The sequence below is a fragment of the Stegodyphus dumicola genome, chromosome X1 (assembly GCF_044657685.1).
Source record: "Stegodyphus dumicola isolate Sdum_Otavi_A_Nest chromosome X1, ASM4465768v1".
NCBI classification, from domain to species: domain Eukaryota; kingdom Metazoa; phylum Arthropoda; class Arachnida; order Araneae; family Eresidae; genus Stegodyphus; species Stegodyphus dumicola.
Window position 1 is genome coordinate 203,338,472 of NC_140780.1, and position 1,147,923 is coordinate 204,486,394.

General features: G+C 32.9%; 1 protein-coding gene, 2 long non-coding RNA genes and 4 other non-coding genes across 9 annotated transcripts; 1 reads left to right on the plus strand and 6 right to left on the minus strand.

Moving 5' to 3' along the window:
- Window positions 1–32,042: 32,042 nt before the first annotated feature.
- Window positions 32,043–759,713, minus strand: LOC118200328 (uncharacterized). Of its 2 annotated transcripts, none has more exons than XM_085808107.1 (8): window positions 759,556–759,713; window positions 194,128–194,336; window positions 170,495–170,630; window positions 119,275–119,408; window positions 117,344–117,557; window positions 90,573–90,718; window positions 74,229–74,410; window positions 32,043–44,164 (listed from the first exon to the last, which is right to left on the minus strand). In XM_085808107.1, the coding sequence occupies exons 1-8, from the start codon at window positions 759,659–759,661 to the stop codon at window positions 44,026–44,028; spliced, it is 1,266 nt and encodes a 421-aa protein (XP_085664233.1). In that variant the 5' UTR covers window positions 759,662–759,713; the 3' UTR covers window positions 32,043–44,025. The 2 variants fall into 2 exon arrangements, with proteins under 2 accessions (XP_085664233.1, XP_085664232.1); XM_085808106.1 differs by having other exon boundaries at window positions 74,179–74,410.
- TRNAI-GAU (transfer RNA isoleucine (anticodon GAU)) lies at window positions 312,801–312,874 on the minus strand. The gene has a single exon. It is a non-coding gene; the product is annotated as a tRNA-Ile (tRNA).
- Window positions 390,549–390,622, minus strand: TRNAN-GUU (transfer RNA asparagine (anticodon GUU)). The gene has a single exon. It is a non-coding gene; the product is annotated as a tRNA-Asn (tRNA).
- Window positions 542,334–542,406, minus strand: TRNAT-CGU (transfer RNA threonine (anticodon CGU)). Its single transcript has one exon. It is a non-coding gene; the product is annotated as a tRNA-Thr (tRNA).
- A 30,553-nt stretch (window positions 759,714–790,266) lies between the features above and the next one.
- Window positions 790,267–790,339, minus strand: TRNAA-CGC (transfer RNA alanine (anticodon CGC)). Its single transcript has one exon. It is a non-coding gene; the product is annotated as a tRNA-Ala (tRNA).
- A 265,516-nt stretch (window positions 790,340–1,055,855) lies between these two features.
- LOC146993403 (uncharacterized) lies at window positions 1,055,856–1,063,519 on the plus strand. Of its 2 annotated transcripts, XR_015038705.1 has the most exons (3): window positions 1,055,856–1,056,228; window positions 1,058,437–1,058,543; window positions 1,062,108–1,063,519. It is a non-coding gene; the product is annotated as an uncharacterized LOC146993403 (long non-coding RNA). The 2 variants fall into 2 exon arrangements; XR_015038704.1 differs by lacking the exon at window positions 1,055,856–1,056,228 and having other exon boundaries at window positions 1,056,235–1,058,543.
- Window positions 1,063,520–1,073,758: 10,239 nt separating this feature from the next.
- Window positions 1,073,759–1,075,147, minus strand: LOC146993404 (uncharacterized). The gene is made up of 2 exons (XR_015038711.1): window positions 1,075,018–1,075,147; window positions 1,073,759–1,074,681 (listed from the first exon to the last, which is right to left on the minus strand). It is a non-coding gene; the product is annotated as an uncharacterized LOC146993404 (long non-coding RNA).
- Between the last annotated feature and the right edge of the window lie 72,776 nt (window positions 1,075,148–1,147,923).

The window sequence follows — 1,147,923 nt, forward strand, 5'->3', positions numbered from 1 at the left end:
TAAGTGAAACAAATCTGTATGATAAAAAGCATAAAATCATTTTGCAGCAATCTACTAATTAAAATTGAAATTAAAAGGAACAAAGGAATTGAAATATGGTTAGGAGTATATCTGAGGGCCTATTTTACAGAACAAAGTGAAAGCAATTAATGAAACCTTTTGTTCAAACCGAGCTGACCCTAGGCAGCAAGTTCTCAAAACTCTAACATAAAGTTTAAAAGGCTCTAATCGCTAAATGCAAGTTAAAATGTTTTCTCTTGAAAACATATATAAATGTAAATGGTTTAGAGCGAAAATAACTTAGAAATATTTATGGAGATTAATAATATGTATATCAAAAAATTTGAAATGATATTTCTCCAATAAAAGTGTCTTTCGTTTTAATTAATGAATGACAATTAATAAATCCTTGGATTAGTTTCTAGCGCGATGGAAGAATTCTTTTTTTATTTTCTGGCCGCTCTGTGAACAATGCATTAAGGCGGTTAAGTCATATTCACGAATGAACTTGTATCAGATACTGAAGTTAACGCTCAAAATACTTTTAGTTTCTCAGTTTTAATTTTTCAGCATTTTTAAAAATGGTATTACGAGATTATATGTTAGAACACCAGATTGATCCGGAATCTATATCTCTTAAATTTCTGAATATGGCTCTACTGTAATCGAACTCCTCAAATACGATCTTCAAGGAACCAAAATTTTGGTTCGGTATATCCGATTCAATAAGAATAATATATTATCGCACAAAATATCGTGTAAACATTTAATCAATAATCTGTTTAGCATTGTCTCCTCTATCGAAAGGAGTGAATGATAAATTTAAGAAAAAATTATATTACGTTTTAATTAAAATTATTACGTTTATAATTTTACGCTATAAATTACTTATTATGAAAAACCATTATTCCTCGAATTAATCTTCAGTTACACATTTATAACTATGAATAATTAAATAATCCACTAAAATATAAAACATTTGTATGAAAACAAAAAATAATGATGAATTTGCTTTTAATTTTACCTTGAGATATGTATGGTTGGTAAGCAAGGATTCAGTAACTTTTGTAAGGAGGCTCCCATGCCTTGCTGAGGAACTAAAAAATGGATAAACTCTGTTCGGAGGATAGAACTTGGACAGCATTTATACTCAAGAAAAACACACATATTAAGTTTTTTTTTAATTTTAGAGAATGAATCCATTCATTAAAAGACGAATCTACTATATAGTCCAAACGTATAAGATTCACGACTGCGTTTTTCTCTGAATAGAGAAAATTAAAAAAATTACATGATATCTGTCTGTCATTACTGTATGAAAACTCGAAGGATTTGAATGGAATCAAAGTATTTATTCCCATAATTGTTTTGCTCATTGATAACCTATATCGTATGCGAAGAACGCTTTATTGTGTCTTAAGATATGCTTATTATTTCTTCGTTCTAGATTAGATGTCGCACCTGTTTCGCATATCAGTTATTGAGAGTACAGAGAAAAGGAGGGATAAACATAAAAAAAAAAATGTTAATGTGTTTTCCTTTGCAGATGAAATCTGGCATCCTACTAGTGGACGATTAACTGGATGGAGTGGGTGATGTTTTGGTATTAGCTACTTCCTTAAATTTAGCTACTTCCTTAAATTTGAAATATACTAAAGGTTTCAATTGAAAGTGTCCATGAAGTTTATTATATCCGATTTTCATACTTTGGAGGTGGGCTATAGCTGTATAAAATAATATTAGTGTATAGGAAATTGGACCGTAATCAAAAGTTTCGTTCGTTATATCCGTGATCTTTTTTTCAGGGCTTTACTGTATTTACACTCTTAGAAGTTTTACCTTTGTGTTTTGTTTTAAGATATTTTGATGAAAGCTTTGAAGAAAGTCTATAAAACGTAGAATTAAATTTGAAATCGTCATTTTTAAAATCTTTACACTTATCTTCTTTATAAGTCTTCATCTTCTTTTCTTTAAGAGGTGAATAAAATGAAGTTTCGCAATAAAAGAAGGGTATTTTTGTTCTGAAATATCACTGACAATCATTCGCTCTTCAGCGTCATTGGCAAATGCAATAATGTTATGCAATGACATGGCAATAACGTTATCCATAAATATGATAAATTCAGTATGTAACTTTGAATTAACCCATTTCGAATTCTATGAAATAGTATAAAAATTCCATGAATTGTATTAGGTTTGCGAAAGTAGTTGTTTCTTATCGTTCCACTTCCTATGAGTCCATCTCAGCAAAAGCCGATCCTAAGAGTGGTATTTATTAGAGCGAAACCGAATTATTTGCTGTTGGTGGTTAAATGGTTTGTAGAGTTGAAATTAGAAGATGTGATTTCGTTTAACATCAGTGACATTAATAAAGCATAATTATTAATGTTAAAACTCTTGTTAGATCATCTGTATTATTACCGATGTTACTCTCATTATTTGAGTCTGCGCGGGAAATTGGGGCGATATGGAATGTGTTCCCTTTGAAAGTCATGAAAGGAGGTAGTGTAGATACTTTTGGGAAAATATTGCTTTTTTTGAGAATGCAATGGAAATATCTTTTATTGTATGGCGAATCCTTTAGACCTGTTAATAACTGCAACTTTTTACCTTATTATATTTATACTCCAATTTCATGCATGTTTTTGACATGAAATTATAGAGTCATAATTCTGGATCAAATAAGTGTGATTAAACAGAAATATTTCTTTATCATCACGAATTAGGCTATCAATTGTTTCTTTACCAAATGAAAAAAAAATCGTTTAACCATAATTCATAACATTAAAGGCAATGTAGGCCTTTGTAAAGATTTTTTCCATTGAAAACAGTAACTATTACTTTATCAGCAATGGTAGGAAAATCCTTTTGTTGGATTACAGTACTGATAGAAGAAACAACACTGACAGTAGAGCGTACAATATATTATATTAACAATGAAGAAAACAATGGACGTTTTAAAATAAAAGCTATATTACTTTTGCTTTATATCCAAAATGATTATTGAATTTTCAACCTTAAGATTTTGAATAATTAATTTGTCCTTTCATTGATACAGGCATAACTGATGTTCATTTGAAGAAATGCATGTTTTGTGATAAAGAGAATTTTTTATTTTGCTTATCTATTTTTGAAGACGAGCTAAAGATATCTCTAATTTTAAATACCAAGTTTAGAGACCTATAATATTTTAATTGCAATAATCGTTAAGATATACAAGCTTCATTTTGCGTACCTACAAATTTGTCAATTTATTATTTCTTATTTTATAGTAATAAGAACGTATTAATTTCCTAACAGTCGTGCAAAACCGTAACACCAAAAGGACTTTTCAAATTAGGTGCTAGACTTCAATATTTGAGTTATGGATTTAAGCAGTTTCTTCGGAGATGAATTCCTGACCTTAATGTTTCACATATAAGAGGCCGTAAATTAGATATGAGCTACAAGAGGAGAAGTAATTTAAACCAAGAAATTTACGGAAAGTTTTTTTTTTCCATGCTTAGTGAAAAAGTTTATGCGTCTTTAAATATTAACTTTGAAGTTGCCTCTGGAAAGCTTACTTTTGATTTTGTGACTAAGTTAAATAAAGATCAGGTCCAGCGCTAAGAAACCAATTTATTTCCAGTTTTTATAAGACTTTCAATGTTTAATTTCTAGCAAAATTTTTAAGACCGTTTCATAGGGTTTTTACCGTTTTTTTCGCAATCCTTTTTCTACAAAAGTACGAAATGTTAATGTGAGATCTCAGTAATCATTCTGACTGAAAAATCATTTAAAAATTATTTCATACAGTAACACCGATACAGTTTACTAGAATATGCATTTAGTGAACATTATTATGTACATGTCGTAAGTAATGGAAAATGTGTTCTAACTCGATAGAAGAACTGAAATAAACAGTCATTTGGAAACAATAGTATGTTTATTACGGAGATTTTACGCGGTGTTTATTACGGAGATTTCATTTAAGGATAACTGAACAACACAATCTAACACATTTTTTGATGCCATTTTCATATTCTGAACGTTATAGCGTGTTTTCTCTTGATTAAAAGCAAGGAGAAAAATGTTCCAAATAGGCATTTTTTCGAACATTCATCTTCTTATCTTTTAACAAATACAATTATTTTGAATGTCCAAGTAGTATTTAAAACTAACGGCAATTACTTTTTCTCTGTTATTTTATTACTGATTTGTCTTTTCTAGAGTCTAGCAGCAGTAAATGAGACTTTTGAGGTTTCATTTTCGTTTGTAACGCATTTTCATTGTGCAAGTATAGCGTGAGAAGGTTTTCCAAGCTATTAACATTTTTCATCTGAGATTTCTAGAAAACTGACTTTTCTAACCACATCTATGACCTGCTTGTGGCCACACAACTTTGAAGTGGCAGAAAAGTCTCTAGCAAATATTATTGCAAAATCAATTTCCTTCATCCTCAGTTTGATAAAATCAATTTCAGTAACATCTTCAAGAACTGTCAATACGCTTCCCTGCAGTTAACAACGGAACTCTACTTTCATTTATGTATCCAAAAACATTTAGCAATTAATTAATGTAAAAACAAAGCCAAACAAATATTAATTTAGAAGTCAAACAACAAAAATCAGCGTTATATTTGCAAATTTTAGGACTAGTTTCGATGGTTTCAACGAACCAGCTTCCTCAGCTGTCAACCTGCAAATAAACGAAATAAACTATAGTGATAAGATAAAATAAGAGTATCTGGACAGGATCTAAGATACTGGAGCCATTTTACTGATGAAACGAAAACTAAAACAGAATTTCCTTAAACGCTGAAGGTAAAGATACATTGGAATTAGGATCGTTAACAAGAACAGAAAGATTTTTTTTGAATGTGAAACCCCTATAGAAAATTTAATTCACCAATGGACGATGTTTTTTGAATAATTTTGGCTGAAGAAAAATGGAAAGTGCGATTTTCGGACCAACAAACAATGCCGGGCAACAGGGGACTTCTGTGTTTCCTTTTCCTAATATATGCATCATGTTCCTTAACTCGAAATTTTAAGGCTCTCTTAGTTTGACCAATGTAAATTAAACCGCACTGGCATCCTGTAAATACCCCAGGAATTCATATCCGGAATGGGGCCCTTAAGTATAGAACGCGGAATTTTATTGATAGGAGAATAAACGAAAGTTAAATTTCTGTAAAATATGTGCAATTTTATAGCTAATTGATAATATATACCCCACTAAGTCCGATATTATATCGGCGACTTCATTTTATCATATCCGACTTCATTTAAGTTAGCTTCCTTTTATTCACTTGTTTTCCGTGCACTTCGTTTGCTCCTCCAAATTGGCTGTTGATCAAGAACTAAATTATTTAAAAGCAGTAGATATTGCCAGGGGCTTTTCACCCATCATTATTAACCACCAGTTTAAAAATTCTCATCTCAACACACCAAAAGGCACACTTTTGTTTTAGAAGATTATAAGACGTCTGTTGTCATTCCTTTCTTTTCATCAATTAGCTATAAAATTGCGCGTATTTTACAGAAATTTAACTTTCGGGTCGTTTATTCTTCTATCAATAAAATTCCAAGGTCCACACTTAAGGACCCTCTTCCGGATATGAATTCCTGGGAGAATTACAGAATCCTTAATACTATTACAGAAATAATTACAGAAATAAATGCATAGACTTAAATTTTCGAGTTGCGGAACATGAGGTACATGTTAGGAAAAGGAAAACACAGAAGTCCTCTGTTGCCCAGTATTGTTGGTCTGAAAATCCCACTTTCCATTTTTCTGCAGCCGAAATTATTCAAAAAAAAATCTTCCATTTTTGAAATACATTTCCTAGAGGGGTTTCGCATTCAAAAATATCTTTCTGGTTAACGACCCTAATTCCAATCCACCTTTACCTTCAGCCTTTAAGGAAATTATGTTTTAATTTTTTTGCATCAATATATGGCGCCAGTGGCTTAACTCATTGCCAGGCATTCTTATCTTACCACTATATCTTATCTCGCTCATTTGCATTTTGACAGCTGAGGATGATGGTTCGTCAAAACCATCGAAAATAGTCCTGTGAAAATTTGCAAATATAACGCTGATTTTTGATTTTGACTTCTAAATTTAGTAATTAGCTCACCAACGTCTATGACTTAGATATTATAGAAATTTGTTACTGCAAAAAACCCGAATTTTTATATTTATCAATTATCACAATCACGATATAGTCTCAAGAAATTTCGACATTGTCCATGAATTACAATTAAAAATACTAATGAAAATTGGAACTAAGTTCAGTCCAATCATTGGAATTAGCAAAACATTCTGCCTCAACAGCATTGAAAAAGTATTATTATGGCAGGATATAAACCCAGTCCTCCTAACCACAGTAGAATTAAAAGAACACGTTTTTAACAAAATTTAAGCATAGATTTACAAAGTTGAAATTTACATGCAATTTAATTGCAATGCTATTAAGAATAAAATGGAGGAATTTAAACAGAAATTCGCTATCACCAAAATAGATGAAGCAAGTAATAACTTCAGTGTTATATGAAAGATATTTTACAGCTATTTAATTGATCAGAACTTAATTAGCCAATTACTTGGGAAAAAACAACTGAAAAAGTGATCTTTACAATGGATTGCCAAGGTATCTGTCTGAGTAACCTTGCACTATTTGCTGAAGCTAAAGCTTGCACTTTTAATGCAATTTGCGATTTTTTAGTTTTTATAGAAGATTTAGGTAATGGATTTAAATAAGTTATTTTTTATATTAAACCTATGTACCTAAATATATTATTAAAATATAGTAGAAGAACTTTAATTTTATCTGAGATATTTTCCATAAAAATTTGGACGCAGATTCTTTTTAATGGAAATATTGAATTAGAAGTAGCATTATAAACCAACATCTGCAATGTAAAAGTTATTTGTTGTGAATAAAAAGAAGTAATAATCACAATAAATAGTTTAAATTTGTCGGAAAAAATATTAAAGTAACTTACGTATTGTTAGATAACAATAAAATGAAAGGCTAAATTCACACGCTCTTGAATTCTATTGTCCTTATAAAAATAATAATGAATATAAAATGTAAGAAAGGAAATTCAACTCTGAAATGCATCATATTTAACGACATTAGGATTTTTTGAACTAAATTTAAACATGATATTAAATCTAAAATTTTACTTAAAGTATGAGTTAGATGAGCTCAAACTAAACATATGTGCTTATATAAAAACATAAGCAAATATTAATTAATGTATTCGAATGAAACACGAATCGGTGACAACATAAAAAGAAATTCCCTGTCTTCTACAGAGAGGTCTCTGTCTTCTACAGAAAAGTCATTCTTCTCACTTTTCGAACCTTTTATTTTATGTTTATTCTACTAAAATAACGATTTTCTTTCCCTGTTACTCCTTTTCATTCACTAAAGGATTCACACACTAAAATTTGATTTAAAGTTAGCAATTATTTTAAATAATTTATTAGCAATTATTTAATTATTTTAAAAACAGTTTCAGTGTGTACGCTTTTAGCATTTATATCATTGCTTCAAAGAAGTTATTACCTTTAAAATGCCTTTAAAATACACTTTATATATAAAATTTTAATGTGCTTATCGGTTAAGAATTTCATAACAAGTTTTATGTATTTTAAAAATTTTTAATTGTAAAATTACGGTTAAAAATTAATGAAATATAAATTAATTCCCAAAGAGCATGTATGTTTTTCCCTTTACGACAGATTTCAAAAATGCAAGCTATTTAAAAATTGAATAACTTGCTGTTAGTAATAGAAAGTGAGAAAATATTTGAATTCAGAAGTAAATCTGCTGAGAAAGTATTTCCTATTTATTGCAAAAATATTGCTATTTTGTGATGTTCGTTGCAGATTTTGGCCACTAACATTCTCAATAAATGAGAAGATGTCTACATCAATGAAAAAAAGGTGAAGTCGAATAGGCCACACTGACAAAAACAAGTGTTTTTATACTTTCATCGAATAGAGCGGCCTAAAATCGATATAGCAGAATCCTCAGGCAGTAAAAGCGAAAGCATGTTACTATAACGGCAGTGTTTAACGGTCTACTCTTGAGGGAAGACTCTAAGTGTTAGTTTACCTTTTCCAACACCCTTAGCACTTGTGAAAGGGAAGGAACTATACGTCTTTGTTTGCCTGAGTGTTCTCCGTTTTTTCCTTCTCTGCTCGCTTCACTAGCAATGGAGAAGAAGAAGAGATCTTTTCATTTTTACAGTTGAGCAAATTTTTATGTATGGAGAGCGTTGTAGTTGCAAGCAGTGGAGCATGGAATAGATGTAAACCTAGAATATCGTCCGTTCTGTCTAAATATCATCCCTCAAGGCGTCGTGTTAAAATAGGTTTCCTTGGTAACCGTGTGATGATTGCTCAAACTTATAGGCTAGTTTAAGTTCTCTACTTCATAAACTTTCTTTGGAAAAGGCTCAGAGGTTATGATATATCAATGAAAAAATATTTCAAGATATGACTCCTCAGAGGTAACTTGTTTTTTAATACAAAGAGAACAGACACGTAATTTGTTCACTTATGCAACTGTCCTTTCATTTAAGCATTATGTAGCAGTGTCCTTCAAAAGAGATTTGAAACTTATTACTATGTTTCGCGTTTTCATTCCGAATTTCGTTTATTGCGATATTTAGAATGACAAATTTTTCTTTATTTGTTGAAAACGAAATAAGAAAATGAATAAATTACTGGTAAATAAGGAAATGAATGTTAACAACGCCTAAAAATTGTGAAAGGAGTTAACTTTCGTGAGGGAGTTTCTAACGAAAATTGGCTTTTACCAATATTACACCAAAGTAGTAATATGGATGATCTACATAGTGAAAACTCGTTTTTGTACCTAAATAATTAATATTAGCAAATTTTATCCTTATCGCTACTGCAATGAATACGCTTCTATATTCTGTGTATGTAAACAGCATGGACTTTTGATTTAATTTTGACTTTAATTTGTGGAAAAACTCATTTTTGCTCGTATAGACTTCATCTAAAATAATATTAATTTATATTTTTCTTTATTGTTTAAAATTTATGTAAATTTTATGAATCACTGATTGCAAAAATGATTAACAAACGCAAAATTGTTTAAAATTTATTAATTGATTATAATATACTGGTCATTTTTTCGTTAGCCATTCTTTAATCTATTTGCTTTGATTATGGGTCAAACTTCTGAGGCACCCTTTCGTTTTTCAGGATTTTGGACTGTCCTGTGTGTTCATTATGCAGAGATACCTCAAGTGTTGAAAATTTGCTATCCAACAACAACAACTTCAGCTTATTTCATTTGATAGTATTTCTAACGTAAATAGAGGAAATGGCTGCAGAACCTCAGTTTGTAGAGCAGTACTACGTATTTCATAAGATTTTTAGAGAAGTGAAAAATTTGCTCGTGGTTTTATTAAAGTATCAGATAATACTGCAGTGAAAGATACGAAATTTCTGGTATACAAAACAAATTCCTTATGTAGTGTAACTATAGTATTATTTTAACACACATATACAATCTAATCTAAATCCATTGCACAAATAATGTATGCACCTCAGAAAAAGAAAAAAAAAATGACCGTGACAAAAGTTTCGTTATTATACTCCAGATATCTTGTTTTGATTAGTTGTATATTTAAATCAACAATTTTCCATCCTCAGTTTATAGGAAAAAAATGTATGCGATTGTGTTGATAACAGATTTAGCACCCTTTTTGTGCTGTTGGTAATAGACTGTTGAAAAGTGTGTATGAAATGAGAATATATATATATATATATATATATATATAATAATTTATTTCCTAAACAGTATTGATTAATTGATTATATTATCTCCTAAGTTTAATTAAAGTAGAATTATTTTAAAAGTGTGCATCTTACTGGTAAGTTATATTTTGAAAGATGTTTTGAAGTAATTTGAAAGCAAAATGTTAATAATGTTTTAACGGGGACTGGAGTTAAATCATCACGAAGAATAATATTACAATTGTAAAAGTAAAAATTAAAACATGTAATTATTGTCATTGATCGGAAATTAGTTGACTTTTCAAGGGGAACAAACCAACTCCCGTTCAATAGTCAATAATTGATAAAAATACGTAAATATGAAAGTGTTTCGTCTTTACTCGAGTTATAAGTTAAAGCCAAACCGGCAAATCTAGTCAGGCCAAATATTTCCGCGAATAGTTGCTACTCAAAGAACTTATTCTCATGAAGCATTTTAGTCAATTCAATTTGGAGTAAAAATCAATTACTGTAGAGAAATCCTATAAAACTCGAGTAACCGTCCCCGACACTATCATCTTTATGTATTTGAGTACTATATTATTTGTAGAAATTAAACATTGGAAATTGTCATTATGAAATCGAAATCAAAGTAAAGTTGAAATAAACATAGAAGATTATAAAAAAGATAAATAATGCAAACTTTGTAAAAACAAATCAAAGAGAACATAAAAATAATATAAAAATAATATAGAAAATAATATAAATAAGATCAATGAATGTACATGAAGATATAAAGGCCAGAAAGGTATTAAGTAACTTACATTCTTTCTAGTGAGGGAGTTGGCAATGTGTTCTCTTCGTGTCTGACTCAGAAGTGTAGGGTGTCCGAAAATTCTTAGCGGCAGTAGGGGCTTTGAATAATATCAGTCGGTAGGACTTGGGTGAAGTAATTTATGGTAGTGGGTGGGACTTGGAATTCTTGAGGGATGTATTTTGTGGAGTTCTTATCTGAGAGAGACCGTCTGTTAAGATTTTTTTTAAATACTAGTGAATGGAAATTAATTTAAGAAAGGAAAAAGCTTAGCTTTTTACAATATATACAATTGAGTAATTACACTATATAGTAACAGTATATGTCTGAAGACAATTAGCTTTTTACAATATATACAATTGAGTAATTACACTATAGTAACAGTATATGTCTGAAGACAATTAGCTTTTTACAATATATACAATTGAGTAATTACACTATATAATTGTCTTCAGACATATACTGTTACTATACTGTTACTAAAAAAATGGGCCTATTTCCTGCCTTTAGACTGTCTACTAGCTCTTGGACAGCGAAAATGCCTTTTTTCTTTCTTAAATTCTTAATCATTGCGACACGACAATTAGCCAGAAATTAATTAATTTCCATTCACTAGTATTTTAAAAAAATCTTAACAGACGGTCTCTCTCAGATAAGAACTCCACAAAATACATCCCTCAAGAATTCCAAGTCCCACCCACTACCATAAATTACTTCACCCAAGTCTTACCGACTGATATTATTCAAAGCCCCTACTGCCGCTAAGAATTTTCGGACACCCTACACTTCTGAGTCAGACACGAAGAGAACACATTGCCAACTCCCCCACTAGAAAGAATGTAAGTTCCTTAATACCTTTCTGGCCTTTATATCTTCATGTACATTCATTGATCTTATTTATATTATTTTCTATATTATTTTTATATTATTTTTATGTTCTCTTTGATTTGTTTTTACAAAGTTTGCATTATTTATCTTTTTTATAATCTTCTATGTTTATTTCAACTTTACTTTGATTTCGATTTCATAATGACAATTTCCAATGTTTAATTTCTACAAATAATATAGTACTCAAATACATAAAGATGATAGTGTCGGGGACGGTTACTCGAGTTTTACAGGATTTCTCTACAGTAATTGATTTTTACTCCAAATTGAATTGACTAAAATGCTTTATGAGAATAAGTTCTTTGAGTAGCAACTATTCGCGGAAATATTTGGCCTGACTAGAATTGCCGGTTTGGCTTTAACTTATAACTCGAGTAAAGACGAAACACTTTCATATTTACGTATTTTTATCAATTATTGATCATTGAACGGGAGTTGGTTTGTTCCCCTTGAAAAGTCAACTAATTTCCGATCAATGACAATAATTACATGTTTTAATTTTTACTTTTACAATTGTAATATTATTCTTCGTGATGATTTAACTCCAGTCCCCGTTAAAACATTATTAACATTTTGCTTTCAAATTACTTCAAAACATCTTTCAAAATATAACTTACCAGTATGGATGCACACTTTTAAGATAATTCTACTTTAATTAAACTTAGGAGATAATATAATCAATTAATCAATACTGTTTAGGAAATAAATTATTATTAACTAACTTTGCAGCAATTGCGCAAGTAATAATAACTTGTATTCGCACTAAATGGATTAATGGATTTAAGTTCATACAACATATATATATATATATATATATATATAATTAATTTTAAATTCCTAAACTTTCGTTTATATCTATGCAATAATATATATAATTTAATATTAGTTCACAGAATAAAATATTGTACAATTTAATTTAACTTTTTGTGCAAAAATTTTGGATAGCGATATTAATTTTTAACTTTTTACTTTCAGTTTGCGAGAAAAGAAAGTTAAATTTCCAACTGCATGCGATCACTTTCCGGAATTTCATTCCAAAAATGTTCATTTAATTTCATAATTATATCACTTCTGTATTTTCACGAGGGGCTTCCTATCGCTTTAGACTGGGTATAATTTATTTTTTTTTCATCGCGATAGTTCTTATAGAACAAACTATTCGCTTAATTTTACATGGGAAATGTTGTCGATGAAGAAACGATTAAATAAATGATGAGTTTGGTTATTCTCTACGAATACTTAACGATCAAAGGGTTTGGCATTTGATTTCATTTTAAGAATAATTTTCTTTATTCTTTGATCCTAAAAGGTCCAAATAATTTTGCTAAAATTAATAAATTAATTAAAGCATGTCATATTAAATATTTAGTTTTTCTTTTCTGCAACATATTCACATCAGTTCATCAGAAAGGGTAAAAAATAGTAAAAGGGAAATGAGAGTAAAAACAAAAACATTTTTACAGTCCAAGAAAGCAAAGAAATTTATTACCTAAGAAGTAAGTTAAAACAATAAGAAATTTAAAAACAGTAGATGTAAATAATAAAAATGTTTATTTGCAATCATCTAACACAAGTGATGAAAGAGTCACTATTGGATTGATACAAGTATCCAAATAAGTCTGACTACGTGAGTCTGTAACATATAGATATATATCAGAAAATTACAAAGTACTTCCTTAGGGATTCATATCCGGAACCTCTCAACTGCCTGTTGCTGTAACTTGACAACTTAAGATCGATACAGAATAGCACGCATTTAGAACTGTAATTTCGAAACAAATTGGCAGACAGAGAAATATTGTGAAATTGTTTCGATCAGAAGAATATATTTCCTCGGAGTAATCAAAACCTGTCACAGCAAGACGACGAACTGGATCGGACCAACGAAAGATGTCGTAGCAATTCATGCTACGAAAAGCCACGAGATACTGAAATTTATGACCATTGTTGCGACGTCCTTGTTTTGATGTACTAAATCGAAACAGCGAAAGAAATACAACTGAGAAAATCTACGATAAAGAAAAATTATTGCTTGATAACGCGAAATTTATTTTAAAAAAAATGAGTGATAAACAGTCTATCGTAAAAGTTTCAAAAAATGATACACGCGTTTGCACTTTGACTTTTGCTCATTTAAAATTAATTGTTATATGCTATATTTTAAATGATGATCCACTGCAAGAAGCAATCTAATTAGAGTATTCTTTATTGTATGTATAAGAAATGGCACATACTCAGAAATTTCTCTCTACTTAGCTATAAAGAGTGCAGACTAATTTTTGTCCAAAGTGTTTTGGTGAATCAATAAGAAAAACATTTTGTGTTTTTTGGAAGATTAGAAGTTAATAAATGTAAACTAAAACCACAGATAAGTTTAAACATCAGCTTAAATTTTATAACCAATATTTATACTATGTATTTAATGTAGTCTAAATTTCTGAATGATAGAAGCAAAACAAAATTCTGATAGTACGGATAGCTAGTATTTCAAAATCTTAAAATGCACAGAAATATTAGTACTCTTAGTTTTGAAAGTAAGCAAACTTTTGCGTAAAATGAATTCATATAACTGAATATGTAAGTTTCCTTTTGTCAATAATTTCATGATAAAAATAAGTTGAATTACATTTCCACGAGATTGAGAATTGTCCAATGATCCATTACTAGTCATCTGTCGGATCACACTCACAAAGAGTGATATCGCGCGTATTGCAAAATAAAATGCCTCCGAAAGTAGGCCCTTGTCAAAATTTCTCATCTTTACTACAGTTGTCAGAGAACGTGCTTATGAACTGCTTTAGCTACCCCCTTTTATATTTAAAAAAAAAAATCCACTTACAGAAGAGGACAGAGCGAGAGAGAAAGAAGAGAAAAAATCATTTTGCTTTATTATTAATGTGGCAGAAAAGGGTTTTTTATTGTACTTTTTCTTTCATCCCTCTATCTGCTGGATCACCAGATGGTTGGACATAGCCATTTTTTTATCCTTCGTAAGTTCTTTTTCATGCGTTGGTATTGAAAAGGGGGCATTGACATATTTTCTGCTAAAGTAGGAAATTTCAAGAGGCTTTTTACGGCCTTCTAGAAGCGATTTGTGAAGAATTGTTCATCACGTGCGTATGGGATATTGCGTTTTAAATTATAAATTGTCAAGTACAGGAACCACGTTGAGCATCTAAATTGAAACTAATATTTATGCTAATGCTATTGACTTGAAGTGCAGCGCCTATTCGTTTATAATTATTCGTTTATATTATTCGTTTATAATATGTTAATTTTAATTATAGGGTTGGATTTGGAAGGATCATCCGACACTTTATGAATATTCAGTTGATTTTTGAAAACTAATATCTGTCCCATAATATAGGAGATGTTGACGTATGACATGGTGTGATATCAGTTTTATCTTTAGTCGCAGCTTTATACTTTTACTTGAGAAACTTTATTGTGGTATGATAAATTTAATCAACTTGAGAGCGTCGACCTCTCACATTTCACCACCATTTTCTAGTTAAAATGTTATAAGGTATTTCTCCCGCTTACCTAGCGTGCCTGCGTGGTGTAGTCGTTCTGCGCGTTGGCCCTGTATTCCAGAGGTACGTGGTTCGATTCCCGGTGAAGGCGTTTGTTAATTTTTCAATTCTCTTGCTTCCAAAAAATACCTAATATCTGTACAATATTATGTGTAAACTTAGCTATATTTCGATTTCCTCTAAACGCATTTCCCCCAGATAATAAAACCATAGGGAAGTTAGACAGGTGAAGTGAATTAGTTATTTGTGTAATCGTTAAAGATATGATTTTTAATATTAGAGAAATAAACTCTAAAATCAAACAAGTTTTACATTTAATTTATAGCAGCAGATGAATGAATTGAATTGTTGAATGCTATGAAATGCGTTCTCGAATGATATTCATGAATAGATAGGCATGCCTGTGCAAATGCTTTTGTGATTTTCCTCCGCGAACGCACCATTCCCTTAGAGTTGTCATGGGGTTTGGTACAGTAAGTTGCCTATCGTATTAATAATTATATTAATTATCTAAAAGTATTGGGGGTCACGGGATAAATCACTAATATTGTTTGCTACTGCAGTGCAATTACAACTCCCATACAAGAAGTGAAATATGTCTACTTATTATAATTGTCAAAATTGCGTTACTTGAGATTATGCAAAGGAAAATAATTTTATGCTGAAACAAAGCTTTTAAGTAAGAAACGCGAATATATTTATAGATAGACTACCTTGGCACAGATTCAAGTACGACATTCCCTTAAAATACTTACCTCTGGTAAGAACAATCAATCGACTGTCTTTCATGGTAATATTTCATCCAAAGGAATGTTGGCTTCTGTGATCGAAAACCGGGGTTAGGTAAAATGTGAGTAAATCGCTGGATGAGTAGTTAAAGCTGACTGACTTTTCCAAAGTATCTACATTTTTTTTTTAAATGGCGGACACAAACCTATTTATGCTTTGTTTACTGCTAAGGCCTGAAGAAGGGGGGGTCATTTTATCATGAAGGTACCTATTAGGCGTCCACCATTACCTTCTGTGAAGAGAAGATAATTTCCATCCTCAACTTCTCCGGGATTCGAACCCGGTTCCTTCGGTACGGCAGTCAGAGTCACTAACCACTTTCCTATTTGGGCAGCAGGTACCTGCTTTTAAAAAGAGTTTTCCATAGTATGAATTTTCCAAAGTATGAAACACTAATCTGTTTTAAAATTTAAGTTTGAAGTAATTGTATTAAATTCAAAGATTTTTTAAGACGTAATCAAATCATTAATTTGTGCTTACGATTTGAAGATCTCTTGATTATGTATAAATTTTCAAGCATCATAACTGTTAAAAATATGAGAAAGTCTATAACTAAAAGAAACAGTGTGAAAGTATATTTTTGGCTTTAGATATTTGTGAGCTACATTATGAAATCTTAGTTTAATGTTACTGGTCCAGCGTATGCTATATTAACTGGCAGAGCCATCTGCTATGCTAAAATCTCAGACAGAGCAACTAAAATTTGTTTTATCATGTTCCTAAGATTGTAGAGCGATCACGTATTTATGGCAGCAGAAAACATGAAAAATAAGCAATGCTCTCGCAGGGATTCGAACTCCAGACGTCCTGACTATTAGCCGAACGGGCTTCTAGTTATACTAAGAAAGCAGATGATAAGGAAGGAGAAAAATACCTTGCAATGTAAAGTATACGTTGTTTATCTACTATATTACATTTAAAAACTTTCAGGGATAAAGAAAATGAAAAGTTTAAAAATCTCTTAAAGTTTTTCTGTGAACAGTAATGCAGTTATTAACTCTAGAGCCGCGGTGCGGGTCAGTTTGACCCTAGACGGAGAACACCTAAAAATATACACAAATGATTACTTTAGGTAACTAAAACATTTTAGTTTTATGTAATAATCAATATTTCTCAGAATTTACGTTACTTATTTTATATAAATCAACGGAAATTACCTAAATTTTTAGAAAATCATATTATTTAAAATTTTATTAAGTATAATAACATGTCTTTTAAACACATTAAAAAATTATTTTTCTAATTTTATTGGAAAAACAGAGTATATAATTTAAATAAGTTTTAGACATAAATTTAGAGAAAAAATAAAAATTTTACCAGTTACTTATTAGTTTTACAAATTTTTAAAAATCCAATTTATTGTACGCCTTCTGCGCAAAATTTTGTAATAAGTTTTGTACATTTATCATGAATGGGTGCTTTTCCTTTTGAACAAATATCTTGTGTTTTATTTTCTCATTTTGAACTGTGACATCGGACTGGTTTACGCCTAACTTGAGGTTTTCCGTCGTTTTTAGTCGTTTGCTATACACTCGTATGCCACCTTTTCTTGTCGGGAGAGAACAAACTTTCCTCTCAGTTCTTCAACTAAATCTTGAATGAATTGCCGTCTACTAATAGATTTTCCATATACGACTTAGTATAAATTCCAGGCATTGATAGCAACAAGATCCAAAATATTATAAAAAACCTGCACCGGCCACCTACGGGAAGCAGACTTGACAATATACTTCATTGCGTAAACACCGAATTTAGTTGCGTTGCAGTAAGCAGTTGTATCAGGTAATTTTTTGAGACTATCTATAATTTCTACAGTTGGATAAATACTACTTAGAAACAAAACGTTATCATTTTCCCCTTGATAAACAGTTAGACTGATGTCTTTATGTGTTAGTGCCGTAGTCGCATGCAATGCGGATTTTGACATTTTTACAGAGACTGGTATTTCTATTCATCAGCGATTTGCAGTTCCTACAAAGCTGGTGTTTTTGAATTTCAATGCCTCTGCGAGCTTCAGTGTTTTGAAAAAGTTATCTGCAGTGACATTTCTACCTTTGTTTTCATATGGACTTAATAGTCGCAAAGAGAAACGTTGGATAGACTTTGGTTATCTTTTCCAAGATACGGGAATTCATTTATTATATATTTTGAGTCAACATCTGTAGCTAAGCAGAACTTGATTCCAAATTTATTCAAATCCCAATTCAAGTCCTTTTGCACAATATATAACACGTGTATATAAAATTGCTATAAAAGCATCCATTTCTTCTACTGTTATATTCTACCATTTTCATGAATCTGTCGTTGAGCTTCATCTTCAGTGCATTTCTTTATATGCTTCAATATCCCTTCATCTATGAAAAGTCTCCAGGCACTTGACGGACTTTCGTCTATAATACTGCGTTTACCATGTGGTGCTGGACCTCGAACTACCTTCAAAATATTTTACTTTTCTTCTTTAATCTTTTGTTCCTAATTGTACGACATACGAAACTGTCTCATCTTTGCCAACTTCATTATTTCAAACTTTCAATGTTACTGATTTCTTTTCGGATTTCTTTGAGTGTATGCATCTTTTTTTAATTTTTTTCTTTTCTTTATCTGATAAATTATCATCATTATTGCGATGAGAAGGTCCAGGGATTGTTAGGGCATTTCCAGAGTCATCATCACTTTCATTTTCTTCATCTGAATTTGAATTGTCTTCATTAGCCGGCATGTATTCACCCTGGCTGCTCAAATCGAAATACTGTCATCATTATCATCTTCTGAATCATTGATAATCATCTTCTGATAATTGTTGTAAATATTCCAAAGCTTCCTAAAGAGCGTTGAACAATTCTAAAGGACGTAGTGACATCTTATCTATCCTTATACTAAATATACAGGGTGTTTCATAGATCATGGGACAAACTTGGAGGGGTGGAGGAGCGTACTAAAACATGCATTTTTTGTATAGGAATGTAGGGTCTAAAGTGACGGGTTAAGGCAGGAACGCAAAAAAACGACACGAGAGGAAAATGTGTTTATGTACAAAATCAGCACAAAGTGCTTCTTTGTAGCAATACAGTATTCACAATAAATGTTTAAAATTTTGCCCACCAGCAGTAATACATGCTTGGTAACGTTCGCAGAAAGGAATGGCGAACATTTTGGAAAACGACAGGCATTTCGCGCACGCTTGCAGCCGCAATGGATAGTCGTGCAATGAGGTCCTCCAGTAAGTCAACGGGAGTCTCGTAAATGATGCTCTTCAGATGGCCCCATAAAAAAATCCAAGCTGGATAAATTTGACGTATGGGGGGTTTGACGTATGACGTTCGATTTGACATCGAACGGGTCTACCACGGCCAATCCATCGGGCCGATGGATTCCGGGCCGGAAATGTCTCATCCAAGTAATTGCGGACCCGCACGTAGTTATGACCTGGTGCACCATCATGCTGGAACCATATGCAATCACGAACGACAGCCGGAACATCCTGCAGCAATTCCGGTAGCACCTCTTGCAGAAAAATATGATAACATAAGCCGTTTGTACGTGCAGGTAAGAGGTATGGGCCTATGAGGTAGTCGTTAACAATACTCGCCCACACATTCACGGAGATGCCGTGTGGATTATGAGTTGCCCACGCGCGCATGTTGTGGCTATTGAAGATGCCGTCCTGTGAGAAATTTGCCTCGTCTGTGAATAGGACATCCGATGGGAAATCAGCCTGCATCACACACTGCTGCAAGAACCAATGACAGAAATGAACTCGAAGAGAGTAATCTGTCTCTTGCAAGGCTTGGACTCTCTGCAAATGGTATGAGTGCAAACCATTTTCATTCACTACTCTCCAAACGGTGGAATGACTCAGCTGCAGACGACGTGCACAATGTTTAAGATAGATTCTTCAGTGCGAGGTTGTCGTGCACTTCGTCTTTCACTTCTAGTGTCAGAGGTGGCTTCAAATGACTCATTTTCACACAGAGACCGATGCAACATCTCGAACATTGTGTGCTTTGGCATACGCCTGTTCGAAAACCATTCCTGGTGCAACAGCAGCGCTACTCTGCCGTTCCTATTAGCAGCACCATACATGTCATCTTTTTCGCTGCGCGTAAACTCACCCATCACGCTCGACGCCAGAGTTGCGATTGATCCTCTGATGCATCGGATCGTGGTTTGTCCGGCTCACTACTGCCCTCTACCGCTGCATTGCCAGCCCAATCGCAGCTGTAGTTCCTATTACTGTTAGTGTTCCCTTTTTTGAACATTTATTGTACGGTATTGCTGCAAAGAAGCACTTTGCGTTAAATTTTGTACATAAACACATTTTTCTCTTGTGTCGTTTTTTTGGGTCCCTGCCTTAACCCGTCACTTTAGATCCTACATTCCTATACAAAAAATTCATGTTTTAGTATGCTCCATCACACCTCTAAGTCTGTCCCATGATCTATGAAACACCCTGTAGAAAAAAAGCAACTTCAAAAAGGTCTTTCTAAATATTCGTTGTAATTTTCCACTGCATTCGAACGTAGCTCGCGTTTCGAACCCTGACTGAAAACCATACTATTCCTTTCCTGGTGCTGTCCATTTTAGGAATTAGAAGGTGAGGCAGATATACTTTACATTTACGTTCGAGAAAATGTATCTGTTTTTTTGTCATTTAGGCATAAACATTTCTTATCTATCCTTATACTAAGGTTCTAGGTGCAAGTGTTAATAATCCGAAATTTATTTATGTTACGCCGTTTCAAATTCAGTAAGTTACTGTTTACGTTAAATTATTATTATAAGTCATGAAAGGAAATTTGATTTTCAATCAATACGTTTCCTGTGGTGACAAATTAAACATCGGTTTAGGTCAAACTGACCCGCTTCGCGGTTCTAGTGTTAAAGCTCGTTCAAAAACGTGTAATGATTCAATGGATGTTATTTTCGTAATAGTGTGGTAATTAGTGTGACCTGAAGAACTAAAGAACAGCTACAAATTCACCAGTGTCTCAAATTTACTAAAAGAGACTTCTCTAAATCTCATGAAAAAAACCAAACTATAAGTGCAAACACTTGAGTTTAACCAGATACATTAGTTAGGCGTTTTTATGATGTAATATTCCTACATGATAACGTTTCCTCTCATTAGTTACTGCTGGAAATATACAGGGAGGCCATAATTAAAGTGACACTACTCAGACCTATGTAGGGCTCCTTCTTCTTTACGCATTTCATCGAAACATTGTATATGCGTTATATGAACCTCGGGGAAAAGAAAACGGAAGAAAAAAAATAATAAAAGTTTAATTTTTAACCACTAGATGGTGCTTTTCATTTAATGTAGAAAAACGTTCTTAATGTTAGGAACGTTTTTAAATGAAAAACTTCAGCTCGGTAAATAATTCTTCACCATGCCTTTAGAGAAGAAAGATCGTGTTTTACTGTCCAAGTTGTTTTATCATATCTGCAGTTATAGTTTAGTGGCATTACGAGAATACCGACTTTTGAAAGGCTTGTTCGATGAAAAATTTGAAACATATTACAACTAAATTTGAAGGAACTAAGTAGCTGGGTATGCTGTCACTGAAAAGAAGCCGCTGTTGCTTACAGAGCATCATGTTCCCCATTCTCTTCAACAAGTGGAGTGAAAGGGAAAGCTTAACCACTTAACCTAGTATCACGTGATTTGTCTATCCCTTGGTGTACTGTACGAAGAATTTGTGATCCATTTTAAAACATTATCCGTACAAGATCCACGTGGTACAAAAGCTACGTCCTCTAGTCCCGCATCAGTTTAGCGAGAATAGGATTGAAACATTTTGCGACTCACATGTGACGCATTTTGCTCTAGATGGGGCAATGAATACTCACAATTATCTCATATTGGGTACTGGAAGTCCTAGTATTGTGCATAAACAGCCTCTACATTCTGATTACATGATTACATTCTGATTTCAATCTTGGCCTCTTTCATTTATTGTGCAGTGAACTAAAAGATGTATCCATTTAATTCCCCAAAAGTAATGCCCATTTATGAACGTCTGCAGCCCCAAGTCATTCTTACTTTACAAGAATGAAAATGTTTAAAGGTTACTCGTCTTTATGTAAGATGATGCCACACCCCATAATGAAGTGAAGAAATTCTGCGCTCACTTTGGATGCTTTAGGGTAGTTTCAGAACGTTTTGCGAATGCCTGGCCTCATTGTCATCCGAAATATAATCCCTATAACCGCTGGTAGTGGGAATTCCTGAAAGATTGTATCTGTGGAGGAAGAATAAGGGTTACCTGGACTGAAAGCAAGCTAACGCGAATTCCTGAACGCTGAAATTCCTCAAGAAACTGTTCATGCTGCTGTTTACCATACCATAATGCAATTCGAACATGTGATTGACGCAGATGCAATGCGTATCAAAGAAATGTTATGATTAAAACAATTGTTAAGTTTTCTAATTTAGAGACTTGTTCTTTAAGGCTTACCATTTCGTCTGGTGATCGAAATTTTAATTATACTTTTTTACTGCAGTTTTCTTTTCCATGTTTCATGTAATGTATCTAGCGTTTCCATAGTTCATATAACGCATATACTGAGTTTTGACTAAAAATGTCAACTAGGATGGGGTCTGTATATGTTTGAATATTGGTACTTTAATTAAAGCTATTCTATATTAGTCGAAGGGAATAGTAAATTCTCTAGACCAAAAATTCTTAAATTGCGGGTCAGAAAACCATATGGGATACCATAACTAAATTTAGGTACCTCAGAAATTTCCGTTTACGCAACAATCAAAAATTAGTTTAAAATTAGTTCAGCAACATGACAGGTATTGCAAGTCTGTGAGTTTATAATGGTGAAATAGTGCCTGAACCAACTCTGCAACTGCGACTAGTCACCGCACCCCCTCCTGATTTGCATCAACACAGGAATGGTTGTAACTGGCTCTTTATAAGTACAATTTTTTGAATGAACTGCACATGCTCTGTTTGCTTTTTTTCGCCAACAAGTATGGTAAATCTCTTATACTTTATCGCCAGCGTTTAATTTGAATTTGCATATATTATCCGTGTGTTCTATACATAGGAAAGAGGGGAGTTCTTTTCAGAACAACTCTTCAGTTTTTTTAATAGTTATGTCTGCACTATCCTATCTCTTTCCTTTATGAAAAAAATCCTTTTAGAACTATTAGCGTATTTGTTGTCTCTCTGCTTTATATAAGGAGGGATATTTTAGTTTCCTGTTGTTTTATTCAAATTATTTGTTACTAAAATTGTCCTCATTTTGCAACGAAATTCTTAATCTACTTTTTGTTCAAAGAAGCGTTAAATCTCACTAGTTTATAGTCCTATAAATTTTATTTCTATTCGGATAATTTTTAGAAAAGTAGTTAATTTTTCTACAATATTTTTAAATAGACTGTGGCTTTGAAACCAAATAAAACTCTATCAATGCCCTGCTCTGCAAACTATGAATGCAGAGCAAGGCAAAATCATAACATCTCAAAACTGGCTTTTATATATAAAATATTACCTAGTGAGAAAAACATGATCCTAGTCGGCGATGAAAAGATTTTTGATCTCAACGTTAAATAAGACTAAGTTTCTAAGATGCCAAAAGTAATTAGATAACTTTCTGAAAACTTTGAGCAGAGAATTTACAGAAAAATTCTAGAAAAACAAACAGAAAAAAGGTCTGAAATAGATATCAATCAGATTTTAACAATTTTTAATTAAATAATAAATTGAAAAGCAGTAAAAATTATCTGTAAGTTCTGTTTTCAACCCAAAGAAAGTTAGGATTCAATATCCGAGGCAAGTCGCATTTATTTTCATTCCTGTTTAAACGTTTCTTGAATACTTGAGAGTTATTTTTGATGAATAAAGGGAAAAATTCAATCAATGTATTCCTTATATGGAAAGGATTTATATTATGAACAAATGGGACCCGAACATGATATCTAATTATGATATGATTCTTACTCGAGAAAAATTGTTGCTGCATACAAAACAGAAAACATTGAACGACGGGCATTATTTTATAGTACCTTTTGCGTAAATATATGATCTACGAAATTTTAGTATTTTGAATGCTTTTTGCTATCAAAAAGTGAATAAAGCTAATTTTTTACGAAATATTTAAATTTCCTTTTATTTATCTATTTATTTTTTGGCGACTGTGGTGATAGTGAAAAGTAAAAAAAAGTAAAAAAGTAAAATTCGGTATTTAAATCCAACAGTATAAGTCTCTAAGACATACAAAAATGTTACGAAGAGAAAAAGAAATATTTATAAATGCAAAATCTTCTAATATATAACTACACTCATTTTTATTTTGGTAATATATAAAGCCAACAGTTTTTTCCCTGTCTTTTTAACACAGAATAATTTAATAGATATTTCAGTATAGTTAATTATGAATTGCTTTGGGTTTGAAGCCTTTTTAATTACCCACAATAAAAGTATTTCACATTCTAGTGGAACACAACACACAGATAAAGGTATTTATAACAGGTTATATGTATCTTCCAGTGACGGTATTCTATTTTCTGTCAGAGAAAAGATAATAAAACCTGCCTTATACTCGATCCCTTAGCTATCAGCGAGTTTTCATAAGATGCGAACGGACTTTTTTCATCCATTATTCTTCTATTTTTTTCATTCTCTTGCTGATTTTTTGCTTTAAGCTGAAGCTTTGTGCTGAGAATCGTGACAAGAAGCTGCAGCATACCACTGATTCTGGGACGAAGTTAAAGGGAGTACAGCTTCATAAAACGGCGCCGATAAATCTTGACGCAACATCACGTTTTTCCGAATGAAATACGTGATCGCGTTTAAACTTCAAAAAGCTGCTTCCTTTCTTTCGTTCTTGGTAGACGTCTGACAGGAGAAGATGATGTTTTAAGCTAAGACAAAAGATTCAAGTTCCCTCTTTTCCCGCCTGATGCTTACTGAAACGAGTTCCGCTATCGTGTTAACAGTGACGTGTTACTTATGAATCGAGTAAAGGTAATTCACAGGCTTTGTGCAGTAAGTAAAAGTAAGCAAAGGGAATTTATTTACTGAGCCTAGGTATAAAAATCTCTACACTCCTTCTTCTCACACCGTCTACGAACTGCGGTTAACGAAAATACATTTATTTCAAAAAGTTGAAAGGCGGGAAGCAAATTAAGTTTACTTTCCGGATCCTGATTAAGTTTGTTTACTTACGATGCAGCTAATTTAAATTCCTTTTGAAACTGTTTAAATATTGCGGATCACATGTGTATCTTTATAAGAAACTTTCTCCTTCCTCACCTTGTAGAGATAATAGGTATTTTTTGGAAGCAGGAAAGAGGAAAAATATGCAACGCGTTCGCCGGGAATCGAACCGTAGACCTCTGGAATGAAGACGCGGTAGGAAGGCGAGAGAAATACCTTATAACCTTGTGCTTTCTTGCAAGCATGCCCGACTAGCATTCGGAAAGTCCGAAGATCGAATCACAGGCAGCTGATTTTTTTTCACGTTTCCTCTTTCAAACTCTGTGTACAGTGGCATCCGACTGAATTGTGTTATATTACTCTGAGTATTTAGTGCCTTCTTGATGTAGTTGGAAGCCCATTCGTTAAAGGCATCTCTGAATTTTCGTGTTTTCTTCCTTATTTTATTATTGAGATTCAAAGGATTGATGTATTTTACAATGACGATTAGTAAATATTGCTATTTAAATTACGTTTACGAACTGAACAAGTAATTTGCGTTTCGTTCACAAGGTAAAAAAATTGCTAGGAATGCAAAAAAAGCTTTGTACTTATCACGAGAAAAAAAAAAAGAGGTTATTTTTTAAATGTACTATAAAGTTCCAAACTGAATCTTGTTAAGAGAGAAAATAAATTAATTATCATTTTAAATAGGGAAAAATAAATTTGTAAGGTATTTCTCCCACCTTCCTAGCGTGCCTTCGTGGTGTAGTGGTTCTGCACCCTAAGCTGGTATTCCAGATGTCCGGGGTTCGATTCCTGGCTAAGGCGTTGCTCATTTTTCATCTCTATGGCTTTTCCAATTAACATAATGTCTCTACTGTGGCGCCCGAACTAAAAGGGTGTTGGATAAAGATTCTCCACATCCAGGAGTTGACGATTGGTTCCCCTAAAAACTCCAGTCGCCCTTTAAAAGGGGGAGTATATAAGGTATTGGTGTGGTCAGCACACTGAGCCGGTATTTCAGAGGCTCGTAGTTCGATTCCCGGCGAAGGCGTTGCTAATTTTTCGTCTCTCTTGTTTCCAAAAATTCCTAGTGTCTCTACAGTGGCGCCCGAACTAAAAGGGTTGTGGATGATGACTCTCCACGCCCAGGATTTGGCGATTGGATCCCCTAAAAACCCTTTAGAAGGGAGAGTATGTAAGGTATTTCTCCCAGCTTCCTAGCATGCCTTCGTGGTGTAGTGGTTCTGCACATGGAGACCGGTATTCCAGAGGTCCGCGGTTCGATTCCCGGCGAAGGCGTTGCTCATTTTTCATCTCTTTGGCTTTTCCGATTAAACTAATGTCTGTACAAATTGATGCATTTACATTTATTCGACGATAGCAAAGCATACAAGGTTATCCGCTTATGTCTTTGTGTAGGACTTTCTAAGGGAAACTGGCTCGTATTCGCTTTACATATGGGAAAAATGAAACATGCAGCCAGCGCGTTCACCTAGGTTCAGCGAACTTAACCGCTTGACCACTACTTAGAAAAAATGAAATAAAATGTCTGGGGAAATATATATTTTGACGAAACTGATAAATTCGTTATACCTTTTAGAAACTTGACATGTTAACATGCTAACATTTAATCTTGCAGTGCAGAAAAGATTACAGATGAAGCGAATAGTGATTAGTTTCTTTAATGGTATGTTGAACTAATGATGTTCAAATGATTTTTTATTAAATAAAATATTCGCATTTATTTAATAAAGGGAAGTGCCCGGGGGAGGAAAATGTATGTTGTATTTCTCCCTCTTCCTCGGGGGGGGGTAATAGCGATCGCTCAGTGTTGTATACACACTCAGGGAAAAAATGATTAAACTTCCAGTAGGCCTGGCTATGCTCTCTGAGCCTGCTTACCCAGGAAGTATCCAGCCATCAGAAATAAAAAGGGAATTTTCGATAACCGACACAGTATCATCCAACAGTAAGTAGGGAATCTAGAAACTATTAGAGGTAACAGTGCTAACACATTGTCTCCCATAGAAAAATTTGCATAGGTATTTTTGCATGTGGAAATTTATAACAATTTTCTAAAACACTTCATTAAGAAATGTAAAATTATGCCAAGAGTCAAATAAACGTAACCTTTATTCTTAGACCAAAATTATACATTTAATTAGCCTTTCCTTTCCTTTTATAAAATAAATCTGGCTTAATTTTTCTCAAATTCCTAAATCAGCTACTAAATTGAGGTTTTAAGGCAATATGTTAAAACTTCAGCCTAATTATTTCGAAAACTATCTTGTCTACAGCTAGTCTGCAATAGACGGATATTATTGCATTTTTATTTTTATTTGGGGAAGGAATTATTTCAGAAATATAAACAATATTTAGATGAAATTTATTTTAGAAGTAAAACAAATACTTAAGTAATTAATTTGGATAAGGAAATGAAAAAGTACATACGTATGAAACCTGGAAATGAATTCAGCGGAATTTAAATTGCACTTTGAGTTTACTCGTCAATAGCTAAAACTCTCGCATACTCGTCAACGCATACTCGTCAATAGATAAAACTCTCGAATATCCTGTTGTTCAAGCTTCTCAAGAAATATGCCCACGCAATAGTGACTGACTTACTATCAGATTTTTGACAAGAAATGACGTCAAAGAGTATACTGACAAATAGGTGTCGACAAAAGCGAAGTTTTTCAACATTTTGAAATATTCAGAAGAAGCGTAGAAAGTAACCCAAATGTATCAAAAGAAGTTCCGCAAAATTCAAAATTGCTTTATGTTCCAATACTATATGTAAGGATAAAGACAACTTCACTGATAATATGAGATGCTCTGAATCATACTCTTTTTATTTTTAATCTTTCATGCATAATGTAAACGTCTGAAACAGCATTTAAATATCTACGTTCTCTGCAATTTAGTATTTAGGAATCTGCAATTATAAGCAATCTTAGACATACATTTTGTGAATAATGCCAATATCTTCGGCATTATTCACAAAATGTATGTCTTGTTTCCTCTCTTTCGGATAAAGGTTATTTACGAAAAATGTTCGAACGGGTTCCTGTCCACTGAAAGGTTCAAACGTAATCAATAAAATATTTCATCTACTCGTATTATGAACTGTGAGATGAATGAATTCAAACGTTTGCTTTTCCCAAAACCAGTCTTTCATTTGAAATACATAAATATGGGGTAATCTGTTCTTTGTTTTACAAATATTTTAGCTTGTTTGGAAGTGAGGAAGATCGATTCGAGATGGCGAGGACATAGTATTGCCAATGAAATTTATGTTGAGTTTCTGAGTAAAACAATCAAGTACTTAATTACGTATCTTACTTTGTACCACACTGTTCCATTCTTATGCCTTACATGGAACTTGCGGAAAACAAATTTTGTTCCTATATATGACTTACATAAACTGTACAGCATCCACGATATACTCGGACAAGTAACTGTCTAATTTTTCATAGACAACAGCAGAATTTTCTAGTAATCGTTTAATGTACTGGCTTGGGTCTGTACTGGTCGTCTCGGCACCAGGGAGTAAAAATAATGAGCTTGCTGGTTCCAGAACCCAAGGGAAGTGCGTTTCATAAGGTTGGAACAAGGGGGATTGGCGAAGACTCAGGACCTGTGCGAGAAATAGGTAATAACTCTGTACTCCGCCTGGCGGTTGGTCCACAAAAGACGGGTCCTAACCCGCTTAGTACTGGTAGGTGGCATTTTTGACGACCAGTCAGACTTCCAGATTTACATAGTTATGGATAACGGGAGAGGTAATCCCAATTGCTTGCTCAGTTCAGCTGTGGACTAAGATTGTTTAAAGTTCGCCGTCTGGGTTGGGGCCCACGGGCGGTGGCATGATGGGCATATGCCTTACCTCTAATGAGGTAAAGTGAGAGACTGAGTTACTGACACTGCTGTCAGTTATATAGCCAAGCATTTGCATTTTAAAGGCTTTACTTTTGTTTCATGCAAATTTTCAGTTGCGTAGACTAGAAAGTGCCATATTTTCCCTTATCATTAACTTTCTGAACTATTTTTTTTTCCACGAATCATTTTCCTCATGTCTTTGTCAGTCCTCTTACGACATTTTATGGCATTCCAGCTGATAGATCAAGCTACAAATGGCTCTGAATAGTGTCAGTAAATAAACACATTACATAATGTTAATACGTATACCAGTTTCTTACAAAGTTACATTCAAACAATTTACAAATTCCACTTTCGTAAATTCTGAGCTACGAAGAGGCTTATGAAAAACAGTACTTAGTTACTCGGGGAGGTTGCACTGTACTTTAAAATAACAAACTACAAGAACTGTACAGTTCATCAAGCCACTTTTTATTCATATTACGGAATTTCATTTATGCTATTTTTCAATTCTTTCAATACTTTTGAACGTTAGACATACAATTTTTTTCGTTCCTCGACATCTTGGTCACATGCAACATTTCCAACTTCAGTAGTACATTTTTCACGTAAACATTCATCTTTTTGTTTTCCACCACTCTTCAAATTATGATGTTCGGCTAAAGAGAAGTTAGCTTCATTTTACTCCGTTTTCCGAGAGCTTCAAAATTTCTTCTCCAAATCGGTTCTTGATCAAGAACTCAACTGCTGTTGAAAACAGTTGTTATTGACAGAAGCTTTTTTTCTTAACATTATTGACCAAGCGGTAAAAAAAAATTCTCATCTCAACACATCAAAAAGCATTCTCTTGGTTAAGGCGAATATAAAAAATTTATTGTCATTCTTTTCTTTCCATAGAATAACTATAACACTGCATGTGTTTTACAGAAATTCTTTGGGTTGCTTTCTCTTCTGTCAATAAAATTCGCAGTTCCATACTTAAAGACCCCATTCCGGATATAAACTGGTGGAGTATATATAGGATTCTTGCCAGTGAGGTTTAATTTTTATTGGCCAAACTAAAGAAGACCTTAAAACTTCGAGTTAAAGAACATGAAGCGTATGTTAGGAAAACAGGAACTCACAAATGCTCTGTTGCTGAGTACTGTTGGTCAGAAAATTATATGTTATATTTTTCTGCAGCCAACATTATTCAAAGAAATCTTTCGTTGACGAATTAAAATTTTCTAGAGGCGTTTAGCCTTTCAAAGCAATATCTTTCATTAACGATCCCAATTCCAATCCGTCTTTACCCTCAGCCTTAAAAAAATCCTTCCTGCGATTATTATCACCTGAGCATAGGCTTCTCTTTCGTGATTTGCACTTATGCAGCTGAAGAAGGAGATTCTATATTTAAATCTTTGAAACTAACCCTGCATATTTTTTAATATTCCTCTGATTCTTACCATCTCCTATGATCATTATTCGGTGTATTAGTTTAACTCTCTTTTACTAAAGACTCTTAAGTCTTTTTCTTTTATTAACCGTTGCCAAATAATGGTCCTGAGAGGTTGTTGTTCCAGAAATATGTCCTACTCCCATTTTTAAGCTTCTCAGCTCTCACAGGCAGGAGATACCTTCTCTACTCCGCCTTCCACAAACAAAATTTTTATTCAGCTAACTCGTGTAGTCCTTGAAATTAGATTTTGAAGCATTTCATTGCACTTTGTCCCTCAATCACCGAAAGAACGGACGCAAAAATTTACATATTTCTGTTAAGCGAAGGTGAATTCTATTAGACTAGGTAATAATGTTGACCTTGAGTTACCAACAAATTATTGTTCACTGACTTCAGTTAAATGAATTAATATAAAGCACACTGCTATATCTGTTCCACTGATTGTTTCCGTTAGTGTACGTTATCTAGTTAACATTCTAGTGGCAGCTGGCTGTAGTAGAAGTTACGCCAAAATTATGAGATTTAATTAAATAACGTAAATTAACTGTGTTAAATAACGAAAAACCTTATATAATTACTTAATGCCATAATTTGTTTATGTTAATTACGAATGCGATAGAACACATTTCACGGTTATTATTCATACCAATTCATAAAAGCGCAAGTTATTCATGCGTATAGGCCCACCAGCGGCCGAGCGGTCAAGTCGCTGAACACTGGTAGTTCGGTCCGAGGTTCGAATCCTGCGAACGGGCTGGCTGCATGGGCGTTTTCGTGGTTTTCCCCATGTGTAACGTGTATACGAGCCAGTTTTCCTTAGAAAGTCCTCCACGAAGGCATCCCTCCCTTTAGGCAGATAGCCCTCGTGTGCTTTGCCATAATTAAATACACCACACCACACCACATTCATGCGTATATGTAGATTATTGTGTGAAGAGGTTTTTAGTTATGTAGTTGTTTTACTGAGTATGGCAAAAGACCAGGTCGGTTTTCCGTAAAAGCGATATATTAGTGAAGGACATTCTGAGAGCATGTGGTTCATTTTCAAATTACTCGAAAAGAAAAGCATGAAAACGTAACTCAGGCAATAATTTTTTTTTTTTTTTTGGTAACCGAGTCTGAAACGAATTGTAAGTGGTCAGTAGTCATTCATTTGATGATAGCCGGGTCTTCTTTATTTATGAAGGACATTAACTTTTATTTTTCTTGTAACAGTAGGGAAAATGTCAGCAAAGCACTAGGTAATACGATTTTTTATATAGCGCAACATGCAATAAGCAGGCTCAGAATGTTTCAAGCAAAGAATATGGACTATTTTGTTTAATTAAATTTCTAGGTGACTACAAATAAATCTTCTTTTACTTAAATTATGAAAGGAATTTTATAATGCTGTATTTGAAACGAAGCAGGGCTATTTATCGTAAAATTGTTTTCTAGTCCTATTACTAAAAACCTACTTGTATAATTCAGAAGTCAAACAACAAAAATCAGCGTTATACCTACAAATGACCGCATTTGCGGTTTTGCAGCTGAAGATGATGGTTCGGTAAAACCATCGAAACTAGTCCTGTGAAAATTTTGTAGGTATAACGCTGATTTTTGTTGTTTGACTTCTGAATTAGTATTTATTCGGCGTGTTATTGTGTCTTAATTACTTGTATAAGTTATTCAATTTAATGATACATATAGTAGTGTAATATAAGTTCCAACAATGTTATAAAACAAAGATGATTTCGAAGTATTATGCGATCATGAGTTTATTTGCTTATCTGTTTCAAGTCAAAGGAACAGAAATATTGAAAAGAAAAAAAAATCAGTTTATTGCACAATTATTTTCACAATACATTATTAAATTGCATTTATTTACAGGGTGTTTCAAAAGTAACACTTGTTTTTATAATCTACTATGTGAAGAACATAAGGCATTCGTAAAGGCAAAATTCCAAATACTACTCCAAATACATAATTTTTTCCACAAAACAAAGAAATATAAACTCTTTATTAAAATGTAGCTTTCACTGAATTTTATGTCAGAAATAAAAAGTAGAATTCGGAAGTTTGCAATACGTGTTATGGAATAAAAAATGACATTTGCAGTTTTTATAGATAACAAAGCTGACGCTAGATAAAATGAATTACATTATTCTTGTTTATGTGAAAAAGCTTACCCTCAACTGCGTAATTTTAAGCATATAATTCATGAAACTTTCCACAAAATATTGAAACCAGGTTTCAGAAAATTGTGCTAGCCTATATACATTCCAGTGATAACGATATTTATTGAACACTGCATGAACATCTTCATACTTTTAACTTATGTATTCAGCATTTTTAACTTGTGTATCAGGAGCAAATATTCAGTTGCAATCTAGGGTAACATCCAGTTTATTTTCCACGAACAAAATGCTGAATCTTAACACTGCAGTTGTATCTGATTCTGTTTATTCATTCTGTTATCTTATATTCGATATTCGTTCAAAATTCTTTACTTTCTGTATCATTGTTTCTGAGCATTTCTGCATTACTTAAAACTAAGGAAAACAGCAATCTTATTTTGACTTAGATTTTAAATAAAACTTTATCGATTTGAAGGGGCGACCATATATAAGTCTCTTTTCTTCAGGAGCAAACATGTTGCAGAATTTGTTTGCTACATCTCAAATTCTAAAGCAAAATTGAATTTGTTTACTACACCTTAATTCTCCCTCCAAAAAAATGTTTTCCGCTGGCGTGTTTCTCTTCCTATTCGCTTCCTTTAAAATATAATAACTTTGGTAAACGATTATGAAATTTCAATAAAGTATTCATAAGTGAGAATAATTTTGTTGCATTTAGTTGATTTAACATCATGGTATTAAAAATGGGGGTCTTTTAATTTCATTCGTATGTTTCATAAATGTTATCTATTTAACTTGCTCAAAAGTTAAAATTTAAAAATATTTACAGGACTAATAATCTATAAAAAACCTTACTTAACATATGGAAAACCAGTTCCGCCTAAATTTCGTTCGATAGGTAGCACGATAAAAATAAAATTTATCAATATTATCTTAGCACTCAATAATTACATTTATAATAAATATTAATACAAACATCTTTTTCATTTTAAGTAAGTCAATCTTACTTTTTGCTCAAAAATCTATTATGTCACAGTTTTCCGTTATGAAAGAAAATAAAAAAATAGTTCCGTCTTTGTATAGCAAAAAGTAAGTGCTTCAAGTTTCCAACGTACTGAAGTACCTTTAGATGGTTCTTTAAAAGTCTCATAAATTATTTAAAATAATGCTTATCACATGAACGCTACAAAAATGCACTTTTGATGCATTTCACAAGTAGTTTTGTATTTGAGTTATTTATTAGTATCTGGTGCATCTAACTATTAATTACATTTTATCCTCGTCAAGCTTTGCAAATGTTTTACTTCTGTATAAACAAAACTGCAATTGAACCAAGAACTGCCAGATACAGCTAGAGACAGAGGAAGTGTTTATGGCCAATAATTATAAGAAAGTGATTTATAAAACACACATTTTTACGTCATTTGAAATATTTCTAGCACACTATTAAAGCTTTCACTTAGCTTTATCAGTAAATGTATTTTAAATCACAGTTATGTTGTAATTTTAAAAAAGGGGAATAAATTTGAGATTCAAGGTTTATTTCGAGAAATTATCATCGAGTTTTTTAAATGTTATTAAAAAGTACTTCAAAAACACTCTGTAGAATAAAACAAATTATGGATAAGGGAATGCATTTTATGGTATAAAAATATAGTCCATTTGTCCTTCTGAAATGAATATAAACAAAAACGCAACTAAAATCTTCCACAACGAAAAATGAGATCACGCTTCTAAATACTGAGTTCCATTGATACCGTATGGTTAGCGGCTGTTTATAAAACAGAATGTAGTTTTGTGTATGCGCTTAATAAGATACTAGTTCCTCCTGGAAGAGTAAAAATGTTAAATAATACTTTATATCTTTTATTAATACTAATATAACATTTTTTGTTATCACAATTGTTAATTTTCTTAAAGATGCATATTGAATACTTAGCTTTCTTCTTTAAGAAACATATATCTGTAAACTTTCTTTTGAAAATTTTCGAAGGTAGCTTTTGAGATGAAAATTAGGTAATGGAAAATAATATTTAAGAACTAAGAAAGTTTTATTTTAAATATTTCGTAAAAATTGCTGTGTAATGCAATTTTTACAAAGAGGTAATGTAAGCATAAAATTAAACATGTTCTTCGAAATCAAACTTGTATTTATTTAACAACATATTATCTATCTTTATTTAGACTCAGATTTAGATGGATATTAAAGTGTTCGATTTGGAGAATTGAATTCAGTTTATACGTTTAAATGGCTAAGCCAAATATATCACAAAATTACTGGATGTACTGTAATTGCTCACGACATTACACTTATGAAGCTGTCATGAGATATTTTAGAACAACTTATACCATTTTATTCAAAAGAATGTTTTGCTGAATTGATCTGCTTGCTAATTGCCTTCAAAATGAAGATACTAATATTAAAAATTAGAATACGAGACCAGTTGAATAGATTAAACTTTTGTTTGCTTTTTATTCGTTTCAGCTCTCTTGGAAAACATATCTAAAAAGGGTTTGCTTAGAAGTAAATGCATATGAAGTCTGTTTAGCATTGTATCATTTGAAAAATTTGGATTATGCTGCTACTATAAATGTAAGAAATCAGTGAAAACCAAACAATAAAAATGGAAGAGAAGAATACACATAAGTTTTCCAGTGACAATGTAAACACTGATAAGATAAATATATAACATAAGGTTACATATAAGTGGTTCATACAGTTTGAAATACATTCTTTTAGGTCAGTGGTATGTTTGTTTATAAATGTCATAATGATAAATTTAGATAATGTAACCTATCAGTTATAATTCCGGAGCAAATAATTTCAGTAACAAAATGATATTTGTTTTAGATTATGGAACATAATGCAATTTCAATTGTAAGAATAAATTCCTTTAAAATCAGAAAAATACATTAATTTTATATTGATTAGGAAACAAAAATTACCTAATTTAATAATAAGAATGAAATTTCATTTGATACTATATCAAAAAGGAAAAAAAAATGATGGTTCCACTTCGTGTAAACTTCAGTTACGTTGCTGTAAAATAACAAATATATTTGACAGTCAACAACAGTGGCTGATCTAAACATATTGAAAAAATTTAAATTTCTAAATCTATATTAATAGTAATAATAATCTCTAATAAAAATTCTATGCATTTAAATGTTAAAAAAGAAATAATTCGTGCAAATATGCAAAAGCTCCTGTCAAAGAATTGAGTTCAAAGGCTTTTCCATAACGTTTATAATCCATAAAAATATTAAAGTTTTGCAGAGTAATTTTAAAAACTTTTAAGTGTATATTACAGTGCATAATCATATAAACACTCATCTATTCTATAATTTTCCCTTTTTTATATAAAAAGCATGTTGACCATGTTTAAAACAACATAGTTCACAATTTCGTACATATCATTGCCTTCTACCTGTGCAATAATTATATACATTTTCCGCAAAGTAGTCCAGCACGGCTCCTGAAAGTGGCTAGCAACGAACAATTATAACTTACATATTAAATCTGACTGTAGTAGGTTATGATGACATATTCTGGCACTGGTCATTTCTAAACATAATAAAACTATCTCCATTTGCTTTCAAGCTGTGTATTTAGAGGAAGTAATTACGAACAATTTCATCAGGTTTTAAACATATTACAGTTTTCTGTTTCCTATAATCCTATTCGTCTTATGTGCAGCATAAATTGTGATTTTTCTATCAAAAGAGTTTTCAGACGTTTGCTCTCTACAGAAAAGTAAAAGTTAATTAAGTGTGCATAAAACCTCTTTTAGTTTTATACGAATTTTTACACTAAACTGATATATTTACTAGTTTTATACGAATATTTATACTGAACTGACATATTTACTTCATTCAGCCATTCCAGTTGTACTATTATTTAAAAAGTAAAAAGATTGAAAATAGAGAAAACAGTTTTGGGTTCTGCATATGAAGACAGTTCCATTGTCTTACTACTTAAAAAAAAGGAAAAAAAAAAAGCGTATTTCATTTTTATACTAATCAACTGTAAATTTAGTTTCTTGCCGATTAAACGGTTTAAATGGCCATTCACTGCAAACTTTCTTATAGTCACAGCATATGCTATAAATTTCAAACTTTTTGTAATGCCCTAATTAAACAACATATACGTTTATGAGAAATATGATTTATTTAGGCAAGTATTGTATCTCAGTTTGTGTGTCTCAATTTATTTGTCTGTCTATTTGCCCCGTCTTTATTCCATTCAATTCATTTTAGGCTGTCATTTATTGAATAAATGTTTTGTAATGAAGATTCGTAATAATGGTTAGGCTAGAGTTTTAGATTAAAAAACATTTTTTACATTGGAAAAATCGATATATTTTAAACAAGAAGCAATAAATTGGATTAAATAATTTGCATTTGAATTCTGTACATTTTATATCATTCTTGAAACAAGCATTAGTTTGGGTGAAGAAATAGGTATTTGTTCTTTGAGATGCTTAAATGATACTGCATTAGATTTAATGTAAATTTTTAATTGGAAGGTGATTACTTTAAACTTATATTTTACTTAAAAAGTTCCTTCAATAAAAAGCAAGACAAAATAAGGTTTTGCTGTTTTGATTGGTAAAATAATCACTATTCCTTGATTCTCATCGGAAAAGATGCGAGCTTTAATTTAAGGTTTTCAGTTTTATATAGGGTCTTTTCCGGATGATATTAAACCTTATATTATAATAGTCTTCAGTAACAATAAATATGTACACAAAATTTAAATATTTTACATTATAGTGGTTTTAAGCGTATTATTTAAAAATTATCATCACTTTTACGCCCAGTCATTGAAAAAGTAATAAACGTAATCAATTTTCTTTCAAGGTATGTAAAATATGTCGTAACAGCTACGCAACAATATAAAATATATCATACAGCATTTTCATCATTACGAAGCTAGGATTAATACGGGCTTTTGATAGATGACCTTAAAAATCCTCAGTAATTTTGGGGGAAGAAGAGAGAGAAGGGAACAACAGATTTTTTTTTCCTAAAAATCAACTCACGGCAATTTTTGTAGTTTATAACATACTAACATAGAGTTTGTATCCATTACTGAACACATTAAATTTTACTTTATGCAATTTTAAGCGTTATTGGTGAAAAGAAAAATTATAAGACGTATGCCGTTAAAATTACAGGAAAAAACTTACGTGAGACGGAAAACCCTGAAAAATATAAATAATATGCCTATTATCTTAATTTAAAATGCATTCCAAATTTGAACTAGAAGTTTTATTATCATATTACAGTAAATGAATCATTTATTATCAGATTATTTCGCTGCAATAAACAATATACTAGACGAAATGTAATATCCTTAAAAAATATACGATTATGAATATTTAAATTCCCAAATTTCATTATATTTAGTGGCTAATAATTGCAATAATTATAATGTTTGTCATTTTTCATTAATGTTGAAAATTTATAGTAATTAATTTTAACACAGACACTTATGCAGGTAAATTATGTTTTAATACTACCACTAACTGAGACACAGATATGTATATAAAAGGTTTATTACTTGACCTTAAACAGTTTTGCAGTGCGTTATTTATCATATTGTCTTGACGCGGAGAACTTGAAAAAAAGTTTCTATTTTACTATTTTTATAAACTTTTATTGGAAGCTACTTTTCAAACTTCGTGAAACAGTGAGAGACACTTTAGAGTTTAATAAAGTTCCATGATTAATGACATCTCAAAATAACTTACCGCTTCGTTCTCCCATTTTCTATTGTAACGTGGAAGAATCACTAACGGGACGACCAGCAATAATGAAAAACTTCCTGCAGTAAATAAAGCTTAATAATCTTACTGTATATATATATATATATATGTGTGTGTGTGTATGAAAAAAAGGTTTAGCAAAAAATAAAATATTTTTCTGTTTTTGTACTCAAGAAAGAAGGGTAAAAATATGTAGGGTATTTCTTTAAATATTTAACTATATACTTCATTTACGCTATTTCTAAGATTATTAATCTTTAAATTTTGTCTCGAGCTGTACATTTACGCGTACGAAACTTTATACGTACATAATTTTAGACGTATTTATATAATGTCACACAATGTCATTCTACACGGATGATGAACTAAGTTAGATTCTTTTGTTTGCAGTTTTTTTGTTTGTTGCACGGAAACGCATTCTACATTAAATCACCTTTAAAAAATAATATGAAATTCTGATAATCAATAATTTCTAATTTTGAAAAAGAAATTGAAATCTTGTTTTCTCTTCACTGCTAAACGTTTTAAAGTTAAGCACACATTTAATGTCATAATAAGCTGCTTGCATATTTAATTTTGCAGGATGGTTTTAAATACCGAACTTTAGTCAGACGTGTATGTTTATCTCTTAACATGTCGATAAATTAACATTTTAAAAGTTATTGTGATTAAATTTTAAAATCATTCCTACTTTAAGTTGTGAAAGTGCTGTTCCTTCCGAGCACTTAATAAGGAGTATTGAAAGTAATGTTCGGGGATAAAACTTTTAACATCTTAGGTGTAACACTTTGGTAGAGTTTTCTTGTATTGTTGAATGCTATCTTCAGGTCATTCAACTGCAGTTTTTAAAGACCTCATTGGCATTACTAAGTGTCTTAGTAATGCCAATGAGTGTCTTATACACTTTAAGCGCATACCGTAAGAAGTATAACACTTTAGCGGATATAGTACGTATTTAGTACAATAGAACTTAAAATGCTCGAGTTAAAAAAAGTATTTTTCGATACTTAGAATTAAATATTTTCCAGTTGGAGGGATTCATTAGTTAGAAACTTATTTAAAAGCTTCCGAAGGAGACTGCAGAACCAATTAACCCCCTAGATGTCTCTTCGCCGAAATTTTACGTAGGGCACACTGCAGGAAGTGGACCAATATTACCCGCAAAGAGATGTTAAAAGCATACGCATAAAGTCAGGCTTTATGTGGGATCAGTTTTGGACTATCAGTTGGCCTTCGATAATGGCTGTACCGTCCACTGCAGCTGAAGTTAGAAATGAAGAATTCAAAATCAATGTTAACTTCTCGAGGTAATTCAGTTTTCTTTAACTCAAAGTTTTCTACTGCACACTTCAGCTTTTCTGAAACGAAGTTCGATTGCAAACACTAGTTCAGAGGCTTCGAATATGGAGATTTACAGCTAATGAATTAATTATTTTATTAAGGATAATTAACTCAGGAATTAGGAGATGAAATTTTAAAAATACTCTTTCCTCTGAATCAAAATGTTTTATTTAAGAGTTTCTCTTAAAGTGTTCGTATAACTTCAGCATTCCTGGCTTAGTTACGTTTCTTCTAGCTTGTTACTTTTTTGTTAACTTTAAGTACCATAAATTGATACCTTAATTTAATTGGCTGCTAATTTATCACCCTGTTTATTTTTAAGATGTTACTAGGTAAAAAATTTCTTAGGATAAGAAATGTTTCTCTCTCTTCATGAAGCTGCTAACGAGCAATGTATATTAGTACGAACTATTGAGATTTCATGTACAACTTCTCCTTTTTGAAACTAACTGTATTAAAAGTTACTGGGACCTGCTGTTCGAATTGCATTTAAATTTATTTTACGCGAGAGATAGAACAATTTATGAACTAAGAAAACGCTGTTGGACTTCTCTTTTAATTCTGCGATTCATTTTATTCAGAGAAAATTTTGTAGAAGAGGATTTGAAATGCAGCAGTTAAACTGAAAGTCGCCTCGGTGATTAGACATTCTTATTTCAGTAACACCAGAGAACTTCTTTGAAGTAATTAAGCATCTTAAATAGACAGATACATTTTTCTTGAAACTATAGAAAACTATAGTAATTTTTAAATATAAAGATTTAAGAAAATAACAATGAAAGCTCAGAATAGACTATTTACAGGAAAGCGATTTCGAAAATCATTGATTATACACAACATCTTCTTACTACTTAAGATTAAAAAGTCATTTCTGAGTATTCTAACTTTTGGGATCAGAAATTCGCAAACATAGTAAGCTATCTAATTACATTCTTTCTTTGAAATAATATTTTACAGCTGCTAGTACACTGAATGCATTCAACTGAAAAGCCACGCTGCACGATTTCAGAACAGTTATAAAACTTACGGAAAGTTTAAAAGTATGTATACGCTTGTGTAATAGTACATAATACTAAATTTTGCAATGATTACACCATTTACCTTACATAAATCTATTATACAGGTCGCAAAAAATATAGAATTCAATATACAAATGAAAGATGCTTTTATGGACTACAGACTTAAATGGCAAAAGACGAAAGAAACTGTTGGAAAATACGCAAGAAACAGATACGATTGTTTTGCCTCAGAGAGTAGCGTCTCGAACCGTGTTATTGACCAAAATCGTAGAATTTAATAAGTTAAAATTATGAAAAAATCAGAAGAATATTAGTTGCAGAAATCACGAAACCTTCAGAATTTAAAACATAAAGAAAATGCATTGGCGTTAATAATAATGTGGAAGACAGTTTCAGAATTAGTGTTTTCTCAATCTATTGAAATAAACCAGATTGAATGGGTCTCGAAGGTAATCCTATGTTTCCTATATGTATCCTATATGTATGTAAATAGGTAGTTCATCGAAGAAGTTTTTTTTATGTGGGGCTACTGAATTATTTACGTAGCATACTCATTGCATAGTGTAAAGTGCGCAATGAATATATATAGAGATTGATTAGACAAAGATTAAGACAGATTATTTAAATTACGTTTTTAATTCTGATTGAACTGTGATCATTTACATAATATTACAGATATTTTAGATGTTGTGATTATTACGAAAATAAAACTGCAGAAGCCATCGTAGCTGAGTGTTAATAAACGAGTGTGCTTGATATTATGACTGCAATTTATGCAGAAACTTGCATTAAAATTTATATTTTCAAGATTTTGAAAGTGTAGTATGTAGGATGGGTTATTATTATGATTTATTTGAGAAGTTTTCATAGCAAATTCTACTTATAATATTTAGACAGGATTGAACTTTTAGTCACAAAATTTTACATGCGTATTTTGCCTGTCCATTTGGTTCACCATTCCAGATGCTACTAATATGTTATTCCCCAAAATTATTAATTTACTTCTATTTTAATATTCAAAATTAAGTTTCGCTTTCACTGCTATATTGATCACTTTATTTTGTTAAGAAACTTACCTTAAATCCATTAATTTGCACTATAAATGGAAAAGAACTGAATTTTCAAAAATTATGAAAGCATCATATTTAGATGATGTCCATTAAAATCGTTTTGATAATTAGAATTTTTATTAAATTTAACCATATGTACAGCCAAGCATAGACTAAATGGGATGTAAAATCGCAAATAAACTTCTGTCTATTAAATAATCGTAAATGACGATCAGGGTACTGGAGAAAAATTTAGAATGTTAGGTGGTTGAGCATAACTATATGATTTTGCTTTTAAATTTATTGCTGAAATACCTCCAGCTGAAATTTAATCTACAGGGTGTGCCAGAGTTATTGGGAAAAATTTTAAGAGGAAGTAGGGGACATCACAAGGATTTAGATTTGAATAGTAACCCATGGTCGGAAACGTCTTCGTTCGGTACTAGGTGGCGTTGTACAAGAGCGTTAGAGAAAATAGACCTCATTGCCCCAGTCATTTAATTTGTCATCTCCAGCCGAGTAGTATGGAACAGACGTTCCAACACAACGAGCTGGCAATTAAAAGCCTGATTTACGGATTGGCAGAAGGATGCATGAGCAGCAGAAAGATTTTATCGCGAAAGGTACCCACAGAGAGATGCATTGGAGGCTTACTAATTTACATCGCAATTTGTGGGAATATGGATCATTACGAGGTTTTAGGCATAGTGAAGGTGGGCCACGAGAGACTCGAACTCCCAGCGTGGAACAAAATGTGTTGGATAACGTTGGAAAGAATCCGAGTACCAGCGTACGAGCCATCGCTGCTGCCGTTGGAGGATCTCCTAATAGTTTACATCGTGTTTTGCAACGTAAAGTCTAATACTATCTTCAAAGAGTACCGTCACTGCTACTCACTGATTATCCTGAGCGTGTGCGTTTTTCACGGTGGTATCTCAACCATTGTCGCCAAGAAGCGCATTTCCCATCCTACGCTTTATTTACGGATGAGGCGCATTTCACGCGAGATGTGTGCTCAACGACCACATTGCGCATTTATGAGATAACGATCATCGCTTTTCAGTGCATGTTTTTGCTGGTGTGATCGATGACCTCTTAGTCGGGCCTTACTTGTTGCCAGCACCTCAAACATCTGCGGATTATCTCATCTTTCTGCAAAAGTTGCTAATAAGCTTACATGACCCTGTGCCACAACATTTCAGACGCTATATGTGGTTTCAACATGATGGGGAACCTTTCAATTTTGGCAGATGTGTTCGTGATCATTTGAATCAGGCGTTTGGTCCCCGATGGATTGGGCGTGGTGAATCTCTCTTGATTTAAGCAGCATAGAATTCTGTCGATGGGGTACACTGGAAAGTGCTGTGTACGCAACACTTGTGGATTCCAAAATGGATCTGGTTGTCAGAATCGCCTCTGCTACTGAGGTTGTCTAACAAAATCTACGTGTATTTGAGCGAGTCCACCAAATCATGGTTCGACGGTGTAACGCATGCATAGTTAGCAATGGTGGAAACTTTGAACAGCTTTTGTGACATTTCACATATCATCTATCACAACACATGTAATATATCTTTGACCAATAAATATTTCAGGTGATCTCAGTCTTGTATCTCTTCGTTTCTTGTAATTATCATACTACTTTCCCATGACGTTTCCGACTATGGGTTGCTATGCAGATCTTCCTTGTGATGTCCCCTACCTCCCCTTAAAAGTTCGTCCCAATAACCCTGGTCTCTGTTTATTAACTTGCTGCTGTCAGAAAGTTGTACAATATTTTATAAAATAATTCAACTCAGCTGGCCATTTTCGAGTTTTAGGTTTAATATTAAACGATTTCATAACTTTTTACTGTTACAAAGCATTTAATATCATAAATGGTGGAATTAAGGTAAGTATTGATTTAAAAATTATGCTTATGTAGGTGCATAATTACTTTAAATGGGAAACATCACATAGCTGCTAAATTTATTTCTTCTTGAGAGAAACTGGAATGTTTAATTGTGATGATTATATAAAAAATGTTGACTAGGCAACATATTTATATCATATCGTTTCATTCTCGCGCATGATAAATTTCTATAATTATATTTCTTTTGAATAAATTTACAGGAAGAGTTATCTCTTACATATGAAAAATATTTTAAAAAACATGCATTATAAAGTTGAACATTTATCATGCCACTCCATTCGTGATATACATAATAACAACACAATTTTCTGTTCTAAACTATTGCTATGAATTTCAGACTTTAAATTTGCTTCCTTAGATATTTTAAATTTTAATCAAAGCCGATATTCATATTATTCTTGAATTCAATTTTTGTGAGAGTTATTTCTGCGAGATCTCTGAAGAGACCTTTTTTGCAACTGCTGCATTAATAACTATTCAGAATCTGTTGCGCGTCTTTCCTTCCAATATCTTCTCAAGTCCGCCACTGTCTTCAATAATCTTGCACATGATTCGTTTATCAAAATTGTGCCATTACTTTAATGCTATCATCATCCAAATAAGTTCTTTGGCTAGCAAGACAAACAATAGGGCAACAGTCTTGTGGAATACAGGGTAGTTAAAGCCGAAGTCCATAGCAAAATCGTTGAAAAAATGCTGCTTCTGAGCACAACTGAAAAACAAAATATAATATTATGCTTAATACAATGGAAACAATCATTTTTAGGTTATAAAGTTTAACAAGCAACATGTTTTACATTCACCGAGCAAAAAATTGGAATTTAATTTCAAATCAATAAAAAGGTTTTTTCACAATGGAAGCTGGATTAATTGCTTTTAGACACAAAATTCAGCATCTAGTAATATTTTATAAATCTAGTCTTTGCTCAATAATTAACGAGACGTGTGATGAAAAGTATCTGTATACAAAATTACTTTTCTCATTTGTAATTCTCTGTGAAAGCAGACGTCTTTCATTTTTGTACTATTAATTCTGTGAGCTTAAATTCTGTTTCTAAAGAACAAAGGAGCAAATGAGCGCAAGTTCAAGCAAATTTATGAAATATTGTTTACGATATTAAATAAAAATACCCTTGTTAGCATTATCAAATTTTTAAAGACATAGGCGCTGACTGTTACACAGAACTCAGGAATAACTGCAATATACTGAATTCAGCAATGTAAAAATTATATTGAAACGATCAAATTGTAAATTGTTTTTAGAATGCATTTATTAGCTACCAAGCTATGTGTTTCTTTTTAAAGTTGCTGTAGTAAATTGGGGCAAATTTACCGCTTTAGTAATAATATCAATACTTCGAAATTTTATGGCTAGGTAAATGAGGAGCATAGAAACATGCTTTAATATATACATTACGTTAACAGTTTGCTCTGTTCAGTTTTTATTTGAACAGGAACTAATGAGCCGGAATAAAGAGAGAGTGATAAGAGGGGTGCGAAAGAATGTTACCTTTTGAATATTCAAAAGATCAAAAATTCTCACTTTACACTCAACGCTACTTGAAGATTTCACCTTTCCGCAGCGTCAGCTGTATTTTTTGAAGCGTTAACAAAGAATGTCAAAGTCCTGACACTTAGTTTCTTTCAAAAGTATTTAACCTTAGACTTCTGCACTTAAAAAAGAAATTTCCAACTAAATTTGACTTTTACGAAAGATCTTTTTATTTTTTACTTAGTTTCGTTGTTTCTCAAAGTTCTTCTCAACCATTACACTGACAAGAGTCTGACATATTAAGATTTCTACAAAGGCTTATCAAAGCCAATTTTCTGTTTATGATTTCTTTAAGATTTAATCTCTTGCAGGATCAGTTGACTACTTTTTCATTCGGAGTTACATTAGCTGTTAAAAACATATGGATAAAATGCTAAATCTGATTGTTTTTAAAAGTCCTTTTTTAAGATAAATATGTTTAAAATTATTAAGTTCTGACTAGTGCATTTAGTATAGATTTAAATTAGAATCGAACTGATTTGGATAATTATCAAAAACGGTTGTGAAACTTCTTTGTCTAATTTTTTCTCATGTTAAATAACATTCATAAATGTAATAAAGGAAATGAATAAAAGGAAAGTAAACATTTTTATTTAAATAATAGTAAATATTTCTGATATTGTTTGGCAACACTTGTGAATTAAAAGTATATATGTTAATCGAAAATTTCAAGGAAAGTCAGTTGAGAAATTTATAATTTCAGTTTAAATTTAAATTTTATGCGCCTGTTCATTTTTAAATAGGAAAATCAAAGTAATTTTTTAGTCAGATGTTACCTAAATGATATGACATATTTATTTGGATTTATTTAAAATAAAGAGTAGCACATGACTATTATTGCGGATTTCCAGTATTATAACGAACATCAGAAACTCATTCTATTCTAATCTTCCATGTGATTGATCTCTAGATTGCCACCGTTCAGGTATAATACATAAATCATTCAACGCTCTAGTCTGAATTTATCGGCTAATAATTTACAGTAATGTAACTAATTCATTTGATGTACAGTTAAGTAATCCTCTGAAGAGACAAATTATAGCATATAGACATAGTGCACAGTTAGACTAACCTCTTACTTCGTGAGTTGGAAACTGATCCTTTTGCAACTTATATGCATACTCTACGTAGGAAGAATAGACGTCGTATATAATGTCCTCTTGATTACAGTTTGAAAACATTTCTGTTTCAATTTTTTATTACTAATAATGGCACAGATAATTTAGCAATAATTTAGCTTTTCAGACAATTTAACAAAAAAACTTTAAAAAGAGAGAGTTGAACTGTATTGGCTTCGAATATTTTGTTCTCAAAGAAATAGTTTCAAGATGGAAACGAGGAGAAAGAATTATTTTCAAGTTCATGAAACAGTGCACTAATCGTTCTTTTTATTCACGGAACGAATATTTCACGAATATTTACGAAACCTTTGAATTTCTGTTTCAGTTAATACGCTTAATTTCTTAAAACATTCCTTTTATAAACAAACCCAGCTTCAATAATGATCATTTCTTTGATCATCTAAACTATAAAAATCAAAATGTTGAAAAGCTTATAAAAACTTAAAAGAAAAATAAATTATTTTTGGTAGCTACTTAAAGAAAAGTCTTTTTCCAGTTATTCTTTCCTAAGGTGAGAACTTAGAGCAAACTTTATTTCAGAGTATAACTTCTTAGTAACTTCAGGTAAATAAATGTATGTTTAGCATTCCGAAAATGATGGCATGTCGAAATAGTTCTTAAACCATTATAGCAAATTTAATACCTTACACCTCAGAAATTTAAAAAAATAAGTCAAAATTTAGTCTTTAGTGTCCTGATAGAAAAGTTAACTGCTATCATTCAATACATGATAGACCGTATTAAAACGAGAAAAAAATAGTTTTTTGAGATTCTATACTACAAATTTTATGTCAAGAATAAGTATCATGCAATGAGAATAAAGTTGTACTTTATAATAAATAGTTCACTAAATAATTAAAAGATATATTTATATTTCCTTGACCTAAAATCTTATGCAGGTTTTCTCAGATGCATCTTATATAGATGTCATTAACAAAGTCATAAATATGTCATATAATTCCTTATTCTGTAATCGCAAAAAATATTTTTTGCCAGGTACTGAATAGTTTACTAAAGCGAGAGAATCCCCCCCCTTTTCCGAAGTCCATTTACTTCTGAATATATCAAACAAAATACCAAAATAAGTACTGTAAATGTAAAATCTAAACTTAAATGGAAACAAAGTTTCCAATTTCGTTTCTATTCCATTTTGAAACCGATTTACCCAAAGACAATTTTCAATGTCATTAAAGCATACCCTCTCAAATCGCTGTTTTAAACATGAAGACATATAGCTTCTTCTTCTCCTTCTTTTTTTAAAATTTATTTTCTTTTTTTTAAAGCAGCTCTTTGGCAAACTCTTTGAGTCTTCGTTAGCGCTAAACGATATTAAGGAAGTATTAGCAACACAGTGTCTGTTCTCTAACACCACACAATCTCCTTTCCACAATCGTAATGACAAGTTAATGAAGAAGCCCGCTTCAAAATGCGATTATTGTCCTTAGGCACTGGAAATTAGAACACATCAAAGATTCTGTTGCACAGTGTAAATGGAGCTTTTAGGAAGGTGATGGACTTAAAGGAGGGCATCTTTTATCGGCTTTGCGATGAGACAGAAGAATATAGCATTGGGCACGCTAGCTATAGGATTTAAAATCTCTGGAAAGGAAAAGAACAGTTGAATGCTTTTCGCTCGTGAATAAGAATTATTGATAAGATTAGCCGTTCGGAAATTGATACATAAATAAATGCTGCCATTTCGGAATGTCATTTATTCCAAACATTCCGCAGAAATTCATTTATGGCTGTTTTATATTTATTGTTGCAAGCTATATATTAAGAACGAAAGAAAGTAATCAAATTACCCTCAATACGAATAAATCAATACTAAGTGTTCATATGCATTTGTTTTACAATATTGCTTAAGGTATTTATTTAAAATTAGAATGACTCGTTTTTCCCTCATTATATTTTACATAAAGTAAAAGAATAATAAATCCGTAATATGTAATATAATGTTAAAAAAGTCTCACGTCTTCTATTTATGTCAACAGCTTAATGATATGTTTTGTTAAATGTTTTCGTTAGTGTTTGGGATTTTAATATTTACTTTGCTTTTATATTCTGAATTTAAATACCGATATAGTAAATTGATGGGTCTAATACAAAACAAACTATAATACGCGATTGTTAATTTCAGTTTCTGCAAGCATTTGCCAATGAGTCATTTTTCATATCAATATAGCACAAACAATATAAATTATTAAATATACGAAGATTTAAGTTGAAAAATACGTATATTTATATCGTAGTGAAAAGCGTAATCACCTTTGAAGTTACAAATATGATGCGAAAAGCAGTGTAGAGGAAGTTATGAAAATAATATAGAATATTTAATTAAAAATGTGTTTATAGAATTTCCGTAAAAATGCCGTTTTATATCATTTCGAATTTCCATTTTACGAATTTAAAAGTGTGTGTATTTAATTATGGGAAAGCACACTAGGGCTATCTGCCTAAGGAGAGGGATGCCTTCGTGGAGGACTTTCTAAGGGAAACTGGCTCGTATACACGTTACACATGGGGAAAACCACGAAAACACCCATGCAGCCAGCCCGTTCGCGGGATTCGAACCTCGGACCGAACTACCAGTGTTCAGCGACTTTACCGCTCGGCCGCTGGTGGGCCCGAATTTGAAAGGGTAATTTCTGAGATATCGTTTGTACTACATTTTTCTGTGACTAACAAATAAATTTATACAATTTTTGATATTTTTCTAACTTCTATTATAGTAATTCCTGCATTTAATTGCATTTTAGTAAATTTATTTTTTATAATTATTTATTTAGCGTATAATATAAAATATTTTAAATGCACTGTAAATTATGTCTCCTCCAAGATACAGACTAGAGCTTTGATCCTTGAATCACAAAGCTTGAACTGTTAAACAAGCTTTGTCTTCCTTGTGGGAGAAGAGGAACCACCGCCCTATTATTTGAAAATTTAATTTTCTGCTATTGTCAGACAGCCGCAAAATTCTTCAAAGCATGCAGTATGTATAGTCTTACTTGTTTACTTTTAGCCGCATTTGTATGCTCGAAGAGGGGGGGGGAATGAAAACAAGTACGTGAACTCGTTTCATTTATATTATGTCAGTGGTGGAAACAAGTTATGACTAAGAAAACGCTGCAGATAATTCAAGTCAGATTTTACTGTATGATAGAATTTAAGTGTTTATATTTCGCCTTTGTTTTGGGATATGAAAGCGGCAATGTAATTTAAATAAATTATTAGAGACGCTGGAATGCAAAGTATGTAAAATAACATCTAAGGAAAAATAAGAATTAAAAAAGCTATATTGAAGTATCGCAAGTTTGATACACTACAAAAAGCAAAACACTTAATGGATACCTGCGTAAAAGAGTACAGATTCATGGAAGTCTTAGTTAAGGAGTTTGGCCTGTATTTGTATAGTTCATTAAGATAACCACCAAAGTCTTGTGTAATAGCTTGTTGAAATGCCGTAATCGAACACAGGACGCATTAATAAAATATTGGGGATTTAGCTAGTCAGCTAGTTTACGTTTATATTTAGTCGCTTATTGCAATGCAGGCGAGGGCTGTCTGCCTATGGTTCGGTTTGTTTCGTGGAGATCATTTTAAGGGAACCTGGCTTGTATTCATGTTACACATAGGGAAAATAACGAACACGCAGATAGAGACATTCCGTTCGCTGAGATTCGACCCCGGACCGAAATACCAGTTATCTGCAACTTTATTTCTCTGCCACTGCTGATCTCTGTCTCTCAGGGAAGGGAAGCTTACGCGGAGGATTTTACAAGAAAAGCGCGCTCGTATTTGCGTTATATATGCTTGAAATTTGAATGATACAGTCAGGTAACAGAAAATGTATTTATACATTTAAGAAATGTATTAAAGGACAGCATGTAAAGGCTCAGCAGAAAAAGAATAGTTCAGGTGTTAAAACGTTAGATATACAGAGGCGGATAATTTCGTAATTCAATCTGTCCTCATTTGCATCCAACTAAATACAAGCATTCGACTCTAAAGCTAATTATTAGAATAAATAAAGGGAAAATAGTCCAATTCAGTCTAAAAAGTATGTTTAGCGATTTTCTTGAATTAAACATTTAACAAGTCTTTATTGCTAATAAAGCAACAAAGGCGATTTTATACTCCAATTTTATGAAAATTCAAATCTTGCCCCTGATTCAAAACCGTTTTTGAACTGTTTTATGGGAGAATAAAGTTTCAAATATCTCTGATGATGCAAAATATTTATCTTTTTGTACTCCTGGTTTATGAGTGCAGTTGTAATTCTTTTATATTGACTTACTTGATGTTAATGTTGTATTTATATTGCAACAGACTGCCATTTTTATAAATCGTTAATAATTATGTACTATATTCGGTTGTATTTATATTCCGCTCTCGTAGAAAATTTAGCATTAATAAACTTACATTTTTGTCATCTCTTCATAGTTTTAATTATATTTGAATTCCAGCTTATTCTTATAAATGATATGATTGAACGAAGAAAAAACTAGAAAAATCAGAGAAGTAAGAAAATCCCTTATTTTTGCGTAACAATTTAAGGTGAATATACATATTCAAAATTTAATTTAGTTAAGACACAATAACACGCCGAATAAATACTAATTCAGAAATCAAACAACAAAAATCAGCGTTAATTTACAAAATTTTTCACAGGACTAGTTTCGATGGTTTTACCGAACCATCATCTTCAGCTGCAAAACCGCAAATGACCACATTTGCGGTTTTGCAGCTGAAGATGATGGTTCGGTAAAACCATCGAAACTAGTCCTGTGAAAAATTTTGTAAATTAACGCTGATTTTTGTTGTTTGACTTCTGAATTAGTATTTAATTTAGTTACTAGGACGAGAAAAAGCGGAAAATTATGCAAATCATTTCGAAACACTCTGTTGGATCGCAAATCTGTTTGATGGCTAAAAGTAAGAATTTTTATGATTAAAAAATTTCCTAATGTTCATGAGTACTTTAAATTATCAGAAAAGGAGGCTCAATATATGTAACTTCACTGAATGCCTGAACAGGTTCGATAATTCAATCATGAATATAAAAACCTTTTTACAGTGCAGCAGCTTTCGTATTTATGAGCCAAAAGATTATTCAATTTAAAATTATCATTTGACTCTCACTGAAGAAATTGATAAACTATTGGAAATTTTTATGCTACATTGCAGTACTCAGCGTATTATTACTCATAAAATGGAAATTAAATAACTTTCAATGATTTATTTGAGTTACCATTAGTGTGAATCTGGTATATTCAAAGAGACACAGAAGTGTAGCATAAAATATGATTTTATTTAATGTATTATGATCTGAATTAAATCGCAATTTCCATCTATAAATAAATGCATTTCTTTAAGATCTTAGGAAATGGAAGTTAATCTAAATATTTCTCTCTAATTTGTACGAAACGTTGCACTGGTTTGATTGAGTTAGAGATCATTTAGCGGATGAAGCATAGAAAAATTTTCATTTTGTTTTCTTATTAATTACTAAATGTGCATAGGTTCAAGATGAAAAATACTATTAAGACTAAATGTAATATGAATCACATTAATAGCAAAACCATCAGACAAAAATATAAGTATACGACGAAAATTCGTAATGAAAACCCCCTAAATATATTTCAGGATTCTGTGTAGAATAATATTAAAAAAGACGAATCTTCGGTCGCTGGCCGAGTGGTTAAATCAACAAAATTGTCGTCTTTCTTTATGTGTAAATGTAATACGGTTTTCACTCATTGTGACGTGCATTGCTATGCGAAAGTTTTCCGAGAAGGGCGTTTCTTCCATCATTAGTTTTCAACGGGAGGATTTTAGTCGAAACAGATTCGCTCAGCAAACTGTTGCGAGCACGGATCCAGACATTTTGCGACGTTTGAAGCAAATGTTTCTCCCTCAGCTCTGTCTCGCACAGGAGAGGAAGGAGAGAATATGCTTCGGGGGGATTTCCATGTTGGACAAACAATCATACTTCCTGCTAGAAAAGATCCCGGAAACGTTTCTTTAAACTTGCAATTAAGAGTAGTCTGACAGCGGTTTAAATAGGGATAAATTTCCCTGTAAGCACAGTCTGTTCAGCCGTTGTGAAATCAACCTCAGAAAGAACTCAGAATACAAACTCGAGAAGTATAACTGACAACATTGTTCATTTTTAAATGGCATAAAATGCCTTCACATTACGCAAATTCAAATTCCCCCCCCCCAAAGAAAGAATCAGCTGAAATTTTGAGGAAGGTGCTCAATGAATGTATTTGTTATGATAATATGCTGAATTTGTTTATGTTTGAATAAGTATCAAGCAATACGTAACAAGTGCAGGTGATGCATTTCACGGAAACTAGCATCTTACAATTTTTGTATGATTAACAGTACTAGATGTTCATAAATTCTATAGCTCCGAAAAATATTTCATGGGAATTTAAAAAGAACAAAACATAACAACTTATAAAACGGTAAAAATACTAGTAAATCGAATCAGAAAAGTGTGCTATATTGGAAACTAGCCATGCGAACAAAATCTCACGGAAACATATTATAAAACGATAAAAAATATTGCCAAATATGCTATTCCTTTCAAGAAACTTTAAATGGAGAGTTATGTATGCATAGATAAGATTTGCATATTTGTTAGTTTATTTTAACTTTATGAAAAATGAGACTTGGTGAATGTAAAAAACCATGCATTCTCTTTGAATAAAAATTAAACGCAGAAAAAATTTAAATCCTTGTTTAATACAGCGATGGAGTCTATACTTGCCAAAGCTACACTTTCGAGAAAGGTGATACAATAACTTCTCGCAAAAGAAACTTCTTAAGTGTTATAAAGAAATTGTAAAAATAATTATAATTTATTAGACTCTACTTTCATACAGTCAGATAAGAAAGTTTAAAAAAAAACAGAATTTGATTGTATTTACATGTTGAAGTTTTCCTTGATGAAAATCTTGAATTCTCTTTTAAATTTCTTCATACTTTTGAAAAAAAACCTAATTTACATTTTTCATCGCATTCGTCATAAATTAATTTATTGTAATAAAATAGCTAATTTTGAATGCTTATGTGCTTATGAACATCAGGTATTTTGAAATATTTTGTTCAGTTCAATTTCCACAAAATATTTGTTCTTGTATCTTGTATTTCTACTCTTACTTTTACCTTGCTTCCTCAGTTTATCTTCTTCTATTCTACTTACAATTTTCTGCTTCGAACTATTTTCTTAGCAAATCTTTCTCTCTTTTGGTAAAACGTTCTCAGTTAGAATGTTTAAAATGTCTTTGGAACAAAGCAAAAGAATTCATCTAAAATAAAATCAGTTTATTTTCATATTTTTGAATATATTTTGAATGTTATTCACAGCTTTTATTCATTTTGAGATCCTTAGAAAATGCCATAGGAAATATACATATAAACAAACAAAATAAACAGTCATATCAGCACCATTAAAAGCATTTTAGCTGGCATAAATTATATTATGCAAGTTAATTGTCCCATTCACTCTATGTATATAACGTTCTTATTAAACTTTCAATATAATCTACAGTTATTTCTTATTAAAATTACATGAATTAAATTTTCTTTCTTAATCTTTTCTAAAATATTTAGGAACCTAAATTTTTTACAATTTAGATATCAAGCAATGAAGCAAAAATTCTCAAGAAACTGTGATCTTAAGTTCTTAATGAGGTAAAAATTTCCCTTAACAACTGTTAGATAATGCATAAACATTGTATGAATATCAAACATAAAAATTTTGAAAGGGAATTATTAAAGTTGCTTGCATATTGCTTGATTTACTTTCAAAAGCTTATTGCTCAATTTACTTTTAGGAGTATATTGTTTGATTAATATTTAGAATAATTTCGTAATTTCAGTTTCTAGGCAAAATTAAAGAAATGGAGTAAATAATGCCCTGTCACAGCTTATTCTGTTCAGTTTTAACTCAGGCAAACTTGTTGTAAATCTAAACAAAGACTACGTCACTAATTATTTTTGATGAAGAAAATCATTTACCGAATGTTGTTGTCATTCATGTTCAAAGCTAGCATTTGAAATGGGAATTTCTGGGATGATTTTTAGTGTTCTTTACTTTGACTGCTTACTGCTATTTTGATTAACATCAACGCACATCATCATTAGGGCAATTTTTGATAATGAACAGGTAGTAAAGTATTTATTTCGTTTCATGAGATGATAAGTTTAGTGCTATATATTGCGCAACATACTACTGTAGTTTCTGTGTTGCTTTTGCATTATTAAATGCAACTGCATAGCCAAATTTTTCTGCATGTTTCAGAAACTCTGGAATTCAGTGCCCTAAAATTCCTTTTATATTTCTGCCTCAAATACTTCTTTCACAGAACTAATGAAGGAATGAAAAATGATGAAGACTCAAATATGCATTTTGATTTCAAAATTAATTAGAGGTCTAATATATTATTTTTATTCTCATATTAATATAATCAAGCTCTAAAGCTAAAAGTGTTATAACTGGTTTTCTACACATTACCAAAAAATTATAAACGTACATGCACTACTTTTCTGATTACATATAAAGGGTATTTCTGAAACTAACAAGGTTTAATAAAATATGTTTTACTTATTTGCTGAAATAAACTATTTAAATGCTTAGTAAATTTTGTGCTTACTTAAGAAAAATCCTTCACTAGCACATTCGATTGTAAATAAAGTATAAATTTTTCAGAAAAATAATTTATGCAAAAGCAATACGTGTATAAAGCTTTCTGTATAAATAATTTTCAAGAAAACACAATAAGTGCATGTGTATAATTTGCTAAAGTAGATATAATTAATAATAATCGGCAGTACTATTATTTGATTTCATTAAAGAATAATTTTCATTTGGCACTTCGTTGATCAACATTTCTAACGAACAATTTCTTTACAAACGAGTAGCGATTTTGATTTTGATTTTATTTACTGAGGAATAACGGTCATTTTAATTTCATATGCAGTGCTTAAATTTATTACTAAAATTAAAAATATTCATATGAAATCATAAAATGTGTAATATCTGTTAAATTACTATTACTTATTTTCTTTGAGGGAAAGTCTACGTAAAATTAATTTGCAGTGATTTTGCTTTAGTAATATCGTTTAAAAATCAAGGTATTTTCCGATTAAGCCAACGAGACAGCGATTGGATAAAGCATTTTAACACTAGTATGTCAATCCGTCATATCTCATGTTATCTGCATCGGGAGTTTTGTGATCATGTTTTGGTGTGATGTTAATGCGGGCCAGTTTCCCTTAGAAAATCCACTACAAAAGCATCTTTTTCCTTAGGGAAACAGCTCTAAGGGTTTTTGCTATCATGGAATAACTAAAATTCAGTCCAGGTACAAGGCACTTTATGTCAATTAACCCATTTTCATAATTTGGATTTATACTACAACTTCTCTTTTTGTTAGCTCTCAGCAGGATGCAACTGATTTACGTCTGTTTGAGGCGAGGGTTTTGAATATTTCAGATATAAGGCTTTCGGCAGTAGCTCTCGCAGCTTTATTTTGTGTCGCCCGGCTCTACCATGAAGTTAAATCGTGTTGTTTTCAGTTGTGAGTTAATACTTCTTTAGGGCACTTTGTGCAGTTCTGGACTACTCCATTTTAGATTGTATTTTCAATTTTCTGTTTAATATTGTTAAGTATCGGAATCTGACTGTACGCTTTTTCCGCCTAGCTAGCATAGTGGCAAAGGACGTAAATTCCACCAGTAACTACTGACCTTACCTTTTTCAAGGAAAGTGTAACAATGCAATGTCACCCTAACAGATGCTACCCACTATAACAGCGAAGCCTTGCTTCGCGAAGGACCAGCGTTCTAGACGGCATTCATTGAAATTCAGAGTTACAAAATAAATAAATATATATATTACATTAACAAACAAGTCCCTTTTAAAACACATAGTGAATTGGACCGTTAAGCTATCCTCCCTAAGGGCCGACGCAGAAAAACTTGTGAAGCTACTGTTTAGGATCTGTACCTAGGCAGTCTCGGCTACGGAGATATAAAAAAACGGACCCAGTTCCTAATGAAAAACAGTCAATACTGTCCCGGAAAGTAAATAGCTTCGACCCTCTGAGCAGGTTGGCGTAGGGTCCTTCGACTCTACGTATGTGCGTGGTGCATTGAGCCTTGGGAGTCCAACAACCCCTGCCTGAAATGGGGAGTAACTAATGGGAGAGTCTTGTGCGTCCTTGAATGGATGCGGTGCAAGTAACCTCGAAATAGGTTAACTCAGTAGCCGTTAAGCTACATTGGCAGCTGAGTCACAAAGTTCTCAGTCGCATAGTGACACACAGTTATTGATCTTATGTTGCCAATGTAAATAATGTTACTAATTTTCAGAGGCAGTATCAAGAATGTTTCAAGATATGCGCATGCGCCTACGCTTCTTATACATTTAATAATTAAAACGGAATTGTACTAACATAATCTTTTCAATATGACTGCCGTAGCGATGGGCGCTGTTTCGGATCCTGGAGAAGACATATATATTTGTAAGGGTATAATATAGTATGTGCGCCAAGTAGGCACTCAAAATACATGGCTAACTGAAAGTCCTTTCGAGAAGTTGGTGGTAGGAAACTCTCGAGCCGTTCCCTGGGATGTTCTCCCTCAAAACTGGGGCAGAAGATTTCAGTTAACGAGACTCGAAGATACCTGATGTATACTTTTGGGAATGCGCAGGTGCTGGCTTTCCTTCAACCTGTAGCTGTACCCACAGATGGTGTCTTCTGTTAAATTCAAGTTTAATCAAAAGGTTTATTTAAAATTTCACAGGACCTTTGTCGTATTTACAAAGACAGAACGATAACTCGCTTGGCTGTCTAATAGGGTTCGAAGGTCATTTTAGTTGATACACAGTTTTCATATTGAGCCTCAGTTATTTTGCATACAAAATGTTTTCACGTTTTTTGGCTTCTTTTATTCAGAGCTATTTGTTTCACAGCATTGAAACAAAGTGAATAAAAAAATACGGCATTGGGAAAAAATTGAGTTCCAACATCAATATATATCAAAATTTATAAACTTGATATTTGAAATTCATGCATGAAACAAAAATCTGATAATTCATTCAAAAATTGTAAAAATCTTGGCATTTAAAAAGTTAATAATTATTAACAGTAAAAACTATTTTACAGAAACGAATTGAGAGAATCAGGCATTTAAAACGAAATATTTGAAAATCCGGTAACACTAAACACATAGCTAATTTCACTTTTCAAAGTGTAATTTTGCATTTATATTTTAGATGTTAGGAGGGATGTGACAAAATTTGACTTCCTCTACTTTCACAGACAAGGCTTTAAATATTTGCTTGAATAAAAAGTGCGCAATATCCAAATGTTTCAGTTGAATGCCGCATATTTTGCATTTACTCCAATATTATTCTTAAATACCAGGAAGTATTTTTAAATACTTCTACGCATTTTAGGCTCGTAAGGGCATTCATTAAATGTAGCCTGATTAGAAACCTATTTAAATTTCTAAAACCGTTTACATACGCGCAAGCGCCTTTTTTTTTCATATTCCATTACCTTCAAATGATGATAATGATGAAAGATAATGAAGTTCAAATTTTCCATCAGAAGGTGTCATAAAAGCAAAAAGATGACAAATGAGTCAGCGGTTAAAATATTTCAGGGAACAAAAGTCAGCGCCGTTATCTCCCTTAAATCAGTTGTTTCTCATATCGCAGCACTGTTTAAACCTAAATTTCAGTAAAGCCATCTGAACCGTCAAAACAATGGCGAGGGAAAACTAGGAAAGTTAATTAGTTTAGAAGCTTGTAATTTTTCGTGGATGTGAAATACGCCCGTTTTTTTAAATCAGTCCTTGGGGAATATTATACCACAAAACAATGATATTTTAAGGTTTATAATAAATGAAGCGAAATATACAATACATAATTATTATTTCGCAAATTTTCTTTCCCATTAGTAGACCAAAAAATTATTTAAAATTTCAAGAAAATTAAAATACGAAGTGCAAATTTTTAAAGTTGCAGATTTTTCAAGGAGATGGTCCTATTAATAGCTTTGTCGTAAGACTTTAAATTAATTTTTGTAAATAAAGAACATTACGAGAAATGCTTTTCTGGTTAATGTTCTTGTTTTTTTTATTTCTGGCTAATTTCTGGAGATTTAATGTACATACTAATTACTAACACAAAATAGGAAAATTAAGCATTTATTTTATTATTAATTTCTTTTATGATAATCCCCAGAGACTCTCTGTCAGACCTGGGATGAAGCCTGGATAAATAGCTCTTCTACGTTTTGCCTAAAGTAAATAATCCATCGCAATCATTTTATATAAAAGAAAAATTAAAACAGCGGAAAATGTGAATACCTTTAAATCAAAAGCGATGTTTGCAGGAAACAAAATATTGTTCATAATTACTACTGCTTTCGCTGTTTACGTGAAATGTTTATAATCAGCTTGTTATCATTACCACATTTATTTTATTACTGAAAGTTCTAATCTCGATTATATAAAATCTTAAACCATATTAACATGATCTACAAATCGTGATTGAAGACTAGCAAATTTATATCATAATTTACAGAATCTGAAAATTTACACCACGGCGTAAATTTTCAGAACTGTGAGGTAATATTGTAGGGTTTAAATATAAACGACACGTTAAGAGAATCAAAATTTTATTGGAAAATATAAAATTCAGCTGATGTATGAGCTCCTTGTGAATATTGATTTATAGGACAGCTGAAACCCGTCAAAAGTTTAAATGTGTTAATCATACAACCATATTTAATGAGGTTTTCTGATTCAGGCGTAATATTTTATTTGTCCTATATTCAAAATTACGTGCCCGTCAGTGCTAAATCCCTAAGCATTATTTATCAATTTTCCTATTTTACTGTACAGATCAAATTATTTAAAATACTCTAACAACAATCCCTTTTAAACTAAACATGGTAATTTTAGAAATTTGAGATAATAAGTTTCCAGTAATTGAAAACAGTTACAGAGCTTATGAAAAATAATAATTTAAAGGTTCTGTGAAAGAGATAAATGCATAGAAAATTTTGGATAAAGCAAATAATAGTGTTTTTCTTAATTTTGGTATATAAGAAGTAAAGAGCTTGTTTGAGAGATATTTATCAACTCAAGTGGAAAGTTAGGAAATTTTAGTTATTGTGAAGCTATACATATATGTGTGTGTATTTATGTGCACATATATGTATGTATACATATATTAAAAATGATACACTGTGGCATTTAAATTCTTTTACAGGAATTGAAAGCTTAGGAAATAAACCGATAAACGCGTTTAATAGGATATATTTTAGTTGTGAGCTTATTTTTGCAGATTAGTCACTGGAAATGGAGTTGATAAATTCCATATTAGTATTACAGATCTAAATTTCTACATTTGGATTGTTTATTTTCAAATGAAATGTATTGCTTCTAGTAATCATAAAATAAAAATGTATTTTGCCTTATAGTAGTATGAAAGCTGTTTAGTAATCGCTATCTTTTTTTGCTTACAGGAAATGCATAACACTTAGCGTTCTACTTTTACTATCTAGAGATATTTACAATGTCATTGAAGTTTCTGGAAGACGTTGCGTACAGCTTTTAGCAATACGTAAAATTTCATTTGAGTTATAATGAACATTTGTGGAGGCAACGGGAGAATCATAAACATTACATTTCGTACAGATGGTCAGTTCTAAAATATAGTTTATATTTTAGAGTGAAAAAATAGTGTAAGAATGGAAAAAAAATAGAGGAAGGTGTATTAAAATTAGAGGACGGTATCTTATTATTATGAAATCAATATTTGGGAAGAAAAGCAGTGCAGTTTATTAATTCATAATTTTATTTTTTCATGAAACGTAATGCAAAAATTAGAACCTCTATATCGAAGAATTTCACAACTTGTAGCCTATAGCAAGCAGTTTCCCTAGTTTCGAAATATACAAATTTGCTTAACTTTCCTGTTGTCATTCCTGGAATGTTTCTGTTGTTTGGATGTCATCATACAATGTAAACTCACATCTGTTTTCGTAACGTCATATTTTGAGAAGCACCTAATCATAGTTTCAAAGAACACGTCTTAATACAAAATACAAGTATGTACTACATAATAGTAATTCTTATACAAATATGCGAAATTTTCTCCTTATTTACCTAGTGTTTTTGCGGTGTAATTGGAATCATATCTAGCTGGAAAAAATATAAGTAAATTCCTTCTTCCTTACGGCTTATCTTCATGCTACAACTAGAAAGCACATTCAGCTAACAGTCGGAAGGTCGAAGTCCGGGGTAGAGTTTTACTCGTTTTTCGCATTTTTCCGTTTCAGAATCCTAATAGACTTTACAAGAGGCGCCTGAACAAGGGCTTGACCTCTGACCCCCCGAAGGCCCGCGGTAAGAAAGGCAAAAATTCCTTACAGCCTGACTGTTAACAAATTGCTGTTGTCCGAATGATTATTATTCGGTTTAGTTAATAAAGGTCCATAATTCACACACACACACACATACATATATATATATTTAGTTTCTCGAAAATTCCTTAAATATTAAATTTCTCATTTTAACATAGCACTACTTTTGGTTTTGTGTATTTCTTTACCTATTGTTTACTTCCACGCCTATCGAATTAATTTCCACCTTTTCGTTGCCCTGCGTTGGCAACACGATTTTGAGATTTGTCGTTCGTAGAATTCGGTCGCTGAAAGCGTAGCTGACCTGTAACGGTTGTAATCCTTATTTTAATGCTTATCTGTATTGCTGAATTATTACTAAATGTTTACGCATTATGTTTTATTATTAAATGTATTCAGTTTTGGTTTAAATAGACCGAGAGTGACTGAATTTATTAAGTATATTTAAAATCGAAACTACGTCATCCATTTCTGCATTATTCTAACACAGGAGCGTAAACACCCATACCTGCATAGATGACGAAACACGAATTGGATACTTGAAAATTTAGGTTTGGAGGCAACTTTCCCTTGAAAAGATCTGTCTCCTGCCTGCTCAACAATTATTCATTTTATGCAAATTAAAATTTATTTAAAAATTTTTAAAAGTTTTTTAAGATAATTGTTTTTTGAATTACTATGTTTTCCTAGTATTTACAAGCTCTCACTTTATTTACTTATTTTTTACTTAAGTTTTCTGAATTTAATGATACTGCAAATTAGTTTGCAGCAATAATTAATAAATTTATTTTGTTTCTAATTGAATTTGCATAATTTAAAATTTTAATTTGCTTTATGTGAATAAGATTATAATAGCGTATTTATATATGTGATAAAAACAAACTCAAAAGCAATGATCGTGGATAAGGAATGAATTTCTTGAATTTTCTTCATATTTTTTATGAGATTTCATATTTTCATGGGATTCTTATTTTTTTAAAGAAAATTTTATATGATGATATGGTATACTGTTTACATTGTTTTTTCCCTTTTTTGACTTTTTTCCTGTACAAGTATGAGTCTAGAACCACATTGTTACGTTAAGTATTTTGTGCTATTTTGTTCAAACATATATAATCAAACATTTTTATGCATATTTTAATTTTCATTATTATTATTTATTTCCATGACAATACTCGCGGACATATTGAAAGACCAGTCAGGAAACATTAGGAAATCTTCTTTCGGATAGGTTGCCCCATTCGCGACATTCAACAAATATTGCTTTTTCACTGTCATTTACTTCTATCCATGCACAGCGGTCTTCCTGGAACGCCATTCAGTTTTTAGCTTTTCTTCTGTTATGGAACCTGTTTCTTGTCTAACCAAATGGGCGAATGATGCACCTTTTGTTTGAAAATATTTTTGTTTCAAAATATTTTTTTAATAAAATTTTCTTTTATTTTGAAATAAACAAATGTGTTTAATTTACTCGAAAAAGAATGGAGTCATATTCTTTTTATCTCAGTATTAAAAATACTGAGTTAGTATTCAGTATTTTTAAACTAGCATTTTTTCCCTGCTAACAAAAAATGTCATATAAATCAGTAAAACTTTTTGTGGATACCCATAGAGTTCTACGGATTTCTACTGACTTTTACTGGTTTTTATTGGTCTTCATTGGTTTTTCTTACTGGTATCAAAATACCCCATAAAAACCAGCAAAATTTTCTACTGGTATCTATAGCATTCTGTTGGTTTCTACTGACTTTTACTGGTTTCCTTTGATCTCTGTTTTTTTTTTTTTTTTTCCTGATTGGTATCTACTGACACCCATACAATTAACATCTAGATTTTTACCCATATCTTTTTACTCACTTTTAACATTTGGATGAATAATTAACTCATAAAATTTACATTTATTAATTATGAGGAGCCTTCAGCCCAAATTTACGTAAATTAAAAAAGATATGGGTATGTATGACCTAGCAGCAGCTAGATGTTGTAGCGGACGAACATCGTCTTTTCTCGGGTGGATTTCATGCGAGTTCGGGATTTCTTTTGCGACTACGTCGAGACAAGACTTGCTTAAATTCCTCGATGGACTTCGATGAGAAAGCTGGCACGTGCTATGTAATTTAAGCCTAGCCATGAGTCAAGGTAGCTGGCGCCTTGGAATAAACGGCCCTTTTCCTCTTCCAGTTTTGCTGATACAGTTTCAACAGATAAGTGCCTTTTCTTTTTGTTTATTTGAGTTTATTTGATATTTATTCTCAGATGGAATTTTTAGAGTACAAAAGTTAACAATTAAACTTTTTTACACCGAGAACTACATATTGTATAAATAGGTATTATGTTATAGATTTTAAAGTCTGTGGAAAATTATATAGCACTGAAAGTGCTATATAATTATCTATAGTCTGTATATAATTATCTATAGAATTTTAAAATTATAATTTTAAAATTTAATAAAATAAAATAAAATTTTAAAATTAATTATATAGCACTGAAAGTGCTATATAATTATATATTAATAAGATAATATCTGTTACACGCTATGAGATATTTTCTTAATTCCCAAGCTGTAAGCTGAGAATCGGCATTTGTTGAGTCATGTAAATGTTTGAAAGTTTGTGCCGTTACAATATAATTTATTATACTTTGTGTGTTATTAGGTTTATTATAATTTATACTGATGTTTCGTTTATATACTCAGAAATACAGGTAACATTCAAAGGAGCATTAATAATAACTTAACAATTATTTCTACTATTAAAAACTAGAATCTAAACAAATATACCGTTATGACTTTGAAAAATTTGTATACTACACTATCCTTACAAGAACTTTACAACTGCAACTTCCCAACCTGTTTACAAAAATGCTTTCTATAATTAAATTCATAAATGGAATATTTACCTCAAATGTGCATGGTTTGATAACTATGTTAAATTAAATAACACCATTTTTAAACAAATAAATGCATACCCATGGGGCATGAACTGCTCGACACAACTTTCTGACCTATACTTGCTTACTAAAGAATTTAGGTTTCAACAGTCCCTTGACCAAACAAGTTTAAAACCTTTCGCAAATATATACAGGTATTCAATAGGTAGAAAAATTAGCGGTACAGATACAAAAGTCTACTGGTACAAACGGGTAGGTTTCTACAGGTAAAAAACATTCCAAATCTATCTTTCTTACTTAAAAATGAATAAAAATAAACAAAAAATAGAATATATTGATCTCCATGTCATTAATTATAAAACAAATTTTTTGACAAAAGAATAATCTTTAGTTTTTCTACAATTAAACTTATTAACTGGAAATCCAATATCTCTCGGTAAGTAATCAGCAACACAGTACTCAACCAAACTAATAGATTTAAAAAAATTGTGTACAGAATGTCGATGACAAAAGATTGTTTTACTCACACAAGTACTTAAAGAAAATAGCATACCTAAAAATTTTATTAATATCTTAAGAAAGCTGGCCTTAAAATATCAGATTTAATCTTTAAACTAACAGGTAAGGATAAGCTTATCCTTAACCTCAGAGAGGGTAAGAGAGGATGCCGTGAAAGCTTTGAAGTTTTGTATATTTTTTAATTAAACTGTATAAAATATTTTCTGTAAATATTCTGGTGATTATCCTTTTTAGATGCAAACAAAGATTCTTTTGTATTAAGTCAGAATTAATTTTGAAAAAAAATTTCTCTGCAATTGTTAATTATGAAGTTCATGCCATACGGTTTTTAATTACAAGATTTAAAATTTTTCTCTGCATTTTTTTATTTTTGCAGTTATTACTAAATAGTCTTTACTGTTATTTTCTGTCCTTTTTGCTAAATTGCTATACTGGAAGAAAACTTCGTGCGAATGGCAAGCCCTTCCATTCTCAATTTCTAGCTAAATGAAGCAGTTTTAAAACAACAGGAAAATGGACTCTCCCATACTTTAAAAAGGGCAACCCTTAGAGTCTCATGCTTTTTGCTGTGATAGCCCCATTTTGAAATTTCTTTGGTTTGGTAAAATGTAAGTAAAGTTAAAAATTAATTTTGGCCTATTAATATAAAATATTTAAATGTTTAAATGTTTAAATGTTTAAATGACTTTTATTGGTTTCTTTCTCTCTTTTCATTTGCATCTTGTTTTTATTTAAATTTCTCAATTTTTTCTTATTGCTTCCTTACTTTTAAGAATTTTAAGAATAAAAAATAACGAATTGTAAAAATTAACGAATCATAAAATTAAAGAATTGAAAAGTAACGAATTGTAGAATAAATGAATTCCGTCTAAACTTGAAACTGTGAGTAGAGTTGAGAGCGTTGTTATTTTAACCTCCGAATATCTCGAGATGCAATGATTAATGGATTTCTTTTCTTTATATATTTTTTGTTCGCCTATCAAGGTGTTATGCGATGTAAAGCATGATTTTGGCAGTCTGCCAATGTAAACTCTGAAAGCAGTCGAAATGTTGATCGCTGTCGTGTGAACGCTTACTTTTCAATTTTCTTAATAAAAGCTCATTTACTAAAATCTTCATTGGGCATGATGTTAATTATAGCAGGTAATGAGCCCGATGTTAATGAGAAGTCTTTCATAAAAGTATACGGTAGTTTATAAACTCTGGTTTAGACTAAGGTGACCAGACGACCCGATTTAGGCGGGACAGTCTGGATTTCAGACTTCATGTCCCGAGGTTCCTCGCTTGTCCCGGCGGGACGCCTGTTTGTCCCGCTTTTCTGCAAAAGATGAAGTCTATGAAAGACTTCTACAAGAGCCAGCCCACCAGCGGCCGAGCGGTAAAGTCGCTGAACACTGGTAGTTCGGTCCGAGGTTCAAATCTCGCGAACGGGCTGGCTGCATGCGTGTTTTCGTGGTTTTCCCCATTTGTAACGTGTATAACAGCCAGTTTCCCTTAGAAAGTCCTCCACGAAGGCATCCCTCACTTTAGGCAGATAGCCCTCGTGTGCTTTGCCATAATTGAATAATCCAATCCAAATCTACAAGAGCCAAAACTTCTTAGAAGCATTCATTCGTCAATGAGATACGTGTATGAAGCATCTACACAAGATGATCTTTCTAGTTCAGCGGCTGATCGGGAAGGCCCATCGTCAGCGTCGAATTAATACATTTGCGACGTCATGTGCTGGATAGACACATTCAAGCAGTAAGGTAGGTAGGAAGTTGCAAACTTTTATTTTCCGACTGCTTTTTTTTAATTCTTTGTTCGCTTTTATTGAAAGCGCTTCTATCTCAATCCAGATCCCAAAGTCCGTGATTGTTTATTTAATAATGAATTCAGTCTGAGATATGGGTAAATTCTAATTTTTCTTTCAATAATAGAGTCTGTTTAACACACACGCTAATTCACAAATGATGGGTAATTTTTTACAGGACAATGTGACTTCACTAAAAATTTTGCACTCCGTATTTTCACATTCAGAGGGGCTTCTGCCCTCTCTCCCTCTCCCCACCACGACCCAAATTTGGATCCCTGCGTCCCGCTTTGTCCTCCGAAAAATCTGGTCACCTTAGCTTACAGTAAAGTTGAGGAATAAAAAAGTGCAAAAAAGATGTCACTGTACCTGGCAGTCAATACCATACCAGACGCAGCAGCTACGTTTTCCATTGTATGTGTCAAAATCTGCGGATGCCATCTGGTCCGAAGGCAAAATCATCTTCATATATTTAAAATTAATTAAGGACATCAAATTGCGTCTAAGAAATATAAACGAGAAGGAAAATAACTCTTTATTACGCTACGTGGATGCAGATTGGAGCAACGATCCTACCGATAGGAAATCTGACTCCGGATATTTCTTTGCACATAAAGGCAGTGCCTTTGTGTGGAACTGCAAAAAACAAGCTTGTGTGACTAAAGCGGAATTAATAAATCTTTCCGATGAAGTAAAGAAGGCAGTTTGGCCTTCGGTCCATTCTTTTGCTTGACTTTCACGAAAACGAAACTGTTTGCATTTTCTATGAGGATAATCAAAGTTGCATCAAAATATTAAATAGGGACAAAGGCATTTGGAAGAATAAACACACAGACACTATACATCATTTTGTGATAGATCTTGTTAAAGATAAAAATTATGAACTCCGGTATCTGCCCACTCACGAAATGACTAGTGTCATTATAACAAACACATTAGGGACAAACAAAGTAAAAGCTTTGGATTGTGTTAAAGGGCTAATTTTATATTATGTATTAATTCATGGCATGTATGTTTCTCAAAGTGATTTTCTCCCTCCTTCCAGAATGCCTTCGTGGTGTAACGGTAGCACACTCAGCGCGTATTCGGGAGGTACAGGTTCGAGTCCCAGCGAAGGCGTTGCACGTTTTTTACATCTCCTGCATAACAATTAACTTATTGACTCTCAGGTATTAGGGTAAGATTGCTTAAGTGTTATTAACGCCTAAGATTGGTTTGGTTTATCTAATTATAGCAAAGCACTCGAGTACTACTTGCGTAAGGAGTGAGATGCCTTCGTGGAGGACTTTATAAGGGAACTGACTTGTATACACTTTACACATGGGGAAATCCACGGAAACGCCACGCAGCCAGTCCACTCGCCGGCATTCAAACCCCGACTCAACTCCTAGTGTTCAACAACTATACCGCTCGTCCGCTGGTCGACTCCGTTCCTACTACAAAAAATAGGTACACTAGGATATATGAAAAAAATAAAACTTCTGTGTATTAATAATATCTTATGTTGCTGATATTTATTACAATGAAATCCCGTACAGTCTACGTTCTTGAGTAAATGTTGTAGAGTCATTAGTTTCTTTCTTAAAAAAAAAAAAAAAAAAAAAAAACAGAAAAAGCGCAAAAGACGTGAAAAATTTGTAATGCTCTAGCCGGGAATCGAACCTGGATTTCTCGCGCCGAGTGTACTACCGCTACAGCACGAAGGCATGCGGAAAGGAGGGAGAAAATACCTCATAAAGTAATAAAATTTATGACCGCAAACTTAACACGGCTTAGCCAACAAGCATTTTAAGCTGTACCAGCTATACTTTAAGTCGTACAATATTTAAAATTGGAGAATTATAATGAAACTTTATTTTTCTCAATTAATTTATTTATACAATTAATTACAGAAAAGATAACAAAGATTTTTTTTTTTTTTCATTTTCTTGTCAACTCGAGCACATAGGTCGTGTACTCATGCTCTGCATTTTAGGCACTAAATTGTACTTCGCGGTCTTCCTCACAAATGTTACAGGGAGACGAACACGATGTGAAATAATATGATTGACTATGGGATAACTCGTTTTGCGAAAGAGGAACAATTGGTGTGATATTACGCATTCTATTTAAAAGACACGATTTAAACAGTGGTACCACTTCCGTAACATTTACTTTAATCATTGAGGAGGGATGTTGCTATTTTATACCTCCTAATATCCCGAGATGGAATGATTAATGTGAAGTCATTTTTTATTAGTTTTCTGTCCTAGAAATTTTTAGGGGTATATATGAGGAACTGGTATACAATTAAACATCGTCAACGGAAAATTCTGAAGTAATAAAGATGGAAGTTTATGGAGAAATTATGGCTGCAGAATAAAAAAAACACTGAATATTTAAAGATATATGAATATATATCTTTAAAAATATGGCCTTATATATATATATATAACGCCGCAAATTTGCTGGTTAGGTATTTCTCGAGAATTATAGTTGAATCAATCGGTTATTTAGCCGCCTTAATTACTTTAGAATCTTGCTTGGGGTTAACTATAGAGAGCGACCGATATTACATCCGCCGCAATGGAGAGAAGACAACGTACATATAGTCATGCTTTGCACGGAAGTTGAATACAAATCCTTCGTTTAGAGTGTCAGTCACCCTTCACTTACCACCATACTGTTCGGTGGGTTTCAGTATCGTAAACTGTAGAAACATGGAAATCCATCTCGTGACTAAACGATTGTCGAAAAATGTATTCAAAGTTTCGAAATAAGAAACTGATAGCTACATAATTAAGCTGCTTCGCAGTAAATAGAAATCAAAATTTTGAAGTTTTCATTATTCTAAAACATATTGAGTTAGTAACCACACTCGGTCTTTCTTTATAAATTTTAATTATGAATTAAACCTTGAATCTGTTTCTCTTCGTTCTAAAATTTCTCACTCCCTTACAATTGAAGAAATAAAGATTTTGAACGTAGGTAACTACTGGTTTGCTCCAAAACTCTTACATAATATTCGTAATTCGAATGCAATACTGAAAGAAATGAAATGTCAGAAACTTAAGGCTAGTAACTGTAAGGCGAATTCCATCACCGATGTATATGAATGCCATAATGGATGAGGAGATGATAATGTAAAAACTATCACAAGATAATTTATTGAATGATTAGGAAAATCACCTGTCATCTTTAGTATATTATAACTTTTTTACATTTCTTTTCATTTAGTTACATTTTTTCTTTCTCATTATCATTTCCCAGAATATTAATTTGGTGTTCTACGTGGATTTACAAAGTACAGTTTGAATCCTTTTCATTGTTAATTAAATTAATTAAACGTACTATGGAAGAAAATAATTTGGTTCTATATAATGTCTGTTAGTTGTCTCAGTATTTCTTTAAGACCATTTGATATAACTAAAGCTTTAAAAATAAGTTGAATTACTTTAATGATCACTCAAAAGAGAAGTATATATTATTTCATACTCAATGTCTCTTCTTATTTGAATGGATAAAAATCAGTCATTTAAACACATGAATAACTAAAATTAGTATTTTGCTAGAGAAATATTCCATTTCTCCGCAGAATGCTGTTAACACACGCGAATGCAATAATGAATAACTGGTAGAAATCAAAAATTGCGAAATGTTTCATGAGTGAAATTGTTTAAATTAATCCAATAAAATGCATGTTTCCAATTTAAAGCTAACTTCATTCGATAAAAAAATTAATATAGTGTGTCTATATAAATATTTTATTAAAAAAGTTATCGAAGCAAGAAAATTACACTGCCTTTCAATTTCTCTACTTGAATAAATTTTCAACTTCATTTCTAAGATATTCACTTACACTATTATAAATGTGTTAAATATAATATTATTGAAACTGAAAAGATTGCTTTTCAGTGTAAATTTACTGTTTAAATTTGTTTTTATAATTCCTAGTAAAATATATCAGGACATAAGGTTCTCTTCCCACACTTTTCAGCTTATCTTCTATGATAAATATACATACTTTCTTGAAAAGGTAAATTACATCAACGGATAATGCGAGACTCCCAATGATTATTAAAACAAAAGTAGGTAATAAGGAAACTCAAATATTGATATTAATAATTACCCAACATTTTCTCCCTAAATCTAGTAACTTCACTGTATTTACATTTGTTCTTCATAATTTTCTAAAGAGTAAGAACAAATAATTTGCATATGATTATGTATGTTATTCGAAGAATTTTGAAAGCAGGGTGACAGGATGCAAGAACTGCATGATTACCTTCTTAGTAAGTTCCTAGTGTTAAATATTTAAATGCGTAAGAGTTAATTATTTTTTAAAGATAAAGGACTTTTTAATAAGTCATCTTATCTTTGGAGAGGCAAGTTCTTTGAATCCTTATTTTAAATCCTTTGTCGTATTTACTTAGGTTCCATTACAAATAACGTGGAAAATCAATTATCTTAATCTAACTTTACCCTCGAATGCTTATTATTTATTTAGTAAGGATTAGAATACTATATTCAGTTTACCATCTGAATGTGATATTCTGGATTCTAGGAATGTAAACTTCAGTTTACCTATATGTTGTTGCTTTACAGAAAATAACATCTTATTTTGTTATGCTTTTCTTTCTAAAATTTAGTATGGTAAAGCGGGTATTCTGGTAAATGAAATAACATTGGGACAGGAAAGAGACTTATTGTCGTACTATGTAGGATAAGTACACTATTTAAATACTAACTAGACTAGATCGGTAATTATCATATACATAAACTGCATGTCTATCACTAATTATAACAGCCACATCTAACTGAGCATTTTATTGTAAGCCTGCATCCACTATACCACTGATATCTCTGAAAACAGATATTTATCAGTATGGCCACAGCTATCGTTTTATTCTTATTTAAAGGCAGTTTTGGATAAATGGGAAGATACTAATATTCTCTTTTTCAGAAAACTGAAGATAAAGTACTCACCTATAATTTTATTTCTTAAACGTTATATTAACATATAAGGAGAGTCTTATTTTATCGAAAATGATTGTGATTCCATTTACTTGAACTATTATAGGATTTTAAGTATATTAACCACTTGCCATTTTACTTTTGCTGTCATTTCTAATTTCGTCAGCTCCCACTAGGAATCAAACTATCGTAAACCAAGCATCATATTATTGTAACAAATAGGTGGACTTTGCCTTATAAACAGCCTATTTTAATTACATTTTACTCTTTGTTCTATTAATCTGCATCAGAAGAGTCGTTTGTTATTATACGAACTGGTTAGATTGTTAGGCTGAACATGTAATAAAAAGGTTAAATTTAAACATTCTTCTGTGTCCGGGATTATTTCACTGTAAAATTAAGATGGGACGAAACGTCGCCTGACTGTATACACGGAGCCGGAGGTAACGTACTGGAACTAACGTGAATAATTATGTTTACTTAAGATAATGTAACCTTTAGGTTAGCGTCTGCAAGGTTGCAAGATGAAGAAATGCCAGCAATACAGATGGGAGATTTCGGGTACATCATAGATGCGATGCGAGCTTCAATGAACCAAGCGTCATTTCTGACAATAGCAGTTTTATGAGAAGTTTATGGACAAGTTAGAAAACCACTAATCTAATTAGTGAGACAGAAGGTTACCATAAAAAATTCCATTTCGAAAGCTAAGGCCTTGAAATAGTTCCAGGCAATAGGGGAAAGGTTTTAGACTAAAAGGACAGCGAGACGTTTTATATTCTTAAGATTACGTTATTTACGGCATTTACTGAAGTAAAGGATACGGTTGGTCGGAATTGGGATTGTTCGGAAAATAGCAGGTGATTGTGGAAAAACTAACGGGATTTTTGTAGCGGAATGTTGAAACTGTCGAATTATTTGTACGAAGGAAATATTGAAGTCAAACAGATGATAGTGCCGAGGTTGCTACTCCATGTAGTATGATTTCTTCTAAGTGAGGAATCTCAGTATCTGGGAAGATTGCTTGATTTAGCTGTGACATATAAAAGCCGTAAAACGGTCGAAAATACTTCTACATGGCAACATGGTGATAGGTTCTTCGGTAGCTACAGTAATAAATTTGGTGTAAGAAATGACTGTAGGTTTTTAGGCAGAACTAGATATGTATACCAGGAAAATAACTGGTTTAGAAAGAAAAGCAGACAGAAAGTGGGCGTAAGAAAGTGCTTTGACAGAAAGGTTTAGTTTAGTTTATTTGATCATGGCAAAACACACAATAGCCTAAAGAGATAGATAGCTTCATGGAGGGCTTTCTAACTCGGGGCAGGTGGACTCAAACGCAAAGGGCAAAACAGGTACTGAAAATAGTAAAGCTAGTCATTTGAACTATGAAGCCATGCTGAGGCTCAAAGAGACCAGCCACCTCAAAATATGCAATACTTTACAATTCAGAGTAATCTAATTGTATCTAAAACATTCAAGATCCTCAGCTTATATACTCTACTCTCTAATTTGAATCCTGTTGAGGACTATATTTTTTATATGTTGTCCAGGTACCTATACTTATAATTAGAAAAATGTTACACACTTATAAAACATAAAATTCAAAAGGTTCTGTATGTTTTTATTTCCATACTCCAAAATTTGGCCAAGCTACTTTATTTTAAAATTTGCGACTTTTAAGGATTTTACAGCGCCGGAAAATCAAATATATTGCTCTGCTTGAGGTGTCAGTTAAAAAATAAACCAGGTAGTTGTTTCAGCTTCCATTTAAAGTCATTCATTGATATTACTTTGTGATTTACTAATGTGTAACGTTCTTTCATTTGTAATTTTTATATTAATAAATGTTTGGTGTGGGTTATGGAATGAATCGCTAATTAGTCCATACGGTTTATGGAACTTTAACTGGAAATAAGTACTCATAAATTCAATTAAAAATATTAAATGGGCACTGTCTGTCTTCTTAGAAGAAAATGTCTCTATGGAAAGATTTGCCAGCTGCGTGGCTTCACTCTAAATGGGGCTCCAGGCACATAAATCCACAAGGCCTGGCAATTATTTTAGAAATATATTTCGAACAAATATTATGGGATACACAGGCCCCGTGGTATGGCTACCACGATCATCTGACTGAAACTTTAGACTTTTTGCCTTTTGTGATACAAAGTTTATGAAAATGAATCAACAACAAAAAAAAAGTCGTGTAGACCTGCTTAGTCTTACACTAGCTGCGAATGCATATATAATACCAGTTATATGAAAGGAGTTCGACAACACGTATTTTATGGACATAATTGTATATTGGAACTGATAACAGACATTTTGAAAAAATATACGCAAAAATAATTTAGTGAAACCTGTTCTTCGTCTTAGAATTTCTCGTTTCATAATTTGCTTTTGAATTATAAGGATATTTGATTTTCTTAATATTGGCATGAACTTTACTTTTCATTTTCACGAATTATTTATTTGTTTTCTGGTTTTGTTATTGCATAGTATGAGCCGTCTTGCATATTGCAATTTTTTTGTTTCACTTTTGTTGTTATCGCTAAGGTTATAAGATGGTAGTTGTGTAGAAATTACTTTAAAGTTCTTCCGAAATCATTAGATTGGCAAGTCTCAGTCTAAAGCAATATGAAAAACTCTTAATCTTTTCACAGAGGAGTCGGCCCTATCGTCCGTTTATTTAGACATCATCTGGTAGCCCGAACGCTTGCATACGATTTCATAGATATAAGCATAGAGATGATGGAACGTATAAAATGTTAGATATCGTAATATTCATAAAATGTCTTTTTTAATTTAAAAATTTTAAAACATGAGTATTTTGATTCATTTAAAACATTTCTTTTTATTGAAAATATGTGTCTATGACCAGCCATTTAGAAAATAAAGGCCTGGTAAGGTCTTTTGTGGGCACGGTGTATATACGTATATATTTAGAGCATAAGTATGAATCTTTGCCTTGCAAGAAATTAATATTTTCCTTAAATATTTCAGAATACAATTGTTAAATACTACCTTTTCGTTAGTCCTTTAGAGAGTATATTTCTCGTGTATTAATTAAGAACGTTCAAATGTTTTAAACGTACTTTATATGCAGTAAGTCGTCTCTTATCGTTTTAAGTAACACTCAGTTTATATAAATAGCTTTTAAGCAGTAAAACTAACATTACAGTATTGCACAAGTCAGTAAAACAAATTTCCGTTTTTCTAAATGGCATTCGAGCACTAAATGTCGTGTTATTTTGTATAGTATTTCTATGAGTGTTTTTGCCCATGAATAAAAAGATACATTATTTTAAAATATAAATTTTTCTCAATGTATTATTATATTGTATAAACAACCCCCCCCCAGAAAATCAGAATTTGATGCATCTAAAATAGAAAAAAATGGCTAGCGATCGAAAGATGGACAATCAATGTTTTTACTCGTACCTGCGCACCTATTTTCTGCTGTATGAAAACCAGAATTTTGCTGGTTATACCTAAACAGAGTTTTTTCAGCTCTCATTGTAAGCATTCTGTACAGTGTTGTTGTGCACTTGATGCGTAGCTCGTCGCTTTTGAAGTGGTGATGTTCAACCCGCATTCGTAATCCTAAACTAGATACTTCTGTGCCGTCTGAATAACGTATTGTTGGATACTTTATCAAATGCTCCCTTTTTGCCTGAAAGTAAAGAAAAGTTCTTAAATATTCAAAGAATTAAATGTAAAACATTTCTATTTACAATATACATTCATGTCAAATAACTGTTCATTTTTATCTTTTGAGTATACAGGAAATTAGTAATGATATTGTAACAATATTCATGGAATGTTAGAGAAACAGTGCAACAGCACGAACATTCTATCACACTACTACTATGGAAATTCCTGGTATGCATATGAATTTTATTAGCTAATGATTTTGCTTAAATATAAAACTTTTGTTCGCGTATAAATTACTGTTCTCATCTTTCTTCTATTCAATGAATATTTCAAGTACGTTTAACATACTTCATCCAAAGCCGCCTAGATAGTATGGTAGTTAAGGGAGCTTACTGAGATACTGAAGGGCCTGGGCTCGAATCCCGGAGAAGGCATGCCTGTAATTGTCGGTCCTTTTATAGGCGGTAACATTGGTCCACATACCAGGTGCTTCCACAATGAAGCGAGCACTACTTCCAACCTTAGTAGCGGCCAAGCTTAAGTCGGCTAAGTGCCCACTAATGGAGAAAAGAGCCCTTCATCCTCCCTCAGAATAATCGTTTAATAATACTTGATGCAGAAAATGAAACTCATTTAAAATTTAAAATTAGTCACAGCGTTGAGAGTGACGCTGAGCAAGTTTCAGAGTGTAAATTTTATTCTAAGAATTTATGCAAATTGTTGCAGTTTCCAATAAACTACATAACCAGAGAGCATGATAAAGGGAGAGATTTCTCTATTAAGCTAACGAATTCTCATGAAAAGGATAAGTGTGTTGCAACCATTTTCTGTGCCACTATAAATATCACGATGAAACCTCCATTAGCATAAATATAAAGGATTAGTTCGAAATATAAATTTTAAGAAGATGTAAATTTCAAGGAATGGCACACAGAATGTTTTCAGTAAATATATGTAATTGCTAGTTTAATCATAATCATAGGTACATCAAGTTGGTCTCTGAGTCGTATTTCAGCTTAAACTTAAGAAGATGGAAAAGGGAATAAATCTAAAGACAGTGGTTAGAAATAGAAATGGAGTTTATCATAGCGGAACTGTAATGTCAAGACAAATACATCAACTTTTCTGATATCAGGCAACCACTGTTCACAGCAGGAAATGTTTCGCAGGTTACCTGAAAGCATATAAATTTTACAATATCAAAGCACAAAACTTCTAGTGGGTTATCTGAGGAACATTTTGCAGTCAAGCTGTTCTTTGTGTAAACTGCTACTAATATCTAACAGTGTTCATAAATTTGCAGTGGTGTCGCGTCAGAGCTATCTGAAGTGATGAATGAGACTAAGGATACTGAGACTAAGGCTTCTTTTGATTGTAAAATAATCACCGGCTGAAAAGTTTACAGAAAGCAAGTCTGTAATTATAATAAGTAATGCTTCTGGAATTGTCGAAAGTCATGCAAGTAGTCATCTTTGAGTTAGATTTGGGGTACCATTAGAATAACCAATCTCTCACCTTCAGCTGTTATGTAAGTAAATGTTTCATTTGTTTTACTAATCAGATCAGCAACATAAATGAATTCAAAACTTTACTACCTAGGTAGCAAGCTCACGAAGATTGCATTTTACTAGTTAGAAACTGATCTCCGTAAGGGTAAGAAAAACTTATGCAAATTTCTGTTTTTTTCTTCTAAAATAGCGGCGAGAGATTGTGCGGAAAATATTTTGGGGCACGCTATTAATTATTTTCGTGTATAATATAACTGGTAAAATTAAATAGAGATGAATACTTCTAAAATGTAATGAGGTGGGATGTTTCATTTCATTACTTGACCTGATAGTAGAAGTAAGCTTTTTGTTAAGTAATTGTTCACATTGTCATGAGAAAGAATAAATTATACCACAGTCAAAATCGTAAAAACAGCCTTGTATTTAGCGTAGGTATAATGAAACACTCAATCGATTTCGAGGGCAGCTAAAGGTCCCTCCTCATCAGGAGAAAGAAATACTTAGAAAGAAGAAAATAAAGGAGTCACAGAAACACGTGGTCCTTATCAGCACTGCACGTGGTTATAACTAACTGTAAACGTTAACCCTATCGTTAATATCTCCAATAGGAATCTTTCGGAGGATCAGTTAAAAGTATTAAAATATAATTTCAACTTTTCAAAGACATCAAAACCTTCAATTTCTCAAATCATCGCCCCTATAGAGAAAGCCTTTAAATTCTCCAAAATTTCGGAAACGCAGAAGGATACAATCCGTCACCTAATTACTCATAACGTTAATTTTAACAACAAATCTATGGGTTCGAATCTTAGCAAAAAGGAAAATGAGATCTTACGTGAAATTCATTCTGATACTAATATCATTATCTCTAAAGCTGATAAGGGCGGACAGATCGTCGTTATGGACAAACACACATATATTACTGGAGTCTCTAAACTGATAAATGAAGGCCCATACTGCTCGATTCCTAAAGATACTTCAACTTCGGACCTCACGAAAGTAAAAAGTGCTATTAAATCTTCCCACATTCTGCCAACTCAGTTGAAGAAATCACTTATTCCACCTATTACTAATTGCGCTAGACTTTATGCTCTTCCAAAAGTCCACAAAACTGGTATTCCTTTTCGACCAATTGTTTCCAACATAGGTACTGCTTCATATCCTTTGGCCAAATGTTTCCAGATTTTCTCCTCTACTTCCTAACAATATTCACACTGTAAAAAATTCTGTTGAAGTCATTGATAAACTTAAAAATATTTCTCCACTTCGTTTCATTATGGTTTCATTTGATGTCAAATCTCTGTTTACTAATGTTCCGGTCGAAGGAGCACTAAAAGGTCTTGAAACTAGGCTTCGGGAATTTCACTTCACACATACTGAAAATAATGAGTTGGTTTCGCTTACTAAAGTTTCTCTAAGTCAAACCCACTTTGTTTTCCAAAATGCATATTGTTTCGGCCACCAGAGCTCTCTGCCTGTCTGTGAGATATTATTTCGCAATGCGCAGATTGTATGCGTAGCTCGCATTTTGTTCTCGCATTCTTAAAACCGCTCATTGTAACTCTGTCGTTTTACTTTGTGCTGTGTGGTGTGTTCGAAAGTTCAAACCGCCGAATAAAGGTTAATTTTACAGTCCACTCGCAGTGATGTATTCTTAGGTTTATTAAATTAAAGTTAAGATACCGCTTCGCTACATTATTTGGTCGTCCTACGCCGGAGCTTAGAGAAAAACCCGCGCTTGTGAATAAGAATTCTACCGTAATGGTGGTGATAATGCAATTTCGGTTTAGAATTCTCAAGAGTTACGCAATGGATACAGTGTACGAGGTGAGTGAAATAGTTAACACATTTTAATTGCATTTGACATTTCGTTATTGCTACTATTTTTGTGATTAAAGTATTAGTAAAATCGAGAATTTAGAACATTTTCAAAATGTCAGATATAGAAAAAAAGCGAAAGAAAATTTTGAAAACACAGTTAACGAAATTCATTGAAAGAATAAATTATGATAACTTAGATAATGCTGAAGCTGAATTAATCTTAGAAAAATGTAAAATCTTTAAGGAAGATTTTAAATCTCTATTTAGAGAAATGATGAAAAAATAGACACTTTCGTTGAGGAAGAACAGTCGATTTTAGAGAAAATTGAGGAGGTTCACTTAAAAATTATTCGTAAGTTAAAGATTTACAAGGTCGTAAATGCAAATGGCGACAAACCTGTCGTACCTGAATCAATCTCTGAAAGTTTAAAGTTACCGAAATTATCTTTACCCACATTTAGCGGAAATTTAACTGAATGGATAACATTTAAAGATTTATTTAACGCTAGTGTTCGCAACAATCCAATTTAACGCGAGTGTTCGCAACAAAATCTTTCTGGAGCTCAAAAATTACAATATTTAAAGAGTTCTTTGAAAAATGATGCTTATCGCATTATTCAGTCAATTCCCATAGCTGATCAAAATTTCAGTATTGCTTGGAATTTACTAGAAGAGAGATTTTCTAATAAGATAGAACAGATATTTGCTTTTATTAAAAGAATTCTTAACGTTTCACAAATACAAATGGAATCTGCATCATCGATATTAAGTTTAGTAGATAACGTAAACGAAATAACTCGCTCATTGGAAATATTAGATCAAAGGATAGATAATTTTAGTGATACTTTGTTGTTGTATATTATTTTGCAAAAACTTGACGTTTCGACAAAGTTGTGGTGGGAGCGTCAATTAAAAAAGGACGAAATACCAAAGTTGAATGACTTGATAGAATTTTTGAAGAATTACGCTAGAACATTACAGAACAGTAAACCTTTAATTAGTAAAAGGCATAAATCAGATAAACCAGTGTATAATAGGGTTACATCTCTGATTACTAATTCTACCTGCTTATTTTTTAAAGAAGATCATTTTTTATACAGGTGTTCTAATTTTTTAAATTTACCAATGCAAAACGAATAGAGTTTGTTAAGACTAATAAACTTTGTTTTAATTGCTTGTCTAATGTCCCTAAAGTTAAAATGTGTAAGAGTGCAAACACCTGCAAGCATTGTTTTAAGCATCATCATAGCATTTTGCATTTAGAAAATAATTTCAAACCAAAAAATGCATCTAGATTCCCTTCACCGGAAGCACAAGTGTTTGTTCCGAAATCGCAAATTAAACCAGAAAACACTTTGAGTGAGGTTTCTCCAACTGTTTGTGCAAACAACTATGAAAATAAACTTTTTGGTGCTCATGCTAATGGTAAAAGTAGTCATGTACTTTTGTGTACTGCTTTAATTAAGGTTCAAAACTCAAAAAATGAATTCATAAATTGTAGATGTTTACTAGATTCAGGTAGTGAAAAATCATTCATTCGTCGGAAAACAGCTATCAGTTTAGGATTGAGCATAAAGGATTCGAAGATATTAGTGTCATGCTTAGGTACTTTCAATACAACTACTACTGGAGAAGTTGAGTTGTTGTTTACACCTCATTTTAATACTAATTACAGAATTTCAACGTCCGCTTACATAATAGACAAAATTACAGGAAACATTCCAAGTGTAACATTACTTTTGAATTTATACGAAAGTTTCGAAGATTTAACTTTAGCAGATCCTACATTTCATGAATCGGGAGAAATTGATATTTTACTTGGAGTTAATGTATTCCTTACTTTAATCAATGGCGAGGTAATTAAAAGGGGCAAAAATCTTCCATTTGCATGTTATTCTAAGTTAGGATGGGTAATTGCTGGAACTACACATTTTGAATTCCCAAACTGTAAGCAGGTTTCAGTCAGTACGCTAAACGTAAACACGGAGGAATTAGTTAAATCATTTTGAGATTTGGAACAAATTCCCACATCGAAACCTTTAACTAAAGAGGAAAGATTGTGTGAAAATCATTTCGTGGAAAATCACGTGCGTAGTGAAAATGGTCGTTACTCAGTAAAACTGCCATTCAAGCCTAAAAGAAATGAGTTGGGTAATTCCAGACCATCAGCCTTTCACAACTTTCTTAGTCTAGAACAAAAACTAATAAAAACTCCTGAAGTATATCAACAGTATAAAGACTTCATGTCCGAATATTTATCACTTGGACACATGGAAGAATTATCCGATGATAATCCACATAAAGTAAATTTTCATTTTTATATAACTCATCATCACGTGCTAAAAGAATCCAGTCTTACCACAAAACTACGCGTCGTTTTCAATGCTAGTGCCAAAACTACATCAGGGATATCGCTTAATGACACGCTAATGAATGGTCCCAAGGTGCAAGACGACTTATTTACTATTCTTTTGAGGTTTAGATGATATCCCATAGCCATTACTAGCGACTTATTGAAAATGTATCGACAAGTTCAAATTCATGATGAAGATCGCGATTTCCAAAAAATATTTTGGAGAGATGATCCATCGAAGCCGATCAAAACTTACAGGTTGTGCACAGTTACGTACGGCACTATTTCCGCTTCATACCTGGCTACTCGCGTACTCAAACAACTAACAATTGACGAAGGAGCTAAATTCCCAAAGGCAGCTGAAATAATATTACACAATTGCTATATTGATGATGTCCTAGTTGGTTCAGACACAGTAGAAGACGCAGTAGAGTTAATTTCAGAACTGAGTGAACTTTTACAAAAAGGTGGCTTTCAATTTCATAAATGGTGTACAAATGATCGCTCGATTTTTGAAACTGCTTTGAGTGCTCGGAACTCAAATTCTTCATGTACAGTAGTTGATACTAAATCAATAAAATTATTGGGTTTGGAGTGGTATCCAACGCAAGACGAGTTTACTTGTCACTTTGGAAATCTCGAAAACAGAGAGTGTTTTACTAAAAGAATAATATCTTCTATTTCGAAAATCTTTGATCCACTTGTTTGGTTAGCACCTTTTGTAGTTGCAGCAAAAATCTTGCTTCAAGATATATGGAAATTACAAATCTCGTGGGATGATCCCTTGCCAGATGAAATAAATCAAAGATGGAAAATCTATTGTGAAGATATCGCAAATCTTGAATGCATTCATATTCCTAGGAGAGTATTATTGCCCAAATCTACAAATGTAGAACTTCATTGTTTCTGTGACGCATCAGAGAAAGCGCTTACGCCGCAGTGATTTATTTAAAGTCTTCAAATAATTCTTCAATTTCGGTGCAGCTACTAACATCAAAAACTCGCGTAGCTCCCCTGAAAGCAATCTCTATTCCTCGTTTAGAAATCTGCTCTGCAGTTCTATTAGTGCATTTAGTTCAAGCTGTGCAGAATTCATTACAAATTCATTACAAATTCATGTTGACAGTATTTACGCATGGAATGATTCAATGATAGTTTTGTCCTGGATACAATCAGAACTAACACGCTGGCAAACCTTCGTAGCCAACCGCGTTTCAGAAATTCAATCAGTCTTACCTTCATCGCATTGGAATCACATGAAAGGAAAGGAAAATCCAGCTGATTGCGCATCAAGAGGTCTTTTGCCTTCAGAGCTTTCTACTCATGACTTGTGGTGGACAGGTCCTCAGTGGACAGGTCCTCAGTTACATCTCAAGCGAACCATAGGTGAACAACTTCTAACGCAAGAAGAATTTAATTCAAATAACATTCCGTTCTCTATCAACTTACCATTTTCAGAAGAGTCTTTAAGGGAACAACGAAAAAATATTTCTTGTTCAATTGGAACAGTCGCTTCGCAAATTCCATTCCTTAATGAAGTTTCATCATTCTTGAAACTTAAAAGAATCATCGCATGGTGTTTTCGGTTTGCGAATAATTCAGCTAAATCTACCGGAACAAGGATTAAGGGTTACCTTAAAACCAAAGAATTGCAATACGCTAGAAATGCAATTGTTAGAGTAGTTCAAATGGATGTGTTTTTTAATGAATATAATCTTCTGAAAAAGAATCAACCGTTAAACTCAAATAGTAAGATCCTTTCTTTGAACCCGTTTATCGATAAGAATGGACTTATACGCGTTGGAGGAAGATTAAGACAATCCAACATCGCGCAGAACAGAAAATAGCCTATTTTGTTGCCCAAGAAACATCACATAACAAAGATTATAGTGAATCATTTTCATATATCCCATCTTCATGCTGGCCCACTGCTATTGCTATCAGTAATTAGAAGAGAATATTGGATAATCCACGCTAGGTCAGTTGTAAGACAACAGATTTGGAAATGTGTGAAATGTCATCGTGTACGAGCTAAAACATCTACCCAGATAATGTGTGATTTACCATCGTCTAGAGTCGTTCCGTCAAAGGTTTTCTCCAAAGTTGGAATTGACTACGCCGGGCCATTTCAAGTGAAGCCCAGGCAAGGTCGAGAAGTAAAACCAATGAAATGCTACATTTGTGTATTCGTGTGCTTTACTAGAAGAGCTATACATATTGAATTAGTAGGTAATCTTACATCAGAATCATTTATTGCCGCTTTGAAGCGCTTTGTATCTCGAAGAGGAAAACCAATAGAAGTGCATAGCGATTGTGGCACAAATTTTATTGCTGCAGATAAGGAATTGAAAAGAGTAATAAACTCCTTGAATGAAAATGAATTGGTTAATAAATATTGCTCTACTGAAGGTATTAAGTGGATATTTAATCCTCCTGCAGCGCCACATTTTGGAGGATTATGGAAAGCTGCAGTCAAATCTACAAAGTTACATCTCAAGCGAACCATAGGTGAACAACTTCTAACGCAAGAAGAATTTATGACATTGCTAGCTCAAATTGAAGCTTGTTTAAATTCGCGACCTTTGTGTCCACTGTCTGAAGATCCATCAGAATTTTCTGCACTTACGCCAGGCCATTTTTTAATTGGTACCCCGCTAACTGCCTTACCAGAAGAAAGTTTACACGATCAAAAAATTCCTATATTGCAACGTTGGAAGCTTGTTGAGAAAATGTTTCAAAGCTTTTGGAAAAGGTGGTCCAATGAATACATTTCTAATTTGCAACGACGTTCAAAATGGTTGAAAGTGCAACCTAATTTAAAGGTTAATGATTCAGTTATCATAAAGGAAGACAATTTACCCCCGCTACGATGGAAATTAGGAAGAGTGCTGGAAGTTTTTCCTAGCTCAGATAATATTGTGCGTATCGTGAAGATCAAAACTGCTACCGGAGTTTTCAGAAGGCCAATTCACAAACTTAGTGTTTTGCCTATCAATGGTTAAGTGTTTTTTCCTAAAGCATTATAACTTTGTACTTTGCTTTAGCTATAATTAAGTTCCTGAATTGTATCAAGGCTTCTGTGCATCTGTTTTGAGAACAATTTAGTTTCATTGCATAATTACATAGTATTTTTTCTTGTGAATATTTTAATGATACATTTTTGCATAATTTAATATTGTTATGATAATTTCATTTTGTAAAAGCTATTTAGTTTGAAACGATGTTTCAACGCCGGGCGGAATGTTTCGGCCACCAGAGCTCTCTGCCTGTCTGTGAGATATTATTTCGCAATGCGCAGATTGTATGCGTAGCTCGCATTTTGTTCTCGCATTCTTAAAACCGCTCATTGTAACTCTGTCGTTTTACTTTGTGCTGTGTGGTGTGTTCGAAAGTTCAAACCGCCGAATAAAGGTTAATTTTACAGTCCACTCGCAGTGATGTATTCTTAGGTTTATTAATTTAAAGTTAAGATACCCCTTCGCTACACATATTTTCGTCAAGTTGAAGGATTGGCTATGGGTAATCCTCTCAGTCCAGTACTTGCTGACATTTATATGCACTATTTTGAGATGAAATTATTTGATAAACTATCTTTTCGTCTTTGGATTCGGTATGTTGACGACACTTTCGTACTTTTTGACGGTTATAAAGAGGATTTATCCGAGATTCTATCTATTATGCATTCAATTGATCCAGCCATCCAATTCACTCTTGAAATTGAATCCAACAATTCCCTCCCCTTCCTCGACATTCTTATAATCCGCAATGAAACTGATTTTAGTACCACTGTGTACCGTAAAGCCTTTGCAGTTTGTTTACCACCCCATGCCAAGTCATGCCACCCTGTTAAGCAAAAAATGGCTTCTTTTTACTATTATGTATTCCGCGCGGTTAAAGTTTGTTCCTCTGAATCTTTGCTTACCAGTGAACTTAATTATTTGAGAGCAGTTGCTATTGACCGTGGATTTTCTCCCGTGATTATTGATAAAGCCGTTAAAAAATTTTCAGATTCCCATCAAAGAAGACATTCCACTGTTAGATATAATATTAATGACCTTGTCGTACTTCCATTTTATCCTTCTGTTAGCTATAAAATTGCATGGATTCTTCAGAAATTCAATTTTCAAGTCGGTTTCTCACCTATTAATAAAATTCACCCTTCGATTCTAAAAGATTGCGTTTCTGTCTTGAATTCTTGGGGAATTTATAGTATATCGTGTCAGTGTGGTTTAAGATATATTGGCCAAACAAAAAGAGCGTTGAAGTTTCGTATCAAGGAACATGAATCTTATGTCAGAAAAGGCGAAATTAACAAGCTTCAATAGCGTATCATAGTTGGACTTTTAACCATAATTTTGATTTTGGGTCTGCAAAAATTATCCAAAAGGCTTCTTCCATAGGTGAGTTGGATTTTCTTGAGGCTTTTCACATTCACAAAGATTTAGCATGTTTAGTTAATGATTTGAAGTCCAATCCAGTCCTTCCTAATGCCTTTAAAATTCTATCTTAATTCAGTTATTTTTGCCGAATGATGGCGTTACCTCCTCGCGTTTGGTACTACCAGAGGGTATAAAAATCAGTTCAGTGGTTGCTTTCCATTATTTGAAGTTCAGATTTTGAGCGTAAGGTGGATTTCACCTCGCTCCCTATTTTAACTTCGCTAATTTTTTCTTGTCCTTTATGCTTGATCAGATAGCCTGGCTCAGTAAAAGTAGGCGGCCAGTGCAACTCTGATTAAAAACCTAGTTATAACCACGTGCAGTGCTGATAAGGACCACGTGTTTCTGTGACTCCTTTATTTTCTTCTTTCTAAGTATTTCTTTCTCCTAAAGAGGAGGGACCTTTAGCTGCCCTCGAAATCGATTGAGTGTTTCATTATACCTACGCTAAATACAAGGTTGTTTTTGCGATTTTGATTGTCACATTAGCGTGTTTCTCTTCTAGTCTAGTTTGTGCTATACCACAGTATTATTTATTACACATATAGCATACATATTGAAAGATTAAATTCATTTCCTACATAAGTATTTACTGCTGCTATATAACTTGATTTTATAATTTAAATATTGTATCTTTAACGCTTAATTAACACTTAAAATAACTATATCTTTAACACTTAATTTTATATTACTGAATTTTATATTACTGAAATATTGAAATTTTATAGTATTTTTCAAATCATATTCATATTTTGAAACTCTTTATTTTACTAACTGTCTTCATTTTTATTTCAGAAGATGGATTGGGGTAAATGAATAGGGGTATTCAGTTTTCTGTTCTGTGCATATTTGGAAATACTTATAAAATTCTGAAATTTAATGTAAAATTAGATTATGGCTTCATCATCATATTGATTTTAGCAGGAATTTTTTAACGTGAAAAAGATACAGTACAGATAAAAATATAAATATTTTATTTTTATATTATAAGAATTGAAGAAAAACTACTGACTTAAAGAGATATATGAATAATCAATCAATTAAAATTCGTATTTGATGAGGTTTAAAAGTGATACACATCCCACAAATTATTTTTACTACGTAGTATTCTGTTTCATTAAAATTGATTTTTATTCATTTAAAGATATACTTCACATGTGAAATGCTGATTTATAAAGAATAATGAACATAAAATCACTGCTGATAAATGTCTCTCAAGTTTTACCATTTGCATTTATTTTTATTTATTCAAACTTTCAAAACCTAACCTATCCATGCATTAGATACCAGAATGTTTGTTTATAATGATATTTTACGTTAAGTTACCCCAAATGAAAAAAATTTAGCTGAACAGAAATGTAAATGGAATCGTAAATACACAGTAAAATTTAGGCTTAAAGTTCTTTTTTCTTAACTATTGCTAATGAGCTGAAAAGGGAATTCCTTTTCTTTTCCAAATTAGGAATGATAAAGTACCATGTCTAGGATTAATTTTAGTTTCTGTTGAACGGTATTTAAACTGCACTGGCTTACATGTGAAAAATAAATTAAAAGGTTTTTCTCACAGTCGCTAGTTCTAATTTATGTATGCTTTGATATTATTGATTTTAATTTTCCCTTCAAATTACATGAGACGCATCATAAAAAATATTACAACCTGTTAGATATACTTTATCAATTAGGCTAGATTATTTTTCCAATTGGCAAAATATTTATCATATAAAAGCATTAGCTCAACAAATGCACTTTTAAAATGAGTGGGAGAAAACAGAATTTCTTTTGTATGTTTCTAGTAGGTTTTATTGTATCTGAAAAATATCATTAGTTGTGAAACATCAATTAACCAAACAGTAAATTTATGGAAATGAAATGGCCATTAATTAGAAAAGAATTTCATATATGAGATAAATACGTAGATATATTATCTATGAAGAAAACTGTACGTGTATATTTATGTGCATTAAATAGAAGTCGTATTAAAAAACTTTAGGTGTATTTTATGGCTTTTGTTTTCCTTAAAAGTTACTTAAAATTTTTTAACAGTATCTCTATTCCTGAAATTTGCTTAATTATTTAATCATTCAGCATATTATATTAAATATTTCGAATATTTTAGAGAAAAATTATATTTGTATGACTTGATTCAAATGATAACTAATTTATATTTTTACTACTTAAAATAAAATTTCTTTCTATTTTTCATCACAGTCATTGATTTAACATAAAATTATCTAATATTAAGTTCCTGCAACACATATGTTTAGAACATTTATATACTTAATGAACAAACTTTAGTTTCTTATTTTAGCTTATCACATGTACTAAAGTGTAAGTACATGCATGGACAAAATTTGTAGATTTTATGAAGTATGAGCGAATAAACGGAGTGGTAGATTTAGTAAAAACGTCGTTATTTTACACAGTTTTTTTGTCAAAAATGCAAGCTAATATACAGTTAAAGGTACGAGAAATTCACCTGAAGTTTTACCAAAACTATACGCAAAATAAAAGAAATGGGGAAAATTAGCGTAAATTTCTGCGAAAAGTAAACGTTTATATTAAGTAAAAAACTACTCTAATTTACGTAAATTTTTACTAAAATTTACTAAATAAAAATAACTGGGAAGATTTACGGATATACAATAAATATACATAAATACGTAAAATATTGACATTTACGTGTATTATACGTAAAAGCTACGAATAAAGCAGTATCTTTCGCATGAGTATTTATAGATGTTATGTATAACTTACGTGTATTGTAATGTAAAAATATGTGCAAAATCTATTATTTTTTCCCGGAAAAATTTCATGATATTTTTACCTTCAAGTTTTATGTTTTTTATACGAAAGGCCATTCTAAAATTTCACGAATTTTTAGCATGCAGTTGATGAATGCATGCCGCTTGGATTCCTTTTCTAATATACAATAGCGACAAAAATAAACGAATGAAATATGACGAAAATAATATTTTCAATTCTTCATTCTTAGCAATGAAATGATACAAAATTTATCTCACAAAATATGTTAGATTTACGTGAGCAAAAAAGACTGTAGTTAAACATCCGTTTGGATAAAGGTCATCCTCCTTTAGAAGTAGCAAAATAATTAGAAGGAAACACGCTTCGATTTGAAAAATCGCAGAGCCTTTCGGATGGCACTATTAACCCTTCGGCGATTGCGAGATTAAGCAATTTTTTCTTCCCAAATAGGCGCTATGTCTGTCAGCCGTATATTTGTAATGCGCGCTGTGTTCGTTTAGGCGGCACACTACGGCGCGTAACTGGAATGCAAGCAGAGCTCGTTGACGACCATCAAAATATTAACAGGTAGTTTAATGCATATGCTTAAACAGCACTAACATATGTTTAAACAACCTTTGTACCGCTATATGTAGGTAATTTCTGTTAACTCTGGTAAATGTACACAAATAAGTATAGTGTTACATGTTAGCTACTCGGTTACCGGTAGTGGCCTAGTATATGCTAATGACAGTAATACCGTATTTACGGGCTTATGTTTCTCGCTTTTTACTAATTGTATCTTATGAAAATCGATAGGAAAAAGTTATGTAAATAATTTAATATTCGAAGGACGTAGAGTAAGAGCATAAGAAATGGAAAGTACTTATGGATAAAATACCAGTAACTATCATAATATTATTTATTTAAAAGAAACCTGGATTCCAATAGGAATGCACAGTAATAATTAACATTACCAACATCTAATAAGATATATTTATGTCTACTTCCTGTTTCTTGAATCTATCCCGTTCTTTTGTATCTTTCACTGTTATACTTTCTAGGTCTCACATCATTTGATGCTGCTGAAACTGCCGTCTGTGTGGTCTGCTACCGCTTGAAAGTCGTTGCTATCGTCATCATTGTCATTGCTTTTCTTCACCATTCAGTCTGTCTTTTCACGTGCAATGATCTTCAATACCATCATGAGCATTAGACACATCGTCTTCTTGAAGCTTTTCACTATTATTATTTCATTAGTCACAGCCCATGCACCAAAAACCCAAAAGCAAATCAATTACTAAAGCGAAAAAAATTACTCCGCGTACTAATCCCTTTTTAAATTTAGGAAAGACCATTTTCTGAGCGCTTTGAAGAAGTAAAAAAATTCGTGGATACTTAAAAAAATTTCAGAACATTGTTCTAAAACCCTAAGAAGAAAATTTCTATAAAAAAGGTTCTTGCACTGTTTAGTATATATATAAGCACTACTATTTGATAAATAAAGACCATATATTGTATAGCTAAGAAAGTGTAAGTTTCTTTAGTGGATTGTTAATTAAAGAATGAGTCACTTTGTAATTAAAGAATGTGTAATGATCACACTGTTCAGGATTATTTAAACGTAAACACCGATTTATAATAGTAACCAGATTATAGTACAATAGTATTGTCATTAGTTTTCCTTAATATGCTGTAAGTTAATCCTCATATTGCCACTCTTGTTAATGTATTTCTTAATATTATATGGGTAAGTATTTCTTTCTTTTGCTACTGAAAGGATAAGCAACTTGACAGCTCATCTAGCATTAGCAAAAGCATCAGCCTAATTATTTTTCCCTTCTTCGATGCTACGTAGCTAAATCTTTGCATGAGTGGTGTACTTACAACATAGTGTCATGTATAAGAATAGCTTTAGTGATATTTTCAAAGAAACGCATTTTTAATATATCACGATGTAGAGACATTAGGCTATTTCGAGGCCGGAGAGATGAAAAATGAGCAAACGCCTTCGCCGGGAATCGAACCACGGACCTCTGGAATACCGGCCTAGCGTGCAGAACCACTACACCACGAAGGCTCGCTAGGAAAGTGGGAGAAATACCTTATAACGATACCGAATAATGCATGATGAAGTTCTTTAACTGTTGATGTATACTATATTTATATACTACAGTAATTGCGAAAGCACCGCCTTCGAATTGTCAGCATATTATGTATCACAATTGCGTAACTGTTTGTTCTCTGTTCAGATGGCAATTTAATTCGGCACAACTCTAGAAGCCCTTTGGATTGCGCCATGTCTAGTTTTACTGTAAGATAGTCTTTGTTATCTAAAAAGGTAATGAGTTTTTCCTTCGTTACTTTTATTTTTGTGCCTTTACGATACAATAAGTAGTACTAAATAAATCATTATATGTTGATCAGTGTGCCTCCGTTATTGTAGATAAACTTCTCAATACACTTAATGTCAATTCAGTCGTGCACTCTTGCGGACGCAGACTACAGAATTAGTCGAATTCTAATACTTATGTCACACAAAGTGCATTAAATACACCTCAAACTGCTTTAGTATAACTACTAATGCACGTTTGCATCCTTCGTCAATATGGAGGTTGTTGGGGTCTGGGGATTAGGAGAACGGACTTGGGTTCCAATTCCGGTTAATACACAAGTATTTGGTATTCTCTTCCTCTTTTGCTGATACAATCTTAAGTCTCTCTTTCTTGGTAAAGAGACGAAGTGAATAACACCCTTGAAAAACCTTCAACCGTTGAATAGAAAGAAATGCAATTTATAATACATCATGCAATGTGTATAACAAAGCAGATAGACATATATCATGTACATACGGCTGTGAAAAAAATTTTACCTGAGCGAACTCATTTAGAGTTTTTTCTTACTTACTAATTTTAGATGCTGTAAACATCGAAATATAAACAATTCAGGGCAAACTTTTGATTTTTTGTTAGAATAAGCATATCAGAAAACAAAGTATGCTTAGATCAAGGAAGTGGGTAATTAAATACTAAGTTGAATAAACTAGTTCAAATCTACGCTTGAATGAGGAATAAATAGCCTGTTAATTTAATAATAGATGTAAATACTAGCTAAAATAGCAACTTGACTTTTTTTTGGATTAGAATAATGCGAGATGTATTTTCTAAGAATGATTTGTATTAAAGCTTTTCTAATATTAACTCATATTAATGTTATGCTCCATAAGGTCAGCTGGTTTCACTTAATGATCCACAATCATTTGATTTGGCTAATAATAATAGTATATTATAATAACATGATTTCCAATTAAATACTCACTTCCATGTCGTTGACGAACCATCGAATATGCACAGGTATAGGTGATCTAGCTGATGAGCAATTTATGTTCACTAAGTCCCCAACATAGTAAAATTGAAGGTTCCCTTCTATAACAGGGCCTTTTTGCCCTGGAGCAGAATGAGATACTGAAAGAGAGGAACACTAAGGTAAAATATTTATTTATACAAAGTAAAGATGTTCAGTGATAATATTCAGATTTTCTTCCTTAAATACTATTTATTAAAAGCCGTTTTATTTAAATATTTGAAGATATTAAGAATTAGAGATAAAGAAAACAACAAGAGTATTTTATGTTTCACTGAAGTGTGCTGAATTTCAGAAAAACTAAAGAATGTGAATCAATTTCATTATTTGTGTTGAAAATTTTTGTGTCCATTGAAATTTGGACATTTGAATCATAATTAAATTAGAAACCAAACAAGCATTTAATGGCAGTCTATATACTAACTTACGTGCAATTCTAAAGTTACTAAAATTTGCATTCTTTAAAGTGAAAGCAAATTCTGGCTAGATAAGGACAGTATATTAGCGAATTTTTAACACCTTTGTAAAATTAAATCATTGAACGGTCAACATTATTTTCCAAATGCGCAATCCTTTTAATTTTAAACTGCTCTAATAGTCTTCCCAGTCTTTATTTTATATAAGCAAATCAAAAGTATTTTCATGACTGTTACTTGCACCCTTATCTTTTAAGGTAAGTTTCAATAATTAAAAGCTCATCTTGCATTTTCGAATATAGGACTTTAAATTACAGCATATATATTATATGTAAGCCAAGAGTTCAATTAGAATGCAATGAAATATATGTGTAAATTAGAAATAGCATTTTTAACTTTTAATTTATGTTTCCAGCGTTAGGTTTTTATTTCATGAAATTAAATTACTACTTTACATATTACTTCTTATTTTGAAAATCTCAAAAACTATTTTGTTTGATTTTCTATTGTATGAACGTTTTATACCATATAAATAGTGATTTACAGCCTATTATAAAAGTACAAGGGAATTAAATTTTTATGGATTTGTTATAACTGCAAAGTATAATTTAAAAATATCGCATTGTATAAAAGTCAGGAGTTACTCAATTTTAGTTTTCCAGTCTTAAATACTAAAAGGTTATATGCATTTCTTAGTCACATTGTCACGAAGAAATTTATGCAGCGTTTTCTTTAAACCCCTGCTAATTTAGATATGAATTTTACTTAAGTTTCTACGAGAGTACAGAAGATCTCGTAGCATTCACTATTTGAAATCATATTATCGCAACACTGCAATAATTTAAGATATTAATACGCTTATATGTTGCAGAGTACCTATTCGGATAAAAAAAACGACGCCTGTAATGAATTTAAAATTTTCAAATCGAAAAGGTTATAAAATACTTTTTGATAAATTGCAAATGACTGTGCGATAATATAAATAGTAATATAATTAATACAGAAACTGCTATCTTAACAACTACAAGCAATTTTTATAATTTAGTTTTTCTTGATTATAATGCAGCAAAATCCTCAGCGATATTTGTAAAATCTATTTGATCACTTAATTCATATCCTTCAGAACAAAGTTTTAAGTTTGAAAGCTTTACTTGACTAAGTGAAGACATAATTTTTGACTGCTATCTGGAAGCTAATCTTGGGGCAAGCAGCAAGAGCTGGAAACTTTAAAAATATTCTTATTGCAACTTCCGAATTCAAATACGATTGAATTAAACGGTATTTGTGAATTAACATTCCAGATATATGAACAGCGTAGATTTTAAAAAGATATATTTATAATAAATTTTGTATCATTAACATCATTCGGATATTTAAGTTAAAAGTTTGATTTAAGTTTTGAAATTAAAGAGTCTATTCATTTCTTTCAGTTCTACAACGGAAAGTAAATGTTCTTCTAAAACACTAGACATTTTATCAAATAATTCTTCACGCATTATAATAAAACTTCCTTTTTTTGTCAATTCAATTGCTATATTCACCTTTAACGCTAAATTTTCATGCTTCTCAAAAGTATTTTTGCTCAACTGATGTAAAAAAGAGATAAGTACTCTATTATGTTTTTTATCTGCTTAGCTCAGTATGATAAAATAACTGAAGAGCTATCCACTCAAGGGAAAGCATGCCTTTATGGAAGACTTTCTAAGGCAGCTTAGCTCATATTCACATTATACATGAGAAACATCAGGTAAACCTAAGCCGCCAGCCTGCTCTCTGAGATTTGAACATGCGTTAATTCATCTATTAAGCATACAGCTTTATGTACAATTACAAATTTCGATTTTAATTATTTATTTATTTGTTCTGTTTCTTGCAACATTAAATTCCGTTTAGATAATGGACATAAATTTTTTAAGCTGATTTGCTTCAAGATCCTATTATTTTCAACGCTTTCTCATTTAATGTCTCATAGAAATTTGATATATTTATACAAAACTTAGGCAATAATAGCCTGTTGATATTTTTATAAAAATGTAGTACTGATTTTTCTATTACACTTTAAATAGTAAATCGTTTTAAACTGTGAACAATTAAATAAGTGTTTGAAGTGAAGCAGTCGATGATTACCTCTCTGAGGGAGTGATGACTTCATGAAGAACTTTCTAAAGGAGCTAAAGAAAACTAGAAATACGTTCACGCAAATCAGCCTGAAGTTGAACCTGGATCGCTCAACTTGTATACAGAATTCTTGTCTATTTATGAGCAAGTAAGCCTTTGATTACAACTATTCCCTAAGAACCTTAAATAATTACCGAATATTACGGACTTTTCTGGTCACTTTGATTTTGTTTTAATTATTAATTTAAGTATTGGCAACGTCAATAACTCTGAAATAATTTTATTACCACAAGTACAAATCCTTACAGTCCCTCAATATAATTGCTTACCATGTCTATCACCTTCTTCCAAATTACTGACAAATTCAAGCTCCTAAAATTGAATATTTTATTTTTAGGAAGATTCGTGAATAAATTTCTGCTGATACAATGATTCCTATCAGCTGATTTTCGGCTTTACATTTTGAAAATAAACATCTATACTTCTAATTTAAGTTGCTTTGCAAATGAATCATAAAATATAAAAATATTCTTAATAAAATTTCAAATCCGTATGAGATTTATATGTTATGTAAAAAAAAAAAAAAAAAAAAAAGAAAAATGCATACTACAGTTTCATTTAAGCTATGCATATGCCTTGAATTTTAAACTACCTTTACATGGACACTCAGTTTTCTTAAAAATAATATATTGTAGTTGTAGCTTGCTGTTTGAATAATATAAGTTCATTATTTTATGTATATGTAAATATTACCAAATATTTTTCGACGAAAGGAAAAGTAGAACTTCTTCCTCTAATAAAGATTACATACTTTATTCTTTTAAAGAAAGAGCAATAAAAGCGCATAGAAAATTTTGAGGAGTGTTTTTACTAATAATTCAGACATTTTCTTTCATAACCACATATATCTCTCCTAATTTCTACGAAGAAGTGACATGTTTATTCGAAGATTAAGTAGGAATTTTAGGGTGCTGGAAGTACTTTTTACTTAATATTATAAAGAAAACTGCTTATAAACTTTAAAGTTAAACCCATTTCAACAATATAGAATTGATATTTCCGCCCCCCCCCACGCAGACTGCAGCTATATTTTGAGACAGCTAACACATCCATTTCAGCTATTAACTGTTTTTATGCGCTTAAGTTATATTTCCACTAAATATTAAAAACTGCTAACAATCAATGAACGTAATGAGAATAAGCTATAATCCCTTAAGAGCTTGTTTGATTTAAAGACCCTAAAAGTATGCAAATAAAATGCTTTTAAAATATATTATATGTCAAGAGCTATAAAATATTCTAAAATCCCACATATATACTTTATTGCTAAATGTTTATTATTAGCAATACGTTGCGTTTTAATGCAAAATATTTATGGTATTTTGGTATGACATTTCTAGCTATTAAATATGGTAGTTTAAGCAGAATAACTTATTGACTTTCTAATTTTAATGTTTTCTAAGTTCAGAGTTTTGAAGGGAACATCCTGAAGTGATTTCCATCAACAGATCCCTCGCGTGATTAACTTACATTGCTTTATGATGTGTGTATAAATTTTAATAGCTGATGAAAGGAAAATAAAGTATACACAGCCCGTTGTTGTTGTTTGCTTTCGAACTTAACTACAACTCATAAATTTACAGGAAAGACTTAAAACATCATTAGGACCTATAATTAATATTTTCTTTATACCTTCAGTTATTCAATTCACCGTTGAATATAGCACTCACACATTTCAAATGTGTGACTTCCATTAAACGCAAATTCTCCCAATAAACGAATTAAAAAATATTTATAAATGTTTGTTAGGTTGAAAAGTTCCCAACGATTTTTTTCTCTTTCGTAAAACTGGGTATGCTAGAAATATCAAAAATGAAAGTTTTTGTAGTTAGTTATGAATGCTTTGATTTTACGTTGATTCTAGTTTATTTTATCTTTTATTATAATGAAATGGACATAAATGTATTACAAAAATTTCTATGTTAGATAACCAGTGTAACCTCAGAAACTTGTTTTCAAGAATTTGAAATTTATTCGGGTTATTTTTCATCCCACTGGCCTCCTTGTAGCCTTGAGGTACTAGAAAGGAATGGAAAATCTTCTGAATAATTCCATAGGCTTTACCTTTGACATTATTAACATGCGTTGATCATGTCAGGAATCGATTTAATGTTACTCCTAAATACTTGGCTGAGTTAATGACAGAAACCTGCTTTCCAAAAAGAATTAATTTGAAATTTAAGGGTTCTTTGATATTGCATCCGCTTGTTATTAGGATCTGTTAATTTTTCGGGTAATTTCTTCTTTTCCATTTCTTACATTACAGCCAGGTCGAGAGCGAAGCAGGCTACCATGGTGTTATGATCGTCAAAGAATTTTGGAACATCATTTGAGTAGATCAGGTACAGGAACGGCCTGAGGATAGACCCTAGCCGAAAACTGGCGTAGAATAGATGATGATTTGAGGTGACGTCTTACCGACGAAGCCCTATTCTCAAGGAATGATTCTATGATGATTGCTTTTTTCGAGGGATATTCATCAAACAGAAGAGAAGAAAGGTGTACTTAAATAAGAAATGTACTCGAAAAACTTTAAAAAAACTGACTGACACTTCATTCGAGAACTAAAAAATAACACCTGTGCTAACGTATTGTGAAGGGAAGCAGTAAAGACAAGGGTCTAGCTGTTGTACGTGTAAACAAGTTCTTTACTCTGTGCTTGAATCAATCTCGCTATCTTATTCGGCACTGCGAAAGGTTTTCGAAAAAACTTATGTTTCTGCTAGCAGATCACACCAAAAATGACCTTTGCTAATGCCAGCAAGATGTAAAAGAAGGGTTAGAACATGCCAGAGGCAAAAATGCTGCCTCACAATTAAATTACAACAATGAAAGGCAGATAAGATGCATTAGTAGGTGACCACCATTTGGTAGATGACCTTGAAAGGTACACTGGTAAGTAATGGCATTGGATAATGTATTTGTTACATTGTTCTTCACAGGAAACATGCGTAATTTAAAATAGCTATTAAAAGGGAAGAGCAGCTGTTTCCATCGATTGCCTGCTTTCATTCTAAGTACTAGGCAGATGAGTAGAAAAAAACCTAAGATAAATCTAAAAGCCCCAAATTATGAACAACATGTGTCGGTCGCAAAGTCAGCTTTCCCCAGGGAATTTCGTGTGCTGCAACATCAAAGGCTGCTACTGAAGCAACTGGCTCGTTCTAAATTAATTGAAAGAACTGCGGAAAATAATCTTTTACTGCGAACGAAAGTCTCATCTCTCGCGATCGAGAGCAAAATTTGAAATCGTGACAAATAACTTATATTCTTTGAACAATTACAGTTTTTATGTGAGAAATGACACTTATGTTTGCTTAATTAAATAATTCATAATTTAGCCATACAAAGTATTTTATCCAGAATTATTCAACGATATATTTATTCACAGAGCAATGAACCATTGAAATTATTACCTCATACCGAAAAATGGGTTCTTTTAAATTTCGTACCGTTTATAAATTATATTTTTCATTTTCTCGAAGTTATCCACTAAAGCTTCTGAGGAATGTGGTTACGCAGTATACCCACATGACAGCCAAATGATATATTAGCGTTAAGTTTTTAATCTAATATAAAATGTGAAATTTTTGTTTAGAATCGAATGGGAAACTTATAACAATGATAAATTTCTTCTTATGACGTAAAATATGTGTTTTTATGCAATTAATTTTAGTTCCAGCAATTACATAATTACCGTATTACAATATAACAAATTAACATCTTGTAATAAAAATAATTCTCGAATAAAACTTTGGAGTAGTAGAGCAAAGACTCTCAATATCAGTTTCATAGCTATTATATAATAATGGTATTTTTTATACAAATGAAATGTTATTCACTTATTTATGCACTTTAATTTCGCACGCTTAATACCACTGCGAGTTTTATTTTGCGGTTTTCACTAATCAATATATAATACCTATTACAAATGCATATTAATTGAAATGCATTACCTTTTACTCAAGTTCATCAACGATGCAAAACATTAGGAATTATTTTTACTTTTATATACCATCTAATTCAAAACGAAAAGATATTTTAATTATTAAATTCCTCCAATTAAGTGAAAAGTTACCCAAAGTTTTCTCCACTTGTAACAAGACATTCAAAGTATTCACTTTCATTCAACAATTTCTATCAAGGATAATAAAAAAATTAAACTTAAAGCACAATGCTGAGAGAAGCCGCATTAGCTCTAAAGGAAAGAACCTCTACCTACTTGTCTGAACTGCTTTCGATAAATTATTCATGTGAATTAAAGTCAAAGAAAGTGATTTTGTTGTGAATCAGCCTTTATCACCGTAGATTCAAAGTATCACAAAAACCCAAAATTACATTTAAATTCAAAAAGTTAAAAAGAAGCAAATAAAAACTCTGAGGTTAATCAAAAATGGAAACTTTGTTTCACTTTATGCACCGGTTTAAGGTATAATGCATTTTTTTTCTCAATATCTTCTCTTTTTCTCGCAATCTTTAATCAGGTTAGTTACATCTTGTTCGTCGAATACTTGAATGTAGCGTTTGCATTTGTAAAAATCACTTTAAAAAATATTTCTTTCTTGTGAACAATAGTAGATGCGAGTTCCGTGTACTTTAATAATTCCGCCGGATTTAAAAGCGAAGAGTGAAACGCAGGGTTAAAAAACAACATAATAATATTCAGCGTCGTCTGAAAACTTGAAATTAATGGAAAAATTTCCCCGCCGTAGCATGTGATTAAAATACACTGAATATTTTTCTTAGCCATTAGAAAGAAAATCTCCGCATAAAAATAGTCTTATTCCATCGCGTTCAAAAATGGAAATGCAATGCAGCGGAAAAATGAATTTTTTCGCGTAATGTTTCAATTTTATTTTCTCTTTCACATTTTGTTTCTTTTGGAAAAAAAGAAAGAAAGAAAATAGCTGTCATGGTTTAATTCATGAGCAGCTGTGTTTTGAGAGATATCTATCGAGGATTTTAGCAAAAAGGTAATATATGTAATAAAACGAATTAGGAATGCTGCAAACGAAATTCATATGAGTGTAAATGTATCGAGCTTGTTTTTATTTTATAAATTTATTTTTCTTTTATTAGCTGATCATAGAGTTTTCAAATCGAGATGGTGTCAAATTCAACAAATGAGGATTTTCATACGAGGATAATGATATATTGACTGTCAAGATGGAATGCTCGGGAATGTATCTTAGACATAAATTAATTCAAGCATTCTGAAATTTCTGTTAAGTATAATGCTTGTTTACAGAGCACCCTATTTACTGGATCTCAACTGCATAAACAATTACCGAGCATACTTCAGTTCTTTTATTTAACCAAGCTCATCTGAGCGTTTTTACTTAACATGATCATCTGAACACGGAATAATTCTTCCTTTGGCTTATCTTCCAAGGAAAATTTAATAGTTTCATTGAGGATTAGTATTTAACGCTTAAGTAAAGAAAATACGAGAAAGGCTTCCTTAGAGGATCGCCTCGGCAGAGAATCTCCTCAAGGCATCTCTCGCTTGCTTTGCCATAATTAAAATAACTGATTACTGATTGCTATCTAGAAGAACCTACTATTAATTTACGTTACACCTCGTCACAAAAGAAAGTCTACTTTCCCATGAAAGTCTAATGATGCTTCCTTTCAATTCATACTATTTTGTCAAAATATAAAATTAACATGTTTTTCTCTTTCATGAATGGCATCACAATCGTAGTAAAAAAATACGAGAAAGGTTGAAAAAATACTAGAAAGGTAGAAAATATTGTTGCAAAATATAAGTTAAATAACTATGAATTTCTCGATGAATTGAATTTTATATGGTTGGTAATAATGGAAATACGCTGACGGTATCGATTGATGTAGCCGACAGATTCGACCGATTCATTGTAAGATGCACAAAATGGATAAATCTCGTCACAGCGAGATTTTTAAGTGGTCAGAGTATTTAATTCTTCGCGGGAAACGTATATCTCTGGGTTGCTAGTACGTTTTCTTGCATCAAAACAATAAAACTTCTAAAAAATAAAATGTAAAAACTGTTCAAGTAACGCTTTCTTTACAAACGTATGTTTAACATATTTACAAATTTAACTATATAATCGTATATACAAACGTGATTAAAAAAACAAATAAAAAATAAAATATAATTTTTCATATTCAAAATCATAATTTATGGTGAAAAATTAATTTCAGATTTATAATAACATTTAAGTTCAGAATAAAAGTAGGTAGTATGCTAAAATAAATAACAAGTGAAAGGTATAGTACATTTCTTTATTTCTTGGCTTCAATGCACTATAACTTCAAATGGAAAGTTTGTGGAGATATTAGGTATTTTTTTGGAAGCAGGAATCATGAAAAATGAATCGAACCATGGACCTCTGTAATACGCACCCAGCGTGCTGACCGCTACACTATGAAGGCGGGAGAAATACCTTATAAGTTAAATAAAAGTGAAGCAAGTTTAATCTTTGAAAAATTGAATCGGAATACAAAAATTTCTGGAAATAATTTTATTGTGGAAACATGTTTCAGATTGTAATTATTTTAGAGTGATAAAGCACATACTTTACGTACTAATAAATACACTGAAAGAATATATAATACACATGAGGAGAAGTAAAATTGATAAAAGCAGTAGTCTATTTTACACCAGTTGCAATTAGTGAAATAGATCAAATGACAAGTTTAAGGTTTGCAAGACTACTGAATGCTGGGGTCTAAAATCTCTCTTGGGATCTGGGTGTAAGAGAAATTTCGGGGGTTTTTCCATGGTTAGCGTGAATAAGAACGATCCACTTTAAAAACTCTTCAGTTTCTTTTTAATTTTTCCCCCCAGACGTTTGGAGCTCTTTCTCTTAATAATAAAAATGCTGCATATTTTTCACGTGCCTAAATTTTGAACACATTGCAAGATACATTTTTTCCCGTCTTCTACTGAGGCAGAATTTTAGCTTTTTGCTTATAATCCTGTGATTTTTAACAGAATCCTTGTTTTATTAATTTATTTATGTTTTCAGATTCGTTATTTTATGAAATACCTATCCCTAGTAGCACGGCAACGTCATAACGACTTTGCAAACTGGTCGCGAGTCGTGTTGCAAAAACGTTGCAATATGTCGTCTTTAAGACGCCCAGATGTCCGCGAAACTCCACTGTTTGCTACCGTTGCAAAGACGTCTTTATTACATCTTTGCAGATGAGAGTTTTGTCTCTTCGTTGTAAAAAATCTCCAAGTTTTAGTAAATTCAGGGATAAATATATTTAAAATAGGCGAATGCAAAAATAAATTTTCAGGAGGCCACGCTGCAGGTGGAGTAAGAAGAAATACAGCCCCTAGAGATTGGAACTAAGCACCTGTCTGCAGATGAAAAACGAAAGTTAGAAACCTTCATGAGTCAGTTTTCTAAGTTATTTGAAGACGAGCCAGGCCATACTCACATAGTGAGCCCCAGTGTTGACACCGGAAGCACATAGAAGCTCATATACAAGAGATATTAGAAATTAAATTACAAGTATAATTCCAATAAATAGGCCTTAAGCTAGGCTGAAAGTTCTATGCCGGAAAAAATAATTTCCCACCTACCTTTCAAAAAGTATGGAGATTCGCAGCTGATTATAGAAAGCTCAATAGTCTTATTAAATGTCTTGTCTATCCACTTTTTGCAACATGACAGGAGCAATTACAGGGGGCACCACGCCATTGCCATTGACAAAAATGGTATAGCCCCCATGCACTACCTCTCTAGGGTACCGTCCCTTCCACAGGGGAACTTCCCAGGAAAAAAATCATCCTCATAATTAAATCTACGAATTACATGACAATGTTAGATCTTACTTCAGGATAATTTCAAATTTTCGTAAAGCCAGAAGATGTGCCGAAAACTACATTTATCACAAAGTTAGGCGTGTATGCCTTTTAAAGAATGCCATTTTGATTATGTAGAACTCCCGAAATTGTTCAGAGGAGCATGGACATAATTTTAGTAGATAATATAATAATTACTAGTAAGATGATTGACGAACATATGAGGGATTTATACGAAGTGTTTTCGCTTCTAAACGAAGTAGGACTAAACATAAGTACCTCCAAGTGTAAATTCGCTGCCTAGGAACTTCGTTGTTCAGACTATAGAACGATCGCATCAGTTACAGAAAAGGGAATTAAAATAGAAAATTAAAAAATAGTAGTCATAAGAAATTATCCTCCACCGAACACTGCAATGACGTTGTGCTCATTTTTAGGCATGTGCTGGTATTATAGAACTATATTAAATCCCTCTAAGGATTATGGACTTAAAATTCCGTATCGAAGGATGGCTTTCTCATTTGGTACACATTAAAATTTTTGCCAGATTTTGAAAAATAAGATTTTGTGTTGAATCCCAAGTAGCACGGCAACGTCGTAACGACGTTGCAAACTCGTCGCGAATATCGTTGCAAAAACTTTGCAATATGTCGTCTTTAAGACGCCTCGAAACTCCACTTTTCTGCAACCGTTGCAAAGACGTCTTTATTACGTCTTTGCAGGTGAGGTTTCTGCCGCATAGATGTCGTTATTACGTCTTTCGCAGGTGATATTTTGGTTGTGAAACATCGTATTACGACGTCTTAACGACGCCTAAATGTTCGCAAAATTCCACCTTTTTGCAAGAGTTGTGAAAATGTCGTTATTACGTCCTTGTGTTACATATTGATTTATGTAGAGAAAAAAGCTTAATAATTAATATATTTTTCTTGATTTTTAAAATTTTGTATTCCTTCTATTTTTCTAAAGTTTAAATATATCATTTCCTGAAAACCAGAAGATAATACAATTTTTTCTCTTTACACTAAATATGCATAGTTAATAATAGCATTGATTATTTTCAGTAATTTAAACTATAGTTTTTAAATTTCTCTTTAGACTAAATATGCATAATCTATAATAGCCTTTTTTATTTTCAGTATTTTAAACTATATTTTTTACATAACTTAAATTCTAAGTTACGATTATTTAAAATTTCATAATTTTTTTCCTTTAAGTGAGAGAAATTATGAAAGTGGTTATTATAAATATATAACATTAATAGTAGGTTTAAGTAAATAAAACTCAATTAGACATAAATAAAAGTAAAGATATATATGTGGGTAAAAAAAGAGTGTCTCTGATAACAGCATTATCATATTTATTTCTGTTAAATCTCAGAGACATTGAAAATTGCCCCTGTCATGATAAATTAGGAAGCGGTTCGTAAGGTAACATAACCGGTAAAAGTTTACCTCAACTCAAGTATAAGTTTATTCGCGTTTCACAGTAAAAAATATAACCATTAACTTCTATATCTACAAGATATGCAAATGAAAGACTATATAAAGTAGTTAATAAATGTGATGAAAAATATTTCATACAAAAATATACCTAAATCTAATAACTTCGCGTATTCATATTTAAATGAAATAATAACCTAACAAACAACATACATAACAGCACTATTTAAGAAAAAACACGAACTAGTAGTTTTTGAATGTATAAATAGCAGGAGGAAGGTAACAGAACTAAAATTTCCAGTTAAAAAATTATTTGTGTTTTTTAAATAGTAAGAAATTAAAAGTGCAATAATTACGAATTGCAGTATTTACTAGTAATGTTGATGTTTTTTAACACCATTTCTTTCGAACATATGTTAATGTATTTACTTATTTTTAGTTTCTACATTTTGGAATAGTGGTAGGTTATAATGATTATTTCATGCACTTTTTATAGTCAATAACGTTTTGTTACTGTACAGAAATAATTTAAATAATATAGAATAAAATCCCTGCTAAAAATGCCCTGTAGAAACCCATAAATTTTTTTTACGGGGAATTGGCCTACGGGTACCCGTAGGCCAAATCCCCGTAAAAACCCACAGACAGAAACCCGTACAACTGTATGAGTACCCGTAGGCCAAATCACCGTAAAAACCTATAGAAAGAAACCCGTACGGTTGTACGGGTACCCGTAGGCCAAATACCCGTAAAAACCCATAAAAAGAAACCCGTACATTTGTATGGGTACCTGTAGGCCAAATACCCGTAAAAAGAAACCCGTACGTTATCAGGGTCAATGTTCCTTCTTACCTTCTTCGGGAACATACAAGGACCTGACTCGGAACAAAGAGCTTACTAAAGCTTTGTTCACTAATTGTGGTAAGTAGACAGGATACAGACGAAGGGTATACAAAACCCTTTATTTTTCTCTATATACAATAACTTCCGTACTTCGGAATACACTGACCCGCTACTCGGGGTCTAACGTAAAAGTATAAAAATAAAACTAAACTCTAATTTAACTTAATATATAAATTAATAAACGTGGAAGATTGGCCTTATATTAACAGGAAGGCGTATGTAGTACAGAGACTATGAACACTACAATACGTTTAAATTTATCAAGAGGATTAAAACCTCTGGCCTGGAAGGCAAACAGCAACTAAGTAACTTCTAAGGTAAGCGGCCTGCTTTGACTCACTGCTTCCTCTCTCCCGCTTGGCAAAAAGCCACAACTTAAATACTTGGCGTTCGCCAGACAAACTATGCATAAAAACCTTAACGCTTATAATTCTGGCCGGAAGTAGAAAATAAGAAGTGATAGTAAAGATTTAAAATAAAATAAACGTTAGTAAAACTTAAGATCCCGCCAGAGTTAATTAGTTTGAAACTGAGGTCTAAATCGACCTTGTTGAAAACTTTTAGCTCTAGAATCTAACGCGAGGCCAATCTTTTACAAATATACTTCGCTAGAAACTAGAAATTTAAAAGAAAGAAATTTGTTTTTACACAAGCAGCTCCCAGGATATACAACAATTTTTTTTTTCATCTGTACTGCATCTAAACAGGAGCTTTTATTCAATTCTGGTTCCTTCCAGAGATCTGGAAGGAAAACTAGTTTAATGAAATGTTACACAATGAAATGGCAAGTAACATGCATATTTATATTTCTCTTAACATTCTTATTTCATTCATGACTATTTTAATTATCTCTCCCCGTGCTCTCTGACATGTGTTGTAAAAGAACACCAAACACGAATGTGTTTGTGTCTACGTGTTCCACACTTCCTCCTACAATCAAAACACTAACGTGTTAAAATTCAACATAACAAGACCTCTTAACACACCCTAATTTCAACTCTAAACCCTGAGGTACTATTCTGAAAGTGTCTAACTCTGAAGTGTAGCGTCAGAGAGCCTAACTACATCATTCAAACTTTAACACATATTCATCATGATTTAATCTGTTTACAGTCACACGAATAAAAAAAAATTTTAACATTACTTTCACTTTTACCATATCACGGTATTTCTTAACATTTAAAATAACAGTTCACATTGTATATAAGAACATATTAACATGCCGTTAATTTTTCACATTTGAAAACATACATTAGTAGTACATTGTTAACTTCTATTCTTTTCAAAGCAAGTGCCAATTCTTTCTACATTGAAATAATACACTTCAAAAAGTCTTTCAGACTAAAACTTCTTTCTTGCTAGAATGTTTTAAATAAAATTTATACAATAACTTTTTACAATATTTAAGTCTTTACACAACGCTATTATACATCAACTTTTAATTTTACGCGCGAGTAATGGAAAAACATAATACCAAAATCGGTAAGAACTCATTTCTCGCCCTTTTGGCGATAAAGGTAGACCTCGCATGAGGTAAAACTTCTTGAAATCTGCCACTTGCAGTAAGAATGAAAGATTAACTTAATGTTTGCAAAGTAACATAAAATTTTACTTATCTTTGTGATATTCTGACATCCTTTTCTGGGCCCAGTCTTTAAAGGTACTGCAGATAGTAGTTTGATTTATCCTCCTTCTTGTACGGGCTCGCCCTTCAGTGCCTTCCTCTGGAAGCTTCCTTTTTTCACCAGTTCGGTCACCCTTGAATACCTTCTTTTTCTCCTCTGCTTGTGGTCTTGGCCGTCTGATGGCAGCTGGTCTTGGCGGAACCGAGAAACTTCTTTCGTGTGCCTGCTTGGACCTCGTTGTTGGCCGTTCAAATTTTCCTTGTAACTTTTCCTCCGCCGCTGATGGCCCTTCCGCAGTTCGGCTACATTTACTGCGGAGAGTCCTGCCGGATGAGTCGATCTTCCGTTTTAGAGCCGGGTTATAGTTGCCGTCATTTCTCCTGGTTCTCTTCACATACGTCGTCCTTCTCCCTTCTTCATTCTGGGGGTGTTCGTGAACTCTCTTTTCTGGACGGTGGAACGGCTTCTTTTTCTTGCTACCTTCAATTTTTCCGCGGGGCAATTTTCTTTTCACTTGCTCCTGCCTCTTATTGGCTTGCCCTTGTACTTGTCGTTTTTCCACCTCTGGAGCTTGTGCCTGCGGTGTCTGCCGTGCCGGATCCTGCAAACGATCTGAAATTATTTGCATTTTATTACGATCGAAGTAGGGCTTGATTTGATCAATGTTTGCGGAACAGGTTTCACCATTTCTGGCTTTTAACACTACTACAGCGTGAGTTATTTTTTCTATAACATATGGTCCTTCAAATCGTGGAAAACATTTGGCAGTTTTATCTTCTGGTGCTGAAGAAAGTGAATGCTTAATTTTTAAAACTTCATCCCCTACTTTATAAGTTACTCCCCGTCGTTTCAAATCATAATAGAGCTTCTGTTTTCTTTGTGCTACTTCCGTATTCTTCTTTGCTTCCTTAATTAGTTTTTCTATATCACTCATTTTAAATTCTGGGGCGCTTTGTTGCACATAAAATAATTTATCTAACGGCGTTATAATCTTTCTGCCTAAAAATAACTCACCAGGAGTTTTGCCCGTTGTATCATGTTTAGCGGTCCTAAGGGCGAAAGCAAATTCATTGACATAGTTATCCCAGCTTTTATGAAAATTTTTAACATAAGTACGGATAATTTTCACTATATTTCTGTTGACCCGTTCCGCTATATTTGATTGCGGCCGATACGGGACCATTTTTAAATGACGTATGCCCAGTTTTTGGACATGCCTTCAAATATATTACTTACAAATTGAGGACCATTATCCGATATAACTTTTAGGGGCGCCCCGTATTTTAAAATATATTTATTTAAAATAGAATCAGTAACTAATTTCGCGGAGGCTCGTTTTAAGGGAACAATTTCGGTCCATTTACTAAAATGATCAACCATAACAAGGAGATAGCGACTTTTATTTAACTGACTTTTTGGGAAAGGGCCCAATAAATAGATGCCAATTATTTCATTTGGAAATTCGGATTTAATACTATTTAGAAACCCGGCCGGGCGGAAATTAATATAATTAACTGCTTGACATGTTGGGCAGGACTGGACATACGCCCTTGTTAACTTTTGCACTTCAGGAAAGTAGACTGCCTCGCGTACGCGTTGGATAGTTTTTCGAATACCAGCATGAGGAGCTAAAGGACTGTCATGGAGCTCCTGCAGGATATTTAATCTAAGACTAGCTGGGATAACAGGTCGAAATTCGTTGTTGAAATTCGTAGTTTTTGTATAAAATAATAGACCATCTATTAGTTCGTAATGGGCCGCCCTCTTTCTTATCGCCACAATATCTTGGTGGCTAAAATTTTCAGGATCCTTCAAATACTCATAAATGCTTCCAAACTCAGGATCCTTACCCAGTTCAGTTATTACAGTTTCTCGGGAATTTATTGTACATGCTGTGAGCATTGTCACCTTTACGGTATTCCCTTGTTCATCTATTTTAATTCTTGATAGGGCATCTGCTACGATATTTTCCTTTCCGGGGGTATGCTTGATTACAGATTATATTCTTGCAGCTTGAGTGCCCATCTTATTAACATAGGGGATAAATTTTTCCCTGAGTACAATCTAGTTACCGCCGCATGATCAGAGTACACTGTTATCGGCGCCTTTCCAAAATAGACTCGGAACTTCTGCACTGCTAACAGAACTGCAAGTGCCTCTCTCTCGGTCGCGGAATAGTTTCTTTGTGTTTGATTTAAAGTTCGGCTAAAAAATGCCACGGGCTGCTGATTTTGCGAAAGTACCGCTCCTACCGCATAATCCGAAGCATCCGCTGAAATTTCTAAATTCTCATCCTTTTCAGGAAATTTCAACACAGGGGCTTGCGTTAATGCTTGTTTTAATTTTTCGAAAGCACTATTGGCTTCGGCCGTCCACGAGAATCTTGCCTTTTTCCTTTTTAATTTTAACAATGGTTCAGCAATAGCTGCAAATTTTTTTATAAAGGACCTATAATATGAACAAAGTCCTAGAAAAGAAGAGAGCTTCTTTGCCGTGTTTGGAGTCGGATACTTTTGTACAGCGATTATTTTTGATTCGTCTGTTTCTATTCCTTTCTGAGATATCTTGTAACCTAAATATTTTAATTCAGGGGCTGCAAATTTGCACTTTTCAACATTAACTTTTAGACCGGCCTCATTTAATAAAGAAAACACCTGTCTTAAATCCTGTACATGTTGGTCGAGATTATCACTAGTAATAATGATATCGTCTAAATAGATAAATGTGGACTTTCCAAGAACAGGTCTTAACACAATGTCCATGCATCGCTGAAATGTTGCCGGGGCCCCTGAAAGGCCAAACGGCATACGCAAAAATGCATAAGTGCCAGACGTGGTTATAAAAGCAGTCTTAGGCACGTCCTCAGGCCTCACCCCTATTTGAAAATAACCAGTCGTTAAGTCTAAAGTCGTCATAAATTTGGTTGATTTTATGTTCCTTAGAATTTCTTCTATAATCGGTAACGGATATACCGGATATTTAGTTATGGAGTTTAATTTACGGTAATCAATAGCGAATCTCCATCTTTTTGGATGCGTCAAAGGATAGTCATTATTTTTCTTACATAAAACCACCGGGCTAGCATAACTACTTGAGATGGGCGTTATGATCTTTTTACGTAGCATATCGGTAATATGCCATTCTATAATTTTTTCCTTATTCTTTTCATACCGGTATGGTTTTTGACGAACTGGCATTGCATCTCCGGTGTCAATACTATGGTTAGTAACCTGAGTAAATCCTGGAATGTCACTAAATAACGAAGCAAATTCACTTACCACTTGTTGGATTCTTCCTTGCTCGTCATTAGGGGGGTGGTCAAGTTTTAACATCGGCGGTTCAGCGTTTTCCGTTCGAACTGGTTTCATTGTCAGCTTAAGAGACGCTTCATTAAAATCCAGCGTAGCTTGTGCTTCTGAAAGAAAATCTATTTATAAAATTAAATGTGCTTGCAGATTCTTTACTATAAAAAACATCACCTTTAATTGTTCGTCCTTGATACGGATATACAAAGGTACTTTACCTACGCACTTACATTTTTCTCCTTGCGCCGCTAACACTGTCGTATTATCCGCATTATATATGCGGTATTTGCGAAAATACTTCCTAAAAATTCTTCTGCCACACAGGAACACTGCGCGCCGGTATCCAGGAGTGCGGTGGCTGGGATATTATTCACCAAGACTTCAATCTTCGGAAGAGTCAAATTTTTCACCATTACTGTATTTAACTTGTAGGAAGAGGGTTTTCGTGGCCTTCGGATTTCCGCACCCTCTCGTCAGCAGAAATCCGTTTTAGTTTAAATTATTTTTCCTTTCCGTGCTTTCCTTCTTTTTCCACTGGCCTTGAGACTTTTTTCCTGGGTTGCTATTGAACTGTCGACGTTCGCCGGCTGTTTTTGAATGCTCGGGTTTCCTTGCCCACTGATTCGCTTTTTCTCCGTAGCCATGTGCTTGAGTTTGCTGTAGTCTTGGCGTACCAAATTGGTTTCGCTCTTGATACTGGCGTCTTCTTTCGACGTCCGCCGTTCTTCTACTTTCAAACTGGATTGCTAGCTCAAATAACTTTTCCAGTGTAGTCGGATTTCTTAATTCAATAAAGTCTTGCACTTGGGGCAGTAACCTCGGCAAAATCACTTGAATTATTTCAGGATCCGGACGGTTTCCATACAAGAGCTAGAAAACGTGAATTTTTCTTAAAATAAACCTCGAGAGGTTTTCGATTCTTTGTTGATATATACTGAAAAGTTCCGTTTCTAATTTCGCACGATCCCTTACAACAGGGAAGGCTTTTAGTAGGGCAGTCTTGAAATTTTCGTAAGTATAGGTGGGACTTCCTGCTTGACCCAAGAGACTTCTGCCTATACATTTGAACCAGTTAAGCGCTTGGCCCCTCAAAGCGCTGGTAGCTAAGGTAACTTTTTGAAACTCGTGCACGGGGTAGAGCATGAAGTGGTCATCCAATTTTTCCAAAAAACTGGTTACCGGTGAGTTTCCATTAAATGATGCTTCTGGTTTCATCGAAGCGCGCATGGTCCGGATGATGTAACCAAATCCTTCCAGGGCGGCAGCTGGCATTTCTGGATTCTGAGCCGTTTCTGCAGGCAGCACAGGTTCTTCTTGAAACTTGGCCATGGTTATTCTTCTTCGTTGGGCGCCACTATCAGGGTCAATGTTCCTTCTTACCTACTTCGGGAACATACAAGGACAGAGAGCTTACTAAAGCTATGTTCACTAATTGTGGTAAGTAGACAGGATACAGACGAAGGGTATACAAAACCCTTTATTTTTCTCTATATACAATAATTTCCGTACTTCGGAATACACTGACCCGCTACTCGGGGTCTAAGGTAAAGGTATAAAAATAAAACTAAACTCTAATTTAACTTTAGCTAAACGTGGAAGATTGGCCTTATATTAACAGGAAGGCGTATGTAGTACAGAGACTGTGAACACTACAATACGTTTAAATTTATCAAGAGGATTAAAACCTCTGGCCTGGAAGGCAAACAGCAACTAAGTAACTTCTAAGGTAAGCGGCCTGCTTTGACTCACTGCTTCCTCTCTCCCGCTTGGCAAAAAGCCACAACTTAAATACTTGGCGTTCGCCAGACAAACTTTGCATAAAAACCTTAACGCTTATAATTCTGGCCGGAAGTAGAAAATAAGAAGTGATAGTAAAGATTTAAAAATAAAATAAACGTTAGTAAAACTTAAGATCCTTACAACGTATAGACCAAATACCCGTAAAAACCCATAGAAAGAAACCTGCACGGCTGTATGGGTACCTGTAGGCCAAATACTCATAAAAAAACCTGTAAACAGAAACCCGTATGAATGTACGGATACGAGTAAGCCAAATCTCTGTAGAAACCTGTACAACTGTAGGCACTATAAACAAAATCCCAGTAAAAACCCATAGCCAAAAATCAGAACTTTATATGCATATTTATTGGCCAAATTTCCATTAAAAAATGGATATTCCGTTACTCTATGCCTTGTAAAAACCAGTAAACAAAAGCATGTACACCTATACAGGCACCCATATGCCAAATCCTGTAAAAACCACTACATAAATTCCACAGACCAATAAAGGTACCTTTTGGAAAAATCGCTGCACAAAACAGTAAACAAAAACCCATAAACAGAACCAATAGCATTATACCATAGTGGAGTATCCATAGATAGAACGGGTATCCTAATACAGAATCCCTATAAAAAACAATACACAAAAATAGAACTGTAAATCAAATTTCCATAAAACATAAACCAGCAGAAGTACATAATTAGCACTGATGAAATGTACAGAACTAAATGGCGGAGAAAGCATGTAAAGTAATTTTAAATAAAACTCAATGCGAATAAATAAAAATTTTAAAATATCCAAAAGCCTACGAGCCTGTCCTTCTTAATGCACGTCAATATTTATAAACATATTACGAAATATTTGTATAAATTCTCTTTACAAAATTTTAAACTACTATTATAATTCTGAAAATAAAATGAATAGAAAGATAATAACCAAAGTCATGATTCACAACCATTGAATGATATATGTACATATATATATGTAAGAAAAATAAGGAATATGCAAAAGATTAAATTAGCAAAGTAAAATTAATTTTCCTTCTCTAATCTAAAAACAGTAATCTTTCTGCACTGCATCATTTCGAGATTAATTCCTGTCATATGACTCTTACATAATTTGATGTTGTGAAAGAAACTAAAACTCAAACAGCCAATAGTAATTTTACAGCAGTATTAACTATCAAATACGAGCATCAAGAACCAAAAAATGCATCAAGAACCAAAATTAACTCGGTCTGAATTAAGATTTCACCCTTAACATAACGCATTTGCTTTTTACGCTTTGGCCTAGCTGGATTGCAGTCTGTCTGCTCCTTGTTTCTTACTACACATTTATCAAAAATGTTAATTTTTGGAATAGGCATAAATAATGTGCCAACTTGTTTGTGGCTGCAACATATTTGCTGAAAGAAAAGTTGAATTAAATCTACCTCGACTGCCAAATTTCTTATTCATTGTGGATTGGAGTTTCAGCATCTCTAAGCCATCAAAATTCTTGCTGTTCATTACGGCTTCATCTGCTTGTATTTGACTACAGAATCTATTACATATATATATAATATCATTTCATTTGATGGTTGCGAATCATTACTTTGACTGTATATATATTATTGATTTCATTATAAATATATACATATAGTACTGTACCTCACTGCATATATTTGTATTTCAGTTCTTTAATTGGGAAATTAAACAATTGTATTTAATCACATCAGCTTGTTTAACAATTTGATACCTAATGAGAAATGTATTGCCAAAGGATGGTACTTTCTAGCATCTGCTTAAATTTTAAGTTACCTACAATGCACTAAACCAAATTAAAAAACAAAACTAGAAGAAACCCAAATTTTCAGGAAGAGAAACATTATTAACAAGCAAGCAAAAAGAATACAGGACTTGCAAATTAGAAACTTAACATAGAGTTCAAATTTAGCATACTTGCTATCCCCTTAAAGCTCGCTTACCAATGATAGTAACACCCTGCAGCTTATCATGACACGCATACACATAGATGTTTTGCGTGGAAGAAAGGATGAATCCTAGAATATAATGTAGTGAAGAAATAATAATATACAAACACTGTGTCGACCTCTTATTACAATACTTTGAATATTACCTGTATCTCTCAAAAGATAAATGAAACATGAAGATAACATATAATAAACTTAATAATACCCAAAATAGAATAAATTATATTATAACAAAACAAATTTTAAAAAAATTACAAGTTTCAACAAATACCAATTCTCAACGCACAGTTCAGGAATTAAGGAAATATCTCATAGCGTATAATGTTTTATTCCGTATCTCACTTTTAGTGCTATATAATCTTCCACAGATTTTATATAAATAAAATCTATAACATAATGGGTATTGATACTATATGTAGTTCTTGGTGATCAATTTTCGTACTGTAAAAAAGTCAACTCAAAAGATCAACTTTCGTACTGTAAAAATTCCATCTATGTGAATAAGTATGAATATACTCATATACACATAATTATAGTAAATAACTAATTTAATGAAACTAAATTCCTATAGAAAAATGGGGAAAGTGTAGAATCGCCCACTGCTTGACGCGTTTTTAAGAATTGCACATACTCAGTATCCATGTACACATCGACCTATTTTCACTTAAAAAAACATACCAGAATTGCAAAAAAATGCCATTGTGCACTCCTTTGACTTTATTCATGTACACATCGATCTATTTTCACTTAAAAAGTCAAAAGAAAATTGACAAAAATCCAATTTCTTTTACTTTTGTAAAAAGTGCCAAATAAATAAGTGGGCGATTCTTCACTTTACCCGAAAAAATATATAAAAATACCATTTACCTATATATATTAATAATTTATTATTACACAAGGTTTTTCATATATCATCTCAAAGAAACATAAATTTAATTAAAGGGGATGCATTATTTGAATAAATTTGAGTCAGTGTTTTAGGTGTAAGTTATTTAGATTTCTATTGTAGAAAGAATACTTCAGAAAATGTATAGAAATATTATTTTGAACCATAAAAATTCTAAATAGTAAAATTTAAAGTACTGAAAAGGTAGCTATTGTTTTTGACAGTAGATTATAAAAATACCTCATGCTGAGCATTTTCTGAAATTACAATGGCAAATGAAATTTATAAAGTGCAGTATTTAGCAATAATAACCTTTTGTAAACAAATGTAGCTATATTCGCTTAATTGTAATGACAGTAATTTTAACTGCATTTGTATAAGACTGTACAGAAGATTTATTTATATGGGTTTTCATCCGCAGAGAACAACCAGATTCTCTGTGGAAGTGCTTCCGAAAATAATGTTTAAATATTACTCTAACTATATCTGAAAGCAATGCTATAACAGTGCCCTTATAAGACTCATGAACCGAAAAGCTTTGGTTTTAATTGTCTCGTAAAACTTTCAATTACTTCTGCAAAATTCATACCCACGTAAAAATTACTACACCGAAGTCATTTGATTATACAGCAAAACGTTCCTAAAACAATCAACTCCATAATTCGAGAAAATGCCAGTTTCCTGTAGCCTGACAAAACTATGAATGATTTTTTAAGTCCTGTTATTTAATTATTGTCTTGACAAATGTGCCATTATCAGAGGTGATCATTTAAGAAAATAACCACTATATGAGGTTTCAACTTAATGTAATTTTTTTCAAATAAATAATTCACTTTTTATACTCCCAAGACTAGTACATTTAATATTACATAAATCTTATTCACAAATCTATTTCAAAAGCAATTTATGAAAAACACATTTGAAATTTTCTTCATCAAACTAATAATAATGAAAATTAAAAGTATGCATAAAAATGATTATATGTGTTTTAACAAAATAGCACAAAATATTTAATGTAAAAATGTGGTTCTAGTCTCATACTTGTAAAGAAAAATAGACCAAAAAGAAAAAAAACAATGTAAGCTACTATGATCATCTAAATTTTCACATAATTTTAGTAGTGGAAAAAAAGATTCCTTAAGCTTGTATGTCTTGTCTACCCCATTCAACAAGTAATAAACACATTAAATATTTCAATGTTTATTTCATTAATAAAACTTACCTTTTTTGCTCGCGAAATATAATTAGTACATTTTTTAAATCATATAAAAACATTCTTTTTGCTCGGCCACATCACATTAGTCGAAAAATTGAATCATGCAAGATCATTTTTAAGTAAGGTATGCTCAAATTTATTAGTACATAATATTCAAATGATAAAGCATCTACATGAACAAGCTTTAAAAAAGTATTTCTAAACTGTAATCAAAAAAATAAATTTTCCAATATACAGTTTCAGTAGAATGCAAAAACTATTTTTCTGCATCTGCACACTGAACCAAATTATCAAGTCTGAAATTATCACTTTTCAGTCTTTACGCACATTGTTTTTCAGGTTAAAAGTAAAGATGGAACATAAATTCCACGCACAAAAACTCCATTTCAAAACTAGTCAGTTATCAGCAACATTCTCTCAAACATTAGACACGATTACACGTGCATGGCTTTAGTTGTATATTCATAGTCAGTGCTGGTATTTTATTATATTAAGTCTGAAATTATCACTTTTCAGTCTTTACGCACATTGTTTTTCAGGTTAAAAGTAAAGATGGAACATAAATTCCACGCACAAAAACTCCATTTCAAAACTAGTCAGTTATCAGCAACGTTCTCTCAAACATTAGACACGATTACACGTGCATGGCTTTAGTTGTATATTCATAGTCAGTGCTGGTATTTTATTATTTATTACTAATTTCTAAACAGTAAAACATAGTAAAATTTGTAATACAGTAAATCCTAGTAAATAATATATTGCATTACTACAACCACGAAGAAAATAACACCACCATCGCACAACAATAACTACAGCGGCGCCATATCAAAGAATCTGGCCATATTGCTTGTTTGGGAAACTTCTGAGAGTGGGGGAGGGAGGGGAATTTTTTTCTTCTCGTCAGCGTTAACAGGGAGAAAAGTTTTGCGATTGTGAATGAACTTGTTCGCGTTAAAGAGATGTTGGTTGATACCGGTGTTTATTTGTAATTCAGAAATGTAAGTGCTTATGTGTGTGTATTCAGAGAACCAAGTCGTAGCAAAAACCACCTCCCTAAGACGACCGCCTCTGAAAGAAACCAGTATTTCTGAAAACATAAGTATACTTTGGTATTGAATATTCTCTCTGTAAGGCGACCATTCACAAAGAAAATTCTGCAAGTGTGTCTGGTCGCCTTAGAGAGATTCATTCCGTAGATGCAATCTCCCTAAGACGACCACCTCTAAAAGATAAACGTATCTCTGAGAACGTGAGTATATATTGGTATTGAGCATCACCTCTCTAACGCGACCACTTGCAAATATGAATTTTTATTTGCGGCTGGTCGCCTTAGAGAGACCTCGTTGTGTTTGGTGTATATGATTACTGTTATTGTTTCCGAAAAAAAAATTTAAATCAAACAAATAAGCATATTTAGTAAAAACCCTCTCTAAAACGACCACCTGCGTTTCCAGGTTACTCTGATGGTAAAGAAATCATATTTTCATTCTGTTAATTTTATTGTTTACAAGAAGTCTATTAACGTCAGATAAAAAAATAGCATAAACCCATATACACCAACAGAAGATTTATTATTATATTGATACCAGTAAGAAAACCAGTAAAAGTCAATATAAACCTATACAAACCAGTACAAAGTTCTGCCATTGAAATGTTGGTTGTATGGGTGTCAATTGATACCAGTAAGAAAAACCCACGGAGATCAATAGAAACCAGTAAAAGTCAGTAGAGACCATCAAAATTTCTATAGGTACCAGTAGAAAGTTTTACTGGTTTCTATGGGTCATTTTGAAACCAGTTAAAAAAACCCACAGAGACCAACAGAAACCCGTAAAAGTCAGTAAAAACCCATAAAATCTTATGGGTACCCATAAAAAGTTTTACTGGTTTCTATGGGGCATTTTTAGTAGGGATAGTAAGCTATGTACGTTAAAGTAAGCTCTTCGTTAAACAGCATACGATGACATTGTTTCTTTTTATTATGAATTTATTTGTTATCACAAGCACATAAAATATAAGCGAAGAAAATAGAATATACTTAAATTTAATAAAAAAAATAAAACCTAATTTCCAACATTCATTTATTGAGATAGTCTAATAAACATACATAACGGCAATAGAATATACTTAAATTTAAAAAAAAAATAAAACCTAATTTCCAACATTCATTTCTTGAGATAATCTAATAAATCATATAGATTGGACAGCCGTTAAATATGCATCGTCTTTTAACATTGGGCGTTTTCTCGGAATTCTTAAAATCGCCACATTTTTATCTGCGAATACAGCTTCACCAAAATCCTATCTTCGCGAAAATTGTACTTTTTGCACTGTATGCGGTAAAATGTTTCACATAATGTCAGCCTATTAATTCAAATAAATTCGTCCTTACTTCAAAAATAATAAATAAAGTCATATTTCAGTAGTGAAATAATTGCTAACATGTGATTTGCATTGATTTCGGAAACAGGATTTTTTAAAGTATATAAAGCGCATAGCTTAATAACTTTAGTTTCATTTTTAAATATTTTGCTATAATATTTATAAAAATATTTTAAGTATTTATTATTTTAACAAAAATTTAGCACGTATTGTGAGTACTAATTAAATTTAATAAATGAAAAGTATTTAATATTAAATTTATATTTTATTAGATGAATCTACCTTAGATTAATATATTTAGATAAAATAAAGTAATGAAACATTGCAAAGCAAATCTTATGCGGCTACTTGGGATATATGTCTGATGCGTTATCTAATTCATTTTTCGAATTGAAGATGTGTGTATTTTTTAACTTACTTTGTCACCGTACATTTTCTTGGACTTTATGTTCTTTTAAATGACGAAAATGAGATTCTTACAATTAAATATATTATTGCCAAAGATCTCAATTTCAAATATCCCGCCGTGTAATCTTGAAATAACAGTCAGACCACATAGCATGTATTTAAGCTTCCTAAGGAAGATATAGTTTAGAATTAAAAGTCTAATTCAACTTCGATTAGTTTCAGTATTTTGTGTTGCAAGAAAGGAATTTAAAAGATGAATCCTTTTTCTATAACATACTGAACATGAAAAATCGTGGAGTTATTTTTATCGTAGCTTTTGCCTTTTTAGCATGCAAATTGACTCTTGAAGTAGCCGATACATTTATTTCAATTTCTGATGGAGTTCCCTGAAAGGAAAAAACGTCTATTCACTCACCATGATAAGGATTAATGGATGATCCACGATCCCCAATCACCAGTTCTTCGCTAGTGCTCGAGTACACCTGCGGTATGGAACTCACGCATACGATCTTGATTTCTCCTTTGTAAAAATAGCTGCGGTCAATTTTAAATTCCAAACCTATCCTGGTTGTTTGCAATCCATTGGGATGACGCATTGGTGGATATCTACTCTCAGATGTTGGTGGATACTAAAATAAAGAAATCGCATAGTATTTAGACTTTCAGGGTAAAAGTTAGTCTCACGAAAAATCGCGATGTCTTACAATTCAAAATACAAGAACATTTTAAGATTTAGAAATAGAAAGTCAGTATTCTTTCATTATATTTACAAGGTAATGAATTGTTTACTGGTCGATAAAAATTAATATTATCGTTCGACTGCAAGTTTTACGAAACGTCACTGTAATAAATAAATAGTATAAGCTCATCTTATTTATCGTTGTTAGCATTCAAATGGGCTGTTTTAAGCATTTAAAGAGACTATTTTAATTAACGTGGAAAACAAAAATCTTTCCAAATTATTGCTTTATTTAGTTATGTATTTATTTGGTTTTTAAAATGAACCCGATACATAAAATTGATACTTTAGAATAAATTTACTAATATAAAATTGAAGAAAAAATTCAGTGGTTTTTATAAATTATATTAGCTTTAATGTTTGAATACGTAATGGGAAGCTATTACTCATTATTTACAAATTTGTGCAAGTATCTCGTTTTACATGCTAAATCTAGAAAACGCAAGAAAGAGCTTTGATGAGAAAAATGTCAAAATTCTAGATTTGAGGATTATATATTTTTTGTTAAAAAAGTGAAATAAAAGGGAAATAGACAAATCAAATTATAAAAATTAACTCATAAAATATTTTAGACTTTATGCTTATACATTTTTATTAAAATAGTAAAATAAAATAGAAATAAACAAATACAATTAAAAACAGGAACTTCTAAACATATTTTAATTTAATAATAAAAGGTAAAAATAGAACAGAAAATTTATTTAAAACATATAAATACGTACATTGTTAATTCTATAGGAATAATGTCTTCCTATCCAGATCTTTGCGTGATACGTAAGGAATAAAGTTAAAGATTAGTTGATTAATGAACTATAGGAATTTGTGGATAAAAAAAATATGTTTTCCTTTTCATAATGAGCACATACTTTTAGCTCTATAACTAACAGATTTTATAAATCTCGATTTTGCTTGAATAATGGCTTTAGTCAGAATATTTTTTTAAAGGATGCATACATTTTTGTTCCAAAATGATACGAAAATAAAGTGATAGAGTCAGTATCACAGTAGGCCTTTTGGGTTGTTAAATAATTTGTTGAGCTATCACTCACATATTTCCTATTTCCTTACAGTATTCATCTCGAATCTTGCCCATATGTATAAAAATCCTCTACCAGACCAAACGTGAACCTGAATTAACTCAAAACCGATATCATTTAAGAATTAAATTGATAAATCAGACGCATCTGTGTCTAGAGAATCAACCTTTTTTCTATATATATTTAACGTTACATCAATCTAGGTTTTAAAAACGTTGTACCTAATAGAACATTAATATTTTTAAGATTCGTTTTGACATGATAATTTTTTTCGGTGTTGTTATCAGACCTGTCTGTTCTAAATATAGCCACTGCAAGAAAAGTGCACTGAATGACACTTTATACTGAATTGTATTAAACTTTATACTGAATGTTGAGAAAGCTGATTATACATTTTGAATACTAATGTGTGAAAAAAATTAAAAATTGTCTACGCATAATCTACATAAATTATACAAAATTAGTTATAATATGTAGGATATTAACATTCGTATCCATGCAGTATAAACTAAATATACGTATAAGATAAAAGGATTAAACATTTTTAGGAATTCACATGGGAGAACTTACCTCCCTGTCGTTAATATACCATTTCATATGAGCTGTTGGTTTTGATGGCCCCGATGTGCATGAGATATTGACTATATCATCAATTTGGTAAGGTGGATCTATACCTTCTATAACTGGCCCATTTGTTGGCAACACTGAAAAGAAACCTTTAATATCAAATTTTGAAAAAAGATAATAGTATATAGATTTTTATTTATTTCACATTCCTTTATCAGAATTATAACATTTTGTAAATTAGGATTTACTCTAGACAAGATAGAAAATGATTTATTAATGCCACTTGTTAGTTTCTGACTATTAGATTTTTTTGTATTGAGTTTGTTGTCTATCGATTCCTACAGAAGAATGCAATTTGTAATAATTAGCATAAATATCATTTCCGCAAAGAAACAGTTTTTATAATAATAATTTCAAACTTCCCTTACTTAATAGTTAACCTGTGCATCAAACTAAGAATTTGGACAACTGTTATTCAATTCGAGGCCTTCCATTTTACGCTAATACATAGTGACACGAAGTAAAACATATTGCACTTGACAATTACATTAACGCAATTCACCTTAATACCTTCTAAGCACCATTATCACTTTTCAGTATTTAATAACTCAGAAAAAGCATATTTACACTTTGAAGTGAGGCTGTCTATTAGCAGCTGTATAATTTATTTTTCTAATAAAGGAATTGCTAGTTTTCCCTTTCTAAACAATGAAACACAATTTTTTGAAACATTTTCACAGATGTGTTGGATTTTTGCAGGCAATATGGACCAATTTAAAACACGTAAAGAAAGTAACGGCTGCCAAAGTCTAGAAAGAAAACCAGGGGCAATAAGCATAGTTTATTATATATTAGTAGTTACATATACTCCAAATTATTCGCTTAAGTATTTCTGAAAATAGAACCAACACCAAAAGTAAAATTCCACATAAAAACTCAGACTTCATTTGAATATGTTTCTCAGTCTTAAGCCATTTAAAACGTAATGAATGTTAATAAAAGTAATAGCATTCACACGCAGCCAACAAGTTAACATGATCCATAGGAGAATAGCACTAACACTATGGTGTAAATACGAAGTAAAAATGTAACGAAACTTTTCCAGATTGAATTATTTCCAAGAAAGGTACTATTTCAAATTTAAGTTCTCTCTGACATCTCGTAACAACGAAGGAGAGGTCTTCTGGATAAAATTATGTGTTCCCCCTTTTATTGTGAAAATCTATTCCAGATATTTAATAAGGTATTTTATTGGTTACACGGAATATATCCAACTGAGAGTAAAATTCCAGACTAAATTTTTAAAAGCATTTTAGCCTATTTCTTAAGCTAATAATATCGAGTGTCCTAAAAATAGACTGATGGCAATTTATAACATTATTATTAAGTTTATAAAATTAAATTTATTTAAAAGGTTAAAAAACGATTCTTGCAGCAGACTCATGAGACATGGTATAAATGTTTCCTCCAAGGGTTCCTGGCTTTCATTAAAAACATTTCCAACAGATGGTGCTGCCAGTTCTTTCTACCGTTCTTTCGAGGTATGATGTACACAAGTCATCAAAATACGCATCTATAAAAGGGGGTGATATTTTGACTTAAAAAACGCTCTATCCCTGACCGGACGAGCGGTAGAAAGCTGAACAGCAGATTCTGTAGGAAAGTGTTGAAAATGATGTATTCGTTGGAGGAAAGGAATTTCTTTTGCTTTCGAATTCCATCGACTGGAGGAGAGTATTAAGAGTATTATAGCAACAAGAAGATGCTTTTAGTTCAAATTCCAAATCGTTAATGGTCCGCAGCTGAATACATTAAAATTATTGTACAAGAAATTCAAACGAACAGCTAGTGTTGGGGATGAGAAAGTTGGAACTACTGGACGATACCTGCCGGCTATTACAGAAACAAATGTACAGGTCATTGAGGAAACAATGGAAAATCAGTCCGAAAAACTGCAGCCGCATGTCAGTTGAGCGAAATGGCGGCGCATAAGATAATGCTCAAGTGACTGGCCTTGTTTCCGTACAAAATTCAAACACAGAAAACGCTTCAGACCGTATCAGTAAATAAAAGGATCATGTTTGTGAATTAAATGATCGATGGTGGCAGTACTGATGGGAAATTTATATTGTTTTCAGGTGACGCCCATTTCCAAACCGATGAATACGTTGTAGAAACATTAGTATTTTTTGAAAGCAGGAGAGATGAAAAATGAGCAATGCCTTCGCCGGAACTCGAATCACGGGCCTCTTGAATACACGGAGAGCGTGCTGAACACTACACAACGAAAGCATACTAAGAAGGCCGGAGAAATACCTTGTAACGTCAATGAGAAAAATTGGCGAATTTGAAGAACTGAGAAAACTCTCATGTGTGTATTCCACAAACACTCTATACTTACTCAAAAAGTGATTGCATGTTCAGCTGTTTTCAGAAGAAGTACAATTGGACCCTTTTCTGTATGTGATACAGTGACTTCAGAACCGAACTGCTGCAGTTTTCAGTTTCTTAGAGGAATATATTTTAATAATCGTGTTAATTGCTTTAAATTACCCATGCTTCATAAGAAATGGTATAGAGTGCCCACCTTATTCACCAGACTTGAATTCATGAGATTTCTTCCTTTCGAGGTTGCTTGAAAGATGCAATTTACCTAAAAAATCCTCGAATACTTGAGAAACTTGAAGAAATAATGAGTGACGAATGTGCATCCATTCCATCGACCACTTTAAAGAAAATATCTGCTAATTTCGTCCTCCGATTACGACTGATGGTTGGAATTTCGAAAATATTGTAATATAATTTCCATTAATTAAAACAAAATTCTAAAAATTGCAATTTGACTTTTAGTTAATTTTCTTTGATTTACATGTTTATTATATGCTGCACCATCTTTTGGAAATTTTTTAACAAAAACCAAATGCCTTGTCACATGAATTTTCTGCAAGAACTTGCCTTAACCCTTTCCCTCTTATAATTTTTTGAAAACTGTCAGTCTATTTTAGGACATCCGGTAGTTTGCAATATTTTGGATATGTTAACTCCCTTACAATAGAATGTATGCAAATACATCGAAAAGATAGTATAAAGAGTAAGCTTAAATCCTCACCTAAACCTTTCGATCAAAATTTTATTAAAATCCTGTTGCTTTAAAATCCAGATTAGTAGCTCTAAGTTAAAAGACTAGCTGAAATTTCAGTGTAAACTTAAACAATCTGTTAACAGGAGGCTTAATTCTGCAATAGTAATTTTCTAGTCTACTAGACCATTGTTAAATATCCTGAGTAATCTGCTTATTTTGCAGCTTCTGCATTCACGCATTTCATAAGTAACTGCATCTGTAATTGGAAAATGGAAATTGGCAAGAGACAAAAATTTATTTGTACAAGTTGGCATGCTAAATATTCCAGGATTTTAAAATCAATATTCAATCAATGTGTATGAATAAGTTATTCATACACATACCAAAACCTAGCCATCAGGACTGCTTGATAGTTGTAACGGAATTTTTAGCCCCCGTATGTTGGCATAAAATAGCAGCACAACTTACATATTTTGATGGCTATGACAATTGTTTTACATTCAAAACTCCATTTATCATTTTGGAGCATACGATGTTTTGCTGCTGAAACTGTATTGAATAAAAATATTCAGCATGATCTCATGGATTTCTTCATGACCACGAAAGCTTTTATGCTGATTTGCATTTGAATACAGTTCACGAAAATGAACAATGTAAGTATTAGCAAATGAAGCTATAACAATTTACTTATTTTACTTTATTCAGACTGCATTAAAATACTTTTAAAAATATAACAAACACTATTTATTAAATAATATATATATATATATATATATATATATACAGATGGAGGTCAAAATTAATGCAAACAACTGTGAAAAGTATGACGTATTTCACACCTGCAGTACAGCCGCGCCACCTTGCAACAGAAGTCTGCCACCTAGTGAGCGTGAGGAAGATGGTATCAGTCTCACAACAGCAGTCACCTGCGTTGCATGCTTCGATCGAACTGTCTGTGAAAAGTTGAAATGTCAGACCTGTCAGAGTTTCTAAGAGGAATGATAGTTGGAGCGTGTTTAAGTGGAGCATCGGTTACGGAAATAGCAAATCTTGTGGGGTGTGCAAGGAGTATGGTATCAGGTGTTATGACAGCGTATACGAAAGAGGGTAAGACGACGTCTTCAAAGCACAACAGTGGCCGAAAGTAAGAGCTGGCTGATAGGGATAGACGGGTCTTGAAGCGCATAGTATCCCTAAAGCAGAAGCAATCGTTATCCGAGATAACATCCGAAATGAACAGTCATCTCCAGAACCCCGTTTCAATAAAAACTGTCGAAAGGGAACTTCATGCTGCGAACATTTATGGTAGAGTAGCAATTTGTAAACCTTTGGTGACAGCAACTAATGCTTTCAAGCGACGCCAATGGTATAGAGATCATAAAGGCTGACCCCTACAGCAGTGGCAACAGATAATATGGTCAGATGAATCGTCATTCACGCTATTTTAGACGACCGGACGCGTTTATGTCTGGAGAACGCCCGAAGAGGCGTTTCAGCCTGACTGCCTCTTGCCGACTGTGAACCATTGGGCTGGCGCCATTATGGTATGGGATGCGATATCTTGGCGCGGGCTTGGGCCACTTATTATTCTGCATAGGAGGATCACATCCAATCACTATCTAAGCATTCTAGGGGATCATGTTCAAACTGTGTTCCCTGGAGAACGACCGCTTTTTCAAGACGACAATGCTCTTTCTTATCCACACTGCTAGGTGCATTCAAGAATGATTCGAAGAGATGACGATGCAATTGAACATCTCTCTTGGCCCACTCGGTCTTCGGACTTGAATATTATTAAACATTTATAGGCATATTTGGAATCCAAACTTCGTTCCCGATTTCCACCTCCATCCGGACTTTCGAAATTAGAGACCGCTCTGCAGGAGGACTGGCTTAATATTCCTTTAAATATTGTGAATGACATTTATGCATCTATTCCACATCGCATTCAATCTGTACTTCAGTCAAAGGGTAGTCTAACACCCTATTAATAAAGATTTCCCATTATTTCACAGATGTTCGTATTATTTTGTCCTCCGTCTGTATATATATGTAATAATAAAATTTTATAGTCAAAATTACACTTAAATTTCTAACTGTATGTTCTTTTCATTTTTAATGGCGACGTTCTCTTATTTGAAAGTACGTGGAATTAAATCCCCAGCCCCGTAGTCAAGTTGTTTTTCCCGCCTTTTCTACACGTACAGTTATAGAATGTTCTGGAAATACTTAAAGCGAACTGGATTGGCTGACGTCATTTATTGGAAGCTCCGCCTTTCCAGAGGCTATAAAAGGACTCGCAAAAGAATATCGGGGCTTTCTCTAAAATGTCATGATGCAGGAAACTTCATACAAAAAGTTATTAGTAATTCTTTTTAGTTACTTCGGATATCTGATTTTGTAACTGCTATTTCTCCTGAATAATAATAAATGGATCCTGTTTTTTTAAACTTATCGTCTGATAATTTAAGCTACGACTAAATCTGGTACATCACATATATATATATACATATATATATATATATATTTCATTATATCTGTACATATATATATGTACAGATATATATCATATTTAATTAATGTACTTTCTAGAATTTGACTATGTTGTTATTATGACCAATTAACACGTTTTAATTTCCGAAATTTTCTTCTTCAAACGACAGACAAATAGATGTTCTTTTTCAGGATAAATATATGTTATTTTTGTATTGCAAATTTTGAAATAAGGCGATTAAAGCCTATGCATTAAGGCCATGCTGACCTTAGTGTAAATTTATATTTAAAAAAATTTTTGATAAAAATAAAAGCGTTCTAAAAAGAGCGCACGTTTCTGATCTGCAGCTCCAGCTCACATAAAGTTTAAATTTTAAAATAACTTTTTTTTTCTTTAAGTTGTTCTTAGAAGCTATTAGAGTAAATTTCGGACTAAAATAAATAACGGAAGCAAATCACATGGTTACTAATTTATCCAAATTACTTGTTTTGTTCAATTATTTTAAAACATCAGACAAGATTTCATATTTACTTCATGAACTATGAGAGAACTCAAAATAATATTAGAAAAAATAATGGAATTTTAAATGGATAAGTACTCTTTGGGTACATCAGTGAAGCAAGTGGTTTACATGTTTGTTTTCAATTGCAGTAGTGAACAGATGAGTGCAGTGGATAAATCTAAGAGTTCTGTATAGTTTCTATGTATGCTTAATGAATGTGTTGATAGAACGATAAATTCTACAATTACCAGTTCCTGTTGGTTAGCAGCTTCAGTGATTCTCATACATTTTTTTGTATGATTTTCTTCTAATTATAATTTATTTTGGTGGAGCTTCAAAAAAGTCTAAAGTAAAAATAAACGCTCTTTACTCTTGAGCATTTTTTTTACCTACACAGGAAAATCAAAAACTTGCGCTTTCTTTTAGAAATATGGACATTTAAATGAAAAAAAAAATCTTTTTTCAACAAATGAAATTTTTTGAAAAATTAATTTACACCATTAAGCTATATAAAGCCAGCTGGACATGTTACCATTGCGTACTTTTCATAAAAGTTAAAATGCATTTTTTACTGTTGATTTATTTAATGGTATTCTTGTGGTTGTTGCTGTTTCATGATTTTGAATATTCTCTATTTGGCAGAGAAAATGCGACACCGTGAAGATTTGGTTGTGTAATAGTGTAAACTACAAAGAATACGAGGCTGAATGATTTAGGTAAATAATTTTGTAGAGTCATAAGGCTATTTTTTAAGGCAGAAGTGATGAAAAATAAGCAACGTCCTCGTCGGGAATCGAAACACGGACCTCTGGAATACGCGCCCAGTGTAATGACCACTACACAACGAAAGCAGGAGAAATACCTTATATACTCCCCCTTTTAAAGGGCAACTGGGGTTTTTAGGGGACCCAATCGCCAAATTCTGGGTGTGGAGAACCACCATCCACCACCCTTTCACTTCGGGCGCCACTGTAGCGTCATAGGTTATTTTTTTAAAAAGCAGGCGTGATGAAAAATGAGCAACGCCCTCTCCGGGAATCTAACCACGGACATCTGGAATACTCGCCCAGCGTGCTGACCACTACACTACGAAGGCATGCTAAAAAGGGGGAGAAATACCTTATAATTTAAAATGAAAATTGGTCATGCAATAAGTTAGTTAGATAAAAGGGAAAGAAACGTCAGAGGAGTCAATAGTTGGTACTTTATGTCACGGTACAAAAGCCCTTTTTCATTTTAGAACAGACCTGTAGTTGAAAAGTTGTCTGGAAGATCTCACCCAAGGCAGTTTCACGAGAGGTTTTGTTTCAGAACTATGTATGGTTGTTTCCTTCTTCGTATTGCAGTTGAAATACACATACAAGCTTCTGTGAAAGGATTTGCGGAAGGTGCATTGAAAAATTGAATGTTAATCGTGCCTGAAGTATCGGTGTACCTATAAGAATGTTAGCACGCTTGAATCAACGTCCCCAAAGGCATGCATTGGAGACCGCATAAAATACGACTGTCGAAATTTTGCAAATTGTGTAGGGAACATTAGATGTTCCATTAACAACAAGAATAATTTCTATACTATTGGTCAAAAGCGCCCTTTACGAAGACTGCTATTCATGCAAACCATTGACGCTAGCGAATACGGTGGTGTAGCGACAGAGCATCTCCGACTACTGGATTGCACAGGGTAGGGCACACCGACGAGTATATTCACGAGCCTCGTTTCCATTTCATAAGTGCTACTCACCACTCGCTGAGTAAGAGTCTGTAGGTTATGCGAATTAGTCCAGTTCTACAGCAACTGTTGAACGCCATACTGCTCGACGACACAGAATATCATGGCTTGGTGCCTCATGGCTCTGGGGGGCATGTTGTAAGATCTCACTCTCTTTTGCTTTCATAAATAGCACTGGATCTTACTATGGAACCTGACGACTTCTCGAAAAAGCGTAAAAGAAACCAGCACAGCAGAAAGGTAAAATATCCCTTTAATATTCGTCAAACTATTAACAAAAATGCACGCACTTTGTGCTTACATAAACACCGACGACTTGCTGCGGAACTTAAGAATAGTTCACAATAAATTCAAAGATAAAGTCCTAAACTAACAATTTAATTTAAGGCTAAGGAGGTTGACTCAACAACCTGCTCGGCGATGTACTTATTAAATGCCAAAAAGGCTTATTAAGGACTTCATGTAAAAGCAAGGATAAATTAGTAACTTTCGCTGGCTAGCGAAATCACGCTCTAAATAAACTACAAGATTCACCCGTTTAAATACCCACTTAACTTTAAATTTACATCATGGCGAGGAAATGCTAGGGGAAAATGAGAGGTTTAGGAAAGATACCAAACTTAAAATAATTTGTTATGCAAAGTAATACCACTCGTTCGTTTCAGAAACAGAAGGAAGGCCCGGCGAAACTTGAATGAAGACATTTGCACTTCCCTACCTTTTAATGGTTTCCAGAAAGACAACACCTGGGCGCATATATAAGATATTTAGGCACACGCCTTTATATTTCATTTCCTTCTTAAACCAATATAAACGTTTTAACTGCTCAAAAGTTAGAAACATAGCTACGCTTCCTATGGTGTACACATTTCGATTTTAATGTAATGTAGTTTACTGATATTTTCTACATCTTTTGGAAGATAACCTCTTAAAGGGGAATGTTTTTAATTAAAGAAGAAACAAGTAGATTAAGGTTTTTGTGTTTTTAATAGTAACTGGAGTATATGTGGGAATCAGAAATCTCTATTTTAGTTATCTGTATACTCTTTCGCAGTTCTTAGTCCGAAAGAAAGAAAATACAGGATCGTGGTATAACCATTCATATTACATAATAAATATCAGGTAAAAAGCCCCCCAGTCGGTATAGTGGTCAGGGAAGCTGACTGCGATGTTGAAGGGCCTGCGTTCGAATCCCGGAGAAGGCATGGCTGTAACTGTCAGTACCCTTCATAGGAAAGGCGATGATGGTCCACCTATTAGGTGCCTCCATAATAAAGAGACCACCACATCCGGGCTTGTATAGATTAATGGACTGGGTTACATTTGTAATTGTTCATAAGCTGCCATTGGAGGGAATATCAGGTAAAAATTCTAAGTAAAGTATTGTTGCGTGCTTACGGAACTGAATGCACAAGTCCGATAAAATAACAACAAAATTTATCCTTATCAAAACAAATATAATAAACAGAACGCTGGATTTTTCCTCAGAGATATTCGTACAGTATCACAATACCAGGCAATATAATCATTAGCTATACTTTAAATTACTAAAACGCTAAATAGAACACAATCCACAGTGCAGAGAAAGCTAATACGATCAACAATAATAACAGCAGCTAACTAAACAACTGAGCTGAGGTAATCTTTGTCTGGCTTCTTATAGCTTTAAATCGGTCGCGAGAAATTTCTAGTAAATTTCTGCTTCTCGAGATTTCTGGAAAGCAAAAAAGTGGAATTAAGGTTATAGCTAACATAGCAGTTAATTGCATTTATTCAAATAAAATATAAATTACGAGATATTCATTTATTAAATTTTAAATGCACGTGCCCCTGTATTTTTACTTTTCCGGCGTAGCTTGCTCTTAAAATATGTTTTTACTCTAAAAATACGTTTCGTGCTGCAATTGCACGAGGAAATAAAACAATTTTAATTATAATTCTACTAAAAAAATCTAACTAAATACAAAATTCGTAACAATATTTTCATTTCTAAACTTTTGATAATATTCATAAAGGGACTATTGCGTTATTACCAACATGGCTGGATCTGCCAAATCATTAAATTTCAATTCATTCATTCTTATTAGTCATTGCTAGCCACTTTTTGCTTAACTTTAAGAGCTATTTTAGAAACCACTGAAAGCTGTAATAACTGATTAAAAGTAAAAATGCGTTTCTTATACTATTTCAGACAATATGAGATTTTCGAGTCAAATGCTCAATTACTGAAAAACGAAAAATGTAACAATTCTGAACTACTAAACCGTAAGACATATTGCTTTCTCACTTTATCTGAATTTGGAGACAGGCAATTATGCTCAGAATATAGAAGAAAAAATCACATCTTGAATAATTTAATGACGTGAAATCCAATTTAAATAAAACATCTGATTACACAAGAAGCAGATTAAAAACACAAAAAACTGTGTTTAGGGACCTTAATAACCTGTTATATGCATACCTTAAATTAACTGTCCCTGCACGGTGCGTTTGGTTTTCACTCCAATTGGTCCTGTTTGCCTCAAAAATTTTGACGCGTGAAATTTAAACTAAAGAGGAAACATTAAATTTTAATCGCTATCGCTGAATATAATCTGATTGTAATTGAGTCTTAGTTTGCAGAAGGGAACCGACTAATTTGAAGATTTAAGAGAAATCCCACTTAGATCATTATTTGAGAAGCAAAGGGAGTGAATTTTTCGTTAGTACATTAATAAAGAATAAACGCCATGGGAATAAAAGTTTAAGAGTTATGAAGTCATGTTTTAGTTGTTAAGTGATATAGATGGAAAATGATTTTCTCCAGAGATTTCTCCTTTTGTGTATAAATCTGAGCAATAACTTCAAGAAATTTCTTTCCTTAATTAACGTTTTGCTTACATGGAAAAGAGGAAAGAATTTGTTCATGAGAATATTTCCTTGTATTTATCAATTTTACTTCACAGAACAGAATCCATTTTCAGATTATATGAATCCTATCGCATTGTATATGTAACATAGCAGAATTGTTCATGGAAATTAATATGTTAGCAAATAAATAACGTACATGAGATTTTACGTCTTTACGTCTGCGAAAATTTAGAATCAAATGAAATACTAAGTTTAAAGGTTTTAAGGAATAATAATAAGACATAATGGTAAAAATACACAAATTGAGGTTTGAGACTTTTATTTTACGATAAATTACAATTGAATTCGGATCTAAAGAATCAGAACAAACGATATATAGTTCGGAAAGATCTTACATATTTAGATCCTTCCGTGAACTCTACCGATGAAGTATCTTCGTAGATTCCATATTAAAAAGATCTAAACTGCTTATCAGAAGTGATGTGAAATCAGTTAATAACGGTGAGGAAATAACACCATAATTTGTAAGCGTGTCAGTTTCTGGCTAGCTTTGTTTCAAGTTGTTTCTGTCCAGTCATCTTTATTGCGTCACCTCATCTCGTTCAATTACTTATTTAAACAACAATTAGGAAGGGAAGAGAATTTTCCTCAGGGCTGTTTCGTCATATTTGCGACCAGACTGTTTGCATGACTCTGAAGGTTCTGACCTCTACATGGTAGTAAGTTGACAGATTAGTTGCAGGTTTCGGTTAGGATGATGCTTGAGTTTTTGACTAAATTCAGCTGCTTTGTGTGTAAACGATTAATTTTAATTTTCTTTTAAGTTTGTGTTCGCAAAAGGTCCACACCGGCCGATAGGTATGATCGCTGAAATTTGATAGTCCAACCTGAGCTCTCCAGCAAACGGGATGGATACATGGGATATTTTGTAGTTTTACTCTTGTGCAATTAGAATCCCAGCCAGTATTCATAAACATTCCTCTACGAAATTATTCCTACCTCTAGGAAGATAAATCGCGAGTCTTACCATAATCTAAATAATCAAAATCTAAACTTTCTCGCAAGCAGTGGTGGATAAGTTGTAATTTTAAATTAGCGTAACCTACAAGAATACAGCATTGAATAAATATTTATTATGTCGGAAAACTATGAATGCTTGTTTAGTTATTTTCAAAAACACTACAGACGATAGCTAAAGCGAAGTCACACCTAGAACCATTGTTTCTAGCTTTGAGTTGTATAGCTAGCTAAATCCTACAGAAAATGAACAAAAAGAAAATAATAAAATATTGCTTTAAAAATATAGTATTAGAAATTACAGATGCGTGCTCTTGACGCTCACAAACTACGCCGACCCGACGGTAAAATAAAAATAAGAAACTAAAAATGAATAATAACAAGTGACTACGTACGAGGCTCTCTAAACGTAACTAACCTAACGGCATTCTAAGATACCGCTGATAATTCAGCAAACTTCTGAATATTACGTTGAAAGAGTTAACTGTATGCCGAGGCAAGCACACAGGCCGAAATGCGTGGTTCTTCAATTTCTAACTAGCCACCTCCACGCTCGTGAAGCAAGAAAGCACACTTTCGAACTCGTTTCCCTTCTATTTAACTCAGAATAATTCCGCTGACTATTTTGAATACTTTGCGCGTTCTACTAAAATTTACATACTCTGGCATTGGCAATTCCAGGGAAAAGTAAGGCTTGACAGGAAAGATAGTTTAAACTTAAAATAAATGTTAGTTAAAATAAATATAAACCCTACATTTGCCGCTGCCAGAATTTGGTAAACTTGGAAGCAGGTCCTAGAAACGACCTGTTGAAAAGTTTCCACAATTATGAACTAAAGTTTAAGAGCCTCGTTTACATAAAAAACTGTTTTCTCACAAAAGTTAGAATAAATTTCTGTAGATACTTATTTAACCCTCTCTTCCTACAGCCACCTTTCCTGGACTTCAGCAATCAATCTGTTCTCTTCCTTCCAGCATCTGGAAGGAATAAGTATCAGTATCTTTCTAAATACATTATAATTCACACTTTTTGACAATGAATAAAGTTTGTTTTTCATTGATTTATTTTCCTTAGTTACTGCTTAATTCACATTCATTCAAGTATTCAAACATGAATTTAACTTTACCCTGGATCTCCACCATGTGTGGTGTCAAACGGGAATATTCGTGTTTTAGTATTGCAACACTTCCCCTAACCACAATGATTTGTTAGAATTCAACGACCAAATAGACACACCTTACTCGACATTCTAAAACTCGATGAGCTATTTTAACATTCTTAAAATTCAAGTGTAGCTGGAGAACCCTACAAAACACATTCATTCTAAATTCCCCCTCATTCATCTTTAGACATGCAGGCTTTCGCTCTAAAGCATGAGTTTATCTACAGTTTAATACTTAAATTTGAATTCATTTCTTTTGAGCATTTACTTTTAGCATCTAAAATTTTATGCTTCTAGACTAAATTCTACTTTTACATAACTTTCAAGTATTTACGTATATTTACAAAATTCTAATCCATATGATTTTTAAAATTTACCATAAAATGAATAAGAGAAAATTAAATTTTTACTTTACGCATTCTTCGCCAAGCTGGCGGCACTGAAACTAAATTTCTTATTAATACAAGAATACGAAGTTATTTTTATCTTCAGCCAAATTTTGGCTTTAACATAACAGAATTAGTCTTGCGACCAACAGAAACTGCTTGTTCTTAGATTTTATACTTAAAGAAAATAATACTTTTGCCTTAGCTAAATAAAGTAGAACAAAACTAAGTCTCAACCGAGACACATTGACTTCCGTCAAAACACAGAACTTCGTATTTACACATAACATTTCGGAACAAAATAAAAAATTTTCATAGAAGATTTTAACTTATCTTTGAGTTTTCGATGATTGGAACTCCGGGTTGTAGAAGGGCTAGGTCTCTCTTCAGTTCTCTGCTTCTTGGGTGGTGGAACAGTTGTTGTTATTTCTGGACCTTCTACTTCGTTTAGACTTGAGTCCTGCAAGAAACTTTTAAGGATTTCAAAATAATTTGGATTATAGTATTTTTTCACCTGGTCGGGACTTGCTTTACAGATTTCCCCTCTCTCGTTCTTAAGGTACAATACGACTCCCTTGATTTCTTGAATTACATAGGGGCCTTCAAATTTTGGAGCTAACTTTGCAGTAAAATTGTCTGGGGAACTTGATAAAGAAAATTTCCGCTTCAACACTTTATCCCCAACTTTAAAATCTGCTTCACGGCGTTTTCTATCATAGTATAATTTTTGTCTATTTCTTGCCGTATCCGAGCTTTTAACCGCCTGGTCAATGAGTTTTTGCACATCTTTTTGTTTAAATTCTTGCTCTCTTTGTTGCACAAAGAATAATTTATCTAATGGCGTAATTAACTTCCGTCCTAAAAATAATTCTGCTGGAGTTTTCCCCGTAGTATCGTGATTTGCCGTTCTTAAAGCATAAGCTAACTCATTTATGTAGCCATCCCAGCGCTTGTGATGTGTGCTAACATAACTTCGAATTATTTTTACAATATTTTTATTAACTCTTTCTGCTGTGTTTGCCTGTGGTCTATACGGAACCATTTTGATATGGCGTATACCAAGTCCAATGCAAAAGTTTTCAAATATTTGGCTAACGAATTGTTTACCGTTATCGCTAATAACTTTTATCGGTGCACAGTATTTTAAAATGTATCTGTGTAAGAATGCATCTGCGACTGTTTTGGCTGACGCGCGTTTAAGTGGAACAATTTCTGTCCATTTTGAAAAATGATCTACAATTACTACAATTACTAAAAGAAGACGATTTTTATTTAACTCACTCTGGGGGAAAGGACCAAGAAGATCTATGCCTAAAATTTCATTCGGAAATGTAGCGCGAATGCTATTTAAGTACCCGGCCGGGCTGTAATTAATATCATTTATTAACTGATATTGATTGCAGGACCTGACATACGCAGTTACTATTTTGTATAATTGCGGGAAATATACCGCCTCGCGTACCCTTTTTAAAGTCTTTCTGACTCCTAAATGACCCGCTGTTTTCGCGTCGTGTAATTCCTTCAAAATGCTTAATCGAAGCGAGGCTGGGATGACTGGTTTGTACTCGAGATTTTCGTTTGTTGTTTTCGTATAAAATAATAAATTATCTATTATTTCATAGTTTTCTGCTCTATTTCTTATCGCATCGATATCTGTGTGCTCAAAGCTTTCGGGGTCTTTCAAATATGCATAGATACTTCCAAATTCAGGATCAGCTTTCAATTCAGCAATAACTGTTTCTCTAGAATCTAAAATTTTTGAAGTCAACACAGCGCATTTGAGTTCATTGTCTTCATCGTCCAGTTTTATACGAGAAAGTGCGTCAGCTACATTGTTTTCCTTACCCGGTTTATATTTAATTATGAGATTATATTCTTGAAGTTTTAAAGCCCATCTTATTAACCTGGGCGTTAGGTTTTTCCCCGAGTAAAATCTACCAACAGCCGCATGATCCGAAAAGACTGTTACTGGCGCTTTGCTGAAATAAACTCGAAATTTGTGTACAGCCATTAATACGGCTAATGTTTCTCTCTCTTTAGCTGTATAATTCCTTTGTGTAGGGTTCAACGTTTTACTAAAAATGCCAAAGGATGGCCATTTTGCATGAGAACAGCACCTACAGCATAGTCCGACGCATCTACTGCAATTTCCATGTTTTCGTCCCCCTCCGGGAATTTCAAAACAGGGGCATTGATGAGCGCTCCTTTTAGCCTTTCAAATGCGGTATTTGCTTCTGCTGTCCACGTGAATTTACTTTTCTTTCTTTTAATTACTAACAAGGGTTCAACAATATTAGCAAAATCTTCTATGAATGACCGATAATAAGAACATAACCCAAGGAAAGAAGAAAGTTTCTTGGCGGTGTTGGGAGGTGGGAAATTCTTGATGGCTTTTATTTTTGAATCTTGAGTTTCTATACCATTTTGCGAAATTTTATAACCCAGATATTTAAGTTCTTTAGTTGCGAACTTGCATTTTGAGGCATTAATTGTAAGACCGGCCTCTTTTAATAATTTAAAAACTTCTTCTAGGTCTTTAATATGTTGTTCCAACGTACTACTCATTATAATTATATCATCTAGATATATTAAAGTCGATTTTCCTAGGACAGGCTTTAGAACAATTTCCATAGCTCTTTGGAATGTTGACGGGGCCCCACACAACCCAAAGGGCATGCGTAAAAAGGCATAAGTGCCCGATTTTGTTATAAACGCGGTTTTATGTATGTCTTCGGGTCTCATAGCTATTTGATAGTAGCCTGACGTTAAGTCCACCGTAGTCATGTATCTTGTAGATTTAATCTTTCTAATAATTTCCTCTATAACCGGCAAAGGGTAAACTGGGAATTTAGTAACACTATTAAGTTTTCTGTAATCGATAGCAAACCTCCAAGCCCTTTTATCCGAAGGAGGAAACTCGTTCTTTTTCCTACATAGTACGACTGGAACTCGCGTACTCACTATTTATGGGCGTTATTATTTGGTTCTTTAACATTTCTTGAATGTGTTCTTCTATGATATGCTCTTTCTGTTTATCATTGCGGTAAGGTTTAGTCATACAGAGTTTGTCGGCAGTTAACTGTATCTCATTCGTAACTATTTGACAACTACCGGGCCGTTCTGAAAACAAGTTTGAAAAAGTACTCACCACTTGCTGGATGGCTTGGCTTTCATGGTCATTCAAATGGCTAATGTCGACTTGCGGTTGTTCCACTGGTTCCACCACCCTCCGATCCATCTCCAGCACAATAGAACTTTCCTGAAAATTCAGTTTGGCCTTCGCGGCTTTTAAAAACTCCATACGTAAAATAAGTGGACTTAGCAAGTTTTTTACTACAAAAATTAATACTTTAAGGCTTTCGTTTTGAACCTGTATTTTTAAAGATAATTTTCCTATACATTGACAAGTTTGTCCTTGCGCTGCTATGATTTCTGTGTTTTTATTTTTAAATAATCGTAACCTATTGAAATTCTTCTTTAAAAAAACTATCACTAATAAAATTACCTTCTGCTCCTGTATCGATGAGGGCTTCTACTGGTACATCGCCAACCAGGACTTGTATAATCGGTAATTGTGAGTTTTTTACGATGACCGTATTTAAGTATCTTCTTGAGGGTTTTTTCAAAACTTCCGGGGTCTGGACCCTCGCTTTTACAGGCCCCTCTACTCGTTTAAAGCTTTTCTTTCATTTTCTGCCTTCTGGGTACGCGGACGGTTGTTTTCAAATTTCCTTTTTGGGCCTTGACCTTCGAGCTTCGATGAGTTAGCTTGATAGCTCTTTCCTCCATAAGAGCGGTTTGCATTTCTGGTCTGCTCATTTGAAGATTGCCTTCGGATACTTTGAGAATACGATGCCCCTCTAGCTTTTTCAGCTATTCTGCGATTTTGGAACTTGACCGCCAATTCGAAGAGCTCCTGCAATGTGCTTGGGTTTCTAATTTCGAAGTAATCTTGAACAGCAGGTAGCAATCTTGGTAAGATTATTTCAATAATCTCCGCGTCGGGTTTCTTCCAATATCCGTCTGCTTAATTTTTCGCAGAATAAAGTCCGTCAACTCTTCTATATTCCGTTGATAAAAACTATACAGTTCGGCTTCTAGCTTTGCTCGATCTTTCACTATGGGGAAAGCCTTTAATAACGATTTTTTGAAATTTTCAAATGTATATGTCTGGCCTCCGAATTCCCCTAATAAAAATTTGCCTATATTCTTCCACCTTAGCGAGGCCTGTCCTCTTAGTGCAGATGTGGCGATGGCAACGTTTTGTCTTTCAGGCACAGGGTAGAGCTGGAAGTGATTTTCGAGGCCTTCTAGAAATATCGCCACCGAATTTTTTCCGTCGAAATTGACGTTTGGCTTGATTGACGCTCTCATCGTCTGGACCAGGTATCCAAATCTTTCCAATTGGCTTGCCATCTCTTGTTGTCCAGCAGCTTCCATCCAATTTTTGGCCATTTCAGTTCGACAAGTGTTCGGGCGCCAATGTAATGTTGCGCGCTCCCAAACTGCACGCAACAATAGTGGTGACTGTTATGAACTGGAAAGTACACAAAGTCTTGAGAAGGGTTTAAATCCCTTTTTATTCAACTTTAGAAATTACAGATGCGTGCTCTTGATGCTCACAAACTACGCCGACCCGACGGTAAAATAAAAATAAGAAACTAAAAATGAATAATAACAAGTGACTACGTACGAGGCTCTCTAAACGTAACTAACCTAACGGCATTCTAAGATACCGCTGATAATTCAGCAAACTTCTGAATATTACGTTGAAAGAGTTAACTGTATGCCGAGGCAAGCACACAGGCCGAAATGCGTGGTTCTTCAATTTCTAACTAGCCACCTCCACGCTCGTGAAGCAAGAAAGCACACTTTCGAACTCGTTTCGCTTCTATTTAACTCAGAATACTTCCGCTGACTATTTTGAATACTTTGCGCGTTCTACTAAAATTTACATACTCTGGCATTGGCAATTCCAGGGGAAAGTAAGGCTTAACAGGAAAGATAGTTTAAACTTAAAATAAATGTTAGTTAAAATAAATATAAACCCTACAAGCTTTTTATCTCAAAACGGAGAGTAGCGGAAGATAAGTAAGATTAAGGTAAGATAAGTTAGATAAGTTAAGATAAGTTAAGAGATAGTAAACAGATTTTTCTAATAAAATCTTTGGTCAGCCAATCCTCTTTCATCAACCTATTCATCTACAGTGTCTTTGATAACGAGCAATAATGATACTGAATAATCATGGAATGAAATTGAAAGATGACACTGATGGGCAACCTTTTAGTTGACTAATTCTATATCCAACACCCAAAAAACTATAAACTTAGTATTGTTTTTGACAATCTTTGTTTAAATTTACATTTGCCATATCCTAGTCTTTTAAACATTAAACTAGATGGGCCTCCTCGTCAACCTAATTCAAAATAATGTAAGCGTAATAACGTAAATTCAAATAATGTACATTATAGTTAAAAAACGTACATTCAAAATGATGTCAATTATTCCTTTCTGAAAAATATGAAATTTTATTGTATAACCAAACTCATTTCATTGATTCAGAAGTCACATTTGTTTTAAATCAATTAAATAAAAAAGAAAACTGCTCGTCTACAGATAACAAAAAGTATTTTTTCTTTTTTAAACTTTTATAAATTTTTAGGCAATACCAGTTTCTTATAATTACCAGCACCAGCTGTGGAGACATTAGAAGTTTAAGAGCAATAAAGTGTATATTTTATTAAAGCGTGATATAATATACCATCACTGGCGGCCGAAACAATTTTCAGTACCCAGATAGATAGACTACGTATATTATAAAAACGCACATCAGAAATTATAAGGTATTTCTCCCGCCTTCTTGGCATGCCTTCGTGGGTTGGTGGTCAGCACGCTGGACGCGTGTTCCAGAGGTCCGCGGTTCGATTCCCGGCGAAGGCGTTGCTCATTTTTCATCTCACCTGCTTCCAAAAAATTTTTGTCTCTAAAAAATGTCTTTGAAATTTGAAACAAGTTTGTTCGGCAATATAATGTCTGTGAAATTTTGTCTTGAGACACAGGTGTTTAAGGAAATTATTTTTCTCATTTAATTGGCATGGGGATATTGAACCTAAAGGAAATTTGAGCTTGGATGCATTGAAAAGCGGACATTTTGCCTTCTCTAAATAGATACTGTCAAACTCTAAAAAGTTTTTCTTTCATAAATCTGAGTTGCTAATTACCTAATTAAACAGCGACGTCAAACATTAAATATTCTAGAAAAAATCTGTTAAACAATTTTGGAAGATATGATTTCGTGTATCTATATTCTATAGTCATATTGGTTTTAAATTTTGAAATAGAAAGAAATTTGCTGAAAAGGAAATTTTTATACGTTTTGAATTCTGGTTATTTTAGCTAGGTGCTGTTATTATACTATTACGAAATAAGACATTGCTTTGTGAATAATTTTTTTAAAACCTATTGACGTAAATTCATACGTAATTTGGGGGCATTACATAAGGGAGAACTAATGTATCGCATTATATATATATGTACAGAGAGAAAGATACACATACAGACAAAGTAATATTTTATAAGCTTAAATATGCTTTCTAAGGAGTAAATGCGATACTAATTTTCTAAAATGGCATATGTGTTTGACAGAACTTATTACTGGAAACGTGGGAAAAGTATTATTCTAGAAAATAATAATAAAAAAGGTACACAAAAATCTTCAAAAGGAAACATTTGAAATAACTCCTTATTCTGCAATAAAATATATTCTCAAATCTGATCTGAAGAAAAGGGAATCCGGGTGGAATTCTTTAGAAGTATTATATTATAGGATTAACGTTGCCCAATCCCTTTATCTGAGTCATCCTTATAACATGCGAATAAGGATATGTATAAAATTAAGTATAAATGCTTTATTTTTTGTCATACACATAAACAACTCAGTAAATAATGTTAAAATTTAGATTACTTGTCTCGTTATTTGTAACTTAAAGCGGATAAAGAATAAGCTGCGCTGTTTAAATTTAAAGAAGCGAAATGGTTTCACTTTGGAGAAATAAATTCTTTGGAAGTCTTTATACAATAATAAAAGTAAAGAAATGATCCTTCTTAAAATTCAATGCTACGTAAAAGTATGGAACTGAAATCAATGCGATTAATTCTCAAAATAGCAAGTTGGTTGAGTATTGCAAGCTCCACAAACACATTTTGAAAGTTGTTAGCTGTTAACAACGAAGCTTCATCTGATAGAATCAAAAGACTAAGCCATTAAAAGAAAAATTACGGAATTTATCGGTTACGGTGGCAATTATTGGTATTAATTTTATGTTAAATTCTTATAAATTCTCATTTAATGTTAATCTAAAGGTAATTCCATGTTATATAGAGACATTTTTGAATTTTTATTGTAATTTTAGTATAAAACTGCATATCTGCTGCAACTATTAATGTTTTTACAAAGAAAGAACGATTTCGGACTTCGTAGATCGCCACCCTCTACTTAATCTCCAGGATTTCCAGTTCTAGATCCTCATTTTCAACTTTAAACTACTGCATATAACACTTAAGTTTAGGCTGGCACAGACAGATGTTTGTTGATGTGTTTGTGCTTAAGGATGGGAATTTAAATTTTAATATCGCCCCTGAAGAAGAAAATGTTTTAAACTTAACAAGTAGTAACTTGTATAAATGTAACTTGTAAGAAATATACAATTACGAATTTGTATCTATGAAAACAATGATGTAGTGACGGAAATAATTTCTTCTTTTAGCATTGTTCACCTTCCTGAACAAGAGAAATTTCCGACGAGTTCGGGGGCTAGATACAAATTTTACCATTTCAAACTGTTCCTCATTATGTAATTAATTCATCGAGGATATGCCATGCTTGTCTGGTTTAACTATCGAAAACTTGAATGTTGTGTTTTAAAGTTGCCTCATGAATATTCCACAGGTGAAATTTTGTATAAAATTTTACATGAGCCACAAAATTTTCACTGAATATTTTCGAAACACAAATTTTAGTGCCGTTTGTCTTAGGCATCTCTATCATTTCAAAACTAAGACCTCTGTGATCATCGTAAGTCTGCGGCCCTTAGGTTTGTGAAAAAAAGTTAATTTTTGGAATTTTAATTTTAGTTTTTCCATAGTTTCAAAGAGATAAGAATTCTTCAATGCTTTTCATTTGGAAGTGTCCAGTTAATACATTTCTTAACATGAAATTGTAGTCATTATTTTTGGAAGGTTCTACATATAAGGTCTCCCCTAAATTTGAATGCATTAAGAAACAATTGCATAAAGTCAGATAATTATTTCATCAGAAGCAGTTGGCGCGTAAAGCCACATTAAAGACGTAGAAAAGATGACTTTTTCTTGTATAATACTCACTTTGAGGTAAGATTTTCACTAAAAGGTTGCATTATTCCCTCAATATCGCGAAAAATTTGACTTCTTTGAAAGGAGGCTTGAAGTATTAGAGCACATGAAAAAAGCCATTAAGGTCATCTGTGTTTTGCCCATGTTTGGTTATCATGTATTCTAACACTTACAATCATGCTTACTGCATTTGTATCGAATATATATTACTATTGCATAGTTCCCTCCTTCTGATTGATATAATATTACTGTTTCCCAAGTCCACGTTTTGTGGTAGATTAAAGATCTTTTATTCACTGACGAGACAAAGGAATTTGACAATCCCCCCATTTTTTAATAAACTTGTCTGGATGACGTGGAAGGCATGTGATTAAGTTGGAATGGTGTTGAAAAATTATAACTAAATTTTTCATTTCAAAAGTTCGAAAATTTATACAATTTAAAATTCAAAACTTAGAAAAAAGGTGTCTTTTACCTTTTTGCTTTCCAAAGGATCGAAATTCCGGGAGGAGCTTAATAGGTATAAAATCATCAAACAGTACTTGAAGACTAATTTTTGTAAAAAATACTTTTATTTCCTCAATTCTTGCAATGAACACGAAAACAAACGTAGCTACAAAAAACGCAGCATATCTAGGCCAAATCACAGACGATGCTAAAAGAATTGCAGCCGATGTCATTTTTTTTAAAATTGCAGTACTGTTGCCAGTGTTAAAAACAAAATGTCTATTTTATTGTTTGTATTGAGGCCATTTTCAACAAATGACATTTAACTGCGTCTGGAGAAGGTATGGAATCCTTTTTGCACTTACTTATACGAGTGATGGGAAAGGCTGCTGATCTAAGCAAATTTGATAGAGAACAGTCTGATGAACTGTGGCAAATGGTTGAAAAAGAATGGAGAGCCATCCATCAGGACACCATCTGCACTCTTATTGACTCTATGCCTAGAACTGCTTCTACGTGCATCGATGTCCGCGGTGATCAGAACGAGAAGGGCGTCGGCTCAGTAGGATACCCACATGGCCCAAAGATTCGGAACGAGTGTCTTCGAAACTGCGCAGTTAGTAGATAGTTCACGATTTGCCGTTGTTAGTACACTGCTCGACATTGAAAATGAACACCAAGAAGGAGTGTTCAGAAATTTATGCAAATTTTAGAGTAGACGCACGTCATTGAGTTATGCGAATGATGGGAAATGCGCAGCTCTCCGACGCACGTGAGGTAAGATATAAGGGAAGGAACGTGCAAAATGGGCAATATTCGTGTCGTTATTTCTGCCAGACGAATTATCGAAGAACGTTGGTTTTGTCCCGGAGGATACATGTAATAGAAGAGAATGCCGGGCCGGAGTCAATGAAGGCACTTCCAGCATAAAGACGATTTTACGAGGGGTATGGTGATCGGACTGAGAAGCGGGTTGGTCCTTACGTCAAATCGTAGCTGATACCCACATGGATGCTAGCACGGTGCATCGGCTATGGCGAACATGGTTGGAACAAGGAAATGTGGGAAGAAGGAGGGGTGCAGGGGCTGCTAGAGTGACTTCAGAACGCGTGGGTCGACGCATCAGCGGACATGTTGTGGCGGACCCGCAAGTCACTTGTACCGCGAGCATGTGCAGCATGTGCGAAATACCCTGGATGTTCCCGTGTCGACCAGAACCATTTCCCGTCTATTGGTTGAACGTGGCCTGTACTCACGGCATCCGTTAAGAAGACTGCCTTGATCGAAAAGCATAGACGCCAACGTTTGGAATGGTGCCGAACTGGAGCGATGTGGATGACACAATGGCGAAACGTCGTGTTCTCAGATGATACAGGCGTCTGGTTATCCAGTGACAGTCGCCGCATACGTGTGTGGCGTCGACGTGGAGACAGATCTAATCCGGCAGTAACTGTGGAACGCCTCACGGCGCGACAACGTGGCATAATGGTTTGGGGCGCTATTGCCTACGATTCCAGGTCACCTCTAGTTCGTATTCAGGGCACTATGACGGCACAACGATACGTGGATAATGTACTGCGGCCGGTGGCAATATCCTACCTTCAGGGGCTTCCTAATGCAATTTTTTAGCAGGATAACGCCCGACCACACAGTGCTCGCATCTGCTGACATGCTCTGCAAGGTATACAGATGCTTCCCTGGCCACCGCCCTCTCCTGACCTGTCACCAATCAAACATGTGTGGGATGTGATTGGACGCCGTTTGCAGACTCTTTCCCTGCCTCGTTCAGAAGATGAACTGTGGCAAATGGTTGAAAAAGAATGGAGAGCCATCCATCAGGACACCATCTGCACTCTTATTAACTCTATGCCTAGACCTGTTTCTACGTGCATCGATGTCCGCGGTGATCAGAACGAGAAGGGCGTCGGCTCAGCAGGATGCGACAAGTCGCATCCTACTGAGCCGACGCCGTTCTCGCTCTGTATTCTGACTATCATTTTGAAATAAAGATCACTTATTGCTGCTGTAACAGCTTTAAATAATATTAAAATCTTGTAGTTTAAATAATTTAAATAGATGAACATTAAGGTATTTGTGAATGGCAATATTTGAAACCAGACTCGAGTGCCTCGTGCGACTCTCGCACGAAGAATGTAATTTATTTTTTAAATGTTAGAATATGTTTTCTCTTCTTGTTTGTATGTCGCCAATTTTTTTGAGTGTTAAATAAAAGTTATTGCTGTGTTCCATCATTGGAGGTGCTTCATATCGACAAACAAGTATTACACTGCTTGCTGTACCTGTCTTTTTTCCAAATTTCATCACTTTCTGAGCACTCCTTCTTGGTATTGCATTTTCAATGTCGAGCAGTGTATTTATGCAAAGTGGATCAATGAAGTGATACAGAAACTAAACCACTAGTATACGCGAAGTCCACGCGTCTTCGAAAAAAAAGGACGTCGGAGACTGTTGCACTTGGTAGAGCAAAATTCACGCCAGATAGTGGCTGAGCCAATAGCCCAATGCGGTGCAATACAAACTGCAAGTGTTTCAGAAAACACAGTTCAGCGAGCACTGCTGTATATTGGAAGCGCAGCAGACGTACCGCTGATGTGCTTCTGTTGACGAAACATCGTGGGAGAAAAGAAAGCAGAGAGAAAATATCGCAGTTCTAAAACATCGTGGTACAAAATACCTTCATCGAAAATAAAGAAATTCAATAGCTTCGCAATTTAAAAACATTGTCGTCAAAAATACAGTGGTAAAAAATAAAGCACCTACAAATCATTGCATTACGATAACATCGCAGACATACGTTTTCAGGCTTTACAAGTTGCAAATGCATATTCGCATAATGATTTGTGAGCGCAGGAAGGAAAATGAAAAATGTTTATTTTTATATTTCATAATTTTGAATTAAACTAAGAAATATTTTCTGAAAAAGTACTTGAGCATTTAAAAACTGAAAATGAATAGAAAATTAATGCAGCTTCTAAAACTTAATGGAATTTTAAACATACGTAGTTTACTCATAAAGGATATAAATAAATTAATCTTTTTTATAAAGTTTTATTAATAATTTTTCATGAAAAATTACGTTCTGAAAAAGTTTACAAAAAGGATGATAAGTAACTGCATGAGATTATATCCATAGGAATTGTTTAAATAACTATAAAATTATTTTCTTTCACGTTTGTTAATTTATCACTAAAACTTTGTAAAGAAAGATTAATTTACTTTACTTCTGACTTTATTAGTTAATTATGTAAGTTTAAAATTCTATGAACAGCTATAAGTTGCATTCAATTTCTATTCATTTTCAGTTTTTAAAAGTTTAGGTTTCTTTCTTCCTTTTTCAGAAAAAAATTATTAGTTAATTCAAAATTAAGAAAGATAAAAATGGGAATGTTACTCATTTCTTCTTGCGCTCAGAAATCATCATGCGAATGTGCAATTTTACAGCTTGTAAAGCCTGAAAAACGCATGTCTGCGCTTTTATCGTCATGCGATGATTTGTAGGAGCTTTAATTTTTACCATGATATTTTCGACGACGATTTTTTTGAACTGCGAAGTTATTGAACCATTTTATTTTCAACGACAGTATTTTATACCATGATGTTTTAGAATTGCAATGTTTTCTCTTGGCTTTCTTTTATCCCGCGATGTTTTGTATTACGACGTTTTCTCCGCGATGTCTTCGGCCGACACCGCCAGCAGTGATGGCGTATATCAGAAGCAAAGTCCTCAACGTATCTAACCTATCATCACCACCAGGATTTGACGACTGGTTTCCTAAATCCCCAATCGCCCAATCCTTTAAAAAAGGGGGGTTATGTAAGGTATTTTCTCCTTCCTTTCCACATAACTTGGTGTAACTTGAAGCATGCTGTACGCGTGATCGGGAAGACCGAAATTCGAATCCCGGGGACTGCGTTGCAGATTTCTTCAGTTTCCTAGTTTAGGAAAATTCTAAAATATCTCGGAAAGAGAGATTTTTTTATTAAATTATTTCGCTATTAAATTTTCATCTTTTTTATAAAATAAAATTTTAAAAAAGTAATGTAAGCAGTAATAATTCCTCTGATTAATACCTGTATCATATAATATTGCTACTTAGTAGCGGAGCTTCTAAAATAATAGCTTTCTTGAAGTACATCTAAACATCTTCCTAAAAATTAAACGGATTTGTGTTAAAAGTATTTTGAATCAATGAAGTACTAATGAATTCAGTTCGAAGCCAGACAATACGAGTATAGCGCTAATAAACAGTTTCTTAGATTAGTTTCACGTGGAATATGTTTGCTACAGAAAACCGTGGTTAACTAAGTTATTAGACAGGACGTAAGTTACCTTCATGTAGATGGAAGGTTTCCTAATATGGATTTGAATTAATTATGCCCTAGTAAACAGCTACATTCTTACGACAAAAGTGATAAACCAAATTATCTCTCATTAGCATTATTTTGCGCTGCTAATTTCATTCATCAAAGCATTTACATTTTTTTTTAGCATTTTTCTCGAGAATTTAATTTTATGGTGGAAGATTCTGATTATTTTGTTTTCAAGGCTAAAAATGATTTCCAGAGGGAAAAATTGAGTGCCACATCAGTCGCTCGTAAACTATTTTTCTGGAATTATTTCGGGGAGGTTTATTTTATATGACAAAGCACATGTTTCTGACAGTTTCCACTTCGTTTTCATATTTGAACACCTTGATTCTCTGCCTAGTTTTTTTAGAGCTTGAGGCAACGCTTCTTTTTTAAACGATTTTGATAAAGAGGACACTTTCATAATGTAGCGGAAAATCGAACTACACTTCATTTTTCTAGATTCTAAGCAACATAGTTTTAAAGAACTTTAGAATCCATAGCCAAAGAGAATATATTTCTTTTACAGACACCTGGACTTCTATTTTTTGTCCTTAAACGTAATAAAAATGCTATAAACAATGTTTTATTTAAAAGTTTTATTTAAAATGTAGTACCAATTTAAATTAATTCTAACAGAGTGTGCTGTATACATTAATGTTTACTTAGTTTCTTATATGTACAACGCAATTAGCCGATTTCCTTTTCAAAATTCTCTCCGAAAGACTTTTTTCTGGTGCTAATATGCTAAGATGTTATAAAGTATTTATCCCGCTTTCTTAGCGTGCCTTATGGTGTAGTGGTCAGCACGCTCGAGAGGTCCGCGGTTCGAGTCCCGGCGAGGGCATTGCTTATTTTTCTCTTCTCCTGCTTCGAAATAGCCTAATGTCTCTACAGTGGCGCCCGAGAAGGTAGTGAATGACCATTCTTCACCGCCAGGATTTGGCGATTGGGTACCCTAAAATCCCCTAAAAACCCTTTTAAATGGAAAAGTATATAAGGTATTTCTCCCACTTTCTTAGCATGTCTTCTTGGTCAGCACGCTCAACGGGAATTCGAGAGGTCCGTGGTTCAAGCCCCGATGAGGGCATTGCTCTTTTTTCTCTTTTCCTGCTTCTAAATAACATAATGCCTCTACGAAGTAATTAATAAAGTCCTCAACAAGCACTTCTTATTTCTTATTAATAATTTTATTTTACCTCTTTTTTATTTTAAAATAGATTTTATCTTGTTCTATATTTTGTTTGTTTTATTGCACAATAACTTTAAATTATGCTCGTGCAGCTATTGTGAATTTCTCGTAAGCTGTCGAAAATTTAATTATCTCTTACTTTTTTGCCTAGCTAATTCCAACCAAGTAAGTAATAACATCTGTTAGTGTACTATTTCTTCTTCTCTAGTATAGGTGTGTATGTATAAGTAAAATATGCTTTCTTTGGGCGTTCAGAGGTACGTAATATAATTTAAGAAACATGATCTGCTTTATTTAGCCTTCCTGGTAATATATGATTTAAACAAACCTGAAAAGAAATCAAAGCAACATAGTTTTAAATTTCTCTCCAAAGCACTCCTTATGTACACAGCAGTGTGGTTTCATTAAAAAAATCCCTGAATTTCACAAATTCGGCATCATGTACAACTTTGGTATTGCGAGCATTAAACATTTTCCAGCAGGTATTGAAGATATATAACCAATTTCCCAAATTTGGTGACTGCTCGGCTGGGCGACTGACTGTTAACAGAAACATATCGACATTTGGAATCTGATCGTTAACAAGGAAGTATCGAAAATACTAATGATGTTTTAAAAGAATGGAAAGAAGTCCATATACAAAGATAGTTAAAGAAAATTAGCATTATTTAAGGTGAAAGTTTTTAAATATTTAGATAATTGTCTTCTTAATTTTATTCTTACGTTTTAAAACGAAAGTCTGAAGATTAAATTACATTGAGTTTCCAGTTATTTTATGCTACATGTTTCTTGATTATGGTAAAGAACATGGCAGCTATCCGCTTAAGAACACGGATGCCTACGGGGTGAATTATCTTAATGGAAATTGGGTCGTATTCACGTTAGATACGAAAACAAACCATGTAATCAGCTCATTTGTATGGGTTCGAACTCAGATCTAATTATCTATATTTAGCTGTCCTACCCACCCGGTTATTTGTGGAGCTATTTTATTTAAAAACATTCTTTATTAAGGGTAAAGAAACTCTTGCTGTTCTGTGAAGAAAAATATAACAATGGGAAAACAGGTGACATAAAATAAGCTTTTATTTGAAACTCATAAAATTATTAATGAATGAACAAAAGCGGGAAAAATTTTCATTATAAAGCTTCGTTTTCTTTGAGCACATACAATGTATGAAACGTTTCAAAGACTGAAAAGGGATTTATCACTATGTCTTATATCTTTTTGTAAGTATCACAGACACATGGAAAAGGGTGTAAAGGACCCTTCATTTGATAAAATATGTTAAAAATTAACAAAAAGCACCCTTCGGGCTTACAAATATAGCCAAAAAATCAAAGATAATGAATTGATTTAACTAAGTAAAACTAAGCTAGCTATTTAGAATAAACCGCAAGTTGGCTCTGACCTAAAAGTCGGCCTGACAAGCCAAATGCCAAGAATAACGCAACGCCGCAGAATACTACCCAGGACTACCAAAATTAGCACTGTGGTCTTCAGCAGGCATAACACGCTTCTAACCTCTAAAAACCTGCCTTTTAATACTCTCTTCTTTCTGCTTTATTTGAATATCGCGTGAGCCAGAAATTTGCATTCTGGCAAAAAATATAGAAATGAGGAGAGTATGAAAATTCATTAACATAAAATAACTGGTTAAAATATAAACGAGATCTTACACATTTTAATGGGAACAAGAGACAAAATAATTCTCAATATAAAGTTCATCTGCAATTTTATATAATAGCATTATATGAAATTAATTATAAAAGCATAGGGTCTCCTTAATAAATTTATCGACATAATAACTTATACTTTTGACAATGGAATTCTGTTATTCAGATTCGTTATTTAGGAGCACACTCTTTTAGAAATCGCGATATAAAATAGTAGATATATTTTGTAGCGATAATTATTTAATCTCTTTTTCCCATTAAACTATATATTTATTTTTATCCTTTTACTTCATTCATTAATACATTTATGAGTTTTAAGTAAAAGCTTATTTTATAAAAGCTTTTCTATTTCTTTATTTTCATCTTATTGTTCTCAACGATATGTTATCAATCAATAAATTGAAAATCATATGAATCATATAATTTGAAAATCATTTGAAAAATTATTTTTCAACGATGAATATATTTCCAATGGACATAATCTTACACTCCTAATAATTCTGTTATGGCAAATGGTCTAAAACAGCCAGCGATTTTGCCAAAACATCGGAACCTGGGTTAAAATCTCAAATACACTAAAATCAAAGGAGCTGTCTGCATGATTTGAGTTTATGTCTAACGTAAATATGAGCCAATTTCAACTAAGATAATCCTCCACGCAGGCATTCTTTATCTTAGGCAGATAGCTTTCATGGGTTTGCCATAAAGTTCATTTTAAAGATTTTTCTCAGATCTGTTCGATGTTCAGAACAGCAATATTCTGCGAGTTTGTTCATTAAACGAAGATATTTTCGAAAATTTATTTCAACATAAAATTAAAAAAAAATATAAGTCAAGCTTTGAAATCTTCGTTCTATCACATTATATTGTCATACACAAAAAGAATGTGTGCAAGATTTGAGCTGGATAGTTTATCAAAGAATAGTTTAAAAATAGATGGGAAAGTTTTGTCCACAGCGACAAACACCGAGACGAATAAAACAGTTTTGAGATATTCTAGAAAGTCAGCTTATTAATCTTTCTAATCATTAGTGTTTTAAAAGAGACTGATGACTTTGTTTTATAACCTTTGAAAATTTCAAATCTTTATAATAGATACATTTTTGAATGTTAGTATTTTAAAGTTTCATAAAAGAATATATTACTACTTACTACAGTAAAATTAAGAAAATCAACTTTTAAAGTGAACTACTAAGAAAGATTTACATACACTTATGAGATGAAAAACAGTAAAATGGCGTGGTATATTTCATTGCGGATATTTTAAAACTTTTATTAATTAATCAAGTTTAATTATTTATTTAAACATTTATTATTATTTTTATTAGTTTATTAAACTTTTATTAATTAATAGATTCGTAAGCAAAAAAAGTAATGAAGTCTTGATATCATAACCTTGAAACTGCCTAACGAATAAATCCTCTTCTATTTCATATTTCAGCATATATTCAAAAAATGTACAACGTAGTCTAGTTAATACTTTTTTATCATTTTTATTTTAAACGACGCTGACATGTTTTTTTTTTTTAACGTGGAAATATACATAATGTTGAAAAAACGGAGCTATTTTCGGAATTTACCAAAAAATCAGAATTATTTAGAGAAATTCATAAAACTTTCATTTTAAGAATTTTTTCCCGCACTATCCGATGGTGTAAAGAATAGATTTCTGCCAGTTTTCGTTTGTTAGTTAAAGAAACTAAGTATAAAAATTCCATTCAACATTTACTTTAAAAAAATCTAAATTGAATTTTCAGAAAAAATAGCTTCATCTTATTATATTATAAGGTATTTCTCTCCGCCCTCTCAGTATGCCTTCGTGGTGTGGTGGTCTGCACGCTGGGCGTGTATTCCAGAGGTCCGCGATTCGATTTCCAACGAAGGAGGCTGCTCATTTTTCTTCTTCCCTGCTTCTAAAAATACTTAATGCCTCTACAGTGGCGCCCGAACTAAAAGGATGGTGGATGATTATTCTCCATACCTGGACGCCTATTCTATGATCACTGGATCTGTCTACAACTTGAGCGAACAATATTGACTCAAAAAAACAGCCATCACAACTCATCGGAGAAAGCCATTCTGTGGTCCTCAGTTGGTGGGCGAGTGGGTCTATATGACTTTACTGAAAGGGGACAAGGCTTCAAGAAGCTTTAGACCAATCGCAGTACAGACGAGTGACGAAATTTATAGCGCGCGCTGCCTGAAGTTCTAGGAATATTCTCCCATTATTTCACTAACTCACACGCTGCATTTGTAGTTCGAAAAAAAATTGCACAAAACAGTATTATGACCAACACGCAGCAGAATATGCTGCTGAGTTATGTGAAGGAAAACGCAGGAATTTAGAGCTAAGAAATAAAGAGTCATATGGGATACCACGAAAGCAATGGTAAATAGATAAGAGTAAATGAATTAAGCTTACTTCAGATCCTTTTAGAAAAAACAGTTTTAATCATTTAAATTTATAATCTGATTAATTTCATTACACTCTAATAGGAAACTAAGGGTTTTTTTTTCATGCTTACATTAAAACTGTTTTCACGCAATTTATTTTACAGTTAATATTGGAAAAATATTTCTTTAAGTAAGAAATTAGAAAGAAAATATTTCTTTCTTAATATTTCTTCCCTTTTCCCTTTTTTTATTTTCTTTTTCTATGAAAATTATTTCTTTCAGGAAAAGAAATGAAATTCATTCGCTATTACAGTATGGCCGATTGCTGCTGCATTCAACTATCACACACGCATCAAAATGCTTTATTTTAAATACTTTATTCTATAATTAACATGAAAGAAAATATTTTTTCAATATAAAATATATAACCAAAATTAAACTTATCTATCCTGTACGTGCGATTAATTCGTTTTGCACTTTTTGTCACACAATCACTAATACCTTTTTTTAAAATATTACATTGCTGTCATTTTAATTTTTTATTTATATAAGAACCGCTTAGTTTAAATATTCTTTCTTCTCAAAAGATTTTATTCTGTGAAAATAATTAAAATATAGTAATATTTTCACAATGCAAGTAGTAAAGTAAAAATCAGTGTTGGTCTCCCGCAGTTGAAGTCCTTGTCAAACCAGCGTTTCGACACATTTTAAATAGAAAACTAATAATAATCAATATTTATTTTGCAATATAAAATGCTATGAACAGTATTTTTGTTTTAAGTTTGCAAAGAAACAATGATTTTTTAATACTATAATAGGTTACAAAAGTACTATTCCATGAACAAACCCTCAGTCTTACAGCATTGTTACTTTATAGCATAATACAATAATAACGCAGTATAATTCTACTAGCAAGCACAAGCCCACCAGCCACCGAGCGGTAGAGTTGCTGAACGCAGGTAGTTTGGTCCGAGATTCGAATCCCGCGAACGAGCTGGCCGGCGTTTTCGTGGCTTTCCCCATGTGTAATATGTATACGAACCAGTTTTCCTTAGAAAGTCCTCCTTAGAAACCAGTTTTAAAACGTAATAAAATCACACACAAACACGCTTTAAAAAAAAAAAAAAAAGAAAAAAAAAAATTGATTTTATATTGCTTTGAAAGGGCCATTTTTTTAACGTTTTGCGTGTTACCTTTATTTATTAAATATCATGTTTTTTTCCCTTAAACCATAAAATTCAATTCAACAGCAATATAATATAATTTTAAAAAAAGCATATCTTTAGAATTTCCGATACATAGTCTAGCGCGCTTGAAATTAAAATGTTTTTTTTTTCCTCTTTTTTTTTTTTTTTTTTTTTTTTTTTTTCGTACAATGTTGCCGTTGCTCGCTTTGAAATCGTTGGGTTTCTTAATCAAAAACTCATAAATGCTTTACAAAATATGAAATAGATAATAAAACAAATTCCCAGTTCCAAATTTAGGCCTCCAGATGCCTATATATTAGGATGGAGGATTACGTTATTCAGAATTTCATGGCTCTAGGTAACGTTGTGTTATCACAGTGCGAGAAACATTGATACATTCTTCAGATTCCTCATTATTTAATTTCTTTATATATAATAGAGTGCGATAATACTTGGTGGTAACGATTTGAAAAGTCAAACGCCATTTATCGTGAAACATCACAAAATGGCAAAACGAAATTAATAGCCCTCTGGGCTAAAACTTATTTTTAAAAGTATCACAGTAGTAGTAGTACAGCTACTGAAGAAAATATTATAAAGCTATTTTATAGTTTTATATATATATATGTATATATATTTAATTTTTATTTTACAGTAGTGTGAATTTCGCGTAATAATGAACGACATTCCTTTTTGTGTTCACAGTATTATTCCTAAAGGTATTCAACATTTAGATTTTAAAGTAAACGTAATTCTTGCTATACATAAATCGAGTAGATGCTTATCGGATGTCTATATTTGTATTAGATGAAGAAGGTTTATGTGCTTGATAACCTTATTATCTTCTATATTTTTAAAGCACACAATTACAATTTATATCTATAATTTCAGGAATAGTATAAATAACCTTTCTTTCAGTAGAAATTGCGTTCTTGTTTTCTGAATGTGGCTCCAAATACTCTCTCAGTTTATCGCAAATTAAAATAACTATAAATTTTGGCAATCTGAAATACGCAATGAAAACATCTTTTGGCAGAGCAAAAGAATCAACATATTTTCTATAAATTCGCCATCGATTCAGAGATCTACGACCGTATTCTTCGTTTAAATATGAAAAAATCAGCATGCGAAAACACATACAAAGCCATTGTCTACTTAGTACGTCAACTGCACAACCCTGATTGGCTACGCGGCAACACTTTTTCACGTGCTTTCGACAACTTCCGTACTCAGAGAATATAGGATGTCGGGCAGACCTGTTTTTTACTAGCAGCGACATCTGGCGGCCCACAACTTGCTGTCGACTCTCGTAGCGTAGAATAACCGTCCTGGTATTTGGCGATAGGGTGCTCTAAAAACCCTAATTGCCCTTTAAAATGGGAGTATATAAGGTATTTCTCCCGCCTTCTTAGCATGCCTTCGTGGTGTGGTGGTCTGCAGGCTGGGCGCGTATTCCAGAGGTCCGCGGTTCGGTTTCCGGCGAAGGCGTTGCTCATTTTTCATGATTCCTGCTTCCAAAAAAATACCTAATGTATTTACAATATTGTCATCCGCATATATTGGGTACAAAATTGAAACTTGAAAAGGATTAGAAAGTAGTTAAAAAAATTGATAACAATCTTGTAATCATAGTGACAAGCACCACGAGTGAACTAAATAAAGATTTATAAATATCAGTATAAAGCTTGGTACATGGATTGATTTATTACTTTCAGAGTTTTCCTTATTTTTTGTTCCAAAAATATAATAAATGGATTGTATTTCATAAAGAACGAATTTTTAATGGTAGTTAATTTATTTGCTTAATATTTTCAATGCGTTCTTTCCATTAAGGCTTTATTTCTTATAAAACATATTCACAGATACAAGATAGCAGGCATGCAATTATGAAAACGGTAATATTGTATACTCAGGTTTGAAATATACTTCCTCATAACTCATTGACGCATACAGCTCACATTTAGAGTGTTGGCTAGAAAGAATACTTGCGCAATTTGGAAGGTTTGGTTTGGTTTATTGAGATTAGGGCAAATCACACTAGGTCTATCTGTTTAAGAGAAGGGATGCTTTCGTGGAGGACTTTCTAAGGGAAACTGGCTATACGTTACACATGGGGAAAACCACGAAAATGCCCATGCAGCCAGCCCGTTCGCGGGATTCGAACCTCGCAATTTGGAAGGATTACTGCAACTGATTTTAGTCTGCAGAAATGCTGCTGCTAGCATATCTGAGACCAAAATCTGACAATGCATCTATGTGATTTAGAATATGCCCTTCGAGCCTACGTTTCGAAAGAATTATTATGAAAAGTACCGGCAAAGTAAATTTACATATTTAGGCGACATTATTGATAGCTATTTCATTTAAGGGAGGAAGATGAAAGACCTTAATTTAGAAACATTGATAAATTATAATATTTCTTTCTCGTTGAAGCTGCATTGTTCAAATTCAAAATAATCTTCTTTAAAAATGTAGTTATTAGGAGTTTTATAAAAGATTTTATATTTGTTATATGGTCCCTGAAGTTCTTTCGAAAATGTTTTCAGATGCGCATTCTGTTACTCTGGTATGCAACTTAATTTTGTAATAAAAAGTGTTTCGCGCATCTCTAACAGAAACTAAGAATTTTCCTTCCTTTTTTCGGGAACTAACTTTATAGAGGGCTCAATACTATGACACAACGTATCGAAATTCAGTTAAAACACGTTGTCCTGAAATTTATATTTGTGAAGCAACCCAACGAAATGATATCAGATTACAAATATAATTTTTCTTCTAATCCATGTTAAGTATAATACATACTATTTTATAAATACGTTCTTCAAAGTTTAATTTATATGATTTCAGCAAGGATGTCAGGACTATTTCCCTAAGAGGAGGGATAACTTTCTAGCAGAATTTCTGGCAAAGGAAAATAACTCGTTATCATGTTATTCATGGGCAAAACCATAAAAATGCCCATGCAGCAAGCCTACTGGCAAGGATACGAATTCAGGTTTAATTACCAGTGTTTAGGTACTTTAATTTTAAGATTTAAATTTCTATTAACACACCACAAAAGAAAGGTGATAATTAATGATCTTGCACGAAACGATCGGTATATTATTTTCGTACGTTGTAAAATGTTTCTTGCAATTTATTGAGGTGTTATGCTTCAGTACCCATTTTGGAAAATAGTGCAGTATCTACGTATTTTAACCATAGTTATCCGTGTTGAGAAAGTACTAAATAAAGCAGTAAATTAAATAGTTAAAAATATAAAGCAACAAATAAAATTACCTTCTTAAATAGGTAGTTCGATTGTCCCGTTTACGACATCATATAGTTCTAGTAAACTGCATAGCTATTAAGTTCTACTTTACAACTGGGCATACATCTAAAAGCTTAAACTGTAAATGTATTAAGTTATGAGTTACTGCCAAAACTCATGAAAAAGGAAAAAATTAAACATAACCAAATTAATTTAACTAAAAGGAATTATGGTATTCCTGTTGTCCAAGCTGTTATTGTGCAGTGGAGATAATATTGAGCTAGCCAAAACAGACGATCCATGGTTCAACTCCAGGCGAAGATGCAGTTGACTTTACATATTCCCCTCTCCAAAATCCTAATAATTTCTGCAATGATATTTTGAACTACTGTTTTTAGATCAACGTAAAGTAATATATTTAAAATTACGTGTAAAAATTTTTGAAGTTTGATAACTTGCACATAAATATCCAACCATTGAGCCTAAAGCCAAAGCCACAGTTTGCAATTCTGGCTAAATCAAGTAGACACCTTGAATTTTTCGTTTACCCTTCTGATTTAAATCTTTTCTTATTCAATAATAGCTCTCAACCTCAGATTAACTATTAAAGCCGGAGTAGCCTCAGAAAAGCGATAAGCGTTTCTATAGCAAGAACTAATCAGATTATTATTCAGCATAAGGTGAAGTTAAGAAAATCTCGATATTTATACTTACTCTAGAGAAAATGAAATTAACATCAAGTTTCTGAAATGAAGACGTGTTGAGATAGAACATAAGAAGAAATATAACAGTTTAAAAACTTAACTGGTAGAAAATCTTTTGGTATAACTGTTAAAAATAATTCTGTTAAATATATATTCAATATTGTACAACTCACTTTATATCAGAAGTAAAAAGCTGACATGTTTTGTATGCTGAAAATTAATATTTTACAATTTTAAACAATATGAATAGTAAATAAAAATTCTCTTTGTCAAAAACCGCGCACTTTATTTTAAAGATTAAAAAAAGGGATTTTTTCCCTCCTTTTACAAAACAAAGTGGCGTTTTTTAATGTTATCCCAGAAAGTAAATTTTGCTTCATACACCGTAAAAACCTCCACTAAATCGCAATTCAAATTTTTTAGCAAAGGTTTTCAAGTAAGAATAATTACGTAAAAAATGCCTAAGCCCTCAAATGGCCCCGGTTCTACTGAGATAAGCGTTAAAGAGAATTAGAAAAATTCACTAGAACATAAGAATTAACGCTCCCCTCTAAAACTGTTATGCCTCCTAATAATAGCTGCATGGAGTTTAAGCGTTGGAATTGTCTTAAAAAGCCTAACAAACGAAAAGCTAAAACAAAGAATTTAATTCAAAAGGACTAGGTGAAAATAAAGCATGATGAAAGCAATTTAAGCTAGGTTAATTCTTTTTTTTCTTTTGTTAGTCAAATAAGTAATTTTAAACTGTTTGCTTTCATCTTGAAACATTTTTTATCTTTCATGGAGTTTACTGAGCTGTTAAAAGGAAGTAATTCGTTTACATATAAAGTAACAAAACCAACCGCAAAATGTTGTTGAAGAAGCATATTCGTGATTTGAAGTCTCAGATTTTGCTGCATCTACAATAATCTTATTTAGATCCTCTTCCCTTATCAAGCAAAATCCACTTTAATTTCCCAGTTTTTATTTTATAAAACAGCATAATATTGATCACACTATAGTTTACACCATTTACGCCTACCTGTTAAGCAAACATTTGATTAGGAAAGCGTTCAAACAATGATTTCAACACATCTGAATCATGTGAAAGACCGTAGGTATAGTATAGAAACGTGAAGAGATAAGAGAATTCCGTTGTATTCCTACTTTGACTAAGAAGATATTTCTGATTAAATGCACATCACATATAAGAGTATAATATAAGCAATGTGAGCATTGGATTGCAGTAAATAGACATTTTGATATAAACATTAAGTTGTCTTTAATCTTCTCCTCTCTCACAATCAGAATACTTTTATAATAAATTACAATATAAATTATGATTTAATGATTTTGAAAATAATTAATTACTAAATAATTGGATTGTTTATTTAATGTAGTCTAGTAACAATAATGCCAACCGGATAATTCTAGTGTACTTAAAGATCGAGCATCAATACCTGTTGATATATTTATGTCACTAAATATTGATCCAAGACCTGGAAATTTATTTCGAAGTACAAGCTGTGTGGTATTTCTATGATTGCAATTAATTATACATCGAAATAGGCTACGCTAGGTTTTAGCTTTCTTGTCTACTTTATTCTGTCACTTTATTGAAATAGGTTACAAATAATCCGCATTATTTTTTATCGCCTAGGAATAAACACGTAGCATGAGATTTTTTAATTTTAGATCGATTTAGTTATGTGGCTTGTTTTCAGAAAGCTTCTTTGCATGAATTTTTTATGTATGCATAGTGAAATTTTAAAATTATGTGTAATGTTTTACGTATTTTATGTTCTGCATTCTATTATCCCAAACCTTGATAACGAATAAGACACAGAATTCATACATAGTTACATACAATCCGAATAAGTGAATATTTGTTTTATTGATGAAATGGAAAGTTCTTCCGTCGCGTTATATAACGACGAAATGAACTCGAAGAATGTCTATCAAAAGTTAAACACAAGCTGCATGTTAACTACGATTCTTTTGCAAAGACTAGTTTCACAGAGGAAACAGCAGTTTGTCCCTAATCCAAACTTCCAGAACCTTCAATGCTGTTTCCTTTTCTAACCTACAAACCTATTGATTATACCCAACAAAGCCAACGATAGCTGTGGCTAAATGTGAAAGCTAGAACCATTTAGGTTGTACGTAAGTTACTTAAGGGCAAGATGCTAGGCGCCTCACGTATAGCATAGCAATTACTGTGGCGTTTATACGGGGGATAGTTGAGCTTCATTGCTTTTGGTTTTGTTTTTAAGTGATTAGTGTGTTAGGTAAGTTTGTCAGTCGTCTTGTAATGGGGCTCAGCAGAGAAGAAGCAATTTATAAAGTAATCAATGAAATGTTTCTTCTTGTTTATTAGGGTTTTGGGATTCTTTTTGTGGCTGCAGTGTTTACAACAGCTGGTCTGGTTTTCAATTCAGTTTCTGGGAATAAATAGATACTCATAATAACTTTTCCTTTCCTAACTTAATGCAGGACTTGAAGTTAATATCAGATTCTTTTTCTTTTGTATCTTATTCAGAAGAATGTTATTATTATAACTGTTAGCAATAAGATTTAGGAATATGAGATCACGTAGCACACGATAATCATTTATCTAAGCCAGTGATTCATAGCTATTTTTAAGAACATCTTCGTACATTACTAAATAACAACTGCGAATTTCTGACCTTGTCATAAGGTGAGGAGATCATGCAATCCTCATTATGATATTTGAAATCAGCTTCAACATTATTTAACTAAATGTGAAATGTACAGTGCAAGTGAAATTTCTTACTGAACTAATTAAACTATTTTTCTATAAAATTGATTTTACTGATTTGCATTAGGTAACAATGTCCGTTTAATATCATGAGGAATGTTTGGAATATAAATTCAAATTCTATTTCTATAATTATAATCCTTCTGCTGATCGCAAAGGTATTGTAAGGTTTATCCTAAGTTTTTAACAGTTATCTTTAGTTAAAGCTATTTTCTATTCTTCTAATTTCAGCTTACAATTTCCTACCAGAATGTGGTTTTAGAATCGCAGTTAATGCAAATGCGAAATAGCGGTATTTAAGTTGAAATTCCACTGATTTCGTTAGAGAGCCAGAGATTCTGACTAGCGCGCGCTTGCGCTTTGGGCTACACTCTCTCTAAGCTATTATTACGCTCGGCAGTATCTCAGGCCCTTTATAGCTTCGACAGCTTAATAGCTATTTAGGGGCCAACTACTTCTTGAAATCTTGATAGCTTCGGCTATATCTTTTAGTTAAGCTTTAATTAAGTTTCATTTCTTATTAATTTGAGTTCAAGCCCAAGTGGAGGCTTTGCTGTACGTTCTGAGAAAGGGACCGTCTGTGAAATTCTTATTTTGAGAAATAAAGGGTAATTAACCCTTCTTATGTTTTGCGCATCTGTTTCTGAACTAAAGCGAATATTCTGTTACCTGTTTACGAGGTTCCTACACACTTAACTGTTAGATAAAAAGATGAAACCCCACAGTGTGATTGAAAACACATTGCAAATAGGATAACAAATTAAATTAATGCAGCTTATTGCAATTTATTACCTGTGCATGCCCTGAAAACGTCGTTAACGATATAAACTAAATTTTGTAGTCTGCCCCAGAATTAAGAAAAATAATTTTTACAAGAAAAACAGAGAACGAAATATAAAGATTAGATAAATGAAAGGATTAAGAATTTATAGTTCAGTATCCAGAGGCCTATATGAATCAGAAGATGTTACCATTTCCTGCACTTGAAGAGGATGAACTCACTTCCTGATTGAAACTAGATGTGTATCAAAATTTATGGAAAACTCATACACTTCATTGTATTAATATTTAATTATACTGAGCAACATTTACGTTAATTTCTTTTTGTAACGTAAACGATTGATTTTATCTTAGTATTTATTCCTTCAAGCAGCCTAGTAGTCCTTTTACAAACCTTTTTCTTCAATATGGGCATGTAGTACACGACGCTGATTAATAAATTCATCCGCTTATTACTTTCAAATTTCCAGGAATGAAAATAAATATATAGTTATCAATAAAATATGAAACTCATGTCAGCCACTTACAAAACTCAAATTGGCAAAACAGTAATGCTTCAAATACAGAACAAACTGATTGTGGCTGATAAAAGCTGATTGTAGATCATTCATTTATCTTTCAGTAATGCAGTCAATAAAACAGGTTTAGCAGAAATTTTGCCTAGTTCAGGGGTTAGAACAAAGACACTTTGGAAGTGTTCTTTACCCTACTCTAGTCAGGCGCTGTTTGTAAATCTGTTTGTCCGGACTAGAGCTGAGAGCAGCAGAGCACCCTTTTCTTATGATTAACAAGAGCAATCTTCTAGAGGAACTGCAAACACGTTTTTTGGGTGTAAATGCGTGAGCGTTTTCCAGAGTTAAATAAAAAGGTGGTGTTTAAGTGGGCACTGGCTACCTTTCTCGAACATCAGATGACAGGAGATGGAAGTGCATACACACATTAAGTTTGCAGCATTATCTCAGAAAACATCATGAAATGCTTTCTTGCAGCATTGTATTACATTATCAATCTTTGATTCAAAAGGGAAGCGAGTGCTGTAGGCTGAAGAAAAAAGAAATGAAAGCATTTATTAAGTATATAATAAGCAGGAAATGACAGATCGATTTGACAGAACAATGTTCAATTTTCCTGCTATCTAGAAACAATAAATTTGAAACAGTACACTAAAGAAACATTTTTATTTGCTGTGTGCCTGACGTGTTACATATAGAACATGTCTAAACGAAATGATTTAAGCCTGAAAGAAAAGGATTAATTGCTAAAAGATTGCGATACTTTTGGTAAATGCAGCCGAAGAAAAGCAGCAGTTAAAATGGAACTTTCTAAACAGCATTGTGTAAAGAAAAAAAAATATAAAGAACTGGTAAAAAATGAAAACGTCTCAAGGAAGCGCAAAAAGGATAGAAAATCGAGAGACGTTGAAACCGCACTTTTAGAATGTTTTCAAGCCATGAGACTAAACCATGTACCAATATCAAGAACTCTACTGACCATAAAAGCTTCGGAATTAGCTAAAATGTTAGGAGAAGGTTTTGTGCCAACTGATGGATGGCTCACAAAATGGAAGGAGAGAAATAACATTATTTGTCGGAAACTACATAGTGAGAAGCAAAGGGCAGATCATCATTTCTCTGATATGTGGAAAAAAAGGCATTTAATCTGGAATTCTTAAAGAATACAAGCCTCACGAAATTTGCAGCACAGATGAAAGTAAAAGAACGTGTTGCTATGTTCTTAATGTGCAGTATGAATGCAACTATTAAGAAGACGCCATTGGTTACTGAAAAAAAGTAAAAACCTCAATGTTTAAAAGGAGTGAAACATTTATCTCTAACTTATTATAATTACAAGAACTCATGGACAATAACCGGTATTTGTATTGCTTTCCATGCTTTCCATTTGAATTGGGACAGAAACTGAAAAATGAAAAATATTGCTTTACTGTTAGATACCTTTGTTGCACATACCTCTGATGTCGTTCTGAAAAACATTAAATTAGTGTTTCTTCCTGAAAACAGCATTTAGGTCAAGGTTTATAATTCATCATTAATCTATCATTCAGCATTTAAACTAAGGTTTATAAAACCTTTCAAATGTTATTCCAGCGAAGGTGTTCTTCAAAAAAGGTAAGCAAAGTTAAATCTTATGAAAACGATAGAAGGAGATAACAATGTCGAGATGCTTCGAACTATATAAATAAGTTGATATCTTTACTATGCATATTACAGTCAATTTATGCTTATATTTAGAAACCACGGATGAATTGAAGCTGTTTCTAACATTACAAATATCAGTGAGGAAAATAATGAAGATTCATTTTTAGAATGCGTGTGTGTGTGTGATTATGGCAAAGCCTCGAGGGCTATCTGCCTGAAGGGAGGGATGCCTTTCGTGGAGGACTTTCTAAGGGAAACTGGCTCGTATACCCGTTACACATCGGGAAAACCACGAAAACGCCCATGCAGCCAGCCCGTTCGCGGAATTCGAACCTCGGACCGAACTACCAGTGTTCAGCGACTTTACCGCTCGGCTGCTGGTGAGCCCATTTTTAGAATGCATTGCAATTCTTGTTAATATTGAGACAGCATGTGAATATTCTCACGATAATATAGAAAATGTTAAGAGAGATCCAGAAACGTAAATTGACAGTGAAAGTCACCGCATACCAACAGCAGGTGAATTAAGAAAACCATTGCAAATTCTGAGAAGATCTCATGAATTGAAATTTGGAGTTCAGAAAAGTTACCAACAGGTTTCCAACTTAAACGCACAATTAAAACACTGTCCAAAGACAATACGAAACAAATACGGACAGAGTAGTTCTTTGTTTAAGTTTAAACTTTCATCAAATATGTAATTAGAAAATGTTTTATGAAAAAAATTCCAAATAGTTTTATTTTAAAATTAATTTTTAATTACTAATTTAGGTATTAATTATTAGATTACTGATCAATTACTCTTTTAGTAAATATTTTTAAAGTTGATACTGAAATCGCAATTTATTAATATTAATAAACTCAAATATATATGGAACTTAAGCAATTTTATCAACCGGCGGGTACTCTACCCCCTTCTTCATAGATTAATGAAGTAAGCTTCTCTGACAATCTCTTGAAATCTGAATTTTTTACAGTTTAAATCAGTTAGATAGATTAAGTACGAAAGAAAGAAATGCGATAATTTTTAATTTTCTAAATAAACTTTCTTTTCAAATTATACTTCAGTTAAAAATGAAAAGTGTTTAAAAATTAAAATGAACTAAAAAATTTAAAGAGACTTCTAATAAATTCTAAATTTCAAAGAAAATAAGCTTTATAAGAATTCAAAAGTCATTTGCATTTTCAGATGACCTAAAAAGAATTTATAAAAATATACTGGTGCTATGTCGGTGTTTGAAGCGACACGTATCGTGTAACTTTCATTAGAAAATACTAAGTTTCATATTTTCTCATGAAAAAGTTTTCAGATAGCTTTGCATTTTTTTTATGATATGGATCACCTGATATGGAAATATCAACGTTTTTGATATTTCCATATCAGGGTATGCTTAACATTGCGCCTCTGAAAGGTTTAATATTTATTAAAAATTCCTTAGCTGCTTTATTTTTAATGTTGCCCTATTTAGCTTTATTCAGACTTTTCTTATAATCCCTTCACTTGGCAAACGGAAATTATCTAATTCATAATAATCATATTAAAGCTTATTTAAGCTACTTTCAGAATTAACAGCAACTTTTTAAAGGAAAATTTCATAGAACATGCCACGTAAACAAATTATACAGATATAATTCCTTCTGTTAGCTTTTGAAAAAAGATATCTTGGATTATCTTCGACGTAGGCCTGTGTGTTGCCTTTGGAAATTTTATTTGCATGGAATTATTTATAGTGCCAGGGATAAATGATAGCGGTTATTAAAGTATACGTATTGAAGCTGTCCAAAAGTTAGAATTTATGATTTTAAAATTTATGTTGGTGCTAATATTTTCAGTTTCGCGTATTGTAATTTTCAACTGAATTTGAATATTTTTAATCAACTAAATGGTATTCAGAACTTTAATATTTAAATTACTACCTTGTTGAGTCATTAAGTTTTTAGAAACAGGAAACACGAGAAACGAGCTATGCTCTCGCCGGGATACGAATTCCGGACATTCCAGTTACACTACGAAAGCCCGTGATGAGAAAGGAGAAAGTAACTTACAACCTAATTTACTTATTACGGTTTATTTTTTTATAAGAGATGTAAAGTGAGGACAAATACTTCACTTGCCTGCTTACTGTGTATTTCATTATATAATGCTTATTTGTTTCTCTAATTTAAGCATTCTATTCAAATACAATCAGTGATTGCTCCTAACACTGCTGAAATTGAGGAAAAATTTCAAAACAGCATTGAACTATTTAAATACTATGCTTACTGTCAAACTACATGTCTGTATGTTTATATAATCTCACTTTTCTGACTCGGTGCTAAAATGACAGAGGGATTCTTAATATTTAAAAAGATAATAAAACCAACAACGTTTTATTTAACTTTGTTTTAATGTTAAATGTACGCTCTGAATTTAGGTAGTGCGTGACGCTTGAATGAAGATATCTTTATATGTTTCTTATAGAAAATTATTAAGCACATTTCTAAATTTTCTAAATTTAAATACCCTGGTAGAGTCATTAGGTTAATTGGAAGCAGAAAAGATGAAAAATATGCAACCGCCTTCGCCGAGAATCGAACCACGGACCTCTGGAATACCGGCCCAGCTTGCTACCGTTACACCACGAAGGCACGGTAGGGAAGTGGGAGAAATACCTTATATACTCCCTTTTTTAAAGGGCGACTAGGGTTTTAGGAGACCTAGTCGCTAAATCCTGGGTGCGGAGAATCATCATCCACAACCCTTTTAGTTCGGGCGCCACTTGTAGAGTCATTAGGCTAATTGGAAGCAGAAAAGATGAAAAATATGCAACCGCCTTCGCCGGGAATCGAACCACGGACCTCTGGAATACCGGCCCAGCGTGCTACCGTTACACCACGAAGGCACGCTAGGGAAGTGGGAGAAATACCTTATACCCTAACCTAATACGCTGAACACCTGTAAATCTGGCTTCTAACTCATATATTATTTACGCTAGTTAGATTTACGGCTTTTATCTTATTAAAAATTAGAAATCCTAAGTATGTATGTATATGGTCTTTTATTTGCGAATTATACACATGAATAAAACTTGAAGACTAGAGTTTATTATTAAAATCACTGGTGAAAAATGAATTTGGGGACTTCCATTGATCTTAGTTAGCTTGTATATTTAAGTGCGTCGATCAATATTACTTAAATTATTTTTCAGTTATTAAATTATTTATGCTTAAAAGATTCTAATTTCGGACAGAAATTTGATTCATTGCATAATGATCCAAATTTCAAATTTATGTCTCCTCAGAGACTAAGCATTTAAGTTTCCCCTGACTTTTGCAATTTTCTGACAAAAAGGCCAAGTTGTTTTTAATATGACAGGTATACAGCTTAGTGCTTTTAATTTTTACTTCATATTTCTATATTACATTTCATATATTCATCCATATCTATATTTCTTTTGTTTTCTGCGAAAGTGAAAATTGCACTGAATTGTTCCTAATTCCGTTCGCTTCCAAACTAAATAACATTTGTAGATTTATCCTTTTTTAGTTTTTGCAAACTTTAAACTTTTTTCTGGGTAAACAATATATTGTTTTTATTAATTTTAGTCGCATTTCAGAGATCTTAAGGCGCCAGGTGCTTACAAAATAAAAAAGTACCTTTTACAACATCAACGGGAGACTTTAGAAACTATAAAAAGTCGAAAATTACAGCACCAAAATGCATTCGAAAATCGAAGTGAATTAATGTCGGATTCTCATGAAGTACTAATTACATACTCTAAATTATCTTTAAGGATACATATTACTATTTTATCTAGCTTTTCACTTGGATATAAAAATTCGAATTAACAACTGACCAGTTGGATTTTAGAACATCATAAAAAATATGTGTTAGCACACAAAGCGAAGTTCAAATACATAATTCGGAAAAAGGAGTTCAGTCTTAATGATTGACCTGAGCATGAAATATCTATATAATTCGTTTGAATATTAATAATTAAAAAAAGCAGGATATATATGCTTCTCTTTTTCTAAGTCTGGACAGCTTAATTTAATTACCCAGTTTAGTTCATATAGTGCCTAGCATTCTTAAAATATGTTAAAAATACATTTCTTTTAAACATTAAGCGGCTTGATAATACATTTTTGAAAGCAATTATTTCTAGACAGACAGCAGTTTTTAATTTTCAATGAACACATCCAGTCAAATCACAGTTATGCATTATATCTCTAGAAGTAAAAGTTATCCACAGCTAAAAGCTGGCTGATTTAAGTCCTAACCATAACAAAGGCTGTTGTCGTGGCACAGTTATAGTGGAAATTACAAATGATTAAGAGATTACCTCTACCATACTCATAACAGGCCGAGGAGCAGCACGGCTAAAGGAAGGTTGATCATGATAAAGGACATATTTAGTCGGAGGATGAAAAGATCAAAGTTACAAAGAAAGATTAGTCTCTTCGTTAGGTTTCCTTCTCTGGATAACCAAAAGAACAAGAGCTCTTGAGATGATGTGGCGTGGTGTGGTGGTGTATTTAATTATGGCAAAGCACACTAGGGCTATCTGCCTAAAGGGAGGGATGCCTTCGTGGAGGACTTTCTAAGGGAAACTGGCTCGTATACACGTTACACATGGGGAAAACCACGAAAACGCCCATGCAGTCATCCCGTTCGAGGGATTCGAACCTCGGACCGAACTACCAGTGTTCAGCGACTTTACCACTCGGCCGCTGGTGGGCCTCCTTGAGATGATGACAAGGAAAATCTTGTGTTTAAGGCCAACCTTTAAGCAAACGTAATTGTTATAATCTGGAGTTAAACAGGTATACTTGCATATAACAAAAACATAATTCATCGGCATATGGTTTTCAAGTATTTTCTTTCTTTAAATTACTTTAAATTTTAACAAACATCCTTTCACATTCCTTTTTGACAAGTATTTTCATTTCTCAAAATTTAATTTTCATTTAGTTAAGATAAACTATGAGATAATACTCCGATGAATATTATAACATTTTTTAAATTTATTTCTGTAATGAATCTCAAAATAGCAGTTTAAAAAGTAAAATATCACACCTAGAACTAGAAAAGTGATTATTATATGCATTTGAGTTTCGCATGCAAAAGTTAACGAAAAGTATTTTTGTGTATGGTTTTAAACAACCTTTTAATGCGTGTGCCTATTTGGTGCTAGTTTATACTAAGCATTTGCGTGTTAAAGAAGTTTGAAAAATATTCAATCTAATTTCGATTATGCAGTTCTAAGACTTTTAGAATTGCGTTTCATGTACGTTATTTTTTAAAGGTTTCCAAGCTTTGAAAAATTATGTATCACAATATCGGAAAACATTGATGAAAACGCTTCAAAATTATAAGAGAAAACAAAACACAGTTTTGTTCAATATTAACCAAGCAAAAGCAGTCTTTTTTTAAATGTTACTTGTTTTCTCATATTATTTCAGCAACCGTGATATTAAAACTGATTTGTATGGCCAAAATCTCTGTTTACAAGGAATCACAGAGTCACAGTTCTAAAGAGGATTAAATTCAAAGCAATAAAATTAAAAACAGGGTAGAATTATCTTCAAGTTACTGTTATCTTGTGAAAAGGGAAGGTCTGAAAGGTAATTAACTAATGCTTAAGACACAATAACACGCCGAATAAATACTAATTCAGAAGTCAAACAACAAAAATCAGCGTTATACCTACAAAATTTTCACAGGACTAGTTTCGATGGTTTTACCGAACCATCATCTTCAGCTGCAAAACCGCAAAAAACCATCATCTTCAGCTGCAAAACCGCAAAAAAATTTTTTTGCGGTTTTGCAGCTGAAGATGATGGTTCGGTAAAACCATCGAAACTAGTCCTGTGAAAATTTTGTAGGTATAACGCTGATTTTTGTTGTTTGACTTCTGAATTAGTAACTAATGCTTGTAAGGTATGTAGTTGCAACATCGTTTTGCATATTGCTTGAATATACAAGCACGGATGTTGTTTGTCTAAGAATATTTTTTAATCATCAGCATTAAAGTTCTGTTAAACTGAGAACATGAAAATAAATATTTTTCTGTTGCACAATTTCCCTATGCAAACTTAAGAAAAGTTATATTATATGAGCGTTCTTCCAAAGGACGGTTACTTGCTGAGAAAAGACACCAGAATACGAAACGTACACAAAGAAATATGAAATAATCAGCCAAAAATTACGAAATGTATTATATAAAATAGAAACTACGAATACGATTTTAACTATTCAAAACAATTGACAATCTTAAAATGATTTTTGTTGCATTTTATTTACTTATTGAAATTATTTCTTGACACTAGGATGATAATTAAATAGAAAATGAAATAGCTTTTACTGGAAATAAAAAAAAACTTAGATTAAAAATTTATAGTCACATTAAAATAAAAATTTATAGTCACATTAAAATAAAAATTTATGTTCAAATATACATTTAATATAGCTATACATATTTATGTAGCTAATGCGATATATTTTCTATTTTTAATTTTTTATACTTTAAAGGACAGGATAAAAGTACAAAATACAAAGGTACGTTTGAGAGGTTGTTACAATTACCCCAATCTTAAATTCGAAAGCTCTTTCTGTCGAAAGAGGGCCCACCAGCGGCCGAGCGGTAAAGTCGCTGAACACTGGTAGTTCGGTCCGAGGTTCGAATCCCGCGAACGGGCTGGCTGCATGGGCGTTTTCGTGGTTTTCCCCATGTGTAACGTGTATACGAGTCAGTTTCCCTTAGAAAGTCCTCCACGAAGGCATCCCTCCTCTTAGGCAGATAGCCCTCGAGGCTTTGCCATAATCACACACACACACACACATTCTATCGAAAGAGGATAGGATACACTTTGAATCCATTCCCTGGGATAATTTCACTCATATTTTGAAGGGAAATTGGGCAGGAGTTATCATGTGCTTTGCATTAAATAAATTTAAAAAAAAATAAGCTATGAATTTTAGATTACAATCTATTATCTCGAAGACAACTTGAAGAAAACTGACCGAAGAGTGGAGTGCCATGAAAATAACCATTAAAATCTAATTGAAAGAGAAATATGACAATATAGAATTTAAATATAAGGAAAAACACATCCTTAGATGTTTTAAATCGAAGACAGTTTAATATTGCGTCTTTATCCAGTTTTAAAGCCGTTAAAACACCAAGAAATTACAAAAGCATGTTTGCATGTAAATGCAAATGCAGCCTTTTCCGAAAGGCTAGTATCCTTGCTCGGTAAGTAGAAATACAGGTAGACGTCACACCTTAGGTAACTGAGGTTCAACATAACGCAACTCCATTCAGCCAGGCGTAGCAACCTAATGCGCGTGTTGCAAGCTTGGCGCATGGAACGATATTCACAGGCTTGCAGAGTTAATGCAAATATGAACTCATAAAAACCTTAATTTTGTTTAATTACATGCATGCAAATCGTTTAGAAGCATTTCTGTTAAAACGGAATTTGTTAGGAACTGCAGGAGATGTGAGAACTGGAATCAGTAAAATTTGAAGATTATTTTAAGTAGCATATATTCAGATCTCAACAAGCAATCGAATTTACTGTCTCAAGGGAGCTGCACTTGTTCTGTTTTCAGCTATTAGACCAACTTAGAGGTATGAATACATTTTCTCTCACATAAAAACTACTTTTCCATCTACAGGGAAGTTACCTAACCCTTGTGCCTTCAGAAGTCTGTGTAATGCTGAAAGAAACTAGATATACACCTGATATTGAACACTGAATTGAAGAAAGGCAGTTTCATAAATTTACTAAGAACATAGATCCTTAACCATTGAGTCCTTATTAATAAAATCATATTAAAATATCAATAATATTTTTAGGTTTGATTTATTTAATTTTGCCGTTCTGACTATTGGACTTCTCATAACAAAATTCAAAACAGCAAGTTCACAATATAAATTTTGCAAAACATTATATTTTCATTAGTTTTTATTTACATTAAAATACAGAATAATCACCAAAAAATAAAATAATTGTTTCATTTATTGAAATCCTATAACTATAAAATCAAGATAATATGGTAGTTATGGTTATGGCTATAAAATAATAGTGGACACTACTGATACTCTGGAGTAACATTTATTTAATTATTATTGAAATTTTTATTTACACCTAACACTACTATCAATTTACCGATAGCTAGCTTAGGGCTACCGAAAGTTACATGAAAAGAATCAAGTTAAAGAGTATACAATTAAAAGTGTTATAAAATTTTCAAAAATTTAATTGTCGGTATGCGCTTTGGAAAACTCATTCATTAGATATATATCATAGTATTACTCAGTGTAAATGCTCCATTTATATTACGAAGGGTGAAAGAATTAAACACTGTGATGAATTAAATAGCCATTTTTCAAATGAACCAAAATGGAAAATGACAAGTTAAATTAAATTAGAAGGGGTGCACATGGAGGTAGCTAAATCGGCTTCTAGAAAAACGTAAGAGAGATTGGTTCAAGCAGAGGAGGAGTTACTATTATTTGAATTCTAAGAACTTTATTTTGGTAGAATAAGATTTTCTATTTTAAGTAAAAGAGAAAAGGATATCTCTAGGTGCTCAAATAAAAAATCTTTTCCATGAAATAAAAGCAATCCTTTTGCTTAAAATATCATTTTGGTGTGGAGATCATCTTGCCAGTTCAGCTCAAAAAGTGAATAATTATGAACGATAATTTCAATAAAAATTAAATCTTACCGTAGATTCTTAATTCTTTGTCAGCTTTCACGGTGCGAAATGACGGTGCTTCCGTAGAAACTTCACAACCATACGTTCCTTCCGTATTCAGATCCGTTTTGTACAGATAAACGTGTGTAGCATTTGACCTAGGGAGCTGTAATAGAAAAATAAAATATGCATATCATAGGATTTTACACGATTTCAGAAAAAAGATTTAAATGAAATTTCATATTGACAAATAATTTATATAAAAGTACATTAGCAATATTCGAAGTTATAGTATTACAAATTTTACTTAAGTACGCCATATCTTTTTCCTATTTTTTGCCTTCCAGATTTTCATAGAACATGACATTAGTAGAGCACGATTAGTTATTTGGAATCAATCATTGCTTTAAAGTAATAAACGAAAAACAGTAAAACTGAAGCGCAATCCGAAACTGTTCATTCCTTAACTGAAACCGAATTGTATTATACATTCTTCTTAAGAAATAAACACATTTATTAATATTACATAAGAGTACATTAAGAGAAAACAGAATTTTGTTCCCAGAAATATACCAACCTGAAATAAGAATAAAATATAAACTGATATCGATAAAGCAAACATGCATATCTATGTAATTAGAAAAATCCCAATAAAGATTAAAAAATAAGAAATATACGTTATTATCATCAGTTTTATGAGCGCGTTAGTGATCCGCTGTGGTCAGGGAGACCAAAAGATTTTGTCATACCACACCTTTAGGAGCGAAAAGCTCCTAAAGGTGGTGCTTTTATACCATTTTGTAACCCCCGCTGAAAATTTCTTCTTCATAGCTTGTGCCTCGTCATTTTTCTCCACTGACACTTGTACGGCCTATTTAGAAAGCATATTAAAGGAGTTTGCCTCTTTGAAAATTAATTTGTGTCTAGCGAAGAAAGTTTGATGAAAAATTTTAAAACATAAACAAATGTATGTAAACTAGAACATTAAACATAATCCTATTGACATTACAAGCGTTATACGGAACGAAATTCATTATGCCACAAATCTTCATTATTGCCTTAAAATTCTGGAAAATAAATCGTGACTCTCCTTAAAGTTAGAAGCGCTGTATTTTAAATCGCTTTTACATCGGGATCACATTTCATACAAAGTTTGTTTGCATATTTGAATTCAGATATGAAAACTCTATCAAATAAATAAATGTTAGATTTAAATACCAAAAATAGATCGGATGTAAACAATTTTCTTAGCTGTAGTTCATTTGTCTGCAATTCACTTCTTACTGGCGCTCGTTAGGCATAAATGAGTAATGTCAGAAATAAAATTAGCTTGTTTTCTCGTTACAAATCTGATTTCCTTTAAAGCAAATATTACAAGGTATGCATTCGTAACTAATTAAATCGTGATTTCAAGAATTCTTAACTACTGAATTCCGCATTTGTGAAAGGAAATTGTTCCGTACATTAATGTCATATATTCTAGATTTGATGAATTATGTTGAATAACAACCAAAATCATAAACCCGTGTTTCGACTGAACAGAAATCATTAGTTTCTTATCTGTCACTAACGTCTTATTTATAAATTGTTATCTCTTCTTCATGCACAGTATTTGTGAACATCGTTTAACAGGTAGTGTTGCAAACAAGAATATTTGAAATAAATATATTTTACTCAGAAATTCTAAGAAGTTTCCGGAAAATTATTTCTTTGACTTTGGGATTAAAATGTGAGGACATGTAGGATATAAATGTTTCAATATATAATAATTTGCATTAAAAATAAAAGTTTAAAATATGATTATTTTGAAATGGTATAGCTAGATATTATACTGCATATTGATTTATCGGCGGTAATGGGAAGTTGTCTTCCATTTGCATGCATTAAACTTAATGAAGGAATCTAACAATTTTATGATAATATATGCGTTATTACAATACCATAATTCTGACACAAAGTAGGAATATCTATGCCGTATACGCATTTTTATAATCGACGTTTATTCAAAATCTTAGTTTAGTTGCAAGTTCCCAAATGCATCTTCAACCAAATCTGGGAATTTATTAGCAAGTTAAACCTTAAGAAATGTTGAACTAAAGATTTAAGCGAAAGCTCCCAGTAGAAAACTTTAATACATTTTGAGATATAGATAGCCTGAGTATAATTTATTGTTTCCTTTGACTAAAAGTTTCATATAAAAATAAAATAGGAAGATTACAGCAAGGAATAAATTAGCTAATATAAATTCAGATAGAAATATTGGTTATAACATTAAATGTACGCTATTCCTTGCAGCAGAAGTTAAATTACTTGTAATAAAATGTTTCTGAGATTTTTTTATAATCCTTCCTCTCAAAAATAATAAAACTAGTTAACAAGAGTTTCCGTCACATGAGTGAGACCACCAGCGGCCGGCAATGAAACAGCTAAACGTCTTTAGTTCGACCTGGGTTCGATTCCAGCCAAACAGACTGCTTACATGGCGTTTTCCTGGTTTTTCCCCTGTTCACGTACATACGAGCCATTTTTCCCTTAAAAAATCGCTACTCGAAAGCAACTCTTTCCTTAGGCAGATAGCTCTTGCTTGCTTCCCATAATCAAAATAAACCAAACCAAGCTACATGAGTGAGAAGGAGCATCTTAAATCAATTTTATCTTTAATAAAAAATATGGATATGCAGCTTTTTCTCTCCAGCTATTTTATAGTAAATCATTAAAAACTTATCTCTCACCTACTAAGGAAAATTAGATATGTTTATATGACTGTCTGCATCTTCACTAAGAACCATTGCATAACAACGAAATGAACCTTATTTTATAAGGTATTTTTCCGCCTTCTTAGCATATCTTCGTGGTGTAGGGGTCAGATCACTCGGCGCGTATTCGAGAGGTCCGAGTTTCGAGTCCCGGAGAGGGCATTGGTCATTCTTCATGTCTCTTGCTTCGAAATGACCTAAAGCCTCTACAGTGGCGCCCGAACTAAAAACGATGATGGATGATGATTCTCCACCACCAGGATCTGGCCACTGGGTTCCTTAATCCTCGTTCGCCCTTTAAAAGGGGGAGTATATAAAGTATTTATCTCGCCTTCTTAGCATGCCTTGGTAGTGTAGTGGTCAGCACACTCGAGGCGTATTCGACAGGTCCGAGGTTCGAGTTCCGACGAGGGCACTGCTGATTTTCCATGTCTCCTACTTCGAAATGACCTAATATCTCTACAATTTGTACCTATTGTTTCATTCGTACTTTCACGTAATATTTAAATTACTCGACGATGAGATATAAAGTAGTCCGAAAAAATGAGACATTACCCTTAAAAACTGCTCTTTTGAGATGTTTGGCCGAGGCTCTGTGGGAGCGATGTATCCACAGAATTTGAATTGCCTTATAAATCCTACTCCATGCTGTCACTGATAAATACGGAAATTTTCATACTGATCAAGAAATGTGCAGATCAAAGCGAAAAAAACAACTTTTTTTTATTCAACTACTCTTTGTTTGTAAACAATTCTGCAAACAAATTTGTTTGTTCTGTTCCTAGACAGAAACACTAGTCTTTGTTTTGTAAACAATTTAACATAATAATGTAAATTATTAATAACACAATAATTTAATTTAACATGTAGTAATCACTACATTCTTCAAGGGAAGAAAACAATTTTTAAACACAGATATACTAGAAAACAATGTACCGAAAACGTACATGTTCTTCTACCTCTTTAGCCGTTTTATTCCATCTTGTATGGTTTTATAAATAAAGTCCAGCGTTTCCCTGTGCCAACCGGATATAGTAAATAACATGTTCATATTACTTATCATATCCAGTTGAGGAAGTAGACAATATCTTTACATTGCTTATTATATCCAGATTAATGTATGTTACTATTAAAACTGCCATGTATTATAAAGTATTTCTCCCGCCTTCTTAGCGAGCCTTCGTGGTGTAGTGGTCTGCACGCTCAGCGCGTAATTGAGAGGTCCGCGGTTCGATTCCTGGCGAAGGCGTTGCTCATTTTTCAATCTCTTTTGCTTCCAAAATACCTATTGTCTCTACAGTGGCGCTCGAACTAAGAGGGTGTTGAATGATGAATCTCTTTATCCAGCATTGTGCTATTGGGTCCCCTAGAAACCTCAGTCGCCCTTTAAAAGGGGGAGTATATAAGGTATTTCTCCCGTTTTCCTAGCGAACCTTCGTGATGTAGTGGTCTACCCGCTGATCTCGTAATCGAGAGTTCCGCGGTTCGATTCCCAGAGTAGGAGTTGCTAGTTTCTCAATCTCTTATGCTTCCAAATTACCTAATGTCTCTGCAATATGAATAATTATTAAATTTCAGCAAAATATTAATATGTAATAAATAAATGAACCCGAAAAGGAGTTTTTACATCTATTCGAACCTAGAAGCATGATAAATATTTAACTGAATGTTGTGCGTTATGGAACATAATTTTTGCTTCCCTTTTTTTAATACGAAGTTCAGGATATATCCAGTACCTGATAAATAGCAAGGGTACGAAAGTTCTTCATTACAGCTTTCAGAAGTTTATTTCATCAATGCGTATTTGCTATATAGTGAAGAGATGATAATTTCGTATTTTTTAGCCAAAGGCTCATGTATTTTGCTGTGCTCTTCAGTTATCATATCGTTTCTCGAAAGTGACTATATTTTCTCAAAAAATTAACTTTCAGTCCCAAAGATATTAGAAAACTTCCGTATTATGTTTAGCCGCTTTTCTGACTACGAGTTTCTTCCGAAATCCCTCATACTTGATACTTCATTTCTTTCGTGATTAAATTAAGTGATTCGTACTCTTATTTAAAACCCGAAGAATGCTCGACTGAAATCAAAGTCAATATATTACTGTTATAAGGTATTTCTCCCGCCTTCTTAGCATGCCTTCGTGGTGTAGTGGTCAGCACGCTTGACTAGGATTTAAACTTTTTACACTTATGGAAAGATGTCATTCGGTTTGAAAGTATTCTGGTAAAATCATACTTATCAGAAGATGACCTGCATAATTGCGCACTACTATATTTCTTTCCTTAGAAGAGATGTGAAGAATATCCTTACCTTTCGTGCCATAAAATAGTATTTCCTTGCCAAAATGAAGTATTGTCATTCATTCTAGCACCAGGTTATACAGAATACTCTTCTCAGAGATTCATGTGTTTGAAAGCTCCTTATTCCATGTCGGTTAAAATATTGAGCACTTGATGTAGTTTATGCAGCACTTCTATTATCTCCACTTCTGTTATCTTGTGTTTCATCAGCCATGCATTTTTCAAAACAATGGTATTTCGAATTTCAAATATTTTCTGTTTCTGCAGGGTGTCACGTAAATGTTGCGACAAACTTCTGGGGAAGATAGTGCACATCATAAGGATTAAGAATTGCATAACAACCATTCCCAGAAACGTCAATGTATGCCGCCAAGGGGTGCTGTTTAGGAGAATGCTAGTGGAAAGTGTGGATTGTCTCATTCGAGCGTTAAGTACCATACGAAGAGCATGGAACGCTATACGAACCGGGAGCTTGCAGATATGCACTTAGTGTATAGAATAGCTGAGGGTAATGGACGAACCGCTGCACGCTTTTATAGAGAAAGCTTCTCCGACAGACATCAACCATAGCACAGTTTGTTTGTCACCGGATTTATCGAGCCTTGATTTCTTTTTTTGGGGAATGTATCAAAAGTGTCGTGTATGGCGATCCTGTTGTGTCTGAAATGGATCTCATGGCAAGACTCGCCTGCGCAGCTGCTACAATCAAAACAATTCCTGGTGTGTTTGAACATGTCCGACAATAAATGGTCCGTCGGGTATCACGCATGTTTGGCGTCTGATGGTGCAAAATTCGATCATCTGTTGTAATATTTCAGCTGTCGTACACCAGTTGTATTCATGTCCAATAAATGATTCAAATTAATCACTCTTGTTTCTTTTCTTATCGTCTACCTCTGCTACCACTCACCCCTGACATTTCCGGGCATGGGTTCCTATGTCATTCTCAACCCTTATGGCGTGCCCTACCTCCCCCAGAAGTTTATGGCAACATTTACAGCACATCTTGTATATGTCTACTACCACAAATATTCTGCAAATGTTTTGGGAACAGATTTATCTGGGGGTTTTGGGCACAGATGTCTAAAAATGGACTTTAAAATAATGTGCTCTTCTCATAAATTAACAAATAACGTCTTAACTTTTCTACGATTACGTCGTACAAAATATAACAAAAAGAAGGAAAAAAACTCATATGTACAGTTTAAGCATTTTTTTTTTGTGAGAATGTCATGGAGTTTATTGAAGGCAAAATGGTTTCAAATCGAAATCAATTTTATTCGAATTATGTAATAAATATATCATACACTTTCCTATATTTATCAGTTCGTTAATTCAATACGTATAGTAACGTTTAATAAGAAATGCTGAAATTAATTAGAGATGAGTGTGTTAGGCTGTGTTTACAATGATATTATTGTAAAACACAAAATAAAATATTAAATATTATTAACGCAAAATAAAGAGATTGTATCTTATTGCTGCCGGATTGTGGCATTGGGTGTACCTTTGGTTTCAGACAGTACTCAGACTATAGTAGGAGTGCAAATAAGCTGTTGACCTGTAACATCTAGGCCTTTTTGAAGCAGGAAACATGAAAAATGAGCTATGCCCTCGCCGGGATTCGAATTCCGAACCTTTCCATTGGTAGTTGAACGTGCTTTCCAATTACCCCTCGAAGACACGTAGTGACGATGAAGAAAATCCTTACAAACCATAGTCTAAGTGTTTTACTTTTCATCATGTAAAATTTCTAATAAGCGTTGCTGGTAGTTATTATATCAATTTAATTCTTTTGTTCTTTTATCTCTGTTCTTATAAGTACTAGCTGATGCTAATTTGAAATCATGTTTCCAAATATATGCCCAAAAATCTTAATAGTTATAATCATAAGGAAAAACTTTTCCTCGGCCTTAGCGAAAAAATATGTAAATGTAGAAAGTGGAAACAGCACGATCATGACTGAGTTTGTTAGCCTCCTAAGCAACGCAAAAATGTAAATATATATCGATTGGTTATTTAGATAGCTAAGTATATGAAGAGCTATTAGTACGTTAATTCTCTGTATATCCTGTATGTATCGTAATATAAATTTCATCCGAATTAAAAAGTACTTGCTCTCCTAATAGAGCTTTATTAACATCTGGAATATGAAAATTACACTGGTGTGCAAAAATTAAGGACGAGACGGTTTTTTCAATATAACTTTGTACAAAAGCTTTCCAAATCAACACATTTAATACCGTAAGATCCTTAATACGTAAGGACATGAGTAATGTAAGCAACACTTACTAAAAGAGAAATCAGAGGGATAAAAAGAAGCTTTATTGAAAAGTAGCATGGAGCGCAATGCCACTGAAGGCCGAAACATCCCTGTGATGGGTGTCCAGCAAGAAACATCCGGTCTTTGATAGCCCATGCTGAGAATGAGGGTGTCAATGAGTTGTTGAGGCATTGCTGCCCATTCGTCTTGCAGCGCCAATCGAAGCTCCGGAATCGTTACTGGTGGTAAGGTACAAGCTGCCAAGCGTCTGCCTAGAAAATCCCATACATGCTCGATCTGATTGAGATCCGGAGATCGTTCCGGCCAATCCATACGTTCAATATCCTCACTCTCTAAGAGCTGTTCGGCAGCTACTGTGTGATGACATGGTGCATTGTCGTCCATGAAAAGGAACTGAGGACCCATAGCGCCTCTAAAAAGACGCACATATGGAAGAAGAATCTCGTTACAATAACGGGTCCCGTTGACTGAACCTGCGTCGAAGATGTGAAGGTCTGTACGACTACCAAGTATGATGCCTCCCCAAACGAGAACACCGCCACCTTCATACCTGTCCCTTTCAATGATGTTCGAGGGATGATTGCGGCTTCCCCGCTCTCTCCAGATGAGTATGCAATGAGAATCGCTATTCAGACTGAATCTGCTCTCATCTGTAAAGAGTACTCGTCCCCATTCATTGTCTCTCCAATTCCGGTGTTCCCGGCACCACAGAGAACGCCTTCTCCGATGGGCAGGCGTTAGAGGTACACACCGTACAGGGCGTCGTGCAAACAGACCACCACCGTGCAGTCTTCTGGCACGGTAAAACGCGATATCGGTCGTCCAGTCGCCTGTGTCGTGTATTTAGCGATTTCTCCCGCTGTCTGCTGCCTGTTTCTTCTGGCCTGTAAGGCAATATACCTGTCATCTGCGGGTGTGGTTCCTCGTGGACGACCACTACTAAAGCCCCGGATAGCTGTTCCTGTAGTTTGAAATTGTCTCCAAAGTCGTGAAACGATGCTGTGAGCAATTCCGAACTCTGCAGCCACACTTGTCACACTGCGGCCTTCCTTCAACTTCCCAATGATTCGACCTCGGGTAAAAGCATCCAGATGTCATCTAACAGATTGATTATTCGCCATTTCTCGCTGAGGCAGCAACTCGGTGTGATTTTAACTGCTATACGGCGTGCAATCTCTTTGCCAGAAATACTGATCTTACACCGACAACATGCTTTATACTACTCAGACACTCCACCATTACGTCTACCTGCATATCTGCGCATGTGCTACCGTACATCACCTTACTTAATCTCCTGATTGGTCTTTCTGTCCGCTCTGCCTCTTCGTTCAGCTGATATGCTAATTTTTCGACTTCGTCCTTAATTTTTGCACATCAGTGTATAGGGGCATAGGCTCGATTACCTGGATTAAGCTTCGAGAGAAATTCTGAAGACGAGATTAAACTGTAAATTGAAATAAAACACCGTTGTAAAGATTTAAGCGAAACGCAACCTTCATCTCTACTGAATAACACAGGCATTGATCGATGAATTCATTTCTGAGTTTCAGCAAGAAATCTGCTGAAATCAAAGTATTAGAAGATCCATTTAAAGCTGCAAAAACTTCCTACATACGGTGTTTACATAAACGTCTTCTCGGTCGGTTTCATAAACGGTCTTGTCAAAATCTAGACGTATTCCGCGATTTCTCTGAATTTGTTTTTGAACCCAAAGATGTTTATTATGAGAATAAAATCTAGTTTACTCAGGAAAGCATTTCATTAAACGAAAACAGTAACTATTGGTAATATGGTAGCATTTCTAATAAATGTTCAAAACCAGAAATGGCCAAATATTTTTACATGCTTATGTGAAATAAATACTTTATAGGAGAACATCGTTAGCAGTAATGATTCAGATAATGACATTTATAGAGTTATTAGGTTTTTCCGATATCGGGAAACTGGAAGAAATGATATTAGGGAAAAAATGCCCTCATTGGGATTTGAACACCGGACCTCTCGATTGCTAGTCGGCATACTATCCAGTTAGATCACGAAGACACGTGGAAAGGAGTGATAAAATATATTATTTACTCTCCTTTTTAAAGGGAGGCTGGGGATGAGGGCGACGCGGTCGCCAAAACCTGGTGGTGATGAATTTTCGTCTACCACCTTTAGTTCTGGCGCCATTTGTACAGTCATTGGGTTATATCGATGCAGAAACAAGAAAAATGGGCAATGCCTTTCCGATTTGAACATCGGTTCTCCCGATTGCTGGCCGGACATGCTATTTAGTTTCACCCTGAAGGCACGCAGAAAGGCGGAAGGTAAAACTTTATAAATTTCTCACGTAAATAGGTGAGATACTAGTAGATGATAATTCAAATAATTTAATTCCAAACGATAAAAAGTGCCAAGTTCAGTTGTCCCTATTCCAGATATTTCTAAATTATCAACCACGTTCGGTTAATAAGTGTAATGATCCCATCTTACAATTGTGAGAATAGATGGTTTCGGTATTTTGAAGATATTTCTAAAACACTAAAATTAAATAATTTACTGAAATAATTATTTGCTAAAAGGTGTGTAATAGGTAGAATTAAACTCTCTATCCAGAGAGAATCAAATGTAAATTCATGGAATAATTTAAAAGATTTAATTGAACGAATTTGAGTTTGAATATAATTCAGTTTAAATGCATGGTTTATTAACCAAACGTAAAGTGAAAGCAAATTAAATTATATTTGAATATTGTTAGATAATAAGAGGACTACATGTAATAGGATTTATATTCATTACGTAATTAATGGAATAAATGATATAGCATTGCAATAAAGCTATTTTATATGGATGTAAAATTTTAAAGGAACTCAAAGACAAGCACAAGATCTACAAATTAATTAAGTACGAGAAGGAGAAGCAAAGAATTCTAAAGCCAGGAATTAATTGCAACCCCATTAAAAAGAATTTTTAAAAATCTACTCTTCAACGATGTTTCCATTTGGAAAGTCTGAGTGACTTTGTAGTAACATGTAAAAAGAGAAAGAAGTGTTATGACTTTAATTCATATTAACATATAGCTTCTAACTTTCATTAAAATAAGCAAAATAAGTGAATGAAACCAGCGAAAATAATTATTATACTGCATAATCCAAAGTAAGATATCATTAAAACGGTAAATATTTCAAGTGTCTACGATTACTCAAAAAGCATATAAGAGAATAAGAAGCCCGACTTTAAACTAATACGATGTTGACTGAGATCCTATTAAAATCAGATCAAATGGGTCTTTTAAGAGAGATTGTGCTTTTATTTATATTTATGTAAGTGAAAATAATATGATATCGCAAGAATTGATATTGATGTAGTAGAACAAGGTGAAACGAAAATTAATTAATGAGACATTGAAATTCGTTTCCGTTAGTAGATAATTATCTAGTTCATTTGAGAGGCTAAACACATATTCTTGATGCAAAATAAGACGATGAAGCTTAGATCTACAGGGCAATTATAAACCAATTTTACACAAAAGTACAAAATTACAGGTAAGTATAGGTGATATATTTGTGTATCAAAGTCCGCGCAGAATTTATGGTATAGAAAAGGAAGAAATTTATAAGCAAATGGAAGAATGTTTGCTTATAAATCCCTGTTTTAATAATGATTAAATCAGATAGGGAAAGGTTATTTAGGTTATGTGTCAGCAATAGTTCTAGCTAAAAACGAAAATGGTTCATACAAACTGCGTGTTGATGATCATAAGTGCAGAACTACAAAGATGTATTGAAATGTCCTATTTTAACTATAAAAGATGCTGCCATCTGTAAGTAATTGTGCTGCTATAATCATGAATTAATAAAAGAAGATTAGTGTATTTAATAATTTTAATTGATCTGAGAATTCGTTGTCCTCGTTAATCGATTATAGTATTAGTTTAACCATCCTCAGTTCTACTCAACCTCTATACGATTTTTTAAGGTTATTCCCTAAAATAATCTTTCGTTATGATTTTTGAGAGCATAATGGCTTACATCTGAGTTAAAAATTTAGTGGAAACCGCATAAAAAGAATTAGTTGTTTTGAGAATACGTTAATAGTTAATGATTCATTCGATCAGCTTGGATGAATGAACGCAATTTTGTTTTATGAATTTTTTTTTTAAATTTAAGCATTCACCACAGCAATAATATTTCATGCACAATACATACTATACTGGAACTTAATTTATTGAAAATTTGGAATATTTAATTACTCAAACTCTTTCTACTCCCTTCAGTTTCGGTTTATTGAAGTTAAACTATATATTTTACTCGAATTAATAACTGTGTTTACATATCTTAGCATACGTCATTTACATGAAATATGAAGTTGCATTAAACTTAAGGGTTTTTCTGTATTTCAGACGATTAAAACTTTAAATTTGCTTAAGTAAGTTTCTTATCTCGAACGTTACTTCACTTTAACCGTTTTCAATAGAAATTTAATTATTTTACTTCTTTTCTACTAATAACTAAATTTCATTAGTTGAAATTTCAGTTATCTGTATAATTCAGAATAGAAAAATTTCATTTGAAACGTTAAATGCGCATTTGAAAAGAAGAATAGGAATTAAATAACTAACTAAATGTATATACAGGGTGATTCCAAATTGTTTTTACAAATTAAGAGGGGTGATAGTACTCATCCAGATGAGCAATAATTACCATAGAACATAGGGTCGCATTCCAAAGAGGCAGAAAAGAAGGGCTATCTAAATTATTAGGAGCAAATTATCTATTAGAGGGGAAAATTACCTTACTATACAGTATCAAGGTAGCAGCCATCTTCTAGCCTGTCTTCCTGGAATTACTCTGCTGCGCTCATTCTACTTGAAGCGCCCTTCTATGGGACACGAAGTTCTGACAGCCGGAACGCAGCATGAGCTTTTCATGCTAATCTCTGCATGTAGCGGACGTTGGAGTTAGTTGATAATATTCAGCCCTTGATTACATAATTAACTTGTTGCAATCGTTTGTGAGGTTGAGACCTTGCCAACCAAAGATGTGCATTTGAGTGTTAGCCATCAAAGTCTCAGCTCTAATTAACACTCGAACGCTAAATTTTCGATTTTATCCGTTTTGTGCACTTTCTGTGAGTTTGTCACTAAACTGAATGTGCAACATTTGGTCTCGTTCATTCACTCTCCCAACACTTGTAAGTTTAGATTGGAATTCTAATATTCTTCTTTTCTGCCTCTCATAGTGGCATGTGACCCTATTTTCTATGGTAATTATTGCTCATCTGGATGAGTACTATTACTTCTCTTAATTTGTAAAAGTAATTTAGAATCACCATGTATATATATATATATATGTGTGTGTGTGTGTACCATTCTTTTTATTTTGTTCTTATAAACGTTATTCTGAATGTATGAAATATACGTTACATATAATACTTTATATATAGTGGAAGTGCTTTCAATTTTTTAAGCTTTTAAAATCCCCTTGTACGAAAAGGAAGTATTGCAATTGAGAAAATTCAGAGTATAATATTTCAATGAAAATCATTTTGACAGGTCTCGAATCCATTTCAACGATGCTTTTCAGTAACACTTGCATGTAAGGACAGAATAAAGGACTCTTTATCCCAAAACAGATTTAAAAGTGCATTTAAAATGTATTTAGAAGAGATATGTTTCGTGACATCCGTACTTACGTATGTAAGTATCTCCCAGAGCTCAAAAAACGAGTAGTTTCAGAACGTTGAAATTTTGCATATGGAACTGTTACAACATGTAGTTGTGCACCTTCCTTTTTGGTTGCAATCGGCCGCACCAAAAACATATAAATTTACATCTGTATACAACCACTCTGTTATCCGGCTCGGTGAGCTCAGTTTTTTATTCTTATATGTTGGTAAATTTTGCATTTTTTACTTTAAAAGTGATTAATTATGTTGTATTTAGGTTCCGGTTAAGGTTTTTGTGCCTTTAGTTAGTCTGCATGCAGTACCTGTAGAATTATCAATAATTTAAAAGTTGTTTAAATACTACTAAGCCTAACGAAGTCATTTGTTTACTTTTGAAATTCTTAATAGAAAAGTAAATTAACGCAGTTTCTGCATTTTCAGCGTCTTTTTGCCGAGTAAGACTAAAGTAAACTTTCCGTTTTATGCAACGAAAACTTTGCCTTCTTGCATGCTGGCCAACTTGCTTGTTTTGGCTTAGAAACTCTAATTTAAACTGTAAACATTTAAACAAAATTTTTTAACTGAATTTGATGTTTCATGTTTTTCTGTGTTTTACAATTTTTAGTGAAGATATTTTGAGTTTTTATGTATTTTTGCCTTGCCGCGAAGTGAGAACCGAATTAATTGAATGAGAAATGCATCTCTAATTAAGTTGGAGGAAACAAGTTTAAATAAAATGCAACAAAAATGTATATAATTTAATAGGCCGTACAAGGAAGTCAAATGGCGTCCACATCAAATTTTTTCAAATAAATTTAGATAAATCACAATAAAGAAACCTTTTTTTTTATAGCATACTAAACAAACTTCAGTACGCAATGAATTAAATATACCTTGTTTATACAAAAATGAAAATTGCTTTGAGAGCTTTTCTTAAGACCATCGGTTTCGAGAAAACAATTCTTTATTTAATTTTCTATTTAAATAAAAGTTTGAAAATTACAAGTGCCTCTAGATTCACAATTTAAACGTTCCATTTAATAAGCTTTCGTACACTGAATTGCTGATAAGTGATAAATAACTGAACTGATTTGACGCAATTCTGAAACAAGTTCTTATTTTTAAACCTCAAAATATAATGAAAGCTCTTCGAAAATGTTCTGGAAATCTTCATCTTCCTTTTATTACTGAGATTTTATCTCCATTCAAAATCGTCTGGCAAAGCAGAATGATCTGAAAAGCCTTGAGAACAAAGAAAGAACAGATTAGTTTCAACAACGATTCAACAAACTGGCTTTTAAGAAAAGCGAGAGTGGAGTTGACAAGCGCGACACCGCCTACTTCTACTGAGTTAATATTTTATTTAAGAAATTATCACGTTGTTCAGATAAGAGGTGACACACCGCTTCCAAGATTAGGTTCGAAAAGATGGAGCAATAAAGTAACTTTTTGTAAAAGCAATAGAAATAATTCACATGAAACTCGATAAAAACTGATTCTTGTCCTCTTAAGGAGCGAAAAATAATTAGCAAGAGTATACGTTACTGATAAACACCAAGTGTTCAACACCATAAAGAAATATACCCATCGTAATTTAATTTAATCAAAGTAAAATCATCCGAAAACACTAGATTATTATTATAACATACTAATTATTCTAAGTATCTTCGTTTAGTCCATTTGTACAATCATATTTCTTTGCCATATATGGCTAGAAGAAATTTAGATTTATATATAACATTTAAGTTCGTTTTTAGGTAAAAGCATATATTTTATTCATACTTAAAGAAGCACAGACGTCTTAAGTTGCGATTTCTCTAAAAGTAAATATCTGAGTAACAATATTTTAAAAAATTTCGAAAATTACTTATCCGAAAATTTCAAAACATGTCTAAAAGTATGTTGGGTATACTTGTATAGTTTCTTTGTTACGTTTCATATTATCTGAATATTACTTTAAATTTATGTTTCTTAATTAAGAAGTATTTTCTAAGAAAGAATTTAAGTTTTTATAACACTTTAAATATTAATACTTAATTAATTATTGTTTTTTGATTATCAATGATTGATTGCTTCTTAATCAAATAAACCGCTAGATGATGTTTGAGTGCTTTAAGTTTCTCTTTAACTTCTAGGGTATTATTCCTTTTTTATAATTACTTATTTTTGGGTCTTTTTTGCTGAAACTTAAATCTTGTTTTTGTTCAGTTTAAAGAGATTCGCTCTAACAATTTATCACGTGGTGTCACTGACCTGGTCTCAACCACCTTTTCAAATTTCTGTCTAGAAAAGAAGAATTGAAAATGCTGTTTCTAACAGACATTCCTCAAGCAGATCCTAGTTACATCAAAACATGAAAATGGTATTTCTTCCTGGAAAATGTACAAACGAACTGCCAATGACCAGCAAGCTTTCAGATCTTGTCACACTTGTTACTGAAAACTTCCAAGGCAGAAATTTTTGTTAACTTTGGCATTTTGTGGATATGATATATAGCAAGGTAAAAATTTATATTTTAGAAACTGTGGAGCTTTCTTATAGAGCTGAGACCTAGACAATTAGATATTGCTTTAGCAAAATGGAATTTGTTATTAAATTCTAGTGCAAGAAAATGCACAAGGAAAAAAAGCTGATGATTTTAAAGCTATCGAGATAGCCGGATAGAACAATATTTCCTCAAAGACACATTATTAAAATGACAAACTGAAATTTTTTAGCCTTAACCTGAAGTAGAAGCTTATGATTACCTGAGAGCAGATACAAATGATGCGGTACTTAAAGAGATTAAGTTATTTTCGACTTCACAACTTGTGAAAAAGTATTTGATATGTGAAAAGACGTTACTGTTGAAAATTGCATTTTCTGTTGTTGATAAGGCGCTGCAAGTACTGCATTAAAAATCAAAAGAATCAGGAAAATACTAAAGATTTTTTCTCAATTATACATGTGAGTCTGTATTTAGAATTAAACGTGTCAAGCCACTGGGAAGTACAAACATACACTGTGGAATTTAATAAAGTATACTGTACTTAATAATGATTATTTAACACTATTTTAACAGTCACTATACATACTTAATAAGTCCTCTATATGATAATACTACTTATTTATATATTAATCATTAAATCGACTTTTGGTGATGTATTTTTCCACATTTTAAGATGAGTACTATTTGTGACAGAATGGACAGGTCAATGAAGTAATACTTTTTACCATAATCTTTCTAGAAGGGATGCTAAGCTTTATACTATGGTTGGATTTCTTAGATTAAAAAGCAGTAGGATTGCACAAAATTTGGAAATAGCAATTATTCTCCAGTTATTTGAAATGCTTTTATCAAACATCATTAAATTAAATTTAATCCAAGATATATTCGGAAAGCATGCATATATTGCAAGATATTTAATCTTAAAAATATTGATCACAGAATTATCACATAAATATACCATTAAACATTTATTTTAATATCAGTCCGTATCAGTAAAAATGCTCTCGTAGTAAATAAAAATATTTGTTTCATTTCGGTAAATTTACATCGCCCGTGATAACATTAGCTTATACGAGTAGTTCGGACATGTCGTTCTCTCCCTTAGTTTGTGCTATTAAACGCGATAATGAGATAAAGCAGCTTCTGAAACGAACGAAGCTTTAAAGCTGTAATTTTTATTTGAGCAAAATTTATATATAACTTGGGTTATAACAAATATTCCAACTAGTTGAAAATCTATTAAAACTCACTAGACAGAGGCTTATGCGATGCTTTTTGCAAAATTAAATCATTTTTATTTTTGAGTGCAAAGAATGTGGAAAAAAAGTGATTGTCAACAAGTAGTTAAACAGTTTGATGATTTTCTTACCTTTTATGTCTTGAGCGTGCTGATGAAAAAAACATTTCTTTTACTAAAATCTTTTGCATTTTACTCTCATCTGTAAGCAACAGTTATTTTTAATTAGCATATATTGAACAAAAATATGAGATGAAATATGTTTTGACATATAAGATTTTTGGGTTGAACGTTCGGACTGCACTTGCAGAGTCTGGAGTGAAAACCGAGAGAAAATCAGCAGCGCTTTCGCTGGGATTCGAACTCCAGGCTTTCCTATTTCTAGCCGGATGTGCTTCCATGTATTGTAACACCATGTATTGTGACTGCCGAGTTGACCATTAGGCAGGCTGAAGTGAATACTTGATTTTCCGATTATGAACTCTCGTTTTGAGAGTAATTTAAAACAGCTAATTTTGTAAATAAATGTTGTATATAGTTTTAGTTTGTGTGTTGATTTATTCCCATATGGAAGTGTCTTTATTGAACCGATTTTGCGGGCTAAGAATCACCAGACTAATCTGCTTGGAAGTACCAAATGGTGCTTCACTATGAAGGCACGCTTAAGGGAGGGGGAGAAAATATCTTGCATCATTGTTTTTGAAACTACACAGGCTCCTTTTATTCAAGGAAACCTGAAAATTTGACGAAAAAGACCTTAGTCAAGTGCTCTGATGGCTCTTTCACAAATGCTTTCAATTCCAGTAGTAAATGAAAAAGCAAATTTAAGAAAACCTTTGATTAAACACAATTTCAATATTCATGATTTTCTAGAAAATTAAACAATTCTTCACGAAATAACGCAAAATATATTTTAAAACACCGCAATTATATTTAATTAATGATTTTTTAAAGTATTATTTGTCTTCAAACTTTTTTGTATTTTTATTCATGATATCATGGTTAGAGAAAAAGGTTAAATATTAGTTGAGATCGATTTTAAATTCGTTGCCAATTTTTGCACAACCAGACAATTTCGAACCACTATTTATACGTAAGTTTTAATCGAGTTTCGGATACTGAGTTTGTACTCTGAAAAGTTTTCATTCTTTGCTCTATTAGGTTCATAGTATTTTTGAAAATTAAACTGCGTGCAGCTTCTGTTGACAAAACGTCAAAGGCAGTTTATTAGTAGGAAAACAAAAAATGGTTATCAAGGATAAAGAAATTTATTTACTGTATGGGGCATCTGTAGAAAATGGAAAAGGAACAGAAAATGGTTAAAATATACTATAAGGCTTTGAATAACCTTGCTAAAGGAAAGCTTTATACTTATTGTTATTAAACTGCACATTCTGTAGACTACTCAGTGGCATAATGGGAAATATGTAGCTTTTCAGCAATGTATATTGTTCTTCCTCAAAAAGAGAAAAATGACCAAGTTTTAAAATCTATATCTTTGAAAACCATTAACGCTTTATATTCTGAAAATGAACGGCTACATGTGTTTACGGGTGGCTTTGAGTTGGCTGACATATTAATACAGGCACTGGCATATTTTGCAAGTTTTTCTAATTTTATAATCCTGTTGGAAGGAATAGGACTGCTTTTGATGCTGAGATTACGGCCATACGCATAGCCTTATCCCATCTCGAGTGTCAACTTGAACATTTTTCATACTCTGAGACTAAAGCTGCCCTTCTGCCATTTCTTCTTTTCAGTCACCAATGTCTTTTAAAATGCCACCTGTTTCTAAACAGCTTAGGTGGGCAAATAAGTTGCCATACAGTGCGGCCTTCATGGATACCATCACACTGCGGCCTTCATGGAAGTGATAAAGCATATTTATTGGCAAAGGAAGGAGGTCAGTATTTTCCAAATAACTGGCAACCATATTCCTTTTTACGCTCCTAAAAGAGTAATAAAAAATTTCTACAGAGAAGCTTTTTAGAAAGACATTACCGAAAGGAGCAGTCATAAAGTATGGATTAACAGAATTTTGACACTCCTTTTATGGCCCAAAAAGAAATCTGTTGCTATTTTTCGTCTTATTACTGGCCATGATTGTCTTTTAAAACATCTACATCGAATGAGCATTATCCCGCCCCCAGTTGGTAAATTGTGCAACCTTCATGATGAAATGGGTGTCTGAAATCTGAGTGGTTGCCTTGTACTTAATGTTGGATCACTTTGGGAGAGATATTGGGAGTCCGGACACAAAAAAATTGATAGATAATACTGTGGACTCTCATCTTTGCTTGTTCTGTCTACAGTTGTCCTTGTAATTTGCCATTAGAAATAAAAAAATATTGTTCTAATACATGTTATACATGTTGTTGAATTTGTTATTATGTTTCTAATCTGAGCAATAATAGGTGTTAAGTTCTCAAATTTTAGAAACTAATTAGAGAGTATTTATCATAAGTCTGCTCAGTGTAAAAAATTAAAATAGCAGGTTAAATAAAAACATTAAAAGTAATTTATAAATAAGTCCTTTGCATGGTTTGGCATACTGATTGACTAAAAGGATTAACTAGGAAACGCTTTTTAATTGTACCTCAATTAACAATTTTTATAAAATTTTTAATCCTAGATAATGTACATAATTGATCTTTTATCCGAGGAATACAGTTAAAGTTAAAATTTTACTTGATTTTTTGTTTAAAGAAAAACATAAGTATTATAACGGATTTTTTTAAACCTATTATTAACCTGTTCCCATTTGGGAACGCTGTCATTATGCTTTCGCTTAATCTTGCTTTGATGAATTCATATTTACTATATATGTATAATTTTAATATCTAAAATGACGCTAAGTAATTACCAAGAAATTATTTTAAATGTATTTTAATTATGTTTAATTTCTTAATTTCATCGTTAAGAAATTTTAAAGTCACTATTTCCTCTAATGTTTTTTTCACAATATATTAATGAATTATAGTACATTATTCTGTCCCTTAAACAAATTATTTCAAAAATAGTTTCGATGCAGGTAGTAATTGAAATAAATTAGTTTTTACATCAAACCTCGAAAATTTGTATTTTTTCCATTAAATATATCCAATGGAGAACATTGAATGGTAAATTTTAAATATTACTTCATAAACAGGCTTCAAATTATTTAAACAAAATCTCAGTTCAAAAATCTGATAATTTCTTTTTTGTAACAATCTTAATTTAAAAGATCAGATTTACTTCAAAAGTATAGGATTATGCGTAGTGTGATAGGTATAAAATCGTAGAAATAATGCATAAAATAACATATTCTGGACGTGCCGAATGTCTACTAGTCTCTAAATTACAAAAACTGGATTTCTTATTTAATTTCAAAATTCTTTCACAGCAGGCCTTTTTGAAGTCAAATGAAGTCAAAGGTAAGATAAAAAAAAGGATTTACTAAAATCGTGCTCACTCTGTCGACAAGCTATTAAAACGAATAATAAAACAAGATTTTTGCATTTTTGCTTTATTACAGTACATCACTTAAAAATCAATACTATTAATTGTATAAGGTATTTATTCGTCCATTTCAACATTTTCTTCTGCGACTATCATTATTAGATGAAAAGTTATATAATAAATAATTTCCCCATCTTATGTATTAACAATTAGATAAAGAAAACTCGAATAAAATTCAATGTATTCTGACATTAATCTGAAGGAGCTGTCATATTGGTCAACTTTAATTAGCCTAATTTATTTTTTTATTCGAAATTGGCATAGTAATAAATATCATTAGCTGTAATTACTTAAAATCTGACAGTCGTAGGTTTGTAATTGTTCAAAAAAAAAAAAAAAACTACTGACGTATCTAAGCGATTTAATACATGGTTGATTACAAGTAAATGGAGCCCGAAAATGAGAAAGGAAAGCTATATCATTATTTCCTGTTTGCAATACGTTAAAGGAAACACACTTTGACATTCAGAGCATTAAAGAAACCACAAAACACAGATAAGTCACTTTAGATCCATCGTCAACAATAAATATCTCCCCAGCGTAGACTCCAAGTCAGCAGATAATGGCGTTTTTCTTTCTTCAGCGAAACCACAAGAACATCAACTCACCCTAGAGCTAGAACTCTATTGGCCCCGTGCGGAAAGCCTAATTAAATAACACCGGTTAAGGCAGGTTACGGAAAGCCAATTAATTTCCGCAGAGGCAACAGACAAAGAATTTAACTGCACTTCTTACGATAAAATAAGGCTTTCATATCGAAGAGGTTGCAGCATTAGTGATAAATATTGAACGGAAGCCTATAATAAACTAACACATTTCGGAGTGTACAAAACTGTAAACTCACATATATTTATGTTTCAAAAGCTTCTCAATTTCACTCGACAACTTAGATACCGTGACGAAGGAGAAAAAAATTCTCCATTCGTATTAATTCCCTAATGAATTTCGTTAACAATTGCAAAAATTTCCTGAATGCTTAAACCTATATATTTCACGCTTACTATTTAGTCTATGGCTTAAAGTGCGAAATGTTCCATTCACGAGGAAATGCCGTTAAGTAAATCCTCGTAGATATTCCAGAATATGAAATTAGGGAATGTATTTATTTTCGAGCAAACTAAACAGACGAATGCAGAAGTAATAAATAGTATACATTAGTATTTCGCAATGGTGTAAAAAACTTCTAAATATTAGGTTTAAGTTTCTTTGTCTAACTATGTCACAGTATTACAGTTATTTTAAACTGATACTGAGAAGATTTACTTCAATTAACTCCAAGTTAAAATTAATGGCTGCAATACATTGTTGTGGAGGTGATTAATTTCCTTTGTGAATTTACATTTTGAGTAAATGCTATATTCAAAATGCTAAATAAAAAGCATCAATTTTAAATGAAGTATTTTGCTTTAAATTTAAAAGATAAAGATGTTTCTTTTCTTTTGCAACGCTCCACTACTTGTAATTATTTTGTGATTATTTTACTATCAGCCAGTACGAAAACTGGCGTAAATAAGATGCAAATACATAATATAGTTAAAAGATTTTCAACAAATTTTATGTGAAACTTCATTCCAGCAAATACTTCACACATATTCATCACCTTTATTAGAAGTTTTAAAATAATCACCTCATTTCGTTCAAAGATATTTCCATTTTCTAATTATATATAAATTGAAGATAATACTAGATAGATAAATTAAAGCATTTTAATGAGACTTTTAAAGAAACCATACCTTAATGATGCTCAGAATCGTTAGAAACATCGATTGCATTAAGCGCGTAAAAATTAACCTAATTTATCTACCATATTAATGATTGCACTTTACACCAAACCTTTGAAATATGCTTTAAAACATTAAAATATGTTAATATTATATTTAGAGTCATTTAAAAGCACTAAAATTAGAATTAAGCATTCAGAAAGTTTCATAATGGATGTTTAAGAATTTAGCAAACTAAATGTTGCATTAAATTTAAAACGTGAAATTAGAATCAAACAAATCTTCTGTTACGATAAATATTAATTAATAGTACACAGACGACAGAAAATAATGGAAACTAGTATATGAACAAAAATATTTATCCTCAATTAAGTAAATGAAAAGTTTCTCTCGCCATTTTGGAAAAAAAAGAGGATACTTGCTATGTCTGATAACTAATGTGGCAAAAACTCTGGTACACTTCTCAACTATAAATTCTCGAAGTAAAGCTAATGCTCTTTCAGTAAATATATGTATATACAGTAAGAAATAGACATACGAGGTTCTACATTTAGTAATGATTGAGCTTTCAGATTCAGTAAAACAAAATATTTTGTCCACTTTATCAAAAAAAAAATACAGTTTCTACTTTGAAAATGAATTGACTTTAATGTATAACACATCACAGAAGTTTGAATGGTAATGTGCTATACTCTTACGAGTAAAAATACAGTTCTAACCATAAAAACGAATTCAGTTTAATGTTAAACACATTGTTGAGTTTATGTACACATTTTATTTCGCTATCAACGTACAGTGATTCAAATCGTAAACAAATCGTTCTTATACAAATATTCTGTTGCCAGATTCCAAAGCTCAATGAAACTCCGGCGCGTAGGAAAATCGTGACTGACTTCACGAGCAGCACTGTCTACTGAGAGGCCGGGACACACATTATAGAAGTTTTAACGGTGACGTGCTCTTATAGCGAGAGGTGAAAATGTAAACTAGTAAACCTACAGAACGTCTGCGTACCCGTGAAAGAATTTGTAAAACGTCACTTAATGTATCTTCCCTAGGGCTATTTAGTCAGATTCAGCGACTACCATTCTACTGAAATACTGTTCCACCACGTAAGTTACTATTTTGAAATAGTTCTACATGAAATAAGAAAACTACTTGTTAAACATTTTTTATATTCAATTGTTGAATAAATACAGTTGTGAAAATCGTAAACTTTAGTTTTTTCTGACGATTCGATTTAAAATTTTTAAATGCATATTGTGTACTTTGAAAGCACGAAGACAGAAATTTATAGCTGAAGAACATTAATTATACATATTTAATCTTTAACATTTTTTAAGCAGAAACATATACTTCCTAACTGAAAATTCGCTTGATGGACTCTAAGCTTAAGTATCGTAATCACAAGGCAGTGAAATACCCGTTAGCAATAATATTACAGTAAATATCCATATTAAACAACTCTAACAGTCTCTCTAACTTCTTTAAAATAGATTTTCACCGTCTGGGGCAAATAGCTGTGTCTCAGAAAATACTGATTCAATAGAACTATTTTAATTAGAACTTTAAATATCATACAATATTAAAATAGAAACTTAATATAGAGGATCATCTTTTGAAACGATATTAGCAATTCTCACTACATCTCATTGCATTAAATGGATAAATATACTGTGCAAATTATAACAGAACCAGAAATATCAAAAACGCCTTACGTGACTTACGTCAACATAGACGCCTAAGAGCTCATAATTTTGTCCAGCTGGCACATCACTTGGCAAATATCGGAAGAACTCAACGTTGTTCTTGTACCATTTGACAGAATATAGCTCATCGTCTCCAAGTTCATACTGACATTTTAACCATGTGGATTCACCACTGTGGAGTGCTCCTGGTACATCCAGTTGTACAAATTTCAATCCCATTGCTGAACCTAAGATTAAAAGAAACCATGATATTTAATACAGTTTAACAGAAATGAAAGTAAAATACTGAAGAACGGCATAAAAGTACTCAGACCGCTATACATAATACATTGTTATAAAAAGCAGTATTTTTATATTCGATGATTAAACATTAAGTATTGTAAAATATTTCTTTCAGTAATGTATCTTATTATTATTCTTTGCATATAGGATAATTATCATTGGATAGATTTTTAAAAATAGTTTTAAATATTTCATGCTTTTCAAATTCAGATGATAATTGATTCCATTTGATGAGTCCAGTGATATGTTTTATTGTACTATTTACGAATATAAAAACCATATATGCATGCATACATCCATACATACATATATAACTATAAATTAAACAAAATACTTATACAGACTAAAGACGTTTCATTGGAATTACTCTCTCAGGCCCAGTTCGTCTAATTTTAACGGCGCTCTACCAGCGGCCTAGAACTGAATTCTAGTATTTTGGCACGAATTCAGTTTCTGGAGAACAGGCTGGCGGCATGGAAATTTTCGTCGCTTTCCTTCATGTGAAACATAGATACGACACAATGTTTCTTAAACATTCCTCCACGAAGGCAAAATCTTCGTGCGCTTCACAGTAACTGTTAATCCGCAGTTTTAATTGCATGTCCAATGTACTAAATACTACAGACTCTCACTAGATAACTTTAGTTTCCTTTTAAGGTAATTTTAACTGATAGTTGGATACTTGAAGAAGTGAAATTCATATTCAATACGTGATATGGCTTTTACTCACATTCTAAATGTGATATGGAATATGACGAACATAATATGTAATATCGTTCATAGGTTTGTTTATTCTGCATATAAAATGTGATGCTGTGCACAGAGAATGTCCTTTAGTGTTTAAATGCTAGTCGAGATTTCTAAAATACAAATTTTCAACTCAGTCTGCTGTTTTACAATAAGAATGCAGCATTTTTAAAATGCATGAGATTATTCTCAAGTAAATATATTGTCGATTCTTCTGTTTACTTCTTCTCAGATTTTTTGAAAATTTAATGAAAGATTGACAAAAAATGCATTATTTTGACTGCAGGTAAACTGTAGACGGTTTATTTGTTAGTTAAAGATAAACTCGTACAATCATTGCTACAAGTAACATGGAAAATGAAAATTCTTTAAAATACCTGTTCATAGCTGAATGAACTGCTGAAATCAGAATTTGGTCTATGATTCGGAACTTAACTGCAAGAAATATCTAGCCAGCAAGTCTTTTTAAAAACCTGAAAATGTGATAATTTTATTCTTGTTTTAGTAAATGAAACCACAGTGCCTGAAAGTGTCAAAGCAGATAATCCCTCGGATATCGATTTTCTTATTCCCTCAACGTCCGTCGTTTTTATTGCATCATTTCTTTTGGCGCTACAATCTCTTTTGAAAGTACTTTTAAAATTATTTTTGAACGAAAATTTTGCTTTATCCTATAATACGAATATTCTGCAGGTTATTTACATAGGATAGTATTGAATAATCTCGAAAGAATAGCTGAGCTATAAAACACAGCTGTGCTGTCTGATGATGCATAAACTTCATGAATGCCCATCAGCAGGTGTTGAATGATCTCATAAAATGGATCATAGAATTATTAATTAATTGTATGTAATTATTTTATTTTTCAATGCTTTATTATTATTTGCAATATTTATTGAGGTTTGTGTGAAGTAAAAATTTGATCAAAAGAGTAATAATCTGAGCAGTGATTTTCCAACATCTTTAAAGAATCTATATGTAGGCTTTCTTTCACTTTAATCCTTGCCGGGCATTCTGCATTATCATACATTTTACATTGCTTAAGAATACACAGTTCACTAAAATGCGAAAGGTAACATAATTAAATCATTTACTATTTACCTTTTGACTGTATTTATAAGAGTTTAAAAATGACTTTTTAGATTAAAAAGTATTTATTATTTTCCAACATTAAAAATTAAACATCAGTTTTCTCGTTAAAAATATAAATGTTTTGTCTTAAATTCCATGTAACAGCAAATGAAGAACTTTAAACTAGTGTTAAAAATTAAGAGTATCTGCAGATTGTGTCTGTTTTTCCTAAAAGGATTAAACCAAATGAACCCCCATAGTTCCGACCTGACTCCGATTCCATATAAACGGGCTGGCTGCATGGGCAATTTCGTAGATTTTCCCATGCGTGACGAGCTATATTCCCTCAGAAAGTCCTAAACGAAGGCATCTCTTGCCTTAGACTGATAACCCTGGTGTGCTTAGCCATAATCAACTAAATGAAATTGAGCCAAAGAATATGTAATCATAGAAAATATACATGTGCGTGTCTGAAAAACTCTGATTGTGAAGAGGACATCCTAAAGGAGTCGCACGAGGGTTTTTCTGCCATTTGTGTGCTTGCACTGTTTCAAGACATTCGCAGTGTCTTTTGTTAAGAGTTTGAAAACTTTTATAAAGTATAAGGTAAAATGAATCGCTCCAAACGTATTGATGACCGAATGAAATGGAAAATTATTGGTAGATTTGACAAAGGCCTGTCCCAAGCGCAAATGGTACAGAGTTTCAATGTGACGCCCAGTGTCGTCTACAATTTATTGAAACGGTTTTAGGACACTGGACGCATATGGTACATATTTACACCTCTCAGCTATATGCTGCCACTGGAAACCTAGTTTCACGTTCTGCAGTTTCCCGAAGACTTCATGCCAGAAGACCCGCGTTTTGTGTCCCGCATAGTGCAGCCCACAAGGAATAGCATGGAGCTGACAATATGCTCTTACAGCTTCAGTAGAGCATCGAGCTTTTTAGAAACAAGTCGAAATTCATCCTGCACACTGATTCTCCGCGTACCTGTATTTGAAAAGCGTCTAGAACACAATACGTTTCTGCATCGGTGAAAAAGATGACTACGTTGGTAGACGTATAATATTTTAGGCAGGAATTACGCACACTTGCATGTATTTGATAAAAGCTCCCTGACTATTATAAGGTATAGATAGGAGATCTTAAAGTCCTATGTTCGACGTTTCAGGGGCGCAGTTAGTCCTGAGTTATTGTTAATGGACGACAACGCTCGTGCATATAGGGCTCAGGAAGTCGACGATTATATGGAAAATGAGGATATTCTCTGCATGGACTGGTCAGTCAGATCTCATAGAGCACATCTGGGCCGCTCTTTAATAGCAGTTTCATTTCACCATCTCCCTTCGAGAACCATTCTGGTTATGAAAACTGCCTTGCTGCATTGAATGATCGACTGCCACAGCGACTCTTCACCTGCTTCCTGTCCAGTATGCTGTCATGCTGCGCGACCTTTCTGGATGTGAGTGGGAACTATACCCCACAATATACCATTTTCAGCTTGATATCACAACGGGGATTTAGGACATCCCTGTACTATGAGGTTTAGTGATAATCATGCGTACATAAAATGAGTTCTTAATGGTACCTCTCTTTCTCCATTATAAATGTATACTCATACAAAATTTCATTAAAATCTGCCCATTAATGTTTAATCAATGCGGCATAGTGTGAAAAGTCTCTTAATTTTGTGCATGAGTTAATTAATAAAAGAAATACGAAATTTCAGTTACGTTTAATACAGCAAACTTTTATTATATGTTATTTCATATTGTTTTCGTGAATCTGTACATACATAATTTAGCTGCGTATGGAATTCGAACTTTTTTATCTGATACACAGTTTAATATGTCTTACAGTTTCTTTTAGAAAATATTTAAAAAATACTTATAATATATCCTAGAATTTATTACGCTAATAAATCTTCATTACATAGCTACATTTACATTTTAGTTTTAATCGCGCTTTATGTATTTCCTTTCTCAATCAAAAATTAGCTTTTACTAAGCAAAAAATAACGTCTGTGTATTAACAATAAAACGTTAACTTTTAAAAATAGTTAACGATTAAAAATTAACATTTTTTAAAATTAAGTTAAGATGCATTATAATTCTTGAACAGCCGCCCAGACGGTATGGTTAGGAGAACTTGACTGCGATAAGGAAGGGCCCGGTTTCGAATCCCGGAGAAGGCATGGGTATAAAATTGTCTCTCCCTTCAAATAAGAATTAAAGATGGCCACTTATTAGGTGACTCCACAATAAAATGGCCACCACTTGTGTCCTTAGCTTGGCCAATGCCGTTATAGGCAAGTGCCCGCCATAGGTAGAAAATAATAATAATTCTTGAACACCATGAGATATTGGAAAGCCTTTAAAGGAGTTTCAAGGAATATTAATCTTTTAAAGTTGTTAAATATAGTTTATTAGTGATATTCGTACATTTAAGCACGCTAATAAGGCGTTGAGTATCATAACCTCTAGCTCAGGAAAAAAAAGAATAACACAAGTTGTAAGAACCATTATTTCTTAATTAGACATTAGAAGATGTGTTTCAGCTCAGCCTGAACACGAAAAAAAAATGCAATTTCGGAAACGGTAAGATTAATCAGTAAGCTAAATGGTCAAAGCTCTTACCGTAACGACATAGTGCAGTCCTGTTGAACAAGATATTAGTTCAAAAATTTAGAGCCTCTGAATGCTGCAGGGGAAATCCGTCTAAACTAGCCAGATTTATAGTCCTTTAATAAATAATGCTGTGACTTTCATTAAACAAATATACTGAATGCTATTAACAATTAGTTTAAGCATAAAAAACATAATGGCCTTCTTGACAGATCCTGACTTTGAAAACTAACTTGTCTAAACCTCTCAGTGTTGATTAAATATCAGTCAGTTAAAATCATCGACCAGATGCAGAACGAATACAAAATGAAAACAAAAATCATAAAAGCTTTAGCATGGATAATTTCAATGCAATTAAGCAAAATAAAGTATGGCAGATATTTCGCGAAGTCTATTTGCAGGCTATCTAGCTTATTTGATGCCCATATAGAGCCCGAAGCTAAGGACCCGATAGTTTTAACTATACCGACCAAAGTTTTACAGGGGTTTTATTTACTTATCAGAGACGAATCGATTAACTGTTACATGCAACTGTGACCTATCAAAGAAGAACTGATTAAAAGCCTAAAGCAATTAGAAAGGAGTGGGTCATTCTGTTATCCCGGTTCATGCATGTTATTTGCTAATATAAAAGTTTGCCAACTTAAAGTTCCCATTTGAGGTTAATTTTAAAAAAGTAAAGAACACCGCAGATCTGCGCAATATTCAAATAGCTTAACTCAAGATAATGATACAGAAAACTAAAAATTTAGTTTATCGTTTGATGTAAAACGTTCTAGATTGTCTCTTCCATACACCATTTTCTGCAGAAGAAACGAAAATCGAATTCATCTCTGATTTAGAAAGTTCGCGAAGTCGAAATAAACTCTCTCATTGTAATTTAGGGAAGTTCGTTTGGAAAAGAGCTTTTTTTCCCTCTTTACCCTAAATAGCTGCTACACAATATGAGCAAAAGTTAGTATCCCTTCGGCATTCAGTGTGACGTCATTTATAACCTCGAACTCCATAGCACAGTGAATCGAGGGATTTTATTGTTACGTTCGCGGTTATTAAACTAGGGATTTTGTGCCAACTCAGTTTCTGCTGGCCCGATTTACATCACGTTGAAATTCTAATTACTTTCTTAATTATTTGAAACGCTGCTTAGCATATCGCATGACACACTGCTTGAGAGCTATAGGCAACAATTGATTTCGGCAAGGGACTATCAACAAACTGCAATTTATTTTCACTTTTTAAGGCATAATGTTAAAGTGGGAAAACTCAGGTACAAGTATCAAATATGATGAAGTATGCATGATCTAAATATATGTATGTTGAGTGCAGCAAGAAAAAATACTTATATATATATATGCAGGTATGGCTTTTCTTCACATTATATTATAGGCTTAGTGTAAATTATTCTGAAATGTTTCTCCTTTTCTTCAAAAATTTCTTTGGACCCTATTCCAAAGTAAGCCACCCTGTATCTTAAAAAACCCTAGCATTTAAGTGAGAAATTACAAATTTTTGCTTGCGCAATAGTGATAAATGAGTTAATCATATATCAAATAGGGATAATCATTTTGCAAGTTTTCTGTAGAGGTTCTTCGAGATACGAGTAGGATTCAGCGATGTTAAAAAACTAAGAAATACTGCCTAAGTAGCGTTCCAGCATAATTATGTTTTCTGCATATGGCTAAATTAAAATTTGTTTTAAATCAGTGTTTTTCTAAGTTTCATTTGTCTGATGTAGATTGCCAGTTTTGAGATTAATGTACTCATATGGCTGTTTACTGAATCTCCTTGTCTAGCTTTCAAGTAGGCTTTTCATCAGACATAAATTAAGGTTATTTGTTATATCCTCTTATTTGTCCTTCAAATAGCTGTTGCATATTGAACAGCAAATATTTTGCAATATTTTACGGCCGCGCTGTAGATATATCAGAGTACATGCGCTAATTACACTTACAGTACATAGGTATAGACTCCTGAGAAAATATTTCCATTGCGCTAAAGGATAAATTTCTGACTATTTTAAGCAAACAAATATTTAATTGTTTAAATTTTTTGTAAGTGTATAGTGTCTGTACTACGCAAATGCGCTTAAAATACATGCGAGCCGAAATTCTTTTCTTGTTATTTGGTGATAAGAAAATAGGGATGGGAGACCCTTGGACCCGTCCTCCTGGAAAATTTCCTTCAAAATTGGGACAGATCTAGACAAAGTCGTACAGTCACCTATAAGGTGTTCACGGCCCATACCAACGATAGATGCAATCCTGCGCTCTGTGCAACGATGTAATTCGTGATTTGTTCTGCTGTTACTATCAGGGGAATGAGACAAGTCACAACAACAGCAATACTTCAAGTGCAAAATCAATTAAATATCCTGATTTATGAAACATGCATCTTAAAATAACTTTGCTAATAATAGTAAAAATCAATTAAATGAACTTAAAAAGTTCGATCACGCAAAGAGCAAAGATACTTGCTTCAATCGTTTCTCGAGCTAAATAAAAATTCATACTAAGGAACGATTTTATTAACGAATTCATTGGAATTCTGGTTCACATTCATATTTACTTATGATGAAAAACATAAAAACGCAGTGCATCTAGAAAATTCATTCGCAGGAGATCGAACCCGGAATAAGCTACTACTGTTAAATAACCGCTGGTGGAGCACAAAAAGAGCCACATTTTGATGTGAAATAGGTTAAGTTCTGTGGGAAAATTTTACTTTACTTTATGTGCTTTCTTTATTACCAAAGATAAGCGAAGAGTTCTGTGGAATATAAATTTTAGCATACCTAATTGTTCTCTTGGAATCTGTATTTTGCATTTTTGTATTTGAACCTAATTCGCTTTTAAAACTGTAACTTCTCGTTTCTTTTCCTCATAATGAAACTAATCGATCTTTTGTCTGAGCCAAAGCTTGGTACTACATTAGGGGATATGTCGTAACATCTGGGTCATGTGACGCGAAATAATTTTCCAATGAGGCATAACAAGAATTTTCAAAATTGTGCCGGATTGCGTTAAAGTAACACTAATGATATCTGGTTTTGTGTAAAGAATTGGTGTTTTTCTTTCAACTAAAAGAAAGGCTTTTATTTCTAAATTGTGTCTTAATGATGTTTGTAGAGACGTATTTTATTTTTAAATGTTTATTACCAGGGAATTCAGCTGAAGTGGCGCATATTTAACTACTTGTTATACAGTACTTATACAGTTTACTGAAGTTGATAATTATGAATTGAGCTATTACATTTAGCTTAAGAATTTATAGCTATTAAAATAAGAAGTGAAAATGCACGAGGAATATATCACTTTTCAGGAACTGATAATTTTCTTTACAAAACAATGGGAATTAGAAGATTAATTACTACTAAAGTAATTTCAGTAAAACTAGAAATAATAATAATAAAGCATTAGTAGAGCGTTTTGTTAGGTAATAAATGTGAAATTCTTGCTCAAAAGATAGCAATTCCTAATAGAAATTGATAAATAAATGTTCTTTAAATTATATCATTTTATTTGTAAGAGGATATATTATTGCTGATTTAATAAGAGTTTGTGCGGTCTAGTGCTGATTTTATTAAATAAATACAATTCTTAGATTCCAGAAATTTATGTATTAATAATACTGGTAACTACCGCATAATTAGCGTAATCCTTCTGACTTAAACCCCTCTCTCTCTTATTCTCAGATACATTACGATTAAAATATTGTGTCTTATTACTCCTGTTAACGGCGGTTTTCCCGCTTTGTTTGCAGACTAGACCTATATTCACAAAAACATTCATCATGCACAAACGCACTTTGTACATTCATAGTCATATTTAATTTTTCAGTCTGTAGTTACAATAATTATTTCACTTAGCTTTTGTGAAAAAGTTCATTATTTATAACATAACCTTTTTTTCTATTCTACGTGAAATAATATTTCAGTTTTCTTGCCTATTATAAGTTCTTCTAAATTCTGCTATCTAATAATTAATTTACTTTATTCAGTTTCTAATACATGGGCTTGTAAACTATAGGTTACAACATCGCTGTGTCCTTGTTCTGGTATGCAGTTGTACAATAGAACATTTTAAAGGAATTGAAAAGTACTACTACAATTCTTCAAACTTAGCTTTATTAATAACTGTGTGTATATACTTAAAAAACAGCCCCATGTTTTTCAGATTTCTTATTGTAATCAAAATGTTTAATATACTTTATTTATACTCTTTACTTATTTCTGCACGTGTTATTCTAAACGGAGTAAAAGGTTAAGTTACTTTTATCAACCTTCTTAAACAATAATTACCTACAACCTACGGCAGACTTATTTAAAAATACTCAGATTAAATAGCTCTAAAAGTATTTCCGTTATGCTTTATCACATTACATATGAATATGGAAATACTCCTTTCGTGCTCAAACGTTGTACTTTTAGTACATAAAGAAACATAAAGAAAGGAATACATAATTTGAATATTTTAAATCATCGAAATTTATATGATAGTAATAGCAATTTAGAGCATATATTCAAAAAATAATTTCAATCAAGAAATCGTTGTCTAAATAATTGTTATTACATATATATGCAGATGTAAACATGTATTCTGTCGCTTGTCATTGGTTTTAATTCCTTTTGCAATAAATGATATATTTTCACTGCTAAACATTAGGTCATAGGTTCTGCGTTCTTTAAAACTAATTTCAATTTATTATATGTATATGACGTTAGAAAGGTACATAGCTTAATTTTCGGTGTATTTATCACCTTTACGTACCATTACACTACCAAGGCAATTAATTACCTTCAGCAGAGCTTGGGAAGCTGCTATCTGACATTTCCATAACAACTTTAATTTATATCTCAAGTTAAAACAGCATACTGATTTGCTGGTTGTTTTGAAAGCAATGTTCGCAACTCATAATAACTTATAGCTATATTATGATTTTGAATAATATCCTTATTATATTGTATTTATATATTATTAATATCCCTATGTAATTTATAATATACATCAAATTTGTGCGATTGAAATATAGTAATGATAAGTTTATAAGACATTTGGATTATTTTTCTGGTAAGTAAAACAATTTTTTAACCTCGTGTGTTATACACGTAGGTATGCACTGATGCTTGGAGCGACCTAACACTTACTGCTTGGATAAAAATGCATGCAACATTCATAGTTATCGGAGATTTTACATTCTGTACATGAACTGTTACGATGCATATTTGGAGAGAACTTCCGGCTGCCTAGTAAGTGAAGCACTATAATATTTTCATGAAGCCAGATGAATAAAGATATGTACCCAATTCTCGGGATGTGTATAGATTGTATAGCTAAGAACTATTTTTTGATCAATTCTAACTGCAGCTTGAACAAGTTGCAAACCCTTTCAGATACTAAAGGCAACATTTGAAAACAAGAATGAAAAATTACTGAAAATTCTTAACTAGTAATTTAATAAAATCATTAGAACGCGTCTAGAAATTAATCTCTTTCTTCGGAAATGCAATTAAATACAAAACATGGCCTAAAAAGTAGAGAATTTGGGTATTAAGCAAGAGAATAGATTTCAAAACTGTTTTTCAGCATTATACAAAATGTAGCTAAACCACTGTAAGCTGTACAGAATAACATTTTATACATATAACACTGAAACTCAAGTTATGTATAATTATTTAACATTTAGGAATTATACAGTAGGAAATCGAAAAATTATAAGATACTAAAGTAAGATAGAAATGATTCTTCAATCATTTCTATCTTACGAAGGAAATGGGATTAAATATATGTGAGCTAACACATAGAGCATGGAGGTTAGCCGATTTTCATTCCTAGTTGATTTTATTTTGAATACAGAAGTTTAGTTCTTTGGTTTGTACACTGCTACATTTAGTTCGAACTTCGTTTTCAAATTTACTGTAACTGGATGCTGGAGATCATTGCATACTTTACCTAAAAAATAAAAGAATACCTTTTCAATATTGGGTGACGAGAATAAAGAGTCTAAAGATGTAACTGACAGTTGCGTTTTTATTATAATCGTAGTAGCTTCCATTTTCTTTCGAAAATGAGGTAAGTCTTTTAACCTTCATTCTCCAGTACTCAAACAGAAGTTCGAAAAATGAACTAGAAGTTGATGATTCTTGTGTTGCGAATTTGAAAACTCCTAATATTTCTTTCCCCAAATTCCCTTATTGGGATTCTCTGGTTTATACGAGGAGCGGAGTAATTTTAAACTGCATCTATGAATTAATATCTAAACATATTCATTAAACAAATTCTCAAAAGTGTTTCTATTTACACACTGCGATCTGAGGCCAATTCAAACCTCGGACGACATGTATGAGTCCCTATTAAAACTATTAGATGTCTTTATATAAACAAAATAATAATCTCGTTGATATACATGTTTAGAACAATATAAGCGATCCAAAACTCCTCTAAAGAACTTCAAGAAATGCTAGATCGTGTAAAAAAGAATGATACATACGTATTTTTCCGTCGACCGCGAAACAGCTGCTAAGAAAGGCGATTTACTGCAAATTATGGATAAGAGTTAAATAACAACGCACGCATAATATCTGCGCTTTGGTTTGATATAATCCCAACTGATTCTCGATTAGCTACGCTTCGTTTATAATATGAACAAGGGTATAAATTAACTGTTATTGTTACAAATGATTACAGTTTATCACCTGCCTTCTACAGATCAATAATCAGCGAAATATATTTCAAAGTTACGCAATCCTACCATAACAAAGTGTGTATTAATAGACACGATATGATCAGCTGAATAGAGCCACAAAACAGTAACAGTCTGAAACAATGATTTGAAGTTTCTACTCATAACATTTTTTAAACAGAGCTTTCGGTTAAATCGAAGGAATTAACAAAACATTAGAAATAGAAGAAAGCCTTTTAACAAATGTCAAAAATGAAGCTGAAGGATAGTGATTGTTTGTTAAATAAAAACATGTCAATTTCTTCAGAATTTTGAAGTGACAACTGGAGCATATTTGGAGGCATCTATACTATCTTTCATGGTTGGATGATGGCCAACTTTCACTGTGGACGAGATAATGTGTAAGCACCAAAAGAAAATACGAGCACTGAAATTTATAGATTCTTGATAAACTTTCGGAATTTCAGGAACTTGATCGCATGTTTAGAAAACAATTTAAAGTGACTTTTATGTAAAATAACTTTCCAGAATTTGATGCATTTCTGCAATTTTTTGAAAAATGAAGTCAGATGTTAGTAAGATTATCGCGTAATTCCCATTTAAGAGTGTAAACAAATTCGCAACCTTGGAAAATTCATCTCATTGGTTATAAAGTCTCGTACTTAGTTCGAATAAGCTATCAAACTCATCGTGTGTTGTGTTCAAAAACGCGCCCTCCAGATACAAATGATCGACATTTAAGGACGTGGATCTCATTCAAAGACTTGACGTCGTCAAAAAGCATAGACTCTGCTTAAATTGCTTAGTATCAGCTCAGAAATTATCTGATTGTATGTTAAAGATAGTTTGTTCGGTTTGCAAACTGAAACATCATAACTTATTTCATAGAGAATTGAGCAAAAATTCCACATCCGCTTTGACTGAATCGAAAGCTGTTGACAGATACCAAGGTATGACTCCCTCTCAATCGTTAGTAACGGAAGTTAAAAAGGCAACAATGTTATTGTGTATTGCTATCATTCATATTCCAGATTTATATCTACGTAAACCTATCACTGGAATCCTTGATACAGCCTTTCGCTGTAACTTTATAAATGCTGAATGTGTTAATTTATTTGTATTAAAAAAGCAATCGATGTTTGCTCTTATTTCAGGAATTAATGGTTAAGTTCTAAATATTGAAACAAAACTAAAATGCTAATTATCAGATTTAAAGCAAAATTTTAAATGGAAATTAAAATTTTTGGTCATACCAAAAATAACTGATCTAGTTCATCTAATTTGATTAACATTTCGAGAATAAAAATTCATTATATTATATTAATAGACCCTGCATTTCACGAACCCAAGAAAACTGATTAATTTCTTTAGCCCGAGATGATTTTTGAGTTTATTAAGAGTGAAAGGGTTCGCATGGAAAACAACAAACTGTTGTTTCAATAAACTGTATTCAGTTATGTGGCATTGGGCTCAATTGAAACTTTTAGTTCATTAGAAAATAATTCATTTATTTGCCATTGTTACCTATCTGCGAATGTGTACATGTTAAACCAAACACGTAAGGCCTTTTTAGAGACAGAAAATGTAAAGTTAACAGTCCACCAAGTGAAGATTCGGGATATTGTTAGGAGTACTTTGCTCGGACTCACTGTAGAAAACCCGATATTCGCGTTGCCGTGCAAATCTCAATTAAACATTGTAGGGTTTATATTTATTTTAACTAACATTTATTTTAAGCTTAAGCTATCTTTCCTGTCAAGCCTTACTTTCCCCTGGAATTGCCAATGCCAGAGTATGTAAATTTTAGTAGAACGCGCAAAGTATTCAAATTTTCAGCGGAAGTATTTTTGAGTTAAATAGGAGGAAAACGAATTTGTAGGTGTGCTTTCTTGATTCACGAGTGTGAAGGTTGCTAGGTAGAAATTTAAGAACCGCGCGTTTCGGCCTGTGAGCCTACTTCGGCAGTTAGTTGAATCTTTCAACTTCTTATTAAGAAAGTTTGCTGAAATCTCAGCTGTATCTTAGAATGCGGTTAAGTTAGTCACGTTTAGAGAGCCTCGTAGGTAGTGACTTGTTATTATTCATTTTTAGTTGTACTTTCTTATTTTTATTTAACTGCCGGGTCGGCGTAGTTTGTGAGCGTCAAGTGCACGCATCTGTAACTTCTAAAGTGGAATAAAAAGGGAGTTAAACCCTTCTTAAGTGTTTCTGTACTTTCCAGTTCATAGCAGTCACTACTATTGTTGCGGGCAAGTTGGGGCCACGCAACACCACAACATCATAAATTTAATAAATGCAAAAATTAGCAAAAAATAAATTTGGGCAGTTCCGAAGAGCTTGCGTAAAAAGTTTAAATCAGCTTTGAAAACAATCCAACGATGAAAGCATTATATACTGTGTTCATGCAAGAATATGAAAGCTGGAATCATATAGTTGAGATTGAATGAAAAGCTAGTTCGCTATCTATCTCATCACATGGTCTATAGACCTGAGAAGAATACTTACAAGGACTGAATGCTAGAGACATAACATTGAATTGGGTTGGGTGGTGTGCTTCAGAGTTTTTCAACAAGCGGCAAATGAAGTCAAGTTAGACAAGACAAGTTCTATAGACGATCATTATCTAAAGACAGGGTAACCTCCTGTGGAAATTGTATTTATTTTGACATAGCCAACTAATTCATGAACTTCACTAATAATTATTTGAAATTAATAAGAGTTTTAAGCTTTGCTTTCAGGCTGATATATAATATAAGCAACCTAGCTAGCAGCACAGAGGACCACTAACGTCAGAAGAACTAAATCACGTTCCAGATCTCTAATTATCAGAGCTCAGGCAAATGTTTTCTCTTTGGAAATTGTATCCCTTGAAGCAAGAACAAGTACTGAAAAAGTAAGTTAAGGTTTCTTAATCCCTTTTTAGATAAAAATGGTGCTATCTGTGTTGGGGGACGTTTGAGTCGGTCAGATTCGGTTTAGAATACTAAATATACTATAGTTTTGCCCGTTGACCTTAAACTAACAAAACTTATCATGGAATATTATCATAGGAAGTCCTTACATGTAGGATCTCAAACTCTGAGCAGTGTATATCAAAATGTTTGGCCTATGGGTGGCAGTAGTTTAGCAAGGCATATTTTTCACGAATGTATACAGTGCTACTGACAAAAGCCCACCCTTGCCCCGAAACTAATGGGTGATCATAATCTAAAAAGAAGTCAATTTTTCCTTAAAAGTATTTTACAAAGCCTTTAATCTGTCAGACATATAGTTCCCTTACGCTTGCCTAAGTTAAAATATTCGGTAACATAAAAAATTTATTTTAAATACATGTCATAAATTTATGTTTGATTACATTAATTTTATTATTACTAACGTACAGCTCAGATTTTCCCTTTCATCGATAACAGAGTTGAATTTTGTGAGACCTTTTATGTTAATTATAGAGCGCAAAGAAAGGATGTCTTACAAAAAACGTATATTGCAAATTTCATTTCTGTGTCTAGGAAAGCCAAACATTTTGAGGTAACAGCAACTGAAACTTTAATTGTAATTGATCTAACAACGGAAGCTTTAATTATCGCTTTGAAAAGTTTTTTTGCGCGATGACGCAAAACGTTGCAAACGTTTCCAAGATTTTCACAGAAAACTCATCCAACATCCGTAATATTCACAGATAATGCAGCCAGCTGCAAAGGTGCTTACGTGGAATTGAAAAGTTCATAAAATCTTTTAACCTCCTCGGTTCCCTTGTATCACATGTGATACAAAAGTTGCTGCAAAAACAAATTTGGGACCGGTTGTATCACATAAGATACAAAGTGAAATACCTCATATATTTTCCTCGTTTAGTCAACAGATGGCAGTACTTGTCCATGATAGCGATTTCTAGTAGCATCTCTGAATCAAAACAAAATGTCTGCACGTCGTCGAAGTAAGTATTTTTTTCTTATTTATATACAAATATTAAACTATTTTTAAAATATGCTTTCTCTTTGTATATGTACGTTTTACTAGTTAACAGCAAAAAAAGAAATTTTTACTGATATATTAAAGCATAATGACTTGTGAAATTTGTTTGTATCACTTGTGATAAAATGGGACCCAATCACTTATGAACACACCTTTTAAGTCAATTTTGTTTTAATTTTTAGTTATATTTTGGGGGGATTTGAAGATTGATAGAAGTATTTCTTGAATTCAAATCTTTAGTTGAGGTGATTGCATTCCATTTTACCCATTTTTTCCTGATAATATTTTATTTAATAAGTATTTTTTTTCAGTGAAATATTTGACACCAAATGAAATTTTAGAGCTGATGAATCGCGATGATTCTGATTTGAGTTCACTGCCAGATGAAGATGATTATCAAAGCGATAATGGATGTGAGGTGAATGATGTTGATGAAGATCAGGATGTAACTTTTGATTTTTCTGCTCCAAATCAATGGGGAACACATACAGATAAGTTCAATCCAGTTTCATTTGATTTTCAGGAGAAATACTATGACAGAATTAGAGGAACCGAAGAAGAACATTCTGGACTATTTTGCGTTTAGACTCAGTATTGCAAATACACTCATCCACGGCTTACTGAAGAAGCCATCTCCCACTCCTTCGCTAGCCGAAGATGAAAATGATGAACCTCCTCCAAAACGCAGAGTTACAACTTGCATTCCACATCAAGCAGCTCGTAACAATGAAGCTAGGCACATGCCTGAAATGGCTGGGGATAGAACTCATCGAAGTAGGTGCAGGAATGAGAACTGCTCGGCCTTAACAAATGTACAATGTACAGACTGCAAGGTTTTTCTATGCTTTACAACTAGTAGAAATTGTTTCAAGGCATTTCACGAATATAAATAATAATAATATGTACCTACAACTCCAATAAAACTTAATTTTCGTGTTGAATTTATGAATTGTATGTATTGTGTGATTAAAGACTAAGATTAAATTAATTACTTCAATCTTGCTGAATACTTAAGAAAATTCTGATTGTAGTGCCTTGTTCCTGATGTATCACATGTGATACATCCCCCCCTAGCTTTCATTAACTAAAAAAAATTTTTTTATTGCACTTTTCTACATCAAAGTGATCGAAACAACTATTTAAATACCTCTTACAAAATATCAAGCTTTTATTTTTGTCTCAGGTCTGAGGAGGTTAAGAACTCCCAATGACAATTTATCAAGTTTTAGTGTCTTCGAAAATACTTCCTTCGGCTTACTAAAAAATACTTCTAAAAAAGTTCTAAAATACTTCCTTCGGCTGTAAGAAGCTGGAATTAAGTCTCTCAAAAAATGCTTAAAAAGAATAATTGGAAACCACGCTAACATTAAAAGAACAGCTAATTATTTCTATTAAAATTGAATGTATTCTCAATTCAAGCCTTATACCCTTGTCCCTCCAGACCGCCAATAATGTTGGGTCCAGAGGTCATTTTGAGCCTGGTCATTTGTAGATAGGACTTCATAAAAGATTCCAGAACCAGAACTCTTAAACAAACCAGATAATAAATTAACACGATGGCAGAGAACAAAAACTGTCCAGCAAGAGTGGAAAAGTTGACACCAAGACTATATTAACCACCTGCAACTAAGAGCTAAATGACAATTTTAATAAAGATAACGTTTTCCCTGGCTCTCTTGCATGTCTGGTGGAATGTTGAAGTTCGTTACACTCTTTACTTTTAAAAAAAATTAAGACAATGCCTTCTCAAAATTAGCAGCAAAAATGAAAATTGCCAAAGGTCTAATGATCAACTATTTTTATTATTATCAGTTTATCTTTCAACTATCGGTTGTTTTGTAGCTTGACTTTTTATCAAATAAATTAGTTAGTTCGGTATTAGTAGTACTGTGTTCCTCTTGATTTACAACTCATACAATTACCATTCTCGTATTTTGATATTTTCAGTATCATTTCATTAAGGAAAAGCTGAAGCATCTGTAAAATTAGCTTTAAACAATGACAAAAAATCTGAAATTACCATTAGCTACCAGGAATTAAAAAAACGGGAAGTTTCTCTTACATTTTCACCTCACACAAATTTTATTCTATTCCTTGTAAATATGATTACAGAAATAGTAAAATTTCTAGAGGAATTGTTTTTAAGTGATATCTATAAACTTAAAAATAAATTTATTGGATGTGTGCAAATATTCTACCTTTTAACAGATGCAAAATATAATCGGATGGCTTTTACAGATGAGACTGAATGACTGAAATCTTTTACCAGCAAAGTGTTGGAAAACAATACATGTAAAGGCGGCACGTCAGAGGTTGTTTTCTGTAAGAATTTGATAAAAGTTATACTGAAGCCTGCGTTTTTCGTGCCATTTGTCAAGTGCCTAAAGAGTATGTATGCTATTGATGATTGCACATGAAACGACTGGTTTCGGAAATTCCAGAACAGAGGCAAATAATGTATGGGAGGTTCTCAGGCCTTTTTTGACCCATGTACGCCTTTACCCATTGCTAAGCCATCATCCGCCTTCTCCTTTCCAAAATTCAAAAATACGTACACATATATTTAAATTTAGATTATCTTTTAATGTGTTTTTAAATTGACATGAAAAAGTCCTGAACACGTTGATAAATACCTAAAGTTGAATAAAATATTTTTTTAGATTCATAAAATAAAACTAAATCCTAGCATGTAAATAAAAGGTTGCACCCCTCCCGGATACTATGAAATTCTCTTGTTTGAGAAGCCCTGTAGTATACAAATGAGTAATGTTGTTAACTCATCAGTGGTTTTTGATGAATGTTAGGGCAAATTCATAAAACTGAACTGCATTCATCCATGTTCAAACAAATTGAAATGTTTTTAGTGCACAAAATAATAGTCAAATAGAGGCAGCTAGGCGCATTACAGATTTCTAATAGTGGTTTCCATACCAGCTTTCTGAGAAACAGCAAGAGAAGAGATTCAGTCAGTGAAGTGAAGAATTTTTAGAGCGCACTGTAATGGAAGATCAGGAATAGATACCGTAATGAAATGTCAAGTACTTAAGGCTGTTAGCGTGAGTTGCAGAATCGTACTATCAACCTCAAAAGTAGGAGTGCATCCCAATAAGTTTTTGTTTGCACAGTAGAATGCCAATAGAAAAATCTATTGAAATGTAACGAAATAATTAAAGCAGATTTCTACTTTCTACAGTCGGACGAGAGAAACTGATCTGTGAGAGACCAGAATTTACAAATCGCTAAATTAGTATCTTTCATCTTGATAATACCCAAGTTGCTTTAAGCGATTGACAAAAAAGTATATAATTTTAGTTCGAAAGTATTACTTCACTCAAGGTAATTTCCGGACCTGGCGCCTACAAATTAGTATTTCCGTTCGCTCATTACAGAACCTTTCGTTTTTCAAAACTTCGATGTGAAAACAACATTACAACACTTTTCTTGCTCTAAGCAGAAAAATTTTATTAGTGTAGGATAACATACTATTATCAATAATATAAATGGCAGAAGATCATACATAATGCAGGGAATTATATGAAATCATAGCTATTTTAATCATATTCTCTGCTTTTCTCTTTCTACTGAAAGCAAGCAACACTTTAGCACCCACATAATACAAGTGTTATGGATCTTACACTTAAATGAACCTGCACCGTGTTTTAAATGCTACTATCTTCTAAGTAAATATACATATGATAAGAACAGTTATATTAGCAAGTACTAACATCAATATACAACAACTAGTATTATAACTGCATTTCTAATTTTTGTACATAAATGTGTAGCGGAATAAAAAGTTATGTTTCTGAGAACGATAAAGCATATTTATGCAAATCTTACAAATAGTTTTTAGAAAGTTTAAGAAATTAAATGAAAAAATCATTAAATAACTAAAAGTTAATTAAAGGTGATTTGTTTGCATAACTAAGAATTAAAAAATCTGTATTTGATAAACATAATGATCATACAATTGAATTCAAATTTCAGTGTTTCTGCTCACTTTCTGTTAAATTAATTCTTTCTGCTGATGACGTCTAGTGATGTGAAATTAGATGGCTCAGAAAGAAAACAGTTAATAAATTTCTGTAGTCGAAAACTTAAATTGTCGTTACTGACGATTTCTGAAAACTAATTGAAAAGTTACTTTTGAAAAAATTAAATTCATGATAAATTATAATTTAAGTACATTCAGACTGAACACCGAATAATAATTATTAAATCTTCTAAGTGCGTAAAATTTAATGGAATCACGCACCTTTGAAATTCTCAATGTAACATTTCTATCCTAATGAAAGACGATTTTAATAAGTAAATACTACCGTGCATTTTTAAACATCTTTTTTTAATTTAAGAAAATCAAATGTCAGTTTAAGTGCGAGAATATATTGGAGAATAAGCAATATTTATGGAGAAATCAGATTTTAGAAAATCTTAAATTCTTCACATGAGATTAATTGAAATTTGTGAATATTATTTGATCTTACATATGAGTATACATAACGGAATATAACAATTTTCAACATGTTAAAAGTAATTCCTGTATAACATGTAGAAAATCTCATTAATGCAGTTTACTTGGGGCTTATGGAAAACAATTTAATATATTCTATTGAGGAAAGTAAAATAATTTTCATTTTCTAAAACTTGCTGATATAACTTGGACATTCCCTATCGAAAATCTCTTTATACATGATAGTTGAAAAGAATTTTTTTCCGCAAGGAGAAATGTATAATCGATTTTTACTTGAAGAATTATGAATGCAAATGTACTGTCAATTCTTTGTATTATAAGGGAAATATATCTTATAAAATAGCCTTGGTATAATATTAAGAAGTCTAATAAAGAGAAGATTTATTAAGCAAATAAATAATGATTTTTAAGAAATATTACTGAGAACGTATGGCAGAATTTTCGTAGCCTTCTGAAAATTTTATTAATCAAAGATCAAAATAACTAAAACATTTCGTGCTTATAAATTTTAGCATTTATAGCAAGAGACATAAATTAGGTATCGGACTCAAAGAAATTAGTGAAATGGTTTTAAAAATAAAGTTAGTTACATTGAAGTTCAAGTACTTAATAAGATTTTATGTCACCGAGTTTCTAATTATGAGTATTTGTAGTTAACTTTCTCGAGATAATTGTTTTACAGTAAATCGATGATTGAAAAGCAAACATGAACTTACGTATAATTTGGGCATGGTGTAAATGTTGTTAATTGTTAAGGAAACTCAAAATGAAATTATAAATATTATAAAAGTATACAACAAGAATCACACTTTTAGATGTATGAAATAGATTTTGATTAAATTGGTAAATACAGTTTTCTTAAAAAAAAAACAGAATCGGCTATGTAAAATGGTAAAGATGATAATGAAATTTTCAGTACTGAAAAGATCTAACCGCAAGGAGATGTATTTAAAAGGAAAGAAAACGAAAATTTATCTTTTACTGAAGTAAAATATTTCTTAAACATTTTAAAGCGCTTAGTGATTTACACTTTCAATAAAAAACGAATCCTTAAACGCAGCGCATTCTAGAAAGATTCTGCGAAAAGTAATAAATTCCTTAATGACATTTTCAATTACTTTTGCATATTTTATTAAAATATGGGCATGAGTATGTTTCTCTGCACGTGCTTGACTTTATTTCTTAGCTTTTTTTCTTTAACTGTGAGTAATGTAAAATTTTTTTGCGTCATTAAATGCAGTCTAACAATGATTTCTTTTTTATTTCTTTTTATTTTCAGAAAAAGTTAAAAAAATCAGTAAGAAATTCTGTGATGAGACTTATCACAGACGTTTAATATAAGAAAATAAACGTTTTTAGCATGAATGACTCCTTTCTGCCTTCTTTCTCTGACGTTATCTGAGCACATATTCAAATATATCGTACCTCCTGATACCCACTATAAACCAAAAATGGCATCATGCTGCACTAAAATGTGTATTTTAGATAAATTCTGATCTTAAATTCCTATAAGCTTTTCATTCCATTCATTTAATAATAGTGAAATGACATTTTTAGAGTAATGCTACAATTCCTACAATTTGTTAGAAGCTTGTCCATTATTATTTATAAAATAAACTGAAATGCATGTGCAACTTATTATCACAGTGTTTTACCATATGCTTTGAGAATAATGGAAGTTAAAGGTTTTCTGCTGAATTTTTTCTACTGATTTCAAATGTAAAACACGTAATACTTGCTGGAATATCGGGATTTTATACGTTTAGAAAAACGTTTTTCAAGCATAGTGTAGCAATGTGTATTTACAAACTATAACACCGTTAGCATGAAATATTTTTTCTAATATCTGAAACTATATTTCCAGGAAGTTAAAGAACCATACTGAAAATTCAGCTGAGTATTAGAACAATTTCTTTCTGTGTATGTTTAGCGAGTTGAGTTGCCATTGGTTTCTTTCTCTGTTGCGAGAAGGAGCTCGTTCCAGATAAAAAGAAATGTTGTTGGATGTACTTCGTTAAGATTTTCCTTTATGCGTTTCTTTTCCAGATTATGTTGAAGATTCCTGAACAACTTAATTATTATGCTATAGCTTAAGCATAACTCCTCAACTTAAGTTACTTGATTATTTGATTCACCAACTACATATGAGTAATATTACAAATTTATACGCTGCTCAATAAAAACAAATAAGCTCTTATTATATAAAATAGGTCATAAAGCACAATAAGGCCAACCGAACTGTGAAAATTTACATGAATGAAATCTGGTTTGTAACCTCTCCAAAGAAATGCAGCAATGCTATTTCTGTTTATATGAATGTTGCTCAGTTGTTGTAGAATTATTAGCATGTTATCTGGAAGTCTTAATTGAAGTCGGTCTAGACCTCTATGCTATGCAACCTAAATTTCACTTAGGATGACCAGAAGGGACAAGAATTTGTTTCATAACGTAATACAGTCAATACAACTACTAGTTGAGGACTTTAAAGACGAGTAATAAGAGGGAGGAATGCGAATATACCCTTTTCGTGTTTCTTTCGATATGAAGAAGATGCCTCAGCAATACAAGCAGCGCGAATTCATTGTTTCGGATCAAGAAATCAATGGACATTTCATTATGTTGTTTTCGGATGTTTAGAGAAACTTCTTTTCGTAAATTACCTCAGCAGTAGCGAAAAGAGAATTGGTTTGCTTACCACGACAAAGCACCAGTTTTGCAGTGCTATGGAGACACAAAGATGTTTAAAGTATATGAAACTCACGGTGGTGCATCATCTCAGTTACTTTGTCTTATTTGAAAGTCTATGAGTTTTTTAAAAAATTAGATTGACATCCAAATAAAAGGATGGCAATCTCGAGGCCGTAAATGATAAAGTCGAATCAGTATAAGAGTGAAAGGACAGATGTAAAAAATATTAAACATCTGTGTCTTGATAGAAATCGGCCAATGTCCGTTTCTCAACTTTAGAGAAAAATGGGTTTCACTTTCGGGAGATTGTTTAATCATATCTTTGGAATTCAAAAGATTAATTCTCCGATCACCCCTTCTTTTCTTGTATGTGAAAGTCATTTGATTATTCCTTATTTTAATGAGCGCACCACTAAAATATTGATGCCAAATCTCTTTTACAATGGATACTTTTTATCACAAAATTCATGATTTTCATATGAATAATTCAAAAATCTCTAAATTGAATACTTTGATCATTGTCCTTTTTTCTTCAGGTATAATTGAAGCGAATGTATCTTCAAAAATTGTTTGGCCTTGTTCGAATATTTTTCTATCCATTGTGTTATAATCTGGGTAAGCTTCTGAACTTATAATGCGACTACAGTAATAATTATTTAATAAGCACTAAATGTTTCTATTCTGAAAGGAATTACTGGGTCCCTTGCCTCCTAAATGCAAATAACCTTACATATATTTTGATTTACTGAATAATATGACCGATCACGCTATTAAAGCTATAGAAAATAGGCAAAAGTATAATGAGCAATTTATTACAGACAGAAGGGCGAGGACTCTGGCAGATAAATATTCAAATAAATAAGAGAAAGCGATCTTTGGGTCAGTGGTGAAATACTATCCACAACTGCCGCATCTCCTGTTTCAACCTGGAGATCTCTGGGCTTCAGTTTTATAAATTGAATCTTCGGGTCGAAAAACATTATCTGTACATTAATTATGTAGTGATTTGATAACTACCCTTTACCTTTTATGATGACAAAAGTGAATGTTCCGTAATATTGTTTACTCAGCTTGAATCAAAACTATTCAGAATTTAGTTCTTTCTTTCGTTTATCCCCTGTGACATTGGTAGTTGGATTGATACTCCGCAAATGCTACTATTAATGTGAGTGCTTTAAGGGCCAGAATAGAATGCTACAAACGACAGCTTTAACTGCAAAAGTTAACTATGTTATCTATTTTTAAAAAAATTTATATTATCTTTGTGTCAGATGAGATATTTTCAGATGTGCGCAATTAAAGTTAGGTAGTTGTTTTTCATATATAAATATGATTATGCATATAAAATATCATAATATTATTGTTTCATTATTATACAATATTTACATAAACTAATAGCATGATATATTTAATACAAATATAAATTATGAAGTACAGATTATAAGTGAACATAACAAGTGCCCATTGGTACTTCATAATATCATTTCAGATGCTGACTGATATGACAATGAAGAAGCAGGGTTTCATCTTTCTTCTCTAGGCTTCCGAATATTACGATGTTGTGCATGGAAAAATTCGACGTCGTGACAACAATGCGACCGCATGCATCGTTAAATGAACTGTTGTAGACCCTGTTTCTTGCTCTGAAACGCCAAGGAAAATAGCCAATTTCCAGATCAAGGGTACGCAATGTACGATTCCTAACAGCGATGCAAAAAAGATATCTACTGTCTCGGGCTTTGACGAGTAGAGGACTTTGAGTACTTTGAGACTGCTCGTCGTTCTCTGTGAACTGTGTCCTCTGCTTGTTTAAGGCCATCCACTGCAAATTCTCATTTTAATCGTAGAATCTCAATCAACGTGAGCTGTAGTTATGCAGTACGCAGTATTATATTTGCGCAGTTTAAATAGGTTGCAAAGTTACGATTTTCTTAATTTAGAGATGTTCTAGTATGAAATGTTGTTCCTAAATTAGTATCATAATATAATCTGCAACACACGCGCACACAAAAGTAGTAAACACGATTTCGGAAGGAAAAATGTTCATTTTCTTCTGCCATTTTATATTCATTCGAGGTATTATTATTCTTCAATCTAATATGCACATGTCGTGAAATGTTAGTCATTTGTGTATCCCAGTTGTTCTACTTTCCATGCAAGTTTCTGGTTTGTTGCAACCTTCTGTTATGATGCAGCAATTTTAATGGACAGTAGAGGATTTTTTGTACTTTGCAATGAGCGTAACTGAATGTTTTATGATCGCATCATTAACATAATTCATAAATGGTATTTCTAACGACATATATTACGTACTCGATTATGTAGTAGCACGTTTTATAAATCTAAACTTTGTTAAAAATGTAGTGCTGTGCATAAAATTAAATTTTCGGGTTAAAGGTAAATAGATCGTGCAAAATAAATGTTAAAATATAGATGCAAATAAGTTAAAAAAAAGTGTGCATAGAATGAACGACGTAAATATAATATTTGATAATTTGAGTAAAGCATGTGAAATATCTGCGTTTTCACACCAATGGATCAATATTTCATACCTTCTTGATGTGCTAGACGAATATACCATTTTCTATCGACAATTCGTAATCCCCTTATGTGTTAGACCGCTGTATGATTTACGAAGATATTCAAGCTTGTTTTATTTGCGATCATTAAAAAAAACCCCATTTCTTTTAAACTTTCGTTCTATTTATATGGTTTCGAATTGTAAGTTTGCTCACAAGTGCGCAGCATAGATGTGGTATTAGGGCTTAGATATTTTAAAAGCCTCCATGAACTACGATAAATCATCAGCAAATGGAACTTTGGAATGTTGTAATTGATGAGTGTTCTAACCATTCAGCTATTTACGATTTTCTTCTTTTTTATATTTTCGTTTGTAACTGATCCAGCAGAAACTAAGAAAAATTCCACCTTTAAAACTCTGTTATTACAGCACATTCTTCTGCAGTAATATATAAAAACGCAGTTTTGGCAAGATAGACAATTAATCTTTAAAAATTGTTTCAGTGATTCTTTGCTTGAGCGCAGTGATTCATTTCCCACTATAAAAAGCTGGTATCTATAGAATATTCAAATTTTTATATCAGATGGCTGAGATGCTACCAAGTACAATAAAGTATCAGATGCTATCAAGTAGAATAAAGTGTGAGACTTATGAATGCAAAAGTGATCTTGTAGGAAAATAAATGCATAATAATGATGATTTTTTTCACTGATGATATCAAAAGGGATTAATTATTTCAGTTTTACTAATAATTAATAATAATTAATCATTAGCATCGAGGACAAAAGCTTGAAAAGGAATTCTAGTCGTAGAAGCAAGAAATGAAGTTGCATTTTTAAAATAATTTCCTATTTTGTCTATATTTCTAAAAAATTTGAACAAGAAACACGATCAACTGAAAATCTCATATTATTACACAAGAATCTGCTAAACACGAGCAACTGAAAGTTTCACAGTATCGCATTTTAACGGTGATCAGAGGTAAAAATATTTTGTTAGTTCTCTAACAAAGTAAAATAAGATGTTTATTACTTGCACTTTACCTATTTCAGGATTTCTTATCAAAAGCATGTCAGACAGAATTTATATAAAGATAATCTAGGCTACATACATAATTTTATCTATATACTATACAGAAAGTATTTTATTGAGCTTAATTAATTATTTTTACTATGAATCGGAATTGAAAAGATGTACTTTTTTCAAATACACATTGCCCTCATAATCTCTAAAATGCTGCGCAGAAGTAGATACTTATATTTGCTAAAAGAGTTTCGCCCCATTTACTCAAAGGCTTTGAAAGCTTACTGTAAATATTTCAATAACTAGTTCTGTTTAAATGGTTTGATTATGTAACCAACTTTTCCTTGCCCCGTATAAACCAAAAAGTATTTTATATGATATATATAGCATATATTTTCGATATGTATGTATTAAAAATTCAAATAAGTAAATTTGTTTAACTAAATTTCTTACATAACTATGTTTCCCATTGTTTCACTCAAAAAGATTTTAACATGTTTTGTTTTCCGTCAAAACATTTAAGTTGAATGAATATTTAAATTCTTTACCTACATTAACTACCGCTTTATAAATGCGTACATTGCATTTCATCACATTATTGCGATTTCACTAAGAGCATCAATTATTCAACTTTCAGTATTTATATTTATCGCCCAAATCTGGGTACTGGCTGAAGTAGGCTGAAAAGTAGGCTAAAGCAGGTCCAAAACCGAAAGTTCGGATTCAACTTCCTTGTTAGTGTATTGCCATTCCTGTCCCTCATTGGAGGAAATATAGATTGTACTCACTAGTGGCTTTCTAAGCAATATTGCTTGTCACGCGATGTAATAAAAATAATCAAACGCGAAATATAAAATAATAAATTGAACCTTATAGCACATCAAAAATTATTTTAACTGAGTTAGCACGAAGCACTTTCAATCATTTTATAACAGAGACAGAAAATCTAATAAAATGAAGATTACATTTGCAAGAGTAATCGTTAACTTCACTATCAGGATTCTTTATTATTCTGAAACTTGTGCAGCACAAACTTCTGTGACAATTTCATTTCCTTCTAGAGAAAAAGTACTTTTCAAGTGAGAAAGGAGGGGGAAAAAAGTTGAATGAGTCAAGATTCTTCACCTGAAGACTTAAGGTTTTTATCGCTAAGAGGGTTTTCGGTCGCCTTAAAAATCAACGTCCTCGACATCTTGATAAATGGGCAGATTAATGTGTTTAAAGAAGGGCTTTACGGGGACATTATAAACGGAAAATAATCTGAAGGAAGACCGATTGCCTATCTTTTTAGCCTGAGATCTTTATTGAGTAGTATTAAACTGCTATCTTCTCCAAAATGAGAACAGTTTTTATTCGACGTTGTCCCTGTTGTTGTTCGACTGGACTTATTTTTAAGGGTGTTAAAGTCTTAGTCTTGCTTGTGGGGTATTTTTTCTTTCTTGGTCATATGTAAGGTGATTGTGAAAGGAGATAGAATTTTGGATGGTATGATGATGACATTCGTTGATGGATTTCGAGACTTTAGGTGACTGTAATTTTAATTTAAAGCACTGAAAATTAAATATCGGGTAGATTAATATATGGGTGCTTGAGCCTGTTTCAGATTTTATGATAGAATTTCCTATAGTTAGTTAAAGAAGAATTTTTAGCAGGTGCGCATTTTACAAGTAATATAGTATATAACTCAAAACAGTATGCAGTGATAAATATATACAAATATGAATATATACAAAATGAATACATACATAATGAATATATAAAAATATGTATTAATTTTCAAGTGTTAAATAGACTGATATACAGAGAGACAGTTAAGTAGATTTGTCGAAAATTGCCTGTAACCTTATGTAAAACGTGTTTAAAAAATATGGCACGATTACATACTATCTCCTTAGCGGTTGATTGTAGGCCAGTGGTTTCAATTTTTTACGAAAAGAGACAAATAAGGTAAACTTTTCGGCTTCGATGACTATGATCATCTGGTATCTTTAAATAAAATGTACGGAGTATAAAGATTTATATGTTCTTAGTTGGAAACATGTGAGTACGAAAGTTGCATTCCGTAGACTAAATAGAAGAAAAAAATGTCCTCTTCATAGGCTGAAAGTATCCGAGATAATATTAAAATCTGTAAAGACCGTATACAAGTATTGATACAGATAAATAAGAGTTTTATGTTTCGAATTCGAAATTCTAAAAGATACTTTAAATTAAAGATGATTTGACTTTTACTAAACTATAGATTTAAATCGCTTATTTGTAGAATTGAAAAATTCGAAAATTATATTTTACGACATAAATTTCTTAAAATTACTGTTTTCGTTTTTGCATGAAGAAAGCGATTTAAGTCATATAAATTTGTAGTCATATAATTTAATCTTTTTTTTTTCAGTGTAAATATTGTGCATTAACGAATAATTGTTTACTGAAAGGTTTTTAGTATAATGAAAACCAGTTTGCCAAGTGGAACTATATCAGTAAAAAGTATGTGTAAAAAATTTAAATTTTATGTATATTTACTAAACATCATCTAATGAGATCCTGATTATGATAATCTAAAGGCCTATTTTATTTCATTTATTTCTTAGATTGAAATTATGGGTTTAAAACAAAGCACTTATGCAGAATAACTAGGATAGTTTCATGAAAAACCGAAAAGAAGTGTTACTTAATGACAAATTTGAAATCTTAAACCTTAGAAACTAAAGGCTAGTGATTTTGGAACGAGAAGACCACTTTGTTTGCCATAAGTAAATAATAATAATTTGCAAAATATTTCCTACTGAATTTCTCATATATTAAAGAAAACCTATCTCGCAAGTTCCTGTGGTTTTTATGTTACGTTGCAATCTGTAGGAAAAAAATTCTTTATAAAGAAAATTTTATTTCTTAAGCCAAGAAGAAAACCCCAAGTAATGAAAATCAGAAAATGTTTAATGATTTCGGAATCAAAGACGTTACCAATGTATGAATTACCAAAAATACCTGCAAATTTATTCGATGAAACGTATTTAACAATATCATACTGAAACCCAATATAGCTCGCAAGAAAATAAAATAGAAATGATGACAAAATTTATACTCTGTCTAATTTCATCCATTAAGAAATCACACATAGCATAACATTCCAGACATTTATGAAACGTTGGAATGCATTCTCAATTACGGTTCAATATGTATGTAATGATACAAACACCGTATTTGGTCATGCACTTAAATAATTTTACAGTATCCAACCTAAGGAATGTGTTCACTCTTTAATACTGATATATAAATCTTACATAAATGCCTGCTTTTATTAGAACTTTCTCAGAAATATTGTACCAATGATGTGCGAGCTATGAATTCAATTAATTTATGCAAAAATATCTGAAACCACGCATATGTGGTTTTCGTAAATCTTTCCAGAAGTATAGATTCAATAGCTGACACCTAATCTATCTAACGTTCCTCAGATTGGCGATTATGCGTCAGGCAGCTGATTAATATGGCAACCACTGTGTTTTGGCAGGTCTGCAAGAAAAGAAAAAGAAAATGGTCGTCACTTTCTCGCCTGTGAGGATTGTCTTTGAGCAATTGCTGGGTAAATCACCAAGGACAGCATTTAGTTTCCTGACTCGTTTTAAGGTATTCGATTTAACCTTGATTATTGTAAAAATTATTTAATGAAAATTTACCACATTCTTTCTTACATTGTCTTAGTTTATGAGCAAAGTAGGAAATTATAGATAAATGACAATAGAAGCAGGAAAAATAGCAAAGCAGAAAATGACAATAGATATGCAACTCAAAGTAGGAGAAATACAAAACTTTGCAATCACAGAATAATGTTCGACTTATTAAAAAGTTATCTCAAAATGCTTTAGAAACACTGTTATGCGTAGTAATCACTCGCATGAAATATCTCCTTCGAAAATCATTCTTTCTAAATAACACAGATTTACTATTTCTTGAAATATAATTCTAAAATTAGTGATCATGAATCGTTTATTTCAAGAAATAACTCTAAAGAGTAAATATCTGAATGTGTAAACAATTTATCATGCTATCAAAGAATATGGAAATTCAAAATCATTATTTTTGAGTATTATCAGAATAATTCGCAATCAAATCTGGAAATGAAAATCTTACAAGTTCTAAAGACAATGGTCTAAGGACAATAATCTAATCTCTAAGGACAATGATTGTCTTCTATGTAAATTCAGTGTAGTGTTCTATACCTCTGTAATTTTTAAGTTAGAGTTTTATATTATGATCATGAAATCATTGTTTTGAATAAGGTCACTGAAACATTTTCGTTTTTCTAATATTTATAATTTTTTAACTTTGCAACTCTGATATTAGCCGCAAATTTTTATGCCATTCTAAACAAATAAGGGTTAATATTCGGATTATGGTAACTTGGCGATTTTTTGGCGAAATTTATGAATTATGTTAATGATCGCATCATTAACATAATTCATAAATGGTATTTCTAACGACATATATTACGTACTCGATTATGTAGTAGCACGTTTTATAAATCTAAACTTTGTTAAAAATGTAGTGCTGTGCATAAAATTAAATTTTCGGGTTAAAGGTAAATAGATCGTGCAAAATAAATGTTAAAATATAGATGCAAATAAGTTAAAAAAAAGTGTGCATAGAATGAACGACGTAAATATAATATTTGATAATTTGAGTAAAGCATGTGAAATATCTGCGTTTTCACACCAATGGATCAATATTTCATACCTTCTTGATGTGCTAGACGAATATACCATTTTCTATCGACAATTCGTAATCCCCTTATGTGTTAGACCGCTGTATGATTTACGAAGATATTCAAGCTTGTTTTATTTGCGATCATTAAAAAAAACCCCATTTCTTTTAAACTTTCGTTCTATTTATATGGTTTCGAATTGTAAGTTTGCTCACAAGTGCGCAGCATAGATGTGGTATTAGGGCTTAGATATTTTAAAAGCCTCCATGAACTACGATAAATCATCAGCAAATGGAACTTTGGAATGTTGTAATTGATGAGTGTTCTAACCATTCAGCTATTTACGATTTTCTTCTTTTTTATATTTTCGTTTGTAACTGATCCAGCAGAAACTAAGAAAAATTCCACCTTTAAAACTCTGTTATTACAGCACATTCTTCTGCAGTAATATATAAAAACGCAGTTTTGGCAAGATAGACAATTAATCTTTAAAAATTGTTTCAGTGATTCTTTGCTTGAGCGCAGTGATTCATTTCCCACTATAAAAAGCTGGTATCTATAGAATATTCAAATTTTTATATCAGATGGCTGAGATGCTACCAAGTACAATAAAGTATCAGATGCTATCAAGTAGAATAAAGTGTGAGACTTATGAATGCAAAAGTGATCTTGTAGGAAAATAAATGCATAATAATGATGATTTTTTTCACTGATGATATCAAAAGGGATTAATTATTTCAGTTTTACTAATAATTAATAATAATTAATCATTAGCATCGAGGACAAAAGCTTGAAAAGGAATTCTAGTCGTAGAAGCAAGAAATGAAGTTGCATTTTTAAAATAATTTCCTATTTTGTCTATATTTCTAAAAAATTTGAACAAGAAACACGATCAACTGAAAATCTCATATTATTACACAAGAATCTGCTAAACACGAGCAACTGAAAGTTTCACAGTATCGCATTTTAACGGTGATCAGAGGTAAAAATATTTTGTTAGTTCTCTAACAAAGTAAAATAAGATGTTTATTACTTGCACTTTACCTATTTCAGGATTTCTTATCAAAAGCATGTCAGACAGAATTTATATAAAGATAATCTAGGCTACATACATAATTTTATCTATATACTATACAGAAAGTATTTTATTGAGCTTAATTAATTATTTTTACTATGAATCGGAATTGAAAAGATGTACTTTTTTCAAATACACATTGCCCTCATAATCTCTAAAATGCTGCGCAGAAGTAGATACTTATATTTGCTAAAAGAGTTTCGCCCCATTTACTCAAAGGCTTTGAAAGCTTACTGTAAATATTTCAATAACTAGTTCTGTTTAAATGGTTTGATTATGTAACCAACTTTTCCTTGCCCCGTATAAACCAAAAAGTATTTTATATGATATATATAGCATATATTTTCGATATGTATGTATTAAAAATTCAAATAAGTAAATTTGTTTAACTAAATTTCTTACATAACTATGTTTCCCATTGTTTCACTCAAAAAGATTTTAACATGTTTTGTTTTCCGTCAAAACATTTAAGTTGAATGAATATTTAAATTCTTTACCTACATTAACTACCGCTTTATAAATGCGTACATTGCATTTCATCACATTATTGCGATTTCACTAAGAGCATCAATTATTCAACTTTCAGTATTTATATTTATCGCCCAAATCTGGGTACTGGCTGAAGTAGGCTGAAAAGTAGGCTAAAGCAGGTCCAAAACCGAAAGTTCGGATTCAACTTCCTTGTTAGTGTATTGCCATTCCTGTCCCTCATTGGAGGAAATATAGATTGTACTCACTAGTGGCTTTCTAAGCAATATTGCTTGTCACGCGATGTAATAAAAATAATCAAACGCGAAATATAAAATAATAAATTGAACCTTATAGCACATCAAAAATTATTTTAACTGAGTTAGCACGAAGCACTTTCAATCATTTTATAACAGAGACAGAAAATCTAATAAAATGAAGATTACATTTGCAAGAGTAATCGTTAACTTCACTATCAGGATTCTTTATTATTCTGAAACTTGTGCAGCACAAACTTCTGTGACAATTTCATTTCCTTCTAGAGAAAAAGTACTTTTCAAGTGAGAAAGGAGGGGGAAAAAAGTTGAATGAGTCAAGATTCTTCACCTGAAGACTTAAGGTTTTTATCGCTAAGAGGGTTTTCGGTCGCCTTAAAAATCAACGTCCTCGACATCTTGATAAATGGGCAGATTAATGTGTTTAAAGAAGGGCTTTACGGGGACATTATAAACGGAAAATAATCTGAAGGAAGACCGATTGCCTATCTTTTTAGCCTGAGATCTTTATTGAGTAGTATTAAACTGCTATCTTCTCCAAAATGAGAACAGTTTTTATTCGACGTTGTCCCTGTTGTTGTTCGACTGGACTTATTTTTAAGGGTGTTAAAGTCTTAGTCTTGCTTGTGGGGTATTTTTTCTTTCTTGGTCATATGTAAGGTGATTGTGAAAGGAGATAGAATTTTGGATGGTATGATGATGACATTCGTTGATGGATTTCGAGACTTTAGGTGACTGTAATTTTAATTTAAAGCACTGAAAATTAAATATCGGGTAGATTAATATATGGGTGCTTGAGCCTGTTTCAGATTTTATGATAGAATTTCCTATAGTTAGTTAAAGAAGAATTTTTAGCAGGTGCGCATTTTACAAGTAATATAGTATATAACTCAAAACAGTATGCAGTGATAAATATATACAAATATGAATATATACAAAATGAATACATACATAATGAATATATAAAAATATGTATTAATTTTCAAGTGTTAAATAGACTGATATACAGAGAGACAGTTAAGTAGATTTGTCGAAAATTGCCTGTAACCTTATGTAAAACGTGTTTAAAAAATATGGCACGATTACATACTATCTCCTTAGCGGTTGATTGTAGGCCAGTGGTTTCAATTTTTTACGAAAAGAGACAAATAAGGTAAACTTTTCGGCTTCGATGACTATGATCATCTGGTATCTTTAAATAAAATGTACGGAGTATAAAGATTTATATGTTCTTAGTTGGAAACATGTGAGTACGAAAGTTGCATTCCGTAGACTAAATAGAAGAAAAAAATGTCCTCTTCATAGGCTGAAAGTATCCGAGATAATATTAAAATCTGTAAAGACCGTATACAAGTATTGATACAGATAAATAAGAGTTTTATGTTTCGAATTCGAAATTCTAAAAGATACTTTAAATTAAAGATGATTTGACTTTTACTAAACTATAGATTTAAATCGCTTATTTGTAGAATTGAAAAATTCGAAAATTATATTTTACGACATAAATTTCTTAAAATTACTGTTTTCGTTTTTGCATGAAGAAAGCGATTTAAGTCATATAAATTTGTAGTCATATAATTTAATCTTTTTTTTTTCAGTGTAAATATTGTGCATTAACGAATAATTGTTTACTGAAAGGTTTTTAGTATAATGAAAACCAGTTTGCCAAGTGGAACTATATCAGTAAAAAGTATGTGTAAAAAATTTAAATTTTATGTATATTTACTAAACATCATCTAATGAGATCCTGATTATGATAATCTAAAGGCCTATTTTATTTCATTTATTTCTTAGATTGAAATTATGGGTTTAAAACAAAGCACTTATGCAGAATAACTAGGATAGTTTCATGAAAAACCGAAAAGAAGTGTTACTTAATGACAAATTTGAAATCTTAAACCTTAGAAACTAAAGGCTAGTGATTTTGGAACGAGAAGACCACTTTGTTTGCCATAAGTAAATAATAATAATTTGCAAAATATTTCCTACTGAATTTCTCATATATTAAAGAAAACCTATCTCGCAAGTTCCTGTGGTTTTTATGTTACGTTGCAATCTGTAGGAAAAAAATTCTTTATAAAGAAAATTTTATTTCTTAAGCCAAGAAGAAAACCCCAAGTAATGAAAATCAGAAAATGTTTAATGATTTCGGAATCAAAGACGTTACCAATGTATGAATTACCAAAAATACCTGCAAATTTATTCGATGAAACGTATTTAACAATATCATACTGAAACCCAATATAGCTCGCAAGAAAATAAAATAGAAATGATGACAAAATTTATACTCTGTCTAATTTCATCCATTAAGAAATCACACATAGCATAACATTCCAGACATTTATGAAACGTTGGAATGCATTCTCAATTACGGTTCAATATGTATGTAATGATACAAACACCGTATTTGGTCATGCACTTAAATAATTTTACAGTATCCAACCTAAGGAATGTGTTCACTCTTTAATACTGATATATAAATCTTACATAAATGCCTGCTTTTATTAGAACTTTCTCAGAAATATTGTACCAATGATGTGCGAGCTATGAATTCAATTAATTTATGCAAAAATATCTGAAACCACGCATATGTGGTTTTCGTAAATCTTTCCAGAAGTATAGATTCAATAGCTGACACCTAATCTATCTAACGTTCCTCAGATTGGCGATTATGCGTCAGGCAGCTGATTAATATGGCAACCACTGTGTTTTGGCAGGTCTGCAAGAAAAGAAAAAGAAAATGGTCGTCACTTTCTCGCCTGTGAGGATTGTCTTTGAGCAATTGCTGGGTAAATCACCAAGGACAGCATTTAGTTTCCTGACTCGTTTTAAGGTATTCGATTTAACCTTGATTATTGTAAAAATTATTTAATGAAAATTTACCACATTCTTTCTTACATTGTCTTAGTTTATGAGCAAAGTAGGAAATTATAGATAAATGACAATAGAAGCAGGAAAAATAGCAAAGCAGAAAATGACAATAGATATGCAACTCAAAGTAGGAGAAATACAAAACTTTGCAATCACAGAATAATGTTCGACTTATTAAAAAGTTATCTCAAAATGCTTTAGAAACACTGTTATGCGTAGTAATCACTCGCATGAAATATCTCCTTCGAAAATCATTCTTTCTAAATAACACAGATTTACTATTTCTTGAAATATAATTCTAAAATTAGTGATCATGAATCGTTTATTTCAAGAAATAACTCTAAAGAGTAAATATCTGAATGTGTAAACAATTTATCATGCTATCAAAGAATATGGAAATTCAAAATCATTATTTTTGAGTATTATCAGAATAATTCGCAATCAAATCTGGAAATGAAAATCTTACAAGTTCTAAAGACAATGGTCTAAGGACAATAATCTAATCTCTAAGGACAATGATTGTCTTCTATGTAAATTCAGTGTAGTGTTCTATACCTCTGTAATTTTTAAGTTAGAGTTTTATATTATGATCATGAAATCATTGTTTTGAATAAGGTCACTGAAACATTTTCGTTTTTCTAATATTTATAATTTTTTAACTTTGCAACTCTGATATTAGCCGCAAATTTTTATGCCATTCTAAACAAATAAGGGTTAATATTCGGATTATGGTAACTTGGCGATTTTTTGGCGAAATTTATGAATTATGTTAATGATCGCATCATTAACATAATTCATAAATGGTATTTCTAACGACATATATTACGTACTCGATTATGTAGTAGCACGTTTTATAAATCTAAACTTTGTTAAAAATGTAGTGCTGTGCATAAAATTAAATTTTCGGGTTAAAGGTAAATAGATCGTGCAAAATAAATGTTAAAATATAGATGCAAATAAGTTAAAAAAAAGTGTGCATAGAATGAACGACGTAAATATAATATTTGATAATTTGAGTAAAGCATGTGAAATATCTGCGTTTTCACACCAATGGATCAATATTTCATACCTTCTTGATGTGCTAGACGAATATACCATTTTCTATCGACAATTCGTAATCCCCTTATGTGTTAGACCGCTGTATGATTTACGAAGATATTCAAGCTTGTTTTATTTGCGATCATTAAAAAAAACCCCATTTCTTTTAAACTTTCGTTCTATTTATATGGTTTCGAATTGTAAGTTTGCTCACAAGTGCGCAGCATAGATGTGGTATTAGGGCTTAGATATTTTAAAAGCCTCCATGAACTACGATAAATCATCAGCAAATGGAACTTTGGAATGTTGTAATTGATGAGTGTTCTAACCATTCAGCTATTTACGATTTTCTTCTTTTTTATATTTTCGTTTGTAACTGATCCAGCAGAAACTAAGAAAAATTCCACCTTTAAAACTCTGTTATTACAGCACATTCTTCTGCAGTAATATATAAAAACGCAGTTTTGGCAAGATAGACAATTAATCTTTAAAAATTGTTTCAGTGATTCTTTGCTTGAGCGCAGTGATTCATTTCCCACTATAAAAAGCTGGTATCTATAGAATATTCAAATTTTTATATCAGATGGCTGAGATGCTACCAAGTACAATAAAGTATCAGATGCTATCAAGTAGAATAAAGTGTGAGACTTATGAATGCAAAAGTGATCTTGTAGGAAAATAAATGCATAATAATGATGATTTTTTTCACTGATGATATCAAAAGGGATTAATTATTTCAGTTTTACTAATAATTAATAATAATTAATCATTAGCATCGAGGACAAAAGCTTGAAAAGGAATTCTAGTCGTAGAAGCAAGAAATGAAGTTGCATTTTTAAAATAATTTCCTATTTTGTCTATATTTCTAAAAAATTTGAACAAGAAACACGATCAACTGAAAATCTCATATTATTACACAAGAATCTGCTAAACACGAGCAACTGAAAGTTTCACAGTATCGCATTTTAACGGTGATCAGAGGTAAAAATATTTTGTTAGTTCTCTAACAAAGTAAAATAAGATGTTTATTACTTGCACTTTACCTATTTCAGGATTTCTTATCAAAAGCATGTCAGACAGAATTTATATAAAGATAATCTAGGCTACATACATAATTTTATCTATATACTATACAGAAAGTATTTTATTGAGCTTAATTAATTATTTTTACTATGAATCGGAATTGAAAAGATGTACTTTTTTCAAATACACATTGCCCTCATAATCTCTAAAATGCTGCGCAGAAGTAGATACTTATATTTGCTAAAAGAGTTTCGCCCCATTTACTCAAAGGCTTTGAAAGCTTACTGTAAATATTTCAATAACTAGTTCTGTTTAAATGGTTTGATTATGTAACCAACTTTTCCTTGCCCCGTATAAACCAAAAAGTATTTTATATGATATATATAGCATATATTTTCGATATGTATGTATTAAAAATTCAAATAAGTAAATTTGTTTAACTAAATTTCTTACATAACTATGTTTCCCATTGTTTCACTCAAAAAGATTTTAACATGTTTTGTTTTCCGTCAAAACATTTAAGTTGAATGAATATTTAAATTCTTTACCTACATTAACTACCGCTTTATAAATGCGTACATTGCATTTCATCACATTATTGCGATTTCACTAAGAGCATCAATTATTCAACTTTCAGTATTTATATTTATCGCCCAAATCTGGGTACTGGCTGAAGTAGGCTGAAAAGTAGGCTAAAGCAGGTCCAAAACCGAAAGTTCGGATTCAACTTCCTTGTTAGTGTATTGCCATTCCTGTCCCTCATTGGAGGAAATATAGATTGTACTCACTAGTGGCTTTCTAAGCAATATTGCTTGTCACGCGATGTAATAAAAATAATCAAACGCGAAATATAAAATAATAAATTGAACCTTATAGCACATCAAAAATTATTTTAACTGAGTTAGCACGAAGCACTTTCAATCATTTTATAACAGAGACAGAAAATCTAATAAAATGAAGATTACATTTGCAAGAGTAATCGTTAACTTCACTATCAGGATTCTTTATTATTCTGAAACTTGTGCAGCACAAACTTCTGTGACAATTTCATTTCCTTCTAGAGAAAAAGTACTTTTCAAGTGAGAAAGGAGGGGGAAAAAAGTTGAATGAGTCAAGATTCTTCACCTGAAGACTTAAGGTTTTTATCGCTAAGAGGGTTTTCGGTCGCCTTAAAAATCAACGTCCTCGACATCTTGATAAATGGGCAGATTAATGTGTTTAAAGAAGGGCTTTACGGGGACATTATAAACGGAAAATAATCTGAAGGAAGACCGATTGCCTATCTTTTTAGCCTGAGATCTTTATTGAGTAGTATTAAACTGCTATCTTCTCCAAAATGAGAACAGTTTTTATTCGACGTTGTCCCTGTTGTTGTTCGACTGGACTTATTTTTAAGGGTGTTAAAGTCTTAGTCTTGCTTGTGGGGTATTTTTTCTTTCTTGGTCATATGTAAGGTGATTGTGAAAGGAGATAGAATTTTGGATGGTATGATGATGACATTCGTTGATGGATTTCGAGACTTTAGGTGACTGTAATTTTAATTTAAAGCACTGAAAATTAAATATCGGGTAGATTAATATATGGGTGCTTGAGCCTGTTTCAGATTTTATGATAGAATTTCCTATAGTTAGTTAAAGAAGAATTTTTAGCAGGTGCGCATTTTACAAGTAATATAGTATATAACTCAAAACAGTATGCAGTGATAAATATATACAAATATGAATATATACAAAATGAATACATACATAATGAATATATAAAAATATGTATTAATTTTCAAGTGTTAAATAGACTGATATACAGAGAGACAGTTAAGTAGATTTGTCGAAAATTGCCTGTAACCTTATGTAAAACGTGTTTAAAAAATATGGCACGATTACATACTATCTCCTTAGCGGTTGATTGTAGGCCAGTGGTTTCAATTTTTTACGAAAAGAGACAAATAAGGTAAACTTTTCGGCTTCGATGACTATGATCATCTGGTATCTTTAAATAAAATGTACGGAGTATAAAGATTTATATGTTCTTAGTTGGAAACATGTGAGTACGAAAGTTGCATTCCGTAGACTAAATAGAAGAAAAAAATGTCCTCTTCATAGGCTGAAAGTATCCGAGATAATATTAAAATCTGTAAAGACCGTATACAAGTATTGATACAGATAAATAAGAGTTTTATGTTTCGAATTCGAAATTCTAAAAGATACTTTAAATTAAAGATGATTTGACTTTTACTAAACTATAGATTTAAATCGCTTATTTGTAGAATTGAAAAATTCGAAAATTATATTTTACGACATAAATTTCTTAAAATTACTGTTTTCGTTTTTGCATGAAGAAAGCGATTTAAGTCATATAAATTTGTAGTCATATAATTTAATCTTTTTTTTTTCAGTGTAAATATTGTGCATTAACGAATAATTGTTTACTGAAAGGTTTTTAGTATAATGAAAACCAGTTTGCCAAGTGGAACTATATCAGTAAAAAGTATGTGTAAAAAATTTAAATTTTATGTATATTTACTAAACATCATCTAATGAGATCCTGATTATGATAATCTAAAGGCCTATTTTATTTCATTTATTTCTTAGATTGAAATTATGGGTTTAAAACAAAGCACTTATGCAGAATAACTAGGATAGTTTCATGAAAAACCGAAAAGAAGTGTTACTTAATGACAAATTTGAAATCTTAAACCTTAGAAACTAAAGGCTAGTGATTTTGGAACGAGAAGACCACTTTGTTTGCCATAAGTAAATAATAATAATTTGCAAAATATTTCCTACTGAATTTCTCATATATTAAAGAAAACCTATCTCGCAAGTTCCTGTGGTTTTTATGTTACGTTGCAATCTGTAGGAAAAAAATTCTTTATAAAGAAAATTTTATTTCTTAAGCCAAGAAGAAAACCCCAAGTAATGAAAATCAGAAAATGTTTAATGATTTCGGAATCAAAGACGTTACCAATGTATGAATTACCAAAAATACCTGCAAATTTATTCGATGAAACGTATTTAACAATATCATACTGAAACCCAATATAGCTCGCAAGAAAATAAAATAGAAATGATGACAAAATTTATACTCTGTCTAATTTCATCCATTAAGAAATCACACATAGCATAACATTCCAGACATTTATGAAACGTTGGAATGCATTCTCAATTACGGTTCAATATGTATGTAATGATACAAACACCGTATTTGGTCATGCACTTAAATAATTTTACAGTATCCAACCTAAGGAATGTGTTCACTCTTTAATACTGATATATAAATCTTACATAAATGCCTGCTTTTATTAGAACTTTCTCAGAAATATTGTACCAATGATGTGCGAGCTATGAATTCAATTAATTTATGCAAAAATATCTGAAACCACGCATATGTGGTTTTCGTAAATCTTTCCAGAAGTATAGATTCAATAGCTGACACCTAATCTATCTAACGTTCCTCAGATTGGCGATTATGCGTCAGGCAGCTGATTAATATGGCAACCACTGTGTTTTGGCAGGTCTGCAAGAAAAGAAAAAGAAAATGGTCGTCACTTTCTCGCCTGTGAGGATTGTCTTTGAGCAATTGCTGGGTAAATCACCAAGGACAGCATTTAGTTTCCTGACTCGTTTTAAGGTATTCGATTTAACCTTGATTATTGTAAAAATTATTTAATGAAAATTTACCACATTCTTTCTTACATTGTCTTAGTTTATGAGCAAAGTAGGAAATTATAGATAAATGACAATAGAAGCAGGAAAAATAGCAAAGCAGAAAATGACAATAGATATGCAACTCAAAGTAGGAGAAATACAAAACTTTGCAATCACAGAATAATGTTCGACTTATTAAAAAGTTATCTCAAAATGCTTTAGAAACACTGTTATGCGTAGTAATCACTCGCATGAAATATCTCCTTCGAAAATCATTCTTTCTAAATAACACAGATTTACTATTTCTTGAAATATAATTCTAAAATTAGTGATCATGAATCGTTTATTTCAAGAAATAACTCTAAAGAGTAAATATCTGAATGTGTAAACAATTTATCATGCTATCAAAGAATATGGAAATTCAAAATCATTATTTTTGAGTATTATCAGAATAATTCGCAATCAAATCTGGAAATGAAAATCTTACAAGTTCTAAAGACAATGGTCTAAGGACAATAATCTAATCTCTAAGGACAATGATTGTCTTCTATGTAAATTCAGTGTAGTGTTCTATACCTCTGTAATTTTTAAGTTAGAGTTTCATATTATGATCATGAAATCATTGTTTTGAATAAGGTCACTGAAACATTTTCGTTTTTCTAATATTTATAATTTTTTAACTTTGCAACTCTGATATTAGCCGCAAATTTTTATGCCATTCTAAACAAATAAGGGTTAATATTCGGATTATGGTAACTTGGCGATTTTTTGGCGAAACTTTGGCGACCAACCCTGCTACAGCAACCTGCTAGATTTTTTTTGAGGCCATTTTGTTTTCACGAAGTAAAGGCATTTTTTTTTTTTTTTTACTCAACATTTTTTTCCAGCATTCTGCTAGCCGAATTACACTTATACTAGAACTTTTATGGAACAAAAGTGCTTAATCATGACGAAGATTAGGTGCAAAATTGGGAGAAAGTGCAGACTCGCCCACTGCTTGCCGCGTTTTTAAGAATTGCACATACACGGTATCCATGTACACGTCGACCTATTTTCACTTAAAAAAAAAACACCACAGAATTGCACAAAAATGGCATTGCGCACACTCTTGACTTTATCCATGTGCACTGCTAAAGTCTTGCTAAAGTCCTTTATCGCCTTACCTAAATGTCGCCAAACTACCTGTTACCATATTCCAAAGATTAGCCCAAATAAGTAATATGAACGACTGATACTGAAAGTGCATCAAAAGAATTAAATGTAAGAATTTCAAAACGTTACTTAATTATTTATAATAGAAATCTAGTTATACTTGTATAACTAGATTTCTATACCTGTTTCCGGGCTTAAAGCATATACTAAATAGATGCATAAGAATTAATGAAATTTCGTTAATATTTTAGTGTTTAAATGTAATAAATTGTTACATATGTATTTAAAATGAAACCTTAATTTTATAAGGTATTTCTCCTCCCTTCGTAGCATGCCTTCGTGGTGCAGTGGTCAGCACACTCGGCTCATATTCGGGAGGTTCGAGTCCCGAAGTGCATTGCTCATTTTTCATCTCTCCTGCTTGGAAATAACCTAATGTCTCTGCAACTTTATAAAAACATTCGAGGTGACTTAAATTTATCAAACTAAGCGCCAGAATAATTTAATTCACAGTGGTAGCAAATTATGTAGAAATTAAAATAATGATTTATATTCCATTTCTTTGCAAATCGTTTTTAATTAAATAATGCTATTATAAATCGTGTTACGAAAATTTAAAAAAGGACTTCAAATTGTATTTCTTTGCACTAAATTAGAATTTTAAAACTTGAAGTGCAAAATACTTATTGCTATGTAGCGACTCGACTAATGATCTGTAAATAAATAAAAAAATCTGAATAAGAACGTATTGCTAAAATGTAATAATTTCTGTAGTATATTGGAAGAGAAAACGCATGTCATATTCATTTATTTGGATTTAAAAGAGTGTAAAATCATTCTTTAGTAAACTTAAGTTGTAAATATCTTAAGCGTTAAGAAACAGTTTAGTTTGTCAGTTTGGTTAGTTATGTTTTCAAATTTGTAGACGTTTTACGTTTTTTTTTTTTTTTTCAGCTTTATATTGCTACCTTACAGATCATCACCAAGCAATGAAGACAAGCTCCCTGAAAACACGCTGTGAACTCTAGCATTCAAGTTTTCAGCCGTCTCTTTTTTAAAGGACTAAATGGGTAATTGTTCTCCAGTCACTGAAAATAAAAATGCAGTAACATAATAATGGATTTCATGCATAACGGCAGTGTGGAAAAGATAAAAAGAGAAAAGTTAGGCTGAACTATCAATATAAATAAAAGTCGAAGTAAAGTGATACCAGTTTGATAATATTTTAAATTAATGGGTATAATGGATGTTGAACGTAAATATTAATGAGCGCGATATTTTACTGTTATTAATGCACACTACATAAGGTTGCTAATAAAATATGAGGAACTGAAATGCTTCTTGGTACTTATTTCTACATATCAAAGTGAAAATGTTAGCATTTCTGAATTAAATATTTCTTCATGATATATAAGCATTAAATTCCATATTGCATTCAGTTAAATATTTATTAAAGGTACGTTCATTTTATACACAAAATGGGCTGTGTAGCTTTAGAAAATTTAAGAAGGAGAATGACGATTACAACTTCATAAATTTTTTTTCTAATTTAAGTATTTAATAAAAAGTTACAAATCAGTTATGACACACATATGCGTGAAATACACATTTTAGATGAAATTACAAATGTTTAGGTAATAAGCCAGTTATGATTATTTCTCTTCCGTACAAAATTCAGAGCATTACATTTGGAAAGAGTTTAGTTTTAGTTAATATTTGACGCTGCTAATGTAAAGCCGAATCAAACATGAAAGTGCACTCCCTCCTACAGTGGCTAGAAGCAGTTGGTCCAATACTGGAAGAACACAGTGTCGATAAGTCTGATATCAGTTTAGGCAAAACCGTCCAAATTAGAAGCAGATATTAATATTTTGTTTTCCTAAATCAAGGAGCAATTCAATAGAAATATATTTTTGCTTACTTGGCAGAAATAAAATATAGAAGTACAGAAATCGATGACGTATTTTCAGGTTTCAGATGGCAGGAGCTTACTTAAGGATTTTCCCTTCTTCACTTAACGTCAGTATGGATCAAACTTGTGAGGCAGTGCCATAGTTAATTTCTTTTCGCAACATTAGCGTATTAAGGGCTAGAATGGAACTTTTCTCATTACTGGAGAATTTAAAAAGCACTGGGAATTTTTTTCTTGGAATTTGAATTCTAAAGAAATGTTCTTTCTCAAAAGCAAGCTGCTTCTCAAAATGCAACTATTTCTAAACGAAAGTTCCTATTATCTAAAATTGTCAGAATAGTGTAGGAGAAAATGTTTAGAATTCAAAATTATAAGAAATTATTTGAAACAGATTGATTTTTTAATGTATTTTGACAATACAATGCCAGTCATCTAACATAAATCTCAATACCAGCATTAATTCGAATTAAGACAAACCTTTTACAATGGCATTATGTCGTTGCATTAAAAGTAAAATTTCTCAACTTATCTATATTAGGAGTGTGTTTTCCTACATTCTTTGATGTGTGAATAATTATAGGTTAAGTTATTTTATTTTCCTTTGAAGCTGTTGAAAGTTTTAAACTTAACAACGCCGCCTTTACAGCATTTTTTAAAGATACATAAAATATTTTTTAATTTGTATTAAAAACCTTAATTATTTAACTAATTATGAAAATTTAACAACAAATTTTAGGAAATTTTCTCATTCAGTTTTTCATGAATTTGGGATTGACTAATAAAGAGTGAAAATTAGAAATGCACCGTCTGCTAGACTAAAGTGAAAATTTTCAGCGGTAGAAACTAAATGTTTTTCAGTTCCAAGATAAATAAAAGACTCCGAGATCAAGAGTTCAGATTCCAAGATAAATAAAAGCAATTAATGTAAATATAAGCCGCCGTTGCTACTTCGATGCCTGTCAAATAGAAGTACTTTATAACAACACAAAAATAAATTCTAGAAAATATTAGAAAGTTTTATGAGCAGGTTATAAAAATTAGTTTTAATATAATACAACCAGTGCTTAATTAATAAAAATACAAGTAAGTCTAAAATTTAACTATTATATTAAGACTGCAAATTTTATTGAATATTATTGAATATTACTGAAAGTAATATATTTCAGTAATACTGAATTTTATTGAATATTACTGAAAGTAATATACTATTATGAAACTAGATTAATATATTCTGGACACTTAAGTTTCATTTTTAGCTCCTTCTGCTACCATACTGGCAAATACTCGTATTTTTTCCCTAAGTTTATTTATAAATGCAAGTTGTTACATTACCAATATGCGAAAGCAAATTTTGGTATTCATAATGTTTAAAGTTAACCTATTATTTAATACAATTGTCTTCCATGCCATAACATACGTATTCGCAAAAAGTAACCTAATCATTTGTTTTCCTTTTGGTAGCAGACAGAACCACTATTGTTCCTATATTCATGATTTGAATTAAATTAATATTCGCCTGCCCGCTTCAAAAATTATAATTTTTCATTAGTACCATTTACGAAATTATTCCTTAAATAGTAAAATATGTAATGTTTGAGAGAACAATAATAGCAAATGCAGATTTTTTTTAATCCAAAATGAAGTTTACATGGACAAATATATTTATTCGTCAACACTTTATGAGATTCTAAACGAAATATTCAAAAGAGTTAGTTATCAGCATTAATACATCTGTTTCAAAATAAAACCTTTAAGTAAACTAAAAAAGTAGTTTTACTCTTTGAAGCACAGTTAATATGAAATAAATAGCCTATGATCACCAGCCTATATTTTACGAAAGTTATGCGCCTTTATCAGAAACAATTTCAGTGGGTTTTAATTTTATTTTCATTTTATTTTCTGTATGACCCATGACGTGTATTTTAAGATTCCTCGCCCAGCCGGTGTAGTGGTTAGTAACGCTGACTGCCATACCGACGGGCATGGGTTCGAATCCAGGAGAAGGAATGGATGTTTGTAAGGTTTATAGTGTTTATGTGGCATGCATAGTTTCTATGCTCAAAATGCACGCAGAGCCGAAAGTTTTCTCGTGCACGTGGATTAGGGAAAGAAAGGTGAAAAACCCTCTGACCAATCTTTTTTTTTTTTTTCTCGCAATGTCTTCCTCAAAACTGGGGCGGAAGCTTAATTGTTAGTTAAGTTCAGCAATACCTCAATCACCTGTGGTATTATATAAGTTTTGGTGCCTGTGCCTATTCCTTCATAAAATATGTGTAGATATGAAAACGATAGCAGGTAATATGTACATTATTTAATTTATATAGTTTAATGAATTTTTAATGTATTCAAAAGTAAACTGAAATTGTCCTATGCATATAAAAATAAACTATAATCAGGTTTTGCATCTGTTACTATACGCTTGAATATTACAAAATATATAAAAAGATCTTGCAGCTCATGTTTACAAACAAATAATCGCTAGTTGCAGAACTAAACCAAATGCAAATTCAATCAAGTTGAACTCTGCGCTCATCTTCATTGAATTTGCGCTATCGATAACTAGTCAGCTGTTGGAGAGCTGACCAGATATTCGTTATCGGAAAAACAAATGGAAAACTTGTTATTCTGATTGGCTGTGATCGATGACGAAAGTGAGATTGTGGATGTGTAGTGAAAATACATTTAAAAACACTGTAGAAAAAGAAAAAAATACATTGAGCTTCATTCACAGAATTTTCTAATTCGAAGTTAATAACGGTATTATAAGAGAAAAGTTATTTTATGATTAATTTTCTTTCTAATACATTATTTTTAAGTTAAGAATTATATATTTACAGTTAGAATAGTTTAAATGAGTTGTTTACAGTCTTTATGAGACCTCTTTACCCCATTTTTTTCAATGAAACAAGAGCTAGATTTAGACCAAATTTTCCAGCAAACAACTTTCTATTATTTTTAAATTCAAACAGTAAACTGATACAAATATGCTAATGTAGGTAATATGGTGCAGCGACAATTATTTGAATGAGTTATCAATCTTTAGGAAAAAAATGTATTTGCAGCAAACTGCATTTTAGTCTATTTATCCTTAAAGTAACATTATTATCGTTTCATCAGATCAAGATCGTAAGTATAATATATGCTGATGTTGATTATTAAGTACTATTCCCATGAAAGACAATTTATGAATTTCTGTATTAATAAATGGATTCTGACTGTGGTGTTCATTAAACAAAATAGGGCAATAAGGAAAAAAATGTTTTTACATTTTCGTATTCTGTCAAAGTTAGCCGAATATAAGCTTGTTAGGACTAATTTGACATTATTAGAGTATACGCGACAACGGTAAAGTTTGTAATATAGGGTGTCCCAAAATTAACGCAAGATTTGAATTTGGCTCCATTTTTGCATTAAGTTGTTGGCAACCCTGAAAAAAGAACAGTTTAAAAGCCAAGAGTTTAGGGTTAGTGAAAAGAGAGCGTTATACGATACAACAACGTGTCTTCATTATTGAACAATATTTTTAAAATGATGAAAGTTTGGCGGCCGCAGTTCGAAAATTTTATACAAAATATGGTACAAATAGTGTTTTAACCTAGTGAACTGTGAAAAGATTAATTGAAAAATTCGTGGAGACTGGATCAGTTAGAGACTCTAAACACACCGGTCGTTCGAAAACAAGCCGTTCAAATGTCAATATCGAAGCAGTGCGTGAGAGTGTTGGTGAAAACCCAAGAACATCAATTCGGCGTCGTGAACAAGAATTGCAAATTTCAAGAAGCTCTCTACAGCGTATACTCACAAAAGATCTGTGTCTTCATGCTTACAAAATTCAATTAACACAACAACTGAAGCCTAATGACTATGAACAGCGAAGAGAGTTCGTGGAATGGATTATTAATCATCAAAGAGTGGATGCTGGTTTTTCGAGCAAAATAATCCTAAGCGATGAAGCACATTTTCACCTCGATGGCTTTGTTGATCGCCAAAATTGCTGTCTTTGGGGTTCGGAGAACCCACGTGTGATTAGCGAAAAACAAATGCACCCACAACGTGTCACTGTTTGGTGCGGGTTTTGGGCAGAGTGCATCATCGGGCCATACGTTTTTGAGAATGAGGCTTGTCAAGCAGCAACTGTTAATGGTGCTCGATAGCGCGACATGATAACACAGTTCCTTCTGCCGAAATTGGATAATATTGATGTGGCTAATATGTGGTTTCAACAAGACGGTGCCACATGCCATACATCCAATGAAACAATTAAATTGCTATATGAGACATTGCCTGATCGTGTAATCTCTCGTTTCTGTGATCAGAATTGGCCCCCTAGATCATGTGATTTAACTCCATTAGATTTCTTCTTATGGGATAATTTGAAGTCAAAGGTCTATGTCAACGATCTCACAACCACACGTGCATTACAAGAGAAAATTAAACGCTGCATCAACAAAATTTAGCCACAATTACGCAGAAAGGTCATGAAAAATTCGACGAAAGGGTGCGTATGTGCCAGCAAAGCTGTGGAGGCCATTTGCCCGATGTGGTGTTCCATAAAGAACCCTATTCTATGCATTTTATGATTCACTTAAAAAATAAATATCTAAAGACTAAAAACTCTCTTTTATATTGAATTAAAATCTTGCGTTAATTTTGGGACGCCCTTTATAACAAATCAAAATATCGTACAATCTCTAAGACTCAAAGATTATGAACTTGCATGATGGGGTTATCCTGTTCAAGGCTCTTGGAAATTTTTAAATCAAAATACGGAAGCAGAAATATTACCGTTATATAAACAAAATGGCTGACTATGTACAAAGATAAATAGCGAATAATTTTATGTTCTCCCCCCCCCCAACCTAAAAACTTTAGGAACATTTCCTTATACTTACTTTTTCAAACTACAGTAAGTGAATATTTTAAAATATGCAAAACAACCTTAACGAGTAAAGTTTAAGAAAAAATTACGGATGTCTAAAACATTTTGTTTAAGAATTCCAAATACGCTCATTAGTAATTAAAATATTCGTCTTGCGAAGTCTGTATTTAATCTTTTCCTTCTCTAAGCAATTTTAAGCTTCACAGATTAAAACTTCCTGAGGCACTTTAATACTCCCAATCGCCTATCGTGCTTTTCTGCAAGTTTCTTTGTGACAGGCCATCAGCATCATCTTCAGTAACTTTCTATCGTGTCTAAATTTAATTTTACATTTTGGTTTGAAGCGAATTGAATAAATGGTATTGAAATCTATTGATCAAACATTAATCACTTAAGATTTACGAAACTGAAAATAAAAAACACTAATTTGCCATCTTCGAAATAAACACGATTGGCTCGAAACATCTTAGACAAAAAAAAAAAAAAAATGATTTCGGTGCCACTTATACATTTATTTCTTCTATGTTTCCAGGTGCACATATATGTAATAAAATAATTTTTATAAGCAGCTTAGGAATGCAATAAAATTACTTTACCGTATCTGCTGAATCACGACTAGAAAAATTAATCATACGAAGGTAGAAATCGACAAAATTAACGATTCTTCAGAAATTTTTAACCAGTGCGTTCTCATAAAATTAATTTTGTTGTTATCTTAGAAACTCAAAGTGTAACTCCTTGATTTGTTTTTTAGTAAAAAACAGCTTTTAATTTGATATTGAAGTTACACATTTTGCTGGTCGCCTTAGTAAAAATATGATGGATAATAGTATTTAGTTAGTAGTCTTCCTATAGAATAATGTTATAGCTATTGATACCAATGCTTATTTATAATCTCAAAAATGTTGAGATACTTTCAGCGGCGGTCATCTCCAAAAGTTGTCCAGAACTCACTATTTATAGAAATTTTAAGTCTAAACCCGATTCAAATTAGTGATTCTATATTTATTCATAAACGTTGTTAACTAAGCCCGTTTATAGAATCTAAAGAAGTACTTTGTTAGATTAATAATTGATTTCTTTAAAACTTCGTTAAAGCAGAGGTGCAGTATAATATATATATATAAGATAAAAATTACGTAAATCAGCTTTATAATTCAATTTAACAATAGGCTTCTTAATTTCTCATTTTAAATTTGGGTATTTCGCCTCTCTGTTCTAAAAAATGATATTTTTGGACTGCGTCATTTCTAGATTAATCTATGCCACAGATCTCGCGTAACGCTGATGACGTATTTAATTCGTGACATAAAATCTGAAACTTTTCTAACCTAAATCAAACCTTTTTTCTTAATAGGCTGCCATATTGCATGATTGCGCACTTCGCTTGTATCTGTGTTGCTGCTTGGAAGCAACTTTGCTGTGATCTCTTTCTATCACAATAGTTTGTAAATGTTCTGGAAATAGGCATGATTAAAAAGCCAAGTGAATTGTGACCCCAAATGTCAATTTAAATAAAAATTGAATTTAATCCGCCTCGACTGCCAAGTTTTCTAATCGTTAAGGATTTAACATTCGACGTAATCAGAATTCTTCTTCTCCAATATGCCATCTACGTGCTTTGCTATCAGTATTTTGTGCGTTTCTACGTCTCAGTGTTCCTACATCAGTACTTCTAAATTTGTTTTCATTACTTATATATAGATATTAAGTGTATAAATATTTTGTAGATATAAAAATTACGATTACCAGAAAATAAATTACGTATGAAAAAGAAAAAAATATCAAATTTTCTTTCTTTCTTATTTAAAAAAATGAAGAAAACTAATAAGTTGCATTGGCCAGTATGAAAAAGCAGCGCTTTGTTCCTGTGTTAAAAATAATTGTTTTATTATTAAACTGCAGATTTTGCATTTTGTGAAGATTGTCAAAATTAACAAATAGTGGAAATCTGTGCTTCGAAGGCCTTAAGTTCCTCGTCCTTAATTCCTCGTCCTGATGTTCCAAAAGATTTCAGTTTCCCTATCTATACTTTACAGCAACATAAATGCATGTTAGTAATTGCTTACTGTATTAAGTAAAATACTTTGTAGCTTTTGACCACATTTCAATGTCTCCGATAGAAGATTTTTAATGAAAGTTAGTTTCCATGGTGAGAACTATCAGTAAACCAAAGCATGGTTTAAGAGGTATCCCTCCAGGTGTGAGCTCTTTTACATAGATTTGGTTAATTGATTAATTTAATATTCCTTTCCTTTAAGAGGTAAAATTGATATGAATTAAATTTTATAAGAGATGACGTGAGAATTAATGAATCGGTCATTATAGACTGATTCATTATGGCATTAAGATAACTAACCTTCAAAAGAATTTTTTTTACGTTTACTTCTTGAAGCTCTATTATTAGATTGTTTTCGTTTATCTAAGTTCTCTTATGATTTACTTACATCGTTCCAAGCCCTAGCATAAATGGGATTTCTTCTTTCAAGAGCAAAATTGAATCTGACATGTCTAATAAGAAAATACAAAAGAAATTTCTTATTCTCTTAATATTTTGTTAATACATTCCTAATTTAGAATTCTTCATTTTAAATATAAGCTGCAGCCTTATAAAGACTAAATAGCTTTTCGCTTAGTTAGCAATTGGATATTAGTAAAATAATGATACTACTTGAGAGTCATTTACTGAAAACGAGAGTTATTTAGTGGTATCCTTTTATTTATAATTTTACTCCGTATTTACACATACCTATAATGGATGTAAGGGTCCTTTTTCGTCATCACGTGATCAGTTGATAATGCATCAACGATTCAAGTGAGGATCCTCCTAACGAAATACACAAGGGGAAGATATAAGAATAACAGGCAGATAGAAAGGCAAATTAGTGAAAATTTACTAATGGAATACTTATCTAGGCTTTAGCGAAACCCTGCCCCGAGTGGCTCAAGATGTCTTAAATTGTGAGAGTAATTGTAGAGAGTACTTACTTGATGTTCAGAAGATTCTCATCATTTAGAGATTAAAAGGCGTTTCCTGTATTCAAAGATAAGTTCTTTAAAACAAGCATTTTAAAGTGTCCTGGTAAAAGAAAAGAGCTATGAATTAAGGAGGACGTTTCGAAGCAATTATTTAACAAGTGAAACTTGATACAGTGATTCACATACTTTAATTATCAAAAAATATTCCTTCCTCATAAAAAGGTGAGTATAAGTTAAATTGATAGCTCTTGCAGCAAAAGACGTGGATAGAAATATTATGATTATTCAAATGTAGATTCGGCCATTTAAATTATAATCGATGATTTGTATATTTGATTACCGCCCTTACCTTTGTATTGTTTTAAGAAGGAGGGAAACAAATTAAGCGAAAGATAGCGCAATCACTGCGCTAATTCATGGGTCATAGCAGTAATCGCAAGGTTGAGAGGATCTTGATTGATTGGGCGAAGAAATAAAACCACAGTATTTTTCCTTTGTTAATAACTTAATAATTATTTTTCCTTTGTTAATAACTTAATAATTATTTTTCCTTTGTTAATAACTTAATAATTATTTTTCCTTTGTTAATAACTTAATAATTATTTTTCTTTTGTTAATAACTATCTCGTATGCACCACGAAGCGCATTCCAATGAAAACACTGTAGTTGCTATCGTGCTTGCCTGATCGAGAGGTTGACTGCATATTCGACAAGATATATGCAATCAATTTCTCTCGCTGTCTTTTGTAGATTACGATAGCATACAAATTATACTTCATGTTCTTTTGAACGATCGAGTACCAAGGTTCACATAGCATGTGTGTGCTGCCTGTCTTAGATGCAGAAGACTTTTAAATAGTCTCACTAACGTTACAAGTGAAGATGGATTTAGAAAACTAAAAGCAGCCTTACTTTGTCACATAAACAATGTGAAGTTTAGGCTTCGTTTACCGAAATGTGTACTTGAAATAGAAATTTAAATCTAAATGAATTCTATCTTGATTTTAAGTTTGACTATAATCTGCGCAAACTCACCCTGTACTCTTCCCTCTTCTGTTTGTTTTAGTAAATGTCATGGCAAAGAAACATTGGTGGAAAACCCGCCTATCAACGGCTCTCTTTTATAAAGCTCTCAATGAATAATCCAGTTTTACATTTGAAATCAAATCAATAATGTTCCTTGCTTTAATTCGTGCCTATCTTCCACAAAAGAGCATTCTTTAAGTGATGATGTATAAGCAAATGTGATTCGGGAAAGATGACCGTAATAATTTTCTTCCCTTGGGTAGACGCGTTAACTGCTTTCTAGTAGTTTCAGGTTCAGATCGATAAATGTACTTGATTCTTCTCTTGTAAATTATGCTTAATTCCATTTATTGCAGTTTTCGGGGGGGGGGCAGAGCTAAACAATTTCTGTCTTCTAACTGATATTTCTAAAATTCTGTAGATCTGAAAATATACCTTGAAAATTTTTAGTAAAGTGTACATTTCGACAACTAACTTAAATATATATTTATTTAATAATGTGTCATAAATACAGATTGCATTTCAAGATATCTTATTATGAAGGAGAATGCTCCATTTCTGAAGTATTGAATAGGCAATAGGTAGCGATTAGATCGGTTCATTTTTATTTCAAGGTTATTTTATTAATAATCCTTTTGGAGGAAATGCTACAGATTCAAAATTTCGTATCTGTCCCATTCCCTCTCATATAGTTTAATGATGGTTAATGATTAAATAATAATAAAACTATTGGCATAAAATGCAATAACTTTACGAAAAACTAATTCTTTTTATGTATTAAATACTTTTTATTTCATTATATAGTTTTTATGTAACTATTCATATTACAATACAGGTGCATAAAATTAAAAAAGGTGGTTTTTGACGTTTTACAGGATAAGTAATTAGCGAAGGCTAACTTCTAGTAGGAAATCAATGGTTGTGTGTTCGACTACTGCCCTTAGGGATGGCTGCAGTTGTTACGTTCCTTTCTTCTCATCGCGAGTGCATGCTCAGTGATCTTCTGATGTACCACAGACAACGTTATTGGCGATGATACAGCTAAACGATCGTTGGCACAAACTAAAGATTAAGGAGCAAGGCGTCTGGCAACTGGATAAATTAAGAAGGAATTTTGCAAATAAATACATTAATAAAATTTTCATGGTTTTTCCAAATTTAAGAGCATAAAATTTTCATAGCTTTTAACGAGATCGCGAACTTGCAGTTTTCAAGCGTTAACAGTTAAAAATTAATTAAATTTTATTTTACGATATGGTTTATTTGATTATGGAAAAGCACTCAAAGCTATCTGCCTAAATGGAGGGATGCCTTCGAGGAGGGCATTCTAAAGGAAAATGGCTCATATATACGTTATACATTGAGGAAAATCGTGAAAACGCCCATGCAGGCCCGCTCCGCCGGGATTCAAACCTCGAAGCGAGCAACTACAACTTTAGCGCTCGACCGCTGGAAGGCCTATTTCATTACGTGAGCTACTGCTTAATAGAAATCAAATATTTCCCCTCAAAATTTACTAGCGTTTAAGTCCTATAACGTGTCCTTTTGTATCAAATCTCATCAATTTTTACGAAGTTTCAAGACTTAGGTTTGTTAATTAGTAGGATTAATTGAGGGCAGCAATTACTACTGTAGATATGATATGCTCATTCTAAATTTAAATGTGTGTAGGTAAATATGTGTAAGTTTTATTACATTGTCTCTATGCAAGTGAGAAAAACTCGTAATTTTTTGTCTAATAATATAATATTCTTACATAAAACAGTTCTCTCAAAAAAATCACTGCATTAAAATTAAAGATATTTGGAACCATTAAGATTTCTTTACTCTGTTTAACGGTTATTATATACTTTAATGGTTTAGCATATTTGTCATTTTCTCTCGGATAGAAATTCCAAACTGTTATTTTTTCTGAAAAAAATTACCTTCGTTCTCATTTACTAGCGCTACTGCCGAAACAATTTGGCTCGAAATGCTACTTAATTAGAAGAGTGTGAACAGTTTGAAAGCAATAAACGGCAGCTTATATGTGTGAATGTTTTCATATTAACTACTCTGAGTTTGTTTGTTTTATTTTGTTATGTGTGAATGATGTTTTTATATTAACTACTCTCAGTTTGTTTGTTTTATTTTGTTATATTTAGAAGAAACTATAATTACATTTTGGGGAATATAGTACGATGTGACTTAGTAATAAATGACCAAGCATGAGAACAAGTAGATTCGCACAAAATTTTGCACAGCTGGCATTATTTTTAATGGTGAATTAGATTTAATTTTTAATATTTATCATTGCATTTTACTGCGATAAGCATTAATTAAGAAAATTTAAAATGAAGGCTTTGGTAAGCTTTATTTAGTGAAAAATTAATAGCCATCAAGGGTGTTAAAACACTGAAGGAAGATAAATAAGACATTAAGAGCAATAGTATTCAATCCGCGAACAACATTGCGTAACGTAAGAATGAGAGAAAACGGGAGGATGAGAGGCACTGAATTTGAAAATGAGAGTTAGTTATATGAATTTTAGTGGATCCTTATTGCAGAAAAAGGTACTTCTTTGGTATAGCGCTCGCCCCCGAGAATGAAGTGCATATCAATCAAGATCACTCTCCAAAATTGTGATACCTCTCCACGTGAGAGCACCGTGTTGCATTTTTATTGTCACCGCGTGTTCTTAAATCATTCATTTTTGATGAGTTTTCCAAATTCACATGGTTTATGTAAAAATATATTCACTGCTTGTCTTGTGAATATGACGTTAATAATCTTTAATTTACCAAATAATGAAGTGGATGCCATATCATTTTTACAGATAGAGATCTTTTACCTGACAAACGAATATGCGAAAATGGCCCTAACATGAAAGATTACATTTAGCGGTGCAATGTTAAAAATTTCAAAACTAGGAAGGACATCCGTGTTGGAAATTGGTTCAGCGGTTCCAGAATATCGTCTCTGAGTTGACGTCCAGAGGAGGTGACGTCCGTGAAATGGTGTAACCAACAGCTTAATATGTGTGAAAGTGCTGCAGATGACTGAAACAGCTATTTGCGATAAAATAATAATAATAAGGATTCTTAAAAATATTCTTAGGAAACGACATGTGAGTATTATTGTTATTACTATATACTGTGTTGTTTATTTTTACGAGGTTCACGAGTTTGGCGAAATTATGACTGAGATCTTGGCGCAAATCTAAAATCACCAAATATGGTTGAGGAGCTCTATAACAATAACTAATGAATGAATTTTCAAAGAATGAGTGCACTCGAAGTTCAAATGAAATGACGGCAATACCACATTAGAAGTAACAGCTTAATTGACAGTGCCTGAATTCTTTCTAGACAAACGCATAAAAAGATTTTAAAAAAGTGGCATCGACTTCCTTTTCATCAAATATTTTGAGAATAGCTTTCATGATTTCAGAAAAAGCTAAATGAATTTCAGAGCATTTGTTTCTACATTCTTAGGTCACATAAACCTGCTTGCGAACCTGAAAATGGAATGCATAAAATTGCAACCAGCTACTCAGTGTGTAGAACCATTAATTAAGTAGAATTGTGTAAGTTAGACCCATCTGAAGAAAAAACGTACTTCTTTTTCATGCCGCCTCCTTTTGAAAACAATGTTTGGGAAACAAAACATTTCTTGTGTGAAGCGCATAAAAGTAAAATATGGAATCGTATTTCCAAACGAATATATTGAATAAATTTTACGAAGTTACTAACACGCCTATCAAACTAGATTTAGATATACTGGTATTCAAAAGAAAGTTTAATATTCGTATTAAAAATATTGTGTTCGTATGGCTTTATATTGTCATTCCAAAGACGATTTAATTGCTTGAGCCGAAGTCATTAGCCAATATGGTGGTGTTTGCACAGCAGATTTTACAACTGCAGCGCGGATTGTAGCCTTATAGAAAGTGTGGTTTGGTGTATTTTAATTATGGCAAAGCACACTAGGGCTATCTGCCTAAGGGGAGGGATGCCTTCGTGGAGGATTTTCTAAGGGAAACTGGCTCGTATACACCTTAAACATGGGGAAAACCACGAAAACACCCATGCAGCCAGCCCGTTCGCGTTATTCGAACCTCGGACCGAACTACCAGTGTTCAGCGACTTTACTGCTCGGCCGCTGGTGGGCCCCTCATAGAAAGATAACTGGAACTGGTGAGATGTGATTTTAAGATAACATTTTTGACGCCTATTGTGGAAAATTAACCCTTACCCGGCCAAGTGTTTCGTTCCAAAACAATAAAACTGCCGCAAAACAGAGGTGCGTTCTTGATTATAACGCCAAAACGGCGCTACAATTATATACCTACATTTATTTGCTTTTAATATATTGGCTTAATTTCTTAAACATATTTCAAGATGTACATTCTTACATACTATTTTCTTAAAAATCATTATAGAAGATATTCCAGGATGTATAATATGGCCTGATGGCGTAGAGAATTTTAAAGAAAAATGATTGCTTAAAAAGAGAAACATCCGGAAAAGTAAAGCTCTTGAAAGGAAAAGCAGTGATAACCGATGTAGAAATGACTGAGAAAACGTTTGTTAATAACCCTGAGAAAAATGCAATAAAGGGAGTCTGAATGGCCCTGTTCTTTAGTATGAAAAAGTTATTTTCCATTGACTAAGTCTCACTTCCCGTAACCACAATTCTCTCAAGACACAATTAAGTAAACCCGTGGCCATTTTTGGCTCAAAGTGTATTTAATGTTAAGTGTCATTAATACACATTAAATTCTATATGCAGCCTTTGAAGTACTACTATGCTGTAAAGTCCTTGGATAAACGTTGCTGAGTCATGTCTCCGGAAATCTCTGAAAGTTTAGAAACCTATGATTTAGAGAATAATTCTGCTTTAACCCTTAATCACAGTAGTTTCATCTCACAAGCCACAACGATTCATTATTTCCTAAAACTTCATATCAGAACAAGATATATATTATCCTCTTTTGCTTCGATACATAATCCAGTTTTTCATATTACAACATATTACATCATGGTAAGTGACAAATAAATTACTAGAATAATTACGAATAAAAAAACCCAGTTTGCGTATAATTTATACGAGCGGCACTGAGACCACACTACATTGGAAATGTGAGAGTCTACACTGGAATGTGAGAGTGATAAGGTCTATTTAAACTTGTAATAACTGAGGTGAGGTAAGTCTGCTGCAACTAATTTGCGTTAAACTTTAAACTAGAATAATACTTCAAACTGTGCACGATTATTACATGCTTGCAAATTAAATCAATATTAATGATTTTAATTTCATAAATACATAAATTCATATACACTTGCTAAGCGAAACTAAAAGCAGAAATTAAATAATTTTTATCGGAACGCGCAAAACTAATATAAATAACTTAGTACTATTTTAAGAATTGATGTAATTAAAACCTAATTTCAAATTCTCATTACTAGCCATTAGGCGGACTTTCGCTTATCAACTCAGCAATTAAAAATAATTCTGCTTAATAACATACTTCTATATTAATTTTATCATTTCAAAAACCATTTAGTCTACTTAAGTCATTAAAAGCAATTACATTTAAATGCTTTAATGCGTATGTAAAAATTAAACACAGAATAGAAGTCGGCAGTTAGAAAGATAGAATGTGAAACCATAAAATAATAGCTACTTTAGCAACAATTTTCACGATGTTATGAATTTCCGACTTTTTTTTTATGAGATTTGTTCTCTGGCATCATTTATGAATTAAAATATATGGAAATGTTGAATTAACTGAACTAAATATAGTCATGTTTTGAAAGTCTGTTCATGTTATGTAATTTGTTCTGATGTTAATTATACCTAATAATTAATGAAGTGAAAGCTTTGAGGAAATACTTAAATTTTTTTTTTAGATCATCAATTGAATTTGCTTAAAGTAACATTTTTAATTATTAAAATAAAGAAATTAAGGATGAGGAGTTGTCAGAGATATTCATTTAAATTCCATATTTTATAGATGAATATTAATGAAATATTGATTGCTTAATATTAAAAAATTACTTTTTCGTATCTGTGATATTTGTACAGTTTCCTAGTACAGTTTTCCATAAATTAAGAATCATAGAAACCTTCTGTCTAGCGAAAATATTATTCAATGAGAAAAAAAAGTATTTGTTATTTTTTTTAAACATTTCTCTCTGTCCTTAAATATCGATTCTATTCCTTTTTATTAGTTGGGCATGTTTTTCTACCCGTGTTTTTGATATGCATTTTAATACATTTAGTGTAAGAATGTAAAATAAAGGGTTATGCAAATATTAAGATATTGTACCTTGAACTTCCGAAATCAAAAACATTTTGATACGTTAGATTTACAGCTTAAGTATGTTTCTTGCGCATGGTCTAAAATTATCACTGAAGATAGGAATTCAGCTGATTAAGGAAAATGAACATTATTGAGTAGTCGGAGGGCGAGAATTTTCAAATTTTTGGCCTTTTCATTATGTTGTTTGGCCCACCAGCGGCTGAGCGGTAAAGTCGCTGAACACTGGTAGTTCGGTCCGAGGTTCGAATCCCACGAATGGGCTGGCTGCATGGGCGTTTTTGTGGTTTTCCCCATGTGTAAAGTGTATACGATCCAGTTTCCCTTAGAAAGTCCTCCACGAAGGCATCCCTCCCTTAGGCAGATAGCCCTCGTGTGCTTTGCCGTAATTAAATACACCGACTAAACCAAACCATTATGTTGTTTGTTAAAAGTGAGAATGACAGTCATCCAATTTCTACCAAGGATAAGAGAGAAAAATCACCCGAAGATACGAAAAATTTGCAGCGACTCGCATGGATTCTAACCATCGATTTTCCGAGTGCTAGCGGACGTAATACAAATTACACCACGAAAACACCCATGGAGAAGACGATAATTCTTTACTTTTTTTTTTTCTTTTTAAATGACTACTTTGGAGGGAAAAACCAAATCCAGTCTGCAGCCGAATATTTCATCTGCCATAGCTAGACTAAGGACAAAACCCTTAAAAAGAAATGAAACAATCCCCTGATTGTCAACGAAGTTATAATTGTTGCCTTCGTTGTCCTGGTGCAAACTTTGTTCAGTACACAACTTGTCCTGCCATGCTGGCCATGCTTTTCAGATTTCATTCTGTCGCCGAGAGGGCCAGCTCTTATATTCTTCGAAGATCGGCTACCTGGCTAGGGCTGTTTTAGATACTTTGGGCCCTGTTTGACCCTTCTGCTTTAACTTCTGGACAAGACAGCAGCAACAAGTCCAGATGCTTACGTTAAGTCCTGATCCATTAGAATTAAATCAGGCTTCATTAGAGATACATTAGGTTTTAGGATACGTGAGTAGGATGCATTAAAAATGCATTCGTTGGATTCGAGCCGATTTAAAGTTGGACGTGCTACAAGTTACACCACGATAGCACGGACGAGTGATAACGGTAATTCCTTATAAAGTGATAGCCTATTTTCAAACTCAGCCTTAAAATTTTAATTTCCAACATAGCTACAAACAAAAATATCGCTTAACTGTTATTCCTAAACGATTTTTCGTTTCACCTTCTCTAGTATAAAAGCAATACGGAGAACTTATGACTTTTGCCACTTAGTTCTTCTTTCTAAATGCGTTGAGTCACCATGTAATAGTTCCATTCAAACTGTCCTACCAGTGAAATTTTAACAGTAGTTTTCTGTGGCATATTACACCTTGTTGCTCTGTAATGGACTATTAGATACAATAAGATTTACATTTTACTACATTTCATTAAAAAAATTGGGAATACTCAGAAAAACATAAAGGATCAAAAGACATTCATCAACAAACCTTTCAGATTCAAACATTCTTATAAAAATGAAAGCAAGCAGTGGGTCTGCCGAAACAGGAACTATAACGGAGGTATTTCTATAAGTTCAAGCTAAAACGTTAGTCATAAAGGGGATGTCATAAAGTGTGATAAAATCATAAATTATACTGGATGATGCAAAAGTTGAATAAAAAAGCACAAAATTAATTTTTATTAAGGAAGCCGATAAGAAATAACTGCCATTCCAAAGAATATTAAAATAAACTTCTGATCATGATTTGGATGAAACTTTAGATTCTTTTTGCCATATGTACCTAACTTGCAGTTCACGAAATCATCAGTGTATACATATATTTAATTCATTGCAAGAAAGCATGAATAAAATGCATTACCTCTTAAAACAAATAACTTAGACCTCTTAGAATAACACAATTAAAACTATATCAGTTCCAAGACAAAATATTAAACTGGTATATTTTTTAGTCCCATACTACCGAAGATACCACTGAGGTCACTCACACTTCTAAATAAAACAGTGCACTTGATTTAATTAAATCAATTAACATGCTTCAGTTTTCATCAGGTCTGGTTACCATTTGGCAATTACTATGTGCACGTTAGGTACTTACGTGCAAATGGCGTCTTAGAGAATAATAGCCAACCATGTTGACCTCAACTTGATAACCATTATAGCAGTGCTCCGCAACCCGTGTGCCGCGGCACACTGGTGTGCCATGAGTAGGATATAGGTGTGCCACAATCAAATACATGTATTTGACATATTGCAGTTTTTTATCATGGATTTAATACACAATGACAATTTCTTTCCTTAATAATGTCTATTTTAAATGTTTTTATATATTTCACTGTTGTGTGGTTGTGCGTGTGATTGTAAGTGTGTCAGCATTTGAATTTTTTCGGCACTTCCCTAATAACTCGGAACTCTTTGGTGTGCCACGAAATTCCAGAAAGATTTTTTGTGCGTCGCAGGTGAGAAAAGGTTGCGGAGCACTGCATTATAGCAACATGTTACGATAAGGAAACAATTCTGTAAAGTCGAGAAACGGTGACGGGTTACTTGATCTTAATTTTATTGCGGCAAAACATTGCATCTATGTTGGTTTTTGGTGATTTTTCTCAACGCGTAATGCAAATATGGGATATTTTTCTTAAAATATCCTTCAAAGAGGCTTTCCTTTAGGGAGATATTTTTTAAGTGATTTACTGGCCAACTTTAGAAGAGTAGATGAAATTATGTACTCATTATAATTCAAATACAGCCAATATTTGTGAAGACAATTGAGTAAGAATTCGGCATTTCTCATGTATACATGTTCATACATGTTCACTTTCTAGTAGCCGAGTGGGTGAATATCGGTCGCTGATATTTCCTCTTCGGTTAGATTACTGCTAGATGCTGTATAATATTTTTGTTGTTTGCTTCATACGCGAGATTAATATCAAGCAGTTTTCTTCATAATGTACTTCACGAAGTCACCTCTCTTGAAACAGAGAACCAATACTGCATTTATTATTTAACTACTCATTTTCTGTCATATTGATACATAACAGACAATGCTGACTGGTGACTGTGAGACACAGACTACTCATGTGGAAATTTCGAATATACTTCAAGATTATTGTCTAAAGGTACCGCTGCAACAATTAAAAGAAAATAGTCTTGCAAAATATTTACCAATACACGAATTATAAAAAAACACAGACTTTTCAATTCATTCTTTAATACAAACAAATATTTAAATGCTTCATACTGTTCAACATTCTTTCGTAAGCAGACGTCTTTAAGCTTTACATAATTTGATAAATGCAATTTTTAAACTTTATTTGCTGTTCTATTCAGCCTAGCAACTCAAAGGTTAAAATATTATTCCCTTTTTCACACGAAAATATTAATATCATATTTTCATGAATTAAATTTGTAAGTGTATTTGGGAAACTTCTTTTATAAAAGACGTGCTGCATGTCCACGTGTACGTCACTCCAAGCACAATATCCGAAGCCTCATGTAACCAGCATTCATCAGCTCACGCGAACTCGTGAATTCAAATAAACAAACTGAATAGCCAGATGGATGTAATTAATTAAAAGGTGCCACTGCATCACTAGCTGGGGACGAAAATCGAATCTATTCCCTAGAGATCTGAGCTTTCCGCTCAGTAGGAAATACGTTTAACAAATTGCGCCACTAGGTAACAGGCGTTCTTTACCAAAACCTATGACGGATTCACTCTCGCACTCTGATTCACGTACGTACACAGTGCTTAAATTTGACTGCACTTTTAGATCCGAAGCATGGTTTAGAACACAGACAATACATTTCAACGTGGCAGCTGAGCGTTGCATTAGAACTGGTGTAATGATCCAATAGGGACTATTCTGGAAGTAAAATAATTCAGCATCTAATACTTTTGTCACCCTGCATTGAATTTAAAACTATTTGAAGAGTAAACAAGGAGCTGTAATTTAATAAACCTTTCCCTACTGATGAATTATTCTGATATAAGCAGGAAACCTCCTAAATTTAATTTCGAAGATCTACCTTGTACACAGTGATATATTAAAACTCTCTCTCTCTCTCTCAATTACATGCCAAATCGTTTCTTTACATGACAACTTTATAATTCAATTTGATCATAATGGTATTTTGCGTGTTTTTTCCCGGTAATTCGTCACCAGCTGTTATATCTCGAGATTTATATTAAAGCCAGCAGATAATCATCTTTCAAAATGTGAAAACTTGGTTTAGGTGCTTAAGGCTCCTCAGATATTGCCTTTTTATCAATTATTTACCGTAATTATACATTCAGAAGATATCTTAAGAAGAACTTCGATGACAAACTAATTTTGATGCTTTAAAAGCCTCCGATCAGTGGTTTTCTAATGGTGCATCCATTTATTTTTCTAAAAAGTGCGGAGGTTTTACGATGTTATTCTTTGTAATATTAGGATTATTATTTATGCTATGAATGTTTCGGTTTGTTCTATTATGCTTTGTTAACTATACTATTCTAATGTATTGTTGTTGCATTATTTGCTCGGCATGCGTATTTATGTAAATTGCAAAATAATATTATAAAACCGAACTTAATAGCATGTGTAAATTTTTCTATGCTGAAAATGTTGATTAGGACATTGCAGAATATTTTCTACGATATAATTTAGACGCATAGACAAAAGGTTTGAAATCCATTGTAAATATACCAGAAAATATTAAAAATGTATAAAGCTTTAAATTAAGCCCTTATAAAGCCAAGAAAAATAAACAATCTTACATGATCTAAAGTACTTTCATTATTCATCTACTACTGGTAGCTCTACTGATTTACCTAAAACTCGTGCTCAGTGTTCCGCCAACTATATTAAGTTGCATGTTTTCATATTAGTTACTTATATGCTGTATACATAAATACAAAGTATTGTCACAGTTGAATGCATGTTTTATTCCAATTTTTTTGCTGCCACGAGTTCTGCTGCAAGGGAGTTGCTCCTTTTTCAAGTCTCCTGCTTGCAAAAAAATCTTAATGACTCTACACAGTAACCTAGTGTAAAGTAGTACTTTACTGTTTTGATTGCATCTATTACCTCACTTCTTTTGAGCATGAAGTCAAGCTGTCCTTTACTACTAAGTGAAATACGTTGTAGAGTTTAAACATGATAGCTGCAAAAGGCACTTAGTTTTCTTAAATAAGATGATTTTCTGAATTATCTGCATTCTTTGAATAATGCAGAGATTCTTTGAAGAATTCTTCTTGCAGCCTTCAAGTATGTTGTCTTTGGTGTCACCTGTTACGTTAGTACACATTTATAACAAGACTAAGTACCTTTTTGACATTTCTTTAAATGTGAATAAACGGTCATTGGAATTATTCACGTTATTAATATTAAATGCAATAAATGGAAGCTTTAAACGAATAGATACATGCAAGCTAAGATTCGCCCCGCATTTACTTATTTATTATTTTAAATTTATGTTCCAAGCCATTTAGAATTTAACATACAGCACTGAAACTCTTGATAGCCAGAAAACAGATCTGCAACGTCCACTATTGTTAATTTTACATTTTTAGCTGCCTATATACATCATTTTAGTAACAAGTTTTTTCATCGTTATTCATTTTTAAATAATGGGAATTATTTGAATTTTTTTCAACTTTCGAGATTTAAAAAACTTGTCAGCGTGTCTGAAGTAGGATTTAAACGATGCGTGCTACCAGAGAGTTTGATCAATAATTTACGTCTTTATATTGCATTCGTGTAACCTAAAGAAGTGATAGAAAGTCCACTTATTCTCCGGATCACTGTCACCTAGATTTCCTTCTATTTTTCGTGTCTCAGGTTTCTAGTTTACTTTTTCTTGAAAAAAAGCATTTGAATCAAAATTCCTCGGTACAGTTAGAAGAATACCCCAGATTTTATAGAGTGCACTGGTCAATCTGTCGATCTATAACCCCTCATATATTTTCTGGAAGAAAATGGTATTTCCATAATGTATTTAACAAGACTTCGCGTTGGGGGATAGGAAAAATCTACTTCGGGTAGCATTTGCACAACTAAAAATCTCTCTTTTTATCTGCATTATAAACACCTTATTTCCTAACCTTATTGTATTTTCTTCTGTCTAGAAAAAAATAGGAAATAAAAAAGTAATATACATCAATCTTTAAAAACAGTCGTGCAGTTCATATGCTAATGATAGCCTTCATTATATTTCTGGCTGTGTCGACTTGTGTCAAATGGTAAAGTCATGAAACACTGCTATTTCCAGTTAAGTTTGAACCTAAGCTTGAACAGACTAGGTGCGAGGAAGATTTCGTAGTTTTCTCCAAAACACAGTGTAATATAGATACGAGACAGTTTTCGTTAATATGTCTTCCATGAAACCACCACTTTCCTTAATGGATTTCCTTGATTGCCCCTAACGCATTCTGCATGTCCATAATCCTCTCCGCCCCAAATTTCCTAGCTAAAATCTCTGATGAGCTAAGAAATTGAAACGTATGCTTACAAATTAACTTTAATAGTTTTGCAATTATGCATAATTTTTCTTTGCCTTTGTTTCCCTATGGTCCTAACAAATGTGTCAAGCTTCAAACTTAATTTTGTTTCCTTTCCAGCACAAATTTGTACTTAATGAAGCGACGGATTGAGTAGACATGCCTTCTCATGGATAGGTTGCTGTTTATTTTAAATCTCAAAATATTTTTGTTTCAGGCTTAAATTTTGTCTTACGTAAACATACTAGCAGTTTCTGATGTCCCAGTCTGATTGTAAGATCAGGTGTTTAATATTTTATAATGATAATCAGTAGGGAGCATAAACATGATTTGATTATGATAATTGTGAATACTACTAAATCTCATGTGGTTTTAATATGCAGATAAATAATAAAGACGTAGGACTCCTCACTTTCTGAAACTGCTCGAAGTATAAAACGTGATGAAACTGAGAGAAAATGATAAATAAATAGTCATCCTTACATTAAAAAATTCGAAATAAATAAATCTTCATAGCTATTCATTATTGTTCCTGAACATAGTTTTAGTTTTAACTTCGCTAAAATTACTCTTTTTTCCGGTTTGTAAATTAAGTTTGTTTGAAGCCTTCATATTTACAAATCTCGCCTAATCTCTTAGTTTTAGGTTTTTATTTTTTCGATAAAACAATTATTAAATTAATGTCGATTTTTGATTTGGCTTTTGAATCTTTCCCCACCGCATAATTTTTCTCCTTAAAGAAGAGGGGCATCGTTGCTTGGCACCTTCGAAATCGATAAAGCGTTATATACACCAAGGGAAAGCTGATAATGATTTTTGCCTAGTTTTCATATTTGACACTGGCAAATGCCTCTTACCTTCGATCTATCGTATAATCTATTTATTATTAATCTGAAAGATTATAAATGCCTATAATTTTGAGATTTAGCAAAGCAAAATCACTATGGTTGTCGTTTAAAATAAATTCGAAATAAATTCGAGCAACGAAATGAGCATAGAAAACTTTTATGCGAAGTATCATTTGAAAAGCACTTTTACTTATGGTAATATGAATTAGTTCCTCTCTGAAAACCCAAAGTCAAGATAGTATCTCTGCTACTGAAAGTCTGTTAATCACTTTGTAATTAATTAATAACTCTCCATTCTCTCTATTAATATAAAGAGTAGTAATTCATGACCTATATAAAATTATTTATATTTACTATTATTCAATTCGATTTGAAAATTTTTATTAACTCATATGTCAAATAAGCGTATGACTCATTTTATAGAATTGAGCACCTACACTCATACACAGTAAGTCAAAAATTCAAAATCCGAAAATACTTAAAAATATTTCTGCTTTAACTTAGGTAAAGGTAACATTTTAATCCAGATCGTGAACAAAGTAATATAACGTAGAGAAAGAACGCTTTCTCAGCGTTCTGAATGCAGTTTTATTTCACCATGTATTTATTTAAAATTCATTCCACAATAAAAGATTGTTCCCATAAAACATGTTTACAGTTTTCATTAAAAAACGTTTCTTACATCATGTTCCCAAGATTCGGTTTCTAACTGACCTTTGCTCCCCAACAATTAAATTCAAAAGAGCTAATAGCGAAAAGTACATGTCGCCATTCGCAGTTACAAAAAACCGGCTTGCCATCCTAACGTGGTTGTTTGGGCGTGGTTAACAGGCGAGATGGGAGATTATAGGGTGTCTCTTTGTTGCTATGGTAACTAGATATCGTCACCGATAAGTAAGGGATAGTGATCACTTAGCTTAATTTAAAAAGAAATGTACATAAACTGATATGGAAATATGCTCCCTTTTTATATAGCAAATAATAGGAAATTTAATTAAAATTAATACATCTCAACTGAAATCGTATAACTTACTTTAAACTTTGACAAAAACTTTTAATTATAATGAATTAAAGTTTATTAATACCTAGAATGAACGACTTCCTTTTAAATATTTTGGAATTCAAAGGACTTTGACACATTCTTGCGCCTAAAAAATGGAAAAGCTGTCATTACAGAGTGCTGTCTCAGTTTCGCATGAAGAAATAAAAAAGAAATATGCTTTGATTCTTTGAATTAAAAGAAATTACCAGTTACTTCGAATAATTCTTCAAACATCATATATCAAATATAATTTATTAGAATAGGTACTGTTAACTTTTTCTTCTGATTTTTTTTTTCATCTAAACAAATTCAAATATGTTTTAGTTAGAAAAGATCATAATAAATTAAGTGTACAATAGACGTTCCAGAAAAGGAATTACTGTCTTATAAGAACAGTAAACTGTTCTTTTAAAGACGCATTTATCATTCAGAATGGATCCTAGAAAAAAATTTGCTCATTAAATTCTTAAACATAAAATATTGGTTGTCAACGAAAATCTTGAGTAGGGGATATATCTCGATATGTATTAGGACTAGCTTCCATTTTGCGAAAGTATGTAGGAATGACATACTTTTTACCCAGTGATACATCTTTAGGAAAGCTGTGAGCTGCTTTATAAAGCTGTGTGGTTTATCTCGGTTAGGCTATTAAGAGGTCATGAAATGGTGGGTTTTTAAGTATGTATATGATAAAAAAATGACCTTCATGAAGTGGTACAGTGTGTAAGAATTAATAATAAACACTCTGTCACAAAGAAACATGTAAAATAAGAATATAGCATCTAAATATCTTCAGAAAAGGACATGTTATTAAAGACAGTATGACAAAATAAAATTTACGCTAACTAGAAAACAATTTTAATTCAGCAACGACGAGTGCATTTAGTAGGTGCATCCACATATATTGAAATGCATCGAGTTTGGAAAATACATTACGTTTTATACTGAGTGTAAGATCTAGAGCTTTCTATAGTGGTGCTTTTCAAATTTCTGTCTTCATGTGGCCTCTCATAGAAGAAGCTTGTAAAATGACGTATGGAGAGAGAATAGGTTCCAAACCTTTACTCGCTGGCATGTTGTCTGTCAGGCAAAACTTTTTTTATTTATTTATTTTTACTCTAAACTGAACGCATGAAACATCCCTATGCATCACAAACGGCACTAACGAAAATAAGTAAATTCAACATTGGATGCATGAATTAAACAAAAACGAAAGCAAGGAACAGTTGTCTATAGGTTTTACTAAATCAAATAATTTCACTGGTCAAGCCATCAGAAGAAGGTCAGGAGAAAATTGAAAGCTCCATATATTAAGGTACGTTTTTCGAGTAATCATACAAATTACTTGATATCAGACTGAAATTTGCAAATTTATTGAGACCATATAAAAGATGAGATACTTTAAAGAAGAAAGACTGAGAACGAAATGCTTGAAATTAAAATTTAAGCTTGTTCAGTCATCTCCTGTAATTTTATTGGCATCACGGGAACAATTAAAACTTCTTAATGGGTTCGTCTACATCTTAAATCGTTATTAAGAGAGTTGTTTTACAGTTTTTGATGTGAAACAAAAGTTCTTAGTATTAATTTTGAAAACTTGTCTTATTTGTAAAGATATTTGCTCCCATTTTGGCGGAACTGAGATAATTTTTCTAAATTTAAAAACAGCGCCCAAACAGTTCCATATGCACGTGTACAAAAGTAAGCCATTACCCTAATTAATTTTTAGGTCTAGGATCATTGGCTTTCCTTGGCATATTTTATATGAATGGTATGAAACAGAATACACAGATCATTAAAGCAAATAAATTCCTTTGGTAAAACATTTTGATTTAAAGAGCCAATGTAAAACTGTACAGTATTAATACATCAATATAAAGTGAAACAAAAATATGCACCTAAGTATTTTTTTAAAAAAGGAAAATACAGACATTTTTAAATGATTCGTATGAAAACAAAAAATATTTTAGCACGTACGTAAATGCAACATTGCTAGACACTTTTGTGTCTTAAGAATTCCATCAGAGTAATACTATTGAACTACATTCTCATTTATTACATATAAAAATGTATCCTTTGTCCAAGAAAGATAATTCAAGTCTCTGAAAATCAACTACCAATAAAATTAAATTGAAGAGAATGGTAGGAAAACCGATATAAATACGCTTTATTGACAGTAAATGACAACACTCTGGGATATGGAACAGCAAAATAATACCAGACAGAATATAAGCGCAAGAGGGGTTTTCGGCGATTTGTGTGCTCGTACTCTTTCAAGACATTCACTGTGTTTCTCGCAAGAGCTGGATAAATTTTAGAATGTATTAGTTAAAATTAGTAGACAGGAACGTGTGGATGATGGAATGAAATGGAAAAATCTCAGTAGACTGGAGACAAGCCAATCATAAACGCACGTGGCTACAGAGTTTAATGCAACGCGCGGTGTCGTCTGCAATTTGTGGAAACAATTTCAGGACACTGCTTCCATATCGAGAAGACCGGGACAAGGTCGACCAAAATCCCCAAAATATCGTAATTTGGAACGTTCAGCTGTTTGAAGAAAATCTGTTCTCGATCACTTCAGCACACAAGAAAGCGTACTTAGCACGGCGCAGACAACATGCATTTTCGGCCAGTGGAGCACTGTGATATTAACAGATGAGTAAAGATTCAGCCTGGACACTACTTCTCGGCGTATCTGTTCCTGGAGAAAGCCTGCTGGTCGAGATATAATGGTTTGGGCAAGCAATTATGTTGGATGGCCGTTTCACCTTGCCATTCCTCTCCGTAAACCATCCTGGTGTTGAAATCTGCCTTGTTGCAAGAGTGGGGTCGACTGCTACGGTGACCTGGCAGTCTTGAAGTATAAATATGCGCTGCGTAGTTTAGCCCTTGAATCAGTTAGTAGATCATAATTTATGCTAGAATCTGTTAATGCTCCCGGCGCTTAATTAACGAAAATGAAATGGGATCCTAGTGCAAAAGTGTAAATTCCAAAGTGTCCTGAAGTTTCCTTTTCCCCCTTTTTTTGTGCATGTAATACACTAATATAATTTTACCCTTTAGTTTCATATCATATACAAAACTGCCATTTTTACTAGCTCTAAATGGTTTATTTCTTGAATTAGCTGTAGATATTTGTAATGCAAGAAGCAGATGTCTCAGAGCTTAGTGAAAGCTTAGTGAAATCATGGTATGCAAACAAATGCTGAATAAAAATAATTTTATCACTTGAACTTTTGTATTATTTTTCAAAAGAAAAGATTTCACGAAGAAACCAAACTGTGGTAGTGCATAGTATTAAAAAGGTAATTTTTAATGCAAAAATATGACATTATATGCATCTGTTTGGCCGCTTGTTGCAAATACATAATTTTTGGAGGACTTGCATACAGGGAGAAATTGTTTGCAGTTAAGTATATGAATTATATACAGCATTAAGAAATTTACATTTTTTGCATTTATTTCAATATTAAATATAGCAATATTGAAAACTTTTATAAAGGGATAGTAAATGTATTAAGTCAAAATGCTATTCAAAAAATTACTTTATTCGCAATACTAAACTGCAAATTCTTATATCATTTTATTGAACATGTGCTGTCGAAAGAATGCATTTATGTTAAAGAAAATTTTAAATTCTTTTGTCTATAAAAATTTTAATAGTCAGATGAAATAACAGTTTAACACTTAAAATTCCTTACACTTAAGATTCATATCACCTACAGGAGTGTTACTTAATAAACCTGAGATATATATTCAGTATTACAAAAAAATAATAACATTATTTGCAACAAGCATGTTCTATGACAGCATTTTGAATTAAAGCCACATGTCACCACACATTTTAAATTACACCTACATAAACAGTTAGAATTTTCTGAAATTTACCTATTTTTATCACTAGCAATTGTGTCAGTATAATCATTCAATAAACTCATATTTTGCAGAACAATAGGTTTCTGAGCAAAGATACTTTGAAACTTAATTTCGAAGTTCCTAATTTTAATACATTTTGTCAGTATGTTTAGATATTTTTTCTTAATTCATACTTTTATTGCCCACCAGCGGCCGAGCGGTAAAGTCGCTGAAGACTGGTAGTTCGGTCCGAGGTTCGAATCCCGCGAACAGGGTGGCTGCATGGGCGTTTTCGTGGTTTTTCCCATGTGTAACGTGTATACGAGCCAGTTTCCCTTAGAAAGTCCTCCACGAAGGCATTCCTCCCCTTAGGCAGATAGCCCTCGAGGCTTTGCCATAATTACACACACACACACACACACACACACACATACTTTTATTAGTTCACTCAACTATGTTGACCAATAATAAGATTCTGCTGTGTGCATTATTCTCGCCAGCATTAGCTGTTTTATCCTACAGCATTGTATGACAAAGGAAGACTCTAACTTAAGCTATGGTATGCACCTTTTCGAACACTGTCAATTTTTATCAGGTCACTATCATTGAGTAAACGTCCAACTTTATTCAATCCTGATATACTAAACAACCTAAAAAGGCAATACTACAGTGTTACATCAACCTGTTAGTAACACTTGAAAAACTAAGAAAAACGCAGAAAAGCTAAGCGTGACCACTAACGCCATTAAAGATATAACATAAGTTTTTAACGCATATCACCCACATTCTGCATAATCTACTTCAGTAATTACATTCTAATATATCTTGGGGATAAATGAAAATAACTTGTCGAAGACAATGCTTATTGATTATTCAGACGAATAAAGACCTATATCAATTTCTAAATAAGACTTACTCTGTTGGACTCAAAATTCATTCAATTCGTTGCTATACAAGATTGGATTAAATAAATCCTCCACTAAGGAATATTTTGAATAAAATTATTTTAACTGAACCATAATCTTTAACGCAATGCAATAATTCTGTCCAACAAAGTTGCGCACAGCTGAATAAGAGAAGCGGCAAGGAGTTGAAATTTAATATCTCTCATGATTAAAATCCGGGAATACATACTCTGGATGTTACATATTCATTTATATTCCCTCGAAATCAATTGCAGCTATGCAAATCGACGTCGCTCGTGATTCGGGATGGCCAATTTGGCAAAGCGGAGTTTCTGTTGTGTAAATATATGCACATAGACGCTCGGAGAATACGGTACACGTGTATATATATAAGGTTTAATATTCTGGAGATAGATGAATAGCTCATAATAATCTGTTGAAGCTTGGCAAACGAACTGAAGCATAAAAATGTTACATTTAATTCCAATAAGTGAATAAACGATTAAATTCGGACATCCAGTTGCAGTCCATATTACTATCTTCATTTCGAATCTAATTCATTTCATAGGTGTAGAGTAGAAAAGCCTATTCCAAAAGTAACTAAGGTCAATTCAACGTGACCGTGACGTTGTCGTTCATAAAAGGGAAGAGAGTGTTCTCATATTGAAAATATCCTAATAATTTCCTAGTCTCATCACTCGAAATGCGGAATGCTTCAGTCGAAATGACATCGAATGACATGTTGGAGGGATAAAGGCAAACCACAAAATGTATGATGTATTGCGAAGTTCACAGAAGTTGGTCAACTGTCTTGTAAAATAATGAAAATCTGAAATATGGTCAAAGCGTCCTTACTTTCCTCGTTTTTTTATTTATAAACTTCATGAAAGCGTCTTCATATGGTTTACGAATGAAATCTTACTATTTTACTTGTGTTGTCAAATCACATTTCTAACCAATATGCTTGGTTCAGATTCAAATAGTTAGCTTATTTTCAGCAATATAAAACATTCACCTTTAATTTTTACAAGCATCATTGTAAATAAAAATAGAATCACAATATGAAAAGTGAAAGAACACAACTTTCATTTTAATAAACTTATAAAAGCCTACAGCGCAACAATCTTTCTAGCCATGAATTTCATTCCTGTATATGACAAATATATATCCTTTTGTTGGATTAAATGTTCCCAATGTAAATAATATACATCTAAGTAGTCTAGCGTATTGTCTGTTTAATAATCATCATAATAAAATTCATTACGTATGTGTTAATTGGATGCAAGCTGATTACATGAAACAAAGGAAGGGTGAAAAAGAATAATATAAAATCACTAGATACTTTTCTTTCCACTTTCCACCAGAGAGGATTCATGTCAGAACCCCATTTTCATGCAAACAATTTATACTTCCTTCCTGAAGAAGAAATTAATTCACTACTTTTCTTGTCCAAAAATTAAAATTAACAAAAGATTTATATGACGCATGTTTCTTCACAACTTTTAATGAAAGCATCTAAAGAAGTTTGCCTCTGTTTCGACATAGCTATTAAACTCGCAGCATTTGATTTGCTGTTATTAAACGTTTCTGCGAGCTAACAAGTATTATTTAGACACAGCTGTTTAAAACTGTACATCAACAAGAAATGTTTTATTACAAGAATATTTAACATTGGTAAGAACATGAGAACTGTAGGCATTCGTTTTTCGTGCTAAAATCTTGTTCAAGTTAATGTAACATTTTTATTTATTTGCGTTTAATTTTCCTTCTCAAGAAAATTAAATTCAAAATTAAATATGCCAGATTTGTGAACTACCACCATTTTGTTAATCAGCTCTCAAACGTGCGTTATAAAAATATTGTGCTTACTTCCTTTTGGCTAAATGGGAAATAAGAAAAGTGCCAACATGAATTATCTTGAATGAATGCACGCGTTCAGCCTGTAAAAAAGTTTTCTTATCTTCTGGCTTAGTTATTCTGTTTTCCATTCAACACCCCCAATTCAGTTAAAACCTCATTTTACCGAAAACAAACTACTTAAGCTTTATAGTGAGTTGATTAAAATTCTCTTAATAAGATTTGAGATAATTATTACTTTTTGCTTATGACCCTCCAGCTTAAATTAATTTACTTCTAGGACAATTTTTCTTCTAAAACATTGCTTCAACACGCTAAAAATAAATAATCAGGAGGAAAGTTCGTAATTATACTCAAAGATTATCTTTTCAGCGTGTTATTACGAGGTGCTTTGCTAGATAATGTCTGCATTGCGTGTAAGACTTTACTTTCAACGTTAGAAGGTGCGTTGAGTGGCTCACAGTTGTTAAAATGTTAAAAGAAGCAGGGAGGATTAACACATGGGGGTCAATTACTTTGTCACTATTTCAGCCGGGAAATGAAAGGCGAACATCTTTATTAGCTAAATGTTTTATAAAGTTAAGCGGCTCTGAAAGTTTTTGATATGTGGGAAGGAAAAGCCTAAGTAGGCGGTACATACATTTGTCGTGCACTTCAAAAAGCATAATGAGACAGTTTCAGTTTATGGTACGAATTATACATTGATTAAATTTTATCAATTTGCATTTATTCAGAAGTAATTCTTCCCTAAATACGAATTTTGATATCTATCAGGTAAGTTTATTCACTTTCAAAAAGATTTTAATTCGACTAAAGAAAATTTTATTATCTCTATCTCCGAGAATGTATTTTTTATCTTCTATGCCTAATATATTTTTTATCTTCTACATGAGATACTCTTTATCGATAAAAATTAAACATTGCGTGAATATGCGTTAATCATTCGACTGCTTACGGAATGCATTGAAGAGACACAGTGGTTTTCATGTTTCTTAATAATAAAAAATTTAATAAATTTAATAATAAAATCCCACTTTTAACTACAGGGTTACAGCAAAACAAATGTTTATGAGGTATAGTTAGAATCTGTTAGGGGATTTGACGTGAAAAAATCCTTTAGGAACTTAAGTAATGAATATCGGTATGGCAACTCCTAGAGCTAACATTTCACACTGGTGTTAAGTCCTATCAGGTTTTGTTGCTAGCAAGTTTAGCTGCATATGAATGAAGAAATATTAATCTTAATAATGAAGATATAGGGGATTGATTTCCCATATTTAGTAATTTTGAAAACATCTCTGAACATTATTAACATTTTTAAAGACTTTAATATAACCAAAATGCACATATGAATGATACATATTAATTCCCTCTTCGTTTTAAATTCGCACTAGCATTAAGGATTGTAATCAAAATGGCCCCAATATCAATCTCTAGAACTTTCGAAAGGAAGAAAAGAAGATCTTTATATTTTACTAATATGAAATTTTTGTCAAAAATATGAAGATTCGAATTTCTTATCTCATGCACAAAACGCTCAGAATTTGGTGTAACTATCCCCTTGGATGTTTTGGTTTATCCATGAATCTAGTATTTAGTATTTTTTAGAAACCATGTAAGATCTGGCCTTCTTAGGTGGCATACAATTATACGAGCTCTAAATCTGGTGAATATTCACTGTGTACACAGAGTACCACAGAGGCACTGAAAGAGTGAGAGAGACCCTTTTTTAATAAAATTAAAATTTAACAGACGGCACCAGCTCGTGCTTACAAAAGCCAACATTTCTGACTTTAAATCAAAGATAATGGATAAACTAAAAATAACAAAATTTAAGTCTAGCCTAGCGGCTTCACAGTTTGAAACATCTGTGAAGCGCGCAAGTTGGCTCTGACCGAAGTCGGCGTAAACAAGAGTAATGGTGGGAATAACTCAACGCCGCGGATTACTGATCGCTAGGCAATAAAAGTTAGCAAAGTGACCTACACACAGGTGGAACCTGCTCTCATTTCATCCTTCAAACCTTCCTTTAAATAAGTCCTTCTCTCTGCATAATTTGAATAGCGCGCGCGCTGGAAATATTACATTCTCTCAGGGAAGGGACGGCTTATAGGAAGGGAAATTAACATAAAATAACTGGTTAGAAACTTAAATGATACTTTATAACCAGTTAAAATATATCTGAATTTCTCAGAACATTTTCAGGTAAATTTTTAGCTTTTATTCTAGATAGTTTCTGCTTCTTGGCAGCAATAATGCATTTTAAAGATATTGTGTTTTACATTAGCTAAGCTTTCCTACTTAGATTATGTTACGCAGATGAGGAGTCTCTGCCTAACAGAAGTATGCTTTCGCAGAAGATTTTCTAAAAAACTTGCCTCATATTTACATTACATAGAGGAAAAATACGAAAACGCCCATGTATCTCTATCTGACAGATTCACAGTATTTTTGGATTCATTTTTGCTACTGCTGGGATTTTAAATGCGTCAATTTTAATGACTCTTCGGGATGAATTAACTTCCATTATGAGAAATGATCTATTTTAGCTGCATCTTGAAAACTGTAAAGAATTTTCTTCTTACTAATTCAGAAGTCAAACAACAAAAATCAGCGTTATATTTTCAAAATTTTCACAGTGAAATTTTGAAAATATAACGCTGATTTTTGTTGTTTGACTTCTGAATTAGTATTTATTCGGTGTGTTATTGTGTCTTAATTTTCCTCCTACTTCGTAACTTCGTGGTTTAACTGGAGGTACATCTGGCTAACATATCGGCGAGAGCATCGCAGATTTATTATGTTTGCTGTTTCAGAAAAGCTAACGGACTTTACCAGGGGTATCCGAAATAAAAATGTGGTGAATAACGATTTTGGCAAATGGATCTCCTCCTAACCAGTCGCCATTTAAGTGGGGGGGAGGGTGTAAAGAATTTCCCCCTTCCTTTCCGCGTGCCTTCGTTGTTGAATTGGAAACATGTCGGAAGGTCCGGATTTCGTTTCCCGGCAAGGACATAGAAAATTTATTATGATTCCAGCTTCGAAAAGCCTAATAGAATCTACAAAACTATTTACTTCGGATTAGTAAAAGACTGGAAGGTTTGTTTTCTGCTGATCTCTCGTCTGTCTGAGTATCTGCGAATGGACTGGTGACAAAGGGTTTTCGTAGCTTTCCCCTTCCGAATGTAAATATGATCTTCTTCGCGACAATTATCTACAATGCCCTCTCTTCCCTTAGATAAATAGCCTTGCGTACTTTGCTTTAATTAAATATACAACAAACTAATCGATTCTCTGACATCCTATTTTGTATTGTTAAGCCGGTGTTATGAAATTCCTTAACTAATTATTACTGGTTATCGAACAGCATGAAGAAATTAAATTTGTGCGTTAATCTTTAGCTACTTTATTGAAGTAACATATGTTTCAAAGTAATCTATAATTGAGGTTCCTGTATTATGTTACCAGAAGGAAATCGCTTGATAAAAATTTTGCATTAAATAAAATCCTTTACTAAATTAACCACATTTAGATGTATAATAATTAAATAAACTGATCCCTGCGTAATATTTAGTTAACAAAGTTTATGTACTAATCTAATCATTTTGAGTAAATCAGTCGCTTCCGCTAAAATAATTGCATTGAGAAAAAATTTATCAACATTTTACTCACATTTATCATAAACCCAATAAAAAATGTATTTGCCTCCCCACCGATAAGTCATGTCATCCAGCTGAATAGAAAAATTAAAAAAGGAAGGAAAAAAAAAAAGAAAAAAACTTTCTTTTTTTACTATTACGTACTTTGCGTTCTCAGAGCTTATTCCTAAGGATCTTTGCTTGCTAATGGACTCAATTATTTGAAATCAGTTGCCACTGAGGAGGATTTTCTCCCATGGGCATTCATAAAACTTTTTAAAAAATTTCATCTTGCCATCAAAGAAGATATTCCGCTGCTAGAAATAACATTAATAATCTTGTACTTCCATTTCATCCTTCTGTCAATTATAAAATTACACGGATTCTCCAGAAGTTCGGTTTTCAAGTCGTTTGTTCACCTATCTATAAAAGCCCTGGTTTGATTCTTAAAGATTCCACTTTTGACTTTATTTCTTGGAGAATTTATATCACATTTTGTTGGGTTTGAGGTATATGGGCAACTAAAAGAAAGTTAAAATTTTGTATCAAAGAGCACAAATTTTATAACCGAAAAGGCGAAATTAACAAGTCTTTGATAGCCAATCTTAGTCGAAAATTTATATACAGTAATGACATCATTAGGTTTGCAAAATTTATCTAGGAAGCTTCTTCTATTGATGAATTGTATTTTTTTTTTTTGAAGATTTCCACAAAAGATTATCTTGTCTTTAATTCCAATCCAGTCCTTCCAAGATTTTTTTCTACTAATTTAGTTTTTCACATGCCTGTAGCCGTTTGCCCTCATCTTCGACAGAGTCTTGACTAAAATCTACGCAAAATATAACGTTGTTGCTATGCCTAAATTTGAATAAATGTTACATTACAAATGCGAAGTCAATAAAGGTCACGAAATAAAAGCCTATGCTTTAAAAATTGGCAAAAATTAAAAACTTAAATATACTGAAAACAATAAAATAGAACTAAATATATTACATTTCTAGTTTTAAAAAAAACCCACGTCATAGAAATCAGAATTAAAAATGGATCTATTTATAAAATCTATTATTTATTGTTTACTTGTTTTACTTTTCAAAATTCGTGTTTTGGTGCAAGACACTTCCTGCAGCTTCTAATAGCTGTTAGACCCAGTTCACCGGACCAGACAGTGTTTTAAGAAAGAATTTAAATCATTTTAAATGTAACATACTGCTTTCGTAGTAAGAGTTTGATTTAGTCCCAGGTGCTTTTCGATTATACATAAGTATCCTGGTATTTTGATTATAGATAAGTATCCAGGTAATTTGATTATATGTAAGATCTTAGTTGGAATATTGCAGAAACTGATTCCAGGAAGCTTCTTCTATTGATGAATTGTATTTTCTTGAAGATTTTCACAAAAGATTATCTTGTCTTTAATTCCAATCCAGTCCTTCCAAGATTTTTTCTACTAATTTAGTTTTTCACATGTCTGTAGCCTTTTGCCCTCATCTTCGGCAGAGCCTTGACTAAACTCTACGCGAAATATAAGGTTATTGCTATGCCTAAATTTGAATAAATATTACATTACAAATGCGAAGTCAATAAAGGTCACGAAATAAAAGCCTATGCTTTATAAATTGGCAAAATTAAAAACATAAATATACTGAAAACAATAAAGTGGAACTAAATATATTACATTTCTAGTTTTAAAAAACCCGCGTCATAGAAATCAGAATTAAAAATGGAAATAAATAAAATAGCATAATACAGGCAAAACCTAACTACGTACCACTTTTTTTTTCTTCCAAAAGAAGGTTTCGACACAGGTTTATCAAGTGGTTGGAAAAATTGACGAGAAAACTATTGGCAATAAAATGTTCCTCAGTATATTATTAATTTTTGCAAATGGGTAAACTTAAAAAATGACAATAAGTAAGTTTTAGAAAACAAAAGTAAAGGTAATACAACAGCAGAAATTCTTCACAGTGTGCTCGGCTTCCGCAGTATCTAACAAAAAATGAAATGGGTCTGGTTAGTCAAAGCTGAGATACTAGAGCATTCCATAAAGTTACACATCCGCCTCTGCTCTCCTCTCAGTTTCGAAATAGGGCTTCATTTGATAACTTCAGATTTATAGTGGGTAGTTAATGCCGTTTTTTCTGAGATAGAAATTTGTTAAATCTTTAGGTCAATTATTAAGGAATGTTTATTATTAGGTATTAGAAAAATAATTTCTGCTTGGAGGCGAGAAAAGTTTGTACAAATATTTTTAATTCTGATTAACTGATTAAAATATTATTAACTATTACTTTTATAGAAATGGTAGATAGTCAGTTGATTAATTTGTGTCAAAATGAAAAAGGTCTTCTTTTATCAAAAAGTTTAATTTGCTTATACTAATTAGCTCTATTGAAATCTAGATATTCAATGAATACTTGATTGGAATATGGTTTACTGAGTATTAAACAGTATCTCTAAGAGCGAGATCGATACAGATAGACAGAGAAAGAGAAAATTAAATAGATATGTACTATTTAATACTTGAAGTCTTTGATAAAATATTAGCTGTCTCATAATGTTATTCCTAACAAGATCTTTTCTAAATAAATTCTTTGGATAAACTGTCTGAATTTTCATGCTTGTAAAATTTAAGTTTTTAATTTTATGATTGAAATATGACGCAAAGTACCAGGAACTAAGAATAACTTTTACATAATTACTATATAATGTTTTATGGTATTTTTGCTCAGTGCTTTACTCTTTGGTCGTTTAAAGCGAAGAAGAAAATATGAATTTCCAAGCTTTATTATAAACATCGCTAAGGATAAATACCATTATAACTTAGATTTTATATTGTACCAATATTTCGCAAAACTGCTTAGATTGTTCTTCTTTATGACTCTTAAATTTTGGTCATATTGTGATTTTTTTCTATTAAGTTGAATCTTTAAAATGGTACAATGGTTGCGAAGAAAGTATAATTTGTCTTTAAGGGTTTGACGCTCTGATAGTTTCTAAAATTTCTGAAAGCAGAAAAGGTTTTCTGATAGTCTCTTAAATTCTGTAAAATTTACATGAAGGGAATAACTCTGCCTTAAATTTGCTTTTATATTTGTAAACCATTTAAATCTATTATTTTCACAGCGCAGCTACTGCCGAACTTTCAAAGTAGTTCTAATATATCAAATATTTACATTGATCGACATAATTTTTTGTCATACAAACACGTTAAATGTAGTAAAATAAAAAGCGGTTTTTGCACTTGAGAGTTTATAATGAATGAGATCCCTTCCAGCTGCAATTTATAAAGTTTATAATAACAATTTTTGTTGTACTAATTAGTAAAACATAAAGTTAGGTATTTATATCTTTTCTTGGCTTCAGACACGACAATTGTTTCAAGTCAGAATTCTATGCAAATATCTGTTACACATATTGCAGTTTTCAGCTGTAACACATGGCAGGTGTTAAATAACAATGGACTACTAATTCTTAGATGAAGAGCTCATGTTTGAAGCTTTTATTGATTGTAAGTTTGAGTTTCCTGTAGGCGTAAGTAAAATTAGAAATTTAATTTGATATTGTAAAATTACAGGCGTTTACTTCTGACAAACAGTCAGGAAATTTCGTAAAATTTAGAAGCAATCAGATGCTTGTGTATTTGTATCATGAGCTTTGGACATTTGTTCTGTAAGCTAATATGTAAATGGAATCTCAAATTCTGGCATTAATAAAATTTTTAATTATCTATTATTTATTGTTTACTTGTTTTACTTTGCAAAATTCGTGTTTTGATGCAAGACACTTCATGCAGCTTCTAATAGCTGTTAGACCCAGTTCACCTGACCAGACAGTGTTTTAAAAAAGAATTTAAATCATTTTAAATGTAACCTACTGCTTTCGTAGTAAGAGTTTGATTTAGTCCCAGGTGCGTTTTGATTATATATAAGTATCCTGGTATTTTGATTATAGATAAGTATCCAGGTATTTTGATTATAGATAAGATCTTAGTTGGAATATTGCAGAAACTGATTATTATGTTCAGCACTAGATGTCACATAGATGGATATTTTACAATCTTAACATGTTTTAAACTGGTATAGAGCTAAAAATCTTTCTCTAGTGAGCTTTTCAATGTAACTATCAGTAGATACGCATACAGATGCAAAATACGAATACTTCTCAGTTCGACTACAATCAAGATTAGGAAAGCTTTGCTACGATAACCGGCTCCATATCTGAACTTCGTGTTACGAAGTCTTATTAAAATGAAGGATTACAATATATCATCATATTTGAATAGGTACCCTGAGGATCACAGTCATTCACTGAGTTTCCATGAGAAAGAAATGTAAATCTGTTGTCAGCTCTTATCTTTCAACTGTTAGTGCATCAGTCCGATAATTGAAGGCTGTAGTCCGATTCCTAGGAAAAGGGTAATCATTTGTTTTAAGATACTTTGCTCCAAAACTCACCTTCAGTTTCACAGCTTTAGAGATTGTAAAGGAAACATTAACAGTAAAATCAAATATACTATTACATAAGGAAAAATCATATTATACATTCTTTTATAGCAAACACGCAGCCTTGTAAGTCCCAATCCAGAGACATGCATTTTGTCTCCAGAAATTCTTCACATCGAGGCAACCAGGAGCACACTAAAGCTATCTGTTCGTGTCAATAACGAAGACAAATATATTTATATTAATATGTAAGTAAATAAACGTATGACTTCGTCACATAAAATTAATGAGAAATAGATTGCAAGAAAATTGTAATTAAAATGATAAAAATGTTCAAACGCTCTGAATATTAGATATTCATTTGTGTCTTACGTAAGTCTAACATTCAATATAATATCCTGGCATAAATATAATTTTACATATTTTAGATGTGTTCCATTCGATACTGATTTGAACATATCCATCTATAATAAAGCATATTATATGGGCTAAACAATGGTAACTATCATCACGATGTAGTATAACATTTCTGAGGCATTCCCCTCCTGCAACAAATCCTAAAAGCATATTAATGTTTTACACGCGTAAGCTCTACAATCTAATTCACTAATACCCTGCAAGGTTAACACATTTACATTGAATGATGTAGTGTAATGATAATGAAAATACACTAGAATTTCTTTGTGATTTAATTACCATATTATGGGATTTATTCCTTTTATTTAAGGTAATCAAAGAGGATGTTTTAAATTCTAAACCACCTGACATCTTACTCTCTAAATATTGCACGACATACGTTCATCAACATAATTCAAGGAAAATATAAACTTTGGTTTTCTATAAAAAGTGCATAAAATAACTTTTTCTCTGTTTTATATAACTTACAGGATAGTTTAAAAGTTTTGAATCTGAACTCCATTAAACTGCTTCGGTGAAATATATATATAAAAGAAATAAAAGAATTTTTACTAATGTGTAAATGCTCGCCAACATATTTGAAACCTTAATGTCGTCTTGAAAAAAAAAAAAAAAAACAGTGCATATTCTTTGCTTCCAGACCTGTTCTTCGAAATTCATATCTAAGAAGAAATAAAAGTATTTTTGAAATTATCATTAAAACTAATTAAGTTATTTCTCCCACTTTCCTAGCGTGCCTTCGTGGTGTAGTGGCTCTGCACGCTGGGCCGATATTCCAGACGTCCGTGGTTCGATTCCCGGCGAAGGCGATTACTAATGTTTCATCTTGCTTGTTTCCAAAAATACCTAATGTCTCTACAACTTAATATAATCATCTAAATATTTCAAAATATTCATTTATTCGCCCTGATTCTTTAAACAGCAGAGAACAACCAAATGTCTAAATAACATTGAATGCATTTATGACGTAGAATCAGTTAACCAAAAATACATTGCCATGTTTTTAGATGAAATTTCAAAGAACAAGAGATGGACTGAAAAATTGTCTTTATTCATCAGAACCTTAGCCATTGCATTAAATAAGATTTTCGCAACGTTAGACAGGCTCATGTGCTGTCTCTGTAAAATGTCCTACCTTTACAGGAGAAACATCCGGCTGCTTCCTATTTTATCTATATGCAGGGGTTTTTCAGAATAATGTAAACACCTAAAATATGAAGAAATGTGTGTTTAATGTAATTCAAGCAAATTTGAAGCACCTTTTCATCTAACACTGCTTAAAACATTTTTGAATGGAAACACACAAGTTCTAAATGATGGCAATAGCTATCAATTCCATGACAGATGCTGGGAAGAAAAACGGAATTTTAGCGATTTTCTAGCAAAGATCCATTCACTTCTAAGTCTGGTGTTATGCAGACCAGGGAAAGTGTGTAACTTCATCTTCACGTTCTTTAGGTAGGACAGAACAAACTGACTTAAGTGTCATTGTCGTCTTAAAGGAAGCGGTTATCCACAGGAAACAATAGCTGCACTATTGAATGAGAATGGTTACTTAATATACATAGTTATATGGTCAATGATATTCATTCTTTCGTATAAGGAGATAACTGGATCTGCTGTAAACCATGATATAACTATGGAAGGCGTTACTGAAACAACACCATGAATTACCCCAGGAAGTAAATAGTCTGAATTTTACGTTTTTGCCTCTGTTCTCTACATAAAAACTCGTCCTAATAAGTAACCTGGGTCAATGGACCTTTAAAAGTACGTACCAGAGATGTATTCTTCGATCATTTCCGCTCAAAGTTTTCTTCTCCCATCCCATCCCATCCATTACCCCATCCCACCCCATCCTAACGACTTGGTGGTTCCTAAGCAAACCGTTCACGAAAAGTATCCGTCATTTATGTCATATGCTGTGCTTTCGTTCATGAACCCCCATACTTGTCAGTAAGCACTCCTGCAAAGTGAAGTCGCTGGTATCTGTCATTGCTCTTTACCAAGAAAGAAAAGCGAGACAATGAACTGCTATAGACTTTATTCTCCTCCTCGGGCAGTCACGGGGCAGTCCAGGGGCATTCACGTTGAAATTCAAGTGAGGGACATTGTTGCCTTATCAATGATCAAGATGGAAGATTCAAATCTTAAATATCTTACCTTCTTATACTATTACACACATTTAGTTCAGTTGTAAGGGGACTTTTTGGCCACATTATACTGGTAGTTTTTTTTTTTTTTTTTTTTTTTAAATGGAAGGAGAGCTGTGCTGTAGGAATCTCATCCTTATCAGTAAGGTCTTCTGAAAAGAATTCATTCCTACCGATACCAGTTGTTATCTACAAAATAAATTTCTTGTGATGGACTGTATGTTTTTCTGTGTGAATAAGAGGATTCGGCAGCAACAGTTAATGGTGTGATAGGTTTTGATAGTAGATTGGACCTATTTTCACAACATTTCAGTACGAAACCCAGAAACGGCTTCTTTTTTTTCTTCGATTGGAGATGAGTGATGGGTAGATGGAGAAGTTTGAAACTTCTTGCAATGTGTTAATTCGTACAGTGCCACATGCCTCAGTTCTGCGTCACCTGTCACCTGGTTAACTTACCAAACTTCCCGAGTTAGGACGCAAACAAACACAAGTTGCAAAGTATGCGAGGGTTTTCTGTGTAATAGAAGAGATGGCTTCACGAACTTCCTAAATGAAAATACTGCGCATTCACTTGACGCCTGGAGAGAATCACAGAGCCTCCTGTTTGCCATGAGAAAAACATACAGGATTGTAGCGTGGTCTAAGGAAGAAGTGAGATTGGATGAAAAAACATGGCAATGTAAAATTTAAAATTAAAAAAAATGCAAACTTAGATTAGCATAGGTTTTGAATAAAACTCTATTGAGATTGAAATCTATTGAAAAATAAAAATTTGAATAAAACACTGTTGAGAAATAAAACTCTATTGAGACTCTTTATTGTTCCCTCCACTTCAGGATCAAAATTAATTTTGCTTCTGAACTGAACAAAGAGAAACATATGTAAAATATTTCTTCCACCTTCTTAGCATGCCTTCGTAGTGTAGAGGTCAGCACGTTCGGCGCGTATTCGAAAAGCCCATGGTTCGAGTCCCGGCGAAAACGTTGCTCATTTTTCATCTATGCTGCTTTGAAATAACCTAATGTCTATACGGTGGCGCACGAACTAAAAAAGAGTGGTGGATGATAATTCTCCACCACCAGGATTTGGCTACTGGGTCCTCTAATCTCCAGTCGCTCTTTAAAAGGGGGAGTATATAATGTACTTTTCCAGCCTTCTTAGCATGCCTTCATAGTGTAGTGGTCAGCACGCTCGGCGCGTATTCGAGAGGCCCGTGGTTCGAGTCTTGGAGTTGGTCATTTTTCAGCTCTCCTGTTTACTTAAGGTCTCGAACCTTAACACGTATATCTTAATATAAGTGTGGAAATAAGTATCTTATCTAAATAAATATCTTAATATAAGTGTGGAAATAAGTATCTTATCTAAATAAATATCTTATAATAAGTATGGAAGATATGAGACTTTGCAAAATACACTTATTATATTACCTTATTTTCCAAAGTAAACATTAATCATACAAAACTTTTCAAATATTTTAAATACGCCCAAAATTTGTTATTAACATTCTCGCATTTTATAATTAACTTAATCCTAATATGCTCTATTAATGAATTCTGTACCCGAAAGGGGAAAAATACGTAAAATGGCTCGTGTAAAGTGCGTTTAAGACACAGTAAAAGTCTTTGAATAACCTCATAATTCTATCTGAAATTCTGTGATAAATTGCTTAATTTTAATTATGTAAAACACTGCTCTAACAAAGCTGCTTCTGTGCATTTTCGTCCAACGGATAGAACATCTTTTGGGTGAGCTAAAGGACAAAACTAAATTAGCAGCTAAGTTATAATAATCAAGCATGTAATAAATAATGAAAATATCTGAATAGTTAATGAAAAAAGCTTTGCAAATGCATATTATGTCTCACAGGACTCTCTTGCAACTCATTTTATGTCAAATAAATTAAGAGAAATGACACTTGTATCAATTTCTCTTTTACCTCTAATCCCATTAGCCTAAAAATTTTGAACACCTTCGCTCTTTTATGTGGTATCGTAGACGTAATCTTCCATTCAGCCAATAGAAAAATATTCAAGAACACTAAACTTGATACGAAAAGCTTCGCACAGTATTTTTTTAAAGTTCTTATCAACATTTTATAAATTTGGAAAAGTGCATCTCTTGTGAAAGAAGAACCATTTGCGGAAGAGAAGCAGATCTTCTGAATGAGTATTCTCAGTGCATTTGCCTAAATTTTAAAGATGATTGCACTGAGAAGAAACATCGAGAAGGCTGGTGGTTTAAAATTCATTCAAATCATTCTTACTTCCGTCAATACTTTTTATTTGTATTCTTACTACATGTTCTTGCGAATTAAGTTTTATTTTATATGACAGTTCTTGAATACACAGTTCTCGGAGTTTATAAATATAGACGCATTGCATTGTGGTTTACAAAAAAATAATTTCGATATATGTGATCCACGAATTAAATAAAAGTACTGACGATTTAGATTTGAAGGCAACGTTATTTACTCGGGCTGTAAAAACGTAGATTCATCATCAAAGTTTGTACATCTGTGTGTGTTTATGTTCCAAAATCCACATTATTTGCTTGTCAAATGTATTTATAGAGCCTAACTCTTGTACAAATCTACTGAGTTTAAATAATTCATAAGCAGTATTTATATATACAAGCTTTCGATATAGCAGATACAGGTTTTTGCTTCCTCATCATTTGTAGAGGATATTATGATGAAATTAGTTGCGGAACTGAAGACAAGGAGACGTTTGTAAATAGAAAATTTAACTTAGCCCTATTCGCTCCCAAATATCGAATTAGTGTTAAATGTTCATTGCAGTTTTAATAAAATTAATATAAAGCGCTCAGTGCTTTTAGTTCCAAAGTTCATTTGTATACTTGAGAAGAAATTTACGGACTTAAAGAGTTTTCTTTGCATCTTACAGTGCGAGTTTTACCAGATTTTAACCAGATCTTTGAAGAAATTAAAAAATTAAAATTTCATAGTTTGGACTATAACTGTTCTTAGCCCATGAATATGTACCCGGCTTAAAAAAATTAACATCAACTTAACGTGAAACAGGTTGAGATTAGTTATTAATATTTCTAATTAGTACTATTAACTTATAAATTAATTCCTAATTATTGATTTATAAATATATGCAAGGGAAGTGTCATATATATCTTTAGTTTAAATATGAATGGTCTATATCGCCTTTCTCTAAAAAATTAAGTGATCTTATTATACTTGAAACAACGTCTGCAGCAAAATGAAATGTCAATGTAGAAATAAAGCTAATTATAAATGCGTTAAAATTCATCAAACAAGTGCTGCATATATTGTGAAATATAAAGGCATTTCTAGAAGAGAAAAAAAAAACATATTGTATAAGTTGTAGCAGCTACTTAACGGTGCTTTTGCATCACCATATTTGCATTCTGGAATGCAGAGAAAGGTAGATGGAAATTTAGAGTTCATACTAGGCTTTCCATTTTATTTATTTCATTCAAGTTATCGCTTTCCACAAATCGACGACATGTTTAATGTTGGCTTTCTAATGTTGAAGTTGACCTTTGTTGAGATTTGTTGTCAGTTTATTGCTCCTATTTTTATTTTCCAGTTCAAGTTCATGGAAAAACCCTGAACTTCTCCTAACATTTCTTCTTGAGAAAAGAATCAGTATGAACCCTCGGTTATGCAAAATTATCGTTTTGTTATTTGCGGAAGATAATATTTTTTCTGGAATCTATTTTTCAATAACAGGCTTGTTACTTCGTAGATTACTGCAGGATTCTAATGCAACAAATCTTGGTTTCAAATACCAATTAAAGAAACAAAATTCATAGACTTGCAATCACACATTCTGATTCTGATCTGTATGTGCAAAAAAAAAAGTCAGCTTCTAGCCGCAAAATTTAGAACAAGAACGCTGCATTTTATGTAATACATATTATAACAATTTTAATTATTTGTGAAGAACATAACTAAATTAATGTACTACTAAATAGTTTTAACGTCCCATACATATATCAAAATTACTGAGCGCTTTTTCTGTGTGTTATCATGTACTTTCATTTTCTTTTCAGTCTTTAATGGTCGAAGTTTGGCTGAAACTATAATTTACCAAAATTACATTAATTAATTAAAGTTCATAGAGATCTCAGTATTTCTAATAAATAATTATAACTACACTTTTGTCATTAGAGTAATCGGCATATATTTTAAGATGCGAATAGTACACAAACCTGAAAATAATGCGTTGGTCTAAATAGCATTGAGCATATAAATTAACTTTTATGTTTAAAGTGTACCTTATATCTGCACTAAGTAACTACATATAAATGTGTGGGGAAAACTGTTTCAGCGATATAAGTAAAGAGATATTAAGATATTTAAAGTTACAAAGAAAATATAATTGCGTCGAAAATGAATTATGTCTTCCTGGCTATTTCTATTCCTAAAGCAAAATATCCCACTTTGCTAAATTACATTTACACGCTAGCTCACATATCAGAAAGGCTTAACAATATAAGTCTTCCGTCAATTGCAAAATTCCTCGAAGACCTGCCAAAAATAAAGAAAAAGTGAGCTGCGCATCCAAACCCAGAAATTAATTTTTAAAAGCCCTTCATTAATAAGGAGCATTAATTTCGAATCAATTAGTCACAAAAATTCGATTTTCCGTACGCCATCAAGATTAATCATCTCATTAAAATTTTGTAGTTGAGGCTTTTACCTCCTTTCAGTTAATTGATGGGGGTCTGTGAGCTACGCAGTTGATTAACTCAGAGAAAGGTTAGATTCTCCGAAAGAAAAGAAAAAAATAATAGTAATTAAAAGTTGGGAAGTGAAGGCTTTGAATCAAAAAAGGGACTGCGAGTATTAGAAGAAAAGATAGCCGAATTCTTACCTTTGATTTATATCCGAAATTTGCTATTTCGATTTGGGCATCGTAGGTACAGATGTCGTTTTTTCGTCTTTTTTAACCTCCTTGCGTTACCATATTGATGTGCTCGTGCAAGTTAGTTTCAGTAATATTTAATTAAATGGGATCTTTCTTTCCACAGGTGAAGCGAGAATCATAAAATAAAAATTCTATCCAAAGAACAAAATTATACTTAACTTCTGACAATAAAATAAATGAGTATATGTATGCATATATTCTAAAAACCCTTTGAAGTGAAACTAATTGATCGAACTAAAATCTTCATTTAAGAATGAAATCTCACTGCTGGCGAAAAATTTACTTTCAATCTTGACGTACGGTATCTTTTGAAAACGCTTTCAGAGGAATTTAAATAATTTAAATTTATTTTTGTAAAATACATTGCAGACTAAAAATATAAATTAAATTCTCACACATACACCTGTTCCCTCTATCTAATACAAGCATATATATATTTACATACCACCATTAGGTTTATAATACTTTCATATAAAATCACTTAGTAATAACCTAACATGCTGTCTACTTGCCGTTGATTATGTCACAAAACGTATGGTGCAGACTATCAGTTCTTACTACTTACGTAAAGAATGGCTTAATGGTTCGTACAATATGTTTTCATCTTATTGAAACGGATTCAAGAAACTGAATATATGAAAAACTAGAATAAACCAGCTAAAACCATGAGTTGAAAGGGAACCTTAATCTGAATAAACATGGACTGTCTAATTTACATTCAAGCATGGAAAGCGTGGGTGAAAAGGGAAGTGAAAGGAAAGCGGCTTTAACTAAACTATTATTCAAAATAAATAACTAAATCCTCACAACCTCCTTTTCTTTCTCATTTGTTGTCCGAAATTGGTATTTGGGGGGGGGCAAAATAATCGTTTTGATTTATTTGAAGTGACAAAAGCTGCTTTTCAATACTCTTTCTTGCCTTCTTACTAGCAGTGAGAAGTTTGATTTGCACGTTTGAAGGATGAATAGCAATACTAATAGATAATAGATCTTTGTAAAGGTTGTAGAGTCATTAGGTAATTTTGAAGCAGGGGATATGTAAAATGTGCTGTGCCCTAGCGGGAAACGAGGTGACCGGAAAATTGCCGACAGGAAAAAGGCCCACAGAAAAAATGCTCACAGAATAATGCTCACACGTAGAATAGCTCACACAGATATATCCTCACATGGAAGTAAGCCCACTGATAAATAAAATACGTATAAATATCCTTAGAGTAATCAATCAATAATAAATCGATTTGAATATCGATTGAATGTTGAATGTTCCAAGAAAAATTATTTAAATTATATGATATATATATATCATATAATTTATCATATATTATATGATATATATATCATATAATTTATCATATATTATAAGATATATATATATATATATATCATATACTTTATCATATATTATATGATATATATATCATATAATTTATCATATATTATAAGATATATATATATCATATACTTTATCATATATTATATGATATATATATCATATAATTTATCATATATTATAAGATATATATATATCATATACTTTATCATATATTATATGATATATATAGATATATAATATAATTTAAATACATTTTCATATATATATCAATCATTATATTATATATATACACCAAAACATCTATGGTATATATATATATATATATATATATATATATATATATATATATATCAAAAACTGTATAACTGTGTAGATCCAGTTGCTATATAAGATTAATAATGAATTAGGAAAAGGAGAGAAAGAAGGAAGAAAAAATTAAATAGAATTATACTGTGAGAAATTATTAAACTTTTAATTGTTAAAAAAATAATAGTAAATATAAATTATACATTTTATAATATAAACATTTCAAAAAATAAGCTAGCATAAATAATTATTTTATTTAAATTATGTAAAATACCTTATTATATATAAATCATAAATATATATTTCAAAAGGTTATAAATACATAAACGTGCTGAATATTAACTAATATATGTAAATATGTAATTTTATCATCGATTTCACCATAGTTTCTTACATGATTCGCGATTACCAAAGGTACGTTTTCATATTTTCTTTCTTTTTTTTTTTACTTCAATACGCCATGTATTTACAATAGCTAATAATAAACGTTGATAGGCTAAATATTTTTTTCAGCCCGTCAAATTCTGGAATACCCACATACTGGGATGGCTACAATTAAATAATGAATTTAGTACCTTATGAAAGCTTTCGTATTTTTCGAAAGCTTTTTCATAATCATTTCAAACTTCGATTGGAAACTGCGGTCTTCTAGAATGTTTTCGGATCCAAACTTAAGTTACTACACTCAAAGATCAATTTCTATAGATACGCATCAAAAGTATGCAAAAATAGAGTAAAAAACAAAAATTAACTATTGGCCGTTACAGGAATAAAAATGTCCTACAGGGGCAGCGATATAAAATATACATGCAAAATTTTACTATAATTTTCATTCTGTTAATACCGCCCCTGAAATCGTTCATGTGAGCATTTGTCCAATAATTTTTAAATAGTCAAATAATTTTTCTTTTAAACATTAAGTATGTGTGAGATGTTCAAAATCGATTAGTTATTGATTGATTAATATAAGGATATCTATACGTATTTTATTTATCAGTGGTCTTATTTCCATGTGAGCATATATCCATGTGAACGTTTTTCTGTGTGAGCATATTTCTAAGAGTGCATTTTTCCGTGTGAGCTGTTTTCCAAGTGGGCATATTTCTGTGTGGGCTTTTTTCCTGTGAGCATTTTTCTGTGATCATTTTTTCTGTGGGCGTTTTTCCTGTGGGCGTTTTTCCTGTGGTTTTTTTTTCCTAGAATCGGGACTCGAACCGTAGACCTCTTGAATACACGTCGAGTGTGATACCGTTACAACACGAAGGCATGCTCGAACGAGGGAGGAAGTACCTTATATACTATCCCTTTTAAAGGGCGACTTTAAAAGGTTTTCCTCGGTGTGCTTTAAATTATTAAACACAGCATCTACATATCTTTTAATTTCGCAGTTTTATGTCTCTAAAAAGTTGACAAATCTAAAAAACTGCTATATACCTATGAAATTACTCCATACATAAATGCTGCGTGCATATGAGACCTCAAGGCATTTGAAGTAAGTCTGGTAATTTGGTTTAGCTGATTATGGGAAAACACACTAGGGAAAGAGAAGCAATAGGCCATCGTGGAGGACTTTCTAAGGAAACCCGGCTCGCATACACAAGGGGAAACGTATAGTTAAAAGAAATAAGAAAACTTTATATCCTGGATAATTAAAACATGGACTGTAGAGTCAGTAGGTTATTTTGAAGCAGAACACATGAAAAATGAGCAATGCCCTCACCGGGACTCCAACCTAGACCTCTCGAACACGCGCCGAACTTTGCTAAGAGTTACACCACGAAGACATACTGGAAGGAGGGAGAAAATGACCTGCTATGACCATAAGACCAACTTGTTTGGTTAGGTGGGTCGGGCTGCGCCCACTTCTAGTTCCTTATATACTTCACTTTTAAAGGGCGACTGGGGATTAGAGGGCCCAATCGCCAAATCATGGCGGTGACGAATTATCGTGGACAACCTTTTAGTTCAGGCGCCACTGCAGAGTCATTAGGTTATTTTGAAGCAGAAGATGTGAAAAATGTGCAGTGCCTTTACCGGGACTCGATCATGGACCTCTCGAATACGCGTCGAGTGTGCTACCGTTATACCACGAAGGGCATGCTGGAGGGGGAAGAAAATACCTTATAAGGTCTTTGATAATATTTATTGGATTAATAAGGCCATTTCGGATGAATCTATTAGATTTTAAAGTTGTTTTCCCTTTCCCTTCCACATTTGGCTTTCCTTTCTGAACGAAAACAAATTCAGTTTCATTGCATCTCCTCAGAATTCAAGAAAAACCTCAATTTTTCAACCCAACCACTGGAATAATATTTATTATAATCATAGATGTGTGATTGTTAAGTGCTATAAACTTTGCTCTCTTTCTAGGTGATATATCCATTTTAGTACGTTTAAATGAACGAATGTAAAACGTACTTAAATATTATGCAAAAGTACCTTGCTCTTCTCATAGAAACAAACTTAAAAGGTAAAATAATCCTACTTTTTTATCTAAACCAGTTCTAAATAGTCAACAGTAGACATCCAGATGACGTTAAGGCAGACATAACTGATTTGAGGGAATTGTTGGAGCCAGCTGCAAACCAACTTAAAATTTTGTGAAAAAAATCGCTTTGCCCTAATTAATTTGCACGCTATAGTATGTGTTGAAAAACTCTGGCAAGTTTAGAAGTCGTTAAAAATTTGTAAACCACCGACTGGAGAGGGTTTGTTTTGATAATTTAAGCTAAATTTAAATATAAAGCGATCAACAATGAATGGAAATAGAAGATGTTTTAGATTCTCCTTTCTGATACAAGAAAAAAGTTTTTATGCTGAAATTTTAATTCCATCTTGATTTATTCGGTGACTGTTCGTACTGACACCGATAAGAAATGACCTGAATTCTCCAAGATTGAAATTCGGTAGGTAATCTGTAAAAACTGAAGAACGCTTTTTATTAACAGCAGAGAAAATAACTTGGAAGTGGAATTTAGAAGGGATAAGGAATCAGAGAGGAGGTACATGATATGACAACACGATTATTTTCGCTTTTTTTTTTTTTTTTTTTTTTTTTTTTTAAGAAACTAAACTCAATCATCAAACAAATCGAACTGCAAATGAAGCATGGATTTAAAAGAAAATTATAAAAAATAAATTACTCAACCGATATAAATTTTTATTGTACTGAACAGTAGACACACTCAAAGCCCGCATGTATATATATATATATTTCGAAAATGCTCAGCGTGCACATCTTTGAAGATACACAAACACCTTTGCGTCCATTTCATTTACGGCTAGTATACCATGGTCGACTACAGTCATAGTATTGGTGATACGTTTGCGAAGATCATGGAAATTAGTGAAGAAAGCAGGCACAAGATAGAATATCTTAATAAATCTTCGTCTACAAGAAAACGTCACGTGAGATTAAATCAGGAGACAGAAGTGGCCACTAGACTGATGCATCATCTCACCTTGCTATGTGTTAAATCCACCGCAAATTTTCTTTGAGATAATCTCCCAAATGATCTCCGTCTTCATGGGAACTTTTGTTCGAGGTACTGCCTCAAATGGTCTCGATAATGGTCTTCATGACAGTAAGCCAAACAACTCTTTTGATGAAAGAAAACTCCTTTCTTCCTGGTGGTTGAAGCTTTTTTCATAAAATTCTTTCTTTTAATTTGAAACTTGTAATCGGAAGTACCCTTCTACAAATAATAGTTAATGGAATAATTAGCTGTATCTACTTTTTTTCTAACATTCTGCGTGAAATAGTTCAGCGAAAAGTGATCTTTCCGAAGAAAGATGATTCGAGACAGGAATTAATATTCTAGCAATTATATTAATTACCTGTTATGGCAAAAAACAAAATAAAATATTTATTCAATAGGGCAGGAGGGAATGAGCATATTTATTAGTAATTTTGGAAGAAATCGACGTTTTTGGAAAATCGCATAGTTCCTAGAAAGTTATTTATGTGATGAAAAACGGAAAGGTAAAAAGTAGCTTTTAAACGAAGAAATAAGACTATTGAAAGTAGTAGAACAAATTGCACGAACTTTTCACCTTATTTAAAATTATAACTAGCAAATAAATCAGAAAGGCTCTCATTTTACTGCAAGTCCAGATAAAATTTCCTTTAAATGCGCTTTTCTTCTTTGAAACATCATTATTCGCTAATCTTCAATAAGCTAAATTTATACTTCAAATTTAATAACCTTAAATTGTAAAATAAAAACTGCTAAAATATTTAATATTGAAGCTTAAAAACCTTATAATAAAAAGACGTCCATTTATTTTATTTCTCTTTTTCGGTAACCTTTTTTTCTTCATTTCCAAATAATATTGGAAATTAATTAATTGCTTTTTGTGAGAAAAAAATCATATGAATTTCTTTTCGTCGAATTCCGTTGAAATATGTTAATCAGTTTTATTAGATTTAATTGAAATAAATTCAAAACTCCTGCCTAAATCCGAGCCACTGCAGAGTCTGGTTGATAGCACTAAATTTATGCCTTCCAGTTTGACAGATACCGGTGATTAATTAATGAGCGATGGTTTCTGCATGCCTCTGGTGAATGTTTGAAATGGTTTCATATACTAATTAAAATCACGACTTAATATATCAATGCTAAATAAACTTCTACAATTATTAGGTAATTTTTTTTGAGGTATGTTAGTTTAAAAATACCACGCAAAGGAATTTCAAAACATATTGCATATGCCAGTTCAATTGAAGCTCAAGTATACTTTACCTCTTTACTGTATAAAAGTTTTTCAGCAAATATTTTCGTCATTTATAATTTAAAATTAAAGAATATAGTTTTTCTATTATGAAAATAAAATCTGCGTTTGAAAACAGAACGATACGCTTCATCATGAGTTGAGACAGTTAATATGAGCATAATACAGTACACCAAATTCACGCTGTAATTTCGAGACTCAACAGAGACCGTATAATCAATTCATATTCATATTCAAGTCTAAATTTCTTTAAATTGAAAGATTGCGCGAAAAGAACTTTTACGGATAAAAATTAGTATGCTTTGCATTCAAACATTTGAATTCAACTGACAATACATAAATCTCACGCGCAAAAACTGTTATCAGAAACAATTTGCATATGTTTGCGGTTTTTTCCTAACAAGAGCTTATACGAGTCCCCTTCCTTTTCCTCCGTTTTTTTTTTCGGGGGGGGGAGTCTACGATCTGATATTTTCATTTATTATTTGTGTAAACTGCAAAGGGATCTACGCACATTAGGCTTCAAAAGTTAAAATAAAGAATACGTGCCTATCGTTGCTTTTACATTTCTCATAGTTTTTATTTTTTTATATATGAGGCAGTTTGGTTGATTTTGCAGAGACATTCCAGGTAATGCTGCAAAGCACATATGCTTATTGTACAACACAGAAATAATATCAAAGAGAACAGTTTATGCTTCCTAATGCATGGTTTATTTCTGTATCATTTCAAATTAAATTTATTTTCGTGTTCACATAACGCCCGAATTTTATGTCTCACATTTTGTCAAATATTCTCTAAGAGTACAAATTCGGGTAGTGAGACGGTATTTTTGTAATTTTAAGGCATGTAAACAGCAGCTAGCGTCGCACATTTGTTGCAGTATGCTCACGGTTATTCTTGGAGAATTTGGAACTAAACTGCATTTGCTTTGATGATTTCAGATTTAATTTTAAAATACGATCACGTTTCCATTGATCTACTATTTTTTTATCCAATGACGGGCAATTGCATATTAAGCATTGTCCATTCCTAAGGTCAGAAGTGCTGACCATTTTATGGTGAAGACACCTAATTGGCGGTCGCCTTTACCTCCTATGAAGCGACGGACAGTTACAACCACGCCTTGTCTGGGATTCGAGCCCTGGCCCTTCGGTACTGCAGAAGACTTCCCTAACCACTATACCGCCTGGGCGGCTTTGATATACTATTATTTTTCTTGTAAATTTACTCCACGAAGTCTCGCGAACGTCATACTCAAAGCCAAGTTCATTGATATTTGTCTCACATTCTTACCTTTGGAGACAGATGAATCCTTTTGTAGCTTAATTCAGGAGTACATTCTTTGAAGGGATAAACTGCTGTAATTAACAGGAGGTACGCTTTTTAGTTATTCCATGCGAATTATAGGATATCCACGTAGCATCTTGCATTACTCAACGTTGTGTTCCTTCTTCTAATACCAATACAAAGAGACAAAAAAGCATTTGTACTGGTTAAGTCCAGTATTTATATGCAAAAAATGGAAATTTATTATGCGTATTTCATTTTATTTAACGCATTTAATGGAACAGTTACATAATTCAGAACTAGTCTTGACAGCGGATGATTTTTAAGAATGCAAACTATCTCAAGAAATCATATATATGAACATTACAACGATCGGGACATTTCGGAAGAATATTGTAAAGGTTTTAAAGTTATTTCTTTACTCCGAATTTTCCTTACCAAAGAAGACAAAAATTTCATTTTTTTGGAAATTTTTTTAAATGGGAGAAATGTTTCTTTTTTAATATTAAAGCAATTCTCATTGCTACGCAAGTAAATAAAAATCCAATGTATAAAAATAGAATAAAATGTAAGAGTAGAGTTTCGAGGTTGAGAATAAACTGAATCATTTCACTATTCACTTGACGAAAAGAGGCACAGAACACGTCAGCTGCAACAAGCAACCTGACAACAATCTTAATTACTTTCCTGTGTTAAATGCTGCTCGAATTAATGCAAGTATAATTTTACTGTTCACAGAACACGTACTCGTTCGATTTCGAAACCGACATTTTTCTAAAACCGTTAAGTCGTCGTATGAAAGCGGACACAGATCAAACATGAGTATACGATTCGTTAGAATAATAGACAGACCTATGTTTGCCAGCTTTAATTAACTGCTGAAAAAATAAACTCATTTATAGAAACTGTTTTAAGATGAGCAGTAACAAGAACATAAACACCCATTTAGGCTACAAGTGAAAACTAAGTGAAATACGGTACATAATTTATTAAAATAGTTTTAAATTATTTGTTGCTGTATTTTTCCAGTTAAATAATATAGGAACTAATATATGTATATTAAATGTATATGAAGTGAGATAAATAGTTTCAAGTATGAGGTACCCATTAGCATTTCTGTTCTTTATTTTAGCGCCTTTATTCCCAGATTATGATTATGGAATTTCCCTGGAAATACACACTTCCTTACTACAGCTTTTTCTTTACATACTGCTGTGTTATGGCCATAGAATATGGCACAGGAGAAAACTCCTCCGTCGTACTTTACAATTGGAATTAATTTCAGCTTTTGAAATTCGTTTTTGTAGATCTCCCCTATAAAAGAAACTGACCACTTTAAGCAAAGATTTTAAACTACTTTCAAGTAATAAATAATGCCTTATCCTAAAAATTTTCTCTCTTGCAGATTTTGTGAAAGAAGGTTCTCTGTTATTGAACTGACGCGGAATGTTTTTCCTTGTTTTCGGCAGAGCAGATAAAATTGCTATTCTGATAGCACTTGAATGAAATGTACTCTACATGATGAATAAAAGTCTGCTGTAACTTATGGAGTAGCAAGATTTCAATTATTTCAATAATAGTAACAATATTGCGTTGTATTCCACAGGATAGCTTTTGCTACCGTGAAGGACCGGAAATAGACAATGTCAGTGATTTCCGGTGAATGTTGACACATACCAGATATGTCGGCGGAAGATCGAATATTTGGTAGTATTTCTTATACATTCGAACCATCGGCGATATATACCGATAAGCATAGTTAATCTCTGGTGGGAGTCGAGACGACAAGCCGAGGGAGAAGCGACTGAACAAAATCTTTTGTTCTGCCACTATTGAGGTAACGTGCCGAGATGACTCTTATATAACTTTAATCACATAATTTAATATGTGTAAGTTTATCATTGGTGTATTATTTCCTTTTCTGATTTATAATGTACTATTCATTCTAGGTTCAATAGTTTATTTACATCTGCTGTTACATAAGATTTCTCCCATTTTGTCATATATCATAATATGTTTTAATAATAAAATATAATTTAAAATGTTACATTAATGTCTTAACTAAAATATTTTTATTCAATATTCACCCTAAATGCATGTTGAATGTTAACATTTGCCTGTGTAAATGAGAAATAACAGTAATTAACAAATAGTTCCGACTTTCACCAAGTGACTGTGGGAATGCTGGCGTTCATCGGAGAATATCAGCATTTGCCAGATATCGGTCTTTCACTGGAACAGCTTTGATAGGCTTTCAAATATTCTTCCATTTAGAATTTTAGAATATTGTCACATTTTATTCAATGTTTTAGTCCTTAAAGATCTATAGTAAAATGCTCAATATTTTAGAGAATTTTCTAAATCTAATCTTTCGTATTTTAGAGAATATTTCCCTTTTTACATTTGCAAACAAAGATGATTTACGGATTTCTAATCGCATATGCTTTCTTAAAGCTGTCAGCACGTTCAAGCATAGTTAGGGAAATTTGAAATAATAAAAATTCAACACTAGCGTTTCTATAGATATCAAGAAGATAAAATTTTAGATGTCCAGTGCTGCACTGATGCAAAATAATGTCATAATTCTACATATTGTATTAATTGCAGATTATCTTTTGCAGCGCCAGAAATGGTCAAAACTTTTACGATATGATTTGTTAGTTTTAAACAACATACATTTTTTATTTATATTTGAAAAAATATATAGTCTAATTTTACATATAGAGTAAGAAGGATACGTAAACGCATACTTCTAAGAAAACATTGTTTTATAATTTTCAGTTTCATGCATTTAAAATCTTTGACAGTATTTTTGGATAACGAAAAATTATCAAATAATTTCATGAGACATCTTATTTTTTGTATTATCATATTTTAACATTTTGCTGGCTTTATAGCTCTGTATGAAATTAAAATTTAAACAAATAAAATAAAATCTGAAAGCTTTGAGATTTTACATTACGCCCAAAGGGGCATTTTTCTAACGTTTTGTGCGCTACTTTTTTTATTAAATATCATGTTCTTCGCACTTAAACCGTAAAACTCAATTCAGCAACAATATCACAAAATAATTTTAAAAATGAGCATATCTTTAGAATTTCACACAGTCTCGCGTGCTTGAGATATTTTTTCCCTTTACAGTATTTCCATTGCTCGCTTTGAAATCGTTGAGTTTGTTAATCAAAAATTTGTTAAAGTGTTACAAAATATGAAATCGTTAATAAAACAAATTTTAAATTCCAAATATGGGCTTCCAGACGCTCATATTCAGTGGAAGATTACGCTATTCGAAATTTGATGGCTCTAGGTACGTTGTTTTATCACAATACGAGAAACATATGTACATTTATGCAGATTCTTCATTATTTAATTTCTTTAAAGATAACACAGGGCTGTAATATTTGGTGGCAACAATTTGAAAAGTTAACCGACATTGATAGTGAACCGACGCAAAATGCCAAAACGAAATTAATAGCCCTTCTGGGCTAACGCCCTTTCGGGTAATAAAAGTGTTTGTTGTAAAACATAGAAAGTTATAGTGAATTTTTTGTATTATCGTTTAATTCTGCATGCCGCTAGACTGCGCACGCCATTTCGATTGTAACCTTTGAAATTTTTCTTTTAAGTTTAGCTATATATATCTTTATATAGTGTTTGAATTCGTTTATAGAGATATCTTTGAATTTATAACAGCAGCTGTATAAAACAAATAAACAAATCCACTTCTCTTATCAAACACACAAAGTTTAAAAGAAAGTAACTCGGGTTGTGTGCGTATTCTCGTCTCCAGTTGTCAGCTAAAATGCTAGCTGCGTTTGTGTGTGAAAAATGTGAGGCGCAAATTTTGTGCATCTGTATTAAAATAAATTCAAAATCTTAAATAGCTTTACATAGTTGTTATCTCTCTACCGCTTGAGTTATCGCGTTTTCCTCGTTCCTTGTATAAATAAAAGTTTATAAATAAAAGTTATATGTTACAATTTGCTCTGTGGTATTAGCAAAGAACAAATAAAGAATTTTGTCTTAGTTTGACAGTTTGAACAAGTCACTCTGTTCAGCTATTGCAAATTATTTTTTTCCGTTTTATTGCTTAATTAATATATTGTTAACGAGTCAGCTTTTATTTTTAAATATGTGTAAATGGTAAATTGCTATATAGAAAAAAGAATAAGAATTCTATTCTTTTACATTGAAATTTCAGAAAATACAATTCAGTAATTCAATAAAATAAAAATATGAAATGAAGGAATGTAATGATTGTCATAGATCGTAAATATTCATAAAATTTTCCCATTCTTAGAACTGTCGTACTATTATTATTATAATTTGTTTTGTTATACAAATACTAAGACGGAGCTCGTTTCCTTATTTAGTACTACTAGTAGTAGCATTAGTCTAATTTAGTAAATTTTGCAGAATAACCTCTTGCCTTCAGTTACATACGGAAAATTTCTGAGTTTCCGTGTACGGAAATATTTTTGCTTACCTAATGTTGCATAAATTTGAAGAATAGTAAACGTCATTGAGCATCACGAAACAATTATCTCTCGGATAGTTTGCATATGCATTTAATAATGAGATTAAAAATGCTATGGTGCTGAGTTATTTAAATGAATTAGAAAATGATTTTAATAAGATTCTGAAGCTCAATAAGAAGCTCTGAATTTAGCAATTTACGAGCTTAAAAAGATTTCCCACGTCTTTAATTTTCTGGAAATCAAATATTAACTTATAATATTCAGAAATAATATCTATTCATTTTCAAATAAAATAAATTAGAGACTTTAAAGAATTTATTTTTGATTCTCAGAATATATCACATAATATTTAAACATTAGCAGTGCTTTGCAGAATGATTTTAAAAATTTGAGAAATATTTTAAGAAAAACGACTGCTACTTTTCAAAGGGAATTCAATTTCCATTAACATTTATTGCAATATACACTTTTTTATTTTGTCAGTTATTAAAAAGAATTATTAAACATATTTATGAATGTTATATGGAGGTTTGGTATACTATTTGTTTATTTATTTTTTAAAAAACGGTAATAACCGAAAAATATTTAATGAAAAATGCATACAAAGTTTCGTTATCAATTGAAATACGCGATCTAGTGATTTATGCGTATATACATACACACAGATATATATATATATTATTTTTCCTGAATTTCCATAAAGCAAAAATTGTTCACTGAAAATGTCAATGATTTGTTATTCAGGTCTCGTGTTTTAAATCAGATCCCTCATCTTTCGTAACTTCACTCCTAAGAGCACAGAGAAAAATATGCCTTGACGTACATCCAAATATTCAGCTTTTATGACGTTCGAAAATCTTGGCCGTAAAAGGGATAAGGGAAAAATTTTCCATTCTCAAACTAAACAAGAAAAGTCAACAGATCCTAAAATAAAACGTAAAATGACAAACTTACCAGAAAATTTTAGAAATGGGAAAAGCAATGAAGGGAACAAATAAGAGGATGCAAAAAGGTAAAAAAAAAACGAGAATCTATACCAAGATGTTATTTCTCTTGCTTTATGATGTGGCAATTTACTTCCAAATTTTTGTACCAGCTTGGTTAAAAAGGCGTAGAAATGAATGACTAGAAAAATTCACTGACCGTTTTTTCAATGAGCTATGTATAATGATGTTTTGTATTCAGTCGAATGTGGTGTGCTTTAAAAAGCACAATTTGGATGAAAACTAAATAAATATTCATGTCGAAAGTTTAAGTATGAATGCCTGATACATTACGAGACTTAACTGTAGAATATTCAGAAGACAATGCTATCAGCGTTATTGTACAGTAAAACCCGTTCAATCAAAATTCGCATAGTAACATAAACTAAGACTGAATTTGAAAGCCTGAAAACTAGACCCTTTCGTTTTTTTAAGGAACTATTTTACCATTTTCTCATTTCTCAGAAATAAATTTATACTTTATAATTCAAATAGGTTATCGCATCATATTTGTATTAAAATTTGTGGGATATGAAATCTCTGTCCTGGATACGATTATTAAGGATTTTAACGTTTATTAGTAAATTACGTCAATTAAAATTTGCGTCACACTGAAATATTTAGCAAAAAAAATGAATAAGTTAATAATAACGATGCAGAGGACAATCCTGTTTTAGGAGCGAGAACTGTGAAACATCCTCTGTGCTCTTACCGGGATTTGAATCACGTATCTTCCAAGTACTTCCTAGAAATGCTAATCACTTACACTATACAACCTCGCACAGGGTCAATAAAATAATTCCTCATAGTGGCAGCCTCAAAGATTTAAATAAAATTTTGCTGCAGGACATCTCAAGTAATTCTATGAGGAATGAGCCTTTTAGCCATTCAAACTTGTGATGGAAAAGTCACTACGTTCTTGTCTGAGACCTATCATAAACATTTTCAAACTTACTTATTTAATTAGGGATGCAAATTATTTCTTTTTATTATTATTTATTCTTAAAATTTAAACGCAAGCTTAAAATGGGAATTTGGGTGTTATTTACATTCTAAATGTATTAAAATATACCATTATTTTTGCAAACGCTGTGTGCAGTAATAAGTCTTTTCTGCTTTTTGTACTATTATATATAATCCCAAACTGTTTTTGGTCCACCTATGTTAATTTTAAGAATTTCTTAAAACAGGTTTAGGAGATATTTTTTTAAATTCAAAAGTGTACGTGTGCCAAAATATAAGATACGTTTATTTCGTAGATTAAAACTTTTTCTACTTTAACAAATTTGTTAGAAACTGCATAGATCATTAACTGATGTAAGTAGTAGAATAATACTCTGAAAATGTTTGAAGAGTAGAAAATGCGCCATGCGGAACAGACTTACAATGAAGAAAATTTCCGAAAATTTGGAAACTTCATGGGCGCTGGAATCACTATTTATCAATAAATATTATGATCAAGAGAGAAGAAAAACTCTCATAGTTTTTATTAAAGATGACGCCAAGCACAAGGTTGCCGTTTTGCCTAATTTTAAATATTATGATATTCTTAAAAGATTGTTTCCGTGTTTGACTGGCAAGGAGAAAGCGTCGTACTAGGTATTTCGGCTTGCTATGCAGAGTATGATATGGACTATTACGATGAAAGGCATTCTGAGATTTATGTGTTCAAAGCTAACAACATCCGGCACTTTGAAAAGTAGCTCAAACATCAGACTCATGATATTGGTCAACAGACATCTACTGACGTTATAATACGTCAAAATTTGCTGGAAAAACAAGTCATAAAACACCTGCAAATTGTTATTTTCTGAAACATTGGTTTCAGCTAGAAAAAGTGGGAGCTGTTCTTTGCAACTTCTAATTTTCTTGAACTGAATTCGACTGCGGTGTATTAAGCAAGAGCAAAGAAGCATTTCCTGTGAAATATTCGTAGATTTTGCTGAAATGAAACCTAATCGCATTATTTTGATTGAACTAAATCGATCTGACGTTTCGTCTCTTACTTTTTAGGGTTTACATATAAAATTACAATAATGTACTTGATAATCTATGAAAACTAAAACTTTTATAATATTACTGCGCTTCTTTATTTACTCTTTTTATCCTTTGTTTACACTCTCTTATATTATTCTTTCTAAGTTTTGAAGTTTCTTATATTTTCGTCTTTTACTGTGTTACATTATACTGGTTTTCTTGCTGTGTTAAAACATATATAATTATTGACAACCTTGTAATATGCAGGCTATTAAAATTTTATTGCTTTTTCATATTTCAAAATAATCTGTATTACACGTCCCAAGCTGGCAGTATAGTTCTTTTAAATTTTAGGTATACCCTAGCCTTAGTCATAGAATTAGAATCTCATAGACTAAAGTGTCATGTTCTGCTTGATAATTATTTTAATCTGGAAGATATCATGGTACTTTCAGTTTAGTAATCATTTACCTCTGAAAATGTATATATAAATCTCTTTTATTAAACGGTTACGTAATTGAACTTGTTTCCATAAAATAAATTTTATTTATGTGTCTGGAGGATACAATCATAACGCTTAAACAGCATTTTTCAACACTTCAGTTTAAGAAATAGTTACTTTAATATTCCCTAAAGTCCATTAATTAAAGAACAAATATTTCCATTATCTAATTTTTTTTTGTATAATAATGTTGTAAAATGCTGTATATACTTATTCATGTTTATTACTCTATCTTTTCACTACCAAGGAGAGGGAATATTATATAATATATATTTTTTATCAGTTATCTTCTGTTAAGTAAAAGACATAATTTTACAAAAAATGTCATGTATATTTTAATGAATCACTCATAATAGACTGCATTGTGACTGAATTTGTTGAGTTATCTAAATGTAAATTTTCTCCCGATTATTCATAAGGGTGCATACGCCAACAATTTTTTTACCTTTATGTATGTCTGAATGTAATTTTAAAGAACTCTCTTTTCCTTTTATCTAAGAACAGAAGAAAGAATAAATTCCCTTGAGAATCTATATTTGAAGGTAACAGAATACAAATAAAAAAACATAATGGAGGTAAAGAAAAAGTACGAAATTCATAAATTTTCAAGCTAATACACATTCCACGAGTCACACTATAAGCTTATTTGAACAAGTAACTAATGCTGTCTTTCCTGCTCCCCCAGGTCAACAGAAACTTTATCAAAGCTTTGATTTACACCCTTTTGTATGTTTGTTCTTTAGCTTCTGCTTAAAAAGAAGTACTGTTTTTCCAAAATTTCCCAAAAGGCCAGAAGTTCACTTGGAAGTTAATAGATTCAGCTGCATTTAAGTATGAATGTTTCAACAAAATGTTTCGGATTTTATCTCGACATTAAATGACATCGCAGCTGTGGTTTCAGGGTGAATGCAGAGTTAAGTTTTTCTCTATCTAAATAACTCTTACACATATTTCTTCAATTTACTTAAATTTGTTGAAATTCCTAGTCCAGAAAAAATATTAGCAGATTTAAGAAATAAAAACGATGCTTAAATAAAGTTAGTTATATATAACACATGCTTTACTTTATCTTTTAAAAGGGTTAATAATCTGTATATCGAGTGGCAGAAGATTTCTAAACTTCAAACTAAAAATTATATAATTTTTCTTTAATTTTATGAATTTTAAATGCATATTTGCTTCTCACTCAGTTATAAAAGTGTGTGTTCTGATATGTTGGGTTACCCCCAAAATAATACGGTTTTCTTCAAATGCATGAGCTAAATCTCAGAGAGGAATGGAATAAACCACCTGCATCAACTTGCTGTAAAAGCAGGTTGTAACTTTATTTTATTAATTCAGAAAATTATCGCGTAAGTTAAGTTGCAAGCTTATACCACTGACATTAAAATTTTCATGTTTGTTTATAGAGAAGAACAAAGAGAAGTAGCCTCGCTTAGTTTAGAGCTATAATTTTTCCTCTTCTGATATCCATTGTTTCGTAGCTAAATTCTGCAGCTACAAGATCGAGTAATCAATCACTCTCAAAGAAAAGAAGAGCTTAAATTCTTAACTTTGGCAAAAATGGAAAGGAAACAGCGGCTTACCGAGAAATTAAAAAAAACGGTAATTTGAAACACTAAAACGTAACATTTACTAGAACAGCAAAACTTCCAAGGATAAAATGTTTTTTTAACAAAAGGAAAGATTTTTATTATCGGTAATAATAGAATAGCTTCCTGTCAAGTGGGCATTATTCCAGACAAGCAATTATACGAAAATGAACTCATGACAGTGCATCTTTTCTGTTATTGATAAAATATGAAAATGCAATTTTTGTGCGGCAGAGGGGGAAAAAACGCTTAATTAATAATGGGGATTCGTTACCATATTATGTGGTGCTTTGAATGCAGCAAATATTTAGAAACATTAATATATTTAATGCATCTGAAAAGAAATAAAATGGGGTATTTATCCTATAACTATATCTTCAGTTATTCAGTTCTTTCATGCGAAGTAAATTAAGAGGGAACTTAAGTAAGAATCGGGCGTTGCTACTTACACAGATGGGAAAACAATGATGAGAATTTATTCATAGTTGTTTTTGCGATATTTTAACTATTGTTTTACAATTCAAAGGATATAAGAGTACTATCATCATATGAAAAGAAATTTTCAAGTTATATAGCATAGGGCTACAATAAATGCTTCAGCAGATTTCCAAACACTGTATTTTTATAAATTTTACAGATAAAATAATAACTGATATGTAAGGAGTGCAGAATCAGAAATCCTTTTTCAAAATTAATACTGTCATAAACATAATTAAAATACCAATTTTTTCAGATCTTTTTCGTTAGCTGCTAATATTTCAATATGAAGATATCCCAACCACATCACATCAGTATATGACAAAGTATTAAAAGTTAATCCATAGAAAGCGCACATTTTGAGCTTAAATACCTGCACATTCATAGCTTTGGAGTACATTCGGAAAAAAAAAACCCTTGAAAGGTACTTTTGACGAAAACATCTGACGTTTTGTTTAGAAAGCATTGTAAAGAGAATAATGAAATCATTATTATGGTAGCTATAGTTTATAAAAGGAATACTATAGTGTATGCCACCTATGTTGTAATTAATTTGTGCATCTAAAATATACTATTATTAGGAATCGGAATTTTTCACAATTTATTCTCATTCTTTATCTACTTAGCATCGTTACTCCAGTTAATTGCGTCCATCACTTTCTAATGTATTCCTTAGTCTCCAACTCTTACCCAAAAGCGTGCTAAAAATACGTTAAGTTTCAGGTTTTTTTCACTTGCAGATTAAGAAATCTTCCAGCAGATTTCTACGTATTTACTTTTGCAGTATTTGATTATGAAATTATTATTAGTTTGAATTTAGGTTATTGATACTAAGGTAATTGCCAGAAGTATGTAATAACAGAAGAAAACTTCATCGAATGTACTGAATTTCACAGATCAGAAAACTGCATACTGACAAATCATTTAACGTAAAAGTATTACAAAAAATAATGGTTAAATGCATATCAGTTGAGCACGCCAGCCTCACATACAACAAGCCCACCAAAATTCCTTACCCGGTCTTTATTTTCTCAACCATTAATCCTAGACATACACTGGTGTGCAAAAATTAAGGACGAGACGGTTTTTTTCAATATAACTTTGTACAAAAGCTTTCCAAATCAACACATTTAATACCGTAAGATCCCCAATACGTAAGGACATGTAATGTAAGCAACACTTACTAAAAGAGAAATCAGAGGGATAAAAAGAAGCTTTATTGAAAAGGTAGCATGGAGCGCAATGCGACTGAAGGCCGAAACATCCCTGTGATGGGTGTCCAGCAAGAAACATCCGGTCTTTAATAGGGGATATGATCTCCCCTGACTGCTAGGCAGGTTTCACAGCGTCTGCCCATGCTGAGAATGAGGGTGTCAATGAGTTGTTGAGGCACTGCTGCCCATTCGTCTTGCAGCGCCAATCGAAGCTCCGGAATCGTTACTGGTGGTAAGGTACGAGCTGCCAAGCGTCTGCCTAGAAAATACGATACATGCTCGATGGGATTGAGATCCGGAGATCGTGCCGGCCAATCCATACGTTCAATATCCTCACTCTCTAAGAGCTGTTCGGCATCTACTGTGCGATGACATGGTGCATTGTCGTCCATGAAAAGGAACTGCGACCCATAGCGCATCTAAAAGGGCGCACATATGGAAGAAGAATCTCGTTACAATAACGGGTCCCGTTGACTGAACCTGCGTCGAAGATGTGAAGGTCTGTACAACTACCAAGCATGATGCCTCCCCAAACGAGAACACCGCCACCTTCATACCTGTCCCTTTCAATGATGTTCGAGGGATGATTGCAGCTTCCCCGCTCTCTCCAGATGAGTATGCGATGAGAATCGCTACTCAGACTGAATCTGCTCTCATCTGTAAAGAGTACTCGTTCCCATTCATTGTCTCTCCAATTCCGGTGTTCCCGGCACCACAGAGAACGCCTTCTCCGATGGGCAGGCGTTAGAGGTACACACCGTACAGGGCGTCGTGCAAACAGACCACCACCGTGCATTCTTCTGGCCACGGTAAAACGCGATATCGGTCGTCCAGTAGCCTGTGTCATGTGTCTAGCGATTTCTCCCGCTGTCTGCCGCCTGTTTCTTCTGGCCTGTAAGGCAATATACCGGACATCTGCGGGTGTGGTTCCTTGTGGACGACCACTACTAAACCCCCGGATAGCTGTTTCTGTAGTTTGAAATTGTCTCCAAAGTCGTGAAACGGTGCTGTGAGCAATTCCGAACTCTGCAGCCACACTTGTCACACTGCGGCCTTCCTCCAACTTCTCTATGATTCGACCTCGGGTAAAAGCATCCAGATGTCGTCTAACAGATTGATTATTCGTCATTTCTCGCTGAGGCAGCAACTCGGTGTGATTTTAACTGCTATACGGCGTGCAATCTCTTTGCCAGAAATACTGATCTTACACCGACAACATGCTTTATACTACTCAGACACTCACCTATTACGTCTACCTGCATATCTGCGCATGTGCTACCGTACGTCACCTTAATCTCCTTATTGGTCTTTCTGTCCGCTCTGCCTCTTCGTTCAGCTGATATACTAATTTTTCGACTTCGTCCTTAATTTTTGCACACCAGTGTATATTTCCGCATGAAAAATGTCTTACATGACGCAAAGATTACATTAATTTTTAAGTGTTACAAAATATAATATTACACGTGTTCCTTTGACTTTTTGTAAGAAAATATTCTACTCTACTCTTTATTTATACATGCAGAAAGAAAAACAAACTAAAGTACCAAAAACAATTTTAGCCTGTCTTGTGCTAAAGCTACAAGACTGAAGTAAATTAAACATAAAATGTCCAAAATTAAAATTAAATTGGTTAAGCTGGAATCAAAACAAGGCAATCCCTCAATAATATTAATAACTGTAACCTTGGATAAAAGGTACACATAATTAGCTAAACATAACCAAAATTAATATAAGAATTTATTATTAGAAGAAAAACTCGAAAAATAAAAATGGAAATTATAAAGAAATAAAAACTGAAAATTAATCTCCTTTGTCTGAAAGCCTAATTCAGAACTTAATCAGAGGAAAATGAATTAAAGTTTCATAAAAGTTGATTAATGTGTATCGAATACGTGTTTCGTTCTTCTGAATCATTTGAGATTAAAAACCGATAAAAGATTCTGTCTATAATTTACTTTTCAATTCTACGTACAAAAAACTATGTACAATTTAGAATTTTATGTGCAATTTATTTTTGGAAATTTCTTTAGGAAAACATTTCAGTTTCTTAGTATTATAAGTTTAAGGTTCACTTAATCGGGAATCAGACATTCTTTGAGTTTTGTTTAAATGAAATTTTAAGTGAATTCCTTTAATTATTAATTTTTAATTTCTTTTGAAAGTCGGATTTGCATTTTAATGTATCTTTGCCAAAATTTGTTTTTTAGAGTAGTCATTTTTGCATAATGTAGTATTTTACTTATTTTCTCTACTTCCAAGTGATCGAATACGGGTAGAGAAAATTCTGAAATCATTTGATATTTGGTCTTTCGGTTTTAATTGAATTTTAATGTTTTTATTGAAAATTTAATTGAATCTTTTATCGAGTTTTAATCTCAAATGATTCAGAAGAACGAAACATATATTTGAGATACATTAATCGACTTAAAATTTCTTTTCTCCTGATGAGTCCTGAATTAGCGTTTTAGACAAAAGAGACTAATTTTCAGTTTTTATTTCTTTAGCAATTTGCATTTTTATTTTTCGAGTTTTTTCTAATAATGAATTCTTATATTAATTTTTATTATGTTTACCTGCAATGGTTTACCTTTTATTCAAGGTGGAAATTATTAATATTATTGGGGGAATTGCCTTGTTTTGATTCCAATTTCCTTTTAATTTTGGATGCTTTATGTTTAATGTATATATATATAGATAGAGAGATTAGAAAAAAAGAGGAAGAAGAAGACAAAATGCAAAAGGTTTGACTCCGTAAGACAAAAAATGACCGAAATATTTATTTTCCAAATCTGCAATTTTTGACGTCATATTCAGTTTGCATTGAGGGGTCGGTTAGAAAATAAATTAAAATTAATATAAGCTGATTTCTTTCTTTTTAAATGACATTAAATAATACTGTCTTATGATTTGCGAGTGTTTTTGATTAGTAATTTTATTTCATTTCGTATGAGTAAAGAGGTTTCGTAGAAAACAACTTGTAAGTTTTCTTAGTTAAGGTGTCTAATATCTTTATTTAGGGAAAAAATTGTACAATCAATATTTTTCATAATTATCTGCATATAGTTGCTTCACATAATCTCTTAATGTCAGAAATATTTTCCTAAAGGACATTTTATTTTTAATTACGTACAAATGCAAAGAGTATGCTCTTCAATTTGTGCACTACCACTGAATATCGCTCTTGATTTTATCATCAAATATCTCAGTCAGTTGTATGGGAGATATACATATTTTGTGTGCTATATAACGAGTGCTATAAGATCAGATTTCTTAATTTTAACAAAATGATTTTTCTGAAGTTTAAAATACTCAATATTTATTTCATCTGAAACACTTTTGTGAGCGCAAGTACTTTTGTAACTGCTATGATAAACACTTGTGAAAGCAAAGCATGAATATGGAACAGAAAATATTGGGTCTTGAATTAAAACACATTATTCAATCCAATAGAACAAACTCAACAGAGGACAAAATCTAGTAATGCTATCTTTAAGAATAGAAAGATAGCATGGATGGATGGAATTCGTGTATTCATCGGAAGTTTTCAGCCAGTAAGTCCATACATACAGGAACAGCTTTGTTTGAGAAAATATGATTAATTTTGCAATGAGTTTAATTCCTTTAAGTAATGGTGTTGCATTACTTTAAATGCAACGTGATTAATATGGAAAGCATAACAGCGATTCCTGTTTTGAGAACAATACTAATTCTTTAGCATGGACTTAGTACCTTTGATATAGCCGATACCTGTGCTAAACATATTATTCTCTAGTTCATGATTAGGTTTTTCTATTGAATTTTCCTTTAAAGCTAATCCATAATGCATCAGAGAGTTAGATGCTTAAGTAAATATTTGAAATGTAACTAGTTGCTTTTAGACTTCAAAATATTGTTTACAAAATAACATCATTCAATTCCCAAAGGAGCTCTTTCAGTTGAAATTAAGGGATTACCACTCAGCATTTCAATTCATTTTATTTCTTAAAAGGTTTTCCGACAACAAATTAATCCCACCCATATAATTTATTTTTAAGTACTTATAATACTTTAAGCTTTTCGTTTCAAAGCGTCGCCTTGGGAACTTCGCTTTCCACTATCGCATATCTGAAAGGAAATTTCAGAAAGAAAAGAATGCATAGTTAAGTTATGAGAATAATCCATCGGTTTTGATAAGCTAAGTAAGACGATGAAATTTACAGAAAAGCTTTTTACCTCCATATTTGTAATGAGATTGAAATGTTATTAAATAGTACGTCAGCGTTCAGAATCTTTCAATAAAGCACTTCCTGATTTCAAATATTACTCCCCAACCGCATTTTTGTCGCAGTGGTACAAAATAGGTTTCTCTAATCGAAATCTCCTATCGTACTCTGATTAAAAGCATAAAATAATTTACTTAAATAATAGAATATTAATGCAAAGAATTTTTTTTTTTGTTTTCAATAGAAAATATGCTAGAAGGGTGAAACGAAGACGTCTTAAGTTTAAACAGCAACTCATATCATTAAATAATATAAATAATTCTTATTTCAAACTGTGCTTTAAAGAGGGACAGAATTAATAAAAGTGAAGCAGTCTCATAAAACTCATAATTATCAAAATTTCTGGGATTTGGATTTACGTTTGTGCGAATTTATTATTTCTCCATGAAGGTGGCTTAGTATGGAGATAGTTTTTCATTTAACGTAGCTCTAGTATGAGCCCGCAGAAGGCATCGTATAGTTTCTAATATATGTTGTTTTACGTGAAATTACCTATTCCCTTTGACGTGGTGCGAAACATCTTGTGTATTTAAAATATTGGGATTAGGCTCTTTCCAAATTTTCGGTAAACTTCTACTAAGCGAAAATTTTGCTGCGTACTAAATCATTACAAAAAATTCTTCTTCTCTTAAAAAAGTCCTTGTTATGTGTAGAATACAGAACTTTTATGATTTATTTGATGGTTAGGGATATTAGACTGGTTGCATCATTTCACGTAGAGCGTAATAACTCCTGGATGTCATTTCTTGTATTCACGAAGCGAAAATATGTTTATCTCAAATCTTGGTAAATTATTATTTGAAATTATTATTATTGAAATCTTATTATTATTTGAAATCTTGGTAAACTACTAATAAAGAGGCTATGATGAGATCTAACTCAATGGCCGTTATAACCAGGAAAAAGATCAGACGCTTGAAACACTTGTATCAGGTGTACAATTATAAAGGGCGTCAAATCAGTTAAAAAAATTAAATTCATTTGAAAAGCTATGGCTTAGCTTTCAATTTTGAAACATACCAAGAATGATCTTTCAAAACACCAGATTTAAGTGAAAGCCTTTTGTTAACGCTATGCTAATTTAAAATTCTTTATATTTTGTTCATTCTGTGCTATACGGCCGCCTGTCTGATTTCCATTGATCATTTTGTAGCAATTTTCTTACTCAGAATAGCGAATCTCAGTTTACGTTTCACGCAGAATAGTTTCAACGTAATAAGGAGCTAAATTATTTCAATATGTATTAATTGATTCATTTCATAACCTTACCGCAATGAGGATTCTTTAATATATATCTTTTATTGCATGTTTTACATTACTTCCAAGAAAAAGTTAAGATCAATTTTTATAATAAATAATTGAGATAAATTAAGATGCAAATAAGAGATATTAAGAGTTTCTTAAATGGGATACGGTTTTAAAGTTTTTGTGCGCCTTGTTTCTTAATTCTAAAATTATTGTTAGAACTAAGTCCTTACTCTCTTATATAGAAATAAGTATCACAGTATAAGAATTGAAAGTAGAAACATTTATTTGTTAGACATAATCCCTCAAAATTCAGTCGAAGTGGAACTAGAAGATTAAATTAAAATTGTGTAAAGATTTTTAACGTTAAGTTTGTCTTGCATCATTTTTCGTCATTAAGCCCTCCATTGAACAAAATGTATAGCTTTTGTTCTGTCGTACTCACACTTAAATTTCTCTGAGAATTTCACGATTTTGATTTCATTGATATTCCCAGAAAAGCTGCAGTTGTTGCTAGACCCATGCAACAAAACAACACCTTAGTTTCATTTCTATTAAGAACTACAGTGTAAGGTTACAAATGTCTTCTTTTCTGAAGTGATCCACAATTAAGAATGAAACAATAAAATGAATTGATTAATTTTAAAGAAATAAAAAAAATAAGATTTAGAGGATTTCAACTATTCCGGCTAGGTCTAGAGAATTGGTACTAAAGTTGTAGATTCATTAGGTATTTTGAAGCAGGAATCGTGAAAAATGAGCAATGCCTTCGCCGGGAATAGAACCACGGACCTCTGGAATACGCTCCCAGTGTGCAGACCACTACACCACGAAGGCACGCTAAGAAAATGAGAGAAATACCTTATATACTCCCCCTTTTAAAGGGCAACTGGTGGTTTTTAGAGGACCCAAACGTCAAATCTTGGTGGGAAGAATCATCATCCACCATTCTTTTAGTTAGGGCGCCACTGTAGAGTCATTAGGTATTTTGAAGCAGGAATCTTGAAAAATAAGCAAAGCCTTCGCCAGGAATCGAAACATGGAACTCTGGAATACGCGCCCAACGTGCAGACCACTACACCACAAATGCACGCTAAGAAGGCGGGAGAAATACCTTATAATGGTATTGGTCACCATTCACCAATACCGGAAGTGCCGAAATAATATTCCAAATACCGGAAATAATAGTACTAAATAAATAATATTTTATTTTATTAAAATTGCTGTAATAAAATACTGCTTTATTAACTTGTTTAAATAGATATTAAATGACAAAAACAATCAGTTATTTTCGATAATGATTAAGGTTTTCAGCAATATATTGCGATTAGATTCTTATTTGCCCATCAGTGATGGAGTGGATAAGCTCACTGAACATGTTTGACTCAGGCCAAAATTTTAGTGAACGAGAGAGTTGTGTGAGTATTGTTCTCTTTTCCCTGTGTAATGAGAATTCGAAATTCGAGACAAGACTTATTCATACCCTTAAGCGTATAACCCTAGCTTACTTTTTCTGAACAATCTGACCAAACTACTAAAACGAAAAGCATTCATTGGTAATGATTTAAAACTGTTTAAAATTAGATAGAAAACTCAGTCCGTCGTACTTCATATAATTTTTAACTCGTTATTACGTATTAAATTGTATCGTCATGCATAAATCTGATAGAATGAATCAAATGATAAATCATTACCTAGAAGCTGAAAATAATAGCATTTTGAAGCAAATTAATTAAAATCTTGTCCACGCAATAAATTTAATATTGTTAGAAACGGAAAAGGTGAGTAAAACTTGCAACTAGGAATTATAACTGTATAAGTGCATTCTTGCAGACGGATTATACTGATTTCTAATCCCGATGAAAGAGTTGGCTGCTTGGTTGCGTTTCGAGGTTTTACCACACATGTAACTCAAATACGTTCAGTTTCCTTAGAGAATTCTGTACAAAGGCACCTCCATTTTCAGTTTCTTAGAAAACTCTGTACAAAAGCATCTCCATTTCCTTAGGCAGTATTGAATTTATATGCTTTGCCATAATGAATTAATCCGGCAAAGAAATATAGCAGAGGAATAATAATTTCTTTACTATTATGTGAAAAGAGACAATTTAGCTTCAAAAATGAATATATCAACAGACATTGAAAATAAACAAAGAAAAAGTTAATATATCGCACTGCCAAAAATCAATTAGTTAGAGAATTAATTTTCATAAAAATACTTTTTCGCTATCGAAATGGAAAAAAAAAATATAGATGTTTTAATCTCATAAACAAACTTGGGATTTGAAGATTAAAGGGGGCACCTTTCGATTTCCATTTTATTTCTGGAAAAAATTAATGTTATTATATTCAAGCTATTTAGGGCCCACCAGCGGCCGAGCGGTAACGTCGCTGAACACTGGTAGTTCGGTCCGAGGTTCGAATCCCGCGAACGGGCTGGTTGCATGGGTGTTTTCGTGGTTTTCCCCGTGTGTAACGTGTATACGAGCCAGTTTCCCTTAAAAAGTCCTCCACGAAGGCATCCCTCCCTTAAGGCAGATAGCCCTCGAGTGCTTTGCCGTAATCTAATAAACCAAACCAAACCAGGCTATTTAGAAAAAGCATCTTATAAATTGGCATAATTTAAACAAACAAATTATAGTTTAGCAACACTCAAATATCCAAACAATATAAATGCTGCTAAAATTTTTATCAGAAATATAAAGTTAAAAACTCAATCCTTTCGGGATGTTAAAGCTGCTTCAAGTTTGAATCTTTCAAAGATTGCACGGATAGCTAAAGCATATTTTAGGTATTATATATAAGAATATTTTAATGCTCTCAGCTACTGTTTCCAACTGGTACAGAAGTTTGAACAAACGCATGGTTATTAAAAGAAGTTCTATAACATCTTCACTTGATCAAGAAAACCTTTCAGACGCGGCTTTCCTCTGTATCACATGAATGAAGGGAGCAAACAGATTTTAAAAAATGTATTAATGATTTTGTTTCATTAAATAAAAAAATTAATTCTAAAATAAAAGGTTTCAAAATTGGTACAGTAAATTTTATGTTAATTACATTTTAACTTATACAATTTCAGTAGTATTTGCTTTTTATAAAAAGGTTTCTTTTAGTTTGTTTTCCTTTAAAATTCATAAATCATCATTTTTATCATTTTTCTTAATACATAAAGAATAAAATATAGATTATTAAAAAGCAAAAGTCAAAGAGTGAATACATAAAGATTAAACTATTATACAAATTAGAGTATTATGGTTGAAAAGGAATTAGATTATGATGAATATAATAATTATGATGAATTTTACTGCATACAGGACTTCATATGCTTGTCTGCAGGTGAAAATAATCTGACTTTTTCTGCTGACAGTGCAAAGTTCAACAGCGTCATTCAGAAAAATTAGCATATTATCAAATCTAATAACTTTATTTGTTGATCTTGGAAAAAATAGCTTGCTTGTATTCTTAACACAAATTAATTAAAAACCTTGTTTAAATGAATTGAAATTTCGCATTATAATATAACATTTATAATGTTCTAGCTGAAAAATATATAGAAAATTTTAGTGAGTTTTGATTTATCTTTAAATTCTAAAGTATTAAGAGACCTAGAGTCAAAATATAAAATTCAGTTTTATAAAATTAATACTGAAAAACATAGCAATGTTCAAACACATACAGAACCATCATTATCTACATCTCCTAACGTCTGATGAGTGGGCGCATGATTCCATATTTATAATAGAAATTTAGGATTTCAGATTGTCAGAAACCATTTTATGAAGTAGTCTCCATCTAAGTAATTATGGAATCACTTCTTCTACATTCCACCTTATTTGTGAAAACCTGTGAGTACAAAACGGTCTCTACTAAGCGTTTTCTTATACATCGGTTTGACACAATTCTCATTATTAAAATAGGTAGAATTTTAGGAAAATTAATTCTGTTTTAATGCGGTATATTTATAGAAAAGAGTGTTGAAACCATATCTCTACACATATAAGTTATACACTTAATTTTGTTTAAAAAATTCGTTTATAAGTTTGTAGAGACTTTAGGTATTTTTTGGAAACAGGCAAGATGAAAAATGAGGGAATCGATAGGAAGGCGGGAGTAATACCTTATGTATTCTCCTTTTAAAGGGCGACTGGGGTTTTTAGGGAACAAAATCGCCAAATCCTGGGTGAGGAGAATCATAATCCAAACACCCTTTTAGTTCGGGCGCCACTGTAGAGTCATTAGGTTAATTGGAAGCAGGAAAAATGAAAAATATGCAACCGCCTTCGCCGGGAATCGAACCACGGATCTCTGGAATATCGGCCCAGTGTGCAAAACCACTACACCACGAAGGCACGCTAGGAAGGTGGAAGAAATTCCTTATAAGTTGTGTATATTTATAAGCTTTTGAGGTCATTTCATAAGTAGCCTGATCAATATTTTTGTGTTTTAGCTACATAAAAACAAAACAAAAAATATGGAAACAAAATTCGTGTGCATTTTCAACTAAAGACCTAATTTTCATACTTGAATAGAACCTGCGTAGGTGGTGTTGACAGGAAATTGGACTTTAATTTTGCATTGACATCAACAAACGCTTCCGTAATATGTAGATTCTAAGTATTATCAATGGTTAATTCTATAGTTTTAAAGCTAAAATTTTCAGCATTTTATTTTCCCTGGAGTTGTTGTACATGTATTTATATCTTTTATGTGTACAGGCCGCAATACTACTTTTTATTTTAAGTTTGGTTAAAAGTGGGCTGTATATACAAGTGAAATTGCTATACTCTGATGCGATTATATTTAATGCTTGCTCTTTCAGTATCAAATATCTATGCAATCTTTCATAAACCGAAATCTTTGAGTGGGGGTGTATATCTGTTCCGCTGAGCTTTGAACTTTGCAACACTCTTCATGTATACATAGGCCTTAATAAAAGTCTGAAATTTTTGACTTGCTCATAATTATTACATAGGTAATATTACTCATGATAACTAAGCATACCAAATAATTAAAAATTCCAAATGCAAAGTAAAGTAATAAAGTACTCTAATTTAGAAAATACTTAGAAATTGCACTTTTTTAAAGTTGCCATTCATCCAGTACGATATTAGCATATTAATATGTCCATAAATCATTTACATATTTATGTGAGCGTAACATATATATTCGCTCAGGTTATTGTTCCAAGTACTGTGCTGAGCTTTAGGTGTGTAATTAGAAATAAAGTAATTAATAGCTTAATCTATATAAAAATATATTTTTCTTAGTATGTATCAAAATTAGCTTTAAACATTCTGTGAGTTTTATTTTCCTACACTTTACGTATTACAGTTAAAATTAAAAACTTCCCTACATTACTTTCAGTTATCATTTCTTTAATAACTTATATCTTGTTTCTGCAATGAGTTCAGTGAAACGTTAAATTTAAGGAAACTTAAATGAAGTAGGCTTTAACTAGTGACGAAAAGCTGAGAAAGTTAAGTGCTCTTCAGCTATATATATTAATTGTTGTGTGAAAGTATTTAACACAAAACCAACACAAGCAGACACTTTTGGGAGCTAATTGACAAAACTAGGAAGGAAAAAAAACATGGCGATCAATAAAATATCTTTATCATCGTTTCGTGAAAATAAGATTGTCCTGTTCTAGAAGGATGAGGAGACAACAGCTTTCTCGTTAAAGCGTTTAGTTACTCCGAAAAGAGAAATTTATGACTTTCTGCTCTATTTCCTCCATCATTGTTTCCTAATGACCATCATCTCGAGTTATGACGGTTATAGATATCGTCTAGAGATGTAATTGCGTTTATTCGAGCGCCTCTTTCAAAAATCCACTTGGTAAGTCGGAGAAGATCACGTACCGAGAAAAGAAACATCCTGCTTCAAGACGAGGCTATCCGAGATCTTATCGATTTGCAATCGTCCATAAATACCTGGTCTGCAGAGCAGATAAGCCTCGTATGCTGACTCCGTACAAATAGCAAGTTTTTTTCCGATTACTAACAGACTAAAGCTAGGAATTTCACATTTGTAAGTCTTGATGCATTTTACTTGTTCAAGCAATAAGAGGCTAATTTTTCCTAAAAATCCCTACATTCCACATTTCTACCTAAAACGTACAATAAAATGTAGAGTGTAATAGCAACTTTAAAGGAACTGAATTACCAGAACTAAAAATACATCAAACGTCTAACTTGCATTTATATCCAACGCAATGATGTGAAATGTATATTCAGAACTTCAGTTCTTTTCCCTATGAAAGATGCACAGAAAAATAAGACTTTTGAATAATAAACACGGTAAATACTTTAGTGAGGATACATAGTATTATCGAATATTTAAAGTTTTGAATTTTAATTTAACATTAAACATTTTAAATCCATTTGACATATAGAATTACAGAATCTTCTTTTAATGCCAAATATACTTTTCGCAAAATAAGGTATGCAAATACTCAAAATAAAACATGAATCAATACTTTGAAATTTAATACGGTCCCTTCTAAGCAAGAACAAAATATTACAAAAGCCTTCGCTCATTACGAAGATTGAAAATAAAATATCCTGTCTTAAGTACTGTGTATACGTTTATAATATTATTTTGAACCGGAATGCTAGACAACATTAAAAAAACTTCCTCTAATTCTTCATTAAAGGTTTCCTGTAATTCGCATTAATTCAACGTTTTATTACCAAGAAAGAATATACGATTAGAAATTAATTGGCTCCTAATTTACGACTACAAAAAATAGAAATATATGACAGTATTTCCTAAAATGGCTAGTTTTAAACATTAAAAGGTTTTGATACCAAGAATTGCTATTTAATTTATCACAGAACTCAGCGAAAAAGAAAGAAATGATAAAGGCATTTCTTTGAGGATACGTTATGAAACTATTTATATTAGTAAATAATAAAATATTTTAAAAATTAATTTTTCAGTCTCCAAAGCTTGTAACATTAATTTATGAATTATGTAGATTACCTGATATTCCACACACGGTTAGCATAGTTATCTGCTCTACTGAGATGTCATTGGGAAACTGCACTGAAAGAACTGATTCAATAGTGAAAATAATATAAAGCTTTGAATTTTCTCTAACATCTATGCGAAATAAAAGTTCTGAATGCTGATACTAGACGAGAAAAGATAATTTAATGTCTGTGGTTAGAGTAATCAGTTTATAATATGGAGACTATTACGGAGAAAGAACTGATCTCTTGACAGTAGCAAAACATAGTAAATAAGGAACATAATCTGCGGCTCTATATCACTCGTGCAAACTATAACCATAATTTTATAATGTATATTTCATCATTAAATATAGAGTCATATTTCGAAATGAAATTTGAACTAATCAGCACAAAACGAAACCTAAAAAATAATTTCAAATTCTGTCAGCACAGTGCTCCTAAGCACATTGTTATGTGCGACACAAGCTTCCGTTTAATTTTTCTGAAATAATCAAAATCATTCCTCAGTGTCTAGATTTGTTTGTTTGTTTATTGTCGAGTCCATATTTCATAGAAGAATGGTTACCAAAATCTCAAGAATGTTGGAGTTATACGTCCACCCCAATATTGAGGGTGATCACCGCGGGGGCAGGGGGTCAAAAGATCTCCCATTCATCTCCCCTACCACACACAAGAAATCACACAAGAAGACTTTCGGCTCACCATATATTTAAAATGCCCCCATGTCATAAAGACAATATACATTTAAAAACATCCATGTCTTCTCTATCATTGGAACCCGGGCTTTTCGGTACGGCAGTCAGAGTCACTATCCCCTATCCATCTGGACAACATAAAATTCATAATATTTAATCACAATAATTTACAAATTTAGTTGAATTAATTTTAGTTGCTGTATGTAAAGATGCAAATTCAAGGCTTAACGCAAATGGTTCAGCAAGCTTTGATATGTCTTCTTTGAAAATTAAACGATTTTCATTTGGTTGTCGGAAATTTTAATTTAATGCATCAAATTAAAAATTTGTTCATATTACAGCCAGTACATTTTGTTGAAAAAAAAGCATACTACACGCCATAGAAATGTCTATTTGGTATAAATAAGATCTGAAAGCAGTTTTCAGTTAATTGTGTTACTAACTGGACTAACTGTTATAGACTACTACTTTAAGCGAAGAAATTCCTTTCGAGCTGTTGTTGATTATTCCAGTTACAGAAGTGTATAGTTTTAGGTCGATCATTACTTTTGCAATTAGCGAATTTATTTATTGTTTCTTCGAAACAAACAAAATCTTTCTCATCCGTTAATAAAGCTAATAAAATTTGTCTCAAAATGAATTAGGTAAACTAGAGAAACACATTTACAAGTAAATCTTAAGAAAAATTTCTTTCGGATATCCTGACAAACGAGTTTGATAAACAGAACCAGTTGTAATTAATGCTTAGAATTATTATTCAAAATTTTAGCTATGCTTAGTTAATTGATACTTTGTTAATTCAGCAATTTTCACTTGAAGCTGAAAACTGTTTTTTAATTTTATTGTCTTTTATTTTTCAAATATTCTGATCCTTTTTTAGAAATTTATTGAAAATTTTCTGAATGCTTTCGAATAATTTTTAGTTCTAGACTAAACATCATATGTGATTTTACCTAATCGTTTACTCCCACGAGTTAAAATTAACCTACTCCTCTCTGCATATTAACTTTATAAATTATACATTAATCGAATATTATTTATCGCCTAACATTAATCTTTAGGTGCCATTTTAAAATAATTTATGGGTAATTTTACAAAATACTAACAGAACTCTTCAAAATAAAAGTCATGTTTAGGTGCACTACTTGTATGCACTTCAACAACACCACAAAAATGACAATGTGTAGCTTTTTTTTTAATTATGGAAATGATTTATGCAGCTACCTAAGCGTATTTAAAGCATTCATAAAAAATTCGCAGTGAAGTAGTATTTACCGTTACTAATTTTTTACTTATGTGTTTGAGATGAAAATAATATTTTACCTTGAAATAAGATTATTTAATTGTATATAATTTAAAATGATGCATACATTCATCACCGCTCTGTCCGGGGTGTTAACCAACTTGTGGAAAGACACTAGAGCTATGACATTAATATTGAGTTCTCTTGAACTGACGCATGTAGCTTGGAATGTACATAATGATGACAGGACATTTTAATTTACAGAAAACTTCAGCACACGCATTACTTTGTGCAACCAGTAAAATACAAAATTGTAATAGCGCTGTATAAACTTGCAATTAGTTCGTGGGCTTATGTGGAAGGACAAATCATTGAAAAATATGGACAGTTGATAAACAAATAATAAAACTGAAAATATACATATCAATACAGAATATTTAAATTTGGTAGCTCGCGTGAAGGAATGTAGATTCTACCTTGAAGAAAGACTTTAAAAACCGAGGTTCAGTTGGAAAGAGGACTATTGTCGTCACCTCTGCTGCTTAAGCGTCTGCTCTCCAGAGTTATTGCTGGTTCGCGTGGCTTAATTGCATTTACTTGCTGCAACTAGTTTTTGACGGGGGTTTAAGAAACGGAATTAGTCTGAGCCTCTGTGGTTAAGTTCAGTGACCTTGTACATATCTTCAAATCTTTGATTAGCTCTTTTGATTTGAGTTACCGCCCAAGCAGAGGCGTAGTTTGTTAGCGTCGTGTTGACGCATTGTAAATTTTAGAAAGTTAATAAAGGGTACTTTTAACTCCTCTTACAGTTTTCATACAGGAGTTACTCTAGTGGACTCTACAACAATACTGGTTAAGATAACGCCATGATATATTATAAATTATTGTACTTGTAAGTAAATTACAAAAATTATACATTAAAATTTATATTACTGGTTAATGTATTTTGATTATATTTTTACCAAAAATTGTTTTTTATATGCAATATTTTCAAATTTCTGATGCGCGCAGCATTCGATGATTTTTATTATATGTTTCTTATGTACATTTTTAATCTTTAATTTATTAATTATTTATGTACTTACAACAAAAAAAACCATACTATTTTATCTGTATGATATGAATTTTAGTGTTTGGAATTCACTCATTTTTGAGATCAATTCGGTAAGATCTAAGGTTGTGCGTCTCCTTAAATAGGCTGAATATTAAGTTTAAAGGTCTGATTTACTTAATATTATACTTAAAACTTTGCTAATTTAAGTTAGCTGAATATTAATCATATTACGAGTCTTCAATATAATACTTTTACACTTTAGAAACCTATTCATTCTCAGATTATTTGTTGCACAACTGGTTTTTGTCTTAAAGAAGTCTTAAAATGAAGAGTAGTACTATATTTCAAATAGAGTAGGAATGAAAGTCCTTTGCTGCTTAATGGGAGAGGCAATAAATTCATCCATCGAAGCCAGAGGCAGTCAAATGGAAAATTAAACCTATTTATCACCTTGAGTCTCAATAGAAACTTCATTCTGGATTCTCAACAGCATTCGATAGGGTCATGTTTTCTGTTGCTATTTCTTTTGTCTTGAGAAGTATATACGTCGACCTAAAGTAAAATTTAAACAACCCGCGAAGTAATCAATCCGAAATATTCTGAGAAACCTAAGCGTAATGCATCCACCTAGTTAGCATGAATCTAAATTTAGAAACATAGTTTTCCCATTTACGAAACTTCCATTTTGAGTAATGATCTTCGCATTGAGTTAAAGTAATGGTCATTTATTTCGTACTCGAAGGCTGCCAGGCTGTGGAAATTAAGAGAAATACATGTTCGTTTCACTTTTGGACTTATTCCCTAAAACACAAATTCCACTGCTTCCATTAGTAAAAGGCGACTGATATTGATACATTCCGGTTGATTACTTCAAAATGCACGTTATATTTTTTACTTATACTTTTTTCATATGTAACTTCGCAGTAATTTTTCTTTGCCTTTGTGAAACTGTATAATTTTTTACAATAATTGCTGACAGCATATTCATCTTTACCATTCACAAATGTTTTTGTAAATACTCTCAGAATGCTCCCCATAATATACAGAGTTGCCTAGATTTTCGTTGTCGCGTCTCATTGCTGGTGGCTTTATTTTCTTTAATTTTCCCTAGTATTTTTCTACAAAGGATTGTATGAGTAGATAATGGTGTATTTCATAGTGCGTTTTTTTAAAATTAAGTTTATAAAAATGGGTACTGAAAATATTTTGATCATTGCTGAAATCTTAATATTGTTCTTGATACAGATGCTGGAGAAGTTTGAGAGTGAAAGACTTGGAAAACTCAGTGAGATCTCGCTCGTAATCATATATGGTATATTAAAAACCATTGCAGTACATGAGAAGACGGCTTTTCGTCCCTGCAACCTCCCACCTAATGTATGACACAGACGTAGTACGGCCATCAGTTCAACACTCCAAGTTGGTGGGGAGTTATCATTCATCATTTTTAGTTTGACGTGATGAGTTTGGAAGCAGGAATTCTCGGAAAGTTCAGTGAATTCTCCCAAATAATGAAATAAGAGATGCTGGATAAACTATTACACCAAAATATCACATAAAATAAATGCCTTTAATTCCTTGCCTCTTTCCACCTTAAAAATGACCAAAGAAGAGAACGTTCCCCATTTCAACAATCAAAGTTGGGGACTACTTGTTGCCCCTTATTTATTGCTCGGATTTCAGATGAGAGCAGATATACAAATCAACATAAGAATTTTTTAGATAAAATGATTCTGTAAACTAATGGGATTTGTTTTAAATTTAATTCATTCTTAGATTCATTACTGCCTTTTTCCCATATTACTGAGCTGGGGGCTTTTTGTTATGGCGTTATGTTGAAGGCTTACGACTTTAAATGACACAGGCAATGTATTTTCATTAAATCGAGATTATGTTCTAGAGAAATAATTTCTTACAATCAAAATAGATCAGCCACCCAAAAGGGATAGTAGTTAGTGACGCTGACTGCAGTGCCAAAGGGCATGGGTTCGAATCCCGCAGACGTCATGAATGTTTGTAAATGTATAGTATCTTTGAGGTATGGGGACGCACTAAATATATGGCGAGCCAAAAGTCTTTTCTAGAGGTTGGTGGTAAGGGTGGGAGATCCTTGGACACGTCCTCCTGCGGAACTCCCCATCAAAATTGGGTGCGAACCGAGGAAAGACGTACTGTCACATGTATGATGGTAAAGGCTCTTGCCAACGACATGCGCAATCTTGAACTGCTTGCCATGATGAGGGATAAATTTCGTGGCTTGTTCTGATGTTACAGTTAGACAAGTGAGATTAGTTACAACAACAACAAAATAGATCAACAAATATATGTTGTTTGTCATAATTTTTGTAAATACTGCTTAATCTGTCAGCAAAAATAAAGTTTTTTATTCTTGTACTTATATTAACTCGCTTATATAATATTTACCTTATTTATTCAAAAATAAAATCTTCTTAAATATAATTCCCCCCATTACGTTTTAGAATAAATGTTAAGAAATAAAAATATCTTTGAATATTTGATTACAGCATGGTTCAGGTTAGTATTCATTTGCTTCTGGTTAGAATGAAAGATAAGCTGCCTAATTAAGAAAGAAAAGTTGGGAAAAATTTACGATGCATTGACACTAATTTACTATCGGGCATAGCAGTAACTAATATAGTGGATGTAGCCTTAAACTGAAGTCCCTCAGATAGACGTGTAGTGGTAATTATACAATTTTTATATGTAGTAATTTATTACATGTATTTAATTTATTTATATGTGATTTATTTAGTATTTAAAAGGTATAATTAGTGGATGCTGTACAATAATTAATCTCTTTCCTTTTAGACTGTAATTTCATGTATTAAAATACCCAATTATAAGATCCTACGGTATTTTAGAACAAGATTATAGCAAAAATGAAGGCCTTGTTTACCAGTAAATATTGTGTATAAAATGTTAAAATTAAATTTGATAGTATATTCATTTTTAATCTCAACAGCATAGTATTTGAGGTTAGAATTTTGTTGTAGAGTGTATTCACAATGACTGATTAAAATTCATTTTATTCAGTCAAATCGTAGCGATTCATTATTAAATTTTGTTTTCTTTACAATCTTAGCGGTCCTACGTTGGTTCAATGTACATTCAGTTGAACTATTAGCTTTCAGTATAAATTTACATTTTTATTTTACAAGCATTTCAGAATAGCCAAACGATACACGGTTTCTAATATAGTTAAAATTCCAATAACCAGAAATGTGGAATTTATGTGCAGTAGGAGACATTAGAAGAAGTAAGTGAAGATTAAATTGAAAGTTTGAATGCTTTCTAATATTTTTAGGTGAGAAGGTTATTGAAGAATAATCATTCATATAGGAGGAGAAAAGTTGTGACAATATTTCTAACACTTATATAGATTTATTAGATGTTTCATTAGACAGCACTGCCCCATCTAAAGAAAGATGTAGCCAGATATACGATACTTAGCTTGCAACGTACTGGAGTACTCATTTGGCTCCATTTAAAATGAGTGTAAGCAATGTTTCCCACGACAGCAGGGAACAAGTAAGCGCCACGGTCCTGTTATTAAATTCTCTGCATACGATGTTACTTGATAAAATATGTATATTGCAGAACACGTTAAAATATATGAAATAATTGTCTTTAAATTATGACAATCCATTTAAAGTTTCAGTATCAAAACTAAATTTGATTAAGGAAATTAAATTAAGGAAAATTTTAAATTAAGGAAGAAATGGAACTATTATGGGCAATTAAAATTGATTTCATTGAAATTAGTTTAGAAGCAAGTTAAAAAATATTTATTTAAAATTAAATTCATTTTATCAGTATTATAGCCCTATTTCATATTTACTATATACGAACAGATGTTGAAGAAGAAAATTTAGATTAACTGCTATCAAAATTTCTGTGGTGAAGCTTATCACTTTGGCAAAATTGTTAAGCAGCACATTTTATGGAAAAGCCATTTACTAAGCGTTCTAAAATTTTAGGAACCAGAATAACTCATAAAGATGCTACTCATATTCTGCATTTCACTAGTTGGTGTCTCATGGGATCTCGTTTGGATAAAAATTACGCCACGCATTGTCCGTTTTTCTCTTGTTTTTAATTTCGTTCAAGTGTTTTTCGATCAATAAATGCTAAATATTCAGTACTCTGGCCACAGTAGGTTTTGCAATTTCGAGGCCGTCGATTCCACCCCTTCTGTGGACGGTAAAAACAGGTTAGAATATTAAGATAATGAGTTAATTTATATAGGATACGCTCATAAAACAAAAGCTCATTCCTTTTCTACTAAATTCTGCATATAAATAACGATAATTTTTAAAAGTCATAATGGCAGGTGTAATCCCCTTTATTGGTAACACATTATTAGTTACTTCTAAAACATTTTCAAAGTTCTAATAAATTCAATTTTTCTATTTTCACTTACATAAGAATTTATATATAGTGTGCAGATGTTATTGAAATGAAAACGTTTTTCATTGATAAATGTAAACGAAATGTCGCGTAAGTTTATCAAGAAAGAGAAATTTTTATATTTTTGGATTAATGTTTGTAAATTTATTGTACATTTATTCTGCAAATAAATTATCGCCTCATTTGAGAAAGCATGATATGATATATCAATAAAAAATGTCAAATGAAGTTAGAATAAAAATTTGCTTTTGGAAAATGAAAACGAAATCCATAACTGAATCTGCTGTGTTCTTCTGTTTTTAATGCTATATAGGGGTTTTAAAGAAAAAAAAACGAAATTTTAAACAAGGAAAGAAACAATCTGCTTTGGAAATTTATCTTGCGAGAGCGATGCTTTACACTTGACGAATTCCAAGAAATCCACGACGACGAATTTCAAGAAATCCAGGATTAAGGCTACAAAATATTCTTCAAAACTTAAAAAAAAAGTTTTGCAACATCCGTTTCTTCTGAAATTGTGGAAAATAGTAATTAATTCTTCTGGATACTATGATCTTTCGCAGGAGGAAGATTTGTGGTAGTTAAAAAATTCTCATTCTTATTCACAAACTCAATAATAAATATACCTTCATCATAATGGGATAAAGTTGGCTTTGCGTATGACAGCAAATTTAATAGTTTGGTACTCACAGCAAAGCATGGTAGTGGAGGTATAATTGTATGGTGATGGTAAACTAATTTATATTGAAAATATTTATTTGTGAATTATTTAAAGTATTTCAACATGTCAAAAGAAAACTTGAAAATAATGTTGAAAGTATCCCAAATATCTGAAAAATTTCAAATTTGATTATCACTTTTGTGCTAGAATTGCCCCAAAGTAATCAAAATGTCTCCTAGTCTTCCCACTTTGAATCTAATGGAATATATTTAGCCAGAGTTTCAAATATAGTTAAGGATACAGAGCATTTCATCAAAAGCCGAGACTAAAACAAGCGCTGGAACAAGCATGCAAATCGATTAGTGTACAGATAACAAAACAAAATTAAATCATTCAGTACAAAAACAATTGAAATATATAATAAAAGAAAGGGAATTTGCCTCTATCTACTAAATGCTTTAGAAGTTAATCAATGCCTTTGATTTTATTTTTTAGTATCCCACGAATTTTGTGGATTTCCTTTTCGAATTACTGGTTTATTTTTATTTTTCAAGGTGCTGCCTATTATTTTCCTAGCAGAAGTTATGCATAATGTTGTTAAGAACAGAATAAAGCTATTATATAACAAATATATTAAACACTGTTTTTATCAAAATCTCCAAAATATAATTTTTACATTTGTATATATGGTAGTCCAATAGCTATTTTATGCATCAAAATAACCAGAACCGATGCTAAAGACACAATGGCGCTGTTATATAGGTTAATTCCAAAAGCCTGAAAGAATAATAGTTAACTCGCTGCTCTACCGAAATCCAGGCTTCTCAATACTTTGCAGAATGACAGTAAAGACCGCATTAGCTTTCTCTTTCTCTCCAGCACTACAGACACATCAATAAAATCACTAAACGTGCACTGTAATATGTCTTAATGATATTATTATATCATTTAGTTTGAACATTATTGTCTCACGAGAGGAAATGTACCCCATTGTTCAATTAAGTAGGTTTAGTACATAGGAATATAGAACTTCATCTAAATAGCCTTCATCCTTTCATGCTGACTCTAAAAAACTTTCAAGTATGTTTGCCCAAATAATGAAGTTCTTCCACAAGATGCCATATATTGTTTTACGTAATTATATCTTTTACAAGTACTAGAATAATATTAGCGTGTGTGGTTAACGATTACCAAGTATCGCGTTTTGAAATAGAAAGACTTGTCTACAAAATATGTTTGTCTTGGAAAAACTTGATGCAAAACTTGCTTACTCCAAATGCTCTCCCTTACACGTGGAAATACGGATTTCTGTTTTTAAATTTAATTATGAATTAATTTAATTACGAATTTAATTATTAATTTAATTTATGAAGAAATCTTCATGTAATGGGACGGACTTAAATACTTCACAAATGGAATGAGTAAGATTATTGTTCGGTTAAGATATCGATCATGTAATAAAGTAAACATTCCCTTTTTATGCCAATGACTTCTTTTTTCTTAAGAAACTCCTAATTTTTTTTGCGTTTATGAGATGACGATTAAGAAAGCAGAAATTATTCTTACTGCATTTCCGTCTTTATATTCAGTTAGCGGATTTTCTGGCGCATAGCCTTAAAGTACATAAGATTAAATCATTCCATTTTGTTCAACATAAGAGTAAGTTCTTAAAAAAAGTTAAATTATACTGATGATAGTAATTAATCTTATGATAAAAAGCTAACTAGAATAAAACTCTAAAATCAACAAAGCTCAGACTGATTCGTAATGATGTAATAAATAGATGCATGAAATTCACATGGTGAATTAAAATATGAAACCAGGTAAATTGCATTTATACATATCATAAGAACACGCAATAAACCATTTTGTGACTTTCATTGACTATCAATCTAATCTCATCCGTTGAACCATAGTTTGAATGTGTTTATTTCCTGAATTTTCTACCTTAACAGACTACATGAAGTAAGGACTATTCTGAAATTGCTGCCCAAAAGATGCAAATAATTTGCATGAGCAAGCGATAGCTCCAATTTCTTCAGTAGTTCCAAAGATATTGCGTATTCATTAGAAATATGTACACATTTTACGCACTTAAATTGAAAATATGGCGAAAAACAAGCATTACGTCGGAAGCACTCAAAATTTCTCAATGAATATCAGAAGACATAAGATACAGAATTTAGTCACTGCTGAAGATTCACCTAAAGCTCAATAAAATTTCAACTGAAGCCTCAATTAAGCCTAGGCAAATCCTGAACTTTATGTTGAGATTGTCATACAGCGCTTAGATTTTTGGAAAATTGAAAAAGAGATCTCCAATTTTCTCAATAAAGTCAAGGTATTGTAAACTGCAATACCTTAAATCCTGACAAGACTATTTATATGCCGTAGTTTCTAATAATCGGGAAATTATTTATTAAAGAATGCGATAAAATAATAATTGAAATACACGCAAGAAATTTTAAAAAGTTTAAAAAAATTCTTGGTAGTGAACCGAGTATTGCAACCACCTTGGTAGAAGTAGCTAAACTAGTATGACAACTATGCACGTAATAATTCTTCAGTTAACCATACCGACGACTGTAAGTTTGAATAAACAACCGAGCCGTTTTCGTATACGCTGTTTTGGTTGCATTAGGAATTCTAAAGACGAATTGCGATATTTTTGGTCTTCAACTGAATTTTGAAACATACACTTTGTGGGACTTACCTGTAGACCAAGAAAGTTATGTGAAATTTTTGGTGAAATGCAATATTTTTCTACAAAAGCGGGAATGTTCAGATTCACATTTGATGATCTTGTATTTTGGAAAAAACCTTTTTGAAGAGGCAATGTGAAAACGTGTAACGAACAGGTTGGCATTTGAAGCTGTAATTGGTTCGAGAATAATTGCCTGCAATCTACTTAAGTCGGTTCGAGAGTAGCCGTCTACTATTTACAGATTTTTGTGCTGCTGGAGTAAAAGAACAAACGAGCGTTAAATTTTTAGAAGAGTTAGAAATGGCTGTTAAGACTGAAACAATGACATGTAGGAAAGACATGTAGAGTAAAGAACAAAGTAGGAACAAAATCTATTCGTAAGTAGTTTTATAAATTGTTTTCCGAGATAAATATCGATTTAATATTCAGATATGTATCTAATAACAAGTATGATATGAAATTAATAAATTCTCAGATCTGAAATGGCCATTCGTTTTCTTCCTCAAAACTCGTCAAATTGCGCCAAGGTGCTTACGGTAATACCAAAGTACCAAAATTACTTTGTTCATTTAACAGCGAGCCAAATCTAGCGTACGCGCTGATTTCAAATTGCGCAAGTTGCTATATCTCTTAAGACGCCATTGAAATACTAGTTTAATTATTAAATCCTTTTTTGATATCCTACCGATTTAACAATTTGGTAATTGCCCATGACGAAAAGTCTGCAATAGAATTTTTTCAAAGAAAAGGCAACATTCATTATAGAAAATTATGTTTGAACAACCAACGAGATGAAATTATGCTTTAGCGATAACTCGGTAGCGAAATAGCGGAGCAGGAATCCATTCAGTTATGTTTGGCCTTCTAAATATAAATTATAATAATGATTCGAAATAGTTATTTACTCTTATGCTTCCTAATTCAGAAGTCAAACAACAAAAATCATCGTTATATTTACAAAATTTCCACAGGACTAGTTTCGATGGTTTTACCGAACCACCATCCTCAGCTGCAAAACCGCAAATGAACAAGATAGGAAAAAATGATTAGATAAGATAAGAAAGACTGGAGAAGAATAAGCAAGTGGTGCCAACTGTTGGTGAAACCAGAACTAAAACATAATTTCTTTAAAGGCCGAAGGCAAATTTGGATTGGAATTAGGATCGTTAACTAGAACAGAAAGATTTTTATGAATGTGAAATGCCTCTAGAAAATCCAGTTCTCCGATGGAAGATGTTTTTTGAATAATTTTGGCAGCAGAAAAATTGAAAGTGTGATTTTCGGACCAACAATGTTGAGCAACAGAAGACTTCTGTGTTTCCTTTTTTCTAACATATGCCTCATGTTCTTTGACGCGAAATTTTAAGGCTCTCTTAGTTTGGCCAATGTAAATTAAACCACACTGGCAAGGAATCCTATAAATACCCCAGGAATTCATATCCGGAATGGGGTCCTTGAGTATAGAAGTTGGAATTTTATTGATGGGAGAATAAACAACCCGAAAGTTAAATTTCTGCAAAATATGTGCAACTTTATAGCTAATTGATGGAAAGAAGGGAATGACAACAGAATTTTTATAATCTCCTAAAATAAGAGTGTGGCTTTTAGTGTGTTCAGATGAGAATTTTTTAACTGCTTGATTAATAATGTTTTGTGAAAAGCCCCTGTCAATAGCTATTGCTTTTAAATAATTTAGTTCTTCATCAAGGGCTAATTTGGAGGAGCAAACTTGAAGAGCACGGAAAACATAGGAATAAAATGAAGCTAACTTTTGTTTAGTCGGATGACATGATTTAAAGTGTGGTGGAAGGCAAACCGATGAAGGTTTACGGTAAACTGTAGTACTGAAGTTGGATGTGTTACGTGTGACCAGAATGTCGAGAAACGGAAGAGAATTGCAAGTCTCAAGTTCAAAAGTGAACTGAATAGCAGGATCAATAGAATTCATTGTTGAAAGAACTTTATTTAAATCATCTTTATTACCTTCAAACAGGGTAAAAGTATCGTCTACGTAGCGGAACCATGCCGGGAAGTTTAAAGTTTCAAACAATTTTGATTCATAATAATGCATGTAGATATCAGCCAGGATGGGACTGAGGGGGCTTCCCATGGCTAATCCCTCAGTTTGTTTGTAATATTTATTTTGGAAAACAAAATGTGTTTGTTTCAAACAGAGTTGAGTGAGAGAAATTAGCTCCTCAATTTCGATGCAAGAGAAATGAAATTCGCGAAGTCTGGTTTCTAGACATCTTAATGCACCCTCCACTGGGACATTGGTGAATAATGATTTTACATCAAAAGAAACCATGAGTAAATTACTAGGAGAAATGTTTTTAACCTTTTTTACAAACTCTATTGAATTTTTTATGGTGTAAATGTTATTGTCTAATAGAGTGGAAAATCTAGAAACCAAATATTTAGCTAAAGGATACGAGGCAGTACCTAAATTTGATACAATAGGGCGGAAAGGAATACCACTTTTATGAATTTTGGGAAGAGCATATAATCTGGCACAATTCGCAACAGATGGGATAAGCGAATGTTTTATATCCTGGCTGATATCTACATGCATCAAATCATCCTGGCTGATATCTACATGCATCAATTTCAAACAATTTTGATTCATAATAATGCATGTAGATATCAGAATCCTGGCTGATATCTACATGCATTATTATGAATCAAAATTGTTTGAAACTTTAAACTTCCCGGCATGGTTCCGCTACGTAGACGATACTTTTACCCTGTTTGAAGGTAATAAAGATGATTTAAATAAAGTTCTTTCAACAATGAATTCTATTGATCCTGCTATTCAGTTCACTTTTGAACTTGAGACTTGCAATTCTCTTCCGTTTCTCGACATTCTGGTCACACGTAACACATCCAACTTCAGTACTACAGTTTACCGTAAACCTTCATCGGTTTGCCTTCCACCACACTTTAAATCATGTCATCCGACTAAACAAAAGTTAGCTTCATTTTATTCCTATGTTTTCCGTGCTCTTCAAGTTTGCTCCTCCAAATTAGCCCTTGATGAAGAACTAAATTATTTAAAAGCAATAGCTATTGACAGGGGCTTTTCACCCAACATTATTAATCAAGCAGTTAAAAAATTCTCATCTGAACACACTAAAAGCCACACTCTTATTTTAGGAGATTATAAAAATTCTGTTGTCATTCCCTTCTTTCCATCAATTAGCTATAAAGTTGCACATATTTTGCAGAAATTTAACTTTCGGGTTGTTTATTCTCCCATCAATAAAATTCCAACTTCTATACTCAAGGACCCCATTCCGGATATGAATTCCTGGGGTATTTATAGGATTCCTTGCCAGTGTGGTTTAATTTACATTGGCCAAACTAAGAGAGCCTTAAAATTTCGCGTCAAAGAACATGAGGCATATGTTAGAAAAAAGGAAACACAGAAGTCTTCTGTTGCTCAACATTGTTGGTCCGAAAATCACACTTTCAATTTTTCTGCTGCCAAAATTATTCAAAAAACATCTTCCATCGGAGAACTGGATTTTCTAGAGGCATTTCACATTCATAAAAATCTTTCTGTTCTAGTTAACGATCCTAATTCCAATCCAAATTTGCCTTCGGCTTTTAGAGAAATTATGTTTTAGTTCTGGTTTCGCCAATAGATGGCGCCACTTGCTTATTCTTGTCCAGGCTTTCTTATCTTATCTAATCATTATTTCCTATCTTGTTCATTTGCGGTTTTGCAGCTGAAGATGATGGTTCGGTAAAACCATCGAAACTAGTCCTGTGAAAATTTTGTAGGTATAACGCTGATTTTTGTTGTTTGACTTCTGAATTAGTATTTATTCGGCGTGTTATTGTGTCTTATGCTTCCATTCAGTTATGTTTAGCCTTTTTTGTCTAAATTATAATAATAAAAAGTATTATATGGAATTATCCTTTCATCTAAATTAAAACAATAATCTTAAATAGTTATTTACTATTATACTTTCTTTCTTGCGTTAGGGTACCGCAATTATTTTTGGCAGCACTGGCATCAACAACAGTTTGGCGATTTTTTAAGGTCCTCAAAACGGAATAGTACTATATTTTATTTATTTTGTTATTACATGTTTTTGAACACGCATAGAGTAGACTTTAAGGTACCTCTTGTATTATGGCGAAGTTGTTGTTTGATTTATCGCCAAGTTGTTGTTTCATTTATGGTAGCCTGAGTAGTTCAATGTTACGGAAACCCTATTGTGACGTAATCGGGTGCATGATTCTGGGAAATTTTGAATCATGGGATGTGTTATAAGCGTTTTTGTGGTGTGTGTTGGTTTGATTCTTTAGACGGTAGAATGGCCGAGTGTAGTAAGATTAATTTGAAGTTTCTGTACAATTTGGAGCGAAAGGTGAAAAGAGCTTTAATTGACTGGTGTGTAAATGAAGGTTTACTTAGTAGTCATTATAAGTGTTCTGTATATGTAGGAAGAATATGCATCTAGTCGAACGTAAAATCTGTTTAGATGGATTTGAATGGGTTTGTAGGAAGAAAGGCTCAGATGGTCACTATGTGAAGCGTTCGATCAGAAAGATTACCTGGTTTGAAAAAAGTCATTTGAGTATGATTGATATTTTGATTTTTACGTGGCTCTGGGTGTACGAAACGAACTCGAAAATCATGGTAAGTGAATATTTGATTTTTGTAGTGCTTAAATGTACTACATGTTTTCCCTTTTTTACGTTATTTTATTGTTTGGTTTAAAATGTATTTTATTGAGATTATGTATTTTTTGTTTGCCTATATTGTAGAATCTGGTGCTCCTTTGACTTTGTAAGTGAAAATATATCGATGTGTACATGGACAAAGTAAAGGGAGTGCGCAATGCAAGTTTGTGCAATTCTGGGATTTTTTTAAGTGAAAATAGGTCGACGTGTACATGGATAAAGTTAAAAGAGTGCGCAATGCCATTTTTGTGCAATTCGGGGATTTATTTTAAGTGAAAATAAGTCGATGTGTACATGGATACCGAGTTTGTGCAATTCTTTGTCTTGTTATTTTGGCTTTGTGTAGCGGCGATTTTTGGCGCAAAAATCGTCGCTTCGCAAGCCAAAATAACGAGTAAAAAATTGCACAAAATTGGCATTCATGTACCGCCAAAAATCGCCAAGTTTTGCCAAGGGGTAAACTATACTTTTACCGTGAACACTTCATTTCCATAATTTCGTTTGTTTAATTAATTCAGGTCTGATTTTCATCTTAAAACGTACTGTAATATATAAAGGGATATGTGTATGATGTTATTACCTCTTTTAAGGCTAAAATATATGTATGTACACACTTGTACAAATATGTACGGTATATTTGGATAGGAACAAATGTCACTCCTTGTGAAAAATAAGAAAATAAGTATTGTAATCCGAATTGGAATTACTTTATCTGGAGTTAACGGGATTAATCAAATCCTATTTATTGCAAGTAAATGAAAGCTAAGCTTAAACTTTCTTTGTCTTTCAATCTGATTGTTAGAGTAACATAAAATTGTATTGAGAAAAATCATAGATGGTATTCATAAAATTCAATTACAAATGGGTAATAGTGGATTTAAACAAAAATGAAATGTTTTCTTATGTTCTGAAAGATTCGATAAAATGTCTAAGGGAAACTGCAGTGGTATCACTGAGAATATGTCCTCCGCGCTGAAATATGAATTACTTTATGATTGCATATTTGCTCGATTATGCCACAGTAATGAAGGATTATCTGCTTAAGAGGAGGGATGTTTTGAGAAGGACTTTCTAAGAGAAACTGGTTTGTGTTTTACACAACAGAAAAACTATAAAAAGTGCCGTGCACTCAGTCCATCTGCCAGGATTCAAATGTAAACTGCTTTTACTCTTTGAAAGGGAGTGGTTACCTACAGTAACCGCATTTTCTATTGAACGTCTTACTCACTCGTGTGAGTGGTTTTCAAGGCTGACCATTTCTGAAGCTCCCTTGTAGCTCACTAGATGGCAATCAAGAAACATAAGCCAATAAAGAAACACAAGTCAAGAGTTGACGCTGCAATTCATCTTCATGAAAATAAGCATCAGCGATCGAAGACAACATCACAACGATGTGCAGTCTGCCCCAAGAAAAAGCCTGTAAAAATAGTGTGGAAATGCAGCGCATGCAAAGCTGCACTCTGCATGAAAAAATGAAAAACTGTTTCCATGAGTACCATAGAGACTGATTTGTAGGAATGTGTTCTGTGGGCGGTGGTCGCTGATACTAACCACCGGAAGTGGTCATTTTTTCCTCGCGTCTAGGACAAAATATGTGTAATTGTCGCAAATACTTTCATTGTAACAAATGATATAGTAAATAAAACAAGAGTTTTATTGAAAAAGTTAATTATTTTTTCCTGCCCTTCAAAAAGTTAAAACATGTGTCTTGCTTAAGGTATAGAAATTAAAAATTTGTTGCTTGTAATGTGCACTATAATTTCACTGAGTGTAGCATGTCAAAGTAAAGCAATAGATCATAATCACTAGAGATCGTTTTCTTAATCACTACAGCAAAATTATTGAATTATTATCAATGCAATCAAATTGAGTAATAGCCCAGCTAAACAGTATACTGCGATCTAAATTTTCTACAGTATCGTTTTTAAGTGGCTAAAAATAAGCGAAGGTCGAAAAACAAGTTTGCAATACTGAATTGCAGTTTTCGTTTCTGTTAGTTTTATAAATTCAGTTTAGGAGGATTAATTCATAAAAACTTATAAATATTTCAGCTTTTAAAATAAATTATATAAAAAACGAAATTTCATGAGTGTCTAACTTTATAAATAATTTATGTCCAGAATGTTAAATTAAGTTCCCCAATAAACTGAAAACAATAAGCAAAGAAGGATTTCTGTGAACGATGCTCAACATTATATTACAGGGGTTGGACAAAAATATGGAAACACCTTTAAAAAAACATGTTTATTTGCTTAATATGGTGTAGGAAACCCGTTGGCATCCAAAACAGCTTGCAGTCTTCTCGGAATGGATAAATACAGTTCCTGTATGTTTGCCAAGGGAATATTATACCATTCTTCCTGCAAAACGGTGGCAAGTTCAGATAACGATGTTGGCGGTGGATAACGAGAACGTACTTTCCGTTCCAATGTAGACCACAAAGGTTCGATAATATTCAGGTCTGGTGACTTTGGTGGCCAGGGGAGATGGGACAACTCATCCCCGTGCTCAGAAAACCAGTCCTGGACAATGTGAGCTGTGTGAAAAGGGGCTTTGTCGTCTTGGAAGACACCATCAAGTTTGTACCATGGGATGAACTTGATCGGCCAAAATGTTCACATAAGTCTTGGCAGTCATGTGCTCTGACACAGTTATCATGGGGCTAGCAGAGAACCACGATATGGCTGCCCAAACCATAACAGAACCCCCGCCATGTTTCACTCTTGGCAACAAGCAGTCTGTATTATAGGCTTGAGATGGCGTTCTTCAGACGTAAACTCGGCCAGAATTGGGAAACAATGTGAAAGAAGACTGGTCAGACCATATTACTCGCTTCCACTGCTCTATAGTCCAGGCCTTTATGACTTAAACACCACCTTTTCCTGTTGCGGGCATTAGCATCACTGATGAGTGATTGCAGCACAACAAAACTTCTCAATTGCAGCACGGCCAGCAATTCCCTGTTTATGAAGCTCCCTTCTAATTGTTTTGGTACTCACAGGGTTCGGTAATACAACATTCATTTCAGCAGTAACTTTTGCAGCTGTGGTCTTCTTATTTTTCGTCACAATTGCCCTTAATGATCGTCTGTCACGATCACTCAGGACACACTTTCGTCCGCGCTGTGATTTAGCAGATGATGTTTTTCCGCTTTTCAAATATGCGGAATAAATCTTCGATACAGTACCTCTTGAAACACTAAACACCTCGGCTACCTTGCTTACGGAATCACCTACCATACGTGCTCCAACAATTTACCCACGTTCGAAGTCTGTTAACTCTGACATAATGCAATGACAATCTCACATAACAGTACTCCGACAACAACTGAACTGTTTAGCACATTTACGAAGTTGTATAGGGGGCGTCAGTAGTCAAAAACGCCAGCGCCACCTACATATTTCATTAAAATCAATCTTTCTTTTCAAACATGCATTTCACAAGGTGTTTCCATATTTTTGTCCATCCACTGTATATAGTAATAATCTAACTGTAAAACGACTTCAAAAATATTTATGTTATTAGCATTCTGTGTTAGTTGAAGAGCAACTTCACAAGCATAACAGAAATAGATATAAATGAAATGAAGTGGCTTAAAAGTTAAATGCAAGTAAAATGTTTAGAAAATGGCTGAGATAAATTCTGAAATCATGAGGCCATTTCTTCATTAATAATAAAATATAGATTATTCAATGCGATCTATGTTTGAAAATTGTTTTCATTTCGTTCTGAACATATTTTAATGCAAACAGTACAAACCTTTGATTAAAATAACAGGCTTAAATAAACCAAGGAATATTTTAACCATGCTGAAGACCTACCACTTTACTCTGTCGTAGGTAATTTTCGCTGTCTCATCAAATTGCGGATATTTTCCTGCTGAAGGCGAATTACTACAATTTAACTGTAATTCTAATACAGTAAATTAAACCTCAGAAACTGCTAGCGCATGGCTCTATCCGGATGCCTAATTACTCCAACAATTTGGAATTCCTCAACAGTTTTGTTGCATTGCATTATTGTAGTACTTTAATGAGTATCATTCCTGTGACATGAATTAGAATTACCTTCTTATACTTTTCGGTGACCGTATTATTAAGTATTAGCTTGAGAAAAGAATTGCAAAATAAGAAAATATACCATCTTGAAGGAATACTGGGTTTCGTCGTTTGTAACAATGGCGAAAGAAATTAAGAGTTTATTTTCATACTATTTTTAGGCGATTGGATAGCCTTAGGAGTTTTATTATTGTGCATAAAAAGTGGAATAATACAATGCAGGTGCTATGGCATCAAGAACGTTCTTTTTAATCTGAGCAACGTGGACTCTAATTAATATTAGAAACATTTTTAATAGTTAAGCAACTAGTGTCAAATATAATCAGTAAAAAAATGTTACTTCAGCGTAGCATGAATCAAAATACGTTTTCCAGTGTAAAAGTTCAATATATTTTACCATTTTGGTATGCAGATCGTGGAGAGTATTGTTTTCAAAACATATTTTATAAATACTTTCTTTTAAAGGATTTATTTACTTTTTACTAAATTTTAATGTATGCAAATGATTATTTTAAAATAATTTCCCAATTTTAATCTTACATGAGAGCAATAGCTCAGTTTTTTAATGAATTATAAGTTTTTTCATGTTATGTTTCATATGTTAGATAATTCGAAGTGTGTACCAAAATCACCTAATTACACAAAACATGAGTTAGAGCAAAGTAAATATTTAACCTTCTTCCCGGGGAAAAAAAAAACGAATATTGTATCGTGACTGCTAAATTTCATCGAATGAAAGCCTTGATATCAGATATCTATTCTGAGATTGCGAAAAGAATTTCTCTACGCGGCTAGCTGGATTTAGTGCTCACTACAGTCATTCTAAATCTTTCTACTATCATAAAAATTAAAAATAGTGTTTTTAGAAAAACAAGATTTTCTTAAGATTTGAAAGACTTCATAATAAACAGCGTTGTTTAAGGAAATCAAATAAAAGCTCTAATCCTGGATCTTAGCTTAAAATTATACAAATAACGGAATAGTTATTTTTCAAAAATCCCATTACATTTTCAATGTATATACTGGGAATTGCAATTAAATTGCTTTTTCATCTCAGGATTAAAATATGAGGCTTTCGAAAATTTCATTTATTGGGCGGAGACCAGGTAAACTAAACAAGCCAAGAGATAGCAAATTAATTAAAGGATTAAAAGATACTTTTATCCAAGGTTACATTTCAAACAGTAGCTTAGATTTGTATATTTATTTCAACATCTTCAGACAGTGCGGTCCTTATCATGTTGTTTCAAACATTCACTATTCTAACGGAATTCGTAAGGGAAAAAAATAGAGATTTAGAATCTTTCTCACGCAGTACAAAATGTAAGCTGGATGGATTAACGGGAATGATGGGATGTTTCCTTTGATAAGTGAAAATTCTTTAATACTGTTAGCAAATACATCCGGTTGAAGTTGATAAAGAACTTCCAAGTGAATTAATTAGAAATTAACAGTCAGAGACCTAGCAAACTCAGAAATGGTATTTTTGACGTCCTCTGCTGCAGCGAGGAAAGAGTTCGAGAAAATTATTTTTAGCATGGTAGAGATAAAACTACCTTGCTCAGTTTTTACGAAACTAATTGGGCCATGGAAGACCTTTTAGATTCGGATTAAGTTCATAAAACATAAATGCTGCTTGAGAGGAATGGATGTGAACAAATTGGGAGGGAATTTATTACGACTTGTGTTTTAGCTGCAGTAAATCGCTATGCAGCAAAAATCAGGAACAAAAATCAGCTCATTAAATAAAACTTTCTCTCAAAGCCAGAAATAAACCGACACTTTTTTTTGTCTGTACTAGAAAATGTTGTTCTTCGAATAGCATAAATATTGTAGTTTGATTGGAATAGAAACGATATACCCTGAATTATTTTATTGGAATGGAATGAACTGGGATTATTTGTGCGACATTCCTTGAAACATGTAACGCATTAAGAATCACGCAACCTGGGGAAGAAGTATCATATTGTTCAGAGCGTATTCCATATAAACGATTCGCCTGCGGTGCATAAGCATGATATTCAACTTAATAGTACGGTGTGACAGTTATTAAAATATTCTTGATTTTTCGGTTTACCTATTTTATCGTAAACCCATTAAAATTTACGCTTCTGAAGTAATAACGGTGTATCTTATGATTTAAAATCACTTAGTATACATCTCACACTGCTCTAAACTTTTAGCATTAATGCCAGCAGTGGCAAATAGCGAAGGTCGCAATCTATACCTATTTTCAATAATGTAAACTTTTTAACAACATGGGAATTTTATAAATAAAGACAAAAAGATTTTCAAGTAACTATATACATACAAAATAAGGGATAATCAATCAATTTAGTTTTTACCATGTATTAAATATGCCCATACGCATTTTACTGAAAACTTATGCTTGCTATTTCAAAAATCAAATTTTCAGATCATTACTTATTTTCATGTATGAAGACTACAGTTTGACTTGTTCACGAAATACGTTTACGCTTTGGTTGCTTATTCTGGTGTATAGCAGGGAATTACCCTGCTGTGTTAGCAGATCAATCAATGAATCCCACTCGGGGCCTCACTCCTAAAGGTTCTTCACAGCTGTATCACCATTAAAGAGCAAATGCGTTGGTACGGGAGGAACTTTGCCTCTGATGCAAAAAATACACACAATTTCGCTGATATTTATTTCAAATTCAAACTCCAGCGTGTTCAAGATACTGTAAAAGAAATCCAAATGACCTATCAGTTTTATAAGGAAATTAAATCTAGTTTAAAATTACTGAAAACAGTTTTCCTTGAGATATAATAAGGGCTTCAGCTAGTACACCTGATGAAATATGGAATAGACTTGAAGCTGCATGGAATGAGTTGCCCGTTTCTGCCATCCAAGCCCAGTTAGACTCCATGCCTAAGCGGGTAAGCGCCATTTTAGCTGCCAGGGGGTAGCAGCTGTTTCTACTAATTTCGCACCCCTGTAACCCCCACAATTGCTTACAAATGCAATCCTTTCATCAAAGCAGAATTCGAAATTTGACCACTGAGTATGAAATGCAGTCTGGTGATTGGCTCTCGGTTAAAAGGACATCTTACAACTGTGAGTTTGCTTTTCTTTAAAACACATTTTTAAACCATATGGTACCTGATGTATTCTAACGCAGCTGCCATTAATAAGTAACAAACAATTTCGAAATCTTAATAAAGAGCAGGACTTCCATTGCACAAATGGATATCTACAGTCATTTTTTAACCATTTAGTTAAAACAGGTATTGTACTCGTTGTATATATAGCTTCTTACATATACACTCGAGTGAAAAATTAAGAGAATTTGCACATTATTTCCATCTTTACGAAATGCATTGCACTACTCTGCTGGACATTAAAATTGAAGCACCAGGAAGGAATGATCTGACGAACGTCAAAATCACATGAAAGGAAGAAGAGACTATGCAAATGATTAGTATTTCAGCGTATTTAGACGACTCAGGAGGGATAAGTGACATCTGAAACACTGCATAAAAGCAAAGTCTTGTAGTGGATTTCTCATTCGGAAAACACTTTGTAAGGTCAGAGTTTACACAGAATATCGTATTGTGCCTCGAATTAGAGTTACAAATGCTTACCAGCAAGTCTCGAAATTCGATAGATGCAGGATCGTTGCCTATCGAGAATGTGGATTATCGTTCCTTGATATCTTCCGACGCACTGGTCGACATCTAACACTGTCACGATAATATGGTATTAATGGGTTGCTGAGAGCCATACTGAAAGACATGCAGGATCTCAACGCCCTTCCATGACTAATGCCCTAGAGGACAGACATATTGTGAGGTTAGCCCTGCAAATCAGTACAGCCCCATAACGGACCATTAGTGAGAAAACGGGTATGTTTGCAGCACGCCCAGTATCCGCTCGTACGGTGCGTCGACGTTTGCAGCAGAGTGGACTATCAGCATGGCGACCACTACTTCGGCTTACCTTGACAAATGCAGCATATAAATATGCAGCAACTCTGGTGCGCCGTAAGGCAAAGCTGGATACAGGAGTTGCACAATGTCTTCTTTTCAAAAGAGTCCCGGCTCTGCATGCAGTATTCTGATGGCCGTCTACGTGTCTGGAGGCTGCGGGGAGACCACACGTCGTCTGCTTGTATTCAGTATCGCATAAAAGGCCGTGCACCTGGTGTAATGGTTTGGGAAGCCATTGGATACACGACATGCACATCTCTAGTTGGTATCGAACGTAATTCGAACCCAGATCAGTACATTTCTGACATCTTACGTCCAGTGGCTGTGCCCTAACTTTGAGCCCTGTCAAACACCATTTTCCAGCAAGATAATGCAAGACCACATGTTGCGCGTCGTGTTCTGACCTTTTTCGAACCTGGCCTGCACTGTCTCCAGACCTGTAACCCATTGAAAACATCTGGTCATGGGTTGCTGAGGGCCTAACTAGCCACCCCTCTTCAGCGAGTACACCTGATGAAATATGGAATAGACTTGAAGCTGCATGGAATGAGTTGCCCGTTTCTGCCATCCAAGCCCAGTTAGACTCCATGCCTAAGCGGGTAAGCGCCATTTTAGCTGCCAGGGGGTAGCAGCTGTTTCTACTAATTTCGCACCCCTGTAACCCCCACAATTGCTTACAAATGCAATCCTTTTGTCTTCATGCCATACTGCTTAAGTATAATAAATGCCTTTTTTATATTTTTTCTTTCCTTCGTGATGTTGCAATTTTAATGCCCAGCAACGTAAAAGCACCAATTATGCCGCCGAAGAATTATCCAAATATTCAGAGTTGAATACATAAGCGCACACGTGCGAGTAAGGAGCTGTGATTGTGAATGGGATTTACGCGCACGAAGTTTTTCTGCGATTTGTATGCTTGTATTCCTTCACGGCATTCTCCGTGTTTTTCGCCAGTTGGGTAAATTTTAAAAGGTATCAGGTGAAAGGAGTAGGCCCGAAATTATGAATCAGAGAATGAGATGGAGAATTGTTGGTAGATTTGATGCAAGCCAATGACAAGCGTAGTTGACTACAGAGCTCAGTATAATGCACATTGTTTTCCGAAATTTTTCGGAAGTGTTTCAGGACACTTGATGCATATCGAGAAGGCTTGAACAAGGTTGACAAAGTTCCAGTACACCGTATGAGGATCGTTATTTGGCACTTTCAGAAAAGTCACTGGAGGAATCTTTATCGACGTTTCGATCGCGCATAGTTGGATGCACTCATCTACAAGTTACACTGTCTGGGTTTCGCAGACTGCATCGCAAACATTATGAAATCCTACCTAACAGGTAGGCACTTTGTCGTTCCCATATCTGGCACATATTCCACATGTACGACACAACACTCGCAATGTACGCTGATGGTACGTCGATACTGGCAGAATGTGCATTTCTAAGTCCAGTTCATCCAACTGTTACAACACGTAACAAGCATTAGAGATTTGGCTTGCCAAGTGGAAAAATCTTGTTAACGTTGACAAAACTCAAGCCATCTTATTCACGAGGGAAAATAATGTTAAGAAAAACCTCAAGTTTTATGGAGCTACCCTACTCTTGGCCAAGTAAGTCCTTTATGTTGCGGTGATCCTCAATAAATCTCTTACATAGATTCCCCACACAACATCTATTATAAAGAAGTTTCAAGTGCGTAAAGCTAAACTCTTTCCCTTAATTGCTTAATTGCTCGTTTTATCCTTAAATAGCAAGTCACTCATTTATAAGTCCGTTCTGTGTCCACTACTATGTTATGTGTGCCCAGTCTGGGCGTTTGCCTGTAAATCAAACAGAAAAGGTTGCAAATTGCACAGAACTGTGATCTCCGCCGATTACAAATTCTCCGTGGTACTTACGAATTAACCGCATCCACATATGAGCTTTATATTGCTCTGCTGAGGACACATTATCATAATATCACCAAGAGATTCCATGAAAGTCAGGCTGCTAACAATAACACAGCTATTAAATTCTGTGACTACGACTATAAAAACTTGAACAATTTTAAAAAGACCACTGGTCATCTTAAACATTTATAACATGTAATCTGTATTTTGAACTACATTTCTGTATTGAATCTGTATGTATTATTAATTGTAATTGCATGTAAATGTCATACTCTGTGAATTTCTCCATGTGTCATGCTTATGTTACCATACTTCTAATTTCTTTATAACAGCATTAGAGTTTTTCATACTTGCTATGTGTTAACCCCCTTTTATTTCAGGTTCTTTGCACCAGCTCGAACGGTACAACCTAACATTTTAAAGATATCAAAAAAAAAAAAAAAAAAAAAAAAAAAAAAAACTCCTTAAGTATCTAAAATCGTATTTCCATCTTTACTATATTCTAAAACTTTTTCTAAATTCATGCCTAGTTAATTCAAGTATGATTAGGTAAATTTTACTATTTGATTAAGGGGTATGGCTTTGTAGCCCAGGTACCCGAGTGATACACAGTTCTACAGAGGATGGAGCTTTCAGCGAGGCGACACTGGACTACTACAGCTTCACAGCTCTCATGTATGCTGTATGCTGCCACTGAAACTCGAGTTACACGGTCTAACAGTTGCACAAGTCTTTATTAGATAGGTTGTATGCCAGAAGATCCGGTTTTGGCGTTCTGTTCACAGAAGCACAAAAGAGAGCGCGTTTAGCATGGCGTTGACAACATACGCTTTTGACCAAATTTCAGTGGAGCACCATGCCATTTACAGATGAGGCGAGAGTCAGCCTGAACACTGGTTCTCGGCGTATCTGTATCTAGAGAGAGCCTGAAACACGATACTATTCTTCCCTCATCAGGGGAAAAGATCATTAAGTTGGATCTTTATCGTACTGTTTAATGCAGCCATTTAAGTTTGTTTACTGCATATAGCAGCCACAGACAAATATACAGTTCAAAGAACTGCGTGCAGTCTTCTGAAATAGCCCAGTTCGAAATTATTTGCTATGACATCAAAGAGGTAAGAACACAGTCATCTATTACATCAAACTGGAAGCACTTGCCAATAATTTTCATCACCTACTAGTATCTGCGTATTATAACTAAGTCATCTATACCTAAAGTATAAAGACCACAATTGATGAAAAGTATGGCCAATTATCCATCTTCATCTGTAAGCATCCACTAGCTATCCATCTTTGGGGTTCATTCAAATGGTATAGGTTATTCAGGAACAATAGTAACAAAGCATTCGAAGTGTTTATAGGAAAAGAGATGTTTAAAAGAAAATGCGATTGTTTTGCGCTATCCTAAAAAGGTATAGTTTCAAAATTCGCAAACGTACGTGGAATTATTCATAATTTTCGAATTTTTATTATAAATTATATATATAAAAGATACAAATAATAGTGACTTCTCTCAGCGCACTGTAATGCATTTTATAGTGACATGGTGTAAATAAAAACAGTTATTTTATTCTAAAAGTTTCCAAATCTTCAAGTAGGTAAATAGCTGTAATAATAAAAGAGGTTATAGTGACGATACTTTAATCTTCAACCCTTTCTGTGGTTTCAAAGCTTTTAAAGGTTTTCTGAATTTTACAAATTTAGAAGAAATTCTTTGAGGTAATAAAATGCTTTGAGGTAATAAAATTCATTGTAATTAAATGCTCGTCAGTATAATTTTTCAACAGTTATTTAGTTAAGTTAAATTACCAAATTATCAATTAATCATCATCACAGTAAAAAATGGAAGCAAGGTATCTCACATTATCTAAAACTTAACGTAAGTATAGGTTGTTTTAGACTGTAAGTCAGGGGTCCCCAACATTTTTGTCCCTAAGAGCACATTCTAGAATATCTGTTGGACGGCGGGCACCATTTACTTTTCCAATGTGAATTTATAGTTGGATAGTGCACATATGCACATAAAACTACATGCACATAGAAAACAGATCGGCCACATTTCGCTTTGTGCTGGAATCTGCGTTAGACGCAATTTCGATTTCATTAAAATGAGAAAATATTTACATAGAATTTTATTGCAAACTAAAATGTTTTTATTGTGATCGCACAGCGGCGGGCACACTTTAAACGATTGACGGGCGCGATGGTGGCATAGAATTGGGAACCCCTGTTGTAAGTGTTACGTCATGCCTCCATATTTCAGAACCGTGAGAAAGGATTCTAAAACCGCGACATTATACTTTAGTTAGGATACTTCGCTTGAAATTAGACAGATGACAAGCAGTTATCTCGAGAAAAACTGAACTCATCGCACTTATTATAGCATTAAAAGTAATGTTTTTACCTTTGTTCTATACCGTACTGTGATTCATATACGTTATACAATCATATACGTTTACAAGGTCAGTAAACAAACAAAGCTAGGCTCTTAACAACGCTGAAGTCACTTTTGGAAGTGAGAGAAAGAAGCCACAAAGGCAAGGCAGTAGTTAATTTTCAGCTGACTATGAGTCATTGACGTCGTACTAGAACAAACCTTGCAGTACAATAACTTTGCGTTGTGTTACAATGAATAAAATTAAATTAGAGACAATTTAGTTTTAACTTATTAATCACAATTTATGAAGTATATATTAAATCATAAGTAATAATTTTAAAATGAGGATTAATTCTTAGGGAAAAAATGTGTTCCGATATTGATATCTTACATTGCTTTTGGTTAGTGTCTTTTTTCTTCCCTTTTAAATCTAACAAGTACGCGCTATTGCCTTTTGTAAAACAAAAGTGTGCAATATTTAAACAAATGAAATCTACTGAAACTTTTATTATGAAATGCTAAAAATGCTCATGCAACATTTTACACAATTCGCTTTCTAATGCAATGTTTTATAACAACGAATTTTTAATTTAGTTTGATTATTTAAATTCTCGAAAGTTATCTCGCAACATTTAATTAACTAATGAGCAAATGGAATGTAGCTCATTTTTAACATGAACACTGTAGTGTAGCCTTTGCTGAACACGAAGATATGAAGCCGTAGTTTAGATATTTAATTAAGGATGCGCTAACGAAGAAACTAAGTTGCTTGTAAATAGCTTGCTGTTTTGCTCTCAGTACTGCGTATTTCCATAGCACTAAGAGTTTCATATTTTGAAATAACATGTGTACTTTATTTCAGCTGATTCATTTTTGAAACAGCTTGATTCCGTTTTTGAAACCGGTTTTTCGGTTGATTAATTTTTTTCCTACCCTAAAAGTAACTTTCACTTTGTAAATAACTAATGTTATCCACTATCCACTAATAAAAAAATAAAAAAAGAAGTTCATATAAAAAGTACATTCACTCTGCGACTGATCTTACAACGAAATAACGTTTTCCTTAAAGAGAATTCTATTACAGGAAATGCATTGCTTGCATTAAATAAAGTCACCAATATCTCTTAACCCCGCAAATCTAAACCCAGATGAGCAAAATGTACCACGATTCCAGATGTATGCTCGAATGGGAAAACCACGCACAAAATATTACTGATAGTTTCATTTATTTTATGCTCCTTTTCCATTGCTTTTAACTTCTTTTGAATGCCTGGCAAAGAAATTACGTTCAGTCCTTCGAAACGGATTGCCAGATCGTGGGACATTAGAGTAAATTTGTTTATAACTTTATATTTGTTTTTTGCGTAATGCAGCTTAGTTTTTTGTTGTTTGCTTTAATTTTTTGTGAGCTGCCGCTCTTTCAGAACTTTTTCCTCTGTAACGAGACTCCTTGCATAATTTGTTTTACGATATTTATAAATGGGATAGGGTTACACTTGACATCACTTACGAACCGTCGAGATGGTCAGTGTAACATCAGACCCTTTTTTCATCACATTTGCCTTATTGAAATTCTTTTTCAAATAACTGTATTTTTATTTTCAAAACTGCATAAATCCTAAGCAACTACCGAAATAAATATAGCATTTCTTTTCCAGATCTTAAATGTGTCAAGAGAGCATTTTATCTGCTGTTCGTGCATAAAAATTGTAATCTTATTTATCTATGTTTTAAAAGAACAGTTACTGAATTTTTAATAGCGATTTTAAATATGAGAAAAATTATCCTTTAATTTGATATTTGTAACACCAATATCTTTATATGTGTTCATTCATATGTATTTAAATACATGGTAATAATTATGTGGTAATTTACTTTTCTTCAATTGTATATATATATACATAAGGTAAAAAAAAATTCTTCATGCTATTGCTTAAAAGCAAATGTGATACTGCGGTCCTCGTGTAAAATTTTTTAACATTATATAAAAATACTTTCATTTTTGGAAAGGTGGGATACTTTTAATTGAAAGGTATTTACGGTTACCTTTTCACGAAGTTTTAATATACTGGAGCCCATCCACCGCCAAGCGATAACACTGAACTGGTAATTTTAACCGGATTCAAATGCCGAGGAATGGAATGAGTACGTGAAAAGCTCATAATTTCCTGATATGTAAACATAAATGCAAACAAATTTACCTTAAAAAGTCCTCCATGAAGGCACTTCTTCTCTCAGGCAGATCGCCCTCGTCAGCTTTTCCATTATCCAAATAATAATAATAATTTTTAAATACAAGCTTCCCGGACGATATATTGGTTAGGTGAGCCTACTGTGATACCGAAGGGCCCGGGTTCGAATCCCGTTGAAGGCATGGCTGCAGTTGTCCGTCTTTTCATAGGAGGTAATGATGGCTCATCTATTAGATGCTTCCAAAATAAAGTGGCCACCACTTACGGCCTTAGTAGTGGCCAAGCCTAAGTCGACTATGTGCCCGCCAACGGAGGAAAAAATTAAATACAATAAGCACTCCCTTATTAGACATATATTTAAGACTGAAAATTTTCTATATATTTAATCGTAGTTTCAAAGTAACTAAACAATAACAAATTACAACTATATATTAATTTCCATAATAAATACTTAGTTAAAAATATGATAATGTCAATTTTAAATGCAACTGTGTTTTTTTTTATATATCGCCTTAATGAAGTTGGTTTTTGGTAAGAGAAAAATTATCTCAATATGACAATCATTTGAACCCTTCAATGGTTTTTGTACTGTGAAATATCCAACATTGAGTAAATTTTAAAATATAGATTTTGCTGCTATAATTTTTTTAAACATTTACCGCAAAATAGATTAGAAACCATTTATTTAAGCAAAACAGTAATCATTCAACTTTATACAAGTATTTGCATTCCAGTGAAATACACAGGTAAAGCGCATTTCAGTGTAATATACGGTAATATGTATTTGGATTTTAGTGCAAGTTATACATGTTATTTATATTTTTATAGCACTACGTGAGAGACGTGGTAATCGTGTACATCGTGGATCTTAGCACACAATCATTCCAAATTTTACTAAATATTAAATACATTACATGATATTTTTAAACAAGCTTATCTTTTTTAGTTCTCCCCCTTTTTAAGTAATTTAGCTCATTCTTAACCATTTTTAAGGACATCATTATTTAAGTTTACCAGTTTTTACTACAACTTCTCGTTTCTGAATTTGTCACCAGAATGTAAATGAGACAGCTCGTATTTAAATATGAGTTTTTTTTTTGAATTTTTTAAGATACAGCGTGATTCTGGCTTCGCGTATACGCTAAGTCGTAGTTCTCTGTCTGCTCTAATAGTGGTAATTATACGCCTTTACGTTCTGTGGCGGCCAACGTTTTGATTTTTACTTTCCGGTTGATATACTGAGCCAGCATATAGTGAACTGTAGTCTTTGGCTACTGTTCTACGTTTGATTTAAATTTGTTTAATCTATTAAGTTGGATCCCCACGAGCTGTGGCTGATGTTGCCCAAGACAGTGCGTTTATACTCTAAATTCTGTTTAAATGAAATATTATTTGAAACCTTTCACAACTTTTAAGTTACTTCAGACAGATCGAAAACTCGCTTCATACCTGTTAGAGGTTTAGTACTAACTGACATTAACAGATCAATTAAAAACCTACAACAGAAAATTGGCTACAGGCATACCACGCTGTGAATCGCTTCTCCATGTCTAACATGTTAGAAAGAAACTATAGTACCGAAATGTCATGTATATTTATAAGCTGTTTGTATACGCTTCGCTCATGGTAACGATATCTACTCTGTTACAGAACATTCCTATTTATTCAATTTTTAAGGGAATGGAAACATTTTTTGGAGATGATTTCCCTAACCCTGATATAATCTTGACAAATCTTACAACAGAGGGAGTTTAGCAAAAATCCTAGGGCAGCATACCCTGCATGAAAAAAGTGGCTTAATCAAACAATTACTAGCATTTTATAGAAGTGATGAAATAAATTTGTCTACGACACCAAGAACTCGCTAACCCGGCATTTCCCAGACTCTATAAAGAGCGCTTAATTTAGGACAATTTCATTGTAAGGCATTTATAATGAAACTCTCTCCCCACCCACCCTCAAAGTACTAAATTTAAGGTGATTTAGTATTGCAGATGTTATCACAGGTTATTTAACTGTGAATTTTATTGCTCTAAATAACAGAATTACTTTGCTCGATTGAACAAATTAAGGCATATTCGTACTATCAAACTGAATGATAGTGTTCATTCGGTAATTCATATCACATTGCTTTGACTATTATTAACTTGAATATTAAGAGAACTATTGAGAATACTAAGTATAAATAGTTTCCAAAACCTTATTTGGCTGAGAACATGGAGTGTTTTTCACTATTCTCAAGTAAAAATGCTTTTGTTTGATAACAAAACCACAGTTATGTACGTTTTAAGTCCTTTACGTCAGTTTCTATTGCTAATTTTTCGTTTCTTTAGCCTTATATTAATTTCCTTGATCTTTTTGTAAGAAACGTTTTGGGAACGAAAGAATTGTGTAAATATAAAATCTAGTAGTTAATGTTCATTATATTTTCAAAACGTGTGTTCAAAATGTTCCGCACCGAGTACAAGAAATTCACTGATATATTCCAGAGCGAATTTACTGTCTTTTGAAAGTCGTTAGTTTGGCACCATGAAATTATTAATTATCAGTATGTTTGTAAATTGTACACTTAAAGGTAGTGAATTTTTTGCTTTTCATTTATTAAAGTATAAAGAATATTTTATTTATTGTAATTTTTCTCTGCAGAGAATGTATAAAAATTTACATTTTATGTTAATAAAACTTTCCTACTATAACCGCTCCAACTGTTCTCACAAGTGATGATGTAATAAACAATTTAAATAAATTCATGTTCTATGTGAAACAGGGCTGTTTTGAGAACAGTGAGAGTTACACACCTGCTCCAGGTATAAAATCAGATAAAACACAAAACTGAAATATTTTAAATCGGATTAATGTGAAGGTGGAAATTATAATATTTAGGGAGAGCACTTTTTAGATATGCTTCAACTGTTTCATTTCAATAGAACGACTCTAATATGACATATAAAGGACTCATTACATCTCTAGAAAGACTATATATTCAATATGTAAACCTATCCTCTTAAAACATTTTTAGATAGGACAGTATTTCTGAAACTGACATAAGACAAGAACGGTAATAATTTAGAAGCAAGTATTGCCACCAAGGTTTCTATAGTGCGGAGGTTTGCTAAAGTGTGATGTCAATAACTATCAAAAGCAGTTGCTAAAATAAGTGACTGTTTCCTTTATGGACCCTTTCTCTCTCTTCTATGAGTAAGCGATGTGAGCGTTGGGAAGAGCGCAACCTTGTTAGTCTACTGTCCTTGTTTACTACTGGGTGAAACATCAGACTTTTAATATATCATTCATGTGCCCTAATTTTTCAGACAGTTGTAATTTGGCAAAGAAAAAATCTTGAATTAATTCCTGAAATTTAATTTAAAAGCAATCAATTAATTTCTTAATGGAGGTTAACGCTTCATTTTACTTCCTTTATTAACGTATCTAACTGATACATGCTAAAATACATTTAAATGACAAATTATGCAGATGAAGATTTTGCAGTTTTTTTGTAATTAATAAAACATTGTTTCTACTCTAATAAGGTATTTCATACCGCGTACTTTACTTTCGTGGTATGTTTGAAAGTACGCCCAGCTAGCAACTGGCTGGAATCCCGGGAAAGACACTGCACGTTTTCATGTCTCCTGCTTCAAAATAAAATACCTAATGATACTTACACACAATACGCTACATAACCGGTACAAAATATTTTTAAAAAAATTTTATATGCTGTTTTACATATCCTTATATTTGTTACTAGCCGCTACACGGCCAGCCTTCGTCTGGCTTTTAAATGCACCAGAAAATGCTTAAAGGGAACACCAAGCATTAAATTTAAAACTTGCACAGAATTTTACTGTGCAGAACAACCTAACAGGCTCAATATATTATGAAACATGTATGTACTATGGCCAATGAAAATTATTATGAACTATGTATGTATTATGTAACAGGCTCAATATATTATGAACTATGTAAGCAAGTATGAACTATGTAAGCAACTATGTACTATGTAAGCATGTATATGTATGAACTATGTAAGAAAGTATTATGAAAGATCTATGTATTATGAACTACTTGTATATAAGCATGTACTATGAACTATGTAACTATGTAAGCATATATTATGAACTATGTAACTATAAGCATATGTTATGAACTATGTAAGCATGTATACAGGACCAATGTATGTCCTTATAGGCCCCATGAGGTGTTGCCCCGGATAGTTGCGGAACCTGGACTAGACCCGAATAGTCTTAGTAAGTCGCACGGGTGTCCAGGTTCTGCTCTCAACTCAACTCAACTCAACTCAACTCTGCAGAACAACCTTATAAAAAATCATTAAAAATGTGTTACATATAAAAAAATCACAATGAAATAAGCAATATCCTTTAATACAAATATTAATTATCCTAATAAATAAATTAGCGATAAACATTAAATTTAAAAACTACACAGAACTATCGCCCTCATTTTTGCGAGTGGCAACAGTACTGATATCAGCAACAATAGCAACAGTGATATATCATCAACAATGGCTGAGTGCCATTGTTGCCGTTGAATTATCGATTTAATGCGATTTTATCAAAAAACATAAAATTAAAAAAAATCTCATTCGAATTTTGAAAAAAAAAATCTCTTCGAAGTGCACTCGCTCTTGTCTAGAGGGACCGTATGTAGCAAATTTCGTAGCCCTGGGTCTATTAGCTTACGCGCTCCACGAACGAAAGACAAACACGCACACACAGACAGACTCTTCCTTATATATATATTTATTTATTGATATTTTAATAACCAAAACCTTTTTCAAATTGTTAGACTGTAATGAGAAGTTTTCAGGTCGTAATTTTCTTGTGTCTAATTTTTTTATTAAATAAATACTTTCCTTTGATCTTTCTCTTCATTGCATTTTGTTAGCATATTTTACATGTAAATGTTAGTTACGACTCACTTCAGTATCACAACATATACATGTGGAGGAGATAATTGCCGAAGATGTGGATCAACATTCAAGCAAAAGGTTTAAAAACGACTCGTAGTCGTAGTTCTATACTAAATTAAAAAAATATCGTTTAGAGGTCATTTGATGGGCGCAGAATTAAGCACATGCGTAATGCATGCAAAAATACGTAGGATGAGTTTGCTTTCTGTATGAAACACACTGAGAATATGTACGGACGTCGTATGCGGATATAAAGGCTGCGTGCTTGATGAAAAGCCTATTTTGAGAATTTTGTTTGTATTTATGAGTAAGGACAAGCTTTTATTTTGTTATTGAGGTTGTTTATCACATAAAATGGCCATACCATAAATAAACTTATAGTTATAACTCACATAAAATAGAACTACTTCTTGTTTTATGCAGTCCTCTGCTAGGATATATAACTTTTGTTCTTCTCTTATCCAGAAATAAAACACTGTTATCATTTTTGTCCATAAACTGTTTTAAGCAGTTTCCTAAAGTTATTTTTGATTTTACATAAAACTGAATAATTAATCAACAAATCGTAATTTGCCTCTACTGTAATAAAAAACCTATTGTTTAGAAATATATGAAGATAAACTATATCCAAAAATATTACAGATGAATACTTTCTTAAGTAGCATGGCCGTTTAAGACATATTTTCGTTTTGTTCAAAATTGCTGGAAAATTTTGAAAAGTTTACCAATGCAAATTTTTAACTTTGTTTAAAGTACCTGTTTAATATTTGCAACAATAAATTTAAACAGAGTACGCACTCTAGAATTTAAAATATATATTAAAAATTATAAAAAAATTAGTGTTCCAAAACTGGAAACTGGCATCAAAATTAATCACGAATTTCTGTGGTTTGAGTATTTACATTAACAGAGTACTATAAATTATGACCTATTATATTAGTTAAACAACGTACTATGCAAAAAATATCTTTGCGTTTATTTCCTATTAGCTTATTCATGAACTTTAAAAAGAACTTTTATTTAAGGAAATAGTATATACATATTCGGATATTAGTAAAGATGATCTCATCTTTACAATTATTTTTACGAGGATGTGAAACTATAATTCTTTTGTCTGTGTTTGTAACAAAACTGACTTGACTACTCGACTTTTGGTAATTATGAGATGATATAATTTTTGATACCTATAATAACTTAAAAGTATGACATGCGATAAAGGAAGGAGCTACTAATGAGGTGTTTGCACGCTATCACATATTTCTGGAAAATAGATGCAAAAGAATAATTTTGTATTGTTTAATAAAACACAAATCACTATTTCGTAAGTACTTAATGGGATGTACAAAACTATGGCTAATGATAAACTCTTGTCATCATAAAAAAGGAAGAAAATGGAAGTTCCTAAAATACATTATATAGCGATGCGTTTATAAATCTGTTGCATTCTGTTGTAACTTAAAGTGGCAAAGCAAGCATTTGTAATCAGTTATTAAAGAGTTAAAAGCTCATTTAAGTGTAACTTTTAATCTTTAACAGAAATACTGAAATTCATACAGAGTAGCAGATTTTTCCGCTAATGCTGACTTTTAATTATAAGCTATTTCAAGATAAGAATATAAATATGCGCATACGGAACAATAAGCTTTAAATATTGTAAATTTCACCTCTTTTTAATTTCACAATTCGGGCATTTTTATTCAGGAAAACATCTCTCTGAATACATAATATTTTAACTCTAAACCACTAAAGTTATTGTAGACGTTATCGGGCTTACAAATTCAAATAGGTAAACAGAAGTCAGTGCAGCGCTCCAATGAATCAAGTGTATTAGAATAAGCTAAAATATATTTACCATGTCACCAGCTACTAAAGCGTAGAGAGACGAAAGTCACTCGTAATAATTAAATCAGTATTAAATATTAACTTTGCATAGAACAAAAAAATGATTGCTTCATTATTTTTAATAGCTGTCTAATTATTCTTCATAATTACAGTAACGAAAAAGGAAAAATCTAATCATTACAGTTCGCAGTAAATTCTTCGTTATAAAATTATTCACCTTCACTAAATTTTCCAGTGTGCTTTTAACATCTTAAAATAACCTAAAATTGCAAAGAATACCTAAGAAGATTGTAATCTGTCAGCTAATGATAACTATGATAAAAAAATGTATAGCAAGTGTTTCCTTAATTTAGGAATTAAAAATAAATGTAAATGTTAATTGTTCGCTCCAGTTTAAAGATTAAAGATTTATTCTAAAAAATTAGATTAAATTGCTACAAAAGTTCAATTTTATTTCAGTTTCTAGATTTTGAAGAAATTAAAACACTTAGGTATTTCCAAATGTCATAATCTGGTTCGTACGTGAAAAGTGAATAATGTGTCATATTATAGAACATCACGAAATAATAAATATTTTAAATTTCTTATAATTACATGCATTGATGAAATAACATCAATGACTGGTGACTAAGACCACTGAATATAAAGAGTTATATTTGAGTTCAATCTAAGGCGAATATGCTGGCTGAATAGCTGGCTTTCATGGATTTTCTCTTAGGCAGACAATCCTCAAGTTCTTAGTCAAAGAAATTAACCATTTGTGGAAAAAGGCATCATGCTCATAGCTTTAATTAAAGCGAAACGTATGTTTATGATAACCATTATATTTTATCTGATTTTCTGAGTAATATCTTCGTGTGTTTGCATACAATCAGATAACATGAGATATGTAACTAAGGAGATCTCCCAAGCCTTCACGCGTAATCCCCATATCATGGCTTTTGCTTCTACTCAATCTTACGAAAGTGCGATGATAGTATTTCCTTCCTTAACTTTGTTCCATAATTTCTACAAATGACAAAAATAAGAAAATGGACTGTCTTAGTATTAAATAATCAGCCAAAATTATTTCATCATTTAAGATAAAAGTCGAAACGAAAATATAAAAGCAAAACTTCATACTTTTTTCCCCAGCCAAATGCGGAAGTAAAGGTATATTTTCTTTAAATCTTTTAACCTTCTCACGAGTATTTCAGCTTCTAAAATTTTAAATGTCTAACAAAACTGACTTTTGACAAATTTTTAGAAGTTAGATAATAAAGAAAATTTTAAGAATGAAAAAAATATTTGTTATTATTAATTAATTCTGATTTCATTTGTTTATGCCAAACCCTGTATTGATTTTTCTAAATTATAGGTATGTGGGTGAGGTAGGAAAAGTGAAATATCTTTTACTAAAATGCATACTCAATTTTAGACTGTAGGAATTAACAACTATTTATAATTTTAGCTAGTTACTATACTTCTTCTTTCCTTTTTGTTTCCATAACGTAAATTTGATTTAGAGAATATTTAAGGGGGAGGCCTTCGAACACCTTCGAACACTTTTTTAAATTTTTAAGTTTGTACATTTAATTTAGGTTTTAAAATAATCAATGATGAAAGAAGCTGAGTTATTTAATGACCATTAATTTTGTATTTTGGGAGTAAAGTAAGAAAAAAAAAAAAAAAAAAAACCAGCATTATTTACAATAAATTAGAAATACTGTTATAAAAAAAGATGTAATATATTTTCATAGTTTGTAAAATGCAAACTTATAATATTCTCAAGGAGGCAGACTATTATTTTAAAGCTAGGAAGTTACTTAAAAATTTTATAAGCTAGAATGTGTATTATAGAAAAAAAAGCATATATTTTCATTAAAATTCATGTTTAATACATAATAACCTTATATAAAAGAATTTATCAATTAGTAAATGGTCTGTCTCCTTACATGAAATGTTCGAAATATGTACACCAAATTTCATAAGATTTCAATCATAATTTTTAAAGATATTGTGTTTCTTGTTAGCATTAAAACACGAAAAATGAAAAACGAGATAAACGCATTTAAAGATTTCAAACACTCGATTACTTACTTTTAATCAGTTTGTAAACTTAAAACTCCCCTGATTTATAACTTATGCCCTCTTTTGTTTCAGAATTTACATTTTTTTGCTTTCTTCCAGCTTTTAAAAATTTTCTCCTTTTTAAAGCTAATCAGGAAATGTCGTTTTGCATTGTCAATACGGTTAACATTAAACTTTTCATACTCGTTTGCAGTATAGTAACTAATATGTTGTAAGAATTATGTTAATTTTATTAACGGTTAAATTTTGAGTTAAAGTTTCTTTCCTATCAATTCTTAACTTCAACTTACACTTCCGACCAGAACGTAGTTTTAGAATCACGTCTGAATATATAATGAGGAAGAGCGGTATTTAACCGCGAGGTTCTTCGGTCTTAGAGAGAGAGATACCAAGTATACTGGCTGCACGCGTCCGTCTTATTCGGCTACTCTCTCGTAAGCAATTATCATACTCGACCGTACTTTAGACCCTTGATAGCTTCGCAGTCTATTAACGTTAAGGGGCCAACTCTGTTAGAATTTTGATAACTTCGGCTATACCTCATTAGTTTAGATTAGTTTAGGTTAATTCTTAGTATCTTAAGTTCAAGCCGAAGTGTCGGCTTTATTGTACACTCCAAGACGGAGTTTTGTTAAACTTTAGTTGGAATAATAAAGGGTTAGTTTACCCTTCTATCTTGTTGTTTCCTGTCACACGAACTCAAGCGATTATTCGCTTATCAGTTCTTAAGATTCTTCACTTCCAACAATAACTTAGCATTACAAAGTGAGGAACTCTACAATGTATACCTAATTTTCTAAAGATATTACAACAGACTCATTGAATCATTGAATTACCATTATTGTAGCCATCTTTGAATTGTATAACGACATCATACACTCCAAATTCTATTGTTTTTAGGCAAACGAAAACTTATATTGGTATTCTTTGCCAAATAACACAGTTTAAACCTCTCATTTGCATACTGAGTTTTTCCGTGCAAACATTTGGACAATAATATAATAAACAATATTTGGGCTTTAAAATGCAATTAAATAAAGTTTTAAGCCCCCAAAATAAAAGTAAACAACTCTGATACACCCACTTCGCATTTTAAATATATACGTTTGGCGCACTTCCAGTATGCTTTTCGAAGATAAGTCAAATAAATTATCATAACTCCGGTTCAAATGGATGTAGGAACACACTTCAAACAATTTTGGAAGCATACAAAACAAGACTTTCTTTGAACCTAAGGAAAAAAAAAGAGTTTTCTAATCAAAATCTCGGTTTCTAAGGTATACAGCACCCTTAAGCTGAGGTTTTTAGAAAGTAAAACAGAGTGTGTTCCTGCATCTCGCCGGCACGTTGCGTAGTTCCTACCACACCTGATAAGTTTGTAATTATTAGGTGCAAGGCGTTATTGCTGCCGACATTTCATTTGTTACGCCGGTTAGAGTTTATGAGCCAGCTTAGATTTATATTTAATTGTGTAGTCACTGACTACCAGTCTATGTTTTAATTTTGGATTTGACTGCTACTTTAGTCGCATCGCCACAAATTGCGGTTGGTTCTATTATCACGAGAAATTGTATTTATATTCAGAATTTGGTTTAAATAAAAAGGCTTATTTTGAACCAATGGATAACCTAGTAGTTAATTTCAGACACAGCGGTAATTTGTTTTACGTCTGTTAGGAATTTGGAATTAGTTTATGTTCCCAAAGCAAGCCAAACTCTGCAAGGTAATTACGCATTATTTCTAAAAATACTTTTATAGGTTGTAGGACTTTATATTTATTTTAAATAACCAATTTTATTTAAGTTCTTTCCTATAAGCCTTCATTCCCCTAATAGTCAATGTCAGAATAGTTAAATTTGGTAGCGTGCATAAAGAAATGCAAATTTTACCTTGAGGAGAAAAATTTAAATACCGAGTTTTAGAAGGAACGTTAGAGTTAGGCTATTGCCGTCACCTCTGTAGCGTGAGCTATCGAGGAGACGGCAGTTAGCATTTTCGAAGTTATTGTTGGTTTACGTGTCATAACAGCATTTACTTTGCTGCCACTAGTTTCCACGCAGTTTTAAGTAATAGGAGTTTTCTGAGCCCTGTAGTTTAATTTCTACTACTTGTGAAATATCTTCGGATTTTTAGTTTAGTTCTTATTGTTTCAGTTACTGCCCGATTGAGAAGTAGTGTGTTAGCGTCAAGTTGACGCATTGTGAATTTTAAACAGTTTAAATGAAGGGTATGTTTAACCCTTATCCTGCGTAGTTCCTACACGCACTTACTACAAGTATAGTTGTGACTTAGAAGATAAGAAAGTGGTTCCTACTAGAATTTACATAGTACATGAATGTTTTGCTTTTCATTGTGAATAGTTTGTTTATAGTGAATTGTGAATTCGTAGTGAATGTGGTACTTTTATTTCGCATAATATCATGAAAATGTGTTTAATGTTTTGCATAGTATAGTGATATTGCATATTGCATAGTATAGTAATAAATATATCCTATCAGGTAAAAATTAAATACTGTTACGCAAGTAGCATGAGATTTACTTTCTTCATTCCTGTAAACATTTTACGTAACTATTAATTGAGTAAATTTCCCTTAAAGATCGCTTGGGAATTTCAGTGACATAAAATTTAATATGATTAAATAAAGAGTTGAGACGCAATCAATATAGATTCAAACCAAATTTTAAAAATGCAGTTTGCAACATACAGGTCCTAGTGCACTCTGAAATACGTTCTTACTTTTGTATGAATTATTTGATTTATGAGAAGCGCTAAAGATTCTATCCCCTTGTTTAATAAGCAATTCATTTTTTAGCCTGACAGTTTAGGTGCATATTTTCTAGTAAGGAACACTAGATATATTTAGTTTCTAAACAGCTGGAAATTAATCGAGTTTGGTGTTCATTCTATTTCTAATGCATATTACACTGATGACATTGTGTCGCAATGTAATGAACTTGCTCTCCTTCAGTAACTTATAAAACATCAGTTTAATTTATGCGGTTCTTAAGCCATTAAAGTTAACCCGTGCATATTACAATTTCATAAAAATTCTTTGCAGAAATTTGAACTTAAGTTGGTAAGATCAATGAAAATGTTGCTTTAACTTTGTACCTTCCCTGGAGCGCCATTACTCATCCTAACCATACCTAACGAGTTTCCTTTCTGCTGTAATTAAAACTTGAACCAACACATGCTTTACTTTCTCTTCAAAAGGACGCAGATTTGAAATTAGCATAATTTTCGATTTAGAGAACATCTCCGAGAGTTCATAACGAATTCAATTTCCAGAAGGTTACAGGGAAAAACGTAAAAGAAGAAACGGACAAGGAGCAGCAGTTGCAGCAAATTATTTTAGAAAGGCGGGTTAGTTTGAGCTGGCTGCAAAAAATAATAACAGGCTTATAAAACAAAAAGAAAGAGGGGGAAAAACTATCCCACGTTTGTAATTTTCTCCCCGCGAGTCGGCGAGGGAAATTTCAGGAACCTGGATTCATTAAGCAAGCCTTCTGAATTATGCCAAATTCTTGCCTTCCTCGGAGTTATTCCCTTTAGCTGAGAAGTGAGGATTTAAATGAACAAGGGAAAGAAAGAAAGGATTTAAGCAGGATTTATCATACCGGAAATCTAGCTTCAGATTTCAATATCAGCATTGCGTGAAGAAAGCTAATTAATACATCGCAGGAGGACTGAATGATTCCACAAGCATAACATAAATTTGCATTAAAATTTTTCATAAAATTTATCAGATGTAATGAATGATTGGTATGCGTAAGATATTTTTTCTAAGTATAAAATTCATTGGCTAAAATGTATAATAATCCGTGTTAATGAAGACGTTTAATTAGAAATTTCTCTGATATTTATCCGAACGATAGATGTTAGCTGTTTAAGAAAATAATTCAGACAAATGAGTTTCCATCTCTTAAAAATCGTTTCCTTTAATTACCATTCGCATATAATCTAATATCCAATTCATTATAAATTAAATTATTGCGTGTAATTATGAAATAATTTAACTGAGATAAAAAGACAACATAAAGTTCCTTACAATTTATATCTTATTAACTCACCTTTCGAGTTTTATAATCTTATTAAAAGTAACAAAGATAAAAATGTCACTGAAAATTCAAATAATTAAATAGCGATATTTTTTGTGATGCTCTTTTCAGTAACAGTGAAAGTAAAATTTGCCTTATGGAGTCCTGATACGTGTTCTATACTAAAAGGTTCCGCAATAAGAGTTTTTGACGTGATATTCTGCTGATATTATCAGAACGAGCCACTTTTCTAATAAAAATAGTTTAAAATTTCAGCATCAACTTGTTTCAAATAATTTGCAGTAATGGCCCTCCTTTTAGTAGTACTTTTCACTGGAAATCAAGCAGTTATGTAAAGATGTACAAAGAGAACTAACTGGTTTAGCAAAGATGTCTCACTGGAGAAATTTGCAAGTGAAACTTTTGTGTAATTATATCATATTCACATGACACATACAGTCAGACAGTCTTACTCCAATGAAATCGAAACCTAGGGAAATCTACCAATGTTCAGTGGTCTTAATATGCTCAGCTTGAGTTGTAATCATTAGTAATTGCATTAATGGAAAATAAGAAGCACATGCATAAAGCTGCCTGAGAATTAAAACCTTAGCTTCTTAATCATTACTTGTGTTGTTCCTACAGAGAAAGAAACATAAAATATGTTCAATAAAATTAGTTAAATGTATTGATATAATAGTTTTTTGACGCCTGAGCACATTTAAACTTTTTATCACGAATGGTGCTATAAGTCTCAAAGTTCACATTTTTGTTCGCATCATTTGGCCACTCGACAACGTTATATTACACTTATATATTTGTATTTTAAAATTCATAAATGAAATAAGTGATTTAATATAAATGTGTTGCCACTACCCGATATAAATTATTTGTAATTTTCAATAGCCAGTTTGCTCGCATTTGGCGAAGCACATGATGTTCAAATTTTTAAATTTTATCTACTCGTTATTAATTAACAATGTAGGCTATTTAAAAGTAATAAAATCAATTCTTTATCTCCTTCATTAACTTGCTGTACGCGTGAAATTACACCAGCTGGAATATATATATATATACATGTATTGTGCATGTATATGTGTGATAAAAGCAAAATTTATAATCAGTGAGGTGAGAACATTGAGGCGTAAAAACGAAGAAATACTAAAGGCCTAGATGCTTGATACTTAGAATGTAGAATTCGTAATGACAAAGAAACTTGCCAGTCGAGGCGGTTTTAATTCCATTTTTACTTAAATTCGCATTTATAGCCACAGTCCACTTGACACTCTAATCGCGTCTATTTACAGAATATTTACGTTTTTGTATATTATTGTGCTAGGAAGAGAACAGAGCGAAATGAATGGCGCCTATGCAGCGACAGAGATACAAGCTTTTGTAAGCATTTATCCAATATGGCAGCTCACCAAATAGGAGGGTTATGGTTTACGTCAGAGTTTAGTTTCCGAAATAAATACGTCATCAGTGGTACGCAAGCTTTATGGCATAGATTAAGCTAGAAATGGCGCAGTGCAGAAATGTTATTTTACCTTATATATATATATATATATATATATATATATATATATGTATATATTATAAGGTATTTCTCTCGCCTTCTTAGCATGCCTTCGTGGTGTAGTGGTCAGCACACTGAGCCTGTATTTCAGAGGACCGTGGTTCGATTCCCGGCGAACGCGTTTGCTAATTTTTCATCTTTCCTGCTTCCGAAAAAATACCTAATGTCTCTATAGTGGCTCCCGAACTAACAGGGTGTTGGATGACAATTCTCCACACCCAGGATTTCGCGATTGGGTCTTCCAAAAACCCCAGTAGCCCTTTGAAAGGGGGAGTATATAAAGTATTTCTTGCGCCTTCTTAGCATGCCTTTGCGGTGTAATGGTCAGCACACTGAGCCGGTATTTCAGAGGTCCGTGGTTCGATTCCCGGCTATCTTTCCTGCTTCCAAAAATTACTTACTGTCGCTATAATATATATATATATATATATATATCCTTTATTCTAGCAATTATTTTAGGCTGCTGCCTGCGCCAGAGGCTATTTATTTGCAAAGTGAAATAGACAACAAAAACGGTTCAACGCAAAAATGAGGTTTGAAACTAGTAGCCTTCTCGACTAAAAAAATGTCCGGCAACACTTGACATTATACCGGTGAATTCTAAAGATTATTCTGCTTTTAAACGTTTTTTGCTTGCTTTTCATGTGATGTAAGTGCGAAGAAAATAAAGTTTAATTATGAAGTTTGTAAGGTATGTTTTAATTTTAAAATAGTTATTTTAATTTAACTGTGCTTTCCTATCTGGTCTCGTTTCATCTTACAACTACCAGAATGAGTTTTCAGAATCGCTTTGAATGAAAATGAGTAAGAGAGAATAATAAAGGAAATTTAAACTTACTTTGAGAGAGAAAGCTAGGAATCCGGAGTAGCGCACGTTTACCTTTGGGCTAAGTCTTTCTAACTGCAGCTACGCTCGGCGTATATTACATACTTTTTCATAGTTCGCCGGCTAGTTTAAGCTAAGGACCAACTATGTTAGAATTGTGTTATCTTCAGCTAAGTATCATAGTTAGTTATAGTTAGTTCTTATTTCTTATTTTTAAGACAAAGTGGAAGCTTTGTTGTAAGCCCGAAGAAAAGGACGATTGTTCATCTTATTTTTGAGTGAATAAAGGGTAATTAACACTTCTTGAGTTTATGATTTCTTTTTTTTAACTAACAGATAATTCGCTTAACAGTTCACTAGTTTCCTCGGCATTTAATCTATCAGAATATAAGTGAGGAATACTACAAGTTATATAGACAAAGAAATGTTATGTCAGCAGTCCAACAGCAGATGTATTGTGCATGTATATATAACCTGCCTCCCAGCTCAGTGAGAAAATAAAAAATTAAGAAACCCTCTGGTGTGACTTTAAAATTTGAATCTTTTCAGATTATTTTTTTGCCATTAAATGGTACTTATTTGCTTAATTGCTCAGGACTAAACATATAACAGCTAAAAGCTTAAATTTCATAAAGCATTTTAAATTTGATATAAATGTAATTTTAGTATATTTCATATTCAAATTCTTAGGCATGAACTAGAGTATCTTAAAAGTGAGAATTGTAATAGTTTTATTTATTTATTTTCTGTGATTCGTCTAGATATATAGTTCTTCTTGTTTGGGTTATACGGCTGAAATGCTATCTGTGTTTTAAGCTGTGTTCCAGTTGAAAACCAAGACAATTTTGCCTGTAATAAGTTTCAAAAAGGCGGCACAGTAAGGGCTGGGGAATTACGGAATTTACTTTCCTGTTCGTAGATTATTTAATTGGAACTGCGATTAATTGGGTTTTACTAAATTTAATTGGGGACTAGGATACGCATTGGAGATCCTAGTTCCCCTTGTAAGGACAAAGTTTCCCCTTGTAAGGAAAGAAACAATTTCAATGAAATATTCACTCGCCTTTATATATGTATATTTACTAAATGTATTAAATATTCAACCTCCTTTATATATATATGTGTGTGTGTGTAAAGGAGAGTGAATATTTAGATGCAACATTCTTTTAATATTTTATATCAAATGTTTAAGTATAGTATTGTGGAAAATCGATCTTATATATCCAGTATTTACTTATGGAATAGTTTGTGTCATTATTTTTCATACTGGTTTATGAAACAAATGAATAAATTTTCTTGAATTGCGCTACACTTTTATATTAGAAACCTTGCGGTTTATATCAGTCGAAAAATGTTTGGGACACAGAAAATGGTTTCTTCACGACTATGGAAATAAAAGCAAACATGAGCAAAATGCTGCATTATATTTTATAACTGCAGTTCGTCACCACTTGATACTTACTGTGCATCGGAATTGGAAGTCAAGCACATTTCCAGGTTGCGAGTATCAAACCCGCTAAAGTATTCTTAGATTCTGAGAGCCTCCACTATTCAAGTAACGTAACTGCCTTTCGCCCCACGGTGAGAAAATGAATTTAAAGGTGTGGAAATAAAAAGAAAAATCTTGCTCTACATCAGATTTGAGAATTAAATTTTCTATTCTTGCAGTTGATCTACCGTTATGAATATTCTGTTGAAATTTGAGGTTTTCTTTTTAAAGTTCAACGCAGGAAAATCACGTATTCTATCCATATTAGCCAAAGGCGAACTACAGAATATATTGTACAGAAAGATTATGGGCAATGTCTTTGTAAAAATAAACAAGAATATTATCTGCCATTTTGTAAACATCTTTCCTATTAAGAAGGAGGAGTCATTTTTAGTGACGAAAGTTTCGTAATTTACTTTCCTTTTCGCTGCAAAACATTAACTATAGTTGCATTTATATATTCTTATTCTTTTATTTTGGTAACATCTTTCTTTTCCTAGTACAGTTTCTAGACATATCTTTCCCCAATCTCTACAGTCTTATTTAGCCCCAACTTATTTGTTTTAGGTGCATACCCAAAATTACCTAGATTTGAATTCTTTCAAGAACAATAATTTTACCGTGGGAAATAAGGCAAAATTCATGTGCCATTCGTTGGATAAATAGTGAAAATTTGTACGAATTTCGTGACTTAAGAATTAAAAATGCTGAAGTATTAATGTAACTAAACGCTTATGTAACTAATAACCATTCTTATGTGTCTCAAATTCTTATGTGGCTCAAAGTCTTATAGCCAGCTAAATGCTCGCAATTTTTCAAAGCTTTTGCATGGGATTAAGATTTACCTTAAAGTATCATTTTGTGCATGCAGAGATTTTTTTTTTGTATGCAGTGTTTCTTGCCTTGTAGTTTTAAATTTATTAAAATATGGTTTACAAGCAAGCAGTGCTCTTTATGCGTATTGAAAAACAATTGATGACGATAATAGGAAATATATCATTTTTCGTATTTCAAAAGAGTACCAAACTTTCTTTAATACGAAATACTTCGCATATTGATTTAAACCCATCTTTGAACATATAAACTTGTTTAAAACAAACTGATCTTCATCGTCTACTAAGAGATCGAATTGGTTAAGGTTAAGCAAATTACAAGCATTGAGGAAATTCGTGGCTGTCTTACTAAGGCGACACTTCAATGTTTCAAACAATAATGCTAAGTATTTGCTTTAAGGGAAGAGAATTCGTTTAACAGCTCAAGTCAAAGTTCTCTGATTCCAAGTTCAGAGTTCTATTTTGAATTTTGGTGTAGGAAATACTTTGCAATAAAATGTATTTAATTAAAATTAACGGAAAAAATTATTTTTGTGGTGAAATTTCTAATGAACTTATTATTATGTTACTAATTGATTTAATACAAATATCAGAATTATTTAAATATAAAAAATAATCCAACAACTGTGATAGGAATTAGAAATTTTAGGGTAGTCTGTACGGAAATTGAGTATTTGTAAAATCACAGAAACTCTCCTGAGATTTCAAACATTCTTCACAGAAACTTCTACTATTACAGAATTTCTACCCTAATTATTGCTCAAAATTACATTATTAACAACATTGTGTACTTCAGTGAATTAAAATGTTATAAAATTTAGCTAAGTAAATTCAAACCATCTGAACTAGTGTAAGACATATATTTGAGAGAAAATTAGATTTTAATTTAAAATTCAAGTCAATTATGATATTATTTTAATCGTATCCAAAGACGTACTTTTAAATCAAAAGTTACTGTTATTTGCAGAGATCAGTAAATTTAATTTTAAAATAACAGTGATATGTTTTTAGCTGTACACTGCACTCAAAGGAAATATCTTCAAAAATCGTGTTTGGATATCTAACTGATTAACTTCCACACAAAGGAACATCAATCAAAATTCTGGAGAAAGCATGACAAAGTTTCTCGAAACATGTATTTTGTGAATTCGTGATAAGAATCATTAGCATACGCGTAATTAATCTGATATGGAACCAAACAAACTTTACCCCACCAAGTTGATGTCTTGACAGAAAGCGTGAATCTCGCAGTGTGTTTAATGCATAACAGAATAAACTCAAACAAAATGAAAGAAGAAAGATTTGTCGAACCACTTTAGGCTCCCCATTCTAAACTTAAAAGGAATAATGAAGGAAGTGAAGATATCAAGTATAGATTTGTTGTATGCGTTACAAATGCATGAAATATCACTTAAGCAAAACTATTTTTATATAGGCTGTTAACAATATCATATGCAATACATTTGTAAAATATTATTAATTTTGATCTTTCAGATCTTACGCAATGCAGTAAACCGAGCACTAGCTCCATCTAATTCGTATGGAATTTGGCTAAGTAAACTTTTATTATCGTACCACATGAAAATTAATTACATCATAATTCAATTTACTACAGGTAAAAATAACAAGTTCTCAGAAATTTAATAAGCAGGCAGCATAAGTAATGCAGTACTTAGACCAACATAAACCTCTTACAATGATGAAATGTTACAATGCCTCTAATAAAAAAGATTGCAATAGTGTATCATAATAACTGAATTCAGTTGATAATATAGAAGTATACTGTATTTTACTATTTGAAAATATGGCAGCATTAAAATATACGTTATAGTACGTAGCTATTATCGGATTAAGGATGGATCATAAAGAGTCTCAGATTTGTCTATGCAAATAATAGCTTCTTTTGAGTAAATTTTTAATGCATTTCAAAACATATTACGAGCTATAACTAATACGAGCAAATAATGTATCAAATAAATACATGACTGTATTTCTGTAAGCACTTGCATTCATAAACTTGTTTATAAGTTCAACCAAAATTCTCAGCCATTGTCATACACAATGTAGAAATGAAACTTCTTTCAAACTCCTTTTTTAATTTTTCTTCGTTTCTCTCAGTGATACATTTCAAATCTCATGATGGACATATAAAACTTATCATAGACAGCATTATGTCGAACAACATCATGTCATAGACCGAATGTACAAGATAGATTACAGGGCAGATTACGGCAGTTTATAATTCCGTAACTAGAATCCAAAAGGGTTTTTGTTTTTATTTTTAGCACTAAAGGTACTATCAGCCTTGAAACTTACAATATGTCCTTGCCAAATTTGTGTCCACATCGCTTTTCAAATTGTTGCCCCCAAATGACATCGCCATGTTTTATTATAAAAGGAAATAAATAATGAAGAATCTGTATGCACATTCGGGGTGAAAAATTAAGAGAATTTGAAAATTATACCTGTTTCTATGAAAAGTATTGAAACAGAGATACCAAATATGCCCCAAAGAATTATACGAATTATTCAATCGAATAAGCGTATACGTGTGTGTCTGCGGAACTGTGATTGCGAAAGGGTATAAGCGCTCGAGAAATTTTCTGTGAATACTGCTAGTTATCTTCTAACTTGGAAAATGCTACACTACTCAAGGTTACTTTCCATGAACTAACTGAAAATGAGGGTATGTCTGCAGATCAAATTTATAATTGTTTATTCCGGTCGAATTTTCAAATGCTGCCTTCGAAAACGCTGGCATCCAGGGAAGACAAATCGTCACCTGGCTACAAAAGAAGCAAGGAGAGAGTCACACTCTTGGCATGCAGCAATGCAACAGGCAGCAGTAAGCTCAAACTTGCGCTTATAGGCAAATCAAAAATCCCCGGCATTTGAAAAAGTAAAAAAGTACACTAATGGGACAGAAACCACCTATGAGCTTCTTGTTTGGTACCGGAATCAGTCATGGATGAATGGAGTAATATTTAATGATTGATGTCATCAGCAGTTCGTTCCATCGGTGGAAAGTTTTTAAAATAATAAAATCCACCAACGAAGGTGATTCTCATTCTATACAATACCGCATCCCATCTTGATGCAGGAAAATTAACGAGTCTAAGATATAAGAGCCATGTTTCTCCCTCCTAACTTAACTTTAGTGAGTCAGCCGACCAAGGCGTTTTGGAGGCACTGAACAAAAAATACAGATGTAAGCTTCTTTTATCTCCTGTCCTAGCCATGGAGGAAGGATTTGATATGATCGAAAAAAGATATGTTGTATGTTGTTGGATGGATAGCTCATTCTTAGAATGAAATCGAACAGATAAGCCTTGTTAGCTCCCGAAGAAAGTTGCTGGATCATTCAGAAAACAAATTTCACGAAAGCAGAGAAGAGATAGAAAATTGTGAAATAGTTGACTCAAGAAAATTCCAGGCTGCGAATAAGTTACTGATGGTGATGTTGAAGAATGGGGGGGAACAAGATGAAAATGGTGAAATTTCAGGACATGCAGAAATAGTTGTACTGGTGAAAGACAATGTGCATAAATGTGAAGATGGATCATGAAACGAAGAGATTGAAGGCAACGGAAAAGCTAAAATGATGACCCATAATGAAGGACTGAAGGCTCCTCAAAGAATGCTCCATTACATGTAGGAGCAGGGTGCATCTGATAATGACATTTTGTTCCTCCGACGCCTACGGAATAAAGCGGCACGACGACGGAATGAATGTGAGGGACAATCTACCATCACACGATATTTTTCTACCAAGAACTACTAATAGGTTTTCTTCATTTTTGCATGTAAGATTTTTTTTACTGCATGTATTTGTTGTTTTTATGACTCCTATTGTGCTACGACTTGACATAAAAAATCAATATTAATTTAATTGTATGCTGTACCTTTCTTTGTTCAATATCATGTTACGAACGGCTAGAGAAATTTACAGTTAAATATTAAGAGTTCTATAAAAACCCTCTTATTTCGTAAAACTTGAATTTTCGGAAACTCTACAGTACCTCAGCCTACGTTACGTCGAGTTTGCTGGACTCTACTGTAATCTAAATACAGATCAAATGCCAAATTAAATGGAATTTTAATGTAATGTGTCAGCTTGTTAGGCTGCAAAAATAATTAGTAATGTAGGTATAGAATTATTAGCAATGTTTGTAAATTAATTATTGAAAAGCATGTATAACTATTTACATTGCATTGTCATGTTGAGTAGGTAAAGTTTTAGCATTAATATGTAGAAGTATAGAAATGTACGTAACTAGCATAAGTATGAATAAAGGGGGACTATTTCTAAGTATGTTAATAATTATCTTTACGTATAATAGTAATAAACACAGAAGTAAACAAATCATGATTATAAACATCATTTAGCAAACTGTAATTGTAACGTCTGCACTGCAATGCATAATGTCGTGCAATGTGCGTCCATATAACAATGCACCATATATGTACCGTGTAATTTAATTCACCATGCAATGTAATTTTTGGAAATTGATAACTGCAAAAGAGTATGTAACTGGGTGCCGTGAATTAATGAAACTGAGTTGGCAAAGCATCGGCATAAGTATGCATAAGTATCTAAATGTACGTAATACATATAAGTATTCAGAGAAGTAATTTTTACAAGCATTTTTATAGTTCCTTTCTTTTTCTTTTTTTTTTACTTTTGATAGTTGATTGTAAAGACTTATGTAAACAATTCATGATTGTAAACATATTCTGTAAACAAGAAACAAGTTGCTTCTGCCCATTGCAATATACAGTATTAGGAAATATGCACCTGAATAGCACTGTATTGTATGTACCGTGAAATATAATTTAGGTGAATCAGTTAGTGCAAAAGTACAAGTAACCGCACAATATAACTAGTCAAAATTAAGTTGGTCAACTAATAATATAAGCATGCAACATGTACTTAAGTATACTTAATAAGCATAATTTATGCCGGTGTAGGTACGATTTGTAGTTATAATTATAATTTAAATTTGATTGTAAACATTGATGTAAGCAGTTCATGTTTGCAAAAGTGATTCGTAACGTAGGAACATGATGCCCGTGTCTACTACGATGTATAATGTCATGAAATATGATACCTGTACCCACTGACGTAGTTAGTCTCATGAAACTTGCACCTGTAACCTCTGTAATGTAATGTATTTTACTTAGCTAAATTAACGCTGAAAGGTAGAAGTGTCGGTGATGTAGCCGGCGGTCGCAGAACTTGCCATGTTGGCTAAAGCCACCGTTTTAAGACAACTAGAGAAAGGGTATTGGTTTTCAAGTAATGTAAGGAACAAATACCTACTTAAGCAGCCGCTACATTTTAACATAACATAACCAAATTTTGCCAAAAGTCTAGGGCCACCAAATTTTAATACATACAGTCCTCTACCCGAGCATGTGAAGCCAAAATTCTGAATTTCGAATCTGAGTTTTTATTTGTTTCATATTTTTTTTTCAAATTTAATAATTTTTATTAACAATCTCAGCAATCTGAAAGCGAGCAGTGGCAATACTATTCAAAAAACATTTTTATCTCTGGAGTGTCAGACTATAGCTATTCGGCAAAATGTAAGATATTTTTTATCTTTCAGTTTTAATCAACAAACCTGCATGTTTGAGACCAAAGTATTACCACTGCGAGAAATAAAATATTTTTATTTCCCATGCCCTAGCGTTTTGCCATTTAAAGTCTAAGATATTTAAATTTAATCTGGTAAGTTACTGAGCAACAATTTAAGCAATTTAAAGCAATAAATCCAATTCTTAAAAATGTATTTTCTAGTTTTTAATATTATTGACTTAAATAAAAGGGCATTAAAGTTCTAAATGATCTAATCAGATATGTTAAATATTTTTATTAAATTACACCAGCTGTTCTCATTAAAACCATTACGTATTTTTCTCTTTTTTATCAATAACAATTTTAGACTATTATTTTTTGAAGAAATGATATATCGAATATAAAACGAAACATATGGAAACCTCTCACACTCTGTCGTGAATACTAAAGGTATGATGTTTTTAAATATTTTGTGATTTTGCTGTTAAATTTTATCTGGAATAAGTGCGAAGAACGTGATACGTAAAAAATGAAGTTAAACAAATAAACTAATGATAAACAGACAAAAAATAGGTTTTGTAAGTCATCTTGATAAAAAGAACTGAATGTCGATATGATAAACGGATAAAAGACTGAAACAAAAATAGAAGAATGCATGCGACGTGGGTTCTAAACATATGCTGCTTTTAAATGTTTTGTGATTTTGCTGTCGAATGTTATGTACCGTAAGAGTGAAGAAAGCAATGCTTAATAATAAAGTAAAAATCAAAAAAAAAATGTTAGCAGGAGTGAGTCTAAGAGCAGATTGGTAACTTGGGATGCTCAGCGAGAGGACAAAACCTTAACAAACTCCGTGATGCGACTCTGAAACCAGATACCTTCCAGATTATCTTTTTTTCATTTTCTTTTTATTTATTTACTTTTTAATTAAAAGAACGTAACGTATTAGTTACACAAACCATAAAATACACAGTTTCTTTATAAGAAACCTGTTTACCATACTTGTTAAAATGTTTTACATTCCTATTTATTGGACCATGAATTTGTTATATAATTATTTGCATAATTTTTTGTTAATCTGATTTCGCGACAGATTTGGAACATTTAAAACATTTTGGAATGATATAACATAGAAGATCTCCAGAGAGTTGTCGTTTTGAGGGGTAAATTGAAATTCTGCTGTCTAAAAGTGTCTCTCGATGGCATATCTTTTACCTGTTATATCACTGTACAACATTTATTTTAAAAGCGTGTATTTATTTTGACACAGTTGCCTTTTTAACCCTCACAGTTTTAAAAAATTACAAATTATAGACATCGGCTTTTCATTTAAGAAATTACTTTACCGAGTTTCCGTAAATTCAGCAGTATTCAGTTTAACTCTTTTCAGGCGTAACACAATTCGTCTCCTCCCCGAGCTCATGGAATTTGACCGAACTACTTGCACCGAAAACTCAGCATATGAATGTCTGAATGCATACAATTTTCAGCTGAGAAACGTATATTGTTGCAAGAGAGAAACTATCTATTTGCCGGCAAATGAAAACACTGCTGGAAAAAATATGAAGTTGTCCGTTTTTGAATTCCTCATTTAAAAAGTATATAAATTTTGAGAACCAAATTACTAGTATAGAAAAATTTTAATTTTTATTAATTGGTTGACATATAAGCGTTATTCAATGTGTCATACAAATCTGTCGCTGTCCTAAAAAATTTGAAATTCAGCTTAATCGGCAAGAGCATATGTATTTCAGTTATGAAGCAGTATTGCATGCTTAATATACGAAACTAAGAAAGAAAGTGAAATTAATTTGAAAAAAAAATATGGCTACTAAAACGATATTAGAATTAAAATATACCCAATAGGTTTCTTATTCAAGTGGAATTCAACTAATAAGAAAAGGAAAGTTTTTCCCGTCATAAATCCTTTTACTGAATCATTCATAGAAAGTTTAAAAGCAAAAGGCAAATCATTATAGAACTCGTTTGTTCCTCTCATTAATTGTATAGCATTAACAAAATTAGTCTAAATAGGATTCTATTCACGAAACCATCCAATGGAAAAAAAGTTAATCAAATATTAATATACTACGTTTTCTAAGAAAAATATATTTTAAACAGATTAATATTAGAAACTAAAACTGAAGACAGAAGACTAAAACCAAATGCATCACAGTGTTAATTAATTCAGAATATGATAATCGCTACATTAAATATCGAAGAAATCTAAGAAAATAAATATGTATGCATGTATGAATGTATCCAAAACTAAATGTGAACAAATTATAGAGTCATTTATAACTATTTAGAGCAAATCAATAAAGCGTTCTTCAGAGTTATATTGAAAATATTTTTGAAATAATTGATAAGTTTAAATTAATTGCTGTATCATTCTGAAAACGTTTAAAAATAAAAAGCCAATTATTATTGAATTGCATTTTATTTCGTTCATTTACAGCATAAAACTAACAAAATTAATCAAATGTGACTCTGTTGAAGAACGCATCAGGTGAAATAAAAAGGTTAATCAAAGATAATAATAGGTTTTTCTCAAAAAATCTAAAATCGCATCTAAAATCGAAACCTAAAGGCGAAATTTTAATCCAGAATATGATAAAAAATTATATTAAATATCGAAGTATTGTAAGAAAATAAATATTTATGCGTATATAAATGTATCCAAAACTGAAAATTAAAAAAATTATGGACATTTAAATCGGGTAAAGCAAATCAATAAAGTTTTCTTCAACGTTCCGTTGAAAAGATATTTTTTAAGTAAATTGAAAAAACTGAAAAATATTCTGAAATTATATGAGTTCTAATACCTATGTAACATACTTTAAAAGTTTCAGATCTTGGTACAGAACTTGAATAACTGAAAGACTTCTTATTTAGCACCATGAGAAAGTTTAGAGAAATCCTGGTTAGACGTCGACTCAATGTAACAAGCTTAACAATTTAATTATCTCATCTATTTTACTTTCCAGAAATTACCTTATAGTGCAAAATAGAGCAGACATGTCTCTAAGCTCTACACTCTTTAGTAACGATGGCTTAAATTGATTTATTGCGTGAAACAACCGTGGCCATAAGTCTTTTTTATTTATATACCTTGTTAAAGTAAAAGTAATCCCACTGAATATTCTAGCGTGAATGCAGTCGAATAAAAAATACTTATTTTATACGCAAGAAAGAGTAATTAGAAAATCGGCAGACCAAAATTATCCCTCGCGTTTTGTACCATCAGTCATGCACAATGAGAGATACCACGTTTCCCACAATTCATCAGTTGCGGTAATGGCAGAGATCCTTGACACCGTTCCCTGCAATTTCCGTAATGATTCGAATTCTAGTTCTGAGAGAGTTCGCCAAACCATATAATATATGGGATAGGTACAAGTTGATCTAATGCTATACATATGCATATTGGGAACAATCTGCAGTTAGAGATTAAAATATAAAACAGGCAACGAAGCCTCTAAAATGATACCCACAGCAATACCTTTGAATGAGGTTCGGTAACATCTACATTTTCAGAGATTTTAGCGTATAACAGGATTTGTTCCCGCTCACCCTGTCAAATCAGTCATGAAGCGTTTCAGGGATGTTTCCCCAGCGCTGAAAAATTTTTCTCGAACTATTAGAGATAAAGTCTTCGTAAAAAATTAATAATGAAAAAAATGGTAATTAATAATAAGAAAAGTGTGATAGTAGATTAATTATTCTTATGTATGATAATTAATGTAAGTAGGAATATTTTAAGTTACATATATTAAAATACAAATTGCATTATAACATAATTGCTTAAAAACTAATGCACAGAGTAAAATTCCACATATTACTGTTTAAAACATTTCTTTTAAATGTGAGTCGAATTCCATTTAAATAACTTTCAATGATTATTACTTTCATCACCAAAACATGTGTAATGTGTGTAAATTCGGGAACTAATGCATTCCCTGCAGGCAAGCTCAATATTTCATCTGTTAATGTGAAAGATACGGTTACGTTTGGCAACTCAATTTGACAAGTCTTTATGTTATTAGTTAGTAATGTGATTAGATTATAAGCTAAGGTTAGAACTTTAGCTTTGAGTGCATTTATTTAGAATTTTAATACATTATTATTCAGTTGATAATCAATCTTTTAGATGAAGATACAGATAAAAAGACGAACAAAAATTTCTACAATAGTAAATGCAGTTTTGTATGCAGCGTCTGAGACCAGTTTTATAAATTCTCGAGTACTCATTCCTTGCCATTTCATAGCCATTAAGCATTTATTTTACTTCTGGCAAATATTTATACTTAAGTTTTCGAATTTAAATTTTCCTTCAATGAATTTAAAATAAAAGTAGGTATTAAAATTTTATATATATAAGAACTTAAAATGAACCTCTCTTTCTTTCAAAATTTCAAACTTTCTCATGAAATGATAATCAGAAATAAAATGATTAATCAGTCTTTAAGTCTTGCACTTTCCCTGTATTCGCAGACATCATATCCAACGCATGTCAATTTAAAGAATTACATTTAAGAATTTTATTACGCAAGATATCATAATCAACTGCCAAACATTTAGACTTTAGAGAGAAATTCGGTAGATAATTGTATTAAAATATTTACTAATATATCCCTGCTATCAATAAATTAAACCGTCACCGTTATTATTATTTTTGCATTTTATTTGAAATCTTACTTCTATGGAAATAACTGTGAACTTCGGATAAATTCATGAATATTTATTGTATGCGGACTTTTTTATTTCGAAAACGTTCGACAGTTTGTACGTAATTCACCAAATTCTTACGAACTTCGGTCTTCTAAAGAACACCAACAACAGTTTATAAACACGAAGACAGATCACACAGTTGTAAATAGAACAAATTGGGTAGGTGGTTGCAACCCTAAACCAAAATTCCCTAGGGTGAGACCTGCACTTTACCTAGTTCCTGCCCCTAGTCTATATTCTACCTGGCTGTCAGGATTTTATGATACCCTTGAGGCCATAAAACTTTCCTCGCCTTTCTACGAAGATGCGTCTGGTATATTTCAGACTATTTATGTGAAGTTTTTTAAGCAGCATTCTATCTGCACAGTTATTAAACATTTTGTCAGGTTTACACTCCTTGCAGGTTAGATAGAATGCTTTTCAGAATTTATGCTGCACTTTGCAAGAGATATACTGCAATGCTTCGTAAATTAAAAGAATAAAATGACTTAACACTTTTCCAGAAATTATGCTTAGTAAATCAGGAAATTTCTAAGAAAATTTTAAAACAATTTTTACTTCATTCACACTATTCATTTAAATTGCTCCACTGGTTTAAATTCAGTTTGTATTCACTGCCATGTATGTACGCTGAATGCAATATTTGATATTCATACTAAAACGTCAAATAAAATTTCAATTTCCCGAAAGTTAAATAATAATATAAATTTTATGAAATGCGTAATACAAACTAATACTATAATTTGAAACAAAGCAAGTAGTTTCGTTAGTAAATAAAGCATCTACAGTCCAGAGAATACGCAAAACACCTCGCCCCGCAGAACACCTAATCAACCTAACTTGAGAATTCAAAACAGCATCTGCATATTCATGACGTGTTGCAGAATTGCCTTTAAAAATACGTAACTCTTTGCTGCAAGTTTTGATGATTCCACCCCAATTCTCGAAAGCACTTATGTGGAAACGTTCAATCTTTCATTAACAAAGGAGACGACTTCCGTGTCGCTGGCTCCCCCCCCCGATCGAAATATGTATAAAATCACAATTGAGACTATACTTGGATTCAGTAAACAATACACGATCTCATACCTTTTTAGCTCCATTGGAGGAACCTGATGATGATATCACCTTAAATGAACGATGGAGAGAGTGAAACACAAACCATTTTGTCTCATAAAGTACAGCATCGCGAAGTCTTCGTGCAACTGTCTGTAGATTGATTTAAGTTCATGTGGCAGCTTGAAGGTTTAAAATATCGCTTAACAATTTCTTCGAGACGACAATGACAGAAAAATGATCTTCAAAATAGTTGCTGACTTGGTCTTCCTTTGATTAAGCTGTTTATAAGGATTCACTTCTTAAAAAGTGGTTACAGTGGTCTTAAAAAGTGGTGATTAAAATGACACTTAGAGGGAGGGATATTCAGTTCTTCGATGACCTGCATTTTGGATTCCCCATCCTCCTCGGTCTACCAATTCATCCCCGCTTTTGCGGTTCGTTTACATGATGCTTTTGAGTCATGACTAACAAATACTGAACATTTCTTCCGACTCCGACTAACACTGAGCTCCGCAAGTAGCTTGCAGTCAGCAAGCTGTTTTCCGGCTGTCATGAGGTATGTTGCTTTTAGAGCGTCTGAGGTGAGATGAATTCTTGAACGGTGAACCCAGAACATCTTTCAGGTGGAAGGAGAATTGTAAAACTGATTATTTCCAGACACAAAGCCAAATTAAACATCAAACCTGAATTCCGATATGCGTCAGTAGCGCAATACATTGTCACTCATTGATTTGCATATTTCATGCCCTAATCTATGCTGAGATTAGGGAAGCCGCCTAATTTCGATTTTAGGTTTCAGATAATTGACATAAATAACTACAGATTTGAACATCTTTTGAAAATTTAATGAGCGAGCATATTTGTTTATATTATTATAGTTCCAGGTTTAACTTGGCGTTAATTCAAACTCCAGAGCTCTTAAAAATAAAATTGTATTCCATATCGTACTATAATTTAAAATGTGTACATATTGTAAACTATTTATACTTGTAAGACTCATGCCGGATAAAATAGATGAAACATATGGAAGATAGTTGATTTTAGTTTCACTTCATTTTCAACATAATGCGTTAAGTGAATGCCTTAACTATGTTTCCAGGAAGTCAGAAAGATAATCAAGTTTTTCCTACCCATAAGATTTACCTGTTACAACCAACACGAAATACATTTATTAACTTTGTTGTTTTCTTGTGCAGGGAATAAAAAGCTCCACTTAATTGTCAATTTAAAACAAAAAACGATAGGGATTAATCTCGATGTAATAATAAATGTTAAAGTGTTTCTTTTCATTAAGAGTTCGCAGAACAATCATTATTAGCCAGTAAAGAAGGGAAAAAAAAGAATCCACCTAAGTATAAATACTTTGCTGATTGTAAATAAAGTCCTCTCTAGTAAGAAACTTTGAGATGTTGTTGTTTTAACGACTTAAAAGATATTCAAGGATTAGCTCTAAAATCTCGATGTTTACGCTACATATATTAATTAATTACCACTACTAAAAACATTTTAGAAATAGGTACCCTAAAATAAAGCATTTCTCTCATGTCTTTAAACTACTGACCTTTGCTTTCCATGCATGGGAAATAAAATATGTTTGGGATTAAAAATATTTGCTTCTTTAAAACCATCGTAAAAAAAACCTGTATAAATGACCTCAATCAAGAAATATGAGATGACATTTCAAATATTATTACGCACGTCATTAAACAATATTTAGACACTAAAATAAATAATTGTGTAAAACATTAAACTTTCCCATTTGTATATAAAATTTTCTTGCTTTCATAAACATCACTGGAGCAAAATTGCTAGTTCATTTAAATTAAGATTGTGTAAATAACACAAATTGGTACAATGCATTGAATTTATGTTATAGAACCACGATTTAAACTGTAGTATACTCGTATATCTGTCATGCTACTTTGAGAAAGCTATTCTAAGTAAAGTGAATAAGAATTCCCGAATGAATTAGTAATATTACACAAAGGCAGAAAACTTCAGGGTATTTTCCCATCTATAAATACGGTAAAGATATGTTTTTTAATTGTATGCTCTAGTTTAGTTGACTTATTGCATCACAGTTATTTCTTGTAACTTAGTCTACCACGACCAGGTTCGCATTTGTAATTTTACATTTCCCTTTTAAGTGCAAGCTTTAATAAAATGTCCCTTACTGTTTCTATAATTTTCGATTTTTTTAAACTAAACTACGAATTCAGGTAGTAGGTTTAGTTAAAGAACTTCTCTTTTCAAATTTCCTATAATAATTGGGTGTTTAACAATATTTAGAGACAAATAAAGTCCCTAGCGGTAAAGTCCCTAAACACTGGTAGGGTTCATCGTTGAATACTGGGTCGAAGGTTCTAATCCTGGCGGAAGGGCTGTTGCATGGGCATTTTGTAGTTTCGAGTATATGAGTCAACTTCCCTTAGAATGTCCTCCACGAAGTTATCCCTCCTATAAGCCCATAGCCCTCAAGTACTTTACCATATTCAAATAAACAAAACCATATACAAACGAAATAAACAAGTAGCTCGAGAAATGGATTTTAGATACAGTTAAAATGTTTAAAAAATTAGACAAATTTTTTCCAGGTTATTAACTCAAGTTATTTTTAACACATATTATGCATTAGTGTCAGAAATTTATCGATTCATGACTTTTGTATATTTTTAAGATAATTATGTGGATGAGGATAACTCCTTAGCTATTTTAATGTAAGTATTATTATGAAGCCGTTTACTATCATCTAGTTGGTACCTTCGTTAGCGGAGGCTGACTTTTATGGTATAAGAATGGCGATTGTTCTTTCGTCATCTAAGGTTTAATTTGTTTGTTTTAGTCTTGTCCTTTCTTGCGGTTGCTGTATCGATTAGCCCAATGCATTCATCTTGACCAGTACCCACAATTGGATGTTAGATGGGTTTGATTATCTTCAGGCGAATGAAAATTTGGCAAGGGAAAAGAGAAGCAGTGGCTTAAAATAGATTTCCAAGGTATCTCTTTTAATTATACCTATATGAAAAATTTCACAGAGCGGTTACTAAGCTATAAAAAAGAACTGAAAGCTCTTTGAATTCGTCTGTGAATTTACGTTATATTCAATCGAAGTGATTTATATTATTTTTGCATAATTTAATATGATGTTCAGTAAATCAAAATTGTACATTTACAGTTACATGATACCATGAAATAAAAATTAGATGAGTGAAAGATTAAAATATATTTCTAATATGCATGCAAATATTAATGTTAAAATCAAAAATGCATAAATGCATGAAGTTCACAGCTGTGTTTTCAATAATCTTTGATTTCTAACGAAAAAGGCTTAATTCCTAACTTCAGCAGTTCTTCAAGTAAACAAAATTGAAGTTAAAATATATTAAATGTTCATACACCAAGTAGTTGGATCAAATTCACCTTTCGGGGATGCAAGAAACACACGTCGCAGACTCCTTACACTAGAATTTGTAAGCCAATGCGAACTTGCTTCTCAGATTTGGATCCCATGGCTTATGCATCAGTAATTTAATTATAATGAGCACGATTGAGGTAATGACCCCATTAGGGATGAACATGTTTCATTGATTCATTATTCATTATTTGCGTTCAACACTTCGTATCTCAAATTTCTCTTAATATTTTCAAATGAAAGAGTTAGAAGTATGCCCTGCTGATAAAGCAGTTCATTTTCGATACTGAGCATGAATACATTCGGCAAAAAATTAAATGTTTTTGCTTTATGTACGATCTCAGTTTTCTAGATTAAATATCGACGTCTCGATTCCTTTTCAGAGACTCTAAATAAAACTGAAATATCTTATATATCAATAAATACCACGTTCAAGAATGATTTCCATTCATCAACAGTCTCTGATTGTTGAGAAAGTAAATTATTCTGAAATATGCGTTATAAATATGTTTAAATTTCATACATTCTATTGTAATTTTCTCCTTGTGTAATGGTAAAATTCCCGGTTTCTGCTAGTCGAACATGAATAGGCTGAAGGTAAGATTTTGAAGTTAATTTATATGCACAGTACATTCACTGAATTTCACAAAGTCTACATAACTAAATATCTCTTGAATGGGTAGTCGTAGATCCGTGGCGTCAGTTTAAGAAAAAGTCTAAATGAGACAGGTTTTCAGAATATGATAGCTATAATCACGTGACATACGAAATGCGAAATTAAAGTTTTATGCGGCGATATTATATGGGCAGAAAAAAAATTAAGATATCAATGACAGCAATGAATTTCATTAACAGATCGGTCAAACAATATGTTGTTCTCATGCTAAGTTAAAATTTCGACGAATTACGTATAGATTTTTTAGGGACATATCTGCTTATGCAAAGTTTAACAATTAAGGGTTTTTTTATTTACCTTTACACTCGTTAACTGAATTTAATTTTTTCATTGCAGCTAAAATGTCATAGATTTTTTAGAAAATTTTCCAAGGCCTATTTTCAAGCAGAATCTGTTTTGTCTTCTAAAAGACATTTTAGTAAAACAGGTAATAAATTCTTAAATGAAACACTATTCATAGAGAAGAAGCGCAAAAAAACAAAATTTCCCCTAATATTATTAAAATGTTTGAAGATAGCTTGAGTTCTTAAACCGAGGCGCTGGGTTTAATGACCAACTATTCTAGGTATTCAGTTGCGTGATAATTTTCAAACATACTGTATATATATAAGGAACATTTTTTAAATCATATTCTATAGAAACAGCAACATGAGCAAAAAAACCAAAGAGGTGAATAAGGTACTTTGTATGGAACGTTTTAAATCAAAGAATCATAAAACGAAAAGGTTTTTACGTTTCTTGTCACATCCTCTTCACACAAGATTGGTGCTAGAGAAATCAAAGCATGTTTCTAGGCTAACCAATGAACATTGGGTCAATGAGCAACATTAACCAATGAGCAATGCTAATTAATTTAATAATGAACATCCAAACCTTCTCCAGCATGTGAACCTAGACAAAACAATATAGCAGCCAGTATTGCGAACCTCTGTAGCGATCACAATCTCATACTTAAGTAATAAATGTTTTAATTAAATTCCACACTAACTGCTAAACTCGACTGGGTACGAGTAGGATCGAATAGCACTTGGCTAAATACTTTCGCAAGCCGAGAAACACGAACTTTAAAACAAAGACAAAAGAAATAGTTAAATTATAAAAATATTCTTCAAAAACCAACCAGGCCTTCAAAGAACAAAACCACTTAAATAGCTGCTTGTTTTAGTAACTTTTTATGGTAAGATCTTATTATTTTCAAATTTATATATATATAAGAAAGAGACAATATATATGGAATCAATATTGATAATTTGTGGAGAACTATGTAACAGTAAAGCACAAATTAAAAATGGCTGAAGCAAATATTTAGTAACAAAACTGAATGATTAATTCAATAGACTTTATCTTTTTTTTAATTGATTAATTTTACATAATTTTACGTGATATTAGTTGCATTTACGAATGAACTATTCTTCAATTTCTGATCATTATATATTATATATGTACCTTTGGTGGTGGACACTTTCAATTACAAAATATATTTAATTGAGAAATATTCATGTTATGGTATTTTTAAAGAAACCAATTTTGAAAATCTTACGAAATTTTTATATATTTCTCAAGTCTCTATATTTATATTCAGGATAATTCCATATTCGCTAAAAAAATCAAACTGAAGAATTTGCAACCTTATGACAAAAACTGACCAAGGTATTTGATTTCAAAATTTGCGATATTTGACGGACTTTCAATTTGCGTTGATTGATCGGGTAATAAATAAATTAGAACAACTCGAGGTTGATTTTTCCCCTTAAATGCTATTCAATGATATTGTTTTGTGATTATCTAGTGACTTTAATTTGTAGGATTCCCCACTGTGTAATTCTAAGTTGCTGTTGGAAGTGAAGAATCTTGAGAACTGATAAACGAACAATCGCTTGAGTTCGTGTGACAGGAAACAACAAGATAGAAGGATAAAATAATCCTTTATTATTCCAAATATAGTTTAACAAAACTCCGTCTTGTAGTTGTATAATAAAGCCGACACTTGGGCTTGAACTTAAGAGACTAAGCATTAAACTAAACTAATCTTAACTAAAGATATGTAGCCGAAGCTATCAAGATTCTAACAGAGTTGACCTCTTAACGTTAATTGACTGCGAAGCTATCAAGGGCCTAAAGTACGGCCGAGCGTAATAATAGCTTACGAGAGAGCAACCTAAAAAGGCGGACGCGTGAAGCCAGGATATGTGGTCTCTCTCTCCCTAAGACTGTAGAACTTCGCTGTTATATACCGCTTTTCCTCATTAGCAGTCAGACGTCCTTCTAAAACTATGTTCTAGCCGGAAGTGGTAAGTTTAAGTAAGAATTGATAGGAAAGGAACTTTAACTCAAAATTTAACTGTTAATAAAATTAACATAATTTTTACAAATTTATAATTTTATTGCATTTGGTATGACAAAAGAATTTTCACACGAATAATTTATAAGAGTTCAAGGTCTAAAAATGCGTTATTAATTTTCTCATGCAGTTTTATTACTTCAGAATCATAATCTGACAGTCTTGTAAAAGTTATTAAAGATCAAATACTATTTCACTTTTAATGAATGCAAATAGTTTTACAAGATGGCTAAGTGCTAATAGTGAAACCTGTCAGTATTTCTTAGAACACGAATTCTGTAAGATTATGTGAGTAAGACCTTCACTTGAAAAAAATTACTGTTCAATATTTTCATTATGCTTTGCCTAAAAATAAAAAATACAGCTTAAGCGTTGCTTAATCTCTTAACATAAGAAACCTCTGAAAATAAACTATCCTAAAATGATAGTTTATTTTCAGTTACTTACAAATGGAAGCATTTTACTCTTTAATTTTTGTAGGATCCATGAATATGATCTCCAATTTTAGTACCAGCCGTCTCGGCCAATTTGTGTTTATTAAAGTTCTAATGTTTAATTTCTTTTAACGAGCTCAAAATTTTCCTAAATATATAGGGACTAGAGCAGTGTATGGAAAATTAGATTTTTGTAATTTTAGCAAAACTTATTTATTTAAATTTACAATGCCAAAACAAGAATATGTGCATGATCTGAAAGATTTTTGTAACTGCAAATATATGTGTACAAACAACGGCTGCGAAAATAAAGGCTGTGTAAGGAATTTTTGTGGACACGGGATATATATATATATATATATAAATTCGTGCTTATATATGGGAGAGTATATATACGTTTGTGTATATATACAAGTATATATATATATATATATATATACATATATATATGTGTGATAAAATCAAACTTAGATGTGAAAACAAGCAGGAATTTGGATGGCGTAAAAGTGTTGACACATAATAATTAGAAAATTGGAGGCGAAGGCAGATTAAATCTTCATTTTTTTATTTCAGCAAACATGTTATAGCCACAATGAAGTTGGTATATTAATCGTGCCTATATCGAGAATTTTTACATTTTAGATAAATCTGCAGTAAGAAATAAGGAGCAGACAGATAGCAGTCCGGCCAGACCTAAACGTAGAAAGCAAGTGCATTATGTTCATAGTGAAATCTTAATTCAGAACGAGTTAGTTTCGGTTTTCAGTGCATTTTGATTGGATAGTTAATATTGCTATAAAATTACTCTTGGTGCTTCAGTTTTAGTTCCATTTACATTACCAGAATTATGTAAGAGTTATGTGACATGTATTAATCTAGAAATGATGCAGTACAAATAGAGGTTACTATTTTTAGAATAGAATAGAATAATTAAATTAATCTTTTACATATTTCTTTATTTTTCTTACACACACACACACATATATATATATGGAGAGAGAGAGAGAGAGAGATACGTTGCATACATACTCAGTATTGTATTACTTCTTCAATATTTAGATATTTTGTTCCTATTTGTGAACAGATATTTTGTGAAAATGCTTCATTGTATTTATAGCCAAAGCAACGAATACTGCTACCGTTGCTGCAGTTCATTACTTCCGTTCAAAATCAACCTATGCTAGATATTGGTAAATGTAGCAAAAATTGATGACGGAATATCGGAAAATATTTGCTCGTGAGAGTGGGTCAGGAGGAAAATTTCCATAAGTATCTACCTCCCATCGAATTTCAATCATGAATATGTCTTGGGAAAAAAAGTTATTTTTTTTTACTATTTATAAAAGAAAGCAGTGAAGTGAGAAAATGCTGTTGTTTCTTCTGTTTTTAGTTCTGAAATCCATTCATAAATCTAGCAGGAAAATGTGATTTTTCTCCTTTGAAATTTCAGGTCTGATGTTCATTTATATTTTTTTATGTTTGAAAATTTTGTACGAAAACCTTGATGTAAAAATCAGCAACATCAAAAGCTGCTGTGAAATTCACACCGCAGAAGCAAAATTTCATAAAATCCTCTCAATTGGATATCTTTATTTAATGCTCAAGAAGTTGAAAAACAGATTTTTCCCAAAATAAAAATAAATCATTTAATAAATCATTCAATTTTTTTTATTAAGAAAAACATTATGTTACTAACTAGCTGATATTTTACTCAAAGTGCAGTAAAATCCAAAATCCCCGATTCAAATAAACTAAGCAAACTACTTATTTTGTTCTCCTAAATTTTAAACTATCATCTTGTCGGGATCCCTTCATTCTTAATATTTCAATATACATTTGAAATTTATAGATACTGATTATTAACTTTGTTTCGAAAAATTATATCCATTTTCTTTCTTTAATAAGATACACATGCTAATAACAGAAACATTCTTCTAAATCTAATAAGAGAAATTAATTTTATTATACTGGATGTTTGAATATTCAGTTCTCTTCCAAAATCGATCTTATGTAATTAAATATTGTTTCTTTTTATTGTGAATTTCCTTCCCCAGAAAATGTTTGAATGATAAAATGTGATTTTCTTCGAGAATTTCTAAAATTATATGTGTATATATATATATATATATATATATATATATATATATATAAGACAAACTGAATCTAAAAATAATTCTTTCTCTGCCAATTCAAAGTATCAATGATGAAATAAAAAACTACCTTATTGAACAACAGCAATACGAAAACTAATTTTTTTGTACTCCATTTAAATGGCGTAGAGAGAGTATCAGATATTTCAAGGAAATTTCTTACCATAAATGTTTATTTCAATTTATCTTGCTCTTCACGTCAATTTTCATCCAACACGATTTCAGAAATTTTTAGTTTAAGATCGCGTATTTATATCAATTTTCCTCTTTGGTTTATATGCAGTTACTTGTATAATAATCATTAGCAAATGAGTAAATTTACTAAATGAGCATACATTTTATGTGCAATTATAAAATCGTTTATATAATTCGCTATGAGTTATTAAAAGTGATTCATATTTCATAGTTCAGGGGTCATTAGTTTCTGCTTTCTAGCGGACACATTCTTAAATACACTACACTAATCAAGAAGTGGTCATATCCGCGCACTGTTGCTGCTGAATTCACAGCGTCAGTAAAGATGGATATTTTTCATGATGGCAACTGTCTATTCTCCATTTGTTTTTAAACTATCCTTCTTTAATAGTCATTATAGCTAGAAAAGCTCTTTTTATTCTAGCTTATCATATTTTTGCTAAGGATGTATGGTCAAACAAACAATATAGAAATATATATTTAGTCCAATAGCAGGGGGGCTTTTTTTCATTTATATAACCTCAGCACTCGGGGTAAGACCAAGCACGCCAACCATGGCAAGTCCAGTCTTGCCCCTTCATTTCAGACGAAATTCTATTTTTTATTATTTAAGATTACCATGTAATCCATATGTACTCCCACATGTTGAAAAGTGTTAGACACGCATAACAATAAACTATTAAAAGTAGAGCAAAACCCATGAATTTTATATAATTGCTTATCAGTTTAACGTAATTGTACCTATACAAACGTAAGAATAAGGTTTCTGTGCAATGAAAAAAAAAGAAGCAGAAAAACTTTACTATCAAGAGCATGGGTTTCAATAAACAAATTGTTGACAATTTTTTTATTTGTTAAAGGGTTGTAGAGACATCAGTTTTTTTAAACAGGAGAGGGGGAAATGGGCAATGTCTTCGTCGGGACTCGAACCTGGAACTCTCGAATACGCGCCGAGTGTGCTATCGTCACACCACGAATCCATGTTGGAAAGAGGGAGAAAATACCTTATATACATTCCCCCTTTTTAAAGGGCGTCTAGGGATTAGCGTACCCAGTCGTCAAATCCTGGTGGTGACGGATTATCGTCCACCACGTTTTTAGCTCGAGCGCCACTGTAAAGTCATTAGTTTTTTTGAAGCAGTGGAAATGAAAAATGTGCAAGTACCTTCGCCGGTACTCGAAACTTCTTCTCTAGAATATGCGCTAAGTGTGCTACCGTTACACCACGAAGGCATGCTGAAAGGAGGGAGAAAATAGCTTATAGGGTGAATAGGAGAAACACAAATTTTTCTCTTTGGATGTGCATAACGTCGATGCGACAGAAATAAACAGTGTTCCCCGTAAATCATCAAAAGGCTTTCCTTTACGGTATCAGCTGAAGAGTTTTAATTACTACTGAAAGCCGGTGAATGAGGTCGTTAACTTCATTCCAACAAAGTGCATTTTCGCTTTGAAAGAGAGAAAACCGCATACGCATTCAGGATGAACTTCTAGGTAGCTTTGTTACATTTCATCCTTTAGAAAGATGCAGTTAGAAATATATGTGTACTGATTTCGAAAGTTTATAGTGTTCTCTACTCCGTCTGCTAAAAAATTGTCCTTTTGATCTAGAACGACAACGACATTCATACGAAGAGCCTCCATGAATATAATGTGAAGTGGTGTGTGTGTGGTCCAAGAAAATAATGTGATTTGTTGTATTTACTGCGACAGTATTCCTACAAGGAACTAAAAACAATTTTGCGGTGACTCAGAAAAAGTATAAACAGCAAATGTAATTAACAAGTCTCATAAAAAAACCTTGGATTCTTCCAATGAAAACGAAAAAAGCATATCAGACGTACAATACATATCACATACAAGCATATACAACGTACATATATATATATATATATATATATATATATATATATTGAAATGCTGTATTTTTTAACTCAGAAAAAGGAGAAATGTGGATCCAGTGTGGAAAGTGTCTTGACTAGAAAACAACCATGTTACATGTGACTTTTGTAAATAACATTCTTAAATTGCCATATAAAATAAATATTTATACTACGCTTCAGCTGAAAATCTAGTTGTTCTAAATTCCCTTAATGTTAACAAGTGAATCCAAGCAATTAAATACTATAACGCTCAACACTTAATTTTGGAGACATGTAAATTTGCATTAAGGCACATTTTAAAGTATATTTGAATTATTTCTTTCTGTACGTCTTCTACTCTTTTTATATCTTTTCTTTTTATTTCATAGCATATATCTGATCATGTTTCGTGAACTGTAAGTGATTCCTTAGAATTAAACATAGATTTAATTCCTGACTTGTCTTAGTTTTTCTTTAAGGCAATTGGAAGTTTTCAATTTATCTTATTCTTCATAAAATAAATTTAAGAATTTTATGATTAAAAAGTAAGAAAAGAAGTAATCTGAAGACAACAACGTGCATGAAAATCTAATACGATTAATTTTTTGACCTGAACAAATAAAAGATAAAAAAGCACAAAAAACATGAAACAAAGTTCTGAAAGTGTTAATATTTTAACCGTCGTCCTAAAGTTTAAAATTTAACATTAGATATGTCCCTTTATGAACAGCAAAACATTTTATAGGGTACTAGATTAATATATATTCAAAACTACGGTGAGAAGGTTATAGAAGTTGTTTCATAGATCATGGGACAAACTTGGAGTGGTGGTGGAGCGTACTAAAACGCATTTTTTATAGGAATGTAGGGTCTAAAGTGACGGGTTAAGGCAGAAACAAAAAAAAAAAAAAAAAAAAAAAAAACACGACACTAGAGGAAAATGTGTTTATGTACAAAATCAACGCAAATTGCTTCTTTGTAGCAATAAAGTATTCACAATAAATGTTCAAAATTGAGACCACCAGCAGTAATGCATGCTTGGTAACGCCGCAGAAAGGGATAAAGGAACATTTTGAAAAACGACAGGCATTTCGCGCACGCTTGCAGCCGCAATGGATAGTCGTGCAACGAGGTCCTCCTGTGAGTCAAAGGGAGTCTGTCTTCAGATGGTCCCATAAAAAAAATCCAAGCTGGATAAATCTGGAGAATGAGGTGGCCATCGAACAGTTCCACCACGGCCAATCCATCGGCCCGGAAATGTCCCATCCAAGTAATTGCGGACCCGCACGTTGTTATGGGCTGGTGCACCATCATACTGGAACCACATGCGATCACGAATGACACCCGGAACATCCTGCAGTGATTACGGTAGCACCTCTTCCAGAAAAATATGATAACATAAGCCATTTGTACGTCCAGGTAAGAGGTATTAGCCTATGAGATAGTCGTTAATAATACCCAACCACACACATTCACGGAGAAGTGGGTTTGGAATGCATGTGGACGTGTTCCGTGTGTATTATGAGTTGCCCACCCCGTGCATGTTGTAGCTATTGAAAATGCCGTATTGGACTCTCTGTAAATGGTATGGGTGCAAGCCATTGCCATGCAATACTCTCCAAACGGTGGAATGAATCAGTTGTAGACGACGTGCAATAGCTCTTGTATTTGTCTGAGGTGATTCATGCACAATGTTCAAGATGGATTCTTCAATGCGAGGTTGTCGTGCACTTCTTGTTCCACTCCTAGTGTCAGAGGTGGCTTCAATTGACCCGTTTTCAAGCACAGACCGATGCAACCTTTCGAACATTGTGTGCTTCGGCATACGGTTGTTCGGAAACCGTTCCTGGTACAACGGTAGCGCTGCTCTGCCGTTGCCATTAGCAGCGTCATACATGAAATGCATGTCAGCGTTTTCCCTGTGCGTAAACTCACCCATCACGCTCGCCATCAGAGTTGCGAATGATCCTCTGATGCATCGGATCGTGGTTTGTCCGGCTCACTACAGCCTTCTACCGCTGCACTGCCAGCCAATCACAGCTGTAGTTCCTATTACTGTTAGTTTTCCCTTTTTTGAACAATTATTGTCAATACTGTATTGCTTGAAAGAAGCCCTTTGCGTTGATTTTGTACATAAACACATTTTCCTCTCGTGTCGTTTTTTTGCGTTCCTGCCTTAACCCGTCACTTTAGACCTTATATTCCTATACAAAAAATGCATGTTTTAATACGCTCCACCACCCCTCCAAGTTTGTCCCATGATCTATGAAACACCCTATATATATCTTCAGTATATTTGAAAAATGAAAAATACAAAACGCAATTCTATAAAATTATTTAGTGTGCTTAGTTAGGTATATCATAAATGCATATTATTTAGATGAAATAGTTTAAACAGTTAAAAGTAATATTAAGCACTGCGTCTGTTGCTTTTAAGTAGACTAGTTTTACTAATCAATAACAAGCAGATTAAATTTGAAAGATAAATATCTAAATTTTCGCCGAATGGAAAGTGAAGCACCGCATTTACAGCGGACGGCATTTAAAAAGGAAATAAAAGCATTAAATAGAATTTTAAAACTAGAACGAAAGGTATGAATTTAAATTATATTTTACATATGATAAAATATGGACAAATTTCAATTTTTGAAAATAGCTTTTAACTGAAATCGATTAAAACGATGATAACGGAAATGAATACAAATGAATGCAAGGGTTACAAATAGAAATGAAATCAATTGCATAATATTCAAATCCAGTTGTCAACATTGCAGTTAAATTTTTCAATTAATTATAGTTTTCACCAACAATATTAATGTTTTCATAAAAATTGTATTACCTCACAAAATTTTAATTTACACTGCTGTATTTTGGTTCGAGTAGGGCTGTTAAAGCTTATATACTTGAACCCATAAAACAAAGTAAACAGAGAAAGGCACGAGCTTAGGTCATCGTTCCAACACTAAAACATGGATTTAGACGTCCATTCAGTATACATTTTTCATTTCCTGGGATTCCGATGGAAATCGATACGCACAAATTCAAACTTAAAAATCACAACGAAAACAGATTCGTTGGAAACCCCGTGAAAAGGAAAATATTTTCGCTGAATTTGAGTTCAATCATAGTTTAAAGAATACAGGAACGGTTGAATGATATTGTGCATCTGGAACGAAAAAGAAACAGAAATATGTATATCTGATGTGGATTTGTGAAGTTCTGGAGTAAATTGAAGTGTCAAAACAAGATATGAACTCGTAGAAAGAGGTTTTCACAACATAAAGTGACAGTCCAGACTTAACGTTTTATTCTCTGCATAAAATGACAATTTTAAGTGCATACTCAGAGATTGCGTGTGAGTCGTATTTTTGTTTTATATTCGGTAATGTTATTTCACAAATAGAATATTTTCATTATGACAGATTAATTTTTGTTCAGCCTGTCTAAAATAACGGTATTTAGTAACAAGAATTTATTGTCTTAAATTTCTATGAAATGAAATTTAATGGCCGGAAGTTTTTAGCATATAATTTTCTTTAAATACCCTCTTTTAATACATCATTTTCAATAAAGATGAGATAAAATTATACCTTCCAGGTAAATTTTGACGTTCGAATCAACTTTTGTATGTATTCGAAATGAATAACACGGGTGATGACTCACAAGTTTAACTAATTTTAATACAATATTAGTTTGGAATTATTCGTATTATGGTCTAAAATTAAATAATTTTTCAGTTCTTCTAGTTTCCAGAAATCAGAAAATTTTTCTGATTCTTACAAACTAAGAGAACTGTTTCATGTGGAAGGACTCATTAAAATGCTAGATGCAGGAATATGAAATAAAACTGGAACATTTGCTTCAAATCTGTATTGGATAAATTTTAGCTATGCAACAGAAAGTATTTCACAGTCAGGCGGGATATTAGCTACAGTGTAACACGGGAGCTATTTAGCTACAATGTTTAGAATTAACTGTCTAGGGGAGATGGCCTGCGTGGGAAACTTTGTAAGGAACTTGCTGACGCATTTGCTGAAGGTGAGGTTACATTAGATTAATCTGTTAACGCAAATCATGCTAGGATTATCTGTTAAAGAGAAGGGATGCCTTTTTGGGAGAATTCCTAATAAAAACTGGTTTGTATATCGCTGTACGTAAAATAAACCGCGAAAACACTCGTGGAGCCAGCCCGCTTGCCGAGATTTCACATGGAATTCCCACTGTTCAGCAATTACATCCACTCTGTTACTGGTAGGGAGGTTATTTCAGAAAGACTTCGAACTCTCCATGTAATCCGCACATCTATCTGCTGATAATCGAGCCCAGAATACATTACTAGTATTCTATTTACTTACCCACTCAATTGTAGATTGCATTAATGCAAAGAGTTCTTTTATTATTTAAGCATCCTTGGAGGAGAGAGCTAATTTTTAAAGCCCATTTCCGCTTTTTTCTATTTAAGAGGACTCTATGTTTACTGAATTTCGCAGTGTAATCACAACAAATTTTTGCATTAAAAGGGAGTTTGAAAAAAACTTAAATCATAAGGCACCCGAATAAATATCTAAATGTTTTTTTTTCAAAGTAACAGTCGCCACACTTTCTTAATGCATCGTGAAGTAGCCCGTTCAATAATTCAACAGAGCTGTTCGTAAAAGAAAGTAGTGTGTAAATTCCCGGCGACATTTCAAACTGTATAATTTCATTTTCCTTAAGTTTAGCTTTTCGTATAAACCAACAATTTATCTTTGTCTTCAAATATTATAATCGGATTTACTTATTTAAATTCTGCTTTGCTTAACTACGCTCTTCTCAACATTCGTTTTACTTCAGATGCGTAACGTATGCTACAAAATACAACTTTTTTTATTAAACGTTCATAAATATTAATTTACTAACACAACAAGTTGTAAAGAAAACATTAAAATGAAATATGTAATGTAATTTTCTTGCAATTGTTATAATAAGAAATAGCAGTACGTTTGTGTTATTTTATGAAATAAATTAAAATGCTCTGTAGAGACATTAGGTTTTATTTGGAAGGAAGAGAGATTGAAAAATTAGCAACGCCTTCACCGGGAATCGAACCACGGACCTCTGGAATAACCGCCCAGCGTGCAGAACCACTACACCACGAAGGCACGCTAGGAAATCGGGGGAAATACCTTATATACTCCCTTTTTTAAAGAGCGATTGGGGTTTTTAGGGAACCCAATCGCCAAATCCTGGGTGTGGAGAATCCTCATCCAACACCCTTTTAGTTCTTGCGCCACTGTAGAGACGTTAAGATTTATTTGGAAGCAAAAGAAATTGAAAAATTTGCAACGCCTTCGCCGGGAATCGAATCACGGACCTCTGGAATACCGGCCCAGCTTGCAGAACCATTACACCACGAAGGCACGCTAGGAAAGCGGGAGAAATATCTTATAGCTCTAATGCACACATGTTCTTAATGCAACGTGAACTAGCCCGTTCAATAATTCAACAGAGCTTTTCGTAAAAGGAAGTAGTGTGTAAATTCCCGGCGACATTTCAAACTGTATAATTTCATTTTCCTTTACTTTCCTTAAGTAAAGCGATTGCTAATAACGACAAAAGTACTTTATAACACAATGACATATTTCATTTTTTTTTGTTTCAAAGTAATTTTATATTTTATAATTAGTATAGCTTGTGGAATATTTACTGATCAATTACTTTATAAAATGATAACTTTTCACATTCAGTAAGATTTAACTAGTAAAATATAATTTACATCCAATTACAGTAATGAAATTTTATTAAAAATATATGACATACTTTAAGTTTATTAATTCTAAGTAATAGATTATATTGATCGATTATGGGAAACCACTCAAAGATTACCGGTTTGGGAGGCTAGATCTCCATAAGGAATCTTATAAAAAACAGGCTCTTATTTACAAATTCAGATAGATGAAACACTGTAGACAGTTAATTCTGGTGCAAGGAATTTGAGATAGAAATATAAAGGTTTCAGGTTTTACTCATACTATTTACATCCTCATGCTTCTAAGCAATACTAAAATATAATGCAATGAAATCAACGTACATTAAATTTGTTTATATTGAATTATTACCTAATTATGGAATTAAAATATTTTTACTAGCAATAGTAATTGAATGTTTAAGTTCAAAATTGCTTTCATTGAATATACATCCAACAAGTGTTTTCCAAACACTCCGTGAAAACTTAAAACACTATGATGATTCTGTAAGGTTTATCTCAAGTTCATAACAGTTACTTTTAAGCTCCTTTCGTATCTCTCCTAATTTCAATTTCATATTACTTACCAGAATGTGTTTCTAAAATAGAGTTTAATGCATATGAGAAGGAGTAGTATTTAAGTCGAAGTTCCACTGACTTCGAGAGAAAGAATCAGAGTTCCTGACTTGCGCGAGTTTGCCTTTTAACCACATCTCTTTGAGCTGTTATTACGCTCAGCCGTTCTTATTTCTTATAATTTTAAGCCTAAGGGGAGCTTGATTGTACCTCCTGAGAAAGGATCATCTGTTAATCCTTATTTTGAGCAATAAAAGGTAATTAACTCTTCTTGAGTTTTACATTTCTGTTACTGAACTATTCGCTTAGATGTTCACTAGGTTCCTCCACACTTAGTTGTTAGATAAAAAGGAGGAACACTACAATTTGTTTATTTATTCATTCATTTATTTACATGCTTGATGTCGCTTTAGTTTAAAGGCGCGTTAAAAAAACAAGAAATAGGAAGAAATGTCTCAAAGAACGCTTTTCGGTATTGTAACTTTGATGCACCGGAAAAAGGCTTGATTGTGATCAAAGTACAAGGTTATGTTAAACAGCAAATGTTGTTCTGTGAGCTTTACATTATCTCACGTTAACAAATGACAGCCATATGACGTAATCAAAGGAAAATCACGAGAATGTTCAAATGTTGATGATGTAAAACGGATTTGCACATCAATCTGTTTGAGGCAACGTAATAATAATAATAAGATTGTTTCTAATGGTTACAACGCTTTGAAAACTAGCTGGTTATATAGCATTTAACTGGTATATGTAATAAGAAATTGAAAACAGAATAGAGAAAACTCACATTTTTGTTCATAGGTAAATTCATATCAGTATATTTCGGAGAAGGTTTTTCTATTATATTTGTATTTTAGAAAGCCAAGTGGACGAATATTTACGCATATTATATTATATATCGAATTATTTGGTGTTCTTAACATCTCGAATCAAAACTTGAAATTTGATGTAAAGGAGTATGGCTGGATGTTAAAGCATGCGATATGTTTAGCATAAAGGAATACTTTTTTAACTCAGTGTTATAAGCAAAACTTTATTAATGTCTTTAAATATGTAGCTTATTTAGAATCGGAAACTTAAAACCAAACGAGTTCTATCATGTTTTTTCTCTTCTCTGATTCTGCCTTCGCATGCTGTCCAGGTACAAGTAGAAGCTAGGCAAGCACCTTTGTAGTACCATAGGTGATGGAGGTATTTGTTGTACCTAGCTGGCTGTCCAGATACAGCATCAGTAACGAAATGTGTGTTTTTATGCAAAAAGAGGTAAAAGAGGAAATTTTTCTTTCCCTCCTTTCCTATTGCAGCGTGATAGAGTATGTATTAGATAGGGCAAGGCCACCCATTGTTTACTCTGAGGAAATAGATAGGGTCACCTTACACCTTACACTAGCTATCCAGATTAACAATGTTTTCCTGAGACCCATGGTGCTGTCCTGGTGCCGAGGTGAGACTGTTGTCTGCAACAGCCGACAATGTTATCACTGTTACCTCTGGCGATAACTGAGAGAGTAAGCGAAGTTTTCCCTATCCGCATGCGGTCTTCTTATTGTATATAGCTGGAGCAAATGAGTTTGTTGTTTATCACTGAATCGGAAGCAATTTATTATTATATAAAAGTCAAAAGAAAGGAGAATTTTCTGCTTAGAAATTTATATTGTGCTGTACAATGATTTTAAAATTGGCTTATTCTTATTTCTGGGCTTCTTTTAAAGTTCCATTTGATAATGCATTAAATCCGTAATATTAAGGGAAACATCTTTTTCAGAAATTTGAAACATGACTGCAAATAAAACAAATGGGCCTTTTAAAGAGCTTAACTCAACAAGTATTTATATTTTGACAGTCCTCTGGAAAATAAGAGGTACTTTAAATTGATAGAACTTAATGGGATTGTGCCCTATATGTAAAGGTAAAATCACAAAAAGTACTCAGGCTACATAATACAAGAAAACTGCTTAGTTAAAACTTTATGAGTGTAAGAAACCTTCTCTTTTGCAGTGAGCAGCTATAAGGTATGAATTTTAACAATTTCTTTGTGTCATTAGTATCCATTTTAGACCATGAAATATTTCCCTGGGATTAAGGCTTGAATGCAACAGATATGCTACTCCAGTACTTCTCAAATTTCAAGTGAAATTGTAATTTCAACCAAAGAACACTGGAGTTCCAAATAAGACAATTTGGGCGACCGAATTGAAATATTAATAGAAAATATTAATGCCATATTTTACTTAACAGTTACTATAACTGATATCGGTACTTGCTATAGAATGAATAACTTAAAATCCATACGAAAAGGAAAATGTGTGGGATAGCTAAAGCAGCATAGGAAGAAAATCTTTCTCGTCAAACGCAAACCCTTCAGGAAGAGGCATTCTTATGAGCTCATTTGGTCAAAATGTGTTTAAATGGATTAGAAGCCAAAATAAAAATACACTTACATCTGAGTGCCAAGAATACCAACAAAAATATTTACTTTTGTTTTATCGTTTCCCCAGACTGTATAAGGGCTAGCGGAGGCTGATTGCTAGTCTGAATTGTAGTGTGAGGGTTTGTATCCCGAGTAAGGTTTGATTATTTATGATATATGTCCTTCCAACCTTTTAGCGAAAGTAAAATATTAGAGCGGCTTTTAGTGATGTAACCCAGTGCAACGTTCTCAATGATGAAACGGCTAAATTGGTTCATCTTTTCCTGATAAATACGTAAGAAGTATTCGGCAATTTCCAAAAAATAAAGAAATATATCTTCTTTATATCTTTATCTTAGTATTATTAATTTACTCAGTTTTCAACATTTTAATTATTTTACTTAATATTTTTGATTTTACTTTGTTTCTAATTTGCTTACTTTCATTTAATTTTTATGATATTTGAATTTTTTGTTTACTTACTTATTATTAACGTTATTTATTAATATTTTATTTAATCATTCATTATTTATTGCTTTACATAATATGTTACTTATCTTTTTTTCCTTCCTGGCGGCATTTTTTAGAGCTCCATCACTTCACTTTTCACAAACTTTTCACACAGAGCTTTTCACAAACAAGCTTTAAAAATAGACCTTCAGTATAATAAGCAAATAAAAATATCTATAAAACTTACGATGATAAAATCAATACGGTATTAAATCGATTGATAAATTAACACTCCTTCGTAAAGCAAGAGCTACCTTTAGACGCTTTAATCAGCCTCCTGATTCTAATAGATGAAATTACATAAGATTGATATAAATTTAGGTAACATGTAAGCACAATTTAGTACGGATATTTCTTTTTGCTTAAAATTAGCTGACGACATTGACTTTGGACTACAAGAAATAGCACAAATTTTCCGAATCCTCCTCAGAAAGAAAGCACCAGAACCAGATGGCTTAGACTATAATATCTTTAGAATTGCTCACAGATCTCATCCAACCTTCTTCACCAGTACTTCAATACCCTCCTGCGGCACCACCCGTTTCCCAAAGCATTTAAAGTTGGCTACGTGGTCTTTTTCTTCAAAAAGTTCAAAGACCCTACGAATCCTCGCTCTCTGCGTCCCATCTGCCTCCTCCCCGCGGTTAACAAAATTTACGAAAAATTTCTTGTACAACGGCTCAGTCACCACCTTTAAGTACAGAACATCATAAGCAATAAGCAATATGGATTCCTTCCTGGCCTATCAACTCTTCATGCACTCAATGAAATTCGCCAAGTCATTCATCACAACAGGATCCATCATCTCCCTACGGCTTTCATCTCTCTGGACCTCCAGAGCACATTTTACTAGCTCTGGTGGTCAGAGATCAAACAAGCTCTCAGGACCGCACGTTGTTCCCAGAATATCTACTTTATTTTTTGCAGCTACCTCCACGACAGATTCCTCATCATTCCACATAACAGCGGCACTACAGTAAAAGCACAAGAGAGAGGTTGCCCTCAAGGCTCGTGGGCCGGGCTGTTCTGTGTAACCTTACCTTTAACATCATCCTAGTAGCTAACTGGCCACAACACACCCAACTGATCGCATACGCCGACGACGTTGCATTCCTGGTTCAAGAGAAAACAAGACATGAAATTGAACAAAGAGGCACAGAGATCTGTCATTGTCGTGTATCCTTTAGTGGGTAATTATTTCACAAGATACAATCTTTTAAACTAGATGCTACTTTTATTATGTATACAAAATATATTATAATTCGTATACATACTTATATCTACAGATACTTCATAACTACAGCTACTCGCATTCCAGTCCTTTTCTTATTACTGCGCGCTCTTCGATGCTTGGCACAGTGCCAGCTTTTAGTCCGACAGTGATATACCATTTCGATAGTTCTTGATATACCACATCCATCAATTCAGTTCTCTCTGCCAAGCCATCAATCGCACCACCTCTGCAGAAAGGTCCAGAGCTCTACTAATACCAAAGCCCGGCACCAACCCCACCCTGCGTCAGACTTCAAGGCCGTAATCTCAAATTCTAGGGCACCCTAAAATATCTCGGGGTCATCTGGAACCGTGGTTTAACTCGGATACCCCATCTCCAACATCTATGTAGCAAAACAAATGCTATAGCTCTCAAATCAAGACAGTTTCAATCCCCCAACTGGGGACAAAACCCGTGCATTACCAAAATCTTTTATCAAACAGTAGTCGAACGCATCGTCTTTTAGGCTGCAGCCATCTGGTCTACACTTATGCAAGGACGCAAACAAAAGCAACTTCAGATTATACAACGTCCCTTCGCCCTCATGATGTGCAAGATGCCGCACTACAGCCCTTTCACATCATGCTGCTATTGTCTTGGCAGGCATTGCACCTCTACACCTCCAAGCGGAGCAAGAGAGCGCACTTACAAGAATTCTACAATTCCGCAAGGATGCCAATTTCCACGGTACCACCTACAGACCTGCGACGTATGAACGCCCCAGTACAGCTCCTCACTTACATCCTGGTCGCAAAGGAATCGGCATGCACATCACTGTCTCTACCAGCCAAACTCTCATGATACCCGCAAATGCCTACACATATTACGCAGATCGATCCATAACAGAAAATGGGGTCTGCAGCGCTTACGTACTGTATCACCACAACCAAAAGATTTCCAGCTAGAAAAGCCAACTCCACCAACATAATAGTGTCTTCCAAGCCGAAGCACTAGCCATCCATAAAGCACTAAAACAAGCTACAAGAATCACACAGCATCCCATTTACATCTGCTCCGACAGCCAATCATCTCTCCTCGCCATCCTGAATCACCGCCACACATCACCAGTAATTACGGGCATACAAAGTCAACTTTATCACAGCACATATAGCAGTATTCAACTAACCTGTATCAGTCAAGGCGCACGAGGGAATAGAGGGTAACGAGGTTGCAGACGTCCTGGCAAAGGAAGCTGCCAACGGAACCGATGCCCACCCAGAGAACATCCCAGTTCCGCCGTCTCATCTAAAATAAATATTGCATCAAGCAGTCCTCAGAGAGTGGCAACATGAATGGAACACAAGTGAAACAGGTCGCCGTACCTATATCTTCCTTCCAAAAGTGTCAACGGCCCGTCTCATTGCAACACCGCAACTGACAAGATATATCACTAGACACGGCCCCTTCCCTTCATATTACTTCAGACACCATATCTCCAACACGGACACCTGCATCTGCGTCTGAGAAGGAGCACCCGATCATTACATCTTCCACTGCCCACTGACAACCTTAACTCATATTAAGCATCCTACAACAATAACTGAGGCCTTCTAGCGCTACATTATCAGCACTAAGCCAACAATAACACAAATCTGCAAAACCATCGACGTATTAACCTTCATGGGCCAAGATGTGTGCCAGCCATACTAAACACTCGCCAGCTTCCCAGTAACAGCCCATCACACAATCTACATGAGCAATCAAAGAGCATCGACTTCAAACAGTTTAGGTTCCATGAAACTCCATCCAGTTGTCACAGGATGCAATGCCTTCACTCCACTGTCACAATTACTACAATTTATGTAAACTACAGCTATGTGAACTGTGCTACTGTCCAAACTACGATCTGTGTTTACCGAAACCATGAACTGTGCAAATGCGCAAACTGCGAAACTTCAGAGTGTGTAAATGTGCATCCCCCTGTACTACAATTCCGGCTATTTGCATCACTACAACCGCAGCCAGCTGCACCCTCCTGTTTCCTCTTTCAAAATTCTCGCAACGATCTGTGTACTGCAAGCTTATAAGTGCACGTTCGCAAACAGAGACCTCAAGCAACTGTAAACTATGTGCAAATTATGAACAACACGCGCAAACAGCGAATTATTTGCGACTATACACATGTGCAAATTGTTTACCTATGTGAACTACACAACCGTGGACAACTTTATGTGAAAACGCTTATGTAATCTATGCCCTACGAACTCCTAACACAGAACTCAACTTATTGTGCAACACATGCCAGTTGAGGTCATTATCCTAGCAGCTTAGCTCAACACATGCCTTAATTATATTTCCTTGTATGTTTTAATTCTTGCTCTTGCCTTTTTTTTAGCAACGCCTTTGTTTCCCTGCCATTTCTGTTCAGTCAAAGTCTCTCCAAATCTGTAAAACAAAACGCGATCGTCCTTGTTTGGCCAAGTACAATTTTTTTCATGTCGCCTCAATAAACTTCCGATGCAGCCTTTTCAGGCTCCAGGGAGTTGTCGCCGTTACGTAGGGGAGGGCGTGGAACATACGTCTGTTTACCTATGTTAGACACCAGGCGTCCCCGTCCTCCGTAACCTGTAACCTGCTTAGAATTAGTTTATAAATTGAATTTAAAAAATCGTATGAATTTCATGTAAAGGAAAAAAGCGGTTTCTCAGTTTATTTCCATCAAAAAGCACAATTACATGTCACAAAAAGGGACACAAGGAAACACAAAGAAAGCAACAATAAATATTCTTTTTTCCTTGCAAACAGAATATATATATATATAATACTAAATCGGTTACTTCTATAGTAAGAATGTAATATGTCCAAGCAATATGCGAAGAGCTTGGTTCTAATAATAAGTGCGGGTTTACCAATATTCTCAGTGCAAAGAAATTTCCTTCTTTTAATTTCAGTTTTGCCTTTTACCAAATATATTTACTACTTGTCTTGCGACTTATTTCAGCTGAATTCTCTCTATGTTTCACTTGAGACTGAAAATAATGTTATCAAGCTTTCGTCTTGTGTAAACACCAGCTGCTTTTGAAATATGAAACATTGATTTTCCCATTATCAGCATTAACATTGCGAATGTTCGACTTTTATCAGGCAGCAAGATGACTTAAAAGTTAGTTAATATATTTATTAACTATTATACCTGGAAAAATTATACTTCGATTATACTTCGAAAATGTAATTCTAGCCTCCATTCATAAAGACAATAAAAATTTAGCCAATAATAACAGCCGTTCATATAGCCAATAAAAAATTTAGTGTTCAGCAGCATGTCTTTGTAAAAACTCAGGATGTATTCCTGGGCTGAGTACATAAAAGCCATAATAACAAATGTACTGAAACAATGTGTAAAGAGGAAATAAAAGAAAAGTTGAATGTTATATTTGAGTATCCACAGCACGTTTACGAAAATAGTTTAGCGTGCATTTTGACAGTTTTAATTTATTCCCATTATATTAAGTTAGTCGCAAATGATCTCCCATTAGAATTAATTAATCGAAAGATCAGTGTAGATAAAAAAAAGAGCTTTAATAATCAAATAAAATGACGAATGTCATGATTAAATTTTCGGATATATCAAGTAAAATAAATGTGTCGCGAAGTAATGTAAAATATAATGCATCAGATAAGCATTTAAGAATAATTTAAGAACTTAACAATTTCATTTGTTGCAACTATTTAAATTTCCCAAAAGTTAAACTTTAAGTTTTTATTTTACCTTATTCTCCTTGGCTTACGTCACATTAGTTCGTATAATACAGAGATTTTATCAACTATCAGGTCTGCGAAAGGGAATTTGAATACTTAGATTTTTCATTGCACTTTACGCCGAAGCGTTAAATGATCAACCAGTGCTTGAAGAAATACTCACATCTTTTTCAAAGTTACGTCTGTGCTGCTTTATCGAAAAAAAAATTACTTTTTTGTTAATAAAGTAGAAGTTGAAATAAATAGATTATCCTCAACCGTTTAATTGCATGAAAAGCAAATTTTTAGAGCCAAGCCGGGTTACTGAACTTTTTAAGCCAGTTTGTTCGAAGGCTATCAATGCTATACTTTTTGAATGTTAGTCCGTAAGCTGTAGTTTTAATAAGCTAATTATTGTTTATTTTTTACGATCTCAGTTTTTGATTCTTGTACTGGTCATAACTCACTTTGTACGTGCGTAACCTATGCTTGGGCAAAGTGAAATTGATACAAAAAACTGAAAAGCTGCACATTTAGTAGTAGTCTTTTAGACGCCATCTATGTTGAGATCTGAAAGCGTGCCTCTTTTGCCCAAGGAACGAGATTTGAAAAGGATTTGTAACTCTTAATGTAACTGGACCGTCCTTTCCTCATTTACCTAATGCAAACTCATTAGTAAAAAAAGCTGAAGATCAGCGGTACAGAAATTAAGATTTCTTTCCAAGAGCCATGTTTTGAGTCGGGTTAGATACAAACATTAAATAAAATCAGGTATCATCATAATAATCTTATTCATTAATAAAACGTATTTTTGCAATAAAATAGAAATTTGACAAAGCATGAATTTAATGTGAACAATGACCTTGCATTTCCTTGGAAATTTTCTAGAAGTCAGGTTTATATGTCGTTGTCTTTAATTTCAAGCAGGATTCCAGCTTCTCATCAATTAGAAAATTTTTAAGTTTATTTTTAATAAGGTCCATGCATGTAAAAGATTGTTCGAATGAATATGTAGAGCCAAAGAACGAAAGCAGTAATCGCATTTCAAAAGGGCCAAATTTAATACTGAAGTGGAAAACATTCAGTTTTGTTAGTCAGCACAGAGAAAGTTTTAACAAAGGCTATCGTCGTTACGCTACTTCTAAATTCCTAAAACCTCAGTAGAAAGCTTCCCTCATATTTCAAACTTTTATTCTAAAATAGTAAATGTCAAAATCTGAATTATTTTCTTAACGATATTTCAGCAAGCTTGGAAAATGAATTAATGTTTCTTTTTCAAAATCTTGAGCAGAAAGATATAAGTAGTTTTTGAATCAAATGACTTCTTCCAACATAAAATATTATGTTTCCCTTTCCCTGCAGTTTACGATTAATATTATTAAGACGAGACGTAACCCTATTATGAAAAGGAAGCGAAACGTTTTAAAAGGCTTTTTCTTGAAAGCCAACGTCTCTTATTATGCAGCAGAAGATCAGCGTATTCAGTCTCAATTTCAACTAAAAATTCTTTAAATTTTCGATGATAAACGCTTTAGCTACAAATGTGTTGACACTCTTCATCGTTTTCCATAACACTGCAATTTTTTTCTGGAGTGTCTATGCACAAAGCGCTTTTTGATGAACGATACAATGGTAAACAAATATCTAGTAATTATATTTTTCCCTCTAAAAAAGAAACAAAACCTTTTCTCACTCCGGTCCTTTTGCACCTTCTGTTAAATTTGAAATATTTTTATCTAGTGGTATGTGGTGTTTCTCCACGTATTTAATGACAGCACCTGCAAGATCTTCGCCTCGACTTTCACTTTTCAGTCTCAATAATCCTAAAATTTCTTTTTAGAAACTGTAGACTAAATAAATCGAAACTTACGCTGTGTCATTTTTGCCACAAGATTCGTTAACAAGTATTGATAAAGCTGAAACCAATTTAAGATCATATAGTTGCTGATTGTAATATTCGAAGGCATTTTGGCGCAATGAAACTTGCAATATTACCACTGTCGGAAGACTGCACCCAAGATTTGAATGCAGAACTTGATTTTTCTTGACTTTGCTTAAGTTCTTCAACTGCTTATTTCCTCGCATTACCGGCAGGATATTTACTGCAAAATGACACTTGTTTAGTAGTAAATGTTTTTACAAGTTTAATTTCTTGTTATGTGTCAGTTTTTCTTGACGAATTAGATAGGTCGGAAGACCATCTAAGTTTTATATAAAAGCGAATGATTCGGTCCATTCAAATTTTAAATCCATGGTTTTCGCCTTCTGCTTTTCTTTGCTTCTTCTTTGTAGCCATATTAGATACGTGGCTCCTAAAACGTTTCTTTTTACAACAATAAAAACAGCAACGCAAAGCTATAACAGCTTAGTAAATCGATGCCAGAAACACCTTTGAGATCTGCAGCTGGTTGAAAAATACAAGTAGCTTAACATGCTGAATAAGTGTTCTCGTCGCTCTCATGATGTTTTTCAATACGACTCCTGTAGACACTGATCACTATACACATGACGGACAAGCTGTAACTGGCTCTCTCTCGGTAAACTTGTGCTTTAGTCAAGTGTGCGGCCTGCGGGCCGCATACCCCACGGCCGCCTGCGCTATGTCAACCCAATGAATGCCTCGCTCGCCCGCAGGTAGTTGAAATCGATTTTCGGCAGAGCCGCACTCAAGTGGCTAGAGAGACGCGGTTTGCCGCCCACTGGCCACATGAATGAGGGGAGTCGCTCGGTCAAAATATGAGTGTTGATACAATGAATCTCGAGTGCAAAACTTAAGAGGTTACGTTTAGAATTAATGAAGATAATGGATCAGCGTACAGACTGGGTACATGAAGAGCCGTTATGAGACTGTAAACTGAAGCTGCAGTAAATTCAGGATGTAATTTACCTTCTGAAAACGGGACATTGATCCTGTGTATGACTGGTTCTCTTTAAATATTTCTTCATAAAATTTATCCTTCCATACGTCAAAGAATCTGGCTGAGCTCAGCAATATTTAACTAACTCTAATTAACTTAAATTAACATGTAATTTGATAATTTAAAAAGTCGAAATTAGACAACATTATTAGCACTGGTGAACAGTTTTTGCTTTTGAAGTGTAAGTACATTTTACTACTAATACGGCATTTGATTTTAATTACAGAGATATTTCTTTAATGTCAATTTCTTGTATCCAGGTATTATAAGAAACGTAAGACAAAACAAAAAAGAAAAAAGAAAATGCCAGTAGCGCTTAATTAGATAGTGCCAAACTGGAGAACAACACTTCCTTGCTTGGTTAATTTTACTCTTGAACTTCGAAGACACTTCAAGTATAAATAGGCTTTAGTAAGAAAAAAAGACGTTTGTTAGATATATTAAAATTATCTAAACTGTTGTCAGCTTAATTTCGTTTGCAAAAAAATTGTATAGGTTTAGTGTCCAGTAAGCCTCTCAAAGTTTTATGTCGAGAAATCTCGATACACCGCCTAGTATCGACCTTGCTAACTGGAAATTTTCAGTTTAGTGATGTTGTTTAATCGATACAGCCAGAATATTGTTCTCACTACCTGATATAAAATTACACACTTTTGTTGTAATGTTGTAGGATAGGATATAAGGATGATGAAAATGTGGAAGGATTATTTTATTCTCGTTTAATATGTTTAATATTGCCTTTATTTTTATTTACACTCTTTAATTTATTCATCCTACCACATTAAATCTCATCAATACTTTAAATTTTAAATAATATATATATATATATATATTAAACTGATCTATGCTGTTAGATTTCATTTAATATTTCTCTATCCTACAATGCCATTGCTAATGCCATATTTTAAATTAGTAATTTAAATTAGTAATTTAAAATAATATTTGTTTTTAATATTAGCTTTTATTACCAATTTTGTAGCATAGCTATCAATTAGTGAATGAACATAATGTTGGTGCTTTAAAATTAAAAATTCTAAAATTTATTCCAGATGATGTCAGAATCCAGAATGTCAAACGTTTCATTCACCATAGATTAAAATCACATTTTATTTATTTCTTCTTTGATCTGAAGGTCGTCTTGCCAAACAATGAACTTGATCTCCCCTTTACACTATTCACTATAATTAAAATGGCAGTATATCCATAGATATAATGCAAATTCATTTAATTACAAACATGGAGACGCCAGTTAGCTACTTTATAAACAGAAACGTTATTAACTCTCGAAAGCAGAGGAAATGTTAAGAGATCTCACAATAGCGCGGCAGCAACACAGACCGTATTCGTGAGGTGTTTGTATATTCTGAAATCGGTTCGTTAAACAAGAGTCCATAAAATAAAAATAAGCCAAATAAAATTTGACGACATTGCCCTGCACATTTTAAAAGGGAAGCGAATAACAACCTTGCTCTACGCCAACGAGTAAAATTTAAAGAAGGTTCTACACCTTTGGTTTATATTCTAAAACAACTGTTCGCAATTCGGAGGCGCTGAAAGGTGCCCGAAATATTCAACTCCCTCCGAAAACCGGAGCATAAAATAATGTGCTTTCTGATCTGGACTGCTTGCATTTTATATGTTTCGTGCGTCACGTGATCTGGAAGTGCAAGGGTTTCTCTTTGGAGCCCGAAATTTGCATATGCCTTCGATGATTCTGTTTGTTTAACAGTAAGGTGGGTACGATCTCTGAAGTTATCGATACTTCACGTAGGAGCGTCACTTTCTACGCTGAAGTAAATAAAAGCTGCAAGAAAGTAAAAAGTGCGCTATACAGTTTCATGGGCAGGTATTAGAAAACTTTAAGCCTCCACTATGAAATAAATTCTCAACCACTTTTCCTGTTTTGATTAAATTAAGCGTTGGCTTTTGGAAGAAAAGCATGAATGAATTTAGAGGACACCAGAAATTTAATTGAAGCCTGGATAATTAATTAAAAATGTTTACGTTTTCAAAATATTTTAAACTTGAAATTAAGAAAATTAAGATAGGATAGTCAATAATTTTATAACAAATCTACATTCAGTCTACAATAATTTATAAAAAACCGCTGAATTTGTTAAGTAGTTTTAATTTCAATGGTAAATTTATGATTTATGCCACCTCAATGCACCTCTAAAAATGAGTTGCAATGCTATAAGAATAAATAAAGGATTTTATGCATGCATGGAGTAGTACTTACGCGAAACGAATTTGCTACATATTGTATATGATAAGTATCTTGGTAGTATAAAGTAAAATAATAGACTAGGGAAAGGGAAATAATATACTGCGGCCTGCTCCAAAATTAAGAAAATTGTGTGGGTAATGAATGAAAAGTCTTTCGCTAGTGATTTCAGCCGAACAGAAGAAATTTTCATTCAAGAAATATGTATAGCATTTGTATTTTTTCCTTCCTTTCCGAATGCCTTCGTAGTGTAATTGGAAGCATACTCGATGTGCATTCGAGTCCCGGCGAAGTCACTGCATATTTTTCACATCCCCTGCTTCAAAACAACCTTATGTCTCTACAAGTAGCGCCTGAACTAAAAGGTGGTCAACGATAATTCGTCCACTTTAGGATTTGGCTAATGGGTCCCCTAATACCCAATCGCCCTTAAAAAGGGAGAATATATAAGATATTTATTCCCTCCTTTTCGCATGCTTTTGTGGTATAATTGGTAGCATACTCAACGAGTATTCGAGAGACACAGAGTTCGAGTCCGGGCAAGGGCATTGCACATTACTCACGTCTCCTGTTTTAAAATAACCTAATGACTATACACCTGGATTGTATATTCCAAATATGTGCTAAACACTTTTTATTCATTACAAAACAACCTTAAAAACAAGAAAAAATACAAGTTTCAAAAAAGAACCATCAAGATTTCTCTAAAGAGAGTCTCTAAAGAGACTGTTGATTAACTGTTGTGATTAAACTGCAATAATTTAATTGTGTTCCCTGGTTTAGATGTTTAGAATGTTTCTTACTGAATGAAAGGCAAAACCGTATTAATTAACATAAACGCTGAAAATTCGGTCACAGAGACAATGTATACAATGCAGTGAGAAATTCTTAATCTGGGAGATAAACGGAATGGAAAAGCCACTGGGAGTCTTAATGAAGATAATAAGAATCCCAAGAAAAAACGTTGTCATGAATAAATAATTGATGAGTTAGTGTAATCTTTAATTTTAAAAAGTGTATTCATCTTCTCCTTGCATTACTTCGGTTTCTAATTAGTTACATTATAAATAATCATATTTATCAACATTTCTATAAATTCACAAAATTTTAACTTGACGGACATTTTTATCTCCTTTCAAGTAAATATTGTCATGTTTGAAATCATAATTTTTTACTGCTTTCCGAAAATAACGTTTAATTTTACGTAAAAAAAAGTAAGTTCATACTTATAAACAAACTGTCATCATTCTCTTTTTTATTAGCAAAATTTCCATAAGGAAGCAATAAAATTCTCGTACTGAATGTACGATGTATTATTGCTTTTTACTCAAACCCTTCAACAGTAGCGACTAAATCCTTCGGAAGAAAGTTGTTTTACCAAGAGCGCCATAAATCATACAAAGCTGAAGGAGTGTCATCAATCATTTTTTGATCTGTATTTGTGAAATGGAGATTATGCGTGAACACAGGAATTTCCTTTCCTAAATCAAATTACCCAATACATTTGACCTAGACTTTTTTTCATCTCATGATATCTTACCTTTGCTGCATAAAAGAAGAAATGATTTTGGATATGGAATGATTTCCAATAGATTTTCATAATTTTAGTTACGAGGACTACCAAAGAATAGCATAAAATTTAATGTATGCATTTTTACCTTTACGTCATTTCCTTTATATAAACAATTCCTTACAAAAGAGTTTTATGTAAATTGAGAAAATGCCAACTTGGCTGTTATGAGGTTTTGAAGATTATGGAAGCACTTTGAGAAGAAACTAAATCTCAAACGTAGGAAAGTGTCATGTCGGTTTTGCGTGATTTGAAAATGGTCTTATAATTATCAGCACTATTAAAACCGAGCAATGTAGCTGAACGCCAAAACTGTACTTTCCAAAAATTAAAAATCAGAGCAGCAATTGCATGTAAGAATTTTTAGATCTAAACTTACTGGTAACACCTTTCTATTATTGAGATAAATGACATTTCGAGGGAAATATTTTGCTGCTAATCTATATTTGAACACAAACCCAATTTTGGGGATTTTCAGCAATTGTTTTCTGACGTTATTTAAAAGAATTTTTCCATTTTCTGGAAACATATTTACTGTAATTTTAAACACTTTCATTACGCATGATCATTCTCAGTTTTAGATTCAAGCTGCATTTTTCCCCTTCAGCTAGACTAATCGTAAAATCGCGCCATATACACTCTATAACAAAAAAATCGACGCACCAAGAAGGATTTGTTCGATGGAGACAAAAACTGGTAGATAAGAAGATTAAGTACAGAACAGAAAATAATTAAAATTTCAGAACAACTGAATCATTTATTTGAAAGTTACATAGTTACAAAGTAACGAGCTCAATAAGGTGTTGATCCAACACTAGCCTAGGTTCAATCTGCCACACGGCGTGGCATAGACTGATAAAGTTCCCGGATGGTCTCCTTCAATATTTCTTGCAAAATTTGCTCCAATTGTCGGGTTATGTCATCAACATTCCCTGGTAGATGCAGTCGCCTTCCCATCACATTCCAGCCATGCTCGATGGGAGAGATATCTGCCGTTCTGGCTGGCCACGGAGGTGTTTGACAAGTTGTAAGACAGCTCGTAGCAGCACGTGCCGTATGTAGTCTGGCATTACCTTGCTGAAAAATAAGGCCAGAGTACTGCAAAATGAACGATAGCAAAACAAGTCTCAGAATGTCGTCGACGTAGCTAGGCTATAAGTGTAACTCTAATGACGACCAAAGGGTTCCGACTATCACGGGATACGGCACCCCAGACCATAACTCCTGGCTGACGGTCTGCGTGGCGTGCAGTAGTGAGAGCAGGATCGGCACGCTGCTCTTGGCATCTCCAGACACGTCTTCGATGATCTTCACGACACAGTTGGAAGCGGGATTCATCGCTAAAGACTATACGTCCCCAATCAGCATCATTCTAACCTGATCGAGCCAAGCACCACTGTAATCTGGCTCGACGGTGTGCAGGCGTGAGTGGCAGGTGGCGTAACGGTCGGTACGAATGCAAGTTTCGCTCTATCAGCGGTCTGTGAATGGTCATAGTGCTCACTGGTGTGCATGTCGCACGTCTGATGGTTGATAGCGATGAATGAAGCGCTGTGACAGCTAATCTGACAATCACTCTGTTCTCCCGATCTCTTGTGGCCCCAGGTCGACCGTTATCATCATGAAGCTGAAATCTACCATTGTCCACCCATTCTTGCCAGCATCTTCTAATTCGATTCGACTCATATGACGAGCGATTCTCCGATTTGCCCAAACTGCCTCTTTTAATCGAATGATGCGACCTCTTTCAAACACTGACAGTTGCTCGTAATGAGCTCGAATCCTGCTGCGAGGCATTTTTTCAGTCGTTGAAAGGTATCCTAAATCTCAATGCAACAGAAATTTTTAACCAACAATTCAAGAACAGTTCCTTATATACGTCTGCTGATTGCGCAGTTCTGATGCGCTGAAGATCGCCTTATTCATTCATTGGATGCAAAATATTAATTATTTGTATACTTGGTCTAAACATTTACGCATGTCAAAGCAATCAGATGATTTCTTCTTGGTGCGTCGATTTTTTTGTTATAGAGTTGTTGTTGTTGTTGTCGTTTTATTAATTTTGGAAAGCCCACGAGCGGCCGAGCGGCAGAGTCCCTGAACACTGATTGTTCAGTCCGAGGTTCAAATATAGAGAACGGGTTGGCTGCGTGGGCATTTTCGTGCGTTTTCCCGTGTGTAATGTGTATACGCGTGGATGCGAGTCATTTCCTTTAGAAAGTCATCCACGAAGGCATCTCTCAGTTTTTTTACCATAATCAAATAAACCAAACCATTAATTTTGGGTAAAAAAGCTACTGCAATTTTGATTCAGTTTCCTTATACATAAATATTCAAACCTTTTAACTTTAAAAGCGAACCCGTATTTTTAATTGTTTAAAAATAGTTTAAAAATAATAGTATGCCGTACACTTTCATTAGGTATTTTTACAATAGTTATTGAGCGTAAATCTGTCAACCATGAGTTCGAACAGCTGCGGGCCAGTTTCGTGACTGGTTTTCAGTTATCTTAAACATCCCTTACAAGTATGCTTATCATAAAATCCGAAATTTTTGAAGTTAGATTAAGAATATACTAGTGTAATAAACGCATTTTGTCATTCTTTGAAGTAGTTACGATGTATTTGATGAGTACGCCACCTTATCCCTCAGATACATCTCCGGATTCTATGCAGGCGGTGTAAGAAAAATTGCACTTGTTGGAACAGCGTGTGAACATGAAGTTTCTAGCAGGTTTCTGTATGTGTTAAACGGAAACATATGAATGTTGAAAAAGGTTTGTGAAAATATTGCTCTATCCCATTCGATCTATTTCCATCCTTTATTTTTTAGATAAAGAATGTTGCTCATTTTGAAACTCAAATTTCACGGTTTCACCGAGTCACGGTGAAGGCAAAGCTCATTTTCATGTCTCCTGCATAAAAAATCTAACGTCTCTACAAAGTCTAGAATGTTGTTCTCTGCTATTGTTTGTTTTATTTGTGCATGTAACATTGAATATTTTAGCTAACTTATTTTAGTAAGCCCCGTGTTGTACATGTGTGGTACACGGGGAGATTGTATGTATTCTGTATTCAAAATAGAAAAAAATAAAGTGTTTAAAAATTAATCTGGAAACATTAGCTTGTAGTTAGTTCTCAAGGCGAAGAGACTTGAATCGTGATTTTTAAAAAAACGTGATTTTTTAATCCGATGTTAAGGTTAGAGAGAATTAAGAAAAGCATGTATCATTATTGTACGGATAGTATGGGAAGGAAACGGGAAGTGTAAAGTTTTCTCTCGTCCCTAAACCACCAAGAAAGCTTAGGCAGTTTCCATTTTTGAATTGCTATTATATTTAGGCTTCAGTGTTGAACTATGATACTCTTCTTACACATGCAAACACACACACAATTTTTTGTTCTTCTTTCACAAATGAAACTTTCATTCTTGAAATAAGAAGATAATATATTAGATAAGTATTCAATATTTCCTGACGTTGAAAATGCAGAATTCTACTGTCAGACATAATAATGCTTTGATAACATGATTGGAAAACGGGGTAAAGTGAAATATCAAACAGGCGAAGAATTACTTTTCATAAAGTATGGTAATGAATAAATTTCACTAAACAAATGCCTGCTTAAAGCTAATTTACGTATGGTTGATACATCAATACGGATGCGTACTAATGATTATTTTATTCTAAATATATATATATATATATATATATATATATACCTATGCAGCTTTCTCATTTAACATGAATAAAGTACTAAAGTGGTTTCACTTATCTATTCATTAATCAGTAAATTAAGAATGTTTCAACTCCTATTACTAAGCCAAATTACGATATACTGATAATGTAACTAATAGTTATATAAAGCTATAATGAATCGTTTGTTAAAACGTTTAAGATAAACCTTTTTTGTTGCTTTTTTTATCATTGTTGGTCTTATATCATTGTGTACAGTCCATTTCAAATATTTTAGGGCGAAACAAAATTTTCATCCCCCTTCAATCAATGATTGTTTTACCCATCTTTATTTATCTTTTCGTTCTTATATATACTTACCCTACTCAGTATCTCATATAGAATATAAAAATAGTAAAATTTTTAGTATAGAAAGAAAGATACACGTGCTAACTAAGCTAAAAATAGCTAATCGCCTTAAACGTTTAATAAGTTTTAATAAATTACTGACCTAGTTTATATTATATAATCCATACATTCATATTTGTGAACACACAATACTTCACTAATGACAGTTGTTTCAGGCATGAATCAGCATATTTCACTTTTAAAGAGATGGAAATATTTCATCTGAGCTGAAACAGTGATGGTCAAATTCAGTTGAGACTTTCATGGTAAAGCTTACTGTCTGCCATGAATGATTGTAAATAGAGTATAATGCGCGTGTGGCTAAATCTCTAGTTTAAATTAACATCACTAAATTCCTAAAGGACTATTTGTATATCGATGAATTATTCACAAACCGTACGTGTTTACTGAATCGGCTGAGTTTACACTTGCTATGCATGGGACTATCTCGTTGTGAATTTTAATAAAATCACGAACATTTAATCATTCGCAAGAGTCTAAAAGAATTTAGTTTTGAGAATATGAACTGCATATGGGCACAGGCTGTATGTTGAAAGGATTTGATTGCCCTAAAGGAGAAATTAACTTCTCTTTTGAGTGAAATGAAGAAAGTTTAACTAAGTAAAACAATAGTTGCTGCATTTATATGTTTGTTTACTTATTAACTTACTGGTAAAAATTTTATAAATTAAAATTTCAAAATTACTTTTTTAGCAGTTTGTTTATGATTTTTTGTTCATCTTGTGTTTTTAATGAAAGGAGTAATGAAACAAAATGTGAGTAGGAAAAAATAAAAGTCTTTGCCTTTGTTGTAGTGAATTATCTTACTTTTCTGACAGCAACATCAGAACAAGCCCAAATAATTCATCGTGGTAGGGAGAGTAAGATTGTGTCTGTCGTTGGCAAGAGTCTTGAGCACCGTACAGGTGACAGTCCGACTTCGCTCATTTCCGCCCGCAATTTTGATGGTGAGAGCCCGGGAAGGGGACGGGTCCAAGAATCTCCCACCCCTCTTCTCCTAACACCAACCTCTCGAGAGGAATTTCGGCTCGCCATATATTTAGAGCGTCCCCATTCCGAAAAGACATTATACATTTACAAGAATCCATGACTTCTCCTGGATTCAAGCCCAGGCCCTTCGGTACCGCAATAGGCTCCCCTAAGCAACTATACCGTCTGGGCGACTCTTCACTTTTACACTACCTTATCTTCAAAAGCAAACTAATTTCAGGTTTCTTAATACCTCATTTACGAAAGTAACTAATTTCCATATTCGGGCATCCAAACAGCAGCAGTTATAACAGGCTTCTTTTGAGACTCCTTTTAGTGTACAGATGCCAGTTGGCATTAAAACATTAGTGAGATTATTGAGTATGCCCAATACACACAAGGATTTTCTGCCTAGCGGGAAGGACTTGCTAAGGAAACTCTTAATTATTTAAAAGCTTTCATTTAAACTAGACCAATGGTTAAATAATGTTTCTATTATTTTTGAAGCAGGCAATGATTTAGTTTCTTTCTTTCCTACCGATTTCTACCTTTATAGCTAGAAAGTCCCCCATGAAGACATTCCTTCCCTAATACAGAGAATCCTGAAATGCAATGCCATAATCTCATTTTTTTTTATTTACACTCCAGACTGACGAAAACAAGAAGCTTCATGCAAAAAAGAGGTGAAGAAAGGAAAGTTTTGCTGAGTTCATCTTGTTTTTCTGCAATTAACTTAGTGCTTAAGTTTTAGCTTTCTCAATCTTAAGCTTCTATGCTGTAATTTTCTTAGATCGCTAATCGTAACTAATCTGATCTGAAAGTATGCCTTTGCAGCTATGTGAATTTAAGCTTAACATAACTATTTTAGAAACTGCCATATAAAAGTCATTATAAGAATATATATCTATTTAGAGTTTTCATTTAAGTGTTACTTCCCTGCACATAGTCACTTTTGCCGGTTTTATTAATAATTTGCATGTACAAGCATTTTATTTTGTGACACATATTCACATTTTTTTTTATTAACTAATAAATTTTTGCTGAAAAAGTAAGAAGGAAACCTAAGCATAGCAAATTAATGCAACTTATAGCAATTAATAGAATTTTAACCTGACATAGTTAACTAACAAAGGCCATTAATAAATCATTTTTAAAAAAGTTTTTACTGGTAATTTTTCATGAAAAGTATAAGCTATAAGTTGTATTTAATTTTCTATGCTTAAGTTTCCTTATTACTTTTCAGCAAAAATTTATGAATTAATAAAAAATGTGAAAGTAAAAATTATCCTTCTTTGCATCTTGCGCTCACAAATCATTATGGGAATATTCATTTACAGTTATAAAAGCATGTTTGCGAAAAAAGCATGTATGAAAAAAGCATGTCTGCGATGTTGTCGTCATGCGATGATTTGTAGATACTTTATTTTTTACCACGATATTTTCGAAGACGATGTTTTTAAACTGCGAAGTTTTTGAACCGCTTTATTTTCGACGACGATATTTTGTACCACGATGTTTTAGGACTGCGATGTTTTCTGTTTGCGATGTTTTCTCCCACGATGTTTTGTAGCACGACGTTTTCGCCTTGCGTTGTTTTCTCCGCGACGTTTTCGTCCGCGATGTTTTTGCCGCGATGTTATCGGCGGACACCACAACAATTTGTGGGTGGGATACCCTAAGCCTAAATCACATTCACTTACTCACCTGAAATAATGTTTGGCAATATATTTCACTAGACCAGTGACTTTCTCGATGCAAGGCAAGTATGCAATGGTTACCCAGCTAAACGTTTGTCTACTATCACGCGGTTACGATTCTTTCTCTCAATTTATACTATGCCTCTTACTAATCAAACTTGCAAAAATCTCTGGACTAAACGACTACGTGACGAAAAATGACATAAAAGAAAGATGCAAACTGAACCTTTAACCAGTCTCTATTAATACAAGTAATTCGCAAATTATATTTGTTCTAAAACTGTAAGACGCTATATGTCATAATAATAAATAATAAGCTAATATTACTAGGACAAAAACTCTTTCCTACGGAAATTTTATTGACTGAAAATGTAAAGTAATTCGTTGAAGAAAACTACCCAAGTCCAAAATTATTATTCTTTTATTAACAATGAGATTATTTGCTTAAAACTAAACATTCAGATAAAATTTAGGTCAGTGTAAACGGAAATGTGAATGTATTAATAGAAATATTTTACCTATGAAGAAATAAATTTACCAAATTACTGTAGCAATATTTAAGTAAAAAGCTCATTTTCTTTTGATGATCATCAATGTATGATGGAAGAGAAAAACAGGTACCATTTACGAAACACAGAAAAAACTGACATACGATAAGAACAACTTTCGGTAAAAAATTATTCTACTGTTGATCTAGGATAATTTATGGACTGCCTAAATGAATCAACCCTGCCAGTGGTGAAGAAGACCATACCAGTGAAGAAGATCATAGAACGTTGGTAATCTGACTCAAGCTCGAACACCGAAGAAAGGCTGACTGGATGAAGTTTCGTATTTTTTCTCATGTGTAACTTGAATAAGAGTCAATTTCTCTTACGATAACCTCAACAAAGGCATTTACATTTTAGACAAATGTCCTTATGTGCTTTGCTGCATTTCAGATCTCAACATTTTAAACAAATGTGCTTGTATGCTTTGCTGCATTTTAGATAAATATCCTCGTGTGCTTTCCTGCATTAGTTTAATTAACAAATAATTGGAAAAAGACTTATAAAGTTATTAATTAAAGAGACCCAAAAATGAATGTTTTGTAACCAAAACTTTTATTTTACTTCTGATTTTGTTTTTGTAATTTGTCAAAATATCGCCCTTTCATTAAATATTAAAACATTTTACATTGATACTCGGTATGAAATTTAAGTTATCTGATATTTAAAAGGCAATTTAAAAATGATTTCCAAGGCTTCCAACGTTTGGATACCATTTTTAAGTATATTCACCTGCCAAATAATATATTTTAAAATTTTATATGATGTTCAAACATTTATAAACAGTTTCTTATTATTTTCTGAAAAACTTTAATTTTTCTCACAAAAGAGAGCACAGTTGTTTGTGTGTGTGAAATATATTATTATAATAAAGAGATTAGATTACTTCAGAAGTAACTGAAAGTTTCCAAATTCCTCGTAATAAATAAATATATGTACTGCGAGGTTCTGTTTAACCAAACTATTTGGGGTAAGTAATTACGGATAATATACATTTTTCAGATAGTTTATGAAAAGTATTGTTTTTATAGAACATAGAAATGCCTTTTCTCCGTTTGTATTTAAAATTTTCAAAATTAATGTTATTTAAACATTTTCAGAATAAAATGAACCTCTGGATCTGCATTTTAAACTTACTTTTTGTTAAAATTGTGTAGCAAAATAGCATACATTTGTAATTACAAGTCCTATATAAATATATAAAACTTCTACCCTACGGTTCATACTGGGGAACTTGGCAACTTTTCTATTTTAATTCTGAACGTCTAAAATGCACCATCACGTAACGACTAAATTTCACCTAAGACATACAGCAACATTTTATTATAATAAAAGGTTTGGGGCTTCTACCTTCTGGTAATTTTCTGTTTTGAGGGAAAAGATTTTAATGCCCCACAAATTTTAATTCGCAGAAATCACATCAACGTAAGTACGTAGGTAAAAAATACGTAATTAATGCTGATACTTAAAAGTCATTACTAGGACAGAGAATTTGAAGCCCGCTATTTTTCCGTCCTCAAATGTACTGCTATCATTTGTCTTCATTTCAAAATACGTATTTACTTTTGCATAATAAAAAATGAAAATATATATTATGGTTCATTGAAAAGAAAATAGAAAATTCCCTTTCGGAGACACCAATTCAATTTCAGTGTCATGTCACCGGTTCGACTACGCGAAGTTCCGCTAAACAGAACTTTTCTACAAATAAAAACAACGAAAACAAAAAATAAATAAAAAAAGTGTTAAAAAAAGATCTGAAAGCTTTCAGTTTTTATATTACGCCCAAAGGGGCTTTTTTTAACGTTTAGTGTGTTACCTTTATTCATTAAATGTCATATTCTTCGTACTTAGCATAAAATTAAATTCAACAGCTATATCACAAAATATTTAAAAGAGCATATCTTTAGAATTTCAGATACACAGTCTCGCGAGCTGGAGATAAAAATTCTTTTTTTTTTTGGTACAGTGTTGCCATTGCTCCCTTTCAAATCGTTGAGTTTCTAATCAATAACTCATTAAATGCTTTACAAAATGTGAAATAATAGTAGTAACGGAGGATGTGGGCACCATCCCTCTACCATTGCGGTTAATCGGTTCTGCCCACGTCCGCCCTTGTCTAGTATTTATTAATAATTCTACAATTTTTACATTGCCATATATTGTGGCTGATTTACAAATAAAGTTCATACAATAATTGTATTCACATTATTAACATAACTTATTAGATAAATTTTGATTGGAGAATTTTCTCTAATGAATTTCTTTTTGTAATTTATCTTTATTTTAAACAGTCTATGTATTATTTCGTTAATACATAGACTATATAAATATGAAATAGATAATATAACAAATTCCACAATCCAAATTCAGGCTTTCAGATACTCGGGTGGAGACGTACGTTATTAAAAACTTGATGGCTCTAGGTACCGTTGTTTTATCACAATGCGAGAAATATACATACATTTATGCAGCTTCTTCATTATTTAATTTCTTTAAATATAATTCAGGGCTCTAACATTTGGTGGAAGCAAATTAAAAAGTCATTCTCCGTTTTTAGTGAAATAGTGTAAAATCCCAAAACGAAATTAATAGCACTTCTGGGCAAATTGCCCCTTTGGCTAATGACAAAAATAAAATCTGTTTTTTTAGAAGAATTTAAATGCCGAGTGTATTATACTCTAGGGCTACATAGAGGATAAAAATGGTTAAGAGTTATTTTTTTTCCTCCATGAACGTTTTAATTAAACATGAAAAGCAAGTGAACTACACTTAACTATTTGTTTCTCTTTCTTTCCCAAATATTGTATTTTAGTTAAATACGTAATATATAATTACTACACGAACAAGCTCGCTCCATATAGATCGAAGGTAGAATTTAAATATTTTTTTGGCTTAATTTATTAATATTAACAGTCCTTATTTTTTAAATGAAAACTTTCAAAAAGCTTTTAAATTTTGCAGATAAAACTTTTTTTACCCTTTAAGAACAATAACAATTATAGTTATAAACAAGACATTAATAAGTTCACAAAATACCGTACCATATTTTTGAATGACTGTTACCTCTCTTCAACCATGTATATAAATACTTTGAAATTAAACTGCGGATAAAAATGATTATTTTTCCATCTGTTCTCTCTAAGAGTTCTCTCGAGGTTTTAGTATATAACTGAAGCTAAAAATATAAGTCATCAAAAGAATTTGATAGACAATTAAAAGAGGTTTACATGTAAAATTTTATGAAAGAAAGTGGAAAACCACAAAACGTCTGTCAGATTAAACATTATTAGTTTTTCTTTTGTTGAGATTTATAAAAATTTTAATTAAACTTCAAACAGCATAAAATAATTACCTTAAATATGTTGCATTTTGATAAATTTTTTTCTCATGTTTAATATCAAATACATTTGTCAAACATTTTTCAGAAAAGAAATGGTGAAATGCACATGATGTTACCAACTCTGTTACGTATTATCTCCCTCCTTAACATTGCGTGCCTTCGTGGTATAATTGGAAACACCTCTAGCCAGCAGTCGAGAGGCCTAGAGTACGAATTCAAGAGACGGCACTGCTTATTTTTTCACGTTTCTTGTTCCGACAAACACAACGACTTTACAGTGGTGCCCGAACTAATATGCCGTTGACGAAAATTCGTCACGACCAGGATTTGGCGACTGGGGCTCCACCTCATAGGTCGCCCTTAAAATAAGGGAGAATGTAATGTATTTTCTCCCTCCTTATACCCTATCTTCGCTGTGTAATTAATTGGAAGTTGTAGAGTTGAATTGAGCTGTAGGAGGGAAGTTTGATAAAATGGAAATAATAAAAAATACCACCTGAGTTTCTTTTTATTATTATTTAAAGAAAAGAAATCCTCGTACAGCACAAAGTATCACACGAGACTTACAAATCATAAGTAAAAAAACCAAAATCGTAAGTAATAACATAAATTTTCAATAATACAATGAAATAAAACACAAAGAAAAAAACACGAAAAGAGTAAATACAAAAATAAATAGATAAAGAAATCATTTACAATGTTTAAAATAAAATTCAACAAAGTCGTCAAAAGCTCGGCAGGCAGAAGCTGAAGATACAAAGTCATAACATTTAAGCGGCCAATAAATTCCAATTAATTTTAATCTGCATTTCAATAGATTTCTTCCATTGTCAAGCAATGGGTAATCAAAAGCAGGTGGAAAACACTTTGCTGAACGTCAAGATTGCAATAACACAAATTGGAAAACGTCAGCTTAAACTGTTCGAGATAAAATTTAAACTTACCAGTCCAGACAAAAATTGCGTAACTTTAAAATTGAGCAATGAGTCCTTACTCAGTCTTTCAAAAATAGTTGGGAAGAATGTTTTTGTAACAGTTCCTTTATTAGTAAAGATATAATGACAATTCCATTGCTCAATCGTTTCAGCTTTGAATGTGTTTTTAAAATAAGATTTTAGAATATTTACATCAACATTAATATCATTTTTAGTTGCATCCATAATTACCCGAGTGACCACATACAAATGTAAGAAAACACTGAAATACCTTTCTTCTTCAGATCTCCGAGAGACTGCTATATATTAACAATAATATCATTACATGAAGAGGTATTTTAAGGGATTTCAGGGAAAAGAGTGAATCCGTACAGATTAAATATGTATGTAAATATGCGCATAGGTTTTCTACATCTGCTAGTAGAAAATGACTGTCTGCCAAAAAAATAGGTGAAGATATTTTACTGTTACTCAATTTTTTCTTTCTCACAGCCTTTTTCTACTCCCGTATTGCTGTTCTTAATCGTTTATTTTACATACACTTATTAGACGTTTTCACAAACACATTAAATCCTTATTTATACACACTTAATTTGATAGTATGAATTTAAATAATTTAAGAAATTTAAAACTGAAAATAAATATTATAATTTTAAATTTCTTTTTAAGAACTTATATACTTTTTAAATTAATTTTTAATTATTTAATTTTGTTGTAATTCAAAAACGAAATTAATTCAAGTTAAACTTCAAGTTTTAACCCTATGTTTATAAACTCCAACTTTTCATTTTCCGGTATTACAGGTTACATTTCAGTTATTGCTTTTTATTATTTTCATTTTGTCAAACTCCTCTCCTACAACTCAGCTGCACTCTACATTTTTAAGCAGCATCCTGGAAAGTTTGAGGAGAATTTCCATGTGATTGAATTAGTATTTATTTTTATTTTTCATATTTCACTCAAACTGATTTAAATCAGTTAATTAATTCAATTTAATTTCTCCCAATTTTAGGCATATTGATTACATTCATTTATTATATTATACTGTTTATCATATTTTGATGATTTTTTTAATTTTTAATTTTTATCATTTTAGGCTATAAGCTTCCCATTTTTTTATGTATGGTTTACTTACTGAAACAAATTAATGGTAATCTTCTGCTTAAGCTAGCCTTTACCTACGTATATGTGGGTCTAAAGAAAACATGACAAATAAATTAACATTTGAGTCTGTAACACATAATAAAATCATTCTATGCTATTGCATGAGTTGTAGCGCTTAGTCACTATTTTCTATTTGTTTTTATCTCAAAACCTTAAAATCGCCAAACCCCATAAATATATTAAAGATACAAATTCCCTTGAATTGAGTATTAATATAATTTAGGGCTTTATAAAATACGGCATCTATGATAGAAGATTAGATTATAAATTCTCTATAAGTGCATATCAATTGATATAAATTGGTATTCCTGCAACAGTCGCTCACTATTTCGCAATATTATTAAATTAATTTGCAAGAGGGTTACGATGAAAGTGACTTCTGAAAGTCATTGATTTCATTTTTAATCTGAGATATCTATTAAAATTTGTCTCTATAATTGATAAAAATTTCACATTTTCATTAATATTATTTTTGCATGCTTTAATTTTTGTTTTATCAGCATCAATTGTCATAAATTTTAAGACTTTTGCCGCCACAGCGGGTACCACTTTCAGGTTTTAAAACAAACATATTCTCAATAACTTTTCAAGCGTTTTTCTAATAACACAACTTTTAAATAGGTCAAATATTATTCATAAATAAAGATAATTATATCACATATTACACTAACAAATTCGGTCGTAGTCTTTTCTTTAGCCTGTATTAGTCACACTCTTTTCTTTAGCTGTACATACGGCTATCACATAGGTCTTAGATAACTTCTCCTTATAAAAATAATTAAGGATATCTGTCTATTGATTTATTCGCTACATATAGCTTTCAAAGTGATTTGATAGCTTTTTTATGAAGTTCAACAGATATCGTTAAAACTTTTAGCGTGTTCTTAGATTTTTCAACCAGCTGACAAGTAAACAGCTTTGCGGTATGCATTTAATAAAGGATTACATTTGAATATTTTTGAAGTTCATACAGTTATAAGGTATTTCTCCCGCCTTCTTAGCATGGTAGTGGTGTAGTGGTCAGCACGCTCGATGTGTATTCGAGAGGTTCGTGGTTCGAGTCCTAGAGAGGGCATTGCTCATTTTTCATCTCTTCTGCTTCGAAATAACCTAACGTCTCTACAGTGGCGCCCGAACTAAAAAAGGTAGTGGATGATGATTCTTCACCACTAGAATTCGGCGACTGGTTACCCAATCCCCAGTCGCCCTACAAAAGGGGAAGTATATAAGGTATTTCTTCCGCCGTCATGGTGTAGTGCTCAGCACGCTCGACGCGTATTCGAGAGGACCGTGGTTCGAGTCCCGGCCAGGGCATTGCTCATTTTTGACTTAAATGTTGAATGACTTTTCGGATCTGTCATATTAAGCTCAGATACATACAGAGAGAACTGCATATGTATGTATTATTGTGCACCCTTCTTTGAACTAAACTTCGAGCAATTTTTTCCACTCAGATTTTCTTGGCTTTCTTATGCAAATAGCTCTATTAAATATTGACACTGAGGAATAAACCTTTCATATTTAGCAGTTTTATTTCAATTCTGAAATCCGACCTGGGATAAAGATGACTATTTGGTAGTCAAAATATCTTACCTGAATTTATAGTTTTATAATTCTTTAGCTTACTATCATCATTATAAGCATACATGTGTAACATCATTTAATAAAGCTATATAGCCATGGAACTATATCCAGACGCAGCAAAGAAAAAAATACAAACAAAGGATATCTGAGCGTATTGATAAATAAATAAAATTATAACTCTATTCGTATCTTTTTGTTTCTTCAAGCACTATTCTGTAAACGAAAACTTAAAAAAAGTTTTCTTCTTACATTCCTATTTCGCATCAAAATTCAGTGGAGTGAGACTGATTTTTTTTATCTCTCAGTTTGTATCCCGGCATCTGTGCAAGCTTGTACTCTCTTAGGAATTCAGTTCCACTTTTGACTTGACAGATCGCATTATACAAAACGTCGGAAAGTTCCGAATGCTTCTTTTGGGTAAAATTCCTTTTTGTCTTTGATTTGCGCTTTTCGCATTCGACTTCTATTATTTCTGTATAATGTTAATACTAAGGCCAAAACACTGTTCATAAAAATAGTCCTGTTCAATGATTATTACTCTTTAACTTTCGGTTTTTCATGAACCTTAAGAAAGTAATGTAACACACTTTATTTAAAAACAAAAATTAATTTCGTGCTTCTAAATACAGTATAAAGAAACCTTTATAATAAAGGATTTTATTATTTTTATATTTAAAGGTTTTGCACGATTATTGAAGTTAGGGGGACTTAACAAATGCCCTGCTAATTTTAAGTTGTTCTTGACATTCTACTAAAATTAACTTGTAAACTTACACCTTCTATCAAAATCCCGAAAATTATCGACTTCGAAAGAACATGATTTTAATATAAGTCTTTACAGAATTCGTTTCTTGAAAAACATTAAGAGTTTTAAGCAGAAAACTCTTTTATAAAGGTCACGCTAGATTGTCTGTTTAACAGAAGTTTTCTTCAAGTACTCGTAGTATCGTTTGAACAAAATTTACAGATATGTATGCTTTTCAATTAACGTCGCATTTTCAATCAGTAATTACGTCTCGTTCTTACATTACAGAAGAATTTAGAAACTTTCCCCTTTTCCTTATAATTAATGTATTTATTGATATGAAGTTGCGTGGATCAAATATAAAGTATATTCAAAGTAACTATTTAGTTTTAGAATATAAACTGTGGACCGTTTGCTTACCTTACTAACCAGACATGTGGATACAGAAATGTGGAACTTTTATATGTTTACTTGGCTTAAAGTAAAAACTTTTCTTTATAGTCACTGGACCTGTGTCTACTTCTTTATACTAAGTAAAGGAAGTGTTGTAATCACGAAAAATTTCGAACATAGTATTTTAACGGAAATATTCATTTTGACCCTTCCCGAATCCATTTCGACAACTTTTGTTTTACGTACGGACAGAATAAAAAACTTTTTTCCGAAACGGATTGTAAAATGGATTCAAAATTGATTGCTTTGTGACGCCTGTAAGTACCTACATATGTATGTATTTATCTCGCATGACTCACAAACGATTAGCTGTAGAACGTTGAAACTTCGTATGGGATTGCTATAATATCCAGTTGTGCACCTCCTTTTCTATTGTAATTGGCAGTACCAAATGTATATATAGTGCTCATTTTTTCAGCTTGAGTTACGACGTAACTTTGAGTTACAACGCTGAGTCACTTTTGTGTTACGACGTTGAAAGAGTAAAATGATTGCTGTTATTAATATAGAATTTCATAACGCCAAAAAGCTTTATTCTACGATTATGTGCTTTCACATTAACGTCAATTCAATTCTTTTTCTACACAATATTATGTTGCTACAATATTATAACAATTCTTTTTCTAATTAACTTCTTCTAAAATGCTATGAAATAAATTAAAGCGTGCCAGTTAAACTTCAAAGCTCAATTTACATTAAAAAGGAAAACATAAACATATCTCATAAAACTGAGAATTAAATCATATGGCTTTTCTCCTTTGTATAAGACAGCTGTCTGTTTAATATATTACGCTTTCAACAAAAGAAATAGACTAAAAACGTCTGTTATAATGTTCTGAAAAGAAACAATTTGTTTATAAATGAAAATTACTCTAAAGGTGAAAGAATTCAAGAATTCATTTTGGAATTCAAATAAAAGTGGAAAATAACCGAGATAAAAAAGTTCCGCTACCATCTACAAATAAAATACATCTGCAGTTTAACTAATCGATTGAATTTGCAAGTCAGATTCTTAGAGTGAGGGAGGTATTAAAATAGAATGTAACTTAATCACAGGGGAAGTCAATAATGCCTCCAACATAAACTGAAATCGTGTAAAACTCGCAAACTTTTCAAATATTCTTCTCTCTTTGAATTTCTTTCTTGTTATAACTTTAATTAAATATGCTTGTTTCGAAAGGCATTTGATAAATGGTCACAATGGAATTGTTCCGTAAATATTAATTTTTATTGACACCAAAAGCAAAAATTTGTCAGTCATATTAACAATTTTGTGAATTTTGTACTATTGTATCTTAAAACTGATTTTCTAAAGATACTTCTATAGTTTCCTTTTTAAATGTCTAGTTTCTGCAGGAACTGAATACAAGATATCTCCAAGTGCACAAAAAGTGTGAAACTGCTAATTTCTCGAAGCCAGTGCCCTTTCCTTTTGTACTATTTCTTCAGTCAACGAAATTTATGTTCTTTGCCTATATTTTTAATAATTATAAACTTTAATATTAATCTCAGGTAAAATTAGGCAGTTCTCAAAACGCTGCAAAATATTTTACCGTTAGAAACACATTAATATATTTGTTTCATTTTTTATTTTGAAGAAATTTACCAAGTGCGTAAAAACATATGGGTTGAAGAAAAGGAAAGAAGTCGCCCAGATTTTGATATAGTGGTTAAGGGAGTCTACTACGATACCCAAGGGCCCGGGTTCAAAACCCGGAGAAGATATGAATGTTTGTAAATGTAGAGTGTATGTGCGGCATGGCGGCATTATCAATATGCGACGAGCCGAAAGTCCTCTGGTGTGGGTTGGTAGAAGGGGAGAGGGGTGGGAGACTTCCGGATCACCCCCACCCCGGGATGTTCTTCCTCAAAAGTGGGATGGAAAATAGAAGTCCAACCTCTCTTTGGCTTAGGCCCTGGTAAACATTGCTCCATGTTATATGGACAAGCCAACAAAAGGAAAGGAAAAACTTTTATCAATTTTTATATTTTAGAAAACGTCCCAGGCTCCTCTTCATAGATTTGGTTCTAAACGTGTTTTGTTTTGTTTGGTTTGGTTTATGTGCTTACGGCAAAACCTCGAGGGCTATCTGCCTGAGAGATGCCTTCGTGGAGGACTTTCTAAGGGAAAATGGCTCGTATACACAGTAAACATGGGGAAAACCTCGGACCGAGCTGCCAGGGTTCAGCGACATTACCTCTCGGACATGGGGGCCCTAAGCGTGGCTAACAAAACTTACCGTATGAGGAAAAATTGTCCACTTTTCGGTGATTAAGTTCTTTTCTTTCACATCAAAATTCACATGCGTAAGTACTCAGTGGGTATGATTTAAGTTTCCTTATCATAAGCTCCCTCTAGCTGATTAAGTTTAAGGTCAAATGTATTTTGCAAAAGAAGATGCGAAAGATAAAAAAATATGTAAAACAACATTCTAACTTTTTTTTCAATATCCCTTAATTTTTAATTTTAATATGACTGCTACCCTTTTCTGCAAGAAAAAGTAATTTTCTATGGTAAATCTCTCTAATCTTTCATTTCCAAACTAATCCATGCCATATGACTCTTAAATAAAGCTTCTGCCAATAATCATTTTATAAAATTAAATAATAATAAATGAAGGTAAAGAAAATCGAAAGCGATATGCAACCATAATTTTTCATTTCTGTCTCAAGCTTTTATTTTTAATACGACGCATTTCCGCAGTTGGTTGCTGTCTTGCTATCATCTTAATGGTTACCTCTTTCTCTTATCCATCTTATTTTCACACGATGTATAAAAAAACAAATATGTGAATGAGACATGCTCACGCAGACTGCGCCTATTACGTGTTTATTCATTTTAAGAACATGTTTCTCAAGAATAAAGAAAAACATGTGTATTAACGGCCATGATTGCAAGTATCTGACCTTCTCTTCTAAATTATTGCATATTTTGTAATGGATTCGCATATTAAGACCAAAAAATCTAATAATGGTTTTTTTTAAAAATTTTCCTCATATCCTAAGTATTACCATATTTGCCTATTCGTTAATATTATACATAAAAGGGAATTTTATGAAATAATGTATATATTTATATATATAACATCATCTCATTTTTGCGCTGCTCTGCAAGCGCGACATTTACTGGCGCTGATATTTTTATGTACTAAAATTATAAAAAAATTATTAAATTCTTCAGATAGTTTAAGAAAACATTTTAAGTTGATTAGCAAGTCCGCATTCTTTAGAGTCTGCCGAAATATGAAGTAATGCATTATATATCCTGTCATATGGTCGCAGATGAAGTCGCATCAAATCTCTTTCCATCAACTTTAATCTTAACGTTAAATAAAGCCAAGCCACGGAACCGCCGTTTTGAATCTTTTAACCATGTATTTTCTGAATAACGTTAGAATGATTTATGCCAAACGCTTAACGTCACATTCTACAAGCCTAAACGAAAACCGTAACTTACAGCTGGCGCCAGCATCACATTACGTTAAAAAGAGGGGAAAATACTGCAGGGAAAATTGTTTTACCTCTGTAGGAACTCTCCCGGGAAATAGTCGTAACAAGTTCTCTGGCTTCGAGTTTTCGTTTTCATCACTTTGAAACAGCTACTTTTAAGACAATGACAGGAAGTTTCCTTCCATTTCTCTCACGGTTCATGAACTGTCATTAAACATTGATATTCGGAGGTTTTACCAAGAAATTTTTATAAAATATTTTGCAATCTTCGCAATTTCTTCTTCTTTAATGGTTTTCAATTCGCATTAGAAATCATGTACAACAAGAATGAAATATGCGCATTTGATACCATTTCTTTATTATGTAGTTATATACACTCATGTCCATAAATTAAGGATAATGCAAAATCAGGCAGAGGCAGAAGTGACTTATTTGTAAAGCTTATTTATTAAACAAAAGGTAAAGAGCAAAAAAAGATGCTATATGTTTGATATTAGCAAAAACATTAGCGATTTTTTCTCCCTGGAGCAAATTACAAAAAAAAACTATTTACAAAAAAACAATATTACATTATTGTTAATACATTGTATGTCTCCCAGACGATGCAATACAGTCCGTACAACGCCTAGGCATGCTGAGTATCAAATTATCGATCTGATCTTGGAGGATATTACACCACTCAAAAAGCAATGCTCTCCGAAGTTCCGGTAGACATGTAGGAGGAGGTTGACGGGCTGCAACTCGTCAGCCAAGTATGTCCCACACGTGCTCTACTGGATTTAAGTCCAGTGAGAATGCTGGCCAGTCCATACGTGTGATATCCACCGATTGAAGGCATTCGCTTACGATGTTTGCACGGTGAGGACGGGCGTTGGCATCCATAAAAACAAATTGTGCGCCCATGGCGCCCCGAAACAAACGCACATGTTGTTCCAGAATGGCGCCCCTATAGATTTGGCTTGTCATGGTTCCAATTTGAACATGCAGGTCAGTTTTGGAACCCAGAATAATTCCACCCCAAATGAGCACTCCTGCACCACCGTAACGATGTCGTTCAATGATGTTTTCTTGGTGCTAACGGATACCTGGAGCTCTCCATATGAAGGTTCGGCGGGAATCAGATTGCAAGCTAAACCTGGACTCGTCGGAAAACATCACACAAGCCAACTGTTGCGGTGTCCACAATGCATGCTCTCTACTCCAGGTTAACCGCAGGCGACAGTGAGTTGCAGTAAGTGGAACGCATCTGACAGGTCTACGAGCATATAGACCAATTTGCCCTAAGCGTCTGTACACGGTCTGCCTTGAAATTGTCGTACCAGTGGCTGAAGAGAACTGACGAGACAGGTCTGAGGCTGTGCTCCGCCTGTTTCTTTTGGCAGTAACTGCCAAATACCGGTTCTCATTCGGCGTTGTAACTCTGGGGCGACCTACTCACATTACCATCATCTTGGAATCGTTGCCAAAGCCTGGAAATGACACTCTGGGCCAAGTTCGTCTGATACTTCCAGTTGGGTACGCCCATATTCCAGACGGCCGATAATTCTACCACGTAAAAAAACCATCCAAATACGTCCTTTGTGTCATAACTATTCGGTTATTGCACTGAAATGCTTATAAAGCGCCTGCGAACAATTTTACTTCTTTGCCTGTATTTCTTATATATCACTCTCTTACATTCTCGTCATTGTGACGTACCAGCGGTGTTATCTGGTTACTTCCTGAAATTTGCATATGATTCTTGAAGATATGTGTAGTGATTTTACAGGTGATATATTTATTATAGAGTTCGATTTCCGCGTGACTCCGAATTATCCTTAATTTATGGACATGAGTGTATATAGTACTACTTAATTGAATGAGTTGCAAGAACGATCATTTTTCAGGCCTCAATAATTATAAAGTTCAAAGAATGATATATAAGCAACTTTTGAAGATCAGTGATTGTAGCCCTCCCTTGCAAAACCCCGGATCCCGTCTTCATTGCCAGTCTAAATAAAATCTTGACACGCTAATCTGGAATTGAAATTGTAGCAAATTATTAATTGAAAAGGCATCATGAAATTTGGTTCATTCTCCACGTTTTTCCTTAACAATTCTAAGTTATGAAGAAATGTATCTTAGGTTTCGTGTTTTCTGACGCCTAGAACACTATAGAATCATAAAAAATCTCTAATAAAAGACTGATGTGGTTTCTTCTTAGATTTTAAAGAAGGGTATTTTCAATATCATATGAGAAGTTTTTAAATTACCTTCTTTCATTGAAATTTGAACAGTAAAGCAAATAAAAGAGACCCTGCTAATTCATGCAATACTTTTGACACACACCTAGCGACACACAGCAATTTTATTTTGTGTACAAATTAAACATGGTTGTGCTACTGGTAGTTTTCTAAGCAAACTTACTTTCTTTTTTTCTTTTGTTTTAGCCATCGACAGAACAGCTGGCCTACTGGGTTAGCTGTTGTAGCAAACGTACTCACAAACGTAAGATTATGCACATCATTCAAATTGTGCCTGATTGTGCAAGGCACAAAAGCAGCTAATTATTCCCGCTCTTGAGGAGGGTTTCTCAAATAAAAATGAAGTACCATAATCTGTTACTTTAGAATAGGAACTTTAAGGCCATTTCTCGCTCCCCAAAACCAATACTCATAACCATAGCAAAGATTGATACGGAGAAAAAGGTCAAATCCACTCATTTATTAAAATCTCCTAGTTTCCTCTGTCCTTTGTTAACGACACACGTTACGATCGTTCATGAACTCACCTTGAATAGCCTATTTTAAAGCAACAGACTGTACTAGGACAAAATGTGATCACTAACACTACCTTTGGCCAATCAAAGCCATATCACTTATAGAACCGAGAAGAGGAATATCCGACAGACTAATATCCAAGTACGTATTAGAACATACTCCTCGTCGATATTAAGATGGACTGGTTCAATGATGTCTGCAACGTTATTGCAGATAATAGTATACTGAATTTGAGTTCCAGCCAAAGTCAAGGTCTGCATAATACCCTGAAAAATGAGTCCCAGAAGTTAACGATTACCATTCTTTATTCGCGAAGGGAATTATTGAATCGGATGCACTCTAATAGTACGTGAGGTCATACAGAAACTGAGAGTCAGCTATTAAATTATGTCTCTATAGTTATAAGACAAAGAACAGTTGTAAAGAAAGTAGTTGATAAAACAAAAAACCTTCACGAAAGTGTGATACAGGAGTCACTGAAGAACATAATGCACGCTATCTTGATTTGTGTTTTAGATTCTTCTATTCAATATTAGAAAAACGAGATAAAATATAAAACTAATTTTAATTTTTGTTGTGAAATATATCGTCAATGGTAATCGCGAACGTTTGATTCATTTGAAAGATGGAGTTCAAACACTAAGAGAAATTATAAAATTAAGTTTTAAAATTTGAAACCAACCCTTTTTTAATTGGGAACGTTTAAAATAAAGACACGTTTATTACAAAAATGGGTGTGGAAATATAAAGTGTGTTGAAAAAGAAACCGAACTTTTGAAACAGAAAGTCAACGGACAGAGAAAATGTGATGGGGCCACAGAAAGCACTTGGCAGCAGATTTAAACAACAAACTGCCATTTTATCACATTTCCCTCCGACCTTTAGTTGGGGAGCTACAGCCGCTAAAGTGAGCATATGCACAAGATATTCGTCGGATTAGCGCCAAAGTGACCAGAGCTTGCAGAAGGACCTGTGCATGTGTGAAATTTTCTGAAAACTTGGCAAAACGTTCAGAGAGACATTTCAGTTCCTTAGCTAAGCATATGCGGAGATGTTTTAAAATGCCACCCATAAATTACACAAGAAATAAAAACTTTCAATATTCTATTTCAATGCAATTAAGTTTACTTAAATTCCCGAAATATATAATTCGTAGATAAACCGCATATTTGCTTAATAAATGGTGTGGCTGTGTGTTCAAAAAGGGATAAATTCATGTGTGAAAAATTAATAAATAAAAGATTTTTGAGATATCATTTCGCAAAATTTAATAATTTAAATTCAGATATTCATATAGCTTTTGTTTGAAATTACTGTATTTTCTTAACTGTATTAGAGCTACTAAAGCGCAATAGCGGCAAAAAGCAGAGAAATAAGGTAATTGATACATAATACTTACTTAAGTAAGCGATTAAATTACTGTTCGTAAGCTTTCAAAACACAGTCTTACAGCTAACATATACAGATTCGTAATGTTTGTGGATTAAATTCAGATGTTTCCATTTCGTTTTAACTCACTTCCTTCCTTTAATTTGTTGCGTGTGCCCATTTCGAAATTTCCCAGGTCACAGAGAACCTTTTTTTAAAAAGTGAATAACTAGTAAACTTTAAATGAAGGACCCAGTGAGTGCTCAACCCAAAGACAATGTGTATCACTATGTGATGAAGATATGCCTGTATCGTCTAGCTTCCTTTCCTCAGATGTGTATCAACAGTAACGATGGGCCGATACTTTATAGGTATGAAAGAAAATGAATAACAGATTCCGCATAAAATAGTCAGCACTAATCGATAGGCATAATGACTATTGTCTCAAGATATAATTCATCCACGCTTCTCAGATTATATCCACAATTTCATTCACACATCAGGTTAAATCACATAGAAAATCGATAAATAATGATATGAAACTCTTTCCAATAGTGATTATTTTACAATCATATCACCAAAAGATTAAAACTTTAATCAGCAGTTTGACCATCTTCAGCCTCTTTTTAGGCAGATGAAAATTTAATTTGCCTTACACAGACAGACATTTTGACAATAAAATGAAAGACGTTTCAGTCTCTTAGTAAAAATATAATTATGCTTTTTGTCACTAATTTGATTATTCTAATGTGTTACTTTCTGTGACTAATTTGACTTTTTGTATGTATTGATTTCTGTACCACCCAACCGACATAGTGGCTAGCGTCGCTGACTGCCTTGCCGAAGAGCCCTGGCTCGAATCCCGGAGAAAGCATGGATGTTTGTAAATGTATAGTGTCTGTGCGGCATTAAGGTACTCTAAATATGCGGCTAGCCAAAAGTCCTCTCAAGATGTCGGTGGTAAGGAAAGTGGGTGGGAGATCCTCGGACCCGTCTCCTCGGGGTGCTCTCCATCAAAATTAGGAGTGGAACTGAGCTAAATCGCACTGTCACCTGTAAGGTGCTCAAGATTGTTGCCAACGACAGGCGTAAACTTGCACTCCTTGCCACGAGCAATTTCGTGGACTTGGGCTGACTATAGGTCAGAGAAGTGAGCATTAGCAACAAAAACAAAAACAAAAAAAATACTTTCCGTGACTAATATTTAATTGTTCATATGTATTGCTTTTTGTCTCATGAATGCTTAATAATCAATGAGAAATTAGTTTTTCGGCTATAATAACAGCAAAAATGCACATTTAGATTAAGAAAACACTGTTTTATATACATGTATTTCATACAACATCTATAATCTATACTAACTTGTTAATTTAGCAGTATTTTCTTCTTTCACACCAAGCAGATCAATAGTTGAGTGATAGAACTACTGAATACGGTTTATCCGAAGGCGGCTCAATTTCTAGTAAAATAGCTGCTTGTATGGATGTTTCCGTTATTTTCGCCGCAAATAAAAGACAGTCTCAATTAAAAAACCTCCAAAAAGACATCCCTTCTCTTAACAAGATAGCCCTCGTGTGCTTTCCAACCTAATATGACTTCCTTAACGCCTAAATTATCGAATAACATATAAAGAAAGTTGTTCCAACTTCATTGCCATTTCCAGTACCAACTTCTGCTTGATTCAGATATTTAATACCTCTCTGATGCTATTGGTTATCAACAAATTGGATTCCGATTTCACTTCACACTTTGATTTGAATATTCATTATTCTAACTGAGATATTTTTCATGTAAATAAATTATTAATGACTTGAAGTAACTCTCTGCATGAAAATCAAATAATAGCCCTTCACTAATATCAGAATTTCTTTTAAAAACGTATGAAATAAGATGGCGTATAGAAGACCTTAAAACATATATTAAGACACATATCTCAGTATAGTTTTCATCATCATAAAATACAAACATACATATATAGACATATTATATATCATGGTATATATACACACATCATAGTATATATTTTGTATGTTTCAGATTGTTAAGCCTTTCTCCTACTGTTGTGCCTTTCTGCGTCAGTCAATATGCAATACAAATATGGAAATTGTCAGTCTCCCTTAAGCATGGCAAAGTTGTATTCTGTCTTAGCTTATCATAATTAAAATCTGTAATAGAATGAATAATATCACAGAAGTATATTTAAAATTTCAGCCAATTTTAAATATGACACTTTCTAGCTACTCTGTCAAAGCACTAAACATTTGTCTTACTGTTAGGAGATAAATGATATTGAAACAATTGCCTGAGAACGACAAGGAAAAATAATGGCTTTTGCTACTATCTTTCAGTAATCAAATGAAATGTAAATTTCTAACCGAAGTAATGCCCCACAGCGTTGGTTGTTCACTTTTTATTAGACTATACAACAGAACTTCGATTATTCCGATTAAGTAGAACTATCCGGTTAATTGGTTCATCTTATTCTCTGTAAACCCAGATCTGATTTACGGTAATGCAAGCTAGGTCATTTTATTTTTCATTTATCCTGACTAATTTTAAGAAATTAAAATCGAGGGCTTAAATCACACTTTATCCTACAAAATATGAAATATCACGCGAAAAAATTATGTATTCATGAAAATGGAAAACACCTGATTGCAATTAATCTGCATATTGAGTATAAAAATTCTTTGAGTAGACAGAGAAAAGACCTTCTGCCTCTCAAATTCGTGTAAATGCTCTGAACAGGAAGAAAATAGGAGAGTGTAATTTTGGAGTATTATCGCAACCGGAATCGAAGTTAGGCGTAAATATACTTAATCTTCAATTTATTTAATGATTAAAAATAGCTTCATCTTGCTACAAACTTCAGTGCCAGATTTGGCCAGTATTCGTAGTAAAACCTTACACCAGCAGAAAGTGCATTATAAAAAAAGAAATGAATACAAAATCAAAAGTGATATCAGATTTCTAATAATTAATTGGTGGAAGTAAATGTTAAAAATACTATTTTCAAAGTAAAAAAAAATCCTACAAAACCATATCACAGCCACATTATTAGCAATGAAAACACAAGATAACTGTCTGTAATTAAAAAAAAAAAAAGATTTAAGTCATTGAGTTTAGACTGGAACGATCAAATAAAATAAGATAATTAACAGATAACAAAATACTTTGAAGTTATAACTCAGCTTAGGGCACTTGAAAGCAAATCTGCGTAACAGCTATCACATTGTAAAACTAACAGTTATACATACCGGTTAGTTCAAAGATGTTTACATTCTCTTTACAAATACTTTATTTACCGATACACTTTTATTATTTAATTTTTCTATAAGGTATTTCCTTCCTCTTTTCCGTATTCCTTCGTGATGTAACTGGACGTATACTCGACGCATATTGGAGAGATCCAGGGTTCGAGTTCCAGCGAGGGTATTGCAAATTTTTCACTTTCCCAGCTCCAAAAAGCTTAAGACTCTATAAGTGGCGCCAGAACTAAAAGATGGTGGGAGATAATTTGCCACCAATTGATGATTGGGTCCCCCCAATCCTTAGTCGCCCTTTAAAAGGGGGAGTATGCAACGCATTTTCTCCTTCTTTTCCGCATGCCTTTGTGGTGTAATTAAAATCACACTCGACGCATATTCGAGAGATCCAGGGTTGGAGTCTCGGTGAGGGCACTGTATATTTTTAGCGTCTCCTGCTTCAAAATAACTTAATGATTATACAAAGCTTATTATACTTCTTTCTAGTTTTAGCATGTTTCGAATTTTAACAAAGAATGCAAAACTGTTCGACATAGCCAAAATTTTCCATTAATATTAATTTGGAAATTTGCCGTTTTTACATATACTGCTATACACTGAATGATAAATATTGCATTTTCATCGGAAATGTGATTTAGCTTTCTTCACAGAGCTAGATTACGGCTGTCTGAGATTTTACGCAAATTACACATTCAGTGATTCAGAATTTTCCTTTTTCTTATTTTTATGAGAAATAAGCAGGACTATGATGACTCATGTCATAATTTTTTGGGCCCAGTAATACCTGGAGCCTTAGACTAAGGTGACAAGACAGCCGTGGTTTTGCCTCGTGTTTAAATGATCTTGGGTCTAAAAATTTCCCTATACATCGCATTTTTATTATTATTACCTCTCTTTATTCCATTTTGAATCTTAAATTGAAAACGAAATTAAGCTCAGTATATCATCTCTCAAATATTTTTTTCTAAAACAGATTGCATTCACCTAAATATAAATTCCTGATAAAATATCATAGCATATTTAATTAAAAGTTTCAATAAGAGTTGAAATCTTCTAGGCTGATTTCCTATAACAAAAAATATTTCACCTACTTGCGGCAAAGGAATTTATACTTTAAGTTTACTGTTAGCTGAAAACTATTATTATTATTATGAAATAATATGGAAATTTTAATTTTCAAAGGTGATGATACGTTGTCACTGAACACACAGAAAATATTTTATTTCAGAAACTCGCAGGCAGTTATTTTTGCTGTTATTTACAAAATGTTCAATCTTTTTTAATACTTCTAAGTAGCTAGGATTTTTAATCATATCATGTGCTGTTGTTATACTTCGCAAAATATTCATAAAATTATTTTCCCGTTCAATTTAGTTTGGAAACCTTGAATTAGAAATTTTTCGTTTAATGAAGAACACAAAAATTACAATTTTTGGGATAAGCTATATTATACTACTTGTAAATATGAAAATATGTATATTTTTTTACATTAATAATGGTATCCATATTAACATTTTGAACATTTCAATGTTATAAAACTCTTAAATGAAAGTTTAGACGAATAAAAGGTAATTTTGCTTTTTCCCCCGATATTTAATATTTTGTATAAAAGCATTTATAAGAGTCCTGCATTGTCTTCCTAGAATAGTCACTCGTACAAACGCAGTTCAATAGCATCAATGTTCTTTTTGTGCCTGATTTTCGGACATGAACACCTCACAACTTATGTGCCTGATTTTCGTCCATGATTTCGGACATGACACAGGGACGTGCCTGATTTCTGACTTGAAGATTGAAGTTTCTTTGCTGAGAGTCTGCATGTTTTCTTACTTATGCAATTTAATACAAGCCAATTAGTCGTTTAAAAATATGCTTCAGTTCAAGGTAAACATCCTAAAAAACAATCACTCACTCACACAAAATGTTTCGCAAAGGAAAACCAATTTGTTTCCAGTGCAATTTTCGGTGTTTTCTGTTCCTATGAATAGTACTTTTATCATTTTGTTACATATTCAGGAAAATCTTGCAAGACATTCTGTGATCTTGGACTAAATGGAAATGTAATAGAACTTTCATAGATGCTGGAAGTTTCTTGAAATAACCATGTATAATTCGGCAACTTTTTACGTCATACATGTTGTTGTCGGAATTTAAATGAGGTGAAATTTCATGCGGCTGGACCACTTCTCGAGCACAGTTTTGGAAGTTGTCCTGTTATACCTGAAAACAAAATGTAAACACAAGAATGTGGGACATATGACATCGCATTTCACAAAATGCATTGCCATCCCAGTAATTCGATGGGATGTCAATCCCGTCATAGTTATGGCAACTAAATTTGATGTAATTTATCTGCCTTCAGTAGCCAAGAGGTAATCAAGAAAAGGAAACAAATCTATATTTATATAGCAACCTAAACTCATCAGAAATTACAATAAATGTATAGATGGCGTGGAACTTTTGGAATGGCGTGAAATTTTTTTATGATGTATATAGAGTGCAAGTAAAAAGTAAGAAATTGTGTCAGTCTGTTTTTCGAATTTTATTGATGTAACTAAATCAAATGCATAGAAACTTGAAGATTGACGCATACCCAAAATTTCCCTGTTAGATTTTTCAAATGAGTATTCCGCTGGGACTACTGAAAACAATAGAAGAATGTTCTGAAAATTTGCAGAGTTCATATTCATATACTGATTTTATTAGCCGCCCAACTTTATTTCAGATTTCGCCTTAAGCGAAGAGAGAAAGGATCCCACAAATCATATTTTCGAGAAAAAATTCAACAAACGGAAGTAAGAGATATAAATACTGTGACAGTCAAACGATAACATTTTGTAATAAATATTATGTACCTTTGCATAGCAAATGTTTCTATTATATCCATGTATCCCAAACGTAATCGGTTTTAATTGAGGCTGCATTTTCGCAACATTTGGTCAATAAAAATAAATTTCGTCAATAAAAAAATATTTTTCCTGTTACATTTTTGCTCTTAATTAGACTCTAATACTTCACAAGTGAAAGGTAATGCTATAGTTACGGGGTTAAAAATATATAGTTAAGTCTAATAATTTTATGTATTTGTAAACCGGGAATTTCTGGAATTGAAGATTAGTGAATTTTTACTGTGAAAACGATACCGATTCTTTCCCTCAATGTGTTCTTTCAATTCATGGGTAGGATACGTCCTTAAAATAAAAAACAAATATTATACTATGTGCATATGGTCATTTAAGTTTATAAAATTTCTATGAAATTTAATAAAATTGTTAGATCTTAATTCCTTCAGTTGATTCTAGACTAATTCCGAATTTTTCGCGTAAAAGTGACTGCAGAGCAAATGAATTAAGTGTTTAACATATTTCAGTAACCTTTTTATAAGAATAATATATCAAATCAAAAACTGCTGACAATTAAATATTCCTAATTATTATAGATATAAACACGGCTGGCATTAAAAATGCTACATCATGCAGCTTAAAATTTGCAGTAAGCACAGATCTCGATAAGCTCTAAACGTTGTTAGCATTACAATGCAAATTCAAATAGTGTGCTCCAGTAAAGCCACTTAGAAACGATATAAAACAGTGAATTGGCTTAAGTACTTGTTTTTGCTTTCTTGGAAAGCTTTAATATGTCTCGTCTAAAAAGAAGCAGTCATTCGACTAAGTTTATGATTTGGCAAAGAATTTTTGGTTTTAGAGACCGCGGAGTATCATTCTGAGAAATCAGTGCTCGCACTGGACAAAACCAAGCGACATATTTAAGAATGTGGAATCAGTAAATGCAAGAGTTTCGGATTGACCGACGGGAACGACCGCATGAGCCTCGTTACATAACCGAAAAAACGACACGTCACTCGACCGCAGAAACTTTCTGCTTGTATCAGAGATGGATCGCATATCAATATCAAGAACATTATAATAAGAGTTGAGATCCTTTAAAAAAACGTATCATTCAAAGATGTATGCAAAGAAGATTCATTGCATTCATTGCACGGTGTCTACTGTTGTGATTGCCTTTGGCTTGTACACCAAAAGCTTATGCGGTTGCAAAGTTGAGTTGAACTCCGGACATGGATAATGTATCACACTGTCTTTCTAGAATAATCTTGATTCTGCTTACAGCACTGCAATCCATCTCATCTGAAGGCTCCTCGAAGACAGGCATCAAAATTCGCGTATATGTGGTCATCAAGATTATAGTATTATGCTTCGCCTTGACCGGTCCATCACCTGGAGTTGTATCTTACTGTGGATTTCGCGTGGCATTTCGTTTTACTTCCATACCAGTGGCCTACTCAACAGCAACTGATATATTTTCTGAAGTTTTAGAGCCTTTTATCTCCCTTCCCTTAAAGACTTGTTTGCGTCCAAGTTTCGAGAAGACATTATGCAACTCCCGCGGAGCATTCAGCAATTATTTAGTATCAGTCAGGTCGCACTGCTACCATGGCATGCCTGTTCTCCAGATATGTCGCTTGTCGAACTCATCTGATCAACAATTAGTTAAATGAATGATCCGGCGCATACTTCCCGTGGCTATACCAGATATACTTTGGCAGGTAGTGGAAAAGCATACAGTGTCATATTCTAAGCAGACAACCGAAACATTTTTCTTAATATGTCTAGCCATTGCTGCAACAGTTATTTCAACTACGTTGTTTACACACAATATTGATTTCTTCGTGTTAAAGTCGAATGGGTTTGCGATTTTAACCCTTTCGCCGTCCTCTCCTGTCCGCGAAAATTTCCCCCAGCAGCCGTCTGTTTTTTTTGTAGCGTGTAATGTTGTTTTCTCTGTACATCATAACTTTCCATGCATGACTTTCGAAGTGGATGAATGTCAATGAATATTAAGTAAAATTATAAGGAAATAAAGCATAATGGAAAAATAATAATATCTCTGCTTATTTCTAACAGCAGGATAATTTGATAACATCTGATCTAGGCGGTCCACTTGAACGTGCTTGAGAACGCTTGAGACGCATTACGGCCGCCCTGCGGAACATTCACTTGAACGCGCTAGACACGTTGCGGACGACGAAGAGGTTAAACTAATTACTTTTGCATCTTATATTCATTGACCGGTTAATAACGTTTTCATAACTCTTGACCTTCATGGTGCTGCATTCTAGAGTTTGTATATACAACGTGATTCAAAATTAGATGAACAGGATTCTAGGAAGTATAGTGAGCACCTAGACGACTCGGAATTCCTTAGCAGTAAAATCCTGACGAGATAGGAGGTATTGAGGGCTGTAGCATAAAAACCGTCGACAGCTACATGCAAAGATCGCAGACTTACATTAAAATCCTGACTGCAAATTTACATTGAAAAAGCGTAAGCTTAAAATAATTCATAATGTTCCTGATAATGAAGTTGGCCGAAGTTCCGTAACATGGGCACAGCATGGCATCTCGGACGTTTTGAAATACACCGTCCCCCTTCGGACTTTCGCAGTTGCCTCAAAAATGCTCCATTTCAAAATGTCTAAGATTATCTGCCTTATGCCACGTTACTAAATGTCGGGGAGCTTCTTCATCAGGAACAATTCTGCGGGTGGCTTTCGACGGTTTTATGGGTCAAATGACAGGCCCTAATACGCCCCCCCCATCTTGTTAAGATTGCATTTCCTCTAATTTTGAATCACCCTGTATACGTGTGTTTCTTTGTAGACTGTGGACACATAGAATTGCATATATATGTATGTGCAAGTAAAAAGCAAATATATAAATGCATGTGCGTGCTAAATATGTATGCAGTTATTATAGCCAACTCAAAATGAAAACCTCATCATATATTAAATTGTATTGGCTGAGATATTCCTGGTCATCTGTTCTTCACTTTTATTTTTTCTAATCTCATTTACTCTCATTCTGCTACACCTCAACGAATGCTTCGTATAGATATAATACGTCTTGTGTGCTTCCCATACCAACACAGTCAATTTGGCAAGGAAAAAAGGAAAGAAATATAACTAAAGAACAACTACCTATCCCTATAAGATAGTGGGAGCCCGCGGCGGCATGTAGAGAAAAAATCCATTCCTAAGCAGAGTTGGCTCTAACGAGCTCTCGTAGCCTACGCACACATTGTTACAGTTGGTGCTCTCGTTGCTATATGACCGACGGGTCAGCTGCCGTAACAATGCGGAAACATTCCCTCTGTAGTAAAGTGGTATTTTACTGCATATTTTTCATTGCATTAAATGGGACCTTCTTTTCCTTACTTTTGTCTACGCAATTTTTAGTTCTTGTAAGTGAAGAAAAGTGGAAAAATGCATAGATCTAAATAAGTTAGCAATTTATCTTCGTGAAGAAGAATAAGATTGCATTAGGAAGGAAAGAAATAATTTTGTACCTTCAGCATTTGCTTACTTTACCAAAATTTTATTCTTTAAAATATATGCGAAAAAAATATCTTATACGATAGGTAATAAAAACTTTAAAGTACAAAAAATACAGTTAGATGCGTATAGATTCGAAATGGTGAAGACTTCCTTCGTTAGCTCTTTATTTCTGTTTCGGAAAAACATAATTCTTTGATTCTCAGTGGTAACTTCTCGTGTGGTAAGTTAACAATAACTCAAAGAAAATTAACAATGTAGTTCATCTGGTAAAACAAATATATCAACTTAGCGGATGCATTCCATAGCATCTTTGATCGAGAAAGCAGCGTTAAAATATACTGAATATCGGAATACAATAATTAACATTTTTGATGAAGCGCTTAGTATGTACATAGAGTGGAAAAGAATTTAAGCCGTAATCAATATACCAAAACAATATGATTTTCTGGAAATCAGTGTAAGTAATACACCAGTAAAATGTATTAAAGAAAATATTTCCTTAGAGTAATTAAAAAATTTTTGAAATTTATGTCAACTCGCCTTAACCCACAGACTATGTTTATTATTTAAGTAATTAATGATTTGTGAGCTGCTTTCGATTGCGACACCATTAATTCGCTTCTGATGCGTACTTCGCAAGCTGCAAATTAATAATGGAATTAAATGCAGGAAATCGGCATCCAATGCGAATCATGTTTATCAAAGTATTAATAGAAACAGAAAAGATTACATATGCAAGCATCAACAGTTGGAAATATTTAATTAAAAATATTAATGTCGGACGAAATGCTGCTATACTAATGTAAATATGAGTATGTATATGTCACATATGTAAGTATATGAAAGTATATGTAAATATATATAATATACTATAACATAATGCTGGCCATAAAATCAGGTTTTCTTCACCTAGTGAAAAATTTGTTTATATGAGCCAAAGTACGCATTTTTTCAGTGCACCTATAATGTTATAAATAAATTGTCATAGCATTAACGCTAGGTGCAAAGCATTTCTTTAAAACATTTCTATAAAATAGTTCTTCATAAAGGATCTAGCCGTTTTGCTGTTTCTTTTAAAACTTATCGCATTGAAACATAACAAATGAAAAATTACAAAAACAAAATTACAAATACTACTATTTTAAAACTAATTTTTGTCAATTTATCACATCATTTATTTTGCATTAATAAATCGAAAATTAGTAATATTTAGTAAATTTAGTTTTCTTGTTGGTGTTTGTAATATTTTATTGTATTTTATACTTTAATGTTTCTTTTTACTCTCTTCTCTTCGCGTTTTTTTTTTTTTTTTTTTTTTTTACACCGGTTAATAAAAACACACATGGAATTGTTAATTCGTGGTATATTATTATAACAGATTTCCTTTTAACGGGCAGCAGCAGAAGCAAGCCAGCGTCGGATGAGAGATTTTTAAATGTAATTAAGTATATATTTTTAAAACATATTTGTTCACTTTTCATGATGCCATCTGTATGAATTTCAGCATGCGAAGTCCATAGGTCGTGTTTTTGACCTATCGGCCGCAATTAAATAAGTAATATCGAAAATCTTACAGATTACTTTATAAGGTGTTTCTCCCAACTTCTTGGCGAGCCTTCGTGGTGTAGTGGTCGGCACGCTCAGCGCGTAATTGAGAGGTCCACGGTGAGATTCCCGGCGAAGGCGTTGCTAATTTTTTCACACTCCTGCTTCAAAAATAATGTCTCTATAGTAGCGCCAGGACTAAAAGGGTGTTAGATGATGATTCTCCTCACCCAGGATTTGGCGATTGGGTCCCCTAAAACCCCCAGTCGCTCTTTAGAAGCGGGGAATATATAAGGTGTTTCTCCCACCTTCTTGTCGAGCTTGGTGGTCTGCATGCTTAGCGCGTAATTGAGAGCTCCACGGTTCGATTCTCGGCGAAGGAATTGCTAATTTTTGATCACTCCGGCTTCAACAATACCTAATGCCTCTATAACTTAAACTGCACAAATACATGATTTAATAGTTCAGAAAAACAGAATCAAATAAATTTTAAAATTGTCATATATATTATCACACGATCGTTACGAATTTCACAGTGTGATGGCATACAACATTACAACGTTTACAAATTATCGGTGTACTTTAAAATGTCACTGTGTATACAACGAAACTTCATAACATCGTGCATTGACCTAGATGGATATTACTCTACAAAACTTATGAAAGTTTGCAAATCTTCATCAACTTCCTTCCGCGTCAATTTCTTGCCCTTCAGTGCGTCATTTGCCTCTTCATCTTGCCCCTCATCCCCCTCATCTTTCTTTTTATAGTATATGTCTGATTATTTCGTTATCGTCCTGATACAGAGTGTGACGGAAACATAATTGTTCAAATTCCACACAAATCCGTACATCCCCTTTACTAATACTAAACTTCTCTCAAAACGTAACTAAATCCACAGGTGCGGAGCGTGTTTTAAAACCAAGGAGAACTTCTAATCGTCATCTATGAGCATGATCATACGTAACCAATTAATGTCAATATCCATGTAAAGTAATGTTTTTCATATATTTTCAACTAGGAGACAAATTAAATCTAGCCTCTATCAATGCGAATTGTTTCTGAAAATCATGGACGCTACCAATAACATAACTATGAATAACCGTCAAAGTTATTACACCGACACATGTAGTTCCTCTCTGCATTCTGGATAATTTGATCCATTGATTGGATAAGGCTTGTTTTGTTGGACTACTGAAACATAATGCAGACTGTTAGCCCATTATATATATATATATATATATAGGCCTAAATTTCTAATTTAAATTTAGTCCTTCAAAATTTCCGGTATTTTTATATTGCTGGTTACAAGAAATGTTACTGCAGATCAATTTATCTAGTTTAGTTATTTGAAGTAACATTCAATATTGCATTGCACATTAATTAAAGTGAATTTTCATGTCCTGGTACATCTCTACATATAATAAAAAGAAGATTCTGTTTGTCTGTGCGTGTGTGTGTCTTTCGTTCGTGCCGCGCGTAAGCTAATAGACTCAGAACTACGAAATTTGGAACTTAGGTTTATCTAGACAAAAGCCAGTGCACCCCGAAGCGATTTTTTCAAAATTCGAATGAGATTTTTTTGTTTTCTGTTTTCTGTTTTTCTATTTTCAAATCGATAATTCTCTAATTAATAATTCTAGTTATATCAGCAACAATGGCACGCAGCCATTATTCCTGATATATCACTGTTGCCATTGTTTCTGATGTCAGCATTGTTGCCACTCAAAACAATGAGGGCCATAATTCTGCGCAGTTTTAAATTTAATGTTTCTGTTGGATACTGGACGTTTGTCTAGACAAGGCAACGGAAAGTTTGCTAATTTATTTATTAGGATAATTAATATTTGTATTAAGGTATAGTGCTTATTTCATTGTAATTTTTTATATGTAATACATTTTTATTGAAAGATGTTCTGCAGACTAAAATTCTGCACAGTTTTTAAATTTAATGTTTTAGGCATTTTTCCGGTACATTTGAAAGCCAGACGAAGGCTGGCCGCGTAGCGGCAAGTTAATAAATAAACACGAAAGTGACCGAAATAATTATTATGTTTTATATATTATAAAATTGAGGGAATAAGTTTATATTATAATTAAACAAAAGTGAGCATTTTGCTGACAATTTAAAAGAAAAAAAAAAACTTCTTTCAGAATATTAGTAAATCTTCACAAAAGATGTGAATTTCCATGAAATCTATAAATGGAAAACTAATTGTCAAATAATGCTTATAGCTGCCAAGAAAGTTTTCAAGTATTAAAAAAATTTGGTATGGATGAAAAAATGAAAGATAATTAAACATAATTTTACCTCACGGGAATAAGCTGTATAAGATAAATGATTGCTGTAGCTATTTCAATCATACGACGGCGTATACTTCAATTTATTATTCATACAGTTTGGTATGACGTTATCGAATATTGTCTTGCAAAGTCAGATTGAATGCCGAAGGTATAATTGGAAAAGCATGCATGACTTTTGTGGTTTCCAGCCTATTATATTTGTTTTTCCCTAAAATCATTTAAGCATGCATGTTTTTTATATTTTAGCGTATAAGGTATTTTCTCGCTTATTTCTGCATGCTTTATGGTGTAATAGGAAGCATATTCTACACGTGCTCAAGAGGTCCAGGGTTCGAGTCCCAGGAAGGCCACTGTATATTTTACATGTTCCAAAAATAAATGACTACAAGTGGCGCTCGAACTAAAATGTGGTGGTCACAACCGGGATTTGGCGTCTGGGTCCCCTAATCCCCGGTCGCCACTTAAAAGAGGGAGTATATAAGGTATTTTCTTCCTTCTTTTCGCACGCCTTCGAGGTGAAAATGGAAGCATACTCGACGAGGGCATTTCCCATTTTTCACGTCTCCTGTTTCAAAGCAAAATCCTAATGACCCGATATGAGAAATACTGTCTTGTAGAATTTTATTTTTTCTGATAATTCTATTTAGTCTAATAACTGTAACAGACCTGAAACGAATTAATGATGTGTCTGAAACAACGGCAAAGTTAGGTTAAAAATAAACTATTTTTTTTAAATAAAATTTAAAACAGAATGAAACTGTCTTGTGCTACATTATAACTACAATTCTTCTTGAATCAATTAAATAGAACAGTCCAATTTGAATCAAATATTGAACAGCATTCAAGGACAATGAAATTAAATACTGCTAGAAGCTGACTCTTTAGCTCTAACGGAGCATCAGAATTAAAGTTTCTGCAGCGACAGAACGCAAAGCCGAATAATTACGACTGCCAGAGCTGGCAAGAGACTAACAATGTAGCGGGCGAACTAACAACGTAGAGTAGTAACTCTGTCTTAAAATCCAAAAAACACAGTCTAAATACTTGCTACTAATTTACATTCTGGCGAGGAATACGAAAAGAACGTTCGTATTCCTCGCCAGAAATTAAAAATAGTTAAGGCTGAAATAATAACTAAGTTAACTGACATAAAATCCCCTACAGTCTTAGGAAAAATCAGTAACACTTCTAAATATCTAAAACGATAAAACAATAGCTGAGATCGCAAGTATTTAGCAAATCCACTAATGTTAATTGCATGGTTTTATACTTCCCTGATTGTTTCTGTATAACTGTATAAAGGAGTTTTTATTTTGTTTTTAATGGATTTCATGGCGTTTTATAAAACAAAATTAGGTAAGTTCTTGCTACGAGAATAAACTAGACATCAGGTTTAGAAAAGTTTATATCTTTTTATTAAGATCTTGACAAAGCTTTCTATAGTTCTTTAATTGATAAAAAAGAAACTGGCAGCCAAAACGAAACAATAAGGCAGTGAAAGTTTCTTATTGACAGAAAGCACAAAATGGAACAGATGACAGCATTGCTGGTCATGTTCCCGTTCTGCATGAATGTTTCCTCAAAAACAAGAAATATTTTCCTTATAGAAAGCCTATGAGAATTCTCTCCTTCAAGAAAATTAACTCAGTGAATGACAAGAGATTTTGTTCGCTGTGTGTGAACAGAATTGCTTTAAAAGATTACGGCTGTCATAAAGTAACTGAACGTTGTATAAATGCATTGCATCACCAAACTGGGTTTAACTTAAATTAGTTAGCTCAATTACCATCCCACAAAAAGGTGTCACATGTATTTCACGAATGCGTTTTCAATACAAGAACTTCTAACTCTAAAACAAACTGCTAAGAAATGCGATAACTTTAAATTTATTGTATCTCACCATTTGTGAGACTTAAATTTAAATATAAAAAGTATAATTATTAGTCACCTGGACCTGACTATAAGACAGACTGTAAGGATCTTAAGTTTTACTAACGTTTATTTTATTTTAAATCTTTACTATCACTTCTTATTTTCTACTTCCGGCCAGAATTATAAGCGTGAAGGTTTTTATGCAAAGTTTGTCTGACGAACGCCAAGTATTTAAGTGTGGCCTTTTTGCCAAACGAAAGAGAGGAAGCAGTGAGTCAACGCAGGCCGCTTACCTTAGAAGTTACGCAGTTGCTGTTTGCCTTCCAGGCCAGAGGTTTTAATCCTCTTGATAAATTAAACGTATTGTAGTGTTCACAGTCTCTGTGCTACATACGCTTCCTGTTATTATAAGGCCAATTTTCCACGTGTATTATTCTAAAGTTAAATTAGAGTTTAGTTTTATTTTTATACTTTTTTACGTTAGACCCCGAGTGGAGGGTCAGTGTATTCCGAAGTACGGAAGTTATTGTATATAGAGAAAAATAAAGGGTTTTGTATACCCTTCGTCTGTATCCTGTCTACTTACCACAATTAGTGAACATAGCTTTAGTAAGCTCTCTGTTCCGAGTCAGGTCCTTGTATGTTCCCGAAGAAGGTTAGAAGGAACATTGAACCTGATAGTGGCGCCTAACGAAGAAGAATAACCATGGCCGAGTTTCAAGAAGAACCTGTGCTGCCTGCAGAAACGGCTCAGAATCCAGAAATGCCAGATGCCGCCCTGGAAGGATTCGGTTACATCGTCCAGACCATGCGCGCTTCGATGAAACCAGAAGCAACGTTTAATGGAAACTCACCGGTAACCAGTTTTTTCGAAACATTGGATGACCACTTCATGCTCTACCCCGTGCACGAGTTTCAAAAAGTTACCTTAGCTACCAGCGCTTTGAGGGGCCAAGCGCTTAACTGGTTCAAATGTATCGGCAGAAGTCTCTTGGGTCAAGCAGGAAGTCCCACCAATACTTACGAAAATTTCAAGACTGCCCTACTAAAAGCCTTCCCTGTTGTAAGGGATCGTGCGAAATTAGAAACGGAACTTTTTAGTATATATCAACAAAGAATCGAAAACCTCTCGAGCTTTATTTTAAGAAAAATTCACCTTTTCAAGCTCTTGTATGGAAACCGTCCGGATCCTGAAATAATTCAAGTGATTTTGCCGAGGTTACTGCCCCAAGTGCAAGACTTTATTGAATTAAGAAATCCGACTACACTGGAAAAGTTATTTGAGCTAGCAATCCGGTTTGAAAGTAGAAGAACGGCGGACGTCGAAAGAAGACGCCAATATCAACAGCGAAACCAATTTGGTACGCCAAGACTACAGCAAACTCAAGCATACGGCTACGGAGAAAAAGCGAATCAGTGGGCAAGGAAACCCGAGTATTCAAAAACAGCCGGCGAACGTCGACAGTTCAATAGCAACCCAGGAAAAATGTCTCAAGGCCAGGGGAAGAAGAAGGGAAGCACGGAAAGGAAAAATAATTTAAACTAAAACGGATTTCTGCTCACGAGAGGGTGCGGAAATCCGAAGGCCACGAAACCCCCTCTTCCTACAAGTTAAATACAGTAATGGTGAAAAATTTGACTCTTCCGAAGATTGAAGTCTTGGTGAATAATATCCCGGCCACCGCACTCCTAGATACCGGCGCGCAGTGTTCCTGTGTGTCAGAAGTCTTTTTTAGAAAGTATTTTCGCAAATACCGCATATATAATGCGGATAATACGACAGTATTAGCGGCGCAAGGAGAACAATGTAAGTGCCTAGGTAAAGTACCTTTGTATATCCGTATCAAGGACGAACAAGTAAAGGTGATGTTTTTTATAGTAAAGAATCTGCAAGCACATTTAATCTTAGGAATAGACTTTCTTTCAGACGCACAAGCTACACTGCATTTTAATGAAGCGTCCCTTAAGCTGACAATGAAACCAGTGCGTGTAGAAAAGGTTGAACCGCCAAGGTTAAATCTTGACCACCTGCCTAATGACGAGCAAGATAGAATCCGACAAGTGGTAAGTGAATTTGCTTCGTTATTTAGTGATATTCCAGGATTTACTCAGGTTACTAACCATAGTATTGACACCGGAGATGCATTGCCAGTTCGTCAAAAACCATACCGGTATGATAAGAATAAGGAAAAAATTATAGAATGGCATATTACCGATATGCTACGTAAAAAGATCATAACGTCCATCTCAAGTAGTTATGCTAGCCCGGTGGTTTTATGTAAGAAAAATAATGATTATCCTTTGGAGCATCCAAAAAGGTGGAGATTCGCTATTGATTACCGTAAATTAAATACCATAACGAAATATCCGGTATATCCGTTACCGATCATAGAAGAAATTTTAAGGAACATAAAATCAACCAAATTTATGACGACTTTAGACTTAACGACTGGTTATTTTCAAATAGGGGTGAGGCCTGAGGACGTGCCTAAGACTGCTTTTATAACCAAGTCTGGCACTTATGCATTTTTGCGTATGCCGTTTGGCCTTTCAGGGGCCCCAGCCACATTTCAGCGATGCATGGACATTGTGTTAAGACCTGTTCTTGGAAAGTCCACATTTATCTATTTAGACGATATCATTATTACTAGTGATAATCTAGACCAACATGTACAGGATTTAAGACAGGTGTTTTCTTTATTAAATGAGGCCGGTCTAAAAGTTAATGTCGAAAAGTGCAAATTTGCAGCCCCTGAATTAAAATATTTAGGTTGCAAAATATCGCAAAAAGGGATCGAGACAGATGAATCAAAAATAATCGCTGTAAAAAAGTATCCGACTCCAAACACGGCAAAGAAGCTCTCTTCTTTTCTAGGACTTTGTTCATATTATAGGTCCTTTATAAAAGATTTTGCGGCTATCGCTGAGCCATTGTTAAAATTAAAAAGGAAAAAGGCAAGATTCTCGTGGACGGCCGAAGCCAATAGTGCTTTCGAAAAATTAAAACAAGCATTAACGCAAGCCCCTGTGTTAAAATTTCCTGAAAAGGATGAAAATTTAGAAATTTCAGCGGATGCTTCGGATTATGCGGTAGGAGCGGTACTTTCGCAAAATCAGCAGCCCGTGGCATTTTTTAGCCGAACTTTAAATCAAACACAAAGAAACTATTCCGCGACCGAGAGAGAGGCACTTGCAGTTCTGTTAGCAGTGCAAAAGTTCCGAGTCTATTTTGGAAAGGCGCCGATAACAGTATACTCTGATCATGCGGCGGTAACTAGATTGTACTCAGGGAAAAATTTATCCCCAAGGTTAATAAGATGGGCACTCAAGCTGCAAGAATATAATCTGGTAATCAAGCATACTCCCGGAAAGGAAAATATCGTAGCAGATGCCCTATCACGAATTAAATTAGACGAACAGGGTAATACCGTAAAAGTTGCAATGCTTACAGCGTGTACAATAAATTCCCGAGAAACTGTAATAACAGAACTGGGTAAGGATCCTGAGTTTGGAAGTATTTATGAGTATTTGAAGGATCCTGAAAATTTTAGCCACCAAGATATTGTGGCGATAAGAAATAGGGCGGCCCATTACGAACTAATAGATGGTCTATTATTCTACACAAAAACTACGAATTCCAACAACGAATTTCGACCTGTTATCCCAGCTAGTCTTAGATTAAATATCCTGCAGGAGCTCCATGACAGCCCTTTAGCTTCTCATGCTGGTATTCGAAAAACTATCCAACGCGTACGCGAGGCAGTCTACTTTCCTGAACTGCAAAAGTTAACAAGGGCGTATGTCCAGTCCTGCCCAACATGTCAAGCAGTTAATTATATTAGTTTCCGCCCGGCCGGGTTTCTAAATAGTATTAAATCCGAATTTCCAAATGAAATAATTGGCATCGATTTATTGGGCCCTTTCCTAAAAAGTCAGTTAAATAAAAGTCGCTATCTCCTTGTTATGGTTGATCATTTTAGTAAATGGACCGAAATTGTTCCCTTAAAACGAGCCTCCGCGAAATTGGTTACCGATTCTATTTTAAATAAATATATTTTAAAATACGGGGCGCCCCTAAAAGTTATATCGGATAATGGTCCTCAATTTGTAAGTAATATATTTGAAGGCATGTCCAAAAACTGGGCATACGTCATTTAAAAATGGTCCCGTATCGGCCGCAATCAAATATAGCGAAACGGGTCAACAGAAATATAGTGAAAATTATCCGTACTTATGTTAAAAATTTTCATAAAAGATGGGATAACTATGTCAATGAATTTGCTTTCGCCCTTAGGACCGCAAAACATGATACAACGGGCAAAACTCCTGCTGAGTTATTTCTAGGCAGAAAGATTATAACACCGTTAGATAAACTATTTTATGTGCAACAAAGAGCCCCAGAATTTAAAATGGGTGATATAGAAAAACTAATAAAAGAAGCAAAAAAGAATACGGAAGTAGCACAAAGAAAACAGAAATTATATTATGATTTGAAACGACGGGGAGTAACTTATAAAGTAGGGGATGAAGTTTTAAAAATTAAGCATTCACTTTCTTCAGCACCAGAAGAGAAAACTGCCAAATTTTTTCCACGATTTGAAGGACCATATGTTATAGAAAAAATAACTCACGCTGTTGTAGTGTTAAAAGCCAGAAATGGTGAAACCTGTTCCGCAAACATTGATCAAATTAAGCCCTACTTCGATCGTAATAAAATGCAAATCTTTTCAGATCTTTTGCAGGATCCGGCACGGCAGACACCGCAGGTACAAGTTCCAGAGGTGGGAAAACGACAAGTACAAGGGCAAGCCAATGAGAGACAGAAACAAGTGAAAAGAAAATTGCCCCGCGGAAAAATTGAATGTAACAAGAAAAAGAAGCCGTTCCACCGTCCAGAAAACAGAGTTCACGAACACCCCCAGAATGAAGAAGGGAGAAGGACGACGTATGTGAAGAGGACCAGGAGAAATGACGGCAACTATAACCCGGCTTTAAAACGGAAGATCTACTCATCCGACAGAACTCTCCGCAGCAAAAGTCGCCGAACTGCGGAAGGGCCATCAGCGGCGGAGGAAAAAGTTCAAGGAAAGTTTGAACGGCCAGCAACGAGGTCCAAGCAAGAACACGGAAGAAATTTCTCGGTTCCGCCAAGACCAGCTGCCATCAAACTGCAAAGACCACAAGCAGAGGAGAAAAGGAAAGTATTCAAGGGTGGCCGTACTGGTGAAAAAAGGAAGCTTCCAGAGGAAAGCACTGAAGGGCGAGCCCGTACAAAAAGGAGGATAAACCAAGCTACTATCTGCAGTACCTTTAAAGACTGGGCCCAGAAAAGGATGTCCGAATATTACAAAGATAAGTAAAATTTTATGTTACTTTGCAAACTTAAGTTAATCTTTCATTCTTACTGCAAGTGGCAGATTTCAAGAAGTTTTACCTCATGCGAGGTCTACCTTTATCGCCAAAAGGGCGAGAAATGAGTTGTGACCGATTTTCTTATTATGTTTTTCAATTACTCGCGCGTAAAACTAAAGTTGATGTATAATAGCGTTGTGTAAAAACTTAAATATTGTAAAAAAAGTTATTGTATAAATTTTATTTAAAACATTCTAGCAAGAGAGAAGTTTTAGTCTGAAAGACTTTTTGAAATGTATTATTTCAATGTAGAAAGAATTGGCACTTGCTTTGAAAAGAATAGAAGTTAACAATGTACTACTAATGTATGTTTTCAAATGTGTAAAATTAACGGCATGTTGATATGTTCTTATATACATGTGAACTGTTATTTTAAATGTTAAGAAATACCGTGATATGGTAAAAGTGAAAGTAATGTTAAAAATTTGTTATTCGTGTGACTGTAAAGATTAAATCATGGCGAATATGTGGTAAAGGTTGAATGATGTAGTTAGGCTCTCTGACGCTACACTTTAGAGTTAGCCACTTTTAGAATAGTACCTCAGGGTTTAGAGTTGAAAGTAGGGTGTGTTAAGAGGTCTCGTTATGTTGAATTTTAACACGTTAGTGTTTTGATTGTAGGAGGAAGTGTGGCACACGTAGACAGAAACACATTCGTGTTTGGTGTTCTTTTACAACACATGTCAGAGAGCACGGGGAGAGATAATTAAAATAGTCATGAATGAAATAAGAATGTTAAGAGCAGTATAATTCTATATGTTACTTGCCATGTCATTGTGTAACATTTCATTAAACTAGTTTTCCTTCCAGATCTCTGGAAGGAACCAGAATTGAATAAAAGCTCCTGGTTAGATGCAGTACAGATGAAAAAAAGATTGTTGTATATCCTGGGAGCTGCTATTGTAACAAATTTCTTTCTTTTAAATTTTCTAGTTTCTAACGAAGTTATGTTTGTAAAAGGTTGGCCTCGCGTTAGATTCTAGAGCTAAAAGTTTTCAACAAGGTCGTTTTAGACCTCAGTTTCAAACTAATTAACTCTGGCGGGAAGTATGTAAGGATCTTAAGTTTTACTAACGTTTATTTTATTTTAAATCTTTACTATCACTTCTTATTTTCTACTTCCGGCCAGAATTATAAGCGTGAAGGTTTTTATGCAAAGTTTGTCTGGCGAACGCCAAGTATTTAAGTGTGGCCTTTTTGCCAAGCGAAAGAGAGGAAGCAGTGAGTCAACGCAGGCCGCTTACCTTAGAAGTTACGCAGTTGCTGTTTACCTTCCACGCCAGAGGTTTTAATCCTCTTGATAAATTAAACGTATTGTAGTGTTCACAGTCTCTGTGCTACATACGCTTCCTGTTATTATAAGGCCAATCTTCCACGTGTATTATTCTAAAGTTAAATTAGAGTTTAGTTTTATTTTTATACTTTTTTACGTTAGACCCCGAGTGGAGGGTCAGTGTATTCCGAAGTACGGAAGTTATTGTATATAGAGAAAAATAAAGGGTTTTGTATACCCTTCGTCTGTATCCTGTCTACTTACCACAATTAGTGAACATAGCTTTAGTAAGCTCTCTGTTCCGAGTCAGGTCCTTGTATGTTCCCGAAGAAGGTTAGAAGGAACATTGAACCTGATAAGACTTTCTTTAAACTGCTATAAATTACATCAATTTATTCTGTTTCTACCAAAGACCACAAGCTTCAAACCCAAATCTATCCTTAGTACCCTTTATATATTCTGCATAAACGCATGCCTATTTTATGAATTGCTGCATTTTTCTAGTTTTAGTGTCTCTGTATTTTACAATCTGTATTGATATGCTCTTTGTACTTTTAAAAGCAAAAAGCACAGATTTGCATTTACTTGTTTTAATAACAGCTTTGTTTACAGTTATAAGTCACCAGGTCGGCAGTTTAATCTTAACATCTTACCATCGAGTAAGGAGTGATTTTGTGAAAACTTGTCCGTACGAAATATCCGGAAAGCGAGCCAGCCAGGGAAGCAATTCAATATGGCGATTGACGAAGATCCCTTGGACAATGCGTGCCACGTGTGGTCGCGCATTATCCTGTTGAAATATGGCTGTGAGCAAGCTCTGAAGGTAAGGAAGGACAAATGGCTCCAACACATCGGAAATGTAGCGCTGGCTGTTTAAAGTACTGGCCATGCGTATTGGCCATGCGTAGAAGAGTGTGAGAGTGATATCCAATACCGCCCCATACCATAATACCCGGTGCAGGACCAGTGTGATGGCGCATAACGCAGCTGTTCAGCATCCTCTCTCCACGGTGTCTCCAGACTCGAATCCGACCATCGTGGTGTTGCAGACAGAAGCGTGACTTGTCAGTAAAGACAATTTCATTACAGCCTGCCGTCCACATCCTTCTTTTATCGCACCACTGGCAGCGGAGACGTCTATGGTTCTGCGTCAAGTGTAGACTAAACAATGGACGTCTTGCAAACAGACCACTCTGCTGTAAATGGCGTCGAATGGTACGCGAAGACACTGGATGATGCGTTACAGACTGAATGAGCTGTGTTATAGTTCGTGATATAGTTTGTGATGTGACTGAGCGATCCGTCACTGCCATGCGCACAATGTTCCTGTCATCACGTGAAGTGGTGCACTGAGGTGGATGCGATCGAACACGTCGGTCGTCGTACCCTCCTGCATCCAACGGTTACATATCCGCATTACAGTTGTTTGGTTTCGTCCAACATGACTTCCGATTTCCCTGAAAGATAATCCACATTCTCGGTAGGCCACTATCCTTCCTCTGTCGAACTCGGATACTTGATCAAACGATGATCACTGTTTACTACGAGGCATAATTGTTCGTTTTTTTTTTTTGAAAAAAACCACAAGAAAAACACAATTGCCGAACTTGAAATCGTCGAAAACTCCAAGCCTTAAATAGCGCTTTGAAGTGGCGCCACAGGCGCGCATGATGAACGTCTGCGCTGAAATTCTAATTATTTCTATATCTCACCTCCGCTAATGCATGTTTTAAATTTCATGTTATTTGCATGCTTCCTTAAGGGTGTTGCATTTACGGTGGCCAGCCATATACTATATACACTGACTACCAATAAGTATTTGGACAGCTATGCGAATGACGATATCTGCGGTCCTAAGGTACGTCACGGACTCCACCGGTATATATCGTGTAGGAAACAGCATCGGCTTTAGTCGTATGCAAGATGCCTAGCAGTTCGGAGCTCTCTGATTTCAAGAAAGGTATAATTATCGGGTATCACAAATGTGGCCGATCCTTAAAGAACATATCTAGCGATATGAAGTACCCAAAATCGACAGTGACCTATGTGATTAAGAAGTGGAAGGTGAGCGGTGATTGTCGGAATTTGCCCCGAGTCGGCAGACCAATGAAACTGGGAGATAGAGACCGACGAGTGTTGTCCAGAGAAATTCGGAAGAACCACACCAACCGATGACTCTCATCCGGGAGGAGTTTCAAAAGGCATCCGGGAGTATTGTTTCAATGAATACCATCCGTAAGGAAGCACATCTGCTTGGTTTTCATGGTCGTGCTGCTGCCCATAACCCTTTGATCACAAAGTCCAACCGCGCTGCTCGGTTAATGTGCTGCAAAGCACATCGAAATTGGGCCGTAGATCAGTGGAAACGGGTTCTTTGGAGTAACGAATCAAGGTTCGCCCTTTACCGTTCGGATGGCAGGGTCTGGGTCTGGCGTCTACCTGGAGAACGTCTCCTGCCAGAATGCATTGTGCCCACAGTCAAGTTCGGCGGAGGTGGAATTATGGTCTGGGGGTGTTTCTCCTGGTATGGGCTGGGACCCCTGGTCCCCATTCATGGCAAGCTCAACTCCGATGCCTAATCCACTATTTTGGATGACAATGTGCTTCCTACGTTGTGGCAGTTTTACGGGTTGGACCCCTGTTAGTTTCAGGACGACAATGCCAGTTGTCATGTTTCGACGTTAACCAAGGCTTGGTATGGTGCCAATGGAGTTCATCGAATGGACTGGCCTGCCCAGAGTCCAGACCTGAACCCTATCGAGAACCTCTGGGACGAGTTGCATTGACGAATTTAGGGGTGCATTACCCGTGCAAAATCGGTGAAGGAACTTCTATGTCTTCTCCAAGCCGAGTGGAAGAAAATAACACGAGCTGTCATACAAAGACTTGTGGAAAGTATGACCTGGAGAGTCCACGCTGTAATTACCTCTCATAGAGGCTCTACCAACTATTGGTTTTGAATAAAGTTAGTTTTTCTTTTCTATCACAGGTGTCCAAATACTTATTGGTAGTCAGTGTATATATGTATGACCTCCATAATCTGGTGAGTACCAACACTGCCACTTTATGGCTATTTTTCTAACTCAGTTCTGTCTGAGGTGGGAATTTCATAGCTTCAGGGAAGAAAAGAGGTCAGACTTTTATTTAGCTGTTAAGTACTTTGTTTTACTTTATGAATGTAAAAAACTAGTTTTATTCACGTTTTTGTACTTATCAACCTTTTCTGTACTTGTTGCTGTTTAATTTATAAAACGTATTACAAAATAATCTAAATCTAGATAAATCTCTGTATGTATTTTTTGATTTTGGGAAAGAAGGGGTGGGATTGTCCAGCAAAGGTAAAAGGGGTGCATGGGGAAAAATAGGTTGAAAATCTCTATAAATTTGCTTGCCATTTAAATCTACATAAACTCTGGAAAGAGCGAACATAGTGGTGATTTGAAGCGAAAAGGAAAGGTGTTAATTAAGTAACATTTTTTTAGCAAACTTTAGACATAAATGCCCCAACAACTATTTAGTTAAAACTCAGTAATGTAATTGAAACTCATTTAAACTTGTATCTTCTTAAGGTAGGTATTATAAATCAAAATAGTATGTATGTACGTTAATCAAAATACAAGTAGTAGGCATGTTATAAATGCAATCATTTCATTGGGATTAGATTCTCTGCTTAGATATTTGTGTAGAAGAAATTTTAACTGGAGGATCATGGTACGGATTTATATGGTTTAATTTAGATTAATTGGAAAAAAATCAGCATGTCCTCTCAGAGAAATTTGGGTTTTCTGTCAGGAAAACGTTTTATATGCCCACTAGTGGAGAAGTGAGTAAAATCGCTAAACACAAGTATTTCGAACCGGATGCGAATCCCAACAATCAAACTGGCTTTATAGAGTTTAATAACAAACCTGATAACAAAATGCGAGCCAGTTTACCCATATAAAGCCGAATACAAATATGATTGTTAAATTGTTAATATGTTTTGCTTTAATTTTCAACATTACATTTTGTTTCAATTGTTAAATCGTATAATTCTAATATTTTGTTTAGTCACTGTAGAAATAGGCTACAATTCCCAAAAGAATCAGGAAGCACTTGGTTACTGTCAGTAATAACCGTTGAATTTCTGTTTTTTCTTTCTTATATGCAGGAAATGAATATTCGTATTTCGATTTGCAAATTTTACTGATGAATACTTTAAGGTAATTAATTCGTATTTAGAATTTAAATTACGGATGCTAGCTTAACACGACAAAAATTCTATAAATTAATGTACTGAGGAAACGTGTGCATTCACTTTTATCACTGACTACACATCACTTAGTTTTAGCATTTATCAATGATTTTAAATACCATACTTTGACAGCATACAAAGTGGCAATTCCCTTAATTGGTATAGGTATGTATATTTCTAATCAACTGGCTGGAATACAAATACGAGCTATTTCATGAGAAAAGGAGTTAACAGTTTGAGGCAAAATTCCCATCATAATTGTTTTCGTAAACATTCTGTACTTTCCAACCAAGCGTTTTTTATTCTTAGTTGATTTAATTCAAAGCTTTCCGTTGCAGATTTATTGATGATTCTTAAATAAATACAAGAATTCCTTGGCTTCGGATCAGTGTCTTGAATTGAAAATCAATCGTTGATTGACCCATTTTGAAAATATTATTCGTTTTACTTGTAGGGTTCAAAATGTTTTTGTTCCGCTTTTTAAAAATTAATGGAGAAACATAAGAGTAGCAAAATTTGGTAATAATGAAAGCTATCTTCCCATGTTGTTTTGTGGCGTAATGATCAGCGGTTTTACTGGGAAAATCTCAAGCCTCAATTTAAATTAAGAATAAAAAAAATTATTCAATAGTTTCTCGCTCCAAATTTTTTCAGTTAGCACAAATTCACCTTTCTGTTCATTCCCATTTATGTATTTAATTACTTCTTAATATCTTACCATTTTTAAATTACAGCGTTCTTAACTGTTATGTTTAATTTCATATTGACAGCGTTAGTAAATATTCGTTACAGCACGCCAAACAAAAATTACAACACTGTTAAAGGGTGGAATTTTTAGATGATGTCACTTCCAATTTCTTACAGTTAAGCGATCAAATCCGATTGAAAAGTTAAAATGTCTTTTTAGTAGGCAGATGTTACATGCTACATTTCTGAAAAAAATTAATTCATTATTGTCCATGCTAAATGAAATTGATATATGGAAAATCTTTTAAGTATATATGATTTCAGTTACATTCCACATTTATTATAAATAAAAATCTGTAAAATTTATTTGCAACACATGACAAGTTACGATGTATTTGGGAAGAAATAGATATGTAAATTAATTCTGTGTCATCAAAGACGCATAACGTTTTAACTTTACACGTAAATTTCGCCCAATTGTCTAATTTTTTTAAACTTTTAATTGAAGAAGCGGCATCTACGTTATTTCGCTCTTGAAATAGATATGGTGTTATTCAAAATCTATAGCAACTTGAGCTTTTTTTTTTTTTTTTTTTTTTTTTGTGCTTACATTATGTGTTTTTCTTACACTAAGCTTAATGCTTCCCTCTTATGTATGGTGTATACTTTTATCTCCTCTTCAATGTCACTCAGTGTCAGCAGTACATAAATTTTCTAAATCGTACAAGAAGTACCATGGTGTATAAAAATGAGTGCAGTATTTTAGAAGTATTTCATGTGCGCCTAATTTTGAATATTGACTAGTGATATTTTGAAGGTATGTTGATTATGATAACGATAAGTTACATTTGCGTGAAAATTTTATTCGCCACGTTTAATTTAAATAATTTTAAAGTTACTGAGAACTTATATTTATAAAATTTTGTAAGGAGTTTTTGTTGCATTATTATATTTTCAAGTAAATAGCGTGTTAATATTTTGTGGTAACAGATGCAATGATAAGAAATAATTAAAATTATTTTAAGAAAAAGTGTGTATTTACTTCTGATCGGAAGTTTAATGACTACTTATATCCATAGTTTATATGAATTTGTAAGGTATTTTATGTTAATTAACTAATATTTATGATTTCAACATTTTCTATAACTTCAACCTTCCATACACCAGGATACAAATTAATTAGTAGAGTATTTAAATTGAGAATTTAAAGTATTTTAGATATAGAGCTCTTGGCAGTGTCTCCTGCACTTACGTTCTAAGGCCCAGCTCTGCCAGTGAATATCCAGGCTTTAGCCATTCTGCTAACCGACGTTTAAAATGCGACATTAATTTATTGAGCCAACTTAAAGAGTCCACTTTCTATAGACACTGACAAAATTACACTTAATTTGAATACTTTAATACTAGCAAATAGCAGAGTTTAATTGCTTTCTGGTTATTTAACGATTTAATCAAATGTTTACGTACAACCTTCGTAGGATTTCGTCATAATATGTCAGACAAAGAGAGAACTCCATTGTCAGTCTAATTAGGATCAGAAGGACCTAGAACGCTACTCAATTAAGATTCTATAATTCTGCAAATATATCAAGTTTTCATATATGACCCAAAACACTCATTTTTGCCAAAAACATCGAAATTGTCATGATTTCTAAAATTTCATTGTTTATGAAGAGAGCTAAAATAACTGTAAACTATTTGACTTTCAAGTGATTTATTTTTCTGTATAAATGCATTTAAAATTGTTGATATAAAGTCACACGTTATGGATAAAGAAGAGTATAAAAATATTTATTGATAACAGCAAAAAATGCATCTTTAGGATTAAGCGAACTGATAATAAAATAAACTTTGAGCTTCATTAGGGAGATCAAACGAGATATTTAAGCTAAAAACTGCACGTTTCTTAAAGCAAACAAAGCCAATGCGCCGGTAATTTGTGGATTATGGGATTTATTTACCAAATCCATTACGAGAATCCTTAATTTTGATTAACAGTCAATGGACCTCAGTCTATCATCGACCAAAAAAATAGCCAATGAATGGAAATGTTTTTCATTTGTATCATAATTGGAAAGTTTGTAATTATCTGCTTTCACTGTCACCCTAATTTACGTAGTCATTTGTTTTTCCTCGTTGCAAACTTGACACGTAAAAGATAAGTTCGTAAATCCCATGTGTTGACATAATTTGAACAGACAATCGCTTCGTCATTTTAATTGCATTTCTTTTTTATATTCGGATACGGTTAGCTATTTGTTAGCAGTTCTTATGAAAGAGTAATTATCAATGTATTGTTGTTACGTTTACGTTGTTTTCTTGCTAATACTTTTAATTAGATTTCCAGCTTCTGGAAAATAGCGGACTATTTAACTTCATACGCTTCAGAAAATATTCTTTATGTGTAACTAGATATGTTCATAAGTTTTAGTCTCTTGCAGGACATATAGCAATTATAAAGCAAAGATAAAGGAAGATTATTTCTAATAAATTAAAGAAATGTTCTGCATAGTTCTCCCGTTTTATTTTAAATAAATTTAGTGTGATTATTTGGAGATAAGGTAAAACTAACAGACTACGTTTGCTAGTGCTTCCATCCAATACCGGCAGTATAGTCCAGAAGGATACAATGCCGGAATTTTGTAATCTTTGTAATCCATTCAAGAGCTTTGAAGCATATTTTTCCTGAAATGTTTTTTGAATGAGTTTTAGATTTCTTATTGAATCTGAAATTAACGCATTTTCATTTGAATAACTCTGAGTGCAATCACTGTCCGAGACAATACTTACTTCCTCAATACGTCATTAGATATCTAACATAATGCTGCAAGTTAAGTTAGAACTCGTCTATAATTCCTCAAGAATTATTGATTAAGAGTATCGCTAAGTGTTACCATTTGTCAAGTGTTTCATCAAGTGTCCTGTATACAATAGGCTTGACTTCTAGTACTTTAATTAGCACACAGAAAAAGAAATTACAGAGTTTCTATATTGTGAAGTATAATTTAATAGTTGCACGTGTTTCCTTTTATCACCTACTATTTCTTTCAAGTATCCTCTATTTTATATTATTAATTTAATGATTATGGCAGAGTATCGTAAAATGAATATCTGTTCCTGGAATCAGTAGTGCCTAAATCTGTGATATCCTGAAATTTGGAATATGTATACGTCTTGCTCATTAACATCAGATTTGTGTATTGTGCAAACAGATAAATCGTAATGTTTACATTTCAGATTGGAAAAGAAACACACCAAACAGCAATCTATCCATCTATCTATCTATTTATCTACCTAAATTTCTTACAAAAATATCCCAAATCATTTCCGTACATATTTTATAAATATGACTTGAGTTCTTTCTCTACATGTAAATTATTTTGCTTTAATTTTAATATTAGTAATTGTATATATTACCTTTGCTTTATGAGGCAAAGTGAATTTATTTTATTCAAATTTGTATTTATATATTGTTATTTCACAAAAAATGAAAACGGCTGTGTAGAGGAGGCATTCGGAATTTTCCGATAATGATATTTAAAGACTTGAAGACACACTGGTGTTCAAAATTTAAGCAACAGGGGTTGTCTTTACCATAATTCCACAAGAAATCATCTGCGAGACATGAAATTCAGCGAAAATTTGCCAGACATGAGACAGCATTTTATATTTAAACCATGATGATAGCATAGTTGTGCAAAATTGAATACAATGCATACAGTATGAAATCAAACAAAAAAAAGTCTTTATTGAACTTATAGTATCGTTACACATGATTGCACAAGAGGAAGAACAACAAGCAGATGTTCTTTAGTACGGGATATGCCCTCCCCTTACTGCAATGGTTGCTTCGCACCGTCTCTCCATACTCAGCACCAGATTTTTTAACAGATCTTGAGGTAAGAGTGCCCATTCCTTAATCAGCATCTGTTTCAGTTTTTGAATGCTCTCTGGAGGGTGTAATCATGCCGCAAGGCGTCTCCCCAAAGTATCCCACACCTGTTCTACGTGATTTAAATCAGGGAAGTACGCTGGTCAATCCATTAAAGTGACATCTTCACTTTCCAGTAGCTTCTGAACAGCAAGTTTCCGGTGTGGCCTTGTATTATAAATGGCCTTGTATTGATACCATAAAAACGAAGTCTGTTCCAGTGGCACCTCGGAGCAGACGCACATGCAGAAGGATCACCTTGTAGAGACATTAGGAATTTTTTGGAAGCTGGAGAGATGGAAAATAGCAACCGCCTTCGCCGGGAATCGAACCACGGCCTTCTGAAATACCGGCTCAGTGTGCAGAACCACTACACCACGAAGGCTTGCTAGGGAAGTGGGAGAAATACCTTATAACCTCCTGACAATAGCGATCTCCGGTTACAGAACCTCCGCCCAAAAACGTGGAGCTCTGTCCACCCGATCAGGATAATGCTTCCCCAGACGAGAACTCTAGGACCACCGTAACGGTCTCTTCCCGTGATGTTGCTGGGATGAAACCGAGTCCAGAGCTCTTTACAAATCAATTGGTGATGAAAATCACTTATGGCACTAAAACTACTCTCATCCGTACAGAGGACACGACTCCTTTGATAAGATGTCCGGTTTTTATGTATAGCGCGGCCGATGAATTTGGTGAGACGAACAAGCTAACAGCTAGTAGAAAGGCCTCAGTGAGACATTGAAGATCACCTTTTATTCAGTTGTAAATTAATCTTTCCAGAATCTTGCTTAACGGTCCATAACAGGCTAATGGGCCTGTAGTTTGCGGGGTTGTCATGCGATTTCCCAGGTTGTGGAATCATGAAACTTTTCGCCTGCTTCCAGGCACGAGGAAAATAATGACTGTGTAAGCACGCATTGAGAATACTCGTTAACTTAGAGATCATCTTGAATGGCATGTTTTTCAACATAAGGTTATTAATTTCATCACACCCAGGGGCATATGCGATTCTCATCTTTCGGGGAAGCGAAGTTTGGAACGCTCATCATACTGGATAAATTAAGCTAATTTGCAATAAATTTCTTGACCTCCTAGTCCGAACCACTCTCTGATGGGAAGGTGTTAGGGCTGAACTGATAAGAGACATGTTCAGCAAAACGTTCAGATTTTTCTTCGTCCGTATAGATCCATTAGCAATTTTTATGGGATTGCTGCAGGAACTGGTGAGTTTCAACGACTTAACATAACTCCAGATTGATCCACCGTCAAGGTTGATTTTCTCAAGCTTGTCATTCCATGTACTAGTCCTGTGCGACTGAATTAAATGTTTAATACGTCGATTAAGCCTATTGATCTCGGTTTTGAGCGCCGGATCCCATGTATGATCGAAAACCTTTCGCAGCCGATTTCTGAAGGTGATGATTTCTCTGATGCTAAGGGGGAGCTGATGCTGAAACTGATTTCGGTCTATATTTCTAAAAGCTTGTATACTGGCATTTTTGAGAAAGTCAGTAAACTTGTCGACAGCGCAGTCTATATCCATGTTAGTTTTCAAAGTTTCAAGATTGAATGTGGATAATTAGCAGATTGTGGTAAAGGTCAAAGTCCATAACCTGAACTGGGGGAGTATCCTTTGGCATACACACTCCATTGATAGGCCAATACCGGCACGTGATTGGAGGACAAACCATTTATTAGCGATAATGTCATTGACACATTGGATGTTGAGATAAAGAAGTCCAGGATATCTTGCTTTCTGTTTATCATATTAACTGATATGTGGATTCGCTTGAAACGTGAAGGTATGCTGGATGATTAGTGACTGTGATATGAAGTTCAGTTACTGATGCATTAAAGTGCATGGTTTAATGCAGTATTTTAAACTTTGTTATAATGTACTGATATCAAAATCGCACTTGCAGGAACGTGTTGATATCTTGCATTTACAATCGATCTAAGAACACATTTTACTTCAGATTTTAAAAATGTGACCCTTATTTTGTTAAGATTTAAATAAATCAAAACAATATTATTAATCCAGTGTACGTAATAAGAAAGTAACTGAAAGTCGAAATTTTTATTCTTAACAGAAGTGTTAAATGTAAAGGAAAGAACGCTGATCAGATTAAACATTAAAATCACATATTCGTTGCGCAAATTATGCGTCCTCATCTAATAAACGGAATAGCCATAAATTGGCTGTGAGCGTAAGAAATATCTATGGTATTCATTCGTTAACTTTGCAAGTTCTCTTACTAGATTTTCGCTTCAGCGATAATTTACCTCATATCGATAAAAATCGATATCATGTATCAGATTTTTTTAAAGTCAAAGCTTTATTCTTATATTGTTCGGCAAAGAATGACTTTGATAGGCATTTATTTCTATGTGCTATCATATATCGAATCTTGTCCAAATAAAATGACACTTCGAGCAGTAAAACCTAAGTGCAGATGATTAAAATGATACTCTAGTTGATATTACTCATACTTCTAATAAAGCGGATATTCATAATGTATTTTAATTCATAATTCACAGTATTTCCTTGAATGTGAGCTTTCAGTACCACAAATGCATTAATGTGAGTATTTTCCCAGATTTTCACTACTGTAAAAGCATGCGGCAAGTATTTAATAATCGAATGGTCATTGCTGACTAGGAAACTGTTAAGTGGACAGAAGTATTCCCCTTTTTTATTATTATCCATTATAGAGAAGACAGAGTTCCTATGCGACAATTCTCAAGGAATCCAATTCACTTGGTTGTGACTTCGCAAGCACCCAGGCGAGTAGAAGAATTTTGTGATCTGAACAATATCCCTTTCTGTTTATCCATGCAGAACCAACTCTCTGGGTTACAAATATAGACCTTTTTACAGTTTCTTTGTTCTTGTTGATGACATCTTTTGATAAGAATATGATATTCGAAGTCTCACAGCAAAGTTTAATGTTTCCAAGGATATTACAAGGAGTTTCTTTTAATATTAAGCCACTTACCTAATTCAGATGGCAATTAACAGTTTTAATTAGAGTAATACGAAAACGTAGCTGTAATTGTGTCATTTATAGGAACAAAAGGATTTCTGTTTCAGTATGGTTCATATTACTAAGAGCTGCTTGCCAAAATTTCGTTCAATTTCAATGTACGCATTGATGGCCTCAAACTGGCTTAGTAAGGTTATTTGAATATTTCGGCTGTTTGGTACAATCGCTTTAGAGAAAGAAAGAAATATTCGTTTCTTACGGTCTTTCATGTAAAAGTCATAATATATCTAACTGAAATGCAAAAAAATCCTGTAGTAATATCAATTTAATACTATTAATTTTATTTTAAGTTCATTTATAACCATTAAGGTAATGAGTTTAACAACATGATACGAATGCATTGAATTATAACCATTAGGATACTGCACCAGCAATGTATATTTTAAAACAAGGAAACACTCTTTTGTTTTCTATTGAAACAATTCTTCTTCATATGGAATAAATCAGTAACTCGTGTTAATCAATAAAGAATTCGATAACTCCTTTAAACTTTGAAATGAAATATAGAAAAAATAATTTTAAGAAATAAACTGAACCATATGTACAGCCTTATCCAAGTATGGTGGAAAATGTATTCACAAAAACCTCTTAGGCAGTATAAATTTAAGCGGCTCTGGCACAATGAACTGTTTCATAAACTAAAACAAATACAGCGTGTTTAAAATGCAGCTAAATGGAAATACTCTGCAAAAGAAACTCTATGTGAAAATGAAAGAGTGCAAGACAAAGAACAAGAGTAGTAATTTACATTGATGGGAAAGAAGAGTTAAATCTGGTTTCGAAGGAAATTAAATTGCGTGGCCTTGTTTCGAAGTAAGGCAAATTAAACTTATTTTACAATGTCAGGGTTGAGGAACAAAGAAATCTTTAAACTTAAGGCGTTTGGTAGGCAACTTAAAATGAGAACAGGGTGCAAGACAGTAGGTGCACTGTGGGTGTGATATAGGCATTGTAGCTAAACTAGTATGAACTGAATAGTTTAAATCAAAAGCTATGTAACTTACATAACACAATATTTATAACTGAATAACATTCCTTTATAAAATCAAGTAGTGTGGGGTATTATAGTAGAAGAAACGAAGAGAAAAAATATGCTTGGCGTAGACACTTAGTTGATCAACGTCTATTAATGTTTAACAATGTTTAACAAAATTTTTACCCGAAATATTGTGTACAGTGAAGTTTTCGATTAATTTCACGAGCTGATTCATGAGTTTAACTTTAGATTAGTACATATATTTCATTTCGCTTTTTCATAACATAGAGCTACAAAAGCTATGTTATCTGCACGATTTGAAAGAAATTTTTTTTGTATTGCGTAAAGTATTTAATACTGATAGAAAACTATCATCTGTAACAACGAATTTTACATTGCTAGTTATTTTGTTTTTCTCTAACTTTTATCTGAAAACGCAAAGAGAAAAAAATGTGCCTGATGTGGACACATTCAGCTAATCAATGTTCATCTATGTTTATTAATGTTTAACAATCTGCAACAATATTTTTACCTGAAACATTATGTACAGTGAAGTTTTTGATTAATTTCAGGAACTGATTCCTTTTTTTAACTTTACTGTTCACAATTGCTCAAAGTTTCAGTTACGTTGTCAAATAACACAAAATCAAAATAATTAAGCCATCTTCGTTTAATCTTTATTTAATATTATTTACTTATTACATAATTTAGTTCAGTCTTATCGCCAAGTTTCAAATGTATTATACAGCTTTAGAGTATGATATATTCACTACTTTTTAATTCTTCCATTCTCAATCCCATACACTTCACTCCGTAGCGAGTTTCAAGCCTTCACTTATTCGATACGTTAGAGAATCGGGTTTACTTATTGAAAATAAACTAAAGATGTCACTATACTTCTCATTTCAATTTGCGTAATGGCAGACCGCACATTGAGTTGAACAGTGTTAAGCGAATTTCGCTTACTGCGCATGCTTGATGGTGTACCTTTGGCGCGGGGAGAAATATTGGCGACTAAGCAACCCTACATTAGCTTATTCGTGATCTCCATGGCTGTCGAGTGTGTTCGAGTGATGTTTACAACTGCAATGTTGTGGAACTTTGCTAATTAGTTATTTTAACGTCCATACCGATTGCACTTGCTTATTTTTCTAATATATGTTTCATTTTGTCAATAACGGTCCATTTAATATTTGTTAACATATGTTCGTAATAATTCGTTACTTAGATATAATTTGTTCACATGTTATAATTCAGTAATTGTAAACTGGAGATTCTAGCTTAGTTTGTTACCGTATATCCGCGCTTTTATTTTCTCATTTTAAAGAATTTAATAACTAGCATTAAGGAATTGTAAAATTCAGTGTTATTTGCAAGCACTTGTTATATTCCTCAGTATTTCTTTATGTATGTACGAATGGAACGTATGGTAAATCCTGAATTGTTTTTATTGCTTAAAAGTATAATGAATAAATTTTCAACTAATATATCCTGAATTTCAGTCTTTTTCTGAAAGAAAATTTGAACAGTTCCAAAGGAATGTGCAGAATTTCATAAGTATTATATCTTACATTTTGAATGCAAACACTGCTTCACATTACTTCGCAATAATTTCAGCTTTCTAGTTGTTTGAGCAAGTAGAGCAAAAAATAGTATTTTAACACAGTAATTAATTTATATTTACATTATACTCTACGAAGTTTTAAACGCCAGATTTGTTTACAATCAGATGGCGGTACATCTAACATATGCCGTATTTATCTTCTTCGCGCCAACATAGTTATTACGCCAAATTCTTTTCTGAGCATGCGCAGTATGCGACATTCGTTTAACACTGTTTAACTCAATGTGCGGTCTGCCATTACGCTTTCAATTTCACCGTATTTACTGAGGAAAACGTATGATTTTACTCGGGTCAAATTTAAAATTTATTGTATCTTCTTTGAAATACTTTGTGCATCGCTAGCAGCCCAATGAATAACATTACCGACACTGAGAACTGTATGTTGTAAGAGACAGAATAGGTTTGTCTCATGGGCGATTTCGTGTTTTCCTTATGCATAACTTAAATGCAAAGGAGATTCCCACTCCTTAAAAATTGCAGAATTTATTACTTTTGAAGATGCTATACCGTACGTGGTTCATCTTATATTAATTCATATAATAACTTTCGGCATGATTTAAAGAGACAAGGTACGTTAAAATAAAAAAATCTTAATATTTATTCAAACTTTAAGATATTTTAATTATGTGTATTATGCATATTTGCACATAAATATAAAATTTCATAGTGAAAGTACTACTACCTTTCAAATAAAATATAATTAATGATATATAATTTTGCATTTTTATGGTTATATTCATAAATTACCTTGCGCATCAAATTTAATCAGAAATCTAGAATAATTTGCATACTCAGTCTACATCTAAATAATATACAAAACTCCTCATGGATTTTAAAATAGGATGAAATATTACTCATAAATAAATTTTTAATTGGATTTAATACATTTTAAAATTGTTTATTGAAAATTGTTTTTATGAAAAGCCTAACAATTTCTTCAAAACTTTATTAATACTAAAATGTATGCGCAGTTATCTTATATTATTAGGATCATATAAATTTAACTTGAAAACAATTGGAAAAGCATTAAATCCCAAGGGACATTTTAAATACCGAGCATTTTCAAAAATCTTAGACGCATGAAATCTGAATATAAAGATGTGCTTTTAATTGCATGCTTTAAAAGTAATTTATAAAGGGTGTTGCATTGTAATATTTCGCTACTTCATTTCTTAGCTCTACCTCAATTCAGTTTTTTTTCACATGGTTTCAACAAAATCAGGTTTATATGCTATGTTATGAAAACAAACATAATGTATGAAATGTCACTTACCATTGCAATTTTTTTATGAAGAGCCTAACAACTTCTGTGAAGGTTTATCAGTAATAAAATGCATACTCTATTCTTATGAATAGTGTCAGAATTATATAAATTTAGTGTGAAAACAGTGCAATAAAAATTTAATTGCAAGGGACATTTTAAATATTCATTTTTAAAAATCGTAAACGCATAAAAAGTGTATATAAAGATTTAATTCTAGTTATATACCTGATAAATAACTTATAAATGCGTTTGCATTAAAATACATCGTTATTTATTAGCTCTTTCTCAATTCCGTTTCTATTCAACTGGTTTTAAGAAACATTTACTGCTTTCACAAGAATCCGCTTTGTATGTTATATTCTGTAAACAAGCATAACGCACAATATGCTACTTCCCATTATTTTACAAAAAGCCTAATAATTCCTGTAAAAGTTTATCAGTACTAAAACCCACTTACAAATTTCTTGTGAATACTAACAGAATCTTATAAATTAAATATGAAAACAATTCGATAAAAATTAAAATGCAAGGGATTTTTTTAACACCCAAAATTTAAAAAAAAAAAAAAAAAAAAAAAAAAAAAACTGTTAACGCATGAAAACTGAATGTAAAAAATTTCTCCTAGTTACATAGTTAAAAATAACTTACGTATCATTACATCATTCACTAGCTATGTAGCTAAATGTATTTTAAACTGTCTTGAAAATAATAAAATAATTTTTGATTCCTTAACAATGGTTGCGTTTCAGAAATAAATGTACTGTAATTTTTAGATGAATGCAATAAGTCTCATATGTCACCAACTCAGTGCTCTAAAACACTGATCTCTTCAGATATGTTTAAACGGAAAGAAAGAAAAGGAAACTATGTCAGACAAATTAACTTATCCACTAAGCATATGAGCAGGCACTAAATTTTGTTTTTAAAAGTTTATAGAGCTGGACACTGAAAATTCAGTTTAGCTCCACTGTTACTGAGTGTTTTAATATGATAAAGAAATATTTTTCGGAAAGTTAAAATATTGGAGTTAAGTTTGCATAATTATATAAGAGATCTAAGTTATTCAATGCTTTTTTAAATAACTACATCAGTAATGTATAACAGATTTCTTGCGTGCATTAGAGTAAAAGAATAATAAATAAATAATAATTAATTACACGAAAGGAAATCTTTAGTGTTCTCGTTGTAGGTGACTTTTATTTACATAAAAATGTTATGAATCAAATATGCAACTAGTGCATCTAGTTTAAATATTTAGTTATTTTATTAACTTATTAAGCAAACGAAAATTTATTAAGAAAGTTTATCCGAAAAATTTCATATAAAAGTTTTAAAAAAAGGTATAAAGGGAATTTTTTTATTTTGTCCTTATCTTAGAAAAATTACTAAGAACTCGATTCTCTAATGAATCGAATGAGCGAACGTGCCGAATAAGCATAAAATTATAGGAATTGCATGGAAACGAGAATAGGACGATTAAAAAGTAGAGAAAAAATCCAACTTTAAGTTTTATTTATATTTTGAAATTTGGCGATAAGATTAAATGAAAACTAAATGAACACTAAACGAAATTAGAGAATGAATAAATAATATTAAGTGATGATAAATTATTATAATTAATGGTGGATTATTGTTATTATTATTGTTTTATTTTGTAACATAACTCCAACTTTACTCAACAATGAACAGTAAAATTAACAAAAATAAATCAACTCATGAAATTAATCAAAACTTCACTGTGCAGAATGTGTCATGTAAAAATTGTGAAACAATGTTAAACATTAATAAGCATTGATCAGCTGCGTGAGTCCCCATCACACACTTTTTTCTGTTTCCTCCTTTCGAAATATAAGTTAGAGAAAAGCAAAATAACTAGGAATATCAAATTTTTAGTTAACAGAGAATAGTTTTCTTTCAGTGTTAAATGTTTTGCATTTTACAAAGCGAATTTTCTTTCAAAATCATGCAGATACCACAGATTTGTTATCTCTGTGCTACGAAAAAGCTAAATGAAATGTATATATTATTCAAAAGTTACATTAAAATTAGATTTCGTTTAAGTTTTACCCCGCAGATGATCACTGCACCTAACTCATCTGTTCATTAAGTGTCGGAATGGCTGCATGTATCAATGGTTTAAGCTCTCCTTTTCCTCGCGAGGTGGAATTGCCAGGAATATATATATCCAATTTATTGTATTTCTTGCATTTTTTGAAAATGCCAGTATGTATTGTATTACTGATGCAGAACTTTCTTCTACATTTCGCAAAAATTGCAAGTCATTAAAATTCTTTTATTATATAACATGTCTCCACTGCTACGTTACTAGTTAAATTGACCGTAGAGAAACAAACTGCCAAAAGCAAAACTTGTCTGCTTTATGGTTATTAAGAGGCGGTAAACTCGTTTTTAATCGAGATTGATGATATCTGTTTATGTGACAACCGCGGCATTACTTGTGCAGTATAATACTACGCCATTAAGGAACCTCAGAAGTTGTAACAAGCAAAAAAATAAAAAAATCAGCAAGAAAAGAAATCAACAAGAAAAATGAACCGAAATTAAAAATTCACTGAGGCGAACTAAAATTACCCACAAGGCTGAAAGCAAAAACTATACTCGAATGCTAAAAGCCTCTGTCTTCTAAATGCTTGAGCCCTCCAAGTTTTGAACCTTCAGGGATCTGTGCATAAATGGATAAAATATGTTCAGTGCAGATCAATTTGAACCAAGATGGCTCACTGTATTGAGGAGGGGGCGATACATTTTAATGACTATAGTGCCCCCTTCACTCGCTCCGTCCATTACATGATGAATAACGATTCAGTCATCATTATGGAGGGCCGGAACCTTCGCATTAAAGTATTTGTGAGCTTGCCTCTCCCCATAAGTGAGGATCCCCTAAGAGAAAAATGCATCGTGCGAACCATTTCCGTCAACCATATTTCGTTCATGACTTTAGGGTCGGCTTTAAGTGAAATGATAGATGTTTATGCATTGTTGTGGTTGTTTGGGTCTGTTTTATTACTTCAAAAAACTGTTTATGGTAAATGAAGTTCCATTTGGGAAACATTTGTAGTTGGATTGTAGTAACAATTCTTCAAATAAATAGAGATTATTTTTTTCATTAAAAGTATCTTACAAGATAGTATTTTTGAATAAATAAGTAAAAAAAGACATGGAAATAATTTAGAAATTTATCAAGCATCCTTTAATAGACTTACTTTCATAGTAACTAAAAATTTCTAGTATACATATTATTATTTTAAAAAGCATTTTTTCATTCTGATATTTTGTTTTCAAATTTTCTCCGATTTTTGCCATTTATGAATGAGTTATAACATTATTTTTTCCTTATGCTCATGGAACTAAATTGCTTTATTTTTTTCTGTGTAAATCTTCATCAGCTTCGTTTTTATTTTTAGGGATTACAACATTAAGATACGTGTAACTTCTTCACAAAAATTAGAAGTGATTAATTCCAAAAGTATAATTTCACTCAAATGACATTTAACTCCATCTTAATCAAACACGTGTACAATACCCGCTTTTTTTAGGGATCTGGATAAAAGAAATGTGTTTTCAAAAGCGATGGATACCAAATGTTTCGCATATCTCTTTTATACAGTCTTAGAACTCTTTCTAGTGACTGAATACATTTTATTAAAAAGCTTCATTTCAAGAATAACTTAGAAGTTTTATCTTACCTTTAACCAAATAACCCTCCTTGAAATGATAACTGTAGTACTGATGTATTGTTGCTGCCAATTATAACACTTCATTTATCTTCAGACATTTTTATTAAATACAATTGACCTAAATCCCAAAGGAAAATTGAAAAGAAATCACACGTCCTTTCTGACGTATTACATTATGGTAACATGTAGTTTAAAGTCCAAATATTATCCATAATAAAATGTTATCCAAATCAGTAATTATGCAGAAATTATTCCAATAAGTTTAAAAAGAAATTCAATTAATGATAATCTGAGTTATATTATTGGAGATAGAATTTCGTCAGGCAATATCTTAGTAATTATCTTCAGAAATGTTTTAGAAAACAATTGTTTTAAATTTATTGATTAGAACGAAACTATATTTGTTTCTATTATTATGATCGTGTTCTCAACTATTTGTATTAATTGGTCATCTGAATTGTTCACACTATGTTATAATTAGTTTAATCATCCTCCAAAAATGCTTTAATCAATTATATTTTACAATGCTATAATCGCCGAAATTATAATACTTAATTGCAATACCTTTTTTTTCTTCTAGTACTTGGATGTTACTTTAACTGTATCTGAGAAATGTGTTAAGTTTCAAGATAGCAAAATCTTATTCAAAACTGTTAATCTTAACATACGTTCAGCGCTTAGTAGCTGAAACATAAATTATGTTTGCTTTATGAACACTACTTAAGCATCTTGTTCTCATAACGTAAATAAAAAAAATATCTTTACATACATCAGTTGTAATAAAATGCATATTACAACTATAATTTGTAAGAGGACATAAAAAGCCCTTCCTCTTGTTTTTACACTTTGTTAAAAATATACAATTTTAATTTTTTCTTATCTGTTTTACATAGATATATTTGTTTCAAATATAGTGCACTTTTTCCATTTCATTGCACTGTTTTTAAGCTTTTAGTTCAAAATTATGAAATTTCATAAAATGTTTGCCGATATTAATAAAATATTAACTTTAAAACCTGCAGTAATTAATTCTCGTGTTTGGTTCTATTTTTTCCTTCCTCAAGCGTATTATCGTTACGATGAACTTATTTTTTCCTTCAAATATAACTGATTTTAAATGGCTTACCTTCATCTCACTAAACATAAACTAAAACATTCATAATAAGACATGCGGATGGTACGTTCTTTCGTCCGGGCAATTTTTGCATTATTTTACATTAAATAACTTGTTTAATGCAAATTTAACACTCCACATATCAATATTGATTAAATACTAGGCCAAAAATCTTCAAAAATATGTATCTCTGAAAGCGAGTGGTATTTTATTCAGTGCTGAATATCTAAGAAGATAATTTAGTCAGGCACATCTGTCTCTATACGAAGTGAGTTTTCTTGTTGTTGAATATATAAAAGGCTAATATAGGCAGGCACATCTGTCCCTGTACAAATTAAACTTCCACGTGATTGAAATCTTTATAAGACAGCGAAAAATTTTCTTATGTTAAGAACTAATGTTATTTAACTCATTGTAAAACTGGAACACTTCCCGTCCACATAACTGTCGAAAGCCAGGGCCCATCAAGTATATTACGAAGGATGGGAGGACGAGTTTTTGAAAGAACACACGCGCACCAGGCGACCGTCATACAAAATTCATGAGTGCATTTTGCATCCTCCTCGGAGAAAACAAAATATACGGAGAAGACGCAATGCATCTTCGTGCGTTAGGTGCTATGTACTTTACGTACTCGAAAGCCAAGGGGTTGCACGATAAAGAGCAAACTTTCTTTCCCGATCTCTCTTTGCAATAAAATACAAGCTTAAAGTTGTGAAGATGCTATCGTTTTTTTACGTTTATTCTGGAAATGGATGAGAATTATGGCAAATATTTTTTCATCAAATCTGCAAATTTTTATTTTTAATTTAAATTTATGTTCAAAATACATGAATGAGACCTCATTGAAATTCCCCTTAAGCTAACTTCCATGTAATTAACTTCATATATGTGACGTGACTTTTGTAATATTGTCTCATAATTCATCAAACGAATTTAAGGTTAAATAATATAAAAAAGGGGGAAAAGGAAATTACAGCAGCCTGTTCATTTTGAAAAATAATTACAAGTAGATTTTTATTCTCATTTAGTGGATAAAAATCGAAATATTAAATATTGAACTTGTTAAATAACTGTAGTACTAATGAAATATAAAAGTAATAGAAAATTATTCGTAAAGCTAATTGACGTATTGCACTAGACGTTAAGTCGTGAGAGATAGTTTTTGGTTGTAGTATTTCTGCTTCCTAGCTAAAAAAATCTAAAGTATCAATGACTAATAAATTGATTTATAAATAGGTGTAAATGCCTTAACCAATACTTACAGAACAAGTGTAAAAGATCAGATATGGAATTCCAGGTATAGAGGTTTTCACTTAGCGCATCTGTTAGCTTAAAGATGAAATAAGTAAAAGAATTCAGAAAAAAAGTTAACGGAATCTGATTAATAAGATATAAATATTTTGTACAAACAATATTAGGGGTAGAATACGATTCGCAAAACCTTCGTGTGTCATGGTTACATATGATAATTCCTTTTAACAGTTCGAATATATAAACATCTTGGAACTCTGGAAAATGGAAGAAGCATGTTCTGCCGGTTTTACTAATGTACTTCTAGATGTTTCGCCCCCAAAGAGAACACAACTGTAACATAAATACTACTCACTAAAAACAAAAAAAAACAAAACAAAAAAAAAGAAGAATGGAAAATACTCAGGTGGGCTCTACCTGGATGGAGCTTTCGCTTCAGAACAGAAAACGCATAGTTTTTATCCTGACTAATATAATTTCATATACAGAAAAGCCATTCTCGTCACTTTCTTTCTTTCTAACGTAAAACTTCAATTTTTTTAGACTATTACTCAAGTTTTTGTTGTTAAATATGAAAATAAAATATTACGTTAAATTGCTTTTAAACATTTTTTCTTAACAGAACAATTAATTAACAATTGTTTTTACTGCTGACACTCATTTTGTCTGTAACTTATTCGGATATAGTTCTTAGACTGCATTACTCCTATTATTTTGCAAGCATTATTATTCAACGAACTAAAAAATGCACTTGTTATATTTTACATTTAAGGCTCATTGCATTAATATACAAAACACCGAATATCATAACACTCTCATGCTTCTAAAACGAATACTCTTCTCTAAGCTGAAGGCCCCTAATTGCAGTGAAGTTTAAGCCTTGCAACGTTAATCGCTTCTTCACGAGTTCGGTTCCCAGTGGTTTTGAAGGCTTGCTGCATAAATATTTCATAGTTCTCTCCACCTACAACACAGCTCAAATGCAAGTCAGTTTCAAGTTACTTAGAAAGTATTTCCCTTTTGTCAAATAAGATAACCATATAAAATGCTCAGACTTAATCAAAAAGCCAAGTTAAAATGAAATTTCGTGATTGATTCCAAAGTTCACAGCTTTAATTAAGACGCATTAAATATGTTTACTTCCTTAATTTATTTTTGATTGAAAACGCAATCTCAGATCCTTCAGTCTATTTCTTCAGTTGCGTTATTTTTGTCTAATTTCTTATCAAGAAGCAGCAGCATTAAAATATGTCTCAATGCCCGAATCTTTTGAAGTTTGTGAGCAATAAAAATGCAGTAATAATCGAAATACGTTATTTTATCTTAAAAGTATTAATTAAAATAACTATAGGAAAAGCAATAATACAGTTATGAGTACATCACGCATTTATCACAGTTATCATAATATTTCAATTATGATAACATAGTATTTCAATTATCATAATATTTCAACCTTAAATTTATAGAACCATTTTACTCGTTATATTCTAAAAAGAAACTTTCAAGTTATTAAAACAATCGAAAAAAAGTCTGTTTCTTTTTAATATTATAAATTTATTTGCCATACATTTATGTAGCGATTTCAAAGGCTTAATCTACCGGCAAGTCAAATCTCAGCCGGAAGCCCTAATCTTAAATATCGCAACTGAGCGACCGAATATCGAAGAGCATTAAGACCTTTCTCAATCGATAAAACCGATTACAAAGAAAGAAAATTAATCACATCATAGTGCTTTTCCCCACTTTTCCCCCATAGATCCGATCTCCTGTATAAAATGAAGCTCTGTAGTCTCTAATAGTAAGAAAAGTTGAGTTGTATCTTGCCTGATTCTCCGTTTATACAACACAGAAATATATTTTCCATAAAGCCCACAAGCTAAGGGTTAAAGGCTCTAAGAAATAACTCGGAAGTCATTCACGGGAGTTTGAGGAACTTTTGGTAGGCTATATTTTCTTTTTCGGAAGGTAGTATAAATAAGGATGACTGTGGGCATCAATGACTGAAGTCAGCTGTCTGAGATTTGAGTTTGAAATTCAATTCCGTTATTGCATCTCACTTTATGGATAAAGTTGCAAAATAACTGGTTTATGTGATAAAGTATAAATGTATCACGTAAGTCTTAGTAATATATTCTACTGAGTAGGATTTCGTTAGCGTATTATAAGGAGAATTTAGAAAGTGATGCAGTAAGATGCACAGAGAAAAATCGAAACATGCAAATGTGTAACTAAAATATTCTGCCTTATTGTAGATTACATATTTTATTTCTATAATATATTTAATTAACGTGTTTTATAAATGCGTTTATACAGTCACCATTAAAGAATTCAAGTCACACAAGTAGAAAGAAGGAAAAAAAATATCCCTAACTTTTCATTCAAATTTTATATTACAAAACCCTGTTAAATATTTACCTTAAAATCAACGATGAATAGATAGAATAAAACAGAAAAATATAGATCACATAAAATAGTTGAATATATAGTAGATACTCGCTTCATTTGATATGTGAATCTATTCACGCATTCATTCTCAACTATTCACGCATTTCCTTTAACTTCATTTTTACGAATTTTGTTTACTGTTAAGAGGACTTCAGATTGCTTATGGAGATGCAAATTAATTGTTAAAGTTTTTCAAAGTTTGGCTCACAATTGAAAAAATTGTTTCATAAGTTGATTGCAGATAGCGTGATTACTCAGTAAGAATACAATTGCTTTGTAAAGCAGAATAAACGAATATTTATAATTATCTAGTTATATGGGGTTAGTTAAAAAGATTGCATGAAAATGGATAATGAACTACACTATAAAAATTGTACTTAAAATTTAGTTTCAGTATTGATTGGTATTTAAAGATATTCGGATGCTATTTCAAAGCAACTAGTGACTGAATTTCGAATTTGCTATATATAATACAGTTTCAGTTACTGACTAAAATTTAATATTGGATGTATGTTTTTTAAAAATAAAAATTTACATGGAATGCAGAGTAATCATATAAACTGCCCATAATTTGCATTATTCTAAGTGCCACGAGGAAGTAATAGATTTATTACCTTAAAAATATCCATAATTAATAAAAGATGAGGCATGTGGCTAAACGGGATTGTTTAAGGTGTGCAAACTACGATCTTCAAATTAGAGAGTGGGTGGACCGCGTATAATCGACAAATAGGATTTTAGAGAATAATTATAATTACTTTCAAAATCCGTCGTAAATTTTAGTAATTTTCTTTGTTATTGTAATGTGTAAATTGCCAGATAGACTGGCAGTGAATTATCGACAAGCAACAACGGAAACCTGAGAAGGAAGTAAAAGACATTTTATTTAAAATTAAATGCGAACAGAAGGCGCGTTGATGCTTTAACACTATGGACCTCATAAACTGTGCATAATACGGAGAAAGAATTGCCCTGAAATCAGTGTTAGACTCGATTACCTTCTTTGTATGAAGATGAAATTCTGGAACACTTGTTGAAGATTTGTTTGCTTTTGAATACCGAACCGAGCAAAAATACTGCGGTTAAGGTTTAAATTACTTTTAATAATCTGTAAGAAAAAATTAAAAAATTCTAATTTACATTTTTTTGTGTGTGTGTTTGTGTTTAAACGGGGAAAACACATTTTGGGTCGGTTTGTCTTGTTCTAATCAACTGGTTCGAATGAACGATACCCTCATATCAAGCTTTCTTATTTTACCGTGTTATTCTTGAATGAATATAAACATTTAAATAATGAACTGAGCTGTAATGTTGTAGCTGAAATAAACTTCCTTAGCTGCTAGAACCTAGTAGAATTATATAATGACTATTCGCTAGTTTTTGTGCGTAAATAGCAACTCCAAAGAATAGTTAAAATACCTTTTATTTGAATTCAAGTTACTTACAAACGGCACCTCTTGGGCGTATAGGAAGCCGACACTTGAAGCTTGAACTTAAAATAGAAAATGCAAAATTAAACTAATACTAAATAGAACCAAGCTGCCCAAAGTTATTACCGCGTAGCTGATTCTTATTTAAAAATCACCGTTATAGACTAAACAAGCACGCTGTAAGCACGGCCGTAACATAGCAAGCTCTAACTCGAACAACAACGTGGCCTGAGGCAGAATACACTTTCTCTCTAGCTCTGTTACTGAAAAATTCCTCAAATAGTAGTTTCTTCCCTACTTCACATAAAGCGTGAAACTGAAAACTCATTCTGGTAGAAAAGCGTAGATAGGAAAATGAGAAAGCAAAGGAAAGGCTGTCTTAAAATTAAAATAACTTTTAGAAAAAAAGTAAAATCCTACAAAGTTAAGTCTATTAATTTGCCAGGATTCATACAAGGATTGGAATGGCAGTGGGTTTATTTTGTCAGATTCGTGTACTTTGATCTATACTTGCGAACAAATGTTGCATGATTTATGCTTCAACGGCTCTTCCATCAAAACCTGAACTTCTTGGTTCCAGTCCTAAGAGAATTCCTACATTAAATCCTTAAAATATATCGTTTTTATTTAGTTTACATTCCTGGCTGAGTTTGTATTAATGTTTTTGCTCACTTGTTCGTTGAACGTCAATAGCTTCATCTCTGATTATTGCCTTATATGATAATGCCTCATATTGTCAAATTTATGCAAACTACTAGTCTTGCTTTATCATCGTACTTTTGATTCATAATAAATTTATTTTAAATGTTGCAAAATATTTTTATTCGTGTGCACATTTCACCTTCTGCGTTATGCTTCCTCAAAACTTGACAAACTACCGAAAATGAGAGCAAATTTCATTTTTAAGACCTAGCTAGCAATTTTGAAGCAGGTTTTTACCTGTCCTGAATGCGAAACTTGTTTAACAATATTACTTATTTACCTACTCCCTTATTCTTTCCCCGTTTTATTATTAATTAAGCTACTTAAAAAATATTTTGCCACAGTAAAGTAAGTATTATTTTAAATATATACTGATTTCAGATGTTCATTCATAATTTTGATAACATGCGGAAATTTTGAATAAAGTCATTTAAAATATTTGAAAACGCTTAAGGTTATATGATTACTTCTAAATTTAAAAATTATATGTGAATCTACAGAAGTTATAAGACTTTTTTTCCTTTTATGAGCGCTTCTCATATTTTATTTCCGATTTTTGTAGTTTATGTCCGGTTTTCGATGAACTGTAACCATAAACTAAGAGATTGTTCTTGATACTGGAAAAAATCCTTGTATTTAATAATAGTTCACAAAAAGAATGTATATTTTCGCTGAATTTCACTGTTCTACACAAAATACTTGTGACAACAGAAACAGAAAAAATCGTTACGCTAAAAATATTGCCAAAACACAGCCTTTAGTGTTATTAAGTGAAACATCATGGTAGTGAAACACTACGGCAAGGCCCCTTATATGTTAAGCTAAGTTTTATGAGTGTCTTCTTTCATACAAAGGCTGAAAATAGGCTGGGATTAATATGCTTGAGCGACAAATTCCCTAATATGAACGATTCCAAAATCGAAAAACGGATTTTTGAGTGATCACAAATTAAAAAATTTCTTTTGTATCAATATTTCCGTCAACAGCTGAAACTACTTAAACCGCTTCATGTAAATCACGTAAAAATTTTACTAAGCATTTTTACCGAGGGTGCAGAAAATTAACGAAAAGCTCTTGATAATCTTTTAAGACGGTACTGATACCTGAAGTGGTACATTGTTTCAAAATTTCCTTTCTATGCATTCTCTTATTTTTCCCATTATCTAAGATATGAGCTATGTGCAGGGGGAGCGTTTTTACTATTTTATTTCTAACACGAAAAAAGGCTATAAAAGACATCAGGTTGCCATGCTTCTTAAGAACTACTGTATTTCGGAAAGAGAAGTTTTTATTTTAAGTACAACATAAATAGAATACTTCAAGATCTTATTTAATTTCCTCTTCGATGCCCGTGTAAATTTATTTATACTCATAAACCACGTTACACATAGGGGAAAACCACCAAAAAGACAGTGTATCCAACACCTTCGTCGAGATTTGAATTAAGGTCTAAATGCCAGTATTCATCGAACTTGCAGCTCGTCCGCTGGTTATCCTTTGCTTAATACGAACGTTCTGATTGCATCTTTAAATTTAGCAGCACAGATACTGCTAAGCTCTTATATTTTTGTTAATGCAGTTAATAGAATATTAAAAACATGTTACTCGATGTTATCCAAAGTATTTTACCGCTTATAGAATTATGTTATAAGAGTAGATTTTATTTAGTGTGCATATATTAAGAAAATTTAAGGCACTTGTAAATTAATAAAAATAGATACATTTTACCAAGATATGCACATTGCCTCTTGTCTAATGGATTCGTTTCAAATCAAACTCATACGCGTTAAAAACTGGTCATAAATCTAAAGGTCATTATTGCTAATTTAGTGGATTAATATTTCAACCGCAACCTCCTTTGTAAGCTAGATAAATTACGGGATGAAATGTTTTGCTTTCCTTTAAAGCGCATAGATTTAACATTTCAGCATGTATTTGGATATTTATTGAGAGATAGATTTGTATATGCGTATGGAGACTTTTCTTAAAAACTTCTTAGAATACCCATTGCGTTTAAATACAGTAATTTGTTAAGCAACGTAGAGTTTAGTTTCTAAAATTGGATTTAAATGAAAACACCTTTCTAAAATATGTTAAAATTTATATTAAATAAATTAGCCTACTTGAGTAACGACAATAAAATAGATATTTTATAAGGTATTTCTCCCACTTTCCTAGCGAGCCTTCGTGGTGTAGTGGTTCTGCACACTGAGCCGGTATTTCAGAGGTCCGTGGTTCGATTCCCGGCGAAGGCGGTTGCATATTTTTCATCTCTCTGGCTTCCAAAAAAAATCCTAATGTCTCTACAATTTCACGCTTCTAATAAGCATATCACTTATGTAACAATCCTGAAATATTTCTGAAAATAAAAACTAAACTCCTGGCACTTATATTCCTACAAATAACACAAAGCAACAAAATGTAACAAACATGCGTTTACTTATACCAAAATGGACTCGAACCACACTTCCTCCGAATACCTTAAGCATATATTTTAGGTTATGTGCAGGGTTTACGAAGAAAGGAGTTCGAGAACATGGTTATGCAATTCATTTTCACTGGAGAGGAAAAGTTAGCCATAGCAATATCTCATATTGCTGTCATTCTTTCTACATTGTTGAATATACATTTTTACATCGTTTAAATGTGCGTGAACACCCATTTACTTGAAAATATTGTTGAATATTAAACAATAATAAGCGGTTTAATTTTAATGCTTATTTATGATTGTACATTTGCAATAATGCAAAAAATTTCTGAGATTAGAATTTAAATGCATTATTTCTACCAAAGAATATATTTTGAGAGTGATTTCTTACTGTAGGACCATGAACAGCTTTATAGAACACAAAGCTTAAAAGATAGTTATAATAAGCAAATGTGTTGTCATTAATTGCCAAATCAGACTCTGAATCCATACAAAATATTCATCTAAAGCACATAATATTTAGAAAGGATAGCTGAGTTTTCCTTCCAATGAATAAATATGTTTAACAATAAAAATGAGACATTACCCTGATTCTACTTATATTGGATACAACGAACTAATTGCCTAATTTCTGATTAACAAACATATGACTTTTGTTGACTTTGTTTACATGCCGATATACTTACGCATAACTTTCTTCTTTTTCTTTCTGTAATCGCTCACTGGAAAGGATGTTTGTTAAAATGCTCAAAATCTACTCTAAGGCTTACCTTCGAAATCCAGATCACCGGTGTTGTGCTTGTATAATATGTAACAAACATAAAGATCGACAAACTTAAAAAATCGTGCATTTGTCTAACACACTTTTCAAATTCTCATGCCACAACTAACTAATATTTCTCTTTTCATGTATATATCTACATTGGGCTGAGAAACACAAATCTACACTGAATTTTGTGACAAATCAATTGTATTCTGCTGGAATTTAACTTGTTTTTCACTTACCAGTAGGTATAAAATCATATAAATCTTGCACTAAATTATTACTTAAGCAAACGGAATGCATAATTATTTTCATACTTGCAAATATATTTTGTAAAAACGGAATACTTGATTTGCGCTAAGTGTTACTGAGAAACACAGATATTTCGGAATTATTTTGTGTAGAAACATGTTTAACGTTTTGGGAAATATTCTTAAACAATTAATTTTTTTAAGAATCTTTTTATTTTCAAATAAAATCCTCTTAAAATGCATCAATTTAAATTCATTATCATTTACGTCAGTTTTCGTTTGAAACAATACTTTGTATAATCATCTAAAGCAATTTTGTCGTTATGATTCAATTTCCATTCTCTTCTGACTGAAAGGAAGCTTTTAAGCTTTTATTATCTTTCTAAGATACCTAATGAATGAGAACATATTTAAAAAAACGAGTTAATTCAACAAATTACAAAATATCTTCATGCAAACACCTAGAACAGTTTTGCAATTATTCTAATCCCATTCTCTTCTAATTGAAAACTAGCAATAAAATTTTCGTTGTCTTTAAGGTACCTAATGAGCATGCTTTTGCACATGCTTAAAAATAAATTAAATCAGCAAGTAGATATTTTAGGTACTAGTATTTTGAAGAATGTTTTGTAATTATTTAAGAAATATGCTTAAGTTCCTAATAGACACTAGCATTTTGGCCCCCTGAATATTACCTCAAACACATTGATGAAATCATTTACATATTATATATTCTTGAAGTGAAAAGAATTATTTTCTAATTTTGAATGCTCCTGTTAAAACAATTATATATATATATATATATATATACATATACATATATATATATATATATATGTATGTATATATATATACATATATATATATATATATATATATAATTTAAGGTAAAGTAGAAAGAACAAACGATAAAAGACCTATGTGGTCAAAAACTTTGCGCATTGTGCTGCAAAATTAAATGAAAATTCCTAGTACGAACGCTAAAAAGCCGCTGAAATACTGTGGTTCCCTGAAAACTTTAACATAAGCAAAATAAGTAGCAATGAAATGTGTTATAAGAGAAAAATATAACATTTGATTATTTACAAGTAAAAATCAATACTAATAGAAAGCAATAAACTAATCGAATTAAGGAATATTTAAAACATAGTAAATGTATTAACTAATTATTCGAGTTGGAAATAAAAATTAAGAAGCGGTAAATGGCAGATTAGCCCAATTCGAACTTCATTAAGGCACGTTAGGGGAAATAATTTTAATGAATTTCGAACTATGCTAACTCCATCACGCGTTTCGCCGAAACAGATAATTGATACTGTACGCGACACATTTTTCAATTAATTAAATAAACTTTGTCAGAATCTTGAGTCTCAATTCTCTGTTCCAATTTCCCGACGCGTCCGCTTAAAGAAACACATTAAGGTGTAATAAGGGTAATAAATAATGGAATGGAAATGCCAATGTACAGAATAAAATAAAATAAATAGCGATATGCTCTTAGTCAAAATATACAAGATCTTATGGGTGGACCTGCTAGCTTAAAGAGTTAATACTTTGTAAAAGTACCGAAAATTAATTGTATACATACTATTAAAAACAATTTATGAAGTTCAGAAAGTTAATATATTATTAATGAGATACTTTAATAAAAATTTTAAATATTTTAAACACTGAATATATTCTGCTAATAAAATTCTTTTTTTCATCTTTGTTCAAATATATTCTTCAAATACTTCAAAATTCTTTTTTTTCATTTGAAAATGTGTAGCTTCCTAACTTTTATTATTCTTATTATCTGGAAAATAATTATGAATTCCTCCTGTTTTGGAAACATTTAACTTTATGTAATTACGCAATTAATCATCTCAGATAATCTGTTTCAAAGAACGAAATTTTCATGAATAAGTTGAACTTTAAGCAGGAAGTTATTGACACTCCAACCAGACAGCAGAAATACATCTAGGTTGTTATAAGTACTGTTGTGACTTTGATTGACAGAAATGTCAGATGAGAATAATGTTTATCCTCTTAAACAAACACATAACAAAACTACTCTCAGAGACAGCATACTAGTGATGGTTCTCTTCCCGGCAATGATTAGTTAGGAATATATATATATAATCATAAATCCTTAAAAGTAACTGCACTACTTCATTGAGCTTTATACATATTTTTAATGGCGATGAACTTTTATATTTCCGTAGATTTACCTGCATGAAAGAATGTAACTTGGAATTCAATTTTAGGCCCTTTGATTGCATTCAGATTGTTATTTTTTAGTTTACTTAACATGTTACTAATCCGTAAAGGTAATCCAGAATATTTTGCAGACGACTGCAGTTAAAACATTAAATACCCGGATAATTATGTGCCTCGCTATTACTAAGGAAGAAGAAGAATCTAAACAGTTTCATCTCTTATTTAAGTTTCAGACCATTTAGTTAAAAATAATTCTTGTATAAATTTGGGAAAGTAGTAGCTTCTTTCGAATGAATTATTAAAAGATAATAAAAGTTATCGCATATAGCAAGTGAAACGTTTTTCGATTTCTGTAATAACAGTATTAATCTTAAAAATTTTCAGGTAATCATATTTGGAATACTACATATTAAAATATTAATGTATATTTATTGCAGATACTATACTCGATTGATTATTTTTATATAAAAAATGGGTTAAATATTAAGACAAAAACGGTCATGGTTGTGTATGTATACGTATCGCCTTACTCTTATGGTGTGTGTGTCTGTGTGCGTGTGTATTAAGCAATGTTAGATTTTACTTTTAAGCTAAAAAATTTACAATCTGCCACATTTCAGAATAATGCGCAATAAATTTGTCGCAAATTTAGCAAGAGGTATTCGTTGTGGAAGAAATGTCTTCATGAAGGATTTCTAGATTAAACTAATTTGTATTTGCACTTACTTATGGTTACGTGAAGCCCAAACATTTGGTCGAGTTTTGAAGTAACTTCAGAGAAAGGGCATTATATATTTTGATACTGACTATGCAAGACTACATAATTTGGTTCTTTTCTTAATCCTTATCAGATAAATTGAATATAATTGCTAAAATATATAATTTATAAAATGTGCTACAGAGATGCTGCACACTTTTGTAAGAGCATAAAATACCTTAAATAATACAAGCATTTTTATTTGCCTATGAACGATTATTTTTAGAGGGGGAAATAAAAGATTTCATTTTTGTGCAAAATATTCCATTTTATAACAAGCACAATTTCCTGACAATTATTATTGATGTAAAAAATGCAGATACTAGCTTTCAGCTGACAGTGCAGATGAATATTTTTTGATTATGTATCTGCACTGCAAGGAATATTATGATTTTGGATATAAACTGCGAATGAAGAAATGTTTTGGCGACTAACATGTCATGTGTAGGTGTTGCAAGATATGAGCAAAGAAAAAGAAGCAACGAACAAGGAATAACTGAATTTTATTGCCGATATTTGTTGGTAAACAAAAAATGCATAATTTGTGCTCATTAGACAAACAAAAAAATATGATTTCTCGGACACAAAAGGGTTTCAATAGAGGGCATGGTTTCCCCTGACCGAAAGCAATGTCGTATACCTTACAAGGGCTGGAATCAATGAGATTATCAATCACGGACTATTCTCTTCAACTCCCGTAAAAGAGAGCTTTTCAACCGCTGAATTGTTTCTTGGGGTTGATAAGCGACTAGCAACCGTCCTCCATAAAATGTTCTAAGCTTCCTTTATTGGGTTAATATCTAGGGAATATGCTAGCTTATCTATTCGAAGGATTCCAAGAAAATGGCGTTCAAGGTGAGATTTCTTTCTACCGTTAGTGTTAAACAGAGATCCTCATTTTATGCTGTTGCAGGCGTACGACCTTGTCCCAATCTTCAGGGAATACTTCCAGTTTTTAAATACCGATTCCATAGTCTGGAAATGACACTTTGAGAAATTCCTAATGATTCGGATTGCGTTACCCACCTCTAAACGACCAGTGAACTTCAAGATTACCGTTTCAGCTATGTCATCTTGCTAAGACTTGATATTCACTGTCGCAAAACATTCAGTGCGTGTCAGTTGCTTTTAATCTCCTACAAAAGGAATGCTGCAGGTCACTCTTCACTCCTTCTCTAAAACGCGTTGTTTTCGACGTCACAAACAAAGTTTGCATATTCCCAACTTTGTAAACTTTATAATTTTTCTTTGTAACCTCTTCTATTTCCTTTTTGTCAAAAATATTATCGATATATATTTTATACCGAACTCACAATGTCCCCTAATTGTTTTGAGCGGTGTAGAGTACTAATTTTACAACGTACTTGTCCAGTTAGTGAACCTGAAATTTAATGCAGAAAATAATCAACTTAAACTGATTTTTTGGCGAATTTCAGAAACAGTTTTGAAAGCGTTTTTTGATCACTAAATCTTAAATTACAGCCTAAATGTGTTCCCAATTTTATGCTTTAATATTAAAGGATTAAAACTGAGAGGCATTTAAATGAAAGAAAATTTTAAAAGTAAACTACTTTTATACAAATTAATTCTTACATTTTTAGGGAACAAGGCAACTGTCTTACTATTTATATGATTAGTAACTACTGTTGACTCGGCAGTCAGAGACTGAAAAACTATATCCTTTCAATTAGATACGAAGAGAAGGTGTTCAGAGATTAATGCGAAATTCTGTTTACAGTACTTTATTTACTATTATACATCATATATAGTCTATCGCATGTTATGCTTCTACGTAAAATGTTTTGTAATTTATTGTGAATATATCCCATGTCGTTAATCTTGACACGTTTTTGCATAACCCAGCTCTCCTGAAAGCGCTTTTTTCAAAAAAAAAAATTTGTATTCATTTTTGCCATATAAATTAATTTGTACAGAATGTTTCTGAAGACTTATGATGCAAAATTAAAAAAAATTAAAAAGACAAAAAAAACCTAAAAAGTTTCTGATTTTAAATTACGTCCAAAGGGGCCTTTTTTAACGTTTTGTGTGTTAATTTATTTATTAAATATCATGTTCTACGTACTCAAATATAAAATTCAGTTCGACAGCAATATCGCAAATTAATTTTAAAATGAGCATATCTTCAGAATTTCCGATACAGAGTCTCGCGCTCTGGAGATAAAACTGTTTTCTTTTCTCGTACAATGTTGTCATTGCTCGCTTTGAAATCGTTTAGGTTTTTAATCAAAATTTGTTGAAATGTTACAAAATCTGAAATCGGTAATAAAATAAATTTCAAATTCAAATTAGGGCTCCCACATGCCCATATTCTATGTAAGATTACGTTATTCAAATTTTGATGGCTCTAAGTACCGTTGTTTCATCACAATGCTAGAAACATACATATATATATGCAGACTCTTCATTATTTAATTTCTTTAAATATAAGACAGGAAGATAATATATGGTGGCAACGATTTGAAAAGTGATATAGCCTTTTAAAGTTTTCAATGCAAAATGACAAAACGAAATTAATAGTCCTTCAGGGCAAATTGCCCCTTTGAACTAATAATATATTCAGGGTAAAAAATGTTTCTTTTGATTTTAATTTTTAGTTAGCATGTTCAATTAATTCAACAGTAGATAAAGAAATCCAGAAATTTAATGTACAAAAGCTTTTAAGAAAGCCAGACACGTAGTGAAATCTTTAGTAGAACTGATGGCAATAATTTACGTGACAAATGAGGTCGTTGTCGAGTAAGTGGATCGTAACGATCTGTAAGTAGACTCATGGTTATGTTTTCGTCAAAATATTGTCGTATAACCCATTCTATTGCTGCTGATATATTATTATATATGTGGCTGAGTACCAGACTTTATTTTGTTTCGACATTTCACTGATTGTTCAACACTCACTCTTAAGTATATATTTTGGATAAAATTTTAGAAATAAATTAACTCTCTCTCCTCTTTTGAACAAGGCAAACAAAGTATAGAAGCGTTTTATTTGATTGCAAAGCATGCAGAAATAAATCATTCGATTTCTTAAAATTTATTTCTACGCTACAAAAGTTATGTATACAACAATCAAACACATCATTAATTAATTAATATTGTTGTTAGTAATACGCAAATATTTATCTTTATTTGATTATACTTTAGATTTTATGAATTTTCACAGTATTATACACTACTTTTATTTATTTATACTGAATTCAAAGTAATAATTATATTGCTTGTTTTTTCTTTCACGGCCAATTTTCTGGTTGTAAATGTTTATTTCGCGTAACATGTTATAGATCATGTAATTTTGAATCTATGGACGTTATATTGTAAAATTACCTTAATTAAAATCCGAAATACTGCATGCAAAAATTCTCCTGATGATTCTTGTCGCCACTTTGGCAAATATTTCAGGATTTCGTGCGAAGTCTGCAATATTTTGGAAGTTTTTGGAAAGTGCATTGCCTAATCTCTAGAAGAGATGTTCTTCATAGTTTCTAAAAGTCCTAAGGTCACCCTGTTTACACCGGTTCCATTGGAGACGACAGTGGATTCAATTCAGAGTAGAATAACCGTACTGAGCTTTAGAGTTTTCTTTGCAGGTAATTTTTATTTGCGATATTCCTCACGTTTTAAAGAGAACTCGCATTATCTTTCCATTTTCCTTTAGCTATTTTTAACTCTTTACCTGTGTTAGCTATTTTCAGTATTAATAAATTGTCAGTTTTCGCCCGTTAGTTTGTCCTTGTTATTACAATGATCTCCATCAGGATGTAAGCTCGCAACACTACTGTTTCAAATTTTACCTGTTTATCATGTAATGTAAATCCTGTTTACAAAGAATTTTCTCTTTCTAAAAGTTTCCACAATTACGGGTATCTCAAATACATCATATGTTTTGAAGAGTAGAACATTCTGCTTTCGGAAAAGACATTTAAAATATATATAAATGCAAGTTTTTAAAGGTATCCTTTAAGTAAATTCTGAATACAATATATTCAGTTTCTTTATATTTCAAACCATCACATGTAGGATTTCAGAGTAACATCTGTGTCTTACGCTAATTCATCAATGTAAAATGTGTACCATCTTTCGGAGATGTAAGTTGTATAAAATACATTCTAAGGCCCTTTATTAATAAAAATAAAATATATGTTTTCCTGAAATGACATAGGAATATGTATCTCGGAATTAAGAAATAAATTAAATGCGATAGATATTAAATATTTAAGCGTATAATTTGTTTCAATCATGTTTATTCGGGTGAATAGGAAAATTAAGATTTCAGTGTTCAAGAAAATTAAGTCATTGAGAGAGAAGGAACAACGTCGGGTTAATATGCAGCATTTCTTAAAACTATATTTATGGAAAGGGCAAGAAAACAAAGAATCAAACAGGCGAGAAATCTTGTTTTAATGCAGAGATATTTTTCAAGAAACTTACTTGGTGCTATAAATATATGTCATTTAGAGAAACAATTAGTATTGCTAACAGTTCATTAAGGCGTGTGACCACCCGAAACTTGCAACACAGCTTCACATCTGAGATACACTGAAGTGAAGTTTTTGAGATTTTCAGGAAATTGAGATTTTTAGGAATTCTTTACGATTCTTCAAGTGCATTTTTCAGCTGAAAGGGCAGTTTTCTCCACTTCTCAAGAAGCGCATTTTTCGACTAAAAGTGTATCAACGGAGGTTTCAATCTAGGAATAGCGCATTTGTCTAATGTCTTCTATCGAATTCAATTCCGGGCAGCAAGCAAGCATTTATATAGCATCTTTTTGTCCTCTTAAAGTGTCTGATTCTCAAGGCATGCTCGGCGAGGTTGGGTGTTATCATCTGTAAAAAGAGCTAAATCGCTGAGAGCTGTAGTATAAGGCCAAGTTAAGAATTACTCTTTACCTTTTAGCATATGTTGATAAAGTTCGAATGAAATACGGGTCAAGACATCCACGTATGTTTATCCTTGTCGAAACAAGCACACTTCCTCCAGCAAATTATGGGTACACGCGCAATTATACTGGCAGTCACATTCTCTCCAGATCAGAAATCGTCGATTATCAGACTTCTGAATGCGGATTCGCCAGAGAAGAGAGCGTGGATCCACGCGGCAAGTCTCCAACTGGAGAGTTCGTTCAGCCGTTTTCACAAGCCTTACAGTGCTGGGAGGTCACTGTGACATAATCAAATGAGCATAGCCTTAAATTACAACTATGAGTAGGCTAATTAAATTGCTAATTGATTGTGGCAACACTTTTCTTTTAGTAACTTTAAAAGTTATTTTCTGTATCTGAGTAGCATTTTGACACTTATTACGAAGGACTCTTATTGAGATCAATGGTGATTATCGGAAGTTATAGCTCCTGACCGACACTAACCAGAACGTCTTCGAACTTTCTCTTGCTCCTGAAATCAACTCCACAAAAGTTCAACTAATTACATTTCGGCTGTCGCCAATAGCGGACGGTGTGATCTTTTGACTTTCATCGGTTTGAAATCTTCTTTTATAACTTGCACGCACCACTCGAAAACTCTAGCAAATCGTATCAATTTGCCATGCTGACATGTGATAGACGCAGCAAATTACTTCTCCCGCGGCAAGCAGGACAAGAACAGAGTTCCGAAGGAACAATTCACTTCATACGATTTTTGTATCGAAGTGAGTTTTGATGTCATTGTTGCTAATTTTCATTTCAAATTCCTTTGTATAGCTGTCTGTCATTGTTCAGAGAGGTATATCTACAGTTCAGTAATATTGTTATAATATTTTACTCAACTGCTTTGAATAGAAGCTTTCAACACAGGTGTTCCTGTAATTTTGTTGACCAATGCAGATAAAATTAAGAGAATTTAGGACAATCATAAAACAAAAAGTAGACACTATATTCTTTGGTAGTTACTTCATTAATTTTAGATTTCTACTTGAATAGTGAAAATATAGTTTCAGAGATAAAAATGTTATAAAAAGTAAATTTATTTAAAACAATTTAAAATCAGTGGATAATAGTCAAAAAAATCTGGTGCTGGAAATTAAATAAAACAAATCTTTGAAAGCTTGTTTGACATCATATATCGAAACCGCTAATGTTTATTTGTCAAATGTTGCATTAATGTTCACTAGTGTTGTGTCCTTTCCAAAACAATCTAAAAAAATGTTTAGAATATAAATATAAAATATAAGCCTATATATCAAACTTGAGATACGAGTTTTCAAATTAACTCCAGAATCTCTATATAAGCACAACCCAATAATAATCTCATGATTTTTCAGTATTACTCATATTGACTCCATACGCATGATAGCTGTTTTCTTTCGTCACCATACTCTTAATTTTAAAATCAATATAAAAATCATTAAAACTGATTACAAACGTATCTCTTCTTTGTTTTGGGCACTTCACATGATTTTATACATAGATATAGATATAGATATATAAATTCCTAAAATATTCTTGTACTGAATGTTTAAATAATTTTTATATTTAGAGCATAAATAATTCATAATAAATCTTGCATTAAATCTTAAAATACTTTTTTAAACTTTAGTACAAACAAGTAAAAATCTTACCTTTTCCCTTCCATATTTTGAAGAACGGAGGGTTAAGTATAGAAACAGCATAAATGTAAATGTTGCCCAATTTTAATATCAATGCAATGGGTATGAAAATAACATATTTTTATTTTTATATCTCCGCTATTTAAAAAGCATCAAATATATGAAATAGATTTATAATTCTTCTCAATAAAAGGACATGAAGCTTACAAAACTGGAATGTGTAGTGATTGTTTTTGACACTTTCCAAACGAAGGCGTTTTTAATAAGTTCGAAATAAAGATTCCCTGTGATAGTTTCAGATTTCCAACATGTTACTGATACATAAGTTATGTGGTCGAGTAGACATTGATACAACTTTAAGTGTACGAAATATTAGGCGAATATTTGAAATATGGTATAGTAATGTGATGAGTTTTTAAGCTGTCTGTAACAAATTTAGAAACATCTAAATCTTCGTTTGGATATGTTGTAAAGAAGGGAAGAGTATGTGTGGAAGAAATCCAGGAAAACATTCAACGCGCTTTTAACTGGAGTGCACCAAAATACCCAAGAAAAACCAGGAAGATGTGGAATTTGTTCCAATACAAGAATCACATGGGCAGGAATGTCTTACTTTTTTTAGGATACGATTATTGTAAAGCACGCGAAAGTTACCTGCCTAAGAATATGTACTTCTTCCTGGAGGATGTTCGAAACATGTACTTAAAACTATTTTCAGTTGTATGATATAAATGTTAAAAGAAGATTTATTTTAATAGATATCACATATTTCTCAACTAATTTATTCATTAATTATTTTGAAGGTCATTAAAATAATATATATATACATATATATATATAATAAACTGCAAGGAGGCTCCAAGAACGCTGAATTCACTCTCAAGTGTTATTTAGTCTAGAGAAACGCAGTAGCCTCTATTATCAAATTTTAGACGGAAGATAAATATGAGAGTATTTCTAGGTACGTAGTGTACAAAGGTTTTTGTTGAAAATCCCACATTTATGATTCGTGCATAAAATGGATTTTGTGAATTGGCATATAAAGCATAATTGAATCCGATAGCTTTAGACTTAAGTCATGTGTGAAATTTTTGTTTTCGAAGAAAACTAAAGATCGGGTGTTCAAACATATTACGATTTAATTCGAAGCTCCTTTAGGGCTAATGATGTTTCATAATATTTGATTACTTCATTTAAGGAATATTTGCACTGTATTATAAGCTGTTTTATGCAGTTAATGCTTCAAGTCCTTTAATCTCCTGTTTAAATAAAAAGACACTTTGAAAATTCCTTTCTCCCAAAGTATGTTTGGTTTAGGCTGTTTCTAAATTAAACCTTTCTGCAACGATGTAGTATGACCTCCAATAAGAACTGAACACTTACCTGAAAAGAAAATAACAGACGTTAGTTTCCTCCTGGAATTGGTTCTTCCTTACAAATTAAAGTCAAAAATTTTAAACTTGCGATAAGGTTAGTAAAACCACGACATAAAATGTACGACCACTGAACCAAGAACTGCTAAAGTTAATCGCATTAGCCCTCTTCAAATCAATGGGAAATTTTCCTTTAACCTGATAACTTTTATGAAACTAAGTAATTATCAGCACACTGGAATTAGAAATAACTTTAAAACTCTTAAAAGAAGGTATTTAGAATCTTGTATTTAAAATCAATGTGTAATGATCTTTGCTTAATACCTACGCAAAATTATTTGCATCTCTGAATAAATTCAGTTCATATTGAGAAGATATTATTAAATAATTTCATGAGTGTTACATTCATTAGGATAAAAACGATAAGTTAAGCAGGATTTAAATTTCATAAAACTAACAAATAAAAGAAATAATGTTACTTAATTAGTTTTGAATTACCAATACATGTAGTATGAGTTGTATGTGTAAATATAATATTTCTGAAATTAAAAGTCAAATCAGTCTTGCTTTTCAGTATAACATTGTCCAAGTGAAAGCATTACGATATAATATAGGGGAAAATTCTCTGCTAGGAGTAGATTTTCAAATGCGAACTCTCTTTTGAGAAATGAAATACACGGTGATTTGATGCAGCATGTGTACAAATTTCTCGGAGGGTAGATTACTCAAAGACGAAGAGGGATCTGATAGTAATGTAGAATCGGAAACGCAATCGTAACGCAATAGAGGGATTTGTTGAGAACCAGGAGTTGCTGGAATGAAGGAAAATTGTCATTCATTCCAGGATTTGCTGGAATGAAGGAAAATTGTCATTCATTAAACAGCTCGTAGAGGAAATAGGATGGAAGTTATTACAAATGCTTCTGCTGATTATAACAGGCGAGTTTTTGTACCCGTTACAATCATTCTGCACCTGTATTGGGAGAATTATCCGATAATGAGTATTTTAAACCACCAAACGTTTGCATGTCTGCATCACAGATCATGTGAAGTGTTCTTTCCAAAGACGTGGCTTCAGTCGAGGACGAAAGATCCACACCTTGAAATCGAAGTAATGATGCTACATCAAGAAGGAAACATTCCACATGCCAGTACAAAGAGCAATTTCTAGTCGTTTCTATCTTTCGCAATCCCCCGTCTGGAGGAGCATGAACTCAAAGCAGTTGGAACAATATATAATCAGTAGAGCATACAGTATGCCGCCAAGGTAATATCCATCCGAGATCGAGCCGTATGGAATTGAATGTCATCCCAGTAATAAATTTTATTATAAAAAAAGAAATATAAATTTACATATAAATAAAAATACAAAACCAGTTACCCAAAATAGCGTTACATATTACAATAATAGATTTCATCATGTATATTTACCTAAAGTCAATCAATACATATACAAAAAAGAATGAAAAACAATGTATAAGAGCATACTTAAAACTAAGTTTGAATATGCAGACGAGTTATGATACAAATTCACATGATAAACAAACAAAACAAAATTCATATAAAATACATAAAGTTAACTACACGATACGTGAGGAGTATTACTTGACTAACGAAAGTATATATATATATATATTTTTAAAGAGTACCATTTTTTCTGACGATAAAAAATTTTCGCGTAGAAGCACTGTAATTAATTATTCTTTCAATACTAAGCTCTGCATTTGTAGTAGAGAGCGTTTTCTTTCCCAAACTATCCAGTGATCAGCAGAAGGTGATTTGAGATGTTGGGTTTTTTTGTGGGGGTCACATGAAATGTGTGGTGTACGATATAACTGCGGACAATGAATAGAATCGTACACCCCATCTCCTATCACACTCATCTGCGTGGATGTTTCGGCCGTCCGAGAGGCACCGGACTATTTCAAACTGTCGGTAATTCCATGCGGTGCCGAAATCAGTCTTCTGTTGCAGGTGTTGGCCAAAATTTCAAACACATCTGTGACCAATATTGCCAAGTTTGAAACTCATATCGAAGCAGATACGTTTAGCTAATACACTTATTTCTCTCTATCACCTCACACACGCCTACTGTAGTCAGTTCTCACTAAGTATTCTTACTTAATGATTCTATCTCCTGAGTTGGGCTGCTCTGAACGCACTGTTTCGCTAGATATTAGCCTAAGTTTCGTTCACACTTTCGAAATTTACATTCCAAATTTTCTTTCCAATTGATGACTGAGTCTCAAATACAAGAAATGCTGTTGCAGAAAAAATAAAAATGGTAGTATTAAAATACTTTCTGTTTGGAAAACTTACTGTTATAGCTTTTATGGCATTAGATATCTTTTTATTTATGTGTTATCACTAGAAGAGACACTTATATTCACATGGTAAGAAATAAAGATGTAATTGCGCCAACACACGTGTATGGCATTATACTAAGACCATAGAAAAGAACTTTTTCTACTTCTATTTGTTTCCTTTCCAAGCCTTCTATTATTACCCATCCAACTCCAAAGGCGTCAGGTACCTTCTGCATTGCCTGTCCCTTGTTCAATCTCTTGACTGCCTAAAGTTAGTTCCATCGATACAGAAACTTCCGGTTTGTCACCATTCTTTCCGTACTTGCATAAATTTCAGTTTTTAAACACCACAACAATGTATGTCAAATAAGACACATACACATAAATAGCAACAGGCGATAACCCAATCCGCTTCAACAATAAACTGCACTCGAAAACAGATGAATTAATCACAATATAGACGGACACGCAACCGGATAGAGTAGAGAGAAAAAGGTTCACAATTGCAGTTCTTCTGGCTAATGCATTCGTTTTGCGATGGTATGTCGGGTATACGAGACTACTGAATTCCCAAATACTCATATCGTACAAAGGCAGACAGCATTAAATCTTTATGGCGAAACGATTCTGAAGACTAGTCTCAGTTTTTATCACCTTAAGGTTTAGGCTCTTCCATGTGACCCTCACTGATAAACGTAATTACTCTGCTACTCTGAAGCAGATCATGGACAATGGAATAATGGCAAAAGTTACAAAAAATTAATTGTTTACGATTAGCAGAAAAACACGAAATTTTTTTCATGTATTGCAATACCAAGAGAAAAACAAGGGTCCCCTTTCGAGGACTATTTTAGATATGGCAAAAACAATACCAAAATTAAAAAGTAATATATGAAATGAGTCAATGTGAATTTCGGTCTCAAACATTATTTTAAACTGGAATTTCGTAATTTCCGTTGATTCAAGTCTGAATTCATCAAGTAACTCATTTTTACTTTTCCTTTCTCACACTACTCAAAACTCGTGACCTGGCAGTACATCTGCTGCTGAATTTAATATATAGAAGGAATTTTTCTACCGTGCAAGGAATATATATCACATGAAGTTAAAATCTGTATGATTCAAAATTTCGATGAAAAAAGTATTTAAAAACTGGACATATACGAATTTCTTCCGTGTTTCCCCGAACATCTCTCTACGCGTCCAAGCTTTGATATCACATCTCAATATCAGAACGTCGTAATAAAAACGTTTATTGGTTGTTCCGACATGAGTTTGATTCCAGGGAATGGGCTGGCTGCATGGGCGGTTTCATGGTTTTCCTCATGTTTAAAGTCTACACGATCCAGTTTGACTCAGAAGATTCTCCAGGAAAGCATCCTTTCTTTTAGGCAGGTAACCGTAGTGAGCTTTGCCGTTATCTCAAAAGACCAATAAATAAAAACGCCCCCTGTGTTTTTCGTTCCGTATTTTCGTATTTAGCAAAAATGTAGGTGGGAATTCAGAAAATTAAGATTTTAAAGACATTGCGCATTTCACGACTTTGAATGAGTCTAAAAGATGTCAGTTTTAAGATGCTTTACTTTTCCCCGAAAATGTTTTACAGATTTTCTTGGAAACTGCTGTATCTTATTTGATTCAAAGGTTGATTAAATTTCTTATAAATAAAATAAAATTTACTAATGCAATAATTAAACATGTCGTTAATCTCTATTTATGAAAGCAATAAAGCGCATACAGTATAAAATTACATATATAGCTCATAATGTTTAAAAAGAAATTGTTTTATTTATAGAAAGTTTCATATGATATGATATGAGGGACGCAGCCCGACCCTCCTGACAGACTTTACGTCGCCTTATGGCTTTTTTGCGGGCTGCGCTAGAGCAAGCTAGAAAGAACGTTTCATATATAATATAATTTCTCATTTTAAAGTGTTTTACTTGGAAACAATGGTGTGTACTTAAGCCTAAATAAGTGAGCCCTAAATGTTTAAGCTGTGATATATATATATATATTTATTTCATAAAACGGGATCGAATTTCAGGCGCATAACTGAAATAATAACTTCCTCTCATATTCAAGTACACAGTATTTAAAACCAAGAATTTATCTGTCACATAAAAAAATCTATTTCATCTGGAAGCTTACCGTATATAAAATACTTTTAGCGATAAATTTAAAATCCGCGGCACACTGAAGTGACTGTGCTTGGCAGACTTTGAATTTTCAGACCTTCAGGCAGAAATAATTTTTCTCGGAAGCCTTCGCATCAAGTCTCATGAAAATCATTGTCAAAAGCGTCTGGCGTTTAGTGTCAACTTTGCAAAGCAGAAAGAAAGCTTTTTTTATGGGGGGTGAAGAGTAAAACTTCATAACTGTTAGTTTTATAAATTATTTTGTTTGCATCATATTGATCTAAAAGTACCAACATTTAACACATTATCCCTTTAAGAAACTAAAATGGCACAAATCATTAATGATGTTGCTTAAAAATATGACATTTTTGAAGGATAAAGCGAGAACTAATTTTAAAATAATACTGAAAGTTTGTTCAACTTGTAGGGTTTATATTTATCTTTACTAACATTTATTTTAAGTTTAAACTATCTTTCCTGTCAAGCCTTACTTTCCCCTGGAATTGCCAATGCCAGAGTATGTAAATTTTAGTAGAACGCGCAAAGTATTCAAAATAGTCAGCGGAAGTATTCTGAGTTAAATAGAAGGGAAACGAGTTCAAAAGTGTGCTTTCTTGCTTCACGAGCGTGGAGGTGGCTGGGTAGAAATTGAAGAACCACGCGTTTCGGCCTTTGTGCTTGCCTCGGCAGATAGTTAAATCTTTCAACGTAATATTCAGAAGTTTGCTGAATTATCAGCGGTTTCTTAGAACGCGGTTAGGTTAGTTACGTTTAGAGAGTCTCGTAGGTAGTCACTTGTTATTATTCATTTTTAGTTTCTTATTTTTATTTTACCGCCGGGTCGGCGTAGTTTGTGAGCGTCAAGAGCACGCATCTGTAATTTGTAAAGTTGAATAAAAAGGGATTTAAACCCTTCTCAAGACTTTGTGTACTTTCCAGTTCATAGCAGTCACCACTATTGTTGCGTGCAGGTTGGGAGCGCGCAACATTACAAACTTAATAAGATTTAATCATTTAAATTAATCGAAAACCTTTGTTGTGATTTATGTAGCGCTAAATTCATTGAAGTACAATATTAAAATTCATTTACTCATTAATAAATTACGTCTGTGTGTGCTACATGCTTATTTCAGTATCTTCTTTTCAATAAACTTTTAGCAAATTACACTATTTTGTGATTTGAGTATTATGAGAAATTGATTGACGTTCAAAATTTATATCATGAAGTGCGTACGGACATAGGATGATGTAATACAAAAAGTATTACATCATCCTATGTCCGTACTGTACAACAGTCTGAGTATATATACATGATCGTGCACAAGATAAATCTGTGGAGGAAGGTTTAAAACAGAGATCACAATTTTCGGATTAACAAAAAAGGAGGCTGAAGTTTGTATGGTGCCTCTAACAGTCAAAGAGCTTTCACAACGTAAATTAATACTAGATATGAAACAGTTTAACTTGTGGCAGCTGGCCCCACTCCTGTAGTAATACTGTTTTCAAAGTCTCATGGGTTCAAGAGAGAAAAGAGGAGTTACATTTGCCCTCCCAACAGAGGATTACGAGACATGCTGTATTCGGTTTGTATCTCGAGATTTGGCTGTAAATTCTTCAAGTTAATATCCTCGCTGTCCACAAAATCAGTCACATATTAAACCATATATGGACGTGCGTTGTCTTCTGTAAATGAACTGACATAATACTGTAAGATTTTGTCTGTTTGCGAGTAGTTCTGTTTTTTGCGTGGCTTTCCCTTTCGAACATAAGGGAGCCCGTTCAGCATGCTGCAGGGAAAATCAACTTTGCACTTAGCAGCAAAGAGAGACGTTCTCTTCACAAACAATTTCCATTTCAATCTGACTACTGATTCTAGGTACTACTTTATAAGGTATCTTCTCTCTCTTTTCTGCATGCCTTCGTGGTGTAACGGTAACACACTCGGCTCGTATTTGAGAGCCCCCCCCCCGTGCAAGTCCCGGCGAGGACATTGCTCATTTTCACGTCTTCATCATAAAAAATCTTAACGACTCTATCTATGTCTTTACCTGGAGAAAACAAGGGACATACTACTTGTCCCCAACGTCCGAGAAAGGGACTAATACAGTACCATAGGTTTGATGGTATGGGCAGAAGTCACTTTAGATTGACGCCGAGATCTTCATATCTTTGGCAGAGGCTTTGTGACTGCTGTATAGGGAGCAGATCTTTGAGACCTTTTAGAGTGGAGCAATTGGACCTCAATGACATTTTATAGACGACAACATTCATTCACATATTGTTAATCGGGTGGATGATTTTCTGGAAAGTGATGGTATTAACATCATGGATTGGCCAGCATAATCTCTAAAACTTTATGCTATATGGAGCCTTTCTGAGACGCTCTTGGGAAAGCAATTACAACTAATCTTGCTCTTATCAGAACCTTCTATTATCATCCTTCTTTCTTCGATCACGTAACCTATGTTTTAAGCTCTTCAGGCGATGATGAGCATTACAAACGATATGCATGTTTATCTTGACTATTGTGTGACGTTTTGTTTTCTTTGCATCATATCAGGCTGTATTCATACTAAATTTCATTAAGACCTATCCATCTTCTCTGGATACAATCGACTAAATGGGAAAAATCTCTTAATTTTGAGAACCAATATACATGTAAATATAACTGATGTAGTTAGAAAGTTAAAAAGATAAAAATGTACTGCATTATTTTTGTAACCATGGTACAATGTATTTCACTGTTAAAAATAAAAATACACTGTTAACTCAGTGAAAAATTTGGCACAAATCTTTAATTTTGCATTTAATAAATTATCTAATCAGTTATTATAAACCAACTATTATCTTGAACCCGGAAATTATTGGGCAAGGCAGTTATAAACTTCCATAATGATATACTTTATTCCAGTAGTGTTTTCGTTTATGTCTATATTTAAGCTAAAAGTATGTAAATCAAAATTATAAATTAATTTAGCAATAGCTCCTTAATTCATCATTTTAATTTGTGGATTTCCTCGCTCTATTTTAAAAGCAGCAATTGCTTTCAACAACGTTTTTCTGGACCGCGTCATTTCTATATCAATACATAATACATAATGATACATAATGATACATAAGGATACATTTACATAATGATGTGGCTAATTCGGAACTTAAAACTAAAAATTTTAGAACTGAAACCTTTCTCTTAAACTAAGTTTCCATACTGAATAAATACTCACTTACTTTCTGCAACTCGGCCTACCTAGACTACTGCTTGCTCCTGGTCTTCCTATCGCAACAATATAAAAAATATAAATATTCTGGAGTAGGTATGTTTAGTGTGTCAATTTGTTTGCAGCCGCAAAATGTTTAATTACAGTAAAAGAAGTATGATTTAAATCTGCTACCACTGCGTCTATAAAACTTCCTACTCTACTTTTATCATTACGGATCTACTATGTATGCTTCAACATCCATCTTTGTCATTCCCAAATCATCATCTTATTTTGGTCTTTTGAAATTTATTTATTTAAACTTCATTTTTCGGTCATTGTGAAAATTTAGTTCTAAATTTCTTTCTATAAGGCACCATGAAGAATGTGGTTGTTTTTCATGAAATTGAATATGTCTATAGCTCATACATAGATAATAAAATGATTAAAAATCAAGGTCACAGTACCTATTCACGGCTCACAATCACCCACTGAGTGTTTAAATTAGTAGTTGGTCGAACCGCCCCTGGCGCCAATGCATGCTTGAATTCGTCGAGGCAAGAAGTGGTAGAGGTTCCTAATGTCATCCTGCGACACATTCTGCCAGGCATTCATAAATTGTCGCTCCAGATCTGCGATATTCTGTGGTGCCCAAATCTGGCGGCCTACTATGTTCCAGACATGCTCGATTGGTAAAAGGTCTGGTTACCTTGCTGGCCAAGGAACAGTATCAATCGCACGGAGACAGTCCAGAGTTATGCGAGCGGTATGTGGCCTGGCATTATCTTGTTGGAAAATGGCCCCCGGATGACGTGCCATGAAGGTTAATGCAACCGGCCGCAGGATGGTATCAACATATAGTTAAGCTGTTAAAGATGTACGGGGGATGACTAAAGATGACCAGCTGTCATAAAAAATAGCGCTCCACACCATCACACCATGGGGTTATGACGGTATGCCTTTGTAAAACAAAGGCTGATTGAGACCGCTGGCACCCTCCTCTCCAGACACGAACACGGTGGTCATCTGCTTCAAGAGTGAAGCGGGTTTCATCGCTGAACACTATACAATGCCAGTCATGATGATTGGCTGTGACACTATCCAGATTACTCCTCCGACGTTGTGGGGTCGAAGGCAAGCGTCTTAAAGGCCTCTGTGAGCGTAACGTGGCTGTAGTGCGACAATGATACCGTTGGGGCGTTTCGGGCCTCGCGAACAATCAGCCTATCTTGCCTCGCATTCTTGCTCCTTAGACTTCCAGAGCCTTCATTTCTTCGGCAATTTCCTTGTAGCAACCATCGCTGCCAGCATCTTTGCAGAGCAGTGTCTGTACACTGCAGGTGGCGGCCTATTGCTCGGTATGACCACCCAGCTTTACGCAACCCTACAATACGACAATATTCGAAGTCGTTTAGTTGTCTGTAAGGTCTTCAATATCGTCGTAATGGCATCTTTAGTTGCTTCTTTACGGAATTATAATGGCAACAACAAAAAAAAGATAAATTTTCCGCCTCTGTTGCTGGTTTTATAATTTGCGAATTGCGCACTAGAAATATGCGCTATGATCGCAATTCCTGTTCTTTGAAATTTTTATCATTTGCATGTTCGATCAAGATGTTTTTGTATACCAAGTTTCGTCACAATCGCAAAAGTCCTAAGCTTCGATTTTTTTGGCAAAAGAGTATATATGTGTTATGCATATATTATATGAATTGTAGCTTATTTGCGAGATGTGACATTCGTTCGACTTAAACCTCTTTCATTATTTATTGTATGCAATGGGGAATGATATTCTAATCATCGACCTTTTCTCAAACTTCCGAACTACTCCTATACGGCAGATATGCACTGGGCATATGGTAAACGTTTAAAGGAATAACGTACATTAAGTCGGCTAACACCAAACCTCGCTACGGGTAACGTACGCATATCTTCACCGAACAGATTATTTAGAGCAACATGCAAGTTTACTGTTATACATTCATAAATTTTGGTTACGAGCACTGCGTTTGCTCTTAAGTGACATGCGTCCTAATAAGATATTTTTCTAAATGTAATGTTTACATTTTCTATCACATTGATTTTTGACCACATTTCTTTGCTCTATGAAATCAGTTAATCTGGTAGAATCCGATGTATCTTTAGACAATTTTCTTTCTGTACTCATTGCGTTAACTGCAATCTGTGGTGTTGCCATGCTCGCGTTTAATCATAATTATGCTCTAAATTAATAAGTGCGATATATAAGTTGCTAAGTCTTACACATAAAATTCCTTCATTATAATTTCTAGGGAAATTCATTTATTGCGCTATTCTAGAGAGGAAAATGTAAAGAAATAATTAATAATTTTTGCAGAAATAAGGACAATTAATTAACTTTTAATTTTCAAATCCGTTGATAAAATCTCAATACGTATAGATGTAAAAAATATACATTATAATCTAGATTTATCACTGTTAGTGTAATATCTAATTTAATACAAATACCTAACTTAAAACATTTATATGTGTCAAAAAATGGTAAGGCTGTAAATTAATCGTAAATTTAAAATGGATAAAAATGTAGTTGCTATTTTGTAAAAAAACCTAAGCCAATGTATGAAGTTAATCATGTATTTATTCCAGAAGAAATTAAATAATGCATGATTAAATGATATTAGTTCGTGCAATATTTCTCTGCGTAAATGCTAGTCTTAAATATCACGTTCCATCTTCAGAAAAATATGCTTTGATGGTAGCTGTTCAGGTTCATATTCTGTTATGCTGCGCACCTAAGTTAAAATGAGCTCCGCCGAAAACTCTATCGGCCAATTATATTGTCTTGCTTTTCAGTCGTTCGTAAATGAGAATTTCTGGCAATACATGCTCTGAAATCTTCTTTCTATCCTTCGTAGTTCGAGCTCAATTACATTGCTTCCCATATCTATTATACGCGTATGCAAGAACCATAAATTAGAACCGCGTACTCGTTTTACAGCTTGATTTTCGTTACCCCTAGCAACATCCAAAACTTAGGAATCCTATCATTTATGTCGGGTTTCCAGGATACCCCTTACCCGTGGGACTTGTGCTTGGTATATTTTCGGAATACATTTAGTGACAGGCGAAATACTTCGCAGCTTTTTCTCTAACACTTCAATTCTTCCTTTTATTTTCCAACGATTATTACGGTACTTAGCATACACAGGCGTCGACATTTCAGCACGGGTTCAACACGAATGATCTAAGTAAATTGTAGGAAAATTTAGGGCCGCTACAGCTGATAAATTATGTGTGAAGTTCTGAAAGCTTGTAGTAATAATAGAGAAGCCAGCGAGTTTATTACGACTCCGGATAATGGCGGTTTGTTCCCAAGAGGCAGGCTTGGACGATCGGCGAGAAATTTACAAAGTTCATTTTTCATATCACATTATTTAATGATTCTCTTTTGAAGGAAGTTGAATACAGATGTTACCGTACTAGAAGAAAAAGTAATTTTTCAAATCTTAAACAGTATATGGCTAATATGATGGATATCTAGGTAACACATCCTAGCCAATTTGTTCCCTCAGAAAAAAGTATTACCAATGCAACTAATACAAGGTTCTTGACAGGAAATCATATATTAAAAGAATTTACGAAGTGTATATTGAAACTGAATATAAAGCCTGCAAAAGTAATGAATAAATTTTCAATTATAAACATAGGAATATACAGGTAGAAGTTTGCCTCACCTAGTTTGATCATGATACATTTGAAAAACTTAACCAAGATTCAAGTATTTTCCTATCTCATTCAGCAATCTATGTATAATATTCAAACCAAACAAGATGCCAATAGTAACTAATACTTTCACAAACGTGTAAAATAAATTCAAATGCAAATTCACATATCGTCTATATTTTCGGGCATTAATTTGTAGGTACACTAAATGCTACATAATCATGTTCATCGTTTATTTCCTACAATCCTAGATTAAAAATATCGGCTATACTGCTACAGTTCATTATTATTTTCCTACAAGTTTTCTTAGTTCTTTCACTGTGTAATGCCAATTTTCTCAAATACAGATTATCATTAATTCCCAGAAAAAGAGTCCTCTACTGGAAACTGAATTTAGTGTCCTTAATTAAAATAAATCCTTCTAAAATGTAAATATGCAAGAACAGTTTAAAAACTCTGGCATACGATAAAAATGTTTTTATTCGACTTAAAATAAGTAGCTCTTAAAGTAAAAACTACGTTATTGAACATCTAATGTCTTTTAAAATTTCAGGACTAACGTTATTCGAAATGTTTCGTATTCACAAAAGTTTAATGAGTTAACATAATTTTAGTAGATACTGTCTCTATTAACTAAAAGAAATAGTATCTACTGTGCTGAAATTTCATTTGTATTACAGTTATCCAAAACTTGTAAAGATTTTTGTTCTGGAAGAGTAAGAAATATAGAATATGTATTAATACGAAAATTATTTCGATTTATAACACAATTTTGTAATTTTTTCTCTCTACTCAACTTCTGCGAAATGCTTCCTGTCTTTCCATAAGATGAACTGTAAGTTCACCGTAAGTGGTAGACAGCCTATTAACTGCAACTTTGCTCAATTACACCATTTAATCTTCTCTGAAATATAAAATTTTCGCGAAATGGTAATGGTTGAGTCGAATTTAGCTGAATATAATTCTGTATTTATTTGATGTACATTAAATGAAAAACATGTATTGTCGCAGAATAAAGCGTTTCTCAAGTTGCGAATTAATTCAGAAGAATTAAAGTGTCATTAGAATTTCCTGAAACACATATGGCGAAAATGTATCATCTGTTTAAATGAAATCTCATAAAATGCTTGTAAAGCAGTCTAAGCAATTTTCCTTACATTTCAAATGCTACATGTCCTTCCTAAAGCATAAAGTTTAGACATAGTCTTTGAAATTGGCTTAATCATTTTGATGCAACTTGTACTTCTAAAAATACTTGGTTCAAAATGTTGAGACTTCATTGAAAATATAGAGCCATTTAATGGTAACTATGTGCAATTCACGGACCAACATTTTACAGTCCATCTATGCATACAAATTTTTACACCACTATAATGGAATACGATTTCCAATTATTGTTGCTAGTTTTTCAACTTCGGGTTTATTTTCCTGAAATTCTGACACAGACTGCAACTATTGCAGCACGTTATGCATTTAGAAATAACAGCACATTTTTCGAATGTTATCAGCAATTTCCATTACAACACTATATTACATATCGTTTTTCTGTTGAAAAATATTATGATACTTGCTTCAATACCTTTTATTTCAAGAGAAATGCATCTAAATGAATGATAGTTTGTACACAGGTGCTTAATGTTATCTGATAGCCAGTGCTCATAAAACAGAAAGGATAAATGCTTTGCGATTTCAACCAAAGGGTCTTCATGGAATAAAAAATGATCTTGATCATAATTTGTGTGGGGGGAGAGGGCTGGCATCCCATTTTACAAAAACGCGAAGGCTTTAGTGCTTGTAGCGCTCCGAAAGTGTATTGATATCGTATAGTGGCTCTTCCTATAGAATATCATAAACGTTCTATAGAATTTAGGACAGGCAATATCATAACCACAACATACGCCGATTACCATCTTTCTCCAGAAAATCAGCCAGTTGAGGTCCGTGTGACCACGTGTTACCTTTCATGAAATAAAGCTGCAACCAGAAAAAGACTCATAAGCCTCACCCTATATCAAGAAACCTCAGTTCGAAGACATGTAATAGTGTGCGGCTGTCCAGTACATTTTAGTTTTCCTTAAGAAATAACGTCTAGTTTCCTTTACATTGCAGGAATGAAAGCGACCTTAGGTTTCGTCCATATGAAGATTCATAAAGAATATCTCTATGCTCTGAATCTCGACTCATTATTGAAGATTATATTGTAATAAACTTGCTGTATACAAGAATATCGTGCCTGGCCTCGTAAAAGATGATTTTTCTTCAGTGATCTGCTAAGGAGGATCACCGATGATCATAGACCGTGATAGGTCAGTTTTGGTAAGTATTTAAGTTACAGAACTGACTGGAAATTATTGTTCCAGACGTAGCAGAGGTGTCTTGAGAAAACGTTCTAGGCGGCATGTGCTTAACGGCATTGATCAATCCTCTACAAGAGTCATGATTCTTGAATGGCCGGTCCTTCTGGTGATAGCATCTATAATTTGAAATCGGTATCGCAACCTGAATACCACGATTCGATATTTTAATAACCATTACGTGAGCACGGGTTGGGTTCAGACTGGTTATCTGCAACTGATTTGGAGCCTGCGATGAGTCTCCAGATTAATCCATCATCTGAACCACTACAATAAATCATTTTAACTGAAATATGTCTTTCTTTTGAATTTTATTACCAGAAACAAAACAACAGGGGCAGTTAGAATCCAGACTAGCACCTCTGTAGTACTACAGTTGATTGAGGTATTGCTGTACTTAGCAGCTCTGAAGCCTCAACACCAATTTTCAGGAAGAACACCTGGGCGCGGTCCGAGGGTTTTCCTCTCTTCCCCTACCAGCAATCTCTGGAGAGAACTTAAGGCTTTCAGTGTATTTTCAGTGTCCCCTTCTCCCCAGGCATTACATGCTTACAAACATCCTTGACTTCTCCGGGATTTGAACCCGGGCCATCGATACGGCAGTCAGCGTCACTAACAACTATACAAACTGAGCGGCTGAAACACTAATTCGGAAATCGGTCACTTTCATGTTTTCTTGAAATATGTAACCTTTTAATAACTAATAAATTCTTATGTTTCATTTACCAAATTATGTATAAAATATGTTTTTCAAATAGCTGTTTTGAATTACTACAAAAATTATGCTTTTATCTTTTAGTATTTTGAATACCAGTATATTAATAGCAAGTAATCGAGAACTGTTTGTCTTGTAAGTAGTGCTTCATGGAAAAGGAATCAGTTTTGTGTATAAATTACAAAACATTTTCCAAAACACACATGCAGCCTGTTATTAAACGGCCATGTACTAATTCTAGATACAGTTATCTGTTGTTCAGGGGTCGTACATCGTACCAGCTTGAGTCCAACAGTAAGCTAACTTTATTTAACTAGAGTGCTAAAAATATTTACGAGTTATAGCCAAATTGTACCATCCAATTGTAAAACTTTGCAAGTTTTCAGTCTCGGCTTAGAAGTGTTTCTTTTGTTACAATATTTTTTTTGAGCTTTAAAGTAAGCTATAATATTTTTATTATTCTCTGCTGTCTTGATAAGATGCAAAATTAAATATTTTCTCAACTCTAGGTTCTGTGCATATGATAGATTCAAACTAAAGGAAAATAAAAATGCCGTAATAATGCTGCAGAATTTACCAAATCAAATACTAAATACATCCTGTAAATATCAGAGATTCCGTTTAGAATCTTTCTAGTATAAAATTAAATTCAACTTTGACACGATTAAAACTTACAGACAACTTTGACTATTGCTATACTCTTACAAAGAACTGTAGCAAAGCTACATGACGGGCGTATCAACCATTTTTTAACTCTTCCACCTGTTACTTAAATACTGCTATCTCAACCTGTGTCATCTCAAAAGGTTTGATTGATAGCAGAGAATAAATGTAATATGATAAACTTAAAATGCAGAGATGCTTAGTTAACTTCACATTCCTGTTCCATTATATACCGTTTCGAATTTTTATTTTGATATATATTTACAGATAAACCAACATCTGAAATTACTGAATAATAACTTTAACCACCGAGTGAACTACGGTGTACTAACTTTGACTTCTCATTTAACTCCCAAACTGCATTTACTTATTTACACTGGAATACACACACACATATATATAAATCGTGCCTCAAAAATACTCGAGTTAAAAAAATAAGCAACAAGCACTAAAAGAAAAGGTACAATTAGGGAATTAGAATATGCAATTTACGTATCAGGTAGGATGTGCATCGCCGAAAGCAAATAAGCAAGTAAAATTAGCATAAAACATAATTCCACAGTCTCACCACAACGCCTTAAAAAGTGACACGCGGAATGTATATGTCAGTTCGCAGACATTGATAGTTCCATGTAATCCCAGGTAGCCAACGCGAAAAGCATGAGCGCAAGTCACCATTTGAACAAAGAATATGCCTTTGAGGGCTGTCGGAATGCTGCAAGCAGTTCGCTATTGCGAGAGAGTTGAATGTGCAACGTAGTGCCATCAACATGCTGTGGAATCTAATGAGATAAAAACCTCTGTGGAAGACGTGGGGCTGGACGCCGCAGGATTATCACAACGGCCTGTTGCTATATGCAAGACTCCGTATATCCCTAATAGCACTACAATTGGCGTCGTATCACTCTGCTGCTGCAGGACAGCCCATACACCGCCAAACGGTGTCTCGGCGACTGCGTGAAGGTGGATTGTGCGCCCGATGACCTGCGGTTTGTGTTCCTTTGTTCCCATCGCATGTGAGAGCGCTGTTGAATTGCGTCAGTGAATGTCGGAGTTTTTGGACGTCAAAGAATACCGGACATCAGATTAGTGGGTTCACGTACGCTTTACGAATCTCGATTTAACAATCAGAACGATTCCTGAAGGGCAATGATGTGACGAGAGCCAGGTACACGCTGTCGTGCGCTAAACATCATTGAAGGTGACAATTACAGAGGAAGAGGCTTACTTATAAGGGCTGGGATAGTAATGAACAGCCGCACCGACCTCTACATGGTTCCTAGTGGCTTTTGTCACAGCCGTCCGATATGGCGACAAAATTCTAAGCTCTTTTGTGCTTCCTGTTATCGCTGCAATGGGTACCGACACGATATTTATGGACTGTAACACCCGCCCGCATTGAGCTCGAGTATTGCGGAGTTGTCTGGACAATGAAACCATTCCACATCTGCCGTGGCCTGCTAGATCACCAGACCTAAATCCCATAGAGCATGTATGGAAAATGTTGGGACGACGGAAAGAAGGCCTTAGTGTGTCTCTAGGCACCCTACAAGATCTCCAACATGAATAAGTATAGGAATGAGCGCAACCCTCACAAGAAGCAAACAACGACACTATTGCCAGCTTCCCCCGCCGTTGTCAAGCATGTATTTCAGCTAGAATGTATCATGCGTGTTATTAGCGTGACGTTCCGTTCATGGTCGTAATACTACGCGTTATTAGCGTGACATGGCCGTGTTTTCGTATGTCTTTGCTTCATTGTTGCTATTTGGTCCAATAATGTCACACTAACTTCTTATATTAATTTCATGCACGTTTCCCGCATCACACTATTAAATAGTTTTTGTTTTATACCGTGTTTTGGCTTTTTTGCTTATTTTTTGAGCGGGTGTGTACATACACATATATATGTACATATATTTTCCAGCGCAATAACAATTTAGTATATAATACATGCCTATATATATATATATATATACTATTTTTTTATAATAAAAAGAAACATTCCTAATGGAAGTTACTAGTCATGAGTACTTTAAATTTAGTTTCTAATCTGCACATTTTATTTAATTTCTATTTAATATTAACGCTGTCGGTGCAAAAGAAATTATTCATTCAAGCTGATCGATTTTTGTACTGTAGTAAAACTAAAACAATTTAATTCACACTGTCTTATACAGAAAAAGCTAAATCGCTCGCACTAACTGTCTAATACAGTAAAAGTTAGATCACTGTCTCTCTTCTCATGCTAGTTTTGCCGCTCAGCTGAATAATGGAATCACAAGGCGTGGCAAGATTTCTTTGATACAGAGGGTGTAGTACAAGATAGATAAATTTGGAAAAAGAGGGTTTTTTTTTAACTTTATTAGAAAGTATAGGAAATAAGATATTATTAATATTGTATTGGAACCAACGCTGAGATTTTAAAGGAAGAAACATTTATATATTTTGAAATGAATTCCATTTAATGCTCCAAAAATTATAGATTTTTTTAAATCTCTATGAAATGAATAAAATATTTAGGATGAAAATTAGAAACATTTCTTTATTTAGTGCAAATATAGAGTAAACGTTAGCCGAAACAGTGACGAAAAACTTGTTTCATGAATTTCAGCAAATATTAGAAATAGTACATAGTTTCCTTAACTGTATGGGCATTTTTCATTTTCTGATTTGTGTCTTACGTATAAAATTCCTTTTTATATGTAATTATTATCATATGCAATATAGTTTTTATTTTCTGCATTGCTTCTAAGCACTGAAGTGTATATTTAGACAACAAAATTTATTCGAAATTATTAACTCTTAAGTATTTTGAAGTTGCACGTGTAAAATTGTACCATTAAATTGATAAAATCAGTTAGTTATATACACTGCTTAAAGGAAGGGTTTTCTGTCTGAAGGATGTGGCATTTTACAGGAAAAGAAATTGGATATTAACTGCAAGGAAAATAGGAGTGATGAGTTATATTTTATTGTAATTCCAGAATATTACTGATAATTTTTACTTGGATTCCTTTCTTCTTATAAAAATAGTTTGGCCGCATTTCAAGATGCACGTACATGTAATTATTTACAAGTGACAGTAAAAATATTCTCAGACGTACATATACGGCCTGCCCTGTGAAGTGCCACTGCAATTGAGAAAAATTAGTAATTAATGCTAAGCACTAACAATTTTTATAAACATTATGCAATTCAATTAAAAGTTAACCAGATTTGAGTGTAGTAGTAGTAATACGTTCATAATGTATTTACAAAATGTAACGTCTTCTACGTGAGCGCTATATTCAGTTCTCTTAATGTTATATTTTTAGCATTAATGTTATAAACATCTTGTAGAGACATTAGGTTATTTCGAAGCAGGAGGCAGGAAAAATGAGCAATGTCCTGCCCGAGTTCGAACGTCGGACCTCTCGAATACGCGCCGAGCGTGCTGACCATTACACCACGAGGGCCTGTTAAGAAGGCGGGGGAAAAAAACCTTATATTGTTTCACAGCTCTCTATCTAGCTATACTATAAGACATTGGCTTGCGTATGAACGAATTGTAATATTAAATTTTAGCGAATGATACAAACTACAATCGAATGTTTCAATGTACTATAAATTGCTCTGCTAATTCGATAAAGTTAGGATTTGGACTTGATGAAAGTATTGCAAATGATTTGTAGATAATTTAAATATTATTTTGCTACTTTTCAATAAGTGATTAACTCAGATGGTTCAGGCATAGTAGGTAAAAATTTGCAAAAAAAGATCAGACGGATGCAGTTTGCAGTTGCATAAAAGAGCTACACTTTCAAAAAATCGTTTTAAATCAAACATTAATTTCTGATGTATCATTAAATAATAGTTAATTTTTTAAACAAAATCCATTATCTTCTAAAAATTTTACAAAGTTCTCATGGATAATATATGTGTATTTAGACTCGGTAAAAGCTAACGTCCTTGGTGTACTTTGGTCAATGTTGAAAAATGAGACTAGCATTTTCATAGAGACTGGACAAGGATAAGTGAAAAGAGGGTTGTTTTAGGGCTAATCGAAGTTCAGTCACATTTTCCTTAACAGTTTTCTATGTATGATGCGTTGATTATGAAAAAGATTTGAAACAAAGGTGCATTTTAACATCAGTGGAGGAGCAAAATTATTTGGGCATTTTTTCTTCGCAGTGGTCCTACAGTAAAAGTCACATTGTTGAAACTTCAGTTTTACTTCAATACGCTGTCAGTTTAAACTACAAGTCTCTGCTATACGCATATAATAGTGACAGTTTCATTTTCCGCAACGACATTACCTGGAATATAGAGTTCGAGTCACAATTTTTTTCTTATATGAAAATGTTACCTTATAACGGTTGCAATCTTTATTACATGACCTAAATATAATTGAAAGATACAGGTCATAGAAAATACAGAACGAGTACGATGTTATGCGCTAAAATATTTCAACGAAAACTAATTTGAAGAGTCATTGGTTTGGAATAACATTACAGAAGATCAATGCAGAAGGTTAATATTTTCAGTTCTTAAGAGATGTCTTGAGGTTTTAAAAAATAATGGACACTAGATGAAATATTCTTTTTCTTCATTACAAACTTCCATTTTATGCATTATCTTAAGCATCACTGACAACGTAATAAAGACTTTTCTCATTTCATATTTTTACCACTCATATATTTATAGACAAAAGATACTTTTAAATCTATAAATAAATGGTAAATACTTTATTTTAAAAAACAGACTATTGTATGTATGTCTTTCATACATCGCCATTACAAACTTTCCATTACGCATTATATTAAACATTTTTCACATTTTTCAATGACAATGCAGTAAAGGTTTTTTTCGTTTCATTCTTTTACAGCTAATACATTTATAGGCAAAGAATATTTTTAAATTTATAAATAAATAATAAATTCCTTATTTCCCCAAACAAAATAATGTATGTGGATTCATCATTCAAAATGGAAGCGTTAATTGATTATTTCCTTTCGCCTTAAATTCACTTTCACATCTTTCTTACGAAAAAACTAGTAAGTGGTGAATATGTTCCATCAACAAGTATTTACATTTAATAAGTCCAACTCAGTTCAGTAGTTACAATGATGCAGAAGCGAGTTATGAAAGTATGTAATCGTGATGTAAATATGCTCTGCGTTGTATGCTAAGAAGTACTGAAAAAGGTGAACATATGCTTACCTCACTTGCAAGTAGTTTCACTTGCATTTTTTTTTATGCGCGTACATTGACGTTACAATGCAAATGTACAAAATGTACATTACGTTACAATGCAAATGTACAAAATGTACATTACATTACAATGCAAATGTACACTACGCGCATACAAAAGGTACAAATGCACATTTGTATCATTTTTTACGGGCGTAATTATCAGCAATTAAAAATAGTTATTTTATTTAATAGAGCATATTTTTGTGACAGTTATCGGTATAAATGTCATGGAATTTTATTTCTTTTCTTAAGAAATGGATTTTTTTTTTATTTTCGGTAGCTTTTATAACGAAAAAAATGTAGGTGGAAATCATAGAGAAGAAACAAAATGCATACATATTGCATTTTCTCTACTACCGTATTCAATTTGAACGTTTGTTGAAGAAAATGTGTCTTACTTGCTGAAACGTGCAGAAACATAAAATGGAAAGTTAAAATAATTCAAAATTTCATTTCGAGACAACTTCGACGGAACAGAAAATAGAAACACAAGATTTTCTTGAAATCCTGCATCAAATTGTAGATATCTAAAGCCTTACTTTGCACAGAGAACTACTCTGCATGTCATATTTAATCAAGAATCCAATACAAAATGAACGATAAAGACATTTCATAGTAGGTATCTGACTAGTCTGACTAGAAAACATGTAGTGTTAAGAAATTATTAGGCTGTTAACACAGGAAAAGGATATAAATATTTAAGAAAATAATTTATAAATTGCAAAGAATTCATTCAACATTTTAAAGAGTATTTAAAATATTATGCGATAGTAACAGAGTTGTAGTTCAAATGAATAGTCTCACTAACTAACATTGAGTAGCAAATGAATAATTTAGATATAATTCTTTTCTTTGAAATATCTTTTTAAAACTGTTTTTTAAAGAAGCCTATCTTGTTGCATCATTAACGGAAAAAAAGTGGCAATAATGAAATAGCTATTCTTCTCTGTTCGGGAATACAATATCCTAACTTAGCACGAAAATCGCCAGTTTAATTGAATTTAATCATTTGACCATGTCTACAGAAAACTGACCAGGAGTTAAAGTTAATGTTGCATATTTTCTTTAATTAATTAACGCTTGGTTGTTTTCAAAAGTTTGCAGATTTTAAACTACGCATTAAGAGTAAATAATATTTGCTTTTAGAGCATCTCTCCTAATACTAACATCCCCTTTAATTGAGCTTTTAACGATAAACAATTCCTAAAATATTTACTTACTGAAGCTACTGGTAGCATTTCAACCAGCCAGACAGCGAACAACGCATACTATTTTGCCTACCTAATTTGAAACCCTAAATCGATATATCTGATTTGCAATAATTTACTCGGAAATTATATGCAACATAATAGCAAAAATCATTAAATTAGAATATAGCTATCGTAATCTTGCTGGAGGGTCAACACACTTCTCCTGCAGCTGTCATGTTTCACACTTGCATAAGGAATAGAGGTGCATTTTCAGAGCATTATAATATTGTGGAGTTAGTTTAAATAATAGCGTAGTTTATTCGCAAACAAATTCAGAAATCGCGACCTTAGGTAAGAGATATACTTTTCGCTCTACATTTCTGGCACGACGATGAATTTGTATAATATATTAATTCATTTGTATATTCCAAAATCCTTGTTACAAGACATTTTACAACATATGTCAAATTCTTATTCATTCGACAAATTTTACAGCATAAAGAAGCTATTTCTTCTAATAATAAATCATTATCGTATAGAGACATCAGGTTGCTTTTTAAAGCCAGAGAGATGAAAAATTAGCAAACGCCTTCGCCGGGAATCGAACCACGGACCTCTGGAATACCGGCCCAGCGTGCAGAACCACTACATCCCGAAGGCACGCTATGCAGTCGGGAGAAATATCTTATAATCGAATTAATTAATTTTACTGGATGAAATAATATTTTCTATTATGATAAAATGTTTTCTAAATTAGTTAGTATTTCCGAGGTAATATAAAGCATCATAATATATGTCATGATTTCAACTTTGTAATAAATGGATTAAATATATGAAAATTGTGTTAATGCTCCTCATGTTTACTCTAACTTTTACTCTTTCACTAGAAAATGCAAAAAAAATATCTAGGAGGGTAACAAGAACTGATCTTCAATAACCCCTACGATTATTTATTTTATCTCATTACATGACCTGAGATGAAACAATAACAATATTATATTTTAGAATAAGAGAATGGTTTTGAAGAAACTTATAAAGGAATCTTATTATAATTGCCACTACGCATAGAAAATGTCAGCAACTGTATACAGTATGCATAATGAATACAAATGCTAATGATGCAAGAAGTTTCAAAGAAACACCCGGTTTCAACGTTGTGGTGATATTTATACCTACGTTCCGGTAATGTATGGCAGTCTATATTTACACATTGAAGTTTATTCAAACTTGTTATTTTTTTGGATGAAAAAATGTATTCTACACCACTTGACAATGAAAGAAGATATATATACTTTCGTGTTCACTAATCTGCAGTATGCTTTATAAGTATGTGAGTATTTTACACTGGTGGATTGACTGAAGTTCGCAGAAAGCTTGTAATACCTGCTTGGCATCCAGGTCTGTATGTTTCTTTCGGCTCTTTTTTTACCTGGAAATTCATTCAACAAACGTCAAACATGCAATATGCACGTTGCCCCTAATCATCATTTAGCAGGATCTTCGGAAGCAAATTCTTGTACTAATACAGCGTTTCCCATACATTTTGACTAGTGGACTCCTCTAGCAGAACCCCTTATACCTATCCTAAGTTTTATGAGCTAATGATGTTTACGAAATGTTTTAAAGAGGTAGGGGAAAAGTATATATATTAAGAGATTGTAAAGTAAGAAAGATAAAAAAAAAAGATTGTAACAGTTGTGCAATGTCTATGAAATGAATTATATTTCAAAATTTTCAATTTACAGTATTATCCCAGGTTAATCTCAACATTTTATTATTAAAAGTTAGTCACATATAAATGGTTTACGAAAGCTTAATAAATCAAACCAATTTGTTTTTCAAAAGATATTTCAAAGGAATGTGTAGCAAAAATGATGACAGTATTAACTCGGCGGAAGTCGCACCAAGAAAAGTTACTAGAGTGGGGCGCGTGGGGTATCACATACCCCAATATTTAAAATACAATAAAAATAGTATTATTTAGTTTTAAAACTTTTTTTTTTGTTCTCGTGTATTATAAATAAGTGAATAATAATTGAGTTTCAAAAAATTAATTTCCGAAATAATCTTAGAGTTAAAATTAAGATAAATGAAAATAATAAACATCATGCCTCTAAGTTGCATTGCATCTCTAATACACCATGCTTATTTTATTTCTTCACACTTTGAACGAAATACATTCATGTGTTCTTGGCACATAATGTTTTCACATTTTAAACATTGCATTCACGTTCTTCTGTCCTTGGCGCGAGGGCAAAAAATTTAACACATCTTTCATACTTAGTTGTTTCGAATTTCATGTATTCGTTTTAATCCTTCATCGAAACTTCTGCTTTTGTTTTGCATGCAGTACGTCAATTTCTTGGAAAAGTATTAATCTCTGATCTTTGTTCAATACTTTTTTTCATTAATTGTAATGCTAAGTCCTTCAAAAACAGACTTCTGTTTCTTGTTGGTGGATTAGCAGTTGAATATAATATAAATCAAGCATTTATTACAGCAACATTCAGTGCAGGAAAGAAAATTACCATTGGCCACCTTCTTGTTATTCTGGCAATTGAATAATTGGCTGACATTTCATCCCCCATATCCACTGCTCCTTTAGTCATATTATTAAAACATATAATTCTTGACGTTTTATTTTCTCCAATAGTATTATCTATAGTATGATCGTTATATAATGTTGAAAGCATAAGAACAGTTTTTACTTTTTTAGGAACATCAGGAATTAATGTTTTATCTTTTTCAAAACTAAAACATTGCAGAAAATATTCTTAGTTTCATCTTCAGTTTCCGAAATGCAATCTTCATCGCTTGCAAATATTTCTAATAAATCTCACATGCGTTGCGTCTCCAGTTCATAGGGACTCATTCATTTTACCATAATGCAGTTAGAAATTTTTAAGAATTTAATGTCAAGTACTTTAAAATCACTTGCGAGTGGAAATATTTACTGTTACACTCTAGAAATAAATTTCTGAACTAAATATTCAGTCAGAAAAACACTTGCACGAACAAGCGCGTGGGGTGTGTCATACCCCAGTTCCAACAAAGTACCGATAAATCTCTTTCTGAAACACACAGGCAAAGAAAAAGCGGTTCTGAAAGTCAACCACAACTAGAAATTCAGCTACTGAAAGCAGCACAGAATTTCAGTTTCACAAGTTTAGGAATATTCCACTTTTATGTAGGGTTGGGGTATGATACACCCCACGCGCCTTCCCGCGGGTTAAATTTGCTTTCTTAAATAAGATTTTGAATTCATCTTCTAAGCAGGCAAATTTTCAGCAGACTTTAGTGTTTAAACTCAGTTTTCCAGTTCTCTGTGTGATGTCAAATCTATGAGGGCCTATCTATGAAGGGCCTATCTAATCTATGGGGATTCTATTGAGTTTGAGCTGGATAGTTTTTTTGTTCCCGCTGAACACATTCAGTACCTATTCAAAGTCATTTAAGCACCTTACCTTGAACTTTCGGAAAATAATGTTCGTATGAATCCTTCAAAGCTTCGAGACACACTTGAATATTTTCTATTAGAATATATTCTTTTTATTTCTATTCACTTGAATATATTTTTTTTAATATTGATGTAAGATTTTTTTCGAGAGAAATGCAATCATGATCTTCCTTTCCCTCCAATCAACATATCAGTTTCCTCTTAAAAGAAGATACTTCGGCTTTTTGATCAAATTTATATCATTTCCCATTACCTATGATACGTGTATTTCCCTCATTTTGACCAACACATTATTTTAATTTCGGCCAATACATTATTTTACAGACCTACTCTTCCGCATTTAAAATCCTAGCCAGTATAGCGTTCTGGTTCATTAAAAGTAGTACTGTCTATACATGCAGTTTCAGCAAACATTTCAACGCTTTCCTAGAGATAACTACTTCATTTCATTGTGAATCAGGAAGAACTCATGTTAGCTCACCATATTCCTCACAAAATAGTACGAAGAGTCTTTATTTTATATAGTTTATTATTTTTATAATTGTCTTCATTAATGAACACTTATCACCTACGCAACTAACCCCACAATGAAATCAAACGTGCAGAAAACTCGTGGAAAAATCGGTAAGTAGTCACAGTATTATTGCTATGAATATTCACCGTTTAGTGACTCCGACTAATCTGTATTTATATGAGGATAAATTTGTAAAGCTTCAGGCGAAACATAGAAGTTCTGAAGGATCGGGAACGAGCAAGAAATTTCTTGAATTTACACTTTCAAAGAATGGCCAAGCATTGTCCGCTAGAGGAAAGGTGAAATGCAGCTTGGCGAATATCTGTGTTCAATATGTATTTTCTGTATTTTGTTTAATATTTAATTTTGATTCTATGTTTTGTGTCTTATTCTTTATTTTCCTCTGGAGGTCGAACAACCCAAAGCGCTGTACTAACGTATGCTATGTAATCTCTGCGCAGCTAGAATGCGTGTAGCACGAAACTCAAATGGTACATGCAGATATAGAACGTTCATCGCAGACGTTATCTTCTTTCTATTGGATGATACATGACATGACTTTGTATTGTTCAGTTCAGTTAAGGTTGGATGGGGACACCTGATCATTACCTATAATTAATGGTTTTGTATTCTGAAAAGCAGAATATTGTATGAAGGTTAATGTTTTAGGATAAATGAAATATGTTTCTTTCTTTTGAAATATTCTGTATACATTCGAAATGCTATGGTTCCTGGCATCCTAATTTGCTTGCAATTAATAGCTCTATACTTAGTTTAAGCGGATAACACAATAATCTGATTTTATTTTACAGTTTTTCGAATGTGAAACAGAAAGTGCATTAAAAGTCGCACTTTCTGCGCTAATTAAATCAATTTCATCAAAAATCTTAAAAATGAATTTTTAAAACTAGACGTTTTCTTCGTGTAGTTTTTATAGTAAAAAATTCGAAAACAGGGGAGAAAATGATTGAAGTAACAGAGTTATATGGGTATGTAATCAAATGTCTAATCAAATTTGGAAATCAGAAGAAAACAAAAAAAAGTATTTACAACGCATCACAAAAATTCAGTGATTTTTGTTTCAGTTGCAGTTTGTTGATTTTATTCCAGTTGTGCAAGTATGAAAGAACATAATAATTCGAGATTACGAGGGAATTAACTTTATACTATGATAAAAGTAATCAATAAGATAATTAAAAACTACTTAATTGTGATTATCACAAATTTGTAAATCTTATAACTGTAGATGAGCCATCGCATTTCTGAAATAAAGAAAATAATCTGAAAGCTTTCAGATTTTATATTACGCCCAAAGGGGCTTTTTTAATGTTTTGTGTATTATCTATATTTATTAAATATCATGTTCTTCGCACTTAAAACATAAAATTCAATTTGATAATACCACAAAATATTTAAAAGAGCATATCTTTAGAATTTCAGACACACAGTCTCACGCGCTGGTGATAAAAATACTTTTTTCCGTACAGTGTTGCTACGGCTCGGTTTGAAATCATTGAGTTTCTTAATCGAAAACTCATAATTGCTTAACAAATTTTAAAATATATAATAAAACAAATTCCAAATCTGAGCTTCCAGGTACCCATATTGGGTGGAGACGTACGTTATTTAAAATTTGATGACTACAGGTACCGTTGTTTTATCACAATTCAAAAAATATACATACGTTTTGCAGATTCTTTATTATTTCATTTCTTTAAATGTAATGCATGGCTCTAATATTTGGTAGCAACAATTAAAAAGTGATTCGCCGTTTAAAGTGAATCAACGCAAAATGCCAAAAAGAAATTTATAGCCTCTCTGGGCTAACATTGTTTGGGCTAATAATTACTTGACACCTTAATTTAAGTACTTGTATGAAACACAGAAAATGTGGCCTTTCTTTACATTAACGCTGACCACATAGAAATAAATTTTAAAAAATATAAAGAAAGGTAAAAATAATTTTCTTTCATCTTCCATATTTTCTGAACGCAAAATATCTACGGATTCTAAAAAATGCTTTTCCCTTAATAAGCTATAGATTCTAAGTAAAATGTTCTATAAGTTTTCTGAACATGTCGTCTAGATTTTATAACTTGAGAAGAATTCCACCATTTTGCTAAAGGTTTTCTAAAGCACTTAGAGGATCTCAAACATCCTTTCAAGAAGGACCGCAAATAATTTTTTTCCGGATTGGAAGAGAAATACACCAATGGAATCTCGCAAAACAACAACCTTAATAAGGCATTATATTGAACAAAACTAGATAGATTTCGAAGGCGATAAGAATTCCTTTGGCTCGTAATAAAGGAAGATACTGTGTCTGGACTATTTCGAAATCGGTGGAGTTTTTTAAAAATTAACAGCGGAGTAAAGTCGGGATGTTTTCGGCTGTTTTAACCGTTTTCCGAATATTGAGTATTTTTTTTTCTCTCATAGTTTGACCTGGACTCTAATCCATGCGAAGTGAGCTGGCTGCTTGATTTGTTTCGTGGTTTTCAATAGGTAAAATGCGAAAAACGAGGCAGTTTCTCTTAGAATGTCCTCTGGAAATCCTCTCCTTAAGCAGAGAGCCCTTGTGTGATTTTCCATCTTCCACTTAAAGAAACATTAAGCAAATTACGATATCCGAAGAATCCGATACATAATGCTTTGTATTATTTTCAGTCCCATAGATTGAAAATCGGCTTTGGTAAAATCTTTCGCTCTGTTTGTTTAAACTAATTTAGAGAATGCCATTATTTTTTGTTCGCATGAAGTGCATAACTCGCTTATCAAACATTATTGAAGGTGCGAAGGCAACAAGAATAAACGTAATATTCATAAATTTGCAGTACAAGTTTCGTCGGTTTCAAAAAGAACCGTCTTCAGCTACAGAAGTGCAAAGTAGTTTATCTAATAATGAGATGAGTAATATTTGAAAACTACAGAATGGATGTAGCCAAATCTATTTTTACCGGGAATGCAGTATATCCAGGTTTACAGTTGCTGCTACGTGACAAAATCGAGACTTGATTATTTCTACTCGTGGAAAAAATTATACGAAAAAAGTCTTGAAAGGTCATGCCTTCAGTGAAATCGCAGCCCACCATTATCTGAAAGAATGAAAATTATGAACATGCGTTTTTAGATTGAGATGTGTAATTGGACGGAGGGGTCTAAACCATTATTTTTATCGTTAAGTCATTTATCGTGTAAAATTATCAGCGTATGAAGAAACTGAAAGACAAAAAAATAAAATGCAATAATCGCATTTAATTATATTTGTAATTAACGCTTAATATGATTTTTAAATTAGAGTTACTACTCACTTCTTCTTATGAATGCAGCAATGTTAATCAGTCTTTACTTCGATTCCTTAATAAATGTTTTCATTATTTAGTGAGAGGATCCATTTTCCCCTTATAAGATCAGTTATAGCTAGCCACTGGAATAGCGAACCAAACTTTCAGTCTCTTAGAGCTCTTTATATCAAGGTCGACTGTAGTAAAGCGTCAAAATTTACCTATGTTTATAGCCACACAGAAAGATCTTAACTTACTTTACTGAAATATTGGTTTTACTAATTTAAAACCAGTCTCAAAAATCTAAACTTTGAACTAAACTTTATAGCTGAAAAGAGATTTTGATAGTTTCTAAGAAGAACTGAAGAAAGAATGAATCAGATTTCGAAACAGGAATTATTCTTAACCGTCTCTGTAAATTTAGATCTTCATTTCAGTCAATAAAAAATTAATGAAAGCGAAAAAATATTATTGGACATTTAAACAATTAGTTTTTTCTCATAAGCATTCATAGATATAGAAGAAGGGAGACTTAGACGTTATCGTGCAAAATCCTGTTTCATGTTATGAAAGCTTACTTCAAATTCCAGGAGTCATTTGATGTACAGTTCAACGAGCTCTGCGAGACACTATTAGGTTTCACAGGTGCATGTTATGCAATGGTGAGAGGATATCATAACTATAGCAGAAGAGAGGAATTCAACTTGAAATCAATTGCGGCAGACCCAATAATGCAAGTGATTTCACGAGCTAAATTAACTCGGCCGTTTAAGATAAATATTGAATCAATATATTCGGAAACAACGTGCTAAATTGAAACGGGGGAAATCAATATTAACTCGACGTTGCGCAGCTATGAATGCAATTGTCATGTCCTTCCGGCCCAATGGTTGGAAGCCTAATCATCCAAGCTGTGTATTCATCCTCCAAGTGCACAGAGGATGTGTGGAGAAATTCTCTGTGCATTAATTTACCCTATCGATATTGCCAACTTCATTTCCATTGAAATAGTCCCATAGTGAGAAGGAAAGGAAAGATTCATATTTAAACATGCAATAACTGCGTCGATGAATAGATCTGCATAACTTATCTGAAGACTGGATTCATTAAGCCAAATCATGAAAATACCCGAATAAAAATTTAAGGACGATATAAAGTAATTTTTTTTTTGCTTTGATGCACTTTATTATCGAAGCAGATTTGGTATGCGTGGTATTTCGGAATGTGTAGAAATGGATTTTACACTGTCATAATCATATTCAAGTTCTGTAATCCACAAAGTACAGCCAGCTGTCATTTTGTTATTATACATCATAAAGCATAAAATCTTGGAAAATGAAGATTTCCAAAAAAATAAAGAAACTCCTGAATATAAGAACTGCACATGTCTTGAGCAATGACTTGTCTAAATGACTTGTCTTTTATAATTAATGATTTGTCTAAATCATATAAAATATTTTTTCTTTAATCATTAGATGCCTTGAGTTTCATTTAAAATGTAACATTTCAATTTCATGTAACTATGTATTGTAGAACAACTCCCGTTGACAATTTTCTTCTTCCAATTAGGCCAGAAATATATCTTAATTTTTAGGCATTCTGCTTGTGAAGACAATTACCTGGTTAGTAATTTTAGTCTGAAAGAAAATTATTTACCTAGAAAATTTTCACGTATTAATTTCCTAATCTTTAACTAAACTAGAATCTCTTACAAGCAACGCTTCTATTCTGCAAACAGTTAAATTAAACTTTTTGATAAGCAAAGAAAAAGATTAATCGTAATTATACAAACTCAGATTTAGTTTCTGCAACAAAAATGTCATAATGATTATTTTTGACACCTTAGCTTAATGTAAAATATATTATTTTAGCACTGGTTTGGCCCAGTCTGAGAGTTTTTCGTATTATGGGGCATCAGTTAGCAAATACTAACGTGATTGTAACTTACAAAATTATACTTCAAAATCTGCTTTTGTATTTACGTCGATCCTGTGGACAAATGGTCCTTTTTCGAATAAGACTGAGACCATCCGCTGCTGAGAAGTTAAAACTGTTACTTATTTACACTTTGTTTCTGTGAGGAAAATTTTATTGTACAAAATTTGGTGTAGTTTACATATGAATAACACAAAAGTAATGTGTAATAAAATGTATGAAATGTAATAAGCTTCCTCTGGAAAATGCTCTACGAAAAGCACATATCTCAAAGATGGCTCTTTCTCGCTCTGTAGAAATTAGTCGAAACCCAAATCATAGTTTACATCAGTAACCAACAGAGTAAAATGTAGGCTGACTGGCTATTGTTTAAAATTCAGAATAGAATGAAGTAGCTGTTTTGAGCTTTTGAGATTTTTTTTACTCATAGCATAAATACTGCCTTTTATTAGGAAAATATTTCAAGGTAATCTCAATGCAAAGATTAATCTGCAAAGATTAATCTCAATTTGAATTAGAAATATTCGCTTTAGTGTGTATAAGTCTGCAAACATCAGATTTAACTGAAAATGTATAATTTAAATTACTTGATTCTAATATTGGGCATACATCAACTGCAATTAAAAGTTTAGGTTTGGGGAATGCCAGTGTGAAATAAATGAAAACTTAAAATTTGTTAATGTCAGCAAAAACAGTGCTAATTTAAAAGTATGTACATTCAACAATATTAATAATGTAACAACTATTCCTGCACGTATTTTCTAATAAAACTGGAAGGTATACCAAACGCAGAAATAATCAGATTACAGCCTTATCGAACATTCATTATAATGTAGCATCTGCTGCATTTAGATACTCTATCTTCGATACATTAATTTAGATTCAGAATACACTCAGACAGCCCCATCTGCCAAAAGAAGATATCGTTTCATTATCGCTAATAGAGGATAGTCTTTATTAACCATTTCTCTTAAAACTTACGACCAAATTCTAGATTATTCTTCGCAATAAATATGTCGAAGTGATAAGAATAATGTTGTTTTTATGTTTTTATATAGTAAGTCTGGTGTAAAAATTTTTAACAAAGTTTACCCCGTTTTTAATGCAGGAGCTTAATTTGAGAATTCTAATCGAAAGTAAATTTTGAAAGAAATTACAGAAACAGGTACAAAAAAGAAAATTTATTTCCAACTTATTCAAAAATACTTTTACTACTCTAAGACTAGAAGGAGAATTCTCTCATATACTCCTTTCTATGTGCATTTAGTCATCTATTGGTTTTCATGACCAACTCTGTGCTAGAAATATCGTAAATTCCCTATTTTCCCAATACTTAATATATTTGTATGGACAATTAGTTGAAAACCCGGCTAATCCAACAATGGCTTGTAAAATTGTAACCAATGTACAAATACTGTAAAATGTAAGTTTAGAAAAATTAAAGGCATTTTGAACGGAAAAAATATACTCCTCCAAATAAGATTAATTATAGCAATGAAATTTAAATAAATTTTCCTCTGGAAAACTTCTGTTATATTCCTTTTTTTGAGAGCCATGTTGATGCTCTTTTTAACATGACAGCAAGCACTACTTAAGCTGTGATGTTCTTCATTTCAAATTCTGTGTTTTCAGACGTAAACACAATAATCTGTCAATCAGTGTTTTTACATGTACTCACTATAATCTGTCAATTGATTCTAGTGCTCCTTCACGAATAGCCTTGCTACTTCACCTTCATCTTCATTATTTTATTAGTGCTTTTCTCGAGTTACTGCATCAAGAATGTCATGGTCTGATGGCTGATCAAATCCTCTAATAATATTTTTGTTATTCTCTAATTAAACTTCTAGACTGTGGTATCAATTTTTTGCAGCTATGAATTAACCTTAATGGACATTTAATTTCACTCCCAGTTTTATCAATGAGAGTCACTGCATTAAACTTCGTGAATTTCTACCAAAATCTAACAAGTTACTACATGGTTTTCGAATCGCAGTAGAGACCCGTTTTGGAGGCAATTATCTTCGGAACGGCTGATTGGCTCAGCTCATTATCTTTCCACCAAACTTCTACATACTTCTATTGTAGTTTAAGTTTCGTAAATGAGATATATCGTATATAATAAAGATATTTATTAGAGATATTCCACCAGACAGTACAGAGGGATTGAAATAAAGCAAATACTGTTTGCTCTCGAATGGTAAAAAATAAATTTTTTAAAGTCAATTAAGGAAATAGAAAATTTATAGAATTGTAAATGATGCCTGAATAATACTCTAATACTCTGCTTATGAATTATTTTCACATACGTCTCTGAGTATATATAATTCTGAAAAGCTGCAAGGTTGTAAGAAAAGTAAAAACACAAACAATTTTGAAATAATTGTTGCAAAAATAAAACTTAAAATTGTCTATAGCTTCCCCTAATTTGAATCAATCTTTGGCATTTAAACCCTACACTGTTTTGTTAGCAAACCTACAGAAAGAAGATAATAGAGGATACTACTATGTAATCATGATTATCTCTGGAGGATTCAGGGAGTGTTAATGAGAATTGTGTCCTGCTGATTTAGTTAACCATTCCGTTTTGAAATTACGTTTAATCTTCAAGGACCTTGGTGAATTTTGTCCACATTTTAAAAAAAGGATTTTTTGCTCTAATGTCCTGTTATTTAGCTCAGTTTATATGGACTTGTGTGTGTGATTCCATAACTCGTCAATAGGTCTTCTTGTACAATGTCCCTTAACATGAAATCTTTTATATATGCATAATATAGCAAACTAGTCTTCCAGTTGCTAACAAACTGGTCAGTTATAAGTTCTACCGAAAGTATAAGAAAATGATTTTCATATGAACTATAACAAGTGGATGAAGAACTGATAGAGATGTTTTAAAAATATATGGCATGTAAGAAGGCATGGGGTCAAGTACATTATTTATATAGTATTAATGTAACTTCTGTACTTACGTAATTAGTAATTATTTATATATCTGTGAGTTATGAAGTATTAACTGTAAAATTGTAAAGCTTTCTGAGACGGCATTAATGGCATTTCTGAGACGACATTACATACATAGCAAACATATTTCTATTTATTTATTTCATACTACACGTTTAGAACAATACGCTTACTCTCTACGAGGACAGATTTCAGAGGGTCACATTCAACCAATCTAATATTCCAACTATATTCACACTGAATAATCTATTGGTGTTTCTTTCTTTTCGGGGCTTAGTATACAAATAGAGACCAAGACCATCAATTCAAAGACCTTCAAGAAATTAAAAATGGAGTCTGGTCTACAGAGCAAAATTCATAGTTCCCTACAAGGAAAACGTTTTGTGTGTATTCCAGCAAGTGAGAGAACGTAACTTGGAAAGAACCATTTGGAAAATTATTTTGGACAGGTTGCCTGAGGCCTGAAATGATCTACTTACAGTTTTCTGCCACCACCTATATGGGTTGTTTTCCTCAGTTCTAGCAACGCGAAGGTGGGATTCTCTAAGTATTATTATTATTATGTGAAACGTTTTACTCATGTCTAATGTGAGACTTATTCTTATGACGCCTAATTTTAAAATTTCAATCAAGCATTTTCGTTCATTCATATACATATTTCTTCTAAAAATTGTTCAGACACATTTATGATCGATTTAATAATTGCCACATTTATTTGCTTTGCTTTTTTGCTCTAACATTTTGAAAATATCTAAAATTATCGTATCGTAGTTATCAGTACATCCTTACAGTAATAAAGTTTTCATTTCGTTACTGGCCGCTATTTGAAATGACCTGTAAAAACAGAGTATAGAACTGAAATATCATAAATCCTTCAGTATGATAATAAAAGGGACATTTAAAAAGAGAAGAAGCTTTTAGACTTAGAAAGACATATGAATAAGGGCTAATGCTAAGCCGGTCTTCTTATGCAGATGGTAAAGGCAATATGCTTAATTGAGTTTGATAAAAGGCAAATAGTGGTGATAACATGGAATAATCCGAGCATTTAAATTTGTTAGGGTGATAATGGATAGTCATAGCTATTGTCTTTAGACATGATACTCATTAGAGAAAATCACAAACCCCTAACAACATGACGGTCGGCAGCAACTCACAAACGCTACAGATATTGTAAAGATAAGTAACACAAAATGATATATTTTATTCTTGAAATACCTCCATTCTTTAAAGATTTTATTAAATTTAAAATCTCATTAGAGTAATTTTATTTTAAAAATGCATATTTGAGGCAATTTAAATTTGAATAATAGCTCTTACTCAATATTTTTTAACAATGTATATGTACCTTTTATAACAACAAAGTTCCATTCGTAATAAGGATTACTCAGTACATACGTAACTACTTGAAGTGCGTTTAAACCTAAGGAGAACTTTTATGAGTGAAATGTAAGGTTTTTCCTTTGATGATAGTTTGGTTTATTAATTATAGGAAAACCTACCACAGTTGTGTGTCTAAAGAAAGAGCTACCTACTCGGAGATGCTTCTAGTGAAATGGAATCTTTTTTGTGATACAATTTGCCTCATTTTGTATATCTTCATAAAGAACTCTGTGATGGGAACTGACACAGATTTGTCCTTCACGGAAGAAATCCGGAAGACCCAATGAAATCACCTTCAGCAGATGCAATGAAGCTTGGAACAAATAACCAATGATCAAAAGTTTGCCGATTTGGCCGATGGCTGATGGCTTCTCGTGGTACCGTATGAAAAAAAAAGGAACTGTAATAACATACGATATTTCTTTAGAAGTATTTTCTTAATATTATATGCAACTCTAATGTCTATGTCAAGATGCACAATACCTGATTCAATTTATACAACTTTAATACCCGACTAATATAAATTTACCAAATTTCACACAAAACGAAAATATATGTTTCAGCCTATTGCAAAAATATGGAAACAAAATAAAGTTAAAAAACTCATTTGCTAAATTATTTACAGCTCTGATATGATGCGATGCAAACTAGTTAGCACTAAAAAATGTTTTTTTTAACTTTTAACTCATATACGTAAATTTACGTAATACTTAACACACGTTTGTAAAACGTAATACGTAATGCATAATATATGTAACAGAAAATTTTATGGAAATGCATTTGTATTATCTTTAGCTATAGCATGTGAGAATTTTAATGTTAGATTCATCCTTAAATTTTATTATTTTATTATTAGAACTTAATTTATGAAAAGATGGTTCGAATTTGAAACAGGCAATGAGACTTCCTTTATAATTTATTATGCGTAAGTAGAATTTTCATCAAGAGGTTTATTTTGCTATTATGTATTCTTATGAAGAGCATAATAATCCATCTTAGGCTCCCAGGTACAGTTAGTTGCGAAGAATCCAAAATGATTATCTTCAAACAGAAAACTTAATTAAGATTGAGGAAATGAAGCCAGAAAATAATTGTATCCTTATTCTGTTTATAGGTGAAAGAATTTCTAATCACTTTTTCATGAAGCAATTCTTCCTTTCCATTCATATTTTTTTTTATAATCTTCTAATGCAAAGCAAAAAAAAGTTGCTATTTATTACCTACAAACAACCGAAAATATTTCTTTGAATTTGATCTTTCAAAAATCTTAATACCTGTGGTAAAATCATAATCATAATAATAACAAACGAAAGCATTTTTATTCATCAATTGAGAATTTATTTTACATATGTTTTATTCTATGACCATCGGAGGAAGAGATCTGGAAAGCTATGCAGTACTGCTATTATTTTCGCTCATTATTGTAATTGTAGCTTAGGTTCCAGAAATTTCTATGGACTATATTAACATATAGAGATTTAATTTATCCCTCAACTATTGGAATTAGTACTATAGAAAGTAAATAAAAATTAATTGTGTCTTGTTAGCAGCGAAATTAACCGTCTAGGAAATTAACATGGGATTCTTCTTTCGATGATTATACATATATTCAGTTTAACTTGACACTTTGGAAAGAAATACTGTAACTTTATGATAATTATTTTCTGCAGCTTTGGTAAGATCGTATAAACTCCTGCCTTGTCCTTCGAAAACATCCCAGACAAAACTTCGAGGACGAAAATATAACGAAAAAAGCAATGCAAGACGAAAACGTCGAAGTACAAAATATCGTATGAGAAAAGAAAGCAAAGAGAAGATATTGTAGTTATCAAACACTGTAGTCAAAGACATGCAAAAACATAGCAGTCTTAAAACGCCGTTGCCGAGAATAGCGAAGAGAAAAATAAAGTACCTACAAATCATCGCATGACGATAACATCGCAGACATGTGTTTTTCATTTTTTTTTTTAATTTGTAAGTGTATATTCGCACAATAATTCGTGAACACGAGGAATAAGAAATATTTTTACCTGCACGTTTCATATTTTTGAATTAATTAGTAATTGTTTGCTAGAAAAGCAAGAAGAAAATTTGAGCATTCAAAAACTGAAAATGAGTAGACAACGAATAACGGTGAAAGAATTGCAAACATATGTACTAGTTAATTATTAAAGGTTATTATTTAATTAATCTTTTATGTTCTCAGAAACACTGGTTGTCTTAGGAAGATAGTTACCAAAAAGATTTCACTATAATTATATACCATTTCTGAAACGAATCTGTGTTTGAATGTTTTAGATAATAAATTTAAATTTGAACTTCCTCCCAATGAAAGAAGTAAAAACAAGTCAGTTTTCGCTTCTATTTCCCTGATGAAATGGGCGTCATTGGCCGAGCGATAAAGTAGCTGAATAGTGCTTCGACTCATCGAACGAGCTGGTTTCATGAGATTTTTGTGGGTTTCTTAATGTAACGTAAATACGAGATAGTCTTTGAGAAAGTGCTTCACAAATGCATCACTTTCCTTAGGCAGATAGCCCTAGTGTGCTTTGGTGAGCTCAATAAATCCAAATCCCCTACTGAAATATTAAATAGCTACCCCCTGCCTTATTTCATCATACCTAATGAATCAATTTCCAAAAGATTAACTGCACATTGCACATGAAAATGTTAATATTACTTTAAGAAGACGACTAAATTGAAACAAAACAACTTAAATTTTACTAAATGAATATCAGATTTCTTGAAAAACTACCAGTACAACTTTATACAAGAGATTAATTAATGGACTTAAATAGTTAATTGCATTAGTTTAAAATCCTTTTAACTGTTATGGATAACATTAATTTTCTACTATTTTGAGTTTTTAAATCCTTTTTTTTCTTGCTTTTTTAGTAAAAGTAAATATTGATCAATTCAAAAATTAAAATTACCTCTAGGTGAAAATATTTCTCATTCCTCCTTTGGCTGACAAATCATTGTTCCAATATATACTTATAAATTTTAAAGACCTGAAAAATCCATGTTTGCGATATTATCGTCATGCAATGATTTTTATATATGCTTTATTTTTACCACGATATTTTCGACGACGATGTTATTGAGCCGCTTAATTTTCGACGACGATGTTTTACGTTATGATATTTTAGAACTGTGATGTTTTCTGTTTGTTTCCTTTTCTCCCTCGATGTTTTGTACGATGACATTTTCTCCTTGGGTTATTTCATCCGCGAAGTTTTCAACCACGATGTTTTTGCAGTGATACTTTCGCCTTAACATTCCTGCCAGAACGAAATGGACTTTTCTTTTTAAATTTTATTTAGCTGTATACACAAACAATGGGAAGAGATCCAATTAAGTGCTTTAATTAGTGAGTATGAAATAATAACTCTATAAAAATTAACTGTTTAACGCAATGTAAATGATATCGCCATAAATAATTTACGGCGTTGGAAGCGTATTTCATTTCCTAAATAATATTGCAAATGTTCTCAATAGTTATCAGTATTTTAAATTATAAATTGTGTAAATGAGATGTACTATAATTGCATCAATTGAAAATATTATTAATAATGAAATAAAGCTATAAAATATGAAGAAGTATGTTTATTAATCCAAAAGGGATATTAGTCTTGAGCCGCTATTTTACATTGTTTCACTGTAATTCATTATTTCACTTTTCATTCAAGTCCGTTGCGATTCGGAGAAACGTAACCATTTGTTCTTCCGTATTTAATCTGTCTGTTATTAATTAACAAACTAAATTACTCAAAAGCAATTGATGCAGTTCTTAAAAGTATTAATTTTTTAATCTGATTGATAAAAATGCATGTGACTCATAATATATCTAATTAAAAACATTTAATATTTTATAGTATTACATTGCATTTTTTTGAACTTTTTAAATATTCAGAAGATATATAACCTTCTTATGTATATAATGTTCTCATGTGTATAACGTTTCCTTGATACGTAATGTCCCCTATGTGCATATTCATTTTTTAGCCTATAAAATGTTTCGCTATTCGACCTAGGCCATGTCTATTGATACTATATGCATATAAAACATATTAAACTTTTTAGGCCACCTTTAAAGTCTGAAACCTTTCAATTTTTTAAAATTTTATTTTTAATCGTAATTAAACAATGCATAGGTTCTTTTTAAGAAGTTCAAATTAAAGATTTTGTGCAGAGTTGGAATGTCCACATTTTTTAGAACTGGCATTTGACTAACCTATATGAGTAATAAATTAAAAGCCTCATGTCTCGAGGATAAATATAGTTATTATTCATTTAAACTACGAGATGTAATACAACGCGAAACATAGAAGGAAAGGTAACATACGAATCCAGCGGTATAAATCCTATTAAAGTAATATAACGTAATTTAATGAATATAATATGGCGTAAAAAGACTTGACCACAGATATTTCTAAGATCAAAAGTGAAATAACCTCAATCGTAATAACTGTTATGCTACTACTCTCTGGAAACACGTAATAAGCGAAGCATCATCATCGGAATTAAGATCTTAACTTTTTATGCTTTTTTTCAGTTGCAAATTACCATATTCACTTTCGTGTAAGCAAACAATGACATACAGGTAGTTCATTAATTGACCATTTTATTTAACTCAATTAAAAGGCCCTTTAACTTCAAATCATTCAATAGAATACAGTTTAAGGTTTGCTACGGGAAGTTGATCGTCCGATAATAATCTGATGCCTAACGAACAGAGACGACAAATCACGAACTTGAGTATCGAAATAAAGCCGGACTTCCACGCTTATTGCCTCCATAAAACGGTCACGAAACCTGATTAAAAGCCTTGTCAGAACGGATTAAGAGATCAACGGCTAAATGATTTAGACGGTGGCCGAAAAGATAGGACTGCCGGTGCTGCACTCGATATCGATTCTAGCCTTTTCGTGTATCGATGACATCGAGGCGATCGGTAGGCGTGAATGATGCGATCGTTAATTGGTCCTCTGGAGTCTGAAGTCCAATAAAAACGAGACTTAGTCGAAAGATGGGGGCTCTTAGGTAAAAATAAAATAATAATATTGGACTCCTTGTGTTTGACTCTCGTATCACAAGCTTCATTGATCATGAAAGAGAGTAGTATTTACGTCGTTTAAGTGATTGTTCGTTATAGCATTGTGGTATATATTTTTATAGTAAATACGTTTTAAAGTTCACAGCAATAGTCATTTCTATTTTCTTTCGGTGCTCTGCAAATTTTCCTATATACTCTTTGGTAGCTATTTTGAGTATAAAATATTTTATTGTTTTGTAGTTTATTACTTTAAAATTTGTTTCTATTTAATTAACTTCATATATTTTATGTCAGTTTTTAAAATTAAATTTTAATATAAAATTCTAGTGTTTCTTTGCTACAATTAAATCATTTTCACTCAATCTTGAAAAGGCGTCTACATTCAGAACTAAACTGAAATACCTGGTGATACTCTTCTAAAAATATATAAAAGAGCCGTCTGAGAGAAAACAAAGTACCTTATTTAAAACTCACTACTAGAGGAAGTGTGGATAGCATTACGAAATGCGAAATCTATAACAGTTACTCTTAAAATGGGCGGTACCTCTCCTAGAGTGCACTATAGCGGTCTAAGATTTTGAATACATGAACTAATCTGCATCCATGTATCAGCTGGAAGTAGAAGAAAAGGCAAAATAATAATATAACTGGGTTAGCTAACATATAAATTCTAATGTGGTGTAATGGTCAGATGTAGTACGTGGAAGATTCAGGGTCAGTTCCCTGCTAGAACAAAGTGAATTTTTCGAGGTTTCAGAAGAAACATTATATCTGTATAGCCACAGAGAGGACTACCTTACGTTTGAGTTTCTGAGGGCAACTAATTATTTTCACGTAACGCGTGAAACCATGAACTTTTTTCTAAATCCCTAAATTAATCCATCCCCAAATATGCTCAGGATGAAATGCCAACTCTCGTAATTTTAAAAACTAAAAGTTTTCGGTAGCAGGGGTGTAGTTATGAGTACGGGCAGAAGTTAGGACATCATCTCTCTATTAACACAAGCGATAGATGTATGGCTGAATCTAATTAACTGTTAAGTTTCCGTCTCAGTTTTGAAGAAAAACACCTCAGGGCGCGGTCCGAGGATCTACCACCCCTCTTCCTTCTATTTGTTTCTTAGAGGTAAGAAAGGAAGGAGTGGCCAAACCGGCATTAGAAGTGAAGCACTGCTCCGAAGCTTCGGTCACCAGATGAGGTGTTTTTTGTTTACATTCAGAAGCTCGCTTGACAGCGCTCTGATAGTATTTCGACACACGACAGTTCCATACAAATCGAAAAACGGGACACTTCCGCATAAACGAAACATTCCTAGTGTGATGGATAATAACAGTTTGTATAGTTTAGTGACATTTACGCAAAAATCACATCTTGGTTATTTTTTGATAACTAACAACAGCGATTTTGATTATGAATTTGTTTTATAAAATTCTAAGTTGATGAACTACAAAAATATAGATTTTAGAAAAAGCGTTATGCTTAAAGCATGAAAAATACCTCACTGTACCTTTAAAATTGTATACATTTTTCGATACCCTTAATACATTATTCGCCAAAACGTACAGTATTCGTATGTTCCAAACGCCAAAATGTTTTAAATAAAATATTTTTTTCCCATCCACATATTATTGTAACATGTACTTTTTAAAATTAGTGTAAATTACTTTTCTCGAAAAATGTAGTGAATGAACAAAAATTAAAGATTTCCACATGCCGGAAATGAAAAATATTTCTGGGTATTTATGAAATGAAAAATATGTATGGGTATTTATGCATGTGCTTCCAAAAAGCATGTATCTGCCTTTAACAAAATACGTAAATATTTACTAAATTATTTATAATTGTATTTGAAATGAAGAATTTACTCTTTCATCAATAACTGTGAAAGTCACTGTGAAGAAATCTAATTATTAAATGTATCTATATTTATAATGATTACAAATATTATCTAAATATATAATAACCTTAACATTGAATTGTAAACATAAATTGACATACTGTTGGCAAATACGTTATAAAACTATTTAAGCAAGAATTGTTCGTACTGGAAAGCAATCTGTTAAAAGGTATTGTAAAGCAATTTCTATGAGATGCGTACTTTAGAAAGTAATAAAAAAATATGTACTGTTGAAATTAAGAGTAAACGAATGTAATAAGTATAATTAAAAGAATTATTCCCCTTACATTTTGTAATAAGTCAGTTACAAGTTTTAAATAATATTTAAAAAATAATCCTTATTTTATTCCCAGAAATATTCAGAAAAAGTTAAGTACTATTTAAAGTATTTCGCTGTTACATTAAAAGGGGCTCTAATTATAAATTGACTTATAGTTTTCGATTTAAAAGATGACTTAGAAGCTAAAAAATCATGTCATATTTGAGAAAATATTTTAGGAAGGAGCTCTATAAATAGAAAAGGAATAATGCATAATTTTAATAATACAATAAACTTTGATCTTAAAGTTTGTAATCGTTAACCGAATCATATCGAATTACCTTAATTTTTTTCTAATGTAATTAACGAAAACTTGTAAAAATATTTTAAATTAAACCATTCTGAGCAAACTGTTCTGTGAAAAGTATAGCATTTAATTTCGTTCAGAATGAAATGTTGTTTAAAAATGTATTCTTTTCATATACTTAGGACTCTGAAGTATTGTAGAAAAAGTAAATATATACACTTATATGCATATTTACGACGTAATTACAAAATATTTACATCCGATCGTGTCAAAAACCCATTGAACTCGATGGTAAATTACCCAATGTTTTGGTCACCAAAGAAGGGATCGCCAGTGCTTCAAAGCAGGGTATGGGAAACCGGTTTAGGGCCTTCCTACCTCCATGATTTGTTTAACACTTTCGCGCCGACTGTTTTTTGATTATATAAACATAAGGGGAAAGGAATGTTTCCGAATGGCATGCTTTATGACGGCTCTTTAAACTACCATATATGTTAAAATTAGCGTTTAAATATCTTTTTCCTTTATTTTACAAACAAATATATAAAACAAATTGCTCACTTTGAGAAATAATTTTCGGAAGCGTATTAAAATTATTCCAAACTTTTTAATTGATAAAATACATTAATAAACTTTTAAATTAATAAAAAATACAAGAAAGTCTGTTTACAAAAAGTAAAATCTTTCACATGAACTGGAGAATAGAAACTCAGTGAGCTCAGTCTCTGACAAAATGCCCATAAGAGAATCACTACAAATACCGCTTTCTAACTCTTTAGGAAATGAATCGTCACTCTCATTTATATCACAAATTGGCTCATTTATCATTTGTCCGATAAAAAACTGTTCGCCATAATAAGCGGAAGTCGTATAAATTATATAACTAAACTGAAGACTTTCTGAAATAAAAGCAATGCAAAACGTAATAAAATCTCACATAGTAAGCCTAAGAGACTCTACATAGTAGCATAAAAAGAATACAAAAAGGATGCGAAGGGATATAGAAACGCGAATGTTTATATCACGAGATAACGCTCTGGCACGACAGCGTGCCGGCTGGGAAATGAGTGCGTTTCTTGCTTCTTCATTGAATTTAGTCTCAATAGCAAAAAGCCCTCCGGTCCTGGACATATACTCCCGAAAGAGGCCTCACTGCCGGTCTCAGCGATAAGCGCGCGTTTGTGCTTCCCGTCGCTAAAGGGTTAACTCGAAATCAAATAGATGTTAGTACTCACTTTTTAAACGGATGGATGGGCCCTCTGGTTCTTTGAGAGCTGTTCTATGCTTTGAATGTATATAGATTAGTATAGACGTCTTTGCTTTTATTTGAGTTTGTGATAAATGCTTTAGCACACACTTAAATAGAAACAAACTAAATTATAAATTTAAACACCATTTTGCAGTTATTAAGTTAATTAATATTACGTAATAAAATATTAAGTAAATATTAGGTAATAAAGTAGTAATTCAGGATTTTGTTTTACTGGTAATGAGGTTAAAAAATTAATCATACCTTCTGCTTGGAATTTCATTTTATGTTATGTCCGGGTTCATTCGAGAGTCCAATTAACTGTTCTTTTCCATTCTATTACAGTTTGTTATTTTCTGCTCCGCAAAGGAAAGGATCACGTACCCATGAAAATTCGTTACATTTACCACTTGAAAAATAAGTTTCAAGTTGTGACTTCAGAGTTTCGATGTGCGAACATATGCCCCCCATTGAATAATTCTTTTCCAGTAATGATATAATTTTCTACTGAAAAGAAATGGTTAAACATTTATGTTATGCACAACTAACCCACAAACCAAGGTTTCTCTTAAACCACTTTGTTTTTATCTTGGACATTGAAAACAGTCAAAGAACTACTCTATAGAAAGAGACTAAGCTAATTTAGTTCTGAGAATATATCTGAACGATAAGATAAGTATACTTAGTCACATGCGATAAAAACACTGAATGATGTAAAATCTCCGTTAATTTCGTTTACGAATAAAAGGGCTTCTTGTTGTTGTTTATGCTCACTTGTCTGATGTAGTCAGTCTAAGCCCACGAAATTCCTCATGGCAAGGAACGCCAGATTACGCCTGTCGTTTGCAACAGCCTTGAGCATCATTCAGGTGACAGTGCGATTTAGCTCAGTTCCATCCCCAATTTTGATGGAGAAAGCCCCGGGAGGGGCGACGGGTCCGAGGGTCTTCCACCCCTTTCCTTCCGCCAAACCACGCGATAGATCGGCTCACAGCATATTTAGAGTGCCACCATGTTGCACCGACACTATACATTTACAAGCATCCATGCCTTCTCCGGGATTCGAACACGGGCCCTTCGGTACGGCAGTCAGCGACGCTAACCACTATACCGGTTGGGCGGCACAGGGATTCCTACTTTAATTTAAAAACCTTGTGTATCTTAACCTTGTGAATCATCATTTTCCAAAGCTAACAGCAACACAGGTACAAATACACTTTTCATAAGCTGTGTCTTCTTACAGGGTCGCTTACATTGTTACAGCATTTTTGGGGAAATTCTTTCTCTTTAAACAACTTAAACTCTTGCCAAATTTTATTTCAGTACACAAAAACGGATCACTAAATATTTCTTCTTTTTGCCTTTCTTTTTCTTTGGCAGTTTCTTTCCTATTTTGTTGCTTTGCTAATTTCTGATGCAACTGATTTGCCAAGTTATAAACATACTCCACCTTTTAACCGTATATACAAGAACTTTGAAGCAGCAAAGCAGCTGAATTAAAATTTCCTCGAACCAAATTTGTTGAATAATCTTGCAGCTGCTCAGCAATGTTGACACTGAAGGACCTCTCAGGATCTTTAACAGGATTCTAAAGTTCCTTATAATGAGTTTCAATATTTGGTGGAGAAATAATTAACCTTTTCTAGCTTCTTGTCGCCATTCCAATTAAGCCGCCCACCCCGGGGCGCCAAAAAATGTCGGTTACTTAGGCCATTAAATCAGATAAATGTGACGGCTGGCTTGAAATTGACGGACAAGAAGTTCCTTTAAAGGTATAAACATTTTATTTCAATTATTTGCAACAAAACTGCTTCATTACAAACTTATTTCTATTTTTAAATTCTTTAAACTTCTGTTCTAATCATAGTCTCGCGATAAACTAAGGCGTTGCTACTCTTTTTCAAGGAAACTATTAACTGAGGTAATTTACTTACCATAAGTGGCGTAACACATAGTTCTTTTAGCATTAATAACCCCCCCAGTTTATTATGTGAAGTAAACAATTAAAATATTGCTTAATTAGTCTTGCCGAGCTCAGTCGCGTAACGAAATTTCGGTCATTAAAATATTTTACCAATTTGTTTCTGTCATTTATAGGAATAAATTTTAAAAAGCTTTAATAAATTAGATAATAAGCAAAGAAAATAAGGGAAGGTAGAACATAGTCCTGATAAAAATTCGAATTATAATTTAAAGCATAAAAATTTCACTTCATAACAGAGAATATTCCTTATCAAGAAATGAAAATTACCTATTACAAAAACTCAAACCTTATTACACGATTGAAATTCAAAGCAAGGCTTTTTTCAGAATTCTCTGCTGTCAGTTGTACACATGTCTACACTTAATAAATATTTGTTCTTTAAAATAAGATATCATCGTAATAACCTTATCTCTGGTGGCACATAGTATCGATTACCAAGTCCAAAAATCATGAATATTCTCGTTTGGCTTTATTACTCTTCTCAAGTCATAAGGCATATTTGCTTAGAGCAATCAACCTTTTCATCGATTTTGCTCAAGTAATTTGTTGCTCAAGAATAACCTCTGCATATCAAGCGTCTAAAAATTATGTGACTAAAGGTGAGCATAATAAAGGAATAAATGGCTATTGTAAATTAACTTAGAATTTTTAAAGCCCAAAGGAAATTTCCCTTTTCGTTTCTTGCAAGCATAATAACAAAATCTGAAACTAACGTTTCAATTTTCGAGCAGCGTTCAAAGCATTTTAAAATCTCCTCCAATAATGCATACGATCTCAAAACGCATTACAGAAAATGCCAATAGCACATTTGGCTTTTTCTTCCGGAAGCAGGCTGAAATCTCTTCCTTTTAAACGGATCATTTACTTTTACTATTTTTGAGTTAATTTAAAGCATTAGACTTCAATATTTAATATGCGTCTGTGTGTGCATGTGTTAGAGTGTATCCATATGTAATGCAGAATCTCACGAAAGTACGTTTTATCGTTTAAAGAAATATGAAATACTGTAAACGTTCAAAACTCTAGACGGAGATTTTAGGGATTTTTATTTCTGACTCTCCTATCACTTGTGGATTTTTTTATGCAATGGCTCATTTTAACATCAACGTTTGACAATATTTTTGTATCTTTTGTTTCCGCCGCTAATCGAATCGAATAACAGAAACGGGGCTGTACGAAAGGTTCATTTAAATGCTGAACAGTTCTCAGATTATACAGTTCCTTTTTCAGCCTTAAAAGAACCACTGTTTATACTATTTTAAGATCAGGAAAATTACGATCCAAAATTGCATTTTTAAAAGTTGCTAGAGCTAAATGAGTAGAATCTTAGGTGTAATATTTTTAGAAAAGTATACCATTCGAGGAGCACAAATAATTGCTCTGCTGTCAATAAGGCAGCTTAGGTTTAGGTTAAATTAATACGCAGAATAACGATTGTTGGAGATATTAAACAACAAGAATCAGCGTAATGTTGATAAATTTTGCGGGACTAGTTTCGGTGGTTCTATATTTAAGCCATCAAAATTCTTACTATAAAAATTTACAAACATTACGCTTATTCTTGTTGTTTAACTTCTCCAGTAACCGCTTAGGTTATTTAAATAGAGCAAAACACTTGAGGATTATCTGCCTGAGGGAAGCGTCTGTCTTCGTGAAAGACCTCCTGAGGCAAAGTCGCTTGCATTCATGTTATACATGAGAGAAACCACAGAAACCAAACTGGAGCCCCCAGTTCGCTTGATACCGAATCCAGGTTAAACTACCAGTATTCAGCGGTCCTAACTGGTCCTGGTGGTAATGAAATATCGGCTACTACAGTTTAGTTTGGGCGACATTGTAGAGCCATTAAAAATTTTATTTCGGAGCAGAGGACGGGAAAATTATCCAATGCTATCGACGGAACTCGAACTCCAGACATTCCGCTTGCTAGAAGGACGTGCTTCTAATTACAACACGAAGGCACGCGGTAAGAAGGGGAAAAATATCTTGCGATCTTACTTAAAATTTCTTCACGCCGTTCTGATTTTATTTTATATAACTTGTTATTAATTGTGTCTTCTATTAAAATGAAGCTGTCGGTACTGTCCATGATAAATAGTTCCATTTCCTTACACTTTTGAAAAGTAGGAACGTTTTGTGGCAAAAGTCTTTAATTTGTCTAAGCTAAAATCATGTTTAATTTACAATATTGTTCCCTTTAAAATACTGTTACTTTCAAAATAATACAAAAAAGGAACATTCCCCCCCCGCATTTCCCCTCAAATACTTAACAGATATATTAAATCCTGAAGAGTATATATTGCTTCTACACAGAGTAGAAATAAAATGATACTTCTGGTAGACAGGAGATGACAAAACAACGAAGAGATTAAAATATATTGTGTAATTCAAGTCAAAAGTTACCACGCTATTTAGTTTCTGTACCTCTGTCTCTCTCTCTTTATCTGTCTGCATATATATATATATGTGTGCATATTTATATCTATCTTTGTATATGCATGTAATAACTTTGATGCATGAAGATGTAGTCAAAATCATAGCTGGGTAAACACATTTTGACAAAAGAATTTTTTGACACAAGTACAAATAAATGGCCCCAAAATGCCCGAATATTGTTGAATAATTACAATAGTACTCATAACATTGTTGCAATGCGTGTGTGTATTGAAAATACGGCAAAGCACTCTAGGGCTATCTGCCTAAGGGGAAGGATGCCTTCGTGGAGGACTTTCTAAGGGAAACTGGCTCGTATACACGTTACACATGGGGAAAACCACGAAAACGCCCATGCAGCCAGCCCGTTCGCGGGATTCGAACCTCGAACCGAACTACCAGTGTTCAGCGATTTTACCGCTCGGCCGCTGGTGGGCCATTGTTGCAATGCATTTAAAAGACCGAAGAGTATACTAGCAGGGCAAAGATGCGGAGAACAGGTGCCCAGATCATAGCATGGTGATCTTGTTCGGAAGGGTTTTGCTTTGGTTAAACTTAATTTTGAATGGTTGTTAAAATTTCGATTCGCGAAATCTAATATAATTTTTGGCTCAAGCGTTGGTTAAGAGTTCGTCATTAGAGTCATGTGAACAGGATGAATTTTGAAAAGACACACGCATCTTATAAAGATTTATTTTTAAACATGTAATAATTTTTAAGATAAAAGGGAAAAATAATTGGATTCATTCAAATTAATTATATATATATATATATATATATATATACAGCTTATTTAAGTATTAAATTTAGTAAATTTTTGTCATTATAATTTCACTAACAGGCTGATCTATTCACTTCTCGACACATCAACCCCTTGAAGAGCATGAACAAGGAGATTGAAATTCTTTAGGTTACCCGATCCCGTGCAGCTATAAACAAATCATTATTTTTATAAACGTGTTTGTAAAAAGGCTTGCTGTTAACCTGTAAAGAGATTTTAAAACTAAAATATCGCCAGTCACTGTCCTCGTAGCCTGTTCAAACGGATTTGTAGAAAAACAGAAGTGCCATTTACAAAACGTAATGTTTCACCCTGTATAACAAAAGAGAATAGAAAATATTCTTTACCATAATTAGTATCCAGGAAGAATATCATGACTTTCAATGCATTTCATGGAAATGAAGTACATTAATTGATTTTATTTGTATTGTATTTCTTGGTATTCAAATTCAAAACCTAATACATTTTCTTTTGGTGCAAAAAATATAATACTGATGACGTATTCTTTCACTATTTTGAAACGAAACTCAAGAATAAAAACAACCTACGGAAAATCTGCCGTCACTGTTTCTCCATATCATCAATGCTCGTCTTTTATGACAGCTCTTTCATCTACGATAGAAAGGTTTGAAGGTAAATATAGTTCTTTTGTTCTCTTCAAATGCATATTCACAGCTACATTGCTTGTCGGTATGATGGCGTCTTATCCGCAATCAGCCCATGTTTTCAAGATGAGGTATTATAATATATAACAGCCGCAAAAAAGGAACAATTCTCGATAAGGTAGCTAGGCAGAATAAAGAAAGATGATATTGTAGAAAATAAATATTCATGAGCAACATTTGCATAAATTCTGTTAGCATTCCCAAACGTCCTTACATTAATAATATTCATTGCAATATGCCACATTTTAAAAATATTGTTGGACTGTTGCGTAAACATAGTTTTTTTTAGGCTAGGAACAGTTAGTTGAACAATAATATTCTTTCTTGAGAAATTGTTGATCAGTTCAAGAAATGTAATTAAATGATATTGTAGAGACATTAAGTTATTTCGAAGCAGGAGAAATGAAAAAAGAACAATGCCCTCGCCGGGACTTGAACCACGGACCTCTCGAATACGCGTCGAGCGTGCTGACCACTACACCACGAAGGCATGCTAAGAAGGCGGGAAAAATACCTTATATATATTCCCCCTTTTAAAGGGCGACTGGAGTTTAGGCGACTTAATCAGCAAATCTTCGTGGTGGAGAATCATCATCCACCACCTATTTTTAGTTCGGGCGCACTGTATTTTTTAAAGCAGGAGAGAAGAAAAATGAGCAGTGCCCTCGCCGGGACTCGAACAGTGGACCTCTCGAATACGCATCGACCTTTCTGACCACTCCACTACGAAGATATGCTAAGAAGGCAGGAGAAATATCTTATAATATTACTTTATTGCATCACTTCAGTTGGTATTTAATCTTAATTTTACATTCACATTTCGAAAGTTCTTGGAAGGTTTTAATTTTAAATTATAAATCTATGCAATCTGAAATTTTTTTCACTGCTCATTTAGCCCACTTGAAAATCAAGAAAAAGCAATGATTTTATCATTTTCTCAGTCGTGGGCTAGCGCTTTAACATCGGAAGTATGAAGCGTATTATGCAAATTATTTTCCTTGACAAATATTCTACAAATATACAATTGCTCTAAATTATTTTTGCTTTCCTGTAATTCTTAAACACTTAATTACTGATATTTTAATATATATAATTTTGTCATTTTAGTATCATTAATATAAAGCGCGCACTCATTTATGCAAAGTTTAAGGAAACTTATACTAAGACACATTTTTATTCGACTGTGAATGCTTATTTAAATGAACGATATTTGTGAACATTTCTCTGAACAAAAGAAAAATATATTGTTCGGGTTACATTTTCTTAAACGTTACTTTAAAATGCTGAAGCGTATTTAGTTATAACCCACATATTTTAAATAACCCCCCCCCAAAAAAAAGTATTACGCCTTAGCTTGGCTTTTATAAATGAAGAAAAGATTAGCCGTTTCTGGATACGATTTAAAAAATATCCGAATGTGTAAAATTAAAGATCTTTTAAAGATTTTAGTTATTCATTTTCGATATATAAATTATCGAATAAAAATAAGATAGGGACCTAAACGTAAAATAAACAAACTAGCATATCCATTTTATTTCACCAATAATGATAACATTCGTTATTAGCAGACATATTTTTAACCTCCGATCACAAACTCACTGTAGCTAATAGATGAATTTCGTTACGTAGAAGAGCAATAAATTCAGCCAATCTCCTCAGTTGACAGAAACCGATCCTCTGCGTTACACACGTAATTTACTACACAGTCCCCTAGTCTTCTGAGGCCAGAGACACAATCTGTGCTTATTTGCGGAAGCTATCGGAAATATAATAAAGGGGAGAGTAATACGGCAAAAGTAACGCAGCCCTTTTATTTTTTTATAGACTACGGATACTCATTTCCTCTTTCCTTTACTTCTCTGTCAAATCGATTCAGGCGTCTTCTTTGCGTATTGTTGCGATATGTAACGCAGGAGGTGAGGACTGACTGATTTCGCACGGATATGAATTTTATCCAATTTTTTGGATACCTTATTCGTGGAGCTTCGGAAAACGAACAGTATATTCTTTATGTACCAGAAACAGATAATTGAACGTCATCTGTATACCAAAAACGATTAAACGATTGAGAGTGCAGTTTCTAAAGTAAATCGTGTACTAAAATTTAAATCTACTAATGAAACATAGTAAACTTGAAATTTAGTTTTTAGAACGTTTTAAGCACCTTTTTGAAATGTCTAATTTTAAATATGATGGAAAAGTAATCTGTTTGTTTTAAATAATGATGTTTAAACAAAATTTCATTATACTATATTTTAAAGAGAAGTTTAAATAAATATCAGTTTCGAGGTATTGTGAACTTGATTTCAGTTCTCCCATTAACATGAATTTTGCGGTAAAGAATTCATGTGAATACTTTCTTTCCTTGTGTAGATAACAGCTGTGATTACACTCCATTTCTCATATTTTATTAAGAAATAAGGCTCTTTTTCCTTCTTTCATCATTTGTGTATCCGTTAGACTAGTAGTTTGAATTTTCTTCAAGTGTTTTGCATTGACATCTTGTCTAATTATTGAAGCAAGAAGCTTAGTTTTTGACTTTCCCAGGTTTCTCTTTATGATTAATTATTTTAAAGTTCAGACTTATACTGGTAAACTTAAAACGTTTCCTTCTATTCGATACTTTGTAGGGTTTATATTTATTTTAACTAACATTTATTTTAAGTTTAAGTTATCTTTCCTGTCAAGCTTTTACTTTCCCCTAGAATTGCCAATGCCAGAGTATGTAAATTGTAGTAGAACGCGCAGTCTATTCAAATTTTAGTAGAAGTAAGTTGAGTTTAAATAGAAGGGAAACGAATTTGTATGTGTGCTTCTTGAATCGCGAGCGTGAAGGTTTCTAGGTAGAAATTTAAGAACCGCGCGTTTTGGCCTGTGTATCTATTTCGGCAGTTCGTTGAATCTTCAACTGCTTAATCAGTAAGCTTGCTGAATCTCAGCTGTATCTTAGAACGCGGTTAAGTTAGTTATGATATTAGAGCCTCGTAGGTAGTAATCTCGTTATTTATTCATCCTATCATTTATTTTTAGTTTCACATTTCTGTTTTGTTAAACCGTCGGGTCGGCGTAGTTTGTGAGCGTCAAGTGAACGCAGCTGTTATTTCTAAAGTGGAATAAAAAGGGATTTAAACCCTTCTTACGAGTTTGTGTAATTTACAGTTTATAGCAGTCACTACCACTGTTGCTGACAAGTTGGGGCCTCGCAACACTATAACTTTAAAGGCAACTTCATGAAATTATATTGTAATTTCTGTACAATATTAGTGAAATAATTTGAAATATTAAGAAAATTAACAAATATTATATCAAACATGTACTATCTACAAAATATGTTTTTCTTTTAAAAGAGAAAATAGTAAGGTGAAATATTTAATGTTATGCAAATTATTAATCTTTCGACGACTTAAATAATAAATCAAGCTTTGACCCCTAATTCGTAAAAGTTATCATTAGATTATTATGTGGCTGTTAATAAAATTGTAATGCATAAATCTGGAATATTGTAGAAACACCATGTTAGACCACAGTGAGAGAGAATTAGCAAATGCAAAAATAATGCTTTTTTTTTCTGATAACCACAAACCTTCAACTGGTAAAAAGGAGAAATGAGAACTATCTGTTAAAGGCAATAAGTCTAAATGAAGAAATCAATGTATGGCCTACAACACAAAAGCCATATATATGATATACGCATATTCCTAAGTTATAACTGAGAGTTAGAGAATGGCGGACAAGATTTTATTTCCCTGTATTATAGCACATATAATCAAGAATGATTTCTAAAAGAAGATAAATGAATTAATGTATAATTGATAAAATCACTAATAAACAATTTTGTTGAAGGGCATTAGTATATGTGGATGTATTCTTGAACATTCGTAGGTACATCCTTAGAGAATTAAACTTCTGCTTTATTAGATTTCAAGATCATTTGGTAATGCTGAACAGAATTTTGAACACTTCATATAACGCAAAGGCACAAAATTCAAATTAAAGAGAGGAAATAGTGTTAATCACATGTACAGCTGTATATTATCAATTTTAGTTTTAAGATTTTAACGACGATGCGAGATATTCATCTAGCCTTCAAAATAGTGCTTCAGCACAAGAATGTGAAATGTGAAAGAACTCAAAACTAATTTAGTTTAAAGTACCACTATTTGTCAAATAAAAATAATTTACCGTTATTTGCTTAGAAGAAGAAATTTAGTATTATTTTAAGAGAATAATTTACTACATCCTTCTCCTGATCTTATAATCACTTCCTTGAGCCAGTACGTGAATTATCATTTTGGAGACAAAGAAGCGCTTAGTTGTCAACTGTAGAAAATTTATTTTAGCATATGCGAGTTTATTTATAATAAAATGTGAGATAAGTTTGTCTGGCACCAGAAGAAAACAGCATTGGTATTTATAATCTCAGAATAAATTTAAGTTTTAAATCTACAGAATAAAAGAGGGACTGGATAATAAACATACATAGTAAATCAGAAGTTTATACACGACACGGCGTTTAATATGCTTATTATTGAAACCGGTAAGGTATTATCTACTACCAATTTTATTTTGGCAACGCATTTGTTTAACATGAAACTGTAGTTAAAATTCTGAAATATATATATTTCAAAAATGTAAGGCGAAAATAAGGAAACTTGGTGAATCAAGACGAAGTAAATTCTTTTCGCAAAGATTTTAGTAAGTTAATAAAAAGTAAATGAAATAGATGTATCCCCCTTAAAATGAATTTATTTTCAACGTTTCAAAATCGTTCATTTATTTACAGCTCCCCCCCCCCAGCATTTTTTTCCTGAGTTTGGCCTGTTTGCAACAAACTGATGCGAACGCAGAAGGCGAAAGGATGCTTTATTCACAGTCTATTAGTATATCTTTTCTGTAACAACAAATTCATACTCCTTTCTTTTCATGATATGCACAAAAATATCTAGGATTATGCTCGCCGACATGAAATTTTATCTGTAGGGCTGCAGTTAGAAACGGAGCAACTGCTCAAAGGAGGTATATGGGAAAGGCTCATTGTACATCTTTTAGTAGCTACTCCATTTTACCGCAGCTCCATAGATACAATTTATATTTGCGAGCTTTGTGTTCGCATAGTGACACATAGTACTCAAAATCCGCACGGGGAATTGTAACTCACGGAAGCTGAATTCTCTTATCTTTCCGCCTTGCATTTTAACCAAGTATTTTCTGAAAACACTGTATATTAAGCCACATTAGCAAAGACTTCTTCAAATACCCTATCAGTTCATATCCGGAATAGGTAATACGTTTTGATTTTTAATATTATTTACTTGGAACCTCTGCTATCGGGATTGTTGTGTTACCACGCAAACAGAGAGTTCAAATATCCTTGTACAAGACGTTTAGGTTTAAAACAGCAAATCTGTTCAAAGAGACATCATTTTTATTCAGGTTTATTTTAGCTCAGTATTTTACACTTATTAAAGATATTGAAAATGTATTTTTCAATAGTAATTTCATACTTAGTTTGTCAATAAGCTTATTTTCTCCCTCTCTCCCCCATGCCTTCATGGTGTAACGGTAGCCCACTAGGCGCGTGCTCAAGAGGTCCAGGTTCGAGTCCCGGCGAGGGCACTGCACATTTCTCATGTCTCCTGCTTCAAAAATACCTAATGCCTCCCCAGTGGCGCGTGAACTAAAAGGAGGTGGATGATGATTCTTCACCATCAGGATTTGGCAGTTTTGTCCTCTAAACTCCAATCTCCCTTTAAAAGGGGAGACTTATAAGGTATTTTCTCCCACCTTCCAGCATGCCGTCGTGTATGACTCTACAAGCTAAATATGATTTTTCCCTTTATACGAAAGAGATCAATCGGATAAAAAGATATTTTAATTTTGTAGGGCATTATTTAATTTGTTTACTGTTTTAATTGTTAGTCGTCATCTATTATTTCAGATATTTTTATTATTTGTAAGTATTTCATTCCAAGTCAGCTCAAAACCAATATTTTTAACTAACCGAAATAATGCTTAAGGTTAACACATAATTTTAATATATTTATGCCCTGACAATTTTCTGGTAGCAAACTCGATGTCTATCCAGCAGGTGTTATACTGAGGAGGTATTTGGGAAACTAGGTGTGAAACCTCGGCTTTCAATAGCGTCAATAGCACTTCGCACGTCATTAAAAAATCCAAGTAAAAACCAATTCACATAATAACAGCAATCCTAATAAGATACATGATAATCCTAATAAGATACATGGAAATAACAGCAATCCTAATAAGATACATGATAATTTGGAGAATAGTTAGGTTTGGAAAAGCAGGGAACTTGAAAAATGTGCAATGTCGTCGCCGGAATACCAGACCTTCCGATTGCTAACCAGACTGCTTTCGCCACGGAGGCCTGCAATAAGGCGGGAGAAAATACTTTACAATTTGATAACAGAAAAGGAAATCCGGCTTTTAGATAAGAAGCGTTTTGAAAAGCAGAATTTATTTTTAAAAGTATTTTGGAAAACTTTATGCAGTTATGATCAACCTCAAATTGAATAGCTAAACCATTTAATAATAAAATTCAATGTTTCCTTCATGTTTCTATGTAATCTAATTTAGGTACTTGAATTAGCAGTTTTCAGAAATATTGATTATAAACTGAATTTATCAGCTTTTTTTATTGAAATTTTAAACCGATAAAAAGGTGAAACGTTGTGATTTGAGTATATTTTGATGTATTTCTGGAATGAATAAATACATCCCTTTGTACCCTAGTTCATTGCGCAAAACATGCAGCCAACATTTTAGTTATATATCTAGGACTATATTATTCACTATAAAGTTTGCCATAAGCGCAATATTTTAGAGAATGTTTCTTTCAGAATTATCAAAATTTAAATTACTTTTAAATATTCTTTAATTATTTTTCTTAAAAGAGGCTTACTTACTCATTCATAAAATTATTTTTAGACTAAAAGCTCTTTTTTAATGTAAACATAGTTGCCTGAACATATTCGAATACCTTAAAATATATATGGCTTTTTACATCTATATAAGTAAGTAGCTTCCTTAAACGTAAATTGTAGTTTAGAAGATGTAAGTTGTGTATATCAGAGGCCTAGTAAAAATGCTGAGATGCCGCCTAACCGGATAATGATTAGTTATTCTAACTACCGTACCAAAAAGCCCGGGCTCGAAACTCGGAGAAGAAATAGGTGTTGTAAATGTATAATGTCTTTCTGGCATGCGGGCACTCTAAATATACAGCGAGGCGAAAGCTCTCTCGTGTGGTTTTGTGGTAGGCAAAGAAAAGTGGAAGACCTCGGACCACCTCCCGGGGTACTTTCTCTCAAAATTGGGGTAGAACTGGGAAAAATCCTACTGTCGCATTATATGGTGCCCGAGGCTTTTGCCAACAACAGACGCAATCTTGTACTCTTTGCGAGGATAAAATTCGTAGGCTTGTTCTGATTAGGTCAGACAAGTGAGATTAGTCACAACAATAACACAACAAAAGGCTGAGGTACTACTCAGAATAGCTGATGAGCCACTGAGAATACTGATAGTTTCCAATTAGCGCCCATTCCTCAGAAAGTAGTGTACCATAGTTGTGACATTTTGTGTTTTTCTATTTAAGTAATTCCAAATATATTCCTTTATAAAATCCTCGTCGAAAGCAATTTCTACCAGAAACAAGAAAGTCGCGTTTTTTTCACCTGTAATTATCTTAGTGACTAACCAAGAACTACAACTGTTTCGAGGTACTAGTACTTTATATACTCTATGTTTCTGTCAATAGGAAAATTATACATTAATGTTAGGAAAATTGTTTTACATGAAGATCATTTTAGGAGCTTAGTTTACTGGTGTAAAAATATACATTAATATCACAAGGAAAGTTTATTCAACAAATAGACAGTCCCTTAAATGCACCTTTACCGCTAATGGCAGATTGGCTAATGGTCGAATCTAACCCCTGCGTGCCGTTACTGTGTGAGTCACGACAGTCCCATCACAAAGTCTACTCTCATCTCTTTCGGGCATATATCTGACGGACAATATATGAGATATTTTCAATAATGAATGAATGTATAGGATGAGTACTATTCTTATATGAGTGTGATTCGCAAATTAACTGTGAAAATCTTAAGCAAAGCAAATCGCCTGTTTGAATGAGAAATCAATAACTCTTCACGGTTTTTAAACTTTTATTGTTGTTGTTGTCATTAATTTGCTATTCTCTCTTTCATTTGCATACATCATATCTTTCTTACGCATAGGTTCATACAACGAACATAATATATGGAATGTGCCAATTTTTGGCACGCTGGGTGAATGAATTAATTTTGTTTCTCTACTTCCCCGCTAAAGAGCAAACCATCTTTTTGAGACGTTTATGAGAAAATATTTTATTGAAAGAAACGGATGTCATTCAAGCAGTATTTATGCAAGGGCGATGCATTTTAATCTTATTTAATACGGTTAAATTTTGAAAACTTTATTAACATTCTTTTCAAGATAAAAAATTGTTGCCTTGCTTACTGTATGATACAGACTAATTCAGCTAGTCTTAAATTTTCGATTTCAATTAGTACTCTACAAGGAAAGAAAGAAAAACTGGATTATTTCTAATACGAAAGCAATCATATTAGAGGAAAATTTACAGATAATAATATAAAGATCCATTCAGAATAAATACTTATTTTAAGACCCCGAGTAGTATTAAAGATCAACCATTAAGCAATAACTTGAGAAAAATATAGTATGACATAACCAATATTTTTCAAAAACAGTAGTTATTTAAATGAAATTTATTAAAAGTGATTATTTTGTTTGTGGCGTGGTGATTCTGTGGCGTTGAGCGTTTCTTGCCATTAAGCTCGTTTATGGCGACTTTCGAGTCAGAGCCAACCTGCTCTGTAATTAAACTGTGGTTAAATTTAATTTAATTTAATTTTAAGTTAGTCATTACCTTTGGAGTGAAGCCAAAAAGTGTTGGCTTTTCTAAGCCCGAGTTGGTGCCATCTGTAAACATTAATTTGAGTCAATAAAGTGTTCCCCTTCTGAACACTCTTCTTCTGACTTTGTCATACTTCAAGACTTAGTTTTAAATTTAATTTTATTAGTTTAAATTTATTTCCTTCATCATGGATTTACATCAGTAACATACGACTGAAATAGAATGACCATTACCTTCAATCCAATGTTTTATTGTGGATATGAAAACCATGCATTTATAAGAGAACGATTGTTTCTAAAGTATTCCCTATTTATAACCTAGTACAAGAACTATAACCTGGTTACAGAGACAATGTCTTAAAGAGAAAGTAATATGTCTTTTAACATTTTAAGTTTAATCACGCATAGTTTCGAAGAGATATTTTTGCTATATAAAAAGCGTTTGGAGCGAGTGTTTTTTAAGAAAGTCTATACTCATGTAATAGCTAACTACATTCCTCAAATTTGAATTCTTCCCTGTATTAATATTTAATTTTTATTGAAACATTATTCCAAATTTTCTAGCAAGTAACTATATTTCGGTATTTACATTGTTTAATGTCATGCACAGAAATTATTTTAAGGGGGATATTAGATATTTCCTTTAACAATACACGGACTGCTTTTATGTATTGAGTACACCATTCATAACAGCAACTCCTGATTAACAAGAATTTTTTAGATTTAACTTTCTTTTTATATTTGAACATCATATCTCTTTCAAACAGTAACAAATGAATCCTCAGCCATTATTTCACATATGCAACTGAATTTCTAGGGCATTTCTTAAGTAAATGACTCAAGTCGTTAAGCATTCTGTAGGACTTACTTCTGTAGGACATATTCATTATGGAGGGCTACAAGAACAAAACAATCTAGTGAGTGTCATTCGTGAAATTATTTGACATAAAAAAGGAGGCTTTTATAAACTCCCATTATTTGGAGCCAGAGGCAATAACCAAATGTTAAATCTACTGATGTTTCAACATTCAGTTTTCAGTTAATCTGAACTTATTTTCCTATGCAACCTCAAAATTTGTGCAGTGCAATGTTTTGACACTACACTGTTCAACTAAAGGAAGATGTATAAGAAATAGCAGTGAAATCTAAATAATTAACACATAGAATTCCTAATGCTTGAATTGCCCATAAAATAAAAACTTTCTCATGTGAATTGTTATCTCTCATTATTGCCTAAATTAAGGCAACTGTGGTCTAATTGCTAATGCATGATCCCGATGTCCTCATCGCTGTGTTTGTTTAAACGAATTTCAAGAGGATTTATTAGAAAATTTATAGTAGAGTCTCCATTTTAAATTAAAAGTGCTGTACTTCTCTAAGACGTATCTACACAACGAATATAGACCTAGATATTTATGCTTTATGCAATAGATGAGATATTTTCATTTTTAAACTTTTGATGGCATGTTCTAAATTTATCACCTTTATTCAAAGTCATTTTAAGATTTTCCATAAAAAAAGCAGACATTTTTATCAGAACTTCAAAAATTCTAAATAATTTCATGTAAGTATCCTTCTAACTCATTCTCAGTTAGATCGATTTCAGCATGGAAAAAAACGGTTATGAGCTTTCATAATTTCACTCTGTATAAAACCGCAAATTATGAATAACGCATCCTGAAGATGCTAATTTAAGCATAAATATATAAACACCCCTTTCAATATAGATATTGAACAAATATTTTAATGATTATCTAGTGAAATAATTTTCCGAACGACTAAACTTATAATATTTTTCAGTTGCATTTGGAAAGCTCTTCATAACCTGAATTTAGTTAAAATTAAGTTTTATATCGGTAATAATATTTTGCATCTAACATTTATCAAAATACACTCTAAATTCATTTTTAGAACTTTAGCTATTCTATAATATAGTAACATAACTATTCTATAAAATTTTCTCAGCTACAAGCCCACCAGCGGCCGAGCGGTAAAGACGCTGAACAATGGTAGTTCGGTCCGAGGTTCGAATCCCGCAAACGGGCTGGCTGCATGGGCGTTTTCGTGGTTTTCCCCATGTGTAACGTGTATACGAGCCAGTTTTCCTTAGAAAGTCCTCCATGAAGGCGTCCCTCCCTTTAGGCAGATAGCCCTCGTGTGATTTGCCATAATTAAATAATCCAATCCAATCCTTCTCAGCTACAAAATGTCGACTTTGAATTACACCATAGGTCATTTTTAGATTATTGGCAGCTAAGTAATATTAATACTAAACTTTCTTTTGCGATTATACGTAGGAGTTTTTTCAACAGAATAATGCTTATTAGTCGTAGTTTTGATTTTGTAGGTATAGAGAAAATTAACTATAATGAGAAATACAAATAACCATGTAAAGCAACCAACCGTATTATAAGGTGGAATAACAAAAGCTATCGATTAGGAAAAGATGGCTCATATAACGTGACAGAAAAAGAATTTTTTTTCTTTAGCACCAAAATGATGACACCAAAAAACTGCCATTTGATTTTTTCATTATTTACGTTGACATCAGTTAGCATAGCTGAGTATTAATAGCTCAGTTTAATATTATATGACTTTAAGTGTTCTTAAAAGAAGCCTAATACTTCCTTCTTCACTCATATTTGATGTTTTATAAATGCAGCATGAAACACAAAACACTGATCTCCATTAATTCTGTTTTGTTTAACATAAGAAAAAATCTGCAAATGCTTTCTTAAATAAAACGCAGAATGATTTTCCGGAAATTATTTTCTCTTGTGAATAATAACATCAGTAAAAGTAAATAACTTCACATTTAAAAAGATAAGGTATTTCGAATGCATACAGTTTTTTCAAAAAGGGTTTATAATTTTATGAAAAATTTCTATTTAATATAACGTATTAGTTAGTATATCAAAAATATTCCATTGCTTTGAAACTGAAAAACATCTATGTGGGCTGTACTTTACATATACACCTACACGTTATTTGCGAGTAAACTTATAATCTTACTACGCAATTTTAATTGAAAATATTTTACATAACATAGAAATTCTGCCTATTAATTTGAAAAAAAATATGTTTATTCTTCTTTGAAAGTTACAATGGAAAAAAGAAGCTTATAACATTTCAATAACTGAAATATAAATGCCTTTTATATGTACAATGAAAGGTTTTCTAAACGCTGTGCCAAAATTATTCTTTTAAAAGTGAAGATATTGAAAAATTAATATTGACACTTAAAAATTTCACTCAGCAATCCAGGCTCAAAGATAAGTACAAAAAATTATTCTACGTAATATCATTTCCTAGCAGACGACGCTTAATATGGTATCGGTTACTATAAGCATTCGGCTATTGTAATGAAACTGCTGAAGTCCTACCCCTTAAAAAAAAAAAAAAAAAAAAAAAAAAAAAAAAAAAAAAAACATTGAAAATGCATCGCTTAATGTGATCGATAATTCGATTAATATTATCAAAGTATAACTTCAGTTGCCCTACAAAGATATCAACATGCAGTTACAGGTGATGTTTTTATAACAGTCATTATGAAACACATCGTTCAAACCCCTTTTCTGTGTCTAGACAAAAGATAATGTTAAGAAACCAGAATGTCTAGACAAAAGATATTGCTTCTAAATAAAGTCAAAATAGATTAGAAATCTGACCAAATGACAGAAAAAGTCACCAAGTATGAAAGAGATTAAGTTGGCCAAACAGCTTGATTTTAATTTTTGTCAATTATATAAAATGAGACAAAAAGCAACTGTTGTTTGGCTTTCGATTTTGAATAAGTATTCCGTTTTCAAGGGTAATAAGACCCAGGTCCACCTTCTTCAGAAGCAAAATAATTTCTGCTGATTTTTTATTTCATTTGTAAAAAGTTCTAAAAAAAATCTATGGCGCACTAAAGCGTATTTTTCGTCAAATTTTATGTCTTATATTAGTATGTTTTCTTCCATTTAAATCATCCATGGACAAACCTGTTTTCCAAGTTTTACGACTATCTGGCTGAACTAACCAGCTTAACGTGGTTGTAATCTGCCAATCGCTTTTTGAAACAAATCCAAGCACATCATGTGACAAACAGGGCCAACGCAAAAGCGGGTGCAATCACTGAGACGGAATTTCGGATCTTCAAATTTAGAGATGCACAAAGCAGCAAAATTTAGAAAAGGCAAAAATTTTGAAGCTTAAGCGAGGCACTTGGCAGCTGAATATAGGGGCGGCAAAATTTTTAGAATTTAGGAATGCACGATTAGGAGAATTTAGGATGCAAAGCGGAACATCGGGCGGTAAAATGTCTTAAACTGGCCCTGGTGGCAAACTTTGTGAAGATGAATATGAAGAAATTAAAGTAATTAAATTCCACTTCGATTATTGCAAAGCAAACTAGCGTTATTTGGGTGTGATATGTGATACCTTCATAAAGGACTCTTTAAACGAATCCATCACGTTTTGGCGACACATATATGTAAAAAAAAAATAAAACGAGAAACTTCGAGAAGCAAGCTTGTTAAATTGCGAGGAATGAAATCCGGAAGCTATTTTAACGCAATATAAATTTTCCTAGTGCAAGAGATAACAAATTAGGTGTGTCTTATACCAAAAATTCAGTACTTTCTACAAACATCAGTGAAGACGGGTAATTAATTATCGAAATCATTGAAAGCTATTATGTTTAGGACAGATAAGATAGTATCACAAAGAGCTCATAGTTAAGTCTTAACCAATTTTCCTTGTTTAAAAAATTATACCACAGCACGTGAGGACTAATTGAACTAGCTCGCATTCATGCTACACATGGAAAATACACTCTTTTGCAAAAAAATCAAAGCACCAAGAAAGACTTTTGCGATCGTGATGAAATTTGGTATACAAAAGCATCTCGATCGAACATGCAAATGATCAAAGTTTCAAGACAAATGAATTGGAATTGCGATCATTGTGCGCATTTCTAGTGTGCAATTCGCAAAGTATAAAACCAGTAACAGAGGCGAAAAATTTGTCTTGTTTTGTTGCTGCCATTGTAATTCCGTAAAGAAGCAACTAAAGATGCCATTACGACGATATCGGAGACCTTACAGACAACTAAACGACTTCGAATGCACTCGCATTGTAGGGTTGCGCGAAGCTGGGTGGTCATACCGAGCAATAGGCCGCCACCTCGAGCGTACAGACACTGCTGTGCAAAGATGTTGGCAACAATGGTTGCTACAAGGAAATTGCCGACGAAATGAACGATATGTTGATACCATCCCGCGGCCGGTTGCATTACCCTTCATGGCACTTCATCCTGGGGCCATTTTCCAAAAAGATAATGCCAGGCCACATACCGCTCGCATATCTCTGGATTTTCTCCATGTGGTTGATACTCTTCCTTGGCCAGCAAGATCACCAGACCTTTCACCAATCGAGCATATCTGGGATATGGTAGGCCGCCAGATTCGGGCACCACAAACTATCACAGATCTGGAGCGACAACTGATGAATGCCTGGCAGAATATATCGCAGGATGACACTAGGAACCTCTACCACTCCTTGCCTCAACGAGTTTAAGCATGCATTGCCACCAGGGGCGGTTCGACCAACTACTAATTTGAACACTCAATGGGTGATTGTGAGCCGTTTTGTTATTTGTGTATGAGCTATACACATATTCAGTTTCATCAAAAACAACAACCACTTAATTCATGGTGCTTTCATTTTTTTGCGAAAGTGTATACTAAAAACCCCTCCTACCCCGCTATGTCGAGCCCACGTCCAGATATCATTGTTCGGTATTTTTAATTATTCGGCTACTGGAGAAATTCCAGTCTAACTCATATTTTGAGTGTGTGAGTTACAGATGGTTTAAGAAAGGCCCCCAAAGATTTTGGTTTCTTCAGTAATTATGTTAGAAACGTATTTTCAAATATAAATGTTTTCAAAACAAGGGCCTATAAATGGGAGATTGTATAAAATAATTTAACATTGGTAAACTAGTCCGGTTATAAATCCCAGCTAATAGCTGCCAAATGGAAATTTTCATGGTTTTCTTTTTTGTGTGAGCTAACACTGTAAGTAAATATGAGTCATTTTCCCTTAGAAAGTCCGTGGCCCACCAGCTGCCTAGGGCAAACTCTCTGAACACTATGGTAGTCTGGTATGGGGTTCGAATCCGTGCAATTGGCTGGCCGCATGGGCGTTTTCGTGGTTATCCCCGAGTATAAAAGCTATGATGGTCAGTTTCCCTCTAGCAGTGGTCCACAAAGTCCTTCCTCCAATTAGGCAGGTATCTTTCGAATGCTTTGTTGTTATCGTGTCCATATTATCTATTTTCACTCCCAGTTTTGAGGGAGAGCACCTCGGGGGGGATCCGGGGGGGTCTCACATCCCTCTCCACTCCCACCAATCCACACGAGAGGACATTCGGCTCGCCGCATATTTAGAGTGCCGCCATGCCGCACCGACACCATACATTTTCAAACATCCATGCCTTCTCTGGGATTCGAACACGTGCCCTTCGGTACCATAGTAGACTTACCTAATCACTATACCGTCTGGGCGACTTTCAAGTGCTTTGACATAATCAAATAAATCAAAGCCAAACCCTTAGACAGTCCTCCATGAAGACATCCTTAACTAAATAGTCAAGGCATGCTTTGAATGATTAGTTAAACATAATTCTTGAAATAAAGACGATTTTTAATGTTGTGAAAAACAGTTTAAAAAATGCGATGGGGGAGGATTCTACAAACGTAAATTTTAATTGCTTTTATGATACCCATCACAGAGCAAAATGTCCGGTCAGTGAAATACGAATTACAATTTAATAAATTAAATTGTTCCATACATTTGTTTGTAAAATTCTTGGAAATATAAGAAATTAATATTTTTAAGAAATCTACTAATAATCTAATAACAAATGTTATTTTAAACACTACGGAATTAATCAGCCAAATGGGAGACTTTTGTTTTGTAATTTACTAAATTTCGTAGTAGTAAGTGAGATCAATCAGTAAATTTATCCTCGAATGCGTCATTAGGTTTCGCCCGCAACGTTTTAAAACTTTTAAATTTAACTTATTAAATGATATTGAATGGCAGACAAATAAATAAATTCAATTTAAAATTTATTACAGATAACCATGAACTTATCGTAATCTGGAGTTTCATTGGAATTCAATCTAGGTTTCTCAAAATGTTGTTTTGTGAAGCTTGTAATAGAAGATTTAGTCCTTGGAGTTTATCGAAGTGCTTGAGCGGTAAAAGAGTGATGGAACCTGGAATTGGTTATTTAACGCTTGTAACGATAAAAGAAGACATGCTGTGTTATTCACGATATTTTGCCATGCATGGATCGTAATAATGCTTTAACACAGTTGGACTGAATTCCAATGAAATTGTGTTCAGTAATAATTTTATGCTGATCTGAGTAAATTTCTAATTTGCGTAATGAGTACTTAGGCAATTTAGAAATTTACTCATATCACCATAAAATTATTATGTTGTTGTAATAATGAAATTTTGTTTTATGGAGGACATATAAGAAATTAGATACTTTGTTTAGAGGACTCTCTCACCTATAGTGGTGAAAGTGCTTTTATAGATATAAGTGACTTATTTGGAGAAATTTTGTATCTGAAGTGTATGTCAAGGACCAACATTTAAATTACGTCTGCAGTAATTATTCCCAACCCACTGTATGCGACAAATGTGTGTATCGTAGATAAATTAATTGTTTATGCTAAGTGTGTGTTTCTTAAATATTTAGTTGCGGAAACTTGTTTTTGTAGCTATCATAATACACCAAAGGAATGTTATTCATATTACTTTAAGGATTTGAATTCACGATATCGTTCAAATTGGAGTTCAGTTTGATTCAATGTTTGCAAAAATTAATTTATATTCAAGGTTTAGAAAATGTTTGTTGCAGTCAAAAAGTGGAAACCTTATTTTATCTCAAGCAAAACTTAAGATGATTATAAATCTTCTAATCTTCTAGGTGATTAGATAGACAGAAGATAATACAGAATTACTGTAGAAAATTGCAATTTTTATGAGTATGTTATCATCTTGTGAAAAATAGTTGCTTTTCATACACAGATCTTTAACTGAAAACTGTATAATGATTCCGTGTCTCAAAAAGAATATTCCGATACTTCGAAAAAGAAGTATTATAATATCCTTAGGCTTATACTACGTTAGCTTATACCACCTTGGCTTGAAAGTACACGTATTCAACGATTTTCACATTCCCGACACAAATCATTGATGTTCTGTTTATAAAAATCCATTTGTTCTAAAATGAAGGAAGCATTGTAAGAATGTTGAAAAGTTTAAGAGCTGTTTAACCTTCCAACGTCGTTCTGTTATGTTGTCAAACGTGAAATTCTTTCAAAAATAATTTCATCAAAGACGTCCGTTTTCGTTGCCCGTTAAAATACTTTAGCTACCTCAATTGTCATTCTCTCTGCACCAGTACTTTGAGCCTCAAACGTATAGGGAATCGTTTAGAAATTGCTTTTAAACGTCTGTTTAGAAAATGCATACACTAAAAAACTTGACGGAAACTTGACTTGGAATAATTTTATCATCTAAATTTAGTTCACATGGATGTTTTTTGAAGGAATTTCCAAACAAATTGGTCTGTATTCATGTTCCACATAAGGGGAAACAACGAATACGTCCATGCGGCCAGCCGAGATTTCAACCCATGTCAAAATACTAGTATTCAGCTATCTTAACCACTCAGTCACTCGTATGCCTACATTATACCACACTTTCACGTGATTTTAAAAACAATTAGGTAGATATTACAGCAAATGTTGAAAATGGACGCATGGAAAGGGTTCAGATTCTGTGACATATTTCTGTTCCTCACGGCGGTGTGTAAATGCTAATTGTGCCTATTTTTATAATAATTCATTACGCAAACCTTGTTTGTCTGAAATTCAGAACACATGAGACAGAGAGTTAAAGTGACTTGTCTCATTTGGTAGAATTGTCTTAATTTTATATTCATTTTCATGTAATGCATAAATATGAATTTTCATTTTTGTTTGCTGTTTCTGAATATGTTATGTACGGGTACTGTTTTCTTCTACATTAACCATCATCATTATACAGAAAAATTAAGTTTTAGAGTTTGTTGTTTACATTAATATAAAAGTTACTGTTTCTGACTGTAAATTTGATACTAGTAGCGAAGAAAGATATTTATATATTTGCTTGCTGCGCATGTTGATTATGATTTTTGATTAACAGAAGTAGTGAAAAATTAGCGTTGCATTAAATTAGCGTAGCGTAAATGCAATAAATTAGCGTTGTATATTATAATGAATGCCTTTGAAATGGGAGATTATAACTCATAAAAGGTTTGTAAGTTAAATAAGATCGTTTTCAATCGTAAAATTGTTGAAAATGTTTAAAAAGAGGAAATGTAATGAAGCACATTTTAAATTAAATTCAGACACATTTTTAATGCAGCCATATTAGTAACATTCTCAAACCAAGAATTCGTGTAAGGTCATTTAAACCTTTCTAGAGCAGTAAAGGTGAGAAAATCAACTATTCCCTCACCGGAATTCGAACTCTGGACATTCCAATGCTAGTCGGACGTACTTTTCAGTTGTTCCTGGAAAGCGTACCGTAAGAAAGGAGAAAGCACTTTACGCACGTTAACCTGATTCTTAGGTACATTAAAGATATTCGTTGATAAAATTTCTGAAACAGTTTGCAGTATTTTTCCCAGAAGTACTGAAGTCTTTCTTTGAAATTTTATAAGATGTTTTCTCCCTCCTTTCTACATGTCATCATGGTTTAATTGGAAGCATACTTGACGAGTATTCAAGAGGTCAAGGGTTCGAAAATCGACCAGGGCAATGTACATTTTTCAGGTCTTCTGCTTCAATGTAACCTAATGACTTTACAAGTTTATATCTATTTAAAAAAGGAAGGATTTTAAAGCATGAGGGTTACGTTTCTAATCGATGGCCTTATTTCATGTATACTTTTCTAACAAAATGTATACCATTAATATTTTTAAAAACTTATATAAGCGTACAAATTTAAAAAATAAATTGACTTTTATTGCATTATATAGCATCGATGTATGAGGTGTAAATGAATATTAAAAAAATTAACAATTATTGCTAATAATGTCTAGACGGTCCTTCAACTCTTAGAAACGCAACCATTCTTAATTAATACTTCAGAAAACTAATTACATCAGAAATACGTAAGATGATAATAGCCATACAGTGATCCTTTCAAAATTCTTTATCACCTATTCAATAAAATTGCATAACAAAACATGTATAGAGCAAAAATGTAGTGGTGATTTCAACTAAGACTGGAATTTGTTTAATAATAAAGTGAAATGGAAGAGTTTTAAAATCAAGCAATTATCAAAAGACAAGAGAAATACAACAAAGCGAAAAATAAAAATAGGACAACCTTGAGTTGGACAAAAGAAAAAAAACCTTGAGTTTGGCGTAGATTTAGTCAAGATTCTATCGATTTCGAAGCAAAGGTCTTTCTTCATCAGGAGCAATGAATAATCTGCAACGACGGAAAAAACCTTGGTAGTATTTATAGCATCGAACGAGAAAGTAGCGCTATCTGACGGGACCAATTATAACGAAAATTTAAAAATTAAGTTAATAGAATTTTAAAAATGTTCGGAAAGCCTGGATTGAAATTAAATTCATTACCTGAACGTAATAAACCTTTATGAATGTGAAAAGCTTCAAGAAAATCTAATTAACCAATTTAAAATGCTTTTCGAATGATTCCGAGGCGAAGTTAAAATTGAGATTAAATTTTGCTTAGCTTCAATTTCGTAGCCTATAGCTTCAATTTGGTGATAAATTTCGAACTATGATTATCTATCAAACACTTGTTAATTTCGCCTTTTCGGATATAAGATTCGTGATCCTTGATGAGAAACTTTAACGTTCTTTTAGTCTGGCCAGTACATCTCAAACCTGTTTAACAAGATTTGCTTTAATTCCCCACGAATTAAAGTCAGAAATGGAATCTTTAAGAATCGAAAAATGGACTTTATAGATAGGCGAGATAAGGCCTTGAAAATTGAACTTCTGGAGAATCTGTGCAATTTTGTAACGATAGATAGATGAAAGGATGATAAGATCATTAATGTTGTTTCTAACAGCGAAATGTCTTCTTTTATGGCAATGTAAATCCTTTTAAAAGGCTTTATCAGTGACCACAAGAGAAAATCCTCAGGCAATGGCAAATAATTGAGTTCATCAGCAAGCAAAGGTTCATGTAGCAAACTCTGAGAGTGCAAAACATATAATAGCAAAACGAAGCTATGTTTTGCTTAGCTGAATGACAGGATTTAATATGACAAAGCAAACAAGCAGAAAAGGTTTTACCTTGAACATTAGTGCTAAAAGTGAATAAGATGTCTCGATCAATCGAATTTGTAACAAATAAAATCTGAAAAAAAATCTTCTTTATTACCATCAGAAAGAGCGAAAGTTTCTGCCGTATCAGTTTCAATTAAGAACACGTAATGCGATGCAAAGTTTGAGTTCGAAACTGATTTCTGAAAACTTTTATATTATTCCTGATATACGAAATAAAATTACATCAGTATTCCATTTAAACTTTATAAAGTGGCTAGGAGGAACAACTGGAAAGTGAACTTTGTCTTTGAGAGAAGCATATATATATAACAGTGTATTTAATACTAATCTACAGTGTCCTAGGCGATATCATCAAAGAACGCTGAAGTAAAAATTTTAGGAATTTTTGACAAATTGAATGCACTAACAAAAACATAATTTATGTAGATTTAATTTATTATTTGGGGTATTGGAAAGATACGAAGAAATGCATACATTAAAACACCTGTGTAAGAGCGAGATATGCATAAGAATTCTCTGAATAAACCTCAAAACTACCATCTGAATCTAGAATTACCGATTATTAACTTGTATGCATTTCTGTTGACAGGTAAAATGAGTGGTTTTGATCTCCTTGATAGATCTATGGTTATACCCAACACGCCAGCACAAAAGAGAGAGGGGGAGGAAATGGCAAGTGCATAACAAAAAGTTTCTTATGAAGGATCTGTAATGTGTGGCAAGAGACTTGGATAGTCAAATTTTAATTTGATGTATCACATGTAAATACATTCATGAAAAATCAAATTCCAGCCCCAAGAAGGAATTGGGCTAGATAAACGAAATTTGGAAATTTTGTTTGTGTATCTGAAAGCTGACAATTATTCAAATTTCGTGCTATACGAATAAGTTTGACGTTACAAGCATCACTATGAAGTCACTGTTTTCTTTAAATACCCAATGGAACTTAGCGTGCTTCATTTATCTTCCGCACTGGACGTTGTGAGCGAGATTTAACTAACGAATACCTTTAAGGAAACGATAAAAATAGTGTAAGTAGTTTACTGAATTTAAACGAGGCCGAGTAATATGCCTATGTGAAGGTTGTAGAGACATTAGGTTAATTGGAAAAGCCGGAGAGATGAAAAATGAGCAATGCCTTCGCCGGGAATCGAACCACGGACCTCTGGAATACCGGCCCAGCGTACAGAACCACTCCACCACGAAGGCTCGCTAGGAAGGCGAGAGAAATACCTTATATACTCCCCCTTTTAAAGGAAGACTGAGGTTTTAGAGGACCCAATCGCCAAATTCTGGGTGAGGAGAATCATCATCCTACACCCTTTTAGTTCAGGCGCCACTGTAGAAAAATTAGGTTAATTGGAAATGCCGGAGATATGAAAAATGAGCAGCGCGTTCCCCAGGAATCGAACCACGGACCTCTGGAATTTCGGCCCAGCGTGCAGAACCACTACAACCGGAAGGCTCGCTAGGAAGGCGGAAAAAATACCTTATAAGGTGAATTTTCTTTTCGTGATATTTCAGAAAGACTTGATAGAGATATGCATGCATGTTGACAGTAATGATCGAGGGAATGTAGTATCTCGAGAAGGCTGAGGCCCGGTCACGCTCGTGCCGCCACTCAAAGGGAAGTTTGGTTTAGTTTAGTTTATGTGATTACGGCAAAGCGTCAAGAGATACCTGCTAAAGGGAAGGGATGCCTTCGTGGAGGACTTTTTAAAGAAACCCGGCTCGTAAACACGTCACACACGGGGAAAACCACGAAAACGGCCGTGCAGACAGCCCGTTCGAGAGATTCGAAGCTCGGACTGAACTATCAGTGTTCAGCGACTTTACCGCTCGGCCGCTGTTGGCTTCTGAATGGGAGGACCACCGTATTCTACGTATGTCTTAGCGCATATCAATACATCTTCATTTGGCATTCAAGCTTTTATTGCTACCAGAGTGACACAGCACTCAAACTATTTTACCCTGTAGCTACTTCTTTAGTATTATGAGTACAGTTCGTTACAACATTGTTTTCCTAGTAATTATTATATTTATCTCATTATGTTTGTCTGTTACTTTTGTTGCATCAAAATTATTGTTCCCAATTTATTTTGTGAATTTCAAATTGTATTGAAATTATACTGCAATCTCTTTATTTCCTAAATTATTATTTTATATAAATACTGGATGCAGTGCGTACGGTGGGATTGCACAATGTACCATAAGAGGAAAACTGCAAAATTTTTGGAAAGCTTCGGAATTTGTAAACTCTTATAAAGCTCGAATTTTTTTATTGATAGTTAGTATGGGAAGGCATTATCAGCTGACCAATGGTACATCACTAGTGTTCCCATACTTTATTCTGTACACCTGTAATAGATCGGTAACTTTAGAGGCAGTTTTATGCCAGACACCCTGTAGCACCCATATCACTAAATCCAAAACACCGTCATCTGCGATTGTGGTAGTGTCAACCTAGAGCTCATTGGAGGATGGAGTGAAGATCTATTGTGTCCTCAGATAAGAGGCATTTTTGTCTTGGTGGCAGTCATGGCCGTATGTTGTCTAGAAAGGCGCCAGTTGAAGCTTAGAAACAAGCTGTTTGCGGCGTAACATATTGGACTTACTCCGGGAGTTTGGTTACAATTAGAAAATTCCTGTCGCAGCAGGAATACTCTCGTCGAATCTTGACAACTAATTTGTACGTCAGACTGGTGACTGTACCGGCTGTGCTGCCATTATTCAACAATATTCAGGGAGCATTTTCCAACAGGATAACACTCGTCCCCACACTAATGCGGCACAATGCATGCGTGCATTCAACATCGTTCCGACTATACCATCATTTAACGTCTGAAATGGTTTCTCCAGTGTGTACTTTAATTAGTGACCATGAGAAACAAATATATTACCCAGAAAAATGCTTTGTCTTTATTTTATTCATCTAAACCAACTACGTTTTGGTGCTGGGATTTCAATTTCCATCAGTAATCAGCTCTTTATTATTATTTATTATTGCTTTATTATTATTAATGATCTTTATTATTACCATCTGAATCAAGGTAAATTTTTAACTTGCACTATATGTTCCTTGCTTAGTACGGTTTATTAATACTTGTGAAATGCCGTGTTAAATAAAATAGTGACAATGAGATATAAAAATACGTATAAAATATTTTTTACCCTCTCTATCTGTTTCTCTTAATTATTTATACAAAATTAGAGCAGAATGAGCAGAAGTAAAAGTAAAGCGAAGCTCAAACTCGTAAGGGGAAAAATTATTTTTGTTTGACGAGCAAAATTTAATCTTTTTTCTTTCTCCAAAAATATTGTTTTAAGCAGTTCGAACTCAAGGTTTTCCTTTTTCTCTCTCTTGTTTTCTTTTTCTCATCATCATATTAAATCAAATTTATTAACCTACCCCTGCTAATTTAAGTAACTATGGGAACAACCCTTTTGGCCCAACTCCGTATTAGGCAGAACGAGCGGGATCGCAGAATGTTTTCCATGAAGAGAACATAAAACTCTGATCTGAAGATTGTTGATCTCTAACCAATTTAAGAGAGGAGGACTTTTTTAACTCACTAAGCTTAGGAGGAGATACACGAATAAATGTCTGAATATAACTAGTCCGTTGCGCAGCCTGACCAACGGACGATAAGTAAGAATCCAGTTCGTGCATAGTTATACCCTCAGATCAAGACTGTAAGAGTAGAGGCCTCAGCCAGAAAAATAAAAGATCCGGGGATAGCGTAATGAGAACTTGAATTCCAGGTTTGAAACCAATAATGTAATTTATGTTTTCAGCATTTCACAGAAGGCAAAATTTTTGAATCTGCTCCAAGCTCATTTCGTCATCGTTAGATTTATGTGCTAGACCTACTCGTAGCATTTACATGAAATTATTTTCAAGTAGGTATATTTTTGTTAGTAAATATTTGCTAACGTTTTCTGGAACTTATTTTACAAATAGATTCAAGACATTTGAGATCATGCATACAATTCAGAAAATACAGAAGGTGTTTAAACAATTTTACAACGATTTCAATAAAAAAATTAAAAAACGAAACTCTTTTGATGTTGTTTTGTTATAAGTGAAATCTGTATAAAAACACTCGGTGGACAGTTTTTAAGTGAAATTCATCCCATGTTAAGTGAAAACAATTTTTCAGTTAGTAAATTGCGTTAATTCGAAAGCGCGCTGATCCAAACTATGTTAAATGATGGATTCTCGCGTATGGGAGTGTCTGTGCGCATGTGTATATGCACACACACACGTGTATATATATAAAGAAAGATATAAATATATATGTATAAAAAGATATATATATATATATATATATATATATATATTCCCTCTCTGGAATTTAAACTGTATCACTTAAAAAAGTAACCGCATCTGCTTTGCCGTAAGATCTTGTCAAATCGCCGTCGAGAACTTAAACAAAGAATTCGACAAAGGATTCGACAAGCCTTTCCTGAAATCATTCACCTTTGCGCATTACACCTGGTGCCCTTACTTTATTTGAAATGAAAATTTTACCATAATTTGAAAACTGACATGATAAAAGAATACCTAAACAAGCTTAATGTGAAAGTCTACAACAAGGTAGCAGCCAATACTACTGCAAAAGTCGCTGCACTGCTAAATGATGAAATCTTAGTGGACGATTTTTTCATCCTTTCTTATGCTGCACATCTTCTACAGCAAGAAGAATTTGCCACCTGACATGCGGTTAGTTTCATGCCTAACTTAGATATAGCCGAACTGTGTTTTATGCTTCATGATGTAAAATTTTAAAACACTGTATATTCTACTTTCTCGTGTGTTCCCTGTACCGGACTTCGAAACTGGAAGGGGACGCTACTCTCACAGTTGGGAACACTGATCGTTCCCGCCGCCTGCTGAATTTTCTCTTAGTGCTATGGATAACACCAGATATTTGACGACTCTAGCTGATACAGAAACAAAGCTCCTGTTCTTTTCTTTTCACCATATAAGAGCTCTTACGAAGAACACATTTCATGTACCATCCATTCTAAGGTTCCGTAAGGAATTATGTAATTACTCTGGGAAGGTTCCGTAAGGAATTATGTAATTACTCTGGGAAGTAGTGTTTATGCATTAAAGCCCCTTAACAACACTGCGGTATCCCACTCACTTTTTTACTATATCTTGCCCAGCTAGTGAGCGTCACTACTTCGTTGTATCAGGTATTGTCTAAAAGTGTAATAAGTGAATATAAATTTGGTAGGCTGCTTGTCGTTAATATGTCGTAAGAAATTCTTAATCAAGAAAATAAAGTTATGTGGTGAATATCTAGCTAATTGTGATTTCCATCCATCTATTACGTAACATATCTGTGTGCGAGCTACATCTCTCTAAAATATCTGGGCCATGATTAGAATTAATTGGTGTCATCATCTACCTAATTTATAACGACAGATAGATATAGATATATGTTTTGAATCTCATTATTTATGCACATATATATGTACGTGAGAAAGAATAAAAATTGCTTCATACCTTTCATCGGAAAATATCTTAATTTGAAGAAGATCCCTAACACCTTTTTGATATGCTGAAGCATGTGCTACATATGGCTGAATAGCTAAGAAAGAATCGATTGCGGATTAAAGCACGAGACATCAGTTCCCATTTACACATACAATAGATTTAGTATCAAGATTCTGGTTACTATGATCATGCGGAATCTATCGAATGCCCGGAATTGAATTCTCTGGCACTGCCCGACTCAGTAAGTGCCTTAACGACGAGCAGTATTGTGCCCCCCCCACCCTTTTTGTCCCGAAACGTGACATCTTTCAGTCTTTCAGAGCCTACTCATCCTTGAAATAATAGCCGTCAATAATCATAACACAGCCGTTTTCGGGATTTAGGATCTAAAAAAAATTGGATTCAGTTCATTTGCAGAGGAATATTTTAATCGCTTTAGTTAGGATAAAGCCCGAATGTTGCTTTAATGCTTTGAAGTATGAATTTAAAAATTTATTAAATGAAAAACTTTGAAAAATAGTGAAATGAAGGAAATATTTGTGTTCTGTTTCTAAGAACTTGGGACCTTTTTTTTCCTCCCTAATGATGAGATTTTATGAGTGTTAAGTTTAAAACAATTTCTCAGTTAAAAGAATTTAAACTTAGTTAACAAATACGATATGTTAACTTATACCCAACTAGACGAAGTGTTAAAAATTAAATTTATAATCATGATAACAAATAATGATGTCTAAGTTTCAAAACATTCCTTGTATAGAGCATCATGCCAGTGTATGAGCTGTAAATAAAAAAATCAAATTAAGTTTGTCCAAAAAATCTAATTTTTTATTTAACATCCTTCCCAAAGTATTTATTTATTTATTTTTGAATTTATTATTGTAAAACAATCACGAGCAACAATATCAGGTTTATAACCTAATGGTTGAGCAGCATTATCGAATCAGTGCTTAATGCAAAAGCCACATAAGAAATTTTCAGAAAGAACTCAATTGGTTTCGGCTGCTGTAATGAAAACTGCTCCTCAGTCTAATTAAAGTTTCTGCTGCGCATTTAGATTTTTCAAGACACTGAAACGCTTGTGTATTCCGCTAACTTAAACAAAAGACAGTGAATAGAAAGTGTGCTTCTTGGTTGAATCAATGATGCTATTCTACTATCAATAATTAAGTTATAAGTTTTCTCTTTAATGCATCTAGAGAGCTCAGTACTGATGCATTATTGGCTCTTAATATGCAAACTTTACATAAAATAAGTTAAAAAATTATATACGTGTATAATAGCAATGCTTTTTTATGTTCCTTTAACTCATAAAATCAGTAGTGCAGTTTAAATCTTAATAAAACAAAGCGCATGTTTGAACTCGGAAAAGAAAGAGGAAATAATATCAAAATAATTGAAATAGTTCAGTGGTGGTATTCGATTAAAACATATCATGGTTTTCTATTCAAGATTTAAACAGTTTTTAGATATACAGTATTATAACGAAATATTTATTCTTAAATTTTAAAATGCGAAAAGGTAAAAATTCAGAAGGTATTTTAGAAATACAACAGGAAGATATGAAATCATTTAAAAAAACAGAATGCGTTTTATGGAGCAATGACAAGCAACTTGCTCACATGTTTTCAAGAAAAATTTTATTTATGCGTTGTCAGCTGATTCTGTGTGATATAATTTCTACCGAATAAGTGTAATTTCCCTTGCAACTATCTGTTATGTAACTGTATATATATTGCATCATTCAAAGTGGTGTATCTGGCTATGCTAAAGCTAAATGACGGACAGTAACTAAACAAAAAAAAACTTTATTATTTCTAACTACATGATAAAATCGTTCCACAGACATTCCCAGGCATACTACTGTTGCCAAGTCTAACAGCTCTTTAGTACGCAGTTTTTTTTGCTTTTTTTTTTGGTCCTACATTAGATGGCGCTGCAGGCGGTAATACTCTTTCTTAACAAATGAGTAGTTGAATATTTTGCCTTAATTTCGATAGTTTTATCTTAATTTTAGTTAATAAACCAATCAGTAAAAATGTTGCTGATTTTGTCTTACATTTAAAAGGAAAAGTAGAAACAAATGTTCTTAAACATTATTTTGTAAAATGAATGTAAGTAAAAAGCTTTATTACAAAATATATTGATTTTCTTTAAAACTTCAGATCAGTAGAAAAAAATAAGAGCACAGTATCGAAGTTTATATATTAATATATGATTTTAATTATGTAAATTAAAAAGTTAGCATTTAAGAATTATTCGAATGTCTTTTACCCAAAATGTTTTCTCAAAACTTAGCGGGAACACTAGAAGTAAGAATCCCGTTTCATGCAGTTATTACCATATGCAATTATTGCTAGATACGTGAACATTTCGCGTGTATTCACAAACTCCAAAACATTTATAACACTTAATTACTGAAATAAAGCATAATATGTGTTGCCTTGTGCAATCTTCTTATTTTCCAAAATTTTCTTTCACTTCGAAACTTAAGCAATATTTAAAATAGGCAATTTTAATACAGTTTTAGAAACATGAATGCACTTCTTAATAATGGAGGGTAAATACGTAACTTATACCAACTAAGCTTTTGATAGCGTTTTTGTTTTAGAAGTGGTATCTGAAAGGGGACTTTTATAAAAGGAAATTCACTTGCACATTTCACATGCTTCTTTAAACACCGCATCACATGATTTTATTTTTGATTGAATGCATATAGTTGTGAAAATGACCGAAATAATGTTCAATTCGCAATATTTCTGTTATTTTTATTTCGAGATATTGTGATAATTCTTCATATCATAATGAAAGTTCCCTTTTCTTAAAATCTGATATTATTACATTGGAAAAACTTGCTAGTCATATAATAATCTATCAGTTAGTGCCCATTGAGTCAATTTGGTAGTACGTGAATATAATAAAATAGAAGAATAGCTGTAATTAGTTCCATAATTTAAGTAAATTTGAATTTATATATATAATAAAATCTAATTGCTTAAATGTTTAATTAATTTTTAGCCATTTGACTGAGCTACCTTTTTAGCAGAATATATAAGCATTGATGTTTGAATAATCTTAGATGTTTTCAACTGATCATGCATTTTAAGATGGCTTTATCAAGATTTTGACTTAGCCCCGCTCCATATCAGGATCAGTGTCAAACAACGTTTCTTTAGCGTGTTCAACATAATGCAAAAATATGTTAAGACCTTTTGCACTTCAGCTCATCGTCTGTCGACCTTGACGGAGTAGTCTATAGCGAAGCCTCATTTCTTAGTGCATGAATTAAAGCCTGTGGATTCGGATTCCTCCTAAAGTTTAGTTATTTCCGTTTGTGTGTCTTTCCTCTTTTCTCGCGGTTAAAATATCAGTCACCTACTGAAAGGGCCTAAATTGCGCCGGAGCCCAGAGGAGCCTGGCTCCGGTACTTCTTAGTTTTGGGGATAATTTATAACTTTAGCCGGAGCGCACCGGAGCCCTAAATAAGAACTTCTTTTATGTAACTGAATAATTTCAGTAGAAATTTGATCTTGAAAACTTTATTTTTACTAATAAAATTGCTGATTAAATTCTAATTTATCTCTTTGCATTTTATTAAATTTTAATTTTAATTATTTAATTACGTTAACCATTATTTAATTACTTTAATAATGACTTATTTAATTTTTTAATTGTTAATGATTTTATTTGTCATCTTATTCTTTATTTATTCTTGTTCCACTTTCCTGAAGGTCTTCTATAGGGCTCCAGTACTTCTAATTTTTGAAATTAAGGGGAGTTGGAACCCCAAAATCTTCAAAAAATTGTGATTTCGGATTTTTGCATTTTCAAATTCTCTACACTTTTATCTTTCTAAAAATAGCATTCTTTAATCTCTATTAAAATTAGAACTGTAAAAAAATCTAGTTTTAATTTGTCATCTACTGCTTTTATCAATGAGGATTTTTAAATAAAAACGCGTTTATCTCCAAACGTGATTTTTTATACTCGATGTATCTTTTCTCAGGAACTGCTGCTCACAGGTATCTAAACTTTTTATGGCTTATTTATTAGCCATAAAAAGCTTATTTATTAGCTTATTTATTAGCCATAAATAAGCTAATAAATAAGCTTATTTATTAGCCATAAGCTCTTGGAGATCAGATCGCCAAATGAGTGACGGGTTCGGTTATTCCCCATTATGTGGCGAGTGTCTGACTATTTCGTTTATATTTATTGGTGTGTGCGTATGTATTAAAAACAACTTAATGTTTACTGAAATGAGCTTTTTGTAATAAACTTAGAAAAAATTTTTTTTATATTTTTTGGTGTGAGAAAAGTGCTAAATTTTACTATGCCTAACAAAATATCCTGTAATTTACTCTAAAATTCAAAATGTTTCAAAAGCTCATTTCAGTATAATCAGATAGGTGTACTTTAATTACAGAAAAAATTTCAAGCTTGTATCTACAGCAGATTTTGAGAAAAGGTACATCGAAAATGGCCAATTTAACATTGTCGGTATAGGGGTTTCTGATACCCCTTAAGCCTTGGCTACTGAGATGGACTTTGAGCAAAGCTCTTGGAGATCAGATCGCCAAATGAGTGACGGGTTCGGTTATTCCCCATTATGTGGCGAGTGTCTGACTATTTCGTTTATATTTATTGGTGTGTGCGTATGTATTAAAAACAACTTAATTTCTGGTCTTTACATAAAGCACCCAATCGCTAACGTCCAAAAGAGACGGATTAAGTTGTAGAGACATTAGGTATTTTTGAAAGCAGAACCACCGAGCCACGGACCTCTGAAATACCGGCCCAGCGTGCAGAACCACTACCACCACGAAGGCACGCTAAGAAGGCGGGAGAAATACCTTATATACTCCCCCTTTTTAAAGGGTTTTTAGGGGACCCAATCGCCAAATCCTGGGTGAGGAGAATCATCATCCAACACCCTTTTAGTTTGGGTGCCAGTGTAGAGACATTAGGTTAATTGGAGAAGCTGCAGAGATGCAAAATTAGCCAACGCCTTCGCCGGGAATCGAACCACGGACCTCTGGAATACCGGCCCAGCGCGCAGAACCACTATACCACTATACCACGTAGGCACGCTAGGAAGGTGGGATAAGAAGATATACAAACTGAGAGCCGCAGAACAGAGTTTAAAAACTAGATAAATCAACTCCAGTCCATGCCCAGTAAAACGAACGTTTGTCATTCTGGGTCAGAGCATTTGGCACAACTTCCGTACTGGTTGAAAGCCCTATTGACTTTCGAAGTAGGTAAGTAATTTAAAGATTGGTGTTGTAAAAAAAGCTGGTAAAAGATTTAGCTGGTAGGAACAAATAAGTGTAACAGCATTTGGGAGAACCTTTTTGATAACTGTAGTGCTAAAAACAGATCTAAATTTGCTATCGTTATTGTCGATAAGTTAATTTCTTTTTATTTTATTTATTACGTTGCACATTCTGGTTCTAGTTCTAACCTATTAGTAGTGGATCAATAAATTATTATTCATTTGAAACTGTTGGTGTATGCAAGTTGATCTTAATCAGAGCGATAACTTGTAAATCAACAAAGAAATAATTCTGCGTAAAATGCCGTCAGGGAAGCATTAACAGATACTTATAAGAATAGTTCAACAACAGAGTTATAATGTATTCAAGCTCATTTTCTAATGCATTCAGAAGTAATAATGTGCTGTATGACACTTTCGCTTAATTTTTCAAATCACATTTTAAGTATAATTAAAAACTCAATTAAATTTAAATACAAATAGAAAATTTCAATATTTTTAACTGTAGTATTAGGTCTTAAAAGCTATATATTATAAATGCATTGCGTGAAAATCATATTTTCAATCACGTTTTACTGTATTTTTAACTAAAGTAAAGTAAAATTGGTTATTATTGCAGCTTAGAAAAGCATTTCAAAACCATTAGAACCAATTTTGAGTTTCAGAAACTCGCATGAAGCCGTCGAGATTATGAAATAAATAATATTTCTGTTAAGCTGTTGGTAGAGAAACTAGAGCGAACCATATCCATTACATATTCTTTTAAACAATTTGCTTGCTTATTTAAATAATGCTACTATCGTTACAAACCTCTTTTTATAAAATCCGTATTTTAATAGATTATATATATATGTGTGTGTGTGTGTTCCTTCAATAAAGGTTAATTTTAATGCAAGAGAATTTTATTTCCTTTACTTTAAATTGAAAGACTTTCTTCCTAAGACCAGAAATTTGTTTTTAGCAGATAAAAAAACCCTGTTTAATACTATTTCTAAAATGTTTCAAAAGTGATTTTCCTCAAAAGTGTTTCAAAAGTGTTTTTTTAGTGGACTATTACGGTTTTTAAATCCTTACATTTTGCTTCGGAACTTAAACTAGCTGCCTGTTAAGCATCTTTAATACCATTACTATAATATCAGTCACGAGAAACTTAAATTTGCCTTCTTTTGATTAAATGTCCTTGCGCAAAGAATTTAATGGACTGAACACGACTTAACAGAATCACTTGAAAGTATTTCAAATTTTGAACATCTTGAGACGACACAAGTATAAATAACATTTTTCCAGTAAGTAATTGCCTTCGGCTTCGACTATACTCAGAAGTTTTCAGTAAAATAAATATTGATTTTCGGTGTTGGCAACAAAACTAAGAGATGATCTTTTTTATTCTCATTTTTGTAACGTTGTTTCTCTCAAAAGAAATTCGCTTTACGTAGTTGTGTCTATTCTAATAGCGTACAAGAATACCGCAACTTTCTTTCTCCTCCTTACTAAACTTTTTTTTTATGTTGACTTTAGAGATTTTTATGCGTTTTTATGTTTTGAGGGTAGTTTCTATTTCGCTTTGTCAAGTTTATTTTATTTTTCCTCTTGCTCTGAAAGACCTGTCCATTTTGTGCGAAGTCACTCAAAATGTTTGTGTGTGGCCAAAACTGAAAACTACGCGTTTTTGATATTTTAAGAGTTTCTTATTTTTACAGTTCATTTTCTCTTCGTGTTTCTTTTATTTAAAGTATGGCCAAAAAAAGAAGATGCGGGTGGAAGCAGAAAAGGGGAAACTTTCAAATCCCACCAATAAAAAAAAGAGGAAGAAGAAGCAAAGCGAGAAAAAATATTCGAAGACTACTATTTATTTTAGTTGTCTCGCACGGAAACCAAGGGGGAAAAATGAAAAAATTGAAACATAAATTCTCCTGTTTCACGGTTTTTCTCTTGTTACTACTCAATCTCGCTTTTGAACTTTTAAAAAATTACTTTTTTTCCTTATTCAGGAAGTTTCGGCGAGCTTTTTTCCCCCTTTTTCAACCTCACAGTAAAGCAGTCCAATACGATAAAAATAGATTGGATAATACTTTGGTTTGCAACTTTGATAGAATTTCTTTCCAAAGAATCCGTGAATGAAAGAGAGTCATTAAATTAGTAGTACAGGGGATGTAAATAGATAGGGGTAGATATCGCTTACTCTTTTCCTTCGAAAGTAGAAATGCTTCGAAAGCGAAAGACTTCTGAAAGGAGGCATAAAGAGGTTTCCGTCCTCGCTACCATCTGGTGTAATAAGTGTCACCAAATTTTTCAAATTAAACCAATAAAATTAAGGATTAATTAAGCAGGAATCGCCGCCTGAAGGACTTGTTAAAGAAAAGATTTAGAATTCATTAAGTCAAAGATGAAAATACTTCTGTATTGTATAGTTTTACTTCACTTTCTTGCAAAAGGTTTCGTTTGAAAGAAAGGTATCTTTAATTTCATCTGGTTTCGAAAGAAAATTTTTGACTTGATTATTATATTCGAATTTCTTGTTAGCAGAAAATACAAAACTACACCATGATCTACGCTTATAAATAATATTCTAAAACTTTAATAAAATTTAAATTTCAAATAAACAGATAAATAGCTTTGTTTTCAAATCTCTGATGACGAAAAATCTTCTTAAAAAGAGAAATTATAAGAATTTTTTAGACTTTCATTATCCAAACGAAAAGTCAAACACATTCATTAAAATGAAGTTACAAAGCATGCATCTGAAATAACTTGCAGTAATTCTTAATAAAGGCATAGCCCATAGAATTTGCAATGTGATGTCATGTTCACAAAACCGTTCTTGTAATCTTGTTGAAAAAACAATTAGAACTGAACTTTTCTAAATAAACATACAAAAAAAAATATTTTAGAATACTACAATTATTTGATTTTCAATAACTAAACTCTTGAATATCTGTCATTAAAGGTTAAACACTTAAATATCTGTGTCTGAAAATACAGCCTTCTTCTTAACGGCATAGCCCATAGCCTTTGCTCTATATTGGAATTTTCACAAAACCTTTACCGTAATCCTGCTTCGAAAAACAATAATAATAATGATAAATCTTCTTTAATAAGCACAAAAGTATTTTTAAATATCACAAATATTTGATTTTGAATTCTTAAATACTTTATAAGGTATTTCTCCCGCCTTCTTAGCGAGCCTTCGTGGTGTAGTCGTCTACACGCTCAGCGCTTAATTAAGAGGTCCGCGGTTCGATTCGCGGCAAAGGCGTTACTAATTTTTCATCTTGCCTACTTCCAAAAATACCTAATGTCTCTACGGTGGCGCCTGAACTAAAAGGGTGTTGGATGATGATTCTCCTCACCCAGGATTTGGCGATTGTGTCCCCAAGCCCCCAGTTGCCCTTTAAAAGAGGAAGTATATAAGGTATTTCTCCCGCCTTCTTAGCGAGCCTTCGTGGTCCAGTGGTCTGCACGCTCAGCGCGTAATTGAGAGGTTGCGGTTCGATTCCCAGCGAAGGCTTTGCTAATTTTTCATCTTGCCTGCTTCCAACAATACCTAATGTCTCTATAACTTAAATACCTATAATTTTAGATTTATATATTTCTTTAATTAAGAACAATAAAATATTTTTTGCACATAAAATAAAAAATAAGGTAAAACAAATTCTGAACCTGTGATTTTAGAAAAATTTCTATTGTCAGAATATATTTCCATTATCAGTATTTCTTAATTTATTGGCATGTAAGCCTATAGTGTAGGCTGTTACAATACTTTAAAATGTTTCATTAATTCTAAAATAAGAAAAGTTACACGAAATAAAAGAACATCTTTCAGAAAGAAATCAGGAATTCTTACATTCAAATCATTTTAAGTGTTTAAGTTTAATTAACATCAAGTGCCCGCTATTAGGGAAAAAAATATGTTTTCAATAACTATACATTTCACTTAACCTGATTTTGCATGAAAATACAGGAGTTTACAAATATCATGTCAAAAGTATAAATTACATGTTATCTCGAAATAAGAAAACACTGATAACTGGCGTAAATATTATACCAGTTATCGCTGTGTTTTCTTAACGTCAGTTTTATTTAGTATGTTATTTCCCTGTAAGCGAAGTGTTTTTCTTTGGTTAATCGAAATACTTATGCATTGAACAACTTTAGCAATTATGATTCCAAACTGAATGTACAAATTTTAAAAACTAGTTATGCTTTTATTTAAAAGGCAGTACAATTCCGTAATAAAAGCTTTTGAAATAAATAAGACTATAATAGACAATTCAAATAATAATATGTCTTAAAAGAATAACCTGGAATATTAAAGTTTGCATCTACCGTAGATTAAAGCGATTCTGGTGGAATTAGGATGTAGATATACAGAGGTATAGTATTTCGTTAAATTTTTATCAAAATGAATTATGAAGGACTAATTATCCCGAGAAATACGATTTTAATGGAATTCTTAACTATTTTGAATAGCTCGATAATACCTTAAAACATCCTTCCCGAATATTTGATTGATTCGCTTATCAGTTTACTAAGAAATGGATTCAGATACAAATTTAATTTTAAATGCAAATTCATAAAATTTGAACATTTATTTAAGTTTTCAGGAAATTGTCATGATATTTCAACTATTTTCCCAATTTCTGACATTTTGAAATAACAGCAAAAATATTCAAATTTTTATTATCACAAAAATTAATGGGTAAAAACTTATAGTCCGTGGAGATAAAATTTTTGTATACGGTCAATAACTCTTTGATAATATAAATTGTGCATAGTGTATCTTAATGCTCAAAATGTAAATTTGAGCTCTAAAAAATGTATGTTAGAAAGAAAAGTGCCTGGTATCCGCTTTTGAATCCTCTGAAAATCTGCAATCATAAAATAAAATGCCGCTGAAAACCCTTGAAAAAAAAACATTTAAACAATAAAAATAACTGCATTCGAAACTATGTTTGCTTCAAACTAAATGGAAAAGACGAAAGGACGGGTCTCTTTAAACACTCGTTTAAGGCTTTTAAGCATAAACTTGCTCTTTTTTCATGCAAGACTGAATCTGACTTTCAAGAACATTTTTGCACAGTTCTTAAGCATCATTTTCTGCGTTAAATGATGCTTCACGTAAATGCATTTGCTTATAAAAAGAATTTTAAATATCTGAAAATATCTGTATTTTAAATTTTTAGATTTAAGGACGTCATACTTTAATTGATGAATATATATTGCATAATCCATATCTACCTATTTATTAGAATAAAGAAGCTACATGAATTTTTTTTTATTTTCTGCCATGGAACATTTATAGTCTAGAAAATTCTATGCATTATTGCAGGAGCAGTGCAAAGAATTCATAAGCTCTTTGCATGAACAATGCATTAGTCTGGTTAAAATACTTGAAACGCTTTACATTATATTTCAGTTAAAATCTTAACAAATCCATAAAGCCAGTTTTATGAAGCACTTCGCATGTTGTAAAACTTAACACGTTTTAAAAACTGCCTAATATGCGTTAATATTATAGTATTTATACATTTGAAGAAGTTTTATTTAAATGTGTTCAGTTAAATTTAACTCTGAGATTTGTATTAATCCGTGTAAAAGTATTATATCCAATAATGCTGAAAGACATCGTAAGATGATTAATATGTAGACTTTAGCTTATTTAAATGGTTAATACTGCGTGCTTAAATGTATTTAAAGGTCTCTGCAATCATTTATAAAATAAAATTAATTTACCTCGGCAATCTCCAATTTTGAATTCCCGTAATCAGCCAATTTACCGTTCAGCAAGGTTTATACAGAGACAGTAGGACAATTTTATCAAGTTGTTTTACAGAAGTTTTAAATAAAAACTTAAGTATTTCATAATAGTTTAGGATAATTACTTGCATGTTAAAAATCAACTCTGTAATTCTCGGTATGAAGTATTCTTCTTCCACCTAAACGTAAATGCAGCGAATATAATATCACAATATCAGAAGAATTTAAAGAGGAATTAATAGAAAAGTGAGTGACACTTTCGGTTGAAAAATATCTCTTCTAAATAAAACCTTTTATGTATTAAATTTTTCATGTAATTTAAAGTTAAGGCAAATTAATTTAGCTGAACATTATTCGTAAATTATTTCATCATTTAAAACATCTAAATGAAAATATAACGGAGCTACTTTAAGCATTTGAAGATTGGACTACAAATAAAAATAATTAAATTCGTACTTTCGCCATAAAATGGATTACAAAAACTTTGAAAATCCAGTATATCTCTGTCTCTACACTCAGTATCATTTTAGGTTACACGTGATACATTTTTCCAGGTATCCAAGGCATACTTCCTTCAGGGAAGGAACATCCATCTGTTATTATATGAAAAGCTTTTTCGATTCTCAGGGGTCTGAAACTGAGCCTGGCCATAGCCTATTAATGCTTGCAGAGAGCATTCTAAATATAGTTACAATATCGGCTAAAGTGCTGTGTAAAAGCTCATATAAAAGTAAAAAAGGAGTGGGAACTGGAGATCATATTAGGCGTAATTCGGTAGATAAAAAGCAGATGGCTAAGCGAGGTCTCCGGGTTCTCCAACACATTTCTATCTGGTTTTCTTTTCACCTGGCGAGGAGAGTGCACAAACCTGTCAAAAAACATTTACGCTTTAGAAACTAAAGTTTGACGTTACTATAAAAGCACATGCGGTAAATACCAATATTAATAGACTGCGACGTCGACAAAATTCATAGACTTTCAGAATGTTAGTTAGTTATTAAATAGTTTGATGATACTAATTAGAAATACTTAGCAATTAAAATCAACATATACTAAAATTTTCATAGTCAGAAATGAAAGTAAAGGCATTCGTAATCAAATGGAGATAGACATAAAGGAGAAATATGTTATCTTTACGTAAATTTACAAGGAAATGAGATTCTGAATGACATCTCCAATATTTATGAACTTTGACTTGTATAAGTTATTTGTAAAGAATTTCACATTAAGTATCTTATATTTCGAATAACAAATTTATTCATAATTCAGAATTCTAAATTTCACACTTCATTATTTTCATATTTAGCGTAATTAGGTTTGCTGAGATAATTATGCTGAAACCATTCAATTCAGCTGAATTTTCTGATAAAAGTTGGAAAGTTTTCTAATGGTAAGATTCTAAATAACTTGAAGCAATTATTTGAACTTCTCTTGCCTTTAATTTTCAATTTAGATTACTCCTCTCTCAAATCTTCAAGTGAACAGCAGTTGATTTAAAATGGAGTGGTAATGAATTTTAATCCTACAGTGGTATTGTATTTGAATCCTTCTCTTGCATAAAGCGAGAAAGACTCACATCCAATTGCTAATTCATTCAAATTTTTAATGTCCTGCAAGAAACCTTAATGAAATCTGAAATTTAAAACATTAATTATTGAATGCGTTATGTTCTGGATAGAATATATCGAAGACGAAAAGGGTTAAACTATCAGTATGGATGGTACAATTGCGCTTGTTGCTTTTTTTTTCCTAATAGCAAAGATTTTGAAGAGCTATAATTAATTATCACAACTTTTATTTAAACATAAAATTAAATACCTTTAATTAATAGTTTAATTAAATAATTTTAAATTTAATTAACTACATAACGTTTTTCTTCGTATTTATACATCTACATTTATGCATTTAAAGGGTAGGTGAAAAGCTTTTTGATAATTTTTAAAGGTAAATCAGGAATATAAAATCTAACCATTTTTATATAGGTACATATCGCCTGAGCATGATATACCGGAAGTACAGAAATAATAAAAGATAAAGAAATAAAAGTAAATTGATACAGTGTGTTTATTAGGTACATGTATATTTAAAACTTTGTAAACCGCTCATTCATTCCATCCGCGACAGTATTGGTCTCCTTGTGGAGGATGTCTTAAAATACGACAAAAAGTACAAAAAGGGCATACATAGAGAGAGAAAAAGAGAGAATTAGTATCAGGTTTACAGACTTGGTGAAAGGGTAGGATGTATGCAGATAATTAGGAATCACGTAGCAAAATAGGGTCGGAAATGACGTGTGCGGTAGTACTCACAGAAAATCCAGAAATGAAAGTACACTATGCAGATGAATATGCCTTTTAATAACAAAAATGTATTCACAAAAGTGACAAAAGTCAAAGAATGTGGTCGAAATGTCATGCATCAACTGTCATGCATCACCGGATATCATACAGTTCTCAAATATCCGGCGCATGAAATTCCGAATACTCTAGAATTTTCCTGACATGTCTAGAACTTTACCTCCAATTACTGCAATGTGTACGTTCCTCGTCCACGCCCGAACATTTTAGTACGACTATAACTGCTTTTAGAAGCTTGAAACTTACTTCTTCCGTGAATTTCAACTTCCCCAGCAATATCATTTGGTAAAATATCATTATCATTATTTAAAACACTGCCATTCCTTTCTTTTTCGTCGCTAGCTTCTGCAATTTCTGGGGACACAACAACAATATCAGTTTCATTCTGGTCGTTATTAACATTATCATCATCTGTTTCTTCATCAAAAAAATCTTTGAAGGGCTTCTTCTAATGTAAGATACCTCGTTCAAGGCATTTTTAAACAACCAGAACATGAACCAGAACATCGAAAGGAATGAGTGGAAAAGGAGATTGACTACCCGTTTCCTGCTGACTTTGCGTCAGCGCAACACCTGTTTTCCCTTCCTTCCCAACACAAATATAAACATCTGACTGATGTAATGTTCTGATAAACGGTGACCTTGACTAAAAATAGATCACTCATAAAGACGGCGGTTCTTTCGTTAAATATTTTCAGCAAAAATACCCGGTCGAAAATTTTGCTTATAGTATGAGATTAATTATTATAAACAAAATGATTGTTGAAGGCAAATATTTTTTTACAGAAATAATCTTCATAATATTCCCTACACAAAATCATCTGCTGGTATAAAATATCTTAGGTAGTTATATTTATATACGCATTTATTTTGACCGTTGCGCCAACGCAACACTAGCGGCTAATGGGTTAACTCAAATGCTGTCGCCCCACCCCGCAGTAGCTAATCGCACCGACGGTACGAATAGCTAAGACGCTACTCACACCACCTACATTCGCGCATACGCATAATCAGCTCATGTACCAGCATTTTACGCAGATTTCCGTAAGGCAGGCGGGGTGGCATGTTCCTAAAACGTACTCGCTGTATCTCCTGCTGAGAAAATGCTGAATCATTGATCGGCTTGCTACGTAAAAACGTCACTTGTTTGGTCACGTGACAAGCCGATTGCGTGGATTCTAAAGGCCCGACTACATAAGGCTCCTCTAAATATATAGGAGTCTTACGTCTACACGTAGCGATTTTCTCGGCCGACTTAGCTGGCCGACAATACCTGAGATAGTTCGCCTGTCCACACGGAACGATTTTCTCGTTAGCACAGGAATTCACCCAGCCAATCACTGTGAGCGGAAGTATTCCCGCCCTCTACAGCGTCACACTGTCTACGATTTGTAAACAAAGCTTACGGTTTTGTCAAATAGTCAAAACAATGGATGACTATTTTCAATTGCTACTATAGATACAGCTACAATTTTGAACTTAGCTATTACTACAGAACGGGGAGGGGAATGCGTTTGGACTAGAAATTTTGTCAAACGACGAGACTACACTTTTACTTAATAAATACTATAAATATATTATCATCCTTATAAAAAAACCAAAATTAGTAAAACCAGATTATTACGAAACTTACTTTCGATCTTTCTTCAGTGTCATCAATTCAGTCAATTTAATCAAGCGTATGAATGGTAAATATCGACGCAATTGATTAGTTTTAATTGCAGGTCAGCTGGTAATTACTCAGATTTACTTCCCATTATTAAAATCGAAATGCATAAGTAAATGTTACTTAAAATCCCTCAATGCTGTTTACTCGTTAAACTGTACAATAATAAGTACGAAAAATCAGCGATTTTTCCAGTGACTCCTATTTGTCTGAAGTGACACAATGGCGAAAAGACTGCAATAGGCACTCATTTCTCCATGCTGTTTTTAATTTACATACTGCCCAAGCATTGTCATGTTGCTCAAGCATCTGAAAGGAAGTAACTTTTGATTAGTTTATATAAAGCCAAAGCTGTCTCAAGTACTTTAGTCATTAAAAAACTAATGCATACTTAATATCCCAAAAATTCTGCTCATAGGATAAAAGCACCTCTCTGCATTCTTAATCCACGAAACATCAAAGTTTCGCGCTAACGCCAAAGAAACGATCCATTCATTTAAAATTCCCCCCGATGAAAAAAGAGCAAAATAGCTACACAGATCACTGATCCAAGTATTATACCTTGCATGTGGATAGAAGATCAAAGCTCCGACAATGCGTTTGCTCGTCACTCTTTAGTAAAATGACTGTAGGTACACGTGTAAGCCACGCCTCCTAGTTCACTGAGGAGGAAATGGAGTAATGTCACGCAAGAAAGCTGCAACGAACATTATTGCCTTGAAAGTGCGAGCGATCCTTTCAAGTAAAAAGCTGCATACTCTTTTTGACGCGACACAAGACTATGTGACTTGTGATTTGCACCCACAGTAATAATATCCTTACTTTCAAGGTGAAAATTCAATTATTTGTGCAGCGCATATTTTTGTTGCTGCAAAAGTACTATGTTTTTCAGAAATGCAGGCAAACATGCTATGATAACATACTTTTTTTTGGCTTATTTAAATGCAGTATTTTAATTGCTGTAAACTTTCACCTGTAACTTGATCTTATGATTGTCAAGAAATATTATTTTATTCCTAACGCATTGTTTATCACTTCCTTAAACGTTACTTGAATACATGACTTAGTAGTAATATTAGAGCTATTACGGTAAATGTGATTACGCTTTTTATCGAGGATCCAGGATTACATTTCTAATAATTTTACACTCAGTCCTTTTATAGTAACTATTTTAGTTAGAAAACCATTTAATTACATTATTTTTCCTGTTGCTAAACTCTGATTAAAAAATTATAGCACATGTCACAATCTTTGATAAATTCAGTTAATTAATTAATTGTAAATATTTTTAGTTTAGACCGCTTAGAAAGTCGCTTAGTCGTCTGAACTTCCCTCCAAAACAATCGGCAAAAATTTTGGGCAGTATCTGCTTTTGAAACATTTTGAAGAACATTTTAGATTTTTTAAGCACATTTTAGAAAATACCATAAAAACTTATGTACCATTTTTAAAATTTTCAAATAGCGTTATAAGGCATTTCTCCCGCCTTCTTTGCATGCCTTCGTAGAGTAGTGGTCAGCACACTCGACGTGAATTCGAGAGGTCCATGGTTCGAGTTCTGGCGAGAGCCATGTTCATTTTTCACATCTCCTGCTTTAAAAAATACCTAATGACGCCACAGTGGCGCCCAAACTAAAAACGCTGGTGAATGATGATTCTTCACCAACAGGATTTGGCGAGTGTGTCCCCTAAAATCCAAGTCCCCTTTAAAAGGGGGAGTATATATGGTATTTCTTCCGCCTTCGTAGTATAGTGGTCAGCACGCTCGACGCGAATTCGAGAGGTCCGTGATTCGAGTTCCGGCGAGGGCATTGCTCATTTTTCACATCTCCTGCTTCCAAAAAAACCTTAACAGCGTTATTAATTTACTTATGATATCAATAATATCCACATTCTCAAATTTGAAAAGAAGATTAAAGGTAATCATAATTCCAAATATGAAAGAATATTGTTTCAGCGCTCTAAAGTCTTTTTCATTCTCATTGATGATTTAATTCCATGTTGGTATTTAAGTAAGTTAAATTCTTCCATATTTAAAATTATAAATTTCATGACTATTTTCTGAAAAGGTTCTAATTTCATGGATATAAAATGATATATTTCCATGAGAGCTAGTGGTGCTTTTAAATTAGCTTTAAAAAGGTGAAACAGTGAAAAATGATATGAATGTTAGCATGATGAAACAAAAATAATACCTCCGCTTCAAAAAAAATTAAAAACCACAAACCATTGCTTAATTATGTAATTAAGCGTTTTAACTATATATAGGACAATATTTTACTTTGGAGCTATTCGTGAAATATTAGATCAAACGTAATGGCAAATGTAAATTGAAATTTAAGTCCATATAACATAATATTTTAATTTTAAAATTTAATAATTTCGTTAAATTCCCATTCAAGTCCTAAATTAATAACATGCCAATAATTAATCTTCCTGGTGTGCTTCATTTCTGAATTTTGATTTACAAATGTTGCTTATATACTGATGCTGACAACATACGTAACTTTTAAATGTAAATATTAATCCTCTATATAATCTCTATATATGTCTTTTCTAAATTTCAAAATCAGTCAGATTACTAATATTGAGACCCCTTCTTTAAACAGAAAATCCTACTGAAACACACCTTAAACTCTTTCTTTGTTTTACTTTCTACTTCTCTCTGTGTTTCACTACACTTAAGGACTTTTTTCAACTTCCTTAAATATTTGTTGCCGGGTTCAAATTTGTCTGTGAATGTGTAAGGACATTATTTTCTACTAATCAATTATTTTGGATTTACGCCGAGAACGTGTTTATGCCCCGAGCGAAATTTATGCCGCGAGTTGCAAGTAGTTAAATATTTGTGCTCGCCACTTACTTTTTTTAAATTGATATTTTAGACTCGGCTTTGCTGTGTGCAACCGATAAATCTGATTTCGATTGAAGTAAGAGCCAGTCGTGTGGTTGAAATTTGATTCATTGGGATTGTATATACTATTTTGTGTATAAGTTACTTAGCCATAAGTGGTGATTAGTTTGTGAGAACTAAGTGTGTGCATGCTCTGTTCAGTTTAGTTAAAATAAAAAGGTTGTGATAACCTTCGTAGTCAGTCATTTGTTTTTCAAGACATTGCGAGAATTCGCTATCTCGTCTTCCAGTAGGGTCTATATTTATGCTCCCTAAACGAAAAAGCCTCTACAAATGTCTCGACCTTTATAAGCTAAATGAATCTATGATGTGCATAAATTAGTTTTTACAATGCTTGTGAAGAATAAAAAGCATATCAATAAACCCCACACGCATATACATGGTACTATATTGCCAGATTCATTCTCTGTCTTCTTACTGCGTTAGCTAACGCATTATCACATTTGCGTATTTCATTCTCATACTTATATATTATTACTACATTTGTTGGTTTTTTTAAAATAATTTTATGCATTGTCAAGCAACTCGGATTTCGAAAGTTCACGTTATTAAATTCTACCTCTATACTCCTACAAGCGAACTTAAATCTACTTATTTATCAAGTTAAATAGATAGATAAATAAGATAGAATGACATATAAACAGGTAAATACAACACCAGGTTTTCTAACAGTAATTAAAGGCTCTACAAGTACTTTCGGCAGCTCTGTTGGCAGAGTATAAGTAATCGAGGGATTCTAAATTTAGTGGAAGGGGAAGACTATAGTATAGTTATATATTTTCGTTAAAATTAATAATCTGCAAATGAATATAATGAGCTAGTTAATGCCATTTTAATACAATTATGTTCTGAAAATATTTTACATTTCTGCCAACATTATATTTTAGAAATGAAGGAAAATCGACTTCTAGTACCAGATGAAACTTAATTTATTACGAAAATGACTGAGTGTAAATTTGCAAAAGGTTATTAAATTTTGGATCTGTATCTTTATTAAAATTACCTCAAGACCAATATTGCATCTGAGGTAAAATTTCTAAATGTTGGTAAAGTTCGTAACATAAGTAAAATTCGTATCGTTTCCATAATTCCGTCTGATTATGAAAGATAAATCTTATCTTCCTTTGTAAGCAGGCAAATATAAAATAAATTTATAATTTAAGAAACTTCAGAAAAGATTTTCATAACATTTCTTAATAATTCTATTAAAAGGGGGAAAGTGTGCTTTATTATTCTGAAGATTTTCCACGTGAAGTGCAGTACATAGCATTTCTTATATCGCATATTATTAATTAATTTTAAAGGTAATTAAGCTTAATATCGACAAAAAGCTTTCGCAGCATAATAGAAATATATTCACAATTAAATGCATTAAATCTTCTTCTCACAATTTATTTATAAAAAAGTATAATTACTTTTTAAAAAATGTCCTAAATACCGTATCTTTTAAAGTGCTTCAAAAAAATATATATTTTAAGGCTTGAAATACTGAAGGCGTTGATAAGATTATTAAAATCTCTTTTTAGTTTAAAAAAAAAAGGAAAATTTTTCTATCCGCGATTTTTTTTTCTTCGTTATTTATGTCACAAAGAATGTTTAAAGCAATTTGAAATTCAAATTAGACATGTAATTAGGAAAGAACGTTTAATGTGACTTTAAATTAAGGGTAACAGATTTTACCCGTTAAATACAGGTCTTACGCTATCGCTTAATTAATATTAACAAGACTCTTATATGAATTTAACACGCTATAAAGTAATTAAAGGTATAAAAGAAGTTTTTTAAACATCGCGTAATTTTATCAGATTAGGTTTACCTTTCTGACACTAATGTATTTATTCTTGTGACGTGAAAGAAAGATATTTGAAACTACGTCGGAACTGCGCATTGGAGGTAGTCTCGGTGAAAGAAAAATGCGGAGTTTTCAAAACATAGTTCTGTTTAGCTGGCTTCTTTAACTCTGAAAGAATTACATGCTTTTTTTTTTTTGGCACAGAATACCTTCCATTCCCTTCTTTTCTTGGCGAGATGCTTAAAACGTGTTCTTTGAAATGGATGACTGAAATAAAATACGTGGAAATTTTCTTGTTTACAAGCAGAATAGTTATAATTGCAAATTCTGATCAGATAAACTATTTCGTTTTCAATAAAATTTAATAAATAAATAAATAAATGAGGATGGGATGCCTTGTCTGACTTGTGATTCTCCGTATTAATTGTGACTAATTTTGGCAAGAATTCTTGTTTCGAATAAACTAAATTAGGCACTTAATTAGCAAGAAAAAAAATACGAATTAATCTAACTAAAAACTAAACTCAGTGGCGCAACAGCCCTAGTGTACCAAGGCCTGGAATGCTCTTTTTCTGCTTTCTTGGCCTTTGGGCCCCGGAGTGCATCAGCATATACCCTGGGCAAATGGTCAGCTTTTCGCAGGGCCCACCCTCAGTGTTTAGCTCCCAAGCCAACTTGGTATGCATTTTATCAACCCACTTAAGGGATGGAAGGCTGAGTCAACCTTGCTCAGAACGGGGATCGAACCCCAGACCTGTGGTGCAGCTGTGCGACGCGCTAGCCACTTCGCCACCGGGCGGTCGCATTAATCTAAAGGTGGCAAATTATAATCGACCTCTGGATTTGCGTTTTACATTCAGATTTAAATTCAGGAAAAATAATAGCTTCTCTGAAACGTTAAGAGCTTGATTTAAGTATCTGGAAACATTATTTTCTATATTTTAACTGAAATACATGAAAACGTTAATAATATGAAAATACGAACATCATATATGATGTTATGCTTTTTCCTTAGACTATCCGTGCACGTATGAATCGAAAACTTCGGTCAAAATAAAAATCTGAATTTTTGCCATATTAATAAATTTTTTTCTTTCTTATTTCAAATTCTTGTGAAACTTCATCTAGAACCCGAGTTAAAAGTTATTTTAATAGTAGTTCACAGCTTAGTTTTAAAGCCAGAAATAATGTTCTGCAATCCTGAATTTCAAGGAAATGTTGTTTTATATGAATACCTCCTTATTTTTGTTTTGTTCTCAAAATAGACTGTATCATAATGGACTCTTATATAAATACATATAAATAAAAATTTTACATAAGATAGCGCTTAAACCTTAACTGAAAACTTGGTAGTCCCGTCAAATCCGACTGAAATGTTTAACAATATATATATATATATATATATATATATATATATGAACCTTATATTTCCTTACATTGATTTCTTAACTTTTCGGAGCCTGTTTCAGCTGTCTTTTCTGAAGCTAAATGGTGGAAGAAACTATAAGAAGAAGCAAACAACAATGAATTTTATCAGTTGATTTGATGAATGCACCAAAAGTAAAACATTTAAAGATAATGAAGCATGTATCACTTCAGTTCTTCAGAATTGAAATTTACTAATGCACAAAAGTATCACGAAATTGTATTTTGCCTTAAAAACCCTCATCATATTCTTTTCCTATCTCTGCTGCTAAAGTTTTATGGCGTAGAATGCAAAACTGAGGTACTTGTTTATTTTTAAGTACAATATGATGAATATATAGTTTAATATTAATTTTAAGCTTGTCTACAGTTTTCAGATAAATTAAAAGTAAATTCTTGTATTTTTTGTAAAAGATTTAGATAGCAGTCTCTTAGATTCAAAATGTCATTTTACCCTTATATAGAATAAGCACTTAAAATCTGTGAACACTTCAGTAGTTGCAGTTAAATGTGCATTTACAAACTGCTTTTTCTGTAAATAATTTAATACAGCACTTTTTGCAAAGATAGTGAAAATTATGTTTGCTTAAAGATTTGTTTAAAAAAAAACTAAGTAAAACAAGTGGTCTGAACGCACGCTTCTTACTTGCAAGCATTTAGAAAGCTGATCATAATTCTATCTCTGTTTCTTTCTGTTTTTTTGGACAAAGATATTATTATTCACTTAATCACTGGATATCATCAAGAGGAAAATTTAAAAGAAAATCTGAACTAAATTTTTATCCATGTGCCATATGTTTCCAGGCTATTGCTTTTATTTGTAAACGGATCTTTCCACGTTTAAAATACGCATTGTAATATTATACTGCAAAGAATTCTCAAGTCAAAATCAAAAGTATCGAGCCTACAATCACGAAAGTGATTTTTGCATTTTATTTGAAAAAAATAAGCATTAATTTTTAATATTTAAATTGCAGTTGTATCACCCAGCAGCAAATTTTTTCAGAGCGTTTTAACGATCTGTAATTCTATGGAACTTCTAAGCAGCGATGATATTTTTCCAGTCACATTTCCTATGCGAACATAAAAAACCACCTAAATGTGAATTTCATTCATGTAAATTTAATATAAAAGAATTTCGTATCAGCAAAAATTTTCAAGTCTTCTGGAATGAAAGAAATATAGTTTTCCTCAGCTGCGCAAAGCAGGCATTCGTTTTCTGTTAGAATTCAAAGTCTTTATGCGTAACGCTTCTTTAATAAATTTACTAACATCTGCACGATAACAAGTGCTTTGAAGAAGAAAATCTACATATTTACAGTGTAAATACATCATTTAGTACCAGCTGCTTTTCCTATGTTGTATGACGCATACTATCAGCTTTAGTTCCAAAGCTTAAATATATCGTATTAATTAATATATGAGTACTAATTTCTACAATAGTGTGCGGGTAATGTTTGAAGCTTCACTTGTATATTAGTTGTCTTTCTGTGTTGTGTGTCATTCGGTTTCTGTTCAATATTCATTCACTATGTGATCAATTTTCCACTATGGAAAATTTTGAGATTTCGCAATTTATGCTTTTGTTCTTCTTTCTTCCCTAACAATCTGCATTTGTGGAGGAAGCACGCATGCCGACAAGGTAGGCAATTTAATAATTTTTCGTATATCGCTAGCTGTGATAATATCGCGCTATTATGATAATACTATCGGTTACATGCATTGTACCATGTGATTTTGTAACATTCAAATATTGCTAATTGCCATTATTTTGCCTTAGGGTTCTGGCCGCCACAGCAGTGCAGTTTGAACAACAGGTCGCTTCCAAGAACTAAATACATTGAACTTGCGCAATACAGTCGTTTCAGCTACAGGCGTCCTTGAAAGTAAGCATTCATGTGCTTCTATTTATAATTTGTATATATACATTTAACTTATCGTACATGCATGCAAAACTCTCATTGGCTTACCGTAAACAGACGTTGTTTTATATCAAAATTCCGTCTCCGTAAATAGGAATAATCATGTTACATAATCGCTTTGATAAAACAGCCAAAGTTTTTCGTTTTTAGTCCAAAGGAGCTTTATCCCTGAGGGACTATTGTTTTCGTTTTGGCATTTTGCGTTGAAATCTTTAAAAGGATGTATCACTTTTCCAACTTTCGCCACCAAATATATCGCCTTGTATTTTGTTTGAAGAAATTAAATAATGAAGTATCTGCATAAATGTATGTATGTTTTTCCCACTGTGATAAAACAACGGTACCTAGAGTCATCAAATTTTGAATGACATAATCCTCCTGCGAATATGGGCATCTGAAAACCCAAATTTGAAATTTGGAAGTTGTATTATTATCAGTTTCATATTTTGTGAAACATTAACGAATTTCTGCTTAACAAAATTAAGGATTTCAAAGCGAGCTATGGCAACGTTGTACAGAAAAAACAATTTTTATCTCCAGCGCGTAAGACTGTATGTCGGAAAATTCTAAAGATATGCTCAATTTAAAATATTTTTGCGATGCTGCTCTTGAACTGAATTGTATGGTTTAAGTGTGAAGAACATGATATTTAATAAATAAAGGTGACACACAAAATGTTAAAAAAAGGAACGTAATTTAAAATCTGAAACTTTTCAGATTTTTATTTTTTTGTTTTTGTTTTATAAATGCATAATGCAATTGTAATAGTTATTTAGTTTTCGTATCAGTTAGCATGCTTCCTGTTATATGTCTTGTATTTTCTTTTGAAAATATTAGTACAAATCCTTGAGCTCAAAAAATTGTTTGTGCAGTTTCGTTTCAGCAAAATTTCACGATCTACCTGGCGACAGTCATACGCATTTTGCCTTCACTTCTTTACTTCGGAACAATTTGACAACCCTAATTATGCTTAAGCACGTCAGAAATACTAGGAAAGGAAGAGGAAAGTTTTCTAGTAAAACGTGGCTGTTAGAGCGAAAAGTGCTTCAAGCTGCTTTCCTTTCGGTGCTGTGTGCATGGAATTTGGAATATTCTAAGTAAATTGAACATTTCCAGTTAAAGGGTGTAAACTATTCTGCCCATATACGCAAACCAAATTCCACGTTTTCATGACACCATGTTTTTTTTTTTCTTAGCGCTGTACAACCAACTCGCCACATGTGTTTGGAGGCTAAAGAAAACCTTCTGATTGCTGTTCTCAGCTTCAGAAAGAAGAAAAATTATTCTGAATATACAGTTGCATCAAAAATATAGTCTGAGTCGACCATAATTTCCGTGAAATACAACTTCATACCTGTCTGTTAAACTTGCTCGTTTCAGTTATTTTTCGAAATCCTTTAACTGCTATCAAATGCACTTTCCCTTATTTGTAGTTTCAAGAAACATAAAATTCTCAACTATGAGTGAAACATCAGTACCTTTTATACGTATAATTAACTGCATTCCTCCCATCAATCTTGATTCCTCCAAGTCAGACACGGAAACATGTTTGAATAGTTTGAGAAACATGATGGAATAATTTTAACATAGTTTCTTAGTTTTTTTAGTACGTCTCATCTCATATATTGCAATAAAAGCTCTGCACTACTGCATTCTTAGTGGATACAGCTACTTTTCTGAGAAAATCTCATATTTTCCTTCCCCATTTCTTAACGCTTATTTACATAAAGTGAAGCTGTAACCTTCTTTCAAAAGACGGTATTTAGAAATGCAGTAATTAAATGTCTGTAAGAATAGAATTACGCTTAAAAGTTTTAATGATCTGAAGAGGTTATTACGTTTTATGTAAAATAAAAAATATAAGTATTGATGTTTCGCAAAGGGATTCACATACATAAAATATCAAATACAATCAATGTTGGGATACAAATAGAATTTAGTATTGGCTTAGTAGGTGATGTCTATGTCTGACGGCCAGATTCGGAAACTGCGTTTATGAACTGTAAAAATATTGTTAATAAGTTCTCTTTTATTAGCTATTCAGTGAATAGTAATAAACTTGAAATAAAATTTAGAACTTCAATCCCCCTGAGAGAAACTGGCTAAAAATGAAATTCATAAATGAACTTCCTCAATTTTCTGTCAATTACACAAATCAGTTAGGAACTCTTAAGTAATTCTTTTCAACTTAGATCAGAATTTTTGATCAAAAGCTTTTACATTTAGCAGAATTTAAGAGGCATATCTACTTAAGTGATAAATGAGTGGCTTTAGACTAATTATAAAATTTTCGCAAGCGCAAATGGCCTTCTAAGAGCAAGAATCATTTCTAAAGATCTTAAAACATTTCCCTTGACATTTTTAATTCCAGGCACATTAATTTTATTCTAATTAGTGAAATAATTTGCTTTGTATTTGTTATGGAGTATCTGAGCGTTTCACCAGCGAAAATCTCCCACGCCCTTGCGATAAATTTTAAGAAAAATTTGCGTTTAATTAAAACTCTTCTGCTTCACTAAAATTTATTATAACGATGAAATGCATCAGAAAATTATACATTTTCTTAACCTGGTAGAAACAGAGTAAGAACTTTCATTAGCACATACTTCCGAAAATTTCATACTATTCCTTCATTTGAGATTCACATAAAATTCAAATATCATTAAATTTAATCGATTTTTAAAAATTTTCAGAATAGTGGTTTTAATAATATTTTAAGTAAATTTGGATATTTATGCATTGCATTTTTAAATTCTCGGTATCAGAAAATTACTACTGCGAGGAATATGAAGTATGATATGTATTTAATGAAAAATATATATGTGGGAACGTATTGAACTAAAATATCAAACTTTAAGTACTGGTCTAAAACTTTAGTACACGAATGAGCCTCCAAGATGTAAAAGCAAGGATATTTATAGGAAAGTAAACTCTAAAATTTGTTTAAATTAGATTCTTTACAGAAGAAAAAAATTATAGCTTCGGTAAAGTTTAGATATGAATATTAAAATATAACTTTAGATTTAGAAGGAACTGTGTTTGTTCTCTTAATACACTAATAAAAATCATACCAAAATATTAAAAGAATGTATAGATTGTTTTGAGACTTTCAAATAATTAACGAGAAGAAATAAAATACAAGTTAAAGTATTAAGATTACGTTGTATAATTCAATTTGTTTAAAGAACTGAATTTTTAAGTAATTTGTTCTGAAAATGAAAGTTAAAAAACTGGAGGAAAATGACCTAAAATAAAGTAAGCAGATTCTAATTTAAGTATAAATACTATATCCTATGTAGAGACATCAGTTATTTTAAAAATTACCAATGTCTTCGCAGAAACTCGAACCTGGACCTTTCGAATACACTCCGCTTGTACTACCGTTATACCACGAAGGCATGCAGAAAGAAGGGAGAAAACATCTTATATACTCCCCTTTTTAAAGGGCGACTGGAGATTAGGGTACCCAGTAGCTAAATCTTGGTGGTGAAGAATCATCATCCACCATCTCTTTTAATTCAGACGCCACTTTAGAGACATTAGGTTATTTTGAAGCAGGAGTCATGAAAAATGAGCAATGTCCTCGCGGGGACTCGAACCTGAACCCCTCGAATACGTGCCGAGTGTGATACCGTTACCACACGAGGACATGCAGAAAGGAGGGAGAGAGTATCTTATACGTAAAATACAAAACAAATGTGTTGAGTAAATTGTATGGAATCCAGACAGCACACTGCCAAACCCGCTTATGCTATATTTGATGTAGTTTCAGTTATTTTTGAATTGTATTTTATGTTCTTTAATTTTTGTTAAATCTTTATCAGTTTTATAACGTTTAGAGCTTTAAATTTATAATTTAAAATTAGCATCTTAATATTGTTTATATTACGAAGGGTCATGAGAAAAAGCTACTGCATTAATAAACTTTTTCCTCTGAAAACAAAAAGCTCTGAAGACAAACCCAACTGCATTATTTTGCTACGAGTTCAAAGAGCAAAGGTAGGTAATTTCATCGTCTATCCATGAAAGGGGTATCACTAAAATGTGCTTGGGATAACTCTTTTAAAAGATTAATTACCTTGGTATGACAAGGGGAGAATGAGGATGCATTTCGTGAATTAAGTTTAAATATGTGGAAACCTAAATGACAAAATGATACGAGTAAATCTGTAATGAATCTGGAACAATACATGCTTCAAATTTTCTTTCTTTTGTAAATGAATGTTAGACATTTTAATGAAATTTCATGCGAATAGTATATTTCGATATCTTTTGATGCAGTACTTGAGCTGCATAATGAAACTGCCAGATCGTGGGAAAAAGGAGTACATTTCTTACATTTAACTCACGCAACTATCCTTAAAACGCTAATAGTTATATTATAAGTATAATGCGTTCACAGAACGAGCAAGCATTATTTTAATTTCACACTAAGAGCAGAACCATCCGTCGATTTATGAAACATTTTTTTGATGGAAAAAAGTTAACAAGATAAAATGACAGTGAGCATGACATGCTCGTGATAAAGTGAAAATACCTGCACATAATTCAAATGAGTCCACAAATTTTTATTTTCATTGACTAGAAACGCAGTTCAATTTAACAACCTTGAATGATTCTTTTGCATCATACTGGAAAGAGATTCACATTACAATGGACTATGTTTCAACACCGTTAAATTCTAACTGAAACATCTGATAGAAATGAGAGCCTAGTGAACAAGAGTCAACGCATTCACTCTATATTTTTTTGGGGGGGAGGACGGTCTTGAAACCATACTATACCCATTCACTTCAAGAATCTGAGAAGATATAACATGGGTTACGTTTTACTAAAACAGGCCTAATGACCTTGTAAATCAAGCATCTATTTGATATTATTTTGTGTATTAAGTGCAGTCTGTCATAACACCCTTCTTTAGCAACAGCGGCAACTTCACTTCCCATTGAGTAAAATAGAAACCTCATGGTTTCAGGAGCACCATCTTTCTTAAACTCTTAGGCCCCTATTTAAGCATTACAGAGAACATATGGGATTCATTAGAGCGCATTACTCAAAATCGTACTGTGCTTCCAACCAGTCTCAGCCATTTGAAGAAATTTTTATTGAGCGCTTAGCATTCTTCTGATGTAGACTCACTTAAACAACTTACGAATTCAGTGCAAAATCGCATGCGAACTGTAATTCAGTCTAAAGAAGGCCAAAAAATTACTAATAAAAGGTTTCAAGATCAATGACCAGTTCATGCATTTTACTGAAATATAAAAGGATTTTCTTTTCCTCTAGATATTAAAAAATTAAATTCGTATAACATGCATTTTTATAGTTCCGTACTCTATTAAATATCAATATATAAGTATCTGGCAGCATCATTTTCTTGAATTTTCCTTAATGGTACATTAGAGGTGGAAAAAAGCTAGAATCAAAGCCAGAAAGAGTCAACATTCCCGAAAGGCTACCTCAAAGTCTGTTTACACATTTTTATATGTCAATCCTGTGAAGATTTGTGCATAAAAAGATAACTACGTTTCTAAATATAAGAGATATTGCGATTACATTGAGAAATCTTTATTTTACTTAAACTTCTGTTAACGGAAAAACAAACCAGATATAAACACAACTTTTTTTGGAAGCATTCTTTGGATAATTGGAACCCAAAACTCCAAATTTCTTTTTCCTCTTTTCCGTTGATTAATCGATATTTCTTTAACTAAAGTCAAATACATAAATCCATGTTTCATAGAAAATTTGAACTTAGTGACGAGTTATTTACGATTTTCATTGAGATAAAAAAAAAAAAAAAAAAAAAAAAAAAACATTACAGTTATTTTTTTGAGGTGCTAGATTTTTTTCCCCCCTGAAACTAAGTACTTCATATTTAAAGCAGTTGTAAAAAGAAATTTTAAAAAATTACCTTTAATCCTGAAAGGGTTATCAGATGATAATTTAGTTTCAAAATGCTGATTTGTTGTCAAATAATACTGTCGAATATTTTAGTTTTTCTAAAAAATTTTTTCATGAAAACCATTATGAAAATATATAAGCGGCCGCTATATATAGATCTCAGCAAATGCTCCTAAGCTTAGCGTCAGTATATTAATTTAGCCTGCTTAAATCTGGTTGAAATCTTATATATTTTTAAAGTTAACTGTCTCAAGGTAATCATTAATTTCTTGGATTACTGAAATATTTTAAAATACTTGAAACGTTCATTCTTACTGTAACTTGAGCAGCATGCAATTCACTGACTATGATTTTAATCAGTTGGCTAATGGTCGTCTGATTACGGCAAAGTGCATAAGTGCTATACACTAAAGAATGGATGCCTTCTTGGAGAATATTTTGAGGAAAATGGCTCGTATTTACGACTCTCAAAGGGAATACTGTTCTTATTAACGTTATGCATACGGAAAAGTATGCAAATCCTATTCTCCCATCTCTCTCATAGTTAAGGCCCACCTGAATTCGCTGAACATTGGTAGTTCGGCCCGAGATTCGAATCTTGCGAACGGGCTGATTGCATGGGCATTTTCGTAGTTTTTCCCATGTGTACCCCATGTACCAGTTTCCTTTAGAAAGTCCTCTAAGAAGACATCCCTCCCTTTAGGCAGATAGCCCTGGAGACTTTGCCATAATCACATAGACCAGACCAGACCCTCGTAGGTAAGACATATAGCCCTAGTGTGCTTTGTTATAATAAACTAAACCAAGCCAAACTCTCGCAGTTATCTAAGGCCGAGATAAAGAATCCAGTTTTAGAAACCTCACTCACTTGGGCACGGAAAGCTCGAAGGAGGTGTAGAATTATGATAAAATAATTACATTTAAATTTAAAATACACCTTTAAGGATTTGCAAGCGCTTTCTTAAAGCAATTTTCGAGAAATACTTATTTTTAAAACGGAAAGGTTTCCAGCAGAAAATTAAAATGAATTAGAAAAATGTAGTGCTTTTAAAAATGGTATTAATAATTGAATTGTAGTAAGTCTGCTTAAAAGTACTATTCTTCTGAAGGAGATGTAGGCGAAAAGTGAAATCCATTAAATGTAATGCAGAAACCTTATGCCGGCAATTGTTATAGCTTCTTATACTGCTATTTCAGTCAGCGGAAAAGTTTTTCTTCTTTCTATTTTTAAACTATGTTTTTGTTATAAATTTACCATACGTTTATCAAAATAAAATCTTCAAAGATTTGCACAAACAGTAAGGGAGTGACTCTCAAGAATAATGTCAGTCTTACGACACAGAATTATATTTAATACAAATATAGAGTCTGCTAAGGTTTTGTTAATAAGATATTACTGTTACGGATTTTGCATTTAGTTATCTATTTTTGGTAGAATTGCAATTAAAATTGTTTTATTCCCACGTGCAATGTAGCGCGTGACGAGTTTTAAGAGAATACGTCGAAAAAGTAAAAATACAGGAACACGCGCATTTAATAAATAGATATCCCGTAATTTATATTTAAATGGAAATAATGCAATTCTGTGTTAGCTGTAACTGTAATTCTACTCTTTTGCTTTCAAAAACCTCCAGAAATTACGGGAAGCTTCTCGTGACTGATTAAAAAGCTTATAAAAGCTTGAGAAAAAAATCTCAGTTCAGTTGTTTATTTAGTTGTTGATTGATTGTAGAGAATTTGCGGTGAGATCGTATTATCTTTCTCTGTGTTTTGGATTGCGTTCTATTTAACGTTTTAGTAGATTAAAATATAACTACTGTGTGATATCGTGATATTGTACGAATATATCTGAGAAAAAAATCTCAACATTTTGGTTTTATTTCTTGTGATAAGAATACATTTTTTAAACTTTTTATCAGACTTTGTGCACTCAATCTATTACGAAACCGTACGCACACAACAATACAGTTGTTTTTCTTACCTACTACTGTGCAGTTCATATTTGCTGCTTTACTCGGGTACTTTTGTGATTTTACATCTCTTTTCTACATCTTCAGATTTCCAGAAAAATAGATTTTGATGCAGCTTAAGGTTTTAACAAGACACCGATAACTGTATTCGAATTTCTGTGCTCTTAACAGCACAATCAGATTTCTCCAAGTCAATTTGCGTTAGCTTTTTTAACTCAGGATTTTCCAAGGAAATAACTAAGAAATATACCGAACTCCCATACCCCCCCCTCACCACAGGTTGTTTTACTAGTGTGAAAGGGCTCACTTCATGCTCAGCCTAAAATTCCCCCGGAAGTTGGTTCTGAAAGAAATATCTGCTGTGATCAGCGAAAATTTCATTGTCGAAATGTGACACTGATACGCAATTTCATCCTGTCAAAGAGAAAAGTGCTAGGAAAGGAAAAACAATAAAAGCGGCACAAGAGTGGAGAAGAAAAATCAATTCAGGGGACGCAATAGCCTACATTATTTGCAAATCTTTCACATATGACATATTCCTTATCGCTGTAAAAATGTTGGCTGTATCTACAAATAAGGAAAAGAGGATTTCTTCGTTTCAGATTTGAGCTACAAAATTGATGAGCGAGAGAAGAAATCCCTACGATCCGGTTAGGAATTACGCAAATGTGCCATTCCGTCACCTGAAACATCTGTAGTTACAAAAATACGATAGCATACAAGACGGTACACATCGCAGTATGTATTCTCACTGTACTCGTTATTTTATTTAAGCTTCAAACGATCGGGCAATAAATAGATTAATATGGCTGATTTACTTTTACTGCATACGTAGCTTTTATAATAGATAAAAGAGGTGATAGCCAAATTTAATAATTTGAAAATATCTGCTTTTATTTAGAGAAAATTTCCATAAAAATCACTCGTTTTATTTTTAGGGATGATCAATGGCTTCTCTTTTCAGACGTAAAACTGTTTTGCAACTAACAGAAATTTTAATTCAGTTTTCGAGGTACGATTTTGTTGATGAAGATAGGTTTCAATATTTTTCGTTCTGAATAAATCCAGAAAGAAGAATAGTAAAGCACAAACAAAAATTAATTTCTTCATTGGAAATATGTTGAACTCCCTGCAAACATGCGTACAAGTTCAATGTGTTTTTGTAAAAGTTCTCATTAATTTAAGACTCTCATGATTCCCATTAAATCGTTGGTTATTATCAACATTCATTTTTATTTTAGCTCTCTTGCGGAATTTAAAAGCCTATTCATTTTTTAACGTAGGTTTTAAGATACAGAAACTTTCGTTTTAAAACTCTATAAGGTGCTGCTCCCTTCTTGGCATGCCTTCGTGGTGTGGTGGTTTGCACGCTTTGTGCGTATTCCAGAGGTCCATGGTTCGATTCACGGCGAAGGCCTTGCAAATTTGTCATCACTCCTGCTTTAAAAATAACCTAATGTCTCTACAGTGGCTCCCAAACTAAAAGGGTGTTGATGATGATTCTCCACACCCAGGATTTGGTGACTGGATCCCCTAAAACCCCAGTCGCCCTTTAAAAGGGGGGAGTATATAGGTGTTTCTCCCGCCTTCTTAGCATGCCTCCGTGGTGTGGAGGTTTGCACGCTGGGCGTGTATTTTAGAGGTCCGTGGTTTGATTACCGGTGAAGGCGTTCCTCGTTTTCACCTTTCCTGCTTCCAAAAAATGCCTAATGTCTCTACTGCTCGAATTTTAACAGTTAGAATAAGGACTGATTTTCGTTAGCGAAATTCATGCTCCCTATAGATAAATTAGCTAAATTCAGTAAAACACTGTTTTAATTTAATTTTCCCTGCTAAAAATGCCCCGTAGAAACCCATAAAATTTTTTTACGGGGAATTGGCCTACGGGTACCCGTACAGCTCTTTGGGTACCCGTAGGCCAAATCCCCGTAAAAACCCACAGACAGAAACCCGTACAACTGTACGGGTACCCATAGGCCAAATCCCCGTAAAAACCCATAGAAAGAAACCCGTACGGTTGTACGGGTACCCGTAGGCCAAATCCCCGTAAAAACCCATAGAAAGAAACACGTACGGTTGTACGGGTACCCGTAGGCCAAATACCCGTAAAAACCCATAAAAAGAAACCTGTACGTTTGTACGGGTACCCATAGGCCGAATACCCGTAAAAACCCATAGAAAGAAACCTGCACGGCTGTATAGGTACCTGTAGGCAAAATACCCGTAAAAAAACCTGTAAACGGAAACCCGTACGACTGTACGGTTACGAGTAGGCCAAATCTCTGTAGAACTGTAGGCACTATAAACAAAATCCCAGTAAAAACCCATAGCCAAAAATCAAAACTTTATATGCATATCCATTGGCCAAATTTCCATTAAAAAAATGGATATTCCGTAGGTCTATGCCTTGTAAAAACCAGTAAACAAAAGCATGTACACCTATACAGGCACCTATACGCAAAATCCTGTAAAAACCACTACACAAAATTCCACAGACCAATAAAGGTACCTCTTGGAAAAATCGCTGCACAAAACCCATAAACAGAACCAATAGCATTATACCATAGTGGAGTATCCAAACATAGAATCGTACATAGAACGGGTATCCATATACAGAATCCCTATAAAAAACAATACACAAAAATAGGACTGTAAATCAAATTTCCATAAAAACATAAACCAGCAGAAGTACATAATTAGCACTGATGAAATGTACAAAACTAAATTGCGGAAAAAGCATTTAAAGTAATTTTAAATAAAACTCAATGCAAATAAATAAAAATTTTAAAATATCTAGAAGCCTACGAGCCCGTCCTTCTTAATGCACGTCAATATCTATAAACATATTACAAAATATTTGTATAAATTCTCTTTACAAAATTTTAAACTACCTTTATATAATTCTGAAAATAAAATGAATAGAAAGATAATAACCAAAGTCATGATTCACAACTATCGAATGATATATGTACATATATATATGTAAGAAAAATAAGGAATATGCAAAAGATTAAATTAGCAGCATAAAATTATTTTTCCTTCTCTATTCTAAAAACAGTAATCTTTCTGCACTGCATCATTTGTATATTAATTCATGTCATATGACTCTTACATAATTTGATGTTGTAAAAGAAACTAAAACTCAAACAGCCAATAGTAATTTTACAGCAGTATTAACTATCAAAGACGAGTAAAAATGCATCGAGAACCAAAATTAACTCGGTCTGAATTAAGATTTCACCCTTAACGTAACGCATTTGCTTTTTACGCTTTGTATTAGCTGGATTGCAGTCTGTCTGCTCCTTGTTTCTTACTACACATTTATCAAAAATGTTAATTTTTGGAATAGGCATAAATAATGTGCCAACTTGTTTGTGGCTGCAACATATTTGCTGAACGAAAAGTTGAATTAAATCTACCTCGAGTGCCAAATTTCTTATTCATTGTGGATTGGAGTTTCAACATCTCTAAGCCATCAAAATTTTTGCTGTTCATTACGGATTCAGCGGCTTGTATTCGACTACAGAATCCATTACATATATATATAATATCATTTCATTTGATGGTTGCGAATCATTACTTTGACTGTATATATATTATTGATTTCATTATAAATATATACATATAGTACTGTACCTCACTGCATATATTTGTATTTCAGTTCTTTAATTGGGAAATTAAACAATTGTATTTAATCACATCAGCTTGTTTAACAATTTGATACCTAATGAGAAATGTATTGCCAAAGGATGGTACTTTCTAGCATCTGCTTAAATTTTAAGTTACCTACAATGCACTAAACCAAATTAAAAAACAAAACTAGAAGAAACCCAAATTTTCAGGAAGAGAAACATTATTAACACGCAAGCAAAAAGAATACGGGACTTGCAAATTAGAAACTTAACATAGAGTTCAAATTTAGCATACTTGCTATCCCCTTAAAGCTCGCTTACCGATGATAGTAATACCCTGCAGCTTATTATGACATGCATACACATAGATGTTTTGCGTGGAAGAAAGGATGAATCCAAGAATATAATGTAGTGAAGAAATAATAATATACAAACACTGTGTCGACCCCTTATTACAATACTTTGAATGTTACCTGTATCTCTTAAAAGATAAATGAAACTTGAAGATAACATATAATAAACTTAATAGTACCCAAAATACAATAAATTATATTGTAACAAAATGAATTTTAAAAAATTTACAAGTTTCAACAAATACCAATTCTCAACGCACAGTTCGGGAATTAAGAAAATATCTCATAGCGTATAATGTTTTATTCCGTATCTCACTTTTAGTGCTATATAATCTTCCACAGATTTTATATAAATAAAATCTATAACATAATGGGTATTTATAGTATATGTAGTTCTTGATGTAAAAAAGATAAACTTTCGTACTGTAAAAATTCCATCTATGTGAATAAGTATGAATATACTCATATACACATAATTATACTAAATAACTAATTTAATGAAACTAAATTCCTATAGAAAAATGGGGAAAGTGTAGAATCGCCCACTGCTTGGCGTGTTTTTAAGAATTGCACATACTCGGTATCCATGTACACATCGATCTATTTTCATTTAAAAAAACATCTCAGAATTGCACAAAAATGCCATTGTGCACTCCTTTGACTTTATTCATGTACACATCAACCTATTTTCACTTTAAAAGTCAAAAGAAAATTGACAAAAATCGAATTCCTTTTACTTTTGTACAAAGTGCCAAATAAATAAGTGGGCGATTCTGCACTTTACCCGAAAACATATATAAAAATACTATTTACCTATATATATTAATAATTTATTATTACACAAGGTTTTTCATATATCATCTCAAGGGAACATAAATTTAATTAAAGCGATGCATTATTAGAATAAATTTGAGTCAGTGTTTTAGGTGCAAGTTATTTAGATTTCTATTGTAGAAAGAATACTTGAAATAATGTATAGAAATATTATTTTGAACCATAAAAATTCTCAATAGTAAAATTTAAAGTACTGAAAAGGTAGCTATTGTTTTTGACAGTAGATTATATAATATAAAAATACCTCATGCTGAGCATTTTCTGAAATTACAATGCTAAATGAAATTGATATAGTGCAGTATTTAGCAATAATAACTTTTTGTAAACAAATGTGGCTATATTCGCTTGCATTTGTATAAGGCTGTACAGAAGATTTATTTATATGGGTTTTCATCCGCAGAGAATAACCGGATTCCCTGTGGAAGTGATTCCGAAAATAATGTTTAAATATTACTCTAACTATATTTGAAAGCAATGCTATAACAGTGCCCTCATAAGACTCATGATCCGAAAAGCTTTGGTTTTAAATGTCTCGTAAAAACTTTCAATTACTCCCGCAAAATTCATACCCACGTAAAAATTACTACACCGAAGTCAATTGATTATACAGCAAAACGTTCCTAAAACAATCAACTCCACAATTCGAGATAATGCGAGTTTCCTGTAGCCTGACAAAACTATGAATGATTTTTAAGTCCTCTTATTTAATTATTGTCCTGACAAATGTGCCATTATCAGAGGTGGTCATTTAAGAAAATAACCACTATATGAGGTTTCAACTAAATGTAATTTTTTTCAAATAAATAATTCACTTTTTATACCCCCAAGACTAGTACATTTAATATTACATAAATCTTATTCACAAATCTACTTCTATTTCAAAAGCAATTTATAAAAAACACATTTGAAATTTTCTTCATCAAACTAATAATAATGAAAATTAAAGTATGCATAAAAATGATTATATGTGTTTTAACAAAATAGCACAAAATATTTAATGTAAAAATGTGGTTCTAGTCTCATACCTGTAAAGAAAAATAGACCAAAAAGAAAAAACAATGTAAGCTACTATGATCATCTAAATTTTCACATAATTTTAGTAGTGGAAAAAAGATTCCTTAAGCTTGTATGTCTTGTCTACCCCATTCAATAAGTAATAAACACATTAAATACTTCAATGTTTATTTCATTAATAAAACTTACCTTTTTTGCTCGCGAAATATAATTAGTACATTTTTTAAAACATAAAAAAAATTCTTTTTGCTCGGCCACATCACATTAGTCGAAAAATTCAAAATTGAATCATGCAAGATCATTTTTAAGTAAGGTATGCTCAAATTTATTAGTACATAATATTCAAATGATAAAGCATCTACATGAACAAGCTTTAAAAAAGTATTTCTAACCTGTAATCAAAAAAATAAATTTTCCAAAATACAGTTTCAGTAGAATGCAAAAAGTACATTTCTGCATCTGCACACTGAAACAAATTATCAAGCCTGAAATTATCACTTTTCAGTCTTTAAGCACATTGTTTTTCAGGATAAAAGTAAAGATGGAAAATCAATTTCATGCTCAGAAACTCCATTTCACAACTAGTCAGTTATCAGCAACGTTCTCTCAAACATTAGACACGATTACACGTGCATGGCTTTAGTGGTATATTCATAGTCAGTGCTGGTATTTTATTATTTATTATTAATTTCTAAACAGTAAAACATAGTAAAATTTGTAATACAGTAAAGCATAGTAAATAATATATTGCATTACTACAACCACGAAGAAAATAACACCACCATCGCACAACAATAACTAGGGCGGCGCCATATTGCTTGTTTGGGAAACTTCTGAGAGTGGGTGAGGGAGGGGGAATTTTTTTCGTCACGTCAGCGTTAACAGAGAGAAAAGTTTTGCGATTGTGAATGAACTTGTTCGCGTTAAAGAGATGTTGGTTGATACCGGTGTTTATTTGTAATATCAGAAATGTAAGTGCTTATGTGTGTGTATTCACAGAACCAACTCGTAGCAAAAACCACCTCCCTAAGACGACCGCCTCTGAAAGAAACCAGTATTTCTGAAAACATAAGTATACTTTGGTATTGAATATTCCCTCTGTAAGGCGACCATTCACAAAGAAAATTCTGCAAGTGTATCTGGTCGCCTTAGAGAGATTCATTCCGTAGATGCAATCTCCCTAAGACGACCACCTCTAAAAGATAAACGTATCTCTGAGAACGTGAGTATCTATTGGTATTGAGCATCACCTCTCTAAGGCGACCACTTGCAAAGATGAATTTTTATTTGCGGCTGGTCGCCTTGGAGAGACCTCGTTGTGTGTGGTGTATATGATTACTGTTATTGTTTCCGAAAAAAAAATTTAAATAAAAAAATAGCATATTTAGTAAAAACCCTCTCTAAAACGACCACCTGCGCGTTTACAGGTTACTCTGGTGGTCTTAAAGAGATCATATTTTCATTCTGTTAATTTTATTGTTTACAAGAAGTATATTAACGTCAGATAAAAAAATAGCACAAACCCATATAAACCAACAGAAGATTTATTATTATATTGATACCAGTAAGAAAACCAGCAAAAGTCAATATAAACCTATACAAACCAGTACAAAGTTCTGCCATTGAATGTTGGTTGTATGGGTGTCAATTGATACCAGTAAGAAAAACCCACAGAGATCAATAGAAACCAGTAAAAGTCAATAGAGACCATCAAAAATTCTATAGGTACCAGTAGAAAGTTTTACTGGTTTCTATAGGTCATTTTGAAACCAGTAAAAAAAACCCACAGAGACCAACAGAAACCAGTAAAAGTCAATAAAAACCCATAAAATCGTATGGGTACCCATAAAAAGTTTTACTGGTTTCTATGGGGCATTTTTAGTAGGGTTGTACGTTCTAATAAGCTACGCTTCACCAACGAATACACTTTGCGTTTGTGTCCCTATTTGTTTAACATTTACATTAAATATCTTATGTATCGGATATTTAAATACTATATTTATATCATTGTTTACCAAATATATATAACTGATCCCTATATTCGTTTCTGAAACGTGGATCTGTTTAAATAATGTCAATATTCACCTTAAATGGCATATGTAATATCCGAAAAATTATGAAGGCTATTTACCTCCCTTTCTTTTCTCCATCTATTTTATACAGAGAGAAATAAAGTGAGAGAAGCAATATGATGTTCTCATACCTTCAGCTTAAAACTGAAATGTTTCCAGGAATTTATAAGAAGATAAAAATAAAAATCACATCCGTAAAAATTCTATTCCAAGGTTCACAAAATATAACTCCAGCTAAAATGCGCTCTAAATAACATTTGCTTTCCTTGCTAGTATCTATCTCTTAAACTTTGAATTTTCTAAAAGTAATAAAAATTATTAAATAAGGAGTCTACAGACACTGCAGAGGACAACAAGCAAATACATTTATAAAAGGGAGTTTTCTTTATCTAATATACATTTTCTATGAGAAGAAAATATTAAGTTTATAAAAAATATGTTTTTTACTTTCAAGTAATTCACTTTCATGACTAATCAATTTAAATGCAATTTATGGGGTTAGCAACAATTTCTTGACAAACAGAAGTTTTTTTGTTTTCAAATCTGCAGCTATTTTGTAAAAACCAAATACGAAAATTTATTTGTAAATTTTTAGATTCTGTACAAAATTATGAAGACTTATTTAGCAACAGCTGTGTCTCCTGAATTCTCTTTTTGCTCCGTAAATGAGAAATATTATACAGAGAAATTCGCTTATTGGAATCTTTTGCTAATTTAAAATGCAAATGGTTCCCTTTACCGTAATTGCGAAAATTGTATAAAATGAAATTCATTTCGCATGAAAACCTGAAATATTCTTTCTTTCAGTCAAGAAAATGTTTTCAAATATTGAAGCGCATAATATACATTCCGTTAATGGTTCTCTTTACATTTGAATTGCAGCTTTAGCTTTTACTGCCTCAGTGTCATTGAAGTTACTTAACGTCTGCTATGCTTACCTAAAGTATGCTAAAATATTCTGAATAAATTAATAATTATATTAGTCAACCTTTATACATAATATAGCCTTTACCGCATAAAAATTTAATATGTAGTGTAAAGACCGAAATCGTCAGCATATAGATCTTCGGCGAGAATATTCTTATTTTATTCAAAATTGCATACATCGGGCACATCTGTTCCACAGAATTCCTGAAGGTAAACTTTTGTGAATTCATTTATGCGAATAAAACGGAAATGGACAGTCATTACCATACCTAGGGTTTGAGAAACCTTCCATAATCTACTGTATAGTTTCCCGGTCTCCTTCCTGTTCTTTGAAAAAGAATTCTTTATATCCTTCATTCTATATTTTTCATGCAACTGAGGTAGTCTGTAAAGTCGAAACGAGGTGATGCATACAAAATAGGAATTCAGAAACATATTTCTAGGGGCGCATTTCCCACAAAATTTATCCTTACAAGTTTCCATTGCTTTGCTTTCATACTCTTTTCTACATGTTTGTAACAAATGGAACAGTAGTGCCACTCTTCTTGTATCGAAAGGTTATAAATAGTGGTAAAATCAATGAACCCGGCAAAATGAAGATTTCTAAACCTTCTTTAATATTAATGACTAAACGCTGCAGCACACCAGCATTTCCTAGATAAGTGGTAATATTTCTTTGGAGCAATAAGTAGGGTACTGAATATGCATTTAATAGAAATCGAAGAATAGTCCTTGAAAATTATAATACCTCAAAATAGGGGGAAGGCATATCGAAGATAGCTTCCTTTACGACTTATTTGAAATTCGGAACAAATGAAGAAAACCACGCTAATTAGCTTGATTAACTAACTAACCGAACAACAGAATTGTAGTTAATTGACACAAACAGAGAGCTAATGTTGTTTAATTCGATAACGTATTTTGTTTGTGGTAGTATGGATGTTTATTTAAAGTATTATGTATGTTTGTTAATATTATATACGACTACATAATATGTCCGCATTTTGAAATTTTTGAGGCGTAAATTTAAAGTAAATTTTATTAATAGTTATATGAAATGTTTTATTAAGCACTATGCTTTATTAGCATTATGTAACGAAAAATAACTTATTATTTGAATAACGGTATTCAGTCAAGAATAAAGTTCAATTTAAATAAGCAGTAGTCTATCTAATATTGTAACCAGAAGCATTTTTTGTTGCTTTCTGTGTCTGTATCATAGGGCAGTATCGAATTTAAATACTTTAAGGTCAGTGGTTTCAGAGTGTATTGCCTGACAAATTTTTAAATTTTTTTAATTGAAACCTTTCAAAACCATGCTAAAGATTGTGCAAACCTGCAGATTGCTACAAATTTCGAAACTTTTCTTCAAAAATTGATTAAATTTAAATCCTTTTTAAATTCGTATATTTACGTTTATATGAGTCGCCCAACCGGTATGGTGGTTAGCGTCGCTGACGTCCGTGCCGAAGGGCCCGGGTTCGAATCCCGGAGAAAGCATGGATGTTTGTAAATGTATAGTGTCAGTTCGGCATGGCGGCACTCTAAATATACCGAGAGCCGAAGGTCCTTTCGTGTAGTTTGGTCGAAGCGTGAGAGGGGTTGGATACCCTCGGACCCGTCCCCCCCGGGGTTCTCTTCATCAAAATTGGGGGCGGAACTGAGCTAAATCGCACTGTCACCTGAATGGTGCTTAAGGCCGTCGCCAACGGCAAGCAGAATCGACCTCTCCTTCCCACGAGGACTTTCGTGGGCTTGGGCTGACTACGTCAGACAAGTGAGCATGAGCAACAACAGCGCTTACATTAAAATAACTGTATTTATAAATGTCTCTATTAGATCATTATTAAATGCTTTTACATTTTTAATCAATAATAGTTTACAATGTTAACCAAACTTAATTTTTAGTATCTTTTATCACATAAATTCGAAACATTTATACGAAATATATGCTTTTGCCAGCAGAACAAAAACATGCATAAAAAAACAGCAAAAGTAAAATCCAGGTGCTTAAATACGAAGATGGCAGTAATCCTTAACAACAGCAAATCCCAGTGTCTATTGCAGGGGTTCTCAAGCTATGGTACGCGTACCACTATTGGTACGTAAGAGAAAAAAAGGTGGTACGCAAAGAAGCAAAGTAATTTTAACTATTAAATTCAAAAATTAAAACCCCTACATCCTGACTGAGTTTTTCCTGTAACACTCGTAAATTTATGTGATCTCAGCTTTGTTCAAGAGTGGTGGTAGTAGTAGTACTTTGTAGTGGTACTAAAGGTTTTCAATTTTTGTTTAAATAGTACGCGTTAGTCAAAAGTTTGAGAACCGCTGGTCTAGAGGAATATTTAACGAAAGTAATGTTATATTAACAGCGAACGTAATGTCAAGGCCTGAGAGAAAGAATTTAAGAGTAGTAATGCGCTTCTCCAAACAGCATTAATCGCGAGCTTCAATGACTAAAACCTGATGGCTGGCTAAAGAGTGATGAATAGGGGAGCATTGAATCTATGGAGAACAATGACAACTAACCAACGAACTTCTACAAAGTAGTTAATAATGAAGGTTGGTAATCCATCTGAAACAGTTATGTACATGTGCATCATTTACATGTAATACCATTCCGTGAGTTTTCGTAGTCGTGTGGCTGCACATTAGCCTTCTATAAGTGCTTCAATAGTATTCGTTGACTAGCAGGTTTGCAATGAGCATCTGATCTGCAAAAGATAGCAATAAAAACGCATTATATGGGCTGAATTCATGTAAAATATGCATCAGTCTGACGCCATGGATGGAAATCAATATATTCAGATGAACTGTGTTAACCATCATAAGATGTTCTACTTACAGATTTGAAGGTGACAGTATTGATGCTTTCTGCTGTTTTACATGATACGAATGTGCTAAATAAGTTAAAGTGGACTCAACTCTGCATATTAACATTTTGACAACTAACATCTATATGGCAGTACTATTGGAAGTCAACTGCTTCAATCAGTAAGACAATAAACTTACCAACAAAGCAACAATATAAACTGAGCAAATGTTCAAAAAACGGAATTAGAGTGTATGAAACAGTCTGTTCTGTGAAATAAGTACATATTATACTTCAAAAGATTCTCAGTTCCACAGACCATTTTATCTCATGTTTTAGAACGCAAGTTGGATTTCGGAACAAGCCTTATTACGCGGCAACAATTAACATGGGCATTACAAGATGAAAGGGAAACATTGTTCCATAGTTATTTCGTAAAATCATTTCAAAAAGATGTTATGGAGGTTTATTTCATCCACCGCGGCCAAATGTGGTATAGTAATATACTAGTCTATATCCGATCAAACAGGATGCTTTTTGCCTACTCTATAAGACTAGTTGTTTTCTTCCAAACACTGTTTGTTACCTTTTGTTAATTGTGTCATGTCCTTTGAACTTTAGTTATGAGATTATTGCATTCTCAATCAGATTACATTTAAGTCATCGACAAGCTGATGTCCTACTCTGGATATTTTAATACCAGGAAACAGTACTGCTCAATATCATTCAATGTTTTTTAAGTCAGCAGCGATTTTTGCGTTAGTTGCAAATTTGAGCTCTATTTATAAAGACAAGCTTTCTTCACTGTAACATTTAACAGTACAGAAATCTTCGAACTTTTTTGTACAGATTCCCGGTCATAGAAACCGTAGAAAAATTTTATCCCCTCAGTGTTCCCCCTCCATTCTATATTTCCCAAATTACATACTGAACCACGCAAAACAATATGGTAAATCATTCAAATAAAATACATTTCACTTTATTCTATACATTCCCCGGCTATGTCAAACTTAGAAATATCGTTTATTAGGACCAAGAAGAGGTTCAGACTCGGCAGGGACCACATGGTACTGTCTTGTTTGCGCATAGGTTGTAGGGACATTGCATAGTTAGATATCGAAGTTTGTCCTTGGAGGTTTGGCTCCCCTTGGTCAACACTGGGGGAGGAGACGGTCGATGTCTTACTATGTTCTATTTGTGGTGAATATGTTGCCGTACACCTTTGACTTGTGTACTTTTAACCGAGACTGTGTGGGACAAAATTTGTTCCCCTAGGTTGACCGATAAGGTTATGTCTCCTTGAGTTGCCTCTAAAGGTTGGGGCGATTAAGTGTGTAAGGAAGCTCAAGCAAACCAGGTCTGGTTGCTCCTTACTTCTGGTGCACTATACATTTTCTTTTGAAATCAAGACACGTTTAATATATTTTGGGCTCAACATAAAAAACCTAAAAATAATCTGTAAATTATACCTTTAAAAGAAAAAAATTATTTTCAATGTTTAGGAAAAGGGAAGTATTATGCGGTGGCTTTTATTAATAAAGAAGTGCAAAATGGAATATCTGTAGAATTACATTTGATACATAACATTTCGAACTGATATTTCCATTATCTGATATTTCCAGTATCATTTTCTGGGCCAGAATCTTCTCAGAAAATGTAGCCGCGTGCAATATTTACATAATTTCAACACCATAGCTTGATACATTATTAATTGTTTGCATTCTACTTTTATTGCATCTAACAGATAGGAAATTTAGCTGAATTTTCGTTTTGATCATTTCTGTTCAACATGTAAGATCATAAAGATGCCTAACCATAATTAAGAAATACTTATATTACAAGACAAAAAATGTGAAATTCAAGAAAACTTACACGAGACCCTTTTTCTTCTTATTTTTAAATATTATTTTTGTGGGTAAAAATGTTTGAATATGTTTGAGTTTAGAATTTACAAATATAAAGTTGCATATATAGATATAAAAGTTTTTAACGCAAATTAAAAGCTTGTTCAAGGAAACAGATTCTTGACACATAAAACATATTAATTTAGCTCTTCTCAGAAATACCAAAATGTATGATTACTAAAATGCTTTTACCAAAATCTATGATTTTACTGAAAGAATTAGGAAGGGAGGTGAAGTCTGAAAAACGTCTTAATTTACAGTCAGCTGTGAAGAAACCATATCTAAGTTACGGCTAATTGCTGCTAAGGAACATCATTGATCTTTCTTAGTGTTCCCAAGTAGATGATATCCCTTGTATCTTCACGTCATCGTAATCACGTCTTGCATTACATTTCCGACTGAATGGCTTGACTGCAAAAACTCCTTCTTGTTTCCCCGTGTGTAATATAAATAGAATCCAGATTCTTTTTAAAAGTCTTATAATGTGTTTCTCCCGCTTTCCTAGCGTGCCTTCGTGGTGTAGTGGTGAGCACACTGAGCCGGTATTTCAGAAGTCCGTGGTTCGATTCCCGGAGAAAGCATTTGCTAATTTTTCATCTTGTCTGCTTCCAAAAATCCTAATGTCTCTACAGTCTAAGCCAAATTACCAAGGCAAATTTTTAGGGCATACGGCTTTCTCTGCCATTATTAGTGAAGTGTTCAGATATATCACTTCAGTTTATCCAGTATCAGTTGCTGGTAAAGGTAAAACAAAAACAGTAAAATTTAAGACTAACTCCAATGTTAGTCTTAAATTTTACTGTTTTTGTTTTACCTTTACCAGTTTTGTATCAATGCAGCTTTGTACTTCTAAGTATTTTTTTTTAAATCTATGCTATCAAGAATGTCATATGTATTGAAGGTAGTCCTTTGTATTCCCTGTCTAGATGTGACTCTGTAATCATTTTTTTTTTAATTTAGACTTAATAAATGTCTGCAGGGCGGACATCATACTGCAAGGGCTTGTTCCCGGTCAGTAGTCCTCCTTAGCAGTGTAAAAGTTAAAAAAAAAGTATCAGTTGCTAATTTTACACATTTTTCTTATATTGTAATTTGTTACTGTTCTGTGAAAAATCTATCCCGAATTAAAATATAAGACGAAATCATAAATAAATAAGAAGTTTCATCCAAGTATCGCACAAAGTCACAGCCAAACAATGTATAAAATCTTACCAGAAAGAAAACTAGTTGAAATTAATTTCTTCTATGAAGTTTTGTATCTAATTACCAATAAACAACTAAATAATTAAAAAACAATCTTTATTAAACTTTCCCATGTAACTTAAGTGCATCTTATTGCCAAAAATCGTAATTGCTCGTAACATAGCTTCCGTATGTGTTTATCAAATACAGCGAGAGACAGAATTTCGGTTTCTTTGTCTCATATATAAATACCTTCATTCAATTATCTCATATGAGACTTTTTAGTCAGAATTAAGGAGTAAATGTTCATATAACTCTTGCGTTTTTCTAATGGTTTTAATGTTACATATTAGAGAATTAATGTTTCTCTTATAACAATTATTTTTGAATCTGTCATCAACATATATAAAACCGCCCTGATCAGTACAGCAGTTAGTGTTGCTGGCTGTTCTATCGTTGGGTTTTCATCGAATTTTTAAGCTATCATTTTGCTTTAAAATTGCAATGTTTTGTGCTATTAAAAGTTATAGAAAATATGTCGAACAAGAAATAAAGGCTGTTGAAGTAAATTTGAATAACAGTGCACAGTTTTAAGATGCGATTTTTATCACTCCTATTTTTATGCTAAATCTGGGGATTTTTGCCAACATTTTACAATGTTTACCATACGCAAACACAGAAACATTATGAATAAAAGAGTTTTATTGTTCAGAAACCTTTCCTTAAAATATTTCCTTTAAGATGGTAAGTAAATATTTATAGCTCACAGTTCTTTTTTTTTTTTTTTCCAAAATTTATAAAATCATTTAAAATAAAAATATTTTAAAACAAATCACAAAAATATTTAAAAGTTATTTTGTTTAAACTTAGCTGTCATATTATTTAGAGAGAAAGCAGAAAACAGTACAAGTAAAAAGATATTCTCAAGTATAATCCCCATTTAACTAATGTTATTGCGATTAAAAAAGTAAAGAGTTCTATTTTAAATGAAATGCTCGTTTAATTTTGATAAACATTATCACTTAAACATAATTTGAGGCTTAAAATTTAAATGCGGTTGTATCATTATGATATTTTAGAAAAAAAATCCAATTTTCTATAAAAGAATATTCTTGCTTGATGTGTACTATATATCCGATATATGGCCTCAGTCACACATTCGAGACATAAAAAATGCAAGCTGACTTTCGTTGATCAGCCGATTAACACGGAAAATATAACTGTGCCTCATCTCCAGATAAGGGAAGCTATTGGATCTTCCGCTATCAAACTCTACGAAAATACGTATTCTCAAGTTTAAATCCAGCACATACTTCGCCATTTCAAATAGCACTTCCGCTTTGGACATAAATTTTACTGTTCGTGTCGTACAAAATGTTTACACGTGAATCTGCTGCCAACATTCACCTGCTCGTTGTGCTCGCATCAGCTTCACTCGCAACAGTACTTTCTCCCACCAAATTGCCATGCTTTATGAAATGGCGTACATACTATATAACATACGCAATTTTGTAATAGGATTTATAAAGTAAATCCTCGTGCCTCGCAGATACATTATGCTGTAGAATCTTGATTATCCGAGATGAATGGGGCCGTAATCGCCTCGAATAATCGAAAACTCAGTCAACCGAGACTAAATTGAAATCTATCGATACTTTTCCGACAAGTTATTCTGAATCATTTGAAATTCTAAAAATAAGTTCACAAGTTCATCTATTGATAGTTTAACAGACTCTTTTATTTCTGGGTGAAATTTGTTTCCTGCAATTACCAAATAATCCACACCAGATTTTATTTCGTGACAATCACAATATTCCTGGGAGAAGAAACTGGAATAAACATACTCTATCAAATTTGATAAAATTTTGAATTTTCCTAAAATTTCTTAAGTGCACTTTTATGAGGCAATTTTTTAAAAGTATGTTAACCTCTTTTATCTTTCTTTATTTCCCTTTGTTTTTTGTGCGTATGTGTAATAATCCTGTAACTATATCAGCTACCGAATTTTTGTTCGTATGTGTAATAATCTTGTAACTATATCAGCTTCAGTGAATGCCTATTTTTGATGAGTATAAGATTCACAGGACGTTACTTTAAATATTAAATTGCTTTACTGAACACTTCTAGTGGCCGAGCATTAAAACCGCTGAATATTGTTAGTTCGTACTGAGTCCAAATCAAGGCGTCTGAGCTGGCTGTATGGAAGCTTCCATGGTTTACTCCAAATGTAACGCATAGTCTCCCACGAAGGCTTCAGAAAACCGTTATTGCTTTACCGTAGTCAAAAGAAACCATAGCCAATACTTCAGTAGTGCTGATTTTCACTTTTCTCGTTTCATCGCCATCCTCAGCATATTGGAATTTTTACTGTTCTCTGAATCTACCCCGCAAATCATTGCTTCTTCTCTCAAAAGTCTCTCTAAAATTTGGTTCGCTGTTTTCTACATTTATTCGCTCGGATACATCGTTCTTTTATACTTTGAAATACCTTTATGAATTATGTGGCAGATTCTGCCATTTTTAACACACGTTAAATCCCATTTGTTCCCCTGTGGCACAATACGAATGTTATTAAATGACACATCGCTGGCAAGAAAAGCTAGATGATCAACCACGGAAAAAATTCACTAAATTATCTGATTTTTCACAGTATTTATCTAATACTACTATATTTTCGGATTTAATTCTCTTCAGTGAATCAAATCAATCTTTCAACTGACCGTTGGCAGAGGCCCGGTTAATGGAGGTTCTCCTGTACCAATCTATTTCTAGCAATTTCGTGAGCTCGTGCTCTAATTTATATGGCCTGTGCTGGCCTTGTAGAAGCTTGCAAAATGCCATTATTTGCGCCTAATGCTTTGTTCGTATGATCATTCACCACTGAAAGATTTCAAACAATTGTCGTCCTGAAATAATTTCTTTGTATGTTCTTTTGTTAGTAAGTATATAAAGTATTTCTGCCGCCTTCTTAGCATGCCTTCGTGGTATAGTGGTCAACACGCTCGACGTGTATTCGAAAGGTCCGTGGTTAGAGTCCTAGCGAGGGCATTGCTCATTTTTCATCTCTCCTGCTTCCAAAAAATCTTAATGCCTCTACATGTAGATCCATTAAGTTTTTTAAAGCAGAAAAAAAATCTTTTTATATAACGCCCAAAAGGGCATTTTTTTCATTTACACATACATATACGTTTCGAGAGCATCTGGGGTAACGCTCCTTTGCGCTAAAAATATTTAAAACCAGCATATCGTTTGAATTTCCAATAGACAATGTTGCGCGTTGGAGATAAAATTATTTTATTACTTACCGTGTGTGTTGCCCCTACTCATTTTGAAATCGCTGAGTTTCTTAATCAAAATTCGTTAAAGTTTAAAAAGTATGAAACTGATATTAAAGCAAATTCGAAATTCAAGATTTGCGCTTCTAGATACCATTTTCTTGTGAAAGACTACGTTATTCAAAATTTTATGGCCTTAGGTATCGTTGCTTTTTCACAATACGAGAAAGATATATACATTCATGTAGATTCTTCTGTATTTAATTTCTTAAGGTATAATACAGGATGATAATATTTGGTGGCAACAATTTGAAAAGTAATACAGCCGTTTATAGTGATTCGAAGCAAAATGCCGTTTCGGGACTAACAGCCCTTCTGAGCTTAAAAAAAAAAAAAAAAAAAAAAAAAAAAAAAAAAAAAAAAAAAAGGAGAAAGGGGAAAAAGAAAGAGTACTGCCTTTATAAGGTTCGAACTATGGACTTCCCAGTACTAACCATGCATCTTCAAATTACGCTACAAAGGCACACGATAAAGAACGAGAAAATAGTTTAAATTTTTCTCCGCTTAATGAGCAGCTGGGAAAGCGGAAACCCAATCACCAGATCTGGGTGGTATGAATTATCGTCCTTCACATTTTAGTTCGCATGGCCACTTGCAGAATCATTTATAATTTTTTAAAGTCGTGAAACAAGAAAAATTAAAGATACCCTCGCCGACATTCTAATATCTAACCTTCTGATTGTCAGTCGAATATGTTTCTTATTTCATCATGAAGGCAATGGTACAGTAGAACCTCCACTAATCTGGCCTCACTCAACTGAGAAAATTACTTAAGAAATGTAAAGAAAATCAAAAGAATGTCGTGGGGTTTCGGTTACTTTTGCAAAACATGACTTTAAATTTTTAACGATTGTTAAAACGTAAACATGAACTTCTTATGTTTAATAATTGTAAGTGACCTTTAGTTAGGGCTGACTCCATCCTCATTTATTTTATTGATATTTATCATTTATCTGTCTTTAAGTTTTTAAAGAGTGGCATTTTGCGTCGAATCACTATAAACGACGGTATTACTTTGCAAATTGTTGCCACAAAATATTATCGCCCTGTATTATATTTAAAGAAGTTAAATAAAGAAGATTCTGCATGAATGTATGCATGTTTCTCGCACTGTGAAAAAACAACGAGATCCATCAAATTTTGTATAACGTAGTCCTCCACCCGAATATGGGCACATGGAAGCCCGAATCTTCAGTTTCGATTTTTTTTAATATCTATTTCATATTTTTTAAACTTTAACTAATTTCTGATTAAGAAACTCAATGATTTCAAAGCGAGCAGTGACAACACACTGTACGGAATAAAATATTTTTATCTCCAGCGCGCAAGACTGTCTGTCAGAAATTTTAAAGATATGCTGTTTTTAAATATTTTTAGCCTAAAGAGGCGTTAGCCCAAATGCTCTCAAAACGTGTGTGTGTTTGTAAACGAAAAAAAAAAACCGGCCGTTATATATAAAAATCTAAAAGCTTTCAGATTAAAATTTTGGGGGGGGGGGGGGTAATTTATTTTTCAACTGAATTATTTTTGAAATTTCATATGTACTTTCCAGTGAAAAGCGTTGAAGTTTCAGCATCAGTTTTTGTCTGAAGATAATAAAATAATCACCTTTATTTTAGATTCCCAGTACCCTTTAAAATGATTCTAAGAAAAGGGTTATATAGATAAAAATTAACTTTTCATGTTTTCATTATTGAGAAATCCGTTAAATAAAAACCAAACATAAATTTTAGTTATAAAATAAGAAAAATACAGTTAACCAAGGTGAATTTTTAACACAAAATTCTTTTCTTGAATTATGATTTATAAATTACTTTTAAGCTAGTCGTAAAAATGGCATTACATCAAAAGCACATTCTTATAATATTTATAAAAATTTTATATCTTTGAATAATAATATATCAGTATAATACTTTATCTTTAAATTTATAATATATCTTTAAATTATTTCTGCCTTCAAAGAAAAAATGAAAACCATCTTCTCATCTAATCTACATCTATATATTTTATTTTTTTTAGTTCAAATATCAAGCAATGGAAACTGAAAAAAATGTCAATATTTAATGCATTGTATTATAAATGCTAATATAATTATATTAAAATATTGCATAGTTAATAATAATAATTATTTCCTCGCATTTGGGGTTTTTAGATTCACGGCATTATTTAATACAATTATCCAAACAAAGTGACACGATAATAATATTATTGCTGTGTATGACATATACTGCTACCTATTAAATCAAGTAATTCGTCTAACCGTTATACCACACTTCTGAGCATTTTTATTTAATTGCCGTGTATTTATTTGAATTATTAATACTTCATCTGTGTTTTCTTTTCCATGTTTATTTTCGAAGGAACGGTTTCATGCTGCACAGCTTATAGAATAAAAGTGATTGCAGTGCCCATAGCGGATATTAGTAAAGTTATCAAATCTAAAATTTTGCAATGGAGCGAAATGTCAGAAACCTTTAGTTACAAAGCACATAGCGTCACAACACTGCTATGAAGCAACGCGAGAAATGTTGTGATACGCAATAGTTAGCCAGTTATTGTATGCAAACTGATCGCAGAACGTGTTGCTTTGACGCAAGCACGCAAAGATTTCTGCCATAGGTGATGATATCCCTATTATATGTGATAAATACTACAGGTGTTTAAAATTTATCACAGATGCTAATGTATTAGTCTAAGTGCCTGACATCTCAAGACAAGACCTTCCAGAATCATTTGAATACTTAAACGCGTTGCCCTATCGAAGGCATACTTCTCTGTTTGAGACTGAATACATAAGCTAATTCTCTGTTTGAGAGAGACGGCGACCGAAGAACGATATGCAATTTAGGGAAAAAATTAGGCTACGTGAGTATAACGTCATGCGAGTGACAGTTCTGGGTGTTTGTCTACATTTGTTGCCTCCATAATTTGAACTGAATTGTGTGAGCAAATTCTTATTATATCGTGCCGGAAATGGGAAATCCGGCTGCAGTGATGTAGAATAAAGGCAAAGTCAAGGCATCATACATCATCATTCTCCAAGTGTATCCGCCACAAGCCTTGCCAAATGAAAATGAAGGGGAAAAATGTTATACTAAACTTGTTACTTGTAAAACATTACACAACTTAAAAAAATGAGGAGGAAGATAACAAATAGGCATAATGAAGTTTAAAGTTTTAGGAATAATTTTTACGGATAATCAAATACGATTAATGTTATCAAATAAAAGATTTGTTAAGAAGAATGCAGATGACATATGTTAATCTGTGAAACTAAGACCAGTATCTGGAAGATGTTACAACTACCTTTGAAAAAATTATGCGAAAAAAATATTTAAACACTGAACATTATTTCCATGTAAACTAAAATATTTTTAAGAAGCAACCTAAGAGAAATACAGTATTAATTAAAAATATTTAATAATTGAGCAAGCTGAACTCGAACTAAAAATAAGCAAAAGTTTTCAATTTTTATTCATTTATTTATTCATGTATTTATGTATGTACACAAAATGTAAGAGTTCAGTTTTTCGTATACAGAAGGAAGAACAGGGTGTAAATATCGAAGATTATACCCTGTAACAGATAATCACGTGGGGATAAATGTTATATACAAAATCCTAAAAGTGTAAGGAATTAGTAAGTATTTAGAATTATAATTACAATTATAAGAGTAATTTTAAGTAATAATAAAAACGTAAGCAATTCTACTAATTCTTCTAATCGTAACACTTCAAAATTAATGCGTAGTAAATAAATTCATGCATTTAAAAATAATACGTAAAACGTCTATTTAAATGTCTGTTGATTGACTTTGCTATATAAACACATTATTAAGAAATTAGGTAGAATTTTATTTTAATTAAATATGAACTTGATGATTAAAGAAATTTTAAATATATTTTTCCTTGAGCTTGTGTACCTAAAAATGAAAGTCATGATCATGTATTTCTCATAAAATCCCAAAATTGTTTTATGTACAACATGCAATAAGGAAAATGGAAAAAATTGGAAGAAACGTACGAAATTTGTCATTACCATAGTTTTGTAGTTCTGGTTTTCAAGCATTTTCTTTAACAAGATTTATTTACATTTAATACATACGGTATAATATAAAAATAATGAAAAATGCTGAACTTTTTTCAATTAGTTTCTTTAATAAACTGAAATATCCTTTTTCACATTCTAATGCTTTTCTGTAGGAAAATTAAGAAGGTAGTGCTTATAATTATTTCAGCATTCCTACTAATTTCTGGGCTTAAACATATGTATATATATATTATTACTTAACTAGAAAGTATATATCCTGTATTTCCTGTATATTATTATTATATTTTCTGTTTAGAAATCACATAGCAGTTTCCCTTGACCTACGTGCCGTATCACCCGCGTGATGTCATTCCCAGCAACCATTGACAGTGTGTTTTCGTTACTGTCTAACATTTAATATATTGAAGGAACTTGATGGAGGACGAGGAACACCTGCTGTCAAATCAGTTGGAAGTACAATGGACATCCAATGTTTATCCATAGGTATTGTGGGTATAGTCCAACTGCACTAACTATTTTGACCACCACATACCTCAAAGCCCCACCAAGGCTTCTCACTCAGGGCCCTTCTCTTGAATGGTATGAATGAATTTCTTGAAATGGTATATTTTGAATTCCTACTTTCTCGCTGGTAAAAATTTCGATTAGTCAGTACCTTTCGCACTTATACAAATTGACACTTTCAGATCTCCGATAAATCCTCCAAGATTTGAATAACAGAATTATTCGTTACAAAATATTTTTACATAATATATATTATCCATTATTTAAAAGTTCGTTTATGCAAGGATTCTTAATTCAAAACATTTTTATGCAAAGTTTTTAAATGCAGAGTTCTTTATTGCTAAGTAAAGTTTTTTTTGCTAGACAGTTTCTCCTTCTTTTTTTCATTACCTAAAGTTTATTTGTGTGTAGGAATACCTTTGCTAAATCTTCATTTATTCAAAGTTCGTTAATGCGATGTGAAGTTATTCTGTGTAATGTCCCTTTATGGAAAATTTATTTATATAAAATTATTTAATGAAAGATATGTATATATCACTCATTGTTTAGTACAGAATCATTGATCTGTTGACTTTTCGTGTGAATATAGGATAGAGTTATTTATTTAGTCTGGTGCGCATGTTTTCTCTCTTCTACTTTTGTTGCAGTTGATAATTGTCTTTATTTTTTTAATTGCTTGGTTTTTTTATTGAATAGTGTGTGTATTAATAGATACTGGTTTCTGTAATGATATATATATATTTGTTAGCAAACAATTAATGAGGATCACCACTTAACCCACAAACGCATGTATCTGAGGATACATATGACCAAGGCTTGATACCAAGACCAAGACTTAATATCATGACCAAGGCTTGTTAGATACCATGACCGTTTTTATCATAGTTCCAGTTTATATAGCGGTTAACATAAGTTCTTTTTGTGTTAACTTAAAAGAGGAAATGAAAAAGACCATCTTCCAGCTTCTCCGTTTTGCCACTCTTTGTTGATATTTAAGATTTTTGTATCGAGAGGGGATTTCGACCAAGACAGATTTCTGACGCATATTCATTTCTACCTGTACTTTTACTCAGGATATTTTGGAGCTATATCAAAGTGAGACGCTGTAATAGCAAAATGTTTTTATATTAATACTAACTTATATTTTATATTTTCCAATGCTAGTATTGCAGATTGACAGTCTGTATATCTTTTAAAATTTTTGAGATAATTTTTAGTGCTGCATATAAGAGCCTCTTGATTGTAAAATGTTCACCTTGAAATATGCTATTTTCATTTTGTAAACGACCTTTCAGAATTACATAATTCTGAGGACCTTTAATTTTGTGGAGCAGAATAACACAAGCCCATCCATTTTGGAATCATTTGTATAAATACACGTATATTATTCTTTGGTCTTTGTGTCTTGGATTTTACGGTAGATTTTTGTATCTGTTGTTGGATATCATTGATAATAGTTATATGGAAATTCATATTTTATGTGTTCTGTCTTTCGTCTTTTATGCTTTAATTTTTTTCTGAGGCTTAATCCTTTGACGCGCGCGATATTATTTTTATAATATTTTTAACTAAAAATTCTAGAAATTGAATATTATGATCCTAGAGACAAATAATATATGAATTAAAAAAAATCTACTCTTGCCCATTGCTCTGTGGGTGGTGATCGCACGGTGAAACCACCGCGCGTCTAGAACTTTGAAACTGACTGATGTAGTAGGGAGAAAAAACTTACAATTTTCCGCGCGCGTTTCCAATAAATGACGAAATATACGGATTTTAAAAATATGTATGTAAGAATTGCATTATATATAATTTTTTACAAAGTAAATCGTCAGAAAAAATTAAAAAATGAACATTTATATAATTTTTCTATAGCAGTAAAAATATAAGTACCTACATAATAAGGATATTTGGATAAATGGATTAAAAAACTCAATAAAATAAGGATAAAAAAGAACTCAGTGTTTATTTTTTATTTCAAAGAACTTTTTTTTTTTTTTGATTTCCAAGAACAATTTTTTTTTGTCACACTGTTCAAAGCATGTTTTGTCTCTTTGGTACATGCATAGACCTACATTGCACGTTTCGCACATACATCTTGTTCTATGAGGTTTCTTACTTGTGCTACAAAATATATATTGCCTGGATTTAAATTTCACTGGTATATGTCCAGCGTTATTTAGTTTCTTTTCATCTGGCACATGAAATTTGTGGTTTTTTATGCTAATGCGGGGGGGCTTGGTCTTTTTGACTTTATACGGATCGTTCGTTTCCCATTCATACTTATTTTATTCGTATTTCATCCCAAAATATTCAGAAAATATTTTTAATATAAATAAAACTTTTACGCAATTCCTATTTTTAATTGTAGCAAAGTATATTTACATTAAATTTAAACCACAGAAAATAATTTATAAGGAGACAGAGGATTGTAAGCATTGTCACACAATGCTCTAGTGGCGCAGTGTCGCGCCCTGAAACCGCATAGCAAATGCCATACATATAGAGGGTTTCTTTTATATATACAGTTTAATTACTGCAATTTTTTTTATTGTTTATGAAAAAAATCATGATGTGCGATGACTAACGTTTGAAATTTAAAGTTGTTTATATTAATAAAAGAAGTTATTTTGTCTCATCGAATACGAATTTTAAAAGGCATTCGATCTGAAGTATTAATACCTAAAACATATATGATTCTACATTCATTTTGTGTTATTTAGATTCAAAGAGATCAAAAAGATCAATAATCAATTCATTTTCACTCAAAAATTTCGAAAATAAGAGGAGAAAACAAATTCGAAAAATGGTGGTTTCAGGGCGCGACCGCCGCGCGCCAAAGGGTTTTAAGATGACACTTTTCGCATATTTAGTCTGTGCGTGATCTGCTAGTAGGATATTTCTGCCAGCACACGAATTGTTGAATTGGATGTAATTCTGTAGCATCTTGTAAAATGGGCTCAGATTTGCCTGTAGTTCTACTCTTTTTGCTTGGCCACAGATTTTGTTTCCATTTCTGCCCCATGTAACAGTATTTGTTTTTGTTACTGAGTTGAACATATTTTTCTGAATATATGGATTAAGGCCGCAATAGATGCGTTTAATTCTCCGTATCATGTTGACAAATTTTCAAATTTTGTGATGGAAATGAATGTCAGTTTCTATAAATCTGGGCTTAAGTATGAGACTGGCGAGCAACATCTCTCCTGACCATATTCACGATTCTCTCCAGACTATAAAGAATTAGGCTTATTCAATTTGATAAGAAGTCCTGTAGGAATAGAAATACATTCTTTGGGTATTTTGATTATCCGAATGCATACATGACTTTAGGCCACCCATGCGAGTCAAAAATTTTTCTTAAATTTAAGCATACATCTAAGCTGAATGAAGTTCTTTGTTACTATTGCATTGAATTTGGCTTATTACGAAATCTATTGCATTCGTATTGATTTGGTAGACATAAATCCATATTAGTTTGTGCTGATGAAATTACTGATGGTTATGGGGTGAAGCAAACGGCCCGTAGTGGCTCTCTCCAGGACTTCACATTCCTAACAAGGTTTATCGGACATGATTTTGCATCTCTGGATTTTGAAATTGAACAAAATGTCTTATCCTGACTTGAAGTTAATAGGAAAAGTGTACAAATGCAGGCATTTGTTATTTAAATTGGTGAAGATTTTATTTTTTGTATTATCAATAATTTTAAAAAGAACATTGCGAATGCCATCACGGCCTTGAGCTTTGTTTTCGGAGAGTCGTTAGACAAGCTCTATAATTTCTTGCATTGTACATTGAATATCACTGGTAGTTTTAGGGGTACTTTTGTTATTTCTAATATCCTTTTGTTCTCATGACTCTTCAGAAGGGTCATCTGCGTGCGGTGAATGCGTTTTTTATTATTCCTTGTGTAAATGTTATTGCAGCATCCTTTTTACTAAACTTTTGATAGCCGTACCCTTTGATGATGCTAACAAAATGAATCACTAGTCTTGCAGTAACGCCATAATATCTTATCACCACAATACTGATCGAAAGTGTAGGTAGCCAATAAATGATTTTCATAGCCCATACTGCAAGTGTTGTATTTTGTATCATAGATGGCTCATAACTTTTTCTATATGGCATTCGAATAGTTTAATGACTCCAGTGGTTCCGTATTAGGACTCATATTTTTTAACCAAGCCAGACCACGAAAGCGATGAGAAAATTGTTATGTTTAAATGTTTCTTTTTTTTTACTTATCATTTTGTCTTATCAAACATTAATTGATATTTGTACATAGGTAATAATTTAGGATGCTACATTCAATATCAGGGGAGCTTCTCAAATTTCTATCTTCTCAACAAAAGTTTAATCCATTAGGAGGACTCATCAAGGAAAAGAAAAGCAAGACAAGAAAAATATCAATACGGGACCACCAATAGGAGAAGGAGCTTCTTAAAGTAGGTAGCATGAAGCCAGGGTAACGGAAGTGGGAATCCCTCCTCCTTGGACGACGGCATTTCAAAAAAGTGATGGCACAAAATCCATTATTCAATAGACGAGTCTGCTGGAACATCCCTTGTAGACGCTGACTCATAGTAGACGCTGACTCATAGTAGACGCTGACTGAGTTCTCAGCTGATTTCGGTAAAGTCACGGCATACCATTGGGTGGAAGGGCGACTCTTAACGTATTAACAGTAACACGGCATGACATCAGGAGCTTTCAAAATAATAAAAATCAGGAACGTAGGGACGCAATTCGATGAATAAACTCACTGGACAAAAGCGTATTCTTAACGTTTCAATGCATACGGCAAATTTTGAACAAGAATAGAAATGATATCATGCAGCAGAAATTTGTCTATGACAAAGCTTGCTATAAAGAAATATATTCTCCAATCGGTTTATGTTCGATGACGTATAATTGGTAATTCTTGCGCGCATGTGAATTTTTGGATGCCGATTCACAGTAATTAGATACATGTGTATAATTGCAATTGATCATTTTCATCTGAGTGAGTGAGTGAGTGAGTGATTATGGCGCAAAAACCAGAGATGGTTATGACGCGCCAAACACAAGATGGGATGATTACAATTGATGACATTAAAATTCAATCAATAAAAACAAGTAGATAAATGTACCAAATCCAGAGGATGAAGTCATATAAACACAAGTTAAAAAGCACATATTAAAATTCAAGACACAGTCTTCAAAACAAATTACATTTGGTAATAAAAGCCAATCTCTTTTAAATAATAAAATAAATTACAATTCACCTCTCTTCCGATTAAACGGTCGAGAGGTAAGTCACAGCTATTAAAATATTTTTGGCGAAGACTATTAAAACATGGACACTCAATTAAAATATGACGAACAGATAAACAAACATTACAATTAAAACAAACAGGCTCATTTTCAGCTTTGAGAAGATAGTTATGTGTGACTCGAGTGTGACCAATTCTGAGGCGAGTCAAAAGAACGTCCTCCTTACGATTTCCAACAATATCCCAATGCTCAATTCTAGGCTTGACGTTTCTCAACTTGTTGTGATGCTGAACATCCCAAAATTGCTGCCATTTTTTTCGGACCTTTCCCTTGATGACATTGCAGATATCTCTAAAAGGGATAAGGCGACTGGACAGTTCAACAGCAGATTTGGCTGCGATATCTGCAAGCTTATTTCCTTTTATTCCAACATGTCCAGGAACCCAGCAGTACAGGACTTCATAACCTCGAATCGTTAAATTTATATGAATTTTGAGAACATCCACTACCACAGGATTCTGCGTGTTGGGAAAAGCTTCCAAGGATTTAAGAGCACTATACGAGTCTGTGTAAACTATGAACTTTTTGTGGCAGACCTTTGAGATATACAAAATACCATAATATATAGCAGTCAGTTCAGATGTTAGGACTGAGAAAGCATGGTGCAGGCATCTGCCCTCTATGTAATTTTCAAATACAAAAGCCATCCCAACATGATCATTTGTCTTTGATCCATCTGTATATATCGGATAATAACTGCTATATTTGTGCCTGTGCTCAGCAAAGAGTTGTCTATAAACGATCTCGTTAGTGCTTGCCTTCACGTGATGTTTGAAAACATCAAGAAGCTGAATCCGTGAATTTTCCCAAGGTGGGATTTCAAAGTTCTGTACTGCTTGGGGGCGCATATCAGAGAGGGAAAGTTCCTCAATGATAGAGCGAAGTCTTAAAGGAAAGGTAGGAACGCAGGATGGACGTGTTTCAAATAAAGTGTTACACTCATTATCAAGTAAGCACAGCTTATTGGGATGTTCAGGTTGGGATAAGATATTAAAATATTGTAAAAGGGACAATTGCTCACGCCTCAGATAAAGTGATGGTTCGTTACAGTCAACATATAGGCTCTGCACAGGAGAAGTCCTGAATGCTCCTGAACAAATCCGCAGACCTTGATGGTGAACAGGATCCAGTTTTAACAAAACAGATGACCGAGCGGATCCATACACAACTGAGCCATAGTCCAGTTTAGAGCGGACGAGCGCTCTGTAAATGCGAAGCATGGAGCAACGCTCTGCACCCCAGGAGGTGTTCGCCAACACTTTTAAAATATTTAGTGTTTTTAGACACTTCTTTCTCAGGTTTAAAACATGAGAAAGGAAAGTCAATTTTCGGTCGAAAGTCACTCCTAAAAATTTTACTTCAGGCGCAACTGGAATAATTGTACCATTCAAATATAACTCAGGTTCAGGATGGAGACCTCGCTTCCTACAAAAGTGCACGCACACAGTTTTCTGTTTCGAAAATGTAAATCCCTGTTTGTCTGACCATTCTTGGATCTTATTCAGAGCCATCTGCAGTTGCCTCTCTACATATCTCATGTCTGCTCCTCGACAGCTAATCTGCAGATCATCAACATATAGAGATCCCAAGATGGTGGGAGGAAGTTCTTTTAGTACAGAATTTATTTTTAAACTAAACAGGGTTACACTGAGCACACAGCCTTGAGGCACACCCTCTTCCTGTTTAAAAACATCCGAAAAAACAGAGCCAATTCTTACTTGAAAAGTTCTAGTGTTCAAGAAATTTTGAATGAAAATTGGTAGGTTGCCGCGCAAGCCACTCTCGTGAAGATCCCGGAGTATACCGTATCTCCATGCCTTATCATAAGCTTTTTCAATGTCGAAGAATATCGAGACAAGGTGGCTTCTTCTTACAAATGCTTTTCGAATAGATGTCTCTAAGAGGAGCATGTTATCTACAGTTGTTCTTCCCTTTCGAAAACCACTCTGATAAGGCGATATAATATCATTCTTTTCCAAGAAGTAGACTAGGCGGCTGTTTACCATCTTTTCAAACAGTTTGCAGAGGCAACTCGTAAGGGCAATTGGCCGATAGTTGGAGGGATTCCTTGGATCTTTCCCTGGCTTAGGAATAGGAATGACAATAGCTCTCCTCCATGCACTGGGAAAGGCATGCTCCTTCCACACCCTATTGTAAAGAGTGAGAAGGGCATTCAGTGACTTACAGGACAGATGCTTTAGCATTTCATAATTCACTCCATCAAGACCCGGAGAAGACCTATGTGTCTGCAATAAAGCACTCCTTAATTCAAGCATAGTAAAGTCTCTATTGTAAGGCTCAGATTTGGAAGAGTTGAATGCGATGGGATTTATTTCAGAGTGCTGCTTCATAGAAAGAAATGCAGGTGTATAGTTTCTGCTGGAAGAAACGGAAGCAAATGTCTCACCGATAGTATTCGCAATTTCTTCTATGGAGCTAATCACTCGGCCATCTTTTTCCAAAAAGGAAAGTGAGTGGTCTTTATATATGCCGCATGCTTTTCGAACTCTTTCCCAAACCCGCTTGCTAGGCGTGGAGGATGTTATTGACGACACATATGAAATCCAGGAATCCCTCTGGCTCTGCCTTCTTACTTTTCGTGCATTTGCTTTGGCTCTTTTAAAGGCTATGAGGTTTCGCAGAGTAGGATATCTACGAAAAATACTCCATGCTTTTTTCTGTTTTTTCAGTGCTTCATGACAGTCGCGATTCCACCATGGTTTTGAATATTTTAGTAGTTTTCCTGATGTTCTAGGAATGGAGAGCATAGCTGCCTGAATAATAGTATTAGAAACAGCTTCAACAGCGTCATCGATATGCGCATCTTCTACCATTTCATCTGTGAGCTCTGCAATGGAAGAGAAGAGTTCCCAGTCTGCCCTGTCCAGTATGAATCGAGAAGATCTCGACATGGGGTTTGCTCCTCTTCGTGCAAGAGACACAAGAATGGGATAATGATCACTGTTGTAAAGATCTTTACCCACATTAAAAGTGCAAAAAGGCAACAGAGATGGCGAACAGATGGCAAGGTCGAGAGCATGGAATGTTTTTGAAGGCTCATGGAAGTAAGTATCTTGCCCATTATTGAGGAGACAAAGGCTATGATCTTCGATCATCTGCTCAATTTGTCTTCCTCGGCAATTAGTATCCTTACTACCCCAGAGCGGACTATGGCCGTTAAAATCTCCTATTATGATGAAAGGCTCAGGCAGCTGCTCTAAAAGACCATTTAAATCTTGCTGATCAATATGCTCATTTGGAGGCAAATACAGAGAAACGACTGTAGCAATAAAATCAAAATTTGTTTGAGTAGCGACAACTTGGAGGGATGTCGTCAAAGAAAGCACATTTGAGGGATAATCCAGTGAGGTGAGGAGACCTACACCTCCACTGGCACGCTCACCTGCAATGTTGTCTTTCCTGACGAAAGAAAACCTCCGAAGTTTTGCTTGTTGTTCCGGTTTTAGATTTGTTTCCTGTATTGCGAAGCATAAAGGTTGATGAACATTGATTATAGCTTTGATGTCGAGCAGATTTCGGTGGAAACCACGACAGTTCCATGATACGAGGGTGGCCATTATGAATAGTTTTTGTTCTTTCTGTGCTCTTGTTTGGTTTTTCGTGGAAGTAGATGCTTGGGAACTTCCAGACCCACTTCTACTTCCATACCGTCTGAATCCGCAGATTCAGAAACCATTCCATCAAGAGAGCTATTGCTGGAACTTCTATTTTTATTTGTTTCTTTTCGTATGGTAGTTTTGGGTTTGCTTTGAATTACTATTTCTTTATTTTGTACTGTATGGGTTGGGTTTTCTTTCTTCTTGTTGTTTGTAGTCTGTTGAGTTTTGTTTGGTGGCGTCTGCATACTAACTGATGTTTGGGTCGCAACTGAGCGAGATTTTTTAAGAGCATTGGCGTAAGATGTATTTGGCCGTAGCTGTGTGCTTTGGACTAATCTTCTGGCTTCGGCATATGAGATGTTCCTCGTAACCTTTGCAGTCTGCACTTCTTTTTCCAATTTCCATTTTGGACAGAGGCGTGAAAATGCTGGGTGCTCACCCTTGCAATTTATACAAAGAGGCGCAGCGGTACAATTTTCAGAATCGTGGCCAATCTGTGAGCATCGGGCGCATGTGAGGCTGCCACGACAAGACGTCTTAGAATGGCCGAAACGCTGGCATTGGAAGCATCGCATAGGGTTGGGAATATAAGGTCTTACGGGACAATTTAAATATCCGGCCTTAATATTCTTAGGCAGATCAGGCGTGTTGAAGGTAAGGATCACGTGTTTCGTATCGATCAACTTACCTTCCTTACGCATCTTGATCCGCCTAGCACCGCAGACATTTTGGTCGGATAGCTCGGAAGCGATCTCTTCTTCAGGAACATACAGAAGGTCGAATTCCGATATAACGCCACGACAATAATTCAGTGTCTTATGTGCTGTTACATTGACATTCGCTTGCCCAAGTTTACTTATTTGAAGTAAAGAAGCAGACTGGGTGGCTGAGATTGTATCAATAAGGAAGTCTCCGGAGCGGAGACGCTTTATATTTCTCGGCTCACCAATATAAGACTGGATGTATTTGTTAATCACGAAAGGAGACATCTTATGCATTTCGCCAGAAGGACTAGAGATGACTAGGAAACGGGGACTATTGTTATGATTTTTTTTATTTGCATCTGTCCGTAATTTTTTTGCAGAATTTTCAGAACTAGATTGAGTGACTGGTTTAGTAGTAGACTTTTCAGAACTAGGTTGAATGATTGGTTTATTAGTAGGTGGTTCAGAGCTAGGTTGAGTGACTGGTTTAGTAGTGGACGTTTCAGAACTAGGTTGAGAGACTGGAGTGACTTCGAAGTCTTTGATCAGAAAAATTTGAGAATTAGCCATATTGAAATAAGAAAAGATTCGGGTCCGACGGCCCCGCCCACCACGGAGCCCAACAAGGGAACACAGATTCCTGTGTTAGGGCTAGCCGGACCTATACGCAAACTGAAGCCCCACAGTCGGCTTTCCCGAAAGCAGGTACTCCCGAGAGCTTGACCCCAAGCCACTGACACAAGGACTAGTGACCAGCCGATTGACACCCGTGAGGACGACTAAGGTGCCTCCCGTTTAGCTGAAGCAGAGGCCAAAGCAGTGTGTTGGGGACAGTACCTCGCCCCTCAACTACCAGGACCCTCCTTTCCAGCGACACGGGTCTCCACGCACGGCAAACACGTGGGCAGTTTTCTCGCCACTCGAGAACTAGAGACAAGGTCTGTTCCAGCCTCTCGTGACAAGCCCCAAACTCCGTAGAGAGAAACCACAAGGGAGAAGGGAAGGGAAAAAGATCCAGCCAAGAGGAGAGGAGACGGAAAAGAGGATAGATCACTGGGGCTCCAGGATCGTGACACCCGTCTCACCAAGAAGATGATCCCCTGAAGGGCTAGGGTACCTCGGGATTGCCACACCCGTACTCACAAAAGTGAGCCCCTGAGGGCTCTTTTTTTTTTTTTTTTTTTTTTTTTTTTTTTTTTTTTTTCATCTACCTTGCTTCGTTGCAAAGTTAGATAGAAAACTTCTCTAATTTTTTTGCTATGGCATTTGAGTCTCGTTTATTCAATAAGGCGCATACATTTTGTTTGAATGAAACTTAACGTATGCAGCCTGTAACACATCGTTTCGAAGAAAACGGGATCTGAGTACCTTCTTTTTGTTTTTGAATATATACTTGCTAATGCATATTACTATTATAACTATTAAGTGAACATTAACGTTTTATGTCTAAAGGCGTTTCATTATGATGAAGCTGTTGTTACTTTTTTGAATTTATTTTTTACTATTATTCCTTCTGTTTCTCTCTGTTACTGAGTTTCATCAATTGTGTTTATTACCTAATCTCCATAATTTTAATTTAAGGTCATTGTTAGTAAGTGCGTCCGTGTATTTTAATACATATATACATATGAAATGATTTGAAATTTCGGGGTGGCGTAATAGAAGCGTAGCGAAGAAACTTGATCCATATTAAAGAGGAATACGTCGCACCGGATTAATTTTCTTTTTTACTTATATTCACATTTGTGACCACAATTCCCTTGGAACTCCACTCGTGCCTATTTCCAGAACAATTTTAATACTAGGGCGATAGAAACGAACATAGATGATTGCAGCAGCAACTTAACAGGATGAAAGGGGAAGAGTGTCGCAGTACTTCAGAGGAAGAAGGGAGGGAGTCGAAAATTTTCACTTCCGAGTTAAAAAAGTTTTGGTTTACAATTATTTGATTGGGCAGGCGGTATCTGCATTAGGCGTTACTTTTAATCGCATGATTAATTTCAATGACGCAATTTAGACTTTAATGATTAATTTCAATGACGCGCTTTTTTTAAGATAGATAGATGAAGTCCCCAAATTAAATAAAAAATAAAAGAGGTTATATCCAATTAAATTTAGAAGTTTTCTTTCATATTTTTTATCTTACACATTTATATATGTCTATATATATTCATAAGATCTCGTAGGAACCGCTTATTAACACAGTGGTGGGAGAGTCTGCTACTGTAGTCTACTACCTAGTCTGCTACAGTAGCCAGTTTTTACTGCTGATTCTTTGTACTGATCTGAATATAGTTCCAAATGTCATTAAGTTCCTTTAATTGTAGATTATTGATTTATTTGCCTATGATCTTTGACATAAGGAAGATATTCTGGCTCTTGGCAGTATCAAATTGCTTTAGTTTCGAGTTCCTGATGGTTTGTGAGCCAAATTGAGAATTATGAATTTAAATCCAAATTTTATATATGTTTTTTCGTGATTAAAAGAATTCTTTTAAACATGCAAGGCAGATTAAACACGGACATACCCAAATTATTGCTGATTTGAGGTAGGACTGATTCCTCTTGCCAATTCAATTCTCTTCCGGGAAATCAACAATAAATTACTTACTTTTTAAAGTAATGTAATGTTTTATCTTATTTTTATGTATGTACTATTCTTTTTCTTTTACTTTTAAAAATCTGCATTTTCATGTATACATGTATGAATTTTAAACTTCTAAGCTTATTACAAGTTTTTAATAGCTTTATCACAGTAATTTTAAGAAATAACATTTTATAGTTTCAGTTTGCAATAATATTTTATTTTCGTTCCTAAAAGATAATTATAAATAAAAAATTAATAGTTATGTATATCTATATATCTACCTATCTCTCTCTTTATCTATTTAATTTTATTTCAAATTTTGCAGCTCAATGCGCAAAATTCTTGACCTCACAGGTCCTTTTAAGTTTAGTTAGATTGCCGTTCTTACATTATATATATATATATATATATTAGCTGCAAATAATGTGCAAGCGCAAAATGAAACACAAATAAATAAATAAATAACATTCTAGCTATATTGTTTTAGATCCACTTCTATTCTTGACAAAAAGGGATACGTACTAATGTTGGACTCATTTACCAAGAGTAAGGAGCTCTTTTTCAGCTTCGTAGAGCCTAATTTTCATAAATGAAACGAACTGAAGTGATAAAACAAGTGCTCGGATTCAAATTCTGTAGGTGCAGTACCGATTGTTTCAATTAAAAAATAAGCAAGTAAATAAAACTATTAAGTAAATAAGTAAAATACATAGATAAAATCTTTTTATTAAAGTTTTAGTTATTATTTTAATTCAAAACACAAGTTTTCCCTTTCCTTGACTTCATCTCGCTTTATTTGGTGTGTAATTTTATGCTGTGCAGTTCTTATGTAATTTAGTAAAAATGCAGTGAGCCTATGTGCTTCTTCCTTGATTTTTCAATTTGATTTCGTCAATTCTTTTGTGTCGCAAGAAAAAAAGTACAGAAGTATGACAGGGAAAAAATATAAAAATACGAAAATTTTATAAAAATCTTTTCAACGTTTTGTATCACAGAATAGAAAACAATTCATCATGACATAGTTTTTAACTTCAAGTCGGGTTGGAGTACTCTTGGAGCTGTAGATAGTTAAGTAAAGGCTACAGGCCTTTAAGAAATAGCTTTCCTGTAGAACTTCCTGCTAGATGCTAGATGTTTAAGTTACGTATACGTTAATCTACTTATACTTATTGTTTTGTATTTTATCATAAAATCTTTTATCAACAAAAAAGCAAATATCTGAATCCATATAGAAATATAGCAAAAACGTAATTCTAGACAAAATATTCAGAGGGAAAGAATTCAATAAATAAAAAAGATTGGAAATTAAATATTAAATAACTTTATTTTTATCAAATAAATTATTATTGACCTTTGCAGAAGTTTACAAAAAGGTGCTACTTTTAAGGGACACAAAACATCCCATGAGACATAAAATTGAAGCAATACAGTGTTTCTCTTTCTCATAAACGAAAAATCAATAAATAAGTGAAAGGATTGTTTCTGATGTTGTAATGTAGATGATTCCAAAGTGAGTTGGTTTCAACTATCTGAAATACAATTTGTTTCACCGCAGTTGTCAGCTCTTAAGTGTCTATGGGACAAAGATTTAATTTTCTCATTCTGGTTAACAATACGTTATTCTTCTATCTCTCCTCTTTGCAATATTTTAGAATAACTGAAGTACCCGAAGTAAATTATGCATACTTTTGTATGTCTACCAGATTGTATGTTTTTCGATTTCTCCCGATGGAACCACTGCGGTTCGAGATTGAAAGCAATAAGTCTCTATCGCTGTTTAAAGAAAACATATTTTATTTAGGGCACATAATACGTAATGGAAATTTAATTATGTTTAAAATAGGTATCAAATTAAGGGTGATACTGTCATAGAAACTCAATCAACTTACGCTTGATTTCTTTCGAAACTGAATTATTCATGACAATAAATTATGCCGGAGATTTTAGTTATCTTAATGAATCTCTCTCTCTCTCTCTCTCTCTATATATATATATATATATATCAGCTAACAACATATTCATATGTTTAGTTTCTTGTCAAAACTATTGATTTATTCCTCGTTAGATTTAGAAAGCTGGCGCTCTTCAAGCATCATATTAAATACTAATAGCTTTCCTGTAGAATTCCCTTTGCAAAAAATGTTGGTTAAAACAAAGAAAGATCTGGAATTTTAAATATTATTTCATATTAAATTAGGCATCTTTTCGATTAATTCTCTTTTTTTTAAATATCTCATAGTCCTTAAGACTTTCAGAACACGTTTCCTTCAATGGTATCGGATTAAAAATGATTTTATTCACTTTAACAACTTAAAAAAGATAAAACGGAATTTTTTAGCACAGAAACTTAAAATTTAATGAGTAAATTATATTTTAGGCGGCTTAAAGCAACTCTTCAAGCAAAACCTTTTGATTAAAGTCAAATTTTCCACCCGCTTGGAGACTCACAAATGGTCGCGTGAATATTAGCATTGCATACTTACAGTAGGAATAGCTTTGTAGTTTTTCCTATCCTTTAAATAAGCACAAGCCATTTTGCTTTAAGAAACTATTGAAAATATAATTCTGTCCAATGAAGCGTGTGTATCCCAAAAAATTACCAAATCTGGTAAGAATGCAAGAACGAATGTTTGACGAAAATTTTTGATATTGGGTAGAAATAGTTTTATAATAGAGATTTTCCGTTCTCTTAATTATTGAATTATTTGAGTCTTTACAATGAATTTCTTAAAAATGTTTAATAATATTTCATTTAAAAATTAAAGGATATTGTTCATGTAATTGGGTTTATGGAGACAAAAGAAATCAGCGATGGAATTAATAAACATAACATTTTTTGAAATTCCTGTGCTGTGTGCTTTAATTTACAATATGATCATATTTTTAATCGCGTATTCTAGGACTTCAAGGAATTAAACTATATGGATGTTTTAAGAAACCCGTAAAATCTGTTTAATCATATCTCCAATTTTACTTTCTTAATTTTTTCTCTTTGCACAGTTTCAAGCGGAAGTCAGTGGACAAATGTGTTTAAATAGAAAATCAGTGGAGCCAATGAAGAACAAGCAGCTTGAATTAATTAGAATAAGATAATTTAATACTAGAAAATTTGCTATAGGCCAGGGCTGAGCATTAAAATAAACTGCACGAAAAGGCAAAGCTCACAGTAGTATGAAACGTAGAAGAATAATTTCCTTTAATTTCTAAAACTGATACTTCAGGCCCACATTTTTTAGGACATAATGTACATTAGGTATTTTTTTTTGAAAGCAGGAAAGATGAAAAATGAGCAACGCCCTCTCCGGGAATCGAACCACGGACCTCTGGAATAAGCGCCCAGCGTGCAGACCACCACACTACGAAGTCATTCTAAGAAGGCTGGAGAAATACCTTATAATATTTTTTATATAATACTGCCATCCATTGCATGGAAAGATCCAAATACTTCTGCATTTTTCGTGGAAGAGATCTTATATTTTCTCCTCAGAATTAAATATGAAAAAAGGTCGAGATACTTCCCCTGTCAAAAATAGTACGAGTTGAACCACAAAGATATTGCCACTTAATGGACATATTAATTTTCAATGTTGTTATTTCAAATGGCTGCATCATTATATGTTCCTTGAACATGGCCAATACCCCTCAATCAAGTAGCCGTGTTAGCTTTGAGAACATTGCCCAAAGTGCATCACATAGACGATCGAATTACATCCTTGATTAAAGGAAAGTTCCTTCCAAATGTTGGTAGAAAACACTCAGATGCACGTATCCGAGAATCTGCTACTTCTCTTCCAGAACCGAACGGACTGAATCACATTGGTAATTAATTTCTAATGGTCCTTAGCCTCTAATACTAATGTAACACTGGGTGGGAAAAATACTAATTTCAGTTTTACATTTGATGGGTGGGCAGGTGAATTGTTAAGATATAGCAGAATGTTCCTGTTTTTTCTCCTTGACATCATTGCATCAAGAGCAATCAACCCCTTTAACATTATGCTTTGCGTCATACATGACTATTTATTGTAATGCCGATGGACCCATAAAGCTTTTGGATTGATGTGTTTCAAGTATCTTTGTTTTTTGGACTTTCCAGTCGCAAGTGGTTGCTTAAACTTTCCTTTCATGTTGCAACAAAGTAGCACAATGAGACTTTTCTTGGAGATTTTACCACTAGAGCAATTTTCTTCTTTGAAGCATAGAGTTTTATTAGGCTAAATTCGATGAAATAATCCAGTTCCATATACACTGTAGATGTTTTTAGCCTCATATCCTTCACAAATTTCATTTCGTTTTTTATCCTGTTTGTTACATGCTGTACATCTACTTATTTTTCTTCACTGCAAATAGTCTTAGAATGAATATTATGTCTTTACTTACACTTTTCTAACCATCCATTTGATGATGCTTTGAAGCTTTTAGGTCCAGATTTTCCGAAAGTTCTTTTGCCTTTTCGTGCAATAATATTCCACTTACAGGAATATTGAATTTCTCTTACAGAAAAACGAATTAACACAACTGAATCAATTTCACATGCTTCAGTTTTTCTAAATTTTACAATCATGGAATGTTCATTTGAATTAATAATCTATAACGCTTTTTTCCCTCTCTATCCTCTAGAACATGACTTACTCAGTTTTCACTTATTCCAAATTTGTCCCCTAAATCTCTCAACCTAACCATTTGAATTTCTGCTTACATGAATTACAACAATATTTGGTTTTAATGTTAATCTCTTTCTTTTTGAAGCCATGCTAGATAACGAATGTAAAAATGATACACAAGTACACTTGCTCCGCAGTCAAAAGTCAAAGCAAGAACTAAGAATGATAAAAGTTTTCACCCCTATTCACATTATGAGATTCCTGACCGTGGCATGTAATCCACTCATCTCACCACCATTTCTTTCCCAATGGTCCCTGTCTTGGATTGCCTTACAACCTGCTAACACTGTTTTCCTTTCCCCTGCTGAGAACTGTAGCAAGAAAAACTGGACTTTGAATTCTATGGACGTGAACTATCCTTTTGATTGCACGCCAGCTTCGTTTTTCTAATGTATTTTTCCCCTTTTGCCTACTCAAAAGCAATTTTCAAAGGAGAGAGGGTTAACTTTTCACTTCACTGTTTCCTTGTCACAAAACAATTTTTCGCTAAGCACAAACTTCGAAACCTCAAAAGATTACTAACAAAGAGCATTTCTGTTTTTATTTATTTCTCTACATCTATCTTATTTTTTAAACATTTTTTCTAGTCTCCCTTAATAAGAGGTAAATACATCTAAAGTCCCTATTCAAAGAGAGCGGGACAAATAGAATTGTCCCTCAAATAGAGGTGCCCTTATTCGGAAGTGACCCTTAGAGGAGGTATTTACTATATTAAGCTTAGGGATTAGATCAAATTAGGGGCAGGTCTTTGAAGCAAATTTGATGATCTAAGTAAACCAATGAATTTCTAGGATATAGAATTCCTTTACTCCTCGCTTTTTAGATCGCCCGTGAGTAGAATCGGCACCGATATAAAATCGTCTCTGCACAGGATCGACTCACATATAGAGGGAATTCTGCGAGGATCGGCACATCATAGGACTAACTCGATCGTAACAACGGTTCATAAAAAGAAGTTTAGAATTAGACTAAGTTATTATATTTTTAAGCTGCCTGGATAATGTATCTATGCCAGGATCGAAACCGATTTTGTAACTGCCGTTTCCATTGTGTGCTGGTAGATTGGTTGTCATTTCTAAAGCAATGTCCATCCTATATCGCATTCACTCTGTCTCTACCAATTTCTTGTATTTTAGGGGAGTAAATGGTAAATTTGAATTCTCTGTTACATAGTTTCCTTGCAAAGTACTCACAAAATAATATAAACTATTGATTTCGTCTGATAAAGATTCCTTGATAGCTTCGTAGAATGAAAGAAAAATCACGATTTTAAACATAAATAGTACTGTATGTAGCAGATTTCCTTAATTTACAGTCTCTTTTCTCTGAAAGTGGTAAGGAAGGGAATAAAGCAAAGCCTTCTTATTTAAGCTTTTCAATGGAGAAGAAACTAGCATGAAACTAATTGTAGATATATATAATGCCGAACCTATTCATTCGTTATAGGGCTTCAAAATCTGAATTTTAGTCATTGTATATGAGTGACGTTCAAATCTAAAACCTCGTTTAGTTGTAAGTCTATTTGAACATTTACCTTGAAAATCCATTTTAAAGAACTGCTCACAAGTGATAAGTTTAAGAAAAATAATCCTAGAATTTTGTTAGCTTTTCAATAGGAACATAGTATCATTAAATAGATATTTAGCTTTAAATAAAATCGCTAAGCATTTTTTTTTTGTATGAACATATCTCGGTTTCGCAATGCTACTTTTTTAACGTTAAATTGCCAAGTAAACTTTAAATAGAATTGTAGGCAAAATTATTTTAGCTCTGTCATTTTGAGCTGAAATGTTCCAAGTTTAAACTAGACTACTTAAACGATACTTTAGATTTGTACACCACCCCAAACTAGAAAACAAGGTGGAAAAAAAGGAAAGACAGACCCCTAAACTTCGTGAAGAGAACCAGAGTAAACCCGGCAGCTATTTTCTCTTCCGAAAACGGCGCTGACCCTACAATAATAACATGTCCTCAAACGTGTTTCCGCACTTAACTTGAATTTCCTTTCGGACTCATTGTTGACTGAGTCTGGTACATTTGGCTTTCTGGCTTCGGGTAAAAGTATCATAAAAAGACGGAGATATCGAGAGTTTAGCAAGCGTTAACATTCGCGTCTCAACTCTTTTATGATTCCTTAGTTCTTTGTTTTCTTACACGAAAGAGCATTTTTCACATAATGTCAAGATGCATATGAAAAATACAAAATGTTGTTTTACATAGGAAGCTTGTCATCTGATAAATGTCGGAAAACTAGTTCTGATACTCATAGTTCAAGTTCTAGCATTTTCATTTTATATGATAAAATGTACGCTTTTTTCATCATGCGTATTAAGTTTCCTTAAATCTATAAGATATTTTTCCCTTCCTTTATTTAATGCATTATAATGCATCCAGTAAATAAATACGGTGTTCAATTGCATTTCTTAAGAATTTAACTGACATTTTACATACATTTCTGTATCTCAGTGCTTCACGCCCCTAAAACTCGTTTGGTAAAAGCGTAAACTCTAAAAATCTTGAATCATTTCAGTATTTATTCCTACTTTAGATCTACTGTTCCCAATCTTTTAGCAACGTTTAAAACTTTAAAAAAATAGATTCTTGACTTCCGAATTAAAACAAGTGACTCATAAAAAATTGGTTATCAATATAAAAAAAATTAACGAAACCGGAGATATTTCTACTCATATTAATTCTTTCTTTTGTCTAAAAAATAATAAAAATAAAACTCTTGGGATTTAGAAAAGGCACAACGAGGAATAATATTTGCATTAAAAGATGGAAATGGTTCTGTCATAAATATTATGCAGCATTTCAAATGTCTGAAAAAAGAATTATGCCGTTAATATACTAAAAAGTTTACCTTCTGTGGTTAAAGCTTGATAAGATTTGTTAGGCATGGATTTAAATAAATTTCCCAATTGGTTAATTGCAGATTTTCGTATGTCTTCTTTATAGTATCTCCTAAATGCTTTCTTGTTCTGTACTACTATGGCCATCCATGCTCTATTATAACCGGTACTATTTTAGCTAATGAATTCTTCATTAGGATTTATTCCGTAAGGCTTTCAAAGGCAGTAATCCATTTCCGAAGAGCCATTTTTAGCTGATGTTTGCAGTACACATTCATAGTATCATGTGATATTAAATCCGACATCTACAAGCAGTATGCTCTAATACGAACTACTAATAACTGCTTTAAAAGCCATTGATAATTCTGAGTGTTCATCTGGTAAATCCTCCTCTGTACTGTCACCTTTTCTTTCTTTCTTTCCTCGTAGATCCTGCCAGTAGTATTACCACCTATCTAGGTATTTTAAGATGATTTTTTGACACTACAAATGATATTCTTCAAGATTCGATCCATGACAAGATTTCACTTTTATGATGAGATGTCAGCAGAGATATGAACTTTTTTTCTGTACATTAAATGAGAATATAAAGCATCTAAACTTTTTCAGCTGTCATTTTAAGAATAGAAATGTCGTTTTTTGGGTAAAGTTCCACATGAGAAGCAATTACATAGTAAAACTGATCCTATTATGCATCATTCCTGAAGTACTCTAAAGTGGACGCCAGACTAGAAAACTTTTCTATCCCTCGCAGAGGTTTTATTCTTAAACTATTAAAAACAGCAGCATGTAAACAGTCTAGTTTCTTGTTTTCCGTTTTACTGAAAAGTCTTCGCTTTTCAAAGCTGTAATAGTTCCTTTCTCTAGCACCGAAAGCTGCAGTTCACATAATAAATAATACATAATTAGTAAATTTGGGATTAAAGCCAACTCGCAGAAAAGTGGGATTTCTTTATTAATTTTTTATATTCTAAATAGTTGTGATAATTGGTTTAATTTTTTTATTTACAGACTATCATTCGAGAAGAATTTTATTATTTTTATACTGTTAAAAATTTATTGGCTAAGAAGTTATGAAATTTCTTTAACCTTTAATGAAAAATGCAGTTAATTTTTAAACAATATAACAAGAATAGGTTAACTTATGGATTTTGGGTAAAAAATTAATTCATAAGCTGGTTTCATAGCACTGAGACTCAGAGGAATACACTAGAAACATTCTTAAATTGTATTTCCTTCCTATCGTCTTTACTGGTTCAAGTGCACTTCTTCAAAGCTTATTAAATTTAAATTATAAGCCGGTAAATTTCATAAAAATAATTTTGAATTCAGGTGCTATAAAACGTTTAATTTGTCTTAAAATATGTGCAATTTAAAGGGATACTTGGATCTGTAATTATTCAAAATACTTCTTATTTTTCTTAAATTATGATTTTATTTGTTGAAAATAAATATAAGTCAGCCATCTGTTCTCATAAATTTAAAAAAAAAAAAACTTTTATAACCCGATATTCAGCAGTCTCAGCTCACAGTTGACAGTAGACGGAGACACCATCATTCTACCAAGAGGTTAGATGGTACTGTTTCGCGTCCCCGCATACCTAGCATTGAGAGATAATCAAATAACATTGTAAGATACCGTAGACGTTGTGACTCAGGATATAATTCCATACTTTACATATCATTTCAGATACTCAAGTTACTTTACAGCAGAGCATATACTTACAGTAGTACACATTAGAAATACACTTTACAGAAATTTACAAACGTATACTGCGTGATATCCAAATACAGTAGGTAGAATTAAATTTCTAGAAACAAACTGAGTGAATATTAAATTCTTACTCTGGGCTCAGTTCTTATTAACCCCTCCAAAAAAAAGATGAAATATAATTTTTAAAAAATTATATAACACCAGTATCATAAAAACTAAGCCACATTAATCTATTGAATACAGAACGATATGTTGTTAACTATTTAAGCATACCCAACAAAATATTGGAATTGCTACTTTGCTAGGTTTCAAAGATGGGAATACTGATAAATTTTTATGGTACTGTAGTAGAAAAATTAATGTAGGCGATGATAATGGTCGTAGGCATAAATTACTTTAAAAAATGCTTGCTGTGTTCATTTTCTGCTTTGAGCTAATGTTTAGTTAGGAAAATGTCTGTTAGGAAAAGATTTTAAGTATATCTACGTTAAATTATATAATGAAAGTAAATTTTATCACAACATGGTCTTAAATAAATGTAGTTTTTTTCCATCATCACTTTTAATTTCTTGAGCCACTTCAAATGCAGAAAAGTAGAGAGAAAATTATGTCTTTTTATATTTAACTATTAATTAATTTAATAATATATATAAACGAAACAGTTAATGAATGAATCGGTCAATGAAGTTAGAGGTTTATCTTTCCGGCAGCTTTATGAGAGAATGGGCATTTTTAAGAATTATTTGGCAACAATTGTTATACCTCAGCATATATTACTCAGCCAAAATATTCTTGTGCATTTACTGGAATGAAGCATGTTATTTTTTATACGTGGCTGATAAACATAAGAAAATACTAATAAATTTGTATTTTCTCAATTTTTTTTTGCAAATAAAATAAGAGTATCAGACTCTTTTGCTTCTATCATAGTAATGCAAAGCATACTATGGAATTTATAAGAATTTCTGAATTGTAGTTATTTACATGCTGTTGGAAGCAAAGAATTACAAAAAAGAAAATGGAAGTATAGGGTGGCCCATGTTAATTTCCTTGAGTTTTCACTTATGATAAGGAATTTTATTCGAAGAAGGAAACCTATCTGTGTTCACCCTTCGCCTAGAAGCGAAGAAAATTATGAAGTGTGATTTTGCAACATTTTGCTTTACTCCACTTGTCTTAGAGATAAATTTTAAGAGCCGAAGGTATTAAAGGATCATTAAGAACTATAAATGCAAATAAATTATATAGATTAATAAATTTAAATAAATTATGAAAATGAGCCTTGTTAGAGACCAGCAAGTATTATATTATAAAATGGTTACGTATGAACGCAGACTTGTTTGAAATAATGTTTCCATACGCTGTAGGAAATAAAACGAGTTTTATATCTAATGATTTTTTTTTACTTTCTTCCTTCCAAGAAAAAATGAAATCAGAAAATTTGATTTAGAGCTATTTCTTTTCCCTCAGATTCAAAATTTTAACCCTTGTAAAAGAGTTGTTTTTCACTGGTAGATCACAAATTCGAGAAACTAGTCTAATGGAACTAGAATGTTCTAAAACATCGTCACGACGATTTTTCTTCACTGTGCCTTTATTTATGAGACATAAAAATAAATATATAAGGAAAGTAAAAACAGCACGATAACGTTTATTATGTGTCTTCACTTCCAAAAAACCCGAGACATTTTATGGCCCCTTTCTTATCGCCTTTTATCACTTTTACAGTTCATAGCGAGGCGATAAAAATCTCCCGTTATCTCTGTAAATCACAGGTTTCTGTTCAAACAATCGATAGAAAATGGCCATTTCACGGTCGCGCTTTATGACTGAAAATGGTAATTTTAAGTGCGGAAGATTTTTTGGTATTTCTTTTGTTCCCCCCCCCCCCTTCGTTGCTCGCTATGACTCAATTTTCTATTTCAGTTCTCGTCATTTTGTCATATGAATCCACAGAGAAATGTCATTCTTCATACAACCATTTAAAAGACGATCCAGTTAAGAATGCCGCTCATAAATTGGACATTTGCAGACCTTACCTGTCCAGTTAGACCTCAAATTCATTTTACAGTTTTGATATATGTTGATTTGGGGATGGGAATCAAATTCCCGAGTATTTCCAGAAATACTTATTATCATTCAATTTTAGAATGTCTGTCGTTAGAATAATTTAGACACACGGTGTCTTTAATCTCCTTCTCTAGTTGTATAGAGACTTTTATAACGCATGATTTAGTTCATTGTTTGTATCTCTAATTACGCTTTTAAAATTATGTGTGTTGTTGTTGTTGTTATTGTGATTTATCTCACTTGTCGGACAGTAACATCAGAACAAGCCCACGAAATCCATCGTGGCAAGGAGTTCAAGATTGCGCCTGTCGTCGGTAAGAGCATCATACAGGTGATAGTACGACTTTTCTCAGTTCCACTCCCAATTTTGATGGAGAGCACCCCGGGGGACGGATCCGAGGATCTCCCACCCCTCTATCCCTACCAGCAACCTCTCGAGAGGACTTTCGACTTGCCACATATATAAAGTTCCCCCATGCCGCACAGACACTATACATTAAGAAACATCCATGCCTTCTCAGTGATTCGAGCCTAGACCCTCCGATTCGGCAGTCAGCTTCGCTAACCACTCTCCCGGTTGGGTGGCTAAAAACATGCGATAAAAATATTTATAAATTGCTGTAATATTTAATTAGTGCAAATAATGAGAATGTTTAATTTGAATTTAGTAGAAAGTGATATAAGAATTTGTAGTTTGAAAAATTTTTCCAAGTATTCCATATCAGTAGATTAAAATTTGTAAGTTTCAATTTATCAAGGGGTATTTACTTACAGCTTTTGGAAAGACGAGTAAAATCCTAGACTAGCGAGCAATTTGCATTCGGAATAATTCGTATTTCTTTCAGCCAGTACCAAAGGCTGTGTGTTTAGTTGTCACAGAGAATGGTCATCTAGATTACTATACAAATTCCTGAGCTCGTTAGGCATTTTTATATTTTCAAACATAGTTCTGTTGCATTTCTTCTTAAGTTTAAATTATTGTTCGTTAAGTTTAAATTATCTTCGATTTTTATATTCAAAATTTATTCAGAAACATTTTTTGTAAAAGTGTTTCAGTATCTTTGCTAGGAAATTTCGAAAATTTCCTCACAAAATCCCTTTCACTTTAATTGAAAGAACTATTTGAATTTCCTGTTGCCTCATAAGATTACCGTATTTCATACTTTGTATCTCTGTATGATCAAGACTGACACGCTCGCGTTTATTTTGATATTTATTAATTGAAGGAAATATCGTTTAAAATCTCAATTTTTGTAATTTAACGTAATTTTGACATACCAATCTTAAGTATTGATTACAGTTCACTTACTGTGCGCACAATGAACACTTATTTGATATTGTATATTGAAATATTTTAGTTTTATTTTTGTAATGACATCATTAGAAAATAATGTTAATACAGATTTTTATTGTTATTTAAAATTATTTAACAAATAGCATGAGGTATGAATGCGATATAACACTGTTAAAGAACTTGTTAACAGTTTACTTTTGAAAAGGACATATTCTATGGATTTAGTTACAAAGCACGGATATTTTTCACAAAGTATTACGAAACGTATTCGAATATTCTCAAAGCAGCTTATTCAAAGACTACCAAAAAACAGACCTTTTTATTATAACAGTTTAAAAGAGCCCATATGAGAGTTTCTGGAAGCAAAAATAAGTATTAAGAGGATTGAATGGGAAATTTAGCGTTGCATTAAGTAAAATGTCATTTTAAAGAAAGTGATCTTAAACACTGCAAGTAAGTGAATTATGGAATTAAGTGAATTTATCTAATCTCGGAATATCATACAGTAATTTAGGCTGTAGTTTAATGAGAGTCAAAGTTTTCTTTCGTGCAATTAAAAGCTACATGAAATCACTTGTTCGAATAAGTACTGTTGTCTCTAACGGATTCATTTTAGAGGGTTTTTTCTTCATATAAAGCTTGCTTTGGACTTGAACAAGTTGCGTAAGTGTAAAGTATAAATTCATTAGTATTTTTGACAACATTTAAATTTTTTTATATCAAACTAATAAATGTATGCAATCAAACAAAACAGCAGTAATTAATTAACGGAAAAAAAACTAACCCTGTTTTGCAACAACGTTTATCGCAAATATTGCTTTATTATTAAGCCTTCATTCAGAAAGACTAAAAGCAGATCAAGTTCTACTTGATGTGTTAGAACAAAATTTGATAAACTGCACGTGTTCACAACTGCCCAAGTGGATAAATCCTTTCATTTCTGGCAGTGGGCTAGTCTAAGTTATTTGACTATGGCAAAGCACACGAGGGCTATCGGCCGAAGGGGAAGGATGCCTTAGTGGATGGATTTTTAAGGGAAAATGAACTGTATTCATGTTACGCAGGGCGGAAAACACGAAACCCAACCATGCAGCCAGCCTGTTCACCTAGATTCGAACTAGAGTCGAACTTCCAGTACTCAACTATCTTAACCACTCAGCCAACGCGGGGCTCCTGCCAGTGGAACTGCGTTCGAATCCTCGTAAATATACTAGTTTCAGGAGCGTCTGCGTCTTTTTATCCATGTGTAGCGTAAATATAAATCATTTTCCTTGAGAACGACTTCCATGAAAACACTCCTTTCCTTAAGTGAACGTTGACATATTCATTTAATCCAATTGATAGAGGGAATGTACTTTTATCGGATATTCTGTTGGCAGGATTAGTTAAAAGAATCTCTGTTTCAAACAATGAAGATTTTATCCAGCTTTTTCCAAGATTCATTATGCGATTTTCTTAAAAAATATGTTTGCTGATTTCCCTGTAATTACTCACTCTTTTGAGTATTTATTGCCATTATTATTATTTATGTCTTTAGAATATTTTTCCCCCTGAAGTCACTGAACTTATTCTCCTGGATGAAATATTTATGCAGGCATAGTAAGATTAATCTTAGCTCTTATAACTATCTACTCACAATACGTATAGTCCATGTTTTACTGCTTTCGGGGATTAGATTTTAAATCTATTACTAATTTGTAGCCAAACTTTAGAAAAACTAAGAGCAAATAGAGTAGGAAATGCCAGAAATAAAAAATGAATCTTAACTTTTGTCAAAACTTGCCTTTAAGATTAAATCTCTTATAAATCTTTATTTACGCAGCTATAACGTAATCATAATTGTAAGATTTTCACTTATGTAAATCTCAGTTACTGTAGAAAGTGACAAATCTTAAGAACTAGTTAGCGAATAATCACTTAAGTTCGTGTGACAAGAAACAACAAGATGGAAGGGTAACTAACCCTTTATTATTCCAGTAAGATTTAACAAAACTCCGTCTTGGAGAGTACATTCAAAGCCGACACTTGAGCTTGAACTTAAGAGACTAAAAATTAAACTAAAACTAAGATTAACTAAAGAAATATAACCGAAGCTATCAAGTTTCTAATGCAGTTGGCCCCTTAAACACCAGATGACTGCGAAGCTATCAAGGGCCTGAGTACGGCCGAGCGTAATAACAGCTTTGAGAGAAAGAGTGGCCAAAATGCAGACGCGCGTAAATCAGAAACTCTGATTCTCTCTCACTAAGACCAAAGAACTTTGCGGTTAAATACCGCTCTTCCTCATTATGTATTCAGACGTGATTCTAAAACTACTTTCTGGCCGGAAGTAGTAAGTTGAAGTTAAGAATTTGACAGGAAAGGAACTTTAACTGTTAATAAAATTAACATAATCCTTACATAATAATTTAAATAAAGCGTAAAAACTCTTCTGACTACAAGGCTTTTTAATAATTTATTTACAATATATTTTTTTCAGTTCCTTTGTGAGATGATTCAAAACTTTCATATAAATACGCATGTATTTTAAATTAAAATAACTGATTTTGTTTTCGGCTTAGTGAATAACACATATAAACACACATAAATTTCTCCTGTTTGACTACTAGGTTTCAATATATTATTATTAACCATCCCCTGATGAGGTTTTAAATGAAAACACCTAAAATAGTAGGAATATTACATAAAGTGTTGAGAGGATTAAAAAAAAGTATTTGAATAACGTAAACATTAATATGTATGTGTATCTCTTAAAGTATGTAAATAACATTCACAGCACTATGGACGTAACTTGATAATTGATTGTTAAACTTTCTTACAGTCTTAGTTTTGGCAACGATTTCGGTTTGCTTTCAATTTTAGAATTTAGAATTTTGGAAATTTATTTACAATTGTCCCATATCCAGTAACAAACAAATACTCTTTCATCCAATAAGGGACGCTCCGAATATAATAGTTGTAGCGTCCATGCAGATAAATCATAAAATTTTTTATAAACAGTTTTCTGTAGCAACCGATGATTTCTCAGAACATAAAAAAATTATTGTTTAATATTAAGCAAAAATGTAACCTTAAATTGGTCTAAATTTTAATCAAACGTTTTTGATTTCGAGGGCGATCAAAAACAGGTTCTACAAAGGGAAAAACCAATATATTGAGCAAAAATTATTTGCCTCTGAAGAAACGTATCTATATATCTGATCGGTATCAAAATCGATAGAGTCGTTTTCAAAATCAACGCCAATCTCGTTACACTTTTGCCTAATCTTAAATTCTCCATTGGCATATTTCGCTTTCTGCAAAATTCCTTTTTATTCATAGGAAATCAAGGCGTAATATATCGAAAGTTTGAGCACAGCTTTCTGATATTCCTGAAGTTCAACGTAAATATAAAAACATTCTTGTGGGAAATCTCAGTACACTAAACTTGCTGCGGAGACTCAAATTCATTTACTCTTTGAACTATATATCATTCTCAGCAGCAATGGTTTTCTTTTATCAAGCGTAATGACATGGCGATGGATTACATGGAAAATTCTAGCTCTATGTTACTTTTCAATATATGTTTATTATATTTCTAATACTTTCGAAAAGTCGTTTTATAAGGAATTCAGCTCCTGTTGCCAAAGACAAAAGTGAGAATTATTTGGTTCTCCTTGAGGTTGCTTACATTTTGAAAGATGTAACGTGAAAAAAAAAACTTTCTTCTGTACAAATTCATAAAATAAATGTGCACTTATACAGAAAACATACTTTATGCTTATAGCTACATTTATGATATCTGTATGCAATAAAAACAGCAATGGAAATCACATCAAAGAATATTTTTACTGAAGTACATCTGTAGTTATTAGTGGCAAAGATTAAATAAGTCATCACTCTGTATTCATATTATATGACTATATAAACATATATGCATGTTACGAGAGGCCCTACATTTTACTATTTGTATCGATCAATGTAATTTGAAAGAGAATAAAAGGAGTTTATGTCACTTTTACAAGTAAATAACTAAACCATCTTTAAGAAAGAAAAGTACGCAAAGCATACCAGAGGGCTCTCTAAAAGCAGCAAATTCAACCACTTTTGGGATGTTCCATCACAGATCTTTTCCAAGTCGCAGAAAGGATTATTTTGGCACATAAGCTCCTGGAGTTTCTTTATTCTTCGTGTTTGCAATTTCCTCATGGGAACAGACGTTCAGATAAAATGTTAACTTTGAATTTACATGACAGTGCCGATGCGAAATGGAATCGATGATGTCCTAAATCGGCACTTAGTCAGAACTGGAGTTTCAATGCTTTGTAAATGCACCACTCTTACTTTAAAAACATGATGACAGTTCGTAAAATGTAAGCTTCTATTTGAGTAAATATTATATTTGAAGATACATGAACTATTCCAAAAGCAACTTTGTAAAGTATTTTAAAACAACCTGCACAAAAACAAAGTATCTTGTAATAAAAGTCTCTACGTATTCCTTAATAATACACTAAAAGATACATAAACAGATAAAAAAGTGATTCAATTTATAAACCCACGTATTTTATAAAATTTAGCCCTCTTATTATGGTTATATGAAAATAAAAATTAATTTAATTTCTGAAATTCGTATTCTATTATTTTACCTGATGAACAGCTTTATTTGTTTTTATCCTGTAATTCTGTCTAGAAACTTCTTAAGAGATTTTTAGTAAGAGAAGTATTGTTTAAAATTTTCTTATCAGTATGAAAAATGTTTCTGAGACAAAATTAAGCTTTAATTTTGCATGTAAAGCCTATTTAATGATGTTGGGTCTTATTAATATTTTTAAAATTAAATATATATATGTATTCAGTGCTTACTTGACATACTTAGAATTTGAAATAAAATATATTGTTATCAATAATTACAGCTATACACATTTGTTTAAAATTGCATCATTCCATTTCAATTGGCATTAAATTTTCTAGGCTTCATTACTTAATAGCGTCGTTGCTCATAGACTGAAGTATAAGCAAATGCAGTATTTGAATTATCTCACAATTACTATAAAAACTTAAATATTTACAGAGATCACAGTTCTAAAGCAAATTGATTGAAACAATTTCAGTTGATGCATGTTGATGCATGCATGCATGACTGGTTCAATACAAGCAAACCAACCTCCCACAAGAATGCATACGAGACCAAGGCCATCATAAATGAAGGGGCTGCTAACCAAAGCAGTAAACAGCTTGCATAACAAGGAAATAACTCTCTTGCTGGAGACTGCTATATTCTAGTTTTCTCACGTGCATTGGTGATATTCACAATTTTCTCTGTGAAGCAAAAATATTGGTCGAATTGACTTAGAAAGTGTGGTAACAGACTTACCATTTCTCTGAGCAAGGTAATCTGTGAGATTTTTGTTTCCCTAAATTCGAATATCTCTGACCTTGTTCATTATATTTATTTGCATTTGATTAGTTATTATGTTTTATGTGTGTTCATGGCATTTTTTAAATTGTTCAAGCTGTACTATGGTGGTTCCCAAATTGTGCGCTTTGGGGCGGCGCCAAATTTTCCAGCACTTTCATGGAAATTATACTTAATATATAAAATTTTATAATCATATTATTGCTATGTTGGTGCTAGGATATCAAGAACTCATGAACACTATACAAGTCATTGTTTTTAAAACGCACCTGATAGCTTCATATCATGTTTGAAAATTACTTTCAAGCAGATAATGTTCAGCATATCGCATGAATGAAAGCTTTTCAAAACCAAAGTTCCAGCAATATGTCTTTCTTTAGAAGAAAATAATGCTGAATTGTGTTTCGACTATATACTAAAGACAAAATTCGGCTCTAGGGAACTTACTAACTTTTGGATATCATTAAAAAATGAACTGTCTACTATATCATGTTTGTGGGGAACCGGGCTTCCGCTGCCACTGGAAACAAATATTGAGAGAAAAATCAGTGTAGAACAGGTTTAGGTATACTAACAAACACAAAACACACTAGAACTGTCTGCCTAAGGGAAGGCATTTCTCGGCAGAGGACATTCTAAAGGTTAAGTTAATTAATTAAGGGGAAAAACTTGAAGGCTTTCTGCCTCTGAGGAATGTCTTCGAAGAGAAATTTTTAAGGGGAGACTGGCTCGTATCCACGTTACACATGGATAAAACTACAGAAACTTCCATGCAGACAACTCGTTCAGGGGGACTCCAATCCAAGTCAAACAACCTGTGTTTAGTGACTTAACTGCTCGGCCGCTGATATGCTGTGATTTTCTAGAGGGACCCTGCTGTGACCTTGGATTTAACTTACAGACGAGGAAAACCGACAGAAACACTCATGCAGCCAATCCATTTGCCAGGATTTGAATTCATATCGAACTATCAATGTTTAATTGTCATATTTGTTCTTCCACTGGTGGCCTCAGTGTGAAATTGGAAATGAGGTGGCTGTGTCGAATTTGATGCCCAAACTTCAGAAGTTGTTTTATAAAGAAAGACCCATTGTTTCTACTAACTCTGATTCATTTATTTGGTGTTCAAAAATATGTACTTATTTAGTGCGTTTTCTATGAACTAATTGCGTATTTAACTTAGTTCTTAATTTGAAAAATCTAATTTCATCAGCTGCGATCTGTAATAACTATTAGGTAGACCTATGTTCTTACTTTGCGTCCCTTAGATAACTTCTGATGCATCAAAAACGAAGAGAAATAAAAATGTTTTTGGACACCTCTATTATACTTTAATCTTAAGTTTATTCATTTACTCAGTTTCGGCAAAACATTGAGGGGCTGTCTGACTAAAGGTAAAGATGCCCTTGTGGAGGACTTCCTTGGGAAAAAGGACCTCCGTTTAACGTTATTTGAAAAAAAAGATATATGAAATTGAATTATTAAAGGATATGATAAATATTCAAAATATGAATGTTATGAAATGATAGGTTAATATCAAAATTAATATTGTATAATGTATAGTTATACGTTATATAAAAATTCTTTTGCAGGAGGTTTGTTCCACCAACCCACGTTGAAATATCAAAGATCAACATTTTTATCTATATCATCAATACTCGTGGCAGATTAATAGTTAAATTTCAGTATCTAAAAGAGCATTTATGAATTCTAATTTTTAAATGATATTGTATCCTTTTGAGTTCCATGTGAAGGTTTGAGAAATCTAATCTATTAGGTGATTAAGAAAATTCTCGATAAGCTAGAAGAAATTTATTTCCAATAAAAATTAATTTAATATTTCTTTCTTCATATATGTTAATTAAAAAGCCAATAAACGTTAATGAGCAAACTGTGAGCTAACATGTGTTTCAAAACACCTAACCACCAAAGTACGTTACTTCCTAACATTTGGTTTTACAAACGTATATACCACATAAAGTTGGAACTCTAGCAGTAAACTCGGCAGAAAAACTAAATAAGAATTTATTAAAGATTAATTATTTCTTCAGAAAAGTTAGCTGATACTATTGAACGTCATTAATCTTATTAAATAAATAAATACTGGCAAACGGACTGTACTGAAAACATTTTAAAGGAGCAACGATGAATACGTCGCATAAGCTTGCTTTAGGTAAATGTACTTTCAATGAATAAATTTTTACATCATAATTGTTTTATAGTCCATAAGGTAGCCGTTTTACTTCAACACAATTTTTAATTACATTTACATATTACTAAATCAGAGGCTATATGTGAGATTTAAATTAAAACACAGATGTGAATATTAATTTTTTTTGCTAATTCAATATTTTCTGCCTCCCTGGTATATAAAAAAGGGAGATACTTCACGTAAGATTTTATCAATCAAAATTAAATTATGTATTTCCATACTTGAACGACATAAATTGTATTTGTATTGCGCTACTACGTACTTTCTTTTTAACTCTTTTTTTATATTTTTTATGCTTCGCACACGTAGTGTTTAGGCTTAGAGACGTTCATGAACTACGTAGTGCTTAGAGACATTCATCAGAATTATTAGTGACGTAATATGGTTATGGCAGCAATCCTTTTTAACTGTACTTCGCAAATGGTATACAAAAAGGTCAATGTAAGAGTAGCTAAGACCGCTGAATACTGGTAGTTAGATCTGAGCTCAAACCCATTCAGACAAACTTGGTTGCATGATTGTTTTTGTGGTTTTTCTCATACAACATGAATACGAGACCAGAGCAATTTGAAATTTAATAAAAAAATGTTTAATATCGACACATTTGTGTTTCAACACTTTTCATAGCTACTTTCTAGTATTGCCTGCCAAATGGTATCAGCCGATAATTATATGATCTCATTTGTGAAAGCAATTTTGATTTATTTTGAGGTTTTGTAGTGCAGTCTAAGTACCTTAAGCATATATTAAACATCTATGAGTTAACCAAGGTTAATGAAGGGAAAAATATTTGTTTTAAAGCTGAAAGATTGCATAGGTTCAGAGACATCATGTCTGACTGTGAACATACCAAAAATCATTGATCGCATTCAATTTCATAGCAGTTAAAGAAACGTATCGCGAAGAATTTGAGCAGAATTTTTGAATCAGTGGTTTCCTTTTATAAAAGAAACTTGTTAATATCTTTAGCAGAAAAAGCATACTAATCATGCTATGTCTCAGGAAAAGTGCCATAAAATTTTCATCTATTTAGAGATTTTTCAAAGTCCTAAGACTGCTTCGCCTTTTGATGAGTATTCCAAACTCACATTGGAACTGAGTTCATATGTAATATAAATGCATGGACGAGTCACACATTGTATTTTTTTTGTATAAATTTAGTCATTTTTCTGATTGTATAAAGCCGCTTAAGATGTGAAAAATTTGAATTTTATAGAAGGTAATAACCATTGAAAAAAATCCACAAGGCAGTCACTTTAGAATCATTTAAATGTGAAGCTAATTTTCCAAATGATATGCATGGTCTCTCATATATAGCCTTTCTGAAAGAGTCAAACATAATTTCAAGCTACGCAAAATGCAATTAACTTTTAACACCAAACAAAAATATCAATATCTGGACACCAGCACATTATGTTGGAAGTTTCAAATTTATGATAACAAGCATAGGAAGGGATCTTAGAAGGAGAAAAAATGTCCCTGATCGCTCCTGATCTAAGAGTTTGTGCAGTATCTCATTTCTTGCTTCAGTTTAAAATAAACCATAAGTGATCAAAAAGTGATCTCTATTCCATTATAAAATTCCACTTAACGTTAGTAAGTGTAAAAGGTGATAAGTATTCATACAGAATCATCCACCGACTGGGGAAAATGTGAAAAAAAATTTCCTTATCTGAAATACTTCTCACTAAGAAAAGAAATTCAGCAAAAGACAAACAGTGGCAATTATTTTTGTGTGAAATGCAGTCTGGCACAGACAATGTACATCGGTCATCTTTAAATTTAAAGAAATAGCCTGCGTTTATTAACCTGTAGAAACGTTATGTATTTTTTTGGAAGTAGGCAAGATGAAATATATACAACGCCTTCGCCGAGAATCGAACCGCGGACCTCTAAATTACGCGCTGAGCGTGCAGACCACCATACCACGAAGGCATGCCAAGAAGGCGGAAGAAATATCTTATATACTCCCCCTTTTAAAGGGCGACTGGGGATTTAGGTGACCCAATCGCTAATACCTGGGTGTGGACAATCGTCATCCAACACCTTTTTAGTTCGTGAACCACTGTAGAGACATTAGGCATTTTTTTTTTTTTTTTGGAAGCAGACAAAATGAAAAATATGCAACGCCTTCGGCGGGAATCGAACTACGGACCTCTCAATTACGCTTTGAACCTGCAGACCACCACACCACGAAGGCTTGCCAAGAAGGCGGGAGAAATACCTTATAAACCTAAATGCCCTTTTTTTTAAGTACACCGTACTTACGCGCCACTTTCTTCCGATATTGTTTTCGTAGCTTTATTGCTACGTATCGAATGCCCTATGAACCATTTTGTAACACATATCATGATCAATAAAATATATAGAAATTTAACAAAATACTTCTAGGCAAAAAATATTTTTTGATGTTAATGTGTATTTAAACTGAAGGCTCATATTACAAGTTTATTTTCGTTTGCTTAATATATATATGTTTACAACGTAATGCGGCAAAATCACAAATGCGGCAGTTACTAAATTTTAAGCCATAGTTTGCCAAGTTTCACCCAGAATAAACACGTTATAAATTATATTAGATATTTAAGTGTTGAGGTTAAAACTTAAACAAAAAAAAACCTTCTAAAATATCTCAGTTTGCAGTTAAAAGCAACCTTTATTTCACCTTCATTAACTGCTTTTCCTACACCTTCAGATATTCAGTCAAGAAATTTGCTAAGATCATGAGAGAGATTTGTAATCTGAGAATGACAAACTTCGTTAGATATTTATCTAAAAATAGAAAACTCATTATAAACCTCAATCTCTCATGGCGCCTAAGAGAGTTTACCTTGACTCTGGTTTACGGAAACTGCTCATCCGAAGCAGAAATTGTTTATTCGAAAGCGAAGTACTTTAGATCCTAATTTTGAATAAATGACTTTATGGATCCTCAATTAAGTTCACATTCAGACTTGAAGGAAATTTAAGCACGCAGAATACGGAAGCTTAGATGAATAGTTATGTTTAATAGTTACTTAGATAAACATTCAAAGCATAAGTATCTCGTTATTTAATTAGATTAAGAGCTTCATTATAGAGTAATTTTCACAAGTTTTAAATATTTTCGAATTAAAGTCTTTTTTTCATAAGTTTAAAATAAAGAAATCTGTTATATATTTGTTTTTCGAAAAGTTTGCTTAGAGACAATCAGTCATCTTATTTAAAGACAAATCAATGCTTAATCAACTTATATGATAATGAAGATGTCAGTGCCTTAGCATGAACTTAACAAATTCCAATCACATGCGTAATTTGTAATGAATGCGCATTATGGTTTCAGAGATTTGTAGGAATTAAATAAATCTGAAATTGGTCAGATATTAAAAGCAATTAAATTAGCAAAATTGTCATTAAAGATATACGTTTAGTTTATGTCAAGAAAACTAAAGAGAAAAAAGTTATAATCGTAAAGTATAAACGTTAGAGAATGTATGAATCAATAGTAAACGCTACACTTATTCGATTTAGGATAATTCAAAGTTTCTTAAACTTCAGTAATGAATATTATTATTGATAATACTCCAGTGATTGTTCAAATGCTTTCTTTTAACAGTTGTTACCACAGAATATGTTATTAAATATTTCTAATCTTTCTGGATTACGATTCATGGCCTAAATGGGATCAAATTGCAATATTTTGAAAAATGTTTTAGCACAGTAGAAATTAAAAATTAAAACAATGGCAATAATAGAAAAAAATGGTGGATCTCCATATTGTAGACTTTTAATTACACTTTTCAGAAATCTTAAAAGTCACATGGAAATTTTTAAAAAATTTAGGTTTGAAAATAATCTCATAGCAGTACTTAATATGCGGTTTTCTTATTCATTTTCCTTCAAATCTTATAGTCAGTCTTATAATTCGTATTAATTACGAATGTGATCAACTGTTATGCATTAATTACTTTCAACATTTATGGGATTAACTATTTTCTTTGATTTCATTGAACTAAAAAGGCTGCTGTAATAAATTCTGCAGAAGAGTATATCAACGTCAAAGCTTCGCTATGTTTTGAATAAACACTGAATAATATGTATCAAAACAAATGCATTTAAATATAATAACAAAGCCGGAATAAATCATTGTTTCAAAGCATGGTCTGAAGTTAATTTCCTACATGTCCCAGCCTGTAGCTTTGATTATAATGATAAAATATGTTAAAAACCTTATTCACTTACGTAAATGAAGTAACTTTTCAAATTAATCTCTACTTAAAAGTCGAATGTAGAGGTAGATTTGTAGTGAAATATTATATATTCCACAAAATTGTTACAGCACTATAGCGGCTTATTAAAAACAATCGAAACTATTTTACTGTGAAGAGTATGTAATTTTCATAGCATATCCAGGACTAATGTTATTTGCATGAACTCTCTCAGTTCTTTCCTTTCCGCCGAGCAGGGAGATGGCATCGCTGATGAATATACATATGCAACATTATTATAATTTTTGTCTTACTTGAAACTAAAAGGTATGATTAAGAGGATGAGAAAAAAGAAATTAAGAAAGAACTGTATCGTATATGATATGATACTATCACTGGTAAATAAACTATGTCAACATCTGATAAACACTGAAAGACAATATGATTAATAAATTCGTTTGTTTAGTCAATTACGGGGGTTCTCTGCTTAAGAGATGAAATGATAACGTGGAAGATTCTGTAAATAAAACATTCAGCATAAGGTACATGTAGTTCCAATCTTCAAATTTCCAACAAATCCAGTACCCTATGGCGTCTCGCATTTTATAAAAGTTATTCTTATTCACAGTATTTATATCATCTTCACTGAACCGACTCGGTGTGACATAAAGAATAGTGTGAAACACATTATTTTTCTTACATTTCTTATTTACTTAGTCTTTTCCTTTTGCCAAACAAGTAAAGAACTAGCCATTTCGAATTTATAAAATATATTATCTGGAAACGATTGTCTTAATGCTCATTTATGTAAAATTCGATTTGAGGAATGGCCTACCTGTGGTTTCTGTAATTCTGGACAAACTATGACGAAAGAATATACTGACGTGTGCGCTACGTTTGGCTTTAAATGTATTGCTCAGAAAGATTAGGAAGCTAAAAGAGTGAAACATTAACTGCTAATTTCTCTGCATTTGAAACAAAAGCTTCAAATTCCTGCAATATTACTAATTTTCAATATTAAACTAATTATTAAAATATTACTAATTTCCTGCAATATTACTAGTTTTTTCTTAGGCTATTTCTAGTTACTTTTTTTAAGAATAATTTAACAGTTAACAAAAATTTAACAGTTAACAAAAGTTCAAAATTTGTCAGATTTGTGGTTCATCTTTGGCTCAAATGCAAGTACCAAAATCTTCGGTGGCCGGATTTTTGGTTATGTAAATGGCTTTTCGTGTAAGCCCCTTTTGCCTAACAGAAATTTTTGACAGTTTTCTTCATAGAAAGTGATCCTTACTCGAGGTAGTTAATCTTGCATTGCTTTGTTATTTAATCAGCTTTATGTAATCATCGTTATTTTTCAATTTTGTACTGCACAAATAATGATTCATCTCAAGTATTTAGAGTTTCAGCTTTTCAAACTACAGGACAGAATGTTTAGCCCATAATTTTCTGCTGATGATCGTGTTATTTCCAGATTTAAATACTAGCTCAATCTTGATTGGCCATATATTTCTCCTCGCACACAGCTAGGATACAATATTTTAAGATCAGTTATTTCTTCTTTTACAACAATTATTTGCAATAGTTATTGATATGTCTCAAATATAATTCAATAAACTTCTAATCGTTATCAGAAAATAGTTTTAATAGAATTCTGCATTAGATTTTATGCAACTATTACCTGCGGTATAAATTCGATGGTTGAATAATGAGAAATAAGTCTTCTCATCAAGCAACCTGTTTAAAACTAAAACGTAATTATTCTTAATCACTGCCGGATTTGAGCCCTTTGACTTTTTCTATTTCCTAAATTATTCTATCTTACGTTAAAAGCCCTCATTTTGTAAGAAGTTCGGGAAATTAGAAAACATAAGAACGGTATGATAAAATGCTCCAAGAACTGGATTTTATGAAACAGTCCAAAAACTCAGTGTACATGCCAAAAGGTGCTTATCATCTTTGCAGAAGTTAGAACAGTGATATAATTGTTTTCTTCAGATCTCAGATTTTAATGAATTTAGTCCTAAAACTTTGTAGATGCACTGTGTACTCTGATGGCAAGGATTTGTAAAAATATCATAATTTTATCGATTAAGACTTTTCAATTATAACGAATCTAAATCTATACAGAAAAATTTAGATTGTAATGTAAAGATTACATTGTTGTAAAGAAGTATAGTAATGACGTTTGTTTAAATTTTTATTATGTCTATTTATGAGCACTTTGAACATTTTTTAAGCTTTTTTCACCTTTGTTACCAATTATACTACGGAATAGTCTTATTATCAGGGATAGCTAGGATTGTTACTATTTCGGATAGCTGAAACTGTGATACAAGGAAAAGTACAGTACCTACGGAGCAAACAATATTGTTAAAAAAATTGCACCAGTTTATATGGTTCTGTGTCATTTTTAACTCTTTTCCATAGCATAATGAATTTAACGTCATATCAAAAAAATTACAGCTGCGGTGTATAATATGTAGTTTTGCACATCATTTATTAATTATAGAGTAATATAATAGAAATAAATTATGTTATTTGCACTAATGATGCAACCCTTAGTAATATTTTTAAAAAGTACGCGCATTATTTTTTAATCACCCACGTTGCGATGGGTTATGTAGTGTTATGCATGTTATGTCTGTCTTAAAAGATGAGTTAAAAATAAAAAAAAAGATGAGTTAAAAATCTTAAATATGAGTTAAAAATCTTCTTTGGGTAGAATATCAAGAGCTGGTAGAAATTGAAGTTTCATATTAGCTGCTTTATATTGCCATTAATTACGACCTTTTGACTTACTTCATAGTTTACTGAATAAATCTTTCTTTTTTATACTTTTTATCAATTTATATTATTTTTATTTTAAACTTAAATCAACAGAGTAAAAATAAAATAGTAAAAGAAGATTAAGTGCAATAGGCAATTACTTTAATTTATGTATTTTTTGCGTCTAAGCCCAGTTATCTTTCATTTAAAATTGTTTCCATTTTTTATAATTAGAATACGAAAGTTAAATTTTTAAAATATAGTGCACATTGGGATTTGATATTTTTTAAAGTGGTATTTTTTAAGTTAAAGCAATATTAATGTAAATATCTAATACAGAAATTCTTCAAAAATGGCATCTTAACTTTAAAAAAAGGTGAAATGAAGCAAAACTGATTTATAACTCAAAATTGTAAGCAGAAATAGTTGGAAATTTATTGTTAAAATTATATATTAAAGAAAATGTAATCCAAAATAGTCACATAATATTTTTTATGCTCACTTATACCTTTGTTTTGGGATTACGGCAAAGCTTTGAGGGCTACCTGCCTAATGGGAGGGATGCCTTCGTGGAGGACTTTTTGAATGAAGCTGACTTGTATACACGTTATTTATGGGGGGAAAGCCCATGGAGGCGGCCAATTCGCGCGATTCGAACCTCGGACCAAACTACAAGTGTTCAGCGACTTTACCGCTCGACCGCTGGTGAGTGCAATACCTTTGAAAGATAAATCACATTAGGAACCTTATATTTTTTATTGTAAACATTGATTGTACCTTCTCTTTTATTTATAAAAAAGAACTTGTAAAAACGCAAAATGCGTAATAAAAGAAATGAAGGGATATTTCTAGAACCATTAACGCCCGAACGGTAAAACCGCTGCATTCTGATACTTTGACTCGGATTCAAATCTCAGCGAACGGTGATTGTGCCTAGAATTTTCGTGATCCTTCACATGTGTAATGAGAATACGAGGTTGTTTCCCTTAAAAAGTTATCCCTTTCCTTAGACAGAGAGATAATACTCTCGTGCTTTTCCGAAATTCAATAACGATATGACATGACATCACGACATGGATATTTCCAGATCGTGCTCAAATGAGAATAAAATAGCTGAAACATTCTGTCTGCGGTTGATTCGGAAATGGACTGAATCCACACTAAGACATTAAGGATGAAAGCAGTCATTAAGACAAATTTTAGTACCACTGCAAATATTTCAGTAAAAGAAGTCTGATAAATAATCAAAGTGAAATTACGTCACGTCGTTGAAAATATGCCTCTATGCCACCAAATAAAAGTTTCCAACACCGGTATTTGGACACATTTTGGAATTGTCTTTGCTAATTTTCATATTAAAGAAATTCTCTTACGTATCTTGCATATTAGGCAAAACGAAAATTATAAATTACAAATCGGGTTATTTTGCTCCTAAGCTTTATTTATTTCATTCAGAAGAAAAGGGGTCAAGGAATAAAAGAAAACGAATACAGAGAGAGTAAGAAATGAGTAAAATACCTTGTAAAACTGAGCTACTTTCAAATGTGTTTCGTGTCAGTAAATGATGATATGACTAATCCCAAATGTGATTTTGCATAGTGAACGTTATTCAGAAATGTACCACAGTGAAAAAGTTTATAATAGATGCATTTGTAAATATAAACTTGGTTTTTTTGTTTCTCCAATGCAAATCTAAAAACGTACTCTGCACCTTGACAATTTCAATTGTATTCAGTAGATCGTGACTAGCTGCTGCTTTAGAGTAAAGAACTGCCATCTATCATAATTTAGAGATAGTTTATGTTGCAAAGAATTCATAGCCTTTATGTACTCGAGCTGTAGTGGTAAGCTCATATAACTAGCAAACTAAACGTTCTTTGACTCAATTCTTAGCTAAAGTGTAGCTGATGTTTTAAATTTCCCATTTCGAAGAACCTAATAGTCTTTACAGTGGCCTCCAATCTAAGTACCTATATGTGCAGTGGAAGATAATTCACCATCACCTGCATTTAACTTCCTAGATCTCATATCCTCCACCAATACCTCCTTGTGTGTAAGGTTTTCTGTCTTTTATCGCGTGCTTGCGTGATATAACTGGAAGGCAGGTCCGGTTAGCATCAGGTCCGGGATTCTAATCCCCCTAAGGGCACCGTATATTTTGCACGTCTTCTGCTACAAAATAAATAGCCTAAAAATCTCTGCATTTTGCGCTTGAACTAAAAGGTAGTGGATGATAATTCGCTACCACCAAGGTTGGCGTTTGGGTCCCGGTCGCATATTTCACAAGTACACATCTGTGTAGCCACCAAGAGAGTGATTTCTAGGATCGATCAATGGGCATCCAGTAATATTTCTGTCATGTCACATGACCTTTCGCGTGCTTTAAGTTTTAAGCAAGATGATTGAAAATATTCTGCCACATAATTTTATCTGTACAATATAATTAAAGCATCGTCGATTTCTTCTGAAACTTTTCATTGAGAAATTAGATCAAATATCAGCAATTGTGAAGATTTCAGTACCCGGTTGAAAGAATTTGAAATAAATGCAAACAAATGTGGGATACTCCGCAAAAATATCCATGTGAAATGCTACTTAATAAGTGGTAAATAAGATGAAGAAAGAAATATGGGATAAACTTCTGAGCCCAAAATGCTATCTTTACATAAAACTATGCATATGAGAAAAATATTTATACCAATTACATATGTAAATAGAAGTCGGGACTTTTTATTGCAGTCTATATGAAAAAGATGTTCTAATAAACAATGCAGAATTTTATTCAAAGTGAACTTTACTAATTTGGATTCGTATACATTTTAGTGTGTTAAATTTCACATTTAATAACTTCTCACTCTTACATGCCCTGTCTACACAAGAAATACTCATAAAACTGAATGAATTTATCTTATTCCCAACGAATATATTCAATTTATTCACATATTATTTTTACCGTTAATAATGTATATAATCATATCATACACAATATGTATTCTGAATCTTAAAATTCAAAAGAATGCAAGCACTGAAATAAGAAAACACTAGATTCATTGTAACACTTCCAGTCCAAAAAATTATACACTTGAATTCTCTTAATCCACAGGTGATAGTAAATGCATAATATTCGAGGCTAATTGTAGCTTGAGGCGATAATACGCCGTGAACATCAATCCAAATATTAATGCGTGATAAGAATCGCGAAGAAATGTCAGCGATTGCGTGATAAAAGTCGTGAAAGTGAAATGTCAGCGATTAATTAAACTCATAAAACGAAAGCACTACGAGATTTTCTGCTATTACGCCATACATTTATAATTGCGAAACAGATACAAATTAAAAAGTAAGCAACATACGCTCACAGGCTCGAAGATTTAGCGTCACAAGAACAATAGAAGCTCATTGGTCAGTTTTCGAAACCCCTCCCTCAGTGGCTACGCTAATGTGCACTTGTGAAATATGAGTTCCGGTCTCCTCACTCGCTCTTTAAGTAAAGGAGAAGGTAAGGCTTGTTTCCCTCCTTACAGCGTCCGGCTAGCATCGGAAGGTCCGGAGTCCGAATCCTGGCGATGCCATAGCACATTTTCACGTCTCCTGCTCCAAAATTGCCTAATGATATCTACAGTGTGTGGGGAGGGAGAATAAAAGAAATTCAACACATTCCGACCATGAGAGTAGTGTAATGTTTACAACATCCAATAGCAAACTGGACGATGCGCAGTTCAGTTTCCTACGAGAGCATAATCGATTTTTCACGTTTTCCGTGCGCAAAAATATCCATTAATCTCTACAGTGTGATAATTTCCAAAATATGAAAATATATTTAATAAGGTGTTAAATAAATAGTATATATAAATAGGCATAAATATGCATGTATGTTTGTGTAACTCATCATGATGTAAAAACTTTTTTAACTTTATTTAATAGTATGAAAGAAATTGCGCAGAAAACCAGTAGAGTATGATTGAATTCACTATTAAAAACTCTGCTTAACTTTATTTAGGAATCTTATTGCATTATTTTAATCATAAATCTAAATCAGAAGAAGAAAATTAAGACAAAATAAGATTAGATAAATATTGGGTAAAAAATAACTGAAATTCTTACAGCTGCCTAATCATGATGTTTGCTGCTGTTTAATTTAACTCAAATATTATTAACTTGAAATAATTCTAAATGTTTAAAGCTCTTTACTTAGCTTTCAGTTTATTTGTTTATTTATGTGTTTGTAAATAATCGTCAAATTTTACTCCAACATATGCTCTGTTGCTTTACGTGTGCAACTTTCGCTTCCCTTATATTCAAATTTGTTAAGATGTTATTATTATTATTATTATTATTATTACCAATGAAAAAGCAAAGTGCAAAATTAGAATCCATCAGAAACAACAAATATTAATACTTGCAACACTAATAATAAGTGACCGAAGACATTCTTTAGCTCACTGATATAAAGTTATCTCTGAGTCACCACAAAGTGCCTCATTACAATGCAAGTAAGCTTTGTTCATACGCTCTACTATATTATATAAAAGATGGTATGGATGGTAATAAATACCGATACTTTGGAGTTCTTTCCCAATAGTCGAAGATTTAAATAGTCGGAAATTGACAGTAGTGACCTATCGAGAATATCTAATGATTTACGTCTCTTTGTAGTCGTTCAACAGCACTCCTCTCATACTATACTGCTTCACATACAGCTTCAATAATGCTAAGAGACTTCCAAACTCTTTCAGCCAGGACAACTGTCTTGTTCGTTTCCAAATATAGTATAAAGCCAAAAAAATCTATTATATCAATACCCATTTATTTTTCTTCTCAATAGTCTAAGAAATTTCCAGTACTAAAGAGCTTGAATTAATGTAAGATGGTTTATTGAGATAATGGCCTGGACTTCTGCCAGGTCAGTTTGATAAATTTACAGCTTAAGCGAATGATTGCTTCAAAGCAATTCGAATGCTCTCCAGCTATTCATCGAAAAACGTTCTGCATTTACGCGCAGATGCATAAAATGATGAAAAGATAGAAAAATCTGCTGTAATACAAAGTCAAAATAAAACAGGACTTTATTATTATACTTGTAGCCGATCACATTTCCAGGTTTCCTCCAAGTTCCCGGCTAATCTCCCAAACACAACACGTTAAAGTAATTGTGGCGTAATTTTAATTGAACATCTTATCTACATAATTCAGATTTAAATACGTTTGGGCTATATATTGAAAATATTCAGAGATTTTTAATTTTGTAATTTTCCTTCTGATAGGACAACTCGAGATTTGCACCTGATAGTACTGTTAGAGACTGTAACAGTGTTATGAGCTCCGACTGAAAAGGACAACAAGTGTATGAACAAAACCACTCTTCACTATACATTTACTGACTGAAGCACTATGTATTTACTGACTATATGGAAAGTATTTCCGAGTCACTCTTCCATTCGGGCCCACCAACGGCCGAGAGGTAAAGTCGCTGAACGCTGGTAGTTCGGTCTGAGGTTCGAATCCCGCGAGCGGGATGGCTTCATGGGCGTTTTCGTGGTTTTTCCCATTTGTAACGTGTATACGAGCCAGTTCCCTTAGAAAGTCCAAAACGAAGGCATTCCTCCACTTAGGCAGATAGCCCTCGAGGCTTTGCCATAATCACTCACACACACGCTTTCATTCCGTTGAATTCAAAATTTTGACTAACTGGAACTGGTCCGCATGGTTGAAAAGCCGTTGCATTCTACGCTGAAGGGCAAAAAAGGTGTGTGACACTGGCCATTTGGCATGTGTACTCCGTAGTAACCAGATCGAAATCATCTAGGAAGGAAAGTTCGGTAGCTTAACTCAGTTTTCAGTTTTTCAGGCTGAGTTGGGTGCATTAAAAGCTGCACTTTCCTATGCATTTAGCAATAGATATCTCACCATATGTGCATATATATTCATTCATCATAGACAGTCAGAAATTAATTAGCCCGCAAGACAACTTCAGGCCCAAACTTCAGTGGGTAATTACTTAAAATCGGAATATTGTGTAACGAAACCGCAGATGTAACTGCCAAGTGAGTATCCAAACTGAGTCCCACGTGCGCGCGCTTTATGTGCTCCCGGTATCATTCTCAGATGTTGAGCTAAAAGAGAATTACTGAAAATTATTAAGAGAATTACTTAGGAACATCTGCAGGAAATAGAGATTACTGGTAGAAGAATCTATATAATGTTTTTCCCGAAGAAGTCAGCGTTTAAGAAGTGGATCACCTCAGCTTACTCAGTTTCTGACAAGATACAAGTCCTTCATTTTCTGCACTATTTTAGACACTATTAAAAATATCAGTGCTTTTGCCTGTCGACCAAGGACCCCGATCACTATGTTTTCTATCGCAGAGAGACCCCAAAACCACACTTTCAAGACTCAGTAGCGCAGCATACTCGTGCATGGCGTTAAATAACTGTCAAAAATCACTACGCTTTGAAACGCATGCGCGATTGTATAAGTGTCGCACATAACATATAAAGCAGGCTACAATCACTCAACTTGCCCCCAGAAATCGCCAGCATAGCTCTTGTGTGTCTTGTAGACAACTTATGTCCTCACACTATTCTAATACTTGGCTTATGTGTATTTTATTTCAGATAATATTTTTTATTAAGTGTGCCGTATTCGAATTAAATTTTAAATAATCGCACTTATTACCTTGTTTAATGTATTATCTAATTTTGGTATTAATAATTGTGTTCATTGTTTATTGTCACACTTAATGTAAAATTTATGTGGTTTTGTACTACTAAACTTGATTGTACCACACATAACTATGTAACTCGGTTATACCTTATATACCTGTACTGCATGAATCTATGGCACTTAATGTTGCGGACGTAATAATAATGTTCCTCTGTGGACGCCTTTTAGCAGTATTTCAGTTTTATCAACCAATCTTTAGCTCTGTTGTTTATCTCACCTTCTGTTGGTGACAGCGCGGTAAAATTTGGAAACTGTAAATGTTTTCCTCACCCACACTAAGCCCTTCATACATCCCAACCTCTCACACGCACACTATGAATATTAACACTTAAGGAGAATTTGAAGCAAATGATTTTTCTTGCCCATTCACCAAAGTTAACCTTCAGGATCCTGCAGTTCAGGGAATTTTCAAGCAAATATATTTTTCGCAGTGGGTCTACCTGGCCGATATGTTACTTGCTCAGGGACTCGGATGTTCCTGGTCGGTGGAAAAGAAAGAAAAGTTATTTTTTTCGCTATGACTGGTAGTTAATGCTCCTTTTGAATATTCTAAACCATCCGGCATGAAATAATACTGAGTCTTTAAATTTTTAGTTCTATTCAGATAACGAACGCAAAAGATGTCTTCAATTCGAATAAATTTTTCGCATAAAATTTATCTTTTTTTCTATCTTTGATTAATGTCGATTTGACAATTTTAGGAATGATCTCCAGTATCTTCAAAATTTGTAAAATTATTCTTTTTTAAAACTTGACAATTTGCCATAAAAATGTGGTTTGTAACACCGTGTAATTAAGGGAAATTTGTTGATTTATTTAAAACTGACCTTAAAAAATTTAGAAGTCAAATTGCACTTTATAATTTGAAAACTGATCTTTCACATCATCATAAGCTTCTACCAAAGCTCTTTAAGATACCAACTCTACTATAAAAACTGTAATTTAGTATTATTGTAATATACTGAGTAAATTTAGTATTATTGTAATATACTGAGTAAATTTAGTATTATTGTAATATACTGAGTAAATTTAGTATTATTGTAATATACTGAGTAAATTTAGTATTATTGCAATATACTGAGTAAATTTAGTATTATTGTAATATATTAAGTAAATTAAGTATAAATGAGTATAACTAAAAAGCAGTGGGTCGCGAATATCATTTACATTTTTTTAAGGTTCTGCTTTTACGTAGTATAATTATAAAGAATTATTGCTTTCTCTCTTGCATGCTGTTAGTGGTATAAATATTTATCATGTCCAACTAGCACTGGAAGAACTGTGGCTGGAATATTGGCAAGGGCACATTTGACCAATCATGTTTCTGGCTCCGAAAAACTCATAATCTCTATAATGGCGACAGAAATAAAATGCGGCGAACAATAATTCCTTAACAGCATATTTCACTGCTAAATCTCGTTCTTCATCCCCGTTTCACGTATAAGTGAGGGCATTTATACCATACGAATATTCATTTACATTTTTCAAGTTTCTGCTTAGTATAATTATAAAGAATTATTGCTTTCCTCTCTAGCATGCTATAGTGGTATTAGTAGTTATGTCCAACTAGCACTGGAAGAACCGTGGCTGGAATAATGGCAAGCGCACATTTGACTTATCATGCTTCTGGCTCCGAAAATCTCATAATTCCTATAATGGCGCCCTAAATAAAATGCGACGGACAATAAATCCTTAACACCATATTTGGCTGCTAAATTTCATTCTTCATCCTCGTTTCACATATGAGAAGGAGAAATTACACCATTAGCCCATGCATGTTCTCGTGGTCTAAGCACGTTCAGCTCACATTAGAAGATCCATAGTTCGTATCCAAAGGACCCACAGCTTATTTTTTAGGTTTAATGCTCCCAAAATTTAATAAAATTTTTAATTTTTAATTTTATTAAACTAAGTGATTGACTATAATTTTAAACCCTAGGGAACAAAATACCTGCGTTTCAGAGTAAAAAGTAAATCTGGAGTAGTGTAATGAATAAACTAGATTTGAAAATGTAATTCTTGAATTTAAGAGATTTACATAAAATAATATATTCTTTCGGAGTTCTGTATTACTATAAATTTATGAACAATTTGTAATCTCTCTACAAAACCGTTTGCGTCATCTCAGATAGATTCTCATTTCTAAAGTTTACTTTTTGTTTAGAAGAAATACAATTAGTAACTGAATTTTTAAGTGTTTAATTTATTTTCTTTTCCTACGACAGCAATCTTTGTGACACGTATTTAGATATGAGCTCATATATTATCATTTTGTAGTCTATAAATCACAATTTATCCCATTTTATATTCATGATAAATATCTAAATTTATTCCATTTCAACCTGAATATAGCATTTCTTGTAATATCTTTCGCCAGAAGGTTTCAGATATGAGTTTTATACTTGAATGTCCACTCTTGCACTTAATCTACCATTTATCAGAAGCTCTTTCGCATATCATTCCCTTGATACTGATAGAGTGAGAGAGTGGTGCACAATATGTTCCAGCTATTCTGTTATAAATGGATCTTTCCTTACCGTAGTGCCCTCACAGAGTCAGCTACTCCAGCAAACTTAAGCACCCGCAGCTCTTCCTTGTGCATCAAGAGTTAATAATAACTTCTCCTTTCGCGAACCGGAAAACATACGGAAGGTTTCCGAAGAAATGTGCTCTCGAAGATGCAGTAAAATAAGTTAGGTAGCGCAATTTCGTATCTAGATTATATTCCGTGGAGTTATTAGGATTGACTGAAAGACCGCCGGAGTTATGTTTCTTTCGGAACAAAGTGGTTTTAGTCAGAATATCGGTTTTAAAAAGACATTTCTTTGCCTCACTAAAGTGCACTTGCATTTTATGGAAATAACATCACTTTGCCTACATACAAAATAACAGATATGTTACTATACTGTAATCAAGTGAAAATATCACATTCACCAGTTTATCAAAATAATGCATGAAAACAAAAGTTCGTAATGAAGACAGTTTTGCCTTTAATGCAGAAATGCGTGCCTTATTTATAAATACCCAAGCTGGTTACCAACATGAAATATTTTAAGTAGAACTTAGCAGTTTAAACTACAAAAATTAACAACTGAGAAAAATAACATCATCTTTCATTTTCCTTTAAATGTGTCATTTTCTATAAACAAATACTGCCTTAAAATTTTGTCGCAGCTAATTATTGCATTACCTTTCATGTTGCACCTGAAAGAGCTGAACTTAAAAAATGTCTTTCCAGACTTTTTTCCATGTATGTTTACTGTTACTTTCCAATTTGGCAAATGGTTTTCTTATTCTAAAATCGATAATCTTTTTTTTAAAATAATGTCATTCTTGAGTGTCTATAAATCTAAAACTTTCTTGTGGTTGCTATCACTTTTTTTACTATTTTACACCAAAAAAGTAATGAGCTATTTGTTTTAACTAGTCCTAGATAAATAATGGAAATAGTGCTTTCCTTCAGCATCCTATTCAAGTTTTGAAAGCAAACAAGCTTGCTACCGCTGTATAGTTTTCCATAAATACAAAAAATTTGATACAATTTCATTTACATCAAAAATACCGGGTGGCAAAATTTTACATTTTGACAGTTGCACTCGTATTTGCCATGCGTAAGTTTCCGAAGGCACTTTAATTCCTAAGTTCTATGGGCTTAGGGTATTAGATTCCCCACAGCAATCTTCTTATAATTTTCTGCATCTCGTCTGTTTGAGCATACGTTTACATAAAGCAAGACAAAGAGCACCGCATATTACATTTCTTATACTAGTAAGATAATATAGCCTTATCATTGTTTAATAACTTCAAGACACATTAAAAATTTATATTCCATCCTATTTCTGCGTATTGCACACAAAAATGTAGAGTTCCTCACTCTTTTTGTCTAAGATGAAAGTCAAGGAACGTAGTGAACTATTTAGTAACTTATCGCTGAGTTCAAACAACTAAAACGTAGACTCGAGAAGCATTTAAACACCCTTTATTTTACTCAAATAAGGATAACAGTCTGTCCCTTTTACGCGCTTACAACAAAGCCGCTACTCGGGCTTTAACACAAAATACGAAATAAGAATTTAAACTACATCTAACTAATGGAGATTTAGCCCAAGCTAAACACAAGTATCTGACGTAGTTGGCCCTTAATTTAACTAGCCTGCAAATATCAAAAGGCACGTAATAATACGACCGAGAGTAACAGATTCAAGAGAGACATAGCCCGAAGGCAAACACTCGCTACTAAGGATTCTTAGTTCTCTCTCACGAAATAAGTTACAAAATTTTCTTAAATACTTCTTCTAACTCATTTTCATTCAACGCGATTCTAAAATCTCATTCTGGTAGGGAGTTATAAGTGGAAACACGGATTGTTAGGAAAGAGACTTTGAAATTAAAAAAAACTGTTATAAAAATTTACTTTATAAACATATTAATATAAAACAAATCTTGTTATCTTATCTTATGATTGTACGAAATCATATGTCTCAGAGTTTGTATTTACACCGTTATTTACCATTAATGAATCAAATAATTTCATCAAAATTACACTAATATAGAGTCTAAACTACTTTTTAAGTTGTGGTATTCGTAGCTATTATTCGTAGCTATTTGAATTTTTATACATAGTCCTGTTCTTCTTGTAATATATTACGATAGTTGTACAATCGAGAAATTTATGCAAATCTCAAAACGCAAGAAAAATCTTAAATCCTGAGATTTCTGAATTTATACTTTAACATCACTTCGCAAGCTTCTCAAGTTTTTGTTTTGTGCAACATCACGAGTTATTTTTTGGTTCAAAGAAATTTTTAGTTATTGCGTTTAGTTCTTTAAAGTTCCGTTAAAGCTAAAATGGCACGTGAAATTAAGAATTGTGATGTTTCTACTCAATTTTTCATTCATAAAGTTTTCTGAGTCAATACATGAAATGCAATCACCTAGTTCTTGTTTTTATAACTTTGACATTTGTTTTGTAGCAAATTTTACAGGAAAATAAATTCTATATGCCTATAATAACTAATGCATTTGAAATTAACTATCTATGTTTTAAGAATTTCGAAATAAAATATTCAAAGATTGTGATCCTAACAATTCTAAATATATAAAATTTCATTTACATTTAAATTATTCGCTTTCCTGATATAACCTTGCTCTTGGTAGAGACACGCTAATCCCGGAATATTTATGCCATTTGTGCTCAAAAGCATACCGCAGAGGAGGAAGTATTACAAAGAAACGGATACTGCTTTCTCTCGGTCAAATCACTTTTTGAACTTCCCTGATGCGTGAAATTTAGCCGTGGGTGACAGCCTAAAAAACATTTCAGTTTCGTTTGGACGCCATTTCATTTTATTTAGTCTAAAACTTATCATGAACCTTATTTAATTTGACATGACGGGAAAATCTTAGTATTATCTAATACTAATATACATAAAATATAGCAGTTTGATACATTATTTCACTCATTTAATTTCGAATGTAAAGTTTTATATCACAGAATTTAAAAATTCATTTATAACTTTGGAGACAGTAGTGAAAATATGTAGCACTAAAAGCATCGTATTCAGATTAAAATAATAGTAGCCAATGTATTCTCAGTTATCATTTGTTTTTTACTTTAAACTTAACCATTACAGAATTAGCTTTTTTTTGAATGATTGTTTAAACAGAAATATAAATGAAACATAAATATTGATCATTTAAAAATTAGGAAGTTTAAAAAAATCCTTATAGTAAGAAATGTTTCTTTACAATTTTTTTAATATTAAACTTTTTAAAAAGAAATAAAAATAACTTTGCAATATGTAAGACACTTAGGCTTTTTACTTTCGACCAAGCTTTCACAGTGGAGCATATTTCTCAACTAGAAAAATAATTATCGAACGTTGTTCATCAATGTTGTTAGTATAGCCAAAGAACATCTCGTTTCCTTTCAAATAAGTGTGTGTGGGATTATGGCAAAGCCTCAAGGGCTATCTGCTTAAGGGGAGGGATACCTTCGTGGAGGACTTTCTAAGGGAAACTGGCTCGTATACACGTTACACATGAAAAAATCCACGAAAACTCCCATGCAGCCAGTCCGTTCGCGGCATTCGAACCTCAGACCGAACTACCAGTGTTCAGCGACTTTACCGCTTGGCTCCTTTCAAATAAGAAAACGCTGGTTAACTTAGATACGTAAACAGAAAATATGAAGAGCTGTATTCATTTAGTTTTAAAAGCCTGTGATATTTTGGAAATATAGATATTAGAATGTTTATATTAGTTTCAGAGTTATGTGATGTCATACTAAAACTACGTTCAGCTAAACGTTATAATAGTTAGCGGAGGTGTCAGCTAGCCCGAAACCAAGAATGCAGGTTCGACTCCCAAGTAAGGCTTTTGCCTGTATGTATTTTCATCTCCTTCTCCATCTCTTTCAAGGTATATTCCATCTCTTTCAAGGATGGAGTATCTATCTACTCCGTATAATGACTCCTTGGCAGCGTTATCGGTAACGGCTAAATAGCTAAAAGCCCGACAGGTTCAGCCGTTAGGTCCAGACAATCTGACAAATTACTCTCGAGCAAGATTCTGGTCATTGGTGAGGGGGGAATTACATTGTAAGCACCGATATATCTGGCCGTTTTGTCAAAACTTTGTTTACACTCGATTTAATAAAATCTATATTTTTTATACAGGTAGTTATAAACAGGCTGTGGAATGTTTTTTCAAGTATAATTTTTCAATCATCAAATCGAATATGTGTACTTCTTTTTCTTGAAATAAAAATCGCGTTTCTCAATAACTGATTTCTTTTACGAACGAAACTTAGATAGTATACGATTTAAGATACCTTTTAATGACTGAACAAAATGCCTCGCAGCAGGATTTGAGTTCTTTACGAGCAACTGTCAATATTTTGAAAGAGGTCGTATCATTGGATTGAAAGAGGCAGGTTGGGCGAATCGGATAATCGCTAGTCATATGAGCCGAAGCGATGCAGCGATTAGCAGATGCCGGCAAGAATGGCTGGACAATGGTAGATTTCAGTGTCATGATGGTAGCGGTCGACCGAGGGCCACAACAGATAGGGAGGACAAAGTGATTGTCAGATCAGCTGTCACAGCGTATGATTCATTGCTATCAACCATCAGATGTGAGACTCGCACACGAGTGTTCACCATGACCGTTCACAGCGGCTGATAGAGCGAAACCTACCCTAATACCGATCGTTATGCCACCTGCCACTCACGCCTGCACACTGTGAAGCCAGATCACAGTGGTGCTTGGCTCGATCAGGTTGGAATGATGCTGACTGGGGAGTTATCCCCAGGCTTTAGCGATGAATCCCGCTTCCAGCTGTGTCGTGATGATCATCGAAGACGTGTCTGGAGACGCCCAGAGCAGCGAGCCTATCCTGCTTTTACTATTGCACGCCTCACAGGCCCTCATCCAGGAGTTATGGTCTGGGGTGCCATTTCTCTTGATAGCGGGACCCCTTTGATTGTCATCAGAGGCACATTTACGTCGGTAAAAAAGAACAGTAGCAAAACAGGTCTTAGAATGTCGGTACGTCGACGACATTCTAAGACCTGTTTTGCTACTGTCCTTTTTTGCAGTACCCTGGCCTTATTTTTCTGCAAGATAATGCCAGACCACATACGGCACGTGTTGCTATTAACTGTCTTACAGCTTGTCAAACACTTCCATGGCCAGCCAGATCTCTCTCCCATCAAGCATGTCTGGGATATAATGGGAAGTCGATTGCATCTACCGGGGAATACTGATGACCTAGCCCAACAATTGGAGCAAATTTGTACAGAAATACCGCAGGTGATCATCCGGATGCTTTATCAGTCTATGCCGCGCCTTGTGGTAGCTTGCATCTAGGCTAGAGGTGGGTCGACACCTTATTGAACTCTTTATTTTGTAACTATGCAACTATGAAATAAATCATCCAATTGTTCTGAAATTTTAATCATGTTCTATTCTGTACATAATCTTCCTATCAATCAATTTTTGTTTCCGTCGGACAATTCCTTCTTGGTATCGGACAATTCCTTCTTATTATAATTTTTTTGTTATCGTGTGTATTACCCTTCGACGAATCGATTTGAAGCATTAAAATTTCTCTAATAAATTTGCATGTGTTTTAAGTTTGAGAACTAAAAATATTTTTTAAATTTTCAATATGTTTTAGCCTCTTGATTTGCATTTTAATTTGGTCTAAAATTTTATAGTTCCTTGTATAATATTTTTAAATTTCTTTTTTAAAAAAAGTTTTTTCAGGACGGTACAGTCTTTCTTTTGACTTAAAATTTAAATTTGGTTAATTAAATCTTAAGTAGCTTTAGATCCTGGTTTTAAATTGCTTTTGGTCCCTTTTAGGATTTTTTTTCTTTACTGTTAAATTGTAAATTTTGTTTACTTCTAAATTATATGTAAAATATATATATATATACCTGTGTGTGCGTGCTATATATATATACATATATAATTTAGCCTTAATTTTTAATCCATAATTGTCTTAAGTTTTAATCCGTATCATTATACACTTATAGGTATCATTCATAAAATTGTGAAAAACAGTCCTTGAGCATTTCTTGTTCTGAAACCCGAGCGATTTTCTATTTTTGTGTTACGATATGAGAATAAGCAAACTGATTCTACTAAAATTGAGTACATACTGACAGTGTGTAGGATTTTATTTTGCACCCAGTGAAAAAAAAATGATTAACGCAACTAGAACCGATAGTCAAACTACGAATAAGCACTGGCCTTGATGGCCGACAAAGGTATTGCTAAAATTCCCAGTAACGCGCCATCATTATACTTCGATTACTGAGTAAAATATCCATAGTTTTCGAATATTAGTACTCGTATCGAGAAAATTCAACCTCGGTATATGTTTACTGAAACATAATACATCACTCTTATCATGCGTTGTAGCGTGTCTACCTTGACAGTGCCATAATGGAACCTAGTTTATGTAATGAGGCCCTGTAGTGATAGTCACGACGTTGTGGAGTGAACACTAACCGAATCCAAGCGTCTAAAGGCATCTGGACATTTTCCCACAAAAGGCAGTACTGAAATGTTGGAAACAACCACAGGCGAGGACACCTGCGTGTCTGAACTGGTGTGACTGCTAATTTCGTGAAATCACGCATATGCCTAGATTGTAGGATTTGTTATAAGTGAGATGACGTGGTTTAACCTTAAGAGAAAATAGGTGTTTCGGCGTTGAATGCCGTTCTTTCATCAACTTCTCAACAGCCGTTTGTAGTCCCTAAATTAATCTGTTACAACTCAATATTCGTTTTGTGCTAACATCATAGATGGATTCCGACACGAAATGTGTTTGACTATAAGTCTGGAAAATAAAGGTGATTTCGTGTAAACAAATTATAAGGAATTATAACTTGTATTTCACGCCATTTATGCAATTAAATTGGTGGGAATTTCACATGAATTTTTCCTAATATATTATACACTGAGTATAAAATTATATTTTAACTTTATTAACTATATTTTAACTATATAAAAGGCAAATTATATTTTAACTTCTTTAGAATGCGCTAAATGTACGAAATCTGATATCCTTCTTATATCTTTTCTGAAATATTTAGTAATTCCGAATAATCATAAAATTTTAATATTTCAAGTGATGATAAAATTTGTCTTTGAAGAAAAGAATAAACACCTCGAATCTGGTTATCCCGATATCTCTCTTATTTCGAAGAAATTCTTAAGAATTTTACTTTTTGTATTATCTTCCAAAAGAATTCGTGAATTTATATGAACCATATCAGTTTTCACTCATTAGTTTAACTAAGAATTTAAAAACAGCCTTAAAATATATGTGTTTCATGTGAAGGAATAATAATATATGATTAATAAATTTAACAGAAAATTAATAGAAATACCTTATAAGGTATTTTCTCCCTCCTTGGTAATGCCATCGTGCCATCGCGGTATAACGGTAGCGCACTCGGTGCGTATTCGAGAAGTCTAGGTTCGAGTCCTTGGGAGAGCATTGTTCATGTTTCATGTCTCTTGCTTCCCCAAAAAAAACAAAAAAAAAATATAGACTCTACAGTATTACAGCACTAAACCAGACTACCCTTCGAATATGCTAAAGCTTTGGTAAACAGTATTCTTAAGTACTATAATATTTACATAAGCACGCGGAATAACCACGCACTTTATACAGGTCATGGTCCATACTTTTCATCAATCGGATTTTTTTATTTTTGGGAGGGGAGGGGGCTGTAATATTGTCATTGCAGGATCTGCTATTTTTCGCTGTATTAATCTGTTCGTTGATTTCACTTTGCAATAATACTATGTGCTGTTGCCATTGTTAATTGTGTATCAAGTTCCATTTGAACACTGGCAACCATTATCGACATACTTATCTTCCGAGTTCGTAATATGACATTAGTATGTAATTACAAGTAACTATTTAAACTAGACAATGCACTTCTCACTCTTTTCGATAAAGTTCAGTAGAGATTAGTATGAGAAATATTACTATGCCATTCTAAATAAGTATATTAGTGCCTTATTTATATTTCAAATTAATTTTTTATAGAATATGCATTATAATATAAGAGCAAAATGTCTCATAACAGGCGAATCAATGAATCAGTAGAGAAACATGATTTGAAGATAGAAAAGCGGGAATATGACCTATGATAAAATGAAATTAGATTGACTTGGTATTTCTTTGCATCTCATACCATCATCAACCTAGAAGCAAAAAGATAAATAAAATTTTATGCTTTAAGAAACGCTAGGAAATGTGATGACGACAAGAAATTGCATTTATTTTGATGTTGCATTAAAGGTGAGCAGTACTCTCTAACTGCATATTTATTTATACATTCCAGGAAGTAAAATATATCAAAAAAGCAAAAGAATGAAACATGCTCCCGGTCAAAAGCAAACCGAATTTAGCATATTCATTTTTGCTAGATTTTTTTTCTTACTATGCAGTCATAAGATTCGATACCATTAGACTTCAAAGTTTAGAGATATAACCGCGCTTGGTGTATTTCGGCGTGCTTTGTTTTATGAATTTTATTTTAGAGTTATATGATAACGCAATAAAATTCGACTCTCCCATACAGCTTAGTTTTTTAAGTAGAAAAACATATACAAATTTAGAATAATTTATTCAAATTAAGACCGAAAGCGCATCGAAAAGACTTAATTCAAGCTTGGGAATTTTTCTTTTATATTTTGGCTTTTTATATCTTAAAATAATGCCGTTCCTCTTGCACTATTACTTGGCTTCTAGTTTGCTGCCTGTTTTATTTTCTTTTGTGTAGTGATTGGATTGTAGCTAAGCCTGAAGTAATGCATTTTAAAATCAAAATGCTTTAGCATTATATATATGAAGGACAGAATTAAAAGGCAATAAAAATATATATGAAGGACAGAATTAAAAGTAATAAAAATGATATTCATAAATGCAAGTTTTTCTTTCCTGAAATTCATATAACAAATAAGTGAACTTGTCAGAGTTGTTAAATATTGCACATTTTTTTATTACTTAAATACTACTAGGTTTTACATAAACAGTAATGTTAAATTATTTCTGTTACAAGTACCGGTAATAAATATTTCTCTTATATGTAATAAACAACTGTTAATTATACTAACTTATCGACTGAATTAAAATACAATTTATAGCGTTAAAAACAGAAAACAAAAGATTGAAATAAAAAGCTAAATCTCTAGATCTGTTTCTTCAATAGAAGTAACTTAAATATACCTCAGCATTGGAAATAAATTTCTGGTAGTTAACAGAAGGAAATTTGCAAAGCCTAATTTACAGGCATCATCAGCGGTTGATTGTTTAAAAAACTCTAGATGCTGGAAGTTCCACCCGGGTTCAATCCCAGGCGAACAAGCTGGCTCCATTTCTATTCTTTAAAAAATAGGCCCTTCAAAAAGGCATCCTAAGGCAGATAGCATTCGTGAGCTTTGTCATAATTAAATAATACACTCTTGTAATAGAAACCAGATGCTGTTATATGTCTTACAGCTAAAATTTCAATACTTGGTAACATTTATTTGAGATGTGCTTTTAGGTTTACCTTGCAGTTTTTAAAGTTTTTTTTATTAATGATTCGATTAACTGTCCTTTATTTGGAGCTTAGTTTGATAAATAAATGCTACTCACAAATCAAATCACTAATCAAAATTTTCAAATCAGTAATCTAATTTGATTAGTGAGTAGCACTAAATGCTACTCACTAATCAAAGTTCTTCCATAATTTAACTAAAGTCTATTGCACATATAAAAGAAAACTTAAACAAAATAATGTATTAAAAATTTAATGATTTAATAAAGAAGTTTTTATTTTAAAGTTATTATCTTCTAAGGTAAAGTTGTACTCTAAAATAAAAATATCATAATAAAGTAATGTGAAGTTCATTAAATTCAGATATATGATACTTTTGTTAAAAACATACCTGTGTGTGTAATTTTTAAATTTTGCAGAAAACTTCATTAGTTTGTGTTTTGAAATGCTGAATCGATATGAATCGATAATGTACTTAAAAACTTTAATCAAGTCTCTTCTTGAATTACATGAATTCTCAAAAGGCATTCTGGGACAGAGCTTTCATTATTTATATCATCAAGCACATTAGCTAATTAATCTCATATTTACTGAAATCTTATAATCTGGTTGATGTAATTGATATAAAATGATATAAAAAGTATCAGAATTTTTAAGGAAATAGAGAATTATTTAAAATATGAACACTAAAAATACCGTGCAGTTTGACTAATTTCATACAACTAAAGAAGACAGTCTAGCGGATAGTAGATTAACGTTTATAATGATAATTGAACAATCATCGAAATGATTACTTTTACAAAATATGATTTTATTCGTTACAGTTCTTATCATATCTCTCGCTGAATTACAGTATATTATCATAGATTTTCTATGAAAATTAGATCGAAATTCTCTAACTATGTCTACATTTTGTACCCATGAAAACATAAATTGATCATGCAATATCCTTTTTGCATTATTTCATACATTTTTCTATCCTTCTATAATTGTATTCACTGAATTTACTGGAACTTTTCATTGGTACAACTGGATATTATTAAATTCTTACTATCTCTTTTATACACTTTAGAGATTATTTTCAGGATCACTAAGTGACATTTTTTTCATGCTCGTAGGTATTTGTTTTAAAAACCTCCTTACTCTCTTATGCTGGTATTTATTAGCTATTACTGAAGAGGAATTCTTTTATTTTGTTACACTTTCTGGCTTAGATGTGGCTTTTTTATATGTTTTCGCATAATGTCTATTATTTATTTTAAAAAATTCTTTATTCTAACTTCTAACGCTCTGTCGGGTTTCAGGCTAATTTTAAACCTGTGGAATTCACCAAGCGCAGTTGCTGTTTATTTCTTCTACTATTAAGAGGTTTTCTTTTCCCTTTTTAAGCAAACGTTCTTTTTCGTTTTCTATAATTCAACTCTTTACTCATTCTGCAATAAAATCTTCCTTTTACAGATTCATTCAGATTATTTACACATTTATATGTATATTTATATCTATCTATCTATATAAAATTTCTCTTTCTCTACATATATATATATATATATAGAGAGAGAGAGAGAGAGAAATACATATTATATATATATATAATTTTAAATTCACTTAGTTCGAAAACAAGTTATTCTAATACTTGCGCAATAACTGCAAAGTAAGATAATAATAATTTATTTACTAATGAAATACTGATTATATTATCTCCTAATATTAATTTTAGTAGAAGTATCTAAAAAGAGTGAACCCATGGGTAGGTAAATCATGAATAACAAAATTCCAATTGGAAAAAGAAATTAAATTAAAAGCAAGTAATTATTGCTATTGATCGGAAATTAGTTGACTTTTCAAGCGGAGCAAACCAACTGCCGTTCAATGAACAATAATTAATAAATAAATACGAAGGTGTTTCGTCTTTTACTCAAGTAATAATGGTGATGCCAAACTGGCAAATTAAGTTAGGCCAAATATTTCCGTGAAGTGAAGGTATTTAGAACCAAAGTAGAGTACCAAAGAACTCATTCTTATTAAGAATTTTCGCTAATACAATTTTGAGTGAAAAGCAATTTATGTAGTAAAATTGATAAAATACTTGAGTAATTGCTCCCGACACCCTCGTTTTTATGCATTTTAATTCAAAACTATTTGTAAAAAAATTAAACATTGGTAATTGGAATTATGAAATAGAACTCAAAGTAATTGAAATAAACATTAGGAAATTAAGAAATATAATGCAATCTTTGCAAAAACAAATCAAATAATAAAAAATTAAAATTAATATATATATAATAAGAAAAGGGAATGTACATGAAGATATGAAAGACCAGAAAAAGCATTAATTAACTTACATTCTTTCTAGTGAGATGTGGGCAAAGTGTTTTCTTCGGCGTCTTACTCAGAAGGGTTGTTTGTCGGAAATTCTTTATCGGTAGCGGGGGCTTTGAATTATTTCAGGCGGCGAAACTTGTGAGAAGTAATTTATGGGACAAGGGAGGGACTTGGAAGGCTTGAGAGATGTTTGTTGCGAAGTTCTTATATGAGTAGAGAGAGGGAAATTTTATAAGGATAAAATATATACCTATATATATGTATTTAATTATAATTTTGGTTATCTCCTTTTTAAAGAGTGCTATTGTATAAAAATTAATTTCTCTGTTAATAATTTAAAAATACCTGTTTATAAAAGAAACTTTTCCACCTGCCAGTTAATAATACTCGCTATGTTAAAATAAAGTGTTTCGGTGCTTGGCTTTCACAGTTTTACTTCCATATTTACGACTCTGCGAAGTTAATAAAGTGCTTCGACTATAGTAATTTACGATTTTTTACCTGTAATTTATATTCACATTCCTTCATATTGCTTCATCTTTCATTTCATTCCCAGGCACATAGAGAATAGATGGAACAATTTTAAATTTATATCGGCATTATTAATTGACTGTTTATTTTAGTTTCTCTAATTATGTAAGGTTTAAGTTGCATACCCAGAAAGTTAACTAATATTGCATTATTATACGTCTTGAGCTGCCCCATCCCTTGATGAGGCAACGCGTGACAGACAATTTCTATGATCAATAGATTTATTCATATCTTATTTACTGTGTTTTCAGTTTACCACATTTCCTCTTTGCTTCATATTTTAATGTTTATTTTAGTGTCTGCGAACATAAAAACTTTTTCAGACAGCACAAAAGTCACATGTAATTAACCTACCTTATTAACATTTATTTGCGTCATTTTTATCCAAATTTAAATTTATATATAGAAAGAGAGTTTTGAAAGAATTATACTATAATAATAAAACCTCTTTAAGCGTGTTAAAACCTTTTGATTGTCAAGAGTTGAAAAAAGAAAATTTAAATTAACCGAGATCACAGAAATTAATCTGTACCTTTCTTTTAATGAAACAAAAAAATATCAATATCAAATGCCAAAAAGTCAGTAAACCAAAGGATAAAAATCATTTGAAAAACCTTAAGATGCTACGTAGCAATAAAAAATAACACACTTCGTAGTTTTTTGTTGCTATTTAGCGTGTTTCATTTTTTTTTTCTGATAACTTTTATTTTTAATTTATCTTTCGCTTTATTGGCTTTTTTCCGTCTTACGTTACCTTTTCTTTTTTGTCTCCTTGAGAGACTGTTATGAATTAATTATTACAATCTTGCTTAAAATTATAAATATGTTTTTGTATACGTTTATTTTTATACCCGAACCGTTTGTTCTGCGAAATGCTGGCATGAGATATTTTAAGATGTACTACTGCTATAAAACAATTTGGAAGTAGGGCTCCGAAAGTAAATTTTTATTTTTTAACTTATTTCCTAATTCCTTTGTTGGGATTTATATTTATTTTAAAAAACCAGGTTAGTTTAAGTTATATTTTCTATCCTATAAGCCTTCATTCCTCTAATTGTCAACTGCAGAATATTTAAATTTGGTAGCGCGCGTGAAGTCATGCAAATTCTACCTTGAGGAGAAAAGGTTTAAATACCGAGTTCTAGAAGGGAAAGTTAGAGTTTGGCAAGGGCTGTATCTCTGTAGCTTCTGTTTCTGCAGTTATTGCTGGTTAACGTGGAGTCATAATGAGGGCTCGAAATATACTTATTTCATCATTGTTATGATTGGTAGACATTAGCCAGAGGACTGGTATAAAATACCACTGTCTTAAAAATATGATATCTATTATCTGTTGCGTTGAGTTGTTTCGCTTGGAAATATCCTGCATTGACTCAGTTCATTATTAATTTAACTAATTGTTGCCTTCTTACCGTTTTAATCTTTTTGTTCGCCGTCAAAAAGTACTGCATATAAGGATGTTAAATAAGCTCTTAAAGTAACATACCGCATCATGCAAAACAGCAAGTTAATGTGCATTTATAGGAAGGAAATTTACACGAGTTTTTACTTCCTTATACAAAGTAAAGGAATCATTCTAATCTCGAAAAATTCCGCTTATCCATATTTCAAGAGATGTTTGGTTTTTATTTAATTGTGGCAAAGCACTGGAGGGCTATTTGTGTAGGAGAGGGATGCCTTCGTGGAGGACTTTCTAAGGGAAACTGGCTCGTATACAAATTACACATAAGTAAAACCACGAAAACGCCCATAAAGCCAGCCCAGTTCGCGGGATTCGCACCCCGGACCCAAATTTCAATAGAACTAATCATTTTGGCCACTGACTTTCTTTTTTTGTATGTGTCATCTATTAATACAGACAGAATAGAGGACTGTTTTTTCTAAAACAGACTATGAAATGGATTTAAAGTGGATTCGGGGATTTTTTTGTAAAATTAAAGTATATACATATTTATGCATCTCGCATGATTCAAAAACGATTAGCCGTAGAATTTTGACATTTTGTATACAGGATTGCTATAACATCTAACATACAGCTGCGTTCTTCCCTTTTTCATTGCAATCTTCATATATACAGGGTGATTCTAATTGTTTTTACAAATTAAGATAGGTGATAGTACTCATCCATATGAGCAATACTTACCATAGAACATAGAATCGCATTCTACTTTGAGACGCAGAAAAGAGGAATATTAGAATTTCAACCTGAAATTACAACAGTGTTGGGAGAGCGAATGAACGAGACCAAAAGTTGCACAATCAGTTTAGTGAAAGACTCACAGAGAGTGCACAAAACGGATACAACCGAAAATTTGGCATTCGGGTGTTAATTCGAGCTCAGACTTTGATGACAAACACTCAAATGCACATCTTTGGTTTACAAGGTCTCAACCTCGCAAACGAATCTAATCATGGGCGAAATATTATCAACTAAGTCCAACTTCCGCTGTATGCCGAGATGGCATGAAAAGTTCATGCTGTGTTCCGGCTGTCAGAACTTCGTTGAATTGTGTTTGAGAGCTTTTAAAGTTTCACTAATTAACTAGAAAATATTTAGTGAAGGCATAAAAATCTGCTTGAAAAAAATCTCTTTTAAATAATTTTTATCTACACTACTGCAAAAGAATTATAACCATTTTTACCACTATCACGTAAATATAAGAAAATCAATATATGCATATCTATATTATATGTACATACATATATGTATTACATTCTCTTTAAAATATTCCTGAGCAGTTTTTTAATTATGATTTAAATGTATGCCAAATACTTTTTCCTATGATCATAGTATTAAATAATAACAGATTTAGGGGGTGAGCTCTCTGGAAAATTTTCTCTCAGTATAAATAGGTCCCTGAATATGAGCCCAAAATATGAGCGCCTCTGATAAATGTGCGCAGTCTCAGTTGTTTACCCATATTATGTATAGAAATAAAATAATAATATAAAGTTTACACTACTGCAAAGGAATTATAACCATTTTTACCAACATCACTTAATTAACTTCTTGTGATGCTTAATACAATTATATTATGAGTCTGGTCAATTATGTCTTTCAATCTGTTACGATCATCCCGCAACCTCTCCAGAGGTGACTATAGACCATGATTTTCCAGAGATAAAATTAGCATAAAAAGTAAATAATGTGTGTTAATATGGTATTTTTTCATATTGTTTCTAAATCAATGAGTTCCTTCCCCAGTTTTTAATTAATCGAGGTGAATCTTTGTAATAAAATATATACATTGCAAAGCGAAACTTCATCGAGGCATAAGTCTTGGAAAATCAGTCGTGGATGATTTGAAATAAAAATTATATCCACCGTACGTGTGATGATAGAAATGTCAAGGGAATTCATTATACATCTTGGGTCATAACAGTCCTATATAGTGATAGTGCTTTTTCAGAAATTTTTACTTTCTCGAGGTTCGGGAATTCCTGAATTAGTAATTAATTTATTTCTCGAGATTCGAGATTCCCTTTCGAAACATCTCGAGAGACTCGAGAATCTAAAAAATAAATGGCTATTTAAAGAAAATCTGTTTTAATAAGGAAAAAATAAAATGAAGCAAAAAAAATCATGCAAAGCGAAAAGAAAATGAGTTGTTTTATATCTGTCTTTTTTATTTTATCTTTTTAAATACACTGAAAGAATAACAATATTTGTTTCACAATTCCTGATGGAATTTAATTAAATAGCTTTTCAATGCATACAACCATTATATGTTCAATGGATCCTGAGCTTCGACATCAAAATTTCAGAAATGAAAACATGCTATTGACTGATGCACCGATGCTCTGTCATTTTTACATAAAATAATTCAATTTAAGGACTTTCAAGTTGTAGCTATTGAAGTACTGCTGCAGAATTTTCTCTAGCTTTCCTTCCAGTTAATTATACATTATGTGCATAAATGTATATCATATGTATGTAAATATTTCAAAATTCAAATGCTAAAGACTAAATGCTTTAGATGCGTTCTATTACTGTAATTCAATTCTCTGAGTGATTTAATGTCTGTAAGTATACATTTATAGTTTCTCTATTCGATGAGATAATTTTACATATACAGTTAATGAAAGTGGATAAGAATACGCTTATGAAAACACAATCATTACATTATATTGAAGCTAGAAAGTATTTCTATCTTATCAAAGATGAAATTTCATTCTTTGGAATCAATTTGACACTTTGAAGTATTTTACTTCTCTTGAGCAAGAATTTGGACTGAATTTTGCAGTGTTAAAATTAATCTTTTTAGCTTAGAGAAAATTCTTCCTTTCCAGTACTCCATTTCCAGTTTTCAAATGAGATTACTGTCTTCTCCTTATTATATATTAACATTCGTACCAATTTTGTTTTTTAGTTTCTTTTCCATGTACACATCCGCATGCTTTTTTTTTATCAACTTGACTTTCTATAACCCTTCCTGGCCACGAATCTTAATACCTTCGAAATTAACATGTTTCCAAAGACGCATCAATTATTCATCCAATAAGGAGCCTGTTTCTCTAAGTAGATTATAAAGTCCATTAGAGAAAGTAACATTTTGAGTTTCATCATTTTTTAGTTGTTAAATATTCTTTTGGGAATCTTCGAATGACAAACAAGTTAATATAAAACTATTTAATGGAATTCCAACAGAGATTTATTAATGAGTCGTCCATTTCTTTGCCATTCTGAATCCGCTATTCAGTCTCACAAATTAGAATACGAGTAAATATTAAAATATTCAATATTTTGTAAATTGAATCTAACCTTGTTGAAATTCTATTGATATTCTGGTTTGTAAATGCATTATAATATCGCTGTTAAATTAAATTCAAGGCTGGAAAAGACGTTATTTCATGAGGTTCATTTCCTTTTCTTGCAGGTTATTAATAAGGGATTACATAAAAGAATTCTAGTCAAAAGGAAATTTTTAATTACTTTCCTAAAACAAAGTTCCTGCAACTTGCTATACACTTATTTCACTTCTTTCGCTTTAAAAAAGTTTTTCTTTCGCTGACATTAGAGAATTAAGAGTTTTTATCTCTTCCTTTTACTTTAATTTTTTAAGCTCATCGATTATCGTCAAATCTATCAACCAAACAAACGTAAGGTCTAGATAACGAATGAATTTTTCTCTTTCTTCAATTCTACATGTAACGTTTATGTGTTCACATGTTTAAGGATATGTATTAAGACAACGTCTATCAACAAATAAATGTTTAAATCTCTGTATTTGAAACTTGATGATGCCAAATTTATTATGATATAATTCAGAAATTCTTCATTTCATACGTTTTAGACACCTTTTCATTATTTTTAAAAATTAATTTAAGACTGAATAAGTAAATTCTTGCACACACAAGTATGGATATAATATGTTATGCGCATAAGCTTCTTCTAGGTGTGCTTGTGAGTTTTTTTTAAGAATTTAACCTTAATCTGAGGACATATATCAGACACCTAGCTATTTCTTTCTTCAAAAAATTTCAAGTAATATGAAGGTCTAAATAGGCATATTTGAAATCATTTCAAATGATCACATTACAGTTAAATCTCTAATTTTATTTCCTTTCCATTTTCTAGAAGTCTTTTAGTTCTAAATAACTCATTATCCCTTTAATTAAATATAGTATTGGGTCAGTTTATATTAATACACTGACTACCAATAAGTATTTGGACACCTGTGATAGAAAAGAAAAATTAACTTTATTCAAAATCAATAGTTGGTAGAGCCTCCACGAGAGGTAATTACAGCGTGGACCCTCCGGGGCATACTTTCCACAAGTCTTTGTATGACAGCTAGTGGTATTTTCTTCCATTCGGCTTGGAGAAGACATAGAAGTTCCTTCACCGATTTTGCACGGGTAGTGCACCCCTGAATTCGGCGATGCAACTCGTCCCAGAGGTTCTCGATAGGGTTCAGGTCTGGACTCTGGGCAGGCCAGTCCATTCGATGAACTCCATTGGCACCATACCAAGCCTTGGTTAACGTCGAAACATGACAACTGGCATTGTCGTCCTGAAAGTAACAGGGGTCCAATCCGTAAAACTGCCGCAACGTAGGAAGCACATTGTCATCTAAAATAGTGCAGTAGGCATCGGAGTTGAGCTTACCATGAATGGGGACCAAGGGTCCCAGCCCGTACCAGGAGAAACACCCCCAGACCATACTTCCACCTCCGCCGAACTTGACTGTTGGCACAATGCATTCTGACAGGAGACGTTCTCCAGGTAAACGCCAAACCCAGACCCTGCCATCCGAACGGTAAAGAGTGAATGAACCTTGATTCGTCACTCCAAAGAACCCGTTTCCGCTGATCTATCCAGCCAATTTCGATGTGCTTTACATCACATTAACCGAGCAGCGCGGTTGCACTTTGTGATCAAAGGCTTATGGGCAGCAGCACGACCATGAAAACCAAGCAGATGTGCTTCCTTACGGATGGTATTCATTGAAACAATACTCCCGGATGCCTGTTGAAACTCCTCGCGGATGAGGGCCATCGGTTGGGTTCCGTTCTTCCGAATTTCTCTGGACAGCACTTGCCGGTCTTTATCTCCCAGTTTCGTTGGTCTGCCGACTCGGGGCACATTCCGACAATCACCGCTCACCTTCCACTTCTTAACCACATAGGCCACAGTCGATTTTGGGTACTTCAGATCGCTAGATATGTCCCTTAAGGATCGGCCACATTTGTGACACCCGATAATTACACCTTTCTCGAAATCAGAGAGCTCCGAACTGCGAGGCATCTTGCATGCCACTAAAGCCGATGCTTTCCTACACGATATACACCGGCTGAGTCCGTGACGTACCTTAGGACCGCAGATATTGTCATTTGCATAGGTGTCCAAATACTTATTGGTAGTCAGAGTATTAAAAATGGATTAATAAGTTTGCATAGACATTAATGTCATAGAAACATAATAAAAGTTAATTGTTGTAAATTGCGCTGCAGTACTGAAAATAAAATAATAATAATAATAATAATAATAATAATAATAAACCTGGATTTAACAGAAAATAAATTCCCCCCTTTCAGTCGTGCAGTCAAAGTCTGACATATAATGCTGAAAAGAAATTTTGTCATCACTCATGCTGATCATTACGATTAGTCACTCGTAGAAATTCAGTTAGAAATCTGTTAGTTCGATTACGATGTTAAAATTTCTTTGTGTTACGCAGCACCAGTTTGTCTCTCTGCTTCAGTCATAGGTAGGATTCTATGACTGTGTATTTTCTCTGTGATATTCAAATAGGGTCATTACGCAGGGCCAGTGTTTTTTATCACAGTAAGAGTTCAATTTTTATATTTTATTAATCTTTATAAATTGATATGCTTTCCAAAATCATTACAACCTGTTATTTCATTTAGAAACAGAATTATAATTTTATACTCATCTTTAACATTGAAGTTAATAAATAATCATTAGAAATCTTTATGAATGGACAAATAATAAAATTCATTTTGGAAAATTTCTAAAACTATTAATTTGGAAAATACAGAAGGTCGTGGAAGCACACGACAAATGTTTCGCTATGCAAATGCACTTCAGGGAAGAATATTGTTAGGAATTTTGTATACTTGTAAAAAAATTTTAGTGAAGTTATACGTAAATTGTAGTATCTCTTATGTAATGTAACAAGACAGCAGAATGCGAAGCATTGGAGAAAAGGTAGGATTACCGGGGTAAGTCCATTTAACAACGAGATAAATGGCTATCAGCGCCAATCTGGCGATGAAAGCCATCGGCTAATTTTCGTCCCTAAAAAAAGCCAAGCTATTAATTTGCGGCGTTTTCTCTAATTCCTGTGTAACTGCAACTGGTTCGATCCCTATGTAAATGTAACTATATTGTTACGAAATGTACAGGGGCGGTGAGATGGCTTCCCCACAAAGCAGTTTTAGGTTTGCCATAAATGGGAGGGGAAAGCAAGGTTGGCACATTTGGCGAGAAATCGCCCATTTGGCAACAAAATTGGCTATACCCATGGACGGATGCACAACTATCTGGATGGAATTCTTACTGGTTTGGCCCAGAATGTTCTCGAACACAAGCCAAAAGCTATATAAACCCTGCCTGATCCGCAGTCAGTTAGTGTGTGCCTCGTCTAGCGAGCTGATAGTCAGTCATTGAGCGAGTGTCTCGAAGTATAGCGCCGAGTTGGTCGTCGAGTGCACCGAGAGAGTCTTTTAGTGCATCGCGAATTAGTGCATCGTCGAGTTTTGTCTTAGACTGTGCTGAGTCGAGAGCTATACTCTTGTGTATCGTCGAATGCATCGCGTGGAGAGTCTCGAGAGTACGTGGAGTTCCGAGAACGACCAAACAGATTTGGGAGCTGTACTCGGGTGCTTCGCGGTGAAGCTGTCTCCACCGTTATTGCCTGACTGTGTGAAGGCTGTGTCACTGAACGTGTCAGCGTGTTTATAACAGTTCGACAACTGTAAAAGTGATTTTGGAGCTATCTGATTAATATTGGTAAATAAAGTGTTTCGATACTTCATCAAGTGTCGTCTTTATTCACTCCAAATCTATGAACCCCGTACGAATGTGAAGGAAGAAACTAACGTAACAATATATATGCCTTCCAACAATCGTAGGTACTTCCTCGGCAGACGGCAAAAAGCTATGTATCACTGGAAAGAGCATTGTCTTTTAGTTAAGCACAGAGTATTGAGAGTTCAAAGTATTGAGTACTGAGAAGTCACTGTACGGCTTACTCATTTGAGGTTCTTTGCATTGCCCTGTTTTCCTTGTAGTTCGAAGTGCTAACTCTTATGTGCCCTGTCATATGTCATACTGGGAAAAGCTGCACAAGTACTTTTTTGTGAAATATTCCAGAACTGTAAAAGAATTTGAAAAATAAATTTCATCAAACTTTCATCGGTTTTGTATGCATTCAGTCCTTTACGAACCCGTACACACGTAATAGTATTAATAACTACTGTACTTGAATAAAGGAAAATAATGCTATTTTTCCCTTAAAGCAAATCCTCAAAAGTTAAATTGCTGCAAAGAAATCGAAATTTCGATCTTTTTGCTAAATATAATATATATTAATCATTTAAAACGTTTATTTTGTTATGCTGTTTTTCCTAGAAAAATGAGTTATATTAAAATACATTTCTTTTCAACTGTGACATTTTAAACAAATGAAATCTATTACTCAGTTTTTCAAAAATATATAAAAGAATTACAGTACAACTCTAATTATCCGATTATCCGAATCGCTGATTATACTAATCGCTTTCATAATTTAAGAAGAAGAGTAGAAGAACTGAAGAAGAGAAGGAAAGGGAGAAAAAGGAAAAATGTGAATCGATGTGTTATATCTATAAGATAGACACAAAATGGTAACAATTAAAAAATACGCGTCGTTAACAAAAACAGAAACAAAGACGAACTATGCAGGTGACAGGTCACGGGAACATTAGTAGTTCACCGTCATCTTTAAAAGCTTAATAGATATGATCCTACACTTCACATTTGGCTATACTAAGCTTCTCACTGTAGTTTAACAAAAAATGCAAAGGAATAAATGCAGTTGTGATGTACATGAACTACATATTGTCGTCGAGTACTGTGCCATTGCGTAAAGGAGAAATCATGTAACAGCCCAGAGATCCAACGGGTATGCTATCAGAATGTCCAGGACTACTAGATCTTTGTGAAGAAAGCCTTTTGTTTGATGATATATCGTTGGTACGGAATTCTGTCATCTGCATTGTTCAAAAGTCTGAAGTGGTAACTGGCTGTCAGTGAATATAGAACAGTTTGTCAGATAATGGTCAAACTTCCCATATTACCGCCGATGCAGTGCGATCACTTAGGATCCGTATCACTTAGGCATTGTTTATGAAATTAAACTGGATATGGAGAGTAAAGATATTACGAAGCCAACAGTATATGAAAACCAGCTATTTGAAGTGAAAGAAATACTCCATATCATCCAACAAGGACCTAAGAAAACGGCTCCAGGCGCGGATGGAATTGGCGACTCCATAATAAAAAATCTAACATAGAAGACCGCAGTACTTTCAGAAATTATTAAACAAGCTACTTCAATATAGAACCGTTCCCAGTATCGGTAAAATAGGCCATGTTGTTCTATTTCTCAAGTGCAGTAAAAATTCCACAAAGTCCAGAATTTTATCGCCCTATCTGCAGTTTATCTGCGTTCGGAAAGGTTTATAAAAAATAACTGTGAATAGATTATCTCACCATCTACACAAATATATATATAAAAAATAAAAATATAAATATTTGGACGATAGACAAGTATGACTTCAGACACAGAAAATTAACAACCCACGCTCTCGTAGATCTAAAAGAGAGTATGTTGTCCTACAACAAGTTAAACAAATATCATGTAATACTTCTAAGTCTCGAACTCCACAGCGAATTCGCTGTGGAATTGTTCCTGGAAGAAACAAAATGCTCTAGCAACATCTACTTCATCTTATAAAATTACCTAAGCAATAGACAACGCTTAACAATGTATGACATCCACCACATCAAAAGAATATATAACAGAGGTTGCAGGTGAATTTCATGTACTGGCCTGTCTCAAGAATACGGCATTCATAATCAGAAAAAGGATAAGAGACGAACTAAGACAATATTGAAATGAAACTCATGAGCTGTTCTGTAATCTCTGCACCCAAATCAAGCTTAACATTTCCAAGGCAGAGCACAATGTGTTCAAAATTCTGAAGTCTTGTGAGTTCTTAAAATTCGCAAGTAAGTTCAAATAAGAAATGAAGGGCTATAATACTAAAATCACCAAGATACTCAAGTACATCGCACTGACATGTGAACCCGGTCTTACCTGGATACCATACATAATGGACTCCAAGAATCACACGCTGTGAACTGATTACATACTTCGGTAATTCCAATGTCCAGGTGAGGCATGAATCTAGAACAACAGAAAATTCTTTATACTACGGTCGCCTAAAAACTAACAGTAAAAGGTAAAGCATTTACTAAGCATCCAAACACCATTTGCCGTTAATATTACATGTGCCTACCTTTCAACGCCTACATCTGCAGCAAATATCCTAGCAATACGTACGCCGCTGCGCATGCAAACATAATTAACAACTGCACTACAGTCTTCCATCCTCGAGCATATAAAGCATCGAGCAACAATTCTGACAGTTGCATATTCATACAACTGTCAGAAAACTCCACAACTACCACATACCGTCTGCAACAATAGTACACCACATAGATGGATAAGGTCAAGGTAATACACAAATGGATAAGGTCAAGAAAATACACAAATGGATAAAGTCAAGATAATGGAATTGGCTGAGCCTTTGTTCAGTATACAAATGAACAAGAATGTCATACATGAGAAACACAACTATCACTCAACAATAGCATCTTCCAGGTAGAGCTATAATTACAATAGCCCGTGGCAATAAACAATACAGTAGAACGTCACTACCTACAGAGAAAGTCTCTTTAGTGCAACATTCCATTATCAAACCAATCATAGTTCTCATATTATCAATAATATTCGAAAGGATCTACGATTTTTCCAGCACTTTAATTTTCATCACCACTTGATAAAGGCATGCGATGGAAATCGAGAAAATGTAGAGAGCTCACAACATTTGAGCAGGTTCACAGCATCTGCCCGTACCGTACTCCCATCTCAAAGAAAGTTAGCACTTTTGCTTGGCAAAGTGAATGAGATCGCACACCGCAAGGACGTCTCAGATCACGGAATGCATTAAAATTAATGCTTTTCGTTGAAACCATTCTCTACCCAAGTTTTCCAGATAAATCTAAAATGAGACTTAAAAAATGAAATAAAGAAATCATTTCCTGTTTTTCCACCAATCCAAGTAGTACTTTAAAATTTCCTGAACGAACAACGTTAATTAAGCTATCTAAATGAAATTTTAATATACGTTAAGACTGCGACAGGGTTTTTGCTAACTAAGAACTTTTCAATATTTTAATTAGATATTTCTCGTTTTCTGTAGGGAGCATCGAAGTAAATATTAATAGAATATAAGGAAGATGTGATTATATTTTCTCCAGTTTGCAGTTATATTGGAGGATAAAATTTTCTTAGGGGGAATAGCGTTTCTGAAGTATTTTTATCCAAAATCTTTCTGTATTTATTTACAAAAAGACTATTTCACAGACATTTAAACTCAAAAAATACTATTGGCAAATAGTTGCAAAAAATAAAATACATGGCATTTGCTGCAAATCGCTTTGTGAGATAAGGAGAAAAAACAAAATAAGCTCCTCAGCTATCGATTGGAGTTTATTGACATAAATACGCATGAATACGCTGACCAGTGAAGTAAGCTTTTTTTGGCGCATGAAATAGCGCATTTTTCGAAATAATTCGGAAGACTTTTAAAAATTATTTAGAGAACGCAAAATGTGCCTGAAATTTCATGAATAATGCTCAGTTTCAAAACAATTATTACGGAACCATAATGAGAAAACACGAATAAATTTACAGAAAGTTTCCGATTTTCCCTCCTTTTTCTTAGTACAAATATGTAAGGACAGTTTTAATATCGTATTAAAGCGAAATTTTAATTTTATTACTTGTAATATAATCGACTTTATTTTTGAGCTATTAAACAACAAATTTTGTTGTTCATTTATGTTTAATTTGGCTTTAATTTTTTTCTCATTTTACCAAATGCTTGCTTTTGTGCATCATTTCTAAAAATTTAATTGATTTAAATATTTGTAAAATAAAATTAGCAATAAACCATAAATTAATTTAATTTTACTCTAGTTATTTTAATGCAAAAGATGTGTTTCATAGAATTTTCTTATAATGTTTCAAAGCATATGGAGATATATTATTTTCCTCCCCCCCTCCTTTTTACTGATTCGTGAGAGAATTTAAAATAATCATTAATTATTATAATTATATCATTTAATTTGCACCCCGGATTTTCATTGTTGCAGAAATAGGTTTATGCAAAGGGTAAAAATCTTTTATCAAAATAAAATTTCCAAACAAACTCTTGAAACAATAAAGTGACATGGTCATTAAAAAGAGAAAACATTTTTTGCAAGATAATTTCTCTAAGTAAATTTCATAAGGAGAGCATCAGAATGATATAAAAAAGTTTGAAAGGATAAAGAATAATATTCTAGATAAGGAGACAGCATAATCCATTCTAATCTGGTAGTTTTTCTAAAAGAATTTCAAGCTGAACTTAAAAGAAACCAAACAAATTAAATTTAATTCAGTACATAAAAAGTTTATTACTCAAGTTCGTCAAACAAAATCATTTAGAACCGCATCAAATAAGCTCTGCTGCCTAAACTAGCAGCTCAAAAAAATAAAAGGCAAATCCAAAGTTTCAAGAGCAATGGCAAAGCGGAAAAAACAAGTGTGAAAATAATCGTGTAAAAAGTTTGATAAAGAAGCCAAATCCACAATTGGATTGTCAGAAAAAAAAGTCAGGGATAAAAAATATTCAAAACTCTAATTATAAATTAATTCAACCATCAAACCTAAACGAACACTTGTTGAAAAATATAAACGTAAAACTAACCATTTTTATCTTGCAACAAAAATCTTAAAATTGAAAAAAAATACAAAAGGTTAAGTTTTATCAGAAATACGAGGGAAGGAGAGAAATAAAGAAAGAAAACAGAAGCAAATTAATAACTTACATGATTTGATTAGCAAAATAAATGCTACAAACATGGTGTTCCGTTTGAAAGAAAGAGCTCGTTTTTGACAGTGCTGCCAAATAAAGATTGCACTCTTAGGCTAGGTTTCAATAATTACAATGTGAGAAAATGCTAAAATCTTAACTTTTGTATGAAAAACCAACAACTCCTTAATTTTGTCACTCCTAGAAATTTTTGGCATTTGAGTTTTATCCTGCCTATGGAAATGGTGATGGCGACTAAAATAACAATTGTGTTTGATCTTGCTCTTAAAATATTTCAAAACGTATATCAGAGATTATAATGATAGACAGGTAGTGTTTCAAATTCTTCTACTCGATGAAATGTATCTGATATCTAAATTATTTATTCTGTTATAATTATGCGTTGCTAGAAATTTCAAGAATGGAGACTGTTCATTTCAGTGATTTTGGAATTTTTACATTGTAGATGTACAAGAAATTGCATTAAAGGAGGCGAAGCAATTTCAGCTTAAAATGCTTAAAAATCATGTGCGATTTAAGCCAAAAATTGAGTTTAAGCACTGGTGCAACAAAACAGGCTTATGTTCGCAAAATCCGGCTATGTGGAGAGGAAATGCTTTAATCAAAAGTTCAATGTTTATTTAAACTCTAGTTTATTTAAACTCTAGTTTAATACTGGCATTCACCTGAGTCTTGTCCAATCCTCAGTTGAAGTATAACTGAATTTTCTGTCCGCCGAATTCAAAAATAGGAAAAACATCATACATATATTGTGCTTACATAATTGTCCCATGGTTAAAAGAGGATAAACATGATTCAGCGTGTAAAGCGAATTACTTTATTTATTAAATATATAAACAGATAATTTATTTAGTATAAATTCAATAACAAACAAGGTTAAAATTTCTAAAATATTAAAATGTTTCTAAAATGTGTGAAATGTGCCGCCCAACCGGTATAGTGGTTAGCGTCGCTGACTGCCTTGCCAAGGGGAGCGAGTTGGAATCCCGGAGAAGGCATATATGTGTAAATGTACAGTGTCCGTGCGGCATGGAGGCACTCTAAATAAGAGGCAAGCCAAAAACCCTCTAGAGAGGCTGATGGTCGGGCAGAGGGGTGGGAGACCCTCGGACTCCTCGGTCTGCTGTCTATCAAAACTGGAGAGGGGGACCCCTCGGTGTGCTGTCTATCAAAACTGGGGACAGAACTGAGTTAAATCGCACTGTCGCCTGTAAGGTGCTTAAGGCTGTTGCCAGCCACAGGCGTAAAATTGCGCTCCTTGCTACGAGGCATTTCGTGGGCTTGGACTGACTATAGGTCAGACAAGTGAGCATTGTAAACAACAATAACAGTGTGAAATGTGACCAACTCAGGCTTGCATGACTTTTTGACACTTTTTGGAGTAGATTTATCAGGTTTTGGAACACTACTTTTACTTCATCAATGTGAAATCATACTTGGATTAAAAGATAAATCATCCTTTCTGTATTTATACAGTTAATTTTACGCGTTCTTTAAGAACAGCCCACAAATTTTCGATTAGATTGAGGTTGGGAAAATTTTCTGGCCAGTCCAAAAGCTTAGCATCATTTCCTTCAATAAATGTTTTTGCACTTTTTGGATATGTGGCATTGAGCGAGGTCTTGTTGGAAAATGCCATGTCCTATTGGCCGGAGTTTCTTCAGCCTTAGGAATTACTGCTTTTTTAATCACTTCAATATATTAGTCAGATCCGGGATTCGAACCGGAACCCTTCGCTGTGCGACAGTCAGAGTCCTAACCAATTTCCCGCCTCAGAGACCTTTTAGATATGTTTAGCAGACATTTTGTAGCTGTGTGATTTCCTGACGTAGCGAGACCTCTGTCCCTGAACCACGAAATGGATTTCATCTGAAAATAACAATTCACTTAACGCTGTTTTCATATTGTTTATCACTCAGTTTGTCATATTTTCTTGCCTCTTTCATATTTTCTAGATAGCATCATTTTCATTACTGGCTTAGTTAACATTTGTTTTTTTATAAAAATGGACAGCTTTACTACCAGCTTCTTGTAGCCTACGATGAAAAGTGGAGTCGTGAGCATGAATACTTGCCTCCGACAAATCTATTTAAAGGTCAAAACTTGTGAAACTAGGATTTTGTTTGGATTTTTATGGTAAAATCGAGTCCATTTTTGGCACTAGGTTTCCGCTTTCTCCCACACTTTATTTTCATCTGGGGTGATAAACAGCCAGTCTCGTTAAACCGTCTAATAATTTTGATGACAACACCTAACTTACATTACACACTTCAGCAGTGCCCTCCATGTCATAGAAGGTGTGTGTGTGTGTATTTAAATATGGCAAAGCACACGAGGGCTATCTGCCTAAGGGGAGGGATGCCTTCGTGGAGGACTTTCTAAGGAAGACTGTCTAGTATACACGTTACACATGGGGAAAACCACGAAAACGCCCATGCAACCAGCTCGTTTGCGGGATTCGAACCTCGGACCGAACTACCAGTGTTTAGCGACTTTACCGCTCAGCCGCTGGTGGGCTCCCATGTCATAGAAGGATGTTCACTTATGTCACTATCATACTTCTTTTATTTGGAGTAATGTCCATTATTTAAAACTTGTAATATAGCTTTTTCAAGATGTAATACAGATGGAATGCAGCCATAAAATACATGCATTTTGCGTTATAATTATGTACTTAATTGGTTTTAAGCGTTTTCAGTGTGAAGCATGTTAATTGCTAATATTAAGTAATAGGATTGGCTTAATGTAGAAATGATGTCTTGTGCTTCTTTCTTTCACACTAACTTAATGAAAGAAAATATTTAGCCAGAGTATCACGTCTACATGATTTGCAGTGTGCTTTAAAAGGATCAGCAAATACTTCACACAACATTTAGTAATATCTTAAGCACACATCTTAAGCTATTTCTTTGACAATTTCTGCTTGCGCATTTTTTTCTTTTCATTTCCGTTTAGAATAAAATGAAAGACAGGAAAAGAATTAAACAGTTGAAATACTAATTATCAAAGCACAACTTGCTTAGCAATTCGTTAACTTCCAATTCATGCACTGTTAATGATGCGCCAACAGTTACGTAATCAGCAAATCAAATACTGGAAAATTTGCCGTACTGGACAATTTTTCAAGAACATGCTTAAAGGAAAGCCAGAGATGCGTTAACTTTCACTGAATGACTGCTGCCTGCATAAATTTATGTAATTATAAAAATAGTTCACTATTACAAATAAATAAATTTTATTGCTAAAAAATTCTAACTAAATTTTAAAAAGTGCCGCTTTCCAAACTAGGTAAATGCCAATTTTTAAAATTTTAGTGCTACGTTATTTAAAAAATGCTAGATCTAACATTAAAACTTTAAACTATCAACAACAATTTGTTTAGTAAATTACCATTAAAAAAAATGAAATGTTCCCTAAACTGGTAAGGCGCTACATAAGGCAAGCTGTTACAGAACATGCCAAAATAAAGTAGTAGAAAAAATAGAAATCGATATTTGATCTCTCATAAGCATAGAATTTTTAAATCTAATTGTCTGAGATTATGGATAAATTTTAACTTTAAACACAAGTTTCATAGATAAAAGCTAGAAAGTTTTGAGTTTATTAAATTTATGTTTAGAACTGGGAATATTAAAAAATTCTTTTTCTGAGTGAGACTATTAGTTTTCTTAAACAATTAACTAAATAAAACGGCGGAGCCAAATCCAGAAGATAGCTTGTCAAATTAAAAATCAAAACTCTTCATCTTGCCGAGAAACACAGCGGATTAAAAAAAAAAAGAAAAATAAGCCCTTTGTTAGTAAAAGGAGAAAATTGGGAACGATCGCAGAACAAGTCTCGCCCATGTACTACTTACTCCCCATATCAGGCAGGGGTCGTTGGGCAAGCATGGCTCAACATACTACACAGGGCGCGGAGCGGAGATTCGAAGGGCACTGCGCCAGCCTACTCGGAGAGCCGAACTACCTGCCGTCTAGGCCAGTACTAACTGCCTCTTCCGCCACCAGGAACCGGATTTCTGTTTTTATGCCTGGTGCCTATACTGCCAAGGTACAGATCCGAGCCAGTACAATAAACGACTGCCGGGAGCAGAGTAAACCGAGAAGTCGAATGTGTGCATTTGCAAATTTAATAAATGTTACCCATCTGACATTTACTTCGTTAGTAAGTTTAAGCGATTTCCATTATTCACAGTATTAAAATTTTATATCGATCTAAAGTATAATTTAATGAATTTTTCATTACTGAAATAATCAAGAATTTTGTTTTCTTTGAGTGTTCTAATTGGTAAGTTTAATTATTTTCGACAATCGCTGATTTTAGTGCAAATACTCTTTCGATTCTACTAATTAGCGTCAATGGTACTTACAGTTCCAGTTTTGGAAATATTATTATTCCAGTTAAAAAGTGCAAATGCATTATATTTGAGTAACCGCCTCTTCTCAAAAATTTTAATATTTTTATAACTATGGATGCTAATGTCCAGACAGTCAGTCTGTTAGTTATTCTTATTTTTTTTTTAAACTGAGACATATAAAGCAAAATTTAGTTTTGCTCACAATTAACCCATCATTATTAATTGTTATGATGTCACCAATGTATCTAAATGCGAAAGCATATTTTTTCTCTTGCTACATCAAAACTCATTTTGCAAAAAGTAAATTGTTTTTTAAATAAAAAAAATATTGCATATTGCAGTGGAATATTTCGTACTTATGAATATAACGTTAGTTTTGTTGTTAAACTTCATTATCACATTTGATATAGTTTTTAAAAAGTGTACATTTGAGATACGCATTCCAATTTTTTCTATAATTTTACTAATCCCTGGAAATAATATTTCATGTAATGAACTTAAACTACTAAAGGTTTCATTAAATGGTAATGAAGTATAAAAATTTTCGAAGTCATAGCAAAATGTTGGTAGTGCCTAGTTGTTTGTGAGTTTTAATAACATTTATGTTTTTATTTATAGTCTAGCAGGCATGCTGCTTAATCCTTCCAAATGTTTCTGTTTTTGTATATGCCCTTGAGAGATTACCTTGCAAAACTTTCTTTCTTTTTTTAAGGATTATATAGTTTCACTCCATTTGGAAGTTACTGTTGAAATTTTCTTTATTGAGTACATTTCATGAGGAATATAAAAGGACTAACATCTAGAATTTTACTTTAAAAAATTACACATTTAATTGTTTCTTGAATATGCGCACGTTAAATTATTAGTGTGTGTTTTAATTGCATTTTGAATTACTTACTTTATATATATCCTAAATATAACTGCCTTCAAGTTTCCTAACATTATGTTAAAAAACTTCAAACATTCATGCAGAGCTAGTGCTTGATTTCAATCATCTGATATCAGTTTCAACTTAGTTCGACGGACCACCAAATTCTGGCAGCTCATTGCAATAAAAAGGAATTTTAGTATCAATGGGAAACACTTATTCATGTACTATTTCCTTTAGCAACCAATAAGATAGATATGGATACTAGCTACTAAATATATGTTTCGTTTTCCCTAAAGCAATTTTATCTCATCCTAAAGGAAGCCTAATTCTTATCTAAAGGGGAGTAGCTTTTTCTGATCTTAAAAGGATCCTAATCCATAACTAAAGGGCAGCAAACTTTATTTGATCACGAAGGATGAGAAGCCCAAGCATATTCTTCTGGAAAAGTTATCGATACTAATTTATGGTAGCACTTTCTTTTAATAAGATGCGCATCCATCAGATGTGTGAATTCCACTGAATTGATAAATATTTGTCATAGCATCCATGCTCTTAAGAGACAGTTAGTGTGTTAATATGGAATTCGGTTTTCTAATTATCAATAAATTATCTTATTTTTTAATCATTAGCTGTTTTATTACAATATATTTAAATTTATTTACCATTAATTATGTAGGGGTTTTCCTAATTTGCATAACAAATTTATTTTAAGTTTTCCTGTTCTCAACTTCTCAAACTTCCCCTCACATTCTCTCGCCAGGATGTAAATTTAAAGTTAAGTGAAGTGCTATTTAAACGTGTGATTAGCTCAGTTTATTCAGAGTGTGTTTCGCTAGCCTAGTGCACGTTTCGTTGTTATTTCGCGGTCACGCTAGTAAACATCTTGATCATATCTGTTTAGTATCACGCCGGTTAGATTTCTGTGAGTCCATCTCTTAGGAGTAATTTTGAAGTGCGTTCTTGCACTCGTTTATTTTTCAGATTTTGATTTGTATTCTAGTATACGTTTAATTATCGCCGCAAGTGAACGGTGTTTTGCAACGCACGAAGTCCGTGCTGTCTGTTAATTTTGTTTGAGTTAATAAAGGGTTATTTTGCACCCTTCTTCTGTGCTGGTATTTAATTTACGCCTGTGCGAGAATTCGCCAGGTTCATTGTAGGATCTAAGTTAGTGTATGTGGACAACTAGAGATAGATCTTATAAGTACTTTTATAATTTTATTTCTTTATTTGTGTTTAGCTCCCCTATCAGCATTCTGTAGAACTTTGGCATCTGATTAAACACTGTATGATGCCTTTAAAAGGCATTTAAAATTGCTATAACAACAGTAAAGTGTATTTGGAATTTTTTACTCTACCTCTTCCCTCCCCTTGCATTGATTATATGAGTCTTCAAGAAACGCAGCCAAACTGATGATCTTGAATTTTATAGCTATAGTATTTATAATTTCAAAATGAAAATATGAGGAAATAATCGAATCACTGTATATTTTCACCATTTCATAATTATTACTAAAATCCTTTAACACTCGAAAACGTTTTTCGAACTGCTGTATTGCTAATGCATTTGGTAATTGAATTTTGAGTTTCTATTCATTAACCATTAATATGCTTTCATAAATGTTTTAACAAAAAAATTTACCTTGCTTTTCGAACTCAAAATGTTCATTGAAAAATAGGACAACAATATACATTCTTTTGTCTTTATCATAAGTACCACTTGCTGTCAGAAAGAAAGGTAACTATATAACCATTCCTCAAACAGAGTAAGACAAATGTCATTATTCCATAGTTTCTTTCTGAAGAAAAATAAAGACAGTTTTGCTAATGTTTTAAAGAAAATCACTTTTTTCTAGCTAAACCTGAAATACTGTATGTAAGCTTTCTCTTGGTCACTAAACACCTTCCTGGTTAGTTTATTTCATCGACTGTGAGATGGTTACAAAATGCAACTCGCCGGCTTACTTTTAAGCCAACTGCATTAAAGATCTAAAAATAATGTAACAGAAGAATAGTTTTTCTAACTGAAGTGCATAATAAGATGCAAATATATCAGCTAGATTTTTATACTTTTTTCATGACATCAAATGAAAAATGTTATTAAATAAATATTTCTTGTGAACCTAAATGAACTTTTCGAAATATGGAAATGTACTAAATATAGGATATAATTATATAACCGTGTTCATAGTTTTAAAACAATACTGTCTCATTTAATAATTAAAAATCAAGTTGCGCATCTATTTTACTAAATTTAAAATGCCAGCTAACCAAATTTCGTCTCATCTGACTTCCTAGCTAGGAATATCACAAACAAAATAAAATCAAAATAAAATTCTTACTAGCACGTCAACCTGAAGATTACATAATTTAAAATTAACAGAAACCGAATTTCCGCCAACTTGCGTGTTAAATAACAAGCTTTTGAATGCAAATTTTAAAGCAAATTGAATATGTTCCCACTCTAAGCAACGCCTAATCAAAACTTAAACTTCTCCTCTCCCGAGAAAAATCAAAGCAAGCAACTATTTGACCGCAAACTAGTACAGCCGAAATACACCGCCCCCAAAAGTTAAAGAACAGCGTGTTTTTCAAAGCTCACCGTTACAAAAAATGTCTGTAACGTTTAAGTTCACAGTTCATATGCATGACAGTAAAGAAGTTTAAGAAAATATATCCAAAAACAATAGCTGCCACTTTTATGTTTTAGAACTGAATATTTATATATGATTCAGAAGTCAAATAACAAAAATTAGCGTTAATTTACAAAATTTTCACAGGACTAGTTTCGATGGTTTTACCGAACCACCATCCTCAGCTGCAAAAGCGCAAATGAACAAGATAGGAAACAATGATTAGGTAAGATAAGAAAGCCTGGACAAGAATAAGCAAGTGGCGCCATCTGTTGGTGAAACCAGAACTAAAACATAATTTCTTTAAAGGCCGAAGCCAAATTTGGATTGGAATTAGGATCGTTAACTAGAACTGAAATGTTTTTATGAATGTGAAATGCCTCTAGAAAATCCAGTTCTCCAATGGAAGATGTTTTTTGAATAATTTTGGCAGCAGAAAAATTTAAAGTGTGATTTGTTGAGCAACAGAAGACTTCTGTGTTCCCTTTTTTCTAACATATGCCTCATGTTCCTAGACGCGAAATTTTAAGGCTCTCTTAGTTTGGCCAATGTAAATTAAACTACACTAGCAAGGAATCCTATAAATACCCCAGGAATTCATATCCGGAATGGGGTCCTTGAGTATGGAACTCGGAATTTTATTGATGGGAGAATAATCCAATCCAAATTTGCCTTCGGCCTTTAAAGAAATTATGTTTTAGTTCTGGTTTCACCAACAGATGGCGCCACTTGCTTATTCTTGTCCAGGCTTTCTTATCTTATCTAATCATTATTTCCTATCTTGTTCATTTGCGGTTTTGCAGCTGAGGATGGTGGTTCGGTAAAACCATCGAAACTAGTCCTGTGAAAATTTTGTAAATTAACGCTGATTTTTGTTGTTTGACTTCTGAATTAGTATTTATTCGGCGTGTTATTGTGTCTTAATTTATAAATGAGTTGGAAAAAATGCGAAAATTGTAATTTTGTTCACGAGTGTTGATCTTCAGTTGTTACTACAGTTTCGTGGATAATATCCAGAAGAGTCTATCGATGTTCAGAAGTCGTTTCCCCGATTCGTTAAAGTGGCGGGCAATCGGATGGATGGAAATGAGGATGTCATAAGCTGATGTTGTTAGACGTCTAAATGTCTCTCGTAGTGTGGTCCACCGACTGTGGAATCCGTTTGAATCCGAGAATTCTGTCTCTAAAAGACATGCTCCAGCTCAACCCCAGATCTGAATCCGATACAGCATCTTTAGGACTACCTTGAGAGACAGGTTGCTGCTTTGCGTCCTCCTCCAAGGTCATTAGATGAGCTGGAAAAAGTATTGCTCTATGTCTGGTCGTTGCTTCCCATTTCACTGACCTAAAACTTAATTGACAGCATTGAACGTCCCTGCAGCCAATGTATTGAAGCTAGGGTTGGACACATTCCTTATTAGAACCTATTTTTGTAATGTTACGACCTCTATTTGCCTCAAAAAACTATGATATACTGTTTCTACGAAACTGGATTTCTCTGCCAAGAGTGCACATTTTTGTTGTAATTCATGTTTGTGTTGAACTTTAGAAACATTTTATGTCGCATTCATTAAAGAACTATTTAGTAAACATGTCCTGTAAATTGTTTGTTTCTATATTACTTCATTCTCAATTTAGACACAAAAAACATGCTGTTCCTTAACTTTTGGAGGGTAGTGTACATAGTAGAGAAACGGCAAAAAACACATATCACATAAACGGCCTGTCCAAGCCAGAAATCGCTACTCCTCCAAACTTTTGAAACTTGTTACTTACTTATGCTTAAAAAGATTTGTATTCTGGTTGAGGTGGATTAAAAGTAGAAATATAGAACTGAGAAAATAATAACATAACTAGTTAATTAAAAGGAAATCTTACAAAGTTTCTTGATTATAATTTCCAGACTTACTAATTTTCATTATGGGAAGCAAGAAAAATAAAGCACGCCCTAGGTGCGAATCGGACACAAATTAGCTGATTATACTGACTATAACTCAGTACAAGTTTATGGAGAGAGGATGAGAACCAAACGGCCAAATACAGATAGTAACGAGTTATCGAGATTTTTCGTTCGGTCGTCTTTAATTTATAGAGCCTATTACATAATTCAAAATGAGAGAAATCAACTATCAAGCCGTTAGTCAACTGATATGCCACATAGGCCCTTACAGGAAGAAAGCTCTAATTCCCCGTGCTATAATAACTACGTATTCTTACTAAAATTTTAAGAACAAGGAGCTGAATCTACATGAGAAAACTCATATTCCGTTTATATTAACTTCAATTAAATTAACAAAATATGCGTCTTTCGTCAATAAGCTTTCTTTATTCTAAGTCAAACAATTCTATAATATCCTTCTTTATATATCGCAAGCATAGCAATAGAAAAATGGCTTCTTTTTTTCCATAACAGTCAGATAACATAACAGCTTTTGAAGTTTACATTTTTCCTTTAACTAATCAGTTCTTCTTTTTCCCGCCATTCTATTAGGAATTTGCATTTAAGAAGAGTGGCGCTACTTGATAACTAAAAATGAAACATTCTTTGGACGTTTTGTCAAATATTTACACAAAAATTAAATTTCGTTGCCAGACTCATTTATCTAGAATATCTAGATATATCTAGAATATACTATTTGAGAAAGAAGAAGTGAAATGAAAAAGAACTTCACGTAGGTTATTAAAAAAAAGGAGGCTATAGACTTTATTTTACAAAACATTCGAGTCTGAATGTCTAGGATTAGTGCCAAAGTTTTGTAAAGTAATCTTAAGATTTTTGCCGTGACAAGTTTAATACTGGGGTAAATAGGTTCTGTAAATTCAAATTACAACACATTACCTAGTTTCCGATTGTAAGATGGATAGTTAATGTAATGATCATTATGATGTATAAAGTAAAATAGTTGGATACTTAAATAATACAAAAAACTTCAGGCAATATAAATATTTATAATTTAATGGGGTTAGCTACAAAACTAATAATTTGTATCGTTTCCTCATTATCAAATCATTGATCCCCCAAATCAACAGCTTTTTTTTTTCTAATTTATCTCAGTACCTGGTCAAAATTTTACTGAAATATTTTAATAATATGCACTATTAAAGGTGAAATTTAGCACGAAATTTATTTTCGAATATCTCCGTAACTTTTGTATGTAAAATTAGGCAATGTTTTGTACTTAGCTTTGTAAAACATAGTGAATGTTTTAATTACTAGACATTTCAATCTACAGAGTAATTGTATTTTATATTTACAAAGTGCTTTTATCCCTAACGCTGAAAAAGGTTTCGTCAAATCCTTTACCTTATTTTAAGAACTTTGTAATAGAAAGAATCTGTTTGCAAATATAATATATATTTGCGAGAAAATACAAGTATACATATATACCTTATCTATCTGTTTTTTCCTGAGATGAATGTTCAAGGATACACAACCCGGAGCCATCTTTTTTGAACACATTGTATCATAGTCAGCTTGGAGAACTTATAAAAGAACTGAAGGGTATGCAGTAATAACAAATTTTTAATGTATACTCGCTGTTTAAAAATCATGGAAAAGTATTGTAAATGTTTACTAATTGCTCACTACAATCCCAATGAAATAAATGAAATGCCTCATATATTATTACACTGTCAAGGAGCTAAGTGGCATTGTGATTTATGTCTTCTTACCAACATTACACAGCACCTGAAGGAATTAAAAGTTTGAATAAAAGAATAAAGTTATGTATGTTTATACTAGACATGTAACAGAATTAACATTAAACGCGAATCTTTTGCGATAAATTTTAAATAAATGTTTTATGCTTTCCAACTGAGAAAAAGTATGTAAAATATTTTACTTTGCAGCAGTGGTATGCAAATGTCACAAATAAAATCTTTAAAAAACTGGGGTACTCTTTGCTAAAATTGTATTTCAAAACTTTAAGAGCACTGGGTATGATATAAAACCGTGGCATGAAAGAATAAATGCAGTAATGATATGTATGTTAATAGGAGATTTCAAGAAAAAAGACGAAAGAAAGAAAAAGAAAACAATAACTGCTTATGAATTTAATGAGAAGTGTGATCTTCCCTAACTTATACACACATATCATAACACGTTTTCATGATGTCAATAACACTGTTAGCCACAGTTAGTTAAATTCATTAATTACATTCCATTCCTACAGTACTGTCTTCAGGGCATTTACATCTCTAGGTGTAAGATGTCTCCGTGCAAATTCATTATCAAGGCTATCCCATAAGTTCTATATCGTCTTTTTACATAAAATTCTAATACTTCACCCCGATATCTCTGGCTGGTTGCAGATCTTCTGTTGAAACCTTGTAGGGACGTCCATCTATCAATCATTATTCCTCTCAGTGTCATCACACTAGCTTTACAGGAACGGTCAGGTTCCATATAATGTATATAGGAAGATTTTGCGTCCCTGGTTGCCTTCAGATGTAAAAACGTTTAGAAACAGATGTTAAATTAAACCTCGATTCATCTGTAAAGAGAACATGGGACCACTGGTGTTCATCTCAGTTCTGAGGCTCTTTACACCAGATAAAGAGGTCTCTGTCACGCTGTGAAGACAAAAAAATACATACTCTTCGCTTTCTGGCACAAAGTCATCTGTACACAATTTGCCTTGATATAATAGTTCCAGTAGTGGCTGATGAACTTAACTGCGGATTAGTAGACTTCTTCTTCTTGTTACGACAAGCAGTTATTGTCAGGTATTGATCTTGAGAAGCAGTTGTTATTCTTTTACGAATATGTACAGGCCTTCTTACAACAATTTCAGAGTTCTGAAATTACATCCATAGAGTATCTGTCTTGAAACACACACATCTCACTGCCTTCACAATTGTCTGCCTTGTATTGTTCTTAAATGGTCGTTGATTTTCTATCTCACAGATTCTTCCAAATGATACTCAGGAGTCATAACAAACAATTTTTAGTCCTTACACACCGAACTCAAATGCTATACTTTAGAAATTCACTCAGATATTCCCCCTGCGCAAAGCGCTTGATGGCGTAACGCCATTGATTTGGATATCAGAAACCGTATGATCACTTTCTATTAGATGCTGTTAGTTACATGTGTCCTTCACACATTCCTTACAAAAATGGATTACAGCGAATGGATATTTCATAGAATATCATGATTTTTGGATATATAAAGATAAATTTGGACATAAGTGCACGATACCTAAGCTAACCTGCAGAATTTTCTAATTCCCCTTAGGACAGGCATAGTTTTCAAAATAATGTGTTACTGATTCATAATCAAATAAATTTGAAAAGTAAAACACATAAAAATTTTTAGAAGAATTAATGCAACTCTTAAAGGAAAGCAATATTATGATATTAGCTCCAAAATTAAAAATTATTTTATCTTTCTTTGGAATAATTTGCATGTGCGAATCAACCTTTTCAGCGACGAAATTCATTAAAAGAGAATACAGATCTAATATTGTTTATGAAAATTTAGGTGCTAAAATGTAAGGAATCATGGTATAACTCCCAAGTGCCCTTATATGGTGTAGTGGTTAGCATATCCAGTTAGCATCTAAAAGATCCTAATTTATGTATCGTTGACGTTTTGCGTTTCCTCCTCTGCAAAACCTCACCAGAGTAAAAACTGCGTAAGTATCTTCCTGGTTTTCTCAAAGCACAACATGAATATGAAGCAGATTTCCTTAGTTCTCACCCAAGGAGAAGTCCTCTCTTTCGCAGCATGCTTTAAACCATATTTTTGTTACTTAGAAATCCCACATGTAAATAAATTTTTTAAGTAGACGCTGTCTGAGCCTATGTAACTTTCCAGCTGCTTCCCTTAATTATTTCCAGGCATGATAACTCCATTGAAGGGTAATTCATGTACGCATATTGATTTAAGTTTTCCTTTATATTCTCATTATATTCTCATTTAAAGTGGAACTTGGTAAAGAAAGAAAGATAAAAGCCTATTTTTAAATACTAGTTGTTACTTAATAGAGATTATTAATTTTTTCTTAGAAGAAAATGTGATAAATCAACTATACTATAGCCGGGATTAGAAACATGGTTCCTCCGGCGTTGAGCGTGCTGCCACGTACACATCAAGAGCAAGCACGGGAGACTACGATATATACTTACATTCTCTCCCACTTAAAAGGCAATTGGGGAGAGGCACGAGATCCAGTGGCTCAAATCCAGATGGTCACGAATTATCGTTTATCGTATTTTTATTCAAGTGTCTGTACTGAGAACATTACATTTTTTGTTGCAGGAAGCGCGAAGAAATCAATTTATATCATGTGAACGCTCAGTGAGGAAGACGATATTTGCTTACAAGTTTACACATAATCGAAAAAGCACTGAAAAAGTTAAAATTAGCTGCTTTTTTATTATGGATGTTATGTCGAAATTGCTAAATTTGTAGTAGGTCATACTATTTCGCAAAAGTGGAACTTCATAATTTTAGATCTTTTGTCATAATTGCCACCGTGCAATTATGACAATTATGCATACCAATTTCTTGCAGTTGCTACATAGTGTATTGCACTTATTATATAACTTTCTGGCTTTTATGGTTATTCTTACTTTACGTTTTAATAATAGAGCAAGTTTTAGTGTTGTCCTAAAATATATACGACAAATTTATAAATATTTAATAATTTTGACTTTGCAAAACAAAATCTTTTTCCCATAAATGATTGTTTTAACTAATTTTTAAATATAAGCTAAGACTGCATTTAACTTCAAAAAGCTTAAACTAATTAGATTGTGAAAATCTATTTTCGTAAAGATTTGAAGCCATTAAAAAACCAATCTGCTCAAATAATTCAGTAACATCGGTTTTAATAATAAAGTTAATTTCTCTGCCGGATTTAAAAACTAGTTTGTTGAACAAACAACAATGCCTTTATTGAATCAAAAGGTTTCTCATTTAATTAGTTGATATGAGTCTCCAAAACAGTATATTTGTTTCTATTCATTTCTAGTTAAATATGAAAAAACAAATTATGTCTAGACTGTACTTCCTGGCTAATTGAAATTCTCTTTTTTATGCATAATTAGACTTTAATATAATGTTTAGTAATTATTTATATTTTTAACAAATTACACAAACTGTACTTCATAATGTGTCTAAATAAATAATGCATTTGATTAGAATATCAGTCTGATAATTATTTGCGTTTAAGTAATAAATTCAGAAGCCACAAACTGGAGAATGCTCTTGAGAATCTAGTGCGGAAATTAGATATATTACTCTTCATGGTATTTCTGGTAACGCGTATGCTTACTTTAATATATATATACTCTAGCTCATGGTATGTTTCATCCCATAATGCATTGTATTTAGCTTAAATTATAAGAATTATAGTCTTCTGCTTTTGTAGCCGTGAATGCTTGTCTTCATGGATGCTTGCCGTGGATGACATTCGTTAATGACAGGAGCCCAGACACCCATGTTGAATTCAAGCGCGCTAAAAGCTGGACAGATTCCTTTCTACTCTTTTTCTTCAAATGTAAAATGTTCCATTTTATCGCTGTGTTTCATACTAGATTTATACTATTCCTATATGCAGAAAATTTAAAATGGCTAATGATGTAATATGTAGCTTATGTTACACATAAATCCCAAGCTCATTTTCGAGTGATATTTTGTTTCATGAAAGATATCTTTAATTCGAAAAAGCTCAGAACCTTGTTATTACTATATGCGGAGATGTTCAAAAGATTTTATGTAATATGTTATTCCTTCTTACATCGCCCACCAGCGGCCGAGCGGTAAAGTCGCTGAACACTGGTAGTTTGGTTCGAGGTTCGAATCCCGCGAACGGGCTGGCTGCATGGGCGTTTTCGTGGTTTTCCCCATGTGTAACGTGTATACGAGCCAGTTTCCCTTAGAAAGTCCTCCATGAAGGCATCCCTCCCCTTAGGCAGATAGCCCTCGAGGCTTTGCCATAATCACACACACCACACCACCTTCTTATATCTTTTAATTTTCTGATAGCAATTAAAGGAATCATCCGTAATACAGTACGCAAAGCAAGCTATATTTGTGCTAAAATTTAAACTGTAAATTACATTTGAGTATTTCTTGATAAAATAATAATTGCTGTCCTTCGGCAATTTCAATTTTTTTATAAATATATTCAACTTCTTTCACATACAAACCTAAGAAATAAATTAAGCCAAAATTATGAATAAAGCCACTGCATGAAGAATACGGGCAGGGCACATTGCAAGCATTGGCAATCAGTCGCCGAGGGGTCTGATCTTCCTAAAAGACGAGCTACTAATTTGTTCTCCCAAGCGACAACTAAATAAAAGTATATTTTGCTTTTAATCACTAATATGTTTAATAAGCGTAAAGTACCAATTATACGTACTTATCGCCCTAATGCTGTCAATATATACCCTCACATATATATACAATATTATATATTTTACATATATATATATATATATATATATATATATATATATATATAATATAAAAAAATGCGAGGGCTTTGCTCTACACGAACAGGCAACCTCTAATTAACTTTCCGCATTTTCAGGATCTTCCCCCTAGACCAAGGACTTTCGAAGACATTCTGGCATGTTATATAACTGCTACTATAAATACAGAGTTCACGCCATTTTTCTCTCCATCTTATGAACTTTAACTTGTTTCACTACGAGATACTTGCTGAAGGTAGGTTTCTCAGGCCTTATGCTGCTTACCTGATTAAGGTAAAAATCAAGACTTTCCCATTTAATTAGTGTCTATTAAATAATGATCACGATAGTATCTACTTTCAGTGACACCAAACTCAAGCAGCAAGCGTCTGAGTCTCAACTTGGGTGGGTGACTGACTACCCATGTGACTTACGGGCTCATCTTCCCATGCCTCGTGTTTATCTTCTGACGGACTTGAACTAATATACATATGTAAATAATTTAGAAGACTGATTTATGTAATTATTTTTATTATTTCTACTTTCATATATGTTTTGTATTGTATTTAATTGGAGTTTTAGCGAGGCATTCCTCAGAAGATTCGCAACCAATGATAAGTCAGCTTGCAGCCTACGTAACAACTGGTCGCGCCCCTTCGCCATTAGCTCCTGCCCTTCTGGACTCACACTTCGAACTCTTTCTCTCTTCAGCGCCCACAGAGCAAACATCTGATGACAGCTGGAACACATCAAGCAGAATGCTTGATAATCTTGGCATAAGTGGAACTTGGAACTTGGATTTTTCTCTCAGACTGCTTCCTACTATCGCTGCCAAAAGACTCTGCGCTGCTCTGTCATTACTCTTCCCTTTGTTAGAATAGTTATGAAGACAAAATCCTAAATTTAACCTTATTTTAGTTTAAATCATTACTGAATATGTAATTTGGAGAATTTTGCCTTAAAGAATAATGATCTGCCATTTGCAATGAATAAAGATATGGAAGTATTAAATTCTTCTGTGTCTGCTATATCCAACTCCGCCAAACAATGCTCAGACTCGGATCCCAAGCTTCGTCATTCCTGTGCCTGACTGCCACAACATTATATATATATATATATGTGTGTGTGTGTGTGTGTGTGTGTAAAATATAAAGTAAGAAAAAATTCTACAATAAATTACTAACTTAATTATCAATAGCTTATTTAATTTTCTTATTTAAACTTTTATATGTCCCCCTTCTAGTATCTGCAATCTATCAAAATTTCTGTCGACTGCGTCCTTTCTAGATCAGTCCATACATATGACTTGATAACGCTGATGTGTGTGTGTGTTATTATGGCAAAGCCTCGAGGGCTATCTGCCTAAGGGGAGGGTTGCCTTCGTGGAGGACTTTCTAAGGAAACCTGGTTCGTATACACGTCACACATGGGGAAAACCATGATAACGCTGATGACGTATTTAATTCGGAACCTAATCGAAACTTTGACGTAACTAAATCGGAACTTGAACTCAAAATTTCAAGAACGGAAAACCTTTCTCTTGTTGAGCTGCCATACTGGATAACTGTGCACTTTGCTTCTGTGTTCTCGCTAAGTTCCTGCTTTATGTCGTGGTTAGTAACGCAACAATAGTTTAAAATGTAACTGTTCTGAAGCAGGTACCATCAGTGTGCTAAGTGAATTGTGGCTCCAAAGTCAATTGAAATAAAAATGAGTATATAATTTGCCTCGGCTGCCAAGTTTTCTGTTCATTACGGATTCAATAATCTACGTTCTATGCTTTCTATGTATCTACGCCATCAATATTTTTAGGTATCTGTTCAATCAGTTTTTCTACAACATCAATATTGAATGCACACACACACACACATGCAAGCATTATTATATATTATGTATAATACACGCATGTATTATATATCTATGTAATTTGAAAACTTTTTATACATCATCTCCAGGGAAAAGGAATTCAAAACGTTTTATCACCAATTTAAGGCTAAACTTTCTTAAATAGAGAACAACACTCTTTACGATAACCCTCTAACATTCCATCACTGAACACAATTGTATTTTCAGTCATTTCGTTTTAAATTTTAGCAGGTAAGTAAGTTTAATTTCCTTCCTGGGTTTGATCTTTAAAAATTTTTTAAAAACTACTTTTATCTAATTTTAAGGATTTTGTCAATATTGATCTTGTTTCGATTTTGAATTACTTTTTAATGTTTAAAAAATGTATTGCTTTTGTTTTTACCTTTGAATTTGAGTTTGAAAATGAGAGTGTCGGGGATATACCTTTTAAAGTAAGCATCCCGTTTAGTTGTTTCCTTAGTGAGGAACTTTAATTTTAAAGATTATTTGCTAATTTATTTTGTATAATAGGATTCTTTTGGCTTTAATGGAACTTATGTCTTTATTTTGATTGAGTATTAATGGTGACTTATGATTTGGATCTAGCAGAAATATATTTGATGCTTACTCGGAAGAAGGACGAAACACTCGAACTTAATTTAGTTGTTTTCAATTGATGTTAGATTGGTTTATTCCCTTTGATAAGTCGATTAATCTGCGATCAATCGCAATAGCTACTTTTTGAATACTTAAAATTTTACTTTTGATTTTGGTGTTTTTACGATTAAGTTTGATTTTGGTGTTTTTGTGATCTATAAAGATTATTTAAATCTTGACAGATTTTATGCTTTTAAAGCAATAGAGGTCTATAAAATACTAATTAAAATTTTTAAATAAAATACTGACTAAAAACGTTTTAACAATTCATGGTTTTAATAAATTTCTGTTCCTTGGAGATGGTATATAAGAGCTTTTCTAATTATACATTAGTGGTTTATAACTTTGCAGCTTTAGCGCTGGTTATAGGCTTTTTAATGAATTCTTTTTAAGAATATATATATATATACTGTATATTCCGGGGTGTGATGCGCACTATTGATATAAAAAATAAGCTCGAAATTTACGAGTGAGAGTTAGACGGCTGCTATCTCTACATATAATAAAAGGAAGAGTCTGCCTGCGAGTGTGTGTGTGTTTGTCGTTCGTACTGCGCGTAAACTAATAGACCCAGGGCTACGAAATTTGGTATATAGGTGCGTCTAGACAAGAGCCAGTGCACCTCGAAGCGATTTTGTCAAATTTCGAATGAGATCTTTTTTATTATATGTTTTTTGATAAATCGCATCAAATCGATAACTCTCTTTCATTATATCAGCAACAATGGCACTCAACCATTGTTGCTGATTTATCACTGTTGCCACTCGGAAAAATGAGGGCGATAATTCTGTGAAGTTTGGGGTGTTCCACCCTTTTATCTAACACCTAAATGTGTAGAAACCTCGTGAACAGATAAGCGAATAATCGCTTGAGATCGGGAACAGAGATGTAAAACTCAAGAAGGGTTAATTACCTTTTATTATGCAAAATAAGAATTGATAAGTCGGCTCATTTCTCAGAGCGTACAGCAAAGCCTCCACTTGGGCTTGAACTCAAAGCAATAAGAAATAAAACTTAACTAATGCATAACTAAAAACATATAGCCAAAACTATCAAAAATTCTAAATAGTTTGGCCCTAAATATCGAATAAGCTAGCAAGCTCTCAAGGGCCTGAAATACGGCCAAGCGTAGTAACAGCTTAGTGTGATACGTAGCTAAAAGGCGAACGCGTGCTAGTCAGAAACTCTGAGTCTCTCTAACGAAGTCAATGGAACTTAAATACCACTCTTACTCATTTGCATTAACCGCGATTCTGAAAACACATTCTGGTAGTTAATTATAAGCTGAAATTAGGAGGGACAGGACAGTAGCTTTAACTAAAGATAAGTGTTAAAAACTTAGGATAAACCTTACGTCTTTTTTAATTTAATGTTTCTGTCGGATACTGGACGTTTGTCGAGAGAAGGCAACGGGAAGTTGGTTAATTTATTTATTAAGATAATTAATATTTGTATTAAGGGATATTGCTTATTTCATTGTAATTTTTTATATCTAATACATTTTTATTTAATTTTTTTAATAAAGTTGTTCTGCAGAGTAAAATTCTATGCAGTGTTTTAATTTAATGTTTGGTATTCCCTTTAGGTATATTACAGTACATTTTAAAGCCGGACGAAGGCTACACTGTAAAAAAAAATCTGTAAGGTTACTAAGAAAACTCATGGAAACTGGGATGCCATGGGTTATTTGAGTAACAGAAACAGGTGTTTTCTTTGTAACATTACAAGAGTTTTGCCTGTAATGGTTACAGATCTTTTTCTTGTAATATCACAGCATATAGTTATGTAAGTAGAACATATTTTTCTCATGTAAATTCCCAAACGAATATCTGTAATGGTTACAGATTATTTGCGTGTAATATTACAGCAAATAATTATGTAAAAAGGACATGTTTTTCTCATGTAAAATCTCAACAGATATATCTGTAACCGTTACAGGTTATTTTCTTGTATTATTATAGCAAGTTATTATGTGAGTAGAAGATACTTTTCTTACGTAAAATTCCAATGGTTGTATCTGTAAAGGTTTCAGATTATTTCCTTCTAATATCCCATTAAGTAATTATGTGTGTAGAATATATTTTTCATAGATAATACTAAAGGTTATGTCTATAAAAGTAATAGATTTTTTTGTCTAAAATGATGCTTATTATAATAAAATATATTGAAATCAAGATGTTTTGAGTAAAACAATATCTGCATGTGTATATCATTATACAGATATATGCAAGTGAAGCATAATAGTTTAACTTTTTAAATTAGTCAATTTGACCTCAGAATAGCATTAATTTAAAAGATGTGCTTTCAACAGCAATGTTCTTTTTTCAAAAAGTAACATTAGTCTGTTGCAGAGTATTTTTGTTTTATGAAGAGAAACTTATGTCTGATATTATTGAAAGGCCTTTCATATTATCATTTTGATTAATTTAAAAGTTCGAATTGATATGCTACTCCTTATATTTTCCCTGTAAAATAGCTGAAAAAAATAGTATGTTTTAGTGTCAGTTAATAAGATATGTTCTAGAACTTTCTTTTTAGTAATTTTAGCTAAAATAGACACATGTTGCTTTAGATTTAACTTATATGAGTAAACGTGTTGCATGTTGATATGATCATATTATTACAGTAAAAGACATTTTGTGAAATATTTCTATGAAGAACTCAGAACAGCTGTTCTTCATATTTCAAAAATATATTCTCTCCTTCTAAAAAATGACATTTTCAGTAAATTAAAGGATTCAACATAGCAATGAACTTCATTTTGTTACTACAAGGAATTCAAATTTTGATCATACGCTTGAATTACATAACTTTTTTACTTACCTTCAAATAATTTCCTTTGAATTAACAGATAGAAGTCTTTCATTAAAAAACCTAATGTCATGCTTTTTGAATAAGCATAAAACTTTGCCAACTGACCTTAATTTTTAAAGCCTTGTTTCCCTTAAAATTCTTAATACAATTATGCCTTTAAGAAATTTATTTCTAAAATTAATACTTCAGTTTAGCTTAAAATTTAATGCATTTTAATTTTACCTATAATTTTTTACAAACATAATATGTAATAAATCTAAGCTTAATATTTACCATTTCGAGAGTGATACTAAAACGTATTCCTAGTTATTATAAATTTCGAGATTCGCATACAAAATTGTGAAATAAACATGTGACAACAGAAAACAAACTTTATGCTCTCTTTATATTACAGCATGTTAATTAAGAAGTTTATTGAATTTATAATTTTATTGTGAAACACTATGAAGCAAATGATATGCTAATTAAAATACAGAAGTAAAAATAATTTATTACTTAATTCATAAACTTTACATAAAGCCTGAAAAAAAGAATTAATTAAAAAATAACATAATATAATTTAATAAACATTTCATAAAAATTCGTTTCGACTGCTTGGAAAAAATGAATGGTTTTTCTCCTCTTTGTAAACCATGTCTCCTAAATAAAGAAAAAAACATTTCTTTTAAAATCATAATCATGCTCTTAAAAAGCTTATTAAATTAAAAATTATTTTAATAGATGTTTTAAACATGTGCTTATATAACACTTTTAATCATATTTCTTTATAATATCTTAATTAATTAAGAACAGCTTAAATTCTTTAAAAAATTAGATTACAGTGAACCGTCTCATTACGACAAGCTACCTCAGTCAATCACTTTTTAAATTTAACCAGCATTCCTCATAAAATAACTAATTAGTAAACATAACTTCTCTAGGATGCCCACTATCATTTAAAGATCAAAATTTTCAGGAATCACGTATAGCTAGCTTAGAGAAGGTTCATTGTACAAAAACAGCCAATATTCAAATATTTTCATAAATGAAGCCACCATAGTTATTAAATATAATATACAGTATACTTATATTCAGAACTTGAATAAATTTCTCGAACTGTTTTAGCATTCGAAAAATATTATATTTATTACCTTAATTTTCTAAAACAATATTACATATTCATCCAAAGGAATCACTGGGACTCGGACAACATTTTCCCCCTAGCTTTCTTTTAGCACAGGATTCTGAATATGTTTTAAAGATTTAGGTAATGTTTGTCTTCCTTAAAGCGGTCACAAAACAAGTTACCCTAAATGTTTTGTCCGCATAGTGGTCATTTTCATCTTACTAACTGATTTGCTAGTGGATTTTGGGTGCATGTCCTATCATTGATGAAACAATAATAGTGAACAGCTTCAAGAAAATGGGCATATCTAATGCTCTTGATGCCATATTCCCACTTATTTTTACTAATTTTATCTTCCGAAAATTAAGAGGGAAAAATTAAACGAATAATTTAATTTCCAAAGGACACAGTCACAGTAGGAATATAACAAATGAAAAGTAATCATGGAAAAACTACTACTATCACAATATTATTTATTTAAAAGAAACTTCTATTTCAATAAGAATACACATAATTGCAACATCTAATAAGTTATCTCATTTCTTCTTTATAATTTGAACTTCTGTCATTCTCATTGTTGTTCTTGCAAATCCTTAGGCCTCAGATCATACATAAATAATTAGAGAAGGTTGTGGTCCGATGCTTGCTAGGGTGAACATTCAGCTGATATGGCAAAATTGCACAGTGAATGGCAATTGGTATTTGCTTTCACTATCATAGATCATTGTTTGTATTAGGCTGACATAATATTCAACAGTTAGAAGAGAAAGATTCAACGGGGCCTTAAGTGTGCAAAAGTTTGCCTTTGTTAGTATGACGAAAACAATCATTATGTTGATAAATCCATTTTAAAATCTTGGGATATTCATTTTCTGAATGCATTAAAAGGGGGAAAATTATGTAAATATTTTTTTTAATTTTCAGAATCTGGTTCTAAAGCTGGGTGAGGTGGAATATGCAACGCAATACGGTAATTCTGAAGATCATTGCTCGTGGCAGTACAAACTAAACTGTGATAACTTGCATGCTGTAGAAGAAGACACAAATTGCAGTTCCAGATGCATTAAATGCTTTGAGGTCTAGGGAGTAGCAGTGGGCAATACTAAGAGTGAAATTCAAGGTATAGGGAAGTAGGAATGAAAATTACTTTTATCAGATAACTTAAATGGTTATGTTACTAAGCGTTCTTATTGGAATGTAGGTTTCTTTTAAATAATAATACTATGATAGTTACCAGTAGTTCATTCATGAATATTTTTGATTGGTTATGATCTTATTGTAATCACATCCTTCAAAATTAAATTGATTGCTTAATTTCCCCCTTGATTTTCATACTATAATATTAGTAAAAAGGAAGAAAAAAGTCTGCAAGTAAACATAACTCCTCTTTCTCCCTCTCTCTCTATATATATATATAGGTATGTATCTTCGTGTGCAACTAAGCAAACCAAATGTGACTTTTTCTTCTTTAAAAAAATTGTTTAAATAAATAGAAAAGTTCATTTCAAAGACTTATGACACATGAAATATACATGATCAAAATAAATTAGAAAATTAAGTTCAAATAAATTTTAAGCTAAATTACGTGTTGCAATGTAAGTTGCAATAATTCAGTTGTAATAATTAATACTAACAAAACCAAACATCATATTCCCATTCAGCAAAGTATAAAAATTCTTCTGCAAAACTGAAAAAATGACCAATACTTTGGCTTATTTGATAACTTTCAAATTCACTCCTTTGTTTGCATTTAGAATTTATAACTTTAATTTTCCACAGAAATTTGTTTTTGATTTTAAAAAATTTCACTGGAATAATTTCATTCACTTCAGCATATATTAATAGATGCAGAAGGTTTTTGTACCTTACATAATTTTAAATCTTATGTAAACTAACGTAATTAATAACAAAATCAAAACATAGATCAGTAACAGCATAAAATTTAATTAATAATTACTACTAGTGTCACACAAAATGCTATGAAATTAATTAATAAAATAAGAATGAGATAAAATATATAGAATTAATATTCCACATGTGTGAAGTTTGGAAGTTTTACGTTAAATATTTTTTTTAATTAAGTATTTTTAAAAATGACCCCTTAAAGCATGGGACCTTTCGTAATTAGAACTTGCAAATCCACTTCGCTAGTCTTTCATAACATTGCTTTTCTTTTATTAACAAGAAATATTGCATTCAGTTATTTAATTTAAGATATCAAAAATAGTGCTACTGAAAGGCATGGATACTTACTTAAATTTGAAATTAATTTGGTTGACTTAAAATAATAATTAAAAAATTAAATCTTCATATATACGTCTAAAAATCAGACCTTATTAATTTTCTTTTATTTGAACGATATCTGAATTCTGCCTTAGTTTGGACTAGTAAATCATTGGGCAATTAAATGCCAAGCTATAAGAGAACTAATGTAGTTTACAAATGCACTGAATTTTATTTCCGGTATTAACTTTCAAAGAAAGTAAAATTTTCTGCATATTTGCATCATTTGGATTGATAGAATATGGCAAAGCATGCGAAGGCAATCAGCCTAAAGGGAAGTATATATTCATGGGCGGTTTTGTAAGGAAAAGTAGCTTGCATTTCCATTTATTCATGTGTGCATATATATATATATATATTTACATTGTTAATTCTAAAATCAATGCTTCATTAAAAATTCATTATTATTTTATTTTTAATACAACATACAGATACAGAATTGTTTTAAATTCCAATAAACAATAATAATTTATTTTTAAGAAAACTTATTTTATGATTTATATATTATATTACATGAATAAAAGAAACATTTGTCAAGAAATGTATTAACTTGTATTAGCAGATTCATGCTATCCTAGGAACAAGACTATCATACTTCAAAACTGTATTAAAACTGGGCAAAATAAAATCAACATAAATTCTACATTAAATGTTTAAAAAGTTATAAGTATGCAATGGTAGTTATATATACAATATAATATATGTTGTCATTTATAAAATATTAATGAAATGATATTTTTGGAAATAATGCACAAAATTTTAGTTTTGTTTTATAATTAGTTTAACGAATTGTTAGAAAAATATTTTAGGTCATTTCCATTTTTCCCCTGTTGATGTTGGTACATTAAAATATATGGAATAATTAAGTTGCATCTACTTAGTAAAACAAAACATTACTAAAAGTATGATACGGCATATTTTTAATCAATATAATTACTTCATTTTGGAATTATAATATTTTCGTAAGAAATTAATACCACTGAAAAAAATATTATTACACTAAGGGAATAAACGAGATTCTCGACCGCGTTGTTCAAATTTTTGTAATTTTACTTCATAACACACTCGTACATAAACATATTAGACTGAATTATAAACCAGGTATAACTAATTAGATAATCCTAGAAAAAGAATAAACTAAACCTAGTAAGCAAAAAAATATATACACAGAATTCTAAATGTTTATATAAACGTTTCCCGCAAGGCCTGCCGGGAAAAAGATGTCAAACGTTCTTTGGTCAGACGATTGGAAAAGAACGCTAAAATGATTAGTTTTGTTTTTCAACAACCACATTACCATTTCAATTATATACCACAAACAGTGATTAAATTTTGGAATAATTAGTTTTAAATAATAATACGGGCAATTTAAGGCGTAATTTATCGGATGCACAATGACAAAATACTACTATTAGACTGCATTTGGAATAAATATTTTGCACTCTTTCAACTCATTAGACATTACGAACACTGATATTAATTAATCGCAAAGCTTAAACGTTTAAATACTTACTCACTACATATAACAGTGCAAAGTGCATGAGAATAATCTGCATAAAATGAACAAAACATATTTCAAGTAGTAATTGTAAACATTTTCTTACTTACCTGCGCTCAACCAACATGCATTCAGCCATGTTTTTTCTGCAACTAGCTTTCAAACACTTTTCTCCTGATTGGCTAATTTCCAGTCAGTCAAGTGATTCTTCCGCGCGGCTACTGAAACATTATCTGTAATGTTACAAGCAAATCAGCTGTTACCGCTACAGTTTGCTTTCAACCTGTTACCATTACAGGAAATTCTTCTGTAACTTTTTGATTTCTGTAACTTTACAAAACTTTTGCCTGTAAAGAGCGAACTTTTTTTTTACCGTGTAGTAAATGATAAATTTAAAAGTAAGGAAAAGTTGCGCATACAAAAAAATAGATTTATATGTGTACCTAAATGCTCTTTATTTAAAAGAGATGACATAAATTATGAATTTAAAAATTTCCATTATCTGTTAACATGAAAGGTTCGTCACATTCGTCTTCCATTACATCTGCAGGGATATCATCGAATTCTGTTTCATCTTCTGCATCACTGTTACTCTGATCCATAAATAAATAATTATATTCCGTTCTGTATAGGTTGTTAGATATACTATATTTATAAAATAACTTTTGAATGATGATGGATTTAATTCCATGCCTTTATTATCCACTCACATGTAGTTTCTAGACTGACATGACGCATTTGGCCTCCTTTTGTAAATGTTTTTTCGCCTTCTAATATTCACGTACTCTACTCTCGTTTTAAATTTTCTTTGAATGCTTTGTTGAAACACGCACCTGAAAGCTGAATTAATGGCGTCAGTCCGCCTGGAATAACTGTCCTGTTTGTACTGAAATCCTGAAATCCGCTGAGTTGTCTTCCGCCCCAGAGTATTACATAAAACATACAGAATTGGTTACCAACTGTTGTGAGGCTGTAATTCCCAATCGTGGAGGCTCTACCAACTATTGAATATGAATATTTGTTTTCTTTTCTATAACAGGTGCCCACATATTTATTGGTAGATAGTGTATAATTTTTATTTCCCTAGGAACTTTTTTTTCAGATTTAGAGTTTCTGTCTTTTATGGTATTAAACGCAAATCAATAACTTCATATAGCAGCACATAACTTTCTTAAAGGTTACTTCATATTATTTATATTATGCTCAAATTATCCAGGGAAGTTGATTCAATTAAAGAGAAATTGTATATACACTATTTTGTGTAGCTAGATAGAATTTTATAATAAAACCCCACATATTTTGAGTTTTATTTAATTCGAAGTTTCTTTTAAAACTGTAAGGAAATCGAGGGTGTTAAGGATTAGCTACAATTGTATAGAAGAGCATCTCTTAATATTTTTATAATGTTAACCTTATTAGAACAAAACCGTAATAAATGTTGTTTATCATTAAAAGGAAACAGAATATTGCTTGAAAAAAGTGAGTAAAAAATAATTCTTTTGTTTTTTTAAATAAGTTTTAATTTTAGACAATTTTAAAATGAGAATTGCAAACTGTCATTCCAGAGATTGTGTAAGTCGGGACATCTTACTTATTATTGATAGCTTAAATACAATTTCTGAGCAACCGCTAATACGAGAAGAGCAGAAAACACCCTATAATGTAGATCCACGAAGATTAAAAAATAACTCATAAAATGTAAAGGCAAATAAAGGGGATCGAAATAAGTAGATTTTTAGGCGCATTTAGGTGCCAGAGGGTGCTATAGTGATCTGTAGGGCAAAAATGTTCTGTGGCGGTAAATTATCATTCCTCTTGATGTTTGGAGAGACATTCATCGCAGCGCGAGCGTGCAGGTTGCTGATGTGCATTTTGTCAATGGGCTGTGGATGAAAACGAAGAAGTTGCTTAAAGCATCTTAAAAAACGATTCCCAAGTAAACACTTGCCCAATCTGTATGCTCGAGATTAATAGCCAAGAGTTGTGTAATGACGGACCGTTCCGTGATTGCAGCGAAAATGTCTCGGAACTCTTCCATTGGATCGAATAGATATATTTCTATAAGATATATTTCTATCTACGATCGCCAAATTTGATATGCATGGGTTTCTTCTTCTGTGTACTTAAAGAGCTTGCTCTATGAAAATCCCACTGAGTCTGAAGAAAGTCTAATGGTCAGATTGTCATTTTCTGCTGGAAATCGGTTCTTTGGTAATATACACCAAGCCATGCATCGTTACCCAGGCAAATGGGCTGATTGCATGGTTGGCCTCCGTGGTTTTCGCCATGTGCGAAATGAATACGAGCCCTTATCCTTTAGACATCCCTTGCTTTAGGCAGATAGCTCTCATATGTTTTTCATATTCAAACAACCGAAGAGATTATACGTCGCCACTGTGTATCTTGTGTTACAATTTTATGCTTGTCATTTTTAGAACCAATTGTGAAAATGTTAACTCATTAAAATGGATTTTCTTTGATTTTACCTGTTCCTTATGTGATTTTCTTATTCCTTATGTGCCAACACGTATCCCCTCTTATTCCTTATATGCCACGCCCTTTCCGCACACACATTCCACTACAAAAATATGCTTGTTTCGGTCCTCTGTACCTTCCTTTACATTTTCTGCAGGCATTTTAGAATCGTCGAACATAGTATTTTTTCCACTTCTAGAAAGATATCTAAACTATGATGCATAGACATCATACAGCCCGTTGGTCAAGCAGGAAGGAAAAATACTGATATAATTTATTATCTTAAATATAAGATACACATCTCCTATAAACATACAGTATATATTTAAAATTTTTTTAGTACTGCACTTTAAATCTGAAAATTAAAAATATAAGAAACGATACCTATAATACACGCAATACTTTGATGCATAAATTTACGTGTTTAACATCAAACTGGTAGATAAGTGCAATAAAGTTATGTTTGTTCCCAAATTAAAATGGTGAAGATGGTATTAAAAATTCTCTGCAAATTACTTACAGCCTGTACTGTTTTTATTGATAAAGGGCAGAAAGCTCGCGGAAACTTATCTAAAATAATCATATTATAAAAAACATGCAAGGAGATTAATATGTCCAGAAAATTTTCTGTTTTGTAATGTTTCTGTAAAATGTTCTGTTCTCTGATGGGGTACTGCGGCACATTATGAATATGTTCTCCAGGATGAAACAACATACATGTTTTCTTATACGTTCCCGCTCAAAATATTAAAATCATGCACTAACGCTCTAAGTACTGCCTTTAGATTATTAGTTATAGATTTTTATGTGCATATTTACTGAAATGTTGCAAAAGTTTTATACTAATAGTATCTAATAGGTCGGGATTACTTCATGTGATTATCAGGCTATAAAAATTCCACACTCTTGATTCCTTTCAACAGTAGATTATTAAGTACTGACAAAAATTTCCATTTTTATCAGTTCCTGAAAAATTATGTTTGAAAAATTTTGAAATTATAATAACATTTGAATTACCCAAGTTATCTTTTCACTTATTATCCCCTGTTTTCTGAGTCTAGTTTGCTTTGCAGGACTAGCACTTAACTAATTAATTATACAGTGGTAACCAAAATTGTGGACACTTTTGGAAATTTTTATGTTTTTGAACTTTGTATGCTTATGGAAAACGTTACCTTTCACAAAATGCAAACTTGTATATATCATTTTAAAGAAAATTTATTACTGAACTCAATACAAAACACAAAATTCAATTATTTGCAATACAAAAAAGATAAACGATAATAGTTATCGATATACATTAGATAGTGATGATTGCAGTGAGTTATTAGTACTTAGTAGGTACCCTTTATTTTTGATTACAGCTTCACATCGACGTTTCATTGAGCTGACAAGAGTTTTAAGCTTTTCTTTCGTTATTACATGATGCCAGGAAACAATTATAGCCTCAGTTAGTTCCCTTTTATTTGATGGGCGCCTCATTCGGACAAGAGTTTTCAAAAGGTGCCACAAATTTTCGATAGGATTGAGGTTAGGACTGTTTCCTGGCCATGACAACAATTTAATGCTCTTTCTACGAAACCACTCTTTCGATATTTTGGCCGTGTGGCAAGGAGCAGAACCTGCTGAAAAATCAACGAAGCATTGTTGGGAAAGAGATCTCTGATGGAAGGTAGAAGCTTTGGTTCTAGAATAGTGTCAATGTATTTTCTGGCATTCAGTGTCCCATCGATGACATGAAGGCGACCAATACCATCTGCTGACATGCATGACCAAATCATAACACTAACTGGGTTCTTCACAGTTGCTTGAATGCAGTCAGGATGTAGCTCTTCTCCTATTCTACGTCTTACATATTTTTGCCCATCACTACCGAATAACGATATCTTAGTTTCATCACTCCATATAACTTGTGACCACTGATCGTCTGTCCAATTAATGTGTTTTTTGCCCACTGTAGTCTTTTTTTTTTTTTTTTTTTTTTTTTTTTTTCGTTGCTGAAAATTAAGATAAGGCTTTTTTCGTGGAATTCTACCTCTCAGTACAACATCTGTTAATCTTCTCTTTTGAACTAACAGAAACACCAGCATCATTCAGATCACTTCTGATGGCCGCTGATGACATTTTCTATCTTGGAGACCAGTCTTTTTATTCTTCTGTCATCAATAGATGTGGTGCATCTTTTTTGGCCTTTTCCTTCTTTGTTTTTATTTAATTTGTCTCCTGACATCGTAAACAAAACTTTCGGACTCCAGATGTAGTCACTGAACCACCCACCTATCTTGCAATTTCAGCATAGGAAAGACCACTTTCTCGTAACACAATAATATTACATCTCTTTCTAGATGTCCAATCTACTCTTTTATTTGATGTCATTGCTTCTTGACTAAATATTAAAAATTTTTACAAAAATTCCTACTTGTAATTGCAGTGTATAATAAACAGGTCCTTCTTCTACAGAACAAAGCAAAATAATGAATTGTTTCAAGTGTAAAACATGATGTCAGCTTCTACTGGCAGTTACTAACGTTTGAATGGTTCTCAGAACAAGAACAGTGATTGGCCAGGAAAGCTAGACATTGCAAACCACTTCATGACTGTGTTTTTTATTTATATTAAAGTACATATAACTTTTTTTGTATTGCAAATAATTAAATTTTGTGTTTTGTATTGAATTCAGTAATAAATTCTCTTTAAAATGATATATAAAAGTTTGCATTTTGCGAAACGTAACATTTTCTATAAGCATACAAAGTTCAAAAACATAAAAATTTCCAAAAGTGTCCACAGATTTGGCCACCACTGTATATGTAGAATAAATAGATTAAATAGAAGAAAGAAATTTAAATTAAATAAGAAGGAAAATAAAACTAAATAGAAGAAAGAAATTGAAACAAAGAGCACTGAAGTGCAGGTTCTTATTGAATAGAACCTAATAATTAAATGAAATAAATGTTGCAATAAAAATTTGTGTAATCATGATAGAATGTTAAATGCATAAATTTCATCGTAACTCTTAAAGCGTAAAGCTATTCCTTTACTGACCAACCCTAAGTATTCATCGGCACATTCACAAGCTTTCGAATCATGCTGAGACACTCAAATCACGTTTAAACATTTAGTTAAGCTCCGTATTGTATCGTGCAAGCGTTTGCTCATCTAGATATTCATTTAAGCCTTTTGACCCAGTAATTACCCTCTCATTAATCTTCCTCCTCGAACGTCGTATGCATTATTTACTGCTCTTGAATATACGTATGGAAGCTTGATGATTTTTAGGGCGGTATGTAAGCCCTTTCTGTCTCCACAGAGTTGTGTATTTTCTAACGATTATCAAAATTTCCACACCTAAGGTATTAAAATGCCTTGTTATGTTGCATTTTTAAAATTCTTGCTCCCTTATTTTTGTAACTATGTGTTCTGTAGTTTTCCTTTCTTCATAATTGTCACGAAATCTTACATTAAATATTTTTTTCGTTTGTCTTCTGCTGATTTATTTAAGCCCCCAAAATTAGAATTTTCTTCCTAAAATAGCTATCTTATCAAACTACAGAAATGCGATTCAAAACCTATCCTTCTATTAAATAACTAAAAAACTAAAATAGAAAGTAGTGCCATTCCGAGGATGTATTTGTTACAAGTCTAGTGCGTAAGCAATCCGATGAAATAAAACCCATCAACGGCCGAGTGACTAGACCACTGAAGAGGTTAGTTCGACCAGGCTCAAGTCCTGGCAAACGGGATAGCTGGATAGTAATTTTTGTTGATTTTACATATGTAATATAGCCAGTTTCCATTAACATATTCTCCACTAAGTCATCCCTTTTGCTAGGGAGGTAACCTTCTCATGTTTTACTGAAACCCGAAGTAATCCTTTGCAATGAAATAAATAAGAAGCTCCATCTTTAGTAATTTACATTTTTAATACGTGCCTAGATTTCCAAGTCAAATTAATTTATGATTAGATAATATCACGGTTATTATTTTTTCTGATATTTCGTTTTATTTCTTTCAGCAGAGAATTTTGTTTCTATGTCTTAAATTTTCTGAGGAATAATACTTGAGCTGGTAAGCTTATTGCAACTGTTTAATTTAAATTTTTTCAAGTAATATACTGAAATTAGTTTTCCAAAGTCAGATCAAATTATTTAATAATCAGGATTTTTATATTTTTTGAAAATTTTGAAATATGTCTTATTTTTATTATTTTAGAAAATTTAATGTTAATTCTTCGTAAAATTTGATTAAAATCTGGAGTTGTCAGCCTGCAGGTTTTTAAAATTATTTTCAAAGTTATTGTACTATTCGTATTTTATATTCCCATAAAAAGTAATAATCCATTCATAGTAGCTGACTTCGACGTCCTAATTATGCATTACAAAAATAATCTTTCGTTGTTTGCAATATGTAAAGGAGACGCATTGTATCAACTAGAATTTTCAGTAAACGTAATAGAACAAGAAAATCACTACATAATTATGCTTCTCATTGTATAATTTGAAAACCAAATTTAGCTGTGATTATCAAAATATGCTGTAGATTCATTAAGATTTTTGATGAAGAAGGAGACATGAAAATTTTCTCGCCGGGACTCGAACTTGGACCTCTCAAATACTTGCCGAGTGAGCTACCGTTACACCACAAAGACATGGAGAATATACCTTATATACTCCCCCTTTTTAACCTTTTTAAGGACGTCTGTTGATAGCAGACCCAGTCCCCGAATCCTGGTAGAGACGAATTATAGTCCGCCAATTTTTAGTTCGATAGCCACTGTAGAGAATTTAGGATTCTTGATGAAAAGGAAACACGAAAAATGAGCAATGCCGTCGGAATGACTCGAACCTGGGCCTCTCGAGTAGGCGCCAAGTGTGCTACTGTGACACCACGAAGTCATGCAGAAAGGAGAGAGAAGATACCTTATAATGTTATATGCATCTTTTCCAAAATCTCGGGCGTTTTCTATATATCAGAACAGTTATTAGAACTGCAAAAATTATGATTTATTATTCCATAATTTTGCTTCGAAATTAAGTTGATACTTAAATAAAAGAAATCTTTAAAAATGACAATATTAAATTATAAGTTGGTTTTAGGGAGCATTTATAGTAATTTAATAATTATTATAAACTTCCATATTTCCACAACAAAGCTTCCGAATCGAACTGTGCAATCTTTTTAAAGAACGTCTAAATAAAATTGTTGTTTGAAACTTAAAGTTGCCTGTGAAAGCGTTACTAAAGTAGAGAGAAAATTAAAATTATCCTATTCAAACTTTTAACCTCTTCTGATAAATCAATTGGTAGCTTTTAAATGCATAAGTTTGAGCCTTGTCATTATTTTGCGTATGTGCTATATTCCGTATGTGTAATGTGTTCTATTTATTTCATAGATGCAGTTGTGATCGGATGTCTTTCGTCACAGAAGGCACTGAACTACTTAACCCTTTCATTCACAGAATTCGGGGCAATAGAAGTATAAAAACACTGAGGTTATCAGAATAAGTCAAGTTTAAAACTCCAAACCACGAGAAGCATCTCAGGCGTTATTTACCATATCAGTTTGAAAAAAGAAACACTACGGCCACTGCTTATAACAGCATTTGTTAAGTGTAAGAAGAGAATTCGGTTTGCGATAGCACATGTCGCTGCTGAATGCTAGATTTCCGGAAGGAGACGTCGCTGTTCTGATCACTCATGATATGGATGTCTCTCAAAGTGATGTCTGATGAAGTTCTCCAACAAAATATGCAACATAAGGCGGATCAAACCGTTCAACACACAAGCTGAAACCTTGTCAGAACACAGATACCAACTTTATTCAAAATCAATAGTTGGTAGAGCCTCCACGAGAGGTAATTACAGCGTGAACCCTCCTGGGCATACTTTCTACAAGTCTTTGTATGGCAGCTAGGGGTATTTTCTTCCACTCGGCTTGGAGAAGACATAGATGTTCTTTCACCGATTTTGCACGGGTAGTGCACCCCTGAATTCGGCGATGCAACTCGTCCCAGAGGTTCTCGATAGGGTTCAGGTCTGGATTCTGGGCAGGCCAGTCCATTCGATGAACTCCATTGGCACCATACCAAGCCTTGGTTAACGTCGAAACATGACAACTGGCATTGTCGTTCTGAAAGTAACAGGGGTCCAATCCGTAAAACTGCCACAACGTAGGAAGCACATTGTCATCTAAAATAGTGCAGTAGGCATCGTAGTTAAGCTTACCATGAATGGGGACCAAGGGTCCCAGCCCATACCAGGAGAAACACCCCCAGACCGTAATTCCACCTCCGCCGAACTTGACTGTTGGCACAATGCATTCTGGCAGGAGACGTTCTCCAGGTAGACGCCAGACCCAGACCCTGCCATCCGAACAGTAAAGGGTGAACCTTGATCCGTCACTCCAATGAACGCGTTTCCACAGATCTACGGTCCAATTTTGATGTGCTTTGCACCACATTAACCGAGCAGCGCGGTTGGACTTTGTGATCAAAGGCTTATGGGCAGCAGCACGACCATGAAAACACAGCAGATGTGCTTCCTTACAGATGGTATTCATTGAAACAATACTCCCGGATGCCTGTTGAAACTCCTCGCGGATGAGGGCCATCGGTTGGGTGCGGTTCTTCCGAATTTCTCTGGACAGCACTCGTCGGTCTCTATCTCCCAGTTTCTTTGGTCTGCCGACTCGGGGCACATTCCGACAATCACCGCTCACTTTCCACTCCTTAATCACATAGGCCACTGTCGATTTTGGGTACTTCAGATCGCTAGATATGTCCCTTAAGGATCGGCAACATTTGTGATACCCGATAAATATACCTTTCTCGAAATCAGAGAGCTCCGAACTGCGAGGCATCTTGCATGCGACTAAAGCCGATGCTGTTTCCTACACGATATATACCGGCGGAGTCCGTGTCGTACCTTAGGACCGCAGATATTGTCATTTGCATAGGTGTCCAAATACCTATTGCTAGTCAGTGTAGTTTCATGCGAAGAGAAGAGAGAAGAGGATATTTGAGCTTCTTTGCTTTCTAGTTATAGAAATGGACTACTTTTGGAATGGGTTTTACGGAAGTTTAGAAACAGGTACTGAACAGTGATGTTAAACTTTGAAAGGCTGCGTGCCGAACTGTGATTTATTTTCTTTTTTTGCCTTTCATTTGCGACTAAAAACAGGTAAATATATGCGCACACTTAATACAATGTTCTGTTAACGAAACGCATTTTAGATTATTTCAGCAACAAATCAAATCATTAAGGAATGCATTGTTAATATTTACACTTTCTTATTGACATTTTATGAAGTATTTCATATAAATAAAAGTATTAATATATTAGTTCAGAGACTAATATTTACGTTTTCTTTGTTTTCTGGCTGATAAGAAAGTTAAATGGATAAGAAAAGAATAAATCAAAATAAAAAATTAGGCACTTATCTGCAAATGCGGGTGCCCCCTAGTTTCGTTTCCAGAGGTAGCCATTTTATTCATTAGTGCGTTATTGTCTGAAATAATCATATTAAGAAAATTAATTTTGTTTTCTACATCAGTTATCTTTGACACAGCCCAAACTTGCAATCGCATTGGAAATTTCCCAATTAAGTTATTTGTAATTTTTATCAATATGCACTTGAAATGCTTCCCTTGCTTCTTAGAAAGATCGAGGAAAACATCCTTCTACTTTTTTTGTTTTTGCATGTCTTCCTTACCTTGTTATTTATTCTTTCTCGTTTCCTGAGGGTTCTGGTTTTATGTGCTGTGTATCCCTCCTTACTCGCTCCTAAACGCTTCGTCTTTTACACATCTATTGTAATGCAAAAGTTTCTTTTCTTTCTCTCTCTCTTTTTCTTAAATTCTGTATACTTTTCAGAATTACTTTATTCATAGCAACGTCTTACGAACGTAGGGAAAACAGTTTAAAGAAAATTCATATTTAAAAATGCTGTAATACTTGTTCAATTATCCCAAGAAATATTAAATAGGTTCCTACGGTAATAAATATTTTGCTGTAAAATAAATAGCTCAAGATGTACTCTTTTTGGCAACAATTTGTTTCCCTAACAATAAACACTGAACTACAAAACGAAGCTAAGCTGTAATACTAAATGCACGTTACAGTAATCCTTTTTGTCTCCACTTAAGTGATAAGAATAAGCTAATAAGCATATTATTCAGAAACTAAGTTTTTATTACAAGCTCCCGTGTAGTGTTGGAGGGAGTTACAGAAGTTACTCAAACAGACATCTTTCAATCTTGCTTTTGGCAAAGTGAACGTAATTTTATTCAAAAATTTATTATCAATTCATTATATTCGAAATCTTATATTTATTGCGAACTTAGCTTAATCAGTTCATTACTTAAATTAAGAAAAGAAACCTAATAAAATGGTGAGTTTTCACTACCTAACTAATGCTTGATTTTAACGCCTGATATTTAAAATACCTATATGTCAACAGAAAATTTAGACAATATTTCTTCAAAACCCGAAAGGATTTAAGACCCATATCATGTATGCCACAAAATAAAGTAAATGCTGCAGTTGCAAGGCAGTTTCGTTTTCTTTTGCGAAGTGTTCTTGCGAATGAACTCGACTTTTTACATTGCGGAAGAAACTCTTTTTTTCTGGTTACGTTGACGAAAAAAGAAGCATGTGAGCTAACTAAAGCACACGTATTTCGATAAATGGTGCATGAACTTTCTCCGCCTGAGTGATTGTTAACTCATAAGTTGGCAATGCACGCCGCATACTTCCACATTTCTCTGTCATACGAAAAACCGGTAATAATGTATGTTGTGATTTATGTATATGAAAGAAGATAAATTCGTACTCCATTAAATGTTATATTAGTAACACAGCTACCTCTTGATGTCTGAAAAGGAGACTGTTAGTAGTCTTGAACATATTTGAAGAAAGATGCATGACTATATTTCAAATCAATTAACATTTATAATATGTTATGAAGTTGTCAAGTTTTATTGATTTGTTGTAGTTTTATTTTTTAAACTTACGTTAAAAATGTAAAATTTATTAACTAATTTTATACATATTACTGGAAGTTATATCTCAAACCCAGTTTTCATAACTAGACGCAATGCTGAAGCCACAACTCTTCCACTACAGATTTTACAAAATTAATATCTTTGGTGGTGTGATCAATTTGCGTCACAAAATCTCAAAACTATATTGCTCAGAATACGTGTGTAGTTAAAATCATAAAAAGTTACTGACTAATACTTTTCTATTAAAACTTCCATACTACCATTCAAAATAAATAGAATTTCATGATTTTTATTTCTCTCGAAACTAATTGTATTAAATAAGGTTATGCCTAGCAAAATCATGTGTTTGATGCACGTGCAACATTTTTGCTTTTTAATCTAATTCCAAATGGAATTTCGTTGGGTTTAAATAATCGATGTTTTCGTATTAGAATTCCCATATATTTAAATCCATTTATACGAAACATTTTTTCAGCTCATCAGTTTCTCCAACTTGCGATGGAACTTGTGTAAATAAATATAACCTCTCGCGAAATTCTCGCTGCCTTAGGGTTTCCCTAAAATATAAGAACAAATAAGACCAATACTTGAAAATAATGATCCCACGTGGGCCCTGTACCGTTTTTGTTTTCCACTTCTAAAAATGAAAAAGAAAAAAAATTAAATTAAAAGTTGAAAAAAAAACAATCGTTAACCAGAATTTTGTTTAATTGTCTCCTAAGGCTACGATGATAGCAGATATTTTTTTTTCGTGCACATTTGTATCAAAGAATTAAATAGGAAAACAAAACCAAGAACGCTTCATTTTTAAACTAAATTTCTACCGTTCCCTAAGGAGATCTGATATTTTTAATCAATGTCTAACTTGTAATTGACTTAACTAGCATTTATTAAATTGTTATTAGTGTATTGTGTATTTGCTCTAAAGCAACATATTTCAGTTTTCCGTTTCTTGTTGAATTTGGTTTCTGTTTCTTCATTGCCAAAGGTTAAAAATATTAATTGAGAATATAAATAATCTCAAATGATAACATATTTTCTCAGATTTATTTTGAAATAATGTACAGATCAAGTTAAATGTCTCAAGAGTACTCACTCCAGTAACAAAGTTTAAATGCATTACTTTGAACGTATGTCAGTCTTTCGTTATCATTGAGTCTGAAACTGCACCTTGAACATTCAGGTTTGTAAAGTATTTGTAAAAATATATTAATAAGATGTGGTACAGTTATTCAAACTTAAGTCAAACAGTACTTAAACAGTGTTGCAAAATTCTAAGAATGGTAAGCATCCCTACGTTCAAAATTTTTGTTCAATTATCCCCAGAAATAAAGTATTTAAGAGGTATGATTTAATAGAAATTTCTGTTAATGATATAGTTAATTTTCGTTTCTGTAATGTTATAAGTTAATAGCAAGCAGTGAACATCTCGTAGGTTTTTAGAAGTTATTCGCAAGAAATATCAAAACCTATATTATTCGCAATCTTTACAAGCTAGGAACGCAAACATTTTCAAAATGACATATTCGCAATTCATAAATTTGAACACAACAAAGCAACAAGTTCGCTTAAAAATCTTAAGACAAATCTGAAATATAATGAATAAAAATTAAATAATTGCTGAATGCTAATAAAAAACTTTCTTTACTCACAAAATTTTGCATATTCCTACAAATCTAGGCTTTAGTAGTTAAAATTAGATGAAACGCGGAAAAAAATTAACTTCGCAATTATAATTAATTAATTTGTAGAATATTTTTGATTTCGTACTTTCCATGCAGCTGAAGAACTGGGCTGAGTCAACGTCTGCATAGCACAATACTAAAGCCCTCTCTTGATTTCTAGATCAGTTCCAAAATTCTTACAGTTTATCAAATAATTCATATCGATTTGTGGAAAGGAATGTGTTTTAATTCCTGACTCAAAATATATATCACGTATTCAAATCACGAGCTGAAGTCCTGGCAGTACATACATTGTTGGCCATCCATAGTGTAGCACAAATAAGGGAAAGAAATATCAAAACCAAATATATTTCAGAGATTACATATATTATAAATGTTAATTGATTTGAAATACAGTCTTCTCTGAGGAGAGGAAGACAAGAAAATTAGTAATGAGTGTTGGCACCCCGTTTGTCAATAACTGCTGCTACGCGCCGCGACATTGACTGAAAGTGGCTTTGGGTGTATTGCTGGGAAATGCTGCCTCCACGCGTGGACAAATTTCATCTCGTGTACCCGCGGGTGTGACATGCCGGGCTAGGCGCTCTCCAGCCATTGATAAGACATGTTCGATGGGCGATAGATCTGAATAACGGGCAGGCCAGGGTAACAGAGCAATATCGTGAGCTAAGAAGAAAGCTTGAATATTGCGTGCAACGTGTGGTCGCGCATTGTCTTGTAAATATGGCCACAGGGCAAGTCCAGCCCTAAAGGTAAGGAAGAAGAATAGGCTGCAAAACCACAGAGGTATAGCTTTGGCTGATGAGCTTTCCGATAATGCGTACTAGGGAGGGTACGGAAGTGAAATCCTATACCCTATACCCTCCCACAACCTAGCACCGAGTACAGGACCAGTATGACGATGCATAACGCTACAGTTGGGCAGCCTCTTTCCACGGTGACTCCAAACTCTAATCCGACAATCGTAGTACTGCAGGCAGAAGCATGGTTGGAGCCAAAACATAATGTCATGCCATTCAGATGTTCATCTCTGCAGCTGAGTGTATAAGTTATTTCTCCCGCCTTCCAAGCATGCCTTCGTGGTGTAGTGGTTCTGCACGCTGGGCCGGTATTCCAAAGGTGTGTGGTTCGATTCCCGGGCAAGGCATTTGCTTTTTTTTCATCTCTCTTACTTCCAAGAAATCCTAATGTCACTACAGTGGCGCCCGAACTAAAAGGGTGTTGGATCAGGATTCTCCATACCCAGGATTTGGCGATTGGTTCCCCTAAAAACCCAAGTCGCCCTTTAAAAAGGGAGTATATGAGGTATTTCTCCTGCCTTCGTGGTGTAGTGGTTCTGCACGCTGGGCCGGTATTCCAGAGGTCCAGGGTTTGATTCCCGGTGAAGGCATTTGCTAATTTTTATCTTGCCCACTTCAAAAAATACTTAATGTCTCTACAAGTGCACCATTGCAAACGCGAATGCTTGTGGTTTAAAGTTAAATACAGGTGTTTGCGTAAGCAAAGTATGGACGCCTAGCGGACAGTCTTATACTGAAAATGAGGTTGAATTGTTCGTGCAGACATCGATTGTTGTGTTACAGACTGCATTATTTGTCATATGGTTGCGGATGCGGCAGTGTGGTCCATCAGTACCATACGCATAATATGTTTTCCTATGGAGATTTGCGATGAGGCGGTTTAAATTGCTCCTGTCCGTCAATCGTTCCCTTCTGCATGCACTGATTCCGTATTCGCATGATTGTCGCTTGGCTACGTCATACAAGGAGGCCGATTTCCCGGAAGGACAATCTGCAGTCACTATATGCAACCATTCTACCTCGGTCGGACTCAGAAACGTTGTCGAGTGATGCTTGCGTGTTTCTAGGAGACATACAGAAGCAGCACACCAAAACATCTCACAACAGAACAATTAACTTTACTAAAGAACACAATCCTTTATATTCCTTTTATATACGAATTGTAAGGGGCGCTAAAATAGTAATCATTTACATACTCCATCACAGTGTACACATGGCGCAGATTTCATGTTGTTGAATACTTCCTTCATGGCGTTGTATTATTTATTGTCAGCTCTTTAGAATAAGTAGCGTAGTTGAAACATTATTTCAATATATATTTTTAGTAGAATATGAACATGCGAAATATTGAAATTAGTTGCCATTAAATAAGCATAGATCATTATGACATGTTTCTGAAGCTTTAACAAAGCCATGGCTAGGTATGGTTTCACCTGATTCAAAGAGATAAATGTGCACCCCTACTTGAAATCTAATTAAAAGTACCTGTATACGTCTACATTCAACAAAGATAATTATAATAAACTACACCATAAGTCTTATATTTTTAAGTCTTATATTTATAAGTCTATGAATTCAGAGTCAATGCATATACCTAACTTTAAGAAGATAAGAATTCATAATTATTAGAAGAAAACGTCAAAACTCACCATTTTTTATGAACAGCGAATAACACCGGTACGGTATAAGTAGTTCTACAACTAGCATAAAAAGTATTGCATTAATAGTTCAAGCCCCTTTTTTGCAATTTATTTTTCCTTGTTTTTGTTGCAATAAAATAGACAGTATATTTTTTTCAAAATCGACTTGATCATTTAATTTAGGTTTTATACAAGAAATAAATGAAAGCTTTTGGGGCGAAGAGAAAATTTTTCATTTTTTTATTCTTTATGTTTTCAACTTTTTTCTTTAACTTTAAGTTTTTCAGAGCTTCTGTCACCCTAAAATTTGTAAATGGTAACATTAAAAGTATTTCAAAGCAATTTCCGAATTCAGGTATGATTAAACTAAGCTGTTCTTCTGAGCTTTCTTTCAAAGATCTGATTTTGCATTAGCAACCAGAATTATTGAAATAGAGTAGTTTATAAAACAAGATATTTCTGTTGAAATGCCTGAAGCATTTAACTGCTAAGTGAAAGCTACTCCTTTTTAAAATACTTAAATCCGATAACATTAATTTTTCAACAGCTAGAACTGACAATCGGAAGCTATTTCATTTAATTTTTTATATTTGCTTTTTAAAAATGATATTAAAATATCTCTCATTTCTTTCATTCTACTATGATAAAATATTTTTCTGTTAAACTGAATGCTTTTATAAATTCATTCTTGAAATTTGATTTACGAACCTTTATTTCCACTTCTGTTTACATTCTCTTGATGTATTCATCTTTAAAGCAAAAGTTTTGATATTCCTTAAGATGAATTTCCCTCATATTCCTTAAAGAAAGCGATATTCCTTCTATATGATTGTTTGTTTATTCCAATAAGCAAACCATACTAGGCCTATTTTACTAAAACCAGTGATACCTTTGTGGAAGGCATTCAAAAGTAAACTAGTTTGTATTTACGTTACACACGGACTTAAACCACGACACCACCCATGCAGCTGACCCATTCGCCAGGATTTGATATTAGATTAATCACACAGCTAAGAGTCACACAGTCAATTTTCATATTTTTGGAATTTTTTATTGCAATTTGTTTTCTTTAAAATTAATTTTAAACTGAGTTGCTTAAAGAGATTATTAGTTTCAATCCATTATCATTTGACTGAATAAATATAAAGTAATAATAATGAGTTGAAAGACATATAAAATACAAGATAATGACATTTCTGTCTCACTTTTAATATTCAATCATTAACAGGTAATCAGGTTTTTGATTTAGATTGGTTAACTGATTAAGAAAAAGCGCGCAAATGCTTAAGAATTATAGTTATGTTTTATTGCTTCAAGACGGGATACTTCAAAACGGTGTTTCACGGTATGTTTCAAAATTGAAAGTTAAAAATCATAATTTATTTTTTAAACCTTTTGCAGCTTATTTGGCGCCTCTTTTAGCCGTTCACCTGAGGTAAGTCCCTCACTTGTATCAACTTTGTTCCGGCTCTGAGCTTATAGAATAAGTTATTCGTTACAAGACGTAATTTTCTTTTACTGAATTGTATACCTCCAATGTTTATTCAAGTTTACATTTCTATACATATTGTTTTAGAACAAGAAATATATATTCTTGCTTGTAAAAATATATATTCTTATTTTAAAATATTTTGCAAAGAATATTAATTAACCTCTAGTATTGTAAATATTTCGTTATCTGTTTACTACGACGAAGCAGACAAAGGTTTGGAGGGATATAATTGCAAGAAGACATTTTAAAAGGAAATTTCACATCCAGGTTACATATGAAGAAGAAAACTCAACTTTAAAGCATATATGCAGGGTTTTTTTTTTTTTCAGATCAGTTTCGGTTAGGTTACTGGAATATGGCAAAGCTCATGAAAGCTATTTGTCAGAGAGGAGAGATGCCTTGGTGGAAAACTTTCTAAGGAAAACTGGCTCGTATTCACGTCAAGTGGTACATCAGGAAAAAGCGGAATCCAGCCACTCATCCAATCCGTATTGAACGTGGGTCCACCTTACGGTATTCAACGGTCTTATTTTCAGATAAGTTAAAGAATGAAAGTATTTTGTTTATTTGATATAGGTAATTATTCCATAGTGAGATCATTGAGATAAAAAAGGAAAAATATCAAAATTTTGCCTCCCTCACAAAGATGTAATTAAAATATCTCTGCGAGTGAATCGTCTGTCACAAGATATATGTCCACGTAGTATATACGTTGTAGTGGCTACTAGCAACCTTCGCAGTACTACAGATTAAATCTTCACCCCTAATAAGATTTTCTGCTCCACTCGTTTTAACAGCTCAGTCAGACTATTAATTTACATGTAACTATACTCACCTTTCACTGTTTTAAACATGCTATTACAAAACTGGTTTTGTAAAAAAGCTAAGAATTTTTGTCACATTATGAAAATGCTTTTCACACCTCTCACAATAAAATTTTAGAAGCATAAGCAGTTTGCAATAAGTATAAAATAATCTATTAACGAATGCTTTTAAATAGCTATGATACGCTTTGGGATTTAATTTCAAATCAATTAACTCTTCCGTGCTAATTAAATATGAATAAATAATTTAAATGCCAGTAGCAAAATCGAAAATGTATCCTGATATAACGCTAATAAATAAATTTTAATAATAAAAATGATAGTAAACGTAATATAACTTTTTCAGTAATTTTCCAGCTGGAAATAATCACAAACAAAAATTAAATAAAATAATATATAATTTTCTGGATTAAATAATGAAGCTCCTAAAACCGGTTGCGAAAATAAAGCCCGGGTGAGAGAATACGGTTTGTATCAAACATAACGAGAGATTCATATTACGTCACAACTATGTTTTTCAGTTAACTGTATTTATCATCAATGAACGTATTCGGAAATGTAATGAATTTTAACTTATCGTCTGGAAGTTCTTGCTTCGAAATTTAACTCAACAAAAATTACCCGCGAAAGTTATCGAGTTTCCGACCAACGCAAACTTACCACTGAAGAAAATTTAGGGCCTATAAACTGAGTGATTTGCGATTACTTAACTATTCTGAAACTAATAAAACGAAAGTTCACTTAAATGTAGATAATAATCAGGTAATAAGTAAATTCCTAGATCCAATCATTTTATTGATTAATTAGAAATAATTACACCTTCTATTTTTAAACTAAGAAGCAAAACTCCGTTACAAAATTTCAAAATTTTATAGTTCATATGTGAGGTAGAAAGTATTGTTTTTGTCTGGGTTTAAGTTTCCCATCTATAGTACAAAGAATATACTAGAATAAGAAAAGAATATAAAGCCAGCTTTTATTTTCTTCTGAAGATTAAATTTCTTATCTTCGCAAATGAAATTTAAAACCATACTTCAAATATGCTGCATTATTCCGTTTTTTAAATAATAAAAACTTTAATATGTTTAATTTTAGTTTTGAAATTTCACTAATGATTTCAAAACTGTTCTCTTTGCCCAAGAAGTAGCTCCATTCTACTTCAGTTCTTCTACCAATAAAAAACATAGAGCTATTGGGAGTGTGTGTGAAGCACGGTGAGAAAAGATAAATTCTTTATATTCTCGCGCACACTCACAGCTAAAGGGTAACAGAGGAGGACGAGCATTTAGTCACCAAATCCAAGTGGTATTGCCCTCCACATTTTTGTTGGAACCATCTAGAGCGATTAGCTTAATTATTTATTTAAACAGCGAACATGAAACCCTCGCTGGAATTTAGACTTCGGATCTTCCAACTGCCAGCCAGACATGCTACAAATTACACCCCAGAAACACGCAGGAAGGAAGGAGAATATTCCTTATAAAAGAACAACCGTTTAACGATCTATTTTTCATAACATTCTTTTATTATTGCTTTTATTTTTCTGAGATATCATTATAGATTTCTTTCTTACTAAATATATTTCTCATAGATATCTTATTATGTTCACTTTTGTACTTATTTTCTGCCTCTACGTCATTCACTCTCATGTGAATGTTTATTAGTAATATGTTCTGTATAATATATTGGCAAAAGATTTTCAAGTATGCCATATGAATCATAAAATATTTTTGCTAGTGATATGTGTTTAATCATCTTTAAACTTTCTAAGGTGGGATTAATCTTATAAAAAGAAATCCAAGATGCACGGAATTTTACTTTACCTAGAGGGATTTAACTTTCCTTCTATAAACAAGAAGCTTATTACATGAGAAACTGTTTGAAGAAAAAAGATTCTGACACATTTACCATGGTTTAATTGACCTTGATGCCTGATAGCGTGATAAGTTATAGCACACAAAGTTTCTCGTTCTTTATTAAGTGAACGCAGTTGTAATAACATTTTAATATAACATGGCATATTACTACCTGTTATAATGCGTCCACCAGCGGCCTGAGCGGTAAAGTCGCTGAACACTGGTAGTTCGGTCCGAGGTTCGAATCCCGCGAACGGGTTGGCTGAATGGACGTTTTCGTGGTTTTCCCCATGTGTAACGTGTATACGAGCCAGTTTCCCTTAGAAACTCCTCCATGAAGGCATCCCTCCCCTTAGGCAGATAGCTGTAGTATGCTTTGCCATAATTAAATACACCAACACCAACCTGTTATAATGCAAAGTAGATCGATATTAAAAATGGCTTCTGTCATCTGAAAGTTAATATTCATTCTAGTATCATTTTTATATTTTAATAAAGTGATTTAACTACCTTCTATAGTACTGTACATGTTTTAAATATATACTGATCACTTCTACTAAATTTTAATATTCTACAATAAGATGTCCTATATTTTTTTATTTTGAATATGTTTAACCTGCGTAAAATATCTGAAATGAATTTTGAATCGTTTTGTCAACTATTTGGTTCTTCAGTATATTTAACTTCGCCTAATAAAAGTTAGACTTCAATGTTCACAAGCTTATCAAGTATTCAGTTTAGGGCAATTTGCATTCTCCGTGAATTACCTGAAGTAGTCTCGTTAGCGAATTCGAATTTTAATAATTTAAATCTTCGCGAATACTTATACACTACCTTGTATTAGTAGCATTTCCATTAAGACTACGATACTACTATTACTTCAGTTACAACTATGACTTTTTTACGATACCTTGGAGAAAAGTTCTATCCTTGAGAAAAATTCTTTGCAAATTAATCTCGGTAACATTCCAAGGACAAAAATACATTCAAATGTTACAAAATTAAATTTATGTTATTTAATTCCAGTATAATACTAACATTTGTTTCGTATAATAATTATAATGTCATTTTCTTGACATCTTAATAACATGAGACAAATTTGGTTTCAATACTGTAGTTTATAGAAATTTTTATTTCAATTTACCTTCCTCTAAATGCTAAATCGTGTCTCTTTTATAAGTTCAAAACTGCTTTATTCTTATATTACAACAATTTTATTGCTCTTCATAAGTATCTTTCATCAGCTTCTCCTACATTTAATGTTCAGAAGTTTTAAAACTGAAAAATGTTTCTTGCCTTAATGGACTAAGTCTTACAAAATAGCTTACTTACTGTTATAAACAATACTGTATCTTTGAAAACATTTAAAATAATCATGCAGTTCTTCAATTGTTACTTTTTTTAGTCGCAGAATTGGCTATTCTCTACAAGTTCAACTTCCTGGATTGTTTTCTCCTGTTAAGAATATTAATGGGTTCAGTCTTTAAAGATCCTACATCAGCCTTTGAAGCTAGAGAAATTTTTAACATTTCTTCTTAGTGTTGTTCATCATACATTGAACAAACTAGGAGAGTTTAAAATTCAGCATAAAAGTAACCATAAATTAACATAGCTTTTGAATGTTTTTTTTTTTTTTTTTTTTTTTTTTTTTTTTTTTTTTTTTTTTTGAAAATTCTCTTTCACACTACTGTTGCCTTTTTTGCCTAATTTTAAATTTAGCAATGCCATGTTTCTCTTTCAATTTAAATCAAGCAAACCTTCAAATTCTTCTGTGAAGAAAGTAAATTTTGTTTCAAAGAGAAAAAATCAATACATCTTTCTTCAAAAATCATTCCTCGCTCTTTAACTAGTTTTTAACTTTCCTCCGTTATAATTATTTTAAGAACCCTACTTCAAATATGGAGTCTGGTAAATTAGATTTATCTTACGTCTTCTACATTCGCAAAAACCTATCAGGTTTAGTTAATGATTGCAATACCAAACATAGTCTTTGAAACTGGTTTAAACATCTTACATATTTAGCTCAAAAAAGCTACATTTACTACATTTTCTATATTTATATTTCATTTGTTTCAGGGAAGTATTAGCAAAAGGGTGCAAATAATTTTGTCTCTTAAAACGAGATATTTGGGCCGCAAATCCTGTTGAAATTTAAAAAGTTTCAAGAGCATCTAAATGCTCTTGAAATCTCAATCCTGAAGAAAATGTTCCAGAATTTAGCGCCAGGAAGAGAGCTATAGAATTAAAACATTACTGCATTTTGCTTATCTATTGAAAATTTGGGCATTTATTTAAAATTTTATTAGTTAATTGCTGGGTCTCAAACGAAATCTTGCTTTAATACATAGGAAAATTGTCGAAATAGAACATTGTGATCAATAGTTTTCAAATGTTTCGCACCCTTAAAGAAAGTTTAATTTATCTTCGTCCCCTTCTATAAAATATATTCATTCCTATAAAGTATGTTATCTAATTCATCGTTCAGAAACAAAAGCCATGCTTTTGCATCTTCTGAAATTCCACTCGCCTCCTCTGAAAATATGGGCACCCCGGACTGGAAAGTACTCCTTCTTATGCTACTAAATAGGTCTTTTACTCTAACGAGTACAGTAAAAAAATATCCATATAGTGGAGTTCTTGATGTTTGAAATAAATAAGAAAACAAAATTACGATGACTTCGAATAGAATTTTTTTTTATCTGTGTCGCTTTAAAATAATCAGAATCGGTATCAAATTCAGTTTGGGAAACACTGTTTAAAGCACGTGCACAGCTTGCTTTGGTTTCGAAAACATAAGAATCAACAAATCAGATAATCAAATAGAAAACTAGAAAAAAAGGCAGAATGCCAATGTACTTCCATAGATTCGATGCTTAACTTCAGAGCTAAAGTATACATCGATTCTCTAATGCTGTCAGATTTCGAAACTGGTTGTTGAAATTCAAATTCTGAAGAATTGATATATAAATACATATCAGATACTGAATGAATTATTTGTTTAAAAAACTAAGAATTCCGAGAGGTTTCTTTGGTGAACAGGGAGTTGGAAATATAGGAAGTATCTGTTAATTATTGGAATAACTCATTTCTTGTGTGAAATCCACTGATTCGATTCCTTGTACATTTAGATATAGCATTTACTGCAACTTTAATTAATAGTTTTTCTCTACATTTTATTCCTTTAGAGAGACGAACACATCCATATCAAGATCCTTATAAAAATTCACCCTTTTTAATATATAATTTGTTAAGAGCTTTTGAAACTAAATAATAAGATTATAATTAAGCTTTTTTAGTTTGCATTCCCAAATTATGGTTATTTATTCAGCAAAGGTGTCAAATACCTTTCGAAGTGTTGCTGAAACTCAGTCCAAAACCATTGCAAAAAAAAGAAGTTGTTGTTTGTTATTTGCTTTAACCCTGTCTCAAGTCTGCAGAATTTGAACGTAGGTCTACAATTCTAAACAGTGCACGATCAGATAAACACAGCAAAATGAGGAAAGATGAATTCATAATTAATTTCGAAAAGCACCTGAAAACCATCTTCCTCTTCCTGAGGTTGGGTTGCTTTCGTGCAAAACTTAAGGAAATTAGTTCATAACTACATTTCACGTAGGCAAAATTCAAAAATTTTATAACACTAAACATTTAACCAAAGCTCTTAAACATTTTATTCGTCATTTCGTAATTGAAAACTTGAAAGAGTTTAGTTATTTTTTTTACTTTTCTCTTTCACTAGTAAGTCCATATTTAGTAAATTTAATCCCAGTGAGTCAACGTAGAATGAGAGACATAGTTTATAATGTAATCGCTAAAATAATGGCATAAGGAAATTTCGGTTTATGTACAGAGCGCGAAATATGGTATTCAAGGACTTAAATATATTTCACACCTAAGATGTATATAATATGAACTAAAAATTCCAGGAAAAATCAATAAATACCTATTTACATATAGCCCGTTTTTCTTTAGTGAATAACCAAATGAATATATTAAATGACCATGAAATTGCTGTCCCAACTAGAACGTTGAATATGTATAATACTTGTTTGTTGCATTAACATATTTCGAATATTTAACTCAATATAGAACCACTAGCACTGTTAAAAGCACAGCTCGTTTAAACATGTTAAAAGGACAGACTGTCAAAACTGTTCATTTTTCTTATTTAAGTGATAAAATTGCCTTTAAAAAGACTTAAAAAATTGATCAGAAATGGTTTAGACGATGATTATATACTTTTGATGATTTGAAATTTGATTATCTGTTACAAGTAGTCATATATATGATTAGAAGATGATTAAATAATTTTGATAATTTTGAAATTTCATAATTAGTTATAAGTAAGCATATAATATGATAATAGATGATTAAATAATTTTGATAATTATGTGATTTTCAAACATGCTAATCAATTAAAAATAACAAAGTTGGGTAATTCACATATTAAAGGGTCTGCCTCTCCAATTTAGACGACATTATAACTCCTTAGTAGATAGAAATCAATTGCTTCTCGAACAATCCAAATAGCTGTCTTCAGATTCTATAAGCTCCAAATTAACAAGAAAAATATTGGATGTTGAATTGAGAGAATCACTAATCACTAGTGATTTCTTTCTTTAATAAAAGAAAGTCTTTATAGTTGTGAACTAAATAAATACATCATGTGTAAGTAGCGCGTTGTTCAAGATCTTCATAGCGACGTATAGAGAAACTTTATTAGTATAGAGCCAACCTATATCTCCTTTGTAATGAGGATTTTCATCTATTTATACAATTATGTTTCATCAATTACTCATAATAAAGCAACGCCTCTAATTAAGACAATGTCCGGAAATATCTTAATTAAAATGTCAAATATTTTCTTGTTAAGGAAGAACAGAAATCATAGCAATTAAAATACGAAAATTGTTCTGAGTGTCTCTAAAGCAAGTGTTTTACATCACAGAATCAAGAGAAAATATTTATTCACGTCATGTGCAAAGGAAGCTGTTAAAAATACAACTAAAATATGGAAAGGATCATTAAATTTTTGAATTTTAATTTTTCAATTCAAATAACAAGTTAAAAGACTAATATTCCTGAAACCCATCCCTAAAATCATTTTAATGCTGTCATGCAGTTTCTAAACCAAATTAAAATTTTAAGACTAGATTTTATGAAACAGTTTGAATTGTTTAATTTCAAAGCAAGTTTAAATTATTTCTCTTTTTGAAGTATTACTTAAAAAATAACTTAAACAAAATAATAATATATAACAATAAGTTTTACTATCTTAAATTATTTGTTTGGCTTTCTCTCTGTTCTACCCGAATTCTAATGCTTTTTCAAAATTAAGATCGTAAGGAAATTTCCTATTCAGACATTTTAATTGCTATTAAGGACAGGGAGTGTTAGAGTCATTGTACATATAATTTAATAAAAGAGTTATCTTGAATTAAAATGAAAGATTCTGCATAAAGAGGATTATTATACTACGTTTTAATTAAAAATACCAGTACAATTCAGATTTTAATTACTCTATAGCAGGTAGCAACAGAGTGATTAAACTGGTACTGAACATTTATTACTCTAAATATATTCAATAATGAAACTTAAGAAAAAGTATTGCTTAAAAGATGCATTAATAGGGCTAAATTATATTGACTAAAGTAGTATTACTTTCAGCAAAGACCATTGTCTCAAAGAAATGGGCGTTTATTGATACCCATTATTATTTAACTACGAAGTTTAATGATGCACTACATTAATTCCTTAAACTACGCATTACTCTTAACTAAACACTGGAATTACTTCTGTGCAAAGAAATGCTAAACGGAAGTTCATTCATTTTTAAGAAAAGTAAAATACAATTGCACCTGCCATTCTACAATTTAATATAAACTGAAATTTATTTAACTGAACAGCGGATTTCCAAAACTCGTCAGGGAAATCAAATTTACAAGTTGAAATAAATCCTCCCAGTATTTTCACCATTGTTTTAGAGTTTCAGTAAACAAAGAATGCAGGATTATCAATAGGAAGTACTAGTTTACACATTCGAGACACTAATTAAATGATTTAAGTCATTATCATTCTTGCTGCTTTGTATCAGTTAGCAGAAGAGATTTATTAGAAGAGATTTATTGAACTCGTGCAGGTTGACTATGAAGTTGTTTGGTATCTTCTTCAATAAGAATTTCGAGCATGTATAGTATTTGCTTGGTGCATTAAAATATTTCAAAGATTTATCTCGGAATATAGAATCACTAGCATCGCTAAGAGTACAACTAGTTTAATAGCAAAAATCATTTATTTTTCCTCTTTCAGTAGTCCGAGTGCTATTAAAAATTTACAAAATTTAAAATAATTAAAACATAGGTTTAATGATAAGATTATTATCAGAAGATGAATAAATAATTTTGATAAATGTATAATTTTGGAACTTGATCATCAGTAGCAAATAAAAAAGGTGGGCAGTTTCATACCTTGCAATGAGCTTAGCATGGACTACAATATAAGCCCTTACTTTGTTCCACTGAAAGATTCTAACGTCACACATTTGTAGCTGAATCGGAAATACATATTACATTATCAAATAAAAATTATTTGCAAAGCAATAAATGTAAAATTCGTACTGCAAATAAGCCAGATGTTTTTAACTACCCTTAAATTCGTAGCACTAAATTCTGAGAATTTAAATTTCTTAAATTCTGGCAAAGTGTTTATAAAAATTACCGAATTTATACTTTATTTTACCTCATTTTCGTAGAATTTCTGTTAATATAATGTCAAGTCTTCACATTAAACATATTTCAAACCCTTTATTATTCAGTATCATAGACACTAATAAGTCTGTTAGAGGAAACATTAACAGTTTGGTTTGTGTTTCCGCGTTTTCTGTAAAACATGCTTTCACCTTTCTGAAATACTATATGACTGATAATCTTCTAATTCATGTAAAATAATCTATTATCCTTTTAGTTCTTTTTTGAAAATAAAAATTCATTTTTCATTTCCTTGAAAATACTAATATCTGAATCAACTTCTAGCAATGCGCAATAACACACGTCATATGAACTCACAAAACCATATAATTTTCCAAACATTCCTTAATAGGCCAATAAAAGTATGTTTCTGCTATATGTTGCCCTGCCTCTACTATATCAGAAGATTCAGCTGCCTTTAAGGAATTTCTAAAGTAATAATGCTTTCATATCCTAAGTATGAATTATCCAACCATTTTATGAACATGAGGAGACTATTCTTTTTACCAACTCAGCGCATTTCAGTATGCTATATAAATACTATATTCTGGCGGTTATTTGCACTTGTCTTATTATGTTAAAGAAAAGTCTTGTTACAGGAATGCCGTATTACGTGGGAAATATCTGTGTTCTTAAATTTATTAGATGCTAACCATATCACGAACTATTTTTAAAGGACGAAGTTTAATGAAGTACTCATTTCTATCACTACTTCAAAAACCGTCTTGTTATAAATTATGTTAACTCGCCACATACGAATATATTTAAATCACGTTCGATCTTAAATAAGGACTGCATTTTGTACATACACTTGTTACCTGCACCTTATTTTAATATTAACTGACGTCTGAGAAACTAAGTTTTACGCATTTTTAAAATGAATGTAAAATAGAACTTGAAACGAGACCCATAAGCAGACGTTTAAAGTTGATTAGTACGCTAATGAAGAGCTGTATAAAATGTCTTATTCATCTGAGATGTATTGTCTTGCTCTGCGAATTAGTTCTATATGCTGAGTTTAGAATTTTGAGCTGTTTCATTCCGACAATAAACAATGAAATTTATTTGTCATAAATCTGAGGTTGCAGTAGCTTATTTATTCACCAGATCTCTCATCTGCCGATTATGGGTGGTGTTTCTGAAATCAGTCTACATGACATATGGTCTTAAAATGTAGATGCTGTTACTGTCGAGATTGAATTCTGCAGTGGGATGTGCAGGTGGGAGAAGCAAAAAAACAAGAAAAAAAAAAGAAAAAGAGAAAACGTGCGTTTGATGTTCCATTATTTTTGTAACATCAAGGTCAACCCTAGTTCTTTCGATTAGTGTATATTATTTTCCCAAACTTTACGATCTCTTTACAAAAAACATTTAAATTTTATTATCTTTTATTCTAAGGTTAATCATAATTTTTTTCTCATATAATTTGTAAAGTTATTTTTTAATCCTTTCGCCGTCCTCTCCTGTCCGCGAAAATTCCCCCCCCCAGCGGCCGTCTGTTTTTCGTAGCGTGTAATGTTGTTTTCTCTGTACATCATAACTTTCCATAAATGACTTTCGTAGTGGATGAATGTCAATGAATATTAAGTAAAATTATAAGGAAATAAAGCATAATGGGAAAATAATAATATCTCTGCTTATTTCTAAAAGCAGGATAATTTGATAACATCTTATCCCAGGCGGTCCACTCTCCCATTTTGTTGTTGTAATCTTTTACAATTACTGGTTTTTTTACAGTTCTTTTCCGTGTTCCAACATCAATCATCTCGTTATTATGGACTTTACTTATCAAACGTATATCCTTCTTGTCTTTCCAATTCACAACCTCATTTTTTCTCTTTTTCTGCTGAGTAAACGTTGAAGCCATCTCTCACTCTCTTGTATCTTATGTAAAATGGCGCGAATATTCATAAAATCCGGGGCAAATTCAATTAGAAATAGAATGCCTGATTAGTTCTACCCTCTAGGAAGTATTAGAACAAACAAAAATAAAAACTCAAACAAGTAAACATTTAGAAAGCGTTTTAAACGTTTAAAAGTTTTAAAATGTAGAAGAACGCTTGAGGCGCGTTACGGCCGCCCTGCGGAAGTTTCACTTGAACATGCTACACGCGTTACGTACGACGAAGAGGTTAAATTAACCAGTTATCATGAGTTTGGTCTTTACTATAACATCTCCTTTCTGTATTTCTCACCAGAATGCAAATAATTTCTGTATATTTAAGATGAGGTTTTTGGATTTGAGACAAAGAGTTTTATTGGCATTTTTGCGCTACGTGGTCAATTTTTGCCACCTCTAGCAGTTGTAATTATTCGATTTTGCGATGTCTCCCTTCCGATACTTTAAATCTGATGCGCCGGTAAACTTTTAGCTTCTTATTTAGTATTTAATTATAGACTTCTAACTTAGTATTCAATTATATACTCTCAACGTTGAAATTTATTGATTGTTCTTATGTATTATGTTAATCTGCAATTCCACAAGCTGTGGTTTTTATAACACAAAGTCGTGCTTTTGCATTCAAAGGTATGTTTAAATAAAAAAAAGGTTGTATTTATGAACCTCCTAAAAGTTCGTAATTTATCACAGATATAGCGATAAATAAAGTAGCATAACTAGATCAAATGTAACCCTATAAATTCTTGTTTAAATGGGAATACTGCTTAACATCGATGATGCATCAGAATCTCAAATGTATTTCCAAGTTATTTATTATTCTGAAAAATATTAAATTTTGCGACCTGATGATTTAAATGGGAAATCTGCTGCTTTTAATTAATACAATGCCAATTGCTAAGAAGTCTGCTGGATTTATATAAGAGTTTTATATCATTAATTTTATTTTCTTGGAGTATGTCATTTTTTTCTGTTGGTGGTATTGTAGTTAAAGGGAAGGTCTACAAGTCCTTTAATTTCAATGCAACCAGAAGAAAACTCTTTGGTGATGTTAACATCTTTAATTCGTCGGCTAGCAGTCGAAGAAATATAATACACGAAGTGCTTAGAAAAGGTTGATTTTTTTTCTTTTTATACACCCATCCTACATGCGAATTTACAGCTATAAAATTTCTCAAAACGGTTTCAACATTTCGGTGGGGGGGGAATAACTATAAAATACATTTTCCGCTTCCCTTATTCACTGTGCTTTAATAATTTTAAAATAAAATTTTCCAAAGCTTTAACATGCAAAAACCACAAAGATAAATATTTTCACTATTCAAGTATATATTTATTCTCTATATAAGTGCTAAAATACTAGTCACCAAATTGCGCCACTTTTCGTTTCGAAGTTGCTCCCGAAATTTGGTGAAAAAGTCTTGAATTTTGCTTGGTAACAGACAAATAAAAGTGATACAGCTCAAAATGTGATTATAAAATATTTTTGCGAATTTTTATACAAAGGCTTGAGTGCTTTGTATTTCATTTACTAGCGAATAATAAATATTTAAACAATTTGATTTTTTTCCATGAAGACCAGACTACATGAAAATTTTTTATGTGCATTTTACCTACGTCTTTTGAAATAATTGTCCAAATTTATTTTATAGGTATTTTGAAAGTGGAAATAAATATTTGGGATTAATAATTAAGAAAATGGAGCTCATAGCCAAATTTTTAGAACATAACACTTTATACATACGCTACTAATATTAGATGAGTATATTGGTAAAGGTACAAAGATTTGTAATTCCTTTATTTATATCTATTGTATGGAATAAAATACCTTGGTCATGTAAGTAAGTATTAAAAGCATGAAAACATATCTTGGAACACGAGAGATTGAACTGAATACGATTCAGGTCTATTTATGTGAAATTTTGAATAAACAGGGAATTCACATAAGTTTTTTATTATTTCTCTTAGATGCAGTTGTGTGGAGTTCGTGGTATAATATAGCCTGCATTCATATAAAGGGTAAACACACACAGTCGTGTTAACAGTGATTGAAAGTTCAGTGCTTCAGAATTCCAGAACATGCAGCAATAATGCAAATATTTCTAGAAAGGCGTTTGAGTGTTATAAAATATTTAGCAGTTATGGTTTTGAACAAATCGGTAATGCGATTATATTATTGCAATTAGGAGAAAATCCTATGGCATGGAGTCCAGTACGCATTTAAATTCTAAAATGATTGAACATATTCTTCCTCAACTGATTAAGTTTAAAATAAATGAATATGCACATCTTTTCGATGAGGAAAAGAAATCATTTCAAACTACTGAAAAAGAAAATCAGTATGGATTCCGAAGTAACTTGGATTATAGCTAAATTAAATGGAGATTTCAAATGATGGCAACAAAGGAAAGCTGGTTTGTTTTCACTTATTTCTAAACTTTCGTTTTGTCTTTTTTTCAAACAAACTGGGCAAAATTTTTATTTTAAACGTCTTGAAATTAAACTGACAACTTACTGAAACTACGTTTAAAAAATAAGTACCGTAACTATGAATTTTCTTTTCTTGATTTTTTTAGTGTTATTACTTGTTTTTTTAGCATTATTTATTTGTTAATGTTAATAATGTATAATGTCTTATACAAAATTATTCTAATATATATAAGAAAATTTAAGAACTTCTTATTGAAGCTTATTGAAGCACCAGATAAGAAGTTTAAAAACGAATGAGCCTCTGGTTGTATAATTTCGGGAAAAATTCTTATCTATGCATTTTAATGAATGCGATCCATGTACACGGGCTTATTAATAAATATAGTTTCAGTGAATTGCATTTATTACATGCGTTTTTGCTCAAATGTGTAATTAACATGAATCCGTCGACTAAAAAAAAATATTTTCAAAGTACAAATGGGAAAAAAATGTAAAGGCATAATTTATATTCTTTATAAAAATTCATTTTAATCACCACTGAAATAAGGAATTTTTTCTTAATGTTCATAAAAGTAGTGGTCCATTTTGAAATAATTTTTAAAACATAAAAAGATCAGCTTTTAGTCAACTCACATCTAAAGTAAATATTTTCCTTCATATTTTAATGCCATTAAATTCCTCATATTTTAATTCCACTTAAAAGTACCATTTGCTTTTCTTTTGCAGGAGAAAACAGAAAAACTCCAGGTGCTCCAATAAATTTTGATTTATTTCTTTGTTTTATTTAAAATATGTATTTATTAAGATTTTTAAGATATTATTTATTTTTAACGTTATTTAAGGTATATTTCTGTCTTTTATTTAAGATAAATATGTGTATGTGTGTGTTTATATGTGTAAGCTTCTGTTACTGATTTTTCTCAAAACATGCTGCATTAATAAATATATCATTTTGTATTGTTTAGTTAGTTTTATTTCGTTTGTTTAGTTTTCTTCCCAATGACAATGATTATTTTGTTATAAGCAGCTACAGTTTACAATTTAAGGAATTATCTAATTTATACGCAGATATTTTTAATCTCATACATTTTGCCATTAAAGCGGCGTGTATAAAATTGTCTGTTGACAAGCAAAAATACTAAACATGAAATTATATAAATTAAATGGCATTATTACTGACTCCTGAGCGTTTACTTTTCTGACTTACGTATAAAGTTTTTCATCACATTTATTACTATCGCAAATTAATTTCCAAAATCAATTGTTTGCTAATCACGAGAGTTTAAAACCACAGTCAAACAAATTATTATGAAAAACAAAGAGCACTTTTGTTTCTTATAATCATACTGAAATATTACAATACATGAGGTTATATGAATACATATGTGATTATTAAATGATACACAGGAATAGGGCTTAATGACTTAGATTCAAAATAAATTCTTGAAGGAATGTGTCACAATATCGAACCAGTTATAATATTTCCTTTTAACTCATAAATGTTAACGAATTCCATCCTTGGTCTCATTATCTATCATAATATCATGTAAATGAGTGTGAACCAGCCATTAATTTATGGAGCCACTCATCTTTTACATATATATAATTCAAATAGTGACTCGAAATAAGGAAATACCCATAAGATAGCTAACTGCAATTCATTCATCACCCATATGATTAAGAAAACGGGCTAACGGTATTAAATGATATGAAATTTTAACAATTTATTAGATCCAAAAATTCTATAAATCAAAAGTTTATCGTTTAGTTATTCGCTTACAAATTAAACATCATAAAGATCTCGTTAACAAATAAGCGTTTTCTTAGGTAGAGTTACTAATAGACTTTAAGAGATGGATAAGTTACTTTTAATTGTACTAAATAATGCTTCGGTTTAGATGAAGAATTTTACCGATTTTAAAAATTGAAATGGCCGTTAAAATTATAACTAAACTTTTTAATATTAGTTGCTGAAACTTACACTTTTCAATGCCGATCTTAAAGCTAAAATTTTAAACAATAACAAGAAAAAAGTGATGTAGCATTTGCATGACGTATTACCAACAAATAAGAGCCATCGGAAAATCTTCCTTTTTTTCATACTGAACTAAAACTACTCATTTTCAGCATTAATTAATATATATATTTAATACATCTTTTATAGTATATATGGGGGCGGTACATACATTTTGAGATGAATGACCTTAAAAGCCACTGCTTTACCTAAAATTCGGAGACTGTGATATTAAGAAATCATGTATTATTTCTTAATTATATTCTTTCGGGGTTGGGTATGATGTTGCAATCCGAATATGTATGTTGAATGCATCCTAATATGTATGTTGAATGCATCCTAATATGTATGTTGATATGATCCGAATATGTTTGTTGAATATATGATGTTGTGAGGTTCCACCCTTTCATCTAAGAACTCAATATGGAGCAGCTAAGCGAATAATCGCTTTAGATCAGGCACAGAGACATAAACTCGAGAAGGGTTAATTACCCTTTAGTTCTCAAAATATGAACTAAACAGACGACCCCTTTCTCAGGCATACAGCAAAGCCTCAACTTGGGCTTGAACGCAAAGTAATAAGAAATAACACTTAACGAGAAAGATATAGCTGAAGCTATCAAAATTCTAAGTAGTTGCTCCCTAAATATCGAATAAGCTAGCGAAGCCATCAAGGACCAGTAATACGGCTGAGCGTAGTAACAGCTTGGAGAAACTTAGCGAAAAAAGGCAAACGCGCGCTAGTCAGAAACTGTGAGGCTCTCTCCCGAAGTCAGTGGAAGTTCGACTTTTAAATACTACTCTTACTCAAACGTGATTCTAAAAGCACATTCTGGTAGGAAATTGTAAGCTGAAATTAGGAAGAACAGGAAAGTAGCTTTAACTCAAATTAACTGTTAGAAACTTAGGGTAATTCTTACATCGTATAAAATAATATAAAGAAAGCTCCAGAAGCCGCAACGCAAAACAGTAGATACAGTAGAAACTGCAAACGTTCTATTCAGTGTTAATGCAGCAAACGCAACGGAAATAGAAGAAAAGAAAAAATATATATACACTTTTGGATGTACTATATGTTCATAAGAAGATGCTTTATTAATAAACGAAAATTAATATATAAACTTTTGCTTTAAAATGCATACAGTATATTTATTTTGTCTTGCTTATTTTTAAATGCGGTTTCAAGCATTAAATTCGCTCTTAATGGCTAAATGATTACGTTTACATCTTTGACGGGAGATGACTTGGTTTTTCATTTATATTCTTTCATTTTGGTGAATAAAGAGTTCTTTTCTTTTAATGAATAATTTGTTGAACTCCGCCTGATCATCTCTGCGGTTTCATATTTTTTCTTCATTTTTAAAAATTGCTTTCGGAGAATACGAAAACTCCGGGTCACCCCAGTCCACAGACAAACAAGCACTGTTAACCGACGTTTAGTGGATATTACATCTAATAAACATGATTTTTGTTAATAAATGAAATAGCTTCAACCCTTTGTACTAAAAGCTTAAAACTGAAACCTGAAGCCATTTATAAGATAGGATGAAATAAAACAAAAGTGTTTAAAACGAACACGTAAGCAAAATAGATTTGTAGTGAGAACATTCAAGCGTATAATAATGGAACATATAGTAACAGGTGTTATTTTATTGCTGCAAACTTAGAGTATACGTATAAAATTAATATGAAATTAATGACGAGTCTAATGAACAGATAATTTTTTGGTGATGGAAAATATGTAACAGAAGTAGCTAAGACCAGTAATGCTGCTTCAGGGTATAAATATCATAATTTCAGGCCAAATACGATAATTTGAAAATTTTATTTTTCGTTTCTAGGAGAGGATATTTTGATGTCGTGCCTAAAGTCTATCGCTTAAATACTGCTACATCAAAAAAGGCCTTAATTGCTATAAAAAATTCCTCCTACGAAAGTAATTACCAACCCTTCATGTTTCATTTTCCAGTGTGAATGATTAAATTTCTAATGACTCATATTTAATAAATTCTTTAATTATTTACACTTTTAATAACTTTTAAGATAATATATTATTTCTTAACATCACAGAATGTCTTCGAATTTTTGGTATTGTCTTTGAGGATCATTCATCTCAGAATGTATGTACCGCATAGCCCGTATGTACTATAACAGATGTATTAAATATTTATGTTTCTTTTAGTGTTGCAAATGAGTATTTTTAGTTCAGTATGAAAAAAGGAAGGTCTTCCGATAGCACTTATTTGTTGGAAATAAGTCATGCGAATTAGAATCATAATGTTAATGATACGGGTGAAAACCCTTTATTTCAGATTTTTATATTTTATTTAAGTAAGTGAATTATTAAAAATTAAAAAAACTGCTTTTAATAGACATAACATTTTAACTCGATAAGCCTTTTTCTAGGACTTAAATGCAAATTTCTCTGACAAGTAAAGATCAATAAATAAGTTATTTCTTTCCCAAAATTCTTTTTCTAATTTTTCCCGAAATCACATGAAATAAAATAAGAAAACTCAGCTATAATAAACACTTTTTTTAACGAGTTGTTAGAAAACTAAAATAGCATTTTATAAATATTAGAAAACAAACTGTGAATTATTTTCCCCTTTAATAATTTTCTTGAGCCTTGAAAACTCTGTAATAATATGCATGGCATTACATATTATGATTATTATTAGTACAAAAGCATATCTTGCAAGTATTTATAATTATTTACATCTAAAAGACGTTCTTGTTTTGGAATACGTTTTTTACACTCTACACACAGTTTAACACATAGTTTAAGTCTTTTAATTGTAGAGAGAACTCAGAAAGATACTTGACTATTTCATATTCTGTGATGAAAGTAATTTGAATTTCAAGGATTCAAGGATTAGCAAAATGAAATTATCTCATCTCTATCAGACTACTTTGATAGAGACATTCATAAAAAATGAATATTAACAACATGCATGATTACTATGTACTTAGTCACTGAATTATTATAAAGTATGATAACGAATTCCAAAAGCGGAAAGTGTCAAGACTACAACTTGTTCCATATAATGGTACACCCAAATCGAATTGAAATGCACACTAATTTGATACATTTAGGGATTAATTTGATACATTTTTTGTAGTAGTGTCACATGTCCCACAATATAGTATGTTACATGTACTTCCATATTACATATTCATTAATAAAAGCAACACTGCAATGAAATTCGATCTAGGTTTGCTTTTATACGAGACATCGCCAAATTGAGATGCAAAAACGCTTATCGAATATTTACATATTGTTTAAGCATTATTCAAATTCGGATTGTTGCAATATTTTAATTAAACTTTAAATAGTTAAAATAGCTTAACCAAAAATAAGAAAGTGGCTGAAGCTTTAGATGCTAAGTATTGAATAGAGTTGTTTGTTGGAGAACTCATTTTTTTCCCCTACATGATATTTACAAAATGAAGTTTTCATGTAACATAAAACTTCTTTAATATCCCGTCTTTAATATTAAAACGGAGCAACAGCTGTGAAAATATCTTGAACTTTTCTAGTACAGGAGTAAAGCACACTCTACAAAAATCTATTTTCGAAGCGTATCTACGTATCTGTCACATTTTGTTCTGCGATTAATGCATTTTTTTTTATAAAGAACTCACAAATTCTGAATTGTCCTTTTATTCTTCTCTTCCAGTAATTTTCTCAAGTAGAAAATACGCAAGTAAACAAGTTAAGATACTTGTAAATGTAGAATTTTATATGTGTGCCTATTTCGTGTTAAAAAGTAACTAATATAATGTGATTTAGAGAAGTGAGCTTCCCCTTCCCGTCATGCCACATCTCTAAACTTAATAAGGAATTGTAAATGCAAATGTTTTTCAAATATCTGTGATTTTTTTCAAGAAATTAATGTAAGCAAGACACAATTATAACAAATTTAACTTCTTATGTCTGTCATTATATGCTCCCCTATAAAATTTTGTTTGAACTCATATTGTAAAAATATCTGAGTTTTTTATCATTCTTTTGTGTGTTTTACTTGTAAAAATGCTTGAAATGCTGAAATAAAATCTGATTTTCCGTTTTCAATATATATGTTACTCATTTTGTGGTACTTCGTTTGGTTACGGATATTTGCAATTCAGGTTTAGAGAATAATTATAGAATTTCAAACCTTGGCTGATTGTTTCAAGTTCCAGAATAGTAAACCAACAGAGCACAGCGCAGGATATATTCCGTCCAACTTTTGGGGGCATCGCGGCATGCTTGTCACTTGCCATCGCAATTCCGTCTCGTAATTGTGTGGTCTTCTCCAACCTATCTCTCGCCTCAGGCGGAGTAACACGCGTTGTGATACTCTCTTCACCAAAACAAGAGGGTTTCCCGCCTTCCGCGATCGTCGCGCCCCGGCAGTAGGTGACGTCAAAGTTCGGCAGTTGTATAAAAGTAGAGTTCCGTGGCACTCAGGAGTTGCAACACACAAAACTTAGTTTCATTTACCTTTCTCTTTCGCTTAAACTTTCTTAGTATATGAGTTACTTTCCTACGTTTTAGTGCTTTAGAAACACTTCATTTTTTCAAAATAAACACCTCAAAATAAAATTACGTAAATTCTGGATAAGAAGAAAACTGAGAAAAACGTATGATTACAGCGATGAAATGCTGTGTTTTTTGTGGGGGCGGATGGGATTATTGTTGTTCTTGATAAACTGCCTTCCTCGAAACATTATTCGCTTCACGAATATTTCGAGAAAACTTTACTCTCTGGTTATGACTTTTCATTGCATCAGTATTAATATTACAGAAAAAAAAAAGAGAATTTGGAGAAACGGCAGAAAAATAACCTTTTAATTGGTTTAAAAATGGATCAGAAAATATATTAAGATTTATGCTGCATGAAATTAACAATGTAAATTTCTCTTAAGCTATTGAAAAATAATTTGTAAAAAATGTTTGTCTTGCTAAATTAAGGTTTTGGAAATTGTATGTCATACCTAAATTAAAAATTTATGAAAGATATTTATTGCTAGGCATTGATACTAAAATAAAATAAAGAATTAGTTTAAGAGGACTAATAACTTATTCAGAAGCCGGGTAAACAGAAAGGAAATACAAGCGGAAAGTTTGTCTCAGCATAATGTGTAAACAAAGTAAATAAAAATCATAAGTTTGCTCAGCATAATGTGTAAACAAAGTAAATAAAACCCATAGCAGTGCAAGGTGCTTTTAACACAAATGACAAAAACCATGCAAAAAATGCAAAACTTGATAATTTCGTGAGAATCTGTTATGGTAGGATTGAAAAGATTGTATCAGTTTCTATGCAACTATATATGTATTAGTATTTTCCGCATAGATTTTTTTGAACTTATTTTTAATGTTCGATTTACTTATTTATTTACTTGTTTAAACATGTTTTGTTTTCTACATTTTCCTGCTTCGAAGAAGGTAAAATTATCGAAAATTTTAATATGTTTATTTTACATTTTAGTTTGGCTTCCAACTTTTACTGATGATTTCAACTATTTGAAAGGCGATTCCAAAAATAGGAAATTAGAAAAACTAGTTTTTAACTCTCTATAATAAAATGATACATAAACACACACATACATATCTATCCAAATCTAAGAATTCTCAAAGGTGTATGCATTTGTTAAGTGAGGAAAAAATAAATTGAAATGCACTGTAATAACTCATAATTTTCTGCAATAAAACATGCTATAATAGCATACATATTAAACTCTAACAAATGTTTTTACAAAACTCACAAATTCTTAAAGAACGTGGTTGGAAAGGGGATTTAACTGTAATCAGATAGATAGAAATGTCAACTTAGAGTGTATGTCTACGACAATATATTATGCAGATTTCAAGCTGTCGACAATGTGGTCGCCACAGAATGACTCGACAGTTCCTGGAGCAAAGTGGCTTACTTTCAGAGAATTCATTGTAAACGTGCTTTTTATTTTCTTCAGCAAGAAGATTTTAAATACCGCTGCATGTCTTTATTGCATTCCGGATTAAGGTTTGGGGTATCTCCTTGATAGTCGACGGGAGGAAATGCCGTCATGGCAAAACTGAAAATGTAAATGACTATTATGACTATTTTAATCGCTGGCTACATCATGTTCTATCCAAAAAAATATTTGTTAAACTTCAGCTATTTACCGTGATCCCAGAATGATCGATAATTGATCCCAAATGATCTTCATTTCCAAATACAAAATGTTCGATCCTAAGAAAAAGTAAAAATAAAGTAAAGCCATTGAGAAAGTTAAGACATGCCAATATTGACGAAGCAGAAGGCTTAACTTATTAATATTGTGGCTTCTAAATAGATAAAGTGAAGATACATACTTTAATTTCTAAATTTTAACTCTATATGCATTTTTGAGAAATTACATTTTCATGTAAATTTAAACACATAAGAAATGATGTTATTAACAAATTTTTCCATAATATTGCATAAAAATTCATACTTATTTAAGGACTTGAACGAAATGTTTGAAGTATTAAAAATAACTGGTCATTTAAATGTATCAAAAATAACCGGAACTCTAAATGAATGCTGATAGTTTTAAAGAAATAGACATAGGAACTGCCTTTCAAACACCTAGGAGGATTTTGCAGAGTTCCGTACTCGTGTTTATTCTTTACTTTATTTACTTCTCAGATATTCCAGCCTTTCGTGATTATAATAATTGCCTGCTTGTCTATTATACTGATGACAGAGATTCATCACTAATTCTCAAGTACCTGATTATACGATCAAAAGGTAGAGAATCTATATCATATAGAGTCATATGTAAGAGGTGTCAACGTTAACACCAATGCCAGTAAAGCAGTCAATGCTAGTGATCAAAGTCCAATGACAGTAATCCAGATTTCTACTCGCTCAGCTCCCCCCCCCCCAACAAAACAGTTCTTAACCAAGATCTTTACTTCTTTGGGAAAAAATCCACAGAATTATGTCTGTAGATTACTTAGAATTTAACTACCACCTTACCTGGTTTCATCATATCATCTGCAATCTGCAAAGCTACGGGCCCATTCATACTGCTTAAGCCACTTTTAGGCAATAACTTTGGTTTGGAGCTGAGATTTCAACATCCCTAGCTTGGTGCACTGCACCTGCTGGAAACTTTGAGAAATTGCAAACATGTCAAATCCATATTCTGCGCTCTTTCACGGGTGCCCCTGGGATTAATAGGAACTCATCCATGCATAAGAACTGAAATATTAAGCATATACATGCACTTTTACAAAAAACTAATTCCGAGGTCTTTGAAAACTCTGTGAACGTTCAGAAGGGAATTATTCTAGGAACTGAAGTGAATTATTCTAGGAACTGAAGTGAATTATTCTAAGAACTTCAATTATTTAGTCATTCCTGAAGGCTATGATGTTCCCTCACTTGCATATGACACCCTTAGGGAACAGCTCTCGACTTCTGAACTTCCTTTTATTCCTGCCGCTAACCTAATGAAACCACTCTAACAGGGTGTCCACCAAAAACATCGCAGCTAAATCTTCGCGAACGAAATCGTTGCGGAAAAAATAACGCAAGGCGAAAACGTCTTAGTTCAAAACATCGCGGGAGAAAAGAAAGCAAAGAGAAAACATCGCAGTTCTAAAACATCAGGGTACAGAATACCGTCGTCGAAATTAAGCGGTTCAATAACTTCGCAGTTTAAGAACATCGTCGTCAAAAATATCGTGGTAAAGGATAAAGATCCTACAAATCACTGCATGACGATAACATCGCAGACAGTCATTTTTCAGGGTTTACAAATTACAAATGCATAATGAGTTGTGAGCGCAAGACGAAAGAGGAATATATTTATTTTTTATAATTCATAATTTTGAATTCTTTAATGCATTTTTGCTCAAAAGTGAGAAGGAAAAATGAACATTCAAAAACTGAAAATGAGCATAAAGTTAATGTAACTTATAACACTTTATAGAAGTTTTAAACTTACATAATTAACTAATAAAGGTCATAAATAAATTAGATTTTTTATAAAGTTTTACAGACAATTTTTTCATGAAAAATATGTTCTGAAAAGTTACAAAAAGGAAGATCTGTAACTATGTGAGATTACCTCAAAAAAAATTGTGTAATTTATTAACAAATAATTTTCTTTCACGTTTGTTAATCTGATATTCTTTTAACAAAAATTATATGTTTTGGTTCCGCTTATTCTGAAAGTGCCGTTAACATTTTCATGTACATCATTTGGATGTGAATTTGTTAGTTATGATGAAAGTCAGATCCATAATATGTATTTCAGCAGGGTATTTGTATTTTTTGAATTATATAGAAGCTCTCTAGGACTATCTGCTTAAAGCAAGAAACGCCTTTGCGGAATACTTTCTCATGAACTGTTTCATAGTCACGTTATACATTAAGAAAATCCCGAGAATCACATTCAGCCAGCTCGTTCACCGTGTCGAAGCTGACTTTCATCATAACTAACAAATTGACATCCAAATATTAGACTGCACGCTGTTTGTGAAAATGTTAACGACACTTTAAGAATAAACGTGTAATGTTTATCCTAAGTTTTTAACAGTTATCTTTAGTTAGAGCTACTTTCCTGTCCCTCCTAATTTCAACTTACAATTTCCTAGCAGAATGTGTTTTCAGAATCGCGTTTAATGCGAATGAGTAAGAGTAGTGTTTAAATTGAAGTTCCACTGACTTCGAGAGAGAGCTAGAGTTTCTGACTGCCGCGCGTTCGCCTTTTGGCTACGTCTCTGTCTAAGCTATTACTACGCTCGGCGGTATTTCAGGTCCTTGGTAGCTTCGCTGGCTTATTCGATATTTAGGGGCCATCTACTTAGTGAAGCATTAGTTATGTTTTATATCTGATTACTTTGAGTTCAAGCCCAAGTGGAGGCTTCGCCGTACGCTCTGAGAAAGGAGCCGGCTGTACATTCTTATTTTGAATAATAAACGGTAATTAGCCTTTCTTAAGTTTTATGTCTGTTCCTGAACTCAAGGATTATTCGCTTATCTGTTCAGGAGGTTCCTACACATTTGGCTGTTAGATAAAGGAGTGGAACCCCACAAACGGAACCAAAACATGTAATTTTCACTAAAATAATATCAGATTAGTAAACGAAAAGAAAATAATTTGGCAATTAATTAAACAGTTTTTATAGGGGTAATCGCATGCAGTTAGAGATCTTTCTTTTTCTAAACTGTTTTACAACATATGTTTCATGAAAAATTATCTGTAAAACTTTATAAAAAAATTAATTTATTTTTGACCTTTATTAGTTAATTATGTAAGCTTAAAACTTCATTTAAGTACTATAAGTTACATTAATTGTCTACTCATTTTCAGTTTTAAAATGCTCAGGTTTCCCTCTCCCTTTTTCAACAAAATTGCATTAAATCAATCAAAATTCTGAATTATAAAAATAAACATATTCCTCTTTCCGTGTTGCGCTCACAAATCATTATGCATTTACAATTTGTAAACCCTGAAAAAAAGCATGTCTGAGATGCTATCGCCATGCAGTGATTTGTAGGAGCTTTATTTTCGACGATGATGTTTTTAAACTGCGAAGTTATTGAATCGCTTAATTTCGACGACAGTATTTTGAACCACGATGGTTTCTCTTTGCTTTTTCTTCCCTCGCGATGTTTAGAACCACGACGTTTTCGCCTTTCGTCCACAATGTTTTTGCCGGCTTTTATATTTTCGTCTGTAACCCCCAAACAGATTTATGAAATTGCCTCTCTTCATTGTATTATCAATTATACGCACCAGAATCGCGTTCCAGATTCCACTCATTCCTTGTCACTAGCTGATCCCTTCTCGGATTCTCTTTGTGTCCTACTACATGAGAAGTCCAGTTCTAGATTAGTTGCAAATACAAAGAAAGACGCCGCTCCTTGGCGACATTTCTGCTTGTACAGTCAATATTGAGGTACCAACGGATACCATTTAATAATCTTAGTTTCTGAAAAGCTACTATTATGTTATTATACATCCCATTATCATTTCTGAAGGGAAATTCTTTGTCTCCTCCACTACAAAATAGCCAGATTTTGCTGAAGGTCTTTTCAATACCTTTTGCTATTCGTAATGTAATTTTCTAACTCATGCATATGCTCATCTTGCATCTGTATCTACACTACAACATCAACACTGCTATAACTATCCCCTTCCTGCGCATTCTCACTGGGTGGTACGCCTTATTACTGTAATAATTTATCCTTTCCTTAGTTCTAAATTTAAGTTATCAGATACCTATTTACATTCTCCCTGATTCGCACAGGTTAACTCAGGATAAGAAAACCTCACGCCGTGATTAACCCGAGTATACTCGGTCTCCTCAAACGCTTAACATATAGTAGAAGCGCTGGAAGTAAATACCGCCAATTTTCCCTGAAATACATATTTTCCTTCGCCTATCAAAGCGACTGTTAGCAGTCAAGGCTACAAAAGAAGTAACCATAAGAATTTTCAACTTCAGGGAATTCTACTGAAGAACAAAACTGCCCCTCTCTTCTTCCGATGCTTGCTATGTTTTAAAAGTTATTACGGTATCGACACTGCAGGGCTGCGGGTTAACACCACAGTCTTTTTACTTAGCAGAGAGGTGGAATGCAGTGTCAGAAAGAGAAACTAATTGCGAAATTGTCAGGTAGGGAGGGAAACTAACTACGAATCGGAAGTGGACGAGAAAATTTTTCAGACTGGTTTTTACTGCGACTGCTTACTACTATAGAGTGAATTTCATTTCTTTTGAGCTGCCATTAAAGGGCATTAAGCGATTAACTATTCAATAGCTGATGGCTTGTCACTCCAACCATACTTTCATAAATAGATGGCTGGTCTGTTGTTTAAAGTTAAGCATTATCTGCCAAAAAAAAAATACCGTCTTGGAATATATTCAAAAGTAAACTCGTTCTTGCTTACGTTAATATGAGGAAGAGTATAAAATCCCCATGCAGCTTGTCCGTTCTCTAGGACTTGATTCTCTTCATTAACTAAAAAACATCACGTTTTCAGAAGCCTATAATCTAAAAACAGGACTAAAGGTAGAAAATGGTTGTATCATACACTGTGGCAAATTTAATGTTAATCAACAGTTACAGCTTAAAACCGTGTTAACCAATGTTGCATTACATTTTAGTTGCACTATATACTAGCCTTAAATAATGCAAACTACATTTAATTTTTCCAACATCTGCAATCTCTAAACGCAAATCTCTAACTTCTGCAGCTTTTTTCTCTCTTCCTTCTCACGCCAGGTTCAGGTTTCCAAACTATTTTTTTTAAAATTTCTGCTGCAAAAATAAAAAGTTATTTTCCTTCTGAATGGATTTTAATTTTTCATCCTCTCTTTTTGCCGCTACGATGATGCAAATGGAATATTTAGAAAATGGATATGTCAAAATTCCTTACTGATATTCTTTTCACCGAACATTTTTTTATCTGTTTCCTTAGTTAATACTGAAAAGTAAAAAAATAATTTCAGTGTGCTTAATTTCACTTAATTTCACATTTCTTTGTGCAATTTATATTAATTTAACACAAAAATAAATGACTAAAATGGCGGGTTCTTTTACTGTCTGTTCGTTTATTTCAGCATTGCAAGTCAATGGAAATGCATTATACTTCGTGCATTTCAGATTTTATATGGAATCTAACAAATGGCAAGAGAATACTGACATTCATAATGAAATAATTTATTTTTAGCTCTTTTGTGTTTAAAGAAAAAAAAGATGGAAAGAAAGAAACTAATAAAAATTTCACTAAAAATTTCTTTCAGTGGTATAATATTCCTCCTAGTACTCTCAATAATCACCAAGATTTTATATCCTGCTCTACATTAGAGGTAACTCAGACTATCTTTATTCATGTCCCATGGAGGACCTCTTATTCAGCTCCTGTGTTAAACAGGTACGGTTCTCTTTCTTGACTCTTTAGCTAATGCTAACTCTTATTTAATTCGTTTCTCTTAATAATGATTGCGGAGGTAATTGAAATTAATTTGCAAAGGCACTCCGTAACGAAAACGCCTTGGTCCAAGACCTTATACGAAAAACTGTTGTATATTTAAATTCTGCTATCAACTTCTGTATTATTTTCTGTAATGTAATCATTAATAGTATTAAAATAGTGCAACGCGGATCATCAGTTTTAAATCCTTTCTAAACTTATGTGCGAAATTCTACGATAACCAACCTTGTTTATCTTGTCTTATAGAGTGGCTTCTGCACAATAGGTTAGTCAAAGCCAGACTAAACTAGAAATTAAATTGGTGGTTAAGTAGACAGCCCGAGGGGGCTTTGCCATGACCAAACAAACAACAAAGTACACTCTTTGTTAGCGCACATTATTCGGAACTATGAATAGTTCCACAAATAATTGTATCAATCGATGTCGTGGGCCTTGGCCCCAGCCGCGACCTATGTGTCTGTAGTTTTAAAAGGTTTCGTTATAGTTCTTTCATTTTTCTAGTTCTAGCAGTCCATAGTCAGGCGATTTTAATCAAAGCTATCAGTCTTACCATTCCGATCGTAACGTCTTGATTATATAGAGTATACTTGACTGCGGGATTGAATCAATATGGGAAAACAATGAATACACGGCGTACCACACACAGATAAGAAATTCATGTATGCTGCTCCCCACAAGTCTTTGAGCTGTTAACAGGTGTGAGACGACATGCTCTGACATTGCAGAAGAACTAATTCAAGTTAACACCTCCACGTGCCATTACAAGAGTCATTACTTCACGACTAGTGTCAAGAGATTTTAGCGATGTGCACTCTATCTGTCATTAAAATCTCTCGATTTCAGGGAGGCTGATGGACAAATGATTATGTTGCTTCTCTGATATCATTTCAACTATAACAAATCGAAGGACTTAAATTAGAACCGAAAATTTAAGAGTGCAGGACTAATTTAGTCTGCAGATTATTTCAAACAGAGCAACAGAACAGAACTCTTTACTAAAGACACTCTTGCTGCTAACAAGATCCTCACATAATGAGGACAATAACTTTACTTACAATAATTTCTGCTATGCCTTCAGCGTTGTCATGTATAAGCTTAAATATGTGCTATATGCAGTAAGTAATCAGAAACTAGTCAATTACAAATCCTTAGATGGAGTCGCCCCATCAGAGCAGCATAACATAGTCATTACAAATAAATAATCCGGAGGATAAATAATACGGTCATCTTTTAAAATGAACAAGAGAACCTTTATTTTCCTGAGCCTTGTTCCTGAGCCTTCATTTTTCCAGCGAGTGTTCTCATGGTAGTTCTTGTGGTGTAAGTGGATAAAAGATACATTTAGCAGCTGGAAGCCACACATTATAGTTAATAGTTAATACTATTAACGATTGCATTAGTTTGAATTCATGTAAACTAACCATACGACCAGCTTATTCGTCTGGGATCGAACCCAGATTGACCTGCCTGCACTAAGTTTTCATAGGCACTCGTTCACTTGCTAGGTCCTACATGAAGATAAATGTATAGAAAGATGACTCTGTTGCTTCTCTGATATCGTTTCAACTATAACAACTCGAAGGACTTGAATTAGAACTGAAAATTTAAGAGTGCAGGACTAATTCAGTCTGCAAATTATTTCAAATAAAGCAACAGGACAGAATGCTATTAAACTCTTTACTAAAGACACTCTTGCCGCTAACAAGATCCTCACATAATGAGGACAATAACTTTACTTACAATAATTTCTGTTATGCCTTCAGTGCTGTTATGTATAAGCTTCTCAAAGATTTATAGTAAATGTGTGCTAGTTCTATATGCAGTAAGTAATCGGAAAATATTCAATTACAAATCCTTAGATGGATTCGCCCCATCAGAGCAGCATAACATAGACATTACAAATACATAATACGGAGGATAAATAATACGGTCATCTTTTCAAATGAACAAGAGAACCTTGCTTTTCTGAGCCTTCCTTTTCCCAGCGAGTGTTCTCATGGTAGTTCTTGAGGTGTAAGTGGATAAAAGATACATTTAGCAGCTGGAAGACCTGTAGTTTGAATTTATGTGAACCAACCATACGACCAGCTTATTAGTCTGGGATCGAACCCAGATCCACCTGCCAGCATTAAGTTTTCATAGCCACTTAGTCACTTGCTAGGCCCTACATGAAGATAAATGTATAGAAAGCGGAGAACCACTGTTGCACAAAAGAATGCGCTGTTTAGCTTTTAAATTGAACATCTTGTACTGTGAACTTCATTATAAATTAATTTTATCTTATTCAAAAGTTGATGACTTTCGTATGTAATCTTACCTATTCATTTTATGCTGAATATGTCAGAATAATAATACATGTAGTTAAACTACGTTTCAAAACAGATTTAGTTTGTGATCAAAGAATATTTTGAAGAGATATGGAGCTTTCGTTTCTCCGTCAGTCTTTGCTAAGCATTAAAAATTTCAAAAGTGTCTCTTGAAACAATAATCTGTCTTGAAAGCAAGGCTATGAAACTAGCAAAATGAATCATTGTACTATTAAACGGTGGTAATGAAAAGACTGATAACAAATTTATATTTATGAAAATAAAAACCAACAGTTTTCTATAACTTAGCCTACAATATTCAAGTACTTTAGTGATGAAATCATCTTTGCATGCAATAGAATACTGATTTCTTAAAAGATTTTGTGCTGAATGACTATATTTGTTTTGATGCATAGCCTCATAACATATGAATACAAACTACAAATTCAAAATTTAATGCATAGGACTCAAAACTATACTATGAAACAAATAAAATTTGAATAATTTGTGATACGAAAATTGTTTAGCAGGGACTCTTTGTCTTGAAATACTCATCTCGCAACATAAGAACATTAAGAATATCTGCTTTATTTTTAAAAGGTCGACGGTTGTCTATCTAAATGTTCCTCAGGGAATTAAAAATTTCTTTGACTCCGTATAGATCAAACTCTGAGATAGAATAAGAAATGCTTCAAAATCTGAGCAACTTATATCCCGCTGTATTCATTAAGATATACATAAGCAAAGATTTTTCGCAGACTGCAGCGGAAGGAAGGCCAAAGTTGACTGCAGTACTTGATTTCAGTATCCCGCTGTATGTGTATTCATTTCCTGGATAATCTGCTACAGGTATGCAAGAGCTATCTCTCAGACTGCAACCTTGCTGCAGTGCACGACAAAGGCGTTGTTGAGAAGAAGGAAACCAGGTACTGCCCCCAGGGGTTATGAGTGGGATCTGATCTCTGGAACGAAATTTTTAATTCGATTGTTAAAGAACAGTGGTCTCCATATAGAAACGTTATAGCTTTTGTGGATAACGCAACATTTGTAATCTATTCGACACTTTGTGCAAACGAAAGCACTTTCTATAGCAGAGTTCAAGTCCATAGTGATTCACAAACCGGAACAGAGAATAATTCGAAATTCAGGGTCAGAATGCGTGGAAGAGTCAGAAAAAGAGTAAAAGAACTGAAACACCTGGGATTAACAATTCACGAGAAGCTCACATGGATCCCATAATTGCGGGCTGTTAGATTGAAGACTCAGGTAATAGAAAGAAATCTATAGTGTATGTAGGGAGCGGATTCGGACTCAAGCCGCATATCCTGAAAATTCTTTACAATACAGTGATAGAAAAAATTTTCATTTACGCTGCAGAGCACTGGGCCACCTCGATGAATGCAAGGAAAAAGCAAATTCTGTGCAGCATCCAAATGCCTTTCGTATTTGCAATAATGAAGGTGTAACGAACCACAGTGATTATAGTAGAAGTGCTATCAGGCACATTATTGCTGTACATCAGAGCGGAGCAAGAAGCCACGAGAAACCACGCTTTACAGAGGGAAGCACTATAAACCCTCAGATTATGCAACATATGCAACGATAGATGCATCGATAGAGCAAACATATGCAACGATAGATGCATCGATAGAGCAAACATATGCAACGATAGATGCATCGATAGAGCAAACATATGCAACGATAGATGCATCCAAAGCGGACTATGGGAAAAGAGTGAGTGCGCATACGAACTTTACTTCTGGCAGAGAGAACGCCCCAAATGAAGTTTGTATCTACACGGACGGCCTCAAGCTGAATGGCCAGATGGGATGCAGCTTTATTATCAAGTGTAAGAAGAAATTCTCAAGGCTTGGAAGGGACATATTTATGAAGACAACTCAGTGTTCCAGGAGAAAGCCGTAGCCTTGAAACAGGCCCTCTTATATGCAGTCAACCACAATGGACAAAGTCATCGTATCTTCACAGATAGCCTCTCAGTCATATTTGCCATCTGTATCATGCAAAGTAGCCAGCCTAACAGGTGAAATTCAGAAAAGTCTGAAGAAACGAGTACCAAGGTCCCCACTTCATATCTCCTGGATAAAGGCACCAGGGGAATGAAGAGGCGGACACACTAGCGACGGAGGCTATACACGATTCAGAAGCCCAACAGCTACAAAGACTTGCAATGGTTTAAATAACCTTTCTACAAACTGAACTTTTAACTTAAAAGTTACGACTCCTGCTATAGATAAACCACTGCTTATGGTGGTGTAAATTAAATAATATCAGACACTTAAATTTAAATTTTGATAAAATATATTAAAACTGCACGATCTAATACTAGAGACTGCAAAAGATGAGATAATTATATTTAGATAGAGTTGGCAGAATCTTACAGAGCAGCTCCAGTGCCAAAAACTCAATCTCTCTTACTAAGATTGCTTACAAAAAAATCCTGCAGCACAAAATCCCTCAGCTTAAATACATTAAAATCTAATTTGTTTTCTGGTGAGGAATACGCAAAGAAGTTAAAGTGAAGATCAAAATAATAAAAACCGATTTATTGGGCAGATATTACTTGCATAATTATTATTATTTTTTACAAATTTTTAATCTGTAACGCGCACATACTATATATATATATATATAGCATGTGTCCCTAATGGTATTTCATGTAGTAATTAATCAATGTAATCTGTCTATGTAACATATTTGAGTGGCTAGGCTGCATTAGTTTTTTTATGCTTGGTTTCTTTGAAATCATTCCTGCACGAATGCATCCTAAGACAGAAGAATCCTAGCGTATTTTTATTGAAATAATTCCCTCAACTACATGCAAGGTGTTGTATGTTTCTGGAAAGTATTCTACAGTTATTGTGAGAGAAGGTTGTTACTGGCGTCACAGCAAAATATGTAGATTTTCATGGATTATTCTCATCAGATTTGTTTCCAAATATGTCGTTAATTTTATTACTTTTCATTCATTCCTTCATGTTCTATCTTTACTATTGATTACCGTATTAGGAGTTATATTTTTGCTTTCCGTATTTATTCCTTGAGTAAATATATAGAAGTCTATAGGTGTATATGTATAGTTCATTATGTACATCATTTTGAGCGTTTTGGGGTTATAGAGAACGTAGTTCTTAAATAAACACAAAAGTAGTTTGCGATGTTTACCTTAAAACAAAAGACTGTACCGAAATTTAAAATCAAACTTAAGCGTAAAAAGGGAAAAGGCGGTATTTATTTACTTTGAAAGAGAGGAAAATATAGCCGAAAAATATACGGCGAATAACTATAAGGGGCATAAGGTTTTACTCTTGAATCTAATAAAAAATGAGAAAATTGCTTCTGCAATGAGAAGAAAATTTCTTATATTTTTTGAAGAGTTTTTGGGGATGGGAAATACTTCTCAACCAAATCTAATTTTTTTTCTGGTTCTGGCAAATATTATGTTGAACTGCCAGAAATATTATGTAAGTGATTATTCCTTTATAGCGATATCTATGCAATATATATATATCACATGTATATTGTCCCTAAAAAAACATGTTTGCGATTTTTAAAAGTAAAATTCATCACGAAATGCACATTCATTTCTTTTAGTTGTTTTAAAAAAGCATTCTTTTGTTTCAGAATTCATATAATTTTATGTCGTGTTTCATCATATTATTTTGCATCGCTATCGTGCTATATACTAAGGATTAAATAGTTATCCTCTTTCTTGGTTTCAAACTCTTTCAAACTCTTGAATTTTTGTATTCACCTTATTCTTCCGGTTATCAAAACAGGATTTACTGTTTTTTAGCGTATTTCATCAAATGTCTCAAATTTGCATCGTAATAAATGGCTTCTTATCAGATTTTGCTTTAAACCGATCATGTTTTCTTGAACATCTTGTTCTTTCCATGAACCCATTTTTTACTGTCAATTCTAAGCGAAGGCAGAGTGCGGTCTACTAAACGAAACGCGTATTATTTCATCTAGAAACTTAAGAATAATTATATAAGAGCTTAACTAATTTAATGTTTGAAAGTTATAAAACGCTTCAGTTGGATATTTTTATGTGGTATAGGTTTACTCCCAAAGTAGAAAATGAAGTACAAAAAGAAATAAAAAGAAAACACAAGGACGAAGAAGATAATAAGAAACGAAAAATAAAATTTGGCAATTTTAATTCAATAAATAAATATTAAAAGCGCATATATATGCAACATGTATATATGCCTTTTATTCTGATTTGAAATCTTAAAACGCTATTTTACATCCTTCTCCTGATTAACCAGCTATCTGTTTATTTTAAAAGTTTATTCCTATATACTGCTTAATCTAAGAGCAAATATTTGCCGCTCCAGAGGCTTGTAGCATGTTTCCTGGGAATGGTAAATATGTACTTCTTCATATTCCTCAATAAATATCAGAATTTCCTTGTAATTTATACGTTACATGCATTGCTTAAGTTATTTACAAAAGAACGATACATTATGATACAGTTTTTTGAGTCTTTCGCATTTCAAGTCTAATGTAAATAATTCTGGCTACATAAATATATGATGGAATTTTAAGTCATCATAACAACGTGGCTATCAGGATTAAAAAAGAATGTTCTTTCATTAATTTAAATAATATCTTATGACAGGTAGGTACAAGTACAGGTAAAAGTATGGGCGACACCAGTAATGTGCCCTGGGTCAACTGGTAATGCCTTCCCGTACTAAATAACTGTTCAAAAATTGCAAGTTTTATAAGAATTTACAAAAATAGGTTGAGAAAATTAGCAACTGAAGCTTTCCAAAGAATCTAAAGTTTACTTATTGTGGTACATCGTGCAATCCCACTGTACACCCCACATCCAGTATTTATTAAAAAATAATGATTTAAGACATAATGAGACTTACTAATTCACATTTTAACATTCTGTACTAGAATATCATTTACCAGCTTTATGAAATTTGGAAAGTTTTCATTTAATAACATAAAAATATTTCTTTAAAATAAGGTTTCGCTTTTGATAAAAATGAGACCGATAAAAACATTTTACTTTGACCGTCTAGATGTGCTCTGCACTATATTTTAATACTTTTATTTGGTCTCTAGATTCAGTGCTTTCTTTTTGGTAGAATACAACGTGGACTCTACGTAGAGGATGAAATAGCGAATATTCGATATGTCTTTTGAAAGTAAATACTGCAGAAGAAAGTTTTATATAACCTTTTATTTAAACTAAATTTAAACAGATGCACGCACTTGGTACTCAATAATCACTGCCACTTGTGACTAACGTAAATTTATCAGAAAATAAAAATGTAACGAATTACAATAAATATAACGACACATTAAATATAAATGGCTAACTACTGGCTCTTTAGCTTAACTAAACCGCTAAATCGGCTTCACACAGCAAAGCCGAATCTAAATATCAGTATAAACTGAAAGATGTCTAACACCGACTAGGGATCTGATTGCAAACACGCAGCATAAACTCGGAACTAACTCCGCTACTACTTTTTCGAACTCTTGAAACGCAGTTTAAACACTACTTCTGAAACACGTTTAGATTAGCGTACTACGTCATTTAAAAATTTACATTCCAGCTGAAAACTGAAATCGGGAGGAAAAGGAAAGTAAAACTAAAAATAATTGCTTAGAATTAATCAGTCCTTACAGGCCTAAATATGAAAGACGCAATTGAGAAAACATGCATTTAAGAAACATAGATATACCCTTTTTTATAAATTTCTGGAATGAAATATTAATACACTTCGGAAGATTTCTGCATCAGATAGTAAACCTGGCAAATGAGCTGTGAATTTAAAGTTGACTTAACCGAATTTGAACTTTTCTTCCCCAGATTTGAGCGTAGTTCTGTTTTCTAGGGTTATACATCTGGGAAGGGCATCCTGGGGGAAACAGATTATTCACGATACACACAGGGAAAACTGCTATGCAGCTAGCCTGTTCGCCAGAATTTGAGCCCGGGTCTAATTATAAGTGTTCAGCAATTTTACTACTCTGCCGCTGCTGGAATTTAAGCTCTTGAGATGTTTATTAATTTCAAATGAGTGAAATAATTATCAAATACTAATTTTTATGAAATCGACTTTTTACAAAGTAATATATTTTCAGTTTTGGATTTGTTATATTTTTGAAAAGCAAACTCAGTTTATCTGCTTAAAACAACGAATAACTTCAAACTTTATAGGAAAAAATGATTCGTATTTGCAACAAACTATTAGAGGTGAAGAAAATGTTAAAACTGCTATCAAATGTTTTCTTGAAAAATAGAATTTCCTGTAATTAACCCGGTTGAATTCCAGTCTGAGGACTGGCATTTCAAACAAGATAATAAATTAATCCCGTCAGTCGTGAGATGTTATGTTTTGGACAAAAATGCTATTTTATCTTGTATTTCCCGTTGATTGACTAGGCCTTTATATTTTCTATGGATGAAACGTGAGTAAAACGTCCTTTTGCTGATGCTACTTGCATTTAATCGCTAGAAAAATCTATGAAAGGAACACAACTGCAAGAATATATTAAATATAAGTTTCTGAACAGTTTCTAACACGCTAATTCTTTACGTATTGTATCCCGAAAGTTTATGTAAACAAGAAAGGCATTGCGTGAACTAATGATACAACATTTGAAAAAAGAGCAAATACTATTTCAACTGCATCTAAGCGAAGCTAATAATGCAAACAGAACAGGCTCAAGATGATGTTTTTATCATTTGCATATATTCCTATACCATAAAACCAGCTGTAAGATAGACTTGTCTTAAATATAAATTAACTCTGTTAAGGAGCATAATTAACATTTCTACAGTAGTTAATTGAACACGCAAGTCGCAGTTTTTAACTTTAATTTTGATGCTGAGGTTTTAAATTTTACTTCATTCTATACTTCGTATTGCTAGTTTTTGCCATCAAATGTCTTTCAGATTTCCTATTCTCAGTTTCAAGTTGCATATTTAGCAAAATTGTTTTCGAAGCTTCTAATAGAAATTTTTCAAAAAGATACATGATATTGTAATTTTATTATGCTTTCTAACTGTCGTCTAATGAAGCACTTTCAGGCTATCTTCACAATCTATCATTTGAACTTCTTCATGAAATGTTACAAGACTATGTAATTAAGTAAATTTCACAGATCCTCAAATAATAATTTCCGTTTCATATAGACAATTATGCAGTTATTATTAAACTAATGCTCTAATATATATATATTTAACTGAACATTGTTTTTAAGCTATTTTAAATATGACTTAATTTTTTTTAATTAATCATGACTTACTTGAAGAAGACATAAAAGGCTAACATATTTAACTAAAATAAGATCGATAACTCTTTATACGGCTAAAAGCTCTATTAAAGTGTAGAATGAATTCCTTTAGATATTTCGTCAACATTTTAATATATCCCTTTTAACCAAACGCGCATATAGTTAACATACTTCACTTAAATGTTGACATATTTTAGTTGAATATTGAACTGTTAGTTAATTTCAGAATGGGTGGATTCTATAAAATGTCTTAAAAATTTTTCAGAAGAAAAAAAAATATTTCCTGATTTCTTCTTTGACGTTTATGATGAATGCCTATTTTTAATTGATGAGTATCATTCAGTGAATGGACTTAGAAAGAACATTATATTTTATATCGAGATGTCAGAAGCGAGTCAGAGTTCTATCTTTCTTTCTGGTTACATTTGTTTTATTCCCAGTTAGTAAACTCATAAAATCCTGCCTCAAATATAAAAATATTATAATGAGAATGTGCAAGCTTTCTAAAAATAGCTTTAATTTCTATTTTAATATATTCTATTGATATTTTGGGAAAACTTACAAACTGAAGGATCTGTGGTATTATTTGACAATTTTTTCAATAACTGTGAGCTAGATCTGTAATGGAAAACTTAAAAATACTGTTGAGGAAATCAAACATTGAAACAGTAATTAAAATGCAAAATATTTCTTCTTTTACTGGAGCAAATCTGCCAGTTTCAAGCTACCACTTGTCCTATTCTACAATTGCCGGACTGCTTTTATGAATGCTTTACCCGTAATTCCTTACATAATAAAAATATATTTAATAGAATAAGCAGTTTCTTAAAATTTGCTATTTTGAAAGCAATGTTCCGTGTTTGGTAATAAAAAATATCTCGTAATTATTTGCAAATAATAAATTTTCATTCATTAAAGAAATAAATTTAAGGTCTGTAAATAATTTAATTTTAAAACTTTATTTTTATTTTTTGTTTAAATATATAAAGTATTTTCCGTTTTAAGAGATGACAATAGTGAACGCTGTAGATATCTTTAGAAACAAAGTACTTCATCCTAAATAAAAATTCAAATGTTTAATTCTTAGTAATTACATAAATATTCAGAAGTCTGAAAGTTAATAAAATGTACTGCAAGAACAATTTAACCCTGAATCAGTTTAATATGTTTGTTTCTGGAAACTCTGAGCACTATATATGTGAAATACGTATAAACTTTAAAATATCATTTAAAAAATTGATTTTAATCGCATTATTTTAAAATCATAATGACTTAACTCATAATTACATTCACATGCAAAATTAAGAGAATTTCCATATCATATCTATTTTTATGAAAAGTATTGAACCAAAGGAACTAATTATACCTCTGAAGAATTATTCAAATATTCAGAGTCGAATAAGTAAGCGTACGTGTTCGAGCTATGATTGTGGAGGGGATATAACAGCATAAGGGGTGTTTGGTGATTTGTAAGTTCGTTCTTCTTCACGGTATTCGCTATTCAAGGTGATTCAGAATTGATCATCAATATTTGGTGGGGAGTTAGGGAATAGGAAAAGAAGGAGATTTCACATAGGAAAGCATGGGCGCAGACGAACGCATGGTGATGTAGAGGGCGCTGTGTGTACACAACTCCCATACATAAGCACACCTTTGACGCGTGCAGTAAGTCGTCATTCTACAAGGTGACTTTGCAGAAGTAACATGAACTGGGATACGTGGAATGAACTTGCAGATAGGCATGTAACTTACGGTGCGGCAGGAGGAAAATGTCTTCGAACCAGGCAATTGTATGCAGCGCGCTTCCCCAACCGCTGTGTGCCACAGAATCAAATGTTTTCACGTATTCATCGTCGAATGTGTGAAACAGTTGCTGCTAGTAATGTTAATCGAGGGAGGCGTCTATCGGCACGGACAGTAGCAGTAGAAGAAGCTGTCCTACAGGAAATCGACGAACAGCTTAGTATGGCTAGGTATGGCTAGACAGTTTGAAATTTCGCAAGCAACAGCGTGGCGGATATTACACGATGAAGGGTTACATCCGTTTCATTTTCAAAGAGTGCAAATACTGGCAGTAGACAACCATCCCAAGCGTGTTATTTTTTGTCAGTGGTTCATGCTGAGAACAGCAATTGATCCCAATTTCCCAACGTTTGTTCTTTTCACTCGAGAGAGTGCCTTCAACACACACAATTTGCATGTGTGGGCTCCTCAGAACCCACACGGTACAAGACCTGGAGCTGCGCAACAACGTTTTGCTGTCAATGTGTGGACTGGGATTGTTCGGTGACTGTTGAGCCCGTATTTACTACCGTCCCGTTTGGACGTTTCTTTTGAAGACGTACCTGACATTTCTTCAGACTGTGTTACCGGATCTTCTGAAGGAGGATCTTGATGGCATTATTCGGCGAATGTGGTTCCAGCATGACGGCGCTCCTGCACATTTTGCAAATGCTGTGCGTGTGTACCTAAGCAGAACGTTTGGAAGTTAATGGATTGGTGGCGGTGAATCGGTTTCTTGGCCACCACAGTCACCGAATTTATGTCCAATTGATTTCTTTGTATGGGGTGCTATGAAAACATGGTGTACGAGATCCCTGTTGATAGTGCTATGGCCTTTGTAGCACGCATATCGGTTGCTGCTGCAAACACCCGAGAAACGCCAGACATATTCCAGAAGGGCCGGTTGTGCATGCAACGTGTTGTGAGTCATGCCTTTTAGCTCATGATCGGCAGTTCGAGCACCTCTTGTAAGTCTGTAAAGCCAATGCAAAGAAATGTTACATGTAAGATAATAAATGTTTTCTTCTTTACCTCTTCCTTCTTATACGTTCTTTTCATTATTGAACTGGGGGTCATTTTGTCCTACTACATGGCATATGCGCCCATGCATTCCTATGTGAAATCTCCTTCTTTTTCTATTTCCTACCTCCCCACCAAATGATGATGATGAATTCTGAATCACCCTGTATTTCTCGGATGAGTTGAGAAAATTTTATATGGTATCAGGTAAAGTGAACGTATGGCTGACGGAATGAGATGAGAATCGACAGTAGAGAGGAGGCCGGCCAGTCACAAGCGCAGATGACTACAGAGCTTCGTGTAATCCGCAGACTCACCTGCAGTTTGTAGAAACAGTCTCAGGACACTGTATCGATATAATGAAAACCTGGAAGTTTTGATCAAGCTCCAAAACGATGAACGAGGATTGTGATTTGTTATTTTGCAGGCGGCGATACAGGACAGCTACAGCTTCACAGTCTCACGTGAGCTGGAGACCTCGTATGATAGGGCTTGCATGCCAGAAGACCCTCTGTTTATGTGTTATTCACGACAGCATACAAGAGAGCCCATTTAACATGGTACAGAAAACGTGCGTTTTGGATCAGACTTCAGTGGAGCACTATATTTTTTACAGATGAGTTGAGATTCAGCCAGGATACTGATTTTCGGAGTACCTGTGTTTGTTTGAGGAAAGCCTGTAACACGATGCTATTCCTCCCTCGCCAGGGAAGAGGATTTTTATGGTGGTATAGGTGCAATGGTTTGGGCAGGAATTATGTTGGACTGCCGCACATTCCTGCATATGTTTTACAAGGCTGCTTGTCTGATATGAGGTATAGAGAGTATATCTTAAAGCCCTATTTTCGATGTGCAGTTGGTCCTAGGTTTCTGTTAATGGACGACAAAACTCGTCCACATAGGGCTCAGCTGGTCGTCGATTACTTGGAGTGTGACGATTAACACCGCATGAATTGGTGAGCCAGACTGCTTTACTTTAATCCTATAAAGCATATCTGGGACGCTTTAGAGAAAGATATTTCACCTTGACATCCCCTTGGAGAACTATCTCGGAGTTGAAAACTTCCTTCCTGCAGGAGTGAGGTCAACTGCCACAGGAGCTCCTCTACGATCTCCTGTCCAGTACACCGTTGCGCTGCGGAACCTGTTTAGCTTTGAAAGGGGACTTTAGCAAACATTAAACTCATTTTCAACTCGATATCAAAGTGCGGATTTGGGACATCTTTGCCCTATGAACTTTGTTGATAATCATGCGTACATAAAATGACTTTTGAATATGGATCTTTTTTTTTTTTTTTTTTTCTTGTTATAAATGCAAAGTCATACCAAATTTCCTTAAAATGTATCCATTAGTTTCAGAAAAATTCGACATAATTGCGAAATTCTTTTCTTTTGCACATTAGCGCGTTTTATAGAACTATTTGACTGCAAGGATGAAAGGCAACTGGAGGGAAGAAACGCATAAATTACGTTCACTGTTATTCATTTTAATATCCAATAACCCTGTGCCGTTTTTTTTAAATCTAGCGATAACTATCTCGATTGTTGCGATTACAGCTGTTACAGAATTTCAAAAGCTGGATTTTTAAAGAAATTTACATTATTGAGATTCTTATACAATTAGCATATTGTTGCGTGCGTACGGGTTCGTTATGAAACGAATGCACAAGTCCGATGAAAAATTAAACAAATTTATTGTTATCACAACAAATTCAACAAAATGCTTAAATTTCCTCAGATATTCGTACAGTATTACAATATCTCACAGTAGGTATCTTTTAACTACTCAAACAGAACTCAACAGAACTTAATTCAGAAACAGCTAGAGAAAGCTAATCCGGTAATTCACTACAGTCAAAAAGAGCAGTTTTCTAAACAAACTCTTAAAACAACAACTAACTAACTAACGAATTGAGAGGTTGTCATGCCGCTTATATAATCTTTTTAAATGCGCGAGAATTTTCTGGTATTTTCTCGAAATTAAAAAAGAGATATTTATTTATTTATTAAATGTTAAAGGCACGTGCTCTTGTATTTTTTATTTTTCCAGCTTAGCTTTCTCATAATATACGTCACGCGCTACACTGCACGGGGAATAAAACAATTTAATTTATAATTCTACTAACATTAGCTATTTAAATACCAAATCCGTAAAATTAGGAGGATGTAGTAAAGTATAACATTTCAGTATATACATATATGTGTAATTAGGATTTTCATATGATGACGTGTAACATGATGACGAAGTGACGGTGCAGTAAAGATGCTAGTAATTGTAGTGACCGGTTGACACTTCTCTTTAGTACTCACACCAAATTTATCAAATTTTTTATATAAACATAGCTAAATCGACACGAAAAATGCAAGTGTTTTTGAATAATTGCATTAATGTTTTTTACACTTTTTGTACCTTAAGAAAGAAAGAGTAACAGCTGTCACCAAGCTAGCCGGACAGAGAAGAGGTGATGAATGCCCAGATTATACGAGAATGAACACCATAAAATTCAGTTCAATCGAAATATTGCAAAATAATTTTAAAATGATCATATCTTTAGAAGTTCCATCACACAGTCAAGCGCTCTGGAGATAAAAATGTTTTTCCGTGCAGTGTTGACATTGCTCGCTTTGAAATTGTTGAGTTTGTTAATCAAAAATTCGTTAAAGTTTTACAAAATATGAAATCGATAATAAAACAAATTCCAAATTTCAAATTTGTTCTTCCACATGCCCATATTCGTAAGAGGATTACGTCATTCAAAATTCAAAGGCTCTATGTACCTTTGTTTTATCACAATGCGAGAAATATACATACATTTATGCAGATTTTTCATTATTTAATTTCTTTAATAATAATACAGGGCTCTAATATTTGGTGGCAATAATTTGAAAAGTGAATCAACGCAAAATGCCAAAACGAAATTAATAGTCCTTCAGGGCAAATTGCCCCTTTGGACTAAAAAGGAAAGATAAGGTAGTATGAAAGCTGTACCTTAACGTAAAACTTATTGATTGTAAGTCAACAAGGCACTCCATCGTGTCAAAAAATGAAATGATAAAAATGACATCCAAGAGTCAAAGTACTTTCTGTGAGAGATCGCTTCAAACACTTGCGTGGAATATACATGTATTCAGTGAACCTTATAATACCTAAATGATACATCCATCACCCGCACCGTATTTTTAAACAGCTCGACGATGCACATTCCTCTTGCACTTTCTTTTTTATTAATTTACTTGCTTATACAATAGATAGCGTGATAAAACTAGAGTTCGTTAGTTGAGAAAACGACCTATCAAATGATGCAAATTCTTATAACCTTTATATTATGGGAGAATTTGAAATGAAAATTACTTCCTTTCCTTATAAACATATTTTGTAAAATTTGACCTCGCAAAAGGAAAGCATCATCTCCTGGTATTGCTGTAAGCAGAAGACAAAAGAGGCTACACTATTATGTATATCAAAGATTTGCCCTAGAGCATGCTATATTATTTCCCGTTGTTTCACAAACTTTTAGTCCCTTTCGCAAGTCCGTCTGCATGCTATCACAACACATGAAATGGATTATTATTATTTCAAACTATTTATTTTGTATAAGTAAAAAATAAAAGACTACGTTTGGTTAAAAAGCATACACCTGGAAACGTTTCATGTGAACCCCAGTTAGCTTTTGAACACATCTAACTCAACGAGCAGTAAAATCAGCGGAATATCTTTCTATGTTTTGTGCGACACATGTACTCATTTTCTCAATTCTTTCCATAGTAGTCAGTTAAGGACACCCAAACAGAAACTTTTCTGATATTTTGTTTAGAATCGCGAGCTGATGACGCTGTTCGAAGATTTAAATAGTTCTAATGAGCCAAATGTGCTATTGACACAAGTTCTGTAGCACATGATGCAATAGTTTACGATATTCATGTAATTATTTAAGTTTATTTCAGTAACCTTAAAGGCCGATGCACCGTTTTCCACTATTATACGTATTCTAAACATCACAAAGGTAATCTAACTTCAATGAATATTATGAAGTCAACTAAGGCATTTTAAACTAACATAAATTGAATCGCGGAAAATATTGCTCCAAAAGAAAGTAAATTAGCAGCGAAATTCTTGACATAGTCAATGATAGGAACAGATGGACTTGCGTAGAGTTAAACAATACATACTTTGTATTGTTTAACTCTACGCAAACATTTCATTTACACCACTACGAGAAGTAATAAGGAAGGATAAAATATATTACATACTTTCTTGGAAATGTGATTACAACACTGCATCTGGTGAAATGTACTCCGCTGAAGAGAATACAGTTTGACTAACCACTAGCCGCTTATTACGTTGATTATGTTATACATTTCTTGTTAATCTACTATCGGAAAAAGTAAATGAACCTATGAATATTAAATGACATTTACAACATTTCTTTGTTTTTAAGCATGCGATATTTCAATGCGAAATCATTCAGTATTTAATTAATTTCAGTTAAGAAAATCGAGCTATTGTAATACTAACACGAATACTAACAAGATTTTGTAATACTGTACGTAATACTAACAGGATTTCGCTCTTTATGAACATTTTATAACAAGCTGAGAGGCGCAAAAACGTCGTACTCAGTTAGGCCCTCTCCTTCCTTAATTGACTCTGTTAGACAGCTAAGTTCCGTTTCTTGTCATTTTATTCTTGTAAATCTATAGAAATGCTATTCAACTCCTAGAAATTAAAATAACGACATTTTCTTCAAGCTCATAATTCTCTTTTTGACAGTAGTAAGGAACCTAAATTAAGAAAATATGAAAGAAAAATAATAGTCATTAAAACTAATAATAAACGAATCTTTATTAAATGTTAAACTTCTATAACAGATTAAATTATTTGAATTTTCCCTCAAAATTTGCATCTCTTGGTAGAGACATAGTACAAGAAGGTACCAAAATACTTTTATATTTTAAAAAGAAAAATGATGGCAAAAGCAGCTGGAAAAGTATATTTAGTTTGTTGAACATGAAATAACATCTAAAGAAATCCTTTTGCACACGAATTAGGCATTTATTGGACCAGAAAACAAAACAAAAAAAAAACAGTCAGCAATTGCCTGCCGAAATTCGAATTCCGGACCTTCCGATATCCAAAGGACGTGCTTTCATTTACACCACTACGAGAAGTAATAAGGAAGGATAAAATATATTACATTCTCTTCCTCTTAAAGAGCGACTGTAAAGTAGTAGACCCAGTCGTCAAATCTGGGTTGCGACAATTATTGTTCATTACAGTTTGGTTCCTACGGCACTTGTAGAGATTATTATAATTTTTACAAACTAGGAAACTAAGTAAATCAGCAATGCCCTCGCTTGCATCTGAACTCTGTACATTATTTTGCCACTCAGATAAACTTCCAGGTACACCACGAAAACACGTTATAAGAAGGAAGAAATTAATTTTTACAGTTTCACAATATAATGAATGAAAGATTATAAAAAATCATATATGTCATTTAAAATTAGCCCCAATATTCATAGACAAAATAAATGATCATATTATCATTATAGTATCTATTGAAAAGAAACATGTTGATGAGTACGGAATTCCAGAAGCATGTTTTGATTACTCAGATTGTATTCAGGAGGAACAAAAACTAAAGAGACAGTCTTAGAATGGGGTTAAGTATTTAAAAGGTTTGAATATGATATGATTTTGTTGCGATATAGTATTCAAACCGGTTTCTCCAAATAAATTAATATAAGGTCTAAGTTCAAGTCGTCGCATATTTGAACATTTCCATCGAATTAATAACTGTGTTAAAATTTGATAGCTGTTGTTCATTAGATTGATAAAAAAGTATTCAAAGGTTGCCTTTACTTCTAACTTTCAATGTTTAGTTTAAATACAACTAATTATAAGTTAACTTCTCCTTTTCTGTGGTGTTAAAAATGTTCTTCTTGTTTGCTGCTAATACTTGCAATACCTACTGTAGAGACATTAGGATTTTTCGGAAGCAGACCTGATGAAAAATTAGCAATCGCCTTCGCCGGGAATCAAACTATGGACCTCTGAAATACCAGATTAATGCGCTGACCACTACACCACGAAGGCCCGCTAGGAAGGTGGGAGAAATACCTTATAATACGAAGGAAGAATATTAAACACACTAGGCCAAGAAACATAAAGAATAAACTATGTTCTTGCCAGAATTCGAACCATGGATCTTCTGTTTGCTAGCTTGACATGCTGACACCACGAGAATGCACTCATGAGACAGTTCTTTGCATTTTTTCCCCGCTTAAATGTCGACCAGGAAAGAGGTACATGACCCACTCGACTAAATACTGGTGGTGACGAAGAGATATTTTTCACAAAAGGGAACGTGGAATTTGGGCAGGAAAAATCAGTCAACTCGATTCAACAAGATTCGAAACACAGGTTTCCACTACTAATTGGACGTGCTAGCATGTGCACATGCACAATTGCTGGCACTTACACTATGAGAGCACGTATAAGGAAATCCAATTGTTTTTACACACTTTTGGATTAAAGTCTAATCTTTAAATATTTCTATAATTGTATGATCAAGCATATCACAGATGTCTTTATTTGATGAATTAAAGATTAAAAATACATGGGAGCTCACATATAGAAAACTTCAGTTTTTCCACTTAACATTGCAGAATTTGATAACGAATTTAATTTGAATTCTTTCATTATCTGACATATAAGATTACATTTTAAACCTAATTCTACACAATATAAAATTCTCATGAATGAAAAATATGAGATACAAGTATTTTAGTCTTAAATCATATGGATATATGATTAGTCGTGTTAACTATCCGATATAAAATATAAAGAAAAAATAATTGATATAAATATAATGTTCTGATAAGTAATTATTCTCAACATTACATTGGAGTTAAATTTAACACAAAAAGTCAGATGTTTTCGAGAGGACCTTTACTCCATCTGTTGGAAAAATGAATCCATTAATTAGTAGAAAATCCTTTTCATGAATAACTTTCCTTACCGCATCAAAAATGCCGTAGAGACTTTCAGTGTCAGAGATCTAAAGGTCGCCTTCCGATACCGCAAATCAATAGAAATATCTGTGAAATAGGAGAAAAAAATAAATAACGTAGATATTAGTATTTCCGATTTCATTCACACCAACTGTAGCTTTAAACTAACGAATACTTACTGAAGAACTATCTAAGTTTATGGTACCAATTTGAGTTTGAAAAATGTGCCTACATTCTTTTATTCAGTATCTTCTGCTGAAAGTAAGTATTCACATATTTAAGTCTAGATTACTGAAATATTCGTGATGATTATTTCTTAGAATTATATGTAACTCTATGAATCTTATAATTCTATGAATGAATTCTTAGAATTCTATGAATCGTCTTAGAATTATATGAATATTATTCGAAGCGCACAAAACATTCGAGCTCCTCTGTAAGAGGTTATATTTAAACCCAACCTTACATGGAGTCAATGGCATCTATGTAATTTTATATCCTTTGTGTTAATAAATAATGCCTAAACGCTAAAAACATTTTATTGCAATAAAACTGTTCTTTTTTCCTCTGCAAATACTTCATCAAACTTGAAAGTACATTATTCCATAGATATTTAATTTTCTTTGAAAACCTCAATTTTTCAAAATCTTTTGATTTAAATTTTTAAGCTTCCTGAGAAATCTTTTGAAATACAATATTAAGATTAGTTTTTGTGGAAATTAAATTAATTTCAAACCTCTAAATGTCATATACAAATTATATAAAATCATAAAAGTATCTGACTACTTTATTTATTATTTTGCTCTATGAAGCATTTAATCTTAATATTTTCTTTAATAATTTAAAACCTTTCTTGAAGATATCTCTTTTGTATGAAGTTAAAATAAACATCAAAGAAAAGTGTTCTATAAAATCAAGTAATTAATTTTATAAGGGGGATTTACGAAAATTTAGTTAAGCAATTGTAGAGAGTCAAACGCTGTTGAATTGAGCTCATCTGCAAGCAAATCATCTTGTGTTCTAGATTAATATCTTGCGCGTTCATTGAAGTTCAAAGAAGAAAGTGAACTTTAAATATTTCTTTTCTAACTCTCAATTTCTATGTTTCCTGAGTTACAGATATTCATACTTAACTTGGTTAGAAATTAGTGTCTAATTGTCTCAGGATAAATTAAATATATGCTTTTCTTTCATTTTGTCTTAAACTAAATTTCGAAATCGTATTACTATTCATCATATAAAAACAAATTTCGAAATCGCAGTTTATTTGTAATTTTGAATCATTCATCATATGAAAACTAATTTCTAAATCGTAATTTATTTTTAATTTGGAAGGCATATCATCGTGTACGAAATTAACTACAATGATATCTTAGTAAAACTGAGTCCAAATGCAGCTAAGCTTCATGTACTTACGAAAGCCAAAGTTTAGGCGTAATCAGTTGAAATCACGCTGTTGGCATTTTCTTGTAGTAAATTCTTAAAATAAAGATGTAAATTGGTATAAATTAAGTTCATAATTTTGTCTGAGAAATGCAGTGTTTAATATTATCAAATAATTCAAACAAGAAATTGTTAATTATTGGTCTGTGTATTGTATTTAAGAAATATTATCGTTGTCGCTCAATTAAAGATATCTCACCATAGTTTGAACTTCTTTTTTTTAGGTTCTAAGTAAAATGACCACTTTTAATGAAATGACAGACTTATGAAATCTGACATATATGTACATAAAATATACTTAGTAACTACCCGTTAAATGCTCCTTGTACATCCTCTTGCTTTCTCAGAATAACTCTCCCAAGATACCCTAACGTTGCCGAAAATTGCTAAGAATTGTACATTATATGAACGGTGCTTTTAAGAACTACCTTGAAATAATCATTCTGAAAATGTCCATTGACATCTAAAATCTCTATCAATATTCTGCTAAAATATTAGAATTCCCTTTAAAAAACCATTCATCTTCGTTGAATCCCTTCATCAACCTTTCAAACCTAAATCCTTAAATTGATTCTTGAATGCTGTGTTTAAATTATAAATGTTTCATACTCTTTTGATATGCACAATTATGGTCTCAACAGTTTTGCTACTTAGGTTAGCTTGAAATTTGCCTCTGACATGTGGTTTTCTGTGACATGAGAATTACAGAAAATCTTATTTTTTTTCCGCATTCTCTGCAAGACACATTTTTAAATCATCCAGATCTTCTGAAATCATTCTTAGGCGTATATTAACGTCTGCATAAACACATAATACGTATATGACACTTAAAGTATAATATTTAGCGATGATAATAATTAAGTTACATTCTTCAAGTTACAAGGTTTATTTTTGTTACCACCTTACCTTTTTGTTTACTTCCCTTCTATACCTTCTATTCCACCGTCAGCCTTTACCAGAATACATAAATTTCATAATGAATAGCGAGTGAATGTGTAGTTTTGAGAACGTACTGTGGCAACCATAAAGCATCTTATAAATCTGTGAAGAAACGTCCCACAGCAATTATGTAGACTGATGAATATTTTTTTTTATTTACTAAGGATTAAGACTAGGATACTATTTCCTGGAGCTGAGTTAAATAAATTTGGACGGCGATCGCGCGCTTTATCTATTTAAATACCTGAGTTCTTGAGATATTGGAAGAAGAGTTAGTTATTGTTTATTAATTTTACGTTGTAAATTATAAGGAGTACTCTATTAAAACTTTTAATAACGTGTTACTGTTTCTCTGTGTTAACTGAAGTTTTTTAGACTTTTCTTCATCAAGAAAGAAAATTCGTCTGTTCCTAGGTGAAAGAAAAGTTAGTGCAATTAATTTGTTAATTAAGCTTAATCTAGCCAACTTATTGTTCGTATCTGTATGCAACTAAAAATCGTTTTTAAGCACTTTATCTAACTTGAATTTGTACGCATATACGTCGTGCTGTTATTTGCATATAGCATAAAAAAGATCTATAACTTTGATACGTATATATGTAGTGTTGTTATTTACGTATAGCTGAGAAAACATCTTATTTACTCTTCGTAATCATAAATTATTAATTTTTTGCTAATCGAGGCCTAAAGAGTAAGAGATGAAACTTAAGTCAAGCTCTTTTTTTATGCGGATTGTCCATTTTGATAAAATTTTGGTTTTCTGTAATTTCTGTAAGAAATATATTCCTGACGTAATGAAACTAAATAAGTAAAGCATTTAAATCTATAAGATATGCAAGCCAACTTAAATTTTAAAACAGACGAATTTCGACAATAAAATAATTTAGCACTGATTTCAAATTAATAAAGCTCATCTCATTTAAAAGATGTATCTGATGAGGTTTTTTATCGTCTAGTTATTCTAGTTATAACACAAGCATTTGTTTTCTTAATTTATTTGTAAAAGAAAATTCAAAAGCTAAAAAAATGTTTGAGGTGAAGCGGGTAAAACTTGTTTAAAAACCTGTAGAGACATTAGAATTTTTGCTGCTGAGAGACGTGAAAAATGAGCATTGCCCTCACTGGGATTTGAACCAAGGACCTCTCGAATGCGCGCCGAGTGTGCTAACCACTACACCACGAAGGCATGCTAAGAAGGCGAGAGAAATGCCTTATATACTTCCCCTTTTAAAGGGCGACTTGGGATTAGGGAACCCAACAGCCAAATGTTGGTGGTGGAGAATCATCATCCACTACTTTTTTTAGTTCGGGCGCCAGTGTAGAGGCATTAGGTTATTTCAAAACATGAGAAGATGAAAAATTAGCAATACCCTCGCCGGGAATCGAACCACGGACCTCTCGAATACGCCCCGAGCGTGCTGACCATTACACCACGAAGGCATGCTAAGAAGGAGGGGAAAATACCTTATAAACCAAGTTAAGATATCTAATTTATTAACTGAAGAGTTTTATGAATAAATAATGGTTGAATTATGTTTTAAGAAATTATTTCGTTAAAATTATCCCAAAAGCACATATGTTAGAATAACAATGGAGCATTTTGTTATTTATGTTTATCTTCAACAATACTCTTTAGAAGAGCAGCGAATTATTTGCGCTGCAATTATATGTGCTTTCAAGACAATGAAATAAGCGCGGTGCACTTCGGGAGATGAGAAAACTCACATTTCAGTTTTATAAGTTTAGTTCAAATAAACTCATTTCATTTTTAAGATTTTTGCTGTTAAGGGGACTCATACACCTTAAAACCCATAAGATATTCGAATAGGTGACTGTTGCAAGAATTGGGATAACTTATTTATTTTAAAAGCAATTACTACCAACTTTTTACAGCTGACTACATAATATAGCTGCTTTCTGAAACAATAATCAAAAAGTTTGTGTTGCCACAAATATTTTTATAATTTAATCCGCTTTGTGACAATATTTTTCGTCATGTTTCCAACTTGCACGCACAGTTTAAAACATTCTGTTGCATAATTTAATTCCATATTAAATATATAGCTTTTATAACGTCTGGAAACTACTGTGAACCTAAAATTCTAAAAATTTCATGTTAAATTTTTATTTTATTTTGAGTTGAGTTTATAAAATTTATGTTATTTAAAGAATTTGTAATGTTTTCGTCCATAAAATTTTTCAATAGTAAAATATTCATCAGATTGTTGGTTCAGTTAAAAAATAGTGCTCATATAAAGAATTCCATCGAATTTCAAGTATGTAGCCGTTTTTAAAATATCGTGCGCGCAAGGTGGAAACATGACGAAATATTTTGTCGCAAAGAGGATTAATTTACAAAAATATTTGTGGCAACACAAACTTTCTGGTTACTAGTTTCCAAAGCAGCTATATCATGAAGTCAGCTGTAAAAAGTTGGAAGTAATTGCTTTTAAAATAAATAAAATATCCCATATCTTGCAATAGTCACATATTCGAAGATCATGAGGGGTTTAAGGTGTATGAGTCCCCTTAACACAATATTAATTAACATTACTTAATGAAATTAACATAAAATTTGAAGAGGAAGACGCAGAAAAACTTATTGGCAAGTAATTTATGATTTTGCGCTTTGACATCCAGCTGGTGATGAAAGTAGAAAATGAGGGAACAATATATTCGTTACAAAGTCATGCTTACCTTGTTGAGAATACTACGCGTTTGGAAAGGAATGTGTGTAAAATCAACTATACCGCCATCGGGATTCAAACCACAATGTCATTCAGCTGCTAGCTAGATGACCTTCGCTATACGAGAAAAACATTAGAACGATACCTTTATTCCTTTCAATCTTTTTAATGTAGTTAATCAGCATTACGTTTTACCTCATTTTATAACGCTGCGTAAGCCAATACCAAAACATGTTAAAACGACCGTAAACGACCAGTTGAAGGCAATTCCAGTATTCAATTTCCAGCACTCCTAGGAAGAGTGGAAAAGTCTTCTCCAACACTGAGTGGCTTCCAAACGTGTTTACATTATGTTCACAAATACCACGCTCCACCGAATAAGACACGCACCCGATTTTTTCGATGCACCAAAAAAGAAAATAATTTCCGCGAATATGGTGCACATATTTTCATCAAGCCCACTGAAAGCTTAATTTACAGAAAAAAATCTTTTTTCTGGATTATGAGCATAAAGAAACAAAGAAATATGATACCAATTGACGGCTATCGGGTAAGATATCTGCAGCTTTTGCAGCTCCTGCCTAAGTACGTATTAACCACATGCCCAGTAACATTTTAATGGGAAGAATTAAATCGTTATCAGAATTTAATTCTATGACAGAAAGAAAAATTGCTAATCTAAGTATGTTATATAAAATTGTATTCGTTAAACAACAGCTTCAATTAACAACAATCATTGCACTAAATATGGATTTAAAAGTCCCGAGTGATGCTTTAACATCTACCGGTAATCTAACAAAGGTAGATAATTTATCCCACCATGGCACTTCTTTTCACATTTTAGTGTTGTTGTTCTCACTTTATTACAATGTAGATTGTTAATCTTTCTCGACTTATGCGCTACTGTCATCACTGATGCTTTCCCGAACTGCTGTTCTATTCTTCCTCATCATCCCACACTGCTTAATCCTCACTTCCGGCCACGTTATTTGATATTCCGCACTTTTTAAGGCTCTTATCAACAATTTCTTCTGAAATTTCATCCCAGGCGGCTTTGATCCACCCGCAGATTCGAGTTATTTCGGGCTTCTTGATGCGACCAGTAGGTGTCAGTGCGTAATTTACAGCGGTCATCCATTCCGTGTACCTTTTTTTCAGTGCTGCTGCCAAGGTTATGAGTAAGAAGCCAAGTTCGGCAAAAACCGTTCAAAGAGTAACAGTTTGGTGGAAGTACTGTCATATCCTCTACAAATCCCCTGGCCAGGACTTTTTATTTGAGAGGGTACAGCAGCATCATATAACGTTATAATTTCTGGGGATACCGTAGCTTCGAAACGAAATAATTTATGCCGACCAACTTGCGTTTACCTGGCTTATATTGTTTTGTTTCGCGTTAAACCGCGCACCTCGATTTTTCCGATTAAAATTATCAAAATATCAGCGCGTGGTCATCATGAATATATGGTATTTTGAAGAAGACAACGTGGGATTGTAATCTTAATTGAATAAAATGTTATAAAAATCAGTCTCATTACTTTATTTATACACTTCATACTTGTAAGAATATTACAGTAACAGAGTTAAAAGCTCCAGTTAGCAAATCGAAGATTAAATAAATAGACAGCATTCTAGTACAACCAAAACTGAAATACGTACTCAGAAATATGCTACTACTAAAATCAGTAAACGAAAACTATACACGTAAAACAAAAGAACTAACATACATTTAGTGTAATCATATTTTGCCACGAAAGCCCTACTACTACCTTATAATGCTGATTATGATCCGCAAAATTTCCCATTCCGTGAGCCTCATGTTAGTTGCAAATAAATTCAGCAATTGTCAATTGTCAATTTAGCAATTGTAAATTTAGCAAAAAGTCAATAACTGACTAAAATTTAATGTGTGCTCAGCCACAATCTGCTTCAGGACATAAATAGAGATTAATACTTTTTGAAATGGATCATATTTTCGTAGAAAAAAATTTCTTGTCAAGACACTTCATTCTGAAGATGCTTCAACTAATGCTGATTCGTGAAGTGTTTAAGAAAATCATTGACATCAGGTTGTATTCCCAGATATACTGTTAATGACTATCAATAGGTAATTAAAAGCAGAGAATAAATGAAAATATTTATAGCAAGAAATATATGCAGGGTAATTTTATAAAAAAAGCACTTACTAGTTATCATAAAAATAAAGAAAAAATTAATTTTATTCTCTATATATTAAAAATGAATACTTCAGGTTCGAAAAAGATGCCTCAAACAACATCTTTTTGGAAACAAAAAAGCAATAAGATAGTTTCCGCTTCACAAATTACTAAAGGATAAATATTTAGTGCGTAAATCAATAAATTACAGATTTAAAATAAGCAAATCGGGAATTATTCATCGTTGTAAGGAAATCCTGAAAAAAGGTATTTTTCAGTAAAATGAGACAGAATAAACAGACGTTCTTTGAACTTTTAGAAGACAAAAAAATGTTTGTATAGATGAATTGAGGAAGGAATAAACTTTAATTTCCTAACCAAACTTATAGCTTTTGAAATAAAACCCCATTAAGCTTTGCTTCTTTTCGTTTAATTATAGCACACAAAATGCGGTTTTTTTTCAAAAATCTGTCGAATCTCATTATAATTAAATGTTTGCACTTAAGTTATCAGTTAATGAAAGTTCAAATAATAAAAGAATATTATTTTTAATCCTTTCAAAAAGCTATTATTGACTGCAGTTTCTGTCCTTCCTTATTTATATAAATTTTGAGAATTTATTACCATAATGATTATCACGTAATTTGATAGCCTTAAGCTGCAAAAGTAATGGGATTCTGAAGCTTAAACAATGTACAGCTATATAGCAGGATCGAAACCATTATTCATTTTATTGTGTTCCTAATTTTATATGAATCAGCCATCACTGTGACATAAATTGCTGTCAATAGACAACAGCTATTTTGAAAGCTATGGTTTCGTTTAAGGTGGCTATTTTATTGTATTATTTCAAAATATTTGCTAAATATTTTACCAGATTATTAGACTAAATAGATGTCCAAAATATGTAGAAATCTGTCTTTTTATGTATATATTTAAGTAGTTTTGCATTAATATTTATCCTTAATTAAATACACTTTTCTTTCGAAAAATCCAGAGCTCTCTAAATTTGACGAAACTGTTTTTTATAGCAAATTCCAAGAAAATTTTTTATCGTACCGAAGTGCATCCGAGGTTCCTTCCGTAATATAAGAATATTTTTTCTTTGTATTAGAAATAATTTTCTTGTAGACTGTTTCTCAATATTAAGAAAGAGACAAAGCATTCTGAACTTAAAACTGCAAGCTAACTGAAAAGGCGCCTAAAAACCACACTGGCCCCAATTTCTAAGCGCGTATCCCATTACACTCATCATTTTATTAAGCAAGCGAGCCATTTCTGTGTCTAGAGTCGTATATCTACGTAAAAGCTTACCGCAAATATATCGTACCGTAAGGCATTAGCCGATAACGAAGGTTAGGAAGCAGGGAGCTTGCAATTAAATAATTAACGAGCTTTATGTACGAATGGCAAACACAAGTTTGAAGGCTCTCCCGAGGTCTCCTTTTTGCTTGGTGCTTACAAATCTTAGAGGGGCTAAGACCAAAGTGCATGAAATATCATTTAGGTTTCTTTTAACGTACAAAAGGTTTTCTGATATGGGTTTTAGCATTCTCCCGTTTTATTTATTAGTGTCTCATAACCTGCTCGGGTCCTTTAGAAAATTAAAAGCATTTTCTGAATCTCTTCTGTTTTCAATGCATTCAAGAAAACTGAAATTATACATTTTCTCCTCTAATAGGAAACATCTACTACATCTAACTCGATAAAAAAATATTGCTGTGAAGTTAACCTGCAATATCTGAAAATGTGACTGGGAAATTTAATTAAAAAAAGAAAAAGAAAACAACTCAACAATAATTTTAGTAGGGGAATTCATATAAATTTGATTTTTGAAATTATCCATTTATCTGAAAAAGAGCAACAAGGTAACAAAAATTAAACCTTATTGCAACTGATATGTAGAGTGTCTGTGGAAGATAGCATTTTTTTTTATTCTCCGTCATTAGTTCAACAAGTTTCATTTCCTGGTCCCTTGTTGGGGTACCTACTATCATGTCAATATTTTTTATTACGTAAGTAATATTCTGTTTCGAGTCACGCAGTATCCTAGAGTATGGAGCACAGAATTCTAGTATCACAGGGAATATAACGTACGATTTGAAACTGAACATTAGCAAAGAAATCAACGGTATTGATATAGGATAAATCCCCAACGAACCCCCACGAACAAGACTCGACACGTTAGCTACATATTCAGATAAAGGGAGGACCTTTCTTCATTTGCTATAATAATTTCGCACAAATACATTATATATTATGTGCAGTAAAATTTTGCTAGCATCAAGTTTGCTCAAATAAACAGAGTGTAAAAATTACCAGTTTTTTCACTCTACAAAAATTAAGTATCTTCTTTCTCTGGCCTTCTTGTAATCAAAATTTCTAATATGGCATTTCCTTTTCATAATCATTTGCACTTTTTTTAATTGACCAATCTATATTTCATTCCAAAATTTACGATATTTCGTATTTATAGCTGATTTCTGAAACGTATGATATCGTGTAAAATTTTGTAAATACGTTTGAAAGTTACCTTATGAAGAATAAAAGGAAATTTAAATATATTGCCATTAATATATTAATCATAAAATAGACATAAACATAATTTTGTCGAATTAAATTTTAATGGCAGTTTTAAGCAGTTAATTTCCTTCATATCATGATAAAACATTTTAATAACACAACTTGCTAAACTATGAATAAAAAGGAATATTTTTACTTTTCAAATGTGTCCAAATGTAACTGAAAGATTTCTTTCTTATTCCAGCGATTATGTTATATTGAAAGAATATAACTGATATTAATCTGCTGAAAAATTGATGTGATTCTCAATAAGAAAATAATTGTGAATATGAAACCACGCCATTCCAGTTTGTAGATTAAATTAACATCATTGTACGCGAACCTTCATGCATGATTTACTTCTTAGAAATAACTGAAAAATACACCTTAGTTTCCCACGACATCATAACTGCAATAATTTCAAAATAAGAGGTGAAACTATATTCAAATATTTTTTAAAACTAGGTTAAAGTATCAATCTCAAAATTTGCTTTTTTTTTTTTTTTTTTTTTTTTTTTTTTTTTTTTTTTTTTGTTCACTGCATAAATTCTGAAACTATAGAGATGTTAATATAGAAAAAGATTGCATTAGTGCATTAGAGGCATGAAACGCGTAGCAGAGTTGCTGGAATTATTGCCATGAAGGACGGATGACTTATGATGTTTAAGAGATATTTTTTCTGTGATTTGAGTACAACAGTTAAATTATTAAACTGCCATTCAATAAAAAGGAGAAAATATGTTAAAGATACTATAATAATATCAAATAAAACACAATAAATAAGTATAAATAAGTAAGGACTATATTATGTTTAATTAATGTGCCACTGGAATTTGCTATATTTCTGAGCATAACTCATTAAAATGTTATAAATACATAAAATATGTTCATTAAATTGAATAAAATTTGTATATTTTCATTAAATGGACAGAAATGGAATCCATTTTTGAAGCAATGAAAGAAATGTATTTAAATTCATACAGCATACCACAGAGCTGGCTTTAAGCTGTAATTCTTCTTTAATTGTAATTCTTCTTTTACTGATTTTAAATGCAAATTGTAATAAGTATGTGCAGTTATAAAAGGTAACCCATGAAATATTTGGCTTTACTTCGTATACATATGTTATGATTTTCCCTTTCAGCAATGTGTGCTTCGCAATTTACAGAAATTATTTTATCAGTTTATTTTAATTACGTATCGTGCTTGAAATGTTTTCAGTAAATCAATTTTACATGTTTTCGCATTTATGCAAAACATTGTTATGTTTAAGCTTTACACTTCATGCAGTAACTGATGGCATATAATTGAAAAAATGACTATTTCATTTTTTATAATAAAAATGCCGTAGATTACCTTAGATAATATAAAAAGCAAACAGTTATGTATTTTGTTTTTATATACAACATTATTTTTGTTTTTATTTACAACTAACTTACTGTTTAGAAATATAGTATTACAATTCAGAGTTTCACATTATTTTCAAATTTAATATTTTTCATAATATTAAGGAAATCCAAAACGAAAATATTTCCTTCTGGATGCCCACAGTACCATGCAATATCGTCTGCTTGTACCAGTGTCCTAACTTAATATTAATATTAAATAGCACTAAATTTTAGAAGCAACTGTTCTTTTTTTTAAGTACTTTATTGAACTTTACTTTCGTAGTACCCACATTAAATTAGATTACCGTTACTTGTTATAACAGTGAGAAATTAGTTAGAAACATATAAATTTTTTACAATTGCTTGCATCATATTGACTGCTTTGTTGCCGTAGATTTTTAGGTGTTCTAAAATTTTAAGGAAAAAAGTAATGCTGATAGCAATATTACAGTTTACTTTTTATTACATAGGTGCCGATACATTTTATTAACTCATTTTCTTTGAAGAATTTGCAAGAAATTAGGCAATTTCTCACTGTTGCATTGTTTGTTGTAATTAGACACCTTGAATTTTAAAACATAATATATACTTATACGCATCAGAATTTTTACAACGTTTCTAAAGGAATAACTTTCGAATCCTTGTTAACTAAATTTAACATTATTCAGGATATAAATTCTTAAAATTGTTAATTATTCCTTAATAAAATCATATTTTTTCGTAAAAGTAATCTTAAATTCACACAATGTCTCTCATTGTAATCTACTTTGTAAGAATGCAAAATAAAACTTAAAGATATATCTGACTAGTTTTTGAACAACTCCCGAAGTTTTAGTAAAACTGACATATTACTTCTGACTTTCTGTATTAATGCACTTGAAACTAATTTGTCACTTTCACCCTTAACTGGTCACGTACCGTCTGCGAATTTATTATATTTATAAAGCTTCTGCATGTCTTATTGTGTCAATAATGAATAATACATTATTTTTACTTTATGCCCAGTTGTAAGAAATTTTATATAAGTTCTCTTCTTTAAAAACTTTTAAGAACAGAAACCTCAGAAATGGCAGTTATCCTTTGTGCGGCAAAAGTTCACAGGATCACACACGTATTAAGCATAAAATTAGCCACGGTTATAATCTAAAAATATCGGCAAAGTTCGTTAAAAATTGTAGTCCGACACACAGAATGGAATGGTTCAAAAAGGCTAAGCAAAGGTTTATACGTTTTGCATTCTCTCAAAGATTTACTTCTGTATGACATATGAAGAATTTACTGAAAAAATGGATAGTCATTTATTCATTTTTCCCTATGTGAATCGATCTATCATACAAGCAAAGTAATATGCGTAAGTATCATAAAAGATAAAATGAAGTAATATAAAAAATCTTCATTCATAAATGCTGTAAATTACTAAGAATGAGAAAAATTCAATGCTATATTATAATTATAAGATCAACATTTTTTTTCCTGTAGATGCTGTTTCCTTTTAAGAAGTTTTATGTAAACTATTAGTATAGAGATTCTCAAGTTTGAAGTTCATATTTTACGTTTGAATGAAGTTTAAATGTAAATTTTCAGAATTTTCAGTTGAAATAGAAAATCAGTAATCCATATTCAATTATTTGCAGATCTAATTAAAACTGTATTTTCGTAACTGAAATAGTACATTGCTTACTTTTTTGAAATATAAAATAAAATCTTCTGAAATACTTATTTCTGTTCTTTATTCAATTCTCTTTACTCATTTCAAAAGAATAGCTATCTAAATTAAAAAAATCTCCGCTTGATTTAGGAAACTGAAACAAAAAATAAATGAAAATCTGCAGTTTGCAATAATGTCTCTCTCTTTGATAATCTTAATAGGGAGCCGTTAAGCTTCTTTTCCTGTCTGTGATACGGAAATACGAAATTTTCTTTCCACTATATCATTTTAATGGCTGTTCGTGTGCACTACTTTGCCCTAAGAAACGTTCCCTTCGCTCTCCCACTGCTTATTGTAGGATTTGCATTTTATAATCTTTTATCAGAAGTACAGTGAGAAGGCGAGATTTTATTTGCATTCTTTATAGATAGTTGTACTTCAGCTAATAGATTCCACATATTATAAAAATACCAACTTGGAAAGAGCAATTTTTCTTAAAGCAAAGCTTATTTTTATTTTTTCAAAAAAGCTGTCTAGCATCAAAATCGAAGAATTTATATCAGAGAATAAATGTTATTTTAATCTAGCAATAAAAATAGAATAATCTTGGAAAATGATAAGAAATTAACAATGCATATGTAAGAACACCTATGTTTATCTAAACTTCAAGTAGATAATAAGAAATGTTTTAGTGGCTATTGTGGCGCAAATAAAATGCATTAGTTTTCATATTTTTAAGTTTCTGCCCTAGGTACTATGTAGAAATAATTTTCAGAGTGGGTCTCGTTAAACTGAAACCTTCATAGGGATGAATGGAGCAGAAGTTACTCATTCGCTCATTCTAAATTGACTGAGAGTACGGTGTCCGCCGAAAAATCGCAGACAAAAACGCCGCGGAGAAAACAACACAAGGCAAAAACGTCGTGTACAAAACATCGTGGGAAAAAATAAAGCAAGGAGGAAACATGGCAGTTCTAAAACATCGTAGTACGAAATATCGTCGTCGAAAATAAAGCGGTTCAAAAATTTCGCAGTTTAGAAACATCGTCTTCGAAAATATTGTGGTAAAAGATAAAGCACCTAGAAATGATCGCATGACGATAACATCGCACATATGCATTTTTCAGGCTTTAAGAGCTGTAAATGCATTTTCGCATAATGATTTGGGAGCCCAAGAAGGAAAAAGGGATATTTTTATTTTTATATTTCATATTTTTGAATGTAGTAATAAATTCCTTCTGAAAACGTAAGAAGGAAACTTAAGCATTTAAACTGAAAATGAGTATAAAATTAATGCAACTTATAGCGCTTAATAGAATTTTAGATTTGCATAGTTAATTAACAAAGGTTTAGAAAAACGAAGATAAATAACTGCATGACGTTACCTCTATAAAAATTGCTTAGTTAATTATCAAATTACTTTTTTTCACATTTCTTAATCTGATATTGTTTTGTAGAAAATTATATCTTGTTTGGTTTCCGTTTATTCTTAAAGTATTGTTAACATTTCGTGCGCTTACAAATCTTTCTGCGAAAACGCATTTAGAGCTTTTAAATCATGAGAAACGCATGTGTACAATGTTATCAACATGCGATGATTTGTAGGTGCTTTATTTTTTACCGCGATATTTTTGACGACGATGTTTTTAAAACGCGAAGATTTTTAACCGCTTTATTTTCGATGACAATATTTTGTACCACAATGTTTTACAATTGCGATGTTTCCTCTTTGCTTTCTTTTCCCCTTGCGTTGTTTTCTCCTCGACATTTCCGTCCGCGATGTTTTTGGTTGTAACCGAGAGTACTAGGGAGCAATATGGCTGCCATTCAGTCCACTAATCTTCAAGTGTGTACAGGTACAAATGGGTGGAACACCAGAATTTCACCATTGATCAGACTGCACTAATTGTGCCGCTCTGCCCCAATTTTGATGAAGAACACCCCAGAAGACTGATACGAAGGTAAGCCACTCAACTTCTTCTACCATCAGACCAGTCGAAACGATTTTCCGTTCGCGAATAATTTAGTTGCTGCAAAGACACTATACGCTTACAGACAACCACATATTCTTCACGATTTCAACCAGGATCCGAAGAGTGGCACCCATCATCGCTAATCACTATACTGATCAGGATGACTCAAGTATGTATATCGAGTCAAAAAAAATGCAACAATTTTAAATCTTCCATTCTAGTCGACCGATCGGCAAAATTCAACACTTATGTTCTTCATGTCTTGAAAGCGTAATTTAAGATATATTAGATTTATAAAAGTAGTTGTTCTTACATTGGTATTTTGACACAAAATAGGACTTTTTCTGAAATAACATACAGATATTTTTCCATATTTCGTTCCTGTGATTATGCGAATGTGTCAAGTTTAGTAAAGGTCGTAGCAGTAGTTTGCTCTTCTTTTACGTTTTTTTTTTTTTTTTTTTTTTTCTCTTAATTAGCACTCAAAATTTAACGCCGAAGTGTAAATTGAATTTGCTGTATATTTAATATCTCTTTTCCATTTACACTTACTTGATTTCGTCTTAAATAATTTGAAAATGAGGTTCAATCCAAATAAATTTCACATATCTAAAAGTTTGTTTCTTATATATTTCTCAGAAAATTTTTTTTAATTATAACCTATATAATTTTTACCGTCATCTGAAAGAAGTTATATTTCTAGGAATATGTACAAAACATTAGACATTATTATTGAAAAATTTCGAAGATATATGGAAATTTATATTAGCATCTTTGTTATAAGCAGTAATAAAGACAAATGTGGTTCATGCACTTCGTTTCAATCTTCAATGAATTTCCACAGTAAAAAAGTAGTGAACCTAAATTCTTGATTTACTCTAAATATATAAGCAAAATTTACGAAATTTGATATCTGGGTATAATTTGAGTCAAAGAATCGAAATATCCAAAAGTTTACTTGCTGTCCTACCAAATAACGGCCTGGGGAGAATGCAATCCAGAAACGTTTATAGCAAAGATAATTTCATCAGCAGCACCACCTAACCGACATCGTAACTGCCACCCAGTGGATATCGGTCGGAGGAAAGTAAGAAATATGAGAATAATTCGGCATGTCATTTCAGGAAAACTATGATTCTGCGTCAGAATATACATATTATAACAACGATGCTAGTAAATTTGATATATATCCTAATACATAGTTTTAAGACATGAAAAACGCAAATTGAATTTTGACAGTAGCCTGATTTAGAAGTGGATACATAGGACTGCACCCTCTTTTTTTGACTCGATATAGAGTAGTGTAGAGACATTAGGTATTTTTTGAAGAAGTAAACTTGAAAAATGAGCAAACGCCTTGCCGGACCTCTGGAATACGCGCCCAGCGTGCAGACCACCACACCACGAAGGCATGCCAAGAAGGAGGGAGAAATACCTTATATACTCCCCCTTTTAAAGGGCGACTAAGGATTTAGGGGATCCAGTCGCCAAATCCTGGGTGTAGAGAATCATCATCCAGCATCCTTTTAGTTCGGACGCCACTGTAGGGACATTAGGTATTTTTGAAGCAGTAGACTTGAAAAATGAGCCAACGCCTTCGCCGGGAATCGAACCTCGGACCTCTGGAATACGCGCCAAGCGTGCAGACCACCACACAACGAAGGCATGCTAAGAAGACGGGAGAAATACCTTATAGTAGAACCTCCATCTACAGCTTTTTTTTTTTTTTGGTAGGGAGAAGAAAAAGAAGAATGTGGGAAAAAGGATAAGCAGGAAATTTAATGTGGATAATAAATTAAATAACATAATATAAAAAAAATTACAGATTCGAATATGAATGCATTTCATTAAAAAAAAAGGCGCTTAAGCGACGATTTACGTTTGTGAAGTCTGTTAGGTTTTACAAAGTAGAAAACATGAAGCATCAGTCATTCTCTCGTCAGAATTCGAATTCTAGGCTTTTCACTTTCCAGCCGAACGTGCCTGCAGCTATAACGGTTAGTTTCGTTTCAACCATGACAGACCAGCACAACTTGAACCAGTACAGCGTCAAAAATTCAGCGGTCGATCTAAGGAGACGATAGGATGTGAGGAAAAAGTGATTATTAGAACGGCGTTGCAAAATCTGATTCATCATTATCAACGATCGACGTGTAGCCAGAACGTCAGAGGCCTCAGTGACTACTAATGAGCGACTCAGAGAACAAGATCTGCGCTAGACGTCCATTGCGCTGACCTTTGCACGCAAACTAGGACGTCTATAGTGAGGTAACCTAGGCTTACAATTCAACAGGATTATGCTCTGCCAGGAGCAAAAATAAATCTACAAATTATTTTCGTGCTTCTCAAATATATTCCTGACCAGCTAAATCTCTCCCCAATAGAGCACGTTCGAGGTCTGTTGAGTAGAACCAAAGTTGAGTAGTTCTGTTGAGTAGTTCGGCCGTCCAAAGAGGTCTCTAATATAACTCAACAATTGAAGGGACTTTGTCAAGAAACCCTGCAAGAGGTTATCAACCAAACATATGAGTCAGTACTAAGCCGGATAACAGCTTACATAGGGGCCAAAGGTGCAACAACACTTCGTTGATTGTAACATCTACAGAATCTCATCCCATTTGGATAACGCATTCTTGGCTGTTAGGTATTTTCAATATGGCACTGCATTAAAATTCCCTTTACCAACATCACGATGGCAGAATATATTAGCATGTTTTCTTCTTCATTCCCAAAACATCGCTTCAAGGGCTTGATGCCACAAGATAGTGTATTGGGGAATTCATGTTTCTGAACTAATACTAATAAAAAATACGATAATGCCAAAAATTAAACTGAACTCAAAATCAAAAATTTCTGTAATTTTGCATATAAATTACTTAATTATTCAGTTATGTAGTCCAGCACCTTCGTGGCTAAACAACAAGCATCTAGTACACGTATCCCGTCTAGTAAACAAATTTAAGCAACTTAACAGTGCAGTGCAATAAATGAAGGTGTAACTAACTAAATGAATAAATAAAAAGAAGAAAAACAATTAAAAGAGTTAAACAGTAAAATAATTTAAAACAGGGGTGCAATAATCAGAGCAATTATGACATTGTTCCATTCAATGATTCCGAGAGTGAAATAATAAAATTTTTCCTAAATTTATAATCACAAAAAAATTCTCCGAAAAGCTTAATGAATCCAGAGGTAATGACTAGGAAATGGACGGTTTAGACATAAATATGTACAACCGATATCAGAGAAACAAATTTGACAAAAGCAGAATCCCTAATCTAATGCACTGTTTTCAGTGCCAAAGATATGGGCATTCAAGGACATCCTGTCAGTGGAAATCTTATGTGTATTCTTTGTTTTAAAATCGACCATACCAGGGAAAACTACATTAAAACCTCTTTTTCTGTGATATGTATGTGTAGGATATGTAATTTATTTATTAAATTTTAGCATTTTGAATTTGAATCAAATGCAGATGCGTTTCTCATATCTACTTGTGATTAGTCCTTCTATTGTTATCAATGCTTTATTCCTCATGGATACACCTTACACCGAAATCGTCAGGAGTTTAAGATTTTAACGATAATTACACTGTACTGGCATCAGTAATTTTGATTTAATACTGAAATTATTAAAATGTTGGAAAAGATTTTGCCTCCCAATTCATAGAACTAGGAATTTACCTTTGACTGTAGCAGAAAACCTGCATTAAAATTCGAACAAACTAACCAACCGACATAATTTTTAATTTTATATTTATTAAACTACTATATTGGCATATTTCAAAAGTACATAATAGCTGAAACAATTTTTATCCAAACTATAAAAGCATTACTAACACAACCGCCTGGGTTTACTTCATCGTAAGACAGCCCTGAGTATTTGGACTACTTCCATTGCCCAACTGGACTATTTCAGATAAATTAAAATATTCGAGTGGGGCGGTTGTTTTTCCAGTGACATATACTACAATAATAATAAGAATGCATTTTATGTATATTGTTATTTCTGTGTTAAATATGAATAAACTCGGAAATATCAATTTGACTTAAATTTGATTATTAAGATATTTTATACTAGTAGTGGAACAAAATTTCTTAAATGTCAAAGAAGGTTTGGTAGATTTATAAACAATGAAAAATACCATAAATCGTTCCAAATGCTTAATGCATTACTGCATGACGTTATTTGTTATATATATTGTGGAGACATTAGGTTTTTCTAAGCCAGGAAACTAGAAAAATCAGTTTTATCCTCACCAGAATTGAGCCACAAATACTTATAATTATTAGCTGGGCGTTATTATTTGGAGAATACACACGGCGATATGCGATAATGCCTTACATTCTTCCCCATTAAAAAAACACTTAGCAGACTTGCGAGTTCCATTTCACCAAATTTAGAGAGTCGCGAATTATCGTCTAGTAGATTTTAGTTAGAGTGCCAGTGCAAAAGCATTAGGTTTTCCAAAGCTAGAAAACATTCAAAATTAAATATACCACTGACGAAATTCGAACCACGAATTCGTCCAGTGCTAGCTGCACGTGCTACTACTTACACAACAAGAGCACTCACGAGTAGCGCCATTATTCCGTATAAAATTATCAGTGTTATATAAAGAATCTCTTAAAAATTGCTTTATATCTTGTGTAACAAATAGCTTCAATTCTAAAAATGTTTGAAAAGATTTTGTTTCGTTTAGTGGATTATGGGAAAGCACATGATGGCTTTCATCCAAAGGGTACGACATGGAGGTCTTTCTAAGGGAAACTGTTTTGTTAAAAACCAAGAAAAAACGCCTATGCAACCAACCCGTTTGCCGGGATTCAAAACCTGGGACCCGAACTACCAGTATTCTGAGACTTTCGTGCTTGGACCTTGGTGGGCCCTAAAACTGTTTGAAAAGAATAAAAAAATTGGTCGTTATATTTACATACCTATATTTCCCTAATTTGAATTAAATTTGCTTTAAAATTTGATTTTTTTAACCTAAATTTAAAGTAACTCTTCGTAATAGACCTTCCTTGTATCCTAGGCACTACAGATTTCAATTTCCTTCAAATATAATTACATTAACGTCAAAGAATTCTGGATTTATACAATTATTTTATTATTATCGTTTCTCTATATTATTAAGAATTATTAGATGAGCCTAAGAAAATCCAAAATGCTTCGCAAAGAAAATAAATTTCATCGAAAGAAGGACAGTCAATATACATTAATAGGATATCCCTTTTATAGCCATACATTGCTTAAATATCTTTAAATGTGAGATTATTAAACTTACACAGGGGTTACTTGAATGTACTAATTATCAGTGTTTTTCTACAACTGCAAAGGATTTATAAAAGGATATATGCATTAACATTCAATTTTTGTATGATGTCAAACTCAGTCTAAACTGAGTTTCAACCAGAACGGGAATAATTGAGCTAATGTTCTCCAAGTAATGTAATAACTTGTGTTCTCCTGAAAGAGCACCAAAGCTATTGGAATCAATTTCTTAAATTTCTCATGTTCTTAGAAGACTGATGCCTTTACTCCTATTAACATTTTTTCCTTCTTTGAAACGCCCACTTGGAGAATAAGTGCGTAGTCTGAAAGAAAATTCTATGAAATCGATAATTTATTTCGGCTGAGAGATTTTTAAAAAATTTGGAAGGATTGTTCTGTAATTATTAAAAGAATGTGTGTGTATGTGTGATTATGTCAAAGCCTCGAGGGCTATCTGCCTAAGGGGACGGATGCCTTCATGGAGGATTTTCTAAGGGAAACTGGCTCGTATACACGCTACACATGGGGAAAACCACGAAACCTCCCATGCAGCCAGCCCGTTCGCGGGGTTCGAACCTCCGACCGAACTACCAGAGTTCAGCGACTTTACCGCTCGGCCGCTGGTGGACCGTTATTAAAAGAATGCAAAATAATGTTTCTACAGAATGAAATGTGCATGTCAATTATTTTATATTTATCCTACATAAAGGTGAATAAATACTAATAATGTACTTTCTCAAGATTTCAGAGACATCCAAGCAATGCGGTTGAGAATAAAAGGAGTGGAAGCACGTTTAGCGTGGTCAAGAGTAATATATGAAAGAACCTTTAATATATAATAATATATATTAGACTATTTGACAGACTATGTGACGAAAAATTGATCTGGGAAAAATTTTATAAACTATAATATTATACAATGTTGCAGGATCCAATATGATAAGAGCTAGAAAAATATTGTGAATGCGTAGGAAGATGACATTGCAGGTCTAAGTTATAAATGATCGTGGTTTTTTTGCAATGAAACGTTTACTAGCAAACGTAAATCTGGAGCTGTTTCCTTAAAATCAGACGGCCTCTAAATGAATTTTCAGGCAAGCAAAATACAGTTGGATACCAATAATTTGACGAAGAAAGAGCTTGAGCCGCTAGACTTAGATTTCAAAGAGCTGCCTCCGGATGGAAACTTAATTTGCAGCAGCTGATAAGATATTTTTTAGATTTATTTGACATCATCCAAGGATTAACATACTGATGAGTCACTCAAATGAAATGGAAGATAACTCCCTCATAATGTCAAAGTGAAAGTAATAGAAAGGCGTATTTCGGGCAGGCTTACAATAAAAATTAGAATCCATTTAAATATTAGTTCTTTCGCTAACCCTGTAATACTATCCGAAAAATAGAATAATCTTCCTGCCACCGGTTTTTAATTTCTGATTGTTCGCTATCGATTAGAGAAAATTAAACAGTAAAAAAAATATCCAGTTTTATTATACTGCCTTACAATAATTGAAATAATAATTTAAAAAATTAAAATCTGCAAAATATGTGACAACGTTAGATCTCACATCTGGATATTTTCAGATATGTATGAAACAAGAAGACGTTCCAAAAATTGCATTTTATTACCAAATCAGTGGCTTCCCCTTCCTAAGAATGCCGCTTGACTTATGCGGAGCTCCCGCTACGTTTCAGGGGGTTTTGGATATAATTTATAATTCTAAGGCCTGAACGAGGCAGATTATCATTCATATACTTGTATGACATGATAAGCAATAATAACACAACTGATGAGCTCACTGAATATTTCCATTAAACTTTTGCGCTTCTAAAAGAAACAAGTTTAAAATTGAAAAAGACAAAACGTATATTCTAGGAAAAAGAACTACGGTACCTGGCATATGAAATAGCAGAAAAGGTAATAGGAATACTAAAATAAAAAATAGCGATTTAAACTTAGCCGCCACCATTACACTGCGGAAAACCTAGCATCCTTTTTGGGTTTGTATTCGTCTTTTTTTAGGACATTTATCGAAGATTTTATTCACATAGCATAATCCTTATTAAACTTAAAAGAAAAAAGGCTTGATTCACTTGGTCGGCGGAACCGAATATAAATTTTAAAAACTGGTTTTACTGCAGAAGCTTTGCTTATTCAAGTCGAACAACTGATGGCGCATTTCAGCAAAACATTTAACTCAGACATTATAACGCTACCGAGAGAGAAACATTAGTAGTCTTGTTAATTGTTCAGAAATTTAGAGTTTATTTTTTCAACGAGTTTGTCACAGTACACACGGACCATACAACAATATTACGTCTGTATTCTGGGAAGAATGTTTTTCCAAGGCTCATAAAATTGGCTATTTAATTACAAGAATATAAGTAGAAAATTAAACGTATTCACGGGAAAAATGATGCGAGGACACTTTATCAAGAATTTAGTTAGACTACAAGGGAAAAGGAAACAAAATTTGCAACGTTAATATTCAAATTTTATATTCGCGACAAACACGTTTTCAAAATTACAGGCGAACCCAGAATTTAAAGATATTTATGCTTATCTGAAGGATCCTGATCATTTTGAGCATCGTGACGTAGTGAAAATTAGAAACAGGGCCGCGAAGTGTGAAATAATGGACAATGTTTTGTTTTTATTCAAAAGGAACAAATAAACACGATGTATTACGCCCCGTAATCTGAGCAACTGCATGATGGGGCATTGTCAGACCGTTGCAGAATTCCCAAAAAAGTTCAGACAGTGAGATGTTTCTTTCCACAGCTGCAAATATTTCTAAATAAGTATGTCAAGTCCTATAGCACTAGCTAATTAATTAAAGATATCAATACCCGGCCAGGTACCAAAATAGCATAAAGCCTAAATTCTCTAATTGAAATATCAGAGTTTGATTTGTTAAGCTTTTACCCTCGTAGCGATTTAAAAAAATATATTTGCTTGGGATTGTTAACCACTTTTTTAAAAATTTAGAGTTTCTCTCAGAAAGGTGTCAATAAAAATTGTTCCAGATACTTTTTTAAACAAATTTTTATCAAAATCAGGGGCCCAATAATAGTATTTGGGATAATGGTGGGCAGTTCGTAAGTCCTATTTTGAGGAAATCTATGCTGGTCTAGACGTAAGCATTTTAAGATGGTCCCTATCAAGCACAGTCAAATGTCGCAAAGCGAATAAACAGAAATATAATTAAAAATCTTCCTGATTTATGTGAGAAATTACCACCGACGATGAAAGCTCTTTTAATGAACTCACCTGTGCATTAAGGACGAGCGCCCACCAACGGCCGAGCGGTAAAGTCGCTGAACACTGGTAGTTCGGTCCGAGGTTTCGAGTCCCGCGAACGGGCTGGCTGCACGTGCGTTTTCGTGCTTTTCCCCATGCGTAACGTGTATACGAGCCAGTTTCCCTTAGAAAGCTCTCCACGAAGGCATCCCTCCCCTTAGGCAGATAGCCCTCGAGGCTTTGCCATAATCACACACACACACGTTAAGGACGGCTAAACACGATACCACCGGTAAAATGCCGGCTGAATTCTTTTTTGGAGAAACGTTGATAACATCACTCAATAAACTGTTTTCTGTAGAAAACAGCCTTAAATATTTTAAAATGACAAATATTGAAAATTTCGTCGATGAGGCAACAAGTAATTCAGTTAAGGAGCGTGCTAACCGAAAATTTTACTGTAATAAGAAAAAGAGTGAGGAATATTTCTAGGTGGAAGATAAGTTTTTAAAAAACATTAACTTTCTTGTGCACCAGAAAAAAAGTGGGAAAAATTTGTAATAAATGTGTACATCCTTTTGCGATTGCTAGAATAACAGAAGGTGTGGTATATTCTCTTATTCTATCAACCTGGTGTGATGGCGCATTAAAGTGATAAGCTACAGATCATTTTGATGCTCTGATCATTTTGACATCATGATTTAAATGCTATAATTAGGAGCATAGGAGGTAGTTATGGAATCATTGATAATCATCTGTTCTATTCGAAAGGAACAAATAAGAACAATGAGTTACTTTCGGCTATTCCAATGAGTTTGAGATTAAATATTTTACTTAAATATTTTACTTAAAATTTAAAATATTTTACTTATTTTAAATTACTGCAAGATTCGATACTATAAGGCCATCTTGAAATACAAAAAAATAGTGCATAAAGTAAGGTAGCCTGTATTTGTAGTTGAATATGTCAAGGCCTACAAATTTTGCATATTAATTAACGATATTATTTATAGCTCGGACGGGTAATTAAGAAGCATAAAAGCCATATTCCCTATCAAAATCATAGGAATTGATATGTTACGTCCTTACTCATGTAGTGAAAAAAAAAAAAAAAATAGGTATTTGCTCGTGATGGTTGGTCATTTTTCTAGGCGGGTTTCTCTTCAGAAGGACGTCAGTAAAAATTCTGGTATAATCGTTTCTAAATCAATTTATTTTAAAATATGGAGCTCCAGTAAAAGTAATCTCCGATAATGGTTAGCAGTTCGTAAGTCAAATTTTTAAGGAAATGTGAACAGGTCTTGACATTTAAAAATGGTCCCTTATCGACCCCAGTAGAATATCACACTGCTGGTGAATAGAAATGTAATTAATATTATCCGCAGCTATGTACGAAATTACCATTAAAGCTGGGATTTCTGTGTTAATGAAGAAGCCTATGCACTAATATCCGACAAATACGAAACCGCCGGTCAAACACTGGTTGACGTATTCCTTAACAGGAAGTTGATTACGCCCCTAGATAAACTCCTTTTTGCTGAAAAAAGGCTAATTGGCAGACATTCAAAAGCTAAAGGCTGAGCCAATGTGTAATTTGAATATGGTCCATGCAAAACAAAAATTTTATTGCTATAAGAAGAAGAAAAAAGCTGATTTTAAGTTGGAAGATAAGGTTTTAAAAGTAAAGCATTTATTTTCATATGCATCAAAGAGAAAGTTGGAGAAATTTTGTAATAAATTTGAAGGCCCTTTTTTAATCAAGAGAATCAGGGAAACAGTTTTGTATTTAAGAAAAGAAGATGGTGAATCCATAAGAGCGAATGTGGATCAGGTACAACTTATATTATGAGCGAGATGATATGCCGTTTATAAAATCGGTGTTACAGGATTCGCTTGGCTTGAATAGTGCAGAGCCTTTGGAAAGTTCTATTGATTCAGCAGAGGGGTCCATGTCACAAGACCCGCAGAGGAAATGAAAGGATTCCGGGAATAAAAAAGCAAAGACCCAGGTTTGATGACGCATGAAAATGAAAAGCTACAGAGCAGGAAGGGACAAGAACAAAAAAGAATACGGGATGTGCAAGGGGAAGTCTCGGGATCCCTGAGATGTCGTGACTACTCGAGTAAGAAACAAAATCAGGTCGAAAGAGGGCGAAAAATAAAAAAAGTTCCGGCAAACAATATTAGCAGGAAGCTTGCACCGACGGGAAAATGACTGGCAGTTAAGGAGAAGTCCATAGCCAGTGAAAGATGAACCAAAAAGGCAAGCCTAAAACACCACTAAGCAAAACGCATAGACGGACGGTAGACCAGAGAGTCCATAACATCAATCCACGGAAAGGAATGTTCCAAGGAAAAGGCCAACAGCAAATACGAATACACCGAACGACACAGGAAAACGACGAGAATCCAGAAGCGGAAATGTCCAAAGGATGCTCATGGCTACTAACCCCATAGGCGTATTCGAGCTGATTTCTACAAAAATAAATATTAATTTACTTTATTTCTTCGTGTATTAATTTATTTTATGCATATTCACGAAGTTTCCAATATATTTTTGTTTTACCTCAAGCAAAGATATCTAAGCTAAGTGCAGTGAAGAAGATTTTTTTTCCTTTTTTTTGGGGGGGGGGGAGATAATGCATTTGTCTACGTTTTAGAATTTTATATTTATGGGTTAAACACGATTATGTTTAGTCCAAAACAATATACTAAGTAGAAATTTTGGCGCGAATGTAAATCAGATAATAGCAACTAGTTTAAAGTTAAAACTATTTAAAAGTAATCTTTAGAACTGTATTACATTGAGTCAAGTTTAATACCTTGAATGTTGAATATATATGATTCAAACAAATGCACTGTAAAAGCAAAATATGTTCTTGAAAGTGTGTATTGTAAACGAAAAGTAAAAGCTAGGATATGATAATTAGGTGATTCAAAATTAGGCTTTCTCATCAATACTTATAAAATTAAATAAAATTTAAGTCTAGAATATAAGGTATAGACTTTTAAATAGGGTGTCGTTGAGGTCTAATGAGTCTAAATGCTTATAACCATGCGGGGATTCGGTTAGCAGGTACTTGTTGAAATACTGCAGTCTAACTCACTATTTCACACAATACAAAGTTTGAGAATGCAGGGAAAATATGAGTTTTAACTAAGAAAATGTGAATTGTGAAAGGTTATTCTTGTATGTGCTTATAGTGTAGATTAAATATACCTGTACTAAGCCTGTTTTTCGTTTTTAGATTCCTCAAAGGATATATGTAATGCGAGACGGTAATAGATCCGAAATTTTTTTTAAACTAGTTCGAAGTTTCCAGAATGAAAATTAAAACTTTGGAATTTTAATGAATTTTGCAAGAACTGGATCATACGTTTGTATCTTAGAATTTAAAATCTTTTGCAAGGTCACTAAGTCTTCGTTTGAGATTTTTTAAAACTGTAAGATGTTAATTAGCCAGTTACTATGATTTCAACTTTTCTTTCACTTCTTCTTTCCGCGGTCCTCACCAGAATGAAAATTAGGTTATGTGTACTTAAGCCAAAGGTCTCAAAGTTTTAGAAATTCTGGCGGTCTCGTGTTGCGGGTAGGTACTATCACCAGCCTTTCCAAAATCATTCCGGCTTTAGTGTCTTGCTAGTCAACGTTTAAATTACGAGTCCTCAATTATCTTGAGCCAGCTTAAGTAATCTATTCTGTGTATAATCTTAGACTATGTTATCTACAATTACAGTGGAACCTCGAGATGCGAGTTTAATTCGCTCCAGCATTGAGCTCGTATAGCGAATTTCTCGTATCTAGAATCTTCTCTATTGAAAATAATGGAAATCCAGTTAATCCGTTTCCGCACCCCCAAAAATATCAATATAAAAATCAATTTTTCTAATAAATAACACTGGTAAATAATATAATCGTAGTTTACCTTTATGATAGCTTCCGACAAATGATAGCTTCTGACACCGACCTTTTAACTGCTTCTTGTTAATCCACACCAACAACAGCTTCTCAACATCTAGGAGTTTTGGACGGTGCTTGGAAGTAACTGTAACTCCTTTAACTGCATCACGTTTCTTAATTTCTTCCTGCTTCTTCAGAATAGTGCAGATCGTCGATGTCGAAAGGCCATAAGTCTTCGCCAATTCCGTCACTCTTACATCACGCTTATGTTTATCTATGATTTCTTTCTTAATTTCAACGACCATGGCTTTCTTATTTTTCTGCAGCACTACCTGAAGCAACAATCTTCTTGAGAGGCATCGTGAAATAAATATTTTCACGTTAAATGTAATAAACAATTGACTCACAAGAGCGCAGACACGTAGTTAAGAAAGCACTGAGTATCTGACGAGCGGATTTCCCAAGTCGGACCGAATCGGGAAATGGTGCCACGCATCTCAACAGCCTGTCTCATTGCTCGTTACTCGAGTCAATGCTCGTATTTAGAGACGAATGTTTCGCTCATATTTTCCTCGTATCTCAAATTTCTCGTATATAGAGGTGCTCGTATCTCGACGTTCCACTGTAAATTTAACTTTACCTCATGTTAATTTAAATACTCACAAATTACGAAGGCTCATCTATACCACAAATACTGCCTTCTGTTTTTTTTTTTTTTTTTTTTTTTTTTTTTTTTTTCAGAGTTAAACAAAAATATTGTTTTGACCTTCTTATTTCTTGTTTAGTAGCTTCATACTAAAGCGATAACTCTCTTCCTATTCTCGTAGGATCTGCAAGACATATACAAGCTTTTAGACATAGCAGAACCATACATGTTGCTTTTGAACTTGCATAGAAATATCTTATATTTTAGATGTTGTGATGCGGTAAATTGTCATGTTTTCCTTAGCTTACGAAAATATTTATTATGCGATCAAACGAATAAAAATGTGGAAATGTTTTCAAATCGATTTGGCTGAAACAGAGACTGTGAATCAACTATGTGCACTACAAGTCTTGCGCCGCCTAGATGGTATAGTGGTTAGAGAAGCCTACAGCGGTACCGAGGGGCCCGGATTCAAACCCGGAGAAGGCATGGATGTTTGTAAAAATATATTGTCTTTGAGGCATGGGAGTCCTCTCGAGAGGCTGGAGGATTGGGAAAAGGGATGGGAGACCCTAGGACTCACGTCCCGAGGTGTTCTGCGTCAAAATTGGAGCGGAACTTGCAGAGACATTAGGTTAACTGGAAAAGCCGGAGAGATAAAAAAATGAGCAATCGCCTTCTCCGGGAATCGAACCACGGACCTCTGGAAGACGGGCTTAGCGTGCAGAACCACTACACCACGAAGGCACGTTAGGAAGGGGGAATACCTTATAAACTGAGCGAAGACGTACTCTCACCTGATTGGTCCTCAAGGCTCTTCCCAAAGACAGTCGCAATCTTGCGCTCCTTCCCACGATGAATTTCGTGGGCTTGTTCTGATGTTACTGACAGACAAGAGAGATAAGTCACAACAAAAACAACACAACGAGTCTTGCAGTAAACTTTAAATTAACAATTTAAAGTAACGAATATTTCATAACTGATAAAAAATTTCTTTTAAACTTCTAGTTATTGAAACGTTTGCTCTTTTTTAAATAAATGTTTTATGCAATGAACATGAACAATGTAATATTCTAACTATCACAGTAAGCTTACATGTGTGCATCTTTCGGGTTTTTAGCTTATGAACGATCAAATGCCGTATGTATTTATTTGATGCAGTAGTAGCCATTACGGATCGAAAGGTCGTAAATAATATAAATTTCACATAAACAATAATACAATAATACAAATTTCAAGCAAGCAAAAATTTATGAAATCTCATTCATGAAACTATCATAATTAAATAACGAAACTTTAAGCAATGTTTCTTAGTTTTCAAACTATTATATTATGTAAAATTTGTGTAGCGTAAAGAGAGAAAATTTGAATACAAGCTTCGATAATTTATCAAAGTCCACTTCTAATAGATTTTTCGAAATGCTTTGAAGATAAATAAATTAAATTCTCCCTAGTCTCACAGAAATAGGTAATCTGATAATGTAAAGCTGTAGAAAAGCTTGCCTTTTCAATTAGTTTTAATCATTTACTAGAGAATGAATGTTCTTCACCGTCAAACGAAAAGCACTGAAGGAGAATAAACTCATGAGTAAATAATGCACAATACAAGCAATATCCACGAAAGGAAACGTAACATGTCAGACATGTCGATCACAAGTGTTATGAAACCAAAATGCATAGACATTCTTGAAATTTAACCAAATATGTTTGAAAGGTATATTTAAATTTTAATCAAAGATATAGCTTGTTATTCGTAAAATGTTATTAATCTTATTTAAGCCAGTCATTATTATTTCTTTAATAAAATTTTAACGGAAGCAAACAGTGCATGATTATTTCTCGAAGTCTGACACTAACAATTTTCTACATGTAGAATGCTTGAATTGGATTTGTCAATACAATAAGGGTTTTTCAATAACAAGTTTGTATTGCAAACTTGAGTTTATTTCGCCAAGCGGTAAAGGTTACTGAATCCACTAATTTGTTCATAGCAGCTTTTGCAGTATAGCAACACTACATGGACATAAAGCTATTCCTGCTGTTCTACTACAAAAAAGGAGTAATTGACTAAAAAACAAGAATTAATTCTTCATAAATGTAACTTTTTAACAGTGCTTCACTTCATGCTATTGTGAATAAGCCCATAACTGTTCACTTTTTAATAAGCAATATACACACTATCAATTCCTATTTAACTGATAGGTAATTTCACTTTGGCTTTTGTAAAACATGTGTTGTGCGTCGACATGTTGCAGATTTTGATATTTTTTCTTCTCTTTGAAAATGCAATTCATTACATATTTCAAATGAAGAAAATTTTAGAAATGTTCTTTTCTACTACATTAAATTAATTTAGATCTATATTTCATAATGCCACAACATATTCTTCGAAAAGAATCTCAAGACCACTATAACTAAAGTCAGATATTTAGTTTACAATATAGTGCCATTAAAAAATACTTATCTAATTTTATGACTAATTCTGTTAACTGAGTTAAGAACTGATATTCAGTTTAGGCAATAATCACAACCGCGTGTAGAGGTCCCATGGCGAACGTGTCAATCATGTTTTTTCTTTACAGCGGCGTACCGTCTCCAAAGCTAGTGTAAGACTATGGGTTCCGTCGCACAAAAGTGAAACCCCAGCAGTATGCTCGAGACATCTATCAACCATATGTATTGCCACTAGCGTCAGAGCTTCTAAGACGAATTTTTGAAAGGATAATGCTCGGCCACACACAAAAAAAAGCCTGTGTGTTCCAAGAATTCCTCCGCCACCTTACTACGCTTCCGTGGTCGATCCCCAAATTTGTCACGGATCCAGTACCTTTGAGATCTCGAATTAGGTTGTGAAAGTAAAAAATTGTGTTTGCTTTGTGTTTTACCTCTGTTAGGTACTTATTTCAGTACTTAACAGAGTACTGAAATAAGTACCTAACAGATACTAACAGATAACAGATATTCAGTACTTGATTATATACGGCATATTTAAGGATTGGTGATCATCTTAAATCTTCAAGTGAGAAAGGCCTAACGTGGACGCGATTTGTTGAAGCTTGGAGATTGGCGAGCTTGTGTTTTACAATTTATTCACTGTGTTTTTTCTCTTAAGGGCAATTATTTATGCTATTTATTTATCCGGTTTTAAAGTTAATCCTTATTGTGCATTTTCACACTATATTTACTATATTATTTTTCTACCGGAGGCAATTAAGCCTAACCAGGCGGATTAATGTTTACATTAGAACCAACGAGTGTATACCTGTAGTAAATAATTTGGAACACCAGTCCTAGTTGTCTTTCTGGCCACCGAAAACTTAGACTCTATCCGACAATAGTTCACCATTTTGCAGTTTTTCGGCCCATTGTATATTTTGTTCAATTTTAACGCTGGAACTTTGGTTTTAATTAAAAAAATTATTTTGAGGCGTTTTTAGTAGGATTTTATTATCAAAATATAATTATTGTCATTTTTGTGTGTTTTTGTTAAATGTGGTAATGTAATATTGTGTGTTTTTATGAAACCGGCTGCTATAAAAGATGTTTTGAATCAATATGATTTTAAATGTAATATATGGTATTCTGTATAGTGAATTTTAATTGGTTTTATGAATTTTAATTATAAATATGAAATCTTAGTATTTTTAGGTGCTTTATTAGTATATTGAAATTTTGAGATTGATTTTGAGTATATTTATATATAGATAAGCATTAGTAAGTATCATTGTAGGGGTATATTGCAGAAATGTTTACAAATGAGAGTATACTGACTGTTGAAGATAATTGTTTTGATTTAGCTATAAATGAAGCTAATGATATTGTTACTCTGGCTAGTGAATCACTAATAATCGTCGAAAACATTCTCTCGAAAGCCTATATGTGTTTTCGAGATAATATTTCGGAGGGTATTTTAACCGCATTGTCACGAGCGTTTCGTATACTTTTCCCAGGGTTGTTAGCTGCCAGCTTGTCTTAAACGATGAAGGATCAGCTGGATCCTTATCTGGCTTGAAGAAGAAACTTTCCTGCCCTATCTTGAATGCCCTGAAGAAGTATTTCATACTTAGGAGTTTATTGAAGAATTTGCTAAAGAAGCATTGTGGATAGCTCTAACAATGCTTCTGTCTAGGGATTCTGGTTCTTGAGCTTTTTTCTTTGATAGTATAAGAATTACCGCATTAACTTCTGTGTTCGTAAATAGCATTTTGTTTTCTGTTGTGACGGATAGGTTGTGTGCTGCATCCTCCCTCAATTCCATTTCTTCCTCCGAATCTCGTGGAAAATCTGCATCAAGCATGGTGTTAAACAACACAATCTAACACTTTTAAGTCTGGTTTGGTGTACATAACTATGAACAAACTTTTTGTGTATGGCTAAATTTTGACCATATCATATGTATTGATGAAGAGACACTCGAAACAGAATGAACTGAAAGTTTAGCTTATAACAGTGTAGAGTCGACTTTAAGCAAGCCGACTAAAGGCTAGCAACAGAAAGGAATGTGAATGATAATAAACAGTGGCTAGTTGACGACCTTCAGCTGCTTTGTTACTCTGAGAAGAAATTGGGTAGATTATAATATCCACGAAAAGAACAAAACCTATCACCAAATTTGTTACACAGTTTCAAGAAATAGTATTACAATGGGGAAGAGACAAAAATTAAAACATCAAAATGCTATGACAAGATTTGACCAAAAAAAAAGAAAATATGCAAATATTCGTAAGCATAACTATATACTGTGATTATGCTAATATAATAACTGAAATATACTTATTCTGTTGGCACCGCATAGGCGATGTTAGCAATTATTACAATCTAGCTATGCGAAATACGTACTATACGAATTATACGAAACGTCGATTAATCGGGAGTCGAGTTTGATGGACTCCATAACACTTATCAAAATTAAATTGAAATTTTCGTCTTAAATAAATAATAAAAATTCTAAATAACGTACATTGAGCTTATCGAAATTTGTGTAATGGGTTTATTCAGGGGTCTACTTTATCGTTGTTCTCGCCAATAATTTAAACTCTTTTGTTATTCCGATGGTTTATTTAATTTTGAACGAAATTTCGTGTGTGGCTAAATTTTGACCATATCATATGTATTGATGATAGTTGAAATTAATTGAGATATTTTCCCGGCCTTTCGATAGACGGTGCTGTTCGCGACATTAGTCACGATTTTCCCCACGCCCCGACGTTCACTGAATTTTGAAATCAGGCAACAGAAAAGGTACGAATTATATGTTTGTGTTTTAGAACCGTTGTATGCGAAATAACGAAATAAAATGTATATATAAACACAATATTGTGAGCCTCAAAACTTGAGAGATACACGGTTTTGAATATTTACACTCCTGTTATCTCAGAGGCACGTGTGATTTTATTTTGCTTCAATTATTTCGTGCAAAATTTTATTTCTTTACTTGTGCATTTGAAACGGCATTCCAAGGGACGCTATGAATGAAATAACACTTCTTAAAAGAAAATAAAAACATGTTAGAACAAATATTACTCGCTTTATTACGAAGTTGACAGACGTTAATAATGATAATTCGAAAAATGTGAATAATGATGATTTAGAATATTTTTGTAATCTAATTTCGGATTTGTTGAGTTAAGTTATAGGATAATAGTATTCATAATTTATTCTCTGATGCTGAATATGAATCTGATGTTTTATAATGGGAAGAGTATACAGACAGTGTTAAAATCTTTATTTTTAAAGCACGTAAAGTTCTTCAGAATGTCATACATTTTTCTGCTAATAACATTCCAGTTTCTAACTTGCTCCTAAGTACTCCTACTTCCATTTCTCATTCCTGTACTATGAAGTTATGGAGAGCTATATTTGAACCATTTCATTGGGATGTAGAACAGTTTCAAAGTTTTTGGAAACAATTTAATCTTCTGTTCGCGATAACCCAAATTTTTTAGCCATTGGTAAGCACATATTTTTTGTGTGGTTATTTAGAAAACGAACCGAAAAGTTTAGTTCAGAGAATAAGTATTATCGTAGACACTTATAAAACTATAAAAAATCTTCTTATTAATAAATATAATGATACAAATAGAATAACTCAAGCTCACATCGGTTTTTTGAGAAACATTACACTCATACGACATGCATTACCTACAGCCTTGAATGGAGTTTTCATCGAGTGCAATGGAAGTCTGAAGGCTTTAATGGCTTTTGGGAGAAGCTATTGAAGTATACGTTCGTATTTTAGCACCCAAAATTTTACGTGCGTTTCCTGATGATATGTGTAAAGAAAGAGTTATTCACCCCAAAAGAGGGAAAATTTCGGAAGGGTATATAATGGCACTTTGGCATCTTCTCCCAGAAGAAGAGAAAGGTGCACTTACTGCTCAAACGAAAAGAAGTGAGAAACCAGTGAGTGTACTGAGGAGAGATTAGGTTATTTAAGCAGAAATGCTTAAATGAAATGCTTAACAGAAATGCTTAAAATGAGAAATGCCCTCGCCGGAACTCGAATCTCGGACCTTACGAATACGCGCCGAGTGCGCTGACTATTACACTATGAAGGCATGCTAAAAAGGCGGGAGAAATACTTTATAGTGCTTTTAATTCTTCTACATCAGCTCTAAATATTAACTTTAAAACTCAAAACCATTCAAAGGAACCTTCACCATTTTGCCCATTCTATGATATTAAAGGAGATTGATCTCAGAAGTGTGAAACTATAACTGTTATTGATACTCGTACTCAGAAGCTAAAGAATGATGGCAGGTTTTTATTGTGCAGAAAGCGAGGATGTAATCTTAAGAATTGTGCCCGCAAAGAGAAGGATTTCTGAATTAAATAAAAGAAGAAACACCATGTTTTATTCTGTAAATATACAAACATCCAAATACCATTCCGATTCCACCCGTAACTTCTACTATTCAAACAGGTCTCGTTGCTCCTAAATTTACTCATTTACAATCCTCTCGAATTTACATCACCGGCTCGACAAATCTTACTCGATGCATTTTACATGATAGAAGCCAGGTCGAATTTTGCACATCTACGTCTGTTAGACATATTAAAATTACAACTTATTAGTTCGTATACACTACAAGTTTGAGTCTTTCTCAATTATTGCACAGAATAGACGTCGGGTGTAGTTGGAACTATCCATTTGGAATAAATCTATAGTCACCCTAAAGGCATCTGAATATAGTAACACTTATATCGTCCAACTTTTCATAATTAGTTATCTCACTTCTTGTTCGTAAAGAGAAACTGAAACTTATTTATCCTTATGATACGTTAAATAACATACCTAGTGAAGTGTTAATTGGTGCAGATTTTTATTGGAGTGTTTTCAACTCCGGGCCACTTTTCAAATTAGGGTAAATCCTTGCCATGTTGCCTTCGCGTTTTGGTTAGATTATCAGCTGATGTTCTTCCAAAACTAGTGTTATTCCTTTCATATGTAATCATAATCCGTCATTAATAGTGTTAATATATCAACTGCTAGGCATGAGATGGACGACAATGCCACAACCTCTCACGCCGAAACTTGCTTTGTAATACTACAACAGCTAATACAACCCAAAATGCTTACTATGCTACAAACGACACCGATTGGAAACTTATTGTGCTACGGGCGGTTTCATGGGGTTTAAGGGATTAACTGAACCATGCTTTAGAAAATTGCTTGGTTGTTCGTTGCTGGAGGAGTTTTCTGGAGCATTCTCTACTGCAAGAGTAGAAGCCACCCTGAACAGCAGTTCAATAGTGCATGGACGAGAAAATGTTAATTCCGTTGAAGTCTTGAGTCCAGGTCATTTTCTAACTGGTCGGAAATTTTGCATCGTTGCTACAGAAATCTTAATCCAGAAATGAGGAACTTACGCAGAATTATAGCATACAGCAAGATTTATGAGCTACATTTCGGAAGGGATGGTATAAGTAATATTTTCTGGAACTACGCAGTTATTATCAAGCACACAAATTAGTTCCCATTAGGAAACATCTGACTGCGATGCTTCTGCAAGAGGACGTAAGGGCTCAGCGTATGTGGAAAAGGTGAAAGGGTGGTCAAAAGACTCGACGGAAAATGCATATAATGCGGACTGCGTCCTGATCTCACAAAAGTGACTCGATTGCTGCAGCTCTCGTACGTCTTGAGTTAGACTAGGAAGAGAAGAATGTCAAGGCCTCTCAATAGACAGTCACCCTAAAGGCATCTGAATATAGTTCGTGACGTTAGTCGCAATTTTCTTACGCGCTGGAGTTCATTGGACTTTAGAATCTGGCAACAGGAAATGTAAAAAAAATATGTTTGTGATTTAGGACCGTTGTTTATTGAATAACAAAATAAAATGTATATATAAACGCAACCGATATACTAGTAAATATTAAAGTTTATTAAATATCTTTTAATTACATTGACATTACACTGTTGTTTGAATAGCTTTTTAAAGTACCTTCCTCTGACTTCGCTCTTCCTATCCCAACAGCTAATACAATTAACTTACATGGGATATGCCTAATGCGCTTCGCCATAGAAATTATTCTAAAATATGAGACAACTAATCGTAACTTGACAAAATAAACAGAAGCAAATGTTTGGGGACATGCTAATTGTTTGAAATTTGCATTCCCATTACGTCAGCGCAGTACTGAAAAGAGTAAGTAGTGTAAGCATTTAATCTCTAGTTGAAGCTTGAATACGATTGACTTACTATATCATGAAATTGTGAAATATCTAATTAATGGTGGCTGTCTGAAGATTTTCAATAATCATAGGTTCAAATGGACTTGTTGTATCAATCACGCCATATTAAAAGGCCTATGGTGTCGCCAACCAATTTTCTGTCTACTTTGAACTTCTCTCAATAAGAAGAGAAGGATTTATTTAACCTTCCCAATGCATGGCCAGTTTTATACTACGCAACTCCAGCCTGAACTTCGTCCTCAAATACGGATTTACACAAATTCTGGTAGTACAGAATAGAATTCTGAGAATTGTAAATGCTCATTACCCGATAAGAAATAAACTGATCAATGCTGATTTGAAAACCGACTGTATAATGGACCACGTTTCTAAACTTAATGAGAGTTTTTTCAGAAATTTTTTCCGCTGTGATTTTGGAAATTTTTCAGAAGACCTTAGTTACCATATCATTCATTTGCTACCTGTGCAGGCAAACTTCCACACTATTCAGCGTCAGGTGTGCTAAATGCGACCGCCGAATGACGGCGAAATTGATTGCAACAACCGGTTTCTCCTTCTCCTGCTGCTGGGGTCCGCAGGTGTAGGACGGCCTCTGGCTGTCGTCACTCTGACCGATGCGATGTGCCATTTTGCCTTCTTCTCGTTGTTGCTTCCTTCGATGCTGTCTGCTAACACATGAAATTTCTTTTTAGTGAGATTTGAAAAGAAGAATTAAGAAAATAATTACTCCAGTTTCCTGGTACTTGGCTGCGGAAAACAATATTTGTTCAACGTTTTCATCCTTTCGAGAACTCTTCGCGTGCACGTTTTTGTTAAATCTGAAATTTCCTGATTTAAAGAAGAAAAAGCAAATAATACCATGGTTAATCAAGCACGTTTAATTGCTGCCGTTGAATTTTGACTGCTCCCTTCTTAACGAGACTTTGTTTCACGCTGATGGAAAAAGATTAATTAAAAATATTAAAGTAACTGAGTGCAACTTTATTTTGCTGACGTGCTAACTGTTCCGATCCTGATTTTGTTTAAGACCTACATTCGTCTGTCTGACTGATAATTTCTTGTTTATATTAATGCTTATTTTGAAGTGAAGATGTTAAAGAAAGAATGAAAAATTAATTGATTTTGTTTATCTGAATAATCATCCTTTGGAGTAAGTCACTTTGATTTCATATTTCCTTTCGAGATCACACATTTCTATCTGCACATTTGTAAGTATTATGGGTTATTGCTTCCACAACGCAATTTACTAAGTAAGCAATTCATTTGATTTTACATTTTATAATTCTTCAATTCACATCAAAATTATTACATTTGGCACCCTAAAGCAATTTTTTACTACACTACCCGTGTTCTTAGAGACCACAGTTTCGTAATCTAGCTTTGATTGCTGACTTTTATTGTATTTAGTATTTTCTTGCATGTAATTCATTTCATTTATTATTACATTTCCGAATTCATGAGCTGCAAATAACTGTTTAGCTTATTTATTTTGCTGTCATTACTTGTAGAGTTTATATTCATTTTCACTCTTTTGTTTTGTATTTTCCTTTAGGAGTGGCATGACTTTTGTCTCTCGTCACTTTCCATCTGATTGGCATATTATACACTGACTACCAATAAGTATTTGGACACTTATGCAAATGACGATATCTGCTGTCCTAAGGTAAATCACGGACTTCGCCGGTATATATCGTGTAGGAAACAGCATCAGCTTTAGTCGCATGCAAGATGCCTCGCAGTTCGGAGCTCTCTGATATCGAGAAAGGTATAATTATCGGGTATCACAAATGTGGCCGATCCTTAAGGGACATATCTAGCGATCTGAACTGCCCAAAGTCGACAGTGGCTTATGTGATTAAAAAGTGGAAGATGAGCGGTGATTGTCGGAATGTGCCCCGAGTCTGCAGACCAACGAAACTGGGAGATAGAGACCGACGAGTGCTGTCCAGAGAAATTCGGAAGAACCGCACCCAACCGATGGCCCTCATCCGCGAGGAGTTTCAACAGGCATCCGGGAGTATTGTTTCAATGAATACCATCTGTAAGGAAGCACATCTGCTTGGTTTCCATGGTCGTGCTGCTGCCCATAAGCCTTTGATCAAGTCCAACCGCGCTGCTCGGTTAATGTGCTGCAAAGCACATCGAAATTGGACCGTAGATCAGTGGAAACGGGTTCTTTGGAGTGACGAATCAAGGTTCACCCTTTACTGTTCGGGTGCAGGGTCTGGGTCTGGCGTCTACATGGAGAAGGTCTCCTGCCAGAATGCATTGTGCCAACAGTCAAGTTCGGCGGAGGTGGAATTACGGTCTGGGGGTGTTTCTCCTGGTATGGGCTGGGACCCTTTGTCCCCATTTATGGTAAGCTCAACTCCGATGCCTACTGCACTATTTTGGATGACAATGTGCTTCCTACGTTGTGGCAGTTTTACGGATTGGACCCCTGTTACTTTCAAGACGACAATGCCAGCTGTCATGTTTCGACGTTAACCAAGGTTTGGTATGGTGCCAATGGAGTTCATCGAATGGACTGGCCTGCCCAGAGTCCAGACGTGAACCCTATCGAAAACCTCTGGGACGAGTTGCATCGCCGAATTCAGGGGTGCACTACCCGTGCAAAATCGGTGAAGGAACTTCTATGTCTTCTCCAAGCCGAGTGGAAGAAAATACCACTAGCTGTCATACAAAGACTTGTGGAAAGTATGCCCCGGAGGGTCTACGCTGTAATTACCTCTCGTGGAGGCTCTACCAACTATTGATTTTGAATAAAGTTAGTTTTTCTTTTCTATCACAGGTGTCCAAATACTTATTGGTATTCAGTGTATTTTCAGTACTGAACAATAGCAGCAACTGCAATGGAAATGTCCGAGCCTGATGGTACAGTGGTTTAAAGGCTTTGTGACAAACAAGTTGCAACGCCAAGTAGTTACACCTGTTGTTATAGCACGGGTGGCATTAACTTTCACTTTTACTTCTGTCTCTAAAGCATATCATTTAGCCAGTGATATATTACTGAAGTCTGTAGTACACTAACTCTTCATAGCATCACTGGAAGGCTTTTCTATCCAAAACAAAAATTACACAACCTGACATGGTCCGCAGAGTCCAGAAAACGTGCGTAAATGTTACGAGCAACGGTCATGACATGGATTGCCGCTAATGCTATATATGGTAGTCCATGTCCTAGATAACCAGCATGTGTCTGTCTGCATTCACAAGACTTGTCGCCACCTGAGCACTACTTGCCAATGATTTCACAGCGATTAACATACTAGTCAGTACCGGCTATGTGCAACCCCAAATAAATTCTCTAACACATCAACCATGCAATATCGAATACTTTTATAAGTGTATAGGAAATTCCCAATGTTTATTTGGAATGGGATATTCAAAATAAACTGTGGATGTCTTACATTATCCATTACTTAATGTCAGTGCCGCCTGTCTTGGTTACACAGAATACTGACTCTAAGATTTTAATCACAAGTTTAAAAATCCTGGCTTAATAATTAATCCACCTTGTAACATAAGACAGGTCTTCAACAAATATCGATTCTTAAACTCTTCATTCCAATTTGTATTTTTAATGGTAAGAACTGTAAGTTCAAGCAGCCTACTCTTCATTTGGAATAAAAATATATTTTTCCAATATGGAGGTTAATTAAGGGACTAAAATATACTTTTCTCTGATGAAAGCCTATTAAGAAAAAATTTGTTTTGATGTTTTCAGAGTAGCTCATCTTGCAATTTATTCAGCTCAACAAAGACAGGAAAGAAATGCAGGTATTTTGTTCACAAAAAATTTGAAAGGGGCGTATCAAAATATACTCCCCTGAAATAATAAACAGTTTAGAGTTTTTTTGGCGGCAAAGAAACAAATTCTTAAAACAAAAATAATTTAATTATTATAATGTTGTTAATAAGTACAAAGAATGGCTTGGAAAGCAACTAGAGAGAATGGTGCAAAATATTTATTCTACTCTAGGAGAAATAATTATTCTTTCATTTTCAATACTTACAGAAAATGTATTATGAGATGCTAGCGCTTTATTTTTACACGCAAAGCGTATCAGAAATCCAAGTGAAGTTTATTTAATATGGGTGAAATGAGAATTAAATCCGATTTAGAGGGATAAATAATTGGCTGAGGAACTGTAAAAAGAAATCATATGGCTAAAATGTTGAAATAGAAAAAATGTTCATTATAGCATTAACTTATTTAGTAAGTAAATTTTAAAAGCTAATAATCAAAATTTGGGGATTTTTGTTGCAAAATGTCAGCAAATAATAATTATTGATTTGTATTCATAATTTATCTTTAAAACGGATAGGATAATTAAATCAGTTTGTTACTTCATAAATTCATGTTAATATCGTTTCAGAAAAGCTCATTAACGTTTTATTAATATGCTTTATAAAGTACATTATTATGTCAAAATAACACAAAGTAAGAATGCAAAAGACTTCAAATATTTCTATCAATCTAGAAAAACATGCAATTAATCAAACTAAACATAGTAAACATTTAGCTGAAAACAAAAAACACACATATACGAAATTTGCCTTAGAGGTACATTAGAGGTTTCATAATGTAGAGCCTGGTTGCATGTCAAACAATCATCAGCATTATTTTTAAACCATCCATTTAGCTGAATTAGTTTCTAGTGGAGGAAGAACGGAATACAACGCATGGCATTTATTACACTGTCCCCTTCCAAAGCTCCATTAATCATTAATACGCCTAGAAATCAAGTATTTCGGAAACATACCCCATTTAGACAGGGACATGAAACTACACAGTTTTCTCTTATCCTTTTTTTCATTTTTTTTATTTGTTTATTTTATCTTATTTATTTACCTCTGCACGTATAGCAGAAGATGCACCTTTAGATCAAAAAGAATTACTTTATCTGCTTTACTAATTGGATGCTATATCCGAGTTAAATTGGAAACACGAATAACTACTTTTAAAGTCAACTTCTCTCTGGCAAACCTAGTGCTTCAAATAAGTGGGCCCCGTAGACACATTTCAAGTGTCAACTCCTTTTTTTTCCTCTTTTATAATGAATGGGAAGATAATTCTGATGTTGAGTTTGGCTCCAATATTATTCAGCTACTTCTATCGCACTTCAGTTATCGGGGACGGTTTTTCAAGTGTTCAGAGTGAATAAATGTGCTTAAAGTTGACGGCTTGCAAGAATTAATTCAATTACATTATCTGCACCTCTATGTTTAACTATATCTTGTTTATGCTATATTGAAAGGAAGATGTGTATGGAATATATCTATACATATTTATATATAGATGCATGCAATACGCATTGTGAAATTCATACAGATCCTAGTTTCAGTAACAATTATCCTACCAGTAGAACGTTCTGTGAATTCATATTAATAATTTAGTAATTGGCAAAGCATTTCTATCTTATGACGTCATAAAGCATACGCTTTATATTGTGAATCTGTTTCAATCAGTTTCTCTTGCTGGCCAGGAAACGTTTCATGGAATGAAATCGTGGAAAGCTCCTACCCAAATATTCTGTAGTCTAAATGAGGGACGAATTAATGTTCCATGTTAATTATTTTTATACATTATCAATTCCCTCTAAACATTTAATCAAAATTTATAAAGATCCTTCAGGTTAAGAAAATTTTTTAATGAACTTGATATTTTAACGGATTTTTATGATCTCACCTTGCAACATGAGAGCTTCTAATTTGATGCTAGCCTGAATGCAAAGTACCTGTTCGTGATAATAACATCTGTGCCTTTTTTACATCTCTAATATACAAATAAAAAAATAGAAGAGAGAGGAGCATTGAAAAACGTGTTGGTAAGAACAAAGAAAGGGAAAGCAAATGAATATTGGCAAACTCAAAGTATAACAAAAAAACTTCCTGTAAAATTTGTATATGACGCAGATTAAATGTTCTGACCAAAAAGAGATTAAACGTTAATAGTAGGCTTGTACATACACAGAAGGACTAACAGAGACATTTTCATATTTATTAAATATAATAATACAAGGTTATTCAAAAGCACGCAAAGTGTTTTAAAATTTCATAGAAAATAAGCTGAGGTGGCAGATTTTATTACACTGATATAGAGATAAAATCTTCATGCTCTTTAAGTGCATTGAAAAAATACTCAGAAGTTTTGCCATTGCTCATAGCATAGATAAGTAAGCATAACAACTAACTCTGGAATATAGTTCGACAGGGTGGCTGATATTAGAGTTAAATGCTGTAGTGTTGGCTATCAGTCTGAACACTGAAGTAAAATCCTGCAGATCCTACTACACAAGTTAGCAAATTATCGCTACATCTTAGAATTTACAAACAGAAGAGAAAGTTTAAATAACCTTTTTGCATAGTGTGAGCTTTGGACATAAAAAACACGACTTTTGCTGCAGACAAACTGTCACTTATGACTGTGCAAATTAAGAAATAAAAGTTAGTTAAATTCAAGTGAGGGTAACCTAGTTTAAGACTACAATTTCAGCAAAATAAGGCATATATTGGCTCAAATTTTTTACCGGCCTGTAGATCTAAAACATCGGTAGCGTCAGAATGCTGAAGTCGGAATAATCATTTTTCGATAAAGGTGACTAGGAATTCTAACAGCGTGACACGAGTGCTAAAAATGCTCTCACCCTAAGATTCAAAATCCTCAGCTTATATACTCTCAAAGCTAATTTGCATTCTGGTGAGGAAAACGGAAAGTAGAAGCCATAGTACAAATTAAATTCAAGGAGGTTGTCCCGATTACTACTGTTATCGCATTGTTATCGAGATTATATGCTATAAGGTTTTCGTCAAAATTTTCCAAAAGATAAAAACCACTTGAGAGAGCCTCGAATAAAATTTTGCCCCTGTAATGGACAGAAAGCGCAAGACGATCAGACATGAAGTTTATATAGTAACCTTACAGTCTTTGGATTTAATCCCCATATGTTTTTCTTGTAAAGGCCTGTCGAGGCTATTGCTTCTGTACATGCACTCCATCCTAATCTCCAGGATCATCCCCGCTACATCCCCGATGATGTGACAGTGTGTTAAACATTGGTAAGCTTGTAGGATGAAAAGGACCACCGCATAGATTTCTGCATTTTTTTTTTTTTTTTTTTTTTTTTTTTTTTTTTTTTTTTTCAAAGGTGGACACTTTGGGAATTTAGAGAGCGTGTAAAAGAAGGACTGGGTGAATTTGCCTCCGTACCGTGTGAGAGGCACTACATAAAGCATTAGATTAAGGTTGCTACGTAGGACAGTGTTTCAGACAGTGCTGCCGAAATGTCTAAGAATAATTATAATACGGAGAGGAAAATCTCATACATCATAGGATGTCATATGAAGCATATTGTATACTAAGATAAGTAGAAAAGGATTAATCAACTATGTGTTTGGGCCAAGCAATAATTAAACCTCAGGTAATCTCAAAGATAAGACATGGAAGCATGGAAAGAAGGGAAAGAGAGGTAATGCTCTTTAAGGAATAATGAAATACTGAAATTCATCGAGGGATGGCAATGGTATACAGAGTATAATTCCACGTCACTCAAAGAAATCGTGTAGTGGCTTTGGAGAAGGACAATTAGCTTGTTGGTGAGCAATGTAGCGTATAGCGGCTTCTTAAAATATACCATTAAATCTTTTAAATTAGCTAGCTCTATTTCATGAAGCACGCAAGTAAACATACGCATTACCTTTTCTCTAGTCATGGATCCGTATTCTAAGGACATCAAATCAGCCTTGGCTTCTGTTTAATCCAGTGAACAATCAATATAATGGGAAGAAAAGAAAGCATATTAATAACTACTATTTACATGACTGTTTACAAATACATCACTAATATACGCGTAAAGTTTCGTTTTGCTGTATGCTCAGAACGTCACTTAAGCACGTCACACTGCTCTCTCGAATCCCATCAGTTCCTCTTCTCTCGACTATTTTCCCTTATCGCTGATGCCAGATGCCAGATTCACTCAGGTTCTGCGTTACCAGGCTCGTTTTGGTTTCTTGTGAAGTCGCAGCATGACGGACTAAAGCGAATCACCGATTCTGTTGCTACACAAGTAAATAAGCTCATTCAACAAGATGGATACGTAACAACAGAGAAAATCGCTAACGTTGTTGACATGTTTATTCAGTTGTTAGTGGAAATGTTTATGCAGTTACCACTGGAAATATTTATGCAATTGGTTACAGAGATCTGATCTGATCCGATCATTATATCGTATTTCGTTCGTTTGCGCTTTTGCAGCTGACGATGGTGGTTCTGTAAAACTATCGAAACTAGTCCTGTGAAAATTTGAAAATATAACGCTGATTTTTGTTGTTTGACTTCTGAATTAAATATATAGTTATTAAATGTAGTGGACTTTATATTTAGATATTGCTATTTAATGCACGAAAGTAAAATATTTTCAGTTTTAAATTCTGTTTGAAATGTTTTTCTTAAATCAGACAAATATTAAGAAAAGGGAGACTCTAGAGCATGATGAGAAGGGAAAAATAAGACATGGATAGTAGCTAGTTTATATATAAACTAAAATCCATGGCCAATATACAGAAATTTTCGTATTTGGTCACGCGAAATTTTTAATTGTTTCATACAATCACAAAGACTGATTGTATGAAACAATTAAAAATTTCTCTAATGCAATGAAAAACTTTAATTAAATTCCCTAATCATATCCGTAAAATTTACAGCATTTGTAAAATTTCCTAGAAGTGGGTATTCTGAATATCACGAGATTGAACGTCATAGGTTGATAAACTTAATATGAGGAAGTGGTAGATTTAAGAATAATTAATACACACTTCTACGAGTTTTATTTCGTGTTTTTAGAAATCAGATGTATTGGAAGAGGAAACTACTCATGCTTAGGTTTATTTCCCGAATTTTAATGTAATTTAGAGTAAAACTGAAAAACGGATTAATATGCAAAAAACAGTATTTTCTCCAGTTAACAAGTAAACAGAAATTAAATCCTTTTGCATTTAAATTACATTTAAAATTATAGGATCGTACTCTCTTTGGCTACATAAACTCTACGAGATCCTATTAAAGAACCTGGGGACTTCTCGCACAGGCTTTTATAATATCAACACAGAAGAAGGGTAAAACTAATCCTTTATTATTATCAACTATGAACAGAAAGGCAACGTACTTAGTGCTTTACGTTAACATCGACAACTTGCGGTGGAACTTAAGAATCCTTACACAGTAAATTCAAAAGAGTAGTGCTGGACTAACACTTTAATTTAAGACTAACTAGGTTGACTCGACAACCTAACCGACGTGATAATTATTTAAATGGCGAGAAGGCGTATCAGCAAAGTATAAAACGTCAAATGTAGCAATTTTTCGGCAGAAACAAAAACTGACTTAAAGTCATAAGTGTCTTTAGCCAAGACCTCCAAAGTACTGAATGGAGTAGAAGCTGTCCTTATCCCTTTTTATCTATTTATTTAAACCTCTGAAACGTAAAACGTAGAATTTTAAAACTGGAAAAGAGAAAGGATGATAAAGTTAAAATTATTTTACTTTTTTCTAAAGTTGTAGACAAATTTAATTGCATAAATAATGACTTTAGTTATAATTGTTTCTAAGCAAAACAGACTGACTGTTTTAAAAATTAAATTAAATTTATGACTTTTATTAAATTAGAGACACCATTGCAGTCTGTCTGTGAGCGCTAGGAGCCTTATTCCTTATTTTGCCCTCCATTTTCTGGATCTCCTGGAAATTCGGCCTTATAGAGATTGCCATGTTAAACATTCTCTTTATTTCTTTTATGACTGCATTTACAAAATACGTTAAAGTAAAAATTGCTATTATTAAGAGTGCGCTGTACTCCGTGTTTCACATTTAATGCGTACCTTTGGATAGAAGTTACAGAAAGCATTTTTTGTACTGAAGTAGAAAGTATAATTAAAATAAAAACGAAAAATAAAATTTTTAGCTCATTATAGTGTATTTTAGTAAACTAAAGAATTTTCCCCTTTTATTAAAGAAAATCATGTCGATGAGTTACGTAAAATATGTACAAAAATTTAAATCGGGCAAATAAAACAAAATATGCTTTCAAATTAATTGCTTATCAAAGATTTTATGAATTACGAAGAAATAGATAATTCTCTTTTTCCCGCTCTGAATCTACAGAAAAAAGAACGATACAGATCATTAAGGCCCTGTAAACTCTTACCTGAAACAAGAAACAAAATGAAAAAAAATCAATAGATAAAAGAGTAGGAATGAATTGCCATTGTAACAGCCACTTTTCTTTTCTCTGACGGCAGAACCAACTAAAATAATCCATGGAAAGTCTTCTTATTTCTTCTTTGGGGCTATTCCGTTTTTACGACGATGCGTGAGCTAACTTCTGTATTGGATCCAAATTAAATACTCTGCTCGTTGCTGTGTTTTTCCTACAGCTTCAAGCTCGGCTACAGAGGTATTTGAGGTACAGCTAATAAAGAAATAGTAACAGAATAAGTGCTGCGGACAGAGTTCAGGTGTAGTTTCTAGCTTCTGTTAGATGTTTACCTTACAGTTTCTATAGTTTTAAGTAGAAATAATTCAGTCAGGGTTGAAACATTTTTAATAAAACCCCAGAAAAAAAAGGAACGCTGTAAGAATTTCCTTTTGTATTTTTTTTATTTTACTTTTTTATTTATTTATCGAATTCCTTATTATTTTTTCCTTCAATAGAAATCAAGCTTCTGTTAGGCTTTAACACATCCAAAATCATGGGCAACTCAAAAGAGAATTTGCAAATAATAAAGTTGGATATATTTTACCTTTTCGCAAAGTTTCATAAAGATGCAGAAGAATTTTCTTATGTGAACAAAATTTGCAAAGTTTTTGAATTTGTTTTTTCTTTCATTATTTTCCTGTTCCTTTTTACCAATTACAAAGCAGCGATATTAATTCTTAAAGTTTAATTTTTAGTGCATTGTTTATTAATTCAAATTTTTTATTATAACGGAGTTTCTGCGGACATGTGTTTCAACTTGGGTAGAATATACTTAAATATTTAAATCATATTTAATAAATACTGTCATTAGCACCGAAAAACTTCCTCTTGTGAGTAATATGCTGCAGTTTTGTTATAATATGTTAAGTTTCTGACATAATATATGAAGTTAGATTTCTGCTTAATAGTATATTTTACTTTCTTTCTTCTTGATAAAATAAATGTATTCTCAGTTTTGTAATGTGCTTTTAGGCAAACTTGATTATGTTTAATTTATTAGTTAATAATAAAAAAAACATCAAGTAAAATTAACAATCTTAGGGGAAGATTATTCTGAGACTACTTTAAAAGCACTTTTTTTCAATATTTTCCAAATATTTCTGTGTCACAGTTTAGTGATAAGACCACATTTGGTTTCTTAAAAGGGCAATTTAGGAATACCAGTTTATTTTCCAGTTCACCTGAAAACAGTGTTCAAAACATTGTAATTCTCATAAAATAGTTGCCAGAATTTCTTTATTTTGAAGGAAATAATACATAATAAGGAACGTAATTATGAAAAAAATCAATTTTTCTTCTATTATAGTTAAAAGGTTGAAAGAAATTTATGTTCAGAATTAAAAGAACAGAATGTATAAAATATTCCTCTCTGCGAGAAAGCTTCTGAAAATACTTTTTTTTACAATTTTCAATAAAAACAAGTAGCCTTAGAATCATGTTCAATAAAATTCAAACCGAAAAGAATTTTCCGTTTGTTCCAAAATAAGCAACTGAATAAGCGAACTGCAAATTGTTGCCCTCCATTATTGATTTTAAAGCAAACTATATATACAGAGTAGAAGTATCTCAATTTACAAATCGCACAGAAAATGGTACAAAAAATATCGCTCTTTAGCTGCAGTCTTTTTCAGTGATTTTAATTCTAAAAGTATAGAGCTTAATTTGGTTATTAAGCAACTTTCTTTACTTGCTATTTAAAATATAAATGCATCGAAAATAAATATAAAGACTCAAGCGTTTGACCCCAATAGTATAATTTTACGGGTTCTGGAACAGTTGAGTTGTATTTTCTTGTTGCTTGGGAGTTCTGGAACAGTTAAGTCATCCCTACTTCTTCAGCAAAAGTGAACTGAGAGCAGGTTTTCCTAGAGTTCAGTTGTTTTCTGTTAGTTATTTCATTGGAAACGACATCAGAAAACATACCCATTTCCGAATTTAGTTAAGATAGCTTTTATACCGGAATGACATCCCATCGATACTGCATTTTTTTCGCAAATTTTAATTCTGGTGTATGGTAACAATATGATATAATGAAATTTTCTTTTGGCGGAGTGAAATGTAACCCTCTTGCGCTATAATTATACATTTCAATAAATAAAATGTATAACTGTAAAAGACAATTGAAGCAAATAAATTTTAATTGTTATTTTTTAATTATTTTATTTATATATTCTAATTATAATTTTAATTATAAATATTAATTTTAATTTTAATTGTATTTGAACAAAAAAATATTCCGCGGCAGGGAATGCGGTTGAGAAACTTTGCGTTGGATCAAGACGTCATTAGTTTTAAGGTGAATCCTGCTCTGGAGAAGGCCGTGGAGAATGAAGTCATTATGTTAGAGTACAGCATGCGATGAAACATGCTGTGGAGCAAGCCACGGAGAATGACGTCATTATTCTAGAAGTGGACCATGTACTGAAGCAAGTGCTGAAGTCTGACTTCATTATTTTTTCGGTGGAGCCAGCTTTGGAGAATGTGGCAATGTTCTGAAGCATCACACTGCAGTGGAAAACATTTTCTAGTGGACAGGTGTTCTGAGAAATAACGTCACGAATTTAGCGGTGGAGCAAAATCTCCAAGTTCCGGTAGAGTGGGGCAGAAACTCTTCCTGACTTCATGAGCGCTTTTCTACACATGTTGTGCTTACTAAATGATGCCATTACTTTGGTGGTGGAGCATGCGGTGGATAAATTTTTCTAGCTAGAGGATTTCTGAAGGTTTATGGCATCAGGAATTTAGAGGTGGAACAAAGTGTACTGCTTTTGGTAGAGACAGGAAAAGAAATTCTTCCTCCCCCCCAGGAAAAATAGAAACGGTTGAAATTATGCGCATAGCTCTTTGTGACGATACAAAAGCTTCCCTGAACTTGTTGTGAATATATTGCTTTTTCAAATAGGTATGCAAAAGGTTTTATATAGGTGTGCAAATAGGTGTGCATGCTTCTCTTCCAATTAGGTGTACAAAAATAAAAGAATAAAGGAATGATACCATTTCCTGAAAGTTATAAAGAAATACATTCGCCTTTCAGTGTAAGCTGTTGAAGACGCTATAGTACTTGAAGGACACAATTTCTCAAATCAATCCCCAGTATAGTTTAAAAGATATATCATGCCTTCGCTTCCAGTTCACTTATTAGAAATACCTTGAAAATATTGGTCTACATATTAATTTGTTTTTCCTGTGGATATCATAGTAACTATTTCATTATCGTCATATTCAAAAAACTTAATATAAAATGTACCCCTGGTTGACATAGAAATGGTGTGAAAAGCATGAAAAAGATGAGCATATTATTGCTGAATTAGTAATAAGACGGTAAATCAGTACAGATAATGAAGAGCCTAAATTGAAATAAAAAAATATAAGGTGAATTTGTCTGGAGATGTGGCTGTTACATCAGATGTAGGAGGCTCTCTCATAACAAAATCTACTAGAAGAAGGCGATAATAATGAAGGTCATATACAATTAGTTCAAACGGCGAACATCAATGCACCTTCTGAAAATATTGTAAAGAGCGAAGGAAGTATAACAAATGTAAATAATGTAGAGAAAAATAATGAGAATATATTAAAAGAGCACGCCTTTAATAAGAGACTTCTCACTCATGCTAAGAAAAATGCGGAAAATAGCATAGAACTGAAGGAATTTTTTAATTCCAAACTAAATGAAATATATCACTTCATTGAAGAAGCTCTTAAAGCAAATAGAATTAAAGTAACTTTTCAAGTTCATTGTGTATATAAAAGAAAAGTTAATAAGTATTTGGAAGAAATTTTGCATTGAAGACGAAAATTAAAATTATTTCGCAAACGATAGATAATCAGTGTAGTTTACAATGAAGACATTGATAAGTTAATTAAATAGAGTGAAGACTTGGAAGCAAAGGATTCAGGATGACCAATGAAAGAAACCACTGATTTCGAGATTATAACTGTGCAAGTATATACCATTAAGCAGGCCTACTTATTAAAGCTTCCGCGAGTTTTAAAAGGGAAAATAATTTATATTCAATAAAATATTTTAGTTTAAATAGTAATGAAATTGCTTCACTTAGTTGAAAACATGCAAAAATTTCCTATATCCAGTCTCTGAGACTAAAAGTAAACACCTCTTTATTTTAACTTAAAATACACTGATAGAAATAATTAAAGCATCTTACTCATTGCAAATTTAAAATAAAATTGTCCTCGATCGAGGCAACAACTAAAAGAAAATTTTTCAGCAAACTTCGCACTTAGAATTAAACTAAAACTAGAATAGAGAAATTTTCACTTACTTTTCTTGTTGAAGTCAACCATCCTCTTCTGGACGAACTGCTCCCAGGAAGGAAATCTGCTAATCTGCTGAACTTTGAGTCTTCGACGCGGTCCGCTGTTGCCCTCCTTGTCCATCGTCTCTTCTCTTTTGTACTCCTCTCCTTTTTCCTATGCCATTTTTTTTCTTTCTTTGACCAAGGCTTGTAGCTGCTGGTCGCTTTTGGACTCTAGCCGTCAAAGTTTCTTGTTCTCTGGCTAAAAAGCTGGCCTGCTTCGTCGAAGGATTCCGATGCTTCTGAAGCAGTTTCTTGGGCTGGTGAGGTTCTTCTTCAATCGGCCGCTTCCATCGTAAAATCTGCTCTGTTGTCCGGTCGATAACTTTTCTCGGCACTTGCAATTGGAATCGCTGATTTCTTGGCAGGCGTGTTCGTCCATCACCTACTCGCTATATCTCGTCCGTAGGTGGTCCCTTTCTTCTTTCGTTTCTCGCGAATATGCTACTTTTTCGCGCTGACCTCAGTTTGTTCCTGCTGTTTCCCTTGGTCTCCTGGTGACTGCGTCCTTTTGTTTTGCCTATTCTGGCCTCCTTTCTTTTCTTTTCTGGAATCACAATTTTTGACGTCGAAAGTCCATCTCTTGTGTTTGGCGCTGTGCTTTTTTTTCTGCCAGATGTTGATTCCTGCAAAGCATTCTTAAACGTAGGTATATCAGCGCGGTCGTAATATTTTTTCACTTGATCCACGTTCGCAATAATATTTTGTCCGTATTTCCTTTTAAGTAAAACACCGTACCGCACATTCGTTGTATAATGAACTATCCTTTAAATTTTGAACAGAATTTAGCCACTTTTCCTTGCGGGATGCAAGACAACAAAGGTTTTATTTTAAGAACATTGTCCTTGGTTTTGAAGACGAATTCGCTTCTATTCCGGTCATGATAAAGCTTTTGTTTTGCTTTTGCTCTGTCAGAGTTTACTACCGCCTCATGAATCATTTTCTGAATATCTATTAATTTAAATTCTGCCTCCCGTTTCTGCACAAAAACAACTTGTCCAAGAGAGTAATTATCTTCCTTTCCAAAAATAAATCTGGCGATTTTACGGGCATGTTATACTTGGCTGTTCTTAGGGCAAATGCCAATTCGTTCACTTAGTCATCCCAGCGCTGGTGGTATGTTTTTACATAGCTACGAATGATTATAACTATATTACTGTGTACGCGCTCTGCAACATTCGATTGCGATCGTAGCCGATAAGGGACCATCTTTAAATGACGTATGCTGAGCCCTGCACGTAAAACTTCGAAACGTTAGCTAATAAACTGTGGACCGTTGTCTGATTTAACCTTAAATCGTGCACCATATTTTAAGGCATATTTATTTTAAAAATAAACAGATATGATTTTAGCTAAGACTGTTTTAAGGGGAGTTGTTTCTATAGAGTTCAGAAAATGATCCACATTTCCGAGCAAATATTTGTTTTTATTGTTTTCACTACGTGCGTGCGGTCCTAACAAATATGTTCCTATTAGTTCATTTGAGAAAGTAGCTCTTATGTTATTTAGGTATCAGGGCGGGATATAATTTACATCATTAACTAATTGACAAGTACGGCAGTATCTGACATATTGCGTAACACATTTTTGAAGTTGCGGGGGGAAAACCCGCTTCGCGCAATCTCTGAAGCATTTTTCTAATGTAAGATTGCCTGCAGTAAGGGAAGCATGCAATTCTTGCAAAATATTGAACCGTAACGTGGCTGTGATGAGCGGTATCAATTCATTATTCTGATTCGTTGTTTCAGAATGAAACAAGAGATTATCAATTATGTCCTAATTTGGAACTGTTTCTAATGTCTACTATACCCGGATGTTGAAAATTTTCAGGATTTTTTAAATATGCATAGATATGACTAGATTCTGGGTCAGTTTGTAATTCGGCAATAATAGTTTCAGGCGAGTCCAAAAGTTTCAACATTAACATAGACCACTTTAATTCATTGCCTTCATCGTCTAATTTTGTTCGTGAAAAGGCATCGGCCACAATATTATCTTTCCCGGGCATATGTTTAATTACTAAGTGGTATATTTTAACTTCTACAACTCATCGCTATAATTGCATCACGAACTACTTGCCATTATTGCCATACCTACAGTCTTAAATATTTATCTTAGTACTTTCATGATTTTCTTGGACTTTAAGTTATGCTACGCAAATATAAAAGATATGCGCACCACCTTACGCTGGTACATACAGGGTAGGGAAGTGTCCCAGGAACCTGATTGCGTGACTTCGTCACGCAATCAGGTTCACGCAATCAGGTCAAGATATATTACTAAGTGGTATTCTTGTAGTTTTAAGACTCATCTAATTAATCTTGGGCATAAGTTTTTTCCGGCGTATAAGCCGACCCACAGCAGCATAACCCGAATATATTGTCACTGGTGTCTTGCCGAAATATACTCTAAACTTCTACATCTCCTTCTCTGTAGTTGTGTAATTATGCTGTGTTTGGTTGAAAGTTTTGCTAAAATGGACAACGGCTGATCACTCTGCACCAAAACAGCTACAGCACAGTCTGAAGAATCCGCTGCTATTTCCAGATGTTGGTTCCCTTTCAGGAAATTTTAATGCTATCTCTGGTATCAATGCAATTTTTAGCTTTTCAAACACAGTATTAGCCTCAGCTGGCCAAGAAAACTGTGATTTTTTTAGCTTTAATTTTAACAGCGGTTCCGCTATCTGTGCAAAGTCCTTTATAAATATTCGATAGTAAGGACACATGCCTAAAGATGCAGCTAATTTCTTCTCTGCGTTTGGTGGTGGGTATTTTTTTATTGCGATTTTCTTAGAATCTTCAATTTGTATGCTCTTTTGATAAATTTTATAGCCTATGTACCTAAGCTCTTTTCCTGGGAATTTGCATTTGACTGCATTCGCTTTCAAACCTGCTTTCCACAATAATGAAAAAACTTCATTTAAGCCTTTAATGTGGTCATCGATATTTTAATTACTATTATGTCGTCGGAATAAATAAATGTCGATTTTCCGAGTATTGATCTTAAAACAATATCCATTATTCGTTGAAAGATTGCCGGTTCTGCACACAGTCAGAAAAGCAATCTGATAAAAGAATAAGTGATTCTTTTATCGACATTTATTCTGATAAATAAATGTCGATTTTCCGAGTATAGATCTTAAAACAATATCCATTATTTGTTGAAAGATCGCCGGTTCTGCACACAGTCAGGAAAGCATTCTGATAAAAGAATAAGTGCCTGATTTTGATATGAATACTGTTTCTTTTAACATCCTCTGGTTTCATAGCTATTTAGAAATACTCCAAGGTAAGATCTAATGTACTTATGTAGTTAGTGGATTTTACCTTCCTTATAATTTCTTCAATTATAGGCAGTGGATAAACGGCACATTTTGTTAAACTCCTAGCATTCCATATTCAATACCAAATCCCCAAGTATTAAAGCTCGTAAGAGGCAAATAATTTTCTTCTGTGTAACACTACTGGAAAAGCATGCGCACTGCTGACGAGAATAATTATTTTATTTTTAATATATCCTCCATATGTTTTTCAGTTATCTCTTCTTTTACTGCGAATAAATATACTCTAAACTCAACATATCTCTCCTTTTACTGCGAATACACATACCTATGCGGTTTTGCTCTACAAGGGCCGTTGTTCTTCAAATTAATTTGATGTTCCACTATTTGTGTTACGCCAGGTTTACCGGAAAAATCTCTTACCAAGTCTTCTAGGTTCTTCTTGTCTTCTGGTTGCATATGGCACAGTTCCAAGACGGGTGATTGCGCTACTTCCTCGGGCTTGGCTTATACTTATAGCTTGACAGTTTCGTCTCCGCTACTCATTGTACAGTGGTTAGGGAAACCTATTGCGGTACCGAAGAGCCCAAGTTCAAATCCCAAAGAAGCATGGCTGTAACTGTCTGTCCCTTAACAGCAGGCAATGGAGGCTGCCTATTAGGTGCTTCCATAATAAAATGGCCATCACTTCTGGCCTTAAGAGTAGCCAATGTTGAATATGCAGAAGCCAGCCATTGCATCAAAAATGTTTCTTCCTGTAAATTTATTTTCGCTTCAGCTGTTTTAAGAAAAGTCCATCCCTAAAATGACTGAGGCCTGGAGATTTTTGACAATAAAAGATATATTCTTTTGAGACGCATTTACCTATACATGTGTGTAATGTTTCCCTTGCGAGACAATAACTTTGATATTCTCCACACTAAATAGTAGATATCTTGTTTAATTTTTTCGGAAAAAAACTTTTCAGAAAGAAAATTTACTTGAGCCCTTGTATCTAACAAGGCTTCTGTTGGTACAGTATTTAGTAAAATCTGAATGCCCGGCAAGGCCAAATTTTTTATGATCCGAGTGTTTTGCGTTAATTTAGAGGGATTTTATTGTTTTTCAACCGATAATTCTTTTATATCTTGTATCTTGAAGCCTACTTTGGCGATCACCAAAACTTTTATTTTTATCTTGAAAGATTTTCCCGCCGTTAAATTTTCTCCTATTTTCAATTATCGCACTGCGAAAATGCCCGTTTATTCTTTGACCTTTATCTATTGCACGTGCATTTTCAGCCACACTCCGTCTTTCAAATTTAACCGCCAACTCAAAATCTATTCCAAAGTGCTGGAGTTTCTCAGTTCAATAATGTCTTGTACTAACTGGGAATATAGTCGGGACAAAATAATCTGAAGAATTTCATTATATGGCCTTTTTCTGTACAGTAAATTAATAATTTGAATTTTTCTGAGAATTTAATTCTATTAATTCCTCGATTTTATTTTGATATTTGTTGTACAGTTCGACTTCTAACTTTGCTCTGTCTTTTACCATGGAAAACGCTTTTAAGAGGGTGGTTTTGAATATTCAAACGTATACGTGTAACTGTTTAGTTCTTTAATAAAAATTTACTGACCCCTTTGTACCAGCGTAAAACCTGTCCTCATAGGACAGTGGTTGCTATAGTTATTCTTTGAACTTGTTGACCGGGTCCAGCAACAATCTGTTGTCAAGCTGTTCTAAAAATAAGTAACCGATGTTCTCCCATCGAATGAAAATACCAATTTCATGTGGCTTCTCACTGTATTCTTTAAGAAGCCAAGTCCTTCAATTAGGTTTACTGAAGATGGTAAGATCTGCGACGTTAGTGGGGCCAAGGCCCATTTACACTAGAGAAACTTTGGGCCTAAGAAGTTGCGAAGTTGCTAACTCGCCTAGAAGGCGAAAATGTTACTTTTCTTTAAAAATGAAACTGAATATATACATATTTAAATAAGCGGCCTAACTGATAACATTATTCAAGATTTAAGAGTTAAATATTTCCTGACAGTATGAAACAAATGCTTTTAAGAAGCTGTCAAACGAGTCTTCAAGTTCGTCTGCGTTTCTTAGGCTCAAAGTTCCGCTAATGTAAATGGGCGTTTAGGCAGCTGTTAGACTATTGGTCCGATAACGTCAGGCCTGAAATGTGGGATCTAGTTCTTTTGTTTATCATAAATGTATCTAGATCAACTGTTAGTGGGACTTCTCGCAAAGATTTGAAGATGAATACAACAGGAAAACAGTGTAAAAGCCCCTTTAACTGAACGCACTATTTTACAGACGGCACGGACTTACTTGCTAACAGTCACCTGTCCTTGCGGGGCGAAACCTAAAAGAAACGTAACATTCAATTGAAAGATAAAGAGTTTCTTTTCAAGACTATACAATTCAGTTTAATCTAGAAGGTTGACTCAGAATGTACACCAGCAGGATAATAATTCGCGGCAAGAATGAGAAGCCGATATTCAAGTTAACAGCTGGAAGAAATTTCAGCGTGAGCTCACAATAGCGAAACCAGCTGTGATTAAACTTTGCACTAGATCAGGTTAAATACGCTCATTCGCCATAGCTGATTTACATCTTGGTGAAGAAATGCGAGGGGAATAAGACAAGATAGAAAAGTCTAACAAATTAAAATAACTATTAGTAAAGTTAAATGAAACCTTACAAGTCTAACTATTTTTTGTAAGCAGAGATATCTCTAGTTCCAGTCTTAATGTTTTACTTGTCTTATCACTATACGTTATTAAAGTTTTACGTTTTTCTCTATGTGTGAGTTCTTCATCAGCTTCTTGGGCAGTTTTGGGCAATTCAACCTTAGGTTGGTATAGCCAAAGAACTTCTTCCCACCATTTCGTCCTTAATAGCTGCTCTGTATAAAAACCTCTTGGTGGGAGGTCGGCTGTATTTCTGTCTCCAAGAATGTGCCTCCAGCAGGAAGAACTGACAAGGATCGCATTTCTCGAACTCTATAATTTACAGGTTGTCCCGCTTGAAAGGGGGCTCCCAGAAATTGTCACGTCATTGCGTATTCCATCGAATGTGAACATATGCACCAAGACAATTCATTGCATGGGAAGGCTGACGTGGCAATACTGCTCACTGTGTACAGTGAGGAAGTGTATCAACAAGCAAGTTCCGGGAGTCGTTGTTTTTAACGCTCGTGTTCCAGACAAGAGAACAGTTACCGAATTTGAACTCAAATGATTTTTTCTATGAGGTAACCCTAAAGGAAAGCCTTACAGAGTAAAACCACACACCCTTGATGAGTTGCAGCAGAACAACCATCCTAAAATCCAAGCAGTCCTTTCGAGTAGGATACCGTGTATAAATGTTACTCATGGTTGTTCTATTTTAATCTACCCTAAAACTGTAGTTGAATCACTCAAAAATAAATCAATCATACGAGATAACTTTAAACCAGATGTAACGCCTGATGCTAGCTTTGCTCCTATGAGAAAAGAAAGAAGTTTCAAACAAAAGATCGCCATCGATTAAGCGAAGCTACACTGCTTATAGCATTCTGTAACTGAACTTTAAATCCTGGTGTCATTTTATCTCTCATATATGCGTAAGCTACACGTACATGGTTGTTGGCATCGCAAAATACATGAGAAGTCATGCCAGGCTCAGAGATCAAGATGTATGAATCTAACAAATTAAGAATAAAAGTTTTAGCAGAACTCTATTCCGCTTGCTTAAAATTATTCGCAGAGGATCATCCCATTTAAACCTTAGGATTTGGGTTTCTTGTAAAAATAGTTTAGCTGCAAGTGTCACGATGCACTAAATCCTTTTGGATAAAAAATTTCGTGCATGACCGAAATAAATATTCAAAGACGTTGTTTTTATTTTTTTCCAAAATTGTATGAGATTTTCGATAATAAACTATCAATTTCAAGATCCCATATCATTCTTAGTTAAATTTTAGATTAAATGTCTTTCTTATCAGTCACTGTTCCGGATGCCACCTTAAGGCATGCCATACATGTGGTATACGATTATAAATTTGAAACTAGTAAAAACGAATTATTACTTTTTCGAATTCAGCCGTGTAGTAAAATTACTATTAATTACCTTAAACATGCAGCTTTGCATTGAATCATAAAATATTTTTTCTTCCATTCCTCCCGCAACGTGGTAAAGTGGACGAATTTCTTTCTATTTAAATGCGGTCTGCTTATTACATGCAGATGAAAGAAGAGAGTGTTCATCGTTTTAGAGCTGAATTCGACATAATTTTTATTGTTTTGCGCTTTATTATTACGCACAATGCCACTTTCTTGAAGATCAGTTGGTACTACGGTAACAGTAAATGGTGCAACTATGCTTTCCTTAACATTTTTCAGTAATTCTCTCTGCATGCGGCAGGTGACCAAAGACATTCGACGAAACATTTCTTTAGAAAATTATAGGCTCTGTAGACATCCTGTCTGCTTATTACTCCCATTCAAAGACCAAGAGTAATGCTAACAATAAATGCTGCGAAATATGTAAAAGAAAACCTTTCTCAAAGCTAACGATCAGCATCACTACTTACAACGAAGTTCCCCTCCCCGCCCCGTTTTATTTAATTTTCCTGAATTCAGAACCACTGACTATTCGGCAGTCATGAGTTAAACAGTATATTTTCCCAAAGCGAACAATCAAGAAGTCACCAACAAGCTCAACAAACTCTGGAGTGATTTAACTCGTTAGAACCACATGAAAAAAAAAAAAAAAAAAAAAAAAAAAAAAAAAAAAAAAAAACATTTCTCTATTAGACTACGAGGAACTAGGGGAAAATTCTTTTTCACGGATCCTTTGTCCCGAATCTTTACGGTATATCGTTTTACTCCGGTTCCAACGAATTATCCACTATCTAACACAAAACACCCGACTTTTCTTTCAAGCAAGCGGAAACAGAACAATTAGAAATACCAGACCTTCCATGAAATCAGATTTCTGTGTAACATTAACACCTACTGTAAATAAGTCATTGCTTTCAGTATGAATATATAAAATTAGAAATTACTTTTAAAAAAATTGTATTTTCTTTTATAGTTTGCCTTAAAATAATTTTGCATGTATTGAAAATACGATTTTCCAATATTTAATATGCTTTCACTCTCCATGTCGCTTCTAAACTGTGCGTAGGAAAAGCTTTTTTGTTTTGTAAAACTTCATAAGTTCCCTAAATTTCTGCACAACTTTTTCTTCATTTTTAGCTTCTTCATCTTCTTCCTCCTCTTCTTTTGAACCCAAACTGTAAGCTAATTTTAAGAAGTCAGAAAAGTAACAAGAACATGCTGATAAAAACTAACATCGTGAAAACTATTGCATCTTATAACGAAATGCTTGGAAATGATGCTTTTACATGAAGGTAGAAGCTGGGTCATGTGCGAAACTTTATTGTGTTACTGTGTTCCCAGAGTCAATATTCCAAACAGAAAGAAATGCTATATATAAAATTTATTGGCGCTGGTAGATTTAATGATAATATTAAATACGAAACTTAAAAGAATTAAACGAAATATTAGTTAATTAGTCCATAGTTAACTGAATAAATCTGCTTAATAAAATTGTCCCTAGTTAACTGATAGTCCATAGTTAATTGAATAACTAGTCCCATTTAATTAATTTATAATAATTATAAATGAATTAATAAATTAAATAATTGAATATATCTGCTTAATTAATAAATTAAATAAATCTGCTTAATAATTGCATTATAGTGTACCTTCATTGAGTTGAAAAATCAAACTTTCATTTCAAATTGGAAGGTCTCAGATTTCATACCTTTTAAATAATGATCACGAAGTGGGGTATAGTGGTTAATACTAATATTTAAGGAAAAGATTATCTTAATCTAAAATAAAAGTAAACAAACCATCAAATGCTCTTTGAAAATAAATAAAATACTTAAAATGGCTCGAAATGTTTTCATTTATTTTTATTACCAATGCTAGAAGAATCTTATATATATTTAAATAGGATTTAGATGTACTTAGAAGAAAATATTACATTTAAAAATGAAATCTTGTTCTAATTCGTACAAATAAAAAAATCGCATATTTTGATGCGACATTGATAACAATGACGGGTATCATCATGGAAGCAATTATACGAAAAAAAAAAACAAGGAAAAACTGGTAATCTCTTTTAGGACGGATGCGCAGTTCTTATTGAGCAGGGTTAACTTTCTCCAAAGTATGCCGGGTGAAAAGCTGTTTAGCCTCGTGAATCACTTCACTTTTGTGACTCAAGGTTCCGGCCCGAACACTAACTTTTGTCTTGATTTCCCAGAACTCCTAGTCTTCTCTGATAATTTGATACTTTTATGGTATACAGGCCTTCAGCAAAAGATATTTTTCCCTGCTCTTACCAGTATATACGGCAATGTATACAAATCACAGTAAAGGAAAACTATCGCCTTGAAAGGTTTCGCATGCTATTGGAGAACTAAATTAAAATATGCGTCCACATACTAATTCTCTTTTCTTTGGCTACATTTTACATGTAGCAAATGGCAACTGTATTAGGAGATGAGGGGGAAAAATCTTGTAATAATTAAATCATTAATTAAAAAATAATACACGACTCTATTAGATATATTAGTGTAAATTTAAGTATTATGTGATTTTCTAATGTATATTTTCTGTGTTTATGATACATTAATTTACAAAAATAATAATGTAAGACTTCAGTGCTGATGCAGTTGTGTGTAACAAGTTAAAAAATGAAAGGAAATGTATTAATAAGATAATTCGCCTTAATAGTTCAACTAAGTATAATAAGATGCACAAAGAAAAATTCTTCCCCAATTAGTTCCTTAAAAAGATGTTTATTGTAATTCGATGTAACTAGATACACTAATGTAAATATATTGTTTGTATGAAGTACAATGTAGAATGTAAGTTTGTATGTATGTTCGAAGTAATTATGTTATATTAATCTGCCATATTCCAACTTTTGTTAATAGGTCAATTTCTTTGTAATAATTGTATACTGTGCCTTTGTAATTGTATATTCAGTACGTAAGTCTAGTATTAATGCAAAATTACTATGTAAATGTCTTGGTAGGCTAGCATCCGATGCGGGCCAACTAAAAGCCCAGCGGTGGTACAGTAGTGCGGCGGAGCAACACCTGTAAATGTCACTGACAAAGTTCTGGTGCTCCGTCCACTTTCCCCTGTCCCTGTAGCAAATGGCATGGAGAGTTAAAATGTATACTTTGTATGTAAACGTTTACACCTTCGAAATATTTCAAAATTCCTATCGATGTGCTAAAACTTTCAAATTCAAGCATAAGTAAATGGTTTTATGCTAATTTCTGAAAGTGACGGAATAAGTTTTGTAGAGACATTAGGATTTTTTGGAAGCAGGCAAGATGAAAAATTAGTAACCGCCTTCGCCGAGAATCGAACCACGGATCTCTGATATACTGGCTCGGTGTGCTGACCAGTACACCACGAAGGCACGCTTGGAAAGCGGGAGAAATACCTTATAGTTTGACTGTTACACTTCCTAGATTGAAGTGAAAATTTATTTTTCCTTTTATAGCTATTTATTTGAAACCCATTAAATGTATCCGTAGTGAAAGAGAATTATTTTCCTTTCTATCAACATACACACAAGGTGAAATTACTCAAGGAACATTTCATGAAGATTAAGAAATTAATAAAAGAGCGTTAAGTTAATTTTAGTGGAAAATATTTTGTGGCCGCCCACTATATTAAAATTATTACAAACAGTATAATTTAATTCACAAAAAGTCTCTTCTAATAGTAAAGAGCGTCTGCCATAAATGGTACACTTTTAAACAATTATACAACAATGTTCTCCCTTACGAATACAGCAGAACTAAGGAAATAAATTAACTAGACTCCGGAGTAACTAGACTCCGAATCCATGATAATGAATGAAATATTCTGCATAGGCTTTAAACTATGATTTTAACTGGATTCTGGGTATTGGATTATTTAATTATGCCAAAGAACATAGGGACAATCTGCCTATAAGAATAAATGATTTTTGGGAGAAAATTTTAAGACAGAAGACAGACTATTTCGTATTCGTGCTATGTATAAGTAAACCACGAAACCTCTATCCTCCCATCTCATTCAAACTAAGGAAATTAAAATCCAAACGGGTTGTTTGGAGAGCACTTCATCAACAGTTTTAAAGTTAGAATCTTACAGCCCAAAACTTTCCGTTCCTTTCCAATTTTGATGCAGAACTTCCCAGAAATACAGATCCGAGGATCTCTCTCACTCCTCTTCTCCTACCACCAAGCCACAAGACAGACTTCTCGACTGACCAGTATTTTAAGTGTGCTCATGTCGCAGAGACATTATTCGATCCCTGGCCCAAGGATGCGACACGTGGCATGGCTGACAAATATACTGATTATTACGTCCAAGTGAACCCTCAGTATTTCGTTGTGTTAGTCACTAGACCATTTTTAAGCCACTGTTTTCGGATGATAACCATAAAAGAATTAGATATTTATTCTATTCCATGAATAAAAATATGACGTTGTGAGCTTGAACACATATCTCCGATTTATTAATAAAGGGCGTAATAGCACGATCTTAGGAGAGCTTAGAAGTTTATGTACAATTCGTGAAGTTTTAAAAGATACACATTCAAAGAGTTAGAATCTTCTTTTGAGAAATACTACATAATAATAATAATAGGAACATCATTTCTAGAAGGAAATAGTTGATTTAAAAACGAAATGTATTTTTTCGGTTAATGAAATAGGATTATCGACACATCAACTATTTCCGTTTCGTTATACTTCAAATACAAATGTGTAAAAATGCAAGTTCATTCTAAAATATAGGTAATTCTTTTTAATTATATTTAAATTAAAAAGTATTTAAATATAATTTAATTTTATAACACAATTAAAATGCTTTAACGTATAAATTACTGGAATGAATAATAATGTGAATAATTGATATCCTGGAAGTTTTAAGGAAAGAGTGCATCTTGAATTTGATTTATTTAAGTAATACAATGTAGAGTCATTAGGTTCTTTTGAAACAGGAGATGTAAAAATGTGCAATAGCCTCGCCGGGACTCGACACTGGAACTCTCGAAAAGGCATCGAGTATGCTTCCAATTACACCACGAAGGCACGCGGAAAGCAGGGAGAAAATAACCTTGTGGAGATATTTAGCTTTTTTTAAGTAGGAGACGTGAAAAATGAGCAATGCCCTCACTGAGACGCAAACCTAGGACCTCTCGAATAGGCGCTGAGCGGGCTGACCATTACACCACGAAGACATGCTAAGAAGGCTGGAAAAATACCTTATAACCTTATATATTTCCCCTTTTAAATGTAGACATGGCGACTGGGGATGAAGGGACATCATTGCCAAATCTTGGTGATGACGAATTATCATCCACCACCTTTTTAGTTCAGGCTCCACTGTAGGGTTACTAAGTTATTTAAAACAGGAGATGTGAAAAATGTGGAATGCTCTCGCTTGCACTCTAACAAGTACATCTCGAATACGCGTCGAGTATGCTTCCAGTTACACATGAAACCATGCGGAAAGGAGGGAGAAAATAGCTTATATTAATCCATTATTTTTTGCCTTCAGTTAGGAAAAAATTCTTGAATTTGCGGAATATAATTCCCCTTTTTATCACGAAGCTAAATATTTTTAAAAGGAGTTCAAACAGCTGTATCGCAACGGACATGCGAACCTAAAGTCTTTTGAATAGAAAATTAGGTTGTCAACTAGCGCATGGCCAGACGAATTTATTTCCATTAAGTTATTCATGAACAATTTCACATTCTTAAAAGAAACGTGAATGGCAGTTCGTCGTAATGCTTCATTGGAAAAGCTGCTTTTCTTTTCGGAAAAAATCTTTTGAGCGCGTTAAAGACATTAAAAAGAGAAAAACAAATGAATTGCATATTCGTTAAAGTAACTTCGAAGTTATTTTAAAACAAAAGACTAAAAAGATTATAACAGTTTTTGGTTTACTAGAGCGTAATCTTTTTATTGTTTAAATGTGATAGAAATATCAATATCATCATGTTTTTAAATGCTTGTTAACAAATGAAACTTCCATCGTTTTTCCAAGACTAATTATTCTTATTACAAAAAAAATTATACATTGTGTGATAAATTTCGCACTCCCTAATTAGGTTTATTATTTGCTTCCTTTCATACATCTCAGCTAAATAAACTTCAAGACCAATCAGGAAGAAAAACGTGACAAAAATACGATTAACTCCTAAGCACACATTACAAGATTTTTTTCTCAAGTGCCGTTAAGCCTAATTATTTTCATCAGACTCTCAACAGAATAAAATATGCTTGTCGTATCAGATATTTTTTTTTAATTTAAATGACATTTAAACTTTTTTCATTATTTTTACATTATGTAGTACACATTGCTTTCAAACACGCAAAGAAATACACGATTAAAATGTTTTACTCTAGCGTTTAAATAACGCTTAATTAAAACCTTAATCCTCTTCTCTAAGATCAAACAAATTTTCCCTTCTATATTAATCACACGAGTGTATTTAATTAATGAAAACCTGACAGTTAATTAAATTTTTACCAGAAATAGATTGTAAGAATAAACTGTATAAGCAACAGACTTTTTATGAAATTGCCCTTCACACACTTATGACTCCGAATCATTTTTAAAGAAACTTTAATTTACAGATCTAGTGTATAAACATCTAGTGTTTTGTATGGTAAATGATAAGAAAAAATATTTTTAAACAATAGTCCTTTAACTGGTATATTTTTAAACAATAATCCTGTAAGTTTTAGCATATTCTGAGCTCTATCTACTGCATAAAAGTTTTTAAAGAACAGGATAAATGTTAAAATAATTCTCTCACGGAAAGGAAATTAACTGAAATTCATCGTCAGATTAGTGAAGTGTACGGATAAAACATTATTAGCGATTGAATGGTACGATTTGTTTAGTTTATTATGGCAAAGCACGGTAGGACTATCTGCCTAAGGGCAGGGATGCCTTTCTGGTGGACATTCTAAGCGAAACTGACTCTCATACACATTACACATGGGAAAAACCACGAAAACGTCCATGCATGCAGGCCGTTCGCTTGGATTGGAACCCAAGTCGGAACTACTACTGTTCAGCGATTTTACTGCCCGGCCACTGGTGAAGCGGAATAACACGGGAAGGAGTCAGAGCTTCGGGTTTCATGCAATGTTTCTGTATGAAACTGTAAGCGAACGCTTAAATGATCGAAAATTGTGCGCACTCTGTGTAACGAAAATGTTGACAGATGTACACAAAACCAAAGTTTAGGTAGTACTTTAAATTTCCTTGTACGGTACACAGAGAATGGTGGTGATGTTTGAAGCGAAATTGTCACAGGCGACGAAATCTGCATTGCTTACGCTACACCAGAATCAAAGCAGGAATCCATGGAATGGCCTTATTCAGTATCACTCAAGAGAGTGGAGTTTAAGCAAACAGTTTCAGTTCAGAAAATCATGCGCACTGTGGGAATGTTGATTGTTAATTTTTGTCTTGTGGTGGCAATAAATTCTACGACGTATTTTGAAACCTTAAACAAACAGCGTCGTACAATCTGAAACAAAAGATGTGAGATTCTGAGTAGGAGCATTGTTTTGCTTCATGACAATGTCCGTATGTACGCCACAGAATTAACTCAAGATCTCGTTGTGTCATTTCGCTCTGAACAAACTGATCACCCTCCGTACAGTCCCGATCTAATGCCCAGGACTATCACCTGTCCCTGCATTTCATAAAGCATCCGAGAGGTCTTCGTCACAACTACAATGATGAGGCCAATCGACCGTGTTGCAGTGAGCTTCAAAATTAGACGGCAATGATGAGGGGATTCAAAGTTCTATGAAGAGAAGATTAAAAAACTGGTTGTATGATACGATAAATGCCTTAATTTTGGCGGAAATTATGTAGAAAAATACTGAGGTACAAGTTTTCCTCTAATAACAAAACTAGTAAGAAAATTCCTCTTATCTCTTTTTTATTTCCAAAAGGTACTTACTTGAAAAGCACACGTCTTATGTTTGAATTAGCAACTTTAACTAACGATTTTATGATTTCTGAAACAGTCACCGCCTCATTTTACCGCCTTTTTAATGAAGGCGGGAATAGATGAAAATAGATGAAAAAAATCGAGAATAGATGAAAAAAAATTTAATTTTTGTAATAAAAATATGTATAAAGGGACGATAATAAATTTTCTATTAAAACCATTAAAAAATCAAACGAAGATAGATTATAAAAAATCTAATTTTCTAACAAAAAAATGGGTGAATGATAAAAGATAAAAATTCGTATGAATTGCATTAAAGATCGAATGAAGAAAAGTGATAAAACATCAGATTTTTTAGTAAAAACATAAAAAACGAGGTTCCTTAATTAAAGCATAAAAAAGGACTTCCCCAAAACAGGACGCCCTTAATTAAAAATAAGAATAAAAAATTTGATTTTGGAATAAATTTTAGCTAGATTTTTAAAAATCATTTTCTTGAAAATAGCACTTACAACTTCTTCAACAAATACGTTTTCAATATAATTTAGCAATCTTTTATTTTATAAACATGTTTTATTATGAAAATTATTGAAAGCTTTGATATTTGGAAAAATCATTCCAATCTATCACATCTCTCGGTTCTTCTACGGTACTTTCTAATTATTTTTCATATCTATGAACTAATGTCATATTTAAGGAAGGATATGACCCCTTTTTATATATTCAATTGTAGGATTCTCTACTGTCTATTTCTAAGTTACAGTTGAAAGTGAAGCTCTTAATAACTAGTAAGCGAATAATCGCTTGATTTCGTGAGATAGAAAATAACAAGTAACAAGGGTGAAATAACCCTTTATTATTTCAACTAAAGTTTAACAAAACTCCGTCTTGGAGTTGTACAATAAAGCCGACCCTTGGGCTTGAACTTAAGAGACTAAGAATCAAACTAAACTAATCTTAATTAAAGAGATATAGCCGAAGCTATAAAAATTCTAACACCCCTTAACGCTAATTGACTGCGAAGTTATCAAGAGCCTAAAGTACGGCCGAGCGTAATAATAGCTTACGAGAGAGTAGCCTAAAAAGGCGGACGTGTGCAGCCAGAATATTTGGTATCTCTCTCACTAAGACAGTAGAACTTCGCGGTTAAATACCGCTCTTCCTCATTAGCATTCAGACGTGATTCTAAAACTACGTTCTGGCCGGAAGTGGTAAATTGAAATTAAGAAGCGATAGGAAAGAACGTTTAACTCAAAATTTAACTGTTAATAAAATGAACATAATCCTTATACAATTTTTAAATGAGATGATTATTTTTTCATGTGTTTCCAGTTTCATTTTCAAATTATCACCAACTTTTGCTAAAACAAAAGCTTCTTATGTCAATGCCATACGCACATGAAAGTACATATTATTTATCGCGATTCTAATTTTTACAGTATCTGGTTTATCGGATAAATTTTCAGATAAATTTATCAGATTAAATAATGAAACATAAATATCTCCTTCTATAAGAAATATAGAATCGCCCCTTCAATCTTTGTTATTTGAAAATTTTGAAAATCTGCAGAAACGCCAATTTTGTTGAGGTTTAAAAGTAATAAATGTGATATTTGATATATTTATCTGTTCCACAATACATTAAAAATTGAGTGTCTGCATAATAGAATGTACCTTTTTAGAAAATGCAATGGTAGGCTCAGAATTTAAGTAAACAATAGTAAATTCTTTAAAGGTCAGTAATTGTAACATGAATGCTGCATTTTGTTGATTTTTGTCAATGGCAGTGTCTCCGAATTTTTAAACAACTATTATTAATCAAACTCAATCTATTCATAAATGTTACATTGCCATTCATGGCGGACGAAATGTCTGATTTTATAATTTTAAGTTTTGATAAAGAAAAATTATCTCAAAAGAGAAAATAATCATCCGAAACCTGAAATTGAAATTTCTATTTTTGCATTTTCATTTTTATGACCACTATTTTGTTGTTTAATTTTTTATATGCTTTTTGTCTCAGTTATAACAACAATTTGTATCACTCAGATCATAAATCTTTTCCATTTATATAAGAATACAATTCGGTTTATATATTTTTAAACATTTGCTCGTCACTGGGAGTTTATCTCTCAAATTATCAGGGACGTCAGATTGTGTTTTATCTAATGTTTCATTTCTAATCTCAGTTAAAATATCTTTTAAACCCCCTCTTCCTTGGCATTTTTTTTATTCCGTATGTAATATTTGTGATGTTTCATTTATATCGAAGAATATTTTAACAAGAGATTATCAACGCTTTCTAAATTTCTTTCCTAAACTTTATCTGAATAAACTTTTTCCTAGATCTTCAGATTAAAATACTGAATTGTAATCCACTTCCTCCTTGTTCATGTATAATAAATCATTCTTTTGATTTGCAGCGGGATGGTAATGCTTTTAACAACTTCAGGTTTTACATTAAAATTATATTTCAACATTTGACTGCCTGGTGATAATTACCTGTTTGTATCCAAAAGAATAACATCCGACGTCTTATTATTGAGTAAAACTCCTTTTGCAGTATAACAATAAATTAAATGAACACAGTAAACTTGATTTGAAAGTAAAATTGTTAGATTGCTAATTTGGACGTTTTTTTAAAGTTTTTTTTTAATATTTTATGCATGCTTATTAGAAAAATTAGATTTTTTATAATTTCTGATATGCGTCCTCATTCAATAAGTTAGTAATTGCTGATACTTTCTTTATGTTTATTTCTTTAAACAAGAAACACAGTTAATGTATAGCAATTGAACGACAGCCATCTGAATTTTAAAAAACAATCGGATTTTATAACGAAATTTTTAAAGAAAACTAACTCGCATTAATATTTCGCTGCGAAAGAGGTGATTGCATTTGCACTTTTGTGATTTTTCTACTGCGACTAACGTGAATAGAAAAAGAGTTTTCCTTAGAAAATCCTACGGGAAGGCATCCATCCCCTTAGGCAAGGAACCTTACATCGTTTGTGGTAGCTCATTAAAATAAAACGTAGTAATGTCTCATGGTTGGAAATTACCAAACGTATATGTAAATATTCCACCAGGATCTGGAGCGAGGTAATGCTTATGCGCACTATTCCTGATAAATCGAAATTAAATATTATAATTAATGCCTCTGATACAAATACAGTTCATTCATTTTAGAAAGCCCATGAGAAAGGAAATTCCAATAAGGCACATAGCGCTCATGGTATTTATTATTATAATTGATAAAATATAAATAGTCGAAATTCAATTCTGTTCTTTTCCTTTGTTATGAATTTAATGTTTCTGCATAACAATTTGATGAAATTCCTGTCAAAATGTTTTTTGCAAAATCTGTGAAACATTCAGAGATCAAAATTTATTTGCTGATTGTCGAAAGGTCAGTCTGCTTTTAATATAACATAAACCATTTCATTTTTCTCAAACACAGACAAAAGAATGTATGTTTACTTAATGCTAAGGATTACTCGACGTTAAAATATACTCAATTTTCTAACCTCTGCATGAAATACTGAAGTCGTGTAGCAAACAACATGGGACATTATGTTTCACGTATTAATTTATAAGATACATGAAAAATTTTATTTCATGGGTATATATTTCACTATATTGTTTCATTATAAGCTATTTATATATATCACATTTCATAATATTAGATTTGCTCCTAAATAATCATCGTGCATTGATCTATCTATAGCAGCTTTTCAAATTTCATTGTTTTCGATTATTGTTATACAACATTTTCCCTTTGTTTTTTGATTAGAGCTAATTCAGATTTTTGGAAAGACTTTTATAAATACTGAATTCATTTCTTTGAAGCCGTACACTTTCAATTGAAATCTTATAATTTACCTAATGACTAAAATTTTGAGTCCTTCTTCTTTATATTTGTATGTTTTTCCCTTAAGCATATGAATTAGTGTTTCTTCCTTCATTAGCCGAAGTGCCCACTCTAGCTTATGATAACTTATTGTAATCGAGTAAATGTACTTATGGATTATATTTCGTTTTTTTTCGGGGGGGACAATAAAGAACTGACACTTGAAATAAAGCCTGTTTTTGCTTAAATTTAATATCATTAAAAGTTGTATTTTGAAACTCCCAAAAGTATAATTCAAAAGTGTAAAACAGTTTAATTGAAACCATTAGCCCATTATAATAAAAAAATGCCTAAAACTGAATTTTGAATATTTTAAATACTTCAACATGTGCATGGAAACATTTAGTGATAATGTAGATTTTAAACTACTTGAGAAAATTCCCTATATTATGATTTCATTAATACTAAGAACTTGATTCTGGGTAACGTAATATAAAATGCATATAAAAAGTAATTAAGAACAAATCTGCATTTAAGCGAAGTAACAAAATCTATATCATTTAAAAAAATATTTTTACTCCCTCTTTCTAGAGAAATTATGAGGATCGCGAGAGCTATAGTTCTTTAGCACTGTCTAACGTTCGAGATATTTTAGTTCACTCTGGCACCGCCAATCTTCTCATTCAGGTAAAACACATTTCCTATGTATTGCGCACTAAAGCACCGAAGGAAAATGCCGATTTAGAAGCAGAGAGAGATCACAGAACTGCAATTAAATTATTAACGAGTTTCCTGTACGATTAGCAAATAGAAGTTTGAAGTTACTGTAGAACATCCTTTATACTTAGCGCTCCGTAGTCCCACGGGGATCAACTACCAATTGCTTCGCAGGACACGGAAAATGCACTCAGACCCTCCGGTTTCAGATGCATGCATTTGTGATGAACTGCATGTACGACTACTAATTTTAATTCTAGATATTGAAAATGTATTCAGAATAGCGATGGTAATGTAGACAAGTTGAGAGATTTGTTGCTTATCACGTTATTAAAATGTGGTGCCTAATTTTTGTTGGACTTAATGAACGGTCATTTTGGCTTAGACAAAATTAGAGACAAAAAAACCGCTAGTCTCACTTTTCATTTGAAACTATACCAGTGCTTTAGGGAAATTGGCATATTTCCAATCAAATTAAAATCACAGAACAGTATAGCGTAACATATAGATCCCTTCCAGCTCTCTTCTTAGTTATATAACAACTAGATTCAGGTTTTCAAATACAGGAATATTTGAAAAAGAAATATCAAAACTCATCTTTCGTGAATTTTATAAGTTTTCTCAAATTTTACATTTTTGCATTCTCCTTCCAGACAAAATTTTTACTTATAATTTAATCCGTCTGCAAAATTTCCACAATACAAGCTACTAGCAAAAGCAAGGAAATTTTAGCCTTTGAGCTTATACGAAATAAGGTGAGGGCATGTGCCCAACAAATTATCATATAGCATTTTATAAGAAATCACTCAAGACTTACCTCTTCTCGGATTTCTAAGTTCTGCATATTATTAACTCTCTTCAGAATTATTCCTTACAGCAACTGATAGTCAAAGATATAAGAATAAATAAGAATATTTAGGAAATACTTCGTAATTAAGAGTAATTTTAAAGAGTGATTTCGTTAGTAAAGTACGATGATTAATTTGAAATTTGTGTCTGAGATTACCTATCACACGATTTTTTTTTCAGTTAGATAAGCAAATTTGGACAATTCTTCAATGGGGCTTTTTGTTGTTGTTGTTTTTAAAAGATGAACATGTAGAGACATTAAGTACTTTTGGAAGCAGGTACATGAAAAAATGTACAATGATCTCGCCAGGACGCGAACCTGGATCTCTCAAATGCGGCTGAATATTCCACCGTTACATCACGAAAGCATGCAGAAAGGAGGTAGAAAGCACCTTATATACCCCCCTTTTAAAGAGCAACTGGGGATTAGGGGAATTAGTCGTCAAATCCTGATGGTGAAAAATCATCATCCAACACCTCTTTTTTAGTTTCGGTTCCACTGTAGACACATTAAATTTTTTGGAAGCAGGTGACGAGAAATGTGCAATACCCTCGCCAGGACTCGAACCTGGATCTCTTGAATACGTGCCGAGTGTGCTACCATTATACCACGAAGGCATGTAGAAAGGCGGAGGGAATACCTTACAAATCCCTTCAATTCAAAGATTTCGTAAAGAGAACTAAGATTCTGTAATAACAGAGTAAGCTGAGTACTTAATTTTTCTATTCATTTGCTGTTTTGCACGCTAGTGGCCGAGCGGTAAAATCGCTGAGCACTAATTCAAGTCAAGGAGAACGATGTATTACATATAGAAGCTCTGGGGTTTTTTCCCCCTGAGCAACGTAAGTCGGAGACAATTTCTCTTAAGAAGCCGCTCCGTGAATGTATCCCTCCTTGGCAAAGAGAACCATTGCATGCTTTACTGTAATCTAAATAATTCAATTCTGTCCTAATTCGGATTTAATCTGAACTTATATACTATCTTTTATATGTGAGCTCAGAGGATAATTTCACACACTCACTGAGGTATTCGTCTACGCTATCTTGAAACAATCTCGTTTCACGATGTTTAAACCTCGACTCTCCCGTCGCTTATCATACGCTGAATAGCCAGAATATCCAGTTGCAATATGAAAACCGCATTCCAAGCCCCGTGCAAGAGTCTCTTTTGTCACCTTTGATATTTTCTTTACATAAAAACATATGTTTTAATGAAAATAATAAAAATTGAACTGTTATATTTATTTATTTTATGTGCTAATAAGTATAAATTATACATGCCTCGAATCAAGAGAAAACAATCATTCACCAATGAATATGAAAGTAGTGATTACGAATGTATGACTCAAATAGATAATGAACTTGAATTATTGGAAGATGATATAAATTTTACAAAAGCGCCTGAGCTATTGTTTTCGGTTCCTTTTCAAACCGAGAGCAATTCTGAAGAAGAAATTATTGTAAGAAGAAGAAGAAGAAATTTAGAAGACTAAACACTCAAAGGACGGGGACAACGATAGAAAGAGTGAGCAACTTTCTGGATTACCTAAACCAAAAATTTAGGGAAAATTATATACCTCGTGAAAATTTGGTAATTGACAAATCTACAATCTCGTTCAGGGGGAAAAATAAACTTTTTTAAGTCTAACCCTAAAAAACCAACAAAATGGGGACTTAAAATTTCTATTTTAGCAGATTCTAAGACAAGTTATTTATATACATTTGTTCCATATTAGGATAAAATTACAACAGATGGCTTAATTAGACCAGATCTTAATTTCAATAGAAAAATTGTAATGCAACTCTATCGAAATTTACAAAATTCGATTCCTGAAGGCAAAGGGTATCATACTTTTATTGACAGATTTTATACAAATCCCAGTTTAGGTGCAGAACTTGCAGAATAAGTCCAATTGCGTTCTTATTGCAACAATTATGACCAATCGAAAATGTTTGCCATAATAAATAAAAAAAACTTAGCTGTTATACATAAAATCGCTTATAGAAAAGGAAAGACGTTAGTAACATGGTGTGACAAAAGCGTAGTCACAATGTCTAGTACAAAACAATCTTCTGTTTCCAACCTGCTAGAAAAAGATCAAAGACGGCTGAAAATGCTAATGAAAAAAAATAAACAAATCGACTATCATATTAGATTATAATAAAAATATAGGTTTAAGTAGATCTCACCGACCAGTACACTACATACTATTACTTTATGAGGAAAACTTTGAAACTGTGGCGAAAGTTATTTTTCTGGGGATTTGAATCTTCCATTGTGAACTTATACATTTTATTCAATGAATATGCTAGGAACAAAAATATCAAAAAGATGTCACACAAAATTTAGAGAAAATTCATTGATACGTCTAATCAAAGACTTTCGTGCTCCTACACAAAAAAAACCGGTCGATTGTCCACAGATGATACTATCCAATGTTTAGATGGAAAGACTCATTTTATTTTTTCTCATAAAAAACACAAGGACTGTATGGTACAACCGTAAGGTCAAAGGAGAGAGAAAAGAAACAACATTCTATTGTGATACTTGTGATAGAAAACCCGGTCTCTATCCAGAAGAATGTTTTAAAAAATATCATATTTTAAATTATAAATTTAAAAAATTATAAATAATTAAGGTAAACAAATTGGTTAAATATGTAAATTTATATTTATTTACTATCCTACTACTTAATATAATCGAAAAAATATTTGTTACACACTCTGCGCTGTTGAAATACAAACTTTTTTTATTGAGACCCTTTTTTTTTTTTACCTTTTTGGTAAATGAATTAAAGAGTTGTTTGTTAGTATGAAAAACAACATTAAGGAGTGGAAAGGGTTAATGCTGCATCAGGACGAACATGAGAATATTGGGTTCGATGGGTTTCCGTAAAGATGGATTTGAAACCAGCCACAGTCAAACCAGCCAAACAGCTCAAAACGAACTACGGTCAAGAAGACCTCAATAGTTTAAAGGCGAGGAAATGTTGGAAGTTTACTGAGATTTGCAAACTGATTATTGCAGCAGAATTGGCAGAAACGTTTGCTTTGGGCTTAATAATAACAATAAACACTTGGGTACTATGAATTAGCGGAGGGAATGGGACTATTTGGCTCAGCCGTTTCGTAGTGGCCGTTTTGCCGTCACGCCATTTAGCCGTCGGGCTAATTCGCCTTAAGGACGTATTTTTCTTTACATGCTTGTATTATATTTTGCCATATTAGATTAAGATTGTTTACGTTAATAATTTTTTCACCTGATGAATAGTCAAGACATATTTTTCTTCACTTGCCTGTAATATACACTCATGTCCATAAATTAAGGATAATTCGGAGTCACGCGAAAATCGAACTCTAAAATAAATATATCACCTGTAAAATCACAACACACATCTTCAAGAATCATATGCAAATTTCAGGAAGTAACCAGATGACACCGATGGTACGTCACAATTACGAGAGTGTAAGAGAGTGATATATAAGGAATACAGGCAAAGAGGTAAAATTGTTCGCAGGCGCTTTATAAGCATTTCAGTGCAATAACCGAATAGTTATGACACAAAGGACGAATTTGGATGATTTTTTACGTGGTAGAATTATCGGCTGTCTGGAATGTGGGCGTACCCAACTAGAAGTATCAGACGAACTTGGAATTGCCTAGAGTGTCATCTCCAGGCTTTGGCAACGATTCCAAGATGATGGTAATGTGAGTAGACGTTACAGCACAGGTCGCCCCAGAGTTACAACGCCGAATGAGGACCGGTATTTGGCAGTTACTGCCAAAACAAACAGGCGGAGCAAAGCCTCAGACCTGTCTGGTCAGCTCTCTTCAGCCACTGGTACGACATTTTCAAGGCAGACCGTGTACAGACGCTTAGGGCAGATTGGTCTATATGCTCGTAGACCTGTCAGATGCGCTCCACTTACTGCAACTCACTGTCGCCTGCGATTAGCCTGGAGTAGAGAGCATGCATTGTGGACACCGCAACAGTGGGCTTGTGTGATGTTTTCCGACGAGTCCAGCTTTAGCTTGCAGTCTGATTCTCGCCGGACTTTCATATGGAGAGCTCGTTACCACCAAGGAAACATAAACTTGGTGGTACCCGTTACCACCAAGGAAACATCATTGAACGACACCGTTACGGTGGTGCAGGAGTGCTCGTTTGGGGTGGAATTATTCTGGGTTCCAGAACTGACCTTCATGTTCAAATTGGAACCATGACAAGCCAAATCTATCGGGATGTCATTCTGGAGCAACATGTACGTTTGTTTCGGGGAGCTATGGGCGCACAATTTGTGTTTATGGCTGACAACGCCCGTCCTCATCGTGCAAACATCGTAAGCGAATGCCTTCAATCGGAGGATATCTCCCGTATGGAATGGCCAGCATTTTCACCGGACTTGAATCCAGTAGAGCACGTGTGGAACATGCTTGGCCGACGAGTTGCAGCCCGTCAACCTCCTCCTACATGTCTACCGGAACTTCGGAGAGCATTGCTTTTTGAGTGGTATAATATCCCCCAAGATTAGATCGATAATTTGATACTCAGCATGCCTAGGCGTTGTACGGACTGTATTGCATCGTCTGGGAGACATACAATGTATTAACAATCATACCAACCATGTAATATTGTTTTTTTGTAAATAGGTTTTTTTTTTGTAATTTGCTCCAGGGAGGAAAAATTGCTAATTTTTTTAATAATATCAAGCATATACCATCTTCAGAAGTCAAACAACAAAAATCAGCGTTATATTTACAAAATTTAACTCTGATTTTTGTTGTTTGACTTCTGAATTAGTATTTATTCGGCGTGTTATTGTGTCTTAATTATATACCATCTTTTTTGCTCTTTACCTTTTGTTTAATAAATAAGCTTTACAAATAGGTCAAATTTGTTTTGCTTCTAACTCTTCCTTTGCCTGATTTTGCATTATCCTTAATTTATGGACATGAGTGTATATCGCCATATTATATTATAAGGTTTACTTAGTGTTTTTTTTTTTTTTACGTATTGTATACCCCTGGCTATTCTGAAAACAAAAAAGGCTTTTGTTATTAAACATAGCATTATTAAAGTACATTAAAATAATAAATTCGTTACTGAAGTATGGTATTTTTTTAAGTTAACATCAGTAACTAAAATAATTCATAATTAAGATGAAATATAATATAATTATAAATTTAATATTTAATACTAAAATGAAGAATGATATGAAAATTAAACATGATATAATGTAACATTTAAGAAAAAGAAGGAAATTATTTTAAGATTTCAAAATAAACCCACAATTTTTAAGATAATATTTGAGCAGTGTTGTCTTCAGAAAATTAAAAAATTTGATTTATTATATTTTTTTATCAAAACTTGATTTTTTTTGCAAGTATTAAAAAAAGCATGCAAGCATTTGCTCTACAAGTTACAAACACTTTTCTAAAAACTTTTGCCATTTTAAGAACCAGATACTTCGTTAACATTTACATTTCAGGAAATTCCTCGCTCTTAAAGCTTTTGAATAATATATAAAATGTTTCTGTATACTATTTTATACAAATATATCGTTGCGTATGACATAAAAGTTAAATTATTAGTGTACCTATCTACATATTTTTTAATTTTAAAAGATTAATGTGCTAACAAGATTCCAAAATAATATGTTTTCAATTAAGATTTCATAAAAATGGGAATTTCCTACTTGCATGAGTGATTTCTCTGAAATAGTTGTTTAAAATTTCAGAAAATTTTGAAGAATCGTGTAAATACTGTATCTATGTAATTTTAAAAACAATAATATAACTTCTGTTAATCAGAAATTTAGCCCGTAATTATGAAATGTGATAATTTTTTTCTATTTAACACTGACATAACTTTCTAACTACGTATAATTTTCTTATATACAATATTTGTAAACAATTATATTCATTATAAGCAATCTCCATTAATTTCATTTTTACTTTAGGGCGAAACGGCTCACGGCGAATCAGCAGCTGGCGGATTGTCTTGTCGGTGAAAGAGTGACTACGAAAGACATCAACAAAATGTTCTAGAGGTTCTTGGCGGAAAGGGAGAACAAGAGGAGAGTGAATTATTGCTTTTCACATCTTGCCGTCTGACGTGTATTTGTATTTTCAGGTCGAACGTTAACTGGAGATAAAGAAGGATTCTTTAGAAGAATTTCAAACGATGCAGGGAAATTTATACACCGAGAAAATCTACAGAATCCCGTGGAAAATAAGGGTAGCAACCAAAAACGGTCCGTTAGGACTTTTCAGAAGAATGTCAACCGATGCAGGGCAATTTGTAGGCCAAGTAAATTTACAGGATCCCATGCAGAATACGGGTTGCAACCTCAAGCATTCTGTTAAGTGTCTGGTGGGATTTAGGAGAAGTGGTGATACATTTACCGCGAAAATCGTTAAATAGGAAGATATACTACCGGCTGCAGGACTCTCTTCCTAATACCCTGAGAAAAGAACGTTTATCGCTAATAAATCTTCAAATAATGGTATTTGATTAGGAAAATATAAAAGCGTATACTTTAAAATCGGAGGTAGTTGCAGAAGCTAGGGTGGAAATTTGTGCAGCAAACTGCGTTATTCGCACCAATGCATCACCACCTATACCACTCATAACATAACGTTTTTGAGGGCGTATGCAAGTATAGAGTATCTTCATAGAGCTACAAATTTCCTCAACAACAAAAGAATAATTTTACAGGAAAAATATTAAAAAGTTGTAAGGTATCACCCCCTCTTTACCGCGTGCTCTCGTGGAGTAATTGAAAGCACTTCTGGCTGGAAATGAGAAAATACAGGCCCCGAAACACGCGAGGATATTTAACGCTTTTCAAGTCGCCTGCTTCCAAATAAAATGCCTGATGATTCTACAAATAATGCCCGAACAAAAATGTGGAGGACAATAATTTGTCTCCACCAGGATTTGATTATTAGATCCCCTCCTCCCTAATCACCCTTTAAGTGGGGGAGAGTGTAAGGTATGTTCTATCTCTTTACCACCTAGTGATATTTTCTATCACTTTACTTCCTACTTCTTTACCTCTTTCACTTGGGGGTGTAGTTAGAAGCATGTAGCTAGCAAACGGGAGGTCTGGAATTTAAATCTCAGCGTGGGCATTGCACATTTCTTTGGCTTCCTGGATATAAATAATCGAAATATCTACAGTGGCGTCCGGACTAAGATGTGGTGTACGGTAATTTGTCATCAATAGTATTTGGCTATTGGGTCTCCACTTCCCAAAGCACTCTTTAAATGGAGGGGATAGAATATAAGGTATTTTCTCCTTCCTTGTAGCGTGCCTCTACAATGTAATTAAAAGCACGTCTAGCTGGCAGCCGGAAGGTGAAGATTTCGAATCCTGGGTAAGATACTGCGTATGTTTCGTGTTTCCGGCTTCGGCAAGCCTAATGACTTTATAAAATTTTTCTATATAAATCGTAGCAGGTTATCAACAATAACGTAGAATAGATTACAAGTATTTAAAGCCAATAAATGTATAGTAGAGTTTAACGGACTTCCTTCACTGAAACCTGCAAGAACTCTTACGCGAACCCAATGTAAGATTTCTGTTGGCTTTGCCATTTGCTTTTCTTGTTATCTATTCTTGCTTGCTTTACGCGCTGGTTATAAAAATATGTAAGTAATGGATAAAATTTAGAAGAAAAACAATTTGTTTTAAGTGTTAATTTCGCACATTGAAATAGAGGGCTTACCTGTAACTTCAATTTAACAAGATATCACCATATACTTGACACTAACAAGCTGAGATCTATAGTTGCTACTTGAACTTAGACTTTTGCAGACGCTGAAGTGCCAGATGACAGCCTTGTAACACTTACTTGAAGTTCTCTTAACATTTAAGAATGAAATAAATACTGTCCTATCTTTTCCTTCGTTCGCATAACAAACATTTGTTCAAACGAAAGACTACGCAAATGTAAAGCACCCATAAGTAGATGAAACGCAGAACTGCATTTCATAAAATTTAGCATGAAGAACTTCCTTCCTATGCCAACTGTTCACGTCATCTTACTATCTTAGATTTCGGTAACTTTTGTCAGAAAGTTAAACTTAATTGTATTTCTCTCTTGTTGCACTTCTAGATGTTTTTTTCCAAACTTCTTTTTTGGCAGCCCCAATTTTCACCAAAGTCTCAAAATATTTGTTTCAGACTAATTTACCAGTCTTCTGCCGCCCAACCGGTATAGTTGTTAGCGTCGCTGACTGCTGTGATGAAGGGCCCTGGTTCGAGTTCCGGAGAAGGCATGGATATTTGTAAATGTATTGTGTCGGTGCGGTATAGCGGCACCTTAAATATGAGGGAGTCGAAAGTCCTCTCATGTGGTTTGGCAGAAGGGGGTCTGAGGGTCCCCCTCCCCGGGGTGTTCTCCATCAAATTGGTGGTGGAATGAGCCAATTTGCACTGAGGCGTATTCTAGCGCTCCTTGACACGACGCTTTCGTGGTATGAAGTGGAGGAAAGAATGGCTGATATCCGTCAAACAACGTTTCAAATCAAGGCAGAGTTGCATTCGTGCAGGTGAATGGTACACACTGGATGGGGCTGATCTCCATAAAGTAAACTGCAACATGATCTCTGTGGAGATATACGTTTAGAAGATGCATTCGCTCAAAGAGGATATTGAACCGCAATGACACGACTGGCGATATAATATGTTTCTTGAACACTATAACCGCTCGTCCCGATTTCGGTGTTTAAGAGCTGGACTGGGAAGGCTTTACTAACCCACCCTATTTTTGACGCGCTTCGTTTAACAATAGCTTGACTCGAAATGGGTTCTTCAAGTCAATACCCAATGATCATCCATCGCCGATGCACTCGTATGCTAGTAAAAAAATGTCAAGAAGTCGAAACAAAGAAGAAAATAAACTATTCACAGATTCATTGAAAAGCTTCATAAAAACTAACGATTAAAAATAATTGGAAAATGGTTAGCGACTTTATCTGATAGTAAAATAATTCATTTGACTTGAAAAGTCTGACTAAAACTGTATTTACAGTTTTTATCCTTCTTGCAAACAGATATATTTAGGTAATTTCTAAGGAAAAAAGTTATATTTGGTTTCCATACATACGTTTGCAACTTTTAATTTCATTTACGTGCTGTTAAACGATTGAGTTAATTTTAGTTGTCACATTGATTTTGAAAAACCGGTAAAAATAATTACGTTAACGGTGTCTATGAGGTAAATCTAATTACGTTAACTGTATCTATGAGGTAAATCTAATCTAAATATAGAAATGTTTTCGAAAAGCCTGGATGTAACTGATAAAATGTGCAAGACTCAAACTTCTAAGTTTTAAAAGTAAAGAAAGGCTAAGATTGCCGTATAAAAATAACAGTCTGTATGTATTGAAAAATAAAAAGAATACTGTGCTACGAATTGTTTTTTAAAAAGAATAAAATAAAACGCTCCCCTCTGCGAATTAATTTCGATTGAGAAAAAATCCATTTGAGAAAAACACGATTCTAAAATCCATAAAGAATTAAAGATATAACTCAAACGAATCGTTCCAAAAGTTTTCAGGACACTTTAATTGGAACGTTATCTTTTTTATGTGTGAATAATTCTCCTTTCCATAAATTTTTTATTTGATTCAATATGATTCTAATTACATATTCCTATCTAGTACGCGAATTTTTAACTTAATGGCTTGCTTTAGTCACTAAATTGTAAATGGAATATATCACTCAGGATTCTCATTATGGTTAAGAATTTATGCATGTAAAATAACGTGTCATAAATTATTGTTGATATTAGTAGAATTATTAATATTCTTATTTTACATGTTTATAATTGTTTCTTGTTCAACTAGCTGCTCTTTATTCCATTGATACACGTATTCAGTGCATTGTGTGAAAATGACAAAACATTTGTCTTTGTTTAGAGATATTATTTTTATTTCTCAAAAATGTTATTTGGAATATTTTTATGTTTTTAAAAAATTAATCTCGCATATTCTAAATGATAACTTTGAATACCAAAAATCTTTTCCACGTTAAAGATAGTCCAAGGTTTATATATTATTTATCATTTTTGTAAATTTCGGGTATTTTCAGCTAGGACAAATGCTGGAAATTTTTAAAGATTATACTTATGAAGTTGGTTTGTTTTACATTAGAGAACATGCAGTGTCTACACTATAATTAGAGTAACAGTGCCTGTATAAGTCAAACCAGTCCCCAGTTAATTATTTTGAGCCAATAAACGGTTTTTAATCTTGCTAAAATATTATTTTTTTCTTACTTTTCACGTGTAAATATTTTCTTTAAACATTTGTACATCAAAATTTAAAAAAAGAGCACACTCAAAATTCAATTTTTTTCACTTATTCCCTTTTTATAAGAAGCTTAGTTTTGTATTTTTTGGCATCGTATTTTAAAATGGCAGTTTTTGACTGAAAAATTTCTCAAGATTTTTTTCTCAAAGCAAAATTCTCAAGCGTTTATTTCTCAGACGTGTGTGTGCTTTAAGCAATATTAAGTAAGAGTTCTTAACACACCTGCCAGTATGAGGGCAACTATGTGCAAAATACTCAATATCTATTATTCAAAACACAAATACCAAAAAACTATTCAATTTTATTAACTCGATTACATTCTAATTCGAAATATACGCAAAGTATAAGCACCAATCCTCGCACGCTAAATTAAAGTCATGACTGTAAGGATGTTTACCTGCATGTAAACAGTACGTGCAAAGAAAACACTTACAAGAATGACGGTAAAAGTGGTTATGAGAAAAGAGCCAGCAACTGATATTAATTATTATTATTTATATGTTTAAAATACAAAAGAAATTAAATGTTCATTACATTAAGAAAAGGGTTATAAAATTAAAGGTTGTTATAATTAAAAAAACAACAGGATTATAAAACAACATGAATAATTTACATAAATAAAAACATAAATGTGCAAAAATGTTAAAAATATTCAAGCAGAGAGTAGACAGAAATGCATCGGAAAATGCAAATAGCGAATAAGCTACTAATGAGAGAAGCACGTACAAGTAATACAGATAACACCCCAAACAATTCAGTAATAATAACTAGAAGGGCCTGACAAGAATACTGAAAATGAAGTAAGTCGATACTGTAAAGTTCACTGCATACTTAGATATACAGACTTGCAAGAGTTACACAAAATTATGTTACACTAAAGACACAATTGGACATAAATGCAAGCATATTAACACTGAGAGTAACTGATATTAAGTTAATGTCACTAAATACACTAAGCATTCGTAGAACTGCAAGGAGAGCCCAAAGGAGACTAAGCCCCGGGGGAAGGAAGAAGCAATACTGTTTATGAAAATAACTACAGTAGCTTAGATGGCGCCTGGAGCAACCAGATTAAGTTCGGGAGCTGTGTTCTTTCAAGTGGATGTTTTGCTGTTTTTCACCCCTTGCAATTTAGTCGACCACGGCGGATATCTCTGTTAAGTGCAGGACATAAACAAATGAAGTGTAGGCAGGCTGCAAGGTAGCAATTACAATCAGTTGTCTCAAAAACGCAATACACAGGGGAATCTATTGAATTTAAAAGAGCCTATCTTTAATGCGTCGCTTCCAAGCAACGCATTGAAGATAGGCTCTTTTAAAAGAATCAATACTGTTGCTTATATGGAAATAACTACAGTAGCTTAGATAGCGCCTGGAGCAACAAGATTAAGTTAGGACGGGAGCTTTCTCCTTGCAAGTGGATGTTTTGTTGTTTTTCACTCCTTGTAATTTAGTTGACCATGGCGGATATCTCTGTTAAGTGCAGGACATAAACAAATGAAGCGAAGGCAGGCTGCAAGGTAACAGTTACAACCAGTTGTCTCAAAAGCACAATATACAGGGGAATCTATTGAATTTAAAAGAGCCTATCTTAAATGTGTCGCTTCCTGTGGTTGACAATAAAGTTTGCTGAATGAAAGCACTTGTGGACGATACAAGGACCTATGAACGTAGTGGCTGCTAATCGCCGGGATATGTAGAAGAAAAGTTGCGGCTAAATTTGAAATAATTCACTCACGTGATCAAATACAATATCCACAAAGAGCACATAAAACACGCACAGAATATGTATAAATTTCGATGCGAAATTATGAAATATGCACGAAATATTTTTAAAAACTAAGAGCGCTGAAATCGAGCGCGCGAATCAGACTAAAGTAGGCAGAGAGCAGCCATTAAAATATTGAGCCATCTTCAAAAGTCTCTGACAACATTACCGATTACATGTAAGTAATCACATGAAGGTACATTACATGAAGGTACTGTAGTCCCCGACTACATTTACAACATTTTTCGGACTTTGTAGTAATACTTTTTTCAGACCGACGATAACTCGCTTGTCAGTTTAATGGAGTCAGAAGGCCTTTGATTTAATTTCTACACAACTAGGGCTTTATAATATTTTAAATTGTTATCAGTTGATACTGCAAGCATTGAATTTGGCCTATTGATTTCTGTAATGTTTACTCTTTTTCTTTTAGTTTCTTGAATTTTTTTAATATGAAAGCTTTCTTTTTTCAAGCATTCTTTTTTCAAGCATCAAGAGAAAATTATACACTGGAATTTCTACAATCAAAACTGTGTTCCTTAAATAAATTGTTGCATAAAAAATTCCGAAATTTTTACTTTCATCTTATCAACATTTTATTGCATGAGAAACTGAAAATAAATTTATTATTATGATCATATTGATGTTATCTAGCAAGAACAAAAATTTGGCCTTTAATTTCCATTAGCATTATCCTAGACGGAAATGCAGTGAAAATGTGCTATTAGTTTGACTACTACTATTAAGGGTTAATAGAATAATCAAATGATATATGAAGAGGGGGGATATTTTTTAAGTAAAATTAATATCTGGAATTTACTAGTATTTGCGGTGTGATAATACGAATTTAATGATTAGAACATCAATTAAAGTAGGTTCAATAGCCGGTCCTAGCAGAATCCAGTTATTTTTGTTTCCTCTAGCATTAATCCTACTTGATGGCTCTGCGGCTGTTATAGTGTTTCTTTTTTGTCATCTATATTTCTCATATCAAAAGTATTTCTCTTTTTAAAGTAAATATAGATTAGGTTGAACAGTAGATGTGAGTGTAGGTAATTTTAGAAACAGATTAATTTAATGATGAAAATGACGGCGGATATTGTATTGGTTATCCCAAGGTCAATCAGTTTTCCGCTTTTCGTAATTTTCTTTCTATTACAACGAACGTTCGCTTACTATTAAAAGTCAGATCGATATTCGCAATTCGATCACTTCTCTCATTTCTCTCTTTTTTCCATATTATTTATTGTTACTGTAGATAAAATGTTCACATCGCCGATCTATTTTTGATAGCATTTGAGTCTACTTGCTTCAGAAGTTGTTGCTCGTTATTAAATAAAATTTAAGTCGCAGAATTACTCAGAAACAAACTAATCTCGTTAATCAATTAATCTATCATTTCCAATTTTAATGAATGATCCATAATTTTATGCAACCAGCATTTTACGGCGTAGATAAATAACAGATAAATTATCAGAGTGATAGAATTTGATTAAAACGTTTTCAAGCTACTTAAAGTTTTACATTCTTTTCTTAAGCATCAAGAGAAAATTATACAATGGAATTTCTACAATCAAAACTGGGTTCCTTAAATAAATTGTTGCATCAAAAATTCCGAAATTATGCTTTAATCTTATCAACATTTTATTGCACGAGAAGCTGAAAAAACATTATTATTATGATCGTATTGATTTTATCTAGCAAGGACAAAAATTTGGCCTTTAATTTCCATCAGCATTATCCTAGACGGAGATGCGGTAAAAATGTGCTATTAGTTTGACTACAGCTATTAAGGGTTAGTAGAATATCAGATGAAGTATGAAGGCGGGATATTTTTTAGGTAAAATTAATAAATTACGGGAGCGATCTTTAACAGCATTTTAAGGAAAATGTATAATTTATTCCTGCTTATCACAACACTATTTCTGTCTACTGTAGGTTAAGAGAGAAAGCTTAAGATACTTAGATTTCGAATTAATAGTTGTATAATCCAAAATTTACTGTGTGATATTTTAAATTAAATTGATTTCTGTATTAATGTCATATCATTTTCACCGTATAACATAGAAACGGTCAAGTCACTTTTTCCAATAAAAGCTTTTACAATCTCGGAGCTCAAAAACATTTGCTAGAAAATAAGTAAATAGTTGTTCTTTGTTTGCGTTTCCTTTATCTAATTCTTTTATATATACCCTTACGTGAGCAAGGTACTTGAATGAATAAGGAAGTGAAAAAGAATTAATTTATCTTTCTCGCTAATCCAAAGGGAGTTCAAACGATAATAAGTAGTTTGAAATCCAATCTTTCTTCCCGCTGCTTTTCGATAAATCTACCAGCTAGATCAGTGGTGGTTATTTGTTTTAAGCTTGGATGTAATTTAAATGAAATAAGCTTAAAATCTCTTTCATGTGCGACACTGCTGTCGTTTTGCCTTTTAGTTCTTATTTGGATAACATTACAGATTTTTAACTATAAAATATAAATGGCTAAAATTTTCCCGATTATTAAACAAACTAATGAAAAACGATTTTTTGAGTGTTCTGCCGGAATTTTTTAAATTCCTCCAATGTAATGAATAAAATATTCTTGTTCAAGTATTTATATCATGACCTACTTGACATAACTACTGTTGGAAATGAAATTCATTGGTGAAAAGACATAAATTACAGATTGGACTCGAGCAAGTCCCCATCGGGATACCGTTAATTTGTTTAAAAAAAGAATTATTCGTATGTAGTTATTAAATATAATACTTTTAAATACAGTTGCCACTCTTCTTTAGAAATAACAGTAATAACTTATGGAAATGGATCTGGTAGTGTAATTAGACTATCAAAGACTTCTTGTAAAGGAAGAGCTGTGTATAAATCCTCAAAATAGTAACAGTAAATATTATCAATCTTTAAAGTGTGAAGTGCTTATATTATCGGCACGTTATTACTTATTATCCATTTGAAATTATGGTCTTCCATCTGTTCATTTTTAATAAAGTAGAGAACTTTTTAAGTATTTTCGTGAAGCATTTCGTATTTTGTTTCTATTTCTTTTATGTAATTTCTGGTCCCGTTAGCTATGAATCAAAATATGACTGGCATTTTGTGAAATTTAGGCAATGCATAAAGGTTAGAAAATCTGTTGCAAAATTTATTTAAGGTAATTTTAAGTCTCCGATGTATGGCAGTGAAACGTTTTTGCAGGCCATTCGCTGTAGTTTTAATTTTATGATAGGTAACTTCGCTATGCAGTTCTTTTTTTATCAGATTGTAGTGTAGAAAGGCCTTTCAAATAATACTAAAGTTGTTACTGGTTTTGTATATTTTCGTAACGGTTAACAGATCCTGTAAAATTTTCACTTTCTTGTCTTAATCTTCTTTATTATGTGCTATTAAGTACTTGCTTTAATTCGTCTTTATAAGTCGCTGAGCATATCCCCTTTCCGTTCCAGGTAAGTTCGTTTCGTAGCTGGAGAATACAATGAAAGCTTCTAGATCTTTGAAAACCTTTTATACTTTAATTATATATATAATTAACACGCATATTGTGTGTGTAGGTGTTGTTGCATGCGTACGGGTTCGTAATAAAGTGAATGCACAAGTCCGATGATAAGTGAATAAAATGTATTCTTATCACAACAAATAAAACAAAATGCTGAAATTTCCTCAGAGGTATTCGTACAATATCGCAATATCTCGCAGTAGTTATACGATTTTAAACTCCTAAAACGTTGAACAGAACTCAATTCAAAACACTGAGAAAGCTAATCCGCGAATTCGCTAAAATCAATAACAGTACTAAGTTAACAACTGAATTGAGATTTTGTTTTGGCTTTTATACGCTTTTCAATCCTGTACGAGAACATTCTGTTATTTTCTCGATTTTTCTGGATAGCAAAAGAGTACAATTACTTGATATCTATTTATTAAAATGTTAAATGCCCATGCTCACACAATATGCACAATATGCACACACAATATGCGTGTTAATTATATTTTAAATTTTCAGTTTTAGTTTTCTCTTCAAATAAGTCTCGTGCTGATCGCACGGGAATATAAAGCAATTTTAATTATAAATCCTACTAAAAAATAGCTAAATAAATACAAAAACAGTAACAGTATGTATTTATTCTGTAATAGGTTTCGTCACACATACTACAGATGATTTTATTTTCTTTTTTAATATTCCCACAGTTCATAACAAGAGTTTGTTCAAGGGGCCCTTTCTGTAATATATGTTAACTGTAACTAACACGGTACTTTCTCCAAAAACAGGAAAATAGTTATTTGAATTGAAAGTTAAAAGCACTTTAACGGAATGTGTTTAATTTACATCTAAGCATTATTGACTAAAACGAATTTGGAGGATTTCACCCTTTTTTTCTGAGCACCTACAAATGGCCGAGTAGGTAAAGTACCGCTGAATACTGGTAGTTCGCCCTGGGTTCGAATCTTGTCGAGTAGGATAGATGCTCCAGCATTTTTTTATTTCTTTTATGTGCAATGGAAAAATGAGCAATTCCCCTTCGAAAGTCCTTTATGAAGGCGTCCGTTCCCTTCGAATGTTTTCGCATAGAGTTTACCAACTTATTCTTTCTTGCTGGTCTGTCAAATTGCAGAACATCATTTAAGTTTCTAATCCGTTATTTTAAGTTAATTTTCTTTTCTGTCAGCCTCGTTTTCATTTCCCTGCCAGAATGTAAATTTCTAGCTCTCGCGATATTCACATTAGTTAGAAAGAAGAAAGAATTTAAATGAAAGTGTAAAATCAGAGCGTGTTCTGCCTGCTTGAAGGTCATTTTGCTAACTTTTATTCTCTCGATTAGTATTCTGAGACGTTGAGCTTTCTTTCCAAAAGCCTGTTTACGCTAACTTCGGTTACAGCTAGTTTATGCCCTGGTTATATTGTGAAGCCGTTATTCTTTACTTAAATTGCATTAGTTTTATTTCATCTATTATCTTTAAAGCCAAAGCTTTTGTAAGCCCGAGATGCTGCCGTTCGTTAAACCTTTTGAATTAAAAAGGGTTCTTTATACCCTTTCCCTGTCTATGTGGTATATAGTGATATATATATATAGTGTATATATAGTGAAAATTCGCTACTTCTCGTTCAGAGTTCTGGTCTAATTTTAAACTACCTAAGAAGACCAAGCCCTATAAAGTGACTCGCTATTCTTTTACTAAATTCTTTCTTCTGAGAATTTTGTTTCGTAAAACTTTAAAATGTGAATTAAAATAGTTAAAATAATAACGATATACAACATCAACTACTAATATTTATTTCGTTCGTTAATAAAGAAAAGAAAAATAACATAGTAACACACTACACTGAAAATTCTGTTCGATCAATCAAATAATGCTAAGTCGGTTATGGTATATACAGCATCACATAAAACTAACCTGCCGCAATTTAGTTCTCAAAATTCATCAACATGGAACGAGAGACGGATAATTTTTGAGGATTCATATATTTTTTCCAAAATCCAAACTAGCCTCATTTTTAAAGAAGTGTGAATTTTTTTAACTAGGCTTCTAGCAAACAAACAGGTGACATTATTTCTATTTATTTTACATACTGAAGTGGAAAGGTTATTATTTTAGAACATATGTAAGGCTTTAAATCAAGGAATAATAATTGCAACAGATAAATTTCATCTATAAAAGTAATACATTCCTGGTCAAAATTTATAAACAAAAGGTAAGCTTCTTGCGATAAAGCGTCACAAATGTGCAAAATGCTGAAGTAAAATTAAAATATAGCATTATAAAATAATAGACTTAAAAAATAAGAGATAGCATCATTAAATCGGAGTAATCCGTAAAAGATAAATTTATATTTTGCTGACAGATTAAACATATTTACTGTTTTCATTATGTTCCCCACCAGGGCTGAATGACAGGAGTGTTTATCTGTTGGCTATTTTACTCGGGTTACTCATTTTATTACATTAAGCGGGAGTAACGAGCAATAACTCTATAAAACTATCAAAATTGAAGAGTAGGATTAAAAATGTATTGGATACATCACTCTCTTCTATCAAGTACCCACTTTCAACTTAAAAGAAAGATTCTGTAATAATACAAAGCAACTAACATAAGAAAACCCAAACTCGAAATTAAATTTACGATCTTAAACAATTTGGTGTATTTTGATAAATAAAAAAAAAAGTGTCGTAAAAATAAAGATACGATTAGAAAAGAAATTTAAAGAGAAACTGAATTAAGGGCAAAAAAGCTGATCACGGCACAACAAATTAATAATTAATGAAGACCAAATCAACGAAATGAACTAAAGAAATAAAAAAATAAATATTTAAAAAGGAAGCAGAAAAGAATGAACATGTGTTATAAAAAGAAAAATCGAATTTCAGAATTTGTCTGAACTCTTGCAGCTATCTTCAAGTCATTTTTATTTTGTCAGCCTGCAACAAATAAGAATTACAAATTACACATTTGTGAATTTTAGTCACACTAAGTTATTTCTTATACAAGGTTTTTAGTTCTATACTTTAAGTGCATAAAATTAAGAAACAATGAAGATTACGTAATCCCAAATACTGTAAGAGCAATAGAAAAAATAATGAAAAATGCGCAAATCTTAATGAGTGGTTAAATTTATCAAGGTGTACTTAGATAAATATGTAGACCCCACCAATTGCCGAGAATGCTTGAATAATGAATGCTTGAATAGCTTTGAATAATGTGAGTTCGACCTGTCTTCTGTCCTATTCGAACGGACTAGCTACATAATTATATTTCCGTGGTTTTACCCTTGTGTAATGTGAGTTTCTTTTGAAAGGTCCTCTATTAAGGGATCCCTTCCCATCCAACAAAACAAGGCCAGCAAAACATACCACATCTTAGCTTGCACATCATTAATCATGCTGAAATTATATAACATTCCACTTGGGAATAACGATGATAAGAATTTCATACGGGTACAAAAGAGAACATGTGAACTACATATATCTTTTGTCATTTCTATTTTGCTTCTTGAAAATGTGTTATACTAGAAATGATGATAGACAAGTGACCGAGATCATAGGTTTCCGAGACTGAAAGCTCATAAATATTGTTGTCATAAAATGTCTTTAAAGTTTGCTTCCGCATGCTCCGTAATGATTCTTGTGTAAGGACTAGTTTTTCGTACTGCTTCCCTCTCTATAGATTAAACTTGGAATTACTGCAGCAACATACTATTTTACTTCGAATTCTTTCACATGCAATTAAGAAAGCTTTAATAAAGATTATTAACTTAAGTTACTTTTAAACGCACTAAAAGACGCATTAAGAGTTTATAATATCGCTTAAAATAAACTAGAGAAATTTAAACATTCTTAGTGACCTATCGCCAGTAGTGAACAGCATGTCCATGAAAAAATATAGAAGCTCTTTGCAAGTCTCAAGAGAGTGTTAAAAGTTTTTCTGTTATTGTTACTATTAAGTGTTACTTTATTTTTAATCCAGCAAAATAATAAAATTTATATTGAATCTGCCTTTTAGAATATTAATATTTAATTTCAATTGGTACCTTTTAATTGAATAAATATTTCACTTTTATAGTTTTATCACATTATATTCCATTGTATTTCTCTCCATCCTAAGGCGTGTATTAAACCTTAATTATTACTAATAAGTTTATTGATATAATACATAAAATTGAGAGGACACACGCAGAAAGAGAGGGATAGGTAAATAATGTGTGGTGATGCTATGACTAGCCAATTTCAAAGGCAGTTTTGCATTTAAAATATAGTTTTATTTTTCTGGCATATTTAAACAGCTAAAACATGTATTTATTAAAATCAGAACTACTCGGGTCAGTCAGTTAAAGGAAAGCAGTGTGGGATAATAAATCAACAAAATTAAATTGAAAATTTTACTATCTTCATTTATGATTAACAAATAGTTTTTACAAAATAAAAGGATTCAAAAGGATTAAAAATGAATAAATAAATAAAAGTTTTAAAAAATATATTTCCTTTTTAAAAATAGATGTAATAACCTTTTAACAAAGAATCATAAAACAAAAAAACTGACAAATAAATAGTTTAGCACCGAACGTTAATAATATAATTATCAAAGTTTTTATCATTCTTGGCCCGAATGTAAATTATAGATAAGAAATGAATGTTCCTCACATGTTCGTTAAATGTTCAAAGCCATGTTCTTTAAATGTTAGTTATATACATCATAAAATTCCATGTATTATTTAAATTCAGTTCTTAGAAATTTCTTCCTAAAAATCAAGTTTAGAGTTTAAAACATGCTTATTAAATTTTATATGCTTAGTAAATGTCACACTAATGGCTTCTTCAGTCTTGACATTAATATCGACTGATAAATAAGTAACCAAAATTAACCACCAGTAAAAAGCTTAATATCCTTTTGTTCACTTTGTTTTATATATGAATATGTGGACAATACGAAAGTTTTAACATGTAGTTTCCACACATATATCCTTGTAAATTTATTTCTTATCTTATTTATATCTTTATTTGCACAGTATGGGATCCTGTCAGGAGTTATTTGTTTGTTTGTGAAAGAATGTAACACGTGTAAATTTTCATTTGCAGTTATTATGTGGTGGCGCTAAAGAGGTGTCTGGAGAATATATAAAGTATTTATCTATTATAGAAACATATTTTGGTAAGTTTATTAGTTGATGAACGCTTTTTTAACTTTAACCTTATTAGTTGATCTTTTGCCCATTTTTAGTATGTATATATCTGCGTGTGTAATTTTTTATGTATGTAACCAATATTTTTTATTTGTTATCCAGAGTTTTTTACTTCCCGAACCTATTGTAATTTTATGAGCTCTGTTTTGGTGTAAACGCGTTTAAATGCTTTTTCTCTCTCATTTACTGAGACAGATAATTTACAGATGGTGTAAGCAAATAGAAATTTCAACAGAGAATAGCTGTTTTACTCGTCGATTTAAAGCAATTGTTTTAAAACATGGAGTTTATTCTTTTAAAATTTAGTCATCTCTACTGGTAATCTAACAGATTTTCTGTTTTCATTCCCACCGAATTCAGCAACAAAAGTCGTGTACAATGTGAAAGAAAAAACAGAGAGAGTGCACTCACAATATCAAAAGAAAACATTCTTTTGTCTTTTAAGCAGAAAAAAACACGTCCAAAAGTCATCAAGGATGCCACTTTAGAACCATAATGGGAAAAGCAAAAGGTGAACGTCGCATTAAGGCTTGAAGGAGGGGGGAAAAAGCAAAGGTAAAATGACAAAATCTTCGGGGAGCGCTTTGGCGAGTTAAATCTATGGGTTATACTAAGAATGCAAAAGCAAGTTAAACATGCTCGTTCTGAAGTAGCATTTTTTTCCTTTTACCGCCCACCTTTATGAGATTACAATTCCATTTATTTCTCACTAGAATTTTAAAACGCAAAGCAACGTTCTGTAAATAGTGTTTCTTAAATTATTCTCTTATTCCATATTTTTTATTGTTATCGCCAATTTACTGTTTATGACATCGAGTATTAAATCATAGGACATTTCAGTTTTGCTATATGAGCAGGTATTTAAAATATAATTTCATGACCAGGAATGTGTAGTTTCTGGCACATATAACGTTTTCTGAATCTTCATAATTAATTTCTTTTTCATGTTTGATTTCTTCCCTACTCTTATTACAAGTAATAACTTGTTTTTCCCCCTGAAGCCTCACAGAAAGTGCTTCGAATGAAAGACATCGTCCTTTTGATTTTGTAACGGTGAAATGTTTTTTTTTCTTTTGAATAAAATCTCCTGCACTAACTGTAAGCATGTTCCTTATTTTTTTTATTCATAATCATATCCATAGACTTTGAACGGCTTATGCTGTTTTGCCAAAAGTAAAGTTATATAGATAAAATGAAGAGAAAACAACATAAAATGTTTTCATAGTCTTTTCTAATCACAAATCAAATATTGTAAATCATATACATGAAATGTATAATTCCCATAGTCATGAAAGATTCCGATTGTATTCAGGGCACGGAAAGAATTGTTGGAGATGTAAGTTTTCTTCCTTGTAGTGCCGTTCTAGTTGACATTTACATCATGTATTTTGTAGCAGCGCTTATTGCATTCGAAAGATGCATGATGCTAAATTTATGCATGTACACAAGCTGTTTGATTCGATTTAAAATATAGTGCAAAAATCATCGAGTTATATTATTTGGAAGTTTTTCAATGATTTAATGATTTATATATATACATGAACCGAAATGAAAAACTATTTTTTTATATTTCACTGTTTATTTCTCATCACTCATTGCTTATTATCCATAAAATTCGCTTTCTAATGAAAAAAGTCTCATTTAAGAAGAAAAGAATAGAGAAAAATTTAAAATAGGTTACATACATCCTAAATAACAGTTATACGTTTTCAAATTACAAACGGATGGTTTATATTGATGCCGCTAGCCAAACTTTATTTAATATTGATTATTTCGAAGCTTAAATTTTCGGGACGAAAACTGCAGAATGCACTGTTATGCAGTCTTTAAAGTTGGGAGTTGCTATACTCTCTATTCATTTGACAAAATCTGTTATCACTTATGCAGGAGGTTATATTTTGTATCATCACCTCATAATACTTATTGAGACCTCTTTTTCCGTAGTCCTTCCCTTTACGTTGAATCGGTAACATTTCGTTTTAGTAAAAAATAATACCCTTCTTTTCCATTTGGTATAATTCATTTCCCGAGTGAATTTCCACCATTCTGCCTCAAAATGTCTTAATATTTGTCAAGCAGTAAAAATATTATGACTAAACTTTTATATCAGTAAACCACAAACTAGTTTGTTAAGCATATGGTTGTCTGTCCCTGTCAAGAAGGTACAAGCACTGTATATTTTTTATCTTTTTTTTGTCTAAAATCAGTACATGATATGAATACTATCCATTTAAAAGATATTTTCATCTCTAATTTTATTTGACATATATACTAGAGTTTAAGTTTAAGCAAATGAGTACGTATTTGCCCAAATTACAAAATATTAATGCTGTTCCAATAAACTGTCATTTAAGTTTCAAAATTCAATTTTGAATTATTTTTATATTCAGCAAGCTTAGAAACTGCTAGCAAACTTCTGATAATGAATAATTACTCTAATGTAACGAAAATTCGAGACGGAAGCAACGAAAGGAACAAAATTCGCAACGGAAGCAACGAAAATTCGCAGCAAGCAAAGATGAAGTATAGATCTTCATGAATTTCTAGGAAATGGAAACATTATTTACTTTTTATCACCATCAGCTTCCAAAAGTCAGTAAGTAAATGTCACTGAATGATCTTTTTCTCATTTTTGTTTCATTCAACTGATTTCTTTCCAATGCTTTTTCTCGCTTAATTCTCTTAATAAGAGCTTGGATGATTAGATAACCTTTGGTTTTAGGTTGCAGGTTGAGGGAATTTAATTTATTTTGAAATCATTCCTGTCTTAAATTTTTTAAATGCTCGAGAAAGTTTTTGGAGTCTGGCAATTTTTAAAAGTATGATAATGAAAATTCGATTCCAATATCATCAATTTTCTTGCATTCACCTGCACATTTTCCTGGCATTTCTGAAGAGCGCCTAACCAGTTCCTTCGCATAGCGCCTCGATGCCACAGTAGTCCACTCTATGCCTTTAATTCCTTAATCATCCAATTAGCGACTCCCTCCCCCCATCGATATTACCCTGGCATGCAGGGCATCCGTTGCTGGAGGAGAATTACGAAATGGTCTTCAGATAAGGGTACCACTCGCCGTAACTGGGTTAGATTAAACCAAGGATAAAGCGAGCAGTCTCGAACAACGAATCACTATACCAAATCCCAGCTTATATCTCAAACGTTTCACCTATCTGCATATCATTACAACAAAGCTGTATTCAATGAACCATTGTTTATGTGCTTAACAAGATTCGAGCACATTCACAAGAATTTCAGGTGCTTTTTAAGAAATATTAACTCTTCCACATGCTAATGTGGTTAATACGTATTTCAGAATACTTTCAATTTTCGAATATATTAAGAAATAATATGATAAATATTATTAGATACAGGTACCTTTTAATTCCAGAATCTTTTGAGTTTTAGAGCCTTTTGAATATTGTAAATCCAACAAATTACCTTGGAATTGTTTTATGTAATTTCTTATGATTTATTATGTAAATAATGGAATCAAGTAATTTTCAGGACGGTGCTTGAATGAAAAGTGGTATAAAATACGACAATGATATCTTTACAGAGTAGTTTATTAATTTGCATTTGTTCAATTTCTTGTTTACCGTAAATTATCTTTCCTAATGGTTATAGTAAACCGCTTCCTACAAGAGGCTTTCCACTTACATTTTATAACTCGAAATTCATAAAAGACATTGCATAAATTTATGGCCTAACTGAGCATGTTTCGTATAAAACTGCTATACCGTTTCGTGGTAACTTTATAATAGCTTGTCAAATTAATCGTTTTCACTAGATAGCGGAAGGATTTAGTCTCGTTAACAGCAAATATAAACTTTACATAGCCTTAATTATTAAATGCTCAGTAAAATTCATTGATAACTGATCCAAGTATAAAAGAAGTGAATTCAATATTAAACTAAAAAAATCAGGCAAATATTGCATCAAACTTATTAACTAAAATATAGCCTTCAAGAGATAAGAAATCGAAACATCACTCTACTTTATTCAATGCCTTCTGAAAAGAACACCTCCGCGAAGGTATCTCCTGCCTTTGGGTAAATTGCTGTCGTACGCTAAGCCGTAACTGCTAATTCTCATGCTTAAGAAACAAATCTTCAGCTAAGTGAATAGAGAGCCAATAGTCACAAGAATATTCGAACTTTTGTTTTACCTCTAATGTAAAATTAGTATAACTTAGACATTATGAGAATTTTTCGCATTATACATAGTCAATCTTACATTTCTCTAAATAATAAAATCAAGTTTATATGTATCTGTAGAGTATTCGGTTGTTTAGGTCTGCTTATTCAAATGGGTTCCTTTTTTAACATATGAAATCAGACATCATTGTTTTCATTATGCGAATAAAATCACATTATGCCAAGCTAGAAAGTACTGCAACACATAAGTCATAATAATATTTCTAAGCAGGTTTTTTTTAGCTTTCCTCTTATAAATTAATTCCGAAAATATGCGTCATAACATCCGTTAGTAAGATATGCTGCCTAGCCATAAACATCAGTTTCATTTTTAAGATATTATAGTATACGTACGTACAATTAGATATTTATCATTAATAAAAATTCAATATCAGTTTTTGACTGCCCTTATACACTACAAAGTTCAAATATTAATTCAATATTCAAGTATTAAGAATCTCAGCCGGAACTTTTCTAATTCGGAATCTTTAGCATTTTAAATCCTTTATTTCACTGCTCAATTAATAAATACTTAATTCATTGACATTTTAGCCACGGACAACTTAGTAAATAAAATTATATCTGGCTTGCGACGACTCGGATATTGAGAATGGAAGATTGAGCGAAGAAAGAAGATAACTAATAATACTTCCTGACGTTTGGCTTCACGTTTGGTGAATTAATGTAGTTTCAAGATAATGTATCATTTTTTTAAATGAATTTTGGAGATATTTCGGCATACATTACGAGCAGTTTAAACAAGCATCTATACATAATTATAAAATGTTTGGGTCTCTCTTCTCAAAAGTCCTCTGAAAGTCTCTTCTCTAAAAGCTTTCAACATGATCTATTGATCCTATCGAGAACTTCACTTCTATAAACAAATTTTAAAAACTATTAGAATACGATTTCTGCTTTTAAAATCCTTTCGGATTTAACATATTTCATTTCTAATCAGTAAATCCATATTATTCTTCATGGAAACTGCAGTATGAACCTCAAAATATTATGCTCTAACACTGATATTGAAATGTTCAGGATGAGTCGGAAACATGGTTTACGTTTGTAATAAATGTAGTGTATGACAGTATATTTATCGTAAATGGAAATGGTAAATGCATATTAAATCAAAATCTTCATTTTTTAAGTAAAAATCATGTTCCTTAGATAATGTTATTGGCTAGAGATGTGATAAATATGCAAAACGAAGTTTCAGTTGCAGAATGGCTAACTGCATGACATGTTCATGAACTCGCGGCACTGTCAAGATGTGATTTTAATGTAACATTTTCCCCTATCAAATACACTCTTTTACAAAAAAAAATCGAAGCACCATGAGGAAAGTGGTTGTTTTTGATGCAACTGAATATGTGTATAGATTATACACAGATAATAAAATGATTAAAAAATCAAGATCATAGCACCTGTTTACGGCTCACAGTCACCCATTGAGGGTTCAAATTAGTAGTTGGTCGAACCGCTCCTGGCGGTAATGCATGCTTGAATTCGTCGAGGCAAGGAGTGGTAGAGATTTCTAATGTCATCCTGCGACACATTCTGCCAGGCATTCATCAGTTGTCGCTCCAGATCTGCGATATTTTGTGGTGTCCGAATCTGGCACCCTATTATGTCCCAAACATGCTCGATTGGTGAAAGGTCTGGTGACCTTGCTGGCCAAGAAACATTATCAACCGCACGGAGACTGCCCAGAGATATGCGAGAGGTATGTGGCCTGGCATTATCTTGTTGGAAAATGGCCCCAGGATGACGTGCCCTGAAGGGTAATGCAACCGGCCGCAGTATGGTATCAATATATCGTTGAGCAGCTAAAGATATATGGAGGATGACTAATGATGACCTGCTGTCATAAGAAATAGCTCCCCAAACCATCACACCAGGGTTTATCGCTGTATGCCTTTGCAAAACAAAGGCTGATTGGGACCGCTGGCCCCGTTCACTCCAGACGCAAACACGGTGGTCATCTGCTTCAAGAGTGAAGCGGGATTCATAGCTGAACACTATACGATGCCAATATGATGGCAGCCTTGATGATCGGCTGCGACACTACTCCATACGACTCCACCGATGTTGTGGGGTCAAAGGCAAACGTCTTAAAGGCCTCTGTGAGCGTAACCCCGCCTCAAACAAGTGCCGTGAGATGGTGGGCGGTACCACGGGAGGTATAGACGTGGCTGTAGTGCGTTGAGTAGTCGACAATGATACCGTTAGGGCGGTTCGGGGCTGGCGAACAATCATCCTATCTTGACTTACATATGTGATACTTGGCTTTCCAGAGCCTTCACTTCGTCGGCAATTTCTTTGTAGTAGCAACCATTGCTGCCAACATCTTTGCGCAGCAGTGTCTGTACGATGCAGGTTGAGGCCTATTGCTCGGTATCTCCACTCTGCTTCACGCAACCCTACAATGCGACCACGTTCAAAGTCGTTTAGTTTTCTGTAAGTCTTCGATATCGTCGTAATGGCATCTTTAGTTGCTTCATTACGGAATTACAATGGCAGCAACAAAAAAAGATAAATTTTCCGCCTCTGTTACTGGTTTTATACTTTGCGAATTGCGCACTAGAAATGCGGGCTATGATGGCAATTTCTGTTTATTTGCCTTGACACTTTGATCATGTGCATGTTCGATCAAGATGTGTTGGCATACCTAATCTCGTCCCGATCGCAAAAGTCCTTTATGGTGCTTCGATTTTTTTTTTCAAAAACGTGTATGCGAAAATGATAAAAACGACCTCTTACAATGGAAAACATACCCAAGAGAGAAACATTCTAAAAAATCTCGCAGTAGCATTGATGCAACAACATTAGTAATGATTGTGAAAGGATCCTCTAATTACCCCTTTGCTTCATTTCTTAAAGTGGAATCATCTGTCCACGATTGATAATCCAAGAGATATGAAGTCAGGAAAAAAATTTAAACAACCTTACAACATTAACAATCTTTTTTTTTAAGAACCTTATTTTTAAACAAACAGTCTAACCACTTCTTAGCTCAATAAATTTCAGAAAACATTCCTTAAATTGTCTATTTTTTAATCGCAGAATTCGGAAGAAAACTGCCTTTTTTGATTAATTATATGCAAAAAAAATGATTCATATGTAAAAAATAGCACGTGGAGAGAGAGAGAGAAAGAAAAACTACAATTACCATTGTAATGTTTACACACCCGTAAGCATGACTTATAAATAAAGTTATTTTATACAAAATACCCCTGTTGTGTTCCCTTTTTTAACACATCCAGGTAGTAATAAACATTTTACATAGCTTTACATTACATATTTATTACACAGTTGTACATTTCAGCTATAATTTAACATTTCATCTCAGAATGGTGTATTTTAGTACAAGGAACGGCTCTGAAAGGATATTTTTTGGTATAATTTGTAACAAGAAACATGAACGAAAATTAAAACAAGCAAATAAGAATAATATAAGTCAAAAGCTTATATGCTTTTATTCGGTTGCCCCGTATGTTCTGGCACTTTTTTAAATTTGAGTTTTGGTGTCTACTTTAAGGTTTCATTTCAATTTTCTAACCAGTTATTTTATATTAATTTGCTTCCTTGACAAGCCTCGTTTCATTTCCCTGCCAGAATGTAAATTTCCAGCTCGCACGATATTCAAATTAGATAGAAAGAAGGAAGTACTTAAAGAGAGTATTTGAAGATTCACGTAATAAAAGTGGAACTAGATGAAATCTGAGCGTGTTCTGCCCGCTTGAAAGCCACGTTGCTGACTTTGATTCTCTCGATTAGAATTCTGAAGCGTTGAGTTATTCTTGCTTCTTCTTTCTTCTTGTTTGCGCCAACTTCGGTCAGAGTTAGCTTGCGTGCTAATTAAACTGTGAAGGCGTTAGGTTATTCTTAAATTACAATAATTTTAGTTTATCCATTATCTTTGATTCAAAGCCAAAATTTTTGGCTTCTGTAAGCACGAGTTAGTATCGTCTTTTAAACTTTATTTAGATTAATAAAGAGCCCTTTACCCCATTTCTCTGTCTCTGTGGTATTTGTAAGACACAGTGAATCATCTTTTAGAGTTCTGGTCTAATTGTATGCTTTCTAAGAAGGTCAGATCTTGTATCACAAAAATAAACAAGAAATAAAGAACAAATCAATCAATAATGTATTCTCTGTTGCGCTTCATAACTTCCTCCCAACGTTTAACAAGCTGTCTAAGGCCTCGATAATATTTGAATACTTAAAACTAATTCTGAGCCATCCTAAAAGCCATCGCTCCTTCGCTATACACTTCATAAATCTCTCGAGCAGCTGAAATTGATTTTAGCGCTACTGTGTACCGTAAACCCTTTGCAGTATGTTTACCACCCCATGCTAAGTCATTCCACCCTGTTAAGCAAAAAATGGCCTCTTTTTACTATTATGTATTTCGGTGCTCAAAGTTTGTTCCTCGGTATCTTTGCTTACCATCTTAATTATTCGAGAGCAGTTGCTATTGATTGAGGATTTTCTCCCGTGATCATTGACAAAGCAGTTAAAAAATTTTCAGATTCCCATCAAAGAAGACATTTCACTGTTAGAAATAATATTAATGACCTTGTCGTGCTTCCATTTTATCCTTTTGTTAGTTATAAAGTTGCACGGATTCTCCAGAAATTCAATTTTCAAGTCAGTTTTGCCCCTATCAATAAAATTCACGGTTCGATTCTAAAAGATTGCGCTTCTGACTTTAATTATTGAGGAATTTATACTATATCGTGTCAGTGTGGCTTGAGATATATTGGCCAAACAAAACGAGCGTTAAAGTTTCGTATCAAGGAACATGAATCTTATGTCCGAAAAGGCGAAATTAGCAAGTCTTCAATAGCGTATCATAGTTGGAAATTTAAGGCTTCTTCCGTTGGTGAATTGGATTTTCTTGAGACTTTTCATATTCACAAGGATTTAGCATGTTTAGTGAAAGATTTTAAGTCCAATCCAGAAAGGAATCAGACCTCCTCTTACCCATCTGACTGTTACGCCATGTGCCCATACGGCAGAATCATCAATGAGCCGGCAACATCGCACATATTAGCGATAGCCCGGCAATACATGTATTGATTGATTGAATTGATTGCTCTCCCTTTATTCGAGGTTCAGACTTGGTGCGTGAAGGTGCAGTTGCCCCTCGCATCCTATTTTTTTGACTTCGCTGATTTTTTTTTTTCCTTCGCTGATTTTTTTGATTTCTTATAACGCATAGACTAGTTTGGTCAGATAGCCTGGTTCAGTAAAAGTAGGCGGCCAGTGTAACTCTGATTTAAAATCTGATTACGACCACGTGCAGTGCTGATAACGACCACGTGTTTCTGAGACCTCCTTTGCCAATGCTTTATTTTTCTTCTTTTTTCCCCTTTCTAGTAATTTCGTTCTCCTGATGAGCAGGGACCTTTTAGCTGCCCTCCAAATCGATTGAGTGTTTTAATATATGTACACTAAATACAAGGTTGTTATTGCGATTTTGATTACCAAGAAGTATATCAGCATAAAAGAAACTAAACACATTATTTTGTAGACCACATAATTCTCTATCGAATAGCATAAAATGCATTACCAAAACGCTTTATTTTTGTCGAAAACGTTTCACTTAAAAAAAGCGCCAGGACTTATGGGCCAACCCAATAGTGTTTATTAATTTCTAATAAAAATTTTCTAAATGCTTATTAATGTGTAATGTTTAATGTTACTAAATGTTTATTAATTTCTTATAGAACTTTACTAAGTGAAACATTTAGCAAATACAATGCGATATACCAGTAAGAAAGCAGATACTTCACTACGAGTTCAATAGCAAAAAAGGAAAAAAAAAGAAAGAAAGGCAAGTATAAAAAAAGAAAAAAGAAAAAACCTAAAAACTTGTTCTTACGATCAATTAACCGCATCTAGAAACAGAGAAAGTAAATTAAAATAAATAATTCAGGATAATCAAAAGCTAAACTCTGAAAATCAGGTGCTCGTACCACATACGAGCAAATCAGGCTGCGAGAAAAAGGTTATCCCGTATACCAGTGCTCCGCAACCTTTTCTCACCTGCGACGCACAAAAAATCTTTCTGGAATTTCGTGGCACACCAAAGAGTTCCGAGTTATCAAAGAAGTGCCGAAAAAATTCAAATGCTGACACACTTACAATCACACACACAACCACACAACAGTCAAATATATAAAAACATTTAAAATAGACATTATTAAGGAAAAAAATTGTCATTGTGTATTAAATACATGATAAAAAGTTGCAAAATGTCAAATACATGCATTTGATTGCGGCACACCTATATCCTACTCATGGCACACCAGTGTGCCGCGGCACACCGGTTGCGGAGCACTGCCGTATACCATTTATTTTTATTATGAAAAATGTCATCAAACACCTATGAGTAATTAAATCGTTCAACATACGACGAACAGTGCTTGAGTGTTTTCATCATAAATCTCCTCTACTAGTAGATGATGCAAGAAATGCAGCGTGTGAGATTGCAGTAGAAACCGGAACGGTTCTATATGAGTCAGTCTGTACGCATGAAGGTTTTTAAATCATATGAAAATCGTTAAAATCAAGTGCTTAATAAAACTCAAATTAATACTAAATTTGGATACTGAGGCTTCACAAAGTGTCTAAAAACAGCACTCATAGCTGCAGAAAAATATTTAATGCCACACCCGCTCAAACGTTTTATTTTTAATCTTTATTTAATTTGCATACAATGTATATATTGGTTATATTTGAAACTTAATTTATATTATTGTGTCAGAGTTATAAGTGATTTCATGTAAAAATGTAAACATCTTTTTAAATCTTTATATTTTTACAATCACTTATAAAATCACTTATTGTTGTTTATACAATAAAAATAAATGCAACATTAATTAACAATGAGATGTGCTTCTAAATTTTATATAAGTAGGAATACTCAGGGAAAATGTTTTGGAAATCATTTATCTACATAGCTGGTAAAATCCTATTCAACAGCTTTACGCCTTTTTCAATCTGTCAAAACAAGAGGAAAAAATTAGAAAATTCATATTCACGTACAGTACGACTACACAAAAGTCTCTAAGAATAAAACTATCAAAATTGATAGAAATAAGAAGAAATAGTGACTCCAAGGACACTATTTCATACCAGATTTTTCTCTTTCAAATCTTTTTTCTCGATCATGTGCTAAAAAAGAATGGACTTCGAAGTTTGATGATAAAGTGCATATCCATCAATCATGAGTGATTGTTAAGGGAAATGGTGAAAGCCAGAGGCATTCAACAGAAACGTAAGAGCAGCATCATTACTGAACTCTGGAACCCAATGCATTGTGTTACCATTATGTTGTAAAGGAACTCGTGCGAAAAATGATTTGAGTATGGATTTCAACTGAATTACTGCCAGTTGTCTAAGCTTCACGAGATAAAATTACATACTTTCCACTGTTGTTAACTGACTCCGAGTCATGTACAGTGCTTTACTAGCAATGTTTCTAAAACTGGTGTGAGTAAGAATTATGTCGGTCTCCCATTTCTGCTAAGAATCACATATTTCTCTATGCATCCTGTTTTAGGTTTTTTTTAATAATTCCTAGCTGAACTTTGCCATTTTGAAACTTTGAAGTTCTTATATTATTCAGTGAACAATTACATTGTGCCTCGATCATTCCTTTTTTTTTCTGATATTCAGAAATGATTACTGAAATTCATCAGTTTTTTCACTGCGATTTAAATAATAATTGCTTTGCTATAAGTAGTTATTAATAATAATTGCTTTGGTATAAGTAGTTATTAATAATAATTGCTTTGGTATAAGGAGTTCATCATCATTCTCTGCAGAAATAATGGACTGTAGCTTTTTTAATCAGTTACAGGACTAGATAGTTTCTTCCTGCTGCTCTTGCCATCTTCTCACATATTAAATGCCACTGTAAAATTTAACCATTTAAGTTAACTTACTCAGCCATCCTAATATTTTGGCTTTACTTTCACTTTTATTTTTGTCAGTATCCATCTGAATACAAATTAATTAAAGTATAAATAAGCACAGCATCAAGAGAGCGTTTTAGCAATATAGGCTGACTGTCCCTTTGTCTAGCTTCCCTGCTGGTTAAATTTTATTTATCAGCTTAAGTTTTGCCAGCCGCTTTTGCTTTACTAAAGCGTAGTACCAAGTTAAGGTTTAGTAGAGCATGCTGATTTTGTATTTCGTTGTAACTGAATTTGAACGTATGCGCTGAATTGCCCTCGAGCAGGGAAGATCTGTTTCTGTTAAATATTTTCAGTTAGTGCAGACTTCAGATGTTAATAAATAGCTTTTATTTTTTTTTTATTTTCATACTTTATTTTGAGTTTTGATGCCTTTCATTAGAAGGCAGACGAGACGCTGTGTCTTCTGACAGTCTTTACGTATATTGGAGTGATTTGTTATTTAAAGTAAATGAAAAATTTTATACAGTTATTGACCAAATTTTTATTCTTTTCATTATTATCTTTTCTCATATACTCGCCTATAAGAAGAACTTATTTGTAAATTTCTAAAAGTTTCTAATATTCCTGAGCTCACCATAGTCTGCATCAATCTAGCATTCGCTTACTTTCATAAATTTCTTTCTTATTTTCTTACCGTTTCCATTTAAATATTCATTCATTACAAGCACAGATTGAAACGTATTTTTTAAATTTTTTTCAAGCAATTACAGCTTTTCTATTCATTGTATTTTGGTTATGCTTTTAACTAAATCCTGAGATAGTTCTATTTTACTCTTTCTGTTCAAAAAGATAAAAAGAAATTTAACTTGCTTTAGAAATTAAGTTAAGGACATAGTTATTAAGGACATAGTTAGCATTTTATTAAGAACATAGTTAGCAAACTAGGCTAAGGCACGAATGTAATTCAGAATTTGGAAAACTTAAATCAAAGTCTTCGTAGAATATAAACCTTAATTGACCTTGTATAATGGTTCATATTAAAACAAAGGCTTAATTTGAAATTTTTCATTAAATACTAAACATAAAATACTGTTCCTGCTTATAAAATGCTGTTTACGAAAACGATCACTAAGAAGAATATTTTTGCTTTTATTTACTAACATATTTAAAATAAAAAATGTATTGTCGTGCTGAAAAGCAGGTCTATAACCGTCATTTAATGACTTTGTCATATTTTGCTAAGACACATTCATTCAAAGAAGATGGCTTGTATTTAAGGACTAGGATAGAATTAAAAGTAAAGCTTCGAGCTCTTTTCCATTTTTTAACAGTTATTTAACTATTCACCAGAGCAAGTGTGGCAGTTGCCTCAGGTACAAAATAGATGAGGTGCCAAATTAGCAATGGAATACTAGAAATTAAATTTTTAAAAAATATTCTTATTGATGTTAAGCTTTGAAATACATCAGATACACCATTTTAAAGCATTATATTGCTAAAATTTTATTAACACTATTTATATAGTTTGAAAGCATTGTATTCTAAATACTTCTTTCATTCTCGGCTCTTATGACGATGTGTAAACTAGTCTCGTATAGCAAGGTCGACTTCTCACTCGCATAAAGCAGAAAAATTATTTGACAACAGAAAACTCCGTAACATAGTTATTTTGCAACATCACAATGTTGCTCATGTATTTACACTTGAATTGCTACAGACATAATACTCCTTCCTACTCTCCTCTCGGTAAAAGAATAGTTTGTGGCTAAATCGCAGCTGGACGTTTTCACTCCAAATAATTCTTAACTTTTAAATTTTTGTTCTATTATCAAATCCTTTGTTATGCATACGTATGTGTGAGTTTTAAAATGATTCAGAACCTTTAGATACGTAGTACAGAATCACAACTGTTTCATTCAAAACATTCGATAAATTTATAATAACGTTTTAAAACTACTCTTGAAAAAATTACCAAAATCTTTCTTATCTTTATATACTTAAAGTTAGAGTTTACTTGTTCCACCTCTCCTCATATATTTTATAGATTAATATATGAAATACTATGAGTAGAACTATAACACTGACATGGAAACTGTATATAAATATACTTCTATATGCAAATTCAAATAGAGGATGCATTCGGTAACCATGAAAGTTCATCCCATTATTTTATATGAAATTTTCAATCGTCTTGCAAAATAATCATGTTTTTGTAAATGATTAATGTCACAGATAAACGAAATTTACTTTTGCAGAATCAAGTATAAAGGGTCTCTGTATAAAAAGAATATCCCTCCATGGGTCCTCTCTCGATGCAGGGAAGGGGCGGCTATATGAGAGTGACCAATACCACTTTCTCGTCTAATCGGGCCCGATCACCCTCCCGAGCTCGCAACTCGTAATGTCCATATGTTGGTAGTGGACAGTATGGAGAAGATTAGCTGCCGTTACAGGACTAGAACCACCATTCCTAAGGTGACTCGTTCAGGCTCCACATCGACTGTAAGGGTACCGTCAAGTCTGTCTCGAGTTGTGTGATCGCTACATGTAACTGTAGTTTAAGTTTGTCCTTGGGGATTTTGGCCTCTCAGGATCGCCTCTGGAGTGAGTGACCAGTATAGCCGTATATGGGCTATTTTTGTCTGAGCTAGGTGGCTCTCACTCTAGTGAACTACACTGTATATAAAGAATAGTTCTACATAACGTAATGACGGAGTTGCTATAAAAGGAAACAAGAAGAACATTTCGCCTTTTAACCGCAGTCAGTTAAAATCTATATCAAATTTCCTACTGAAAGATCAAATGAACAGTGTTAAATTTGTGCAATTTCCATCAATTAAAAAGTAGTAGATTGAAGCCGTTAAGAAAAACCCAGTTTCTCGTCAAAAAACAAAGATTGTTTAAAATATTTCAGTCATTTATAAAATGTACAACATTGTACCTCAAAGATCTAGATATCGAGGTAGTTCTTTAGTATCCAGAAGAGCTTGAAGCGAACCAAAATCTTCAAAATCTAAGACTTTGGATGGAATATTTCACTGAAGGAAGAAACATATAAGGTATTTTCTTCCTCCTATCTGCATGTCTTCTTGGTGTAACTGGAAGCACTCTCGACGCATATTTGGGAGGCCCGAAGTTCGAATCCCGGCAACAGCGTTGAGAATTGCTTCAGTTTCCTGACTTCGAAAAATTTTAAAAGACTCTACGAGTGGTACTCGAACTAAAAGGTGGCGGACTATAATTTGCCACCACCAGGATTTGGCGATTGGTTCCCCTCATCCCCAGTCGCCCTTAAAAGGGGTGTGTATAAAGTATGTTCTTTCTTCTTTCCATATGCCTTCTTCATGTAACTGGAAGCACGCTCGACGCGTGTGCGGGAAGTTCGGAGTTCGAATCTCGGAACACTGCGGATTTCTTCAGTTTCTTGACTTCGAAAAAGCCTAATGACTGTATAAGCACATGCTATGAGAATGGAACTGCGAGCTCCTGTCATCAGATTATAGCAGACCTAATATAAGACCTAATTCAAGATCAAGGTACACATTAGATTTCAGGATATCGATAACGAAAGGACATGGTTTAAAAATAAATAATATCTGAGACAGTTTTTTCATCTATGGGGGAAGCTAAATTTACCGCTCCTCAGCATAATATTACAATATACAAAGATAACGTGCAAAAAATACCACACCCTTGTTTCACCAAAATTATACGTGTATTTATGATGGCATGCTGCTTGGGAAGAGAATGCAAAGAAAAATCTAAAGACTGATTTGCTATCAATAGCTATTAATTCTTTCTAGAATCAATTAACATTCATTTGTTTTTTATTTATAGTTGTAACCCTTAAATTCTTACAGATTCTTTAAGGTCTGTGTCTAATCCTTACGAAAAATAGGAATTTTTGTTTTCTAAAAGTAATAGGATGAGATGTACCTAAATACAGTAAAGGAATACCTTGCATAATGCGGCTTCAGTCACTGCTGACCCCGCTATGGTACTGTTAGTAATTTGAGAAATACATTTCACTTATTACTGATTAATTGATTATTGTGAGGTTTGGAAAGACTTTGTTTTCCATTTATGATAGTTTGTAAAAAAAGATGACATAATTTTGGCTCTGTTTCTGTAGAAATTAAATTCCAAGCTTTCATATGTTACATTATGACATCTCTTCTTAGATTTGAAAATGCTTGATTCGTAATTTTACAGCTAGCTCTGTAGATTCTAAAATATTATGTGCCATTGAATTCCATACACGAGTTATCCTAATGGAAGTGACAATTAAAGGTTCACACGGACACGAACATAATAAAATTCAACTTAAATCTTTAATTACTCTGTATTTAAATGAATAAATTAACATAAAATGACGGGGCTGACAACGGAGGCTGCTTAACTAAAAGTTAATTTTAAGATAAAAATTCACAACTCAATTTTACATTAGGAGGAACTACAATTATGTTTAATTTTTGCATGTTAAACTTTCGGCTGTAGATTATCGTTTAGGATGAGTACCTCACTGAAAGCTCTACACCGGCTAGGATGGATGGCAGTAGTCTTCAACAGCCACCTCCTCGAGGCTCCATTGTTCAGACACTACTGTGGTTAGAGTTCAGACTCGGATTATCACTCTTCAGACAGACAATTACATGGTTCCAGTTAAACTACTTATACTCCTACGTGCGTCTTTAAAAAGCTATCTATCTGGAGAGAACGAAACGCGTGACTAAATAAAAAGGGATATTAAATGATTATGTAAAGTAAAAAACCAGCTTGTTGGTTAAAATAAACCAAATTGTCACAATGTGATCGAACATTTGATTAATGCTCAGAAATACATCATTGCTGTGTTGGAACCTTAGCATTTGGAAAATATGTGTTAGATTTAAAATGGAGCTGTGGTGGGAGTTCTGGCCATTATTCATATAAATAACAATTTTTTGAGCAGATGAGAACGATCCCAGTTTATTCATAATATCATCTGAAACTGTTCTGTTAATGCTCTCAACAGAAAGATACAGCAGTAGTTTGGCAGAATCCACTAACATCGTCTACTTGGTTTACCGTCCAACAAAAATAAATTTTCTCAAAGAATCAAAAGAAATTTCGTCAGTAGGAAAGAATTGGATAGAGGAAGAAATTCAGCATCTTAGAAGCACTTTGATGAACTTTGAAAGAAAGACTGAAATCTGGCACATAAACTTTGCTACCCTATCGTTGAAAGAAAAATTGCAATTCAATGACAAATACACAGTGTTCCACGCCACATATACAAAACGCAAGTGTTGCATCATCCTAGAGTTCCATTTATATGACTCTTCTCTAAAGAGTTTAAATTTGTACACAAATTTGCTGTAAAATATGATGATTCTCATATCTACCCCACTGCTTGTCAAAAAGAGATAGACTGAAACATTATGCTTACTAGTTAAAGTTTTCTGTCAGTTTCCAACGGAATTAGTTATCTGCGACTGAACGCAGGATTAAACTTCTGCAAATAGGTTAGCGCATGAAGTATGCAAATTAAAACACATTCTATGTTATATGGAAGTGTAACACACATTGTAAAACTGGGTAAATGTAAAGATAGCCAAAAATCACTCATAGGCTGCCATTGGTTTATTAAATGAGATTACTTTGTAGAGACATTAGGTATTTTTTCGGAAGCAGGAAAGATGCAAAATGAGCAACGCCGGAAATCGAACCACGGACCTTTGAAACACGCGCCTAGCATGCAGACCACTACACCACGAAGGCACGCTAAAAAGGCGGGAGAAATACCTTATAAATTTAGTAGCAAATTACGGTTCAACTTGTGAGGTTTACCACTGTGTATCTGCAGTCGAAAGTGAGTAACCTTAAGAACTAGTTAGCGAATAATCGCTTAAGTTCGTGTGACAAGAAACAACAAGATGGAAGGGTACCTAACCCTTTATTATTCTAATAAGATTTAACAGAACTCCGTCTTGGAGTGTAGAATAAAAGGCGACACTTAGGCTTGAACTTAAGAGACTAAGAAATGAACTAAAACTAAGATTAACTAAAGAGATATAGCCGAAACTATCAAGGTTCTAATCGAGTTGGCCCCTTAACTCTATTTGAGTAAGAAGCTTATCAAGGGCCTGAGTACGGCCGAGCGCAATAACAGCTTTGAGAGAGAGTAGCGAAAAGGCAGACGCACGCAAATCAGAAACTCTGATTCTCTCTAACTCAGCAAGTAGAACTTCTCGGTTTAAATACCACTCCTCCTCATTAAGTATTCAGAGGGATTCTAAAGCTACGTTCTGGCCGGAAGTAGTAAGTTGAAGTTAAGAATTTGACAGGAAAGGAACTTTAAGTTAAAATTAAAACTGTTAATAAAATTAAAATAATCTTAAAAACTAATTAACTAACATGAACGTAAGGCTGATTTTTGCCGGATTTTATAAATGCTGGGTTGCAATGAAAGTAGCTTAAAAATTTATTAATTTAAGTTGAAAATTAAAAAAATACTGCTGCAGTAAGCAAAGTAAAATCTACGAGAAATCTCATAATCAATTATTCATAATTCAAAAAATTTTATTAGTGTAAAAAGTGAGAAAGGGCTAGAAAATGTAACTAGAAATGAATGTCTCCAAAATAAATAAATTTTATAAATATTTTTAGTTTACCTCGTAGTTATTGTTGTCGTTGTGTTATCCTTTAATTTCATCTAAGAATAGATGCCATAGCCTCAACGAGGTTGGACTTCTACTTCCACCCCAATTTTGAGGAAGAGCACCCCGAGAGAGGGGCGAGGGTCTCCCAGTCCTCTTTGCTTCCATCAAACCACACAAAAGGGCTTTTAGCTGGCCATATATTTAGAGTACCCCCATACCGCAAAGACACTATATATTTTCCCATATCCATGCCTTCTCCGGGATTCGAAACAGAGTCCTTCGGTTACGCAGTAGGCTTCTCTAACCACTATACCGCCTGGGCGGCCTTGCTTCATAGTCTGATCTCATTTGTTCATTTCAATCTCGTATACATGCCTTTGAACCCATTATTCTAAAAACATTAATTCTAAGATTTTTATTGTTGCAGGTGAACGAGCATTCGTAGCACAAAAAACTTTCTACTTTTTAACTGTTACTTTTGTGCAATTTAAATTAAAATTTTATTTGAATATTTTAAAGCAATTTTTTTAATTTCATTTTAATGCAATTTAAAGAATTGAAATTTTTACATAACTGAGAAAACTGAATTTTTTCCTCTCTAACTTTAATTTTTCTATTTTCAAAAGCATAGATTTTATTACGAGTTAAATAGTAGTTACTGTATTTAAAATGTCAGTTAAAGATATAAATTTAACTGCGGTCTTAAGATAATTTCTCAGTTTTATGATAAATGAGAATTGTTACTGCTCTGTGACAACTCAGCCGCCTATTCGATAGCGATAGTGACAGCTCGTAATGCATTTTTCATTTTACCTGCTTAAGGGCAATTTTACTAGTCCCTAAAATGAACGCAGTAACCCGAGAGAATATAGCTGAATACAAACTAAGTAATTAAAATCATCAGCATTTTTTATTAATACCTTTAATTATTTATTAACTTTTAGAATAATGATGAAATTTTCTTCTATTAAATTAGATTATTTTGTAAACAAATGGACAAAATTTCGTTATAATATGTAGTATGTATGAAGACCTTTGTATCTCAGTGTTGCATCATATGTACTGAGAGTATTATATGTCCCTTTGTTGTGCAAATGAAAGCCACTGTGCGAATGATGGATCCAGTGAAGCTCGTGTATAAATAAGAACTACTGCTGAAATTTGAATCATGTCTAAAAGCTCAAATTACTGTGCACATGTAGATCTTAAGGAAGGCAGTGATTAAGGATCTTTAAAAAGCGATCGAGGAAGAGGTACAGTTTCTCCCCACTTTCATAAACGTAGAGTGTTCATATGACATATTTTATAAGGAGAAGTGACAGGGTGAAAAAGCGAGGTGCTTTTAATTTATATGGGAGATAGTTTCGAGTGCTCCGGTGCTTCCAAAAATAGCTATAACAAATGCTACTTAAGAACTTAAATAGCATTATAGCATTTATAGAAAAATAGGAAAAATACGCATTTTTTATAAATAAAGATCTTATGTACAACCGAAATTTCACTTTAAAAAATTATAAAATCAAAGCACACTAGAAGGCTTAAAGATGCTAATATTGACGATTTTTAACCTGGGTCATCAAAGTTTCTGTAGAGCTCTTTATATATAACTAAGTATCCGTTAGGTTGATGGATACATCTGCGGTTTCCATAAGACCAGTACTTATGCTTATTTGCTCTAAAGCCGGTAGTGAGATTTACCACGAACTCTGGCTCCTGTGATAAGTTAAAATACGACGATATGTTTGCTTATTTATTTAGGCTGACACATTATTTTGTACAGTTCTTTATAGGCAATTGAAACATCTTATGAAACGGCTCTTTCACAATTAAGATCGTAGTTTGTGGGAATTTCTTTTGTTGTTTTTGTTACTAGGAGCTTAAGTCCTGCATATCCTACCAGATAGCTAGTTATCGCTAAATCTTAATCTACTCACAAAATAAAGAAGCAAATAACCTTTTTTTATTTAGACTTAAACTAAACATAAAGGTTAAACTATCGGACAGACTAAATATTTCATAAATATAATACAAGATCTTTTAAAGAAGATCTGGTACGTAAGATGTTAGGATGTATGCGTACCCCATGCTTGCGTCCAGAAGCTGTGAATTGGTTTTTTGGGCTGGTAGTCTCTTGAGAGGCGAAGAGATGATCAGGGTCGCATTCCTCACCACATTCGCAGTCGTCACTGTCACGAAATCCAAAGCAAAATTTGTATATGAGGAATGGTCCATGTCCAGTTAGAAATTGTGTCGGGTAATAATCTTAAGTCTGCATTTCTATTGACACTTTGGGGATAAATCTGTGGACCCGACAACCCGTGCCGCACTGATTCCATCGCTGTTGCCCCTGTGATATCAATTGCTCCCATTGTTGCCTCTAAATTACACAATAAATTTTGAAAAATACTGTTCCCAAATGGCAGTTCTAAAAGCAGAAATCGAAACAAAGCCTTCAGAACTGATCAATTTCCGAGGTGCTTTCATACAGCATGACAATGCTCGACCCCCCATTTCGATGAATGTCAGACAAAAACTTAGTATAGATACTTAGTATATAAGCTTCTAAACTCTCACTGGTATAATTTTAGTAGCTGCTGATAGCTAAAACAAATTGCTGAAGTCCTACTTCTTGAGTCTACCAACGAACGGACAATTTGTATGCTGAATTCATACATCAAGACAGCTAAACACTGATAGTTTCTTCGGTGTTCAATTCGCGGATTGTTGTATAAAGTTTTCATTGTTACTATACGTGTAACCTTCATGGTAACCACTTTCCCCTGAAAAATCCTCCGTGAAAACCTCTTGGATCAGAAGTAGAGTCAGAATTAATGTAATAAACTATTCAACAATATTTTACACTTCTTTAGCTACCAATAATACTACGTTGTAATTTTTTAAACAGTTTTAAAATAAAATAGAGTAATGTATAACATTTTTTATTCGAATTTTCTGTGACTCTGTTGCAAGTTCCCGTTAAGACGTTTGTCGCAAATAACGTTAACGTGATAGCTTCGTGTATGAGAATTAGTTTTTTAGAATAATCATCAACAATTTTTTACCGTAAACCATTCGCTATCATTTAAGTTCAGTTTGCTATGAATCCTCTAAGAATCTCCTTGCGCTGCTATCTGCTCTTTAATAGCCGTTTGAAAATACATCTCTTCATGCAAGTATTAGCCTTATATTATGCGGCATCCTGTTACTAGAGATTTTAGTCATTTTTATCAATTCAAGTTAAAAGTGCTGTGAATTATTTTAGATGTTTAAAACTTTTTAATAAAAGTATAAAAATTACTCTGAAAAAGCCGTTCTATCGTTATCGAATATCGATAGGCATTTCTTTTCGCATTTTTGCTGTTATATCTCAAATGGAATAAAGTATTGACCCGTGGTTAAAGTACAATTTCTCTCCTTTTAGAGAAATTTTTGTGGAAACAAGAAGCATGTTTCAAAAACATAAAATTCTTTCTTGGCTGCTTCTAAAGGAAGAAAACAAAATCTGTTCGTAAACAACTTTGTTGAAACACGTGACTTTTAGTTAAAACCCACGAAAGAGAGAAAATGTCATAACTCGTAAAAAATTATCTCCAAATGCGGGATGGTCAAAATATTGAACTAATATATTTCTAGATTTAATTTTCATAAACTGCAGGTCTATTTTCTCCTTTAAAATATTAAAGTATTGTTTATTCATATACATATGTGTAATGAATCCAAAAAACATTTCTGTACATTTTTCGAGTATCGTTCATACGATACTGTTCTTTATAGCTATGAAATACATTGGACATAGTTTTGACACGCCTCTCTTTAGGTTATTTGTTTGTATGAGCATGGAAACATACAATATATTCATTGCGTTATTAAAATAGATATATTGCTTATTCAGTTTTCATGATAATAATATAAGTACAAGCAAAAATTAAAATTATTTCTTGCGATAACTGTGCGCATCTGTAATATTTATTTGCCAAAAATTGTTAAAATATACCCACCATGAAATTGATATCAAGTTGTACACTTTCGTTTTCTTAACTATTATATATATATATACATATATCAGATTACAGAAATAGCTGCCCTCATTTTGACAGTTTACGCGTAGTCTAATTTCCTGCTACCATGAATTTTACGCAAAGCAGACACATAGCCTGCAGTAAAATATATTTGCAGATCATGTGTACACTACGTACAACAAAAGTGCTGAGCTATGCGTAGGGCACAACATTTGCTACACAGAATACATGCGAACTCTGAGTACTTTAAAAAATGCATCTGAAAAAAAATTAACTTGTTTCTTTTCGGAATAAACTAAAAAAATCCGTCTTAAGTTTTTCTTAACTTATGAAACTCTTTCGATGTTGAGTGGTGCATACACCCGGGTGGCCCACCAGCAGCCGAGCGGTAAAGTCGCTGAACAGTGGTAGTTCGACCGGGGCTCAGTTCCAGACGACGGCATCCCTCCCTAAGACACATAGCCGTCTCAAGCTTTGTCGTAATCAAGTAAACCAAACAAATCCTTAGCTTTAGCCATTCTGCTTCTATTCTTAGAACTTATATTTTGAGATCACTGAAGGGATATAACCGTTGATTCACTGATAGCTCGAACTAGACTTAATCTTGTCGAACGAACAGGCAGTATGACTTTTAATTTAAAAACATATTTTTACGTATCAATAGAGATAAAATGTACTGTTATATATCCTGTTATTAGGTGTTTATGATGTTTATATCGCATGGATAGATAATCAGGGCCTAACCACTACAATCCTAATCTCATCCTATAATTCGGTTAAAACCGCTGATTACTGGAAGTTCAGTCCCAGTCGAACAAGCTGGCTGCATCGTTAGTTTTCGTAATATACACCACGCATGCTTTGCCGTCAAATAAACCGCACGACCGCGTGTTTAAGCCCAAGGATTAACACTGAATCGAGCAAATTTTCAGTTATCAATAAATTCACTTAAATAACTTTAATTTGGGATGTAAGCTGTAAAAATTGGTTGAGCTTTTTTGAAAATGCTAAATGTTATGGTCTATGAACAAGTACACTATTTCCAAGCGAAAATATAACTCCTGGTTGTACAGGTGGCTCCATATATTGATAAAAACAAATTGTAACATTAAAGGGTGAAAGTTCTCTCTCCTGAATACTAATTACGAACTCTGCTGATAGATTTGGGGAACTGGAAAACTAACTCATTTTCGCAAAACATCACACTGTAGTCCCTGACAGGGCTTGAATCTGCAAGCTCCTTACTTAAATCCAGATGCCTTATCTGTCAAGTTACACAGAAACTGTTGAGAAGTTATCGGATGTTATTGATACGAGTATTAATTTTTGTGAGCCCTGAATGAAGAATTATGAGTTTGAAACTTGTAATATATAGCCTTTTTACTTCCTTGTACGCAGTAAAGAAAGTATTGCAATCGTGAAAAATTTCGGTCTCATATTTCAACGGAAATATCCATTTCAACCGCTCTTGAAATCATTTGAACAATGTTTTTGATCTGTACGTACGGACAGAATAAAGGACTTTTTTTTTTTTCCCCCAAAAAGCATTGTAAAATATGTTTAAAATAGATTCAAAAGACATTTTTTTCACGTCTATACTTACGTACGTACGTATGTATCTCACATAACTCAAGAATGAGCAGCCGTAAAACGCTGAAATTTTGTATATGGAACTTATATTCCCATTCTGTTACCTCGCTTGGTGAACTTAGTATTTTATTCTTATATGTTGGTAAATTGTGCATTTTTTGCTTTAAAATTTAAAAGTGATTGAATTATGTGTTAATTATGTTCCGGTTAAGATTTTTATGCCTTTACATGCATGCAATAGTTGTAGAATTATCAACAATTTAAAAGTTTATGTGGCAAGTTAAGCCTAATGACTCAGTGAATTAAGTCCGTTTACATTTGCTTACCTTTGAAACAGTGAATTAAGTCAGTTTCTGTACCTTCAATGTCATTTTGCCGAATGGATGTGGGATCAAAAGTAAACTTTCAGGTTTATGCAATGAAAAATGTTCCTTCTTGCCTGATAGCTGAATTACTTATTTCTGAGTAGAAACTCTAATTTTAATTGTAAAAGTTGTTCCTTTAAGTTTATTTTATTTTACAAATAAAAAGGTTATACATAAAAACGTTTATAATAGAATTCAGCTGTAGTAACTCTTTTGATAATGATATGACATTATCCAAAGTAAGTAAAACATATGTTGACAGGTGATGCTGGGGAGAGGAGATAATGTCAGCTGTAGAGCGTATGACACGCACGAGATAGTTGGTATACAGTTTTTATAAATAAAAATTATGTTGTGCATTCGTGTTTGATTCTTTGAACATCTACTCACGTGTTCATCGCAACATTATTTAAAAGAGCACCGAAACTTTAGAGAACAGTTATATTTTTAGACCGGAAGGGCTATTAGTCTTGAAACGGCATTTTGCATCGAATCATGTTAAATGCCCGAGTTAGGTTTAAATTTTTTCCATCAAATATTACTTCTTTGTATTGTATTTAAAGAAACTAAACAATGAATAATCTACATGAATGTGCGTACATTTCTCGCATTATGAAAAAACAACAGTACCTAGAGGCATCAAATTTTGAATAACATAGTCCTCCACCCGAACACGAACATCAAGAAGCCCGAATTTGGAATTTGTTTTATTGTCTATTTTATACTTTGTAAAATTTTAAAGAATTTTTTATTGAAAACTCAACAGTTTCAAAGCGAGCATTGGCAACACTGTAGGGAATAAAACATTTTTATCCCCAGCGTGCGAGACTGTCTTCCGTAAATTCTAAAGATATGCTGTTTATAAATATTTTTTAGCACAATGTGACGTTAGCGCAAATGCTCTCGAAACGCGTATATGTCTGTAAATGAAAAGAAACGCCCTTTTGTGTGAAATATAAAATCGGAAAGCTTTCAGGTTTTATTTTTATATTTATTTTATTCTTATTCACTGTGCATTTTCTAAAAACTCACTGATAACTGATAGAAAGATAAGTATCATAAAAACATTCGAAACGTAAAATATTTCGGAATTATGCACACTTAATAAATAATGACTGGCAGCTTACCCCCACTCTTCAAAACTGCAAACGAAAACAACACTTTATTAACATTTATAAATATCTAACTTTTACTAATCGTGACAGCAATAAGATTTCAGCATTAGGTCAAAACGCGTTTCAAAGATTTATAAGAAAGAACCTTGCTGACACTTTCATGTGAGGCAATTTTTCTATTTTTTACAAAAGATTAAAAACGGCATAAACTTTTTTAAAAAGATTTTCATTTTTTTTCTCGACAGAATTCTGCATAATAAAGCTAACAAAGGAAACATTAATAAAATTTTGTATGGATTTTATTTTCCCTTCCATTTATCGAACACAATTGATTTCCTTTCCGTATTTTCCCTTTAAAATGTGTTTTACGAATAATATTTATGAAATAAAATAACATTAAAAGAACTATATTCTAATTCAAGTCTTATTTATCTATAAATCCCTTGTGTTACCCCTAGCCACAGCAGTCTGTGGTTGCTCAGTGTGTATTTGAAACTTTTTATGCCTCATTTCATAAAAATACTTGATGAAAATATCTTTATTGCAACTCTCTATATACATCTGTAATCTTGAATCCTTCTCAGAACTTCTGGATATCTTCGCATTAAATGCTTTAAAATCAAGATCATATTTCCATTTATGAAAAGAGGCGTAGTCCGTAGTTGCCAGATATAGCCAAAAAGATTATACGCGTTTCGCTCTTTTTTCCCCCATAAAACTTCTTGAAATTGCATTGATTTGAGAAGGAAAACTTTTGCTTCCGGTTTTTCAGTCTTTGAAACCATAATAGTAGATACGGACTGCCTCCCCTCAAAAAAATTTAAGAAAGTCTGTTTAAAACGTTTTTTTAAAACACTTTATTGAGAAAGCAAGTTGAGATACTTTAGTCATTGTTACTAATTATTTTTTACAAGGTTGAAAAATTCAATTACAAGATATCGTTAGGACATGCTACGTCATTCTCGAGCTTTTGATTAGTAATGTTAAAGCTATAAAGTTATTACAATCAGCTTTCTGTTCATTCAGTTAGCCTCTGTGTGGATTTGTGCGTATATTATTTCAACGAAGTGTAAATTATTTTTTTTTCTAAATCTGAAGTATACGTTTGATATTTTCAGTTAAAATTTAATAAACAAATAAAATAAAAACTTTAGGCATTGCAAAATCTCTATATTTTGTGTAAGAAAAGGGGAATTCTTGGTTTATCTCCTGGATACCTAAAATATAAATAGCTCCGTGTGATAAATAAAAGAATTCTATATATAAATATGGTGATTTTCTTTCAAGCGGTTTTCAATATTTGCCAGAATTAGCGTTGTTTGAAATAAAAACATTTAAAGAAGAAACTAACTAAATATTTACGTGTTCCCCTGCCTTACGCGTAACACATTTTCAGATCTAGTTTCTTTCCCACGTGACTGAAAATGGCTTAATTTTTCATTTATTTCTTTCACGGAGCAAATCATTCTTTGAATCCAAAATATGCGCTGCTTTTAGAAAAAGATCACAATTTGAAATTCTCATCGTGAAATCAGAGATGATCAGATTTTTTTTCCAGTTAATGAAACGCTGGATACTTTTTGTCGAAGGAAAAGAAACAAGAAATGGAGAAAATAAAACTGCGAAATTCAAATATTTGATGAAAAGAACTAACAATGTATAAATCATGCAAAATCATTGAAAGGAAAATAAAATTTAACAACTTAAAATTCCCTTGTTTTCACGCAATACTAAGAACCAGTATTCTCTTCCAAAAGAACACACAGTACGATATCAAACATAAAAATCGACATTATGAATCAACATCCAGATAACTTTTTTAAATAAATACTTTAGAAAGGAAATATAACCCGTAAGTAAGCAATAATGCTTTCTCTTGCAACGACCTGAACTTTGATTGGGGTTTAAAACCAAGATCCCTGATTCAGCTGAATCAAGAGGCCATTACGAACTGATGTAACTAGAAATAGTTTTTTTCTTAAAGATTAAAACAGGATATTTCAATCTGAGTTTCAATTTCTATTTTCCTAGATGGCATATAATGTGACCGCAATATCTGCCTTAGGTAATTATTCTACACAAGCGCTCTCATCATCCTTTACCTTTGTTCTTATAAGGTGAGGTTCATAAAGGATCTGTTGGGATTCATTAAGCCAAGAGCCCTTGTCATACTACGTTAAGTAAGGTTTCAACTGTTGGTGCTGCAATAACGGTCTGGGATCCAGTAGGGATTTGCACCTAGGACTTCTAACGAGACTGCTGTTATCTACGGATAACTGGCTTCGGTTAATTTCTTCTTAAGAATTAACCGGATGTGACTGACGTTAGAGCTCTTGGTAAGTAGTCTTAATAGCTCTGCCTTCACAATTTTAATGTGTTTACATCGCGTTGTTTTTTAATGTTTTTCAAAATTTTAGTATAAAATCAAACGTGCAGCTTGCTGCAATTGGATTCTAATGCTGTTCATTCTTCAAGCCGCTTCATCTTTATATTATAAACTATATCTAATGCTTAGTTACCTCAGGTAAAAATTCATTTGTTTTACTGTCCCTGTCTCTCAGACGCAGTTGTCAACATGCAGCCATTAAAAATTCATTTCCCTTAGTCAGAATAGTTCAGATTTTTAGAGTTATATTTTAAATATAATATGCATACCCAATATACAATTATTTTCTTTTGTCGAGTTTTCCCTTGCGAGCTTTTAGCAAGATTAATGCTAAGGGCCTGCATGATAGAGTCCCCATTTTCATTAGTCATATGGTCTCATTCTCTTGCTCTCAGAATTTGCTTAGCTACCCGATATGGCACAGTAAATTCTATTCACATCTTCTAATTGCTAAGATTTGTTAGAAATTCTGTTTTAGCAATTTTTCATGAACTCTGAAAATCATGATGTTTATCTGCTCACTAAAAAATATCCTAACTGCTCCAGATTTGAAGTGAAAATTCCGAACTTATTTGATTCTACACAAAACACCTAAATTATGCCTTTAATAATTTTTGCAGTTTAAATTAGATTCCCATTTATTTTTTTAATATGTTGCCTTTTTCTGAAAAATTGGGGTGAGTTTTCTTTTATGGAAAAGATCTATTTATCCATTTATTTTCCCCTCTGGTTTTAATTAATTATGCTTATTTGTAGTTTTTACAGATTTTTAAAAATTTTCTATTAATTATAGCATTTTTACATGAATTGCTATTTGAGAAACTGCAACCAAATCATACCGAAACTAAAGAATTTTACCTAATTTTATCTGATATAAACTGAACGGTTATGTTTCTGTTTACTACAGGCTGCTTATAGATTAAAAAGCTTAAAGCACATTTTCTACTCATGGATGAGCTCTTCTTGGCATAAATAAAAATAAAATTATTACGGAAATTTATATTTCCAGTCCTAGCATAAACAGAATAAAATTATTGTAATTATATATAGAAAACTAGAAGTAAAATCATTTTAAATCATTTTGAAAATGTAAAAAGCTTCAAAGAAATCTAATTAACTGGTGGTATTATTTCTGAATAATTTTTGAGGTTCTAAAATTAAAATAATTATTAAAGAACCTACAATGATTAAGGATAGAAAAATTAATATCGTCGTTTCTGATGTAAGATTCTTTATTGCCAATTTTCTTAGCTTCTTTAATGATATAAGATTCGCTGTTACTTTATTGTTAAATGGCATATTTCATCGTCATGACATTCAGCACTTAAGAGAGTAAATAAAGTGATCTAAATCTTGACAAAAGTCAAAACGAGCTTGTAGTAATGTAAGTGATGATCAAGTGTTGGTACTAGGTAGCTATGAGGTTTCGAACCTTGTCAGTAGAAATAAAGAAAACATAAGGTAAAGATGGAAGAAGTGAAATATTTTACGTAATTAATGAATTTTCCTTTTGATATGAAATAAGAAATCAGTTAGCCCAAATATAGAATACAATTAATGTAAACACTTAATTTTAAAAACAAAAATTAATTAAGAGTATGTTTTCAAAAAAAGAATCGAAAACAAAAAAAGCACTTCGTTTTGCATAATTCAGCAACCTGCTGAAGTACTAACGCGCACAAGTGGAAAAACTGCACACGGAAAGAAAATCCAACATTATTTTCGCTTAAATTATTCTTCTATTCCGAAAGCGCCGTCTACTTCTATTATTTTCTACTTCAATCTTTTATTTTTTACAGCTGCTTTTTAATATTTTTTAAATAATTGATCTTTTTCACTTTTTTGTATTTACTCGGCTTCAAAGACAAAATAAGAGAATTATAAACTTATAAAAATATTTAATACAAATGCTGCTACTTTTCCTTTTTTCAGAATGAAGATAGACATTAGTTTCTTGCTTAATGCACTTTTTCCATTTGTTCTTTAGTTTGAATTCAGATGCAAAATTACCATAGAAACAAAACGAATAGAATTGTTATACTGGTTTAAATAAAAAGTGTTTGACGGAACTCATGTATGTGTGATTTAAGTGCTCATACAAAAAAAGTAGAAAAAGAATGTGGTTTTAAAATATATCGTATGTTCCTTCATCTTCTCAGTTTAATGACTGAACAGCATCTTCCAATGACTGAACTTAGAAGGCGAAGCCAAACTTTTTAAAAGAGTTATAGAGTCTGTCTCTCTTGTTCCACATAGACTAGATAGACCTTATAATGACCTGGCGAGTTCTCGCATAGGCGTGAATAAAACTACTGACTCAGACGAAGGGTGAAAATAACCCTTTATTAATTCAAACCAGTTAACAGAAAGGCACGGACTTTGTGCGTAACAAAGACACCGTCAACTTGCGGTGGAAACTAAAACGTAGAATATAATACAAGTCAAACCTGAAATAAATAGTGCAAGAGCGCACTTAAGTTACGCCTAAGAAGTGGAGTCACAGGAATCTATCCGGCGTGTTAATAATCTGGTAAGGACAAGTGTGCTTGGCTATCAAAACACGCTCTGAATAAACTGAGATATTAACACGTTTAAATAAGTACTTCACTTAACTTTAAATTTATATCCTGGCGAGAGAATGTGAGGGGAAGTTGAGAAGTCTAGAACAGGTATCAAACTTAAAATAAATTTGTTATGCAAAATAAGGAAATCTCTACAAAATAGACGAGAAACTTGTAAATATTGTTCAGATGAGCAAGAAAGAGACTTGGCCGAAAAGTCAGCAAACCCAGCACAAAAAAGAGCTGGATCCAAATCTAAATCCCTCTCGAGCGGTAGAAAAGGTGAAGAAGAACATTTATTCTAGTATACCCAAAGAATCAAAAAGAAACTTCAGAACAAGTTAAAAATCACTTAGTTTAAAATATTGATTCGACAAAAATAAAATTCTGCATTAAGCGAGTAAGCATAATTAAAAAGAGAGGCGTACTGATAGAAGTAGCCAGAAAGGCACTTATTGAACAAGCAATTCAAGAAAACGAAAAGCTTAAGGATACAGTAAAAGACTCAATAAAATTAATCCCAAAAATTAACGAAAAACTCACAAAAGAAAGTCTTGTAGATACTATACAGACACAAAACGATGTATATAGAGACTCAGTGTTCGATATGAAATTTTCAGTGAAAGGAAAATTTGGTAACAATTGAGTGCTGGAGGAGGATCCCGATTCTTTCAAGCTTATGGTTAAGAATGAACGTATAAATCTCAAATGGACAAGGAATACGATACAATACGAGAATTCCTTAGAGTGGTTCAGTGTCAAAAATGATTTAACTACAGGCATACTAAAAATATTGCAATGCCGAACAAAGATGCTCTAAATGCGGAGACATGGGACATATTAGAAGAAACTCTCCAGCTATATAATCTTCTAGTATCAACTGTAAATAAACAAATCAAAAGTATAAATTAGACCTCAGCATTATTCATAATGTTAAAGCCAAATCGTGTAGTTGCCTAAAACGAGAATTAGAATTATGCAAAGGAAAAATAAATTAAGGATAAATTACGTATTATTCAATTGAATATACAGTACTGCAAGCGTGCTACTATACAACGTAGTGCAAATTTAGATTTAGAAAAATCCCCGGTATTGGCTTGTACTCAAGAACCTTATATACACTCATGTCCATAAATTAAGGACAATGCAAAATCAGGCAAAGGAAGAGTTAGAAGCAAAACAAAATTGACCTATTTGTAAAGCGTATTTATTAAACAAAAGGTAAAGAGCTAAAAAGATGGTATATGTTTGATATTATTAAAAAATTAGCGATTTTTTTCTCCCTGGAGCAAATTACAAAAAAAAACTATTTACAAAAAACCAATATTACATGTTTGGTATGATTGTTTATACATTGTATGTCTCCCAGACGATGCAATACAGTCCGTACAACGCCTAGGCATTCTGAGTATCAAATTATCGATCTGATATTGGGGGATATTACACCACTCAAAAAGCAATGCTCTCCGAAGTTCCGGTAGACATGTAGGAGGAGGTTGACGGGCTGCAACTCGTCGGCCAAGCATGTCTCACACGTATTCTACTGGATTCAAGTCCGGTGAGAATGCTGGCCGTTCCATACGGGTGATATCCTCCGATTGAAGGCATTCGCTTACGATGTTTGCACGGTGAGGACGGGCGTTGTCATCCATAAACACAAATTGTGCGCCCATTGCGCCCCGTAAAAACGTACATGTTGTTCCAGAATGACGTCCCGATAGATTTGGCTTGTCATGGTTCCAATTTGAACATGCAGGTCAGTTCTGGAACCCAGAATAATTCCACCCCAAACGAGCACTCCTGCACCACCGTAACGGTGTCGTTCAATGATGTTTTCTTGGTGGTAACGGGTACCTTTAGCTTTCCATATGAAAGTCCGGCGTGAATCAGACTACAAGCTAAACCTGGACTCGTCGGAAAACATCACACAAGCCCACTGTTGCGGTGTCCACAATGCATGCTCTCTGCTCCAGGCTAACCGCAGGCGACAGTGAGTTGCAGTAAGTGAAGCGCATCTGACACGTCTACGAGCATAAAGACCAATCTGCCCTAAGCGTCTGTACACGGTCTGCCTTGAAATTGTCGTACCAGTGGCTGAAGAGAGCTGACGAGACAGGTCTGAGGCTGTGCTAAGCCTGTTTCATTTGGCAGTACCTACCAAATACCGGTCCTCATTCGGTGTTGTAACTCTGGGGCGACCTGTGCTGTAACGTCTACTCACATTACCATCATCTTGGAATCGTTGTCAAAGCCTGTAGATGACACTCTGGGCAATTCCAAGTTCGTCTGATTCTTCCAGTTGGGTACGCCCTCATTCCAGACGGCCGATACTTCTACCACGTAAAAAATCATCCAAATGCGTCCTTTGTGTCATATCTATTCGTGTATTGAACTGAAATGCTTGTAAAACGCCTGCGAAAAATTTTACTTCTTTGTCTGTATTTCTTATATATCACTCTCTTATACTCTCGTCATTGTGACCTACCATTGGTGTCATCTGGTTACTTCCTGAAATGTTCATATGATTCTTGAAGATGTGTGTAGTGATTTTACAGGTGATATGTTTATTTTAGAGTTCGATTTCCGCGTGACTCCGAATTATCCTTAATTTATGGACATAAGTGTAATTAAAGGGCCACTCAAATATAGACGGTACAGCAAAGAGACTAATCCAAAAGCGCCAACCATAGTATCTAATTTCAGTCTCTCAGTTTCAGTTTGCTCCGTCTATTGTCCATATCTCTGCCTCTAGATGATATACTAATGGACATACAAAGTCTTTCATGCCAGTGTAATAGTACTTCAATTATCGATACGGGGGGCTTTAACGCTAAACATCCTTTCTGAGGCCATTCTCACACAAACCTCAAAAGGATTCTAATATGTGACTTTGTAGCTGAATCAGGATTTATGCTGTGCAATGCCCCAACAGTCCAGCCACTTACATAGCCAATCGAAGTCATGGAAAGATCTCACTATGGTAAAAAATCTATGAGGATTTATGCATTAATAACCGGAATGTAGAAGATAATATTAATCAAAGTGATCATCGGATCATTTCATTCGAATTCGTAAATTTCTTAATTCTGCAAAATAATAAACAGAGAATGAAACTGTATCAGACCGACTGAATATCTTAAGTGACCGTTTATCTACTAACTTACAATATACTGGAGATTTACATACAGAAAATCAAATGGCCAAATTAATTACACAGATTACAGAGAAAGTACATGAGCTGTATATTAACACGAAAATTACAAATAAAATTTCCAAACACTAAGTCAATTCCTTGGTGGACAAAAAAATTAACCATATAAAAGAAAATATAAGGGCGTTAAAATGAAGGTGTCAAAATTAGACTTGGAATGAGTTGGAGAGAAATAGACTATGCATCATTTACAGAAAACAAGAAGCGCTTTATAAGCGTATTATTCATAAAACCAATATTAATTCTTGGAATAATTTTTGAGAAAAGCTTTCTCACAGGTCGCCGTTTGGCACTCACTACAACTTGGCAAAAGGAATAAGCATCTTCCCTTTGCAACTTTATCAAATAAAGAAACAAGATGGTTCATTACAATGAATTCCCAAGAAACAGGGGAATACTTTATTTCCTTTCACTTCCCACAAGATGATATGTCGACAGATTCTGCAGATCATGCTTTCATAACAGAAAAAGCTAAGTCTACTATTAGAACTCAAAATGATCTCTACTTTACTCATAATGAGATTAAAGGTATTTTTAAAATGGCAGATAAAAATACAGCACTGGATATCGATGGACTTGCTTTAGAATTAGTTGAAGAACTTTGCCTGACAAATAGCGAGCTTTTCTTTCATATCATGAACTCTGGCCTTAAATTTAGCTATTTTCCTGAGTCATGGAAAGTCGCTAATTTAGTGGTGTTTCCCCAAAAAAGGAAAAGATAAATCAAATCTTAGTGCCTATTGGCCAATATGCCTTCTTTTTGAGTGATGCAAAGTTTTAGATAAACTACTAACACAAAGACTAGCATATTTTCTCTTGAATATAATAAACTGTTATTATCGGTACCAATTCGGATTTACGCCGAATAAAGGAATAGTAGATGCACTGGATAATCTTATAAGCATCATCAAAGATAATTATACTCAAAATTGGCACATTTGTATAATTTCTCTAGATTTGATGTCTGCCTTTAATAAACTTTGATGGCCGGGCATACTCGCCACATTCCAAGATCTTAATTCTTCAGAAAATCTCTACAATTATCTTCATAATAGAAAGGCCATCTCGAAAAGAGGTGGTGTCAATATTTTCAAACATTATTACAAGGCCTCACCTCAAGGATCTAATTTAAGTCCAATTTTGTGGAACGTGGAACAATGTGGCTAATACTGCATTACAATTAGATGGTGTCACTTTTTATGCATATGACGATGATTTCATCGTCATTGTTGTTCGTATAAATCGCACAGACGCATTCTACATATCTCAGAGGTGCGATATCGATCACAAGCAACTGTAAACTATTTAAATAGTCTTAGACACACAAATGGGGACTTAGACGGTAAAATATGGAAAAAACTGTATTTAAGAGCAATTGAAAAATTAATATTATACTATTGCCCTGTATGATAGCATTATTGCGGCACAGTAAGAGAAACAAATAAATTTCTGCAAATTCAAACAATAGTATTATAGCATATAACTAAAGCGTTTAGTACTACACCAACAACGGCTCTTCAAGTTCTTGTTGGAGCGCTTCCACTAGATATTAAAGCGGAACAGGAATCAAAGTTAATCCGTCTCTTTCACTTCAAGAGGATCGCATGGTAGAATGAATTAAATATTCCGTAGCAGAAGTACAAAATTGAGCAAACACCCAGCTCAATCCCCACCTGTCGTTTAGCATATATGTGTTCTCAAAGGAAAAGGGAATAGAAATTTTTACATATGGATCAAAGATTCAAGATCAAGTTGGAGCTGCAATTCTAGCTTACGAAGATAAACGAGTTATAATAAGTAAAACATTTAGACTAAATGATTCAAGCACAGTTTTCCAAGCTGAAGCAATAGCTTTGAAGGAATCCTTTTTATGGCTAAATGCTTTTCTCAAAAGTAATTCAAGGTCTGTCCCAAAAGTAATGCGCCCATTTTCTTTTAAGAAATTTATTGAACCGATTCATACAATTACTCAATATTCTTCGAAATACATCCCTTCTTCTTTAGAACACTTGTTCCAACGCGATTTCGATGCTTTATATGCGTCCTGGAAACCGTCACAGTGATGTCCTTTAGTAACCTCGTCGTAGCCGCCTTGATTTTCTCCAGGGTCCCCAAATTCTGTCCTTTGAGGTATATTTTAATCTTCGACGATCAAATCTCTTTTTCGAACCTCCGATCAAAAGTCTCCGATGGCGTTTTCTCAAGTTCGAAACATAACTTTTCGCGTATTGCTGCTATAGTTTTTTCCAACTTGATTTCGACCGAGCACTCACACAAGGGTTCGCTGAAACAGGCGCTGTGACTCTCCAGGGTCTCCGAGCCGACTGGTGCTCATCGCACTGTGTTCCCAAGATTCCACCCACCCTTCCGTGCAAGCGGCAACGCTGTGAGACGGATAATCAAGGCAGAAGAAAATGAGGCGCCTTACTTTCGAGACAGACCTTGTAAGTCACAATATGTGAGCATTTATACAGATAGCTAAAGTGTTTTAAAGGCATTATGTTCCACAAAGAAAAGATCTTTAATTATTCAAACTCTTCAAGAAACAATAAATATGGAAATGAATATTTGTCCAATTAACCTATATTGGATACAGGAACATACAAGTATAATAAGGAATGAAGCTGCTAATACAGCAGCTAAGGGTGCCACATTAAAAGATACGACTTATAACCATTTTCCGATTTCAAGACTTAAGATCAAGAAAAAAATTTCTAAAAAAGTCTTAAAAATTCAAAGAAGATGGGACGAGGCAGATACAGCAAGATTAACACATAAATATTTCCCGCGAGTATTCCTAAGAAGAATAAAAACAAATTTCTTCCTAGTACAATTAGCAACAAATCATGGAAAGTTTCCATCTTATTTCCAGCGAATCTTAAGAAGAAATGTAAGATGTGGGTGCGGAACAGTAGCGCTTCTAGCAGATGTTAAACATTATATATGGCAATGTCCATTGCTTTCATTTATTACAACGAAATCCTTACCTGGATTTGCAACTGAAATTCTAGCGAAAGATTTATTCTAGAACACAAAGTATGCGTCTGCACTTCAACAAATTATGAAACATATGATTTAAAAGAAGGCACGATGATTATAAATAATTAATCATATTACATGAATGAGGTATCAAGTATATAATAACTAAAGATTATAGCATGTGCTGTCTACATTTGTAAAGAGCAAGAGAACATGAGAAAATTATATCAAACGTTCTTTCCCGTCTCTATATGTTGCATGTGTTTTCCTTCCTTACCCTATTATTTTATTACTTTATATGTTTAAGAAAGGACTATTGGGTCCCTTTGGCAATGGTATTCTAATTTCCAGTCGACCGCGGTTAATCAATGTTTATACTGTCAACCGTATGGCTGCGTATGCTGAGCGGATGTCTGATCAATTGTGTGGGAAATACTGGCACAGGCTTTAAAATTTTCTCTCCTCAGTATTCTTCATTGAACGTGGCGGGAGTTCAAAATATAGACAGATACATCTATATTTGTATGTGTACTATACCAAATATTTACTATTCTCATCCAGAATTTTTCAAAGTTTTAAAATCCTTAACTCATAATTTTAAATTCATTTATTTACTGTTTGGCTCGATTTTGAGCACTATGACTCTTTCACCTTGTATAGAGAAATTTAACAAACTTTTAAAGAAAATTATGCTACAACCTGAAACATTTATTCAAACTAGAAAATTGTTAAAAATGATGTGTTAAAAATATGTAGAGGTACAACTGAGAAAAAACAGGGAAAACTTAAACGGTGAGAAGTTTTGTTAGAGAAAGAGCTTGAGAAATTTTCAAAATTAAAACGAAATTTTATATTATATAGTTATATATAATTCAATGAATACAAATATCTATTTTCCGGCAGGAAATGCTGATATGATGTGAATGATTTTTCAACTGGATTAGATTTAAAAACTTATAATTGTCTTAACATTTTATCTATTCGCTATGCAGTGAATGATTATAATTAATCAATATTCTAAACAATTCACACAACAATTATTTATACTTAATTTAATTTTTAGACACTAACTTCAGAGCCTTTTCAAAGTGTCCTTTGGATTATTTTTGTTTTTCTTTTCCATCCCAATCTAGATTAACGAAGCATTCATACTTAACTTATTTTATGATTCAGAACCTGTCTGTCTGGTTGTGTTACTGTATAAATGGACACATTTTATATTTCAGTACAGAACTAGAAACCCATTTCTTGCTATGCTTAGAATTTTGATTGTTTCCTTTAGTAGCTTTATAGCTTCTTTATATTTTATAGCTTTTTCTTCTTTACTTTCTTTTTCTTCTACTGTTTTGTACAGACTGTACAAAACAGAAGAATTTAAATCTAATTCAGTTTGAAGGCTAGATTTTTCATAATACAATAAATAAATAAAATGGATTTCAGGTGTGTTTTCTAGCTGAATAAAATATCACTTTTCTGCTATCGAAGTAAACTGTAAGAAACAGTACAATTTTCTTCCTTTTTGTAAGAGTGTACTATTATTTATATCTTTGTAATTTGACTTATAGAAATTTATATTCGTTATCAATTAAAGTTGATTGAACCGATCTTTGATACGATTATTCCGTTGAAATAGAGGGTACCGCCATAGAAATCTAGTTCATAGGACAATATTTTACATTTGTTCTTCAATCTAGGAGGTGATTGTAGCTTATGTAGCCCATAAATAATATGTGCGTGCACCGACACACGTGCAGTCTCCATAATATATGTTGTAAGATATAACATCTATCACCGCATAAAACACATTACCAGACAAAAACAATATGAAAAACAAAGACACCTTACATCGTTTACCTCCAAACTGCTTCAGGACACTTTATACCATTATTCCTAAAATCATGAGGCCTTCTGTTTAGCTCCATCCAAGACATATCAAGGAATATATCTTATCTCTACACGAAGAGCATTATCCAGGCTTCAGGCTGAAACCTCGGGGGGACATCTAATGGCTCTATAGAAGTGATAAGCAGCTCCTGCTATTGCTGAAGAATGGGATTGGAACGAATGCGTTTGTGTGGATCGTGAAGTTTTATCCTGCCCCCCCCCTTTTTTTTTAACTTTAGTTTTTCTTGTTTTAGTTGTCAGGAGTTGTTGTGGAATAGATTGGAGGAGAAATTCCAAGAATTTAAGGTAGATCTTTGCAAACCATTCCCTCTAAATTCCATTCTGTATTAGTTTCAAATGTGCTTGAAACCGCAGCCGATAACCTGGCAAAAGCAGATGATACTCAGACGTACTTTAAACTAGAATCAAATTTCGTTCTTTCAAATTCCAGTTAATTCCAGTGCCTCGTATAAAAGCAAAGAGTAAAGATTCGCTAAACAAGTTTATTGTCCTTTTATTCCTTGTATTTATATATTGCGTTAGCACGTATCTGTGATAAATAAATGAAAAGAACAACACTGATAATATTTAACATCTCTTTGATCATTAATGAATGTTAGTAGATTAAGGAATTGGTTAATTAAAAGCTTTTTTATGAAATATATTTTATTTTCTAATAGTCCTCATACTAAACTAAATAAATAGAAATAAATTTCGTTAGCTGTTTCTGGTTTTCATTTTGTTTTATTGATCCGCTTATCTGAATGTGAGAAAGGAGCGTAGTTTATATTTTAAATCTCTAACAGTTATATCTAAAATTGTTTCTTTCAGAACTCCCGTAAAAAATTATGAACAATTACACCATAGAAATCAACACTTGCCATCAAAATTTACCTTTAATTAAACTTTACGTCACCTGCAGAGCTTTAGACTGAATTAAATAAATTCAGCGCTCTCTTAACCTGAGCAAGAAGCCAGGACTTTACTCAACAGCTTTAAACATGCATTTATCCCTTTTGCCTAGCTCAATTTCTTCCTTTATATAGTCTCTTTAAAAATTACATATATTATCTTTCAGACCACGCATTCTTTACATATTCTCTTGTTGAAGTGCTCAGTTTGTACCAAAGTTATCAAAATCGTACTAATTTTATAAGTTAAGCAAAACATGTTTCAAGAAAATGAATGATAACTAGTTGCTTCTTGATTAACGAAATACATGATTCTGTGACAGGTAGATTGAAAGTTTTAGTATGTATGGTGTGTGCATGAGACTTATCGCACTTATCTGATACTAACGTTAGAAGAAGCCCACGAAATTTACCGTATCCCGGAGTACAAGATTGCTCCTGTCGGTGGCAAGAGCCTTGAGCACCATACAGGAGACAGTAGAAGTTTGCTCAGTTCCGCCTCCAATTCTGATGGAGAGTATCCCGGGGAAACGGGTCCGAGGGCCTGCCACCCCTCTCTCCTCTTCCCCTACCGCAAGCTCTCGAGAGGACATTCGACGCGCCGCATATTTAGCATAACCCCCACACAAACACTGTACGTTTACAAACATCCATGCCTTCGCTGGGTTCCTACTCGATTCTGGTCCCTTCGGTACCGCGGTCAACGACGCTAACCATTATCCCGGCTCGACGGCAAGATTACACCAAACTTTGCTGATTAATATTACATATTAAATGGGACAATAATCGCATTGTCTGTGTTATCAGAGCTTCAAACATAAAGTTCTAGTATCCTAAAGTATATCTTAATATCGAATATATCGCATATTTAAACAAAACTTAAACATCGTAATAAATTATTTATGAAAGAAAACATTTTCGTATGCACTTAATACTCATTTTCAGTGAAAAAAGTGCTTAAAATTTGTTTGTGAATTATATCAGCAAACTATATATCTCTCTGAATAATACATGATTAAAGAAAAATAAGAAACAAGCTTATAATTAGAGTCATCTGCTAATTAGAATACTCGGCATATTTCCAAGACCCACCCATTCGTTTTCCACCACTGCCAGGTTTTACTAATTGTTCAAGAAATTTTCGTCAAATTCCCAACTATATATATATATATATATATATATATATCATTTTTGTTTGGTCAGTAAAAGCAGGAACACTTAAATTACATTCCTCAGAATTTCTGCGAATTTATTTAATTTCAATTTTCATTTACAATTAGTTATAAGAACTTAGAGATTAATACACTTGTGATTTATTCTATTTCTTGTAAAGGGCTATAACCTTTCGAAGTAATATATGCTCTAAATAAATTATATTCTGAAAGATTAAATTATCAAGCAAATCAAATTAAATCGTGTAACATTTTATTTGTATTCAAAATTTAAAATGTAATAAAATAAACCTTATATTATTGTGAGATTGATGGGAGAATTGAATAATTATTCACTATGCAATAAGTGTACCCACCCACGTATATTATTGAACAATCGTGACAAAGATGAAGGCGTATAACCTAAAAAATAACCTTTCATAAATTATAGTACGCTTCTTATCTATTAGTACGACGAACAGCTAAAATCCTGTTATTATACTATGTGTTACATCCTTTTATTACGCATTCAGATAGTTCTTTGAAATCAGATATCCCTATTTCTGTAATTACGAACTTTTTCAATGCAATCTGAAACAAGCTTATAAATTCTTTCGTAAAAATAATTCTTACATATAAAATGAAAAAAATATTGCATTTTCTAAACAGCAGTGCTAGAGGATATTTTTATTTCCTCATTCTTAACTTGAAATTCACATTTAAACATTGTAGAGAATACATTTATAATTTATGTCAGACTCCTAAGCAGGTGGAAACTCAGGTTGGTCAATTGAACCGCTTCGAATGAACCTAGAGCTCTGTTGTCAGGTAACGATTAGTCTGACGACGGCAAATCAAGTAGCGGAAAACGGGTGCCGATATTAATAATTTACGTTCCTATCCTTTGTTCTGTCAACTAAACTACGTGGATGTCAGAAGCAGGAGGACGATGTGGGAAATGATAGCTCTTTGTTGTAGACGGCTAAGCGTGGCGGTGTGTTTGAAGTTTGAAGTTTGTCTAGCAGGTCTGTACACCATTGTGATTTAATATTAGCCCAACTTAAAATAAGACTACTTTTACTATGAAGTTTTCTCTGCATTTAAACTACACACGTCTAATATATTCCAAATGAAGTGAAAAATTCGAATCAGAAATATCATATTTTCCTGTTTTATTGGCTAAGGATTTGTAAAGTTTATAAATTTCATGTCTTATACGTGAATAATTTCAGGACTGTTTTTACGGACACCTTCTCATTCCAGTAGTATTTCATGCATAATCAAATTTTCATTTCTTTTTGTTGTTATTTATTGATTTTACTGATTTATACCTTGGAATATGATGAAAAGTAAGCATTTCGTCCTTAGAAAGCAAACTGGAGCAAACATTTTAAGCAAAATAAATGAAAAAGAAATTATTTAAAAAAAATATTTTCAGACTTTATCTTCCCTTCTATGCTTCATCGTACAATATCTAAAAAAATCTGGGGTTAAGTTGTGATGACAATCACTAATTACTGTCGCTAGGATTATGTACGCCTGTCTTTACAAAAAAGATACTTTGGAACTTTTTTATACTTTGAACGAAGCTTCTAATAGAATCTGAGTCCTCCCTCTTTTATTTCGGTTGAGTAATTTCTTCTGGAACTTATACTATAATAGTTACCTTTTGTTGATTTTCTTTTAAATGTCAGCACAAAGAGAAATAAACGTCAAAGTTGAGGAGCCCATATTTAGACTCTCTTTGCATTTTTAAAGCCACATAATAGAAAAATATATAGCCCAATTCCTGTCAAATTTAACAAGTTTTTTATTCGTTGCTATAATAATAATACATTAAAATAAATCTTCTTAATATTCAGATTCATAGATAATGCATCTCTATTACATTTAGCTTTCATTCTAGCAATTAACATAATAATCTAACTTAGTTTTCTCTTTTCTATGCAGCGAACTTGAAATAATGAAGCTGACACTTAGAGTTCATTTCGTGACATGAAAAATACTAAAGATAATTTGAGAAACATTACAAATGGCAGAAAAAACCAATGTTTCTAGTTCTTTCAGACTGAAATTTATTTAAGAATTCTTACAAAGGCCGCTTAGAGTACTTCCTTTAGGTATCGAAAAAAATGATCGATTTATTTCATTCTGAAAATCTGCATTATTCACTATGTCGAAAATGTTACATTTTATATTTACCTGTGCATTAAATCGCAATATAGAGAGAAACAGTATTGGGAAACTATACTTTGTTTTACTTAATCATAATTTCGCGATATCTGTTAACAACATGTTAACAACAAAAATTGAATATCTTCTTCCGTATTGCTTGCTACATGAAAACTAGTCTAAAACTAAATGTGATTCTTATCATTTGTGTATGTAAATTTATAAAAATGTTTTACAATTTTAAGAAACACAGCATTAAACCGAAATAAAGAGCATTAATTCTAAACTAAATTTAAAAAACATATGTTTACAAGCACTGTTAAAAGTAGCACAGGTTTCAGTTAAAAATTTGGGCACTTGGAAAATTCATCCTTTCTTTCACGTAAGCAAGAAAATTAATATGCAGACTATCGGAATATATGAATCCACTCCTTTGCACATTTGATTAATGAAGCTTATCCATGAATTATTATCCACGAATGTACTTGAAAGAACATGTTATGACATTCACAAGACTTCGCAAATCACAATTACTTTCCTTAGGCAGTTAAATTTAATAAGGTTACGACAGAATTCTTTAAAATCATTAAACTTATAATTAAAGTGAAGATCGACTTTAAACTCTTAATAGTTTTAAGTTTAAGCCACTATTATGGTTTATTATTACTATTATGGTAGTTTTAAGCCACTATTATGGTTAAATTAAAAGCTTTCAAACCTTAATCAGTAATATCAACGCAGTACAAAATTAGGCAAAGCGGCAATCTTGTGTTTGGCATACATTTTAATAAACTCCTTGAAGCTTTTTACATTCACAAAAGATTTATCTTGTTTAGTTAATGACTTTAATTCCTATCCAGTTCTTCTTAACACTTTTAAAATGCTATCACCATAATTTTCACGTTTCGTTACTATTCTAGTGGACAGATGGCGCTACTTTCTTGTTTATTTTACTCTTTAACTGTTGGTGGACCCCCTTCTACCCCTCATTGCTGCTCTTCGGAGATCCGTTCTCACGAACACATCACTGACAAGTGCCCTTCGGGCCCAATTTCATGGAGCCGAAAAACGTCGCACCAACTGTTCGATATCTCCGGTATAAAATGGAACTTGGAACTTGGCCAGAATTTCTTTTCTCCTGATGACGAGGGACCTGCATTAGTTCACTCTTGAAATCGATAGTCTTGATTAAATCTACCCCATACAGAAGGTTTTTACTTTGCCTAATTTTATGTTTTACTTTGGCGTGTTTCTTATTTTTCTTCAAACAATCTGTTATTTTATACTCTGTGGAATGATATGCATTTCCATAGAATTTCCTTCAAATTTCAGCGTCTTGGTTCATGTAGCATTACCTTTTGTAAATTTAGTATGTTTTTAAACTTCATGAAATGGGAGTTTAAATTTATTCAGTTCTAGAGCTAATCTCATGAGAAAAAAATTTAAAAAATCTTCTTATGTGCATTAAGAATCATAATTCCGAAATATTTAGTATTCATAAAAAGGAGAAAGATTTCTGAAAGCAGCTGACATCCCACATGAGAGTGAACCATCTTTGTTCCGAGGGTATTTTTGCATCACAATGAACAAAAATATAGAATTTTCCTCTCTTTTTGCAAGCTCTGATAATCCTTTGTTTTGCATTGGGGATTATTCTTTTAAATCTCTTTTCATCTACAACGACAAAACTTTTTTATAAAACGAATAAAAGAGATTTTTGTCTTTCATTTTGTGCATTTTTTTAGATAAAATTTGCCCTAATATGAAGGAATATCAGCATGTATTTTGTTTTCTTCTTTCTAAAGAAAATACGAAAGAATCTATGCTTGATCATTTCAAGAAGTGAGCACATTTGCAAGTATAACAGATTCGATTAATTTAAAAGAAAACGTTTAGTGAACGAAAATGAAGTAGTTCTGTTTATTCACAGAAATATTTACAGATTTGTTTACGGAAATTTAGGATGTTTTCAAAAACTTCATGATTTTTCTTCTTTTATCATACAAATTGAAATAAATTTACAGCTCATCTGTCTGCTTGCAGTAATGACGAAAATGTAGATAACTAATGCTCATTCTTCACAGCATCTAGTATCAAATATATTTGTAAAATATTTTATCTTCGAGATGAATGAAGGAAAGGAAAATTAAGGTATTAAGTACCATATGTACTTTTCAACATTTCTGAGTGTGTGAACAGTTAAATACAATTTTAGCACCAGTCAAACTTCATTTAAGTACAATTTTCCTAATAATTTAAAAGAAATATGCCTGAAGCTCTTTTAGATTCTTTAACATTTACTCTATGACAATTATAAGTACTCTTTAAAGATTATAACTACATATACATAAATTAATCTTCTTTCCTCCTAAATATTTTCATATTTCTTAAAAATTTAAGTAATATGCTATTTGCATAAAAAGGAAAGTCTTATTCATTGCCAAGTTATCAAAAGAATAATAAATACTGTCATATCACAGTAATTCTAGCCAAAAGATTATACGTCTCAATATTTTTTCTGAAATCGCAGTCTGGCAATAAAAGGGAGAGAATACTTTTTCTGCTACTTTGGGAAATTCTTTGGACATTTATAAAACACAATTTAATATATTTTGAAACGTGCCTATGTCTGTACGTCATACAATAATCTAATACAAAACAAAAGGAAATCCTGGTACTTTAGGTCTAAATTTAATTATCATGTCAATAAAATTTACTACAAGTAGTTTCGGTAAACTACATCCAAACATGTTAATTATTTAAATGTTATGTTAAACATATTCCTTAGTCCCCAGATATTTCATGTGTAAAATATATCTAATTCAGTCTTGTCTCGATTGAAGCAAATATTAATTTTTATCAAAATGCGAAAATAATTCCGAATACGCAAAGTGTTTTGTCTGCAAATTGTTTTTCACTTACTTTAAAAATGAATATATAAAACTAGAATAAAAATATTTATTTATGCTCTATCCTAAATGGCATTTCATTGATATTTTTTACCCAAAGCTATTAATCTGCATGTAATAAATCAGTAACGATCTCACATTTGTAAATGTAAATTGCAACTATAAATATCAGAAACTGCCACATTAAATTTTTAAGACGAAACTAATCAAATTTTCTTAAAGCATTTAAAAAATTCTCATATAAAAGCAAATTTTATTCTTTTCCTTCAAAGTATTTTACTTTTCGGGAGAAAAAATAAATGACTGTCGCATAGTTAAGACCAAAACCTTTAGAAATTATCGCAGTAGAGAAATAGTGACTTTAAAATTCTGTTCTTGACACACACACACGGAAATGTAATCTTGCTTTTTTGCTTTCTTATAAAAAACTTTAATAAAAGCTTTATTCTGAAGCACTTTTTCTTGGGCTGTAAGTTTTTATCACAGAGGTAATTAATAACATCTTGCTACTGTAATGAACTTTGGCATTTAATTACGGCTCCGGATTACTAGCTTAGTTTTGATTGGACTTGAGTCCTAAAAATACTCGAATAAGGAGCCAATGCATTGCCATCACCTGCGGCAAAGAGTTTTGCGGATGTTTTTATCACATACATGTGGTATGATTTTAGTGCTTCGATACTTTTTACAATGTTTATCACACTAGGCACAACTTTTTAAAACCAATTCCATTTTTTTCTGTTAAAAATAAATGGGAAAAGCTTGTTTGAAAGAAAGCTTCCGGAGATCATAATGTTAGAAACAGACAAAAAAAATTATTTTCCATTTTAATTTTGCTGCGAAGATAAAATTTATAATAAATCCATTTCTCCAGAATATATTTAAAGAAATATATTCTAGCTATACGCTTAGAGCTCAGCATCTGTTACTTTATCGTTTCGCATCACGTTTTGCATTGAAGATCCCAGAAGTTCAATTGATATGGCTTGGAGTTTTAAGTGTTAAGTGAATACAGTTGTGAATGTCAGATTTGTTTATACGTTAAGGTAACATACAAATTAAGTCTCAGTAATCAAAAAATATATCTTACAAAAAGAAAAGGTGCTACTTTGAAGGAACTTTAAAATCAAATGCTAAGTAAACACAGCTCTGACTGTCAGATCTGCTTATAAGTTAAGATAACAGACAAATTAATCCTCAGTAAATAAGCAGAAAGTATTTCTTACAAAATGAAAAAAGTGCTATTTTTAACGAACTTTAAAATCATCAATATTTTTTTTCTTTCACAAATGAACAGATTCTAAAAATGTTTCTAAAATTTGAAGTACCAAACGTTTTTAATGGATCTGTAAAAGAGTATTGCTATTAAGAGATTTAAAAAAAATCTTACATAAGTTTTTCATAAATCTATCATCATATCGTTTTGAAACAACCAAAAACAGCTTATTTTGCTTAAGGGGCCTCATACACCTTAAACCATTCATGATCTTCGAATATGTGACTGTTGCAAGAATTGAGATATTTTATTTATTTTAGAAGCAATTATTTCCAACTTTTTACAGCTGACTACATAATATAGCTGCTTTGGGAACTAGTAACCAGAAAGTTTGTGTTGCCAAAAATATTTTTGTAATTTAATCCGCTTTGTGACAAAAATTTCGTCATGTTTCAACCTTACGCCCATGATATTTTAAAACTTGCTAATGGTACATACTTGAAATTTGATGGAATTCTTTATACGGGCACTATCTTCTAACTGAACCAAAAATTTGATGAATATTTTCATATTAAAAATTTTATGCAGGAAAACATTACATATTTTTTAATAAAATAAATTTTATAATCTCAACTCCAAATAAAATAAAAATTTAACATGAAATTCTTAGAATTTTGGTTCACAGTAGTTTCCAAATGGTATAAAAGCTACATATTAAATATGGAATTAAATTATGCGAGAGAATGTTTTAAACTGTGCGCGCAAGGTGGAAACAGGACGAAAAGTTTTGTCGCAAAGCGGATTAAATTATAAAAATATTTGTGGCAACACAACATTTCTGATTACTATTTCAGAACGCAGTTATATTATGTAGTCAGCTGTAAAAAGTTGAAAGTAATTGCTTTTAAAATAAATAAGTTAACCCTATTCTTGCAACAGTCACATATTCGAAGATCTTATGGGTTTTAAGGTGTACGAGTCCCCTTAATAATATTTTAGAATAACTAATTTTAGAAGATTTGGTAAATAACTTAAAATATAAAGTACGTGTGCTGTGCTTTATTTCGAGCTAGTTAACAATATTGTTTGGATGATGAGCAAAATTCAACAGATAACAATATATTGAACCTTCCAGAAGCAAGATTATCTTTCTGCCAAATTGTCTTGCAGATTAAGCTAATGATATCACTGTGCCATTACTGATAGTATACATGAAGAGTTTTTCCAGTCGCAGGTGAAGCTTCAAGCCGCAAAGGATTAGCTATGCAGAACATCGGTGTTACCAGTCTAAACAGCTATATTTTCAAGTGCTGCCAAGTTTTGGTTTTTGAAGATATCTGCAAGATCGATTAGAAACTTCTTTCTATAAGCAGGACTGTAGCCGGATGTGCTTTTTGTTCTAGCGCCACACTTAACATCAATAAATAAATCTTCAGGGTCTCCTAAAAAATATAAAAATAAATTGTGGTACACTCTATAAAGCGTTCGATGGCGACGGCAAGATGGTAATTCCCTTATTTCGGCATTACCCGTGCCGCTAATCATAGTGTACTAAACAATTAGTTGTCATTCTTACTTGCTTCTAGAGTTTAAGAATATCACAATGAGCAGCATTAACGTATCAGAGACATTCTATAGACAGTCTTTCTGCCATTCTTTGAATCAAACAGATAATATTTCGTCTAAGAGGATGACACACGCTCATATCGCGCAACCCAGTGTGTTCTTCAAAAATGCATCACCTGTTTCTGCCAACATTTTCCCTGAGATTGCCAAAAACTGAGGATGTATGGAATTAATTAGACTAGTTAACAATAACTTGGGCAATCCGCTATAGGTAACGATTCTTAATGAATTCGCATCCACGTAGAAAAATTATGGAATGATATTCTAAGATGATATTTTGCCCTCATGCCGCATGAGCCTGAGATAAGGATCTTTATAGCTGCAAAGGTGTATCATTTTATTTACTCGAGACGTTACTTCTACAAATAGAATATCACTACTACTGCTTCGAGTTTCTACGATACTATATTTAAAATATCCTACAGTGCATGCTGCATCTTTACTCCTGAAAATTAAGAGAATTTGCACATTGTCGCGAATTTCTGAAAAATTAGTGGACAAATTTAAATGAAACTTGGTATGCATATGCATTTATAACGGAAAAAGAAGTGTACCATTCAGAAGTCAGTTTATGTACACATGATTATCAGTAATGCTCATAAGGCAGCGATGCCCCAAATTCACGTTGTGATATCTAGGATCTAGGATCTTATCTTTTCTTCTGGCATCAACTTCTAAGAGTTCTAACCAGTAGTTAAACATTTTACCAAAGGCCATTAATAAATTAATAATCATAATAAAATAAGAGGTGTATTGAAAAATGCACCACACCCGAAGGCGAGATCGATGTCATGAGGTAAGCTCAGTAAACAGTAATTTTTAAATGCAATTAAATGGCATGTCAGTAGCAGTCAAGAGGCAAGTATCACTCATGGCAGCAGCAGTTGAGATGAGATAGAGGCATCAGTGAGCGAGGAGATAAGTGCTAGGTCACGTGAGTCGAGGAGCTATGGGATTGGTCAGTGCAAAATAAGTCCTAAGTTTCATAAAATTGCTGAAAAAACGTGAAATAAGACCGTAGAAGTTCAAAAAGGTGAATTTGAAGACACAATTTGGGTACAGTACAATTAATTAATCAATCATGCTAGAAAATTGACTTCCTTAAAGTTGCAGAGTAAACACCACGTGATGCAACGTGGCCAGTAGCGAGTGAAGGAGTCATAAGACCGCGAACTAAAATTTTTCAATGTAAGCAATGTAATTTTTCGATGTAATTTTTCACTTTTAGTTTTTGCTATGAAACACTAAACAGTACTAAATAAATTCTTGGTTAAATAGAAATAATAAGTTAAATAATGAAGTAATATAAGTTGCAATCAAAGTCCACAAGCTTCGTCACAGCATAGTCCAAAACGTAAGAAAAACTTGATTAAATGAAGAGTATTAAAATACGTGAAATAAGTAGAATAAAATATATACACTGTACACTACCATCATAATGCATTATGATGGATAGTTCGCGGTCTTTTTACTACATGTTCTTCTGTGGGATCATAGTTTGACGTTGTGATATCAAACTGAAAATGAGACTAATATATGGCTGTGAACGGTATGGTTCCCTTCACAGCCAGACAAGTCGGGCAGCATGACGTCATGCTGAACAGGAGGCAGTTGAGGTGTCCCTGAAGCATTCGATCCTACACCTACAGCAAGGCAGTTTTCATCTCCGAAATCGTTCTCGTAAGAGGATGGCGGAATTAAATAGCCCTCCCAAGAGTATTCCAGATGTGCTCTATAAGGTTTCGGCTCGCCAATCCATGCGATGAATATCCTCACTTACAGGTAATCGTCGACCAGCTGAGCCCTGTGTGGACGAGAGTTGTCTTCCATTAACAGGAACTCGAGACCAACTGCACCCCTGAAAAGTCGAACTTATGATTTTGCGATCTACTCTGTATACTTCATGGAAGTCAGGGAGCCTTTGTCAAGCACATGCAGGGGGGATCGTCCTTCATAACTCCAGCCCAAACCATTACACCCTATAATACCGTAATTATCCTTTTCCCTAATGAGGAGCGATGGCATCGTGTTCCAGGCTCTTTTCAGATGAATTTCGACTCATCTGTAAAAAGCACGGGGCTCCACAAAGTCTGGTCCAAGGCGCCTGTTGTCTGTATCATGCTAGACGCTCTCTTCTACGTGCTGCAGCGAGCGAGACGTAAACATAGATCTTCTGTCGTGCAGCCCTATCTTACGAAGCCTAGAGGAAACTTTAGATCCTAAAACTCGGGTCCAGTGGTAACATATAGCTCATGTGATAGCTATGAAGCTGCAGCAGTCCTGCTTTGAATTTGCTGAATAAAGATCCTCATTCGTCTTTGTGGATCTTTGTTGCCCTTATCCAGGTCTTCTCGATACAGATTTAGTGCCCTAAAACTGTTTCCAAAAATTTCAGATGACACTGGGCTCTGCAGCTACCTAGTAGCTACCTGGGCTTGTAATTGGCCTGCCTCCAATCTACCGAGTATTGTTCACCTCACTCTATTTTCCCTACGTTCGTGGCTACTCATTTTACCTGATACTTTATAAAATTTACCCAATGCTTGCGAGAAACAAGGCAAATGTTTCAAAGGAGTACAAGCGTACAGATCACAAAAAATCTCTCACGCGCTTATATACCCTCCACAATCACAGCTCCTCAGACATGCACGTACACGCTTATGTATTCGACACTGCATGTTTGCATAATTCTTCGGCTGCATAGTTAATACCTTTAGTTCAATACGTTTCGTCAAAACAGACACAATTTGCAAATTGTTTTAATTTTGCACACGAGTGTATTTGCATATATATGTTTACGCGCCTGTAAATACATTAAAACATTTTAAGCGCATAAAATATAGGGATTTCCTATTTAGACCTTAATAAAGGAACAGAATTGTGTCTTCCATTTAAAATTCTGCATTAATTAATATTTAAATAGCAGAAAGTAAGTTAAGTCATTACTTGGTTCTGTATACTTAATTTTTGAAAGACGACGCTGTGAGTAAATAATCAAAACCAGCGTCTGCAGTCCTTTCCAGAAATTTCTAAACCACTCAGCGTTTACTGTAAGAAACGTTGAAAATATATTAAAAGTAACAATCCGAGGATGAATCTATTTTTATAACCATTTTGAAACTGTTTAATATCAAATAGCCTTTCGCTTTGGTTTCTCCATTTTGAATATGGTTTAACATATCATTTCTAATTGTAAAAGTTTAATATATTAAATATGAAGTATTCTTGTTGTTAAATTTACGGAATCAAATTTCCTTCTTTCATCCTTCTACTGACACTATAACAGTATGAAGCACTTAATCTTGCAAAACCACTTACTGTATTACTATTAAAAATAATCTAAAATGCTAATAAAAAGAACCAAATATTTATGAATCGTGTTTGGGAAGAAATTTAATCTTTCCAAACTCACATTAGTAATAACTCGAGGATTTGTTGCTCAAAAGTTAAACAGGTCCAGTAAGAAAAACGAGAGAAGATACGAGTATATTTATTATTTTTTAATGAAAATAAACTTCTTCGCAGTGAACTGTATAAATATCATTTTATTACGCAAACATATTCTTAGCTGTTATTGCATCAAACACAGTTCCTGCAAATATATCAGTATACTTTCAAGAATTATGTAATGACACTTTTACCTCTACCATATGTTTCACTTCTCTGTATTTCTTCAAACGTATGTCGTTTCATAATTCGTTCACGTGACGGCCCACCAGCGGCCGAGCGGTAAAATCGCTGAACACTGGTAGTTCGGTCCGAGGTTCGAATCCCGCAAACGGGCTGGCTGCATGGGCGTTTTCGTGGTTTTTCCCATGTGTAACGTGTATACGAGCCAGTTTCTCTTAGAAAGTCCTCCACGAAGACATCCCTCCTCTTAGGCAGATAGCCCTCGAGGCTTTGCCATAATCACACACACACACACACGTTCACGTGACAGATTGCATAGAAACGTGTAGAGGAAATGAAAATTTAATGGGCAATAAAAGACTTACCTACATTAACTGAAACGCAATCAGAATAGATGATAAAACTAATTTAAAATAAATTCTAAAGTGCAACTTGTATTCCATTTACGTAATATAACCGCCATAATAATCCAACTTTTCGTGGAAGCCAAATTTCGTTTATGTACTACAGAGGTACTTGGACTCTGACTGCGTAAAAATCTCAAGATATCCTCTCCGCGGATAGGGGCTCTTACTAACAGAGCTACTCGAAGTTGTCAAAATGTCTAAACAGGTTCGGAGTATTTTTTTTTTTAAGTAACACATAAGCGTTAAATTCGCGTTTAAAGCTTTAGGTTTTATCAACACTAAAGACAGACTGTCAATATTTAAACTAAATCGCAATTATTTTTCAAAACGAATACATAACTATAAAAAATTACAGAAATTTTTACTAAAGACTTTAAAATGTTATGAAGATCATTTTAGACTTATTTGATAAATATAGCATCAACATAAAACTACAGGCTTCGCTCTAGTAGTGTTTGTACTAATCTTTAAAGTATATTTTAATAAATAAGAATTTTAGAAGTCATCGAAAAGTAATTCTAAAATAACTGTGCAGATTTACCATGTTATAACTCGAGAAGCAGACCATTTTTTGAAAAGGATTCGTACAATTTCATTTCTTTTAGTACACTCCTAGATAACAATATACAGAAAAAACACATGGAGTATCATAAAAATAAAATAACAATGTTTTGAGTTAATATTTCTGAAGTAGGGAAATTAATTACGAAAAACGGTTTTGAGAAAAATCTATTTTAAATTCAAATTCTTATACTTACGAAACCCACTAATGTACCTAAAATTCCGCCTTTATATGCTACAATTTTCTCTTGCTCCACATGTACACACCCCTAAAAGGGGAAAAACCCTTTTAGCCACTCTATATTGCTTGGGGTCAATTTTTACATTAGAGAGTGAATACTGGGATTCGCTAATTCGTTCTTTATCCAGGTCTGAAAAATCTTTTATTGAGTAAGAAGTGGGATGAGTATCCACAGTTTTAAGAATAACTAATAATCTTTTAAAATCTTTACTAAATTGTCTAACAGTTACATACGTTCCTTTTTTCCCACCAAAATTGTCTTTCTTGATGAATTTTCATAGAATATCGTTGAAACTCTCGTTTGCATTCCGTGTTTTCTTGTGCTGGAGCATTTAAAAAAGATTTTTTTTTAATTTTTATTAAATAAAAAATTATTTAAAAAAAACTTTAAAAAATTTTTATTACAGAATTCCACGTAAACAGGTTTAGTTATATTTTTATAATCTTTACTAGTTCTTCGGACTTATTCTTTTATTTTGTTCCACTTGCAGCAACTTGCTGCAAATTAGTCTATGTCTTGGATCTGACAGGTTATGTGTCATCTGGCCTACATTTGAGCAAAAATGGAAGCCTGCTGCAATTACTGCATTTTATAATAATTGAAATTACTGAGAATTTCAGTATCACTGTAATTATGCAACTTGCTAATACAGATATCAATTATTTTTTTTAAGATTTGCGCTGACAAGCTTCTAAATCATCCTAATGTATTCAAATTTGATTATGTATGTTTACGTATATTTATACATGTTTTTAAAGTATTATAATTATCTAAAATACTTACTGAAAATAAATGCTGAGAACATTTTTATTTTATTAATTTATGACAGATTTCTAGTCTTTTGAATTATCATTCTCTGCGCCAAATTCCCCTTTCTTGCTCTCTTACCTTCCTAAAATTTACAATATATCCTCTTCTAATTAAACATAGATAAAATCAAACTTGCTTTGTAGAGATAAAAGTGTATTCTATCCAGCAGTATAACAAAATAAAAAAGCGTGAACTTTATTCGCCTAAATTACCAGTCGAACGAATTTGAATATCTCAGCCAGCCAGTTTCAAATAATTTCTACTCACGTAATTTGATCTTATCTAAATTAAAGATGTGTGTGACCGGATTTATCAGTCTCAAGCTAACTAGTAAAACATACATTCTGCGTAACAAAAATATAAAATTTCACATTATATGACAAATATTCTAGGAAATCTCTCCTGAAAGCGAAAACAAAGTGGTCAATGTCTATTTTGAGTTTCATTTGCTTATGGACGAATTCTACACTCATGTCCATAAATTAAGGAAAATTCGGAATCACGCGGAAATCGAACTCTAAATAAATATATCACCTGTGAAATCACTACACACATCTTCAAGAATCATATGCAAATTTCAGGAAGTAACCAGATGACACCGATGGTACGTCACAATGACGAGAGTGTAAGAGAGTGATATATAAGGAATACAGGCAAAGAGGTAAAATTGTTCGCAGGCGCTTTATAAGCATTTCAGTGCAATAACAGAATAGTTATGACACAAAGGACGAATTTGGATGATTTTTTACGTGGTAGAATTATAGGCTGTCTGGAATGTGGGCGTACCCAACTAGAAGTATCAGACGAACTTGCAATTGCCCAGAGTGTCATCTCCAGGCTTTGGCAACGATTCCAAGATGATGGTAATGTGAGTAGACGTTACAGCACAGGTCGCCCCAGAGTTACAACGCCGAATGAGAACCGGTATTTGGCAGTTACTGCCAAAAGAAACAGGCGGAGCACAGCCTCAGACCTGTCTCGTCAGTTCTCTTCAGCCACTGGTACGACAATTTCAAGGCAGACCGTGTACAGACGCTTAGGGCAAATTGGTCTATATGCTCGTAGACCTGTCAGATGCGTTCCACTTACTGCAACTCACTGTCGCCTGCGGTTAGCCTCGAATAGAGAGCATGCATTGTGAACACCACAACCCTGGGCTTGTGTGATGTTTTCCGACGAGTCCAGGTTTAGCTTGCAGTCTGATTCTCGCCGGACTTTCATATGGAGAGCTCCAGGTACCCGTTACCACCAAGGAAACGTAATTGAACGACACCGTTACGGTGGTGCAGGAGTGCTCGTTTGGGGTGGAATTATTCTGGCTTCCAGAACTGAATTGTATGTTCAAATTGGAACCATGACAATCCAAATCTATCGGGACGTCATTCTGGAACAACATGTACTTTTGTTTCGGGGCGCCATGGGCGCACAATTGGTGTTGATGGATGACAATGCCCGTCCTCACCGTGCAAACATCGTAAGCGAATGCCATCAATCGGAGGATATCACCCGTATGGACTGGCCAGCTTTCTCATCGGACTTGAATCCAGTAGAGCAAGTGTGGGATATGCTTGGCCGACGAGTTGCAGCCCGTCAACCTCCTCCTACATGTCTACCGGAACTTCGGAGAGCATTGCTTTTTGAGTGGTTATTATTCCCCAAGATCAGATCGATAATTTGATACTCAGCATGCCTAGGCGTTGTACGAACTGTATTGCATCGTCTGGGAGACATACAATGTATTAACAATCATACCAACCATGTAATATTGGTTTTGGTAAAAAGGTGTTTTTTGTAATTTGCTCCAGGGAGAAAAAATCGCTAATTTTTTTAATAATATCAAACATATAGCATCTTTCTTTGCTTTTTACTTTTTTTTTTTTAATAAATAAGCTTTACAAATAAGTCAAATTTGTTTTGCTTCTAACTCTTCCTTTGCCTGATTTTGCATTATCCTTAATTTATGGACATGAGTGTGTTTTGTAATGATGCGACCATGACTAATGCTACCATTCGGCTACTGTTATTGAAGGCACATCCGTTTGTATACAAACATATTTAAAAGTCGTAGTTTATTATAATCATTAACCCGCCCGGGTAATTTTTTTAATTTGTAGTCAAAGAGTTAATGGTGGTAATTGTAGGTGTTTCTTTATTTGACTATATAGAATTCATAATTTTGAGCCTAGTTTTTAGTGCTTAATAATAAATACGTTAATACTAAATAATACGTAATAATAAATAAGTTAATATAATATACTAATTTATTCACTTTGAATCATTAATTTAAATTATTTATTTATAAATGATGTATGTGAAAAATATTCAAATCTATATATACGAAATTTATCCGTCTCATTGGCAAGTAAGTTATCAAAGAATTTAATTTAAATCCTTGTAGGGTTTATATTTATTTTAACTAACATTTATTTTAAGTTTAAGGTATCTTTCCTGTCAAGCCTTTACTTTCCCCTAAAATTGCCAATGCCAGAGTATGTAAATCGTAGTAGAACGCGCAGAGTATTCAAATTTTAGCAGAAGTAATTTGAGTTAAATAGAAGGGAAGCGAGATTGTAAGTGTGCTTCTTGAATCACGAGCGTGAAGGTTGCTTGGTAGAAAGTTTAAGAACCGCGCGTTTCGACCTGTGTGCCTATTTCGACAGTTCGTTGAATCTTTCAAATTCTTAATCAGAAAGTTTGCTGAATCTCAGCTGTATCTTAGAACACGGTTAAGTTAGTTACGATTATAGAGCCTCGTAGGTAGTGACTTCGTTATTTATTCATCCTGTCATTTATTTTTAGTTGCATTTTTGTCTATTTTGTTCAACCGCCGGGTCGGCGTAGTTTGTGAGCGTCAAGTGAACGCGACTGTGATTTCTAAAGTGAAATAAAAAGGGAGTTAAACCCTTCTTAAGACTTTGTGTAATTTCCAGTTCATAGCAGTCACTACTACTGTTTCTGACAAGTTGGGGCCTCCCAACATCATATCCTTATCTCCATTGCACGTACGAAACTGCATTAAGTAATAAAGAAACAAAGCATCTCGTATTCTGTAAGAAAGACATTAAACTAAGTTTTTTCTCAAGAAATATTTCGTGACAGTTTTCTTTTATTTTAAGCAAGAAAAATCCTTAAATCACTTTTCAGGACGAGTAAAATTTTCAAAAAAATAATTCACTGCTTATGATTAAAAGCTTTAAGATGAAAAGGCCCGATTTATATGTGAAAGACAGTCAGTTACTTAACTGTAGAGTAATGAATGCAGACAAATCGATATTTCCTGCATTCATTGTTCATATTATTCCCCCATATTTAAGTATCTAAGAATAGGAGCTAATCCCTAATGTCTTCCAATTTGTGATTAAAATTTAAAAAAAAGAAGACCCAATCAATAACTCGTTGTCAAAATCCCTGCTATGTTAATTGGATGTCAGAAATGAACATTACATGACTATGAACCTCTGCTTCAATAGAAATTTTGGGAATGCCTATGGGAACTAAAATTCTATATTACCTCCATTAACGGTATTCCCTGCAGATCTAAAAAATTAACTTTTGTTTTTCAAAAATATATAAGGAAATGAGGTTAATGGTTGAAATATGTTGCTTTGTCGGTATTTTTGAAGTTTCTTTGGGTGATGAGGTGTTCGCTCTTTCACATATTAAGTCAGTTATCAGAGTCATGCTTTCCTTTCTCTTTTTTATTAACTCCCGACCACACCCCCACGATTAACTGCATTCATCGTGATTAGAAAATGCTTTCAGTCGGAGGTTTTGGCTCTGTTCACTGCCTCCCGTGAGGCGTTGACTGTAGCTTGTTGAAGGAACGGAGAGGTGATGGTGGGGCTTGAAATTTATGATCATGAGATACATTGTGGTATGCGTCTATTATGGAAGCGACATTTGCCTTCTCTGTGGATCATTCGTTTGTTTTGATGAGTACCTAAAAAGCATGTGAATAGAAAGTTGTGTAACTTTATCAAAAGTTCTGAAATTCTGAAAAATAGAAATACCGTTATTGCTTTTAAAGTGCTGTTGTGTTATCAAATAATGTTGAAGTAGTTTGGATTTGTAATATTGCGATAGCATAAAGAAAAGTGAAATGAGACTGTGAGCAATGTAGTTTTCTTTCTAAACTTCAATGTATTACTTTCATTTTTGAAGCTTAGTTTTCACATAAAAATATCTGCAAAATATTGACCATGTTAAAACTTTGCATTACGATAAAACTTCCTGAATGACTTCAAAATATCCTCTCATAACATGTGTGATTTCAAATTAAGTTTAATGTTACAATTTTAAAGAATGAAGCTTAAAAATACATTTATCGATCTTTCTAGCTATTTTAACCCAAAGTTGCGATAGCAAAACTTTTAATTATATTTTTAAATATCCGAAAATTATGAAAGAAGGACAAATTAACTAGCATAAAGATCTGAAATATAAATTTTCTGGTGTAAAGATTTTGTTTCTAAATATATAGAAGTAAACCTTTAATCGATTTTAAATCAACTATCGCCTAATGCTGAAAACCTGCTGAACTAAGTATATTTAAATCTTATCTTTTCCAAAGCATTTTAGTAATCATTTCTTGACAAATCATGAGGTATTGTAAAAATTAAGTATACTACGTAAAATATCTGTAACATTCGCTTGATATTTAGATATATTATTTTGTACTAGTTTCGATCGTTTAATTAGTTCCGTTTGATTTGAAGATTATCGTTAGTCATAAAGTAATAAATATTTCAGTGAATAAAATCCTGCTGAAACGTATTTCAATGGATAATAAACAGGTCTTTATAAGAAACTAAAAGGAATTCTTTGCTGAAAATTCGATTTGGTAGAAACATCTGAAAAAAATAATTTGGAGAGGAAATGAGAAGTTTTTCAAGTATCTCAAACGCATCTCAGAAAATGGGTTTTCAATACTTTGCAAATGTCACTTACATATAATCTACACGAGCATCTTACTATCTCAATCTATCTAAATTTCAGCCCATCAGCGGCTGAGTGGTAATGTCGTTGAATGCTGGTAAGATAGTCGGGGATTCGAATTCCGGTGAACGGACGGGCTTCATGGGTGTTTCGTGGTTTGCCCCATGTGTAACGTCTATACGAGCCAGTTTCCCTCAGAAAGTCCACCATGAAGGCATCCCTCTCTTTAGGCAGATAGTCCTCAAGTGAGCTTCTGTAATTAAACAAACCAAATTTCTGCAGTTTTCAAAGCAAAAATGGCATATACTGAATCAGTCGCCTAATGCTATATAACCAAGTAAATTTCAAAATTTTCGTTTTCCCTTTTATTTCCCGCAAATAATTCCACCAGCATATGTAGTTCACTCTGGGATATAGACATTTTTATAAACACATATTGATGAAATCAACAGCTTTCAATGTTAGATTTTAAAAAAACGTCTGTTTTGCAGAGTGGACTACATACTATGCTGCTTACTTAATATACAATTCAGCCTTTTTATGACATGTTAGTACCCTCTCAAAACTCAGTGATTTACGATACTAATGTACTTTTTTTTACATAAAATTTTAAGGTACTCTTAAAAATATGAAATAACGATACTGAAAAAAAATAAAAAAAAGGCTAAATTATGACACTAAAACAGATTAAAACAATGTATAAAAACAATGTACTCTCAAATAAAAAAGTAAGAAATTAATACTAAAATATATCCAAAAAAATATTATTTTAAAATTTTTCCAAATTTTTCAACTAACCTCCATCCATCATACCTTTATAGATTAATATATAAGTTCTTTTATTAATTTTCCTGATTTCACTATCAGAATGCTTTCTATGACGGTTTTTTTAAGATAACGTTTTTCTTCTCCATCACCTTCTTCTATTTCCACAATACATGAATCGCCATATTTAATTTGAATTTTTCTCAATAAAATCAAGTTACATCTCCCAAGCACTAAATTTTAAATTTTAGAGTTTTAGTATATTATCTGAGACTACTGGATTCTTCCATTTATTGGCAAATATTTAAAAGGCCTTTTTTGTTTCCACACTGAGTACCTTCCTTTATTAAGTAAGTAATTTTAAATTAATTGTAATTAATGAATTATTAGTAAATTATTGACTGTGTCTACTAATTCTATTTATTAGGAATAAAAATTTATTTAGACTATAATTGAGGCTTCCAGTCTAACACTTCAATTTTCAAATAATATTCATTCTTAGAAACATTGTTCGAATATCTACTTTAAACTCATCACCCATAATAGTATGTGTAAAGCATCATCTTCCTTTATCTACAGGTGTATCTACTTCATATTTGTTATCAATTTTAAATCAAAATTCAACGAAATCTAAATGGAAATTTTGAAAAAGTAATGTGACTTTAATATGTTCATCTTTTAAAAATTTAGAATTCTTATCCAGTATTCCATATTTTGTAAATTTTGAAAAATGAATAATACTCCATTTATTAGTATATTTACTACGTTTGCTGGGATGAAATCTGTTTGGTTTGTTTTATTTGATAATGGCAAAGTACAAAAAGGATGAATCCTGCGATATGCCTTGATTAAGGGATTTTGTAGAGCAGTTAAAACTGTTTTGGCTTATTTAATACCGCCTTAACCTAAGGAATGTCTAATTCTCCCGCACCTTTATCATACGGTTTCCTTTACAAACTTGTTCTAAATTTAATTGGAACTTAAATTTTGGACTTATGTTTGAAAATCTGAAACTCAGTTATGATTTCATGAGAACCAATTTATTCTTAAATTAATATTTTATCATCCCTTCATTTTTTGTTAAATATTTTAAAAATAGCAAATTAATATTTAGTTAGCGTTTCACTTGCTATAAAACAATAAACCGTAAAGCAACATGAAAGCTTTTACTACCTTTGTGATTACTTTAATTAGCAACTTCTAATTAGTGTCAAGTAACTTGAAATTTACCAACGCACTGTTAGGAAATAAAAGAAAACTCTAAAATTAGATTACATAGAAGCAGATAAAAAATTTAACTTTCGTTTGTAGAGACATTAGGTATTTTGCAGCAGGAAAGATGAAAAATATGCAAACACGCTTTCGCCGGGAATCGAACCACGGACCTCTGGAATACCGGCCCAGCGTGCAGAACCACTACACCACGAACGCACGCAAAAAGGTGGGAGAAATACCTTATAAGTTATTTTAGTAAATATTAAAATTTATATAGAACTTTATATATATATGTAAGATAAAAATATATGAATCAAAATTATAGATTAAACTATAAACATTAATTCTTCCTCTCTATTCTAAAATCGTAATAACTTCTTTCACATTATCTTGGATTTGTCACAAAACGATGATTTGAAGAGCTGAATTAAATTTTCCATTGAGGTTTCAGGCTGCAGAAAACTATCCTTACCGGCTTAATTGTCATATTAAAAGCACAAGGAAATGACGGAACACTGTAGATGCGTGATTAGACCCATACTGAAGAAGAATTTGATTGCGTAGTATTTAAAGAACTTGGCAGTCGAGGCAGTTTTAATTCCATTTTTATTTCCAATTGATATTTGTGGCCACAATCACTTGGCACTCTAGTCGTGCCTTTCCACAGAAGATTTGCATTTTTGATGTTGTTGGGATAGAAAGCAAGCCAGCGAAATCACATCTTAGCAGAGTAGAGGGCAAAAGCTGAAGTGCATCATTATGCAAGATGGAGGCACGCGAAGAGAAAAGTTTTGGTTTACAAGGACAGTTTCTGTTCCCAATGATTACGTCATCAGAGCTGCGCCGATCATAGAGTGATCTAGAAATGACGCAATGCAAAGAAGTTATTACGATTTTAGAATCTTACATGTAAGATGAATCTTACATGTAAGATATTTTAATTTAATCTTGCATGTAAGATAAAAATATATGAATCAAAATTATAGATTAAACTATAAACATTAATTCTTCCTCTCTATTTTATCAAAATTATAGATTAAACTATAAACATTAATTCTTCCTCTCTATTCTAAAAAATAGAGAGGATTAAATTAAAATATCTTACATGTAAGATAAAAATATATGAATCAAAATTATAGATTAAACTATAAACATTAATTCTTCCTCTCTATTCTAAAATCGTAATAACTTCTTTGCATTGCGTCATTTCTAGATCACTCTATGATCGGCGCAGCTCTGATGACGTAATCATTGGGAACAGAAACTGTCCTTGTAAACCAAAACTTTTCTCTTCGCGTGCCTCCATCTTGCATAACGATGCACTTCAGCTTTTACCCTCTACTCTGCTAAGATGTGATTTCGCTGGCTTGCTTTCTATCCCAACAACATCAAAAATGCAAATCTTCTGTGGAAAGGCACGACTAGAGTGCCAAGTGATTGTGGCCACAAATATCAATTGGAAATAAAAATGGAATTAAAACTGCCTCGACTGCCAAGTTCTTTAAATACTACGCAATCAAATTCTTCTTCAGTATGGGTCTAATCACGCATCTACAGTGTTCCGTCATTTCCTTGTGCTTTTAATATGACATATATATATATATATATATATATATATATATATACCTATGGTGTCCAATCGTAAAGACTTGAGACAAACTTTAATGAACGCTTCAGATCCATTCGTTGTAGAAAAAGTGATTAAATATACTTTTACATGCACGAGATGTTTAGATAATGACCAATATTTCTTTAAAAATGTTTTATTTAAAATGCCTTTTTTTTTTATTATTATTATTATTATTATTATTATTATTATTAAATAAATTAAGCTTGTGTTAAAAAGACAAACTAAAACTCGCATTGAAACTTTACTTGGCATTTGGAGTACTTAAGAAAAACGTTTTATGTCAGTCAGCATTCGTATGATTTTTAAAGTCTGCTTCGGGAAAAAAGTAGCGATTTAACGAATTTTATCTGATTACAGACACGTAATTAATGATACAAATTTTTGCTCTATTCCACGTTTTGTAAAGTAGTTACCGAGTGTTATCATGCCTTAGCAAGGAAACATAGATAATTCAATGAAAGTATTTTTGCTGTTTTATTAAAAATGCCATTTTAACGATAAAATCATGTTTCTCATTTGCTACAGATAACGTTGCTGTTAATATCATTCCTTACTGAGATAAAGAAGTAATGTGTATTCAGTTTCTTAAAGGCAATCATTATGTGTTAAAAGCTCTACTTGAAGTATCTACTAAATATCCATCTATTTTTGACAAACTGCAGTGAGTTATTGGCATGTCAAAAATTTTTATATTTTTGGGAAGTTGAGTCATATATTTTAATTAAATCATCTTATTTTTTCCTTCAGAGCATGCATTACTAATCATATATCCTACATTTGATTAATTATATCTTAGTTAATTCACAGAAATATCTCTGTTGTAGTTATCAAAATTTATGAAACTCTAATATAATGAAAATCTAGTTAAATAGCGTAAGATGGTTAGTCTGGGTATTACAAAGCACGCGAGGGCTACCTACTTAAGAGAGGGAGGCTGTCTTAGAGGATTTTCTAAGGAAAGCTAACTCACATTCAGATTATGCATGGAAAAACACGAATCCTGAGCATATTCAGCCCTTTCGCCTGGATTTGAACTGGGACAAACTACTAGTATTTAGCAGTCTATAACCGCTCGGCCTTTGGTAGAGATTGCGCAGACAGGAATAACTTCTACAATTGATTTCGGAATTTAAATTTGACTACTAAATATTTTCTTTCACGCTCAAAACAATTATATGTATTTTTCATGTGCAATCGAATTTGTTTTAGAAAGATGCAAGTAAATTAAGGAAAGAAATATAATCTTTTATTTCAGGTCATAACTAAATGTCTGATAATTCCAGTAAGTGGAAAAAACTTTGAACACAGCAACAGGTGTGCCTAATTATTACGGTTTTAAAGGAGCTTAAATATAGTCTTAGGAGAAGTAAACAAAATCAGTTCTCAAATTTCTCATGAGCTGCTCTAAAATGCAATTTCAATGAAAGCATATATTTTTCGTACGTCTTGCTTTGATTTAGATGTAGAATTGTTCTTACATTTCTGACCCCTTCCAGTCTTGTTCTATTCATCCATATGAGTTTTTAAATACAGTGAAAGATGAATGAAAGTGAATTTGTTCATTCTGCAGCCATTGATTTATTGTTCGGTGAATTCGTAAGACTAGAATATTCATCTCTTCGGTTTCCTTGTGACCTGATATTAAACTTCTTTTGTTGCATTAATAATATATTTTTATAAACATTAATTTGCGAAAGGAATTGATCAGAGCACATAAATTTGGAAATCCGAATTTATTCCTTTAGAAAACGTATCTTCAATATTACCGATTTCAATGTCTTAAATCGCCCTTTGCTGTTTCATTGATAGAAGCAGCTTCCTACGGTTCGTTTATCGAGCATTCATTGGCCGCAAAGGATTTCCGTGAAGTTGCTCGCTACCGAAGTTTAGTTGGAAAATGTTCGCATCAGTGTGCGAAATGAACGACTTCGTCAAATTTCGAAACTACTACTTTGAAGCAAATAAATCTCGTCTTGTAGGATAATTCTACAATTCGATTTTCCTCTAAACAGGATTTCCTATAAGCTGGTTTGGAGCCGTGATGAAAAAGAATTATCCTGCATCAAATCATTAAAGGGGACCGACTAGTAAGCATGAAAGGAAACTGTAAGTTCAGTTATAAAAATGGAAAAATTAAAACTAAAATTTTGAACACTGCATTTTGATTTTTAAATTACTTCAGTTTCTTCCGTTTCCATGAGTTTTCCAAATATCCTAAGTTTCATTTTTAATCCCCAGTTCTACTCTTATTCGATCTTAGTTTTTAAGATCCTCTCCATCATTTATGTCCCAAACGAACCATGCAGAATACCAAAGTCTTGCAGCTTACCCTATCAAGAAACAAAATGTTTTTGGTTACATTACATTATTCAGCACAGTAATGTCTGAAATTCGTAAAATGTTATTTGTTAATGAGCCTAAAAATAAATATGCACCGGTATTTAAAATTAGCCTACTTGCATTAAAGCAAAGATACTAAATTAAGTAATTAGTTAATTACATCTATTTTTGCGCTTGAATGAGCTTGTGATTATGCAATGCAGTTCTGTTTTCTGAAATGCGAATAATGGCACGACATCACTGAAGGCTTGGCAAACACTTTGCGTAAGATATGTTGGTAGTCTCCGAATAGGCGATCTATCTCATTTAGCTGTGTAGTTACTTTACGAATCCACAGGTGGGGCCACTAAAATTGTTGTTTTTGAGCAATTTTTTCTTTCATCATTTTATTCAAATTTACATGATCAGATTTATTATTACTTAATATTAACAATTTTTTACGTTTTGCAAAATATTTTTTCTTTCGCTATTTCTATAACTCGTATAAGAAAATTTTCAGTGTGCGAATAAAAGGGAGAAATATTTTTTTTATAATTAGACTAGCTGGTTTAAATATTTGTTATGAATGTATATTATATCAAGAATTTCGCACACATAGTGAATGAAACAGGTAAGAGGTAAGACATAATACACCCGCTTTTGCACTGCTGTATTTAGTTGTTTCAAAATCTATTTACAAACTATTTGTTGTAAGCAGAGTATTAAAAAAGAGAGAGACAATGAATTTAAGAGAGATAAATTAAACACTGCTGCCGCTTTAAATAACAGTTATTTCATGTGCTTCTTCTTTCAACTCTTTATAATGTAAACGTGAAAAAACATGAATTTCTATTTGAAAGTAAATTGATAACAAACATTTGAAGATAGCATTTTAAAAACTCTTCGTAAATTCAATGGAAAAGTTGCATGTAAAAAAAAAGATAAGCATAAACATTGCTTTTACAAACAAAATATTCTGAAAAAGAGGTTGCGTCATCTAGTATAAAAATTATTAACCAACTAACTATATTAGATAGATCGCCAGTTGGGACAATACCGATATATTTTCCTCCAAACTTCTCCAATACCACCAAATTCCTCCAATCTCCTTGATTTCAATGTTTATTGAGCCACACAGTTTTTTATGGAGCGTAAGTGTCAATGGGAAAATTCTTCGATATGGGAGGCTGTCGTCTTTTGAGAATTGAGAAAGTTTAAAGAGGCTCGACATTTTCAACGAAGACAACATCTACCTTCTGCAAGCAATAACAAGATTGAAGTCACTTGCTGAGAAAGCAACACAAAATCGTAGAAGAAAACCAGATTCATTTCAAGATCATATTCTCATCACAATTGCACATCCAATCAACGACTTGATTGCTGAGCAGCTGACTGTATCGCAGAAAACTGTTTGCAGATGGCTTGATAAGATATGTCATTTACCGAAAAAAAATTACCAAAAGACTATTGTGTTTAAAGCATCTCGCAGCAAACGAGCCTTTGCTAGAATTGGTGCAGAGAACATCACACTTGAAGTATGCAATAATTATCCTATTTTCACTTTAAAGAAGAGCTGAGAATCAGTTTGCTTTATGAAGTGCATTTGTATCTGAAGAAAACCAAAAGCTTGGAGAATTTACACTTAGGAACTATGATCGCTATGGCTGTGCAAATGTAATGGAAAGAAGTATATAATAATCCATCTATTCACTTCTCTGTATATATTGGACAGAGGATTCATGTTTTTCTCAGACATATCGAGATGAAATCATACAACCGTAAGTCATGTATTTCAAAGATGCATGTAGGTTTGACTTTCTCTGTTATGGATGGTGTGCTCGTGTCAAGCACACCAAGTTGACATATTTACTCAAATCGAATAAACTGGCCAGCTAAATCCCTTAAATTTAGTCCATGACATAAGCTAAAAATAGTAAACTTCTTCTAGAAATCTCGATATTTTTAAGACCATATCTGAGGGGGAGTGGAACTACGTAAGAATCTAATTAATCCCTTTATTGAGAGCATAGGATAATGTTGTAATATATATGGAGGAATTAGGAAGATCCCACTATGCATTTATTTTTGAGGTATTTACGCTTTTTGTATTTTTTCTCTTGTGACATATTATTTCATTTATTTCATAACATGATTTTGTACTGTATGCATTCATATTTAGTTATTCAGTTTGTGTTTGGTGTTATAATTCTCTGTGTTAACCAACTAAGCTTTTAGAATTTTATTTAAAAGTTATTTTTTTAAAAAAATCAATCACTTTTTGCATGTAATGATAATTTTGGATACTGATGTATATCGTTTAGTTATAACATGTGATAGTGTGAAAGTTTGAAAAATGATCTTAAAAACAGTATTTTAAGCATCAATCTATGGAACTGCCTTATAATGCTATGATAATTGACACGTTATTTTTTATGTTGAAATCTATCCTATACACCTGTGAATCAATGGGTTTTTTTTAAGCAGGAGACTGGAAAAATGGGCAATGCCCACGACGGGACTCGAACCTTGGACCTCTCGATCACTGCGGGGATCAAGTAATTTAAATTTACGGAGTACTCTAAGCCAGGTCTTCAACACCACATCATCAAAAGATAAAAATAAGTTACATCAAATGAAGGGTTCATCAAATGAACACGGGTGGAGTATGCTTCCAGTTACACCGCCAAAGGCATGGGAAGAGACGGGAGAAAATACCTTATACACTTTTACTATGCCCGTAGTAAAGTTTTCTATTGCTGCCCCGTGTGAGCGCTATATCGCTATCTTTTCGTGAGTTTCTTCTATTTGAAAATTTCGCAAGGTAATAGTCAAGCAGATAATCAAACTAGGTGCTATTATCTAAACATAAACGTTTAAATAGTACAGAATTTAGTTCATTTTTGTAAGTCGTTTCCGCAAAAAGAGGAAGTCACTTTGCATTAGCTTGGTGCAGTACTTCAAATAGAAGTCAAAAAATGAAACTTTCATAGTTTTATTTCAGGTTGTGTTTACTTAGTGTTCTGTTTTTCTTTAAAGGGCACGAAACTTCCTTTGGCACTCTAGAAGATTACACTGGTATTTTGATTAGCCAAATTGATTTTAACCTTATAGGTTGAAGTTCACATACTAGGGAGCAAACTTGAGCATCAACAACCGTTGAGAAAAAAACTAATAATAAAATGTTGTCTTATCGTGAGAGTTTTTGGGAGAATACTATGTGTCACAAATAAAACTAGCACACCGAAGTCTTTTAGCCTTAAAATTTTATTCTTGAAGAAGAAAAAGCAAAATTTTGACGTCATCATTAGAAAATATTTTCGCCTGGATCTTCGATTCAGATTACTGCTCAGGTCATTTTGCAGTACATTAAAACGTAAATCAATGAGAGTTTTGTTACAGAAGAAACTTTTTATGATTTTTATATATTTTGTAGCCTTAATTTCTTAAATGTGCAAAGTTAAAAACTAACTAGCCATTTAATTATTGTTGTTTAACCTTGCTTTATTTAGATGAATATTCGTCTTCGCTATTAATAGAATTCTAAACTTCGATATCATAAATAAGATATAAAATTTCATTAAAATATTTATTAAAAGCTACGTCTTTTAGTTAGCAAATACTTCTAGCTACCGGTACTTGCGAGGTCTCAGCAACTCAGTATTTAAATAGTTACATGAGAGAAGTTAACTTGAACCAGTCCCAATTCCCATTGTCTTTGGGCTAACAAACAGATACAAAAATTGCTCATCAAAATCTCAGATCGACTACAGGTAAACAACTTTCTCGCAGGTTTCCACATCTCTCTCTTTCATTCCAAACTTTAGATTCGCTCACTATTTCATCTCAAACTTAATGGCATTCTGGTGAGGGCTGATAGATGAAACAAAACATGCAGAAAGTAATTATGTAAATAACGTGTTAACTACACTAAACCTTACAAATGAAGTCAGAATTTTCCACTGAAGTTCACTTATTTGTTCAGTAGATACATTAGTATTTTTTGAAAGAAGAAGAGATAAAAAATAAACAATGCCCTCGCCGGAAATCCAACCACGGACCTCTCGAATACGTGCCGAGCGTGCTGGTCATTACACCACGAAGGCATGCTAAAGAAGGCGGGAGAAATACCTTATAGTTTCATTGCCTCTGTGTTCTGTGCCAATATTCGTCACTTCGGTTATCATTCTCAAACACGACATATATCGTCTGAAGTCACTTTGCATTAAATTATCTTAATTGTGACCTTAATTTAACTTCAGGTCATGCTGTAAAGTTCCTGTCTAGATTAAAATAACAGAAACGTTTAGAAAAAGCACAAAAGTGTTTGCGTTTCGTAAAAGGAGCAAGAGACAATTTTAAAATACTTATTTTCTAAAAAAGAGTATTATATACGTTGCAAGAACGTAGACTTTCATTTCTTGGATTAATATAATCCTTAACGCTAATGATTTATGACATTAACCCAATTTTGAAGAATAGAGAAATGTTCATAGGAATGGTTCATTGAATGAAAAGCAAGGCTAAATGCATTCCTGTTTCATGCCGGAATGACTACATGTCAGTACTGGCTGCTCATGACAAAATTAATTATGTCATGTAAATTACAAGAAACATTAATGACAGATTTAAATGTAGAGAAATCTGAAGATGATATATGTAGGATTACAACTTGTATATATGCATCAAAATACTGCTGCATTTTTAGAGCGAGGGTTAGAAAAGATAAAGAGAAGCATTATATTATCTAAAAATAAATCCTCATAAAAGGGAAAATTCAACTATTTTAATGAAATTCAAGACCAAGAAACTGTACATTAAACATACAGTTTCTTGGTCTTTCATATATCCTGAGAAAATGTACTTGCTACTTTTTTTCACGTGAAACGTTTTTCGATGAAAGCGTTTATGAAAGCAAAGCACCGAAAAAGAGAATTTGTGTTTCTAAAAACGAAGTTTTTCAAGATCAGTTGTGAGGTTTTTCTTGATCTGGTAAAAGTTACATAGTTCAAAACCCCTAATAGACGTAACGCGAATTATCACTATGGCTGAAGTAACTACAGAATCAAATAAAAGTTTAAATAAACCATTTTATTCAAACAAAACTAGAATATAAATGTTAATTCTTGTGCTAACAAAATTAAATCAGAGCTTGTGGTGATGTAACTGAATAGAAACACCCAACTTCAATTTAAAACGTAGAAAAGTAATCAAAGACTACACAATTAAATTTTAATCTAAGCTGGTAATAAAATTTTAATCTAATTTTAAAAATCTTAAACCTTGTATCAAATTCAAATGTAGCGAGCGATAACGCAAAGCCGAATAATTACAACTAACGAGAGCTTGAAGGAAATAGAAATAGCGTGCCCACGCAGAACTTTATTTTACAATCCAAAAACCTTACTATAAATACTAATTAAACTGATTTGCATTCTAGTAAGGAAATGGGAATGAGAAGTTATAGTAAAGGTTGAAATTATAAATAACTGGTTAATTTAAATAATAACCTTATACAGTAAAGTCGAACTTAAGGGTGGCATCTTTTTTCTGATTTTCTAATTAGTTAAATAATGAGTTATACTGAGTTTGAAGGTACATTTAGTAAAGTTATATCTGATGGTGGAGTGAAAGCCGCAAGCGTTTTAGCTAATCAGAACTGGAAAACTGCAAACAAGAAGCTACCATTTCCTCTGAGCTGAACAAAAAGCAGTAATAAACGATATTTCAAAGAATGGCAATGGAAATTAAATTGGAAATATGGCAATTTTGCTTTAAAAGTAACACCGTAAATTAACTCTAGAACGTTGACTAGACTTCCATACAAACAGCGAAAAATAATTGCCATTCATTGTCTTTTTATTTAATGCTTTTGAAAATAGTTTTCAAGACTTTAGAAAACATTAATTTTAACGTATTCATTAGTCTATATTTTGTTGCCAGAAATATACCCGAAAATTTGGAGTTGAACTATATGAAATTGCTGTCGGATACGCAACAAAAAAGTATATTTAAGTAGACCGTATAAGCTATACTTTCTTAAAGAAAACGTTCCAGAGCTTAACTATCATTCCTTGCTCTTGCCATTTCTTTTTGGAAGCAGTCATATTTTAGAACAATCCTAAGAGGCAATGTCGTTGGCACCACAATAAAATCACAAATATGAGCTTTTTTGTTTCCCTAGTTTAAAAGTATGGTTTACGAAATGAACGGAGGAAAATTATTTTACAGAAATCACGTGGTTTTCACAAAATCATCCCATGGCAATCTTTTAAACCCACTTTCCTCGAAAAGCGGCTCTGTAAATCTTTCTTTCATGAATGACAGTGCACATATATAAAATGAAAATTCTTATAAAGAAAGTAAAACCCCAAACTACTAACCAACTGCTGCTCGACACTAAAAAGGCATTTAGCAAGTACAAAGTAACAAAAAATAAAGAAAGAAAACTAGAATTTTACTGCAAGAAAATTAACATTAATTGCTACAGATTATACATTTTTCATAAAAATAAAAAGATAGTTATTCGAAAGTAATATTCTATATGAAAATTTCGCACAAGGGATTGAAATCATCTCAAACATTATCAAGGTATGTATTCGAAATCTGTGTAACAAGAACGTGTTACGCCTGTTTGAATAAAACTTTAAAATTATTGTAATTTCAATTAAAAATCAAAGTTAATTTTCTTAATTTTAAAACTTTAGTACATTTATTTTTCAGTAAATACTATTAATATTAGTAATAATAATAATTTGGGTTCTTGCTAAAATAATTTATAAATTTATTTCCTGTAAGAGTTGAATTTAAACACAAATAAAATAGATGTTTTCTTTAATTATTGGTTTTGAAATTATTTTTGTGTAGGACTCAGCCTAATTATTGTAAATTCAGGTCTCGTTCTGTGAAAAATTAAATCGGTTAAAATGTAATCCACGCGTGTTTCAAGCGACTTGGATTGGATTACTCAATTATGGCAAAGCACACGAAGGCTATCTGCCTAAAGGGAGGGATGCCTTCATGGACGACTTTCTAAGGGAAACTGGCTCGTATACACGTTACACATGGGGAAAACCACGAAAACACCCATGCAGCCAGCCCGTTCGTGGGATTCGAACCTCGAACCGAACTACCAGTGTTCAGCGTCTTTACCGCTCGGCCGCTGGTGGGCTCCAAGCGACTTGAATGAGCCAGATTGTCGTCAATGTATGAGAGTGTGGACAGCATGAAACAAATTGTCATTTTCATATTTAGTGTTGAAATTAGTCAAAAAGTGAGTAAATACATAAAAATCTCATGTAATAGTTGTAGTTCTTTAAAAAATTGAAAGAATATAAGGAAATCTGTATAATCACTTGTTATTTCTTTCTCGACAGCGGATACCTTTTATTCCTGCAGCCTTTTCAAAACTATTTTACTGATAATTAAAACGTTTTGTATGTAGCTCTTTCCTTGAATAGCTTGAATAACTGCCCAATCATACCCATCTCTGCAGTGTGTTACTCAGGTTATAAGTTTATAGGGTTTTAAGTTCATTAACCCATTATCTTATTATTTTCCATATATTATCACTTCAACTTTTGTCGGTTTGCACCCACCAGGACACAAACCGAACTCTTGAATTTAGGAGACAATGCAGCAATGGGTGTTGTCTCACCTTCTGTTTTCTCTCAGCTTCTTAAGTATCTTAAATTCGCTTTAGCCTTTTGCTAGCCAGAGTTAGTCGCATAATTCGAGAGCCTGAGTCAAAATTTACAAGCGAAATTTGTCTTCCGAAATTTTGCAATCTAAAATCTTCAAGATTTACTTTAATGTTTGAGTTTTGTTAAACCCGCAAGCAGATGAGCCTCTGTTTATAAACGAGCTGTGTAAATTATTAGACAGAAGAACTGATAAAAAGGTGTTTTTAAAAAATTCTCATAACTTGATATTACTCAAGAATTAGATCGGAGTAATAAGTCACCTGGCTGCCTTTACGGAACCGGAGTTTAACATTTTAGATAGTTACGTTCCGTATATAATGTATGTTCCCTTTTGATTTTAAATAACCGAAAATATACTGCAATCTGTCAATAATTGTATCTTCATTTAATAAGATTTGATAAATGAAGATTAGTGTACTTAATAACTTTATTTTATTTAAAAATTCACTAGCACCCAACTACACTCATGTCCATAAATTAAGGATAATGCAAAATCAGGCAAAGGAAGAGTTAGAAGCAAAACAAATTTGACTTATTTGTAAAGCTTATTTATTAAACTGTAGGGTTTATATTTATTTTAACTAACATTTATTTTAAGTTTAAACTATCTTTCCTGTCAAGCCTTACTTTCCCCTGGAACTGCCAATGCCAGAATATGTAAATTTGAGTAGAACGCGCAAGCATTCAAATTATCAGCGGAAGTAGTATGATTTAAATAGAAGGAAACAAGTTCGGTGAGAGAGAGTTATTCTTACTTCGCGAGCGCGGAGGTAGAAATCGAGAATTAAAGAACCCCGCGTTGCGGCCTATGTGCTTGGCGGGAAGTAGTTGCAATTGTTCCAGTGAGCTTCAAGTCTGCTGAATTAGCAGCCGTATTGTAAAAAGCGGTGAGTTAGTTATTTTAGAGAGCCTCGTAGTTAGAATCTTGTCTTTATTTTCTTTTCAGGTTATTATTTTTATTTTGACTGCCTAGTTGGCAAAGTTTGTAAGCGTCAAGAGGACGCAATTGTAAATTAGTACGTTGAATAAAAAGGGACTTAAACCCTTTATAAGACTCTGTGGTTTATACAAGCTTTCACAGTCACCTCTTGGTTGCGTGCTAGTTAGAGGCGCGCAACGTTATATTAGCGCCCGAACACTTATCGAACTGAAATGGCCGAAAATTGGATGGAAGCCGCTGGACAACACCAAGAAATGACAACGCAGTTAGAAGGATTTGGATACCTGGTCCATACTTTGAGAGCATCAATCAAGCCAAACGTCTATTTCGACGGAAAAAATTCGGTGTCCGTATTTTTAGAAGGTATAGAAAATCACTTTCAGCTCTATCCTGTGCCTGAAAGACAAAAAGTTGCTATTGCCACATCAGCACTAAGAGGACAGGCCGCGCTATGGTGGAAAAATATAGGAAAATTTCTACTAGGTGAATTTGGAAGCCCGACGTATACTTTTGAAAATTTCAAAAAATCGTTAGTAAAGGCCTTCCCCATAGTGAAAGATCGCGCACGGCTGGAAGCCGAGCTATATAATTTCTATCAACGGGATACAGCACAATTGACGGACTTTATTTTACGAAAAATCAAGCTAACGGATATGCTGTATGGCAAGAAACCCGATGCGGAGATAATTGAAATAATATTACCAAGATTGTTACCCGCTGTCCAAGACTACTTTGAAATTAGAAACCCAACCACATTGCAGGAACTTTTCGAATTGGCGGTGAAATTTCAAAATCGCAGAATAGCAGAAAGAGCGAGAGGGGAAACATATTCTCAAAGTACCAGAAGGAAGGAGGAAACAAGAAATGGAAATCGCTCATATGGGGGAAATAACTATCAAGCTAACGCATCGAAACTCGAAGGTCAAGGCCCAAAAAGGAAATTTGAAAATAAGCATCCGCGTACCCAGAAGACACAGATTGAAAGGAAAGCTTTAAACGACTAGAGGGGCCTGTGAAAGGGAGGGTCCAGACCCCGGAAGTTTTAGAAAAACCCTCAAATAGACATCTAAATACAGTCATCGTAAAAAACTCACAGCTACCAATTATACAAGTCCTGGTTGGCGATGTACCAGTAGAAGCCCTCATCGATACAGGGGCAGAAGGAAATTTCATGAGTGAAAAGTTCTTCAAAAAGAATTTTTATAGGATACGACTCTTTAAAACCAGAAATACGGAAATTATAGCCGCGCAAGGAAAAACATGTCACTGCATCGGGAAAGTATCATTAAACATACAGGTAAAAGAGGAAAATCTCAAAGTATTAATTTTTGTGGTGAAACACCTCCAACACTCTCTTATTTTAGGTATGGACTTTTTAAGGGCCGCGAGGGCCAAATTAAATTTTCAAGATAGTTCCGTGGTGCTGGAGATGGACCAGAGGGTGGTGGAACCGGTGGAGACACCTGAATTGGACCTTAGCCATTTGAATGACCAGGAAAGTAAAGCAATACAGCAAGTGGTGAGTAATTTTTCTCATTTGTTTTCAGAAAAACCGGGAAACTGTCAGATCGTGACTCACAAGATTCAATTAAATGCCGAAAAACCTTGTAGGACTAAACCTTACCGCTATGACAAACAAAAAGACGTAATCATCGAAGAACATATTCAGGAGATGTTAAAGAATAAAATAATAACGCCCATAAATAGTGAATACGCGAGTCCAGTCGTACTATGTAGGAAAAAGAACGAGTTTCCTCCTTCGGATAAAAGGGCTTGGAGGTTTGCTATCGATTATAGAAAACTAAATAGCATAACTAAATTCCCAGTTTACCCTTTGCCGGTTATAGACGAGATCATTAGACAAATCAAATCGACAAGATATATGTCTACTTTGGACTTAACGTCTGGCTACTATCAAATAGCTATGAGACCCGAAGATATACATAAAACCGCGTTTATAACAAAATCGGGCACTTATGCATTTTTACGCATGCCTTTTGGGTTGTGTGGGGCCCCATCAACATTCCAGAGAGCTATGGACATTGTTCTAAAGCCTGTCCTAGGAAAATCAACTTTAATTTATCTAGATGATATAATTATAACGAGTAGTACGTTGGAACAACACATTAGTGACCTCGAACAAGTTTTTAAATTATTAAAAGAGGCCGGTCTTACAATTAACGCCTCAAAATGCAAGTTCGCAACTAAAGAACTTAAATATCTCGGTTATAAAATTTCGCAAAAGGGTATAGAAACGCAAGATTCAAAAATAAAAGCTATTAAGAATTTCCCACCGCCCAACACCGCCAAGAAACTTTCGTCTTTCCTTGGACTATGTTCTTACTATCAATCTTTCATAAAAGATTTCGCTAATATTGTTGAACCACTCTTAGTAATCAAAAGAAAAAAGAGTAAATTTACGTGGACAGCGGAAGCTAACACGGCTTTTGAAAGATTAAAAGAAGCGCTTATTAATGCCCCTGTTTTAAAATTCCCTGAGGGGGACGAAAACCTGGAAATTGCGGCAGATGCATCAGACTATGCGGTGGGTGCGGTTCTTATGCAAAATAACCATCCGCTGGCATTTTTTAGTAAAACATTGAATCAAACACAAAGGAATTATACAGCTACAGAAAGAGAAACATTAGCCGTATTAATGGCTGTACACAAATTTCGAGTTTATTTCGGCAAATCGCCAGTAACAGTCTTTTCGGATCATGCGGCTGTTGGTAGACTTTACTCGGGAAAAAACCTAACGCCCAGGTTAATAAGATGGGCTTTAAAACTCCAAGAATATAATATCACAATAAAATATAAACCGGGTAAGGAAAACAATGTAGCTGACGCACTTTCTCGTATAAAACTGGACGATGAAGGTAATGAACTTAAATGCGCTGTGTTGACTTCAAAAATTTTAGATTCTAGAGATACGGTTATTACTGAACTGAAAGCTGATCCTGAATTTGGAAATATCTATGCTTATTTGAAAGACCCCGAAAGCTTTGAGCATACAGATATCGATGCGATAAGAAATAGAGCAAAAAACTATGAAATAATAGATAATTTATTATTCTATACGAAAACAACAAACGAAAATCTTGAGTATAAGCCAGTCATCCCAGCCTCGCTTCGATTAAGCATTTTGAAGGAGTTGCACGAAAAAAAAACAGCGGGCCACCTCGGGGTCAGAAAGACTTTAAAAAGGGTACGCGAGGCGGTATATTTCCCGCAATTATACAAAATAGTAACGGCGTATGTCAGGTCCTGCAATCAATGTCAGTTAATAAATGATATTAATTACAGCCCGGCCGGGTACTTAAATAGCATTCGCGCTACATTTCCGAATGAAATTTTAGGCATAGATCTCCTTGGTCCCTTCCCCCAGAGCGAGTTAAATAAAAATCGTTTTCTTTTAGTAATAGTAGATCATTTTTCAAAATGGATAGAAATTGTTCCACTTAAACGCGCGTCAGCCAAAACAGTCGCAGATGCATTCTTACACAGATACATTTTAAAATACGGTGCACCGATAAAAGTCATTAGCGATAACGGAAAACAATTCATTAGTCAAATATTTGAAAACATATGCAATGGACTTGATATACGCCATATCAAAATGGTTCCGTATAGACCACAGGCTAACATAGCAGAAAGAGTTAATAAAAACATTGTAAAAATAATTCGCAGTTACGTTAGCACACATCACAAGCGCTGGGATGGCTACATAAATGAATTAGCTTATGCTTTAAGAACGGCACATCATGATACTACGGGAAAAACTCCAGCAGAATTATTTTTAGGCAGAAAGTTAATTACGCCTTTAGATAAATTATTCTTTGTGCAACAAAGAGAGCAGGAATTTAGACAAAAGGACGTGCAAAAACCAATTGATCAGGCGCTTAAAACTTCGGATACGGCAAGAAATAGACAAAAGTTATATTACGATAGAAAACGCCGTGAAGCAGATTTTAAAGTTGGGGATAAAGTATTGAAACGGAAATTTTCTTTATCAAGTGCCCCAGACAATTTTATGGCAAAGCTAGCTCCAAAGTTTGAAGGCCCCTATGTAATTCAGGAAATCAAAGGAGTAGTCTTATATCTTAAAAACGAGAGAGGGGAAATCTGTAAAGCAAGTCCCGACCAGGTGAAAAAATACTATAATCCAAATGATTTTGAAATCCTTAAAAGTTTCTTGCAGGACTCAAGTCTAAACGAAATAGAAGGGCCAGAGACTGCAACAACTATTCCACCACCCAAGAAACGGAGGACTGAAGAGAGACCTAGCACTTCTACAACCCGGACGTCGGCATCAAAAAGAAAAAAGGATTTTCAAACTCCGGCGTTTAAGAAAAACAAAAATACAGATGAACCGGGTAAAGAAACCGTAGTAAAGACGAAAACACCACCTACAAAAGATGGCAAGAGAAATTACACATCAAGGAGAACGCGCACACGGCCACAGAGTCAGGTGCCAGCAAGGCCGCCGTTCCGGAAACTGAAACGCCAACAGGAGGCACAAAAATACGACGAACAGAAGAAATTCAAGAAGGACTCCAGACCGGAGGACGTCAAGACCAGCCGTCCCAGGCAGAAACGCAAAGGACAACAACCAGACGATTACTCCGTCAAGAGGCCAGCATGTAGAGGACGCAAAAGAAAGATCAACGGGGACGACACGCGGAGATCAACAAGGAGAAGATTGACATCCATGACACCTCTAACTTGGGATCAATTTTGTCAAAAACGGATGACGGAGTTTCAAGCATCGAAAACTCAAAGATAAGTTAAAACCTTCTATAATTTTTTTTTCTCTTTTGTTCCGAAATGTTATGCATAAGTACGAAGTTCTATGTTTTGACGAAAGTCAATATGTCTCGGTTGAGACTTAGTTTTGTTTTACTTTATTTAGCTAAGGCAAAAGTATTTTCTTTAAGTGTAAAAGCTAAAAACAAGCATTTTCTGTTGGTCGAAAGACTAATTCTGTTATGTTAAAGCCAAAATTTGGCCGGAGATAAAAATAACTTCGTATTCTTGTACTAATAAGAATTTTAGTTTCAGTGCCGCCAGTTTGGCGAAGAATGAGGAAAGTAAAAATTTATTTTCTCTTATTCATTTTATGGTAAATTGTAAAAAGCATATGTATTAAACTTTTGTAAAGGTATGTAAATACTTGCATGTTATGTAAAAGTAGAATTTAGTCTAGAAGCATAAAATTGTAGATGCTAAAAGTGAATGCTTAAAAGCAATGAAGTCAAAATTTAAGTATTAAACTGTAAAGTCATGCTTTAGAGCGAAAGCCTGCATGTTTAAAGATGAATGAGGGGGAAGTTAGAATGAATGTGTTTTGTAGGGTTCTCCACCTACATTTGAATTTTTAAGAATATTAAAGTAGCTCATTGAGTTGTAGAATGTCGAGTAAGGTGTGTCTATTTGGTTGTTGAATTCTAACAAATCATGGTGGTTAGGGGAAGTGTTGTAAGACTAAAACACGAATATTCCCGTTTGACACCACACATGGTGGAGAGCCAGGGTAAAGTTAAATTAATGCTTGAAAAATTGAATGAATGTGAAGTAAGCAATAACTAAGAAAAACGAATCGTTAAAAACAAAAATTTATTGTGTCAAGAAAGTGTAAATTATAATGTATGTAGAAAGATACTGATACTTATTCCTTCCAGATGCTGGAAGGAAAGACCAAGCTTGATTGATGAAGTCCAGGAAAAGTTGCTGTAAGAAGAAAGCTTTGTAACGACTAACAGAATTTTAATTGTTACATAAGATTTTTTTTGTGTAAACGAGGCTTTCGCCAGTTAGTTCAGAATTAGATAAACTTACAACAGGTCGTTTGTAGGACCTGCTTCCAAGTTTTCCAAATTCTGGCAGCGGCAAATGTAGGGTTTATATTTATTTTAACTAACATTTATTTTAAGTTTAAACTATCTTTCCTGTCAAGCCTTACTTTCCCCTGGAACTGCCAATGCCAGAATATGTAAATTTGAGTAGAACGCGCAAGCATTCAAATTATCAGCGGAAGTAGTATGATTTAAATAGAAGGAAACAAGTTCGGTGAGAGAGAGTTATTCTTACTTCGCGAGCGCGGAGGTAGAAATCGAGAATTAAAGAACCCCGCGTTGCGGCCTATGTGCTTGGCGGGAAGTAGTTGCAATTGTTCCAGTGAGCTTCAAGTCTGCTGAATTAGCAGCCGTATTGTAAAAAGCGGTGAGTTAGTTATTTTAGAGAGCCTCGTAGTTAGAATCTTGTCTTTATTTTCTTTTCAGGTTATTATTTTTATTTTGACTGCCTAGTTGGCAAAGTTTGTAAGCGTCAAGAGGACGCAATTGTAAATTAGTACGTTGAATAAAAAGGGACTTAAACCCTTTATAAGACTCTGTGGTTTATACAAGCTTTCACAGTCACCTCTTGGTTGCGTGCTAGTTAGAGGCGCGCAACGTTATAAAACAAAAGGTTAAGAGCAAAAAAATATGCTATATGTTTGACATTATTAAAAACATTAGCGATTTCTCCTCCCTGAAGCAAATTACAAAAAAAAACCTATTTACAAAAACCCAATATTACATGGTTGGTATGATTGTTAATACAGTGTATGTCTCCCAGACGATGCAATGCAGTCCGTACAACGCCTAGGCATGCTGTGTATCAAAATTATCGATCTGATCTTGGGGGATATTACACCACTCAAAAAGCAATGCTCTCCGAAGTTTCGGTAGACATGTAGGAGGAGGTTGACGGGCTGAAACTCGTCGGCCAAGCATATCCCACACGTGCTCTACTGGATTCAAGTCCGGTGAGAATGCTGGCCAGTCCATACGGGTGATATTCTCCGATAGAAGGCATTCGCTTACGATGTTCGCACGGTGAGGACGGGCGTTGTCATCCATAAACACAAATTGTGCGCCCATGGCGCCCCGAAACAAACGTACATGTTGTTCCAGAATGACGTTCCGATAGATTTGGCTTGTCATGGTTCCAATTTGAACATGCAGGTCAGTTCTGGAACCCAGAGTAATTCCACCCCAAACGAGCATTCCTGCACCACCGTAACGGTGTCGTTCAGTGATGTTTTCTTGGTGGTAACGGGTACCTGGAGCTCTCCATATGAAAGTCCGGCGAGAATCAGACTGCAAGCTAAACGTGGACTCGTCGGAAAACATCACACAAGCCCACTGTTGCGGTGTCCACAATGCATGCTCTCTACTGCAGACTAACCGCAGGCGACAGTGAGTTGCAGTAAGTGGAACGCATCTGACAGGTCTACGAGCATATTGACCAATCTGCCCTAAGCGTCTGTACACGGTCTGCCTTGAAATTGTCGTACCAGTGGCTGACGAGACAGGTCTGAGACTGTGCTCCGCCTATTTCTTTTGGCAGTAACTGCCAAATACCGGTCCTCATTCGACGTTGTAACTCTGGGGCGACCTGTGCCGTAACGTCTACCCACATTACCATCATCTTGGAATCCTTGCCAAAGCCTGGAGATGACACTCTGGGCAATTCCAAGTTCGTCTGATTCTTCCAGTTGGGTACGCCCACATTTCAGACGGCCGATAATTCTACCACGTAAAAAATCATCCAAATGCGTCCTTTGTGTCATAACTATTCGGTTATTGCACTGAAATGCTTATAAAGCGCCTGTGAACAATTTTACTTCTTTGCCTGTATTCCTTATATATCACTCTCTTACACTCTCGTCATTGAGACGTACCATAGGTGTCATCTGGTTACTTCCTGAAATTTGCATATGATTCTTGAAGATGTGTGTAGGGATTTTACAGGTGATATATTTATTTTAGAGTTCGATTTCCGCGTGACTCCAAATTATCCTTAATTTATGGACATGAGTGTAGATGAATGCAATTCAGACTAAGGAAACTTATGATTTCTGCCTAGGAAACCTTCAAAATGTTATTAGAAAGAGAATAAAATCAAACTAGCTGTTTTTAATGACTATGTTAAAAATGATATAAGTCAGATAAAAAATCAACTAAATCAGATTAATCAATTCAGATTACAGAATTCCATGCTTTTCATCTAATAAATTCGGAAACTTTCCTTTAACGAATTATAAGAAACGCTGTTGCAAAACATTAGACATCAGATTTCTTTATGTTAACTTGAGTGATTTCTCTTGGATGACTGTAAAATACGCTACGGAAAGTGCTTTCTATAGACTTTTGGAAAGTCGATATATTTTAATTCTTAATGAAAGTACTTAATACTATAATGTAATAAACAAATACTTTAATGACTTCCAGTCCAATTAATTCAGATAAAGAACATGAAAATATTGTAACGAATTTTCTACCCAAATTTATAATATCTGGTTTTATATTCAGCAGGTTTCTTGTCCAGAAGACAGGTCCTGTTGTTCGTAGCAGTTCGAAACGCATTTTTAGTTTTAAGATGCGCATTTTCAGTTACGCATTTTTAGTTACGCATTTTAAGAACGCATTTTTAGTTACGCATTTTTAGTTCATACAGAAAACGGGAACGTAAAATGACAAGACTACAGAACATAGCAAAAGGCATTAATATAACTCTAGAAGGCTTGCATATAATGTCTTATTTCCTAAAATACGTGTCTTTACTACCAAATCCACATTAAAATTTTAGCGACAAATTCTCATTTAGACTAACCACATATTAAACGGCTTTCCTTTAGTTTCAGCGATTAAAATTCTTAGATACATGATTTGAAATTCATTCCTTTATTATTCAAAGTGAAGTAGATAATATGACTTCAAATCTAAGGATATTCAAAGTAAAAATACTCTTGAAATACAGGTTTATAATTTGAATGATAATTCAAAATTAAAAACGTTGCATTAAGTAAGAATTTCTCTATTTTTAAAATAGCGATAAATTGATAGTATCTGATTTTTACTATGAGAGTATGATATTAATTCATATGCTTATATTAAGAATATCAGTTGATTGCGTATCACCAAAAAATTATTTTCAATAATCATAATATATATATAGTTAATATGAATAAGTCTTGGGCTAAAATATATTTTCTCTAAACAAAATATTGTAGGAAAGTAAACTTGATGCGGATTAATATGAGCGATTAAAATGTTTTCTAATCGTAAAATTTGTCAAACAATAAAAAAGTCCTGATGGTTAAGACTTAAAGAATTTCATGTCTATAATTTTATTATATATAATAGTTACACTATGCTTGAAAGCTCCTTCTGTACCTTGATGCCTGTAATATTCTTCAGTCCTTTTATTCTCGTAATTCTTGAAAAGGGACCGATCCCAAGAAAAGCATTCCCAGAAACTTTCCTTTGGGAAAACGATGACGGATTGTCTTTCTGGGATTTTCGTATATCCAAAGATTAGATGTCAGCGTAGCTTCACCACACGTGTTCTCTCTTGATATTTCATTGCAGCAGAAGAAATCTCGTGATAATAATAATCAGATATTGTTTGTTGCATTTAGTTGGTTATTTATATAAATTTATCTTCTAAACTAGGGATTTCAATATTCCAGTCACTATTTTTATTACATTAGAACTGCGCCCAGTGTAATTAGACAGTACAGAAAATTTTTTCACTGTAGATTTCCTTTTAAATTTTGCATAAAATAATAACTGTGCACAAATAAAATCATAAAGTAGTCTTAAAAGGTGTAATTTCTAATGGGCCTTTGAGATTTAACTTTAATTTATAAATTTAATTCCTTTAAAAGTTGTATTTAAACACAAATTAAATAGATTTTTCTTTAATTATTGGTTTTGAAATTATTTTTGGGTAGAACTCAGTCTAATTATTGTAAATTCAGGTCTCGTTCTGTGAAAAATTAAATCGGTTAACATGTAAGCCAGGCGTGTTCCAAGCGACTTGAATGAGCCAGATTGTCATCAATGTATGAGAGTGTGCACAGCATGAAACAAAATGTCATTTTCATACTTAATGTTGAAATTAGTCAAAAGGTGAGTAAATATGAATAAAAATCTCACGTGAGTGAAATCACGTAAATAAAAATCTCACGTAAAGTGAATTTAGATTTCACAGTTAAGCTTATGTTTTGTTTCTGAACTGGGAAACATTTTAGTACATTACGCAATGATTTTCGCTGTCTAACTCATTCACTTTCTTGTTATTCCTATGAAGTGACATGCATTTTTTATACAGCCAGCCCATGAATCAATTTTCGGCATGTGTGTTTTTAAGGAATTCTGTGCGAAACTTTAAATGAAGCAGAACTTCGGTAAATATAATATAAATTTGAATATTTTTAGGTACGTGGCTTTCGAATAAATTACTTAGGTAACTGTAATCTGCTGAAAACAAACGGCACTTTGTTCTGCCTCAAATAAACGTATCAATAATTATCGTTAAAAGATATGCTTCCATATTGTAACAGGTAAAATCATTTTATTTCACCTACGACTGGAATTGGCAATATTTCGTTTTTAGACTTTATGTATTTGCATAGAACATTTCTCAGTTTCACTGAATGCGATTAAGATAAAATAATCTGTTAATGAAGGCAATATTATTTTACAAAACCTTGTAATTTTATATGTGCTTTTGCTGGAAGCTACAATGAGTGCGTATATTTGAGAGTATTTCCCCACATATTTAAAGATAATTTAAGTGTAGACTTTTATATATAGCTAAATCTCCCAGATAGAGTGTGAAAATTGTTTTATCAAATTCTGTGCCCTTTTCTGAGAAACTGTGTAATTTCAATTTTTTGTTTAGAATCAGTATTCAAGAAAATAAAGCATTTAACCACCATCTAATAACATCCTCTATATAAAGAATTTTTCAAAAGGTGGCACAACTAAATATCTCTTAAGCAGCGTCAAATATTGGCCAAAGATATGCATATTCCTAATCCTCTTCAAGTAGTGTCAACCACCCCTCTTATAATAGTTAGTATTTTCAACTGTGGGACATTACAGCAGATAGTAAGCATATTGTCTGCTAGCACCACCAGAAAGGCCAAGTGCTGCCAAGAACAGACGCCGAAGCGCTAATCCTGAATTACTAAGTGGTGTCTATTTAGACGCCGAGTGGCAATGCGAGTATCAGAGAAATTCTAAGAATAGATTACGAGATGACTCACTCCACCTAAGACATTCGTTTCTTCTATTAAGTTTCGTATTTTATGTTTTTTAAAGATTCAATTCAGTTTTAGGGAATAAACTATGTTTAACTGAAGCAGTTGCGTTTTCTATAAATTCGAAGTCATATAAAAAATTGAAGTCAAATAAATAAATTCGAAGTCATACAAAAAATTGAAGTCAAATAAATAAATTGAAGTCATATAATTTCAAGATTTACATGTGAACGATTTGAGAGAAAGACAGGTATAAGATAAGTTAGTTTAAAACCCAATTTCCAACAGTAGTTAATAGTAAACTTGTGGTTAAAGTTTAAGAAATAACTCATGTAAAGTGCTCTTTAAATGACAACAAATTTAAATAATAATAATAAAGTTTAGTAAAATGTACAAAAGTCAAAGACACAAGACCTCTATAATAAGATTCTTATTGGAAAGATTCTCGTTATCATACTAAATTATTTCAGAAAACTTTCCATTGGTAATACGCAAAATTGGTCCTAAAAATATCAAAATACTTTGGGCTTCCCTTGATAAGCCATTTTCACTCAGAGAAAAGATGGGTGATTTCGGTTGAGTAAACTTAAATTTCCTTAAATATAAATTTCTAACTCTAACATTTTTCCAGTGGTAGTTATAGTGCATTAATGCATTTAATTAAGGACTTTATAACGGTGCAGGTATCTTGTAGAAATCCGCAATCCAATGTTTAACGTATGTAGCTGTCAATAATGGTATTTGCATGTACTCCCCGATAAATTTAATCAATGGTATCTCGGGTGATTTTAATCATATGAAGATGGGGATTATCGTTCGATATGACAATAGAAAATAATTTTTTATGACATTTCTTACTCTTCGAGACATAGACAAAAATTAATTAATTAAATTTAGATTGTATATTTTTAAATAAAAGACATTATAAGAATTAAAATTTCTCATAGGGCCTTATTGCCTTATTTGACACATAAACCATGAATCTTAGACAAACTAGTCAGAATATCTTTAGTCATGTATTTGCCTTGAAAGACCCTGTGAACAGATATATGCGTGTGTGTGTATAAATATATACATATACATATATATATATATATATATATACTCGTTATTATTTCGTTTTATCTTTCACTTACATTTTATCATTAAATATATACATAAATATATTTAATTATACTAGTTATAGTAACATTTTTCATTAAATATATAATATATATTTTATGATTATATCTATGTGTGTATGTGTGTGTGTGCGTGCGTGCGTGTACGTGCATGCGTGTGCATGTATAGTTCTGCTATAAGTCTGCAAGTTATCAAACAATTTTGCGATTCATCATTGTATGCGTAAATTATCGCTTAACGTTATTTGCAAAAACTCTGATTCAAAAAAGTGAAAACATTTCCCTCTTCTTTCATGAATACTATCAATTCTTAACTGTCTGTTAGTACGGTAGTGTTAGTCAGTTTATTTTCAGTATTATATCAAATTGAAAATAAAATTATGAGTAACTTTCTCCTGAAAGATATTTCAATAAATTATTTTCTTAATTAGTGAAACGATAGTTGTCAGAGTAGTGCTAAATATTAATGGAGGTTCTCTTTAAAAGTACATGGCCGTTAATATTGCGGTTAATTGTTAATGGAATGTCGATGCTTGCAAAACTCCTTGTGTAATATTTGCTTAATAAACGCGTCGAGTCATTAGAGTTTTTGCTGCTGGAAACGTGAAAAATGTGCAATGTCCTCGCCATGATTCGAACTCCGAACCACCCAAATACGCGTCGAGAGTGCTTCCAGTTGTACCACGAGGGCATGCGGAAAAGAGGGAGAAATTACCTTATATACTCCACCTTTTAAAGGGCAACTGGGAATGAAGGATCCAATCGCCAGATCCTGGTGGTGAAGAATTACGTGCCCCACCTATTCGTTCTGGCGCCACTGTAGGTTCATTAGGGTTTTCGTTGCTGCAGATGTGAAAAATGTACAATGCCCTTGCTGGAATTAGAGCTGCGGACTACCTGAACGTGCGTCGAATGTGCTTCCAGTTACACCACGAAAGCATTCGGAAAGGAAGGAAAAAATACCCTATAAGACCTCATGTTAATTTTAAATATGACTAATATAAATAATTTAAATATGACTTACTTTACTTATAAAAGGAAGTTAGATTTAGTACGTTTATTTAATATGTTTTCGGTTATATAACTATAACATCAAGATTAAACATCTAAATCTCATATATTTTTTCGCTCAAACTTATTTTAATAATAATCTTTATTCCGTGTTCGTAATCTTTATTCCTCAGTAATTTCACTATCACGAGCATCATCAATTCATTTGCCACTATGTGATTGATTTTCATTCTCTAAAAGCTCGTCTAATCTCATGGAAAAAACTGGGAAAGGTAGTTTTTTAAAGTATTTTATAGCACTGTTTTTCTTTCTATTTTCAGACATTTTCAACACTCTTCCAAAATTTCCACCTTCCAGTTTGACCGTTTGTATTTGAAAATGTGGCCAGCTCTTACTATTTTAATAAACATAATACTAGAGAAACTTGGGCATGGGAACATTTTACTTGCCCCATATTTACTTAACGATAATCGTAATCTTTTTTTTTTTTTTTTTTTTCATATTCTTCCATTTTACGAAATTCCTCCATTTCATTACTTTTCCATCTTTCCTGTATTCAACAACTGAATGAGACGCTTATATCAAGAGAAAATGCTTGTACTATAAGTGTACAGCAAGAAAACATTACTCAACGTAAGTGAAAGCCACTTTTTCCCTCGCTCTCGCACGTGCTTCTCAAAGGTGTAAAAAATATTTCATTCCATCTAGGTTATGACTGACCATAAAAGTATAAAATATCAGAAACGGCAAGTATGCTGATAACTATAATTCAAATCTATTTGATTCAAAACTGCTGTATCATTAAAAATGGTGAGTTAGGATATACTCAAGAACTACTTACTACTAATATAAATGTCATATATTTTGCAGAATGTCAGATCATCTTATGCTACAAAGTCTTTTTAGAACGACAATAATCACTTTTAAAATATTATACTTATCTGCTGTCTGAGTATTTAACATCGAAATGCAAGTAGTGGTTAATTTACAACTTTTCGTTTATTCTTGAAACCTTAAATAGCATTCGGATGCATGTATGTCATTTTCAGTTTCAGTAGCATTTTCTGTTTTCCCCCTGTGAATTTTTTCACTTGGTTTATCCCAGAAAAGAGAAATAAAAATAATCTAGCATTTTTAAATTTTAATAAAATGTGGAAAGTAGGAAATATATTAAATTGCTTATAACTACGGAAAAGAAAAATATTATTGTAAAAATAAAAATAATTAAAATTACGTTAGTGATAATGTAGAAATTTCTTCTCATAATTTATTTCATCACATATTATGATATACTCATTAGCTAACAGGTCAGATCAAATAATAAAATACTACTTCTAATTAAGTCATGTGTCGTTAAACAGGATAATGCATGTAAGCAAAGCACTTAATTTGAAACTGAACAAGCTTTACATTTTCACACTGGCAACTTTACATTTCATTTTCATTTGTCAACTTTACATTAGCATTGGTTCTATAGGAAACTGATATAGGCTTCTCTTTTTTTAGAAGCCAAATTGCTCTAGGAAACCTTTAATAACAACGAGCACTATATTTTTTTCCGTAAAGTAGAGGAACCCGAATCACTCTCACTTGAACGCAGAATCTTGTAAAATACAATTCCAACTTTAATTACGTTGTAGCATCAAAAGGTGGCGATTTATCGCCTGTCTTAATGCTTACTAAAATACGCAAGATGAAAGGTAAATGCTAACATAAAGCTTTATTTTCTGCAGCTTCTGGTACTAAATATAAACTAAAAATAGTATAAAATAAATATTTCGAATTTTTGTTGACAGCAACTGGCTGCTAATTTAGATGCAAAACCCTAGCCGAAGCAAATACACCCTAGCAAAACCCTAGCCGAAGCAAATACGCTGTTGGGTCGGAAGGAAGTATAGGAATTTCTACACTCACAGAACGTGATTAAAATCAGGCGTTCATATCTTTATTAGCAGCACTTTAGGTTGCAAATAATGTGCCTGCAACTAAGTGTAACTTGTGGCAAATCCTTGAATAGACGCGTAAGCGACTTATCGCTATGTCTAAGCTGAAACAGAACATAAGAAGAGTATAAAAGACTATTTTATTCAAAACTCATAATAATTTAACAGTGTGTGTGTGTGTGAGTATGGCAAAGCCTCGAGGGCTATCTGCCTAAGAGGAGGGATGCCTTCGTGGAGGACTTTCTAAGGGAAACTGGCTCGTATACACGTTACACATGGGGAAAACCACGAAAACGCCCATGCAGCCAGCCCGTTCGCGGGATTCGAACCTCGGACCGAACTACCAGTGTTCAGCGATTTTACCGCTCGGCCGCTGGTGGGCCTCATAATAATTTAACAGAGGCAACAAACCAGCCAATATTTACGGCGTAACTCGAAAGAAAAAGGAATTAAAATTTAAAATGAAGTTAAATTTTAAGTTAGCCTCAAAGGCTACACAAAAATGAATAACGCGTAGTTTCGCTCAAACCGGTATCACAAGCACTATGGGCAAGAATAAAACAGAGCTGCAGAAAGACTTTTATAAAATTGCAACTAGTAACGTGGCTTTCAACAGGCAGACCACGCTCTGACTATACAATGTAAAACTTCCCTTTAATTATTATTTCATTCTACCTCATTTGAATACGCGCGAACGAAAATTAGCATTCTGGCATAGAAACGGAAAGGGAGAACGAGCGTAAAGGTACTTAACATAAAATAACTTGTCATATTAAAATAAATAAATCCTTACAAGGCAAACAGCAATACAGCGAACAGAATTCTGAGAACACTGGTTAAAATTTCATCTTAATTTTAACCTATTGTGACTTCCGTAAAAATTTGTATAATTCTTTGTACTGAGAAAGCACATGACGAAATAATACAAAGGAAGAAATTAGCATAAAGCTAAAAGGAAGAAATCAACATAAAGCTAACTGTTCATAAGACGTGGGTCGTAAATGTAACAGTCTTCTATTTAATTTGGTTATTTTCCTATCTTATCCTAAAAATAGTAACATTTTTATAATAAATCTTTCTAAACTGCTTCATATCAAAGTTAATTCCTAACCTATTGTTTCTATGCAACTTTCACGTCGCGTATACTTACATAAAGCAAAAAGTCTTTTAGCCAGTTTAACTTTTTGAGTGCTGAAGAATTTTCTTGCGTATATGCTATAAGGGCGGAATAAATTGCGCAGTTACTTTTTCTGGGGTAATAATGGAAACAGTTACAGTTAACTCTAATTATTATTATATAAAACGTAATTTATACCTACAAAAATATTTTTTATTCTTACTTATTGTAAGAGTGTTTTGCTGAATTTTTTTTTTTTTACAAATAGCGCAAATTAAGTTGAATCGTTTAATTACATTACCAATTTTTTCACAGCGTACCTCACACTGTCGTAAGTTTTGCACAGGCAAGTTTTCTAAGGAAACCTTTTTACTTTTTACTTTTGTCTTTGCAACACGTTATAAAGACAAAAATAGTGTAAAATTAAACATATGAAAGCAATCATTCAATTCAAACGGTGACCTGCTACAGTGAGCTACTATAGTAGCGCATCATACCTAAGAGATTAATTCTTATCTTATTAAAAACCACAACTGAATGGTATTAATAAAAACCGCCCTTGATATGAATGTAAAATTCTCAATTAATGCAAAAATTATAGTAACAAACAGCAGTCTTATCGCGCTTCTACGCATTTAAGAGAAGCGCGATAGTGTTTCGCCGCACTCAATGAATAGTACTAAAAATTGTGAAACAAAACTTTTACAAGCCCATCAAAATAAAGCAAAACTAACCCTTTGTTATTCTTAACCTAACATTTGTATCGGAATCCGTGCATCTATGCATTCAACATTGGAAAAAACCGTTATCACAAACCAACAAAAAAAAGGCAAATTTATACGGGAAAATACAAAAACAGAAGAATACTGATGCTTAGGATAACAACAGCAATAACAAATGATATCACTGTATTTAACAATTGTTTTGACCACAGTAGTATGAAATTTAGCTGTACATAATCTGCAATGTATAAACATTGTTAAAACATTCGTAAAATCACATATTGATCTATGGAATATATTGCTCTATGAAACTACCCACGTTATAAAAATAATAAATTAAGCTAAAATATGTAGGTCAGAAATAAGAAAGATTTATGTCAAGTTATGCTTCGAAATATATTCTTTCTCGGAACTTTAGCATTCGAAGTATTATTATCAAACTCACAGTACTTGACTATGTGCAAAAATAGTGCAGTTAACGAGACAATAAACATAAGATTTTAGAGTAGAGGAATATAAAACTTATGTCTCAGATCAGAATATTCTACAGAATCTTTCAACACACAATTTTCCCCGCATTTTGAGTGACTTTTCGAAAATATAATATTTACTTAATTTCGATAATCTTTCTTTATAAATTTCGCAATAGCTTCCTAATTAATTGGCTGCGGGAAGAAGAAACTTCAATATAAAATTGAATTTAATAAATTATTAAAATAAATGACATCAAGCAATCAATCGAATTCGAATATGCATTGCGATATATTCATTATTCCTTTCTAAAATGAATTTACGGTAAAACATTTTGGCACGAACCTCGTTTCTAAGACTGTGATTCATGTTACCGATAAAACGAAAGTTTTCTACGACTTTAAAAATATTGGATTGTCATTTACACAATAGATGGTTTTCTTCATCAAAACTCAATTGTCATTTCGAGAATATGCCAAATACAGTAACTGAAATATTTTGGAAACTTGTATTCGAGAACGCGTATTCGAGAGAGGTCCAAATTTCTGGTCCCAGGGAAAAAAAAAACTTAATGTCTCTACAAGTGATTATAAAGGAATGCAGTGTAAAAATGAGATACAATAAGGTTTGTTTTTCTTCGCGGAGAGGGGAGTGAAGATTTCCGATAAATGTTTAAATCATATTTTGCTGATAGACGGTGCTTTGCTCTATCAGTCTTGACCATCACAATCAGAGTCAGGAGCGTATCAACCATGGAGATGAGAAATAAATGGAATACCTATACGACTAGTTGAAGGCGTTCGCGCTGAGAAGTTTTCCTGCCCCACACCTTTGGGAGTAAACTAAAAAAACAATTATCACTCTATTAGATTGCTTTTTAACTTAACACAATGAACTTTTAGAAGCATCGCCAGTTTGCAATGAGCATAAAATAAGCTATTAGCCTTTAAGCAGCAATGATAAGCATGGGGATATAATTTCAAAGCATTTAGTTATTCCATGTTACTTAAATTGGATGAATGTATCGAAATTGTATCCAGGAATAATATTGATACATAACATTTTTATAACAAAAAATATAATAAAAGTAACAAATCTTCGACCAGGTAAACAACCGAAATATAAACTGAAGAAAATAATTGATTTATTTCTGAATAAAATAATAAAATTTCTAAAAGTCTTTCATGTGCGTAATAAAGAAAAATTCCATGAAACATGACGAACAGTGCTGATTTATAACGCAAATGTGAATTTTATCACAAATTCAAAAAATTAAATTTCATTAAAACAGTTTAAGTTACGGAAAATTTATCCCCTTGCATTTAAATATCCCTACCATCCCTCTTCTCTTACCACCAATGTTTGTATCAATAAGCAGAAATTTTTCAAGTTACATCCTAGAATTCTAATGAGATAGAAGATCGCTATGGAGGTCTTCGCTATGGAGGACGGAGCAACAAAAAAAGCATTAATAAACATCTTTCCAGTTGATGTACTTAAGCTCTTAAACGCTGCCCAACCGGGATAGTGGCTAGCGACGCTAGCTAGCGTGCCTAAGGTCCGGAGCTCGAATCTGGAGGAAACACGAATATTTGTAAATGAACTTAGTGTCTGTGCAACAAGGGACACTCTAAATATGCAGCAAGCCGAACGTCCACTATAGAGATTGGTGGTAAGAGAAGAGGGATGGTAGGGAAAGAGGTAGAGACCTTCGAAACCTCCCAACCTCCAGGGTGCTGGGGGGGCGGAACTGAGCTAAAAGTCGGACTTATATGGTGCTCAAGGCTCTTGTTAACGACAGACGCATTTCACTGATTGCCACGATGAATGTCGTGGGCTTGTGCTTTGTCAGACAAGTCAGACTGATCACAAAAACAGCCCTCAAATATGCGGAGATTATATAATAACCATATAAAATTTTCAAAATTAAAATTAACAAGTGTTTACCATGCTATCATAATACATTTTTCCTTTCTTTTATCTGCATTATAGTAATTCAAAGCAGAGACGATGTGAGGAATTCCTTACAAAAATGTATGGCTTAAATTGTGTAATTTTAAGTGATATTGAATTTCCCCAGAGAAACAGTATTTTTTAAGAGACAGTTTGGTAGCTTCCTAAGAGAAACAGAAATGTTAGAATGAAACTCAAAACTCTGTCATATAAACTTCTGAAAATTAAATTATTATTTAATATAAGATTTTCAGAATTCATTCTTGCTTCGAAGATAAAAATTTTTATTAAAAGAGACAAATTTGTAAGCATATCTCATTAATATTTTGCAATGACTATCAGCTAATCTTTAACATAACATAAAAATTTTTTGACTTCGGTTTCGGAATTTTGCGTGTTTAATGATAACTTGATATAAAGTTAATGAATTCAATTATTAAAAGCTGAATTTTGTATAGTGTAAAAATTCCGCTTTCCTCACAGTTTCCTTCTGTCAAAAAAATTACTTTATTACGTATAAAAATATTAGTTTTAATTTATTTAAAACAAACCTAATTTGAAGTAATTTAAAATTACGTTATTAAAACCACTCAAATTTTCATTTTCAAATAATCATAACTGAACATGCTTTAATGCTTTATTTTATGTATATCATCCATTAAAAAATTTTTAAGTTAACATTTATATAATATCACGTTCTTTACATTCAGCATTATCTTATGTCCAATGTAAACTATAAAAAGATATTTTCAATAGAAAAACGAACAGCACAGAGAATTCTAAAACAAAGAAAGTAGAAACAATGCGAACAGAAAAGAAAATATTGATTACTTCATGCATAAAAGAGACTTATTGATGGAAGCTTATTTCTTATCCATCAGCAAAACAACAAACTGTTATGTCACTTTAAATTTTAAAAGCATCGAAATTATTATCGAAAATTTCATCCATAACGTCCCATTGTAACGAGGGACGGACGAAGACCGATAAAAAGCCCATGACTGTGGAGTGAATAGTGATTCGCTTCCGGTTCCATATTGGGCTCGCGATATCAACTCTGTCTACTTAACTCCATAGTACCAACACGGATGCAGAGAAGACTTTTGACTTTTGAAGGGGCAAGACAATTGAAGACAGATGGTGGCTTGCAGGTATAAGTAAAGTCTTGTAATTAATAATTGTTTATATGTTCTAAAAATAGAAAAATCTTTAAATCCTTACAAAGAGTTGTGTTAAAATTATATTACAAAAATAATTAAAAAGTATTAAAATAAATTTAATTTTTTAATTGAGTTGAATTAATTACAAAGAGCGGAATTAATTTAATTTGCAGCATTATTGAAGTAGATTAAAAAAACTGAAAATTTTTGGATATTGATTTATTTAATTAAGTTTGAGATAGATTGTATCGCATTAAAGTTTATTTTTGACTGTTTTAAAATGAATTATTTAATTACTGATCCCCCCTTGCTACAGAAAACTAGGTTTCCTTGCTACCCTAACATATTTATGAATACTTTGTACATCATTTACACGAATGTTTCGAAAAGTGAAGTGCTTTTTTGAGTTATCGTCTCTGCCTAATCCCCTCTCACCTTAGGGAATAGTCAGGGCCCGAGCAGATTTCTCCTTAAATCATGCCTTTCGTCACAGTAGAGCAAATCAAAAACTCTTTAATCACATACATACATATACACCAAAAAAAAACTCGTTAAACTATGTAGATAAAAAAAGACAGTATATGCAAACGTTTTTGTTTTATAACAATCACTCGATAGACATTATTGTGTACATATTAAATGTGCTTCAATAAGAAATTATAATACTGTAATTTCGTGTTCTTCATTCAGTATTTCTAAAGTATGTTTTAAAGGAAGGAATGTAATGTTCATTTTATTTTGGAAGTCCCTTGAAGTTTGCTGTCCTGTTAACTGTCAGGTAGAGTTTCTGCATCCAGCTGATAAGACATAAAATTGTGACTTGCTCCTCACAGATCACTGTAAGTCTCAGTAGGGAATTCTCACTTCCAGCCAGCTTTCACCCTCCCTGCTTTTCCTTGTGTCCGTTTTTCTCTCTTTCTGACTCTGAGATCACTTTTTTATCAAAGGCAGACTTTATTTTCAGATCTTTTAAGTTTTACAATTTTAAAAATAGAAGTAAGTAAATTTACTTTTTGTTGATTTATATAAAAAGATATTTGTATTGTTTTCCATTAATTTGCGTTACTTATATCTGTATTTATTATTACGTATGAAAAAAAATGGTCTTAGCTTAGTTTCAAATAAATAGAAATAGGTTATGTGATGTGTTTATTTCAAGTTTAAAACTTTACTTCTCCGTTTATTTTAGTGCAATAAAAATGATTATGCGTTTATTTTTAAGCCCCATATGGAAATAAAATTTATAATGTTATTGTTTTATTGTATTTAAAATAAGGTAATGCGTTAGGCAAATTTAAAAAATTCTTTCCATAATATTCAAAGTTATTTCAAGTTTAATATTGTCGAAAAAAGCACGTTTTATATTTTTAGGGGAAACAAAACACGTTCTACATTTTCACTGTACAAAATTTGATCAAATAAAAGTCTGTACAAATAAAAAAGTCGCTGCCTTGCATTATAATAATTAAGCATTTAAACTGCAGGGAAAAAGATATAACTACTCAGAGTCTTTGAATACCTGGATAGGCTGCAGTCTACGTAAAACTGATAACTGGAGTTCTACTATATAAATTCCTTTCCGAATATATAATATATATATATCCAAATATAGTAAGGAAACCTAGCTTTCTTTGGTAAGGTGAAAATTACCTCCAGCATATTTATCAATAATTTCTACATCATTTATGTAAATGATTCTTTTTTTTAAATATAATATGTTAATATTCCTCTATAAGCTGGTGAATTTTATGCAGTTTTTCATGCATAAAAGAAATCCAGTTTTTAATTCAAAGTTGGGGGGGAGGCAAATTAAATAGTAAGGAGCAATAGGAAAATGGAATCGAAATTCAAACTGATTTTTCACATTCTCTTCCAAATCGAACTAGTACAATTCTAATGCAGCAAAACTGTATTTGAAAAAGACTTTTTAAGCTAGTAGGCTAAACGTAACAGGACTGGCACTAATTACCGAAATAAAGAACGTTCAAAAACTTTAATAGCACGAATCAACAACAGTAAATCCACGAATCGTTGTCTGCTTATTAGAATATCAAGAAATATGATTTTTTTTCTCTGAGCATAGAACTTTATTCTATGGAATTTTATAGTCTGTGCCCATCTGATCAAAAAAGCTTGGACCGAAGATTTTAAGTAGATTAAAAGCCAAAATAAGGAAATAACTTTATCTGATAACAAGGACTCTTTCTTAAAATTTTAATTCTTTTATCCTCCATATGATATCATGTTATTTTTAATTTACTTCTCTTATATTTGTTTTATTATTTCATTTCATTTAATTATACCTCTTTAAATTTCTTGTCAATTTATTCCCTTTCCACTTGTTTTATTATTAATTAATTAGTTTTATATTATTATCTTTATTCTTAACCGCCTTCCACAGGGCTCTGGCGTTTCTAATTTTAAAAATTAAGCACGAAGAGATACAATGAAAAGTATGTGAGATAAAATCCTGGAAGAAATTGAGAGAAATAAACTGAAAAATAAAAATTAAAAAATTAAGTTTATAAAATAAGCTTTTATTTACAACTCATAAAATAATTAAAGAATTGAAAGGAGAAAAATAATTTATCATGCAGTTTAATGAGAAGAAAAGATTAAATAAGTCTATATCACGAATAATAAGAGAGTGGAGCGCATTGGATAGGAGATAATATAATCAAAAATTCTTTAGTAAATAAATTATTTATATTTATGAAGGTTTATACTTTTGGAACTATAATTCGATTATTGTTTCATTATTGAGGCATCCAATCTTTTATTATTCGTGATATAAAATTGTAGAGGAATTTTGTAAAGATAATTATTTAATTTCTTCTTTCAATGAAACTATACAAGAAATTATTTTTTAGTTCAGCAATTACTTTATGAGTTTTATATAAAAGTTTATATTATGAAAACTTTTGTTTATTTTCATCTTTTTTATCTCAATGGTAAGTTATTCAAATTATTCAACTGAAAAGTCGTTTTTTCATAAATGAATAATCACTCTTTTACTTCCATTTGTTCTGATATGTCAAATGTTCGGAAAATGCCCAGATTTCGAAAAAAACTAAGAAAATACTTTATAAACTTCATTTAAATGATTTTTTTCACTCTATCGAATGGTGCAAAGAGCAAAATCAAGAGAGTTTCAGTTTATTCATTAAACAAAGATATGTGCGAAAACTCATTTCAGCATTAAGTTTTAAAACATGTAAATCAAACTTTATAAATCGCTCCATGGCAGTGTAGTATCATTCATAAATAATGCACGTATACAATTTGAACTGGATAGCTTACCAGGAATTAGTTTAAAAATGAAGACTAACTTTTTACGGCAGCGACAAATACCATGCATTGCTAAGTAAAAGCTCAAAATTATATGATTTGCTGTTATTAAAATGTTTCCAAACTGACATTTCGCGATCTTTTGATTGTTGTACATTGTTCTACTGACATTCAATGCTATGGCTAAGGAATTAGAAAGGAACTGTGAGTGTTTAAATTTTCGGCAACCTTAATGCATAATGAAAGCAATAGGTTGGTTACCCGGATAAAGAGAGTTCGCGTATATTTCCAACACTGATTCATTTTTTTAAGGAAACGATCTTATTCAAATAACAATAAAAGCTCGACTGTATATTATGAAATTACAATTAATCCTATCTTTTAATCCTTTTTCTGGAATGAAAATTATTAATGGATTTTGCGTTTATTTGTTGGAAACAATATTTTCATACTTATAAATCATATTCAAGAATTAAAAATAATCACACTTGATAAGAAATATAAATTTTTTGAAAATTTTTACATTACGAGTAAACAGGATAGTAAAACAAATATCAAGATTTGGCAATTATAACAGAAGAAATATTTCTAGTTTCTTTCATTTGTTTCACGACAGCACATTTTTGCTTTTAACTATTTTCATAACTTTTGTGTTTTACGTTTATGTTGGAATTATATTGCTTGAAATCTATATTTATGTCTTGTATTGAATGCGTCAATGAATAATAAAAATTACTTACTATTTCACTGCATAATACTTTTTTAATTATATTTTCAGATAACTAGTTGTGGCAAAGAATACATTTGCTCTCTATTTATCATAAACCTGATTTAATGTAATAAATTGCTTAGCTATTTATTTTATGTATTTCTGGTCTCATCTAATAAAACATATAGCTTCTGTGTTTGTATTTTGCATTAGTTATAACAATTTATATGTTGGGTATAATGTTATGCGTTATAACAATAGACTCTGCATTTTAATATGATATGTTAATATGTGCATGTTAATATGGTAATATATTACGCATAATAATATAACAGGTAAATATGTGATGTACTGTATACCCAAAAGAGTGACTGGTTTCCCTGATCCTCTCTTAACCTATTTTTCTTGACTAATGTCTTTCTCTTGATTAATCTAGGTTAAGTATACTTCTAACTCAATTAGAACATACAAATCTACAGACTTTAATCTGAAATTCACCGATTAGTAGGAATGATGTAATAAAGCAGATATTCTTAATAAAAAATGTAAATCTGTAGTCCCCCCTTAAAAAATCCCTAATTCAGAAGTTATGTTTGTTAATGTAATGTTTCGCAACAAAAGCAAAATATTAATTGTCCATCAGAACGAATTAACTTCACTAAGAAAGTGAATTTTATTTGATAGACATATCAAATTTTCCCACAGCATACCTAACCATTACGAATAAGATGCTTCTTCATTTCTCACTGCATATCTGCGAGTTATTTCTTCAATCACAGTTTTGGTTCTAGCTGGCGGAGTGGTTAAGGCAACTGCAAACTGGTAGTTCGACCCACCTTTAAATCCTAGTGAACGGACTGGTTCCAGGGAAGGTTTAGTGATTTTCTCCTGTTTACATAAATAACAGCCACTTTCTCTAAGAAATCCTCTGCCAAAGTATTCCTCCTTTAAGCAAATAGCTCTCATGGACTTTGCAGTATTCAATTAAACAAACAATTACAGTTTCGCTAAGAATACCGAGAATAACTTAGTAAACAGGAAGGGTAAAACCTGAAACTAAATCACAAATTTTCTCGTGCTTTTTTTTCCTGAAGGGAAGATCAAACTACACATGCAGAAACTACCAGCGTTCAATGCTCTTATCCAGTCGGCAACTTAGGGGTCCTCAATTATTGGGGCAGGAGGCATGCATAATTGCTTTTGTTTTCTGCTGTTTAAAGTAATAGTCTGAACTCGTTTCCGTTAGAAAAATTCTATGAAAGAATATCTTCATAATCAGATAGCTCTCGGGCGCTTTCTCATCATAAATTAAGTTAAACTGAAATATTCCTGTGAATTTTTACGTTTCTTCAACTTGAAGCTCTAATTTAAAAAAAGGGTAAAACCTTTTTATTTTGTTGCTTTGTAGTTCTTGAATTATTTTACTTTTTCTAAGGAAAACAGAACACACACTAATATTTTGCAGATAAAAGCTATTTTTTTCTTCAGGCGCTAGTTAAAAAATGTTTATTGCATAACTGGCTGCGTCTTGACATGTGAAGAAATAAATTCTGATAGGTAAAATAAATGCAGGACCTAAGACCCATAACTGACATTTTTTTAAAACTCTTCCTAATCAGCTGCTGTCATTAAGTTTATAATTGAAACCGACTCGTAGAGCTCATTTCACAAATTTATGTCAAAAGTTATTCTAAACTGTACTCTTATTATAAAATAAAATAATTATGTCCTCAAATCATAAATTAATGAGATATTTACACGAATAAAGATATAATAATTAGTTTTGTTACATAAATAATAATCACTTTTGTTAAAGAATAAAATAAGATTAATTTAGTGAACTTCAGGATAGATAGTTCCCTGTAGTAAATTTATATAAATAATAATCACATATTACTAGAGCAATTATAAAAACAAACGAAATGCTTTAAGAATTTTCGAATGTCATTAAAGAGCTAATGTTACAACTTAAATCGTTAATTGTTTGTTTAGCTGAATATGATAAGCACTCAGCCCAAGGAAAAGACTGCTTTCATAGAACACGCCTTACATGTTTGATTTGGTTTGGTTTATTTAATTACGGCAAAGCACACGAGGGCTATCTGCCTGAAAGGAGGGATGCCTTTGTGGCAAGACTTTCTAAAGGAAAGTGGCTTGTATACACTTTACACATACAAAACGCCCATGCAGCTAGCCCCTTCGCCAGGATTCGAACCCCGAACTAAAATTCCAGTGCTCAGCGACTTTACCGCTCAGCCAGATGGTGGGCCTGATTCCTTAAGAGAAATCGCCTCATTCAGCGTAAGCTCATAAAAGGTTTCTTCGCTGTGTTACATATGAGAAAAGCCAAGAAAAATATCCATGCAGCCAGCCCCAGCAGAATTTGCAGTGCCACTTAAATCTCGGAGGGCAGTCTGATATGTTTGATCACCAGTGGGTCCATTGTTAATTGCAGTGGTAGAACAATAAACGTTCTTTTGAACAGCGCTATTTGAGAGTTTGTTTTAGATTATTACAAAACATTAAAAAGAACATTTCAAGTAAATTATTTAAAAGGGGGTTAAAGGTTACCTTAGTTAAATAGTTAAAGATTTAAACTTTCTTGTAATAAAATAAATAGCTCTAAAAAAGTGAAATCGTGTTTATTAGAGTAAGGAGCAACCGTAAGAAAGGTAAATACTTTATCTGCAATGTTTCGAAATGCTGCCGAAACAGGAATGTAATTCTCCTGCAGTGTGGCTTACATTCACCTTTCGCTTTTAGTTGAGACACACTTCACCACTTTTTCCACTTTGATGTGTTTCAACTCATAAAGGTTTCTTTGCTGTACTTATTAATCATAAAGCACTTGTTGCACGGTTTCTATATCATACAGGCCCACCAGCGGCCGAGCGGTAAAGTCGCTGAACACTGGTAGTTCGGTCCGTGGTTCGAATCTCGCGAACGGACTGGCTGCATGGGCGTTTTCGTGGTTTTCCCCATGTGTAACATGTATACGAGCCAGTTTTCCTTAGAAAGTCCTCCACGAAGTCATCCCTCCTCTTAGGCAGATAGCCCTCGTGTGCTTTGCTATAATTAAATACACCATCTATATCATACAGAATAAAACAGCTCCAATACCAAACGTGTTAGTAAAAGAGTGGAACTGCAACAAAGAAAAAGGAAACTTCCTACACATGAAAATTTTTACTTTTCCATTAGTAAATAATTATGTCAATAATAAATAAATACTTCATCCATCTTTCAAGAACTTGCAGATAAATACATAATTTTTGAGAAATTCATATAGTACATATTTTTTAAATTACTTGATAACCTGAATATTCTTTTAGAAATTTATTGAAATATACTGAACTAATATACTGAATGAACTTTATGTAATATACTGTAATGAACTGATGTAAATATAAAAAGTAATCCAGAACCTAACTTTAACGTCCTATTATAGATGCTTTAAACTTTGTCTATATATTTATATAAATTTAAAAAATAGGAAAATAAAATATGGTTGTCTTTAAAACATGCAAATATTTGTAAAGCTGGTTAAACTTTAATCGTATTTCTAAAGTTTCTCATAAAAACACATCACAGCTGTTGCGTAATTTAAATTTAGAAAAAGTATGCTTGACAGATACATTTCCAAAAAGTACAGACATTTCCAATTTAATTAAAAATAAAATAATAAATTATTTTAAATTATCATCGTATAAAAGAAATCCTTTGTTAGCAGACCAGAAAATATACATTTTTTGAACATGGCATCATAAATAGGAAGCAGAAAACGGTACAGTGAAGTTTCTACTTTCATTTTTTTAATTAATTTTGTGACTGTTTACCTTAACTTTCATCTCAGTTATTTAATGCATTATTTATCTGCCATTTTATTGTGACGCAAAATTTAAAACAGAAATTACTGAAGCAAATATAAAACGCTAAGGATTCATTTTCTGAATACGTGTTATAACCGTTACCTTAGGCAGTTTACTACAGTTAGCTAAAACCTATAGAAAAACAATTTTTATTTAAAAGACTAAGCTTAACTTTGATAAATTCTTGGTAAAAAACATCTGTAAAATTTTATTATGCATTATTATATTTGCCTTGCCTAAAGCATACTGTTTTGAATTTGGAAAATATGTGAGAAGTAGTTTAAAGAATGAGTTTATTCAAGAGCTATTCTCATCGCTAAGTACATTAAATTATCTTTTTTTAACTACTAAATGTAAGTTAATCAAAAGTATGTCTTTCTATTACGGTATTTTCTGTAATTCCAAGTTTTAGTTCATTAGCATTTATATCTCGAATTTAATAAATTCTAAAGTGAGTAATTATTTTATTTGAATAAAATTGTCTTTGCTGGATTTCTTTATTAATCCTAGAACACGACTGCTTTTTTCAAAAGCAATTATAATACATTTATGCCAAATGTTTGCTTTTCTATAAACGTAGAAAGTTTTCTAATTAGTTAAACTTAAAACACCATTTAGTCAATTAAAACAAGTGATTAATTCTTCAAAATCCTCTTTTCTTATTCACTAAAACAATTTTCCAAAATAATAGTTATTGTAATGCGTCTTTACTAAATTTAAAACAATTTTTTTTAAGAGAACTTAACAATAAAATAAATTCTCTCCTTTTGCTTATTACATTGCGTTTCATTTGATTATCTGATTATTTAGCTTTCTTTTCATCAAAAAGCAGCTTTAATCTCAAGTATTCATGAGCAGTAAATAAAATCTGAGAGTCGTGAGTAACCAAACAGTGGTAATTCACTCTGGACCTGCGGCCTGGGTCTTGGTGACTGAACAGTTGGTTGTATGATTTTGTACACGTGAGAAAGAAATACATAGTTTTTCTTTCACTGGCAACCAGGTAGGCACCAACACAAAGCAGGTAGCTTCAGTTTCTTTGCCTAATAAATAATCTAATTTGAAGACGGTTTGATCCTAGCAAGAGCCCACACCCTTGGCGCGCCCACTTATATGGCGCGTATCGATGTGTACGTGGACAAAGTCAAGGGAGTGTGCAGTGCCAAGTTTGTGCAATTCTGGGATGTTTTTTTAAGTGAAAATAGGTCGATGTGTGCATGGATACCGAGTTTCTGAAATTCTTTGACTTGTTGTTTTCAAGTTGGCGATTTTGAGAAACGCGCGAAGCAGTGAGTGATTCTGCACTTTCCCAGTTTGTTGCCAAGGGTGTGGGCTCTCCTAGGATTTTACCTTGAAGAATTTGCGTATTGGGTGTCTTTTGGTTAGTTGCTTTCGAATTGTTAAGTAGCAGTACACTTAAGCTTTTTTCTTGTTAGTTATGCAAGCGAATTTAGAAGGTAAAAGGTCAGTTTAATTTTATTCATATTCCTATAGGGAAAAAATCAAGTTTTTCTTTCTTGAAGGACCTTTCAGCAATCAAAATCCATTAAGGATGCGATCAGAGTAATAGTTTTCGATGCTTTTAATTTAATACCACTACACAGGATTCCTTTCTGTTTCTTACAGGAAGACTGAGACTGACCACTAACTGTCGAGGAAGTGTTTGCATATCTTAATCTGAACAGAAAAGCAAGGTAGAATATATTTTCAAAAAATTATTTGATCTTTTGATATCTCAGAATGTGCTTTCTTATCTCACATGCAATTTCCTATATCAACGTGCAACCATACTATATCAAAAAAAAACTTGAAAATATTGAAAAAGAATGCGAAAGGAGTTACTTATTAGCTGAATTGAGATAAAATGGCAATGCACATGGGTTACTGCAAAGTCTGTTGGCGTGTAAGTAGTGAATAAATCATCTGAAGCACAGAGTAACCCAATTACGAAAAATGTTTCAGTTTGTTCCGACCATTAGAAAATGATCAAACAAAACAGCAATGTCACAAGGCTAGAAGCAGATCACTATTCAGTAATTTTTAAAGCTATTTTCAATTTTTTTTGTTTTCCAGAGTGTAGGTAGAGCATAGGTCTATTATTCTGATTACATTTTGCCAAACTATTCACTCGAGCATTCGGTTATTTCTCTGATATATCTAAGAGCTTGAAATGCAATAGTTAATTTCGAAATCGTTATAAAATAGGTTTAAGAAATCAATAATACTGGTACAGTGAAACTTCGCATGGCGACCATCTCTTTGAGACTAAATTCTGAGAAATTAATCCTCATAAAAGGACAAGTATTTCTGAGAATGTAATCAAGTAACTAAACTGAACATTACCGAACATTCTCTCAGGCGACCACCTTCACAGAAGATCAAACTTGTCTTGAATCGTGGGTTATCTTCCTAGGAAGGTTCCCCTGTGTATTGGTTTGATACTACACAATCAAGTAATTAAATTATTTAATTTTTAATTTGTCAAGAGACGTTTCATAAGGCAGCTTTTGCAACTGAATGCAATAATAAATTTTATCAAAATTTAAAAAACAAAGAGAAGGAAAGAAAGTCAAAAGAAAATAAAAAGGCAGAGGAAGGCTAAAATATATTTATAATCAAGCTGAAAATTCCTCTTCATACAGGATTTTCAGAAAGTTAGCTGCAAGCATTTTTTTTCTCTATTCCTAGACTGCTATTTCCAGTTACGAAGTTTTACGAAAGAGAGTAGAACATTTCTGAAAATTTTTTCAACGCTGCCGATAGGAGGGTTATCTATGTCCTACATAATACGAAAGTCTCAGTTAGGGAATTTGCATTATTCTTTAATCTGTTAAATGCAAAACGTTACTTACCAGCAGTTGCAGCAGATTACAGCTAACTTAATTAGCATTTTCCATGGGCCAACATTTACTTTAATAGCGAGCGCTATTTTACTTAAAACGGAGCAAATAGTCTCTAAAACAAGAAACGTCTGTTATGTGCTTGCTCTGAAAATCTGGGCAAAAAATCTTGAATTTCTGTGGATAATAGACAAGAAACGTCTGTTATGTGCTTGCTCTGAAAATCTGGGCAAAAAATCTTGAATTTCTGTGGATAATAGGCAAGAAACATAATAGTATTCGGCAAAATCGTTCTGAATTATCTCCGCCAAGGTTGAACATAAAGCTATGGAGAGTTTAATACTTAATTTTTAAAGCATAATGAATATTTTCCTATTTCGAATGCATTTACATTAAAAAGCTAGATTTTATTTTATTTCAGAATCTTTTTACCAATAATGTAGAAAGCGTTTTCATAAAATTCACTACCTTAGTTTTAGGAAATGTGTAGTTTGCATTGCATGCCTAGGTTAACTATTTAAAGAAATAAACTCTATAGCCATCTTTATTAAACACCGTACCTTCGAATTCCTGTACAAATTAGACCGATGTCCAAAAGTAACAAATAGATTTCAAGCCATAACTGTTAAAATAAACAAGACATAAACATAAAATTTAGCAGAATGTTTAAATAATGCAACAATTTATTTTACTTTTAAATGGCTGTACTTATCGCTTTTCTGAAAAATATTATTAAATCTTGCTTCGCAAAAGTTACATGAATGATGAGAAGATGACAAAAGCTTTCTATTAAAAAACGCATAACTAAAATGTGGAATATGTTCACCTTTGGCATGAATAAAAGTTTGGCACCTCTTTTCCATAATGTCAGTCAAGTTATGAAACATTTCAATTAACAATAAACACTACTATATACGCTTTAACTCTTATTCCTGTTCATCCAGTAATCTTAAATTGAAGGATAGGGCAGTTACATGTTTTTCTATGAATCCCGTAAGTGTTCAGTCAGTTTTCAATATAGTGATCGAGTTGGTTTTCAATATAGTGATCGAGTTGGGCTTCTATTTGCTGAATTTTGTGTTCTTTCAGGTATTGATTGATAACAACTTCTCTATATAATCAAATGTTATTCAGGATTAAAAAAGTGAATCGCCTTCTGTGATTCATTTGTTCGAGCAAATACTGTCTTAAGCTGATCACAGAGGTCACCCCAACATTTCAGAGCGTTCAGAAAACCACAATTAAACACACGGATATCAGCGTCTTGTGAGTTTCCGACCCAAACGAAAATAGGATTCACTATTCCTTTTCAAAATTACGGACTTTTACATCTCATTCTTTCCGCTCTCTGCTTACCTTTGTTAGACATCAGGTGTCCCCGTCCTCCGTCACCTGTCACCGGATCATGACATGAAGTAGTCAACAATACAGACATAACCTGAATTCATTTGTGGACATTACTGAACCCCTCTGTTGTATGCTCTATGCTCTCATGTTCCCTTTCTCTTGTTCAAAATAATTAAGCTGCACTACGTAAACTAGTGCGGAAAGCATATGGAAGATTAGTTCTTGTGTAAGCATTCTTTATACGTAAACCCTTCTCACAGTTGAAATAAAATTCCGTTTATTTGCTGCTATAAACTGATCATTTGAGACGATAAATAGCTTTTATTCTGACTTAAAATGCCAAATAACGATCATCAAAAAGAGCAGTAATCAGCCAACTAAATGGAACTGTTCTTCTTCAAACTGTATACTCACTAAAGAACTAGCTGTTAAAGACAATGCGATTATTTTTTTTAATTTCTTTGAGAAAAATTTCGGTTGTTATGTTTCAACGGAAATATCCATGTTGACAGTTCCCGCATCCAATTGGACAGTTTTTTACGTGACTTTTGCATGTACAGACAGAATGAAGGTTGGTCTCATTTTTCCAAAACGGATTTTTAATGGATTTAAAACAGATTCAAAAAGGATTTCTTCTTTTCGGGACATCTGTAAGTACGTAGGTATGTATGTATCTCGCATAACTCAAAACCTCTTAGCCGTAAGACGTTGAAATCTTGTATATAGGAATGCTATAATATCTAATTGTGTACCTCCTTTTTTATTGCAATCGGAACTACCGAACGTTAAACTACCCAGTCCTTTACTCGGCTTAAAAGTACTTACCCAGTCTTTATTTTCGCAATCAGTGGTCGTAGTCATATACTTCCAGTTACAGAAGTTTTTTAAATTACGAAAATAATGTTGTGTTGTTTTTGGCAATGTCAAATTTTAAAAAAATTTAATTTTCGCAAATAACAAAATTTGTTACATACATAATAGCACTTTAGATATATAGTATATAGTTTATTGAACAATATTCAATATGAATTTATTGTCGTAAATATCTAATACAACTGATAATACTTAATATCACCTTATGTTACTGATCATACTTGATATCAGTTTATCGTTTCAGCAAAATGTGCGTATCACTTAATAGGCCGCACAAGGAAGTCATATGGTGTTCACATTAGATATTTTCTTCCTTTGGCAGGCTCGCTTCTATCCACAACTGCTCGCCATTTTAGTGAATCGGGTAAATGGTGTTTGTCAGATAAGTTTATATTTCATGACTTTATGGAGGTATCGTGCTCCATACTGCATATACAGTGGTGGCCAAAATTATGGACACTTTTGGAAATTTTTAGGTTTTTGAACTTTATATTATTATAGAAAACGCTACGTTTCACAAAATGCAAACTTGTATATCGGGTGATCAAAAAGTCAGTATAAATTTGAAAACTTAATAAATCACGGAATAATATAGATAGAGAGGTAAAAATTGACACACATACTTAGAATGACATGGGGTTTTATTAGAATAAAAAAATGGTTCGGTATGGGTTGGATGTACCACATCTACTGTTATCGGGCCTTTTTCCTTCGAAGAAATGCGTGATTCTGGTTTTGTAATTGCTACCGTGACGGGTGAGAGGTACGCCGATATGTTACAGAATGGCATCGTCCCCAGCCTGGCTGATAAACACCTGCTGGAACGTACGATTTTTATACAGGATGGCGCTCCACCCCATATTGCTAGACGCGTGGAAGATCTCTTGTGCGCGTCGTTTGGTGATGATCGTGTGCTCAGCCGCCACTTTCATCATGCTTGGCCTCCTAGGTCCCCAGACCTCAGTCCGTGCGATTATTGGCTTTGGGGTTACCTGAAGTCGCAAGTGTATCGTGATCGACCGACATCAATAGGGATGCTGAAAGACAACATCCGACCCCAATGCCTCACCATAACTCCGGACATGCTTTACAGTGCTGTTCACAACATTATTCATCGACTACAGCTATTGTTGAGGAATGATGGTGAACATATTGAGCATTTCCTGTAAAGAACATCATCTTTGCTTTGTCTTAATTTGTTATGCTAATTATTGCTTTTCTGCTCAGATTATTGCTTTTCTAATTATTGCTTTTCTAATAAAACCCCATGTCATTCTAAGTATGTGTGTCAATTTTTACCTCTCTATCTGCATTATTCCTTGATTTATTAAGTTTTCAAATTTATACTGACTTTTTGATCACCCAGTATATCGTTTTAAAGAGAATTTATTACTGAATCCAATACAAAACACAGAATTCAATTATATGTAATACAAAAAAAGTTAAACCATAATAGTTATCGATATATATTAGTGATGATTGCAGTGAGTTATCAGTACTTAGTATGGTACCCTTATTTTTTATTACAGCTTCACATCGACGTTTCATTGAGCTGACAAGAGTAATAAGCTCTTCTTTCGTTATTACATGATGCCAGGAAACAATTATAGCTTCAATTAGTTCCCTTTTATTTGATGGGAGCCTCATTCGGACAAGAGTTTTCAAACGGTGCCACAAATTTTCAATAGGATTGAGGTCAGGACTGTTTCTTGGCCATGACAACAGTTTAATGCTCTTTGTACGAAACCACTCTTTTGATATTTTGGCCGTGTGGCAAGGAGCAGAATCCTGCTGAAAAATAAACGAAGCATTGTTGTAAATAAGATCTCTGATGGAAGGTAGAAGTTTTGGTTCTAGAATAGTGTCAATGTATTTTCTGGCATTCAGTGTCCCATCGATGACATGAAGGCGACCAATACTATCTGCTGACATGCATGACCAAATCATAACACTAACTGGGTTCTTCACAGTTGCTTGAATGCAGTCAGGATGTAGCTCTTCTCCTATTCTACGTCTTACATATTTTAGCCCATCACTACCGAATAACGATATCTTAGTTGTATCACTTCATATAACTTGTGACCACTGATCATCTGTCCAATTAAATGTGTTCCTTTGCCCACTGTAGTCTTTTTTTTTTTTTTTTTTCGTTGCTGAAAATTAAGATAAGGCTTTTTTTGTGGAATTCTACCTCTCAGTCCAAATCTTCTCCTGATTGTTCTTGAACTGACAGAAACACCAGCATCATTCAGATCACTTCTGATGGCCGCTGATGACATTTTTCTATCTTGGAGACATAATCTTTTTATTCTTCTCTCATCAATAGAGGTGGTGCACCTTTTTCGGCCTTTTCCTTCTTCGTTTTCTATTGAATTTGTCTCCTGATATCGTAAACAAAACTTTCGGACTCCAGATGTAGTCACTGAACCACCCACCTGTCTTGCAATTTCAGCATAGGAAAGACCACTTTCTCGTAACACAATAATATTACATCTCTTTCTAGGTGTCCAATCTACTCTTTTATTTGATGTCATTGCTTCTTGACTAAATATTAAAATTTTTTACAAAAATTCCTATTTGTAATTGCAGTGTATAAGAAACAGGTCCTCCTTCTTACAGCACAAAGCAAAATAATGAATTGTTTCAAGTGTAAACATGATTTCAGCTTCTACTGGCAGTTACTAACATTTGATTGGTTCTCAGAACAAGAACAGTGATTGGCCAGGAAAGCTAGACATTACAAACCACTTCATAACTGTGTTTTTTATTTATATTAAAGTACATATAATTTTTTTTGTATTGCAAATAATTGAATTTTGTGTTTTGTATTGAATTCAGTAATAAATTCTCTTTAAAATGATATATACAAGTTTGCATTTTGCGAAACGTAACATTTACTATAAGCATGCAAAGTTCAAAAACATAAAAATTTCCAAAAGTGTCCACAATTTTGGCCACCACTGTATAAACTGTTATCATGTACATAATATTTTAGTCACAAATTTCAGCATCTGCTAATTTTTTTCCGAAATCAAAGCGTATGCGCACATTCTTCAAAAGAAATGACTAAAACGAGGTGGATTTAGACTGTATCGCATGTTATTTGTCACCTTAAAATGTTAGGTTAATTGTTAATAGAAAGCAACTTGAGGGTATGTTCCTAAGGAGAGGGATGCCTTCGTGAGGGTCTTTTAAGGAAAACTTTTAAGGAAAATTGTTCAGCTGCTCTACTACTTGCCGCTAGTGGACCCGCTTTAAAAGATTGACTTCAGGAAAAAAAGGAGGAATATTACTTCCTTGAAAGTTATTCTTGATCATTCTGCGCTAAATATATAAGAAAATTTGTGTAAGACCCAAAATTTTGTATTCCAGAAGTATTGAGTTTTTGGTATATTGAGAATAATAAAATTAACCGAGAATAATTGTTACCTGAAATACTACTCTCGTAATTTATTCTTTCCATTCGTACACTCACTTCATTCATTTATTAAAGTACTACTCGCATTCAAGATTCGAGAAGAAAGCAATTCGAATTACGAGAGAATGTCCTGTCTGAGCCCTTGTGCTGCCATCTATCCTTCAGTAATGTAACTATTTGTAAATTCTCGGTTGTGTCTGTGATTCTAATAATGTTTTGTCTGATTAATTTTAACCTTACTCTTCACTACCTTCAAATTACACGGTTTATTTAAAAAAAATTCTTAAACAGTTAAATACTTTAATTTAAATTACATTATAAATTAACTGTTTTTTCGCTTGGCTGTACCTACATGTTTGCGTTCCTTTTATCACGCTCATTTAGCCATCTGAGTGGTGAACAATTGGGTGTCTGCAAAAGGATATGCTTTGTGCATCCCCCCCCACGTAAATACAGTAAAAAAAAAACAGAACCATACACATTTCCGAAAATAATGTTTCTGGCATCATGATTCATGAATCGTGATACATTTTAATACGGGTAAGAGTCGGGACGAAGGTGAGTATTTGCCGTAGGTGAACGACTAGGTAGGGAGCCAAATGATCTGCGTAATTTTTAAAATACATTTGAAAAATAAGTTATAATTATTACTTTCAATACTGGAACGTATCAAGAAGCATGGTTTTAAAATATCATATTTAAAGCTACAAAATATGTGCTACATTCTTAAGTACTTCTTGCATTCATGTGCTCTTCCTTAATCAATTAATCAAATCAAACATTTAATTAACTATTATCGACTTAATATGTAAAGTGAACAAACTGCTATCACGTTTTTATATAATTTTCAGCTCTTTGTTATCAAATTCATACAAGACATTCATCATTGCAAATGCAATGATTTGGGTTGCAGGCAAAGCATTTGGGTTGAAATTAATAACTTCTTTAGGCAAAGCATTTTAAATTTTTACGTACGTCTTCGTGGACTTTAAAAATACAGGAAACAGAAAAGGTAAATAAAGACTTGCAATTAAAAGTAACTACATTTAAAGCTAGATTCTTATAGAGGGATTAATTTTTCATATCGAATCCCAGCGAGTGGGTTGGTTGCATGAGGCGGCCACAGTTACTTCCTATAAAGAAACAGACAATTTATATCCATCTATGGGATTCTTACCCGGGCACCTCGCTACCGCATTCAGAGTCACTAACCTCCTTCCCGTCTGGAAGGTGGCTGCATAAGTGTTTTCGTGTGTAAATACAAATCAGTTCCCTAAGAACGTTCTTCACGCAGGCAGCTTTCTTCGTAGGTAAGTAGCCCTAGTATGCTTTGCCTAAGGAATTAAGCAAAACAATAATAAAAGAATTATCTCTTTCTTTACAGAAAAGGAGAGAAGATGTTCTTGAAAAATATGGATATTTAGCTTTAAAAACCAATATGTCAACAGAATATGTGTAGAAGTGAACAAAATAGGATACTAAATCAGATTGTCACGAATCAATTGACTGCAGAACTAATTTTTTTAGAAATATTTTTATAGAAGAAATGGAAAAATAGTAACTATTTTAATTTAAAATTAGTTAACTAAAACCAACCTTAGAGTGGTCTAGGTATTGAATTAACTCCATCGATTTCGAAGGCGATCGGGCACAAATCCCTCTTCTTCAGAAGCGAAAAACTTTTTTCCAAAATTTTTGCTATTTTAATCTCACAACTAAATTGAGTTCTGAAAAATTTAAAGCAATTATTGTCATCTTTTGAAGTTAGCTTTCAATTTTCGATTTTTTACAGGAGAAAAATTAATATCGTTGGATTTAGTATTTTAAAAGATGTGGCTTGTAACTTAAATATCTAAATGACAGAAGTCTCCCAGATATTTTATCTAGAAATATCTAATTTTAAAAGCCATGCCAATATAGTAATTTTAGTTGCTTATTTAAGATCCTATTTTGTTAAGGTAATCAAGGAATACAGTTTAATTTAACCACATACAAATTCGGAAATAGATTTAAGAATGTTTTCAACACTGCTGAAATGTGAAATATTTTAAATAACTAAATTCGTATTGTATCGAATATCTTCACAAGGCAACTAAATATATATTTACATATTGAGGTATAAATTACAGTATGCTTCTCTAAAAGATAACGGATATTCAAATATTTATTTTTTCTTTACTTTTCATTAATATAGTTATCTTACAACTCGTGAAAATTTCTTAAATAGCAAAGCATTTATTTCCAGTCGTATTGCCTGAGAATGAGCTTGGAAGGTTACCGAGCAAGGAGAAGAAGAGAAAAAGAAAAGAGAAATCATATTCGTGCTGCGAAAACAAATATTTGGGGAATTTAGAGAAGGGGAAAAATTTTAAACTCGTATGCTTAATTCTCATGTTGTCATACTATTCATATTATTATTGGAAAGAAGAAAGCACAAAATTTATTCATGAGCATACTAGAACATTAAAATTTTATAAAAAGAGTATTAGATTTAGTACGAAAATACTAGAGGGGACACATTGCCCAAAAAACACTCTTAATACAGGCATATCCCTTTTATTCCATAATTTTTGGCAACACAGCAGATCAGAAGCCTGCTGTGTTGCCTAAATTATCGAATAAAAGGACGTGCTTGAAATGTGACCGCACGTGCTTAAACTGTGAGCTCTATTTAGTTTGCAAATGCAATTTGGCTGCCGTAAAATGTTAAAAAAGTACTTTGTACTGCTTTCAAATATGTGGGAAAACTAAATAATGTACTATTTGTATGTACATACTAAAGATCTGTATAAATATAGCGTTTAAGGGTTAAGAAGACATCCCTGCATTAGATTCTCTTGAAATGCGTACATCATTTATCTTCACCTGCTATCAGTCTATAGCGGAATTTAGTCGACCAATAAAAATGCAAATTGTGACAAAATACATTCAACGAATTGACTGCTGATGAAACTAAGACGTTATTTTAGAAAAGGAAAGGATGAAATAATGCAAATCGTTAAAATTTACTTTCATCAAATGGGTAAAATTTTCTATAATATGACATTAGTATATAAATTTTAGTCTCAGATGCCTCTATAGAAATGCATGAGTTAACAGCTGTTATCATAATCAGATGGTAGTTTTAAATCACAGTTTCTGAACACAATTAGTTAATTTATTCAATAAACTGACCAAAAAATGGCAATAATTGCGAATTATTGATTATTATTCTCTCGTTCTTCTCTCTTAATCTTGTAATATTAAAGCCGGAAAGTTCAAATCTTTTTCGAATTACCCAACGTTGTATTTATGAGTGCAACTTCCTAGATATAACAAGCAATATTTCGAGTCATTAGGTTTATCAAAGCAGGAAACATGAAAAATATGCAACGCCTTCGCTGGCACTCGAAATTTGGAATCTCCGACTGTCACCTGGACGTGCCTCCCTACACCACAAAGACACTTTGCAAAGAGGAAGAAAATACATTAAATAGTATGGGTGTCTAATTACACAGCTATAAGATAAGCTGAATTATTTGTTTAATCAATTATGGTAGCACAAGCAGGTTTATCTGCCGCCGTGAAGGTTAGGTTAAATAAATTGATTAAGACAAAATCCACAAGTGCTACCTGCCTAAGAGGAAAGTTGCCTTCGTGGAGGACTTCCGTGGGTGAAACTATTTCATGCTCACTTTCGTACATGGGGAAAATGCTGTAAACGCCCATACAGTCAACCTCTTCGGAATGACCTGAACAGGGTCTACCAGGCTTCAACGAACTAAGCCACTCGACCTTTGGTGGGCCACTCTCCTTGAAGCATCCCCTCGTGGTGGAATTGGAAGCACGTCCGGTTGGCAGCTGTGAGTTCTGATGTTCGAATCCCGGGGAGTTCATTGTTCATTTCTCATACTTGGAAAAGCCAAACAAATTATACAATGTTTCCGTTCTTCTAGAAGTTCCTCATTTCAAAAAGTCATTTTCAGTTTCCTATGTAAGTATCTCAGAGTGAGTTTAAAATTAAGCAGCTTGAAATAAATGTATAAATATTACATATTAGATTATGAATGGATATTCTATCATTAGCTTTATTTTACAAAATTTCGAAGCTGCACAAAAGGTTGTAAAATAGCGTATATAAATTTAGAAGCTCATCGGTGACAGCTTCATCAACCATATTTCATATCAGTCACCCTAAAGGGATTCGATGTAATCTTCAGAATTTCTAGAAGTTTGGGTACAGACAAATTAATAAACATTGTTTCTTGCTGAAATAGGTGAATTTAACTAAATTACTTCTTTTTTCTCAACATCTTATAACTTACTCCTATAAGTTATAAAAAGTTAGGGCATAAGTAAATGAAGCAGGAAGCTAAAAAATACAATTTTTATGGCGCCATCATCTCCGTTCCCCTCATTTTCCTTTCTTATGTATTAAAATAAATTAATGATGTTCTTTGTTCTTGCTTATCTAATTTTAAATAACCCAGTTCCAGATAGCAGAAGTGTGTACATATAGTGGAGATATGAAAGTAAAAGCAAATTGTGCTCTTTTTTCTAAAAGTCTATTTGGGTATAATTTGTAAATTAAGCAAAGACTAGAAAACTCAGAGGCGTTAAGAGAAGTTTTACGCTTATAGTATGTAAGGAAATGCAAATAACCGGTAGAAGTTGGAGCCAACAAACTATTTATCATAAAATGCTCGTAAACTTCCCCGTAAATAGATTGTGTGTATATGTGGGTATGTGAGAAAAAAAAGGCCTTTATGAGAATGAAATGGAAATCAGTCAATGTTTGCTTGTATAATGTTTGAAAACATAACTGAGTAATGCTTCTTTTGTGTCCGTTTATTTATTTTTGTCTTTGCTAGGTATTATATGGGCGGAGCTAAAAATATATTTGTTATTTTCAGAATGTCAGCAATTACTGAATCCATCCCAAAAAGCAATTATTTATTTATAGCTCATAAATTAAATTTCATTTTGTAATTTCTTAACATCAGTTACACATAACTTAGAAAAGATTGTTTTCAATATTACTTTAAGCATAGGTCTTTATTCTTCGAGAACTAGTTACTCTTCAGGGGTGATGTTAATTCTACCAGAGTGATAGTTTGTAAAAACAAATGCCAGGGCAAACAGAAATATAAAATAGCAGAAAAATGCGTTTCTGAAAAGGAGTGACCCCTTCAAATTGTCTCTCGAAAAGCACTGAGCATTTTCATAATTCATCATTCATATAAAATGAACTTTAAATTCGTTAAGAAATAATTGCTTTAAAATGTTAATGGTGGATGTACAAGAGGATGCTTGAAAAAAATTATATTTACTCTGAGGCATTTGAATCTTAATATCCAAGAACTAAAGTTAAGTATATTTAAATAGAACTTTTCGTAGCTTTAAGTTCTATGTAAAAAAAAAAAAATTCTAATGCATCATCTTATTAATAGAAATATCTTTCTTACTATTTATTTACTACACATACAAAATGATATTTCAATACTAAAACAATAAAATGAAAATTACAAGAACTGAATCTAACTTAATTTATTCTAAAATGGTTTAAAAAAAACGAAATGATATTTTCATAAATTTCAAATAAAATTCAGATCAAGTCCTAAAAGCTAATAATGGAAACTCAGAGTTTTAAGGCATGCTAAATAGGAAAATTGCTTTAACTGCATATGCATTCAACGAAAATTATAAATGTATAAAATTTCCAGTAAATGATAAAGTTTACAAAACTATTTGGACAAAATTAATGAACTAATACATCCACTTGGACATCTTCATGTTATTGGATTAGGTTATTCAAATATCAAAACCACGCAGGAGCTGTCTAATGGAAGAGAGGCCTTCGTGAAAAGCATTCTAAGGGAAACAGTCTCTGTTCTAATCCACGAGTTCTAAAATGTCGATAATTCTATTTGGGAAAGCTTTCGATTTCGATATTCAATTCAAACTTGAATCATAACTCAAAATTAGTCTTAATGACTATTTATTTACACATATCTGTTATTTTACAATATATACATATTTCAAGATTAATTTTAAATCAAAAGATGGGGGCCCACCAGCGGCCGAGCGGTAAAGTCGCTGAACACTGGTAGTTCGGTCCGAGGTTCGAATCCCGCGAACGGGCTGGCTGCATGGGTGTTTTCGTGGTTTTCCCCATGTGTAACGTGTATACGAGCCAGTTTCCCTTAGAAAGTCCTCCACGAAGGCATTCCTCCCTTTAGGCAGATAGCTCTAGTGTGCTTTGCCGTAATTAAATACACCGCCACACACACCGCCAAAAGATGGGGATTATCCCCCTTTTCGAACCAAATTCTATTAAGCGAGGCCAAGTAAGTGACCGCTCCCTTCCAAGTTCTTTTCTCTACTCCCTGTTGCCACTGGCAGAAGCGAAACTTTCTCTCATTTCCTGTTCGGGTTGTAACAGTCTCATATTCACGGTACCTATGAGGGAAACTAGCCATGCAGCCAGCCCATTCGCCTGAGATAGGACCCAGGTAGAACTCCCAGTATTCATCGGTCTTTCGGCCACTTCCCAGTACTTTCGGCCATTGATGGGCTGCCTTCGTGTTGAATTCGGTAATAAAATAACATTTATAGTTTCAGAAAACTTTTCAAAATCATCGACTGCTCTGCTAAGCAGGGAATACAAACAAACTTTTCGGTTAATGTAATATCTGTTACATTTTTAACGCCAGAATTCAATGAACGAAATTTAATATATGTTACATTTTTAATGTCAGAATTCAATGAACGAAATTTAAAACCTTCATGAAAGTAGCTCTTCCACGAAACAAATAGCCATTGAATACTAACCAAATTCCATTAAACAAACTACTACAGAAGTTTAGTCCACAAACCTCAATATACATATCCATGCACTTAATCCAATGTAATAGCATTGAGGAAAAGTGAATAGATGATAAAAAAATTAATTAATAATTCTAAAACAGTATGATTTTCATCTGTTCTCGCTCTGTGCTACTCTTATATTTTACTTTACTGCTGGCAATGTCCGTATATTGTGCATATGGGATAATAAATTCGATAAACTGTGTCATCGAGCGATTGGGATTTCAAATCTCGGCGAAGGCATTGCTGTTTTCTATGTTTCCTACTGCAAAACAAAGCTAATGGCTCTAGAGTGGCGCCAGAGTTAAAATGCGGTGGGTGATAATTCGTTACGACCTGGATTTGGCAAGTGGATCACTTTCTTCCCGGTTGCCTTTAAGTGGTGAAGAATGTAAGGAATTTTAACTCACCTCAGCGTGTTTCTTCGGAGCGTAACTGGAAGCTTGACCGGCTAGCAATCGGGAGACCTAGAATTCAACAACCGGCGAAGGCAATAATGATATTTTGTGTTTTATGCCGAAAATAATCCTAATGACTCTAAACTTTTATCTTCTCTATTTCTCATTTTCATACAAATCATCAGCTCGAATGGAGTGTACTTTGTACGTTTGGTGATAGTACTTTTAATAATACTCTGAACTACTGCTACATAATTATAAATTTAGTTTGTGGGGTTTTACTTATTTTGCATAACAAATTTATTTTAAGTTGGATACCTTTCCCGAACTCCTCAACGTCACCTCGCATTTTCTCGCCAGGATCTAAATTTAAAGTTAAGTGACGTGAGTATTTGAATAGGTGAATCTCTGAGTTTATTCACAGCGTGTTTTCGCTAGCCAGCGCAAGTTTCGTTGTTATCTCGCTGTTAGGCTAGAAAGCCTCTTGGCCATTTCGGATTATCGTCACACCGATTAGGTTTTTGTTGAGTCAACCTATTAGACAATAACTTAACATGCTAATCCAGCCCTATTTTATTTTAGATTTGAACTGATTTATATTTTAATTGAAGATCGTGCCTTTCTGTTCTCATTTGAATTAATAAAGGGTTATTTTCACCCTTCATCTGTGCTGGTAATTCATTCACACCTATGCGAGAATTCGCCAGGTTCATTGTAGGATCTAATTTAGTTTATGTGGAATAACAAAGAGAGATCTTATAACTTGGATCATCTATCGAAAGTTTCAATAGTGCTGAGATCACAGTGTCCTATATTTACTGTATTTTTCCATTTTCTCAGGATGTGCCTCAAGTAATTTTGATGTGCTGCATGTTTTAAATTTTGTATTTAAAAATTCTGTGTGCAAAAACTTTGTAATGTGAATGCTTATCTTCTATCCCAAGCAATGCTTGATGGGTTGGTTGGTGAATACGTTTTTCTACGTAATTTTAATTTGGCTATTGCAGCTTGAAATGATGCTGATTTAACCGGATAGAGCCACGGAACTTAATAAGTGCGCCTCCTACCGTGGAGGGGCCCACCAGCGGCCGAGCGGTAAAGTCGCTGAGTACTGGTAGTTCGATCCGAGGTTCGAATCCCGCGAATGGGGGTTGGCTGCATGGGCGTCTTTGTGGTTTTCTTCCATGTGTAACGTGTATACGAGCCAGTTTCTCTTAGAAAGTCCTCTATGAAGGCATCCCTTACCTTAGGCAGATAGCCCTGGTGTGCTTTGCCATAATTAAATACACCAAACCCTTACAAAGTCTTTGCTTCAGCCTAGTTCAGTTTCATGCATCAAATCTCAGAGAAGGCCTGAATGTGCAAATATGTCATATTCTTTCTGGCATGTGAGCATTTAAATTCTGCAAAAGTTTCCTAGGGCAGCCGGTGATAGAAAAAGATAAATACAAGAGCATTAGCTAATGAGCTGCACTTTATTCTGCATACACAATCTTATGCTTTCAAATATATTTTCATTTCAGAGCACGTTTGCCAAAATTTGACCTTCATTTATTACTTACTTAATTATCACTATAAAAATTGTATTTATTACAGTATTTTAAAATGTTAGGGATCAGTTTATTAATTAAACTTACTTAATTTTTACAAAAGTAATTATTAAGATATCTCAGGCTATTATAAATCTCAGTATATCATAAATTTTAAGGTATGTATATATCTGAAACTGTTAATAAGAAATAAGCACGTTCACATTGTGTAACTAAATTCATTTCATAAACTTGGTATATTTTTAATATATTAGAGGTATTTTGAACTGTGAGTCATAATTGGTTTGGTTTAGTTGATTATTGCAAGGCACACTAGGGTTCTCTTTCCAAGGAGAGGGATGCCTTCGTGGAGGACTTTCTTGAGGAAACTAGCTCGTTTACATGGTACAGTTAGGGAAAGCCAGGAAAACACCCATGCAGCCAACCCAATTCTTCTGAAATCGAATAGGAAGTGCCCGTATTCAGTAATTTTTACCACTCAGCCACTGGTTACCTGTGAGTTATAAGACACGTGCTGTCATTTACACTGAGTAAAATAAATTTTGCTTTATCATAATTGATGAGACTTTTGCACATTAATTTTTGCATTAATTGATGAGACTTTTGCACATTGACTTTTGCACCATTTAAAATTCTTTTACCATAAATGCAAAATTCAAGGGGGGGAAACTATCTCTTTCAAAAACATTGAGATTAATAATTTTAGAAATTTTTATAGTAATTCTTGTAAATAGTTATTCAAAATACCAAGAATAGTAAATTACAAATTACAATGTTATACAGAGATGGGAATGAAATTCTAAAATAAAATGCATTATAGAATCATTGTACAGTATAGATTATCTTCTATAAATAAAGCAACAAGAAGAAGAAAGTTCACAAGGCTTACATTACATGTCAGTATTGAAAAGCATTCTACAGAAGGATGAGAAATTTTACACTGAAGTTTTCCTGCTGAATATATTAAAAGCAAAAACGCTGAGTTATTGACTATGTGGTTTAATGTTTTATTAATCATAAGCATATACATTTTAAGTGCTATCTGACTAGAACAAGATGATTCTTAGCTCTAAAACCATGGCAGCAGTCCAATTGAAAGCATCTTTAAATCGTCCATAGCTTTAAAGATGAAATTATATAAATTTTTCTAAAATTACTTACATGCACAGTATGTAAAATTTAAAACAATTAATGCCCTACTTTCAGATTTATAGGCATCTTTATCAAAAACTGCAAAATAGGTTAATTTGATCGTCCTATCAATCAAAACTGAAGTGTTATAGAATATAAGAAAAATATTGCAAATAGTCTTTATTACAAAAAGAAGATAGAATTTACATAGCTAAAGCATTTTTCATAAACAGCTGAAGGACACTGAAAAAAAGATCTGTCTTAATATGGGAGAAATTGCACTTGTGTCCCTGGTATTTAATGAATAATAAGAGGAAAGTTAAGCATGTAGATAGTGAAGAAGTTATTTAATGTAGAAAAAAACCCAATTCACTAAGCATAATTCTAAACATTATTTTGATAACATTTATATTTATGAAATAAGCCTGTGAAAATGCTCTATTCTAGCTATATATAGCAGTCTATGTAAGATTTTATTAGAAAGACTTATAAATAAAGGCCATTTTTGGTTTTCGTGGTTTCCCCATGCGTAACGTGAATATGAGCCAGTTTCTCTTAATAAGTCCTCCATGAAAGCATCGTTCTTCTTAAGTAGATACCCCTTGTAAACATCCCCATATTCAATTAACGTAACCTACAATTTCAGTTGCATTTCTGTAACATATAAAACGACACACCAAAAAGGAGTTATTTGAATGAGCGGAAAATCTGTAGATGGATTGAAAATGAAACTAGTATGATAGCAATTTAATTTTTTATTCAGGAAATACAGCTACAAAAGCAAAATAAATAAATAAATAATGCAATGGCCTACCTTTGGCCCTAATGCAAGCTCTAATCCAGTTAGGCATGTACTCGTAGAGTTGGCGGATGTCCTCCTGGAGGATTTGTTGGCATATGTTTTCAACCCGGCAAGTTAAATTGGCGCCATCCAGGGAGGGTCGGACATGGCTCCTCAGAGCCCAAACGAGCTCAGTTGAGGAGAGACCTGGCGATCGCGCCGGCCAGGGAAGTGTTGGAGACGCACGAAAACAATTAGTAGAAAGGCATGCCATATGCGTCCTAGCATTACCCTGCTGAAATGTAAGCCCAGAGATCCGTAAAAGGATTGGCAAAATACAGGACTAGAATCTCATCGAAGTGCTGCCGTGCTATAAGGGTGCCACACCAAACGAGACCAGCTATCAAATGAAATGGCACTCCATACCATAGCTCCTGGTTGTCTCGTTGACATAACCCAGATAATTATCCATTGCTGTCCTGAACGTATCCAGACATGTTTTCGCTAGTCGTCGAAGCTCACATTGAAGCAGGACTCATCGCTGAAAGAAATTATATTCTAGTCTGTTAGATCCCAGGTCGAATACGTCCGACACCACTGCAAACATGCTTGACGGTGAGCAATGAAGGTGGGCAGCCGGCGCAATGCCTTCTGTGACTTCAGCCCCCATTCCCAGAGTCTCCTATTACTAGTCATTGCACTGATGTTCCGGCTACACGTCGGATTAAATCATCAGAGGCTGAGGTTGTGAGCGTGTTCCGACGATCACTTTGTCTCGCGTTCTGCCGTCGCTTTTGCTCGACCGTCACATTCTTGACGCTCTCTACGACCATGGTTCACCCATTTTTGTCAACGTCATCGAATGGTCGCATCGTTCGGATCCAAATATCTAGCTATCCTGCGTTCACCCACATTCCTTTATTCTTAAATGGTGACATCTGCTCATACTTTTGACGAACCCGTCTGCGAGACATTGCTACGGTCCACGTAGATCGATGGACCCATAATCGCATGGAAGTTATGCATTAGCAGTGAAATGTCTTTCGTTTTATGTACCATCCGTCGATAGCTTAGTTGGCAGAGAGAGAGAGAGTTGGATATGGAGTGTAGAGGTGTTGACACAGCTATCCATTTCATCTGGATGCTCCGCTGGAGCTCCATAGCTTGTCAATTGTTCAACACCAAATGTTAATCATTTCCATACTCCGTCGTAAGATATGGCCATACGAAATGTTGACCTATTTGGATAACTTCTTAATGAGTCGCTTTCTATGTTATAGTATACATGTAAGTACGTACGATAGACTTCAATTTATTTGCAATAGTACTTATTTGTCAACTGATAACATTACGCTGCTGCCTATTAAAATTGCAACATCATGAAGACGTCATGCAGTACATGTCGACATGCATGAGTTCATGAACATGCATCAGTACATGCATCTATACATGAACTCCTAGTACTGCATCCTGGATATACAAACAATTAGCATTCCAGCGCATGCGCGCAAAGCATGTATGAGAATTACCATCTGCATTGTGTATAAATGGGGAAAAAATTGAACAACGGGTTTTTTATTCAGAAATCGCATTTAAGCGTCAGTTTCTCGGATTAAGGTTATGTTTCGCTTCCTATAAAAAGAAGAAACTCTTACTAGTATGCGTTGGAATTTGACCACGGTAGGATTGTACACTCTTTGGACTACGATTCATTCTTCCGCGGCATTGCTGCCCGTGTTGGTCGCGATCCCATGACTCTAAGGCGAATATGAGATCAATGGGTCCAAGAGAGCCATACTGAACGCCGAGAAAAATGTCAGCGGTCTTGGGGCATTAAACCCCGAGAGAACGTTGCGGGCAGTGAGACGACGTCTGCAGCAACACGGACAGTCAGCACGGTGACCACTGTTGCTGCTTCCCATGACGCTACAGCAGAAACAGGTGCACCTACAGTGGACGTCATCAACGACACTAGGCACAGGACTGCACCATGTTGTGATTCAGACTAAACTCATTCTGCATACAGCATTATACGAACGCATTCGTGTGTGAAGGCACAAAGGAGAATGAACGCTGCCAACTTGCATTCGTGAAAGTCACATGAGCCCAGCACCTGGTGTGCTGGTATGAGGTGCCATTCCGCCTTCATCCTGGTCACGTCTTCTTCCCATAACCGGTAATGTGGGCAAACGTCTTTACATTTGTGATGTGTTAATGCTCGTGGCTGTGCCCTGTCTTCAAGGCCTGCGTGAAGCCATCTTTCAACAAGAAAAATAATGCACGACCTTATGTTGCCTGTGCTGTCCTTAAGTTCTTTGAGACAGAATGTGTTCGAATGTTGCCCTGATCAGCACATTCTCCAGATCTCACACTCATCTTAATATGGGTTGCCGGAGCTTGCCATGCCATCACTGGCCAGAAAATAGAATTGAAGCTGCATGGAATGAAGTACCTGTATTTGTCATCCGAGCTTAGTTCGATTAGTTGCTCAGCCGGATAACAGATGCTGCTACTGCCAGAGGTGTCAGCTTTATGTACTGAATTGCGCATGTTATGAACCCCAAACCACTTGTTAATTTAATCGTATCTTTTGCTCATTACATTAATAAATACGACATCTGCAGCACCATGAACAGTCAGCACAATGACCACTGTTGCTGCTTTTCATGACGCTACAACAGAGACAGGTGCACTTACAGTGGACGTCATCTACGACACTGGGCACAGGAGTGCACAATGTCATGATTCAAACGAAACCTATTCTGTGTACAGCATGACGACGAACGCATCCGTGTGTGGAGGCACAGAGTAGAATGAACGTTGCCAGCTTGCATTCGTGAAAGTCATACGGGCTCAGCACCTGGCTTGCTGGCATGAGGTGCCATTCTGCCCTCATCCTGATCACCTCTTGTATAGTGAATGTACAGTATAATAAATGTACAGTGAATGGACTTGTAAACTTGTAATGTTTTGTGTTAAAAGACGAAATTGCTGACAAGTATGTTGGCGAAATTATAGCTTATTGGTGTGGAGGGGAAAGAATCCAAAATGATTTATACAGTTTTTTTGGGGGGTCAGTACAAAATCTTAATTCAGAGTGAATTAGTTTCGACGTTATTTGACTAATTGATAAATAGCATCTAAAATTATTATTGGCTGGTTGAGTTTCGGATTACAAAACATCACTAGCATTATGTAGACAGACATCACTAGAAATGTGTATGTAGGAAGTCATTTGACATGGATTAATAGAGGATTGACGCATTCCAGAGAGGTTTATTATAAGCAGTTACTATTTTTAGTGCAGAAAGTGAAAATACCTAAATTAAAATGATGAATTAAGGGAAAAACAAATTTAAATTAGAATTTTGATTTACATAGTTTTATCTATCTATCTATCTTTAGATATACGCTTAACAAGATACAAGAAACATTAAAAATTAATATTCTATTTTCTGAGGTATTTTTTAAATATATATGCGGAAAAAGACTTTAATATATGTAATTTAGATTTAGGCAAAGACACGAACAGTCTGCCTAAAGAGATTTGGATTTACTAAATTATGGGAAAGTATGCTAGTGTATATTTCCTGATGGAATGATGCTGTTATGGAGGGCTTTCTGACGGAAGCTGGTTTGTACTCATGTTCTGCAAGGGAGGAATCTATGAAAACGGGAATGCAGCCATTCTGTTCGCTGGGATTTGAACTTGGACTGAACTATCAGTGCTCAGCTGTATTACCTGCTGGGCTGTGAAGGAAAAAGAGATGTCTTCATGGATAACTTTCTGAGATGAACTGCCTCTGTTCACGTTATATATAGGGAAAACCGATTAAGCATTCACGCAGCGAATTTGTTCACCAGAATTTGGAGTTTGTTTAACTATCAACGTTCAGCAGTCTTACCCATCAGATTCCATGGTAGGCTGTATATATTACAGATACAGTTGTTACTCACATTTATGGATATGCCATCTCACTGTGTTCCCTATGTTCCATTCCTTTCCAGTGTGTGTGATTTCAAACATGAAAGCAAGATTTCAACATGCACACAATAAAAATGGTTTAATACATAGCACTAATGCTGTTATAAGATAAAATAAAGCAAAGCTTATACAAAATTTAGGGGGAAAAATCATAGAGCAGTAAACTACGTAACACCACATTTCACAATGATTTAATGTAAATAATAAATGACAATGTATTGTTTTTAGAGATTGTTTAAAGAATCTACCTGGTAATAACAAAAATTTTTCAATTTGTGTGCAAACTGTCACTAAAATTAGTTTGGTAATGACAGAAGATTTTTCAATGTATTTTGATAATATTAAAGAACTTTGTTGTTCTGCATGTGATAAGATACAAAATCAAAACGTCCATGTTATGTCTGAAGGCACGACATACACACACAAGCAATAGTTAAAAGAGGCAGAATAGTTTTATTCTAAAAAAATAGGTGATAATTCTTTATTAATACCACAGACTTGAGCCACAGCTTTATATGGCAAAACTGCTGTTGTTGATAGATATGTTATACTAAATTAGGTTAGATTATTTATATTGCACAGCACATGAGGGTTATCTGCAGAAGTGAATACTTTTGTAGAGAACTTTCTTAAGGATAAAGGAGAACTGGCTTGTATTAAACACATGACTAAAACCCCAAAACTCTTATGCAGCCATACCATTCACAAGGATTTGAAGCATGCATATTTAGGGATTTCGCCACTGGTAGATGTTTGTTTATAGTGTGGAAGACACAAACATCCACTGAATTCAGGTATGCTTGAGATTTCAGTCTCTGTTGGGGTATACTGATAATCAGGGTTAAGTCAGATTAATTTATTAAAGCAAAACACATGAGACTATCTGCCTAAGGAGAAATATATCTTCTCGAGGACTTCCTAGAGGAAACCGGTTTGTATTTATGTTTCATATGGAAAGTCCATCCAAACCCTCATGCAAGCAGCCTGCTCGTTGGGATTTGAACACGATTCAAACCACCAATATTCAGCTTTCTTATTCACTTGGTCGCTGGTGGGCTACTTAGAAAAACTACAAGAAGTAGGTATGAAATGTCAGACTTTGTATTTCAGCTTTTTATCAGACTTTGTATTTTTATCTCGTACTCTTGCAGGGCAGTAATATTTTTGAATAAAAACTAATCAAACTGTATCAATGTCCCTTTTTCAACTGTCTTTGTTAAAATATTCTACTTACTGAAGCATTTTTTAAAATTGTAATTGATGACTACTTAATTATAGAGATATAAAATATAAAAAGAACTGCCATCTTCTTCATTTAAACTTTTATATAACAAATTATGAAAAGAAAAATAACATGATTTCTTAAACAATTCAAAATTAATTTTTAAGATGGTTTTAAGATATAAACACCAAAGGAAGATTACAATTTAATTGCATTAAACTGTCACATATCTGTAACTTGATAAAAGTTTAGCACAAATTCACTATGTATTTTAAAGTACTTCACATTTTCTGTTTCTTTCAGATAAAAAAGGAAAAAACTGTTAAAATGTGTAAGTTTATATTTAATACAGTGGATAATAAACTGAAACCATAAAAACAAAACATTAAAAAAGGTGACATATTTTCCCTTTAAATAACAACAAATTAAAATTGTTGAATAATATAAGGCTATTTCACAGAATACTTTATATGCGAAAGTACTGTACATTATTCACATGATTAATATCATTAACATGCATTAGTGACATCTGCCACGTTCAAAACATCAGATGGCCTCCAATATTGTAAATCGAGTCCTTTTTAACGGTACCAACATCATTATACTTAGAAAATAGAGCTGGTTAATTTTAACACCATTAAATGCTACAACGTATTACATGTTACAAATATAGATTACTGATTTCAGGAGATTCAAAATTCACTGTATTGCCATGGTTGTTATCAGTGATATTTAGATCCAGTATTTATGCTGTCACATACACTGAATGTGTACTCATAATTAAACAAGTTAATAATCATTACTGAATATCCAGTAATATAATTTCATCACTGTATATAACAGGTAACAACTGCTAGTGCCTAATTGAAACTTTCTAAATATTTTATGAAATTGATCTCAATTAGCTAAAATATTTTTCAAAATATACTTCACTTGATAAAACATTCACTTCCCACTGGAGAAAAAATTAACATATATTAATAATCCTTAAAAAACTCTTTAGCCAGGTATTTATTTCATAGCAGCCATCCCTTGAATGCTTTTGTGTGTAAACATTCAACTTAATTTGAAAAATGTGTTACTTTTTTTTTAAATTTTCTTTCTTCTCCTATCTTGATATATCTTCTACAACGGCGATTTTCAACCGAGGGGAAATTTCACGGCTTCAGGAGGAAGAACATGGTCAGCCTTTTATTTATATGTTAAGTATTTAGTTTTAGTTCATGAATATCAAAATCTACTTTTGTTCAAGTTTTGGCACTTATCAACATTTTCTACACTTTTGTTGTTTAATTTATAAAACAAGTTGAAACACAGTCTGAATCTAAATAAATGTATATGCATTTTTCAAGAGCTGGAGAGGGGGTAAGGATTTTCTAGCAATGGCGAAAGAGATGCATGGAGAAGAATACGTTGTTTTACTATTTTTAATACATCTATGTTATAGTATTTATTATAACTAAATCCATGCCTTTAAGATACTTTTATAATTGATGAATCAAAGTAATATCCTTTTAATCTTCATTCAAAAACACATTACCATCATAAATATTCATCTAAAATGTGTACGTAGGAAGTATTTTTGTATTTTTTGTGAAAGGGAAGGAAAAAGTGTAAAGATTTAAAAAAGGTGAATCAGAGGCCGATGATAATTAAGTAGAGGCTTTATTAAATGATGGAATTAATCACGCACATGGAACAGAACATTTCTACATATCACACCAAAACCAAACTACAACGACTGTTACCAATACAACCTAAGCAAAATATAAACAGTTATGGTTAATATACATATAACATCAAATCATAAACCAGGGAGTAAGTGTGATTATTCTCAACACCCTCCCTTAATCACATATTATTTTACATTTATCTCTTAAATAACATAATCTTGGTTTAGGCAAGCATTTTTTAAACAAATCAGCTAACAGATTTTCACTAGAAACATATACAAGATTTATATCATACAATTTTACATTATCCCTAATATAATTTAATATCCAAATGTTTTAGTCTCGCACAATTACTTTCCTTTAATATTGCTTTAATTACAGACTGATTATCCTCATAAACTGAAACTTTAATATTGTCAACTCCTAAAATTTCTTTAGATACATTATAAAATACAGTTAGGTCTTGAATAGCTTTTGCTAAAGCCAAAATTTCTGCCTCAGTAGAGGACAGAGCAATAGATGTTTGCTTTTTAACAGAGCAAGTTACAGGATAATCATTAAAGAAAATAATATACCCTGAAATAGATTTTATATCGTTTGTATCTGACCACCAATCAGCATCAACATAAACATTTAACATAATATCAACCCTATTAAATTTACAAAATAATAATTTGAGTTCAGATGTCCATTTTAACCGTTTGAGTCCGGCGAAGCGCTGTCGCGCTTCACTTGTCCTATGCCAAAAATACGGCGCAGCGCGATACGCTTCTCTTGTTTTGTATCGAGAATGTGAAGACGCTGCTGTTGGTTAGTATACTTGAAAAAAATTATTGAAAATTTAAAAAAAAATATTGAAATATTCAATTGGTTTCGCATCAGGAGGAGGGGCAAGCTTTGGTCCAAGTACTTCAGAAAAAGTATTCGATTCGTTCGAAAAAATTGTATCCACGGGTAAAAACTCATCAATAATATCGTCATCGGAGGTACTTGCAGTTACTTCATCATCATCACTGCTATCACTAATAACTCGTAATCTCTTAGAACGAATGATGGTGTCACTTACCCTATCATTTTGAAGGTCATTACTATACTCTTCATTATCACTTTTCATAACATAGTCACTTTCAAATGAATCAGAACTTGACATGGGTGTTATTTCGTAATTATCAGTATAACACTTGGTAAAAAAATGAAAACAACTTCCATTTCCTATACAACAATTGCTACTGATATCACTACAACTGCTCTCAATAACTGCGTAAAGTATACTAACCAACAGCAGCGTCTTCGCATTCTCGATACAAAACAAGAGAAGCGCTATCGCGCTGCGCCGTATTTTTGGCATACGACAAGTGAGCGCTTCGCCGGACTCAAACGGTTAAATATCGAAGAATTTACTTCATACCAGCCCAAGCACTGTTAGTAGATTGCTCTTGTATCTGACTCAGACACTTCACAGAAAACAGAATATCAGGACGAGTTGTCATAGATAGGTACAGCAAAGCACCTACAAGTTCACGATAAGGGCCATGAAATCTTTCACCATTCACAAAATTTGATGAAGTTGACTTAGGCACTAGGGGAGTATCAGATGGCTTACAAGCTAACATTCTAAATCTATTTAACAATTTTTCAACATAAGACTTTTGGCCTAAAGCAAGTTTGTTCTGTGAATATTCAAAACTTATTCCTAGAAATTCATTTGCAACTTCAGCCTTGGACATCTCAAATTCATTTCTAAGTAATTCAATCACAATTTTACCTCTGAATCATTAAAACCAGCAATTAGCAAGTCATCCACATACAGCACAATAAATATTTCACTTTGTTTAGTTCTTCTCACAAAAGTACATGCTTCACAGTTTAGTTGTTGGAAGTTTAACTGAATTATAAAATCAGTAAATCTCTTGAACCACTGCCTCGGTGCTTGCTTAAGTCCTTAGACTCTTAAGGAGCTTGCACACGCGACCACTGTTGTCACTGTAGCCCATTGGTTGTTCCATGTAGATTGTTTCTTGGAGATCACCATTCAGAAATGCAGTCTTTACATCTAATGCATAGATTTCAAGATTCTTTTGAATAATGATAGCCAGCACAAGTCGAAGTGATGATGTACTAATTACAGGAACATAGTAGGTCTCAAAGTAATCAATGCCTGGCTTCTGTTCAAAGCCACGAGCAACCAGTCTAGCTTTGTAAACATTGTTTCGTTTGATGCGCAACACCCATTTACAGGATATTGGCTTTTCATCCTTTGGCAAGTTGACAAACTTCCACACTTCATTTTTATTAAGAGAAGCTATTTCCTCATCCATGGCTTTCCTCCATGGGACTTGCTCTTCTTTTGGCGATGTTGTTATATCCTCATATGTTACTGTATCAAAAGTTGGCACATTAGCTTCATACACAAAGTAATCATTCAACTTTACAGGTAATTTTATATTTCTTCTTTGCCTAGTAATTTCTTCATGACTTTCTTCAAGATTTCTGGACTCTATATCACTTGAATCATATATTACTTCATCTTTAGCAGGATCTTTACTTTCTATGGAAAAATCATCTTGAACTGAGATACATTTCTTTTTCTCTTCATTGAACAATACATTTCGAGAAACCACAACATGGTTTGTGACTGGGTCCAGTAAACAATAACCCATGGTAGAGTATACAATAGAAATCATCTTTTTTGATTTTGGATCCAATTTCTTTCTTAAGTTATCAGGAACTCTCATGTATGCATCAGATCCAAACACCTTAATAATATTCAAATCAGGTGGCTTCCCATATTTGAGCTCATAAGGTAGATTTTCAATAGTCTGATTTTGAATTCTATTCTTAAGATATGCAGCTGTCTGTACAGCATAACCTCAAAACAATTTAGAAAGCTTTGTTTCACATATTAGAGCTCGGGCCTTCTCTAAAAGATATCTGTTGGCTCTCTCAGCCACACCATTCAAAGGAGGTGAATATGGAGGAGCAGGATCTATCATAACACCATTTTTCTTGCAATAACGAGCTAGTTCACCAGAGACGTATTCCTTGGCATTATCACACCGGATTTTGTAGAGATCGGGATTCTGCTTTAGGAACAATTTAAACACTTCATTTATGTCACTTTTGTGTTTTAAGAGATGCACTTCAGTAAATCTAGGAAAATCGTCTATGATTGTAGCAAAATACTTTTCACCTTCCCTAGTTGGTGGATCAATGGGACCACATATGTCAGTGTGTACCATTCTCATCGGCACATGCTCTCTGCTTCTAGAACCTTTGTTCATAGGAGTGTTGGAATGTTTTGCTAGTATGCACTCTTCACTAAAGCTTGATGGTGACTCAGATACTGGCAAACCCATTTCTTTTAATATTTTATCAGATGAGTACCCCATGCGCCTGTGCCATAATTCTGCACTATGATTTGCAATGTATGTTGAAGCTTTAACAGGTTCAAATTGATTCACATACTGTCCTTTTTCATTGAGTTTAGCCAACTCAAATTTTTCATTCCTCTTTTCAATAACAGCTACATTATTCTTAAAAAATACACTGTAACCTGCTTTTTGAATATTCTTCACAGATATTAATTGACCGTTCAACTCAGGCACATATAACACATCTTTAAGTAATATTTCTCTTCCATTTAATGTTCCAGGTACTGTATCAATACCTTCTACCTTTAAAACATCATTTTTCGAAGCACATGCAACAGTTCCAGAAAAAGCTTTAATTTCTTCAAACCACTCCCCTTTATTACACATGTGTGTAGATGCTCCAGAATCCAGAATGAAATTTCCAACAGGCTCGCCAACCATGAATGTTACTGCAGCCGATTCTCTGTAATCTGATTTATGCTTAAATCTGCAATCCTTCTTGTAATGCCCTGGGCGTCCACGGTAACATTCTTCGTATGCCGTTGTGTGTTATCCGCTTTGGCGGTAATTCCAAGATTAATATTAATATTATGTACACATCCAAAACAAACTAATTTTTTCTTGCAAAGCTTGGCAATATGACCTTTACTTTTACATTTGGGGCAGATGATATCACGCTTATCAGCGCTAAAAGCTACGTTATTTTACTTGAGCCAGAAACATGAGAATCGTAAGAATTTCTCTCACCTTGCAATTCTTCAGCATTAAAGAGCCTTTGCATAACAAAGTCCAGCGTAAGCCTTTCATTTGGCTGGTTCTCAATCGTCGATTTAATAATGTCGTACTCAGCAGATAGCGACATCAACAAATAAATAATCACATCCATATCTTTGACCTCAGCACCCGAGAGTCGCAGTTCATTTACGATTGCCAACAGTTCGTTAATATGTGACTGCATACTGTAATCTCGGCGTTTCTTCAGTGTCGATAATTTCTTTCGTACTAATATTTGACTAACTGCACTCACCTTATGGTATTTATTCTTTAAACTGCTCCATATTTCACATGCAGAAGATTCACTCGACATGGTCGCCAATATGGCATCATCTAGAAGGGTTAGCAGCAATGCGTAAGCCTTTTCTGCATCTTTGATTTCAGCAACTTTTGTTTCATCCGCTTCAACGTCTAAATATTTATCAAGTTCTTTGGCCGCAAACACAGCTTCAACACGGCGCTTAAACAGAGAAAAGTTTTTACCGTTAAACGGCTCAACACAATGCTTTGTGTTCTCATCACGTGCTGCCATTTCAAATTTCACTTAACGCGCGATTCCGTTCCAAACAAATAAGTTCCACAAAACAAATATACAGAGGCTGTTCACACATTTTTTAGACGATGTATATTGTATTCACAAAACTAAGTTACATAAAATTCTTGTGTTTTAAATGTTCTATTTGACATCCCTTATTCTGAACTATCTTTCGACACCGTAATTTCCAGGATAATAAAGCCTTTTGAAGTGGCAGAAGAGGTATTCTATCCCATTCCTCCCGAACAGCTTTCCAGAGTCCTGTTAGGGTTTTGGGACAAAGTTTGGATAATGCAGTTTTTAAAAGTCCGAAAGCACAAAAATCCATAGGTTACACATCGGGAGATTTAGTAGGGATATTAGTGAAGGGTATGGCCTTGATACCAGTTTTTTGTTCCATTTCTTTTAGGAAATTTACAGTGGATTTTGATGTATTACTGCTAGCTCTGTTCTGATGGAGTCTCAAAGATTGATGGCATTGTGGGTAAAGCGATGGTATTTCATTCAGAAAAATTGGCGATAAAATATGTTCCTGATAGTATTTGGAGTTAATCTTGACATTTTTTGCACTCTATTTATTTTTAACTTGCCATTATACGAAAAACCAGCAACAATCATGAATCCCTTAGAAAAACTTTCTTTCGATTCTTTGAACCATGTACTTAAATTTTTTCTCCCCTTTTATGATAATAAATGGCTCTTTTTGTGTTACAATTATTTAAATACACCCATGCTTCATCTATTGTGACAATTGTTTTCCATTTTTCTTTGGATAAGTGTTTCTCATATAGAATTCTGCAGCGTGTCCTGCGTTGAGTGATATGCTTTGGAAGAAGACGATGCAAATTGCGTTTTTTCACTTTCTTAAGACCTAAATCAACGTTTATCATTTTGTTTACAGTGGACACCGAGCATTTTAATTGTTTTGCAACTGTCCTTTGACTAGGGGGATTTTCTTTTAACATTAAACAACGTACCTTTGCAATAGTCGAAGTTGTCCGTTTTTTCCTTGGATACTTGTTTGGAATTTTTGTCCCACTTGAGGCTCCAATTTGACGTTTTTTTTTTTTTTTTTTTTTTTTTTTCCTTTCTTGTTGATGATATTACATATCGACGCTTTAGATATCACAAAACCATGACTCTCACATCGTTTTCGGATAACGGAGTATGCATATTTCTCTTCGGAAAGAGCGTAAATGTAGCCTTCAAACCACTGCTTTGTTAAATTCGCCATTTTGAATAAAAACAAAACTTTCAAGCCACAGACGATAATTTTGACTTTTAAAAGCATAGTACAATTGCAATTACTTCTTTTGCAGCAAACGATTTTTTATTACCGCTTACCAAAATCGTCTAAAATATGTGCGAACAGCCTCTGTAAATGCTTCGCCTCTAGCGTGTTCAATATCAGAACCACGCTCTGCTTAAAGATTTAAAAAAGGTGAATCAGAGGCCGATGATAATTAAGTAGAGGCTTCATTAAATGATGGAATTAATCACGCACATGGAACAGCACATTTCTACATATCACACCAAAACCAAACTACAACGACTGTTGCCAATACAACCTAAGCATAATATAAACAGTTACGGTTAATATACGTATAACATCAAATCATAAACCAGGGAGTAAGTGGGATTATTCTCAACAAAAAGAAAGTCCGATAAAGTACTGTACTTCCTTTGTATTCTCAGATTAGTCATGCTACTGTACCATTCATGTTCTCAAAACCTGTGCACTGTATTATCATTTTCCAAGTTATAACTTTAGTTTGACTAAAAAGAAAAATAAATTCACAAATGTTTTATTGAACAGAACTTATAAGTTCACAAAATGTTAAGTAGATACCAAAAATTAAAAACAGTTGACAACAGTAAAAAATCGTACGATGCAACTAACTCTCGGAAACCAACTGTTAGTGTTTAATGGTCTTTTACACCTGCTGGTTCATAAAGACTGGACAAGTTACACAAAGATTTAAGAATATTTGCTTAGGCAGTTAGATTCCTGTACTAGATAATTCTGTTTTAAAGTCATAAGGCATCATGTCAGCAAGAACTGCATGTTACAATACAGAAATATTCAAGAAACACAATTAGGTGTTTGTCATGTTTCAAAATTAGCAAATCTTTTCAATAAAAAAGAAATATTTTAAGTAAATTGCCAAGGGTTTCTTATTTCAACAATAATGCTTACTTACAAGAATAAAGAAATAGCGGTACTGTTCTGTTATCAGGATCGGGTTCAGAAATGTATGTATGTATTTATGTATGCATGTATGTGTTCATTGCATGCATAAGTACAAATATATGTGCGCATACAAATACACATATAACCACATACATACCAACACACGTTCATACATTTCTGAATCCAGTCCTGATAACAGAACAGTACCAAAATAACTGTTACTGCTTTTGCTCAGTATCCGAGAAAGCATATTTCTTGGATGTACAAATTGTAAACTTTTCTATACTTTACTTTTTATAGCTAATAAATAAAGCTTTTCCTTCAGATTTTCAATTTTTTTTTCAGTTATAGTTAAAAATATATTTTAATAGCAGTAAACTAAAAATAAAAGAAGCGACGTATTACTGTTTATAATAACGTAAAAATAAAACCGTAATTTGAAAATATAGAACTATGGATTTTTACTTGACTTTTAATCTATACAATCTCCTCATGGTAATGGTAAAAAGCATGGAAAAAGGGGGGGAATTAGACTGTAAGCTGTAAAACTATTGGGGTTAAAGAAAAATATAGTTAGTTTTTTCTATTACGTGGGCCTTCAGCCCACTTCAGGGCCAATATAGGATCAAACCTCACTACTGCATCACATAACAACTAATTCGTTGGAAATTTGGATCATTAGATATGTTTTGCTTTTACTAATGCAATTCACAGTACAGATATTTATAGGGCATTCAGTATGATTTGAGGTACAGTATGAATGCAGGTGTTGCCAAGGTACAAAACATTTATCTTTTCTGCTACATTGATGACCACTACACATTTCAAGAGTAATATCAACATGGTAGTTACAGATATAGCACTATTTGCCTTTTGTTTTTATTTATCAGAGATTCACAAATAAGGCATAGTTTAAAATTATTACACACACAATGTGATTTCAAAAAATTAAATTAGTAATTATTAAAAAGACATCACACAAATTCTGTTTCAAATGACAATTATGTTTCAAAAGCAAAACTACTCCATTACAACGTGAATAAATTATGAATTCCGAGTTTCAATTTGGTCATGCTTGATGAGTACATAAGGTATATGGCATATAATTATAAAAAATAACTTCTAAGAAACAGTATATTCTTAATTTGTTTTAAGGGTACTATTCAGTTTTGAGGACCGTAAAAAAATTGCAGCGAAAATGTATGAGCAAAAGCGCGAAATCTAGCAAACGCGCCTATTTAACAGCGAGCCAAATGTAGCGTACGCGCTGATTTCAGATTGCTTAAGTTTATATAGTTCTATATTTCTTAAGACGCCATTGAAATACTAGTTTAATTTTTAAATCCTTTTTTGATATCCTATGGATTTAACAATTTGGGAATTACCCATGACGAAAAGTCTGCAATAGAATTTTGGGTAAAGTGCAGAATCACCCACTGCTTGACGCGTTTTTAAGAATTGCACATACTCGGTATCCATGAACACATCGACCTATTTTCACTTTAAAATATATTCCCAGAATTGCACAAAAATGGCACCGCACACCCTTGACTTTATCTATGTACACATCGACCTATTTTCACGTAAAAAGTAAAAGAAAATTGACAAAAATCCAATTGTTTTTACCCTTGTAAAAAGCGGCAAACAAATAAGAGGGCGATTCTGCACTTTACCGAGAATTTTTTCAAAAAAAAGGCATCATTCATTATAGAAACTTATGTTTGATGAAACAAAGAGATGAAATCATGCTCTAGCGATAATGTTATGTAGAAAAAAATTTATGTTGGTGTTTTAACTTTAACTTTAAACTTTGATTCATGGTGCCTGACAAAACTAACAAAAAAAATCAAATATCAAATAATTCAAAACAAATCTATTCATAATATATCCATATATCATTTCGACATTCTTATAAACATTCGTATAGTTATTATTAAATTTATTATTGCAAAAACTGGTAAAACATACCAAAAAAAAATATACTATAAATTTAAGAACAATACCCTCCCCAGGGAGCAAAATAATAAAATAAATAAATTTAACAAGTTACACTTTCCACTTCACACCTAATTGCTCAATACAAAAATAATATTTCATTATATTGCACTCAATACCATCATTTAAACACTATTAAATCTAATTTTTAACCTCTATATATATATTTTTTTTTGATTAATTAAATATGGTTTTACCGGATAAAGATATGTAGTGACACCTTTACACTTTTACAAACAGGTTAGTACTGAGAGGAGCAAGAATGCTCTAATACAGCCACTATTACTAATCAACCTCACCAATGAGAAATACAAACAAAAATTCAATTAAATAATTACTGAAGAACTTCTTTCTCAAAACTATTAAGTTAAGTTACCATAATTTTAATAAGGCTATAATTCTTTATTAAATTTAATGCCTTTACTTAATCGATATACCAAGGAAAAATATGATTTCTATAGAGTTAGGATAAAATTATCACTTACAACAATTTAGGTTCAACAAATTAAATTAATTCAATCTTTTTTTTTTTTTTTTTTTTTTTTTTTTTTTATTGCAGAAATCTATAATACTTGACTAACCCAAGCATAAACAAAAAAAAGAAAGGAGAACTTATCTGTAATTGAGTAGAAGGCAAGACAACCCAAAACAAATGTCCATTGAAGCTCATGAGGACTGCTGCTGTTGAAAGGAGAAAAAAAAATGTTCGTCGAATGTATGGAGTCGTTGAATTTCTTGTAAATATTGCAGTTCCGGATGGGGAGAATACGAGGAGATTTATGAAGAACGAAGAGGATCAAATGGCCAATTCAGTTGATCAGTCCCTTATTGGAGAGACGAGGAGAATTATGATGAACAAATTCTTCAGACAACTTTGGACATCCTCAGAGGGAAACGACGAGTCAACATCTAGGAGATATCAGGAACATTGGTGGTGAAAATTTATTTTTCAATTCAGAGTATAGCGGCAATCAGACGGTTGAGAACTGGGTGCACTCATCACCCTTTTCCTTTTTTTTTTTCCTTCAAAGATCATGTAAGGATTTAATTTTTTTTTCACACATGAAAGAAATTAAATTGAAGAAGGAAAATTTTGAATTATTGAAGAGAAGCTAAACCTTCGCCCCGCGCTCAAGGCGCTTAGCCTAGGGCCCGTAGGTCCCACGGGCGTTCCATCAATTTCTCGGCGGAATCGGCTGCCGCCTCGGACCGCATCAGAAAGCAATTCAAGAAAGCAAAAAATAACGTGTCAAAAAGTGCGTTTGTCCCCCAAAACAACCCGTTAAAAGGGAGGACGCCGGACTGCCAGGTTGGCACGACCCACTCTTCGCCAAAAGTTAAAATAGTAGCAACAACAGCATTCCCTTATGTTAGCAAACTCGCCAAATCCACTACTTTGAAACCTCAACGGAAATTCTATGTCGCCAAACCCTCGCCAAAATAACCACGCCTTGTGGAAGGGGAATCTGGAATTTCAACAACCCTGCAAACAGTCCCAACGAAAGAATGCTGAAACTCGCAAAAAGTGACTTTTCAACCGGAAAAGGGCATTTCATCCCCCTTTACCGAAATCACAAGCAAACGAAAAAAAATCTACTAATTAAAGCTCATAACTGAAATGCAATTAAAGTTAGAAGAACGAAAGTTATGTCAAATTAAGGAGCTAATGTTTCTGCAACTAATCATATTAAATACTAAGAAATCAAATTAATTTTTGACATGAAAAACTGAGTAAACTCGGAAAGCCAAAATAGAATTAATAAGCCACACTAGAATTAATAAGCCAAAAAAAAGAATATAACCAAACTTGTGTAGCTCAAATTTTGAATAATTACAAATTAGAATTTTGATTTTTATGAATCACTTAATTAAATTAAATTCGCTACACAACAATAACTTGGTAGCGAAATAGCGATGCAGGCATCCTTTCAGTTATATTTTTATATAAATTATAATAATGATCTGAAGTAGTTATTTACTCTTATGCTTCCATTTAGTCATGTTAAGCCTTTTTATATAAATTATGATAATAAAGTATTATATAAAATTAACCTTTCGTCTAAATTAAAACATCAATCTTAAATAGTTATTTACTAATATTATACTTCCTTTCTTGCATTAGGGTTGCCGCAGTTATTTTTGGCAGCACTGGCATCAACAATAGTTTGGCGATTTTTTACGGCCCTCAAAACCGAATAGTCCGTCAGAATTATGTACAGACACACGCCAAAGGTGTACGGAAAAGTGTACCGTGACGTCACGGGCTTATGGATGGGTTACAATATTTGGCTTTTTATCATATTTCGCGGTGAATGATGGCAAAGATTAACAATTTATCGTGCGATGTAAACAAACATCGAAGATTTCGTGTTAGGGTGCAAACGTTGTTGTAGTCAATGAATATCTTAGATATTCGTTGGTTGTAGTGTTCGCTTATTAATACATTTCTTCTGGTGATAATTCAGTTAAAATCACTGACAAAAGTTTGATAGAACATGTGAGAACTTCCAATGCAGTGTTCTTTGAAATAACATTTATTTCCTGATAAACATATTATAAATAAAAGAACAAAACAATCTCAATTTTTAATATCTCTGTTAGCACTTCATATAATTTTTTTAGTGGTATGAAAAAATTTTGTGCATATTGATTTAAAACTATTAAAATCAGATACAAAACTGAGGGTTTTTTTTTTTTTTTTTTTTTTTTTTTTTTTTTTTTTTTTTTTTTTTTTTTCTTACGAAAGCACTGAAACTGTTTAATTATAAAAATACTATTTTAATACTGAATTTTGAACGCATTTTTTCTGTTGATAATTTATTTAATCGTAAAATGACTGTGCTTTCGCATAATTTAACATCATTTGTGAAGTGAATGACACTAAATTTCAGATGTGATAATATTTTAAATTGTTTCTGCCTCTGAAATAAAAATTTATTCTAATGTTTTGCGAGTTTTTAAGTGTATCAAAATGTCAATGTTCCATCGGCACTTGTGCAGAAACATGGGAAATTGACTCATCGTTTGTTGTAATTATTATGTCATTTAGTGTGAGCAAAATGTTGCAATGTATTTGATTTTTTCCTTGATGAATTTGAAATTATGAAAAAATAACGTATGGTGTAGATGATGACAGAAATTTTTAATGAATGAATTTATAAACTGTAAGATGAAAACAATTTTACCTTTGATCTGATTCACAACTGCATGTCACAAAACATACTTCATAAAGTATGCCGAAGTTTTATTCCTTGCAAAAAACATGATATCTATTATTCAAGTTTGTGATCAGAGAATTATTATAGAGCGATGAAAGAATATGATCTTCGTGAGGTGAGCTGTATTCTTCATAATTAGGAAAATTTGGAGTTTTATTCCTTGCAGAAAACATGATATCTGTTTTTCCAGTTTGTGATTAAGGAATTTTTATAGAGCGATGAAAGACTATGATCTTCGTGAGGTGAGCTGTATTCTTCATAATGTGGAAAATTTGGATGAAAGCGCAAATGAATTAATAAGGACTAGTCTCCTTGGTGCATTTTCTGCATCTTCTAAATACATATTTTGAAACCATGTTTCAGAAAACACAATAATAAACTGTTTTAAGCAGGATAACTTTTACTGATGGCAAAATCAGTCACTTCCCCAAACAGATCCAAGTACAAAATATGAAAAAAATGTCTTTGAATATGATGATGAGAAAACTTTCTTACTTATTATTCCTCAAAACTGTCTCACCCAGTGCTCATAAACTGTGTATGAATGAAAATTTTCATGACAACTGCATACTGTCCACTATTATTGAATTTTTAGCTCTTATTTCTTAATGAAAGTCCTGTGGAAACATGCAATTTTATATTTCTATTATACATTCATTTATTTAGTTAAACTGTATTGCAATTTCCTTGGGTATATTTCTCATCATTTAATATTATGATTCAGTTTTCGCTATCAACACAGATATGGACGATTGTAATGATATGCAAAACAGTGTGTGCTTTTTTTGTAGAAAATGCAATCGAACTTACCAAAGAGAATAACCTCTTACTTAAATAGATTTGTCTTATGGGAGTGGTTATCTAAGAAAATATGCTATTAGTGATGTTCTATTATCAGCCATTATTTTATTTTATATCAAGTATGCTAATCATTTGCAAAGGACCTCTTCACATAAATTTTCTCTCCATTATACATGTATAAATCAACTAGTTGAATGCTTTGGCATAATCAATAAAGTATTACTACTTGCACAGTGATGTTTTGTTAAAAGTATATTTACGAGTACCCATTGGTGATTTTTGGCGGCACATGGATACCGAGTTTGTGCACATTGACCTACATAAATGCGACATGAAAAATTACAAATTATGATCAGAACATGAGAGTTATAATAAAACATTGGTATAACAAATACATTTGTTAATGGAAAAAAACATCACAGAATTGCACAAACTAGGCATTGTGCACTCCCTTGACTTTATCCATGTACACGTTGACCTATTTTCACTTAAAAAATCACCAGAGAATTGCAGAAACTTGGCATTGTTCACTCCTTTGACTTTATTTACTGACTGAGTATATTTACTGATGTACAGAACATTCAACTACTCAACAATCAACATAAATGAAACAACAACTTGGCAATAAATGAAACAACATCTTCGCAATAATACAAGGGGTACCCTTCAGTCTACTCTAACCGATGCTTTATATAATTGCCTGTACTTCTGATGAAATGATATTGTAGCTTTTGCTTACAATATTTTATCAATAATTATTTTCTATTATTTTCATGTATAGTCCTCTTTGTGCCTTTATTTACCTCATCTTTATGATATGCATTGCTTTGTTTAATTTGACATCTGCTTTCTATTTTAAATATTTTTCCTCCCCTTTTTTTTTTTTTTTTTTTTTTTTTTTTTTTTAAACTCCTTAAAGGATGGGTCTTTGGGAGGAAAAATTATATTTTCAGCTTTCTTGCAGATAATCTTTTTAGCCCAGAAGGGCTATTAATTTTGTTTTGGCATTTTGCGTTGATTCATTATAAATGGTGAATCACCTTTTACAATTGTTGCCACCAAATATTAGAGTATTATATTTAAAGAAGTTAAATAATGAAGAATCTGCATAAATGTATGTATGTTTCTCACATTGTGATAAAACAACTGTTTTTAGGGCCATCAAATTTTGAATAATGTATGTCTCCACCAGAATATGGGCATCTGGAAGCCCTAATTTGGAATTTGTTTTATTATCTATTTCATATCTTGTAACGCATTTATAAGTCTTTGATTAAGAAACTCAATGATTTCAAAGTGAGCAATAGCAACTTTGTATGGGGGGAGGGAACATTTTTATCTCCAATGTGCGAGACTGTGTACCGGAAATTCGAAAGACATGCTCTTTTAAATATTTGTGATATTGCTGTTGAATTGAATTTTGTGATTAAAGTGTGAAGAACATGATATTTAATAAATAAAGATAACACAAAATGTTAAAAAAAAACCTCAGGGCATAATATAAAATCTGAAAGCTTTCAGTTTATTTATTTATTTATTTTCAAAAAGTAGTCAATGGTTGATCATGTTCAGATAAATGACTTGGTGGTTTCACAAAATGAAATTTGCTGTCTGGTTCCGAAACGAAACGTAAAAGAGATCTGATGAATTGGAAACGGATGAGTAATTACACGAGATGTCACTCAAAAAGTTGCACTAAATGTATTTAATATGATACATAATTTCTATTTTTATTTTCTTTTATATGAACTGTTGATAAATTATGATTAGTCATGTATACTTCAGATTGAAACTGCTTTGTGAAATCAGGTAAGGTATGAGGATTGAATATTAAAATTATCATACACAAACTTAAGAGCGTATTTCATTTCTTAAATGAGTTGAATGAAAATTTTAAATGGGTGAATTATCTGTTTTCTTGGTACATTCATTCTGCTAAAACAGATTACAATATTTGGATTTTATTTTTGCCTTGTGATTTGGTGCAGTTTTTTTAATCAAATCAATTAAATTACTACAAAAATTCAAGAAGGAGTCATACAGTGAGCTACAGTACAATGAAATTAATAAATATACAGATATTACATGATTTGTAATTTTTTAAATGTTTTATTCTGTAACATATTACAGATAAAAAATGATTACTACATGAAATGAAATAAAAGTTCATCAAATTTATCATAATACCATAAAGGTCATTGTGTGTTCCTGTTGGTACAGGACACATATCCACCGGGTATCACAATTATATCCATAAACATAGTAAAATTTCCCTGCTGATGGTCACCAAAGGAGCTATAATGCAGTCTTGGAGTTTTACTATTATTAGCAATAGGAGCATATAAATATAGTCTAAAAGCAAAAGATTACGGAGTGTATGATCAATGATCTCATGGTCATCTGAACAACATTGAGTCATCTTCTGATATTGATCAATCCAAAAAAAGATAGAAATTTATTATTAGGTAATGATGTACAACAGTCTTTCAGAGAGGAAATGTGTATTTTTCTGAATCATATTTCATTTAGAGAAATAACAACAACTATAACGTATTAAAATCTGACATAACGTATTAAAATCTGACATTTTTATGTAGAAAAAAAGGACCCATGTACCTTTATCAGTGAAATGGCATATAAAATGTTCAAGTAAATATAATTTCTATTCAGTAACAGCATGACAATTTTCCATGTCCAGTACACAAACGTACCTATCCAACAAATGCTTCACCACTAGATAGTGGAAGAATTGTCTTCCATGCATATGATTGCAAAATTTATATTGCAGCATCTGTAAATAATATGGTTTTAGTTGTAATCGACATTGCAAAATCTTCCCTATGTTTGGTTATAGAATACACATTTGCTACTAATGTAATTTGTAGACCTATCCTGTTTGTGGATTACATGCAGTGGTGAGCTATGAAAAACTTGACAAAGAGTTTGCACTTTATTCTATATAAACAACTTATGCAATTCTAATGAATTGTTATATTTTTTACAAAAACAGAAAATACTAATAATTGTATATGAATGAGAAAAACGTAATATCTTTTACCAATAAATCACAAAATATCAATTTTTGAATATTTCAATACGTTTACCATTACCAGTCTCAGGTTAATCTCATTGATTTTGGAGGGTTAATCTCATTGATTGGTGATAAAATGCATATAATGTATCAAGAAATATTTCAAAATGATTTCTTTAATGGTTTTACTTACTGAATCTTGTGATACTACTGTAAATAAGAAGCTAAGCAGTATACAGTGATAAATTACAATATTAAGAAAAATATCTAAAAGTTTGATTACAGCTACTTTTTTTTTCCTTCTTAATATCACACCAGCTGTATGTGAACAAACTGCAATTAAATCTTTCTTCAAATAGTTTAAAAAAATAGGTATGAATGTTAACCATTTATTATATATGCATGTGTAGATTCAGCAGCAGCATTTTCTGAGTCTAAACAAAAAGAATAAGTTGTATCTATCATAGCTTAGATATAAATTTAATAAGGGGCTAATGCAAGTTTCCTATAGCTCAGTTACTAATTTATATGTGAAACTAAATTTTTGCACTGTTTCATTGGAAATGACTGGCCATCTGGGGTTCTTGCCTTTATATAAGTAGCCAGTGTTCTTGAACTGTCAATATCATCATAAGATACTCTGCAGGCTTAGAATCATAGGATGCTTTGTGTACACTGGTGTGCAAAAATTAAAGACGAAGTCGAAAAATTAGCATATCAGCTTGTAGGGTTTATATTTATTTTAACTAACATTTATTTTAAGTTTAAACTATCTTTCCTGTCAAGCCTTACTTTCCCCTGGAATTGCCAATGCCAGAGTATGTAAATTTTAGTAGAACGCGCAAGGATTCAAATTGTCAGCGGAAGTAATCTGAGTTAAATAGAAGGGAAACGAGTTCGAAGGTGTGCTTTCTTGCTTCACGAGCGTGGAGGTGGCTAGTTAGAAATTGAAGAACCACGCGTTTCGGCCTGTGTGCTTGCCTCGGTAGATAGTTGAATCTTTCAACGAAATATTCAGAAGTTTTCTGAATTATCAGCGGTATCTCAGAACGCGGTTAGGTTAGTTACTTTTAGAGAGCCTCGTAGTTAGTCACTTGTTATTATTTCTTTTTGGTTTCTTATTTTTATTTTACCGCCGGGTCGGCGTAGTTTGTGAGCGTCAAGAGCACGCATCTGTAATTTCTAAAGTTGAATAAAAAGGGATTTAAACCCTTCTCAAGACTTTGTGTACTTTCCAGTTCATAGCAGTCACCACTATTGTTGCGTGCAGGTTGGGAGCGCGCAACATTACATAAGCGCCCGAACACTTGTCGAACTGAAATGGCCGAAAATTGGATGGAAGCTGCTGGACAACAACAAGAAATGGCAAGCCAATTGGAAGGATATGGATACCTGGTCCAGACGATGAGAGCGTCAATCAAGCCAAACGTCAATTTCGACGGAAAAAATTCGGTGGCGATATTTCTAGAAGGCCTTGAAAATCACTTCCAGCTCTACCCTGTGCCTGAAAGACAAAAAGTTGCCATCGCCACATCTGCACTAAGAGGACAGGCCTCGCTATGGTGGAAGAATATAGGCAAATTTTTATTAGGGGAATTCGGAGGCCAGACATATACATTTGAAAATTTCAAAAAAACGTTATTAAAGGCCTTCCCCATAGTGAAAGACCGAGCAAGGCTAGAAGCCGAACTATATAGTTTTTATAGAAGAGTTGACGGACTTTATTCTGCAAAAAATTAAGCTGACGGATATGCTGTATGGGAAGAAACCGACGCGGAAATTATTGAAATAATCTTACCAAGATTGCTACCTGAGGTTCAAGATTACTTTGAAATTAGAATCCCAAGCACATTGCAGGAGCTCTTCGAATTGGCGGTCAAGTTCCAAAATCGCAGAATATCGGAAAAAGCTAGAGGGGCATCGTATTCTCAAAGTATCCGAAGGCAATCTTCAAATGAGCAAACCAGAAACGCATACCGCTCTTATGGGGGAAAGAGCTATCAAGCTAACTCATCGAAGCTCGAAGGTCAAGGTCCAAAAAGGAAATTTGAAAACAACCGTCCGCGTACCCAGAAGGCAGAAGTTGAAAGGAAAGCTTTAAACGAGTAGAGGGGGCTGTGAAAGCGAGGGTCCAGACCCCGGAAGTTTTGAAAAAACCCTCAAAAAATACTTAAATACGGTCATCGTAAAAAATTCGCAATTACCAATTATACAAGTCTTGGTTGGCGATGTACCAGTAGAACCCTCATCGATATAGGAGCAGAAGGTAATTTTATGAGTGATATTTTTTAAGAAGAATTTTAATAGGTTACGATTATTTAAAAATAAAAACACAGAAATCATAGCAGCGCAAGGACAAACTTGTCACTGTACTGGAAAATTATCTTTAAAAATTCAGGTTCAAAACGAAAGCCTTAAAGTATTAGTTTTTGTAGAAAAAAACTTGCAAAGTCCACTTATTTTAGGTATAGAGTTTTTAAAAGCCGCGAAGGCCAAACTGAATTTTCAGGAAAGTTCTATCGTGCTGGAGATGGATCGGAGGGTGGTGAAACCAGTGGAACAACCGCAAGTCGACCTTAGCCATTTGAATGACCATGAAAGCCAAGCCATCCAGCAAGTGATGAGTGCTTTTTCAAACTTGTTTTCAGAACGGCCTGGTAGTTGTCAAATAGTTACGCATGAGATACAGTTAACTGCCGACAAACCCTGTAGGACTAAACCATATCGTTAAGACAAACAAAAAGACGTAATCATCGAAGAACATATTCAGGAGATGTTAAAGAATAAAATAATAACGCCCATAAATAGTGAGTACGCCAGTCCAGTCGTACTATGTAAGAAAAAGAACGAGTTTCCTCCTTCGGATAAAAGGGCTTGGAGGTTTGCTATCGATTACAGGAAACTTAATAGTGTTACTAAATTCCCAGTTTACCCTTTGCCGGTTATAGAGGAAATTATTAGAAAGATTAAATCTACAAAATACATGACTACGTTTTACTTAACGTTTGGCTACTATCAAATAGCTATGAGACCCGAAGACATACATAAAACCGCGTTTATAACAAAATAGGGCATTTATGCATTTTTACGCATGCCCTTTGGGTTGTGTGGGGCCCCGTCAACATTCCAGAGAGCTATGAACATTGTTCTAAAGCCTGTCCTAGGAAAATCGACTTTAATCTATCTAGATGACATAATTATAACGAGTAGTACGTTGGAACAACATATTAAAGATCTAGAAGAAGTTTTTAAATTATTAAAAGAGGCCGGTCTTACAGTTAACGCCTCAAAATGCAAGTTCGCAACTAAAGAACTTAAATATCTGGGGTACAAAATTTCGCAAAAGGGTATAGAAACTCAAGATTCAAAAATAAAAGCAATCAAGAATTTCCCACTCGGTCATTCATAAAAGATTTTATTAATATTGTTGAACCCTTGTTAGTAATTAAAAGAAAGAAAAGTAAATTCACGTGGACAGCAGAAGCAAATACCGCATTTGAAAGGTTAAAAGAAGCGCTCATCAATGCCCCTGTTTTGAAATTCCCGGAGGGGGACGAAAACCTGGAAATTGCAGCAGATGCGTCGGACTATGCTGTGGGTGCGGTTCTCATGCAAAATGGCCATCCTTTGGCATTTTTTAGTAAAACGTTGAACCCTACACAAAGGAATTATACAGCTACAGAGAAAGAAACATTAGCCGTATTAATGGCTGTACACAAATTTCGAGTTTATTTCGGCAAAACGCCAGTAACAGTCTTTTCGGATCATGCGGCTATTGGTAGACTTTACTCGGGGAAAAACCTAACGCCCAGGTTAATAAGATGGGCTTTAAAACTTCAAGAATATAACCTCAAAATAAAATATAAACCGGGTAAGGAAAACAATGTAGCTGACGCACTTTCTCGTATAAAACTGGACGATGAAGGAAATGAACTTAAATGCGCTGTGTTGACTTCAAAAATTTTAGATTCTAGAGATACGATTATTACTGAACTGAAAGCTGATCCTGAATTTGGAAATATCTATGCATATTTGAAAGACCCCGAAAGCTTTGAGCACACAGATATCGACGCGATAAGAAATAGAGCAGAAAACTATGAAATAATAGATAATTTATTATTTTATACGAAAATAACAAACGAAAATCTCGAGTACAAACCAGTCATCCCAGCCTCGCTTCGATTAAGCATTTTGAAGGAATTACACGACGCGAAAACAGCGGGTCATTTAGATGTCAAAAAGACTTTAAAAAGGGTTCGCGAGGCGGTATATTTCCCGCAATTATACCAAATAGTAACTGCGTATGTCAGGTCCTGCAATCAATGTCAGTTAATAAATGATTTTATTATAGCCCGGCCGGGTACTTAAATAGCATTCGCGCTACATTTCCGAATGAAATTTTAGGCATAGATCTTCTTGGTCCTTTCCCCCAGAGGGAGTTAAATAAAAATCGTTTTCTTTTAGTAATTGTAGATCATTTTTCAAAATGGACAGAAATTGTTCCACTTAAACGCGCGTCAGCCAAAACAGTCGCAGATGCATTCTTACACAGATACATTTTAAAATACGGTGCACCGATAAAAGTCATTAGCGATAACGGTAAACAATTCGTTAGCCAAATATTTGAAAATATTTGCACTGGACTTGGCATACGCCATATCAAAATGGTTCCGTATAGACCACAGGCAAACATAGCAGAAAGAGTTAATAAAAATATTGTAAAAATAATTCGAAGTTATGTTAGCACACATCACAAGCGCTGGGATGGCTACATAAATGAGTTAGATTATGCTTTAAGAACGGCAAATCACGATACTACGGGAAAAACTCCAGCAGAATTATTTTTAGGACGGAAGTTAATTACGCCTTTAGATAAATTATTCTTTGTGCAACAAAGAGAGCAAAAATTTAAACAAAAAGATGTGCAAACATTTATTGACCAGGCGGTTAAAAGCTCGGATACGGCAAGAAATAGACAAAAATTATACTATGATAGAAAACGCCGTGAAGCAGATTTTAAAGTTGGGGATAAAGTGTTGAAGCGGAAATTTTCTTTATCAAGTGCCCCAGACAATTTTACTGCAAAGTTAGCTCCAAAATTTGAAAGCCCCTATGTAATTCAGGAAATCAAGGGAGTCGTATTGTACCTTAAGAACGAGAGAGGGGAAATCTGTAAAGCAAGTCCCGACCAGGTGAAAAAATATTATAATCAAAATGATTTTGAAATCCTTAAAAATTTCTTGCAGGACTCAAGCGTAAAAGAAGTGGAAGGTCAAGAAGTAACGTCACCCGCTCCACCACCCAAGAAGCAGAGAACTGAAGAGAAACCTAGCCCTTCTACAAGTCATGCGACGGTACCGAAAAGAAGAAATGAAAACGTTCAGACTTTAGCATTTAAGAGATACAAGAAAGGAACGCCGCCGCGTAAAGAAGCTTTGGTAAAGAGGAAAAGACCACCTACAACGTATCGCAGTAGAAATTCTGCATCGAGGAGAACGCCTCCAGGGCCAGAGTGTCAGGTGCAAAAAGGCCGCCGTTTCCGAGAACGAAAAGACACCAGGAGGAACGAAAAGACACCACCAACAGAAGAAATTCAAGCATAATTCCAGACCGGAGGACGCCAAGACCAGCCGTCCAGGGGCAAAACGGAAAAGACAGCAACCCGACGACTACCACTCCAAGAGGCCAGCATGCAGAGGGCGAAAAAGAAAAAGCAACGTGGACGACACTCAAAGGACACTAAGGAGACGACTGACGTCGATGAAATCTATAACGTGGGAGCAGTTCTGCCAGAAGAGGATGTCGGAGTTCCAATCATCGAAAACTCAAAGATAAGTTAAAATCTTCTATAATTTTTTTTTCTTTTGTTCCGAAATGTTATGCGTAAATATGAAGTTCTATGTTTTGACGGAAGTCAATGTGTCTCGGTTGAGACTTAGTTTTGTACTTTATTTAGCTAAGGCAAAAGTATTATTTTCTTTAAGTATAAAATCTAAGAACAAGCAGTTTCTGTTGGTCGAAAGACTAATTCTGTTATGTTAAGGGAAGCCAAAATTTGGCAGAAGATAAAAATAACTTCGTATTCTTGTATTAACGAGAAATTTAGTTTCAGTGCCGCCAGCTTGGCGAAGAATACGTAAAGTAAAAATTTATTTTTCTCTTATTCATTTTATGGTAAATTGTAAAAATCATATGTATTAGAATTTTGTAAATATACGTAAATACTTGAAAGTTATGCAAAAGTAGAATTTAGTCTAAAAGCATAAAATTTTAGATGCTAAAAGTAAATGCTCAAAAGAAATGAATTCAAATTTAAGTATTAAACTGTAGATAAAATCATGCTTTAGAGCGAAAGCCTGCATGTCTAAAGATGAATGAGGGGGAAGTTAGAATGAATGTGTTTTGTAGGGTTCTCCACCTACACTTGAATTTTAAGAATGTTAAAATAGCCCATCGAGTTGTAGAATGTCGAGTAAGGTGTGTCTATTTGGTCGTTGAATTCTAACAAATCATTGTTGTTAGGGGAAGTGTTGCAATACTAAAACACGAATATTCCCGTTTGACTCCACACATGGTGGAGAGCCAGGGTAAAGTTAAATTCATGTTTGAATACTTGAATGAATGTGAATTAAGCAGTAACTAAGAAAAAAAAATCGATCAAAAACAAAAACTTATTCAGTGTCAAGAAAGTGTAAATTATAATGTATTTAGAAAGATTCTGATTCCTTCCAGATGCTGAAAGGAAGAGAACAGATTGATTGCTGAAGTCCAGGAAAGGTTGCTGTAAGAAGAGAGAGTTAAATAAGTATCTACAGAAATTTATTCTACCTGTTGTGAAAAAAACAGTTTTTTTATGTAAACGAGGTTCTTAAAATTTAGTTCAGAATTGTGGAAACTTTTCAACAGGTCGTTTCTAGGACCTGCTTCCAAGTTTACCAAATTCTGGCAGCGGCAAATGTAGGGTTTATATTTACTTTAACTAACATTTATTTTAAGTTTAAACTATCTTTCCTGTCAAGCCTTACTTTCCCCTGGAATTGCCAATGCCAGAGTATGTAAATTTTAGTAGAACGCGCAAGGATTCAAATTGTCAGCGGAAGTAATCTGAGTTAAATAGAAGGGAAACGAGTTCGAAGGTGTGCTTTCTTGCTTCACGAGCGTGGCGGTGGCTAGTTAGAAATTGAAGAACCACGCGTTTCGGCCTGTGTGCTTGCCTCGGTAGATAGTTGAATCTTTCAACGAAACATTCAGAAGTTTTCTGAATTATCAGCGGTATCTCAGAACGCGGTTAGGTTAGTTACTTTTAGAGAGCCTCGTAGTTAGTCACTTGTTATTATTTCTTTTTGGTTTCTTATTTTTATTTTGCCGCCGGGTCGGCGTAGTTTGTGAGCGTCAAGAGCACGCATCTGTAATTTCTAAAGTTGAATAAAAAGGGATTTAAACCCTTCTCAAGACTTTGTGTACTTTCCAGTTCATAGCAGTCACCACTATTGTTGCGTGCAGGTTGGGAGCGCGCAACATTACAAGCTGAACGAAGAGGCAGAGCGGACAGAGAGACCAATCAGGAGATTAAGTAAGGTGATGTATGGTAGCACATGCGCAGATATGCAGGTAGACGTAATGGGGGAGTGTCTGAGTAGTATAAAGCATGTTGTCGGTGTAAGATCAGTATTTCTGGCAAAGAGATTGCACGCCGTATAGCAGTTAAAATCACACCAAGTTGCTGCCTCAGAGAGAAATGGCGAATAATCAATCTGTTAGACGACATCTGGATGCTTTTACCCGAGGTAGAATCATTGGGAAGTTGGAGGAAGGCCGCAGTGTGACAAGTGTGGCTGCAGAGTTCGGAATTGCTCACAGCATCGTTTCACGACTTTGGAGACAATTTCAAACTACAGGAACAGCTACCCGGGGGTTTAGTAGTGGTCGTCCACGAGGAACCACACCCGCAGATGACCGGTATATTGCCTTACAGGCCAGAAGAAACAGGCAGCAGACAGCGGGAGAAATCGCTAGACACACGACACAGGCGACTGGACGACCGATATCGCGTTTTACCGTGGCCAGAAGACTGCACGGTGGTGGTCTGTTTGCACGACGCCCTGTACGGTGTGTACCTCTAACGCCTGCCCATCGGAGAAGGCGTTCTCTGTGGTGCCGGGAACACCGGAATTGGAGAGACAATGAATGGGGACGAGTACTCTTTACAGATGAGAGCAGATTCAGTCTGAGTAGCGATTCTCATTGCATACTCATCTGGAGAGAGCGGGGAAGCCGCAATCATCCCTCGAATCATTGAAAGGGACAGGTATGGAGGTGGCGGTGTTCTCGTTTGGGAGGCATCATGTTTGGTAGTCGTACAGACCTTCACATCTTCGAGGCAGGTTCAGTCAACGGGACCCGTTATTTTAACGAGATTCTTCTTCTATATGTGCGTCTTTTTAGAGGCGCTTTGGGTCCGCAGTTCCTTTTCATGGACGACAATGCACCATGTCATCGCACAGTAGCTGCCGAACAGCTCTTAGAGAGTGAGGATATTGAACGTATGGATTGGCCAGCACGATCTCCGGATCTCAATCCCATCGAGCATGTATGGGATTTTCTAGGCAGACGCTTGGCAGCTCGTACCTTACCACCAGTAACGATTCCGGAGCTTCGATTGGCGCTGCAAGACGAATGGGCAGCAATGCCTCAACAACTCATTGACACCCTCATTCTCAGCATGGGCAGACGCTGTGAAACCTGCCTAGCAGTCAGGGGAGATCATATCCCCTATTAAAGACTGGATGTTTCTTGCTGGATACCCATCACAGGGGTGTTTCGGCCTTCAGTCACATTGCGCTCCATGCTACTTTTTTCAATAAAGTTTCTTTTTATCCCTCTGATTTCTCTTTTAGTAAGTGTTGCTTACATTACTCATGTCCTTACGTATTGGGGATCTTACGGTATTAAATGTGTTTATTTGGAAAGCTTTTGTACAAAGTTATATTGAAAAAACCGTCTCGTCCTTAATTTTTGCACACCAGTTTATATCAATCGATCATTGTCTTTGACATATGTGTTGCATAGTAAAAATTTATAATTATTTTGCTTTTACTAAAACAAAAGCTTTTCTCTACTGTAACTTCACATTTTCAAAATAGAGCATATATTTTTGCTACATATCACAAGCAAGTTTCCATGCACAAATTTTGAAGTTTAAGACTTTTTTTCATTACTTGAATATCAAGAATGTATGAGTCATCGATCACATATTCTTGATTACTTACAGAATCTTACAACCTAATGAACCATTTGTATTTTCTCCCTCCTTCCAGCATGCCTTTGTGGTGTAACAGTTAGCACAGTCGGTGCATTGAAAAGTCCAGATTCGAGTCCCCGGTGAGAGCAGTGCTTATTTCTCACGTCTCCTGCTTGAAAATATCCTAATGACTCTACATTAAGACTGTACGATGATAGATAGAACCGAAAGTTTCTAGATCAATAGTCCCCTCCTAAAAAAGGAGCATGTGATTGATAACACTTTTCGCAGGCGTTGTAGAGATATTAGGATTTTGTTTGGAAGCAGGCAAGATGAAAAATGAGCAAACGCCTTCGCCGGGAATCGAACCGCGGACCTCTGGAATACCAACCCAGCGTGCAGAACCACGAAGGCGGGAGAAATACCTTATATACTCCCCCCTTTTAAAGGGCGACTGGGGTTTTTAGGGGACAATCGTCAAATCCTGGGTATGGAGAGTCATCATCCACAACCCTTTTAGTTTGGGCGCCACTGTAGAGAAATTGGGATTTTTTTTGGAGGCTGGAGAAATGAAAAATTAGCAACCGCCTTCGCCGGGAATCGAACCGCGGACCTCTGGAATACCGGCCCAGCGTGAAGAAACACTACACCACGAAAGCACGCTAGGAAGGCGGGAGAAATACCTTATAGTGTAACTTAATTTTGAGATTCTACATATATGACGTACTAGGAAGCTAGGAAGGCGGGAGAAATACCTTATAGTGTAACTTAATTTTGAGATTCTACATATATGACGTGTAGAACTCTCTAAAAGCATTTCTTTAAGAAAAGCAGAGATATGCCTATTTTAGGCAAGAAAATCATCAATGAGTAAACGTTTTTACCTTTTATATCTTAGAGATAGAAGCTTGAACAATATAAGTCATCCTGTGTTGTGCTGGGAATCATTTGATACAATAAGAAATTCACAGTGAACAAGCTATGAACAGCAGTTGACACCCACCAATGGCTGGATGGATAGGACCACCGAATACCAGTAGTTTGACCTGGTTTGGATGTTTATGATTTTCGTGTTTTCCCATGTCTTACCAGAGTCCCTTTTAAAGTCCTCTACAAAGTTAAATCTTTTGGAGAAATAGCCTCTTGTGCTTTGTCTTAATCAATTTGTAGAGACATTAGGTATTTCTGGAGGCCAGAGAGATGAAAAATTAGCAACCGTCTCCGCCTGGAATCGAACCACGTACCCCTGGAATACCAGCCCAGCGTGCAGAACCACTACACCACGAAGGCACGCTAGGAAAGCGGGAGAAATACCTTATAAATTTAACAATGATAACAGTTGAACAGCACCCTCAGGGCTTGTTGTGAGTGTGGCAATCCCAAAGTATCCTAATCCTTCAGAAGATCACCCTCTTGGTGAAATGGGATTCGCGATCCTGGAGCCCTAGTGATCTTTCTTCCTTTCTTTTTCGTCTCTGCTTTTCTGTTCTATTTTCGTTTCTTTCACCTTAGTGGGTTTCCTTTTCGGGTGTTGGGACTGAATGTGTGATTCTGTTACATCACTTTCTTTCCAGTTTCTCATGAACAGGAAACCGCTTACGCGTTTGCCGTGCCTTGTCACCCATAAAGCTGGAAAGGAGAATCCTGGTAGTTGAGGGGTGGGGTACTGTCCTCAACACACTACTTTGCCCTCTGCTTCAGATTAAAACAGGAGGCTTTTAGCTGTCCCCTGTAGTGTCAGTCCGTTGGTCACTAGTCCTTGGTATCAGTGGTTTCGGGTGTTTCCGTTTTTTGGAAAGCTTACTGTGGGGCTTCAGATTGCGTATAAAGTCAGTTCACCCTGTCGCAGGAATTTGCATCCCTATGTTGGACTCTGTGGTGGGCTGGGCTGCTGCCGGGGCTGAATCTTTTATTTCACTAAATATGGCTTCTAATACACAAACAAATGAACAAAATGAAAATTGTCCTATTTCTATAAAAGTTACGACAAATGCAAATTCTGACAAGAATAAAAAATAAACTGCAGTTTCTGATAATTAGTAATCCATCAGGAAATCTTCAGAAAGTGACATCGTTTTTAATGTGTGTGTGTGTGTGTGTGCGTGTGTAAGAACGCTAAGTTCTGCAGCCAACAAAGGGCACTACCTGACAGGCAGATCATCGCCTGCGTACCTGAGACAGACAAGGATAGACACTACGCGAAGGTGGAGGCTATCGACTTCCGATTTTGTTCTGATTCCGTGAGGGCAAGAAGTGATTGTATAAAAAAATGAAAAATTTCCTTTTGTTTATCTAGCGCGAGGAGCCGCTAAACAACTGTTATATCTCTATTTAGTCTGTTAACTTTTATCCGTAATTAAATAAATGCTCTGTGACGTGGAAAACATTCCAATTTTCACTCAAAAATTTTTTAAGGCTAGAAGTTTTCAAGTTAGAATTGGCTCTTTTTTTTTTTTTTTTTTTTTTTTTTTTTTTTTGTATAACTTTGAACAAGACGAGGTTTGCTCATGGGTGTGTTTTGAGTGTTATCTTAATCACGCTAAAAATAAACCGTATCTTAAAGGAACTTCCTCTTACTGTTTCAGGATAATTGTACATTGACAATCTTCAAGTTACCAAGGAGCAGATATGAGATATGTGGAGAGGCAATTACGAATCACTATTAATAAGATCCAGATATAGTCAAAGAAAAATGGATTTGTGTCTTCAAAACGGAAGGCTGTCACAAGCACTTTTGCAGAAAGGGAAATCTGCATCCTGAGCTTTAACTTGAAGGGTCATTAATTCAAACTACGCCCGAAGGGAAATTCCTAGGAGTGATTGTTCAATAGGAAACTTACTTTCCTTCCACGAATGATGTACCTGAGGAAGAAATGTTTCAGAACTCTTACCTTCTCAAAGGTCCTGGCGAACCTTTTGGGGTGCAGAGGATGGGATCATTGCCCGCATATATAGGGCATTCATCCGCTCTAGACTGGACTCCCGATAAAACGTGATTAGGTCTTTGTTTGTACCTTACTTCAACCCATATTATTACTCTCAACACATTTTATTATTAGTGTTAGCGCATTTATATACTTTGCATATAATTTTCAATCCTCATCGCTAGAATACAGTGTCTTAATCTACTTCATCTATGTTTATTATGTTTCAACTTTATTTTGCATTTTCCATATAGCAAATAAGATTTTCATGTTTGTTTAACTTAGATACTAATCTAAGTCGCGCAAAAGCGTTTATCCTTCTATTTCCAACTAAAGGCCTCAGAGCACAACGCCAACTAGAGGTCAAAACTCCTAGTGGTTGATGCCTCAAGAGCCACCCGCGATGTCTAGACTGCACTATAGGCTAAGAAGTTAATGATTCGGTACAGACTTCTGTATTATTGAAACTTGATCCTATTCATCATTGAGCTCTGCGGATTTGCCCTAGAGCCTTTAGAATATCTCCTGTATAAAAACAGTACATTTATTGCTTAGAATCATCGTTTAAATTAAAACGTGAACAATTAATTGACCCTTCATCACTAGTTTCGTATAATGTCGCAACCTAAACATCCTTGTCTGAGCACTCATGATCACGGCTATAGCTTATTATTTGCAGCACGGCCTTTCTGCATTCCTACGTTCCCTGCAAGAGCTGAGCCTTTGATAGAAAAATATTCAGTTCTTGATGTGAATAACCATGCCCCGAGCAGAATGACGTGATATCCTACCGTGAGATGGTCCAGAAATTCGGCTCATAGAAACTTTTACGATTATGATAACAGAAAAACGAACGAGTTAGCTTACAAATAGCTTTGCTATGAACAAGGAACTAACACTGCAATAACATTCCAATATACATTAATGGCTCAAAAACAGCAGGTCATGTGGAAGCATCATTTGCGTTTCGACGTCACGTAGAGGAAAGAAGGCTGCAATGTGCTTGCTGACTATTTAAAGCTGAAGTAACTTGAATGTATCGGTATAACAATACATTCAAGTTACTTCGTATACTTACTTTGACACTTACGTATCGGTATTACGAACTTAAATAATTCGGTGTATGACGCTGTTAAATATTCATCTAAGCCAAAAAAAGTTTATAAAGTTATTTCTCCGGCCTTTTTATCATTCCTTGGTTCGAGTCCCGGCTAGAGCATTGCTCATTTTTCTTGTCTCTTGCTTGAAAATAACCTAATGTCTGTACAACTTACACCGATTTGTTAAGTGCACAAAAAGCTTTTCAAAGTTTCTGTAGACCCAGAAACCGATGGTGACAAAAGTGTTATTGACTACCTTAAAACTTAATAAGCCGTGAGTACGAGATCCTTTACTGCTGGGTTCTTGGACACATACAGATAACGGGTAACGAACTGGCAGATATCACAGCAAAATCTGCCGTGGGACTGTCTAAATCATCTTGTTACTTTGAGAAATATTAAAGTGATTATCAAGGGTAAAATCCTGAGTCTATGGCAAGGACCTGCAAATGAATAATAAAATTAAAAGCATAATGCCTAGAATTAAATATTGGGAATCAGAGTAGGAGGAAGTCATTTGAACCTGTCTGACAAATGGTCACTTCCAAATTACGCACAATTATCTCTTAAAAGCGGATAGTATATTCCAGTTGTAATATTAATCTCTCCTATATGACAGGCGGGTGGCGATTGGCCTCCTGAGTACAAATGTCCAGAACCTGCTGGAAACCACTGTAGGCGGCGTGAACCGTGCGCTTGAGATCGTTGTAGGCAGTGGCGGAAGGCAGGAGACCCGGCGTTTGATCGATGGGCAGGGATAGTGGGAATGGCTTCAGGCTGGCCTGCTTGCGTCTCCCACAGCTCAGCGTCAGCCTCCTCGTGGTCCCGCTGGAAACTATACGGTGCCTTGGTCCAAGCCTTGGCTCGTATAGGCTAATGACGCTAAGCAACCAATCCCAGGGGATCGACTGGTGGGAATTTCCGGAACCGACCATTTATGGGAGGAGACCCGGGGTTCTCCCAGACCACTGGCTGGACTTGTGTCCTGCCAGCTTCGATTTGTTAGGTAAATAATCAGACTTCACAGGACTAGAACCACAGGTCCATCCTATGGTAGGCGCGGGCTTGGCAGGGACCGTACTGGTACTGTCGTATCCGTTGCCTTTGCTGTGGGGGCGCTCTCATGTAGATTTTAAGCGCTGTGCCGGGGGGACGGCTCCCCGCGTAGCCCTCAGTGTGATGGATTATGGCGATGAACATGAGAAGTCCCTGCGGGCTGTTCGGCGGGTTGGCGCCCCGCCGGCGCAGTCAACTGAGGAAGGCCTCTGTATCATGTTAAGGCGCTCTAGAAGCAGCCAGGTAATGTTGCCCGAATCGGAGTTAATGTTCTATATGACAGATTTTCTTAGAAATGCTCAAGTTTTGATAGACTTCAGGAAATACTATTTCACTTTTTCAGGTACTTCTCTCGACTTTTAATTGGAAAACCAATCGGGTCTCACGAAAATTTCCTGCCACCGCAAATATCGTTTGAGGAAATAGTTCGCGTTAACGTGTTGAATCATATTTTGTCAAACGAATTTTGGCATTTGAAAGGAAGAGACTTGCTTTAGAACACTGTATTGTAAAATTCGTAAAAAAATATCATTATTATTATGTACAAGGTGTCTGAAATGGAACTATCACGCTACGAGATTCAAACTATCATTTACTTCCAGTTTTATTGCAAAAAGTCAGCTACAGAATGTCACCAAATCGTGTGTATAGCTTTAGGTGTGTGTGTGTGACTATGGCAAAGCCTCGAGGGCTATCTGCCTAAGGGGAGGAATGCCTTCGTGGAGGACTTTCTAATTGAAACTGTCTCGTATACATGTTACACATGGGGAAAACCACGAAAACGCCCATGCAGCCAGCTCGTTCGCGGGATTCGAACCTCGTATAGCTTTAGGTACTACTAATGTGTGACATTGTTAAGGTCAGTGCCGGATTTATGTATAAGGTGAACATAGCTTAGGGCCCTCCGAAATATTGTAGCATATCCCATATAAAAAAATTGACTGATATCCCTCATAAAGGGCCCCATATCTCAAATAGCTTAGGCTCTCGTCAAATCTAAATCTGGTGCTGGTGAAGGTTTGGTATCGAAATTTCAAAAACAAGCATTACGACATTCAAGAGGCAGAACATTCGAGTCGGCCTACTGATGTTGATGAGGTCCGCCTGCGAGAGTATGTGGAAGAAGTGCAGTATGCAACCAATTGAGAGCTTGTTAAGGAGTTAGTGCCATGTCCATTGGTCGCAGTATGCATCTCATACACTTGACGTAAAAGTTGAATCGCTGAGTGCCGCATGAGATGATTCAAGCAGATAAGAACGGACGTGTTTGGACCTGCACTAATCTACTCGAATATCAACGCAAGGATAAAATTCTGTACCGGATCATCACTTGTCATGAAAAGTGGACTTCAACATCACAGGCCAAAAAAAAGGGGTTGGTCTGCACCCGACGAGCCCATCGGCAGCGTCGCAAAGGGCAATTTGGCTAACAAAAAGATAATGCTTTGTATCTGATGGGATTGCCGGGGTATTATCTACAATATGTATCTAGAAAAAGATAAAGAGCGAGATGCTAGTCTGTGTTGACGCTGCTATTAAGGGCAAACGTCGAATTGAGTTCCGGAGCAAAGAGGTAATGTTCCATCAAGATAATACAAGACCACATGTGTTTGCTTTCACTGACTGGACTCTGTAAGGACTCGAATGGAATCTTTTGTCACACCCCCCATATAGCCCTGACATTGCTGCTTCGGATTTCTACCTTTTTTCACATCTGCAGTTACATCTTGCTGATGCTATCTTCCATTCTGCACAGGACGTCTGAAATGAGGGTGATGTTTTTTGGATTCTCGGCCAACAAGTTTCTATGCCGAAAAACTACCAAAACTTTGGCGGAAAATCATAGATTTGGGAGGTGATTACTGCCCGCACTAAAGGTACTGGTTTCATGTTTTCTCCCTAACTTTAATGAAAACGTTAACCAGATATTAATCCATTTAAGTTTTTAAGGGAGACTGGGTTTTATTCCTTAATCTGAAGTGGTTGTAAAGCGTTTTAATGTACTTTAATAATTAGAGATTTTACTTGGTTTTATATTTTATTTGATCTTGTGAATTTTATGCATCCCTTCACATCACGGTTTTACTACGAGGCGTTTCATTATTTTGTTGCTTTTATGTTGTTTCGCATTTTTCTCATTACATAATGGATTTTCAACATGTGTTAGCTGATTTTTATAATTTCATACCATTTCTAAAGGAGAGAATAGATTATCATGCTTTTGGCCCATTATAGTCATGTGCCAAAATATTCACCAAATAACCAACAGTATATGGTCATAAACAGACCTAAAATTGTATAAGCTTGGTTTTTGAGATGAATTATAATTCTAGACGGAGCGCACCGGAGTCCTAAATAAGAACGCTCCGGCACTTCTATGTAACTGAACAACAATTTCAGTAGAAATATGGTCTCGAAAATTTTATTTTTAGCAATAAAATTATATTAAAAATTGCTTATTAAATTTTAATTCATCTCTGTACATTTCAGTGCTGGTTTAAGCTCATTTCCGGCGCTGTGCGCAGAGGATCTAGGAGGACCCTTGGCACTGGCAGATCCAAGGAGGAGCGATAACAAATGAAACAAAATTTTAATTTTTATTGTAAATATATATATAAAAATAAACAGTATTCTTAAAAAAAAATAATTATACCAGCATTTGCTATGACTACACATAAAGCACAAGGACAATCATTCAAAAAAGTGTAGGTATATACTTAGCTGAACCTTTTGTCACATTAAGTAGAGTAAAAAATAGATACAATTTAAAAATCGCATTGCCCGTAGATTCAAAAGAACATATTACAAATGTAGTTTACAAGGAGTTATTGTAACCAGATTAAAGGAAGCAATACTTTTATGAAATATATATACTTAAAAAAAACTTTTAAAGATGAATACTATAAAATCCATTCTCAGAAGGGGTAGCTCTACTAGTACTACTACTAATAATTTACCTTATTCACTACTATCTGCTATCCTGTAAACCAGTACAGTAATCTATCGTTTTGTTTTCTGGCAGTCCACACTCCATTATTTATTTATAATGTTTGTGTCGTGTTACATATTTGGTAAGGTACTGTCTGTAGTCTAATTCATCTGCCTGCTTCCTGATGTAAGACTCATTATAGTTGTCATCCCACTCTTACCACCCGGAGCCGCAAATTTGATATAGACAGACAATATGGACATGGATGTGCAGGTGAGAAGCGCGGATTATTTCCACAAAACTATTTATAGTTTTTCTATCGAAATTTATAACCAAAAATTCTGGTTGGGTCCAGCTTATCCGGGCTATTTTATATTATTATTATAACTACTTAGTTTTTAAATTATTAATGATTCTCATAGCCATTTTATTTATTTATTTACTTTTGTTCCTCTTTCCTGATGGTCTTGCATAGGGCTCCGGCATTTTAGAAACTAAACCCTGGTCATAAAAGACAAAAAACAAAAACATAGCACCAAAATGTATCAGATTTTGCAGATGAATGAAGGCTGTTTTCCCCAATATTTCAATAAATTATCAGCAGCTGTCTAACTATACTACATTACAAATATGAAAATAATTTGGGAAACTTTTCCTTCGGTGCGTATCAGTGCATCCCAATATATAAAGCCTCAGAAGAATGCAGTTTTGTGAAGCCAATAAAAAAATATTCATGATTTTCAACAAATGATGGAAAACTAACAGTTCTTTCAAAAACTAATAGGATAGGAAAATGAGTAGTTAGTTAAGGCATTTTCTGCTCTAAAAACAAGAAAATTAATTAATTTAGGGGGAAAATTATTCAAAGAGAAAGGAAAGAAATAAAGGGAAAAATTATGTAGCATTTGTGAATGAACAAAACAGATTTTAATGCAAATTGATCAAAAGCATCTATTGTGATTTGCTAGATTATACAGAAAGTATGCCAGACATTTTGAGATTTATTATTGCTACAAATATTTTCCATTAGATGCTATTTCACTACCTTGTTGTAGAACAGCAATTTGCAACTGGAAAGCAGGGAAATGTGATTAGTTGCAGCTTTTCAGCCACATACCAGCAAGCCATCATTGTACCTTTTACACAAATTAGATGACAGACTATTAATATCATATTGATCACCAATACGACATTCGACAGTTGCAACAGGATTCACTTTTTCTTCATAACTAGACTCGGACGTTGCGACTATTGTTTAGTACAACAAAAATTATTCCTTAGTTAATAATGTCCTGAGCCATTCATTTCATTACATCAAGAATCTTAGCACCTTCACATCAATCCAATCTCTCTTGTCAGAACAGCTGTTATCAAAGGGTTTTCAAAGATCCACAGCAAATCACATCCAAGCAATCTTAAAAAAACTGTCTTCACTTAAAAGGGAATATCTGCAATTCCTTGTCAGAATGTCAAAAAAAAAAAGCAATATGTAATTTTCAAAACATATTATAATTATGAAATAAATCTTACCATTTCTTTTATGTCTTGAAATGTAGTGTTTCCCTTGTGCTACTTTAATTGAAAGTAGTGATTACACATTTCCATTTTTTGTTTTCACCCCATGCAAAAACTAACATATTTTTTTGTCTATCATCCTATCTGTTAAAATCAATTCCTTCAAAAATTTCGCTACTGTTCTGTTATCAGGATCAGATTCAGAAATGTATGGATGGATGTATGTGTTCATGTATGCATATATATATATATATATATATATGTACACATGAATGTACGTGTGTATACATGTACATTTCTGAATCCAGTCCCGGTAACAGAACAGTACCAAAATTTCATTATAAAACACAGTTGTTACTAATAAATGCACATGTGTAACTGATGTTTGACAAATATCATTATATTAAAAAAAAATATTTTTATTTTATATAATAATCAACAGATGATAAAATAACAATCAAGAAAAACTATAATAAAGCAAAACTGAGCATAGGTGAACTTGCTATCCTAAAAAGGGTCCAGACACCAGACATAGAACTAAGATGTCCTAATTTTCACAAAAGGGAATCTGAAAATATCCTAAAAGCACTTATTTTTTGAAAGCTATCCAAATGTACGACATAGACAATCATAAAAACAAGTGCCATTGGGATTTCATGAAATATGGTCAAAACTATATTGAAATCTACGTAAATTAATTTACATTTATATCTTTAAACAGACACAAAAACATCATGTAAGCTCTTATTTCAATATTAATAATAAAAAAATGTCAGCAGAGATTTTAATGGCTAACAGAGAAAAAGAAATTGATTATAAAAAAAGTCCCTCCTGAAACAAAAATTTAAACTAGTTTTAGGAGACTATTTAAAATCATTAACATTAGAAACAGTCCCAGCACTGACAGACATCAAGGCCTAAATATGAAATCGAAACAAGATTCATCACAGCAATTTAATTATTAAATTTCAATATATAAAATTTTGAATGTATCAAATTGTAGGGTTTTTCTTAATTTGCATAACATATTTATTTTAAGTTTTCCTGTTCTCAACTTCTCAAATTTCCCCTCGCATTCTCTCGCCAGGACGTAAATTTAAAATTAAGTTAAGTGCTATTTAAACGTGTGATTATATCAGTTAATTCAGAGCGTGTTTCGCTAGCCTAGCACACGTCTCATAATTTCGCGGTCACTCGAGTAAGCATTTTGCCCTTATCCGTTTAGTATCACGCCGATTAGAATTCTGTGATTTATAATAACAAAATTATCGAAAAAAGCAGATTTAAAGCTCTGTTATTGTTATGTAAAGCTTTATTATTGCTGTAAGTTCATCTCAAAATCTAATTGTATTGAATCTCATTCTAATCGTCTAATGGTAATAAATATTATTATTATTATTTCATTAAATTAGTCATTACCATTATTTTGTTAACGAAAGTATATTATTAAAAATCACATTCCAGCCTGCAGACTTACAAAGCTAGTTTGTATTTATTATGTTTTGTTAAATTTTTCTCTTGTTTTCTTATTTCTAATACGAAAATACGCGAATATAAATGAAGAGTGAAAACAAAGTTAAAAATTTCACAAATTATTTACGAGATTTATCAGAAATAGTGAGTGAAATATAAACATTGCATACCTTTTGTTCTAAATAAATAGTGCACTAGATATGCATCCAGTACAGCATATTTATTTAGAACTTCATTTAAATGAAAGCAAAATAAATATTGAAAAAATCGCAAATCTAGCAACCCATCTACTATGGGACAGCGTCCGACAAACATGTAAATTTTACTGTATCCATGGAGGGGCTCCGACTTTTCTCATTAGGAAAATGTCAAAGAGGAGGCAAAACTATTTCGGATCACGCCGGTCTGAAGGCTATATTATGAGAATTTCGGCCCAGTTTTAGAAGGTGAATAAAGGGTTATTTTGCACCCTTCTACTGTGCTGGTATTTATTTCACACCTGTGCAAGAATTTGCCAGGTTCATTGTAGGATCTAAGTCAGTGTATGTAGAAAAGTAGATAGATCTTACAAAATTTAATGTTTAGAAATAGCATAGCATAAAAATACACAGTTTTCCATGCCACCCAGGAGGTACTGTGTCAGCTCGTTACCATAATGGTTCCCCAAAACTTGCATTTTTACATTCAGTTCTACATAATTACTATAATTTATGTTTTAAAAGTAAAGTTTGTAGCTAGCCAAAGTAAAAATGTTTGTTAAAGGTCTATAATGAACTAACTTCATGAGATGGATTACAATGGAAGTTTCAGAAAAAAAAAATTAAGCTGTTTAAATTTTTTAAAAAGTGTTTACTTAAATGATATAAGATACTAATCAAAAAATAAGTTTAGGACATATTATTTTGAATATGAAAAACAGGATAAAATACATCACTTACATAAATTTAATACTACAAGAGAATTAAAATTTTTAAAAAACAAATATACTAAATATATCATTCAAAACCAGACTAGTTAAAACTTTAGCTCTCATTATCTCAGACACATCCATTTACTTGAGTTTTCATTCTTTAATTTTTTTTATCATTTCCAATGGCTTGGCAAAAAATTACAAAAAACTAAAATCTTATAAACAAAGGTTACAAACAATAGAACTACGGTTAAACAGATTCATGTTTTTTTATACAGACACAGTATTTTTATACAAATAAAGCAAAAATAAATTTTCTTAAAACAAACTTTATTACATGAATATTAAATTGCACTAAAAAAATCATTAAACATTTTAAATCATGACCTGCAGAAGATTTTGGCAAGCTTCAGAAAGCCACTGTTATTTCAACATAATAAAGGTATTAAAAATGAAACAAACAGATTAAAACTGTGTAAGATGAAACCATATAACCTGACTAACATACTTTGGTGCAGGAATAAAAACTCAAAAATCTTGGTCTTCTGTTTCTTATCATTAAAACATGCAAAATTATTTCCTGAACTTACTTTCCTTCAATTATCTTCCCACCTAAACTAGTATAAATAAACTTTCTGAAATCATATGTATTAAAAGGCTGATCAATATCCAAATGTCGGCTAAGTTGATGCACAAAATAGCATATAAATACCCCACAACTCATACCATCATTTTGAACAGTGTGACTTGGAAATGAAACACACCAACTATCACTAATGTTTAAAATACTATTTATGATTTTTTGCCACAGCTGAATTAATGAAGATACTGAATTTTGAACCGAGTTAAAACCCAGCGGATCATAAAATTGAAACATTTTATCTTTTCTTGCTACCAGTAAAACCCAATGATTATTTTTTACAAGAACTGGAATAAAAAAGAAATCAACAGAAGCTAAATCCTCTTTTTGCCATACAGTTTGATCTTTACTACCTGATTGAAAGAAAGGTGTATGATACCACTTGGCTGCTACTGAAGAAGAACCACAAAGACTAATAAAAAGGAAAGCATCAATAACATTGTCACTGAGCCAACCAGGCTGAAAATTTAAAGATGCAGATTTTAATGTTTGAATTTCCTCACATGGAATGTATGGATCCTGAGATTTTACATCCAAAAATGTTAGAGGTGTTTCTCCAACATATAAAATGCATTTTGAAATATCCTCATCAATAAGCTTGGGAGTAAAAGTACTTTTATTAATTGTGCACGCTAAATTAATGCCTAATAAATCTTCTTTAACGGTTTTTTTATTCTGAATATTCAGATAAGTTGAAATTTTACGCTTTGCACATTTTGAAGCAGTTGTACGAAACAAAGTCTGACGGGCTAATTTTAAATTTGGGAGAACACTGACAAATGGCATTTTGTCAGGAAATTCTTTCAAATAGTTCGACTCTATTACACCTTTACAATTAGAAACAATTTCTTTCAAATTTTTTGTTATAGTAGGCAACAATATTTTTTTAACTGTTGGATTAGGCAGCATAACCTGTAATTCAGATATTAAAGTCTTACAATTATCAATTTTATGTTCTAAGTTACATGCTACTGCATTCGAAATAACAGACTTTGTACCTGTTTGTATGGCTGATGAACAGCTTTCGCTTTTATGAGTATCTGTTACGAAGGATGGATCTCTTTGTCTGACTGAATGTACTTTATGAACGTGTTTACATAATGGACTGAAATCTGGACAATTACAATTATATAAATGACTACACAAATTAAGGCAAGATAAGCTAATACATTTAGAGTAACAGTGATCAGTTTGAGGACATAACTCATATAAGCATTTAACTGTATACTGAATATTAGAAGTCTGTGATTTTACAGTCCACAATAAAAAACCAGCCCCTGTTACATCACTATCTAAAATTTTTATTCCCGAATGATGTCGCTTATTATATGTTGGTGGACAAGTACTCTGCTTGTAATTAGTTTTAATTTTATAGCTGTGAACCATGTATGTATTCTCTTCAATTTTTAAAAGTACTTCAATTAATTTATCTAAACGCCTGTTAAATTTTCGTCTAAAATATGTTGTTTTTAATTTATTATGAAACGATTCACAATACATATTGGTATCTGTGAACGCATGAGGGAAGTTTCTATGGGCCATTGACCAAAGAATAGCACGGCTATAGTAATGTTCTTCAAAATATTGTATAAAAGATGGTGCAATAGTTCGAAACTTCTGAAGGAAATTATCCATCATCACTATGAATCGAGCAGAATTGGTTTCTTCAAGTAATACTACCATATTAAAATAGATTTCATCTTTAAGTTTTTGATTAGAAACCATTCGGCACAAATTACGTTGCCAAGCACGATGCACATGCCATTTACATAACAAATGTGTAATACCAGGACCAAATACTTTATCAAATGCAGGATGGGTAGTCTTATCATCATCTGTCATAAGACAATTGACATAAAGTTCAGGTATTACACATTTGATACTAAGGAATAAATTATACATTGTATCCTGGTCTAACTGATTTGTAATGAAATGCGCTACAGGATAACCACTACCAAACTCATCAGGAACGATTAAATTTAATAAATAAAAATCATATTGATTTGTTTTGTGAGTAAAATCAATACATAAAATCCTGGAGCAACCTTTAATCATCATATCTTTCTGCTGTTTAGTCTGCAATCCTAATGCAAAAGACTCATTTGTAGAAGAAAGTTCATCAAACCCTTTTGGACCGTACAATGTTGGCTTTCCTTGTGGTTTATAAATAAGTACTGGATCATATGATTCTTGCCTGAGTTTTTCAACTATTGTGGCAACTGAAAGTGAATCATCACCAGGAAAGGAACATACTAACCACTTTTTGTAAGTATTTATCACTCTTCGTGTTACAAAGACATCTTTATCATATATGCCCTCCCTATTGTCGCGCAGTCCACTTCCATCTCTGATAAATTCTTGAATTTGATCTGTGGATACACCTAACTGTGCATAAGCTTTAATTTTATTACGGCAACTCTGACTAAGTTGGTGAAACCTGCTATTTTCAAAAGACAATTCATGATTATGATTCGAATAAAATATGGCTGTGACAAGGTGCGATTCTTCACAAACTAAAATTTTTGACGGACACTTAAAGTTGGAAGGTAAAGTATCTTTTAGATTTTTTCTACTAGAAACAGGAACTTTCTTTTTATGCATTACATTGAATTGACAACAGTAATAATGAAAAGTTTTATCATTCCTACATCTACTTCCAGCAGACTTTTTATAAGAACTGAATGTCTGCTTACTATGCGATTCTAACCAGAATTGAAATTCTCCTATTGATGAAAATGTAAGTTCTTGCACAGCCATCTCATAATCATGATATTCAGCCAAATGTTTATTACATTCATTATCAGAACAAAATGTTTCCTTACAATCAGGAATAATACATGGCTTAGAATTATTAGATGTAGGATTTTTAATACTGCAGATCTTCTTATGATGAAAAAGGTTACTGCGGCTTTTACAATCTCTCTCACACCAGTCACAAATATATGCCTTTGGAATTGTGGTGATGGCGATAAGGAGCGCGCCTTGCGCCTTCCGATAAGTGTGGCAACCCTAGAGGAGAAGTTTCTTACGAGTAGCGAGCAGAGCGAAACAGGCCGGATGTCGGGGAATGTGCGCGAAGTTCCGAAATAAAGCTTAATTTTTATTGTGCACTATGCCTTGTTAATATTTATATTAATGCAGTAAGAACACAATCGGTGATATGGAATTCGAGGATTGGTGGTAAAACATATAGGAAATCTCCATAATGGTAACCTGGACTGTGTTAAATCAAGCCGTATGAACAGTTCTCAAGCACTTTCGGTTTTGACTACAAGCCATCACTCAAGATCTCCAAACCAGAAGTAATGGATTACATCGGTTTTCATCCTCCGGATCACAGATGAGTAGTAATTATAGATCATTTTATAATTCTGTTTTCTAATTATCATTTAATTTCATTTTCTTTAGTTAAATTTTTGCTTTTATTTTGGCTTAAAAACCTTGCACAATGTCTGATGTTCATGCCGTCCAAATTCCGGTTTATAACCGATCAGACCCATCTTTATGGTTTATTATGTGTGAAAGTACCTTTACTCTTGCCACCCCCAAACCTATCACAGAATCCATTACTAAATATAATTATGTAGTTGCTCATCTTCCTCCAGATATTGCATCAATAGTACAGGATTTACTTATGAAACCAGACCCTATTGATCCATATACAAAGCTCAAAACTAAGTTAATAAATCGTTCAGGAAAATCTTCTCAGCAAGAAATTCGCCAATTATTATCTGGAGACGAATTAGGCTCTCGAAAACCTTCCGATTTGCTTAGAAATATGAAACGTCAAGCAGAATCTTTAAATGTTCCTGATAACTTAATGTTAGAATTATTCCTTCAACGTTTGCCTTCGACTGTTCAGTCTATTTTGGCAGCGGTTTCCAATTTAAAGCGGTTTCCAATAAAGCTGCAGAAATTGCCGACAGAATTTTAGAAGTAAATCCAACCCCAGGGACTTGTGCCGTTTCTCGCACAGTCGATCAGTCTCTTGTGGATAAATTATTTAAACAAAGAGAAAAATTAAACAAACGTATTGATCGCATTTCTCTTTCTCGTGGTCGCTCGCCAAATCGCGGAGATCGCAATAAGGAAAGAAGCAATTCCAAAAGGAGAGATTATTCTGTTTGCTGGTATCATAGACGTTTTGGGAAAAAGTGTAGAGGTGACAAATGTACAAAACCTTGTTCATGGCAGGGAAACGAAACCAGCAAAGAATAGAGGCGACTTATTCTTTGCCTCAAGTTTCACGTCGCCTGTTCGTTCGTGACCGTAGAACAAACCTTTCATTCTTGGTCGATACCGGCTCTGATGTGTCCTTACTTCCAGCAAATAATTCTCAAAAACGGAATTCGTCCCAACAAACATTTTTCGCTGCTAATTCTTCTACTATTCATGTTTATGGTCAAAAAACACTTTCTTTGGATTTCAAATTAAGACGACAGTTTACATGGACTTTTCTTATAGCAAATGTTAGTACACCCATTCTTGGAGCAGATTTTCTCCATTTCTTTGAATTGGTGCCTGATCTCAGAAACAAATGTCTCAAAGATTTAAAAACGCATTTTAAAACCGTCGGTTGCGTGAGAAATGCAAGCATTTATTCAGTAAAAACTGTATTTAGTGATACACCATATCACAAAATTTTAAAAGAATTTCCTTCAATTACTAGATTACCAGATCCTAACCAACCTGTTAAACATAACACCGTTCATTATATCATAACTAAAGGTCTACCTGTGGTTGCAAAACCTCGGCGGTTAGCTCCAGATCGCTTAAAAATAGCAAAACAAAAATTTCAAACTATGATGCAATTGGGGCATTTGAGACCTTCGAGCAGCAATTATGCATCCCCACTTCACATGGTTCCAAAAAAGGGAAGTCTGGAATGGAGACCTGTAGGAGATTATCGAGCATTGAACGCTCAAACAATAAAAGACAAATACCCTATTCCATGCTTAGCCGATTTTACTGCTGCATTGCACGGTACTAAAATTTTTAGTCATGTTGACCTGATTAAGGCATACCATCAAATACTAATTAACCCAGCCGACATCCACAAAACCGCCATATGCACACCATTCGGTTTATTGGAAAGTACCCGTATGCAATTCGGCTTATGCAATGTATCCGCGACTTTTCAACGTTTTATAGATGAAGTCACGCGGGATTTAGAAGGTGTTTACGCTTTCGTCGATGACTTGCTCACAGCCTCTAAAGATTCTGAGGAACATTGCAGGCATTTGAAAGCTTTATTTTCCAAACTTCAGGAATATGGACTTTGCATAAATGTTTCAAAATGCACCTTTGGTCAAACGTCTATTGATTTCTTAGGTTTTCACCTTAGTGAAAACGGAATTGAACCTCTTCCTGACAAAGTCAAATGTATTTTAGATTTTCCTCAACCTACCACTCTCACTCAGCTTCGCCGATTTTTAGGTATGTTTAACTTTTACAGATGTTTCATACCTAAAGCAGCACATATTCTTTCTCCTTTAATAAAATTGTTAGAAGGCTATATGAATAAAAAGAAATCTCGTTCGCGTGTTCAGGATTCATCCCCACAATTAAATTGGAACGAAAATGCTGTACAAGCCTTTATTGCTGCCAAAAATGCCATTGCTCAGGCTACCCTTTTGAGACACCCTATTCCCGGAGCCCAGCTAAGCATCTGGGTAGATGCCTCAGACGTCGCAATAGGCGGCACACTTATGCAGTTGTCTCAACAAACATGGGAACCTATAGCATTTTTCTCTATGAAACTCAATAAAAGTCAACAGAAATGGTCCGTGTACGATAGGGAATTATGTTCTATTTATTCTGCAATTAAGAAATTCCGACACATGTTAGAGGGCAGAAATTTTATAATTTATACGGATCAAAAACCGTTAATATACGCTTTTAAACAGAACCCTCATAAATGTTCACCTCGACAATTGCGACATTTAGATTTTATTTCTCGGTACTCTACTGATATTAGGCATGTGCAAGGTTCAAAAAACGTCATTGCTGACGCTCTTTCAAGAATCGAAATTGATTCCATAATAAAATCTCCATTTTTGGATTTTAAAAAATTTTCGGAAGCTCAACGGCATGATCCGGAGGTAAGACCTTCTCAAAAACAACACATCATCTTTGAAACTAGAATTTAAACCGTGCCAATATTCTGATGGTAATATTCTTTGTGACTTATCAATGGACATTCCTCGTCCATTTGTTCCAAATTCCTTTCGCAGACTCATCTTTAATCATCTGCATTATCTGTCACATTCAGGAATTGCAGCTACTACGAAGCTTATTTGTTCTCGTTATGTATGGCCCGATATGAAACGTCATATCAAAAATTGGGTGAAATCCTGTGAATCTTGCCAAAAATCGAAAATTACTAGGCATACTAAAGCACCACTGGGCACATTCTCTCTTCCTGATGCACGTTTTTCAGAAATCCATATGGATATCGTCGGACCGTTACCTCCATCAGAAGGCAATGTGTACCTTTTAACTCTCATAGATAGATTCTCCAGATGGCCTGAAGCCATTTCCATCCCGGATATGAAAACGGAAACCATTTGCAGAGCCATCTTCAACTGTTGGATATCTCGTTTTGGCTGCCCATCGATCATAACTACAGACCAAGGTTCTCAAATGAGATCCGCACTTTTTGCAGAATTTACGCGCATTTTAGGTACGAACAGAATCACAACAACAGCCTATCATCCAATGTCCAACGGCATTGTTGAACGATTTCATCGACATTTAAAATCTTCTCTCAAGGCTGACGAGACCAATAACTGGACTGAAACACTACCAGTTGTTATGCTTGGTATTCGGACAGCCGTAAAGGAAGATCTACAGTCATCTTGTGCTGAACTGGTGTACGGCATAACTCTCAAGCTGCCTAGTGATATGATAACGTCATCTAAGATATCTCCGTATGACACACAATTTATCACGAATCTTCGGCATAGAATGCAACAATTGAATCCAATAGCAACATCTGCACATTGCCAAGAAAAATGTTACGTAAGTGCTACCTTAAAGTCGTGTACGCATGTATACTTACGTGTCGATCGAGTAAAGCCACCTCTGTGCCAACCATATACAGGTCCGCATAAAGTCCTTTCTAGAACGAACAAAACTTTCACAATTGATGTTAACGGTCTGAAATCTACTGTGTCTATAGACCGTGTGAAACCAGCCTATTTGCTTTCGGACTCTAAATTGCCTGAACTGAAAACAAATAAAGACTTAAAGACAGTTCAGCAGAATAAATCTGCAAACGAACTCTCTAAGACACAAACTGTCACCAGATCGGGAAGACATGTTCACTTCCCTAAGAAACTTGCTTCTTACATAACAATTTAAAACATTTTTTTAAAATTCATATCTTAACATATTTCTTGTTATTTCATGTTTATTATATGTGTCAATACCTTGTTATATATTGAATTGCATTTTGATCTTTTCTAATGTTATATTCTAATTTTGTAATCATGTAAAAAATACCCGAGAGTACGGATCCTCTGAGATAATTTCATAACCTATGTCGTTCCTTTGAATAGCCATCAAAGGAACTGGGGGGAAACTCTGTGGTGATGGCGATAAGGAGCGCGCCTTGCGCCCTCCGATAAGTGTGGCAACCCTAGAGGAGAAGTTTCTTACGAGTAGCGAGCAGAGCGAAACAGGCCGGCTGTTGGGGAATGTGCGCGAAGTTCCGAAATAAAGCTTAATTTTTATTGTGCACTATGTCTTGTTAATATTTATATTAATGCAGTAAGAACATAATCGGTGATATGGAATTCGAGGATTGGTGGTAAAACATATAGGAAATCTCCATAGAATACATTCAGCTGATGGTGCTTTGCAATATTTTTTATGATTGGAAAATGATTGTCTAGTGGAGTATGACTTCATGCAAACTTCACACACTCTGGGATATTTCATTTCTACAATACCTTTACAGTTACGTTTATGATTAGATAAGGACTGTTTAGAAGAAAAAGGTTTCTTACACTTAGGGCAAATCTTAGATTTTTCATTAGAAGCAAAAATTTCTTTATCATAATTACTCACGAGTTCAATTTTATTGTTATTTTCAGATTTATTTGGATTCTTAGTATTCCCAAACTTAAAGTTTGAACATTCATTATCATCTTCAAAAAGTGAAATCGATGAAATGGTTGAAAAACTGCCGACAGATCGAAGATCAACAACTGTAAGATCTAATGAGATGAAAGAAGCCGAGTCTGAAACAGGAGAACTAGAATAGGTGAGAACATGAAAAGCAGAACCTAAATAACCAGAAGATTCAGAATTGAGCACAGAAGCAACAGAAAATTGAGGAACAGATGCAATGGCATCAACATTATTTGGACCAATGTTAACAGCACTTTCAAGAAATGGAAAATCTGATAAAGCAGATGAAATGGAATTAATTGCAAGCTCAGAAGCAACTGTAACAGGATACAAAGAACCAGAAAGCTGAGAAACAGATACACTTGGATCAGCAGAAAAATGAGAAACAGATGGAGTACTGGAATTTTGAGAAACTGGTGCAGTGATGTCAAGAATACTCGAAACAGTGTTGGCTATAGGCTCAAGAACTGGAAAATCCGATAACAAGAAACCACTGGGATGATTATCCAAAGACGTGTTGGTAGAACCATATTTTAAAACATCTGAATAAAGAGGTTTAGAAAGAACATCAGGAGAATCCAACAATACTGAAATACTGAGATGGTTATCCAAATCAGTCGAAACACCTGATAATGCTAAAGCATTAGGACGACTATCCAATGTAGTGCAGACATGCGAAACCCGTTTCAAAACACTTGAATAAAGTGGTTTCGAAGGAACACACAAAACTGAAACACTAGAATCTGATAAGCCTAAAGTATCAGGATGACTATCCAAAGTGCTGCAAACAGAAGAAACCCGTTTCAAAACACTTGAATAAAGAGGTTTACTTGAAGTATCTGAAATGACAGAAGCACGAGGATAATTGTTTAAAATCGTGATAGGTACAGAAGGATGTTTTCCTGAAACAGTGGATAAAGCTGGAAACTCAATAGCAGATACAGAGGAAAAAGATGTAGCACTTACCTTTGGAAGGGATTTCACACTATCCAATGTAGTGCAGACATGCGAAACCCGTTTCAAAACACTTGAATAAAGTGGTTTCGAAGGAACACACAAAACTGAAATTCAATAGCAGATACAGAGGAAAAAGATGTAGCACTTACCTTTGGAAGGGATTTCACATTCGAAACGCTCTTTATGTCCTTTACAAAAATTCTCCCAAGCTGTGCATTACCCTTACGGTTCAGATGCAATCCGTCTCTTGACAGACAAGTACTCCAATAGTACTCACCAGATCTGCAAAAAGAAAAAGCTTCTCGGTCTTTGAATGCTTCAAAGTGTTTATCCTAGCTAATTTTCTGTTCAGCTTCTTTAAACTGTACGGGTTGAAACCATTCTCGAATAAATTTCGTTCACGCGGGAGGATACCTGAAAAGAGAATGATCTTCGGGTTTAAACGCTCAATAACCTTATACAGACAATCATATTTATGATGAATATCATCCAAAGTGTCACAAGAGTTATTGGTACCAACGTGAACCAAAACTAACTCAAATTGGTTGTCTATCAAGGTTATCTTGCGTGTCAACCTTTCAATCGTAGCACCCGGAAAACAATGAAAATGAACTTCATAATCCAGTAAATTCAGCAATAAATATTCTTTTAAATATTTTATCATCGAATCTCCAATTATAAGTATTTTCATTTTTCCTGTTTGCTTAGACAAAGACATAATAAAAATAATACAAATAACAAAATCAAATTAAGAATTAGCACGTGCAGTAAAAACACTCACCGACGAAAATGGCGGAAAACGATTTCTATTTTTACTAGATTTACGTATTTGGCGCCAGTGTCCAGTTTGGCGTGAAAAAGATAACCCTCCAACCAATTATAGCAAAGTACACTTTCCCGTAAACATTTGGCGTTTGTCTGTACATAATTGTTCAAACTCCTCGCCGATATCCTTAAAAGAGCCGAGTTGATGAACCTCCTTGAGTTGATGCAAAAAAGGCTGTTCTTCGAACAATATCCTGACATAATCCTCCTATGAATATGGGCCTGTGGAAGACTAAGTTTGAAATTTGTTTTGTTATCGATTTCATATTTTGTAAAACTTTAACGAATTTTTCAACAATTTAAAAGCGAGTAATGGCAACACTCGGTGGAGGAAAAAAAAAAAAACCATTTTATCTGCAGTACGCGGAATTGTGTATCGGAAATTGTAAAGATATGCTCCTTTTTAAAATTATTTTGCGACATTGGTATTGAACTGAATTTTATGGTTTAAGTGCTAAGAACACGATATTTAGTAAATAAAGGTAATACACAAAACGTTAAAAAAACGCCCGCAAAGCTGTATGTAAGCTGTACTTACATACAGCTTTGCTTCAGTGTGTTGAATTGCACGACGATAGTAACTTGTATATTTTATTGAGTTTATGATGCATCCATTGTTAGTTAATTTGAATATATTTATTTGGTTAACAATTTTTGGATGCGACTGAAGAAACAGTTGGTATGTAATATTTTTGTGTTTTTGTAATTTTTATTTTCACGTTGGTGACTTGAATTTTTTGTTGTTTTAATTTTAAATTTATGTTTTAGTTTGTAGTAAATTATGCTTGTGAGGTATTTAGCGTCATTTTAGTTTAGCAGTGTTCAATTTTACATGGCAAATGAAAAGAGTTTGGCGCGAACCACGCTTCTGGAAGATTAGCCATAAAAAGAATACACTCACGAGCCAAAACTTAATGACCATCCCCTTATTTTTCAATGAACTCATCTGGGTGACGTGGAGAGCACTTGAATAAGTGAGAATGGTATCTAACTGGTGCTGGAGAAAATAAGGAATAATTCGTGCACTTAACTCTTGCCAGTGATGTGAAAGGCTGCTGATCTAAGGGAATTTGATAGAAGTCGGATTGTAATGGCCCGAAGACTCGGAACAAGTATGTCTGAAACTGCATGACTGGTAGGTTGTTCACTATCTACCATTGTCAGTATTTATGGAAAGTGGATAAATGATGGTAAAACCAGCAGTAGATACCAAGGGGTTGGACATCCATGTATCATCAGAGAAAAAGGGCATCGGAGATTGTGTCAATTGGTACAGCAAAGCTGGGGCCAGGCAGTGGTTCAGCTGCAGCCTAATACAATGCAGGTCTGGGGATGTTTCCATAACCGGCACTTGGCAAAATTGCGGAGCGTACGTGCCCCAGAATATGGTAACCCTGATAATTGTTGCAACCCACACAGGGAATTTTCCTGAAGGAGGAAAAGGGAAATTTTCTGTTTACTTTTCGAACATTACGGTAAGAGAAAATAAAGTTTGAAAGTCGCAAATCATTATTAGTTCATATTTTCGCAAAACGTTTATGGGGTTTATTTTTCGAACATTACTGTAAAAGAAAATAAAGTTTTTTATATTTTCGCAAAACGTTTATGGGGTCTTGGGAGTTAAAAAATGCAGCAAATTATTATTATTAACATAACAAAAAGTTCCTTTTTTAGGTATTATATATGTTATAAATATTGCTATTGCCACGAAGACAAACTGGGCAATGGACTAATTTAATTATGTATTCTTACATATATAGCTATGCACATTTAATTTTTCTCAATAAAAATAATTAAGCTATCCTTATTATTTTTATATGTCTATACATTTTTTAACTCTGCACATAGCTACTCAGAAAGAAAGATATATGGGTAGGATATAAGAAGATAAAAATTATTAATCTTCCCTTCAAAGTCAAATGGATATAGCTGTAGTATATGATTTCAAAAAAAGTAAATCATTAGAATATTAAGCTGAAAATATAAGTCTGAAGGAAAGAGATTTTTCTTAAGTTCAAACTGTGCACAAAACATTTCAGATGCATTCAAACTCTGAACTGGAACATGTTAATTTACTGTTGTGGAACTAATATGAAAATAATATTGTTGACAGTATAGGTGTGTACCACCAAAGAATTTATGCTGGGAGAAGAAGCAAAGCTTCGATGACACCACAAAGCCAAATGATAACTGGCTTAATTTTTACTCTTTTTATGCATAAAATGTCATAGTAGTTAGTATCTCATTAAAATGTATTTTTTAATAATATAATGATTTGCAAATGATGGAAATTTACTTGTCATTAAAACATTTTGTTCTAAACATGCTTCAGCTTATCAAAGAAGTTAAAGCTATTCCAACCTATCCCCCATATTAAAGTTTTTTTGATTAAATCAGGTTCATGTCTAATGCATCAAAAATATAAATAAGCCTTCTTTAGTATTTGTCAAACATCAGTTCTCATGGCCTTAAATTGGATGCAAGATTTATTTCACAAAGTTATGTTTTCACTTATGGGGCAAAACTTTTAAATTTGTTATTTGAATCTGTTACATTAGTCTTTATTTTAAAGAATATATTGTATGTCATATGGCCATGAAGGCAACCTGGTTAAAGTAGAAATGAAATCAAACTTTATAATTAATGTGATTTGAAGCCATTGTGTTATACTTCGAGGAATATGTTATATGGTAAATATGTGTGCTCATGTTTTTCCTGGAAAGGGCATAACCTTTTTTTTTACAGAAATAAGTTACCAACCTAAATCTATTGTCATGGCAATTAAATTTTTCTGAAAGAGCAGGATTATTTATAAGCCAAGTGCTAAACCTTTGTATTGTAACCCTGATCATGAAATTTTAAATGGTGATTTAATTTCTTTTTTCAGGTTGAACTGCCCTTCAATGAAAGCTTTTGCTCGGTGGGTTGCCTGTAATAGCAATAAATGGGACTTTTGTGAACTGAAATCTGTTAGGCTTTCCAAAATCCAGAAAGGTAAAGTTTAACTTTTTATTTAAGCCTAATGTTCTTAAAATATATTAGAATATCCATAGGTGACATTTGATTATTGTTTAATAAAGACACCATAACAAAATAAGCTGATTGAATCACCAAATTTGTAACTTTTAAATATATCCAGACTGTCTGCTTTAATAAGGAAGTAACATACAGTGCATATATAGTAGTGTTTTGATTTTCATTTATCATTTTATTCTGTTTTAAGTATGAGTTCAGCAATGCTCCAACATAAGGTATTCCAATTTATATGAGCTTTAAGTCGTACAGCTCATTATTTTATTTTGCATATTTATACTTGTTGTTTTGAAATTGTCAATAATTCATAAAATGCTGATGAACAAAACATTACTATGCCTATATATAAGAATTAGCTTTAATGAAATAAGAAGCATCAAAGTATATGCTAATTGCCCTAAAACTCCATACCCTTCTTCAAAACAGTACTTCAGTTATAACTGTGTTAACAGACGATGCAGTTAATTCAGAATTCAAACAACAAAAATCAGCGTTAATTTACAAAATTTTCACAGGACTAGTTTCGATGGTTTTACCGAACCATCATCTTCAGCTGCAAAACCGCAAATGAACAAGATAGGAAATAATGTTTAGATAAGATAAGAAAGCCTGGACAAGAATAAGCAAGTGGCGCCATCTGTTGGCGAAACCAGAACTAAAACATAATTTCTCTAAAAGCCGAAGGCAAATTTGGATTGGAATTAGGATCGTTAACTAGAACAGAAAGATTTTTATGAATGTGAAATGCCTCTAGAAAATCCAGTTCTCCAATAGAAGATGTTTTTTGAATAATTTTGGCAGCAGAAAAATTGAAAGTGTGATTTTCGGACCAACAATGTTCAGCAACAGAAGACTTCTGTGTTTCCTTTTTTCTAACATATGCCTCATGTTCTTTGACGCGAAATTTTAAGGCTCTCTTAGTTTGGCCAATGTAAATTAAACCGCACTGGCAAGGAATCCTATAAATACCCCAGGAATTCATATCCGGAATGGGGTCTTTGAGTATAGAAGTTGGAATTTTATTGATGGGAGAGTAAACAACCCGAAAGTTAAATTTCTGCAAAATATGTGCAACTTTATAGCTAATTGATGGAAAGAAGGGAATGACAACAGAATTTTTATAATCTCCTAAAATAAGAGTGTGGCTTTTAGTGTGTTGAGATGAAAATTTTTTAACTGCTTGATTAATAATGTTGCCACACTCTTATTTTACTCTTCTAATAAGCCACACTCTTATTTTAGGAGATTATAAAAATTCTGTTGTCATTCCCTTCTTTCCATCAATTAGCTATAAAGTTGCACATATTTTGCAGAAATTTAACTTTCGGGTTGTTTACTCTCCCATCAATAAAATTCCAACTTCTATACTCAAAGACCCCATTCCGGATATGAATTCCTGGGGTATTTATAGGATTCCTTGCCAGTGCGGTTTAATTTACATTGGCCAAACTAAGAGAGCCTTAAAATTTCGCGTCAAAGAACATGAGGCATATGTTAGAAAAAAGGAAACACAGAAGTCTTCTGTTGCTGAACATTGTTGGTCCGAAAATCACACTTTCAATTTTTCTGCTGCCAAAATTATTCAAAAAACATCTTCTATTGGAGAACTGGATTTTCTAGAGGCATTTCACATTCATAAAAATCTTTCTGTTCTAGTTAACGATCCTAATTCCAATCCAAATTTGCCTTCGGCTTTTAGAGAAATTATGTTTTAGTTCTGGTTTCGCCAACAGATGGCGCCACTTGCTTATTCTTGTCCAGGCTTTCTTATCTTATCTAAACATTATTTCCTATCTTGTTCATTTGCGGTTTTGCAGCTGAAGATGATGGTTCGGTAAAACCATCGAAACTAGTCCTGTGAAAATTTTGTAAATTAACGCTGATTTTTGTTGTTTGAATTCTGAATTAATATTTATTCGGCGTGTTATTGTGTCTTAATTAGACGATGCAGTTGTTCAACATTTTTATACACTGTGCTGTTACTTTCATACTTTGGTTCAGGAAAGTAAATGGGATTTGATATTCTATATTTCTTCTTTTTTCCCCACATTATAATTATGAATCGAGTTATCAGAAAAGAATAATTAATTTTATGAAACCATTAGCATCAGAATAACTCCATTTCTTGCACATGTACTTTTTGTTTCCAATGGTGGATGCTTGCCTATGCCAGCATTGGCAACTCCTAAAATCAGATATGGTGATCTATTATGGAGGCACCTAATAGGCAGGCCACCTTTGCCTCCTATGAAGGGACAGATAATTTACATCCATGCCTTGTTCATTATTCGAACCCGGTTCCCTCAGTATTGTACTCAGGCTTCCCTAATCACTATACCATCCGGGCAGCTACGACTTTATTTTAATATGCTATTTTGTATTGATATGTAATATGAAAAATACATTTTTATTATGTATTTTTTAAAACAAGTGCTTTTTAGTCATTGGTTCTATTTAACTAGAATTCACATGTATTATTTTATATGCAAAATAAATACGACCCAGACTGATTGGAATCTGACTTCAGAGCTTTCGCTCGTTGCATCTGTCACATAGCTTCAGAGCTATAACTGTGTTATCTTTAATTTTTAGTACTTAAATATTAATTTGTTAAAGTTAAAAAGTAATAAAGCTGAAGAATGTCAATGTGATATATTTCTTAACAATAATGTGCAGTAGTCCCTCTTTAAAAATGGTTTTGATTATCTGCAGACAATAAAAATTGAGAAAGTTATGAAAATTAGATTATTTTGTTGAATTCAAATTGGCCAAATGATAAAGATATACTTGCATATAAATCACTTCTGCATATGATTGAAGCTTTACAATATGTGCTTGTTAACTTCAGTTGTCTATAGTATTATTATCATGACAGTTTAACACTTGATATTTGCAGCACATTACCTCAGATTAGAACTATAGGATAAAATGTAGTTGAAAACTTTGGGAGGTTATAAATGAAATAAACACAGAAGGAATTAACTCAAGCCATTACTATTGTGAATGAATAACAGAGCAGTTAGAAAATTTATTATAATTCAGAATTAATGTTTAGTACTGGCAAAGAGAAAGTGAATAGTGTATTAAGTCAGATAGTTTTCACAGTAAAAATATTGACTTAAATAAAAAGAACAAAACTATAAATTTTCCCTCATTAATTATTAATATTTTTATTATGTTTCATTATTAAACATGTTTATTACTTGTGTATCCTGCCAAATAGACTGGCTGCATGGAAGTTTTCATAATTTTCTCTATGTGTGACATGAATTTATGCATCCAAAATGCTAACCTTTGTATGCAACACTCACTCATTTCTAATGCTTTAAAGTCCCAATACTCGTTTAATTTAGCATTTGCAGTATCAGCGTTGTTACACTATGAGTATTACTAATATTTTAATTCAGTGCTACTTTTTAATTACTTTCACATTTATTTTATTCAATAAATAAATTAACTAAAATATAAAATTTATTGTGAATCGATTTTGTAATTATTTATGTTTATAATTTTTATCCCTTCCAGCTGATTAGGTGTGCAGAAGCAGCAGACTTGTAAATGTGAAGGGGCTATTTGCTTAGTTATGCAGTAGAATTCTCCACCCTGCGGCAAGCTTCATTAAAGCTGTGAACAGCCAAGCTAACCATCTTCAGGGCAAGTGGCTGCATCAAGCAAACCCAGTGACATTCCAAAGAGGAATGTCAGTCAAAATAAAAACTTAATACCTAAATCTCGGAAAATCAGACAATTAAGCCACAAATCTTGTGACCAATTTTTCAGTTGCTGTGCTTAGTGCGATAAAGTTATATGGCAATAAACTGAAAAGCTATGGCAGGTATTCTATTGTACCCTTTAATGAAATCAATTTAAAGCAAGCTTATCATATGATAAGCAAAATGATTGTATCATTGGATATGAAGACTATGGTAATGATTGCATTGCTGGGTATGCAGGCTATGGTTCTACGATGAGCCAAATGTAATATCTCAGTATGCTGTGACTATTAAAATTATAACTTATGTATTATTACTTCATATTGGTCATTATGTTCCAAAATAGATGCTCTTTTTATATAGAACTATATAAATGTAGAAAATCTGAGAAGTTAATTTTATATGGAAAGCCTTCGTGCAAAATTAATAGCATCTTGTTAATTTCATATATGTTTTATGAAAGTAATTGCTGCTGAATCTAGAATTAATGCATTATCTGAGATTTGAGACAAAATTTGTCAAATTAGAAGATAGTGAAATAGATAAATAGGAAATGAAACATGAAATTTATATATTTAATATTGAAATAAATATCTTAGTAAAGTGGCTGTATGTAAAGTATAATGATGCAATTTTTATAATTTTTTACTAAAATGCTAAAATTATGTGCAATGAAAATTTTATTTTCATTAATATTTATAATTTTTTCCTCGCAAATTTTTATCCAAGGTGTCTATGTTTTAGCTATTTTAGATTTTTTTGTTTTAATGTTAAAAATATCTTCTTTATCAGCATTACATTAAAATATATCTCATAATCATTTGAAAACGAAGGAAATTTCATTCTTTTCAATAGTTTAAGAATATTTTCATAAAACATAATTATAGAAAAAATGAACTGATACATTTATAGTTATATATATATGTAAAGAAAATTTTTTAGAAGGATCCTTTTTTTCCATACCAGAAACATTTCATGAGCTGTAATATGTAATATTAGTTGGCCTAATATGTAAAAGGAATGTTTAATCAAATTATTTTTATTATGCTTTTATAAATATCACTATAATTTTAAGAGTTATTGAATTTAAAAATGAAAGAAAAAGCTACAGTTATTTCAAGACTCTTTAATAAAACAATTCTTTATTCTTGTATTCTCGTATGAAAATTTTCTGTATATTTAACATAAAATTGTATGCATGTAAATAAATTTTTTAATTTATTATTATCATTCTGTTATCTTCAATTTTTATTCTCAATAAATTTGATACATATATTTAATATTTAGTGTGTGTGTGTGTGTGTGTGTGTGATTATGGCAAAGCCTCGAGGGCTATCTGCCTAAGAGGAGGGATGCCTTCGTGGAGGACTTTCTAAGGGAAACTAGCTCGTATACACGTTACACATGGGAAAAACCAGAAAAACGCCCATGCAGGCCAGCCCGTTCGCTGGATTCGAACCTCGGACCGAACTACCAGTGTTCAGCGACTTTACCGCTCGGCCGCTGGTGGGCCTATATTTAACATTCAGCTAAGTTTTATTAACCATGACTGATAAGCATTTTAAATTTCATCCTGTCAAAAAATTTAAAATTCCCTTTTTTCTTGTAATTTTTTCATACACCTCTCATTTTCTGTTTAATTGTAAATATTGCATACATATAATTTTATAAAGCATAACTTCCCTTCCCTGAAAAAGCACACAGATTCATTCTCAATTTAAAATTCAATTACAAGTCCAATGTGAAAATGAATTAGCCAATGAAACAAAATAACACATATGTCTTTAATAGAGGACAACATATCAATAATTCCCTTAGTTTCATTTATCCCATTAGCTTCTTTACCTATTAAAAAAAATTCTGATTCCCCCCCCCCCATGAGTGTAAAGTCATAAATACCACTAATGCACACATTTACATATACACATTTCATGCCCCTTAATGTAGTATAAGTAATGTTACTCTTCATTGATAATGTTTATTTTTATTTTAACTTTGCCTGTATCATTCACTTTTAAAATAAGCACAAATTTCTATTCTGTTTTTTTTGGTTATCAGTATTTATTTCAAGATTCACACATCTGCAATTTCCAGCTTCATTTATTAAAATATATTATGCATTTTACTCATTATTTACATTATTTATACATTATTACTGGTATTAATCTTATTATCTTATGGATTGTAAACTGACTCTGGATGAAGGAAATTTCCATTATTAAATATTTTCTATTAGCTTAAATAAAACATAAATACACACACGCGGAATGTTTGAAATAGGTTTTATGCTTAGTATATTGACTGATCTAAGGATGGAAAAGTTGTACAAATAAAACATGTAATTTTGTAAAATCATTACATTTGTCAAAGTAAGAAATAGGGCAAATATGCAAAATTGTATCTGCAGTGCCAGACTTAATTATCGATGCTCAGGATGGAAATCTCACTTGGTCACCCTATATTGGAATGATCACCATACAAAATGTCAACACAAATATAAAATTAACATTTATTTAATTAAAATTAAATATTTGAATTGATTTGAAAAGCAAGTCTTAAGATTAAGGGGAAAAATTACATTTAGAAAACAAATTTATATTTAAAAATGCTTATTAATCAGCTATTTTTGATGATTTAAAAAATATTGTTAACTTTTCTAAAAATAAAAAAGCTATAACTGTTTTTAGTGAATTTTGACTTACGAAAGTTTGTTTATAGTTTTGTCAAAAATTAATTAACATGTTTAGCTACCGTATTTTCAATGCAAAAAGACTGACAAGCCATTAAATCTTGGCACATTGTTGATCGAAGATAGCTTTTAATCCGCTTCAACTTCGAAAAGCTTCTCTAGCATGGAGCAACTGAAACATACACCGTCTCAAAAATATCTTTAGTGCCAATTATGATATAGGGATTGATTCTCCCAATACAGACCACATATTAGCTTCGTTTTTCTTAATATATACTTAAAAACTTAAGGTTCTTCGGAGGCCTCTCCTCTTAATCAGTGGCCAGGCTGTTCTGCTCACCCTGGTACTCTTCTGCCTAGCCAGAATATGAAAAAGGTGCAATACCCTAGCCAAATTTTCCATTTCGGGAATAAAGGAGAAAATTCCTTGCATTCTCCCCCACTTCAAGGGCGACAAGGAAGGTAAGGATCAGTTGCTAAATCCTGATAGTGACATATTATAGGCTACCACATTTTACTTCAGGCGCCAATAGGGAGGAAAAATATACGTTGCCCTCGCCGAGTTTCGAACTCCTAACCTCATGATTTCTAGGCGGGCGGGCTTCCGTTTATACCATTAAGGACCGCTTTAAAGAGGAAAAAATACCTATAACTCTTCCTATAATAATGATTAGTTGTTTGGCTTATTAAATTACGGCAAAGCACTCGAGGGCTATCTGCATTAAGGGAGGGATGCCTTCGTGGAGGACTTTTTAAGGGAAACTGGCTCGTATACACGTTACACATGGGGAAAACCACGAAAACACCCATGCAGCCAGCCCGTTCGCGGGATTCGAACCTCGGACCGAACTACCAGTGTTCAGCGACGTTACCGCTCGGCCGCTGGTGGGCCCCTTGTTTTCCAGTAAATTAATTTAATGTGGCGTCATGTTTTATAGTTTTACTAGCTTTTACCCACGGCTTCGCTCGCGTTAATGTCCTTAAATAAGTTAAACTTCATATGAATTTTAAAAATACACTCTGCGTAAAATTTCAGTAAATACTGCCCTTCTTCTATACCTATAGACCGCGGATATTTTGCATTTACGTGGAGTGTATCGCCATGAAATCTAGTAAAACTGCTACGTATATTTTCTTAATGACTGAAAAATTTTTGTGAAAGATGAGCCGAAACCCGTAAATCCTGAAGGATTTCAAATAATAAAATTAAACAAGTAAAAATTAATAAATGTTACGCTTTCACGCCTTAATTACTTAACGGATCATCATGAAATTTTCAAGAAATATTTTTGATATATTAGCAGTGGCGTAGCTAGGGTGAGGCTATCTGTCTCTGGGCCAAGCATCCAAGGGGCGCCTTATTGATGCTACGAAATTTTTGAATGAAATGTTTTCCATTTTTGGCACATAGAATGGGGCGCAAATGCTTCAGTTGTCCCCAGGCGCTGGAAACTCTAGATATGCCCCTGTCTATTAGAAAAGGTTATAAATAAAATGTTTATTAAATATTTATTGTCTATAAAATGTTTGCGTGGTTTAAGCCAAGCACCTGTGCGCGCAGACAAACTTTTATATCGTTTAACATTTAATGTTTATACAACGGCTATCATTTTAACTATAAAACTTATTGTATAGTTTAAGTTTCAACTGATAAGTTACATTATATAGCCTATAACCTTTTTTAATTTTTCTTGAAAATTTTATGGTGATCGGTTAAGTAATTAAAAAGTGAAAGGGTAATAAACAAACGCACAAACAAACTCGCATTCGCATTTATAATATTAGTTAGGATTATATAATATTAAAAACAATTTTTTTCGTTATGACGTAATTACGAATAACCTTGCTTTGTTAAGTTCCCCCACTTTAAAGGTAACCTCTCATATGCATCGGCAAAATACAATTCATCTTTCTGTTATATATACAGGCTGACTCATCTTTAATAAAAATCAAACGAAATAAACCGTATTTATATGGGGCAACAAGGCCAGAAATGGAAAAACAGATAAATCTGTATTTTGTACCAGTGCTCCTGGTAGGCACTTGGAGAGCTTTCTGATTCCAACCACAGAGTATATACCGTTTTACGAATTCAGAGTTTGCGGACATTCACTTCGTGTATCAAACAGCTGACGGCAATGTAGGAGCCACTGTAAGAATATATGGGAAAAGGTGCCCAACCACATGTGTATCATAATATTAATGTTTGCACATTTGCATCAGAACCTGTTTCAATGAACATGGTCTCTTCAGGGTAAGAATATAGAATGTCAAATGGCAAAGATCAACCGAAACACCTGTTATATAGGAGGATGGGTCGCATGTTATGGAAGCTGTATATATGCTTATACCAAAATTAAAATGCACAGACATATATGCAATTGTGGCTCCAACAGGAGTATCTAGAATCAATGGATATTATGCAGCTCACCTTGCCTTTCTTTAATTTTATCTGCAATGTGCCCAGTTATTGCGATGATAATCTGCGATGTATGGTATTTTTTTGCGGTGGTTCTTAGAGACACCTTCATAATGGCACCCAGATATAATGGTGAATACACCTTTATAAAGATCGATCGCTGTTCGAAAAAATAAAATTCTTTGTAAGGGTGCCTTGGCATAAAGGCATGTGAACCTTACAAAAATCAATCTGTAATTTTGAAAAATGCAACCTCTGTAAGGATACGGACAATTTAAGGCAGGTCTCTTTATGCGAATGGGGTTTTCATTTGCATTGCAGATTAATTAATTAATGATGCAGGGGATGGAATTAATTTTCGGCACTTTTGTGAAAAACAAGATCTTTCTACGGAAACGCTCGTCACACATTTCTCAAAGGGTACATTTATACAAAGTCCAGTGAAGTGAATTTGCATAAAGGTGCCGAAGATTTATTTGATCCTTCGCTTAATTAATTAGTCAGCAGAGGCGTAGCTAGGGTTTTCGGCGCCCGGGGACAACTGAAGATTTTGCGCCCCTTTCTCTGTGTCAAGAACGGAAAACATTTCATTCTAAAATTTCGTAACATCAATTTCGCGCCCCCTGAATTCTGCGCCCGGGGATAGATGTCCTCCCTTGCCCCACCCTAGCTACTCCACTGCTAGTCAGTAATGAAAAAAAAATTGAACTTACATAAGTATGCACTTTTATGAAGAGTGCTTTTCTGAAGTTAGAAAATGATACTCATCAGGGACGCTCGTCTTCAAGGCAGGCGCATTTCTAACAAGATTTCTTTAGGTAACAAGGATTATCAAACAACAACGATTTGCACAGGTGTGCAAGTATCTTTATGATGCAGGGCCGTTCCTAGTGAGGGTGAAGAGCGTAACGGGCTTCCGCGATACCTAAATATTTCAAATTCATTGTAAATACTTGTCATATGTCAGTACTTGTTATACAATGTGTCATATGTAAGTACTTAGTGAGTATGAAATATAAATTTTATTAATCATTGAGCATTTTGTTTTAAATTTGGGGGCGGCAATCTCGAATGTACTCGGGCATCTAATGGCCTAGGAACGGCCCTGTTAGGATGTACTCCTTATCAAACCATCTTGATTCAAGGCAAACTAGATATCTAGTTGGCTTGCTTGATTCTTTTAACAGAGCCCTTGTGATCTAGAATTTCGAAGCTGTATTTACAGATGATAAAGTCCAGTAAAGTGAATTTGCATAAAGGTGCCGAAGATTTATTTGATCCTTTGCTTAATTAATTAGTCAGTAATGAAAACAAAAATTGAACTTACATAAGGATGCACTTATGTAAGTTCAATTTTCCTCCTTCTAGATCTCAGCGCAGACTGTGGATTCAGATGAACTCACTGCTACTCAGTCCCATGTTGCTTGACACCGCTTCGCCATTTTTAATATGTAAGTGGATGACTGTTTACTGAGCCTATACCTACTACTACCCAAGATGGGAGAGTAAGATTTTTGTAGGCGAGATTTCACATGATTTCTGAAGATAATCCCATGACTCTGAGCCACTGTTTATGATTCCAACCCGAGTGGCTCCAGCCCATTACGTCATTCATGCATGTGAATAGTATTAAGTGAAATTTTGTAAAGCAATGGGTTGGGGCATGATGAACCTCTGTCGAAGCTCCCATATTCACATGACTTATTTAGCACGAATTCCTTTCTGAGGAAGACACAGAGCTAGATTTAGACTTGATAAGGCTCTAGGCTGTTTGAAATATGGGACCCTTTATAAGTCTGTTATACTATATTTTAATTTTAGGGGGGCGAAGAAAGTGGGGGCCCTTAGCTATATATAATAGTAGATTATATGTGTAGCTTATATGTAAATCCTGCACTGGAAAGACACTTGAGACCAATGTGCATTAAATGGCTGTTGTTTCTGATGTAGGGCTTGCTGGAATAACTGCAAAAGTAGCTACTATTAAGCTACGAAATTGAAGGTGCCTTTTTAAATATTTGGCAATCCATATGGAGTTAATGACGGGGATGCATTACAGAAAATTAGCTGAAATTTCAAACATCGTTTTTAAAACCCTATTATGCGGCTACAAGTTTTCTTAGCTTGTCTTCTTACGTTCATTCATTCGGGCCAAAACCCTATTTATACTGTTATTAATGTTTGATAAGCCAGTAATAATATTTGATTCACTGTGATAATACAGATAAGTAAACTGGAACCATTCTAGCTAATAAATGAAGCTTTTAAAAAAGTTACATTTTCATTAAAAAAAAGTTTTTTAATCTTGAATTTAATTTTTCTTTCCAAAAATGTAATTTAGAATTGTAAATAGGCAGACAGAAGAGCATGATGGATGATTAATAACTGCTCGGCGCTAAATTCTCAAATGTATATAAATATTTAGTATAATTGTTTGCAGCGAAATAACCTATACCATTCTGTTTGAAATAATTTACTGTATTTTATTTTAATCAAATTAGAAAGCAGTATTATTACTTATACATTCTGAACTGTAAAAACAAGACCTTAAATATAATCAAATGTAGATTGTGAATAAACATAACAGTAGGAATATAAGAAAAATTATACTATATAACAATTTTATATTTGTTTATTGGCAATAAATAGCAATTCTAATTTCAATAATTCTATTTACAAGAACTTGCAGAACTTCTTAATAAATTTTGCCAAAATTATTAACTTAACGATCCGAGTTCATCGTTCACTGCAACCGTAACTAGTAACCGTAACTTTGGGCGGCAAAAGGATGTCTCGCGAAAGGAGGGCTGTGTGATCACCGAGGCAAGCGGCAGCACGATCGCTGCGCTCCGTAAAAAAGTGAAAATATTTCCTTTCCTCTTGGTGATTATCAATTAAATTTCTTTGAAAAATGTTTATTTTTCCCCTACAAAACCTATATCATTCCAATGAATTTCGGCTCCGATGTTGACGAGAATAAAACAGCGGACAATGTAAGGATGTACTCCAAAAGCCTGGAATTTTAAGATAAGTACTTTTCTTTCATCTAAACTAAATCAAATTTCTATAAATTAGTGCCTTTAAATCAATAAATCTTAATTTTTCATCAGTTTAAAGCATTAAAAAATACTTGAAATTGCCATTGCTTGTGGCTTCCTTTGTGTATCAACTCGAAACAGACGCCAGCGTTATCAGTTCACGTCTGTCAACACTTACAAAGCCCTTAAGGAATCTCGAGAGAGGGAAAATTTGGGGATGAGAGGGATAATTTGGGCATCGCGCTATTTCCCTCTCGGATCTTCTGGATTCTCTTTTCTTTCTAGATCGCTTGAATATAGTTTCGCCTTTAAATAATATTATACCTCACCGATTTTTTCTCATACTGTTCTTTGCTATCTGTTAAATGTCCATATGTAAGGGATGGTTTATTCTTCACCGCCTTAAATGAATTTTTAGAACTATGAGCTTATATAAATAACAGTGTGCCTCATTGTGTTATATTAACATTATTTAACTAGTAATAAATTATGATAGTAAAATAATTAATCTTGTAATAAATTATGATAATTAAATTAATAAATACTGTTTAATTTGTGTTTTTAATACATATACTCAGTAATTTACACACACACACATATATATATATATTTTTGGTGTGTGCGGTTGTGGTCTTGTATTGTGTATGGTTCTATGTTGTTAGTCTGCTGCTGCTTTTTGAAAAATGTATGAAAATGAGAATGAAAGTAGCATAAGTTACTTTGGTTAAATTAATATATACTTTTGTTTGATGACCTTTGTTGATATCTCAGGATGCAAGCGTACATATTACTTTATATTCCATGCTAAATACCTTGATACGAAGCATTTTAACACCGTCAATATTTGTTTTTTCCCCAGTAACACATCTATTCACCATTACCAAACACACTCACTACACAAACACACCTGTGAGACACTATTTATTGTAAATGAAGACAGTTTCTTCTCCTTTTAACTACACTCATGGACACAATCGTATTTTAGGATATTTTCTACTTCTTTTCCTTTTTTTCTATAGGCCCCTTTTTTTTTTCCTCTATTATTTTTGGGCCATTTATTTTAAATTTTATTTTGTCCCATCTTTTCTTCCTGGCCTTTTGAACTCGTACAAGATGTACGAAGTTCCTTTTTACTCTCCTCAAATACGAAATTGCCCCTCTTTCTATATACCTTTCCTTCGCACCTATGCTTGATTTTTCGCCCATCGGTGCAGAAAGACTTAGCGGGTGCAAAACAAGACATCTGTCTACTTTGTCTGTCTGTCTGTCTTAAAGGATGTCTCGCCGACTGACGCTGCGATCACGAAAGCTGGAGGCAGTGTCTAAACACAGCTCCGAAATTTTTTAAATAAGTGTTTCAAAAATGTTTTCAACTCTCTAAAATAGTTAAATGCACCTTTCCTATGCAATATCTCATTCATCAAATTGAAAAAGGAAACTTCGCTTCTTCGAAACTTCAGGTGTTTTGTTAGCTGTTCACTATGAACACGAGAAATCCAAAAGAGGCCCTGACACGGAATATTCAAATAAGTAACATTCTGTTCTCTATAAAATATCTGTTTCTCTATCACTAGAGTGTCATTAAATTTCTTTATTTATTATTTTTCATAAGATTCTAGCATTATACAATAGTTGGTAATAGTAGCAGGTCATGTGGTTCTTTTCATCGTAACTATTCCGTGGAGACGCCACATTCCTTATCAGTAGTCCGTTCTAAGGCTCCTCTAAACCAGGCTGAATCACTAACTTTTCTCTCTTGGCGAGGGAGGGACCGCGCTACCAATTTTGGCGCGTTTATCGCACACGCTGGCTGAATGTCTGCTGTTTTTTTAAAGATTTATTTTATAGACGCGCGGCATTCAGCGCACATAAACTTTTCGGATAATTTATTAATTCTCGAATAGTATATAGACGTTTTCACTTAAATAAAAATTTCGCGTATATTTTGTAAACATATTCAAAATAACTTATTCTTTAGATGTTTCAGTTTTGTTAGCAGACTAAAATAAATAAGATATGAATAAAAACTTTCAATAGTGTCAAATGGGGAAATAGTTAAAGCGTAGAGTGTGCAAATAAATTTATCTTAATGACATTTTAACAAAAATTTCCATAAAAACACTAAATTCATACTAAAAAAATAACTTAAGAATATGTTGTCATTTTAGTCTGAGGTATATGGAAATAATTGTGCAAGACTCTGAAGAAACACTTTCTTTTAAATGTGTGAAATATTTCATAACATATATGGAAGAAGAAAGTACAGCATTCTGTGTTTTGGATGATTTTCACCAAATGTAATATAAATACGAACTAGAAACCGTAATAAAAAGTCCTTCCTCTCCAATCAGATCACCTTTGTGTTGCATTGTATTTGTAATACTTCTAAAAATCCAATTTTTACCTAAATTAAAAAACAGTTATTCCATAAAAGATAATAAATTTGAACGTATATAGAATGAATTTTGTAATTTGAGTTATGTTACAAAATAATTCCTAGTTTATATATTTTATACTAATAATTTAGATAAAACCTGTCCAATTTAAGAATGTGTGTTAACCACATTCTTAAATTGTAAAAGGACGACTTAACCCCACGTAATTCATTTCAAAGCATAAAATAGCTTATTTTCTAATAGTCATAAAATAGCTTATTTCTATCTTTCATAAGCTTATTTTCTATTTTACACAGCAACAGCATTTTCATGCAGTCAAGGTTTTTTAATTGCTAGTTATTATACATAATACTTAATTTTTAACACATTCTTATTAGAAAGCATAACTAAGAAACTTCTTTTTAAAGCACCACAGTGATTGCAATGAATGTCGTTAAATTTACAAAAGTATTGAAGATATATTGAACAGCATTATAACAAGAAACTACTGTACAAAATATGTAAATTTAGCATAATTTCTTTTTTAGTATTTGCATAGTTTCCTCCAAATGAACCTTAATGGGAAGTTATCTTGCAAAAATTTAAAAGTATTAAAATGGCCTCTATTTAAGATATAACTGCATTTATAATTATTTTGTAATTGTGAATAGATTATATTATTGCAATTAGATTATGCACTTACAACATAATTGCATAAAGTAATGAAATTAAGAGTTCACAGATACAATGTAATATAATTACAATGCAATTATCTAAATTGTAATTATAATCACTTATTTAATACCACAATATTATTATAATCACAATGTAATTTAAATTGGGTACTATATTTGTATACCCTCCACTCAAATGGAGGTACTGATAAGCCTGGAAGTTATTATCAACAAAAAGCCTGTTCAGGACAGTTTGATGACAATTTCCACCGGGCGAAAAGTACATTCTTAAGCCCAGGCAAATCATGACAATAAAAATCATTTAGTCTCATGATTCACTATATTTCAAACCCTAAATTTGAATTCTGCACCAAATTATTTACCTATATTTTAACATACTTTATGAATTATTAGAAGCGATATGGCAAATATCTTCTAAAAATAACTGTAAAATATTTGTATCCATTAATTGATTCAGATACACACTTTTATTATTTAAGTATATCAAAATAACAGTTTCATGTTCCTGAAATACAAAAATTATGAAAAAAGTTAAAAGTAATATTCTTAGAAGCATATGATATTAGTCACCAGCTGCAAAATAGTTAATTTTTTGCCCTAAATACAAGTTTATTACACAGTAGTCAAATGTGTAACTTAATAACATGTTATATAAAAAATTAATGATAATAAGTTTATCAGAAATGAATTAATTCTGCAAACAAACTTTCTGCATTTGAAAATTTTCTACACCTGACGGGAGAAAGAGATCTAGTAAAATTAGATTTATTATAACTTCAGTTGGACCAAATACCTTCTCTCTATATATATGCATCACTAAAGAAATAAATAAAATTATCATGCTTAAAAAACAGATGTACCATACCAGTTTTTTTCCCCTTGTTACCCTTTACATTGAGAAATAACAAACAGTACAATGCTGAAAAATACTATCCTTGAAATTTTGTTTAAATGAAGAAACACACACCATCTTTTTATTTAAGCATTACACTTCAAAAACAGATACACATACCAATTTATTTTCACTAGCCTTTATACTGATAACATGCCATATAAAAATGAAAAGAATTATCCTTGAAATTTAGATAAAATGAAGTAACACAATGGGAAAATTTATGCACATGGACAACTTTTCTCTATTGCATGTTGTCTGACATGATCCACAAGTGCCTAAAAATGTATCCAAAGAAACACATTTCAATATTAACAAAAAATTGTTTACAGATTAAAATTCATTTATTTCATACCAGTATTATAAAGATCATGCATGAAACAAATCTGCTTTCCCATACTTTTAAGTAAAACTTAACTGAAATTTTATACTGGAAAATATGCTATATTTCTATATATTAGAAACAAAAAAATAATACCATAATAATATACTCATAGCCTAGCAGAAAGTAACATATATAACATCAAACACAGAAATTTATATACTCGTAGCCTAGGAAAAAGTAATACATATTACATAAAACACATAAATTATTTAATATAAAACATACATACCTTCTAAAATTATTTTACTTTTTGTTTCTTATTGGCCGATGCTGATGAATATGAAACGTTATGGGCTCTTTTGTTGATAAGATGCTGTGTAAGGCCTTTGCATCTAGTAATAAAAAAATTATCAATAATTACTTTCTTAAGATTACAGCATTCTGGCATAGCCACATGCGTACATTTATCAATTATTCTTTCAACTAATTCTTTTGTGATGGCTGATTGTAAACGAAGGAGTACATCTTTACATTTTTGAAATTCTCGTTCAGCTTCCCTACATATTCGATACATTCCTGAAGAGATGACCTTCAGTCCACCTTTATTGCTGTGTTTTGTAAGAATTGTGCGATGCTCGGGTATGTCAGGTTCAAGCATGTCCTCTGAAATGGTCATAGCTGTTTTACAATTTTCACATATGCTTTTTTTTTTCAACAACTTATTATATATGGCTCCTGCGATGTAATGTATATCATTTTCTTCCACAGCTGGGGGCAAGCAACGTTTCACTGCCACTGCAGAAGAGGTAGATGGCACTACAGAATTGGAGATAGGATGCAAGACCTCCTTTCTGATAGCAACCTCTAATTCAGAAGCATCAAAGAGGCTGTGGTCACTTTCAGAACAATAATTTGGATTATTGATATCTGAAATGAACTGTGATAGGCACACTAATTTCAGTGCTCTCTTGGCTTGCAAAGCAGTAGGCTTTGCACCCGACTTTCGTCTTATCTGTGAAAAGGCATTTTCCAGTGCATCTTGTGTCAACCTGCCTGGTAAGAAAAATGTAAACCCCTCGGAAAATAATTCTTTTGAGAGTTTCACAACACTCAATGTGCTCATAATAATGCCAGTTTGAAATGGCTTCCATGCTTTTCCAAACTGAACAGTTTCAGTCACATGAATGAATTTCAATAAAATATTAAATTTCTCATCTTGATTTTTGATAGTGATGCCTTTTTTTGGATGCCTTGCAGTCATAATTGTAAACCATTCTGCTACAAGTCTCAGCCACCATGCAGAAGTTAATGCTTCTTTTGCAACTTGGTGTAAAATAACTGCTTTTTCAATAGCAGCAGCTGTTTTTACAGAAAACAATTGCACAGCAGATGCCACATTCATCGAGGAAAAGTGTGTTGGGAAGAGATGAACTCTGTTCAAGTGATGTAGAGATCTCAGGGCAGCATCTGATTCTATCTCACTTGACCAGAGTCGTTTCACATACACTGAAGATACTATCCTCGATGGCAAGGCATGCTGCTGGCGAAATTCCTCTGGTAATATCATAATACTTGAAAGAAATGCATTTCTCATGTTTTTAATGAGATGTGGTACATCTGCAATACTGTGAATGAAAACATCAGGTCCTCCAATATTGTAATTTGTCTTCCTATCTGTCCTAGAGACAGATACATCCAATGACGACCACATTGCTCTGTTATTGCTTCCCATATCTGAAACAGAGGCTCTTACAGTTAAACCTATTTCTGTAGCTGCTACTACAGTTCTATGAATTAGATCTTTCATGTCAGAACCTGATGTTGAAGGCCCTGTTAATTCATTGGCAACAATCTGTTTCCATGATGTTTTAAGGCCTCTAAGCATTACAATAGTGTAATGCTTAGCAACTGCAGGTTTTCCTAATGTAACATTTCCAATGAATGACTTAGACGATGTATCAAAATCTTGATATGAAGCTATTTCCATTTCGTCAACTAAAAGGCAGCAGTTCCTATCAAGAGCATCCAATGAATGAACTTTTGTCTTGAGGAAAAAAAACAAATTTTCTAAAATGCCGAAATTTATTTTTATTTCCCTAATCCTCCTGTTCAAGGTACTGTACGATGGTGCTGGATATCCAGTACTTCTGAGGTAATTATATCCATGTTTGCCCAAAGCAAATCGCATCTTCAGTCCTTTTATAATGGACTTTTCTGACCAGTTCCTTTTTGACTGCACAGCAAGGGCTCCTACTTGCTCATCGGACAAAAATGATGTCAATTTTGCATCTTTTTCTTGAAGCTGTTGCTCAAGGAATTCTATTTTTTTTAACAACTCTTCATTTGAAGCAGGTAGAGTTTCCTAAATTCAAAAAGAAATAGTAAACATGTTATGCTGTGATTATTTTTTTAAACAATGGTTGGATGAATTAATATATTTGTAATAACAATGATTTTTTCAACAATTTTTTTGGAGAATATTAAATAATTTACCACTTCAGTATTTGGCTTAGGACATCTTACTTCTCTTATCCTCTTGTCAGTTACAGATGGTGGTGGATTTGGAATGCTAAAGAGTGTTGGTACTGCAGTTTTTCTTAGTTTTTTTCTATCTTTGCATAGTGACTCAAATTGAGATTCCTCAAAATGATCCTGTAAATACATAAAGTAATAAAAAAAAAGTACACAAAATAAATAAAAGTACAAAAAAACAAACCACACAGTGAGGTTGTGCCAAAGGCAGCAAGCATGAACTGTAAGTAAGTATAGGCAATAAATAAATATGCAGGTAATTAAATTAGGCCCAGTATCATAAAAAAGTGAAACAATAAACAAACCATGTCTAACATATCAGCAGCAGCATCTTGTAAGCTTGGACAGAATTTAATTATCCAATATTTATTTTTTGCCTATAATTTAAGGTGTTCTTTAGAACATTATCCAAAAATTAAATGAAGTAGTGTTTTGCTATAACATTAAAAACAACTAAAATAAAACTTTATATTTCTTGCTATAGTGCTCTTACAATAGATAAGAAAATAAGAGTTCACTACACCCAACTTTTAAGATACTAGGCCGATAAATACATTTATAATTAGAGCAGACTATGATTCTTGTTATAATTGTAGTAATGTTTATTGCTCTAACTGAAATATTTAATTTTTAATTCTCTAATCATTCAAAACATAGCCCTAATTTCGGAGCACAGTGCCAACATGCATTTTAAAAAGCATCAAGGCCAGTTTAAACGACTATTTTTTAAATTACATTGGCACAGACATATCCAATTAAAGTTATTAAAAACTCTAGAACGTAGTTCAGTAGCTTTCTGAATTTGTAGGCAATTTTTTATTTAGAGATGACAACACAAAATAACGCTTCAGAAAATATTATTTATCATGTATAAAAATCTGTTTTGTAACACAGATCAGTAATAACTGTTTATCAATGTCATGAGGATTTAATTTGAGGAGATCACATTCTTTAGAAGTATCAAATTCATGAAAGAATTTTGGCTTGGCCTTTGAAATTCATCATTACAGGCAGATTTATTTGATTGTTATGCATGCATTAAACACTACACATGCATTAAAAACACTACACATGCATTAAAAACACTACAATTATTTTTGAAAAGTACACATGCAGTTTCACAAGTTTTCTGTGCTTATTTGAATGTTCTGCATTCATTTCTAAATCTTTACTCTTATTATCTTTTTAAAATTGCCAAATTGTATAATACTGTGATTATAAATATATGGTACTTGCAATTATTGAAGTCAGATTATATATATTTTGTCTCATACTATTCAATTTATTCTATTGACTTCAGATGTCAATGTCAAAATTCTGGAAATTATTTTAACCAAGAAACAGTAGTGGGCACCGTGCATAAGCAACTCATCTAACTTTTTAACAACAGTGATTATAAAATAAAGAAAAAAATTATATATCATTCCAACGATATTGCAACTATAGTATAATGTTACATATATCTTTAGCAAACATTCAGATTTTATCTTGACTTTCCAAATTATTATTTATTTTTTAATAAATTTCAATATGCTAATGATTTTCATGTTACATTAGTATAAATTCCACAATTAGCACAGGAAAACAAAATCTGCGCTTTATATTAGAAGAGAAATTTCTTTTCCACATTCAAAACATCCACATTGGCGATGTTTGGCGACGGGTACATTAACCCTAGACTAATTTAATTATAGCTATTATTACAGAAATTAGCAGATACTCAGGTTATTGTACACAAGAATTTCACTTTACTTGCACATTATAAACATCAGAGAAGATATAAACTCTAAATGAAGGCGTAATTAACATTATACTTACTAAGCAAAGTTCAGCGCCTGGACCAGGTTTCCAATTGTCTCTTCGGCAATTATTTACCCATATTTTTCTTCTTTCTTCATTTTTAGGAAATTTTACCAATGTATGACCTTTCCGTGAATGATTTGAACAATTAATAGCTGCACATCCGCCCATTTTACACAAAAAATTGTTGCACCGTAACTACACAGCCGCCATTAAATCTCCCACTTGGGATCGCGAATGCCTGATGATTCAGCCTGGTATATAGGAGCCTTAGTCCGTTCTTATCAGCAACTCACACCCTTCGGAGGCCCCCCCCCCTTCTCGTGCTTAGGAATTTCTTGTGAGGGAAAAATGGGGATCTCTTGATCATCGATGAGTATAGATTGTGATTTTTGTAACAAAGATCCCAGACTTTTTTTTTTTTTTTTTTCAGGTCTCAAACTTAAAATTACGAGCAAATAAAAATACAGTGACGGAATTTGTTCAACTTGTACTATAATAAATTTCAACGGTTAAATTAATAAATTAATTTTATATTTAACTAATATTTAAGAAAAATAAACTGTATAATTTATTTTTGCTGAAATGCTCTCACACTGTGTATGATGGATTTATAATTTTGTCAATTACTGTTTTTCTGAAATATACATGAATTGTTTGGGGAACGGTAATATTTAATGTTACTTTAGTTAAAATATTATGTACATCTTTGTGATGATATATGTCTTTTCTAGTTAGGTCTCAAGATAAGGGCATACACATTACCATGTAGGAATTCATTCCTTTTTTTTTTAACTTAGCTAAAGTTTGCTTCTTAAAGACACTAATTTTTGCAGATGAACTCCTTAACTACACTCATGGACACAATCCGCGATGCATATTCCTAAAACGTACTCGCTGTACCTCCTGCTGTGAGAGCTGCTTCGCTGCTATTGGTTAGAAGAATTTAGACGTAACATAGAGCTTTCGACGTCATTTGTTTTGTCACGTGGTAAAGCTTCTCGTACTCCAGCCATACTTGTTCGGATTAGAGCGGTTATGTTTTAATCCTTTAAAAATATCAGTTAAGTCAGAGGTGATTTTATGTACAACTGAGTTAATTCATATGTTAATATATATTTTCACTTTATGCAATACACACTTGAGAAATACCGGATCATTACAAAGGAAGGAAAATGGGTTATTTGCTGGAGAGGGTTATATCCATATAGCATTTTGCTAATGAAATGTTGGAAAAACAATATTTAACATAGTTTATTAATCTTTTATCGTGATACAACCACATTTTTAAGAACAAGATTAGAAAGTTTACAATTATACACCTAAATTTATCTCAGTTTTGACTCTGAGATGGAATCCCAGGAAAAATATTGTTAATGATGGACTAGATCAAAGTAGTTATGTAGAGAAAGCACACGTGGGATCTTTGCCTTTACTGAATAACATTTGCCAGTCAGTTTACAGCAAAATATATATTCCTACATTGCCTACTGTCCATTACATTAAATATAACCTTTGAATCGCTCTTAATATTCTTGTTTTAAAAGTAACTTGTCAGTTAATTTTATCAGTAACTTTTAGTATGCATTAGGTAGTAAGGAATATACTTTTTAGACACATAAACATTGCTTGGATTATCCTAAATTTTCATTTATATTTTAAAATACACAGTGTCATTTCCATTATCTATTTCTACTTCATTACCTTTTTTTTTTTTTTTTTTATTGAAGATGGGGATGATCTAGTGTGACAAATTGCATTTTGAATGTCTTTTAAATTTACCATTAATATTTTAAACTACATTTTGCACCAATATTTATGTTTGCTCTCCCATGAAGGGAAACAAATATAATAATATAAGTTATTAAATTAAAATTCCTATATTTAAATTAAAATTCCTGTGTTTAATTCCATCTTTAACAACAGCCATAAAATATATGGAATTTACATTCTTACCACAGATGCGGTAAGTCATGAACTCATTGGCATTGAAAAGTCATGAACTCATTGGCAACTTTGAAGAGCATTTGGAAACTTGTTGGTGAGTTAGGAGAGGGATGTTTGTTTGCATATCTTTAAATTTATTTCAACGATGCATCCACCACCACCTATTGTTTTACATTTTTCTTCTTCAATACAAGACACGCACAATTCTAGGCTTTTTTTCACCGTTGTTTTCCCTATAAATCTTTTTAATAATAATAAAAAAAAAAAAAAAAAAAACAGAAAATTGCAAAATTTTGGCACCAGAATCCTAAAATGAGAAAGGAAAGAGAGGCATGTGATGCCTTTTATGTTGTATGCATGCAGAAAGCAACATCGCCAAAGATTTTACCAGAGACAACAGAAACTGCGGTATGTGGTCCACCTGAATGCTGAAGTACTGAAATTCCCATAGGAGGGATCATAATCTGCAACCACACTGGTGAAAATATCTGGAGAAGTGCTGTATGGGAGAATGCTATGTGTATACTTGGGTTGCGATATAAATGATTTTTAGTGACATGTGTAGCCACATAAATTTTTCTTCGCATGATGGTTTAGACCATCAATACCTTTTCACAGCATTCTGGTGAGGTTCAGAAAATTAGAAAGTACCAAAATTCATCATTTTAGAATTATTTTGAGTAAGTTATACACTTTGTGAACTGTGATGAACAAAAATTAATAAGCTGTGCTTCCCTCAAACCAATTTTCTTTCTTCCACATAATGATTTATTTGCATATATCAGAACTTTACTATTGCAATATGTTGTAATGATTATTATTTCAATCTATGAGATTTTTATTTTACCACCAAAGAAAACGCACAGACATCATTGCTGGGAAATAACTACTTCTAAAAATCTGACATGTATTAATAATAAATAGATACCTTTGTCACAATTTGAATTATCATTTTTAAAGCACATATGCTTTATACTTTATATTTAATTATGTTAAAAAAAAAAGCACTATCCTACTTGATCTGGTTTTCCTACCTGAGCTGGTGAATGAACTCACTAGTTTGACTCATTGATTAAGATAACATAATCTGTATGTATGGCTTTTACAGTTATATTATTCTTCAGTTCAGAACTAAGTAAGTGCTACATAGCAAAAAGTTAAAGTAGTTTTTTTTTTTTTTAAAGTGACCATTGTTTCAGCTAACTTTGGTAGAAAAAATTAGCAGCCCTTAGATGCTTTGCCATGTTCAAGTAACCGAACCAAACCCTCGTTAGAACATTATAAGTGACTACAGCTATAGTTGTGCATAGAACTTTGCAAACAGAAGGATAAATAATATAAATGAATTTTTTCCAGATGAATCTTAATACATCAACACCATCAAGGATCACATCCATGGTCTGCATCAAAAAAATGCCACGTTATGTCATGCATTATGCATCCCCATACAGGTCTGAAACCAAGTGTAATCGTATGGTCCATTACATTCCAGTTGCCTTCACGTTTAATGCTTGCAGTTGCTTCACGTTTAATGCTAATTTCACGTTAAATGCATTATGTCATGCATTATGCATCCCCATACAGATCTGAAACCAAGTGTAATCATATGGTCCATTACATTCCAGTTGCCTTCACGTTTAATGCTCATCGGTGGCCAGGGCAACCTGTATGAGTGCAATGGGCAGCAAGACATAGGAACGTCAAAATTTTTAGAATTTTGGCAGGAACTGGAAGGCATAATTTGCAAGCAGCAGTTATTCTATTTAGGTGATAAAATATCTAGTTCTGGCTTCGCTAGCAGCCAAGCAGTAAAGTAGTTGAATACTGATAATTCGACGTGGGTTTACATTCTAGCGAACAGGTTGGCTGCACGTGTGTTTTCATAGTTTTCTGCATATATGAAATATGTATAAGCTAACTTCTCTTTGAAAGTACCTCTACCCTTAGCCAAGTTACTATACTGTAATCAAATAAATTAAACACCCCCCACAAAAAAAACAGCCTCCATGTTTAATGTGCAGTTGAACAGGCGCCATTGTTTAGGGCTACTGTAAATGATTTATCAGATTTAAAAATTCTAATATCGAAAATATTATGCATATTATAATGATTGAATCCAAGTAAAGAATGAGAAATTATCCAAATTTTCTTTACGTACAACAAATGTTTTGCTGTGTATGTTATGTGAGCACCAGCTACATTATGTACCAAAATACCATGTGAGCACCAGGTGCATTTTGTACATAACATATTAACAGTACATTATGTACAAAAATGCACTCCTTAATGTTTGCCCAATCGAAGACTTCAAATGTGATATATGATGCAGTATGAAAACTCGTACAAAAAATGTGAAATCAATAGCCATTTGGAAGTGTGCTATGTGATCAATGTTCATAAAATGTATGTAGCATGTGAGGTAATTTTTTAGTTTCTAGTTCATTTCCAAAAATTGATTATTGTATGTATACCATTTATGAAAAGGCAGTGTTTTTAAAATCTGATGAATCATTTATTATTACTCTGAGGTTTTCGAAGCTCACTGCTGTCTATCTTTAGAGGTTGTCTAGAACTAGTGATCAACAAGGAATGTATGGCACATAACAGAGAGCAAATCCTAAATTCCCACCATTTTTTTATTGATCTATTAATCCCTTGATCTATGATTTCATCAGATCTGTTATCCACTGAATATATCAGGCCTATGATTATAAAAAAACTAACGTACCACAGTCTACCCATGGCTACATCAGCTGAAAACTGGTAATAACTGAAATCTACTTTTCTCACATATTCTAGGTGCACATCCAGTATCTGTTTATCTTCATGCAATGGCTGTATGAGGTGGTATACTCCAAGTTTAACTGTTTTTTAAACCATGTACTTTAAGTCTAACTGATTTGCTTATACATGTACAGTTAAACCATGTATTAAAATTTATTTGTATAATAAATATGGCTTTATCTCCCGTCTTCAATAATGTTATGGTTTTAAGGGCCATCAGTGTTTTAAGATTACAACAGTTATTTATATTAATGTTAACCCCCCAAAATATTAAATCATTGTGGAAATCTACAAATTAGACAAACTGCAATTGTCATTTTCTTCTAATATTTAATCTAAAGCAACGGTTCTCAACCTTTTGACTAACGCGTACCATCTAAACAAAAATTGAAAACCTTTAATATCACCACCACTCCTGAACAAAGCTCAAATCACATAAATTTACGAGTGTTAGAAAAAAACTCAATCAGGATGTTGGGTTTTAATTTTTTAATTTAATAGTTAAAAATACTTTGCTTCTTTGTATACCATGGTTGAAAACCCCTGATCTAAAGAAATGTTCCTATGTTGTTTAGATTCATCCACAATCATTCTGCAAATAAATTGAGGAAATTTTTATATTTTTGTCTATTAACAGTCAAATGGTAACTGCGTTAAGTGATAATATCAGTAGAACATATTCGCTGTACTGATGATTTTCATACTCTTTCTCAAATGTACACATAACTACTAATAATTTATTCATATTAAATCATTAATAGAAGATTTTACTCTTTGATGAAACACATTTTACTTAACTTATCTTTTATGCACTTTTGTAACATACATGTTAAACATCAGTTTACATATTTTCTAATTAATATTTCTTTCACTTAAATCATCATTTCCTAGAAACCGGTATTGCTGTTTGTTATTAATTTTTCATTAAAATGCTTTCATAAGTTTTTTTTTCCTTCTCAGAATTTTACTTCATGTGATGAATAAGCATTATTTCCATTAAGTTGGAAAATTTAGATCTAGGAAAATATAAAGTTTGTCCAGTTTTGTCTGACATCATTCTAAATCTCAAAACAAATCTATAGCACATTACTTTAGAGACAATTTTGATTAAAAAATCTGTGCAAAATAACATTAACAAGAGAAATTATCCTAGCTGTATCTAAGCAAATATTCTGTGATACATATTTATGTAGGTATAATATATTTATGATATATTTTATTATAAAGATTAAGAGTTTTACTAAACATACATCACTTAACCTAGCTTCATATTTAAAGACACAAAATATTTGTACACTGATCTCAGGCAGGTCATGGCTGGCTTGGTCTTTCATGTATTTTCTATTCAGAAAAGCAGGTATGAGACAAATATCATTTAGTAGCTTCCATGAGAGCATCTCTCAAGCAAAATACTTGTCAAAATTAATTAATTAGCTTTTAAAGGTACATTAAAAGCATGATGTTATGAAGAAGAGAAAAGTTTCACAAAGCAGAAAAAAAATCTAAATTACAAATTAGCAGGAAATCCAGCCTTAGTCCTACGAAGCTTTATTATAGCACTATTATATTTATTGTTTTAAACTCTAATTCATTTACTCAGAAAAACCATTCTATTAAGAAATTTTATATAACCATCATTAAGAAAAATATATTGTTTTTATATGACTACTTCATTTTAGACAACATATTACTTTACGAAGCCAAATAATAGATATACAAGACTTAGTTGAATATCAATTGTGTAGATCTTTTGAAATTTTAATATATAATTAGGTGCTTTATTAGTGTTGGAAACATGATTTTGTAAGTAATTATTTTCTTCTCAGAAGACATGCTGTATTTTTGTCTTAAATCTGGCTGGTATTTTCTAGGGAAGATAATCTTTTAGAAGACTTTTGCTTACATTTTTGTTTGATTTATCCCTTAGAAAATTTCATGAATATCATGATGTTGACTGAGCAATGCTACTAAGGCATTAGTTTTATATCATTATGCCACAATGGCAAATGGTATGAGAGCGACTAAATGGCTAGTCAATAAGACAGTGATTATTTCTGGTGTTTTTTATTAAACACGATCTGTAGCTTTCATAAGTATAATAAAATCTGAGATAGAGTTAGTAATTCATCATGAATCAACTTGACTGCTTTATGTAATCTTAAACAATGCCTAAGACCTATGGAAAAGCCACTTTAATAAGGGAGTGTACCAAGTGTCTTTCTAAATTTACAGCTGATATCACTCAAAACAGTTTTATGTATCTTATCATGCACATAAATTATGTCATGATGCAAAATATTTTCCCAACATGATGATAATATAAGTCGAGCCTCCAGCAATGCACACTTCACATTATCAGATATACCCCATTAAATAGAGAGTTCCTGATTTCGAAGCAGAGAACCACTGTACACATATATAGCAATCCTGTAACTGTCTAGTAGTGGGTGGTTTTACTATACTTTACCTTGTTGTAATGATGCTATTAATTATATCTTCAAAGATATCCCTAATTAATATATATTCAAATATTAATTTGATCCAAGACACTCTGATATTTATTAGTAACAAAGTGTCACGCACATATTATGCGAATATAATTATTTTGGCTTTGTATATATTGTTAATGTTTACTTCAGGACAGTTTGGCTATGTTGTAATTGTAAGTCACTTTGTTTTTTATTTGCAATCTACTGGTGGTTGGGAAAAGTATAAAAGAAAATCATCTAATATGAATGTGTTGTCAACTCCATTGATGGCTGAATGAAGTCTTTAGGCGCTATCTATCCTGCATCAATAATTTTTTATACAGAAATATGCAATAGTTTTATAAACTATGTAAAGTACTTACTCTTGAAGTCTCTTAGATAACTGTTAATCAATAATACACTAATAGCCATTAAAATTGCTATAGCATGAAGGAAAGCAAATAAAAAAATATTTGTTGTGCATAAATAGTATGGCATGAAGATAAAATGATTAAATTTGTAAGCAGCTTGGGGGTTTACAAGGGTGCGAAATCAGTCGAAACAACTGCTCCACCTGGCAGCTAAAAACGGCCCTTATCCAGTTAGGCACTGAGTAGAATTTCACTTGAATGACAGAAATCGGCATCTCATTCCATTCTGATTCAAGTCCATGCCACACTTCATCAATCGTATTAGATGGAGAGGGTTGCTAGGCCAGTCCTCAGCAAACCACGAGCAGGTATTTTCAATGAGTGACAGATCTGGAGACCGTACAGGCCAGGGCAGCAATCAAATGCACCGCATACCGAGGAAGGTCAGAACACAATGTGCAACACGTGGTCTTGAATTATCCTGTTGGAAGATTGCATTTGGCAGGCCTCAAAGATAGGGCACAACCCCTGGATGTAAGATGTCACAAATGTACCGATCTGGCATTCAAATTACCATCGATCCGAACTAAAGATGTGTGTGCCATGTGCTCAGTGGCTGCCTATACCATCACATTAGGGTTCTTATGCTGATACTGAATGCAACCAGGCGATGTGCGGTCTCCTTGGAGCCTCTAGACACTTATACGATCATCAGAATAATGCACACAGAAACGGGACTCGTCTGAAAAGACGACGTTGTACGCCTCCTATATCCAGCTTTGTTGTTGGACACACCACAGTAGCCATCTTTCTCTGTGCTGCATTGTTAAGGAAAGCTAAAGTAATGGACACTGTGCTGATAGTCCATGCTGATGCAAACGTTGACATACCGTACGAGCAGATACTGGGCATGCTGCAAATATGCCCGTTTTCTGACTAATGGTCTGTGATGTGGTTGTAAATTTGGAGGGCTGACCTCACAATATGCCTGTCCTTTTGGATATTAATCATGGGACGGCAATGAGATCCTGCATGCCGTTCAGTATAATCCTCAGCATTCCATACATGCCTTATTTGCTTAACAGTGGTTGGATGTCGACTAGTGCAACGGGCGATATCACAGAACGATAATCCACACACTCTATAGGCAACAATCCTGGCTCCATTGAATTCTGACCCTTGCTGGTAAGCATTTCTTATTATTATTCAAGGCATACCATGATATTCTGAGCACATTCCAACCTTGCAAAGTGCTTTCCGAATGACAAATCCACTACACAACTTTTTGAAATTATTAATTCACCATGCCAAACTTTGCCTAGAAATACCATAATGACCGTTTCCAAGTTTTTGAATGCTTATTTTTTCCTGCGATTCACATAAATTAGTATGCAACTGAATACCCACATCCAAAACTGAAACAATGTTTTTTGATACATTACTTGTGACAATGACAAAGTAGTGTTCTAGTTTGCCTTTTTGTACCTTTTTAAAAGACAGACATCATCAGAAGTTGCTCTATATTTTTAAATAATCGAAAACAATATTCTTTTTCAGAATATCGGTTATTACTGAAAATATTAACAGTCCTCCATTTTTTAATTTTAGTTCCAGAAAATATTAACATACCAATGAAATATTAAAAGATTAAACTGTTCTTCTGTCAAAAATTTTCAAAAATACAAAACCAATCTTGTTTTATTAAAAAATAAATAAAAAATCCCTTCATGCCAAGCTCCAACTCCCTCAAAATTGAATCTCTAATGTTAAATCAAAATTCTCTTACATTATAACACAACCTCTGATATTTGAAAATCTAAAGTACAATAATAAATACTTTTATGCTCCGGTAACGAAATTTTTTTTGCATAATTATATATTTTGTTTGCCGAAATTTGTCTTCCTAGTAAACATATCTTATGCCGTCCAAATAAAATACTTCAAGCGTTATGTCTGAAAAGGTTTGTGTTCTATATTCTTTACCAGCTGTACCGTTTAGCGGTTTTATTATTAATTCAGAATTGTATATGCATACAAAATTTATTACGTCTTATACAGCAAACTACAAATTACACTTTGACAACAGTTCAGAATCCATGCAATCGGCTTGGCACGTGACCAAACAAGCGACTTTTTTACGTAGCAAGTCGGTCAGCCAATAGTGATTCAGCATTGTCACAGCAGGGGGTACGGCGAGTACGTTTTAGGATATTTTCTACTTCTTTTCCTTTTCTTTCTATAGGCCCTTTTTTTTCCTCCTCTATTATTTTTGGGCCATTTATTTTAAATTTTATTTTGTCCCATCTTTTCTTTCTGGCCTTTTGAACTCGTAAAAAATGTACGAAGTTCCTTTTTACTCTCCTCAAATACGAAATTGCCCCTCTTTCTATATACCTTTCCTTCGCACCTATGCTTGATTTTTCGCCCATCGGTGCAGAAAGACTTAGCGGGTGCAAAACAAGACATCTGTCTACTTTGTCTGTCTGTCTGTCTAAGGATGTCTCGCCCTAACGTATTACCTTAAATTTAAGTTAATACTTTCAAGAAATCCTTTTACGCAAATGGCTATGTACGAGAAAATTTTGAGCACAGACTGAATGAGTAGTTAAAAATTCCATTCTAAGAACTCCGAAGTAGCGTTGTTTACTCGCCAACTTCTAACTTACTGCGCCTCACGGACTGGAGGAAACGGCGTTCGCCAAAGTCCTCACCTCCTTTCTTTTTGCTCAAAAGCAAGATTGCTACAGAAAGAAAGGATGTCTCGTGTACAAAGTAAGTGCTAATTTGTTATTAATACAATTTAGTATTATTATTTATATATATTATGATATAAATTAACTTTAATTTCATATATTGTCAGAGGATGCTAACGAGAATAAAGTAAATTCGTAGTTTAAAACGATTACTTAACTTATCCCTTACTTACGATACTGAGAATTTTTTTTTTTTTTTTTGCTTTTACTGTATGTTTTAAGCGTTTTTAAGTATTTCTAGATTTATAAAAATAGTTTATGTATTTATAAAAGAGTAGGTTTCTTGATTGATTTTATGATAGATATTTCTTTTAGTTTTAAAGCATGAAAATATTTTGTAAAGCTGATTACTGCAAATCGTATATTTGAAAACATTAAGTAGTTGTATTTAATGTAATTTAAGCAATTTCGTTTATTATTTCTTAAACTTTTGGCCAGCAAAAAAATATTATATATATATATATATGTATTTTTTTTTTATAATTTGCAGTTCTGCTAAGCAGTTGTATTTAATGTAATTTAAACAATTTCATTTAATATTTCTTAAACTTGTGCTCAGCAAAAAAATGTTATATTTTGTTTTTCTTATTATTTGCAGGTATCCTGATAGATATCTGAAGGAACAGCGATGAGTAGCCTTCAGGATGGCACCATAAATTCGGTAAGTTCGTTTTTTCCATGTTTGGTAGGTCAAAGTTGTTTTCCCTTTCCGATTTCCCTTGGACAGGGAAAACAATTTTGACCGCTATCTTAGATTTCAAAAACAGGCGCGTTTTTGAAATCCAAGATGGCGGCCAAAAAATAGCCAAGGGCCGGTTACGGAAAATTTCACGCAGGTCTAAGTCGACACACTTCAACCATATACTGTTTCAGAACACGCAGTTCAGCGGACACTGTTGGATATGGGATTGCACAGCAGACGTCCCACCTTCTGTGCCTCTGTTGATCAAGCGTCATTGTCAACTATGCTTACAATGGTCTTGGGGAAACTGAGACTGGACCATGTGTAAGTGGAAGATAGTTTTGTGGTCAGATGAATCACGATTTCTCATTCATCACACTGATGTTAGAAGTTAGGTCATGTCAGAATATACCACCCTCCAGAGGAAAAAATACTCACCCTCTGTACAACAGGTCACACAGGCTGGTAGATGCAGTATTATGCTTTGGAAGACATTCTCATAGGTGGCTCATTGACCCTTAGTTATGGTAGAACAGACCAAGAAAGCTGCGGAGTATCTGAACATAACTGTGGGTCAGTTTTACCCTTATATGACAACTTATATTCCCAACTGGAAATAGAATCTTTCAGCAGGGCAACATCCCATATCACAAGCATCGAATTTTATTGAAGTAATTCGAGGATCATAAGGATTAATTCCAATTAACCACTGAATATTAACCCGATAAAGCACATTTGGGATATTGTGGAGCTGCAGTTAAGAGCTCATACACCACCATGTCGGAATATCTCATCTTTGCGTGACCACTGCTGAAATAGCAAGAATCCATGCCAAGTCGAGTTGTTGCTGTTTTGCCGGCCAAAGGTCACAGAACACATTATTGAGTAGGTGATCATAATATTTTGGCTCTTCAGGGTATGTTGAAATGGTTTCAGAGTGTAATATACAGTAAAAGAAATAACTTCAGTAAATGTTAAGCAGTGGTGGAACTCAACCATTTTCTATAGATTTATCGGAACCATTTTAATGATATTTTTAATTTTGTAAACCAGTTGTTAAAATTGAATTTTAATATTTATTTGAGCAATATATCTCTATTTAATACAGAACAAGACAAAAAATCTCTGGAGCTTGGGACTCAAGGTTGTGCAGATTTTAAAGTTTTCTTTATTTCAGGTCATGAATAAAAAAAATCATTAGATTTAGATTAAGAAAAAGAAAACTAAATTCAAAAGAATGGAAAAGCAATTAAATTATTTTTAGTTTGAGAAGCATATCTTTAATATGATCCAGTGTGATATAGTTTTTTTTTCCTCTCTTTACTCAAATTATAGAGAATTATTAGCTCCTGATCAGTCACATAGTTTCATTGTTCTAAATTAATTTTTTCACCATTACTCACAAGAAAATTATGAGTTTATTTATAACTTGTTCTTATGTGACAAAAAAGTATAATTTTAGTTTTAGCCACAGTAAAAGTTAAACTTTCAGGTATTTTTCTAGCAAAAAGACAGCAGTCGTCAATTAACATTATAATTTTGTCATTAAGTTCAGCATGAAATAACAATGTACTGTTATTTCACACTAATTGCATATTCAAAATGCATTATTGCTTGAAACTATTATTGTAACATTTGAACAAAGTCTTTACTGTATGCTTAATTCTATTTCCTGAAATAATTTAATGTCAGATGTTTCATCGTTTGGCAGTTTCCAAAACGTAAAGTCAAAATCAGGTAGTGTATATTTTAGGGTACCCTTTTGATTATCACCAAGTTGTATCATTTATGATAACCTGAATATTTTGTGGTGAATATTATGGAAACCCTATTATGATGTGATTGGTTGTAATGCCTGACTGCAGTGATTTTGTTTGTTGGGAAACTATTTCTGTGTTGAACTTGGTTAGGAAGTATGTTGGTTATTTTGTGCTGTATGCATGAAATGGCTGCTGGTGAGATTATTGAGATTATGATTTTTTTATGTTTTATTGCATTATGTTTTGGATGACATTTTACTGGGGAGGATGTTGGACGTAAACAGGAATGGCACAAAAAAATCACCAACTTATGCCCCGAAATATGTTTTTTTCTCAAAATCTTGTATGAAAAACATATCTGGGTCAAATTGTATTCAAAGCAGTTTTGAATCATAATGTTTGGCATGATTTATGATATATGTTTGCTGTCTGTTGTCATGATTTAAGGTTTTGTTGCTGCCAAATGTCCTACACATATTTTGCTGTCTCATTAATGGAAGATTAACAAAATTCCAATTAATGCAGTCTTGTTCAATTAAAATAGGTTAATCTTCGGATTATGGTAACTTGGCGAAAATTTGGCGACCAACCCTGCTACAGCAACCTGCTAGTTGTTTTTTTTTTTTTTAACACCATTTTGTTTCACGAAGTAAAAGCATGTTTTTTTTTTACTCAACATTTTTTTCCACCAATCTGCTAGCTGAATTACGCTTATGCTAGAACTTTTATGGAACAAAAGTGCTTAATCATGACAAAGATTAGGTGCGAAATTGGGAGAAAGTGCAGAATTGCCCACTGCTTGCCGCGTTTTTAAGAATTGCAATTACACGGTATTATCCATGTACACGCCGACCTATTTTTCACTTAAAAAAACATCCCAGAATTGCACAAAAATGGCATTGCGCACACTCTTGACTTTATCCATGGTACACTGCTAAAGTCCTAGCTAATAACCTTTATCGCCTTATCAAAATGTCGCCAAACTACCTGTTACCATATTCCAAAGATTAGCCTTAAAATATAGTACTGCATCTAAATAAATAAATTCTAAAAGTATCTAAATAATTAGTATTCCATAGTACTTCATCAAAATAGTTAATCTTCAGTTATAGGGACAGTAATAAAAGCCGTGATCGATAGAATGTGATAATTTGATTTATTATTGAGTGAAGAAACGTGTGACCAGAAATTGCTTACTACAGATATCTCATAGGCTGCACAGATTTCATGCGTTGCAGATCTTCATTCTTTTACTTAAAGTATGTGTATTTTAATTTTAAAAAAGTTAAATATGTATTCATGGTGCATGTTTAGCCTAGATTTTTTTTTTCTTCTTTTTTTATGCTTAGCAAATGTTTGAAACCAAATTAAATATTACAGCAAACTTTTAAGCTTGTCAGTTTTTTTTTTTTTTTTTTTTTTTTTTTTAAAGTTTTAACTTTACCCTTTACAGCAGTCAGTTTTCTGTATATTAGTCTCATTTTTGGCTGCTTGAATTTTCTCTAAAATGTAAGTTTTAAAATTATATTGGGTTTAAATGAAAGTGTCCAGGCTCCACAAATATTATCTGCACAAACACCTCACATTGGTGTGTTTCATCATATTTTGTCAAACGTTTTTTGGCATTTGAAAGAAAGAGACTTTCTTTAGAGCACTGTGTTGTGAAATTTGTAACAAAATATCGTTGTCATAAACAGAGCTCTCTGACCGCCCTACTGATGTTGATGAGGTCCACCTGTAAGAACTTGTCGAAGGAACATTAGTATGCAACCACTTGAGAGCTTGCTAAAAAATTAGACGCTAGTGACATGTCCAATAGTCACACTATGCATTGCATAAACTTGATGTACAGGTTCAATTTCTGGGTGCCACATGAGCTTACTCGGGCAGTTAAGGACAGACGTGTATAAGCCTGCACTAATCTGCTCGAATATCAACGCAAGGACAAAATTCTGGACTGGATCGTGTTTTTTGATGAAAAGCAGATTTACTTCAACAACATAAGGGAAAAAGGGGAATCTGCACCCGGTGAGCCATCAGCAGCATCACAAAGCACAATTTGACTAACAAAAAGATCAAGCTTAGTATCTGGTGAGATTATCATGGTATTATCCACAAAGAGTATCTGGAAAAAGGTAAAACCCTTGAGAGTAAGATGTATAGTCCATGTTGGCGGTGCTGTCCAGGAAAAATGTTGAACAGAGTTCCAGCACAAAACAGTAATATTTCATCAATATAATGCAAGACCACATGGTCTGCATTCACCAGCTGGTCTCTGTACGGACTTGAATGGGATCTTTTGCCATACCCACCATATAGTCCTGACATCACTTCTTCGGACTTGTACCTTTTTTTCAGTTTGTATACGAGGTTTGACTGTACCACATTTTAGTTTTATTTTTGTATTTTTACTGTTTTTTGAAAGTATAATTTACAGTTTTCTAATATTAGAGTAGTATTTAACCATAGACCATATTGAATGAATGCAGCTTGTTGATGGTGATTTAGAGATGCAGATTGTTATTTCTGCATAGACTCCAACTACTACGGATTCTCCGTAGTTTCTACGGAAATTCATGAAAAACTACGAGCTACGAAAAGTATGGAAAAAACTACGGATTTTACAGAAACAAGAGCAGGAGAACCAGTACGCAAAACGGAACCAACTAATTCATCCGATGATTGGCTGAATACTCGTGTTATCATATATCACGTGTTGAGTGAGTTCTTAGTTTTGAAGAATTAGCCAATCGTAGATCAGTAACTCCAACCGTTAACGACTTATCAATAGTTCCACCCAGTTGTCTGTCTCCCAGGTTCCTTGCTGATGCATGTTTAGGCTGCATTCGGCTGCATTGTGTAGTTTACGGCGAGAGCTTAGCGTGTGTCTTGTGAATCAGGTGAAAGATTTTTAATCATAATGCTGCCTCAAACAAAGAAGCCAAAATTATCAAAGCAGAAGTTTAAAGATTCATATTCTTCAGAATTTCCATGCATTAAAGCGTCCGAAATTTCTGTGAATCACGCACACTGCAGTGTATGCAACAAAGACTTCTCAGTTGCTCATGGAGGAAAAGATGACTGTAAACGGCACGTGTTTTCTCAAAAGCATATAGAACTTGGCACCGTAAAATCTAAAGAAATAACAAATTTCTTAATAAAAGATGATGAAACAGATCCTATAAAAGCCGAATGCTATTTTGTTCGTTTTTTAATTGAACATAATCTACCGCTTTCTGTTTCGGATCATTCCAAAGAGCTTTTCAAAGCAATGTTTCCGAATTCTGCCATAGCAAAAAAAATTTAGCTGTGGTCATACCAAAACTGCTGCTATTGTGAAAACGCTTGCAGAAAATACTGTTGCTGATATTATAAAATCAGTGTGCAGTACATCATTTTCTCTAAGTACTGATGGAAGTAATGATAACAATGATAACAAACTGTACCCATTGGTTATAACATACTACAGTAAAGAAAAGGGAGTGATAATTACTTCATTGATTTCTATTTTAGAATGCACGAATAATACAGGAGAAGGTATTTTTAATTGTATAAATGAAAACTTTAAAAACAAAGGTTTAGAATGGAAAAATTGCTTATCATTTTCTTCAGATAATGCTAGTAATATGATTGGAAAGTTTAAAGGTGTAGCATCATTTATCAAAATGCATCAACCAAGTATAATCACCCGAGGTTGTCCGTGCCACCTCTTGCATATAGCTGCAAAAAAAGCTACTGAAAAATTAATTGGCTCAGAAATTGAAATGTTGATAATAGATATATATTTTTACTTGGAGAAAAGTTCGAAACAGAAGCATAGCTTCAAAGTTGCTCAACAAATTTTGGGACAGAATGCAAAATCTCATAAAATTTTGAAATATTGCAGTACGAGATGGTTGTCTCTTTTAGAATCTATAACAAGGATTTTGGAACAGTGGGATGCTGTGATAAATTTTTTTGGAGATAAACCAGATAACAGTGAGAATGAAGGAAAGAGATTGCAAAACATTAAAAAAATTTTACAGTCACCGACCACCAAATTATACTTGTTATTTTTGAAAAATACTTTGCCTTTGTTTATAACAGTAAATATTAATTTGCAACAACAAGCTCCTTATATACGTAAATTGAGAAGAGAACTTTTTGAACTTTTAATGAATTTATTTGTTAGATTCGTAAAACCATCAGTAATTTCTAAAGAAAATGAAAATTTAGTGATTGGTGCGGAAACAAGACTATATTTTAAAAATGCCAAGTTGAATGACAGTGAAGTGAAATCATTTTTCAATTCTGTGCGAGCTTTTTTTGTAACTGCATGTTCATATATAATTGATAAATTTCCACTGAGTGATCCATTTCTAAAACATGAAGTTGCTGACATCAACTTGAGAACTGAAGTCTCATTTTCATCTGTTCTTTACTTGATGAATACTTTTCCATCCATTATTGATGAAAAATGTCTTAATCAAGTAGAAATTGAATTTTCCATGTATCAAGTAGATGATTTGAAAGAAATTGTAGATTTGCGTATTGATATAGCATGGGGAGAAATTGCCAAATTAAAAAATATGAATGGGTGTATTAAATACAAAGTATTGCCTTCTGTAATGCTTGCTGTCTTAATAATACCTCATTCAAATGCAGCTTGCAAAAGAATTTTTTCTATTGTTAAAAAAAATCAGACGGAATTTCGACCAAATTTAGGTCTTAAAACTCTTGAAGCAGTTTTGATTGAAAAAATAAATATGCAGGCAAATGAAGAACTGTGTTATAAAAAAACATTCTCAAAATCAGAACTTAAGCTTGCTAAGCATGCTACATATAAATCTTTGCATTCATAAATTATGCGTATTTTGTTTAATACTTATATGTATCATTCTTTGTTATTTAAATTTTATTTCCCTGTAGAAATCATATCCAGAATAAAGATATGATTTATAGCTTCTGATTTTTTCTATGATTAGTAGTGATTTGAAGTACTTTTTATTAGTGAATGCTTGAGGAGTTAAAAGAAAATTTCTAATTAAATGTGCATATAATTTACAAGGTATATTTTTAATTATTCAGTTTTATATGTATATGGATTTTAAATGTAATAAAATTGATTACAATTAATTATTAATTTAAAATTAATGAATGGTTAATTACAACATACGCTACGCGCACATTTTCAAAGTTGTAAAAATGTCGTTCGCGCGTTGACTACTGACAAGGTTTGCTGAAGGTTGGAGTCTATGTTTCTGTAAATGATTTTTGAAAGTAATTGCCATTATTGTAAACCGAAAAATCCACAGCATTTAAAGAGGATGATTCTAGGTAGAATGTTGGGCCATTTCTCCACCACTTGTAATAAAATTGCTTTTATTATATATTGAGTATATGTATTGTATTTAAAAAAAGATTAATTCATAATATTTTTATAGCAAATTGTACACAGTAGTTTGGCAAGATGATCTTATAGAAAATGAAGCCAATTTTCTGTTGGCAATGACAGTTTGCACCTGTTTTTACTTAACAGTATTATACGTGCGTTTTTTGCACAAAGTTTTGAAAAATAGTTTCTATGGATGCAAACTGCTTATAACTATATTTATTTGTAGGAAACAGATTGTATATTGTAAATTGGAGTACATATTGCAATGAAGCTGGGTGGTTGTAGATGCATACCAAAGTTATTTCTTTACCATTGAGGGCTGACCAATGACTCAGTGGATAAGACTACATTAATTATTAATTTTCTTCATATTTGAAAGTACTTTGGTAAGTAAAAGTTTTCTTACCCTGCTCAGGATTTCTGTGGACAAAAATTACCGAGTGAAATTAACCAAAAAACATAAAATTTAGACTATCTAATTAAATATTAATGTATTGTACATCAGAATTATATTACAAATAGTTCAGTACCTAAATCATAAATCATTTTGAAGTACTTTATAAACGGCATCAGCTCAAAAAATTTAGAAACTCCTGGTTTTCTCGTGGGAACCTCCCAGTTTTTCATATTTCAAGGTTGGCAGCTATTAAGATTACGGGAATGTAAAATTGTGTGCTTTGCAACTGTATGGGTTAATTAATTTATATTGTAATTGCTTGAAAGCAATGATTTTCAATGTAATTTAATCTAATTAAGACACAATAACACGCTGAATAAATACTAATTCAGAAGTCAAACAACAAAAATCAGCGTTATATTTACAAAATTTTCACAGGACTAGTTTCGATGGTTTTACCGAACCACCATCTTCAGCTGCAAAACCGCAAATGAAATTATTTCCTATCTTGTTCATTTGCGGTTTTGCAGCTGAAGATGCTGGTTCGGTAAAACCATCGAAACTAGTCCTGTGAAAATTTTGTAGGTATAACGCTGATTTTTGTTGTTTGACTTCTGAATTAGTAATTTAATCTAGTTGCAGTTACAGTGGAGATAGTTATAATTTTAATTCTTCAAAAGCACAATTGCATTATTATTATGAGGAAATTTTATGACTTAATGGCAATTACTCTGTAACTGTAATTAAATCATACAATCGTACAGTACGGTTCTTATTAGTTACAATTGCTCTGTAATTGTAACTGATTAGAACCTGGTCTTTAACACATTGATTGTCGTAGCAATTTTCAGAATTTTTCAAAGCCAGTGTGATTTTATCATATTGGGGGGGGGTCCAAGATTTATCCTTGGAAGTTGGCAAATGTAACAATGTTCTTTGCTGTAGCAAATTCATATATAATTCATATATAGGAGTTAATCCATATATAGGCATGTTTTGACTAAAACAGGAGTAGTTATATGTGTAGAAATTCAAACAAGGCAAGTCCAGCAACTATGTTCGATCATAGTTAGTTCTCTATCACAGACAATGCCTGCTGCAAATTACTTTGTCATGATGTTAATAAGAAATATGATAATTATAAAAAAGAAAGCAAATACAGTGAAGTACTTAATTACCTTTGCAAATTGTTCATAAAATTTCTTCTGTGTGTTTATAGTAATGTAACTGTAGTATTACAAACAGCCCACTAACCTGCTATTATGTCAGAGTTTTTTTTTTTTATATATTTTCCTTGGACTCTCTTTTTTTAACATACAATAAGTAAATAAGTAATACAGTGGTACCTTGATTTACATACTTAATTCATTCCTGTCTGGGCTTGTATGATTAGAAGCTCATATCTTGAAACCCAACTTTACATTTTGTCTTGTGGGAAATCTGTCTTTTCCTAAATTTAGAATTTTTAGAAAAAATAAGTAAATAAATAAATAAAGCAGTGTGCACTCATGTAGAAGTTACTAGTTTTATTGATAAAATCTTCAGTTGTACATGCTTTGCAAGAAAAAGTAATTAAAATTTAGTATTTATGGAGAAGACCAAAAAAAAATTCATAATGATTGAATCACTTATTTGTTTAATACCTTTCTAAAATGTTAATGACATTACCACTGAAGATATTGATGGTCAAGAAACAACAGCTTGATTTGCATGCCATAAATTAACCAGTAATTCTATATATTTTACAATGAAGCTGACTTTACCTTTAGTGCTGAATTTTTTGTCTTTGCAACTCTCCATATGCATGAACTTCTGACACAATAAATTTTTCACCATTGCAGATCAGAGTACCATATTAAAAATTGAGAATCTTCGCCTACCTGGGAAAACTGGAAAGGAAGATCATTTAATCACTGACATGACCTGCTTAATGTCCAATGAAAATTCATTGCTGCTGCTCAAGATATGCTTGTTATGTATTCTGATCATACAAGAAACTGGAAGTTTCATTTGCCTCATGTGGTCTTTGGAAAGGTAGAGAAGAAGATAAATGACAGGCATGCTGATGTTAAAGGTATTTATTTGTTGCTACTCTCATAAATATTCTTTAAAAAAATCTGCTGACTGAGTCTGATTTGGTTTGGTTTATTTAATTATGGCAAAGTGCATTACTGCTATCTGCCTAAGGGGTTGGGTACATTCATGGAGGACTTTCTAAGGAAAACTGGCTTGCATACATGTTACACATGGGGAAAACCATGAAAATGCCTATGCAGTCAGCCCGTTCACCTGTAAACGAAACCAGATTGGAACTACCTGTGTTCAGCAACTCAATCTCTCAGCTGCTAGTGGGCCTGAGTCTGTTATTCATTTAACACCTTTCTAAAATGGTTAATGACATTCCCATTGAAGATATTGATGGTCTGGAAACAACAGTTTTGATTTGCATGCCATATGTTACCAGTTTTCTAATATTGATGAGTAATTGTATGTGTTTTTCAATAGAGCTCACTTTAATGCTGGATGCTTTTATGTTTGCATCTCTCCATATACATGAACATCTGACACAATAAATTTCTCACCATTGCAGATCAGAGCACTAGATAAAAAAATTAAGAATCTTCACCTGCATAGGAAAGTTGGAAAAGATGACCATTTAATTACTGACCTGTCCTGCTTATAAAAATCCATTGCTGTTGCTCAATATATGCTTGTGTGTTATGATCATACAAGCACTGGAAGTTTCATTTACCTTGTATAGTGTTTTTAAAGGTAGAACATGCAACATACTGATGTAATGGTATTTATTACTATTCTAATGGTCACACGGATGATTTTAAAGGTTGATTATTTTTCATTTAGAACATGCAGAAATTCCAGGGTGGGGGAGAAACATTTACTCGGACAATTAATGAAGTTCATCACATTTTTTTTTATACATTTAGAGATTTGGTATAACCATATTAGGTAGCATTATAAGTGCAACAGTTTGGATGGATCCAAAATTTTTTTGTTATATCCAGTTGTTCATCATGACTGATTTTGCTGTAATAGGATTTCATTATACGTTAAGATTTATTTCTTTATACATGTTTTTCAATAAGATTTTATTTCTCCCTTTCTTTTGCATATTTCTTAACCAACTGTAATGAAAAGGAAAATATAAGTACAACCAAACAATTGCACAAAACTCTTTGTTGGAGATCATTAATTCATTTTCCAAAGAGGAAGTAGCTCACTTTCAATTAAGAAAAGTAAAGATTTGGCCATAGAAATAGCTGCGTTTATAAACTGTAATAATATGCCTAGTCTAGTAACCATGGCGGTTCTGAAGGGTTAATGTGGAAAACAACAATAGTTAAAACATAGAATTTAGCTATTGTATTTGCCCTGAGTAGAAGCCAGCGTCATATATGATGCGATGCTACTTCAAAGATATTTTACAAAGGGGTCAGAATGATGTTTGACCCAAGATGCCTCATGTACTTGCTTCAGTCTTGATAAGTTTAAAAAAGGATAATTAGCCAAGGGCTTGAGGCATCATGTCCATTTTTTACTACTTAAAATGTTTCTTCGGAGATGACATAGTGTGCCTAGTAATTTTGTTCCTGAAGAAACAGGATGTTGAATGAGGGGTCAAAGCTATGAATTTTATTGATATTTTACTTATGAATTTCATGTAGTTTATTTTTGAGAAGCATACATTATCAAATTTTTTCCAAATAACACAAAGAAAACGCATCATGTTCGAATTGTACTATTTTTCCATACAACATAACTGGGTCATGATGTGTAGGAAAAAAGTGGTGATTTATTTTGGCCTTAAATGTTCTCTAAATAATATTTGAGTTTTATAGTTTTACTTATTAATATAATTTTTTAGTTCATCATGCAAAACCTTATGTATCATTACTTGAAAATAAGATGAAACTTACATTTGAAACTTGTCATTACTTGAGAATAAAATATTTTAAATTTATTTAAGAATAGATATATTTCTGAAATATGTTGCTTATTTATATGCGGTGATATTTTTTAATTTTGTTTGTGTGCTCATAAATAAGCCTTTATTTTAAATTAAAGTCTATGTAATGTTTGCAGAAAAAAGTAGTTTTATTTTGAGTATTAATAGCAAATAGATAGCTACTCAGCTCTCCTTTTATTGTCAAACAGTTGATGATTCTTATGCTTCCTCTATGTATTGGAAAGCCTTCTCTAATATGATTATTTAATTTAGCAAATGATGCTTGCAAATTGGAAATATATTCTATGAATATAGTAAGCAAAAGAATATGATTAATTCATAAGTTGATATAACTTTTGAAAATATTGTAAGCTGTAGGTGAGGTGAGCTGTGTTTCTATTAACAAATAAATAATATTATAAAAATGCTAGCTGTTGTCAGTACTTTATGTCTATCTTGAGATAAAAGGTAATCTTTTTATCAAGATTTCTGTGGACTTCGAAATTTCAGTCCATATCTGGATCAGTATCCAACAAAATTTCTTAGTCTGCTCAGTAGAATTGAAAACTAGCTCTTTTGCAGTTAGCTTCGTAGTCTCAGGCCTGATTTTCATTCTTGGAATTTTAGAGAATAGTTTTCTCTCCTTATTGAGAAGGGACCGTATATTTCTGATTTACTCCCATTTTTATGGAAATTATTGCAAAAAGGAAGTCATCTGATGAGATTTAATAAAGTGCATTAATTCCATTTTCTAAATTATTATTTGAGCATTTTATTGAAAAATCCAAATTATAAATCTGTATGCCATACTTCTTAATATGCAAAAGCTATAATTTTTTACCTATTTTATCAGTTTTATATGATTTAAAACAAAATTAATGCTAAAGGCCAGTGAAAAGAATTTATCAAAATGTTTAAAAAAATGCATATTTTGAATGCACATGAAAAAAGGTTGTTCTGTATGTGTAATTTATGACTTTTGAATTTAAATTCATAATAATTTATGGCCATTACACTTACAATCATGTTTATTGCACATCTTCACATATATTTATAAGAGAGAAAGAGATGTACCATTCAAAAGGCATTTTATGTATGCATGATTATCAGTAAAGCTCATAATGCAGGGATGACCAAAATCCACATTTTGATATCAAACTGAATATGAATGTAACATGGAGTGTGGTCCCTTCTCACAGCCAGATAGGTCATGCAACTTGATGGCATACTAGACAAGGCAGTTGAGGAGCCCCTCTGGCAGTCTTTCTCACTCTTGCAGCAATTCAATTTTTCAACACTGGTAAGGTTCTCTGAGGGGAATGGCGTGATGAAATTGCCTTCTTGAGAGCGTCCCAGATGTGCTGTATAGGATTAACATCCGAAGTTCTGGTTGGCTAATCTATGCAGCAAATTCCTTACTTTCCATGTAATCATCAACCAGCTTAGCCATATGTGGATAAGCATTGCTGTCTATTAACAGGAACTCAGGACCAATTGCAAAGGGCCCACCAGTCACCAAGCGTTAAAGTCACTGAACTCTGGTTTTTAGTCCTGGGTTCAAATCCCAACAAACGGACTAACTGCATGGACATTTTCGTGGGTTTGTCTTATGTGTAACATGTATACCAGCCAATTCCCATAGGGAGTCCTCCACAAAGGCATCCCTGCCATTAGGCAGATAGCCCTTGAGTGCTCTGTCATAATTAAATCAACCAAACCAGGACCAACGGCACCTCCAAAAAGCTGAAATAGGGCTCTAACAGGTCGGAGCCTTTTTCAAACATATGCAGGCATGTGTGATCTTTCAACATAATGCTTGCCCAAACCATTACACTTTCAACATGGTAATAATTCTTTTTGCTGATAAGGGAGGGATGATATCATATTCCAGGCTATCCAGATACTAGTATGCTGAGAATTGGTGTCTATGCTGAATTTTGATTCATCTATAAAAAAACATGGTGTTCTCCTGAAATCTGATCCAGGCTGCATGTTGTCTACACCATGCTAAACATGCTAAAACATACGCCTGATGTACAAAATCTTAGGAAACCATCAGAAAAATCTTTCTTTCTTTGGAAAATATGTGGTATTATTACCACATATTTCACTTTATACGATTCGTAAAACTGTGCTTTTCAAATTGCTTAGGGAAAACTTCAGTGCAGGGTGATGAAATAAAATTAAAATATGCTTTTAAAGTTTTTTAATCCTTCCAGTTGCCTCATTTGTTAGACCATAACATTGTGTGATTTTGCTATGTTGAATCTTTCATTTAAGCCTCACATCTTTTTGTGTCTAGTTCCTGAGACTTACCTCAGAAACGCAGCTAAAATTCAAGGTGCTTGATAGGTAATGATTAAATACAACCTAGTGGTAGTTTATATGTAAAATTTCAAGCAGATTTCTCATTCATTTATCTGAAACAAATCATTGAGAATATTTTTTTACTTTATCAAGTAACACTAAAATGTGTGTGTGTATATATATATATATATATATACAAAGTTTGACATCCAGTATCCTGATTAATTGAATATCCAGACCATCAGTAATATTTTTTTAGAATCCCCCCCCACACCAAAAGAGAAAGAATTAGATTTTGAAAGTAGCATCTTGTTTTAATATTTGCTTGGCACAATAGATATATTTAAATATTAAAGTATGCGAAAGATCATGATTCTTAATTTCATTTTGGCACTAAATAAAACACCTCTATTTTTGAAAAAAAAAAAAAAAAAAAAAAAAAAACAATCATTTATTAGCTTAAATGTATACCATGTTTACTCCATACCCCTTTTTTTTATACATTTCAGACCAAAACATTCTATCGAAATTCATCACTAAAAGTTTGTTCATCATTCACTCATTCATCAAAATTTTACACCTACTGAATAATTTACATCCCTGAAGAAATGACTCCCAGTATAATCAATAATATTCTCAGTATAAACAATAGCACGATACCTGTTATGCAGTACGACTTTACAAATGAAACAAACAGTAAACGGCCGCTTGCAGTCTTAAGATTTACCATAATGTAAGTTATAAATTATTTATGTACACTCTCCCTACTTTTCTGTGCTTTGTTTTTTGGATTTGCTGCCTGATGTATATATTGTATATATTTTTCTTTTGTATATTATATTATATCCTATTACTGTATATTTTGATATTCATTCATGTAAACTTGTGGTCACCACTTGGACTCTGAAATTCAGCGAGAAATAGGCAATTTCTTTTTTTATCCATTTATGCCATTGCCATGCGTGCTTATCTCCGTCAAGGCCTGCAGTTACTGGAGTATTTTCTCGGACTCATACATCGTTTCTCCCCAGACTTTATTGTTATGAACTCACATTTGTTTCTTCGAATTTTTCACCAACTATTCGTAACCACACAGATTCAAAAATCGAAAAACATCTACGCCGGGATAGCGTCATAACGCGGGGACCCGAACAGTGAAAACTCGTCGAGTTTGCCTGAGACGAAAAAATGACTCATGTAGCAATATATAAAACAATGTTTCCATATATCAGTAATTAAGTACCATAAAGCAAAGTAACCTTTATTGTTGACATTATTCTTGGCCATGATTACAGACTTCAGCCAATGGTGCTGCGAAGGGTTGAATGTGTCAACGAGGATAAATTTAACAGAAATTTCATGTGGAAAAAGTGGATTTTATAAATGATATTCATTGGCCAAAATATTATATTTAGTGCTGTTTAAATTAAGAATCACTGATCTATTATTCAGATAAGCCTTGCATGTATCTGGGAATTTATTTATTAAGGACTCAATTTGTGGAAAGTAGACATAATTAGTATATAATAATAATTATAATGTATAGCCAAACTAATATAATTCAGGCTTAACTTCTGCAGTGTGCAATGGAACCAAGATAAAATTTTGCAGAACATCTATTTATTTAGTCATTGTCGTGATGCATAGCCAGTAGAGTAAAGCACAGACTTGCCAACTCTCCCGATTTAGGCGGGAGACTCCCGATTTTCGACCGCTCTCCCGCCAACCCGATTTACAATATATTTCTCACGACTTTTTCTTATTGTTAAAATTTCTCACGATTTTTATGGAACTTGGCTTAATACTTTTTTATATGAACAAAAAAAGTGATTTTGGACGTCCAAAGCAAATGAATTTTCTCTAGATTATATCTAAAACCAAACCTTGCGAATTAGACAACTTCTGCTTTGTGAGTGAGAGCATATACGTATCCAGAAACGTCCTTCTCCAGTTCTTCAATGGGCATCGTGCTTCACTGCGTGTCATCTGGCATATATTAGCCAATGAGGAAAAACAAGCTGTTATTTGGATGTTCTTTAGTTATTTCGGTCATTTTGTCCTGAGTTGTGTGAGTACACGTGCCTTCGGGAAATAGTTTTAGAAATTATCATCTTTTGTTATGTCTGCGAGAAAGGTGAAATACTCGTGTACGTTTCAAAAATCGTACACAGTTGACTTTCCTTCCATTATTTCCTCAAGGAAATGTAATAAATTTGCGCTGTGTACCGCCTGTCTTTGCAATTTTTTGATTTCGCATGGTGGAAGGGCGGATGTTCTCAAACATGTGCGTACACAAAAACACAAGGGCAATATGAGTTGTTTTGAAAAAAAAAAAAAAAATAAAACGAAAAATTAAATTTTTCTTTGGAAACAAAGGACCAAAAAGTTATTAATGCAGAATGTCTGTTCTCTGCCTTTTTACTAGAGCACAACCTGCCACTGAATGCATCGGATCACGCTGCAGCTTTATTTAGAAAAACGTTTCCCGATAGTGAAATCGCTAAGAAATACTTAAGTGCAAGAACCAAAACAGGTGCAATTGTTAAAGAAATGGATTTGAAAAATAAATCTTCAGTTATTGATTGCATTAAAACAGCTCCGTTCTGCCTGTCTACGGATGGAAGCAATAATACCGATTCAAAACTGTATCCAATTGTTGTTTCTTTTTTTAATCCAGAATCTTCAGAAATTGAGTGCAGTTTACTTTCTGTCCCCACTTTAGAAGGACATTTGACAGGTTTTAATATAGCACAGCTAATTATTAAAACTTTAAAAGAAAATGCAGTCCCTTTGGATAATTGCTTATCACTTGGTAGCGATAATGCACCAGTATTGGTAGGCTTGAAGACTGGTGTTGCAGGCATCTTCAGAAAGGAAAATTCAGATTTGCAGATTATGAGGTGCACCTGTCGCCTCTTAAATTTAGCAGCTGAAAAAGGAGTAGCTTCTTTACCAATAAATGTGGATGAACACATTGTTGATGTTTATTATAATCTTGAAGGAGTTCTAAAAAGGAGGAAAAATTGAAACAGGTCCAACAGCTGCATAATAGCAGTTTACAATTGGAAAACTTGGATAAAGTTATAAAATCAGCTAGGATTGACACCCAGTGGAGTTTAATTGGAAAACTGAAAGATGCTGATGGAATTTTAAAATATAGAGAACTGTCTAGAATTATGTTGGCCATCTTGACAGTTCCCCATAGTAATGCAGAGTGTGAGAGGATTTTCAGTGTTGTTGCGAAAACGAGGACTAAATTTAGATCTAATATTAGTGATGACACATTAGAAAACTTTTATTAGTGAAAGCAGGCCTACATGGCAATTGCTATGAACAAAATTATGAAGTTTCTTTCTTAAAGAAAGCAAAATCTGCCACTGTTTATACCATTTGTACGAAAACTGATTAAAGTTTTTTTTGTTTTGTTTTGTTTTGTTTTCTTAAACGATGCAAGTAATAAAAATGTTTTTTATGTGTAAGGTATTTTTGTGTTGCTTGCATTTCAGAATTAGTTACTATTTAAAGTTAATTCATCATTAAAAACTATATTTTCCTCATTTAAAAAGTCTTTTTAACATTGTGAAAAATCTCCCGATTTTTTAAAAAAATCTCCTGATTTTTGAGTGTCATAGGTTGGCAAGTATGAAAGTAGATGCCTGCTAAGCATTAAGCTGGGCTAAAATGAGGCGCCACTTGAAATCTGTAGTTTTTTAATTTTATTCTTACTAGATTTAAAGTGATTATCTAAAATCTGGAAAATTGCAAAATCGAGAATGATCAAAGTCCCAGCAAGTAAATATCTTGGACTTCGTACCATATAATAAAACTTAGTGAATGAAGAAATTAATCATTGACAATTTGTTTTAATAGCTGTGACTTACCTCTCGACCATTTAATTGGAAGAGAGGTCAATTGTAATTTTATTATTTAAAAGAGACTGGCTTTTATTACCTAATATAATCTATTTTGAAGATTGTGTATTGTATTTTAATGTGTGCTTTTACCACTTGTGTGCTTTTCCCTTGTTTTTATGTGACTGCATCCTCTGGATTTGGTAAGCAATTTGAAAGCATCATTCATTCATGATCTCATCTACCTCGTGTTTGGCGCACTATAATCATTCTTGGTTTTGCTCCAATAATCTCACTCACATAGACAATTTGTGTTGCCACTTCCAAGCATCTGATAAAGGTTTTGATAACTTAGTACTTAGCATTTGATAAGATCCATTGATGTAGTTTTCAGTGATCCATGAGACTCCTTTGCCGAAGCATACCATTTATCTAAAAGTTTCAATTTTCTGTGGGATGGTTACAAATATATATTTACATTTCACCAAATAAGCATTTGGCATTTTGAGTATTTTAATAAGAACACTTATAGTTTACTTAGATCTAACTTCTATAGATACTAATATTTTTACATAGCTTCAGCTTGTATACTTGCAATAACAGTAGTGAAAGCAGAATTTAGATTATTATTCATTTTATATGATGTAATGTGATATGAATTAAATGTGTGAGTTATTTTTAATTTTAATTACTAAACCAGCCATTCAAAAAATTAATAATAGTGCATTGTCATTCAACAAAACAAATAATTGAGTGTCTATAAATATTAAGTAATGTTAATGAGAGGTTATTAAGCTAATGTATTTTAGTTATATGTGTCAAGGACACTGAAAAAACAAGAAATCTCCATTTAGCCAGTGTATTTTATCACCATGATTTGAATTTAGGATGAACTACCAGTGGATTTATTCATACAGATACTAATAAACTCACTTTAATAGTATAAGGCTGTTATTAAAATATTTAGTACTGAAGTATGGAAGAGGAGATTCTAACTCAGAGTTTTATAATAATATGAAATTGTGTATTAATATTTTGATTGCATACATGCAAATACTGTATGAAAGGTTTTATATTATGGAACTGGGGGGAAAAAGCTTTCAGAGAAAGAAAGGCTAGACCTCCTAGATGTGCTAGATAATGTATCTTAAAAACCATAAAATCTTGAATAAGATGAGATAAGGGAGCTGCCACACCATAATGATGGAACTTTCAGTCTTTATGTTATGAAGATTTTACAAATAGTAATATTTATGAACATTTTTACTTTTTAGAATTGTAATAATTAACTTCTTGACTAAAAAAAAAGAAGTGTCTTGCTACAAATCTATCATATTTCTTTGGTCTTCCAAGTGCTTTTATCATGGTAATTTAATGCACAGTTCTAAGTATCCAAATCTAAAACTCATATTATAAGCATTTTCAGCTTGGTCTAACATGCCTCTAAATAGCATTTAGGAGAGGTCTTTATTCTGTCATGCCAAATTTTACAGGCGTGTGGTGTTTGCCAAAATCTTCAGCAGAATTATCTTTTATTTATTTATTTTAACCATTTAATGCTAATTTTCCCATTACTTAAGTGCATGCTGTCTTAATCACTTCTGGATCCTTGCTTATGGAATGCCCAGGAGTTCTTAACCTTTCCATGCCATGAACCCTTTTCACCATTGCTGGACCATTCTTATTCCCTTCCTTTCCAAAACTCGAAATATTTATGCACATTTATTAAAATTAAAATTATTTTTAATGCATTTCATAAATAAAACAAGAAAATGTTGATAAATACATACCTAAATAAAAGTAGTTTTTTATACTCATAAACTAAAACTAAATGCTTAACAGATAACTAAAAGGCTGACCTTATTCCCCCTCTGAAACTGAAATCCCCTCCCTTGTTCAGAATTCCTGGTCTGGCAGATCCCTGGCCACTTGTTACTAATCTGTAGTTTTAAAGCATTTCAACTGTTTCCTGATCTGAATAACATAACTTCTGGAAAGCTTACTGAATCTTAATGGTTTCTGAAACTTCCTAATAAAAATTTATGCAATAATATTGTATGTTCTTTTTACATGAACTGATTGAAATATTATTGATATCATTTTTATGTAGTGAAAGGCCTGTAGTTGTCACTTAATTGCTATTTATGTTTTAGTGTTGCCTTCATCTCTTATAAATGACAAACTTTATGAGACAGGATTAAAACTAATCAGTGTCTTAAGATGGGGCAAGATTAATCTTATGCTAAAATTTCTAGAAAGTTTTACATTAAATATGTGGGAAAATACAATCCACCAAATTTACCATGAGTATGACTTTGATGGTTTAAATTGTATCTCTCTTCTTTTTTTTTAATTCATTTGGAGAATGTTATACATTTTATTAGATATTAGCACAAGGGTTATCTACATAAAAGTTCTTTTACCCCCTTAGAAAGAGAGTAAATTAACTTTTAAACACATGTTGAGGGATGAATCATAAAAAATGCAACCACGCAAACAATTTGCTCCATTATTACCTGATATTTTAGGATAGCTGTGTTGCATTACATCCATCTTAAAGTTAAGTAATGATGATTAAATATTTGTATTTAACTCTCTGTATTTAACTCTATTAAAAGCATGACTGCTTTTAATTTAATCATGAGATTTTTCTGCCACTTTGAAGCTAATAACATTTTATTTAAAATAGTTTGCTTTCTTATAGTTTTCAGTTATCTAAATGTCATTCTTATGAATGGAAGATTATGAAAATTAAGCATAAAATAAGTAATAATGCAAAAATGGTTAATAAATACTGTTTATATACAGTTCATCAGCATATCAAAAATGTCATGTTCCCTCAGACATTAATGCATATTTTACATTTAGTCACATTTCAGAACGAAAGTGATATTCTGAGAATTTATTTGTGAAGCATTTCTACTGTCAACTTATATTTTAACATTTGAAAAATATACACATGAAGTTGATGAGCAATTGAAAATACTTTTCCCTCCTTCAAATGCTGCCTTCTTAATCGTATTCTGTATATTCAAAATATACCTAAAATCAGTGCTGTCCAGTCTCACAAATTTTAAAATGGCTTTGGCCAATATATGGCTTTGAGTTTAACTCATTCGAATACTATTAAACCCTTTTATCAAATCCAGAGCTATTTATGTTGAATTTGTTGCAAATTCACATCAAGCTTATCTTGAACTTTTTTTCACAAGCAAAGAGTACCATAATCCAATAATTTACTGAGAATTTAGTTGCTTAAGGCTTTAATGCTAATGGAAGTCATTACATTACCCATAATTTGTGAGGTTTGTAAGAAAAGCATGAAACACAGAATCATATAATGTCCAGATAATGATTTTGAAGATTTCCCTAACCTTATCTTTGAAGTTCGTTTGAAGTCATTGAAACTTGTTAGCTAAACATTTAAATTTTTTTAAATGTTTTATGTGTTTTGTAAAGATCAATGCTAACATTCATACATAATCTTTTTGCTCGTTCACCTTTGTTTAAGTTACTGAATGCTGATAGTTCAACCTGGGTTCGAATCCCAGTTCCCTTAACCAGATAGTCCTTGCATGCATTTTTAGGCTTGTTTCTGAACTTTACTGTAACTGATGTGCTACTAATGTAATAATTTTGAATTAATCTTTATATATAATTTTTCTGCTGGTGTAATAATGCATTTTTCGTTTATTGATAAAAGTATTTAATGTCTCAGATTTTGTCAGTATTTTTCAATGTCGAATTTTGCTAAAAGGGAGAAAAGAGTGCTTAATATTTAATTTAATTGGAAGTTTTCAAGCTGATATCTGTAAATTTGAAAGGCTTTCCATGTTATATATGGCAAATACTTATTACGTAAGATCTTTGAATTTGGTAATAAAGTATACAATAGTGGGTGAGGTTTTTAGCTGTTAACATACGTAAGATAAAATTTTATTTTGGTAAAGCTCATTAACCCACCGAGCATTACAGATGTATAATTCTGTATTGAAGAATGGCTTTCCAATTTGTTACACATGGAAAACTCTCTTATCTCTTGGTGTATCCAAATTTGCTGCAAACAATTTATTTCAGCCTTGCATTTTCCTTCTCAGTTTTGTAATTCTGTATTCATGTTGTTCCAACCTCCTGTCATGCTTAACTGGTAGTGGCCAAATAGCCATTGTTAGAAGGATATTACAATGTAAGGTTCATAAATAACAAGCTCAAATACTGCCATACCATCTGCTGACTTTAAGGTAATTTTCATACCCAAACTGTTGAATACTGAAAAGCTTTCAACCAAAAGCTTTGTGTATGTGAAAAATCTATTTGCAAAACAGAATTTCTTCTGAAAAGGAAAATGTAATTTGCACAGAGGACATGAGTAAATTTTAAAGGAATTAGTGTCATCAAATTTATAAATAATTTCCTTCAGCGTGTAATAAATACTTATAATATACTAAATAAAGGTATCTTACAGTGACTATTGAAACACAAAAATTTTAGATAATTTTTATTTTTAGCTGGGACTATTAATTTAAACTATTGTAGTTTATAAACTACTGTGTCAGTTCACAAATACAATTACTCCAGTAAATTATTCAGAAATGTAAATTAGATTTTTGAAAGAGTTCAAATCATGTAATTTCATTTCTAATTAACATATCATTTATATATTTGTATCAAAGTTCATTTAATTGCATGAATGTAAATTATGAGCATTTTATACATTAAAATATGAGGGCCTTACTCTCATGATTTCTTGTCTAGAAAGAACTTTTACGAAATTTTCTTGGCATTATATGACAATGATTGGCAAGTAATATCATAAGAGATTAAGTTGCTTTTTGAAGGAAATAAAATGAAGTATTGAAATGAGTACGAAATTATATAAATGCATTCCCCCCCCCCAAGTAAAATACTTACATTTTGCTGAAAGTGTTAGAAAGAGACCAAATGGCATTTGATCATAAATATTTTAATGTTATGTAGAGTTGTGTATTTCCAAATTTTGAAACAGTTGCAACATAAAATTCTTAGCTAAAAATAAACATTTGTGAAAAGTAATTGTTAACAGAAGAGAAATATATTAGAAAATATCACTTTTTATAAAATGGTTACAGTCACTATACAGAGATGAAAAAAATATGAGATGCAAAGTAATTTCTAAAAAGAAAACGAGATTTTTCAATTCTAATGTGGATCAAGATTTGAAGTAACACAATTAGAAGCTTAAATAGACAAATTTGGCTTTCATGGAGCATTTCTAAGTAGCATGAGAAAGTAAATCTCTTTTTATAGTTTGGGTTATTTGTTACCATTTTACTCTGTATTATGATCTCTTTTCATCTTTTTTTTATTTCTTGCAGGTATTGCTTTCTAAACTTTTTATAAAAACCAATCAAGTATTTTCAAACAGTGAAAAGGAGAAAGAATAGGAAATATAAGAATGAAAGTCAATGTACATGGTAAATCTAGACATTATTTGGTACCTTGGATGAAAATGACTTCTTTTCCACAAATTCTAACCCCCTAGCCATATGACACTATTATCTGTTTTTATTCATACACTGTTGATTCCACTCTGAAACTGTGCTGAATTAAGGTGAAATTTTACTAACAGCTTAGTTCTGAAATGGAAAATTATTAAGAAACTGGAAGGTTTTGGGAACTACAGATGATGAATCAATTTCATCTGAAAGTGAAACAAACAATTCTATTGCAAATGCAAGAGAATGTTGTGTTGTTAATCCCTGCACCACCAAACTTTCCCTTTGGCGGCCATCCAAGACAGATCTCATTTGATCCAGACCTCGCCTGCAGCACCTCTCGTGGACTCATGACCATATCGATTATACCCCAGACGACTGAAATATCGTGGCTTTGTCAGATGATTCACGAATTCAGCTGCTAACACCTGATGGCAGACTTCGAGTGTGGCACAAAATCCCATGAAGCCATGTACTCAAGTCAACAAAGCACCGTGGAAGTTCCATAATGGTGTCAGCTGGCTTTTGATGACATATCCTGGGTCCTCTGGCTACAAATGAACCGATCCAAATGAACCTTCGCCATAGGCTTTCAAATGGAAACTAAAATTAAAAACTTCTTGCACATTGATTACTGCAAGGAATTGTTCAAAAAACCAATCAAAAAGTAGTTTTGATCACAGAGAGACCAATTACAGTCATCCCGTGTGTGGGAAAAGTAATTAGTGAGCAAATATTTAGTTCATTAATGAAATTTTTGCATTTTGCAAATGATGAAGAATTTACGTGAGCAGTCATCTGTAACCAAACGTGAAGAAAATATACAAAATTCATAAAAAGTTGATTGGAAAATTTTAAAGTGTTTACATTCTCAAAAGAAAGAAAGCAGCATATTCCTTCAAAACGAAATCATTTTGAGATTAAACTTTTTCATCTCTGTAAACCCAGAAGCGGAATAGATACAGAATTCGGCCGTATATATGAAGGAAAATGTATTTAGAGAAGAGTAAACAGTATGGCAAGCTACTAAAAGTGTTTTGTCTTCAGTGCACAATTTACTGGGACAGGTGTATTTGTTAACAGCAGACAATTTGTACACTTCTCGAGAATTAGCTGAAATTCTAATTCAGAATAAAAGTGACTTATGTGGGACAATACAAAGTAACAGAAAAGATTTACCAGCATCATTTGAAAATTAAGAAAGGAAAAATAAAAGCTTTACAGAAAGGAAAAATTTGTGTCCTAAAATGGATGGAAAAGAAAGAAATCTGAATGCTGTGTTGAACAAAGCTAGCATTCTGGAAGTAGTAACAAAAGGAACAAAATATATTGAAAAATCCCAAGTTGGTTGACTATTAATGTCAGAGGAGCTATAATAGATCTGATCAGTGTTTATTGTATTACAATATTTTGTGGTACCAGCAGAGAAATTACTACCAAAAGCATTTTTCAACGCTTACTTAATCACACTGTGTAGAATTCATTTGTGATTTATAAGAAAATTCTTAAATTTTTCTCCGATGCGCACGATAATCTTTTCAAACCCTACACAAGTTGCAGATCATAACAACTCGTATAAGTATCATACATTTTTACAAGTGTTCTTCCGTAATTTGAAGAGAGATGAATCCCACTTGTTTAGCAAGCTGTGTGGAGATTTAATGATATGCTGAAGAATTACCTGATGCATAGGGTTAAAAGGAAGTTTAAAATGAGATAAAATATTTTAGGTTGACCTAAAATATTTTAAACCTTATAGAGCACATCTGAGATGCTCTTGGGAGGGCAATTTCATCTTGCTCTCCCCCTTCAAGAACCATCACCTAGTTGAAAACTCTTGCTGCTTTAGTGTGATTGACTGCAACAGGCTTCCTCAACTATCTCCTGTCCAGTATGCCATCATGCTGCGTGACTTGTCTGGCTATGAGAGGGGACCACAGTGCAATAGGTTATACCCTATGTGTTTGACTCACTTTCAGTTAAATATAACAACAGGAATTTTGGACATTCTTGCATCTTGAAGTTCACTGATAATCATCAATTTTGAATGATGTATCTTTTTTTGTGTTAAATGTGTGTATTCATACCGAATTGGATTAAAATCTGTCTATTAGCTTTTCAGAAATTCAACATAATGGGCAAATTTTCTTAATTTTTCTGAAGTATATATTGTTATTTTTCCTTGAAGAGGTACGTTAAAATATAATGTAATAAATGTTTTATAAGTGATTTTTAATATAAATATGTTGAAAACCTCACTATTATTTCTTTAACTGTGGACAACTATAGTTACAAGGCTTGGATATTTAAAAATAATTCATGAATTTAATTTAGTTCAATCATATCTGAATTTGAAGCAGCATTTAGAATATTTTTGATTTCCCAGTTAGTGTAGCTAGTGGCAAAAGAATTTTCAGCATACTTAAAATAATAAAAAATTAAAAATAATAATAAATCTTAACTTGATAAAAACATGTTTTTCAAACATTGCAATTCTATGGCAAGATTGGTATCTGTTCAAACATAACTATTCTCTTTCAAACATGATCATTCCATGAAACTCTGATAGTAGATCTATAGTATTTAATTGAGTATATTTTGAGCAAACTGTTGATGATTTTGCTTCATTACAAGCAAAAAACTGATAATTAAATTAAAAATTCTTGAAAAAATAAGTAATATTTTTTAAATTGTTTGCATTACTATTTATACTATTTCAGTGTCACTTACCAATTAGCATAAGGGAATTTTTTAATGCTTTTTATTTCAAAGCAGAAGCTGTGATTTATAAATGTTTTGGTATTATGATTTTAAATATAATGAATGAATGAGTTATGGTTATAAATTATATAGATGTAGTTAATTTGAACTTTTGTATATGTACTATGTGTGCTTTTCTTTTTTAAAAATGGCTAGATACCTCACATTGTATTATATAGGGATGCACGTTTACCTCTTTGCCTCTGGTGAAAAAGGTATACAAGAACAGCTCTGCTCATTATTTTAGTTCATGACAGCATTTTTCTTTTTTTATTTTAAGGGACCATGATATCAATTTTGGCTGATTTCTGATGACAAGAAGAAACATTGACTTATGAAAAATGTACGTCATCATCCTGTTGGTCTCGCCATAGATTTACATGAAATATTTTCTGGTGATTACGACTAACTCCACTTTTTGAAGAGGAAATTGGTTGACAATGACATGCAAGACTGTCAGGTCCATGGAGCAGAAAAATTAAAATATTAGAAGACAAATAGCTTTACATTGACGGGCCACACTTTTAGCCACCATTTCTTCCATTTTTTATAGGGACTTTGAATCCATTTTAGTGTTTAGAATCATGAACCATGCCTATTGCTGACCATCTGCCTTCCTTCTATCATATATTATCATTGGGCCATATGTAACATTTTATAAATCACTACAAGTATATATAAAGGAAAATAATGCTGTCAGCCACTTTCCAGCAGCATTGCTCTAGGAAGGGAATATTGAAAATAGTCTTTGATTTTCATACAGGCCAATCAAACTGCATATGAGGTTGCCATGGAGTATCACACCTGTGAAAAACTATTTAAGGGTTATAATTGTTTAGAAATATGTAATCTTGATGGCTTGAAATTATTTTAGAAGAGCAAGATTGAATTTCTTAAATTTTTCTCTAGTGGGCTGGATATTCTTTTGGAACTCTAACAGGTTGCAGATCATAACTCATAAATTTCAGGTGCTTTTACAGTTAGTCTTCCATAATATGAAGAGATATGAATCCTAACTCATAAATATCATAGTTTTTACAAGCGGTCTTCCTTAATTTGAAGAGATCTGAACCACACCTCTTTATGCAAGCTGTGTAGAGATTTAATGATATGCTAAAGAATTAACTGGTACATAGGGTTAAAATGAAATAAAATGTTTTAGGTTGGCATGCTGAAACCACAAAAGTAGGAATTTCTGCAGATGTGCTTCATCAGCTAAAGCTGAAAGAGATGGTTTGATCAAGAATGTAGTCTTCTTTTTCTTTCTGTGGGGTTGCAGTATTTTGTTACACAACAAACATCTTGCAACAGAGAATTTGTCTTCAACCTTTGACACATCTAAATGTTGATTCGGAGCTCAACAGCTCTCCAGAAGGCAATAAAAGCAAACTTGATCAAATCATATATTCTTGCTTTAGTTAATGAAGCAGATAATAGGCGAGTCGTCTGCAAAAGCTCCTATGTTCATTTAAATGCGTTTCAGCACGTCAACCTAAGACATTTTGTCTCGTATTAAATGAAATTATTAAATGCATTCATCTGAATTCTGAGAAATTAATTCATCACTCTTTCCTTGTGTAACTTCCGATTTATTGATCTGTTATAGTTCCTGATTTTGTGCTAATTTGAAGCCATTGCAATGTTTATTAGGAACTAGTTTGGTGATAAGAAGACTTTATGCTGAAAAAAAGCAATTATATTTCTTAATTAATCTCATACATTAGTTTTTCTGCTTTGAAGTATTTATTTCTGTGCCTTGACACATTAAAAATGGCTTAGCTTTCACCTGTGTCTCTCTTTTATTGTAAATTAACTGAATTGTGATTTTCTGTTGCTTCAACCAAGGAAATAACAGTTATAAGGTATTTCTCCCGCCTTCTTAACTTACCTTAGTGATGTAGCGGTCAGCACACTCGATGCATATTCGAGAGGGCAGAGGTTCGAGTCCTGGCGAGGACATTGCTCATTTTTCACATCTCCTTCTTCGAAATAACCTAATATCTCTACAGTGGCACCTGAACTAAAAAAGGTGATGAATGATGATTCTCTGCCACCAGGATTTGGCGATTGGGTCCCCTAATGCCCAGTCGCCCTTTAAAAGACGGAGTATATAAGGTATTTCTGCCACTTTCGTGGTGTAGCGGTCAGCACAATCGTCGCGTATTTGAGACTTCACGTCTCCCGTATCCAAAAAAAAAAAAAACTGATGTCTCTACACGGTTGCTTGGAGAATTTGTGAGCTTGCAAATCCATCATCATAGATCATGCATCTTGACACTAGTAATCTTTCTAGTCAGGAATTTCATTTATTGCATGAGCTATATAATTCTATTTGTTGGCAGTATTTCATTCTCCCATTTTAACTGATTGCAATAGCAGGTTTTTGCTAATTTCCAATGACAAAAAGGCACATTGCCTTATGAAAACTCATGTCTCATATAGCTGATCTCGCTAATGGTCAGAATGAAGAGTTTTTTTGTGATTAACTGCCCATGCCTTTTCATGAAGGAGGAATGCTTGGCACCTATATGCCAGCCTCTTGGTGCCAATCCATAGCCCACAAAAAGTCTTGAAAGATGATGGCTCAAATTTTATAAACCATAATTTCAGCAGCCCATGCCTTTTATTATTTGTGTAGACTTCAAATTCATGTTGGCAATCCAAATTGTCACTGGCTTATCGCTCGTCGTATTCTCTAAGTACTGCTATGATATTTCGGGTGGTATAGAACATTTTACGAAATTTCGCTAGAGAAAAGAATGCCCTTGAAAACTTTTTAATCATGGAATGAGGAAGAAAGATACACTTTGTGTAAACTGAATAACTTGTATGAATTTGTGAAAAAGATTTAAGGTGGATTTCTAAACAATAAAATATATTGAATATTATTTGTGTTCGTCTTTAAAAAAGAAAGCAAAACATATTAGAATTAAATATATATATCAAGTTGATTTTTTTAAAATTTAAAACTGGGTTGAATATTCTTTTTACTCGAAACGTGAAATGGTTTTGCATAAAGCATTCTCTCATGTTTTGAAATTAATATGGTGAAAGTGAAAATATCTACCCCTAAATAGTCAAAATAATTATTGACTTAAATATATCAAACTGCAAGTTTTAGTTTTGAAGAAAATCTAACTGAAATTTTTCATTTTAGAAAAATGAAGGTTAAACGTTTTGGAACTCAAAGTGTAAATATAATATTCCCCGCTCATGTTTGTCAGAATGAAATTTTGAAATGATTTTGGGCTTTACTTTAAAAGCATAAATAATATATTTTTTTCATATTATATTAAAATACAGTTAGAATTTTTTAAGCTTTGAAATTTTGTGAAAATGCAACATTAGCACAATTCCTGGGAAAATCAGACACACACAATGAAACTTGGTAATTTTGGACTTAAAAAGCCGAAAACTTGCGCTAAAGCCGTAGAATAAATAAATATGAATGTAAATATGAGTAGGTTTGGAACTATGTGTTAGGAAAATAAAATGAATATTAATAAAATAGTTAAGTAAGATTAATAAATGTCCATTTTTATCAAAAGATTCATTAAAATTCGAGAACTATCAAAAGGAAGTAATATTTGGGCAAAATTAAAATGTGAGCCACTTTTATAAAAATGCAGTAAATAAAATTAAAAATTGAAACAGTTATTACTATTTATTGAAAATTGACTTTTTTCATGTTCAAGATATATTGGTTCACTTATGTTTTTTTAACAGTGTGCCCTTCAATGGACGTAATTCAGTTTTCATTTCCAATTTCAGGAAGATATAAAATTAGGTTGGTCTTTATACACTGACTACCAATAAGTATTTGGACACATATGCAAATGACGATATCTGCGGTCCTAAGGTACATCACGGACTCCGCCGGTATATATCGTGTAGGAAACAGCATCGGCTTTAGTCGCATGCAAGATGCCTCGCAGTTCGGCGCTCTCTGATTTCGAGAAAGGTATAATTATCGGGTATCACAAATATTGCCTATCCTTAAGGGACATCTAGCGATCTGAAGTACCCAAAATCGACAGTGGCCTATGTGATTAAGGAGTGGAAGGTGAGCGGTGATTGTCGGAATGTGCCCCGAGTCGGCAGACCAACGAGTGCTGTCCAGAGAAATTCGGAAGAACCGCACCCAACCGATGGCCCTCATCCGCGAGGAGTTTCAACAGGCATCCGGGAGTATCGTTTCAATGAATACCATCCGTAAGGAAGCACATCTGCTTGGATTTCATGGTCGTGCTGCTGCCCATAAGCCTTTGATCACAAAGTCCAACCGCGCTGCTCGGTTAATGTGCTGCAAAGCACATCGAAATCGGACCGTAGATCAGTGGAAACGGGTTCTTTGGAGTGACGAATCAAGGTTCACCCTTTACCGTTCGGATGGCAGGGTCTGGGTCTGGCGTCTACCTGGAGAACGTCTCCTGCCAGAATGCATTGTGCCAACAGTCAAGTTCGGCGGAGGTGGAATTATGGTCTGGGGGTGTTTGTACTGGTATGAGCTGGGACCCTTGGTCCCCATTCATGGTAAGCTCAACTCCGATGCCTACTGCACTATTTTGGATGGCAATGGGCTTCCTACGTTGTGGCAGTTTTACGGGTTGGACCCCTGTTACTTTCAGGACGACAATTTCAGCTATCATGTTTCGACGTTAACCAAGGCTTGGTATGGTGCCAATGGAGTTCATCAAATGGACTGGCCTGCCTAGAGTCCAGACCTAAACCCTATCGAGAACCTCTGGGACGAGTTGCATCGCCGAATTCAGGGGTGCACTACCCGTGCAAAATCAGTGAAGGAACTTCTATGTCTTGTCCAAGCCGAGGGGAAGAAAATACCACTGGCTGTCATACAAAGACTTGTGGAAAGTATGTCCTGAAAAGTCCACGCTGTAATTACCTCTACCAACTATTCATTTTGATAAAAGTTAGTTTTTCTTTTCTATCACAGGTGTCCAAATACTTATTGGTAGTCAGTGTATTTTCTGGAACTAAACTTTTTATTTAATTTACGTTTCAACCTCTTACTTAACTTTGAAATTATATATATGTAAAAAAAAGGCAAAAAGTAAGAAATCGATTCACAAAGTCATGAAAGAAATTAAATTCAAAACCAGTAAAATCCAGTGTTCCTTATAAATATGTAAAAATATCAATCGTCAGCAAAACAGAAGATTTTCCGGAAACTACAGATTCATAAAATACTAAAATTACAAAGAATATAATTTTGTTTTAAAATTAAAATCTGTGATACTGTGTATATACAGGGTAACCAAAAAAGTTCTTGCCGTTTCTGGTATGACATTGGAAGAGTGAACCCCAACAAAAAAATAGTCGCCAAACTATTTTTATGCTGGACTTAATCAATATCCAGACTTCCAGGGAGTGACATTGACCAGTATATAAGCGCGTTACATCGGTACTATTTACGGATTTTATCAGACGTCAGCACCAATTCGGGATTAACTCAGGAATCTCGAAAAAATAGGGATAGGAATTCCCCGCTGCATGCCAGAACTTCAAACATAACTCACACATCGACTGATTGAAATGGACGCGTCAAAGGCGCTCGTTCGGAGTTGTTTGCTGTATGACTTTAAAGTGGGCCTGTCAGAAGAATCAATCCCCGATTTTGCCGGGCCTTTGGGGATGATGCCATTAACGAACGAACCACTAGGCAATGGTTCCAGAAGTTTAACCAAGGGATATGACTCTTAGTAATGCACCACGCAGTGGTCGGCCGCAAGCGCTGGACGATGAAGCCCTAAGAGCAGCCGTAGAGACTGACAGTAGCCAAACGTGGTGAGCTTGCTGCACACTTTCAGGTATCTGATGAAACGATCAGACTCCATTTGCACCGCATAGGAAAGGCATACAAGCTGAGCAAGTGGGTACCCCACTCCCTGTCCGACGCAAACAAGCAACTGCGAGACCTTCTCTTTACCCATGCAAGATCATGCTCTGTATCTGGTGGACTAGTCGCCAAGTGGTGCACTATGAGCTCCTGGCAGTGGGCCAAACCATCGCGGCAGGCTTGTACTCGCAGCAGTTGGAACGTGTGCATAAAGAACCAGCATTGGTTAATCATAAGCGTGTTCTCCATGACAATTCAAGGCCACATGTGGCTCGGGAGGCCAGGGACGGTGGGAAGACACTACCCCATCCACCGTACTGCCCAGGTCTCGCGCGAACAGAGTACCACCTTTTGTATTCCCTAGACAACCATCTTGGTGAGAAATCCTTCAACAACCGGCCAGATCTCGAAAAGGCTCTCACGGACTTCTTTGCGTCCAAGACTCCTGAGTTTAGCGCGATGGCGTCGCACAGCTAGACACCCGTTGGCAAAAGGCACTGGATGCCGATGGTGATAATTTTGAGCATTAGCGGTGACTATTATTTGTTTTATGACTTTTTCTTTCTAACTGCCCAAAACGGCAAGAACTTTTTTGGCTACCTTGTATATATATATAGGAAAATACGAGTAGCATTGTGTTCAAATTGCGTCTCTGTTTTAAAGAAAATACAAGATGAGAAATATTTTTTCGTGTAAGAAATTTTAATCAGAATTAAAGTAATTTGGTAATATACTTTGAAAGATCATTTAGAGTAATTTAATATTACCATATTTTTAATAATAGATTTACCTAAATTATAAATTTATTTCTTCTTACTTAGACATATCATTTCTATAAGTTGTTCTCCATAAAGCGATTGTCAGTTTTCACATATTTAAAAATTTTGTAATTTATAATTTAATAACCTTCCCTAATAAGACAAAAATATATTTTATAAATCATAATGCTAGCGTTTCATTTTAAAAACTATTGTTAGAAATATACACTGCCCTCCAAAAGTTAAGGAACAGCATGTTTTTTATGTCTAATTTGAGAATGAAGCAAACAGAACCATGAAATTTACAGGACGTGTTCATTAAATAGTTCTTTAATGAATGCGGCATAGAATGTTTATAAAGTTCAATACAAACATGGACTACAACAAAAAAAAAAAAAAAAAAATTGCACTCTTGGCAGAGAAATCTAGTCTTAGAGAAACAGTATATCACTGTTTTTTGAGGTAAAATGGGGTGGTAACATTACAAATATGGGTTCTAATAAGGAATGTGTCCACTCTTAGCCGCAATACATTGGCGGCAGCGACGTTCCATGCTGTCAATTGATGGTCAGTGAAATATAGGAAGCAACGTCCATACACTGAGTAATCAAGCACATCTAACGACCTTGGAGGAGGACTTTAAACAGCAACCTGTCTCCCAAGGTAGTCCCAAATATGCTCTATCGGATTCAGGTCTTGGTATTGAGCTGGCCATTCCATACCGTGACACTCAAGATATTCTTCAGCAACCCAAGCTCGCATAATCGTTCATTGAAAGAAATCCAGGACTAATAGCAGCAGCGTATGGGCGGACATATTGATCAAGGATCTCGTCTCGATATCTCACACCGGTCCAAGTTCCTTCATGGAACACATGCAGGTCAGTGTTAGCAAGAAGAGAGATCCTACCCCAAACCATTGTCCACTACCTTTGTAACTGTGTCTTTCCATAATGTGGTATTGGTTGCAACCGGTGCGTTGGTCCCTCCAGATCAGCTGACGACCTGAATCACTCTTCAGTGTGAACCTGGACTCGTCTGTGAAGAGAATAGACTCCCATTGTTGACTGGTCCAGGAGACGTGTTTTCTTGCCCAACGGGCACCTCGGGTCAAGGGGACACAATTGGTCGTCTTGCATACAGACCTGTATTGTGCAGGCGTGTGCTCACTGTAGTAGCTGAGATTCTTGTTTCTGTTGCCACTAAATGATCTGCCATGAGCTGAGGCACAGTAATGTTACTTCTGCTTAGGGCCGAAAGGGTTAAATAACGGTCTCCCACAGGTATTGTAACTCTAGGTCTGCCTGGAACATAGACAGAGTCTTCGAATTCAGACTGATTCCATACTCAGTAGACCACATTACGAGAGACATTGAGATGTCTAGCAGCATCAGCTTGTGACATCCCCATTTCCATCCATCTGATCGCCTGCCGCCTCAACGAATCTGGCAAATGACTTCTCCTGGACATTGTTCACGAAATTGTTATAACAACTGAAGATCAACACCCGTGAACAAAAATTACAGTTTTTGCATTTTTTCCTCCAACTCCTATATAAGTATTCATTTGTCTACAATAAAAGTGGTACCGATTGTTTTTGCATATATTTTCTTAAACTTCGTTATTTTCATGCATATGAACTGTGAATTTAAACGTTATTGACATTTTTTGTAATGGTGAGCTTTGAAAAGCATGCTGTTCCTTTACTTTTGGAGAGCAGTGTATTTTGAAATCGTATCATACAGAAAACATCCATAATGACTAGTGTAGTCATATCGTCTATCACCTTTTCTCATCTGCCTTTTGAAACTATGTAAAAAAGCCTTTAAGTAATTTTAGAACCTGAATAATGTTTGATATCTTGTAACAGCTGAGAATTTTGTTGAAATCGAAACCATTAATACTTTGAATTACACTGGTATAAATTATACTGTACAAGTATAATCCAAGTGTTATTAGAGCGAATATCTACTAAGAAATGGAAGCAGCTAATTCTGGATGATGTTCTATTTTGCATTCATAAATATGTACTATCAAGTACATATATAGGTACGATGCAGTGAGAATGTTATGATATGTACGTTATGGTAAGAATAAGTTACATGTAGGCTTGTTAAGTTACGAGCACGATTTATCTTTTAATAAATGTTTGTTTGTCTTAAGTGATTAATTTAAATACAGAAGCTAACACTTGTAATTAATTGAATTTGTTTTTATAATTTAATGCGAGGTTTTGTTTTTCAAATTTGAAAATGAAACCCAATACAAGCTCAATGGATTCTGAATAAGAATATTTTCAAACAATTTAGTTTATATATGTGTGTGTATGCACGCATGTCGGTATGATAAATTTAAATCTCATTTTCTTGCACAAAACGATACACAACCGACTTCCCGTGATGCTTCCCTTGACCCAGAAACAAGCGCTTCTACAGTGTTGCGACGAACAACGACACTGGATACAGAAGTCGTCTTTTAAGACGAATTCCAGTTCTACGTACAGCACCATCAGGGTCAATCCTAGGCTACTGGCTGCCCGCCTTTCCTAGGACTGCGGCCCCCAAATTAAAAAAAAAATGCTCGATGATTAATAATTTTTTTTTCATACTCACTAAGTATTTACATACGACAAATAGTATAAAAAGTACTCGCATATGACAAGTACTTACAATTAATTCAAAATATTTAGTCGTGGTATCGCGAGAGTCCGGCCGCCCCTGATTTTGACTGCCCGCGTGTTTTTACGAGCTGCACTCCCGCTAGGAACGGCCCTGAGCACCATGATAGCTGTATCCATGTACGAAGACACCGAGGAGAATGAACATTGCGAGCTTGCATTCGTCATCATCATGGAGACCTAGCACCTGCCGTGCTAGCATTGGTCTCACATCCCGGTCACCTCTTGTTCACCTAGCAGATAATAACGACAGTCCCATTTACATTTCTGATGTGTTAAGTCCCGGGGCACTGCACTATTTTCGTTATCTGTGTGACGCCCTCTTTCAGCAAGATAATCCACGACAGCATGTTTCCCATGCTGTCTTGACCTTCCTTGATATAGAGGGTGTTCAACTGTTGCCTTATACTGCACATTCTCCAGATCTTTCACACATTGCGAACATGTAGTCGGGACTTGCCGAGATACTGGCCAACAAATGCGGTTCTTAAAGTTAATTTCTAAAAATCCCCATTATAAAAAAACTCATTAAAATTAAAAGCTCTTTTTTTTTTTTTTTTTTTTTTTCGTTTTTGAAGAATTATTTTTAATTCCTGGACGTCCATTTTTTTTCTCTCATCTGAACTTCAGTGCCTAATAAATGGCAAAATTGAATGAAATGAATTGCACATAAGACTGAAATTAATACGTATGTCTTGATCAATTCCTTTAATTTATAGACCAGAGTTAGCATAATATTCGAGGGCTAAGAATTATGCTTCTGTTGAGAAAACTAGTTTATATCTCGTGTTCGATTTCAAGGCAAGAAAAAATATTTGTATACTTCAATGTTTGTTCTTTACATATGTAGCCAATCTTTCTAGAAATGTTTTTCACGGATTTCTTGTTTGAATGCTGACAGTCTTGAAAACAGCATGTGATTAATATGGTTAGACATAAACGTAAGTACCAACTTTTGTTTCTCCTGGTCTGTATTCATGAATGTTTGTTCCTGCGATATGCAAATTTGAACTACAATAGGATGTTAATGAATACACTTTTTCTGAATGAAAAATCAAGCATTTTCTTATGTTTTTCTTCCCTTCCTATTTTTTACTGTAGACTGCTTTTATTGGAAGTACATTGAAATCGAACTAGGAAATCATAATGGTCTCTGGGAGTACACTAATATGAAAAAGCTTTTCGTTTAGGTAACTAATAAAGCACTTGATTATTCTTTAACTCTTGCGGACTCCTCCGGAAAAAATATAATTAATTAAACTAAAGAGCGCACGCTACAGATAAATTTCTTTTTTAGAAAGATTTGATTGTTTGGAATTTGGCAAAACATAAGAGGGCTGGCTGCCTGCATAATGAGAGGGGAGGCCCTCCCCTTAGATAGATGTAAGCAGATTGTTTACGGGAAACTGCCTCGTATATACGCTGATCGAGAAAATTAATTTTTTAAAAAATAAGTTATAATTTTTTCGGGATTTTGCATAAGAATAATTTTATTTTCCTCATGCAATTAACGCGAGGACCAATATACTGAAATTAAATCTAATGTTAAATAACTGATTAATTCTTCAGATGCAAACTTTATTATTAACTACATTTTATTTCTTCTGAGGGTTGGATATCTTGCTCCTCAAATCTCGCGAATTTTAACAAGTTTTTTAATCATTTGAATTTAACGAACTTTAACAAGTCACTGAATATGTTATATCTGAAAATTTTTGTTTTTAATTACTTTTAACTTTAAACTTTGATTTATAGTGCCGGACAAAATTAAAAAAAAAAAAAAAAATCAAATATCAAATAATTCAAAACACATTCAAAATATTCATATATCATATCGAAAAATCTTATAAACATTCGTATATCAAATCTGTCAATCAATCAATCAATCGTATAGTGGTAGTACAATTTAACTTTTAGGTTTGCGTTGTGAGTAACCTAGGCAAAAGGAAATATCAATAACTCCAAATTCAGTTAAACTCCATGTTTCTTAAAAACCTCCGGCTCAAACAAATGGAGGGACATGACAGACCACAGTAAATTATGCACTAAATTGAACAAAAGAAACATAGTATATATAACAAACACATTTAATTTCTAGAATATTCAAACACATGATAACTAGGTAAACTTATTAGTTCCCTACAATTTAACCTTAAGATGCAAATTAACATATATATCATTTTAAATCTTACACTCATGTTAGGAGTACAATTTTTTTTTTTTTTTTTTTTTACATTACATAACTCACTAGTTTAAATAGAAAAGACAAAAAAGGAAAAATCACTCACAGGGTGAAGTTCATACATTAAACTCCTATGCCATCATCGACTGATTACTATGGAGTGTTAATAGTTCAACAGATTGTCCAACTCATTTTGTTGATACCTTCGAAGAAATCGGGAATGCCATCATCGACTGATTAATACGGAGTTCTAAATAGTTCAACAGATAGTCCAGCTGCTTTTAAACCAGGATAATCAGCAAAATTTCAGAAAAGCCTTCAGCAAAATCAAGACTCAAGGAAAACAGAGGTATCGGGATGCTTCCTTTAAATCAGGAACAGTCTTTATAAGGAACGCTAACGCTTCAACAAAATCAAGACTCACGGAAAACACAGGTATCAGGATGCTTCTTTTAAATCAGGAACAGTCTTTATCCGGAACGCTAACGCTTCAACAAAATCAAGACTCAAGGAAAACACAGGTATCAAGATGCTTCTTTTAAATCAAGAACACTTCAATAAATTCAAGACCCCCAGGAAAAAAAATACTGGTATTAGGAAAAGGTAGGGAGATCCGGGACGAACACCTGTATTAAGGTAACCTCGAGAATGTGAAATTAAAGTTCTTGGAAAAATATAACGAAGAAACAGCAAAGCTATATTTTGCATAAGCACTTAGTCTCAACTCGAGCAAAATTCTCATCAGCTGAAAGCCGACAGAAATTCAAGACCGCAGCCCGCTGGTACACGGCATTCGCGAGAGCAAGACCCGCCAGGGGGGTCAAGCCCCCGCCACTCGTTTTCTTCTTACTCTTAGCTTGAAAGAATCAGGAATCAGAATAATTTCTAGCCTGGTGCAAGCACCCAGGAAATCTCGGTTTCTCCGCCTCTGTGAGTTCATAGGCTTTAAAAAAATCATAAAATTAAATCTTACCAATCCCGGAATTTTATGTTATCTAAATTGAGAAAATGACACACCCATGACGAATCAAACACCAGAAAATCTGACAATGAAATCCGAAAAACATCTGTACACATAACGTGAAAAAAAGAAATAGACCCCCCCCAACTAACAAGCGAAACTAGCTTTACGAGAATCCAATTACCTAAGCTTAGTTTAACCCCCACTGTCTTGAAGTAACGAAATTGAAACTCCAACAAAGCGAAAACAAGACAATTTCCGTTTTAAACGCCATTAGTTAAAAGGCGACAAACACCACCCTACTGCCTCCACTGTTAGTAAAAGGCCATAAACCAGATGGCTCTTGCAACCGTTTCCCGCCTTTGTTACCATTCCTACTCAAGAATAACAAGTTAAATAACACCTTAAGAGCTTAAGAATACTTTTTTTCCAGATTAAAATACACATGAATACAAATAAAAATATTAGAATAATAATAACTTGAAACACATATTAATAATTGAAATTCGCGACATAACAAATATTTTAACTGGAAACTTTGAAAAGATTAGTTTTATTCATTCTCAGTTGAAGCGCTCACTAAAAGGTGGAATGCGACTTTTGCAATTTCAGTAGTAACTAAGTCACTACACTCGCATGTGACGACTATGAGGGCCTCACTTCTTCAGTACGACATCTAAAGGAAATCTGCCTTTCTCAAGCAATCAGTGCTCTGCGCTTTCTCAAAAATTCTTGAAACTAACTCTCGGAATCATATCGATAATCTATATATAGATAGCGTGTTACAAATATGCTTTGTTTCCGAAGCTCTATAACACCTCTTGAAAACATGTATTCTGAGCGTATTATCATATTTTCAAAATTAACTTCAATTCCAGATTTAATATTTTATGCACTATTTTAAAGATTATTTTATATAGAATTCACAACATTTTTATCGTTTTAAAATAACAATACTCTCTTTGACTTGCAGATACTTCCTGAAAAAAGACTGATTATTGCTTTTTTAACATTGAGAACTCTCTGCTGAATTTTTTCGTGTTAGTTTAAATATAATATAAACAAAATAATTACACGTGCTAAAATGTTTCAGCTGTATTTGACCTTCCCGTCAGTTTGCGAAGAAATATAGCTGCTATTACTCAAAACTTAGTAGATGTATTAGTAATATCAATTAAGCAGAAATTTGGAAGATCGGAATAGAATCGGAAGGCGAAGAAAACATATACGAAATGACCAAAACCGATCTAGTTGATTTCATATCGTTTTGACAGTTATGAAAAATTAAAGGTAAGTGGCAAATAAGCTGTGCAGTTAATTTTTCCAGGTAGACCGTAAATATGGCAATGATTTTGGAGGCTATAAGCCTGTGAAGAAATATTTAATTAATGAAAAATAAAGGCTGAAGCTACTATAATTAGCACATGATCATGTAGAATGAACTGCGGATAATCGGCGTAAAGTTATCTGGAAAGATGCTACAATGCTTTCTTTGACAACCAATAAAGCAGTCACATTAATGAATCATACCGAATATTGAAAGATTTAAAACCATATTATAAATCTCAGTGATTTAAATAATAATGGAAATGGAATGGAAAGATTGCGCAGCGCATATCATTGCAAATTTTCTGTTTCAAAATGCAATGACATTTCAGAAATAAAATTGGTGTTTGATGCAAGCTAACGCTAATCGTATTTTTTTTTTTTTTTTTTTTTTTTTTTTTTTGGCCAAATCGCGAGCCGCAGGTTGGCTATGCCTGCTATGTACCATTATATATGTTATTTTTCTGAATGCAAAGTGTACTATCAGTTACTGAATTATAGGTTTTAAAATTACGTTAAAACTGAATTTTATTATGCACGTATAGTCAGAATGGGTTTGTGTAGGGATGCGGATTTATCATTTGGGGGGTTCAGATGAAGAAATAACTCCCTACTCATAAAAACGTTCTGGCTGACTAAATATTCTGCTTTCAGTAATGAGAACGTTTTATGCTTAAAAATAAGTAACGAACATTATCTTTTCCTATTCCACTGAATGACTGCCATTTTTTTAATTATTATTTTTCTTTTGTGCTGATTGATTGACAATTAATGTTAGTATGTTAAATTCAATTTTTTAATGTAGTAACTAAAAAGCATCCTTCACAATGATGTTAAATTCGCTTATAATCTCATTAAGATGATTGTAAAATTAGAATGAGGTGTCCACTACTTGGGGAGGTCAACTGTAGAATGGCTTACAGACTCTTGAGTTTCGTCTAGACCAGTGCTTCTTAAACTATGGGGACTTAAATCGAAATTGTGGGGTCACGAAAATTTAGTTCGATTGCTGAAATTAAAGAAAGTGCATTCGTAAGACTTGCATTAATTGACAAATTGGATTAATTGAAAATAATGAGATTAGACTTCTAAAGCTCCTTAATTGATATTAATGAGATTAATTACCTGTTATATAAAGTGCAAAAGGAATTTGTAAAGTTATCTAGCGATTCGAACCTAAAACTTGAGTTTTCACAAAAATCCTTGATGAACTCTGGATAGGAGTTAGAACTGGATTTCTCATTATTTCTGATATGGCATTAAATGTTTTTCTCTCATTCAGCACAATATATTTTTATAAAACTACATTTTCAGCTTTAACGCTAATTAAAACCAAATATCGCTCAATGTTGAAACATGTTGAAGGTGCTTTATGTCCAGCAGTATCAAATATCGCACCAACATTTAATTTTTTATGCAGCAGAAAACGGGCACATCTGTCTCATTAGAATTTTCTTTAATTTTTGTTTGCTTAAAATAAATCCTAAAATACTTCTTTTTATATGTATATTGTTTACCAAAGGAGTAAATTATTTACGAAAGGATATTTATTTTTATATCTTTATTTTATATTTAATATCTGGTGTCGCGAAAAAAATCTCAGTGATAAAGAGGGGGTCACAATTGAAAAAAGTTTAAGAAGCCCTGGTCTAGACTGTATTCTGGCTAGAGAAATGAACTTGTCTAGACTGTATTCTGGCTAGAGGAATGAACTTGTCTGGACTGTATTCTGGCTAGAGGAATGAACTTGTCTAGACTTTATTCTGGCTAGCAGAATGAATTTGTACTCTCGTTAGATTTCGACACGTATAGTACAAATGACAACCTGTTCCCGTTAAAAAAGTACTTTACGAAGACATTCCTTCATAGGCTAATAGTTCTCATAGGTTAATAACAATCAAGTAACTAAGTAATTGCGCACAAGGCTCAGTTGTAAGACAGAAATTGACTACATATTAACTGAAAATATAAGAGCTTTATGAATTTGCATTAGAGACCATTTTAATGCCAACACTAACTTTTCTTTAGAAAGAAAACTGTAGCATTAAATCTAGCCTAGAAATCATATCCATAATATAATGAAAATTAAAAATAACTTTATTAATATAATACCAGAATTATTAACCGATGCATCTGGAACTTGCCGTAACATATATCGGCCTATTATCTTGACATAATTTCTTATATGCTTTTGCGTTACCTAAGTAATTTCAACAGAATTGTCCTCAAATTTCCCTGAATATTGTTTATCAGTTTCAAAATCACTAGTGGCGAGATTAAAAAAATCATTGTTTTCCACACATTTTCTTGTAAAAAAAATTTAATAATATTTTACTGCTAAGTATAAAAATATCTTAATTTCTATATAATAGGTGTCGACTTTGGACATGGTTAAAAATAACTGATTATTATGAGATGAAATAATGTTTCTATATAATCTCTAAAACCCAGTATTTTAACATGTTTTGACCAATGATTTACATCTGGAAACTAGATGATAGCGTGATGAATGATTGGGGGGTGGGATTTTGCTTAAATGCCCCTCCCCGACGAAAACGTTCGACGTTGTCGAAAATTCTCTTATAGTAACTGTGAAATGGAATGATTTGGATTAAGAAAGCGATAGTTTTTATTCAGTGATGAAATTTTTTAGTGCTATGGTTTACATCTGAACTCATTTTGCCTCCCGTAATGGACCTCTTCTGTGGCAGGAAGCATAAATTATAATAAAAGAAAATTTTGAAACAGTTGGCTCAGGAGCTGTATGAATTTCGAACTCGTTAATGTTACGGATGTCGGCTTACTAACACTTAAACAATATATTTATCTGGTTTTGTCATTACTTTCGAAAATCTACCCAGCATATGAGGAGACTTTACATTTGATTAATGATTATGCTCAAGGAGTTCTTTTATTTTTCAATAAATCAAATCCGAAAAGACTATAAAATGACTATTTAGTAACTAATAATTATTTTGTATGAGGCAAAGAGGGAAAGCACGAAACAATACATCCAGTGCTTATAATTAATTCAGTATTTTATTCTGGACGAAAAGTTAAATTTCTCGATTGTTGTTGAAGTAATATAATCTTTGTAAATGTATCAGATCGCTAAAAATATCTTTGTCTTATTCGTTAAGTAACTTCATCATAAAAGATACACAGAGTGAGGAGTCAAATAATTTCATGCATGCACTCATCTTGAGTTTAATTTACCATATATCTAGGTAAATATCGCAAGCCATATTGTTAGGTTACTATATTTGTTGTCAGTCGAGCGATAAACCGGGCAAATTGAGAGATAATACGTATTTATGTACCTTTATATGTGGTATGAATAACTATTTGACAGCAGAGGGGAAACTGAGATTGCCTTTCACCACCATTTTTAAATATCTTCCAAAAGTGTAGTAAGTCATTTCCTTAACAGATGAAGGCATGAAAAGTTAATTATGGCATTAAGAAGCTGATTAGTATGGGCGTGCATAATTCCAGTCCAAGGAGTTATGAGAAAAATGCGAGCCAATGAAAGGAACCAGGATGCTAGAGTGAGTTCACGCGAAAAAGAAAATGGACGTCATCCATAATCTGAATGTTTTCCACATGCTGGTGAGGACGAACTCTTCATTCTTCAAGGACTTGGTTGATGATACTCGCCAGCAAGAAAGACTGGTGCGAAGGCTCCAGTGTCAACAAATAACAATAAGCATATGGCATCTCTGCTTTCTTTTATTTTATATTATTTGGAAATATTGTTTTCATTTTAAAATCATATCTGATGTTTATAATTCTAATATTTTAAACCTTATTTTATCCTTTTTAGCGGAGCAAAAAATTTCTCTTCCCGTCAATAAAAGACAAAATTTTAAGTTTGATCTCATTGGAGGAATTGTCATTGATCGTTTTAGTATTAACGAAATAGACTTTGATGAAAAAAATGTAACTTTGATTTAGATCGATTAGATGAAGATTTATGCTTGCTGCTTTAAATTTTGACGATCATTATATCGACAACGTTAACATAAAAAACGAGAAATATAGAGTTCAGTTTGATTCTATTACATAGTCTGGAGATTTTTGGTTCCAAATTTGGGTAAAAGTCGTTAATTGCTCTTAATGTTTCAATTATGTTGCGCTTCATTACGTGTTTTCATACAATGTTGATCAGAAATTTTCTTTTTTTAAATAGGGAAGAAAAAAATTGCAGGACTAAATATCTTTTAGATAACTGGTTATGGTTAGAAGTTTATGGTTTCAGTTTAAGAAATGTATGAAGCAAGGTAGATTTTTAGAGTTCAATAAATTTTGTCACGTGAAGCCTTTTAATAAAACTACGGCCCACCAACAGCTAGTAGTAAAGTCGGTGAACGTTGGTAATTCAGTCCAAGGTTCGAATCCCGGTAAAAGGAATGACTCCAAGGGTGTTTTCATGTTTTTTTTCTTTTTTTTTTTTTTTTTTTTTTTTTGAGTGGAGCGAGGATACGAGCCAGTTTTCATTAGAAAATCATCCATGAAAGCATCCTACCATAGGCGGATAGCCCACGAGTGCTTTGCCATAGCTAAATAAAGCAACTTTTAATAAATTATCCAGAATTTAAACTTTTACATGGGTCTTCTACAAAGAAACCGAGCCAGTTGGGAAGAAAAGCCAAAGAAAGTTCTATCTGTAGTAAGTTTTTCCTTTGTCTTATTAAATTATATTATTGTTATTCTTATCCTGGAGGGCTCTCTGAAGTAATGGCCCTGAGAAAAAATTATCAAAATTGTATGACTTAAACCTCTTTATTCAAAGGTAAGAATGTCCAGAAAAGGAGCTTTAGAGGTCACATGAAAATTTATTCTTATTAGATACAGATTAATGCATTTTAACATTTCTAAAAATAGGATTTTTAGACATTGCTCCTGTCTTAACATTTCTGTGACACGAAAGGTATCATTTCAAAATTTTCAATCAAAAGCTTAAATACATGTATGCACAAAAATCTTTGGCATTATTTTATATGGTTCTCAAAACTTTTACTAAGGATACCGGATTTTTTATGAATTAATTTTTTAATTTTACGAATTACTGTGGGATTTTTTTTCAGTGACAATATTTTCCTACGGGCTCGAATGAAAATTTAATTTCTGTTCTCTGTTACTAGAAAGGGTTATAGCTCCAAAATTGCCCTAATCTAAAAGCCTGCTTTTCAATTCTTAAATTGGGTTTATGTATCATTCAAGGAACATTAAGCTGCGCAATCTTTTTGCAATCCCCTATAAGAAAAGCAACAATGTATATTGTCAAGTATTTCTTGAATTCATGAAAAATATTAATTCCGATTTCAGAACATCTCTCAGTGGTTTCGCAGTAATAAAACAACCAGGTTTACAGATGCTTTACAGATGACTAGGGACGATAAAACATATAGAATCATACAGCTTTGTAATTACTAAAGAACATCTCTTTGCGTAAAGGATGACTGATCTAATACAGTCTTAGAATTCTATTTGTGTAAAGTCCTACCACAGCTTTCGAACATCTTTATCAGTTGGTTATTTAATTCAATATCAGACTTAATATTAGAGGCATCTGTCACTGTGTCATCCATATAGACATCAGAGAGAGCCACTTCAGAAGCTAATGGGTATTTTTGCTATTTATCCAAAGCTAATTGTTTCAGTGTTCTGATAGCTAGAAGTGGAGCACATTTAGTATCATTCGTGACAATTCAGTCTGAAAATACCACCTGGGCCGTCTTCGTGTTCTTTCCATAATCTACATAACAGATATCTTTGCGATGAGACAATCAAAATCTGTCTAAACATTTATTCGATGTCTGCAATTAGTGTTATTTTATGTTTCCGAAATCGAAAAATTAAATCAAAAATATCTTTTTTTAACCTCTCCTAATAGTAAAATATCGTTAGACCCGAAATAGTAGAGGCTGATGCTTTAAACACAATTGCGCAATTTCTTGGAGACTTTTCGGGTTTATAAATTTCCTCGTGAGAAAAATAACAAACAGCGAGTGGAGGATTTTTTCCTTCAACACTTTGTAATTTTAGCTTTCATAGTCATTGATAAAATCTGTATAATTTTTTTTAAATGTTTGCGTCTCTATTTAACGTTCTAATCGGTTCTTTAATCACCCAGCTGATGAAGTACTTCTCGAATAGGCTATGTGTAATGTAAAGCATCCACTTTCATCCCTCCTATTATATTTTCTGATAGTAAAATTCACAAAACTCTTCTTCTGGGCTTCGGAGAGGATCGTTAGCTACTTCTTCGATTTGCCTAAATTGATTAATGCATGCTTCTAAGCTTTCGGACTCAGAGATTAAACAGCAAAATTGTTTTGAATTTTTTGTTTCAAGAAAACCACTAGCAATAAATCCGAAAATTGAATCTTGGAAGAAGAAAGTTCTAGATGATAGTAGCTTTCGCTCTTTCACTAATTCGAAAAAGAACTCAGCGCTCAATATTATGTCAATTTTTTCTAGTTTGTCAAAATCTGGGTCCACTAAAATATACGCTCAGGCATTTTGAGATTTTCTACATTTAATGTGGTAACTGGGAAAGAGTCTATGATTTTAAGTAAAACCAACATTTTTGCGTATGCTGAAAAGAAAGAATTTCCATTCCTAATAAAGGTCCTGTTTTAAATTTAACATTTGTCATTTTCCACCACAGCCGCTAACAGGCATTTTAGTATAAAGCCTAGGTATAATAGCTTAGTAATGTGACTATCGACACTTAACAGCTTATTTTCATATCTCGTTATAATTGCTTCTCACAAAGATTTATAAGTATAATCCATAGTTTGAATCTCCTTTCCCTTGCCAGTAAGAGGCAATTGCAAATAATTTAACTTTTATGACGCTTAAGTGCTCATTGTTATCGACTATTGACTTAAACTGAGTTTTAAAAATAATATTCTTGGTAGTTTCCGTTAAATTTAGACAAAGAAATCTCTGGTAATTTAACTGAACTTTGTTTATTTGATTCTACAACATTGCTATGAGGAATACTATTGTTGCTACTATGCTTAATATCCAGTTGCTTTAAAAACGTCTAAAACTTACCTCAGCTTTTTAGAGGCTATACTTCATTTCTGAGAAGACGATTTTATATTCTTCACGATCTTCATCTTTTAAAATATCATATTCATTCAGGTTAGGATTATTCTCCTAAGAAGAGCGAAGCCTTTTGTGGAGGGCGTTCAAAGGCAAACTGAATCGTATTCATGTTACACATGGAAAAAAACCCCAAAACCAATCATTCAGCCATCTCGTTCTAATTAGAACCCGGGGCGGGATCGAACCTGGGACGAGCTCCCATTAGGTCTTAATCACACGGCCACTGGGCGAGCTGATTCTATAATAATACCTGAACTAAAAACGTGCTGTACACTATTTCGTCGAAGAAAGACTGAAATTTAAAATTCTTCCGTATATCTTCTTGGTATAATGGTTCGCACAATCCAGCTAGAATTAGAGAGATTCCCGGTTCGCTTCTCAGTTGGCGTTTCAATATTCTGCTTGTGATTAAATATTTGCTAGTAACCTTATAAGCGTATTATATAAGCGTAAAGCCTTCTACTTAATTATTTCTTCCAAAGTTTCATTTTTTGTAAGAAACAGCAGAGCTTGAATTGGAGCTGTTTATACTGCTTCAGTAACTGATCGTAATATCTGATTTTGTGATATTTCCATTTTCTCGCTACTTCAGCTATAAGTACAAGTACTTGAACTGTTATAATTCTCAAAAAGTTATGTAAAAAGTATGTTCTCTGCTATAGCAATATTGCTTTCCGGGTAATCTTTCCAAATTTATTGATCTCCCTTAGGCTTCAATGGTAACTTTTTCAAATATTCTTCTTCCATATCAACTTCTTATTCAAACTTTGCACGAAGATGTCCAACGTTTACCAAACATTACACCACGATATTAAATGTTTTAGGGTTCTTTAAAAAAGACTTTTGAATTCTGGTTTCATTTTTATTGACTGAAAATTAAGAATAAAGATATGATAAACTGACTTTTTTGTGTTGATCTTTATTCCATTCTCATCGCACCTGCTGGAGAGTATCTGCGCTAAAGTGTTGTTTTCACGTTTCGATTCTAGAAGGGAACGAATCCCAAATAACCATATTATCCGCACAGGGTTCGCACTCAAAGCTTCCGCTCTTTTTTTTTAAATTTTTTTGAGTGTTTATTTAATAGGAAATTATGCCATTACCCCATGCGTGCTCTTGTGCATTAATTGATAGCATGTGCCGCTAGCAAATGGAAGATCCGTGGTTCAGATCCCAAAGGAGGCATAGCTAAATTTCTAACATTTCCCGCTCCGAATAACATAATAAACTGTATAATTTATGTAAACATTACATATTCTCCTATTTGCAATCCTTTATATGTTTGCTTGAATTTAGAAGATTTTCACCTGTATCTTAAATCAGAAAATTTTTCAGATTCTGCCGTAGAAGCCTGCATCATGTAGGGTTTTTATTTAATTTTATTAACAGTTAATTTTATTTTGGAAGCAATCTTTTCTTTGTTTTCAACCCACGCTTTCTTGCCAGAATGAGATTTCAATTTCGCGCATTATGCAAAGTAGGGTAGAAAGTACTATTTAAGCTGGTGTCTGAGTTACTTCAGACAATATATGCCTTTCGGCCACGTTGTTTCTCTGTTATTTAAGCTGACTATTTTACGTCCGTGCATAATAATTCCAGGTTAGTTTACATCAGTGGTAGGGCCAAGAACCAACTACGCGTTAAAATATCTCTGTGCACCTTCGGCTGATTATTCAACTTAGCTTTGGTTTCAGTTTTACATTTTGGCCCACCAGCGACCGAGCGGTAAATTCGCTGAACTCTGGTAGTTCGGTCCGAGGTTCGAATACCGCGAACGGGCTGGCTGCATGGGCGTTTTCGTGGTTTTCTACATGTGTAACGTGTATACCAGTCAATTTCCCTTAGAAAGTCCTCCACGAAGGCATCCCTCCCCTTAGGCAGATAGTCCTAGTGTGCTTTGCCATAATTAAATAAACCAAACCAATTTTACATTTCTATTTTTGTGTTGCCGCCAAAATTGTTGACGAGGCTTTGTAAGCATCAGGCGTGCCAACTGTGCATACTTGAGTTGAATAAAAGGGTCTTTTCGCCCTTCGTTTGTGTTGATATTGATGTAGCTGAATTTAGCGAATAGTCGCGTCACAGTTCAAGCAAAGATCTAGCCAACAAAGTGATTTTAATTTTGGTAGAATCTTACAATCTCTTTAAAAACATTATTCTGATTTGCTATGTGACCCTGAAAATTGCCATATCTTACTCTAGACAAAAATAAGCAATTAACAAAGATGAAGAAGAAAGCTTTATTATTCTTCAACTTACTCAACCTATTTTTAATTGATGCAAAAATCAATACACATTTAAATGTTGGTATAAATTGAAGTACGGTTTTCAGATCGTTTCGATGTATAAAATATATATTAAGAAATAAAGACGAGCGGTAACTTACTCAACCTATTTTTAATTGATGCAAAAATCAATACACATTTAAATGTTGGTATAAATTAAAGTACGGTTTTCAGAGCGTTTCGATGTACAAAATATGTAATATAAAATAAAGACGAGCGGTATTCTATGCTAGGCAGTGCTTCAGTGAGATAAATAATGTCACTGCTAGGAAGGCAAACCTTTTTCCTGCTTTTGACACCGATGACATTGTGGCATACTTTTTATGTCCTGAAGCTAAGATAGCGCTTCTGCGTTCTTTATTTTTGAATTGTATTAAAGTATTTATAATTAGTTAAGTATGCGTGTCGCTTTAATATGTATTTCTTTATCTTCAGCTAATTCTGCATGAATATATATAAGAAATATCAGAAAAGATAACTTAGCAAGAATTTGATATACGTTGTACTGGACAGTCAGTTGGTTTGAATGCCTGGAAATGATAATGTTGCCTGCTTTAACCGAGGGATTAAACAATTAGCATAATATTTTTTATCATTATGCAAAACTGCTTTATCTCTAGCGAGTTGCTTAATAACCCAGCTCATATTAACATTAAACAAAGCAGCAGTAAACTAGATAAAAATATGAGAAATTTTTTCCATTTTTAGGGAGAATGTTTACTGAGAATTAGACAAACAATTTAGTCAGCTTAGGGAGAATTATATGAAAAAGATCTACTTTAACTTAAAGAGTAACATATGCATGGAAAAAAAAAAAAACTAGGAACGTGAACAAGGAAAGAGTATTTTAGGATTATAAAGATAATTACAAAGTAGTCTGAGCTAGTTTTGCGCCACTGAATATGCCCCCTCCCCCAAAAAAAAATGTGTGATTCTGATTCCTGATGTGAAACAAAGCTTTGAAGTCTATAGAAATTTTGATAAAAGCAGCTTCCGCTATAACATATCACAAGTCCAACATTATTCCAAAAACTTTATTGATTTGTTTATTTGACAAATCAAACTGTCTCAATAAAGTCCTTAGCTGTTAAAAAATTAAGTTTAAGGATTTTATCTTCTAATGTAGCTCATAATTTCTTTTTTCAGATTTACGCTAAACAGTAAATGATTATAATAATTCGTCTTATTCACTGTACTCTTTTAGCTCACATTAAGTGATGAATTAACTAATTGTGCTAAACAAGATTATCCTGCAATTTTTTCTGAATTTTTCAAATCTTACATGAAATATTCAAAGACATATTTACCAGTGCCTCAAAAAATGATTTAAAATTTTTATTACGTCAAAAATTTATTTTTAATTTTGCTGTAGATACTCTTCAGCTAAAAAAATTTTATAAGTGTATTTATTTATATCCAATTTTATCTAACTTAAGGAAATGCTCTTACGTGCATCTGCATACAATAACTTCACTTTGATTCGTATGAATAATTTCTTTTGATTGTAGTATATAGCTTGCAGAAACTGTAATTGTCAGTACTACTGGTAATGAAGCAAAACTAAGCTATTTTGTTCTAATGAGTACAGCAAGCTTCCGTCATGTATTCCGTTTAACGTTAGCCTGTTGTCTTACCTCAGAAATGCTCCTTTGATTAAGCAAGGCACTGAGGCAAAAACTTGAATCCCTCCTCTACTTCTTATTCAATAATTTTTATGAATGTGGTTTTATTTATGCATGTTTGAATTTAATTACAATATACAGGTATTAGTATTATTATTGCTACATAAAACTATTATGAACGCGTGTGAGTCATTATATATATTACTTATTATTATGACCGCATATGAGTCACTTATGTTATCATCATCACCATCATTATTACTATCATCTTAAATTAGGTTTGGTTGTTGGAATATGGAAAAACGCTCAAGGGCAACCTGCTTAAAGGAAGGGAGACCTTCATGGAGGACTTTCTAATGAAAACTGGCTAATATTCACCTTGCATATGGCGAAAACCAACCATGAAGCCAGTTCGGTCTTAAGTATTAGACCACTAGCGAGGCTTTATTGTCATCTTAATCGTTATCATTATTATTATTATTATTATTAACGTATATACGCTTTTCAATTCGGGATCTATGTTACATACAAATCCGATTCAAAGCCGTTCATCGGAACATATTTCTTTCGCTTAGTTGTAAAAACTCCTAGCATTTTATGCTTCTGTAGGAAGAGGAATTTGCATCAGAGTTTTCGAAATGTGTTGAATATTGCTACAAAACTAACACCAGTCAAAGACTGAATTATGTTTAATTTGAAAATCCAAGTTAGCTTTGTTCTTTTCTGTGTGTTATGTTCTATATCATGCTAGGTTATTTGAATACGGAAAAGTACAGGAGAGCTATCTGCGTAGGGAAGGTTTGCCTTCATGGAGGACTTTCTAATGAAAAACGGCTCATATTCACGTTACACATGGGAAAAGCCATGAAATTAAACTATATAGCCAGCTCATTTGCCTGGGGTCGAACTCCTAGCATTTAGTGGTCCTAAATACTTGACCACTAAGGCAGCCTGTCCCGTATTATTAGAAGCATAATAAGGTAATTTTTGCCATGTGTATAATTAGATTTAAAGCATGAAAATAGGCTAAATATTTCAATTTTTTAAGTTAACATGTATTTTGTGAATTTCAACCGCATTTAGTCATCTTAAGGTATTTAAATATTCATATACAGAAGGACGTAATTTGTATGCAGCAAAGCTTAATACTAGTCACAATTGCAACATGATTTCTATTAACTGTATCTTATTTTGAGGAAATGAGTTATTTATATTGAAATAGCCTTTTGAGCCTATAGCAGATTTGTGGAATAAGGGTGACATATGCGAATTAAAGCAGTTGTTTCTTTCTGTTTATTGCCTATTTAACTGTAATATAAATTTTTAATTTCTTTTAAAATGACTATGCATATATATATCTATGCATAATACAAGGCTGGCGACAAAGCTTTATTCGCTTAAATTTTGATCCTTGATACATGCTTTTGATCACAAAGCTTTTCAAAAGAAATTAGAAAATTTTATAAAAATAGTTCCAACATTTAGGGTAGAGCTCTAGAAGGTAAAACAATGTTATTAAAGGCATTTTGAATCTACGAAACGTAACTTTTATGTGGTACTTGTGTAACAAAAATTCAGTGAATAAAAAATTTAGGTACTAAGCTAAATGAAAAATATTTATTATGATTTAATAAATTGAATGCGAAATGTTCCGTTCTTTTGGATGTGAAATTCTTGAAGATTTTTATAAAACAAAGTTGTTGACTTAGATTATTTCTCAGCGCATATTTTCAACATAAATTAGATAGTATATAAAAAAGAGTCCCTAAATTTTCATAAACTTAAAGGAACATAATAACCATTAACATACATAATCAAATTACCTGTGATGAGAAATAAAGTTTTCATGCTGCGTGAAAAGACGCGAGTTATTAATTTGATATTAATTACTTACATTTCACTGAATTTTCACGTAAAGGAACAGATTTCGTTTTATTTAAATTAATATGCATTTTACTAATTGGACTTTTTGTTCTACGAGGATGATATATAAAATTTCAACTTTATATTTAAAAACCATTGTAACACCACGAATGAAATTTTCTTAAAAATTTCTACCTTGTTTTGAGATACAATGCACATGTGTAAGGTCAATATTTAAGGAAATAAAACCTGTAGCCACTTTTTTGAACACCATGTAAGTGTATTTGTGATTCAGTTGTACAGTGATTTTTTTTTCCATACAGTAACAATATTCGCAGGGTTATTAAATGCGTTTAAGAGGATAATTTTGGTGCCATTTAAAAGGAATAAGGACTTTTGAAAATAACGAGTCGTTTATTTTTTCATCTAGTCTTTTTAAATTCAAAAATGAGCCTTTGAATAGTACAATTTTAGCCATTATATGCATATTATAAATATCAGCAAAGTTATTAGTCGGAATAGATAAGGCAGTTGAACACTAGCAGTTCAGCCCAGGATCGAATCCTTGTGAAAGGCCGGGTAGCATAAATGTTTCCATGTTTTCCCACATGTGTAACGCAAATACGACCTTCCTTTCTTTAGAAAGTTCTTCTTGAAGGCTTCTATTCCTTAAGCAGACGGTCTTCTTATACTTTGCTTTATTCGAATAGAAATTCCAAAGGTAACAGGTTTCATACGTTTTCTGTTTTGGTTAAGAAAAGTTTTCTTTTTTAAATATTTTTAAAATTTTATTAGGAAAATATTTAAACTTTTTGATAGGAAGCAAATAAAATCATCTGTTTTATAGCTTCTTAAACGGAGTAGACATATTTTTAGAGCATAGAAAGAAAATTCATTAGCATATATATTTGTATATAACAGCTGCTTTTTCCTTTTTTAAATTTTCACTTTGACTGAAAGTTAGAAAAGATTATATTTATTTTCTGTTATCTACTTCCTTAATTCTAATATACGTTGAGCAATTGTTCCTGAACAATTTGTCTAAGATATTCAAGCTGAATAATACCTCTTCTTATAATTTAAGGTAGGAATATGTACATCTATAAAATTAATTTAAATTTATGAACTGGAATAAAATATTCATTGATTTATATCGAAAACCTGAGCGTAGTTTTCATGCGCTTTATATATTTTAAGTGATACTATTACTCAGACAGTGTTCCTTACTTATGAATCTAGGTTTGGTTTGTTTGATTATAGCAAAGGACGCAATGGCTATTTTTCTAGAGAAAGGGATGCCTTCGTGAAGGAATTTCTGAGGGAAACTGGCTCATATACACGTTACACATCGAGAAATCCACCAAAACGCCCATGCAGCCTGCTTGTTCGTAGGGATTCCAACCTCGGAGAGAACTACCAGTGTTCAGCGACTTTACCGCTCGGCCGCTGATGGCCCTATGAATCTAATATTATTTGCGTTATAAAACATTGACAATATGTAAAACTGATAATTATTTTATAAAGCTAGTTACGGTGTGTCCCTATTTTTGAAGGTATACCTTTTCAACATCTTCTTCGTATTTTTAACCATGTATTAGATTCCAATTTTTGCATTAAATGATGAATTCATAGCTTAGCTGAAGGGCAGAAATCCAATCTAAGTTTGAATGAATTTAAATTATGTATTTTTATAGTTAAATTTACTTTTATATATGTGCACAATTTGATGCCAGAGTGGACGTACAAATTAGAATTAAATTAAAATTTAAAAGTAATAAAATTTAAATTATTTTAAAAATTACGAACCAGTAGCACTCAATTATATACATATACTACATATATATATATATATATATAGAGAGAGAGAGAGAGAGAGAGGACAATAGGGTATGCAGTGTAGAAACATAAGGATTTTTTTGGAAGCAAGAGAGATTGAAAAATGAGCAACACCTTCTCCGGGAATCCAACCACGGACCTCTGGAATACGCGTCCAGCGTGCAGACCACCACACTACAAAGGTGTGCTAAGAAGGCGGGAGAAATACCTTATATATTTCCCCTTTTAAAGTACGACTGGGGTTTTAGGGGACTCAATCGCCAAATCCTGGGTGTGGAGAATCATCATCCACCACTCTTTTATTTCGGGCGCCACTGTAGAGTCATTAGGTTAATTGGAAGCAGGAAGGATGAAAAATAAGCAACACCTTCGCCGGGAATTGAACCGCGGACCTCTGATATACGCGCCTAGCGTGCAGACCACCACACCACGAAGGCATGCCAAGAAGGCGTGGGGAGGAATACCTTATAGCAGTACTAAAATGATTATGTTTAAGAAAACATGCTAGTTTTGTATGATTTTTAAATAAAAAATTAACTCATGAAATCCTTTTCTGAAATGAGAAATGGTTTATTCTAGATTGTTTAACATTATGTATGTGATCTGTTTGAATACGTTTCATGCTCTCTGTGAATAAATTTGATTCTAGCATTTACTGAAAAAAATTCATAAATAATGTTAAGATTAAAAATATTGTTACAAATTTTGTGCACATAATCTGAGTTATATGTGAAGTTATATGTGAAAATCTAAGTTATATGTGAAATAGTTGTATTTTCCCTGTATAATGTAAAATGAAAATCTAAAGATACGATGTTCTGCCGAAAAAATCGGAATACAGGGACAAATCTATTTAACATTGAGTAAATGGCTATGTCGTTAAAATGGAGAGATATCGCCAACGTGGAGATAGTTTTTGGCGACTAAATTTATCGCCAAACTTGGCGATAAATCGCTGAAAATTGCCAAACTTTGCGACCACCCGGTCCCCGTACCTCAGAAATAGGTATTGTAATTTAATAATTGCAATTTATCCCCTATGCAACTACAAACATATACGGCCCTTATATACCTTCAAATTTCTCGGCGGCCGTAGGAAAACTATATACAACCAGATAGAGCATCAGTTTCTCAGTTGTAGTTGTAAGTCAGCGTGGTTCCGATTATTGAATATCTCCGTGTTAGGTTCGCTTTTCAGATGCGCTTTGCATTGAAATGGTGTTTAACGTGCTTAGTTTAACGTGTAGTTTGAAGTGTAACTACTGATTGTGGTCTGTGATACTGTAAACAGCTGTAGGAATATTTTTGTAAAAAGTTCCAGATTGATGTGTTTTTTCGAATAAAATAAATTTTACCAAGCTATCATCGGTTCTATGTGCATTCAGTTTATTACGAACCCCTACGTAAGCAACGATATAAGTAATGCGCAGAACGCCTACAAAGTTTCATGGATTGACTTCACAATCAGTCGCGATCTAAAGAAAATAAATTTATCGCTGCATTCTTTTTGATGGTATACACTTCTTGGTGTATTCAGAGAGCTTGTTAATTACTTGCAAAATTCAAATCTTGAAAAACACTTTTATTCAGTTGATATGATTTCTAAAATTCTGAAACGGTGTCAAAATCATGTCGCATTGGGATTTAACTTTAAAGGGCCGTTCCCACTGTGGTTTATCTGAGCTAACGAACACAACTGACGTAGCTGAACTGCAGGCACAGCGGAGCTAGTCAATACACGGAAGCTCTGAAAAACCCCAGTGGAAACGGCCCTTAAGGAAGAGAAAGTAGTCCGCAGAGGCCAAATCTGGCGTGTAGGGAAAATATTAATAAAGGGAAAATTTTCGGTCACAGTAAGGCGCTCGACGATAGTTGCATTACGTGAAGAAAACTTTCTTACTTCTCGCTGTTTAGTTATTGAATATATAACATTTCTAATAACTTGAAATTAATAACTTACACTGAATATTTCACATAAGGGAAAGGAACTAATTATTTAAATTAACACGTATTTTACTAACTGGACTTTTTGCTCTACAGGAATAATGTAAAAATTAAATTTTAATATTTACGAAACCATTCTAACACCATGGATGCAACCGTTTTCCTAAAATTCTTTGTAGTATTTTGAGACATTTATTATTTGAGACATTTATTTATTTTGAGACATGTATAAGCTGTATAAACTCGAACGAAGAATTCTCCTCAAATTCTCTTCATTAACAAATGGTAAATTAATTGCAGTATGTTGAGATGTATTACTAACCATTGCTAGTAATTAGCATTAGGCAGAAACACTGGGATTGGTGCATAACGTTCAGTACTAAATATTTGCAGATGGACTCCATTTAATAATAGGATATGCAATGAAATTCCAACTAACCTATTTCAATAATAAACTAGTTTTGAAAAACACTTTTTCAACCCAGATGATATGCATATACCACACAGATTTATCAAATACATTAAGTTTTTCTATGAACTTCGTTTTCACGATTTTACGATTAGCTTTGATCAAACAGTATTCAAAATTCTCCTTCTTAACTGTTCCTCTTTAAATTTAACTTAAGACAATCCCCTACTCGAGATGCCGCATTTATAGGCGAATTTTTTAAACAATTTCAACTTCGAAAATGTAAAAACGCAGCACTAAGTATGAGAATCCCCTTTGCTTATGAGAAATCCTCTTAGCATTTCTCTACAGCATACACATTTAGCGGTTTTTTCTGTTTCGTGTCAGTTTGAAGAAATTAGAAGCTTAATAGAGGAAACTGAAGTACGTTTTCCTTCTGTTATTAGCCCAAAGAGTGTTAGCCCAGTAGCCCAGTAGGGCTATTAATTTCGTTTTGGCATTTTGCATTGGTTCATTATAAATGTCGGTTCACTTTCCAAATTGTTGCCACCAAATATTAGAGCCCTATATTATACTTAAAGAAATTAAATAATGGAGAATCTGCATAAATGTATGTATGTTTATAGCCTTGTGATAAAACAACGGTACCTAGAGCCATCAAATTTTGAATACCGTACGTTTCCACCCGAATATGGGCATCTGGAAGCCCGAATTTGGAATTTGTTTTATTATCTATTTCATATTTTGTAAAACTTTAACAAATATTTTATTAACAAACGCAACGATTTCAAAGTGAGGAATGGCAACACTGTAAATATATATATATATATATATATTTGCAGCGCTTCTAAAGATATCTTTAGAAGAGATTCTTATTCTAAAGATACACTCATTTTAAAATTATTTTGCGATATTGCTATTGAACTGAATTTATGGTTTAAATGCAAAGAACATGATATTTAATAAATAAAAGTAACACACAAAACGTTAAAAAACGCCCGTTTGTGCGTAATGTAAAATCTTAAAGTTTTCAGATATTTATTATTTTTTAAATTAATTTCTGCACACGTAATATAAAGTTACTAATCTCCCTGATAGGTAAGTAAAGTTTTTTATCATCTGATTTGTTAATT

Bases quoted from the DNA above. Each gene is read 5' to 3' on its own strand.
- LOC118200328 (XM_085808106.1), bottom strand. From the start codon at position 759,661: ATGGCAAGTGACAAGCATGCCGCGATGCCCCCAAAAGTTGGACGGAAT. The intron at 170,631-194,127 runs GTAAGTCACGTA...TTTCTATTACAG, and splicing joins TCTTAGGCGTCTATGTTGAC to CTCCCTAGGTCAAATGCTAC. The intron at 117,558-119,274 runs GTAAGTTCTCCC...TCTTTATTTTAG, and splicing joins GGTATATTAACGACAGGGAG to TATCCACCAACATCTGAGAG.